The sequence below is a fragment of the Anabrus simplex genome, chromosome 1 (genome assembly GCF_040414725.1).
Source record: "Anabrus simplex isolate iqAnaSimp1 chromosome 1, ASM4041472v1, whole genome shotgun sequence".
NCBI classification, from domain to species: Eukaryota; Metazoa; Arthropoda; class Insecta; order Orthoptera; family Tettigoniidae; genus Anabrus; species Anabrus simplex.
The window spans coordinates 1,697,148,035-1,698,182,886 of NC_090265.1; the positions used below are offsets into that span (position 1 = coordinate 1,697,148,035).

Sequence of the window (1,034,852 nt, forward strand, 5' to 3'; positions counted from 1 at the left end):
GATTCATAAGAAGTCCAGTACATATTAAAAAGATGTTATAGATAGGAATCCTTGAGTTGCTGAATATACGGTGCACTGGACTTCATTCATAAATAAACGACGTAACTTCGGCTCAGTGGTTCTTCAATTGGATACCTGCATCTTAAAAGAGCCAGCATATTCCAGCAACTCAAGGATTCCTATCTATAACATCTTTTTAATATGCACTGGACTTATTATGAATCTCTTTCAGAGAGTTATTTTTGAACATAGTGCTGCACAATATCTCGCATGGTATGTACTTTTACGAGACCGTACGTGTCTTTACATTGTTTAATTTCTTCGTTATTTGTGTTTTAATTTTGCTTTAGGCTGACGATGACCTATTACTAGGTCGAAACTAGTCCCCAATCATTTATGTAATTTAAACTATTTACATTTTGTATTGAAAAGGTGGACCCAAATAATACATTAATTTACTCTATTGTTCTTGATGAATGTCGAACAAAACAAGTAGAAATTCACTCAGGTTAGGTAACTGCACAATAACAAAATTACTCAATATTTTTGTGGTGACAACTTCTGAGTAAAGTTCTAAGTTGGTGTAGTTTCGGTTTCACTGTTTTACCACTAGAGGAGTTCTTTTAGGCGCTGAATTAGAATACGCGGCTTAGGGGTGTACCTCCCGGTATAGACCTACCCACCAAATGTCCTCCTTTGGGGTGACACAGAAGAATTTGAGAAAACATTTTCAGTGAAGAGAAAAAAAAGATTTTCTATGTTTTTTAAGTTGATAGGTAGAAACTTGTTTAACTCCGGCTTTGAAGTGTCCTTGTTGTTGTAGAGTATTAACAACATGTTGATAGCTTTGATAGCAAGACCTGCCGCCGCTGCAGATACCCAGGTGAAGGTCGCCCGGACCCCCCGTGTACTCTGAGATACACCTCCCCCATGTACTATCAAAGGGGTAGTCGTGGTGATAGTCGCCGCAGATTAAAGTATATGTACAGTCCCCAGATGAGTTGGCAGTAGGGGCACCACATTTCAGCCTTTGCCGCGAGATTGACTCCAGCGCGCCGTTCACAAGGAGTCTTTACAGGAGTGGAATGGGCCAGTACCCCACTTCTGTTGCAGTACGGCGGCAGACAGCTGAGGGGGCACTGAAACAGTAAGATCTCGGCGACAGAAAAGTGTTGTTGCAGACTTGAGAGTACGATCTTTGTTGGTGATACAGAGGGGCAGGCGGCATGGAAGGTTCTTGTGTGCCAATAGTGCGGAGATGCAGGAGAAGGCGGCTTGGTAATGGCCACTAAAGAATCGACAGCAGGAAAACCAGAGAGGAAGATCGTACATACAGATCATATACATAATTACATAAAATAATAGTGCAGAAGTCCTCAAAATATCAAAAAAATATAACCTTCAAACTGCTGCTAAACGTTGATGGCAAAGTTAACAATGACATTACACAGGTTTCACCTGAGAGAGGTGCACTCTAAAGATCCTCTCTATGGCTGGATTGCTCACTAATAATGTAACGGGAGTCATGAAATCCAATATAATGCACGGCCCATGAAACGTAGGGGCAACAAAGTTTCTAACCATGACTTGATCTCCGACTTTTAAATTGGTGGGCCTCTGTCCACGATCATATCTTTCCCTAACTTTTTCATGGGACACTTTAAGATTGACCTTAACCTTCTTCCATAGATCTCTAATATTATTGGGATATATTGTCTCTGGTAAAATATCATTGAGTGACCAAAGGTTAGAGAGCGGCGTGTTAGGCACAAATTTAAACATCAGGGAAGCTGGAATGAACTTGTGAGATTCATAAACCGCCGAATTCAAAGCAAAAAGGCCCACCAATGCAGAGACGTATCCCACCTGGAATGATCATCATGATGAAATGCAATGAGAGCCGATCTAAGATTACGATTGACCCACTCAGCCAGAAATGGTTGAGGATAATACGCCGACGTAGTTACATGTGCTATAGACAGGTCGAAACAGAATTTGTGGAATAAGTTGGATGTGTATGCCTCAGCATTATCAGAAACTATATATTGACAGGGACCAAAAGAAGCAAATATGGTATTTAAACAAGAAATGGTGGACTGAGCGGTAGCCAGCTTAGTCGGAAATAACCAGAAAAACCTTGTTGGATGTGAATGCCTTAGCATAATCAGAAACTATATATTGACAGGGACCAAAAGAAGCAAATATGCTATTTAAACAAGAAATGGTGGACTGAGCGGTAGCCAGCTTAGTCGGAAATAACCAGGAAAACCTAGTGAAACCATCTACACACACTAGAATGAATTTGTTGGCGTTCCCCTTTGATTGGGGGAAGGGTCCGACGTAGTCTATATACAGGCGCTCCATGGGGCAGGACGCTTGATGAGATTATAATAGGCCTAGCTTAGTGGACAAGGTGGACTTACTAAGCAAGCAAGACTTACAAGCTTTTACCAATTCACGAATTTCGCCGTCCATACCTTTCCAAATGAACATCTCTTGGATCTTTTACCGAGTTTTGAAGATGCCTGAATGCCCCCCCCCCAGTAGGGTCTCATGATAGTACTTGAAGATCATAGGCACAAGAACAGCTGGAACCACAACTTTCATCTTTTGATCATGCCTCAACGGGCAACACAAAACCCCGTTCCTCAACACATAAGGGACAACATGTTCCCCAGAAGAAAGAGTTTCAATAATAGGGGCCAGCACAGGATCTTCACGTTGATATTTTTCAATATCCCTAAACAACATGGGGGCATCATTTAGAATTGCATTAATACCTGAAGGCATGGGCGTGGGAAGAGAAGAACTATCTTCCTGTTCGGTGGTCTCCACATCTTGAGAAAACATGCGGCTTAGTCCATCCGCAACAACATTTTCAGATCCTCTAATATGCCTTACATCAAATTGAAAAGCAGAAATCCTGATGGCCCAGCGGGCTATACAACTAGTAGACGCGCCCTAGCTAAGACCCAACTTAAGGCTTGATTATCTGTTTCCAGGTCGAACTTGACATGTTCCAGATAGAGTCGGAACTTCTCTAGTGCAAATAAAACAGCCAAACCCTCAAGTTCATAGATAGAATATTTGGCCTCTTGAGCCGATAATGTCCTAGAAGCATAGGCGATGGGTCGCCTTCCGAGATCAGTTTCTTGAAGAAGCACAGCAGCCACCGCCGATGACGAGGCGTCGGTTTGAATGATGAATTTCTTCTAAAAATCAGGCATAGCGAGGACAGGGGCGCTGCAAAGAGCTAATTTCAGATCTTCAAAAGCGGCTTGTTGGGACGGTCCCCACTCAAATTTTACGCCTTTCCTACGAAGTAAGTTCAAGGGCGCCACTCTGTTAGCGAAGTTAGGAATAAATTTCCTGAAGAAATTCACCATGCCAATGAACTTGCCAATACCTTTGATGTCCTTAGGAGGTTTAAAATCATGGATGGCCTGTGTTCTGGAATGATCGATAGAAACACCATCAGGTGACACAATATGCCCTAGGAATGACATGGAAGGCTTAGCAAAGGCTACCTTGGATAACTTCACAGTCAACCCGGCCTTACGAAGGTGATTGAGTAGCCTACTTCCTTCAGATGATCTGGGTGTTCATCAAATGTCTCAGAAAATACGACGACATCGTCAAGATAATGATACAAGTATTCAAATTTGATGACGGAGAAGACCCTATCTAGCAGTCTAGTGAGAACGTCCGTGGCAAAAGCTGTTAGATGTTATGATTCTTCAGCTAGATGGATCTGGTTGTACGCCTGATTAAAGTCTAAGATGGTGAAGAACTTAGCTTTCCAAAACCATGAAAAACAAGAGTGAAGGTCGGGAAGAGGCACAGATTGTGGCACCACCTTCCGATTTAAATCCCTATAGTCAATCACAGGCCTGAAGGCACCTTGGGGTTTCGGCACCAGGAAAATGGGCAATGAATACGCCGACTTAGGCTCGATTAATACCATCTTTTACCATCTGGTCGATGATCTCCTTAAGAGCCTTCATTTTAGGTGGAGACAGCCTGTAAGGTGGAAATCTAACCGGGATCAAATCCATAACCTCAATCTTGTATTCAATAAGGTCAGTAACACCTCGAGTATCGGAAAATACATCGGGAAATGACTGACACAATTTACGAATACTCTCAGCCTGCTCCTCAGGTAAATGTCTAAGGTCTAACAACATCTCCTCCTGGGTAGGCGAAACAGATGAACAAGACACAGAATTACATTTAAGCAAAGCAATTTTACAATCATTAGCAAATTTGAAAGTGCACGACTTGCTGTGAATGTCGAGCACCAGACCAGTGGAAGACAAGAAATCTGCTCCTAATATTATGGGGCAAGACAAGTGTTTGGCCACAAACAATTTTACTTTCCAGGTGAATTTAGAAATATGAATTTTGGCAAAGATGAAGCCTAAAATTTCTAATGGAGAGGAATTAGCCAAAACGCATTGAACCGAAGATGAACAATAATCAGAAAATAATTTGGAATACCACTCAGCCGAAATAATGGAACAAACACTCCCGGAGTCTAATAGAGCAGTGACAGGTTCACTATTCAACTCAATCTTAAGGAAAGGTACAAGTGTGGGGGTCTCTGTCGCAATCGTGAGGCATTCTTTAGGACCATCGAATGATAGATTAGAAGAACTTTTATCCGTACCGGGGTTTTCGAAGAGTTTAACTAGGGCTGAGCCTTGGGAAGATGTACCTGCTGACTCAGCCGATGATACTAGTCACTTTCCATTATTTGAGTTGGTCGAGGTTGCACCAGAAGTTGAGCAGGAGTGGGTGCTATTAACATTAGGGCAATTCTTGGTGATATGAGTAAACGAGCCACATTTAAAACATCCTTGTGATGACCCTGCTCCATTCCTTGTGCCACTCGATTTTATCACCGGGCACTTATTACGCACATGATCCGTAGACCCACAAGCATAGCATTTGCGGGTGGTGACAGTTCGGCGAGGTGAAGGCCGAAAACTATTAGAAGATGGAGGGGGCTCCTTCGGCTGAGACCGCCATAGCCTCTAATTCTGCAAAGGTTTGAGGACGTGACGCAAAACACAAGTACGACCTGTAGGGCGGAAAATGCCTTCAACAATTGTCTGCACAATTTGATCCTCAGGGAAATGAAGAGTGAATACTCTGGTGTAGAACTTAATATCTTGGATGAAGTCTGCCAGATTTTCATCCAGTCGCTGTACCCTGAAATAGTACTTTTGAATTAATAATGACCTTGCTCGAGCCGGAATGAAGTTAGCCACCTGATGGGCGTGGAAGTCTTCTATGAAAGATTGTTCATCTATTGCTTTGACTATTTTGTCTGAGAGGACACCTATGGAGTAAGGGTAAATAATTTGAAGAATTTGAGAGTGAGAAAGAGAAAACACAAGAGCGTAATCTTGGAATTCAACTAAAAACCTTAGAAAGGGAATGACATCGTTGGTAGAATTTACTGAAAACTTTGAATTCCCCTAAGCAACATAGCCAAAGGATGAGGCAAACTACTGAACCCAGATGACATAATAGGTAATGGCATAGAAGGTTGAGAAGCTTCAGATACAGCATTATTTAAATAGTTAGGTGGAATTGAGGTACGCCAATCAGACTCTTTTTCTAATGGGGCAGAAGTTTGTTGAGTTGACACAGATTTTCTGCTTTCTACATTCTTGGAAGAATCTTCCTCACTCACAATGTTTATCACCTTGGCTTGGTCGGTTTTGGGAGCAGCTGCCCCAGACAACAATTGACTAACTTTATTTGACATTTTTGATAGATGATCAACTAAATTACTCGCCTCTTTAGCATGACCTTCTTTTAACTTTAGAGACAATAGATCGCTAACCCTATTATAAAAATGGAACAATCTAGCTTCTACTCTCTTAAGTTGATTAGGACATGGATCACTCACTTCAAAAAAACTTACTACAGAAGCTAGCTCGGTGGTGTTGTCCGTGATAGTGGAGAGAGCCTCATCAATTTCCTTCTCTCCCAAAGTTGGGATACTAATAGGTAAATCTAATGACTCTTTAAGCTTGGTGGTATCTGCCGCAACTGTGCCTCCATCCTAATTAGTAATTCATAAATTAATTCCTCCTTATGCAAGTAACCAGGATGGAGGACTTCGCGAGGGCCAGACATGATGGAAGAAAATTTACAAATTTAGAAGAGAGAGAAAGAGAAAAAAAATTCCAGCGACTGAGAAAATTCTTAGAGTTCGGATCAAATCCTATGTTTAGCCATTAATAAGGGCTTAATTGAGACCCATTCAACCTCGCTTTGCTACTACTTGTTACGGGGATACCTGTGGAACAGAAAGAGGTGATGACAGAAGGTGCGGGCTCGAATGGGTCTAACTACAATATCAAAATTAATTTAAATCTTAAACTGAAGGTTATATTTTCATAACTTCAAACTTAACAATCTTTTATGACAATATTACAGGTACAAATAGCAATCATTAAACAAGATTGGGAAAAATCCAAGAATCAGAACCTTAACTCTTTGGGCTTTAAGCCCATAGTTTTACAATATTACAAATGGAAGAAGAATTACTTGGTAAAGGGCAGAAATCCCCTAATTCACTGAGCACTTGCTCCCCAAAGTACAATTTCTAGCCTTCTAGAGGCACTCTTTACAATTACAAAACTTGAGAAAGAGCTAACGGGCTCTGCGTTTTTTTTGTGTTTTTTTTCAGCCTCCTCGAGGCAACATCAAAAATCTGATACTCTCTGGCCTTCCATGGCCCAACTTACAATTTGAAACAGGAGTATCCCGTACCCAACCTGTAGGGAAACGAACAGGTTAATTAAATGGCCCGACACACAACCTGAATGGAGGCTTACACTGCGCTACAATATATTGAGAACTTAAAATCCTAAGGGGCTCTAGGCCGACGAAACAGGAGCTATTCCCAAACTACTGAGGTGACTCGTATAGAATTTACTTAAATACATTACAGGCAGAAAACCATTACAAAACGTAGTCACCTCAAACCAAGATGAAGGGGAGCTCGTGAGAATACATCAGTCTCTATCCCCGATTTACAGTTAAAGATTTATGAAATTTTTACATCAACCGGAAGAAAGTTACATTTAAAAAAAGGATGTTACATACTAAAGAGTCGGGCCTTTCCTTCGGGTTAAACTGCGGAAGTAGCAAGATAGAATAAAGTTATGTGGCCATTACCTTGTAGATGTTCTGTTGACCGATGAAAGAGGCCGCCCGCCTCCTGCTTTGACACGCACACTCAGTAAGATGACGATCAATTGGCCAAGAAACGTGAAAAGCCGCAGTTTATAAACCCTCAGGGAAGGTTCGAGATCATTCAAGTCTACACCAGCCACACCCTCTCAATTTAATTGGTCAATTCAAAAAGTAACACTCAAAATCGAACAAGAAACCTGTGATAGGTGGAAAATTAATTACATAAATTAGGGATTGGCTGGATTCAAACCTGGCAGAAATCAAAAGGAAATATTGCCAACCCAAAAATAAATGAACATCAATTGGTTAAAAAACCTAGAAATACAAAACTTCTTTAAATGATAACTTCTTACAACTGGCACCAGGGTGCATGATCATAGTTTTTAGTGGTGTCCTCTGTGAAAAAATATCCAAACTTATTGATGAATGTCGAACAAAACAAGTAGAAATTCACTCAGGTTAGGCAACTGCACAATAACAAAATTACTCAATATTTTTGTGGTGACATCTTCTGAGTAAAGTTCTAAGTTGGTGTAGTTTCAGTTTCACTGTTTTACCAATAGAGGAGTACTTTTAGGCGCTGAATTTGAATGCGCGGCTTTGGGGTGTACCTCCCGGTATTATTATTATTATTATTATTATTTTAAAAAGTTTTATTTTAATTTCCAATCTTTAGAATTTAGTCACATATGTTAAATCCCACATGAACCACCAAGATCCGATTTCACATCAGTCGGGACACAATAACGGTATTTGAACCACAACCGTATATCATTTTGCACTGTCATTAATTTATGGGAACACCATGTCCTTCCAAGACAAATCTCGAATCCCATGGCACCTCCCAGTTTGGAATCTCCATCCAGTCCCTGCGAGTGCTAAATTACTCCTTCCTTTTCATTTGAAGTTCATTTATTCCACTGGAACTCTTCAAAACATTTAATTCACTAATTAATCCTCGGTGTGCGGACTCTTCTGCCACTCACAACACCGGAATCAGCATATTACATCGACGTAGGACTCAGGATTCATCTATTTCTTCATGAACATCAGTACAAATCAATTTTATTTCATGCTGGATTTTTGTCCCGCACGAATTCCAAAATCATAAAAAGGGCTTAAACCACTCTGGGCCTTCAACATAGCGTGACCATCATATACTAGTGTCTCTATTGCTTCTAAACAGGTTTCTTCTTCTTGCACTCCTCTTTATTAACCCTCTACCGCAAACTGTTGCCGTTAAGCATCAAATAAATTTTCACCTGTATAAATGGATAAATATTGTAGACAGAGGTAGTTTTATGGCACACCTTCAACTGTACAGTCAATTAAACACACATCCCAGTGATGCCTTGTTTTTCTTTACATAACATAAGACAAAACAGCCCTACAACCAAAGGTACTCCTTCCACCCCGTCAACATCCACGAGTACCAACCACCGTTTATTTTATGTGGACCCTCCCCATCACATTACCACATGCCCAAGTCATGCCCCACATATCATTCCTCTGCACCACCCATATCCCAGCAGCTTCCATATTGTCACTGCCATGGACGAGACTGCGACTTCGGTGGAAGCTACATTTTGCTCCAGCCGGTGCCAAGAGACAGATGCAAAAATACTGCACCCATCATGAAATGGTAACAGGTAGCTTTCTGTACATCTACATCATCATCATCATCATCATCATCATTTCCTTTTCCCTTATCAAGCCCCTGCTGGCTCAGGGCATTTATGTCCCTTCTCCACCTTCCTCTCTCCTTCCACCATTCCCCTTTCATCATTTTGTCCCAGTCCAGGTTTCTTCTTCTTGCACTCCTCTTTATTAATTCGATCCACCTTGTTCTAGGTCTCTCTCTCACTCTCTTTCCCTCAAACTTCATCTTCTGTTTTGGTATACTTTTCTCATCCATCCTCTTCACATGTCCAACCATTTTAGTTTACTCCCATCAACTGTCTCATTTCTATTCCAACTTCTTTTCTAACATCTTAATTTATTTCCTTGTTTTTCCTATCATTCTGCTTAGGTATTTCATTTCACTGGCTTGAATTCTACTCTCCTCCCTGTTTGTAATTGTCCAGATCTCAGCTGCACAAGTCAATATGGGTGCATAATACATTTTCTACACTATCTCTTTACACTTCCTTGGTACTTCCTTATTCTAGAGGAGGTTTCTTACATTCTGGTAGAATGCATTGCCCTGTTGTACCCTCTGCTAATCTCCATGTCCAGTTTTGCATTCTGTATTAATTCACTCCATAGGTATTTGAAACTGTCTGCAATTTCAAATTGATCACCAATTTTCACAATGCCTTTCCCTTGTCTTTCTCTTTTTGAAATCACAATGGTCCATGATAAATTTTGAAGTATGATACAAAGATTAAAAGTATACCGACAAAAGTAATTTAATTTATTTAGAGTACCAGTATAGTTTTAGATGAAATAAAAAGTACATTTCTTTGCAAACAAAGAAATCTGTTCCAAAATTGTGCCTGACAATTTCTCCATCCTTGCAAATGAAGATGTTCATTGGTGACTGGGTGTGGCACCAATCATGGATAAAATGAGGAAACAAGACTGAGATAGTATGAACACATTATAAGGAGCCCAAGGGATTTGGTTGACAGTACAGTAAATTGTGCTCGTGCAGAAGGCCAATGGTGGCGACCGAATTAACAAAGATATTCAGAAAGACAATGTCATCCCTGAATACGACTTTAACCATAATAAGTAGTGCAGACATTATACACGTGCATACTCCGCTATCAAGTGGGAATAACACCAAGAAAGAGGGAATAAAATAATTATTCGGTTCATTGGAATCTTTTATATTTCCACCATTTAGTACTTGAAATGAAAACCTATAACCTGTTTTCCAGTCAGTGACCGACCGAGTCAGGAATGGAATGAATGAAGCCCCCATCTTGCGGTGAGGATAGAAATTGTGCTGGCTGCTGAGGCCTGTTGCACTCTTCTGGGACAATGATTGACTGACAGATGAAATGAAATGATATTGGAGAGTGTTGCGGGAATGAAAGATGACAGGGAAAACTGGAGTACCCAGAGAAAAACCTGTCCCACCTCCACTTTGTCCAGCACAAATCTCACATGGAGTGACCGGGATTTGAACCATGGAACCCAGCGGTGAGAGGCGGACGTGCTGCCACCTGAGCCATGGAGGCTACCCACCATTCAATACTTAGTAAAATATAAATACATATTCCAATATTACATATTTATATCTTCTTCAAATGAAGTCAGGTGATGTAGGAAATGTTAGATTAGAAAATGAAGTCTTAAAGGAAGTAGATGAATACTGTTATTTGGGTAGTAAAATAACAAACGATGGCAGAAAAAAGGAGGACATAAAATGCAGGCTAGCACAAACAAGGAAGGCCTTTCTCTTCTTAAGAAAAGAAATTTGCTCACTTCGAACATTGATTTAGAAAGATGGTTCTGAAGACTTTTGTCTGGAGCATGGCATTGTATGGAAGTGAAATATGGACAATAACCAGCTCAGAAAGAAAGAGAATAGAAGCTTTTGAAATGCGGTGTTACAAAAGAATACTGAAGGTGATGTGGGTATATCGAATTGGTGAGAAAGAAAAAGTTGATCAGAAAAAGAGATAGAATGATAGGACACATCTTAAACCAAGGTATGAATATGACAAGCAGATTAGAGCAGATGTAGGATGTAGTAGTTATGTAAAAATGAACAGGTTAGCACAGGATAGGGTGGTATGATGGGCTGCATCAAACCAGTCTATGGACTAATGACTCAAACAATAACAACAGCTGAAGGAGGTCTCACAGACTGAAACATGTTCTAATATTATTTGCCTGGTGTGAAAATGGGAAACCACAGAAAACCATCTTTGGGGCTGCCAAACAGTGGGATTCGAACCTACTATCTCTCTAATGCAACCTCACAGCTGCGCGACCCTAATTGCATGGCCAATTTGCTCAGTACTAACTATATACTAAATCTTCATACACTAAAGAAAATGGAAATTGCAACACCCAGAAGGAGTGGTGCTACATTGCTGCAATTGATCATGCAGGACGAGTGTTTGGTTGTGCTTGATGATTACACTTTCAGGTCCCTCTGACCGCAAGTTAAGACAACAATCAATACAGGATGTGCCCACCATGAACTGCAATACATTGATGAATTCGTCCAGGCATGGAGTCAATAAGGCCCTGGATTGCTTCCTGAGGAATTGTGGCCCATGCTTGCTGCACTGCACGGGTCAGTTGTTCCAGAGTTGTGGGTGGCTGAGGACGGTTGGCCAGTTGTCGACCCATCATGTCCCACACATGGTCAATAGGACTGAGGTCCGGGTTTCTGGCGGGCCATTCTAAGGTTGTGATGTTGTGGAGAGCTTCTCTGGAGATGCGTGCAGTGTGAACCCGGACATTATCCTGCTGAAACATCCCATTAGCAATGTTCGCCATATAGGGACAACCACTGGATTGAGTACCCTCTCAACGTACTGTCGAGCAGTCATAGTGCCCTCAACAAGCACTAATTGTGATTTCACATTAAAGCCAATACTGTAGCTCCCCAGACCGTAATGCTTGGTGTTGGCGCTGTGTGCCTCTCGACAGTAAGATCTGGGCGGCCCCTTTCCCCGGTACATCGGCGCACACGATTCCGGCGATCACTGCGGGCAAGACAGAAGCGCGATTCATCACTAAAGACGATCCTATGCCATTCGTCGAGCCACGTCGATCTTTCTCGACACCAGGCCAGCCTTACACATCGCTGTTGTGGGGTCAATGGAACACCTTCTGCAGGGACACGGACTTGTAAGCCAGCTGCACGCAGGCGATTACCAACTGTTTGTTGTGTAACGTGCTCGAATTTGCACTGCTGTTGCATGGGGTTCCATCCGAGCTATTCCAATGATGCGGCGATCCTCTCTCATAGTTGTCTGTCGCACTGGGCCTGTGCCAGGTCTACGAGTGTGGGTACCTTCATTTGACCACTGCTGCCATACATGTTGTACTGTAGATGCCTGTCGGCCAACACGTGCAGCGACAGTTCTTAGCGATAATCCAGCCTCACACAGTCCAATTATCCGAGCCCTCTCAAAAGGCGACAGTTGTTGATAGCGTGCTCTTCTCTGTCATCGAGGCATGTTTGACGGGGAACACTTTACTGCACAGACTGCAAGTCAACTACGCTAGACCAGAGTCCGTATACTGGAGTTGATTCCTCCACGACCAATCACGTGGGGAGACCTGTCGCAACAATCCAATGGGTCTGAAACTTTGATCGTTTACACACCTACATAGCATCGTTCCATATCTTGAAAATCAACACAAACGACCAGTGCCTTCATGGTGTTGCAATTTCCATTTTCTTAAGTGTATGTTATGAACTCATGTTTATATGATCATGAAAGTTAAATATTCGTAGAATATTTCTTTCCAATTCAGTCTAAGAGTTTGCATACTTGCCTCTGTGTGGCAATATTGTGGAATTAAATCCAGCGTACATTATACTGGCTTGTGTCAGACTGTAAAAGAAGCAGGATATCATTAGGCTTGTGATCATTTTAGCAGTCAGCGAACCTTATTGCGACTGCTCTGACGTGCCACAGACCGTTCAACATATCGTCACAGAGTGCCCACTCTGAAGATTCAGTGGGACAATAAAGGACATTCACGAGGCCAGTGATGAAGCTGTGAGTTGGTTAACAAAACTGGACATTCAGCTTTAGCAGCAATGCAGATATTGATGAGCTCAAATGTACGAATATTGTTTGTTTTATTACGTACTTGTTCTGAGTGTATAGATGAAACTTTTTTTAATCCTGTAATTGTACATATTTGTAAATAACCAAATTGTAACAATGTATCCTCATGCCATGCGATACGGTATGTATAGGATATTGAATTCAAAAGACATTGTTGTGACTTTTGTTGTTTTTAAAAAGGCCTTTGACTCGGTTGATAGAGAAACCATAGATAAAACAATCCATGAATTTGGAGTGAAAACTAAATTGGAAACCTAATATGTGGAAACCCTTTTTAATGACACAATTTCAAAGGTGAAATTTATGGGTGAGATATCGAAACCTATTAAGATAAATACTGGGGTACGGCAAGGTGACGGTCTGTCACCCCTTCTGTTCAACTGTATTCTAGAGAAAATTGTAAGAATTTGGAACGTAAAGCTTAAAGAGCATAACATTTTGCCGGTAAAAGACATTGAAATAAATTGCCTAGCATTTGCAGGCAATTTTGCTATATTGTCAGAAAACCTAACAAGTGCAACAACACAAATCAATTTCTTGGAAGAAATAGCCAACAAGGCAGGTTTGAGAATCTCCGTGGAAAAAACAAAATTTATTACAAACATCAAGAATGCTCCAAAATATTTGGCAATTGATATTGGTCCAGTGGAAAGAGTAATGAAATTCAAATATCTGGGAGAAATAATTCAAGAAACTGGTTTAGACAAATCTGCAGTAGAAGAAAGGGTACACAAGATGGAAACAGCATATGGTATCACAAAGAATTTTTATAACACAAAGTGTCTATCTAAAAATCTTAAAATAAGGCACTACACTACAGTGGTGAAACCAGAATGCTTATATGCAAGTGAATGCCTGGTACTAAATTATAGCTTAGATAAAATGGAAGAAAGAAGGTAGAACTGGGTGAGTCAGCAAAGAGGATGCATCTGGATGTGCTAGGAGTAAGTGATATTTGGGTAAGGGGAGATAACCAGGAAGAGATAGGAGATTATAAAGTGTACTTGACGGGTGTTAGAAAGGGAAGGGCAGAGTCTGGGGTAGGGCTCTTTATCAGGAATACCATTGCACACAACATAGTTTCTGTTAGGCATGTAAATGAGCGAATGATGTGGGTAGATTTGTCAGTGGGAGGAATTAGGACTAGAATTGTGTCCGTGTATTCACCATGTGAGGGTGCAGATGAGGATGAAGTTGACAAGTTTTATGAAGCATTGAGTGACATCGTGGTCAGGGTCAACAGCAAGGATAGAATAGTGCTAATGGGCGATTTCAATGCGAGAGTTGGGAATAGAACTGAAGGATACAAAAGGGTGATTGGTAAATGTGGGGAAGTTATGGAAGCTAATGGGAATGGGAAGCGTTTGCTGGACTTCTGTGCTAGTATGGGTTTAGCTGTTACGAATACGTTCTTCAAGCATAAGGCTATTCACCGCTACACATGGGAGGCTAGGGGTACCAGATCCATAATAGACTATATCTTAACAGACTTTGAATAAAGGAAATCTGTTAGGAATGTACGAGTTTTCCGGGGATTTTCCGATGATACAGACCACTATCTGATCTGTAGTGAACTAAGTATCTCTAGGCCTAGGATAGAGAAAGTGAAATCTGTCTGCAAACAAATAAGGGTAGAAAGTCTCCAGGACGAGGAAATTAGACAGAAGTACATGGATATGATTAGTGAGAAGTTTCGAACAGTAGACAGTAAGCAGCTTCAGGATATAGAAAGTGAATGGGTGGCATACAGGGATGCTGTAATAGAAACAGCAAGGAAATGCCTAGGAACAACTGTGTGTAAAGATGGGAAAAGGCGAACATCTTGGTGAAATGATGAAGTGAGAGCAGCCTGTAAACGTAAAAAGAAGGCTTATCAGAAATGGCTCCAAACAAGGGCCAAGGCAGACAGGGATTGGTACGTAGATGAAAGAAACAGAGCGAAACAAATAGTTGTTGAATCCAAAAAGAAGTCATGGGAAGATTTTGGTAATAACCTGGAAAGGCTAGGTCAAACAGCAGGGAAACCTTTCTGTACAGTAATAAAGAATCTTAGGAAGGGAGGGAAAAAGGAAATGAACAGTGTTTTGAGTAATTCAGGTGAACTCATAATAGATCCCAGGGAATCACTGGAGAGGTGGAGGGAATATTTTGAACATCTTCTCAATGTAAAAGGAAATCATCATGGTGGTGTTGCAAACAGCCAAGCTCATGGGGAGGAGGAAAAGGATGTTGGTGAAATTATGCTTGAGGAAGTGGAAAGGATAGTAAATAAACTCCATTGTCATAAGGCAGCAGGAATAGATGAAATTAGACCTGAAATTGTGAAGTACAGTAGGAAGGCAGGGATGAAATGGCTTCACAGAGTAGTAAAATTAGCGTGGAGTGTTGGTAAGGTACCTTCAGATTGGACAAAAGCAGTAATTACACCTATCTATAAGCAAGGGAACAGGAAGGATTGCAACAACTATCGAGGTATCTCATTGATTAGTATACCAGGCAAAGTATTCACTGGCATCCTAGAAGGGAGGGTGCGATCAGTCGTTGAGAGGAAGTTGGATGAAAACCAGTGTGGTTTCAGACCACAGAGAGGCTGTCAGGATCAGATTATCAGTATGCGCCAGGTAATTGAAAAATGCTACGAGAGGAATAGGCAGTTGTGTTTATGTTTCGTAGATCTAGAGAAAGCATATGACAGGGTACCGAGGGAAAAGATGTTCGCCATAATGGGGGACTATGGAATTAAAGGTAGATTATTAAAATCAATCAAAGGCATTTATGTTGACAATTGGGCTTCAGTGAGAATTGATGGTAGAATGAAGTCTTGGTTCAGGGTACTTACAGGAGTTAGACAAGGCTGTAATCTTTCACCTTTCCTGTTCGTAGTTTACATGGATCATCTGCTGAAAGGTATAAAATGGCAGGGAGGGATTCAGTTAGGTGGAAATGTAGTAAGCAGTTTGGCCTACGCTGACGACTTGGTCTTAATGGCAGACTGTGCCGAAAGCCTGCAGTCTAATATCTTGGAACTTGAAAATAGGTGCAGTGAGTATGGTATGAAAATTAGCCTCTCGAAAACTAAATTGATATCAGTAGGTAAGAAATTCAACAGAATCGAATGTCAGATTGGTGATACAAAGCTAGAACAGGTCGATAATTTCAAGTATTTAGGTTGTGTGTTCGCCCAGGATGGTAATATAGTAAGTGAGATTGAATGAAGGTGTAGTAAAGCTAATGCAGTGAGCTCGCAGTTGCGATCAGCAGTATTCTGTAAGAAGGAAGTCAGCTCCCAGACGAAACTATCTTTACATCGGTCTGTTTTCAGACCAACTTTGCTTTACGGGAGTGAAAGCTGGGTGGACTCAGGATATCTTATTCATAAGTTAGAAGTAACAGACATGAAAGTAGCAAGAATGATTGCTGGTACAAACAGGTAGGAAAAATGGCAGGAGGGTACTCGGAATGAGGAGATAAAGGCTAATTTAGGAATGAACTCGATGGATGAAGCTGTACGCATAAACCGGCTTCTGTGCTGGGGTCATGTGAGGCGAATGGAGGAGAATAGGTTACTCAGGAGAATAATGGACTCTGTTATGGAGGGTAAGAGAAGTAGAGGGAGACCAAGACGACGATGGTTAGACTCGGTTTCTAACGATTTAAAGATAAGAGGTACAGAACTAAATGAGGCCACAACACTAGTTGCAAATCGAGGATTGTGGCGACGTTTAGTAAATTCTCAGAGGCTTGCAGACTGAACGCTGAAAGGCATAACAGTCTATAATGATAATGTATGTATGTATGTATGTATGTACACTGACTGACAGAGCAAATGCAACACCAAGAAAGAGTGGTTCGAAAGGGATGAAAGTTGGGGAAAAAACAGAGACGGCATGGACGAATAATTGATGTTTATTTCAAACCGATATGCAGGTTACACAATGCGCACGGCATCGACTCAGTAGGATGTAGGACCACCGCGAGCGGCGATGCACGCAGAAACACGTCGAGGTACAGAGTCAATAAGAGTGCGGATGGTGTCCTGAGGGATGGTTCTCCATTCTCTGTCAACCATTTGCCACAGTTGGTCGTCCGTACGAGGCTGGGGCAGAGTTTGCAAACGGCGTCCAATGAGATCCTACACGTGTTCGATTGGTGAGAGATCCGGAGAGTACGCTGGCCACGGAAGCATCTGTACACCTCGTAGAGCCTGTTTTGAGATGCGAGCAGTGTGTGGGCGGGCATTATCCTGCTGAAACAGAGCATTGGGCATCCCCTGAAGGTACGGGAGTGCCACCGGCCGCAGCACATGCTGCACGTAGGGGTGGGCATTTAACGTGCCTTGAATACGCACTAGAGGTGACGTGGAATCATACGCAATAGCGCCCCAAACCATGATGCCGCGTTGTCTAGCGGTAGGGCGCTCCACAGTTACTGCCGGATTTGACCTTTCTCCACGCCGACGCCACACTTGTCTGCGGTGACTATCACTGACAGAACAGAAGCGTGACTCATCGGAGAACACGACGGTCCGCCGTTCCCTCATCCAAGTCGCTCTATCCCGGCACCATGCCAGGCGTGCACGTCTATGCTGTGGAGTCAATGGTAGTCTTCTGAGCGGACGCCGGGAGTGCAGGCCTCCTTCAACCAATCGACGGGAAATTGTTCTGGTCGATATTGGAACAGCCAGGGTGTCTTGCACATGCTGAAGAATGGCGGTTGACGTGGCGTGCGGGGCTGCCACTGCTTGGCGGCGGATGCGCCGATCCTCGCGTGCTGACGTCACTCGGGCTGCGCCTGGACCCCTCGCACGTGCCACATGTCCCTGCGCCAACCATCTTCGCCACAGGCGCTGCACCGTGGACACATCCCTATGGGTATCAGCTGCAATTTGACGAAGCGACCAACCTGCCCTTCTGAGCCCGATCACCATACCCTTCGTAAAGTCGTCTGTCTGCTGGAAAGGCCTCCGTTGACGGCGGCCTGGCATTCTTAGCTATACACGTGTCCTGTGGCACACGACAACACGTTCTACAATGACTGTCGGCTGAGAAATCACGGTACGAAGTGGGCCATTCGCCAACGCCGTGTCCCATTTATCGTTCACTACGTGCGCAGCACAGCGGCGCATTTCACATCATTTGCATACCTCAGTGACGTCAGTCTACCCTGCAATTGGCATAAAGTTCTGACCACTCCTTCTTGGTGTTGCATTTGCTCTGTCAGTCAGTGTATGTATGTATGTATGTATGTAAACTTGAGGTACTAGAAAGGAGAATCATGAGAAAAATCTTAGGCCCTGTGAAAATAACAGAAGTATGGAAATTAAGATCTAATGATGAAATATACAGGAACATATAAAACATTACAGAAACCATAAGAAAAAGGAGATTGCAATTGTTTGGACTTATTTACAGAATGGATGATTCCAGATTAACAAAAAGTACCTTTGGGACATAAAAAGGCAACAACTAGCTGGATTCAAGAAGTAAAGAAAGATTTAGAAAGAAATAATATAAGAGAAGAAGAAACTATGGACAGAGAAATTTTTAGAAAGAGGGTAGTAAGTATGGAAGGATTCCAAGGAAGATTGAACAAGAAGCCTGGTGCGAAGTGGTCCGAGGACAGAAAGAAACAGCATAGTGAAAGAATATTGGACGGAGCGAAAGAGAAAAGAACAAATTATGAAGAACTGAATTGAAATTGGCACGTGGTCCTTAGCAGGCCTCATTGGAAAGAAGAGGAAGAAAGTTTCGGAATTATTCGGAATTATTTGATAGGATAGTTAGCTATGTGGGAAACGACATGGAAAGAAATGTGATTGTAGCGGGAGATCTGAATTTGCCAGATGTAAATTGGGAAGGAAATGCGAACGACAGGAAGCATGACCAACAAATGGCAAATAAGTTAATATGGGAAGGACAGCTGACTCAGAAAGTGAATGAACCAACCAGACGGAAAAATATCCTGGATGTCGTGCTGATAAAACCAGATGAGCTCTATAGGGAAACTGAAGTAATAGATGGTATTAGTGATCATGATGCTGTTTTTGTGGTAGTTAAAAATAAATGCGATAGAAAGGAAGGTCTTAAAAGTAGGACTGTTAGGCAGTACCATATGGCTGATAAAGCAGGTATGAGGCAGTTTCTAAAAAGTAACTATGATCGGTGGAAAATGGTAAATAAAAATGTAAACAGACTCTGGGATGGGTTTAAAGAAATTGTTGAGGAATGCGAAAACAGGTTTGTACCATTAAGGGTGGTAAGGAATGGTAAAGACCCACCTTATTATAATAGAGAAATAAAGAGACTAAGAAGGAGGTGCAGACTGGAAAGAAATAGAGTTAGAAATGGCTGTGGAAGTAAGGAGAAATTGAAGGAACTTACTAGAAAATTGAATCTAGCAAAGAAGGCAGCTAAGGATAACATGATGGCAAGCATAATTGGCAGTCATACAAATTTTAGTGAAAAATGGAAGGATATGTATAGGTATTTTAAGGCAGAAACAGGTTACAAGAAGGACATTCCAGGAATAATTAATGAACAAGGGGAGTGTGTATGTGAGGATCTTCAAAAGGCAGAAGTATTCAGTCAGCAGTATGTAAAGATTGTTGGTTACAAGGATAATGTCGAGATAGAGGAAGAGACTAAGGCCAAAGAAGTAATAAAATTTACATATGATAACAATGACATTTACAATAAGATACAAAAGTTGAAAACTAGAAAAGCGGCTGGAATTGATCAGATTTCTGGGGATATACTAAAGACAATGGGTTGGGATATAGTACCATATCTGAAGTACTTATTTGATTATTGTTTGGCCGAAGGAGCTATACCAGATGAATGGAGAGTTGCTATAGTAGTCCCTGTGTATAAAGGAAAGGGTGATAGACATAAAGCTGAAAATTACAGGCCAGTAAGTTTGACATGCATTGTATGTAAGCTTTGGGAAGGCATTCTTTCTGATTATATTAGACATGTTTGTGAAATTAATAACTGGTTCGATAGAAGGCAATTCGGTTTTAGGAAAGGTTATTCCACTGAAGCTCAACTTGTAGGATTCCAGCAAGATATAGCAGATATCTTGGATTCTGGAGGTCAAATGGACTGTATCGCGATTGACATGTCTAAAGCATTTGATAGGGTGGATCATGGGAGACTACTGGCAAAAATGAGTGCAATTGGACTAGACAAAAGAGTGACTGAATGGGTAGCTATATTTCTAGAAAACAGGTCTCAGAGAGTTAGAGTAGGTGAAGCTTTGTCTGACCCTGTAATAGTTGAGAGGGGAGTTCCTCAGGGCAGTGTTATCAGACCTTTATGTTTTCTTATATATATAAATGATATGAGTAAAGGAGTGGAATCGGAGGTAAGGCTTTTTGCGGATGATGTTATTCTCTATAGAGTGATAAATAAGTTACAAGATTGTGAGCAACTGCAGCGTGACCTCGAAAATGTTGTGAGATGGACAGCAGGCAATGGTATGTTGATAAACGGAGCTAAAAGTCAGGTTGTGAGTTTCACAAATAGGAAAAGTCCTCTCAGTTTTAATTACTGCGTTGATGGGGTGAAAGTTCCTTTTGGGGATCATTGTAAGTATCTAGGTGTTAATATAAGGAAAGATCTTCACTGGGGTAATCACATAAATGGGATTGTAAATAAAAGGTACCGATCTCTACACATGGTTATGAGGGTGTTTAGGGATTGTAGTAAGGATGTAAAGGAGAGTGCGTATAAGTCTCTGGTAAGACCCCAACTAGAGTATGGTTCCAGTGTATGGGACCCTCACCAGGATTACCTGATTCAAGAACTGGAAAAAATCCAAAGAAAAGCAGCTCGATTTGTTCTGGGTGATTTCCGACAAAAGAGTAGCGTTACAAAAATGTTGCAATGTTTGGGTTGGGAAGAATTGAGAGAAAGAAGAAGAGCTCAATCAATCAATCAATCAATCAATACTGATCTGCATTTAGGGCAGTCGCCCAGGTGGCAGATTCCCTATCTGTTGCTTTCCTAGCCCTTTCCGAAATGATTTGCTAGACTAAGTGGTATGTTCCGAGCTGTCAGCGGAGAGATGGCGTGGAATGACATTAGTAGACGAATAGGTTTGAGTGGCGTTTATAAAAGTAGGAAAGATCACGATATGAAGATAAAGTTGGAATTCAAGAGGACAAACTGGGGCAACTATTCATTTATAGGAAGGGGAGTTAGGGATTGGAATAACTTACCAAGGGAGATGTTCAATAAATTTCCAATTTCTTTGAAATCATTTCGGAAAAGGCTAGGAAAGCAACAGATAGGGAATCTGCCACCTGGGCGACTGCCCTAAATGCAGATCAGTATTGATTGATTGATTGAGTTTAAATAATAATTTTATTCCATTCCATGTAAACATGTATTATATACAATACTCTTACATGAATTACATCTCATTTATTACTGAAGAGTAAGAACTGACTGGGAGTTTGTTATATGCTGTACCAGACTGACGCATTTGTATCACTTACATCCGACAAAGTGCGATGTGATGGAAGTTCGTATCGAGGATTTAATTTACGTACAAACGTTTTAAACACTTTGTCCGCCACATTTCACAAAGCTTACTTATCAGTTGCCACAAATAGAGGCAAAGAGTGGTCTATGCCTTTCTTTTCCCCAGTGTTACGATTGTACACTGCAACAGGGACGTTGTTACGACTTCAAGATCGTGAAGTCACTTCATCAACATTCTCATTGTGGGCCCTTTTCACATGGTCCATTAGTTTAGATATTTCACCACCGTGGAATAAACCTTACCACACAGCTTACATTTTGCGGATTTGTTTTCTTCACATTCACCAAAAAAATGACAAGCACCAGACAGCTTTCTTGGCATTTTAATGTGTTCTAGTAACCTACAGACCGAGCGAGTGGCTGTGTGGTTTGGGTCATGTAGCTGTCAGCTTGCGTTCGGGAGATGGTGGCTTCGAACCCCACTGTCGGCAGCCCTGAAAATTGTTCTTCGTGATTTTTCCATTTTCACGCCAAGAAAATGCTGGGACTGTATCAACGTCACGGACTCTTCTTCCCACTCCTAGGCCGTTCCTATCCCATCGTCGCCACAAGACGGCGCGATGTAAAGCAAATTGTCACAAAAAAAATCGACAAATTAAACACTAACGATAATTGAAAATGTACATATTTTCACATTTCATACATTCGTCTTCTTCCTATGTATACAGCAGTATTTACCACGTTGCGAGCACGTCCGCTCCGCGCCAGCAAATACAGTAGTCTCCGAGTACGGCCTCTACTGTATTTGTCACCAGTACTACAACTGCTAGCGAACACACACGCGGTACTGTTCCTCCGTCCTTATATCCCCTTTGGTCCTCTGCTCGCCCTCCGGAGCAACAGTTGCATTGATAGTATAGTCCAGTGCAAAGAGAAGTCCAGTGGATACTACCGATTGCAGTCATAAGAGCAACTGCTCCGTTCCCAGCTCTAAATGCAAGAGCTAAACGGAACGTCTGCGTTGGAGTTCTCCCACTGACAGAAGGACAGAATGGTGATTCTTCCGAATATGAATTCGCTCAGTATTATCCGGTGTTGTATCAGGAAGTGTACCGAACTGTTTCTTTGCTTGAAATAACATACTACGTAAAAGAAATTTCCCGCTAAGAAGCTTCTGGTTTTCTTTGACAAGTGTTTGTTTTGTTTTTGTTTTTATCAGTCCAAAGAGGAGTGGTGTAGAACATCTTCACTGTGGACTTCTCTGCCAAACATGGCAACTGTTGTTGTTTGCTGAAGTATGTTTTTTTTTAATCTCTTCGCGTAGAATGCTTATGAAATCAACTTATGATAACCTTTGTCACTTTACATTCAAAGAAAGATATTCATTCAGACAACTGCAGTAATGGAAGGAAAGTTAAGGTAAGGTAAACGTGAACATTTGAACAGTGTTGAGGTTAGCTATAACAACGTGCTGCATGTTTTTAAAGGTGAGGGTGCGAGCAGTCTTTCGAAATGTTCTTTTAATAGCAGTGCCACTAAAAAGTAGAAGGCGATCTGTAGGTGGCTGAGAATAACTTTGAAGCTGCTACTCAACGTATAGAAATGTCTGTGAATTCATCTAATCGGTATTGTTGGGGATTTATTACATAATATATTTGTGTTATTTATGTAATGTACGGTATTCTCAGTTGAGCCCTTTATGGCCCACTGTTCTTGTGTTCAGATAAAACAACCTTGACCTGTATACTCTTTTTTTTCTTAAGAGAATGTTGTCATGGGAACAGACAGATTATGCATGCTTGTGTTCTTGTCATGTACTGTGGTTCAGTTATAACATTCTCCATGGTGCTTCAAGCTGTGCATGCGTACTCTCCAGACTAAATATTTATAATATTTAAGTTCACATTATGTAAGATGTTCTCATTTTATTGAAGTGCTTGGATAAATCTTTTCTAAGATAACATCAAGATTTATTTGTAACTAATGTACTATATCATAATGTTTGCAGGAGTGGGTTGATCCTAGGAATGGGAAATCCATTACTGGACATCAGTGCATCAGTAGACGAAGATTTTTTAATAAAATATGATGTGCAACCCAACAATGCAATTCTTGCTGAAGAGAAGCACAAACCTTTGTATGATGAGTTGGTAGACAAGTACAAAGTTGAGTACACCGTTGGTGGAGCAACACAGAATGCTTTGAGAGTAGCCCAGGTTAGAATCCTTCTTATTACTCAAGTATGATTGAATAGATGATATACCACTTGCTTATTTTCCAATCTTAATCTTGTATTAAAACAGCTAAATATTTGTACTTGCTTCTTTGGCACTGGTACAGAATTGTGATAATTGAACTTGTACGCTATATAGCGAACGGAAAGTACCGGTAGCTGGACTGGGGTCTCCAACCACTAAAATATGATAGTGTGTTTGCCTAATGTCAAGATATTTACCTTTCAGAGTTATGATTATTTATTAGTCCAGATTAAATAGTGGGACCATTTCTAACTTTGGGTTTTTCCTTCAGTGATGAACTGAAGGAGGTGGTACTTCTTGTTCTGCATTCTTCTTCTTCTTCATTTCCAGTCTTCTGGGTCGGGTTGTGAATCGAGGACCTACACAGTTTTCTATCTCTCACTACTCGCTTCCTTCCTCCAATATTTCTTCTACTTTTACTCCTCTCTTCTCTGTACTCACCTTCACTGTATCTGTCCACCTCTTTCTGGGCCTCCACATTATCGTCCTCCTCCTATTATTTTCTCCATAAGTAGGCCCACTCACTTTGGAACTCTATCCTCTTCCATTATCATTCAGCTTATTGGCCTGTGTGTTGTCTTGCAGTTTAGGGAATCCAATTCTCTCTGTGATTTCTTTGTTTTTGATTTTATCCCTTCATGTCTTCCCAATTATTCCTCTAACGAATTTCATCTCGGCTACTTGGATTCTGCTTTCATCACATTTTGTTGTTGTTCATATGCCCACCATGTATACAGTATGTCAAAATTGGTGTATAATACATTGAATACAGAATTTTCTTGCATTTCTCTGGGACATCCCGGTTCCACACTATACCTTAAAACTCTCCACCACCACCCAGCCCTAAAGCACACAAAATACTTACCTCGTGGACTGGTTGGAACAGGCTAGAGACTGCCAGGAACTGAATTCGTGCCTCTTAAACTTATGAAAGGAAGTAGAAAAGGCATGTACCCACAATAAAAGATTGGGATCACAAGAATAGGGTTTATTAACATAACATGAAATTCAAATGAATATGCAAACAGGAAAAGAAGTACGGGATACAGAGATAAACGTACTCATGTTTACAGACGTAAAGATTATTGTACACGCAGTCATGTTTTTTGTTTTGTCTTTCTGACCACAGAATTCTGCTTTGTAAACATCAACAAGGATGCAACAGAGGCGTTACGAAATGTGTTTGCAAATTTGATCAAAATAGATCATTCATGGAAAAGTAAATTAACTCTTGACACAAAGCATTCCTTTCTCCAGAGTGAGAAGTTGGACATGCGCGAAAGAAACAAACATTACATTAAAAGCCACACAATCAAAGCATTCAGTAATGCTAGACTTGAACTTCAATCATACATTCAAAGACACAGACACAACAATTATTTCCAAAGAGACAGCATCCCCAGATACAAAAACACCGAGAAGAAAGAAAACAAAACAAGGAGACTTAAGAGGTTGCCATAGTTACGAGATCAATAAGCATATCTAACAATTAAACAGATGAAACAAAAGAAAAATCTATTAAAATAAACAAGCAATCGGGCGTGTAAAGCCGAGAGTAAATGTAATAAAAGGAATAATAGTGGTGTAAAGAAAACACCTGTGAGATGCATAAAAACAACATATATCTATTCAGTCCATCCACACGCACACACAGCGTAGAGACCAGAATGTGCAAGGCCAACAGATAGAGTTGTCAAGACATGTTATGAGACAATCCGTACAGGACGACAAACAAAATCACAGGCTTGTGAGCTTGATTCAAATACCCAGATCGTAACCCTGAATCGCCGCATAGTAGGCCAGGCTCGTCCAGTTGTAATCGTGACCGACAAACAGTATGCTTGCTACACGACGTGTTCATATCATCTAGCCTAAGGCAAACATGAAATGTATAGCATTAGCGTTAAACAATATCAATACCAAACAAGCTCAGCCAGTAGTAGACACGAAGAAAAATAATAAAAGGTCTCAAATCAAAACCACAGGCGAGCACCTCATTCACACAGATCGATGTTATCCTCCGCCCTCACGTATGAATAAATGTACGGAAAACAGACAAAAGGCAAGCAAAAGGCAAAGAGTAGCAAGAGAGAAATGCTTCGTCAATCTCTGATGGCAAGGGGCGCCATCTGTCTAACAGAAGCGAATTACATGTCATGTTTGGGAATATTACAGTTTTATATGTCTTTGACATCGCCGAAGAATGCGATGTTAGAATGGTGCAACACAAGGTAAACTTGGTGTGGCACAACCTCTTGCACATTGGTAAAACCCATCAGCTTGTTGGATTCTCTTTCCAATTTCATTTATTTTCCCATCTTCTGCAAGTGTATTCCTCAAATATTTTAAGCTTTTCACAACTTCTAATCGTCTTCCTTTTACTTCAATATTCCCTCGTCCTTCTCTACTACCTCTCGTCATCCGGGAGATAGTAGGTTCGAATCCCACTATCGGCAGCCCTGAAAATGGTTTTCCGTGGTTTCCCATTTTCACACCAGGCAAATGCTGGGGCTGTACCTTAATTAAGGCCACGGCCGCTTCCTTCCAACTCCTAGGCCTTTCCTATCCCATCGTCGCCATAAGACCTATCTGTGTCGGCGCGACGTAAAGCCTCTAGCAAAACTACCTCTCGTCATCACTACTGTCTTACTCTTCTCACACTTATTTTCATTCCATATTCCTCTATCTCCTGATTCCATAGAGTAACTTGTTCTTTTACTTTAATTTCATCTTCTCCCCATATTACTATGTCGTCTGCAAAGAGTAAGGCCACCGGGTGAGTTGTCCATGCAGTTAGGGGCGCGCAGCTGTGACTTGCATCCGGGAGATAGTGGACAACTGTCGGCAGCCGTGAAAATGGTTTCCCATTTTCACATCAGGTAAATTCTGGGACTGTACCTTAATTAAGGCCATGGCCACTTCCTTCTCACTCCTGTGCCTTTCCTGTCGTCACCATAAAGGGGCCCATAGACGTGCAATATTATTGCGCAATATTGGGGTTTGTGCAATAAAATTGATAGTGTGTATTTAATACTGAAGGGTTGTGCAATATATTGTACGAAATCAAGAAAGTTTGAAATATATTGCGCAAATTGCAAAATACTGTGCTGTGTCTGGTGTAGGGATGTGGCGACCCCATCGCCCAGTGGGAAACCACTGCAATCAGCTACCCGAGTATTGGCGGGAAAACCATAACATATGCGGAGTATGGAGGAAATGCCTACTCCCAGTCCTGAACAACTAGGATGAACTTGTAGCACTTCATTCATCACCAATTCATACTTCATTAATCACCTTTCCAGATCACATCTGGAATTGTAAAGCCTGACCTTGGTCAGAAATGTTTCGATCGAAAGATCAGACAATCAATGATGATGAGTCTTCTAATGAATAAATCCACCGGTGTGGACAAACAACAACAAGGATCTGCACAAAGACACCACTCGGAATCGGTGGGGTGTCAAGTAGAAGACCTAGGCGAATCGGAGCGCCTGGAAGCCCAACAGACAATCGACAGACAGCTGACAGACAGTGGACTAACCCAACAATGTAAGAAGAGACTTAAGTTCAACAAATCAGGAAAATTTTCATACTTTGCAACATTAAACATTAATTCACTAAGTAAGGTGGGCAAGTTGAAACATTTAACTGATGTGATGGACCAACATAGGATTTTAATAATGGCTTTACAAGAACTTAGGAACACAGACCAGGACCCAATTGAATCAGGAGGTTATCGTCTCTACAAAGGACCTCCAGGAGAAAGAGTAATGAAGAATGTCCCTCAATTTGGTGTAGGTTTTCTTGTTCATAGTAGCATAATAGACTCAATTGAAGAATTTTCTTCAAAATCTTCGAGGATGGCACTTCTAACAATTAAAGTAGGGAATAAAACTTATACTTTAATAAATGTCCATGCACCAACAAATGACAAAAACAATAAAGATAGAGAAGGAGTTGAAAACTTTTGGGAGGAACTTGATTACATATTAGCGAAGATCCCTGATGAGCATATAAAAATCTTACTTGGAGATTTCAATGCTAAAATAGGCAGAGAAAAGAAGTATCGCACAGTTGTAGGAAAATGGCCAGCTCATAAATTAACGAACAAAAATGGCCAAAGATTAATTGAACTTTGTGCAGATCATAGACTCGTTTTGGAAACCACCAGATTCATGAGGCGACCACATAAACTTATGACATGGAAATGCCCTAACGTAAAATTGGGAGAGTTTCAGATTGATCATGTTGCCATGGATAAAGATTATCATAAAGAAATTTATAATGTCAGAGTCCTCCGTGGGGTAGACATTGACTCGGATCATTATATCTCAAAAATAAAAATCAAGTTAACACCAAAAAGGAAACACAAACATAATCATCTCAAAGCAAGGAGAAATTATGATCCCAGTTACTTAATAAATAATAAAATATATTTAGAGAGATCCAAAACACCTTTAAATGACAAATTAGAGACAATGATCAACAAACTTAAAACCATAGCTGAAGAAATTGCCCCAATCAAAAGGAGAAAGAAACATGCGTGGTGGAACGAGGAATGTGACAAAGCAATTCAAGCAAGACACAAGGCATGGATAAATGATCAACAGAGGAAAACGGAAAAATCTCGAGAAGAACTAATTAATGCCAGAAGACAAACAGCTAAAGAAATTAGGACAATTAAAAGGAATTATCAAAAGGAAATGCTTAGCACTATAGAAGAAACATTCAATCAGCATAAAACAAGAGACTATTACAAAACATTCAAGCAATATCAATCTAAATTTACCCCTCCCACACTTATGTTAAGAAATAAAAATGGTAAAATGGCACACAATAATCAGGATAATGCTAACATTCTTGCAGAATACTTTAAAGAGTTACTTAATTGTGAGGATCCTGTGGAACATTTAGAATTTGATCCTAACCCAAAAAATAAAACTCCATTACAAAAGATTATACCACCAGTTTACAATGAAGTGAAAACGGCAATTAATGCACTTAAAAACTACAAAGCAGCAGGAGAGAATCAAATAGTAGCAGAAATATGGAAGAATGCTAATGATCAGACTATTCAAAACCTACATAAATACATCATTGATATTTGGAACACGGAGAAGCTTCCTGAGGAATGGAATACAGCGATAATCCACCCGCTGCACAAGAAAGGTGATCGCTCCGATCCAAATAATTATCGGGGGATATCCTTACTTGATATTACATACAAGATTTTATCCAAGATTATATACACAAGAATCCAAGAACAACTCGACCAAGAACTTGGAGAATATCAGGGAGCAGGAAACTGGAAATCAAGTAGGGATGACATAAAATTGTTAGTGTTGAACTGTAGAAGTATTGTAAAGAAAGGAATAGAATTAAGTAATTTAATAGATATATATTTACCAGATATTGTAATAGGAGTTGAATCATGGCTGAGAAATGATATAATGGATGCAGAAATTTTCTCACGGCACTGGAGTGTGTATCGTAGAGATAGGATAGGAAAAGTGGGAGGGGGAGTTTTCATTCTGGTGAAAGAAGAATTTGTAAGCTACGAGAAAGTTAAAGATGAGACACATGAAATTCTAGGTGTAAGGCTCATTTCTAAAGATAATAGGCAACTTGATATATTTGGAGTGTACAGATCGGGAAAGGGTAGCACTGATGCGGATTCGGAATTATTTGATAGGATAGTCAGCTATGTGGGAAACGACATGGAAAGAAATGTGATTGTAGCGGGAGATCTGAATTTGCCAGATGTCAATTGGGAAGGAAATGCGAACGACAGGAAGCATGACCAACAAATGGCAAATAAGTTAATATGGGAAGGACAGCTGATTCAGAAAGTGATGGAACCAACCAGAGGGAAAAATATCCTGGATGTGGTGCTGATAAAACCAGATGAGCTCTATAGGGAAACTGAAGTAATAGATGGTATTAGTGATCATGAAGCTGTTTTTGTGGTAGTTAAAAATAAATGTGATAGAAAGGAAGGTCTTAAAAGTAGGACTGTTAGGCAGTACCATATGGCTGATAAAGCAGGTATGAGGCAGTTTCTAAAAAGTAACTATGATCGGTGGAAAACGGTAAATAAAAATGTAAACAAACTCTGGGATGGGTTTAAAGAAATTGTTGAGGAATGCGAAAACGGGTTTGTACCTTTAAGGGTGGTAAGGAATGGTAAAGACCCACCTTATTATAATAGAGAAATAAAGAGACTAAGAAGGAGGTGCAGACTGGAAAGAAATAGAGTTAGAAATGGCTGTGGAAGTAAGGAGAAATTGAAGGAACTTACTAGAAAATTGAATCTAGCAAAGAAGGCAGCTAAGGATAACATGATGGCAAGCATAATTGGCAGTCATACAAATTTTAGTGAAAAATGGAAGGGTATGTATAGGTATTTTAAGGCAGAAACAGGTTCCAAGAAGGACATTCCAGGAATAATTAATGAACAAGGGGAGTGTGTATGTGAGGATCTTCAAAAGGCAGAAGTATTCAGTCAGCAGTATGTAAAGATTGTTGGTTACAAGGATAATGTCAAGATAGAGGAAGAGACTAAGGCCAAAGAAGTAATAAAATTTACGTATGATAACAATGACATTTACAATAAGATACAAAAGTTGAAAAGTAGAAAAGCGGCTGGAATTGATCAGATTTCTGGGGATATACTAAAGACAATGGGTTGGGATATAGTACCATATCTGAAGTACTTATTTGATTATTGTTTGGCCGAAGGAGCTATACCAGATGAATGGAGAGTTGCTATAGTAGCCCCTGTGTATAAAGGAAAGGGTGATAGACATAAAGCTGAAAATTACAGGCCAGTAAGTTTGACATGCATTGTATGTAAGCTTTGGGAAGGCATTCTTTCTGATTATATTAGACATGTTTGTGAAATTAATAACTGGTTCGATAGAAGGCAATTCGGTTTTAGGAAAGGTTATTCCACTGAAGCTCAACTTGTAGGATTCCAGCAAGATATAGCAGATATCTTGGATTCTGGAGGTCAAATGGACTGTATCGCGATTGACATGTCTAAAGCATTTGATAGGGTGGATCATGGGAGACTACTGGCAAAAATGAGTGCAATTGGACTAGACAAAAGAGTGACTGAATGGGTTGCTATATTTCTAGAAAATAGATCTCAGAGAGTTAGAGTAGGTGAAGCTTTGTCTGACCCTGTAATAGTTGAGAGGGGAGTTCCTCAGGGCAGTGTTATCGGACCTTTATGTTTTCTTATATATATAAATGATATGAGTAAAGGAGTGGAATCGGAGGTAAGGCTTTTTGCGGATGATGTAATTCTCTATAGAGTGATAAATAAGTTACAAGATTGTGAGCAACTGCAACGTGACCTCGAAAATATTGTGAGATGGACAGCAGGCAATGGTATGTTGATAAACGGGGCTAAAAGTCAGGTTGTGAGTTTTACAAATAGGAAAAGTCCTCTCAGTTTTAATTACTGCGTTGATGGGGTGAAAGTTCCTTTTGGGGATCATTGTAAGTATCTAGGTGTTAATATAAGGAAAGATCTTCACTGGGGTAATCACATAAATGGGATTGTAAATAAAGGGTACCGATCTCTGCACATGGTTATGAGGGTGTTTAGGGGTTGTAGTAAGGATGTAAAGGAGAGTGCATATAAGTCTCTGGTAAGACCCCAACTAGAGTATGGTTCCAGTGTATGGGACCCTCACCAGGATTACCTGATTCAAGAACTGGAAAAAATCCAAAGAAAAGCAGCTCGATTTGTTCTGGGTGATTTCCGACAAAAGAGTAGCGTTACAAAAATGTTGCAATGTTTGGGTTGGGAAGAATTGAGAGAAAGAAGAAGAGCTGCTCGACTAAGTGGTATGTTCCGAGCTGTCAGTGGAGAGATGGCGTGGAATGACATTAGTAGACGAATAGGTTTGAATGGCGTCTATAAAAGTAGGAAAGATCACAATATGAAGATAAAGTTGGAATTCAAGAGGACAAACTGGGGCAAATATTCATTTATAGGAAGGGGAGTTAGGGACTGGAATAACTTACCAAGGGAGATGTTCAATAAATTTCCAATTTCTTTGAAATCATTTTGGAAAAGGCTAGGAAAACAACAAATAGGGAATCTGCCACCTGGGCGACTGCCCTAAATGCAGATCAGTATTGATTGATTGATATTGATTGATTGATTTTGACCAGGTAGAAGCTGTCCAGATCAAATCATTAGTTTAAAATGGATAATGAAGCACCAAAGAGTTCGAAGTAAGGGTCTGGTCATCACGTTTGTAGATTTTAAAAAAGCATACGACAGTATTCATCGTGACTCATTATTAAAAATCCTTAAAGAATTTGGCTTACATCAAAAACTTGTTAACCTCATTAATATGACTTTTAAAAATACGAAGGCAAAAGTTAAATTTAGAGGTGAATTATCAGAATCATTCACTATAAGAACTGGACTTCGACAAGGAGACGGACTTTCACCATTGTTATTTAATTGTGCATTGGAGAAGGTTATGCGTGAATGGAACAAGAAATGCCAACCAACTATCAAGATCGGTAGAAATATTAAACTCAACTGCCTTGCTTTTGCGGACGATTTAGCATTACTTGCAAATACAATAGAAGAGGCTAAATTTCAAATTGAACAACTAGAAATTATAGCTAAAAAAATGGGATTACAAATTTCATTTGAAAAAACAGAAATGATGCCAACTTTTAAAGTTGATTTACCAGTTATTCAGCTGAACAGTAATAAAGAGATTAAAATTGTTCAGAAATTCAAATATCTTGGGGAAATAATAACATGGAACACAAATGAAAAAGAAGCAATAGAACACAGAACAACTAAATTTAAACAAGCACAAAGACTTACCTGGCCAACCTATAAAAAAAAAATCTCTTTCGATAAACGCTAAGCTGAAACACTATAATTCCATAGTTAAACCAGAGGCAACCTATGCTAGTGAAACTTTATTCAAATTAAATGTAAAATCTACAACAGACAAATTACAGAAAACTGAGAGAAGAATTCTTAGAACAATTATTAATAAAAAACACCAAGTTGATGGACAGTGGAGATTGTTGCCTAACAACATTGTCTATCGTGAATGTGAATCAATAATATCTACAATGCGTAAAAGAAGAATTTCCTTTTTCTGTCACATATCAAGATTAGCAGACACCAGGATATTGAAACAACTATTCGATTACTTTTTGAAGAATAAAATCAATAATAATTGGTTCAAAGAAGTTCAGGACGATTTGGAAGAATTGGGTATAACTCGGCAACAAATCAAAGACAGAAAAGAGAAGAGGATTTTGAAGAACAAAAGCATAAGTCTCAAACTAAAAGCAGTTGAACGGAAACAATATACTATATCGGACACACAAAGGGCTTCCAGGTCGGAGAGGATGAAAAAGTTCTGGGAGAAGAAGAAGAAGAAATTAACTCAAATGTATTGATTTCAGTGCTCCAATGTGGGCGTAAAATATGTAAATAAATAATAATAAATAATAATACTGTGCTGTGTGTTGGCAATATTGTGCAATATTTCTCTCCTCCCGCCAGTTGGTATCAACAAGTGTTGGAGAAGGTATCGTGATGGCAGGCAAAAAGGAGGAGAAAAAAGTTTATTTTGGAGTTTATCGAAGTGTACCATGGCCTTCCGGCTCTGTGGGACGTTAAGAGCAAAGCGAGGAGTTCCTCATACAATTCACCATTCATGCGCAGAAAGTTTCGAAAATCATTTGGTTCCCATTTTCTCAGTTCATTGAGTAAATTTTCATGGGTGTACTTTTCTCTGTCTAGAAACCACTGTTTGGCCCTTGTGCTTCTTTTTGGCACTTACGCCCACGGCGATCAAAAAGCAACAAAGATCAGTGTCACTCAATATAATCACCAAATAAAATACCGGCATGGACTGACTATATATTGCAACGCATATTGTACGTCTATGACCGCTTTGCACAGTATATTGCACAACCATCAATATTATCTCCACATGATTCTATTTATTGCACAAACTCGATTTTTGTGCAATAATGTTGTACGTCTATAGGCAGTTAACAATATATTGTACAATCCATTTTGTGCAATAATATTGCACATCTATGGGCCCCTTAAGACCTACCTCTGTCAGTACGACATATTGTAAAAAAAAAAAAAAAAAAAAGTAAGTCCTTTGTCTCTTCCCATTTTTTGTTGTACACTTGTGTGGATTTCATCCATGACTGTGATGAAGAGTAGAGGGGATAATATACTTCCTTGTCGAAGTCTTGTTTCTACATTGAACCAGTTTGTTTGTCCTACGGTATTTTAGTCCTCACACTACCTACACACTTTCCATACATGGCTTGGATCATTTGTACTTTTGCTCCACCTATTCGTTTCTATCAGTGCATCCTAGACCAGTTGCCGTGATACACTGTCATATGCCTTCTCAATATCTATAAATATAATTCCGTATTTTGTGCCTAGAATACCTCATTTTCCTTTTCATCTCTGTTTCTATGATCTCCATTCTTTTATTTATTCTGCATAGCACAGTTTAGTTTGAGTGATATATCCGTGATATCCAGAGCATACAGCTTTATTACAACAGCTGGAAGGCATCTGTTCACTTAGTTGCCTCTTTGGCGAGATCCTATGCTTCTACCATGTAATAAGGGTTGGAAAACACATATCATCGCAACATTCTACTTCATTACACACTATACACTTTTACTTCTGAGGTGTAGGTTTAGATATTAGTTGAATAAGATATTTCTCAATTTTATGAATGCCTTTCTAGCTCTCAACTTTCTAGAATTATGAATAGGCCTATGGAGTCTGTTATCACAAGATGTGCCATTAAAGAAGTTTGTAGAATAATAATTAACATTAAAACACAACAGTCGATGAAGATACTGTATTGGTAGTTGTTAATGAACTTGACCATGACAGGTGCTGTTATTTATTCCTGTATTGATTTGTATAAACTTCTTAAAAACAATTTAAAATAGTATTCTGGTTAAATCCACCTTGATATAGATGTTGATTCCCATAGGGAATCTGAAATAATTGTCCTGAATGAGTAAACTTATAATACCAATATAAATGGTCCGTTATTGGACATTATAAATTTTCCAGCTAACTCATTCCTGGTTACCAGCGTTTCACCCTCGTGTGCTAGGTTGGGCTCGCCAGTTGGCACACAGCACACCCACCAAGACGCACGGCTAGTGCATACCGTGGAGGCCACTGCGTAGGCTACTTGAAGCCACCGGCAGTACCAATGCACTATGAGAGACTTTGTCTCACTACCAGAACTTGATGCCTGCTTGGCCATCAAATGATATAGATGTTGATTCCCATAGGGAATCTGAAATATTTGTCCCGAATGAGTAAATTTATAATACCAATATAAATGGTCCATTATTGGACATTATAAATTTTCCAGCTAACTCATTCCTGGTTGCCAGTGTTTCGCCCCCGAGTGCTGGGTTGGGCTCGTCAGTTAGCACCCAGCACACCCACGAAGACGCACGGCTAGTGCATACCGTGGAGGCCACTGCGTAGGCTACTTGAAGCCACCGGCAGTACCAATGCACTATGAGAGACTTTGTCTCACTACCAAAAATTGATGCCTACTTGGCCATCAGATGATATAGATGTGCTGGGGGCACACGGGGGTGAAACGATGGCAACCAGGAATGAGTTAGCTGGAAAATTTATAATGTCCAATAACGGACCATATATATTGGTATTATAAATCCACCTTGTCAGTAACTTTCTGTTAATGAAGCATTTATTCATCGTACATGGTTCTATGTAGTTGTCATTGTAACAACATTGATGTTAGGACATCTTCCCTCTTGCTCTGCTGTTTTCTGCCCAAAACTTGATGGATGATGGTTTTTACATGGCTGTCAATATAACAAATGCTGCACATCGCACTAACCAGGGTATTGACAACCATTACTGTTAGTCATAATGCCTCCAGAGGGGCCATGGATGCCCCCTAATGACCCCCGATGGTTACTGTTACTGACAGGTTAGATTGAGGTCTACCAGAAAACACTGTTAAAGGTTAGAGTTTGATTAGCTCATGTAGCAACCTTAATACTTGTTGCTACTGTATCAGTGTTAAGATTACTGTTAGGGAGGATGAGGTTACTGTTTGTTCACCAGGAAGCACTGTTAGAGTTTGCTTAGGAGCAACCTATGGCTCATACCTGGAGTATCACCACTTGTTGCTGTAGAATGCCTAGGTTGTGGAGTGAGGTAGTACGTGATGTCCCATTTGTTGCGCCAATTACCAAAATATCCATAGAAAATTGATATAAAGTGTTTGTAGGCCTTATTCATTCAGAATTAAGACTTTCTTCATACAGTTCCTTTAACAGGACTGAATTTAATACAGTGGATAAAGTTATTTCTTTTTTTAAAGTAATTAACTTCACAAAACATGCTACTTTCTTGGCAGCCTATGGTTCGTGCTAAGAGAATTACCAGATTTGGCTCTCTTAACTATGCCCTATGCGTAGCATGCTGGAGTAAGCCTCACTTCGCTGCCGTCCACTACTGGTATACTAGGATTTCCATCTTGAGTAGACGTAGGAGATATCACATTGAAAATTTGGCATAGTGTCCACATTCTGGAAATTCAAGGAAAGTCAGGGGAAAAAGTTTTGGTTAGGGAAAGTCAGGGAAATAGACAAAAAGTCTGGAAAGTCAGGGAAATCTTCCCCAATTATGGATTTGAGGGGCTATTTTTAGGCTGTAGTCTGCTGTAACCCAGGCTATTGTAGCATTTCTTTTTCAGGTATTTTTTTCAAAAGAAGCACGTAACAATTCTACAATTTTTGTTGTGCCTTTGTGTCATTTCTATCAACCATTTTTATGTTCTTTTTATTTCAGTTCTAGGATGCTTTCTTGAAATTCATACCAGTGGTTAACAAGCAGTGTACATTTAATAAACTTTGGCTAGACAGTATAGTGTTTCCCAAACTGAGTGGTTGGTTGGACATTTTAATATATGATGCAATGTAAAGTGTGTTGTTAATCATTCAAACTTTAGTAATATAGGTAAACAAGCAGTCACTTCTCATGCTAAAGGACCTACTCGTATACAGTAAAATACATGAAAGCTATGTCTTCCCAGCCAACAATGTCTTTCCTTGCAAAGAATACCTCTACTCCATCTCCGCTTGAAGATACGCAGCCAAGAGTTAGCACTACATCCACAGCTACAAAGGAATTGGCATTGCCGGGAACAAGTCAAACGAGTTTAAAGACTTTCAGTGTGAATAAAAATGATGTTATGTCGGCTGAAACCATATGGCCTCTCCAGGTTGTCACCGGAAAGATGTTTCTCAACTCTGTGATGAAACCCCTGCAGATTCAAAACAATGTTCCCAGGCAGTAAAATTGCTGAAAACTTTACCATGGGCAAGACTAAAGCTTCCTATGTTATAAATAATGGATTAGCCCCATATTTTAAAGAATGTTTGCAAAATGACTTAAACAGTGCTCTGACTATGTTGTTTGTTGATGAATCATTAGACAAATTTGTCCAAAGAGGACAAATGGACTTGTGTGTAAGGTTCAAAAAGTTGTAACAAGGTATTGGAATAGTGTATTTTTAGGCAGGGCAACTGCAGATCACTTGTTAGATGGGTTTATACATGGACTCTCCTTACCTTTAGGCAATATTTTGCAAGTCTCAATGGATGGGCCGAAGTGCTAAACCCTGAAGCCAAATCTCTTCTTGATATAGGCATATGCAGTTTGCATACAGTGAAGTGAGCCATGAAAACTGGGATCTCCAAAATTGACTGGGACCTTTTTAATTCTTTCAGATCTCTGCACAATATTTTCAAAGATAGCCCTACTCCCAGTTCACCAGGCTGAACGGGGCTGGAACACATTTTGGAAGTTGCCAATATTACGTTGAGATAAGGCCGGAACACCCAGGTCGGTTTGATATGGGTTTGAGTCTCGAACTTTTGACGTTCTGGACGATCACCGACGTTCTACGACGTTCTCCGACGATGTTGTGGGGTAATCACTCGTCACATAACTTATACAAGTGTCCAGAATTACACTTTGGTTTAACAGCACTGTTTCATTTAATGTGGTTGTGATATGCAGTCGAATTCACTCTTAATCTTGTAGACAGAATTTATAAGTTCACTAAAGATGAAGATGCGGGTAGCATCGAGATTGGAAAAAAACTAAAGCACAGTTCATGAATGGAAATAATGAAACTGAAAATTGTTCACGCACTTGGCACAGTTCGTGGTGATTTTCAACTAAATAAAGTAGTACTTGACAATGAAAGAAATATATGACTGCTCTAGAGTTTAGAATCCCACTTTGACGAAGAAGTAAGGTTGAAATGAAAAGCACAGTTTGTTGTTAGGTGCACTTGACATTAAATAAAATAGGTGACTGTTCGAGAGTTTATCAAAGACACTGCTATCAGTCACACGCAAATAATTTACACATTGTTTGAATGAGATAAAAAACACCGTTTGAGTTCGGAGTGAAACACTGGTGTCGTAACACACGATTATGGTAATCACTTCTTGATTTACTAGTTTCATTTCCGTATTGATACATATATGGTATTGATACATAAATGGTAATCACTTTCATTAACATTCATGTGAAAGTTTGAACACTTTAATAAACACCCTTGTTCATAAATAAATTATGCTGACAGATTTAACAAAATGTCACAGTTAATAGTATAATGTAGTAGTGTCACACTGAAATTAATGATATGTTTGTTCAGAGATTAAGTTCTGCTGACTGATATTTAAAAAGAAATATCTCAGTTCCTAGTATATCGCAGTAGTGCCACATTGAAATTAATATTGATTCTGAGACTAAGTTTCACACAGGTAACGTGGTAATAAACTCGGTTCTACAATAAGAAAGTAAGTTATATTGATAAGTTTCTACATGCGCACAGAATATAAGTTTGACTTGACTGTTGTCATCTAAGTCCAATACACAACTTGTCATAATCAGAGTTCAAACACACGCACAGATTATAAGTTCAACTTGATTGATAGACTCAATGTCCATTATAAAGACTTTGTTATACATTAGAGTTCACACGCGCACAATTTATAATTTCAACACAACTGTCAGAGTTTAAGTCCCACATGAAGACTTTGAATATTCGAAGATAGCCTCTCTCAGCACTTCGGCGAACACTGCAGCATGGAGAGTCAGGCTGGACACTCAGCTATGACTGTCTCATCGGGTCTAGTGAGCTCAGCTTATATTCAGTTGGGGCTCCTACGTCATCATATAACGTGATCTCTTTGAGACTGATTATCTCGCGAATCCCTCGACGTATTTACTTGAGATTCACAATTTGAGACGTTTATGTTAACCTCTTCCAAATGACGTATCGCTCAAGTCGCTGTGATTATTATTATAGGAGTTTTAAAAATTTTTCAATCGAATGTTCGCGAAGGCGTGACGTTCACATCCAGAACATGCCAGGCCATGCAGGCTACATGTGGCGTCAAGCGGGTAGTCTATCCTATCGCTGCAGCTACGTCACACACACGGCTGTCGCTGGCTCGCCTGCTCGCACCTTCGAAAGTAAACAAATCAAGTTCGCTCTGAATGTCTTGTGTGATGATGGAATACAATTACTCGTCAAAAAATACGGCATGTACAGGTCGTAACCGGTACAGTACTTAAGTCTAAATTCCTTGGCCTGGGTATTCTCTATCCTTATATGTCTGCAGACAGATTTCACTTTTTTCTTTCCTAGGCCTAGAGGTCTGTATCGTTAAAAAACATGGAATTCCTAACATATTTCCTGAATAGTTAATTATGGGTCTGGTGCCCCTACCCTCCCATGTGTAGCAGTGAATAGCCTAGCACAGAAATCCAGTAAATGCTTGCCATTCGTATTAGCTTCCATATCTTCCTTCTCACATCCTTCAGTTCTATTTTCAAATCTTAGATTGAAATCACCCATTAGCATGATCCTATCCTTGCTGTTGACCCTGACTACAATGTTGCTCAATGCTTCATAAAACTTATCAACTTATCCTCATACACTGAAACAATTCTCGCCCTAATTCCTCTAACACCGGGCGAGTTGGCCGTGCGGTTAGGGGCACGGGGGTTGCATCCGGGAGATAGTGGGTTCGAATCCCACTGTCGACAGCCCTGAGGATGGTTTCCCGTGGTTTCCCATTTTCACACCAGGCAAATGCTGGGGCTGTACCTTAATTAAGAGCACAGCCGCTTCCTTCCAACTACTAGGCCTTTCCTACCCCATCATTGCCATATGACCTATCTGTGTCGGTGCGATGTAAAGCCACTAGCAAAAAAAAAAATCCTCTAACTGTTAAATCTACCCATGTCAGTCGCTCATTTACATGCCTATCAGAAACTCTGTTGTGTGCTGTGGTGTTCCAGATGAACAGTCCTTTTCCACACTCTGCCCTTCCCCTTTTCACAGCTGTTAAGAATATATCTCCTGTATCTTCCTCGTTATCTTCCCTGACCCAAATATCATTAACTCCTAACACATCCAGACACATCTTCTTTGTTGACTTAGCCAGTTCTACTTCTATTCTTCCATAAGCACCATTACTACTGATAACTCCTCATTGAATTCCATTTTGTTCACCAAGTTGTTTCTGAGGAGTCCCTCACTTGTCAAATGGAATCAGGACTCCCATCATTCTGAAGCTTGCTTAAAACGTTCCGTGCTTGGTAAATTCGGTGAAGCAGGATGCTCTACTTTCACATAGTCCCTGTGAAAATCTCTCCTCCAACGGGTTAGGAATCTGTGGTGGATTGTGTGGTCATCCGCCTGAGTACAGGGAAAGCCATAATTCAGAATATGTCTGAGATGCCCTCTCCTATTCCTTAGCAACTGATATCCCAACTCTCAGGACCACTTACTAGGCCACTCAGCCATTGGCCATTCGTGAACTAGGATGTGACTATAGTAACCCACAGCATGAACCATCCATCATACCGTTAGCAGTGCTGATAAAACTCATTAGTCTGAACTATGTATATTTCAGTCAGTCATTATCATCTACATGGCAGCTTACAACATCTTGCATTGTTAGTATAATATTGCTAATTAATGTAATGTATTCGATTCTGTAGGACAGTGAAATAAATCCTTGACCTTCAGAGACAAAACTTTCCTCTCTATGAGGTAATAACTGGCTCTTTGTGTAATTGCTTTAGAATTTCCTGATGTTTTTTGAGTCCATTGAGTAAAACTAACACTCCTTTAGTATCACATGCTGGTAAACTTTTAACGCAAATTATTTACAGAAGAATGGATAAACAAGTTAGAATTGGGAGTTCAGTTTGGCTCACAAAGAAGTGTAGGAATGTACAAAACAAACTGACTGCAACACTGACTCATACATCTAAACTTCTAGGATTGAAGGAAGGGGGACAAGCCCTCATATATGGCATTTGCAGCCGAGGAAATGCTCTTTGATCACTTTGATTGAGACAAGCTCCTTGAGATTGTGAAGGTGATGTGGATCAAAAACTGAGGGTTATCTAATCTCTGCTCATGAATCAAACTGCAGTTATAAGCGGGGCCTGGGTTTTGATGATCTAATAAATGCCAAAAATGACATAAAAATCCTCAAAAAATGACTAAAAGTGAGAAAATGACTCCAAAAAATAAAGGAAAATATATTGCCCAAAATAGTAAATATGTGCATTATCCACATTACCTTTTACTCGTAATGGAGAGATTACAGTCAACAAGTGTTACCAGAGAATAATAACAGATACGGAAACACCTGAGAGAATAATATTTTCAGTCTTTTTAAAAAAATACACTTCTTACAAGCAAAATAACTGAGCATGTGTGTGTCATCCACTGATAATCTGGATACCCATGTTTGTCACAACCCACAATTACTGAATGATAAATCTTTTATCTGCTGCCCCTTTCACTTCACATATTTCTCTGAAAGGTATCTGGCCATCTGTAGAATTTGCTGAATTGTGAAATATTTTCCTTCAATGGGCAGCTAAATCTTCGTCAGTAGCATTCTAATACTTGAAGTGAATCACAGACAAATAAAACTTGCACTGTGTAAAACAAAACTAACCAGCATGTATATGTACGTTAGTACTTGGGCACTTCAACAACCTGATTTAAAAGTGAATTTTTACTTACTTTGGTGATAATACTTCCCACTCTCATCCAAGCCCATCCAGGTTAGAAGCTTTGTCTCATCGTTCTCTAGGAATGTAGATTTCCAAAGAGTTCGGATAAGGGTTTTGGAAGGTTACTTGAATTTACAATTTTGAACTGAATTGGAAGCTTGGATATTCAGATATGTTAATTACCCAATATAAATGCATAAGAATGACTATATAATAATGCAGAACAAAGAAAAATAACTTAAAAAACAAGAATTTAATGTAATGCATTGTTAAAAAAAATTACAAAATAATGAGCAAAAATTGAAGAAAATACCTTAAAGTAAAAAATCGTTGAAAATACAAAAAAATTGGAGCTCATTGATAAAAAGTTTGTAAAATCACCACAAGTTGGCAAAATATATACCATTAAGATTAAATACACCAAGGATGAGAACTTCACTCTTGAGGTGCAGTAATCTTGTCGAGAAGAATGTAAAGCGTGTAGGTGAAAATTAACTGCATCAAATGTGGTATCTTCTAGTCAAATAAATGTAGGCTTCTTCCTATGTTCATCATATCATTTATATATATGGGAAATAGTAAATGGTTTAAAGAGTGAAGTTCTCATCTTTGGTGTATTTAATCTTAATTTTATATATTTAGCCATCTTGTGGTGATTTTACAAACTTTATCAATGAGCTCCAATATTTTGTTCTGAATTGTCTCATATACCAATACTGCATTCATGATCTTTCTTTCAAATGTATTTATGTTAAAATCGTTTCATACATGTATATGCTAATGTGATTTTAATCTTATTTAAGTGTTTGTATACTGATGATGGCTCCAAGAGCCGAAACAAGTCCCCTTTTGTTCCATAAATAATCTTTTTAGATTATAATAGCATGTACTGATTAGGTCGTTAAACTATATATATTTTATTCTCAAGTTATATAGTCAATATGGGCCAATATAAACATGATTACTTGTAATAATTCCCATTTTCACATGAGGCAAATGCTGGGGCTGTACCCTAATTAAGGCCATAGTCGCTTCCTTCCTACTCCTCCCCCTTTTCTATCCCATTTTTGCCATAAGACCTATGTGTGTTGGTGCGATGTAAAGCAAACTGGAAAAAAAGAAAAAAGAGCTACCAGGCAGAGTGGCTCAGACGGTTAAGGCACTGGCTTTCTGAGCCCAGGTGGGCAGGTTCGATCCTGGCTCAGTCCAGTGGTATTTGATGGTGCTCAGATATGCCAGCCTCATGTTGGTAGATTTACTGGCATGTAAAAGAACCTATGCAGTGCTAATCTCTTAATTTAATTAAGTTTTTTCTTTGTCAGGTAGTTTATATTTATTCATAAACTAGCTGATGTACCCGTGCTTCGCTACGGGATTCTCAGAAAGACTGACTTTGTGGTTTTCCTAACCTAAAATCAACATAGGTCATTACAAAAACGTAAGTATGAATGTAGCGATTAAAAGCAATGCTATCATATAAAATACTCGATCAAATGGAAAGCCGCACGTTTTATCACTTTTAACGAACAGTGCTGCGGTTAGATTGCGGTGCCAGTCTAATAGTTCAAAGTTCCAGAGCTGGGATGACCAGGCCACAGATTGCCATGAACACTCATCTGCCATTATTCTGCTAAATATGCACACTGTTCATTCCAATCAGTGCCTCAGAGTAGGGATTGAATAGCCCGAATACTATGATGATCCAGTGTGTTACGTACCAGTAGTATCAGAAAATTTATAAACCATGGCATGCTAAAGAAGAAAGTTATCTAACTCCCCAGCTACTTCCCACCAATATTCAGACAGGCTGTTACACTCTGTACGACTGGGCGAGTTGACTGTGTGGTTAGCGGTGCGCAGCTGTGAGCTTGCATCCGAGAGATAGTGGATTCGAAACCCATTGTCGGCAGTGCTGAAGATGGTATTCCGTGGTTTCCCACTTTCACACCAGTCAAATGCTGTTCCTGTACCTTAATTAAGGTCTAAGGCACTCCTAGCCCTTTCCTATCCCATCGTCGCCATAAAACCTATCTATGTCGCTGCGACATAAATCAAATAAAAAATACTCTGTACGCAGCAGTAATCCTATCTACTGGAGATAAGGGGCAACAGAAGACACAAAGCACATCACGACAAACAATGGTCAATGTAATGTTATTGTTGATCAATGTTACGAGCTTTCTATATTGTACGCCTTCACATTTAGTTTTCTTTCGACTCTGTGATTTGTAAAATATTTTATACCATAAACTGTAGTTTCTTATTCTCAGACTTTACATACCGATTTTCATTAAATACTGTTTACCCATTTTCTCCTTACTCGGCGCTGATATGGACTTAGTAACAAAAATCCAGTACGGTAACAATGTATAAGACATGAATAATAGGAAATTTAATACTATATAACCTTAGTTGTGTAGCATTCATCGATTACACCTCTAATAAGAAATATTTGAGAATTACATTTTAGGCCTTCCCCTAAACTACCATTTTACTTAGCGTGAATAAAATAATTTACAGACTAGACTATAGCCACTTATTTCCTGACTTGGCATACCGATTTTCATTAACCCTTTCTCGCCCATATTAAAATGCATGTTTTCCCCAGAATTAAAGCAGTTCTTTTCAGCCATCATTATGATAATGCAGATATTTATAAAAATGTATATTGTACAAAAACTAATGAACAGTTAAATCGAAAATGTTTTCATCAAATATAAGGGAGAAATACTCTAATGCTGTACTAGCCATAGGAAGAGAATGGCAAGGTCCTGCCTCTTCAGTAAAGTCCGCCGGTTCGACGTAAGACAATGTATTTGTCCACTGAAAGTTAGGCCTGGAATCTATGTCATCACGCATGTGTACGTCGTCATTTCCTGAAATATCGTCACTTTCATTTTCACTTTCCACTTCATTGAGTTCACTTGAGCCACTACTAACAGTTTCACAATCAGAATTATCGTTCACCAAACGTTCAATGTCGTTATCGCATAAAATATTTTCATTGCACGTTATAAATTTCATATTAGAGCCCGTAAAGTATCAACTTGTGAAAGTTTAGATTTTATAATTCCACCTTTACAATACTGTAATTGTCTTTATTACAAAGACTACATTAAATTACACTCGTGAAACATGTTTTGTCCTCTTATAGAACATCTTCAGTCACAAATACAATACATAACATTAAAAATAAGGCAAGGACACATTAAAATAAGTAAATGCAAAGTCTTGGTATTCTGTGACGCGGCGTGATAGCGTCTTGCCAATCTTCAATGTTAAAATGGTGCGGTGTGAACATGATATGAAGCATGAAGTCCAATTAAAATCATATGTAAAAACTGTTGTTCAAAACAACTTGTCAATTATAAAACTCCGTAAGTGGCTATACAAATAAAATTATGTGCATATTGTACATAAAACAGTGTTCTGGTGATGCCACATTGTAATAGATTTCTTGATTAGGAGGTGGAGTTATACTGATGCAAGTTGAACCTGATTGTGTGTTGACAATAGGGGCCTAAAAAGAAAAAGAAAATATGAATGAACTGAAGAATAAAATGCCGTTAAAATGTGATCTAAGTGCCCATCCCGTCACTCACCTCTTTGCCCGTCCTACATCGACCACTCATATCATGTTCACACCGCACCATTTTAACATTGAAGATTGACAAGACGCTATCACGCCGCATCACAGTATACCACGACTTTGCATTTACTTATTTTAATGTGTCCTTGCCTTATTTTTAATGTTATGTATTGTGTTTGTGACTGAAGATGTCCTATAAGAGGACGAAACATGTTTCACGAGTGTAATTTAATGTAGTCTTTGTAATAAAGACAATTACAGTATTGTAAAGGTGGAATTATAAAATCTAAACTTTCACAAGTTAAAATATTTTCACGCGAATTAAACGTTGACGTGTTTGTTTACTATATGTCACTGCCTTCCGTATTTCGTGTTCTAATACGCCTGCTAAGGTTTTAAAAGAAGATAACTAATATCATTGGTCTCTAGGAAGTGCACATGCTAGTAACAGTAAGTTATATTTGTCTATCGGCCGATAGATGGCTCATACATGCGACTAGAAGTACAAGTACGCTTTACTACGCTATGGGCGGGAGGCCCTAAGCTTTCGCGCTACGCATTACTACGCTATGGGCGGGAGAGGGTTAAGATAGGACTACTAATAACAACAATATTTGAGAATTAAATTTTAGGCCTTCCCCTAAACTGCCGTTTTTCTCAGCGTGAATACAATTATTGATAGCCTAGATTTTAGCAACTTATTCCCCAACTTTGCATACCCATTTTCTTTAAAATACGACCACTAATAACATAAATAGTTGAGAATTCAATTTTAGGCCTTCCCGTAAACTACCATTTCACTCAGCGTGAGTAAAATGATTTATAGCCTAGATTGTAGAGGCTCATCCGCCGACTTCACATACCGATTTTCATTAAATTCTCTTCAACCGTTTTCTCGTGATGCGTGTACATACATACAGACAGACAGAAATTACGGAAAAGTAAAAAGTGCATTTTCTTGTTACTATGGACATGACCGATACAGAAATACCATTGTTTTCAAATTCTGAGCCATGTACAGACAAAACTCTTATTTTATATATATAGAATAGTTTTGACAAACTGGAAAACCTAACAGTTTTAAATTAACTGAGTCAAAACTGAAAAGAAAGGGCCTCAAATATTGCATAATGTTTCTGTTTGGTCCATTTTTTTCAAAATTTGTAAATAGATCTCTTAATTCAAAATGAAAAGGGGCATTATTTGAAGACTGCATTGTATGAAGATGTGGAAATTGTCTTTATCATTTTGTGTTTGTATTTGTCCCCATTTCTATTGCTTACTCATCCAATGTTGACCTGTTATGTTCCTATTCATGATCCTATCTATCTTTAATTATATAACCTGACTGACGGTAAATAAGTTGATTTTTGCCAGATTTCATTTTTATGAATAGTTGGAATATGTACTAATTTTGACTGTTCCTGTTTAGTGGATCCTGAGGCAGCCAAATGTTTGTGTCTTTATGGGCTGTGTAGGGACGGACAAATACAGTAAAATAATGGAAGAGAAGGCTCGAAGTGATGGTGTCGATGTTCACTACCAATATACCAATAAGGAACCGACAGGTTGGTATTTATGTCTTTTTGTTACTTGACATTGGATCCTTTTTTGCTCTGTCAGATGTCAGGGGTATTGTTCACATCTGAAACCTGTTTGCAATGATCAGGCTGCGATTTATTTGTAATAAAAGTGGCTAAATATCTGCATACATATGGGCTAAAATATTTCAAAATATGGACTACATTTTATTTTTTTAAAGATGAAAAATAATGTAAAAAAATATTTATATCGTATCAACTTTTAATGCTTATACAAAGAGTACACTTAATATATTTATTACTTAAACATGAGTCACAAAAATAGGAATTTTAAATTAAAAGTTGTAACAGACCAAGAGTTTAACCTTTTTTGATTTGGGTCTCAGCGGGTTGAGTGATAAGGCCAAAGGAAAGAACATTCCCTATTTCATAGAAATACTGTGCAAGAATCCAGCTTTGAATAATGATAATCAGTGTTATTGGTTTTACGTCCCACTAACTATATTTTGTTGGTTTTTGGAGATGCCATGCTGCCAGTAATTTGTTCTGCACGAGTTCTTTTACGTGCCAGTAAATCTTACCGACATGTGGCTGATGTCGTAAGTTATGATGTACAGTATTTGAGCACCTTCAGTTACCACCAGACTGCACCTCCCTTTGTTAGTTGATCTAACGAGTGCTTATAATACAATAGAGTATTCCCACACTCATCACCAAATTCATGTGCAGTGTTTTAACATGACTTTAATTTCAAGAATTCCTAAGAAGGGTCAATTATTTTATGTACATTGATATTAACATTACTTATTTTAAGTCATCTCATGAAGATTCTTATGTTTTTAATGTATGTTTTATGTATGTCTTTTACAATTAGAAGTAAAGAAGGTTCAACCTTTTCAATACAAAATGTGTTGTACAAGGTGTTCACAACATATTATTTATTACTAGTACCGGTTTCGACGCTTAATAGCGTCATCATCAGCTAGAAATCACAAAGTGGGCAGCGTACATATCATAAAAGTTGTATAGATAATACATACATTGCAAAGTACAAATGATAGGCTGTTTTCTCATTAAAAGCTAGAAGAATGATGTGAAAAATATGGTGATATAATATAACACATAGAGGCGTTATAGCCTAATGAGGCAGGTGACTATTGTACAATAAAATTGGTCTGATGAATGAGAATAAAAGTCTTCATATGATAAAAAAAACGATGCAGTAAAATTGTCCACTCTTCTATTGTTGTTCAATGGAGACATACCGTATATAAGTCCAGGTCCAGTGTTGTATGTGGTTGGCAAGACCATCAAATATTTGTCTAAGGCCGGGACACCTGACGTTGAGAGGTTGAATAAGGTTGATTTTTAAGGTTGTCTCAGCTCAACGTGGGTGGTGAAGCTTAAAAGGAAGAAAAAACTAAGTTAATGAAATGGATAGCTAAAAATGGGATCGCAGCCGAATATGATAGGATATGAGACTCACCTAGTTTAACGTGCTGGTTGTACGTTGTGGGAAGAGTTGTGGACGAGTGAGATGGGTGTGAGTAAGTTGAGTGAGTGTGAAGGTAGGGTGGGAGGAGCGGGAAGAGGAGGGGGGAGGGGGAGAAGGAGAGAGGAATGGAATGGAAGGAATGGGAAGGCGGGTCAGGGGGGCGGAGTGGCGGTGGTGTGGGACATAGAAGAGTGTTTTGGAGAGCATAAAAGATCGATTTTCTCTCTGTGATTTTGATACCTCTAAAGACTTCGATTACAAAATCGAAAAGAATATTAGGTTTTTCTGAAATTTCATTAAGGTTTAGATTAGGATTGAAAAATTGATCTAAGTGAATAAAGCAGTTTTTCGTAACATCGAGTAAAGGGCCTTTGTTTATGTTTTTTAGAATTTCTAGGTCTTCTTCTATGGTAGTGAAATTATGCTTTGAGTCATGTATGTGTTGGCCTATAGCAGAAAACCTATTATACTTAATGGCATTGACGTGTTCTAAGTATCTAATTTTGAAACTTCTCCCGGTCTGTCCAATGTATGAGGAAAAACAGTTATTGCATTGGAAACGGTAAACACCTGATTTTGCGTGAATGTCGGATTTGTTTATTGACTTGGTATTGTGAACTATATCCATATTTCTATTGTTGGTTCTGTACGATATTTTAATATTATGTTTCTTGAAGATGTTAGTTACACTGTGTATGTTTTCATTAAAAGTGAAGGTGGCGTATAGGGAAGGGTTAAGTCTTTCTTTGGTTAATGTTGTCTTTAGTCTGTGTTTACATTTGTTGATAATGCGATCTGTGAATGATTCACTTAGATCAATTTTTCAATCCTATCTAAACCTTAATGAAATTTCAGAAAAACCTAATATCCTTTTCGATTTTGTAATCGAAGTCTTTAGAGGTATCAAAATCACGGAGAGGAAATCAATCTTTTACGCTCTCCAAAACACTCTTCTATTTTCAGAGAAATCCAACTGCTTCAGCGAGGAAAAGCAGCAGGAAGTGATCAAATTACTGGGGAGGTATTAAAGACAATGGGGTGGTATATAGTGCCTTATTTAAAATTTCTCTTTGACTATGTCATAAATAATAGTGTAATACCGAAGGAATGGAAGGAATCTATAATAATACCAATTTATAAAGGAAAGGGTGATAAAAGGAAACCAGAGAACTACAGACCAATCAGCCTGACCAGTATAGTTTGTAAAATACTGGAGAGTTAAATAGCAAAGTACATCAGAGGGATATGTGATGATAAAAATTGGTTCATGAGGAGCCAGTATGGATTTAGAAAGAAATTTTCTTGTGAGGCATAACTGGTGGGATTTCAGCAGGACATATCAGATCAGTTAGGTTCAGGAGGCCAGTTAGATTGCATAGCCATAGATCTTTCCAAAGCCTTTGATAGAGTGGAACATGGAATATTATTAAAGAAATTGGAGGGAATAGGATTGGACGTAAGGGTTATACGTTGGATAAGAACATTTCTAAATTCAAGGGTTCAGAAAGTCAAAGTAGGAAATAATATATCACGGGAAGAGAAAATTTGGAAGGGAATTGCACAGGGTAGAATAATCTGTCCGTTACTTTTCTTAATATATGCAAATGATTTAGGGAACAATATAACATCGAAAATAAGATTGTATGCAGATGACATAATTGTTTATAGGGAAATAAATAACATTGAGGATTGTTCAGAATTACAAAGGGAGCTTGAGAGTATCCAAGAATGGGTTGAAGAAAATAATATGAAGATTAATGGAGGCAAATCATCTGTTACAACATTTACAAACAGGAGCTTTAAAACTGAATTTGAATATACTTTGGATGAGGTAGTTATCCCAAAAGATGGCAAGTGCAAATACTTAGATATGAGATTTGAAAGTAATTTGCACTGGAAGGGTCATGTTGATGACATTGTTGGGAAAGCATACAGATCGTTACATGTCATAATGAGGCTACTTAAAGGATGCAACAAAGAATTAAAAGAAAAAAGTTACTTAAGTATGGTTCGTCCATTATTGGAATATGCAAACAGTGTTTGGGATCCTCACCAAGAATACCTAATAAAAGAACTAGATGGTGTGCAGAGGAAAGCAGCAAGGTTTGTAACAGGGGATTTCAGGAGAAAGAGTAGTGTATCAGAAATGTTAAAGGAACTTGGGTGGGAAACTTTAAGTAAGAGAAGGGAGAAAACTAGACTTATAGGATTATATAGAGCCTATACAGGAGAAGAAGCATGGAGAGATATCCGTGAGAGGCTTCAGTTGGAAAATAATTATATTGGTAGAACTGACCACAAGTACAAAATTAGAAGGAATTTTAGCAGAAGCGATTGGGGTAAATTTTCTTTCATTGGTAAGGGCGTGAAGGAGTGGAACAGTTTACGTTTGATCCTTTTCCAAAATCTGTACAGATATTCAAGAAGAGAATAAACAACAACAGAGATAATAAATGAAATGTTAGAAGGCATTCGACCAGTGCAGGATATTGTAAATAAAAAATGTGTGTGATTAAATTAATTCCATCCCCTGGTCTAAGGAGTTTGGACATGCCCAAGTAGGGGACTGCCTGTAGGGGTGAAGTACTGTGGGGACTTCGAGGGCCCTGGGACCGCTACGGTAGCTGTGAAGGCCCTTCAGGAACTCTGAAAACTGGTGGCAAAAGGGGCTCTGGTTAAGACGCAGCAGGTCGTTATGTTACTTAGGTTCCAAAATGGGTAAAATATAAATATGTAAATAAATTCAATGTTAATTTTAATCTTGTACCAGTTGTATAGTATTATTAGAAGTAATTTGACATACCGTACTGTATATGAGTTGACTATGTTTGTAAGATATTATAAGTAGAATTTTGTAAACAATATAAATTTATTAAGGATGATGTGTGTGTTTAATAGAAAAAATTATTAGCGTAAATTGTATAATATTGTATTCTAGGAAAATTTTCTTCGTCTCCTGTTAATTTAAAATTTAGTGCTTGACAATAATGTATTTTAGTGTACCATTTGCCACCGAGGTAGACACCTCATTTGCAAATAAAGAGATTTTGATTTGATTTGATTTGATTTGATGTCCCACACCACCGCCACTCCGCCCCCCTGACCCGCCTTGAACTCCGCCTTCCCATTCCTTCCATTCCATTCCTCTCTCCTTCTCCCCCTCCCCCCTCCTCTTCCCGCTCCTCCCACCCTACCTTCACACTCACTCAACTTACTCACACCCATCTCACTCGTCCACAACTCTTCCCACAACGTACAACCAGCACGTTAAACTAGGTAAGTCTCATATCCTATCATATTCGGCTGCGATCCCATTTTTAGCTATCCATTTCATTAACTTAGTTTTTTCTTCCTTTTAAGCTTCACCACCCACGTTGAGCTGAGACAACCTTAAAAATCAACCTTATTCAACCTCTCAACGTCAGGTGTCCCGGCCTTAGACAAATATTTGATGGTCTTGCCAACCACATACAACACTGGACCTGGACTTATATACGGTATGTCTCCATTGAACAACAATAGAAGAGTGGACAATTTTACTGCATCGTTTTATTATCATATGAAGACTTTTATTCTCATTCATCAGACCAATTTTATTGTACAATAGTCACCTGCCTCATTAGGCTATAACGCCTCTATGTGTTATATTATATCACCATATTTTACACATTATTCTTCTAGCTTTTAATGAGAAAACAGCCTATCATTTGTATTTGCAATGTATGTATTATCTATACAACTTTTATGATATGTACGCTGCCCACTTTGTGATTTTTAGCTGATGATGACGCCATTAAGCGTCGAAACCGGTACTAGTAATAAATAATATGTTGTGAACACCTTGTACAACACATTTTGTATTGAATAGGTTGAACCTTCTTTAATTCTAATTGTGAATCTCAGTTCAATACGGTTAAATGAAGTTCTTAACTTAGTATGTCTTTTAGTCGATAAGAGAATGATTATTCTGTACCATGGCTTGTCAGATGATGGTGGCTTGAAACAAGCCGAAACATGTACTGAACAATTGTAACTCATCATGAGTAATACAAGTATTGATTAGGTATGACCTTAAACCCTAAAGCCGGCAATTAATCCAAAACTGCTCATTTCGCAGGTGGTATTTAAATTGAAGCTCAGCAGAGGTTTAGGCACCAAGTTAAAGAATTCATCATTTTAAAAATATGAAACATAACGTAATGAACATTTTCAGACTACTTACCGAGATCATGTCCAATGTTTTTCAGCAATATTGTAACCGTCCAGCCTTCTCCAGCCCTACTAATTTAGTGTACTATCATTTTACGCGATATCACTAGATATCAAGTTTATCCGCCATCGGCAATTGTTCGTAAGAACATATTTATTCTACGTCAAGCATTTATAAATAAGGTTTTTGCAATCATATTATATAATTATAACATCATTTATTATTTAAATTATTATATTAGGTAGGATTGAAATTCATTATGTATTGTAAATATGGTCAATATGTTGAGACATAGTTGTTGTCATTTCATCTCATACTTGTGTATACGGAAAAGGTTATTCTTATAGCGGGACCGAGCTCGATAGCTGCAGTCGCTTAAGTGCGGTCAGTATCCAGTAATCGGGAGATCGTGGGTTCGAGCCCCACTGTCGGCAGCCCTGAGGGTGGTTTTCCGTGGTTTCCCATTTTCACACCAGGCAAATGCCGGGGCTGTACCTTAATTAAGGCCACGGCCGCTTCCTTCCACTTCCTAGGCCTTTCCCATCCCATCGTCGCCATAAGACATATCTGTGTCGGTGCGACGTAAAACAAATAGCAAAAAAAAAAATTCTTATAGCGGGGGAAAATTACATGAGTCATTGGGTTAAACTCATGAGCAAGGGACTATACAGCGACCTGCGTGCAAGGCTAGGCTTGCAGACTACATCATCGCCACGCCTACTGGACTTGTCAAGAAGAAAGAAGAGAGGGAGATGATAATGCGATCTACGAATCAGATGCTTCGTTATATAGAGAATTGATATTGAGCTATTATCAAGAGTGGGGAGAGCCCGGTGATATATTATGTAGCGCGGAGCATTCCTCGATTCACTGAGTTTCGGTTACTCACTCACATCGCTACTTCTACTGTGAACATCTACTTTGAACAACATTATTGATTTTGAGACAGTGTGTGGTCTCTCTGAGACATAGTTATTTTTGTACTGTGTGTTGTCGCTTCGATACAGTATTTAGCTGCGGTTATGTTATCGGATCTGCGCGAGACGAAACAAGCTTACGGCTTGTGTTATATTCAGTAGATCTTCTGGACGAAGAACTATGTTTAGTTCAAGTCCATGGAATTTGGTACAAGTCTGTACCGTATAAATAGTATAGCTCAGTTGGATTGAGATTTCTACTAACATGGAAAAATTCATATCTCTGAATTTTCTCCGCATACGATCAACGCTGATCAGTTTTTACAAGTATAGGGCCAATGTCTAATTTAAAGACTAGGCAATTAGGGAGTGCTAGTCCTGATAGCCCGTACCACATCAGAGAAGGAAGGATGTCCATGGAGTCAATTCTACATCGAGAAGAAGAGAACAAGTAACCACGGAAACCAGATGACTTCAACGGAAACTGCAATTGGTGAGCTTCAATTAGATAAAGCAAGCAATAGAAATTTGAGTAACATAAATTCTAAATCCCTCCACGCTTTAAGGAAATTTTCCGATTCATCTCATTTTTTTTGTATAATAAATTCATTTGTATTTTATATTGCGTTAATTTTCTTTCTTAAGCGATACTTAATGGTTAATTATTTAAAATCCTACCCCTGCGATTTAAGTATAAGTCTCTATGCTAGTAAATATAAATTTTGCTTTACAGTTTTGTTTAAAACTGTAACGGCTGGCGCCCATACATTACATAAAGAAATGGGAAACCATGGAATGTTAATTGTTTATATTTGCGTGGCAATTTTCGGGCAAGCCACATATAGTTTATTTGATATTCATGTGTCCCAAGGTAATAACTTTCGTCTCCTCTAGTGAGAAGCTTAGGGTCGAACAGTTACAATATATATGACAACTGCTGTGATGGGTTGTCCATAATCATAGTATTTACAAAAATGTATAATTTGCCCAAGTTCCAATTTTGGAATTTGTTTCAGGTATATTTACATGGTAATACTCAATCTACATATATAAACAGGTACTAAAAGGGCATTCCTTTCACATTTACAGAATTATTTTTGTGTGAAATTTCTTTAAACAAAACTCAAGACACAGCCCAACTTCACAGTCCGGTCACCAGTATACTTGTGTCCTTCCGTTCTTTTGTGCCTTGCGTACAGCACATTTCCTTTAGGGCCTTGCTTTTGATTTAATTGGCAGAATTTTCTCAATAAAATACCTTTCCACTAGCCATGCTGGTTTATTGAGGGTTGTCCTGAATTACGGTCAGTTATATGTGGTCTATGAGTCAGTATAATTGATTTTACCAAATTGAGTCTGTATGCCAGATTGTCAGTGGACTGTTTCTTTCTAAACAGATTGTATGAATTGTGTATTGAAAATTTATAAAACGCTTAAACAGTTTTAATATACCACTTTTGTGACATTTTCCTTTCCACAGGATTCAGCTGTGTCATTTAGTCCTTCTTATCTATTCCTCCCATACAGCAATTATATTCAAAAATACATTTAGGTTTCTCAATTTCCTTCCCCCTAATTGTTTTGCAGACCATTCCATTGCTATGAAATTTTGAAATGAAGGAGACATTCCTCTTAACTTTCTATTTCAACACCATTACTCCATTGCTTTCTGCAGCAATGGTTTCACCTTTCTTTAGTTTTTTTTTTACGTCTGTCTGAGTCCAGAACATTCTTTCTATTCAGTCCAAGGGTGACAGCAACATTAACACCCTTTTCTTTAAGAAGAATAGAAAGTGATCAAGAATTATAATAATTGTCCGTCCACAGCGTGTACCCCATTTGCATTAATTTCTCACAAAGTGTGACCACAATTTTTTAGCTCTTCAAATCATCAGGTACCTCAGCTGAAGGTGCAGTATCTGTGTCAGCCTCACTGTACACAATAAATGACTACAGATAACTTGAAGAGGATTCGCAGAACTCAAAAATGTTGATTCCGAATTTTGCAGCCTTTATTATTTATTTATTTTTTTTTTTTTTTTATTTAGCCAACATAGGACTACTTTAGTCAGGGTTATGGAGGTGTTTCTTCTTTTTGTCAGTCTAGTACTGTTTCATCCTTTCTGAACGTAATTTTCTTTCTGCTTCTGGAATCACTCTTCCTATTCTCTGCTTGTTAATTTTCGTGTGTAGTCCAGTGTGTTTATCTTTCAATATCTTGAGTGTATTTGTTTTGTATTTTTAATCTTCATGGTGTGGATGTGTTAGGAGTAAGTGATATTCGGGTAAGGAGAGATCGCGAAGAAGAGAGAGGAGATTATAAAGTGTACTTGACAGGTGTTAAAAAGGGAAGGGTATGGGGTAGGGCTGTTCATCACGAATACTATTGCACGCAACATAGTTTCTGTTAGGCATGTACACAAGCGAATGATGTGGGTAGATTTGGCAGTTGGTGGAATTAGGACGAGAATTGTCTTGGTGTATTCACCCTTTGCTGATGAGGATGAAGTTGACAAGTTTTATGAAGCATTGAGTGACATCTTAGTCACGGTGAACAGCAAGGATAGGATAGTGCTAATGGGCAATTTCAGTGCAAGACTTGGAAATAGAACTGAAGGATACGAAAGGGTGATTGGTATATGTGGGGAAGATATGGAAGCTAATGGGAATGGGAAGTGTTTGCTGGACTGTGCTAGTTTGGGTTTAGCAGTTACGAATACATTCTTCAAGCATAAGGCTATTCACCACTACATATGGGAGGCTAGAGGTACCAGATCCATAATAGACTATATCTTAACCGACTTTGAATTCAGGAAGTCTGTTAGTAACGCATGGGATTTTGGGGGGATTTTTTTATATACAGATCTCAGATATCTGATCTGTAATGAACTAAGTATCTCTAGGCCTAGGGTAGAAAGTGAAATCTGTCTGTAAATGAACAACGGTTGAAAATCTCCAGGAGGAGGAAATTAGACAGAAGTGCATTGATATGATTAGTGAGAAGTATCGAACAGTGGACAGTAAGCAGGTTCAGGATGTAGAAAGAGAATGGGTGACAGACAGGGATGCTATAGTAGAAACAGCAAGGGAATGCTTAGGAACAACTGTGGTAAAGATGGGGAAAAAGCAAACATCTTGGTGGAATGATGTAGTGAGAGCAGCTTGTAAATGTAAAAAGAAGGCTTATCAGAAATGGCTCCAAACAAGGGCCGATGCAGACAGGGTGATGTATGTAGATGAAAGAAACAGAGCGAAACAAATAGTTGTTGAATCCAAAAAAATGTCTTGGGAAGATTTTGGTAATAACCTGGAAAGGCTGGGTCAAGCAGCAGGGAAAACCCTTCTGGACAGTAATAAGATCTTAGCAAGGGAGGGAAAAAGGAAATGAACAGTGTTTAGGGTAATTCAGGTGAAATGATAATAGATCCCAGGGAATCAGTGGACATGTGGAGGGAATATTTTGAAAATCATCTCAGCGTAAAAGAAAATCTTCCTGGTGGTGTCGCAAACAACAAAGCTCATGGGGAGGTGGAAAATGATGTTGGTGAAATTGCACTTGAGGAAGTGGAAACTCCATTGTCATAAAGCAACAGGATTAGATTAAATTAGACCTGAAATGGTGAAGTATAGTGGGAAGGCAGGGATAAAATGGCTTCATAGATTAGTAAGATTAGCATGGAGTGTTGGTAAGGAACCTTCAGATTGGACAAAAGCAGTAATTGCACCTATCTATAAGCAAGGCAACAGGAAGGATTGCAACAATTATCGAGGTATCTCATTGATTAGTATACCGGCAAAGTATTCATTGGCAGATTGGAAGGGAGGGTGCGATCAATGGTGGAGAGGTAGTTGGATGAAAACAAGTGTTGTTTCAGACCACAAAGGGCCTGTCATTATCAGATTTTCAGTATGCGCCAGGTAATTGGAAAATGTTACGCGAGGAATAGACTGTTGTGTTTACGTTTCGTAGATCTAGAGAAAGCATATGACAGGGTACAGTATAGTTTTCTCACTTTGTGCATTTGCGAGCTCTCTCGTTGACATTCAAAGGGGATGTTGGAGTTGATTAGTAATACCCATCGACTGCTGTTTTCTAAAGAAAATTCGAAATGAAAGAGTATAACACGTTTTCGTAATAAATGCGTAAATAACGTGGCCGATTGCAGTTGTTAACTCGTAAAAATAAAGACTGAATAAACAATATCTTAATTTTAGTGTTATATCCGGAAATTACGTAAGAATGTCATACACCTCAAGATATGGCAGAGTACATCACTGATTTCAGAGGATATTTCTTATCTTCTCGCGTCTAGTTACGGCTATTTATATGTAAATTTTTCGCGAGGAGGTTATCTCTCTACATGCGTTTCAGATATGTTTTCATGATAGGCTACATATACTGTTAGGTTAGGTGACGCTGTTTGAAGAAGAAAGTTGAGGTGTTTGCCACAGAAATCTCTGTGATACCGTATTTCTCCGAATCCAAGACTTTTTTCCCTCAGAATCTCATGCGAAAACTCAAGGGTTGTTGCATTCGCGGCCTAACAGTAAGTTAATGGATAGGCTACCACTGGCAACTACCGCGGTAACCACGCTGCTTCTTTTCACACGCGCACAGAACTCATTGACAATAAACGACCGCCTCTTTACTACACGTCGCTACGGGTTGTACAGTGTACTGTACAGTGCCTGTGTGTTTCTCAAATCTGCAGAATGGCATCAAAACATGCAGCCCTTCGAATTCTTAGAAAAGTCATGGCTACTCAGTGGCAGAATCATAACGTGTCTATTGTACTTGACGCTTAGTAAAATCAAGGTTTATAGACAGCAGGAATATTTTCGTGACGGATAGTCGTATTGTAAAGATATGTGGAAAAGGTATTACCGGCAAATTTTAAACGGGTTCTAGTCGATATTATGATGCCAATTTTAAGTTAATGTTTATTAAACACTCGGAAATGTAGAATAATTGTGCAGCCGAAAGAAAATACGGCATAGGCCTAACTAAAGCCAATATTTGGCGTTAGCGTGAAGACAAAGAGCTAAAAAAAATGCGTACTGTACAAAAAATGCATTCAGTGGTCCGCAACAAGGACGCTTTAAAGAAGTCGATGATGAAATTGTGTGAACGAAAAACGCAAGGACGGTTGGCCATACCGTGGCGCAATAAACTCGTTCGTTGACTTTCAACGTTCGCGATTAGGCGTATACATCGCCAGCCGTTGAATTTGGCCGCACCCGACAAGCGAGACGTGCGTGTAGCGGTAGCCGGTTATATCTGACGCTGCGTAAAAGTAATAGTTTTATAGACAGCAAGAATAATTTCCTGATGGATCGATGTATTGTAGAGACGCATGGAATAGGTATTGCCGGAAAATTTTCAACGAGTTCTCTTCGGTATTATGATGCCAATGTTAAGTTAATGGTCCTTAAACCCGCGGAAATAAAGAATAATTGTGCAGCCGCAAAAAAAAATACGGCGTGACGAAAGTCAATGTTCGGCGTCTAAAAAAAATCTAAAAATGTGTAGGCCTGTATGATTTTACAAACTGCTTTTTGAGCCTGATTAAAATTTCTTGAAGGAAAAAGTGGGGTTCATCTTGGATTCGGAGAAATACGGAACTATATTTTTTTCAGAATGAAATTAAACATACACTTTCACGTACTATCGGATTACGAAAAATAACAAACAAGTAAGCCGTAGTATGGATATCATCTGTGGAAACGCAAGTTTTGAACAAACTGATTGCCGTTTCATACCGATTTTAGATTGCATGAAGGAGTTTCCGACTGTTATTTAAAAAATCGGATATAACGACAATCCGTTATAGCGAGTAAATTTTTCGCTGTTATGAATTTTTGCTATAACGGACTTCTACTCTATATTGTAAAAGCTTTCAACACTTCTCCCCTGAACTTTACCTTGGAATTTGTGTCAGTTAAAGTTAGTTTGATGGTTTTTATTAATTTCAGATGGAGACCATATGATCTGAGGAATTTTAAATGTGTGGGTCTAAGGATACTATCATGTTTTTTTTGAAATCTGTGAATGAGATAAAGAGCTGTTTATTACTGCACTTGTAATATTCCATTATTAGTTTTCAGGCCAAGAATTTGGCAAATGCTCTTTGGTATTTTCTAAGTTGCTGTTCCAGGGTGTTTTTGATCCTGTTATAAATTATGTGAGAGAAAATTTTGTATGTGCAGTACAGAAGGATTGTTCCTCTGTAATTATCTGAGTTGGTTTTATCTCCTTTTTTTAAAATGATGGATGGATTATTCCTGAGGTCCAGTACTCCAGAATTTTCTCCGTGATCTACTGTACCCTATAGGGCATAAACAACACTGCCTAATCGATCTTACCTTCTTACCTGTTATTTGATGAATGCGCCAGCTCAACTGCAGTCGGCAGGAAAAGTCGTTTACTGAGTTCTTGTGAACGAGAGTAGGGAGATAAAAAAAATTGTTCTATACGTATGCTTACGAAATGAGGAACACAAACGCGTTTACTAACATTTTGAGCCTAAGTTGTGTATTCTTAAACCAATATTTACTTTTCTTTTATTTTACAATTGATTGCACTAATAGCGCTAAAATGGATGCCCCAAAGGCTCACATCATAAATCCAAAGATAAACATAAAAAAAAATACACAATAGCTGGCTGATGTCGTGCGGGAGACGATAAGTGAACCAAAGAAACAGATGTGTCCTTACACGGAACAGCATCGCTGTACCTACAGATAGAGTATATGATGCCAGGGTGAGAAATTGTCCTACTGAAATAAAGCCATAAAAAAAGTCCCCATACATAATTTTGGGAAATACACACAACAAAATAGTAAGTTTGAACCTACAACTACGGGCATATCTATTCCGTCTCGCATGAAATAATATTTATGGATGTGAACCAAGGTCCCTTAAACAAACGTTATATTTACAAAATGTACTGATTAAGCTAGTTTCCTTAGTGCCCAGTTCCTACCTATCTCAATTAACAAAAGTAAATAAAGAAAGAAAGAATGAATGAATGAAACCGCCGTGGCAGCTTGTCTCGCCTAAACGAGAGAATTCCTCACACCAGCAGTCCTTTTAAAAATGGCGTCGAGCCTCCCTGCCGTGCAGGCTGGGGGAATGACCTCCAAGACTCGACCGTGAAGCCCCCTCACAACAAAAAGAAGATAAAAACATAGCCTAGTTTCCAAGCCTGCAAAGACCTTCGCCCGTGCTCCTACCCTCTTCTACACATGACGAAAATAGCCATATAAATGAGCGAGGAATCATCTACATTTTTCTAACTGTCCAACACCCGTGACAGACCACCCTGGGTCTCAATTATAACATATGAAGTATAACATACCGTTATTCACATCAACCTCGCCGTCAACCCATGCGACGAGTTCCAGCTACCCTCAAGTCTAGGGTTCAGTCCCTTACTTGGCAGAATATGAGGGGTCACAAATATTCGTGACATAGCCTACGGAGTAGTTTCATTACACTCACAGTTAATCAAACTCAATACAAACACGAAGTAAACAATTAAATCCAGGCCGCATGCGTGCTCTACATTATGCTGACAGATTCCCTTCCCAGTATGAAGACATGGTACACTATCATTAATAACCCATCATTACAAGCAGATATCGTCTGATGCCAGGCACTAAGAAATATTGGTCTAAGCTCGTAATTAAGCTTCCCTACGACTATGTGTACAGCAACACTATCACCTAAGCTACCTTAATCCTTGCTTTCTATAAAAATAAAATAAAAATGTATATGCCTTACCCTAAAATATATAAAGAAAATACCTCAATAAATGGCCTAATGGGCCGTAATCAAATTCCCTACTATATTTACAAGTTAATTACCGTATTTCTGCATAACAACCCCCCGACCCTACACATATATATTAATTATAGTTCACTTATCTATCATCTTGGCGACCTCTTCCTCACCGTCCGGGTTGACTGCGAATGCTTAAGCAGTCATGGCGGCCGCGTTGTCCCAGATCGATCCCTTAGGTCCAGTCTTCCAGTATACCACGTTCATGATGTCTTCTTCCGCCTGGGTGGCCCGTTGGTCGTCTTCTTGGGGTCGTGGACGGCAGTTCGTAACACCAGTCTCCTGCACACCTCACCGCTCTTCACTAAAATGAAATACTCAGTTTATTCACAGCACACCACCTCCCGATCTATTTATTCCCTTTGACATGGGAATCAGTCCTGGATATCTGGAATCTCGAAACTGACTTTACTATTCCTGCTCCACTAATCTAGTCTTCTACATCTGACCGGAATAATACCAACTATCCTAGCTTATTGTTATTGGTATTCTCTCGCCCGTCGCCACTCCTCTCTCATCGCCTCATAATGAAAGTCTACACAGGTAGCACTCTTTGCGTCAAATACTTAAACACTCGCGGTCTCACTGCACACGTCTACATATTGTCATTTACTTAAATTGCTACCGGGGATTGTACAAATCTCGAAGCTACTGAATCAAATTATCGCCACAACACTTATTAATTACAATCTTTGTCTTAGACCAAGGTTTCTGGGGCGAATATCAGCAGAGACGTGACGCGCACGGACAGCGATCTTATGGACTGAATACCTCCTTCCACCTTTCTCTGCTCTTATAGAATCCAGGAACCCACGCGACGCGCTGGGAAGTCCCGGGAAACAACTTGAGATTGGCATGTGGCCTCGAAACATTTTCTCACGGTAGTCGGCCTCCCACGTAGTTATTTATTCGATTATTTTATATATTAATAGACTTTGTTGTACCTATGGCTTTGTAAAATTCTGGCACTGATTTCCATCCTTCTACTTTCCTGGGAACCGAGCTCGATAGCTGCAGTCGCTTAAGTGCGGCCAGTATCCAGTATTCGGGAGATAGTGGGTTCGAACCCCACTGTCGGCAGCCCTGAAGATGGTTTTCTGTGGTTTCCCATTTTCACACCAGGCAAATGCTGGGGCTGTACCTTAATTAAGGCCACGACCGCTTCCTTCCACTTCCTAGCCCTTCCCTGTCCCATCGTCGCCATAAGACCTATCTGAGTCGGTGCGACGTAAAGCAACTAGCAAAAAAAAAAAACTTTCCTGGGAAACCTTCAAATATAGGAATTACGACTCAATTTCCGTAATGTGGTGAGCCTGTCTGTTCCCGCTGAAAATCTCTGTTAAGATGGCAGGTCTCTCCCCCAGACAAAATCCCATCTCTCTTTCTTTCTTCCTCACATATTCTTTCTTCATCACACATGACCACGCCTTGCCTCGGGAATCCCCTTCAGTTCCCGCGCTTGGTATAGCATCACGCCTTTGCAGTTAGCGTCCTGCTGCGCTTAATTTTATCAGCGTTAAATATCCATTATTAATATTAACAGAATGGTACACTACATTTCTACAAGATGTCGATGGAGATGTATTAGTGCAGGTTTTCGGGCAATTTTTCAAGATTTCTGCAGAGACTCGGCCTTCACCACATGCCTTGTAATTGTTTAATTCTTTAATTGCGAGTCCTAATTTGTTGATGTTTCTAGTGGGTCATTGTAATTTAAAAGTTTGTTGAATGTCTCTGCGAGGCTCTCTGCATTTTCTGGGTACTACTTGGAAACCACCTTCCGAGCATTGATGGAATCTCTGTATGGGCTACATTTATGATCCGTTGTATGTACTTCCATTCTGTGAAAACAGAGCATCAGTTTCACATCTTGTTCCGGAAATTTTTATGGTCATATTTTTAGGTGATTCACCCTGCATATTTGCACACCCAAATGAAGTCTGATCTCTTATGTTGTGTTCGCAACATTTGGTAGAAAGTAACTAAGCCACTAGTAATAAAAGAGCCTCATGCTACAGTGCACAGCAGTAGAGCTGCTAGCAACTTGCCTACAGTGCGTGTAAACAAGCTTTACTCCAAGTAGATGTCTTTCAATTTTTCAGTGGAGTGACCTGTTTCCCTGATATATAATGTAGATCTTAAATCGTCCTTTATGGGAGATCTGTCAAGGTTGTCCCTCGATGAGTGTTGAAGTTGGGAAGCAGAAATGAGCTTGTCAGGGACCGAGAAAAACTCGGAATTGATGCAAAGATCTATTTGAAGAAGATAGTGTATGAAGTGGTAGATTGTCCCTGTATTTGTATTTTCATGGTTCTCCATGTCTCCTCTTTGTGTTACTCCCTCTTTGCTCTTCTTCTTTGTTCCTTTCTATTACTGTATTTATATGTTTTAAATACTCTTTACTTTTCAAATTTGCTCTTAAAATGTATGGCAATGAAATGCCTCACTATCACTAGAACAAGATGGATATTTTTTTGCTTCATGTTTTTGTTTGTTTTTTAATGTCATTCCTTCCAATCTTGTGTTAATATTTCTGAAATGTTCTATCTTCTTTATGCAAAGGAACTTGTGCTGTGTTAATTACAAAAAAAGGAACACAGCGCTCTCTATGTGCCAACCTTGCAGCTGCTAATTGCTTTACCATTGATCACATTCGCAAGCCTGAAAATAAGAGCCTCATTGAGAAAGCAGAATACTTTTATGTATCGGTATGTAATATTTATGTAATGTTTATGCATGGCAGAAATAAGTCAGATAAGTTTTTGTTCATAATTTTAACCCTTTTAAGTGGCAAATTATGGTAAGTTTCCTTATGAATTAAAAATACATTTCACCGAGCTCGATAGCTGCAGTCGCTTAAGTGCGCCCATTATCCAGTATTCGGGAGATAGTGGGTTCGAACCCCACTGTAGGCAGCCCTGAAGATGGTTTTCCGTGGTTTCCCATTTTCACACCAGGCAAATGCTGGGGCTGTACCTCAATTAAGGCCACGGCCGCTTCCTCCCCACTCCTAGCCCCTCCCTGTCCCATCGTCACCATAAGACCTATCTGTGTCGGTGCGACGTAAAGCAACTAGCACTGAAAAAAATACATTTTAATTTATTTAGAATAGAGTGCAATGACTTCATGCTAATATTGCCAACAACTTGCGTTTCTTTGCTGTAATGCCCTGGTAAATGAATCTTTAGGACAAAAAACCTAATATTTCTTTGGTAATTTTTTTGCTAGTTGTTTTACGTCGCACCGATACAGATAGGTCTTACGGCGACGATGGGACAGGAAAGGGCTAGGAGTGGGAAGGAAGCGGCCGTGGCCTTAATTAAGGTACAGCCCCAACATTTGCCTGGTGTGAAAATGGGAAACCACGGAAAACCATTTTCAGGGCTGCCGACAGTGGGGTTCGAACCTACTATCTCCCAAATACTGGATACTGGCCGCACTTAAGCGACTGCAGCTATCGAGCTTGGTCCAGGTAAATATTTATAGCAAAATCCATTTACTGGTTTTTTTTTTTTTTTTTTTTTTTTTTTTTTTTTTTTTTTTTTTTTTTTTTTTTCAATGTAGAGATACAATATCTAGACAAACAATGGAACAGAGTTTAATTATTAGTTAATTCCTTGTTCAGATCCTTGCACTGCAGGGTCAGTAATGGAAAGAGGAAAGACACTGGACAAATTGTCATCTGTGAATTCTTTCTTATTTGGTGAATGAAAGGGATCATAACAAGAATTGCAGGGGCAGTGTTGCAAGATTGAGGCAAATTTCCCACGGGCAAGGGAAAAATAGACATGAGTGGGGAAACGGGGAAAATTTAAGTATGTTCAAAAATCATGGGAATTTTAACTACACCACATCCTAGTTACATAGAATATTATACTGTTTCTATTATGTTTGAACAAATAAACTGCCCTATTAAAATGAGAACAATATGTTCGTTTAGTATAGTATCATATCATAGGGTTATATTTTTATGCACCCTGCTTTTGCTCATATCCAGAAACTATCCACAATGTTGTTAGGGAGTAAATTGCTACAATCTAGGGTATAAATAATTGTATTCACGCTGAGAGAAATGGTAGTTTAGGGGAAGGTCTAAAATTTAATTCTGAAATATTTATGTTATTAGAGGTTATAACTTAATTAAAATCGGTATGAAAAGTCGGGGAATAAGTTGCTACAATCTAGGCTATAAATAATTTTATTAATGCTGAGTGAAATGGTAGTTTAGAGGAAGGCCTAAAATTTAAGTCTCAAATATTTGTGTTATTAGTGGTCCTATCAACAAGTACTACATAACTAAAGTTATATAGCATTAAATTTCCGATCACTTATGTCTTATACACTTTCAACGTACCGGCTGTGATAACAGAGATATTCATGAATTTGGATTTTTGTTGCGTAAGTCCATACCAGCGCCAAGTCACGAGAAAATGGGTAAACAGAATTTAATGAATATCGGTCTATAATACAAGACAGAACAACTTTCAGAAGATTGATACAAAATTACACTGGTTTCCAGGAGAAGGAAAAGAGGAAAGGTAATAATACCTGACACAAGAGAGGAGGAAACGGCAAAGTGAAAGGCTGAAGAACTATTGTAAGTCAAGAAAAGAAGAATTAAGATGAATGCACTGGGTTACTTTCCGTGGTCCTTAGATGGCCAAAATTGAAGAAAGAAGAAGAAAACTGGTATGTAAAGTCGGGGAATAAGGAACTACAGTCAACGCTATAAATAATTTTGTAAGACTTCCTAATATCATAATCGAAAGAAAACTAAATGTGAAGGCCTACAATACAGAAAGCTCATAACATTGATCAACAATAACGTTACATTGACCCTTGTTTGTTGTAATGTGCTTTGTGTCTTTGTTGCCACTCATCCCCAATAGATACGATTACTGCTGTATAAAGAGTATTTTTTTCTTAATTTGCTTTACGTCGCACCGATACAGATAGGTCTTATGGCAGCGATGGGATTGGAAAGGGCTAGGAGTGGGAAGGAAGTGGCCCTGCCCTTAATTACAGTACAGCTCCAGCATTTGCCTGCTGTGAAAAGGAGACCACAGAAAACCATCTTCAGGGCTGTTGACAGTGGGGTTCGAACCCACTACCTCCCGGATGCAAGCTCACAGCTGCGCACCTGTGATAGCCCGGCCAACTCGTCCTGTTGACCGAGTATAACAGCCTGTCTGAATATTAGCGGGAAGTAGCTGGGGAGTTAATTAACTTTCTTCTTTAGCATGCCATTCCTTGGTTCATAAATACTACTGGTACGTAACAAACTGGTTCATCATAGCATGCGAATTATTCAATCCCTACTCCGAGGCACTGATTAGAATGAGGAGTGTGCATATTTAACAGAATAATGGCGGAGTAGTGTTCACGGCTGTCTGCGGCCTGGTCATTTCAGCACTGGAACTTTGTGCTGTTAGATTGGCACCGTAGTACTGTTCGTTAAAGTGAGAAAATGTGCATTTTTTCATTTGATCAAGTATTTCATATGATAACATTGCTTTTAATTACTACATTCCTACTGAGTTTTTTTGTAATGGCCTAAGTTGACTTCAGCTAGGAAAACCACAAAGACAGTCTTTCTGAGAATCATGTAGCGAAGCACGGGTACATCAGCTAGTACAAGAAAAAAATGTGATTCATAAGTTTTAAATATAAGTGATAACTAGGGCCCGGATATTTTAAAAATGCATATGCGCATATGCAAATGCATATTTTGAACATTAGTGCATATTTTGAGCGTTAGTGCATATACAGACATATTTTTCTCTTGTGTGTGATCGATTACCTAAGATTTCTGAACGAAATGAAAAATCTAATGAACTCTGTATGTTATACATCTCTTGGCAACGTAAGAAGCCTTCCCTGATCAAAGAAAAAGCTTTTAGTGTCACAATACAAGCAGGTAGACGGATAATGACGCTTTTCACAATAGCTATTCCCTTCTGCTTACAGTAGCCTCCCGAGGTTTGCTTAAACAAGTGCATTCATCTGCTCATCGTGTACTGCCATGTTTCACCAGATTAAGTTGAAAAATGCCTTAAGATTTTGCCAGAAGAATGTTCCGAGCAGTCATTGCCAGTGTTCAAGTATTACCCACTTACATCCGTTGGCGTATAAATTAATTCTGCCCGACAACAGAAAGTTATTGACTCCTGAAAACATTGAAAAACTGTTGAAACCTACTGACGTGCATCATTTTACAAGGAGTTCAACATGTTTGGCAATTTAACACTGAGTTAAAATGAAATGATGCGTCTGGTAAGTGTATTTTGTTTTATTTTTAGTGCATATTTTAGTGCATATTTACAACATTTTTAGTGCATATGAGCATGCATATTTTCGGAGTTTTTAGTGCATATAAATCCGGGCCCTAGTGATAACAAATAAATCTTTTGTGCAACGATATTGACATTTGAAATTATATTGATGCAATCTGCTGGTATCTTTGGGGCAGAGTCCTGCACAGCAGCCCAACATGTCCAGTGTCTTTCCTCTTTCCACTATTGCCCCTGCGGTGCAAAGATCTGGTAAACGCAGCATGGGTGAAATTTACGGAAGCGGAGATTGTTATCAGTGGAATAAAGTGTTCGAGGGCTACTGACTGGAAGGTGACTGGGGATTTAAATGAGACTATGGAGTGGGTTTGTGGGAAATTGGGAGTGAAATTTCTAGATCCTAATGGATGTGTAGGAGACAGGGATCTGCACTCAGATGGCCTTCACTTAAACCACAATGGTACGTATAAGTTAGGTAATTTGTTTAAAAGGGTTATAGGGAGGTACATTCAGGGAAACGGGGTGGTCTAGGGAGCGGTGATAACGGTACAGGGATGTGGAAGTCTAGTAGGGATGACATAAAAATGTTAGTGTTGAACTGTAGAAGTATCGTAAAGAAAGGAGAGAATTAAGTACAGTAGAACCTTGATTATACCTTCCCAGAAACTACATTTTCCTGTATTATTCGTTCAAATTACGTGGTCCCGCGAGCATTCTAATTAAATCACGTTGTAAAAATCTTGCATTATACATTCCTCGAAGAAACGATTTCCCGGATCAACCGTTCAGAAATTTCAGTCCGATCAACGCTAAATCCTCGATCACACGTTTTTCAAGAAAAGTATCTCATGAAAGGACGGCTACGGCATACGTACGGATCTTGGTGATAACGTCCCGTCATTGCGGTAATTTGAGAAAGTACTGTAGGCACCTACCGTACTGGAAAAGTGATTGGCGGTGAACTTGCATAAGGGAGGAACCATGTTAGCATCGCATTCGGGTGATATTATTTAGAGAATCCTCCGGAAATCATAAAGCAGAGTGTGTCCACAACAATTGGAAGGAGACAGAGCGCATTTCGGCAGCTCTACTTGAAGACGGAACGAGTTTCGTCAAATATTTGTACTTGCAAAACGTGTGCATTATGTCCAGGGTTACCGGTACATGTTTATTTTTTCACATTCTTCGAGTGTATCGCCAAACAGATTTGATTTTCAGCACTTCCATCAGGGCACTGTATAGTCACTGGGCTTTCAGGCTCCTTTTTATAATTAACACAAATTACTATTTTTAATATTATCGTATACCGTACCGGTACGATTATGTTATCGAGACCAGAACAGATGTTTCACCTAACATACTGTACATAAGGTCATGGGAGCTTTTGGGATTGCCTATTACTGTTTTGGTCCTAATATAAGATTGGGAACTTCACGTTTTGTGTTAATATGTTATGAATACTGCAGTCTTCTTTTTTTGCCCACTGAGTCAAGGGCGCAAATAACCGTAATTTGTTAATGTGTTAAGTGTTAATGATATTTTTTATCTTTTCTAATTCGATTGTGATTAGTGACGAGCAGAATTGATTGAATATAATGCATTCGAGAACTTGAGGATCGATACTTATATTTGAAACCATATTCTCGAGTTCAACGTAACATTTAAAAGTCGATGTAAGCCTAATTTATGCGGTACAAGAATTCCATGAACTGACTACAAACAGTATACCGGTGACCAAATTACAATGGATGATTAAAAAAGAGATTTCGCCATCATGTTGGGCGCTTTTGTATCTAATGTACTTCACTTTATTAGATTAGAGAATTAGAAACTACTTGTGATCGATTGTTGTTAGGCTTGGATTTTTCGAAGAGTTTGGCTGATCAAAGTTGCTGAACTGAAAGAAGTTTTCAGAGGAAACTGACAAAGTTTTCCCGGTAAAACTGAACGTAAAGTTTCGAGATGTTTAAGTCGCGTACCGGTAATTAATGTTTGAAGCCAGCCCTGCAGTCTAACTTGCCTGCCTCTCACCCAGAGGGCCCAAGTTTGATTCCTGGCCAGGTCAGGCATTTTTACCTCGATATGAGGGCTGGTTCCAGGTTCACTCATTACACGATGTCGCGAACTTACAAGCTAGGTATTTCACAACAGTAGTTGCACGATCCAGGGAAACAAATTAAATAAATCAGGACTAATTTTCCCAAAGGAAGATCGTAGCAAGCGTGGAAACAGCTAGGCTAAACAGAGGTCAAGTGGATAGAAAGAGAAATAATGCTTACTGACTAAAATCATAATTCATTTTCGGATTACAACAACTTTATTGAGAGAAGGTTAAATAATAGTAATTAAATTTCAATTTCAGTCAGGCAAATAAAAGGGATAAAATTAAAAGATGGTAATTAAAGCTTAACCTCAAATTAAGAGAGGAAAATAAAGGGAAATTAAATTAATAAATCGTAATTAAAGATTAATTTCAAATTCCATGGAGTAAAATTGAAAGGAATTAAATTAATTATACGACCTTCTGGTTCTTTAAAAACATGGAAACCAATTAAAATGAAAATAATCTGAGCTCACAAACCAGTACTTTCAAGAAATCTTCAGAGAGGGTAAACTGGGAATAGGAAACAACCCAAAGAAATGAACCCAAGAAAGGGGTACTTAATTGATCACTTTTTCCAAACCAGGTTTTCACACAACAAAATTTTTCAGAGTGAAAAATGTTCCTTAATAACCACTTCAACTGCAGAACCCGAGCAGTAACATGTGAAATCCACAATAAATAAATTCCACCAAAAACATAAGGAAGGAGTAAACAGATAAAATATTTAAGTGATCCACAGTTAAAACAAGTCGTCAAGGACCAAAATTATCCGCATTAAAATTTTAGTAAATCACGACAGCCAAGCATACGGAGAAATAATAGACGCATTACAGAATCACGTCTCATCCCAAGAGCCGAATTCAACAATCTCTCCGTAAAACGCCCGTCAGCTGTCTGCACGTAACAAAGAGCAGAGACGGCAAATGTCAAAATAACAGGGGCAACGCCCACACTCATGTAAACACTGCTGTCATGGCAACGGGGTCACGTGACGAAGGACCACAAAATGGCTACCCACCCCGAAAGGAAAAAAAACACGCAGCCGAATGGTGACAAGAAACAATTTCCAACTCATAATGACTTCCCTGATGGGGATTTTCAGATTATAAGGAATTAACACGTTGAACAACATTACAACCAGTTACACAAAGCCCCAAATAATTGATAATTAATTTACAATTAAAAGGATCTAGATCACAGTCTTTCATTGGTAACGGCTGAATACTTTTCTTATCCACAAACATGATTTAGACAGTAAAATATTATCCTTTGAAGTACTTCATTAAGCCAAACGAAATTTAACTTGGGTTTATCTGGTTCCCTTCTCACATCGTTAGATTTCCTGGTAACAAAGTGGATGCTTACTTACAGATTGTACTAAGGTCGTAGAGAAAAAAAATTAATTAAAGGAAATAGAACGGCGACAAGGACATCGCCCCTTGGCAATGTGATCACCCAGGGTCAATTACAACCCACATCCTTTCTTCTTTCTTCACTTAAAACCGGTCAAAAACCAACAGTAAACACAGAAGCAGCTCCGTCGTGTCTTCACTTTTCAAAACAAAACCAGTCGCCTATTATCGTGCGTGCAAGGAGTAAAAGTGAGTCTAGTTCCGTGGTTGCTCCTAGGTGGCAGCACAGACTCCACAGCATGCCTACCGAAAACCGGCGCTACAGTGGCGGACAGCGTAACTATTATCTCAAGACATAAGACACTCCAAGATCAATTTCCATGAGTCGAAATAATTATCAAATTTAGCCTTGATGAAAAGGCAACTTGGCAAGTCTCCAGGCACACTACAATACACGTCCGAATTCCGTGACAGTTCCTCCTCCCCCGAAAGACTAACATGGGGTAGGACGAAACGAAGATGATCGGAGATAAAGGAGCACTTCAAATATACATGCAATAAAATTTCTTACTTGACGTTTCTAGGAGAAGCGAGGTTACCGGTTAGAACCAGATCGTTGAGCTTACATGATAAGGTGATAACTCAATAGGCAGTTGAAGCAGATCAACGTGCGTCGAAGTCCATAATTAGATTTGTAGAACAACTTCACATCACTCCATACGATAATGATCTGTTAACACAGAAACAGTCTATTTTGAAGAAGTAATACACCAACCGTTATAGTCACTTCTGATATTTGCACGAGTTTTCATACTAAATTCCCGACGGCGAGAACCAGGTTTCAAAAATCTTTGAACAATACTAAGAAATTAATTTTTCTAAATGAAAATTTGGGGCTTTTACTATAGAGAAAGGCACGATTCACATTTAAAAAAACATTTACATACACCCAGGAAGAAATAGTAAACAAGTAACCCAAGAAATTAGTGCATAAAAATCATTTAACCAAAGGGAAACAAGAAGCATCATGGCCATCGCTACATCATGAGGCATCCAACCACTCCACGCAAGTTACCAACAGAAGAAACAAAGAGATTCAAAATAAACCCCAAAGAAAGGAGTTACATAGGAAACCGAGAAAAAATTACCCCAGAAAATAATACATAGACCAAGGACAGGTCTCAAACAAATTCAATTAAATAGAAAACAAAGAAAGTTAATATACTTTGAGCATAATAGCACAAGCACTACCAATCAGTGAGTTAAATGGTCAATATTTCAAAATCTTCGTTGTATAACCAACACTACAGAATCATTTCAAAACTTGGATCAACATCTCACGGGTTCAAGGCATCACAAACAGGAAGGGAAAGGAGAAAAGGATACAACTCAACCAATAGAAGAAAAACACAGAAAGCACAGAATTCAGATCAATGCCAATTCCATGACTATCAGATAAACCATTTTCAAGCAAGAGTAGCTTTGAGCCGATCGGTTGGAGATCTTTTTCAAATCAAGATGGTAGGGCTGCGCATAGTCGGTCCTCGACAACAGATCACCCAAGAAATACCAAGCAAGAATAGTTTACAGATCAACAGCAAACACTCCTCTGAGCATAATAAAGAACATGGAATCAACAGGACAGAAACGGAGCAAAAAAATCTCAGGAGGGAATACAATCCGGAATCTAATAACCAACCTATTATATGGCATCACCAACTAATTCATCCTACAATGGTACATCCAATCAAATCAAAAGGCAAAGGTGAGACCTCAGATTAGATAACCAAGAAGTAAGATAAGGAGCGATACCTTACACAACGCACACTACCGGATGTCCCTTACAGAACCACTGGGGAAAAGAAAACGCCATAGAGTGGCACATAACATAAATAGAACCATGTAGTAAAAAAAAAAAAACTCAAAATTACGTCGGTTTAGCAGGTAACGCAGAGAAACGTGAGATGAAGCAACCAAGTACACGATACCAAGAAGAAATAAATAGCAAGACAAGTTAATTCACTATGAGTTGCAGATACACCTCTTAATTCCTCCCAAAATCTACTGAGACACAGAGGTACAATTGAAAGAAACACACTCCCATACCAAAGCGCCATGGCTACTAAATACTTGACCCGATACCCATAGGAACAACCACAGATAAGACACATGGGTTAACTCATTAGAGTTTAAAAGATAAACACCTTCCACACCATGATCTTCAGCCATAATTCCATCTCAATAAACATTAAATTAGAATTACTCCACCAAAACATCGTAAATCAATGCCCTTAGGCATACCGATTAGGTCCAAGAAGATACATGCTTCGGAAAAGATCCCATTAGCAAACCAAAATAACACTAACAACCAGTAGATGGGTAAATTACATAACACCAACAGTGATCTGCAACTCAAGAATGAAAACAAACTCTACATACCACTAAGGTAGAAAGTTAAGGAGATTCAACAACCATACTCAAGTAGTGCACAACCCAATTCCATTACACCAGAAGTAGATATTAGAATTCCAATATAGTTTCCATCCAAGTAAGCAATGTAAATACATTTACCAAACAAAAGATCAGGGAATATTTCACGCTTAGAACAAACCCAGAAGTGGTTCACAAGGCTAACCAAGGAGAGAACACAAGGTCATTGAGTAATAGATAAGTACAAGGATCAGTATGTAGGAAATGAAGCTCGATTAAGACACAGAGTCCATGCACTAGGCAAACGAACTATTATCTCCACCACTAACCAACCATACAACACCAAAGCCAATAACCACTCCAAAATAAACAACATACGACGTCACTCGAATCACTACCAATCCCACACACTCACACCCACACAATGAAAAGATGACAGATGAAATCTTTCACACAGTAAACACACACGATTCATATCACCACAACTACTCTTCAGGATAGCAATGATCAAGTCACATCGCGATAAATTAATCGGGTGTTCAACATTCAATGCGGAAACAACCAGGACATGATTCCTTAGGTTAAATTGCCCACTTAATGGATACAATTAGCAAGGTAAACACCATAAATTACTAAAATGGTAATTCGGAAGTACACCACACAAGCATCAGTTTTCAAAAAATAAAGATGATAATTTGGGAAATAACACAAGAACACTAAAACAGAGAAGATTACCAAAAATTCACAAGTCACAAGTTCCCAATCAGAAAATCATCAATAAGTTACCAAATGAACCATCCGAAAATACTTAACACAAGGCAAATAATAAATTCACTCACCAATCAGTAGTATGCACAACAACTTCAACAGAGGGTGTTAATTCTCCACCCACGTTACACTTAACAAAAGGTTCCAACAAGAAAAATTACCAGTTAACCAGGTTTAATTTGAGAAAGGTGAACACGCCTAATACGTTTAGCAATTGGATCACTGACTAAGACGGATACCGGAGTTAGAAACTGCAACAAGGTACAGGGCCCTTGATACCTGGGGGCAAGTTTAGCAGAAAACTTATGGACAGCCTTGCTGATGGGGTAACACTTTACATAGACCTGATCACCAACTTTCAAATCTGATGACTTTCTGTCTTTATCATACCTATTTTTAACCTTTTCGTAGGACACAGCCAAATTTTTCTTCGCCTCATCCCAAATTTTTTGGACATCTTTAGGTTTAGAGAATTCAGGCAACAGATCTTCAATAGACAACAGATTAGACATAGGAGAATATGGAGTATAACAGAACATAAGATCCATAGGTGTCTTCCGGTGAGATTCATGAGTAGCACAGTTGAAGGCGTGGGCCAGCCAATGCAAACAAGAATCCCATTTGCATTGGTTGTCGTGATGATATGCAATCAGAGCAGATCTTAAATTTCTATTTAACCTTTCAGCATATGAAGGGTTCGGATAATAGGGGGTGGTAGTAACGTGGGAGATGGACAATTCAAATAGATATTTCCTGAAAGAATTACTCGTGAAGGAACTAGCATTGTCCGAAACCAGAAACTTGGGAGGACCGAAGGATGAGAAGATGGAATTTAGGCAGTTAATAGAAGTACGGGAGTTGGTGGATCGGGTAGGGAAAATCCAGCAAAATCTAGAGAAAGCATCAATACATACAAAGATATGGGTGTTTCCAAGGGAAGAGCGAGGGAAAGGTCCTACGTAGTCTATAAACAACCGTTCCATGGGGCGAGAGGCTTGGGAAGATGACAGCAATCCAATTCTGTTGTTCAAGTTAGGCTTACTAATGCCACAAGATTGGCAAGATTTGATCATCGTTCTAATGTCATGATCCATTTTCTTCCAAATGAAAAACTGCCGGATCTTTTGCCTGGTTTTGTAAGTACCTAGATGACCACCAATGGGTGAAGAGTGATAGTACTTAAAAATGATGGGTACAAGAACCTTTGGAACAACGATTTTTAGGTTACGGTCCTTTCGACCCTTACAACAAAGGACACCTTTAGACAAAGAATAGGGTTTTACTTCCGTACCATCATTAATTGCGTCTATGATCTTCTTCAATTCAGGATCCGACTTCTGATGATCTTCGAACTCATGATACAATAGAGGAAAGTCAGAAAGGATTGCCCCGACACCAACAGCATTGACTTCAAGTTCTCCCACATTAGGATTCAGTTCAGACTCGTCATTCCCTTCGAACATTCTACTTAAGCAATCTGCAATGACATTCTCAGAACCCCTAATATGACGAACGTTGAACTTGAAAGAAGAAATACGGAGCGCCCACCTGGTTATCCTTCCGGTTCTTTTGGGCCTATTTAGCACCCAAGAAAGAGCCTGATTGTCTGTTTCCAACTCGAAGTTCACATGCTCAATGAATGGTCTAAACTTTTCAAGAGCGAACAAGACTGCAAGACATTCTAGTTCATAGACAGAGTACTTACTTTCCAAACTATTAAGAGTTCTAGATACATAGGCAATAGGTCTACGCTCACCATCATACTCCTGCAAGAGTACCCCGGCAATAGCCTTATTGGAAGCATCGGTTTGCACAACAAATCCCTTGTTAAAGTCAGGAATTGCCAACACCGGAGCATTGGTCAAGGCAGCTTTCAGAGAATCGAAGGCTACTTGTTGGGCGTTACCCCAGGTGAACTTCACACCTTTGCGTCTAAGACAATTCAAGGGAGCAGCAATTTCTGCAAAATTTGGAATGAATTTCCGAAAAAAATTGACCATACCAATAAAGCGGGCAACACCTTTAACGTCCCTAGGAGGTTTGAAGTCCCTGATACCTTGAGTTCTAGACTGATCTATGGAGACACCATCTGAGGAAACTACATGCCCCAGGAAGGACATGCTAGGCTTTGCGAAGGCAACCTTAGATAGCTTGACAGTAAGTCCAGCCTTCTTCAGGCGTACCAAAACTTCCCTAATATGTTCTAGATGTTCTTCGAAGGTGTTTGAAAAAATTACGACATCGTCCAAATAATTATACACAAACTTGAACTTGATGTCCGACAGAATGGAATTTAACAGCCTCGACAACACAGCTGCTCCACAGCTCAGACCGAACGGCAGTCTCAGGAACTCATACAGGTTCCAGTCGGTAATAAAGGCAGTTAGGGGAATGGATCTCTTAGAAAGGGGGACCTGGTAGTACGCTTGGTTCAAGTCCAGAACGGTGAAAAACTTCGCCCCAGAAAACCATCCGAAACAAGTGTGGAGATCAGGCAAAGGAATCGACTGGAGTACTATCTTACTATTTAGAACTCGATAGTCTATTACAGCACGGAAACCGCCAGAAGACTTGGGCACTAAGAACACCAGAGAGGCATATGGAGAGGTAGAAGGTCTGATGACACCATCCTTTTCCATCTGTTCCACAATCTTCTTCAATTCTAGCATACGTGGTGGAGACAGACGATACGGAGGAGATCTGACCGGTTGATGATCTAACAACTCAATGTCATATTCTAGGACATCAGTCAACCCTAATTTACTTGTTAAGACTTCCGGAAATTCTTTACAGAGGTTTCGCACTTGTTCAGCTTCAATTTCCCCTAGATGTCCCAGATCAAGGCAATTCAGATCACTATCCTCGACAGGAGATGGGTAACCTACACACGAAGAAATGGGTATCTTCAGCGGAGCATCAACCAAAGCAAACTTAACGTCTGGAGAAAATTTAAAAAAGAAATTCCTACTCTGTAAGTCTAACACTAGACCTACGCTAGACAGAAAATTCGAACCAAGAATTACGTTACAAGACAAATTAGGCGTTACTAAACATCTGACCTTCCAGGTAAATCTGCCAATCCTCAACTTAACCTTGACTGAACCTAAAATTTTCAAAAACTGAGAGTTAGCAGCGACGCATTTGACTTTCGTAGATTCCAATTCCGGCAATTTACATGGAGATTTCATTTTATAGTACCATGTCGAATTAATTAGGCACACCACACTTCCGGTATCAAGTAAAGCGTTTACCGGTTCATTATTGATTTCTACGGGAGTACAAGTACCTTGGGAGGGAACATGAACAGAAATCTTGTTACACTGATGCGGGCAAATAAATTTTTCAGACGTCCAAGGATTTTCAACGCTAGGCCTGTTACATTCGTTGTCTTCTAGTCATTGATTATTACTCTGAACTGACAAAGGGCAGTTTTTCTTCACATGTTGTTTGGATCCACAGGAATAGCAACCACCAGAATGACGTTTAACAACTGGACAAGTGTTCCTCAAATGACCTCTAGATCCACAGTTAAAACATTTCCGAACATTTCCATCCTTAGCAACTGAAGAGACAGTAGGTTTCTCAGGTCTAACAGGAGGAGGGAGGTTGACAGGTCTGGTAGAGTCACCATGTTTGACGTCCTCAGCGAATGAGCATGCCTCTTCCAGTTCTCGGAAATTGGTGGGACATCGGGTTAAAGAGAGGTAGGACCGATACGAGGGTGATATGCCTTTTAAAATCCTAGCCACCATCTCGCTTTCCTGAACAGAGATCATAAATACCTTGCAGTAAAATCTCAAGTCCAACACGTAAGACAACAAATTTTCATGTAAAAACTGAGTTCTGAAACAGTGTTTGGGAATTAAGCTCTGGAGAGCAAGAGATGGAATGAACTTCCCTAGTACTAGCTCATGGAAAGCATTGATGGATAGGTTCCGTGATATAGCTTCCGAAATCTCTCTTTTCAAAATCCCTTCACAGTGAGGGAATAGAGCACGAAAAATGCCCAAATCGTCCACAGAATAAACATTAGCTGACTCCGTCAGCTCCACAAGAAATCTTAAAAACCTGATGCTTTCCTCAATAGAGTTAACAGAAAAATTATTTACTCCTTTAAAAATCTCCCTCAAACAATTAGGAGATGACGCAGAATTAACTCAAGTTAGCAAGTTTTCCAGAACAGAAGTTGAGATACCACAGTTACATGGGTTATGAGGAGAGGATACAATAGTATTTGGAGAAGGTTCAGACGAAGGCGTGATGGAGTTAACTTTCTCAGAAATTCCCATATTACTAAATTCTTTGTTGATCAACAAAAGGTCAAGTTCGGCTGAAATACCCGAAACAATAGTTATTAACTTGATACATTCTGTCATAATTTCGTCCTCAGGCTTAACAGCAAGAATGTCCTGGATGCGCCCAAGATAGTGATGAGCTCTGGCCTTTAACCTGTTCACTTGAGCTCTTGAAGGAGGTAATTCGGAAAATTCTTCCCTAATAACGTTAATTTCTTGCAACGAGTCACATATCACACTTAAAAATTCCCCACACTTAGTTCGATCAATAATAGACAGGTCAATGGGAACATGAACATTTGCTGTCAGTAAGGCAGCACACTCTCCTATGGTACTAGGTACCTCTAAATTCCGGATTGATAGTTCATATATCAACTCAGCCTTTCGAAGCTGATAGGGAAAAATCACAGTACGAGACATAGTTTTTTGGGTAAGGAACACCGAAACAAAGATTACGCCCAATACACACTTCCTTCGTTAAGCTTATTTCCACTAAAGAACAGGCAGATCAACACCCCCAAAGAAAGGTTATGAGTGACGCATAAGAGCCTTCAGGCACCGAGAAAACAATAAGAGATCCAGTAACCTTTACTTCCCGGTTAATTTAGGGTATCCCAAACCCATTTGAATCATCAAACACAAGACAGGAAGACACAGATGCACGCCAAGACAAATAACAGTGTGAGATGTTTTCACCTTTCTTCATGCAAATAAAATTCTCAGTTACAAGACTGAGAAATTACTAAGAGAAAATCAAATAAAATAACTCACCGGTTGTCAGCCTTATGATCAGATCAAAGCAAATTTCCAGCAGCAAGCTAGCATACCAAGCTCCCAAGCCAAAGAATCAGGAATACATAACCCTCAGATACCTCACACAGCAGGGATGGGCTCCCCCAAGATGACAAAATGCACATGGAACAGAAATATATTTGCATTAACACAAGTCGAATCTTGCCTTCCTCTTTACAATTAAGCACTTTCAAAATGTGCCTTGTTATTATTTTAGTCAGTATTCAATAATTCTCAAGATAGGTAAAAAAAAACACTAACAGTTTACTAAAAGGGAAATAGAATCACGGAGAAAATTAAAATTCAAACAAAACAAAAGAACCACGCGAACTGATACCAAAATACTGTCGCGAACTTACAAGCTAGGTATTTCACAACAGTAGTTGCACGATCCAGGGAAACAAATTAAATAAATCAGGACTAATTTTCCCAAAGGAAGATCGTAGCAAGCGTGGAAACAGCTAGGCTAAACAGAGGTCAAGTGGATAGAAAGAGAAATAATGCTTACTGACTAAAATCATAATTCATTTTCGGATTACAACAACTTTATTGAGAGAAGGTTAAATAATAGTAATTAAATTTCAATTTCAGTCAGGCAAATAAAAGGGATAAAATTAAAAGATGGTAATTAAAGCTTAACCTCAAATTAAGAGAGGAAAATAAAGGGAAATTAAATTAATAAATCGTAATTAAAGATTAATTTCAAATTCCATGGAGTAAAATTGAAAGGAATTAAATTAATTATACGACCTTCTGGTTCTTTAAAAACATGGAAACCAATTAAAATGAAAATAATCTGAGCTCACAAACCAGTACTTTCAAGAAATCTTCAGAGAGGGTAAACTGGGAATAGGAAACAACCCAAAGAAATGAACCCAAGAAAGGGGTACTTAATTGATCACTTTTTCCAAACCAGGTTTTCACACAACAAAATTTTTCAGAGTGAAAAATGTTCCTTAATAACCACTTCAACTGCAGAACCCGAGCAGTAACATGTGAAATCCACAATAAATAAATTCCACCAAAAACATAAGGAAGGAGTAAACAGATAAAATATTTAAGTGATCCACAGTTAAAACAAGTCGTCAAGGACCAAAATTATCCGCATTAAAATTTTAGTAAATCACGACAGCCAAGCATACGGAGAAATAATAGACGCATTACAGAATCACGTCTCATCCCAAGAGCCGAATTCAACAATCTCTCCGTAAAACGCCCGTCAGCTGTCTGCACGTAACAAAGAGCAGAGACGGCAAATGTCAAAATAACAGGGGCAACGCCCACACTCATGTAAACACTGCTGTCATGGCAACGGGGTCACGTGACGAAGGACCACAAAATGGCTACCCACCCAGAAAGGAAAAAAAACACGCAGCCGAATGGTGACAGGAAACAATTTCCAACTCATAATGACTTCCCTGATGGGGATTTTCAGATTATAAGGAATTAACACGTTGAACAACATTACAACCAGTTACACAAAGCCCCAAATAATTGATAATTAATTTACAATTAAAAGGATCTAGATCACAGTCTTTCATTGGTAACGGCTGAATACTTTTCTTATCCACAAACATGATTTAGACAGTAAAATATTATCCTTTGAAGTACTTCATTAAGCCAAACGAAATTTAACTTGGGTTTATCTGGTTCCCTTCTCACATCGTTAGATTTCCTGGTAACAAAGTGGATGCTTACTTACAGATTGTACTAAGGTCGTAGAGAAAAAAAATTAATTAAAGGAAATAGAACGGCGACAAGGACATCGCCCCTTGGCAATGTGATCACCCAGGGTCAATTACAACCCACATCCTTTCTTCTTTCTTCACTTAAAACCGGTCAAAAACCAACAGTAAACACAGAAGCAGCTCCGTCGTGTCTTCACTTTTCAAAACAAAACCAGTCGCCTATTATCGTGCGTGCAAGGAGTAAAAGTGAGTCTAGTTCCGTGGTTGCTCCTAGGTGGCAGCACAGACTCCACAGCATGCCTACCGAAAACCGGCGCTACAGTGGCGGACAGCGTAACTATTATCTCAAGACATAAGACACTCCAAGATCAATTTCCATGAGTCGAAATAATTATCAAATTTAGCCTTGATGAAAAGGCAACTTGGCAAGTCTCCAGGCACACTACAATACACGTCCGAATTCCGTGACAACGATTACCTTTAATTGAGATGCTATTAGATGGTGAGATGGCGACTCCAGTCTAGAGAGCCAGGGATAACGGCTGAAAGGATTTGTCACACTGACCATGTATCACCTTGTAATCTGCAGGCCTTCGGAGCGTGCAATGGTCGTTTGGTAGGCGGAAGGCCCATTGAGGCTCTAGTCTGGTTTGGTTTAGGGGTGTTTGTAAGACTATAAGCGTATGGTACCATACATATTTCATTTTTGTGATGTTTAGCCAAATTGTTGATGGTTAATTCATTCCTGGATTTTCCGTTGTCCCATGTTGTATATTTTTTTTTTTTTTTTTTTTTTTTTCTGTGGTCCTTCCAAAAACGGAGAATCGAGGTTCCACTGTAATTTAATAGATATATATTTACCAGATATTGTAATAGGAGTTGAATCATGGCTGAGAAATTATATAATGGATACGGAAATTTTCTCACGGAACTGGAGTGCGTATCGTAAAGATAGGATAGAAATGGTAGGAGGGGGAGTATTCATTCTGGTGAAAGAAGAATTTGTAAGCTACGAAAAAGTTAAAGATGAGAAACATGAAATTCTAGGTGTAAGGCTCATTTCTAGAGATAATAGGAAACTTGATGTCTTCAGTCAATCAATACTAATCTGCAATATGGCAGTCGCCCAGGTGGCAGATTCCCAATCTGTTGTTTTCCTAGCCTTTTCTTAAATGATCGCAAAGAAATTGGAAATTTATTGAACATCTTCCTTGGTAAGTTACTCCAATCCCTAACTCCCCTTCCTATAAATGAATATTTGCCCCAATTTGTCCTCTTGAATTCCAACTTTATCTTCATATTGTGATCTTTCCTACTTTTAAAGACGCCACTCAAACTTATTCGTCTACTAATGTCATTCCACGCCATCTCTCCGCTGACAGCTCGGAACATACCACTTACATGTAACTATTCTCATGTTTAGACCCGTATTGAAATTTGCTATAATTTGCATACATTTTTTTTTTTTTTTTTTTTTTTTTTTCCCACCTATTCAATACAATTGATTTAAATTACATACCACTTAGTCGAGCAGTTCGTCTTCTTTCTCTCAGTTCTTCCCAGCCCAAACTTTGCAACATTTTAGTAACGCTACTCTTTTGTCGGAAATCACCCAGAACAAATCGAGCTGCTTTTCTTCGGACTTTTTCCAATTCTTGAATCAGGTAATCCTGGTGAAAGTCCCATACACTGGAACCATACTCTAGTTGGGTTCTTACCAGAGACTTACATGCCCTCTCCTTTACATCCTTACAACAACCCCTAAACACCCTCATAACCATGTGCAGAGATCTGTACCCTTTATTTACAATCCCATTTATGTGATTACCCCAATGAAGATCTTTCCTTATATTAACACCTAGATACTTACAATGATTCCCAAAATGAACTTTCACCCCATCAACGCAGTAATTAAAACTTGGAGTATACAGATCGGGAAAGGGTAGCGCTGCCGCTGATTCAGAATTATTTGATAAGATTATCAGCTATGTGGGAAACTGTATGGAAAGGAATGTGATTGTAATAGGAGATCTCAATTTACCAAATATCAATTGGGAAGGTTCTAGAGATAATAGGAAACTTGATGTCTTCAGTCAATCAATACTAATCTGCAATATGGCAGTCGCCCAGGTGGCAGATTCCCAATCTGTTGTTTTCCTAGCCTTTTCTTAAATGATCGCAACAACAGGAAATATGACCAAAAAATGGCAAATAAGTTAATATGAGAAGGACAGTTGACTCAGAAAGTGATGGAACCAACTGGAGGGAAGAATATTCTGGACGTAGTGCTGTAAAACCAGAAGAGCTCTGTAGAAAAACCAAAGTAATAGATGGTATTAGCGGTCAAAAAGCTGCTTTTGTTGTAGTTAAAACTAATGTGATAGAAAGGAAGGTCTTAAAAGTAGGACTATTAGGCAGTACCATATGGCTGATAAAACAGGCATGAGGGAGTTTTTAAAAAGTAACTATGATCAGTGGAAAATGGTAAATAAAAATGCAAACAGACTTTGGGATGGATTTAAAGCAATTGTTGAGAAATGTAAAAACATGTTTGTACCTTTCAAGGTGGTAAGGAATGGTAAAGATCCAATATATTATAACAGAGAAGTAAAGAGACTAAGAAGGAGGTGTACATTGGAAAGAAATAGAGTTAGAAGTGGCTGTGGAAGTAAAGAGAAATTGAGGGAACTTTCTAGGAAATCGAATCTAGCAAACAAGTCAGTTAAGGATAACATGACAGCAAGCATAATTGATTGTTTTACAAATTTTAGTGAAAAATGGAAGAGTATGTATAGGTACTTCAAGACAGAAACAGGTTCCAAGAAGGATATTCCAGGAATCATTAATGAACTAGGTGAGTGTGTATGTGAGGATCTTTAAAAGGCAGAAGTATTCAGTCAGCAGTATGTAAAAATTGTTGGTTACAGGGATAATGTCCAGTTAGAGGAGGTCACTAATACTAACGAAGTATTAAAATTTACTTATGATAACAACGACATTTACAATAAGATACAAAAGTTGAAAACTAGATAAGCAGCTGGAGTTGATAAGATTTTGCGGGATATACTAAAGTCAATCTTTCGAGATATAGTACTGTATCTGAAGTACTTATTTGATAATTGTTTGCATGAAGAAGCTATACCAAATGAATGGAGAGTGCTATAGTAGCCCCTGTGTATGGAAGAAAGGGTAATAGATATAAAGCTGAAAATTATAGGCCAGTCAGTTTGACATGCATTGCATGTAAGCTTTGGGAAAGCATTCCTTCTGATTATAATAGACATGTTTGCAAAATGAATAACTGTTTCGATAGAAGGATGTTTGGGTTTAGGAAAAGTCATTTTACTGAAACTCATCTTGTAGGATTCCAGCAAATATAGCAGATATCTTTGATTCAGGAGGTCAAATAGATTGTATCACGATTGACCTGTCTAAACGATGTGAGAGGTTGGATCATGGGAGACTACTGGCGAAAATGACTGCAATAGGACTTGACGAAAGAGTGACTGAATGGGTGGCTATATTTCTAGAAACTAGGTAGATCTCAGATAATTAAAGTAGGCAAAGCTTTATCTGACCCAAATAATGCAAAGTGCACCTGGAAAGTTTTGCAATGTGAGTGAACGCTTTAGACTTTTCAGAATAATTTCCACCACACTCAGTACACTGAACCAACTCTGCCAATTTTATTCGGTTACATTTTCACACTCTTGATCCCATGCCGCCAGAATCTCCTCGTTGGATGCAAAACGCCGCCCTTTCAGCTTCATCTTCACTTCTGGGAAGAGTGCGACGTCACGTGGGGCAAGATCAGGACCGTATGGAGGGTGATCAAGCACAGTCAACCCTGATCTGGCAAGAAGATCCATTGTTGCATTAGCACGATGTGCTGGAGCATTGTCGTGATGCAAGAGCCAAGTGTTGAGCCGTGACCTTGGACGGAGCTGCTTGAGAGTCTGGATGACCTGAGGCAGACAAGTCTCACTGTACCACTTCGCAGTAACTGTCCTTTGTGTTTCTAGCACAACCCGAGTCAGGATGCCCCGTTTAGTGAAGAATACTGCAATCATCCTTTTCTTTACTGACCTTGACTTTCACACAGTCACAGGAGTACCCTCATCTTCAAACAGCCACACCTTGTTCTGGGATTTAGTTGGGACATTGTAATAGTAAAGACAAGTTTTGTCACCTGTAACAATGCTATTGACGTTACGCGTAGTCCCATTTTCAAATTGTTTTAGCATTTTTCTGCACCATTTCACTCAATGTGCCCGTTGTTCCTCTGAAAGTGAATGGGGCAACCAAAGGGAACAAACCTTTCTAACATGGAGATGGTCGTGTAGAATTGAATGAATAGCTGGTGCAGGGATGTGGAGGGTCTCTTCTACCTGCCGATATGTCAACCGCCTCTCTTGCTGCAACATTTTTCTCACAGCTTCAATGTTTTCTTCAGTCACTGATTCAGATGGTCGCCCAGAACGAGGATCATCTTCGACCCCAAAATTTCCCCTCTGGAACTCTTTGTACCAGCAGAAAATTGTTGTCCGATGTGGACCGTCTTTCCCCAGCACAAGAGTCATTTCCTCCAGGCACTGGTCAACAGTTAATCCACAAGCAAAACTGTAGCGGATAATTGCACGATATTCACTTTTAGACCACACTGACATCTTAACTTGCTTTCAGTCCCACTGCTTGGTAACAACTGGTGTGAAGGTCACGCCTTGCTGTCTTCTAGACCAGTTTTCACCCCTCTTTTCATCCTTCACCATAAAGGGGTGTCCAGCCAACCGTTTTTGCGTATTGCAAATCTTTCCTAGTGCCCTATGTAATTAAGAGGGGAAATCCTCAAGGCAGTATTATTGTACCTTTGTTTTCTTATTATATAAATGATATGAGTAAAGAAGTGGATTCAAAGATAAAGCTTTTTGCGCATGATGTTATTCTGTATAGAGTAATAAATAAGTTAAAAGGTGAGCAACTGCAAAATGACCTCAGTTATGTTGTGAGATGGACAGTGCGCAGTACGCAATGGTATGATGATGAACAGGGTTAAAAGTAAGGTTGTGAGTTTCACACGTAGGAAAAGTCCTCTCACTTTTAATTATTGTGTTGATGGAGTGAAAGTTCCTTATGGGAATGGTTGTAAGTACCTAGGTGTCAATATAAGGAAAGATCTTCATTGGGGTAATCACATGAATGGGATTGTAAATAAAGGGTACCGATCTGTGCACATGGTTATGAGGGTGTTTAGGGGTTGTAGTAAGGCTTTAAAGGAGAGGGCAAATAATTCTCTGGTAAGACCCAACTAGAGTATGGTTCCATTGTATGGGACCCGCACCAGGATTACTTGATTCGAGAGCTGGAAAAAATCCAAAGAAAATATACCAGGAAAAGTTTTGGGGAAAGGGCATGAGTAGGACCTCAGGGAGTGGAAGTTGGTTTTGGAGCCGATACAGAGTAGGATAGACTCGCAGAGTGAATAATAGATGATTAAAAAATTATTTTTTTTTAACAATTTATTAATTCTTCACCCTGCAATATGATTATTAGACTCAAATCTGGCATTGAAATTAAAAGTTTGAACGTAATCTTCCTGAATTCTGTTCATGAAAATTAAATGAATATCACCGATTCCAAAGTCTTTCATATGTGAGAAAACGAGGTATTAGATTTCCACCTAAAGTCTTTCTAAATATGAGCACACACTTGTAATTGCAAATTGACATGAGAAATTAAATTTCTGTTAAAAGTTTTCAGTTTTTCAGTTTGTAAACCTTGATGTATAGCACACTTGAAAAGCCTAAAGTCTTTCTATGAGATATGAAAATGAAATTTGAAATTAAATTAATCACTTCTGAGGAACTATGAGAACTCTGAAATATTTGTTCACACGCGGCACTGAAGTTTCCACTGTTCAAAATTAATGAGAAAATTTTAGTCAGTTTGTTACTACTCACTTAATGAAAGAAATGTTGCTACAAATGTTGAAGGATGGACATCTGGAATGTTCCGTGGAGAATCAGGATCGGCGATGTGCCCTTAACACACCATGTTAACGTTCCCGATGAGGTGATGACGGCTGGAACTGGATCATGTAGAATTGCAGCTTGTTAAGGTGATTTTTCACACACGAAAAATTCACTTAGTGCGAGTAGTTATCACTGACACTGTCATTTACTGTTGAACACAATTTATGGCGTAATTGAACTTCAAGACGTTAAATGAAGAATCACAGTCCTTCCTGTATGAAATGCTATTTAAAGTCGTTACTGAAACGTCCATAATTACACAGTTCACACTTGAAAAGGCAAATCATAGTCTATAATCACAGTCTTTGAACACAGTCATTAAGTCACTAAGGATTATTTTCTGATTATCTTGTTATTATAACGTCATATTACCTCAGAAAAAGTTCTTAGTATTCACCCAGATTACTACTGTAAGTCGTGTACTAATATGGCGTGAATAAAGAAATACAGTTCAATACTCGAAAAGAAATGAGTTCTGGTGATTCTACACATTCGTTTCTGTAAAAGTTCAATATCATGTGAAGTAACCTAAGTCTACACGTAATGATATATTCTGTGAACGTTAAATATTTGGTATTTGCACTTCAATAAGTTCACTCGTATTATGTTCTCAAATGTCTTTAGAATTAGACTGTAGTCGCGACGCGACGTGCGAAATACAGTGCAACGTCTTTTATAATTTTGTCGGCGATATAACTTCGTGTTCCGGAAACGCGACAGCAAGTACTTTCACCGTGACTGCGTGAACATACTGTACGCGGGTCGGTCTCTCCTCTGTCTCACTCACACACATCTGTATACTCGTCCTTGTACTGCGCTGCTCTGCCTGTTAACCTTGACATATATATGCTGGCGCTGGGAGGGGTGATTTCTCTTGGCCATGTGACCGTGAGTGTTTAAATTCCTTAGACTTTAAATTATTATAACTCAACAACCATGGGATGAATTAATTCGAAATTCACAGGGATTAACTTTTATGACGTCCGCTACGATTCAGCGTTTGTCCCGTTGTAATTGGTTAAGGCGTTGAAAAGCTTGCGAAAAGAAAATTCTTTTCGAGAAATATCTCTAGGGGAGGTGAGCTTCGAGCGAGAGGTGACATCTCTTGACTTCGCCTAGTGCACTCGTGAAGTCTGGGACATGCTGGAACATTCCTTTATTTAAATGTTCGTACGTCGGACGGATATTTTATGCTGGAATAACGTTTCTTTCGATTGATATGGGCCAGGACATAGGCTTTCCTGGTACAAAAAGCAGCTCGATTTGTTCTTGGTGATTTCCGACAAAAGAGTAGCGTTACAAAAATGTTACAAAGTTTGGGTTGGGAAGACTTGGGAGAAAGGTGACGAGGTGCTCGACTAAGTGGTATGTTACATGGTATCTCCGTATTGAATGATGTTATTCACAGCAATTATAATAAAAAGCATTTCTTGTCCACCTATTCAATACAAATCACCTTTTCGGTGCTTACACTTTCATACACCTCATTAGGATTGCTCCATTAAAAGGACACTGTAGTTTTTATTGAATTATTTCTACTACGATATTACGTCAAGTTTTAAGAAGTGCGATAAATTAAGCACATAGTGCTTCAAGACTATTCTATTTTAATTTGTTGTTCTTTCAAATCTACTTTGTATCATAAGTGAGCAAAGTGGTTTGCATATGTTTTTATCAGTTTTTGGAATAAGACTCGCAAGTCTTGGACTTGTAGAAAATAGATGAACTTAGAGACAGTATATTTTAACACAGTTTCATGTTGTTGATATGGTTTTAATTTGTGATCAATTTGACGTTGATAAACTTATATGATTGTCAATTTTTTCACAAACTTCTATCAGCTGATGATGACTCAGACTAGTACTGATTGAAATATATGTTGTAATTAAATCTATGCAACAATTTTTATGTATTGAATAAGGTGGACCCAAATTATAATAAAAGTTGTAAGCTCACCCAGTGCAGTGAACTGCGGTGCTCTTTGTGGGACTACTGCTGTTGGCCAGTAAGCGGCCGCATCAGAGGAGCACAACACTGCACGGGCTGGGCTGCAGGAGTCCACGAGTTTGCGAGGGCTGCACGGTGGGTCTCACTGTAGGACTCTGCTTTGGGGGTTATGATACCTATCATCACAACTGATGGAGTGCTCAAAGCTTGTCGCTTATTAATTTGTAATGTCCATCTTTACTGTACAAATATTAAGGATGAGGTGTTTGTGAGCATTATTATTATTATTATTATTATTATTATTATTATTATTATTATTATTATTATTATTATTATTATTATTATTATTATTATTATTATTATTATTATTATTATTATTATTATTATTATTATTATTATTATTATTATTATTATTATTATTATTATTATTATTATTATTATTATTATTATTATTATTATTATTATTATTATTATTATTATTATTATTATTATTATTATTATTATTATTATTATTATTATTATTATTATTATTATTATTATTATTATTATTATTATTATTATTATTATTATTATTATTATTATTATTATTATTATTGAAAGATCCGCCTAAAAAGAAAAGGACGATTCAGGATGAATTATCACCTGAGGTAGTGGGAAAGCAACACTAGTTATTAGGTATCCCATATTATACCAGTTACTGTTTCTGTTCAGTTTTCATATCACTACTAACTTCTTTTGATTTATTAGGCCTATAGCAGTATGAAGCATTGTTTAATATTTAGGATTATAACTATGTGAGTTGAGGGGAAAATTAGGTAGATGAGGAAAATGTTTTGTGATGTGATGGAAATTATAACTCTGAATATCTGGCAACGCTGGCAGAGAGAGACTTCACTTTTTTTTTTTTTTTTCAAATAAGATTGCTGTGCTTTTGTTTGTTACCAGTGCTGCAGTAGGTACAATGCCTCCAAATACTGGGTACTGTGGGGTTACCAGCTGAAAATAGTGAAAATTTGGGACACTTTACATTCATTCTGTAAGATGGGATAAAACAAATAGGCCTATGCCTATCACATGTTGAACATGCATAATAAAAATGAAGAGAAATAAATGTAAGTGCGTAGAATTAAATGTTGGCATTTTGGCCCTTTGGCCCTGGCTCAGTGCAGTTTGGAAAGATGGCAAGATACCTACTGATTGGAGCAAGGGTGTCATTATCCCCCTGTTTAAGAAAGGAAATCACCAAAAATGCTCCAACTACTGGGGAATAACACTCCTTTCTCATGGGCTTAAGATTCTTGAGAAAATCTTAGAGAACAGATTGCGAGTCATCTCAGAGCCACAGTTTGAAGAGGAACAGTATGGCTTCAGGCCTAACAGGTCCACAGCAGACCTAATCTTCAGTGTCCGTATGTTAATGGAAAAATATTGGGGAAAAGACAAAGATCTGTATATGGTTTTCCTTTACATTGAGAAGGCATATGACAGCATTGCAAGAGAGAAGATATGGGAATGCCTAAGAAAAAGGAATGTGCCAGAGGGACTGGTGAGGAAAGTTTAGATGCTGTAAGAACTGTACCAGCTGTGTGCGATTGGGTGACGGACATTCATCCTGGTTCAAGACCAAAAGTGGAGTCCAGCAAGGCAGTGCACTATCCCCATTATTGTTTATCACCATCATGGATGACATAATGAAGAACATGAAGAAAACCTCTGGTGAACTAAATGCAATGGTCTTTGCTTATGATGTTATGATCTGGGGAGAAACTGAGGAACAAGTACAGTCTAGACTCAATGAATGGAAGGTTAAGTTCCAGGAGTTCAATCTCAAGATAAGCGAACTCAAAACAGTAGTGATGGCAATAAACAGAGAGGGACAACCAGCGAACGTCATACTAGGAAACCATCCACTAGAAAGTGTGGAAAGCTTTACATACCTCGGCAATGTAAAATCTGGAGATACACTAGCCACAAAGGAGGTGGCAAATAGAGTGCAGAAGAGCTCTCACTTTTACCAGCATGTACAAACACTCCTCTGGGATCCCAAAGTACCAACAAAATCAAAGCTGGTGATGTTCAATCAGTACTTCATACCAATCTTAACCTATGGTATTGAAACTTGCACGCTTGCTAAGAAAGACTCATCAAGGTTGCAGGCATCCGAGATAAAGTTCCTTAGGCCCACAATTCAAAAAACCAAACTGGATAAGTTGAGAATCCAGACTGAGGTGGTTTGGGCATGTAATGAGGAGCCAACAAGGACAGCATATGTTAACTTGGAGCGACATGTGACAGGGAAACGGATGGTGGGAAGATGAAGAACCCACTGGATGGACATCGTTAAGATGGACATTGCAGATCGGGGAAGGACACTGGAGGACGTCATTAACAGAACATATCTCAATAAGACAGAATGGAAGAGGCTCACCAGCAGTACTTGGGAAACTGGAACTGTTAAATGATGATCATGAGTATAGAGATTAGACTAAGTGCGTGTGTATGTGTCCAGACCTTGTCCTGTTTTTTTTATGGCATGGATACCCTTCCTGACATCAGTCTCATCAGAAGAGTTAATGAGATGAAATGAATGACGTGATATGTGATAGTAGGAAGGGAGAGTGTGAAACCTGGTGCCAGCACATAACCTACTCCTGTTGAATAACTCAAGGCTTAATGTCCCTATCCAATAGACAAATCACCATCAACAGCATCATATGCCTGCACTCCATGTGAATATTGTGGAGAGGTTGGAGTTGAATCCAAGCTCTTAGCTCGCAATCTAGTGATTAGAAATTGTATACCACCACTTCTGCTACACTGTCGGCCAACATTTTGATGGTGAAAATGTTTCGACGAGTAGGACTCTGAAGGGCTAATCATGGTGTCAGACTATGGAAACTTAATGCCTTAACAATCATTGCCACTAGGCGCTATAGAGATAGACTAACAATAATTGAACTAAACTAATGTTATGACATTGGTTGCTTCAGCTTGAAATCATATTTCTTCTCTGGCGAGACTGCTTTGAGAAGTGACTTCATGTGAACATACTGATAGAATTCACAGCAATTCATGTCATAGTTTATTTTAACATGTAGCTCAATTTCCACAGACTCCACCATAAGCTTGTTCCACTCATTGCTCTGCAAGTTTTTCGTTAAAGAAAAACCTTGTTCTGTGAACACATTGCTTACAAAAATTGAAAGAAAAAACCAAATTTGACCATCTTGAGTAAATCTGGGAAACCCACCAACCTGGGCCTAATGTTTGGGAAGCCAGGTTCTGCCTGTCACAAGTCAGGACAAAGGGCAAGTGATAGAGGAGTAACACCTCTTTAAAAAACCTTGGTCCAGCTGACCCGGCTGGTAGTCCCATGTAAGGGTCCCTCGCCAGGGTTACGGTGAAGACCTCAACGGCAGTGAAGGCGGAGAAGACGGACTTCAGAACGGTGGAACTGAGGGACGAGGCAACCCTCCTATGCGGGGAAAATAAAACAGGAACTGCTGCCTTGTAGTCAGAAGTGGGAACTTCAAAGGCTAAGGGAAGAAACCCCGACAGAAAATCAGTAGGCCTGGCTACTTAGAAGGCAGCCCCTTCACCAGGCTTTGGGTGCTGAAGGCCAATAACCTACACGCCTGAGATTAACCTATTACAGAAACATCATTGAATAGAAGCTGGATGGATAAAATGGATTTGACTTTTAGCATGAAATCGGACACGAGAATTGGAATGTGGAATGTACAGACAATGTGGCAGGCAGGAAGATTGGCTGAAGTATCTAGGGAGATGAAGCGATACAGGTTGGACATACTAGGCTTGAGTGAGACAAGATGGACTGGGTTCGGTGAGGTAAAGACCCAGGAAGGGGACACGCTGCTGTTCTCAGGAAGAGAAGAAGAACGTAGAGGGGGTGTTGGGTTACTGATCACTCAAAAGACAAGGAAGAGTTTGATAGAATGGTACCCACTCAGAAAGGATTCTAGTAGCTTGATTTGCATCAAGAGTAAGACCAATTACAGTGGTGCAGTGTTATGCACCAACAGAGGCAGGAGAAGAAGAAAAAGAGCAATTCTATGGTCAGCTACATCGAACCCTGTTAAAGGCAAAGAAAAGGGATATAATGGTCATGATGGGAGACCTGAATGCGGAAGTTGACAATGATAACCAAGGAGTAGAAAATATAATGGGAAAACATGGTATAGGTAATAGAAATGAGAATGGTGAAAGACTTATTGAATTTTGTAGTAACCACAGGTTGGTGATACGAGGCACTATCTTCCCTCATAAGAATTGCCATAAAGTGACGTGGGTTTCCCCTGACCATAGAACGGAGAATCAGATCGACCATTTCATGGCGAACCTCCCTTTTGGATGTGAGGAACAAGAGGGGGGGGCAGATGTGGGAAGTGACCATCACTTAGTAGTAGCTACGCTCCGACAAGATTGCAAGTACTAGGCGCATTCATCAGAAGAGGAGGATAAAGTATAACTGGGATAAACTGAAGGATAAGGAGGTGCAACAATAGTTTTCACTAGAATTGAGTAACCGATTCCAACAGCTAAGAGAGGAAGAAGGACAGGATATTGAACATAATTGGAAGAGCATAGAGAGTACCTACATTAACACCTGTGAAAAGGTCTTAGGGAAAAGGAAGAGAGGAATGGATTACTTCTGAGACATGGGAAGCCGTGAATCAAAGGAAGGAATGTAAGAAAAGACTCAATACCGCAAGAACACAAGAGGAGAAGGCACAAGCTAGAACTGACTTTAATGAACTTAATATAGTGAAGAGGAGATTTTGATGTGACAAACGAGCATTTATCAATAATCTTGCAACACATGCTGAGACGGCAGCACAAAACATTGATAGTAAGACCCTTTACCACATGAACAAGAGACTAACAGGAAAGTTTTCTAGATCTGACAAGCCAGTGAAAGCCAAAGATGGGAGATTATTGTCCACACAAAAAGAACAGCTAGAAAGATGGAGAAAACATTTTCTGGAGATCTTGAATCGTGAAACAATCGAGGAAGAAGAGACAGAGATGATGACTGTAGAAGAGCAGGAAGATGTTGCTATCAGTACAGAACTGCCATTAAAAAACTAAAGAATGGCAAAGCGGCAGGTATGGACAATATCACACTGGAGGCCTTGAAATGGATGTGGGTACCTCAGTCGAGATTCTGTTCCCACTTTTCAAGAAGATTTGGAAAGAAGAGAAGATCCCCACAGATTGGAAGAAAGGATTGTTGATTAAGTTTCCGAAGAAAGGAGATTTATTAGAATGCGATAACTGGAGAGGGATTATCCCCCTTTCGATACCAAGTAAGGTACTCTCACGAATAATTGTAGAAAGGATCAAAAAGCGAGTTAACTCAAGGCTGAGGAAAGTACAAGCAGGATTTAGAGAAGGTTACTACTGTACAGACCAGATCAACACACTGCGCATAATTATAGAACAATCCACGGAGCTGCAGTCCTTGCTGTATCTACTATTTGTAGACTTTGAAAAGGCATTTGATAATGTAATGAGGAAGATGATGTGGAAAGCCATGAAAGAGTTTGGGATTCCAAAGAAAATTATAAAGATAACCCAAGAAATGTAGGAGAACTACACATGCCAAGTTTTACATCAGGCGATGTTGTCTGAGCCCATCCCAGTAAACACAAGAGTTAAGCAAGGATGTTTGCTGTCACCTATACTATTTCTGATGGTGCTGGATCTCATGATGAAGAAGGCAATGAATCGCCGAAGAGGAATTCAATGGGGACTGACAGGCAGGTTGGAGGACTTGGACTTTGCGGATGACTTGTGTTTGCTAGCCAACAGTTTTAAGGATATGGAAGCAAAGCTGAATGATTTAAAAACCGAAGCATCAAAGGTGGGATCGAAGATAAATGGAAAGAAAACCAAGGAGATGCGCTATAATAACCAAAACAAGGCACTATTATTTTTAGGAAACCAGGAGATCGAACAAGTCAACCAGTTTTGCTACCTGGGAAGTATAGTCACCCCTGAGGGAGGATCTATAGAGGATATAGGAAATAGAATAAATAAGGCTAAAGGAGCATTTGCAATGCTGAGATCAATCTGGAAATCAAGTGAACTTAACACCTATATAAACTACGCATCTTCAATACAAATGTCAAGTCAGTACTGCTCTATGGGTGTGAAACATGGAACCTAACAAACAACTGATTAGCAGACTTCAAACATTTGTGAACAGAAGTTTGAGGAATATCCTGAGGATATGGTGGCCACAGGTAATCTCCAATGAAGAACTTTGGAAAAAAACCATCAAACACCCGTTGATATTGAGATGTGTCGTAGGAAATAGAAGTGGATCGGGCATACATTACGGCGAGATAAAGAAAACATAGCACGACAAGCCCTGGAATGGAACCCACAAGGTAGCAGGAGAAGAGGCAGACCAAGAAACACATGGAGGAGGAGTGTAATAGCAGAAGGGATGGAGAAAGGAGGGAAGACCTGGACAGAGATCAGGACGATGGCGCAGAACAGAGTCCGGTTGCAGAAGTTCATTGATGCCCTATGCTTCACTTAGGAAATACAGGAAATAAGTCAAGTAAGTCAAGTAAATATGGGGCTTCAGATTTGCTGAAAAAAAAACTCAGTTTTTGTCTGTTGGTAAATCCTTTTCATTCTATCAGCAACATTTCAAAGTACATTGAATTCCTTATGTAATTTTTTGCCTACTGTATCAATGTTATGGGCATTATCAGTCTCGACATTGCTTTCAAAATTAACTTCTTTTTTCAAGTGCAGGATGCCAATTTTTTTACAGCGGGAGGAACCTACTTTATATCCATTGTATATATATATATAAGTACATTTTTATAACTGTAAGCACATTAGGATAACTTTTGTTTCGAACAAGGGTATCCAGTCTCCGGTCTAGGAGAGATTTTTTTAAAATGCTGTTTATAGTTTTTGTCATTTGCCAACAACACTTGAAACTCTATTTACTTGAATGTGTGTCTAGTGTATGTAAGAAAAAGAGGAGCTTTCCTAGTGAAAAAATTATATTGATTCTATCTCTCTCTTGTCATTGCTCTTCGTTCTTCTCCAATATCACTTTATCTGCTTCTCTCTTCCTTAATTGTAAATGGTGTATCGAAAGAATGCTGTCAAATTTTATTGTTCTTTTACTGTAGAATACTTCTATTGTCTGATGATATCTGTGTATGCCTTATTTTCTACATTTCAGGGTTTCTTCCTCACAGTGAGTCCCCCATCAATAATTGAAGTTGCAAAGCAAGCTTTAGAAAAAAATTCTCTCTTCATGATGAATCTCAGTGCTCCATTCCTTTCTGAGTATTTTAGTAAACCAATGATGGAAGTCATGCCGTATGTTGATATCCTGTTTGGAAATGAGACTGTAAGTTTTATTATTATCATTATCATTATTATTATTATTATTATTATTATTATTATTATTATTATTATTATTATTATTATTATTATTATTATTATTATTATTAACTCTAGAAATGTTGCTCCTCAGGTAGACTTTCACTGTCAGGAGACATCACAGTGAAGAACTTGTATTTTTCTTTATAAGTAATTAAATTCGTTACCAGTCACAATTTCTTTTTATTTTTCTTCACAACGCATTTCCGAGTCTAGGCTCCATCTTATTTTTCTTGACTTTTATCTTGTAAATACAGCATAAGTTTTAAAATACTTCCTTATCTGAACTACATACGAGGACGGTTTGAAAAGTTCTCAGAATCACCGCTAGATGTCAGTGCTAGAGCAACAAGGTTCTCGTGCAATAATCACACATCCTTTGTGAGTGAACACGTGGCGCGTCAGTGCTCTAGCTGCAGGAGTGTGGTAGTGACGACTCTTTGTTGTTGTTCCCGCATAGTGATTTGTGACAATGGAAAAAACTGAGATTCGAGCAGTGATTAAATACTTTGTAAAGAAAGGTATGAAAGCAAAGGAAATTCATGCCGACTTTCAGAAGACACTAGGGGACTCTGCTCCTTCATTTTCAACTGTTGCCAAGTGGACCAGCGAGTTTAAATTTGGTCGGGAGAGCTTAGGTGATGATCCGCGTAGTGGACGGCCAAAAAGTGTTACGACCCCAGAATTTATCGCAAAAGTGCATAAAATGGCCATGGAGGATCGTCGACTGAAAGTGCGGAAGATTGCTGAAGCTGTAGGGATGTCTTCTGAATGGGTATATTATATTTTAACCGAAGAATTGGGCATGAAAAAATTATCCGCAGGATGGGTGCCGCAGCTCTTGACATTGGACAATAAACGCACCAGATTGGAAATGTCCGAACAAAGTCTGGCCTGTTTTCAGTGCAACCAACAAGATTTTTTGCGCCGGTTTGTGACTACAGATGAAAATTGAGTCCAATACTATACCCCAGAGACAAAACAGCAGTCAAAGCAGTGGAAACATGCTGATTCACCACCACCAAAGAAAGCAAAGGCAGTGCGTTCGGCCGGAAAGGTCATGGCCTCAGTTTTCTGGGATGCAAAAGGCATTCTGCTGATTGATTAACTTCCTACTGGCCAAACAATTATGGGGTAATACTATGCAAACCTCCTAGGCCAACTACAGGAAAAGATACGCGAAACAAGGCCTGGTTTGGCAAAGAAAAAGGTCATCTTTCATCAGGACAACGCTCCGCCGCACACAAGTATTATTGCCATGGCAAAACTTCATGAACTGGGGTATGAATTGTTGCCACATCCACCTTATTCACCTGATTTGGCACCATCAGACTTTCATCTATTCCCCAAGCTGAAAATTTTCCTCGGTGGACAGAGATTTTCTACAAGGGAAGAACTGACAGCCGAATTGGAGAGTTATTTTGCAGGCCTGGAGGAATCTCATTTTCGAGATGGGATCAAGGCATTGGAACATCGCTGGACCAAATGCAGGGAGACTATGTTGAAAAATAAAAACAGTTCCACCGAGGTAAGATACTTAATTCTAGTACATTCCGAGAACTTTTCAAACCACCTACGTACAGTATTTAATGAAAATTAACCCTTTTGGATGGTTGTCGTTTTTTTATTTTTCCTCACATGTAGCAAAAGTAACTTCTATGAAATTTAGTCTCCTGGAAGAATAATACAGGCAGACCTCCATATAGCAATATTTTTGGGCCCAAGTAGATCATGTTGTTATATTGGTGATATTGTTATAATAGGAAATTGCCTGCAGAATACTGTTTGACATGCAGATAATTCAAGGTAATACTCATAGAGGCTACACCTTTTTTTTTTTTAACCCACAAATATGTACGTAGCATTTATCTTTAAACTGCACAATAAAAGTTATAATGCACTGCACAATGGCACTTGTTTCTGCACTTCATTTATTGATAGCCTCTTCAATAAATACTGAAGATTCCAAAGCAATTAACTGCCCTGTGTTACAGATTGAAGGAAACTTGCAACACACTGAATTTGTTTTATTTTTCCCAGCAGTTCTAAATGTTGCCAATATACTGTAGATTGCAAAAATTTCTATTTTATTCTGTCATCCATGTCTTTAAACACTGCTGATTTTGTTTCTAAACACTGATTTGCGTTAAACAGAGGCCAAACCTACTTTACATCTACACCTTAAATAATATCTGGGAAGACTGGCTTTTCGGAAAAGTTGTGTGCTTCCAGCTTCCGTATAGGTTCATAGAAGTTCGCATACTCAGGTCAGCCCTGCCCGCTGCATTTGCTGAGACTACGCTCAGCGAGAGCGTTAATGGCCCCTGTGCCATTGATGTGCAACAGCCTGCCCATGCGACATCCAATCGGTGCCAATTGCACTTTGCCATTCGTGGCTGTAAGAACCTCAGTGCAATATGAGTGTTTTTATTTAAATAACAATCATAATACTGTAATAGAGTTATTCTTGTGTACTTCTGTATATGTCCAGTGTGTTCCTACAATGGTTGAGGCAGTGAAAAAGCTGAAATTATTTCATAAACAGGCCAGAGAGTTAATTTATAAAGTGTACACATTCTTCAAGCAGGAAGCAGATACTAGGAGTCCATTGTGCGGTGTTGTCAAAGCTCAGGAGCGCATGATACTTGCATGCGGAAATATAGGAGTACAGAGTGTGAAACTAATAGTTCGAGACGTCAAGTTATCTCAACAGGCAAGTGGAAGTGCGTGATTTAGATCTCCAGGGAAAAAGCACATGGTACCAAATCAGTAACTGGAATTGACTATTTTGATCAAAATGTTTTATGCTGTAATTTTATGACAAAGGTGAGTTCCTTGTAGCAAAGACTTTAGTGCATGTAATGCATGGAGCCACTGGTTTTAACAGGGCCTCTCATTCTATGCAGAGAATGTTAAAACATGCAGGTTTCAAGCATGTAAAATGTAATGATGGGAGGAAATTTTTAATAGAACGTAATGATATTATTGTTACCCAAATGATATTTCTAGGAACAATGCACGAAATTCAAGAGAAGAGAATTCAAAATTCGTATTACTTAGATAAGACCTGGTTGAATCAGAACCACACATTTTTTAACCTAATGTGTACGTTACCATACCTCCATTGTATAGCATATGACAATATATTCACTTCTGTAAAGAAATTGAAATCCAAATACTACGAGCCTAACACATGCAATTTGCTGTGTTACGTATTTGTTGATGTTCGGGAGTGGAAGAGAGTGAAAGAGGGACCCAAACCTATTGTGTATGCTAGATTTATGTATGATACGTCATTTGAAAGGCATGGATGTCGTCTACACAGAAAAATGTTTTTATTTGATTTCATTTTGTTGGTTGTGTGTAAGTTAAGTGATAGGATCAGAGGGTCATAATTGCAAGGGTGTGACAGCCGAGTGGCATAGCTGCTGGCTTCTCATCAAGGCAGCCGCGGTTTGAATCCCGTCCAATGCATGTGTGATTTTTTAATGAAAAAGTCACGCCCCTATGGTTCAGATTCTACGTAAAACTGGAGGTCCCCTCGCTATAATCACGGTATCCACAGTCACATCAAACTAGAAGCTTAGCTTAGTGTTTCATAATTTCATGTTCACCAATGCTCATACAATTTACCCAATATCTAACAGTGGGGTAACAGTCAAATCCAGACTCTTTGGGTGGTTAGGAGACCCTAAAATGCAATATCATGGATTACTTTTACAGAGTAGTATATTTCGTTTAACAGACCATAAAATACGAACCACGTGGTGTAGGGGTGTGATTTTTTGCTTCTGTATATTCAAAAACATGTTTGCATTCACCCTAACCATATGCAGAGTCCCTACTGCAAAAAACCTTGACTGAGCGCACGTTGTAAATTTGTAAAATTGTGGTGCAGGGATTTTTCGTGTATACAGTATACGGTGTTATAATGGGAATCAACACCGATCTTGATAGCCACAGTTGCTTAAGTGTGGCCAGAATCCTGTATTCGGAGATAGTGGGATTGAAATCCACTGTTGGCAGCCCTGAAGATGGTTTTCCTTCATTTCCCATTTTCTCACCAGGCAAATATTTAGAATGGTACCTTAATTAAGGCTACAGCTGCTTCCTTCCCACTCCTAGCCCTTTCCTGCCCCATCTTCGCCACAAAACCCATCTGTATCAGTGTGATGTAAAGCAACTTGAAATTTTAAAAATAGGAGTTGAGATTTATACAAGTTTTCCTGAAATGAAGGTTTTTTGCTCTGGTTTATTATTACCCATCCAGTCATTTTGTTAATTGCCAGGCCTTGTTCATTTTTGTGAACTAAACTAGATGTAATGGCAGCCTAAAAAATCTGGAGCATTGGAAATGTGTTTTGACCAAGCAAGTTGGCCATGCAGTGAGGGTCACGCAGCTGTGAACATGCATTCGAGAGATGGTGGGCTCGAACCCCACTGTTGGCAGCCCTGAAGATGGTTTTCCATGATTTCCCATTTTTACACCAGGCAAATGCTGGGGCTGTACTTTAATTAAGACACGGCCGTTTCCTTCCCACTCCTAGCCCTTTCCTGTCCCATTGTCGCCATAAGACAATCTGTGTCGGTGTGACGTAAAATCAATTGTAAAAAAAAATGTGTTTAACAAAATTTCAGAAGCTTGTAAAATATTAGATATGAAATTCTAGTGGAGATAATTATAAATTATTCTCTGATTTCAGGAAGCTGATGCATTTGCCAAAGCACAGAAGTTTGGAACGAGTGATCACAGAGAAATAGCAATGAAAATTACTCAGCTACCGAAACTGAACAAGAATAGATCTAGAATAGCGATAATAACCCAAGGCCAAAATCCTGTATTACTGGCGAAAGGTATTATTTTGAGTGTTCAGTATTCTTTACACTCTGACTGGCATATTGTGATGCTGTCATCTGTAATGTAATTTATTACTGTGATTTTTTCTTTTCTAATTAATTGTGGGGGGCCGAGTGAGTTGGCTTTGCATTATATATAGGTCACATCACTGTTAGCTTGCATTTGGGAAGTGGTGAGTTCAAACCCCACCATCAACAACTCTGAAGATTATTTTCTATGGTTTCCTGTTTTCTTATCTAAATTGAGCCCTTTCCTGTCCCATCCTTGCCAAAATCCTATATGAACCCTCGACTTGAAGAACTTCCCAGCTCCATGTTTTGGCCAAGTATATATTCAGACTGTTAGGTTTAGGTGAGGTACATCTGCTGTTCAGAAATAATTCCGCAACTCCTTTTCATTACATTTGATATGACAATCTCAAACAGATTTGTTCGACCTCGAAAGCCCATGGCTACTAAGATAAAAACTTGAGGAAGGACTCCACTGCTGGGGATTACCTCGCCCAGTTGGTTGACTGCCACAATTCCCAAGCCATAAATTCTGTCACCTGATTGCCTAGAGTCCCCAACCAAACCCACTACCCGTCATAACCATATATCATTTGGGTCTTTACAAAATCAATTACATTTTAAAACATACAGTAGAACCTCGATTATACATTCCCGGAGCTACATCTTCATGTTAATGTCCCGTCATTGGGGTAATTTGAGGAAATACTATATCGGAAGAACGAATGATGGTGAACTTGCATAAGGGACCATCTTAGCATCGCATTCGGGTGGTATTGTTTACAGAATCAAAATCATAAAACAGAGTGTGTCCACAACAATTGGAAGGAGACAGAGCGCATTTCAATTCGACAACTCTACTTGAAGACGGAACGAGTTTTGTCAAATGTTCGTACTTGCAAAACATGTACATTATGTCCAGGGTTAGATGTTTTTTTTTTTATTTTCGAGTGTATCGCCAAACTGGTTTTTGGCACTTCCCTCAGGGCACTGTATAGTCACAGAGCTTTCAGGCAGGAATTGAAACTGCTCCTTAAGTAACACAGTATGACTGTGCCTCATAAATAGGCTTCTGATAAGCTCACCTGCATACACCCAGCGTCAGTGGGTAGGATCTGACACATCCCACTCTGACGAGTCTAGTGTCGGACCTAAGACAAAACGCTGGTTAATAGAGCAAACGCCTGAAAAGCCTTACATCTGATATGTTTTTGACATGCTCTATTGGTGAAAAATATCTAATTCCCTCCATGGGCATTTAGAATTTTCCATTCGTTATTAGGTTTTTCGAACAGTTTGACTGATCAAAGTCGCTGAACTGAAAGAAGTTTTCAGAGGAAAATGACGAAGTTTCCCCGGTAAAACTGAATGTAAAGTTTCGAGATTTTTAAGTCGTGTATCGGTAATTAATGTTTGAAGCCGGCCCCACAGTTGAACTTGCCTGCCTCTCAACTGGAGAGCCCTGGGTCGATTTCCGGCCATGTCAGGCTTTTTTGCCTGGATATGAGGGCTGGTTCCAGGTTCACTCACTTTAGGATTATGTTTAATTGAGGCACTATTTAATGGTGAGATGGCGACCCCGGTCTAGAGAGCCAGGAATAACAGCTGAGAGGATTCGTCACACTGACTGTGTATCACCTCATAATCTGTAGGTCTTCGGATCGAGCAGCGGTCGCTTGGTAGGCAGAAGGTCCATTGGGGCTGTAGTTTTGTTTTGTTTAGGGTGTTTGTAAGATTATAAGTACAGTATACATATTTCTTTTTTATGGTGTTTAGCCAAATTGTTGATGGTTCATTCTTTCCCGGATTTTTTGTTTTTCCTTGTGTGTTTTTTCCCGTGGTCCCTCCAGAAATGGAGAATCGAGGTTCCACTGTACATGAAATTCTCTCTTGTCCTCACCATACAGTTTCATTCAGGCTCCCATCAACCTCAAAAAACATTTTCACTCGCTGTGAACCCCACCAATCCCCACCCTTATCCATTGTGAACACAGCCGCTGCAAGACTTCTGTCTACATATATCCAGTACCACTGTCACCAGCAGAAGCACCAAGTCTTTTCCCCATACATCATCCAGTGTCATCTACCAACTTCAGTGCAGACCCTGCCCAGCTTTGTACAGGGTGAGGGTTGGATATAAATTTTTATTTTATTTATTTATTTACATTTTATAGCCTTCATTTACTGCATTAAGCAATATTAATACAAAAGAATGAAAAAGAACTTAATGCCAGTCATTTGTCTCTTGTCAGTTGAGCAGTAGGCCAATCACAGAGTAATCCTAATCACTGTTTTTATTTAATCATCATCATCATCTGTGCCGCCAGCTTCCCTGCTACTGGCATTGTCGCCATCCCAAATGATGTCATCTTCATTGCCATCGAGAGCATTCGAGATCATGGTCTTTTTGATTTTTGAAACTTTTTACAATAATTCTGTACCCGTTTAAAGGCCTGTCGGTGAGAATGTATTCACGGATGGTTTCTGGAGATGATCTCTGTATTCTCCCAGTTGGTGTATGTGTAGCAGAAGCCACCCCTTTCATAATAAAGCTGTGCTGTACAATACGTGCCAACCTACCAGCTGGTTGCTTGGGACAGTCTGAACAAATTTTATGAGTTGTACCTCCAAATGCAATACATAGTGACTGGAAGCATTCTTTGGATAATTGCAGGTGTTGAAAGCCAGACCTTTATTTTAAGGCATATTTCATGCTTGTTCTGTATGTTTATCACATCAGGATTTACCCAAACAGCTGTAATTGAGATAGACCGCATTGTGTAGGCTAGGTATACTATCTCTAAGTGCCCGGATAGCGTCAGAAATTCCACATTGAAAAAATATAAATAAATAACCTGAAAGCTTGCTGTATTTATGGATATATAAAGGCATGGATCTCGCCTGCTATACAGTGAAACCTCGATTCTCCGTTTTTGGAGGGACCACGGGGAAAAAACGTACAACATGGGAAAACGGAAAATCCGGGAATGAATGAACCATCAACTATTTGGCTAAACATCACAAAAATGAAATATGTATACTTATAATCTTACAAACACCCCTAAACCAGCTACAGCCCCAATGGCCTTCCGCCTACCAAGCGGCCGCTGCTTGGTCCGAAGGCCTGCAGATTACGAGGTGACGCATGGTCAATGTGACGAATCCTCTCTGCTGTTATTGCTGGCTCTCTAGACCGGGGTCGCCATCTCACCATTAAATAGCTCCTCAATTAAAGGTAGTCGTAGAACCAAGTGAACCTGAAACCAGCCCTCATATCCAGGTAAAAATGCCTGACCTTGCCGGGAATCGAACCCGGGCCCTCCGGGTGAGAGGCAGACAAGTTAGACCGCGGGGCCGGCTTCAAACATTAAATACCGGTACGCGGCTTAAAAATCTCGAAACTTTACATTCACTTTTACCGGGTAAACTTCATCAGTTTCTTCTGGAAACTTCTTTCAGTTCAGCAACTTTGATAACCAAACTCTTCTAAAAATCTAACACCTGTAACGCCAAGCCAAACAACAATCGGCCACAAGTAGTTTTCAATTCTGTAATCTAATAAAACAAAGCACATTAGATACAAAAGCGCCCAACATGATGGCGAAATCGTGTACCCGGTACCGCGTAAATTAGGCCTACATCGACTTTGAAAAGTTATGTTGAACTTGAGAATATGGTTTTGAATGTAAGTACTGTATTAATATATATCCTCAAGTTCTCGAATGCATTATGTTCAGTTCTGCCTGTCACTAATCACAATCAAATTGGAAAGAGAAAAATATCAGTAAAACTTCCGGTATTACGGTTATTCGCGACCTTGACTCAGCTGGAAAGTGCGCTTGCGGACTGCGAAATGGTACAAAGTTTTTAAATGTAACGTGCGCAAAAGAACCAACTGCAGTTTTTATAACATTTTAACACAAAAACGTGAAATTCCCAGTCTTATACTAGGACCAAAACAGTAATAGGCAATCCTAAAACGTCCCATGACTTTATGTACAGTATGTCGTCCTAAGTTTCTGGTCTCAATAACACAATCATATAAGATAATATTAAAATACTAAATTTGTGTTACCAGTACTTAAGAAGGAGCAGTTTCGATTCCTGCCAGGAAGCATAGTGACTATACAGTGCCCTGAGAGAAGTGCCGGAAACCTGTTCGGCAATACACTCGAAAAAAGTAAAAAAAATAAACAAACATGTAACCCTGGACATAACGTAGATGTTTTGCAAGTACCATACGAACATTTGACGAAACTCATTCCGTCTTCAAGAGCTGCCGAAATGCTCTCTGTCTCCTTCCAATTGTTGTGGACACTTTCGAACTCGGCTTTATTTTTTCCAACGATTCTCTAAACAATACCACCTGAATGCGATGTTAAGATGGTCCCTTATGCAAGTTCACCGCCGATCGCTTTTCCCGTACGGTACAGTAGGCTACTTCCTCAAATTACCGCAATGACGAGACGTTAACACAAAGATCCGTAAGTATGCTGTAGCCGTCCTTTTGTGAGGTACAGTTTCTTGAAAAACATGTGATCGCGGATTTAACGTTGATGGGACTGAAATTTCTGGATGGTTGATCCGGGAAATCGTTTCTTCGAGGAACGGATAATGCAGGATTTTTACAAGGTGATTTAATTAGGATCCTCGCAGGACCACGTAATTTGAACGAATAATACGGGAAAACATAGGTTCCGGGAACGTATAATCGAGGTTCTACTGTATTAATAGCAACATCCATGAATCTTTCTTAAATAAAGTAAACTTGTGTCCTCATCCTGAGGTGGTGCAGGTGTTTTAAGGCACACCCCCAGTGGAGGTGAGCTATTCTTAAATCTGTAGTACCGGAAATCGAACTTGGGCGTCGAGAACGACAGCTAATTATCTTAACTCTTACGCTATGGAGGTGGATATTCTTAACTACAAATCACAAGACATATCGCTTGACTGATGCGTGCAATGTGCTGGTCAGAAATACAAAACTGTTCCCCTATTTGTTTGACCTCATCGGAAGTGCAGTACACTACAGAGACGGACATTTCTTTTCTGTGAAACACAGATGTACCGCATGGCTTCAGTGCATGCTTGCATTGCACAGGTCGGACGGATAAAAGTATTTGCCTGTTATGTCATTGAAGCTGCAGTACGCCTTTAATTTTTTTTCATTTTCTTTGTCTCGATAAGTCATGGAGGGGGTTCTAATATGTGGGGAAATACAGTATTTTGTGGATAGTAACTTGATGACCTCATATTGTCTTAGATATTTCTTATTTTTTGCAAAAAGCAAAGCCATGAATGTCCTTGGTGGAGTGGAATGTAAAGGATTATTCATTATTGTAAGGTTATTAAAAAACAATGTTTAATAGGTATTATTTAACTGCCTCCGTGATGTAACAACCACACTTCAATTTCTGGCCTCACCATGAATTTAAGCCTGACCAGATGGTTTGGAATGGGATTCTACCTGCTTCATTTTGTCAAGTGGTGAATGTAAGTAGCAGAGAAAAGGAACTAGCCACCCTTTCTCAAGGAAATGCCTAATTTAGTATGTCTGATTGAGACTCCAACCAGTTTTGGACTGAGCACTCAACAAACATATTTTATTTAAGAAATAAATATATTATAGTGATTGAAAATGTTACCGTCACTAGAATACAGGAATACTGTGGTATATTATAAGGTTGTAACACTTATTGTCTCAAGACCAGACTGTTACTATACAAGGTTTGAAGGCTGCTAAGTATTAACTTCACCAGAGATCCTGAACTCACTTGTGTCCCCGAAAATCTTAATTTTTTTTCATTTGTTGTAAGAATATAATTCTAGTAGCAACTGTGTCACCTCTCTCCTTTTAAAATTCCTGATCGTTGGTAGTCTTCCTTACTGAAATCCCATACCTTTCAATATTCTTAACGTGAAGGAGGAAGGTGGAACTAATTAAAGATAAGTTTTTCCTCAGCTGCAGATATTTATGAGCATGTGGGAAATTCTTCCCTATTATGAAATTTAAAGACAGTCCTGCGAACAATATCTTTGTCGAAGTCATCTAAGTGTGTGATTCTTTTTTTGAAAAGGAATGTGTTTCCTGGGTATTGAAAATATTGGATTACTTGGCAAGTTCAACTTCTTGGACTCGTGACATATATGCGACATGGAGGATTTATTTACACCACTCACATTATCAGTCAGAATTTGGCTTTTGGAAAAATCAAGTTTCGCTCTGTATTCTTCACTGGAGCATTCCTTAAAGAAATTGTACACACGAAATAATATGTTCAACACTGACTTTGTAACATCACTTTCTCTCTTCCACCCGTGTTACCAGTGCTAGTACTTGGTTTATTTAGCAACATGTTTACAATAAACATACATGCACTCACAACGCAAGATATTGAAACACGTGAACACAACACTTTAAAGAAAATTATATTACTCAACAGCAGCCCTGCAGTGTGTTGGGTGTTGAAATAGATGGGAGTGAAATACCAGCGCTCTCTTATCTATAGGTATATAATTAAGTCAGACATGAGAAGTGAGGAATTGGTAGCAGGTAGGGACCCTCTTCGGAGGCAGCCCTGCCCAGGGAGTAGCGCCCCTGCCCATGTAAGTCCCAGAGCACACTGGCCCTTGTGTGTAACATCTGGTATGGGTCCCAGCTCAGGGTTACAAGTGAAGACCTCAACGGAATTTTCAGCAGAGGAGATGGACTTCGGAATGGTGGAGATTGTGGACGATGCACCCCTTGCCCAGGGTTACCTGTGAAGTCCATAACGGCACCTTTGGCAGAGAAGATAACCTTCAGAATGGCAGAGATGGCGGATGTGGCAACCCATCCTCTCTGGGGTTAATTAGAAGATGATACCAACGCAGCTGCCTTGTAGAAGTGGCAGGGGACTGCTAAAGGCTAAGGGAGAAAACCCTAAAAAAACTCTTCTCCAGTGTTAGGCTTAGCAAGCCAGCTGAAGAATAATTTGGATTGCTTTCAAAACTAAAACGAGCCTCGGAAAGAAAAACAAATACCGGACTGACAAATCTTCTCAAACATTTGTAACGTATGATGACGAAAGGCTGATGGATGATCTTTTACAATGTTATGCAAAGAAATCCCAAATCTAGAAAATCAAACACAGGATTGGAACACTAAACATCCTTACATTGACAAGTAAATGTGAAGAACTGGTGGATTTGATGGAGGGGAGGAAACTTTGCATCCTTGGCATAAGTGAGACAAAATTGAAAGGCACAGGAGTAAAACAACTGAGGAAACGATATAAACTTCACTGGATGTGTAACAAAACCGAAGCTAGGAATGGTGTCGGATTTGTATTGAGAGAAGATATATATGCTGTAAGTGAAGTGATATATGTGAATGACAGAATCATCAAACTGGATGTCTCCTTCAACGAGGAGGTGTTAACAGTTATACAGGTTTATGCCCCACAGTCTGGATGTGATGAAGAAGAAAAGGAGCAATTTCGATCTGACCTGGAGGAATCTACTGAAGGAATGGAAAACGTATTAGTGATGGGTGATCTGAATGCACAAGTGGGAACAGACACACTTGGGTATGAAAATGTGTTGGGCCTGCATGGTTTTGGTACCAGGAACCATGGAGATGAACAACTTCTAGATTTTTGTGTGAGAAATGGTTTAAAAATAAATAACACCTGGTTTCAAAAACAATTGTCTCACAAAATAACAAGCTATAGTTGGGATGGACAATCCAAATCCTTAATACAGGGTGATTAATTTGAAAGTTCAGAGCGGAGTGCCGAAGATTAGGCGCGCTGGGAAGCGGAGACAGCGAGCGCAGTGCCCGCCATGACAAGCAGGCATAGTCGGCTCAAAGAAGCAGCATGATTACGCCTATAGAAACTAAACGAAACTGAACTCACCGACTACATAGATGCTCTGGACAAATAAGTAAATGAATAAACAAATAAATAAATCAACTAGGAAATTAAACTGAACTCTCCAGTAATAGGAAATTAAACTGAACTCACCAGTATTTACAGACGATGCTGAAAATGATCTCTTTCAGCTGCAATGCAAATTCATCTTGTAATGAGATTTTGAAACACACTTTGTAGTTCATGGACACCGATAGAATGCACAATGTTCCTAATTTCAATTTTTAATTCTTCTGCAGTTCAAGGATTATTCCTGTAAACTTTTCCTTTAAGATATCCCCATAGATGAAAATCACATGTGCTTAAATCAGGCGAACAAGGGGGGCCATAAGTCTTTACTGATGATCTGATCATCATCGAACATTTCCTGCAATCGTCGCATAGAGCTACGCGCCATATAGGCCGTTTCACTATCCTGCTGGAAATAGCCATACCTTTTCTCTTCTTCAGTCAGTTCAGCAAAAAATGGTTCCAGAATGTTGTGAATATAACGGTCAGAAGTAAGCATGTCCTGAAAAATATCGGACCGATAATTCGTCGGGCACTTATAGCGCACCACACACCCACCTTCACATCGTGCAGAGGTCTCGGCTGTAAAATGTGCAGGTTGTCTGTATCCCAGATTCTATTCTGTGAATTGACATATCCACTCAAATGAAACCAGGCTTCGTCGCTCATAACAAGAAAGTTCAGATCCACAATACCGTTGTGGACACTATTCACTAGCCCATTGCAAAATCGTATTCTTGCATTGAAATCTGTAGGCAGTATGTCATGGACTGAATGAGTCCGATAAGATCGTAAATGTAACCATTTTGTTGCATCACGTGCTGAAGAAGGTGAAATACCACTTTCCTGAGCTACTCTCCGAAGCGACTTATGTGGACTGACCTGGAGTCTTGCCTGTATATCTTCTAACCTCTCCCGTGTGAGAGCTGTTCTCCTTCGCTTCTTTTTCTTATTGCTTACGGAACCAGTACTATGCCACTTGTAAACGAGCTGATGCACGTAATGTTTTGATGGTACTGTCGCACCAAGAAATTGTGTACGGAATTTTCAAAGGCACCTTTTAACTGGTTTCTTCTTCTTGTGCAAATAACACTTGACCAAAAATATTCTTTGCTCTATAATGTATTTAACCATCGTGATAATAACCTCACAACACACCTTAAAAGTCCCAGCGAACTGAGGGGCAGAGTGCTAAACAGCTGCGCGCTGGCAGTGAGCACTTCTTATCTCGTCAGTGTTGACAGAAGCCATATAGCGCTCGCTCGGGACTTCCCACGGCATGCGAGGAGAAGTCTGAATACTTAAATTATTCTCCCTGTAGATTACATAATATCTGATGGAAAAATTGGTCAAACTATATGTGATGTAAGGTTGTATCAAGTGAGAGCTTAGATAGTGCCCACAGACTGCTTATTGCATTCATCAAAAATGTAAAAACCCACACACCAAAGAAAATCAAAAAACAAAAAATATAAACCTGGGAACTGAAAAAAGAAGGAAACAAAATGATGCATACAAAAAAGGTGGCCTCCAAAGTACCTGCAGACAGAACACGAGGAGGAAATACAGAGTGGAACAGATTCAAAGAATGTCTTGTTGGAACTGCTGTAGAAATATGGGGCAAAACTAGTACTGAAGTAAAGGAAAGAAAAACTGTCTGGTGGAATGATGAAGTAAAGAGTGCAGTTCAGAAGAAAAATGAAGCAAGAAAGGCTTGAGATAAAGAAATTCAGAAAGGAGATGAAAAAGATGAATTAATGAGTGAATTACAACAGACATACAGAGATTGTAGACTTGGAGATTGAAGATTCGGAGCGCTGGAGATTGCGGACGATGCAGCCCTTGCCCAGGGTTACGGGTGAAGTCCATAACGGCACCTTTGGCAGAGAAGGCAACCTTCAGAATGGCAGAGATGTGCAACCCATCCTCTCTGGGGCTAATTAGAAGAGGATACCAATGCAGCTGCCTTGTAGAAGTGGCAGGGGACTGCCAAACACTAAGGGAGAAAACCCTAACAGAAACTCCTCTCCAGTGTTAGGCTTAGCAAGCCAGCTGAAGAGTAAACATGCTGCTAAATAAACCAAGTACTAGCACTGGTAACACGGGTCGAAGAGTTGTAGAGTTTGTAGTAGCAGAAGAAAAACAAATGTCTTGGATTAATTTTACAAATAAATTGGAAGAAGATAGTAAAGCAAATTCCAAATTGCTGTACAGTGTTATTAGAAATACCAGGAGTAATTATGAGCAAATAACAGCTTTGGAGAAACCAGATGGGAGCATCACTAGGGAAGACACAGAAATAAGAGAAATTATGAAATTGTACTTTGAGAATTCATACAATGGTATAAAGAAGGACTCCAGTCCTAATGCACAGATTCAGTCAACCTGCAGTGATAATATATCAGAAGAAATCCCACCAACTTGGAGTGAAGCAGAATCAACCCCTAAGAAGTATGCGCAATGAATAAGCTGCTGGCTTTGATGAACTAAGTGCAGACATGATTAAAGCTGCTGGCCCACAAGAAATTCAATGGCTATATAGGGTGATAAGGGCAATGTTGTTGTTTGAGTCATCATTCCATAGACTGGTTTGATGCAGCTCTTCATGCCACCCTGTCCTGTGCTAACGTTTTCATTTCTACGTAACTGTTGCTTGTCATATTCATACCTTAGTCTACACCTACCGTTCTTACCGCCTACACTTCCTACAAAAACCAACTGCCCAGGCGAGTTGGCCGTGGCGGTTAGGGGTGCACAGCTCTGAGCTTGCATCCGTGAGATAGTGGGTTCAAACCCCACTGTTGGCAGCTCTGAAGATGGTTTTCTGTGTTTTCCCATTGTCACACCAGGCAAATGTTCGGGCTGCACCTTAATTAAGGTCATGGCCGCTTCCTTCCCATTCCTAGGCCTTCCCTATCCCATCGTCACCATAAGCCAAATCGATCTCCTCTCACCAATTCGATTCATTATATCTTTTCTTTTGTGATTTGATCTATCCATCTTCCCTTCAGCATTCTTCTGTAACACCGCATTTCAAAAGTTTCTATTCTTTTTCTTTCTGAGCTAGTTAGTTATCTTCAACTTTTCACTTCCATACAATGCCACACTCCAGATGAAAGTCTTCAGAAACATCTTTCTAATTCCTATATCAGTGTTTGAAGTGAGCAAATTTCTTTTCTTAAGAAAGCTCTTCCTTGCTTGTTTAGTCTGCATTTTATGTCCTCCTTACTTCTGCCATCGTTAGTTATGTTACTACCCAAGTAACAATATTCATTTCCTTCCTTCAAGACTCATTTCCTAATCTAATATTTCCTGCGTCACCTAACATCGTTCGACTGCACTCCATTATTTTTGTTTAGGACTTATTTATTTTCATCTTGTACTCCTTGCCCAAGAATTCGTCCATACCATTCAGCAACTTCTCGAGATCTGCAATCTCAGGTAAAATAACAATATCATCGGCAAATCTCAAGGTTTTGATTTCCTCCCCTTGGATTGTGGTTCCCTTTCCAAATTCCTCTTTGATTTCCTTTACTGCCTGTTTTATATAAACATTGAAAAGAAGGGGGGGACAGACTGCAGCCATGCCTCACTCCTTTCTGGATTGCAACTTCTTTTTCAAAGCCCTCGATTCTTACCACTGCAGACTGATTTTTATACAGATTGTAGATAATTCTTCGTTCTCGGTATCTGATCCCTATCACCTTCAGAATGTTAAACAGCATGGTCCAATCAGCATCATCGAATGCCTTTTCTAGATCTACGAACGCCATGTACATGGGTTTGTCCTTCTTAATTCGATCCTCTAAGATCAGACGTAAAGTCAGGATTGCTTCATGTGTTCCTACATTTCTTCTGAAGCCAAATTGATCTTCTCTCAACTCAGCTTCAACTTGTCTTTCCATTCTTCTGTAAATAATATGTGTTAAAATTTTACAGGCATGAGATACTAAACTAATGATGCAGTAGTTTTCACACTTGTCAGCATCGGCTTTCTTGGGAATAGATATAACAACATTCTGCCGAAAATCGGATGGCACTTCTCCTGTCTCATACATCTTACACACTAACTGGATAACCTTGCCATGCTGGTTTCTCCTAAGGCAGTAAATAATTCAGAGGGAATGTCATCAATTCTATGTGCCTTGTTCTTATTTAGGTCTCTCACAGCTCTGTCAAACTCTGACCTCAAAATTGGGTCTCCCATTTCATCAGCATCAACAGCCTCTTCTTGTTCCAGAACTACGTAGGTGCTTTGAAAAGTTCTCGGAATGTACTAGAATTAAGTATCTTACCTCGGTGGAACTGCTTTTATTTTTCAACATAGTCTCCCTGCATTTGGTCCAGCGATGTTCCAATGCCTTGATCCCATCTCGAAAATGAGATTCCTCCAGGCCTGGAAAATAACTCTCCAATTCGGCTGTCAGTTCTTCCCTTGTAGAAAATCTCCGTCCACCGAGGAAAATTTTCAGCTTGGGGAATAGATGAAAGTCTGATGGTGCCAAATCAGGTGAATAAGGTGGCTGTGGCAACAATTCATACCCCAGTTCATGAAGTTTTGCCATGGCAATAACACTTGTGTGTGGCGGAGCGTTGCCCTGATGAAAGATGACCTTTTTCCTTGTCAAACCAGGCCTTGTTTCGCCTATCTTTTCCTGTAGTTGGTCTAGGAGGTTTGCATAGTATTGCCCCGTAATTGTTTGGCCAGTAGGAAGTTAATCTATCAGCAGAATGCCTTTTGCGTCCCAGAAAACTGAGGCCATGACCTTTCCGGCCGGCTTTCTTTGGTGGTGGTGAATCAGCATGTTTCCACTGCTTTGACTGCTGTTTTGTCTCTGGGGTATAGTATTGGACTCAATTTTCATCTGTAGTCACAAACCGGCGCAAAAAATCTTGTTGGTTGCACTGAAAACGGGCCAGACTTTGTTCGGACATTTCCAATCTGGTGCGTTTATTGTCCAATGTCAAGAGCTGCAGCACCCATCCTGCGGATAATTTTTTCATGCCCAATTCTTCGGTTAAAATATAATATACCCATTCAGAAGACATCCCTACAGCTTCAGCAATCTTCTGCACTTTCAGTCGACGATCCTCCATGGCCATTTTATGCACTTTTGCGATAAATTCTGGGGTCGTAACACTTTTTGGCCGTCCACTACGCGGATCATCACCTAAGCTCTCCCGACCAAATTTAAACTCGCTGGTCCACTTGGCAACAGTTGAAAATGAAGGAGCAGAGTCCCCTAGTGTCTTCTGAAAGTCGGCATGAATTTCCTTTGCTTTCATACCTTTCTTTACAAAGTATTTAATCACTGCTCGAATCTCAGTTTTTTCCATTGTCACAAATCACTACGCGGGAACAACAACAAAGAGTCGTCACTACCACACTCCTGCAACTACAGCACTGACGCGCCACGTGTTCACTCACCAAGGATGTGTGATTATTGCGCGGGAACCTCGTTGCTCTAGCACTGACATCTAGCGGTGATTCCGAGAACTTTTCAAACCGTCCTCGGGAATCGTATACATCTTTACCTTGATGCAACTGTTGGATATGTTCCTGCCATCTTTCTGCTTTGTCTTCTTTCCCTAGAAGTGGCTTTCCATCTGAGCTCTTAATATTCATACATCTACATTTCCTTTCTCCAAAGATTTCCTTGATTTTCCTGTATGCAACATATACCTTTCCTAGGACCATACAACCTTCGACATGGTACTGAAATGTTGCTGATAGTTATACTGAATATACTGGAATTTTGAAAATGGAACTCAGTAGACACACTGCATAAGATCAGATGACATTTTGAATGTATTCTCAGTGGTTCATTTCCTCAGAGGAAGTGGCAGATATGTGCCATTTCTTTCAATCTTTCATACAAACCTAAATAAAATATAATTTTTGTATAAATTGCATTTTGAACTCGGATAAATAAATAAATGAGGGTCTGATAGTCAACTGGCGTTGTCACTAGTTTCTTGCCTGAACAACTGTCGTTTGAATCCTAGCATGTGGAAAATCTCTTAGTGAAAAGTCACACCCCTAGGGTTCATATTTGGCGTAAAACTGGAGATTCCTTGGTTATGTTCACAATAACAGTCATGTAAAATTACAAATTTGCTTGCTTTTAAATAAATAAATAAATTTAAAAAAACAAACAATAAGGCCATCATCATTTTATAAAAAGTTTGAACTTCATACTTTCGAAATACCAGGCTATGTATACTTCATCCATATTCCAAACACTCATAGGTTAAATGGAAAGGAATATACGCATTTAATAATATGATGCTGAATTATTTAGAGTAAATTCTAAGGTTGGAACATGAAAAGGAATGCACAATAAAATAAACACAATTGCAGATTAGTGTGAGGGAGAGGGAACAACGTAAAAACACACAAAAACAATCTCCACATCTTAATACAGTTGTCTTAAAATAGATAAGCTTCCTCCTCATTTTCTCAGCCCCTTACGAGCTTGCTTCCCCTTCCCAGCTTTATCAGGAGGGTGGACACCAACACACATTGAGGGACCATGTTGACAGATTTTCAGTCGTGATTTGAGTGGTGTGTTCTACAAAAAGATAGCTGGATAAAGACAGGAAAAAAGAATTGTCCTTGTTCTCCTGTGTTTTTATGCTTATCCTTTGTTCCTCTTTCCATTGCTCCCTCTTCCCACACTGACCTGTCGTTAATTTGTCTCTCTTCTTTTCAATTTTGGCCATCTAAGGACTATGGAAAGTATTCCTATTATATGTTTGTAGTCGTTTTTCTATCTTTCTATACATGACTTATTTCTTGCTTGTTTGTTCTTATCAGTTATTTAGAATGAATATTAAATTACAATATAGCTATAAGTGTACCTATATACCTTCAGTTTGTAGTAATGAGTGTTTCTTACTGCTGTGCATATGTCCTCTTGCTTACAGATGGCATTGTGAATGAATTCCCAGTGGCTCAGTTACCCCCTGAGAAAGTGGTAGATACTAACGGAGCTGGGGATGCTTTTGTGGGAGGTGAGTAATTTTCTTGAAATCCTTGGTGCCTTTTGTTGTAGCTCAGCATATATATGGTATACAGGGTGGCCCACTTAAAAATTTCACCGCAAATATATCTGGAACAACGAGAGATATTGAAAAATGACTTTCACGGGTATGAAGACAGGGAAGGGGCTAATTAAAGTAAATACTATGAGCCAGTCAAAAACGTAAGAAAATGTGATTTTCAACATAAACTTAGGTTATTTTAAGGGACAATCGTTTACATGACAAATCACATAAGGAATGGCGTTTGTTTCATCGCAATAGGTCAGTTACGTCCCAAGGTTTTGCAACGTGAAGTTGATTCTTGAGATAAACGAAATGCCCTGCAGTTGGACATCCCGAGATTCAAGCGCGAGCCTCACATTCCTCGTAATCGCGATGTGATTGGCGTACACAAGAACTTCGCTTACCCGGCGCTCATTAATCCGGATCTCCGGTTTATCTGGATTGTAAATAATAAAAATTTATCTTTACTTATACAGTATTTCATTTGCGGGTCGACTCTTCTTGAACGTCTTTTTCGCCAAGGATAGTTAAGGACAGGAATGGTAAGAAATTCAGCCACGGTCTGTCAAAGGTACCGTCCGGGCATTCGCCTGGAATTCAGCTTGGGAAGCCATGGAAAACCACTCCCCGGACGGCCGAGGTGGGATTTGAACCCACGCTCTTATAAATGCAACGCACCAGTAATTCACTGATGGTGAATTTGAAAATGAAACCGGCGCACCATCAGAAGAAACAATGACCCGTGGAGATGCAACAATGCAGCTGGACAAAACTGATGGCCTATTTAGAATCCTAGACTGAATCCACACCGGCAGAACTGTTGTTAGTAAAACGTCTTTGTGATCGTGCTGCGCGCAAACTCTATACAAATGTAAAACAGAATAAAACTCACACATCATTTTAGGGAATAAAACAACCGTAAATGTAAGAAAAGTGTTCTTATATTTTTTTGTACAATTGAAAAAAAAGTATTACTGTACAACTTATGTTAATAGATTATATAATATTTACTGTATTTGTTTCTTAGCTTTTTTTTTCGGATTATCCGGATTTTCGATATTTCGGATTAGTTCCGGTCCTACTTAATCCGGATAAACGAGGTTCTTGTGTACTACAATGTGACAAGCGCTGTAATTAATGTTATTTGCACTCTGTTATGAAGAGGGCTTGAAATTGTACCGATTTCCAGTCACACACATTGGAAATTAAAGAAAGGGTTTACTCGTTCTTGTTCTGTTGATCTCTACTGCTGTACAGTACTGGAATGGACATAACGGTAACGAAATTGAATATCACCGGTCGGAGTATTACATAATCAATGGCTGACCAAGGATCTAGCATGGGGGGGGGGAAATGCTGGTTTGCTATACGTAGTTGTACGTCAATTACTAAATGTTACTTGACATGTACAGGACATGTTACTGAACATTTGTAATTACAGTAAAACCTCGTTAATTTGAAGTTGTTGGGACTAAAAAATCGGACTTCGAATTACGTAATTTCGAATTAACCGCCAATTCGCAATTCAGAAGTACCAACTCTTGCCGCGTTACAAAATGTTCTAAGGTCCGTTACTGCATGCAGTTAACCTTGATTCACAGTTTATACCTTTCAAATGCCATGAAAAAAGAACTATTTCCAAAATGTATCCAAGAAGGTGCATTTACAGTATTCAAATAATGCACTTGGATATCTCACTGGCAAACATACCCTCACGCAACGAAAGAAAGGAAAAAAAAGCAACGATTCAAAGACGAGGAGAAATCTATGCTGGCTCCCATGTGCAAGTGCTTTATTCATTGGATTACTATACTGTATGCATTTTAGATGCCTTGTATTTACACAGAAAGTACCCGATGCCCTTAAAATCGAACTTTCCTATGACTCTATCCTTGTACGATTTCCCGCCATGGCACTTCTCTCGTACATGTAAACACTTGCCGCGTCACAAAGTGTTCTAAGACCCATTAATACATGCAATCACCTCGATTCACAGTTTAAACTTTTCAAATGCCATGGAAAGAACTATTTCCGAAATGTGTCCAACAAGGTGCATTTACAATGTTCAAATAATGCACTTGGATAAACCACTGACAAACATAACAGCACGCAACGAAAAAAAAAAATTCACACAATTCGAAGATGAGGATGACTTATGCTGGTTCCCCTGTGCAAATGCATTTTTTTTTTTTTTTCTGTACTGTTTGCATTTTTAGATGTTTTGTACTGGCATGGAAAGTGCCCGACATCCTTAAAACATTGTGGCTTATCGAACTTTCCTATGACGAGGGGATAAAGTTTCTTGCTTCCATGTGCATTGCAATTGCAACGCACTACAATGACCCCCATCCCCGACCTTTGTGCGATTCTCCGGCTGGCACTTTCTCCTTTAAAACCATAAGACCATTTGGGCTCGCATTAAAATAAAGCAATGCAGTTTCGTCGGCAATGACAATATTGTTCGGTGCCTACGAATTTATTATATGAGCCACGTTTTTTTGTCAATGTCGGCATCGCCAGTGTTCGCGGATTCTGTTTTTCCGCACACTGCCTGTTGCGTGATATTACGCGTTCCTTAAAAGGTTGAATACAAAAGAATTCAGATTTCATTCAATTTAGCAATCTTGAAGCGCACTGTAGACCCACCGAAGTGAGTGTAAATGCGAAAAGCTACCCCTCCACGTTCCGGAACACGTGTTCTATTATGACGCGAATAAATTTCAAGTTGAAATTACTCTGTAACATGCTATTGTTTTAAACTGTAAAGGCAGTTTCGAATTAAAAGTCTGAATTTTGGTAATTGGGCTGACATTATACTTCGAATTACGAATTATCCATATTTCAAATTAAACAATTTAAATAACTTGCAAAACTGTATCTCATGTTTCCGGGAACGAGAGCTTCTTCGAATTAGGCGGGATTTTGAATTAACCGATTTCGAATTATCGAGGTTCTACTGTACTACGTTACAATTGAAATTTTGCACATGGTGAAGTGGCATCATACACAATCATTAACCCAGCTCAAGGGAGATAGGGTCACCTTCCCTACCCTTCAGTTGAGTAATTCTTGTCTGGCGCATCCACATTGCAGGGGTGGGTATCCTCCACATCAGTAGGCCGGTGTGAAGGAGAGCTAAGTTCAGGCAGGAACCTAGTCTCGCAGGGTATAACGTGGAACCCATGCTCAGGGTTACGGGTGAAGACCTTAACAGCATCTTAGGCAGAGAAGGAGACCTTCGGAATGGCAAAGATGGTGGATGAGGCAACCCATCCTCTCTGGGGAAAATTAAAAATAGGAAACCACTGCCTTGTGGAGAAGAGGGATCTTCAAAGGCTAAGGGAGTAAACACTGAAATAACATCCTCAGATCCGTTAGGCTTAGCAGGTCAGCAGATGAGTAAATTTGTACTTGCTTTCAACTATAATACAAGCCCCGGATGCAAGTTTAAAAATGGAAATGGAATTGACAAGTCTCTGGCTACAGTTGCACAGTATGATGGTAATGCTGATGTTCGTGCAAGTGTTAAATCAGAGAACAAAACTCGATTTGGAACAATATTTTAACAATGAATGGGAAGGAAAATAAAATAAATTGATTGACCTAATGTAGAGATGAAAACTCGACATCCTGGGATTAAGTGAAGTAAAATGGAAAGGGAAAGGAATGAAGAAACTAAGAAAGGAGTACACATTGTACTGGATGGGTAACAGTAAAGAGAAAAGAAGTGGAGTGGGATTTATAGTGAATCAGAATGTCAAACCAATAGCTGAAGTTGAGTATGTAAATGAATAAATTATAATAATGCACATGCATGTAATCAAGGAACTACTGAAGATAGTACAGGTGTATGCTCCACAGACAGGATGTAGCATGGAAGAAAAAGGATGATTTCCTCAATGAACTGGAAACACATATTATTGGAGATGGGATCATGTTAATAGCAGATCTGAATGCCCATGTCGGAACTGATAGAATGGGATATGAAAATGTTCTGGGCCCACATGGGTACGGTGATAGAAATAAAAATGGAGAGAAACTGTTGGACTTTTATATCAGAAATAACTTGAGAATAAAGAACACATGGTTTATTACCTTGTTGTTTTTTTCTTCTAAACTTGTTTTAGAAAAATATTATTTTATATTTCATATGATGTGATCGTCATAGGTAATGGCGAGTCTCACAAATTTAATATCATAAAATCATTAGACATTTTTAACCCTTTGGCACTCAGCCTATACGCAGGGGTTTGCTCAAAGACACTCAGACTACTTTTTGTGATTTTCCAAAGCAAATTACAAAAATTCAACACGTAAACAGTTTAACACACATTAAAATAAAATAAATCACACTAATACAGGAAACTATGAGCTTTTCAGAAATGAATATACCTAAGACGTATTGTTATTGGTTAAGCCCAAAAAATTATTAAATTTCAAAAATAAATTTAAAAAATAAATTATGGTTTTCAATGACAGAAAAATCAGACATTATTGCATCTTCCTTCTTTACCCTTAGACGTGAAAGAAAGAACATTTAATTCTGAATAATTTGATATCAATATGATGTGTGTGCTGCAATTCACTCATGAAGTATGGCGCAAAGTTATTCAGTGTACATGTAACGGTCATCGATGTCAGGTCCTCTCGGTCCGATGCACGGTGAGCAGTTACGACCGTGTCACTTCCCACATAACTGGAATCACTTTTGGCAAAAGGAGGTCATTACTACTGTTTAAATCGTCTGAAAATTGAAGGATATCGACCTCATTCGGCCTTGAATATGGCCTAGCCATTACGATAAAAAGATGATGCAAGCACGTGCAATAACGGAGTTATGAAAAGGAGTAAAATTGTAGTTTATGAAGTACATCGAACACACGATGTACCAAAGAAACGAAATAAATTATAAACAAAACTCATAGCAAGATCAACTTGTTGTATTCATAAGCCAACCAAAACAGATCCATGCAATAACAGCTTCAAATAACCACAACATAAACATTCATGGTCAACAGATTTAATTTGTCGAAAATAAAAATATTTTGTAGGGCTGGTGGACATATCTGTTGAGTTAAACGCAAATTCAATGCTTTAAGGTACCGTCACGATCAAGTGTTACTATTTAAAAGCTACGCAAATGACCAAAATCCGTAAATAAGACAGAGCCGATGTATCGGCGCCGTGAGCTTTCTCGCCATAACCTCTCGCGCCGATAGATCGGCGCGCTGAGGGCGAAAGGGTTAAGGTCTACAGTATTCTGCTTTTAGAATAAACAATGTGTGTAAAAAATAACATACAAGTACTTGAAAGGGCTTCTTTTAGTTATTCTGAAGAATACTGCAAACAAACATGCCAAAACAACATGTCAAAAGGACAAAAATGACGCACATTTTTTTAACCTCGGAGATTACCTCCATGCGCGACTAGTAACGTAATAATTTTCACGTGACTAGACAAGGATTAACAGCCATTTCCACCTCTGCCATTGTAATATCGTGATCCGTTTCTGGATCATCCTGATTTACCACCACACTCTCTTGTGCATCATTTCTCACATTCAGGAGTTTATTGAAATAATTTTTCTACCTATTCTTTACCTTGTCTGGGTCTGTTGTTATATTTCCACTTTCTTACTTCACTTGTTTTGTGTAGATTTTTTCTTTTTTTTGTCAATCCATACATCATCATTTTTCCACCATTTACTTCATTTTCCAACCCTTGTGTGAATCTCTCCCAACATTTTTACTTTTCCTCATTGACCACTTCTTTTACACTTACTTTTAATTTCCTTTAACGTTCTTTCTTTTTTTCTATCTGTATTCAATTTTTGCCATGCTTTCTTTTGTTTAACAACCTCCTTCACCTTTTCATTCCACCAGGGTGTCTCCTTTTCCTTCACTCTCGCTGAAGTTCTATCACAAATCTTCTCTTCACAGCTTACAAGCATGTTTTTTAAATTTGGCCCATTCTACTTCTACACTTTCTATTTCTGATATAGGGATGTGCTGTTTCAATTCCTTCTGAAATTTCTCCTGGGTTCTTTTATTTTTTAATTTCCATATTTTTTATTTTATTCTGTCTTCTTTCTTTTACTCTCACAATTTTACCTATTTTCAGTTTTGCCGTCACTCCTCTGTGGTCTCCATCAAACGCTTCACCTGGTAGTATTGTTACATCCATTAACTGATTACAATTTTTATTTTCTTAACCAAAATATAATCGATAACTGTACCTTGTAGATTGAAAAATCTCTAGCTCTTTGCTGTCGCCAGAAACTTTTCAAAATAACTTGTTGCAAATTTCCTTTGTTGACACCTGTACTTTCATAAATTAGGGCCTTAGTGTATGTTAACAATTTTTCTTCATTTTATTTGAAAACAGTTGTCATTTATCTGTTGTGCAAAAGGTCATATATTGCCTCAAGCCCCCTTCCCTGCATCACTTTAGCAATATCCTCTCAGTAACCAAGCAAAATAATGCCCGAACTTCAGACACTTTTTTGACTTATTCCCCTTTTCGTACACAGTAGCGAAATATGAAATCCTTTTCATCTGAGGCTTATAAAAACACAACATTCTATTAAAAGGTGTGAAAAATACAGCACAACATATATGAAACATTTGCACTGGTACTCATAAAAGTATCAACATATTATATCTTTCAAACACATATGTAGTAGAATATTGAACTGATAGTTTAAGCTTTATATTTCAGACCAGTGGTTTTTGAAACCTTGTTTTCTGGTAACGCTCTTCAACCATGAATTATTCGGAGGTTACACTCGCCCATGTGTGACTTTGTCCACCGTCTTGAATGCAACAACACTGTGGTAATACCTAGGATTGGTTCAGGCCTTGAAACTAACTCGAGTCAAAGGTGCGAGTTCCAGCATTCTTCTTCTTAAGACGCCGTCTCCGAGCGGAGGTTGGCGATCCACGTAACTAGCTCTTATCTTGACAGCGCAGAATGGAATGCCATTTCTGAAGTACAGCAGTGCCATCTTCGAAGGTCTTTCAGCCATGAATTTCTTCTTCTCCCAACAGATCTCTTCCCCTGTATCTTCCCTTCGATAATAAGCTGTAATAACTGATACCTCTCACCTCTCATGATATGTCCTAGATATTGCGTTTTCCTCTGTTTTATGGTGAGCAGTAATTCTTTTTGCTTTTTCATCCGACGAAGGACCTCGGCATTTGAGATTTTCATTACCCAGGATATCCGCAAGAGACGGCGATACAGGAACATTTCGAAGGCATCAATACGTTTTTCTGTGATTGGATCCAGAGTCCAGCTTTCACATCCATATAGGAGAACAGAAAATATATAGCAGCGGATCATACGAATTCGTAGTTGGAGACTGAGATCTGACCTCACAAAGAATTTCTTCATGGTTATGAATTGTTTCCTGGCCTGCTCAATTCTAGATATTATCTCCCGTTTGGAGTTACATTGGTCATCCAAGATGGTACCCATATATTTGAGAGAAGACACTTGCTCAACTATTTTATCTTTCATTGTGAGATTTGTCCGAATTGTCTTCTTAGAGAACACCATCAGTTTCGTCTTTGAGGGGTTAACATATAATCCAAACTCTTCACTGTGCTGAACTAAGGAGTTTATCATGCACTGAAGGGCAGGCATGTCATCAGCTATGACAACAGTATCATCTGCATATCTGATGTTGTTGATGATTTTCCCGTTAATTTTGATCCCACCATAGTCTTCCAATGTTTCTTTAAAGATTGCCTCTGAGTAAATGTTAAACAACAGAGGTGACAGTACACAAACCTGGCGGATGCCCTTCCTGATCGAAGCAGTTTCTGAAATTCCTTGATCAGTTTTGACATTTGCAAGCTGATTCCAGTACAGGTTACTGATTATACGTAAGTCACCGGAGTCAGTACCTGTTGATCTCACAATCTCTATCAGCTTATTGTGCCTGACACAATCAAAAGCTTTTTTTATAGTCTATAAAACAGGCATAGACATCAACATTCATATCTCTGCACCTCTGTAACAACACATTTAACGAGAAGAGTGCCTCACGTGTACCAACGCCATTTCGGAAACCGAACTGATTCTGATCTATGTGGGATTCACATTTTTTGTATATTCTAGTGTGAATGATTCGCAAGAATATTTTGAGCACGTGAGACATCAAACTTTTCATACGATAATCATCGCACTGAGACGAGTTAGACTTCTTCGGTAGTGGTATGAAGGTTGATTTCAGCCAGTCTGATGGTATTTCTCCTGATACATATATTTGATTGAATAATGATGTTAAGATATTGAGGCCGGTAGATTCCTGTTCTGTTATTACTTTGAGAACTTCAGCGTACACACCGTCAGGTCCAGTTGCTTTACCATTCTTTTGAAGTTTTATGGCATGTACAACTTCACTTTTTGTTATTTCAGGGCTATTTTCATTTATTCTCTCGTCAGGTGAAGGAGGATCATTTCTGTCATATTTGAAGAGATTTTCTATATATTCCTTCCATCGTTTGAGTTTCCCTTCCACACCCAAGATGATTTCATTATTGCCATCTCTCAAAATTTGACCATATCGTCTCCGTTTCAAACCAGCAAGTTCTTTCACTTTCTTATGCAAGTTAAAATAGTCGTGCTTCTCTTGAAGGATCTCAATTTCTTTACATCTGTCTGTCATCCATAATTCTTGGGCTTCCCTGCACTTTCTGCGTACAGCTTTGTTTAGAATTTTGTATTGAATGTGATCTGTATTTTTATGCTTTCTCCTTTCATCCATAAGTTCTAGAATTTCATCTGTCATCCAGCTCTGTCTTTTGATGTTGTTGCATTGTCCAATTTCATTTTCCTGGATTTCAATCACACTATCTTTAATGGCGTTCCCTGTGTATTCTACCTCTGATGATTCAGTGTATCTTATTAACTCCATCTTCTTTTCCAGTGCAGTTCCAACGTTAGTTCTTACTTTGGGATCCAATAGTTTCTTAATATCTATATGCTTGGATAGTTTAACATTTCTTTTAATTTTTCTGAAACGTACCATTTTAAGGTCCATTACAACTGGATTGTGGTCACTATTTACATCCCTGAACATGGTTTTCCGTGGTTTCCCATTTTCACACCAGGCAAATGCTGGGGCTGTACCTTAATTAAGGCCACGGCCGCTTCCTTCCAACTCCTAGGCCTTTCCTATCCCATCGTCGCCATAAGACCTATCTGTGTCGGTGCGACGTAAAGCCCCTAGCAAAAAAAAAAAACTATTTACATCAGCACCGGGATACGTCTTAACGGACGTCACATATTTCTTTACTTGTTGTTTTACCAAAATGAAATCAATTTGATTTCTTATGATCTTTTCGTCGTTATCGGCGGAAGATATCCATGTGTAAAGCCGCCGAGGAGGAAGTTTGAAGAATGTGTTAGAGACAAACAGATTGTGCTCCATACAGAACTGAACAAGTCTATCTCCTCTTATGTTACGTTCACCAAGACCATGGCTGCCTACAGTATTGCCTTCAATGCCAACCCCTACTTTTGAATTGAAATCACCCATAACCAATGTTATTTCTCCATTCTTAGTTATTTTCATAGCTTCCTCTAAGGTGTCATAGAATGCTTCTACTTCATCATCATCTTTATCGGCAGTTGGCGCATGGACCTGAATAACGTTCATAATCCGGTGTGATGTTTGTAACCTAAGCAACATTACTCTATCACTAAGTGGTACAAAATCTAGAACTGAATTTGCGATCATTGATGAAATAAGCACAGCAACTCCATATCTGTGATTGGTGTCGGTTCCTCCCGAGAAGTACATATATCCTTCCTTCGTGTTCTGAATTCCTGATCTAGTTCATCTTACCTCACTCAATCCAAGGATGTCTACTTTCAATCTACATTTTTCTGCTTCCACATTTGCTAGTTTTCCACTCATATACAAACTGCGTACATTCCACGTAGCAACTCGTAATTTCTTGTCATAGATTTTGATTTTCCTAGCACTGTCAAGTACACAATCGTTCACAACTATGTTCGCAGCATTCCCCCCCCCCCCGGAGATCCGATTGGGGGAATAGAAACTCCGGATACTAATTTCCGAGCCATGTTATGTGAATTTATAGGGATGTCCTTCAGGACCTTTAATGCAGTGGTTTCCCGTTGCCTTCTGCATTCTACTGCCGTTGACCACACTTGGTTCCTCCGCCTTTAGGGGCAATTTCTTACCCCTTGGACAATAGAGTGCCCTGACCTACACCTGCTCATCCACTCTCAAGGAGGCTGTTGGCATCTGGTGTAGGGGACCTTATACCGGGAGATATTTGGTCCCCTTTTAATCACCTTTTACAACAAGCAGAGGTTACCGTGGGTGAATTCTAACCCGCAGACCACACCTTCCAAAAATGAACTGTAGAGTAGACACTATCAATAAAATATTCTACAATATGAATTTTGATTAGTAGTATCCTTCAGAATACAACGTAGCATATGTACATTATTCTTACATGAAGCCGGTTCCTCATAGAAAGAATCCCGTGGTGTCATTATCATACCATCTCCTTTAATAGACTTATCAGGATGATTGTAAGACCAATGAATACGAAGACCTTTCGTACCTTAACGAAATTATCGCAGATAGGACAGTTTTATTAATTCGCACGATGGATACAACCACGAGTCAGCAGCGCTAGTAAGAACTTAAACTTCCACATAAGAGATGCCAGCGTAAACTCCGTGAATCCTCAAATGACATATCTCACAGAGAAGTAATTCAATGAATATAACGTCACCTTATTTCCCACACAGATGTCAGGCAATACGCACAATAACAAAGAATAACTTAAACATTGAATATCATACTGGAAATACACGACGCATGAATACTAACAAAATATGGCTACCGTTCCTTAGTTGGTGTAAAGGACACCTAGGTGGTGTTAACTAATATAGTATACTTTTCGAAAAGGTCAATGAGAAATTTTACAATCAACGACAAACAAGAAACTATAACAAGATGGCTGCCGTCTTGTTGATAACTAAACTTAAGAATTTAGTGGAAAAATTATATTTTAAAAAAATTCAGCCACGGAAGACAACACTATCACGTATGTAAAACACACTAACAAACTTTGCAGTCAGTCGATGAACCCCAAACAAAGCACCATTTGGTTGATTTCAATACAGAAATTGCGTGTCTGAAATCAATGGTTTTTTTCTCAGCCCCCAACATTGGTACAAATGCGAAAGTTAAAATATGAATTCTTTGAAGTTTTCGGAGTGCGCGTGCAAAGTTTCCGCTTCTTCTGACAGATAGCGTACTTGCAGCAATGGTTCAACATGGTGGCTGTATGTTATAAGCCGCATATCGTCATTGAATTTCTCACTGCGGAGCAAAAAACGGTTGGAAACCTTCACAAAAGTTTATGTGCAGTTTATGGAGCATCAGCAGTCGACAGAAGTACAGTTAGTTGCTGGGCACAGAGGTTGAGACCATCTGAAAGCGGTTCAGCAGAACTCCAAGATTTGCAGCAGCAGTCGGGGAGGCCGCCCATGGCTGTCACACCTGACAAGATGCAGCGTGCTAATATGCTCATTAGCGAGGTCCAACGCAGAACGATTCGGTATTTGGCACGGGAGCTGTCGGTCAGCAAAGGAAGTATAGGTGTAATCATCAGTGCTCTTGATTACGCAAAAAAAAGTGTTCACGATGGATTCTGCGCTGTCTTATGGAGGAACACAAAACTCTGAGAAAAAACATTTCTTCTGATTTGCTGCAACGTTTTGAAGCTGAGGGGGAGCCTTCTTGTCCCAGATTGTGATGGGTGATGAAACCTGGGTTCACCATTTTGAGCCCAAAACAAAACTGCAGTCGATGGAATGGCACCATCCTGACTCTCCACAGAAGAAAAAATTCAAAGCCACTGCTTCCGCTGGTAAGGTCATGATGATGAAGAGATGATTCGCACATTGAAGAATGGCTTCATGAACAGAATAAGGAGTGGTACCAACAGGGCATACACGCCCTTGTGTCTCGCTGGAGAAAGGCCATATAGCGGGAAGGAGATTACGTGGAAAAATAGGGAGTGTAGAAGAAACATAATTCTTTTTTGTGTACTGTATAAGTTTCACTGTGTTCAATAAATAATTGTTGAAGAAAAAATTTGATGCATTAGCTTATGGGCTACCCTTGTATATGTGGGGATGGAGGCACTTCCGTGTATGTGGGGCTTGCCCTTTCTCCATCTACCACCCCTAGATTGTACATGTATAATTTAAGGAAAATAAATAATAGTAACAAGGTTCTATATTCTCTCTACTGGGAAACTTCATTTGTAAACGCTAGTGATCTCACTAATACCAAGGATATATGCTTACTAGACCTTTTGGTCCTGTGAAGACTTTAAGTCTTGTTTGAAAAATGGGAGCCTCTTTTCTCCCCTGTTGTATACTAAGCAAGCTTCCAAGCTTGTCTGTTATTCATTGTTCAAAATTTATTTCTTGTTACAGTTGTTGTTGCTTGAAAAGATTATATACTGTACCAGGAAAAATTTTTGGGGAAAGGACATGAGTAGGACCTCAGGGAGTGGAACTTGGTTTTGGAGCCGATACAGAGTAGGATAGACTCGCAGAGCGAATAATAGATGATTAAAAAAATTTTTTTTTTTTAACAATTTATTAATTCTTCACCCTGCAATATGATTATTGGACTCAAATCTGGCATTGAAATTAAAAGTTTGAACGTAATCTTCCTGAATTTTGTTCATGAAAATTAAATGAATATCACTGATTCCAAAGTCTTTCATATGTGAGAAGACGAGGTATTAGATTTCCACCTAAAGTCTTTCTAAATATGAGCACACACTTGTAATTGCAAATTGATATGAGAAATTAAATTTCTGTTAACAGTTTTCAGTTTTTCAGTTTGTAAACCTTGATGTATAGCACACTTGAAAAGCCTAAAGTCTTTCTATGAGATTTGAAAATTAAATTAATCACTTCTGAGAAACTATGAGAACTCTGAAATATTTGTTCACACGCGGCACTGAAGTTTCCACTGTTCAAAATTAATGAGAAAATTTTAGTCAGTTTGTTACTACTCACTTAATGAAAGAAATGTTGCTACAAATGTTGAAGGATGGACATCTGGAATGTTCCGTGGAGAATCAGGGACAGCGATGTTCCCTTAACACACCATGTTGACGTCCCCCGATGAGGTGATGACGACTGGAACTGGATTGTGTAGAATTGCAGCTCGTTAAGGTGATTTTTCGCACACGAAAAATTCACTTAGTGCGAGTAGTTATCACTGACACTGTCATTTACTGTTGAACACAGTTTATGGCGTAATTGAACTTTAAGACGTTAAATGAATAATCACAGTCCTTCCTGTATGAAATACTATTTAAAGTCGTTACTGAAACGTCCATAATTACACAGTTCACACTTGAAAAGGCAAATCATAGTCTATAATCACAGTCTTTGAACACGGTCATTAAGTCACTAAGGATTATTTTCTGATTATCTTGTTATTATAACGTCATATTACCTCAGAAAAAGTTCTTAGTATTCACCCAGATTACCACTGTAAGTCGTATACTAATATGGCGTGAATAAAGAAATACAGTTCAATACTCGAAAAGAAATGAGTTCTGGTAATTCTACACATTAGTTTCTGTAGAAGTTCAATATCATGTGAAGTAAACTAAGTCTACATGTAATGATATATTCTGTGAACGTTAAATATTTGGTATTTGCACTTCAATAAGTTCACTCGTATTATATTCTCAAATGTCTTTAGAATTAGACTGTAGTCGCGACGTACTAAATACAGTGCGACGTGTTTTATAATTTTGTCGGCGATATAACTTCGTGTTCCGGAAACGCGACGGTAAGTACTTTCACCGTGACTGCGCGGACATACTGTACGAGGGTCGGTCTCTCCTCTGTCTCACACACATCTGTGTACTCGTCCTTGTACTGTGCTGCTCTGCTTGTTAGCCTTGACATATACAGTGGCGGTCACAATAATAGAGCCACCTCTATTGACGGGATTAAGAACTAGGATATCTATCAGTTCGCAAAATCTCCACGAGTGCCGTGTTGTCAGTCCCTTTTAGACAACATCAGGGAAGACGTCGCTGCTATCTGTAGTCGTGCGAAAGGAAGCGTTTGAGCTAGACGTGCGAAAAGAGGCATAAGGGTAAGAATCTTATGGGTCAAAATAATAGAGCCGTTTTACAGAAGTCCCGTTCAAATTGATGTTTTGCAGTTGTTTTGGGGGCTAGCGATATTATTTGTCAACAAACCTCCACTCAATATTATTTTGTATATAAATTGACGTTTGGTTTTGTTTATATTCTTCTAGATGGGCAGAGCAAAGCATACAAGAGATGATGAGCGTATAGTAATGTTCCGGATGTTCAAAAGTGGGATGTCCATGAATCAAACAGCCAAAGATTTACACGTTTCACGAAAACGAGTCCAGAACGCCATTAGATTGGCAAAACAAGCAAAGCCGCAGGTGGAGAACAGGGGGCGACCTCGTGTAACTACTCCTCGCGTAGACAGGCTCATCACTAGGGAAGTAAAGAAAGACCCATTTTTGTCAACACCACGACTGAAAGCCATTTTGTTTAGCGACAAACATGATGTTCAACCATCAACCTCAACGATTCAAAACGACTGAGATCCGCAAAATTGAATGGGCGCATTGCGAGACAGAAGTCACACGTTTCAAAAGCTAATGTTTGGAAAAGGTTGGCCACCGCCCGGAGAAATGAACAAAAACCTAATATTTGGTGGAGGAACATCCTTTGGTCCGATGAATCCAAGTGTAATAGGTTTGCCTCAGACGGAAAAGTCTATGTGCGCCGCCCACCAAACCAGGAATTTAATCCGAAGTACACTTTAAAAACTGTGAAATACGGTGGCGGAAGTGTTACGGTATGGGGATGTTTTTCATGGTACGGCATTGGTCCAATACACCGTATCAACAGCATAATGAACGCAGAAATGTACAAAGACATCTTGACAAATGTGATGCTGCCTTATGTTTAAGAGGAAATGCCGCTGAAATGGAAATTTCAGCACGATAACTATCCAAAGCATACTGCAAGGATCATAAGGCAGTTTTTTCAAGATCACCATATCGAAGTATTAGAGTGGCCACCTCAATCCCTTGACGCATCACCCATTGAGAACTAATGGGAGATCGTTGACAAGAGAATTGACCGCTCAAAAGCTAAATCTTTAGATAAACTTTGGGAAGAAATCCAGAGAGCCTGGTATGCGATCAGCAGCGACGAATGCAGGCGTTTAGTCGACTCTATGGATAAGAGGTGCAGGGCAATCCGAAAAAAATAAGGGTTACCCCACGAAGTACTAATGCACTCCTATGAAAAAACGACTGTTTCTGTAAATTTCATAAGACTGGGATCAAGTACAAAATATTTGTGTCAAGTGGCTCTATTTTTTTGACCCTGTAGTCTGGTATTCTTTTGAATATTATTGATTAGTTTGAGTTGTGTTATCTATATAACTGACTGTGGTACAATGTGACTCTGTTGTAATGGTTCCTGTACAACGTAAAATTTTGTTTCCACCATAGTACAAACATGTCTAGTAATAAATTTGCACTTTATTCCAAACCTTTGCTAGGTGGCTCTATTATTTTGACCACCACTGTATATGCCGACGCTGGGAGGGGTGGTTTCTCTTGGTCATGTGACCGTGAGTGTATAATTTTCTTAGACTTTAAATTATTATAACTCAACAACCATGGGATGGATTTATTCGAAATTCACAGGGATTAACTTTTATGACGTCCGCTACAATTCACCGTTTGTCCCGTTGAAATTGGTTAAGGCGTTGAAAAGCTTGCGAAAAGAAAATTCTTTTCGAGAAATATCTCTAGGGAAGGTGAGCTTCGAGCGACAGGTGACGTCACTTGACTTCGCCTAGTGCACTCGTGAAGTCTGGCACCTGCTGGAACATTCCTTTATTTAAATGTTCGTACGTCGGACGGATATTTTATGCTGGAATAACGTTTCTTTCGATTGATATGAGCCAGGACATAGGCTTTCCTGGTACAATACCTAAGATTATAAAAGGAAAGTTTTTCAAAAATTTACCTTGTCAGAATTTAATGTTTTGTGTATGCTTTGTCCAGCTATTTAACCCTCAAGTTTCTTTCCCCCTCTGACCCACAGAAAAAATGTAACTATTATTATTATTATCATCAGCATCATCATCATCATCATCATCCAAGACAGAGATGGGCCAGTACAGTGCACAATGATGTGAAGGCTGTAAATTTCCATCCAGGCATGGCCCACGACCAAACTAAATGGAGACAACGAATCCACACAGCAGACCCTACCGTCAGGCAGGATAAATACTTTTGAAAAATGGTTGTGGTTGTTGTTGTTGTTGTTGTTGTTGTTGTTGTTGTTGTTGTTGTTGTTGTTGTTGTTGTTGTTGTTGTTGTTGTTGTTGTTGTTGTCGTTGTTGTTGTCGTTGTTGTTGAACAGGGTTCTCTGAGGTTCAGTGGTTGAATGTTTGCTCCAGGTCCTAAATTTGTGATTTCAAACACTGCGGAGATAGTCAAGTTTTTGAAAAGCAATAATGTCCAGCACTGCATGTCATATGTTGTAGGCATGTAAAATATCTCTGGTGACACATTTGGTGTTTACCCAACAAAATTAATTGCCCAACAGAGTCAAGTTTCTGTGGCATTTGTTCGATTAAAACAGAACGTCAAAATTGACATGCAGGCATATCAAATGCCAGCAGATGATAGCCAATGAAATTATTATTATTATTATTATTATTATTATTATTATTATTACAGTTAATTAAATATGTTCAGAGAGTACTTCTGTATCCTATATTATTGTAAACTCTACTTTAAGTTCTTGATTAATCGGTCTAGAACTCTAAGTTCTTGATTAATCGGTCTAGAACTCACTGTATGTAATCCACGTTTCCCCCTTATTCTGAAAGCTAAAGAATCTTCATAAAATATTTTCCGTGCCAGTAGTTAGCTTACTGATAATAACAATGCCAGGCTGAGTAGCTCAGACAGTAGAGTGCTGGCCTCCTGAGCCCAATTTGGCAAGTTCAATCCCGACTCAGTCTGGTAGTATTCGAAGGTGCCCACCTTATATTGGTATAATTACTGCCACGTAAAAAAAACTCTTGGAGCAAAAAATTCTGATACCTCAGCGTCTCCTAAAAAATCTTTAAAAAATAGTGGGATGTAAAACCAATACATCATTAATAACAACAGAATGTTGACTCTTTACAGGATTTCTTGCCCAGCTGGTTCTGGGTAAACCCTTGGAGACATGCATTAGATGTGGTATCTGGGCTGCTACGGAGATCATCCAACGTTACGGCTGTACTTACGAAGGAGAAGCAAGCTTTAAGGAATGAGGATGTACCTTTTCTTGACTGTTATTAATGCAATAGGCATTGTGACTTAATGTGCAGAGCCATTGGTGCTAGGGTGGCTGGAACCATTCTTTTAACACTATTTATTTCCGTTATGTAAACATTACGCTTTTTGACAGGGAGACACTGAACATGTTCTTGACAGACAACCTTTAAAAACTGAAAAATAAGTGTCCTTCTAATAGGCTATTGATTACAGGAATGATTCTTTTCTTGTACGGTACTTTCATTATTACTGAAAAAAAAAAAAGGAAACCTACAATATTTGCATAATATTTATTAGTACAGATTACTATATTTCTTCTCATGTAAAATAGGATAGGAAATCAAATCAAATTAAATTAACAAGTGACATTTCTTTTTATTGTGGTTTCTAAAGAATTATTATTTTCTTTTCATTTATAAAATTCAGCTTTTGAATTAGAAAATTGAATTTTATTTTTATATGGAATATAAATAGATTTACGGGGCATCAGAATGAAAGGAACTTATTCAACTTACATATCCAACTATATAAACACTTATCTTGAGCTAAGCTCATAGTTTAGCCTCCAAATTTCCAGGCAAAATGAGCTATTTTGGCACACAGTGTAAGACTATGAATTCCTATATTATGTAGCCTAGTTTTGCCTAAAGGTTCCTTGTCTCCTCTAGGTGTTTGATGTGAAAGACAAAATACAAACTCATTGCTAAAATATTGCATTCATTAAACGAATTAACAGTCTTAATAACCTTTTTTCAGGATTGATCCTGAAAGCAGAATCATACCTCTGTATAGATATATGTTGATCTTTCAATATGTCTGTTGCTGAATATTGATTATCCGTAGTACACTTGCTTTGTGTAAACTTTTAATGATATAAAGATTCAGATGGTATTTCAGATGTATCCTGTAAAATGTATATCCTCTTTATATAAGAATCTTAATTTTTTTCAAGATAGTCTTGATGTTGATTACTTGTTACTTTTCACCGTAATTCATTTTATAACAGAATCATTAAAATGGCACAGAAAGAAAAATAACGTACAGTGAAATGTGGAAATTGGGTCTGTATTAAGGAGAATTACTCACTACTAGGGAAATTCAAATACAATTTATTTTTTGTTAAGATGGTTTGTAGAAATTTTATTTACATACATACATTGTTGTTGTCGGCCGCTACTCGTTTCCAAGAATACGTTTTTCTCCTGCAATTCTTAAAGTCTGTTGGATCTGTTTAGATGTCGCTGATGACTGGTCAAGCCAATCTTTGCATGAAACATGCGGCCACATAGGTCACATCTAAAGGTGGGTGGAGGACACTGTTGGATCTGGCGTAGTTTCCGCTTTTCATGGGTTTCGATTTCTTGTCTGTGATGTGCCTTCTTAATAAACAGTAAGATGCCTTCTGCAGTAGCTTTGCACCAAAGAACACGGTTTTGTGCAGTTGTTGCCCAGGTGTTAGCATTTATGTTGTTGCTATTCATAGTCTTCTTTATAACATTTCAAAGGAGCACCTTGCAGCCTTTTTTCATGACCAGCCCTACCATAGAGATACATACATACATCTTCATTAGACTGTTATAGATTTCAGCATTCCGTTTGAAAGCTTCTGTGAATTAATGAAATGCCTCCTCAGTCCTCTATTTGCAGCTAGCTCTATGGCAATGTTTAGTTCCATAGCTCTTATCTCTCAATCATTAGAGACTGAGTTCAACCATCATCACCTTGATCTCCCTCTACTTCTCTTAACCTCCATGGTTGAGTCCATTATTTTCCTAGGTAATCTACCTTCCTCCATTTGCCTCATATGCTTACAGTTTCATTCATCATATTTATTCCCTAACCTTCATCTCCTCACTCCAAGTACCCTCCTACCATTCTTCCCACCTGTCTTTATCAGCAAATCTTCTTGCTGCTTTCATGTCTGATACTTCCAACTTATGAGGAAGATATCCTGAATTCATCCAGCATTCTCTCCTGCACAGCAAAATCAGTCTAAAGTTTTATTTCTTCCTAAAAATATTTTGTTAACATAATGCCTTTCTATCAGATGTTATGGAACTACTTTTTCTCTAACCACTTCATGCTTCCCTATCTTCCCCAGCATTTTTGTTGAAAATTCTTAGTCTGGAAATAATGTGAAGCTGATGCCAATGATTTCTTTCCCTATTTTGTATGAAGTTTCACATCCACTATTCACTTCAATAGTGTTCTTCCTGCATTTGTTTCTCTCCCTCCCTTTCTTAATATTATTCCTGGTTGATTGCAGGATCCACACACTTGCAATGACTTTGCCATTTATTGTGATTCATGGCATCATCAGGGTAACATTGGCCTTTATCATTTCATTCATGTGGTCCATCCACTACCTCTTTGACACTCTTTGAGATCAAAATCTGCAGTGGTTGAGTTGCATTGCTGTGCTGGCAACTGAATGTGAAGCACCTCACCAGATGTCCAAAGTTCCTCCTTTCCTGCCTTTCATTTCCCACCTGTGCATTTAAGTCTCCCATTCACTTTGACATCAGTTATATCCTTTTCTAGTTTCTTCAGGAATTCCTCAATATTTTTCTCTTTGTTCCCTGTCTGTGGTGCATACACCCGTATGAAATGAAGTCCTCTTTGTTCCTCATTCTCAGTCTAATTTTCATTATCCTGTCGCTGATGTACTCTACCATATCCACGTTCTCTTCCAGCTGTTTTGAAATAATCAGGCCCACTCCATTTTTTTTGCCTCTCTGCCACCACTTCGCTATTGTGTCTATCCTTTCCCCTTCCATTTAAATTCACTCAACCCTATCTTTTCTATACCCTCTTTCTCCATAAAATCCCGCACTTCTTCTGCCTTTCCTGTCAGGGTCATAAGGTTGCTTATTCCCACCTTCATGGTGCTGGCTACTTGTCACCCATTTTTCACAGTTCCCCCAGTGCCAAGGAACTGCACGTTGCTTGCAACAGGGTATGCCCTAACATTTTCCAAGACAAGTTTAGAAGTACTATATCATATATAGGCTATTATTACGATGGGGTCGCCACTCCCAGCGGCATTTTATACCTAGGCCTACTGCCAGGTGTAACTTTAGACCACTCCCCCAGGAGTACAGGCACCTTTTGCAACTGCTTCAGTGAAGTACAGACATTGCTGACAGGAGAAAGTTCTTCCGCTTCATCTGCCGTTGGGACTGGGATCATCTTCTGCCATTTAAACCATTGCCCGTGTTCTCCTATCTGGTGAATTTGTGTCATTTGCTACACAAAGGCCTCACCTGGTTCCCAAAAGGAGGGCTGCTCTACCCATTGCCGTTGGTCTCCCCTGTGGGTGTCAGCTAGATAGTCTGGCTCAAGCAACGAGTAGAAGTGCAACAATTACTCCTAAGAGGAAAAAGGTATCAAACTCTACCACCAGGGTCCTACTCCACGTCGTGCTCTACGTCCAATTTTAGAGGAAGGTGCAAGGTCTGGTATTGGACAAACTGCCACGAGTACAGCCAGACAGTCGCAGGTAGTACGGTAGCAGGATGATCTTGACCTGACACTTCACAATATAGAAATATACAAATACAAGACACCAGTTGAGTATAACTTCTTAAAATGAAAATATTAATAAATACACACGTTAAGTATTTATTTTTTGTTGTGGTGTACTCGTGGCAGTTGGTCCAAAACCAGACCTTGCAACGTCCTCTAAAATTGGATGTAGAGCATGACGTGGAGTAAGACCCCTGGTGGTAGAGTTGAACACTTTTTTCCTCTTAGGAGTAATTGTTGCACTTCTACTTGTTGCCTGAGGTTTTGAGGAAAGACCACTTGTATATCGAAGCTCTAATTTTGACTGTCGGTATGTACTGTATTATTTCTTTGGTGTAGGTCTGCTCTTCTTTACTGCACCAAGTTTCTTTGTAGTTTCCTGTGAAGAAAACCATACAAGTTTTATTGATTCAACAAGGCTGAGAGTATGTTGTTCATTTTCTGTTAGTTTTCTGAAAGAGGTTTATAGATATGTAGGAACCTCACAGGGAACAGCAGATATATTCCTGATAGGGGCTTGTTTTCCTCGCCCTCCATTGCAGAAGAGTGGTCAAAACTCTTGCTCTTCCTTTTTCAGCATAGGCAAATTCTGGTCAGTTTCCATAGCTCCTATTGCAGGATGTGAAGAAGATTGATTGAATTGTATTGGTCTCATTGTTAAATTGGCATAAGGCACCAGTTTGTGGAGAAGATCCTCAGAAATTGCAGTGAGCAAGACTGCTGTCAGGTACTAGAAGATTTGCATACGATGAACAACATGAAGTTCTTGATTGGGGCCTCTTGACTTCAACTTGTCCAGCCATGAGACATAACAAGGAACTAATTACTGGATGGACGACTTCAGCAATTGTAGGGTGAACTTCTGAGTTCTTGCTTCTTATGGGTACTGACTCCTGGCATCAGATTTGTCCACCGATGGGCAACTACAAGTTGTACCTCCAGACTCCAATACAGCACGCAAGCCAGAATGGGCACAAGAAATAACCACACCAAGTTTCCACTGCAACAGGTTGCTGATCGAAGCCGGTAGATTTAAGTAGTCTCACTATATCCATCACCTCGGGAACATCATATACCTCTAAAGAATCGTGCATTACGAAGTACGACTTTTTATTATTATTATTATTATTATTATTATTATTATTATTATTATCATCATCATCATCTTAGTTTGGCTGACTATGGACCACGGTAATTCGAATTCAGCTTAATTTGTTTTTGGACTGTAATCCTCATCTATACTCTTCCTTCATCCTTTCACTATACAGTCTCCTCCTTTCTTCTGTCCACAGCGCTTGGGTACGGGATTTTAATTTTTTCTTGAAATCTCTTGCTGGCCTTGATGCTCGACTTGTAAGCATCCTTGTTGCTGGTTTCCAATCCTTGTATTCCCATTTCTTCCAGGTCCCCCTTCACCTCCTGATACCAGTGCACCATAGTTTTGCTGATCTCAAAATATCTTATCTGATTGGTCAGTCCTCCCGGGTATATTCTGTAGATATGTCCAAGGGACGTAAAGCAAGTAACATTATTATTAGATATGTCCAAAGAACATGGCTTTCCTCTTCTGGATGATATCTGACATATTTTCCATCTTGCGATATAATGCTTGGTTTCCTTCCTTTCTGTATGATCCATCCTCTGTTCTTTGGGGTCCGAGTATCTTCCTCAGAATCTTTCTCCACCATTTCCAACTTCTTTACCAATCCTGGTGGGTTTTTTTTTTTTTTTTTCCCCAACATTAAAAACATATCTGGTCCATATTGAAAGGAGATAACATACAATAGAGCGAAATTTAATTGATCCACCTTTTTTCAATACATAATATATACATAATATTTTATACATAATATATACATAATATATTATGTATTGAAAAAAGGTGGATCAATTAAATTTTGCTCTATTGCATGTTAATCCTGTTTTTAGCAGATTCAAACATTCAGCTGCATATAAGGCTTCCAGGCATATCACTATCTGGTAGTGTCAGAGTTTTGCGTTGATTGAGATCATCTTCACGTTGTAAGTGTTTACATTAGTTTATGTGCCAAATTTATCTTGTTCATTCTCGACAACAGTGCCTCTCTTTCTGACAGGTTATTGTCTATCCACTCTCCCAGATATTTTAATTTTTCCACTTTCTGAATCATTTCTCTCTCAACTGTCATACATCTGGGTGCTATTTCGATATTGGTCATGTATGTGTCTTCTCGATGGAGATCCATAGGCCTGCCTTATTTGCTTCTTCCTGGAGTTGGACAATTTGGTTCCGTGCCTCCTCTATTTACTCTGACAGAACCACAATGTCATCTGCAAAGGCTAAACAGTCAACTCCAATTCCTTTGTTCTTGCATCTCATTTGTATACTGCCTATTGCTTGCATTTTGTAATGCCACTCTCTAATCACTTTGTCGAGAATACAATTGAATAGAAGGGGAGATAGTCAATCTCCCTGTCTGACCCCTGTTTGAATCCTAAAAGATTCCGATAGAATCCCTCTGAACCTGACTTTGGATGTCGTGCCAGTCGCTCTCTGTTTAATGAGTTCTCTTGTCTTCCTATCTAAACCCATTTCTTCTGGGATGTGGACCATTGTTTCCTTTCCTGCGGTATCGTAGGCCTATTTGAAGTCCACAAATGTGAGCATGAATTTCTTATTTCTCTGTTTCTGGTATGCATTGATCAACTTTAGGTTCAGGATCTATTCTGCACATGATTTGCTCTTTCTGAAACCTCCTTGATACTCACCAGTTTGTGGATCGAATTGTTTTTCTGCTCCATGTAGCAGCGCCTTTGAAAATATCTTGTACGTCTCTGGTATTAGTGTATTCCCCTGTAATTTTTAACATCTGTCTTGTCTCCTTTCTTGTAAAGCGGGTGTATCAATCAATGCTGATGTCCATCCATCTGACAGCTTCTCCTCTTCCCAAATGTTGCTCAGGATTCTTGTCAATCGCTCTATCATCAGCATATTTCCACAGGTCCACAATAATCCGATTTTCTCCAGATAATTTATTGCTCTTCGGTCTTGATGATGCTTCTGACATCTTCCACAGATGGAGGTTCCAAGTTCGGATTTGGTTCTTTGTAACTGTAGTCAAATTTGTGGGATGGTGGTTAACAGTTAAGGAGTTTTTACAAAGTAGTCTGCCAGGATCCGACTGTTCTCCACATCATTTTGCGCTACTTTTCCTTCTTGGTTTCTGAAGTTAGGCTTGGTGGATCATATCTACTCAAGTACACCTGAATGTTTTATATACAAGTTCCGGGTGTTATTTTTCTGAAAATCCTGTTCAATCTGGATCAGACGTTCTTTCTCATACTTTCTCGTGAGATTCCTGATGATCTTGTTTCCTGGAATTGCTTCTGGTTTTCAGGTGTTTTCCAAGAACACCAATTCACCCATGCCTGCGGCGTTCTTCAATTGCCTCATCACCTTCAGATGACCACCATGCACATTTCCTCCTTTTCTCTGGAGGAACAGTGGTTTTTGCAGTATTAATCACAGCCTCTTTTAATTGTTCCCATCTTTGATACTGCCTTTTGTTTAATTTTCTTGTGAAATCTGTGTGTGTTCTCAGCTTTTCAGTATCGAACTTGGTTGTTTGAACTGCATTTCTGCTTTTTTTGGAATCTTGGGATGGTCTTGACTTTGATTTTGGAGAGAAAATGGTCTGGATCTAAGTTTGCACCCCCTGAGGATTTTTATATTTTGGATAACTTTTTCTGCATGTTTTAAGATCAATCTGGAACTCTTCTAGGCTGGGGTTGGGGAGTTATCCACGTTTTCTGTTTTCTCGGGAGGTGTCTGAAGGCTGTTGATTTCATGACCAGATTGAAGGTCTTACATTATTCTATCAATCGCTCTCCATTTCATTTTATATATATATACCGAATAAAACATTCCTCCTTAACTGTCTGTTCTACTAAAACCCTGCTTGTCCATAATTAATATGTCACACCCTCTAAACAGATTTTCACCACAGTCCACTGATAACGTACAAGTTGCCTAATCTGCAATGCTTGACATTTAAAAACAGGACCGTAAACCACTTATTAATTAATTTAATGCAACAGCACAAGAATAAGCTCCCTGTGTGGATCAGTGGTAGAGTATCGTCCTCTGGATCCCAAGATTGCAGGTCCAAACCTGGCAGGGATAGTTGGCATTTTATTGGATGGAAAGAAAAATCAATTCAGTACTCTTACGCCATGCAATGTTGGCAACAAAAGATGTCTGGGGACAAATTTAGTGTTTACCTGACAAAATTCCATTTTCTCTGGCATCTCAGAGGTAAAAGGAACATCAGGATTGACATGCAGACAGTTTAAGTGGCATGAAATAAAAATGTCTGCAACACCAAAGGTGAGGCCATATGATCATTAGTATTATTATTAGCTCAAGAAGAGCATGGTTGGTGTCTTCTTAAATACAGTTTCACTGTGCATTATGCCTATCCACTGTTTGCCATACTGAGGTTTAGGAAATTAAAGAATGGAATTGAAAGTTTGTCAAGGAGATAAAATGAACTGCAGTAAATGTGTAACTACCAGTAGTCATTGTCATGTTTGCATTTCTTTTCCTTGTCTGCTGCCTTAGGTGTCAGCCCCCTCCTATGCTGCATTCACTGTAAGAAGTCTGAACTTATAAGATGAGGCAGTCTTTTTCTGGTGAATAATGGTCCATGCCGTGTGAAATGAGCCGCTAACATTGCAAAGAGTACTCATTTACATGGAACATCCTGAGAATTTCAGCTGAAATATGATGAATCTCGAAATATATACGTGTATTGGATTGACTGAGAATATAAATCCTTCATCAATAATGACTTCAAAAGAAATATTTTTATAGTATGAAATCTTTTGTATTTTTACCATTTAAAATTCAGAAACTCAGTCATTCTTGGAGACTCTTACCTCATCAAGAACAGGGGTCTGAATGTTTTTACCTGCACTGTTTGGTTTGAACTGAATTGTGAAAGCAAAAAGAAGAAAAGAAGTGCTCCTTAGAGGTGATGTTGGCAGAAGCATGTAAATTTAGTCCGTATCAAGTAGAAAAATTGACCACACAGAATCCTTTAAACATTTTTTTGTTGGCGAGGGTGTTTGTGTAAGTTTTATTTCAGTTAGAGTACAAGATATATACTTCCGTCAGTATACCTTCTGATATTCTTACGCGTCTGGTTGTGAAGCGTCTCAGCTGGTAGCTATGTACTGTTATCAGGATTACCACATATTTTAACTGGGCCTCGTATGGTTTCATAACTCGTCTTGGACTATGATGTACTGTAGCTCAATGGAAGAGACTGTTCTGATGTAGCAAATGTCTGGTTTGTTGTAACAGAAGGTATCCTCTGACAGATTTTACAGCCACAAATAATATCATTACAAAATTAATACTGCCTATTAACGAATAATATTTTACTTCACACAGACTGAAACATGTTAAGCTGTACTTTAATAGAAACATTGTGAAGTTTTGTGGTATGCCAGACTGGGTGGGTTCGATATCACCTCAGTTCAGTAGTATTTGAAAGTGTTCAAAGACACCAGCTTCACGTCAGTAAATGTACCAATTTCTTGGACCTCGACATTTCCGAGATCCATAAAAGTACTTAGTAAGATGTAAAACCAGTTACATTATTATGTAGTTGTGGTATTTATACTTTTATTGGTTAATAAAAATCTTCCATTCTCACTTTATGCTTGACAAATATTATCACTACGTTCTACAAATAACGAAGTAGTTGAATTCACTTACTAATGATTTTGTAAATGTGTCTGATTAACAAATCACAAAACAGTTGTCAAGCTTCTTATAGAATATTGAGTCTGAGTAGGGGTGAGTTTAAGCAAATACAGTAGGGACAATACGCGACACTTCGGGATTTAGCCTTGTTAAAATGGGAAACAATTTGCAAGTGGCGCTCCTAGTGGCGTGACCTGAAAATTCGTGCTAAATTCAAATGTCAATGGAAATGCATGTACAGAAATGGACAAATAAGTTACGTCTAGAAAGAAAGTGTTGCTAAAATATTAACTTCAAAGTTGCTAAAGCAGTTCTGGATACATGAATGAAGAATTATTTAAAGACTGAAATTAGACATATAATCAAGATGTGAAATAGACTGCTGTGGAAGGGCTTGATCTTTCATTTATGCATTACTTTTTTTAGCTTTAGCATACCTGCCTGAACGTTCACGGCTAGATTTGTCTTTTTTTCCTCATTTAAAAGCATTGTACATCACATTAGCACACTTGTCAATAAAAATATCTGCACATTCCTTACACACATGATTCAATGAATTTACATTTAAGAGCTGGGCAATTTTCCTTTTAACTTAAAGCCTACTAACAGAAAGAAAATCTATAAATTTAGCTGCAAAAACATTCAAAATTTCCCTATAAGCAATACTTGCCATTACATTAGGGTAAAGCAAATTTGCGTCATTATCACATTTCTTAAATCGCCCATATTTTCTTCAGTGCTTGACAACGCATTACGGCATTCCAAATGGGGTAACTTGAACACAACCAGCCCCACACATATGCATATGCATTTTCCTTAATTAAATCAAAACCCACAGATCACACCTACAACAACACATTGGTATTGAAGGTTAACTGTTGCACTAATATAATAAAATAAGCTTATTATATTTTAAGCCATTTAAAATATGGGTCGCGCAGGTCAGAAGTTTAGGAAGTAGGCCTTCGATAAAAATATCTTTTTAACTGGAAGAATATAAATGCAAACACAGTATTTACTTACATTTTCTTGTTACAAGGGAAACGGAAGAAAAACCGCGAATCCTTTTGCACTTCATAGTTATTGCAGCCAAACGCAACACAAAGCTTTCCACTTATATTGACAGGAGATATAAAGGAATGACACACGCTACTATTTACTTATGTCAACATAATGCAAACGCATAAATAACCCCAAAAATTTCACAAATACACGTGCTCTTATGACAGAACCAGTAACTCTCAGGTCACTCCACTAGACAGAACTCTAATCGCTGTCCCTCAATATCTCGCAGAGTGTCGCATATTGTCTACTGTATTTGGTTTAAGCAGCATAGTTTCAAGTACTTGTCAGTAATGCAGCTGTGATTAAAAATATCCGTGACTAACAGATATACAGATGTGTGCTTTTGTGCTTAATGTGAAGTATGAACAGGGTTGCTAGTCTCAGTATCAGTGTTGCCATATTGTGGCCTTCAGAAAATTAATTCTCCTAGTGTCCATAAATAAGTATTTTCAACAATTTCCTTGTCTACTGTTCTTCTGTTTTGTAGTATTTATATTGTGTCAGTTCTTCACGTGTAGAGAGTATAATTAATTTTTTGAGATGGTTTAGTGAATCGCGTGTTTCTGGTCTTTTGGATATGATTTAGATCAAAAGACTTTTTTTTATTGATTTATTGTTGTACTTGTATATGAGAAAGATAAAGTAATGGTATTTTTTAATACTGTATATTTTTCAGATATCTTAATGTTCATAAAAATTAAGATTGATAGTTGTTTAAAAAAGAACTGACTTAAGGACTCTACTGAAGTAATATGAGATGTTCCAGGTAGGAAAGGCAAACTCAACATCATGTCAGTTATTGTTTTGCTTTAATAGACAGTACACATGTCTACAGGTACATTTTTCAGAGTTCACTCATCTTTCCCATACAAAGTAAAGTTTTAAAACCAGGTAAACAACAATTTCTAGCACTCAGAATGTGGGTAGAAAGGGCGAACACCACAGTGCTGTCTCCTCCTTCTCTGTACCTCTTCATTTAATTTGCTTGGTTTATATGTATATCCAGTTTTATGATTGTCTTAGCTCTCTTTATATTCATTCCTAATACCTCTCATTTATCTTAGATTAAAACCTAAAGGAATAATAGAGGAAATTAAGTAGATGAACTGTTATTGAGTTTGCTTGACACAGGGATCTTTTAAACTGTGTTTCCTTGAAACAAGCGTTTGTGGAGTTCACCCTTGCTACCTGGAACACCTTGAACAGTACAGCCTGGGAAGTGATCTTGTGCAGTATTTCCAAGATGATTCTTGAAATAAGAGAAGAATACTTATTCTTCTCTTATTACTTAATTACTAAATTACTTAATTTATTCTGTAATAATAAACTGCCTCTTTACGTAAATATACAATAGACATCCCCAGCTACACAGAGCAGTACGGTCTGTAGAGGAAACAGGCAAACAGAGTAGAAAATGTTGCATTCTGTGGTCACATTCACTCTAGTAAGTGTGTTCAGAATGACTGGAGGGAGTAGCACAGGGGGCTCTACCCCGTGCATCCTTTGGGTGCCAACTCCCCAGACCTCGCATGTTTGTTATATATATGAAAGCTGGGCTGAGTGGCTCAGAGGGTTGAGGAGCTGGCCTTCTGACCCCAACATGGCAGGTTCAATCCTGGCTCAGTCCGGTGGTATTTGAAGGTGCTCAAGTACGTCAGCTTTGTGTCGATAGATTTACTGGCATGTAAAAGAAATCCTGCGGGGCAAAATTCCGGCACCTAGGCATCTCCAAAAACCGTCAGAAGTAGTTAGACGCAAAAACAATAATATTATTATTATATATAAATGTAAGCCAAAATATATAACTTTGTAGCTTTAATGCTCCTGAATTTGCCCTGTTGGTAATCTGAGGAAAGTTATAATTTATTGCGGAATATTTTTTGTATAGGAAATCTCTACACAGGCTGATGTTCTTTCACCCCACTCGGCAAACAAGAGGCTACCTATGTCAGTCATTGGCTTCAAGTTAATGTATTTTATGTTATTGTTCTGTTTACGAAATCATGTTATCTGGTCTGGAAGGAATGAAACTAAAATTTACAACTTCTGTTATATTTTTAGTTTATCATTTTAAAACACAAAAGGAATCTGAATGGTATTACATTCAACTTTGCCAGCCTCGCGGTGTAAGGGTAGCGTGCCTGCCAGGTCAGGGATTTTTACCTGTATCTGAGGGCTGGTTCGTGGTCCACTCAGCCTATATGATTACAATTGAGGAACTATCTGGCGGTGAGATGGCGGCCCCGGTCTAGAAAGCCAAGAATAACTGCAGAGAGGATTCATCGTGCTGACCACACAACACCTTGTAATCTGCAGACTTTTGGGTTGAGCAGCGGTCGCTTGGTAGGCCATGGTCCTTCGGGGCTGTTGTGCCATGGGGTTTGGTTTTTTTATTACATTCAACTTTGGTAAATTTGATGTCTAATGGTACCAACCACATATCTGCAGGATTTTAAATATCCCTGATTTAAAACTTTTACATAATAATGTAGCAGATTCCTAAGGTGAGGGGTGAGGTTCCAAAAATGAATTTAAAAGTTGCGTGTGTGAGGCTAGAGAAGTCAAGGAAGGGGAGAACTGAAGACATGTGCATACACCTGTTTACACACTGTCCTAATTTTTTTAGATTTTGACTTTGCACGTAAAGAGACCTTTCCTTTTAAACAACAGTCAAATCGTTGATATGTACATGAGGAAACTGGTGAAAACGTGTGAAAGAGAGTCAGTGATGTAATGTTGAATCAGAAAAGAAAGTGCAATGTATTGACAGTATTTTGCTAATTAATAATTCTTGTTTTGTATAAAAAGTTTGTCAGTCATTATTTAATTACATCCAGGAGATAAATTTATCATATACATATATATTGGTATGTAGGGTAGATATATTAAAATGACAGCTTTCCACCTGTGACCAAATATCAGACTGATTGATCAATCATCCATTATTCTGAGCATACTGGAATACTCCATGTGACAGTTTGAGATGGTTTTGGCTTATTCCTAGAACCAGCCTGGTGAATAAATATTTTCTGTACAGCATATTGATATAAGAGTAACAAACTGTAATGGGGCTGCCTCGCTTGCAGTGAATGAAGCATAGGTCCTTGTGTAGTGTTCACCTGTGGTTATGTTTGCAATAATAAGTATGTGATACCATTTGCATTAAAACTGTTGTAGTTCCATAAGAGACATGAGTGAAAGGTAATTGACCCATCTGTATATCACTGACTGACAGAATATTTTGCTATTGTAATAAGGATGGTTTTATGTTATTGAATGCATTTGTAAAAGTACAATATTTTCCAGATAAGTTGCTTTTGTGTGTAAGAAAAATTGAAATGGAAATTAAATACACAAGTATTAATGCATTACAGTTCAAAGCTGTTTTCTTTTATCAAAATATAATAATAAGGTTCATTCACCTCATCCCTACTAATATAATAAATGTGGAAATGTGTATGGATGTTTGTGAAACTATCACATCTGAACAACTTGATGCATCTGAATTAAATTTTTCACACAGTTGGAGTATGACTTGCGATAACATACATTCATGAGCAATTGAATTAGAGACGGCTGCCATAGTAGCGAAATGGTGCTGTGCTCGGCCCCGCGAATTTAATAGTAGGGTATAGCCTGTAGCAATGTGGTTGTCAGAAGTTGTATGGGCTGTATGAATAACAGTTGACTACAGGATGGGTAAGACATGAGACCTCAGCACATTTGATCACGATCAGATCGTCAGTGCCAGATGTATGGGCCACTCCATCTCTGAAGTCATGCTGGCACTGGGCTTTCCATAGCCCACTGTATCAAAAGTGTACTGTGAATACATGGAGTGGGGCAAAACCACCACTACCAGGGTCAACTGTTATGGTGTATGATGCATTGATGATGGGAGTTGCCGTCAGCTAGCTTGAATTGTAAGATAGATGGGCCGCAGTGCAGCAGATAACTCGTCAATCCAATGTTGGACAACAATAGCAATTGAGCAATCGTACCATCTAGAACCATCTCCTTCCCATGAGGTACAGAAGCAATCGTTCCACACGAATACCTCTGCACAACACCCATCACAAAGCACAACGGCTGACATGGGCAAAGGAACACCACCATTGGCTGCTCAAGGCATGGAAAGAGGTCACCTGGACAGATTAGGAGGTACCAGTTGATACACACCGATGGCCAGGTATGCGTGAGTCGTCGGCCACAGGAGGTGATGGATCGCTCTTGCCAGCCAAGTACAATTCAGGCCGATGGTGGTGGTATCCTCATATGGACTACTCTTGTGGGATGAAATGGGAGCCCTAGTACATCAGACAACGTCCCTCACCAACGAACATTAATGGAACCTGCTGGCAGTCATGTTCGCCTCCAGCACTCTACAGGCAATCTGTACAGCAAAACAATACTCCAACCCATCGCTCTCAGATTGTGGCTGATAGGTTCAATAAGCACTCCACAGATGTGAAGCTGCTTGCCTTTTCCCCAAGAGCCCCAATCTCAATCCCACTGAGTATATCTTGGATGATGTCGAGAAGGATGTGCATGCCCTGGACCCTGCTTCGAACCCTCTTCTTGGATTATGAGAGACTGTGCAGTGATCATGGATTAGTATGGCTCCCAACACTTCTGGTGTCTTGTGGGGTCCATGCCCTGCTGCATCACTGCCATAATCAAGGCAAAAGAGGGTGCTACACACTACTAGCCAGGTATCTAATTCAATTGCTCATGAGTTTCGTAGGCTTCTTACTATTGTGCTGTCTCTTAACACTAGAAAGACGGAATGAGTTGCACCACCTAGAAAGACAGAAGGGTCAAAAATGACCTTCGAGTGATATATAAGTTTCATTCTACGTAGACTGGTCAACAAAGACTGAGACTGATTTTTTTCCTGTAGCTTATGTGATAGTTTCCTATCTATAACATAAATATTTGAAAAGAGTGGGTTTTTATGTATAGGCCTAATGTCTGTAGACGGCAGCACTCTCGCATCGGTAGGTTGGTGGTAATGCTCTGTTGTGTATTTCTCTATGTTCTATTTCGCATACCAGACAATGGATTTACCAGCATGCAGTTCCCCCTTACACTACTGTTACAGCAGCATACTACACGTCAGTATTGGCTACACTGGGGAAGCACATTGCAAAGAAACGACCAAAGCTTTCTTGGACTGGGTGGCGAATTCATCATGACAGTGCACGGCCTCACGTCGCAAATCAAGTCGTACAGTTTCTGCCTCGATTCTACATTACCTGTGTACCGCATCCATCTTATAGCCCTGATATTGCACCCTGTGAAATTTTTTATTCCCATCACTAAAGGCAAAGCTTAGGGGCATTCGATTTGAGAACTCTGAAGCAGTGCTCAAGAAAAGTGAGGCGATTCTCAAGAACCTGACAAAGAATGGTCCGCAGCATGTGTTCAAGGACTGGCAGAGACGCTATAAAAAGTGCATTGAAGTAAGAGGGGACTACTTTGAAAAAGATCATGTAAACATTGAAATGGAGTAATAAACATCTGTGAAAAAAAATCAGTCTGTCTTTGTTGATCAGCCCTCGTATTATTTTTTAATACAGATGTGGGGATATATTTTCTACAATGAAAATAAATATCAATGATCTTCCTGATTGAATATTAAATTAAATATTTGGTTCTAAACAATACAGTCATATCAAAAATTCAGTTGTAAATGGATGTAAAATTAACTAAAATCACAATCAGATATTATGTGGTTACAAAATGAAAGTCTCTTGTGTGATTAGTTTTCTATTTTCATGAACATGTATCCATACTAAGCACATCCTTCAATGGTTTGAAGAGCACGTGATGAAGTACAGTATGTCTGTGAATGAGTATATTGTCAACCTCAAAGCTTACAGACATCCTACACAGGTAACGATTTTCTCGTTTCCAATACATCTCTTGCAGACAAAATTTTTACATGCCTTACACACATGCCCACCTTTCATGTCCTCCTTACATTTGTTCCGCACTTGGCATTTCCTGCGTTTTTGGCCAGATTACGTTTCTATATCACTATCATCATCGTCTGCAGTATCAGTCCTTTTATTTCTCCTGTGGGTGTTTGCTGCAGTGAATTCTTTGGCAAGTTGTAGGAGAAAGTTTCTTCGCGAGATCTTGATATTTGTAACCTACCTGTACAACACCCAAGCGTTTATTCCTGCTAATTCGGAAACATTACTGAATGTGTGTAACGACCGTCTACGTGCAGCTGGCTTGACGGTATACTTTCTGGCCATTTGGTCCACAACATCAACTCCATACTTAGTTCTGTTGTAACATGTTACAGTGTTGAGTTTCTTCTTTCTGCCTGTTCCCACCTGGACATCTGAATGAAGAGAACTGAGCACAAGGACATTCTTACAGACCTTGCTTTGTTAAATACTTGAAAGTTAAGTTGTTCCTTTTTAGAACTCGTGCTCGGGAAGTTTTCACTTCTGGCGGAACCTCCCATCTTACCCGATTTATTGTACCAAGAAGACTGGTTCCCTGGGTTTTCAGCTAGCTGCAGTGATGCAAAAAAAACTGTCGCAAGTGACATTCCTACCCTTGTTTATGAAAGGGGCCATTAACTTCTCAACAACATAATCACCCAAACACACATTATCAGGACGCTGTTCATCCCTTCCTAGATAAGGAAATACATTGAAGATGTATTATGATTCTTTATCCATGGCCGTCCAGAATTTCTGCCCATATTTGTTGGACTTGGATACCAGAAATTGCAAAAAGCGACAGCGAGTTTTGCCGTTTTCCATGTGGTGCTGGACCTAACTTGTCCCCAGAGTCGTTTTCACTTAGTTCCTGGAGAGAAACTATTAGATCGCCCGGTCTCGAATACCTTCTGTGCTCCATATTTGAGGAATCATTCATAAAACAACCACATCAAACAGCTCAATAAACAAACTACAACAAACTGTTTATAATACAAGTTTCGCAAGCTCTGTACTACGAATGGCGGGATGGCAGGTTTGTTCTAACCTTGACTCCTATTGGTGGAATGGGAACGGGGTAGAGAGGTAAAGGTAGCAGATGGAATGGAGTGGAGGAAGAACCTAACAGTCTGCATCACACATGGGAAACAAATTAGAAGCCAAGTTATGAAAATGTTATTTTGAGTTCTAGTAAAATCTAATATGAGTCAAAAATGACCCGTCCTAGGGTAATTGAATTATAGGGGCCAAGCTCTTAGGGGTGGGCATCCAAATTTTAACGACAGCAAATAAAGCCTAAGTGATGAAGAGTCATATTGTCTGAACGAAATCTAAGATGAATTATGGCAACAGTAGAGTGTTTAATTCATAAAAGGGTCAAAAATGACCCCTTTCTCGTGTCAAGAGGTTCATGCAGGAAAATAAAATATATACCTGGGACCCTGAAAAGTGAATAAGCTACCTAAGCAGTTAGTCCTGGGCTTACCAAATGTCCTTAGAATTCAGTTTTCTACAAAAAAAAGGTTCTTATGCATTTTATTCCTAACTTTAAAACGGTCTCATACAATTTACAAAGTTCATTCCACGTACTCAATACTGTACAATAATTGCAATGTCTATAAATACATTACAATATGTTATCAAGGGACTAGTTGAAATATTGAAATATTTTCCCATGGTTTTTTATTTCAACTCCAGACAAATGTTGTAACGAATGTTTTCATAGCTCCACAACTCCTTTCATAGTTTAACACTAATTCATTGCGAGTACCCACACAGAATAGACACCCAGTTACGTAAACCAGCAGAAGTTACACATACACATAACACAACATATTGTAATGTATTTATAGACATAGCATTTATTGTACAGTATTGAGTAGGTGGAATAAACTTTGTAAATTATATGTAATCTTAATTCAGTTCGGAACCAATAATGAAATTTATAACCTTGACTAAAACGGTCTGCCAGGAAATTGCACTTACTGCCATGTACAGTTGTATTAACAAAGTATGCAAAATCTGTTTACAGCTGTGTTCTGTTGATCAATAATTTCTGAGGTGGAGGTGGTGGTGGTGGTGGTGATTATTCTTTTAAGAGAAATTATAACTGGGCAACCATCCTCTATATAACATTAATCAGAGAGAAAAAATAGAAAGGATCCGATACTTCGAAAAATGAAGGTATCGGCTAAAGGAAGACAAGGGCCACGTAGGGCGTGAAAATTAAAGACTCCCTAGGCCTAGAGTGTTCTAATACCGTCAGGCCGGAAAAGAACAAGAGTTGACCAAGGGAGGTCAGATAGGATAGATGAAAGTGAGGAGCCTGGCACACGTAAGTAGAAGCAATGTCAGGACTCAGCTGAGGGCCCCGTGGTCGCCAACCCATGCTCCAAAGTTCGGAGCCCCTGGGGCCCCTATCAGTCGCCTCTTACGACAGGCTGGGGATACCATGGGTGTTATTCTACCGTCCCCACCCACAGGGGAATAATTTCTGAGGAATGAAGTAACTTGTAAGAGGACTGAATCTTTATTGGGCCTAATGTGCTGCATATTCCCTGTGTTGTGTATTTTTATAGGAAATTAAATTTAGCCATGTAAGTTATGTTACAAATTATATTGACACCTGTTTCCTGTAACTCCCACTGGTATAGCAGATTCATGACCTAGCCAGGTTGTGTAATGCTGGCACCAGAATTACTTGCAGGAAATGAACTTACAGATGAAGCTGCAAAGGAAAAGGTACTTTTACCACCTAGACCTGTGAATGCACCAGCTAAAGCGGAGCTCAAACCTCTTGACATTTGAAGCATATCAGCCTGCCCAGCCCTAGCCAGTAGCAGCATCTGGAAAGAGAGCTACATTGCCTCATACGGAGAGACTGTCTTGCCGCTTGTAAAACTAAAATCAAATACCACGAGTGCTCGGAGAAATTTTTCAATTTTGGGACTATAACGTATAAAATGCGAACCACTCAGCATAAAAATATGAGTTTTTTCTATATGTTAATAAACATGTTCCCATCCATGTCAATTGTACTCGAAGTCCCAAAAATGGGAGAAAAAGGAATTTTAAAAGCTCTATAAATTAAATTATAGAAAGAGGCTTTCTCCCAACAATTTAAAAATTGAACTGAAGTACATAAGGAATTTTGCTCAACTCAATGGGTTTAAAATAGATATGGTTAACCATTTAATTAATAAAATCAAAATTAAATTGTCCACTAATCTTGTCCCGGAAAAACCTAAAAAAACTAGTTTCGCCACATTTACATATAATAACCCAGCCGTCCATCAGATTGCAAATATTTTAAAGAAGCAATATTAATATAGCCTTCAGGACAGTTAACACCAATCAAAACATATTTTTTAACCACAACAAGGTCAATTACAATAGCAACCATTATTCAAGGTCTGGCGTATATAAACATGTACACAATGTGATTTTTCTTATATCGGTCAAACTGGATGGAGCTTTCACACGAGATATTTGGAACATTATAATGCTCAAAAACACAAGTATTCAGCGATAAGCCAACATATTAGACAAACGGGCCATCACTTTACATCCATAGAGAAAGATCTTACCATCATTAGAAGCATAGGTAAAGGGAAATTAATGAATGAACTGGAAAAGCTACACATCTTTTTGGACCAAACCTACAATAAAAATAAAAATCTTAACGATGTCAATGAAATTAAAAATACAAATACAAATTAACACCTAGATTAATTAATATCGTGAATTCAAATCAAAGCAAAATCCCTCAATTTTTTTAAATCTCCACACTCAAATGCTTCATCCACTATCCCATAAGTTAAGCCCGCCCATATCGCTTCTAGAAACTCCCCTCCAGCAATAGCACATACGCCCATAGACCAGCCTACCCCCACTCTCCCTCCATGCCCCGCCCCTCCATTACTGCACCAATACAACACCAGGAGTTGAAATGTTAATAAGACAGGTGCTGCCGGAACAGACAGGTCCATCTAGTATAAATTGAACAAGTAAGTCATTTTACAGTTATGAGGTGTTAGTTTAATACATTTTGTCACAACGCGTGCTCTTAATTCTTAATTAAAAATTTCTCTTTTACTTCATTACAGATAATCTTAAGATCCCTCCCAAAGACCAAGCAACACATCAGCAAGAATTATATTCATACAAGACTGTATCAAGTGTCTATTAAGCAGCAGCCTAAAAGTAAGAAACAGCTTAATATTGTACTCTTGACAATTCCTTGGCGTTACATGAGACCCGAAGTCAAGACGGTTACAGTTTCATTCACAACAACGTTCTTGACCAGTCTATTTACAAACAATCGGTTTTAAATCTCCACTAGTGTTTGACAACACATTTCAATAATAGTTATGTCAAGAACATGAAAATGAAATATGTGGGTCAAATAAGCCCCAGTATCAATATCTTCCTTTCTCAAGACTTATGGTAGAGAAGAAGATCCGTTTTAGTTTTGAACATATTTTTAAGTTAAATAGAATAAAACTGAATTGCGAAGAACCACGCCAAAAATGGCGTTCGATGGTGGACCAAAGTCATCCCCCAACCCTGACTTAAACCCCCATCTATAAGCGAGATCCAGACAATACTAACTCATATGGAAAATAACAAGGCATCGGGGGAAAATCAGATAACAGCTGAATTATGGAAGTATGCAAGCAAAAATGCAATTGTCTCACTCCAAAAACTTTTTGAAGAGATATGGAAGAATGAGGTTATTCCAGAAGAATGGAAAATGGCCCTGCTATACCCTTTTCACAAAAAAGGTTTGAAATCAGATCCCAGCAACTACAGAGGGATTTCACTGGTGGATGTGACATACAAGATATTGTCCAGAGCATTACTGCTGAACCTCAGTTGGATCGCCAACTTTGGGAGTATCAAGCAGGGTTTAGGAAAGGAAGATCTTGCCCTGAACAGATCTTAAACCTCAGAAACATTTTAGCATACCAGAAGCAGAGGACAAAACCGTATATAGTGACTTTTGTAGACTTCCAACAAGCTTACAATTCCATAGACAGAGAGTCGTCGTTCATTATTTTGGAGGAGTTTGGCTTGGACAGGAAAACTTTAAACATCATCAAGGAGACGCTCACGAATACGTCCTCTAAAGTCAGATTCATGGGCGAACTGTCAGAACAGGGGTCTGGCAAGGGAATGGTCTCTCCCCTCCGTTGTTCAACTGTGCACTTGAAAAAGTTGTGAGGGATTGGAATGCAAGAACAAGAGGGGGAATAAGACTTGGAACAAAAAACAACGGAATCATGATTAAGTGTTTGGCATTTGCTGGCGACTTGGCGCTGCTCGCAGAAACGTGGAAGGAAGCAAAAGAGCAAATCGACGAATTACAAGAGCAGGCGGCGAAGATAGGACTTCAGATTTCTTTCAAAAAGACGAAGATCATGACGAATATACTTGACACTTCTAAGAGAATTAAAGTAGGAGCTCAAAAAATAGAGGTGGTGAAGAGTTTCAAGTACCTAGGGGAATGGATTGAATGGAACAACCTTGAAGGAAAAACAATGGAAGCGAGAAGGACCAAAATAGAACTAGCTTTCCAGAAAATCAAAAACACAAACAATAAGAAAGCCCTCTCTTGGAACACCAAAATAAGGCATTATAACACAGTAATTAAGCCGGAAGCACTCTATGCAGCAGAGAAACTAGTCATGAGGAGGAAAGAGCAAATGGAGAAATTGGAAATCAAGGAGAGGAAAAGTTGGATACCATGAGGAAAAGGAGGATTGATTTCTATGGATACATATTCCGAATGAATCCTGACAGATTAACTAAACAGATCTTTGACTTCTTTTACAAAAAAAGGCTAAACCCAATTGATTTAAGGAAGTTGAAAAGGATCTGAGAGATCTTAAGATTACCGAACTCATGTTAAAGAATGGTACAGCCAAAACCATCACGAAAGACAAAACTAAGAGGTTCCAAGTTAAGAACAACACCACAAAACCAATTCAGATATCAGAGGAGGAGATCAGTTAGAATGAAGAACTATTGGGAGAAGAAACGAGCACAAGCATCTAAGAAGTGATTGATCTGATGTACCCCACAGATGGGTGAATCGAAATGAAGAAGAAGAATAGAACTGCCAAGTTAAAAAAACAGGTAATTTAAATTTATATTTTCAATCTTGACCAGCCTACAATTAACAATCAGTTCAAAAATCCCCACTTGTTGTTGACAACACATCCTGACAGCAGTTACAGTATATCAAGGACATGATATGATATAGGGGTCAAATGAACCCCGGTATGTAATATCCTCTTTACCCAAGACTTATGATAGAGAAAGAAGATCCATTTTAGTTTTGAACATATTTTCAAGTTAGATAGAATAGGACCAACAAAAAAAATTTAATGTGTTAAAACACCATTAACTTATGTTACCCACAGTTATGTTTAGTTCACATTTTAAAAATTGTTATCCTGGCATGTTAGTCTTAAGAGATCATTAACGTTTGTATATATTGCATATATTGGTTAAAAAGGTCCCAAACCTTGACCTAAAGGTTGTCTACAGGCTGAAGATGCCAAAAATAATGGGTGAAACATGTACCTGACCTAATAAGTCTACATAAATTCATGTAGATTCAAACCACATTAAACGTGGAAAGTATTGAATAGGTGGTTTTTATTAAATTATCCTTGAAATCCTATGCCTAAGGTACTACACTGCCTGACAAAAGAGTTAAGCACCCAGAAGGAGTGGTTGAAAGTGAATGAAACTACATATGCTTAAAGACCATATGCCTTTATTGAACTGATTTTATTTATTTATATCGTGTCAGAACCTGCGAGTGTCTGGCCGAGGGTCTGGCGGCCAGTACCAAACTGGGCAAACTAAGGGAAAACCAATGGCTGCGAGCAGAGGAGTTTTCCCTTAGAAGGTTGGATAAGATGAGACCTTTGTGTGGGAAATAACACATAAATTCATCAGCTGCTGCCTTGCAATGAGGCAGGGGACCTGCCAAAGGCTAAGGGAGACCACCCTGAAAGAAAATCCTCTAGTACGTTAGGCCTAGCAAGTCAGTACAGGAGTACAATGCAATTGCTTTCAAAACGAAAACGAGCCTCGGAAAGAAACATATTCTGAATGTCGACAATACTTCAAGTACTCTTGGAACTAATGACGACGTCATGTCCGATGTTCATTCAAGATGCATGAGAAGAACCGATCATAGAAACAAGCTTCGGATTGGAACCTTAAACGTTATGACTCTAACTGGAAAATGCAACGAAATCACGGATTTAATGAACCGTAGACATATTCACATCCTAGGGCTAAGTGAAACCAAATGGAAAGGTTGCAACACAAGAATGTTAGAGGATGGATATAAATTATACTGGAGTGGTAATCCTGCAGTGGCGAGGAATGGAGTTGGTTTTATACTCCATAAAGACATTGATAGTGTAACAGATGTCTCCTTCATCAATGACAGATTAATCAAAGCTAAAATATGCCTAAATGGAGAAACTCAAACTGTAATCCAAGTTTATGCTCCCCAGCAGGGTTGTAGCGATGACCAAAAAGCAAGCTTCCTAGAAAAACTAGAGGACATCATTGATGAAGAGAACATAATGATAATTGGGGATTTTAATGCCCAGGTAGGAACTGATAGGTCAGGTTATGAAGGCATTATTGGTCCATATGGATTTGGTAATAGAAATGAGGAGGGTGAACTTCTACTTGATCTATGTACACGAAACCAACTTCTGGTGAAGAACTCGTGGTTCCAGAAACGGGATAGCCACAAGATAACGAGATACAGCTGGGATGGTCAATATAGATCAGTGATAGACCTTATCATCACTGATAGGTCAAGTAGAGAAAAGGTGCATGATGTAGAAGTGATACCTAGTGAGAGCCTTGATAGTGACCATAGACTCCTCATTGCAGACCTGAAAGTCACCAAACCTATTACTAAAGAAAACAAGAAGAAAAAACCACGAATTAAAGACTGGATATTGAAAGATGTGGAAGTCAAACAGCAGTTTCAAGAGGAAATCAGAGCTAAAATACCAGTAACAGACACAAAGAAAGTTAATGAAGAATGGAATGATTTTAAGGCAAGTCTGGTTGGTAGTGCAGATAAAATATGTGGAAGAACAAGCAGAAGAGTGAGAGAGAAAAGAACATCTTGGTGGAATGATAAAGTGAAAGAAGCCATAATGAAAAGGAATAAAGCCAAAAAACTTCTGGATGTGGCTAAGTCTGACAGAAGAATCAACAGACAACAATAAATTGGAAGAGATGTTAAAGGAATATAGATACAGAAAGTTGGAAGTCAAGAGAATTGTACGGGAAGAAAAAGAGAAAAGTTGGAAAGAATTTACAACTAAACTGGAAGAAGACAGTAAAGGAAATATGAAAAAGATTTATGGAATAGTAAAAAATAAAAGATCAGATAAAGTAATTACAGCTCTGGAGACAGCAGATGGGAATATAGTTCGCATGGGGCAGTATTTTGACAAGCTCCTAAATGGCCCTAAAGAGATCTCTGTTGAGGATGTAGGACAGAAAGTAATAGAGGAAGATATCCCAATTACATGGACAGAAGTAGAGCAAGCTCTCCATGGGATGAGAAGTGGTAAGTCAGCAGGAGCTGATGAAATTACAGCTGACATGATTAAAGCTGCTGGTCTGCCAGGAATACAGTGGCTGTATAGAGTTCTCAGAACAATATGGAAGGATAACGAAATACCTGACGATTGGACAAAAGGGGTCATAGTTCCTATCTTTAAGAAAGGGAGTAGAAGGAAAAGTGAAAATTACAGAGGCATTACCCTCTTATCACACGGCCTTAAAATTATGGAGAAGATCATTGAAGCCAGGGTAAGGGATATACTAGAGCCTTTCTTAGAAGAGGAACAACATGGATTTAGGACTGGAAGAAGCACAACAGATCTAATATTTGCTTTGAGTATGTTGGCAGAGAAACACTGGGAAAGAGGAAAAGACCTAATTATTGTGTTTATGGACCTTGAAAAGGCATATGATAATGTTCCTAGATCAACTATTTGGAAATGTCTTAGAAAACTTGGTGTATCGGAGTACCTTATTAGGGAGATCCAAATGCTATATACTAATTGTAAAAGCTGTGTCAGAATTGGAGATGGACACTCTGAATGGTTCAATACAACCAAAGGAGTACAACAGGGAGGTGCCTTATCACCTCTTCTATTCATAGCAGTTATGGATACCATTTTAAAGGAACTAAAAGGAAAAGGTAATAAAGATCTTCAGGCTCTGGTGTTTGCAGACGATGTGGCAATATGGGATGAAACAGAGGAGGGAGTGCAAAATAATCTGAATGCATGGTGTAAGAAGTTTGATGATTATGGAATGAAATTGAACCCATCAAAAACAGTAGCATTAAAAATCAGCAGACATAATACAGAATGCAACATAAAAATACAGGACCACCAAGTTGAAGTAGTACACCAGTTCAGTTATTTAGGAAGCATAATGGCTAGTAAAAACAGAGCTGAGACAGAAATAACAAACAGAGTAACCAAAGGCTCTAACTTTTACAGTATCGTTAGACACCTACTATGGGATGAGAAGGTCCCACAAAGAACAAAAATGACCCTGTACAAGTCATATTTCATTCCCATCCTTACATATTCTCTGGAAACCTGCACACTAACATCAAAGGATTGTAGTAGGATTCAAGCCTGTGAAATGAAATTTCTTAGAACTGCCCTCCAAAAGACCCGACTTGATCATGTGAAAAATGATGAGATCCAATCTAACCTAGGTCTAAATGAATCGATGGAGGAAAGACTTAGGTCATCTAGACTTAAATGGTTTGGGCATGTTAAACGAATGAATAGCACAAGGTTACCATGTGCTTATTTGGAAAAGAGAGTAACAGGTACAAGACCAGCTGGAAGACCAAGAAGAAGAAGATGGATGGACCAACTGAGGGAAGACGTGGAGAGAAGAGGATGGAATTGGAAATCTGTCCTGGACAACAAAATGTTTTTGAATAGGCAACTTTGGAAGACGCTCGTTTTCAAACACCCTACCCGGCTCGCTGGAAGGGCAAACCGATGATGATGATGATGATGATGATGATGATGATGATGATGATGATGATGATATATCGTGTCAGAAGCATACATAAGTTTTAAATTAAATATGAGGAAAGAACATAAAACATAATATAAATTCTTCAATGACGAAGAGCCACATTAAACCATGTGAGCCCAAAGCCTTGCAACATCAAGTGCATTTGGCTTCGCTTTAACCAGGTCTTCTGTTGTGCAACTGAATGGGCATGAACTACATTGCAGCAAATGGGCTCTGGTCTGCTCTTCTCCACAGATACACAAGGTAATGTCCACTTCGAAACCCCATTTCTTCTGGTTGACCCTGCACCGTGTAACACCAGAGTGCAGTCTATTCAGTGCTCCCTATTTCACTCAATCTGTAACATGGCCAGGAGATAGTTCCTCTTTTAGGGTCATCCATTGACTGATACACGTATGTTGACTCCTGGCGCACCATTCTTCAATTCTTACTTGCTGCGCTGTTCCTGCAAGTGTTTCGTTTACTCTCAAGAAGCTTTTCCTGGCGTGGTTGCTCATATCCAAACAAAGGGTGGGCTTCAGATGTCAACGTCTTTCTCTTTTCTCTCTTGGCTGTCACTTCACGGCAGATATCGGGAGGTGCTATCAAGGACAGTGTTGTAATGCTATGCCTTACCAAGTGACCTTCAGAGTTCAAGAAGCTTCGATTTTGAAGTAGGTTTCTAATGGCACAAATCAGATGAAAGTCCTTTTGTCACGCTATATACCTTTTCTAGAAGAATTCAGTGATTATCAGTATCATATGCTGCTGAAAGATCTATAAATGCAGCTCCTGTGATTTTCCAGCTTTCAAAACCATCTTCTATGTGTTGACTTAATTTTAACACTTGCGATGTGCAGCTTTTCCCTCTCCTGAAACCAGCTTGCTAGGGAATCAGAAGTGGCTCGATTTTATCAGTCAACCTATTGAGGATAAGTCTCTCCAGAATCTTAAAAAAATGACACAATAAGGAGATTGGTCTGTAGCTTCTAGGGTCATTTTTATCTTTGCCTGGTTTCACAATGGCTATGACCCTAGCCTTCCTCCATATTTTAGGTATCATGGAAGACTGAACGCAGTTGTTCGTGAGTTATACCAACCAGCAGTTCGCAGTAGGACCAAAGTTCTTATTGTTCCATTCGAAGGTCATCAAGTCGTGCTGACTTCCCAATCTTACAGTTACTGAGAGCTAATTCCAGTTCAGTTAGTGTGAAAGCTTAGATAACTCATTGTTCTCGTCTGGTTGTCTGACTATAGGGCACGTGCACGGCCGCTCTTAGCGCCTCTAGCGGAAGAAATCGGTAAGGTTTTGGTGATCTTGTCTTGAGTGGTCAGTCCAGGCTGTGTAACTGTGGGTGTGAAATTGTGGTAGTAGTAGTGTATCAAAATGCCTAAATCAAAAAGAAACTGTTGTGCAGTGAACTGCCACTACACACGAAGAAACACGCTTGGAAAACGAATTACATTTCACACATTTCCTGGTCGTCCATGGGAATCGGACAGGCGCAGGAAGTGGATTTTGGCTGTGGGAAGAATAAAGTAAGTGCAGTACCTTATTTCATTTGTGACGTAAATCACACATTTCAAACATACCAGGTATGCAAGTCAAGAACATGTTAATTTAAGTACACTTTGAAATACTACATTTCACTTCAAGTATGCGTTGCAGCAGGTTTGTATGTTTACATTCATGTCCTTTCATGTGCACGTGTCTTGACTATGCCGAATATTTATAATAATAATAATAATAATAATAATAATAATAATAATAATAATAATTGTACCGGTTGGTACACCTATACACTGCACATTTGAATTTTCCGCCTTAAAATACTCCTCTACAGCTGAAACTCTGAACTTTAAAACTGAATTAATTCAACCGTTTATCAGAAGATGTCGCTATGTTAATTTCGAATTGTTTTTTTTTTACTAATTATCAAGAAGTGGGGTCATTCTCTCACAGATGTCTCTACCAAAACTATGATCATGCACCCTGGTGCGAAGTGAAGGAACTTTTCTTGAAGATATTTTGTATTCATAAGTTTGTTCCTTACTAAATTTTGTTCTTTCATTTGTGGGTTGGCAATATTAATCTTTCTTTCCTCCAGTTTTGAAATTAGCCAATCGTAAATTTCTGTCATTAATTTTCAGCCAATGGCGTCTTTCTTTACCAGTGTCGATGTGTAACTGTAAGCTACCCAATAAACGACTGTGGGTGTGTCTTAATCATTCATGAAAGGTCTCGAATCTTCCCCGAGAGTATAAATACTGCTGATTTTCCTGGCTCTCGGCCACTCGTACAACATCTAGCTTAGTGTGTGTGGAAGTATAACAGGAGGCGGGAAGTGCCTCTTTCATCCGCCAGCAGCTCTTCTACAAGGTAATGGCCGTTTAACATCTTTAATTTGCTAGCTCAGCAGTTTAACCACCGGGGAAGGTCCAAAATCTTTTCAATGTAACCTTCCTGTCTGAAAATATAAATTAGTGCTGGCTCATGTAAAATTTTCATATTACATTAACTACTGTTTTCCTTCTTTATGTAATGTCTTAAATTTTTCTTGTACGAGTCACCTCCATAGTATGGGAATATCCCCTGTGTAATTGGCCTAGCGCCACTTAGGTTTTAACAAGTTTCATGTAGGAGTGCAAGATCTCGCCTCCATTCCTTTTGTATTTAGGGCCGCTTAAATTAACCTATTATTTTTATTTAAGGCCCAGTAGAATGGGTACAAGGTACCCCTGTTCATTTGTAAGTATGCCTTGAGAGGCAGGCAATGCGAATGTTGTTGTGGCCTTTGAAAGGCGTGAGAAATTGAGAGCGGGTCAGCTCTTTCTGATGTGATAAAGTGCCTCTAGGAGGGCCGATATGGTTTTTGGAGCTTATGCTCCTGGTATGAAGGGGTTTTCTGCCCTTGGAATTATATTGTAACTTGGTATTGTTGAGCTAAAAGCTGAAATATTGTGAAAATTGGGGCTCAAGCCCAGAACTTGTAAAGGTCCCAAAACTTGTGCTTTCGTTTGTAAAATTATACCTGGTACCTGATTATTGGATTGTTGTTGATGGTTCTAGTTAAATTTTTTAATTCTATGTGAAAATTGTTAAGTTTTGAAAATATAACCTTTATTGAAATTTTAATTCATCTTTCGGCCTTTGTAGTTAAACCCATTCCAGCCCGCACCTTCTTTCACCTCTGCTATTCCACAGATACCTCGGAACAATAATAATAATAATAATAATAATAATAATAATAATAATAATAATAATAATAATAATAAATGTTTTCCTGCATTTCAGTGCACATGGAACTCCATGGGAACCCACCAAATGCTCCGTCATTTGCAGTGAACATTTTTTTGGAGGAAAGCTAAGTAATATTGAAAATCATCCATCATATATACCATCTGTGTTTCATGAGAGCTATAAGAAGAAACCAAAAAGAGAATGTGATGTATCCTGGTTTGAAAGAGCGAGTAAACGAATGAAATGCTCAAATATACATACGTCTTCTAATCAAGAAACTCATGAATTTATTGTGAAAAATGAGTGTGAAAAACTACATAAGTCGGTGCAAGGAACATTTGAGATTGAAGCAACGACTTTCGAATTCAGTTGTGTTTTTAGTGGGAATGATGTAGGCACACAGTGCAACTCAAGCACAGTACCTCCAAGTATTTCGGAAAAGGTGGATAAAAGTTGTGGTCCCAACAGCACCCTGGACATATGCAGAGGATTTCATGGATACCAGAGCATAAAGCGTGAGGCACAGTTGAAGGATTTAACAAGTGTTTCATTTAAAACATTCAATTTTTTTACTTTCTCTCTTTGTTTCTAAAGTGTTTATAAATATAACTAATAATGATGTTTGTTTACACTTTTTAATGAAAATGAAAGTGGACCTTTGCTCATCCCACTGCTTTATAGAGGTAACTACACTGGTAAAGACGGCACTAAATGGAAACTGGCTGAACCTACACAATCAGTCCGTACAAGACGCCGGAGTATTGTGACTCATCTTCCAGGGTGCAAAGGAGCAACGAAAGAGGCTAACACACCGATGAAAGCATGACAGTGTTTCTTCACAGATGACATTCTACAGAAGATCGTTGATTATACCAGTATATACATCAATATAATAAAAGACAATTACGAACGTGAAAGAGACTCAAAGAACACAAATTTAGAGGAGATAAAGGCATTACTAGGACTTCTGTTTTAAACAGGAGTATTGAAATCGTCGCACTTGAACACGGATGAAATGTGGAATGAAGATGGGACTGGAGTACCTATTTTTCGATCTGTAATGTCTCAGCAGCGCTTCCGGTTTCTTCTCAGAGCTCTTTGCTTTGATGATAAAAGGGATCGTCGCATTAGAATTGCTGGTGATAAACTCGCTGCACTGCGTGAGGTTTTTGAATACATCGTAGCTAAGTGTCAAGCAAATTTCAGTGTATCGGAATATACCATAGTCGATGAAATGCTGTGGGGATTTCATGGCAGGTGTCCCTTTCGTCAGTACATGCGAAATAAACCTGCTAAGTACGGCATAAAGGTGTTTTCCATTGTTGATGCTCACACTTTCTACGTCCTGAACATGGAAGTCTACTTGGGGAAACAACCACAAGGTCAGTATCATCAGATCACACAAACTCCTGCTGAAGTTGTTATGAGGCTTGTATCACCTATTTCAGGAAGTGGATATAATGTCACCCATGACAACTGGTTCACAAGCGTTCCCCTAGCTCAGAATATGTTGCTGCAACATAACCTAACAACTGTTGGTACCATTAAAAAAAATAAGACACAGCTTCCTCTTTGCTTTGTGAAAAGTACGGGGCGTGAGGTACATTGTTCCATGTTTGGATTTGGCAAGAATCTTACAACTCTGGTATCCTACGTAACAAAGAAAGGAAAGGTTGTCATCTTAAATTCAATGATGCACCACAGTATATCTATTGATCCTAGCACAGGTGATGCGAAGAAACCGGAGATCACTACGTTCTACAATTTAATGAAAGAAGGGGTTGACGTAGTCGATGAAATGTCGGGAAGTTACTCTGTGGGTAGAAAAACAAACAGGTGGCTCCTTACTGCATTTTTTCATCTTATGGACGTGACAGCTATCAATGCATTAGTTGTGTATTCCTGGAACAACAAAGACAAGCATCAGGTGAGGAGGCAGTTCTTGAAAGAACTCACCAAGGAATTGGTTACGCCATATATGAGGACCCGCTTGCTGGCTGGAAATCTTAGCCGTCAGCTTAGGACGGAAATTCTACGCACTCTGAAAGAAACGGATCCACTACCTGTGGGACCTCAAGAAAACGAAGGTACCAGAAAACAAAAAAGATGAGCACTGTGCTCCAGGACTGGCAACAAAACATATCAGACGTGTGCGATCTGTAAGAAGTGTGTGTGTGGAATCCATGGCAAACTGACTTGCCTAGACTGTTTGGAAAATGCTTAAACCAGAGACTGAGAACTGTGAGAAGCTGGATTTGTAAATGTTTTTTTAATCCTAGCCAGAGATTCTGAATGTATGAGTTGTTTTCGACGTTTATTAGTTTCTGTTATTTTTTATATGTTCACTCGTACCACAACTTTATGTGTGAAAATCATTGAAAAATTCAATATGGTGCCTATTAAAAAATTATCTCTAAAACATTCTTCATGTTCTTAGAAGGCATTCGTGTAAAATTATTTCTGACTTTTAACAATATTCCAGAAAAGATACTAATTTTTGTAATACATGCAATTAAGAGGAGGTTTTGTATTAACGTTTTAAAAAATAAATTTGCAGTTGTATAGTAAGAACATAAATAAAGGTTTGGTTGATTCTATGTCCAAGATAATAGTATTAATTGATGTACAAACATAGTTTTTAAAAATAACAAGTCCTGACGAAATAAGTTAAATAATAATTTGTGGGTCATGGTGACCCACCGCGACCACTTTAAGATGCACCATGTGCGCGACCACTGCCGGGTTAAAACACATTTTAAGATTGATTAGTTCTGCTTCTGGTGTGAGAGAATCAGCTGCCTAGGAAGAGTCCTAGTCCGTTGCCCAGGAGACACCCGGATGTATAACAATATCACAATATCACATGCAAATACACCCTACTGGGAGGTTTCTCTCTTACTCCCCTATTGAACTGATTGCAATATGGGATGAAAGAGACAAATCCATTGGCAGTTACAGGTTGAACGTTGGCGCCTCCCTCCCTGGTCACAGTGCATGTCCTTACGCGGTTCGGAATGGTGTCAAATAGCCTATGGATCCTCTCCTGAGGCAAGTTCATCCACAATTGTTGCAGCTGTCCCTTGAACCTGCACAACATTTGAGAACATCAGCTTCTAGGACAAAAATATAATATACAGTACAATGAATAATAATAATAATAATAATAATAATAATAATAATAATAATAATAATAATAATAATAATAATAATAATAAGGTATCCTAGTGATAGAAACCAATTATGAACAGCAGTGATATAGTATACTAAATCAGTACTCTATAGGCTTGGCATTTTTACTTTTAGAATTCGAAAAAAGACTTTGCAAATGTCGAATTGCAAACAAAGATACTTTGAAAGATGCACTGAAGAGGGCATGGTCCAAAATAACTCCATCGATGACAGAACATCTTGTGTTTTCTATGCCTAGATGATTGCAGACTGTTATAGACGCAGATGGAGCTCCTACGAAGTATTGAGAGTGAACAATGGTGTTGTATGTAGACTTTTGTGAGGTGCTATCTTTAGTTCTTTCTCCATTTTCGTCACAAAATAAGTACCTGCATGTTTATTTTTGTTATAACAATGTTTATGTCACTGTAAAGAAGCAAGGTGGTATAAAACTTAATATTTATTTGTGTTTCTTGTCTAGGTAGGTGTATGTAGACTTTTGTGACTGATAGTATGTTTTAGCTATCACATAATCTGTTTATTTGGGCTGAAGATGGCCACTAAGTGGCTGAGACAACTCCCAAGTCTGATGTAATATTATTTACTTGATATATTGTTTTGAAAAGGTGGACCCTCTTGTCAATTTATTTCTTGTAATTGCACTTCAGTACGGAACAAAAATGAAATGTTTAGCTTATAACTGTGCGGGAACTCACAGGATGTTGTAGGGTCTCCAGTACATGTTCGCAAATGGCGGGTGCCGAAGTTATGGGATCCGGCAATGCTTGGCACACCGTACGACGGTCCTCCCTCGGGGTGGTGTTTCATGGTCAACCCGAACCTGCTCGACGTGATTGGGTGCCTTCATTACCCATTAAGTCCAACATCGGGCCACTGTGACGTCTGAATGGCCCACATGCCTGGCAATTGCATGATACGAGCCACCAGCCTCGTGCAGTCCCACAATGCAGTCTCTGTCAAATTCTGTCACTTGGTGGATAGGCTGTATAACACATCTGCGAGGCATCACGGATGCTTCGTACTGTATGTAGTCCTCTCTGCACGTCTTGCGTAACTATCTGACTCACATCAGTTGACTGGTAACAACTTATCAACAACAGGACGGTGCCTTCACGATTACACTCTGGTGGGCATTCTACACATTACAGATCATTCATTCATTTATTTAGCTTCCATAGACTGTACAATTACATATTTTGAAATATGCCAACAGTATAGGAGTTGTCAAGTGATTTCCTAATACTAACAATAATATATGCACAACAATGAACATTTTGAAAAAGGAAGAAGAACAGAAACACCACATACCTCAATGTTAGGATAGCACATCTTAATTTTTTTAAATAATATTAATAACCAATATTTACAAGACAAAATAAAAATATATTGGTGTGGTGTTAATAATGTGAACATAGTCAATGTGACATTAACATATTTTTAAGGCTATATACTAGATTACAAGTTAATAAGTAGTAGCATCATTACCAGCACTTCATCATGTATTCTTCTGTACTGTAGAAGCAGCTACTCAGCAGGAGATTTTTTAAAGCTGTGGTAAATGAACTGACGGGACTAATATCTTTAATCGTATTTGGAAGCTTATTATACAATCTGATTCCAACAGAGTCTACATGTCTCAAGGCAATGGTTTTACTCTTGTGTTCGATAAAAATATTATTTCTTGTTCGCGTCTGGTAATTGTGATTGTCAAAATTCTTTCTGAAGTGATCAATATTTTTTTTCACGCGTAGAATGCATTGCATGATGTATATACTTGGTACTGGGAGTATTCTTAGTCTCTTAAATAATGGTCTGCAATGATCTAACCTGTTACGTCTCAATATAATTCTGATAGCTCGTTTCTGTATTCGAAAAATAACATCAAGATTTGATTTGTAACAGCCCCAGAGACCAATAGCATAAGTGATGACAGAATGGAAATATCCAAAATAGGGGCCGATGACCTTCGATGTTAGGCCCCTTTAAACAACAAGCATCATCATCATCAATATCCAAAATATGCCATTCTAACATATTCTTCACTACAACTATTAGACAAAATCCTTAAGGCAAAACAAACAGAACTCAGAGACTTCCCTATTTTTTTAATATGACAATCCCATCTTAATTTTTCATCTATATGGACACCTAAAAATTTTGTGGTCAACGTATTTTCAATTGCATTTGCATTTAATATAAGGTTGTGTTTTTTTGCAGTTTTGTCATGGTAGTTAGATGCCTTGAATTCCATGTATTGGGTCTTTTTAAAGTTCAATGTTAATTTGTTTTTCCTGAACCATGATTCTAACCTAGACAGGACTGTATTTGCTGTAGTTTCTATAGACGTAGGGTCAGGATTATTAATAATTATGTTTGTATCATCAGCATACAGAACTGCTGTTTCTACTTGATTATTGTGAGGAAGATCATTCACATAGATCAAGAAAAGAACAGGCCCCAAAATACTACCCTGCGGAATACCTAAGTCTATGCTTTTTACCTGAGAGTGATATGTCTCATTATGCCCTTTACTGTTACAATGTATAATTTCAACAAACTGGGATCGTTTATTCAGGTATGATCTAAACCAGTCATTAACAATTCCTCTAACTCCAATCTGATATAATTTGTGCAACAATATTTCATGATCAACAGTATCAAATGCCTTTGAAAGGTCAAGAAATAGTCCTATCACAGTTTCATCATTGTCAAGAGCATTTACGACCAACTGTGTAAAATGTGATAAAGCAGACAAAGTACTTCTGCCAGCTCTGAACCCATGTTGTGCATTATTTAACAAGTTATATTTGATTAAAAATTTAGTAAGCCGATCTTTCATAGCACATTCAAATATTTTTGAAATAACAGTAAGTATTGATATTGGTCTGTAGTTATGTAAATCGTGTAAGTTTCCACTTTTAAAGACTGGGATAACTTTAGCTATTTTTAGGAGATTAGGGAACTGACCACTAGAAAATGATTCATTGATGAGATAAGTTAAAGGCTGTACCAGATAGGGAGCACATTTTTTAATGAGTTTAGTGGGAACTTCATCTACACCTGTGGAAGTTTTGTTCTTCAAAGATTGTATGATTTTAAAAACTTCCAGTTCTGTTACTGGAGTTAACTGCATAGAGTTTTGCACAAAGGTTGGGAGTTCTGGTAATACATCTGATTTATTTGCATTTTCAAGTTTGTATGGTAGGGATAGAAAGAAATCATTTATATAATTAGCCAAATGATGAGGGTCATTCATTTGTATTCCCTTATCATTTTTTATGGCAGCAACTTTATTTCCAACTGCATGTCTGTTGGTTTCTCCCTTGATTACCTTCCATATGGTTCGTGATTTATTGCACGACTCTTTAACTTTCTTGTTATTGTGCATTATCTTAGCCATCCTAAGAATTCTTCGATAGACTGATTTGTAGTTTTTAACATACTTACAAAAAACCTGGTCACAACTCTGCTGTGCTAATCTACTTAGTAATTTACATTTTTGACTTGAGATCCGTATACCCTTCGTGATCCATGGCTTTTTTGAAGATTCATTAATTACTGCAAGTTTTTTGGAAAGTGTAATTCAAATTCCGTTAAAAAAATGCTTAAAAAGGTTCTATACTTTTGGTCAATGCTATGACTGAATGTTATTGGAGTCCAGGTCTGAAGTTTAAGGCTAAATCTAATCATTTACTCACACATCAATGGTATGCATGTATACAAAATAGAATAATATTGGACCACTCCTTCTGGGTGCTTAAATTTTTTGTCAGGCAGTGTATAAACAGATGCCTGTAGTCCAGAGGACCAAAGCGTGTCAACTGTAATGAATATCAGTCCACTTTCTGTCTGGCTTCTGAACTGTCGTGTTAAAAAATTTGAAGATTTTACTGTATGTCAGTTTAGAAGACTCAAAACCATTGTCATTCAGCAAGCCCAGTCCAAATGGAAGTGATAGATCCAGTGGATACAGTAGTTAAGTTCAGAAGATGGTGTGTATAATTGTTTTTTTCCAAAACGTACGCCTTGAAGAAAACCACAGACAACTGAACTTTTCTAAAGTGCCAAGACTTGTTCATTAAACGTGTCAACTGCACAGGGGCAGAACAAAACTGGCCTGCCTGCAACAATTAAAATTTGGGCCCCTTCAAATAGAATGTAAAACCTATGAATAAAACCAAACTCCATGGCGCAACAGCCCCGAAGGGCCTTGGCCTACCAAGCGACCACAAACCTAAGAATAGCTAATACAAGTTCAATCACAGCAGGAAGAAATAATGCAATATATTGTCAATTTATGTAAACAAAGAGATTATTCATTATTATAAGATTTAAAGGAAAAATATTTAATGGATCTTATAATTGCATCCGAGCTTAGAGTTGATGCTGTCATGGTCAGAACATCCAAATGTTGTCATCAACTCATCAATAACATCACAGGGAAATTAAATTAAAATTACCAATCTGCATTCCCTGACAGGCTCACAGAACGTGTGTGCATGGGATGATCGGTCCCTGATAAGCCTTCCAAAATTAATATGAACTCATGCCCCGCACATGTGAATGAGCCGTGCACTCAAATGCTTTTACTTAGAAAATGTATAGATTAATATATTGCATCACGCACCCCCACGCAAAGCGCAATGCTTGTATTTATTTGACTCACCTACTTTATCAAGTGATAAATTAAAATCCACCAGAATTATATATTATTTTATATAATGTATATATTAATATTTTTTTTTGCAAGGAGTCCGCGGGGCCCATTAAAGACCCGGACCTGCCTGGATTGCAGGCCGTAACATTACGCCCCTGCAACTGTACCATGTGTGTGCAGAGAAGTTGAACTCAACAACAAGCTCCACACAAACACAGACTTTTAACTTACCTAGTGGTGTGGTCACGAGAGCAAGGAGCAAGGAAATCATCCTCCTTCACACACTCAAGACCTACACAACTATGGCTATACCATCATAAGACTTATAATATCTACATACTGGCTTTTCTCCTTAACAGTCAACAAACAAGATAACAAGGATGTTCCCTCAACTTTACATATGATAACTTTACATATGATAACAATGACATTTACAATAAGATACAAAAGTTGAAAACTAGAAAAGCGGCTGGAATTGATCACATTTCTGGGGATATACTAAAGACAATGGGTTGGGATATAGTACCATATCTGAAGTACTTATTTGATTATTGTTTGGCCGAAGGAGCTATACCAGATGAATGGAGAGTTGCTATAGTAGCCCCTGTGTATAAAGGAAAGGGTGATAGACATAAAGCTGAAAATTACAGGCCAGTAAGTTTGACATGCATTGTATGTAAGCTTTGGGAAGGCATTCTTTCTGATTATATTAGACATGTTTGTGAAATTAATAACTGGTTCGATAGAAGGCAAAGGTTTTAGGAAAGGTTATTCCACTGAAGCTCAACTTATAGGATTCCAGCAAGATATAGCAGATATCTTGGATTCTGGAGGTCAAATGGACTGTATCGCGATTGACATGTCTAAAGCATTTGATAGGGTGGATCATGGGAGACTACTGGCAAAAATGAGTGCAATTGAACTAGACAAAAGAGTGACTGAATGGGTTGCTATATTTCTAGAAAATAGATCTCAGAGAGTTAGAGTAGGTGAAGCTTTGTCTGACCCTGTAATAGTTGAGAGGGGAGTTCCTCAGGGCAGTGTTATCGGACCTTTATGTTTTCTTATATATATAAATGATATGAGTAAAGGAGTGGAATCGGAGGTAAGGCTTTTCGCGGATGATGTTATTCTCTAGAGTGATAAATAAGTTACAAGATTGTGAGCAACTGCAACGTGACCTCGAAAATATTGTGAGATGGACAGCAGGCAATGGTATGTTGATAAACAGGGCTAAAAGTCAGGTTGTGAGTTTCACAAATAGGAAAAGTCCTCTCAGTTTTAATTACTGCGTTGATGGGGTGAAAGTTCCTTTTGGGGATCATTGTAAGTATCTAGGTGTTAATATAAGGAAAGATCTTCACTGGGGTAATCACATAAATGGGATTGTAAATAAAGGGTACCGATCTCTACACATGGTTATGAGGGTGTTTAGGGGTTGTAGTAAGGATGTAAAGGAGAGTGCATATAAGTCTCTGGTAAGACCCCAACTAGAGTATGGTTCCAGTGTATGGGACCCTCACCAGGATTACCTGATTCAAGAACTGGAAAAAATCCAAAGAAAAGCAGCTCGATTTGTTCTGGGTGATTTCCGACAAAAGAGTAGCGTTACAAAAATGTTGCAATGTTTGGGTTGGGAAGAATTGAGAGAAAGAAGAAGAGCTGCTCGACTAAGTGGTATGTTATACTAACAATTTGTTGGTTATTTTGATCCACCTTTTCAATACAAATTACAGTTTGTGTTGCTAAGTTGTAATGTTACAACACTAATTTACCGGGACTTGTTTCGCTTTTATTCACAAGCATCATCAGCCTATACAATTGCCTCAAGGTTTGTCATTTTTGGTTTGTTGTTACAAATATCATTACATTGAATGTAAATCTAATTTCAGTGATAACAATATTTAGAACAAGAATAATATACTGTACATATTAAAAATTATGACAATATGATCTGCAATGTTAAAATGGATTAACTCTTAATTCTAAAACACATTGACGTCCAAAACACCGTTTTTAATTTGGCTAAAAATTGTTTGGAATGTTAAAATAAAATTGATTCAACTGTAATTTGGCATTAAAATTTGAGTCATAAATATAAATAAAAATATTGGATATTAATATATAGGAGCCATAGTTTCTGAAGTGCGTTGGTTTCTAGAATACAGTAACATTTCAGTATTGAGAATTATAGTTAAAAATTGTGCTCTCTAAATAATGTTATTTAAAAAGACTGTAGTTTTGCATTATGCGTGATTAGTCATGATGATAATCTAGAATTGAAGTCTTGAGTTTGTTGGAAAATGGCTTCTAGATTTGATGAGGCTTGCTGCTGCAGTTTGGCAATTTGATCAGAGGAAGTATTGAGATATTTAATTCTTGTTTGTAGCGACCAGACTCTCCATTGGAAGTTGATTGTTTTGATGTAAGTTATGGTTAAAAGGGGCTTCAATCCAAATTTTGAGTACTGGTATCTGATTATGTTTCTTTCGATTTATGGAATGGAAGAAGCATCTGGAACAAATGGAAATGAACTTAAGTAATATTGTGTGTGTGTGCGTGTGCGTGTGCGTGTGCGTGTGCGTGTGTGTGTGCGTGTGTGTGTGCGTGTGCGTGTGTGTGTGTGTGTGTGTGTGTGTGTGTGTGTGTGTGTGTGTGTTTTTTTTTGTGCTTATAATGTGAGTGTTGATGTTGCATTATCACTAACCTCTTTGTCTGCTGCTACAGAATCTTGTGGGCCTTATTGCGTTACTGTGACTATTGTCTGTTGTGGCTCTTTCATACGTACAACACAAGGAGTAGAGCCACAACAGACAATAGTCACAGTAACGCAATAAGGCCCACAAGATTCTGTAGCAGCAGACAAAGGGGTAAGTGATAATGCAACATCAACACTCACATTATAAGCACAACACACACACACACACACACAATATTACTTAAGTTCATTTCCATTTGTTCCAGATGCTTCTTCCATTCCATAAATCGAAAGAAACATAATCAGATACCAGTACTCAAAATTTGGATTGAAGCCCCTTTTAACCATAACTTACATCAAAACAATCAACTTCCAACGGAGAGTCTGGTCGCTACAAACAAGAATTAAATATGTCAATACTTCCTCTGATCAAATTGCCAAACTGCAGCAGCAAGCCTCATCAAATCTAGAAGCCATTTTCCAACGAACTCAAGACTTCAATTCTAGATTATCATCATGACTAATCACGCATAATGCAAAACTACAGTCTTTTTAAATAACATTATTTAGAGGGCACAATTCTTAACTATAATTCTCAATACTGAAATGTTACTGTATTCTAGAAACCAACACACTTCAGAAACTATGGCTCCTATATATTAACATCCAATATTTATATTTATATTTATGACTCAAATTTTAATGCCAAATTACAGTTGAATCAATTTTATTTTAACATTCCAAACAATTTTTAGCCAAATTAAAAACTGTGTTTTGGACGTCAATGTGTTTTAGAATTAAGAGTTAATCCATTTTAACATTGCAGATCATATTGTCATAATTTTTAATATGTACGGTATATTATTCTTGTTCTAAATATTGTTATCACTGAAATTAGATTTACATTCAATGTAATGAAATTTGTAACAACAAACCAAAAATGACAAACCTTGAGGCAATTGTATAGGCTGATGATGCTTGTGAATAAAAGCGAAACATGTCCTGGTAAATTAGTGTTGTAACATTACAACTTAGCAACACAAACTGTAATTTGTATTGAAAAGGTGGATCAAAATAACCAACAAATTGTTAGTATATCATAGCATAGTTCAATACGGGTCTAATAATGAGATTAGTTACATGTAATAAGTGGTATGTTCCGAGCTGTCAGCGGAGAGATGGCGTGGAATGACATTAGTAGACGAATAGGTTTGAATGGCGTTTATAAAAGTAGGAAAGATCACGATATGAAGATAAAGTTGGAATTCAAGAGGACAAACTGGGGCAAATATTCATTTATAGGAAGGGGAGTTAGGAATTGGAATAACTTACCAAGGGAGATGTTCAATAAATTTCCAATTTCTTTGAAATCATTTCGGAAAAGGCTAGGAAAGCAACAGATAGGGAATCTGCCACCTGGACGACTGCCCTAAATGCAGATCAGTATTGATTGATTGATTTAAAAAAACTCCACAACACACCATCAGGTTGTCAGTTGTCAAATGGGAAACTCAACCTGTGTAATCCTTCAAGATGGTACATTAACTCTAAGTAACTGTTTGATTGCCCTCAACATAATAGAAATCTGCAAAACACAAACAAAAAATCACTGGTGTTTTTAATATGCCAAATCAGTGGTGTGTTTTTACTCATGAAAGCTCAACAGCAAGCAATGTATCTACTCTAACGAGGGTTTTGCAATCACTATACAACCTCATAGGATCACGAATAAACGACATTACCCCCACAGACAATTCCACAAATTCTGTTCAAGCACACATTAGACATTTTAAGACAATCCTTGAACTGTGCAGACAATTTTGACTTCAAGAAAGCTATTTTTAATGTGTTTTATAAGACACAAACTTTGATGAGGTTAAACTGGGGCTGGATTTAAGAGTATTGAGTAGGCTACAGCCTAGGGGCCTGTATGACCAAAATAAGGAAAAGTTAAATTGAAAACTGAAAATATTCACAAGTTTGAAAGCTCAAAGTTAACAACGTTAACTATTAATAATAGTTGGTGCATTTCCTGTTGTTACCCTAAGAAATTCAGTAAAGTCTTTTTAAATCAGGATATGTAAAACCAAGCGAGTTGGCCATGCAGTTAGGGTCGCGTAGCTGTGAGCTTGCATTTGAGAAATGGTGGGTCCGAATCCCACCAGCGGCAGCCCTGAGGATGGTTTTCTGTGGTTTTCCATTTTCACAACAGGCAAAAAACTGTACCTTAATTAGGGCCATGACCGCTTCCTTGCCAATCCTAGCCCTTTCCCATCCTTACGTCACTAGAAAACCTTCAATGTGTTAATGTAACGTTAAACAACCAGCAAAAAACATATACAGTATAAAACAGTATATGTAAAAGTCTCAAGTCAATAAAAGATTTTTAATTTTTATTCGTAAGTATTACGCTATGTATAACACAAAGTATCAATGAATAGCACATGTAATAAATCATCTTTTTTGTCATCATCATCATCATCATCATCACCAATGTCCCACTCCAGTCACCTGGGTGTGGTTAACAAGCCTCCTCCACTACTTTCTGTCCTTCCACTTTTCCTGCTCCATTACTTCCGCCACAACCGAACCAGCTTCTCTAATGTCCTTCCAAATCTGATCCATCCACCTTCTTCTCAGTCTTCCAACTTGCCTCTTTCCCCCTTAACTTGTCGTTCCAATTCCCTTCTTGCTATCCGTTCCTTTCCCATTCTTTTTACATGTCCAAACCATCTCAGTCTTTCTTTCTGTATGTTCTCTACACTACTAATGGTTCTATATTTAGCTCTTCTCTGATTTTAATATTTTGAATTCTATCTCTTCTTGTATTTTTAACCAATGTTCTTAAAATTTTCATTTCTAATGCTTGGATCTTCCTATCTTGTCTCTTATTAGTTACCAGCGTTTCTAGTCCGTATGTTACAATTGGTATGAAATACTGTTTATATAATGATAATTTTGTTCTCTTCGTTCCCATAAAAGCTCTCTGACTTGATGGTAAAGTATTGTACCTTTACTTAGTCTGTTATTAATTTCAGGGTTGATTTCATTACTTCACCGAGCTCGATAGCTGCAGTCGCTTAAGTGCGGCCAGTATCCAGTATTCGGGAGATAGTAGGTTCGAATCCCACTGTCGGCAGCCCTGAAAATGGTTTTCCGTGGTTTCCCATTTTCACACCAGGCAAATGCCGGGGCTGTACCTTATTAAGGCCACGGCCGCTTCCTTCCCACTCCTAGCCCTTTCCTGTCCCATCGTCGCCATAAGACCTATCTGTGTCGGTGCGACATAAAGCGACTAGCAAAAAATAAAAAATAAAAAAATCATTACTTCTATTAATAATGCTACCCAGATATGTAAACTGTTCTACATTCTCTTTGTATTAACAGAAAATTATTATTTCTTCCACATTATATCTACATAACACTGTATAAACCTAAATTGATTGATAAGCTGTTTAATATTAATTATTCATGAACTTTTGAGGGAATTCATGTCTTAGAGTTTTGGTACTCGCATTGCAAGCAAGTTGCCTTCAATTTTTCAGTATTACATTTTATTTTTTGCAAATTAAAGAGAATTTAATTTCCAGAAAACTTGAAGCAATTCTTGAGTTTTAAAAACTGAGGTATTTTGCACAGATGGGGTGGACAGTACTCTTTAAATTTGGCTCTGACGGGGAATGCCAAGATGCTCCTGCTGCCTTGATACATCTGTTACCTTCAGCTCTTTGACCTTCTTTGCTATAGCTTAGAAGCCCTCCCTCTCTCCCCTTGTGTTACCGGTGACCTTCTTCTCATACTATGACAATGACTATCGTCTTGAAAAATAATAGTTGATTTTGGTGACATGCATGACACAACTCACCTCATACACTGTTAAACATTAAGATTGCTACATTGCTACTTGAGATTTCACAAAACCTTTACAGAATGGCAATTTACATTTTTTATTTTTTAAACTAATGCTGTCCTGTTCTTTATGCCACATGGACATACCAGGTAAGGTAAGGGTTATTCTACCCGAAGGCAGGTCCGAACCTCCGCAGAGGTGTTCCTGAGCCGGAGTTTACGTGCGGTAGGGTGGCCAGTTCCTTTCCGCTCCTCCATTCTCTTACTCCCCACCAACAGCGTGTGGCAACCCATCCAACTCCTGACCACGCCCAATGTTGCTTAACTTTGGAGATCTCTCGGAATCCGGTGTTTCAACACGGCTACGGCCGTTGGCTGGACATACCAGAATAGCTGCTATTCGATCCCTGAGTTCATCCACAGTACCCCCAGCCTTTCATTAGGATAGACTTAACTGCAGTTAAGAATTGTGTAATTCTTGTGTATTATTCTCTGTTTCCAGTAATTAACAGCAATTTTCATCCTCTTAGCCTGTAGTAGGAATTAAAAATCATACAATTAGGTAGTATTGTAGTGTAGTAGTAGCCTATATTAATTAACTTATTGTCATGTGATCTTTGTGAAATAACCTAGACAATATCTCTTTCCTTGAATTTTTATTTTGCACTGAAGAAGTTATCTTATTTTTCCTTTTCTTTTCATTATTTAGTAAAGAATGGCTAAAGAGTGCAAGTATAGGAACTGTGGGTGTGGCCAAGAATAAGGAGTATGTGGGAGGAGTTGGAGAGCTTGAGGGAGATAATTAGGATTCTCTCAGAGGACAGGAAAGAAAGTAGGCCTCCCTCACACAATGTACAGGGTACAGTAGGTGTAATAGAGGGATGGGAAGGAAAGGAGGGGATCGTAGAAGACAGGTGGTCTAACGTTTTAAGGAGAAGGAGATTGCAGGCTAAGGGCTCCATTCAGGATCAGAATTCAGGACAGGTGTCGGTGAGAAATCGGTACGAGTCACTGCAGGTAGAACAACCGAGGGAAGATGAGGAACAGGGAACTGTTGCCGAGAAATGTGGAAGTAGGAGAAAAGGAAGAGGTAGGAAAGGGAAATGTGGAGTAGTGGATAGGAAAGGACAGGTGGAAAAGGGACATGGGATGGAGAAAAGGGAGGACGAAGTAGCTTCTGCAGCTGTCAGGAAAGATAGGACTGACCGAGAGGGGAGGGGATCCAATGAGGTGGGTAGGGTTGAGGCTCTGGTCATGGGGGATTCCATCGTTAGACATGTCGGGACAGTGTGTGGAGGAAAGGGTACCAGGGTAGAGTGTTATCCAGGAATTAGATTAAGGCAGATGTTGAGGAAGGTAGAAGAGAAGGAGGAGGGAAAGAAGAAGGTGGTAGTGTTTCACTTTGGTACTAACAACATAAGACAAGCGGGTATAAGTACCAACATAGTTGGGGATGTGTGGGACCTGGTAAATGCAACACAGGTAAGTTTAAGGAAGTGGAGGTTGTTATCAGTGGAATACTGTGTAGGAGTAATACTGACTGGAAGGTGATTGGGGATTTAAATGAGCCTATGGAGTGGGTATGTGGAAAACTGGGAATGAGATTTCTAGATCCTAATGGGTGGGTAGGAGATAAGGAGCTGTGCTCAGATGGCCTTCACTTAAACCACAGTGGTACATATAAGTTAGGAAACTTGTTTAGAAGGGTTATAGGGAGATACATTCAGGGGAACAGAGTGGCCTAGGGAGCAGTTTTAAGGCAACAGGGAACTGGAAATCAAGTAGGGATGACATAAAAATGTTAGTGCTCAACTGTAGAAGTATTGTAAAAAAAGGAATATAATTAATTTAATAGATATACACTTACCAGATATTGTAATAGGAGTTGAATCATGACTGAGAAATGATATAATGGATGCCGAAATTTTCTCATGGAATTGGAGGGTGTATCGTAGAGATAGGATAGGAATGGTAGGAGGGGGAGTATTCATTCTGGTGAAAGAAGAATTTGTAAGCTACAAAAAAATTAAAGATGAGAAACACAAAATTCTAGGTGTAAGGCTCATCTCTAAAGATAATAGGCAACTTGATATTTTTGGAGTGTACAGACCAGGAAAGGGTAGTGCAGACGCTGATTCAGAATTATTTGATAAGATAATCAGCTATGTGGGAAACGATAAGGAAAGGAACGCGATTGTAGCGGGTGGTCTCAATTTACCAAATGTCAATTGGGAAAGTAATGAGAACGACAGGAAGCATGACCAACAAATGGCAAATAAGTTAATATGGGAAGGGCACCTGATTCAGAAAGTGATGGAACCAATTAGAGGGAAGAATATTCTGGATGTGGTGCTGGTAAAACCAGATGAGCTCTATAGAGAAACCGAAGTAATAGATGGTATTAGTGATCACGAAGCTGTTTTTGTGGTAATTAAAAATAAATGTGAAAGAAAGGAAGATATTAAAATTAGGAATATTAGGCAGTACCATATGGCTAATAAAACAGGCATGAGGGAGTTTATAATAAGTAACTATGATCGGTGGAAAACGGTAAATAAAAATGTAAACAGACTGGGATGATTTTAAAGCAATTGTTGAGGAATGTGAAAAAAAGGTTTGTACCTTTAAAGGTGGTAAGGAATGGTAAAGATCCACTATATTATAACAGAGGAGTAAAGAGACTAAGAAGGAGGTGCAGGCTGGAAAGAAATAGAGTTAGAAATGGCTGTGTAAGTAAGGAGAAATTGAAGGAACTTACTAGGAAATTGAATCTAGCAAAGAAGTCAGCTAAGGATATCATGATGGCAAGCATAATTGGTGGCCATACAAATTTTAGTGAAAAATGGAAAAGTATGTATAGGTACTATAAGGCAGAAACAGGTTTCAAGAAGGACATTCCAGGAATCATTAATGAACAAGGGGAGTGTGTATGCGAGGATCTTCAAAAGGCAGAAGTATTCAGTCAGCAGTATGTAAAGATTGTTGGTTACAAGGATATTGTCCAGATAGAGGAGGTGACTAATACTAAAGAAGTATTAAAATTTACCTATGACAGCAATGACATTTACAGTAAGATACAAAAGTTGAAAACTAGAAAAGCAGTTGGAATTGATAAGGTTTCGGGGGATATATGAGGGCCATCCGGAAAGTAGTACCCGTTGCGCCACATGAAGTGCTGATGACTCAGGTAGCCGCTGGGCAAGGTCAGACCGCATCAGTAGGTTGTCTGCCTGCTCTGTGCAAGGTTGCGTGACGCTATCATTGCCTGTGTTGTGTCTGTGATCGTTTAAAATGTTTAAACAAATTGAGAACCCCACCATTTGTGAAGTGAGGGCCGTGATTAAATTTCTTAATGCACGAAACGTTTGACCTTGTGATATTCATCGCCAATTAATGGAGGTGTATGCAGACAATGTGATGGACGAGTCGTCTCTTCGACGCTGGTGTCGCAACTTCAACCTGGGGAGGGGGAATACACACGACGAGGAGCATTCAGGAAGACCATCTGTCATTACAAACCAACTACTGAGCGCAGTAGGCGAATGCATGAGGAACGATCGGCGCGTCACAATTGATGAACTCTGTGAACATCTTCCTAATGTGTCTTGAACAATTGTTCATGAAATTGTCAAAGACCATCTGCATTATTGAAAATCTGTGCAAGTTGGGTCCCTCGCATGCTTACAGAGGAGCACAAAACCAAGCGTATGGCTGCAGCACTGACGTTTCTGAGACGTTATTCCGATGAAGGAGACTCTTTCCTGACTCGCATCATTACTGGGGACGAAACATGGGTTTGTTACGCATCACCTGAGAGTAAATGACAGTCAATGGAATGGCATCATGCTCATTCACCAACCAAACCAAAAAAATTCAAGACAGTTCTGTCCACCAGGAAACTCATGGCAACCGTTTTCTGGGATCGCCGAGGTGTACTGCTCATTGATTTTATGGCCCGTGGAGACACAGTTAATGCTAATGCGTATTGTGAAACATTAAAGAAATTACAGCGGGCAATACAAAATCAACGGCGAGGTCTATTGTCTACAGGCGTCATTCTCATTCATGATAATGCCAGGCCTCATGCAGCTGCGATAACACAACAAGTTTTGCAGTAATTCAAGTGGGAAACCTTCGACTATCCCCCATATAGCCCGGACTTAGCCCCTTCAGATTTTCATCTCTTTACGAAGCAAAAAGACTTTCTGGCGGGAAAAAGATTTGACAGCGATGAAGAACTTAAACGAGCCGTGACTACGTATCTCAATATGCTGGCGGCGGAAGACTATGACGCTGGAATACAAAAACTCATCCTACATTATGATGACAAATGCCTAAATTTGCTTGGAGAATATGTGGAGAAGTAGTGTAAGGTATGCTCTTTCCAATAAAAATGTATATATTTGTTAATATTTACTCCTGTGTCTGTATTGCGCAAACGGGTACCACTTTGCGGATGGCCTTCGCACTAAAGACAATGGGTTGGGATATAGTACCATATCTGAAGTACTTGTTTGATTATTGTTTGCATGAAGGAACTTTACCAAATGAATGGAGAGTTGCTATAGAGCCCCTGTATATAAAGGAAATGGTGATAGACATAAAGCTGAAAATTACAGGCCAATCAGTTTGACATGCATTGTATGTAAGCTTTGGAAAAGCATTCTTTCTGATTATATAAGACATGTTTGCAAAATTAATAACTGGTTTGATAGAAGGCAGTTTGGATTTAGGAAAGGTTATTCCACTGAAGCCCAACTTGTAGGATTCCAGAAAGATATAGCAGATATCCTGGATTCAGGAGGTCAATTGGACTGTATCGCGATGACCTGTCTAAGGCATTTGATAGGGTAGATCATCGGAGACTACTGGCAAAAATGAGTGCAATTGGACTTGACAAAAGAGTGACAAATGGGTGGCTATGTTTCTAGAAAATAGAACTCAGAGAATTAGAGTAGGTGAAGCTTTATTTGTCCCTGTAATAATTAGAAGGGTAATTCCTCAAGGTGGTATTATTGGACCTTTATGTTTTCTTACATATTGTACCGGGCGGTACACCTCCACGCCACTAATTCAAATATTGCGCCAGTTGAAACTTCTCTACAGGAGAAAGCCTGCATCTTAACAAACTGTATTAACTTAACGGTTTCTCGGAAGATGTCACTACTGTAAATTTGGTAATTTTGGAAGTGTTCTGAACTGTGTCTATTTTGATTTGTGTTTGTTTGCTCCGTATCAAGAAGTTTGGACATTCTGTAACAGATGTCTCTACCAAAACTTTGATAACGCACTCTGGTGTAAAGGAATGAACTTTCTTGAAGAAATTTAGCATTCATAAGTTTTGTTTTTACTAAATTTTGTTCTGTGGTTTGGGGGTTGGCAACATCTATCCTTTCTTTCTGCCTGTTTTGAATTTAACCAATAACTAATTTTTGTAATTAATTTCTGACCAATAGTGTCTTTCTTTCTTGATGTTGATGTGTAACTATCAGCTATCCAATAAAAGCGAAAGGGTGTGTCTTCTCATTCCTGAAAGGTCTCAAATGTTCCACGAGGGTATATAAACTGCTGATTTTCTTGTCTCGGTGCCACTTCAGTAACATCTCTCTTAGTGTGTGAATATGTAGCAGGGGGCGGGAAGCGCCTCTTTCTTCTAGCAGCAGTTCTTCTACAAGGTAATGGACTGTTAACATCTTCATTTCTTGCTAGCTCAGCAGTTTAACTCTCGGGGAGGGTTCGAAACTTTTAGTATGTAACCTACCTTTTTAAAATGTAAATTCTTTTCTGTCTATGTAAAATCTATAAATTATAAATTACTGTAAAGCGGGGATAGAGAGTGCTTCACCCTCTCAAACTCCCCTTCATTTTTGAAAAGGAGGTGAATACATTTTCATAACCGTTCTTCTCTTCTTTAATGTAGTAAAGTTTTCTCATACGTGTCACCTCCCTAGCTTGGGATTAGCCCCTGTATGATCGGCCTAGCGCCTCATAGGTCTTAGACAAAAACTTGGTGTAGGAGGGCAAGTTATCGCCTCCATTCAATTTTGTATTTTGGGCCATTTACTTAACCCGTTTTGTTTTCCTTCCTACGAAGGCCCAGTAGATTGGGTATTAGTTACCCCTGTTTCCTTGTGTGCCTTAAGGGCAGATAGAAATGAAGTTTGTTGTAGCCTTTGATAGGCTTGTAAAATTGAGAGTGGGTCTGCTCTTTTTCTTAACATTGTAATTAGGAGCAAGTGCTCCTCGTACTTAGGGGTTTTCTGCCCTTCAGCAATTGTGGTTGTGAGCTGAGAGCTCAGGAATTAGACTTGGGGCTCGAAGCCCAAATCTTGAAACAAACTGTAATTTGTTAATTTGTTAATCTGCCGCTTGGTACCTGTTATACTCTGTTAATTGTTGATTTTGAAAAGAAAATATAACCTTTGTTAAAGTTTTAAATTAACTTTAATTCTATAGTTGAGACCTATTCCAGCCCGCACCTTCTTTCACCTCTAACTACCACGGATATCTCCGTAACAAGTGGTAGCAGAGCATGGTTGAATGGGTCTCAGTTTAGCCCCTTTTGATGGCTAAACATTGTTTTCAATTCGAACTCTAACAATTTTCTCAGTTGCTGGAATTTTTTTTATTTTTCTAAAATTTTTCTGTCATCATGTCCGGCCCTCGCGACGTCCTCCATCCCGGCTATTTGCGCAAGGAGGAATTGATCTATGAATTAACAATTAGAAATGTGCAATCTGGAGGCACGGTTGCAGTAGATACCAATAAGCTTAAAGAATCACTTGATTTGCCTATTTCCTCCCCACTTTGGGAGAGAAAGAGATTGACGACGCTCTCCCCACGATAACTGATAATACTACTGAGCTAGCATCTGTAGTTAGTTTTTTTGAAGAAAATGATCCTTCTCCAAATCAACTTAAACATGTGCAAGCTTGAATGTTCCATTTTTACAATAGGGTCACTGATCTATTGTCTCTAAAGTTGAATGATATTCAAAAGAAGGAAGCTAGTGTCGTTCTCGAAAATCTTTCTGATTTGTCCAGTAAGGTTAGCCTTTTCTTAACTGGGGCAGCCCCCCCCCCCCAAAACCGACCAACTCACTCTGGTAAGCGTTGTCAGCGAGGAGCATTCTCCCGCGGGGGAAGAAAGAACAAAATCTGTAGAAGCCCAACAAACTTCTGTTCCATTAGGAACTGAGTCCATTCGTCGCACATCCATTCCACCCTTTGTGTTGACTAATGAACCCTCTGAAACAGCTTCTCCGCCCCTTAGAACCTTACCTACTATGTCACCTGGGTTCAGTAGTTTGCCTCACGCGTTAGCAATGTTGCTCAAGGGTATTTCTAAGTTTTCTGTTAATTCCACCAGTGATGTTATTGCCTTTCTAAGATTTTTTGTTGAATTTCAGGATCATGCTCTCGTTTTTTCTCTTTCTCCGAGTCAAATCCTTCAAATTATTTACCCTTATTCCATCGGTGTTCTATCTGACAAAATAGTAAGAGCCATTGCTGACCAATCATCTCTAGAAGACTTCCACGCCCATTTATCAGCAAACTTCATTCCGGCTAGGGCAAGGTCATCTCTAATTCAAAAGTACTACTACCGAGTACAACGGTTGGATGAAAACTTGGCAGACTTCATCCAAGATATTAAATTCTATACCAGGGTGTTTGCCCTTCACTTCCCTGAAGATCAGATTGTACAGGCCATTGTGGAAGGCATTTCTCCATCAAACCGATCATACTTGTGTTTTGCGTCGCGCCCGCAAACTTTTGCCGAGTTAGAGGCTATGGCTGTCTCAGCCGAAGGAGTTAGATACGCCGACACATTACGTGTGGCGAGGGAGCCCCTCCTTCTTTTAGCAATCCTCGGCCTCCACCTCGCCGACCAGTCACTGCCCGTAAATGTTACGCTTGCGAGTCGCCTGATCATCTTCGGAACAAGTGACCCTTGATTAAATCCAATGGGATCAGGAATGGAGCAGGGTCATCCCAAGACTGTTTTAAATACGGCGCTTTTTCACATATTGCCAAGAACTGCCCTAATGCTAACAGCACCCCCTCCTGCTCAACTTCAGGTGCAACTTCCACCAACAATCATAAGTGACTAGTGGCTTCGGCTGAGTCGGCTAACCCCTCTTCACAAGGCTCAGCCCCGGTTGAACCTGACGAAAATTCAGGAAAAAGTCAGAACTATTCGACATTACCATCTGAATGTCCCAAAGAATGTCTTAGGATTGTGGCGGATACTCCCGCACCTGTCCCATTTCTCACAATTGAATTGAATAATGAGCCCGTAACAGCTCTTTTAGACCCAGGCAGTGTTTGTTCCATTATTTCGGCCGAGTGGTACTCCAAATTGAAATCTGTTTGTAAACTTCCTGATTTTTGTTCGACTTCGGTTCAATATGTTTCGGCAAATTCCTCTCTCTTAGAAATTTTAGGTTTTCTGTATGCCAAAATTCGTATATCTAAATTTACTTGGAATTTTAAACTGTTTGTGGCCAAGCATTTGTCTTGCCCCATTATATTGGGAGCTGATTTCATGTCGCACACCGGTCTAGTGCTCGACCTTCAGAGCACGTCGTGCACTTTCAAATTTGATAGTAATTCCAAAATCCCTTTGTTAAAATGTAGTTCTGTAACATGTTCATCTATTTCGCCTACCCAGGATGAGATGTTGTTAGATCTTAGACATCTACCTGAGGAGCAGGCTGATAGTATTCGTAAGTTGTGTCAGTCGTTTCCAGAGGTTTTCTCTGATACTCTTGGTGTCACTGACTTTATCGAATACAAGATCGAGGTTACAGATTCGATTCCTGTCCGTTTTCCACCTTATAGGCTATCTCCACCTAAAATGAAGGCATTGAAAGAAATCATAGATCAGATGCTAAAAGATGGTATTATTTGCCCCTCTAAGTCGGCGTATTCTTCGCCTATTTTTCTAGTCCCGAAACCCCAAGGTGGCTTCAGGCCTGTGATTGATTATAGGGCTCTCAATCGGAAGGTGGTGTTACAATCCGTGCCCCTTCCAGACCTTCACTCTTGTTTTTCGTGGTTTCGTAAAGCTAAGTTCTTCACCATCTTAGATCTTAATCAGGCGTATAATCAGATACCGCTTGCAGAGGAATCTAAACACCTGACAGCGTTTGCCACGGATTGGAACTTGTATTAATACAACCGCGTGCCTTTCGGGCTCCCCACGGGAGCAGCTGTGCTTACGAGACTGCTAGACAGGGTCTTCTCCGACATCAAATTTGAGTACTTGTATCATTATCTGGATGATGTCGTCGTATTTTCTGAGACCTTTGAAGAACACCTTGATCATCTGAAAGAGGTCTTAAGTCGCCTTCGTAAGGCAGGGTTAACGGTGAAGTTGTCCATGGTCGCATTCGCTAAGCCCTCCATGTCATTTCTAGGGCATATTGTGTCGCCCGATGGTGTCGCAGTCGATCATTCTAGAACACAGGCCATCCGTGATTTCAAACCTCCCAAGGACATCAAAGGGATTGCTAGGTTTATTGGTATGGTGAATTTCTTCAGGAAATTTATTCCAAATTTCGCCAATAGAGCGGCACCCTTGAACTTACTTCGTAGAAAAGGCGTCAAATTTGAGTGGGGACCTTCTCAACAAGCCGCTTTTGAAGATCTCAAATTAGCTCTGTGTAATGCCCCTGTTCTTGCAATGCCGGATTTCTCGAAGAAATTCATCGTCCAAACTGACGCGTCGTCGTCGGCAGTGGCTGCGGTCCTTCTTCAAGAGACCGAACTAGGGAGGCGACCCATCGCCTATGCATCTAGGACTTTTTCGGGCCAAGAATCCAAGTATTCCATCTACGAACTTCAAGGTTTAGCAGTTTTGTTTGCTCTAGAAAAGTTCCGCCTTTATCTGGAACATGTCAAGTTCGACTTGGAGACAGGCAACCAAGCCTTAAGTTGGGTCTTAGGTAGGCCGCGTCGTACGGGTCGTATAGTCCGGTGGGCCATCCGAATTTCTGCCTTCCAATTTGATGTTAGGCATATAAGAGGTACTGAAAATGTTGTGGCAGACGGACTAAGCCGTATGTTTTCTAATGAGGTAGAGACCCCTGAACAGGTTGATAGTTCTTCACCTCCCGAGTCCATACTACCTGAGGTTAATGTCATTCTAACAGATGCCCCCATGCTCTTTAGGGATATTGAAAAATATCAACGTGAAGATCCGACGCTGGCCCCTATCATGGAAACCCTTTCTTCTGGGGAACATGTCGTCCCTTATGTATTGAGGAATGGTGTTTTATGTTGCCCGTCGAGGCATGATAAGATGAAATTTGTAGTTCCAGCTGTTCTTGTACCTATGATCTTCAAGTACTACCATGAGACCCCACTAGGGGGGCATTTAGGCATCTTCAAAACTCGAGAAAAGATTCGTGAAATGTTCATCTGGAAGGGTATGGACGGAGAAATCCGTGAATTGGTAAAATCTTGTAAATCATGTTGGCTTAGTAAACCCACCATGTCCACTAAGCAAGGGCTTTTGTCTTCTCATCAAGCGTCGCGCCCCATGGAACGACTCTATATCGACTACGTCGGACCCTTTCCCCAGTCAAAGGGGAATGCCAACAAGTTCATCCTTGTGTGTGTAGATGGTTTTACAAGATTTTCTTGGTTATTTCCGACTAAGCTGGCTACCGCTCAGTCCACTATTTCTTGTTTAAATTCTATTTTTGCTTCTTTCGGTCCGTGTCAATATATTGTTTCAGATAATGCTAAGGCTTTCACATCTAATCTGTTTCGTAAATTCTGTTTTGATCTGTCCATCTCTCATGTGACTACTTTTGCTTACTATCCTCAACCATCTCTAGCTGAACGGGTCAATCGTAACTTGAGGTCGGCCCTTATTGCCTATCATCATGAAGATCATTCTAGGTGGGATACGTCCCTGCATTGGTTAGCTTTTGCTTTGAATTCGGCGGTTCATGAATCTCATAAGTTTACTCCAGCTTCGTTGATGTTCAAGTTTGTTCCCAACACGCCGCTCTCTAACCTTTGGTCTCTTAATGATATTCTACCCGAGACAATAGATCCTGATAATATTAGAGATCTTTGGAAGAAGGCCAAGGCCAATCTTAAAATTTCTCATGAAAAGGTTAGGGAAAGATATGATCGTGGACGGAGGCCCACCAACTTAAAGGTAGGAGACTAAGTTATGGTCAAGAATTTTGTTCCCGCGGGCAAGCTTGCCCCCAGATTTCATGGGCCGTGCATCTTTTTAGATTTCCTTACCCCGGTGACGTTGTTACTAAGCAATCCAGCCACCGAGAGGATATTTAGGGTTCACCTGTCGCAGGTGAAACCTGTATAATTTCTGTGCTAACCTTGTCTTTATAATTTTGTAAGAATCCTGAAGGTTATATTTTTAGTTTCATTTTAAGGCCTTCTGCCCCTTATAGTTTTACATTTGGTTGAATCTGCTTTGTATAAATTTTGTGAAACCTTCCTTGAAGTTACTCTGCTGTCCCCTCCATATGGCCATTACCACGCTTCCGTCTCCTGCTAAACCACACCAGTGGCATTAAAATAAAAGTAATGAAATAAAAGTTTCCACGCCGCTTGCCCCTCAGCCTCACCACAAAGACTGTACCCTAAAAATATTAATGTCCAACACAATTCTGCCGCCGAGATCTTACTGTTTCAGTGCCCCCGCAGCCGTGCGGCGCCGTACCGCCACTGAGGTGGGGTACGGGCCCACTCCACTCCAGCGAGGTCAACCTGTTTACGGCGCGCCGGAGCCCTCCTTCCGGCCAAGGCTGATGTGCGGCGCACCACCCGCAAGCTGCTGGTGGACTGTAAACAAACTTCTCATCTGCGGCGTACAGCACGACTACCCCTCTCATAGTGCGGGAGAGCGGTATCTCAGGGTACTTGAGGGGTCCGAGCGGCCTCCTCTGGACGTAGGCAGCGGCGGCAGGTCTTGCCGTCAAAAGTTCTCGGCAACTAATGTACTCCTTCTGCTACATGGACTCTCTATTCGGCAATGAAATACCCCTTCTAATCAACATTTGGTGGACTTAGAAAATTTTTGTTTTCTTCCAAGAATTAAAGTTGTTTTTTTTTTTTTTTTTTTTTTTTTTTTTTTTTTTTTTTTTTGGAATTCAACTACTACAACCATAGAGACCTTTCATCAAAAGCTACTACAAATAAATTCCAAAACTGGATTTTATTTAATCCCACTTATATCAAACAACTTCTGAGACCTTCGACTATTGAAAAATTATATTTTTCTCTTCTAAATTCTTCAACTCCTCAGCAAAAACTTGACTTTTTTTAAAAAACAAATTTTTTGTTTTCTTCTGTGTCACCCCTTGGAAGGACTTTTGGGGGGGGGGGGAGGTCTGTACCGGGCGGTACACCTCCACGCCACTAATTCAAATATGGCGCCAGTTGAAACTTCTCTACAGGAGAAAGCCTGAACCTTAACAAACTGTATAAACTCAACGGTTTCTCGGAAGATGTCACTACTGTAAATTTGGTAATTTTGGAAGTGTTCTGAACTGTGTCTATTTTGATTTGTGTTTGTTTGCTCCGTATCAAGAAGTTTGGACATTCTGTAACAGATGTCTCTACCAAAACTTTGATAACGCACTCTGGTGTAAAGGAATGAACTTTCTTGAAGGAATTTAGCATTCATAAGTTTTGTTTTTACTAAATTTTGTTCTGTGGTTTGGGGATTGGCAACATCTATCCTTTCTTTCCGCCTGTTTTGAATTTAACCAATAACTAATTTTTGTAATTAATTTCTGACCAATAGTGTCTTTCTTTCTCGATGTTGATGTGTAACTATCAGCTATCCAATAAAAGCGAAAGGGTGTGTCTTCTCATTCCTGAAAGGTCTCGAATGTTCCACGAGGGTATATAAACTGCTGATTTTCTTGTCTCGGTGCCACTTCAGTAACATCTCTCTTAGTGTGTGAATATGTAGCAGGGGGCGGGAAGCGCCTCTTTCTTCTAGCAGCAGTTCTTCTACAAGGTAATGGACTGTTAACATCTTCATTTCTTGCTAGCTCAGCAGTTTAACTCTCGGGGAGGGTTCGAAACTTTTAGTATGTAACCTACCTTTTTAAAATGTAAATTCTTTTCTGTCTATGTAAAATCTATAAATTATAAATTACTGTAAAGCGGGGATAGAGAGTGCTTCACCCTCTCGAACTCCCCTTCATTTTTGAAAAGGAGGTGATTACATTTTCATAGCCGTTCTTCTCTTCTTTAATATTGTAAAGTTTTCTCATACGTGTCACCTCCCTAGCTTGGGATTAGCCCCTGTATGATCGGCCTAGCGCCTCATAGGTCTTAGACAAAAACTTGGTGTAGGAGGGCAAGTTATCGCCTCCATTCAATTTTGTATTTTGGGCCATTTACTTAACCCGTTTTGTTTTCCTTCCTACGAAGGCCCAGTAGATTGGGTATTAGTTACCCCTGTTTCCTTGTGTGCCTTAAGGGCAGATAGAAATGAAGTTTGTTGTAGCCTTTGATAGGCTTGTAAAATTGAGAGTGGGTCTGCTCTTTTTCTTAACATTGTAATTAGGAGCAAGTGCTCCTCGTACTTAGGGGTTTTTTGCCCTTCAACAATTGTGGTTGTGAGCTGAGAGCTCAGGAATTAGACTTGGGGCTCGAAGCCCAAATCTTGTACGGTAACAAACTGTAATTTGTTAATTTGTTAATCTGCTACTTGGTACCGGTTATACTCTGTTAATTGTTGATTTTGAAAAGAAAATATAACCTTTGTTAAAGTTTTAAATTAACTTTAATTCTATAGTTGAGACCAACGAGCTAGAATAACATAGAGATTCGGAAGCGCTGCCTGGGTGAAGCTAATAGAACGAACGTCCGCAATGTTTCCTGTGATCAAACGAGCAAGGGGGCATGGCCCTGGAATGACGAAAAGTGTAGAAAATACGCATTTCAGAATCACTGGGGGAGAATTAAAGACCGTTGCCGAAAGCTCAAAGCATTATAAACAATAGACTGCGAATACCGCTACTTCATCATATTGCAGAACGAAGCCAACATCACGATCAGTTCATTGTAGGGTAGTTCGAAATCATTGCACAGTGACATACGAATAGGCCTCGAAATCGGAACAAGAGCGTTACCCTACTTGGCTGTTGTGGTTAAGCGTAAATTACAATTAAAGCGGTGGACATAAATATTTATGACAGAAAGACTTAAGATTAAAAGGAACTATAATAGGTTACAACCTCATTCTGTTCATATTTTTAAAATTATTGCATCCTCATGAGTACTGTCTTTCTTTCCTAATCTGTTTACCCTCCAGGGTTGTTTCTTCCCATGGACTCAGCGAGGGATCCCACCGCTACCACCTCAAGGGCAGTGTTCTGGAGCGCGAGACTTTGGGTCGGGAGATACGACTGGGAAGGAGGGTCAGTACCTCGCCCAGAAGGCCGCACCTGCTGTACTGAACAGGGGCCTTGTGGGAGGATGGGAAGATTGGGATAGACAAGGAAGAGGGAAGGAAGCGGCTGTGGCCTTAAGTTATGTACCATCCCGGCATTTGCCTGGAGGAGAAGTGGGAAACCACGGAGAATCACTTCCAGGATGGCTGAGGTGGAAGTCAAACCCACCTCTACTCGGTTGACCTCCCGAGGCTGAGTGAACCCCGTTCCAGCTCTCGTACTCCTTTTTGAATTTCGTGGCAGAGTCGGGAATGGAACTCGGGCTTCCGGGAATGGCAGCTACTCACGCTAACCACTACACCATAGAAGCGGCCCATGAGACTGTACCACTATAATTGTTTAATGTAATTATTTATTATAATATCATAAGTTACTGGGATTACTAGCAGAAAGGTAACCTAGAAAGTTGTCCGATATGAAGTGTAGCCTAGTTTTAAATACCAAAGCAACTGGCATCTACAATAAACCAAAACCCCATGGCACTACAGCCCTACCAAACGACCGCTGCTCAGCCTGAAGGCCTGCAGATTACGAAGTATCACGTGGTCAGCACGACGAATACTCTCGGCCGTTATTCTTGGCTTTCGAGACCGGGGCCGCTATCTCACCGTCAGATAGCTCCTCAATTCTAATCACGTAGGCTGAGTGGACCTCGAAACCAGCCCTCGAGTCCAGGTAAAAATCCCTGACCTCGTCGGGATTCGAACCCGGGGCCTATGGGTAAGAGGCTGCATAAATTTCACAAATAGCAGTAAAATATTGTATTTACCATGCTTGGTGTACGTTTGACCGAAATAGGTGACTTTTCGTGGTTACGTTTCCTTGGTGGTGGGTGCTCTATTTTCTTTGTTTGTAAATGTGAATGAAAATTAAATAGGGTTGGAACGGCATTTGCCAGTAATCGCCGTTGGTAATTTTTTTCGAAATGTAAAGAGCATAAGCGACTGAATTGAGTGGGATACGGGACCATGTATCTCTTTTCGTCCTCACATCGCATTGTTCCGTTATTTCCTTGTTCTTTAAAGAAAACCTGAAACATAATCCGACAAATAATTACTATGGCTATCCGTACTTTCGCAGTGTAAACAATAAAATGGATTTAATTACAAACAGAAATTACAAAATGGAATCTCGGCTATAATTCAGCAATACTTAAAATACGATATATACTTGGTTTAATTACTGGGATTAATACAACCTTACGCTAAGCTTACGGTTGGCATTCTTGAAAGCGAGGATCTATCTTTTCACTTCTTAAAACTTAGGAAATTAAATTGGCATGCACGATCTCCCTGTCACCTCAACTAGGGATGTAGGCAGAGAAAGTTCGCGCCAGATAGCGCTCGTGTACTACTGGGTAAGCGCAAGGCGATCGTCTTATGTTTCCCCCAGTCAGCTGCGAGTAATGTATAGAATGTGGCCGAGTTTTCTGAGCTAAAGCCGATTGTATCTTCTCTAATTTTACTCCAAGACTATATTAATTAATTGTATAGGTATATCCCCTAGAATATTACGGACGATTTTCAGCGTTTAAGCCTTAAACAGATGCAAAATGAGCTACGGACCAGAGACGCTAAAACTAGCGGGAGGAAGGAAGAATTAGTACAGCGGTAGTTAGAAAATTCTAACACGCTTTATTATTCAAATAATAAATAGGATTCAGCATGCCTTTTTCTGAAAATTACAATTACTTGAGTATTGTACTTTGATAAATATATAAATATACCTCCACAAGACTTAAACCATAAATAGATATTTAAGCACGCACTTGCTCCCGTGGCTCATAGACTTCGAATCATGCATTTTTTTTTAAAAGGTTGATGGCTTACACGAAACTGAAGATACAGCCTTTGTCCACCACCAAAGGCATGTGAATATTCTTGTGTTTCCCAGTGGCGGTTCCTTTGAATTTTTAACCATCAGCCATAAGGTGAAGATCACTATCACAAATTTGCATCTGATGGATTATTTCGTATTCAGAAAATCGGAAATAGATGGAACACCTTTTTCCAACTACAAATCATTGAGTTATGTTAGATACAGACTTTTCAGTGAAAAGTTTGTTTTGTTTATAAAAGGTTAATTTCAATCGGGTGAAATTCTAAAATGCAGTGCTGTGAAATCCGAGTACACAAAACATAAGACCTATAATGTGAAGCTTATTTTAGGAGTATCTGGTGACATTACAGGAGGGGAATGTGAACGTTTTTCTGGAGCAGGCCCCAAGGCATGTTGTAAGAATATTGCTGCTGTAAGCTACGCATTAGAGCACTTCCCCAAGACTGGTATTATTCAGTGTTCAGAAACATGCAACCAAAATGTATAAATTTTTCAGCATCCCCCTGCCAAACAGTTGAGGCCAGTTAGCCCTATGAAAGTGGAATGTTTGCCCTTGGAACAAGTTTTGCTATGTATAATCTCAGTTGCACCAGTTATAACTCTAGTCGAGGAGTATTTCTGTCTAAAAGCAAAGGGGCTGTTTTAGTCGAGGAGTATTCCTGTCTAAAAGCAAGGGGGCTGTTTTCAAGGACATTTTCTCTATCAGACCAAATGTTCAACTCTTTAAATTGGCAGTACATGAAATTAATCCAAACGTTAAATGCCGGGCTGAGTGGCTCAGACGGTTAAGACGCTGGCCTTCTAACCCCAACTTGGCAGGTTCGATCCTGGCTCAGTCCGGTGGTATTTGAAGGTGCTCAAATACAACAGCCTCGTGTCGGTAGATTTACTGGCACGTAAAAGAACTCCTGCGGAACTAAATTCCGGCACCTCGGCGTCTCCGAAGACCGTAAAAGTAGTTAGTGGGACGCAAAGCAAATAACATTATTATTTCAAACATTAAATATTCTCCTAACAGTAGTTTTATTGATTCCGAATTTAAGGCCTAGATCTTCGTCAGATGTGTTGGTCCTTAGCTTCATAACTGTCAAGAAGAAACACAGTCTGTTTTCTCCCAGAACAGCAAACACCATATTACAATGTTGGACGTCTACAAACCCTGTATAAAGCAATATGACATCACGATTACGCATTGTTTACTCAAAAACCAAATTACCTGTAGTATTTTTTGATTGCTGATGTCTTTGAAAATGGGAGTCACAAATGTAACATTCACTTCTCCGGGTATATTTACGATTTCTTCCCGTACTTCAAAGGTCATTTCTGCATATTCCGATAGTTTAGGCTTATCGTGGTAATCCGGCAATTTTCTGGTGTATGGCCTCTTCTTTGTTTTTGTTGTGTTCGTGGTCCATGGACAAAGCGATGGAACAGCGCCCGGTTTTAATCTTGCTCTCTCACCTTTAAATACAAACGCATAAATTCGCTGGTTATCAAAATGCCTAATCAGTTTATAGGTAGGAAATAGGAATTATTTCCCTTCGTAAATCGCACTTACCCTTCAAAGTTTTCGTGAAGTCACCGGGTTTTAAATAATGGGAACACACTTTAATATTTTCAGTCAGATTCTTCTCACCGAAATTTTTCCTTCTAATAGTATATAACAATTTCTTCCTCATTTCTTTATTTTGTGGAAACTGGTGAAACGAAAAAATGGGCTTCCCTGATTTTTTCAAAGAGGAACACTGCAACAGCTCGGCATAGTCACCAAAATAACAACTTAAGCAACTCGTGGATATTTGGCGGCATGAGTACACAGGAGACAAATGAAGAGCGCATTGCGCTTACCCAGTACAACAGCAGTGCGCTCTATCGGTGCTAGTTCTATACAACCGTAAACATGGCTGCCCCTTATCAACTTGCTTCAGCAGGGAGCGCAGATGTCAGGCATACAGCCCCTCTATGTTATTCTAGCTCGTTGGTTGAGACATATTCCAGCCCGCACCTTCTTTCACCTCTAACTACCACGGATATCTCCGTAACACATATATCAATGATATGTGTAAAGAAGTGGAATCAGAGGTAAGGCTTTTAGCAGATGATGTTATTCTGTACAGAGTAATAAATAAGTTACAAGAATGTGAGCAACTGCAAAATGACCTCGATAATGTTGTGAGATGGACAGAAGGCAATGGTATGGTGATAAACTGGGATAAAAGTCAGGTTTTGATTTTCACAAATAGGAAAAGTCCTCTCAGTTTTAATTACTGCGTTGATGGGGGTGAAAGTTCCTTCTGCACATGGTTATGAGAGTATTTGGAAAGCATATTTGTCCCTGGAGAGACCTCAACTAGAGTATGGGACCCTCACCAGGATTACTTGATTCAGGAACTGGAAAAAATCCAAGGAAAGGCAGCTCGATTTGTTCTGGGTGATTTTCGACAAAAGAGTAGTGTTACAAAAATGTTGCATAGTTTGGGCTGGAAAGACTTGGGAGAAAGGAGACGAGCTGCTCGACTAAGTGGTATGTTACATGTTATAATTCTCATGTTAGGTCCGTATTGAAATGTACGTAAATACAAAGTATGTTACAAGTGTTATTTTTTAACATCCACCTATTCAACACAAAAATATCTTTTTTAAGAATTAAATATGTGGTGTGTATGAGTGTGTGTGACGTGACGGTTGGTGTGGGTAGGTCTGTGTCGTATTTTAGGTAAAGTATGTACGCTCAGAATATGATCTCGCCATGCACCAGAATGGGAATGGTAAGACAATACACCAAGAAAAACACAAGGCATAAACTAGGATACTAATCCAACTGACGCAGTACCAATGAACGCACGTGATGGCGTAGCAAAAGGGGTGTAACAACTCTCCAAAAAAATATATATAAATCCGTCCGTGCACAAGTTCTCAGGTAGTTTTCAATTTACAAGGTGAAAGGTTTTCAGCAGAGCGCATAATGGAAGCATTTTCACTGAGTCCATATATTCAGAGGAACCGAGGTAGGTACAAAAATTTTTTGAGGGCAAGGAAAGGCGTACAACAACAAAAAAACGGGCAAAGAAGAAATAGTTTTTTCATAATAACAATATATTAGCAAAAAACACCCAGAAGAAACATTTACAAGCCAAAGAAAACAACAATCATCCAAAGGTCAGTTAGTTCTGCCTTCCAAAAGAGAAAAAACAGATGGGACGACCATATTAATTTTCTGATTTGGTTTTAAAGAGAACAGCTAGACTCGAAACCTTCAATAATAATACAACCTCTTTTACATGAGGTGTGTCCTACACAAGGAAAACAAAAATTTACGTATGAACACGAAAAAACATTAAAATTAGTAAGACATATGGGCCACTGTACAATAATACATGTAGAAGAAAAAAAAGGCGGAAGGGATGCGGAATAGGAAGGTGGGGAAAGGGGAGGGACGTGAAAGAAAACAGTACCAATGGCTGCCAACAGGGATTTGGAAAAATAGGACCAGCCAGTATCGATGAAATTCCAAAATAGCAAACAGAAGCTAGGTGATAGTTCAATTGATTCTATTCATGCGTTTGCTCGGGAAAACAGTTGAATTTCAATGGTTCATATCGCAGCGATCACTTGACGTACCACAAAGTCCAACTTCGGAGTGAGATGGTAATGTGATTCCAAAGTAAGGTACCGCTATCAATAGCTGCAGTTAGCTTATTATCAACATGAACTGTCATTGGTAGCCAGTAACGGCAATTTGAAGATGAGGAAGTGCAGCATTAAAAGAAAGTTGAAAGAACAACATGGAAATGAAATAAATTAAAGTTTTCGCTCACCCGTCCAGCAGTCGTAGCTTTTCAATGGTATACAAAAGCACTTTTTAAAAGAAACATTGCACACAGTCCAGCTGGTAGCAAAATAAAACCAAGTCCTCCCTCCACACAAATCGTCGTGTTCATTCCAACTCGCTGCTCAAGCCCAGAGCAGGCCAATTTATATTCAGGTAGAAACGTCCAGAAGGGACGAGAGCATACAGTACACAATGCGCAGCGAAGCGGTAGGGGAAGGAAAGAGGGAGGGTAAGCAGCACGAGCAGTTGAAACTGGACGGGCGAAGAGAGCACAGGCAGGTTAGTAGCGGCATATGCAGCGTAGTAGACGTAGAATCCATAAAACAGTAGAAAAATTCGGAGCACGTTATATACTCCCAGCAGCCGGAGAAATCCGAAGGATTGGGTGTAGAAGCGACGAAAGTCCATTGATGCTCCAGAGGGGCGCCGAACTCAGGAACACGAAGAGAGTGTCGTCGTCGAGGAGGCAAAAACAAAAAGCAAGAACAGGCATGAGTTACAAGTAAGAAGAGAAGAGAAAAAAGGAGGGGCAGAGGGGAGGGGATAAAAGAGAAAGAACGATCCGGATCGTAAAAAAAAGGGAGGGATGAGACGAGAAAAGGAGAGGGGTTACAAAAAAGGTTTACAATAAAAGTTACAATATGTATATATAAGTGGCCGTACAAAAATTTTACAAAAAACTAAAAAAGTTAAGTAAATGAAAGTACAATGACAGAGGAGTATTTAGTAAGATGGTGTCCCATAAAAAAAAAGAAACCCATCAGGGGAAATGATCGATGGGGGAGCCGGAGGAAGTGACGAAGTGTGTGGAGGGAGCATGACCGGGTGAGCGAAAGAAAAAAAGCAAAGATATGAACCACAGAAAAAAGGGAAAGAAAAAGGGGGGGGACATGGGTGAACAAACGCAAGTAAAGAAAAAACAATAGTACACTAGGAAAAAAAGATGAAATGAAAGTATGAATTGTCCATCCCTGCGGCAAGCCAAGGGGTTAAGCGGAGAACTTTTTTAAGAGGGAAAAATGAGCCTTACGAATATCATTAGGATTGTCCAAGGATTGCAACAAAGCTGTAACAGGGGACGGAAAGGAAAGAATGCGAAAGGGCCCAAGCCAACGGGGAGAAAGCTTAGCAGATAAGTGTTGAGAGGAGGAACTTATGGGATGGTTTTTGAAGAGAACTAAATCCAAAGGTTTGAAGGTGGGAGAGCGAACCCGAGAATTGTAAGTTTTTTTATGGAGGTCTCTGGCTTGAAACAACTTTTTGAGAGCATCTTGCAAATGATCAGGGGTGAGAAGATGAGGTGGTGTGTTCAACAAAGAGGACAAATCCCATGTCAAAGAGAGAGGGGTGTGTAATTCACGGCCTAAAAATAATTTAGCCGGAGTGTAAGAGGTTGAATTATGAACAGTAGCGTTTGATGCCAAGGCAAAATAAGGCAATTCGGCATCCCAAGTCCGGTGATCATGTGAATGAAAAATAGATAGAAGGGATTTTAGATTACGATGATAACGCTCAACGATGTTAGCTTGAGGGTGGTAGGGGGAAATATTGATTTTCTTAATCCCATGAGAAAAACAAAACTTATAGAAGAGTTTAGAAGTGAAAACAGTAGCATTATCAGACACCAACATTTTAGGAATTCCAGTGATGGGGAAAATTTGGGTAGATAGTAAGTTAATAATTATCTGGGAAGAAATAGTTCGTAAAGGACGAAGAACAATAAATTTAGAAAAACCATCGAGTAAGGTGAAAATATAAGAGTTAGATTTCGAAGATTTTACAAGAGGTCCCACGATATCAACATAGAATTTCTCAGCAGGGTAAGTAGGGGGGGAGGCAGCATAATTACCATAGGGCTGATGATTGGGGGGCTTATGTTTCTGACACAAGTCACATAAGCGGACCCACGAATATACCTCTTTCCGCATCTGAGGCCAAAAGAACTGAGAAGCAAGACGAGCATAAGTTTTAGACATGCCAAAGTGACCCCCAACAGGGGATCCATGGAAATACTGAAAAACCATTTGTCGGAGACTGGAAGGGAGAACGAGACGAGGAGTGGCGCGCGGAGTAGGTTTGAAAATTAAAAGTTGATTGTGGAGACGAAAGGGGCCAGAATAATCGGGAGAAGAAAGATCTTGACAAAGTTGTTGACAATAAGGATCAAGTTTTTGATGATCAAGACATGATTGAAAGGAAAGGGGAAAATTGGTAAGGGAAGAAATAGAAGTAACAGAGTTGATAGGAAGTTGATTAAGCTCAGAAAGATGAGATGAAGTATCATCAAAAAGCCTAGATAGCGCGTCAGCAACAGAATTATGATACCCGGAAACGAACTTAAGAGAAAATTTGAAACGGGATAGGCGAAGCAACCATCTACCGGTACGGCCAATTTTGGGGGCATTATGTAATAACCAAGAAAGGGCCTGGTTATCAGTACTAACTAAAAATTCGCGATGGTCTAAGTACTCCGCAAAATGCTCAATGGAAAGAATGAGAGCTAAAGCCTCCCTTTCATACACAGAATATTTACGTTCAACGGGGGTAAGGAGACGACTGAAATAAGCAACAGGTAAAGTTTGATCGTTCTTCGTCTGCTGGAGAACAGCACCTATGGCAACATCGGAGGCGTCAGTGGAAAGTTCAAATTTAAAATCAAAATCAGGGATTTGCAAAAGAGGGGCCTGAGAGAGCTTAGATTTTAACGTATCAAAGGCGGTTTGTTGAAGAGAAAACCAATGAAATTTGATACCTTTACGTTTAAGCAGATTGAGGGGTTCGGAAAGTAAAGAAAAACTGGGAATATATTTGGCATAAAAAAATCATCCCAAGAAAAGAACGTAATTGCTTAAGATTAGAGGGAGGAGGTATTTTGTGAATGGCAGAAACTCTTTCAGGGTCGACAGCCACACCCTGTGAACTTAAGATGTGACCCAAAAATTTAATAGATGTCTGGGCGATAAGCACCTTAGAAGGGTTGACAGTTAAGCCGACTGAGCGGAGGCGAGTCAATACTTCACGAACATGGAGTAAATGGGTTTCAAAATCCGAAGAATAAATAAGAATATCATCAATAAAAGGAAATAAGTATTATATTTTATATCAGCAAACAAGGAATCCACAAACCGCTGCATAATTTGTGAGCCAAGATTCAAACCGAAAGGGACTTTTTTGAATTGATATAGTCCATTCGGGGTAATAAAAGCCGTATAGCGAGAACTAACGTCATCTAAAGGAATTTGATTATAAGCCGAATTTAAATCAAAGATGGTAAAAAACTGAGCATTTGAAAAATGTTGAAAAGCAGATTGCAATTTTGGCATGGGATAGGCATCATAGAGGATGCGAGAATTTAATTTTCTATAGTCCACTATAAAGCGAGAGGATCCATCGGGTTTATCGACGATGAAAGCGGGAGAGGCATAATTAGAAGATGATGGAATAATAGTCTCAGTTTGAAGCATTTGATCAACTAAGGCATTCAAAATTTTCATGCGAGGGGGACTCAAAAAATAAGGAGAAGAACGAACCGGGGTAGGATCAGTAAGATCAATGTGAGCAGAAAAATTTTTAACGGTGCCCAAAGTGGGGGTAATGTCATCGGAAAACTCTTCAAGTAAGGACTGAACGCGGTCAGAATGAACAGAATTTATAGGTAAACATGTAGAGGGATGAGAAAGAGGGAAGTCAAAACTATGAACCAATGGAATAGACTTAGAGGAAAAATGAAAGGAGACCGTAGAGTTGACCGAATCCAATATAAGTCCAGTATGGGAAAAAAATCAAAACCTAAAATAATAGGTGATGATAAGGTCTGAACAACCAAAAAGGTAAAAGGCCAAGAAAAATCTTGCATCTTAATATTCAAAGAAATAGCACCAACGATTTCTAAAGGTTGATTGCAGGCAGAAAGACAACGTACAGTAGAGGGAGAATAGGAGAGCCGAGGACATAAAGATTGCAAAGATTGAAAAAATGGCAAACTAATAGGAGAAACAGCAGCACCAGAATCTAACAAAGCAAGAGAGGGTAGGTTATTAACGGTGACGAGAACATGAGAGGTCGGAGGTAGGAAAGAGGTAGAATAAGGCGAAAAGGAAGAAGAGGTGAAGGGAATGGGTGAAATCACAGAGGTAGGACGAGGTGTCTGAAGAGTGAGGGAAGGCAGATTTTCCCCATGAATACGCCGACTGCCTAGCGGCGAGGGGGAAAGGCGTTTCCCACAGGCAGAGTGGTGCAAAACTTAGAAATATGACGTGGTCCTTTACAGCGAAAACAGACAATGGGGGAACGAACATTAGAAGGACGCAGAGCAGAAGATGATGTGGAGGAAAAGGAAGACGGAATAGGCGGTGGTGGAACGGAAGAATAATAAGAAGTATCGCTTAACGCAGACAAAGCATGAGATTGAGCCAGATTATATAAGTGAAGCATAGAAGTTGGAGGGTTCAGTGCATTAAAAAGTTGTCGAAAGGAGGGAGTAGCATAAAACTGAACAATCGAAATTAATTCAGCAACATTGTGGGCAATATTTAGTACATCACTATAAGTAGTGATAGAATCTAAATAATCATGTGCGGATTCAGTCGGAAGTTGGTGACGACGAATGAACTCGGTACTGAGTTTAAAACGTATCTCATAAGGCAAAAAATAATTATGAATAGCATTACGTAACTCATACCAGGTGGAAAAATGAGACATGTTATCCAACCAAAATTTAGAAAAAAAAAACCCGTGGTCTTAGCGGATAACAAACCAAGCATTTGAGGAAAAGAGGCTAAATTGAGATTGAGAAATTTACGAACAGAGAAAAGCCACATAGTAAGGTTACGAGGATCAGTCGCTATTAACTGCGGAACCTGAAGTAAAGATTGTTTGATAATATGAACATTCAAGGAACTGTCAACAGCACTAAGTTGGGGAGTGGATGGAGAAGAATGGGGGCCTAGATCCGGAGCCATGTTGTGATGGTGAGAAAACGGGAAAGATTTTTGATCAGAAAACGGGTTAGTGGATGAAGGAGTCGAAGGATAAGAGAAGGAACTCGGAGGAGTAGAAATAGAAAAAGAAATCAAGTCATTGACGGGAGGGTTAGGCAAAGAAAGATTATGATAAGTAGGAGGGGGAGAAGAATTGTCGTCACCCAAAGGGAAATTATCAGAGAAGCATGCCATAATGGAAAATTTACTAAAAGAAATGAAGTAATGAGAGAAAAAGGTCTGCTACCATTTGTGGTGTGTATGAGTGTGTGTGACGTGACGGTTGGTGTGGGTAGGTCTGTGTCGTATTTTAGGTAAAGTATGTACGCTCAGAATATGATCTCGCCATGCACCAGAATGGGAATGGTAAGACAATACACCAAGAAAAACACAAGGCATAAACTAGGATACTAATCCAACTGACGCATTACCAATGAACGCACGTGATGGCGTAGCAAAAGGGGTGTAACAACTCTCCAAAAAAAATATATAAATCCGTCCGTGCACAAGTTCTCAGGTAGTTTTCAATTTACAAGGTGAAAGGTTTTCAGCAGAGCGCATAATGGAAGCATTTTCACTGAGTCCATATATTCAGAGGAACCGAGGTAGGTACAAAATTTTTTTGAGGGCAAGGAAAGGCGTACAACAACAAAAAAACGGGCAAAGAAGAAATAGTTTTTTCATAATAACAATATATTAGCAAAAAACACCCAGAAGAAACATTTACAAGCCAAAGAAAACAACAATCATCCAAAGGTCAGTTAGTTCTACCTTCCAAAAGAGAAAAAACAGATGGGACGACCATATTAATTTTCTGATTTGGTTTTAAAGAGAACAGCTAGACTCGAAACCTTCAATAATAATACAACCTCTTTTACATGAGGTGTGTCCTACACAAGGAAAACAAAAATTTACGTATGAACACGAAAAAACATTAAAATTAGTAAGACATATGGGCCACTGTACAATAATACATGTAGAAGAAAAAAAAGGCGGAAGGGATGCGGAATAGGAAGGTGGGGAAAGGGGAGGGACGTGAAAGAAAACAGTACCAATGGCTGCCAACAGGGATTTGGAAAAATAGGACCAGCCAGTATCGATGAAATTCCAAAATAGCAAACAGAAGCTAGGTGATAGTTCAATTGATTCTATTCATGCGTTTGCTCGGGAAAACAGTTGAATTTCAATGGTTCATATCGCAGCGATCACTTGACGTACCACAAAGTCCAACTTCGGAGTGAGATGGTAATGTGATTCCAAAGTAAGGTACCCCTATCAATAGCTGCAGTTAGCTTATTATCAACATGAACTGTCATTGGTAGCCAGTAACGGCAATTTGAAGATGAGGAAGTGCAGCATTAAAAGAAAGTTGAAAGAACAACATGGAAATGAAATAAATTAAAGTTTTCGCTCACCCGTCCAGCAGTCGTAGCTTTTCAATGGTATACAAAAGCACTTTTTAAAAGAAACATTGCACACAGTCCAGCTGGTAGCAAAATAAAACCAAGTCCTCCCTCCACACAAATCGTCGTGTTCATCCCAACTCGCTGCTCAAGCCCAGAGCAGGCCAATTTATATTCAGGTAGAAACGTCCAGAAGGGACGAGAGCATACAGTACACAATGCGCAGCGAAGCGGTAGGGGAAGGAAAGAGGGAGGGTAAGCAGCACGAGCAGTTGAAACTGGACAGGCGAAGAGAGCACAGGCAGGTTAGTAGCGGCATATGCAGCGTAGTAGACGTAAAATCCATAAAACAGTAGAAAAATTCGGAGCACGTTATAAATATTATTATAAAATGTTAAGGGACATGTTTTTTCCATATTAAGGGCATCATGGGCCTTTCTTATCCAATCGTCGCCACAAGACCTATCTATGTAGGTGCGACGTAAAGCAAAAAAAAAAAAAAAATAGTTCTCATTTGAGGTTTGGGCTTCACTGATAGCCTTGGTAGACCTCAGTATACGCCACTGATGTTCATGTCCTGTTCATCTGGAGGGAAAATGTAATCATTATCTTCTGAATGTAGTCTCGTATTCCTGCGATGTACATTTTATGCATAAATAGTTCATCCAGGACTTTTAGGCTTCCCTGAAGTATGGAATTGCATAGGAATCTCTTAATCTGATTCAGGGTGCCGAAACATCGTGAGTGTTAGATGGCATTTTTCCTACATGTGTATAGCAGGCATGGTGAGAAAAGTCCCCTCAATTTTAATTACTGTGTTGATGGAGTGAATGTACGTCAAGGGGACTACTTTAAATACCTAGGTGTTAATATAATGAAGGATCTTAATTTGGGTAATCACATTAACGAGGCTGTAAATAAGGATGACGTCTTCACATGACCTCTTGGGTTGGGGGCGAAAGAATAACATCCACGATATCCCCTAACTGTCGTAATGGGCGACTAAAAGGTGCCCCGGAAGCTCTGTACTTTGGAGCGTGGGTTGGTGACCATGGGGCGCTTAGCGAGTCCTGGCATTGCTTCAACTTGTATCAGGCTTCTCACTTTCATCTATCTTATCCGACCTCCCTTGGTCAACACTTGTTCTTTTCCGACCCATACGGTATTAGGTATCGAGGTCTGGGGAGTCTTTCATTTTCGGGCCTTTAGTGGCCCTTGTCTGTCTTTGGTCGATACCTTCATTTTTCGAAGTGTCGGATCCCTTTATTATTTTCTCCTTGATTTGTGTTATAAAGAGGATGGTTGCCTAGTTGTACTTCCTCTTAAAACAACAATCTCCACCACTTCTCTTCATTGGTAATGAACAGGGCTCTCAAAATCCTCAAAAATGGCTTAAAAAGAGCAAGAACCCCAAAAATATGCAGGATTTATATATATATATATATACACGCGCAAAATGGTAAATACGTACATTATCCATATAACCTTTAACTCGCAATGAAGTGATGATTATGATGATGATAATAATAATAATAATAATAATAATAATAATAATAATAATAATAATAATAATAATAATAATAATAATAATAATAATAATTGTACCGGGAGGTACACCTCAACGCCGCTCATTCAAAATTAGCACCTAAAGGAACTCCTCTATCAATCAAAAGTGAAACTAATAACACAACAAGTTAGAACTTTAATCAGAAGATGTCTCCACTGAAATATTAAGTAATTTTGATTTTCTGCAGTTCCCTAAACTGACTGAATTTCTCCTTGTTTTGATATACGTCAAGAAGTTTGGACATTTCTCCACAGATGACACTACCAAAAATCTATTATTATGCACCCTGGTGCAAGGTGTAAGAACTTATAACTTAAAGAAGTTTTGTATTCCTAGGTTTTCCATAACTGATCTATGTTCATTTATTTTTGGGTTGGCAACCCTCCTTTTTTCTTTCTGCCAGTTTTGAATCTGGCCAATCAAAAATTTCTGTACCGTAATTAATTTTCAACCTATCACAGGCTTCTTGTTCGATTCTGAGTGTAACTTTGAGATTAACCAATTAAATTGAGAGGGTGTGGCTGGTTTAGTCTTGAATGATCTCGAACCTTCCCTGAGAGTTTATAAACTGCGGATTTTCACGTTTCTTGGCCAATTGATTGTCATCTATCTGAGTGTGTATGCTTAAGCAGGAGGCGGGCGGCCTCTTTCGTCGGCAGCAGAACATCTATAAGGTAATGGCCACATAAATTACATCTTTCTTGTTGTAGCTACCTCTGCAGCTTAATCCGAGGGGAAATGTCCGAATCTTTAGTTATGTAACCTTCTTTTCTAAAATGTAACTTTCTTCAGGCTAATGTAAAAATTTCATAAAATCTTTAACTGTAAACCGGGGATAGAGAGTGAAGTACCCTCTCGAGCTCCCTTTCATTTTGGTTTGAGGTGGCTACGTTTTCACAACCTTTCGTTTCTGTAATGTATTAAAGTTATTTCCATCCGTGCCACCTCAAGTAGCTTGGGATTAGCCCTTGTTTCATCGGCCGAGAGCCCTGTAGGTTTTATTTTTTCATTATCTGGGAGTACAGTGTACGCCTCCATTCCGTTTGTGTTCGGGCCGTTTATAACCTGTTCCTTTTCGCCAAGGCCCTGTAGGTTGGGTACTAGATACCCCTGTATAACATTATCTTTCAATTTGTAAGTTGTGCCTTGAGGGGCCAGTGATTGTAATTTCCTGATTTTGCCTTGAATAGGCTAGAAGATACTGAGAGCCTGTTTGCTTTTTTTCAAAGTTTTTGTAAGATTAACGAATGCCTCTGGGAACAGTGTTGCCAACTTAGCGGATTTTCCGCTAAATTTTGCGGGATTAGAAGACTGTCGGCGGAGAAATATATCATTTAGCGGACAGAGGATTTTTTGGCGGAATTCTAGATTTATTATAGCGGAATTTAGTGCTTTATCCATTTTAGGTTTTTAAAACATTTGTACTAGTCTGTCTCCAATCTATTCCATATTTCTTATCAGGAGCTAGCAGTCACATGAGGAAAACATGTTATTTGGATCTGATGTTATGAGATCATGGCATCATAAATTTGTAATGCGTAGGGAAAGGGTACTTTTCTCTTAGTTGACGAATGGCGACAGATAATGAAACTGTGAGAGAGTAGCATTTATATTTATGCTATGAAGGAAGACCGTTTAATGAACTGGCCTGTTTTGTGTGTGGCTCTTAAGGTAGGCGATTCATCTACGTATAGTTTGCACCCGGTTCTAAAACGCCTACAAGTTTTGGCTCGCAGGCAGGGGGTTAATCCCAGTGAAACTCCCAGATCAGGTGAGTGCAGACATTTATTATTATTATTATTATTATTATTATTATTATTATTATTATTATTATTATTACTATTATTATTATTATTATTATTATTATTATTATTATTATTATTATTATTATTATTATTATTATTATTATTATTATTATTATTATTATTATTATTATTATTATTATTATTATTATTATTGCTCATTATTTGAGATCGGATTTCTTGGCGGAATTTTAGCGGATTTTAGTAGTATTTAGCAGATCTTGAAAATATAAGTTGGCGGCACTGTCTGGGAGGCTGGAGATTATGATTTACGGAGCAAGTGCTCTTGAATTAGGGGATTTCTGCCCTTAACTATGTAATACCACTTCCATTTTTAAAAGTGTAAAACTAGGGGCTTGAAGCCCAAAATTGTTAAGGTTCTGAATCTTGGATTTTTCCTAATCTGGTTTCAAGATTGGAATTGTACCTGATTGTTATTCCTTGTGAAAATTTGTTTGTTTGTTTGTTGATATTGAAAGAAATATAACATTTGTTAAAATTTTAATTCAATTCTTAATATTGTAGTTAGACTCATTCAAGCCCGCACCTTCTTTCACCTCTCTCTGCTCCACCGGTAACCCCCGTAACAACAACAACAACAACAACAACAACAACAACAATAATAATAATAATAATAATAATAATAATAATAATAATAATAATTAATGTCCGCCTCTGTGGTGTAGTGGTTAGCGTGATTAGCTGCCACCCACGGAGGCCCGGGTTCGATTCCCGGCTATGCCACGAAATTTGATAAGTGGTACGAGGGCTGGAACGGGGTCCACTCAGCCTCAGGAGATCAACTGGGTAGTGGGGTTTTGATTCCCACCTCAGCCATCCTCGAAATGGTTTTCCATATTTTCCCACTTCACTTCCAGGCAAATGTCGGAATAGTACCTAACTTTTTTTTTTTTTTTTTGCTATTGGCTTTACGTCGCACCGACACAGATATGCCTTATGGCGACGATGGGACAGAAAAGGGCTAGGACTGGGAAGGAAGCGGTCGTAGCCTTAATTAAGGTACAGATCCAGCATTTGCCTGATGTGAAAATGGGAAACCACGGAAAACCATCTTCAGGGCTGCTGACAGTGGGGTTCGAACCTACTATCTCCCGAATACTGGATACTGGCTGCACTTAAGCGACTGCAGCTATCGAGCTCGGTAGTACCTAACTTAAAGCCACGGCCGCTTCCTTCACTCTTCCTAGTCTACCCCTTCCAATCTTCCCATCCCCCCACAAGGCCCCTGTTCAGCATAGCAGGTGAGGTCGCCTGGGTGAGGTATGGTTCTCCTCCCCAGCTGTATCCCCCTGTCCCAAATTCTCCTGCTCCAGGACAATGCCCTTGAGGCGGTAGAGGTGGGATCCCTCACTGAATCTGAGGGAAAAATCAACTCTGGAGGGTAAACGGATTAAAAAAAAATAATAATAATAACAGATACAGAAACACCTGAGATAATGTATCAGTCCTATTTTTAATGCAGTTCTTACAAACAAAACAACTGAGTGATATTCTGGATACCTCGTGTTTGTCGCGACCCACATGTTGCTGAACGGGAACTCTCGTATCTGCTGCCCCTTTCGCTTCACATGTTTCACAGATTGGCTCGCGGACGTTTTTACCGTGCTAGTAAGTAGGGGAATAATCGGGAGAGGGAATATGGATGAAAAGGAAATCTCATTATCTATATCGGCATTTTGAAAAGTCGTATTAGACGCTTTCGGAGAAAACAATTGAAAGAATGAACAACGATATACCTACTAACCAAGAGAATTCTCAACCTTGCCCTCTGACTGAAAGTCAAGAACAATTGGCTAACTGAAATTGAAAGAGACTCCAGAAAATCGCTATCTCAGGTGAAACATTTTGTTAGTCGATAATCACCAGTTTGCAGACCTACCCAAAATTAGAACCAAAGAACCTGGGCAGAAGGGAGCAAGAAGCATTTCAGCAAGATGTTTTAGGAAACAGAAAGCAAATACAATATATCAGCTAAATAAGTTGTCATGCTACTCGGTTGGGCATAACGATGCCAAACAATTGTTTTACGTCCTACTAACTTATTTTAAGGTTCCCAAAGACGCTGAGGTGTCAGAAGTGTGTCCCGCAGGACAGGAGGCTGGCGTATTTGAGCATCTTCAAATACTACCGGACTTCGTCAAATTGAGCTCAGAAAGCCAGAGCTGTACCGTCCGAATCACTTGACCCCGCCTTTTAATTTACTTTCTGCAAACAATGAAATGAAATGGCGTATGGCTTTTAGTGCCGGGAGTGTCCGAGGACAAGTTCGGCTCACCAGATGCAGGTCTTTTGATTTGACACCAGTAGAAGACCTGCACGTCTTGATGAAGATGAAATGATGATGAAGACAACATACACCCAGCCCCCGTGCCAGCGAAATTAACCAATTATGGTTAAAATTCGCGACCCTGCCGGGAATCGAACCCGGGACCCGTGTGACCAAAAACCAGCACGCTAACCATTTAGCCATGGAGCCGTACTCTGCAAATAATAATATCCTTTGGTTGCAGTAGAAAAAGTCAATGGACCCCTTAGGCTACAATTAATGCGGTCGTCAGTCAAGCTGAACAATAACACATCTGTAGGTACTCCGTAACTCTGTCATCCAACTGATAACATCGTAGATCACAATCTAAGTTTCACCAGAATGACAAGTCGGACAGATGTCCAGATATCTCATTATCTGTGAGGCAATGCCGATAACGTACTGCCCATGTTGTGCTCGGCATTGGCTTTCACTTTCAGAATGGCTTCATCCTTCCGGTCGTTGTGTCCACTGTCGCGATCTCTTCTTACCATAAGCACAGTGTCTGCTCAACACTAGTTCCATTATCAGTTGTAATCGACAGCAGACCATGAAAATGGACCTAGATTCATTGGCAAGAATGAACTGAGGTGTATTATTATTATTATTATTATTATTATTATTATTATTATTATTATTGAACTTATTTAGCAGATGAATTTGCTTTCTTCTCTTCCCAGAATCTCTTCATCATCTCGGTATGATTGTTCTTCAGTCCATATAGTGGTGGTTCTCATCTTGGTTTGTTCAGCAAAATGATATTTGTACTCCAACGTTCTAAAAGTAGGCCTGTCCCGTATAATTTCACCTGTCATGCTGATTTCTTGAGGGTCTTTTTGTAATTTCGATTATCTAGTTACTCTTGACTTATAGTGAGGAGGCAAAATTAAATATATTTTAGTACTTTTTCATTGTAGAGCCTCCGTGGCTTAGACGGCAGCGCGCCGGCCTCTCACCGCTGGGTTTCGTGGTTCAAATCCCGGTCACTCCATGTGAGATTTCTGCTGGACAAAGCGAAGGCAGGGCAGGATTTTATCCGGGAACTCCGGTTTTCCCTGGCATCATTCATTCCAACAACGCTCTCCAATATGATTTCATTTCATCTACCAGTCATTAATCATTGCCCTAGGAGAGTGCGACAGGCTTCGGCAGCTGGCGCAATTCCTATCCTCGCTGCTAGATGGGGGCTTCATTCATTCCATCCCTGACTCGATCAAACGACTGGAAACAGGCTGTGGATTTTCATTTCATTTTCAAGTCTTTCACTGTATATTATTAATATTAACAATTTTTACAGTTTTGGGGGACGCCGTGATATCGGAATTATTATGTTCCATAAGATTTCTTTTACATGCTATTAAATCTACCGTACCGACACGAGGTAGACGCAGGCCCATATGAACAAAGGAGTTTTTAGTGGGCATAAATATTATTATTAGTTAGTGAGAAATTCATTGCTGCGATTTTGATTTAGTGTCTTCTTTTAGTTGTTTTAAAATTTAAGGTATTGATGGTTGATAAAGTTTTCAGTATTATCTGTTATGTAGTTTGTGAGATATCAGTGCATAATAACAATACTGAAGTCAAGTTCTAGAGACTGTTATCAAAGTAAAGCTTACCGGTACTCATACACTGAAGCAGCCATATTTGTTATGGCAATGTTACCAGAGTGAATAAAACTATATATCACAAATTAGTGAAACTCACAGCCTTCTCTACCAGTTGTTTCGGATGTGTAGAGATTTCAAGACAAGTATGCAAAAATCGAGTGATTCCTCAAAAACCTGCTTTTAGAACGAGTATCTTAATGATTCACCAATTCGTCCAAAAATTCTAAATTATTTTGGTACATCATCATAAACTCTTAAAAGGTTGAGCCTTGTCGCTATAACCATAATTAGAGCCCTGCGCGGATATACAAAATATTATCCGCAATCACACGTCCTTCATCCGCACCCGCAGCCGCATTCGCGAATCGTTATCCGCATCCGGGAATTGTTATCCGCGGATATTGTAAACATTTAACTACGGTTTATTGCACCCAAGGTATTGAAACGAATAGATCTGTTAACATAACACAAAAGGCCTGACACCTGGCACCAGAACCCCTACAGTCACAGGTTTTTGAGGGATTTTCTCTTGCGACAACTACCGACGTACTGACCTTTGTTCCTTCCTTCCATTAACTGCGTACAGGAGCCAGTAAAGCTTAGTCAGATTTACGGCTTCATGGTCTCAAGGGTCTTTATATATCATCATTCTCCCTATCAATGACAAGCGTCGCCTAACCACAAGCAAAAATATGTGAAAAAGGGGAGAGGAAGACCAGAGTAAAAAGGGCACATAATAAGGCAAACTAATTTAATTGCAAGACCTGAGTTAAAATCAATAAACTTCATAATTTAGAAATTATCAAGAAAATTATCCGCACTGCCATACAGTTTTCATCCGCTAAGACACTAAATTAACGGGTATCCGCGGATAAATCCGTAATTCCTGTTACTAGCTAGAACTTTCAACTTGCCGGGCTGAGTGGCTCAGACGGTTAAGACGCTGGCCTTCTGACCCCAACTTGGCAGGTTCGATCCTGGCTCAGACCGGTGGTATTTGAAGGTGCTCAAATACGTCAGCCTCGTGTCGGTAGATTTACTGGCACGTAAAAAGATCTCCTGCGGGACTAAATTCCGGCACCTCGGCGTCTCCGAAAACCGTAAAAGTAGTTAGTGGGACGTAAAGCAAATAACATTATTATTATTATTATTATTATTATTATTATTATTATTATTATTATTATTATTATTATTATTATTATTATTAGAACTTTCAACTCATTGATGCTCGAACTTGCTTCGAGATTCTTGACCATGCTGAATGCAGCTAGCCTTTTTACTCAGAACTTCTCTTTCCTGTATACAAGAGATGAAATTAGTTTGCCTTACTATGTGCCCTTTTTACTCTGGTCTTCCTCTCCCCTTTTTCACATATTTACTCGTTTATCTCTTGCAACACGTTTTCATTCCTTTTCTTATCAATCCAACGTGGTTTGCTCACTCTCCTCCTCCAGAACCGCATTTCTGCTGTTTTCAGAGTCTTCTTTTCTTGTAAGCCTAAGGTCATGTTTTTCTTCCGTACTGTAAGCATACTCCAGAGATAGGATTTTACAAACTTCTTCCTTACTTTAACAGTTCGCCAGTAGGGACTTCTTCAATTGGAATATTTCCTTTACCAACGCTATTCTTCTCACCTCCTTAATGTATTCGTTATCACTGGTTTACTTCCTCCAGCTGTGCATTTCCTATGATTATTCAGGAGTCGTTCTTTGGTTAACGTTTGCTTACTACCATCGTTAGACTTGTTTGTATCGATTTTAAGTTTTCATTTTATCCAGAGTCTCCTTGAATGTGCTCAGCATCCAATTCATGTGTTTCTTTGAATCTGTGGAGACGGCGATGTAATCTGCGAACTTTATGCAATGTTCTGTTCCACATTTACTTTTATTCCTTTCAGAACTGCAATAGCTTCTTATATGAAGATGTTGAATAAATAGGGTGACAAGGGACATCCTTGACTGATTCTTTCAGTCGAATCCTATTTTCTTCATTGATTAGAAGAACCATTCTTTCTTTCTTAATCTGTTGACCCTCCAGGGTTGGTTGGTTTTTCCCTCGGACTCAGCGAGGGGTCCCACCTCTACCGCCTCAAGGACAGTGTCCTGAGACACTGGGTCGCGGGATACAACTGGGGAGAATGACCAGTACCTCGCCCAGGCGGCTTCACCTGCTATGCTGAACAGGAGCCATGTGGGAGGATAGGAAGATGGGATAGACAAGGAAGAGGGAAGGAAGCGGTCGTGGCCTTAAGTCAGGTACCATCCCGGCATTTACATGGAGGAGAAGTGGGGAAACCACGGAAAACCACTTCTAGAATGGCTCCTTCACTTCCATTTGACTTCGTCTTTAGCATCTTTAGGACTAGTATTCATTCGCAATAATCATTAATATGTACAGCGTCCGACTCGTTGGCTGAATGGTCAGAATACTGGCCTATTAGGTCGTCTACGAGAAAAAGACCCGCACCAGGCCTCTCCGGAGGCCATACGCCATTATTATTAATATATATCTATAATATATGTAGCACTTATATATACATATATATATATATTCGAAATTTGTCGCCTGTAAGATAGTAATGTTCAGTACCATAGTATTTAACACAGGACCAGGACAGGAAGCGTTGAGTAAGAGTGACCCCTTTTGTTATTTATTCTTCCTCAAATGACTGAGGTTGCCAAACCGACAAAGAATATCATACAATATAAATTTTGTACAGGGTACAGAGTAAAAATCATTACATTGATAATGTACAGAAAACAAAAAAGCAGCACGTAAATTACTTTGATTGATGTAATTAAGTGGATGGAGCGTAGAGGTGAAGCCTCAAGTTTGCTATCGAGGCTTTCAATGTTTGTATGCCCCAGCTCTATGGTCTCATTCGGTACACCAAAGCAAGTAGGTGACCAGTAGTTTGGGAATGGTGCCCCTTGCACCCAGCATGAGCCCCAAGACCTCAATGTCCTATGGAATAGTTAATAGTGGACTGTTTGAGGAAGATTTAAGAGTGGTAACTGATCCATGCTTTATAAGGTGCTGTCGTGAGTACGCAATTGTGCTTTTGTGAAGAACTTTGTTGTCATAGTTACTTGACTGTAATATAGTCCTGCAAGTGAATTAATATCTACTGTATATCAGGAAATATCTAAACAAGTGGGTCAACTAGATCTTCTGTTAAAAATGTCGTTTTAGTTGGTTACAATTTATTGTGTGCTGTACTAAAGGGCATAAGTTAAGTCTCCCATTTGCAAGCTGTGCATATTGAATAAACGTGCACTCTCCAAAAAGAGAGCAATAATCAAGTACCGGTACTTCAAATAGCTACACTATAGGATACATCGTAATAGTAAAATTTTAAATTACACAAAGAAAGAATACCTATTAAGGATCTGATACCTTGTAAATTTGAAAAAATATATCCACACATAACAGAGGTTTTCGGCTGTCTTTGACGGTAACGAACTCCTCAATCGTATGTTCGTAGTTCTTGTTTTTCGTCTGTATGACAGACAAGCCGCTCCTCCATAGAGACTGTTGATAACAAGGAAAGCGACAACGACATACCGTTAGCCAGTTAGTTGCGTTATCTCGAGAAACAAATCTGTCATATTGAAAGTGGTTGACGATGACCGATAGGCTGTATTTTTTAGCTATTAGAAAAGTAAAGTGTAATGTTGTTCTAAATATGAATAGCTCCTCCCTCTGCGGATCAGTGGTAGAGTGTCGGCCTCCGGATCCCAAGATAGCGTGTTCAAATCCGGCAGAGGTAGTCAGATGTTTGAAGGGTGGAGAAAAGTCCATTCGATACTCCATGTTGTACGATGTCCGCATGTAAAAGATAGCTGGTGACACATTTGGTGCAATGGCGGTTCTTGCATATAGGGCCTTTGGGAGCCACCTCACCGCCTTTTCAAAAACACCGGTAGCATAATTTCACTCCGTACATGATTGCATAAAGAGATGGACAAATGTAGCGATGTCGAACTTATGGTGGTATGCTATTCAATTATACAATGTTATCTATATTATTTTGGCTGTAAACATTTCGCTTTATTATTTTCAAACTTAAAGGCAGTCAGACCGTGGCAACCGTTCAGCAAGCATGATGTTTTTTTATCTTTAGACATGAGGCGGTTGGGCTCTAGCAGGAGCGCCGTTCGTAGATTCCTAGAGTTTAGGGCCCTTTCACACGATCCACTGCTTGCCACGCCACTCCACTCCACTCCACTCCACTCCACCAGAGGTGTGGTAAAAGGCCGGTAGTGTTCACACGAGACACTTCGTGTGGCGCAACCTCCGTCCACTCTCGTCAACAGCAGGCTGCTGTCGACCGGCCTGAAGTGTCTTCCACTCTGGGCGACCGGAAGCTCACTCATCACTGAATCAGATTAGCTCGTTCAGACAGTCAACATATAAATGAGCTACAAGTTCGAAGATTTCGTTTCAAAATGTCGGTTCCATTCACAGATACTGAAAAGTTAATAATAGAAATACAAAATCGGCCTTGTCAGTGGGATTAACGAACGACAGACTATTCAAATAAAATAAAAGGCTTCAAATGTGGAATAAAGTTTCCCATGAAGTGATTCCACTTTCTGCCGAACTGGACAACTCCAAAGAGAGAGAAGTTGATATCCACAGTAATAGGCTATATGTGTTATATGTTAACAATTTTCGATATTACAATAACATGGGTCATTGAAAAATAATTAATCAAGGCTTTTTAGCAGTCTTCATTTCAAAAGAACTGCTTCCAATTAAATTACATAATAACATTTTCTTATTCGGACCGAACACGATAGCCGCACTCGCTTATGTGCCGCCATTATCCAGTATTCGGGAGATAGTGGGTTCGAACCCAACTGTCGGCAGCCCTGAAGATGGTTTTCCGTGGTTTCCCATTTTCAAACCAGGCAAATGCTGGGGCTGTACCTTAATTAAGGCCACGGCCGCTTCCTTTCCACTCCTAGCCCTTTCCTGTCCCATCGTCGCCATAAGACATATCTGTGTCGGTGCGACGTACAGCAACTTGTAAAAAAAAAAAAAAAAAACCAATCTCATTCGTGAGAACTACCAGTCGTATTTAAAGAAGGTAGGTGTAGGTAGCAAGGCCATACTGGTAGCTCACTAAATCAGTCGTTCAAACGGTCAACATTGTGTGCGTCACAAGTTTGAAGATTTTGTTTCAAAATATCGGCGGAATACATTTTCTCATGTTGGTGTCCTGACGCTGTAAACTTGCTTCAAGGATTGACAACAATTCAAACAAATTCCCACTCATACGAAAGTAATTAAGGAACATTTTTAGATCATTGGTACGTTCATCTAGAAGAACGATGAGCTCCTCGTTCTAGGCGATATGAATTCAATGGATGGACCCAATGAACCTTAGTACTGTTCTTTCACCTCAACCTTCTTTTCGGAAGAATAAAAATCCCAAGGATAATGTGCGCGTCCATGGACCAGATTCAAACCGAGACGCAAATATGAGGTGGGGACGAGAAGTTGCCGGTAAGTTGACGGAAGTGGACGGCAAGTGTCTGAGAAGTGGAGTGGAGTGACGTGGCGTGGCGTGGAAAGCAAGTGGACCGTGTGAAAGGAGCCTTTAACAAGTGTGCGGCGTGCGGGAGGAGCTTGGAAGGACGATATTGGCTTGTCAGCGCAGACGCAGGGGGGCTCATTCCCGACTCCCGCGCTTTGCTTCCAGCGTAGCATCGCCTCATGCCGACGTCACGTGGAGGTCTCCTGTCGGCAGCTGTTGCGGTGAACGATAAGGAACTCGCTATCAGTACAGATCTATTTTGCGATACGCAGTCTTGTAACATTTTTCGTGTTGTGTTAAAGATGAGTAAGGTTTCTAAATATATAGTTAATTGTGCTATGGCACAATGTACTAATTGGGGATCGGAAACAACTGGTGTCTTGTACCACAGATTTCCAAAACGTGAGGAGATTAGGCGAGTGTGGGTGTTGCTCGGAGAACTGATGGTAGGTGGACAAAGCTTGTGCTTGAGTGGTGTCCGCAAGATCATCTCAGACCAAGGGGAAGACCACCGGACAGATGGGATAAAGACATCCGGAAGATTACTGGGATCAATTGGCAGAACATCGCTCAAGACCGTCCCAGATGGAGAGACCTCATGAAAACCTACCTTGCTTCGGACTTAAAGAGGCCACACCGTAAAAACGATTGAATATGGCTGATAGTGATAGTGATAGTGAATGCCAGAGTATGTTCCATACATTTTCGTCAAGAGGATTATGAACGAGATTTGAGAAATGAACTACTGGGATTATCGCAGAGAAAAATCTTGCAGGCAGATGCTGTTCCGTCTCTGTCCATTGCAAATTGGCATGGATTTAGAGCTTCGTGTTCAACCACTAGCACCGTTACCAGCGAAACAGCAGAGCAGGCAGGCCTATTTGTCTACTACTTTTCATACAATATTTTATAAATCGTAATAGATTTGGCCAGCTACGTGGACGTATGAATAAACTAATTCTGCCGTGCTACGGTATTGTATACCGGCTAGGGTAGCTGACTTTCGTTTAGAAGGCTTGGGTTCGATTCCTGGTACTGGAACAATTTTTTGAATCTTTTTACTTTATTCTGTTGTTTGCCAGCAGAATGTTTTATGTGAGAACACCGAGTTACGACAGTATATTAAACAACTATCCATATACTTCGAACGTTAAGTAATTAGGCTTATTTTACTTAACGATCGTAGTTTCGATTTTATATATGTTTAAAACGTGATCACTCATAAAGTTTTATCTTCATTTTACAGATTTCCAGTGATAGAGATTTGCGTCATGAAGTTAGGAACATGAAGAAGCGGGCGCGGTTAACATTAGAGAGTTTGTCACCAAAGCAAAGGAAAGTTGACCAGGTGACAAGCACTGTATCGCTTCAAAATGAGGAGATCGTAAAACTCCGTAAGCGGGTGGAGATTTTGGAAAAGGAAAACGCGATTTTAAGACGAAGCCAGGCTGCTCTAAAGAAGCTCAAGGGGCCTAGGTATCTAGTCTCAAAATGACGACAACAACCGTCTCCGCCGAAAGTGAAGGAGAGTGCACACAGAGAGGAAGTAGTTGAGATTCTGTCAAAATGTTTTACGCCAGGGCAGATTCGATGTTTCTTGAGAGGCAATAAACGAGTGAAATGGTCCTCGGAGGACATAGCAAATGCTTTGTCTTTGAGATCGCTTTCCAGAAAAGCATATGATTATTTGAGGAACCGGAACACTCCTTTACCATGTCGGTCAACCTTATAAAAATGGATTCGGCGCTTTAAATGTAGGCCCGGAATTTTAACAGAGGTACTATATCTGTTGGAAGCCAGCGCAGTAAATTACAAGGAGTCTAAAAAGATCGCGGTTTTTACATTTGATGAAATGAATATAGACGGACGTATTTCATACGATTCATCTGATGACCGCATACTAGGGCCTCACAGCAATGTCCAGGTAGCGATGGTTCGAGGGCTCTTTGCTGCATGGGAGCAACCCATTTTTTATGATTTCGACGTGACAATGACGTCAGAGTTGTTAAGAAACATAATTAGTAAACTTGAGGCTTGTGACATTCATATTGTCGCAGTAACTTGTGACATGGGGGAAAAAATGCCAAAGTGTGGAAGGAATCAAATGTACACAAGGACCAAGGACCAATCCAGTGGATGATAAAAGGAAGGTGTGGGTGTTCTGTGATGCACCCCACTTCTTGAAATTATTGAGAAACCACTTTTTATATGAAGGTTTGACGTTAGCTGATGGTTTCGAATTTCAGAAGAAGACAACAGAACACCTATTACAAACTCAAACAGGGGACCTATCAAGTACACATCATATTAATGACGTTCATCTGAGTGTAACAGGCAGATCTCGTCAGAATGTGAGAATGGCTGCGCAGTTATTTTTCAGCCGCACAGCTCTGGCAGTGCGGTATTCTTTAAACAAGGACGCTGAAAGCAACTTCATCGAGCTAGTCAATGACACCTTCGACGTGTTGAACTCCAGGGAACCTAAAGATGAAAAGACTCCTCTTAGGAGTGGATACGGCTTAAACTTAAGGAGCCAGGAAAATAATCTGAGGCGCTTTCTGGAGGTGATTATACAAGTGAGATTTGGTAAACGGAAAACTTGACTTCCGTTTCAGAAGGGGTTCATAATATCTATAAACTCTCTCTTAGGACTTTTTGAAGACATGAAACATGCAAATATGTCATATATTTTAACTGCCAGGTTAAACGAAGACTGCTTGGAGAATTTTTTCACGTGTCCGTGGCCTAGGAGTTTTTTATAGCAAACCGTCCATTTTTGAAGTTCGTAACAGAATTCGACTTCTATTACCTACAGGGAGTAATGAAATCCCTCTCTCCTGTAGTGTGTCAGTGGAAGCTGAAAATAATTCATCGCCGAGTGATACGGGTATTTTTCATCCTGATGCTGATAATGAAAAAGATTTCTTGAGCCTCGTAAGCACTGAACTATGTATAGATGTTTTTGAGGGGCCGTTAACACTTGTACCCGTAGATGAACAGGAAGAAACGTTGGAGTTGTTAAGGATGGAAGACTTGAGCCAGGACTTCGAAACTGAAGACTAGAGATGGGGAGATTCTGAACGAGTGATTCATAATGAACGAATCATTGCACTGAACGATTGAATCATGATTCAGTGAACGAAATGAATCGACTCGTTTTTGAATCGAAATCTGAATCGAGAGACGGCTGCCACAACTCGTTCCCTGGTTCCTCGTTCGTTCTGATCACTGCCTGCTCGATCCGCATCCGATGGCTGCTTATACTGCCTGCTCATTCCATATTCAAACGTGTAACACGACTTACAAACAATCTGGCGCTAGATCGCAGCACCAGACGTACCCAGTTATCGCGTGAATACAGCTAGATAAGCATACAAGCAAAATTTTAAATCTGAAAGGAACAGAAAAATTAAAGAATTGTATGCACAAAGTGGTGCTCTAGAGAGTGATAGCTTCAGGACTTTTCGAGAAAGAGATTTCGACGAATAAGAAAACCTGTAAAGTTTGTCTGTATGGTACTTCCCTACATTAATAAGTAGAGGTTTCACGAATTTGGCCACCACAGTTTCTGACACAAGTTCCTGGTGCTTATTGTTACTAACACACTTTAAAATCTTACAGTGGCACATAGAGGGTAGAGCCTGGCTGAGTGGCTCAGACAGTTAAGGCGCTGGCCTTCTAACCCCAACTTGGCAGATTTGATCCTGGCTCAGTCCGGTGGTATTTGAAGGTGCTCAAATACGACAGCCTCGTGTCGGTAGATTTACTGGCACGTAAAAGAACTCCTGCGGGACTAAATTCCGGCACCTCGGCGTCTCCGAAGACCGTAAAAGTAGGTAGTGGGACGTAAAACAAATAACATTATTATTATTTAAAGAGGGTAGAACATAGTTTTTTGTAGTCTGGAGCAGACTTGCAGATTTCTTGCAGTACGGTAGAGCTGCCTCAACAAATTCTGTAGCCCCATAATTAAGCCAATAAATCCTTGCTGGGGATAGCGCAGGCCTCCTCTATCAGACTGTCTGATTAAGTTCATCAATGGGGATGCATTAACTGAGGTGGAAACGTTACTCAAGCACGTGCTGCATTGTTTTTTCTTCGATTACATGCACTAAATAACCACACACTAATGCATGGGAAGCAGTTTCCAAAGTGACATACACTGACTCAGGGGGCTCACGAACATCTTCCAGTAAATCAAGTACATACTCAGCGGACATCACTGGTTCTGTTTCGTCAAGTCCGGGAGAGGATACTGAGGCAGAAAATTTTGAATTTTTTTGTGGACAACGTTAGCACCATCGGTGGACATTAAAATACCGGATTTCAGAATGCTCATCATCATCATTTGTTTACCCTCCAGGTTCGGCTTTTCCCTCGGACTCAGCGAGGGATCCCACCTCTACCGCCTCAAGGGCAGTGTCCTGGAGCTTCAGACTCTTGGTCGGGGGATACAACTGGGGAGTATGACCAGTACGTCGCCCAGACGGCCACACCTGTTATGGTGAACAGGGGCCTTGTAGGGGGATGGGAAGATTGGAAGGGATAGGCAAGGATGAGGGAAGGAAGCGGCCGTGGCCTTAAGTTAAGTACCATCCCGGCATTCGCCTGGAGGTGAAGTGGGAAACCACGGAAAACCACTTCGAGGATGGCCGAGGTGGGAATCGAACCCACCTCTACTCAGTTGACCTCCCGAGGCTGAGTGGACCCCGTTCCAGCCCTCGTACCACTTTTCAAATTTCGTGGCAGAGCCGGGAATCGAACCCGGACCTAACCACTACACCAGAGAGGCGGACTTTCAGAATTCTTTCTATGGAATTCTGAGTAGCCCGGGAGTCAGTCATGTCATTGCACCCTTCTCCCATTCTTATGGAACTAAACATGGCTTCAACTGGATCTCCTGAAAAAGCCCGTGTCATGGAATGAAATACCACGGCATTCTGGTTTCCCTTCTTTGATTTGCAGAAAGGCACGCAGCAGTACACCATTTTCACTGTAAACAAATACAGTACTACTAGTACCGTATTTCCCGCTATTTCATTCCGACAGTTCAGGAGCCGGTTGGTGCTGCCATCTGCTGTGGGTATTTGTAAACGGAGTGTTTCATTTAGTGCCATGTTAAAATATAGTAATGAGCAGGCAGTATAAGCAGCCATCGGATGCAGATCGAGCAGGCAGTGGTTCTGATTCATATCGCCATTCGCCAAATCGGGAATCCGCCATTTTTGAATCAATGACAACATGTTAAGAACGACTCTGTTACTTCTTATTTAACCAGAATTAAAAGTCTCACAAGTCAAACACTCCTAACCTAACCTTACAGGATTTTTTTTTTTTTTAATAAGAAATTATGACGTCGTTTCATGTCACACACTTCACGGAACTGTAATATACATCCAACTTCCAGGTCGTTGCGAAATGTTAGGTTAAGTTTACTTCAAGGTTCCCGTTCTCGTTCTCGTGATCTACTGTGAACTAACTTGTGGAACATGGAAGCCTCCCCGTTCTCGTTCTCAGCCCTTAGTAAGAATCGATATTGTTTTTAAATCTTGCCATGTCATGAAATATATATGCAAGTTGAAGTGAAACAGCTAACCATGACTTCTTTGTAGTATGTAGGCAATACAAGACTATTAAGGTACGAAGGGAGCAAATAAAGCAAGGCATAAATCCTGCAAGTGATAGATTCTTCTGAATGTGATATGTAAACCAGCTACTATCTGACACATAACCTCAAGTATTTTTGAGGCTTTTTCGTAAATTGTTCCATATTTCCCCCTTTGGCGTTCGCCTTTCTGGTTTCTATGGTTACTCTGAGCAGCGGCAGAATATTAAGGGACAACCGTACTAAAAACAGATAAATCACCGAGAAAGCGGCTGCGCGGTTTGGTTCACGTACCTGTCAGCTTGCACTCGGGAGATAGTGAGTTTTAACTCCACTGTCGGCAGCCCTGCTTCCTTCCTACTCATAGCCCTTTCCTATCCCATTGTCGCCATAAGACCTATCTGTGTCGGTGCGACGTAAAGAAGACTGTATTCTTTTAAAGACAGTCAGATGCTTTACGTCGATGACGTAATGCCTTATTGGCTATTCAATAATAATGTTATTGGCGTTACGTCCCACAAACTACTTTTTTGGTTTTCGGCGACGCCGAGGTGCCGGAATTTTGTCCCGCAGGAGTTCCTTTACGAGCCAGTAAATCGATCGACACGAAGCTGATGTATTTGAGAACCTTCAAATTCCACCGGACTGAGCCGGATCGAACCTGCCAAGTTGGGGTCAGAAGGCCAGCGCCTCTACTGTCTGAGCCGCTCAGCCCGGCATAGTCTTCCGGTATTTACTGTTTATGAACCGTTAATCTTGTCAATTTGACCATGATCCATTTGAGGATGACATTACACCCATGTGGGTACAGATTTGTTTCCTATTATTTCACTGCCTACTACAGAGAGTTGCCTAAAGTTGCTAGCTAGTGACGTAGTGAGTATAGCTTACGAACATAATGAAAATTGTAAGGAATGTTAAGAATAATCGAAGTTCAAAAAACCGTAACTTAGCTGTTGCTTTGTCACGGTTGATTATTTCACAGTCAGGTCATCACGTTTACATTTGGTTTTATATATTTTTAAAATATTTCTTCAGTAAAAAAAAAATAGTAAAGAACTGATGGTGAGCTGCTGTCAATATCCACTTTCGAATTGCCACAAAAATGTTCGTATATCTACTATAAATTTCAAATTCGATTGTCGTATAATTTCGTATGGTAGTTTCTTAAGTTTGGAAAGGATTAGTCGGACAGTTGCGTAGCATTTTTCGACTGTAACCTCTAAAAAGGATATTACTCTAGTTAAAATACTAGCGATTAACTACATTTCACTTCTTGTAACTTGTAAAGCAGTAGCAGTTATAAGTAACATAACGGAATGGTTCATCTGAGTCCATAGTTTCGGTCACGTGTTAATGGAATGAACGAATCAAGTGAACGAATCAAATGAACGAATCATTTTTGTGAATCGATTCAAATGAATCGGTTCTTCAAAATGAATCAGATTCCCCATCTCTACTGAAGACGTATATCAGGATGCAATTAAATACTTTGCAGGCTACTTGGCATTTAAATGTCGCTCTGTTGATGACAGCTTGGGTGATAAAAGTGAAATATTTGCCTTGCCACAGGAAGTGCCTCATGACTGGTTATCAATCATTTCAAACCGAAGCATGGTATCAACACGTTATGCAGTTTGAGGTACTGTTTGGAAGTTTTTACGGGATTTATATTTCTAAATGTGAAAGAGTAATGCATACTTTGATATCTATAATTAAATCAAAATTTCCAGAACTTGACGATAATATTACGTATATCACTGTACGTCAGAACTAAGACTTTTATTAGAATACGTCACCTCAACAAAAACATCACATAGATGCTATGAAGAAGTATTCAGCGAAAAAGAGTCGACTGTGGGCAGCTTCAGCTTCTTCAACAACTTCCTAAGTCATCAAAAAGTGAGTTTTAAGTATGATTAAACCTATAACTATTCCAGCGTGTCTATGTATGCATTGTTCTTAAAGCGGCTTTTAAGATGTAATTGCTCAGAGTTTCTTCTATTTTTCTATCAACAGTATTATATCACTGATCGCAGGTGGTATGTTAAGTGCCACTTTATTATAATAATGCCAACCTTGTAATTATTTATAAGAAATTGAACTTATTTTACCTAATTATCGAGGTTTATGCTGCATGCAGGCAATGCAGGCGCGCGCTTCTAGCCCTCCCGGCTACGCCATGCGCGATCAACCAATGACAGCGCTGTGAGCGGGAATGGCCTACCTAATATACTCTACCTACCTTGGCGCAGACGGGTGTATGATTTGTCCGGCAGAGCCAGCAGCGACATCACCATCCACTTCACAATATACCTAGGCTTTTCCCCTCCCCGTCTTAAATTAACTTAACTGTTGTTAGAGATTAATTCCGAAACATTTTACAAAACAATGAATTCCATTATACTGACTATTTAAACAATTCAGTTCTTTAAAGAACTTAAAATAAATATTCAAATTGTAACCATAAGGTGACGGCACTATTTGTAGGCTGGTCAAATTGTTAAAAACGTCTTTATGCTTTGAGATTTGGCCAAGACGAGAGAAATTCGAATGTGCACTGTTTATCTGTTTTTGTGAATGCCGTTATTGTCACTTATGATTATGACCAGTGAAATAGTGCAGTACCATAGTAGTCGTGATTGCAATAGCTGTTAGCTTGTTAATGGGTGTGTATAAATGCCATTATGAAAATCCACAACCTGTTTCCAGTCATTCGACCGGGTCAGGAATGGAATGAATGAAGCCCCCATCTAGCGGCGAGGATAGGAATTGTGCCGGCTGCCGAAGCCTGTCGCACTCCTCTATAAATGTCATTGTATGTTTAGTCATCAGCCTGAAGGCTGGTTGGATCCTCAACAGCTCAGCCATCAGGTGTCATAGATGGCCTAGGCATCACTGAAGAGGCGTACTAGGGAAATGAGGAGGAGTGATATATATATATATATATAAGTTTTGTCTGTACATTGCTCAGAATTTGAAAAGAATGGTATTTCTGTATCGGTCATGTGCATAGTAACAAGAAAATGTACTTTTTACTTTTCCGTAATTTCTGTCTGTCTGTCTGTATGTATGTACGTACACGCATCACGAGAAAACGGCTGAAGAGAATTTAATGAAAATCGGTATGTAAAGTCGGGGGATGAGCCGCTACAATCTAGACTATAAATCATTTTATTCACGCTGAGTGAAATGGTAGTTTAGGGGGGAGGCCTTAAATTTAATTATCGAATATTTATATTATTAGAGGTCCTATCGATAAATATGATATAACTAAAGTTATATAGAATTCAATTTCCAATCATTTATGTCTTATACATTTTTACCGTACCGGCTCTGATAACACAGATATTAATGAATTTGTCCATATCAACGCCGAGCCACGAGAAAATGGGTTAACAGAATTTAATGAAAACCGCTATATAGAGTCGGGGATAAGAAACTACAGTCTAGGCTGTAAATAATTTTATTTTCCCCGAGATGAAATGGTAGTTTACGGGAAGGCGCCTAAAATTGAATTTTAAATATCGGTACCTATGTTATTGGTGCTATCGAAAAGTACGGTACTACATAACAAAAGTTATAGACAATACAATTTCCGATCATTTATGTTTCATTCAGTTTACTGTACTGACTATGATAAGAGTGGTATTTCAGAAGGCCTACAATATCCAAAGCGCTTAACACTGATCAACAATGATGATGATAGCAAACACTCGTAATCGAGTAGGTTTGTCTTCCAGGTAGTATGTCTCTTCATCTATGTGTTCGGAGGTGACTATACAGTCCAATGCGGGAGTTACACAATTTGCCACAGTGATGACAGGTAGTCCCAGGTGGAGCAGTCATGTTATTTCTATGTCTTCTCAGCACTTCTTTTTCTTTCCTACGTTGCCTCTTGTCATTCGCTGTACGTCGGCGGTTTTCTTCAAAAGACAGTGTGCCGTAATGGACTAGTGATCTCCAGGATGAACGGTCAAGCGCTAAGCTCTCCCAGTTATCAACATCAATGTTACATCTCTTCAAGTTAGCCTGTATTACATCTTTAAATCGCTTCCTCTGACCGCCTACACAGCGTTTACCTACTGATAGCTCAGAGTAAAACACTTGTTTGGGAATGCGATTATTGGGTATGCGAACTACGTGGCCTGTCCATCGTAGCTGGCGTCTTAAAACCATCAATTCTACACTGGTGGTGTGTGCCTCTTCAAGAACGCTGATATTTGTGCGCCTGTCTTGCCAAGTTATTTGCAGTATTCTCCTCAAGCAACGTTGATGATACTGTTCCAGCTTCTTAAGGTGTCGACTGTAGCATGTCCAGGATTCAGATCCGTAGAGTAAGGTTGGAACTACAACAGAATTGTACACAAGAATCTTTGTTGTGATATTGACATCGTGATTGTCAATAACTCGAGATCTTAACTTAGCAAAGGATGCTCCTGCACGGTTAATTCTGTGTTGGATTTCTGAATCTATATTTGCGCTTGATGAGAGGGTGCTGCCAAGGTATGGGAAGGTGTTTACAACTTGAAGGCTCACTCCATCAATTGTGACATTGATATCTCTTTGACCTTCCCCAGTGGCTGGTTGGTATAGGATCTGTGTTTTGCTGGTATTCAGTTTGAGTCCGATCTTGTTGTACGCAGCAGAGAAAGCATTCAGGATTCTCACAAGCTCTTCTTGTGTCTGAGCTACGACAGCATTATCATCAGCGTACCGTAACTCAACTAATGCTGCAGACAATGTCCGAGTTCCTGCCTTTAAACGGCTCAAATTAAAAAGTTTACCATCCATCCTGTAAGTTATATGATTTCCTGGAGGGAGATCATCTCTGACAAGTTCCATGACAGTGGCAACATACAAGGAAAACAAAGTGGGGGCTATCACACAGCCTTACTTAACACCGGTATTGATATGGAATGGCTCTCCAATAGAGCCGTTGCCAATGACAGCTGCCATCATATCAGTGTAGAGCAATTTCAAGATGGCAATAAATTTCTGCGGAAAGCCATATAGAACTAAAATTTTCCACAAAGCTTCTCGGTTCACAGAGTCAAATGCCTTAGTAAGATCAATAAAGGCAATATAAAGAGGTCTATTTTGTTCTCTACATTTTTACTGGAGTTGACGAGCTGTGAATATCATATCTGTGGTTCCTCTAGAAGGCCTGAAGCCACACTGACTCTCTGGAAGTATTTTCTCCACCAGGGGTACAATACGATTTGCCAAGATTCGAGCAATAAGCTTTCCCAGGCACGACAGTAAGGATATTCCCCGATAGTTACTGCAGTTTGTTCGATCCCCTTTCTTAAATATGGGAACTACCAGACTGTCTCTGAAATCAGGAGGCATTTCTTCTGTGCTCCAAATTTTGACAATCAGTTCATGTATGTGTCTTACTAGTTCCTCACCACCTTCTTTGAGAGCTTCCACTGGTATACCATCAGGACCAGAGGCTTTGTGACGCTTTGCTTGATTGACAGCATGCTTAACTTCACCTAATGTTGGTGGGGAGCCAAGTTCATCATTGATGGGAGCTTGTTTTAATATATCATACACCTGTTCATCAATAATCGAATCCTGGTTCAAGAGGTCTTCAAAATGCTCTTTCCACCTATTCATGATGGAGTGCTGATCTTTTAAAAGTATACTTTTATCGCTGGACCAAAGAGGATTCCTCCCAAAGGTGATGGGACCATAAACTGCTTTTGTCGCTTGGAAGAACTGTCGTGAATCTTTATCTGCTAGATATTCCAACTTTTTGTCTTTGCTGCCCACCATGCATTCTTGAGCTCACGGGTTTTTCTTTGGACATTTGCTTTGGCAATATTTACGGCTTGTTTCTTAGAGTGGGAGTTCATGTCTCTTCGCCATGCTTGCAAGGCTTTTCTCTTCTGTGAGATCAATGCTTCAATTTCTTCATCATTTTCATCAAACCAGTCCTGATGTTTTCTGGTCTTATATCCTACTGTTTCTTTGCAAGCATATTGAATAGTGGTCTTCAGACTCTCTCAGTGTTGCGTTACATCAGGTTGATATTCCTTCGGCAAAGTCCGATGAAAGAGCTCTCTGTATTTTGAAGTAATTTCTGCATTGCCAAACTTCTCGGTGTCAAAAGTATGTCTGAAGCTCTTCCGTTGTTTCCTCCTCTGGGTGGACAGTGACAAATGCATCACTGATCTAATAAGTCGGTGATCTGTCCAACAGTCATCAGCTCCTGTCATTGCTTTGGTGATGAGAACATCGCGTAGATCTTGCTTGCGGACAATCACATAGTCAATGAGGTGCCAGTGTTTCGATCTAGGATGCTGCCATGATGTTTTGAAGCGATCCCTTTGGCGAAAGATGGTGTTGGTGATTATCAACCCATGCTCAGTACATTTTGAGAGGAGTCTAATACCATTGGAGTTTTCACTGCCAACTCCCTCCTTGCCAATGACACCATTCCATACTTTATGGTCCTTTCCCACTCTGGCATTAAAATCACCAAGCAAGATGATTTTATCTAGTCGATTGATGTTTGATAGGATGTCATCCAGATCTGAATAGAATGTTTCTTTGATGTCATCATCAGAGTCTAATGTGGGGGCATATGCGCAAATTACTGTGGCATGCTGGTCGCCATTTAATCGAAGTCTTAATGTCATGATGCGTTCATTACGTCCAGTTGGAAGCTCCTGCAGGACTCTGAGAAGCTTATTCTTGATAGCAAAGCCTACTCCATGTGTTCGGTGTTCACTGGTAGGTTTACCCTTCCAGAAGAAAGTGTATCCTGCTCCGTTTTCATTCAACTGACCTTCTTCAGCAAGGCGGGTTTCCTGGAGTGCTGCTATGTCGATATTGTATCTTCATAACTCTCTACGCACAAGGGTGTTCTCCTTTCGGGTCTCTCATTTGAAGGGTCATCATTAAGCGTTCTTACATTCCATGTAGCAAAATATAATTTCTTTCTTGTTCGACCGCATTGAGGTGATACCATTGGACGCGGCTATCCAATCGGTACTAGAAGTGGCTGACTATATTTAGGGCACCTTTTCTAGCCCCTTCCCCATGTGAGGTGAGCAGAGTGGACCCTAATTAGGACTGCTCAGTCGTAGATGCAGCAACCGAATTGCTCTACAGCCACAATCCTAAGCAAGACGCCCGATCACACATCTACCGCCTACGTGCCAAGTTATCACTAGAGGCTTCCAGACATCACAATCCTGCCCCCGTCGCAACTTCCTGATCGCCGCAGGACTTTTGGAAGAGTCAATCTGTTGTTGGAAGGCTGCTGTGCGTGAGATTCCTTTAGAGTGAGAGTGTTGGTGCACTTCAACAAACGCACTGTACTTGATGACTTAAGAACTGTTTTCAATGGCAAGCCGATGCAAGACGATTGAAGGGTTCCTAGTCACTGCAGCCTTCGTCCGCCATTCCAGCCGAGGAGGGACTTCCTGTCCTTACGCCTGGTCCTCCGTTGAGGACTTTCTATGCCGTTGACCAAATATGGTCCATCCGCCTTTAGGGGAAGTTTTCCACCCCAAGGGCAAGAGAGTGCCCTGAACTTGATGAATTTAGGTGTCATTTCCTACACAAAGGTTTCATCAAACCTACTAAGGGAGAGCTCATCCGCCCGTAGCCGTTGGTTCTCCCCTAGTTTGCCAGGTTTGGTACTGGCCGCCTGACCCTCGGCCAGACAGTCGCAGGTAGTACCGTCTACTGTCACATACGGTAGCAGGGTGACCCTGACCTGACGAAAATGATCAACAATAACTTTACATTGACCATTGTTTGTTGTGATGTTCTTCGTTTCTTATGGTGCCGCTCAACTCCGGTAGATGGGATTACTACTGCGTACCGAGTATAACAGCCTGACTGAACATTGGCGGGAAATAACTGGGGAGCTGGAAAACTTTCTTCTTTAGCATGCCGTTCCTCTGGTTCATACATTTTCTGATACTGCAGGTACGTAACACACTGGTTCATCATAGCATTCGAGCTATTCAATCTCTACTCTGAGGCACTGATTGGAATGAGTAGTGCGGATATTTAACGGAATAATGACAGAGGAGTGTTCATGGCAGTCTGCGACCTGGTTGTTCCCGCTCTGGAACTTTGGACTGTTAGATTGGCACCGTAGTACTGTTCGTTGAAAGTGAAAAAGTGTGCGGTTTTTCATTTGATCAAGTATTTTATGTGATAACATTACTTTCAATCGCTATATTCCTACTGACGTTTTTGTAATGACCTATGTTGAAAGCCACCAAGTCAGTCTTTCTGAGAATCCCGTACCGAAGCACGGGTACATCAGCTAGTCTCTCATAAACCTGTGACTGTAGGGGTTCAAGCCTATCGTATTATGTTAACAGATCTATCCGTTTCAATACCTTGGGTGTAATATAATGTAGTTAAATATTTACAATATCCGCGGATAACCATTCACGGTTGCGGATGCGGATAATATTTTGTATATCGGCGCAGGGCTCTACCTATGAGCAACACCTTTCATAACACTCAGATGCACTAGTCGTGCTCTGAATGTCAGTACTCAGCACTACCCATACCCCAGCAGCTTCCATATTGTCTCAGCCATGGATGTTGACTGGGACTTCGGTGGAAGCTACACTTTACTCTGGCCTGTGCCAAGAAATGGATGCAAAAGTACTGTAGCCACCAAAAAATGAAGTAGGCAGTTAAAGTAGTTACAAAGTAAAAGTAGTTAAAGTAGTTCACCTCTGCTGTTCATAGTAAACATGGATCATTTACTGAAAGGTATAAACCGGTTCAGTTGGACTATGCCGGTCGCTTGGTCTTAATGGCGGACCGTGCTGGCAGCCTGCAGTCTAATATCTTGGGATCTGAAAAGAGATCTAGCGAATACGTTGTGAAAATTAGCATTTCAAAGACTTGTCAATCTGGAATAAACGTAAGAGGTTTTAATCCCAGATATGGAATACGAAACTGGAACAAGAGGATCATTTCAGAATCTTAGGATGTGTACTCTCCGAAGATGGTACCGGTAGCATACGAAACGAAACTGAATCAAGGGACAGCAAAGCAAATGCACTGAGCTCGCAGTTGTGATTCTGTAAGAAAGAAATGAATTCACGAACGAAACTGTTTTTACATCGGGCTGTTTCCAGGTCAATTTTATTATAGACTACGGAATTGAAAGCTGGGTGAACTTGGGGTTCATAAGATGAAGCAACTAGGAGGTAGCTAGATTGCTGGTACAAACATGTGGGAACAATGGCAGAAAGGCACTTGAAGTGAGAAGATGAAGGCTGTTAGGAATAAACTCGATGGATGAAGCTGTTCGGATAAACCGTCTTCGGTGATGGGGTCAAATAGAGCGAATGGAAGAAGATAGGTTGTATGTGTATGTCGGGTAATCATCCCGAAGGCTGGTTTGATTCTCAATAGTTCGGACATCAGCTGAAAGGTGTCACTGAAGACGCATACTGGGGAAATGAGGAATAAGGTAGGTAGCTCGTTAGTAACTGTAGTACGTAGGGCGGGAAACCTAAGGTCTTTAATTTAAAAATGAGCCCCGTTGCTTTCCTCGCCGAGCCAAAAGTTACTATCACATATCAGTCTGTGAAGCCCACTGAAATGCACGCACCCTATGAGCGACATTTTCACACCATTCATAACAGGGACTGTCTGCATAAGTTACTACCATCGCTCATATTTGTCACTTTCATGTCGTCAAAGCCAAGGAGGGGACTGAGGCAGGTCAAGAAAAGTACCAAACTTATCGAACCCATACCAGAAGACATAGTGTAAATACTAAGTCTCGCCTGCGAAGGCAAGAGGATGGGTTACCAAGGAGAATAATGGACTCGGCCATGGAGTGTGAGGGAAGTACAGAAGTTCGCTCACTTCCCAACATTTAACATAGGAATTATAAAGCTGTTTTTGAATATTTCTCGTCTGGAGCGTGGTATTGTATGGAAGTGAAACATGGATAATAACTAGCTGAAATAGAATGGAAGCTTTTGAAATGTGGTTTTACAGAAGAATTCTGAGGGTGAGTGGGTAACTTATATCGAATCACGAATAAAGTGGTACTGAATCAAATTTGGTGAGAGGAGAACGATTTGGCGAAATTTGACTACAACAAGAGATAGAATGATAGGAAATATCTTAAGACAACCAGGACTTGTTCAGTTGGTTTTTGAAGGAAGTGTAGGTGGTAAGAACTGTAGGGATGGACCAAGGCATGAAGATGACAGACAGATTAGAGCAGATGTACGATGTAGTAGTTACGTTGAAATGAAAAGGTTAGCACAGGGTAGGGTGGCATGGAAAGCTGTATCAAACCAGTCTATGGATTGGTGACCCAGCCAACGCTTCAACTTGCGAGATTGGATCAGGTCGCCAACGAGAAATCACATCAAAACTTTACAAATAGTGTTCGATCGATGAGAAACTTTTTCACATTCTCACTGGTAGTTTTCAGTCTCCATGAGTAAGTTCTCCAACTAATAAAGTTCAGTACAGCGAAGAAGTAAATCAAAGGTAATAGGGGAATCCTACTCCTTCCTCTTTGGTGGTTATCAGACTGGCCAGGTACGTGAACTAACATCACGCATGACCACTTCCTCGTCCCAGACAAATGGGTTTGTCAATCGTTTCGTCATGGGTGACGTGCTTCGGTGTCATTACTTGGAGTCGGAGACCGACCGACTGCACACGCAGGCAGAACCTGCTTGAACGACGTTGACCTCAAATTACCGATATAATGATGAGCCTTGACACGATAACAAAATACTTTTACTTTTGATGTACAGACCCTTACTTTTATTAAGGTGAAAGTCTACTGGTGCCTCGAGAAGCCGATGATTTGTCGTAGAAATGATAACATGGCTGTATTAAGACTCACATTAATGTGCCATGGGTGACTAAACACCAGGCTATGTTGCTTTCAACGATTATATTGTGCGTTTTTTCCTAATTTGGTTTTGGTTGGTTTGTACTTTTTAACAAGAGCTCATATTCTGAAGATTGCAGTATGTTGTTGTTGTTGTTGTTGTTGTTGTTGTTTGGGTCATCAGTTCATAGACTGGTTTGATGTACCTCCCATACCGCCTTACCAGCACCTCCTAATCGAGGGCCAAATTTAGAGAAATCCATCCAACATGTTATGTTTTATCCATGCGGAAAGAAAAATACAAGTTATATAGGTAAACAGAATTTAATAAACAAGGTCAGGTGCCTGTAAATTTGTCATTATTTACCACAAAATATAAATTCAGTAGAATATATTATATGTCTGCAGGAATGGCCAGAAAAACACAGGTAGTTTTATGGTTCTTAAGTAGTCTCTGACACTTCTACGCACACTGATTAATGAAAACATTGTGGCTTCTGAATATGGAAAAACCAATTATTTGAAATCTACGTCAAATTGTGAGGTTTCCACAAGAAGAATATGTGATAACACAGAATCTGGAAGTCTCTTCCTGTTCTTAGATTTTACTTGCTTCATTGAAAGAAAAAACCCACTGCTTTGCATATAAAGGTGCTTGCTTAAATAGAACGAATTTTGAGAGCCCGTCTCACGGTGTTCTGGAGAAAGCAGTTTACAAAAGTCATCTCCAGTAACCTGAATTGTGATGAAGTTCACAAAGCTCTAACTGCAGATGACGTGGCTGAGGTTCGATATCAGAGTGCAGGGGATTATTGAATAACGAAATATCAGGTACACAATAAACACCCGATCCTCCGCGAGCTAGCCTGTCATAACTCCACCCTTCTTAATCATGTACTGTATTTCGATCATTTGTTCAGAGTAATCATCATTGTTAGCGTAGAGTTGGGGGATGCTTATTTTGCTCTTTCCTCGAACTTCAAGACGTTTCCATTGTTGTAAGACATGTTGAAGCTTTAAAATATCCAAAACAGTGGGAATATATACAGTCTACTTCAAAACACTTCATAAATGTAGAGCGTTCTAGTTAAAACTAAATACTCCGTCGATACAGTGATTAAGTTATGATTTTAAAAAGTAAACGTCAGACTTCTTCTGGTCAAATTTCACCAAATAATTCTCCTCTCACCAACAGCATCTCTTCGCCTGTGATACGATCTACCAGTACTCACCTCACCTTCAGCATTATTGTTTTTGTGCCAGTTATTGTCCATGATTCACTTCCATACAATGTTGTGCTCCCCACAGTGGCAGTTTCAGTGTGAATCTGAAATGTTCACATTTCGAAAAAACGCACTTTTAACGACAATAAAAACCAGACAGAGCAGATACGAGCACGATGAAAATACTGTAGACCTATAACAATATAATATTTTTCGAGATGAATGCAGAAAACAGATCAGAACTTTTCTCAGAATACATATATACCGCACGCCGTTTCGAATGCTGATCTTTATTGTTTATGAATTCAAAAATCCTCTGCAACTTTACTAAAATAAATAATCGAGATGAGGAAACTATTACTCATATCAACAGTGAGAAATATTTTTCCTAGAATTGTCATTGGCTGCACACAGAAGTCTTCAGCATATACACGTAAACATGTCCTTTACCAGTATACGGCATAAGCATCATTCACTCATTATGGAGGTATATACGTAGAAACAATAAAATATGGAAATACCTTTGTTCATTTAAGAACAGCCTCATGGTATAGGGATAATGTATCTCCCTCTTACGCCGATGCCCCAGGTTCTATTCCCGGACTGTAACAGTGTTCTCTCAGACTTGAGAATTAACTGTGGAGTTGACTGATGCGAGAGGGGACCCGGTCAATGAAGCCAAGAAATGTGGCTGAGGATATCATAACTGTGATGACCACGTACCTCTATAATATATGTAGACCATCTGACTGTATAATAGTCTTTTTGACTGTGCTGTATGTGCCGCGGAGTGGGGAGAAGTTCTTCATTTAAATTATTACATATTTTCAGTGAATGCTGGTAAAAATGTATGATTCCAGGAGTGAAACGGACAGTAAGAGTAAATAGTCTTATTTAAAAAAAGGGAACCGAAGTAAATCCAAAAATTTGATTGGCTTTAAACTCTTGAACACTGCCTGTAAGATGTAGGCCTACTCTAAAATGATTGACATGAGGGAGTTTTTAAAAAGTAACTATGATCGGTGGAAAACGGTAAATAAAAATGTAAACAGACTCTGTGATGGATTTAAAGCATTTGTTGAGAAATGTAAAAACATGTTTGTACTTTTCAAGGTGGTAAGGAATGGTAAAGACCCAATTTACTATAACAGGGAAATAAAGATACTAAGAAGGGGGTGCAGATAGGAAAAAAAATAGAGATAGAAATGGCTGTGGAAGTAAGGAGAAATTGAAGGAACTTACTAGGAAATTGAATCTAGCATGAAGTCAGCTAAGGATAACATGATGGCAAGCATAATTGGCGGTCATACAAATTTTAGTGAAAAATGGAATGGTATGTTTAGGTAATTTAAGGCAGAAACAGGTTCCAAGGATATTCCCGGAATCATTAATGAACAAGGGGAGTGTGTAGGTGAGGATCGTCAAAAGGCAGAAGTATTCAATCAGCAGTATGTAAAGATTGTTGGTTACAAAGGTAATGTCCAGATAGAGAAGGTGACTAATGCTAAAGAAGTATTAAAATTTACATATGATAACAATGACATTTACATTAAGATACAAAAGTTGAAAACTAGAAAAGCAGCTGGAATTGATCAGATTTCTGGGGATATACTAAAGACAATGGGTTGGGATATAATACCATATCTGAAGTAATTATTTGATTATTGTTTGCATGAAGGAGCTACATCAAATGAATGGAGAGTTGCTATAGCAGCCCCTGTATATAAAGGAAAGGGTGATAGACATAAAGCTGAAAATTACATGCCAGTCAGTTTGACACGCATTGCATGTAAGCTTTGGGAAAGCGTTCTTTCTGATTATATTAGACATGTTTGCAAAATGAACAACTGGTTCGATAGAAGGCAGTTCGCGTTTAGGAAAGGGTATTCCACTGAAGCTCAACTTGTAGGATTCCAGCAAGATATGGCAGGTATCTTGAATTCAGGAGGTCAAATGGACAATACCGCGATTGACCTGTCTCAAACATTTGAGAGGGTGGATCATGGGAGACTATTGGCAAAAATGAGTGCAATAAGAAAAGTTCTCTCAGATTTAATTACTGCGTTGAAGGGGTAAAAATTCCCTTTGGGGATCCCTGTAAGTCCATAGGTGTTAATATAAGATGATGATGATGATGATGATGATGATGATGATGCTTGTTGTTTAAAGGGGCCTAACATCTAGGTGATCGGCCCTGTTAATATAAGGAAAGATCTTCATTGCGGTTAAATAAAGGATAAAGATCTCTGCACATGGTTATGAGGGTGTTTACGGGTTGTAGTAAAGATGTAAAGGAGAGGGCGTATAAGTTTCTGGTAAAACCGAAAATGGGGTATGGTTTCAGTGTATGGGACCCTCACCAGGATTACTTGATTCAAGAACTGGAAAAAAATCCAAAGAAAAGCAGCTTGATTTGTTCTGGGTAATTTACGACAAAAGAGTAGCGTTGCAAAAAGGTTGCAAAGACTTGGGAGAAAGAAGACGAGCAGCTCTACTAAGCGGTATGTTCCGAGCTGTCAGTGGAGAGATGGCGTGGAATGACATTAGTCGACAAATAAGTTTGAGTGTTGTCTTTAAAAGTAGGAAAGATCACAATATGAAGATAAAGTTGGAAATCAAGAGGACAACTTGGGGCAAATATTCGTTTGTAGGAAGGGGAGTTAGGGATTGGGATAACTTACCAAGGGAGATGTTCAATAAATTTCCAATATCTTTGAAATCACTTAAGAAAAGACTTGGAAATAACAGATAGGGAATCTGCACCTGAGCATCTGCCCTAAATGCAGATCAATAGTGATTGACAGCAAGCAACTAAGAACCGAAATCGTATAAATGGGATTGTAAATACAGGTTACAGATCTCCTCGTATGGTTATGATGGTATTTAGGAGTTGCGATAAAGATGTAAAGGAAAGGCGTGTAAGTTTCTGGTAAGCCCAATTAGAGTATGGGACCCTCAGCAGGATTACTTCATCCGAGAACAGGAAAAGATACAAAGCAAAACAACACCATCTGTCCTAGGTGATTTCCGACAAACTGGGCAAATATTCGTCAGTCAATAAATAAATAAATAAATAAATAAATAAATAAATAAATAAATAAATAAATAAATAAATAAATAAATAAATCAATCAATCAATCAATCAATCAATCAATCATTACTGATCTGCATTTAGGGCAGTCGCCCAGGTGGCAGATTCCCTATCTGTTGTTTTCCTAGCCTTTTCTTAAATGATTGCAAAGAAATTGGAAATGTATTGAACATCTCTCTTGGTAAGTTATGGCAATCCCTAACTCCCCTTCCTATAAACGAATTTTTGCCCCAACTTGTCCTCTTGAATTCCAACTTTATCTTCATATTGTGATATTTCCTACTATTAAATTCGTCTACTGATGTCGTCTATATTAAAGTAGGAAGATGAATTAGGGATTGAAATAATTTACCAAGGGAAAGGTTCGATAGATTTCCAAGTTATTTTGAAGTCATTCAAGGAAAAACTAGTTTAACAACCAGAATTGTATAATAACTGAATAAAAGTAATCGAATGACTTGTAACGATTACTTTCTTAATCATTTTACTCGTAATCGTTAATTTTGAATGTAATTTACTTCTTGAAATAAAATAATAATCGTTACATTGCAGTAACTGATATACATCGCACGGAAGCCGAAAATTAAATGATGATGAAGATAACATTTTCAGTTCTACTACAGCAGAACCAGTAGCTTCACCAACTTCTCTCCTCTTCTTCACCTCTCTAGTTCTTCTAAAGACATCGTACTTATCCCAACGATATTCTTAAAATTAATCACAGAAATTTTTTGAAGTGTCCCTGTAGGACGTTTTCAGTTAATCAATAAATCAATGATCTCCATTTAGGGTGGTCGCCTGGGTTATTCCACTGAAGCTCAACTTGTAAGATTCCAGCAACATATAGCAGCAGATATCTTGGATTCAAGAGGTCAAATGGAGTGTATCGCGATTGACCTGTCGAAAGAATTTGATAAGGTGGATCATGGGACACTATTGGCAAAAAATGAGTGCAATTGGACTAGACAAAAGAGTAACTGAATGGGCTGCTATATTTCTAGAAAATAGAACCCAGAGAACTGAAGTTGGCGAAGTTTTATCTGACCCTGTAATACAGTAATTAAGAGGACCGGGCGAGTTGGCCGTGCGCGTAGAGGCGCGCGGCTGTGAGCTTGCATCCGGGAGATAGTAGGTTCGAATCCCACTATCGGCAGCCCTGAAGATGGTTTTCCGTGGTTTCCCATTTTTCACACCAGGCAAATGCTGGGGCTGTACCTTAATTAAGGCCACGGACGCTTCCTTCCAACTCCTAGGCCTTTCCTATCCCATCGTCGCCATAAGACCTATCTGTGTCGGTGCGACGTAAAGCCCCTAGCAAAAAAAAAAAAAAAAAAAAAAAAAAAAAAATTAAGAGGGGGAAATCCTCAAGGCAGTATTATTGGACCTTTATGTTTCCTTATATATATCAATGATATGAGCAAAGAAGTGGAATCAGAGGTAAGGTTTTTTGCGGATGATGTTATTCTGTATAGAGTAATAAATAAGATTGTGAGCAACTGCAACATGACCTTGATAATGTTGTGAGATGGACAGCAGGCAATGGTATGTTGATAAACGGGGTTAAAAGTCAGGTTGTGAGTTTCACAAATAGGAAAAATCCTCTCAGTTTTAATTACTGCGTTGATGGAGTGAAAGTTCCTTTTGGGGATCATTGTTAATATCTAGGTGTTAATATTAGGAAAGATCATCATTGTGGTAATCTTGCTATTTGCTTTACGTCGCACCGACACAGATATGTCTTACGGCAACGATGGGATAGGAAAGGCCTAGGAAGTGGAAGGAAGCGGCCGTGGCCTTAATTAAGGTACAGCCCCGGCATTTGCCTGGTTTGAAAATGGGAAACCACAATTGTGGTAACCTAATAAATGGGATTGTAAATAAAGGGTACAGATCTCTGCACGTGGTTATGAGGGTGTTTAGGGGTTGTTGTAAGGATGCAAAGGAGAGGGCATATAAGTCTCTGGTAAGACCCCAACTAGAGTATGGTTCCAGTGTATGGGACCATCACCAGTACTACTTGATTCAAGAACTGGAAAAAAATCCAATGAAAGCAGCTCAATTTGTTCTGGGTGATTTCCGACAAAAGAGTAGCGTTACAAAAATGTTGTAAAGTTTGGGCTGAGAACAAGAAGACGAGCTGCTCGACTAAGTGGTATGTTCCGAGCTGTCAGCGGAGAGATGGCGTGGAATGACATTAGTAGACGAATAAGTTTGAGTGGCGTCTTGTGTAGGAAAGATAACAATATGAAGATAAAGTTGGAATTCAAGAAGACAGATTGGGGCAAATATTCATATACATGAAGGGGAGTTAGGGACTGGAGTAACTTACCGAGGGAGATGTTCAATAAATTTCCAATTTCTTTGAAATCATTAAGGAAAGGCTAGGAGAACAACAGATAGGGAATCTGCCACCTGGGCGACTGCCCTAAATGTAGATCAGTATTGAATGATTGATTGGCAGATTCCTTATAAATTGTTTACCTCATATTTACACTATTTATTTATAATTGTTTACCTAGCTTTTTCTTAAATATTTTCAACAAACTTGGAAATTTATCAAACGTTTCCCTTGATAATTTATTTCAATCCCTTACTCCTTGTCCTATAAATGAATTTTTGCCCCAATATGTCCTCTTGAATTCCAACTTTATCTTCATATTATGACCTTTCCTACTTTTAAAAGCTCCACTCAAGCTTATTCTTCTACTTATGTCATTCCACGCCATCTCACCACTGACAGCCCGAAACATCCCGCATAGTCGAGCATCTCGTCTCCTTACTCCCAAGTCTTCCCACCCCAAACTTTGCAACATTTTAGTAACACTACTTCTTTGTCGGTAATTACCCAGAACAAATCGTGCTGCCTTCTTTTGAACTTTTTCTAGTTCTCGTCTCAAGTAGTACTTGTGAGGATCCCATACACTGGAGCCATACTCTAACTGCGGTCTTACCAGAGACTTATATGCCCTCTCCTTTACATCCTTACTGCAACCCCTAAATACTCTCAAAACCATGTGAAGAGATCTGTACACTTTCTTAACTACCTCGTTAGTATGATTACCCCAATGAAGATTATTCATTATATTAACACCTACGTACTTACAGTGTTCCCCATCAACCCAATAATACAAACTGAGAGGACTTTTCCTTTTGGTGAAACTTACAACTTAACTTTTGATTTTTCATCCCATTTACATTCATACCATTGTCTGCTGCCCATATCACCACATTGTTTAAGTCCCTCTGCAGTCGCTCGCAGTCCTGCAACTCATTTACTACTCTATTCAATAGGCTTGTAATATCATCCGCAAATATCCCTGTCTGTGATTCCAGATCTTTACTCATATCATGTTTCAGTAAATGGAAAGACGTCGCGTCGAGGCTTAGCGATGAGAACGCTAAGAGCCCATTAATTTATTTGTAAAATAAATGTCAAATTATTTGAAATATTAAAAGTCTTCTAACTAAAATAAAAATGAGGGAAAAGATCATTTCCAAAGTTGAATCTCATCTCATCTCTCCCTTACCCCATGTGAAAAATTAAGTCAGCGATTTCCTTAAGACTAGTGTTCTGTAAAGTAATTGTAATTCTACTTGTTGAAAATGAAAGTTGTAATTGTAATTCAGTAAAATATATATCAAGTAGGCCTAACTGTAATCGAGCCCAGTTACATCTTTCTTGTAATCTTCCCATCACCGTAAACAACTGATATTAAATCTGCCACCTGAGCGAGAGCCCTTAACGCAGATCAGGCTGATTAATGATGACAACAAATAAACTATAATCAGAACAGGAGCATGGTAGTTGTCTCCCACCGATATTGTGTGTTAAAAGACGACATTCTGAAAGAATGTACAGTAATACAACTACTAATCGGACTACGAAGTTAAGTCACAAGATTATGCACACTTCGTTGTTTGCTGATAACCAAAATTATTTACGGAACTTCTTAAGATAACATTTTTTTTTACAAGTTGCTTTACGTCGCACGACACATATAGATCTTATGGCGACGGTGGGAGAGGAAAGTGTTAGAAGTGGGAAGGAAGCGGCCGTGGCCTTAATTAAGTCAAGGCCCAGCATTAGCCTGGTGTGAAAATGGGAAACCACGGAAAACCATCTTTAGGGCTGCCGACATTGGAGTTCGAACCCACTATCTCCCGAATACTGGATACTGGCCGCACTTAAGCGACTGCAGCTATCGAGCTCGATAAAAGATAACTTTACTAATTCAATGTGCTGTATAAGAATACGACCGTCTGAGAGCAAATGACAGATGTAATGGTGTACAAAGAAATACAGATACCAGTAATTAGAACAAAAATGTGCATAGACAATCAACAGGTAGAACAGTATCGTATTACACTTCAACGCTCTAGGTTATACTACTACTAATAGTGATAATAATAAGAATGGCTTCGACCTAGAGAGTGGCTACGCGGTTTGGGGCACGTAGCTGTTAACTTGCATTCGGGAGATAGTGGGTTCGAATTCCACTGTCGAGAGCCCTGAGGATGGTTTTCGGTAATTTACTATTTTCACAACAGGCAAATGTTGCGTCTGTACCTTAATTAAGGCCGCAGTCGCTTCCTTCCCACTCCTAGCCCTTCCATATCCCATCGTCGCCATAAGACCTACCTGTGTCGTTGCAACGTAAAGCAAATTTTTAAAAAAAGTAAATATTGTCTTCATCTACCGTATGCAGGCATTTTGATTTGATGCAACCCCTGTGGATGGAGGCGGTAGAATAATATCCACAGTATCCCCTGTTTGTCGTAACAAGCGACTAAAAGCGGCCCCAGAGGCTCTTAAATTTGAAGCGTGGTTTGGCGACCTTACCTGAACCCTGGCATTGCTTCCACTTACTTGTGCCAGGTTTCCTATCCGACTTTCCTTGGTTAACACTTGTTCTTTTTCGACCCCGACGGTACTAGGTTTTCTAGGCTTAAAGAGTCTTTCATTTTCCGCCCTTCGTAGCTCGTGGCCTTTGACTTTCTTTCGCCGTTACCTCCATCTTTGAAGTGTCGGTCCTCTTCCATTTTTTTCCTCTGATTGGTGTTAATAGAGGATGGTTTCCCAGTCGTACTTCCTCTTGAAACAGAAATTACCACAACCACCACTTTGATTTGATTCCATTTAAGCTACCTGCGTGGTAATTTCGACGTTCCTACCGAGCTTCTGTTAGGCGAATTTTGACTTAGTTTTAATTAATTTTGTCGGGTAAACACCGAATGTGTTACCAGTGATGCCGAGATCGTACGATCTTATAATTTTGAGGTCGGCACTATTCCATTCATAGAGGAAGAGGGAGATGTTAATAAATTTCTAGTTTCTTTGCAGCCATTTAAGAACAGGCTAGGAAAACGACAGACAGGGAATCTGCCACCTGGGCGACTGCCTTAAATGCAGGTCAGTAGGGAGTGATGATGAAGAAGCTACTAATTTTAACAACTGGTCGTAATGGTGTTGAAAATTGATTGAAGGGGAAGTACAACTACCGTAGGCAATTCCAAACCGAAGTCCGGATCCTTGGCCGAATGGTCAGCGTAATCACCTTCGGTTCAGAGGGCCCCGGGTTCGATACCCGGTCGGATCGGAGATTTTAACCTGAAATAAATTGTTATTTCCTTTGGCTCGGTGACTGGGTGTTTGTACTGTCCCAAAATTCCTGCAGCTCACACACGACATTATCCTCCACTACAAAAACACGTAGTTCCCATACACGGCAGAAGCCTTCCACTCTTGTTGGAGGGTCTGCCTTACAACGGCTGCACCAGGCGAGCAGAACATGTCCTTGGACAATTCCGGCACTAAGAGCCGTACGATAAGTACAAATACTAAACAGAAGAAAACACGGAAGAGATCCTGCGAGTTGGCCGTGCGGTTAAGGTCGCGCAGCTGTGAGCTTGCATTCGGGAGATAGTAGGTTCGAATCCCACCGTCGGCAGCCCTGAAGATGGTTCTCCATGATTTCGCATTTTCGCACCACACCACGGCCGCTACCTTCCCAATTCTAGCCCTTTCCCATCCTTCCGTTTCCGAAAACCTTCGATGTGTTGGCGGGACGTTAAACAAGTAGCAAAAAGAAAGAGAAAAATACATGGAAATACAAATACATTGAAAGATTCTTTAGACCTCACAAACCTAATGTCACGGGGGTCGGAAGTGTGGTGGTGGTGGTGATTACTGTTTTAAGAGGAAGTACAAATGGGCAACCACCCTCTATTAACACTTATCAGAGGGAAAAATGCAACAGGTTGGACACTTCGAAAAATGAAGACATCCGCAAAAGAAAGGGAAGGGCCACGAAGGCCGTGAAAATGGAATACTCCCTAAGCCTTATAAACCTAATACTGTAGGGATCGGATGTGTTGACCAAGGGAGGTCGAATAAGAAAGTTGAAATTGAGGGGCCAGGCACAAGTAAATGGAAACAATGACAAGTTCAGCTAGGGGTCCCTTGTCACTAATTTGTGCTCCCAAGACGACTTCTTTCAATCAATCAATCAATCAATCAATCAATCAATCAATCAATCAATCAAGATCTGCATTTAGGGCAGTCGCCCAGGTGGTCGATTCCCTATCTGTTGTTTTCCTAGTCTTTCCTTAAATGATTGCAAAGAAATTGGAAATTTATTGAACATCTCCCTTGGTAAGTTATTCCAATCCCTAACTCCCCTTCCTATAAATGAATATTTGCCCCAATTTGTCCTCTTGAATTCCAACTTTTTCTTCATATTGTAATCTTTCCTACTTTTAAAGACACCACTCAAACTTATTCGTCTACTAATGTCATTCCACGCCATCTCTCCACTGACAGCTCAGAACATACCACTTAGTCGAGCAGCTCGTTCTTTCTCCCAAGTCCTCCCAGCCCAAACTTTGCAACATTTTTGTAACGCTACTCTTTTGTCGGAAATTACCCAGAACAAATCAAGCTGCTTTTCTTTGGATTTTTTCCAGTTCTTAAATAAAGTAATCCTGGTGAGGGTCCCATACACTGGAACAATACTCTAGTTGGGGTCTTACCAGAGACTTTATACCCTCTCATTTACATCCTTACTACAACTCCTAAATACCCTCATAAGCATGTGCAGAGATCTGTACCCGTTATGTACAATCGCATTTATGTGATTACCCCAATGAATATATTTCCTCATAGTAACACCTAGATACTTAGATACTTAGATACTTAGATACTAATCCCCACAAGGAAGCTCACAACCTGACTTTTAACCCCGTTTAACTTTATTCACCCCTTAAGACAGGCAAGAGATATGGAGATTATATTCTACCGCCGCCATCCAACTACCTTGAAGCTGAACTTAGTAACTTCTGAAATGTATACAAGACTGAATCTAACTTATGATTGAGCTATAGAGAAGATATTATGGAAATACTTTGAAAATACGTAAATATTGACTTTTATGAAACGAATGTGATTTACTTACTCGTAAAAGACACAAATTCCCTCACGCTTTTATCATGAAAGTATAATTGGAAGGAAGTTTTTTTGTAGCATTTTTAGTACCATGAAAACGTGAAGAGTGTTGCACACATATCAGGAATAACATTCGAAATCGATTAAATTCTTGTCAGCCCTCTAAAAGGCTATTACATTTTTAATTCAAAAGAAATGCTTGACCCTCTGTTTGGATGAAAGGTCTGCTTTGAGGCCTTCGTTTCAAAGTCTCCCAAATTCGATTCCCAATATCACTATTGCGTATTTCTGTGGTGGTTGAGAGTGTGGTGTGGTGTGTTTGTCTGAATATGAAGAGGAAAGTATTGGAACAAATACAAAAACCCAGTCGGGGAATGTGTATTTGTGTTTTTCCAATACACTTTTCTTCATAATTACAGTATATATATATATATATATATACGTTGTACACAAACCATCATACTACCAACCACCACAGAAACATGCAGTAGACCGGGCGAGTTGGCCGTGCGCGTAGAGGCGCGCGGCTGTGAGCTTGCATCCGGGAGATAGTAGGTTCGAATCCCACTATCGGCAGCCTTGAAGATGGTTTTCCGTGGTTTCCCATTTTCACACCAGGCAAATGCTGGGGCTGTACCTTAATTAAGGCCACGGCCGCTTCCTTCCAACTCCTAGGCCTTTCCTCTCCCATCGTCGCCATAAGACCTATCTGTGTCGGTGCGACGTAAAGCCCCTAGCACACACAAACATGCAGTAGTGAATATATAGGGTTGGAGTAAAACGTGGCCAAATCGATATGTGCGACTCCATCAAGGTGTGAGCGAAAGCGGTGGAGGAAGAAGAAGAAGAATTGTAGAGAAGTGCTTGAATTTTTATCCCGATAAATAGGCCTACATCGTCTGTCAGCACTATTTTAGAAATTCATTCGTTTTCCAGTGCGATTTCATATAGAGTTTAACGATTATTCATTTTGCAATTTGGCAACTCTGGCATCTAATGTGCAGTACGCGTCTCTGCGACAGTCAAGAAACATGTGCATATACGAGCGCTTCGGTAAACAACCAAGTTGGGAGAGAATACAAAAAAATCTCAAGAGCAACAGAATGGTTCGCGTTGGACTCCCACACTGCTGCCTGGTTCCGTGGCTTACGACGAGCACTATACGCACTCTATGATCCATTGGTACTGTAAGTCCGTGAATTTTTTCCCAGGTTCATATTCTCTAAAGGGGCTGCCTGGCCGAGGCTGTAAAGGCGTGCTCGGTTCACCTGGAAGGACGTGGGTTCGAATCCCCGTCAGGAAGTTGTAAAATTTAAGAAATGAGATTTCCATTTCCGGAGGTGCACATGGCCCTGAGGTTCACTCAGCCTACACCAAAAATACTGGGTTAATTCCTGGGAGCAAAGGTGGCCGGGCGTAGAGCCAACCACTCTACCCCATCAAGTGCGGAGGTTACGGATAGTGGAATTCTTTACCTTCCATCCCTCCGAGGGCCCTCATGGCCTTTACGGAGATGACTTTGCTTTTTTTTTTTTTTTTTTTTTGCTCACATTCTCTAAGATAGTGATCACGAGGCTGCAGCAGTGTCTGACATTGTTCCCGCTTTTCTCGCCATATTTCGTGCCCGAGTTCCAATCATCAACACTGTAATTAGATTTCAAAGACCAACTGAGTCAATATCCTACATTTCTTGGTTCTTCCTTTCCCTTTCCCGATACTTAGGTGAATGAAATGCTTCATAATATTCTTCTTTATCTGTTTACCCTCCAGGGTCGGTTTTTCCCTCGGACTCTGTGAGGGATCCCACCGCTACCGCCTCAAGGACAGTGTTCTGGAGCTTCAGACTCTGGGTCGGGGAATACAACTGGGGAGGATGACCAGTACCTCGCCCAGGCGGGCTCACCTGCTATGCTGAACAGGGGCTTTGAGGGGGATGGGAAGATTGGAAGGAGCGGCCGTGGCCTTAAGTTAGATACCATCCCGGCATTTGCCTGGAGAAGAAGTGGGACACCATGGAAAACCACTTCCAGGATGGCTGAGGTGGGAATTGAACCCACCTCTACTCAGTTGACCTCCCGAGGCTGAGTGGACCCCGTTCCAGCCCTCGTACCACTTTTTAAATTTCGTGGCAGAGCCGGGAATCGAACCCGGGCCTCCGGGGGTGGCAGCTAATCACACTAACAACTACACCACAGAGGCGGGCATGCTTCATAATCAATGGAAAAAAACTTAAAATGTGCTAAAAGAAATTGGTTTAAAAACATTGTCTTCTTAGAGGAATCTTTACACAGCTTCCATTAATTATTTATATTGCTTCTAATAGTTTTATTTATTTATTTATTTATTTATTTATTTATTTGATTACTTATTCATTCTTTTCTTTCTTTCTTAATCTGTTTACCCTCCAGGGTTGGTTTTTCCCTCGAACTCAGCGAGGGATCCTACCTCTACCGCCTCAAGGGCAGTGTCCTGGAGAGTGAGACTTTCGGTCAGGGGATACAACTGGGTGTGAGGACCAGTACATCGCCCAGGCAGACTCACCTGGTATGCTGAACAGGGGCCTTGTGGGGGGATGGGAAGATCGGAAGGGATAGATAAGGAAGAGGGAAGGAAGCGGCCGTGGTCTTAAGTTAGGTACCATCCCGGCATTTATCTGGAGGAGAAGTAGGAAACCACGGAATATCACTTCGAGGATGGCTGAGGTGGGAATCGTACCTTCCTCTACTCAGTTGACCTCTCGAGGTTAAGTAGACCCCCTTCCAGCCCTCGTAATGAATGGAAAGAAACTTAAAATATGCTAAAAGAAAGTGGTTTAAAACATGGCCTTCTTAGAGGAATCTTTATACAGCTTTCATTAATTATTTATATTGCTTCTAATCGTTTTATTTATTTACTTATTGATTCTTTTCTTTCTCTCTTTCTCTCTTTCTTTCTTAATCTGTTTACCCTCCAGGGTTGGTTTTTCCCTCGAACTCAGCGGTGGATTCCACCTCTACCGCCTCGTACAACTTTTCAAATTTTGTGACAGAGCCGGGAATCAAACCTGAGCCTCTGGGGGTGGCAGCTAATCACGCTAACCACTACACCACAGAGACGGACCTCATGTATTTATTTATTTATTTATTTATTTATTTATTTATTTATTTATTTATTTATTTATTTACCCGACATTCATTTCATTCACTTAAAATGTTAGGGAATACGAGGATTTCGCAATACCAGCAATAAAACGTGAACCGTATTTTCTTTCAACTACAGTAACTCAATCTTATTCTTCGTACCTGTGACAAACAGGTGAATGGTTTTATTTCCACAAAATCGGCTGAGAAGATTTGCCAAGGTCTCACGCTTGATGGTCCGCGTAGAGTTGAGTTGCAATATATGTATCTCAAACTGCCTCGTATTTTTAGTGTCCTGTATTTGAGCCAATTTCAGCGTAGGAATCGATTTCGAAATCTCGAAATGAAAGATACCGATAATCGATACGATGAAATCGCAATACGTCGACTGTTTCTACTTGATCGATTAGCGTATAAAGTCTTGTGATATATCGCCGGTTTCATTGTAGAACTCGTCCAAAATCGCAAGAAAAATGGTGAATTACTCAAAAATTCACAAATATGGTAAATTACATAAGAATTCGTGAAAAATGACCGAAAGTCGCGATATTTTGTGATTGCAAAACGCTCGCAAATTGTACAATAGACATTAAAGCAAAGCAAAGCAAAGCAAAGCAAAGCAAAGCAAAGTCATATCCGTACAGGCCTATTATATCCTCTTTGGTACAGGCCATGAAGGATGGCCCTTGGAGGGATGAAAGGTAAAGGCTTCCGCTATTCGTAACTTCGGCACTTGGTGGGGTACAGTGGTTAAGCCCGGCCGCCTTTGCCCCCAGGAATTAACCTGGTACTCATTTTTGGTACAGGCTGAGTGAACCTCAGGGCCATATGCACGTTCGGAAGTGGAAAAAATGAAATGGCGTATGACTTTTAGTGCTGGGAGTGTCCGAGGACATGTTCAGCTCGCCAGGTACAAGTCTTTTATTTGACGCACGTGGGCTACCTGCACGTCGTGTAGGGGATGAATTGATTATGAAGACGACACATACACCCAGCCCCCGTGCCAGCGAAATTAGCCAACGTTGGTTAAAATTTCTCACCCTGCCGGGAATCGAACCCGGGACCCCTCTGACCAAAGGCCAGCACGCCAACCATTTAGCCATGGAGCTGGACTCCGGAGGTGGAAATCTCATTTCTTAAATTTTTCGACTTCTTGACGGGGAATCGAACCCACGTTCTTCTGGGTGAACCGACCAGGCAGCGCCTAATGGACATTAAAATACACCTTATATTCAGCGCTGTAGTCCCCAAATTCTCACAGGGTAGGCATATACGCTAAGACAGGGCATGGCGAATCCCGGATGCAAGACCACCCTGACGTTTAAAAAGTGGATTTTCTACTGGACCTACTTCCAGCTATTTATTAAAAATGTCCAAGGTGCCTCTTTTCATTTGTGATCACACGTTTCACTTGAATAAGCTCTTTTATATTTTATAATTTTACAACTTGCTTTACGTCGCACCGACACAGATCTTACGGCGGCGATGGGATAGGAAAGGGCTAGGAGTGGGAGGGAAGCGACCATGGCCTTAATTAAAGTGCAGCCCCAGTATTTGCCTGGTATGAAAATGGGAAACCACAGAAAACCATTTTATGGGCTGCTGACACTGGGGTTCGAACCCAATATCTGCCGAATGCTGACAGCTGATGGCCACGCACAGCACAGCCACTTGCTCAATGAACAAACTTTTGAATTGGTGTACTCAACTGTATGTTGCAGTACGGTGGTTTTGCAGCCTCGTCTTTGTATATTTCTCAGGCTTAAATCGGTCAACTGGTGAGTCACTTGAATGTGTGAACATACGGCTGGAGACGTAAGCAACGAACATTGGTGACCTTAAGTAACTGATGGCTAATAACGTTATTCATCACAATGTTCACGATTACGAGCGTAGCAGGAGAGTTAAAACTGGCTGACAGAATGGCGAAATTAAAAAGAAAAGAAGCCAAAAGTATACGCAAGAAATCAGAAGTGGGGTTAAACAGAGGTGACAGAGCGCACGCGTATAACCTTGACTACATTTACATATTACATTTACCTTAATATTCACAAAAATACATGAAAACCCCCTACCGATACCATCCCTAATATCGCCATCTCCACCCTTCTTCAAGCATAATGACCTCAGTGATCTCCTTAAACTGATTTATTATTTACTGTAAATGAGGCATTGGTTAGTAGGAGAAGCTAATTAAACAATATGCTCTTTGTTATGTACACTTTTTTTAGATAGTATTAATATTTCGGGAGATACCTGAAAATATCTTGCACAACTTTTATGTCATTTTTCAACACAGCTAATATTAACGGAGAAATGTGTCATTTGCTGGTTTACCCCTTAATATTGCGTTGTCACTATGTTAATAAAATGATAAATAGCCTCGTGCACTACCCAAGTATCACTGAATTTAAATGACTGAGTTTCGAGAAATCCTGTTGAGCCATTTTCCCCGTGATGTCGTAACAAATAAATAAATAAACAAACGAACAAAAATAAAAGTTTCGAGTGTTGTATGCATAATCCAAGATAAAGAAAACAGATGGTCAAATATTTAAATGTGCAGATAAAATTATTTTCTTTGGCCATTCTTATTATCTCTTTCATTCCTGTGTTCAGTTATTGCTGGATCGTAAGTCTTTTGTTATTTGTTTCATGTCTCCATGGCTAAATGATTAGCGTAAAAGTGCAGTAGTTAGTGGGACATAAAATAAATGAAATGAAATGACGTATGGCTTTTAGTGCCAGGAGTGTCCGAGGACAAGTTCGGCTCGCCGGATGCAGGTCTTCTGATTTGACTCCCGTAAGCGACCTGCGCGTCGTGATGAGGATGAAATGATGATGATGATGACACTTACACCCAGCCCCCGTGCCAGCGAAATTAACCAATTATAGTTAAAATTCCTGACTCTGCCGGGAATTGAACCCGGGACACCGGTGACCAAACGCCGGACTTTAAGAGGAAGTGCAACTAGCACAAGTAAGTGGAAGCAATGTCAGGACTCAGCTAAGGGCCCGTGGTCGCCAATCCACACTTCCAAGTTGAGAGCCCCTGAGGCCCCTTTTAGTCACCTCTTACGACAGGTAGGTGATACCGTGGATGTTATTCTACCACCCCCACCCGCAGAGGGTAATATTATCAGAGGAGTGTGTCATTTGCTGGTTTGCCCCTTAATACTGCGTCGTCACTATATTAATCAAATAGTGTTTAGCCCTGCCTGCTGTCATCTCTTGATGAATACAGTACTTTTGCATCCATCTCAAGGCGCAGGCCAGAGAAAAGTGTAGCTTCCACCCAAGTCCCAGCCGCATCTTTGGCTGTGACAATATGGAAGCTGCTGGGGTATGGGTAGTGCTGAGTAATGACATTCAGAGCATAACCAGTGCATCTGAGTGTTATGAAAGGTATTGCTCATGGAGTCAGCCGGGCTGTAATAGCACTTTCTGGCCCCGTGAGGAAAGCAATGGCAAACTACCTCCCTCCTCATCTTGTCTAGTACACCTCGTTTTGGTGCTGCCATTGATTGGTTTTTGTGGTTTTCCTATCACTGCATAGCCTTTGTGGTGATATTTGAGGATCCAACCAGCCTCTGGGCTGATGACCTAAACAGACAAACAATGTTTAGCTCGTGCACAACCCAGGTATCATCATCATCATTGTACCGGGCGGTACACCTCCACACCGTTTATTTAAAAGTTGCGCTAGTTGATACTCCTCTTCTGGAGGAAGTCTGAACTTTATCTACGGTCTTAATTTCCAAATTTCTCAGAAGATGTCACTACCTGGAAATTTTTGAGTTTGTGAACTGTGTCATTTTCGACGTACTTTTGTCTTGCTTGTATTAAGAAGTGTGAACTTTCTCTTCTAGAGGACACTACTGAAGATCAACAATAGTGCACCCTAGTGCGGAGTCAAAGAACTATTTTGTTGGAGAAAATTTAATTTCAGGAGTTTGTTCTTTGTTAAATTTCTTTCTGTCATTGTTTAAGTTGGCAATATTTACCCCTTTCTTCCCCTTGTTTTGAATGTATCCAATCACGAATTTTTTCAATTAATTTCTGACCAATCTGGTGTATCTTTCCCCAACTTGAATCTGTTGCGGGGTCCTACCCAATAAAATCTTTGTGGGAGGGTGTTTTCTTTCCCCTAACGCCTAGAACTTTCTGCGAGAGTATTTAAACTGCTGATTTTAGGGTCTCCGGGCCACTTCTGTTCCATCTTTCAGTGTATTAAGTACATAGCAGGAGGCGGGAAGCGCCTCTTTCCTCGGCAGCGGTCAACAATAAGGTAATGGCCGATTAATAAAATTTTTTTTCTTTGCCAGCTCAGCAGTTTAACTTTCGGGGCAGGTTCTAAGCGTTCCCCTATGTAACCTTTTCCTAAAATGTGACTTCTCTTTTCTTCTATTCTCTTGTAAAGCGACATACTGGGATAGAGAGTGTTAACCCTCTCGAGCTCCCACTCACATTGTTTGAGGTGAACTTATTTTTCGCAACCTATTCTTCAGTAATGTAAGTTAGTAGTTTCTTAAGTCACCTCTGTAGTATGGGATTAGCCCTTGCATCAGTGGCCTTAGAGCCAAAATAGGTCTTAAAGACAAAGTGTATTAGGAGTGCAAGTTCGCCTCCTCTCAAATTGTGATTTTAGAGGTCATGTATTAACTTTCTTGTCATTTAACAGACCTCAGTAGATTGGGTATTTTGCTCCTGTGTATATGTCCTTTGAGGACGGCTTAAAGGTGGAGTTCGGAGTGGCCTATGATAGGCTTGTATTTTAAGGGGAAGTTGCCCTTTTTGAAAAATGTGTTTCTGCCTCAAGGAGGCTTTTGGATGTAATTGGAAGCCGGTGTTTCTGGCATGTTTGGGGGTTTTCGGCCCCTTTGTTGTATGGTGTTCATTGTAAGGTTGGGCTCATGGCTCAAGAATTATGTTTCTGACTTTTTGAAGCCCCAAATGGGGTACCTATGTAAATGTAATTGTCAATCGTGTTTCGGCTACTAAGTACCTGTTCAATTTGTTGTTACCTAATTTTGAAAAGAAAATATAACCTTGTTAAATTTTACATTAACTTTGATTCCGTAGTTTGAGACTCATTCACGCCCGCACCTTCTTTCACCTCTACCTACCACTAAAACACGGTAACAAGTGGTAGCAGAGCGTGGTTGAATGGGTCTCAATTTAGCCCCTTTTGACGGCTAAACTCTGTTTTGATCCGAACTCTAACCATTTTCTCAGTTGCTGGAAATTTTTTATTGAGGTTTTTCAAAAATTTTCTGTTATCATGCCCGGCCCTCGCGATGTTCTCCTCCTTAACTACTTGCGCAAAGAGGAGTTGATCTACGAATTAACTATTAGAAACGTGCAATCTGGAGGCACGGTTGCTATCGATACTAACAAGCTTAGAGACTCCCTTGATTTGCCCATTTCCATCCCCAATTTGGGAGAGAAAGAAATTGATGACTCTCTTTCCACGATCGTCGAGAACATTACTGGGCTAGCATCGGTCGTTAGTTTTTTTGATGAAAATGATCCGTCTCCTAATCAAATTAAGCGTGTGCAAGGCAGGCTATATCATTTTTCAAATAGAGTTAATGATCTGTTGTCTCTAAAGGTGAATGACGTTCAGAGGAAGGAAGCTAATACGCTCCTTGAAACTATTTCTGAATTGTCTAGTAAAGTCACTCAATTGTTAACTGGGGAAATTCCTCCCAAATCTGATCAACCCACCATAGTGAATGTAGGTAGCGAGGAAGAGTCTCCTAAGGGAGAAGTAAATAGGAAAACCCCCACTGCTCAAACTATCTCTGCCCCATTGGACAACGAGCCTGAACGCCGTGCATCGTTGAGTAACATCCGTTCTGAATTAACTTCTTTGCCCCTGAAACCTCTACCTACTATGTCACCCGGGTTTAGCAGCTTGCCTCATCCATTGGCAATGTTGCTAAGAGGTATCTCTAAGTTTTCTGTCAACACCACCAGTGAAGTTATTTCATTTTTAAGATTTTTAGTTGAATTTCAGGATCACGCCCTTGTGTTTTCTCTTTCCCCTTGTCAAATTTTACAAATAATCTATCCTTATGCTATTGGTGTTCTCTCAGATAAGATAGTAAGAGCTATTGCTGAACAGTCATCTATTGAAGATTTTCACGCACACTTGCTTGCAAATTTCATTCCTGCCCGCGCGAGGTCATCTCTGATTCAGAAATACTATTATCGGGTACAGCGCTTGGATGAAAACTTGGCTGATTTCATACAGGACATTAAGTTTTATACTAGGGTGTTTGCCCTTCATTTTCCTGAAGATCAGATTGTGCAGGCTATTGTAGAGGGAATTTCACCTCCCTATAGGTCATATTTGTGTTTCGCGGCGTGCCCGCAAACCTTCTCGGAACTTGAAGCGTTGGCCGTCTCGGCGGAAGGAGTTAGATACGCCGATTCTTTGCGTGTCGCGAAAGAACCCCCGCCTTCCTTTAGTAACACTCGGCCTCCACCTCGCCGACCAGTCAATCCCCGTAAATGTTATGCGTGCGGGGCGCCTGACCATCTGCGCAATAAGTGTCCTCTGATCAAGTCTAGTAGGGCAAATAATGAAGCTGGTTCATCACAAGGCTGTTTTAAATGTGGGGCTTTCTCACATATCGCCAAGAATTGTCCCAATTCGAATAGCACCCCCTCCCGCTCAACTTCTGGGGTAACTTCCAACAACAATCAAAAGTGACTAGTGGCTTCGGCTGAGTCAACTAATTCATCTTCCCGAGGCTCAGCCCCTGGTAAGCAGATCGAAAATTCTGGGAACGTTCAATCTGCTAATCTGTCCTTTGAATGCCCCAAAGAGTGTCTTAAGATTGCGGCGGATACCCCCGCACCTGTTCCTTTCCTTAAGATTGAGGTAAATAACGAACCTATAACAGCTCTATTAGATTCAGGCAGTGTTTGTTCCATTATTTCGGCTGAATGGTACTCGAAATTGAAGTCTGTTTGTAACCTACCTGTCTATGACTCTTCTCCTGTGAAATGTGTTTCTGCTAATACATCTCCATTAGAAATTCTAGGTTCCTTACTGGTCAAAATTCGTATTTTTAAATTTACATGGAAAATTAAATTGTTTGTGGCCAAGCAATTGTCTTGCCCCATTATATTGGGAGCTGACTTTATTTCTCACACTGGTCTTGTGCTCGATCTCCAGTCTAGGTCGTGCACATTCAAATTTGCTTCTAGTTGTAAAATTCCACTATTAAAGTGTAATTCTGTGTCATGTTCTTCTATTTCGCCTACCCAGGATGAGATGTTGTTAGACCTTAGACATCTACCTGAGGAGCAGGCTGATAGTATTCGCAAACTGTGTCAGTCGTTTCCCGAGGTATTCTCTGATACTCTTGGCGTTACTGACCTGATCGAATACAAAATTGAGGTCACGGATTCGATTCCTGTCCGTTTTCCACCGTATAGGCTATCTCCACCTAAAATGAAGGCTCTGAAAGAAATCATCGATCAGATGTTGAAGGATGGTATTATTAGGCCCTCTAAGTCAGCGTATTCTTCGCCTATTTTTCTAGTCCCGAAACCCCAAGGGGGCTTCAGGCCTGTAATTGACTACAGGGCTCTCAATCGGAAGGTGGTGTTACAATCTGTGCCCCTTCCCGACCTTCATTCTTGCTTTTCATGGTTTCGTAAGGCCAAGTTCTTTACTATCTTGGACTTGAATCAGGCCTATAATCAAATTCCCCTTGCTGAAGAGTCTAAACACCTTACAGCGTTTGCCACGGACTGGAATTTATACGAATACAACCGCGTGCCTTTCGGGCTCCCCACGGGGGCAGCTGTGCTCACTAGGCTACTAGATAGAGTCTTCTCCGACATCAAATTCGAGTACTTATATCACTACTTGGATGATGTCGTCGTGTTTTCGGAGACCTTCGAAGAACATCTAGATCATCTGCGAGAAGTTCTGAATCGCCTTCGTAAGGCTGGGTTAACTGTCAAGTTGTCCAAGGTCGCTTTTGCTAAGCCCTCTATGTCATTCCTAGGGCATATTGTGTCACCCGATGGTGTAGCAGTCGATCATTCTAGAACACAGGCCATCCGTGATTTTAAACCTCCCAAGGACATTAAAGGTATCGCCAGGTTCATTGGTATGGTGAATTTCTTCAGAAAGTTCATTCCTAACTTTGCTAATAGAGCGGCGCCATTGAACCTTCTTCGTAGGAAAGGCATCAAATTCGAGTGGGGACCTTCTCAACAAGCCGCTTTTGAAGATCTGAAATTAGCTCTCTGTAATGCCCCTATCCTTGCTATGCCTGATTTCTCAAAGAAATTCATCGTCCAAACGGACGCGTCGTCGTCGGCGGTAGCGGCAGTCCTTCTTCAAGAGACTGAACTAGGGAGGCGACCCATCGCCTATGCATCTAGGACTCTATCGGCTCAAGAAGCCAAGTATTCCATCTATGAGCTCGAAGGGTTGGCAGTCTTATTTGCCTTAGAAAAGTTCCGTCTCTATCTGGAACATGTCAAATTCGACCTGGAGACAGATAATCAAGCATTAAGCTGGGTCTTAGGTAGGCCGCGTCGTACTGGTCGTATAGCCCGTTGGGCCATCCGTATTTCTGCCTTCCAATTCAATGTCAGGCATATCCGAGGTACCGAAAATGTTGTCGCTGATGGACTCAGCCGTATGTTTTCAGGCGACGTTGAGAACCATGAACAGGTCGACAGTCCATCACCTCCCGAGTCCATGCTATCTGAGGTTAATGCCATCCTAACAGATGTTCCCATGCTGTTTAGGGATATCGAGAAATACCAACGTGAAGATCCGACGCTGGCTCCGATAATGGAAACCCTTTCTTCTGGGGAACATGTTGTCCCTTATGTTCTGAGGAATGGAGTTCTATGTTGCCCTTCGAGGCATGATAAGATGATGAAAGTTGTTGTTCCAGCGGTTCTTGTACCTATGATCTTCAAGTATTATCATGAGACCCCATTAGGAGGGCATCTTGGTATCTTTAAAACTCGTGAAAAGATTCGTGATATGTTCATCTGGAAGGGTATGGACGGTGAAATCCGTGAATTAGTAAAGGCATGTAAATCCTGTTTGCTTAGTAAACCGACCATGTCCACTAAGGTAGGTCTTTTGTCTTCTCATCAAGCGTCGCGCCCCATGGAGCGCCTGTATATTGATTATGTGGGACCCTTCCCCCAGTCAAAGGGGAATGCCAACAAGTTCATCTTTGTATGTGTAGATGGTTTTACTAGATTTTCCTGGTTATTTCCGACTAAGCTGGCTACCGCTCAGTCCACCATTTCTTGTCTTAATACTATCTTTGCTTCTTTTGGTCCTTGTCAATACATAGTTTCCGATAATGCTAAGGCTTTTACATCTAATTTATTTCGTAAATTCTGTTTTGACTTATCCATCTCTCATGTAACTACTTCTGCTTATTACCCTCAACCATCTCTGGCTGAACGGGTTAACCGTAATCTCAGGTCCGCACTCATTGCCTATCATCATGAAGATCCTTCCAGGTGGGACACGTCCCTGCATTGGATAGCTTTTGCTTTGAATTCAGCGGTTCATGAATCTCACAAGTTCACTCCAGCTTCTTTAATGTTCAAGTTTGTTCCCAACTCGCCGCTCTCTAACCTCTGGTCTCTGAATGACATTCTACCCGAGATAATAGATCCGGACAACATTAAAGATCTTTGGAAGAAGGCTAAAGCCAATCTTAAAGTGTCTCATGAAAAGGTTAGGGAAAGGTATGATCGTGGACGGAGACCCACCCCTTTGAAAGTAGGTGACCAGGTTATGGTCAAAAATTTTGTTCCCGCGGGCAAGCTTGCCCCCAGATTTCATGGGCCTTGTATCATTCTCGATTTTCTTACGCCGGTTACCTTATTGTTAAGTAATCCAGCCACCGAGAGGATATTTAGGGTTCACCTGTCCCAGGTGAAACCGGTGTAATTTTGTGTTAACTTGCTTCATATTATTTTGAAAGGATATGAAGGTTATATTTTTTTTTGAGTTTCACTTTTATGGCATTCTGCCCCTTCTATAATATTTTGGTTTTAGATGTAAGCCTTTTGTAAAACCCGCCCCGATCCGTTAAACTGCCATCCTGTTCTTGCCACGGCCATTACCACGCTCCCGTCTCCTGCTCCACCTTACACTGTGGCTTAATAAGATTAAATGCCACGGATATCTACACGCCGCTGGCCCCTCAACCTCTCCATAATGCCTGTGCCTTCAAAAAGACGATGGTCCAACACAATTCTGCCGCCTAGCCTTAATGTTTCAGTGCCCCCGCAGCCGCGCAGCGCCGTGCAGCAACTGGGGTGGGGGATGGGCCCCCTCCTCTCCAGCGAGGACGACATGTGCACGGCGAGCCGGAGCTCTCCTCCCGGCCAAGGCTGATGTGCGGCGCACGACCTGCTACTGGCCCGCAGCCTGTATATGTTCACCGCGGGCGCGGCGTGTTTCAACACTCTGCTCCCCTCATAGTGCGGGCGAGCGGTATCTCAGGGTATTTAAGGGGTCCGAGCGGCCTCCTTTTGGACGCAAGCTGCAACGGCCGGTCCGGCCATCCAACTTCATCAACATCAACTACATGGACAGTTACTATAAGAGATAACTACATTTGGGAATTCAACAGCAATATCTGAGGGACATTGCAAATTTTTCCTTCACTTTTAAGTAGTAAAAGCTTATCTTCAGATATTCAACTTCTATAAACCTAAAGACTTCACTCTCCAACAACAAAATTTTGGAACCGAATTAAGAAATTTCTCAAATACTTCTGCAAGTTATCTTAATATCAACATCAAAACTTGGAACTTATTTTCAAACTAAAGTTTATGTTCTTCTGTGTTACCCCGTGGAGGAACTTTTGGGGGGGGAGGTCTGTACCGGGCGGTACACCTCCACACCGTTTATTTAAAAGTTGCGCCAGTTGATACTCCTCTTCTGGAGGAAGTCTGAACTTTATCTACGGTCTTAATTTCCAAATTTCTCAGAAGATGTCACTACCTGGAAATTTTTGAGTTTGTGAACTGTGTCATTTTCGACGTACTTTTGTCTTGCTTGTATTAAGAAGTGTGAACTTTCTCTTCTAGAGGACACTACTGAAGATCAACAATAGTGCACCCTAGTGTGGAGTCAAAGAACTATTTTGTTGGAGAAAATTTAATTTCAGGAGTTTGTTCTTTGTTAAATTTCTTTCTGTCATTGTTTAAGTTGGCAATATTTACCCCTTTCTTCCCCTTGTTTTGAATGTATCCAATCACGAATTTTTTCAATTAATTTCTGACCAATCTGGTGTATCTTTCCCCAACTTGAATCTGTTGCGGGGTCCTACCCAATAAAATCTTTGTGGGAGGGTGTTTTCTTTCCCCTAACGCCTAGAACTTTCTGCGAGAGTATTTAAACTGCTGATTTTAGGGTCTCCGGGCCACTTCTGTTCCATCTTTCAGTGTATTAAGTACATAGCAGGAGGCGGGAAGCGCCTCTTTCCTCGGCAGCTGTCAACAATAAGGTAATGGCCGATTAATAAATTTTTTTTTCTTTGCCAGCTCAGCAGTTTAACTTTCGGGGCAGGTTCTAAGCGTTCCCCTATGTAACCTTTTCCTAAAATGTGACTTCTCTTTTCTTCTATTCTCTTGTAAAGCGACATACTGGGATAGAGAGTGTTAACCCTCTCGAGCTCCCACTCACATTGTTTGAGGTGAACTTATTTTTCGCAACCTATTCTTCAGTAATGTAAGTTAGTAGTTTCTTAAGTCACCTCTGTAGTATGGGATTAGCCCTTGCATCAGTGGCCTTAGAGCCAAAATAGGTCTTAAAGACAAAGTGTATTAGGAGTGCAAGTTCGCCTCCTCTCAAATTGTGATTTTAGAGGTCATGTATTAACTTTCTTGTCATTTAACAGACCTCAGTAGATTGGGTATTTTGCTCCTGTGTATATGTCCTTTGAGGACGGCTTAAAGGTGGAGTTCGGAGTGGCCTATGATAGGCTTGTATTTTAAGGGGAAGTTGCCCTTTTTGAAAATTGTGTTTCTGCCTCAAGGAGGCTTTTGGATGTAATTGGAAGCCGGTGTTTCTGGCATGTTTGGGGGTTTTCGGCCCCTTTGTTGTATGGTGTTCATTGTAAGGTTGGGCTCATGGCTCAAGAATTATGTTTCTGACTTTTTGAAGCCCCAAATGGGGTACCTATGTAAATGTAATTGTCAATCGTGTTTCGGCTACTAAGTACCTGTTCAATTTGTTGTTACCTAATTTTGAAAAGAAAATATAACCTTGTTAAATTTTAAAATTAATTTCACTTTAGTAGCTTGAGACCCCTTCACCACCCAGCACCTTCTTTCATGCATAACTACCACCAAAACACGGTAACAATCATCATCATCATCATCTGTTTACCCTCCAGGTTCGGCTTTTCCCTCGGACTCAGCGAGGGATCCCACCTCTACCGCCTCGAGGGCAGTGTCCTGGAGCTTCAGACTCTTGGTCGGGGGATACAACTGGGGAGAATGACCAGTACCTCGCCCAGGCGGCCTCACCTGCTATGCTGAACAGGGGCCTTGTGGAGGGATGGGAAGATTGGAAGGGATAGGCAAGGAAGAGGGAAGGAAGCGGCCGTGGCCTTAAGTTAGGTACCATCCCGGCATTCGCCTGGAGGAGAAGTGGGAAACCACGGAAAACCACTTCCAGGATGGCTGAGGTGGGAATCGAACCCACCTCTACTCAGTTGACCTCCCGAGGCTGAGTGGACCCCGTTCCAGCCCTCGTACCACTTTTCAAATTTCGTGGCAGAGCCGGGAATCGAACCCGGGCCTCCGGGGGTGGCAGCTAATCACACTAACCACTACACCACAGAGGCGGACCCCAGGTATCACTGAACTTAAATAACTGAGTGGTGGGGATGGTGATTATTGTTTTAAAAGGTAATACAACTAGGCAGCCATCCTCTACATTACACTAATCAGAGAGAAAAAATGAACGGGATCCGACAATTCGAAAAACTAAGATATCAAATAAAAAAAGACAAGGACCACGAAGGACGTGAAAATGAACGACTCCCTAGCCCTCGAATGCTCTAATAGCGTCGGGGTCGGAAACGAACAACAGTTGACCAAGGGAGGTCGGATAGGATGAGCCGTTCAGCCCAATTTTCACAATAGCCATTAATATACTGAATATGTCATAATAATACTCTTGCTTTATTGCTGTTTTCAAAGTGAGTATAATTGATTGGTCATACGCTTGATTCTGCTGTCCTTCGTCCTGTTTTATTCATAAAAGTGAGATCGTTACAATGGCACATCTGAATAATGAGTGTACGGGAGGTTCTTGATTTTTTTAAAATTGCTGTGTACTTATTTCAATCAATCAATCAATCAATCAATCAATCAATCAATCAATCAATCAATCAATCAATCAATCAATCAATCAATCAATCACTACTGATCTGCATTTAGGGCAGTCGCCCAGGTGGCAGATTCCCTATCTGTTGTTTTCCTAACCTTTTCTTAAATGATCGCAAAGAAATTGGAAACTTATTGAACATTTCCCTTGGTTAGTTATTCCAATCCCTAACTCCCCTTCCTATAAACGAATATTTGCCCCAATTTGTCCTCTTGAATTCCAACTTTATCTTCATATTGTGATCATTCCTACTTTTAACGACACCACTCAAACTTATTCGTCTACTGATGTCCTCCCACGCAATCTCTCCTCTGACAGCTCGGAACATACCATTTAATCGAGCAGCTCGTCTTCTTTCTCCCAAATCTTCCCAGCCCAAACTTTGCAACATTTTTTTAACGCTACCGGTACTCTTTTGTCGGAAATCACCCAGAACAAATCGAGCTGCTTTTCTTTGGATTTTTTTCAGTTCTTGAATTAAGTAATCCTGGTGAGGGTCCCATACACTGGAACCATACTCTAGTTGGGGTCTTACCAGAGACTTATATGCCCTCTCCTTTACATCCTTACTACAACCCCTAAATACCCTCATAACCATGTGCAGAGATCTGTGCCCTTTATTAACAATCATATTTATGTGATTACCCCAATGAAGGTCTTTCCTTATATTAACACCTAGGTACTTACAATGATCCCCAAAAGGAACTTTCACCCCATCAACGCAGTAATTAAAACTGAGAGGACTTTTCCTATTTGTGAAACTCACAACCTGACTTTTAACCCCGGTCATCATCATACCATTGTCCACCGTCCATCTCACAACACTATCGAGGTCATCTGAGTCTGCAGAAGATCTGGATAAATTACTGAATGGCATGGACACAGTCTTGAAGAAGGAGTGAAAAAATGAAAATGAAAACCTACAACCTGTTTTCCAGTCATTGACCGGGTCAGGTATGAAATGAATGAAACATATATAGGCTGTTATTACAATGGGGTCGCCACTCCCAAGGTGATTTAGTAATGAGTGATAAATGCTATGAAATGATAATGGAGAGTGTTGCTGGAATGAAAGATGACAGGGAAAACCGGAGTACCCGGAGGAAAACCTGTCCCGCCTCCGCTTTGTTCAGCACAAATCTCACATGGAGTGACCGGGATTTGAACCACGGTATCCAGCGGTGAGAGGCCGACGCGCTGCCGTCTGAGCCACGGAGTTCTCTTGAAGAAGGAGTACAAAATGAAAATAAATAAGTTCAAAATAAAAATAATGAAGTGCTGTTGAACGAAGTCAGGTGATGCACGAAATATTAGATTAGGAAATGAAGTCTTAAACGAAGTAGATGAATATTGTTACTTAGGTGTAAAATAGGCCGCCTCTGTGGTGTAGTGGTTAGCGCGATTAGCTGCCACCCCCGGAGGTGCGCCGAAAACCCAGCTTGACAACAAAGAACTAACTTAGTTTTGGATATAAGCAAAATATCTATGTCCACTGCGAAGCAGAAAAGCTTTATGCATCTTAATATCACTTCCGACATCATATCTGCGCGAAGCTGGGACGGGGTCCACTCAGCCTCGGGAGGTCAACTGAGTAGAGGTGGGTTCGATTCCCACCTCAGCCATCCTCGAAGTGGTTTTCCGTGGTTTCCCACTTCACCTCCAGGCGAATGCCGGGATGGTACCTAACTTAAGGCCACGGCCGCTTCCTTCCCTCATCCTTGCCTATCCCTTCCAATCTTCCCATCCCCCTACAAGGCCCCTGTTCAGCATAGCAGGTGAGGCCGCCTGGGCGAGGTACTGGTCATACTCCCCAGTTGTATCCTCCGACCAAGAGTCTGAAGCTCCAGGACACTGCCCTTGTGGCGGTAGAGGTGGGATCCCTCTCTGAGTCCGAGGGAAAAGCCGAACCTGGAGGGTAAACAGATGATGATGATGATGATGATGAGGTGTAAAATAACTAATGATGGCCGAAGTAAGGAAGACATTAAATGCAGACTAGCACAAGCAAGGAAGGCCTTTCTTAAGAAATTTGCTCACTTCAAACATTGATATAGGAATTAGAAAGACAATTTTGAAAACTTTCGTCCGGAGCGTGGCATTGTATGGAAGTGGAAACATGGACGATAACCAGCTCAGAAAGAAAGAGAATAGAAGTTTTTGAAATGTGGTGTTACGAAAGAATGCTGAAGGTCAGATGGGTAGATCGAATCACGAATTTTGACGAAATTTGACAAGAAATAGAGATAGAATGATAGGACACAATCATCTTAAGACACCCAGGATTTGTTTTTGAGGGAAGTGTAGACGGTAAAAACGGCAAGGGTAGACCAAGGTATGAATATGACAGGCAGATTAGAGTAGAAGTAAGATGTAGAAATGAAATGGTTGGCACAGGATAGGGTGGCATGGAGTGCTGCATCCAACCAGTCTATGAACTGATGATCCAAACAACAACGTGCTTATTTCAACCACACATTTACAGCCTACCAGCTCAAGTACAGGTTTTTGGGTACTGGCACCAGTACACGTTATTTCACATAAATTGGAATGAGTAGGGTAACAGAAAGATTACGCCTGCTATTAGTTTTAGCGAGAAAATGTAACATCGCATGCGGCGAAACAAACGACTATGCGATGTTATTTCATTGCATTGGTACAGTAGCCTACGTGTTCAAAATGCTTACCATCACGTACCAATGCAACATCGTTCATAACGTTTCTGACGATTATTGACGTGTTAATGGACAAAGATTACTGTAAGGACACAAAATGACGTAATCATCTCACGTTATTCGGGAATATTTCTAGGAGGGCCATCTACTGTATCTACAGGAAAGTCATTCTTTTAACATGCCTCATACGTCATGGACAACACTCGGCTGCAATACAGTACTGTGATCGGGCTAGTTCATCCCTTTCTGTTAGACGCTGAGCAACTTGAATGCGGTATGCAAATCCAGCCAGCTACGCTTTAGTGACTGTAACACCTGTCGGAGAAGTCGTCCACGATTCTCGTTAGTGGTAACGGTTTTTGGGCGCCCTGTTGTCCCCTATCGTTGAGGCTGATATTACATTATCAAAGAAATTTGGCAAAGATCTCTTGTAAAATATATATTATAAAATATATGACAGTGTAATGGAGGAATATTTTATGAAATGTCCTTTTATAAAATTATTTGGTACAAGGTACGAACATCGTGCTATCTTTTGCAAAAGATTTGACTTGTTAAATCCAAAATGGCGGATCGTAAGTTCAGTTGGAATGTTGCTACAAGAAAACTGCTTATATCCGAGTATGAAATTAACGAAAGGTACACCACAAGACACCAGCAATATAAAAATAGAATTTTAAGACGGCAAGTGTATTTAAACATAGCGGAGGCGATAAATGCAACACAGGAAGGATGGACACTTTTGGACGTGAAAAAGAAATTGAATGGCCGGGCTGAGTAGCTCAGGCGGTTGAGGCTCTGGCCATCTGGCCCCAACTTGGCAGGTTCGAACCTGGCTCAGTCCGGTGGTATTTGAAGGTTCTCAAATACCTCAGCCTCGTGACGGTAGATTGACTGGCACGTACAAGATCTCATGCGGGACAAAATTCCGACACCTTGGCGTCTCCGAAAACCAAAAAAGTATTTAGTGGGATGTAAAAACAATAGCATTATTATTATTATTATTATTATTATTATTATTATTATTATTATTATTATTATTATTATTATTATTATTATTGGGCGAGTTGTCCGTGCGGTTAGGGGCGCGCAGCTGTGAGCTTGCATCCGGGAGATAGTGGGTTTGAATCCCACTGTCGGAAGCCCTGAAGATGGTTTTCCGTGGTTTCCCATTTCCACACCAGGCAAATGGTGGGGCTGTACCTTAATTAAGGCCACGGCAGCTTCCTTCCCACTCCTAGGCCTCTCCTAACCCATAGTCGCCATAAGACCTATCTGTGTCGGTGCGACGTAAAACCAATTACAAAAATATTATTATTATTATTATTATTATTATTATTATTATTATTATTATTATTATTATTATTATTATTATTATTATTATTATTATTAAGAAATTGAATGGGTTACATAGCCAGTACTTGGCTGAAAAACTGAAACTGAATATGATGTTTACATTATAAATTATATTTCTTCCATTCATTTAATTTTGATTATTGTAAGCAACATTTTTTTATTTTTCTGCCACGTGAGGTGACCTAAAACCATGTGGGTTTTAAACTTGCAGTATGAATAAGCAGACAGATGGAGAACTTGTGGTGTACTCTCATGTTTATGAGAATTTTTGTCATTAACAATACAAGTAAAAACCTAAAAGTAGCCAAATATTCGCACAATAATTATTGTCCTTCATTTTTGCTGAGCTACGATAAAATATGTTATGTAGTGTAATGGTGTTGTATGTTATAATCCGGTATAGCTTACAAGTTTACTTGCACACAATCATTGCAGAAATCAACACGACACTAAATTCACAACATGTCAAACTTTGTATCTATATAAATGAAGTTGTAGGGGGTCCGTTGTCTTTTTTTTTTTTTTTTTTTTTTGCTAGTTGCTTTACGTCGCACCGACACAGATAGGTCTTATGGCGACGATGGGACGGGAAAGGCCTAGGAGTGGGAAGGAAGCGGCCGTGGCCTTAATTAAGGTGGTGTGAAAATGGGAAACCATGGAAAACCATTTTCAGGGCAGCCGACAGTGGTGTTCGAACCTATTATCTCCCGAATACTGGATACTGGCCGCACTTAAGCGACTGCAGCTATCGATCTCAGTGGTCCGCTGTCTGTAATTTCGTTTGTTTTGCCAATTTTTTCAGATATTTATCCGTTTTAGGCAACTCAAGACCGAATCCGCTGTTTTAATTTTCGTGACTGTTTGTCTGTTCCACCATCATGGCAAAACGGCTGGATAGATTTCAACCAAACTTCATATTTAGAGTATACTCATCCCCGAGGAAGCCTTCGATATGCCTATCATTTTAAAATATTTGATTAGACGGGGGGTTTATAGGAAAACCAGAACGGTTTTCCTCCATTTTCTCTTATACTATTGATTTCCTGTACACTCCGTGGACCGTATATGAAACGTCTCTTCATTATAAACAACTTTTGTTATGTTCGTAATTTACCTTACTATTCAAATGATGGAGAAATTTACTATTTTCTGCGGGTATCATGGTCTGCGTGTGTGACCGACAGACCGATAACGAACCTACAGGTTACCATGGCAACGTCTCTCTCTGCTTGCCAGCAGAGAAGTAACGTATTGCCATTTTCCTCATCATGTCTTTAAATTCGTGGTTGTTCCTTGGGTGAAAAATGGCGTATGGCTTTTAGTGCCGGGAAATTCCACGAGGGGTTCGGCTCGCCAGGTGCAGGTCTTTTGATTTGACACCCGTAGGCGAACTGCGCGTCGTGATGAGGATGAAATGATGACGACAACACATATACCCAGCCCCCGTGCCAGGGAAATTAACCAATGATGATTAAAATTCCCGACCCTGCCGGGAATCGAACCCGGGACCCCTGTGACCAAAGGCCAGCATGCTAACCACCTAGCCATGGAGCCGGACGTTCCTTGGGTAAAAGGCAAGAGAGGCGTCAATCGGCCATTCTGCGAGATATTGGCAGATTATCGTTGGAGTATATAACCATCCTCGAATACCTTACGTAATAACGCCGTTAGTCATCTTTTTATCTGTTGACCTAAGAATGCCTGCGCCTAAATTTCTTCTCTGTTACCTCTTTCTTATATCCATAACTCACACCAGCATATTATTGAGGGGCATTAGATTTTCCAATACATTCACTTGATATTTGCATATTTGTCGTCATCCGGCTGTCCTCAGTTTTAATCCATTTTCTATTAATTTAACTTTCTTTACTGAATTATTTTCTTCCTCAATTACTCCGTATGTATGCGAGTGCTATTTCCCGAAAGCTTGACACTCTTTCCTTAGAGTAAATATTCTAAGCTATGCAAATGAATAGCTTTTGGCCCCGGAAAATATCGAAATATGGATGCAATTTTAACGACGGTGCAGACCTTTGTTTCGGGATAATTGGTGGCTAATCGGTAAGTCTTATAACAAATCAGAAAGCACAATCGCCATTCATTTTAGGGAGATCTACAGCTTTGGTCCTATGACTTTTTGTCGTATTTCTATCCCTTATACGTTAAATAGAGCTGTATTTCTCGATTTCAATTTCAATTTTGTACTTTCACACGTATAGTGGCAATATCGTAACCAATGAGGTTTATCCGAGGTGCGATTATTGCTAGTTGAAAACTTATACCAATATGTTAACATTTGGCACACTTATAGGAAAGATAGAATCATGACATTCGGCACGCACATTGACATGACCAGTAGCCATATGATAGCCAAAAATTATGATTCTAGCTGTCACATGAGTATCGAAAATATAAAGTAGTATGTGAAAACTGTACAAAATTTCACACCATTCAATGATTCTAACTCAGTCTAACCCATAAATATAGGAGATACGAAAAGATGCCATGGGATCAATCATGTAGAACACTGAAAGAGGCGTCTGATGGTGAAGTCCGTTTGTAGATATGTCGCAGAGTTTCAAAGCAGTAACTCTCGAAATGAAGGTCTGCACTTCTAGAGTGTGTCTGTACATTGGCTATTTTGGCGACATTTCTGTACAGTTATCCGTTTCAGGTGTAATAATGACCATCTGCATATTTTTAGCTTTGGTGTCTGTTTGTCTATAACTTGGAAACTACTGGATATATTTCCACCAAACTTCATATTTAGAATCCACCTGGTAGGTTTTAGGGCAAATATTGTTTCTAAATCCATGAATTGACTGGGGGTTTATACGAAACCGAAACCGTGATTTTGCACTCCCACAAAATATACACAACCAAACTACCTGCCCTAATGGAAATTAATTTCTAAACCTTTTTTCTCATGTGCATCATTTCGATAAGGGATTTATAAGGGAGATATCATTAACAGACCGTTTTCGGTACAAGTCCCACCGGACTTAATTTAACGGGTGCGTGTTGAGCGTATTTCTTACAACTTGAAAACTGTTGAAGATATTTGAACCAAACTTTATGTTTAGCATCCACCTTACCAAAGGTAGATTTTAAAGGTCAATAACATTTTCTGTTCCCGGAATGGACTGTCGGTTTATAAGGAACCGAAATGGTGAATTTACCCTTCCACAATATATACAGTACAAGACCAACCTGACTAGAAATCGACCAAATTTGTTGGAAATCCATATTTAAAACTTTTTTCATGTGCATTTTTTCGACAGGAAGGTTAAAAAGGGAGATATCATGAACGGTCGGTTTTGCAGGTTAAGTCCAGTAGACATAGACCAAAAGGTGTTGTACGTGGAGCAGATTCCTTGTCTATCTATATAAATAAAATCTTAACGACTGTGTGCCTGTATATTCTATTTTGGCAACATTTTCCTACAGCTACGCATTTAAGGGGTAACAATGACCATCAGCATATTTTTTTGGTTTAGTTTCCTGAAAGTCCTAATTTTAACCCTCCTCGCCCAAAATCCACATTGCGGCATAATCTGCCAGACGAACAAGAAAACTGATATTTGGCAAAATTATACGTTTTAGGCTGTGGCGGGCAGAACATTTCAAGATCTTTACATTTTTCACTTTTTATCCCCGAAGAATATCGAAATATGGAGGCAATTTTAATGATGGTGCAGACCTTCGGGAAGTCCTATCACATAGGCTAACGGGTGGCACAATCTCCGTTCAATTTGGAGTGATCTACAACCTTGGTCTTATGACTTTTTGTCGTATCTGTATCCCTTTTATCTTTGATTTTTGTCTATTTCTCGAGGTTAAGTAAATTTGGACTTTTCACGAGCATAATTCATACTTTCAATCACTTATAAGAAAGATAGAATCATCAAATTCCACACGAAAATTGTCCCACCCAGTGGCCATATGTGAGCCAAATGCTACGTAAGTAGCTGTCACATAATTATCTGAAAAGTAATGCAATGTGAGATAATCTTACAAAAATTTTACCCTATTGAACGTTTCTAACTCAATCTGACCCATGAATAGATGAGATATCATAGGACCAGCCAGTTAGGCCGCTAAATCCGGCGTCTTATGGTACAATCCTTTGTCGATATGACGTACCGTTTAGCAGGAGTTAATCTGTAAATGAAGGTCTGCAATATTGTAAGCATGCATATACTTTCGTATGTCGATCTAAATTCACTGATGTCGTTTTGTAGCGATCGAGAAAGGGTGTGTCTGCTATTGTAATCAGTACTCCCCACACCGACTTTGACTGACAGTAGGAATGGGGTCCTTCTCTAACACCTGTGTAACTGGCATTAGTAAGGAAGACCTACCATTGTAATGAATAATTCACTTCTCGACTTGACTTGCAGAAGGCAAGGGAGCATGCAGTGTTGTTTAAAACTCCCCTACCCAATTGTGTTTGGCTGTAGGCAAGGGTGCCCGCCATTATAAACAAATGTATCCATCTAAAATGTGATTGGCATTAGGCATAGTGGCCTGCTATTTTGATGGAAACTCACCAACCTGGTGTGACTGGTAGTAAGCTGGGTGGCTGTAGGAAAAGGGGCCTGTCATTATAATGATAACTGCACAACTCAATTTCGACTGGTAGTAGGGAAGTTGCCTGCCATTCTAATGAAAACTCCCCAACTGTAATCTGTCTGGAAGCATGAAAGGGAGCCTGCCATTGTAACGAAAACTCCCCAAATCGATTGTGACCGCGCAGTAGGCGATGGGGCCTGCAATTATAATGAAAACTTCCCAACTCGATTGTGAATGGCAGTAGGCAAGTGAGCCTACCGTTATCATCACAAATCCGTAACAAGCATTTTACATTGGAAACACCGTATTGGGAACCTCCCCATGCTGTTTCTCGGATAACGCTAAGAGACATGCTATTTTAAAAACAATCTTATTTACTGCATCTACAGTATTTACTTCGATATTCGAATACAATGTAGAATACCGTAGCGAAGCACGGGTACATTTGCTAATATACAATACATTCTATAATTCCGTCTGTGGAGCTTCAAAACGCTGAGACCCTAATTAAATTCAGGCGCGACATATTATTTTTCTTTCCGTTTTTCTACCGCTTTTTCGACAATTGATGGGTTCAAACTTGTGATGTGTCGTACCTATAGATCTGGTCCAGTTTTACGGCCGGATGCTCTTCATGTGTAGAGGTACAGTAAGTCCTATGCATTCACTCTTAAGTGTTTCTGTTGTAATTAGTAATGTGTTAATAAAGAGGAGTGTATCAAGACGAATGTAAACACCTTTCCCCGAACCAGAAGAATTAACCAAACATAGCTAAAATCTCCAGCCTGGTCGGGAATCGAACCCAAGATCATCTGAACCAAAAGCTGTTCAGACAGGCATCCGGACTAAAATTCAGATCCGATGTATACTGCAGTATAACGTTATTACAGGTAAGGGTGGCATTATGGACTGATGTCCCAAACAACAACAACAACAACAACAACAACAACAACAACAACAACAACAACAACAACAACAACAACAACAACAACAATTGTACAATATGCTTTATATCGCATCGACGTAGATAAGTGTTATGGCGACGATGGACTGGAGTGGAAAGGAAGCGACCGTGGTCTTAAGATATATTTGCGTGTTGTGAAATTGAGAAACCACGGAAAACCATCTTCAGGACTGCCGACAGTGGGGTTCGAACCCACTATATCCCGAATGCAACCGCATAGCCGCTTGCTCGATTACAATAACAACAACGTTATTGTAAAGGTTGGCACCAACAATTGGAATTTTCTAAATTTTGAGAGAGTGAAATAAAGGCGTGCGGCTCCTTTGCTGAATGGTCAGCACACTAGCCTTCGGTTCAAAGAGCCCCGGGTTCGATTCTCCGCCAGGTCGGAAATTTTAAATGTTTATGGTTAATTCAGGGGTGTAACGTTAGGGCCTGCAATGCAAGCGGGTCAGGGCCTTTAAGGGGCCGTACAGACTTCTTGCAAAAAGAAAATAATAATAATAATAATAATAATAATAATAATATATACGTTACAATAATAATATATAGTTCTCGTGAATTTTAATTGACGAGTTGATCAATTAGGTGAGTCAAGTAACCGCGTGGCCGCGTGATGCAATATATCAATCTATGCATTTCCTAAGTAATGGCATATGAGTGCATGACTCATTCGCATGTGCGGAGCATGAGTTCATATTGTTTCTGGAAGGCTTATCAGAGACCGATCATCCCACGCACACGCGTCCTGGGAGCCTGTCAGGAAAGATTTGTAATTTTAATTTAATTTCCCTGTAATATTATTGATGAGTTGATCATAACATTTGGATGTTCCCACCATGATGGCATCAACTTTAAACTCGTATGCAATTATAAGACCCATTACACATTTTTCTTTGAAATCTTGCAATAATGATTCAGTGAATAATCCCTTTGTGTAAATAAATTGACAGTATATTGCATTACGTCTTCCTGCTGTGACTGAATTTGTATTAGTTATTCATAGATTTCCGGTCGCTTGGTAGGCCGTGGCTTTTCGGGGCTGTTGCTCCATGGAGTTTGGTTTTATTCATAGGTTTTACATTTTATTTGAGGGGGCCCAAATTTTAATTTTTGCAGGCAGGCCCGTATAATATTCGTTACGCCCCTGGGTTAATTCCTCTGGCTCGCGGACTGGTTGTTAATCTCCATATTGAACCCTTTAAGTCCATATTGAGGGATACCTACCTTCCTTACCTATCAGCAAAGCTCATGAGATCTGTCTCTTGGGTCGTTTCGGGTTCTTCGTCACTTGCTGAGGTAAAGGTAGGGTTCATTAATTCTAATCTATCTACTGGAATGAAAGGTCTATTTAAAAGATTCCTATTTATTCAGGGAAATGAAGTAATTTACTATGTCAACGATGTCATAGTCAATTGTGTCCACTGGACACCACAATCATTTTTACATAAATGTCAGAACACTGGCGTGAGACTTTAACGTAACTGCCTGATGGGCAATCTTACTAGAAACCATTATCTCAATTATTAATCATTTAAGAAAGGAAAGTCTGGAAATCCTTAAATTCGGCTTCCATGTGAGACCACATGTACCATCATAGTGATTCGTTATGGTCCAGCCCTCGTAACACGAACTCTGGACTCTGAGTATAATTAAGGCCGTCCAATCGGTGTGTGCCACACAGTGGTTCTACGGCATGGACCCTTAATTGAATCGATGTGACCTGCGTCTATGTCATGGACCGACATCTAATCTTCTAAGTTACTTTAAAGTCATTGTGGATGATGACCGCAAGGAAATGACGCTACAATGGCATATGGCCCTAATCTAAGTCACTGAGGTTGATGACCCCCTGACCATCCAAGTTTCTAGGCTGAAGGCTAAACACAATTAAGTTACATCGGTTGATGACCAAAGTTTCCACTTTACTATCCCCAGCACATTCACTGCTCAATCAATCAAAGTTCAATAATTACAACAATAGCAATGCTCACAAACTTTGTGGCAGTAAAATCCATTTCCTTCGGATATGTCCCTTTAATCTTTACTTTATTTTTAATATTCCCCAGACAACAAACTAAAATTTCCAGAATGCATCTCCAAGTTATTCGCTTGATTAAAGTTATTTCAAAATGCGGTTTCACTGAATTTAATAATTTAATAAATTTAAATGATTTAACGAAATATTAACAAACAACAAATTTTATCTCCGCGGACTCTGGTTTCCTCAAAAATTTCTACGCAGCTGTGATGTAAAATTCAATATTGCGATGTTTATCTGGCTGGAAAAGAATTTGTTACATCATTCATGTCCAGCTATATATATCCCATCTCGTGATATCATGCTTAAAAATCTAATCTAGTCCTAACCGTTATTAACACTTGGATATCCTAATAATCTACGTACAAACCAAACAACTCGCCATATAATTACGATGTCATATCTCGTCATTACCATTATGAATTTTGCACACCCCTCACAGACAAACCGATCATCATGACCATCGCTCTATATTTTGGACAACCCTGAAATTGGGTTACTCTGTTCCTTATACTCAAAGTTCGTGATTTCAAATGTTCATTACGTCCCCAATTACAGTACTTCACAATACTCAGATCATTACCGGCTATGAAATTTTAACTAAATCCAGCATTTTAACGTTTCCCTGGCCGAGAATACAGTCTCAATACCAAGCCTGTCCCGTTAGATAGCTGAGGTGTCTCACCCCCCTCGCTCGCTTGGCAGTTACAGGAACCACCTGGTTTATTCACAGTTGACTGACTTCTCAAATGTTCCCTTTAAACTCTGCCGACATAATTAAACAAATACGATATTCTAACCAACAAAATGCACAGATTATGCTTCAAGATGCCCACACTAATTATACGCGTCGCCAATTGATACCGCTATAGATTTCTATGAATCTCTTTCCATTCCCAACATTATAAATATTCCTCGGGCTATCATATCCCGGCTTCAATGACAGGACTCTAACCTGATTCGCACATCTCATCTCAACTCATATAAAACACTCCTCGGGCTTCAGTGTCCCGGCTTCAATGACAGGTCCAACCTGATTCACAAAACTAACCTCTGTTTCCCAGCTCCACAATTATCATCGACCAAGAACTGGAATAAAATCCTCACTAGAAATACCGACGTCTAATATCGCACAATGCATTAATCATGAATAACTTCGCATAAATGATATCGTATTTAATAACTTGATTTTTACGAGAAATGACTGAAACATTCTACTAGATCTTTTATTTGTCAGTCAGACACAGTTTAAAATGGGCATTAAATAAAAACGTTTCTCTCCGTGACCAAATTCATCCCCTAGGTTCTCACCCGACAGCGCGCTTCCACTCGATTGAAAATGAGTAACCATGGATTATTATTATTAACGTCAAATTGCAGACAGAAGAATTTTACATCGAATGAACATCTTACTTCGACATCACAAAATACAGGCAGTACACTCACACGGATGACGATCTACATTGGACGTGATATCACTTCAGAACCCTATTCAATAACTTTTTACAACATTATACGGCCCTCGCAAGACTTCAAAAATTTATCCAAGTGGAAAATAAAACAAATGACTCTTTCAGTCGTACTCTCACATTTACCAAAACTTAGTAGGGCGACCACTGCGTCGTATATCCCCATGCAAATACACTTTAAGAAATCACGAGACGAGATATAAGAGGCAGTAAGATGGAAAGTCACATTACCTTATGTAGTCACACCATTGTTCGTCATAGGGCTCACCTGCGACCCTGGCATTTTATTTAGCCATTTTTACATTCATGGCTGTACATATCATTATGTTTCTTCAGGTTTCCTGGAATAAAGCATAAAAAAAAAGAAATACCCTTCACTTGTTTGCGGAGCGCACACGATGGATTATAATTATTCCCGCACACGAATTACTTAATCACATTAGAATATTTCGGTACTTTGACCGTCCTATCTGATACAGTTATTTCACTCAAGAAAACTATCTCCTCATGGAGTCAAGACTTAGCCGCAATGGCTAAAATCTGCAGTCGAACTCAGTCTACTTTCGTTGGTTTGATTTAGCAGAGCAGCTCAACAATTTTTCGTCCGCTTTGTATCACAAATGCCGGAGAAGGAAGCTTCGTCATGGCGTCCCTTCATATTTATAGCAGTTACCCCCTCTCTTCGGATCTCTCCCTTTGCCGCCAAGAAAAATTTTATAAATTTTCTGACTTACCTAAACTGTAATTTCAAGAGTTTTGAAAGTGACTACATGCTTGCTACATTTCTGGCGGTAGTGTTCATGGACATTTAAAAATTTTACGGGTTCGATTTGTGAGATGATTGACCTCCTTTGATAGGCACTATATTTTTTTGACTTGGCGTGGTCACGCCGTGTACACGCGCTTTGAAATAGTTCATAAAAATGACTTGAGATTCTTCCGCCGTCGACACGTGTGGTTGACGTCACGTACCCCAGAGCGTGGGACCGAAGGTAATCACCCCCTCGTCACGTGTCAAATCCATGCTATCAAGAATCCAACTTTTAATTTAATTGTTATATAATGCATAATGTTCTTAGGGCACAAAGGTCATGGGTTCAATATGCACAGTGGACTCCAAATCACCACACGGAATAGAGAATACATCCCTCCAGATATGGATGGCGTCGGTAAGGGCATCCGGCCGTAAAATTGGGCCAAGTCGTCATCGAGTGCCGACCGAGGAAGAGTGAAATAAAGAAGATGCCAAATTAAATTTTCATACTTAACGACTGTGCAGGAATTGGGGTGCGTGACTAGAGCTGAGACAATTTTCCAACATTTTCCAGGAGTGAGTGTGAATAATCTCGTTGAAACACACTGAAATATCGGGTATATAATAGCATGATACGAACATATAACAAATGACTGTAGGAAGTCCAAGGATTCGAACCCCCAGACCGAGCTCGATAGCTGCAGTCGCTTAGGTGCGGCCAGTATCCAGTAATCGGGAGATCGTGGGTTTCCAGCCCCACTGTCGGCAGCCCTGAAGATGGTTTTCCGTGGTTTCCCATTTTCACACCAGGCAAATGCCGGGGCTGTACCTTAATTAAGGCCACGGCCGCATCCTTCCACTTCCTAGGCATTTCCCGGTTACGTGCCAGATGCGACCGTGCCGGATGTGACCCGGCCATTATCGTGCCAATAGCGACCGAGCGGATAAGCATCGTGCCGCATGCGACCCATCAATCACTTACAATTGATCTGCATTAAGGGCTGTCACCAAGTGGCAGATTGCTTATAAGTAGCTAACTTGGTCTTTTCTAAAATAAAGGTCTGACACCATTGTTAGCAGGTTCGAGTGCCGTTGGTCGAAAGAAAATATAAAAATGTTGCTGGCTTTACGTCCCAGTAACTACTTTTATGGTTTAAGGAGACGCCGAGGTGCCAGAATTTAGTCCCGCAGGACTTATTTTACGTGCCAGTAAATCCACCGACACAAAGATGACGTATTTGAGCACGTTCAAATACCACCGGACTGAGCCAGGATTGAACCTGCCAAGTTGGAGTCGGAAGACCAGCATCTCAACCGTCTGAGCCACTTAGCCTGGATGAAAAAAAATTCACCATCAGAATGTTGGCCGGCAGGGTAGGAAAGTTGGTGGTAGACAGTTTCTAATCTCTAGATTACATGCCAAAAGCCGGGATTCAAATCCAAAGCTTTTCACAGTTTTCAAATGGAGTGAGGGGATATGATGCTGTTGATGGTGACTCGGCCGCGGATGGCGACGTAAAGTATTGAGCAGACCCCTTGATATTATTCGAGAGGAGTAGGCTAAGTGCCGAAACCGGGTTTCATCTCTCCCTACTTCATTATCATAATCCCACATCCAGACAAGCCAACGGCCGTAGCCGCGTTGAAACACCGGATCCCGTGAGAACTCCGATGTTAAGCAACATTGGGCGTGGTCAGGACTTGGATGGGTTGCCACGCGCTGTTGGTGGGGGTAAGGGAATGGAGGAGCGGAAAGGAACTGGCCACCCTACCGCACGTAAACTCCGGCTCAGGAATACCTCTGCGGAGGTTCGGACCTGCCTTCGGGCAGAATAACCCTTACCTACCTACCTACCTACCTACATCCAGACACGCAGGCCGCCCAAGGCAGTCAGGCAGGAAAGACCTGCACCAGGCAAGGAATGGGAATGGGAAGGAAGCGGCCCTGGTCTTAATTAAAGTACAGCCCCAGCATTTGCCTGGTGTGAAAATGGGAAACCACGGAAAACCATCTTCAGGGCTGCCGACAGTGGGATTCGAACCCACTATCTCCCGGATGCAAGCTCAGGGCCGCGCACCTCTAACCGCATGGCCAACTCGCCCGGTGGGAAAAGACGTAAACACATCACCGTGTTTCGTGTTGTAAAACGAGTTTCCCCCAGAAGTTTTATGTAAAGTAGGGGTAGTAGCTGCTTATAGGACATTGAAATGGCATTGCACTTCGTTTAGCTTACCTTATCTTGGGTGATGACACAACTTATCAAATGACAATTTGTTTGTCAACGCCGGTCGCATCCGGCACGGTTACAGATTATGCGGTCGCTAGTGGCACGGGTCGCATGCGGCACGGTCGCATCTGGCACGCACCGCATTTCCCATCCCATCGTCGCCATAAGACCTATCTGTGTCGGTGCGACGTAAAGCAAATAGCGAACCCCCAGATTCCAGTTCAGAATAACTCTCACAAGGAAACTCCGGACACACGTCCATAAAACATATTTTCTTCTTCTACACGTGAGGAGCATGTCATGAAAACTTGGCCGTTCCTTATTGTTACACTCTGTATAATGGGGACATAATTAAAATCATTAGTTTAATTCTTAACCAAAACACTGAGCGAGTGGACCGTGCTGTTAGGATCGCCTAGCTGTGAGCTTGCATTCGGGAGATAGTGGGTTTGAATCCCACCGTTGGTAACCCTGAAGATGGTTTTGCGTGGTTTCCAACGAGCTAGAATAACATAGAGGGGCTGTAAGCCTGTCATCAGCGCTCCCTGCTTGAAGCAAGTTGGTAAGAGGCAGCCATGTTAACGGTTGTCAAACAAAGCGAATTGGCGCGAGAGCATATGTTGAGGTGACAGGGAGATCGTGCATGCCAATTTAATTCCCTAAGTTTTAAGAAGTGAAAACATAGATTCTCGCTTTCAAGAATGCCAGCCGTAAGCTCAGCGTATGGTTGTTCTAATCGGAGTAATAAAACCAAGGATATCGTACTTTAAGTATTACTGAATTATAGCCGAGATTTCTTTTTGTAATTTCTGTTTGTAATTAAATCCATTTTATTGTTTACTTAGCGGAAGTACGGATAGCCACGGTCATTATTTGTCGAATTTTGTTTCAGATTTCGTTTAAAGAACAAGGAATTAACGGAACAATGCGTTGTGAGGGCGAAAAGAGATAAATGGTATCCCACTCAATTCAGTTGCTTATGCTCTGTACATTTCCAGCCCTATTTAATTTTCATTCACATTTACAAATAAAGGAAATGGAGCGCCCACAACCAAGAAAACGTACCCACAAAAAAAAAAAAAAAAAAAAAAAAAAAAAACACTTATTTCGTTCAAACGTACACTAAGTATGGTAAATACAGTATTTTACTGCTATTTTTGAAATGTATACAGCCTTTATTGTAGATGTCTGTTGCCTTGGTTTTTAAAACTATGCCACACTTCATAATGGACAACTTTCAAGCTTACCTTTCAGCTAGTAATCCCAGTATGATATGGTAATGGGAGAAACATGATCCCCCCCCCCCATATTATAATAAATAATTACACTAAACGAATATTATGGTAAAGTATTCATGGGCCGCCTCTGTGGTGTACTGGTTAGCATGAGCAGCTGCCACCCCTGGAAGCCCGGGTTCGATTCTCGGCTCCGTCACCAAAACTGAAAAGGGGCACGAGGGCTGGAACGGGATTCTATCAGCCTGGGGAGGTCAACTGAGTAGATCGACTCCCACCTCACCCATCCTCGAAGTGATTTTCCGTGGTTTCCCACTTCTCGTCCAGACAAATGCCGGGATGGTACCTAACTTAAGGCCACGGCCGCTTCCTCCCCCCCCCCCCCCCCACAAGGCCCCTGTTCGGCATAGCAGGTGCAGCCCTCCCTCACATTTGTATCCCCCGACCCAATGTCTCACGCTCCAGAACACTGTCCTTGAGGTGGTAGAGGTGGGATCCGTCGCTGAGTCCGTGGGAAAAACCAACCCGGGAGGGTAAACAGATTAATAAAGGAACACAGTACTCATGAGGATGCAATAATTTTAAAAATATGAACAGAATGAGGTTGTAACCTATTGTAGGTCCCTATGATTTTAAGGCTTCCTGTCTTAAATATTTATGTCCATCGTTTTTATTCTAATTTACGCTTAACCACAACAGCCAAGTAGGGTAACGCTCTTGTTCCGATTTCGAGGCCTATTCGTATGTCAGTGTGCGATGATTTCGAACTGCCCTACAATCAACTGATCGTGATGTTGGCCTCGTGCCGCAATATGATGAAGTGGCGGTATTCGCTTTAATGCTTCAAGCTATCGGCAACGGACTTTAATTCTCCCCCAGCGATTCTAAAATGCGTATTTTCTACACTTTTCGTCATTTAAAGGCCATGCCCCCTTGCTTGTGTGACAACAGGAAACATGGCGTACTTTCGTTCTATTAGCTTCACCCAGACAGCGCTTCCGCCTCTCTATGTTATTCTAGCTCGTTGGAGGTTTCCCATTTTCATACCAGGCAACGGTCGTAACCTTCCCAATCCTAGCATTTTCCCATTCTTCCGTCGTCGTGTGTTAGTGCGACGCTAACAAATAGCAAAAAAATAAAAAATAAAAATCCAAAACCACATGTCTGCATTTTATACGAACCTAAGAAACTAAATACTGTACTATAATGCATTTTCATTAATTTAATCAATCAATCAATCAATACTGATCTGCATTTAGGGCAGTCGCCCAGGTGACAGATTCCCTATCTGTTGCTTTCCTAGCCTTTTCCGAAATGATGACAAAGAAATTGGAAATTTATGAACATCTCCCTTGGTAAGTTATTCCAATCCCTAACTCCCCTTCCTATAAATGAATATTTGCCCCAGTTTGTCCTCTTGAATTCCAACTTTATCTTCATATCGTGATCTTTCCTACTTTTATAAACGCCATTCAAACCTATTCGTCTACTAATGTCATTCCACGCCATCTCTCCGCTGACAGCTCGGAACATACCACTTAGTCGAGCAGCTCTTCTTCTTTCTCTCAATTCTTCCCAACCCAAACATTGCAACATTTTTGTAACGCTACTCTTTTGTCGGAAATCACCCAGAACAAACCGAGCTGCTTTTCTTTGGATTTTTTCCAGTTCTTGAATCAGGTAATCCTGGTGAGGGTCCCATACACTGGAACCATACTCTAGTTGGGGTCTTACCAGAGACTTATATGCACTCTCCTTTACATCCTTACTACAACCCCTAAACACCCTCATAACCATGTGTAGAGATCGGTACCCTTTATTTACAATCCCATTTATGTGATTACCCCAGTGAAGATCTTTCCTTATATTAACACCTAGATACTTACAATGATCCCCAAAAGGAACTTTCACCCCATCAACGCAGTAATTAAAACTGAGAGGACTTTTCCTATTTGTGAAACTCACAACCTGACTTTTAGCCCCGTTTATCAACATACCATTGCCTGCTGTCCATCTCACAACATTTTCGAGGTCACGTTGCAGTTGCTCACAATCTTGTAACTTATTTATCACTCTATAGAGAATAACATCATATAACAGCGCTTCCGCCTCTGTATGTTATTCTAGCTCGTTGGTGGTTTCCCATTTTCATACCAGGCAACGGTCGTAACCTTCCCAATCCTAGCATTTTCCCATTCTTCCGTCGTCGTGTGTTAGTGCGACGCTAATGCCCGGCTCCATGACTAAATGGTTCGCATGCTGGCCTGTGGTCACAGAGTTCTCGGATTCAATTCCCGGCCGGATCGGGGATTTTAACTTTCATTAGTTGATTCCTATGGCTCCGGCACTGGGTGTTTGTGCCGTATTCATAATTAGAATTCATCCTAGGTAGGGCCTCATCCTCACAGACGCGCAAGTCTCCTGTACGGCGTCAACTCGAAAGACCTGCGCCATTATTATTATTATTATTATTATTATTATTATTATTATTATTAGACGTGACATAGGATTTTGGACTTATGCCGTGTCAAGAAAATAAGGTGAAATTCTTTATGTTTCGCAGAGAACTGTGCTCTGGGTCATCAGAAGAAAATCTCGACTGCCCACGAAGCTTCTTGACACGGCATAAGTCCAATAGCCTATATCATGTCTATAAGTACGGGCCGTGAAAGCAACAATGGTACCATTATTATTATTATTATTATTATTATTATTATTATTATTATTATTATTATTATTAAATGTAAAAACTTTCCAGTATGTCAAACACACAGCAATTACAATATAAATTGTAACACTATAAACATACCTGTAAAATACACACTAATATACAAAGAATGACATGTTTCGTTCTACAAGAACATCCCCAGATTCTATCAAATCACTTAAAACATGCTTATATATGTACAGTATTGTTTACGTTGTGTAAACTTGTCAATGATAGAGTTTAGTGATAACATGAACTAGTAATGACAAAAATAAAATAAATATACAAGTATTAATATAATGGAAAACTTACGTACTTATCTAGACTGCCGATGCTAAGTCCGTTGTCACCAAACACTATTTCTTCAAGGTTCTTAAACACTACTATTTCTTGACTGTGGTCATGCAAAGTTTTGGGCAAAGAACATTGCTTGCCGAGAGGGGAGGGGGAGCATGGGAGGGGCCTTGTGGAGCGTTGTGGATCTCTCCCATTGGATGATAGAGGGGAGTACACTGTACCGCGGAGAGGGGAGTAGGGAGGAGCAAGTGGAGCGCTGTGGAAACTTCCATAAACATTGGAGAGGGGAAAGTAGAGGAGGTTATTACTTTTATGTAATATGGATGAATGCAAATCAAAGGTTTTAGGTTAATAAAATAGGGGAATTGAAATAGAGACTAAATATTAAATGTTATTATTAAGAAAAAGCCTGATTTAATAAGAAAGTTTTGTACAGATGTTATGTGAGTAGGGCGAAGAGGGGGAATTTTTAAAATGTGTATGGTCATTTAGGTTAGTTACATTAGCATTTTTAGCGATGTCAATTTCTATTGCTTCCTTTATATGCAAAGATTTACTTTTATTTTCGATGTGTAAAATATTTAGATCATTGTTGATGTCTGTGAAATGGTGTGAACAGTTGTAAATGTGCTCCCCGAAGGCTGAATGCCGATTATATCTGACCGCGCTTTTGTGCTCTTTGTATCTTGTGTCATGGGCGCCCATATGACAGATTGTAGAGGGGGCCCTAGACCTGAGGGATGTAGGATTTTTAAAATTTTGGAAGATGAATGGCGGTAAAATAACACCCACGGTATCCCCTGCCTGTTGGTGGGGGTGGGCGGTACTACCACTTCTATGTAATATCGACTTTTAAATCATTTTACTGAAAGAAAAGCACCGGAATACATTTTATTTTTGCCTTTCAATGAGAGCTAGAGGGGGGCCACGCCCCATTTGCCCCCGGGCATGGGCACCCTTGTCTTGTGTGGAAATTACGTTTCGTTTGACCTATATTGCAGTTAGGTTCTTGACACTTGAGTTCATATACTCCTGACTTTGAGAATGGGTCCTTTTTATTTGTTTAGGTTGCACTTGTTGATGTGTCTCTGTAGTGTGTTATTCGTTATACAGGCTACTTTTAAACCTTGTTTCTTGAAAATATTAGCTACCTTGTACGTGTTATTGTTGACGTAATTGAGAACCACGTATTTTTCTTTGTCATGTGTGGTGGTTTCTCGGCGATTGTTCTTATGTTTATTTAATAGTTTATCTACTGTGCTTGGAGGGTTGTTGTTTTCTTTCGCGACTTAGCATCGGCAGTCTAGATAAGTACGTAAGTTTTCCATTATATTAATACTTGTATATTTATTTTATTTTTATCATTGCTGGTTCATGTTAACACTAAACTCTCTATCATTGACATGTTTACACAACGTAAACAATACTGTACATATATAAGCATGTTTTAAGTGATTTGATAGAATCTGAAGATGTTCTTGTAGAACGAAACATGTCATTTTTTGTATATTAGTGTGTATTTTACAGGTATGTTTATAGTGTTATAATTTATACTGTAATTGCTGTGTGTTTGACAGACTGGAAAGTTTTTATTTTTTTTCCTAGGGGCTTTACGTCGCGCCGACACAGATAGGTCTTATGGCGACGATGGGATTGGAAAGGCCTAGGAGTTGGAAGGAAGCGGCCGTGGCCTTAATTAAGGTACAGCCCCAGCATTTGCCTGGTGTGAAAATGGGAAACCACGGAAAACCATTTTCAGGGCTGCCGATAGTGGGATTCGAACCTACTATCTCCCGGATGCAAGCTCACAGCCGCGCGCCTCTACGCGCACGGCCAACTCGCCCGGTGGAAAGTTTTTATTACATTTAACTAAGTCTACACTGGAAAATATGGATTAATTCTTAACAAAAAATAACATATTATTATTAATTTAATTATAATAACATTAGAACTGAAATTTTGTAGCACTATTTTGCTACTAAAGATTATTCGCCAGAATCTTCATGAAAGTCCGTGCATGAATTGTTGATAGTAACCTTATTCTGCATTGCAGTACACAACCATGGTCAATCGTAGATTATATCCATCGTGAATAATTGCCGGTTATGTGCCACATGTTTGTACTTAGAGAAACTTCTCTCTGCGTTGACAGCTGTCAGAAGTGTAAATATGAGGTTCACAAGATCACTTGGAGATAATTTTTCCTCCAAAACTCTAGTATCAAATTCTTCACCTTGGAAAACTTGGAAATCTTGCACATATATGGAACCCTTAATGTTTATCCAGGATCGACTTAAGTTTTTTCATTCACAGTTTTATCATATTTTCCTTGACGGTTTTCAGATCTTCCTCCACTTAATGAATTTTTCTCTGACAGACGTAAAATATTCTACTTATTTTATTTTATTTTTCAGATAGTTTATCGTATGATGAAGTGTAGCAAAACTGCATATGGGGTGTACCAGAGATCCTGCTAAGTCAGGTTTTGTCAGCAGGTCTTGGCAGATTCTGATCGCAGCTGCATCTTCCCTTTCAAAACTATCAAGTACGGCCTTAACTACATCGAAGTTATCGCAGTAGTAGACAACTGCATTTATTCATGCTCCCCATCGTGTTTCTACAGGTTGTGGTAGCAAGGACAGGTAAGAAGCTTCTTCGCGAAAACTTTGAACTCTCGATGGAGCTTTAAGAGAAACTTTATTCCGACTTCTTCCGACACTCTATGGAAGGCATGAGCAAGACACGTTATATGCACCATTTTGGCGTAAAATCCCTGGATGCTTTTTTTCAGTATCTGTGTCAAAAGGGGGATATATTGGACACCTTGGGATTTCAGTAAATGCATGTTTGTCGAACAAATTTACAAATTGTCAAGTGATTGCTTTTCTCCAAGAAAATGACATAATGTTTTCGTAACATTGAGTTAAATAGTTCTTGCGTAGGGTACATTTCTCTAGAATGTTATGGTCAGTATGGCGGTCCAGAAAATCTCGTAACATTGCGTTATTTAATTTCTTCGGTGTCGTGCCAGATGCGACCCGTGCCACTAGCGACCGCATAATCTGTAATCGTGCCGGATGCGAATGGTGTTGACAACAGCTATGTCATCATCCAAGATAAGGTAAACTAAATCAGAACTAGAAAATGTTAGAAAATATGCCAAAAATTTGTAGCATTTCTTACCGGGTTGGGAATGAAATTATTCTTTGTTCTCTTCAAATAGCGAACTACTATAACCACAAACCGTGCACAACATTTAATTATGTACACGGAATTAGTCCGGTAAGAGAATTTTAAAAACAGCGAAATGGCGTAAAGCTTTAGTGCCGGGAGTGTCCGAGGACATGTTCGGCTCGCCAGATGCAGGTCTTTTTATGTGACGCCGTAGGTGACCTGCGCTTCGTGATGACGATAAAATGGCGATGAAGACGACACATACACCCACCCCCCGTGCCGGAAATCGAACCCCGGACCCCTGTGACTAAAGGCCAGCACGCTAACCATTTAGCCATGGAGCCGGAGTCGTCGGTAAATACATCCGATATAAATCTTTGCGGAGAACAATCCCAACGACTGCGTGAAAGGTTTGTAAATAATAATTAACGAGTACATTTCTATGACGAAAGTTAAAATAAAACGTGCATACATTATATTACACACAAAGGTAATATCTAAAACCAACACAGGAACTCGTCGTTTAAAATGAAATCAGTGAAATGTATAGTTTGGAATATCATAAATAGAGATAATCCTCCCCAAGAGAAAGCATAAATGGGTCATAAATAATGCAAGAGATATTTTAAGTTCAAAACCCTAAAAAATGCGGGGGAAATGTACAATCAGGTAATTCTATGCCGAATACTACAATAACCCAAGTTCAGTAATACTTTAACGAAGATTATGTTTGTAAATAATAATAATAATAATAATAATAATAATAATAATAATAATAATAATAATAATAATAATAATAATAATAATAATAATAATAATAATAATAATTGTTACGGGGTTACCCGTGGACCAGCAGAGGTGAAAGAAGGTGCCGGGGTGAATGGGTCTAACTACTATGTCAAGAAAGAATTTAAACTGAAATGGAAGGTTATATATTTTTTTTAAGTTAACATTATTATTATTAGCGTATGGCAAGGAAATTATATACAATATATACACAATAACAAAAACATTGATTCACTTCAGGCATTAGTGTTATATCTGAATATCCAACTTTTCAATCCACTGTAGTGCTTCCGCTGTTGGAGATAGGAAGTCTTCCAAAGTACCTGGATAAGGCCGCAGTTGACAACAATGTGGGGAATAGTCTGGCGAGGGGCTCCACAGTCGCATTCTGGAGATGGTACAAAGTTCCACTTGTAGAGAGAATCCCTGCACCTTCCATGACCTGTCCTGATTCTGTTTAGTCTGGACCAAGTTGCACGTGGTAGTTGGGATTCATTTGCAATATTTTCCCCTCTGAAGATGTTATGCAGGGGCACGTTGGGAGAGTTATTCCAGCGGCCTTTCCACTCCTCCAAAGCATTGAAGTTAACAAATTCTCACTTAGTGAGATAACAATGACATAGCAATTTAGAAACAAGACTTAGAAAAATCCAAGATTTCAAAACTTTAACACACTTGGGCTACAAGCCCCTAGTTTTACAATTTTTGAGCTTCCAGCTCAAACTTTACAGAAGGGCATAAATTTACAAAAGGGCAGAAACGCCCAAAATACCAGGAGCGCTTGCTCCCAACACACAATATCAAGCCTCCCAGAGGCACTTTTGCAACCCTAGAAGAGAGCAGATGTGCTCTCAGTTTTGAAAGCCTATGCAAGGCGATATCAGAAAATTACAATCACTTGCCATCAAGGCACAACTTACAAATTTGAAACAGGGGTATCTAGTACCCAACATATTGGGCCGTTGCGGAAAGAAACAGGTTAAGTAAATGGCCCGAAACACAAATTAATGGAGGCGAGTACTTGCACTCCTAAAAATGCATTCTCGAAACCTAAGGGGCACTAGTCCGATGAAACAGCGGCTATTCCCAAACTATGGAGATGACTCGTATAAGAAAGAATTTAAAACATTATGGAGAGGAAGAAAACCAGTTACAAAACGTAGTCACCTCAAACCAATATGAAGGGGAGCTCGAGAGGGTACCTCACTCTCTATCCCCGATTTACAGTTAAAGATATTATGAAGTTTTTACATAAGCCGGCAGAAATTACATTTTCAGGAAGGTAGGTTACATAGTTAAAGTTTCGGACCTCCCCCTCGGGTTAAACTGCAGAGCTAGCAAGAAATAAAGCTGTTAATAGGTCATTACTTTGCTGAAGAACAGCTGCCTGATGAAATAGGCGCCTCCCACCTCCTGCTTCACACACACACTTAGTTAGATGTTGATCAAATGGCCAAGAGACGTGAAAATCCGCAGTTTATAAACCCTCGGGGAAAGTTCGAGACCTTTCATGAATAAACCAGCCACACCCTCTCACTTTTATTGGTTGACATCAAAAGTGACACTCAGAATCGAGGAAGAAGCCTGTGATAGGCTGAAAATTAATTACAGAAATTCATAATTGGCTAAATTCAAAACTGGCGGAAAGAAAAGATCGATATTGCCAACCCAATATGAATGAACATAATATAGTAAAAAAAAAAAAACTTATGAATACAAAACTTCTTCAAAAAGGGTTCTTCTACTTCGCACCAGGGTGCATGATCATAGTTTATTAGCAGTGACATCTGTTGAAAAAGGTCCAAACTTCTTGATGACTGGTAAACAAAACACGTAGAATTTCATACAGTACATGAAACTTCACAATAAGAAAATTACGTCCAATTACTGTAGTGACATCTTCTGAGTAAAGGTTGAAATAGGAGTAGTTTCAAGTTCACGATTTCTTCAGTAGAGGAGTTCTTTTAGGCGCAAGATTTAAATGTGCGACGTAGAAGTGTACCTCCCGGTACAACAATAATAATAATAATAATAATAATAATAATAATAATAATAATAATAATAATAATAATAATAATGGCTTTACGTCCCACTAACTAATTTTACGGTTTTCGGAGACGCCGAGATGCTGGAATTTGGCCCCGTATGAGTTCTTTTCCGTACCAGTAAATGTACTGACACGAGGCCGACGTATTTGAGCACCTTCAAATACCACCGGACTGAGCCAGAATCGAACCTGCCTAGTTGGGGTCTTAAGGCCAGCGCTTCAACCGCCTGAGCCATTCAGCCCGGTGATTATATTTGTGTTACAATTACCTTATCAATAAACACAGTTCTTGGGGATCATGAAGTTGAGTCCCTGGATTCTCGGGAAACAGAAATGACAGAACAGCATCCGCCTAAATGGCTTTTGAAGAATTTACTGCGGGAAACTGGTAGTTTTTACAACACGAAATATGGTGATGCGTTTACATTTTATCTTACAACATGCCCATGCGTTTCCATGTCTGGGAGAAGTTACCGAAACAGGCTATCTCAGTGCGTTACGGCACTGCCTGTTATGGCTATTTAGGGAGACGGCTATGTTCGAATCCCCCGTCAGCCATCCTCAAAAATGTTTTTTCATGGTTTCCCATTTTCATTTCCAGCCAAATGCCGGGATGGTACCTTTCTCATAGCCAAGACCACATTCTATCCATTCCTAGCCCGTACAATTACACCCACAGACAACACCCTCACACAGTAGTACTTGTAGCTCACTCCCATGAGGTGTACCGGGTAAAGAACTACTGATCTGGCGAGCGGAACATGTCCTCCTTCCAGCACTAAAAGTCTTGCGCTAAAAAATAAAATTTGAAAACGTTCAAGGTAATCAGCGGAAATGGTAGCAATTATTCAGATACTTCGAAGTTTCGTGAGATTGTGTAGCATAATCACACCACATTCCAGAATATACAGCATGAAAGGAACTGAAGCACCAAATTAACACTATAGATCTTGGAGGGAGGATCACAATACCGTAATTTGCAGGTCTCTAGCTTCCACCGTTACGCTAAGACTTGGGGGAAAGGAGACGAGCTGCTTCGACTAAGCGATATGTTCCGAGATGTCAGTGGAGAGATGACGTGAAATGACATTAGTAGACGAATACGTTTGAGTGGTGCTTTTAAAAGTAGGAAAGTTCACAATATGAAGATGAAGTTGGAATTCAAGAGGACAAGTTGAAGTAAATATTCCTTTATAAGAAAATGAGGTAGGGATTGGAATAATTTATTTTTCTTTCTTCCTTTTTTCCTTAATGGGTTTACTCTCCAGGGTTGGTTTTTCCCTTGGACTCAGTGAGGGATTCCAACTCTACCGCCTCAAGGGCAGTGTCCTGGAGCATGAGACTTTCAGGTAGGGTATACAACTGGGAAAGAGGACCAGTAATTCGCCCAGGCGGCCTCACATGCTATGCTGAACAGGGGCCTTGTGATGGGATGGGAAGATTGGAAGGGATAGACAAGGAAGAGGGAAGGAAGCGGCCTTACTTTAGGTACCACCCCGGCATTCGCCTGGAGGAGAAGTAGGAAGTGGGAAACCACGGAAAACTACTTCGAGGATGGCTGAGAGAGGAATCGAGCCCTCCTCTACTCAGTTTACCTCCCGAGGCTGAGTGAATCCCGTTCCAGTCTTCGTACCACTTTTCAAATTGCGTGGCAGAGCCGGGAATCGAATTCGGGGGTGGCAGCTAATCACACTAACCACTACACTACAGAGGCGGACTTGGGATAATTTACCAAGGGACTGACTGACTGACTGACTGACTGACTGACTGACTGACTGACTGACTGACTGACTGACTGACAGATTGGTCGCATGCGGCACGATGCTTATCTACCCGGTCGATATCAGCGTGGTCGCATCCGGCACGGTCGCTTGTGGCACGTAACCATTTCTTCAGTGGAATGTTCAGAGTAACCATCACCTCACAGAGGTCCTTAAAAAATGCATGCGATTTGCTGGATACCTCAGAAGAACCTGGAAACACTTGTTCTTCGCACTCATTACAGCTTTCAGATGATTTTCTTGTTTAATGTGCTGTTGTACAGCAAAATTCCTTTCCGCACTCAATTTAACACTGCACAATTTACAAAAGAAAACACGCCCATCTGTCGTAAACACGTCTTTTTTCCGAATTCATTCATTAACTGATTAATACACTTTTTGGTGGTTTCACTTTTGACATTTTTCTTATACGGTTCATCGTCATTAGTTCCTCGACTGAGGTTGGCATCAGGAAGGGCATCCGGCAGTAAAAGTATGCCATATAAATTAATCTTACCTCATCCCCGGCACCGTATCAAGAAACGGGACTAAGGGGTGGACATACAACTATAGTACACACTTCTTCTTTTTTATCTGTTTACTCTCCAAGGTTGATTTTTCCCTCGGACTCAGGGGCAGATAGTACACAGTTGGGAGGATAATTCTGTACAGAAGTAGAAAGTTTACTGTTGTTTCCAATCTCTTTTCTTTTCCATTTGTTTTTGGCCTTAGGTACACGGAAGTGAATGACTGGCTGTAGGGGCGGGTGTGAACGCTTGGGACACTTTAGGAAATACTTTCTTCTAATTATTAAAATTCTGTATTGTGTTTCTGCACATATCTTGGAAACACAAGACTCACAGGTCCTTACCCTTTCTTAGTCACCAACAAATGCTGATCAGTTTGCTTGGTAATGAAAGATATTTAGCAACTTAAGAAAAATGTACAATTTTTATATCGTCACTTGTTTACCAAGGGAAATGTTCGATTAATTTCCAAATTTTCTGAAATTATTTAAGAAAAGACAAGGTAAACAACCGATAGGCAACCTGCCACATCGGCGATGTCTCACAAGACATGCATGAATAAAAACTGATCTATTTTTTCTTAAAATATGAAATGGCTGATCAGCCCAAATCGACAAAATTGCGCAAAAACTCCAATATCAAAACTCGTTATTATTCTTCGTTATATTGTAAAATGAATTTCTATATTACTGAGCAACATTGTAATGCAAAGGGAAATGACATTTCATCAACATCCGCCCCTAGTTATAATTAATTACTAAAAGATGGCGGCTCGAGGCATTTACCTGATGATGACATACAATGACCTCGAGTATACGCTGTTGAAATACATCGCTAGTTTTAAAGTTACATAAAACACTGTACTGTAGCCTATATTGAAAATGAGATTCTGATAGCACAAACAGAATTTTGCACTCTACAAACCTATTTTACTAACACGTACAGACCGAGCGACATGGCCGTGCGGTTAGGGTTGCACAGCTGTGAGCTTGTATTCAGGTCGAATCCCACCGTCGGCAGCCTTGAAGATGTTTTTCCCATCCTTGCGTCACCGAAAACATTCGATGTATTAGTGCCAATAGCACTAGCATAAAAAACACGAACAGTAGGGCCTATGAAATGAAATAGCGTATGGCTTTTAGTGCCGGGAGTGTCCGAGGACAAGTTCGGCTTGCCAGATGCAGGTCTTTTGATGTGACCCCGTAGGCGACCTGCACGTCGTGATGAGGACGAAATTGTGATGAAGACGACACATATACCTATCCCCCGTGCCAGCGAAATTAACCAATTAAGGTTAAAGTTCCCGAACCTGCCAGGAATCGAACCCGGGATCCCTGTGGCCAAAGGCCAGCACGCTAACCATTTAGTCATGGAGCCTATATGAACATATTAAAATTAAGATTTTAATATTCATAAAGAAGTGTCTTATCTAAACCTGGACGTTGGCTAGCTTGCATTTCCCTTAATTAAGCCAGAGGTTTAGTGATCAGTAGGATTTGGTTATTTATGAAATGTCATATTCTTTTCTCGTCTTCCGTTTTGGCTTTTTGTTGGAACTGAGCACGCATTGCATGTTTCTGAGCATCTTTAGCCTTAATTTATAAGTCATATAAATGCATATTACACTATAGAATTGTTATTGTTTTCGTCATATTTCGGTCATTTCATTTGTTTAAGGTCATATTTTGCACTGAAAATATACCGAATTTTGAATGTGATGCTCGATGTTGCTTGTGTAGATAAGTTTGTGACACACTGATGAAACTTGAAGCTCGGACCTTGTCGCTTATTGCATCTCGTCTGAATTTACGTCACTAGTTTTAAAGTTAACTTCCTTTACAGTAAACCTTGCAGTGCGGTTATTTACGTCCACTAGAATGTCACCCTTGTTAAGAGACAAGAAAATACGACAAGGGTTTTTCTTCTAATCTATCTTAGCACTTGTGGCTGGTGACCACTTCAAGTAACGTCTAAATTACCTTTCTTCCCTCACTTTTCTTTAACATGTTAATAATCAGTCTTCAACGCTTCATAGTTGCAATAACAGCGATAAAGCGGATACCTAAAGAAAGTGCAGTGAAATTGTTTAATTAATAAATTGCGTACATGAGTTCGGGATGGGGGAATGCTTCTCAACCGAAGGAAAAATCCTCTTCTGCAAAGTGTGCGAAGTTATAGCAAGTGCTATAAAGCATTTTAATGTCTAGCAACACTGGTAGACACAAAAATAACGAGATAAAAAGCTAATAAGAGGTATGCAATTTTTTCTTTCTATTATTTTCCTTCAATTAAATATTTTGTGCCCACGGCGACTGTCGGCGTCTTAATTCCAGTAACTAATGTGTTTTTTTTCTAGGAGCAGCAAAGTGGTCTTTGTGTGGTCATTGTGTAAGACTGCAATAATAATTAAACATATATTCGGCACTATTTACCCTCCAGGGTCGGTTTTTCCCTCGGACTCGGCGAAGGATCCCACCTCTACCGCCTCAAGGGCAGTATCCTGGAGCGCGAGACTTTAGGTGGAGGGATGGGAAGATTGGAAGGAATAGGGAAGGAAGCGGCCGTGGCCTTAAGTTAGACACCATCCTGGCATTTTCCTGGAGGAGAAGTGAGAAACCACGGAAAACCACTTCCAGGATGGCCAAGGTGGGAATCGAACCCACCTCTCCTCAGCTGACCTCCCGATGCTGAGTGGACCCCGTTCCAGCCCTCGTACCACTTTTCAAATTTCGTGGCAGAGCCGAGAATCGAACCCGGGCCTCCGCGGGTGGCAGCTAATTACGCTAACCACTACACCACTACTGACCTCAGTTTAACGTTTATTAATGAATTTATGATAGAGATAAGTCAGCCTCTGTGGTGTAGTGGTTAGTGTGATTAGCTGCCACCCCCGGAGGCCCGGGTTTGATTCTCGGCTCTGCCACGAAATTTGAAAAGTGGTACGAGGGCTGGAACGGGGTCCACCCAGCCCGGGAGGTCAACTGAGTAGAGGTGGGTTCGATGCCCACCTCAGCCATCTTGGAAGTGCTTTTCCGTTGTTTCCCACTTCTCCTCCAGGCAAATGCCGGAATGGTACCTGACTTAAGGCCACGGCCGCTTCCTTCTCTCTTCCTTGTCTATCCCTTCCAATCTTCCCATCCCCCGGCAAGGCCCCTGTTCAACATAGCAGTTGCGGGCGCCTGGGCGAGGTACTGTCATCCTCCCCAGTTGTATCCCCGACCCAGAGTCTGAAGTTCCAGGACTCTGCCCTTGAGGCGCTAGAGATGGGATCCCTCGCTGAGTCCGAGGGAAAACCGACCCTGGAGGGTAAACAGATAAAGAAGACGAAGAAGAAGAAGAAGAAGAAGAGGAGGAAGAAGAAAAAGAAGATTGAGATAAATAAGACTGTATAATGAATTGTATCTTTAAAATAAAACAAGTAGTGACTAAAATAATTCGTTGGAAACACATATGTTTGGTCATATTTTCCATTTTGGGGTCGTATTTAGCTATTTTTAAGAGCGTATCTGGGAGATTTTTAGGTCTTAAACATCCCAAACCCCGCTGAACCAGAGTTTACTTGCAAAAGGGTGTGCAGATTTTGCCGCACCTTCTTTAGTCAACAGAACGTGGGCTACTCATTCACCTGGCGACCATGTTTAATGTTGCTTAGCTTAGGAAATTTCACAAGATCCTATGTTTGAACATGGTTTCGCTGATGGCAGAAAATATTTGTCAGAAGTGGGATTTGTAACGTGCTACTGCCATAACCTCTCCATCGACGTTCTACGAGTTTCTGCAAACTTCGTCGCATGTACATCTCCACATACTCTACAAGTTTATGTTACTACAAGACTATAATGCTATTATTATTGTCTGCTCTGCTTATCAATACTTCTTCCTATCATCAGAATTACCTTACTTTGCTCACCTGTCGTTACCCTCCGACTTTTATCGTCAGCACTGACAACCAAGCACTTTCTTGGTTACTTAATAATGCTCCGAAAATCGGACGTACTGGTCGCTGGTTGCTTCGTTTGTCACGTTTCAAATTTTCTTTGAAATTTATTTCTGGTTTTCAAAATTCGGTCGCTGATGCGTTGTCTCGCCTATTTGACGATCATCATCTTGCTGATTCCGAAATACACCACCTTCCGGTTGCTATGGTAAATTCTATTTCTTCTCTTACTGATTTTCCTTTGTCCTTTCAGTCCTGCCAAGACCATCAAAATCTCGATCCATACTGCTAACAATTGAAAACCGATATTTCTTCTAATGATTATTCTGGGCCTTTTCGCATTGTAAATCAACTTCTTGTCTTTAAACCTACTCCTCGGGCTACTCCTCGTCTGGTTCTCCCCTCCGCATTACGCCCCATGATATTTCAATATTTTCATGGATCCCCTACTGGTGGACATTTTGGAATGGCGAAATCTTATTCTCGCATTGCCTCTCAGTTTTATTGGCCCCAAATGCGAAAGGATGTTTTCTCTTGGGTCCGATCTTGCGACCTGTGCCAAAAGCATAAGCCCCAAAATCATCAACCTTTTGGGACATATGCAGCCTCTCCTTCTACTTACCCGGCCGAGAAATTCTATATCGACATTGTCGGCCCTTTGGTCAAATCTTCCAAATCAAACTCCTACATCTTTACTTTATTGGATGGTTTTTCCAAATTTCTTGTTGTACGCCCATTACGTAACATTTCTTCCCAGATTATCATTAATTTACTAACTAATCACGTTTTTCCTCTTATAGGTATTCCTAAAATTCTGGTCTCTGATAACGCGTCAATTTTTACTTCAAAAGTTTTTTATAATTTCTGTTTTTCTTATGGTATCAAAAAGGTCTGTACCTCACCCTATCACCCTCAGGCAAATGTTGTTGAACGTTACCACCGGAATCTTAAATCTTTTCTTTCCATTTTTCATTCCCAAGATCAAAAGTCATGGGATACTGAACTCCCTCACTTTTGTCTAGCTTTAAATGCTACTGTTAATGATTCTACCTCCTTTTCTCCCGCTAAACTCTTCTTGGGAAGAGATCTTCATACTCCTCTATCTTTAAACTGGAACCTACCCTCTTTATCGCTTACCCCTCCTCATTTACTCACTGACTCTCAACTTCGGGAAGCTCTTGGTAATTTAAATCATGCCAGGGACCTTTACCGTAAAACATGTAATTCCCGTCTTCGTCCGCCTAAGTTCAAGCTTTTTGATCAGGTTTTGTTAAAAAACCATCCTATTAGTTCTACCCAACATCATATTTCGGCTAAGCTTTCCCCTTTATGGATTGGCCCATACCGAATTCTTTCTTTCCCTTCTTTGGTTACTGCTCAATTGCAGTCTCTCTCCAACCCTCAGGATATTCGGCAGGCCCATTTTTCCGAACTTAAGAAGTTTTCCTCCTGAACCTTCTTGCGTACTGAGGGAGAGTCCCTTTTTGTTTATTATTTGGTATTTGGATTTATTTTCTGTTTGCTTTGTTTGTTCTGGTCCACATCTTTGGAAATTTATTTTTCTCTCTTGGCTCACCCAGTCCCTTTTTTTTTCTTTTCCCTCCACCCACACACACTTTTGATGTCAGACTCTCCCATGCCCCTTTCTTGTATTGTTCTTGCTTTTTATTTTCATGGGAAACTTCCTGTCATTTTTATATTTGGCCACTTAGTCTACTATGTATTGCTCCGGACCGTTTTTCATTGTTCCTACTTCCTTCTTCTTTCCTTTTTCCCTTTCCCTTCTTTTTCTCTGTTTTCCTTGTTTTGCTTGCTTCTTGTTTTCCATACTTCTGTTGTTCCTTTTTCTTTTTTCCGATACTGCGTTTCTTCTGGTCGCCGATCATCGATTCCGGTGGAGAAGCTGCTCTTGGACTTCCCTGCTGCTGCTGCTGCTGCTGCTACGCCTACTTGCTTTCGCCCATCCTTCGGATTCCGCCCGGTGGCAGGAATATGTAACGTGCTACTGCCATAACCTCTCCATCGACGTTCTACGAGTTTCTGCAAACTTCGTCGCATGTACATCTCCACATACTCTACAAGTTTATGTTACTACAAGACTATAATGCTATTATTATTGTCTGCTCTGCTTATCAATACTTCTTCCTATCATCAGAATTACCTTACTTTGCTCACCTGTCGTTACCCTCCGACTTTTCTCGACACACTGACTGCTGTCTTTCTGTCTGCCTCGCACCTACTACGTCATCTGCTACGTCACTTGATCTTTCTCGAATGAACTAGTCTTCGCTTCCGGGCGTGTATATATTGGACTGCTTGGCCCGTCTTCGGGGAGCATCCTGCTCTGGTTGGAGAGGGGAAAACACATAACACACGCCCGAAATTTTTCGGCTGGGTGGCCATCATCTTTAATAGCTCACTCAGTCGGCCCACTATAAACACAAACAGGCAGACGCCTAGTTGGCAGTCGCCTATCCTCATCATGACCTACTGCCTCATCCCTGGCGTGGAACTCCACATTCCCGAAGATCACATATTTGAAGACCTCCAAGCAGACGACGTTCCAGTTCTCAACGCCTTCAGACTACAGGACGGTCAGACCGCAGCACCATCTACTCACGTTTTAGTCCAACTAGAAGGAGAAGCAGCCCAACGCCGCCTGTTCACCACCGGAGCAAACATCCATAATAAAACCTACGCAGTGGTGCCAACCCCCCCATGCATCCTGAACCAAATAAAAGCCGACCCTTATCACATCCCCATCATCCAGGTGCCCCCATCGCCCCTACCAACCTTACCCACAACAACAACAACAACAACAACTACCCTCACAACCATAACTCCGTCAACTTGTACCCCCTCCCCAGACATATTCACCACCGTCACAACTTCCCACCCATCCCCAGTAATGTCATCATCCCAGCAGACCCCAGCCACCCCACCACTGCAATTTCCGCCGGACGCCGCAGTCTCACCACCAGCAAACCAACAACAGACGCCCCCACCAGCCGTCTTCAGCTGTGTACTACGTGGGATATCTCCAGAAGTTACCGAGCAAAACATAATCCAAGAACTACGGAAAACTGGAGTCAATGTACTTAGAGCCATCAGAATTTACAACAGCCATGGACCTACTTTCATGATGCGCCTCCAGATGCCCAGTAAAGAAGACGCCCAGCACCTCATCAGTACCGGCGCACAAGTCTATGGTCGCCGCCATCGAGTAGAGCCCTCCCACTCCCCACCCCTACCCCCACGAAACCGCCAACCATCGATCAATTCACACCGCCGCCCCCAGCCAACCCTCCCCTGTGTTCCCCCATATCTACAACAAACTCCGTTCCCTCTTCCAACTGGACCCATCCCTCTACCTCTCCAAACATACGACCTTCTTCGCCTCCTCATTCTATCTCTCCATAACATCACCACCACCCTCCAGTTCCTAACCTCCCATAGCTACCCCGGACCCTACGTCCGACCGACTTAGGCACATCATACTCATCTTTAAGAATTGTATCACCTCATCCATCAGTCTGCATTGTAAAACTCACCAAAATATCAATAAAGTCTTATATACCAGCACTTAGACAAGACGCACATCCTCTCCCATCTCCCAACTCTCCACATCCTTTACCCACCTCCTTCTTCCATCACATCTCCCCAACCCGCCCGCATCTCTTGGCCAGAGAGAGGGCGACACCCTCTAGGTGGCCCGCCCCACCCCTTCAGGGTGGGGAATGAAAGCATTGAAGCAAAGCAGCCGTCTTCGGCAGACTGGCATCATCCTTTGTAAATAGTGTGTGTGTGTGGAGGGACTACGGACCTCGCACGGCTTGCCGTGTGCTGCGCCATTTTCTTCCCTACGAGCTGATGGAATTATTCTGAAAGGACTTTGGTGAGCTAAACATATCATTTGTTAAACTTGTTTTTGGAAACTTTAATACTCGGCCTGTTTCGGCATGTTTGAGTGATGGCATGCTATGAAAACTTTCAAGGCCTTGGTTTTGAATTTAATTTATTGCCACCTTCAAAACTGATTAAGTTCAAATGATTCTTAGTGCTGAAATACTTGGTGATGTGGACTGAGCCTAAACATCGTCAAACAGAAAATTTTCACAACTTTAGACGATTCTAAAAAAATCTATTGGCAGATCAGACATTCTCCAGCATTACGCAGTCGGAGTTTCCTTTCTTTTCATCCTCACTTGTCCTTATTGTACTGATCCTCCTTTTTACCCTACCCTTTTTTCTTTTATTAGGTGTCTATGCTTTTTATATTAGGGCGCCCTGGAGGCGTATTTGGGTTTTTTTTTTGTGGCCAAATATTTTCTTGATCTTCATGGTAAAAACTGTACTTGTTGCCTCGAATTTTGGTCAGATAATAATATTTAGAAAAATCTTCTGAGGTGATTGTGTGTGTGACACCTCTCTAATCAAAATATAAATTGTGATATTTGTGAAAACTGGTTTTGGTCGAGATTCACGCTGACACAGTGATTCTATTGTAACGATTTTTTTTTTTAAAATTTTTGTCCCTACTTATCTGAGGTTAGTCCCCTTTCTAAAACGGGGACCCGAGCTGTTTTGTCTTTGTAACCAATGCCTGGGATATTTTTCTCGGACTATATTTTCTTGTTTAACAAGGTGCATATTTATATATATATATATATATTGGTCAATTTTATTCTGTAGGTTTTAGCTTAATTATCCCTTTGATAATTTCCTACAATATCCAGAGGATCTGTTTTGTTAATGTGTACTGTATTCTCGTTAAAGCTGCTGTTTCCAATACACTTGGTTATCTAAAAATTTTTAGCAACGTAGTGTTCTTTTTTGATTTTCTTTTTTGGTACCATCCACGGTAAACCTCTCCTACTATCCCTCCCCCAGTACTGCTTCCGCTCACTCTGCTGCTTTCTTGTTTTATGTGATCAACTCCTCGCTGCAGTGTTGCCTATGCACAGACCTCGTTTTGGTGGTTTAAGTGTGTTGCACAATACGTCACAGATTCGAACCCACGCCCACAGAAGTGGACTGCGACCTGAACGCAGCGCCTTAGACCGCTCGGCCATCCTGACATGTATGCGTACGATAAAGCTAAAATCTGATCTATTATAAAATCTTGGCCATTTATATCAATAAATGTACATGATAAAGCTGAAATTACCGGATTCCTGTTCAAAATCACTCAATTTGTCAAGCTGTGGGCAGCCGTGCAGCAGATTTCTTATTGATCTAATTGATCATCCTATAACGTTTCGTTGTTCAACCCTAACTATTCCCTTGTCAGAGCTTTCGGTCACGTACTGCAGTATGAAATATATACGTGATTCTGTTGACTTGTTTGTGCAGCAGTATTTGTTGTGCAAATTGCACTTTGCAAAATAACCATGAAGATCGGCATTTCAAATGGAAGGCAGTCATTTCTTTCTTTCGTAAACTGTTTACCCTCCAGGGTCGGTTATTCCCTCGGACTCAGCAAGGGATCCCACCTCGACCGCCTGGAGCGCGAGACATTGGGTCGGGGGATACAACTGGGAAGGAGGAGTAGTACCTCGCCCAGGCGGTCTCACCTGCTATGCTCAACAGGGGCCTTTGTGGAGTGTTGGAAAGATTGGACGGGATAGAGGGAAGGAAGCAACCGTGGCCTTAAGATAGGTACCATCCCGGCATTTTCCTGTAGGAGAAGTAGGAAACCACGGAAAACCACTTCCAGGATGGCTGAGGTGGGAATCGAACCCACCACCCGGGCCTCCGGGGGTGGCAGCTAATCACGCTAACCACCACACCACAGAGGCGGACTGTCATTTCTTATTTCATCTTTAATCATCATCATCATCTGTTTACCCCCCAGGGTCGGCTTTTCCCTCGGACACAGCGAGGGATCCCACCTCTACCGCCTCAAGGGCAGTGTCCTGGAGCTTCAGACTCTTGGTCGGGGGATACAACTAGGGAGTATGACCAGTACCTCGCCCAGGCGGCCTCACCTGCTATGCTGAACAGGGGCCTTGTGGAGGAATGGGAAGATTGGAAGGGATAGGCAAGGAAGAGGAAAGGAAGCGGCCGTGGCCTTATGTTAGGTACCATTCCGGCATTCGCCTGGAGGAGAAGTGGGAAACCACGGAAAACCACTTCCAGGATGGCTGAGGTGGGAATCGAACCCACCTCTACTCAGTTGACCTCCCGAGGCTGAGTGGACCCCGTTCCAGCCCTCGTACCACTTTTCAAAAAAGTTCGTGGCAGAGCCGGGAATCGAACCCGGACCTCCGGGGGTGGCAGCTAATCACGATAACCACTACACCACAGAGGCGGACATCTTTAATCATTCTGTTGTATAATGTACGCAACAGGGAATTTTTAAATTTATTTCTTTTTTTATTTTTTTTTATTTGCTATTTGCTTTACGTCGCGCCGACGAGCAAATGGAAGGAAGCGGTCGTGGCTATAATTAAGGTACAGCCGCGACATTTGCCTGGTGTGAAAATGGGAAACCACAGAAAACCATCTTCAGGGCTGCCGACAGTGGGGTTCGAACCCACTATCTCCCGATTACTGGATACTGGCCGCACTTAAGCGACTGTATCTATCGAGCTCGGTCAATAGGGTTTTATTTACTGAGCTTAGGTAATGATCCTTTCGATAGAGGATGTCACTATAGAAGATGGAAGATGGCAGAAGTTACTCATGTAAGTTTACAGATGTAATAATAGGAGTGAATCGGACATGCTTGGCTGTTTAATTTAGTATAAATATTGAAGCACGTTCGAAGAAGTTTACGTGAAGCACCTAAAAATAAAGCAAAAATATTTGTCAGAAGTGGGATTCGAACCCACGCCCACAGAAGTGGACTGCGACCTGAACGCAGCGCCTTAGACCGCTCGGCCATCCTGACTCACTGCTGCTTGATGGAAAGGCTGCGTAACAAACCTCATTTTAGTTTATTCTAATAAAATTGTAACTTTTTCGTAGGTTTGCAATGAAATAAAAATATCAGTTTTCTCTTGTGAAAACCGGAAAGGTCTGATGGGAAATCGAGTGCTGGGCTGCGGAAGGTAAAATTATAATGGAAACCATTGTATAGTATTACGTTCTGTACTGCCTGTACAATCTATTTTTGGTTACCATTGCCCTCGGCGCATCAAATAAGGTTTTGCCTCCCTTACATCTGAAATTGAAATACAGTATATGTTCAACCGTTGCCTACGCTATAATAAAAGGCCTGGACAAGCCGACACATTTCTGGGCGAACGATGTAGTTCAGGCAATGGCCGCTTGGATCGCGTTTATGTTCTGTTGTTCTCATGTTCTGTCTATATCCTTATATTGAAGATTCATACAATAACGCGAAATAATACATTTTTATTATCATTATGTCCGGTGTGAATGAGATATAAATATACAAAAGAAGTTAGAACACGCTACACTTCATAGAGTTCTTTCATTTTGCACTTGTTTATCACAAAGGAGTAAAGAATAGGGAAATAGGCCTAAATAGAAGTACTGAACCGTTTTTTTCCCTAATCCTATAATTTCAACACTTTTCTGCACAGAGGCTTGCTCTTGAATTTGTTTAATAAATCACAGTCATTAGTCACTTTCTTTGCATTATTATCAAGAATAGGCCTGAAAAATGTAAGTATAACGTATGTGATGTGTGCTGGATCACAGTCGCGGCAATGAAACGTCTCTTTAAACTTTAGAGCGGTAAGGAATTTCAGCTTTCGGACAAGTTTGCATTTTCCGAGATATCCTAACGCCCGCGTTGTAAATATTAATACATTTTTAATAAGAAGAATTTGCATCGGCACTTTGTCGGGGAGGCAGAATTCCCCACACAGTACTTACACCGTAATCTGATTCGACAAAGTGCAAGCTACATGTTCTGGAGTTATCATTAGGAGCCGGAAGAGATAATTTTCTGCTGCCCTATCCAGAAATAGCAGGCCTCCATTTCTCCCGTAAACTCGGATTTTTAGGAAAAAGATGAAAATTTATATTTGTGTATATTTCTTCGCTGTGTCAGATGTGCAGTTAGGCACGCAAAATTAACCATCATAATAATGTTAATAATAAATAATATTATTGGCTTTACGTCCCACTAACTACTTTTTCGATTTTCGGAGACGCCGAGGTGCCGGAATTTTGTCCCACAGGAGTTCTTTTTACGTGCCAGTAAATCTACCGGCAGGAGGCTGACGTATTTGAGCACCTTCAAATACCACCGGATTGAGCCAGGATCGAACCTGCCAAGTTGGGGTCGGAAGGCTAGCGCCTCAACCGTTTGACTCACTCAGCCCGGCAATAAACCATCTTAACCTACAGAATGGAAAGAGAAACTTGACGGTAATTGGCCCCAGGGGCTCTGAAATTTTGAACTGTGTTGGCAACCACGGGGCTCTTAACTGAGTCCTGGCATTTCTTCCACTTACTTGTGCCAGGCTCCTGACTTTCATCTATCCTATCCGACCTTCCTTGGTCAACTCTAGTTCTTTGCCGACCCCTACGCTATTAGGTTTCCGAGGGCTAGGGAGTCTTTTATTTTCACGCCCTTCGTGGCCCTTGTCTTCCTTTGGTCGATACTTTCATTTTTCGAAGTGTCGGACCCCTTCCAGTTTTTCTCTCTGATTAGTGTTATATAGAGGATGGTTGCCTAGTTGTACTTCCTATTAAAACAATAATCACCACCACTACCTTGACGATAATTTGGAAGCACATAACTAAACAAATGTTACTGTAAATGCATCTCAGCAACCATCCATATATTGCAAATCGTGAGACCAAATAAATTAAAAAACGACAAAACTCTTTATATTTCACGTTAGATAAGGCCTTACCGTATAAAATAAAGTTTAATATATTATTTCTTCTCATAAAACATGTTGCAGTAACACACATCATCATAGAATTCACGCCAAACAACAGAACATAAACGCGAACCTAGCGGTGGAAAAGAGAAAAACTATTACCCTGCTTTTTATGCAAGAAATTGGCTTTCTGTCCAGGCCTTCTAGTATCTAGTAGGCTTTGGTTCAACCCATGCCCCGTTTCTCTACGGGGTCGGATCAGTAGCTGAAATAGAATAAATTGTGCAGATCTCACAATGCTCGTTTTGTGAATTCATAGGTGCGTAATCTGTAGAGAGAAGAAAAAAGAGGGAGTTCCTATTATATTATATTATATTATATTATATTATATTATATTATATTATATTATATTATATTATATTATATTATATTATATTATATTATATTATATTATATTATATTATATTATATTATATTACATTTGTTCCCTGTTGGCACTATTACGCTTCCCGTCATAAAATAAATGCCGACAAGTTATTACTATATTTTATAATTTTATGACAACATGTGTGGGGAGGAGGGACTTTTGTATTCCTCCTAACGTAAGATTTTTAATGATTTAGGTATGTGTTTTGAACATTCTTGATTACCGTCATCATCATCATCATCATCATCATCATCTGTTTACCCTCCAGGTTCGGCTTTTCCCTCGGACTCAGCGAGGGATCCCACCTCTACCGCCTCAAGGGCAGTGTCCTGGAGCTTCAGACTCTTGGTGGGGGATACAACTGGGGAGAATGACTAGTACCTCGCCCAGGCGGCCTCACCTGCTATGCTGAACAGGGGCCTTTGTGGAGGGATGGGAAGATTGGAAGGGATAGGCAAGGAAGAGGGAAGGAAGCGGCCGTCGCCTTAAGTTAGGTACCATCCCGGTATTCGCCTGGAGGAGAAGTGGGAAACCACGGAAAACCACTTCCAGGATGGCTGAGGTGGGAATCGAACCCACCTCTACTCAGTTGACCTCTCGAGACTGAGTGGACCCCGTTCCAGCCCTCGTAAAACTTTTCAAATTTTCGTGACAGAGCCTGGAATCGAACCCGGACCTCCGGGGGTGCTTGATTACCGTACCGGTCATAATAATTCTTTACTTCTCGTGTAAGTGGTCTGTATTTTCTATTTTCTTTTGAAATAATATAACGTGTCCGCCCGGAGGTCCGGGTTCGATTCCCGGCTCTGCCACGAAATTTGAAAAGTGGTACGAGGGGCTGGAACAAATGCCTAACTTAAGGCCACGGCCACTTCCTTCCCTCTTCCTTGCCTGTCCCATCCAATCTTCCCATTCCTCCACAAGACCCCTGTTCAGCATAGCAGGTTAGGCAGCCTGGGAGAGGTACTAGTTATTCTCCCCAGTTGTATTCACCGACCCAATGTCTGAAGCTCCAGGACACTGCCCTTGAAGCGGTAGAGGTGGCAACCCTCGCTGAGCCCGAGGGAAAAACCAACCCTGCAGGGTAAGCAGATTAAGAAGAAGAAGAAGAAGAAGAAGAAGAAGAAGAAGAAGAAGAAGAAGAAGAAGAAGAATCTAATGTATGGTACAAAACGTACATGAGAGTAATCATAATAAGAGAATGGCCTATCTCTCTCTCTCTCTCTCTCTCCCTCCGTTTAAATGTTTGTAATGCTAAAATGAGAGTAATGTTTATATATTATATTTATAGACTTAATAATTTATTGTTTAAGTTTATATTACTGTCCGCCTCTGTGGTGTGGTGGTTAGCGTGATTAGCTGCCACCCCCGGAGGCCCGGGTGGTGGGTTCGATTCCCACCTCAGCCATCCTGGAAGTGGTTTTCCGTGGTTTCCCACTTCTCCTACAGAAAAATGCCGGGATGGTACCTATCTTAAGGCCACGGTTGCTTCCTTCCCTCTATCCCTTCCAATCTTCCCAACACTCCACAAAGGCCCCTGTTGAGCATAGCAGGTGAGACCGCCTGGGCGAGGTACTACTCCTCCTTCCCAGTTGTATCCCCCGACCCAATGTCTCGCGCTCCAGGCGGTCGAGGTGGGATCCCTTGCTGAGTCCGAGGGAATAACCGACCCTGGAGGGTAAACAGTTTACGAAAGAAAGAAATGACTGCCTTCCATTTGAAATGCCGATCTTCATGGTTATTTTGCAAAGTGCAATTTGCACAACAAATACTGCTGCACAAACAAGTCAACAGAATCACGTATATATTTCATACTGCAGTACGTGACCGAAAGCTCTGACAAGGGAATAGTTAGGGTTGAACAACAAAACGTTATAGGATGATCAATTAGATCAATAAGAAATCTGCTGCACGGCTGCCCACAGCTTGACAAATTGAGTGATTTTGAACAGGAATCCGGTAATTTCAGCTTTATCATGTACATTTATTGATATAAATGGCCAAGATTTTATAATAGATCAGATTTTAGCTTTATCATACGCATACATGTCAGGATGGCCGAGCGGTCTAAGGCGCTGCGTTCAGGTCGCAGTCCACTTCTGTGGGCGTGGGTTCGAATCCCACTTCTGACAAATATTTTCTGCCATCAGCGAAACCATGTTCAAACATAGGATCTTGTGAAATTTCCTAAGCTAAGCAACATTAAACATGGTCGCCAGGTGAATGAGTAGCCCACGTTCTGTTGACTAAAGAAGGTGCGGCAAAATCTGCACACCCTTTTGCAAGTAAACTCTGGTTCAGCGGGGTTTGGGATGTTTAAGACCTAAAAATCTCCCAGATACGCTCTTAAAAATAGCTAAATACGACCCCAAAATGGAAAATATGACCAAACATACGTGTTTCCAACGAATTATTTTAGTCACTACTTGTTTTATTTTTAAGATACAATTCATTATACAGTCTTATTTATCTCAATCTTCTTTTTCTTCTTCCTCCTCCTCTTCTTCTTCTTCTTCTTCTTCTTCTTTATCTGTTTACCCTCCAGGGTCGGTTTTCCCTCGGACTCAGCGAGGGATCCCATCTCTAGCGCCTCAAGGGCAGAGTCCTGGAACTTCAGACTCTGGGTCGGGGATACAACTGGGGAGGATGACAGTACCTCGCCCAGGCGCCCGCAACTGCTATGTTGAACAGGGGCCTTGCCGGGGCATGGGAAGATTGGAAGGGATAGACAAGGAAGAGAGAAGGAAGCGGCCGTGGCCTTAAGTCAGGTACCATTCCGGCATTTGCCTGGAGGAGAAGTGGGAAACAACGGAAAAGCACTTCCAAGATGGCTGAGGTGGGCATCGAACCCACCTCTACTCAGTTGACCTCCCGGGCTGGGTGGACCCCGTTCCAGCCCTCGTACCACTTTTCAAATTTCGTGGCAGAGCTGAGAATCGAACCCGGGCCTCCGGGGGTGGCAGCTAATCACACTAACCACTACACCACAGAGGCTGACTTATCTCTATCATAAATTCATTAATAAACGTTAAACTGAGGTCAGTAGTGGTGTAGTGGTTAGCGTAATTAGCTGCCACCCCCGGAGGCCGGGGTTCGATTCTCGGCTCTGCCACGAAATTTGAAAAGTGGTACGAGGGCTGGAACGGGGTCAACTCAGCCTCGGGAGGTCAGCTGAGGAGAGGTGGGTTCGATTCCCACCTTGGCCATCCTGGAAGTGGTTTACCGTGGTTTCCAACTTCTCCGCCAGGAAAATGCCAGGATGGTACCTAACTTCAGGCCAAGGCCGCTTCCTTCCCTATCCCTTCCAATCTTCCCATCCCTCCACCTAAAGTCTCGCGCTCCAGGATACTGCCCTTGAGGCGGTAGAGGTGGGATCCTTCGCCGAGTCCGAGGGAAAAACCGACCCTGGAGGGTAAATAGTGCCGAATGTATGTTTAATTATTATTGCAGTCTTACACAATGACCACACAAAGACCACTTTGCTGCTCCTAGAAAAAAAAAAATCACATTAGTTACCTACTGGAATTAAGACGCCGACAGTCGCCGTGGGCACAAAATATTTAATTGAAGTAAAAGAATAGAAAGAACAAATTGCATACCTCTTATTAGCCTTTTATCTCATCGTGATTAGCGTGATTAGCTACCACCCCAGGTTTCGATTCCCGACTCTGCCACGAAATTTGAAAAGTGGTACGAGGGCTGGAACAGGGTCCACTCAGCCTCGGGTGGTCAGCTGAGTAGAGATGGGTTCGATTCCATCCTGGAAGTGGTTTTCCGTGGTTTCCCACTTCTCCTCCAGGTAAATGCCGGGATGGTACATAACTTAAGGCCACGGCCGTTTCCTTTCCTCTTCCTTGCCTTTCCCATCCAATCTTCCCATCCCTCCACCAGGCCCCTGTTCAGCATAGCAGGTGAGGCCAGGTACTGGTCATTCTCCCTAGTTGTATCCCCCGACCCAAAGTCTGAAACTCCAGGACACTGCCCTTGAGGCGGTAGAGGTGGGATTGTAATAGACAAAATTCCAATTTGCTCTTAAACATCATGACTATACATGTATGTATTATGTATGTACTGTATTATTATTATTGTTAATATTTTATTAAGAGTAATACCATTTTACACACAATATATATAAATAAACACAAAAAACACACTAAAAAAAGGTCAGTGGAGTATAAGAAGAAAAAGATGTAGCCTACAGATATATACACTGATTATATTACAAGTAAACATAGGAAAGTAATGGTCACTTCTGGAGATTATGTAAGTGATTGCTAAATTTTGACAATGAGCAGTTAAATATATCAATATCCACTTTGGTTAGAAATCTTATAATTCATTCAATTGCCCATTGAATGCATAGTTAGTTCTATTCCAATTTGTCGACAATGTATTCTTAAACCTCGTGCGTCTGTCTGGTACATGTAGGATATATTTTTTTTTTTTTAAGTTGTGAAACATCCTTAATTCCCTTGGAATACAATTTTACTACCTATTTTTGCTATACTACAAGTAATATATCCAGATACCAGTACTATTTATATATTTACACATCTTTACTCATATATATGGAGGTGCACCAATTTTCTTCAAATTCCTGTATACTGTAAATGCTGTTTCTCATCAGCCAGCTTTTTAGAGTCTTATCAATGGATTTCACACACAGATCTCTTAATTCCAATTAGAGCTTGTTAAAGAGTATCATTCCTGTGTAGTTATGATATTTTTGCATTTTCTTTAGTCTAACATGAGGAGTGTTTAGATTATTTCTTCTTCTTGTATTATGTTGATGTACCTCCTTCCTTAATGGGTAGTTAATCAGGTTTTATTTTCATTGGTAGGTAAGCATATATTGAGATAAAGGTCATTATTCCATGTTCTTGGAAAATAGCTCTACATGATTGCTTGTCTGAAATTACCTGTATGCATCTGATATAAAGACATCCTGAGCCCCCACGGAATTCCCCAGCAGTATTGTTCCATACTATAGACGTGAATGAATGAAAGCATAGTAAACAGATACTATTTGAGGTTTGCTAACACATTTCTTCAGTTTTCGATATAAAATATCACTCGAGACAGTTTCTTACATAGTTATTGAGTATGAACATTCCAGCTCAGTTTTGAATCTAAATGAACTGCTAACATTTTCACTGACTGGTTTCTGTCCTCCCTAGTTGTATTGCTTAGATGAAAGCTTTTTTTTTTTCAGTTTTGTTGCAGATTAAGATAAATTTATTCCCCTTTAACCACATCAATGACTCCTGAAACCTCTCCCTGTTTTGATTAACTACATTTTCTAATTCTTTATCTGCAGTTATGAGAGTAATGTCATCTGCATAGAGTACAGAGTTGCCTAATAAGTTCCCAGGAAAGTAATTAATATATGCAAGAAAAAGGAATGGCCCGACTACTGACCCTTGGACTACTCCTGTTGTTACTTGGAGTAACTCCGAGTGTTGATTGTCAACCGTTACCCTTTGTCTTCTATTTGTGAGGAAATATGTAATTAATGGTAGTTCAAGACCCTTAATACAATAATGCTTGAATTTAGAAATTAGTATCTCATGTGATACTGTATCAAAAGCTTTTCTAAGATGAATAAATGTGGTGCCAGTAATTGTGTGGGGTTCAAAATTATTTATTTCAGAGATTACACATTTCACAGCTTCAGTGGTTGATTTTCCTGCTCTGAAACCGAACTGGGAAGCATTTATTAAGTTGTAGTTGTTGTTCTCAAAGTATTTTGAAAGTTGTATTTTCATACGATATCCTTTTATTTTTGATAAGATTGGAACGATTGCTACTGGTTGGTAGTTGTCTGGACTATTTCTATCCCCTTTTTATAAACTGGAACTATTAATGTAATTTTCTGACAGTTGAGGATGAAATGATGATGAAGACGACAAATACACCCAGCCCCCGTGCCAGCGAAATTAACCAATTTAAGGTTAAAGTTAATATTACGACATTTTAATTGAACTTTAGAAATATAATAGAGCATGAGCTGGCAACATTGCCCGTTTGGCGAATGCCGCAGGAACCACCTTTCATCAGTTCTTTTCTGCTCTGCTGTCTACACCTGCCTCTTTATGTTCCCCTTTCCTTTTGCCCCTCCTTAACCACCGTACCCTTTCCATATCCATAAGTGGGAGGTAAAAAATCTCCACATATGGACCTATATACTCAATATTGCAGAGTTCCTCTTGTCCACGCTCGTTAGATACCAAACTGAACAACTTTAAAGCATGGAAGAGCGCTGTTTATTAAAGAGAAATTATTTGACTTAATTGGTCAGTGAATCTAGATAAGTCCGCCTCTGTGGTGTAGTGGTTGGCGTGATTAGCTGCCACCCCCCCCCCCCGAGGCCCGGGTTCGATTCCCGGCTCTGCCACGAAATTTGAAAATCGGTACGAGGACTGGAACGGGGTCCACTCCTCCTCGGGAGGTCAACTGAGCAGAGGTGGGTTCGATTCCCACCTCAGCCATCCTCGAAGTGGTTTTCCGTGGTTTCCCACTTCTCCTTCAGGCAAATGCCGGGATGGTACCTAACTTAAGGCCACGGCTGCTTCCTTCCCTCTTCATTGTCTATCTCTTCCAATCTTCCCATCCTCCCACAAGGCCCCTGTTCAGCATAGCAGGTAAGGCCGTCTGGGCGAGGTACTGATCCTCCTTACCAGTTGTAGCCCCGACCCGATATCTGACGCTCCAGAACCCTGCCCTTGAGGCGGTAGAGGCGGGATCCCTCGCTGAGTCCAACCCTGGAGGGTAAACAGATTAAGAAAGAAATAAATAAAGAAAGAAAGAAAGAAATAATAATAATAATAATAATGTTATTTGTTTTACGTCCCACTAACTACTTTTTAAGGTCTTCGGAGACGCTGAGGTGCCGGAATTTAGTCCCGCAGGAGTTCTTTTACGTGCCAGTAAATCTACCGACACGGGGCTGTCGTATTTGAGAACCTTCAAATACCACCGGACTGAGCCAGGATCGAACCTGCCAAGTTGGGGTTAGAAGGCCAGCGCCTTAACCGTCTGAGCCACTCAGCCCGGCGAAAGAAAGAAAGAAAGAAAGAAAGACATATTGATAAACACGACGACTATTTTACTAGAGTCGTAAAATTATTATGATATTTACTGAAACTCGTATCCATGAAAGTCCGATCAAAGAGATTGTCAAACATAAATGCTGTGATAATAACTAGTATAATTTTATTATAAACAGCGCTCTTCCATGCTTTAAAGTTGTTCAGTTTGGTATTATTATTATTATTATTATTATTATTATTATTATCTTTTCGTTTCAGCCATCTATGGGCTGCGATTACGCAACTTCATTGCTTTCTCAAGTTCTTTCTCCTTCGTCTTTCGCCAGTATTCCTTCGTCCGTTGGCTTGCTCGCGCTCGTTCTTCTGCCGAGAATACTCTATTCTCCCTCGTTTTCTCATCAGCTAGGCCCTTCACCTCAGCAACTCTCTGCCTGAAGATTTTTCTGTTTGTCATACCTTCTGTCGTGATCCCACATTTTTCTAAATCTCGGTGGACTTCTATAACCTACGGGACTAGTGTCTTACTGTTCTCCTGGAAGGCGAGGATCCTGTTGGAGAGTCTCTCTGATCCCATCCTTTTAATATGTCCGTAGAACGTCAATCTCCTCTTTGTCATTGTGGTAGTGATGTGTTCAAATTGTTGGTATATTATTATTATTATTATTATTATTATTATTATTATTATTATTATTAAAAGCCCGCTTGGTAGCAATGGTCGTTAAGGCATTAAGTCTATATGGTCTGACACCGTGGTTAGCCGGTTCCAGTCCCGTTGTTCAAAAAAGAATGTCGCCATCAGAATGTTGGCCGGCAGGTAGGAGAGGTGGTGGTATACAATTTCTAACCACTCGATTGCGTGCCAAAAGCCAGGATTCAATTCTAAACCTCCCCGCAGAGTTCATATGGAGTAAACGTAAACTCGTGTCCTCGCCCCGAGTTGGTGCACAGGGGCGTAACCGGAGGGGGGCTATTGGGAGTCAGACCACCCCTACAATGGAATTTTTATAAAACAAAATAAGCACAAACTGCCAATAAACAAGCGGAAGTCGATTCAGTGGATTAGCTCTTTTAAACATTCACAGACACATAATTGTAAAACCAACAGATCTCTTGTATCTATTTTCTAAGAAGCCTCGTAGGTTGGATTTTAGATTGTAATCTGAACAGTAGCGGTGATTGGGAATTAAAAGTGCGGGGGCAAAGAAATATACAGACGACTATCAGTACCCGGGTTTGTGGTATATAGCGGACCGGGTGGGGGGTATATATATATCAAAACTGAAAGGAAAAAAAAAAAAGCACTACAAAATGGTAAGTTTCTTTATACTCTCTGAGCGAATTTCCACAGAGAAGTAAAGGTTGACAGTTTACCAACTTCAGTGCGGTAATAATAGTTTTTTTGATATTTTGATTCAAGTCTATATAATAAAACTTTCACTAAAGGAACACCTCAGTGTTCATGACCTTCGCAAAAAAAAAAAAAAAAAAAAACGCTACCCTTCCTCACAACACATGCAAAGTCTTGCTGCTATTTTGTGCGCATTTCCGCTAATAATTTTGTAAATAAGTAAAGAAAACAAAAGAAAGAATTAGCTGATAGACGAGAGGGCTTGTATACATTGTTTTTTTTTTTATAATTCATATAACTCCTAGTTTCAGCCAGCCGAAATGGAATAAAAATTAAATGTTTTCTCCACAAAGTGGGGGGCGACTGTCTTCCCCCCGCCCCCCCCCCCCCTCCATCGCTCCCCCTAATCGCCGCTAATAAATCTGAACATACCATTCGTAGTACAACTATTCACCTTGATCATATTTTAATCTAAGATTTTGTAATGTATCGTACTGCAATCTGAATATCGACATAATTCACTTATATCAGTGTCTTTATGATGACACTAATGCATGCACGCACCACACACGCACCAGCACCTTAATTATGTTGTCATAATATTTTGTAACTACAACCCCTACATCGGTCGATCCTGGCTAAGCTACTGGTGGTGCGGCTCTTTTCAAGTACACCCCCCGTTGGAGGTGAGCTGCGTGTACCATTTTTCCCCACATATCAGCCCTCCTGCCATTCTTAAATTCCTGGTAGTACCACGAATCGAACCCGGGCCTCGGAGGACAGCAGCTAATAATGCTAACCGATACCCTATGGAGGTCGATTTATATGGAGTGAGGGCACATGATGCTGTTTATGGTGATTCTCCCGTTGGATGGACACGTTAATCCTTGAGCAGACAGAAGTAGTATATGTGCCGGCACCAGGTTTCACCTTCTCCCTTGCTGCTATCATACATCACGTAATTAATTTCATTCCATTAACTTCTCTGATGAGGTTGACATCAGAAAGGGCATCCGGTCGTCAAACTCTCTATAAATCTTACTTCATACCCAACCCCGCAGAAAAACGGGACAAACGTTGGGCCCTGGTCATCCGTATGTAGCACTTATCTCCATAGAGATAGGTAGTATGTGTAGTACCGATATCGGTGCGACCACTGGTGCTCCTCACTCAGTCTTGTTGTGTGTGTGTTTCAATGTAAGGTTGTGTAGTAGTTTAGATGTAATTAGTTGTTTGTTTTAGTAGTGTATGTGCTGTAGTGTGTTTGTGGTGTGTTTACAGTGAACTCGCTATTCTGCTATGAAGAGGCTGACACAGTGACATTAGTGTTACGGTGTGTACCGGACGGTGATCCATCCAGGTACTGACTACGCCTGGTGTTGCTTTAAGTGATGCAACGGCTGCACCGTAATATGTAACGCGGCTTGTTAATTGTGTATTTATCAAGTTGTAGCGGACGGAATTTTGAAAAAGCCGCATTTTAATTCGGCAGTTTGTGGCGTTCTGCCTCGGCCGTGCCCGATGTTTCAGTGCTTCGGTGGATATATGCAGTTGGTAACTGAGAACTTATTCGGGGTGATATCTTGGTGTGGGGATTGTCTTACTGTCCTGACGGAGATGGGAGTCTGGTTAGATCTGTTGGCTGAGGTATTGGTTTGGTTAGACTGTGGCTTAACAGAGGGGCTGGTTGAGGATGTGTGTGATTGCGGTGGGTGCGTGTCGGTAGTGTGCCTTAATTGCCATTTTTATAAATGGACAGCCAGGGAACGAAGCTGCGTGGTTGACGTGGCAGTTGGCACGCTTCGCCTGGTCCCAAGACACCTTTTACAATCAGTGTGGCGGTGAGGACCACCACATCTGTTGCAGTGGATGAGCTTTGAGCAAGCTGCTGCAGAATGATTTAGTTTCAGGCAATTAAAGCACTGTATAACTAGGGGAGGTCGTGGTCGAGTGTGGGTTCGAGTCCGTGTGTTAGTATCAATCAGTCACCACTGATCTGCATTGAGGGCAGTCGCCCAGGTGGCAGATTCCCTATCTGTTGTTTACCTAGCCTTTTCTTAAATAATTGGAAAATAATTTGGACATTAATTGAACATCTCCCTCGCTTGGTAAATTATTCCAATCCCTAACTCCTCTTCCTGTAAACGAATAGACCTATTTACCCCAATTTGTTCTCTTGCATTCCAACTTTATCTCTTTCCTACTTAAAAAGAAACACCACTCAAACTTATCCGTCTAATAATGTCATTCAACGCAATCTCAATCTCATTCATTTCCTCTCCGTCCATTTCAAATCAGTCCGTCTGTTAAACAGTCAAAGTAAGTCGATTAATACTGAAGAAAAGTCGCACATTTGGAAGGACGGAGGGAACATTGAATTTATTAGCAATGTCCGTTTGTGCCATTATTGATCATTTTACATTTGTGTTGTGTGTGTCTGGGACCTGGGAGCAGGGTTTGTACGCCTACTCTTAGTCTGTGTGGCTGTACTTTGAGTATCCGTATTTGGAACTAATGTCCCTGTCCTGGGAGCGGTTTGTGTTGTTTGGTAGTACTGGGGTGGTGTTGGGAGGTTTGGAGGGGTGTGGGTATCTGGGTATTTGGTTTTAGGGATGGTGATTTGTGTGTCCCTGGGGTGTCGTGCCAGTTGCGACCCGTGCCACCAGCGACTGCATAATCTGTAACCGTGCCGGATGTGACCGGCGTTGACAAGCAAATTGTCATTTGATAAGCTGTGTCATCACCCAAGATAAGGTAAGCTAAATCAGAACCACAAAAAGTTAGAACAATGGCCAAAAATTGAGAACACTGCTTACGGGGTAGGGAATGAAATTGTCTTTGTTCTGTTCAACTACTAAACGGCAAACTGTGCACAACATTAATGTAGGCCTACACTGAATTAGTCATCGGGAAATACAACCTATACAGCTCTTTACGGAGAACAATTCGAACGATTGCATGAAAGGCTCACAAATAATAATGAAGGAGTACATTTCTTTACGAAAGTGTAAATAAAACATACAGTACTTTATACATGTAATATTTAAACCCAATTCAAGAACTCGTTGTTGAAATATGTCAGTGTAATGTATAACTTGGAATGCCATAAACCGAGGTAATCCTTCCCCAAAGAAAGCATAGATGGGTCAAAAGTAGTCATAACGCAAGATATATTTTAAGGACAATATCCTAAATATTTGGGAGATATGTCCAATCACGTGATTTTCTACTGAATACTAGAATAATACAAGTTCGGTTACATTTTAACACAGCTCTTGGAGACCATCCGGATCAGTCGCTAGATTTTCGGGAAACGAGTATGACAGAGCAGCATCTTGCTCAGTTGCTTTTCAAGACCTTTACTGTGAAGTACCAGTACGAAGTGCAATGCCATTTCAACAAGTCCTATAAGCAACCACATGCCCCTACTTTACGTAACACTTCTGGGGGAAACTCGTTGTTTTACAACACGAAAAATGGTGATGCGTTTACGTCTTTTCCTGAAATATGTCCATATATGGAGCTGTGTGTCCATGTCTGGAAGAAGGTGCCAAGCAGGTTAGGTCAGTGCGTTGCGGCACGACTAGTTACAGCTACTTCGATAGGCTGCTGGGTTCGAATACCCCGTCGGCCATCCTCGAAAATGGTTTATCGTGGTTACCCATTTTCATCTTCAGGAAAACTGCCTTGATGGTACCTTCCTTAAGGCTAGTGCACTTCCTTTCAATTTCTAGTCCGTGCAATTACACTCACAGGCAACACCCTCACACAGCATACATTCTCGGACACTTCTTGCACTAAAAGCCAGATGCTAAAAAATAAAATGTTAATCAGTCAATCAATGATTTGTTGTATCTTCTAGTGAGAAGTGTTGTAGCAGGTATAGGCCCTACAGAGAATAGCTGACATTGGAAACGTCATGCCCATGCGAGAAGCTGGTGCGCCTAGGGCTGATCTTCGTACAGAGGATCGCATATCAGAATGTACTGCGGATGACCCCCAGCAGGATTACTTACCAAATCGCAGCAGTGGTAGGAGTGGACCATCCTACGAACATAACGGGAAGACCGGCAACATCAGTATCATCTGCAGTATGTTCAGCACTATCGGAAAGAAATTATGTACCGCAGATGGCCTTCTGTGAATAGGTCCATCTTCAGCCCAAAGACTTCATGCATCATATTTTGTTCACACGTGAGGTCTCGTTTAGGAGGAATGGCAGCTTCAGTTTTGACAACACGCATGTGTAGTCGGACAACAGTCCCCATGCTATGAGACGTTGCCACCACCAGGTTCGGTTTTCCTGTTAATGTTTGGACGGGGATTTTGGAGAGCATTATCAGAGGACCTGTGGTATTACCTCATAGAATGGCTAGCGTATCTTATCTACAGTTTCTGGAAGGCACTCTACCACTACTAATAGAGAATGTTCCACTCCATACGCGACGGAATCTGTAGTTGCAACATGATGGAGCACCCCCGCACATTACCAACGCAGTGCGCCGCCACCTGGACGCCGCCTATCCGCAGCGTTGGATTGGCCGACAAGCAGTCCCGATCAAAGCTCCTTAGATTACTTCCTTTGGGGGTTCATGAAATCTAAGGTTTATCGCAGAGAAGTGGAAACTCTGCAAGAGTTTCGGGAATGCGTCTTGGAAGCTGCTCAGGAAATCAGTCAAAACAACGAGGTACTGAGGCGGGTTCAAGAGAATTTTCTCCGAAAGTGCCGAACATGTATTACCGATAATGGTGTTTTCGAACACTGCTTTAACAATGTAAACCATTCCCATGGCCAATCTGGTCACGTGTGGTATTCTCTAAAAGGTACACAAACCTTTTGTCGTTGTTTTAATGTTTTTCTATTTAAAAAGTAAATACGGTTAGAGTTTTACGTGACCTTTACATTTGTGATCGTAAGCCACAGGACCTCCATTTTTATGCGGAATCCGACCCACAGGACGTGGCATTTCATTTCGTAAATCCCACAGGTATTGGTCGGGAATCAAATCCGGATTGCCTTGGTGAGAAGCGAGCAGTGATGCCACTGGGCTCGTTTCTATTACTCCCCACTTTATCTGGTTCTTACTGCAGCTCAGGGTTTGGAGCAGATTTGACAGACTTTTACGGCTGGATGATTTTCTTGACGCCAACCATTAGAGGATAAATGCTACGTGTTAATGTGGTGGTGGTGATTATTGTTTTAAGAGGAAGTACAACTAGGTAATCAGAGAGAAAAAATGGAAGGGGTCCGACACTGCGAAAAATGAGGATATCAGCGAAAGAAAGACAAGGGCAATGAAGGGCGTGAAAATGAAAGACTCCCTAGGAACAGAAAATTGTAATGCCGTAGGTGTCGGACAAGAACAAGGGTTGACCAAGGGAGGTCATATAGGATAGATGAAAGTGAGGAGCCTGGCACAAGTAAATGGAAGCAGTGCCAGGACTGATGGTAGGCAAGCGGGCCTACCATTACAATGAACATTCCCCAACCCAGTCTTCACATGAGAAAAGACGTATGGTGAATTTCCCGTCGCTTTCTGGGTAACTTTAAGAGCTATGCAATTTACTATAATCTTACTCACAACGTGTACAGTACTTAACCTAGAATTCTGAATACAATGTAGAATTCCGTAGCGAAGCATGGGTACATCGGTGTCCGGACATTTCGTACCATGGACATTCAGTACCACTTGATTTTTGAGGACATTTCGTTGATCTACCTGCGAAAGGTTTTCCCGTAATCTCCAAATATTTAAGCCACGACATCCCGTACCACTTGACGTCAGATGAGAATTCCATTTCCACGTATTGCGCTAACGGGCATAATGAGCCTGACAGGCATAGTTTAGAAATCACAAACAAATAAAACTTACAACATTTGATGAAGAAAACTATATTATTTTAATAACTGCCCTTTCACTATACTTATCACTTACGTTTACATTAATATTATCATAAGAAAGTCGATGTTTTGAAGTATAAACCCTGAAACAAAACAATACAATAGAAATATACTGTCCATCGTGTTCGGGCGCAGTGTTCCTGACGAGCACAAGGATGGATAATATTACTATTGCTGTGAATATTTATCAACTACTGCATTATTTCATTATCAAGTAAGTAAAATAAAATACTGTATAATGATGAACTGGCCGATATGGGCTTGGGAAACAGGAAGCAACTGAAGCGTAGGAGTACGAGGGCAGATCAGAAAATAAGTTGCACTTCCCAGTTATGGCCATTTATTACACCACCTATACAACAACAACACGACTATAACGACATACACTGTAACGTCACTTTTCCACATAGTTCCCAAGAGACTCCACACATTCCTGCGAACGCACAACCAACTTGCCGATGCCGGATGCATAAAAAATTTCTCCAGCGTTCTGCAACCACTCGGAGACAGCGGCCTTAACCTCCTCATCGGTCTGGAAACGTCGACCACCGAGCTCCGTTTTGAGCTTACCGAACAGATGAAAGTCACATGGCGCTAGGGCGGGACTGTAGGGTGGATGTTGCCAGACCTCCCACTTGAAACGCTGCAGCAGTTCTCTCGTTTGGCAGGCCTTTTGAGGTGTTGCGTTATCGTGCAACAAAATCACACCGGCGCTCAATTTCCCCCGGCGCAATGTTTGACAATACGACACCGCGTTGATCGTCGTTCCTTTCGGCATGAATTCCACGTGCAGCAAACCCTCCATGTTAAAGAATACTGTCGCCATAACCTTACCGGCTGAAGGTTGAACCTTGGCCTTCTTTCGTTGTGGTGATGAGGGGTGCACCCATTCCACTGATGTTCGCTTCGTTTCGGGGGTGAAGTGGTGGACCCACGTTTCGTCGCCTGTGATGATTCGCTGCAGAAACCCGTTGCCGTCTGCGGCATAGCGTTGCAAAAATGCCAGGGAGGATTGGAAACGTCCCTTGTGCTCATCGGTGAGAAGACGTGGGATCAATCTTTGACACAGCTTACGATATTCAAGGTCCTCGTGAACAATGGCGAACACACTGCCATACGACATGTTCAGCTGCGTCGCGATTTCTCTCAGTTTAATGCGCCGGTTCTGTCTAATGATCGCATTCACACTGTTAACCTTTGCACGGGTCTTGGACGTTGCGGGCCTGCCTTCGCGATGGTTGTCCGTGATATCCGTGCGTCCGGCTTCGAATTGCTGACACCACTTTACGATTACCTTGCCGGGAAATTGCCCGCTCCCCATACACAGCACTAATTTCACGATGAATGTCCAGGCAAATCTTCCTTTTGGCCCATAGGAATCGGATTGTCGCACGCACCTTATATTTGGAGTGAACGTCCAGTTGACGCGCCATTGCATTTGGCCGCTATTCACACAATACTAGACAAAACACCACAGCGACCTGAACAGAAGTGTGGGCAGTGTCTGTCCCTTTCTCCGCTGTGCCCACGTTTGCGACACACAGCGCGCTGCTGCGGCACGTTAGTGCAACTAACCTTTTGAACCACCTATACGTAGCTAGGTCCCAGCGAATGACGAATTAACACGTGTGCCAGTCAGGCCATTTGCGCCCGACGGAAGGTTAACATCAGTAGTGGTCACACCGTACGGCTTTAAACATTTTTAATTGTAACATGGCTTTGTGTACTATGACTAAGGGCGGTTTGTGTGCGCACGTTGAGGGATATGGATATAAGAAGAAGCGTTAGGCAAAGGACGATACTGTTACTTGGATTTCTGTAAAGCAACAATCGGACAAGTATTGTGTGATTATAAAATCAAGAGGAAATAAAGTTATAGTGGCCCTTCAAACTGTCACGTGTGTGGATTTCCGAACGATGCACAGCTAGAAGTAAACAAACGGATTCAATTGGCGAAGTAAAGGGCGCGGGAGAAAGAAACACCTATTTCAAAAATTTACACCCAGACTCTCGGCGATCTTTTCGACAAAGGTTACTGTAGAGTTTCATTCTGTAGCTTCTTACAGAAATGATCACGAATATTTTCTATTTCACTTTATTTTAAAACATAATACACACTTACGAGTAGGTATATTTCTACTGCTAAATTACATTTGGAATTTTAATTTTGTTATAGCGGAAGATTACATAAAAAATAGTAAGTATAAAATGAAGAAATTAGATAGACTATTATATAACCTTTTGTAAGACTCGTTCAACAATAGCAACTGCTAAAGTTAAATTATATCAGATATTTATACAGATACTTCACTTACATTACAACTAGACTAAGCCCAAAGTAAAGCATCAGAACCCGATATAATCTGGATTACTGAAAAATTTATAGTGGGGGTTATTATTCGTTGTAAGCGAATAACTGGATGAGCTTAAATGGCCATAACCAGTTTTAAAATCTTTGTCGTATCGTTTCAATATTTTAAAAACGATTTTCAGCGTCAACTCTGTGCATTCGAAACATAACTTTATTATTATTTATTGTCATTTTTTACAAGGTACGACTTCGTTGCGAAAATGTGCAGTCAGTAGTCTATTACAAGAACCTTACGTCGGCAGTGATACGAGTATAATGCGCAAGGGGAACCAGAGAGTCGAACAACCGCAAATAAGTGGTTTTCCATGAAGAAACCCTGAAGATGGCTGATGGAACTGCTTTTCTGCTGGCCGACGATGGAGAAGAGAACAGAATGTAGTTTTCAGTGGTGACAAAGGCAAAGAGGGTTTGAAATGTTTCAAAATCTTTTTCATGGACGGAACCTTTAAGTGCTCTAGTTGAGATTAGTCCTAGCTCTCTGACTATCTTTTGAAACATATCAAACTGCATTTAAATAGAAAAATCTGTAATATCTGCATTTAAAATGGAAAATGTGAAAATTAATATTCCTTACATAAAATACACAATCGTCGAACCTTGTACTCACACTTACTTCTTACCTGCTTACTTACACATACGTTATTTGAAGGGCGCCAGCTACCACTCATTGCAGCAATAATAGAATGAGAATCTTGACTATCTCTAGGGTGTGGGGTAATAAGCTTACTTTTGACAACATACCATATAAGTTCTGAGAAAAGGAGATTGGCGTTCGGTTTGCCCATTTAATTTGAGGTTAGCTAATTCTGTCATTGAAATAATACTATGAATTCATTTGATAGAACAAAATATATTCTTTAAATTGTATATAAGAATAGTAAGTCTTGCTACGATAAAACAGGTGTGAATATGAAATTATGACGTTACAACTGAAAGAAACTAGGCATGAATTTGAATTTTTCTTGACCGGACATTTAACAAGTTATACAAAATATATCCCTCACTGGTTCACATGACTGTACCTTCAACACTTTGAGTGTAATTACGACGTATTCCTTAGAACTGGTGTTTACTGTAGATGTGTCACGCCTAATTTGGTGATGTATCCATATGACTGCTTCTTCTCCATACCATATGACTTCTGGGTAAGTCTGTATGGTATGACTTCTTTGCAAGGGTGTCCTTCTATGACTTCATCAGTTCACCATCCACTTCTTCTCTCTTCACCTTCCGTTTAACTAATGACTCCCGTTGACTGACTGAGGCCACTCCATCTTCGTTCACTTAATGGCCAACTGTGCCTCTCCTTCCAGTAGAATAATGACTGACGCTACAATATGCAGCCACCTTTTATAGACGTTAGGTTGACGCACGTACGTAATCTCCAGAAATAGCTATTATCTACTCCCACTTCGCGACAAGTGTTACATACAATGGTGAAGTAGCCCGGGGACGGCCTGGGTATCTCAAAGACCGTGAGCGCATCGCTAAATGCTCACAATGACGTAGCAATGACTTGACAGTAATGCCAGCAGTATTACACAATGTAGCAATGTCATATCCACATCTGATACACAGCAATTCTTTACTGTACATGTCTTTAGTGTTAATACACACACGTATATATGCATACATTTAACTACAATCACGCAAGCCACAAGCATTGCAGAATCGAATTGAATAATAATTATATTACAATAATAGTAATCTCACAGATAAAATAATAATAATAATAATAATAATAATAATAATAATAATAATAATAATAATAATAATAATAATAATAATAATAATAATACAGATATCACCTTTTAACGGGATTTGAACCGTTATATAGTATACAGTTTTCACAGATATAAAGTATTCATGCGGATGAAGAAACTAACGTCAGCCACGTTGTTTTTGCCCTATTGCCTAACAAGAAGAAAGAAACCTGCATTCGATTGTTTCAATTAATCCATCAAGCTGTTCCAGGATGGAGTCCAGAAACGGTGAACGTGGATTATGAAATGCTATTCGAGAAGTGCTACCTTCAGCACAGGTAAATAGATGCTTTTTTCATATGAAAGAAATGAAGAAAATGGAAACCTAAGATCCTGCTTTAGAGCTTTCTCATGTTCGCAGAACTTAGAATGAAACATACCATGACGAACTTGTTATTCGTTTGGATAAAAAACACCAAAAATTATAAAACATAAGGTAAACGCACCAGTAGTGGACTCATTAAGGACATTTGTTCGAGTAACTTTACTATGTTTTTATTGGTATAGCTTCAAAAAATAATTATTCTTATAGACAGAACCATCCTTTATTCATTTCTTGCTTTGTAATCACAACTGCACAATGGAATATATATATATAAATTTTGAGTGTATATATATTGTGCCCTTTTCAAGGCAACAACTGCGGTGAACTTCTTCCTTCTTCTGTGCGCCGGCTGCTCCTGTAATAAATGACATTTAAATGATACTCACCGCTGCATGTAGACTCTTCTTCCTCAGTCGCGGACCGTCCGTATTCCCCGAAGATAGGCCACACGTCGATCAGGGAGTGAGGAAATGAAAAGATGGGGTAAACTAACTATAAATGACTGTACCCAAAGACTGAATTAAAATTTAAATAACAAACTGATTTATTGAATAAAGTGCAAAGTGCCAAAAAAATGAAAGTAAACTAAACTGGTGAAAAATGTAAACAAAGTGAAATAAGTGAGACTAAGAAAATTAAAGAAACGGATCTGCCTTACAATAACACCATTATCTGCCCAATAAAACTGACTGAAGGTCACTTAAAATTAATGATATTCCAGATTATGTTGACACTGTCTTCAAGACGATGACGTGAATAAATTCAAAAACTCTGGTCAGAAAATACCATCTCACTTGAAGTACAGAATTGTATTACATAGAAAAATGTCTCTCAAAATAAATTAATGTAGTTGAATAATTAATTAATTAATTAGTTACGTCATCAAATCAACACTGACTCAGAGGAGTTTATCAAATCTTTAAAACATGTGGCTTAGTTGGGAAACACCCAGCTTTTAAATAATCATGGACTACACTAACCAAGTGTAACAAATAAGGAATAATTCAAAGAAAACAGCCATGAACATCACACTTCACTTACCACATAACCACTGCCATATTCAAACTACTCGTGGTTGAAAAGCAAATTATTGACACAGGAACCTGAGTGTTACAACCACTCATCTAATTATTTGAACTTCACTTGCATGACTGTGATAGCCTGGACTTCTTTAAAGTATAAATAATTAGGCCAAGTGCCCCATGTTTACATTACAAATGAAAGCGATCCTTGTACATTAAAATTTTACTTAATTTGCCGCTGACTGCATTTCATTATGAACTCATTATTTGTGGTACCACCACTAGATGGAGGCAGATGCCATCTTATTTTACCTCATTCATTGCGGCAATTATTATACAACTGGTTTATTAAAGATCGCTTCATTTCCTAAATAAAATGTAGTGGATTTTAAAAGGTTTGGTAATTACTGAATGCCTGGTATGAGCATACCACTACTATGGTTTTGACTGTGACCTAATCGATGATCCCTTATCCTAACACATGAAATCTTATTTACATAATTAAATCTGTTAATGGAGAAACACTGCTTCAACAAAAGAAATACAGAAATCAAAACTAGCCTAACTACACCTATCTATTTACATCAAATCAAATATAAATAATTCACGTATGATCCCACAAATAAACGGTAATAAAAGGTACACTCAGAAAGAATAACAAATAAACAAAACTAGATCCCAACAACGCTGCCTATTGAAAATAGAAAAGGATAAGGATGAAATGCGCAAAAATCGGAGCTTACAGGAAATTTTACCCCGCTGCGAGTGGCAAAATTGTGGACTTGACGGCAATCTCTAACCTCAGACGACAAATGTCTGGCCATGACACTATTTAACCTTTATGGACAATGATTACTGCTATCCCATGTCATCCATGACTCTACATGACTATCAAATACACATTGACTCGTCGCTCTGCTCACATGTACTACGGCTAGCATATTTGCCGAGCATTTACTTTCCCTGGAATTATTTGAAACAAAATACAGGCTTCTGCCTATAATCATAACCCATGTCGTAACATATTTAACACTCTTGGTTAAATTATTCACCTCTCAATTCTATTTACTCATCATTATTCTCGACGTAGTACTTCATAATACGGCCTCGCTCGTATCCGGCGGGCGAAATATCTGTCGTGCACATTTCTATTTCTTACGACAGTTCATGACATGGTCCAAATATCACATTTCCATTATCAACATAGATCATCAGGGATATTATTCATTTAGCTCGATCTCTAGATCATTCTTTGCCTGCTGACACACTCTAAACGCACTGAAGATTCAACTAACCCACGAACACAGGATACACAGTGAAACACACAGCTACGGTCACACTGTCACACTGTCACTCAGTCACTCAGTCACAGAAGATTCACCACCCTGCTCGCTGGTTTTTGTAATGAGTTCTCCCCCCACCTTGAAAATAGTTCTGTAGAAGGGATGTGGCGTAGTGATCCAGCACTTGGGAGCGCTTTATCTTACATCCGTAGGTTAAAGTTTCAAAAATTATGTACAAAATCGTCCTAATTTCGGTCTGACTTACTTGTTATATTGCGCCGTGGGAAACGATCACAGGATAATCCACACGACGACGCGCGTCACCGGCGTTATTTTCTTCCAGCGAATGGCTCCTTCCCGCCATGACAGTTCATTTCCTGGGCGATACTACTCTTCCGTGTGAAGTTAAATTTTAATTAATTAGCCAGTAATTAACCACACCTTCGCACTGATAAATTTTCAAATATTATTAGGAAGTCAGGACACTGTTTTTTCACCACTACACCGGGCTTCAGATAGCGAAATACTGACTGTAGATTCCCGCTATGGCAGGACATTCAAATTTAGAATTTTGTGATTGGCTGAGACTTTCGCGCTCTTCGTAGCGTGGACGCTTCCATTTCCTCCCAAGGGTTGGTGGGTGTTATCGTTGTCTCTTTGTCCTTCTAAGTAGGTCAGGCCTCAACGCGTGATTTTCTCGTGAGAACCTAGTAGAAAGTCGCCACTCCTAGGCGGTACCATAAAATTTATTGGATGCAGTACTCAGGGCGGTTTACAAGTTGCTCGTGCTCTAAGAAGAGTTTCGTGGATTTTCCTTGCCGACAGCCTGGCGCCAGAAAGTTCCATTGTGACTGCTAGATTCACAGCCTACTGTAGTATCCCAATATGCGAAATATTCAACTTTTAATTTGTAAATTAATTACGTAAATTCGCTTATGGGTGAAATGCTCCCCTACGACGTTAGAAATCTTACGCGATAGTGGAAGATTTCTCAATTCAACCAATGATTCACATACTTGCAGCCATAAGCGAATGTATACTTCTGGCTATGAAGTATACCTCTGCTTATGTCTGAGCTTTTCTCTGATTTCTCTCTCTAAACTTCTGTTCTCTCTCTCTCGAGGTCATCTGCAATCTGTTTCATGACTGCCAGTATCTCGGCTGAGTTCTGTTCGCATTCCGGACAATTTTCTTCTGTTTGTTGACCTTTCTCAATCTCGAAATGAGTGCCGTCTCCTGGGTTCGTTGATAAGGTTTCCTGGTCATCTTCTTCTTCTGCTTCAGTACACGGGTCATCATCATCATCTTCTTCTTCCGTGCCGGAACCTGTCTCTTCTCCTGCGTTTGAGCTCCTTGGTTTTTCCACGAGATTCACTTGAGCTGCGCCTGGTGCTGATTTATATATTTTGAGGTTTGAGGCATTCATAACCATTTCATTTTCTCCATCTAAACTTCTAATTTTATATGCATTGTTTTGCATATCTTGAATAATGCGGTAAGGACCGATGTACAATGGTACGAATTTTGCGTAATATCTCCTTTCAGGATCGAAGATGGCTGGTCTACGGATCAATACCATTTCACCTACTCTTAATGGCCTGTGAAACCTTCTTCCCCGAACCCTTCTTAGCCTGCGGTCAGCTTGCTCTTTTAAACGCTCTTGTACCTGCTGTGTACACACTTCCGGAGATAATAGAGATTCAGGCGGACAATTGACGAGTGGATGCCAAGGTCTAGCTGGTTGTAAGCCATTGTGCACTGTGGCCGGAATTTTTGCTGTTGCTTCATGGACAGTATTATTTATGCAGTCAGTGATCAATGGAAGAATATCTATCCATCGCCAATGCTGTTCTGGGATATAAATTCTGCTGAATTTTGCGATGACTTTCATTACTCTTTCTGCCGGGTTCGACTCTGGGTGACGTGTTGAACTCAGAACATGCTGTATTCCTAGTTGCTGTAAACCCGTTTTGAACTCTGCGGAGGTGAACTGTGTTCCGTGATCTGTTAATAATTTCTCCGGTTTTCCCATAGCCGGAATTATCTCCCTGTTAATGCATCTTAAAACTGAACTAGTATTGGCCTTTTGCATTGGAGAAAGGTTTGTAAATTTCGAAAATACATCCATGGTGACTAATATAAACTGATTGCCTCTCCGTGATTTCGGGATTTTTCCAATGTGGCTAAGCTGTCCGATGGAGTCCTTAATTCCAATTCGGAGGATATTCTTTCTTCCTAGCACCAGTTTCCTTATGTACGGGTGCCTCTGGGTTTAGTGGCCTGCTATTCTGGGTTTCTCTCCTGGCTGGCTGCTGGAGTTCGAGGCTTTCGGCTCCCGTGATATCTGGATTCATATCCTGGGATTAGATTGCCTGTTTCCATGGATCGCGCTGCTGTTTATTATTCAGATCATTAATATATCGGCGCCCCTCTTGGTATCTTGGGTCCGAGTTCCTATCTCGCTGGTAATTTCTTCTCTCGTCCCATCTTCTTTCACGGTCACGATAATAAGGTCTGTCTCTTCCTCTATCTTCCCATCGCCTTCTTTGGTATGGCTGCCTGTCCTGATATTTCGGTCGCCTGTCTGGATAGTTAGGTCGTCGGTACCACGGACGTTGTGTTTCTTCCTCCTGGCGTCTCGTGTTCATATCTCGCCGCGGTACAGCACCTGAATTCGGGCCGTTTACCTGCGCGTTACCTCGTGTATTCTCACTTGTGGCATTAGCTAGGTAAGCCCTATGCTCTTGCGTCTGCCTAGTCACTCTTTGCGGTACATTGCTGGTTGATGTGGCGTCTAGTTCCCTTAAAATTGCCTCAACTTGAGCTGGATCATCTACCCTCGCCGTAATTAGCATTCGCTGCACGTCCGGCGGAAATTGCTTGATTATTGTCTGAACGATTTCTGCGTCAGACACAGGGGAGTCTAATTGTCTAAGTTTCACTAATTGAGTTAAGAAAAAGTCTAGATAACGTGTGGGCTGTGTTGACATGTACTTGCGAGTGTACAAGTCCATCCTGAGTGCTTGTTGAGTTGACAAGGACCAGTACCTTTCGAGGAAAGCTTTTTCGAAATCCTCGAATGTCTTAAACGTGTCCACGAAACCATAGTACCAAGTCTTTGCCTGTCCCTCCAAATATTTTTCTACAACACGTAGTTTCTTGTCTTCTGGGACTTTTATATCTTGGAAATATTGTTTTAATTCCCTAAGATATACTTTCGGGGTGATTTGTGACGTCCCACTAAATTTCTTTGGTTGATCGTCACTTGTATGCACAATATTAATTATCTGGGTGGAAGCTTCATTTCTTTGTGTACTCTCCGGCATTGTTCTTTCCACGTTGAATACCTGTGTCATCGGCTCGCTCTCTGTCTGCTCACACTGCGGCTGTACCCTTATTTCCTTTACTACCTGCGATTCCGCAGCTTGTTTGTCTACCAGCAGCTTAACCAAGGTCGACAGGTTCTCGCCCTGGGTCTTAATTGCCTGGATTTTTCCCTCAATGACCTCGTTAAATTCCTGTCTTATTGATTGCTCATTAAGTGCAATGTCACCCTCAGTCTCTGCTATTTTCTCCGACAGTTCTGTTAACTTCTTTGTAATGTCCTGGGTTTCTGACTTTAGGGTCATGATTTCATTACTCATTTTCTCCTGAGTCTCTCCAACCTGCACGCATACTTTACTCATTTCTTTCCTGGTTTCACCCTCAATTTCATCTATTCGTTCTTCTAAGAATATGATACTTTGAGCTAAGTCCTTGCCCTGGTCTTGTATCATAGCTCTGGTTTCCCTCATACTCTCCTTAAAAGTTGCGCTATGGCTATCTAACTGCTCTTGTATTTGCGCCTGCACGTCCGCTAATTTCTTTATTTCTTCCATTGTCTCCTGCCTGTTCGCATTACACGCTTGCATGAGTTTGTCCTGGTTTGCTTGTAATTCTTTCTTCAACTCGACCTGGCTCTTTATGAATTTCTGCTCGAGCTTTTCCTCGCACTGTTTGAATTCTACTAATACCTGTTCTTGTATTGCCTCTACTTTATTTGCAAGCGCGTTTTGGCTAGTTACAAGTTCGGCTTGGCTATTTTCAATCTTAGCCGCTAATTTTACCTGGCTAGATTTCAATTCGCTTTGTGTGGTTTTTAACTCGTTAGCTAATTCAGCCTGACTGGATTTTAATTCGCCTTGTGTGGTTTTTAACTCGTTAGCTAATTCAGCCTGACTGGATTTTAATTCATCTTGATTTATTTTAAGTTCAACAGCTAATTCTGCCTGGCTACTTTCTATTTTGTTTGATAGTTCGGCCTGACTAGATTTCAACTCACTAGTTGTTACGCTTAAATCGTTAATTGTTTTTATTAACATGTCCCACTGCTCCTGACTAATCGACATTTTGTATACTGAGAAGCGACTGAGACCTTCAGGTTCCCCAACAATACTTCCAACACATGCAAGACATAGTAATCACCAATACAAACAATTTTATCCTAAATTTGGATAAAATTATACAAAACATGTTAGTTATAATTAATACCACTACTTGTCAAACAGTACTATCACAGCATTCATATTTATCAATACTCAGTAAACCTATGTTCATGGCTGTCAGTCTGGGTAAAAAAATAAATTAAATATAAAGTGCAAAGTCCCGGGGATAAGCAAATCTGTCCCCAAAGGTGGGCGACACGCTTTTCACTCCTCACTCCGGCCCCTGTGCCCTTTTCAAGGCAACAACTGCGCTGGATTTCTTCCTTCTTCTGTGCGCCGGCTGCTCCTGTAATAAATGACATTTAAATGCTACTCACCGCTGCATGTAGACTCTTCTTCCTCAGTCGCGGACCGTCCGATATCCCCGAAGATAGGCCACACGTCGATCAGGGAGTGAGGAAATGAAAAGATGGGGTAAACTAACTATAAATGACTGTACCCAAAGACTGAATTAAAATTTAAATAACAAACTGATTTATTGAATAAAGTGCAAAGTGCCAAAAAAATGAAAGTAAACTAAACTGGTGAAAAATGTAAACAAAGTGAAATAAGTGAGACTAAGAAAATTAAAGAAACGGATCTGCCTTACAATAACACCATTATCTGCCCAATAAAACTGACTGAAGGTCACTTAAAATTAATGATATTCCAGATTATGTTGACACTGTCTTCAAGACGATGACGTGAATAAATTCAAAAACTCTGGTCAGAAAATACCATCTCACTTGAAGTACAGAATTGTATTACATAGAAAAATGTCTCTCAAAATAAATTAATGTAGTTGAATAATTAATTAATTAATTAGTTACGTCATCAAATCAACACTGACTCAGAGGAGTTTATCAAATCTTTAAAACATGTGGCTTAGTTGGGAAACACCCAGCTTTTAAATAATCATGGACTACACTAACCAAGTGTAACAAATAAGGAATAATTCAAAGAAAACAGCCATGAACATCACACTTCACTTACCACATAACCACTGCCATATTCAAACTACTCGTGGTTGAAAAGCAAATTATTGACACAGGAACCTGAGTGTTACAACCACTCATCTAATTATTTGAACTTCACTTGCATGACTGTGATAGCCTGGACTTCTTTAAAGTATAAATAATTAGGCCAAGTGCCCCATGTTTACATTACAAATGAAAGCGATCCTTGTACATTAAAATTTTACTTAATTTGCCGCTGACTGCATTTCATTATGAACTCATTATTTGTGGTACCACCACTAGATGGAGGCAGATGCCATCTTATTTTACCTCATTCATTGCGGCAATTATTATACAACTGGTTTATTAAAGATCGCTTCATTTCCTAAATAAAATGTAGTGGATTTTAAAAGGTTTGGTAATTACTGAATGCCTGGTATGAGCATACCACTACTATGGTTTTGACTGTGACCTAATCGATGATCCCTTATCCTAACACATGAAATCTTATTTACATAATTAAATCTGTTAATGGAGAAACACTGCTTCAACAAAAGAAATACAGAAATCAAAACTAGCCTAACTACACCTATCTATTTACATCAAATCAAATATAAATAATTCACGTATGATCCCACAAATAAACGGTAATAAAAGGTACACTCAGAAAGAATAACAAATAAACAAAACTAGATCCCAACAACGCTGCCTATTGAAAATAGAAAAGGATAAGGATGAAATGCGCAAAAATCGGAGCTTACAGGAAATTTTACCCCGCTGCGAGTGGCAAAATTGTGGACTTGACGGCAATCTCTAACCTCAGACGACAAATGTCTGGCCATGACACTATTTAACCTTTATGGACAATGATTACTGCTATCCCATGTCATCCATGACTCTACATGACTATCAAATACACATTGACTCGTCGCTCTGCTCACATGTACTACGGCTAGCATATTTGCCGAGCATTTACTTTCCCTGGAATTATTTGAAACAAAATACAGGCTTCTGCCTATAATCATAACCCATGTCGTAACATATTTAACACTCTTGGTTAAATTATTCACCTCTCAATTCTATTTACTCATCATTATTCTCGACGTAGTACTTCATAATACGGCCTCGCTCGTATCCGGCGGGCGAAATATCTGTCGTGCACATTTCTATTTCTTACGACAGTTCATGACATGGTCCAAATATCACATTTCCATTATCAACATAGATCATCAGGGATATTATTCATTTAGCTCGATCTCTAGATCATTCTTTGCCTGCTGACACACTCTAAACGCACTGAAGATTCAACTAACCCACGAACACAGGATACACAGTGAAACACACAGCTACGGTCACACTGTCACACTGTCACTCAGTCACTCAGTCACAGAAGATTCACCACCCTGCTCGCTGGTTTTTGTAATGAGTTCTCCCCCCACCTTGAAAATAGTTCTGTAGAAGGGATGTGGCGTAGTGATCCAGCACTTGGGAGCGCTTTATCTTACATCCGTAGGTTAAAGTTTCAAAAATTATGTACAAAATCGTCCTAATTTCGGTCTGACTTACTTGTTATATTGCGCCGTGGGAAACGATCACAGGATAATCCACACGACGACGCGCGTCACCGGCGTTATTTTCTTCCAGCGAATGGCTCCTTCCCGCCATGACAGTTCATTTCCTGGGCGATACTACTCTTCCGTGTGAAGTTAAATTTTAATTAATTAGCCAGTAATTAACCACACCTTCGCACTGATAAATTTTCAAATATTATTAGGAAGTCAGGACACTGTTTTTTCACCACTACACCGGGCTTCAGATAGCGAAATACTGACTGTAGATTCCCGCTATGGCAGGACATTCAAATTTAGAATTTTGTGATTGGCTGAGACTTTCGCGCTCTTCGTAGCGTGGACGCTTCCATTTCCTCCCAAGGGTTGGTGGGTGTTATCGTTGTCTCTTTGTCCTTCTAAGTAGGTCAGGCCTCAACGCGTGATTTTCTCGTGAGAACCTAGTAGAAAGTCGCCACTCCTAGGCGGTACCATAAAATTTATTGGATGCAGTACTCAGGGCGGTTTACAAGTTGCTCGTGCTCTAAGAAGAGTTTCGTGGATTTTCCTTGCCGACAGCCTGGCGCCAGAAAGTTCCTTTGTGACTGCTAGATTCACAGCCTACTGTAGTATCCCATTATGCGAAATATTCAACTTTTAATTTGTAAATTAATTACGTAAATTCGCTTATGGGTGCAATATATACACTCAAAATTTATTCTTGATGCTGAAAATGTATCAGCAGTGAACACAGAGAAAAAAAAAAGATATTTAGTAATGGACAGGCTTCTGCACCTGTAGTCAATACATTCATTAGGAATTCGTTTTTACTTCGCAATACTTTCCACGCTTTCACGTGATATGGAATGGAATATCCTCTCCAAAATATTTTAAACACATTAGCTGGCACTTCGCAGGTAATCAGCCGATCAAGTGGTACGAAATGTCCGGTGGTACGAAATGTCCTAGAACCGGGTACATCAGCTAGTCTATCTACATTTGTTTCAGAATCTAATTACGCTGTACCGGGGACTCCGGAGTTAAAGTTGAAACCCTTTAAGAAAACAATCGATCAATTTTGGTAACACAACACACGAGTAGCGTTACGAAAATATCGCAAATTTGGGCTCGGAAGACTTAGAAGTAAGAAGACGAGCTGCTCGACTAAAGCGGGATGTTCCGAGCTGTCAGTGGAGAGATGGCGTAGAATGACATTAGTAGACGAGTAAGTTTTAGTGGTGTTTTTAAAAGTGGGAAAGATCACAATGTGAAGATAAAGTTAGAATTCAAGACGACAAATTGGGGCAAATATTCGTTTATAGGACGAGGAGTTAGGGTTTGGAATAATTTACCAAGGGAGATGTTCAATAAATTTCCTAATTCTCTGAAAATACTGTATTTACGGCTTAGGCCTACTTACTTATCGTATCCTGTTAGTGCCGGCAGTGTCCAAGGACGTGTTCGGCTCGCTCGGCTACCTGACGCCAATGAGTGGCCTGCATGTCTAGATGGGGGATTATGATAATGAGGTAGGGAGAGATGAAACCCGGTGTCGGCACGTAGCCTACTCCTCTCGAATAGTACCAAGAGGTCTGTTCACAACTTTACGTCGCAATCCGACGGACGAATCACCATCGACAACATCATATTCCCTCACTCCATTTGAACACTGCGAAGAGGTTTGGATTTGAATCCAGGCTTTTGGCACGCAATCGAGTTCTGGGACGTAAAGCCAGCAACATTATTTTTTTTCCGACCAACGGCACTCGAACCGGCTAACCACGGCGTTAGATCTTTATTTTAGAAAAGACTAAGTTAGCAACTGCTAAGCAATCTACCACTTGGTGACAGCCCTAAATGAAGATCAATTGTAAGTGACTGATGGGTCGCATGTTGCACGATGCGTAACTACTCGGTCGCTAGCGGCACGATAATGGCCTGCTTGCATCCGGCACGGTCCCTTCTGGCACGTAACCGACCCTGGATATGGTTTTAATGTGGGTTTTTGCTGGGTTGGTTTAGGTTGAGATTTTTGATTGTGGGGAGGGGGGGGGGGATTTGGGTGCAGGCTTTTTCAGTGTTAGGTGGAGTCTTGGGTTCAGGTGTGAGATCACGTTGGTTGGAAGAGTTATTGTTTGTATAGGGGTGGAAAAAATTGTGTTTTGAAGTGTGGCTAATCCGATGGGAATTGATCGGTTGGGAACAGGAGTGACTATGAGATGATTATTATGGGTTTCTTCAATTACTGCAATGTGATCTGTAATGACAGGTTCTATTGTTTGGATAACAGACTTAGTACGGCGAGTGAGTTGGTATAGGTCCCTGAATGGTGAGGGGGGAAATGAGAAATTTGCATTTGGTAGCTATTTGGAATAGGGTGTCGTGCTTGACGTAGTGAAATGACTGTTCATAGTTGTATTTTTCTTCTTGTTCTTACAAGGGTTGGGCATTCATTATTATTAGTACTGTAGTAATAGTAGTATTGGGGGGCGTGATTAGATATAAGTTTTTAAATTAATTTTGGAGATTTACTGAAGTACTACTTTAAATAAAAACTCCGTGGATACCTCATTATATTACTAATTTCCTAACTTAGTGGAGAACAGCAAATTGAATGCATGACTCTGCTTGTAAAGCGACAAGCCGTAAATTTTGAAAGAATCTGGTGTAGTGAGGACAATATGGCCATATATCACATCCACCACGGTTATCCTAATAACCTATAAGAGACAGTGTCATGTCCCTCACAGGATGGTGTTAGCTCCGTCACGTGATCTCAGTAATAAAGTAATCTTGTAGAAAAAGCTTCCACTACACACAGCCAACCAAGATTTCTCTTGTCATTTTCCAGACTTAGGGCTGACTTCGAAATTTTATATTTATTTTACAAATGGCTTATATTGTATTGTAATAGGCCTGTTCAAATGAAGTAAATGTGATTTTGTTTTACTTTAGCAATGGCGGTGGTTAAAAATGATTGACTATCAGTAAAAAAATAATGGGGAATTATTCGTAAATAATGTTAGTCTTCGAAATTTTGCATCATATGAAGCCCTCTTTAAAAAATCATACTGACTTGTTTTTGTACTCTCATATAATGGTGGCCACCACGCAACGCGCGAGTATTTGTCATTAAACTTTTTGATTTGTATGTTGATTATTCCCATCTGGCAACTGCAAGTGTTGATGTATGCGAACGTTTGGAAATCGAGAAGAGTGTTTTAAGAGAACAAGAAAACATTTGGATGAGAATGGTAGAAGGAAGAAGTATATACATCTCGATTTGCAGTTCAAGATCTTGCTTATATGGATGTGGCGGAGCTAACACAATAAGAACTCAGATCCCATGGCGGAGCTAACACAATAAGAACTCGGATTCCATGGCGGAGCTAACACAGTCTGTGTCGGTGGAGATAATTACTGTCATGGTGGCAGAGAGCGATATTTCCCAACAATATCAATAGATGGGGGATGCGGGTCACACAACGCTCACCTTCGTCTCGTCCAGACGGCAGGGAACGAGAGAATATTAGTTCAGGCAGTTAACTTGAAAACATTTTAAATTCAGTTTCAGTTATTCGTTGCAGATATCAAGCAACATTTTGCTCTGGCCTATACCAAGGGACAAATATAAAGATACTGATTCAATTAAGAAGCAGCTACAGGATTACATTCGATCATCTATCTGTGGATAGGAGTGGTACAATACATTCACGGTATTGCCTGTCATAAGAGGCGACTAAATGGGGGAACCCTCAGGGGCTCAAAGCTCGGGAGCATGGGTGGGTGACAACGGAATCCTAGCTGAATTTTAACTTGAGCTAGGGTCCTCACTTTTGTTTGCTATAATCTCCCTCCGGAACCTAGTGTAAACTTGAAATTTAGCTTAATGATCTCAGGGGCTGTGGTGGTGGTGTTAATTAATTAATTAATTAATTAATTAATTAATTAATTAATTAATTAATTAATTACGGTAATTAATTAATTTATAAATCCATTTACCTTCTAGGGTTGGTTTTTCCCTCGGACTCAGCGAGGGATCCCACCTCTACCGCCTCGAGGGCAGTGTCCTGGAGCATGAGAATTTGGGTCGGCGTATACAACTGGGGAGGAGAACCAGTCCCTCGCCCAGACGATCTCACCTGCTATGCTAAACAGGGGCCTTGTGGGAGGATGGGAAGATCGGAAGGGATGTACAAGGAGTAGGGAAGGAAGCGGCCGTGGTCTTAAATTAGGTACCATCCCAGCATTTGCCTGGAGAAGTGGGGAAACCACGAAAAAACACTTCGAGAATGGCTGGGGTGGGAATCGAACCCCCCTCTACTCAATTGCCCTCCCGGAGCTGAGTGAATCCCGTTCAAGCCCTCGTAGGACTTTCGTGGCAGAGCCGGGAATTGAATCCGGGCCTCCAGGGGTGACAGCTTATCACACTAAACACTACAGAGCCGGACATTATTTTTATTATTATTTCAGATTGGGTGGCAAAAGCCTGAATTCATTTCTAAATCTCTCCACAGTGTCTATATGGAGTGAGGGCATGAGACGATGTTGATAATGATTCGTCCGTCGGATGGACACGTTAAGTCTTAAGCAAACTCCTTCATGCTATTCGACAGGAGTAGGCTTTGTGCCGGCACCGGGTATCACCCTCTCCCTTTCTACTATCGTATATGACGTCATTCATATAATCTCATACCATTAACTCCTCTGATGAGATTGCCGTCAGGAAGAGCATCCGGTCGTAAAAACTCGCCACGAAGATTCATCTCACTTCATACCCGAGCTCGTAGAGAAACGGGACAACGTTAGACATAGGCCTACACACATTATTAATTATTTCACTGTCTAGTTTTTGCTGTTATGCAGTGCTCTCTTCGGCAGCGTGTTTTTATTGTGAAAACGTACCGGAAGACAGATTCCTTGATTGAAACACAACGGCCATTTCGAAGAGAACTCAGTAGTATAATACAGGGATTCTGCGGCCGCCTCCGCCTCAGGGCTCCCAGGGGCCCCTCCGCCTCCGCCTCACGGGAGGCCCTCCCAGAGGCCTCCTCCGCCTCCGCCTCCCGAGGGGCCTTCCCAGAGGCCTCCTCCGCCTCCCACGGGAAATTTGAATTTGTAAACAAATCCACGTGCTTTTTGACAGCTGTCATCGACAACAACGCATCGCTAACCTCAGTACTGCCATCTTGACGGGCCTAAACCTCAGCAGTACCAACTTAACCTCACAAGCGCGAGATTTGAATTTGTAAACAAATCCACGTGTTTTTTGACAGCCACGTGCTTTTTGACAGACAACAACGCATCGCTAACCTCAGTACTGCCATCTTGACGGGCCTAAACCTCAGTAGTACCAACTTAACATAACTAGCGCGAGATTTGAATAGGTAAACAAATCCACGTGCTTTTTTGACAGCTGTCATCCGCCATCTTTAAACCACAGAGCACTGTGCTGCCCTCTTTATCGCAGTAGCTGCAAATTCGTCACCTGTCATCCGCAGTGCTGCCATCTTAACGGGCCTAAACCTTAGTGCTACCAACTTAACCTCACTAGCGCGAGATAAACAAATCCACGTGCTTTTTTGACAGCTGTCATCCGCCATATTTAATCTATAGAGCACAGTGCTGCCCTCTTTAGCTACTTACCTTTGAAATGTGGTGGCGGATAATTTGAAAAATGCTTTTTGACAGCAGCCATCTTTAATCTAGAGAGCACCGTGCTGCCCTCTTTAGCTAGATACCTTTGAAATGTGGTGGCAGGCAATTCCACATGACAGCAGCCATCTTTAATCAAGAGAGCACCGTGCTGCCCTCTATGTGGTGGCGGCAATTTGAAAAATTCTACATGCTCTTGTTTGGAAACAACCTCACGCGCTTTTTTGACAGCCGTCATCCGCCATCTTTAATCAACAGAGCACAGTGCTGCCCTCTTTAGCTAGATACCTTTGAAATGTGGTGGCGGCAAATTCCACGTGCTCTTGTTTGGCCATGTGCTTTTTTGACAGGTGTCATCCGCCACCTTTAATCAACAGAGCACCGTGCTGCTATCATGCGGGCAATTTCGTCAGCTGTCATCCGCCATCTTTAATCCACAGAACACCGTGCTGCCCTCTTTATGACATGTAGTAGTGGGCAATTTGAAAAGTTCTGTTAGCTATCATCCGCCATCTTTAATCAAGAGAGCACCGTGCTGCCATCTTTAGCTAGATACCTTTGAAATGTGGTGGCGGCAAACTGAAAAATTCCACGTGCTCTTGTTTGGAAACAAACTCACGTGCTTTTTTGACAGCTACCATCCGCCATCTTTAATCAACAGAGCATAGTGCTGCCATCTTTAGCTAGATACCTTTGAAATGTGGTGGTGGATAATTTAAAAAGAAAAATTCTACAGCAGCCATCTCTCGACGCTAATTGCATAAGATGGTGGCTATACATGACTCCTTAAGGGTGCTTACGCAAGATGGCTGCTATACATAGGTTCTTATGAGACGCCCTTGGGATGCTTGCGCAAGATGGCAGTTATACATGACTCCTTATGAGATGCCCTAGGGATGCTTGCTCGAGATAGCGGCTGCTCTTATAGGACGGTTTAAGGGTCCTTAGGGCGTGCAAGGACCCTTAAACCGTCCTATAAGAGCAGCCGCTATCTCGAGCAAGCATCCCTAGAGCATCTCATAAGGAGTCATGTATAACTGCCATCTTCCGCAAGCATCCCAAGGGCGTCTCATAAGAACCTATGTATAGCAGCCATCTTGCGTAAGCACCCTTAAGGAGTCATGTATAGCCACCATCTTATGCAATTAGCGTCGAGAGATGGCTGCTGTAGAATTTTTCTTTTTAAATTATCCACCACCACATTTCAAAGGTATCTAGCTAAAGATGGCAGCACTATGCTCTGTTGATTAAAGGCGGATGGTAGCTGTCAAAAAAGCACGCGAGTTTGTTTCCAAACAAGAGCACGTGGAATTTTTCAATTTGCCGCCACCACATTTCAAAGGTATCTAGCTAAAGATGGCAGCACGGTGCTCTCTTGATTAAAGATGGCGGATGATAGCTAACAGAACTTTTCAAATTGCCCACTACTACATGTCATAAAGAGGGCAGCACGGTGTTCTGTGGATTAAAGATGGCGGATGACAGCTGACGAAATTGCCCGCATGATAGCAGCACGGTGCTCTGTTGACTAAAGGTGGCGGATGACACCTGTCAAAAAAGCACATGGCCAAACAAGAGCACGTGGAATTTGCCGCCACCACATTTCAAAGGTATCTAGCTAAAGAGGGCAGCACTGTGCTCTGTTGATTAAAGATGGCGGATGACGGCTGTCAAAAAAGCGCGTGAGGTTGTTTCCAAACAAGAGCATGTAGAATTTTTCAAATTGCCGCCACCACATAGAGGGCAGCACGGTGCTCTTTTGATTAAAGATGGCTGCTGTCATGTGGAATTGCCTGCCACCACATTTCAAAGGTATCTAGCTAAAGAGGGCAGCACGGTGCTCTCTAGATTAAAGATGGCTGCTGTCAAAAAGCATTTTTCAAATTATCCGCCACCACATTTCAAAGGTAAGTAGCTAAAGAGGGCAGCACTGTGCTCTATAGATTAAATATGGCGGATGACAGCTGTCAAAAAAGCACGTGGATTTGTTTATCTCGCGCTAGTGAGGTTAAGTTGGTAGCACTAAGGTTTAGGCCCGTTAAGATGGCAGCACTGCGGATGACAGGTGACGAATTTGCAGCTACTGCGATAAAGAGGGCAGCACAGTGCTCTGTGGTTTAAAGATGGCGGATGACAGCTGTCAAAAAAGCACGTGGATTTGTTTACCTATTCAAATCTCGCGCTAGTTATGTTAAGTTGGTACTACTGAGGTTTAGGCCCGTCAAGATGGCAGTACTGAGGTTAGCGATGCGTTGTTGTCTGTCAAAAAGCACGTGGCTGTCAAAAAACACGTGGATTTGTTTACAAATTCAAATCTCGCGCTTGTGAGGTTAAGTTGGTACTGCTGAGGTTTAGGCCCGTCAAGATGGCAGTACTGAGGTTAGCGATGCGTTGTTGTCGATGACAGCTGTCAAAAAGCACGTGGATTTGTTTACAAATTCAAATTTCCCGTGGGAGGCGGAGGAGGCCTCTGGGAAGGCCCCTCGGGAGGCGGAGGCGGAGGAGGCCTCTGGGAGGGCCTCCCGTGAGGCGGAGGCGGAGGGGCCCCTGGGAGCCCTGAGGCGGAGGCGGCCGCAGAATCCCTGTATTATACTACTGAACTCGATGTGTGCGATATTCCAACTAGACCCAACAATTATCGGTGATAACGATAAGGAAGCTGTCTCGCTGGGAAATAAACCTGGAACGAGTCAAGATTGTGTTGTTGATGTTCGAGGACGCTTACTGAATTCGCCAAAGAAATAATTGCTTCGATAAAGTAAACTCTTGTCTTCGTCCCGAAGTAGTGCAGTCTCTTTTCAGGCACACCCCCAATGGAGCTGAGCTGCATGTACCATTTTAACCACATACCAGCCCTCCTGTCATTTTTAAATCTCTGGCAGCACTGGGAATCGAACACGAGCCTCCGAGGACGGCAGTTAATAGTGTTAACCTTTAGTCTGCGGAGGCGGACATTGATCCTACTGAACCACGAGAAAGCCTTTTCATATGGCCAGGGCCGTCGCGTGGGTGGGGCGACCGAGGCGGTCACCTTGGGCGCCGCGATCGGCGGGGCGCCAGCGTGGGTAAAAAATATTTTATGCGTTTGTAGTCTAATTCTATAGACGACTGTATTGGTCTTTGTGTTATACAATAATACAATGGATGCATGGCTGAGTGCGCACAAATTCTCTCTATGCATAATGCACTGTAGTAACTGTGTATTCTGAGCAGCGTTGTCCGCTGTGGTAGCAGGTGGTGAGGGTGGGAGTAGGGTCGTCACTCATCGACGCCGGCGAGTCGACATCAACACCCCTCCCCACCCGCAGTGCGCGTCGGACACAGTTTACACTTGTCTTGGTTACTTGGTTTTATAGTGACATTGATATAGACACACCGTCGCTGTTTAGGCCAATTGCTAATAGTTTATTCTTCCGTGCGTTACGAGCTTTATAAATACTGAACGATTTTGTTGTGAAGTGCATAGTGAGAGTGATTAGTGGAAAACTCAAGAATTATGTCGAAAAAGTTGTCAGGGGCGCAAAGGAGAAAGTTGTACAAGGAAAGTGAGTTAGTGAATGAGGCTTTATTAAGTAAAGTGCCAAAACTACTTTTCTTAACTAATACAACACAAAATGTTGCTGTGGCTGAGACCAGTACGTCTGCACCTAGCTGTAGCTCCTCCTCACAAAGTAGCAGTCAAGAGGCCAAAGACACTAAATTTGTACCTGTACCTTCCCCTACTGCTGATACCGTTACAAGCGATCGTGACCACAGTGATCGTGATAGTGATAATGGCAATAAAAGAGTGGTAGAACTGTCAACAGACAATGAAATTAAAATTGATTTTTTTCCAAATCGGAGCAGGTGCCGGTGATTACATTAGATCCCGCAACGTGGCCAGCGCATATTATGCACATTCAGCGTGATAAGTTGGTTTTGAAAAGGCCGATTGAATATTCTAAAGAAGACCATGATTACCCAAAAATTACGAAAATATGCACTTTTCAAACAAATTTCGGTATCGGTTTTTGGAAAATGGAGAGAAAATATCAAGGCGATGTTGATTTATTCAGAAAAATCAGATTATGTCTATTGTTTCTGTTGTAGATTGTTTAATCCCTCATCAAAGTCACATTTTGGTCAAGCAATGGGTTTTAACAAGTGGAAATATTTGGCAGACCGTTTAAAATTCCAGACGATTTAAAAAATATGGCTGCATGGTTTGAAGCAAAAAAAAAGAATTAAAGGCGACACATCAATCAACCAGCACGTCATGAAGCAAACTGAAAATGAGGGTCAGTGTTCAGAAGAAGTATTGCGACGGTTAGTGGAAATTACTTTATATCTAGCAGAGCACAATATGGCTTTTCGTGCGTCATCTTCCAAAGTTTTCACAAAAAATAATGCAAACATTTACTAAAATTTGATAATGTAGTAATGGGACACTTAAGATGTATAATTAACAAAGAAATGCAATTTCATTTACTAAGTGTGTCAATACAAAATGAGTTAATAACTATACTAGGTGACTCAGTAAAGCAAAGTATCTTGACGAAAATAAAGGAAGCCAGACATTTTTCCGTTATCCTTGATTGTACTCCACATATAAGTCACAAGGTGCAAGTTTCATTAACGATTCGCTACGTCACTGAAGATGATGATGGGAAGTGTGTGGAACGCATTGGGAATCTCGCGTGAGTGCTGTTCACGCCCTTAGATACCAATACGCGGGAGTTAGGGATGCATTGGTTGAGTTAGGCAACAAAATTGATGACCTTCAAACAGCCTCTAAAGCTCAATCTTTGACTAAGCAGATGGAAGACTTTTCCTTCATCGTAACTTTGATCTTGTGGAATGGCATTCGTTTTGAAGTTAATTTGATCAGTAAAAGCATTCAAGGGAAGGAGGTAGACATCAGTGACTGTTCTGAAAGTTCAAAAAGTGTTTGGAGTTTTTAAACAGATTTAGGGAGAATGGATATATGGATGCAGTAAAAAATGAAATGGCGTATGGCTTTTAGTGCCGGGAGTGTCCGAGGACATGTTCGGCTCGCCAGGTGCAGGTCTTTTGAATTGACTCCCGTAGGCAACCTGCGCGCCGTGATGAGGATGAAATGATGATGAAGACAACACATACACCCACCCCCTTGCCAGCGAAATTAACCAATGATGGTTAAAATTCCCGACCCTGCCGGGAATCGAACCCGGGACCCCTGTGGCCAAAGGCCAGCACGCTAACCATTTAGCCATGGAGCCGGACATATGGATGCAGTAATCTCTCCTAAAGGAATAGCTGCTGAACGTGCTATCGAACCTGTTTTTCCCGAGAAAAGGATTCGTAAACGAAAGCGCGTTTTTGTATGAGTCTTCTGAGGAAGTGCAATCGTCACCTGAAGAAACCTTTATGAGAGAAGATTTTTTATCCATTAGTGGATAAAATTTTGAACTCACTTAAGAGGAGGTCAACTGCGTTGAAAGAACACTAACAAGTGTGGGAATTTTTGGGTAATGTTGCTCAACTTCCAGGAAAATAACATCTAAAGCAAAGTTGTTTGGACCTTGAAAGACATTTAACTGACAAAACAACCAAAGTGTCTGATATCTACGGCATTGAACTGTATCTTGAACTTTTACATGTTCGATTTTGGATCATGGAAAGAACACAGTCACATCAAAAGAAGTATTGCGTATGATCAAAAACATAAACAGTAAATATTTGTTTACAAACTTGTGGGTAACTAACAATACCTGTGACAGTTGCTAGTGCCGAACGAAGCTTTAGTAAGCTTAAGGTTATAAAAACTTTTATGCGCTCAAAAATGGCACAGGAAAGGCTGAACACAATCGCCATTCTAGCAATAGAAAATGACACTGCAAGAAACTTAGACTTTAGAGAAATTCTGACAACATTTGCTCATGCAAAAGCCACGCGAATGCCTTTCAATGTTTGAAGTTTGTATATAGACGACAAAAAAGAGCACCAAGGACAAGAACAAATAATGAAAAATCAAAGATTGTATTTTGTATATAAATAGATTTTTTTTTAATTTGCTTTACGTCGCACATAGGTCTTATAGCGACGATGAGGCAGGAAGGGGCTAGGAGTGGGAAGGAAGCGGCCGTGGCCTTAATTAAGGCACAGCCCCAGCATTTGCCTGGCGTGAAAATGGGAAACCACGGGAAACCATCTTCAGGGCTGCCGACAGTGGGGTTCGAACCCACGATCTCCCGAATACTGGATACTGGCCGTAATTAAGCGACTGCAGCTATCGAGCTCGGTTATAAATAGATCAAATGTTAGTATATGTATATCAAATATGTAGTGGAGCTTGGGTGGTCCGTGATGCTGTTATTTATAATAGCTACCTGTTTTTCCAGTCCGCAACACGGGGGGTCCATAGGTGGTGGACAATGGAGTGGCTCCAAACAGCTAGGGGACCAACCCCCCGAACCAAAACTGGAACGAACAAAATTACGAGTTTTACCGGGGGTGGAGGGCGCCGATTTAAGCCTGCCTTGGGCGCCTACATACCGCGCGACAGCCCTGCATATGGCACTGTTAGAACGCTGCAAGGGAATCGGGCTTACGAGCATACATACAGAGTGCATGCACCATGCAGTGCAGAAATTAACAAAAGAACCAGACGCGGAAATAGTAGCTTTGAGGAATCTCCCACAGTTATAGTCCTTGCCATGTTAGCGTATACACTAAGGCCCGGTTTCTTCAACGAATGTTAAGTGTTAACACTGCTGTTAAGGGGACTTAACACACAATTTAACAAAATGGTCGTCTCATCAATAATTGTTAAAGGCGCGTCCAGACTTGTAACAGAACATCGTAACGTAACCGCGTCGCGCTCCTGTCTGGACGGTACTGCGTAACCACGTCGCGCAACCTTAGCCCGCAACATGAACGATACGGAACGAGGTTCGCTGCGTTCCACTGCTTGTCGGTTTTCCCGCGTCACATCAAAGAGCTGCGCGCGCGTAAGTTACAGCAAGCTTGGACGTACACAGGACCTCGGCGCGTAACACACATTCGCCTCTGTCTGCTTGATCAGTAAAAATGTTGTGGACCGAGCCAAACACACTGCATTTTATTGAAATATACAGAGCTAAAGAAATGTTGTGGCTAACTGGCCATCCCAGGCATTTCAACAAAATTTTAAGGAATTACCACTTTCCCCATCCACTCCATTCTCCGGTTCACTCTACATATTCCCAATATCCCCATCATGCTGCACAACATAATGTTCATCAGCTGCCGAACCCATCATATTTTCAAGGTTACACCGTTTCAACACCCACTCCTTCAGCTTCCTTATCCTCGCCGAATACTACTAGTACACCCAATTCTCCTCACTCCAACTCCAGTCTGTCCACTGAGTGAAATACAGTAAGCAATTCCCACGATGTGGATATGGATTTTCAGGACTTGATTAGACTTACAAAGTAGTGTTTCTGTGTTGAATAAGCAATTAAAATAGATAATGTTTGATGTATGAAACATGAAATATCCCAGCAATAAATTCCTTACTTACGTTTATATTTCCGTTTAGTGCTTCAATCAGAGCTTGACACATTCCGGTACGATAACACTAATCGACTGTTTGGATATTTTGAAAAGATACTGCAGACTAGTGTTTGAATCACCGGTTGCTAGAAATCGTACTGACACTGCCAGTCTCTCTTGCACCGAGATAGCCTCTCTGAATGTGGTATACTTCTTAGCAACTTTAGGCCCTATCAAATTGATGCGGTGGGGGGAAAAGCCAACTCTGGAGGGTAAACGGATTAAGAAAGAAGGAAAGACATGTATTATTATTATTATCATCATCATCATCATCTGTTTACCCTCCAGGTTCGGTTTTTCCCTCGGACTTAGCGAGGGATCCCACCTCTACCGCCTCAAGGGCAGTGTCCTGGAGCTTCAGACTCTTGGTCGGGGGATACAACTGGGGAGTATGACCAGTACCTCGCCCAGGCGGCCTCACCTGCTATGCTGAACAGGGGCCTTGTGGAGGGATGGGAAGAGTGGAAGGGATAGGCAAGGAAGAGGGAAGGAAGCGGCCGTGGCCTTAAGTTAGGTACCATCCCGGCATTCGCCTGGAGGAGAAGTGGGAAACCACGGAAAACCACTTCCAGGATGGCTGAGGTGGGAATCGAACCCACCTCTACTCAGTTGACCTCCCGAGGCTGAGTGGACCCCGTTCCAGCCCTCGTACCACTTTTCAAATTTCGTGGCAGAGCCGGGAATCGAACCCGGACCTCCGGGGGTGGCAGCTAATCACGCTAACCACTACACCACAGAGGCGGCATTATTATTATTATTATTATTATTATTATTATTATTATTATTACTGAATTTCTAATATGTTTTCATGTAATAAGATACGTATTTCCGTTTCATTGCTGTCATTTTTATTCAAATAATGTGAGTATAGCTATGAAGTATAACTTAACCTCTACAAATGATGTTATGGCAGTAAATACATTGCAAAAATTATGTTGAAGATAACTACATTAATATTTTGCCCATGTAAATTGTGATTTATTGCGCGTTTCTCTTCGTTTTAAGACTGTACCCCGCTGCTAGTCCAACAACTACAACAGCTGTTTGCCTTTCCTTTATGTTAAAACGAAATGCTATCACACCTTGCCAAATCAATTCAAATCTTATCAAACCTTCAGCAATGTTGAACAGTCTTTGACAAGATTTGACAAATATCTTGTGAAATGTTGAACTGACAGGAAAATGTAATGGTGTACAACACGCATAAGACAGTGGTATTTCCTGCCCCAGAAGTTCAGGCGTTGTTATAGATTAAATTCATGAATTACATATAAGTTTGCACATTCCTGAATGTAATAGAAAGGCATGGAGAGGAAAAGAAAAAGAAAAGTCTGCACAGAATTACGACTTTCTTTCAAAGACGAAATGTGTATCTCGGTCAGTTCAGTCACTTCACCGTTCTAAAATCTTATATACTGTAGGTAAGGGTTATTCTGCCCGAAGGCAGGTCCGAACCTCCGCAGAGGTGTTCCTGAGCCGGAGTTTACGTGCGGTAGGGTGGCCAGTTCCTTTGCGCTCCTCCATTCCCTTACCCCCACCAACAGCGCGTGGCGACCCATCCACCTCCTGACCACGCCCAATGTTGCTTAACTTCTGAGATCTTACGGAATCCGGTGTTTCAACACGGCTACGGCCGTTGGATTATATACTGTAATAATATAATATTGTAAAACTAAAGTACAGAAAACCGTCGTCAGGCCTGAAAATCGCTGAGCAGGGTCGGTTACAGTCAATCACTTGTTTATTTTCACTTGATGAAAAACGTGTTTAATAATTGTTTTACTATGCTTTCACTACCCATATTACCGAGCGAGTTAGCCGTGCAGTAAGGGCGTGCAGCTGTGAGCTTGCATCCGGAAGATAGTGAGTTCGAACCCCACTCTCGGCAGCCCTGAAGATAGTTTTCTGTGGTTTCCCATTTTCACACCAGACAAATACTGGGGCTGTACCTTAATTAAGGCCACGGCCGCTTCCTTCCCACTCCTAGGCTTTTCCTATACCATCGTCGCCATAAGACCTATCTGTAAAAAAAACCTACCCATATTGAAACATTTAAACCTCCGACTTGATTGCCTAAGCAATAATACCCTTGCGCGGGACTCGAAAACAAAAATCAACACAAAGCGTTGGAAACGGAAACGACGCCTTGGTCAGGTTTAGCAAGTAAAATGTTTATAATGCCCACTAACTGTCTGAAACTTCATGTCAGCCAGCAAATTTGAACCACCATGTGTAGTTCTACATGAATATAGCCGAGTTTGCCAACATCGCCTATGTTTCCGTTTAGTTGCATAATGCAAATAAATATAGGCTGCTGCAGCTAAATCCATCTTTCAAAGCTGCACTGTCTCAACTGGCGGAACGCTGGTAGGTTACGCGTTACGACCTGCGGCGCGGGGTAGAAAAGTTTACCTCGCAACCGCGGTGCGTAACATTGCCCCGTTTAACCTTGGCGCGCGACGTGGTTACGTTACGGAGTTAGGCGCGCATGTCTGTACCCGCCTTAACTCTAACAATTGTTAAATCTTGTGTTAAATTAACCTAGCAGCACCCCTGTGTTAAACCTCTTAACAGTTGCTAAAATTTCAAAATGGAGACATGTAGAAGACGTAAGTTCGAAGTTTTACTGCTGTATGAGGACTATTTATAAACTGAAGAAGGCAAAGGACGACCCATACTAAGAAATAACGACCTTTTTAGAGTTGTCAGAAGAAAGATTTCTAATTACCGAAGCCATAATGAACAAGGTCCTAGACGATATAGGTTAGAGTTTCCAACAGATTGCAACTTATCTATCTCTCCAGTGCAGCAGTTGCTTATAGATTTTACAAGGATGGGTCAGACCCTGCGTCCAATCGATTTCAACTAGCTTAATGTACCTGTAACTCAACAGTAACTCGTGTAGAAGGGTTTGGGTCAATGCCGTATAGTTTCGTTTTCGAAATAAATGAGGACAAAATGTCATGAGGCAGGATCCGCTTCGGACCACGTGGAGGGGATAGAACACTAAAATGCGAACACATTTAACTTGAACTTGTTAGTTCCGCAACCTAGTAATTTCCGAAAAAATTACGAATTCCCGATTGTAAAGCACTGCGTATATACTTGAAAAGTTGCGCACTAGTCAAGAGTAGCAGTGGCCGAGTGGTTATCGTACTTGTCTACGAACCACGACAAAGAGAGTTCGAGTCCCGCGTTAGGTTACCTTTTTTAAAAATACAAATTTAATTAATAATTTCAGGGAATGTGAAGGTAAAAATGCGAATAAAAGTAATGATCAAATTGCAGTGGAACTTTATTTCCTACCTCAAATTAATATAGTACGCCTCTGTGGTGTAGTGGTTAGCGTGATTAGCTGCCACCCCCGGAGGACCGGGTTCAATTCCTGGCTCTGCCACGAAATTTGAAATGTGGTATGAGGGCTGGAACGGGGTCCACTCAGCCTCGGGAGGTGAACTGAGTAGAGGAGGGTTCGATTCTCACCTCAGCCATCCTCGAAGTGGTTCTCCGTGGGTTCCCACTTCTCCTCCAGGCAAATGCCGGGATGGTACCTAACTTGAGGCCACGGCCGCTTCCTTTCCTGTCCCAACCAATATTCTTTCCATCCCTCCACAAGGCCCCTGTTCAGCATAGCAGGTAAGGCCGCCTAGGGGGGTACTGATCATTCTCCCCAATTGTATCCCCCCGACCCAGTCTGAAGCTCCAGGACACTGCCCTTGAGGCGGTAGAGGTGGGATCCCTCGCTGAGTCCGAGGAAAAACCGACCCTGGAGGATAAACAGATACAGAGAAAGAGATCCAGCAGTAACTGTGAGAACGTTTAGACCTTTATTAATTTCAGGTAGAAAACAAAGTGTACCGGTACTGCAATTTGCGTAATATTTTTGTTCCAAATTTTAAACAACGTTCCCTGAAACAAGACTCGAACTCACGTCTACGACGCTCGCAGACAAGTACGATGACCACTATGCCACAACTCCTAAGTATATACGCCTTGCATTGGAATCGGGGATTCATCAATTTTTCAGAAGTTATTAGGTTGCGGACCTGACATGTTTAAGTAAAATTTGCTCGCCTTCGTCCGAAGCGGAGGTTTGTAATGACATCTGACCTCGAGACACTTTCCATGTAGGCCTAATTGTAGGGGCAAAAGATCTTCATAGGTCGACGTACCGAACAAATAGTAATTTTTTTAAAGAAAAAATGCCTAATTGTAGACGACTATGTTCACGAGGGCAAGAAAAGAGTGTGTAGGATTCTACAAAGAATTCTTGCTGCCATTGCATTTTCCCGGTGATGTAGGAACCTTAGATTGCACTCCTACAAGAATAGGCTATATCGAATGTTGTGATATAACAGTCCGTTATTTCATTATTTTTTTTTGCACACTCGCATAATTTTAAATTAAAATTATAACAACATTTGTCTCGCATTCATCATAATAACGCTGTTGTTGCCTCTTACTTGACATGTTTACTTCTTAGCGGTCTCCGCTAACCATAACCTATAATAATGTCAACCATGTGTCTGTGTGACAAAATACTATTTCAACACGCCACTAGGAGCGCTATATGTAAAGAAACAAAAGATGCTCACTGCCAAACGCGTTCAGAAATCTTACGGAAATGTGTTAATTTGTCTTTAACAATTGTTTCGTAACAAATGTTGGAAATATGTTCGTGAAACAGGGTACTTTTAAACGAAGTGTTAAATTAATAACAATTGTTAGTTAACATTTGTTAAGCAAAATTTAACATAGAGTTGAAGAAACCGGGCCTAAGAGTACAACGTTATAGTTGCTCCCCCTGTTAATATTGAGCGCAGTGATTTATAGTTATCTGTTGGGTTCGGTTCAGTGTCGCTAACCATACAGTTTAGGGACCCTATTTGCCAATACGACGTCTTACAGTTAATGTTAATCTTGCACGTTGGCACTGTACAGTCATGTTTTTTTTTGTTCGTGACTTGCGAGATTTAGTCCGCCTCTGTGGTGTAGTGGTTAGTGTGATTAGCTGCCATCCCTGGAGGCCCGGGTTCGATTCCCGGCTCTGCCATGAAATTTGAAAAGTGGTACGAGGGCTGGAAATGGGTCCACTCAGCCTCGGGAGGTCAACTGAGTAGAGGTGGGTTCGATTCCCATCTCAGCCATCCTGCAAGTGGTTTTCCGTGGTTTCCCACTTCCCTCCATGGCACTACAGCCCTTGAAGGGCCTTGGCCTACCAAGCGACCGCTGCTCAGCCCGAAGGCCTGCAGATTACAAGGTGTCGTGTGGTCAGCACGACGAATCCTCTCGGCCGTTATTCTTGGTTTTCGAGACCGGGGGTTTCCCCACTTCTCCTCCAGGCAAATGCAGGGATGGTACCTAACTTAAGGCCACGGCCGCTTCCTTCCCTCTCCCTTGCCTATCCTTTCCAATCTTCCCATCTCCCACCAAGCCCCTGTTCAGCATAGCAGGTGAGGCCGCCTGAGCGAGGTACTGGTCATTCTCCCCAGTTGTATCCTCCTACCCAATGTCTCACGCTCCAGGACACTGCCCTGGAGGCGGTAGAGGTGGGATCCCTCGCTGAGTGCGAGGGAAAAACCAACCCTGCAGGGTAAGCAGATTAAGAGAGAGAGAAAGACTTGGGAGATTTACGTATTGCCACTGCCGTTTTGTGAAAATCACAAGATTTACATTTACGGGTATAAGTAAAGCATATTTTATACATCTGTTCGGGTAATACCAGGTAAGTAGAACTGTGGCATGCTCGAATAATGCATTAATAACGTAGTTAGTGTTAAATGACGAACGCAGCATTTTAATAATACGGTCTTATTTCGTCCAATTCGTACCGTATGTGTAGAATGCAATTAGGACGTATAAGAAGCAAGAAAAATCGTCAAGAACTCATCCGAAAAGGACAGCAATATTACCTCCTCTATAAAGATCAGTTCCAAAACTAAAACCAAATGTATTCTCTTCTCCAAAAATAAACATACCGGTACCATCCCCAACCCTGAATTATATATGGAAGACCATAAAATTGAATCAGTTAAAACTATTAAAATTCTAGAACTTCTATTTGATAACAAGCTCACCTGGACCCCATACCTTAAAAATCTTAAAGACGAGTGTCAAAGAAGAATGAATATCATGAAAATTCTCTCAGCAAAAAACTGGGGAGCAGACTACCATGTCCTAATGAACACATACAGAGCCACAATCAGAGCCAAACTGGATTATGGCAGTATAGTATATTGTTCTGCCAGACCATCTACTCTTAAGGTCCTTGATATTATCCAATCTTCAGCCCTTCGAATTGCCCTAGGCGCCCATCGCACCAGCCCCATAGCTACTGTAGGGATGGAAGCCAACGAACCACCACTTGAAATCAGACGTAAACAGCTGAGTTTGACATACGCACTCAAGATAGCTGGCACAAGTAATCAATACATGAAAAAACACCTACTTTCAAAGAGACATAAAGGAAAACTAAGTGGATCTCAACCCCAACCCTTTAACATCAGTATATACAATCTTCTCAAAGAACTAAACCTCAGCCTTCCACCCATTATTTCCACACAACTCACTAGATACTCCTCCATGGAAAGCTCATTTGCCTCCAATTAACTGGGAATTGAACAACAATCTTAAAGCTCAAACTGGCACAGCGAAATCCCAACAGTTATTTAATGAAATTTGTAATAGATATTCATCATATAGTGCAATTTATACTGATGGATCAAAATTCAATGAAAGAAATGGTTGTGCAGTGAAATATAAAGACTATAGTAAGCTATACAGATTACCAGATCTTTTCACAGTTTATACAAGTGAACTGTATGCTCTTAAACAGGCCATGATTCATATTTCAAAAGCAAGCTACAATAACTCATTCATAATATTCTCTGATTCCAAAAGTGCATTAACTTCAATACAAAATCCATCAACAACACACCTCCTTGTTAAAGAAATTCAAATGCTGTACCACAAGATCAAGATTACAGGAAAAAATGTCTTCCAATCAACGACCGTCAAATTGCCACGCCACATTCTGATATCATCGCTTATATCAAAATCAAACTACACGAACAATGGAAAATGAACTGGCTTAAAACTTCCACTAGCAACCTCCAAAAAATTAAAATGATATCTATGAGAACATATCCTCTCCAAAACCTCACCAGACATGAACAAGTCTTAATCTCCCGACTAAGGATAGGACACACGAAGATCACCCACAACTATCTCCTAGAAAAGAAACAACCTCCCACCTGCAGTAAATGTAACTGCTCTCTCACTGTCAAGCATATCATCTCCGAATGTCAACTGTATGAACATTGGTACCAACACCACAACATACCTAAGGAAATGGAACTGACACTGGCTTCTCCAGCACTGAGTCATCAAGTCATCAACTTCCTCAAGGACACTGGCTTGCACTCCAAAATCTAATTACATTATACTTACTTATTTTTCCTTTACATTTTTATAATTACATTATTATTATTATTATTATTATTATTATTATTATTATTATTATTATTATTATTATTATTATTATTATGTAAACATATGTAAGAATCGCGATAAGACCTTGGAGTTAAAGCGACTATAAACAACCCTAATCAAAAAATTTAAAAAAAGATCACTTCCAGTAGCGGCGATTACAGGGGACAAGGGACTCTTTGGAGAAAATGTTACATTTTTATTCCTTTTTAGCCGACTGAAACTAAGAATTATTAAACAAAAATGTGTAAAAGCCCTGTTGTCTTATCAGCTAATTCTTTCCTTTATTTTCTTTAATTATTAACAAAATTATTAGCGGAAATACGCCCAAATATCGTTCGATCGGTCTAACCGATTTGTATAACGCCACGGCAAGTAGTGGAGACTTTGCATGTGCTGTGAGGAAGGGCAGCGGGGGTATAATTTTTTTTTTTTTGCTAAGGTGTAATAAGTTGAATGACTACTGATAATTAATATCATGAATAAAAATATATAAATAAAATTACTCAAAAACTTAATAAAATTAATAAGCATAATTAACCGAAATGTCCGTAGTATGGGCGCCAGAGTTCACCAGAATGGATCCCTCGAATTTAGATAAGAGCATGATAGACTTTATATCCCAGGGCGTGTACATAATGCTGCGTACTGGTACATCTGCTGCAGGCCTTACCTAACCTCCTGAAAACGACTAATACGGTAGGAACTGCACCTAGGTTTATCAATAACACTGATTCTAAATTAGCTAACTATATTCTGAACAAATTCCGTGCATGAGCACCTCATCAACATACAACATTATACATATAATACACACATAAAATATTGCTGGAAGACTCCATATTTACAACAACAACAACAACAATAATAATGAAAATCGTGGGAAAACGAAAGCGAGAACTAAGCTACCATTTGTAGATAGTCCGATGAACAATGTACATGTATGAAGATAAATACCCTTCACTGTCTCTATATCAATTCGACTTACCGATTCTCATAATCGGCAGTTATCACATCACACAGATACTGTACCTTGTACTACTGTGTTCACATATTTTAACACTTGTTGTAAAGATATATACACACGTCTGTCGATCCTCAACATATAAATTTATGGAAAGTCTGAGATAGCTTTCACCAACATATAATGCTAGGCCGCCACAAGTGCTGCAATACTTAATGCGCAAGCACTCTCCACAAACATAACACGACTACGCTCCACGAACGTTTGAAGTCCAGTCCATTGCTGCCGTGTCACTCCCGTACCGTGTATCAGCACCACTTCCTTCCCGTACAGTGCCTCAGTTGTAGTTGTAGTTGTAGTTATCTTCCTTCTCGTTCCTTTACAATCACCTCTACAATCACCCTTACAATGTTTCTTACAATCTCCTCTACAATCATCTGGTTGCCGCCGTATGACCAACCTTTATAGACATCAACATCCCCCTCCTTTCAGATGAGACGTCTGGATTGGTGCTTGCCAGCCAATCATGAGTGATCTCAAATCAAGACCAAGCCCTGAACTACTTCTTCCTCCCAAGACAATAACAAACTCTGGGGAGTTTTCATGAATCACCAAACTTTCCCTGGTACAACAACAAGCTCATCTCATCAGGCTGGGATATATACATGACAAATGGAATTCCCTGACACAAGTACATCACAACACACACTGGGGTAGCCAGATGACTCATTCAAATTACCAGAGTTATTACAGCAGTGTTTTCCCACTCGTGCAAAACAAATTACTCATACCTACATATGTGGATATCTTCCAGCTTACCAATATAAATGTCAAAGTATACAAATGAAATAATAATAATAATAATAATAAAATAGAATACTGACAATAATATCTCTAACTTCTACATATAATTCGGGGGTGTGATATATGTACTATCACATAACGCCCCCTTGGTGAATCGATGATATCATATATTATGATTCACCATAAAACAGAACTTCATAAATTATATAACTGAACTCTTAATTTACTGTAATAATGATATATACATTGCGTCTACTGCATTGTATTCGCACACACGAAATACAATTTGTCCAAACAATAATAATAATAATAATATGGCTATATACACACAACTCCGATTGTTTCATATACCATTGAATACAATCCCTTCTTACTACAGTACACATAACTCATAAATGATAATATATACATCCAAGGTGCAGATCCTATCTCTTATATCTGCGAAGGCTATAGATATTAAATGTCCCAAGGACCTTTTTCCAGCGGTTAGGAGCCTATAAGCACACTTGCCTATTCTACTGTCCACAGTATACGGACCCTGATACAATTGAAAAAACTTATGCATAAACTTAACATTGGCATCGATAAGCGAGGAATGCGTACCGCAATAAAATCTAACTACGTCTAGAATACATTCTATCTCACACACAGACATTCATACCATCCAGTCACACAAGGATCATACAAACTTTCATTCGGAACATTCATAAAAAGGAAATCCCTCTTTCTGAAATACGCGGGAATCTCACAATGTTTACTCTTCCACAAACTCATAATTAATGCAAGCAAACAGATCACATACTTTTTCATACATTCCACATCGATATCATTCAGCACGTCATTCAAATCATTCACACAAGTCTCAGCCTTAAATAAAACATTACGCACTCGCTTGTCAAACATACTCACTTCATTCTCACTCACGCTCACTCGATTACAGAAATTCTTACCATAATACACTTTGAAATTGCTGTCATTACTACTTAATGACCCAACAATTAAGTCATCTTCACCACCTTCCATATCAGCTCCTACTTGCACCACTTTCATGCCAACAACACTGCTACTTTCGACTCTCTTACCAGAAGTTTCATTAATCTCAAAGTCACCATTTTCACACATAATGGACCTAGCTTCACTCTCCTCACGTACACTTAAATCAACAAAAACATCCTCATGATGTATACTCCGTGAACACACTTCACTTACTAAACAACCTTCATCAACACAAAAAACTCCACTTTCAATTTCAGAAACTTCCACAAGATTATCGATCGCAACACCGCTATTACCATCACCACTAGCACAAAGTAAGACATCCGACACATCTTTCTTACCTTCATCACGCCCCTTATACACAAAATCACAAAACACATGGTCATACAATAATTCCTCTTTCACGTCTACCTCGTAACTTACCTGTTTCATCGCGTGAATAGGAATTTCGGTATCGGACTGCCTATCTGACCCAACTAAGAAGTCCGATTCCGGTTTAAATTACTTGACATGGACTGTTCACTATTATCATGTCTCGGCACTTGATCTGGAGGTCTTTGATCCGTACGCCCCCTACTTTCTGATTCCCCTTGATTAGGTCTTCTGTCAAAATATTCCTGGTGATTAACTCCCTGATTAGACTGTCTGTTTCCCCTTCCGGAATTACCACCCTGATTCCCTTGCCTAGAATGACTGAAATTCTGATTATTCCTATCTCCCGCTACCTGATTACCTTGTCTCCCATTATCCCCGTAATTTCTACCTTCACTTTGCCTAGTCCTCCCCTGCCCTTCCAAAGCATCAAACCTCTCTAACAGCTGCTCTAATTCTTTAATCGTAACAATATTCTGCATACATGCAGCTAATCCGACCTTCTCAGGAAAATGCCTCAACATCTGGCGGACTGTATCTCTCTCCGATGCTAGACCTTCAATATTCTGGCTGATCAGAACATGCGCTAAGAAATATTCCGTCATAGACACACCTTCCTGAGGTCTATATTTGCCAAATAGCACGCGATCTCTTTCCCTTCCCTGAATAGCTTCACTCCAAAATTTAGAACTAAATTTCTCCCTAAATTCCTCCAAACTCGAAATACCCTGTCTATAAACTTGAAACCAGGATCTCGCTTCTCCAACAAATGCAACATCCAACAGCTCATCAACCATACTCCAATCAATCAAACCATCGTCAAGATTCTTGGAAAACCGTTTCTCCACTGTTTTCAAGAATTCCATCGGATTAAACTGCCGACCATTAAACTTGGGCAATTCAGAGTCCTTCGTACAAGATACGTACCTATTACATATGCTGCTACCTAATTGGATTTGACTGATCTCCTGCCTTAATTTCACATGACATGATTTAATTCCTTCTTCCACTACCATTCTGGCATTTCCTTCTACTGACTTGAGGTCATCTTTTACCGACTTAAGGTCTTTCTCCAATTTCTCATTCTTCTCATCTATACGCTTCGCTAAAACGTTCTGATTGGATTTAATTCTATCTATTTCTTCTACTTTATCTTCCACTATTTTTATTCTCTTATCACATTCCTTGCTGTTTTCAATAAATTCTTTCCTAACTACATTAAATCGGCATTCGATTTTCTCGGTCAGTTCCAAGCGTTGAGTTTCTACCTTATTATTGACTTCCTGAATTTCCCTGCTTTGATGGTCAAACTTCTGGTTCAATTCATCTATTCTACCATTCACAGCACTACTTAAACTATCAATTTTACTAGACAATTCAACACTCACTAAATTTAACTCCTTACTTTGATTCTCAATCTTACTGGACAATTCCGTACTAACTGAATTTAATTCACTATTAATACTGTATATTTCATTGCTTAAAAAACTCAATTCACTCTTCAACTCTTTACTCTGACTATCAATCTTATTGGACAATTCAACATTATTATTATCGATTTTACTGGAGAGTTCATCCTTCAACTCTTCATTCTTCCTATCCATTTTACTGGATAATTCATCACTCTTACTGGACAATTCATTAAATAGTGATTTAATCATACTAAAAGTTAAAACCTCCCCTTGAACCGTTTCCTTAACAACCTCTACATTCTGAGTTTGAGACGGGTTACTGGATTCCTCACCGATCGTTGTAAATTGATCTTTCCTACTATCAGCCATTTTGCTACTCTCACTTAAATTAGATAAACTCAATGTGGTGGAATTCTTTTGACTTCTCTTATCCTGATTCTTAGTACCAGCAACTTTCAAAACCTCTCTACTTCTCAACTTTATAATACTGGACTCGCTACAACATTTCTTCATACTCCAAAATACACATGAAACATATAAAACACTTCACTGACATAGTTTGCAGAATTCCAACCACACCTGACAAGTGCACCTACGCTTATAAGCCTAACAGATGTACCAATCATTCAGCCACACGTTGGGAAGCCAATTGTAATAAGTTGAATGACTACTGATAATTAATATCATGAATAAAAATATATAAATAAAATTACTCAAAAACTTAATAAAATTAATAAGCATAATTAACCGAAATGTCCGTAGTATGGGCGCCAGAGTTCACCAGAATGGATCCCTCGAATTTAGATAAGAGCATGATAGACTTTATATCCCAGGGCGTGTACATAATGCTGCGTACTGGTACATCTGCTGCAGGCCTTACCTAACCTCCTGAAAACGACTAATACGGTAGGAACTGCACCTAGGTTTATCAATAACACTGATTCTAAATTAGCTAACTATATTCTGAACAAATTCCGTGCATGAGCACCTCATCAACATACAACATTATACATATAATACACACATAAAATATTGCTGGAAGACTCCATATTTACAACAACAACAACAACAATAATAATGAAAATCGTGGGGAAAACGAAAGCGAGAACTAAGCTACCATTTGTAGATAGTCCGATGAACAATGTACATGTATGAAGATAAATACCCTTCACTGTCTCTATATCAATTCGACTTACCGATTCTCATAATCGGCAGTTATCACATCACACAGATACTGTACCTTGTACTACTGTGTTCACATATTTTAACACTTGTTGTAAAGATATATACACACGTCTGTCGATCCTCAACATATAAATTTATGGAAAGTCTGAGATAGCTTTCACCAACATATAATGCTAGGCCGCCACAAGTGCTGCAATACTTAATGCGCAAGCACTCTCCACAAACATAACACGACTACGCTCCACGAACGTTTGAAGTCCAGTCCATTGCTGCCGTGTCACTCCCGTACCGTGTATCAGCACCACTTCCTTCCCGTACAGTGCCTCAGTTGTAGTTGTAGTTGTAGTTATCTTCCTTCTCGTTCCTTTACAATCACCTCTACAATCACCCTTACAATGTTTCTTACAATCTCCTCTACAATCATCTGGTTGCCGCCGTATGACCAACCTTTATAGACATCAACATCCCCCTCCTTTCAGATGAGACGTCTGGATTGGTGCTTGCCAGCCAATCATGAGTGATCTCAAATCAAGACCAAGCCCTGAACTACTTCTTCCTCCCAAGACAATAACAAACTCTGGGGAGTTTTCATGAATCACCAAACTTTCCCTGGTACAACAACAAGCTCATCTCATCAGGCTGGGATATATACATGACAAATGGAATTCCCTGACACAAGTACATCACAACACACACTGGGGTAGCCAGATGACTCATTCAAATTACCAGAGTTATTACAGCAGTGTTTTCCCACTCGTGCAAAACAAATTACTCATACCTACATATGTGGATATCTTCCAGCTTACCAATATAAATGTCAAAGTATACAAATGAAATAATAATAATAATAATAATAAAATAGAATACTGACAATAATATCTCTAACTTCTACATATAATTCGGGGGTGTGATATATGTACTATCACAAAGGTCATGGATATTGAGGTCTAATTCACCTGCTTACCGTGCGCATTCGTCAGTCTGGCAGTCTCTGTAGTGTCTGTTATTTTCTTAGTGTGTAGTTAAATACTATTTTTAATTGAATAATCTCGCCGTACTTCTTTTTAATTTTAATAACTGTGTAATATTGTTCCTTTCGGGAAAGTTTTATTGTATAGTATTGAATCAAAATCTCAAAAAACTCTTATTACCGCACTTAAATTGGTAAACTGTCAACCTTTTCCTCTCTGTCGAAATTCGTTCAGATAGCATAACAAATTTACCATTTTGTAGCTTTTTTTCTTCAGTTTCGAATTATAATAATGTAATTGGCTTTACGTCCCACTAACTACTGTTACGGTTTTCGGAGATGCCGAGGTACCGTAATTTAGTTCCGCAGGAGTTCTTTTACGTGCCAGTAAATCTACCGAAAATAGGCTGACGTATCTGAGCACCTTCAAATACTACCGCACTGAACCAGGATCAAACCTCCCAAGTTGGGGTCAGAAGGCCAGTGCCTCAACCGTCTGAGACACTCTGCCCGGCTCCAGTTTTGATGTATAACCCCCGCCCCCCTTCCCCCACCTTTTCCACTATATCCCACAAACCCGGGTACTATTTGTTGTCTGTATATCCCCCCCCCCCCGCGCACTTTTAATTCCCAATCGCCGCTACTGATTCAGTTCAGCTGAAATGGAAGGAAATTTCGCTATCAACCTAACCTAACCTAACCTTGTCTTGACACAACTTCGGTACGGTTTGCAGTTAGCCTTTGTGTATTCTTATTGGCTTGTCTGTCTGTTAGGTCATCAGCCCAGAGGCTGGTTGGATCCTCAAATAGCACCACCAAAGTTTATGCGGTTATAAGGAAACCCCAAAAACCAATGGCAGCACCAAAATGAGGCGTACTAGGCAAGATGAGGAGTGAGGTAGTTTGCCATTGCTTTCCTCACTGGGTCAGAAAGTACTATTGCAGCACGACTGACCCTATGAGCAGCACCTTTCATAATACTCAGATGCACTAGTCATGTTCTGAATGTCATTACTCAGCACTACCCATACCCCAGCAACTTCCATATTGTCACAGCCATGGATGTTGACTGGGACTTCGGTGGAAGCTACACGTTACTCTTACCGAGCTCGATAGCTGCAGTCGCTTAAGTGCGGGCAGTATCCAGTATTCGGGAGATAGTAGGTTCGAACCCCACTGTCGGCAGCCCTGAAAATGGTTTTACGTGGTTTCCCATTTTCACACCAGGCGGGGCTGTACCTTAATTAAGGCCACGGCCGCTTCCTTCCCACTCCTAGCTCTTTCCTGTCCCATCGTCGCCGTAAGACCTATCTGTGTCGGTGCGACGTAAAACAAAATAGCAAAAAAAAAAAAAACACTTTACTCTGGCCTGTGCCAAGAGATGGATGCAAAAGTACTGTATCCATCAAGAAATGACAGCAGGCAGCTTATTGACTTATGACATATGTAATAAGTTATGTAATATGTTTGCTTGTGTGTATTATTTCAACGTGGTAAGTCCGGCAAGTAATAGCAAATTTCAAGAAGGGAGCTGAATCATTTACACCAGGCAAACACCGAAGAATACGGTTATAGTAATGCGTATATCAAAACAGAGGCAGAAATATATATAAAACATTAAATTAAGTGAGGGTAAGAAAGAGTGTGTATTTCCTTAATTCCTCACTAAGCTTGAAAACCGACTTAATTATGAATACCTTGACTGATCACTATTGATACTTACATTGAGGTTAGGTTTTTTATGGTTATGTCACGTGATTTCAATATGTAACCAGTCAAGTTGGCAGTAGTGATGAGCCATTAAAAAAAGAGAATAGGGCGGCGATATTAGCTTTTTAGTATATAGCCTTACGTGATGAGTATCCTATAATTCAGAACAGATTGCACGCGTTTGTTATTATTGTTTCAAAAGTTATAAGTCACTAGCAAATGTACCCGTGCTTCGCTACGGTATTCTACATTGTATACGGATATCGACGTAAATACTGTGCGTGCAGCAAATGAGATTGTTTTAAAATTGCATGTCTCTTAGCCTTATCCGAGAAATAGCATGGGGAGGTCCACATACGTTGTTTCCAATGTAAAGTAAGGGTTGCGGAGTTGTGATGATAACGCCAGGCTCACTTGCCTACTGCCATTCACAATCGAGTTGGCAAGTTTACATTATAATTGCAGGCCCCAATGCCTACTGCGCGGTCACAATCGATTTGGGGAGTTTTAGTTACAATGGCAGACCCATTTCCTACTTTCAGACAGGTTACAGTTGAGGAGTTTTTATTATAATACCAGGCAACATCCCTACCACCAGTCAAAATTGAGTTGTGCAGTTATCATTATAATGACAGTCCCTTTTTACTGCTGCTAGCCAGCTTACTGCCAGTCACACGGAATTAGTGAGTTTCCATGAAAATAGCAGGCCACTATGCCTAATGCTAGTCAAATTTTAGATTGGAACATTTGTTTATAATGGCGGGCACCCTGGCCTAGAGCCAAACACAATAGAGTAGGAGACTTTCGAACAAAACTGCATGATCCCTTGCCTTCTGCAAGACAAGTCGAAAAGTGAATTATTCATTAAAATGGTAGGCCTCCTTACTAATGCCAGTTACACAGGAGTTGGAGAAGGACCCCATTCCTACTGCCAGCAGTCAAAGTCGGTGTAGGGAGTACTGATTACAATAGCAGACACATCCTTTCTCGATCGCTACAAATCGACATCAATGAATATATACAGATGGACATACGAAAGTATATGAATGTCTACAATATTGCAGACCTTCATTTACAGATTAACTGCTGCTAAACGGTACGTCATATCGACAAAGGATTGTACCGTAAGGCGCAGTATTTAGCGATCTAAATGGCTGGTCCTATGATATTTTCTCGCATCTAATCTATTCATGGGTCAGATTGAATCAGAAACGTTGAATAGGTTGAAATTTGTGTAAGATTATCTTACATTGCATTACTTTTCGGATAATTATGTGACATAGCATTTGGCTCACATATGGGTACTGGGTGGGCCAATGTTCGTGTAGAGTTTGATCATACTATCTTTCCTGTAAGTGATTGAAATGATGCACATGAGAAGAAAAGGTTTAGAAATTAATTTCCATTAAGGCAGGTAGATTTCCATTAAGTTTGGTTGTGTGTATTTTGAGGGAGTGCAAAATCACGGTTTCGGTTTCGTATAAACCCCCAATTAGTTCAGGGATTTAGAAACAATATTTGCCCTAAAACCTCCCCAAAGGATAGGTGGATTCTAAATATGAAGTTTGGTGGAAATATATCCAGTAGTTTTCAAGTTAGAGAAAGGCAAACAGACCAAACAAACAAACAAACTAACTAACTAACAGACACCAAGGAAACCTACCCTTGGACAGATGGATGCTATATATAAAATTTGGTTCAAATATCTTGTTAGTTTTCAAGTTGTAAGAAGTACGCTTTACACGCACCCGCTCTTGCGTTAAGTCCGCTGGGATTTGTACCGAAAACCGGTCCGTTAATGATATCTCCCTTACTAAATCCTGTTATCGAAATGATGCACATGAGAAAAAAAGGTTTAAAAATTAATTTTCATTAAGGCAGGTTGATTTCCATTAAGTTCGGTTGTGTATACTTTGAGGGAGTGCAAAATCACGGTTTCGGTTTCGTAAATATCCCCACTAAGTTCAGGGATTTAGAAACGATATTTGCGCTAAAACCTACCCAAGGACAGGTGGATTCTAAATATGAAGTTTGGTGGAAATATATCCAGTAGTTTCCAAGTTATAGAAGGACAGACAAACAGACAAACAGACAAACAAACAGACAAACAGACACCAAAGCTAAAAATGATGCAGATGGTCATTATTACACCTGAAACGGATAACTGTACCGAAATTTCGCCAAAATAATCAATGTACAGACACACGGTCGTTACGATTTTATTTATATAGATGACGGATAAGCATGAGCACGTTGAAAAATGCAGACTTCCACTTCGAGATTCATATCTCCTAAACGGTTTATGATATTAACAAACGGTTTGCGCCATCAGACGCCCCATTTATAGTTCTACATGTTTGTTTCTAAACCATTTCCTCGTATCTCCCATATGAAGGGGGTAAATTGAGTTCAAATTTGGAATAGGGTGAAATTTGGGTGCATTTTTAACATTTTACATTACATTTTGCCTACTTATGTATAAGCTAGAATCATGAAATTTGGTACACATATGTCCCTTAATCGTGCCAATGTGCGCACACAGCATGATGATCCTATCATTGTTATAAGTGTGTCAAAGAATAAAATATACTTGTAAAAATCACCAAATTTACGAACAATCCAGAAATACGGCCAAATTTAACGTATAAGGGAGAGAGATACGACAAAATGTCACAGGACCAAAGTTGTAGATCACTCCGAATTGAAGAGACATTCTGCCATCCGTTTTGTGATACGACTTACCGTTTAGCCAAAAAATAGCTCAGAAGGAATGTCTGCACAGTCATTAAAATTGCCTCCATATTTCGATATCCTTGGAGGTAAAAAGTGAAAAATTTGAACATCTTGGAATTTTCCCGTCGGTTAGGGTTCAAAAGCTATAATTTCACCAAATTTCAATTGTCTACCTCGTCTCGCAGGTTGTGCCGCCATCTTGATTTGGGGGGATGGGGGATAAAAATGAGGAAATTCCCGAAAATTTTTAAGCCCACGAAACCTATAGGTTATCGTTTTGGATATACTATACGACTGTGTTCTTATACTGAGCCCAAAATTTGAGCCCCCCCAGCGTGCCCCCTTCAGGGAATTTTGAGAATTTCCGATTTTTCTAGGGATCCTGGGGTCATCAGTTTCCCTCGTACCAAGTTTCAAATTTCTGAGATTTCTGGAAGTGCCTCATTAATTCACGTCTTTTTTCATTTTTAAATATTTATATATACATCGCTCCAGCCCGACTTGCTTTTATATATATAGATTAAAATTGTAAGTTTAAGGTTTAGGGCTTATATGGATCGTCCTGTATTAGATAGAGAGTCTCATTTTCATTTTCACACCCTTCGTGGCCCTTCCCTTTCTTGTGTCGTTACCCTCATTCTTCGAAAGATTGGATCTCTTGTATTTTTTTTCCTTTCATTAGGGATAAGAGAGAATTTCTGCTTAAAAAAATGAATCACCACCACCTTAAAACGGTGTCCGGTCATTTCGTACCACGGACATTCCGTACCACTTGATTTTTGAGGACATTTCGTACCACCTAGGCCGTTATCTACCAGCGAACGATTTTCCCGTAATCCTCAAATATTTACGCCAGGACAATCCGTACCACTTGATGACAAATTGGAATTCCAGTTCCACGCCAGCGGGCATAATGAGCCTGCCAGACACACTTTAGAAATCAGAAACAAAAATAATTTACAACATTTGCTGAAGAAAACTTCTCTATCATTTTAATAATTGCCCTTGAATGAAATGTCGTATGGCTTTTAGTGCCGGGATATCCCAGGACGGGTTCGGCTCGCCAAGTGCAGGTCTTTCTATTTGACACCCGTAGTGACCTGCGCGTCGTGATGAGAATGAAATGATGATGAAGATAACACATACACCCAGCCCCCGTGGCATTGGAATTAACCAATTAAGGTTAAAATCCCCGACCCGGCCGGGAATCGAGCCCGGGACCCTCTGAACCGAAGGCCAGTACGCTGACCGTTCAGCCAACGAGTCGGACATTATTGCCCTTTAAACTATATCACTTACGTTTACATAAATATTATCATAAGAAAGTCGATTTTTTGAAGTATAAATCCTGAAACAAAACAATACAATGTTCGCTGGCGAGCATAAAAATGGATAATATTACTATTATGGTGAACATTTATAACTACTGCATTATTTCATTATCAGGCAAGTAAAATAAAAGATTCTGATGAACTGGCCGATATGGGCTTGAAGGTCACGCGGAAATAGGAACTGCTGTACAGCTAGGTCCCAGCGAATGACGAATACGAGATAAGAATTAACACGTGCGCCAATCAGATCACTTGCAACCGACGGAAGGTTAATATCAGTAGTGGTCACACCGTGCGGAGTCTTCTGCGCAGTGTTGACAACTTCAGCGACAAGTCGCTAAATCTAGGGAATTCGGGAACCTTGTTAGCGACAAAATTTTAGTCTTCCGATTAGCGACTTTTCAGGGGATTATTCAAGCACTTTAGAGGGAAAACTGGTGAATTTCATAGTTTAATAAAATTATTATGAATTTAACGGTATAAATTGCAGTTCAATACGTGAATGTTTATGACCGGTTATTTTTTAATCTGAACTTCCCTGTATACCATTTCATGTGATTTGATAAACACATTATGACATCATTCGGCAATTCCTGTTCTTATCTGCTAGATGACATCATCTGTAGGTGCTGGGAGTTGCACAGACAGCGTTAATACAGTATTAACGCAGTAGATTAGTCAGTCATTCGATTTTTTTTTTTATTTTATGCCTCTTAGTTATGCGTAACATTACACACTGGACCGAGGTGATTCAAGCGCGCGCGCTAAGGAAATGAATCGATCTCTTCGCATATATCAGTGTAATAATAAGTTCTGTTGTGATCTGTGTTTTTTCTTGAAGTTATTCATGGTTTGTTAGGTGTATTTACGCAAATTTACACCTGCGATTTCAAATATTCATTTTCGTATTTTCTTGTGTGTGGACTGTGTTTTTGCTTTTTGTTCAAAACCATGGGTAAGCCAAAGTATCAGCAAAACTACCGTAAAGACTGGGAACATCAGTTTAAATGGTTAAGACCGGTAGATTCTGATAAGTCCAAGGCCTACTGCATCTATTGTAAAATAGAACTGTATGCTAAATATAATGATTTAAAGAAACATTCTGAAACTCAGAAACATTAAATGCGATCAGGGCCGTTTACCTCACCACTGCAGAAAAAAATACCGTTTACAAAAGTAAACATAAGTACTGCTAGGAATGAAGGAAGTTTGGCATTGTTTATTGCAGAGCACTGCTCATTGTTGACTGTAGATCACTTGTCAAAACTGTGTGTTAAAAATTTTGGCAATAGTTCTAAAGCAGCAGATCTCCGTTTACACAGAACGAAATGTACTGAAGTAATAAAACATGTAGGCCTACTAGCACCACATTTTGTTGAGGACATGGTTTCTGATATTGGCGATCAAGGTTACAGTTTAATAATAGATGAGGCGACAGATATATCCGTTACTAAGTTGTTGGGTGTCATAACTCGTTACTTCAGCGTCAGTATGGAAAGGACAGTATCAAGATTTTTAGGTTTGGTAGACTTACCAAATGGCACAGGACCAGCTATTGTTAACGCAATAGGAATACTCTTATAGCAACTTCAAATGAAGCCTGCTAATTTATTAAATATAGGTGTAGACAACGCTTCCGTGAACACTGGGCTGAACAATGGGGTATATGAATTTATGAAAAAAGATTTTAATATTCCTCATTTGAAAATGATTAGGTGCGTGTGTCATTCCATACAGCTAGCTGTTTCTCATGCTACGGAAGACACTTTGCCGCGTAATGTTGACTTCATTGTCCGTGAAAGTTACCTTTGGTTTGTTCATTCCAGCAAGAGACAGGAGCTTCTCAAACTTCTAAAAGTTTGTGAAACAAGATGGTTATCCTCTTAACCTACTGTTTGGCGAATTGTTGAACAGTGGGATGAGCTCAAATTACACTTCGATATAGTAAGGACACAAGAAAAGTGTTATACTTCAGAGATGTTATTTCAAATGTACTCTGATTTATCAAGCAGAATGTTCATGAGTTATCTAAAACGTATTCTGCATGAGGTCCAAAAAGTAATTAAAGTATTTGAATCTGAAAATGCAGACCCAACTCGTTTATTTGATGATCTCATGAATCTTATACAGTTCTTAGGAAGGAAAATCCTAAACCCAACTGCTCGATTTGATCTGTTTTCTCCATCAACTGAGATTGATAGTTACGTGGACCCCAAACCCTATCTGGGTTACGAGTTCGAAAAACTGGCGGAAACTCTATCAGTGGAAAAGGTAGAAGTGGTTAGGGGTCGCTGTATTAACTTCACAAAAAAAGCTAATTACAGAACTAAAGAACAGGCTACCGAACAATATTTTCAAATCCTAAGAAAAATGGCTCTCCTTTCTATTAAAGACTGTCTGAATGTTGTCAAAAACCCAATATTTGAGTTAGCGGAAGGTATGGGTTGTAGTGTCTCAGATATAGATCACATTGAGAATCAGTGGCGTAATTTAAACGCAATAAAATGGAGTCAATTTTCAAATACCATAGATTTCTGGGTAGAGGTGTTACAGTATAGTGATTCGGCAGGACCCAATCCCTTCAGGGAACTAGCTACTTTTCCTATGAACATTTTGGCTCTCCCGCATTCAAATGCCGAAGTAGAAAGGCTCTTTAGTAAACTTGGTATTGTGAAATGTAACGTGAGAAAAAGAATGAAAGTCGAAGGAGCAGCATCCATCTTGCACATCACGAATGCGCTTATGTACCTAGGAAAAACCTACCATTCCTACGAAATTCCAGCAACCTTCCACTTCACAGGCTACATCGTTTGTTGAGGAGGAAATGGAAGATGATGAAGATGAAATGCTTTTTTCTGCATAGGTATGTCCATTTTATTCATGTTTACTGGTATTTTTATGTTAGCGACTTTTCTTAGCGACTTTGACAAAAATTTGGCTATTTTTAGAGACTTTCATCAACGAATTTAGCGATATTTTAGGATGTACAGTTGGCAACACTGCTTCTGCGCCACTGGTGTACAATGGACACACAAATGAATACATTAATTAGGATATCGTTTTTACTTCGCAATACTTCCCATTCTTTCAAGTGGTACGGAATGTCCTCTCCTAAATATCTTAAAGTCATCAGCTGACACTTCGCAGGTAATCAGCCGGTCAAATGGTACGAAATGTCCTAGAACCCCTTAAAACACAATGACTACCACCCCTTGTTCTACATTTTAAAAGCAGGACCTTTCACCACGTTGCAGTATATTGCGCAATAAACTTGTGTGATGTCGCGGTTGAACTTTATATACCGGCAGTGTTTTTCCTCAAGTCACATTGCACAACAAGTGTTTGCTCAAGTCAAAAATGGGGAACTTAAATGTTTTCCATCTCCATTGCTCGAACTACGCAGTTACCAGTGTACAGGTCTGGTGCGCAGGCGACGAGGCAGCTGGTGTGTCGGTCTGCTGAGCAACCCCTCTTTTGTGGCAGCCTAGTTCTTGTGGCGGTAATTGGTTGTTTGTATTGAGTTCATTATTGTTCTTATTTAGTGTTTTATGGCTATCTGCCGTGAGCTTCCAGAACTTTGGAACCAAAACCACAAGAACTATGCAAACAGGAATGCAAAAACTGCACGCGAAGTTCTTTTAGAATTGCCGTACGAAGATAGTTTTGAAACTCATTCTCAGCACTATACCTACCCCCCCCCCCCGACCCCATGGCACTACAGCCCTTGGAGGGCCTTGGCCTACCAAGCGACCGCTGCTCAGCCCGAAGACCTGCAGATTACGAGGTGTCGTGTGGTCAGCACGACGAATCCTCTCGGCCGTTATTCTTGGCTTTCTAGATCGGGGCCGCTATCTCACCGTCAGATAGCTCCTCAATTCTAATCACGTAGGCTGAGTGGACATCGAACCAGCCCTCAAATCCAGGTAAAAGTCCCTGACCTGGCCGGGAAGCCGGGGCCTTGGGGTAAGAGGCAGGCACGCTACCCCTACACCACGGAGCACTATGCCTAAGTTCTGTAAATAAACCTCTGTCATACCACTCCTTGCACCTTATCGATCGCGGGTGTCTTTCAAAAAGGCTTACGATTAGCAACAGAACTAAGATCGATACTCGTCTGCGGTCCATAATATACGTGCTTGGAGACTTGTCAAAAAAAAAAAAAAAGACATTGTTCACCCAGAGTGATCAAAAGCAAACAACCTACGACGGTAAAAATATTGTGCAACATTTATTGAACGTTTAAAAATTCCAACACTTCCGTTGACGTCATTCGCCGTGACTTTCAGTGCTTCTCCGTAATCCGTGCCGTCAGTACGTATTCGCTCGCCAACGATATTTTCTTGTTTTCACGGACGTGATTTCTCTCTTCCCGCCTTCCTGCTTCTCTGCGTTCTTCGAGTACTGAGATTACCTGTGTACGTTTGAACTGTTCTTTACCTCCCAAAATGAAGGCCGAACTGCTGATTGAATTAGTGAAGGCACACTCTTTTCTATATAATTTAGCTGATTCGAAATATATGGATAGTGGTTTGAAGAAGCGTGTATGGGACGAAATTGGCGAGAAAGTGGAAGCTGAAGGTAGGTAACTAATATTGTTTGCTTTTAAGATTAAGAAAAACAATCTGTCTGTACATAGGCACCGACTTTGGCGCGGCAAGGCACTTTCTTCTCCCAACCTACAAAGTCAGGGGTACCGGTATTAAAAGTTAATCAACTTCATTTATTTAATTTTTCAAGTAATTATTATTTAATTTTTCAAGTAATTAAAAGCAAAAATAGTGCATCCTTGAAATTTTACTTCGTCGTCCTTCAAGCACTCATAAAGATACCCTCCTGAGGCCTGGTGTCCTTTTAAAAGGACATGTTTAAAAATGGAATATCCCGTAAAAGAAATATTTTAAAAGTAAAATAAATCAAAATTGACCTTTTGTTGGTGTTCCATTTTTGGGGGGCAATTCATTTACCTTGGTGTGATATGCTTCTCACTTCACTGTCTCCCACCAAGACACCGTTAAATAAGTATACACTTTTATGATATTTGACCAAAAGAGAAATGTTCTGGGCTTCAGGAGGATAGAGTAGAAAACTCTCCTTCCTTACGCCTGCGGTTCCATATAGGATGAACCCACTGTTTCTTCCTCTCTTTATCCAAGATTATAGCTGTCATTAACTGTTCATCATCACTAAAAAAACTCATCATGGAACAGTTGATTGCCGACTTCTGCGCGGAACTGCACGGAACTGAAGTGTGAGAACAGACGTGAAATATTCATGTCGGAAAGGACGGATACGGACACGGAGAGCGCCATCACGTCCCGGAGATGTGTGAATCGACTTTCTGATTATACTGCACAAGTTCAGTTTGCGCAACATATTGTACAATCCAATTACGTGGAGAAGGGCCTTTAAGAAGAGTTCATTAAATAAACATAGTTTCTCCGTCTCGTTCCTCGGGAAGTTGCCAGTGTAAATCACAGAAGGGTTACGTTTATATTGATTCAGCTTCTGCTAAAGTAAAGCACTGATCTGCAAATGGTGCAGGACAATTAGAACTTTATTTTTATTTTTTACAGCAGATGCCCTTCCTGAAGCCAAGCCTATTTACAGGGAGGTATTCACTATTGCGCATGAATGTAGTGTGTACCTGTATCAAAATTCAATACTCAAACTTCTAAGGATGATAAAAGAGACAAAAGCGGATATTTTTTTATTGAATTAATAACCATAGGTCGGAAATCAATAGTTGAAGTATATTTTGAGGTGGTTAAGAATAAAACTATTACATATCAATTTAATTGTAATCTTTTACAAAACAGAGCGGGCAAACAGGCAGAAGACGTTGTGGTTACGTCAGAGGTCGTGAAGTTTGGGCGCCGTTCTCCCAGTCACTCTCGATCACTGCAGATTTACCCGAGTGGACAGGGAAACTCTTATACCACTATACCACTATGCAAAATCAAACAGTAAACTTGTTGAATTATGTACATATATATCGTTTTGCTGAATGAATAAAAGTAATTTCACTTTTCTTTAAAATGGAAATACTGCCATTCACATCCAAGGGCCAAGGGCCGTAGCCGTGTTGAAATACCGGATCCCCTGAGATCTCCGAAGTTAAGCAACATTGGGCGGTGTCAAGATTTGGATGCGTGTCCACGCGCTGTTGGTGGGGGTAAGGGAATGGAGAATCGGAAAGGAACTGGCCACCCTACCGTACGTAAACTCCGGCTCAGGCAAACATCTGCGGAGGTTCTGACCTGCCTTCGGGTAGAATACATCCTTACCTTACCTTACATCCAAGGAATTATAAATCGTAGCTTGTACACTTAAACCTATCTTTGTAAATTGTAACACAAAAATGATTACGTGTAAGTTTTCTTTGAATAAACAAAAAAAAAACGACTGTTTATATAGAGCGCGGTATAAATCAAACCGGAATATCTTGAAAAGGTCGGGCAATTATAGAGTTACTAAAAAAAACCCACTGTATCCCAATCAGTATTTCCCTGAGGAGTGGAGGAGAGCTTCGTAATCACAATCGAACGTCACTGTTTCCTTCCCTGCAAAGTGCATTCGCTCTCCCGCTTCACCGTGACGTGTGCTTGCTACGTAAGCTGTCTGCATTTACGTCAGGCCGGCCAACGTCGCCTAGATGTAATCTAGGTGGCAATGGCTGAGCACCTCTGTTTTAAAGTGTGACCTCGTGCTTCAATATACGTTGCCATTGCCTGTCGTACACGTTCAAAGTCCCCGAGGTATGTGTTGTGGAGAGTATGCAGCTGCGCGAATCCGAGCTACGAGCTCTTCCTCGGATTCAATTAGAGTTTCATACACTCTCGCGTTCTGTTCTTAATTATAGAAAAAGTACTGCGTGTTGTCACAGTACAGACATTCCATTCTGACGTCATGACATGTTTAATAGGAATGTGTAATATTGATGGTTTTGAAAAATGAGAGTTATAATTAATTTATACCCTTACAGGACAATTTCTAGCTTTGTCAGGCAATAGTTTGTTTCAGACCCTACATTATTTACCAAAAAATGTTTGTTTCAGTCTTTTCTATCATCCCTAGAAATTTTAATACTGAATTTTGATACGAAGTGAAGTAAATTAAGACTAATACAAACAACTAGTCCCCGAGTCAAGAGGAATTAAGGAGCCGCGACTAAAACCCCGACCGAGAATCGAATCCAGAGCACTTTCAATTGCCACGCTGATCATTCAGCCAAGGAAACCGGACTCATACACACCTTGCAAATTTCGTTAAATAGAATATATTCGCTTGCTCGTGAACTCTTCTATCTCAATGTTAAGACCATGAGTAAATTTCAGTTCTAAAATTTCTGATCTTTTACTTACTTACTTACTTACTTACTTAGGCTACTTATTACTATTACTAATACTACTACTGCTACCAGCGGGTACGACGGGCATCCTATATGCTAAGAAGATTTGAAGCGGTGATTTGAGATGTGCAGAAGGTGAGGGGGTTGCGACCTTGGCCTATAAAATGGTGTGTCCGGGCATTCGCGTTAGTACAGGAAAATAGAAAACCACGGAAAGTTATTCTCAGGACAGCCGACGATGGGGACCAGCCCCTCCGCCTCCCGAATGCAGAACTGCAAGGATAGTAAAACTCCGGTCGGTATATTTTACATTACTGCTACTACCAGGGGAATGTCTGGAGGTATCGGGCAGTTTAACTTCTCTACCATCATTTGTTTATGGAATAGGAAAAAGTTCATGTAGGCCTAATGCATTTTATAAGCATCTATTGCACCCGCTCACCTCCTGAGTCCCAGACTAGCATTTATCTCAGGGGTGATCAGTTCGAAAACGATAAAAAAATTATATAAAGAAAATCAAAAAAATATATATCGGCGCATCAAATGAACACAGGGATGAACGGGGCATGCAAATTTAAGGTTACGGGGGACGACTCATTCATGGATACAAATTTTTGACTCCACAATAGGACTGGGAAGTGACAACTTAAATTCCATGGGCATACTGGACTAACTACAATGAAAAGATATGGAAACTGTTTCCTATTGAAATTGCAATGAGGAGCAATTTATTCACTTATTTTGCATACTACACATGATGACAATTTTACATTGGGACACTTTAATCCTGAAAAATAAATGACATAATACTTGGATTTTACCTCACTACTCTGGTAGTGTAAAACATCTGGTGAATTCGCCCCAATTGGTTACTGGGGATCGAATTCACATCCGTATGATTGGACGTTTCACCGCTGGAGATCTTCTTTCGGAGACGAAGGCACGACAGTAACCTTTTACTGTCGTCTCCTCGTTCCGTTTGGACATGAGACACTTCCGGTATGTACATTCTGGTGAGCCGGACACCCACCGTGGAAAATGTTATCGCCTCGAAAAAACGGGAATTTATAATACGGACAAACTCTAGCCTATTATTTTCAGATTCACAAACACACCAGGTAGAGTTCATTAACTCAAAGCCTATTTCAATATTTACACTTGTCAATACGACAAGACGTACGGAAAGGTTCGTTACTATGCTCTGACCCTGAAGACATGTGCCGTCCGTGGGTTATTTACGTATCTACCGCTAACAATCTCCCCGTGAAAACCCAGCATCTGGTTCGGAGCAGTTCGACACAGGATGACTGTCCCTAGCATATCCTCCTATGATTATTAAATAATATCATTACCATTCTTTATCTGATCATTATCATATTCTTTGACTACCATCAATTAATTTTATTATTATCATTGATTTCAATTATAATCCTGTATTTGATTATTATCATTTGTCATCCGGGATGATTATATGCCAACCCTTGCCGACGTTTCAAACGAAGGGTCGTTCTTCCTCCTAATTTATCCGCACAATATAATGATCAGCTTCCTCATAAATATTATTATTATTATTATTATTATTATTATTATTATTATTATTATTATTATTATTATTATTATTATATTCGTAACAATGAATCATCGCCCATTAAATATCTTAATTTCCTTTCATCATAATTATTATTCTCAAATTACTATTGCAAGTTCTTTATCTTCTGCTCCTTCAACCTTTCATTATTATTATTATTATTATTATTATTATTATTATTATTATTATTATTATTATTATTATTATTATTATTATTATTATTATTAACATTATTATTAATAGTGGAAATCGTGATTATCGTAACCCGTAATCATCCTTGCTATAATACTTCAACTTCTCGCTCTTATTATTTTCATCAAAAAAATAAAATTCAAAAAAAGTAGCTTCATTGGTTATTCTTCTTCTCCTTCTTCAAATATTTTATTTATTATTATTATTAGTTAAAAGCCTCAAATTTTTCATTTCAACTCCCAACATCATTATTATGTCCAAAATATAAAAAAAAGTAAATTCTTCAAAAAAAGTATTTTTTAAATATTTATTATTATTATTAATTAAAAAAAAATTTCGCCTGTTACACGGTAGTTCACTCTTAATATGTTTAACGCATAACCCCTTTTACGATTCCGATTTATCTTGGCACTAAGCACTGGATTTAAGACAAGATTCACTTGGAGTATGATTATTGTTATTATTATTATTAAAAATGGAAAGATGATATTTTAATTTCCACTCTTTAGAATTTAGTCACATATGTTAAATCCCGTTATGAACCACTAAGATTCGCTTTATATCGGTCGGGAAAACACGGTATTCGGGACCGTACCTTCAGTTTCGTACTGCCGTTAATTTTATATGGGGACACACATCCTCCCAAGACACATCTCACAACCTATGGCACATCGCGGCTGGGCAAATACCTCCAATGCCGGCGATTGCTAAACTATTCCTTCCAATTTGAAGTCCATTTCCTTTCATCGGAACTCTTCAAACATTTAATTCATAAATTAATCCTCGGTGCGTGGATTCTACCACTAATAACACCGGCATCTGTATTTTATATCATCTTAGGCCTTGAGATTCATCTATTTCATCATTACAAACAATACGGCTCAATTTATTTCACGCCGGATATTCGTCCCTCATGACTTCCAACTCTAAATATGGGCTCAAATCATTCTGGGCTTTTAACATATCGTGGCCATTCTAATTCACGTGCCTTTATCGCTTTTAAACAAATTTTTAATGGTTAAAATAAAGTCCAAAAAACGTAAAATCAAAAATTTACGTAAAATCAAACTGATTACGCGAATGAAAGTCTTTAACGCTACATGTCATCTCCACATTGATTATTATATTTGCACTGGCTAACTAACGAGGCACTGTCATTATTATTATTATTATTATTATACTTTAACTCGCAAACGCACAAATATTATTATTATTATTATTATTATTATTATTATTATTATTATTATTATTATTAATTTACTTTCCTTTGTCAACTCACAAACATTATTATTATTATTAGTATTTTAATGACCTTCCGTACGCAACACAAATCTTACATACTCTGGCTCTTTCATAATCTGGCTGTCTAATAGAAATTATTCCTAATTAAAATACAAATGATCACCGCAGTGAATGAAATTCAAATAAATGGGTTAGCACAAAAAAAGAATTTAACACTTGAAATGAACTTAAGTCAAAGTATTACGAACAGCATGCATTAATTGAAAGAGATATATCCCATATTTACATTATATACAACAAACATATACTCAAATTAATTAATCTAACCCATTATTACGTTAATATAAATTTGTCCGTCTAACAATGGGGGACTAGTTTACCTCCGGACGGCATTAACTTATCTAGAAATGTAAATGGTAAATTGTCTAATTTGTTTCAACCGTTGTTACGCCCTCAAGATAAATTCAAAGTGAATTTTCGAATGAGCATTGTGAAATTTCAACTGCTAATTCAATGGTATTGCTATATGACTTAGGCATTTTGTGGCTACTCCAACCACTACTCTTATACCTTCATATCTTCCACACAATATAAATAACATTTGTTTGAGCGCCAGTTGCTTTAAAAAAACAACAAAATTCGGTAGAGCATACCTCTTATATCAATTATCTCAAGGCGTGAGGTGATAAACTCACATATCTGGCAAGTGTTAAGAAAGATATAAGCATCGCGTATAAAGCCTACATCGGGCAGGTAGAGCACGAAATAGGTGTAGATACTAAGAACTTTTGGGCATTCGTTAAAAGTAAGCAAAGGAACCCCTATGTCAGTGTAATGAAATACAATGGAAAAGAACTAATAAGCGACAAATCTGTTGCTGACAGTTTTGCAGGCTATTTCTCATCTGTATACTCAGAGAAACGGGCGCGGTATGATTTACCGAAATATGAGAATACGGAAATAGATCCATTGATGAATGTACTAAATGTTAATGAAATTAGTACTACCGAAATTCAAAACGCAATACGCAAGATGAAACCTAAAAAAGCCGCAGGCCCACATCTAATCCCTCCGTATGTAATTAAAGGCTGTGGAGATATTTTATTACACCCTCTCTCAATTATTTTTAACATTTCGCTAAAAACTGGAACTTTTCCTACAAAGTGGAAGACAACGCGAGTTAGTCCGCTTCACAAATCCGGGGATAGGTCAGTAATTAATAACTGCAGACCCGTTGCAATTTCTTCCGCATTAGCAAAAGTCTACGAACAAACCCTATATCGGCATCTGTTCGAACATGTAGAAATTATCATCAGTGACTCCCAACATGGCTTCAGACCGGGGAAATCGACAACGACAAATTTGTTGGAGTTCACTCATGAAGTGTCGGCAGCCATGGATACAGGAGGCCAAGTGGATGTAGTTTTCACAGATTTTAGAAAAGCATTCGATAAAGTTGATCACGATGTACTTTTAAATAAATTAGCTTATTATGGACTCTCTCACACCTTAATAAAATTATTTGCATCATATCTCTCTGATAGACAACAATTTGTGCCTTATAAAGGATTTGAATCTGAGTATTACAATACTCGATCTGGTGTCCCACAGGGCTCAAATCTTGGACCATTACTCTTCTTACTACTTATTAATGATCTTCCTAAATGCGTGCAGTATTCAAACATATTGCTATTCGCAGACGATGTAAAAATTTTCAAAACCATTCGTTCACAGGTGGACTGTAGATTTCTTCAGAAAGACCTCAATAGCATATCACATTGGAGCGTTATTAACAAGTTAGATTTTAACATTAACAAGTGTCATGTAATGGTATTTTCCAGGAATAAAAATAAAGTTAGTCACTCGTATAATATTTTGAATACTAATCTGTCATCAGTGAATTTTATCAAGGATCTTGGCGTGCATTTTGACGCTAAATTGACGTTCTCTCTGCACATAAACGAAGTAGTTGCAGATGCTTACAGAATATTAGGATTTATTAAGAGATGCACACGTGACTTCACAAATCCCGAGGCAATAAAGCTATTATACAACTCCTTTGTAAGAAGTCGGCTAGAATATGCACCAACCATTTGGAATCCCACCTTTAAACTATATGAAAACAAAGTTGAAATGGTGCAAAACAAATTTCTTAGATACCTTACGTACAAAATAACTAATAATTATCCTAAATTTGATTCGTATGATCACTTAATGAAACAACTTGGCTATAAGTCCTTAGCAAAAAGACGAGTAATTGCAGTTCTTCTATTTGTCTACAAATTATTTAACAATACACGCCCAAAATATGTTACTTTCTACTACTCTAGATCAAGAACCCAACAACATAGTAATTCACCAGTGTTAAACTCAACGAAAATATTTAATAAATATAGCAATGAGTATAGAATAGATATATTTGCAACTACATACACATCCATAGTAAAACAATGTAAACAAATAGCTTAATTGTTTTCTGTTCTAAGTTAAAATCACACTTTGCTGATTCCTATTGTTAACCTCATAACTTTAGTTAATATTCTAGTTTCTAGTTATACCATCTAGCTCATCATCCTTATTATCTTCGATAACATCACTACCATCATGTATAATTACAGTACTAATGCAGCTTTAAAGCAGTTCATAAATCATTTTAATTGTAATATTTTAAATACCTTGTTATAATATGTGCATATGTAACTGAATATTTGTAATACTATGTTACTGAAGAAACGTGTATTTTTTATTTCATTTATGACTTTATTTACAAGGACTTTCATAAGAGGTATTATAATTTTAATTTAATATTTGTTTTTATCTAATGTAATATTATATGTATACGTGTTTCACATCATTAGGTTTGTACCTGTCTGAAGCACAATAAATAAATAAATAAATAAATAAATAAATAAATAAATAAATAAATAAATAAATAAATAAATAAATAAATAAATAAATAAATAAATAAATAAATAAATAAATAAATATACAGGGATATGGATCAGGACAATATTAGATTACGGTTGCATTTCCACAATTGAGGATTGTACATGGAACTAGAATCACTTATTATAATTAAAATAACACTGAGTTTATGACTATAATTTACGTCACAATGAACCAGCATTGACGTCTTTTAATTGAACAAAAAATATATATTGTTAGATTTGCGGTAACATTTAAAAAGAAAATTTAATCTAAACAAAAAAGCTATTGGCATGAACTTGAAGTGAAATGTGATATCGCCGCTGATTACATTCTTCTTCATGTTATTACCGCATAACATGTCTGATGCTTTAATTACCTGATGTCTGCATACACCGCTGTTGAACTTGAAATTCCTGGAAAAACCTATGAGTTGAAGTCGGGAGCCGTCTGCTGTTATCTTCTTATGTAACCGGGAGTTGACCTACATACCATGTACGCGTATAGTAAGCTCCAATGTAGTTACGTCCACTCAATAGATCGTAATAAATTGGAAAATATTATTGAAACACTTTGTGAAGTCCATCCTCACAAGTAAATGATGTTTCACTATCAGCATAGTACCAGTCTCTACTCGGATACAACCACCACTTGTAGACCTCCTCGATGATTCCAAAACCTCTTCAAACACACCTATTAGCTCTGACCACCACTCTAAGGCCACTGACCATCACTCTTCCCTCACTTCTTCCATCCATCTGATCTGATACCTCTCACCACCGTTGCATCGACTTTTATAAACTCGTGATGACCACTCGTCTCCCTACTCTCGGTTCATCCCTTCCACCTCAACATACAGTAGCTGGCGAATACAGACACTTGGTCGCAATCACGTGCCCACGCACTGATGTCATCAGTCATGTGTCGTATAAGCGTGCCCAAGCGGATTACAGATGACTATGCCGCATGCGTCACCAGGAAACCTACTTGCACATTACATTCTCAGTTAAACTTAGCCTCTATTGCAAAATACTCTGCCAGCTCATCTGGCCAGAGTTACAAGCCACAGCATGACTATTTGAAACCAACAAATCTCACTTATTACAATACAGAATAATTACAAACAAAATTCACTTAACCTATGATTAAATTCAATAATATGCGTGATACCTAATTATTACAGTCTAAATGATGAGAAACAGAATATAAAATCTCATGAATCGGGTTAATAATAATAATAATAATAAATACTGAATGGAATCTGTAACCCTGTTGTACGGTTACAGAACTCCTCCCTCATGAAATAATCGATTAAGTGAATCGATTGATTCATGAAATATATACATAATCACCTGAAATCCAGTACACTATAGATAAATGTATTAAAATGCCCTTTACAAATTGGATACATAGTATCATCCATCTGGATGTTCATTGTACACATATAAAACGTAGATCAAATACCATTTTCACTTTGATTATACAGTATTATTTACATACAGAGATTGCATTTCTTTTTCACTTCGGTCGTTGCAAACGTTCATTTAGTGTCCAAAAGTAATTCTCGAAGACATTTCATTATATACACTTTCTCCAAGCACTGGAGTTTATTGCACTGCCGTGCTTCACTTAATATCACAACACACGCTAATTTGACCGGTCACTAAAAACATCACAATGTGATATCAACAATTCACACAATTCGTCCTTCTGACTTTCCGCTAAATTACATTTCTCCACTGTCTCATATAATTCATCTCTAGAATCTCTCTGTATAGACACATGGCAGACATCAATATTCTTCCTCATATTAGGAATTTCAGAAGACCCTTCCGTACTAGAACACTTTATTCGCACTAATTTCTGACAAAACATCATATGGTAACCTGCCTTCCCTGCTACTCTTTCCCCAAATAAGATTGACATTACACAGATCAAAATTTAATTTAGCCTTGTGACACGTTAACCAGTCGGTACCTAAAATAACGGCATAAACTAAATTAGGCAAAACTAAGCATGGTTGGAAAATACATTCTCCACTTATTTTAATGGGGACAGCTATTTGTTTATTCACCCTTTGAGAATTGTTTCCAACAGCTGTTACGATGAACGTATTCCTCACTGGAATTTCCGCTACATCATACTTCTCTCTCAAAACTTCCTCATACAGCTTGGAATTTACGCATGACTTCTCACTACCAGAGTCCAACAAAATCTTAACTTTTCTGCCCCATATCAGCAGTTCAATCGTCGGTGTAACAGTAACACTACTTAAATTAACTCATTGCTGTCACTAGCCTTTACTACGCCCGGAACCCCTGTGGGTGGGGACGGTAGAATAAAACCCACGGTATCCCCTGCCTGTCGTAAGAGGCGACTAAAACGGGCCCCAGGGGCTCTCAACTTGAGAGCGTGGATTGACGACCACGGGACCCTTAGCTGAGTCCTGGCATTGCTTCCACTTATTTGTGCCTGATTCCTCACTTTCAGCTATCCCATCCGACCTCCCTTGGTCGACTCTTGTTCTTTTCCGACCCCGGCAGTATTAGGTTTCCAAGGCCTAGGAAGTCTTTCATTTTCACGCCCTTCGTGGCCGTTGTCTTTCTTTGGCCGATACCTTCATTTTTCGAAGTGTCGGATCCCTTCCATTTTTCTCCCTGATTAGTGTTATATAGAGGATGGTTGCCTATTAAATAGTTGTACTTCCTCTTAAAACTAATCACTACTACCAGCACTACGCCCGGAACCATGGCTAGGGGACTGACTGACCCCTGATGAAATGTTTGTACTTTCAGAGGCTACAATTGGGTAATAAATGACGGTGCAAGTTCTTAGAAGGAGAGCTGTAAACAAGCCACATTTCTGTTCTATTCATAGAAGTTCGCAAAAGGGAAATCCTTGCAGGGGTGGTCAAAATATAAGCTAGTTATACGATTCGGCGCGACGCGTGAATGTCTCGTCATTTGATTCGAGTGGGTGAATAGGTATTCTTTACTTCATTCCCTGCAGCTTTGATCAACTACTCTGGAAGCCCGTCAATTCCCGCCTCCTTCCTATCCTTCCTCGATTGAACTGCCGGGTCGAATTCTGCACGTAAGATGTTGTCCCCTTGGTCGTCTGGATCTATAGGACCCTCGTATTCGATATTAACTTCTCCTGAGGTTCCTCTACCATCATATATGGGGTCATCAAAGTTCATATTTCGTAAAATTTCATGTTCAGTGCTCATAAAGTTTAGGTAGTTTAATAGTGACGGTGCCATGCTGTTTCTTAATTTTATTTTTAAAATGTGGCGGTGTTGATGATTATGGCTTTAAGGCAGGGCCCCTCAGGGTGCATGAACCTGGTGCATGTCCTGTGTACGGTGCAAAAGACGCATTCGCGTGGTTGACCAGAGTGCAGACCCCCACTCCTCGATTTGGAGCAGTAGGACACTCTCTCTCTCTTTCCCCCGCCTGTCTCGCTCGCTCCGCCTGTCTTCCTCTTCCGCACATTCTCCGTAGCGCTCCAAATCCGAACCGAGTTGAGCCGAGCTTAACCGAGTAGCCCAGAGACGAAGCGTTGGTCCGAGCCTAGCCGAGTGGGACCGATGCACTGTGCACAGGAACTCTTAGCCTCAGTTTGCACGCGTGAGATTTTGGGCGTTTGAGAGGCCCTGCTTTAAGGGAAAGTACAAAGGAGCTTGATACTAATCAGATGGAAGAGTGAAAGTTTCGGCCCAAAAAAAAAAAAAAGCGTCTCTCGAAAAGCCTGGGTCTAGGCCTCGCAAACCTAATACCGTCAGAGCTAGAAGAGAACAAAAGTTGGCTAAGAAAAGTCGGGTAGGAAACTGGCACAAGTAATTGTAACCAATGCCAGAATCGCTAGGGGCACCCGTGATCACCAACCCATGCTCCCATTTTGAGAGTCCCGGGGGTCCCTTTCGGTCGCATGTATTCTACTGCACCCATTCACGGGGAGTAATTTCATTTTAGATTTTTTCTACAGTTTGCTTTACGTTGCACCGACACATATACGTCTTATGGCGTCGATAGGATAGGAAAGGGCTAGGAGTGAGAAGAAAGTGGCCGTGGCCTTAATCAAGGTATAGCCTCAGTATTTGCCTGGTGTAAAAACAGGAAAACACGGAAAATCATCTTCAGGGCTGCCAACAGTGGGGTTCCAACCGACTACCTCCCTTATCCAAGCTCACAGCTGCGCGATCCTAGTAGGGTTGGGCACTATGTCCCTGTTTCGGCACACTGTGTCGGTGCACAGTTGTGTTCCGCTGTTCCGGAACACGGAGCGTCAGTTGTTCCGAAACATTATTTCAAGCGAGACCGAGACAGTGCCTCGCTATCCCGTCAGAAAAGCCGCTATGCATTGCCCTTCGCCTACTAGCTGACTGTCGATACCGGCAGTGTGTCGCCGTGTACTGGAGTGTTCCGTGTTCCGTCGTATCCTCCTTGTTCTGTGAGTTCTGTTGCATCTGCAGCTGGCCTTCGGTACATGGGATAACTTAATGAGTTCTGTTTTGTAAGAGCGTTGAAGACTAGTAATGTATACCGTACGGAAGACGTTAAACTTTGCATAATGTCGCACCGGGGTCCTGTTTAGCACTTTTTAACTAGAATAAAACCGGACAGGGTGAAATGCAATTTATGTTCTTCTATTTTGTCTGCAAAGGGATCTTCAACCGGCACAATGACGAGACATTTCCAACTTGAACATCCCACAGTTTTTATTTTCGTGTTCTGCTTGTATAGTTTTATTTTTAATCTCCTGTTCCGCTTGTATAGAATGTTTAATTTTTATCTTCGTGTTTTGCTTGTATGGATTAATTTTTATTTTCGTGTTCTGCTTGTATAGGCCTAGTTTTATTTTTAATCTCCTGTTCCGCTTGTATATAGTGTTCACATTTTCTTCGTGTTTTGCTTGTATAGGTTTTTTTAAAAATTTTCGTGTTCCGCTTGTATATTGTGTACGTAAATAGAGCAAAGACGAATGTTTCTTCAACTGTGCGAGTACATTTTTAATTGGTGAAAATAACTTTGTGACATTTGTAAAATCTACTGCCAATGTAATTCTGACATGTGTATTTCAGAATGAATGAAAACATTTTAATCCTAAACAAGCTTTTCTAAAATGTAACTTCCTCCCGGCTAATGTAAAACCTTAATTAAATCTTTAACTGTAAACCGGGGATCGAGAGCGATGTACCCTCTCGAGCTCCCCTTCATCTTTGTTTGAGGTGACGACGTTTCATAACTGTTTTTCATTCTGTAATGTGGTAATGTAATTTCTCTACGAGTCACCTCAGTAGTTTGGGAATAGCCCTTGTTTCATCGGCCTAGATCCCTTTAGGTTTTGGGTGTTTATTATCTTGGTGTGCAGGGTACGCCTCCATTCATTTTGTGTTTGGGCCAGTTATTTAACCTGTTCCTTTTCTATGAAGGCCCCCGTAGGTTGGGTATTAAATACCCCTGTATAAATCAGTTTTCATATCGTAAGTTGTGCCTTGAGAGGCCAGTGATTGTAAGTTGATGTTGCCTTGAGTAGGCAGTAAGAAACTGAGAGCCTGTTAGCTCTTTTCCAAGTTTTGTAACTGTAAAGTGTGCCTCTGGGAGGCTAGATATTGTGATTTAGGGAGCAAGTGCTCTTGAATTAGGGGATTCCTGCCCCTCATTAAATAATACCTCTTCCTTTTGTAAAATTGAAAAATTAGGGGCTTAAAGCCCAAAGTGTTAAGGTCCTGAATCTTTGATTTTTCTCAATCTTGTTTAATGGTTGCTACTTGTACCTGTAATATTGTCATAAAAAATTGTTAAGTTTGAAGTTCTGAAAATATAACCTTCAGTTTAAGTTTTAAATTAATTTTGATATTGCATTTAGACCCATTCAACCTCGCACTTTCTTTCATCTCCTCTTTCTGCTCCGCGGGTAACCCCGTAATAATAATAATAATAATAATAATAATAATAATAATAATAATAATAATAATAATAATAATAATAATAGTAATAATAATAATAATAGCATGGAGTGTTGGTAAGGTACATTCAGATTGGACAAAAGCAGTAATTGCACCTATCTATAAGCAAGGGAACAGGAAGGATTGCAACAACTATCGAGGTATCTCATTGATTAGTATACCAGGCAAAGTATTCACTGGCATCTTGGAAGGGAGGGTGCGATCAGTCGTTGACAGGAAGTTGGATGAAAACCAGTGTGGTTTCAGACCACAGAGAGGCTGTCAGGATCAGATTTTCAGTATGCACCAGGTAATTGTAAAATGTTACGGGAGGAATAGGCAGTTGTGTTTATGTTTCGTAGATCTAGAGAAAGCATATGACAGGATATCGAGGGAAAAGATGTTCGCTATACTGGGGGACTATGGAATTAAAGGTAGATTACTAAAATCAATCAAAGGCATTTATGTTGACAATTGGGCTTCAGTGAGAATTGATGGTAGAATGAGTTCCTGGTTCAGGGTACTTACAGGGGTTAGACAAGGCTGTAATCTTTCACCTTTGCTGTTCGTAGTTTACATGGATCATCTGCTGAAAGGTATAAAATGGCAGGGAGGGATTAGGTGGAAATGTAGTAAGCAGTCTAGCCTATGCTGACGACTTGGTCTTAATGGCAGATTGTGCCGAAAGCCTGCAGTCTAATATCTTGGAACTTGAAAATAGGTGCAATGAGTATGGTATGAAAATTAGCCTCTCGAAGACTAAATTGATGTCAGTAGGTAAGAAATTCAACAGAAATGAATGTCAGATGGGTGATACAAAGCTTGAACAGGTCGATAATTTCAAGTATTTAGGTTGTGTGTTCTCCCAGGATGGTAATATAGTAAGTGAGATTGAATCACGGTGTCGTAAAGCTAATGCAGTGAGTTCGCAGTTGCGAACAACAGTATTCTGTAAGAAGGAAGTCAGGTCCCAGACGAAACCATCTTTACATCGGTCTGTTTTCAGACCAACTTTGCTTTACGGGAGCGAAAGCTGGGTGGACTCAGGATATCTTATTCATAAGTTAGAAGTAACAGACATGAAAGTAGCAAGAATGATTGCTGGTACAGACAGGTGGGAACAATGGCAGAAGGGTACTCGGAATGAGGAGATAAAGGCTAATTTAGGAATGAATTCGATGGATGAAGCTGTACGCAAAAACCGGCTTCGGTGGTAGGGTCATGTGAGACGAATGGAGGAGGATAGGTTACCTAGGAGGATAATGGACACTGTTATGGAGGGTAAGAGAAGTAGAGGTATACCAAGACGACGATGGTATACTCAGTTTCTAACGATTTAAAGATAAGAGCTATAGAACTAAATGAGGCCACAACACTAGTTGCAAATCGAGGATTGTGGCGATGTTTAGTAAATTCACAGAGGCTTGCAGACTGAACGCTGAAAGGCATAACAGTCTATAATGATAATGTACAATAATAATAATAATAATAATAATAATAATAATAATAATAATAATAATAATAATAATAATAATATTTGCTTTACGTCCCACTAACTACCTTTACGGTTTTAGAAGACGCCGAGGCGCCGGAATTTTGTCCCGCAGGATTTCTTTTACGTACCAGTAAATGTACCGACACGAGGCTGACCTATTTGAGCACCTTCAAATACCATCGGACTGAGCCAGGATCGAACCTGCCATGGTGGGGTCAGAAGGTCAGCGCCTCAACCGTCTGAGCCACTCAGACCGGCCTGTAATATTTTAACCGACCCATGTCGAGAGCATTGACAATTGCTTTCTTTGTTTGAATGTACTGTATGTCTACCCCTTAGACCCGTTTCCTCATACGGGGTCGGGGATAAAGTGAGATGAAATGATATGGCATGTTCTTATGGCCGGATTCCCTTCCTGACGCCAACCTCAATTGAGGCATTAATGAAGATGAAATGAATGATGATGATCGAAATTGGTTAATGACGTGGAAGGAATTGGCTGTGACCTATGAATAGAAACTGTCCCCGCATTTGCCTGAATTGAAAATGGGAAACCACAGAAAACCGTTCTCAGGACAGCCGACGGCGGGGTTCGAACCCACACTTGGCTCCATAGCCACTGCGCGATAACACGCGCGGCTACTCCGCTCTGTTGACAATATTGTTTCCTTTATTTTAATAAGTAAGAGAGTGGAGAATATTGGGGGTTCGGCGGCCACTGGATTTGGACCTACGTCTATTACCGCCCCCGTAGCGTAACGGTTAGCACTATTAGTTGAAGTCCTCGGACGTCCGCGGTCGATTCCCGGTACTGCCACAGATTTGAGAATAGCAGTTCAGCTCCGTTGCCTGAAAAGAGCTGCACCACCTCGGAATGTGGATCCGAGTTTAGTTTACCGGAGAAGCATAATGAAGTCCCTCTATTACGAGGTCTGCAAAGCGCACATTGCTCGAGGGAAAGTACTTGGCAGAATATTGTGAAGTCCAGCTGTCTACGTGCCAATTGAGAGAAAGCCCTGGTGAAGAAGCATATGCTACCTTTCATCGCCTCCCTTTATTGGCATCTAGATTTCTACTCTTCCGTTACTTTCAGTTAACGGAACTCTTGCTAGTCCACTGGTGTACTGAGTGGAGTGATGATAGTCGTATTCCCTTCCTCCTCATGGTCCTTGAAGACTTGTTAATGTGAACAATTGTAAAATATGCCATTCCGTACTAATTCGTCTTCTTCTTCCTAGTCTCTTCCCCAATTTATTGGAGTGCAGTGCAGGCGGGTCCGGGCCTTTAGGGGGCCCCGCACACTCCATGCAAAAAAAAAAAAAAAAAAAAAAAAAAACTATATACAGTAAAACTTGCTCAAACTGGAACTTGAATAGCGGAAACTTGTCCTCTACGGAAGTTTTTCTTGGTCCTGGCAAAGCTTAGCGTGTTATAATATTTTTTACTTTTGTATAATGCGGAATCTCCTCTACGTGGAAATGGAAAAGAATAATGAAAGGATGCTTGTACAATGCGGAAAACATTACGAACTGATTAAGTCCTACGTACAATGTTTGTGCATTGCTGCTGCTGGTATGATCAATGGCATTGTATGAACAAACTGAAGTAGTGCTTGGACATCTCCGCCGTCAGACCACCTGTCTTTCTGTTTCTTTACTGGGACACTTAAATTTCTGTGAGGGAAATGCCAATAATCCGTATTCTAACATAAACATACAGATGGTGAAACGAATGAAGCGCTTGAAAACGTATCGGCAATATCCGGCCTGTGTCAAGCAAGAAACGTTCCCTGAGAATCAAGGAACTTAATTCGAAGTGATAAACAACTTACCACACATTCCAACTTCGAATCAGCTACAGATTACCAGTGGCGGCTCGTGGCTGTAAAGTATGGTGAAGAGTTATTACTCGTTCGGTTTCGAGCGACAGATTTAAGAACTTCTTTCTTTCTTTCTTTCTTTCTTTCTTTCTTTCTTTCTTTCTTTCTTTCTTTCTTTCTTTCTTTCTTAATCTGCTTACCCTCCAGGGTTGGTTTTTTCCTCGGACTCAGCGAGGGATTCCACCTCTACCGCCTCAAGGACTCTGGGTCGGGGGATACAACTGGATGACCAGTACCTATGCTGAACAGGGACCTTGGTGGGAGATGGGAAGATTGGAAGGAATAGACAAGGAAGAGGGAAGGAAGCGGCCGTGGCCTTAAGTTAGGTACCATCCCGGCATTTGCCTGGAGGAGAAGTGGGAAACCACTTCCAGGATGGCTGAGGTGGGTATCGAGCTCACCTCTATTCAGCTGATCTCCCGAGGCTGAGTGGACCCCGTTCCAGCCCTCGTACCACTTTTCAAATTTCGTGGCAGAGCCGTGAATCGAACCCGGGACTCCGGGGTGGCAGCTACGTGTTGTTTTTGGTGTACTCGTACCTCGTACCTGTGACTGGCGGAGGGTCCAGCACGTGGCCACGATTTATTGAATTTAATGTTTCGTCATGACCACGAAAAGCTAGTTCTTGCTTACTTAAATAGAGCATTGCATCAATTACCAACTGAAGGAAAAGCCTATTTAAATGTACATTTTCACTGAACTGTACAATTACAATATACAGTCTGGCATTTTACTTCAGGACATCAGAGATCGTATTTTGGTTTTCCAATGTCTTGAAATCTAGCTGCCGTATTTTATGTTCTGCAGAGTCTGAGTGCTTATGTAAAGAACGTGTTGTAACTATTTGATGATAATAATAAATAAAATCATGAATAAAAATATATAAATAAAATTACTCAAAAACTTAATAAAATTAATAAGCATAATTAACCGAAATGTCCGTAGTATGGGCGCCAGAGTTCACCAGAATGGATCCCTCGAATTTAGATAAGAGCATGATAAACTGTATATCCCAGGGCGTGTACATAATGCTGCGTACTGGTACATCTGCTGCAGGCCTTACCTAACCTCCTGAAAACGACTAATTTGGTAGGAAATGCACCTAGGTTCATCAATAACACTGATTCTAAAATAGCTAACTATATTCTTAACAAATTCCGTGCATGAGCACCTCATCAACATACAACATTATACATATAATACACACATAAAATATTGCTGGAAGACTCCATATTTACAACAACAACAATAATGAAAATCGTGGGAAAACGAAAGCGAGAACTAAGCTACCATTTGTAGATAGTCCGATGAACAATGTACATGTATGAAGATAAATACCCTTCACTGACTCTATATCAATTCGACTTACCGATTCTCATAATCGGCAGTTATCACATCACACAGATACTGTACCTTGTACTACTGTGTTCACATATTTTAACACTTGTTGTAAAGATATATACACACGTCTGTCGATCCTCAACATAAATTATGGAAAGGCTGAGATAGCTTTCACCAACATACAATGCTAGACCGCCACAAGTGCTACAATACTTAATGCGCAAGCACTCTCCACAATCAGCCACTTTCCACGAATATAACAAGACTACGCTCCACGAACGTTTGAAGTCCAGTCCATTGCAGCCGTGCCACTCCAGTACCGTGTATCAGCACTACTTCCTTCCCGTACAGTGCGTCAGTTGTAGTTCTCTTATACAATGTCAATGGTTGTAGTTATCTTCTTTCTCGTTCCTTTACAATCACCCCTGTTGCCGCCGTATGATCAACCTTTATAGACATCAACATCCCCCTCCTCTCAGATGATACGTCTGGATTGATCCTTGCCAGCCAATCATGAGTGAACCTCTTGTCAAGACCTTGCTCCCAAGAGATAAACAAACTCTGGGGTTTGCCTCGGATGAGTCAACGAACTTCCCTAATACAACAACAAGCTCATCTCATCAGGCTGGGATATATACATGACTCACGGAATATCCCGACACAAGTACATCACAGCAAACACTGGGGTATCCACATGACTCAACCAAATTACCAGAGTTATTAAAGCAATGTTTTCCCACTCGTGCAAAACAAATTACTCATACCTACATATGTGGATATCTTCCAGCTTACCAATATAAATGGCAAAATATACAAATGAAATACTGATAATAATAATAATAATAATAATATTAATAATAAATCGAATACTGACAATAATATCTCTAACTTCTACATATAATTCGGGGGTGTGATATATGTATCATCACAGTGTTATGTTCAAAAGGGCTGAAAATCCTTCTTTATTCCAAACGTTATTTTTATTGATAAAAGGCAAGCAGGCCCAACAAAACAACTTCTGTAGAGCTGAAGAGGAGCAGAACCATGGGAATTCCTTAAACCACGATCGTTTGAAACTAAGATTGTAAGATTTACCGGAATGTTTCACTTCTTTTGTAGCACAAATTTGCAGTGATTCAGTAGGGCGATCAAAACGTACAACTTCATTCTGATCTTCTTTTCTCCAACGTGAAAATTGTGTTTATAATAAAACTAGCAAATGTACCCGTGCTTCGCTACGGTATTCTGCATTGTATACGAATATTGAAGTAAATACTGTACATGCAGTAAATAAGATTGTTTTAAAATTGCATGTCTCTTAGCGTTATCCGAGAAACAGCATGGAGAGGTCCCCATACGTTGTTTCCAATGTAAAGTGCTTGTTACGGATTTGTGATGATAACGACAGGCTCACTTGCCTACTGCCATTCACAGTCGAGTTGGGAAGTTTACATTATAATTGCAGGCCCCATTGCCTACTGCGCGGTCACAATCGATTTGGGGAGTTTCCGTTACAATGGCAGCCCCCTTTCCTACTTCCAGACATATTACAAATTGAGGAGTTTTTATTATAATGGCAGGAAACTTCCCTACAACCAGTCAAAATTGAGTTGTGCAGTTATCATTATAATGACAGGTCCCTTTTCCAACTGCCAGCCAGCTTACTGTCAGTCACACCAAGTTGGTGAGTTTCCATCAAAATAGCAGGCCAGTATGCCTAATGCCAGTCACATTTTAGATGGGTACATCTGTTTATATAGCTGCGGGAACGCTTGCCTACAGCCAAACACAATCGGGTAAGGGGAGTTTTGAACAAAAGTGCATGCTCCCTTGCCTTCTGCAAGTCAAATCGAGAAGTGAATTATTCATTACAATGGTAGGCCTGCCTTATTAATGCCAGTTACATAGGAATTGGAGAAGGACCCCATTCCTACTGCCAGTCAAAGTCGGTGTGGGGAGTACTGATTACAATAGCAGACACACCCTTTCTCGATCGCTACAAAATCGACATCATTGAATATATATAGTTCGACATACGAAAGTATGTGCTTGTTTACAATATTGCAGACCTTCATTTACAGATTAACTGCTGCTAAACGGTACATCATATCGAGAAAGGATTGTACCATAAGACGATGGATTTAGCGGCCTAAATTGCTGGTCTTATGATATTTCATCTATTCATGGGTCAGATTGCGTTAGAAACGTGGAATAGGATAAAATTTGTGTAAGATTATCTCACATTGCATTGCTTTTCGGATAATTAAGTGACAGCTATATACATAGCATTTGGCTCATATATGGGTACTGGGTGGACCAATTTTCGTGTAGAGTTTGATGATTCTAACTTTCCTATAAGTGATGGAAGGTATGAATTATGTATGTGAAAAGTCCAAATTTACTTAACATCTAGAAATAGAGAAAAATCAAACGTAAAAGGGATAGAAATACGACAAAATGTCGTAAGACCAAGGTTGTAGATCACTCCAAATTGAACGGGGATTGTGCCATCCGTTATGTGATATTACTTCCCAAAGGTCTGCACCGTCATTAAAATTGCCTCCATATTTCGATATTCTTCGGGATAAAAAGGGAAAAATTTAATGATCTTTGAAGTTTTCCGTCCGTTACAGGCTAAAACGTATAATTTTGCCAAATTTCAATATCCTTCTTCGACTGGCAGATTATGCCGCAATCTGGGTTTTCGGTGAGGAGTGTAAAAATTAGGACTTTATAGAAACTAAACCAAAAAATATGCAGATGGACATTATTACCCCTTAAACGTGTAGTAGCTGTACGAAAATTTCGCCAAAATAGTCAATGTACAGCCACACAGTCGTTACGATTTTATTTACATAGTAGATAAGGAACCTGCTCCACGTACAACACCTCTTGGGCTATATCCGCTGGACTTAACCTGAAAAACGGACCGTTTATGATATCTCCATTATTAATCATCCTGTCGAAAAAATGCACATGAAAAAAGTTTTAGAGATGGAATTCCATCACGTTTGGTCGATTTCCTGTCAGAGTGGTCTTGTACTGTAGAGTAAGATCACCATTTCGGTTCCCTATAAACCGCCAGTCCATTCCGGGAACATGAAATGTTATTGACGATTAACACCTACCGTTGGACAGGTGGATGTTCATGTAAAGTTTGACTCAAATATCTTTAGTAGTTTTCAAGTTGTAAAAAATACGCTCAACACGCACCCGCTCTTGAGTTAAGTCCGGTGGGACTTGTACCGGAAAACGGTCCGTTAATGATATCTCCCTTATTAATCCTCGTATTGAAATGATGCACATGAGGAAAAAGGCTTAGAAATTAATTTCCATTAAGGGAGGTAAATTTACATTAAGTTTGGTTGTGTATATTTTGTGGGAATGCAAAATCACGGTTTCGGTTTCGTATAATCCCCCAGTCAATTCAGGGATTTAGAAACAATATTTGCCTAACACCTACCAAAGGACAGGTGGATTCTAAATATCAAGTTTGATGGAAATATATCCAGTAGTCTCCAAGTTATAGACAAACAGACAAACAAACAAACAGACACCAAAACTGAATATATGCAGATGGTCATTATTACACCTGAAACGGATAACTGTACGGAAATTTCGCCAAAATTGTCAATGTACAGACACACTCTAGAAGTGCAGACCTTTATTTCGATAGTTACTGCTTTGAAACTGTACGACGTATCTACAAACGGACTTCACCATCAGTGCTCTACATGGTTGGTCCTATGACATCTTCTCGTATCTCCTATATTTATGGGTTAGATTGAGTTAGAGTCATTGAATGGGGTGAAATTTTGTTCAGTTTTCACATACTACTTTATATTTTTGATACTCATGTGACAGCTAGAATCATAAAATTTGGTTATAACATGGCCAATGGTCATGTCAATGTGCGTGCCGAATGTCATAATTCTACCTTTCCTATAAGTGTGCCAAATGATAACATATACGTGTAAAAGTACAAAATCAACTTGAAATCGAGAAATACAGCTGTATTTAACGTATTAGGGATATAAATACGACGAAAAGTCATAAGACAAAAGTTGTAGATCTCTTCAAAATGAAACGCCATTTGCTTTCTGACTTGTGATACGACTTACTGATTAGCCACCACTTACCCCGAAACGAAGGTCTGCACCGTCGTTAAAATTGCATCCATATTTCGGAATTTACCTGGGCCAAAAGTTATACATTTGCATAGCTTAGAATATTTTCTCAAAGAAAAGAGTGTCCAGCATTCGGGATTAGCACTCGCACACATACGTGGTAATTAAGGAAGAAAGTAATACAGTTTAGTAAGTTGAAAATAATAGAAAATGGATTATAACTGAGGACATCCGGATGAAGACAAATATGTAAATACCAAGTGAATGTATTGGAAAATCAAATGCTCCTCAATAAATTATGCCGGTTTGAGTTATGGATATAAGAAAGCGGTAATCGGAGAGAAATTTAGGCGCAGGGATTCTTAGGTAATCAGATAAGAAGATGAATATTTGTGTTATTACTTAAGTTATTCGAAGACGGTTATAACCTCCAATGATATTCCGCCAATATCCCGCAGAATGGCCGATTGACGACTCTCTTGCTTTCTATCCAAGGAACAACCACGAATTTAAAGGAATGATGAGGAAAATGGCAATACGTTACTTCCCTGCTGGCAAGCAGTCAGAGACGTTGCCATGGTAACCCATATATTCGTTGTCGGTCTGTCGGTCACTCAATGCAGAGCGTGGTATCGGCAGAAAATAGTAAATTTCTCCGTTATTTGAAGAGTAAGGTAAATTACGAACATAACAAAAGTTGTTTATAATGAAGAGGCATTTCACATACGGTCCACAGAGTTTATAGAAAATCAATAGTGTAAGAGAAAATGGAGGAAAACCGTTGTGGTTTTCCTATAAAACCCCCGTCTTTTCAAAGATTTTAAAATGATATGCATATCGAAACCTTCCCCGGGATGAGTATACTCTAAATATGAAGTTTGGTTGAGATTTATCCAGCCGTTTCGACGTGATGGTGGAACAGACAAACAGACACGAAAAGTAAAAACCAGCGATTCGGTCTTGAGTTGACCTAATACGGATAGATATTTGAAAATTTGGCAAAACAAAAGGAATTACAGACAGCGGACCCCCTACAACTTTATTTATAAGATTTGGCAAAACAAAAGGAATTACAGACAGCGGACCCCTACAACTTTATTTATAAGATAAGACGCACACTATGTCATGAATAGGATACAAATATTTAAATAAAACAGCACAGCACTACGAATGAACCACGATGCGTAAGTACTCGTACTTCACACAGGATGACGCAGGGAAGACGAAACATTCCGCTCTTCCGACAACTTCACTAGCACATTCCGCTATGTGGAAAGTACGCGGGTGACGTTACAGTTGTCATGGCAACCGCCAAGGCCAAGCGCTAGGAGGGAGCACTTGGGAGGTAGAGGCAGCTGCGGAATCTCTCGTCTTCACTCAGTCTCACGCGCCGTACTGTGGCCGACAGCCGGCGCTTTCGTGAGTTCCCCTGGTTCTCATCAGGTGATGAGGTGCTCCAAACGCCGTACAATAAAACATTTTCTTTCCGTAAAACCAACAAATGCCATAAGAAAAATAAATTCATTATGGTAAAAATAAGTGGTGAAGTGACACTTCACCTGAAAAGCCGCCCCTGCTACAGCCCTTGTAGCAGTGAGAAAGGCCGCGAAAGAGGAGCAGACGGAAGAAGGAGACGAGCAAAAGGATGAGAATCAAATCAAGATTCGAACCCATGAACAGGCAGGCTATTACAGTGCATTTGTGACATAAAGCAATTTCCCATTACATCTAAATCTTCCACGTTCTTGAACTAATGAAGTCAGCTCAGGACTGCATTTCAGAAAGACATGATTAGAAAGAAGAGGAAACAAGTTTCTTTGTTTGACCTGTGGAGAAAATATATATTTTTTTTTTTTTTTTGCTAGTTGCTTTACGTCGCGCCGACACAGATAGGTCTTATGGCGACGATGGGACAGGGAAGGGCTGGGAGTGGGAAGGAAGCGGCCGTGGCCTTAACAAAGGTACAGCCCCAGCATTTTCCTGGTGTGAAAATGGGAAACCATGGAAAACCATTTTCAGGGCTGCCGACAGTGGGGTTCGAACCTACTATCTCCCGAATACTGGATACTGGCCGCTCTTAGGCGACTGCAGCTATCGAGCTCGGTGGAGAAAAGCTTAGTGTTGTGAAGTACTGTATAGAGTTTCATGGTGGAAATAAGTCTAAGGAGCGTACATCCAGTGTTCTGACATAGTACAGTATAATATAGTGCATCACGTTGTATGAAATAATAGAACGCAGTAATAATAATATTAATAATAACAATAATAATACTAATATCAATAATAATAAACAAATCAGTGTACTACAGCACTACGTACATCAATGTGGACAGGCAAGTGTCATGCGTAGGCAGATACAGGTAAGCTCTAAGTAATATTTAACATTTCTGTATACTGTATAATGTTTTGTGTAGCAGTCGTCATCATCATCATCATCATCTGTTTACCCTCCAGGTTCGGTTTTTCCCTCGGACTTAGCGAGGGATCCCACCTCTACCGCCCCAAGGGCAGTGTCCTGGAGCTTCAGACTCTAGGTCGGGGGATACAACTGGGGAGTATGACCAGTACCTCGCCCAGGCGGCCTCTCCTGCTATGCTGAACAGGGGCCTTGTGGAGGGATGGGAAGATTGGAAGGGGTAGGGAAGGAAGCGGCCGTGGCCTTAAGTTAGGTACCATCCCGGCATTCGCCTGGAGGAGAAGTGGGAAACCACGGAAAACCACTTCCAGGATGGCTGAGGTGGGAATCGAACCCACCTCTACTCAGTTGACCTCCCGAGGCTGAGTGAACCCCGTTCCAGCCCTCGTACCACTTTTCAAATTTCGTGGTAGAGCCGGGAATCGAACCCGGGCCTCCGGGGGTGGCAGCTAATCACGCTAACCACTACACCACAGAGGCGGACAGCAGTCGTCATAATTGGTGTAATGCGGAAACTTGCTTAGTTTGGAAAAAATACTGTAGTCCCTTGAGATTCCGCCTTGAGCAAGTTTCAGTATATATACAAAATAACATGTCCTGACTGACTGACTGGCTGACTGATTCATCATCGCCGAGCCAAAACTATTGTTCATAAAGAAATGGAATTTTGAGGATACATGTATATTACAATGCAGATGCGTACTAAGGGATGATTTTTGGATATTCGGACGTTAAGGGGGTGAATTTTTAAAATGAGTGTATCTATATCTCAACACCTATCAATTTAAAGACGTGAAAATCGGTACATTCGGAAACTTCTTTAAAAGAAGAAAATGGTTTTCCATGGTTTCCCATTTTCCTCTTAAGGGGTGTGAAAAAGGTGAAAAATGGGTTGAGTACCTTTTATGAGGATACTTGAGGTGCCTAGTATCAAACATGGACAAAAGCCATTTTGTTAATTTTTCAGTAGAGCCACATTTTTGTTTCTCTATGTTAACCTCCTGATACGAGTGTGAAACTTTTTGTGTGCCATATTGCCAGCCCTATGAACAAGAAAACCATTGTCGACACTTAAGAATTTCATTCTAAGGTAAGGTAAAATACGTTCAAATATGACGATGTCCATTTTTGAAACTAAGATTGACTTTTGTCCGATTTTGATACAAACATCCATGTAATTGTCCACTTTTGAAACAAACTATCCCAATATTTTGAAACAAAGGTGCGGGATGGCATGATAGTAAACTTCTGTTTTAAAAGAAATGTAATGAAAATATGAAAGAAATAAGTTTAATCTTATACTTTGTTAACAACTAACATGATATTCATCTGAACTTCTTGTGGTCGTCGTCTTCTTCAGATTTTTCTCAATGAGTCTAAAAGTTCTATCTGACGGCAAATATGAGTTTCCAATAATTGGAAATATCAGTTCTCATTTCTTTGCCTCATTCCCCAGCCACTTATAAACAGACACATTGTCAGGGCGCAGCTTGCTTTGAGATGTGCCTGTTACAACGGACAGTTTGTAACAGTAAAGTTGTCTGGAATAATAAGCCGACTGATCAGTTAATTTTGGCAAAGCAAAGTTCTTTTGGCAATCATAGGACATTAAAAGACAGCCCTCTTCATTTTTCTTCAGTTGTCGATAAAAATTCTCTGCTTGTTTTTTGTGGATAGTTCTCTTCAAAATTAAGGTTGTTCTTTCCTCTTCATACTTTTCAAACTTAATACATTGCTCTAGTTCCAAGCATGTAGTGCACTCATCTGTGCATGGAGAAGAAAACCCGAAATTTAAGCTAGTATTAAAAATGTCCCTAAAGTAAGCTCCCTTTACTTGCAATTCCACTTATGGTGGACACTCCGAAACATTGCCTTCCATATTAGACGAAAATATTTTCCCAAATACTTATGTTATAAGTAAAACACTGAAAAAACATGGGCACTAAACTTCCAAGCACGCAGCGACAAGAGAATGTAAACAAATGGTCGCCATGCCAGTTTGATGTCACCTGTAGCAATCTGATTGGCTGAAGCGGTCATGTCCGTTTTTGATAGAAACTCTGTTTGGAGGTGTCCGATTATGAAAGAAACTGCATATTTCTTTGTTAAAAATAAAGTACAAATATTCGTTTATGAAAAACATGGGCCACTAATTCAGAGAGAGCATTAAAAATACTATAATTTTATATTCTTAACTCAATTTTGATATGGGTGGCGCATGTCCGTGTTTGATATTAGGCACCTCACTTATATCTGAAAAACTGAAGACGTTACAGCCTTGAAAATTGGTATTTGAAATCTTCTTTAAAAACAAAGAAACACTTATTGTTTCGTTTTTTGGAAAATTTTCTTAAGAGGGGTAAACAATTGATATAGGTAATGATTCCCATCGCGAATCTGAAATATTTGTCCCGAATGAGTAAATTTATAATACCAGTATAAATGGTCCATTATTGAGCATTATAAATTTTCCAGCTAATTCATTCCTGGTTGCCAGCGTTTCGCTCTCGTGTGCTAGGTTGGGCTCATCAGTTGGTACCTAGCACACCTACCAAGACGCTGGCTAGTGCATACCGTGGAGGCCACTGCGTAGGCTACTTAGAGCCACCGGCAGTGCCAATGCACTATGAGAGACTTTGTCTCTTTATCAAAAATTTCAGATTCCCTACGGGAATCAACATCTATATCATCTGATGGCCAAGCAGACATCAATTTACCATGTGGACTTGTAATTTTATTAAGCGTAACGTAACCATTTATAACCTGAAAGTTGGTTTTATAATAATACTAGCTGATGTACCCGTGCTTCGCTACGGGATTCTCAGAAAGACTGACTTTGTGGTTTTCCTAACTGAAATCAACATAGGTCATTACAAAAACGTAAGTATGAATGTAGCGATTAAAAGCAATGCTATCATATAAAATACTCGTTCAAATGGAAAGCCGTACGTTTTATCACTTTTAACGAACAGTGTTGCGGTTAGATTGCGGTACCAATCTAATAGTCCAAAGTTCCAGATCTGAGATGACCAGGCCACAGATTGCCATGAACACTCATCTGCCATTATTCCGCTAAATATGCACACTGTTCATTCCAATCAGTGCCTCAGAGTAGGGATTGAATAGTCTGAATGCTATGATGATCCAGTGTGTTACATACCAGTAGTATCAGAAAATTTATAAACCAGGGGAATGACATGCTTAAGAAGAAAGGTATCTAACTCCCCAGCTACTTCCCATCAATATTCAGGCAGGCTGTTCCACTCTGTACGACTGGGCGAGTTGACCGTGTGGTTAGCGGTGCGCAGCTGTGAGCTTGCATCCGAGAGATAGTGGATTCGAACCCCATTGTCGGCAGCGCTGAAGATAGTATTCCGTGGACGTAAATCAAGTAAAAAATACTCTGTACGCAGCTGTAATCCTATCTACCGGAGATGAGAGCAACAGAAGACACAAAGCACATCACGACAAACAATGGTCAATGTAAAGTTATTGTTGATATATGTTATGAGCTTTCTATATTGTAGACCTACACATTTAGTTTTCTTTCGACTCTGTGATTTGTAAAATATTTTATACCGTAAACTGTAGTTTCTTATTCTCCGGCTTGACATACCGATTTTCATTAAATACTTTTTACCCATTTTCTCGTTACTCGGCGCTGATATGGACTCAGTAACAAAAATCCAAATTCATGAATATCTTTGTGATCATAGCCAGTACGGTAACAATGTATGAGTCATGAATAATAGGAAATTTAATACTATATAACCTTAGTTATGTAGCATTCATCGACTACACCTCTAATAAGAAATATTTGAGAATTACTTTTAGGCCTTCCCCTAAACTACCATTTCACTCAGCGTGAATAAAATAATTTACAGCCTAGACTGTAGCGACTTATTTCCTGACTTTGCATTCCGATTTTCATCACGATAGGACTACTAACAACAATATTTGAGAATTAAATTTTAGGCCTTCCCCTAAACTACCATTTTTCTCAACGTGAATACAATTATTGACAGCCTAGATTGTAGCAATTTATTCCCCAACTTTGCATACCCATTTTCTTTAAAATACGACCACTAATAACATAAATAGTTGAGAATTCAATTTTAGGCCTTCCCCTAAACTACCATTTCACTCAGCGTGAGTAAAATGATTTATAGCCTAGATTGTAGATGCTCATCCTGCGACTTCACATACCGATTTTCATTAGACCACTAATAACGTAAATAGTTGAGAATTCAATTTTAGGCCCTCCCCTAAACTACCATTTCACTCAACGCGAGTAAAATGATTTATAGCCTAGATTGTAGAGGCTCATCCCCCGACTTCACATACCGATTTTCATTAAATTCTCTTCAACCGTTTTCTCGTGATGCGTGTACATACATACAGACAGACAGACAGACAGACAGAAATTACGGAAAAGTAAAAAGTGCATTTTCTTGTTACTATGGGCATGACCGATACAGAAATACCATTATTTTCAAATTCTGAGCAATGTACAGACAAAACTCTTATTTTATATATATAGATTTTTCAAGTGATTTACCACTTTTTATTTAACTTCAGTGTTTGGCATTTCTTCTAAATGCGTGATGAATATGTGTTTCCTGAATTTCACAGTTTTGTTCCTTCAGAACGACGTAACGTAAGATCCTCTCGGATCGTGTTGTGTTGGTTCCTTCTGAACAGCTGTTTGGGTGATGCACGTTTCAGCATCGGGATGATTTTATAACTTAAGGGTGTCATGGAATGACAATACATGGTGGAATTTTGTTTTCAATTGTGAATGCTGCTGTTAACTTGTAGTGAACACCATGCTTTGCAACAATATATCGCAACCTATCCAAAGCAACTGATAGTCAAGTTGGTTCGATTAAGGGTCCATTCGGCGGGTGTTTCCGTTTCCGACAGGGTATTTGACTGGTAGATAACCTTAATTGAGAGTAAATCTGGAACTCTATTTGTTGAAGGTCAGATTTTCTACGGATCGTGAGGATTAATTCTCAGTTATCGTTTGGATCAATACGTACCCGATTTTTAAGTTTTCTTTTCACTTTTTCAGTTTCGCTGTCCACTAACCTGTGAGATATCTACTTTTCTCCGAAGAAAATTCTTCGATATTATAATCAATAAAAATAACGGCATGCAATGTGACTGCGTTTGAAATATTTAATAAATTTTTTGATCAAGGATTTTATATAAGTAATTTTTTTGTGCAGTTAATTGATTCAATAAAAGTCAGTAAGCACATATTTGCTCCTCATTTCAAGTAGTTAGGCTCTCTTCTGAACCCCATCGTTTGGTTAAGATTGTGACCGAATTATTCCCGCTACGACCGTAAGATTTAAGAGTTCAATATCGCTCTACTGCAGCAGCTCTGGCCGACCAACGATGGAATGTTAAGTTAAGGGTTCAATACATAATCCCTGAGAGACATAGGCTGTATTTTATTTTCAAAACAATTCGAGGTGGGGGGCGATGGGGGAGATATAAAAATAATAGGCTAATATAGGCGAAATATCGAATTTGCCGTGCAAGGACGAGGCTAAGCTCATTTTAAGCTCCTTGACCCAAAGAACAAATCTCGGTAAGCCCCACGGGCCCGAAAACCATGTTTTAAGGCCCTAAAACCGACCGTTATGGAAATATTGGCGCCACACTACCCCTGCTCTCGGAATCGGATAAGGAAATGAACTGCCGTAACCATGGCAACGCCAGCTTCAGGATTCTACAGCAGCGAGATTATGCATGTACGTTTGGGCACAGCTGCCAACCAAAATTTGTACACATAATCCCTGAGCATATGTACAATATATCTAGAAAACTTAACATGTTATAGACGTGAAGTGATATTTATAATCTCTTTTAAAACCAGAATAACTATGTGTAAAAATCTTGTAAACATAGCAGAGTGTTAACTACGTAGGTGTGGACTTTGAACTTCGCATGCTGACGTAGCATATCACGTGACCGTGACGTCGCGACCACGTGCTCTTGTTGGTAAACAAAGCCACGTGCTTTTTTGACAGCTGTCATCTTGACGGACTCTAACCTCACTTTGAAGGACAATAGGGCATCGCTAACCTCACTGTTGCCATCTTCAGGGCGCTAAACCTCAAGGCTGCCACCTTATACATGTCGTAGCACGGAATTTAAAATCCAACAACAGAACATCGCTAACCTCACTGCTGCTATCTTGAAGGGGTTAAACCTTACTGTTCCTAAGTTATATGCTTTTGTGTTACTTTACTGCTAATCGCTAAGCTGTTCGCATCATCGAAGTAGATAGTAACAAGTGTATAGCAGATTTAAAGAAGAATCTGTTAGCAGAAGATAAAAGTCCGTCATAGAAAACCCTATTTCTAGGTATATTTGCAAAGAGTGCGGAAAACATTTTCCCGAAGCTATCACAAAAGACGTCATGAGATATCATGTAGGACAATTTTCCAATGCAAACATTGTAGAAGAGAGTTCAAGAACGCATACAACGCTCAACGTCATGAAGCCGCGTGTAATGTAGCTTCATCGAGAACAAAATACAAAGAGCTCAACCGTATTCAAGCGAACACTGATTTATTTTTAAAAAGTACATCTCTACAAGAGATTTTTAATTCTCCCTTGTTGTCTAGGCCTGCTACAAGTTCTGTTACTAATCATAAACTTCTAGATGAAGAGAGGCAAGATCATGATTATGATAATAAGGAAAATGGTGTTGATCAAAACAGTAGTAAAGGGAAAGTAGAAGAAGAAGATCTTAATGTTTCATTCCCATTACAGCTTGATGATTTTACTTCATTTCCTAAACCTACTACACGTTCTGTCGCAGTGCAAACATGTCAAGAAGAGATGCAAGATAAAGAAGAAGAAAGTATCAACGCTTCATTGCTATCGAAACAAGGTAAGTTTGTACCTAGAAACGCTACTGCTGAAACCGGGCGAGTTGGCCGTGCGCGTAGAGGCATCCGGGAGATAGTAGGTTCGAATCCCACTATCGGCAGCCCTGAAAATGGTTTTCCGTGGTTTCCCATTTTCACACCAGGCAAATGCTGGGGCTGTACCTTAATTAAGGCCACGGCCGCTTCCTTCCAACTCCTAGGCCTTTCTTATCCCATCGTCGCCATAAGACCTATCTATGTCGGTGCGACGTAAAGCCCATAGCAAAAAAAAGCTACTGCTGAAGCACGTATTGCATCAAAACAAGTCCCCACGCATCAACTGTATGCATATAGGCTCAAAGTTCACAACAAGCCTCTGTTACCCTATGTAGACATAAGATACTGTAAAGATCCCAACGAACTCGTAAAACGTTTGCAACTGCTAAGAGCCTATCATGATGCTGGTTACACACAGTACAAAGCAGATATTTTTGAAATATAGCGTCGTGCAGGTATTATTAAATAATAGCTCTCTCTCGACAGTACAACAGCTTAAACACCTTCCTACAATCCCGGCGCTTACCCTCACCTAAGTCATCCTTCTGTAGTATATAGTCGATCGAGTAGCTATATTCGTATAGATTATTTCCCAACAGGCTCCCTTCCTTAGGGTGTTAACTCCGCGTCTAGATGTAGAGCCGGTCTCAAGCCCGGATAAAGAGAGGAGAGGCACCCTAGCCCATTAGCCCTTTACCCCCATTAGCCCTTTAGCCTATTAGCCCTACACGGAATGTGCGGTAATCTCATCTTCTTAGAACAAAGGTATTCCCAGACATGTTCTAAACACATGTTGTATCGAGTACAGTGTTCTATTTTAGTCTTGATTACTTATTTAGTGTTCTGAACACATCAATTAATGTTCCGATCACATGATGAAGTTAACGACATCGAATGCAGTGTTCGATTCTAGTCTTGTTATGTTTCAATCACTTCTTTTGTGATTTGCAATTCTAAACATGCATAATGATGTTATCGCTGCACACTCTTGCCTTCGCGATGCAGGTTTAAACTTGTTCGATAGAGCTATGCCTTGATATAAGAGGAGGCCTTAACAGCTTATGTATAACCACTATTGCTTAAAGATGGCTGCTGTCAAAAAGCACGTAGAATTTTTCAAATTATCCACCACCACATTTCAAAGGTATGAGGTTTAGTGCTGTAAATATACCAGCACGATGCTTTGTTGATTAAAGATGAGAGCTGTAAAAAACACGTAGAATTTTACAAACAAGAGCACGTGGAATTTCAAATTTCCCTCCACCGCATGCATAACAGCAGCCGCCATCTTGCGCAGTAGCCTCTAAGCTAGCTTTCTTCATAAGAGCAGCCACCATCTTGTGCGAGCACCCCTAGGCCGTATCATAAGGAGCTGTGTATAGTCACTATCTTGTCGCTGCTATCTTGCGCAGGCACCTCTAGGGCGTCTTATAATAACCTATGTATATCAGCCATCTTGTACAAGCGCTCTTAAGCCGTCTCATAAAGAGCTATGTATAGCCACCATTTTGTGTCCGCCATCTTGCGCAAGCATCCCTAGGGTGTCTCATAAGGAAAGCAGCCATCTTGTGCAAGCACCCTTAAGCCGTCTCATAAGAAGCTATGCACAGCCGCCATCTTGTAGAATTAGATAGCCGTCAATGTTAGATAGGAACCGAAACGTTGATCTCATCATTAAACTACTTTTTTCTTATGCTTTCATGTTCCTGATACTGAGGACCTACGTATTGGACAGATAAATTTTGTCCGTTTTGCTCTACGACGTACCGTTTTCGAGACATTTAACATTTTGCATTTAAGCCCCAAATTTAATTAATCGAACCGGCACGGCAAGTTAGACTCTAAGCTAGCTTTCTTGATAAGAGCAGCAGTCATCTTGCGCAAGCACCCTTAAGGCGTCTCATAAGAAGCCGTGTATAGCCGCCATCTTGTGTCCGCCATGTTGCGCAAGCATCCTTAGGGTGTCTCAAGCCATCTTGTGCAAGCACCCTTAAGCCGTCTCATAAGAGCAGCCGCATCTTGCGCAAGCACCCTTAAGACGTCTTATAAGGAGCCATGTATAGCCACCATCTTGCGCAAGCATCCCAAGGGAATCTCATAAGAACCTATGTATAGTAGCCATCTTGCAGCCACCATCTTGCGTAAGCATCCTTAAGGTGTCATGTATAGCCGCCATCTTGTACAATTAGCGTCGAGAGATGGCTGCTGTAGATTTTTTAAAATTATCTGCCACCATATTTCAAAGGTAGTAGCTAAAGAGTGCAGCACTGAGGTTTGCGATGCAATATGGCGGATGACAGCTGGCGGAATTTTTCAAATTGCCCGCTACTACGATAAAGATAGCAGCACGGTGCTCTGTTGATTAAAGATGGCGGATGACAGCTGACGGAATTGTCCGCTACTACGATAAAGATAGAAGCACGGTGCTCTGTTGATTAAAGATAGCGGATGGCAGCTGTCAAAAAAGCACGTGGGTTTGTTTCCAAACAAGAGCACGTAGAATTTTTCAAATTGCCGCCACCACATTTCAAAGGTAAGTAGCTAAAGAGTGCAGCACTGAGGTTTGCGATGCAAGATGGTGGATGACAGCTGACACAATTTTTTAAATTACCAGCAGTGCCGTAAAGAGTGCAGCACTAAGGTTTGCGATGCAAGATGGCGGATGACATCTGTCGAAAAAGCGTATGGAATTTAAATTACCCACCACCACATTTCAAATGTATGTAGCTAAAGAGGGCAGCACGGTGCTCTGTCGATTAAAGATGGCTGCTATCAAAAAGCATTTTTCAAATTATCCGCCACCACATTTCAAATATATGTAGCTAAAGAGGGCAGCACGGTGCTCTCTTCATTAAAGATGGAGGATGACAGCTGTCAAAAAAGCACGTGGCTTTGTTTACTAATTCAAATCTCGCGCTAGTAAGGTTAAGTTGGCTCCACTGAGGTTTAGGCCCGTCAAGATGGCAGCACTGAGGTTAGCGATACGTTGTTGTCGATGACAGCTGTCAAAAAGCACGTGGCTGTCAAAAAAGCACGTGGCTTTGTTTACCATTCCAATCTCGCGCTAGTAAAGTTTAGTTGGCAGCACTGAGGTTTAGGCCCGTCAAGATGGCAGCAGTGAGGTTAGCGATGCGTTGTTGTCGATGACAGCTGTTAAAAAGCACGTGGCTTTGTTTACAAATTCAAATTTCCCGCAGGTGGAGGAGCGGGCCCCTGGGATGGCCTCCCGGGTGGCGGTGGAGGAGCGGGCCCCTGGGAAGGCCCCTCGGTTGGCGGTGGAGGAGCGGGACCCTGGGAGCCTTCATAGGCGGAGGCCGCCGAACCATCCAGTTTATCTACTGAGGGAATGACTGAAATGTGGGCTGGCGCGAATTCTTAAGATGAGCATATCTACAGTATATCTCAAACACTTAACACATTGCGGATGTGAAAATTAATATTTTTAATATTTAAAAATTAAAAACAGGTATTATTTTGTGTAAAAGGGACTGAAAAGGGGGTTGAATTAATTTTATTAGGGTACTGATATCTCAAAAACTGAAGTTGTTACAGACGTAAAAAGAAGAAAGAAATACGTATTCTTTTGGTTTTGGAAAATCTACTTAAGGGGGATGAAAGGACTGAAATATTAGTTGAATTATTTGTATGAGGATACTTAGATCTAAAAAACCTAAATATGTTGCAGATGTGAAAATGGGTATTTGAAATCTCCTTTAAAAATAAGAAACACTCATTTTTTGGGTAAAATTAACTTCGGAGGGGGGGGGGTGTTGAAATAGGTGTTGAATTATTTTCATGAGTATACACATATTTCAAGAACTGAAAATGTTACAGTCGTGATAATTGGTATTTGGCAGCTCCTTTATCAATAAGCAAGACTTTTTCGGAAAAACCACTTAAGGACTGAAAAGAATTGGAAAAGCAGGTGAATTTTTTTAAATGTGTACCGGTATATCTACAGTATAATATGTCAAAAGCTTTACATATTACAGACATGGAACTTGGTACTTGGAATGTCCTTTAAAAGTAAATAAATTCACTCGTTTTTGTTTTCGGAAAATCCACGTAGGTGGGGTGGAGGAAGGGCTGATAAAGGCGTTGAATTCTTTTTATGCGAATACTTATATCTCAAAACCTGAAGACGTTACAGATGTGGAAATATGTATTTGTAATCTCCTTTAAAAATAAAGAAACTTTTTTTTTTTTTTACTTGAGAGAAAACGTTCTCACGTGTACAGTTCTATGTCGCATGGTCATCTCAGCCCCAAAAGGCAACACCACACACTTGGTTTAAAAAGAGTTTCTGGGGTAAATGAAACTCAAATTTTCAGTGAGGTTTTATACTTCAGGGATTTTCAGATAAAATCTTAGTACAGTACCGAGGTACGATTACTTTTATCAAATAACGAAATCCACGCGAGAAGCCGCGGGTAACTGCTAGTGTGTCCATAAAGTTCACTGCAGATCGTACAGCACACAAAATTAACGTCTTTCCCATCACCGTCAACTGCAGGCTTGAATACCAACCAAATACGACTTTTAAGTTTAGGATCCGGTTCAGAAGTCTTGTATTGTGCGGTTTTTAGTTCGTTTATTCCTTCTTTTTTTTTTACTTCACGATTTTTTTTGCCACGGTTTCCTTTCTTTTGGAACTACAGTCCACATTCGTTTCCGATGACAGGATAGACGGAGAAGTCAAACTGAAAGCCATAGCAAATTTGACCGGCTCCACTCGACCGTAATGCAACGCACTCCGCTGACACGCAGTGCACTGTACACATTGAACTACCACAGCGCTGTCCTTGGCTCACCGCGTACGAATGACAGTAGTGATGTGCGCGAGTGATGCCTGGAATCGCGGTACTCGATTCTTTCGAGTCCAGGCTCGGACTCGCTTCGCTTGCGAAGGCTCGATGATAGCATGACGTCACACGTTCGCTCACTCGCCGGCTCGTAGATGGATGAAGCATGCGTACAAGCGGTCGCTGAGGGTTTATGGGATTGCGACAGCGCGGTACGATATGAAAAAACTGAATGAATGCGGAAAAGGAATAACCTAAATTTGATAATTACTTGAGAACGATAATAATGCCACTTAATACGCATAATAAGATATGAAAATATCCGTTTACGGCGTCTCGCACACACTTCACTGAATATGCCATCTATTCTAATATTGATAATATAGCTTATCTGGCCTTCATAGCCCAACTTGGCCGGTTCGATACTGGTTTATTCCGGTAGTATTTGAAGGTGCTCAAATACGTCAACCTAGTGTCGGTAGAATTATTGGGACGTAAAAAATCTCCCGGGGGACTAAATGCGGTACCTCGGCATCCCCGAAAACCATACAAATGTACGTACTTGGACGTAAAAGTTATAACATTATTATTATTATTATTATTTCAAATCCCTATGTTGTAATTAGTGTATTTTAAACATGTGCTTTTTTTTTTTTGCTAGGGGTTTACGTCGCAGATAGGTCTTATGGCGACGATGGGATAGGAAAGGCCTAGGAGTTGGAAGGAAGCGGCCGTGGCCTTAATTAAGGTACAGCCCCAGCATTTGCCTGGTGTGAAAATGGGAAACCACGGAAAACCATCTTCAGGGCTGCCGATAGTGGGATTCGAACCTACTATCTCCCGGATGCAAGCTCACAGCCGCGCGCCTCTACGCGCACGGCCAACTCGCCCGGTAACATGTGCTATTTGTAGACTATAGACGGTATTTCTGCACACATTGTATTGCTTCGCTACTGGTAAATTATATCTCATGTAGCCATTATGCATATACACGGGCGTAGATGTGCTAATATGATCGGTAGTATGGCAGATTTATTGTAACCATAGCCTATTGCTAACCGTGCCAAAGCCTACAATCGTCCGGGGGAACAGGTGAATTACAGCAGTTTATATGTACATCTTACTTTCGGCAGATATAATGTCGGGTGTTAAGATGAGGCGTCCAGAATGTGACGTACGTTCACGCAGCAAATCAGCGGACAGAACGTCATTCTGTTCTAGCTAAACAGCTGACAGTTTGTTAGTAAGTCACAACCTTAAGTGCCTATGATGATGATAATAATAATCATAACAATCGAATTATTGACGACCGATGACTGAACAACATCAATCATCAGCAGCAAACATATTGCACTCCACACCACAAAAATATTCTGTGGGTGACCCTGAATGCCGTGCACTCCAGTACAGTAGATTTTAGTTCTAAGGCATGTCCACAGATAGCGACACCAGTATGCTTGGACTCGAGTCTGGAGTCGAGTAATACCGATTCTAAGAGCACATTACTCGATTCTACTCGATTCCGTCGCTAGCCCATCACTAAATGACAGAGCGCTGGCCCAGACCGGCCCGTGCGATGACGTCACGGGCTTCTTATGTTCGAGCCTTTCAAAGCCCATTGCAGCCTACTGCCGAAGCAGTTCATGGGCTGGGCCTCTCTGCAGGACTCTGCTCACTATGTCCTCATGTGTGATACGTTTGTAAATGTCTTCATATGTCACTCACTACGCCCTTCTCTGTGATATGTTTGTAATTTTTTTATTTGATTGATAAATAGGGTTCCAGAGAGCAAGAGCTCTGTCAAGAGGAACAATACATAGATAATCACAACAATGGCGGATTAACGCATAAGGTCTAAAAGTGAAAGAGTAATAATAGTGGTTTTACATATACTTTAAGTATCACAATTTACCTAATGGATAGGATTATGTTAAGTGGATTATTATCAGAGTAACAGTACAGGAGGAACAACTTTTTGACTTTTAAGATTTGGAAATGAAAATGAAAATATCAGAGAAATAACTGTTACACATTTACACCTTTTTAACACCAGAATACCTCCCAGGCGGCTGTCTTGCCTCTGGAGCTCTAGCATTAGGAAGTTGCACACGGCCGCCATCTTGTGCATTAGTCCCTAGACCATCTCCGTAAGTCCTATGTATACCGCCTATCCTACCCTAGGCCAGCTTTCTCCATAAGAGCCTATATATAGCCACCATCTTGCCCATTCGCTCCTGGTCCAGTTCTCGGTGGGTTAGTCCCATAAGAGCCCATATATACCGACGGGGCTACAACCCTCGCAGTGGTGTTAATGGCAGTTTTCTACCTTTTAGCGTCCTGATTGGCTTGAAGTACACTACGTAACACATACACCTTTTCAACACCAGAATACCTCCCAGGCGGCTGTCTTGCCTCTGGAGCTCTAGCATTAGGAAGTTGCACACGGCCGCCATCTTGTGCATTAGTCCCTAGACCATCTCCGTAAGTCCTATGTACAGCATGGACAGCATTCCCGGGGGTGTTTTCCAACTGGATAATGCACGTTCCCATGCAGCTGTTGTAACCCCGCGTACTCTACAGAGTGTCGACATTTTGCCTTGGCCTGTTAGATCCCCCGATCTATCCCCAATCGAGCACATATGGGACATCATTGGACAACTCCAGCGTCATCCATAACCGGCATTAACTGTCCCTGTATTGACCGACCAGGTGCAACAAGCATGGAACTCCATCATACAAGCTGACATTCGGCACCTGTACAACACAATGCATGCACGTTTGCATGCTGCATTCAACAATCAGGCGATTACACCCGTTATTAATGGACCAGCATGGCACATTTGCGATTGATTTTCTCGCGCGGATATTAACCTGTAGTCTTGTCCCTTTAATCAATTAAATGTGTTACCTCGACAAATATATTGCCAAATTTCCGTACCGGTATTCTACATTCCGTTTTTCATGGTGTTTGGGTATTTTTTCCGCCGGTGTACATGGAAATTTTCATTGTAGTGTATATTGCTAATACAGGGTGATTCAAAAAGTTGTGCAGTAACTGAAGTACCCATAGAGGGGTGAAATACAACAACTTTCGAACAGAAAGTACAGTTCAGGACGAAAACCTGCGTCGTCGGGGATATCCTTGGAATGCCAGGAACGATATTAAGAACTGGCAATCAATATTTAAATAATAATATAAGAGAATTTATTGGACTCCAACATGTCTCCATTTTAACGATGTTTAACTAAAAATGTTAACATCCTGTAATGTATTGAATAGGTTGGAGTCCAATAAATTCTCTTATATTATTATTGAGATTCTTTCAATACGGAAAATAAAATGATTTTCATTACTTGTAATCAATATTTATGAATGAAGAACATTTTGTACAAAATAACTAAAATAAATTGTCATTTATGTCATTTCCAGGCTTGCCCTGGTGCAAATTTTCGTCCTGAATTATACCTTTCTATTCGAAAGTTGTACAGTGCTTCGATCCCTCTATAGGCTACTTCGATTTCTGCGCATACTTTTGAATCACCCGGTATTAACAACATGCTCTAAACTCTCTCCTTTGACACAAGTAATTCAACTTTCTTTAAATGATTAATAGTGTAAAATGGAGAGAATTTCATATGAAATGTAACGATTAAGAAACAATATTTTCTGAAGGAATTTTCGTACAAGTTCTACAGGGTGATTTGTAAGTCACTGTACAAACTTTGCGAGTGTAATGTAGAAGTAAAAATAAGACCGAAATGTTATATACAACTAATTCTGAAACTGCTTATTTCAGAGTTATGCAGCACAAACATACATTCCTCCCAGAGTTTAGTTTTAGGATTACAAATTCAACTATGGTACTGTATGTTTACTTACAGTAAATCCATTCTGTCCAGAGTGTAATTCCACCCAGTGCAACACAAAGAAAGTTAATTCCTCCTAGAGCTCAAATAAGCAAATGGATGACAAACTACTTACAGTGCAATACGTTCGGTTTACCCCAACGCACGTTTAAAGTGGCGTGCATGAAAGTGAAGACAGAGACGTGATCGTCATCGGACCCCGATCAGACCTACGTACTGTAAATAAAGCTCCTTTTGTCGGAATCAACAGTCCATAGTGGGGTGTACAAACTGCTGTACTTAAGTCACTAGTGAATAGAACAAACTTTTAAGAAAAAACATAAAACACAACAAGGAAGTTTACAATATTTTATGTCCCTGTGAATCATGTGACGTTGCCGCGTTGGGGAGGCTTGCGTGTCCCAATGAAATAGATAGCCCAGTCGTAGGTGCAACCACATCGGATGGGTATCTGTCGAGAACGAATGGTTCATCGAAAGGGGAGTAACAGCCTGTCGGGAGTTACAATGGCGGCAGTCTAGATGATTGACTGATATGATCTTACAAGTAATTAATCTCATTTTGTTCCGTATTGGAGATACAATAAGTAAAATTATTTCTTATAATTATAATTATAATTGCATTGAATAGGTAGATACAGTAATTTTATTCAAGAAATAATTTTACTGACATGTTCTTGTAATAATACTTAACATGGCTTAGCTGTGTTGATACTGCTACACGGCTGAGAGCAACGGGAAACTACAACCGTAACTAACTCCCAAGGACACGCAGTTCCATCTCTGTATGAATGATGTACTGATGATGGCTTCCTTCTGGGTAAAATATTCCGGAGGTAAAATAGTCCCCATTCGGATCTCCGGGTGCGGACTACACAAGAGGGGACAATCATCAGAAAGATGGATACTGACAGTCTGCCGGTCGGAGCGTGGAATGTTAGAAGTTTAAATCGTTGTGGTAGGTCAGAGAATCTGAAAAGGGAGATGGATAGACTAAAGTTAGATTTAGTTGTATAAGTCAAGTACGTTGGCAGGAAGAGCAGGATTTTTGGTCAGGTGACTACAGAATTATCAACACAAAATCAAACAAGGGAAATGCAGGAGCTGGTTTAATAATGAATAAGAAAATAGTGCAGCGGGTAAGCTATTACGACCAGCATAATGAAAGAATTATTGTTGTTTAGATAGACAGCAGGCCAATGCCCACTATAATAGTGCAGGTCTATATGCCTACTAGTTCAGCGGATGATGAGGAAATTGAAAGAATATATGAAAAAAATTAATACAATACAATAATACAATATGTATTGCAATACAATATGTAAAAGGTGATGAGAATCTAATTGTGATGAGAGACTGGAATGCAGTGGTAGGCCAAGGAAGAGAAGGTAATACAGTAGGAGAAATCGGATTGGGACAGAGGAATGAAAGAGGAAGCCGGCTGGTTGAATTCTGCACCAATCATAATTTAATCCTTGCTAACACTTGGTCCAAACACCACAAACGACGGCTGTACACATGGACGAGACCTGGAGACACTGGAAGGTATCAAATAGACTTCACAATGATTAGGCAGAGATTCAGAAATCAGGTGTTGGATTGCAAGACTTTCCAGGAGCAGACGTGGACTCTGGCCATTACCTGTTGGTCATGAAATGCTATCTGAAGTTGAAGAAATTGAAGAAAGAAATGCAAAGAGATGGGATGGAATCCAGAAAGGAAAGAGTGTGAGGGATTGTTTAGAGGAACATGTTGCACAAGGACTAAATGAAAAGACTGAAGGAAACGCTATAGAGGAAGTAGACAGTCGTGAAGAATGAAGTCTCTAGGGCTGCTGAAGAAATGTCAGGAAGAAAGGAAAGATCAACTAAGAATCAATGGATAACTCAGGAGATAATAGACCTGATTGACGAAGGACGAAATTACGAGAACGCAAAAAAAAAAAAATGAGGTGGGCAGAAAAGAACACAGGCGAATAAAGAATGAAATAGATAGATAGTGCAGGACAGGTAAGGAAGAATGGTTGAAAGAGAAGTGTAAGGATGTTGAAGGTTGTATGGTTGTAGAAAGGTAGATGCTGCATACAGGAAAATTAAGGAAACCTTTGAAGAAAGGAATATTAAGAGTTCAGATGGAAAACCACTTCTAGGGAAAGAAGACGAGTCAGAAAGATGGCAGGGACATATCCAACAGTTGTATCAAGGTAGTGTATATGATAGGGTTCTGGAACAAGAAGAGCTTGTTGATGCTGAATTGCTGATGACATGGGAGACTCAATTTTAAGGTCGGAATTCAACAGAGCTTTGAGAGACCTACGTAGGAACACGGCACCGAGAATTGATGACATGCCCTCAGAATTACTGACTGCCTTAGGAGAAACCAGCATGGCGAGTCTATTCCGTTTAGTGTGTAAAATGTATGATACAGGTAAAGTGCCATCCGATTTTCGGCAGAATGTTTTCATACTATTCCTAAGAAAACCGGTGTTGACAAGTGCGAAAACTACCGCACCGTTAGTATAGTATCTCTCGCCTGTAAAATTTTAACTCGTATTATTTACAGAAGAATTGAAAGACAAGCTGAAACTGGGTTGGAAGAAAAGTTCAGCTTCAGAAGAAATGTGTGAACACGTGAAGCAATCAATCAATCAATCAATCAATCAATCAATCAATCAATCAATCAATCAATCAATCACTATTGATCTGCATTTAGGGCAGTCGCCCAGGCGGCAGATTCCCTATCTGTTGTTTACCAGCCTTTTCTTAAATCATTTCAAAGAAATTGGAAGTTTATTGAACATCTCCCTTGGTAAGTTATTCCGATCCCTAACTCCCTTTCCTATGAAAGAATATTTGCCCCAATTTGTCTTCTTGAACTCCAACTTTATCTTCATATTGTGATCTTTCCTACTTTTAAAGAGACCACTCAAGCTTATACTTCTATTAACGTCCTTCCACGGATCTTTCCACTGACAACTCGGAACACACCGCTTAGTCCATCAGCTCGTCTCCTTTCTGCCAAGTCTTCCCAGCCCAAACTTTGCAACATTTTTGTAACGCCACTCTTTTGTCGGAAATCACATAGAACAAATCGAATTGCCTTTCTTTAGATTTTTTCCAGTTTTCGAATCAAGTAAACCTGGTGAGGGTCTCATACATTGGGACCATACTCAAGTTGAGGTCTTACTAGAGACTTATATGCCCTCTCCTTTACATCCTTATCACAACCCCTAAACACCCTCATAACCATATGCATACCCATAACCATACAATCCCATTTATGTGATTTCCTTACATTAACACATAGGTACTTACAATGATTCCCATAAGGAACTTTCAACCCATCAACGCAGTAATTAAAACTGAGAGTACTTTTCCTATTTGTTAAACTCACAACCTGACTTTTAACCCCATTTATCGTCATACCATTGCGAACTGTCCATCTCACAACATTATCGAGGTCGTTTTGAAGTTGCTCACAATCTTGTAACTTATTTCTTTCTCTCTACAGAATAACACCATCCGCAAAGAAAGCCTTCTGATTCCACTTCTTTACTCATATCATATATATTTCGTAAAACATAAAAACATAGGAATTCCCTTCTTAATTATTACAGAGCCAGATAAAGCTTCGCATACTCTAATTTTCTGTGATCTATTTTCTAGAAATATAGCCACCCATTCAGTCACTTTTTGTCTAGTCCTATTGCACTCATTTTTAGCAATAGTCTCCCATGATCCACCTTATCAAATGCTTAGACAGGACAATCGCGATACAATCCATTGACCTCCCGAATCCAAGATATCCGCTATATCTTGCTGGAATCCTACACGCTGAGCTTCAGTGGAATAACCTTTCCTAAACACGAACTGCCTTCTATTCGAACCAGTTATTAATTTCCAAACATGTCTAATATAATCAGAAAGAATGCTTTCACAAAGCTTACATACAATGCATGTCAAAGTGACTGGCCTGTAATTTTCAGCTTTATGTCTATCACCCTTTCCTTTATACACAGGGGCTACTATAGCAACTCTCCATTCATTTGGTGACTTATAGCTCCTTCATGCAAACAATAATCAAATCAGTATTTCAGATATGGTACTCTATTCCAATCCATTGTCTTTAGAATATCCCCCGAAATCTTATACATTCCAGCCGCTTTTCTAGTTTTCAACCTTTGGGTCTCATTGTAAATGTCGTTGTTATCATAGGTAAATTTTAATACTTCTTTAGTATTAGCCAGCTCCTCTAACTGGACATTATCTCTGTTACCAACAATCTTTACATACTGCTGACTGAATACTTCTGCCTATTGAAGATCCTCGCATACAAACTCCCCTTGTCCATTAATGATACCTGGAATATCCTTCTTGGAACCTGTTTCTGCCTTAAAGTACTTATACATACCCTTCCATATTTCACTAAAATTTGTATGACCGCCAATTATGCTTTCCATAATGTTATCCTTTTTCTTTTTCTTTTTTTTTTTTTTACAATTGACTCTACGTCGCGCCGACACGGATAGGTATTATGGCGACGATGGGACAGGAAAAGGCTAAGAGTGGGAAGGAAGCGGCCGTGGCCTTAATTTATTATGGTACAGATCCAGCATTTGACTGGTGTGAAAATGGGACACCACGGAAAACCATCTTCAGGGCTGCCGACAGTGAGGCTCGAACCCACTATCGCCGGATGCAAGCTCACAGCTGCGCGCTCCTAACCGCACGACCAACTCGTCCGGTTATGTTTCCTTACCTGACTTCTTTGCTAGATTCAGTTATTTCCTAGTAAGTTCCTTCAATTTTTCCTTACTTCCACAGCCATTTCTAACTCTATTTCTTTCTAGTCTGCACTTCCTTCTTAGTATCTTTACACTCTGTTATAATATAGCGGATCTTTACCATTTCTTACCACCTTTAAAGATTCAAACCTGTTTTCACATTCTTCAATAATTGCTTTAAACCTATCCCAGAGTCTGTTTACATTTTTATTTACCGTTTTCCACCGAGGATAATTGCTTTTAAAAATCTCCTCTCATTTCCGTGAGCAAATTTCTGCATCCATTACATCATATCTCAGACATGATTCAACTCCTGTTACAATATCTGGTAAGTGTATATCTATGAAATTATTTAATTCTATTCCTTTCTTTACAATACTTCTACAGTTTAACACTAACATTTTTATGTCATCCCTACTTGAATTCCATATCCCTGTACCCTCCCTAAACCACCCCGTTTCCTTGAATGTACCACCTTATAACACTTCTAAACAAATTGCCTAACTTGTACGTACCACTGCGGTTTAAGTGAAGGCCATCCGTGCGCAGATCCCTGTCTCCTACCCACCCATTAGGATCTAGAAATCTCACTCCCAGTTTCCTACATACCCAATCTCATCTTAGAGGATCGAATAAAGGAAGACAAGCCCACGTAGGGCCTACATGGCGTTCGTTGATCTAGAAAAGGCATTCGATAATGTTGATTGGGCCAAGCTATTTAAGATTCTGAAGGTGATCGGTATTAGATACCGGGAAAAGAGAATTATCTACAATCTGTACAAAAACCAGTCTATAGTGATAAGAATCGAGGGCTTTGAAAAAGAGGCAGCAATCCAGAAAGAAGTGAGGCAGGCTGCAATTTGCCCCCTCTCCTTTTCAATGTTTACATAGAACAGGCGATGAAAGAAACCGAAGAGGAATTTGGAAAGGGAATCAGAATCCAAGGAGAGGAAATCAGAACTCTGATATGATGACATTGTTATTGTATCTGACTCTGCAAAAGACCTGGAGAAATTGCTGTTTCGTATGGACAGAATCTTGGCGAAGGAATACAAGTCCTAAACAAAAGTATTGGAGTGCGGTCGAACAAAGTCAGGTGGTGCACGAAATATTAGATTAGGAGATGAAGACTTAAGGGAAGTAGATTATTATTGTTACTTGTGTAGTAAAATAACTAATGATGGTAGAAGTAAGGAAGGCGTAAAATGCAGACTAGCATTAGCAAGGGCATAAATTTGTTCACCTCGAACACTGATACAGGATTTAGAAAGTTGTTTGAAAACTTTCGTCTGGAGCGTGGCATTGTGTGGAAGTGAAACATGGACGATAATTAGCGCAGAACGAAAGAGAACAGAAGCTTTTCAAATGTGGTGTTACAGAAGAACGCTGAAGGTGAGATGGGTAGATAGAATCTAATGAAGAAATACTGGATCGAATTGGTGAGAGAAGATCGATTTGACTAAATTTGACCAGAAGAAGAGGTAACATGATAGGACACATCAGACAGTCAGGACTTGTACAGCTGGTTTTTGAGGGAAGTGTGGGTGGTAAGCACGGTAGGGGTAGACCAAGGTAGAGTCTTTGCTGAGCAGATTCAAATGATTGTTCGATCCTAAATAAATAATCATTTCTCCAAAAGTCTTTTGAAATACGAACTGAGGGTGTATTTACAGGCACAACCGACATCGGACTCCCCAAAATGTACAACTTTGAAAGATAACGTTCGGTGTAAAACCGTACCAAAGCACGGATATTCTGCGTGGTAACGGTGCGGAAGTGCAGGAAAAGGAGTATGGGCGTAACAGTGCAGCAGTATAGGAGTGTGATAGGGCGATGGCACAACCGTGTCAAGTGGATCAAGACGGAGTGTAAATTAGGATTGAATAAAGAAATAGGTAGACCAAGGTACGAATATGACAAGCAGATTAGAGCTGATGTAGGATGTACTACTTATGTAGAAATGAAAATATTAGTACAGGATAGGGTGTTATGAGAACTGCATCAAGCCAGTCTATGGGCTAACGACGCAAACAACAAAATGTCCCATTCATTCCGGTCGTGCAAGAATTCTCTTCCACAGACCACGCGAAGATTGAGTTTTCTCTTACTTTGACAATTTTGAATCGCTATGTAGGTGAACCAGGACGTCCGAAGGCTGTACTATCCATGTTTTTAATGCGACAAGATATGACATTATGCATCACATCTTTGAAATAAAGCACTTTTAGAAAATATTATATATAACTAGTCATTTACTGTACATTTCACCCACTAAGTTCGTACGATGACTTACGAATCACCCTGTAGACTATATTCCAGATAAATCTTTACATTATTTCGGCAGGATTATCGTGAAAATATTCAGCGAATTTTGATATTTATAGCACAAACGACGTTTAACTGCAAAACATTAATATGCAAAGTTGATAAAATTAATTGTAAGACTACTAGCAGAATATCTATGCTTTGCCACGGTTTTACACCGAAAGTTATCTTTCAAAGTTGTACATTTTGGGGAGTCCGATGTCCGTTGAGCCTGTAAATACACCCTCAGTTCGTATTTCAAAATACTTTTGGAGAAATGATTATTTATTTAGGATCGAACAATCATTTGAATCTTATTTAACATTTAGGATGGTAGAAGCGATAAAAGTGTAAAATTTTAACTTTGTACGTAGAACAGACTAGTTCCCCATTCGGATCTCCAGGTGGGGACTACAAGAGAGGGGGGCGATCATCAGGAAGATGGATAATGACATTCTGCGACTCGGAGCGTGGAATGTTAGAAGTTTGAATCGTTATGGAATATTAGAGAATCTGAAAAGGGACAAGGATAGACTAAAGTTAGATGTAGTTGGTTTAAGTGAAGTACGTTGGCAGGAAGAACAGGATTTTTGGTCAGGCGACTACCGAATTATCAACACAAAATCAAACAGAGGAAATGCACGAGTTGGTTTAATAATGAATAAGAAAATAGGGCAGCGGGTAAGCTACTACGACCAGCATAGTGAAAGAATTATTGTCGTGAAGATAGACACCAAACCAATGCCCACCACAATAGTGCAGGTCTATATGCCTATTAGCTCAGCGAATGATGAGGAAATCGAAAGAACATATGAAGAGATAGAAGAAGTAATACAATATGTATAAGGTCTAATTGTGATGGAAGACTGGAATGCAGTGGTAGGCCAAGGAAGAGAAGGTAATACAGTAGGATAATTCGGATTGGGACAGGGAACGAAATAGGAAGTCGGCTGGTTGAATTCTGCACTGATCATAATTTAGTCCTTGCCAATACTTGGTTCAAACACCAAAAACGATAGCATTATGCTTGGACGAGACCTGGTGACACTGGAAGGTATCAAATAGACTTCATTATGATTAGGCAGAGATTCAGAAACCAGGTGTTGGATTGCAAAACTTTCCCAGGAGCAGACGTGGACTCTGACCACAACTTGTTGGTCATGAAATGCCATCTGAAGCTGAAGAAATTGAAGAAAGAAAAGAATGCAAAAAGGTGGAATCTAGACAAGTTGAAAGAAAAAAGTGTGGGGGATTGTTTCAAGGAACATGTTGCAAAAGGACTAAATGAAAAGGCTGAAGGAAACATAATAGAGAAAGAGTGGATAGTCATGAAAAATGAAGTCAGTATGGCTGCTGAAGAAATGTTAGGAAGGAAGAAAAGATCAACTAAGAATCAGCGGATAACTCAGGAGGTACTAGACCTGATTGATGAACGACGAAAATACAAGAATGCTAGAAATGAAGAGGGCAGAGCAGAATACAGGCGATTAAAGAATGTGCAAGGTAGCTAAGGAAGACTGGCTGAAGGAGAAGTGCAAGGATGTCGAAGGTTGTATGGTCCTAGGAAAGGTAGATACTGCATACAGGAAAATCAAGGAAACCTTTGGAGAAAGGAAATCTAGGTGTATGAATATTAAGAGCTCAGATGGAAAGCCACTTCTAGCGAAAGAAGAAAAAGTAGAAAGATGGCAGGAACATATCCAACAGTTGTATCAAGGTGAAGATGTAGATAATTTGGTTCTGGAACAAGAAGAGGCTGTTGATGCTGATGAAATGGGAGACCCAATTTAGAGGTCAGAGTTTGACAGAGCTGTGAGTGACCTAAATAGGAACAAGGCACATGGAATTGATGATATTCCGTCTGAATTATTGACTGCCTTAGGAGAAACCAGCATGGCAAGGTTATTCCATTTAGTGTGTAAGACGTATGAGACAGGAGAAGTCCCATCCGATTTTCGGCAGATTGTTGTTATACCTATTCCCAAGAAAGCCGGTGCTGACAGGTGTGAAAACTATCGCACCATTAGTTTAGTATCTCACGCCTGCAAAATTTTAACACGTATTGTTTACAGAAGAATGGAAAAACAAGTTGAAGCTGAGTTACGAGAAGATCAATTTGGCTTCAGAAGAAATGTAGGAACACGTGAAGCAATCCTGACTTTACGTCTGATCTTAGAGGATCGAATCAAGAAGGACAAGCCTACGTACATGGCATTCGTAGATCTAGAAAAGGCATTCGATAATGTTGATTGGACCAAGCTATTTAAGATTCTGAAGGTGATTGGGATCAGATACCGAGAACGAAGAATTATCTACAATCTGTATAAAAATCAGTCTGCAGTGATAAGAATCGAGGGCTTTGACAAAGAAGCAGCAATCCAGAAAGGAGTGAGGCAAGGCTGCAGTTTGTCCCCCTCCTTTTCAATGTTTACATAGAACAGGCAGTAAAGGACATCAAAGAGGAATTTGGAAAGGGAATCACAATCCAAGGAGAGGAAATCAAAACCTTGAGATTTGCTGATGATATTGTTATTTTATCTGAGACTGCAGAAGATCTCGAGAAGCTGCTGAATGATATGGACGAATTCTTGGGTAAGGAGTACAAGATGAAAATAAATAAGTCCAAAACAAAAGTAATGGAGTGCAGTCGAACGAAGGCAGGTGATGCAGGACATATTAAATTAGGAAATGAAGTCTTAAAGGAAGTAGATGAATATTGTTACCTGGGTAGTAAAATAACTAACGGTGGCAGAAGTAAGGAGAACATAAAATGCAGACTAGCACAAGCAAGGAAGAGCTTTCTTAAGAAAACAAATTTGCTCACTTCAAACATTGATATCGGAATTAGAAAGATGTTTTTAAAGACTTTCGTGTGGAGCATGGCATTGTATGGAAGTAAAACATGGACGATAACTATCACAGAAAGAAAGAGAATAGAAGCTTTTGAAATGTGGTGTTACAGAAGAATGCTGAAAGTGAAATGGATAGATCGAATCACGAATGGAGAGATACTGAATCGAATTGGCGAGAGGAGATCGATTTGGCTAAATTTGACGAGAAGAAGAGATAGAATGATAAGACACATCTTACGACACCCAGGACTTGTTCAGTTGGTTTTTGAAGGCAGTGTAGGTGGTAAGAACGGTAGGGGTAGGCCAAGGTATGAATATGACAAGCAGATTAGAGCAGATGTAGGATGTTGTAGTTACGTAGAAATGAAAAGGTTAGCGCAGGATAGGGTGGCATGGAAAGCTGCATCAAACCAGTCTATGGACTGATGGCTAAAACAACAACAACAACAACAACTTAGAACAGTAATGGAGGAATAAATGTATTGTTTAAGGGGTAGGATGTTTAAAAAATATTTCTTACTTAAAATTTCATTTTCGTACCTGAAACAGTTTCGGAAGAATGAATATTGTGATTTTCAGAGTCAATTCCCATGTAAGCCTCTTAAGGAGAGAAACGTTTTGAAGTATATGATATTTGACTTCTAAGACGTAAAAGATCAACCTTCTTGTAAAGTTTCAATTAAACGGTTTTGGAGGGATCCATAATTTCATTTCTGGAGCAAACCCCATTTAACCCCTTAGAGAAAGAAGGTTTTAAAATAGTTCATATTTCCCACCTAGGATATATAAAATGGAAGATTGTTTTCGTACGTTAAACGGTTTCGGAGGAATTCATTTTTTTTTTAAATCTTATTCCCCCATTTAACACCCGAGGGCCGGTTTCAACAACGTGGGTTAAACCTTAACCTTGAGTTATACAGTTTTAACGCTTAAGTTTACAATTCATTCTGTTCCATCAAAGAGGATTAGTTTCAACTCTAGGTTAAGGCTGGTGGTAACCTTCCCTTCACCTGGGTTAAACTGCTAACTCGAGGCTAAAAGCAAAATTTGCCACCGTAAATCATGCGTTAGATGAAAAGTTGTTTATTTAGGTTTGTTAAATGGTGTTCCTAAAAGAAATAGGCCTACAATAAGTAGGAACGTCTTTCAAAATCTATCTGAGGAACAATTTCGAAGATGGAAAAAAATGGAAGGGATAGGCAGGTAAGAGGGAAGGAAGGGGCCGTGTCCTTAGGTTGCGTATCATCCTGGCATTTTCCTGGAGGAGAAGAACTACGCGAAACCACTTCGAAGATGGCTGGAGTGGGGATCGAAACCCCCTCTACTCAGTTGACCTCCCGAGGCTGAGTGGACCCCGTTCCAGTTCTCGTACCACTATTCAAATTACCGGGCGAGTTGTGCGTGCGGTTAGGGGCGCGCAGCTGTGAGCTTGCACCCGGGAGATAGGCAATTGCTGGGGCTGTAAGGGTGAATGGCGGACAGTGCATAGACGCAGAATACGAGGCTCGTGGCGAACGTGGATTTAGCAGGTGAATATTCGTAGTGTGGCAGCTCAGAGTGTATAACATTATCTCTACCAGTGCAGTGGTTCTGAGTGAGTGTTAGTGAAGTGATTGGTGAAAGTAAAAGGCAAGAAATCCAATAAATTAATAATGCCACGCAAGGTGAAGCAAGTGCCAATGGAAGCCATAGTTAAGCAGGCCGTACAGGAAGCGCTGAGCAGCAAGGAGACACTTGGCACGCTTGCCAACCTTATCCAGGACCAGGTAACAAAGTCAGTTGTTGACCAATTAAAAGAAACTATCAATTTTAATACGAGTGTAACTGAAGAACTTAGGAGGGCTCTAGAGGAGCGGGACAAAACAATCAGTGATTTAAAAACTGAACTGCAGGATAAAACTGACTGTTTAGAACAGTATCAGAGAAGGCAGTGCCTACGTGTGTTCGGTATACCGGAAACTGCGGACGAGAACACTGACAATTTAGTTCTTGACATTGCGAAATAAATCGGGGTCAGTCTTTCTGTGGATGACATCGATAGGTCTCACAGGGTTGGGAAAAACCAGAATGGGCGTCCGCGACCTATAATCGTCAAGTTTGTGTCCTACCGTAAGAGGAACGCTATGTTCACGAACAAAAAGAAACTTAAGGGCACGAATAAAACCATCCGCGAGGACCTAACTCCAGCAAGACTCCGACTTCTTCAGGACGCTGTCGCAAAATTTACCGTCCAGAACGTATGGTCTAGAGATGGGATCATATACGTAAAACAAGGGAACCGTAAAATAGCCATAACTAATCGTTCAGATTTGAACAGTATTCGCTAGTCACGAGCAGACTCTGTGTAATATAAGGACCGCCATAGTTATTTTAGTTCACTTAAGTTAATTTTCCACATAGTTGTAGTTTTGATTAGATGATAATCTTATAGTTGTAGTAGGTACTTCTTACTATCAGTTGTCATCATTTAACTTTCAAGTTGGCAACATTTAGCAACCAGGAAACAACTGTCTCTAATTTCAGCCTCCTTTCACCACTGTCCCAGGCAGGTCATTACCCCGTCGTGCCAGCCCCCTCGCAGAATACCGCCAACCGTCTCAAAGTCATTCTTGCGCCCTACCCTACTTCTCTACAAATAGCACATGTCAATACACAGAGCATTGTCCCACATTTCTCAGAATTCTCCGAAATATTTTCAACCTGTAATCTGCATGCTATAATGATTTCAGAGTCATGGCTATGTCAATCTATACCTTCAGCGCTGGTTAAAATGAGTGGATACACTTTAATTAGGAACGACAGAGAGGGAAAGCCTGGAGGCGGAGTCGGAATATTTATACGCGATGATTTGAAATACAAGGTAATATTTAAATCGCCAAGTGAATACTCTCACAGAGCGGAGTTCTTGTTTGTAGAAACTGAAATTCGTGGTACGAAGTGTTTACTCGGTGTAGTGTACCGCCCACCGAAGACTGGAAACATCACAGATTTAGAAGAAACGCTACAGGATTTAATATTCAGGTATGAACATATGATTTTAATGGGAGACTTCAACACTGACCTGAAAAATGAAACCACTGAGACTAGGCGACTAACATGCATGTTTGAATCAATTAATATGACAATTCTGCCCTTGCAACCCACACACCATGTTGCAACCTCGCACACACTCCTCGACCTAATCATTGCAAACAATAATGACCGTATATTGACACATGGACAGATGCCTGTGCCAGGCCTTTCCCGCCATGACATGATTTACGCTGCATACTCTTTAAAATGTCCAAAATACAGGCCTAAGATAAAAAATACAGGGATTTCAAAAATTTGAACGACGAAGCTCTCATTGAGGACGCTCTGAGCACACCATGGCACACAATTCAGTATATAAAGGACATTGACGACAAAGTATCTCATTTTAACGAACTTCTCTTAACTTTATACGACAGACATGCCCCATTACGTACTGCTCGAGTAAAGCGACCCTCTAACCCGTGGCTCAATCAAGAAATTCGTGATAAAATGAAAGATAGGGACTCAGCCTATAGCTACTACGTGAAACATCCAGCGCAGGAAAATTTTGAGAATTATAAAAAACTTCGAAATAAAACCACGCAGATGATAAGAAACGCTAAAATACGCTACTTGTACGAAATTTTAAATACACATGACTCTGCTGTTGCATGGAAGACTCTCCGAGATATGGGTCTAAGTAAAACGAAGACAAAGGACAGTAACTGTAATGTACCTTTGGATGATCTGAATGAGTATTTTAGCTCAAGAAACGTCCAGACGAACGGAAATACCAAGAGAGCCACTATTGACAGAATATTTTCAAAGGGAAAGCATGGTGGTGAAACATTCTACTTCTCTCACGTGACTCCAGGTGATGTAAAGAGCGCCCTTAATGACATAAAATCAAAGTCTACTGGACACGATGGAATAAACCTGTCCCTTTTAAGAAGAATTCTAGACATCATACTTCCTACAATAACGCATATTATTAACACCTCTCTTATGACGGGAATCTTTCCTGGGAACTGGAAAAATGCCATCATCCGACCCTTGCAGAAAAACAGTACCCCCACAACCCTTGACGATTACCACCCTATTAGTATTCTTCCTGTACTAGGAAAAGTACTGGAGAAACTAGTACACAAACAAATGACAGCCTATCTCTTACATCATAACTTACTCGACAGATATCAATCAGGGTTTAGATCGAACTACAGTACCAGCACAGCATTAGTAAAAGTAACTAACGACATTCAGCTAGCAGTGGATAACGGACAAATGACAATTCTTATTCTTCTCGACCTTACAAAGGCATTTGATTGCGTAGATAAAGACATTTTACTAGCTAAATTAGAAATGATGAAATTTTCTAATAATGTATTATGCTGGGTACGTTCCTATCTCAGTGGACGTAAACAATGTGTGTCAGTGGGAGACAATGTGTCTAGGTGGCGAAATACTGAGATGGGGGTAGCACAGGGTGGGGTGTTATCACCACTTCTGTTCTCCCTATACATGAATGACCTATCAGAACAACTGACGAACTGTAAATATCACTTATACGCTGACGATATCCAATTGTTTATTCATACCAAGCCGAATGACATACAAGAAGCAACCATGAAATTAAACGAAGACTTATTTAACATTAACGAATGGACTAGTAGCCACTGCCTGAAAGTAAACCCATTAAAATCGCAAGCCATCATAATAGGATCTAGAAAAGCGCATGCCAAGTTAGAAAGCATCAACGTACCGGTTGTCAAGATCAATGAAACACCTATAGCACTGAAAGACTCCGTTAAGAACCTTGGAATAATTTTTGATAAGTATTTAAGTTGGTCAGAGCACGTAACAAAAATTTGTCAACGTGTATTCGGTTCATTACACTCACTATACAAACTGAGAGATTTTCTACCTGTCAAAACCAGGAAACTGCTCATTCAAGGACTAATACTACCAATATTTGATTATGGTGATGTAGTCTATAATAACATAAGTTGTTCACTTGGTTCTAAACTTCAACGGGCGCATAATGCCTGCATTCGATTCATTCTAAATGTTCCGCTCCATTCCCACATCAGCCCATTCCTCCATCAGCTGTCCTGGTTAAGATTATGTGATAGACGTAAATACCATGCTGTTTCTCTTTTTCACAAAATACTGCGAACAGGTAAACCACATTATCTGAGAATAGATTTCAACTACCTCTCTCCCTCAGGCAGAACACACGCAAGGTCATCAGTACAAACCCTGCTGTCCATCCCCACTCATCACAGTAGTACGTATAACAAGTCATTTGTACCGGGGACCATACGTTCCTGGAATTCTCTCCCGGCTGAAATTAGAGACATAAGCAACCTAAAGCTATTCAGAAGAATGTGCTGGAAATTTTACCTACACTCAGATTGATTTACTCTTAGAAGTACCCTTAAATTTTTTATTATTAAGTTAAATGAATAAAATGTCAATGTAAGGTTAGAAACATTATAGTTTATATTTTTCGAGATATAGCTTTAATAATAGTAAATATTATAAATTAATTTTAAAATGTTAAAATGATTTTTATGATGCTTTACATTTCATACAAATTACATTTCACATTAACTTTAAATTATAATTAACTTATTTTTAAGTAGTTATAATGTTCAGTATATTATGTTTATGCAGGTGCATAATTATATGGTTTGGCATAATAGCAGGCTTCATAGCCTGAGCCCCGCCATGTACAGAAAGACATTAATAAATAAATAAATAAATAAATAAATAAATAAATAAATAAATTAAGGCCACGGCCGCTTCCAACCCTGTGTTAGGCCTTTCCTGTCCCATCGTCGCCATAAGATATATCTGTGTCGGTGCGACGTTAAGCAACTTGTAAAAAACAAAACAAAAAATTTAAAAAATTCATGACTGAGCCGGGAATCGAACCCAGACCTCCGGTGGCAGCTAATTACAGAGGTGGACGAGTCTCTACATTAAGAAGTGAAACCACTGACCAAATTTCACATTTAAATCTTCAGCGATTTTGACTCAGTCAGACAGGATGCGTTATTGTATAGGGCATATACATACAGCTCATTGCTCCAAAGACGAATCCGCTATAAGAATGTCAGGAACTTCAACCAATTAACAGCTGTCTATCATTTTCGTATTATCCAACCTACGTGGACTTGTTTGTGTACCAGGCGGTACACCTCTACGCCGCACATCTAAATCTTGCGCTTTAAAGAACTCCTCTACAGGAGAAACAGTGAACTTGAAACTGGACCAACTTATAAATTTTCTCTGAAGATGGTACCACTAAAATAGCTGCCTCTGTGGATCAGCGGTAGAGTGTCGGCCTCCGGATACCAAGATAGCGGGTTCAAACCCGGCAGAGGTGGTCGGATTTTTGAAGGGCGGAAAAAAGTCCATTCGACACTCCATGTCGTACGATGTCGGCATGTAAAAGATCTCTGGTGACACATTTGATGTTTACCCGACAAAATTCATCAAATCTCAACCATAGACGCCCACGAGAGTTTCGGTTTACTCGGCCTGCCACCTGTTCCATTTTTACAATAGAGTAAGCGATCTATTGTCTCTTAAATTAAAGGCAGGGCATGCTAAGGAGGCGAGTAATTTAGTCGAACATCTATCAAAAATGTCCAGTAAAGTTAGTCAATTGTTAACTGGGACAGCTACTCCCAAAACCGATCAAGCCACTATTGTAAATATAGCTAATGAGGAAGATTCTTCCAAGGGTGAAGAAGGTAGAAAATCGGTAGCCACTCAAAAAACTTCTGCCCCATTAGGCAATGAACCTGAGCGTTGTACATCCATTCCACCCTTCTTTTTAAATAATGCTGTGTCTGAGGCTTCTTCACCTCCTAGGCCGTTACCTGTTATGTCATCTGGCTTTAGTAGTTTGCCTCATCCTTTGACTATGTTGCTTAGGGGAATTTCTAAATTTTCAATCAATTCTTCTAGTGATGTCACTTCATTTTTAAGATTTTTAGTTGAGTTTCAGGATCACGCTCTTGTGTTTTCTCTTTCCCCTTCTCAAATTCTTCCGATTATTTAACCTTACTCCATTGGTGTCCTCTCGGACAAGATAGTTAGAGCAATAGCTGAACAATCATCTATAGAAGACTTCCACGCCCACCTGCTAGCTAATATCATTCCAGCTCGGGCTATGTCATCTCTAATTCAAAGGTACTATTATAGAGTACAGCGACTGGATGAAAATCTTGCCGACTTCATCCAGGATATTAAGTTCTACACTAGGGTATTTGCTCTTCATTTCCCAGAAGATCAAATTGTGCAGGCAATTGTGGAAGGCATTTCCCCTCCCTACAGGTCATAACTGTGTTTTGCGTCGCGTCATCAAACCTTTGCTGAATTGGAGGCTATGGCTGTCTCAGCCGAAGGAGGTAGGTATGCCGACACCTTAAGAGTCGCTAAGGATCCCCCTCCATCTTCCAGTAGTTTTCGGCTCTCACCTCGCCGAACTTCCACTACCCGCAAATGTTATGCTTGTGCATCGGCAGATCATCTGCGTAATAAGTGTCCTTTGATTAAATCCAGTGGAACAAAGAATGGAGCAGGGTCATCACAAGGATGCTTTAAATGCGGCTCGTTTTCTCATATCGCCAAGAATTGCACCAATGCTAATAGCAACCCCTACTGTTCAACTTCTGATGCAACCTCCGCAAACTCGAATAATCAAAAATGACTAGGGGCATCGGCTGAGTCGGCAAATTCATCTTCCCAAGGCTCAGCCCCGGGTAAAACCACTGAAAGCTCGGAACTGAGTAGCAGTTCTTCAAACCCAGCATTTGAATGCCCCAAAGAATGTCTTAGGATTGCGGCGGAGACCCCCGCACCTGTACCTTTTCTCAGAATTGTGTTGCATAGTGAACCGATTACTGCTCTAGTAGACTCAGGGAGTGTTTGTTCCATTATTTCGGCTGAGTGGTATTCCAAATTAAAGTCCGTTTGTAAATTTTCTAATTATTGTTCGTCTTCGGTTCAATGGGTTTCGGCTAATTCTTCTCCATTAGAAATTTTAGGTTTCCTATATGCAGAAATTCGTATTTCTAAATTCACTTGGAAAGTAAAACTGTTTGTGGCTAAGCACTTGTCTTGCCCCATTATATTAGGAGGGGATTTCATGTCTTCTACCGGTCTAGTGCTCGACATTCAGAGCAAGTCGTGCACCTTCAAATTTGCTAATAATTGTAAAATTCCCTTGCTAAAATGTAATTCTGTGTCATGTTCATCTGTTTCGCCTACACAGGATGAGATGTTGTTAGACCTTAGATATCTACCTGAGGAGCAGGCTGAGAGTATTCGTAAGTTGTGTCAGTCGTTTCCAGATGTTTCCTCTGATACTCTTGGTGTTACTGACCTTATTGAATACAAAATTGAGGTTACTGATTCGATCCCCGTTAGGTTTCTACCTTATAGGTTATCGCCACCTAAAATGAAGGCTCTCAAAGAGATCATCGATCAAATGCTAAGGTATGGTATCATTCGACCCTCTAAGTCGGCGTATTCATCGCCCATTTTTCTGGTTCCGAAACCCCAAGTTGGTTTCAGGCCTGTGATTGACTATAGGGCTTTAACTCGAAAGGTGGTGTTACAGTCTGTGCCTCTTCCCGACATACACTCTTGTTTTTCATGGTTTCGGAAAGCTAAGTTCTTCACCATCTTAGACCTCAATCAGGAGTATAACCAGATCCCTCTAGCCGAGGAATCAAAACATCTAACAGCGTTTGCCACGGATTGGAACTTTTATGAGTACAACCGCGTGCCTTTCGGGCTCCCCACGGGGGGCAGCTGTGCTAACGAGACTGCTAGATAGGGTCTTCTCCGACATCAAGTTTGAATATTTGTACCATTATCTTGATAATGTCGTCGTATTTTCTGAGACCTTTGAAGAACACCTTGATCATCTGAAAGTGGTCCTTAATCGCCTTCGTAAGGCAGGGTTAACAGTAAAGTTATCTAAGGTAGCTTTTGTTAAACCGTCCATGTCATTCCTAGGGCATATTGTGTCGCCCGACGGTGTTTCGATCGATCATTCCAGAACACAGGCCATCCGTGATTTCAAACCTCCTAAGGACATCAAAGGTATTGCCAGAATCATAGGCATGGTGAATTTCTTCAGGAAATTTATTCCTAACTTTGCTAACAGAGCGGCGCCCTTGAACTTACTCCGTAGGAAAGGCGAGATATAGCAGATATCTTGGATTCAGGAGGTCAAATGGACTGTATTGCGATTGACCTGTCTAAAGCATTTGATATGGTGGATCATGGGAGACTACTGGCAAAAATGAGTGCAACTGGACTAGGCAAAAGAGTGACTGAATGGGTTGCTATATTTCTAGAAAATAGATCTCAGATAATTAGAGTAGGTGAAGCTTTATCTGACCCTGTAATAATTAAGAGGGGAATTCCTCAAGGCAGTATTATCGGACCTTTATGTTTTCTTATATGCATATAAATGATACGAGTAAAGGAGTGGAATCAGAGGTAAGGCTTTTTGCGGATGATGTTATTCTCTATAAAGTAATAAATAAGTTACAAGATTGTAAGCAACTGCAACGTGACCTCGAAAATATTGTGAGATGGACAGCAGACAATGGTATGTTGATAAACGGGGTTAAAAGTCAGGTTGTGAGTTTCACAAATAGGAAAAGTCCTCTCAGTTTTAATTACTGCGTTGATGGGGTGAAAGTTCCTTTTGGGGATCATTGTAAGTATCTAGGTGTTAATATAAGGAAAGATCTTCATTGGGGTAATCACATAAATGGGATTGTAAATAAAGGTTACAGATCTCTGCACATGGTTATGAGGGTGTTTAGGGGTTGTGGTAAGGATGTAAAGGAGAGAGCATATAAGTCTCTGGTAAGACCCCAACTAGAGTATGGGTCCAGTGTATGGAACCCTCACCAGGATTTCCTGATTCAAGAACTGGAAAAAATCCAAAAAAAGCAGCTCGATTTGTTCTGTGTGATTTCCGACAAAAGAGTAGCGTTACAAAAATGTTGCGAAATTAGGGCTGGGAAGAATTGGGAGAAGGAAGACAAACTGCTCGACTAAGTGGTATGTTCCGAGCTGTCAGCGGAGAGCTGGCGTGGAATGACATAAGTAGACGAATAAGTTTGAGTGGCGTTTATAAAAGTGGGAAAGATCACAATATGAAGATTAAGTTGGAATTCAAGAGGACAAACTGGGGCAAATATTCATTTATAGGAAGAGGAGTTAGGGATTGGAATAACTTACCAAGGGAGATGTTCAATAAATTTCCAATTTCTTTGAAATCATTAGGAAAAGGCTAGGAAAACACCATATAGGGAATCTGCCACCTGGCCGACTGCCCTAAATGCAGATCAGTATTGATTGATTGATTGATTGATTGATTGATTGATTGATTGATTGTCAAATTTGAGTGGGGACCTTCTCAACAAGCCGCTTTTGAAGACCTGAAATTAGCTCTTTGTAATGCCCCTGTCCTTGCTATGCCTGATTTCTCGAAGAAATTCATCGTTCAAACCGACGCACAGTGTGTCGAACCCCAGTTCTAGGTGGAAAAAATTAATAACGTCGTTAATAGTGCTGGGATCCTATTAAAAGTTGGCAATATACCGTTTTCGAGGTCGCTAAATTCATGTCTGGCATCGTCTAAAGTGTACGATGTTCGGGGGTAAATATATAGAGCTGAGGGGCAAGGGGAGGTTTAAAACTGACCGAAAGCAACAAGATAATCGTCCATTTACGGGAGTAAAAACATGATTTGGATGTGTATATTATAGTTTATAACAGTGGTAAACATGCTATTTAAAACTGGATAAAATATTAATAACAATGAGAATATCAGTCCAGTATTCTTGTTACACCTCATTTGAGGGAATGGACGAAGGCACTGTATTTAAATTCTTCCAGATTGAAAACGTACTTTAAATTAGTATTAAACATAGAACAACGAAATATGAACAAAAAATAACATTTATTTCTTAATAAAAATATATTCGTCAAAATCATAACAATACTTCTTTATAACAAAATTTCATTTTCCAGTCCTGTTAATGACGTAGTTTCAGTAAACACACCTTACACACGAAAACAATATTATTATATATATTATATTGTATTTCCACGTTAAAAAAAGTCAAGATTACACTCTGAAACATTTCATAAAAGACGTGAAAGGATCATATTACAGCATTTACAAGTAATTGTCTCATCAATCTCATCCCGTTCATAATAACAACATGTCCAATGTTCATTCGTCCCCTGATTCGTCTGTAGAGTCCAGAGAATTGCTATACTGGTCTTCTTCATTTGATGTGAAAGGATTTTGGGAGTCAGTAACTCAATAGCTTCCATAGGTAGACTACCAGGAGTTTTACGTGGCACTGTTCGATACTTGTTCATTAAGGGAAATGATGTAATCAACAACATGTTAAGCAAGTCTCTATTCGTTGAATCCCTGCTACATTTTCGAGTATGAAGTTCACGAAACCTGCGACAATATTACTAGCTTCTTGAGCTTCTTCAGATAAAGTTCCTATTGGCACAAGAAAATGTTTAATTACTTGAGTACTGTTTACTAAAATTTTATATACAGTTACGGGCATATAATACCATGGATATAGATTAGCATACAAAGCCGCAGATTGCGCACCAAATTCTTTGAATTTATTTCAGAGCCAGAAGAAGAGCAGCTAGTAGTACATGAAATCTGTTTATTAAGCCTTCATCTTTTCCCGCTTGATCGAAAAGAATCTTCAGCAGCAAACGCGACTTCCTCCAAACTACGCGATTCGGTAATATCACAAAGTTTTTGCTTCTTCGTCTTTACGGAAGTCCTTAAATTCCTTAGGATGATGGCCAGCTTTGCTAGGGACACAACTTGTTTTCGGATCACACGCTACATCAATGTCGCCTTGTTCACTTAACACGATGAAATCCGTCCCATTTAACCAATCACCGAATTCTTCCCGGAATCGTTGTTCTCTTCCTCCTGCACTCTCCCGTTTTTTGTTAATATTACGGGATATCAACTTAAATTTTGTTTCCTAGCTCCTGAAACTGAGTGTCAATAAGAGTTGTAGCCTTCTAATTTATTCATAACATATTTAAATATGACTTCTGAACGCCCCTCTTTACGACACGACCGCCACGCGTTGAAAAATTCTTCTCGCCGTAACGCCCACATAGTCACTGACAATAAGAAAATAAACCATCATGCACATTCGTGCGCAACCAAACGTCTACAGATCCTGAATCTACATTAAATTTCCCATCGAATGACGTTTAAAGTGGCACTATGAGGCACTCAAAAAGTTTTTTCGAGCAAATCCTAAAATAAATCTGATTTTCTACAACTGCTTCCTTTTACAGCGCATTGTAAATAATTTATTTACTGCAGAACGCTTGTATTATGCATAAAAGTGAGAACACATACCTCTTTTCACTATTCCATGATCCACAGAATACAACACCTCGTTGAAATCACTAGAAATACAACGTTCGGTTCACTCCGAAACCTACAATAAACTGAGCTGATAACTGCCAGGAAGACGTTTCAGCACCTGTCCCCTCCCTCGTACGCACCAGAAAGTGGAAAGGAAGACCGATAGTCACCATCTGGTCTGTTTACTATCGAATGAGCCAGGTTTCGCTTTGATTTGCGGCAGTGAATTTTTTCCACCTAGATATGGGATTCGACACACTGTGCGACGCCTCGTCGTCGGCGGTGGCTGCTGTGCTTTTTCAAGAAACTGAACTCGGAAGGCGACCCATCGCCTATGCTTCTAGGACACTATCGACTCAAGAAGCGAAGTACTCCATCAATGAACTTGAGGGTTTGGCAGTCTTATTTGCACTACAGAAGTTCCTCCTCTATCTGGAACATGTCAAGTTCGACTTGGAAACGGATAACCAAGCCTTAAGTTGGGTCTTAGTCAGGCCGCGTCGCACTGGTCGCATAGCCCGATGGGTCATCAGGATTTCGGCCTTCCAGTTTGATGTTAGGCATTTAAGAGGATCTGAAAATGTTGTGGCGGACGGACTAAGCCGTATGTTTGCTAATGATGTGGAGACCTCTGAATTGGAAGATAGTTCTTCTCTTCCCGAGACCATACCTCCTGGTGTAAATGCCATTCTGATGCCCCCATGTTGTTTAGAGATATTGAAAAGTATCAACGTGAAGATCCAATGCTGGCTCCTATTATGGAAACCCTTTCTTCTGGGGAACATGTCGTCCCTTATGTGTTGAGGAATGAGATTTTATGTTGCCCTTCGAGGCATGATCAAAAAATGAAAGTAGTGGTTCCAGCTGTTCTTGTACCTATGATCTTCAAGTACTACCATGAGACCCCATTAGGGGTGCATTTAGGCATCTTCAAAACTCGAGAAAAGATCCGATAGATGTTTATCTGGAAAGGTATGGACGGTGAAATTCGAGAATTAGTAAAAGCTTGTAAATCATGTTTGCTCAGTAAACCCACATTGTCCACTAAGCTAGGTCTTCTATCTTCTCATCAAGAGTCGCGCCCCATGGAACGCCTCTATATCGACTACGTAGAACTCTTCCCCCAATCAAAGAGGAATGCCAACAAATTCATTCTCGTATGTGTAGATGGTTTCACTAGATTTTCCTGGTTATTTCCGACTAAGCTGGCTACCGCTCAGTCCACCATTGCTTGTTTAAATGCCATCTTTGCTTCTTTTGGTCTATGTCAATATTTAGGTTCTCTTCCGTAAATTCTGTTTTGATCTGTCCATCTCTTATGTAACTACTTCGGCGTATTATCCTCAACCATCTCTGGCTGAGCGGGTTAATCGTAATCTGAGATCGGCGCTCATTGCATTTCATCATGATGATCATTCCAGGTGGGATACATCCCTGCATTGGTTGGCCTTTGCTTTGAATTCGGCGGTTCATGAATCTCATAAGTTCACTCCAGCTTCCTTGATGTTTAAATTTGTGCCCAACACGCCGCTCTCTAACCTTTGGTCACTCAATGATATTCTACCAGAGACAATAGATCCCGATAATATTAGAGATCTATGGAAGAAGGCTAAGGCCAATCTTAAAGCTTCTCATGATAAGGTTAGGGAAAGATATGATCGTGGACGGAGGTCCACCAATTTAAAAGTAGGAGATCAAGTCATGGTTAAAAACTTTGTACCCGCGGGCAAGCTTGCCCCCAGATTTAATGGGCCGTGCATCATTTTAGATTTCCTGACCCCTGTTACATTATTGGTGAGCAATCCAGCCACGGAGAGGATCTTTAGAGTCCACATCTCGCAAATAAAACCAGTGTAACGTCATTGTTAGCTATCAACATTTTAGCAGGAGCTTGAAGGTTATATTTTTCTTTAAATCTAAGGCCTTCTGCCCTTTGGTTGTATTGTGTTATCTATATGTATACTGATGTGCGATCTTCCCCTCTGGTTTTCCTGGTGTCAATTCCTTAGTGACCATTACCAAGCCCCCGCCTCCTGCACATCAACACCTATGGCATGAAAAGCCTTCCGCGCCGCCCGGTCCTCTGCATCACCAATTAAGATTGTACCCTCTAAATCTCAAGTCACCAACAACACTTTTCTGTCGCCGAGATCTTACTGTTTCAGTGTTCCCGCAGCCGTTCGTCGCCGTACCACCACTGAGGTGGGGTACGGGCCCACTCCACTCCCGTGATGTCTATCTGTGTACGGCGCGCCGGAGTTCACCTCCCGGCAAAGGTTCATGTGCGGCGCCCCTACCGCCAACTCATCTGGGGACTTTAAATACACTTCTGATCTGCGGCGTCCTCCACCACGACTACCCCTCTCATAGTAGCTGGAGAGGTGTATCTGAGGGTACTTGAGGGATCCGGGCGACCACAACTGGATATCGGCAGCGGCGGCAGTACTTGTCGTCAAAAGCATCGACATGTATTCCACATTCTAAGGCAACTGAGACTCTCTAAAGCTGGAGGTTAATCTACCTTCAACCTGTCTACTTAAAAAACTTTTTTTTCCTTTCTTCAAAGTAAAATAATTCTTTTTCAAAATTCTTCTGTGTCACCCCTTGGAAGGACATTTGTGGGGGGCAGGTCTGTACCGGAATGTACACCTCTACGCCGCACATTTAAATCTTGCGCCTTAAAGAACTCCTCTACAGGAGAAACAGTGAACTTGAAACTGGACCAACTTATAAATTTTCTCTGAAGATGGTACTACTAAAATGTTGTTATTTTGAAGTTTCCAGTACTGTGTGAATTTCAACTTGTTTTGTTTTCCATTTATCAAGAAGTTGGACATTCTCTCATAGATGTCACCGCTAAAAAAAAACTATGATCATGCATCCTGGTGCGAAGTGAAAGAACTTTTTTGAAGAAATTTTGTATTCGTAAGTTTTTCCTTACTAAATTTTGTTCGTTCATCTTTAGGTTGGCAATATTTATCTTTTCTTTCCGCCAGTTTTGAATTTAGCCAATCAAGAATTTCTGGAATTAATTTTCAACCAATCCCGTATTTCTTCTTCGATTTTGAGTGTAACCTTTTCACTCGCCAATAAAATTGTGAGGGTGTGGCTGTTTTATTCGTGAAAGGTCTCGAACTTTCCCCGAGGGTTTATAACCTGCATATTTTCTCGTCTCCTCCCGAAGGTATCACCACCTTGACGAAGGCAAAATATATTTTGCCGGGTGTTTATTGGAGGCTTGCGTGGTCAAATGATCCTTAGAGCTATGCCGGCGGGAGCATCTGCTCCTGGTAGGGCCACCCAAGCCGGACAGGTCTAAGGTGATGATCCAGACTAAGAGTGATACCCTGGTCCTCCAGGTTGGGGGTTGAGCGTAGGGTTAACTCCCCTACCTCGTAAAAAAACCAACTGTTACGGATACCTTAAGAATGAATAATGCAGGACTGGAAAACTTGGTGACGAACCGGCGAGAAAAACGGCTAAAGAGAAGGAAAAAGGATATTATATTAGCAACGTGGAATGTTAAGACATTGAAGAGACCTGGCAAGTTGAAAGAATTAAGGAATGAAATGGATAAGTATGGAGTGAAAATAGCAGCTCTACAGGAACTAAGATGGAAAGGGCAAGGGATGATGATGTCTGGACAACATATTTTGATGTACAGTGGAGAAAAAGCAGGCAGTAATGGCACAGGATTCCTCATACATAAGTCAGTAAAGCAAAGCGTGATCAACTTTACTCCAATCAATGATAGGATGTGCTCTGTGAGAATTAGGGCAAAATTCTTCAACGTAACTGTGTTTTGTGTGTACGCCCCTACTGAGGAGGCAGAAGATGAGAAGAAAAATGCATTTTATACCAAATTGGAGGAAGAAATTAATAAAGTTCAAAGGCATGATGTGAAAATTATCCTTGGAGATTTAAATGCAAAAATTGGAAGAGAAGAAGTGTACAAACACTTAGTAGGGAAAGAAAGCCTGCATGAAGTAAGTAATGATAACGGATTGAGATTGATTGATTTTGTGAGTGGAAAGCAGATGATAATTAAAAGTACTTGGCATCCTAGGAAAAACATTCACAAGGAGACCTGGATTTCACCAGATGGTGTGACAAGAAATCAAATAGACCATGTTATCATAGACAGGCGACATGCATCAGATATTATGGATGTTAGAAGCTGCAGAGGTGCTGATGCAGATACAGACCACTATCTTGTTAGAGTCAAGTACAGACAAAAAATAGATTTGGCAAGAACGGAAAAAGTAACAAGAAAGGCAAAGCACAATATTGAAGGACTAAAAAATGAGGAATTGCAAGATAAATACAAAAAGAAAATAGCTGAATCTTTGGCAATAAAAAGGGAATTATGGGAGAAAGGAGAAGTGGAAGATAAATGGGAGATACTGAAAACAACTATCAGTGAAGTTGCAGATAGTACCCTGGGAAAGAAGAAATTGGTAAAGAGGGCAGAATGGTTTGATGAGGAATGTTCAACATTAATCCAAGAGAGGAATGATGCTAGGAACAGAATGCTTCAAAGGAGAACAAGACAAACAGTAGAAGAGTATAGAGAGAAACGAAGAAGAGCAGATAAGATATGTAGATATAAGAAAAGAGCTTTTGAAAGAAAGAGAATCGAAGAACTGGATGAAATGAAGGATAGAAATGAGGTACGAAAGTTCTATGAAAGAACAAAAGACATTAAGAGAGGGTTTCAACCAAGAGCTGTTTTCTTCAAGGATAAAGATGGAAACCTTCTGGGTGATAAAAGCAAAGTGCTTGGAAGATGGCAGGAGTATTTTTACGAGTTACTCAATGGAAATAATGAAGATGATAGAGAGGAGGAAAATATAAATGTTGATGGGGAAGAAAGAGAATTGGAAGAGGAATCAGTAAAAGAGCCAGACTTAGAAGAGGTCAAAGCTGCAATTAATGCATTAAAGAATAATAGAGCCCCAGGTGAAGATGGAATGGAGTCAGAGCTGTTGAGATATGGGGGAGAGGGAATAGAAATGGCTGTTTATGAATTGATTAAGGAGGTTTGGACAAAGGAGGAAATACCCAAGGATTGGACATTGGGTATAATTTACCCATTACATAAAAAGGGAGATAAGGCAGTATGTGGAAATTATCGAGGGATCACCTTGCTGGATGGAACGTACAAGGTTTTTGGTAAGGTACTAGCCTTAAGATTGGAATTATGGATGGAAAGAATATTAGGGGATTACCAAGCAAGTTTTAGAAAACATCGCTCTACTCTGGATCAGATATTTATATTACGACAAGTGCTAGAGAAATTTTATGAATATGACAAACAGCTACATCAGCTGTATGTTGATTTTAAACAGGCATATGACAGTCTAGATAGGGGTAAAATTTACAAGATTATGAAAGAATTTGGAATCCCAAGGAAACTGATTAGATTAACAGAAATGACTTTGAAAACAACGGTATGCAAGGTGAGAGTGGAGCAAGATCTGTCAGAGGAGTTTTTAGTGGAGAGAGGACTAAGACAGGGAGATGTACTTTCCACACTGCTTTTTAACCTAGCATTGGAAAAAGTAATCCGTGAATTGCCCATCAACCCAGGGGGAACCATTTTGAACAGATTAGTACAAGTGATAGCATATGCTGATGATGTAGCAATAATTGCAAGAAATGAAAGAGCTCTTGAAGAGAGCTACTCAGTATTAGAAGGGAAAGCACGGGACCTAGGACTAGAAGTGAATATAAACAAAACAAAATATATGAAGATGGGAGATACAGAGGGAGTAAGAGGAAGGACCCCAGTAAGATTAAATGGGAAGGAATATCAAAGAGTCACATCTTTCAAATATCTAGGCTCTATAATAACAGAGGACAATAAAACCTCCGTGGAAATACAGGAGAGGATAACAAGTGGAAACCGATGCTTTTACGCCTTGCAAAATATGTTTAAATCCAGGAATGTCAGCAGGAATACAAAAATTAAAATATACACAACAGTACTAAGACCAATAGTTATGTATGGCTCAGAATGCTGGGTGATGACCGCCAGAGAAGAACAGTGGCTGTTACGGTGGGAAAGGAAGATATTGAGAAAGATATTCGGTGCAGTAAGAGAGCAGGATGGGTGGAGAATGAGGACAAATGTAGAGCTGCAAGGACTGTTTGGCCAGCCAGATATTGTTGCTAAAATTAAGCAGGGAAGAATTAGGTGGGCCGGTCATGTTCAGAGAATGGCAGAAACCTGCACCGTAAAAAAGGTGTTTATAGGGAAACTTGATGGAAGGAGGAGGAGAGGAAGACCCAGGAAAAGATGGATTGATGATGTTGAGGATGACCTTAGAAAGTTAGGTGTTAAACTTTGGAGAAGAAAAGCTGAGGACCGAGATGAATGGAGGCAGGTGATAAAGGAGGCCAAGGACCTACAAGGACTGTAGCGCCGACCAGTAAGTAAGTAAGTAAGTAAGTATATTTTCTCGTCTCCTGGCCATTTGATCGTCGTCTAACTTAGTGTGTGTGTCAAGCAGGGGGCGGGAGGCGCCTCTTTCATCAGGCAGCAGTTCTTCAGTAAGGTAATGGCCAGTTAACATCTTTATATCTCTGCCCCGCAGTTTAACCTGAGGGAAAGGTCCGAAATCTTAAATATGTAACTAACTTCTCTAAAGTGTAAATCTTCTGTCGGCTCATGTAACATTTCATAAATCTTTAACTGTAAACCGGGGATAGATAGTGATATACCCTCTCGAGCTCCCCTTCACCGTGGTTTGAGGTACCGCATTTGTTTCTGCTATGTATTGAAGTTATCTGCATGCGCGCTACCTCAGTTGTTTGGGATTATCCCCTGTTTCGTTGGCTAAGTGCCCTATAGGTTTTTACATTTTTTTGGGAGCTCAATCTTTGACTCCATTCCGGTTGTACTCGGGCCGTTTATTGAACCTGTTTTTTTCACTAAGGCCCCGTAGGTTGGGTACTAGATACCTCTGTGTAATAAGATGGCTATTTGTAAATAGTGCCTTGTCAGGCCAGTGATTATTAGATTCTCATATTGTTTTGCCTGGAATAGGCTTAGGAACTGAGAGCGTGTGAGCTGTTTTTCAAGTTTTGTAAAATTGCCTCTGGGAAGCCTGATATTGCAATTTTGGGAGCAAGTGCTCCAACTATTCGGGGATTTCTGCCTTTATGGGTAAATGTATATTCTTTGTAAAATCGAGCTGGGTACCCAAAAATTGTAAAACTAGGGGCTTGTAGCCCAAGAATGTTCAAGTTCGGAAATCTTGGATCTTTCTAAATCTTGTTTCTAATTTGCTATGTCATTGTTATTTCACTAAGTGAAAAGTTGTTAAAGTTTTGTTATTCGAAAAATATAACCTTTGTTAAAATTTTAAATTAACTTTGACTTTGTAGTTAGACCCATTCACCCCGGCACCTTCTTTCACCTCTGCTGATCCACGGGTAACCCCGTAACAGTTTGTATATAAATTCATTAGAATTATAGCTTCATTGCTCTAGTATCATGCTTCAGTTGCCTTCAGTATTACTTTTACGTAACCGTGTTATTCTAATGAAGCTGACAGCCGACATATTTGTAGACTGTGGCTCAAAGAGTTTGAATGCAAAAATAAAACAGTATATTTCCGTGTTTCAAGTTTTGTTCTTTGGATAGATTATGAAAACCTGTGTATTTGGTTTGTTTTATATTTGTGAACTTTTTTTTTTTTTGCTAGTTGCTTTACGATGGCGACGGTGGGACAGGGAGGGAAGGCTAGGAGTGGGAAGGAAGCGGCCGTGGCCTTAATTAAGGTACAGCTCCAGCATTTGCCTGGTGTAAAAATGGGAAACCACGAAAAAAACATTTTCAGGGCTGCCGACAGTGGGGTTCGAACCTACTATCTCCCGAATACTGGATACTGGCCGCACTTAAGCGACTGCAGCTATCGAGCTCGGTATGTGAACTTTTTTTATCATATCTTACTTAGTGTTGCAATTATTCGGGGAAAAAACAAAATAAATACAACTCCAACTCCAGATTCTCTCTAGATAAATTCACTCGCAAGTACATTGCTCACGAATGTATCGATAACATCTGGAGCTCTTGTCAATCAATCAATCAATCAATCAATCAATCAATCAATCAATCAATCAATCAATCAATCAATCAATCAATCAATCAATCAATCAATCAATCAATCAATCAATCAATCAATCAATCAATCAATCAATCAATCAATCCTGATCTGCATAGGACAGTCGCCCAGGTGGCAGATTCCCTGTCTGTTGGTTTCCTAGCCTTTCTTAAATGATTTCAAATAAATTGGATATATATTGAACATCTCCCTTGGTAAGTTATTCCAATCCCTAACTCCCCTTCCTATAAACGAATATTTTCCCCAGTTTGTCCTCTTGAATTCCAACTTCATCTTCATGTTGTGATCTTTCCTACTTTTAAAGACACTACTCAAACTTACTCGTCTACTAATGTCATTTTACGCCTTCGCCATCTCTCCGTTGACAGCTCGGAACATACCATTTAGTCGAGCAGCTCGTCTTCTTTCTCCCAAGTCTTCCCAGCTCAAACTTTGCAACATTTTTGTAACGCTACTCCTTTATCGGAAATCGCCCAGAACAAATCGAGCTGCTTTTCTTTGGATTTTTTCCAGTTCTTGAATCAAGTAATCCTGGTGAGAGTCCCATACACTGGAACCATACTCAAGTTACTACAACACCTAAACACCCTCATAACCATGTGCAGAGATCTGTACCCTTTATTTACAATCCAATTTATATGATTACCCCAATGAAGATCTTTCCTTATATTAACACCTAGGTACTTACAGTGATTCCCATAAGGAATTTTCACCCCATCAACGCAGTAATTAAAACTGAGAGGATTTTTCCTATCTGTGAAACTCACAACCTGACTTTTAACCCCGTTTATCATCATACCATTGCCTGCTGCCCATCCCACAACATTATCGAGGTCATTTTGCAATTGCTCACAATCTTGTAACTTATTTATTACTCTATACAGAATAACATCATCTGCAAAAAGCCTTATCTTTTAATCCACTTCATTACTAATATCATTTATAATGTAATTATATAAGAAATCATAAAGGTCCAATAATACTGCCTTGAGGAATTCCGTTCTTAATTATTACAGGGTCAGATAAAGCTTCGCCTACTCTAACGCTGCTTGTCCACTGAAAGCGACCAGGCGCGACTATGTGATCAGGCGACTACAATCGACTTTAATTCATGACTATACGCGAATGGGGTCATCTCCTGCAGGAGACTTCGCGCGACTGTCAGTTGGCGTCTGTACTCCATACAGGTCTGTATGAGTTTCTGTAGTAGGCGTTTAAAGTTATTAAAATTGTTAAAGAAGGTGAACAACAAGCTGTGGCATTAATACATCGACATTCACAATCAGAGACCAGTGGTGGCACCCACCAGATTTGCTTCAGTAGACGAAAACAGAAGTGTTACTACTGCTTATGGCACAGAGACAAATTTGTAGCATACTTCTGTGAACACGAACAGAATAACTGAATTTTTTTAGGTACTGTTTCCACTTAAATGCGATTTAAAAAAAATCCTTTTCATTTTATATTATATCAGGAACTGCACACGTTACCGCATTGAGATAATAATAATAATAATAATAATAATAATAATAATAATAATAATAATAATAATAATAATAATAATAATAATAATAATAATACAGTTACTTGTATTATGTCGCGCTAACTACCTTTTCATGGTTTTTGGAGACGCCGAGGTACGGGAATTTTGTCCTGCATGACTTCTTTTACGTACCAGTAAATCTACCGACACGAGACTGATATATTTGAGCACCTTCAAATACCATTGGACCGAGCTAGGACCGAACCTGTCAAGTTGAGCACAGAAGGCCAGCGCTCTACCGTTTGAGCTACTCAGCCTGTCATATTATATCAATAAATAAATAAATAAATAAATAAATAAATAAATAAATAAATAAATAAATAAATAAATAAATAAATAAATAAATAAATAAATGTACTTATCATTATCAACACTCACCTCCTCTGCAACTTTCGACCATAGTTTGCGTTGTATATCTCGAGAATGATAGCCAGGGATGCGAAATCGCGGGGGGGGGGAGGGATTTCCCCCCACCGATAATTTTATCTCAAAGGTTCCCCCCCCCACTAAAATTGCCCGGGGGGGGGGGAATTCTTTCATTATAAAATTATGAGGAAAATGTAGAACACATATAATTTATGACTGAAATTAATGATTTTTACTGTACATATTTTTATGAACACATCAGCAATAATTCAAGTGACAGCCAGACCTACAGCAATAACAACGCAGCAGTGGCAATCCGGACCTGAAACCTATTATTCATGTTTCACTCTGACAAGTCCATCTGAAACCCGGGAAAAAATATAAATTACTTGAAGCTCTCCTTCTTTGTAATTTCTCTAAGTAGCTCGAGCTTACACTACTCCTGTACTTCTTGGAGAGGGTGTGTTTCCGATAAGTAGCCAATAGGACAATATTCACTTAAGCAGTGTACAAACCGACAAATTTTTTCAGTCAAAACGTAGCCCTGATAGAGGAAGGTTCCACTAATAAAGCAATAAATCAGGACAAATCGCGCCTCGTCTGGCCTTTCGTAAGAAAGCGACGGTCTCTCAATACTTCTCAGCTGATTGGAATAATGTTCTGTTGTTTATCATTCTCGTTATAACAACAAAATTCAAAATCCAAAAGAAAGAGCTACTATCTACATTTGTCTGGGGGGGGGGGGGGGGAGGGGGAGGGGTAATGAAATTACAGGAGAAATTTAAACCCCGCCGTGAAATACTGCCTGAATAAACACTAGTAGTTAAGCCTTATGTCCCTCCCCCCCCCCCCCCGCACCATTTATTTCTGATTTCGCACCCTGTTGATAGCCTTTATGTTTCTTATTTCACAGGCGTGTTCTTTCACAAACCGCACTTATCTTCAATATCTACATCCATGAAACAAATTGATTGATATTGTAGTAATAATAAAAATAATGTTGCATTATGACGATGACAGACTACCGGATGCTCGGATGCTTGCAGGAACCGTGGAGTACAGGTCACTACAAGCGGAGAATCCCATTCGAGGGGGATCTGTCGCTTCCGCTTGTTACCTGCTGTCGGCTTTAGTCTCGTGAAATCGACTGCTCGCGGTCGCTTGCAGTGAATGCGGTTCCGTTACTGTCTTCGCTTTGGGATTATTATAGTCGCGCTAGTGCGTACGTAGTCGCTTCTAGTGGACGAGCAGCCTAATTCTCTGAGATGTCATATTGCAGACAATTATTTCGAGGCTTTCTAAAATGCTGAACATTATTTTATGAATGTATGTTTAAGCCTGCAATTATTTTTTCTTTTTTCTTAAGTAACTTTTGTAGTTGCTGAGATAGGTACGGATGGTGTATCAATACTGCCTCCCAACCCCACTCGTAAGCTTGAGCACTGTAAACAAGCATCTAATACGCAACCAGAGGGCTCATTTGAAGGTGATCGGTAGAGAATTGTCTAAGTTCTGAGTACTTAAGAGCAACCATCCTCGAAGTGGTTTTCCTTGGTTACCCACTTCTCTTCCGGGCAAATGCCGGGATAGCACCTAACTAACTGCCACGGCCGCTTCCTTCCCTCTTCCTTGTGTATCTCTTCGGATCTTCCCATCCCCCCACAAGGCCCCTGTTCAGCATAGCAGGTGAGGCTGCTTGGGCGAGGTACTGGTCTTCCTTCCCAGTTGACCCAAGTCACACGTTCCAGGACACTGCCCGTGAGGCGGTAGAGGTGGAATCCCTCGCTGAGCCCAAGATAAACCAACCCTGGAGGGTAAACGGATTACGAAAGAAAAAAGAAGCAATTTTACTTACAGAACCACTTCCTTATAGCTGGGGATAAAACAGTACGTATTAGCCAGTATTTTCCCATTTACATTGCGTCGGCCCTTTATATGAATTTAGCCTAGTTTTACGGTCGGATGCCTTTCCTGACGCCAACCCATGTAGAGCGATGTATTCACCATTGCGTGCTTATGTGGCGTGTTATTTGATTAAGACGAACACAAACCCTCAGCCCCCGAGCTATACCAATTAACTATACGCAATTTGAATATTCAACCCGGCCTGGAATCGAGTCGGGGCCCTATACAGAAGTCACTGCGCTGACCATGTAACCAAGCAGCCGGACAGATTACGTCGCTTTGTGTCCCCGCTGTTCTTGTTATCGAACATGTGCATTCACGTCTAACACGTCAAGAAACTACTGCTCGTGATAATAGATGGCAGCACTTGTCCGTACATGTTCGGTATGCCTTGTGTGAGATGATTCCTTTACCGCTTGCGAATGACACTTAAGCTGAATAATGTTATTGCGTTGAGATTCGTAGAAATGAGGTGTTGATCGAGCGTTTGAAATGACTGCGTTCATAATATCTGAATGCATTATTACTTAAGGTCAGTCATCCAATGCTCTTGCTTACGTGGGACAATATTCGTTTTTCTTCTCCTGAGTAATTGTTTTAACATTAATTGCATATAATATTATACATCTATTCATATTGTCCTGACCCATCTTTTACCTTCATGACAGCAGGTAATTGCAGATTCTGAAAATGTGCTATTCCGTACACAGAACTGATCCTGATATCTTATTTTATTGTATCGGAGTGAAGTTTTACAGAGCCTGACCTCGACAGCAGCTCGCAATTCAATACCCAAGCACTTTGCAGCGATTAGAGGAATTTACCAATGATAAAATGTAATGAAACCCTAGAAGCCAATCAAATTAAGCGTGCCATGTTTATTTTCGTGTCGTTGATCACCCGCCAAAAGAGTTCATTATGGTGAAATTTGTTGTATCCTAAGTCTTCAGATCATTTCGTTTTTGCACTAACTATTTAATTTACTAGGAATAGCAGTTAATACATTAACGTTCTTCTTCTCTATAATGGACTCGTGGGTATTGAAATATATTGTGTTGCCTGAAACAGTTTCAAAACATGTGCAATGCTTGTGATCAGATTCCGGATTCTCCCTCACAGGTCGAGCTACGTTATTCAGTATGAATGCGCGGCAGCCATCTTGTCAGAAATGTAAACCTTTGTTGATTCAGTGGTGTGGTGTCGTGTTTTTATCGGATTACGGTAAATACATGCCCTTAATGCGTGTTTGTGTTGTGAATAACATGAATTACAACACAAGTGTAACGTAATAAAATACAAGGTAAGCTGATACATTAAAGATTTTAATGGAATAAGAAGGGAAAAGCACATTTTGTGCATGCGGACATCGCTAGTGGATGATCAGTTGTAGCGCGTCCGTGTTGCTGCGAGTGCCTGATATTCACGAGCATTTTCTGACGGTGTCGCTGTCTCGTCATTATTCCATATGTTAATAATAGCATCGCTATAATTCTAAGTTTGATATTCACATTAGTTCAAATTTATGTAATTGTTGAGAAGTGTTATAAATGACCTGAATATAAATCCGTAAAACCGCCCAAGATGGCTGCCCGACGGGAACCTGGACACTGGTTACAGAACGAGCTCATTCTGGATTTCAAAATGGTTGCAAACGGATGACGTAATTTTAATTACTTGATTATGATATTGTTAACGGAACCTGCCTTTATATTTACGCTCAGCTTTGTTCATTGGCAGTGTACTGGTATGTTGTTAAATTGATGGTACGAGATGTGGTCGCGGCAGCTGCAAATGTGCTAGGGGGAACGGGCGGTGGGGGTGCGGGCATGCCCAAGTATGCTGACGCTCCCTGGGCAGTGGGACGGGAAGATTCACGGTACTTTCTGCGTTGTTGTTTGAGTCAGGCTACGGCCTTGTAAGCGAAGGTGCGGTTTCGTCACCGTTCTTTAATTGTATTAAACGTTTTTTGTACTACTTGTGTGACGTTGACGTTTTAAATGTTGTGTAGCTCTTGATTCAGGAACGCTTGCTGTTTACCCATTGGGTATTTTAAACGTAGTCTACTTCATTGACAGTTTTATTCGTAGGCAGAACTTATCGTACATTTCTATAAGTTAGATTTTTTTTTTTTTTTTTTTTTTTTTTTTAGAGATGAAGATGTTAAACATTTGTTTATGTGAGTGACAGACACATGGTCATCCTTTGTTGATATGTGCCATCCTGCTTTCGTGTTTTCATGACTTTAATGCAGTGTTTTTCTCTTTATTTTCAGATGCTGACTAATTTATTTCTATAAATGTTCAAGTGTCCAGACCAGCAGGCCAAAGGCGGGACTTTCACCAGTAATTTCCCGCCCGGCCTGATATCTGAAGATACCAAAATGTGAACGTGTGATAGTGACACGGATTTCCGCGCATATTCTCGTAGTGATGAGAGTGCGATTTAGTAAGATATTTATATTTTTAATTGGTTAACATCAAGAGCCAACCATGAAGGATCAGGATAATGTGAGCGCTACGACGTGGACGGGCTGGATCTTGGATGCGATTCGCAAGATCCGTGCTCAGAAACAGCGACCTTCCGTGGAGCGAATATGTCATGCTATTCGGCAACACCACACCTATTCTATTGAAGTGATATCGGAAAACTTGGAGAATGCTGTGAAAGAAGGTCATGTTTTAAAGGTGTTCAATAAAGGTCAGAGTTCGTACAAGGATCCGGGTGGATTGCAAAATCGCCAATTAAATGTTTCCAAAGGAGCGGATCTCTCGAAAGTAATTGCAAAGGCAACTCGTGAGCTAAATGAACAAGATGGATCAACATTGAAAAGTATTGAGAAATATATCAGGCAGTCTCACGCAGTTAGTTTATCAAATGACGTGGATTTTAGAGCTTTGTTACGGATATCTGTTAAACGCGCGGTCGCTCGGGGATTAGTGGTGCAAGATGGTAGGTTGTTCAAACCGGTGAATCGACCTCTTACAAGCGCGCCTACAAAGCGGCACAGTGACGGTCATGTGTCCACACCTAAACAACGCCGTTCATCAGATGGACGAGCTACAAGCCCGGAAACACCTAAGGTAAGTGATAGTGATAATTATTCCTGGAGTCACTTGATCATGAGTATAGACGTGCTTATTTTAGTCCAAGTGTTGAAACGTTTTGTAGTGATGTCTTGTTGCATGAAAAAGTTGCTGCGATTTAACGTTCTAACATTTAGGTTGTTTTACTAATTATTTTGGGAGCCTTTTTAATGACCTTGTTTTGTGAAGCCGACGTGATGTTTATTCAGTGAGAAAAAAAATTAACTTGCTAGATTTGCATTCCTTATGTTCAGCGAAAGTAATATTCGGAATGTTCCGACTTCCTATGTAAAAGCGCTAATCTTAGAGCGACGATGATGTAAGTTTGAAAGTGAATCCCAGTGATTGTCGCTTTGTTAGTATTAACCTAGATTCCTGAAAAGATATTTCTGTTTCCGAATTTTTGGTACTCCCTTTTTAATATTAAGATTACTTAGTATACTCGTGGATAAGGACGAATTAATGATGCATGTAGGCCTATAAGGTTATTACCGGATTATTAATTTTCTATTTAAATCACCGAGTTTACATGTATTTGACACAGGTATTGATGTATGTCCTACCCTTTTTTTTTTTCAAATGCAGCGCATATTTATTTCTTTGTCACGTGGCTATCGTGACTAACGCGACTGGTTGTGCTGTAATAAGGTAGGAGGGGAGATAAGGGAGGGAAGCCCGCGTCAAAGCATTCACTCGCCGCGAGCGCGAGGGATGGAGAGGGGGAAGGGGATTGAGATTTAGTTTCTCCTCTCGTCCTCGTGGTGAGCAGATGGTGTCGAGTCTGATGATTCTCGATGTCTGACCGTATAGTTTTTTTAATTTTTTTTCCATGTTTATTTTTCAGTCGGTCAATAAAACATCAGACCATTAGAGTTGTACGGTTTGCCTCCATTGTGTGCTATTGCATGTAACAACTGGGTGGTGGTTATTTCACAGTGAAAATGAACGTTTCATGGTGTTCATTTTCATCTGTTTACGTATCTGCGTCAAGTGTGTCGAAGAGAGTATTCTCGTATTTTATTTGGATGGGTAATTATTTCAAGTTATTAGGCTATGTTCGTTTGTCTCTCGCAGCTGTTAATAGGAAATGCACACTTCCGTTCAGAGACGAACAAAGGCAGCCTCATTTTAGCCAACCTACAACACTGCAGCTGCAGGCGCACGCACAATTCTCGCCCTTAATTCACTTCCCTCCGCTCCTTGTATAACTAGCAGACTGTTGTACCGAACGGTTGTCGCCAACATTGCGTTCAGAAGAGCATATAGCCAGGGTAGGATTACAATTTTGTTTCGTTTAAGAAGTTGGAAGGTTTACTGTTATTCCACGTACCTTCACGTTTATTACGGTTGTTTATAATATTTCGCCGAGGATTGCGACGTGATAAAAAGAGGAATTTTCGAATTAGGGTAAATTAAATTTGTTGAAGGTTTTACGCATTATTTCCTTAAACGATTTTCAGAGATCCGAGGTGCTAAACAAAAACAGACGTTAAAGACAAAAACAAATATATATTACATACCAAAATAATTATAAAATTGGAAATGATATTTAAAATCTACTGACCACGAGACGGGCATATTTGAGCACCTTCAAATACCACCACCGTCTGACCCAATCAGCTGGTCGTATTTTTAAAAAATAAATCCACAGGCCTGTGCTTGCTAATGTTATAATTCACAAGAAACAGTAACAGATTGTAAGATTTGAGTGTTCCCATTTCATTCTGTTGTTTTGTGTGAGATTAATCCTTTTCATAACTCGACCAGTTTCGCGGCATATCTTATTCGACGAGTGTTTATATTGCTGTTTATTGAAGTCCAAAACTACACAGTGCTAAATTGGAGATGTGATTTAATGGATTGATGTAATGCGGTATTGTAGAGAACTACGTTCCACAATTGTGATATTCATTCAGTGACTAGACATAGTCCTAACCATAATGAATTGACGTTCTGAACGAACTTGATATTGTTAGATGTAGTTTTTGCTGCACTTTGCTGTGGGAATATAACTTTAAAATTCAGTCATAGTTTTTCCTTTTAATTGAAGAACTTTGCAGTGCATTTCAAGGAAGTTCAAGAGAGCGAGCCCCACTGTGTTAAGAGTACTTGAACTAGTTTGATTAAAGGTTGAATAACTCAGCATAAGAATCTTTGTTCATTAGGATTCAAGGATGGCATAGGCTTGTGTGTGTAGTAGTTCATAATCTTTTCTCTTCATAACAAGGGTGTAATTTAATTTTTATGGAATTAAACTGTTACAGTTCAGCCCTTGATTTGGTTTGAATTTGTGATGATGTGAAATTTATCAGTGTGGAGGTGTGATAGATTTTCTCACTTTGCTGTATTTTTATACTTTTCATCCTGCCAGTTGTCATATTTTTATTCTGTGGTGTTGTACTGAAATGCAGTCATCGTTTTTCTGAACTGTGCCACCTAATGAAATTGTTGTTATTTCTAGAGTGGGCATAAATCCTGAAAATATTGTGTGTCCTCAGACTAGCATTTAGTAGTCACAATTACAAAACTTTTGGTGCTTGCATACTTTTTACCTTCACTGTGGGATTTTTGCACTCTGGGTACTGCGAGAGGAGTGCAAGGAGGTACACTTGCACACATCTGGCTCATAAAAAGGTGGATTGAATAGTGACAATCTGCAAGGTTGTATAGTATAGGATATAATTTGTTCAATAGAGCAGACAATTCATTGCATAATTTGGATACTAACAAATTCATCCAATAGAACTGTGTGTCCATTTCTATACAGTAGATCAAAAAGTCAATGCATAAAAATTAATGAAAATGCAACAAAAGTATTGTAAAACTAGTACATTAAAAAATTTAAAAATGGGCTTGTTACTGCAACATGTTTTTATAAAAAGTTCATTATTAGCGTCCGTCATTAACATCAGAACCACCGAGCTCGATAGCTGCAGTCGCTAAAGTGAGGCCAGTATCCAGTATTCGGGAGATAGTAGGTTCGAACCCCACTGTCGGCAGCCCTGAAGATGGTTTTCTGTGGTTTCCCATTTTCACACCAGGCAAATGCTGGGGTTGTACCTTAATTAAGGCCACGGCCGCTTCCTTCCCGCTCCTAGTCCTTTCCTGTCCCATCGTCGCCGTAAGACCTATCTGTGTCGGTGCGGCGTAAAGCAACTAGCAAAAAAACAAACATCAGAACCTAAGAAAAATAGCTCTTGTTACTTTTTTATAAAACCATTCTATAGGTCATTTTATATTTCAGATTAATTAAAAAGCAAAGAAAAGTAAAAATTGCAAAATTAATTGAATTATAAAGAATTTTTATTTATTTATAAAATGCCTTAATGGTTTCCCATTTTCACACCAGGCAAATGCTGGGGCTGTACCTTAATTAAGGCCACGGCCGCTTCCTTCCAACTCCTAGCCCTTTCCTATCCCATCGTCGCCATAAGACCTATCTGTGTCGGTGCGACGTAAAGCCCCTAGCAAAAAAAAAAAAAAAAAAATGCCTTAACACACATTCTGACTTAAAATTTTTCAAACATTTTGTACAGACTGTCCAGATCTGCACCCCTGCAAGTTATTGTGTATCATATGCTCAAAAAAGTTAGTGGGTCGATTCACGACTTAGATAGTTGACATTTAAGGGTACTTGCATGTGAGAGCCCTATGTTGTTTACAGATGTGGTGAAGAACGACGCTTCTGGGCAATATTTTAGACTTTTAGTTAAACCAATAGTTGTTGAATGGATGTTATGAGAACTGGGAATTAAGTTACCATAATTGTTTATCACTTGCCACATTTTCATATTTTTGGAAAATACTGTAGTTTTGTGTTATGTGATAACATTTTGTACTATTTCTCTCTCTCTCTCTCTCCCTGTGTGTGTGTGCGCGCGCGCGCGCCCCGTGGTTTTTTTTTTTTTTTTTTTGAGAGAGAGAGAGAGAGAGAGAGAAAATTGCTGAACAATATAGGTTGTAAAGCTTACATTCAGGAAATGGAGGCTTTGAACTCCATTGGCAGCCCTCAAGAGAGGAAATGCTGGGGCTGTACTTTTTCTGACCTTGGACCTTCCCTATCCCATTTTTGCCTGTATAAGTTAGTGGTATCGTAATCTATAATCTTTATTTCCGTATTGACAATTGCACAATTAAAAATAGGAGAGGATTTCCACCAATCAATACTTATTTATTGTATATATTAAACACACAGCAGAGCTGAACATATTTTACTTGAATTTCATCCATACATTTGGCACCCTTTTTAAATTGAAAGTGTTTTATCTTACATACGCACAGGAAGACAAAACTTTTATCCATGCAATTTTACAAACTCTAAGAATAGCAGCTGAAGTGTACAACTGTGAATAAGACTTAAATACGGAAGTTAGTCAATGTATTGACCACCAAGCAAGAACGAATGTTCATGTACATGAAGTGTTTTTATGTATTGTTTTTATCTTGTACATATATATTAGTTTAGGAAAAGACGTGTTTTATACACTAGTTTTAAGACCTTCAACATTTTAGACATACAGTTGCAATATTGCACAGAATGACATATACGCCAGCTCACGCTAAGACGTGCCCCATTTGTATGTAACCAAATGTACATCATCATCATATGGCATTCCTTCAACACCACAATCTTAATCAAAGCTTCATTATATTAATATGTATATATGGTTCAGCTGAAGATGACCTTGAATATGAGGTCGAAACCGGTCCTGTAGTTTAATATATACAATAAATAAGTATTGATTGGTGGAAATCCTCTCCTATTTTTAATTAAGTTAGTGGTATGTGTAACAGATAACAAAATAAAATATATGGATGAAATGGATTTTGGTTTGGCAAAGTCTGAGAATTAAATACAAGAGACATAATTTCCATGGCTAAATGGTTAGCATGCTGGCCTTTGGTCAGAGAGGCCCCAGGTTCGATTTTCGGCAGGGTCGGGAATTTTAACCATCATTGGTTAATTTCGCTCGCACGGCAGCTGGGTGTATGTGTCGTCTTTATCATCATTTCATCCTCATCACGACGTGCGGGTCGCCAACGGGAGTCCTATCAAAAGACCTGCACCTGGCGAGCACTAAAAGCCATACGCCATTTCATTTCTAAGCTGTTTTTATCATAGTTTTCAGTATCGTTATAATAATAATAATAATAATAATAATAATAATAATAATAATAATAATAATAATAATAGCTTTTCGTCCCTTTGATTACATTCGGAGTGCTGAGGCGTCGGAATTTTGTGCCACAGTAAAGTTTACGTACCGGTAAATTTACAGCATAGTCGGCAGTATTTGCGCACAGTTAAACACCACTGGACTGAGCGAGGATCGAATCCGCCAACTTGGAGTTGCTAATTTGTTCGCCAGCTAACATCGGCTGTGACTCATTTATTGACTAGATTGATGATACGTAAGTAACAGTTAAAAGTCAATTTATTTGTACTGTATTCGGGCATAAATATTTTTATGAAAATCGCATGAACGGTCCTTAAGCATTTTTCCAATTCTCGTGAATTAGATGGATCAGTTCAAACAATTGCAGTTTCAGGAGTAAGTGATTGAAGGAGGCCGATTGTTTGTTTTATTTTTGCAATTGTCTTTACGTCGCACTGACACAGGTAGGTCTTATGGCGAGGATGGGAAAAGGTCTAGGAGTTGGAAAGAAGTGCCCGTGGTCTTGGAATTAAGGCAGCCTCAGCATTTGCCTAATGTGAAAATGGGAAACCCAGGAAAATCATCTTCAGGGTTGCCGACAGTGGGGTTCGAACCCACTTTCTCCCGAATATAAGCAGACAGCTGCGTGTCCCTAACCGCGCGGCCAACGCGCTCGGTTCTGTTTTGTTGTGTTTTAAGACACAAAACAAAGTGATTATTAGCCCAGGTGCTAGCCAGCACAACTGATGTTATTTTAAAAAATCTGAAAGTGATTAATTGGCCCATTGTAAACCATAAAGATTCTGTCAGAAACCAAAAGGAACTGCTTATCAGAGCTCGAGATTTCTCCAAGTAGCTCTTAGCTTGGTAGCCTGGACTGTCGAGTGTGGGTATTCAGCATAGTCTGGCATTGACTCCTCTTGCTTGTGCCAGACCTGCACATTTTGTCAACTCTAGTTCCATTCCGAGCCCAAAGCTATGAGATTCGTGGACCTGTAGCGTCTTCCACGTGCATGCTTTTTGGGGCCCTTCCCTTTCTTTCTAATACCGCCAATTTTCGATGACTTGAGAGGTGATCGTAATCTCTTCGAACAAAATTCATCGCCGCTTCAAAACGATAGAATCAGTTTAGATAGCATGGGACCAAAAAAAAAACCGATGAGAGATTCGGCCTTGTATTGTGTACTCGTGTTAAATTACCATTTTTACGGTTAACGTTTGGCTACTGTAGATTGTAACGTTGTTTCGTTAAAGAGTCCTTTCGAAAACATTTTCAGTTCAGTTTATTCATGAAATGTGGTTTCGTTTAGTGCGTCCACTGGCCTCAGTTTATAGTGATATATAAAACCAATTTTCTTTCAAGCAGGGAAAGATACACCAGCTGAATGTTTTAAAGGTCTTCACGGCAACACTGCAAGCAGATAACACCGGGCTTGCTGGTAGCAGCAGTGCAGCAGCTTCTCTTTTTAATCCGTCGCATCGTCCGTCTCTTTCCACTCAGCCAGTCTTTTTTTTTTTAAAAAAGCCTCGTTATTATGTAACTCACGAACTCACCGTCTATTGAATAGACGAGCAAGCAAGCAGAAGGGAGACAGTTGGATTGGCTGACCGCTAGATCTCTTACTCGTTAACAGTCGCTCACTTGCGGCTTCAATGACACTCTTAGGTTTTGAAGCTGCTCGCTCGCACGCCACTTACTACAAGTGAATTTCAATTTCACATAGTTCTTTAAAGGTGTATTATTTGTTCTGAAAAGTGTTTTTTTTCTGTCAACTTCCGAGTGTGGGCATGCCAAACATCTATAAATGAGATTATGAAGAACATTTAATCAGAATGTAGTTGTATCAACGACGTAACGAAAACTATCGAAATTTACGCACTCGCCACTATTTTTGTAGTATATCCGGAAAAAATGTAGAGCCTTTGTGGCTCAGGTGGCAGCGCACCCCACTCCCGGTCACTCCATGTGAGATTTATGCTGGACAAAACGGAGGCGGAACTGGTTTTTCTCCGGGTACTCCCGTTTTCCTTGTTACCTTTCATTCCAGCAACACACTCCACGAACATTTCATTTCAACTACCGGGCGAGTTGGCCGTGCGGTTAGGAGCGCGCAGCTGTGAACTTGCATCCGGGAGATAGTGGGTTCGAACCCCCACTGTCGGAAGCCCTGAAGATGGTTTTTCGTGGATTACCGTTATCACACCAGCTGTACCTTAATTAAGGCCACGGCCGCTTCCTACTCCCAGGTTCTTCCCTATCGCATCGTCGCCATAAGGCCCATTTGAGCCGGTGCGACGTAAAGCAAAATCTTTAAAAATATATTTATTTATATTAGGCAATCGTTTCAACACTGAGTGGAGTGGCAGCGAGCACGTCGACTATGGACCATTGGCTGGCTGTCCTGAGAATGGATTTTTGTGGCTTCCTATTTTCACTTGCAGTCAATTTAATCTCGCCTCATTCCCGACCACGTATCAGAAAACGGGATCAAGGATTTTTAGACGTAACAAATACAAATGCCTCCATATTTGTTGAATGGTATGAAGTACGGTACCCTGTATTATTGCTTCACAATCACCATTTTGAAGCTCATCCTCACCAAAGGAACAAGTAAACAATTCAGCGTATTCCCACTTTGTATCATCCTACAGAAGCAGATGGGAAAGTGGGAAGATCAGTACTTGAAGTGGCACCTGTCCAGCGAGGATCTTGTTTACAGGATTTAATGCTGGCTGCGAGATCAAGTCTCCTAGTCCTAGTCGATTGCTAGTGCATTCAACAGGTTGTCAGACCGAAGCCAAACCTTGGTATGCTTGCTGATCGATCTCCAACCCGAACATGCTATGCACCCAGTCACAGCAACTTCTGATGTATTATATATTACTGATCATTAGGGCTCGGATGTTTAAGACCTAAAAATAGCCTAAATAAGCAAGCAAATATGACCTCAAAAGTGACGAAATATGACGTAAAAAAATACAAAATATGACCCAAAAATGAATAATCTAAATATGGTCATTTTAAAATAAGTTATAAATTGAGACGACAAATCCTTTGATATGTATTTGTTAACTAAATTCTTTATTCGTACTTTTATATGAATTTTCTGAATATACATGTTTAGCAGTTATTCACAGTCTATTGTTCTCGATTCACTTATCAAACATTTGCGAATACATACCTATAAAGTAGGCCCTACAAATTTCGCTAAGATTATCAGGACACACAACATTTCAAAAATCAAAACATATGTGCACCCTTCATTGGTGGTTTGAAATACGAGAAAATTAGAAATCAATCTATTTAAAGGATATATTTTGGAGCGTTTACGCTCAGATTACCTTAATATTATTCAAATGCCTTGAAGTTTAAACTGAGCACCACGAAACAAATTAAGTAGATGTCTTTCGATAGATTATGGTAGGGTGGCAGGGCAAGTAGTGCAAACTCACATAACTTTTTCGTTCTTCTCCGCGGGTGGTATCGAAGTGTATGACAAGATTCATCTTCAAAGCATCAGGCGCGAAAGACCTCCGATTATCACTTAACACATTCTTGTACGAAGAGACGCTCCTTTCTACGTCACAAGACGTTATTGGCGCATATTTAAATATTAAATCACTGCTATCGAGTATGCACTCGTCTTGAAATGCACTGGTACCTTCTCTAAGAACATTTCTCTTGCACACACAGCGAAAACCGTCACTTCGATTGAGCACGTTTCGAAGTTTTTTTTTTACACCGATGCCAACTATTCCATGTGATTGTTGTGCTGAAAGTTCAACACTTCTCATAATTTCAATACTTGCATGCATTTCTAAGCCAGAAGCTTCTAAACGAGTAATTGCACTCGATATAATTCCAAAGTTCGACTTAATATATGCCAGACTAACAAACTGTCGGAAGAGAATTCCTGCGCAATCTTGTAGAAAAAGCAGAGTATTCCACTTGTATTAACTACAGATGTGATACGGAAAAGCAGTTTTGCGAATACTAGTTCTCATTCGGAAAGTTGACGATGATTTCGCCACTACAGCTGTCGCCAAACTGCCGAAATATGACGTTTCTACGAAAATAGCTCAAAATATGACCTTATGACAAAAATAGCCAAAATGTGCATTTATATGACAAGTAAAAATCACTTAATTGCAACGATAATCACCTGATTTGTTCAAAATCCAATCAGGCAAGAATAGAGACAAAGAAAAAATATGACTTTTACTAAACATCCGAGCCCTACTGATCATTCAAGTAGACATGCCAAAAACATACACATTTCTAGCTTCAGGGATGTAATTCGATATAAATGTATTCCTGAGAATATTTACTCCATCTTAACAGATTTCTCTTTTGACTTGTCTCAGTTCCCTCGTGTGTGTTAGCTAGACCCCCAGTTGCATTGGTGAAGTCATAAAATAAGCTCCATTTAACCCATATTAGGAAGAGGTGAGAAGTAAAATTGCTGAGGGTACGGCACCAGGGTACATGTCCTGCTACGGTATCGAATCGACTGAAATACCCGGGTACTGCTATATGGTTAGCGTGCTGGCCTTTATTCACAGGGGTCCCGGGTTCGATTCCCGGCAGGGTCGAAAATTTTAACTATCATTGGTTAATTTCGCTGGCACGGGGGCTGGGTGTGTGTTGTTCTCATCATCATTTCATCCTCATCACGACGCGCAGGTTGCCTACGGGTGTCAAATCGAAAGACCTGCACCTGGCGAGCCGAACATGTCCTTGGACACTCCCGGCACTAAAAGCCATACGCCATTTCGTTTTTTACCCGGGTACTTTTTTGAAAGTTTACTTTTAGGATTTGTATTACCTTTTAATTATGTGTGAAGTAAATTTTTTGTAGTGGCATATCTGCTTCGTACCAGGAAGCTCCGGGTTCGATTCCTGGCTAGGTCAGGATTTTTACCTGGATCTGAGGGCTAGTTCTAGGTTCACTCAGGCTGCACCTGCATGATTGCAATAGAGGAGCTATCTGACGGTGAGATAGCGGCCCCGATCTAGAAAACCAAGAATAACGGCCGAGAGGATCCGTCGTGCCGACTGCACGATACCTCGTAATATTTATTTATTTATTTATTTATTTATTTATTTATTTATTGCACACTACAGGACTTAGTGTCCCAATTACAGTGGCAACTACGACAGATAAGCTACAATTAACGCGGTGAAACTTATATCTAAACTATATTCTACAATTTTATCTAATTTCCTATAATATTGTTATAAAATATCAAAGTTTTTTTCTAAAGACTAAAGAACCTTATGTTAATGCGGTGGAACAACACACGACAAAGTAAAATGATAAAATAAATGAAGCAATACATTACATTGCATAATATTATAGAACTTCACCTTACAATTTCCGCTATTTTTAGGACTTCATACAATTGCGCGATGAAGTTCAGTTACAAACTCACGCAATGGCAAACTGAAGTCAAGGCCATTATTTTTCTGAATGGCACTGTTGAAGATACTGCAGTCTGTTATCATGGGCACACGTCCTGGTTTTTTCATTTAAAAATGTGTTATTTCAGGAATTGAAGTGTGGTACATGGAAATTTAGGAGTGAAAGTAATTCAGGATTATCAATAGCATAGTTTACAACTTTAAAAAGAAATTTTACTGCATCCTTCCGTCTGCGAATTTCTAAACTCTCCACTCCGAAATTTAAAAGGATATCACTATAGGGTGCCATACGGGGATAGCAGCCAGTTTTTTATATTGTAAGTATTTTAAAAATCTTTTTTTGTAATTTTTCAATCTTATAGACATATGATTGACACCTAGGGCTCCAAATGATGCTGGCATATTCTACTTTTGGTCTTACTATGGTATTGAACAGATGAATGCAAGTTTGTGTGATTTGAAGGGTTTTGTATTCCTGATAATGAATCCTAGGATCTTGTACAACTCAGCTACCACTTTCAGTATATGCAAATTGAATGTAAGCTTGTGGTCGAATAAAACCCCAAGGTCTTTCATCTCGCAAACCGATCGTAAATCAATGTCGCCTAGCTTGTAAGTGTAGTGGATGGGAGTTTTCCTTCTGGTGAACAACATCGATACACATTTTTCTACATTTAAGTACAGTTTATTTTCAGTCGCAGGCCTTTGGGCTGAGTAGCAGTTGCTTGGTAGGCCAAGGCCCTTTGGGGCTGTTGCATCATGTGATTTTTTTTTGTAGAATTCTTTATAGATATTTTACGAACTGATTTGTTGTTTTAGAGTTATTATTGTGTGTTTAATTTTAAGTTTTAGTTTCAGATTATAGTGATTCGTCCTTGTGGCAGCCCAGATTGTCGGGGAAGTAGTTGATCCTTTGAAATTAAATAATAAAAATAAACGACAACTGTATGTATTTGTGCGTCGCGCTTGATATGATGCACACGGTTCCAACTGTCATTGGCACCCTCGCCAATCACTCTAGGGACCCGAAAAACTCTGGATTCGGCACTAATTTTGGACATTTTCTTTTTTCACCTCTCCTTACCCCCATGCCGATGGTATCTGAACTTGGACTTGTAATGGGCGTCCAGAGTGTCAATTAAATTCAGCGATGCCGAAAACTTTGAATTCGACACTAATATTCGTCGTTTTCGATCATTTTTACATCTCTCTCCTCACCTCCACACCTTGTGGTGCTAGGAGTGTCACCCCACCAGTACGTCTTTCCAAGTGGTAAGTCATCTGTAGTAGAAATGTTATTGATTTTTCGTCCCACTAACTAATTTTACGGTTTTCGCAGACGTCGAGGTGCTGGAAGTTTGTCCCGCAGAGTTCTTTAGCGTGCCAGTACTGACATGAGGCTGGTGTCAAGTTGGGCTCTACTGTCCGAGCTACTCAGCCCGGCGTAAGTCATATGCCTGTGTGTACAAAGTTTGGTTGAAAGCTATGCTGGAACATACATGTATAATCTCGGTCATTTTGGACATGTTCTTTTTCACCCTTTCTAACTCCCCGTGTTGAAGGAAACATTGTATTCCCCGCAATAATTAATGTAATACAGAAGCACATCGTAAAGTTTTTTTGTTTTTTTTTGCTAGTTACTTTACGTCGCACCGTCAAATATAGGTCTTACGGCGACGATAGGACAGCAAAGGCCTAGGAATGGGAAGGAAGCGGCAGCATTTGCCTGGTGTGAACATGGGAAACCACCGAAAACCATCTCCCCGATGCGAGCTCACAGCTGCGCGGTCCTAACCGCACGGCCAACTCGCCCGGTAAAGTTCTTTTTAAAGGGAGTTTCCTATAGAGTGGTATGATATGACACTTCTCAGGATGTCGACAGGGTAGTAGAGGTGGTGTACAATTTGTAATCACTAGATTCTCTACAATGTTCATATGGACAGGAGTGAGGGCCTACGTATGACGCTGTTGATGATTCGTCCGTTGGATGGAGACATTAAGCATTGGGCAGACCGCTTGGTACTATTCGCAGGCGTAGGCTATGTGCCTGCATCGGGTTTCACCCTCTCCCTATTATGTCACATTATTAATTTCATCTCATTAACTCTGCAAACAGTGTGGTACGCCAGCGAAGAATTGACATATAATTTCTTCCGTGTCATTTCGTCGTGACGTGAGAACTATACTCTTCATATTCGCAGTAGTTTGTCCCAGAATTCATTTTGAAGAAGATGGTACTTAAATAAAATGTTACAGGCTATTGTAAAACTGTTTTGCCATGACAGGAGTGTGCTTAGTGGAAAGGCTTGGACGTCGACCATAGCAGCAACAAGTTGATGGGTGATGAAGCTCGAAATTCAATTTAGGCATGTGTCAGTAGTTTGAGGGGGTCCGTTATTTTAACTGCTAGTTGTTTGTGTTCGTCTTAATACACATCTTCATTTACATGCAGCATAATCACACTACCAACCACTATCAGAAACACGCAGTAGTGAATGCATCCCCTTCGTAGGGTTGGCGTCAGGAAGTACATCCGGGCGTAAAACTGGGCTTAATCCAAATGAGTGCCGGAGAAGGAATGAAGAAGAAGAATCGTAGGAATTTTATACTCTTCAGTGGCCTTTGAACTGGGCCCTACAGAAATATCATCCTATGTCCGTGCTGGTATTGCGCAATATTTCGGAGAAATACGCACTACCAAACCCCATGGCACTACAGCCCTTCAAGGGCTTTGGCCTAAGCGACCGCTGCTCAGCCCGAAGGCCTGCGGATTACGAGGTGTCGTGTGGTCAGCATGACGAATACTTTCGGCCGTTATTCTTGGGTTCCTAGACCGGGGCCGCTATCTCACTGTCAGATAGCTCCTCAGTTCTAATCACGTAGGCTGAGTGGACCTCGAACCAGCCCTCAGGTCCAGGTAAAAATCCCTGACCTGGCTGGGAATCGAACCCGGGGCCTCCGGGTAAACACACTACCAACACCGATTTAAATTCGGAGGATCGAACATACGGATCACTGGCGTGACGTTTGTGTGAATACTACTTTTTTTTCTTTTCCTTTCTTTTCAACCAAAATTTGAGAATGCACATTTCTTCTACCACATTTTAGATTTGTACAATGCACTTGTCCTCAACAAAATTGCACTATATTGTGATTAAGTGTGCTATTTACTGTCGAGAGGCCGATGACCTATATGTTAGGCCCCTTTAAACAAGCATCATCATCATAGTGTTGTTGTAGTGTTCCAGACCTAGTGCAATAAAACCTTGCACATATCAATCCTCTCTTTTTCTCCTTTCAACTACATTTCTAAACACATTGCACAATACGTCACAATAACTTTTGGAGCCTTGCTGTTTCCTGTAATTGCCTGAGTGCCTTCCCAAATAATACTGTATAAGTTTACAATGTGTCCTGTGGATGAATAGATAAAGCCCTAGGGACAGTTCAGTAGAATAGGGCAGAGGGAATATTGGGTGGGTTCAATTTCCAGAAAATCTTTTCCATGCTTTTGAATAGTTATTTGTTGTATTTAAGTTAGTCTGCTACTTTTTTTTTGTGAACAAAAGACTATGTTTTCATATTTTTTGTAAGCTAACTAGTTTGAAAAAAAATACTAGTAGCCTGTTGCAGCAATAGCTGCGAACAAAGACTAGAAACTGGTGATAAAGGAAGTGCATGAGAAAAGTAACTGAAAATATAACGAACTCCGGAAGACCATTTATTTGCCTTTAAACGTACACTTGTGACTATACATGTGTAATTTTTTAACCTTGGCAATTGCCCTATCATAATTTTCTTGTTCATGCTTGTAACAGTCATGTTTTAATCACTTCAATAACAGTTCACTGTAAATGATCATATTTGACTGTCCTCTTCATTGACTGATTTTAGTATTTCATTGTAAACTATGTTTTTGTGAAATACCCTTCAGTTTTGGGGAACTGACCCAGATACGATGTAGTTATAATTTTAATTTTGACAATCCCTCGCATCTTTAACTCTACTAAATGTTGCATATAACTGACTATGGCTGAAAATGCACAGAGATAACTAAATACCTTTTGTGTCAAAACTTCGACCCTTCGCTGTGGTAATGGTCATTTCGAAAGCAAGAATTAAAGTTAACTGACTCTTTTAATTCGAAAGGTAGGTTACTATCAGTAGAGACCAATTCACTCCTGGGTAGATAAATTACCAGTACCTGATTCTTGGAAGCACGTGTAACGACTTCTAATTTTATAATTTTGTCATACATTTCTATCATACTCACTCCATTTACTAAAACAAAGGCCATGTGCCTATTTCTTATCAGCATTACAGTTGTGCCAACTTTCAATTTTAATACATGTGGAGGCATTCCAGATGGCATAATGGAGTGTAGGTATTGTAGGGGTATACTGATTACAAAATCTGTGTATTCTGTAGGTGAAGAACGTCTCCATTTGTGCTGTTACAGTCATCATTGAAGGGACTTGCAAGTTGCTCTGTTATAGTAAGCTGAAGAATTGAAGTCTATACAATTGCTGAAAATGTGACTTATCAGTGAAGTTACTGGGAACCCTTATTATATCATTTTGTAATTCACTTTTAATTTCATAATTGTAGTGGCCATGATCCAAATTATTTTTTAGAAGGTTTTGCACGCATATTTCTTTTATAGTGTAATTTTTGGTCATATTTGAGCACTCTGGATACATGCCTGAATTACCTTAGCTCTTCCACCTTTGTATACTACAGGAAGAACTTTGTGAAAATCTCCCTCAAATATGACAATCTTGCTAATCATTCTTTTTCACAACTAATATGTTGTTCAGTAGGCTATCAATGCATTGTCCTGCTAATTTACTGGAACTGGCAAACCAATAGTTTGGTGAATTGTCTTACTATCTGGTAATAACAAAGCTGCAATTCCTGTCTGTGCAGCAGTGATTGCAATCTCAGCTTTGTTTCTAATCATGTATACTAAACTTGAATAAACAAATGTTTTCCCACTTCCTCCTGGAGCTTCAAAAGAAAAAAAAAAAAAAAAAGGTGATGTTCTAACTTGATTTTACAGAGCCATCTATCATACTAACGTAGAAAGATCTGCATAGATGACTTTCACAGAGCCCTCTACCGGGCTGGCATAGAAAGATCAGCAGAGACAACTTTATAGAGCATCTACTGGCAAACTTCAATGGGCTAAGCATTGTATTATTTGAATAAATGACTATTTTATGCAAATAAAGGACAATGAAATAAATAATATTTTTTTTAGTAATACTGATATGGATACCTTTCTTTTGGTGTATAACACATAGGCCTAATTCAGTGATCTCAGAAATTTTTGTCAGTCAGGTGGGGAATACTGTGTAAAACTTCAATATGAAAAAAAAAAATCAATTCATTTTCCTCAGGGCATTAACAATAATATCAAGCAGGTAAACATTAACTGCAAAATTGAACTATGTTAGTGTTATCACAAACATTACAAGAGTATTTTGAACTACTAGTGTTCTATTGCTTGTTACAAATCATGTAACAGTGGACGCAGGCCTACCACTTGGTTGCTGTGAACATTTGGACTGCCATACGAGTTTGTATTGTTGTGGGGAATAGAGGACTCGCATGCGATTCCACACAAATCCAGACCCCGCTCGCGTACTACATTATGTGGTGGTCAAGCTAAACATTTGATCTCCTATGTAATTGATGAAATTATGCTGACAATAATGATTTATCATTTAAATTTTACAGTATTTACATGTTAATTTGGAGCACCCAATGACTCAAATATGTATTAATATTGTGTAACTAGGACATATCTTGGTTATATTAGCTGGGTGGTCTGTAATAATGGCAGGGCAGTATGCCCGTTAAAATGTCCTAGGGAGAACACTGATTAGTATTGTGGTTTTCTCACAATATTGTTACATGTTCAAGTTATATAGGTAATATAGATTTTCCTATTTTAAAGCGCGATTTTTACTTTGCCTTTTGTGAAACATTACGTCAATGCCTTTTGTAAAAAATTACGTCAATGCCTTTTGTAAAACATTACGTCAATGCCATTGCATGCCATAAAATTGGTTTCAGCTGGTATGTTTTGAACAACCTTGCATATTCTGGTTTTGGAGTGGGAACGTAATTTTATTTCTCTACTATTCTGTGGTGAGAATATGGGAGATACATTTTAAAATGCCTTTCTAGTTATTTTGATTTATTCTGATGTTATTCACTCTGTTGAAACTAATTCAGGATAAATAAAATTAGAAAATACCTTAAGAAAAGAAATAATTTAATAACATATTTTACCCCAAAAACATATTTAAAAACAGAATGAAATGTTTCATTCTTGAAGAACGTTATTGAGGCATGTAATAAATCAATACCCTCAGTTCAGTAATAATGTGTTGAAAACCCATTAGTTGTTACTGGAAAATTAATTTTGTTAGTTTTCTTGAACTTGTTCGTATATTTTCTGATGGCTCATGACTCCCTGTAAGAGAACTTTCCCTAGCTGCAATAGTTTTCTACATTTGAAAATAAAAAAAGAACTGATTCTTTTTATGTTTTTTCTTGCTTCTGTAAAAAATTAAGCAATGAAGCCAAGTGAAAATGAAAGCTTTAAAAACATTTTTTGCACTTTGTTTACCCAATTCCTTTTTCACAAGTCTTAGATTAAATTTTTAAAAACTATTGTATGTATCTAGCAAGGGTTCTTTTACACGCTGACAAGAACATGCTATGGATTTTTGGTTTTCAACAGTTCGCTGACCTCGGCTGGAATCGAACCCGCGATCTGGAGCACGGGACGCGAGCACGTTATCACTTCAACACCGGCATCAAGACAAATGCTATCGCCTGAACCTAACACGGACGCACAAATCAAAATCGATATTTGTTTCTTGCAGCCTGACAGTTTTTCACCCCCTTCGCTGAAGGCGATGTTCTAGCTCTCATGAGTTGTAGCGAATACCTTTTGAAACAGAATCTAAATCTATCAGTCTGGCAAATATTTCTGAGGAGTCATTTTACTTCTTGTTCGCCTCTGAACGTTGTAAGGAATGATCAGCGTGTTAGACTTCGATATGAACCTTCGGAACTGTTCGATATGAACCTTCTGAACTGTTACGAATCCCATTGCGGAATTACCTCAGTATCACACTATCGCCATGATGCTTCTGGTACGAAAAGATTAGCGGGAATACCAACCGACCGATTCGTAGGGAACACACAGAAGTACGCTCAATCGAACAAAAAATTGCCGTTGCAGATGATTACTTTCTTTCAAAATCCTCTTGTTTGAAATAAAATGAACATATTGTGCAGGTGGTAGGATTCCAGGTATTCTCTATTCGGTCACCGGCTATCCCCAGTTTACGAATATCCTCTCGTTTTGAGAATGTATAGAAATAAATACTTGCCGGCCAATTGTGCGATTATTGAGTGTTGATATTCGGTTCGTTCCAACACACAGGTTTCTGACGGTCACCACGGATTCATGCATCGCCTTCTGCGAATGCGCCGGTTTAGGATCGGTCAGCGGCTGATACCAAACTAGATCGTGTTGGAACACTTCCTGCACAGCAATCTGACGTGTAAAGAAAGCGTTTGGCGCGTATTTTGTACTACATTGCACTGTTTAGTTGTATTTTTGAGCGTGAAAGGAAAGGGTAAATTATTGAAATACTTATGGAATTCAATATATATAGTATTCAGTACATCGAGTATTTTAAAAATGAATAAAGTATGAAGCACACACACCTGGTTTATATTCATTTTAATTGGTTAAGGAGGGATATCTGCCTCCAAGCCTAGGCTCCTTTCACACTACACGGTTTCGACCGTACGCTCTTTGCTGTGGAGATGTTACTTTCACATTGCAACGGTTTTTGCCGTACGGTTTTTTTGCTGTGGGAAGCTCAGTGCATGTCTTGATGCTACTCATACACGAGAGTCATTTTAATAGATGATTTCTTAATATTAGTAGTTTGTGCCTGAACATTAAACTGTGAAATTGTATCATAAGTATATATTTGTGAATCTGTATTATGTAATAATATACACTATATATATATAAACTATACTGAAAATACACTTAAGTTACCAAACACAATTTTTTTTTGTCTTATATTAGATCAAAATCTAAGTAAACTTCACGCCAGGCATTTCTTGTCGCATTCCGATCTTTATAAATGCAGTAGCGGCGATTAGGGGGGCGAGGGGGTGCGGTCGCCCTCGCCCCACTTTGTGGAGAAAACATTACATTATTATTCCAATTTAGGTGGCTGAAACTAGGACTTATTTTAATTATTTAAAAGAGCAATTTGTACAAGCCCTGTTGTCTTATCAGATAAATCTTTCTTTTATTTTCTTTAATTATCAATAAAATTATTAGCGGGAATACGCACAAAATGTAGTTTGTCGCGGCTAACCGATTTGTATAGCGCCATACCAAGTAGTGGAGACTGTGCATATCCTTTGAGGAAGGGTGGCACGGGTATATTTTATTGCCAAGGTCATGGACACAGGCATGATTCACTCGCTTGCCTCGCGCATTCGTCTATCTGGCAATCTCTTTAGTGTGTTAGTTTCGTAGTGTGTAGTCAAATACTAAACGAATTTTAAATGTATGATCACACCGTACTTCTGTTTAATTTTAGTGCATGTGTAAAATTGTTCCTTTGATGAAAGTTTTATTGTATGGTATTGAATCAACATCTAAAAAAACTATTACCGCACTTAATCTTTACCTCTCTGTCGAAATTAGCCTTCCACTTTGAGCTTTTTTAAAACGTTTTGGTGTATATACCTCCCCACCCCACGCTATACACCACAAACCCAGGTACGTTTTGTTGTTTGTACATTTCGCCCCCCTTCCCCAACACACACGTCCAATACCCAATCGCCTCTACTGTATAAATGTCTAGAGAGTTATGGACCAGAGTAATAAGAATTTCAGAATCTACGTCAGCCATTTCACAAAACCAACGATAAATCCTACAAAGCAATGCGCTGAACATTTTAATAACAAAGTAAAACAATAAAACACTACGATACTAATGCGTATAACTTGTGTCTAGATACCCTCGCGTTATCTCCTCTACAGCTGCTCGAGATCTGCCGTACGATTAAAAAAAAACGTGCAGTGTGAAAGCATTCATTTAGCTGCGTGCGCCATTGAGTCAACGGCAGCCGTCCATTCCAGTGGCAAGACACGGCTGCTAAACAGCACGGCTGCCGTGCCGTGTAATGTGAAATGCTCTTCTTCACGCCACTAAAGGCGGCTACACACGTTACTGTATAACTGTGCGATTTAACTGCACCAACCGAACTGCGGAGATTTATCTCACGTGTGGATGGTAAACCGTTGCAGTTATTTCTGCTTGCACAGTTCATCGGAGCAAGTTCATTTTTCTAACCAATAAAACTGTGTCGATTGCGTTTACACAGTTTTATCGCAACGTGTGGACCGTGGCGGCTGCCGATTGCTCAGTTCAAGTGAGTCACTCGTTAAGATAACACAACGCGTCTCAGGAAGACCAAAGCGGATATCGTGAGCATTTAGAAGCTATACACTCTGCGTTTGTGGTACTTTCATCAGTTGGACTTCTTATATGAACAACACATACTACATGTAACGCTAAGAATAATTTTCTCGTAAAATATAAGATACTTAAAGGAAATTCTGCAATATACTGTAAATTTCCATGTGACAGTTGTACTTCCAATGTTACGCCCTGCCAGGAATTGAACCCGGTACCCCTCTGACCAAAGGCCAGCACGCTAACCATTTAGCCATGGAACCTGACCGAACAGGACTAACGTGCTGTTATTCTGTGGTACGAAGCGTAACTCATTTTATAAATTTACGTGTGATTATTGCTTTCTCTGTAGTAGCCAATCTTTACACAACACGCTGCGTGTCTTCTTTTGCTTTTTCATTACACACACACATAGGCCCAACACCGCTAGTACGTCATCATCGTCCGTCGATGACATGTTGCTTTGATAAATGTCTGATGAGGTGATGAGTACTGTCGATCGACGCAGTTATCTGTACCATGTGGAGGCTAGAGGGCTTTCAGTTTTACTACGCAGTTCATCGTTGCAGTTAAATCGCACAGTTATACCATAACGTGTGTAGCCACCTTAAGGCTCCTTTCACACTACACGGTTTCGACCGTACGGCAAAAAAAAAAAAAAAACCGTACGGCTCTTTTGCCGTGGATGTTGCTTTCACACTGCAACGGTTTTTTTACCGTGGGAAGCTCAGTGCATGTCTTGATGCTAGTCATACAGGAGTCATTTTAATAATAGGATGATTTTTTAATATTAGTAGTTTGTGGCTGAACATTGAACTGTGAAATTGTATCATAAGTATATATTTGTGAATCTGTATTATGTAATAATATACACTATATATATATAATATACTGAAAATACAATTAAGTTACCAAACACATTTTTTTCTTTGTTTTAAATTAGATCAAATTCTGGTTTTATTTCTAAGTAAACTTCACGCCAGGCATTTCTTGTCGCATTCCGATCTTTATAAGTACAGTAGCGGCGATTAGGGAGAGGGGGGGGAGGGGGTGCGGTCGCCCCCGCCCCACTTTGTGGAGAAAACATTACATTATTATTCCATTTTAGGTGGCTGAAACTAGGACTTATTCTAATTATTTAAAAAAGCAATTTGTACAAGCCCTGTTGTCTTATCAGATAAATCTTTCTTTTATTTTCTTTAATTATCAATAAAATTATTAGCGGGAATACGCACAAAATGTAGTTTGTCGCGGCTAACCGATTTGTATAGCGCCATACCAAGTAGTGGAGACTGTGCATATCCTTTGAGGAAGGGTGGCACGGGTATATTTTATTGCCAAGGTCATGGACACAGGCATGATTCACTCGCTTGCCTCGCGCATTCGTCTATCTGGCAATCTCTTTAGTGTGTTAGTTTCGTAGTGTGTAGTCAAATACTAAACGAATTTTAAATGTATGATCACACCGTACTTCTGTTTAATTTTAGTGCATGTGTAAAATTGTTCCTTTGATGAAAGTTTTATTGTATGGTATTGAATCAACATCTAAAAAAAACTATTACCGCACTTAATCTTTACCTCTCTGTCGAAATTAGCCTACCACTTTGAGCTTTTTTAAAACGTTTTGGTGTATATACCTCCCCACCCCACGCTATACACCACAAACCCAGGTACGTTTTGTTGTTTGTACATTTCGCCCCCCTTCCCCAACACACACGTCCAATACCCAATCGCCTCTACTGTATAAATGTCTAGAGAGTTATGGACCAGAGTAATAAGAATTTCAGAATCTACGTCAGCCATTTCACAAAACCAACGATAAATCCTACAAAGCAATGCGCTGAACATTTTAATAACAAAGTAAAACAATAAAACACTACGATACTAATGCGTATAACTTGTGTCTAGATACCCTCGCGTTATCTCCTCTACAGCTGCTCGAGATCTGCCGTACGATTAAAAAAAACGTGCAGTGTGAAAGCATTCATTTAGCTGCGTGCGCCACTGAGTCAACGGCAGCCGTCCATTCCAGTGGCAAGACTATCTACCGAATGCAAGCTATCAACTGCGCGCCCAACTCGTTCATTGTAAAAATAAATACACTTGCACGTTATTTATTATTTATCACAACCGAGCTCGATAGTTCCAGTCGCTTAAGTGCGGCCAGTATCCAGTAATCGGGAGATAGTGGGTTCGAGCCCCACTGTCGGCAGCCCTGAAGATGGTTTTCCGTGGTTTCCCATTTTCACACCAGGCAAATGCTGGGGCTGTACCTTAATTAAGGCCACGGCCGCTTCCTTCCACTTCCCAGGCCTTTCCTATCCCATCGTCGCCATAAGACATATCTGTGTCGGTGCGACGTAAAGCAAAAATAAATAAATATATATATAACTCACTATTTTCAAAGGTCATTGTCATAACCTTCGGTTCATAAAGTCCCGGGTTCAATTCCTGTCCAGGTCTGGTTAATTCTATGGACGCGGGAAGTGGGTGTTTGTGTTAGTCTCAACACATGCCCTTCATAAACACAACGCACTGCCAATCAGCCAACGTAATAGCAAATACATCCCTTCACAACATGTGCAACACAGTTCACTCCCAGGATCCCACTAGGGTGAGAGGAAAGCAGTGGAACAAGTGGTAAGTAGGTTTCCGTTTAGTTGTACCGGGATTATGTACAAGTTTTAAATTACTAATTAACTTTTATGTGGTCGTGACTCTGTCATATTCTGCCATAAAAAATTTTAAAAACCTAGAATAATCAGTACTAAGTTTGGACAGTGAAATCAGATTGACACGATTAGAACCTCGAGAATTCCACTAGTAACAATAAAACGTAAATAATTTTCTCGCTTCCTTGGCGCTGCTAACTGCATATCCAACTCATACCCATACCCATAGCTTTCCATTTTATTGCGTATTTATTAGTTATTTACTAATTTTTTTAAAATTAATTTTTTACTTATTTATGATTACTGTTCCTCAATTCACAAGTACGTTAACAGAATTCAATAACAGGTTTAAAAATAATTAGGCCTATTACCGCTTAGTTAGAGGTTATGACAATGTAAACAAATCACATGTGAGAAGAACAAGAAACAAGAGTGGAAATGCAAGTGATCTGTCCAGTGAGTTTCCTCTCTCGCGCAGGTATTCCATTGCGCATGTTCGTACTACCGGTACATGCCACAGGCCGCGGACGAGTTCTGACGGTCTGTAACTGCCGTTGCCTGCGCTATAATACAAGGCCCTGAAATGAACTAATGAAAACCCATCTTAGTTCATCATTCAGCCACTAGAATCGCGTTCTTGCCCCCTTGTGTTCGCATGGCCGTGTATGTCTATAAGTAAATTATATCCTAAATAAAGAGAGCTGAATGTTGAAGGTGTCTACAGTTTAAAACTTTCCTACTCAGGGGCTTCTTATCAAGTTTCAAAACTTTCTCACTTCTACTTGAGTGGCTCGAAGCAATGTTGTCTAATAGAGGTCTCAGAAATTTTCGGACTAGAAAAAGAGGTAATTTGTCGTCTTTACACTTTCTACACTTAATTTCACTGATGAACCTGGCTTTCAGAAAAAACGTACACATTTTTAGTAACTGTCGTCGTGGTAAATACTGCACAGCAGAGGTGACAAATTCCGTAATGCGCTGCAGAAGAGCCACAAACGATGATTTCGGGTATCTGAGGGCTCCTCGATCCTGAAAGCGAATGAGACACAATGTTGAACTTTCACTAGCAGGAGAAGATTTTTGTTCTAAACAGCCTTCACAGTCTGTCTGTTCTTCTACCACACGCACTAAGTATCCTGTTACCATAGCTAGAGAAATACGAGGTATTGTAGCTGTTGAATCTGAAACAAATTAATCATATTTATGTACTAGCGAACACTTAATAATAAAGTATTGTTCACACAGATCTGATGTAATTTACCTTCCAAGGGTTTTGTAATGATAGACATTGTGTTCAGGAAGCTGCGGAATTTGCACATCATCTCGACTTTCATTCATTCTAAATTTTTCATCCATCTGGCACATTCTTGATTGTAGTAAACTAGTTCGTACATTGCGGATCTTATCTTCATCCCTCAGCTCAACATTGCCATGTTTTGATGCCGCAATAATTCCTGTATGGAGCGTTGTTTCGATTGCGTTAAGGCATGACCTTGCGTCCATTGTGTCATTGTATCCCGTTTTGCGTCGTAGGTGGCTAAAGAAAAGCTCGATATCATTGCTTGTTAGGTTCCTCGTCAAGACATAATGAAAATGTATACTTGTGAGGTATTTTACGCAGGCCACAGTGGATTGGGTAGTCAAGACCAACGCCTGATACGTTTCCCTCGTGAATCTTTTCTCTTTCTCTGGATGCATTTGAATGTTCTTGATATATGACAGGAAATAATTTATTAACCAACTGAGGCGTTCATTTTCAATGCTGAAACATGCCAGTTTGTTCTCATTCCTGGAATGTGTCCCATACGAGGTGTTGCAGACATAGGCATCGAACCACTTCATAAAATGCTCCATAAAACAAGTTGTTTCTTTTAAACTGTTCCTGTCTCTAATGCTCTCGGGACAAACCACCTCCATACTCTTCAAACCAGCGATTGTTTTAGGGAAAAATACAATTTTGGCTCTTGCTACATTCATTTTCTCCAAATTTGTAGGGTAAACTACTTTGCTGGTTAGTTTCCTCACCGGCTTCATAATTGAACATTTCTGGAGTTTGAAAAGACTTCAAATGATCGCCGGTCACGATAGCATTGTTTACCAAAAAAAAGTCTCGTGGCAAATGTTGGGATCGCACGTTTTTTATGACGTGACTGGGATCAAAACTTAGGAACAGAGGCCTAGTTTCACAGAGGCCTAGTTTCATCAGCTGGATGTCGTATCTCCACATAATGTTTCGAACATCGAAACATTTACCTGGGAATTGTCGGTCACAATTCTGATCACTCTGAAAACACACTCTTCAACAGCATTTAACGCATCCAAGGTTAATTTTTGCAAGTTTTGAGCCCGTAACGGATGAAGTGAAATAGAAAGACACCGGTATTCTGTAATATGTAGAGAGTCCCTTGAACAAAATGCAGAGTAGTTTACTGGCCAACCTATCTTCGATTCCAAGAGCGTCAATGTCATTCAGTCCAATAAACATATCTAATATCCTGTCATATATAAGTCTCGGCTTTATGTATATTTAATCTATATATATATAAAATAGCTTGTCCTGACTGACTGACTGATTCATCATCGCCGAGCCAAAACTACTGGACATAATGAAATGAAATTTTGGGGATACATTCATATTAAGATGTAGGTGCTCGCTAAGAGAGGATTTTTGGATATTCCGTTGCCAAGGGGGTGAAAAGGGGGGGTGAAGTTTTAAAATGAGTGCACCTATATCTCAAAACTTTAAAAGTTTACAAATGTAAAAATTGGTATTTAGAATCTTCTTTGAAAATAAGGAAACACGTATTTTTTAGATTTCAGAAAATCCCAATAGGAGCGGTGAAAAGGGGTGAAAAAGGGGTTGAATGCCTTTAATCAGGATACCGGTACTTATATCTCAGAAACTGAAGAAATTACAGACCTGAAAATTGGTACTTTTGATCTCTTTTAAAAATAAAGGAACACGTATTTTTTGTTTTTCCAAAGCCAATTAATGGGAGGGTGAAAAGGGGGTGAATTTTTAAAATGAGTGAATCTATATCTCCAAACTTTTAAAGTTTGCAGATGTAAAAACTGGTATTTAGAATCTTCATTAAAAATAAAGAAACACGTATTTTTTTGTTTTCGGAAAATCGCAATAGGAGGAGTGAAAAGGGGTGGAAAAAGGGTTGAATGCCTTTAATGAGGCTACTTATATCTCAGAAACTGAAGATATTACAGACCTGAAAATCGGTGTTTGGGATCTCCTTTAAAAATAAAGAAACACGTAATTTTTTGTTTCTGGAAAATCCAATTAAGGGAGGGGGGAAAAGGGGGTAATATTTTAAAATGAGTGTATCTATATCTCAAAACTTTTAAACGTTATAGATGTGAAAATTGGTATTTAGAATCTCCTTTAAAAATAAAGAAACACGTATATTTTGTTTTCGGAAAATCCTAATAGGAAGGGTGGAAAAGGTTGAAGAAGAGGTCGAATGCCTTTCATGAGTCTACTTATATTTCAGAACCTGAAGATATTACAGACATGAAAATTGGTGTTTGGGATCTCCTTTAAAAAGAAACACGTATTTTTTTGTTTTTGGAAAATCCAATTAATTGGGGGGGGGGGTGAAAAGGGGGTGATTTTTAAAAATTTGTGTATCTATATCTCAAAACATTTAAAGTTTATAGATGTAAAAATTGGTATTTAGAATCTCCTTTAAAAATAAAGAAACACGTATTCTTTTGTTTTCGGAAAATCCCAATAAGAAGGGTGTAAAAGGGTGAATAATGGGTTGAATGCCTTTAACGAGGCTACTTATATTTCAGAACCTGAAGATATTACAGACCTTGAAATTGGTATTTGTAATCTACTTTAAAAGTAAAGAAACGCGTATTTTTTCGGTTTTGGAAAATCCAAGTATTGGGGGGTGAAAAGGGGGGGTGAATTTTTTAAAATGAGTGTGTCTACATCTTAAAACTTTAAAATTTACAGATGTAAAAATTGGTAGTTGGAATCTCCTCTAAAAATAAAGGAACACGTATTTTTTTTTTTGTTTCCTGTAAATCCCAATAGGAGGGGTGTAAAAGGGTGAAAAATGGGTTGAATGCCTTTAATGAGGATACATATATGTCAGAAACGAAAGATATTACAGAACTGAAAATTTGTATATGGGATCTCCTTTAAAAATAAAGAAACACGTATTTTTTAGTTTTTGGAAAATCCAATTAATGGCGGTTAAACAGGAGTGACAAATTGGGGTGAATTTTTTGAAAGACTATATCTACAGAATATCTTGGAAACGTAAAATGTTACAGACGTAAAAAGTGGGTGTTTGGAATCTCCTGTAAATGTAAAGAAACATAGGTGATTTGTTTTTGGAAACTCCACTTAAGGGGAACTCAAAAGGGGTGAAATTTTAAAATGAGAATTTTTACAGTATATCTAAAAAAAACTTAACATGTTACAGAAGTGAAAAATGGTATTTTTTATCTCTATTAAACATAAAGAAACGTGTATTTTTAGTTTTCGGAAATATCACTTTGGCGGAGGGGGGGGGGGGGGGGGGGGCGGTAAAAGTGACTGAAAATGGTGTTGAATTCTTTTATTTAGGCTACTGATATATCAAAAATGAAGATGTTACAGACGTGAAATTTGATATTTTCAATCTGCTTTAAAGGTAATGAAACACGTATTCTCTTAAAATCCAATGAAGAAGGGGGGGGGGGGGGAATGAAAGAATTGAAAAATTAATTGGCTTAATTGTATGAGAATACATACATCTAATAAAAACTAAAGTTGTTACAGACGTGAAAATTCGTATTTGGATCTCCTTTAAAAACAAAGAAAAACGCGTTTTGGGCGGGAAACCATCTTGGAGGGCGGGAGTGTAAAGGAGTCGATTTCCTTTCATGAGGACACATAAATAAAAAACTGAGGAATTTAGAGTCGTGATAATTGGTATTTAGAAGATCCTTTACTATTAAAGAAACAAGTATTTTTGCGGGAAAGTTCACTTAGGTGGGGGGGGGGGGGAGTAGTGTGAAATGAAATGAAGAAAGTAAATTACTTTTATGGGGATACTTATACCTCAAAACTAAAGGTAATAGACGTGAACATTGGTGTTTGGAATATTACTTAAACATAAAGAAACAAGCCTTCTTTTAATTTTTTTTTGGGGGGGGGTGCGGTAAATAAACTTAACGGCGGTGGGGTGTAGAAGGAGGTGAGACCAATTGATTTTACTGTTATTAATGTACTTATAAGGATCCTCCGTGGCTCAGGCGGCAGCGCGCCGGCCTCTCACAGCTGGGTTCCGTGGTTCAAATCCCGGTCACTCCATGTGACATTCGTGCTGGACAAAACGGAGGCGGGACAGGTTTTTCTCCGGATACTCCGGTTTTCCCTGTCATCAACCATTCCAGCTACACATAATAATAATAATAATAATAATAATAATAATAATAATAATAATAATAATAATAATATTAATAATAATAATAGTAATAATAATAATAATAATAATAATAATAATGTTCCGGACCGTCGTCAAATGTGCTGACGCGCTGGAAACGGCTCCTGGACAGCTAATGACTAAGAATGCAGTCCGGCCGCGTGTTCAGTGCCGCCAAGGCACCCAATATGACACCACGCCGTATCTTCTGAAGGATTTTATCCATATTAAAAATGATTATAGGAAAAGATGGCAAAGTTTTACGGACCCAACTGACCGGGAGGAATACCTGAACCTAGCCCGGGAAGTACGAAATCGATTGCTGGAAAGGAAGATTGAAAAATGGGAGGAGACACGCCGTAATCTAATAGAAAACGAGTCAGATCGGGAATTTTGGTGGATTCTCGCCGAAAACGAGTCAGATCACAAATTTCGGCGGATTATATATCTAAAACAATAAGCATTCAATTATAAATTTCAGTATAATACCGTAGCGAAGCACGGGTATCTTGCTAGTCTATTATAAGGGAACCAACCCTTTCGTTATCGTTCACTAACGGCAGTTTTTCTGCCAGTAATCGGGCTTTAGTTAGCGAAGTTATGCCCGGTTCCCCTTTTGAGTACCCAACATACGATTTCAACGTTCTTGGATGAGGAAGATGCAAAATATCGAGTGTTCTGAGACGCCGATAACCAGTTGGCGACCTTGAAGATAATAGCACACAAATTTTAACTGTAGTCTTCTGGTATTTACATTTCTTTTTTCCAAAACTCTGATGTTGCTCTAACAAAAAGTTTGCTTTCATATTACCTCCCTCAGCTTCTTTCTGAATTTTAGAAACTCGACTTGCAAGATTTCCGGGATCCTTCTTTACCTTACTAAGTTCTGCTTCCAAGTCACGAATTTTTACGCGCAACTTCTTAATAATGGTCACGTGCTTTCTATTTCTTCTGATCGCCTTCCTTAATTTCCTGGTAATTTAACGCATCCAAGGTTAATTTTGCAAGTTGTGAGCCCGTAACGGGATAAAACTGTGTACCTACTGTTGTGGTGCCTACATTTATCAGGTCGGATTCTCCAGTATTATCAGGGACAGGATAATCCGATTGTTCCACACATTTTCTCTTATTTCTTATATACTGATGTTCACTCTCCGGTTTTTCAAGCTGTCTTTTCGTGGGAGCTTTCCTACATTTTAAAGTGACTTGTTTGTGTTTGGGGAACTCTGTAAAAACTGAAGGGACTTTATTAGGCAGGAGTGTCTTTTTAGATGTACTTATACTGAAGTCTTCTTCTCTGAAGTGTTTACTGCACACTTTCTCGATTTTTCTGTAGGAACCCAGAGAGATCCCGGTTTGTCTCCCCCGCGAGATATAGCAACAAGCCACCGTTCTTTTAAAGTACTATTTATTGACTGGAAACTTGTGAAATGAAATTCCACTACTTTTAATTTCTCGTGAATGACAATAAGGAACACAGCAATAAACCATAATTGAAACTGCGAGTGCTTATTATCACAAGAATAAACCAACTAAATACACACGTTTAAGGCGCGAACCTGGTAAACAGGGGGCAAGATAGCGATCCTAGCGGCCCGTGACCACTTCGATAGCGTTTTACAGGCTCTATTTCCAGCCCTTGTATTATAACGTAGGCAACGCTAACTGCAGTTTTGAGGTATATTGGAACGCCCAATTTGAGTACGTACATCAGTCCGGGATCGGTTTGGTGTGTGTTGGAACGCTTTCTCTCAACTGCGCATGCATCGGACGGCCACAAGACTCGTGTTGAAACGAAACTATTAAGTTCACACGACTGGGAATCTATTACCGTGTTCACCTCCTCTGCTATTTATCGTATTGATAGAGCAGTGTTGAACACGCGCGTATACATAGTAAGACACGTTTTATTTTCTGTACTACTACGACTACTACGACTACTACTACTACTACTACTACTACTACTACTACTACTACTACTACTATTATTATTATTATTACACGCGACAAATTGAAGAAAGACCCCGGAAGCCAAGCGATATAAGCGCTAGTTCCGTCAGCTGGTGTGACGCAGGGCAGGTATGAGTAGCCAGTAAACACGCTGTTGCTATCGCTTTCCCTTCACTATGAACAAATTTGTTTTTATTACTTGCCATTACTTAAGACACGGAGATAACATATTTCCGACCGAGCGAGTTGGCCGTGCTGTTGGTGTCGTGCCGCATGCGACCCGTGCCACTAGCGACCGCATAATCTGTAATCGTGCCGGATGCGACCGGTGTTGACAATCCAGTATTAATTTAATAAGCTATGTCATCATCCAAGATGATGTAAGCTAAATCAGAACAAGAAAAGGTTAGAAAATAGGCCAAACATTGGGAATGAAATTGTTCTTTGCTCTGTTCAAATAGCGAAGTACTATGACCACAAACCGTGTACATTTAATTTTTACACTTAATTAGTCGCCGGTTAATAAAAAGAAATGGCGTGTGGCTTTTAGCGCCAGTAGTGTCAGAGGACATATTCAATTCGGCTCGCCAGGTGCAGGTCTTTGGAATTGACTCCCACAGGCAACCTGCGCGTCGTGATGAGAATAAAATGAAGATGTAGACGACACATACACCACCCAGCCCCCGTGCCTGCGGAATTAACCAATGATGGTTAAAATTCTCGAACCTGGCGGGAATCGAACCCGGGACCCCTATGACTAATGGACAGCACGCTAACCATTTAGCCGTGGAGCCAAGAGTCGTCAGTAAATACAGCCGATATAAATCTTTACGGAGGACAATTCCAACGACAGCGTAAAAGGTTTATAAATAATAATGAGAACATTTCTATGACGAAAGTTCAAATAAAACATGCATACATTATATCACTCACAAAGGTAATATCTAAAACCAACTCAAGAACTCGTTGGCAATTAAATCATTGTAATCTATAGTTTTTAATGCCATAAATATATTCCTCTCCAAGAGAAAAACATGGATTATAAAGAACGCAAGAGATACTTTAAAGCCAAAACCCTAAAACACAAATTCAGTTATATTTCAACGAAGATTATATCTGTAAATAATAATAATAATAATAATAATAATAATAATAATATTGGCGTTACGTCCCACTAACTAATTTCACGATTTTCGCAGACGCCGAGATGCTGGAATTTAGGCCCGCATGAGTTCTTTAACGTGCCAGTAAATGTACCGACACGAGGCTGACGTATTTGAGTACCTTCCAATACCACCGGACTGAGCCAGGGTCGAACCTGCCAAGTTGGGGTCAGGAGACTAGCGCTTCATCCGCCTGGACCACTCAGCCCGGTGATTATATTTGTTACAGTTACCTTATCTACAAACACAGTTTTGGGGGATGATAAAGATCAGTCTGTGGATTTTCGCGAAACAGAAGAATTACTGCGGGAAACTGGTGTACGTGGTGATGCGTGTACGTTTTATCCTACAACATGCCTATATATGGAGCTGCGTTTCCATGTCTGGGAGAAATTACCTAACAGACTAGCTGATGTTCCCGTGCTTCGCTACGGGATTCTCAGAAAGACTGACTTTGTGGTTTTCCTAACCTGAAATCAACATAGGTCATTACAAAAACGTAAGTATGACTGTAGCGATTAAAAGCAATGCTATCATATAAAATACTGGATCAAATGGAAAGCCGCACGTTTTATCACTTTTAACGAACAGTGCTGCGGTTAGATTGCGGTGCCAATCTAATAGTCCAAAGTTCCAGAGCTGGGATGACCAGGCCGCAGATTGCCATGAACACTCATCTGCCATTATTCCGCTAAATATGCACACTGTTCATTCCAATCAGTGCCTCAGAGTAGGGATTGAATAGCCCGAATGCTATGATGATCCAGTGTGTTACGTACCAGAAGTATCAGAAAATTTATGAACCAGGGGAATGGCATGCTAAAGTTATCTAACTCCCCAGCTACTTCCCATCAATATTCAGACAGGCTGTTACAATCTGTACGACTGGGCGTGTTGACCGTGTGGTTAGCGGTGCGCAGCTGTGAGCTTGCATCCGAGAGATAGTGGATTCGAACCCCATTGACGGCAGCGCTGAAGATGGTATTCCGTGGTTTCCCACTTTCACACCAGTCAAGTGCTGGGCCTGTACCTTAATTAAGGCCTAAGGCACTCCTAGCCCTTTCCAATCCCATCGTCGTCATAAAACCTATCTATGTCGGTGCAACGTAAATCAAATAAAAAATACTCTGTATGCAGCAGTAATCCTATCTAACGGAGATGAGGGGCAACAGAAGACACAAAGCACATCACGACAAACAATGGTCAATGTAATGTTATTGTTGATCAATGTTATGAGCTTTCTATATTGCAGGCCTTCACATTTAGTTTTCTTTCGACTCTGATTTGTAAAAGATTTTATACCATAAACTGTAGTTTCTTATTCTCCGACTTTATATACCGATTTTCATTAAATACTGTTTACCCATTTTCTCGTTACTCGGCGCTGATATAGACTTGGTAACAAAAACCCAAATTCATGAATATCTTTGTGATCTTAGTCAGTACGGTAACAATGTATAAGACATGAATAATAGGAAATTTAAATAATACTATATAACCTTAGTTATGTAGCATTCATCGATTACACCTCTAATAAGAAATATTTGAGAATTACATTTTAGGCCTTCCCCTAAACTACCATTTCACTCAGCGTGAATAAAATAATTTACAGCCTAGACTATAGCGACTTATTTCCTGACTTTGCGTACCGATTTTCATCAAGATAGAACTACTAATAACAACAATATTTGAGAATTAAATTTTAGGCCTTCCCCTAAACTACCATTTTTCTCAGCGTGAATACAGTTATTGATAGCCTAGATTGCAGCAACTTATTCCCCAACTTTGCATACCCATTTTCTTTAAAATACGACCACTAATAACATAAATAGTTGAGAATTCAATTTTAGGCCTTCCCCTAAACTACCATTTCGCTCAGCGTGAGTAAAATGATTTATAGCCTAGATTGTAGAGGCTCATCCCCCGACTTTACATACCGATTTTCATTAGACCACTAATAACATAAATAGTTGATAATTCAATTTTAGGCCTTCCCCTAAACTACCATTTCACTCAGCGTGAGCAAAATGATTTATAGCCTAGATTGTAGAGGCTCATACCCCGACTTCACATACCGATTTTCATTAAATTCTCTTCAACCGTTTTCTCGTGATGCGTGTACATACATACATACAGACAGACAGACAGGCAGAAATCACGGAAAAGTAAAAAATGCATTTTCTTGTTACTATGGACATGACCGATACAGAAATACCATTATTTTCAAATTCTGAGCAATGTACAGACAAGAGTCTTATTTTTTATATATAGACTATCTCAGTGCGTAACGGCACTGCCTGTTACGGCTATTTAGGGAGACGGTTGGGTTCGAATCCCCGGTCGGCCATCCTCGAAAACGTTTTTTTTTTTTGTGATTTCCCATTTTAATTTCCAGCCAAATCCCGGGATAGTACTTTTCTTAGGAAGAATTAGTTAGCGCTTAACAACTATGACACCGTCAATAACTAATGTATGTATGTATGTATTTATGTTCACCCCTTGTCCCGTTTCTATACGGGTCGTGTATGAAGTGAGATGATTAACTAAAATACTTTGTAATGGATTCGAATAACAAGATTTTTCAAAATTACGGTTAATTGTAAATCTTTATTATGAGAAAGTAGCGACTATGGCATGACGTATCTCAGTGTGGGGACCAATTTTTCTTATGCTGGGTAACGCTTGTTTAGTCCTGTGTCGTTTCCTGTTATATCTTATTTTATGTAGTCAAGCAGTTAGTAAAATGACGATTTCGGGATGCGACGACAACTGAAAAATCGTTGATCGTTGACCAATGTATAATATAATCCTCTAGTCAGTCGAGAATCAGACATAGGATGTTTTCACATTTTCCTAACCTTCGACTTTTCATTTTTAATAGAAGAGCAAGAGGAAGTTCATCATAGGACACCATTCTCTCTCTAGAGACTATTCCCCGGATGTGAATTGAGCAATTATTCACAAGTTGCGCCACTGATCGCCCGGTACTTAAATCTTCTGGCAACTAGTGGCGCAATTACGTGCAATTAAGGGAGTTAAGGATTCGAATAATTTACCAACGGAAATGTTCGATTAATTTCCAAATTCTCTGAAATTATTTAAGAAAAAGCTAGGTAAACAACCGATAGGCAATCTGCCACTTAGGCGATTTCCTAAATAAAGATCAGTACCGGGCGAGTTGGCCGTGCGGTTAGGAGCGCGCAGCTGTGAGCTTGTATCCGGGAGATAGTGGGTTCGAATCCCACTGTCGGCAGCCCTGAAGATGGTTTTCCGTGGTTTCCCTATTTTCACACCAGGCAAATGCTGGGGCTGTACCTTAATTAAGGCCACTGTCGCTTCCTTCCATCTCCTAGGCCTTTCCTATCCCATCATCGCCGTTAGACCTATCTGTGTCGGTGCGACGTAAAGCAATTAGCAGTAAAGATCAGTGGTAACTGACTGACTGGTCGCATGCGGCACGATGCTTATTATCCGCTCGGTCGCTAGTGGTACGTTATCAACGTGGTCCCATCCGGTACGGTCGCTTCTGGCACGTAACCGTGCGGTTAGGGGTGCGTAGCTGTTAGCGGTGGTGGTGGTGGTGATTATTGTGTTAAGAAGAAGTATAACTAGGCAACCATCCTCTATATAATACTAATCAGAGAGATAAAATGGAAGGGATCTGACACTTCGAAAAATGAAGGTGTCTGCCGAAGAAAGGCAAGGGCCATGAAGTGTGTGGATATGAAGAGCACCCTTGGACTCGATACCTAATACCGTTGGGATCGGAAAAGAATAAGAGTTGATCAAGGGAGGTCGGATAGGATACATGAAAGTGAGGAGTCTGGCACAAGTGAGTGGAAGCAGTGCCAGGACTCAGTTGAGGGCCCCGTGATCGCCAACCTACACTCGCAAGTTAAAGAGCCCCTGGGGTCCCTTTTAGTCGCCTCTTACGACAGGCAGGGTATACTGTGGGTGTTGTTCTACCTCCCACACCCACAGGTGGAGCATCTGTGAGCTTGCATTCGGGAGATAGTGGGCCGATTGCAGAAACGATGACTAGTTTTATGCCTTAGACAACGTCTACCTAAACAACGTCTTAGTTGCGTACGATGTTCCATTGCATAAACAATGTTCAGCCGGTGTTAGTCTGGGTTGAGCTATGCCATTTCAGGTGAAGACTGGTAGTCTAACACTGTGTACAGTGCATTAGGAGCTTCAGCTAGTGTTTTACCTTTCATATTCAATGCGTATTTCCCAGTTTGACCACGCCGGTGTGGCATTGATTCAGGGTGGAGCAGCAGTATCATGTATCATAGGGTTTACCCAAAGCGCAGTGACAAAACATGGGAAAGGTACAGTGAGCCCATTGATGTGAGTGACAGACCAAAGGAAGGTCGTGCGACGTTGACAATGCCTCGTCAGGATCGTATATCCGCGTTACAATGCAGAGGAGACCATCTTCGACGCTCCACAATTACGAGTTGACTTCTTGAGGCTCCGCAAACCGTGAGAAGTATTTAGTACAACGTAAAAACAATAGCATTATTATTATTATTATTATTATTATTTTAAGGGCAACTGTGGTCCGTGTATCAGCACAAACTATGTAGTCGGCTGCATACTGCCCAATTAAGGTCACTTCTACCGATTCAACGTGTTCAACTAGAGAATCGTTATCCGGCTCCATGGCGAAATGGTTAGCGTGCTGGCCGTTGGTCGCAGGGGTCCCGGTTTCCCGGCAGCTCCGGGAATTTTAACCATCATTGGTTAATTTCGCTGGCACGGGGCCTGATGTATGTGGCGTCTTCTTCTTCTTCATCATTTCATCCCTCATCACGACGCGCAGGTCACCTACGGGAGTCATATCAAAAGACTTGCATCTGGCGAGCCGAACCTGTCCTCGGACACTCCCGGCACTAAAAGCCATACGCCATTTTTTTTTTCATCGTGCTGAGAGAAGATACGCCATCCAACATCGTAATCAGGGATCGGATGAATGGCGTGATTTCATGTTCGTAGGTAAAGCACGGATATTAGTTACGCCAGGTACACTACGGTACGACAAAGCATGTGGAGACCTCAAGGAGGCGGTGGAAAGTACCATAATGTTCAAGAGATGTTGCATTTCGAGGTGGTGGTGTAATGTTTTGGACTGGAACTGTACATAGCCATCGTACACCTGATAATTCGAAATACGTTAATTACCCTGCACTGTAACAATAAAATTCTTCGACCATTTGTACAATCCTTTAGGGCTGAATATGGTGCTGCTGAATTCAGACGATGCTTGTCCTAATAGAGGTGAATCTCAGGAAGTTAATGAGCGAGGTGGGTATGAACTAAATGAATTAGCCAGCTAATTCACCGGACATGAACTGCGTTGAACATATATGGGACAGGTTAAAAACGGCCGTTTTTGATCGTCTAGAACCTAGACACTCCCAGACCTTATTACTATTATTATTTTGCTAGTTGCTTTACGTCACACCGACACAGATAGGTCTTATGGAGACGATGGGACAGGAAAGGGCTAGGAGTGGGAAGGAAGTGGCCGTGGCATTAATTAAGGTACAGCCCCAGAATTTGCCTGGTGTGAAAATGGGAAACCATCGAAGACCATCTTCAGGGCTGCCGACAGTGGAGTTCGAACTCACTATCTCCCGGATGCAAGCTCACAGCTGCGCGCTCCAAACCTGCACGGCTATCTCGCTCGTTCAGACCTTATTAGAGTTGCCTAGCTGGAATGGGACCGTCTTCCTCTCAAGATGATGTAAATATACTGATCGGAAGCATGCTACAGTGCGTCAGAGATCTGAACAAAGCCAGAGGAGGCCGTAGAAGGTACCGGGGCAGAGTGAAGAGAGAAATTATAAAAAGGTAACCGTTTCATTATAATTGTTTATTTGCATTATATCTTCAAAAAAAAAAAAAAAACCATTTCAGCTCGGAAAAGTTTTTGTTTCCAGGAGACACAGTAAACACAATCCTGTAACTTTATTGTATGTTCAAACCCTGTCTCGTTTCTCTACGGGGTCGGGTCGGGTATGAAGTGAGATGAACCTTCGTAGCGAGTTTTTACGACCGGATGCCCTTCCTGATGTCAACCTCTTCGGAGGAGTTAATGCGATGAGAAATTAATTACGTGATATGATAGTAGGAAGGCAGAAGGTGAAACCCGGTGCCGGCACATAGCCTACTGCTCTCGAATCGCACCAGGGGGTCCGTTCAAGGCTTTACGTCCCCGTTATTATATTGCGCCCTTGATATTCCGAATCCGAACTTTTTTGCGGTGTATAGATATATTGCTTCAGATAGGAATATCAAATGATCAACACGAGGATTTCCTCCTCAGCCGTATTGCTAGGGTCACCTCTCAGATTAGACAGCTCAGGTGCTCACACAAGGCTAAATAAGCCCCATTTGAACTCGTAGACCAAGATGTAAATAACTGGACGAACCGGGAATCGCACAGCGTGAGACCGAATAACTGTGCTACAGGAGAATCAGGCTTTTGAGATATTGTAACCCTGGTCTCGTTAGCCCGCGAATGTTCATGCTGCTACTTCAGTTTTGTGTGTCAAGGCTGTGTACTAAACGAGCAAATAGCGCAGCCTTCAACGATACCTGCATTTGCTCCATATTGGGATTTAAATAGGAAGTGTAAAAAGTGAAGGACCTATGTTGTCAGAAGCGCTATACGATGCGTTATCGACCTGAGGACGAGGAAGACATAAAACATAACGAAAAAAAATACTTCGTGTTGGCTTGTACAGTACATATTCGTTGTGGCACATTCGCAAATCAAATTTTCTCTTTAAATTGACCCCATGAATATAAAACGGCTTCCGAACTGTTTGTTTTAATTATCATGCATGTAACCAGCCTCGTCGTCACGTAGATATAACTGTCTGTGCCGACGATATGATGGGGCCAGTATTACACGAACAACAAAAACAGCTATGCCCAAAGGCAGGTTTCTAGAGATTATAATTATTATGCATATATATACATTCAGTCCCCACCTGTGTTGTCGACTAAATAAAGGGACACTAGGGCCTTTCAACTTGAGCGTGGGTTGGTGACCAGTGAGCTCCCAGGTGGGTTTGGCATTGCTTCAACTTACACCAGGCTCCTCGCTTTCAGCTTTCTTATCTCTCTTGGTCAGCTCTTGTTTTTGTTGTGTATTTGGCATGTGAGGATTAGAGTGTCACGCCCTTTGTGTTCTCTTTCATTTAGCGATACTTTCATTCTTCAGGGTATCGGACTTGTAGACCTTTCTATTCTGTAATCCCAACGGCTATACTCGCTACAATTACAGTTGTTTGGGTTGTTAGTCCATAGACTGGTTTCATGCATTTCTCCATACTACTACAGCATGCCACTTTCTTATTCATTCAGTTTCATATTGTGAAAAGAGCAGTATACAGTCACTCCCATAAATATTCGGCCACTGATAAAATCCGCGAAAAAGTGATGACAATAACGCACCCATGAGCCGAATGTGAAACCAAATGTGTCCAAATTATGAAACTACATTTGGTTGCTTAGGCCGAAGAGGAATCACGGAACATTGATGTACAGTATGCTGTAAAAGAAAGGCCATAGTGGACATGGGGTGAAATGACACGCCTCAAATATATTGGGTCACCTGAAAAGGCCGGGATTGCCGTTGTGTTCATTGGCGGAGACAGGGCAGATAGCGTTGCAAAACGTTCAGTTCAGGACTGCGGTGTCGCGAGACACGTCGTGCAGAAATCATTTGCTGCAGTGTTTTGGAATGGTATCAAATGGGGTGCAAAAGACAACACAATACCACTTTTGAAGAACGCCAGCTCGTGATATTCCATCGTGCTCGAGTTAAATCGCATAGAAAGATATCGCAGATGCTTAACATAACCAGAACAACAATTGGAGATATAATAAGACGATGCAAAAATGAAGACAGAATTGATTCAATTCCCCAGACAGGCAGACCAAGAAGGCTGACACGAGAGAAGCGGTTGTGCTTCAGAATGGAAAACGAAATCCGAAAATTGGTGCTCCGAAACTGGCAGCAGCTGTTTTAGAGGAGTGTGGAAAGAAAGTGGGTACTGATACCGTGCGAAGAGCACTGCGAAGGAATGAGTTCTTTCGGAGAAGAGCTAGGAGGAAACCATACATTAGTGCAGTAAATAAAAACAAGCGGCTAGAGTTCGCAAAACCTTCGTACGCAAACCCAGTGCTTGGTGGGAGGATGTGTTATTTGTTGATGAGCCAAAGTTCAACGTCTTCGGGTCCGATGGCAAGCAATTTGTGTGGCGGAAACGTCACGAGGAACTGAGAACAAGCAATTTACAAGCAAAGGTAAAAAAATTGTGGAGGAAGAGCAATCGTGTAGGGATGTGTAGCATCGAACGGGGTTGGTGCACTGAATTTCATATACTTTGACAAAATAGGGGTATTTGGCTATCCTCAAAAACAATTTGCGGAACAACTGGGTATACGGTGTACTTTCAAGTTGACCTCAAGCACAAGTCGTAACTTGTCAGGGAGTGGCTGTTGTACAACTGCCCGAAGGTCTTGAAACTCCACCACAATCACCCGACCTGAACCCCATCGAGAAGGTATGGAGTCGAATGAAGGCAGCTCTGCAATTGCGGCGGCCAAGTTCCTTCAGAGACTTGAAGAGGAGACTGCTACAAGAATGGGCGGCATTAAGCCCTGATTATATCAAGAAAATTATCGCCAGTATGCCGAATCGACTGGAATAGGTCCTAAAACATCAAGGTGGACCTACAAAGTACTGAATTTGTAACATTGTTGTGAATTATGCGAGTTTATGTTGCTTTTTGTATAGTGGCCGGATATTTTTGAGGTGGCACTGGAATTATTGCTTTCATTTAATGTACGACAGAGGGCGTACTAATGACTGTCAGAAGATTTTGAATTACATCACAATGTTTGTAGAACGTGTTACTATGTTTTCCTACATGTTTCGTTGTATTTAACGTTATCATTATAGTGTAAGAATAACTACCCAATAAAAGTGTGAGAAAAATCAGACTGACCGAATATTTATGAGAGTAACTGTATTTTGGACATTCAAATGTATGTTACATTAATTGTCTTTTAAGAAATTTAGTTCAGGTAGATTTCTTTACAGTACCATACAAAATAATATTTATAACAACATATAGTAAAAAATACTGGAGAATGTAACAAAACATGACCTTTTCCTACGTCACATTGTTATTCATACAGATGCCGGTTCTTCAACTAAATATATGAATGGACTGAACCATAGAATTAATCCTAGTACTTCGTGGAGTAACCCGTGGCTTTAATGACAGCTTGACACCTACGCTGCATGGAATTTACTAGCCTCACACACGTTTCATGGCTGATACTGTACCATCCTTGGGTCACCACTCGTTTTAACTCGTCTTTGGATGAAACCTGTCTGCTGTGAACCCTAGACTTCAAAAACAACCATAAATGTTCAATAGGTTTTAAGTCAGACTGGGGAGATGTTTTTAATTGTTTTGGAGTGTTCCAAGTTAACCACTCCTTTTTCAGAGCACTGGTATGTTTGGGGTCGGTTTCCTGTTGAAACATGTAGGTCGGTAGCATTCCCGATTCTTCAGCATTTTGTTTAACATTGTTCAATATTATTGTATACCACTTTGTCTATCGTGCCTTCAATAAACTGAATATTCTCTACACCTTGTGCCGACATACGCCCCCCACATCATAACCGATTCACCACCGTGTTTCACTGTGGGAGTTGTATTGGCCACATCGTTGTCCGTATTGGTCTTTCCCCACACCCTACGGGCACCATCGGAACCAAACAGGTCTATTTTAGTTTCATCGAACCAGATGACATGGTTCCAAAACTCCTGGCCCTTGTTTACGTGTTCTTTCGCTAAGAGCATTCTTGCAGCACGGTTCTTCTTACTAACATACGGCCTGTTCCTTGGTACACGGCCATGGTAACCGTGTCGATGTAAAACTCACAGGACCGTCTGAGTACATATTTTCTTTCCAGTAGCAGCTTCCAGCTCTGCCCGCAGCTTTGGAGTTCTTATGGGAGGGTTGGATTTCACTTGCCTCACAATAAGTCTTTCTGCTTGTGAACTTAAGTTTCTTTTGTTTGGGTTTTCTTGGCACATTTCACCGACCCTTCGTACTTAAACTTATTCACGACATATTGAACAGTGGCATGACTTTACTTCACCATGACACCTATTTTTCGTATGGTGTACCCTATGAATTCTAGAGTGACAATTGTTTGTTTCAGCTCATATCCAAGCTCTTTACCCTGCCCCGCACTCTCACAGGTCTAAGACGAACACAACCAGCAACACTTCTCGCACCACACCTTCTTACAGTACGTATGTCCCGTTCAATGTTGTCGGGTGACGCCATCTATACTAGTGTATGAGTAACAAAGTGACTTGAAGTTTTGGAGTGTATGCATTTTTATTTGTGGACACACAAATTATTTGCACTAACAAAACATTTGTACATCGAGTGTTTTACGTCTTGTTATTACATTCACGACACACAGCTATAAATCAGTAATTTCCATAAATATACAGGCACATATAACTCTTTATAACGAAATGGTTTGTGTATGAGTAGGAAAGTGACATACTGTATATTCAGTGACAGCCTTTTTATTTTTACATACCAAGTAGGCCTACATCTACTCAAACCTTTCTTCAAATTCTTGCCTTTCTTACCTTCTTACCTTTTACACTTCACTCTAAGACTAACTGAAAAAGTCTTGGAAGTCTCAGGACGTGTCCTATTATTCTATCTCTTCTGGTCAGATTTCACCTAATCGTTCTTCCCTCACTGAATGGTTAGTGTCACAGCCAGGAATGGAATTGGGACTTCGATTGAGGCAGTATTTACTCGGGCCTGTGACAAGAGAATAAAAAAAAAACTACATCCGGCAATAAATAGCAAAGGACTATATTCGAGAGTATAATAATAATAATAATAATAATAATAATAATATAACCCAAAACCACGATGCCGTGGTTTTGAAACGGCAAATAAGACCTCCAAATGTCACGAATCAAAAGTGAAGACGCTTTGATAGAGATCTCTTCTGAGAACGCAGCGAAATATTTTCAAATTTCGTTCAGATGGGTCGTTTGAATCTGAGAAGTTATGATAAAGTAATAACAAATCGAACGTACACCTAACAGCTGAAGTTTAGCTGCAGATATGCGATTGTAGATGCAGTGTGACTATACATAATATTCGCAGAACCTGTTAAGAGTTGTAGGTGTTTATAATGTTCTGCAATTCTTATATTTCATTTCTCATCTACGAAAATGGCAAATTATTGTGCTAAAGGGCTAATTTTCGAAGTGTTGCGACTCTCCGGATAATGTAGAAATTTGTATCATATAAATGAACTGTAATGTACGGTACGCAAGTGGGTGTAGTCATTTCTTTTAATTTAGTTATGGTCATACAGAACCAAAAGGGAGAATGGCATTTGTTCATTAGAGGAATGTCTTGAAAAGCCCGCCTGGTGGCCATGATCGTTAAGGTGTTGAGGTCTAAACGGTCTGACACCGTGGTTAGCCAGTTCGAGTGCCGTTGGTCGAAAAACATTTCACCGTCAGAATGTTGGACGGCAGGGTAGGGGAGGTGATATATAATTTCTAATCACTAGGTTGCGTGCCAAAAGCCTGGATTAAATTCCAAACCTCTCCGCAGTGCTCATAAGGAGTGAGGGCATATGACGCTGTTGATGGTGATTCGTCCGTCGGATGGAGACGTTAATCCACGAGCAGACCCCTTGGTGTTATTCGACAGGAGTAGGCTATGTGCCGGCATCGGATTTCACCCTCTCCCTTCCTACTATCATATATCACGTCATTCATTTCATCGCATTAACTCTGATGAGGTTGACGTCAAGAAGGGCATCCAGTCATAAAAACCCGCCACGACATTCTTCTCGCCTCATACCCGACCCCGTAGAGAAACAGGGCAACGGTTGGACAAACGAACAAACAAACAAACAAGAAAATAGATACTTCTAGGAATGGATTGGAGACCCATTGAAGATGTAAGGATGTAAAAGCATAATGTCTTCAAAGGAATTTTATGCTCGGTCTTCAGGAGCTGACTGTGATCATTTCCCATTTTCATAGACTTGGAGAGCAAGGTGGCGATTGTGCTGTTTGCTGTTTCATGTTCCAAAACTTTTTCAAAGTTCAAATGTTAGCATACAGTGGAAGAATACACATTAAGTGTATTTCATACTCTTGCCATTCTTGAAGAGAATAATTGAGGAGTTTTCTTGCAAATACCACTTATGTACATTTTTACAAACTTTTTTGTGTTACAAATTCTTGTTGGAATGACGTGTGCTGCAGTATAAAACCGTGCAAAAGACATTTAAGTCACGCCCAATTTACATTTGGAAACTCGCGATCATGCCATTCTACTCGCGATCATGCCATTCTAACAATTTTTAACACAAAAACAAGTGTTAAAAATGATTTAAGTAGTATTTACAAGAAAGCTCCTCAATGCTAAATGTTCCACTATTTATACTCGGAGTAGTTGTAGTACCAAATATCAAGGCCGTTCTGAGTTGATGACCACAAAATCAACTAGTACACACACACACACTCTCTCTCTCTCTCTCTCTCTCTCTCTCAGCCGTATCAAGTATAAATATGAAGACGCACATAAAGCATATCTGAGATCCATTAAACCATCTACAGTATTTGATATGAATAATACTTTCTTGACAAAAATATTTCAGTATTGCTTAATATGTAATATGATATGTAGACTGCATTTTTATAATTTCGACTGTATTTATTCTTGCAAATTTCTCTGGAATTACTGCTAAACACTCGAAGCATACATATGATATTGGTTTGGCCATACTTCAGTCAATGTATACTTCTCGGACAACAGGCTACTTCTGCCGTATATACCACCTGAGATATTGTTGTATATTTGTGCGATGGGTAAATAATGCAGCTGAGATATTGTTATATAGATTTGTGATGTGGTAAATACTCCAGTTTAACCATCCTAGAATTCACTCTGCCTATCCCACGAATGTGTTAACGTCTAGATACATACAGATACATACAGGTCTAGATACATACAGGTTCCATTGTTCAATGTATGAATGAATTTTAAAACACTCGAGTCGTAGGCAAGTTGCATTTAGAGAAGTTGTGTTTCCTTAGTTCAATTTATGAATGAATTTAAAAACACTCGAGTCTTAGACAAATTGCGCTTAATGATGGAATACGCCCTATTTTTCTGTTCTAATCCTTTCATTAATATTTAGTAGTTTATTCGGCGTAGTCACAGGTAGCATTAACAAAACCGTCGGTCCAACTAGCCTCCAGCAAGCTTGTTTGGACTGCACCCTGTCATAGCTGATGATTTATTGTGTTGTAGCCTGCTTTGGCAGAGTGAGGGTTGTCATTGTTTGGATCAATATGTAAGCAATTCTGTTTTACTGCCTCTCTCGAAATAAAAATAAGAGAAACATTTAAACCAGTTTTGCCCGTATTTATTAACCAACATCACTACAGTAGTATGTTTGCGTCTTTGAATTGCTGTTGCAAGGGAATCATGTTTAGCGATTCTTGCATCACCTTGTTTTCTGAACAATAAATTCTAGAAATGCATGGAGGTATGTCCCTCGATAGCTGATTTTATATTCTGAAATTAATTTTTCTGGGGTTCTCTCTTGCTAAGTGAACAGTTGTTTGTATTCAGTATAATAACCTTTTAAGTCTTGCTTTGTATGGACTAACCGCGAGTTGGCCGTGCGGTTAGGGGCGCGCATCTGTGAGCTTACATCGGGAGATAGTGGGTTCGAACCCCATCGTCGCCATAAGACCTATCTGTCTCGGTACGACGTAAAACAAAATTGTATGGACTAAAATAATTATATTTTAAGTGCTACGTTATTACTGTAATTCGGGGTCCAGCTCCTTGGATGAATGGTCAACGTCTAGGCCTTCGGGTTCAGAGGGTACGGGTTCGATTCCCGGTCGGGGCAGGCATATTAACGGCGTGTGGTTAATTCCTTTCACTCGGGGACTGGGTTTTTGTTCTTATACACTCCTCTTCATATACACACAATACATCATACTACCAAATAATACAGAAAAATCCATTAGTGACATTTGGGTTGGCGCCAAGAAAGGCATCCCGAACGCCGTAAAACGGGACCAAGTCCACATGTGCGACACAGTTCGCACCCATGACTTCACCAGGGTGTGGGGAGAGGGTCATAGGATCTTAGCCTGATTCGGGGTACCATTTATTATGGCAAAGTATATACGCATTTACGAACAAGAGGTAACAGGTGCATTACTTTTATTATTTTCTGTTCTAATAAATAGGAAGCTAAACATTGTCGGACTACTTCCGAGATTTAGATGATCGCTTGATTTATCACTTCTGAAGATAGCCATAGGCCTGACGTTGGTCAGTGTAGGCGGTATCTATCAAACTCGTAGTTCGTTTTCTTTCAGCATGGCAAAGTTGAGCTGAAGAAAGACAACACATAGACATTAATGCACCCGGATGGAAAACCTAGGAGATATGAGTCAGTTTTAGATCGATTCATTCTTTTCGGAAAACGGTACTGCGGCATCTCTGAATTAGGGTACCTGGAATGAAAAGTTTAGGTGAGGTGTAGACCTAATGCTCTAAGATGAAAATGAAATAAAAGCCCTCGGAAATGTTACTCCGAGTGTCATGTTTGGAGTAGAGCAACAGACGATAGTGTTATTTGTTCGGTGGCAGTGGCACTAGTGATGGGGCGGGCCGTACTGTAGTTGTTGTCCGAAGGTTGGTCTAATCTGGTCTTCATTGATACCCGCGGTATCCCCTGCTTGTCGTAAGAGGCGACTGGAAGGGGCCCCTTGTGCGAGGCTCCTCACTTTCATTTAACCTCTCCGACCTCCATTGGTCAACTCTTGTTCTTTTCTGACCCCGACGGTATTAGATTTTCGAGGCCTACGGAGTCTTTCGTTTTCTCGTCATTCGTGGCCCTCTTCTTTCTTTGGCTGATACCTTCATTTTTAGAAGTGTTGGACCCCTTCCGCATTTTCCCTCTGATTATTGTTAATAGAGGATGGTTGCCAAGTTGTACCACCACACCACCACCATCTGCTGATGTTAAGAGTTTATGCATACTATTTATTTCCTTTTTTTTGGTCAGTGTCTTATGGACGTATGGTGAAAACAACCAGACCATCGTTATGGTATATTTTTAATTTCATGTACTAAAACCACTCCTTCGCTGAATGGTCAGCGTACTGATTTCGATTCAGAGTGCCCTGGGTTCGATTCCCGGCCGAGCTGAGGTTTTTAACTGCCTATGGTTAATTCCTCTGGTTCGCGGACTGCGTGTTAGTGTTTGTCTTGATACACGTCTTCATGCACGTATAACACATCAAACTCCAACCACTACAGAAACACACAATAGTGAATACGTTCATCGACATGATATTGCGCCAGGAAGGGCATCTGGCCGTAACTGCGCTTAATTCACAGTAGTGATGAATCCAGATGATTGGGTAAAGGCCAGGAAATAAATAAAATAAAATACAGTGAAACCACTAGTTCTAGCAGGAACACCATGATCTACCTGGGAAGACCCTTAGAAGTGACTACCACTAATACAGTATCTGCCTTTCGCATGATAAAATCCTTGAACTCAGAGTATTTCAGCCTTGTGGATTTAGACTAACATCTCATGAGACCAGAAATTTCTGATATTTTGTGACAAAAATGGGAACTACAGTAAAACCTCATTAACACAAACTCCAAGAGACCGGAAAATCAAAAGTTCATGTTAAAAAAAAAAAAGAAAGAAAAAAAAAGCTGTTAAACGTGTACCCAAAATATAAGAGAATACAATCACTTCACAGTACAGTATTATAGAGAACTGGTGCATTGTACAATATATTACACTACATAAATAACTGGTAAGGTCCAGTCATTGTCAGGGGAAAAATTCAAGTACGTTTCGCTGTCGCTCACGGGAAAACGAAAAATTACTTGTCAGTTCACAGCCAGCTGTGCTCATAGCTTCAGTAAAGTCAGCGGTTACTTCTGATGTTACAGCAAAACGTTCTAAAATATTCAAGATGGTTAATATTTCCTGGTGGCTATGTGGAATTACATCATCTTCCTATCACTACCACAAACAATAACAGCTGTTGATCTTCATTAGTTTCTTTCCTTGGTTAACACGTTATTGAAATGAGTTTGTAGGACAAAATACAAGCTATATAGATGTGACTCGGTAACTTTCACGATTCTCTATCTAATTGCAACAAGAAATGTCATTGTTAATTCCTTTACTCGTAGCTTTCAACCACGCGCATTTCTTGCATTGCTAGCAGATAAAAACTAAAAAAAATAATAGTGTCGGTAGTGAGATATAATGACGCTGGGGGATAAAAAAAAAGGGGGATCGTAGTTGATGGTAACCGAAATTCGTGTTAACCGAGGAGACCTTTTATAATAATATAATAATACATTCCTCGCCGGGACCAATATTTTGTTCATGTTAACCGAGTGTTCGTCTTAGGTGAGTTCGTGTTAATGAGGGTTTACTGCATATAGGAATATTTATGGACACATTTCTCGTAGTGCTCTCAGTACGCAACGACGTAAGGAATAGCCTTTTAATACCATCGGTTAATCATCATAAGATCTTCGTGAAAACTTCAAGAGTTGCCTGGAATATTCTTAATACATACAACATAGTTGAAATTGCTTTATGTTGTAACTGTTCCCTCCTCATCAAAACACATGGGGAGATGAAAGTTATTAACTTGGGACACATGAATATTAAATAAACTATTTGTGGCTTGCCCGCAAATTGCCACGCAAATAGAAACAATTAACATTCCATGGTTCCTCATTTCTCTATGTAATGTTTGGGCGCCATGGTTACTGTAAACCAAAATTTATATTTACTAGCATAGAGACTTATACTTTAATCACAGGGGTAGGATTTTAAATAATTAACCATTAAGTATCGCTTAAGAAAGAAAATTAACGCAATATAAAATACAAATGAATTTATTATACAAAAAAAATGAGATGAATCGGAAAAGTTTCCTTAAAGCGTGGAGGAATTTATAATTTACTGAATTTACTATTGCTTGCTTTATCTAATTGAAGCTCACCAATTGCAGCTTCCGTTGAAGTCATCTGGTTTCCGTGGTTACTCGTTCTCTTCTTCTCGATGTTGAATTTGCTCCATGGACATCCTTCCTTCTCTGATATGGTACGGGCTATCTGGACTAACACTCTCTACTTGCCTAGTCTTTAAATTAAACATTGGCCCTATACTTGTAAAAACTGATCAGCGTTGATCGTATGAGGAGAAAATTCAGAGATATGAATTTTTCCATATTAGTAGAAATCTCAAACCAACTGAGCTATACTATTTATACGGTACAGACTTGTACCAAAATTCCGTAGACTTGAACTAAACATAGTTCTTCGTCCACAATTTACTGAAAATAACACAAGCCATAAGCTTGTTCCGTCTCACGCAGATCTGATAACATTACCGCAACTAAGTACTGCATCGAAGCGATAATACATTGTACCAAATAACTATGTCGCGGAGCGACCACACACTGTTTCAAAATCAAATCACGTCGTACAAAGTAGATGTTCACAGTAGAAGTACTAGTGATGGAGTTCTCGTTAGGATGTTAGCTTCACAGCAGAAGTTGTACTTAGTTAGGTCCCGTTCTCTTTTTTTTTTTTTTTTTTTTTTTTTTAAATACGGGGGGCCCCCGTAGCCCGCTCCCCCGCCGTGACCATCGACTCAATCTACATGGCCTCCGACATGCTATTAATTTCTAAGTAGAAAAGAGATAGCTGGGTAGAGTGGGGAAGTGATACAAGGAGTATCTGCCGGTTTCCGAGTCAGACTCGCTACCACGGCAAAGTTTGTATTGGTTGGATAGTGTTAAGGTATGGTATTGAAGGGTCAGGGAAAAACCACATAGGCAGAAAGAAGAAAGAGCCTACATGTAAAACCTGACATCTTTTGATAGCACATGCAAGGATGTGGGCTGGAAAAAGACCAGAGGTTATGTTAGTTAGGAACAGGTAACATGCACAAAACATAAACCAATTCCTTGCAATTTTTGTTATTATGGTCCCGTTCTCGTGTTGAGAATCAGTATATATCCGGGCTCACCCCCACTCTTGGTAACAGCTCAGTCTCAAAACTCATATACAACGAAGTATCTGATTCGATAGATCGAAGCATCAACTCCCCTTCTCTTCCTCGACAAGTCCAGAAGGCGTGGCGATGATATAGCTGACCCTCTTGCAAGCCTCGCACACGGGTCGCTGTTTACTAGCCTTGGTCATAAAATAAACCCATGACTAACGCAAAATCCCAAGCTTCAAGAATAACCCTCCGTATACACAAACATGAGATGAAATGAAAACAACTATGTCTCAACATATTGACCGTATTTACAACATAATGAATTCTTATCCTACATAATATAATAATTTAAATAATAAAACGATGTTATCATATATACAATATGATTCCAAAACGCCTTGATTACAAATGATTGACGTTGAATAAATATGTTATTACAAATAATTGCCGATGGCGGATAAACTTGATATCAAATGATATCGCGTAAAATGATATTATATTAAATTAGTAAGGCTGGAGAAGCCTGGACGGTTACAATGTATAGTATAGTAAGAATGGACCCAACAAACTCCTGTGAACGTTATGGTGTTAAAAAAAAAAAAAAAAAAAAAAATATAATATCATAAAGTTTAGAATGCTGGTAACTTGAACCACATGAAGATCGCAGTAGGGCTATTTAAATTACTTGTAGGGTTAATATTTAGTACTAAACTTCGACTGCATTTCATAACTGACATTCTGCTTGTGACATATTCAATACACGGTACTTTCAGACCGGTACGAAACTTACTAAACTCGATTTGACTACTTCATTGTGATCGGGCAGTTACATACGTTATCATCCATATGCGTTGTCCGACTCGTTGGCTGAATGGTCAGCGTATTGGCCTTCGGTTCAGAGGGTCCCGGGTTCGATTCCCGGCCGGGTCGGGGATTTTAACCTTCATTGGTTAATTCCAATGTCCCAATGTTTGTGCTGTCCCGAACATCCCTGCATCTCACACACCACACATAACACTATCCTCCACAACAACACGCAGTTACCTCCTACACATGGCAGATGCTGCCCACCCTCATCGGAGGGCCTGCCTTACAAGGGCTGCACTCGGCTAGAAATAGCCACACGAAATTAAATTCATATGTGTTGCAATCGTGGTATTTATCCAAGCGTCTCTTCTAACCGTGTATGCATAAATTACAATTGTTATATCAACCGTGACAACGACTGTCATTCCTTGATCTGAATTTATTTCGTGTACAGAGAGACAGATATCTCATAGTTTTGCTCTTTTGAACAACCATCTCCTAAACATTCATGTACTCACTTTACTCTGTGAAAATTACCTGCGAGCAGTGACGGCCTTTAACATCCCATGTAAAAATAATTTTAAGAGGAAGTACAACTGGGACCACCCCCTTATCCACTGCATGGTTAAATGGTTAGCGTGCTGGCCTTTGGTCCAAGGGTGTTCGGATTTGATTCATGGCGGGGTCGGAGATTTTAACCTTCCCAGTTAATTCCGATGGCTCGCGCGCGCGCGCGCGCGCGCGCCCGTGTGTGTGTGTGTGTGTGAGCATTATAATTCATCATAGATAGAGCCCCATCCTCACAGACGCGCAGATTGCCTATAGGCAACTCGAAAGACCTGCACCAGGTCTCCCCGGAGGCCACATGTCGTTATAGCACGAACATGACAGATGCCACCAACCAGGCTTTCAACTTGAGGCCGATTAGAGGATGCTTGCCTAGTTGTACTTCCTCTTAAAACAATAATAACCACTACCACCACCTCCTGAGGCCGATTACTGAATCTGGCTTGCTTCCACTCTTATCAGGCTCATGGATTTTAATTTGTATCCGACCTCCCTTGGTCAAGTTTTCTTCTCTTCTGTCCCCGACGGTATTAGGTTTGCGAGGCCTTTGGAGTCTCATTTTATCACCATTCTCCTTCCCTTTCTTATACAGCAATTATCACCGTTAGCACGGATCTTAATGGTAAAATTTATGATCATATGTATTCATTTAACGTAGGTGATACAGGTAATGAAGGTTGTCGAGTGACGTCACTTCTCACCATAACATTTGTGAATCGAAATCCGGCCAATACATGCGGGAGTTTTGAAATGATTCCACGTTAAACTGGAGGTTCCGCTGATACGACAACGATATCGGTAGTCACGTAAAAATACAAGCTTCGGATGTTGGGGAAAACAATCAGTAAAGCTATGACCTATTTCTGCGACAATGCTCTTAATGTCAAATATATACATTATTGTTATTATTATTAGAAGGCGGATTCATATGCACTATTGTATGCTCTGCAAAATGCTTGTTTTTCCTCTATATATACGGTTCGTTCTCCAAATATCAGTTGCTGAAGTAGAGTACTTTTAATGCGTTTTCTTTTGACATGATTTCTATTGGTTACTGATCTCCATACAAAATGAACGTGTAGGTTATAGATCAAACATAACGGCGGCTCCGGCGAGCTCGCATTGCACTAAATAGAATTGCCAACGTCCGCGCATTATCCACAGATAGTGAATAACACGAACGATGAACGGTACAGATAGGTTAGAGCTACGGTACAAAATATTGGTCTGGACTGGTTAAGTCCTGCTAGTGACAAGATCATAGGAACAAAGAAAATGGTGGCATTATTTAGTTTCAGGCTATGTCTGTTTTAATTCTTCTAAATATGCAAGAATTCTTTTTGGGGCGGGTAGGTTGGTTACGTGCCAGATGCGACCGTGCCGGATGCGACCCGGCCATTATCGTGCCAATAGCGACCGAGCGGATATGCACCGTGTCGCATGCGACCCATCAATCACTTACAATTGATCTGCATTAAGGGCTGTCACCAAGTGGCAGATTGCTTATCAGTAGCTAACTTGGTCTTTTCTAAAATAAAGGTCTGACAACGTTGTTAGCAGGTTCGAGTGACGTTGGTCGAAAGAAAAATATAAAAATGTTGCTGGTTTTACGTCCCAGTAACTACTTTTATGGTTTAAGGAGACGCCGAGGTGCCAGAATTTAGTCCCGCAGGACTTATTTTACGTGCCAGTAAATCCACCGACACAAAGATGACGTATTTGAGCGCCTTCAAATACCACCAGACTGAGCCAGGATCGAACCTGCCAAGTTGGAGTCGGAAGACCAGCATCTCAACCGTCTGAGCCGTCGAGCCACTTAGCCCGGATGAAAAAGAAAATCACCATGAGAATGTAGGCCGGCAGGGTAGGAAAGTTGGTGTATACAATTTGTAATAACTAGATTGCGTACCAAAAGCCTGGATTCAAATCTGAACTTCTTCGCAGTGTTCAAATGAAGTGAGGGAATATGATGCTGTTGATGGTGATTCGGCCGTCGGATAGGGACATAAAGCATTGAGCAGACCCCTTGGTATTATTCGAGAGGAGTAGGGTACGTGCCGACACCGGGTTTCATCTTTCCCTACCTCATTATCATAATCTCACATCCAGACGCGCAGGCCTCCCATGTGCATCAGGTAGAAAGACATGCACCAGGCAAGCCGAACACGTCCTCGGACACTCCCGGCACTAATGTCTGTGTCTGTTAGGTCATCAGCCCAGAGGCTGGTTGGATCCTCAAATAGCACCACCATAGGTTATGTGGTTATAAGGAAACCGCAAAAACCAATGACAGCACCAACATGAGGCGTACTAGGCAAGACGAGGAGTGAGGTAGTTTGCCATTGCTTTCCTCACTGGGCCAGAATGTGTTATTGCAGCATGACTGACCCTATGAGCAACACCTTTCATAACACTCAGATGCACTAGTCGTGCTCTGAATGTCATTACTCAGCACCACCCATACCCCAGCAGCTTCCATATTGTCACAGCCATGGATGAAACTGGGACTTCGGTGGAAGCTACACTTTACTCTGGCCTGTGCCAAGAGATGGATACAAAAGTACTGTATCCATCAAGAAATGGCAGCAGGCAATCCGGCACTAATAGGACACGATAAGTAAGTAGGCCTAAGTCGTAAATAATTTCAGAGAATTAGGATCTTCTTTTTTTGCTAATGGTATAACGTCGCACCGACACAGACAGGTTTTAAGGCGACGATGTCCGACTCGTTGGCTGAATGCTCAGCGTACTGGCCTTCGGTTCAGAGGGTCCCGGGTTCGATTCCCGGCCGGGTCGGGGATTTTAACCTTCATCGGTTAATTCCAATGGCCCAGGGGCTGGATGTTTGTGCTGTCCCCAACATCCCTGCAACTCACACACCACACATTACACTATCCTCCACCACAATAACACGCAGTTCCCTGCATATGGCAGATGCCGCCCACCCTCATCGGAGGGTCTGTCATACAAGGGCTGCACTCGGCTAGAAATAGCCACACGAAATTATATATATTATAGGCGACGATGGGATAGGAAAGGGCTAAGAGTGGGAAGGAAGCGGCCTTGTCCTTGATTAAAGTACACATCGACTTTCACATTTGCCTGATGTGAAAATGGGAAACCACGGAAAACCATCTTCAGGGCTGCCGACAGTGGGATTCGAACCCACTTTCTCCCGGATGCCAGCTCACAGCTGCGCGCTCCTAACCGCACGACCAACTCGCCCGGTAGGAAATCTCCCTTGGTAAATTATTCCAATCCCTAACTCCTCGTCCTATAAACGAATATTTGCCGCAATATGTCGTCTTGAGTTCTAACTTTATCTTTATATTGTGATCTCTCCTACTTTTAAAAACACCACTCAAACTTATTCGTCTACTAATGTCATTCTACGCCATCTCACCACTGACAGCTCGGAACATCCCGCTTAGTCGAGCAGCTCGTCTTCTTACTTCTAAGACTTCCTAGCCCAAGATTTGCAATATTTTCGCAACGCTACTCGTGTGTTTTGTTACCAAACATTATCGATTGTTTTCTGAAAGGGATTCAAACTTAATTTCGAAGTCCCCGGTACAGCGTAATTAGATTCTGATACAAATTTAGATATGAGTAGCTAATGTACCCGTGCTTCGCTACGGAATTCTACATTGTATTCAGAATTCTAGGTTAAATACTCTACACGTTGTGAATAAGATTATATTAAACTACATAGCTCTTAAAGTAACTCAGAAAAGCGACGGGCAAGTCACCATACGTATTTTCGCATGTGAAGACTTGGTTAGGAAATTATAATGGCAGGTCCTCTTGCCTACTGTCAGTCACAGTCAACTTGGTAAGTTTTCATTATGATGGCAGGCCCTCTTGCCTACTGCCAGTCAGTGGAGTTGGGCAGTTTGATAATAGCAGGCACTCACTCTCTACCTGTCTTTTTACATCATCAGAAAGACTGTATTTGTGGTTTTGCCAACTGAAATCATTATAGGTCATTGCAATGAAGTCAACAGAAATGTCGCAGTTACAAGCAATGCTATCATAATTTTGAAATACACGATAAAATAGAAAACCGCACATTTTCTCATTTTTAACAGTACTATGCTGCCGATCTAACAGTCCAAAGTTCCGGACCTGGCATGACCAGGCCGCAGACAGCCGTGAACAATCCTCTGCCATTATTCCTTTAAGTGTGCACACTGCTCATTCCAATCAGTGCCACAGAGAAGGAATCAAATGCATGGAGTACTATGATAAACCAGTATGTTACGTACCAGTAGTACCAGAAAATCGATGAACCAGAGGAAAGTCATGCTAAAGAAGAAAGTTATCTAACTCCACATTCCCCTGTGGAGGAGGACGGTAGAATTACACCCACGGTATTCCCTGCGTGTCGTAAGGGGCTCTCAACTTGGGAACGTGGGTTAGTGACCACGGGGCACTGAGTTGAGTCCTAGCACTGCTTCCACGTACTTGTGCCAGGCTCCTCATTTTCATCTATCCTATTCGACTTTCCTTGGTCAAATCTTGTTCTATTCCAACCCCGACGGGACTAGAACTTTCTAGGCCTAGAGAGGCGTTCGTTTTCACGCCCTTCGTGGCTCTTGTCTCTTTCGCTGATATCTTCCTTTTTCGCAGTGTCGGATTCCTTCCATTTTTCTCCCTGATTAGTGTTAAATAAAGGATGGTCACCTAGTTGCACTTCCTCTTAAAACAATAATCACCACCACCACCACCACCACCACCACCACCACCACCACCACCACCACCACCACACTAACACGTAGCATTTCTCCTCTAATGGTTGGCGTCAAGAAAAGCATCCAGCCGTAAAAGAATGCCAAATCTGCTACACACCCTGACCCGCAGTAAGAACCGGATAGAGTGGGGAGTAATAGAAACGAGCCCAGTGGCATCACTGCTCGCTTCTCACCAAGGCAGTCCGGGTTTGATTCTCGGCCAATATTTGTGGGATTTACGAAATGAAATACCACGCCCATTTTCCTGGAGATGAAAAATGGGAAACCACGAGAAATAATTTTCGAGGATGGCCGACGGGCTATTCGAACCCAGCAGCCTACCGAAGTAGCTGTAACTAGTCGTCCGGCAACGCACTGATCTAACCTGCTTGGTACCTTCTCCCAGACATGGAGGCGCAGCTCCATATATGGAGATATTTTAGGAAAATACTATTTATTTGCTAATGGCTTTACGTCTCACCGACACAGTTACGTCTTATGGCGACGATGGGATAGGAAAGGCCTAGGAGTTGGAGGGAAGCGGCCGTGGCCTTAATTAAGGTACAGCCCCAGCATTTGCCTGGTGTGAAAATGGGAAACCACGGAAAACCATCTTCAGGGCTACCGACAGTGGGATTCGAACCCCGTATCTCCCGGATGCAAGCTCACAGCCGCGCGCCTCTAACCGCATGGCCAACTCGCCCGGTGGGAAAAGACGTAAACGCATCACCATATTTCGTGTTGTAAAACGAGTTTCCCCCAGAAGTGTTATGTAAAGTAGGGGCAGTAGCTGCTTATAAGACTTTTTGGAATTACATTGCACTTCGTTTAGCTTACCTTGTCTTGGGTGATGACACAACTTATCAAATGACAATTTGCTTGTCAACGCCGGTCGCATCCGGCACGGTTACAGATTATGCGGTTGCTAGTGGCACGGGTCGCATGCGGCACGGTCGCATCTGGCACGCCACCGGTAGGGTTGTCCCTGCTACGTATCGAGGAAGGATCTCTTCTCTCTGCTACTTCATGTCTTGTAAAACATTATTTTTCTATGATTCCAAAATCCGAACCGAATACCAAATCGCCACCGAAAAGAAAGGAAAAAAAGAGGAACTTAGGGCCATTGTTAAGCTCTTGTTAAGGCTTCCGGTGGCGAACGGAATTTTTACGTATTCATTTCTTTGCATTGTTGTACCTATTTGAATTGCTTTTTACAAAATAATAATAAAAATGTAGTCATGCATTTATATGCACGTGTGTCGAGAATATGCGCGTATTCCGTATATGTGCAATAAATTTCAAATGGTATCACTCGCCTTTATTTCTTATGGGCATACTATATCTTGAAACACACAAAACATGCAAATATGCCAAAATCCGCCCTCTAATTATTATTACTACTACTATTATTATTATGAAGAAGGAATTTAACCGGTGTCGGGCTTAGTGGCTCAGACGGTTGAGGCGCTGGCCTTCTGACCCCAACTTGGCGGCTTCGATCCTGGCTCAGTCCGGTGGCATTTGAAGGTGCTCATATACGCCAGCCTCGTGACGGTAGATATACGGGCATGTAAAGGAACTTCCGCGGGACTAAATTCCGTCACGTAAAGCCAATAACATTATTATTGAATTTACCGAAAATTTCGGAAGGGCTTGGCTACTTTCCTATCCTGTTATTGAGCTGATGGGGGAAGTGAACTCTGACATTAGCACAATTTTAATTTGTGTTCAATGGTATTTTGTTAGGATCTTCTTGTTTTTTCCCATTAGTTATGGATAATCAAAATGGTAATTTAGCTAACATTTTCCACGAGACTACCCGTATCGCGGCAGATCACCAGACTCGGAGAAAGAAAATCAGGGCAGAAAAAACGTGAACGTCGTCACACCCTGTCAGTGATAAAGGATTAAGGAGGAAAATAAATTAAGGAGGCGAAGTCGACCGGAGTGCGGGACACGTTCTTAATGTGAGAGCATGTGATATGATCTTATTTCCCGACGACCCTACGATAATGTCATCTGCTATGAGACAAGCTTAGCGCTTGTCTGAATGTTAAAAAATCCAATAAACGTGACTGCTCCGCAGTATTTTGACTAACGTAATCATTTATTTAGTAGTCACAGATCCATTTCTGTTCCCACGATCCCTTTCCATCCTGTTTTATATTTTGATAGATGTGGTGATGATTGTTTTAAGAGGAAGTAGAACCCTGCGAAGAGTAAGAGGAAGTAGAACCCTGCGAAGAGTGAGCATTTGCAATGTTGATAAAGGCAACAAGGTAACTTTTGAGGTTGTCTACTACTACTACTACTACTACTACTACTACTACTACTACTACTACTACTACTACCACCACCACCTAGCAACGAACGCGGAATTTTACTGGAACGGATACTATGGCCGAGTTAATTGAGTGCGGTACCAGAGATTTTTAACTTGGCCAACAACGACATGGAGTCTTTAGCTTTTTGACCGTCCTTCAAAAATCCTCTACCTCAGCCGGGATCGAACCCGCGAACATGGGATCATGAATCGGGCTGTTCACCGATGAAATAATTAATTGCAAAAAGAAAAAAGGAAAGTTTTGCGAACATAATGGCACCGTCGACTGTGCAGTAATAATCGTTTTGCCAAAGTTCTATTGATAATTTCATTGTCATCTGAGATATTTTCTTTTAGTGGGGAAAACATAATTGTTCAGTTCAAATGTGTTTTCGGAGATGTTGTCAGCTAATTAATGGTATAAAACATCCCTTTTCCCCGTGGATAAATACAACGGTAATCCTATTTATCTTCTTGACAGGTTGTGTCCAGGTTTATGCTTCCTTATTATTCCCCGACTCATTGGCTGAATGGTCTCCGATTTAGAGGATCGCGGGTTCGATACCTGGCTGGGTCGAGGATTTTAATCGCGTCTGATTAATTCTTCTGGCTCGAGGACTGGGTGTTTGTCCCAACACTTTCCTCTTCTTATTCAGACAACACATTACACTACCAACCACCACAGAAACACGCAATTGTGATTACATTGTTCCATATAGAGTTGGCGTCAGGAAGGACATCCGGCCTTAAATAGGGTCAAATCCGCGTGTGCGACGCAGTTCGCACCCGCGACCCCACAGATGTGGCACAAGCGGTAGAAGAAGAAGAAGAAGAAGCAGCAGCTTGTTATTCTTCCTGACATTTTGCACAAACACTGTGCGTGTCACCAGAGACCTTTTACATGCCGACATCGTACGACATGGAGCGCCGAATGGACTTTTTACCGCCCTTAAAAAATCCTACCACCTCTGCCGGGTTTGGACCAGCTATCTCGGAATTTGGGAGCCGACACTTCCAATGATCCACAGAGACAGCTCCTTAACACTAATAACAAAAGGTTAAACAGTATAGTTTTCACTGTTCTTTTGTTTGTTATTTGTTGCTATTTCTATGCAGCTTTCCAGCTCAGCTTGGAGGATAAATAGAATGAACTTCAAGCGAAATGTCTCCGACATTGCTTCAGTTTTCTGTGTAAAATAATTTGATAGGGAGAGGACTGGCAACATGAGTATAGGCTAATTTATAAATTGTTGATAGTATTCGGTGGGTGCAGAGTAGCATTTTCTCTGTTTGAGCCTTTCTGAACTGCGTCTTGCGAAATAAAATTGTTACTGTTGGTCTCGTTAGAATATAGGCCGTATCCAGCTTTTCCTCGATGAACTTCCAGTAATGCAAGAAAATTGCTTTAATATACGGCAAATTCATCGTGTCTTGCTGAGAGTAGAAAGCCTGTTTTTGTGTTAATTTAGATAACAACGAAAAACAAGTCGCGAGAACTGTTCCTGGAAAGAACAACAATAAATGCTACCTGTAATAAAATTAAGTTCGAGGTAGTTTGTGTGAGTCACAACTCCCGTGGGTATGGATCGCTTGTGTGGAACTTGGTTTCTGCAACGCTGCCACATTCACGCTATATCTTTCGTGTTTTACCTTGGTGGGAATGGATGTGTTTCAACGCTGTAGTCTGGCCGGAAGAAGGGGGCCTTGCTGAGGTGTGTCAGGCAAGGCAGCATTAGCAGGAGGCCAGGCATTGTGTGCTAAGTGGTCAGTTATTGTATCGTTTGATGACAGTGACCGCTATGTTTGTTATTGTAATTACTGGGTAAATGCAATTATCTGAATTGTCTGTGGAATCCACGGCAATGATCAATAAAGTAAAGAATTACCATCTAGTAGTCTCTTAAACATGGGCCGCACGTCGTTCTTGGTAAGTTAGGAGATGATTACTTTGAATGTTTTATCACCATAAAAGGACGGGTGCCCGTAAGGCGTGATTTTGTCCTCGGTGGGGTTTGAGAGACTTTTTCATACCTGTGGCAAATAAAGCTATAAGAAATAAAATGCAGAGAAAATCATTACAGAAAGCTTAATATGAGCATGACATAATTTATGAGAAATAATCTCTCCAATGTACAGGCATTGTTTGCAGACAGTATGTAATATTACTACGTGGCTAAAAAGAAAAGGAAAAAGAGGTGAATTAACCTTGGAACACGACAGTGGGTCTAAAAAACCCATCGTAAAATATATCATTGCACACCTTTCATCCATGCAAATTAGTTTGGTACTTCTCCGTGCACTACAATGAGTCACTCCAGTCTGTCAGTTTCGAGGAGTTTTCTGACGACACAAACAAATATGAGGCCCAGAAATCCTAGTGTGGTACTCACGGTTGTCTTCCTCATGCGTCCGTAATTTCTCTGTGCAGTATCATTTGCCTATTGTTAATGTGCTGACGTCGAATATTTGTACGTGTCTGGCTTATGAAAAGTATGGTGGTGGTGGTGTTGTGTGTGTGTGTGTGTGTGAGAGAGAGAGAGAGAGAGAGAGAGAGAGTGAGAGAGAGAAAGAGAGTGAGGTTTAAAATGGCTAGTTCCGGATTAAGACAGAAAAAATGCAGGTATTGGAAGATGATGACAGTGAAAGTAATGTAGGTGGAGTCCGACAGTGAAACTGACGACATAACGACATTGAAACAGTTAGCTGATGTGTTCGCAGCGGTGTCTGGACATTACCACCTAGGTCGTTATCTACCTACGAACGTTTTTCCCGTAACCCCCAGATATGAACTCCAGGACAATCCGTACCACTTTGTCAAATTGGATTTCTATTTCCATGCCAGCGAGCATAATTAACTTGACACACACTCTTTAGAAAACAGAAACAAAAATAATTTACAACATTTTTTAAAGAAAACTTCCACATTATTTTATTAATTGCCCTTTAAACTATACTTATCACTTATATTTACGTAAATATTATCATAAGAAAGCCGATTTTTGAAGTATAACTCATGAAACAAAACAATACAATAGAAATATACATCGTGTTTGGGCGCAATGTGCCTGATAGGCATAAGGACGGATAATATTATTGTGAATATTTATAAACTACTGCATAATTTCGTTATCAAGTAAGTAAAATAAAAGGTCACGCGGAAACAGGAAGGTACTGAAATGTGGAAGTAGCTAGGTCCCCGCGGATGACTACGAGATAAGAATTAACACGTGCGCCAATCATATCAGTTGCGCCCTACGAGAGGTTACCATCAGTAGTGGTCACACCGTGCGGAGGTTTCTGCGCCAGCAGTGGGCACTTGATATACAAATGAATACATTCACTAGGAAATCGTTTTCTTTTTTCGCAATACTTCCCACTCTTTCCAGTGGTACGGAATGTCCTTTCCTAAATATTTTAAAGTCATTAGCTGACACTTCGCAGGTAATCAGCCGGTCAAGTGGTACGAAATGTCCTGTATATACACACGCACATATACATGTCCTAGAAACGCGACGGAGAAATCACCAAACGTCTTTCCTCATATCAAGACTGGGAATTTTCATTGTTTTGGTAGGCCCGCTTGCCTACCATCATTCACAATCTGGTTGGGGAATTGCATTATAATGGCAGACACTCACTCTCCACCTGCCTTTTTACATCCTCAGAAAGACTGTCATATGGTTTTCCCAACCGAAATCAACATAGGTCATTACAATGACGGCAGTAGGAATGACGCGAGTAAAAGCAATGATTTCACATGAAATACTCGATCAAATGAAAAAAACACACATTTTCTCACTTTTAACGAACAGTACTATGCTGCCGATCTAACGGTTCAAAGTTCCAGAACGGGGAATGACCAGGCCGCAGACAGCCGTGATCCGTGAACACTCAGTCTTTTTCGGGTGTGTGTGTGTGGGGGGGGAGGTGTCGAATAGTGGAGAGTCCCTGGGCAAAAACTATGCCCTTTTACTAAGTTTTTTACTAATCTGTTTCCTAGGAATAAACTCATTTCACTACATAGGCGGCGGAAAAATCTATCTGACTTGGAGGCCATTTTATCTCTAAGCCAGAGGAGAAACTCCCTCACTGCTAATTTTGAATAAAATGAATGTAGAATTGAATAAAAGTGAAGAGGAAGAAGCTCTTTTTAATAAACGGCTCTTTTCAGGGTTGAATTTTGAGTTAGTGAATTGTGGTGCTATAATTTGGAATATGCCTAAATTTTAATTCTATAGAGCATCCAGAGTTAAGAAAAGACTACAGGCCTTATGGGCCTGCTGCCTTCCACTGTTGCCATACTCGCTCACTCAGCGCGGCTCGGACACTGCTTGCGAAATACAGTCATGACATAAAATTATACAACGCTTGGTACAGCTGTTGCAAGACTAATAATAATATAAATGCCAGATTATCTCCAGTAATTAATGACATTTCGTTTTGCCATAACGTTTCTAAGGATAATAGCCCACTGACTGTATCATTCGAAATAGAGGAAGAGTTTGAACATGCAGGGATGCGAACTAAATAATAATAATAATAATAATAATAATAATAATAATAATAATAATAATAATATGCATATCCAGAAACCGAAATGATTGTCTTGTTTCTTATATCTGAGAAAGTTTCATGATCGTTGTTGCTTTAAGGGAGCGCAGTGCTGAGTCTATTAGCCCCCAGAAACATTTCATTATTAAGGCATATACTGTGTGGTTACAACACAGGAAGCTGACGGCGAGATATCTCTGTCTCGGTGACGTATCCTTCAGCTCATTTCAGATAAATTTTCTCGTAAGTGACAACAGATGCAAGGGCTTCATGTTTATCACAAAATACGATAACTTAAATATTCTTCCGCAACATAAAATACGGAATGCTGAATGACCTATTCGTATGATTTCTTAAAATCAGGTAGTTCGGAGTTGCTGTTTTTCGGAAGTGAGGATTGTGTTCAGAGTTGGCGGTTCATCTCTAAAATAGAATTAATGAACAGTGCGCCGTATTTCACTTCTGACAAAATCATGGTATTTAATGAGTCTGGAATTACTGCGAATTAACTGTTTCCTTTCCCGCTTCTTGCTGGGACTCTGGAGTGCCCTTCGCTGGCTTCCATCCTTATTTTGAAGACGGAAGTCTTCAAAATTCCTAAAAACTTTGCGGCTTTATCTACTACCCAGTTTACACTTCGTCCTGGATGCTTTGTTTTCAAATATGAAAATGAATTAAGCACCATTTGCCGTTCCTTTCTCCTGACAACTTCACTACTTATCCTTTTCACATGTTCAGCTATAATTTAAATGTATTACTCGCTGACTGATTATATAAAAAATACTAAACAGACAAAAACTATACACGATACACACAACCAAAAGCAATGCAATACACGAAAAATGAAACACAATAAATTATACTGTATTTATAACAAAACACTATGCGCCCCAGGAAGACGATCACTTCACTCTGCCGAATATCTCCCAATCATTGTAATGAGTGACACACACAAAAAAGGAAACATGCCGCACTGACCTCACCAATGATGATTCGCAGTGGTTAAGCTGAGTTATTACACGTGTTGTCTACTGTACACACTTCCGCACTACACGCTGAAATGTGGCGCGCAATGCGACAAGCATGGCCGGCTGTTCCGTGTACTGAACCGCATATACGATATTTAAAAGGATAAACTCAAAGATATCAAAATGATTTTACGTCTTATTTAGTATTGTATGGCACAACCAATCCTTGTTTCATAAGAAAAAGTATACATTTTGATAGGAATTCATTATAATGTTTATATACATGTAGAACTAAAGTGGGTAACACCAACAGAAGTAAAAGCCCATAAGGCCTGTAGTCTTTTCTTAACGCTGGATGCTCTATAGACCAGGTCATACTACTACTACTACTACTACTACTACTACTACTACTACTACTACTACTACTACTACTACTGAGCCTCTGCCTTAAGAGTGCACACTGCTTATTCTAAACAGCGCGTCAGAGTAGGGGTCGAATAGCTGGAATACTATGGTGAACCAGTGTGTTACGTACCAGCAGTATCAGAAAATGTATGGACCAGAGGAATGGCATGCTAACGAAGAAAGTTTTCTAACTCCCCAGCTTTTTCCCGCCAATATTGTCAGGCTGTTATACTCGGTACCCAGAAGTAATCCCATCTATCGGAGTTGAGCGGCAGCATAAGAGACAAAGAACATCACCACACACAATGGTCAATGTAATGTTATTGTTGATCAATGTTATGCGTTTTCAATATTGTAGGCCTTCACATTTAGTTTTTTTTTCGACTCTGAAATACCACTCTTATCATAGTCGGTACGGTAAAATTGAATAAAACATAAATAGTCGGTAATTGTATTCTCTATAACTTTTGTTATGTAGTACTTTTCGATAGGACCAATAAAATATGCATTTAAAAATTAAATTTTAGGGGCCTTCCCGTAAGGTACAATTTCATACAGGGCGAATAAAATTGTTTATAACTTAGACTGTAGTTTCTTATTCCCCGACTCTATATACCGACTTTCATTAAATTCTGTTAACCCGTTTTCTCGTGGCTCGGCGTTGATATGGACTTGGCAACAAAAATACAAATTCATGAATATCCGTGTTATCAAAGCCGGTACGGTAATAATGTATGACATAAATGATCGGAAATTTAATTCTATATAACTTCAGTTACGAAGTATTTATAGATAGGACCATTAATATAAATATTTGAGAATTACATTTTAGGGCGCCCCCTAAACTACCATTTCACTCAGCGTGAGAAAAATTATTTATAGTCTAGATTGTAGCGGCTCATCCCCCGACTTCACATGCCGATTTTCATTAAATTCTCTTCAGCCGTTTTCTCGTGATGCGTGTACATACATACTGACAGATAGACAGAAATTACGGAAAAGTAAAAAGTGCATTTCCTTGTTACTATGGACATGACTGATACAGATATGCCATTCTTTTCAAATTCTGAGCAACGTACACACAAAACTCTTATCTATGTATGTATGTATGTATGTATGGATGTATGTTTAGTCTTCAGCCCGAAGGCTGGTTGGATCCTCAACAGCTCCGCCATCAACTGTCATAAATGGGCTAGGCATCACTGAAGAGGCGTACTAGGGAAATGAGTGAGGTAGTTTCCGGTTGCTTTCCTCACCGAGCCAGAAGTTCCTATTACATATCAGTCTGCCAAGCCCACTGAAATGCATGCACCAACTGACCCTATGAGCAACATTTTCACACCATTCATAGCAGGGACTGGCTGCATAAGGAATGGCATTACTAGCATCACTCATACCTCAGTCTCTTTCATATTTTTAAAGCCAAGAATAAATCTGAGACAGATCAATGAAAGCAACAATATTGCTCTAGCCCATACCAGAAGACATAGTGCACTGTAAACACTACGTCCTGCCAGCAAAGGCTATATCTATCTATCTATCTATATAAAAGAGAATGTCCTGACTTGACTTGACTTGACTTGACTTGACTTGACTTGACTTGACTTGACTGACTGACTGACTGACTGACTGACTGACCGCCGAGCCAAAACTACTGGACATACAGAAATGAAATTTTGAGGATACATTTATATTACAATGTAGGTGCTCGCTAAGGGCGGATTTTTTGATATTCCGTCGCTAAAGGGGTGAAAAGGGGGGCTTTTTTAAAATGAGTGTATATCTCAGAACTTTAAAAGTTTAATGATGTAAAAATTGATATTTAGAATCTCCTTTAAAAATAAAGAAACGCGTATTTTTTTGTTTTCGGATAATCCATATAGGAGGGGTGAAAAAGGGGTTGAATGCCTTTAATGAGGCTTCTTATGTTTCAGAAACTGAAGATATTGCAGACCTGAAAATTGGTGTTTGGGATATCCTTTAAAATTAAAGAAAAGCGCATTTTTTTGTTTTTGGAAAATCCAAATAATGAGAGGAAAAGGAGGGGGTGAATTTTTAAAATGAGTGTATCTATATCTCAAAACTTCAAAAGTGTACAGATGTAAACATTGGTATTTAGAATCTCCTTTTTTTTAAAAACACGTATTTTTTGTTTTCGGAAAATCCGAATAGGGGGGGTGAAAAGTGGTTGAATGCCTTTAATGAGGATACTTATATCTCAGAAACTGAAGATATTATAGACGTGAAAATTGGTGTTTGGGATCTCCTTTAAAAATAAAGAAACACGTTTTTTGCGCGCTTTTTTTTGCTACTTGCTTTACGTCGCACCGACACAGATATGTCTTATGGCGACGATGGGATAGGAAAGGCCTAGGAAGTGGATGGAAGCGGCCGTGGTCTTAAGTAAGGTTCAGCCCCGGCATTTGCCTGGTGTGAAAATGGGAAACCACGGAAAACCATCTTCAGGGCTGCCGACAGTGGGGCTCGAACCCACTATCACCCGATTACTGGATACTGGCCGCCCTTAAGCGACTGCAGCTATCGAGCTCGGTGGTTTTTTTTTTGGAAAATCCAATTAATGGGGTTAAATAGGAGTGACAAATTGCGGTGAATTTTTAGAAATACATTATCTGCAGTATATCTCAGAAACGTAAAATATTACAGACGTAAACATTAGTGTTTGGAATCTCCTGTAAAAGTAAAGAAACATAGATGATTTGTTTGTGGAAAATCCACTAAAAAGGAACTAAAAAGGGGTGAAATTTTTAAATGAGAATTTTTACAGTGTATCTCAAAAACTTAACATGTTACAGGAGTGAAAAATTGTATTTTTTATCTCTATTAAAAATAAAGAAACGTTTATTTTTTGTTTTAATTTTGTTTCTTTAAAAGTAAAGGATCTTCTAAATACCAATTATCACGACTCTAGCATCTTCAGTTTTTGAGGTATGAGTCCTCATAAAAGTAATTAAACTCCTTTTCACTCCCATCCCCCAAGAGGATTTCCCCCGATAAACGCGTTTTTCTTTGTTTTTAAAGGAGATCCAAAAACCAATTTTCACGTCTGTAACAACTTTGGCGGGCTGGGGGAGGGGCGGGGTAAAAGTGACTGAAAACGGGATTGAATATTCTTTTAATCTCAAAAACTGAAGATGTTACAGACGTGAAATTTGGTATTTGGAATCTGCTTTAAAAGTTAAGAAACACGTATTCTCGGAAAATCTAATGAATGGAGTGGGAAGTGAAAGAATTGAAAAATTAATTGAATTAATTGTATGAGGATACTTACATCTAATAAAAACTAAAGTTGTTACAGACGTGAAAATTGGTTTTTGGATCTCCTTTAAAAACAAAGAAAAACGCGTTTATCGGGGGAAATCCTCTTGGGGGATGGGAGTGAAAAGGAGTTTAATTACTTTTATGAGGACTCATACCTCAAAAACTGAAGATGCTAGAGTCGTGATAATTGGTATTTAGAAGATCCTTTACTTTTAAAGAAACAAGTATTTTTGCCGGAAAATTCACCTGGGGGGAAAGGGGGGGGGGGAGATTGTGAAAAGGAGTGAAATAAAGTGAATTATTTTCATGGGTATACTTACATCTCAAAACTGAAGGTAACTGACGTTAACATTGGTATTTGGAATCTCCTTTAAACATAAAGAAACACGTCTCCATTTTTGGGGAGGATGGATCAACTTAACGGCGGCGGGGTGGAAAACAGTTGAGACCAATTGATTTTACTGTTCATAATGTACTTATTAGGAGCCTTCGTGGCTCAGGCGGCAGCGCACCGGCCTCTTACCGCTGGGTTCCGTAGTTCAAATCCTGGTCTCTCCATGTGAGATTTGTGCTGGACAAAGCGGAGGCGGGGCAGGTTTTTCTCCGGGTACTCCGGTTTTCCCTGTCATCATTCATTCCAGCAGCAGTCTCCAATATCATTTCATTTGTCATTTATTAACCATTGACCCAGAGGAGAGCGACAGGCTTCGACAGCCGGCACAATTCTTATCCTTGTCGCTAGATGGGGCTTCATTCATTCGATTCCTGACCCGGTCGAATGACTGGAAACAGGCTGTGGATTTTCAATGTACTTATTCTGATCATAAAACGATCATTTTTAATCTTTCCTGGGTTCGTTTCCAACAGCCACCTTTTCCTTTGGAGAACGTTATATCATTCCTATCCGCCAGACATCCCGCGTACTTGCCTACGCGCGACGATGGTGCTGGTCACATAGTCAGCAATGCCAATGGCAGCAGTAACCGCCAAGTAGCGGTCTTGCATCTTGCTGTGGGATCCTGAACATCAATAATAATAATAATAATAATAATAATAATAATAATAATAATAATAATAATAATAATAATAATGTCTGGACCATCGTCAAAATGTGCGGAGCGCGTTGGAAACGGATCCTGGCTGGGAAATGACTACGAATACAGTCCGGCCGTGGGTTCAGTACCGCCAAGGCACCCAAGACGACACCACGCCGGATCTCCTCAAGGATTTGATCCATATTAAAAATGTGTATAGGAAAATATGGCAAAGATTTAGGGACCCAACTGACTGGGTGGAATACCTGGAAGAAAGATTGAAAAATGGGAGGAACTTTGCCGTAATGTCACAGAAAACAAGTCAGATCGCGAATTTTGGCGGATTCTCTCAGAAAACGAGTCAGATCGCGAATTTCGGAGAATTATATATAAAACGTTAAGCATTCAGTTATATAAATTTCAGTATAATACCGTAGCGAAGCATGGGTATCTTGCTATTTATATATATTGTAGGCAAAATATCCAATTGAAGGTAAAACGTAAGGTACAACTTGCACATCGAAATGAAGCATAAACCATTCAGAAACATAACACGTTTGCCCTCTCCAGAATGAATCCTCCACAATAACTACTGCTACATCATATGATCATGGATGGGATCTGTTTTATTTTTTGGTACTTCTTAGGGCCGGAAGCCGGTTTTTCGGGCACTCATTCTTTATATTATGAAATTAGTTTTGAAGCTCCTTCCTTTACGGGTTATTCGTATTCGCAGTCCGTCGTACTACAGAGAACTTATTTTTAATACTTTGAATATGTTAGTGGCTAATTTCTGCTAAAATATTCCTTCTGCGGAAGCTAGGCCTACTGAACCTTTACCTTAATGAGAAAGAGTTCTTTACTAACGGTGTCGGAAATCCATTTTTTAAGAAGCCTTTCTCGTGGACAGTCGAGAATTCTTCTGAGGACGCAGAGCACAGTTTTGTGCGAAATGTTAAGAATTTCACCTTATTTTCTTGACACGGCACAAGCCCAAAAGCCTATACAATATCATGTCTAAATCGATGCATGTTTGGATTTGTATTGTTAACGGTTCTTTGCACAGTGTTTTTAGGTCTTGTCTGTAACTGATGTGCCATATGTTCCACATTAGTATTGGAGAAGACGACACCGTGGTATACGTCCTTCCACGGTAGATTAAATTGTTCCTTTTGTTTGAATACTGTAAGTAGGCCGCTGTTTTGGATGAGGATATAGTCGGTCTGGAATCCCTGATGTACTGTAATTTGTCCACTGGAAACTTGTTTAAGGAAACTAATTGAATATTTGCCATATACGTCTTACATGTTCCGTGTCATCGTTGCATGAGAGAACTTGACGCAATTTATGCGAAGATCCGTTGCACTTATGAGCGGCGGTGCTGTTTATACGTATAGACTGTTGATTTGTTGTAGTATACGCCTTTTGTCCGCCAGTTCACACTTTATTTTTATTTTTTAAGAAGCTCTTGCATTTGATCTATTTTTGAGATCTCGATTCCGGCTGTTTTGGTTTATGTAAATTTTGGAGTGAAGTTTAGAACGGGATGCGCTCAGTGTCGTGAGAATGTCTATCAAGCGAAGTGCGTTTGAATCCCTCCTTTGGCCATCACATGAATTGTAGTTTTCCTCCCTATTCAAGTGATTGCCAGAGTAGTACGGTCTTGTCCTTTGTAGTCCTGAACCCAGTGTAAAGCACAATCACACTGGAGACACCACATCGCCAGAGGTTGTTAGATGCAAATCTTACAGATTTTACTGAAATAAAATCTTTCATCGGTCCTCTATACATATCAGGAACTCTGCATGCGAACAGGATGATAGAAGGTCTGTGGGGCGCAGATGGACATGGAGTTGAAATATTTCGGTTGACAATGAATCTCAGGAGGGTCAAGTTTATTATGAGATGCCTTCGTTTTGCCGATCGCAGCAACCGACGTGAAACGAAAGCCATTGTTAAAATAGCGCAAATGGGAGAACCCCGAGTCCTATGTTGACAATTGCGAAAAGTGTTACTGAGCTGAACAGTGTGTAACCATTGATGAAAAGCTTGAGCGGTTTCGTGGACGATGTCGTTTCAAGTAATTTATTCCTTCGAAGACGACAAAGTACGGCGTAGTATGTACCATGTGGGATGCAGCTGTCTTTTACACTTCAGTCTTGAGATATATGGTGGAAAACAGCCCGAAGAACCTCATCAACAGAGCAACAAACCGGTGAATGTTGTTAAGAGATGGGCACAACCAATTCACGGGAATGGGCGAAATATAACTGCTGATAACTGGTTTTCGGATGTGAAATTGGTTACCGAATTGATGAAAAATAGGATCTCGTTTTTAGGAACCATGAAGAAAAATAAGAGGGAGCTCTCACCCTGTTTATTGAATGTGAAGAAATGACCTGTGAACACGAGCATATTTGGCATTTGGGGGGAGAGTTGTACGATTGTGTCCTATGTGCCAAGGAAAAATTGAAATGTTATTGTTATATCGTCTCAACACTTCGATGATGCCATAGACGAATTATCGAGTGAATCTTCCAAACCAGTGATGATTACATATTATAATAGCACGAAATCGGAAGTCGCCATAGTGGACAAACTTAGTGCTGCGTACAACGTTGCCAGAAACACGTGCCTTTGGTCAGTGTTTTTTTTTACATACCGAACGTCGCAGGTGTCCGGCCCCGTGGTGTAGGGGTAGCGTGCCTGCCTCTTACCGGGAGGCCGCGGGTTCGATTCCCAGCCAGATCAGGGATTTTTACTTGGACCCGAGGGCTGGTTCGAGGTCTGCTCAGCCTACGTGATTAGAATTGAGGAGCTATCTGATGGTGAGATAGCAGCCCCGGTCTCGAAAGCCAAGAATAATGGCCGAAAGGATTCGTCGTGCTGACCACACGACACCTCGCAATCTGCAGGCCTTCGGGCTTGGCAGCGGTCGCTTGGTAGGCCAAGGCCCTTCAAGGGCGGTACTGCCATGGGGTTTGGAACGTCACAGGTATCAACGCTTTAGTTATTTGGATAGGAAATGGGCACGAAAATATGAGACTCAGACTGTTCCTTCGACGGCTTGGTCACGAACTACTACCATCCTAGCTACAGCGAAGAAGTCTTCAGACTAAAGGTATCGCTGGCTCTCTTTCTGAAGGTCTTAAAGAGGTTCGAGACCACTCAAAGAACAATCAAAAGAAGCTGGAATAATCGATGGAAGAAAATGCTGGTGTCGCATCAAATCGTCGTCGCTGCATTGTCTGCTACAAATCGCGGAAAACCAAACTGACCAAGACTGTTTGTAAGTCTTGTAAATGGTATGTGTGTGGGGAACGTACGACAGCAGTCTGTACAGTGTGCTACCCTCGACTTCAAAACACGCAAGGCAGCTTGAGTGATAGAGTGCGACAAACAGAAAAGGCAAATTCAGTAACTACTCTGCCAACTGGACTGAACACTCTAAAAAATGATCTCCTTGCAGCATTATTTTGATGTCTGGTTTACTCCAAATTCAGTGTATGGTTTAGTTTTGTTGAAGTCTTCGTTTGTAGTTCCTTTTTTTCGTTTCTTGTGATTAGTTTTTACTCGCATTGTATGTTTACAGAAAACTGTAATTTAGAAATAAGAAATAAATGATTACATTGAAATGTACATAAAACAAACAACAATAACAGAAATGAAAATGCATGTAGTGGGTCCAACTACCCTATTACAAAACCTATGTATCAGACTGATACATTCCGACCGATACCGTCACTTATTTTTTCACAAATGTGTTATGATAAAGGAAATGTGTATTACGCAAGTCCAAAATAACAGGTAGTATCGATATGTAGTAGGTACCTGAAAGGAAACATGATATGCCATATCTCCAGAACAGCTGCCACAAAAAGATGACAGTGCTTAAGCCGTAGCTGGGCTTCTTGGTTGAATGTATCATTCTGATACATTGCGACCGTTTCGTGAAACATTAACGTTGCGACCGACGGAAGATTAAAAGCGCCTTATTGCACCTGCAGAAGCCATTTCCAACAACCTAACCTCTTCTAGAACACAATTTACTGAAGGCTGCGGCCAATTATAGACCTCATTATGTGATGACATTGTTTACATTTTAACAGTGTTATTGGTTTACATTCCACAGTTTTCGGAGGTGCTGAGGTTTCGGAATATTGTCCCGCAAGAGTTCTTTTACATGCCAGCAAATTATCGACTTGAGGTTTGCGTATTTAAGTATCTTCCAATACCACCGGACTGAGTAGAGTTGAATCTGCCAGCTGAGGCTCAGAAAGCCAGCGCTTTAACCCCTGAGCCACTCAGCCCGGCGCGTTTAAAATGTGGAAGTGTTCTCTCGAGTACATTCCGACTTCTTGGCTGAATGGTCAGCGTCGAGGCCTTCGGTTCAGAGGGTCCCGAGTTAATTTCCATCCGGGTCGGAGATATAACCGCTTCTGATTAATTCTTCTGGCGCGGGGACTGCACGTTTGTGTTTATCTCAACATTCCCCTCTTCATGTTCAGACAATACACCACACTACCAACCACTTAGGTACATCCCACCATAAAGGGTTGGCGTCAGGCAGGTCATCCGGCCTCAAAACAGCTGAATCCATATGTGGGACACAGTTCGCACCTGTTCGCAGCTTTGTGTGAAAAATTGGTGGTGGTGGTGGTGGTGGTGGTGGTGGTGGTGGTAGTAGTAGTAGTAGTTCTTAAGTACAGTGTTATCAAGAGTTATAGTGAGTGTCCACTTTTAATGGAAGAATCTACTAGAGCCAAGCTGAAAATTTTAATATCATGCTCGTATTTAGCGGTCGCTAATTTACAAATGCTGAGTAGTCTCCTTTTCATAACATTGTATGTGTTGATGCGTGTAATAATACTGTGTGTAAAGTCTTTTCAGTTATTATAGGCTTTAAGTGGTAGTGGTGGTGGTGATTATTTTTGTCTTAAGAGGAAGTACACCTAGGTAGGTAACCATCCATTCAATGTAAGCTTTATGAGGCGTTGGATGGTTAGGATATGGTTTAGAAAAATGGTTTCTTAATGTGCCAGGAGTCTAGTGTCTAGAGTTTTTCCTGCATTGAGCTCTTTAACATTCAACTAGAACAGAGGTGCTCTCGCTGTGCATTTCGTCCCGCGGGTGCCCAGCTCTGTAAGCGGGCGGGCTGGCAGGCGACGAGCTTGTGCACCTTAGTAATAGGTGTTGACTTATGCTGTTCAGCCAATGACGTTATGGCTGCGTCACAGGCCATGAAGATTGGGCGAAGTTCTCCCACACACACTCGATCACAGCGGCGATGCGCGAGTTTGAAATGGAGGCGAAAAATAATGAAAGAGGGCAGAAATCCACGTCATTATCGATTTACATTGTAAGAAAATAAGTTATTTATGTTCATTGCAGTTAATGTATTTTGCTCGGATACAATAAAGAGACCTACAACCTCCAATATTTTTGTAATGTACGTAATAAATTACAGTATTCAGTATTAAATTTTAAGTGCTTTAGAAGCATTTCTAATATAGTACAGAGTTAAGGGGGCTTGTGGTTGCTTGGATTTAAATTATATGATAAACTCACCAACAATCAAATCATGGTTAACGGGAATAACATCAATTTATTTGAAGGCATACTGGACATCTATTTGGCAGATGCAGTTACATTGTTGTTGTACTTTAGTTTTGGATAGTAAATATCTATGTCCCCACTCGTGATGAAACTCCCTCGCCATTATCATCGGACGCATGATAAGTTTTAAATACTATTTTCAAATTCGGTGAACAGGGAAATTCCAACGACTTTCACTTTGCAAAATCAAGCAGTTAACTTGTTGAATTAAAAATATGTTACTTTTTGCGGAATGAATAACAGGAATTTTACCTTTTAAGACATGGAAATACAGTCATTCCCATCTAAGGAATTGTAAATTGTAACACAAAAATTACAACGTTAGTTTTCTTTGAATGTATAAATATAAGAAAATAAAACTGTTTATATCGAGCGCAGTATAAATCAAACAGGAATATCTTGAAGTCGGTTTTCTTGCGATTATAGCGGTTTCTTTTTTCTTAAATACTGTACCCCATTCATCATTTCGCTGAGTAGTGGAGAGCTTCGTAATGTAATGATAATTGAACGTCAATCCTTCAAAGTGTGTTCGCTCTCTCGCTTCACCGTGACGTATGCTTACTGGTAAGCTGTCCGTATTTTCGTCACGTCGGCCCGGCCGCACTGGACAAGCCTCAACTGGTGCCCAGCTGAACTGTTGTTCATGTGCTGGGATTGGAACCCAGAGCCCTGAGGACTTGAGATGATCGCGTATCCAAGTGCTTTATTGAATCGATCTCTGTGGGATGGCAGAGTTTTTATTAATACACTAGCGAATGTACCCGTGCTTCGCTACGGTATTCTACATTGTATTCGAATATCGAAGTAAATAGTGTACATGCAGTAAATAAGATTGTTTTAAAATTGCATGCCTCTTAGCGTTATCCGAGAAAGAGCATGGGGAGGTCCCCGTACGTTGTTTCCAATGTAAAGTGTTTGTTACGGATTTGTGGTATAACGGCAGGCTCACTTGCCTACTGGCATTCACAATCAAGTTGGGAAGTTTACATTATAATTGCAGGCCCCATTGCCTACTGCGCGGACAGAATCGATTTGGGGAGTTTTCGTTAAAATGGCAGCCCCCTTTCCTACTTCCAGACAGATTACAGTTGAGGAGTTTCTATTATAATGGTAGGCAATTACCCTACTATCACTCGAAATTGAGTTGTGCAGTTATCATTATAATGACAGGCCCCTTTTCCTACTGCCAGCCAGCGTACTGCCAGTCACACCAAGTTGGTGAGTTTCCATCAAAATAGCAGGCCACTATGCCTAATGCCAGTCACATTTTAGATGAGGACATTTCTTTATAATGGCGGGCACCCTTGCCTACTGCCAAACACAATCGGGTAGGGGAGTTTTAAACAAAACTGCATGCTCACTTACCTTCTACAAGTCAAATCGAGAAGGGAACTATTCATTACAATTGTAGGCCTTCCTTACTAATGACAGTTACACAGGAGTTGGAGAAGGAACCCTTTCCTACTGCCAGTCAAAGTCGGTGTGGGGAGTACTGATTACAATAGCAGACCCACCCTTTCTCGATCGCTAAAAATCGACATCAGTGAATATATATAGATCGACATACGAAAGTATATGCGTGTTTACAATATTGAAGACCTTCATTTACAGATTAACTGCTACTAAACGTACGTCATATCGACAAAGGATTATACCATAAGACACGCCGGATTTAGTGGCCTAAATGGCTGGTCCTATGATATGTCATCTATTCGTGGGTCAGATTGAGTTAGAAACCTGGAACAGGGTAAAGGTTTTGTAAGATTATCTCACATTACATTACTTTTCGGATAATAATGTGACAGCTACATACGTAGCATTTGGCGCACATATGGCTGCTGGGTGGGCCAATTTTCGTGAAGAGTTTGATGATTCTGTATTTCATATAAGTAATTGAAAGTATGAATTATGCATGTGAAAATTCCAAATTGACTTAACATCGATTAATAGAGAAAAATCAAACGTAAAGGGATACAGATACGGCAAAAAGTCATAAGACCAAGGTTGTAGATCATTCCAAATTGAACGGAGATTGTGCAGTCCGTTATGTGATAGGAATTTCCGAAGGTCTGCACCATCATTAAAATTGCCTGCATATTTCGATATTCTTCGGGGATAAAAAATGAAAAATTTAATGATATAGGATTTTTTCCATTCGTTACAGGCTAAAACGTATAATTTTGTCAAATTTCAATTATCTTCTTATTCTTCTGGCAGATTATGTCACAATGTGGATTTTGGGCGAGGCGGGTAAAAATTAGGACTTTCAGGAAACTAAACAAAAAATTATGGAGATGGTTATTATTACCCCTTAAACGGAAAGCTGTACGAAAATTTCGCCAAAATAGTCAGTGTAGAGGCACACAGTCGTTACGATTTGATTTATATAGATAGGCCTAAGGAATCTGCTCCATGTAAAACACCTTTTGGGCTATGTCCGCTGGACTTAACCTGCAAAAGTGACCATTCATGATATCTCCCTTATTAATCCTCCTGACGAAAAAATGCACATGAAAAAAAGGTTTAGAGGTGGAATTCCATCAGGTTTGGTCGATTTCCAGTCAGGTTGGTCTTGTTCTGTATATATTGTGGAAGAGTAAAATCACCATTTGTGTTCCCTATAAACCGCCAGTCCATTCCGGAACATGAAATGTTATTTACGTTTAAAACCTACCTTTGGACAGGTGGATGCTAAATATAAATTTTGGTTCGAATGTCTTCAGTAGTTTTCAAGTTGTAAGGAATACGTTTTACACGCACCCGCTCGTGAGTCAAGTCCGATGGGACTTGTACAGAAAAACGGTCCGTTAATGATATCTCCCTTATTAATCCTCGTATCGAAATGATGCACATGAGGAAAAAGGTTTATAAATTAATTTCTACCAAGGTAGGTAGACTTCCATAAAGTTTGGTTGTGTATATTTTTTGGAAGTGCAAAATCACTGTTTCGGTTTCGTATAAACCCCCAGTCAGTTCAGGGATTTAGAAACAATATTTGCCCTAAAACCTATCAAGGACAGGTGTATTCTAAATACGAATCTTGGTGGAAATGCATCCAGTAGTTTCTAGCACTCACGTACATACGGCGTAATTAAGGAAGAAAATAATACAGTTAAGAATGTTGAAACTAATAGAAAATGGATTATAACTGAGGACAGCCGGATAACGACACATATGTAAATGCCAAGTGAATGTATTGGAAAATCAAATGCCCCTCAATAAATTATGCTAGTGTGAGTTATGGATATAATAAAGCGGTGTTATTACTTAATCTATTCGAGGGCGGTTATAACCTCCAACGATATTCCGCCAATATCCCGCAGATGAGCCGATTGACGCCTCTCTTGCCATCCACCCAAGGAACAACCACGAATTTAAAAGCATGATGAGGAAAATGGCAATACGTTACTTCCCTACTGGCATGCAGTCAGAGACGTTGCCATGGTAACCTGTAGGTTCGTTGTCGGTCTGTCGGTCACAAAATGCGGAGCATGATAAGCAGCAGAAAACTGTAAATTTCTCCGTCATGTGAAGAGTAAGGTAAATTATGAACATAACGAAAGTTGTTTATAATGAAGAGACGTTTCACGTACGGTAAACGAAGTGTACAGAAAATCAATAGTATAAGAGAAAATGGAGGAAAACCACTGTGGTTTTCCTATAAACACCCCGTCTATTCAAAGATTTTAAAATGATATGCATATCGAAACCTTCCCCGGAATGAGTATACTCTAAATATGAAGTTTGGCTGAGATCTATCCAGTCGTTTCGACGTGATGGTGGAAAAACCATTCTGGTTTTCCTATAAACCCCCCGTCTATTCAAGGATTTTAAAATGACATGCATATCGAAATCTTCCTCGCGATGAGTTTACTCTAAATATGAAGTTTGGTTGATATCAAGCCGTTGATTTTAGAATGATATGCATATCGAAACCTTCCCCGGGATGAGTATACTCTAAATACGAAGTTTGGTCGAGATCTATCCAGCCGTTTCGACGTGATGGTGGAAAAAACCATTCTGATTTTCCTATAAACCCCCCGTCTATTCAAATATTTTAAAATGATATGCATATGGAAAACTTCCCCGGGATGAGTATACTCTAAATATGAAGTTTGATTGAGATCTATCCAGCCGTTTCGACGTGATGGTGAAAAAACCATTCTGGTTTTCCTATAAACCCCCCGTCTATTCAAAGATTTTAAAATGATATGCATATAAAAACCTTCCCTGGGATGAGTATACCCTAAATATGAAGTTTGGTTTAGATCTATCCAGCCGTTTCGACGTGATGGTGGAACAGACAAACAGAAACAATTTTATTTATATAGATTTTGTCGTGTAACACCAAATGCGTCATCGGAAATCTTTTACGTACCGACATCGTACGAGATGGAGTGCCGAATTGACTTTCTCCCAAACCAAGCCCCATGGCACTACAGCCCTTGAAGAGCCTTGGCCTACCAAGCGACCGCTGCTCAGCCCGAAGGCCTGCAGATTACGAGGTGTCGTGTGGTCAGCACGACGAATCCTCTCGGCCGTTATTCTTTGTTTTCTAGACCGGGGCCGCTATCTCACTGTCAGAAAGCTCCTCAATTCTAATCACGTAGGCTGAGTGGACCTCGAACCAACCCTCAGGTCCAGGTAAAAATCCCTGTCCTGGCCGGGAATCGAACCCGGGGCCTCTGAGTGAGAGACAGGCACGCTACCCCCACACCACGGGGCCGGCATTGACTTTCTCCCGCCCTTCAAAAATACCCCTCTTCTGGGTTTGATCTCGCATTCTTGGGATCCGGAGGCCGTCACACTCCCGCTGATACACAAAGGGTGCTACTATATCTTAGCCCCTGTGTGTTTCTGTTCATTGCGAACTCGTAGAAGGCCTGCAAAATCAAGTACTACTACTACTACTACTACTACTACTACTACTACTACTACTCGTAAATCATTCTTATTTCAGAGTACATATTCAGATCGAGACGCGAACTCATCGTGTAGTCGTGCTGACCGGCATTCTGTATCGCCTTAAATTAAGCTGGGATCTTTCGAACTCCGTTTCCCTCATTGTAAGCAATTGAAACCAAAGTATAGTGAGTGATAACTTCTTGAAAGTAGGATAATATTTTAGAACTCTGTATTTTATTTACGTGTTTAGCTTTCGACTGTGGTGTACTGTATTTATAGAACTATTGTTCAGTCTTCGTTTGCAGACTACTGTGTGCTTGCGCCCTGCAGTAGGTATGCCCTACCCAGCTTAGCCTATCAGCATGATGGAGTGGCAGAGCTGTATAGCATAATGCATGTAAACGACTGCGCCGGTACATTGCTGACGACACGAGCATGTTCTTCTGTGGATGGCTTTATTTAACCTGGTCTAAGCAGAGGTTACCGGAACTGGTTCAACAGAATGAGCCCGCTCTCGCTTGAACTTTCGATCCGTACTGTCCCCAATTAGTGTGCAAGATTAACTGCATCCTTATACATTTAGAGTAAATCGATTTTCATATCAATTTATCCTTACGATTGGATTTTAGAATACTTAGGTTCGAGTTCAGCAAAGTTGATGTTCGAAAGAAAAAAAATAGGAGGTTGAATGCATTTGTGAAAAATCTTTTCAGTTTATTTTTCTGAGGAGAAAAAGACAAAAAGGTTGAACCATGTATGTGGTTATAGTTCAGACAAGCTGTGGTTCTTTATTTTTGTAGCCGTGTTCTTGGTGTTCTAATTATATTTTTCTACCTTATGGTATACTTTTTAATTACTGTGTATATAATTTACTATAGACTTTAACTTCCTCACTGGACCTTTTAATATTTGGATGTCGATTCTTAGACTATAGATTGGAAGGCACCTATATAGTGGGTTATTTATCTTCCCTGTGCTAAACTGTAAAGACTCAGCTGTAGCTGGACTTTGAGATTGTTTCACAGTTAGTTTGGAACCTATCCAACGGAAACCAGCCAAATCCTGGTTGAGAATACCAGCGAAGTTGATGACACACCGGGTCACCATTTCAAAATGGACCGTTAAAGAATTCATTGACGTTGATTTCCCGTCGTACGTTTCACGAAGGGCACTCGAATAGATAGTGGCTTCGTTAATAGCATTGCGTTTTCGAGGTTATAAATGTTATCATAGCTTACAGAATATATTAGTAAACATAAACAGCAAAACAAGAATGGAACGGATAATATACAGTATGTCACTTTCTTATTCATACACAGCCCATTTCATTATAAACACTCCATTTTCCTATTGAGTTACTGGAATTATTAAATTACTGTTTATTTTTATGTGGTAGAGGTACATCTACATGACATTTTAGTACTGAATCTTACAGTAGTACTGAATCTTACATCTCTCTGTGGGTAGGGACGACGGAATAACGTCAACGGTATCCCTGTCTATCGTAAGAGGAGGCGACTAAAAGGGGGACCAGGGCCTTTCAACTTGGGAGTGTCGGTTTGTCGACCACGGTTTCACTAGCAGAGTCCGGCGTTGTTTCCACTTACTTGTGTCAGGTTCCTCGCTCTTACCTCTCCTTTTCCGAGCCCGACCGTATTAGATTTGCGAGGCCTAGGGAGTCTTTCATTTTCGCGCTCTTCGTGGTCCTTTCCTTTTGCTGATACCTTCCTTTCTCGAAGTATCGGACCTCTTGCATTTTCCTTCTGATTAGTGTTATCAGAGGATGGTTACCAAGTTGTTCTTCCTCTTAAAACAGTAAACACCGATCTCGATAGCTGCAGTCGCTTAAGTGCGGCCAGTATCCAGTATTCAGGAGATAGTGGGTTCGAACCCTACTGTCGGCAGCCCTGAAGATGGTTTTCCGTGGTTTCCCATTTTCACACCAGGCAAATGCTGGGGCTGTACCTTAATTAAGGCTACGGCCGCTTCCTTCCCTCTCCTAGCCCTTTCCTGCCCCATCGTCGCCATAAGACCTATCTGTGTCGGTGCGACGTATAACCAATAGCAAAAAACAACAATATACACCACCAGCACTTAATTTTATGTAGGAAGGGTGGGACCTGACAACCCTGTCTACCATTTAGCTTGTGGAGTTTTCAGTAGAGATTTGTGTAATATGAAAATATCGTTTATGTAAATGTTGAAATGGCGTATGGCTTTTAGTGCCGGGAGTGTCCGAGGACAAGTTCGGCTCGCCAGATGCAGGTCATTCGATTTGACACCCGTAGGCAACCTGCGCGTCGTGATGAGGATGAAATGATGATGAAGACGACACATACACCCAGCCCCGTTGCCAGAGAAATTAACCAGTGATGGTTAAAATCCCCGACCCTGCCGGGAATCGAACCCGGGACCCCTGTGGCCAAAGGCCAGCACGCTAACCATTTAGCCATGGAGCCCGACTATGTAAATGTTATTTTATATATATTAAGTTAAAATGAAAGTAGTTCTTTTTTATACAGTACATTGGAATTATAGTACATATTTTTTCTTTCCAGTGATTCATTCTAATACATAAATATACCGGGCGAGTTGGCCGTGCGCGTAGAGGCGCGCGGCTGTGAGCTTGCATCCGGGAGATAGTAGGTTCGAATCCCACTATCGGCAGCCCTGAAGATGGTTTTCCGTGGTTTCCCATTTTCACACCAGGCAAATGCTGGGGCTGTACCTTAATTAAGGCCACGGCCGCTTCCTTGCAACTCCTAGGCCTTTCCTATCCCATCGTCGCCACAAGACCTATCTGTGTCGGTGCGACGTAAAGCCCCTAGCAAAAAAAAAAAATACATAAATAAGAGCAGAAACTATCCACAGCAATTTAAAAAAGGCAAACGAGGCAAAAAACTGTAAAATAGGCTACGGAAGCTAAAATAGGCAAAAAAGGCAAAATAATAACTCATCCCACCGTTCCCAAACGTACGGAAACATGTGTGTCATTATGTGACACTTCGATATGTACATCCAGGGCAGAAACTCGTTTTGCCTAACTTTCGAGCTCTAGTAATATTTCCAGCATCACTGAAAAAATAAAACACACACACGGAACTCAAGAAGCTAGAATGCAAAGCATTTTTTCTTTTAGTTTTGCGTGCTAGATGTGGAAGCTGGACTGAATATATTTTCCAACATTACAGAGGGTCTGCTTCGTTATTTTCTCGTTACACCAACGACTGCAATCTCCATCATAAGTGGTGCCGAACTCGAAATCGAAAAGGCATCGGAAAAAAAAAATCGTCTTCGTCGGTTTCAAAATTTAGTTTCCGCTTCTTGCTGCATGGTGCATGGTTTTACTGGAACTTGTACTCCGTCCACCGTTCTCTCCAATATTCCTTTCTACACGGATTCCCGGCCCTTTTCTTCAGTACATCTAAGATATTTAAATCTAGGTTCGAGAGCAGAACCGCCGGGCTGAGTGGCTCAAGATGGTTGAGGCGCTGGCCTTCTGACCCCAACTTGGCAAGTTCGATCCTGGCTCAGTCCGGTGGTATTTGAAGGTGCTCAAATACGTCAGCCTCGTGTCGGTAGATTTACTGGCACGTAAAAGAACTCCTGCGGGACTAAATTCCGGCACCTCGGCGTCTCCGAAAACTGAAAAATGTAGTTAGTGGGACATACAAACAAGAACAATATTGAGAGCAGAACAGTGCCTTTCTGGCATGTCTTCATAATACACCAATCATTTTATAATAATAATAATAATAATAATAATAATAATAATAATAATAATAATAATAATAATAATAATAATAATAATGTGACCATGTGACCTTGTCGCGGGGGTGGGGTGGCAGGTTTGCGCGTCGCAATGAAGCAGATAGCCGAGCCGCAGATGCAACCATGTCGGATGGGTATCTGTTGAGAGACTAGACTAACGAATGGTTCATCGAAAGGGGGGTAGCAGCCTTTCGGAAGTTGCAAGGGCAGCAGTTTAGATAATTGACTGGTATGGCCTTGTAATAATAATTCGTTGTGGTAGGTCAGAGAATCTGAAAAGGGAGATGGATAGACTAAAGTTACATGTAGTTGGCTTAAGTGAAGTACATTGGCAGGAAGAACAGGATTTTTGGTCAGGCGACTACAGAATAATCAACTCAAAACCAAACAGAGGGTTTAACAATGAATAAGAAAATAGGGCAGCGGGTAAGCTACTACGACCAGCATAGTGAAAGAAGTATTGTCGTCAAGATAGACACCAAACCAGTGCCCACTACAATAGTGTAGGTCTATATGCCTACTAGTTCAGCGGATGATGAGAAAATCGAAAGAATATATGAAGAGATATAAGATTTAATGCAATATGTAAAAGGTGACGAGAATCTAATTGTGATGGGAGACAGGAATGCAAATTGAAGAAAGGAAGGAATGCAAGGGGGTGGAATCTAGACAAGTTGAAAGAGTGTGAAGGATTGTTTCAAGGAACGTGTTGCACAAGGACTAAATGAAAAGGTTGAAGGAAACACAATAGAGGAAGAGTGGATAGTCATGAAAAATGAAGTCAGCAGGGCTGCTGAAGGAATGTTAGGAAGGAAGAAAAGATCAACTACGAATCAGTGGATAACGCAGGAGATACTAGACCTGATCGATGAACGATGAAAATACAAGAATGCTAGAAATGAAGAGGGCAGAAAAGAATAAAGAATGAAGAATAAAGAAAGAATGAAGTGGGTAGAAATTGTAAGGTTGCTAAGGAAGAATGGCTGAAGGAGAAGTGCAAGGATGTCGAAGGTTGTATGGTCCTAGGAAAGGTAGATACTGCATACAGGAAAATCAATGAAATCTTTGGAGAAGGGAAATCTAGGTGTAATAATATTAAGAGCTTAGATGGAAAGCCACTTCTAGGGAAAGAAGACAAAGCAGAAAGATGGCAGGAACATATCTAACAGTTGCATCAAGGTAAAGATGTATACGATTTGGTTCTGGAACAAGAAGAGGCTGTTGAAGCTGATGAAATGGGAGACCCAATTTTGAGGTCAGAGTTTGACAGAGCTGTGAAAGATCTACATAGGAACAAGGCACCTGGAATTGATGACATTCCCTCTGAATTACTGACTGCCTTAGGAGAAACCAGCATGGCAAGGTTATTTCATTTAGCGTGTAAGATGTATGAGACAGGAGAAGTGCCATCCGATTTTCGGCAGAATGTTGTTATATCTATTCCCAAGAAAGCCGATGCTGACAAGTGTGAAAACTACTGCATCATTAGTTTAGTATCTCATGCCTGCAGAATTTTAACACTATTATTTACAGAAGAATGGAAAGACAAGTTGAAGCTGAGTTGAGAGAAGATCAGTTTGGCCTCAGAAGAAATGTAGGAACACATGAAGTAATCCTGACTTTACGTCTGATCTTAGAAGATCGAATCAAGAAGGACAAGCCCACGTACATGGCATTCGTAGATCTAGAAAAGGCATTCGATGATGTTGATTGGACCAAGCTTTTTAAAATTCTGAAGGTGATAGGGATCAGATACCGAGAACGAAGAATTATCTACAATCTGTATAAAAATCAGTCTGCAGTGGTAAGAATCGAGGGCTTTCAAAAAGAAGTAGCAATCCAGAAAGGAGTGAGGCATGGCTGCAGTTTGTCCCCCTCCTTTTCAATGTTTATGTAGAACAGGCAGTAAAGGAAATCAAAGAGGAATTTGGAAAGGGAATCACAATCCAAGGGGAGGAAATCAAAACCTTGAGATTTGCCGATGATAGTGCAGTCGAACGAAGTCAGGTGATGCAGGAAATATTGGATTAGGAAATGAAGTCTTAAAGGAAGTAAATTAATATTGTTACTTGGGTAGTAAAATAACTAACGATGGCAGAAGTAAGGAGGACATGAAATGTAGACCAGCACAAGCAAGGAAGAGCTTTATTAAGAAAAGAAATTCAAACACTGATGTAGGAATTAGAAAGATGTTTCTGAAGACTTTCTTCTGGATTGCATGGAAGTGAAACATGGACGATTGCCAGCGCAGAAAGAAAGAGGATAGAAGCTTTTGAAATGTGGTGTTACAGAAGAATGCTGAAAGTGAGATGGATAGATCAAATCACGAATGAAGAGATACTGAATCGAATTGGTGAGAGGATATCGATTTGGCTAAATTTGACGAGAAGAAGAAATAGAATGATAGCATACATCTTACGACACCCAGCACTTGTTCAGCTGGTTTTTGAAGGAAGTGTAGGTGGTAAGAACGGTAGGTGTAGACCAAGGTGTGAATATAACAAGCAGATTAGAGCCAGTTACGTAGGTTGCAGTAGTTACGTAGAAATGAAAAGGTTAACACGTGATAGGGTGGCATGGAGAGCTGCATTAAACCAGTCTATGGACTGATGACTCAAACAACAATACTTGCCTTACGTCTCACTAACTACTTTTACGGTTTTCGGAGACGCCGATGTGCCGGAATTTGGTTCCGCAGGAGTTCTTTTATGTGCCATTAAATCTACCGACACGAGGCTGACGTTTTTGAGCACCTTCAAATACCACCGGACTGAGCCAGGATGGAATCTGCCAAGTTGGTGTCAACCGTCTGAACCATTCAGCCCGGCATACCAATCATTTATCCTAGCCATTAAATATTCTACTAGAGTCCTTTTAAATCATTGTATGTACCCGGGATCGACATCGGAGCAACGTAAAGATAATGTCAAGTGTGTTACTGCAGGAAATACAACCAAATAGCTTATAACGATATATACAACCCTTCTTGTCACATATTTGCTACCAGCAACGAGGGCTGATATTTATATTTATGGATATAGACGCACAAACATTTTGCTATGTTCTTCCATTCAATTGTTGTTAGGGGTCTGATATTAAAAAAGAGTAGGTCCATAGGACGTCTGTAATACTGCATCTGGCTTTCATAAGGCTCTCGAACATGGTTTATTTGCTATTTCATCCAGTAACTATGTTCTGTTTCAATTTACATGTCTCAAGGCCTTGTTATTTAAAAAAAAATCAAAGTTATTATTTCAGATAACGGCTGTGGTTAAAAAGTCCCAATATTTTTCTGCACTTTTGAAAGTAATGTTTCGATATCAGCATCCTTGATAGCTTTATTTAAACTTTATTTTAGAGTGTGGGCTGCACATTGAAAATGTTGGTACTTTGCTCTTTCAACTTCTAGAACGATATTTCTTGCATTGTCAGTGCAAACAGCGACAACTCTTTCTTCCAACCCCCATTCACGAACTACATCTTCAAATTCTTCTGTGTAGTTAGCGGCATGTGGCTTTCTGTAAAGTGTTCAACCTGTAATGTTGAATTATGATATTCCTAATTTGAATTAATCCAGTGAGCTGTAACCCCCAAGTAGCTACGATTAGATATGGGAAAATTCCCCATGAGACAGCAAATTCTGCGTATTTCAGTTCTTCTAATACTTCGATCTTTCTTCGACCGAGTGAATTTGCCGTGCGGTTAAGGTCGCGAAGCTGCGAGTTTGCATTCGGGAGATAGTGGGTTCGAATTTCACCGTCGACAGCCCTGATTATGGTTTTCCATGGTTTCCCATTCAATTGCTGTAAGAGGTTTGATATTCAAATTGCTGGAGCTGTACCTTAATTAAAACCACGGCCGCTACCTTCTGAATCCTACTAGCCCTTTCCCATCCCTCCGTCGCCGAAAACCGTTGCTGTGTTAATGCGACGTTAAACAAGTGGGAAAATATATCTTTCTACGTCATACAACTTGACAGTTACTTTGTTACCGTGCCTAGAGGGAAGATGGTAAGTGTGAGAATTGAGAGCTTCCCGTAAAACTTCATGACAACGATCGACACGGTTGACCGGCCTACTGTCCTGCACAGCTCACTTCACTAGAGTATTCGTAATTTACCGAATCAGGCATGTCATCCATGAAAAGTATGAAAAGAAGTGAGAGAGTGAGATAAAAATTGAATCGAAAATAATGTCGAATCCATAGTGTTCGGGGGTCGCTCAGATGAATGGTGACACTCCGGATTTTTTAAAGTTCATGTTCAGTCCCCTTTGGTGTGAGGGGCTGAGATATAAAAATAATCGAAAATAGTGTCGAATCTATAGTTTTCGGGGTCACTGAGAAGAAAAGTGACACTCCGGACGTCGTTGAAGTTCATGTTCAGCCACCATCGGCATGGAGATGAGAAGTAGAAAAGAAAATGTCCAAAATGAGGGAAATTACGGATGTGTGTGTGTTTCTTCTAGCATAGCCCTCATACAAAATTGGTACACATATGACTTACTATATGAAGAAAAAAATACTGTTGTGGTAAAACTCCCCGAGACCTACTAGTGGATGGGGTGAAATATGAAAATAAACAAAAATGACATATTAATGTCGAATAAATCATTTACTAGGTCACTGAGTTGAACTGTAACACACTGGAGTGTTGTCATACTTAATCGCAAGCAGTATGGAGGTTGAGAAGATGTGAAAATAAATTTAAAAATAACAGATATTATGGATGTATGTGGGTATGTTCCAGAATAGCTCTCATCGAAACTTGGTACACAAAAAATAAAACAGAATGAGGATGGGTAATGAGAGGGGATGACAAAAATAATGGAAAATAACCTTTATTAATGTCGAATCCATTGTTTATGTGTCGCTGAGACGAACTGTGACACTCTGGATACCGTTTAAGTCTACGTTCAGCTTCCATGGAGACGGAGGGTGAGATGGGGTGAAAAATAGTAAATAGTCTAAAATGAACGATATTAGTGTTGATTCCACTGCTTTTGGGGTCGCGAGGCTGATTGGTGACGGTCTCAATGACAGTTAGCGGGCGAGTTGGCCGTGCGGTTAGGGGTGCGCGGCTGTGAGCTTGTATCCGGGAGATAGTGGGTTCGAATCTCACTGTCGGCAGCCCTGAAGATGGTTTTTAGTGGTTTCCCATTTTCACACCAGGCTGGGGCTGTACCTTAATTAAGGCCACGGCCGCTTCCTTCCAACTCCTAGACATTTCCTATCCCATCGTCTCCATAAGACGTATCTGTCGGTGCGACGTAAAGCCACTAGCAGTGACAGTTGCAGTCGTGTACTTCATACTATAGCGCGACTGGTGAATACATATAGTTTATCACTTTTTTTTTTTTTAAGGATTAAATACTTCCCAGTCAATTCAAGCTTCCAGAAGGACAGTGTTACTCAAAATTGAAATAATCTTATACTTGAAATCAAACGCATCTAAAGAACTCTAAAGTCACGTAATAAATGGTAAAATCAACATCTCAAAAGTGAATTTGATAAAAATTCACTTCACACATAACTAATCTTAAAGGTAAACATTCAAAATCCATCCATGCAACGCCGGGTACTACAGCTAGTTGTATATATAACATTATTATATATGAGGTTTTACGTGAAGCATTTCATATTCGCCTTACGATAGCTCTCGTGGCCGCTATTAAGGCACATTTTATGTTCAGTATTTTAATCAAGTTTTGGTCATGTGTTGCGTACTACCACTGCCTTCGTAATGTCCAGGCCGTACTGTACCTCTGATGACGTCACGCTTTGGGGGGGACTTGAAGGCGATACGCATACGCTCCGCTTGAATAACACACTCGTTTAAATTACTTAAAGAACTGTTAACACCTTATAAAACCAGAACCTATCCTCAAATATTTGTTAATTCGGACATACAATGCATATCCTTCTCCGTAACGTTCTATTTCTCGCGTATATACGTTCGTTTGCGTGAGTACAGCCTAACACTTTGAGACATATTCTTGCGATTTTATCCATTTTCTGGTCAACTGGAACATTCACATCATACACACTGACAGAAAACATACAGCCAATTACCATTACTATTTATTTATTTATTACAAATATAAATTATTTCTGTACCTCACTGTTTCCACTCCATGAACATTGCAGCTTTCCTGGACCTCTTGCAGGAAGTTACACCAGTATGGAGTAGGTCTGCTCTCTTTGAAGCACTTTGTTGAATACACAAGTCGGTGTGAATTTTGGAAAAGTTATTTAAAAATATATTCACCCAAATATATATAGGCCTACACTGTCCGGCCAGGTCTTCCAATTTTTTCCCGCAGTCACAAATGACTATAGGGAATCTGCCAACTGCATTGACTCCAAAGCCAAGGATTTTGTGACACACTTAGGATTGTCTGAATTTAGAAATACCATCTTATATGTAGGGTCAAGTAAGGTAATTTGGTGATAATTTTAGATTATAGCAAAATAATGGGGGAAAATACATGATTTATTTCTTTTAAATTCCATGTATCATATAGAACAGAACATTAACTAAAGGTTTTGATCATGAATGCATTCTTGCAATAACTTCATCTTGAACTCTATGATTTTATGCAGCTCAATTGAGTTAGGTTATTTGGTGATACATATAGGTAATTTGGTGATAGTAGCAAGGTAATTTGGTGATAGTTATTTTAAAGCACTTTTTATTTTCAGGAGTTGTATAACTACATTTCACAGGAGTTTTTGTCTTATGATGAGTCTTCACAACACACGTGACACATTCACATGATTATGTCATCAGTATCTTGTGATTGGCAATCTTTATGCATAGTATGTATACAAAAGCTGCACTGAATCCACTTTTCCAAAGTTTTGCATTTTTAATCATTAGAGCACGATATTTTTGCATATGACACATATTCAGTCATTATCAAACTTTATACCTGAAGGTCCAGGAATCAGTAAGTCAACATGAGCGCTGTTAGGTCATCTTTCCTACTACTGTCGCTGCTCGAGAGGAGTGTAACACCTCTCGGGAGAGTCTCTTCTGTTTTTTGTGATCACGTCTTGGTTCTCTGGGAAGCTGAAGGAAGTGCTCAACATTGGAATTTGAGTCTGCATATTCACTTATTTCTGAGAAAGATGTCTCAGTTATGAGAGATGAGGCAATAGCTACAGAAGAGATCACATTTTGGTTAAAAAGGCACTATTCCAGCCTTTCTAAATCCACCTGTTTTGTTGGCATGGGAGAAATTTGAAATAAAAGCAGGATTGAACAATGAACGGAAATTAAACTGGTTTGGTTTATCGTTGGGGTGATTTCACATGTAATCCAAGTTTGGGTAAGATACCTTCTACAATATCTCTTTCTTCACTGTTTTGGAGCCATCATTTGAGAGACGACCACGAAAAACCTTTAAATTTTGAGGCTTGGTGCACTGTCATTTTACCTTCAGTCACTAATCTAGCCGCCTCCACTAAGTCTGCACTCTTGTACTGCTTGTACACTTAAGGATTATCATGTTGTCGAGGCTTTCGTTTCATGTTGGCTTTTTTTAGCATTTCACCGTAAGCTAATTTGGTGACGGTCTATTTTCTGAAAATGATGATGAAATTTGTTAATTTACACTACCTACAACTGAAATATATAGAAAATTCTCATTCCTTCAGGCATTTAATGAACCAAGCTGGAAATAGAAAATAACATTATTGTGGGTTACCATCAGCTGAGTAGAAACTGCTTAAATATTTCGGTATTTTCTTAAGGTTTGTCCCAAAAATTGTTACAGCATTAAACTTTTCTCTCAATGCAAAAAATAACTCACTTTCTTAGGAACAGTTCGACACCAATACTAACTAAAACAAACGGTATATTGCCACAGTTTATTTCACGTGAATAGCACACTGCATTTAATAAGTCTGCACTTGCCAAATCACTACAGCTGAGTGTTACAAAATCTCATACCTCAGTAAGTGAAAGAATCCAAGGATTATACCTGAGCACGGGACAAAGGAAAAACCCAGGACACCCAGCTGACAACAGATGAGCACAAAAACAGAACAGGTTTTGTGGTGGCATTCGTTTAACACCAAATTACCTATATCACCAAATAACCTTACTTCACCCTATCTGACACTAACACAAAATACTTTGTACACCTCAATTCCAAGTTGTATTGACATGTCTGATGGATACTTTAAGCCCCCTCGATTTAGGAAATTCAGATATCTTACTTCTGGAGGTAATTCATAAATAAGATCTGAATCTGTCAGAAGATAAGATTTACGTAAATCACACTGCTGTTTGGTACTCATAAATTATTATTATTATTATTATTATTATTATTATTATTATTATTATTATTATTATTATTATTATTATGCTATTTGCTTTTCGTCGCACCGGCACAGATAGGTCTTACGGCGACCGTGGGACAGGAAAGGTCTAGGAATAGCAAGCGGCCGTGACCTTAATTAAGGTACAGCCCCAGCATTTGCCTGGCGTGAAAATGGGAAATTACGGAAAACCATCTTCAGGGCTGCCGACAGTGGGGCTCGAACCCACTGTCTCCCGAATACTGGATACTGGCTGCACTTAAGCGACTGCAGCTATCGAGCTCGGTGATATTCATAAATATGACTTGCATGTTCAAATACACCTAATTCAGATAAGCCGTAGGTCTGATTACAGTACATAAAAATATAGGGCCTACCTAATGTTATCCATGTTTATGACATAATAAAAAAATTAACTCACCATCTGGACGGGACACACTTATTTCTCTCAGGATGCGATTTTCAGGAAAGTGCTTGATACACACAACTGTGTTGTTATTAACTATTAAATTCTCCCTGGAAATAGCCTTCTTCCATAACTTAACTCGTTCTTCATCAGAAGGAAATACAAATATCGGAGTGTACTCCTTGTTCATAATTGGCTTTGCAACCAGGCACACAGTAACTCTTAGGCATGGAGATTTCCCTCACTGATCATCTTAATTCAAGTATATACAATTAGTGGTTAATAATAAAACACAGAATGCACTAACTCAATTAATTTTACGCTATAAATATAACTTTACACAAATAAACTTCAAAATTAAAACACTGAAGAACGATCTTCTTAACCTAAAGCTTCACATAAATACACGCTCACGCTAAGTTTTCTTCACTAATTAACGGCTTTCCACTTAATAATGCAGTCGATGACGACTCATTCTCACATATATCTGAGTGAACATGCGGCCACTGGTAAAAATTTCAATAAAACTGCGAAAATCTATGTTTAACTCTACTAACTCATGTGCTAAACTTCTCCCCTAACGATCAGCTGATTGCTTTCCCGCGCTCGTTACAGTACGGCCTGGACATCACGAAGGCAGTGGTACTGCCTCTGTTTATTGTTACGGATCAAACGTGCCAACTTGATTGTCTCGACGATTACCAGTCAACCTTTGAACGTCCACTTGGGAACAAATGATTAGCATAGTACTTTTTTTAAAAACATACGTTTTATCATAATATATTTATTTACTTATCGTATGGCTTTTAGTGCCGGAGTGTCCGAGGACATGTTCGGCTTTCTATTTGACTCCAATGGGTGACCTGTGCATCTGGATGGATGTGTGATGATGATGATGATGATGATGATGATGATGATGATGATGATGATGATGATGAGGGTGAAACCTGGTGTCGGGAAACAGCCTACGCCTGTTGAATAACACCGGACCAAGGGGTCTGCTCAAAGCTTCACCCGGCGAATTTAATCCATGCTTTTGGCACGCAATTTAGTGATTAGAAATTGTATACAACCACCTTCCCTACCCTAACGGCCAACGTTCTGATGGTGAATTTTTTCGACCAACGGAACTGGAACCGGCTAACCACGGTGTCAGATCATTTTGACTTCATCGTCTTAACGATAATGGCCACCAGGCGGGCTAATCATTCTGCTCTGTAATTACCTCAGAGTCATACATCCTAAGCAGCAAACAGCAATATGGACTGTAATTATCTCAGGCATAATATCCTCTACTGGCACCTATTCTTGATTTGCGACTAAAATTATTCATTGTATAGTGTATGTTATTTACATTCGTATGATAGTTGTAGCTCATTTAATTGCCGACTTTTAATTATACCCGCTAAGTGTCATAGTTTGATAGCGGAAGGCATTTCATCATTTTTTAGCGTTTCGGCGCTTAATTTGGGGATGGATTTCTAGGTCGCTCCTTGTATTTTGGAGATCCTTTTCATAAGAAATCTTATTTGAAGTTCGGACTGAAATTATTATTTATTTAGTCTTCAGATTTCGCGTCTCTCTGAATTTTCGAATACAGCTATCATTCATGTACCGTAAATCCTTTGTCATAGTTACAACGAAACTTTTTAGCCTGGCATGCCACTAAACCAACTGTCAAATTTTCGCCGTACTGCCAAGTGATATTATTACGAAGATTTTCAAAGCTAAAATTGAAAATCTATCATTTATCGCGTAATATTTGTAACTAGTGACTGTGCAATTAATTACTAAAATTGTACTTAGATTATCTTTTATTGCATTAAAATAATAAATAAAATTCTAATTAGGGCCTATATGTAGTAATAATGTGTGCGTAATACAATTATTTGGGAAAATATTATTACTACTTGGGGGAGCCTCCGTGGCTCAGACGGCAGCGCGTCGGCCTCTCACCGCTGGATACCGTCGTTCAAATCCCGGTCACTCAATGTGAGATTTGTGCTGGACAAAGCGGAGGCGGGACAGGTTTTTCTCCGGGTACTCCGGTTTTCCCTATCATCTTTCATTCCAGCAACACTCTCCATTATCATTTCATTGCATCTATCAGTCATTAATAATCACCTTGGGAGTGGCGACCCCATTGTAATACTAGCCTATATATGTTTCATTCATTACATTCCTGACCCGGTCTAAGACTGGAAAACAGGTTGTAGGTTTTCATTACTACTTGGCGTGATAAATTATTCCTAAATGGAGCAAAACATTATGGTAATGTATTTTTAGTTAACACTAACTTGTTAATGTCAGGGGTGGGCCTGCCTAACCAAGCAGAGCTTCCTTATATGTATTGTTTGTTACTTTAAGCCGTGAGTCTGAATCAGTATCTCAATATCTCGAACCTCCCTTACTCGAATTTTCAGTATCTCGAAGTAACTTCAATTTCCAGGTCTTTTGTCCTATTCTTCACGTGTATTTGTTTCTCTATTACTCAAAATTCGTGAAACGTTTCCTCCCTTGAAGCAAAAAATACTCTATTTCTAATTTTATACAACATTAACTGTGCAATACGGAATTTGTGGTTTGTGAGGGACAGTTAACAAGTAAAGAAAGGGTTACAGTGATGCTGGGAGCTAAACTTATGATAACCGAAAAACTAAAACTTTTAGTGATCGGCGAAGCCTCGCTTTTCCTCGGGTATGAATTCATTACCGGTAACGTACAGAAGCAATCAGGAAGTCGTGGATGACGAGCTCCATTTACGAATCTTGGCTGCGTGGTATTGACGAGAGGTTTCAACATGAAGTTACGAAAATCCTCCTTTTCGTAGACAAATCCCCGGCTCATCGCAAGGTGCTCGTTCAGGAATTAAAGGCAATGCGCGTGGTCTTCTTGCCACAGAACTCAACGTTCAAACTACAGCCCATAGACCAAGGGGTGATTAAAGGAGGAAGGCTGTTCAGAGAATTCTGAGGGGAACTGCTTCCGAGGAGTCATTAATGTACTACAGTCGATAACAATGGTGAGTAGATCGTAGGCTGATGTGAAGCAGGAAACAATTAAACTGCTTCCGCAAAGCTGGATTTTTGGAAGATGACTCGAGAGCGTCAGAGGAGGAAGTCACTCCTATTCCTTGAAAGACGGGTGGAGTATCGGCAGCTTGTTAACTACGAAGCTGATTTTGAGACTTACATAAATCTGGAACCTGACGTTATAGCCTCCTACGGTTACCGTCAAAAAATAATGTATTCAGTATAAGCCCGTAGATACATATGATTCAATTATGTACTATGTTGTTTGTCCAACCCATGTCCCGTTTCTCTACGGGGTCGGGTATGAGGTGAGATGAATCTGTCGTGGCGGTTTTTTATGACCGTATGCCCTTCCTGACATCAACCTCATTAGAGGCGTTAATGAGATGAATGACGTGATATATGATAGTAGAAAGGTAGAGGGTGAAACCCGGTGCCGGCACATAGCCTACTCCTGTCGAATAGCACCACGGGGCCCGCTCAAGCCTTAACGTCTCCATCCGACGGACGAATCACCATCAATAGCGTCATATTCTCTAACTCCATATGAGCACTGCGGAGAAGTTTGGAATTTAATCTAAGCTTTTGGCACGCAATCTAGTGAAATTGTTACTGCTGGTTAACCAGGCGGGCTAATAATAATAATAATAATAATAATAATAATAATAATAATAATAATAATAATATAATACCGTTAAAATAATGTATTCAGTATAAGCTCGTAGATATGATTCAATTATGTGCTATACATGCTTAAAATCGGTATTCTGTATACATCGATATAAAATTTAGTTCCCGAGGTGATTCGAGAAGTCGAGGTTCCACTTTCCTCTGTATTTTTTTTTTTTAATGAACACACTAGCTGACGTGCCCGTGCTTAGCTTACGGAATGAGCAGGCCGCAGACAGCCGTGAACGCTCCTCTACCATATTCCGTTAAGTTTGCACACTGCTTATTCCAATCAGCACCTCAGATTAGTGGATCGAATAGCTGAACCAGTGTGTTACTAGTAGTTATCAGAAAATTAATGACCCGAAGGAATGGATGGCATGCTAAAATATATATATATATATATAAAGTTGCTTGTTGTTTTAAGGGGCCTAACATCGAAGATCATCGGCCAAAAAAAAAAAGTAATGTTAACTCCTCAGCTGCTTCTCGCTAAGATTCAGGTAGGTTGTTTTACTCGGCACGCAGCAGTAATCCATATAGCGGAGATGAGTAGCAGCAGAAGAGACAAAGCATATCACAACAAAGGATGGTCAACGCAGTATTATTGTTGATAAATTTTATGAGCTTTTGAATTGTAGGCCTTCACATTTAGAGTTTTTCGACTCTCTGATATAAGGGCATTTAAGGTAAAGAGAGTTCTTCCATGACTCCCTCTTGCCTTGCTTCAAGGGATCATTCCTTTACGATTTTTCTCATTTTTATAATCATCTTCACAATTTTCCTTGTCGATATGGATCTATGACCACGCCGTTTTACACAGTAAGACAATCATTACAAAAATCATCACCAGTTAACACAGTTGAATAATACTTCCATGTTAGCAATCCTCAGTTTTGATACGGACTAGCCGGCCTGAGTGGCTCAGACGTTTGAGGCGCTGGCCTTCTGACCCAAAGTGGCAGGTTCGATCCTGGTTCAGTCCGGTGGTATTTGAAGGTGCTCAAATATGTCAGCCTCGTGTTGGTAGATTTACTGGCACGTAAAAGAACTCCCGCGGAACAAAATTCCGGCAACTCGGCGTCTCCGAAAACCGTAAAAGAAGTTAGTGGGACATAAAGCAAATAACATGACATGGACTAGGCAACAAAAGTCTAAATTCATGAATCTGTTATCATAGTCGGTACGGTAAAACTGTATTAAGATAATCGGAAATTATATTCTATCTAACTTTTCTTATGCAGTAGTTACTTTTCGGTAGGACCAATGACTTAAGTATTTAAAAATTACATTTTAAACTCCTTCCCCTAAACTACCATTTCAACCAGCGTGTATAAGATTATTTGCAGCCTAGACTATAGTGCCTTTTCCCACGACTTAACATACCTATTTTCATTAAATTCTGTTCACCTATTGATATGGCCCTAGCAACTAGAATCTAAATTCATGAATTTCTCATTTATCGTAGCCGGCTCCGTAAAAATGTATAAGGCATAAATGATCGGAAATTTAATTCTATATTTATCGATAGGACCACTAATAACAGATATTTGAGAATTACTTTTAGGTCTCCCCTTAAACTACCGTTTCACACAGTGTGAACAAAATTCTTTATAGACTAGATTGTATTGCCTCATTCCCTGACTCTACATACCGATTTTCATTAAATTCTCTTCAGCCATTTTCTCGTGATGCCTATACATACATACGGACGGATGGAAAATTAAACGGGGTATTTCTTTCTTACTGTGGACACGACTACAAAAATACCATTAGTTTCAAATTCTGAGCAACGTACAGACAAAACTCGTTATTTTATATAGAAGTGAATAAAACTCACCCTCATATAAATTTATTTATTTATTTATTTATTTATTTATTTATTTATTTATTTATTCACGAAGCACAAGATACAGCTACACTGAACAAATTTCACTTGCACTGTCAACAGACTATTTAACAAACGTAAACTTTCATAATAAAATATAATTTGTGCTAAAGGGATATCTGATCCAGAATTCATATTTTCGATTTTCTGAAAGATAATCCTTGAAATCTGATATTAGGCTCGCACAATGCTCAGTTTTATCATTCACTAGTTCAGGATGCACTTGTGCTGTATTATATTTCATTTTCACTCAAACTGTGCAAGAATGCAAACAACACTATCCCTTCGTTGTGACAAACTTCCTGAAGACTGAAAATTGTAGATGTAGTTCCGGTCTTCATGTAAGGGGACAATAATAATAATAATAATAATAATAATAATAATAATAATAATAATAATAATAATAATAATAATAATAATGCTATGAATTTTTAAGTAACAAAGAAAATGCCAAAATATAGTTTTGTGAATACAGCATATATAAAATATTTGTCTAGGCCTGCCGATCATATGTACCAGCATCCGAAATCTGGTGTGCCACAGTTTTGGAACCTCTGATCTAGTAAGCTCCCTATGTGGATCTCTGGTAAGTGTGTTTGCCTCCGGATCCCAAGATAGCGGATTCAAACTCGACAGAGGCACTCGGATTTTTGAAGGGCGGAGAATGGTCTATTGGACACTTCATGTCGTATTGATGTCGGCATAAAAAGTTATCATAGCCTATATATCGTCCCTGGAAAAGCAAAGTATCGTGAGCGACAAAATATGAATTTTACAGGAGAGGATAAAAACAATTAACGAATCGAATGCTTACTTAGGCAGTTTCGGTTTTTATTCTACTCAGAAATTAATTTTTCACTTTATTGTCATATTAGGTTATGTATTTATTCAATCCAACGAGCTAGAATAACATAGAGAGGCGGAAGCGCTGTCTGGGTGAAGCTAATAGAACGAACGTCCGCCATGTTTCCTGTGGTCACACAAGTAAGGGTGCGTGGCTCTTGAATGACGAAAAGTGTAGAAAATACGCATTTAAGAATCACTGGGGCAGAATTAAAAACCGTTAGCCGAAAGCTTTAAAGCATAAAAAATCATTGACTGCGAATACCACCACTTCATCATGTTGCGGCACGAGGTCAACATCACGATCAGCTGGTTGTAGGGTAGTTTGAAATCGTCGCACAGTGACTTACGAATAGGCTTCCAAATCGGAACAAGAGCGTTACCCTCCTTGGCTATTGTGGTTAAGCGTAAAATACAATAAAAACAGTGAACATAAATATTTATGACAGAAATCCTTAAAATCATGGGGACTTAAAATAGGTTACAACCTCATTCTGATCACATTTTAAAGGGTATTGCATCCCCATAAGTACTGTCTTTCTTTCTTAATCTGTTTACCCTCGAGGGTTTTTTTTTCACAGCCTCAGCGAGAGATTCCACCTCTACCGCTTCAAGGCCAGTGTCCTGGAGCTTGAGACTTTGGGTCGGGAGATACAACTTGGAAGGAGGACCAGTACCTCTCCCAGGCGGCCGCACCTGCTATGCTGAACAGGGGCCTTGTGGGAGGATGGGAATATTGGAAGGGATATACAAGGAAGAGTGAAAGAAGCGGCCGTGGCCTTAAGTTAGGTACCATCCCGGCATTTGCCTGGAGAAGTGAGAAACCACGGAAAAACACTTCTAGAATGGCCCAGTTGGGAATCGAACCCATCTTTATTCAGTTGACCTCCCGAGCCTGAGTGGAACCCGTTCCAGCCCTCGTACTACTTTTCAAAGTTCGTGGCAGAGCCTGGAATCGAACCCGGGCCTCCGGGGGTGGCAGCTACTCATGTTAACCACTACACCACAGAGGCGGCCTATGCGTTCTGTGCCACTATAATTGTTTAATGTAATTATTTATTATAATTTAAGGGACATACTTTTTTCCCATTACCATATCATACTGGGATTACTAGCTGAAAGGTAACCTTGAAAGTTGTCCATTATGAAGTGTAGCCTAGTTTTAAATACCATGCAACTGACATCTACAATAAAGGCTGCATAATTTCACAAACACCAGTAAAATACTGTATTTACCATTCTTGGTGTACGTTTGACCGAAATAGGTGACTTTTCTTAGTTACGTTTCCTTGGCAGTGGGCGCTCCATTTTCTTTGTTTGTACATGTGACGTAAAATGAAATAGGGTTGGGACGGCATTTGCCAGTAATCGCCGTTGGCATTTGTTTCATACATGTACTTATCCTCGAAATGTGCAGAGCATGAGCGACTGTACTGAGTGGGGTACCTACCGTTTACCTCTTTTCGTCCTCACAACCCATTGTTCCGTTAATTCCTTGTTCTTTAAAGGAAATCTGAAGCATAATCCGACAAACAATTACTTTGGCTATCAGTACTTTCACTGTGTAAGCATTAAAATTGGTTTAATTACAAACAGAAATTACAAAAAGTGATCTCGGTAATGTTCAGTAAAACTTAAAATACGATATATCCTTGGTTTTATTACTCCGATTAGTACAGCCATACGCTGAGCATACGGCTGGCATTATTAAAAGCGAGGATCTATCTTTTCACTACTAAAAACTACGAAATTAAATTGCCATGCACAATCTCCCTGTCACGTCAACATTATGTTCTCGCGCCAACTCGCTTTCTTTTGACAACCGTTAACATGACTGCCCTTTATCAACTTGCTTCCGCAGGGAGCACTGGTGTTAGGCATACAGCCCCTCTGTTATTCTAGCTCGTTGGGCTCAACCCACTACCTCTAGAATGCAAACTCACCTGCGCGCCCCTAACCGCACGCCTAACTCGTTCGGTGAAATACTATTTGCGGGAACGTGAAGATAAGAATGAAACGAAAATGTTATATAAAATACTCGATCAAATGAAAAAAAAGCACATTTTCTCACTTGAACAGTATTACGGTGCCGATCTAACAGTCCACAGTTCCAGATATGGAATGACCAGGCCGCAAACTGCGAAGTAAAGCAACTTGTGTATATATGCATACTAGCTGATGTACCCGTGCTTCGCTACGGGATTCTCAGAAAGACTGACTTTGTGCATTTCCTAACTAAAGTCAACATAGGTCATACAAAAACGTCGCTAGGAATGCAGGGATTAAAAGCAATGTTATATAAAATACTCGATCAAATGGAAAAAAGCACATTTTCTCACTTGAACAGTACTACGGTGCCGATCTAACAGTCCATAGTTCCAGATCTGGAATGACCAGGCCGCAAACTGTCGTGAACACTCCTGTGCTATTATTCCGTTAAATATGCAAACTGCGCATTGCTATCAGTGCCTCAGAGTAGGGATTGAATAGTTCGAATGCTATTATGAACCAGTGTGTTACGTAGGGCCTACCAATAGTATCAGAAAATTTATGAACCAGAGGAATGGCATGCTAAAGAAGAAAGTTACCTAACTCCCCAGCTACTTCCCGCCAATATTCAGGCAGGCGTAATTTTGATGATAGTGTTAACATTCAGTTTGGTTGTTTTTTTGGACATTATTAAGTCGCATTCCCCAGAAGAAATTTTGTAATTCTTAAATTGCATAATGTGCATAAAACCTTTCCTACATCGCGCGGTTAAGTTTGTGTTGGATTTGCAGATACGTGGACATTTCCTAAGCAAATCTTCTCAATAGTTAAGTAATATTCTTAGTGCAAACTACAGTAGCTGTTTAGCTGGACGATTGGGCGCCTACAGGGTTTGCACGTGTGTGGAGGGGTAAGGGGTTATTTGTTTAAAAATTAGGTATTCATGTCAGTGTAGTATTTATGTCCCACTGGAAATCGATGCTAGCCTCTTATTTGTATGGAGTCGTCGTTCCCGTGATGAATCTATGACCACAGTCTTCATGAGCGAGCGACATTGAATATTCATCAGCGTTTTGTTCTTGGCCATGATGGATCTTTAATTACTTTGTGTTCCTTGAACTGCAATTGTACCATCTACATTTTTAAATAATTTTACAAACCGTGTGCCCTTTTCATGTTAATGTAGGGAATGTGCTTATGTCTTCCAACGATGGCGAACTATTGACATATAGATTATAGGCCGCCGAGATATGAGACCTTTCCCGTTACGTCGCCCTCTCCCCGTGTATTATCCTACGAGTGCTTTACCGGACGCTTGAACAACGCCACCACCTGTTATACTGCCCCAGTGTGGCATCTCTGTGAGTATGCTCTAGTTCGAAAATTAACGTTCTCATATGACAATCCCTTGTGGATGGAAGTGAGAATTAGGTACCCGAATAAGATGTGCATATATATATATATATATATATATATATATATATATATATATATATATATATAGGCCCTATTACCATTTTCTTTACGCCCCACCGATACAGTTCGATCTTATGGCGACGATGAGATAGGAAAGGGCTAGGAGTGGGAAAGAAGCGACCGGGGCCTTAATTAAGGTACAGCGAAACCACGGAAAACCATATTCAGGGCTGCCGACAGTGGGGCATCGGACCTTCCCGCTGGAGACGACCATTGTTCTTTTCAATATGTAGTAAAACAGGAAAGAAAAGCAAGCAGTGATTTTCCTTTTCTTAATGTCAATGCAGCTGTCGAAAATTATTTCATTTTCATTTATGTAGACTTGACATCTTCGAAAGAAATTCTGTGACACCCGTCGTAATTAATCTTTTGTTATTTCACTCTCGCCTAATTTCGTTGTCCAGCTGTATGTGGATTGTTCTAATAGAATAAAAGTCACACATACCGAGATCTGGAGAACGGGTTGGCCATAATACCGTACTATTTACTAGAGCTATAATTTTTAGGTGCTAAATTTGGGTCAAAAGGTGCAATAATTTAGTTTTAAAAGGTGCATCATTTTAACATATGTTACAAACTGTATCAAAGCCAATAACATTAACATTACATATTACGACAAAACTTCACACATATATTACAGATATTGCCTAAAAACACAAAGTTATTAAAGTCGCTCGTCCAGAAACTGTTTTTATTTCATTTTTTAAATTAATGAAGCTGCACCTTCGCTCACGAAATAAGTACTTGTACGTCGAAAAGGCAGCAGACTTACATGGTGTATATATATTATAGTCGGTAATGTATATTCATGTGTGTTGCTAAATTACCAACGTCAGGGTTTATGGCTAAGACCTGCTCCAACTTCCACTTCCCAGCACCCTCAGTGCTTCCTTCCCATCCATCAGAACAACTCGTTGCGCATCTTGCTGAGGAAATTCCTCCAGTTTTGTGATGACAGTTGTCAGGAAAGAGTGACAATCTTGCAATTCGTGTTTAGGTGTTAGATCTGCGTCCTTTATCAAAGCTTAGAAATCATTTGGTGGTGGTGGTGATTATTGTTTTAAAAGGAAGTACAACCAGGCAACCATCCTCTATTAACACTAATCAGAGGGAAAAATGGAAGGGATCCGACTCTTCTTCGAAAAATGAAGATATAGGTCGAAGGAAGACTAGGGCCACGAAGGGCGTGAAAATCAAAGACTCCCTAGGATTCGCAAGCCTAATACCGTCGGGGTCGGAAAGGAACAGGAGTTGCCCTAGGGAGGTCAGTTAGGGTAGATGAAAGTGAGGGGCTTGACTCATGTAAGTGGAAGCAATGATAGATCTCAGCTAAGGGCCTCGTGGTCGCCAACCAACGCTTCTAAGTTCAGAGCCCCTGGGCCAAAGAGGAATCATTTGGTAAAGCACCGAAGAAATCGCATGTAGCCTTAAAATGGTTAAAGATTGCAGCATTCAACCCAATACCCCATATAGTGAGAATGACGGAAGATGGAAGAGGAAGTTCTGTAATTTCAACCTAAATATTTTATTCTAGCAGGAGTTTCTTAAGAACTCTCTTAATGGAAAAATCAAATTCATTTACATATGAATATATATCCCGGGCTGAGTGGTTCAGGCGGTAGAACACTGGCCTTGCGAGCCTAACTTGGCATGTTCATTCATAGCTCAGTGGGATAGTATTTGAAGGTGCTGAGATATGTCAGCCAGGTGTCGGTAAATTTACTGGCACGTAAAATACCTCCTGCAGGAAATGATTCCGGCACCTCGGCGTCTCCGAAAACAATAAAAATGTAGTTTGCGGGATGTTAAACCATTATTATTATTATTATTATTATTATTATTATTATTATATTATTATTATTATTATTATGTGCGTATGGACCCAATGGATCACGCAAAGCTCTAACGATTCTGTTTTCTGAGTTGCCAAACAGCTCTCATCCTTTCTCCGTGGATCCTTTTTCGTTCTTCTGTCCACTTTGCTCCAGTCTTCTTTTTCACTTCGTTCTCTGGTTGCACTTTCCATCCATTAATTTTTTTCTTATAAAGGTTTCTGTCCGCGCTGTCATTTGGGTTTATCTGGGCTTTTTCTAGATCCTTCTTCACTTCCAGTACCCATGGAATATTTTTTAGATGTTCTATGTAGGTGAGAATCTTGTGTGTCAGTCTACTTGCCGGCAATCTGTGGACGTGCCCATAGAATTTCAGGCGTCTTTTACGGATGTCTGCTGCAATGTTGGAATGCTCTTCTGTCTCTTTGCGTGACCTCAGTCTATATCCATCTTCTGTTTTTCGGGGGCCGAGAATTTTCCTCAGGATTCTCCTTTCTTCTTTTAAAATATTTTCTAGGTCACCTTTCCCGTTTAGTGTAAGGGTCTCACTGGCATATAAGACTTCGGGCTTTATTACTGTATTATAGTGTCTGATTTTTGCATGGCGGGACAAGCACTTTTTATTGTATATGTTGTGAACCCTACCGTAGGCTTTCCGAAATTTTTGTAGGCGAATTTTCTGGGCAACCTTCTCGCCTCCCGTTGGTTCAAGTATTTCTCCCAAGTACTTGAAGTATGGTACTCGGTTGATTTGTCCATTTATTATTATTATTATTATTATTATTATTATTATTATTATTATTATTATTATTATTATTATTATTATTATTGTTGTTGCGGAGTTTCCGTGGTTCAGAGAGAGGTGAAAGAAGGTGTGGGCCTGAATGGGTCTATCTACGATATCAAAAATTAAATTAAAACTTGAAAATAAAGGTTATATTTCTTTTTAAATCACAAACTTTTCACTTAGTGAAGTAACAAATTTACAGGTACAAATAGCAGTTTGGAAATAACCAGTGATGAGCTCCAGCTCCAAATGTACAAGTTTTATAACATTGCAAATATTGCGTTTAGACGAGGAGAGAGATCTCCCATCAAGAGCACTTTGCTCCAACCGATACAAATTTACGGCCTTCCAGAGGCACCCCTCAATATTACAGTTGAATTAGAAACCACAGAAAAGAGCTTACATGCTCTCCCACTTTAACCAAGGAGACTGCGCTCCCAGTTACTTACAGCCTACTCAAGGCGACATTACGCCAAAAATCTTACAAATTTCTGGCCTCTCTCTAGGCCCAACTCACACTTGTACAATTTTGTACACAGGGGTAACTAGTACCCACAATACTGGGCCTTCGTGGAAAAGAAAAACAGGTTAAATTACTGGCCCGAACACAAAATGATTGGAGGCGTACACTTGCGCTCCTAGAAAATTACATATAAAACCCCAATTGGGCTCGCGACCCGATGGTGCAGAGGCTAATCTCAAGGTACTGAGGTGACTAGAATGAAGGTTAATGAAATGCCTTAAAGAAAATAGAAACAGTTTCAAAATCGTAGTCACCTCGAACTAAGTTCAAGGAGAACTTAGGGTAACGCACTCTCTACCCCCGATTTACAGTTTAACTCTTTATGAAATTTTACATTAGTCGAAAGGAAATTTACATTTTAGAAAAAGGTGGTTACATAGTTAGAAATTCGAACCTTCCCCTCGTGTAAGTCTGCGGAGGTAGCTACAGAAAAAATAGACTGGTGGTCATTACCTTGGCTGATGAACTGCCTGGCGAAGAATGAGGTGCCCCGCCTCCTGTCTTAACACACACACTCTCAGAATTTCTGGTATCAAAAGACAAGGTAGCCTGAAAAGCTGCAGCTTATATACCCAAGGGGACGGTTCGAGAGGGTTCTGGACTAAATCCGGACACACCCTCTCAGTTTCATTGGGTTAACCAAAAACCTACAAGAAGTCAGTGATTGGCTGAAAAATAATTACAGAAAATAGTGATTGGTCAGATTCAAAAACTGGCGGAATGAGAAAGAAGTGTTGCAAACCTGGAAATAACAAAATAAATGAAAGTTAATTTAGTTGAGAAAACATAATAACACAAAACTTCTTCAAATCATTAATTCTTTTACCTTGCACCCGAGTGCATTACCGCAGTTTTTTTGTAATGACATCTATGGAGAAAAGTTTAAACTTCTTGACGAAAACCAAAACAAAACAAGTACGTCCAGACAGTTTAGGCAACTTTACAATAACACAATTACTCCATAATTCACTGGTGACATCTTCTGGTCAATGTCCCAACTTCATGCCGTAGCTGTTTCACGTTTTGTTAGAGATATAGCGTTCCTTAAGGCGCTTTTTCTTTAAATGAGCAGAGTTGAGGTGTACCACCTGGTAAATTATTATTATTATTATTATTATTATTATTATTATTATTATTATTATTATTATTGCCTCACAAACTCCATGCAGATCACATGTTTAGATTAGAGTGGGTTTGTGGTTGGCAATAGCCAACATGTAAGACGCTTGGTCGGAAAGCCCTAACCACACTCGATCCTTTGCAATTACTACAGGCCACATGGGGAACGTATGCATTGTTCAAATTTTGCATCACACCGGCATTGTCGGTTTTATTCAGAAAGAAACTTAAAAGCGTGAGCTTCACTTGCTGTTCTTTCAGCGGTGTTACTAAAATGTTCAAAACATGTCTTTTCTGCCTATCAGTGGTTTACACTAACTTAGCAAATGTCATGGGATAGTCACTTAATAGCGTGTGGTGCCTCCTCTGGCCCTGCGAACTGCAGTGAGATGCCGTGGAAGTGAGTCGACGAGTCCCTGGTAGTCCTCTGGACGCATCTGACACCAAATCGTTTGCAGATCGGCCGCCAATGCTGGTTATGTTAGTGGGTGCAGAGCCTGCGTTCCAGGACATCCCAGATATGCTCGATAGGATTCATATCGGGGTTCCTGGGTGGTCATGGCAGTCGTTGGACCTCCGCTGCATGTTCCTGGAACCATTCCCGGGCGACGTGGGAGCGATGTGGCGGCGCGTTATCATCTTGAAACACCGCAGAACCGTCTGGGCGCTGGAAGGCCAAAAATGGGCGGAGATGGTCTCCGAGCAGCTCAGCATACCGCGTACCATTCAAAGTCTCTTCCAGAACAACTAGGGGGCCCATCACATACCAAGAAAATGCACCCCAGACCATAACAGAGACACCAGCGCCCTGGACCACAACTTCAAGGCAGGCGGGATCCATCGCTTCATGTGGTCTGCGCCATACACGGTGCCTCCCATCGGCATGGTGCAGTTGAAATCGTGATTCGTCCGACCATATCACGTTACGCCATTGTTCCAGTGTCCATCCCTGGTGACTGGCGACAAATGCGCGTCGTTGTGCCCGATGACGTTGGGTTAACAGTGGCACCCGTATGCGGCGCCGGCTCCCATACTCCATAGAATCCATTTTCCTACGGATTGTCAACTGGGAGACGTGTCTAGCATGGCCCGTGTTGAATTGAGCCGTGATTTGTTGCACGGTTGCTCGTCTGTCACTATTGACAATCCGTCTCAGATGTCGCCGGTCACGGTCACCGAGGGTGGCTGGACCGTCGGTCGTTCGTCTGTTGTGGACGGTGACACCCGCATTCAACCATTCACGATACAACCTGAACACGGTTGATCGTGTGAAGCCGAATTCCCGTGCCACTTCCGAAATCGCACTTCCCATCCGTCGGGCACCGACCACCATACCCCGTTCGAACGGTGTCAGCTCACGACGACGTTCCATGTTACACCTGTCACATGCGCAGTCACTGCTCACAATGTCTCCTATACAACTGCCGCTGGCACAGGGGGTGTGTGGTGCGCAGACAACACACTTGCGCATCAGTGCTCCGCTATCCCATGACATTTGCTCAGTCAGTGTAATTTGGGAAGAAATATAGGCAGCTACTAACTTACTTGCCTGATCTGTTTATATTTTTGTTCGTAAGAGGCTGAAGATGTGATTTTCTTCAGGTGCTCTGTCTGAAAGAAGACTTCCCAGTATATTTCTGCAAATACGATTTCATAATAGTTTTGTTAAGCTTCGAAAGTGAAACACCACATACTCCAAATGTCGTTGCCGCATGCATTAGTGAGAAATTCACTTTTGTTTTTTTAATTTAAGGGGCCGTGCCTATCCATAAACTGATATCGCAGTCCAACTTCACTACACTGTGATTCCTTATTCTTCACCCTATATGCCGCTTGACGCCATTACGTCAATATCACAAACATTGTACCTCAGAACATACTCATCACTTTGAATATCATTTGCATTAAACTGTTTAATAACATCACACATTTTCCCAACGTTCATTTTCTGTTTCAAAATGCTGAATACTGACATCGAAGAAGAAAAAACAGAAGAAAAGTAGATCAAGGCGCAGACGTTCGGTTTCTTTTAATTTTTATGGGAGTAAAATGTGGCAAAGGAGCCAAATAATGAGGTGGTGGTGGTGATTGTCGGGGATGGGGTTACTGAAAGGTGCTGATTGGATTAAGGTGCAAAAAAGGGCTGACGTTGAGAAAAGGTGTACAGAGGTGCATCCAACACAGTTAAGATTGTTTATTTCATGTTTTCCTTGCAAGACAGCATTTTGAATATTTTAATATAATTTTTTTAGGTGTAGCACCTAAAATTCTTTCTTGTACAGATGCAAGACCTCGTACATCACCCATTTTATCTGAATAAAGGTAATTAATTAATTATGTCGGTACTTCTTATAATACTCTAGGAGAGAAATTAGACAAACGGTTTTTTTTTCCTAAACGTTTCTTTCCCCTTAAACCACATTCACAGTCTGTGATTCTGATTTTTAATTCGATTATTAGCTTGCTGAAAGGATACCCTGGGGTTATAGTTAATAATTCTCCAGCTTATTTTCCAATTTTATGGTCGTGTCTATCTTTCCTATTTTTTGTGAGATCTGGTAGTTCTTTCACACTCTGGTCGTTATCTTCAGTTTTTCTTTCCCTTAGCTCACGCACGCTATGTATAGATGAATCACCCTTACCGAGCCGCCCATTTAATTGATTATATATTACTCACGTTGTCGCTTTTCACCCTCGCTCTGTTGCCGAAGTTGCCGGTTAGCCTAGGGAACAATGTGTTCATGCTGGAGTTAAAAAAATAAAGTAGAGACTTTGCTACACAGCTTTAAAACCAGATTATTTAAGCAACTCGTCGTTTGAGTGATAACTTCGTTCAACATTTTCAGATTATTTACCCCAAATGGCTCTCAATCAGGGAGCATAGTGTGGCAATCTTGCGTCCACTAGCTACGTCTGGCATTTCTTCCACCTGTGTCAGAATTCTCCTTTCATTTTACTTGTCCAGTCTCCCTTGGCCAACTCTTGTTCTCTTCCGTGCCCGACGGTATTAGGTCAGTTAGATGTCTTTCCTTTTGAAGGCCTTCATGACCCTTTCCGTTCCTTTATTGAAGCCTTCGTTCTTGGAAGGGTCGGACCCCCTCTTTTTTCTAGAGGTATAAGGCGATTAAAGTCTCGTTTCCTCCTAAAGCAATAGTACCGATATTGCCATTTCAAATTATCGGGCAGACATCTTTCTGCAGAAACAAAATTTGCTACCAGTAGCTTTCTCTATTGCTGCCGCGGTGATATCTTAGTCTGAAACGTGGTACAGTCATCTCTGTAGGGATAACTAGGACTATTCAGCTCATATCTCCAATGACCAATCCTATATACAGGAACTTCAACCAGTCAATCAGCAGTTTTCTGTCACCACAATTTTATTGTCTTCGCCTTATCACTCTCATTATATCGCACCTACATGCGCTTGTTTTGTATCAATTCACAAGAATGCCGCACTGAAACATCAATTATACATTTGACACCACAGATCCCACAATCAACTTGACGTTTTATGTGATAAGCTGACATCCGAAGTATTGAGAATGCGGCCGAAAGATTTTCAGTTCAAAAATCAAACTTTATTTCTGTGCAGAATGTTTTGTTCGTTGTATAGGTTATGCATACGTACAGTGTGGACGCATTTGATTGTTTTGTACACTTTTATTATCATTATTTATTTCATTTTGCAGTTATTCGTTAAATAGTCTAAACAAATACGAGCTCCAGATTTTATCGATAAATTCGCGAGCAACGAAGTTATACGACTAGGTCTACAGTTATATTACTACAGAAGAGACGTTGTTCATAGCCTGTGAGACGTGACGCGGTGAATTCGGTGCCACAATTGGGCTTGGCATAGCTTCGGCTTACTTATGGCGAGCTTTTGCCTTTCATATTTTATCTTCTGCCTTCATTGGTGAACTGTTCTTCGTCTCTGTCCCTGCTCTTGGGTGCGTTTAACGTCACTACGGTTACTGTCAGTCTTCTACAATTTGCTTTACGTCGCAGCGACACAGATAGGTATGACAACGACGGAATAGAACAGGGCGAAAAGGACTGAAATTGAATCCCTTCACCTTGGGGGTGGGAGGCGAGCGCGTAATTGAAATACAGTACCATCCAAAGTTCGAAGGGCTTGCGATGTTCCTGTCTCATGATTTAGCCTCTTCAACTTCTGGGGAATGTTGGGATGATACGTACGATAATTTACTGTACCTATCTCAATTTCAAAAAGGCCTGCATTAAGTTCGGAAATCACAGACACACTGTTTAGTCAGCAGCTAATATACCATTGGTTATTGTAGATTTGGGGCACATGGCGACATGCCAAATGGTGGTGGAAGGGTGGTTAAGGATTAGAGCATACTCTTTGGTTGCAAGTGGAAACAAATTTACTGAAAATATGCCTTATTTTTTTCTTACAGTAATAACCTTAAATGTACACAGTTCAAAACAATTAGGGAAAATGTTTTTGAACGTATGCCATGCTTCAAAAAAACAATACCTCACACCCAGGTATAGTACCAACTAAACCTTTACTGTTGAAGTGTACAAAAGAATATCGATGGATCGCGTTCATTTCAGAACACAAACGGAAATGTCCAAATAGGGGCGAAAACAAAGTGATAATAGTCCTCCAATGTGGATTTATTTCACAGTTGGAGAGCTTCAGTGTGGTGTATGTTCTCCACGAGCATTTATCACAGCTTGGCACCTACGTGGCATGCTCCGCATACGTTGACGGAGGTCACGTTGCGGTATCAGGTCCCATTCTTCAATGAGAGCCTGTTCGAGGTCTTGGAGAGTCTGTGGTGGAACAGGACTCCCACGAACACTTCTGCCAGACCTATCCCACTAGTGTTAGCTACTGAGCGTATGATTCGAAGCAGTGCATCGAATTCATTCAAGCGTCCGAGTGAATCGATTCACAGGAACGGCGAGCTCACGACACACGATTCAGTTGACTCGCAGCAGACAGTGCTGAGTGGCTCACCCACGGATCAGTGAGAGAGAGAGAGAGAGAGAGAGAGAGAGAGAGAGAGAGAGAGAGAGACACACACACACACGCGCGCGCGCGCGCGCGGTTCATTATCGGCACACTGGACATTGGCGGTAGTGATGGGACTATCGAATGAAAATTACAGAATTATTCGATAGTCGTCAGCTACCGTTACAACCGATTGTTTCCGTTTGCATTCGGTTTCTTCATTCGGATCGCAAATTCCAATTGAAGAGTTCACTGCAAAAATGATGGATGTCACTTTCTCATCGAAAATGAGCTGAGGGTGCCATTATGTTCTTTATATGGCATAGATTGTGTGTTTAAACGGCGAAGTTAAAATTGCGGATAGACCGTGAGTTATGAGGAAAATAAAATTTGGTATACACTGCAAGAATGCTGGATGTCATTAGTATACAATGCAAGAATGATGGTAGTAACTTTATTCCCATTATTCACTGTGTCTTTTCCAGCGTTGTTGTTGATAATGAAGTCAGTTGGTCTGCGCATTCTTCTGCATAGTGGACATTTCCTGTGTTTTGCTTATTATTTTGTTAAGTGCAAAATATAATATTACTATGAGTGATAATCCTGAAACTGATTTTGATGTGTATGAGACAAAGAGTGAACGACACAAAGAAGAGGTTAAAGCATGGCAGAATGTCTGATGATATGAAGATGAGTAGGTTATGTGCACATGAATCTAGGCCTGACTGTGAACGTAAAAGACTTGAGTGCTTTAGAACCGTATCTGAAGTATAAAGAAAACGTTTAATTAAAGAATTTAATGTAATGGCGTCGTATGACGATCAAAATGCCTATCTTTTTGGACTAATAACATTTCAGTCAGTTAAGAATTGCAGGCGCAGGAAAGACAAAAATGATGCGAAATTTCATGATTATTGAGTATTATTACAAGGTAAAAGCAGCTCCTGTAAATAGTGATACTTCTGCTGTTGTTGATGTTCCCGTCTGCGCAAAGGCATTTATTGCAATACATGGTATAACTGGTAGGAGATTGCAAACATTGCAGCAGTCCTTCAAATGTCACGGTCAGGCAGCAAAGGATAAGAGTGGTAAATATATACACGAACACAATAAGAAATCTGCACATGTTGTACAAGCTGTAGAAGATCATATAGCATCTTTCAAGGGCGGCCTAGTCACTATAGCAAGGATAAAACTAACAAAATTTACCTTCCAGAAGATTTTAACATACATAAGATGTGTGAAATGTTCATAGACAAAAATTTACCTGAAGTATCTTACGAATTTTATAGGAAGATATTTAACGAGAAATTTAAGATATCATTTGGATACCCTCGTAGTGATACCAGAAGCACTTGCGACAAATATATGGGTGATAAAAAGGCAATAGAAGAAAGGTTATTGGTGAGTTCTTTGAAACCTGATGAAAAGGCTGATTTGGAATCACAACTACGAAAGCTTGAAATAGATCAGAATGTTCACAAACTAACAGCTGACACATTCTATGCAAGGAAAAAGAGATGCGAGAAAATCAAGCATGAAAAATGAAGATTATGAGTCAATCACAATCACAATGGATTTTCAAAAAACCTACACATGCCAAATATCTCTACTAATGATGTTCAATCAATCAATCAATCAATCAATACTGATCTGCATTTAGGGCAGTCGCCCAGGTGGCAGATTCCCTATCTGTTGCTTTCCTAGCCTTTTCCGACAGCTGTCATTGTATTCCTCAACATCTGAATCATTTTTCTACTGCTACCCTGAGACTGTAGGAGGGAAGGGTTCTTTCTGATGAGGTTGTGTCAATGCTCCATGTTTACAAAACTTGATACTAAGGTTAAACACCTGCAAATTTTTTGTGACTCATGCGGGAGGTAGAATAAGAACTACACAGTGTTCAGGTTTTTACATTATGTGGTATCAGTTGCAGAAAAGACTGGAAATAATCACAGTCACTTTCCCAATACGGGGACATTCTTACCTTGAATGTGATCGTAACCCGGCTCTAATAAACGCAAAATCATACGCAGAATTACCAGAAGACTGATTTCACGTTTTTCAACCTGACCGTGTGAAACCATCGTCTTTTCAAGTTATCGATGTAGACCAGGTACTCCTGCGAAAATGGACCTTATTTTTCCAGCTAATGTTCAAAAAGAAATGTCCCTTTCCCTCAAGACCTATCAGGCAGATACTGTTTGAAGCAGGTCACACTCGCCTAGTACGGCACCGATCTGCCTTCAACGGTGCCTGGGAATCAAGTGTTGTAAGGTCTGCCAATCCCACAAGGAGCCAAGTATTTGCAGCAGACTAATTTCTCCTTCCTGGTCTCCATTATAAAGGGCAGCGACCAAATTCTCAGGAGAAATACAAAGACCTGTTACATTTAGCTCAATTCTGTAGTCCAAAAAGCAGAGATTTCTTCATCTCACTTCCACATATCTGAGTTCAAAAATACTTAATACCATGTGATTTTTTTATCATCACTGTCCAAGAATAGAACATAACCTTATAAAAGCTAATGCATTTATTGTAAACTTGACAACTAATTTAACACCATTAAATTACTCGTGAAAATGTGATCAGAGTGACGCATGGGCATACTTACTTCTTCAATGAGATGTTAAATTCAGCGTTTTTGTGCTTTTCATTTTGCACTTAATCTAAAAGTATCACTCTAGGTAAGGTTCATTTTTACTGGATTCATTGTGTACCATGTTTATATACTAAGTATTAGTTTATGAATGAGATGAGTTAAGTAGTTAATCATGAAAATTCCGATGATTGGAATTATGAGTCTGCTTTTAGTATTTTCATTTTCTGGGAAAGTGCATCCAAATGACATCCATCATTTTTGCAGTGGGCTCTTCAATTGTTTCCACTAGTCAGAGGTGAAATCGGCCTCCTCTTTCGTTATGGAGTGAAGTCAGAGTCACCTATATAAGTAAAATAAAAGTTTTGTCTGTACATTGCTCAGAATTTGAAAAGAATGGTATTTCTGTATCGATCATGTCCACAGTAACAAGGAAATCCACTTTTTTACTTTTCCGTAATTTCTGTCTGTCTGTCTGTCTGTCTGTCTGTCTGTCTGTCTGTCTGTCTGTCTGTCTGTCTGTCTGTGTACACGCATCACGGGAAAATGGTTGAAGAGAATTTAATGAAAATTGGTATGTGAAGTCGGGGTATGAGCCACTACAATCTAGGCTATAAATCATTTTGTTCGCGCTGAGTGAAATGGTAGTTTAGGGGAAGGCCTAAAATGTAATTCTCAAATATTTATTTTATTAGTGATCCTATCGATAAATACTACATAGCTGAAGCTATATAGAATTAAATTTCCGGTCATTTATGTCATACATTGTTACTGTGCCGGCTAAGATAACACATATATTCATGAATTGTATTTTTGTTGCTAAGTCCACATCAACGCCGAGCCACGAGAAAATGGGTAAACAGATTTTAATGAAAGTTGGTATATAGAGTCGAGGAATAAGAAACTACAGCCTAAGCTATAAGCAATTTTATTCACCCTGGCTGAAATTGTCGTTTAGGGGAAGTCGCCTAAAATGTAATTTTTAAATACCTATATTATTGGTCCTATCGAAAAGTACTACCTACATAACAAAAGTTATACAGAATACAACTTCCTATCATTTATGTTCGTTTCAGTTTTACCGTACCGACTATGATTAAGAGTGGTATTGCAGAATCGGAAGGAAACTAATTGTGAATGCCTACAATATCGAAAGTAGTGTTGGCTACTGAATGCATGATTCGAAGCAGTGTATCGATTCAAGTGTCCGAGTGAATCGATTCACTGGAACGGCGAGCTCACGGCACACGATTCAGCTTACTCCCAGTGGACAGTGCTGAGTGGCGCACTCTCTGGATGTTGACGGGGAGCCGAGCTTCCGCTGCAGCGAGACAGGCACATCAAAAGAATCGCGAACGAGCGCGGCTCAGTGAGACACAAGATACACACGGCTCCTTATCGGCTCACTGGACACTGGCGGACAGCCGAGCTTCCGCTGCAGCGAGACATACAGTGAGCTATGGCACACCAAAAGAATCGCGAACGAGCGCGGCTCAGTGAGACACAAGATACACACGGCTCCTTATCAGCTCACTGGACACTGGCGGACAGCCGAGCTTCCGCTGCAGCGAGACATACAGTGAGCCATGGCACACCGAAAGAATTGTGAACGAGCCGGCTCAGTGAGACACAAGATACACACGGCTCCTTATCGGCTCACTGCAGCGAGACATACAGCGAGCCATGCTACACTGAAAGAATCGTATGCTATAATGGACTCTCGAGCTCAGCTCATTTGAAAATAATACCCATTTGCATTCACTGTCCTCTTCTTACAGGGAGGTTTAAATAATAGGTGGATTTATTTGCAGTGTTAAAGAGGTAGTCACAACATAATTCTGAAGTAGCTAGTAAGTAGGTAGGCTATTACGAGGTGCATTCAAGTTCTAAGGCCTCCGATTTTTTTTCTAACTAACTGCTCACCCGAAAACGATGAAACTGGCGTTACTTCTCGACGTAATCGCCCTGCAGACGTACACATTTTTCACAACGTCGACGCCATGGTTCCATGGCAGCGGCGAAGGCTTCTTTAGGAGTCTGTTTTGACCACTGGAAAATCGCTGAGGCAATAGCAGCACGGCTGGTGAATGTGCGGCCACGGAGAGTGTCTTTCATTGTTGGAAAAAGCCAAAAGTCACTAGGAGCCAGGTCAGGTGAGTAGGGAGCATGAGGAATCACTTCAAAGTTGTTTTCACGAAGAAACGTTTGCGTAACGTCCGTCAGCATTCGTGGCACCCACCTGGATGACACTTTTCGCATTTTCAGGTCGTCATGCAGGATTGTGTGCACAGAACCCACGAAAATGCCAACACTGGAGGCGATCTGTTCAACAGTCATTCGGCGATCCCCCAAAACAATTCTTTCCACTTTCTCGATCATGTCGTCAGACCGGCTTGTGCGAGCCCGAGGTTGTTTCGGCTTGTTGTCACACGATGTTCTGCCTTCATTAAACTGTCGCACCCACGAACGCACCTTCGGCACATCCATAACTCCATCACCACATGTCTCCTTCAACTGTCGATGAATTTTAATTGGTGTCACACCACGCAAATTCAAGAAACGAATGATTGCACGCTGTTCACGTAAGGAAAACGTCGCCATTTTAAGTATCTAAAACAGTTCTCATTCTCGCGGCTGGCGCTAAAATTCCATCTGTCGTATAGTGCTGCCATCTCTGTGACGTTTTGACAACGAACGCGGGCTCATTTTAAAACAATGCACATGTTTCTATTTCTTTCCAGCCTGGAGAAAAAAAGTCGGAGGCCTTAGAACTTGAATGCACATCGTAGGTTATACTATTTATTAGTTTAATGAATCTTAGTTTTATAACTTAGTGGACATTTGACAATTAAACTCAACTCTAGCCTCTCTATGACTATGAGTCATGCTCATGACCACTCAAAGGTACCTGTTTTATATTGCGAAGAACGGCTCAGTATTCTCTCAGTTCATATGTCACATCGTTGCACACGACTTCAATCATATGTGGACAGACGCAATACGTAGTAACAATATGTTGAATCAGAAAACCAGCGGGCTACTGTACATCTCGGGTAGCCTAGACAAAATATGACGATGAAAAAAAATCCTCATTGATTGAAAAATACATATTTTCAAAAATGACTGAGCGAGTTGTCGTGCGGTTAATATCGCGTGGCTATGCGCTTGCATTCGGGGGATGGTGGGTTCGAATCCCACCGTTGACAGCCGTTAAGATGGTTTTCCGTAGTTTCCCATTTTCACACCGGGAAATGCTGGGACTGTACCTTAATTCAGGCCATGGCTGAATCCTAACCTTTCCCACTCTGCGTCGCCCGAAACCTTCGATGTATTAGAGTAACTAGCATTTTTTCTAAGAAAGGAGTTCATAGTATGAAGACCAGATGACAGCTACGAGCACTGAATGCTGTTCCTGCTGTCTTACCAGCACATACTACACAGATGCAGTAGGAGCGGTGACCAATGAGCCGTGAATCGGATCACTATATCGATTCAGTAACGTGAACGGAATCAAATGAATCGATTCAGTAAATGAATCGATTGTCCCATCACTAATCGAAAGCACATAACATTGATCAACAATAACTTTACATTGACCATTGTTTGTTGTCTTTGTCTCTTATGCTGCCGCTCAACTCCGATAGATGCGATTACTGCTGCGTACCGAGTATAACAGCTTGACTGAATATTGGCGGGAAATAGCTGGGGAGTTCGATAACTTTCTTCTTTAGCATGCTATTCCTCTGGTTCATACATTTTTCTGATACTGCTGGTACGTAACACACTGGTTCATCATAGTATTCCAGCTATTCCATCCCTACTTTGACGCGCTGTTTTGACTGAGCGCAGTGTGCACATTTAAGGCAGAGGCTCAGTAGTAGTAGTAGTAGTAGTAGTAGTAGTAGTAGTAGTATGACCTGGTCTAGAATTACAATGTAGGCTTATTCCAGATTATAGCATCACAATTCACTAAACAACTGAAAATTCAATATTGAAAAGAGCCATTTCTTAAGAAGAGCTTCTTCCTCTTACCTTTTATTAAATTCTTAATTCATTTTATTCTAAATTAGCATTGAAGAGTTTTTTTCCTTTGGCTTGGAGGAAAAATTTGCCTTGAAGTCAGGTAGATTTTCCCGCCGTCAGTGTGGTGAATTGAGATTTTCCGACTCATCGGTTACTCCTAGTAAAAGGGCATAGTTTTTGTCCTGCGACTCTCTACTATTCGACCCCCCCTCCTGAAATGAGACGAAGAGTGTTGACGGATCACGGTTGTCTGCGACCTGGTCATTCCAGCTCTGGAACTTTGGACTGTTATATCAGCAGCGTAGTACTGTTCGTTAAAAGTAAGAAAATGTGTAGTTTTTCATTTGATCGAGTATTTCATATGAAAGCATTGTTTTTACTCGCGCCATTCCTACTGACGTCATTGTAATGACCTATGCTCATTTCAGTTGGGAAAACTACTAAGGCAGTCTTTCTGAGGATGTAGAAAGGCAGGTGGAGAGTGAGTGTTTGCCATTATAATGAAATTCCCCAACCTGATTGTGACCTATGGTAGGCAAGCGGGCCTACCGTTACAATGAACATTCCCTAACCCAGACTTCATATGAGAGAAGTTTGGTGATTTTCCCGTCGCGTATCTGGGGTAACGTTAAGAGCTATGCAATTTAATACAGTCTTGCTTACAACGTGCACACTACCTAACCTAGAATTCTGTATACAATGTAGAATTCCGTAGCGAAGCACGGGTACATCAGCCAGTTTATTATAAATGTATAGATACCTGACTCAAATTTGTATAATGATAAATGCAATTTTATTATTGTGCACTTTATCAATAGATAATCATGTATAGTTTTTATAAATACTTTACATGTACTAACCTTGAACCTCTAATATTGAACATTGACCTTAAATTAATTTATGCACTAATACTTGGTCCTAGGAAACTATGTTGTCTTTTCATGTACGTAGGTGGATCAAAAGGTTAGTTGCACTAACGCGCCGCAGCAGCGCGCCGTGTGTCGCAAACGTGGGCACAGCGGAGAAAGGGACAGACACTGCCCACACTTCTGTTAGGCAGGTCGCTGTGATGTCTCGTTTAGTATTGTGTAATAGCGGCCAAATGCAATGGCGCGTCAACTGGACATTCACTCCAAATATGAGGTGCGTGCAACAATCCGATTCCTATGGGCCAAAAGTAAGAACTGCACAGACATTCATCGTGAAATTAGTGCTGTGTATGGGGAGCGGGCCATTTCCCGCAAGGTATCGTAAAATGGTGTCAGCAATTCGAAGCCGGACGCACGGATATAACGGACAACCATCGCGAAGGCAGGCCCACAACGTCCAGGACCCGTGCAAAGGTCAACAGTGTGAATGCGATCATTAGACAGAACCGGCGCATTAAACTGAGAGAAATCGCGACGCAGCTGAACATGTATGGCAGTGTGTTCGCCATTGTTCACGAGGACCTTGGATATCGTAAGCTGTGTCAAAGATTGGTCCCACGTCTTCTCACCGATGAGCCCAAGGGACAACGTTTCCAATCCTCCCTGGCATTTTTGCAACGCTATGCCGCAGACGGCAACGGGTTTCTGCGGCGAATCATCACAGTCGACGAAACATGGGTCTACTACTTCACCCTCGAAACAAAGTAAACATCAATGGAATGGGTGCACCCCTCATCACCACAACGAAAGAAGGCCAAGTTTCAACCTTCAGCCGGTAAGGTTATGGCGACAGTGTTTTTTGACATGGAGGGTTTGCTGCACGTGGAATTCATGCCGAAAGGAACGACGATCAACGCGGCGTCGTATTGTCAAACGTTGCACCGGTTGCGTAAAGCGATTAAAGAGAAGTGCCGGGGGAAATTGAGCGCCGGTGTGATTTTGTTGCACGATAACGCAACACCTCACAAGGCGCGCCAAACGAGAGAACTGCTGCAGCGTTTCAAGTGGGAGGTCTGGCAACATCCACCCTACAGTCCCGACCTAGCGCCATGTGACTTTCATCCATTCGGTAAGCTCAAAACGGAGCTCGATGGACGACGTTCCCAGACTGATGAGGAGGTGAAGGCCGTTGTCTCCGAGTGGTTGCAGAACGCTGGAGGAAATTTCTATGCATCCGGCATCGACAAGTTGGTTGTGCGTTCGCAGAAATTTGTGGAGTCTCTTGGAAACTATGTGGAAAAGTGACGTTACAGTGCATGTAGTTATAGTCGTGTTGCTGTTGTATAGGTGGTGTAATAAATGGCCATAACTGGGAAGTGCAACTTATTTCCTGATCTGCTGTCGTAGTTTAGTTTGCTGTATTCACATTAATTTAATATGTGGTGTCATTACAGTAAGGTGTAAACCTAACCTTCGTCTGAAATTACCTAACATTTGTTATTTTATGAACAGATGATCTTACATTCATTAACTTAACCCTTTGTTGCCTGAATAGTGAAAAATAATAAGTATACTTGACTTTTTCACCTTATTCTAATGGAATGTGTTCAGATAGTAAATGCTAATACTTTCAAATCATAATTTAAATTTTTGGTATGTTTTTGGGGCCTGGTACTTTTAAGTACCGTCAGGCATATAGGAGGCTTCAGATTTGGGTAGATAAGAATGTTCACATTTTGGAATTATATCACATTTATTGTCACAAATTAGTAGAACATGTTTTTCATACCTAAAACTATTACAAAAATGTAAAAGCAAAGCAAATATGTGTAATAAGAGTGAAGTTTCCTAATATTATTGTTCATATGTAGAACATCTTGCATACGTCCTATACAGCTGACACATTACGATACTCTGCAAAGCAGTTTTTTCATTGCAGCAGAGAAAAATAATACATGTAGTAAACTTTGAATGCGGTTGGACTGCACCTTCTTTCTTGAACACACCTCATATCGACCACGGTTTTTTACAAAAACAACAAAATGATTTCCACGATTACTTAGTCTGACATCACTGGGCATGGAATATTCTGTTTTCCTCCTTTTTGGTAGACAAATTTGCTCTGGTGACTTTGGTGACCTCATATCACGTGAAAGTTTTCCTGGAAGAATAATTTCTTTCTGGTTCATCAGTCCTAGGACCACATTACGCCGGAATGCCATTAGAGGGACTTTTTCATGCATATTACAGTGTATGATGTAGGCATTGACAAATGCTATCGCAATCATTCTCAATCATCTCATCATAATCTATGGCACCATTTTTGGATCGACGGTCTTAACCATATACGCCTCGAAGTCTGTCAACACGGTCCACTCCACCCATGTGTGCATTGTTGTCTTGCACAACAACCTGGCAATCAACAATAACATTACTTCCATCCTTCTGTTTCCTAGAAACAGTTGTGGCTTCTGTTCCATGGAAATTAGATGTTAATTACACACCTTTACTGTCTTTCCATAGAAAAACACTGATGTCCATCGAAGGAAAGCATTACTTTCGGTTTTGGATATGACTAACATGAGACCCTCCATATGGCCTGACGGTACTTCTAAGTACCTCGCCATTTTCTAGCTATATATCCACACCAATTGCAAATTTCATCAAACTGAGTATTTTATTACTTTACAGAAGCATACTTACATGTACTAAGATCACTTGCAGGTCGAATGTAACAATATGAGCTAAGAAATAATCAAACAAAATGTCATTTGTTTACAGTGGTAGCACTATGACTACACTCCTAAGAATAAAACGATCTCCCACGTTTTTCATAAATACCAACCTCAAAAATGAAATATCTCTCTTTCAAGAATTAGTTACTGAAAGTACCATGAGGAAAATACAAGGGTAGGATTTGCTAAATAATTTCAAAGCCATGAAATATGAGATGGTACTTTAAAGTACCGTCAGGCAACAAAGGGTTAAAAATGAAATTTAATGCCCACAATTACTTTAATCGGGACATTTTATCTTATGGACCAACGCATTTCAGTTTCCAATCACTTTAGTCGGACATTGTGTAACGTTTGTTACTTGTCTTAATATTTCCCCTTATATCACTATCAACAAAAGAAACACGCTATAAAAATCGGTAGTATAATACAACAATCCACATTTCGGTAGTTACTAGCAAATGACTTATTACTAGTAACTAGTACTACCTCAGTACAAAATGTATATTACTACTTTATAACCAATTTCGAACCGAATGAAAACATGAAAACTATCGACATTTGATAGTCACGCTTCACAATCGGTAGTCTACCGATAGGTTTAAAACATTCGATATTCCCATCACTAATTGAAGAGTGGAAATGCTAAAGGATCTAGTGCCAAAAGTGAAATTTTTCAGGAAGTAGAAAAACTGCACATCTTTGTGAGAAATGAATATTTATTTGTAATTAAACACAAATTAACTCTTTACATGATTTTAAATATGTTGACAAAGGATTTTTTAATTATCTTCAAAAATGAAATAGTTATGTGGCCTTTTGAACAGAAAGATCTGCGTACAAAAAGTTTTGATACAGCTAATAGATCGAAGTGCCACGAGACAGCATTGACTTTATTGAGCTAACATCTGTTGGAAAAAGTTCTTATCATTTTCATCCACGTAATCAATCATGGTGGAAAGATCTTTTTTCTTGTTTGGTGCCAACGGAACTGTAGCTGGAAGTTTTTCCAATTCCACGGCTGCAAGGTCTTTCATTTGGTTGTCTTTCTTCAGTACATTAAATTTCTCCCAGTCACACAGATTGGGAAAGGTAGTTTTGCAGGACACAATGCCGGGCTAATGATGCTTATTTTCAACAAACAAACCTGAGTGATACCAAGTTTTTCCATATCAATGCACTCAGAAGCCTTTTTCTCAAAGTCGAATAAACTGTCGTACATATTCAACACTCGGAAATGTTTTGTAGGCCTAGCTTGCTAGATCACATTTTAAAGATATTCCATTACTTGCTTTTTGGCTGTCTTGCTGCGTTTCTCTATAAGAGCGAAATCGTGATCGGCAACTGAAAAATGTGCTCAGACAATAGAAATTTATGTTCTACTGACTTGCCCCGTTCTACTATCTACTTGTACAAAAATATTAACATTCGATTTTTTATTTGGCCTGAGCAATTGTCACTTCATACAACAAGATTCGCTTTTCTGTTTGGAATAAACCAGAGTTTAGAGCCTGCAAAATACATGAGACCATCTCATTCTCTCCTCTACCTCCGTGCCCCTTGTGCCACAAGCCATCTCATGGCACATTATGCCATCGTTCGCGACGGTAATGTGAATGTTAAAGTTATAGCAAGAGAGTTGACGCAAATAATACATGTTTCTGTGCGTCAATTTAGGCAAAGGGAAAACTTTTTCTAAATCTACAAGAATGGTACAATGTTCGCTGCGAGGTAAAGTGTGTTATTTTTCAATACAGGAAGGCCACTCTCAGCTTTTCTATGATGGAACTCGAGCGCCTTTTCGGCCTTGGCTGATTGTATGGGGTCATTACTTTTTGATTTTATGTTTAAATAATCGCACCTTTTGCAGGTATCACTCCTTGGTCTTCTAAACGAGAGCTTAGGAAAGTCATTTAGGAATTTTTTGCGGTAGAACTTGTACGATACACCACTATCAGGATACTTTTTCTTAAAGGAAGCGAACATGCGGCTTAAGTTTGTCACCACTATGGTATTCTCTTTCAGATTTCAAACGACTATAGTGAGAAACATTTCTGGGGAATAAGTTAATGCGATTTTTTCCGTAAATTTCTCAATACTTCCATCACTACTACAGCTCTGGCGTTCACACTATTATTATCATCATTCTCGTCCATCATTTTCAATAACAAGCAAAATCCTCAGTAAGTAAAACAGTAGCACGAGATGAAGATTACTGCATAACCTTGACTTCTGACTACTGCTCGGCTAGCGGCAGACGGCTGTGGCACATAGATTCACTAGCACAGCAGGCCTGTCTGCACATATGACTAGCGCATTCTGTTAGGGACTGTAGCAACTCCAAGGAACAACTGAGGCACATAAATCCCTTAACACAGGACTGGCGCAAAGACATAGATTGGTTAGCAGTGAAAATACCCGAAAGTTAAAAAATGGCACTTAGATCCTTTAGCATTTCCACTCCTCAATTGGCGAGTAGCCGAACTTCCGCTGCGGGCGAGACATACAGAGCAATGGCACAATGAAAGAATGGTACGCTATGACGGGCTCAGCTCTTTCGAAAATAATACCCATTTGCATTTACTGTCTTCTTCTTACAGGGAGTTTTAAATAATATATGGATTTATTTGCAAATGTTAAAAAGGTAGTCAAAACATAATTCCAAAGTAACTAGCTAGTAAATAGGTACCGGTAGGCTATTCGATTCTTCTGTTAGTTTAATGAATCAGTGTTATAACTTAGTTGACATTCGGCAATTAAATCAACTCTCTAGCCTACCTTATGACTATAAGTCATGCTCGTGATTACTCGAAATTGTCTGTTTTATATTGGGAAGAGCCGCTCAGTATTTTCTCAGTTCGTATGTCACATCATTGCGCAAGACTTCAATAATCGAAACACGAGAACACCGGTGTACGTGGAGAGTGGGTAAGTGAGCCGACTGACGCAATAACTTAAATAAAAAGATGTTGAATTAAAAAACCACAGGGCTAGTGTACATCTCTGGCAACCTATACAAAATATGACGATTTAAAAAATCCTCTACTGATAGACATATTTTCAAAGATGACCGAACGAGTTGGCTATGCGGTTAGGGTCGCGTAGCTATGAGATTGCACTCGGGGGATGGTGGGTTTGAATCCTACCGTAGGCAGCCGTTAAGATGGTTTTCCGTGGCTTCCTATTTTCACACCAGGTAAATGATTGTGTTGTACCTTAATTAAGGCAACGGCCGCCTCCTTTCCACTCCAAGCCCATCGTCGCCATAAGGCCTGTCTGTGTCGGTGCGAGGTAAAGCGACTTATTTGATTTATATTTAATATGTCGGCTACGTATTGCGAAGACAGGTATTTTTACATCCAATTTTGTATATACAGGCTGTCCCACCCAACTCTGCGACCCCAAATATATCCGAAATGAAACAAAATATGAACATTCCGATTGGCCCGGAACGTACCCAGTTCCGGGGGTCACACAATGAGGTGTGCACAATCCATGAAGGTGAACAAGTAGCACTTCCAACGCCAAGTTGCGTTTTTTTTAAATGGGACATGTATGCTTGTTCTAGCAAAATGAAAACTAGAGCTGCAGTTGGTGATAACACACTTGGTTTCACGTTTCTAAACCTCGTACGTTCTGAAATACGTGGCTGTTAGAGGATGGCAATGGCGCCACCGCTTCTGACGTAATGCACCGTATGTACTTCTATGCTCAGAGCAGGGGTTGCTTGCACTGGCCTCTAGCCTGCTGTAAAGAAACCGATATCAGCCCGGCACGTTCTAGCTTCAGTGTACTAGTGTCTCCTGATCTGGTCTTCTATCATACTGTACCCTAATTCACGTACGTTTCGGATATTGCTTTCCATTTTGACACATTGACCGTGTTTTCGTGTGGCGTGTAACAATTGCCGTCATCTAGTCGATATGCCGCCTTCAGTAACGAAGAATTCCTGGATATTATTTTAATTTACGGCGAATGTCGCAGAAATGCACCCGCAGCTGTGGCATTGTACGCTGAACGCTACCCAGATCGACGGTGTCCTTCGCCTCATTCAGTTGCCAACATCCGCACGAAACTCAGGGTAACAGGAAGCTGGGCTACCACAGAGCGACAACGTACAAAGATAGCGACTGGCACTAGAAACGAAATTGCTGTTCTGGGTGCTGTAGCGCACAATCCTCAGGTGAGTGTCCCACAGATTGCACGAGGTTTTGGAATAAGCCGCAGTAGTGTGAGCAGAATTTTGCAAAGGCATCGGTTTCATCCGTTCCATATCTCACTGCACCAGGAACTACACGGGATTGGAAACGCGTCTATCAATGTGGCTCCAGCATGATAGATGTCTCGCACATCTGAATCCCGCATTGTATTCTGTCGTTTTGCACTTAAGCAGTTGCAAGGTAATCCAGCATTCCTACGTAATACGGTGTTTACGGACGAAGCTTCATTTACAAATCATGGTCATGTGAATCTGCGGAACATGCACTACTGGTCCGAGCAAAATCCCCACTGGATTCGCCAAGTTGCTCATCAACGACAGTGGAGTGTCAATGTTTGGTGCGGTATCATTGGTAACCGTATTTTAGGTCCCTGTTTTTATCAGGGAACATTAAACGGGCAGGGATATTCATCATTTCTGCACACACTCTACCCTTCCTAATAGAGGATGTGGGATTGGAAACGCGTCTATCAATGTGGCTCCAGCATGATAGATGTCTCGCACATTCTGCACGAGTTTCCAGAGACGTTGTGGATGCGACGTTTTCAAATAGGTAGATAGGACGAGGAGGTTGTGCCATGGTCACCTTGGTCCCCAGACTTGACGCCATTAAGACTTCTTTCTCTGGGGCACAGTGAAAGATAGTGTGTATCAAGAACCGCCAACGACAGTAGAGGATATGCAACATCGTATTACTGCGGCGTGTGCGGCAATATCTGTAGAAACACTGCAATCCGTGCAACCCTTCTCTTGTTACCAGATTCCAAAATTGTAATAATACAAACGGAGGGCACTTCGAGCATTTGTTGAAATGACACGGTTTCATCCGACAAGACGCTACTGGTGATTTGTGGGTGCATTTTCCATGCCAGATGTACTGCACAACAATGAAGTTTGACGTCAGAAAAGTTGGATGGCGCAGCTACGCGGTAGAATGTTGAAGCTGCAACATAGTGACTGGTGACGTTTATTTACACGGCGAAGCATTGACGTCGTGGTGGAAACAGAAAGAAAACTGTCAAATTTGAGGAGGTACTGCTCTGTATACGGTTGCAAATCGTATAAAACGGATGCGAAATCTGTTCACTACTTTCCTGTACAGATTGTTCAGAGAGAAAGATGGGTTTTCGCGCTGTCAATTGGAAAACGCGTTACGCGATACATGACAGTGTGCAGTCTGCATTCTCGTGAAGACGACTTCTTTCCACAGCGTAGGTACCGGTACTGTTTATTGTACTCATTGATAGTTATTGTCTCTAATTTGTATTCACAAAGATTTAGCTACATCAAAAATACTGATAAACTTGAAGCCTAATACTTCTGTGCCGCACATAGAATGTAATCCGCTCTTTGTAAACGTCTTCATATGTGTAACAGCTGGCAGTAAATTATCTACATGTGAGTAATATCTTTTTAACTGGTAGTAATTAAGCACTGCATTTAAATTGCCTATAAAATACTTCTATCAAAGAAAGAAAATATGTAGTATTTTGCCATCATAAGTTAGCTTTTTTTGCTATTTGTTTTACGTCACACCGACACAGATAGGTCTTATGGCGACGATGGGACAGGAAAGGTCTAGGAATGGGAAGGAAGCGGCCGTGGCCTTAATTAAGGTACAGCCCCAGCATTTTCCTGGTGTGAGGTTCGAACCCAATATCGCCCGGATGCGAGCTCACAGCTGCACGCTCCTAACCGCACGGCCAACTCGCCCGGTCATCTTAAATTAGAAGCCATTATTTGGTAGAATTGGACAAACCAAGTATTCTTCAACCCCAAACAGCTGTGACTGTAGAGGTTATAGTACTCTTAAATTATGATTTTCCAACTTTGCTCTGCATATTCTGTAGGTAGTTATAATTTTTATACTTATTGCTGTCGATTCTAAGTTCTAAATTTTGTGCTGATGGCAAAAATGGAAGAACATTAAGTTTATGTGGGCTGTTCCAACACAAGCCTGTATAAAGCCTAGGATTTATTTGCTGTACAACATTTACTTAGTAGAATTATTATTTTCTTTCTTCCCCAAGATTACAGTTTACAAAACAGGTAACTCCCCCGTCACCTGGCTAAGGCTTTGGCATGGACCAAATCAACAAGAAATTACTCCATAACCTCTAATAGTGGAAAATTACAGTAGCTTCACATTTTCACCCCCTTGTTCAAGACAACATTAACTTTGTGCGGTTTTGAATCGATGTGGTATGATTGCAAACACAACGCTACAACACCAGTTTCATCTTCTGTTTCAAACTTTTTACCTACACATATCAAGTAATTACGCTTGAATATTTCTTCCCCTTCCACTAATGGACGCGTGAAATCTCCGACAACTCTCAACAGTTGCGCATACGACACCAAAGAGATTTTGAACACTTAATAAATCCTACAGACGCACACCCGATCACTGTCGTGTTTACTTCCCGTCACTATCTCGCCGCCATATTGGAAACAGCTGACCGTAAGCTCCTCCCCCGTTTCGGACGTCAATAGGCCACTAGTAAATTTGTTTAGAAAAGCGGAACCAAGTGTGTTATCACTACTGTAGTTGTAGCTCTAGTTGTCATTTTGCTAGAATAAACATGCATGTTCCTTTTAAAAGGCGCAACTTGGTGTTGGAGGTGTTATTTGTTTACCTTTGTGGATTGTGCGTGCCTTCTCATTGTGTGAGCCCCTGACATGGGTACGTTCCTGGCCAATTGGAATTTTCATATTTTGTTTCATTTCGGAGATATTTGGGGTCGCAGAGTTGGGTGGGACATCTTATATAACGGAGATGTGACTTTCAGAGAACTGAGCAAAGATCGCAAGTTAGGGTATAAAATGTGAGTTCTGTCAGTTCTTCTTCTTCTTCTTCTTCTTCTTCTTAACTACGTAAGTTTTGTGCTGTATTATATAACGAGCATGTATAGTACCGCACGAGTGCCTATTTTTTCCTGCATTTCATTTTGAACTTATTCGTTTTGCAATGTATAGACCTACTTACTGTGAAATAAGAAGATGTACAATATTATAGGGAAGGATCCACCTTTCAATACTCCGTAGTAAAAAGTAGTTACAACCTGTTTATTGGGACCGGTTTCAACACATTTCAAGTGTCATCATCAGCCAATTAGCGAAGATCTTAAAACAACTAATATATTGAACACAGGCAAAATATTAACATTGTATCATATTGTAGCAATTCAGTTAATGTTCAAAACACAATAATCACTCTCTTGGCTGTGAGCTTGCATCCGGGAGATAGTAGGTTCTAATCCCACTGTCGGCAGCCCTGAAAATGGTTTTCCGTAGTTTCCCATTTTCACACCAGCAAATGCTGGGGCTGTACGTTAATTAAGGCCACGGCCGCTTCCTTCCAACTCCTAGGCCTTTCCTATCCCATCGTCGCCATAAGACGTATGTGTCGATGCGACGTAAAGCCACTAGCAAAAAAAAAAATCTAACATTCTGTCTTCCCCATGCATTGTCTGCCAATAGCAATAACTGTAGCGCTTGCATCATACTTTTTTTTAAAAAAAACTGTAAACAAACTTCACAGTAACGCTGTTAAAAAGGTGCATTTTGCAAGGCGCGACTGTTGCCGCCACGGCGGCCAGGGCGATTTCGTTAGTGGCAGGGCTTTCCTTGACATTTTAATGGAAGAAGAAGATTTAGTATTGTTAATGTGGTATCTTGGCACAAAAAGAAGGAAAGTCAACAGTATATTTGCATCGCACTGTGAGGAAGGATGCTATCCTATAACATTTTAATTAAAAGGCATCTTTAAAGTGATCAGACAAGGTTCAGAGAGTATTTCAGACTGTGTGTTAGTCAGTTTAGTTATATTCTCGAACTTATAAAAAAGTGAAATTTTGAAAACCTCGTGCAGTCGGTACCAGAAGCCCATCAGCCCAGCTGAGAAACTTGCACTCACTCTCAGGTACGGACATTTCAATCTTATTTTAACAGTGTTTAGCTCAGCTGAATAAATGTTTTTATAGTGAGACATAACGATCAGTAAATCTATTGTAATAGACATGAAACATGAAAGAGCTATATCAAGCGAGTGACTGAACACTCCATCGACTTTTCGTTGCTTCGACATCGTACCCGAAGTCAAAAATTATCTACTACACAAGAGATACTTATATCAACTTGTCGCAGCGACTGCGGCCGCCAGCACTGCTCACTGCACCAGTGTAGAGCTGGGAACAGAGCGAGTAATACCGATGAGTAATCCGGTTGTAGCGGTAGAGCGCACTACTGATCCCCTCCGCTTACAACTGCAAGTACTCGCGCAGGACCAGAGCACAGTGTAGCGCACGACACATGTTTTACAAGGGGAGACCACGACGTTCGGATCGCGGATTATCTTCAAACTCTGTACACTTTTAGTAGTCCGTTAGGACAAGATAATATGCAAGAAGTAAAGCGTTTTCGAGAAAATCGCAAGATAATTTCCGCGTCGAATATGTATCGGTGCTTTGCGATCAAGAGCAGGAGATGGCGACGGTCGAGTGATTAGCGTTGAAGCTCCGTAATCTCTGGATCGAGGCTCGCTGATCGGTTTTTTGTTTTTCAACACTGGCCATATTATTTCATATATATTGCAGGCCAGAGCGTCCAGGTGCAAAGCAATTCCGAGTACCTTACTCGATTTCACTGTCAGGTATGAGGGATTTTACAAATCACGACAGGCATACATTTTCAGGAATACTTTGTGCATTGGGCCGTTTACTTGTTGATAATTATAAATGACTAGCTGATGTACCCGTGCTTCGCTACGGGATTCTCAGAAAGACTGACTTTGTGGTTTTCCTAACCTAAAATCAACATAGGTCATTACAAAAACGTAAGTATGAATGTAGCGATTAAAAGCAATGATATCATATAAAATACTCGATCAAATGGAAAGCCGCACGTTTTATCACTTTTAACGAACAGTGCTGCGGTTAGATTGCGGTGCCAATCTAATAGTCCAAAGTTCCAGAGCTGGGATGACCAGGCCGCAGATTGCCATGAACACTCATCTGCCATTATTCCGCTAAATATGCACACTGTTCATTCCAATCAGTGCCTCAGAGTAGGGATTGAATAGCCCGAATGCTATGATGATCCAGTGTGTTACGTACCAGAAGTATCAGAAAATTTAAGAACCAGGGGAATGGCATGCTAAAGAAGAAAGTTATCTAACTCCCCAGCTACTTCCCATCAATATTCAGACAGGCTGTTACAATCTGTACGACTGGGCGTGTTGACCGTGTGGTTAGCGGTGCGCAGCTGTGAGCTTGCATCCGAGAGATAGTGGATTCGAACCCCATTGACGGCAGCGCTGAAGATGGTATTCCGTGGTTTCCCACTTTCACACCAGTCAAGTGCTGGGCCTGTACCTTAATTAAGGCCTAAGGCACTCCTAGCCCTTTCCTATCCCATCGTCGCCATAAAACCTATCTATGTCGGTGCAACGTAAATCAAATAAAAAATACTCTGTACGCAGCAGTAATCCTATCTACCGGAGATGAGGGACAACAGAAGGCACAAAGCACATCACGACAAACAATGGTCATTGTAATGTTATTGTTGACCAATGTTATGAGCTTTCTATATTGTAGGCCTTCACATTTAGTTTTCTTTCGACTCTGTGATTTGTAAAATATTTTATACCATAAACTGTAGTTTCTTATTCTCCGACTTCACATACCGATTTTCGTTAAATACTGTTTACCCATTTTCTCGTTACTCGACGCTGATATGGACTTAGTAACAAAAATCCAAATTCATGAATATCTTTGTGATCATGGCCAGTACGGTAACAATGTATAAGACATGAATAATAGGAAATTTAATACTATATAACCTTAGTTATGTAGCATTCATCGATTACACCTCTAATAAGAAATATTTGAGAATTAAATTTTAGGCCTTCCCCTAAACTACCATTTCACTCAGCGTGAATAAAATAATTTACAGCCTAGACTATAGCGCCTTACTTCCTGACTTTGCATACCGATTTTCATCAAGATAGGACTACTAATAACAATATTTGAGAATTAAATTTTAGGCCTTCCCCTAAACTACCATTTTCTCAGCGTGAATACAATTATTGATAGCCTAGATTGTAGCAACTTATTCCCCAACTTTGCATACCCATTTTCTTTAAAATACGACCACTAATAACATAAATAGCTGAGAATTCAATTTTAGGCCTTCCCCTAAAATACCATTTCACTCAGCGTGAGTAAAATGATTTATAGCCTAGATTGTAGAGGCTCATCCCCCGACTTCACATACCGATTTTCATTAAATTCTCTTCAACCGTTTTCTCGTGATGCGTGTACATACATACATACATACATACATACATACATACATATATACAGACAGACAGACAGACAGACAGACAGACAGACAGACAGACAGACAGAAATTACGGAAAAGTAAAAAGTGCATTTTCTTGTTACTATGGACATGACCGATACAGAAATACCATTATTTTCAAATTCTGAGCAATGTACAGACAAAACTCTTATTTTATATATATAGATATATATATTTGTAGTCCACCTCTGTCGTGGAATGGTTAGTGTGATTGGCTGCCACCCCCGGATGCCCGGGTTTGATTCCCGGCTCTGCCACGAAATTTGAAAAGTGGTAAGAGGGCTGGAACGGGGTGCACTAAGCCTCGGGAGGTCAACTCAGTAGATGGGGGTTCGATTCCCTCCTGTCATTCTCGAAGTGGTTTGCCGTAGTTTCCCATTTATTTCTCCTCGGGGTAAATGCCGGGATGTAGGTCCCTACCTAATGTAAGGCCACGGCCGCTTCATCCGCTCTTCCTTGCCCATCCCTTCCAATCTTCCCATCTCTCCACAAGGCCCCTGTTCAGCATAGCAGGTGAGGTCGCTCAGGCGAGGTACTGGTCATCCTTCCTAGTTGTATCCCCGACCCAAACTCTCGTGCTCCAGAACACTGGCCCTTGAGGCGGTAGAGGTGGGGTTCCTCGCTGAGTCCGAGGGAAAAACCGACCCTGGAGGGTAAACAGATTAAGAAAGAAAGAAAGAAAGAAAGAAAGAAAGAAAGAAATATATTTTTTTGTAACATTGGAAATCCAGTCCGGCTCTATGACTAAATGGTTAGCGTGCTGGCCTTTGGCCACAGGGGTCCCGGGTTCGATTCCCGGCAGGGTCGGGAATTTTAACCTTAATTGGTTAATTTCGCTGGCACGGGGGCTGGCTGTATGTGTCGTCTTCATCATCATTTCATCCTCATTACGACGCGCAGGTCGCCTGCGGGAGTCAAATCGAAAAGACCTGCATCTGGCGAGCCAAAATTGTTCTCGGACACTCCCGGCACTAACAGCCATACGCCATTTCATTTCATTTTCATTGGAAATCCAATGAAAATTCATGCAAATATACCTTTTTTTACTATATTACCTTTAAATTGTAATATATATGAAAGGATATGACCAGTGTTGAAAAACCAAACGGCAAGCGGGACTCGATCCAGCGAGCCAGCGATTACGGAGCTTGAACGCTAACCACTCGATCACCACCGTTTCGTGCTCATGACCTCAACGCACCGGTACATATTCGACGCGGAAACTTCTCTTGCGATTTTCTCGAGAACGTCTTAATATTACACCTTACTACTTGCACATTATCTTGTCCTAATGGACTACTAAATGAGTACAAAGTTTGAAGATACTCCGTGATCCGAACGTCGTGGCCTCCCCTTATAGGAGTATTGTACTTGTATTCAGCCTGTGTCTTAATTTGCGTCTATATTTCCTCCGCTTGTTGTGTGTTGTAGAAAATGCAAAGCATAGTAGATAATAATTTTGGCACTGATTTGATATTTAATCCAATTTTGAGATGGTATTCATGTTTTCGAATGTTTACGGAATTGCATAAATTTTTACAGAATTTGTACCACAAATGCCACGAAAATCGTATGATGCATGGCAGTTCTTTGAAATTACTGGTGATAAAAATAAGCAAAATGCAAATTTTGCGGCCGCATTTACGCGACGGGTGGTGGCGTTTCAAATTTGTGGGATTATATCAAGAGGCATCACAAGGATGAAATGAGCAGGTTGGCTTCTCCAGCAGAAAACAACATTGCTGTATGCAGCACAGCAGCAAAATAGTTATGTTGTGAGAAAAGGGCATTGAATTTATGTTGCCATACCAATAATGTATTTAAACCTGCCGCCACATTACATTCACTGGGTACAACCGGGTGATAACGTCACAACTGCTCCGCTCCGTCCCCACCACTACACCAATGTGGTGGCTCAAGCCGCAATCGCCGCGTTTCGCAGACCAAATTCAAACTGCGCATGCGCGGAAGTGGAGACTGCTGTATGCGCAGAGGTGGAACTGCTGTCGCCGTGCGGCTACAATCGCACCTTGGAAAATCGCACCTTTAAAAGGACCCTACCCTTGCGGCGGTAGAAGTGGGATCCCTCGCTGAGTCCGACGGAAAAACCGACGGATGAAGAAAGAAGAAGAAAATCAAATTCGTTCTAACAGGAATAAAGCTCCTAAATGACCAATTTTAGCATGCTTTTAAATTTGGTTTGCTTTTTTTTTTTTTTGTCAAGTTCAGATACCGTAAAACTTTTTTTTTTTTCCTGATTACTCGTATCCTACTTCTCAATTTACAGATTGCTTTTCTGTAATCTGGTATTTAATTTTCTCATCCGTTTTTTTTTTTTTAAAGATTAAACAGAGATACTCTTTGACTTTCTTTGATATACAAACGAGACTTGTGCTCCTTTTTCGTTTTCGTTCATCGTTATCTGAATCGGAACTTTTACTAAATTTTGAAGGACCGGGAAAGTTGGCCGTGCGGTTAGGGGCGCGCGGCTGTGAGCTTGCATCCGGGAGATAGTGGGTTTGAATCCCACTGTCGGCAGCCCTGAAGATGGTTTTCCGTGGTTTCCCATTTTCACACCAGGTAAATGCTGGGGCCGTACCTTAATTAAGGCCACGGCCGCTTCCTTCCCACTCCTAGGCTTTTCCTACCCCATCGTCGCCATAAGACCTATCTGTGTCGGTGCGACGTAAAGCCACCAGCAAGGAAAACGTTTGATGGCAATACATCATTTTTGGGAGCTGGACGCTTCCTGCGTTTGACATTTTCCTGTTTGTGAACAGGATACACAATGAAAACAGAAGGAAGTTTGATTGATGTGCTTACACTGAAATCTGTTTTATGAGCATTGCTAGGTACCTAAAGAAATCCTACTATATCACCTTGCCTAGAAATAGTTTGCTTCCATTTCTCCCTTAAACCGCACTCGGAAGGGAAACTATGGAACGTCAATTTTCATGCTTTTTTAGTGTCATCCGAAATACGGAGAGGTACACAACAGTGCACCTTCTTCTCAACCTCACAGACACTCACCGACAGAAACAATATATATAACTAGCTGATGTACCCGTGCTTCGCTACGGAATTCTACATTGTATACAGAATTCTAGGCTAGGTAGTGTACGCGTTGTGAGCAAGATTGCATTAAATTGCATAGCCCTTAACGTTACCCTAGAAACGCGACGGGGAAGTCACAAAACGTCTTTTCTTATATGAAGAATGTGTTAGGGAATTTTCATTGTAATGACAGACCCGCTTGCCTACCATCAGTCACAACCAGGTTGGGGAGTGTTCACTACAATGGCAGACTCTCACTCTCCACCACCCATTTTACATCCTCAGAAAGACTGTCTTAGTGGTTTTCCCAACTCAAATGAACATAGGTCATTGCAATGATGTCAGTAGGAATGGCGCGATCAAAAGCAATGCTTTCATATGAATTACTCTATCAAATGAAAGACCACACACTTTCTCACTTTTAACGAACAGTGCAATGCTGGAATTCCAGAGCTGGAATGACCAAGCCGCAGACAGCTGTGATCCGTGAATACTCTTCGTCTTCTTTTCGGCGGTGTGGGGGGTGGGGCAAGGCGAATAGTGGAGAGTCCCAGGGCAAAAACTATGCCCTTTGACTAATCTGTTTCCTAGGAGTACCCGATGAGTCGGGAAATCTCAATTCACTACACTGGCAACGGAAAAATCTTTCTGAATTGGAGGCAATTTTTTTCTCCAAGCCAGAGGAGTAGCCCCCTCTTCACTGCTAATTTGGAATGAAATGAATGTAGAATTTAATAAAAGTGAAGAAGCAGCTTTTCTTAAGAAACGGCTCTTTTCAGGGTTGAGTTTTGAGTTATTTAGTGAATTGTGGTGCTATAATTTGAAATAGGCTCAAATTGTAATTCTAGACCAGGTCATACTACTACTACTACTACTACTACTACTACTACTACTACTACTACTAAATGAGCCTCTGCCGTAGGTGTGCATAGAGCTCATTCAGAACAGCGCGTCAGAGTATGGATCGAATAGCTGGAATACTATGATGAACCAGTGTGTTACGTACCTGCAGTATGCTTTCGATATTGTAGGCCTTCTGAAATACCACTCTTATCATAGTCGGCACAGTAAAACTGAATGAGACATAAATGATCGGGAATTGTATTGTCTATAACCTTTGTAATGTAATACTTTTCGATAACACCATTAACATAGGTACCGGTATTTAAAAATTAAATTTTAGGCGCCTTCCCCTAAACTACCATTTTATTTCAGGCGAATAAAATTATTTACAGCCTAGACTGTAGTTTCTTATTCCCCGACTCTATTTAGCGGTTTTTCATTAAATTCTGTTTACCCATTTTCTGGTGGCTCGGCGTTAATATGGACTTAGCAACAAAAATACAAATTCATTAATATATGTGTTATCAGAGCCGGTACGTTAAAAATGTATAAGACATAATTGATTGGAAATTTAATTCTATATAATTTTAGTTATATAGTATTTATCGATAGGGCTGCTAATAATATAAATATTCGATAATTAAATGTAAGGCCTTCCGCAAAACTGCCATTTCACTCAGCGTGAATAAGTTTATTTATAGCCTAGATTGTAGCGGCTCATCCCCCGACTTTACATACCGATTTTCATTAAATTCTCTTCAGCCGTTTTCTCGTGATGCGTGCACATATATATATACATAAGAGTTTTGTCTGTACATTGCTCAGAATGTAAAAAGGATGGCATTTCTGTATCAGTCATGTTCACAGTAACAAGGAAATGCACTTCTTCATTTTCCGTAATTTCTGTCTGTATGTACTGTATGTATGTATGTCTGTATGTATGTACACGCATCACGAGAAAACGGCTGAGTAGAATTTAATGAAAGTCGGTATATGCAAAGTCGGGAAATAAGTCGCTACAATCTAGGCTATAAATAATTGTAGTCACGATGAGTGAAATGGTAGTTTAGGGGAAGGCCTAAAATATAATTCTCAAATATTTATGTTATTGGTGGTCGTATCTTAATGAAAATCGGTAGGCAATGTCGGAGAATATGTCGCTATAATCTGGGCTATAAATAACTGTATTCATGGTGACTGAAATGGTAGTTTAGGGGAAGGCCTAAAATTTGTCAAATATGCACACTGCTCATTCCAATCACTGCCTCAGAGTAGGAATTGAATGCTATGATGAACCAGTGTGTTACGTACCAGTAGTATCAGATAATTTATGAACCAGAGGATTGGCATGCTAAAGAAGAAAGTTATCTAAATCCCCAGCTACTTCCCGCCAATATTCAGGCAGGCTGTTACACTCGGTACGACTGGGCGAGTTGGCTGTGCGGTTAGGGGCGCACAGCTGTGAACTTGCATCCGAGAGATAGTGGATTCGAACCCCACTGTGCGCAGCCCTGAAGATGGTATCCCATAGTTTCCCATTTTCACACCAGGCAAATGCTGGGGCTGTACCTTAATTAAGGCCAAGGCCGCTTTCTTCACAGTCCTATCTCTTTCCTAGCCCATCGTCGCCGTAAGACCCATCTGCACCGGGTGAAATGGCCGTGCGGTTAGGGGCGCGCAGCTGTGAGCTCTCATCCGGGAGATAGTGGGTTCGAATTCCACTGTCGGCAGCCCTGAAGATGGTTTTCCGTGATTTGCCGTTTTCACACCAGGCAACTGCCGGGGCTGTACCTTATTTAAGGTCACGGCCGCTTCCTACCCATTTCTGGGCCTTTCCTGTTCCATCGTCGCCATAAGACCTATCTGTGTCGGTGCGACGTAAAACAAATTCTAAAAAAAGACCCATCTGTGTTGGTGCGACGTAAGACAAATTAAAAAAAAATACTCGGTACGTAGCAGTAATCCAATCTATCGGAGAAGCGTGGCAACAGAAGACACAAACACATCACAACAAACAATGGTCAATGTAATGTTATTGTTGATCAGTGTTATGAGCTTTCTATATTGTAGGCCTTCACATCTAGTTTTTTTTTAACTCGGTGATATTAGGGTGTCTTATAAAATTATTTATAGCGTAGATTGTAGTTTATTATTATCCGACTTTACTTACCGATTTTCATTAAATTCTGTTTACCCATTTTTCTCGTGACTCGGCACTGATATGGACTTTGTAACACAAATCCAAATTCAAGAATATCTCTGTGATCATAGCCGGTACGATAACAATGTATAAGACATAAATAGTCGGAAATGTACTATTATATAACTTAAGTTATGTGGTATTTATCGATACGACCACTAATAACATAAATATTATTGAGAATTATATTTTAGGCCTTCCCCTGAACTACCATTTCACTAAGCGTGAATACAATTAGTTACGCCCTAGATTACAGCGACTTATTCCCCGACTTTGCATACCGATTTTCTTTAAGATAGGACCACTAATAACATAGATATTTGAGAATTAAACTGTAGGCCTTCCCCTAAACTACCATTTTTCTCAGCGTGAATACAATTATTTATGACCTAGATTGTAGCGACTTATTCCCCAACTTCGCCCACAGGTTTTCGTCAAGATACGACCACTAATAAGTAATTATTATCCGATTTTACTTACCGATTTTCATTAAATTCTGTTTACCCATTTTTCGTCAAGATATGACCACTAATAACTAATTATTATCCGACTTTACTTACCGATTTTCATTAAATTCTGTTTACCCATTTTTCTCGCGACTCGGCACTGATATGGACTTAGTAACAAAAATCCAAATTCAAGAATAGAGGAGTATTCACGGCTGTCTGCGGCCTGGTCTTTCCGGCTCTGGAACTTTGGACTGTTAGATCGGCATCGTAGTACTGTTCGCTAAAAGTGAGAATATGTGCGGGTTTTCATTTGATCGATTATTTTACATGATAGCATTGCTTTTAATCGCTACTTTTTTACCGACGTTTTTGTAATGACCTATGTTGACTTCAGTTAAGAAAACCACAAAGTTAGTTTTTCCAAGAATCCCGCAGCGAAGCACGGGTACATCAACTAGTTCACAATAAATTGCACAAAATCAAGACAGCATCACAATTACTCCGCATATCACAAGTCTGCCAAGACGGCAAGAACAGAACGGAAACCTGACATCTAGCGGCCAAACCGTGAACACGGTCGGGCCGCTTTTTCAGCGACAAATTAGTAGCTATTTCTCGGCCTTGTATATCTCGTAGGCAACGCTGAGTGTCGCGTATTGTCTCTACTGTATTTGGCGAAACTACGCTCCTCCGTTAAGATAATGCTTTAATTATTTGGCGGTATTACAGATACCAAGCTGATAGCTACGTAACCTGCAGCAATATCACCTTACGAAACACTTAACAACCACTAATGACGATAAGCCGCTTGACAATGTCGCTGGCCACTTCAATACAACAATAGATTCTTCTACTTCTGCCATTGTCGACTCGATTTACTGCCATGCCTTTGCAGTCAGTTCAAAGACATTGAGCGAACAGGTGAATTCTAGTGCGTGTTTAGTGGGGGTGGTTAGCCCGATTTACAATAAACTGATTCAGTACAAGTTAATATCGCCATACCCATGGATAAGTGGCTTATTAGCAGTGGTAAAACAAACCCCATGGAAGTGATTTATCGAGTGCTTGCCTTCCTTCGAAAATATTCAGTCGTAATAAAGAACACGATTCGAATTAAATAAAAGTAGCTATGTTGATCTTCCGCTTCTAATTTCTAATTCTGCTCCCACCAGCAACTTTAATTATACATTTATTATTATTATTATTATTATTATTTCATCTCCAAAGTGCTGTGAACCCTATTTTACCATAAGCTATGTTAGGGTTGTAGTGTATACAAAATATACAATTTCTCTGATAAAATTCTATACATAAAAAGCAAATATAGACATGAACAGAAATGGAAAGATAAAAGTATCATATATACAATCCTCAATACTAGAGTACTAATATTTAAAATACCAGATCATAATACATACAATACATATGTTAAACAGCTAATAAGCAGACATCAAATTATACATGTTTAAATACATAGTCAATAAATTCTGAAAATTGAAAAGAGCAGCATTTTTTATAAAATATGAAATTTAGTGGTTTTTCGAAATAGCAACTGCAAGTTAACAAATGCATCTTAAGTTCAAAACGGGCTCTCTCAAAAGCAGGATAGTTGAACAGAATGCGTTCTACAGTTTGAATGTCTTCAGTGCAGAAGCACAGTGAGCCATTTTGTGTTGGAATTTAAATCGCTCGAAGTAAGCATTGAATTTACCATGACCTGATAGCACTTGAGTTAAATGAAAGTTGCACACTATATATTTACATCCCAGCCTAATATATACATTTGGAAAAAACAAGTCTTTGGTTACTGAGCCATTTTTACTTGCTAACCACGGTTCATACTAACGAGAGATCATTTCATCCTTTACGGTTCTTTTGACAAAAGAAATTGGGCATTTAGTATAACTCTCTGACAAGTTAGAATTACAAGCTGCTTTGGCCAATTGGTCAGCTCTTTCGTTCCCTTTTATGCCGGAATGACCTCGCACCCAACCGAAACATATATGTTTATTGTACATTGTTATATTCTCTCTTACATGTACTGCCAAATTGTGTAAGTTGTATTTATCTTTTATGGAGTTCAGCGCAGCTTGTGAGTCACTGAGTATAGTCGCACACGTATTTTTGTTTATGCACCACTCGACTGCTTTCAATATTGCAAGCAGCTCGGCTTGAAACACGGAACAGTATTCCTTTAGTTTTATTTTCTCAGAATGAATTTCGTCTTCGCCCTCATATACCACGAAGGCGCAGCCCACTATTGTTCCGCTGCTGGAAATGTGAGAAGCATCTGTGTATTTTTAATGGCTGTGATCTCTGGTACATGGTTGGTCAAATACAGAGCTCATTATAATCTGCTGGATGTTCGGCGCAGTGTGATGTGCAGGAAGTTCAAGTTCCACTCCTTCGAAATCAAATCCCGCGGATGTATTCTGTTCTTCTTACAGTTGACAGAAGTTGACTTGCTGAGCCCTGTGAGATGCAGAGGTTCTATACCAGAAATAATAAGGGCAGCGTCTGTCGATATTGTACGGCAAGCGCGTGTGATGCGTAACACGAAACCTCTTTGAATTTGAGACAATTTCTGTTGCGCCCATTTTGTATGCAGAACATGTTCGAAAGCAGTGGCACAATAAGGCACCATTGGTTCAACAGCTCCACGATATAAAATCTTCAAAATTTCCGAGTTTAGTCACCAGGTGGGTCGTGCTACCATTGTCAGGCTCCTATACAATTTGGCTGCTTTGGTTTCCAAATGTTGAAAGTGCGATCTAAATAAAAGTTTGCTGTCTAAAATTATTCCTAGATATGTCATGCCATCTACAATATCTAATTTTTGGCCATCTAGTTTAACCACCGGTGTCTCAAATTTCCTTTTCTTGGTGACTAGCATAGCAACAGTCTTTGATGCGTTGAATTTCAATTTGTTGTTTTGTCCCCACCTTAGAAGTATGGTAAGTTAACCCTCAATTCACTACCTGGAAACCAGTTACGTATATACCTAGACTGAGTCCCATGGACTCACTTTTTGAAAATATCAAAATTAAATTAAAATGTAATTGAAAATGCCGTTTACTGGATAGTAATTTTTATTGTTATTGTTAATGGAATAATATTGAAATATTTAAAAGTAATGAGATATTTTCCCAATGCACGCTTGTAATATGAAACTATCACTCCTACACACTAATGTTTTCAAAAAACATGATATTTTAGAAGCTTCAAAAGCTACAAATGTCAACAGCATCATTTAAAGAACAACTATTACTGCTTTAATCAACGCAAACAAAATATTGCATGTTATCCTATGAAAATCGCCGGTCCCGTGGTGTAGGGGTAGCGTGCCTGCCTCTTACCCGGAGTCCCCGCGTTCGATTCCTGGGCAGATCAGGGATGTTTTATCTGGACCTGAGGGCTGGTTCGAGGTCCACTCAGCCTACGTGGTTAGAATTGAGGAGCTATCTGACGGTGCAGGTCGGCCTTGCCGCGGTGGGGAGGCTTGCGTGTCCCAATGATGCAGATAGCCGAGCCGCAGGTGCCACCATATCGGATTGGTATCTGTTGAGAGACCAGACTAACGAATGGTTCATCGAAAGGGGGGTAGCAGCCTTTCGATAGTTGCTCGGGCGGCAGTCTAGATGATTGACTGATACGGCCTTGTAATAATACTCAACATGACTTAGCTGTGTTGATACTGCTACACGGCTGAAAGCAACGGGAAACTACAGCCGTAACTAACTCCCGAGGACATGCAGCTCTCTCTGTATGAATGATGTACTGATGATGGCTTCCTCCCGGGTAAAATATTCCGGAGGTAAACTAGTCCCCCATTCGGATCTCCGGGTGGGGACTACACGAGAGGGGGCGATCATCAGGAAGGTGGATACTGACATTCTGCGAGTCGGAGCGTGGAATGTTAGAAGTTTGAATCGTTGTGGTAGGTTAGAGAACCTGAAAAGGGAGATGGATAGGCTAAAGTTAGATGTAGTTGGTATAAGTGAAGTACGTTGGTACGAAGAACAAGATTTTTGGTCAGGCGACCACCGAATTATCAACACAAAATCAAACAGGGGAAATGCAGGAGTTGGTTTAATAATGAATAAGAAAATAGGGCAGCGGGTAAGCTACTACGACCAGCATAGTGAAAGGATTATTGTCGTCAAGATAGACACCAAACCAATGACCACCACAATAGTGCAGGTCTATATGCCTATTAGCTCAGCGAATGATGAGGAAATCGAAAGAATATATGAGGAGATAGAAGATTTAATACAATATGTAAAAGGTGACGAGAATCTAATTGTGATGGGAGACTGGAATGCAGTGGTAGGTCAAGGAAGAGAAGGTAATACAGTAGGAGAATTTGGATTGGGACAAAGGAACGAAAGAGGAAGTCGGCTGGTTGAATTCTGCACTGATCATAATTTAGTCCTTGCCAATACTTGGTTCAAACACCAAAAACGACGGCTGTATATGTGGATGAGACCTGGAGACACTGGAAGGTATCAAATAGACTTCATTATGATTAGGCAGAGATTCAGAAACCAGGTGTTGGATTGCAAAACTTTCCTAGGAGCAGACGTGGACTCTGACCACAACTTGTTGGTCATGAAGTGCCATCTGAAGCTGAAGAAATTGAAGAAAGAAAAGAATGCAAAAAGGTGGAATCTAGACAAGTTGAAAGAAAAGAGTGTGGGGGATTGTTTCAAGGAACATGTTGCAAAAGGACTAAATGAAAAGGCTGAAGGAAACACTATAGAGGAAGAGTGGAGAGTCATGAAAAATGAAGTCAGTAGGGCTGCTGAAGAAATGTTAGGAAGGAAGAAAAGATCAACTAAGAATCAGCGGATAACTCAGGAGGTACTAGACCTGATTGATGAACGACGAAAATACAAGAATGCTAGAAATGAAGAGGGCAGAAAAGAATACAGACAATTAAAAAATCAAGTGGATAGAAAGTGCAAGGTAGCTAAGGAAGAATGGCTGAAGGAGAAGTGCAAGGATGTCGAAGGCTGTATGGTCCTGGGTAAGGTAGATGCTGCATACAGGAAAATCAAGGAAACCTTTGGAGAAAGAAAATCTAGGTGTATGAATATTAAGAGCTCAGATGGAAAGCCACTTCTAGGGAAAGAAGACAAAGCAGAAAGATGGCAGGAGCATATCCAACAGTTGTATCAAGGTAAAGATGTAAATAATTTGGTTCTGGAACATGAAGAGACTGTTGATGCTGATGAATTGGGAGACCCAATTTTGAGGTCAGAGTTTGACAGAGCTGTGAGTGACCTCAACAGGAACAAGGCACCTGGAATTGATGACATTCCCTCTGAATTACTGACTGCCTTAGGAGAAACCAGCATGGCAATGTTATTTCATTTAGTGTGCAAGATGTATGAGACAGGAGAAGTTCCATCCGATTTTCGGAAGAATGTTGTTATACCTATTCCCAAGAAAGCCGGTGCTGACAGGTGTGAAAACTACCGCACCATTAGTTTAGTATCTCATGCCTGCAAAATTTTAACACGTATTATTTACAGAAGAATGGAAAAACAAGTTGAAGCTGAGTTGGGAGAAGATCAATTTGGCTTCAGAAGAAATGTAGGAACACGTGAAGCAATACTGACTTTACGTCTGATCTTAGAGGATCGAATCAAGAAGGACAAGCCGACGTACATGGCATTCGTAGATCTAGAAAAGCCATTCGATAATGTTGATTGGACCAAGCTATTTATGATTCTGAAGATGATAGGGATCAGATACCGAGAACGAAGCATTATCTACAATCTGTATAAAAATCAGTCTGCAGTGATAAGAATCGAGGGTTTTGAAAAAGAAGCAGCAATCCAGAAAGGAGTGAGGCAAGGCTGCAGTTTATCCCCTCTCCTTTTCAATGTTTACATAGAACAGGCAGTAAGGAAATCAAAGAGAAATTTGGAAAAGGAATCACAGTCCAAGGAGAGGAAATCAAAACCTTGAGATTTGCCGATGATATTGTTATTTTATCTGAGACTGCAGAAGATCTCGAGAAGTTGCTGAAGGGTATGGATGAAGTCTTGGGTAAGGAGTACAAGATGAAAATAAATAAGTCCAAAACAAAAGTAATGGAGTGCAGTCGAACAAAGGCAGGTGATGTAGGAAATATTAGATTAGGAAATGAAGTCTTAAAGGAAGTAGATGAATATTGTTACTTGGGTAGTAAAATAACTAACGATGGCAGAAGTAAGGAGGACATAAAATGCAGACTAGCACAAGCAAGGAAGAGCTTTCTTAAGAAAAGAAATTTGCTCACTTCAAACATTGATATCGGAATTAGAAAGATGTTTTCGAAGACTTTCGTGTGGAGCGTGGCATTGCATGGAAGTGAAACATGGACGATAACTAGCTCAGAAAGAATGAGAATAGAAGCTTTTGAAATGTGGTGTTACAGAAGAATGCTGAAGGTGAGATGGATAGATCGAATAACGAATGAAGAGATACTGAATCGAATTGGTGAGAGGAGATCGATTTGGCTAAATTTGACGAGAAGAAGAGATAGAATGATAGGACACAACTTAAGACACCCAGGACTTGTTCAGTTGGTTTTTTGAAGGGAGTGTAGGTGGTAAGAACGGTAGGGGTAGACCAAGGTATGAATATGACAAGCAGATTAGAGCAGATGTAGGATGCAATAGTTACGTAGAAATGAAAAGGTTAGCACAGGATAGAGTGGCATGGAGAGCTGCATCCAACCAGTCTATGGACTGATGACTCAAACAACATCATCTGACGGTGAGATAGCGGCTCCGGTCTAGAAGCCAAGAATAACGGCCGAGAGGATTCGTCGTGCTGACCATACGGCACCTCGTAATCTGCAGGCCTTCAGGGTGAACAGCGGTCGCTTGGTAGACCAAGGGCCTTCAAGGGCTGTTGTGCCATGGGGTTTGATCCAATGAAAATCAAGAACCGGCAAGTGTTCAAGTACTTCTCTGTAACACAACGTTTGCATATTTTCTTCGAGCAAGACCAAGAGCAAGACAAGCATACAGATTTCAAACACGAGCAGTAAAGATAGGCAGTCTTTGTTCTTTTCTTATAATTACATAACTAGCAGTACTTTCTCTCATTTCTGGGTAATTTTTGCTCTACTTCATTAGGGGTTCTAAACAAACTAACATTTTTGTATGACACTTGAATTGTATTTCCATTATTTATTAATGCTTTGATTATTTTAATTATCGGGGTGTCCCAGGGGGAGCGCCCTAAATGAAGAACTATCAGTCCCCACAGTCGGATTAGCACCCGTGAGATAAAATACAGTATCTCGTTTATATGTACCGACCTAAACGGCATGGTGAAGTATGAATATTCCCGCCTTAAGCCCCACTGTCTTTGACCACGATCAACAGTAGGTTCGAACAGCACTGTCGGCAGCCCTGAAAATGGTTTTCCGTGGTTTCCCATTTACACACCAGGCAAATGCTGGGGCTGTACCTTAATTAAGGCCACGGCCGCTTCCTTCCCACTCCTAGCCCTTTCCCGTCCCATCGTCGCCATAAGACCTATCTGTGTCGGTGCGACGTAAAGCAACGAAAAAAAGAAAAATTCTGGTAATAGAGTTGTGGACCAAACTGGTATAATGTGAATATTACGAGGGCTCGTTAACTGTTGTTTCATAGACGAACCACTTGAATCTTTTGTAAGGAATTGTCTTGTGTTGTGAGAAACAATAAACACTTAGGTGTTTCAAAAGTATTCGCGCCATCACTTGTTAATAGGAGACTTTCTGGATGATGTTCTTGCGCGTAAAAGAACTTTCATGGAAAAAATTTCGTCTGGTAAAAAAGACGTTAAGTGATTTTAAGAGGGTATTATTGTCTTCATAGAGCGAACAACATGTTAAGAAATTGCTACCGTACCTCCAAGTCTAAATCACGTGCTTAACATTTTTGAATTAGGTTTTGTGAACCTTTCGCTCGATGCATGATGCAGTTCTTTTTATACATTTTAGGAATTGCAAAACGAGTATCTATGTTCTGAGTTGTGTGAGTTGGCGCACCAACGAGATCTTACCGTGAGTATGAAATCACAACTTCGTATATAGTGATTTCTCTTGTGATATTTGGTTATATTCTTCATGAGTGAGTGAGAATACTACGTTTGTCGCCCTTGTTGCAGGTAGTATGTTACAATTAAGTCGACATTTAACTCTTGTTGAGGCAGAGGATTTCTTACCGCGAGAAATAATTCTGTGAAGAAATGTGTCTATTACGAGGAAGATTGCCGATATTTTATTCTTTTCTTTTGAGTAGTGCTGAGAGCCGATGGGGTAATGAGTGACCTACATTGTGTGAAGGCTGCACTGGCCATAAAAGTATTATTTTCCCCTTTATATTGAATGACTACTGAAGTGAAAGCTGAGGACATTTTATTGTCATATTCTTGGATTGAATCACGGCTCCGAGCATGGTGAATTATGTTTTTAACTGAAAATGATGACATTCGATGTCAAAGGTGGTGTATGTGTATATCTAACCTGCCCTGTCCTCGCTGCGAGGAACGAGGATGGACAGACCAACAGAGGGAGCATAAGGATCAATAAAGAACAGAGCACAGCAGAGACTCCGCCCCTTGTTCATTCTATCTGTTTGCCGCGAGCGCTTCATCTGGCGACCCCACCCACCCGTGCACAACACACTTGAGACGGTTGGTGCCTGTGCATATCTGTCGTGCTTCGTTGATGTCACCATCGATGACCTATTAGTTATGTTATTGGGACGTTCGTGTGATCTTGTGTCGTTTCTCTTGTTTTACTGCCTATTTTGTTACTTTTTCACGAAGAAATGGTGGATATTTATCAATTTAACGAACACCATATATACATCTACTTTTAGTGCAGTGTTAGAGATCAGGCACGTTTTTCCTCGAAATGATTTTGGAACTTGGCCAATGTTATGCATTAATAGTAGCCTACCTTCTGGTTGCTTTAAAAACTATTTTTTGCAAATTAAATGAAGTAAACATAAATATGATTTCTAGTTTTTTTTAGAGCCGGGCTGAATGGCCGAGACGGTAGAGTGCTGGCCTTCTCAGCTCAGCTCAGCTCAGCTTGGCGGGTTCGATCCTGCTGTATTTGAAGTTGGCCATACACACCAGCCTCGTGTCGGCAGATTTACTGGCACGTACAATAACTCCTGCGGGACAATATTCGGACACCTTGGCGTCTCCGAAAACCGTAAAAATAGTAGTTAGTGGAACGTAAAATCTATAAACATTATTAGTGTTAATTCTTTCAGAACTTGAATGCTACAACACATCACACTAAAACGGATTCAGAAACACACAATAGTGAGCACATCCGTTCACATAGGATTGGCTTCAGAAAAGGTACCAGTCTGTAAAACTGGGCTAAATCAAGACGAAGTACCGACCGCAGGTAATTGCAGACAGGCCAGGAAGAATCAGAAGAGAGGGGGAATTAATACACGATCATTACTGTTATGTCGGAAGGGAGAGAACGATAATATCGAATTAGATGAGAAGGCTGAGAAAGGAAAAAATATAATAGTTAAAACGGCGTACTTTGAAGAGAATAGGTGTCTGGGACATACGAGGCAAGCAGTGGCAGAGTTTGTGCATAAACCCGCGATCACTGCTCAGCCTGAAGGCCTGCAGATACGAGGTGACGTATAGTCAGCGTGACATGTCATTTATTCTTGACCGGAGCTTCTGACTCACTGTCAGATTGCTCCTCAGTTGTGGCTGAGTGGACCTTGTATCCAGGCAGAAATCCCTCACCTGGCTGGAGATTGAACCCGCAGCCTCTGGGTAAGAGGCAGGTTCGCTACCCTTAGGCCGCGGGACCGGCGCCGTGTGTGTTTACCAACTGTAAAAGGAAATGGAGATATATTATACCAGGGTTGGCCACGAGGCTCGCGAGCCACATGCGGCTCTTGAGTCAGTCTCGTGCGGCTCTTGACAACCAAGTTTAGAGTAAAATTAATTGACATAATTATTGGAAACTAACATCATCTCGTGGTCGGCGGCAGTCAGCAGCAGTGATGTGCGGCTTAAATTAATTAAATATAAATATCGATCTAAACTCACTGATGAACATTTAAGTGTAATATTGTGAACTGCGCTGACAAATTATCAGCCAGAGTAATAATAATAATAATAAAAAAAATGAACACTGGAAGAAGCACTTCCCAAAAGTTAAATATCATTCCTTGATATGCACCTGAACAATACTGTTCTGTGTAGTGTAGAAAATAAATGTTCCTTCATTTGTTATAAAATGAAAAGCGTGTCTACATTTTATAAACCATTTTGTAAACATGCTCCCAATTTTGTCTCCTAAATTTGTTCGTAAATTTGCGGCTCTCAAAATTAAGGTTAGTGGCCACCCCTGTATTATACTATAAGAGTGCCATTTTGCAATAAGCGCTTCTTGGGGCGTAATACGAAATTGTCTCAAGATTCAAACTAGACTGGTTTTTAAAGAGGTAAAGCGTAGAAGCCGTCGTTGGGTTGCACCGTGACGCTAGTTTGATCTTCCACATGATCTTGACCTGGATATTGGTTGTTGGAAATTTTTCAGCAGAGTTATGCCCCCAGTCAGCTTTGAATACAAACAAACAAATACACAAATAAAGGTTCATTATCGACTGTTCTCCAGTTCCGTGGCTGATCGATCAGCACTGTCTTGACTGTCAGCACTGTCAGTCCCAGGTTCGAATCTCGACCGGGTCGTGGCATTTAATCGAGAACGATTAATTACAGTAATTCTCTTGATTCGGGGACCGAGTGTTTGTGCTGTTCACAACATTCCTATAACTCTTACACCACACTCAAAACAGCCCTCCTCTACACTGACACAGTTTCCTAAACACTACAAACGCTTCGTTGGATGTTCTACCTTAGAAGGGCTCTGCGCCGCACGTAATTAATAAATTATGAATTGATAATTCATTAACTAACTAATCCCATGGCACTACAGCCCTGAAGCGCCTTGGCCTACCAAGCGACCGCTGCTCAGCACGAAGGGCTGCAGATTACGAGGTGTCGTGTGGTCAGCACGACGAATCATCTCGGCCTTTATTCTTGGCTTTCTAGACCGGGGCCGCTATCTCGCCGTCAGATAGCTCCTCAAGTCTAATCACGTATTAGCCTGAGTGGACCTCGAATCAGCCCTCAGATCCAGGTAAAAATCCCTGACTTGCCCGGGAATCGAACGCGGGTCCTGCGGGTAAGTGGCAGGCACGCTACCCCTACACCAAGGGACCGGCATTGATAATTCATTAATGAAGTATAAACAAATATGTCTTTCAGCGTTTCCCTCCTAGCCTCTACGAATGGACAAATTATGCCACCGAATCCCATGTAGCTGTGTGCCACTTAAGCCTTCATCTCTTTCGCTACGGTACTTCTTTATGTTTTTTTCTTCTGTAATTGGATCGTAGCCAACGATTCTCTATTAGATTTGCCAGCTCCATGGTCTCGAGGTAGCGTGCCTGCCCCTTATCTGAAAGCCGTGGATTCGATTCCCGGCTGGTTCAGGGATTTTGTGTTACGTCGCACCGACGCAGGTCTCATGGCGACGATGGGAAAGGACAGGGTAAAACAGGAAGGAAGTGATTGTGGGCTTAATAAAACAATATTACAAAACACCATTCTTATAAATAAAGTTCTAGTATACTCCACTTAAAAAAATAAAGCAAACCATCCTCTTTCATAATTCACATCGTGAAACTAATTCTGATTCACTCTATGCATAATCAATAATATGTATTCTTCGATTGGAAGTAAATCGCGCCAACAATAAGTGGAAATGCAAGGGTCCACATAGGATAGTTTGTAGGAGGGGGTATGTGGTATTTTTGATATTTTGGAAGATGAATGGCGACTTGTATTCCACGGTAGACTACCACACACGGTATCCCCTACCACTTTGCGTAATACCGATTATTAAATCATTTTCTTGAAAGAAAATCACCTGACTATATTAGATTTTTTCCTTTCCCTGACAGCTAGGGGGTGGGGGGTCCCCACCTTGCTCCCGGGCATGGGCGCCCACGGAGGAAAGGTCAAAAATAAAACTCATAAATGTTGTAATGCATTATCAATGCCGGGCTGAGTGGCTCAGACTGTCGAGGCGCTAGCCTTCTCTGACCTCAACTTGGCAGGTTCGATCCTGGCTCAGTCTGATGGTTTGAAGGTGCTCAAATACTGTACGTCAGCCTCGTGTTGGTAGATATACGGGCACGTAAGAAGCTCCTGCGGGAGAAAATTCAGACTTCTCAACGTCTCCCAAAACCGACAAAAAGTTGTTAGTGGGACGTAATGACATGAATTATTACAATACATATGTAAGAACCCTCAATAAAATCAGTGTCTGGCTTGAAAATGGAGAACACCGGGAAATCATCTTCGATGCTGCCGATAATGGGATTCGAACCCACTACCTCTCGAATGCAGGCTCAGAACTAACGTGACCAATGAGTTCAACCCCCTGTGGGTGGGGGCGGTAGAATAACACCCATGGATCCCCTAACTGTCGTAAGAGGCGACTAAAAGGGGCCCCAGGGGCTCTGTACTTTCGAGCGTGGGTTGGCGACCACGGGGCCCTTAGCTGAGTCCTGCCATTGCTTCCACTTACTTAGGGGCCGATGACCTTCGATGTTAGGCCCCTTTAAACAACAAGCATCATCATCATCATCATCATCTTCCACTTACTTGTGCCAGGCCCCTCATTTTCATGTATCCTACCCGACCTCCCTTGGTCAACTCTTGTTCTCTTCCGACCCCCGACATATGGAGGCCTAGAGAGTCTTTCATTTGTCTTTCTTTGGCCGGTACCTTCATTTTTCGAAGTGTCGGATCCCTTCCATTTTTTTCTCTCTGATTAGTGTTATATAGAGGACTAGCAAGATACCCGTGCCTCGCTACGGTATTATATTTAAATTTATAATTGAACGCTTAACATTCTATATATAATCCGCCACAATTCGCTATCTGACAACAACGTTCCTACCATTCTTCAATCTTTCTTTCCAGCAATCGATTTCGTACTTCCCGGGCTAGTTCCAGGTATTCCGCCTGGGCAGTTGGGTCCCTAAATCTTTGCCACCTTTTCTTATAAGCATTTTTAATATGAACAAATCCTTGAGGAGATCTGGCGTGGTGTCGTCTTGGGTGCCATGGCGGTAGTGAAGCCGCGGCCGGACTGCATTTGTAGTCGTTTCCCGGCCAGGACCCGTCCCCAGCGCGGTCCGCACATTTTGACGACGGTCAGATATTAGTTGAATTTAGGTTATTATTATTATTATTATTATTATTATTATTATTATTATTATTATTATTATTATTATTGATGTTTTTGACCACGCGGCAAGATGCAAGACCGCTGCTTGGCGGTAAATTACATCGGCTGCCATTGTCATCGCTGAAAATTTGACCAGCACCATCGTCGCGCGTAGGCAAGTGCGCGGGATTTCTGGTGATACGTGCATTATTGACCTTATTATAGAAGTGAACAATTGCACGGTTAATATCATTCCTATCGTTTATTTCAAATGTGTTAAATTTGTATTTATGTGCCACGAGAATCTACTATAATCTAACTTTTATAAGTTTTCCAAAGGAAAAGATGGCTCTTGAAAACAAACCCAGGAAAGATTAAAAATTGTCGTTTTATGATCAGAATCAAGTACATTATGAACAGTAAAATCAATTGGTCTTAACTCCTTTTCCACTCCAGCGCCGTTAAGTTGATTTCCCCACCCCCCAAAGAAAGATGGCATGTTTCTTTTTTGAGATATGTTACCTCATAAAAAGAATTCACTTCCTTTCACACTCCCCCACCCCCATTAAGTGAATTTTCCGGAAAAAATACTCATGCAATTAATTCAATTACTTTTTCAATCCTTCACCCCCCCCCCCGCATTTTTCGAAATCAAACGGTGTGTGTTTGAGTCATCAGTCCATAGACTGGTTTGATGCAGCTCTCCATGCCACCCTATCCTGTGCTAACCTTTTCATTTCTATGTAACTATTGCAGCCTACATCTGCTCTAATCTGCTTGTCATATTCATACCTTGGTCTACCCCTACCGTTCTTACCACCTACACTTCCTTCAAAAACCAACTGAACAAGTCTGGGTGTCTTAAGATGTGTCCTATCATTCTATCTCTTCTTCTCGTCAAATTTAGCCAAATCGATCTCCCCTCGCCAATTCGATTCAGTATCTCTTCATTTGTGATTTGATCTATCCATCTCATCTTCAGCATTCTTCTGTAACACCACATTTCAAAAGCTTCTATTCTCTTTCTTTCTGAGCTAGTTATCGTCCATGTTTCACTTCCATACAATGCCACGCTCCACACGAAAGTTTTCAAAAACATTTTTCTAATTCCTATATCAGTGTATGAAGTGAGCTAATTTGTTTTCTTAAGAAAGCTCTACCTTGCTTGTGCTAATCTGCATTTTATGTCCTTGTGCCATCGTTAGTTATTTTACTACCCAAGTAACAATATTCATCTACTTCCTTTAAGCATTTCCTAATTTAATATGTCCTGCATCACCTGCCTTCGTTCGACTGCACTCCATTACTTTTGTTTTGGATTTATTTATTTTCATCTTGTACTCCTTACCCAAGACTTTGTCGATACCATTCAGCAGCTTCTCGAGATCTTCTGCAGTCTCAGATAAAATAACAATATCATCGGCAAATCTCAGGGTTTTGATTTCCTCTCTTTGGATTGTGATTCCCTTTCTAAATTCCTCTTTGATTTCCTTTACTGCCTGTTCTATGTAAACATTGAAAAGGAGAGGGGACAAACTGCAGCCTTGCCTGACTTCTTTCTGGATTGCTGCTTCTTTTTCAAAGCCCTCGATTCTTATCACTGCAGACTAATTTTTGTACAGATTGTAGATAATTCTTCGTTCTCGGCATCTGATCCCAAACACCTTCAGAATCTTAAATAGCTTGGTCCAATCAACATTATCGAATGCCTTTTCTAGATCTACGAAGTCCATGTACGTGGGCTTATCCTTCTTGATTCGATCCTCTAAGATCAAACGTAAAGTCAGGATTGCTTCACATGTTTCTACATTTCTTCTGAAGCCAAATTGATCTTCTCCCAACTCAGAAGGATACGTGTTCTTTACTGTTAAAGCAGATTCCAAATACCAATTTTCAGGTCTGCAACATCTTTCTTTTTTGAGATAATAGTATCTTCATACAAATAATTCAGATAATTGATCAATTTTATCCCCCACCCCCTTTAAGTGGATTTTCGAAAACAAAAATATACGTATTCCTTTATTTTTAAAGAAGATTCCAAATACCAATTTTCAGGTCTGTAATATCTTCAGTTTCAGAGGTAAATGTATACTCATTGAAGGCATTCAACCCCTCTTTCACCCCTTTTCACCCCTTCTGGTGGGATTTTCCGAGAACAAAATAACACGTGTTAAAAATAAGGAGATTCTAAATACCGATTTTTATGGCGATGATGAATCAGTCAGTCAGTCAGTCAGTCAGTCAGGACATGTTCTTTTATATGGTGAGATGATTGCCTAGTTGTACTTCCTCTTAAAACAGTAATCACCACCACCACCACCACCACCACCACCACCACCACCACCACCTCGTGAGTTCAGCTCAGAAACTGCTTGATACGAAAAACAGAGCAATTTTCATATTGACCACCTTGTGTTGATGTCTGCAGGCTGTCAGCTTTAGCAGCGGTCGACGTAGCAAGACTTGTCGTTTCGTCATATTCACTGACATGGCGATGTTGAAAATACTGACCCTCCGGCGACCCACTTCTTCTTCTTGGTTTGAATGTTCTTACTTTGGACCACACTTGTTCTTGGGCTTTGTTCTTTGCCCAGTATTCTCGCATTTTCTGCCGGTGTAACGCCTTTCTTTCTGGTGTCCAGGGGGTACCTTTCTTCCGTTTTTTTTTTCCCTTCCTGAAATCCATGGACTTCTTTCGGGGTATGTCGTACATACAGTCTTATCTTGAAGATCTTATATTCCCAGTTCTTCAATGTCCTCAGTTTCTGTCAGCCACGTGGTACGAATTTTCTTGTTTTGCTAGAAGATGAACAGGCGATTGGTCAGTCTTTTGGGAGGCAGTCTTACGATATGTCCACAGAAAGCTACTCTCCTTTTCCTAGCACAATCAGAGAGCGTCTTTATATGTTCGTAGAGCTCGGAATTGTGCCGTCTACGGAATTCTTCATCTTCCTTTACCGGGACTGAGAACTTCCTGAGAATTCTCCCATACGCTATTAATATTATTATTACAATCTTTTTAACTCAGCATGACGTTAGGAAGGGCATCCGATGTAAACATTCCCAAGGAGAGGACATACACAATACACGTGTTCAGCTCAGCACATCTCTTCTAGATATTAGATTTCAAGTTTTCGACACCGTCTGCCATTGTGTCAAACTCATCGCCATATGCCATACTGCTGGTCACATTTCCAGCAAATCTAGTACCGCTGGTTAATTCAAGACCCTCAATAAATGATGTTGACTACGAACAGTTGGTTGGAAGAATTTAGCCTTGTTCAAACCATGAAACTACATGGAATCAATGACTCATTCTACCAGTAACTCTCAATGCAGCCGCTCTATCAATTTGAATGGCTTTAAGTGCGTATTCTCTGCGTGCATCAGTACCAACATCTTTTACTTTCGTTCTCTGCCATACGTCTTTCGATAGTTTAAAAATACAGTATAAATATGACTTCCTCTTATAGCATTTCAATATTTCGGCGTGTTCTTAGTGTGGTTCAAACATCGTTTCTGAAGTCTGATATCTTACTGGTTTCTGGTTTGCTGCACTTATAATATTGTCAATCTTTATGGTAGTGTATACTGCATTACCATTAAGACTAAACTACAATCCCTTTGAAACGTGTCTAATTACGCAAAGAAAGCACGTGTTTATCACCGTGACGAAGGCTGTTAATTTCCTCCCGAGAAAAAAAAAATGGATTGATTTTGCCTCGTATTCATGTAATGAACGTAAATTGCCTCCTCTTCCCCAGGAGAGCGAACGTGCTTCTTGTTTATAAACACGCCACTGTAACCACATTTTACGTAACATTTGCAGTCTTAGGACTCTTAGCAGTTTACATTTACGAGTCTAATTCGTACTGATTACTGTTATAGTTAATTCGTACTGATTACTGTTATAGTACGGAACAAATTAGCTCAGTGCATTGCGGCACGACCAGTTATCGTTGCTAGCTCTGTACTCGCGAGACAGGTGGGTTCGAATCCCTCATCGGCCATCCTCAAAATAGTCTTCCGTGGTTTCCCAGTTCATCTCCAGGCAAGGCTACGGTCGCTCCCTTCCCATTCGTAGCCTTTACAATTACACCTTCAACCACAGGCAACACCAAACTTGAGTGTACTCTGTAAATCAGCTACAGAACCAGTGAGCCGAACATGTCCTAGGACACTCTCGGTACTAAAACGTCATGCAAAATAATAATAATAATAATATTGTTACAAATGGGGTTACCGAGCGAGTTGGCCGCGCAACTGTGAGCTGGCGTTCGGGAGTTCGAATCCCACCGTTGGCAGCCCTGATGATGATTTTCCGTGGTTTCCCATTTACACACCAGGCAATGCTGGGGCTGTACCTTCATTAAGGCCACGACCGCTGCCTCCCCAATCTCAGCCCTTTTCCATGCCTCCGTCGCCGAAAACCTTCGATGTGTTAGTGCGACGGTAAACAAGTTTGGAAAAAAAGAAGTGTGGCTAAACTATTGGTTAGGTTCAGTTACAAAAACATCGTCATGAAACTTCAGTTGTGTTTGAAACATTTAACACTGACTTATTTAAACACGCAGGAATTAAAAACCGACAAGCCTTACACATTTTAGCCGTCTGATTAGTTACGGCCAAAGTCGAGTATTTTATAAAAATAATTCGTCCCTGTTCTGCCAAAACGGCGAATGTTACAATGCTCTTCCTATCCATTATTTCCCTTAAGACTGGTCACGCCTTCCAGCCACATATTGATATTTGGTCCATCAGAATAATTTCCGTTGAGTTCATTTTCCTATGTGCGTGTGTAAAGGAAAATGAACCATACTCTACCATACTGAAGGAATGTATGTTTGCATGACATTTACCTACTCCTAGAGTGTGATGTATTTAAGGTTCATTTTCCTTTACACACGCGCATAGGAAAATGAACTCAACGAAAATTGTTCTGATGGACCGCATATCAATATATAGCTGGAAGACGAGACCAGTCTTAAGGGAAATAATGGATAGGAAGAGCATTGTAACATTCGCCGTTTTGACAGAACAGGGACGAATTATTTATGCAGAACAGATATATACTTTTGCCCAGGCTTCTAAATGGCACATACCAGGTGTATGCATACGTCTTTTCTGGTTTCACTACGAGATGGCGCCAGCGAACAGTACGCAGCGTATGAATTTGACACATACGTCAGTTTGTTCGTCTGACAAAAACTACCAACACACACAGGTTGAGTCCGCCAGACACTAGCGCCTGTGTTGTGTCGTTCAGTGATCATATCGACGTTTGTGCCTAAAAAAAGAACATTTGCGGCACAGATAGCTTTTTTATTTAATAAAAAGAGAAAAGGCTGTGAAAAGTCGCCGTTTGCTGGTAGTAACATATGGTGAACACGCTCCATCGATTATAACATGAGACATGGTTTCGACATTTTAAACGTGGCGATTTTAATGTGAAAGACAGTGCGCGCTCTGGTAGACCACGAAAGTGCGAAGACGAGCAATTGCAGGCGTTACTGGATGATGATTATTTTTTGTTATTTGCTTTACGTCGCACCGACACGGATAGGTCTTTTGGCGACGATGAGGGAGGAAGGGGCTAGGAGTGGGAAGGAAGCGGCCGTGGCCTTAATTAAGGTACAGCCCCAGCATTTGCCTGGTGTGAAAATGGGAAACCACGGAAAACCATCTTCAGGGCTGCCGACAGTGGGGTTCGAACCCACGATCTCCCGAATACTGGATACTGGCCGCACTTAAGCGACTGCAGCTATCGAGCTCGGTGGATGATGATTACACCACCCACCTATTTACACTGGATCGGCTGAAACTGGCTAGAAACTACAAGGAGCTGAATCCGGCTTTTTTTAAGACTAGAGAAACAAATTGTAAAAGGCCTGTCCTCCAATCAGAGAGACAGCAACGTAGAGCAGATATCAATAAAAACGAAAACGGTTTATTAACATAAGCTTAGCAAGAAAAGATTAAGATATGAGCCTAGAACAAGCAAAATGGGGAAATACAGGGAGCCGAATCCTCACATACATAGTTTGTGAAGATATGTCAATCGCAATCGAGTCGTTTGACTCATCAAACTGGATCTCATGAAATTTTACACTGTCGCAACAGAGGTATCATGGACAGTGATCCAATTATATTCAATCATTATCAGACAGTGGTAATTAAAACGTGATCCAAAGTATTTCTTTCCTAGGGACCAGGTTTCATAAAGAGGTTAAAGTAGCAGCTTTCACGCAAGAAGTATTACCACGGCCCCCCCCGTTTTAAGAAACATGGCTCCGAACAGTCTCCACAGAGATTGTATCCCTAGAAATAAAAAACGCCAGTAAAGCAGTGCTGACAGAAAATAAAACAAATATGGAACACAAGGAGGTTAAAAATGAGTTGCCATAGTTACGGAAATAAGTAAACACGAGTAAAATGAAACAAGTAAAATGAGAGTAAAATCCCGAGGTAGGCATGTAAATAGGCTAAGCAAGTCGGAAACAATAGCGAGATAAAATCAGAATAATGCTAAAGGCAAATATTCATAAGATACTGAAAAAATAACACTGGTCCGATAACCCCCCCGCCCCCCACACACACCAAATATGTGAAGCAGAATGAATACATACTCGTAATATCAAGACACGTTACGATAAGAATCTTAACAGCATGACAAGAATCAAACCATGGCACATGAGCTTGATCTTAGAGCCCAGATCAGATATCTGCGTCGTCGCAAATAGGCATCGCTCACCCAGTCGACACCATAACCAAAATAACTTACACGCCGTATGCCACGCATTCATATCGCACATCAAGGCGAACATGAGTCGTACAGCCTCAACCCTAAGCCGTATTACTGAACATAAGCTCAAGCCCGACGCCGAAGCCGAAGATAAATTAAAGGTCTCCAGTCAAAAACTACAAACTAACTCATCACACACACGAAACAATCGGATCAGTGCTACCTTTCACTCAACGTAGGAACGATTAACATATAATAAGTAGACATGAAGAAAAAAGGAAGGACATTGAAATACGTCTGCAGCAAATATACATACATACATACATACATACATACATACATACATTATCATTATAGACTGTTATGCCTTTCAGCGTTCAGTCTGCAAGCCTCTGTGAATTTACTAAACGTCGCCACAATCCTCGATTTGCAACTAGTGTTGTGGCCTCATTTAGGTCTGTACCTCTTATCTTTAAATCGTTAGGAACCGAGTCTAACCATCGTCGTCTTGGTCTACCTCTACTTCTCTTACCGTCCATAGCAGAGTCCATTATTCTCCTAGGTAACCTATCCTCCTCCATTCACCTCACATGACCCCACCACCGAAGTCGGTTTATGCGTACAGCTTCATCCATCGAGTTCATTCCTAAATTAGCCTTTATCTCCTCATTCGCAATACCCTCCTGCCATTGTTCCCACCTGTTTGTACCAGCAATCATTCTTGCTACTTTCATGTCTGTTACTTCTAACTTATGAATAAGATATCCTGAGTCCACCCAGCTTTCGCTCCCGTAAAGCAAAGTTGGTCTGAAAACAGACCGATGTAAAGATAGTTTCGTCTGGGAGCTGACTTCCTTCTTACAGAATACTGTTGATCGCAGCTGCGAGCTCACTGCATTAGCTTTACGACACCTTGATTCAATCTCACTTACTATATTACCATCCTGGGAGAACACACAACCTAAATACTTGAAATTATCGACATGTTCTAGCTTTGTATCACCAATCTGACATTCAATTTTGTTGAATTTCTTACCTACTGACATCAATTTAGTCTTCGAGAGGCTAATTTTCATACCATACTCATTGCACCTATTTTCAAGTTCCACGATATTAGACTGTAGGCTTTCGGCACAATCAGCCATTAAGACCAAGTCGTCAGCATAGGCCAGACTGCTTATTACATTTCCACCTAACTGAATCCCTCCCTGCCATTTTATACCTTTCAGCAGATGATCCATGTAAACTATAAACAGCAAAGGTGAAATATTACAGCCTTGTCTCACCCCTGTAAGTACCCTGAACCAAGAACTCATTCTACCATCAATTCTCACTGAAGCCCAATTGATTGCTTTTAATAATCTGCCTTTAATTCCATGGTCCCCCAGTATGGCGAACATCTTTTCCCTCGGTACCCTGTCATATGCTTTCTCTAGATCTACGAAACATAAACACAAGTGCCTATTCCTCTCGTAGCATTTTTCAATTACCTGGCGCGTACTGAAAATCTGATCCTGACAGCCTCTCTGTGGTCTGAAACCACACTGGTTTTCATCCAGCTTCCTCTCAACCACTGATCGCACCCTCCCTTTCAAGATGCCAGTGAATACTTTGCCTGGTATATTGATCTGTGAGATACCTCGATAGTTGTTGCAATCCTTCCCGTTCCCTTGCTTATAGATAGGCGCAATTACTGCTTTTGCCCAATCTGAAGGTACCTTACGAACACTCCATGCTAATTTTACTACTCTATGAAGCCATTTCATCCCTGCCTTCCCACTATACTTCACCATTTCAGGTCTAATTTCATCTATTCCTGCTGCCTTATGACAATGGAGTTTATTTACCATCCTTTCCACTTCCTCAAGCATAATTTCACCAACATAATTTTCCTCCTCCCCATGAGCTTGGCTGTTCACAACACCACCAGGATGATTTCCTTTTACATTGAGAAGATGTTCAAAAGATTCCCGCCACCTCTCCAGTGATTCCCTGGGATCTATTATGAGTTCACCTGAATTACTCAAAACACTGTTCATTTCCTTTTTCGCTCCCTTCCTAAGATTCTTTATTACTGCCCAGAAAGGTTTCCCTGCTGCTTGAGCTAGCCTTTCCAGGTTGTTACCAAAATCTTCCCATGACTTGTTTTTGGATTCAACAACTATTTGTTTCGCCCTGTTTCTTTCATCTACATAATACTCCCTGTCTGCCTCGGCCCTTGTTTGGAGCCATTTTTGATAAGCCTTCTTTACAAGCTGCTCTCACTTCATCATTCCACCAAGATGTTCGCCTTTTCCCATCTTTACACACAGTTGTTCCTAGGCATTCATTCCCTTGCTGTTTCTACTACAGCATCCCTGTATGCCACCCATTCACTTTCTATATCCTGAACCTGCTTACTGTCTACTGTTCGAAACTTCTCACTGATCATATTCATGTACTTCCGTCTAATTTCCTCGTCCTGGAGATTTTCTACCCTTATTCGTTGCAGACAGATTTCACTTTCTCTACCTTAGGCCTAGAGATACTTAGTTCACTACAGATCAGATAGTGGCCTGTATCATCGAAAAATCCCCGGGAAACTCGTACATTCCTAACAGATTTCCTGAATTCGAAGTCTGTTAAGATATAGTCTATTATGGATCTGGTGCCCCTAGCCTCCCATGTATAGCGGTGAATAGCCTAATGCTTGAAGAATGTATTCGTAACAGTTAAACCCATACTAGCACAGAAGTCCAGCAAACGCTTCCCATTCCCATTAGCTTCCATATCTTCCCCACATTTACCAATCACCCTTTCGTATCCTTCAGTTCTATTCCCAACTCTCGCATTGAAATCGCCCATTAGCACTATTCTATCCTTGCTGTTGACCCTGACCACGATGTCACTCAATGCTTCATAAAACTTGTCAACTTCATCCTCATCTGCACCCTCACATGGTGTATACACGGAGACAATTCTTGTCCTAATTCCTCCAACTGACAAATCTACCCACATCATTCGCTCATTTACGTGCCTAACAGAAACTATGTTCCGTGCAATGGTATTCCTGATAAAGAGCCCTACCCCAGACTCTGCCCTTCCCTTTCTAACACCCGTCAAGTACACTTTATAATCTCCTATCTCTTCCTCGTTATCTCCCCTTACCCGAATATCACTTACTCGTAGCACATCCAGATGCATCCTCTTTGCTGACTCAGCCAGTTCTACTTTCTTTCTTCCATAAGCCCCATTAATATTGATACCTCCCCATCGAATTCCATTTCGTTCGCCAGGTTGTTTCCAAGGAGTCCCTCGCCTGTCAAATGGGAGTAGAACTCCGTTACTCCCATAGGTCCGAGGCTTGCTTAAAATGTTCTGAGCTCGGTCGATTCATGGAGCAGGATGCTACCCTACTTGCACATAGTCCAAGTGAGGATCTCTCCTCTAACGGGTTATGGACCACCGGTGGATTGTATAGTCCTAGCCGCCTGAGCACAAGGAGGGCCAGGAAGAAGAATATGTCCGAGATGCCCACTCCCATTCCATAGCAACTGGTATCCCGACTCTCAGGACCACTTACTAGGCCACTCAGCCGTTGCCCATGGTTCACGAACTAGGACGTGACTACAGTAACCCACAAACATGAACCATGCAGCAAATATATGAAAGAATAATACACAGAACAGGGATCTCTCAGTAAACAAAACCAGCATAACTATGGCAAGCCAAGGAAGGATAAATACCTGGAGATTGAAGAAATCAATTGCATTGATTCTAAGTAATCATATTCATTGACTCTGAACTGAGAGAGCCATACAAGGTAAAGTATGAATCTGTTTGAAATACCATTTATATGAGATGAAAATCATCTCGTAGACTAACGTCTCCATCTTTTTTTAAATTTTTTTTTTATATCCAAGCCATTATTGTCCCCCTTCTCAGCGATCACACGAATCAAAGATTAGCTAGAAAGAAATGCTTTGGCAATTTTCTGTTACATGAGGTGCTATATGTCTAATCGGCATGAACTACACGTCAAGTTAGGCATAGAGAATACTAACCAGTCAAAACTGACTGATCTATGACATCGTAAATAATGCAATATTAGTAAAGTAAGAGATGAAGGTAATGAGGTGCGGCACATGATCCAACTCAAACTCAACAGGAATTGGCATAAGCATTAAATGTGTCACAAGAAACAATCAGCAGACGTTTTCGAGCAGTGGGGAAGTTCAATAAACTCGGTAAATGGGTCCCACACGATTTATATGGACGGCAAATGGAAAATCGTAAAGTCACTTGTGAAATGCTGCTTCAACGCTACGATAGAAAATCATTTATGTACCGAATTGTGTGGTGACGAAAAATGGATTTGTTTTGAAAACTCGAAGTGGAGAAAGTCGTGGCTGTCACCTGGCGAAGACGGTCCTTCAACACCAAGGCCAAATCGGTTCGGCAAGACCATGCTTTTCGTCTGGTGGGACCAGAGCGAAACCCGGCGAAACCATTAATGTACAACGCTCTCGCCACCGAATGATTAATTTAAATCACGCATTAATAATAATAATAATAATAATAATAATAGTAATAATAATTTCGTGTGGCTATTACAAGCCGAGTGCAGCCCTTTTAAGGCAGACCCTCCGATGAGGGTGGGGGCGGCATCTGCCATGTGTAGGTAACTGCGTATTATTGTGGTGGAGGATAGTGTTATGTGTGGTGTGTGTGTTGCAGGGATGTTGGGGACAGCACAAACTCCCAGCCCCCGGGCCATTGGAATTAACCAATGAAGGTTAAAATCCCCAACCCGGCCGGGAATCGAACCCGGGACCCTCTGAACCGAAGGCCAGTACGCTGACCATTCAGCCAACGAGTCGGACAGTCACGCATTGTAAGACGACCGGAATGGGCCAGAAGACATGGCAGCGATTTTGTTTACTCCCATAGTCTTGAGTACTTGCCACAATTTATTGTGGTCGACACAGTCAAAGGCTTGAGCATACAGTAGTCAATAAAGCATACGTATAGGTCTTTCTGGAATTCTCTTGCGTTCTCCATAATCCAGCGAATATTAACAATTTGATCTCTGGTTCCTCTGCCTTTGCGGAAACCGGCTTGTTCTTCAGGTAGTTCTCGATCTACATACTGCCGAAGCCTATTTTTCAGGATCTTGAGCTTAACCTTACTAGCATGCGATATAAGTGCGATTGTTCGGTAGTTTGAACATTCTTTAGCGCTGCCCTTCTTTGGAATTGGGATGAACACTGAGTTTTTCCAATCTTTTGGCCACTGCTGGGTTTTCCATATTTGCTGACATATTGAATGTAGCACTTTCACAGCATCATCTCCTAGGATTTTGAACATTTCTGCTGGGATTCCGTCATAACCACTTGCCTTATTGTTTGCAATACTTTCTAGGGCCCACTTGACCTCACTTTCTAGGATATCTGGTTCTGGCTCTGACAACAGAGTAACTTCATCATCAGGAGTATTCCGCTCTTTCCTATACAAATTGCCTACATATTCCCTCCACATTTCTTTAATCTCCTCTGCTTCAGTAAGATCTTTTCCATTTTTATATTTTATCATTCCAATCTTCGCCTGGAATTTCCCTCTGATGTCTCCAATTCTTATGTAAAGATCTCTTGTCTTACCCAGTCTGTTATTTTCCTCAACTTCCTTGCATTGTTCATTCAAAAAGGCATTCTTATCTCTTCTAGCTAGTTTCTGAAACTCTGCATTTAATTTAGACATCTTCGATCTTTCCCCTTTGATTTTTGCATTCCTTCTTTCTTCTGCTATTTGTAGTGCTTCACCCGATAACCATTTGGCCTTCTTCTTGTTCTTTTTCTTGGAATATGCTTTTCTGCTGTCTCCTTAACAACACAGCGTACTTCTGACCATAGCTCTTCTGGAACTCTATCTGTTAAATCTAATCCATTAAATCTGTTTCTAACCTCTACTGCATATTCAAGAGGTATGCTATTTAGGTCATATCTGCTTGATGGTTTGGCTCTGTCAATCCTTTTTAATTTGAGCCGGAATTTGGAAATTAAGAGCTCGTGATCTGATCCACAATCAGCCCCAGGCCTTGTTTTGGATGACTGTACAGCGCTCCTCCACCTCTGACTACAGAGTATGTAGTCGATCTGATTCCGACATTTGCCATCTGGCGGGGTCCAGGTGTAAAGGCGTCGTTTGGGCAATTGAAACAGTGTGTTGGTAATGACCAGTGACTTGTCTTGACAGAATTCTAGGAGTCTGTCCAGCTTCATTTGTTGTGCCAAGGCCAAATTTTCCCGTTACTCCATCTACAGTTTGATTTCCTACTTTGGCATTCCAGTCGCCAATAATGAAGACGGCATCCTTCTTTGGTGTTAACTGTAGCAATTCTCGTAAGTCTTCATAGAACTGATCAATATCTTCCTCTTCAGCTTCTGTGGTTGGTGCGTAAATTTGTATGACTGTGATGTTAAAAGGTTGGCCTTGAAAACGTACAGACATCATTCTATCAGTTTTAAAATTGCACCCAATTATAGTGTTTCGCACCCTGTTGCTAACTATGAGGGCAACTCCATTTTTCCTTTGGTTTTCATGTCCAGAATAGTAGACCATGTACTAATCTGTAGCAAATTCACCCATACCAATCCATCTCACTTCGCTTATTCCCAGTATATCGATGCCCAGTCTCTTCATTTCTCGTTTGACTATATCCAGCTTTCCTTGATACATGGATCTTATTCCAAGTTCCTAAACAGTACTGTTCCTTGCAGCATCGCACATTTCTTGAGGCATCTCTCAACGTAGTTCCCCCGGAGATCCGACTGGGAACTTGAAACTTCGGAATATTTTGAATTGAGCAAAGCCATGGGGTTTTCTTGGGAAAATTACAGTGGTGGTTTCCCGTTGCCTTCCACTGTCCTCCACTCCTGTTGGCTCACTGACCCAGTTTCCCGCTGGGGTTGTAAACCCAACCTTCCACTGAGTTGCTCAGCTTAACAGGGGCACCACGCCTACGTTGGATTTGGAGAATTGAGGTGTGAGAGACTAAGTGAACTCTCTTGGTGAGTTCATATATTCGCATCACACCCCCGTTTCTAGCCAGGGTCTCAAGATGTTCGTAGAGGCTCCTCCAGGTCGTTTCCTGGGCCCAATTATTGTGTACAAACCTGATAACGGGGTAAATAGCTTGAACACTAGGAAGAACAGCACTTTCTAAATGTCTACGTATTTCCAAGCTGTCATATGTGGAGTGACATCAGCTCTCTTGGACCAGCACCACTTATCCACACCAATAAGCCACCCGCCTGTCTCATCTTGACGTTGTTTCTGGGTGAACAGCCACCATCTCACATCTCCTATGTGGTCAGTGTTGTTTTAGGGATATAAAGTTACAAACGAACGCTTCCAGTTTAGTCCTGACATCTTCATCTCTGCATTAGTTTCGATGTTGTGAATTAAAAAGCAAGATTTTGCGTTTTAGCAATTGGTGAAAGGTTAGTGTGTTAGTGCATGTGTTGAAAAAAAAAAAAAAAGCTCATTTCCTGCAGATAGCATTTTTCAGAATTGTTTCTTTCTTAACATCTAAACGATGTGGTTTCTATCAGTGAATTTACTCCATTGGGTTCTTAGGTTAATATCTGCAAACTTATCCAAGATCATGTACCTAGGGTTGATAGTTGTTTGAAAAAAAAAAATACCTGCATGCAATATATTGATCAAAACACGTTATGTTAAAGTAACATAAAATTACTAATTTTGGAAACATATTTATGAATGTGATCAGTTTTGTATTGTAACTTCAAACAGCCCAATTAGAAAAGCAGAAAGTATATACGAGCGTGAGTCAAATAAGTCGCAAATTTGAATTGAGGCAAAAATAATCAAAGTAACTTTCTGACATTTATGTCACTTTTCCACATATTCACCCTGCATGTTGAGGCACTTACCCCATCTCTTTACAAGTCCTTGAAAGCCAGCAGCAAAGAAGTCCTTTGGTTGCTGCCGCAGCCAACGTGTAACCTCATAGATTACGGAAATATCTGTATCATAATGACGGCCACCCAAATGAGTTTTTAGGGGCCCAAACAGATGAACATCACTGGGGGCTAAGTCAGGACTGCACGGTGGATGTTCCAAGCCTCCCCATCTCCAGACCAGCATTCTCAGAGGTCCCAAGGGACCAATGAGTGATTTTAGCCCGTCGACCAATGTTTCAGGCCTTGAGTGCTATTTCATAAATTCAGATTGTAGGGACATAACGGTTGTAGGCGAACTGGTATAGTTGTGTGGGGATCGAACTGACCAGGATATGGCCTGGGCCCCAGGTGGGGCCAAAGGTGCCCTTAGTAGGGCAGGGGTTGGTGGGGGTCGTTGGCACTCTGTGATTAGAGTCCAACGAAGAGGGGGAGGGCAACATCGGGTGGATGGTCACCCATCCAATAAGTGGCCATTCCCAATGTTACTTCATAACGATTTTGAAGATTGGACATAATTATAGGAGGAAGTTAGGGGAGTCCGAGAGGGTGTAGGTGTAACAGGGGGTAAGATGAGGAGTTGACTTCTTGGAGCAGGGCGGTGTGTGAACGGGGGGGGGGGGGGATTAACTAATAATTAGCTGGCGGCTTGGCATGGGCTGGTTGAGGGACGAAAGTAACTGGATGAGGAGTAAATTGAGGAGGGTGGTGTTGCCGAGACTTGACAGGGCAGGATTAGTGGTAGGAAGAGGAGCTGGGTTCGAGGTGGTGACAGGGCGGTGGTGAGGCTGAGGTGGGTGCAAGTGTTGTGAGTGTTTATAATATGCTTTAATTGCCCGCTTTAGGTAAGGGCAGCCAGGGTAGGAGGCTGCGTGACTGCCTTCGCAGTTAGCGCACCTCGCCTGGGTTTTGGGTATCGTGCAGACAGTGTGGCGGTGAGCACCACCACATCTGTTGCACCTAGTAGCCTCTGTGCATGAAGCCGCAGAGTGGCCCAATTGCAGGCAATTGTAGCACTGTGTAATGAGTGTAGAGGGGCGGTGACGTGTACGTGTGTTGTGAGTGTTGGGTGTTGGTGGGGGTTTTAACCGGGAGGCAGGTTTGTTACGCCTGCTCCTAGTTTGAGTGTGCTTGCTAAGAGTTGCCTTATCCGGTTGTGAGATTAATGGGGTCTCACTTCCGGACTCGGTAGATGGTGGGGAGTCAGTGACCTTGGCCGGTTGCGAGACTAATGGGGTCTCTCTTCCGGGTTCGGTTCCGGACTCAGTAGGTGGAGGGGAGTCAGTTACCTTGGCCGGTTGTGAGGCTAATGGGGTCTCACTTCCGGGTTCGGTAGGTGGTGTAGTGTTGGCGAGTGTTGATGTGTGCTGGTCAGGAGGGATGGTGATATCAGACTGGGAGGGTCTGGAGATCTTAGGAGGGAGGCGGGAGAACAGAGTTTGAGTGCTCGTATCCACAGATTGGGCTTCAAGATGGCAGGTATATGGGAGCAGCTTGTGGTGAGCAAGCTGCTTCCAAAGAGTCTGAAAGCTGTCTTCACTGTGAATATGATAACATAGCCATTCTCTAGTTCCTGCATCAGTTGGATATGCTTGGAGATGGAAGAAGTAGCTGTGGATACGAGCTGGCGGAATTTGCTGGCAGAGAGGAAATCCGTCATGGGTGGAAGGACCAGTGGTAGAAATTGGGTATCAAGTTCCTGGGCACATTGGAAAAGAGGTTTGCGGTAGGGGTCTTTGGTGGATTTTTTGGGCTTAGGTGAGTCGGAAGCTGGAGGGGACTTGGAAGCTGGTGGTGATTTACGCGAGGGCGTTTCGGAGACGGTGGTGTACAGTGAGAAGGGCTTGTCCGGCAGGATTAAAGGACGCGCCTTAGCGGTTACGTGATGGGACATGGCTGGGGTTATCAGGGTCCCAGCTACTCAGTCCACCGGGATTGACCTGACAGGTGGGGGGGTCAGGGGGGGAGAGGTGAGGATGGAGTACTGGGTAGGTCAAACTCCGAAGAGGACCAGATATAGCGCGCTCAGTGGGCACCTGTCGTGTCAGGTATAGTTAAACGGATCACGCCGGGACAAGACACGAGCAGGCGTTCCACAGAGCACTGGACAAATTTGCTTGATGGTACAGGGCAGCCCTAAGGCTGGGTGGCTTGGCTGGATATGTGGCCTGTCGAAGAGCTGGTGCTAATATGAGAGACCGCGCGCCATATGTCTGTTTGGACACCCCCTAGGGGGTGCCTATTGCGGTGCCAGTACCGGTGCGCTATGCCGCGCTCCTCACCTGGCCTGTTGTAGAAAAATAAGTATAAAAAGAATAAAATATATTAGAGTGATGATAATAATAATAATAATAATAAAAGAAAGATGGTGAAGTTTTATACTGTAATTTGTTAACGGTTTTGTAGTAATATGGCGGAACGCAACATTATTCACAGAGTGCCATGGCTGATTGGAAGTATATCTAAATTAGTGTGGTCCAGCGGCAGGGGCCGAGTCCGGATGGTGACCCATCCAAGCTCTGACCACGCCCGATGTTTCTTAACTGTATCGGGCCCTGACGCTGGGTTGTGAGCTAGAATAGGGTGCCTATTCTTGTGTATCAGGTGTTTATGGCACTAGTAATTTAGATTGAGGGCATCTGTTCGCCTCAGCGGTCTTTGGTTCGTGGCAAAGGTTACAGAGGAAAAACGGTCCTTATCTTGTTGGGTGTGTATAGCTGTTTAGGCGTATAGTGTTATGTGTTGGTGTATTTTAGTCTGGATTTTGTAGTATGTCTTTTATTAAGAATATGTATTTGGGTAAGCGATGTATTTTGTCGTGACGGTCTGGTTCGTATTGGCCTAGTGATTTGATTAACGGGTTGTTATGTTGTTGTGTTTTGTTGTAAAAGTTCGTTGTTTGGGCGAGGGCGAAGTCTAGTATGTAGGGTATTTTTGTAGTGGAGTGTAGATCTGCAATGCTTGTGTTGTAGTTTTTAACTGCTAGTTTTAAAGCCCAGTTTTGTATGTACTGATATTTTTGTATGTTTGTTCTGGAGAGAAAGCCTATTGCTGGTAGAGCGTATGTAATGATAGGTCTGATGAATGAGGTGTAGATTAGTAGTACGTTTTTTCTGGATAGTGAGCTCTTGCTGTGTATGAGTGGGTAGAGTGTTAGTATTTGCTGTTTAGCTCTCTTCAGTGTTTGGTTTACGTGTTCTTGTAGGTTCAGTCTTGTGTCTAGTGTGACTCCTAGGTATTTGTGTTTGGGGACCCATTCTATGTTTTGATTTAGTAGTGTTAATTGTTGTTGGGGGCGGCGAGTTCTGCGTGTAAAGTGTACTGCCTTTGTTTTCTGTATGTTGACTTGTATTTTCCATTTGGTGAGCCAGGGTTCGAGTTGTTGTAGGTGTTGTTGTAGGTGTTCTGTGGCTAGGTCTGGGTTTCTGCTTTTGGCAAGAATTGCTGTGTCGTCGGCATAGATGGCTGTGAGGGTGCGTGCGTTACGTGGGATGTCGTTAATGTACTGTAAAAACAGGGTCGGGCCGATAATACTGCCTTGTGGCACGCCTGCCTGTATGTTTTTGAGCTGGGAGTTCGTTCCATCTAGGTGTACGAAGAATTTTCTGTTTGTGAGGTATTGGTTTATGATTTTAATGTATGTAGGGTGTAGTTGTAGTTTTATTAGTTTGTATATGAGGTATGGGTGGTGTACTTTGTCAAAGGCTTGTGTATAGTCTAGGAAAACTGCAGCTGTGCCTTGGTGGTGTTGGAAACCTTGTGTTATATGTTCCGTGACTCTTAGTAGCTGTTGTGTGGTTGAGTGCTGGGGTTTGAACCCGAATTGTTCATTTATTAAGTTATTATGAATTGTGTATTTTATTCTGTTGTGAATTAGCTTTTCGAAGATTTTAGAGATGATGCTTAGTAGGCTTATGGGGCGGTAGTTAGCTGGGGATCAACTGGACCCAGAGTATATCCAGGAAGTCGGACCGCGCTGGGAACTTGGCAGGCTCGACGCTGATTGGCTGGCCGTAGAGTGCGGGCAAGGGCTCGTGGCGGCGGCGAGAGCGAGTGGGCAAGCTGGCTCTTGGCGGGCGACGACGGTGAGCTGGCGGTCAACAGGGTGCAAGCTCGGACAGACGTCAGCTTGAGCTCTTGATGTGCTCGCGCCGAGGTTTCCAGGCAGAATGACTGATGCTCTGGATCCAGTTGAACACAGCTTTCCATGAGAAACAGTTTTCACCATAGACGAGATGCATTCCACGATGCACTTCTTCTGTGGACAGTCCTTTGGCCCACAAAAAACGCACAACTGCACGCTGCTCTTCTCGTGTACAGTTATCCAACACATGTGCCATCGTGCACTAACAGCCACTGACTGACTGAGTGCCTGCGAGATGTCGTACGACAAGCATACATATGCTGCCATCTGCTGGCAAAACTTGCGCGCGCAATTTCAAATGGTATAAGGCACGCACATGTTTGCACTTATTTATTGACTCACCCTCGTATATTAGTAAACGACTGAGCTATGAAAGGAATGATAAATATCGACGTTCAAACAGTCGCCATTTTGAATGATCAACAAACAGTTGAAGTGACCTGAACAATTTTACCAGCCATCACATTATTATTATTATTATTATTATTATTATTATTATTTCTTTTTACAATTTGCTTTACGTTGCACCGACACAGATAGGTCTTACGGCGACGATGGAATAGGAAAGTGCTAGGAGTGGGAAGGAAGCGGCCATGGCCTTAATTAAGGTACAGCCCCAGCATTTGCCTGGCGTAAAAATGGGAAACAACGGAAAACCATCTTCAGGGTTGCCGACAGTCGAGTTCGAACCCACTATCTCCCGGATACAAGTTCACAGCTGCGCGGCCCTAACCGCACGGCCAACTAGCCCGGTCACGTTAATATTTTCCCCTACCGTCACTTCGACTCTTTTACCTTCTTGATGGACACCCGTGATATTTTAGTTACGGTTACTCCCTACGAATTCGACTCATCTTCTTTTTCTTCTTCAAGTGCCATATCCGGTTGCCCAGACGTCGGCGATTACTCCGGACAAAGTTTTTCTGTCTTCTGCTAGTCGGAAGAGTCTCTCAGTTGTCTCAATACCGGTCCACTGCTTGATGTTGTGTAACCATGTTATCTCTGGTCTGCCAACTCGCCGTTTGCCCTCTATTTTACCTTGGAGAATGGGTTTTATGAGGCCATATTTGTTTCCTCTTAATATGTGGCCTAGATAAGCTGTTTTGCGAACTTTTATAGTTGTTATTAGTTCTTGCTTTGTCCTAGCTCTCCTTAGGACTTCATCGTTTGTTATCATATCTGTCCAGGGTATTCTAAGCATTCTTCTCTGCAACCACATTTCAAAGGCGGCAAGTCGTTTGATACTTGCGGCTTTTAAGGTCCATGTTTCTGCTCCATATAACAGTACTGACCAGATGTAGCAGTTCATTAATCTCTGTCTGAGCTTCAGATTTAGATGATTATTACAGAACAAAGAGCTCATCCTGCGAAATGCAGCTCTAGCGTTCTCAATTCTGCATCTGATTTCCTTATCTGGATCCATACTCTCCATATTATGCTGCCGAGGTACTTGAAGTGGTGGACTTGTTCTATTTTACGGTTGTTTAATGACAAGGTGACATTTGCATTACTATTTCTGCTAAATACCATTTTTTCTACATTTATATTGAGACCATACTGTAAACCTCTGACATGGATTCTGTTCAGGAGTTCTTGAAGGCCTTCTATAGTGTTGCACAGAATCAGAGTGTCACCTGCATATCTAATATTATTGATCAAAACACCATTTACTTTCACCCCCAGTTCAACATCATGCAAAGCTTCTTTAAAAATGATGTCAGAAATACCAGCTAACGGATTCCATCTTCTATATGTGGAGAGTCGAACAATCCTCCCCATAAATACACAAATTCGAATGCCTATGTCAGTTCTGAAATATGCGATTCTTTTGTAACTATGTTATACATATTTTTTCATTTATGCGGCGGTGGCATTGTTTTACATGTAGTAGAGGCTGAGGGAAAAAAAAAAAAAGAATGAACAGACCAATTTTGGAAGGTTATAACATATATACACATCCCTGTAAATCAAATACTCTGCATTTGAATTTGGTACTATTGGAACTAAGTCGGACAAATATTTTAATCACTGTCTTGGTAGATGTTTGTAGTCGATATTGTTGTATTTGTTCAATTTCATTTTTGCTTCCCAGTTTGAGAGTGTGTATTTATATGTTTTAGGTAAGCGGATACTCGGTGCTTGATGCTGTAGGGTGCAAAACCTGCTGGTTCGTAAAATTTCAACATTTTAATATGTGAGTAATTTTATGACATTTCATTTGATATTGTATGCAGCAGTGACGTGGGGAATCGTGTAAATCACACTTTACAGTTAAGTTTATGTATATATTAAAAACAAAATTATGAAAACTAAAGTCGGTCATTCCGGCCATTCTATCTGGTCGATTTCCTTCACTTTTTTAACTGAAAGGTATTCATACACAGATTTGTCATCAGGTACTATACATCACTTAACTTCCGCCTTCTTCAAATTATTTAATTTTTTCAATTTTTTTGTCTCTTTGAAGCAATCATATCTTTGGTTCTAATTTAGGTTGTAGACAAGTCGTAATGTCCACAAAAATAAGCGGCACGAGAATTCACAGCAGTAAACTTATCAACATTACTGTTTGTGACAATCACAAAACACCAGTATTTCTGTTTTGCCGCCGCCTTTGGACAAGAATAACCACAAACAGCTGTCTTAAATTATTGCGCCGAAACTTCTCAAATGCGTTGATTACTAGTGATGGGATATTATATTCATTTTACTGAATCGATTAATTTCCTTTCATTCCGTTCACGTTACTGAATCGCTACAGTGATCCGATTCACGGCACATTTGAGTCACCGTTCTTATTGCATCTGTGTTAGTGTCTACTGATAAGACAGCAGCAACAACATTCAAAGCTTCCTGCTGCCATCTGGTCTTCATTCTGTAATTCTTTCCTACGCGTCATCTAGCTTTCAGATTCAGATTTCTCCTGGCAGCCATCTCTTCGCATCAAATTTTGATGTTACAAAGCCTTTCCTCCCACAGTGACAACTCCATGAAATAAGTACATAGAATTAGATGAAAAAAATATCTGTACGCACAATCATCAGTGATCTGCATTTAGAGCTGTCGCCCAGGTGGGAGATTCCCTATCAATTGTTTGCGTAGTCTTTTCTTAAATGATTTCCAAGAACATGGAAATTTCATTGTATTCACGGCAAGTAGGCCTACACAATGCAAAACGAATAAGTTAAAAATGAAATTCAGGAAAAAATAGGCACTTGTGCTGTACTATACATGCTCGTTACATTACAGTGCAAAACTTACGCAGTTAATAACAGTAATAATAATAATAATAATAATAATAATAATAATAATAATAATAATAATGATAATAATAAGACAGAATTATATGTAAAAATACATGTGTTCGCAATAAGTAGCCGACATATTAAATATAAATCAAATAAGTTGCTTTACTTCGCACCGACACCGACAGGCCTTATGGCGACGATGGACTTGGGAGTGGAAAGGAAACGGCCGTGGCCTTGTTGTGAAAATAGGTTGTGAAAATAGGAAACTAACGGAAAGCCATCTTAACGGCTGCCGACGGTAGGATTCGAATCCACCATCATCCGAATGCAAGCTCATAACTACGCGACCCTAACCGCATGGCCTACTCGCTCGGTCATCTTTGTAAATATGTCTCTATCAGTAGAAGATTTTTAAATCGTTATATTTTGTATAGGATGCCCGAGATATAGAGTAGCCCTGTGGCTTTTCTGATTCAACATCTTTTTATTTAATTTATTGCGTCAGTCGGCTCACCCACTCTCCACGTACACCGGTGTTCTCGTGTTCTCATGATTCGATTATTGAAGTCTTGTGCAATGATGTGACATACGAACTGAGAAAATACTGAGCGGTTCTTCCCAATATAAAACAGACAATTTCGAGTACTCACGAGCATGACTTATAAGGTATGTGACGTACTCACTCAGCCCACAGATGTGTGACAGTATTATAACGTTACGGGTCACTTTAATAGTAATATAAATAAATGATATCTCATTGTTTCTCAATAAACAATACCCCATGGGCGCCAGCCTAAAGCTTATGGATTGAAAACGATAATAATACGTCATGAGACTCAAAAAACTCCCAGAGGTAGGGTGACGGGACACTAACCATTAAGTACACTAACTTGGAATTTAAGGATCATTAATAATCATTTCTTAAAACACACATTACCGGGCGAGTTGGCCGTGCGCGTAGAGGCGCGCGGCTGTGAGCTTGCATCCGGGAGATAGTAGGTTCGAATCCTACTATCGGCAGCCCTGAAGATGGTTTTCCGTGGTTTCCCATTTTCACACCAGGCAAATGCTGGGGCTGTACCTTAATTAAAGCTACGGCCGCTTTCTTCCAACTCCTAGGCCTTTCCTATCCCATCGTCGCCATAAGACCTGTCTGTGTCGGTGCGACGTAAAGCCCCTAGCAAAAAATTAAAACAGCTATTTATTACGATGGAAAACGTGACGTAACGGCGTATTAACGAAATCTGAACTTACGGAAGCAAAAGAAAAATTGAATGCAATTAACTCTAAGAAAATGAACTGTTGCGCGAAGACTTGCAGTAACTTATGTCATAAGCTCACCATTTGTAGACTCTGTTGTCTTGAAGCCGATGATCGATGGACCTCTCGTACCGGCTGCGTCATTTGTTGTTGGATTCCAGTCGTACTTCTGCTTTTCCTGCCTTTAACACTTCCTACTGTACTCCTTACATAAAGTCGTAATGAGTCCTAATTTTAAATGCAAAACCACCATGGGTTATGTTCATGGAGAGAATACACTTGTATTCTTCCGTATTACGGAACAGTAGCGTAGCTAAATTCATTATAAAAGCTCTCCTCCCCTATACTAGTCAAAACCGGTCTCCCGTTGACTATACCTCTCGTCATTGAGATAACAGGTCCCAATGAGAGTAACTTTTGAGTAGTATACTACTCAGATGCGAAGTGAACTAAGTTAAAATCTTCTCCGATGTGCAGACGTAGAATCGTAGTAAGAGTGTCTTCCAAGAGTGTCTCTCTGTCTCAGAGTAAGAAAAAGAATGACCTCTCCAGCTCTTGTCTTCGAAGTATATAGGTTCAAAAGTCTCCCTCCATCAGCCATATCACATAGTCCAGTAAGATTCGAGGTCTCATCCCTTCTCCTATGTATTGCTGTGAATCCATCACGTTGCTTCATAACATCCATTCACATAGGCTAGTCTTTACCGCGAAATCAAAGCGTCAGGTAGCGAACTTCAAAAAGTCGGCGTTCATAATGTTTCAACTGTCTCTTCAGAAGGTGGAGAGGCTAAAGTCTCTCGTAAACTTGATGACGTACTTTTCCTGGAAATGGGCTGAAATTAGCCTGCTGACTCTGGTCACCTCACAACGGCTATTGGAAAATTTAGTGCAAGCTGTTAATATGAATGATGTTGAAATACTTTACCCAATATGTGGTTCGTTCAGAATACGTTATAGCCCCGATACAAAGAAATGATGATGTGAAATGGGCGATTAAAACCCTATATATTCAACCCTCTACCCTTCCTGCCTTTGAAATGTGGCGCCGGCTCGAGACATCCCAGGGTCGCTGACTGGGTACTACCCTCAGAGATATCTTCAGATATTATAAACTAACCTTAAATTAATCAAGCGGGAAGGATAAAAGAGAAGAAATAAAATAATTAAATAAAATCCGAATGAGAACATTTACGAATGTAAAATTTATTGAAAAAGGCTAAACTTTGGCAAAGCAAATATACTTCTATACAAACAATAAACTCTTCGGACCAAATATTGTTCACAACCTCTATCACCCTCGACTATAAAATATCAACCTCATGACTCATAGATTTCCAATCCTTCTAAACACATTACTTCATCTTTATTACAATTCCCTTTCATCTTATTCATCAACTCTACTTCAGTACTTCAAAAATTTTAATCCAATTTCATTCCACTCATATTTTGGTAACACCATATTTCAAAATTTTCAATAATAAAATATTATAATAATCTATCATCATGACCTTTGTTAATTTGTCAACGTACCTTTTTAAAATGTTAATACAACCAAAACTTCTTCCGTTCATTCTTTGAATAACAAATTCATTTTTTGCTCTCCATACCTTTAAATTATTTCCTCACCATATGATAAACCTTGTAGTTACCATTTACTAGATACCAAATTATTTATTTAAATACACCCTTCAAAATGAAATGTATGAGGCTGTGTAAATTCATTAAGCAACATCCGCCGTGTAATTCACAACTCATTTTTTAATTAATTAAATCCATTAAATTCATTATGATTTACAAATTCGCAGTTATTAATGTCGGTATAATTGTTACCTTGAAAATCATAAGTTTATCCAATTAAGTTTGTTAGATTTGGTAATTCAATCCAAAATTTTATATATCATAGAATTATTCATCACAAATTTTATATAAAAAAAATAGTCCCAATTATGATTTGAGTCCGAAACTATTTAACTTATTCTTTCTCAATACCATCCTCCCTCATATAATGCTGATAATATGGAACGCACGCACGAAATCGAAAAGTAACCCTGACATAAACAAATTAAATTAATTTACCGATTCATTAAAATGATAAATATCTCACATATGCTTAATTAGCTGTTTTATCATATACAAAACATATGCCTACCCTGTAGCAAGAAACCCTATACTATAATATTAAATACATCTTAACCTACACTGATTCTACAAACAATGGGATGAACCTCATTGCCGCAAGTATAAACAACCACATGAACTGAATTCAACATCAAAAAAAAATATTGCAACTGCAAAATCAAAATTTGCATTGCCCACATATTGAAGAACATATAACATAAACAAACACAACATAATTTCAATCATATAGTCACAGGGGAAATCATTATACACTGGCTCGGCCGGGCATCGAACTCCGACCCTCAACATGGCATCATTACAGTGACCTATCATTATGCTTGCCGCAATGATCTGTCACGAAGTCTAGCTATCATTATTTAATCTAATTGTGCTGTCCTGAGTTCCACAAACAGAATTTTTCTTACGGATGAATGCGATATTTTGTTACTTATAAGACCTTACTACAGCTGCCATAGCCTCTCTAATACACAACGCGCCGTCCTGGTCTGTAGCCTTATCGCACGCCCGACTCATTTCATTGACACGGCATTCTAACATGTTCGCACCCACTTAAATTCTCTCTCTCTCTACTCTAAATGAAGCCATATGTTCCTCCACAATATCATGCGCCTGTGCGAACAGTTACTAATTATATAATACTCTCAATATATTTTATTCATTTCATATTTCACGTATTATTCTACATTTCTCACTCCATTATCAGGAACACGTATATCATTATGCCGGTATTTACATATATATATGGCGCTACACAATCATTGGTTCGACTCTTGCGGTCGGCATTTTGTGTCTTAGAGGTCCCTATTTCAACACTAGCTAACTACTTCTCGGACATTTTTAGGATGACAATTATTCCCTTCAGCACAAATTTTCTCATTGATTAACGGTGCACGTTACTTACTGATGACATATATTTTCCAAAATCCCACTGTAATGTGCCAGACAGTCCGGGTTCGAAACTTGGGTCAGTGAAAATTTTCTTGACGAACTTTTCATGCGACATGCCAGGTTAATCTATCTATTCCCTCTAACTAATCCTTACTGATGCCTCCTACGTCATTAAATATTCACACACGCACACGCTAATATTTGCTAGAAGATCACGCACTGAGAAAAAAAAAAAAACCATGTTTCACACCCGTAATGGAAAATCATTATTTACACACATTATTTTCACACTCGCGAAGACCATATTTTAACACACGCTAATATCACAATATGTACACCCCCCTAGGCATCAGCATAAAATAAACCTAAAAAAAAAACCTAACTATCCTTGCTACAGTACTTAAAAAGGAAAATAAACGAATAATCATGCATTAACTTATTTACAGTTAACAGCTAATCATGCACATGCTAGATAATGAATCAGGGTACTTATCGACTCGGCGACGCTCCATACTCAGCTCCACGGCCTCATGGTTTCAGGTCGGCCCCATGATGTACTTAAGCCATCATGCTAACGGCCTCAAAACCTGAACCCATACCATTCTCCACACCCATGGTCTTCACTCTTGTTGCTTTCATGAAATCACACGCTCATCGCTTCCTACTACACTAAAATACATATAAAAAACACAGATAAAGTTAAATTATTCTATCACATACACTTCTTCACAATTGTAATATACACTTAGTCTCTGCTTTCCGCGAGTTTACACGTGGCACTGCGATGCGTCCTTGTTTGATCTCGCTCCGATCCTAAATTTTCAGTTAATGTTGTAAAAATTCACCTTCTTGAATTTACAAAAATTTCGGTCATTATTGAGTTAAATGCAAAGTCTATCGGACCCGTAGTATCTTCGACAGCTAGTTATTTGATAGGAAATGCTCTAGATTAGGGTTCTCGTGAACCACATACACGTACGTCCGACACGTTCAAATTTCCGTAGCAGAGTGCCTGTTCTTAGCGGCTCGCGTCCTCTCCATGCACGCCAGATTCTGGATATGGAGCTCGGGGAACCCCATTAACAATGATGTAACATCCCGTCACATATGCCTGCGATTATTTATTCCAATAAATTGTTGCAAATACGCCGTCTTTAATTATTGTTCTCAAAATGGTTTAATCTTGTTTTCACCTTATCCCCTGGTGGATTTAAATATTTTTAGAAGTCATTTATGCGGCACCCATCTTTAATTTACCCCCATCATTCCAAAACCTGCTCTGCTGCGATTCGCTGCCTGAAAATGTTGCCAACTTAAATCTGGTGACTTTTGTCATCACACCTCATGGAATATTCCAATGCTTTCCATTTCATCACAAGATGACCTTGACACGTGGAACTATCTTTAAACCTGGGCAAGCGTAATGGCGCCACACATCCGGCCTATAATGTAACTGCGGCTATTCCCTCATATGCCATTTTTTTAATTTCTAATATTCTTAAAGACAATGATATGAGCCAATTGGGCTCATCTTTCCCCCACTTTCTTTTTGGAAAAATTACTGACAAGGGATTTTTCCAACCACACATCTTCCAAATATATCATTGTCTTTCCATTATTTACTTAACAAATCCAGATTTTAGACTCAAATTTTCTTCCTTAAGACGAGTATTATTCATTGTTAACTTAGTAACCACCTTCTCCATCATTCCTCTTAATTCAATTAATTCTTCACAGGCACATTCTCCGCCAGAACTTTCGTTTTCATCCATTTCTCCTCTGGGCATCTCGTATGTAGTATCGTAGGTTAACATAACATCTTCTTCTTCTTCATCTTCCATCTCATCGTCTTCTCCACCATCTTCTTCTCCTCCTTCATCTTCTTCAGGATGTCCTTCAAGATCGTCTTCGTCAACCATTGTTTCCTGGTCAATATTTCTCCTTGTGGGATAATATAATTTCAAATTTCCAGCATTATAAGTGCTTTCAACTCCTGTCTCTAAGTTTTTGACTTTATAAGAATTATTCTCATAGTCCTGTATGACTTCATATGGCCCAATATAAAGTTCAGCAAATTTATGATAAAATTTTGAACTAGGATTTGAGACTGCAGGTTTCTTCACGAGCACCAATTCTCCCACACGTAAACTTCGGTGGAACCTCTTATTACGCATTCTTCGTAAACGTCGTTCAGCTTGTTCCTTGAGATGCTGAGATGTATTCTGGACGCAAAGCTCGTGTGAAGGTCTTGGATCACTTGGTAACGGGATTATACCTTCCCATGGTCTTTTTGGATACTCATTATGGTGTACGACAGCGGGTATCTGGCCAGTAGATTCATGTATCGTTGAATTAATACTCTCAGTTATGATTGGCAATACTCTGATCCATTTCCAATGTTCATTCCGACAATAAATTCTACAAAACTTCCCAATCTCTCTCATAATTCTCTCAGCAGGATTTGACTGGGGATTTCTAATTGAACTGAGCACATGTCCTATTCCCAAATTCTGAGTATCCCTTTTAAAAATTTCGGACGTAAACTGAGTCCCATGATCCGTTAGTACAAATTCCGGCTTTCCCATCTGAGGTATAATTTTGTTCTTTATTTGATTAATAACGGCTTTCGTAGTTGCTCTTTGGATAGGGCATAATGTCACAAATTTTGTGAACACATCAACGCATACCAGAATGTATTTTAATCCTCTACTTGCACGTGGCAAAGGGCCGTAGAAATCCATTGCAAACAACTCTTTAGGCTTAGAGGGTAGCACTGGCCTAGGAATTTGTCTCATTAAAAATGGACAAGGTTTAATTCGCTGACATATATCACATGTCATTATAACTTTCCGCACCATGTCTTTCAAATTTGGCCAAATAAAGTTCTCCTTAATGGTCGCCGTCACCTTATCAATCCCAGCATGTCCTATCGAATGATGTGTAAGCCAGATCAATTCACATCTCAACTGTGGTGGTACAACAATTCTCAATTTCGTGTGCTCTTCATCAATGAATTTGTGAAGTATGCCATTAAAGAAACTGTAATTTATAGCTTGTTTTTCTGCTTCTCTATATTCAACTGTTCCCGACTGCAATTTCTTCTGAAAATAATCCCTCAATTTCTTGGTCTCATCCCACAACTCTTGTGCTTCCGAAATGTTCCTAAGTTTTTCCAAAAACTGATTATCCTCTTGTGTAATTTCAATCAAATTTACTTCTGCTTTTCCAGATTCAGGATTTCTACTCAACGCATCTGCAATCACATTTAACTTGCCGGCACAATGTTCAAGGGTAACATCATACTGCTGAACAAATAAGCCCCATCGGCTAACCCTCTCGCTTGACATAGTTGTCTTGAAAAGGAAGGTTAAGGCTTTATGATCCGTCCGAATGATAATAGGATAGCCATAAATATACTTCCTCCAATGTCCCAATGCTGTAACAATGGCAAGCATCTCCAACTCCGTCGTAGTGTACTTAATTTCGTGAGACCGCAATTTCCGACTCATAAAGGCCAAATAATTTACTTGGTGATCTTTGCTTTCCGACTCTTGATATAAGACTGCTCCAATTCCCACAGCTGAAGCATCTGTCTGAACTATAAATGGTTTTCCGAAATCTGGGTACCCCAACTTCACACTATTAGCTAATAATTCCTTCGTCTTCAAAAATGCATTTTCACAATTTTCATCCCATTTCCATTTCTTATCCTTCTTTAACAAATCCTGAAGAGGTGCAACAACTTCCGTATACAAAGGACAATGGTCTGAGAAAAAGTTACACATTCCCAAGAACTGACGAACTTGTTTGATTCTCATGGGTCTGGGGAAATTTTGTATTGATCTGATCTTTACAGGACTAGGTTTGACGCCATTACCGTCCACAATATGACCTAAAAACATAATACTTCTTTGACAAAAGTGGGACTTTTCAAGATTTACTTTAAAATTTGCACGATTTAAATTTTCCAAAAGTTTGTGCAATACATCAAAATGCTCTTCCAAAGTCTCCGTTGCAATCATGATATCATCTACGTATCTGACCGTAGAATCTTTGACTTCCTGCGTTAAATTCTTATCTAGGGCTCGGATCAAAGCAGAACCAGCTGTCTTCAAACCAAAAGGTAATCGGTTAAAGATATACGTCTGTTGGTCGAACAGGAATCCTGTCAAAACCTTAGTAGCTTCATCCAACTCAATATGGTGATACGATGACGTTAAGTCGATAGTCGTAAAGTAATGTTTGCCTCGGAATTTTCTCAGCAATTCCTTGATAGGAGGGGCCTTATCGTATTCAGGCACAAGTCGTTGATTTATGGCCCTTGCGTCCAAGCAAACACGGATGCTTCCATTAGGTTTTTCAACAATCACCAAAGGATTCAAAAATAGTGTAGGTTTTTTAGATATTAAACCGTTATCCTCCATTTCCTTGATTACTTCTTTAACTTTAGGGTAAAACTTCTCTGCTACTGGATAAGGTCTTTGTTTAAACGGTTCCCAACTATTTACTTTCAGCTCATATTTATAATTTGGAATCTTCCCCGGTTTGGATCCGAATACTGTTTTATGGTGGCCTAAAATCCCCTTTAATTTTGACTTATCTTCTTCTCCTATCATGGCTTCTGATACTTTATTTTTGACTTTGTCCCCGAAATCTGGTAACTCAGTCTCCCTTTCCAATGCGAAAATCATTTCCTCAAATTCTTCTAGAATAGCATCCTGATTTTGATGTATGTTTCTAACTATATCTTCCACCGATTGTTCTGCCAACCAAATTCTTTCTTCTCCCTCAACGTTTGGTAGTTGGTTTAACTGAATTTCTGACTGATCATCACTGAGATTGAAGCTTATTACATCCTTTTCCATATCAATAACTGCCTTAAATTCTCGGAGAAAGTCAGCCCCTATAATCATGTTGAATTCCATTCGGTTCATTATAATGAATGGGTGAGACATGATATTACTTCCAACTTCTACATCTACATAAGCTTGACTTTTACATGTTGTAACTTTGTCTGGTATTATGCCTCGAATTTTAACTGACGCTACTGGTATAATTGGTATTTGACATTTCCTCTGTAATTCATCGATTAAAACTTGTGATACCACGCTGACACTGGCCCCAGTATCCACCAAACACCTGACCCTCAGACTCCCAACTCTGACATAAATGACAGGTAACTTCTTTATTTCATTATTCACAAATCTATCTTTATCCTCTACAAGATCTTCTGGTCTAGCTATCCAAGAATCAATGGTTGCAATTGCCCATCCATGATTATCCTGATGGCGACGTCCTGCGGTTGCACTATCTTGGAATACTACATTTCGGCTTTTTTTTTAGCTCCACTTCCCTCCATTGAAAACCTCGGGGCATTTATATTTAATCCACCAGATTCCTCTCTACGTCTATGAGCCTGATATTCCCTACTCTCAGCTCCATGACTTCTGTCCTGATTCCCTTGTTGAATCGCACTCTTCCACTGGTCTGACGATACTCCTTTCGTGGCCAACTCCTCAACATATCTTCTAGACTCATTCCTGCGTTCTTGAAGATCCATTCTGTCATTTTCTTCTCTTCTTGGTCGACCTCTTGCATCACCTGATCTATTATATGGTGGATATGGTCTTCTCATCTCTCCAAACCTTCCATATCTATATCGGTACCCTTGTCTTCTGTTTCCTCCATAATTCTGATTATAATTTGACTCATAACTTCTATCGTTGACTCGTCCTCTTCCAAAGGATTGAGCTTTCCAATTTCTTCCCTGGTATCCTCCTCGATACTCTCTGTTCTGATTATCATCGTTCTTATTGTTGTACGTGTTGGTTCCTTGGGTCTTCTTCTCTGATGAATTCTCTTCCTTGGTCAAATCAATAGTATGGACTGCTTCAATATTCCGATTCCTAGGATGATACAAGTTCGATGTTTGATCTAATTGCCTCAACAATACTTCGGCCTCTACAGCTGTTTTCACGTTCGCAGCTATCAATGTCCTTTGCACTTCCACAGGTAACTGTCTTTCGATTGATGCGATTAACTCTTCTTCTGGAGGCGGACAGTCTAACTCCCTAAGCTTCAAAAGTTGCCCACTGAAAAAGTCTGCGTATCTCGTGGGTACTGTGCTCTGGTATTTTCGTGAATACAGTTCAAGTCTGAGTCCTTGTTGAACCTCCTGACCCCAGTATTTTTGTAAAAAGGCACGCTTGAAACCTTCGTAGTCATCAAAACAATATTTGAATGCTTTAAACCAGATCAATGGTTGTCCATCTAGAAATCGCTCTACAATCCTCAACTGTCTATCCGGATGAATTCTATTGTCCTGAATATATTCTGTCATTTCTCTAAGGAAACTTTTCGGTGTTATCTCGGGCCCGCCAGTAAATTTCCTTGGCTTTCCCTCTGATAATCTCATCAATTCAAAATATGGAATTGGTCCCATAATCTGTGGCGTTGAAGTTCGTTCTTCAAATGGTTGGTTGGTAGTTTCAGGTAAACGGGTCTGATCTACTCCATTTCCCAATCCTACACTACTAGAATGGCTTCCTGCTTGCTCTAAGACGTTTTGTTTATTTATCATCGATCGCATGAGCAGTTCTCCCTTAGTCTCCTGTAATTTCAATATCTCGACATCTTCCTTAAGTCCCTTGATTTGTCCGATCTCCTCTTTCATTTCTTTCATTAATTCTTCGTGTATGTCCACCTTCACTTCCGTCTTATGGCATTTATGAGCCCATTCACTAATTTGCTTCGTTACTTCACAACCTTCAGCTCGAAGATCCGCTTGCACTCCATTTATTTCCTCCAAGAGTTCCTTCCTATTTTCAGCCATCTCTTCTTTCAGTTGGTCTTCTACCTTCTTAACTTCTCCATGGACATTATCTCTCAATTGCAACAACCGGTCATTGAATCCCTCGGCAGTCTTGACAAACGATTCATGTGTTTCTATTTGTAGCTTGGTGACTTTGGCATCTGTCAATACGATCGCTTCTTCAATATCAACCATCTTATCCTTGATCGAATTTACAGCTTTCTGTTGACCCTCGACGTTTATTTCGACTTGACTCAGTTTCTCCGACAACCTGGCATCTACTTGCGATACTGTTAAAGCGACCTGATCTATCTTTTCTTCCACCTTGTCACTGCGGGTAACTGCTTCCATTCGGACCTCTTCTATCTGCTTCTCTAATCTTTGAGCATTCCTATCGCAGCCCTCTTTAACTATAGTTATCTCTGTCGATAGCTGATCTTTGATACTGACCATCTGGTCCCTAACTTCTTTAAATTGTTCATTTGCACTCTCCTTAACTTCTTTAAATTGTTCATTAACACCTTGAAATTGTTCATTTGCACTCTCCTTAACTTCTTTAAATTGTTCACTGACACCTTGAAATTGTTGGTTAACACCTTGAAATTGTTCATTTGCACTCTCCTTAACTTCCCTAAATTGTTCATTGGTGCTCTCCTTCGCTTCCCTAAATTGTTCATTCATGTCCTCCCTCAATTCATTCATGAGTTCGGTCATAAGACCCTTCATCACCTCCACATCTACCATATTATCTCACTGAGAAAACGGGCCTTCCCTCTAACCATGTGCCGTGGATATGAGAAAGAATAAGTTCATATTTCCATAATTACTATTATATAATTTAATTCCAGCTTCTTTACTTTACGTTACGTGGATAATATCAATCAAAAATTTGGCCAAACTTTGCCATCTAAAAGCTGTCCCTATTTCATCTACATTTTGCCAAAGTTTTATACAAAGAAAACAAAACCCGAAATAAATTCGCTAACAAATAATTAACACAGCCCCAAAGAAATTTAACATTGAACCACCGAATATCGCGATACTATCATTGGGCTTTCGAATTATTAAGTACTTCACATACAGTACATGCCAGTATACAAACACATGCCCTCAGCATTACGGCGGATATGACCGAAACAATGGCCCATATCGTCGTAAACTGACACCATAACATTTGTTACTGCCATTTTCCACAACTTGAGACCGAGGTCATCTCATCCTTCCACGAAAATCTACAATTTCTTAAACTATTGCCCCTGGCTGAATTTATTTGAAGAATAAACCAGACATTTTTAACCTCGTTTGGATTTAACACAATCCCTCTATTCTTTTGGGCATTTCTATTAAGTGACTGCCATGAGCCTATGTCCATAACAATGGTACTCACGATCTGTTCTCATTCAGTTTCGCAAAATAATCTACATTTACATGTCACTCATAAAATATCTAACAAAAATCGTGAAACCCGAAATTTAGGATTTTCCAAAAAATTTTCCAAAATTTCTATCATCACCATAATCAACTTGGTTCCACTTAATGGGTAAACACACAATCGTGCCCCACGTCACGGGCGACAACTCAACCCTCTACCCTTCCTGCCTTTGAAATGTGGCGCCGGCTCGAGACATCCCAGGGTCGCTGACTGGGTACTACCCTCAGAGATATCTTCAGATATTATAAACTAACCTTAAATTAATCAAGCGGGAAGGATAAAAGAGAAGAAATAAAATAATTAAATAAAATCCGAATGAGAACATTTACGAATGTAAAATTTATTGAAAAAGGCTAAACTTTGGCAAAGCAAATATACTTCTATACAAACAATAAACTCTTCGGACCAAATATTGTTCACAACCTCTATCACCCTCGACTATAAAATATCAACCTCATGACTCATAGATTTCCAATCCTTCTAAACACATTACTTCATCTTTATTACAATTCCCTTTCATCTTATTCATCAACTCTACTTCAGTACTTCAAAAATTTTAATCCAATTTCATTCCACTCATATTTTGGTAACACCATATTTCAAAATTTTCAATAATAAAATATTATAATAATCTATCATCATGACCTTTGTTAATTTGTCAACGTACCTTTTTAAAATGTTAATACAACCAAAACTTCTTCCGTTCATTCTTTGAATAACAAATTCATTTTTTGCTCTCCATACCTTTAAATTATTTCCTCACCATATGATAAACCTTGTAGTTACCATTTACTAGATACCAAATTATTTATTTAAATACACCCTTCAAAATGAAATGTATGAGGCTGTGTAAATTCATTAAGCAACATCCGCCGTGTAATTCACAACTCATTTTTTAATTAATTAAATCCATTAAATTCATTATGATTTACAAATTCGCAGTTATTAATGTCGGTATAATTGTTACCTTGAAAATCATAAGTTTATCCAATTAAGTTTGTTAGATTTGGTAATTCAATCCAAAATTTTATATATCATAGAATTATTCATCACAAATTTTATATAAAAAAATAGTCCCAATTATGATTTGAGTCCGAAACTATTTAACTTATTCTTTCTCAATACCATCCTCCCTCATATAATGCTGATAATATGGAACGCACGCACGAAATCGAAAAGTAACCCTGACATAAACAAATTAAATTAATTTACCGATTCATTAAAATGATAAATATCTCACATATGCTTAATTAGCTGTTTTATCATATACAAAACATATGCCTACCCTGTAGCAAGAAACCCTATACTATAATATTAAATACATCTTAACCTACACTGATTCTACAAACAATGGGATGAACCTCATTGCTGCAAGTATAAACAACCACATGAACTGAATTCAACATCAAAAAAAAATATTGCAACTGCAAAATCAAAATTTGCATTGCCCACATATTGAAGAACATATAACATAAACAAACACAACATAATTTCAATCATATAGTCACAGGGGAAATCATTATACACTGGCTCGGCCGGGCATCGAACTCCGACCCTCAACATGGCATCATTACAGTGACCTATCATTATGCTTGCCGCAATGATCTGTCACGAAGTCTAGCTATCATTATTTAATCTAATTGTGCTGTCCTGAGTTCCACAAACAGAATTTTTCTTACGGATGAATGCGATATTTTGTTACTTATAAGACCTTACTACAGCTGCCATAGCCTCTCTAATACACAACGCGCCGTCCTGGTCTGTAGCCTTATCGCACGCCCGACTCATTTCATTGACACGGCATTCTAACATGTTCGCACCCACTTAAATTCTCTCTCTCTCTACTCTAAATGAAGCCATATGTTCCTCCACAATATCATGCGCCTGTGCGAACAGTTACTAATTATATAATACTCTCAATATATTTTATTCATTTCATATTTCACGTATTATTCTACATTTCTCACTCCATTATCAGGAACACGTATATCATTATGCCGGTATTTACATATATATATGGCGCTACACAATCATTGGTTCGACTCTTGCGGTCGGCATTTTGTGTCTTAGAGGTCCCTATTTCAACACTAGCTAACTACTTCTCGGACATTTTTAGGATGACAATTATTCCCTTCAGCACAAATTTTCTCATTGATTAACGGTGCACGTTACTTACTGATGACATATATTTTCCAAAATCCCACTGTAATGTGCCAGACAGTCCGGGTTCGAAACTTGGGTCAGTGAAAATTTTCTTGACGAACTTTTCATGCGACATGCCAGGTTAATCTATCTATTCCCTCTAACTAATCCTTACTGATGCCTCCTACGTCATTAAATATTCACACACGCACACGCTAATATTTGCTAGAAGATCACGCACTGAGAAAAAAAAAAAAACCATGTTTCACACCCGTAATGGAAAATCATTATTTACACACATTATTTTCACACTCGCGAAGACCATATTTTAACACACGCTAATATCACAATATGTACACCCCCCTAGGCATCAGCATAAAATAAACCTAAAAAAAAACCTAACTATCCTTGCTACAGTACTTAAAAAGGAAAATAAACGAATAATCATGCATTAACTTATTTACAGTTAACAGCTAATCATGCACATGCTAGATAATGAATCAGGGTACTTATCGACTCGGCGACGCTCCATACTCAGCTCCACGGCCTCATGGTTTCAGGTCGGCCCCATGATGTACTTAAGCCATCATGCTAACGGCCTCAAAACCTGAACCCATACCATTCTCCACACCCATGGTCTTCACTCTTGTTGCTTTCATGAAATCACACGCTCATCGCTTCCTACTACACTAAAATACATATAAAAAACACAGATAAAGTTAAATTATTCTAGCACATACACTTCTTCACAATTGTAATATACACTTTGTCTCTGCTTTCCGCGAGTTTACACGTGGCACTGCGATGCGTCCTTGTTTGATCTCGCTCCGATCCTAAATTTTCAGTTAATGTTGTAAAAATTCACCTTCTTGAATTTACAAAAATTTCGGTCATTATTGAGTTAAATGCAAAGTCTATCGGACCCGTAGTATCTTCGACAGCTAGTTATTTGATAGGAAATGCTCTAGATTAGGGTTCTCGTGAACCACATACACGTACGTCCGACACGTTCAAATTTCCGTAGCAGAGTGCCTGTTCTTAGCGGCTCGCGTCCTCTCCATGCACGCCAGATTCTGGATATGGAGCTCGGGGAACCCCATTAACAATGATGTAACATCCCGTCACATATGCCTGCGATTATTTATTCCAATAAATTGTTGCAAATACGCCGTCTTTAATTATTGTTCTCAAAATGGTTTAATCTTGTTTTCACCTTATCCCCTGGTGGATTTAAATATTTTTAGAAGTCATTTATGCGGCACCCATCTTTAATTTACCCCCATCATTCCAAAACCTGCTCTGCTGCGATTCGCTGCCTGAAAATGTTGCCAACTTAAATCTGGTGACTTTTGTCATCACACCTCATGGAATATTCCAATGCTTTCCATTTCATCACAAGATGACCTTGACACGTGGAACTATCTTTAAACCTGGGCAAGCGTAATGGCGCCACACATCCGGCCTATAATGTAACTGCGGCTATTCCCTCATATGCCATTTTTTTAATTTCTAATATTCTTAAAGACAATGATATGAGCCAATTGGGCTCAATATATATGATGGTTATATATAAAAAATTAAAAATGATCTACCAGTGATTAAATATATACATACCACTTAATTAGACAGTTCAATAATATATCACATGCTGTGATGTTCCAAACATTACATTCGCCCCTCTGAGCCTGAAACAAGTAGCACTTCGTTGAGGGCTCACCTACACTTTGCCACTTACGTATCACTTGTTTTTAAAGCAGCTTTACATTCACACATTTTACAACCTAGCAATATTTTACAAAATTACATCTTGATGATTCCACCTACAAATTAATTACGACAGATAATATTTAACACTTCAAAAATTCCTTAAAAAACACAATATTATAACTCAGCGAATTTCTGATGTCTCACATTTTCTCAAATGTTCATCGTCTCTTGCTGATTTCATGAATCCAGTGTATGCAACACTTGACCATTCAATTTAGATCTGTACAAAATTTACACAAACAAAATGCATCGTATTACTCTTTCAAGTGTTTAATACGTTCTTGCTGTATGACCATCACTTGACACACGCCAATACATTCACGTGGTTTTTGCCTAGGGTAAAATTATTGCAAGTCTTTATGATGACTTCATATGAAGGGTACAGGGAAAAAAGCAGGTGTCACTTTTTTCATGAAACCCAGGAAACAGTTTTTTTTAAATTTGAAAACGTAATAAGTGCTTCCAAAACAAAGTAATTATTTGAAGCAAAGTGAAATATTGAGGCCTCAGGCGTAGCGAACCAAGTAAAAGTGTGCTTAGTGCCCTGAATGTCAAGAGTATCAAACAAAGCCAAAAATTTCACTCATACCCCACTTTCTTCAGGGAAAAAACCAGGTAACTCACCTGACACAGAAAGAAAACCAGGCATGTCAGCCCCTATAATTTTGTGTGTAAGACTGCAAGACGATATAATTACTATTATTTTAATGGAATTCAATAATAATAATAATAATAATAATAATAATAATAATAATAATAATAATAATAAAGCCATGGTAACTCACAGTTTATCATTCATGTGCCAATCCCTGGAAAAACTTCACTGCTGGCTGACCACAAAATTTCATGAGGCTCATTATATGTTGGTACTTAGCTTTGGAAATACGAAGAGGACCTGAGGGCAATTGAGAGATTTGTTACACATTTTCCACACAACTAATTTTAACGGGAAATTTAAAGGAGAGAATTGGATAAATATATTAACAATTTTACCTGAATAGGTCAAAAAAAGGTAGCTCAAATTCTCCATTCTTCTGTGTTGAAACACCTTTGGCAGCCTTTTTTATGGTGCTGGATTCAAAAGAGCCATTATAAGAAGCTCGCTAGTGCAGAGTCGAGGGTGGTTGGATGAGGCAACAAGTTCCCTGCCGGGTTGGGTCTTAAACGGACATTTAAGTACATATTTCTGATCTAAGAAATCTTTCCAAGCAAATAGCATTTCCTTGCAGACTGTCACCACAGTGAAGGGCGATGGTTTCAATCTTGAGTTTTCAATCTTGCTTATGAAGTCGTTTGGAGTTTCCATCCTTTGCTTCGTACTCCACAGCCCAACGTCCTTATCAGATTCCATGTATGAATGTCCTCGTTCCGGAAATGTGATCTTCAAGTTAGTTAAGCCATGGATTAGATTATCAACAACTTAGTGCATGAAGCGAAAAATGATGAAATTCTTGTTTTGCCCTCCAGCAGCGTCGCAGAATACTTGAAGCTCTTCAACTTCATCATCAAGGTAGTTCATAATGAAATGAAAGAGAAAGGAGGCAACCTCGTTAGGCCCTTTCTTCCCAATACCCTCATGGTACACATAGAAAACCGACTTCCCAGTAGAGAGAATGTGGATGTTGAATGAATACATTGATAGCTGATGCTTGTAGTATACATCGTTGGTACTTATATTTGGTATTGGAACATTTTTAGCGAAATCCATACAAATTGCTTCCATCTTCTTTGATTTCATATATTTGTTTTTTGCATCTCTTTTACGTGGTAGAATGATTCACCTTTTTTTTTTTGAAGAATATTCAATGTTGTCAGCCCTTTCATTTCTTATTTTATCCTCTTCTGGGGACAGCGCTTTTAGTTTGGCTGAAAATTCGTCACAACGAATGCAAGTGTCACTACGTGGGTATCCAAATGATATGTTAAAAAGTATTGGAATAATAACTTGCACCAATAAACAGAATGCAAAAACACAACCGACTCACAAGAGTTACAATGAGATACTCGCGGAATATATCAGCGATCACACTGTTCTCTATTGGGAGGCAGATGACTTACCTGGTTTTTTCACTGTAACAGTTGAGTTACCTGCTTCTTTTCCTGTACGCCAAATCTTTGAAGGTAAATAAACCCATGACTAACCTGTTTTTTGCCTGTTTCATATGTCTAATAGATAGTCCTTCCCACGGAGAATCCAATGGCATCTCAAACTAAATTTCGATTAAAAAATGACTTACCTGGTTTTTACCCTGTACCCTTCATATAGTCTACGGGGAATCTACAAATCTGCAATATTAATGATCCTCGTTATATTAAATGAATTACTAGATAACCCATACATTGCATTACATAAAGAGAACAGACGTAACCTTGGTAATGAACTCGTGTCAATCGTATACACACACACATCGTGTAGCAAGCAAAATAAAACTTGGGAAACTCCACCTTCCAGAGAGCGGTCACTCCACGCTGCGGCAGGTGTATATTATATAAGAGATAAGCGTGGCCTGGCCCACTGACCTATATTCCAGCTCTACGGAAAGTCCACCGGACTCGTAATATATTTAAGTAAACTCCTAATGTTGTACGAACCCAGTAAAATGCAATCGCCGTCAGATAATTTATAAGCACAAGGTCCTAGTTTCTTATGTATACGATAATGTCTTTGATATAAAACTCCATCCATATCATCAATAAAAACCGCGGGGAAATCCCCTGTGTCATCACGTAATGCAATATTTAATGCTCTAATCAAGGCTGCAGAACTTGTCTTCGTCCCGTAGGGAACGCGTTGAAACTGATACAAGCTGTACTTATGACTAAATGCTGTCAGAGGCCTGTCCTCCACTCTTAAAGGAATCTGCGAAAAACTACTACTTAAATCAACAGATGAAAACCATTTTTTACCCTGAAAGCCCTAAATTAACTGTTCAATTGTCTGCGATTTTAACTGGTCAGCACAAATACGTCTATTCATATTTCTCGCGTCAATGCAAAGTCTGACGCTCCCATCAGTCTTAGGCACGATTCAATAATCCCATCGGCTAACACAGGTTGTATCTGATCGTCAACTGCCTTGGCATATTTGTGTGGGATAGCATACCGTGGCCCGCTGAAAGGACTGTCATCCAGCACTGAAAAAGAATGTTCATAAACATGTGTTTTACCGGGTCTCTTAGAAAAAATCTCAGCGTGTTCACATAACACTGCCAACAGTTCGTCCCTCTGGACTTCCTCTAATTTACCGTTACTCGCAGCTTCAAATAAGGCATCCTTCTGATCCTCTTTCAACCACAACTGGCATAAATTAAACCCCTCACTGGGTGTCTCTTCATATCTACAACCCTCAATAACACTCCACATAACACAAACATTCGTTTTCCTCTGAATTTCATTTTTCAGTTCGAGTTTGACATATTATTATTATTATTATTATTATTATTATTATTATTATTATTATTATTATTATTATTATTATTATTATTATTATTATTTAGCTCAAGGCCTTTATATACAAAATAACTTATCTTTTTTCCTCGCCATAATCTAATATACGGAATAGAACGAGACAGTAGGCACAGACAAAATCTGTTTCAAATATAAATACGCGCCCCTTTACTAGTTGCAACTGGGAGCCTTGCAAGCAGCTGGTAGGTTGTACCTTCCGTCAGATTGCATACTCTGCTCCTTTACCTGCCAGAGCTGGAGCGCTGCGAGTCGAATTGTGCCCGAGTTGATCTAAAGATATGTCCCGGGAGCTGGGGATATGCTTGAGTCCACCAGTACCATATCCAGACGACTAGCAGAGCAGGATCTGTCGTCGCAGCGACCCTTGCGACTCGAGAATCGTCGACACATTTACACTTCTGCCAGAATCCGGCAGCATGGCAGTGTGTGGATTTGTTACGCATGGTGTTCTCCGACGAATCACGGCTTTGTCAGTGTCCAGACGACCGCCGAATTGTATTCTGGCGTTGTCTTGTTCAGCGCAGTGATCCACGCTTCTCGGTGGAACGGCACACCGATCCAACGAGAGGTGTCAAGGTGTGGGGTCCATTTGTTACGATTACCACTCCGCATAGTTGGTGGTTGAACTCTGACGGCGTGGTACTGTCCTCAAAATAAGTCCTTGAATATAAACTTGACTCGGATCTCTCGTGTAAATGCGAACTACTCTGCTAAGACTCGGCCTCTACGCATTAACCGAACGACTAACCACCGGACGAGCTCGATAGCTGCAGTCGCTTAAGTGCGGCCAGTATCCAGTAATCGGGAGATAGTGGGTTCGAGCCCCACTGTCGGCAGCCCTGAAAATGGTTTTCCGTGGTTTCCCATTTTCATACCAGGCAAATGCCGGGGCTGTACCTTAATTAAGGCCACGGCCGCTTCCTTCCAATTCCTAGGCCTTTCCCATCCCATCGTCGCCGTAAGACATATCTGTCGGTGCGACGTAAAGCAAATAGCAAATATATATATATATATATATATAATAACCATCGGAGTTATGCAGACCAGGTAATTAATTATGAATTCTGAACACACATTTATGAGCACACATAATGAGAAAGAATGAAATACAATCTACGAGTGTGTCCAAAACACAAGTTTATGAGGAAGGATGTATACACTATTGCATGTTTCTGCGTTGGTTGATGGTGTATATATGTTGTATGTAAATAAAGAAAGTGTAGCATGACGAACAGTCCCCGAGCTAGAGGAATTAACTACATGCGGTTAAAATTCCTGGCTCAGACAGGAATCGACGCCGAGGACTGAACTGAAGGTTGGGACGCTAACCATCCTATCAAGAAGAACTGGCCTCGTGCAACAATTTAACCAAACCCAGTTAGCCGAAAGATCGGCGCAGTTCATTACACACAGGGCTATAGGAAATGTAATTCTGTTAAAGGATATTTACTGTTTATTCACACCACTGACAATCTCAAAACACCCGGGTGGGTTTGTTTGGCCAGCAGCCGCGCTATTGATCGCCCTCATCACCGCGCAAATTACAAGCAACTTGGCGGGCAAGCGGGGCAAGGCTCGGGCTTCGGGCAGCTACGAAGTGAAGCGAGGTGACAACCGGCATATAACAACAGGCTAGCCATCGGTATAGATTGTTAGAAGAAAATGCTAGCCGTTCTTTACAACATAATATTCAGGATATACACTCATGTTCATAAAACCCAGACACCTTGAAAGAGGAAGTTAGTTCATACTCACAGGACATGGCCATTAGTATGTGCTGAAGAAATGGTTAGCATTTGAACCATGCCGGCCCTCAGGTTCAAGGTCCAAATCGATATCTCGGCGCATCACCACCGACTGGTAAAATTTGTCTACGGGTCTCGTGGTCGCTATAAACCGAAGGTAATGGATCAGTGTGACTTGAGCAAACGTACAGGGTGCCTCGCAGACGTATGCGAGAACCGCACCGTCAAATGAGTGAGTTTGCAAGAGGGTGCATAATTGGTATGAGAACACGTGATGCATCCATCCGGAAAATTGCTGCTCGTGTGGGACGAAGCGTGTCGGCAGTGCAACGTGCGTGTACAAAATGGTTCACAGAAGGCCGTAGAACACGAAGAGATGGGTCTAGTCGCACTATCCAGATCACCGCCCGATAAGATGGACACTTCCGAATGGCATTGCAGTACAGATCTGCGTCCTACTCGGCTCTGGCGCAACAGTGGAACAGTGTAACAAATCGTACACTGTCAGGAGTGACAGTCCGTCGCCGTTTATTACGGTCTGGGTTACCGGCGCGTCGTTCACTTCTCCGGATACCTTTCACTAATCAGCATAAACATGCTAGACTGTAATGGTGTATGGAACGACGTCATTGGCGACAGGAATGGCAACAGAAAGAGTTTCCGGACGAATCCAGATTCTGTTTGTTTGAAAATGATGGCTGGATTTTGGTTCGCCGCAAACAGGGGGAGAAGCATCACATTGACTGCATTTGCATGAGACATACAGCGCCAACTCAAGGTCATATGGTGTCGGGTGCTATTTGGTACAACTACAAATCACAGTTGATGCGTGTCCCGGAAACTGTGACCAGTTTGACTTACGTGAATGACATCCTGCGACCCGTAGCCATACCCTTTCTGCACGACACCCCAGGCGCCATATTTCAGCAGAACAATGCGCGACCACATGTTGCTGCACGAACACGTGCCTTCTTGTTGTCACAGGATGTCAGACTGTTGCCGTGGCCCGCCCGATCACCGGACTTGTCGCCAATCGAAAATGTGTGGGATATGGTGAAACAACGGATGTAACGCTGTTACCCATTGCCAACCATCAAAGATGAACTGTGGAACTAAGTGAATCCAGCATGGATGGCTATACCCCAGGACGCCATTCGCGCCTTATACGCGTCGATGCCATCACGCATGGAACAGGCTATCAGTGACCCTGGAGGATCCAGTGCCTACCAGGCAACATGACACATGCTGAACCTAGGTGACTGAAATACTAATCATTTCTCCAGAACATACTAATGAACATGTCGTGTGAATATGAACTTTATATCTCTGGTCTTGCAAGGTGTTCTTTTTTTTTTAATGAACATGAGTGTATAATATGCATCAGTTACTGACCTACGGACGGCATGCTCTTATAACGGCGAAAATGTTATTTTATTAAAAGTTGCTTTACGTCGCACCGACACAGATAGATCATACGACCACGATGGGATAAGAAAAGGCCAGGACAGGGAAGGAAGCGGCCGTGGTCTTAAGTTACAGACCCAGCATTTGCCTGGCATGAAAATGGGAAACCACTGGGGAAAAAAAGTGAAAACATCTGTGGTAACTTGCTCGCCGGTTCCGTGGTCTAGGGCTGAACGCCTGCCATTTACCCGGAGGCCACGGGCTCGTTTTCTGCCTAGGTCAGTAACTTCAGCCTAGACCTGAGGGTTGATTCAAGGTCCATTCGGCCTACGTGAGAACAAGAGAGGCGTTATTGACCCAGAAAACTAAATAATATTTATACGGTAATGACATTGCATTTATGTCCCACTAACTACTTTTTATGATTTTCTGAGGTGCCACGGTGACGCGGAATATTGTCCCGTGGGGAATTCTTTTATGTGAACCCAGCCCAATTGAACTGAGAAGGCCAGCGCTTTACAGTCTAACCTACTCAGCCCGGAGAGGAAATTTCTTCAACCTCCCCCTCACAAATACAAACCGATAGGTTTTATATATCGTCGCTCCGGAAGAACAATGACATAACTGTCAAAACCGCAATTGTACAGGAGACGCGAAAAACCGATTTATCTTTCGTTAAGATTCAATTACGCAAAAAATTGGTTTTGTAGGAAATTGTAACCAGGGAAAATTGTAACATATACAAGCGCACTACAAGATACAGAAATGTTTTCAAAATAATTACTTTATTTTCGCCCAAAATGACCCCTTTTCTGCAAATGCGTCATTGTTCTTCTGAAACTGTGATCAATATGTAACGAAGTTTGTCAGTAGTATCAGGAAGGAAAAGATCCTACGTCTTGGTACCATTCTACTAACGAAACTGGATAAAACTATAAACACTGAAAGTAATAAAAAAAACCAAAACTGTCATGTAATGAGCTTCTCAACCAATGAACTTTCGACCAGGAATCACACTTACGTCGTTGTTCCAACGGACACGAAGGATCACTCGCGAAGTCAAAAGACAGAACTGAGATATACGGTGATACTGCTCTGAAGTGCGGTCACAAACAGCTAAGATTTCTACAACGACGCAATTTCCCTCTAGCGGTCTAGAGCATAACTACAGTTCGAACGATATTCACACGTGTGCGCTACGTATTTCTGAACCCAGACGACCACGTAACTCCATTTGATCAAATTGTGCAGTTGCGTCATTCTTCTTCCAGAGCGACGATATACAGGATGAAGCGTAATTCGCGCACTCGGGCGTCGCAGCGCGACTCCTCACATGCCAGCAATAAAAAAAATGTATCTTACAAAATTTCGTCTTGCGAGTATATCCGGTAGAAAACGGACGTTGAAGAGTATCAATCTGGCAACACTGTAACCATATGTAGGGTAACTACCGCTGTCAGCACGTTCTCGTCGTGCTGTACAGTTGGTGCAGTGGGTAGAGTTTTTGGTTGGCATGCAGGAGGTCGATGGTTCGATCCTGGGTTGAGGCGCATTTTTTATTTGCTAATTTCCATCTGACATTACCTACTGTAATACAGTAAGACACCGTTTCTGAGGTGACATGTATCGTACATTTACAGCATTTTGTAACGCTTAAACAACAAATACCTGGTTAGACTAATAAGAAATAGACAGCTGAAACAAACAGGTTTCACATCTAGTAGATAAAGTGGTGCGAATAAATTCACCCTCACGACGTGGAAAGGGCGCCTTTCAAAGCTGACCAATGAAAACGATTGTTCGTCCATTTCTAGGATCATAGTATGTAAGTGCAAATGGTTTCTAGAGGACCCACTGCAATCGCTGTTGACGATTAAGATGCCAGATACCATACCACCTGTACTACATTTACGAAAGAAAAAACATACGCCTGAACCCAGGATCGACCACTCGACCTCCTGCATGGTAACCCAAAACCCTATCCACTGCACCAACTGTACAGTACGACTAACTCCTGTTGACAGACGTAGTTACCATACATGTGGTTACAGTGTTGCCAGATTGCTACTCTTCAACGTCGTTTTTCTGCCGGATATACTCGCAAGACGAAATTTTGTAAGAGACATTTATTTATTGCTGGCATGTGAGGAGTCGCGCTGCGACGCACGAGTGCGCGAATTACGCTTCATCCTGTATACTAGCTGATGTACCCGTGCTTCGCTACGGAATTCTACATTGTGTATACAATTCTAGGTTAGGTAGTGCACACGTTGTGAGTAAGACTGTATTAAATTGCATAGCTCTTAATGTTACCCTAGAAACGCGACGGGGAAGTCACCAAACGTTTTTTCTCATATGAAGACTGGGTTAGGGAATTTTCATTGTAATGGTAGGCCCGCTTGCCTACCATCAGTCACAATCAGGTTGGGGAGTTTTCATTATAATGGCAGACATTCACTCCCCGCCTACCTTGTTACATCCTCAGAAAGACTGCCTTAGTGGTTTCCCAACTGAAATGAACATAGGTCATTACAGTGACGTCAGTAGGAATGGCGTGATTAAAAGCAATGCTTTCAAATGAAATACTCGATCAAATGAAAAACCACAAATTTCTTGAGGATGGTTGCCTAGTTGTACTTCCTCTTAAAACAATCACCACCACCACCACCACCACCACCACCACCAGCAGCAGCAGCAGCAGCACAAATTTCCTCACTTTTAACGTACAGTACTATGCTGCCGATCTAACAGTCCAAAGTTCCAGAGCTGGAATGACCAAGCCGCAAACAGCTGTGTTCCGTGAATACTTTTTGCCTTTTTTCGGTTGATCGTAGGTCTAATAGTGGAGAATACCAGGACAAAAAGTAAACCCTTTACTAATCTGTTTCCTAGGAGTACCCGATGACCCCAGAAAATCTCAATTCACTACACTGGCGGCGGAAAACTCTATCTGACTTGGAGGCAAATGTTTCCTTCAAGCCAGATAATAAACCCCCTCTTCACTGCTAATTTGGGATAAAATGAATGTAGAATTTCATAAAAGTGAAGAGGAAGAAGCTTCTTTTAAGAAACGGCTTTTTTCAGGGTTGAATTTTGAGTTACTTAGTGAATTGTGGTGCTGTAATTTGTGTATATAAATTCTGTGGAAAAGGACTAGTAAAATGGCGGCATGTGTGTGTAATTGTCTCATGTTAAGAAAACTGTAATCTGTAATTAAGTACAATAAACATGTGCGTTCTTGTAATGTGTATTCAATTTTCCATACTGCAATAATTACTCTCTTACAATTTGGAATAGGCCTACATTTGTAATTCTAGGCCAGGTCATAATAAGCCTCTGCCTTTCGTTTGCACACTGCTCATTCAAAACAGCGCGTCAGTGTAGGATTCGAGTAGCTGGAATACTATGATGAACCATTGTGTTACGTACCAGCAGTATCAGAAAATGTATGAACCAGAGGAATGGCATGCTAAAGAAGAAAGTTTTCTAACTCCCCAGCACTTTCCTGCCAATATTCAGTCAGGCTGTTATAGTCGGTACACATTAGTAAATCCATCTAACGGAGTTGAGTATCAGCATATTAGACAAAGAACATCACTACAAACAATGGTCAATGTAATGTTATTGTTGATCAGTGTTATGCGCTTTCGATATTGTAGGCCTTCACATTTAGTTTTCTTCCCAATCTGAAATACGACTCTTATCATAGTTGGTATGGTAAAACTGAATAAAACTTAAATGATCAGAAATTGTATTCTCTATAACTTTTGTTATGCATTTCTTTTCGATAGGACCAATAAAATATGTATTTAAAAATTAAACATTAGGCTCCTTGCCCATAATTACAATTTCTTCCAGGGTGAATAAAATTGTTTATAGCTTTGGCTGTAGTTTCTTATTCCCCGACTCTATATACCGATTTTCATTAAATTCTGTTAACCCATATTCTCATGGCTCGGCGTTTATATGGACAAATTCATGAATATTTGTGTTATCATACCATAGCCGGTACGGTAAAAATGTATAAGACATAAACGACCGGAAAAGTAATTCTATATAACTTTAGTTGTATTTACCGATAGGACCACTAATTATATAAATATTTGAGAATTAAATTTTAGGCCTTCCCCTAAACTACCATTTCACTGAGCGTGAATAAAATTATTTATAGCCTAGATTGTAGGGTATCATCCCCCGACTTTACGTATCGAATTTCATTAAATTCTCTTCAGCCGTTTTCTCGTGATGCGTGTACATAAATACATATAGACAGACAGACAGACAGACAGACAGACAGACAGACAGACAGACAGACAGACAGAAATTACGGAAAAGTTAAAAGTGCATTTCCTTGTTACTGTGGACATGACCGATAGAGAAATACCATTTTCAAATTCTGAGCAATGTTCAGACAAAACTCTTATTTTGTATGTATAGATATATGTTCGTGGCCTCGACCTCTGTAGATCTTTTCCCACTACTTTCACCGTATGATAGGAACCTCCGTGTAACTGCGGAAGTATAGAGTGTTGAATGTGAGGAAAGGAACGTTAAGGACGACACAAACATCCAGTCCCCAGGCCAGGGATTTTAATCATTACAATTAAAAAAACCCGATTCGACCGGGAATCGAACCCGGGGCCGCCGGGTGACAGGCGGACGCGTTGCCCCCCTACAAACCTATAGGTTACCTAGGAGAATAATGGACTGGGCCATTGGTGGTAAGAGAAGTATAGGTAGACCAAGACGACCATGGTTAGACTGTCTCTAATAATTTAGAGATGATAGGTATAGAACTAAAGGAGGCCACAGTTACAAATCGAGGATTGTGGCGGTATTTAGTAAATTCACAAACTCTTGCAGACTGACTGCTGAAAGGCTTAACAGTCTACAATGAGGATTGTTTTCACAATGTCGAACTTATTTAGCAGGTGAATTTGCTTTTTCTCCTCCCAGAATCTCTCTATCCTCTCCCTGATTTTTTTTTTCTTTTTCGTCCATGCATTGTTTTCATATTAGCTTTTTGAACAAACAAGGTTAGTTCACCAACGTTATGATGCTATTTATACTAGCTGATGTACTCGTGCTTCGCTACGGGATTCTCAGAATGACTGACTTGGAGGTTTTCCTAACTGAATTCAACATAGATCAATACAGAAACGTTAGTAGGAATTTAGCGATTGAAAGCAATGTTATCATATAAAATACTCGATCAAATGAAAAACCGCACACTTTCTCACTTTCAACGAACATTACTAACAGTCTAAAGTTCCAGAGCTGGAATAACCAGGTCGCAGACTGCCGTGAACACTCCTCTGTCATTATTCCGTTAAATATGCACACTACTCATTCCAGGCAGTGCCTCAGAGTAGGGATTGAATAGCTCGAATGCTATGATGAACCAGTGTGTTACGTACCAGTAATATCAGAAAATGTGTGAAACAGAGGAATGGCATGCTAAAGAAGAAAGTTATCTAACTCCCCAGCTACTTCCCGCCAATATGCAGACAGGCTGTTACACTCGGTACGACTAGGCGAGTTGGCCGTGTGGTTAGGGGCGCGCAGCTGTGAGCTTGCATCCGGGAGATAGTGGATTCGAACCCCACTGCGGGCATCCCTGATGGTATTCCGCGGTTTCCCATTTTCACACCAGTCACAGCAGGCTGTACCTTAATTAAAGCCAAGGCCGCTTCCTTCACACCCCTATTCCTTTCCTATCCCATCGTCGCCATACGACCTGCCTGTGTCGGTGCGACGTAAAGCAAGTTAAAAAACCTCGGTACGCTGCAGTGATCCTATCTATCGGGGATGAGTGGAAACAGAAGACAAAAAGCACATCACAACAAACAATGACCAATGTAATGTTATTGTTGATAAAGTTTATGAACTTTCTACACTGACTGACAGAGCAAATGCAACACCAAGAAGGAGTGGTTCGAAAGGGATGAAAGTTGGGGAAAAATCAGAGACGGCACGGACGAATAATTCATGTTTATTTCAAACCGATGTGCAGGTTACACAATGCGCACGGCATCGACTCAGTAGGACGTAGGACCACCGCGAGCGGCGATGCACGCAGAAACACGTCGAGGTACAGAGTCAATAAGAGTGCGGATGGTGTCCTGAGGGATAGTTCTCCATTCTCTGTCAACCATTTGCCACAGTTGGTCGTCCGTACGAGGTTGGGGCAGAGTTTGCAAACGGCGTCCAATGAGATCCCACACGTGTTCGATTGGTGAGAGATCCGGAGAGTACGCTGGCCACGGAAGCATCTGTACACCTCGTAGAGTCTGTTGGGAGATGCGAGCAGTGTGTGGGCGGGCATTATCCTGCTGAAACAGAGCATTGGGCAGCCCCTGAAGGTACGGGAGTGCCACCGGCCGCAGCACATGCTGCACGTAGCGGTGGGCATTTAACGTGCCTTGAATACGCACAAGAGGTGACGTGGAATCATACGCAATAGCGCCCCAAACCATGATGCCGCGTTGTCTAGCGGTAGGGCGCTCCACAGTTACTGCCGGATTTGACCTTTCTCCACGCCGACGCCACACTCGTCTGCGGTGACTATCACTGACAGAACAGAACAGAAGCGTGACTCATCGGAGAACACGACGTTCCGCCATTCCCTCATCCAAGTCGCTTTAGCCCGGCACCATGCCAGGCGTGCACGTCTATGCTGTGGAGTCAATGTTAGTCTTCTGAGCGGACGCCGGGAGTGCAGGCCTCCTTCAACCAATCGACGGGAAATTGTTCTGGTCGATATTGGAACAGCCAGGGTGTCTTGCACATGCTGAAGAATGGCGGTTGACGTGGCGTGCGGGGCTGCCACCGCTTGGCGGCGGATGCGCCGATCCTCGCGTGCTGACGTCACTCGGGCTGCGCCTGGACCCCTCGCACGTGCCACATGTCCCTGCGCCAACCATCTTCGCCACAGGCGCTGCACCGTGGACACATCCCTATGGGTATCGGCTGCGATTTGACGAAGCGACCAACCTGCCCTTCTCAGCCCGATCACCATACCCCTCGTAAAGTCGTCTGTCTGCTGGAAATGCCTCCGTTGACGGCGGCCTGGCATTCTTAGCTATACACGTGTCCTGTGGCACACGACAACACGTTCTACAATGACTGTCGGCTGAGAAATCACGGTACGAAGTGGGCCATTCGCCAACGCCGTGTCCCATTTATCGTTCGCTACGTGCGCAGCACAGCGGCGCATTTCACATCATGAGCATACCTCAGTGACGTCAGTCTACCCTGCAATTGGCTTAAAGTTCTGACCACTCCTTCTTGGTGTTGCATTTGCTCTGTCAGTCAGTGTATATTGCAGGCCTAGTTTTCTTTCGACTCTGTGATATTAGGGCGCCTTGCAAAATTATTTATATCGTAGACTGTAGTTCCTTATTCTCACACTTTACATACCGATTTTCACTAAATTCTGTTTACCCATTTTCTCGTGACTCGGCGCTGATATGGACTTAGTAAGAAATATCCAAATTCATGAATGTCTCTGTGATTATATGCGGTACGGTAACAATGTATAAGACATAAGTGATCAGAAATTTAATAACTTCTTACATAACTACTACTAACTTACGACATTACTAAAGTTATGCTAGTTATGTGGTATTTATCGATACGACCAATGATAACATAAATAACTTTTTTGAGAAGTAAATTTCAGGTCTTCGCCTAAACTACCATTTCACTCAGTGTGAATTAAATTATTGATGACCTAGATTATAGCGACTTATTCCCCGAACATACATACCAATTTTCGTGAAATGCCTGCTGTCATTTCTTGATGGATGCAGTACTTTTTCATCCATCGCTTGGCACAGGCCAGAGTAAAGTGTAGCTTCCACCGAGGTCCCAGTCTCATCCATGGCTGTGACTATATGAAAGCTGCTGGGGTATGGGTGGTGCTGAGTAATAACATTCAGAGCACGACTAGTGTGTTTGAGTGTTATGAAAGGTGTTGTTCATAGGGTTAGTCGTGCTGCAGTAGCACTTTCTGGCCCAGTGAGGAAAGCAATGGCAAACTACCTCACTCCTCATCTTGCCTAGTATGCCTCATGTTGGTGCTCCCATTGGTTTTTGCGGTTTCCTTATAACCACATAACTATTGGTGGTGCTATTTGAGGATCCAACCAGCCTCTGGGCTGATGACTTAACAGACAGACAGACGACCACTAATATAATAAATATTTGAGAATTAAACTTTAGGCCTTCCCCTAAACTACCATTTTTCTCAGTGTGAATTCAATTATGTATGGCCTATATTGTAGCGACTTATTTCTCGTCTCTGTCTACCGATTTTCACTAAGATACGACCACTAATAACATAAATATCTGAAAATTAAATTTTGGGCATTCCCCTAAACTGCCATTTCACTCAGCGTGAATACAATTATTTATGGCCGAGATTATATCGACTTATTACGCCGACTTTGCGTACAGATTTTCATTAAGACATGGCCACTAATAACATAAATATTTGAGAATTAAATTGCAGGCCTTCCCCCAAACTACCATTTCACTCAGCGTGAATAAAATAATGTATATCCTAGATTGTGGTGGTTTATCACCCGACTTTACATACCTATTTTTATTAAATTCTCTTCAGCCGTTTTCTCGTGATGCGTGTACATACATACATACAGACAGACAGACAGACAGACAGACAGACAGACAGACAGACAGACAGACAGACAGACAGACAGACAGACAGACAGAAATAACGGAAAAGTAAAAAATCCATTTTCTTGTTACTGTGGATATGATCGATGCAGAAATACCATTCTTTTCAAATTCTGAGCAATGTACAGACAAAACTCTTATTTTATATACATACACTGTTCTAGTGGTTAGAGTATGAGAGGGCCTTGAACCCTTATTTCGCCGCAAATAAAGAGGCATTATCTATGTTTTTAAATTTTTGAATCATTGAGACAATGTTTGAAAAAGGGGAGGGAGAAAAAGAAAGAAAGAAAGAAAGAAAGAAAGAAAGAAAGAAAGAAAGAAAGTTTTGAAGACCGAACAAAATGAGATCCATACATTCATTATCGGACCGCGTTAGGAACAAACCTCAAAACAGATTGATGATGATGATGATGATGATGCTTGTTGTGTAAAGGGGCCTAACATGTAAGGTCATCGACCCATCAAAACAGAGTAAACCACCCGCTGACAGTAAAGAAAAGGGTGAATCTGGAACAAATTTAAGGCATTCATGCGCGACGAAATAAAAACATTTTGGATGTTCGCCCGCCCCTGTGTTTTACTGCGTACACTTACGAAATGCTTCCACTCGCCGCCCCCACCCGAAAAATAAATCCAAAAAGTAAATGGTCGACCAAACAGAAAAGCTATGATCAATCAGTGAGCATAACCGCTGGCTTAACATTTGTAGACTCCAGAAATGATTGCCAATAACTATGTCTCTCATCCGGAAAGTCCACTAGATCATGAATTTTAAACAACTTTTTTTTAATTTTTTTTTTTTTTTTTTGCTATGTGCTTAACGTCGCACCGACACGGATAGGTCTTACGGCGGCGATGGGACAGGAAAGGCCTAGGAGTGGGAAGGAAACGGCCGTGACGTTAATTAAGGTACAGCCCCAGCATTTGCCGGTGTGAAAATGGAAAACCACGGACAGCCATCTTCAGGGCTGCCGACAGTGGGGTTCGAATCCACTATCTCCCGGATGCGAGCTCACAGCTGCGTGCTCCTAACCGCACGGCCAACTCGTCCGGTAATTTTTTAAAAAGCTAATCACATTCGCAACATGGACGCAGGCAGCAATAATACATAATAATAAGCACGGAAAATTGTTCCTGTAGCTTAAATTGTTGCGACTCGTCGTGTACAAACATTACGAAATTATTCGGGCTCCGATTTCTAGGACATGTCAACGTTACGTGCTCAGGGGACTGTTCGCTGTGTGGTAGCCCCCTTCGGTTTTTCCTGCAAGGGATGTGTGGGTGGGTCAGACCAAACACCTCCCAACCAGCCCGAGGGCATCGGCATCTCTTTGTATTGTGACCGCCTGGTTTTCCCGTGGGCCTTCTGGAACGCGAAACGAGAAGCGTCCTTCTCTGGTTGCAGGCCGAAGAATCCAGTACTTCATCACCTGCGATATATAAGGAGGCTCGCCGGCGAACAGGTGACAGTTGCGTGTTCGGTCTTCAGTGGTCAGTGTCAGTAGTGTTTGAGTGTCATGTTGAGGAGTTGGACACTAGGGGGAGCGAATGAGCAGTAGTAGTGCACATCGTAGTTGTCGCTGAGTATACCGAAGGAGTACGACGGAGAGTAATGCTAAAGTGTTGTTGCTGTTGTTTAGTGGTGCTGTGTTACTGTCGTGGCGAGTAATATGTGCTCAATAGTAGCGGCCACGTGAAATGGCTGTGAGCGACGGACTTCTCTGGAGTCGAGCCAGCAGTCGTGTTTGCTAACAGACTGTGTGTTCGAACCTCTGAGTGTGAAGCTGAACTGGAGTAACTGAGTGTGCGAAGCGAAGTGACCTTTTAGGTTAATGGAAACAAATGTGTCTAATTACAGCCTGCTAATCCCCCCTCCCCAAACGCAGCCCGATTAAACTTCAACCTCCCATTCCCAAACATTTGCTAACTGCCCCAATGACATTCTTCCTGTAGCTCCAGGCTCCCTGCAGGCAGGGGCGGTTTCTCCATAAGGTTGCAGGTTTACGCTACCCCCATTAACTTTGTTTGTTTATTTTAAGTAAAGTATTATAATTTATATTACTCAAGTACTGTGTCTTCATTCAACAAGACAAACCTCTAGGGGGCTTGAAAGAGTAAATATTGACTACAGGAGACTTTACAAGCCGATACTCTTAGATGTGCACTGCAGGAGCCGAAAAGTTTGCATCGGGTGCGGGGTTGCTGCTAGAGGGTCCGCGGGGAGAGGAAAAGATAGGCGTGGCTTCTTATACATTGCTTAAATGGAGGTTTATCAACCCGGTTCCTCCTACGTAAGCAACTACTACCAAAGTAGCTAGAGACCGTTGCTACTCAGTGTGAGAGCCTGTTATAGAACAGGAATGTCATCTAGCGACATTGGATGGAAGTTCATCTGCTGGATCGTGGCTGGATATACAGTATAACTAATGGCTTTAAATTTGAAAATAAAAACCGCCATATCTTTCAGTATAGTCTTTAGCTTTGTTATGTGCGTACGAGCTAAGTTAGTGGTATTTTGCCAGATCATGAATTCGGTGCAGTCCTTAATGTGTAGGCCGTTTCCGCAACGGACGTATGTATGTTGGGTATTCAGCCCGAAGGCTGGTTTGATCCTCTGCAGCTCCACCAACAGCTGTCATAAGTAGCCTAGGCATCACTGAAGAGGTGTACTAGGGAAATGAGGAGTGAGGTAGTTTCCCGTTGCTTTCCTCACCGAGCCAGCCGTTGCTATTACATATCAGTCTGCCAAGCCCACTGAAATGCATGCACCAACCGACCCTATGAGCGATATTTTCACACCATTCGTAATAGGGACTGGCTGCATAAGGAATGACACTACTGGCATCGCTCATACCTCGGTCACTTTCATATTGTCAAAGCCAAGGATGAGACAGGTCAATGAAAGTAACAGATTTGATATAGCCCATACTAGAAGACATAGTGCACTGTAAACACTACATCTCGCCAGCAACGCAACGGACTGCCGGAGAAAAATTCGAGGTGAAACGAATGGGTAGGTCCACGCCAAACATTCACATAAGGCAAACGATCACGACAAAAAGTAGGACTTTCAGTAGGAACTTCAAAACTGAGATTTACAATAAATAGACTGGTTATGTGGGTGTGAGGTCAGTAATACTTTGTACTGTTTTCCATGCATACTTTTCGGATGGGAAGATTCATGGGTAAAGCAAGGTATGAGGGACATACAACATATTCACGATCGTGTTAAGGAAAAAACGCGGATCTTCTTCATCTCATTTGAAGAACTCGATAAGTTTAGCCATGTATGGAAATGTTAATATAGCTGCAGAGATGGACACTGCTTACAGAAGGAACATCAAGCTACATAATGACAGGGTTACGCAGAACAGGTATGTCCAGAATTTTGTAATAAACTGTGTAAGATTTTGTGGCTCATTTGAGTAGGCTTTGGGGGGCCATGGCGAATCACGCGCATCACAGAATCCTGGTGTTTTTCGTGGCTTGATTAATTTCAGTGCTGAGCTTGCTAGTGTTTTGAGAGGTCGCTTATCAAAGGCGACGGTTTTTAAGGGCACCTCTAAAACTATTTAGAATGAAATTCTTCAGTGTATGTTAAAGGTGTTTCAAGAGGAAATAACCAAAGAAATTAAAGATGCAGAGTTCATGGCCGTCATAACTAATGAAACTAGTGACGTTGCGTCAATATTTCACATGGTTATTATCTTTAGGTATCTAGTAAATAATAAACCTGCAGAATGGAGTTTCATTCGACCTATTGGTCATGATTCAGAATGACTGTCTGCGGCCAATAAGTCTGAACTTGATTCTCATCTTCAAGGATGTCATGGGAGGCACAAAACGTGGTGAAAGTGTTAAAACTGTTGAAAGTGTTGTTAACCATTCCGATGTCAACTGCAGAAGCAGAACGATGTTTCTCCTCTCTAAATAGGGTAAAAACTTTTCTAAGGATCACAATGTCGCGAAACAGGTTGTCAGCTCTGGCAATGCTTTCAATAGAGCGAGAATTTGTGATGAGAATCAGTGACTGTAATGCAAAACTTATTGAAAAGTTTGTGGTGGGTGTAAGGAGAGGAGGGCGAATTTCTTGTATATGTAGGTGGGTTATGACTTTTTATTTATTTATTTATTTATTTATTTATTTATTTATTTATTTATTTATTTATTTATTTATTTATTTATTTATTTATTTATTTATTTATTTATTTATTTATTTATTTATTTATTTATTTGTTGACGTTTAATTTTTAAAACCAGATATATAACAAAAGGATTTTTTTTCAATAGCGGAATTTTGCTACATGAAAGCGTTCTTCAATATAGTAAAAGAGTTTTATAAATGAAAAAAAAAATGTTATAAGGTTGTAGTAATATTCCTGAAAATAGAAATGTAAAATGTTAGTTTTATTTTTAATAATAAACTAGCTGTAGTACCCGGCGTTGCCCGGATAGTTTCTGAATATTTACCTTCAAGATTTGCATTACCAGTTAGTTATGTGTGATGTGAATTTTATGGAATTCCTTTTTGACTTCCAGATTGATATGTTATGATCTATTATGTAGTTTTAGAATGATTAAGATGTGTTTGATTTCAAGTTTTAGATTATTTAATTTTCGAGTAAAACTCCGTCCTTATGGAAGCTCGAATTGACTGGGAAGTATTTGATCCTGTCAAAAATGAATAAGTGATAACTATATGTATTTAGCCGTCGCACTATAGATATGATGTACAGGATTTCAACTGTCAATGAGACTGTCCCCCTCTCGCCCCCCACCACTAAGAGATAAAAAATCTGGATTGTCACCATTCATCTCAGTGACCCAGAAATTTGTAGATTCGACACTGTTTTCTATTATTTTTATATCTCACTCCCCCCTCACGCACACCCCAAAGGGGGCTGAACATGAACTTAAAAAATTTGGAGTGTCACTAATAATTTCAGCGACCACGAAAACTATTGATTCGATAACATTCTAGGTTATATTTATACCACCCCCCTCGCCCCCTACCCATAAGGGTGTTAGGGTTGTCTTACCCAAACGCGGTTTGTCTCCTGATACTAATTGATAAATGTACCAAGTTTGTTGAAATTGCTCCAGTGGTTTGGGAGATGTGTCATTTACACACCCACAAACCCACGCACACACATACATCAATTTTATATACAGTAAGAAGAAGAAGATAAGATTTTTAAATATAGTTTTTCGAATAATTTTATATCTCACCCCCTTCGCACCCCACTTGGACTTGTAAAAAATCCGGAGTATTACTATTCATCTCAGAGACCATGAAATCTATGGATTCGAAACTGTTTTTAATTATTTCTATATCTCACACTCCCCCCCCCCCTTTGCTCCCCACCTAAAAGGGGGCTGAACTTGGACTTTAAACAATTCTAGAGTATTACTTTTCAACTCAGCGACCCCGAAAACCATGAATTCGACACTATTCTCGATTATTATTAAAACTACACCCCCTGACACCCTCCCTTAAGGGCGCTAGGGATGGCTTACCCCCACAGTGATCGTCTCCCGATAGTAAAACGTGCACCAAGTTTGGTTGAAATTGCTCCAGTGGTTTAGGAGGAGATCTGTCATTTACACACACTTCCATTTTTATATATAGTAAGATTTTTATACTCGTACTTTACCCCCTTTCCATCCCCGCCTAAAGGTGTCCTATGATTGCCTTACACAACAGTATTTTTTTTTCCTTCCAGATATTAAGTCTTATTTGTACCAATTTTGGTTGGCAGCTATGCCCAAACGCATATACATAATTTCACTGCTCAAGAATCCTGGAGCTGATGTTGCCATGGTTACGGCAGTTCATTTCTTTATCCGATTCCTAGAGCACGGGTAGTGTGGTGCCAATATCTTCGTAACGGTTGGTTTTAGGGCCTTAAAACACGGTTTTTGGGCCCGTAGGGCTTACCGAGTTTTGTTCTTTGCGTCAAGAGGATTAAATTGAGCTTTGTCTCGTCCTTATACGACAAATTCGATATTTTGCCTATATTAGCTTATTATTTTTATATTTTCCCCCCTTACCCCACATTGAATTGTTTTGAAAATAAATTACAGCCCATGTTACTCACTGGCAATGTATCTTTTTATAGGTGAAGAAATTTTTAAAATCGGTTCAGTAGTTTTTGAGCCTATTCGTTACAAACAAACAAATTTTTCCTCTTTATAATATTAGTATAGAAAAGTATTGTTGATGTATCTGGATTTGAAAATTAGCTTGTAATCATATTATATCATTGGTAAATATTGTGCACCACTGAACTTTTAAACCACCAGCCGCCACTGCCTGCAGGTGAACACACATAGCCTTCTTTCCCATTTCACTGAATCTCAGAAATATTCTCTATCATCAACTAGCATGCCATTAATATCCAGGTCGTGGTTAAAACCAAGTATCCCGTTTTCACTGGTACATACGGAGGGTTACACGCTGATAAGAAACGACAGAGTAGGAAACGGTAGGGGGGGGGGGGGCGTATGGATATATCTGCGCAACTCTATCAAATTCAAATAAATACGTAAACCACCAAGCGTATTTCACAACGGGCCAGAATCCCTATTTAACGAGTTACAAACTCGCAGTGTTAAGTGTTTATTGGGTGTTGTGTATCACGTACCGTAGACGAGATATATTGAACACCTAGAGGAAGCACTGTATTACCTATTACCCAGGTATGAGCATGTGATTTTAATGGGTGGCTTTAATCCTGACCTGATAAAATGTGATTCTACTGAATGTAGACAACTGAAAAGCATGCTTACCTCACTCAGTATGACGATCCTTCCCCTTAATCCTACACACCACACAGCTATTCCCAATTCACTATCGGATCTAATCTTTACAAACAATACAGATAGAGTGCAGATTCATGGACAACAAACAGCCAGCTTCCTTACTTTCCTAACATGACTTTATTTACGCAACATACTCACTGAAATTCACCAAAATGAACCTAAATTTATTGCCTATCCAGACTTCATAAACCTAAACGAAGAGGCGTTCATTGAGGATGCACTCAGAATACCTTGACACAACGTACAGCTCGTACATGACATTGGCAACAAAATAACACTGTTTAAAGAACCACAGTACTTTTAGAACTGTAAGACAAGACAGCAAGAGAAAAACGAAAACCATCACCTTGGCTGACGCAAGGCATATGGGCAAAAATGGAGAAAATAAACAAAGCTTACAAATGTTATATTTAAAAAATCCAATCGCCGAAAATTTCGAAGTGTACAGGAAATTGTGTAGCACAACAACTCAGACCATCAGGAATGCCAAGATACGCCATACACATGACATCTTAAATGAATCAATTCTGCCGGAGTTTTTCGGTTTTCCCTGTCATCTTTCATTCCAGCACCACTCTACAGTATCATTTAATTTCATCTGTCAGTCATCAATCATTGCCCCAGGGGGGTGCGACAGGCTTCGGCAGCCGACACAGTTCCTATCCTCGCCGCTAGATGGCTCCATTCATTCCGTTCCTGACCCTGTCGAATGACTGGTAACAGACTATGGATTTTCATTATGAAAACACCTCTAGGTGATATAACATACTTGATCAAGCACTGTCATTTTACTACTATTCCAACTGCTGCTTGTCGCCATCATCTTAAGCAAATGGCATACGGAAGTCCAGAGAGTGACGTAAGAGAACGCCTGAAATGAAATCGATGCCCCTGTCTACTGAGTTAGAGGCGACTAAAATACCCATAAACAATTTTTTTGCATCTAAAGCATAGTCATGAAAGTTTAACGGGGTATTAGTTTTCCAGGACGAGCCGATAGATCAATCGCAAACACAGGCAACAGGGGCATAATTAAATAACCTATACATGCGCAACATACCTAGAAATTTTCCATTTTACAGCAAAAACAAGAGGTCAGCGGCGCGGGTCGGGGGGGGGGGGCGGAGGGGAAGGTACGGCTAAACCTTCCCGCAATGAATGACGCTACGCGTCGGCGCATCCCTGCCTGGATCGGTGATCTTCACCAGCGACAAGGGACGAGAGACGAGGCAGAAACAGACCCAGTAATTGAATAACTCCCACTCGCAGATCAATAAGCAAGTCCGCTTAAAAAACTCATGGATTCACTCACAAACTGGATCTACTTAATCTCCATTATATGGCAGAATAAAGAACGTTTAACTAGCTATTTTGCAGAACGCGTAATACAATACATTTCTGGAAAAATACGTGAACTGAAGAATCGCACTATTCGATAACGATTTAACAAAAAATTAAAAAGGTACGTAGTAAGGAAAAGTGTCCGTTATTGTTAAAACCAGAAATACCACATTTAAGTTATTTCACGAGTAAGAAATTAGCGAAAAACGAAATGAAAAAAGATAAAAATAAATGAGGGCACAATAATACCATCGCTCGACAGAAAAAGAACCTTCTCCCTGTAAGGCCAAATCGTCCACAGGACGCAACGATAAGCAGATCGAGAAGATACATATTTTCAAATTTGAATGATGAATAGCTGAGCTGATTTTCTCCTCCTCCTCCCCCCCTCCCTCCCTCTCTCTCTTTCTCTGCGGAGGGGTGATAACTTAAAAATATTACAAGCACCTACTTAACCTGAATCAACGTATCAAAACAATCCAATGAGCAGTGAAAGAATGGATCATATAAACCCCTTACTACTAATGAACTTACTTTACATCTTCACCACCGAGCTGGTAAACAGTCTATGCTTCGGTAACTACGACTCCAAAATAAACGATCACCAGAGAAAAATAAGTTGGTAAAACGCTACCCGTCTGTTCTCCAGGTTGCTGGATCAGATGCTGCTGTCAGTCGGTATTTAAGAATACTTATACGCTAGAAACCCGTGGTGATAGACGTACAGACACGTTAAAGGACGAATAAATTCGGTTTCTTAGAACTGCTAGCACAGACCTTACTAGTTCCCACGCCGGGTAACATGGCAGTAAGTTTAATGAAGAACATTTTAAGGGCTCAACATAGCGAGCGTAAAACTACTACTATACGCAGCCGGTCCATTAATTTCGAATAAAAGCGAACTCTTCAACACTTGAAAAAGCATTCCAAACGTCTATACTTGTTCATCATCTCCTTCCTTGGCTCTCACATTACACAAACAGAGCTTAAAGAAGAATACTGGCAGCAGAAATGTCCAGGAATATTTAATTTCTTGGAATAAAATGCTATTATCTCTCTGCGTACAATATTGTCATCAATTTCGCCCCTTAAGCGTACAGTTGCACAATTTCAGCGTTCTCGGTTCTTCCACGCAATGAAGCTCTAGCTGAAGGATGATATGGGGTAGTGAAAAGAGTCGCTTTCTCCCAGCCTCCATGCGGTAAGCGAGATTCAAATCCTCGTGAACAGAAATACGCGTAAAGGACACGGGCTAGAATATAATAAGGGGAGATATGAGTAAATGTTGGTTTTACCGAACAGGTTGGTTCAGTGCGTTGCGGACGGCCAGCTATGACTGCTAGCTCTGTACTCGGGAGACGGGTGGGTTCGGATCCCGCGTCGGCATCCTCGAAATGGTTTTCAATAGTTTACCATTTCAAATTCAAGCAAATGCTGGGATGATACCGTTCTCAGGTTACGGCCGCTTCCTGTATAGTCATATTTAAACCCACATGTAGCTCATCCCTACGGGGTGTATCCAGAAAAAAAAGGAGCTACAGAACTGGCGAGCCGAACAAGTCCTCAGACATTCCTGGCACTAAATGCCACTCGCAAAAATATTTAGAAAAACAGTGGTGGTGGTGGTGGTGATTCAGGTGGTTATTTACTCTTTGTTCGGAATTTTGAATAACAATTCGCAAGAACCGAGTGTGGTTAAATGGTTAAATTCCATATGAATATAAGAACCGGAATTACTGCATCCACGCCTTTGTGTACATCCACAAAAATTAGTATAATATAATCATATAGACATGATTAGCAATTATGTCCCTACTTCAGTGATTTTAACCGATCTCGAAGCCCTGCTCCATTTCTCGTAAGATACACAGTTTACAGAACACAAAATCTTCTGGTATGGGAGTAAGTTTGTTACTTTCATCCTCGGCTATGGCAATATGAATCCTTTCCACGCGCTTAAAAAAAAAAGTGCACCATGAAAGAACCACCGCAGGGAAACATGTAAAAGTGCACAGGCAGTTCCACTAACCACATTTTTGGTTTTCGGAGATGCCAATCTGTCAGAGTTTTGTCCCGCAGGAGTTCTTTTACGCCGGGCTGAGTGGCTCAGACGGTTAAGGCGCTGGCCTTGTAACCCCAATTTGGCAGGTTCGATCCTGGCTCATTCCGGTGGTATTTGAAGGTGCTCAAATACGACAGCCCCGTGTCGGTAGATTTACTGGCACGTAAAAGAACTGCGGGACTAAATTCCGGCACCTCGGCGTTTCCGAAGACCTTAAAAAGTAGTTAGTGGGACGTAAAGCAAATAACATTATTATTATTATTATTATTATTATTATTATTATTATTATTATTATTATTATTATTATTAGTTCTTTTACGTGCCTGTAAATCTACAGACACGAGGATGACGTATTTGAGCACCTTCAAATACCACCGGACTGAACCACGATCGAACCTGCCACATTGGGCTCATAAGACCAGTCCTCTACCGTCTGTGCTACTCAACCCGGCGACACGGCAGTATAAAGGAAAACAACAATATACTGTGCCATATCAAGCATTTATTGCAGTATAAAAACACTTGAGAGGATGCACTTAATGCGGTGTTGGACCACCCGTAACAAGGTGACAAGCGACGATACTGTCGGGCTTGGAAGGCAAACAGACGTCGGATGTTCTCTTAACGAAGATCCTGCCACGACAGGTGCAACTGACCGTCCAAGTCAGTCGTAGTTGCTGCTGGCTGAAGTACCGTCCTATCAGGTCACAAACCACCTCGATGGGCGAGAAGTCATGAGACCTTATTGGCCAAGGAAACATGATGACACCACAAAGGTAATCCAGAGATATCCCTGTTGTGTGAGCACCAACCTTCTGCAGTCATTACCAGCGTTGCTGCCAATGGTACTAGTAAGCTAATAAAATTTAATGCCGACCTAAAATTATGCCAAGTTATATAATGACATGTGAGTTCGTCGGGTTCTTTGTTTGAATGATCAGCATTAGAGGCTTTGATTCATAGGGTCCTGGGTTCGATTCCCGGCTGGGTCGGAGATTTTGAAAGTGTCTAGATAATTCCTCTGACTTGGGGACTGGATGTTTGTATTTGTTCCAAAACATTCCTCACGAAAAGCAAGCTACTGCAAATGTATTTCGTACTGCGTATAAGCTTATTAAAGGCTATCAGTCCTTAACAATTTTCAAACAGAAATTGATTTGCAAGAACAGAGTAGGGTTGACATGGGTGGCATTTTACATTCAGACAAAGCATGTGCTAACATTATTTACACATAAGTAAAGCAATGAAGAAAGCATTTGTTAAAGAAATAATCAAGAATAACACGAACATTGGCTTTATGAATCGATGAGTCAACGTCCCATAGTAACAAGTCAAGTTTGGTTGTATACAGTAGCTTCAAGAAGTATTCATCTGTTACCTATGATAACAATGGCATTTACAGTAAGATACAAAAATTGAAAACTAGAAAAGCGACTGAAATTGATAAGATTTCAGGGGATATAGTAAAGACAGTGGGTTGGGATATAATACCATATCTGAAGTACTTATTTAGTTATTGTTTGCACGAAGGAACTATACCAAATGAATGGAGAGTTGCTATAGTAGCCCCTGTGTATAAAGGAAGGGGTGATAAACATAAAGCTGAAAATTACAGGCCAGTCGGTTTGACATGCATTGCAGGTAAGCTTCGCGAAAGCATTCTTTTGATTGATAGAAGCCAGTTTGGTTTAGGAAAGGTTATTCCACTGAAGCTCAACTTGTAGGATTCCAGCAGGATATAGCAGATATCCTGGATTCAGGAGGTCAAATGGACTTCATAGCGAATGACCTATCTAAGGCATTTGATAGGGTAGATCATGGGAGATTACTGGCAAAAAATCGTGACTTAATGGGTGGCTATATTTCTAGAAAATAGAACTCTGAGAATTAGAGTAGGCGAAGCTTTATATGTCCCTGTAATAAATCAATCAGTCAATCATTCAATACTGATCTGCATGTAGGGCCATCGCTCAGATAGCAGATTCCCTATCTGTTGTTTTCCTAGTCTTTTCTCAAATGATTTCAAAGAAATAGTAAATTTATTGAACATCCCTCTTGGCAAGTTATTCCAATCCCTTACTCCCCTTTCTAAAACTGAATATTTGCCCCAATTTGTCCTCTTGAATTCCAACTTTATCTTCATATTGTGATCTTTCCTACTTTTAAAGACACCACTCGTCTACTAATGTCATTCCACGCCATCGCTCCGCTGACAGCTCGGAACATACAGCTCGTCTTCTTTCTCCCAATTCTTCCCAGCCCAAACTTTTCAACATTTTTGTAAAGCTACTGTTTAATACCAATATAAATGGTCCGTTATTGGACATTATACATTTCCCAGCTAACTCATTCCTGGTTTCCAGCGTTTCGCCCCCGTGTGCTAGGTTGGGCTCATCACTTTGTACCTAGCACACCTACCAAGACGCATGGCTACTGCATACCGCGGAGGCCACTGCGTAGGCTACTTGGAGCCACCGGCAGTGCCAATGCACTTGAGACTTTGTCCCTTTACCAAAAACTGATGCCTGCGTGGCCATCAGATGATATAGATGTTGATTCCCATAGGGAATCTGAAATATTTGTCCTGAATGAGTAAATTTATAATACCAATATAAATGGTCCGTTATTGGACATTATCAATTTTCCAGCTAACTCATTCCTGGTTGCCAGCGTTTCGTCCCCGTGTGCTAGGTTGGGCTTATCAGTTGGTACCTAGCACAACTACCAAGACGCATGGCTAGTGCATATAGCGGAGGCCACTGCGTAGGCTACTTCGCGCCACTGGCAGTGCCAATCCTCTTGAGACTTTGTCTCATTACTAAAAATTCATGCCTGCTTGGCCATCAGATGATGTAGACGTTGATTCCCATAGGGAATCTGAAATATTTGTCCCGAATGAGTAAATTTATAATACCAATATAAATGGTCTGTTAATGGACCTGTATATATATTGCTAGTTGCTTAACGTCGCACCGACACAGATATGTCTTATGGCGACGATGACATAGGAAAGGCAGAGGAATGGGACGGAAGCGGCCGTGGACTTAATTAAGGTACAGCCCCTGCATATGCCTGGTGGGAAACCACGGAAAACCATCTTCAGGGCTGCCGAAAGTGGGGCTCGAACCCACTATCTCCCGATTACCGGATACTGGCCGCACTTAAGCGACTGCAGCTATCGAGCTCGGTAATGGACATTATAAATTTTCCATCTAACTCATTTCTGATTGCCAGCGTTTCGCCCCCGTGTGCTATATTGAGCTCATCAGTTGGTACCTAGCACACCTACCAAGCAAATTTAAAGTGAGGGTCAGCGTTCAGAAGTAGTAGTGCGACGGTTAGTGAAAATTACTTTATATCTTTATATATCTTTATAAGCACAACTAGCTGATGTACCCGTGCTTCGCTACGGATTTCTACATTGTATGCAGAATTCTAGGTTAGGTAGTTACACGTTGTGAGCATGATTGTATTAAATTGTATAGCTCTTAACGTTACCCTAGAAACGCGACGGGGAAGTCACCTACCATCAGTCTCAATCAGGTTGAGAGTTTTCATTATAATGGTAGACACTCACTCTCCACCTCCCTTTTTACATCCTCAGGAAAACTGTCTTAGTGGTTTTCCCAACTAAAATGAACATAGGTCATTACAATGACGTCAGTAGGAGTGGCGCGATTATAAGCAATGCTTTCATATGAAATACTCGATCAAATGAAAATCCTCACATTTGCCTCACCTTTAACGAATACCGGTAGTACTACGCTGCCGATCTAACAGTCCAAAGTTCCAGAGCTGGAATGACCTAGCCACAGACAGCTGTGATCCGTGAACACTCTTCGTCTTTTTCGGCGGGGGGAGGGATCGAATAGTGGAGAGTTCCAGGGCAAAAACTATGCCCTTTTACTAATCTGTTTCCTAGGAGTACCCGATGAGTCGGAAAACCTCAGTTCACTACACTGGCGGCGGAAAAATCTGACTTTTGAGGCAAATTTTTCCTCCCAAGCCAGAGGAGAAACCCTCTCTTCACTGCTAATTTGGAATAAAGTGAATGTAGAATTTAATGAAAGTGAAGAGAAAGAAACTTTAGAAGCTGCTCTTTTCCGGGTTGAATTTTGAGTTATTTAGTGAGTTGTGGTGCTGTATTTTGGAATGGCCCTAAATTGTAATTCTAGACCAGGTCATACACTACTACTACTACTACTACTACTACTACTACTACTACTACTACTACGAAGTGGGCCTCTGCCTTAGGCATGAGTGTGCACACTGCTCACTCAAAACAGCGCTTCATAGTAAGGATCGAATAGCTGCAATACTATGATGAAGCAGTGTGTTACGTACCAGCGGTATCAGAAAATGTATGAACCAGAGGAACGGCATGCCAAAGAAGAAAGTTATCTTAACTCCTCAGCTATTTCCCAGCAATATTCAGTGAGGCTGTTATACTCGGTACGCAGCAGTAATCCCATTTATCGGAGTTCATTGGCAGCATAAGAGGCAAAGAACATCACAACAAGCAATGTTCAATGTAATGTTATTGTTGATCAATGTTATGCGCTTTCGATATTGTAGTCGTTCACATTTAGTTTTCTTCCGACTCTGAAATACCACTCTTTTCATAGTCGGTACGGTAAAAATGAAAACAAAAAAGGATCGGAAATTTTATTTATGTAACTTTTGTTATGTAGCACTTTTCGATAAGACCAATAACATAGGTATTTAAAATTAAATTTTATGCGCCTTCCCCCATCCCCTAAACTACAATTTCATCCAGGCTGAATAAAATTGTTAGAGCTTAGACTGTAGTTTCCTATTCCCCTACTCTGTATATACCGACTTTCATTAAATTCTGTTAATCCATTTTCTCGTGGCTCGGCGTTGATATGGACTTGGCAACAAAAATACAAATTCATGAATATCTGTGTTATCATAGCCGGTACGGTAGAAATGTATAAGACATAAATGATCGGAAATTATATTCTATATAACTTTAGATATGTAGTATTTATCGATAGGACCACTAATAACATAAATATTTGAGAATTAAGTTTTAGGCCTTCCCCTAAACTACTATTTTCTTCAGCGTAAATAAAATTATTTATAGCCTTGATTGCAGTGGCTCATCTCTCGACTTTACATACCGATTTTCATTAAATTCTCTTCCGCCGTTTCCTCGTGCTGGGTGTACATACATACATACATACATACATACATACATACATACATACATACATACATACATACATACATACATACATACATACAGAAATTACGGAAAAGTAAAAAGTGCGTTTCCTTGTTACTGTTGACATGACCGATACAGAAGTACCATTATTTTCAAATTCTTAGCAATGTACAGACAAAGCTCTTATTATATATATATATATGGCTTTTCGTGGGTCATCTTTCAAAGTTTTCACAAAAATGTATGGAAACTTTCTTGGCCTTGTGCAACGTTTACGAAAATTTGATAATGTAGTAATGGAACACTTAAGGGACATTGGTACTGAGTTTTTCCCAATAAACGGTCAAAAATCGTAAATCTGTTTTTTTGCGGGAAAGCATTCTCTGAACCATTAGGAAGGAGGTACCAGAAATTTAGCCTGATCCCTCCTCCCTTATAGGCTGGACAGCCATTTTTAAAAAGCGCTGCGCCATGCTTCCAGCCTCATAAGCTGGTCCGGCACGCCCCCTCGACACTCCACAATGCATTACAAAGTATTATTCTTTTTTAAAAGGTATTTTATGTTTGAATTATGACTTTAGTGAAGTTTACGTAAATACACCTAGCTTGTGCTGCCATCTCTTGTGTATTTTGTCAACTACATACGAGTCAAAACAATTTTAATAAAATAATTATAAAACTATTGTTATTTATTTGATGTTACATGCTGCTGAGTTTCACAATATTAGACATTGTATTTTAGTGTCCAAAGTAATCCCATAAACTATTACATTACGGTAATCCTGCGTATTTATTAATTCCTTATGAGTTTGCAGTACCATGTGCTTCCTGTCTGAAGTTTGTTTGTGGATTTGTTTGAAAACAAAGTAGTGTTCAGCCGTACTAATTTCCATTTCTTGGTAAAACGAACATGGATACATCAAACTCACGATGGTATCCCTCTAAAGGAAGATCTAATAAAAGGAAAAAACAACTTGAGGCAGCTTGTGAAGGCCTGAGTAAGAAAAGGGAGCTGAAAAATCAGGTAGGCCAAACTGTTGCACAGTCTACTACTGATTTAGAACCTAGTTGTAGCAATGCTACTGTGAACAAACTACCACTAATTTACAGCTTAGTGGTAATAATGCTGCTTTGCATAACAGATCTACGGAAAATCAATCAAATCAAACTAGATCTGAGCAGAAATTATCTGCAGTTTCACCTATGCTGCTAGGTCAGAGTGATTCGAGCTACATGCTAATACATAGAGGCACTTTTCAGGATTTATTAATAAATTTGAAATGTCCTGAATGTGACCATGCTAGTCTAAATGTTGTGGTAAAAGGTCAGCTTGGTTTGGCAAACAAGCTGCATGTAATATGTAATGCATGCAAGCATTGTACCAACAAGGTGTATACCAGTCCTAGGGCCAAAGTACAGTGTAAATCTGAAAGACCTCCCTTTGATGTTAATAGAAAAAGTGTAGAGGCTTTTCTAAGTATGGGGCTATGCCATAGATATATGGAAAGGTTCTGCATATGCATGGATATGCACTGTATGAACTCCAAGACATTCACCAGCCACATGAACGGCCTAGCCACAGAGGTCATAGATGCAAAAATGAAAATGCTTAGGCAGTCCAGAATGATTGTTCGCAAAGCACATGAGGATGTTGATTCTTCATTAGTTAATGCCAGTGTCATAGACATTGCTGTGTCTTATGATGGTACATGGCACAAGCGAGGCCATACATCATTGTATGGCATTGGCCTGGTAGCTGATATTTTGACAGGACTGATCATTGACTATGAGGTTTTGTCAAAATTTTGCCACTATTGTGTCACTATCGCTAATGAAATGGATCCTGATACAGCAGAATTCGTGGTGCTTTCAGAGTATCATAAAAAGAGTGGTGAATGCTGTAAAAATTATGATGGCTCCTCGGGTTCAATGGAGGTCACTGCAGCTGATGTAATGTGGAGGAGATCTCTTCAGGAGTGCAAGATGAGATACACCACTGTACTCTCTGATGGAGATGCTAGGACCCACCAGCACCTGAATGAAGTTTCAGTGTATGGTAAAGGTGTGGAAATAGTAAAAGAGGAGTGTGTTAACCATGTGGCAAAAAGAATGACCACAGCATTTTTGAAACTAAAAAAGGACACTAAAGACCTAAAACTGGGTGGTCGTGGTCGTACTAAACTGAATTTAGAGAACATCAAGAAACTCACAAGTTACTATAGACAGGCCATTCAGAATAATTTACCAGATGTACCTGCCATGAAAAATGCAATATATGCTACCCTGTACCATTACAGGTCTACAGATCACAAACCAGAACACAAAAAATGTCCCCAAGGAACAGATTCTTGGTGCTTCTACAATAGAAGCATTGCCCGTGGCGAGACTTCCCAGAGCCATACCAAGATGTCTGTTCAGTTGTCTGACAGCATGTTATTAAGAATTTTGCCTGTCTACCAGAGACTGGAAAGCAGTGAATTGTTAGCTCGCTGTGTCAGGGGAGGAACACAAAATTCCAATGAGAGTGTGCATTCTCTCATTTGGAAAAAATGTCCAAAAGACATTTTTATTTCTAAAAAAAGGCTGGACTTGGGAGCATTCAGTGGTGTTTCTGAGTTCAATATGGGATGCTCTGCCACCCATGAACTGAAATGTGTGCTAAGGGGGGAAGAATATCCAACAGCTTCCTCTACAATATGTCAGCGTCGTGATATTACCAGAGTAAACGAAAGCAGGTCACGGGTTAAACGAAGGAAAGGGGCACCACGTGGCATAAAATCAAGGAAATTGCAACAGGAGGCTGCTAAGAAGAAACAGGAAGGGGAAACTTACAAATCAGGAACATTCTGAACCTTCAGGTAGGCCATAGAGGTTTACTGTACCATGTCAATATATAAAAATGAAGTTTTCTCAAAACAGCATTTTTATATATTCAAAATGTTCCACACGCATCACCTTTTGTCTGAAATGGCTGAAATTTTCCATTTATGTTCAGAAATAGACAGTGAACAAAGTTACAGAGCAAAAATTCAGGTATTTTTGTTCTGAGTCAAGAAAAATAAAAATTTATAGGAAAAAAGCCATAAAATTAAAAAAAATTATGTGTGATATTAAAATTTATTACAGCTAAATCTTTGAAGTTACTTGATATCTTTCTGTAAAGTTCTTAAGCCTCTTTGAGGGTATGTAATATCAAAATACTAAATTTTTAATAGCAATGCTAATGCGTGTGGAAGATTTTGATTAATACATGATTAGCAAAAATAATGTAAGTAAAATGCATATATTTTGCAAATTAATTGAACAATTTCAATGAAATCTTGTATACATGTTAGTTTCTAAGTTTAAAGTCAGCTGTCAAAATTTCAGGAAGTTTGAAAACAAAGTACCAATGTCCCTTAAGACGTACCGGTATAACTAACAAAGAAACACAAATTCATTTATCAAGTGTGTCAATACAAAATGAGGTAATAACTATACTAGGTGACTAAGTAAATCAAAGTATCTTGACTAAAATAAAGGAAGCCAGATATTTTTCCGTTATTCTCGATTGTATTCCACACATGTCACAAGGAGCAAGTTTCATTAACGATTCGCTACGTCACTGAGGATGATGATGGGGAGATCAAAGTAGAAGAAAGCCTTATAGCCTATCGAGTTGCCAAAGAAACCACTGCAGAAGCTCTCGCTGACTTGCTGTTCAAAAAATTGAGGAGTGTGGTTTGAAAGTGTTGTTCAGGCTGTTAGATACCAATAGGCGGAAGTTAGCGATGGATTGGTTGTGTTAGGCGACAAAATTGATGACTCCCAAACAGCCTCTCAAGGTCAGTCTTTGACTAATCAGATGGAAGACTTTTCCTTCATCGCCATCTTTGAGCACCGTGCTGCCCTCTTTAGCTAGGTACCTTTGAAATGTGGTGGCAGGCAATTCCACGTGACAGCAGCAATCTTTAAGCACCGTGCTGCCCTCGTTGTGGCGGTGGCAAATTCCACGTGTTCTTGTTTGCACGTGAGTTTGTTTCCAAACAAGAGCACGTGGAATTTGCCACCGCCACGAAGAGGGCAGCACGGTGCTCAAATATGGCTGCTGTCAAAAAAGCATTTTTCAAATTATCCGCCACCACATTTCAGCTAAAGAGGGCAGCACTGTGCTCTATAGATTAAAGATGGCGGATGGCAGCTGTCAAATAAGCATGTGGCATTGTTTCCAAACAAGAGCACGTGGTATTTTTCAAATTGCCGCCACAACATTTCAACTAGAGAGTGCAGCACGGTGCTCTCTTGATTAAACATGGCGGATGGTAGCTGTCAAATAAGCATGTAGCATTGTTTCCAAACAAGAGCACGTGGAATTTTTCAAATTGCCGCCACCACATTTCAACTAGAGAGTGCAGCACGATGCTCTCTTGATTAAAGATGGCGGATGGTAGCTGTCAAAAAAGCACGTGGCTTTGTTTACCGATTCAAATCTCGCGCTAGTTAGGTTAAGTTGGTACTACTGAGGTTTAGGCCCGTCAAGATGGCAGTACTGAGGTTAGCGATGCGTTGTTGTCTGTCAAAAAGCACGTGGCTGTCAAAAAACACGTGGATTTGTTTACCAATTCAAATCTCGCGCTAGTTAGGTTAAGTTGGTACCACTGAGGTTTAGGCCCGTCAAGATGGCAGCAGTGAGGTTAGCGATGCGTTGTTGTCGATGACAGCTGTCAAAAAAGCACGTGGCTTTGTTTACAAATTCAAATCTCGCGCCAAAATTCAAATTTCCCGCCAAAATTCAAATTTCCTGCCAAAATTCAAATTTCCCGCGGGAGGAGGAGGCTCTGGGAGGAGGAGGCCGCAGAATCCCTGTATTATACTACTTGCTTCATTACGTCCATTCCCATAGGCTGAACTTTCCCGCGGAAATAAAGCGCCAGGTAGCGAACTTCGAAAAGTAGGCGTTCACAAGGTTTCAACTATCTCCTCGGAGTGTGGAAGGGGTACTGTCTCTCGTAAGCTTGATGACGTACATTTCCTGGTAATGGGCTGAAATTAGCCTGCTGACTGGTCACCTCACTACGGCTATTGGAAAATTTAGTGCAAGCTATTAATATGAATGATGTTGAAATACTTTACCCAATATGTGGTTCGTTCAGAATACGTTATAGCCGCGATACAAAGAAATGAAATGATGATGTGAAATGGGTGATTAAAACCCTATATATATATATATATATACACACATAATATAAAAATGACCTACCAGTGATTAAATATATACATCTTATTAATTAATTATACAGTTCAATAATTTAATACATGCACTGATGTCCCAAACATCACACTACTTACTTTATTTTAATATCATTTATATCTACCGTCGCACATTTCAGTAAAATTGTAGTGAAGATAAGGTATATTATATCAGATAGTATCTTGCCAGTTATATTCGTGTTTTTCTTCGTGTACGGCAATCCTTTTGATACTTAAGCATTTAACCAAACGCAGTGTAGTGTAGTGTAGTATAGATACAGTACATTTAGATAGTGCCGTATCTTGCCTGCTATATTCGTGTGTTATCTTTCATGTGTATCTATTAGACCGTAATACTAATAATAATTTGTCTAAGCATTTAGCTTCGTTGGTAATCTTTGAGTACAGTAGTTCTTGCAAATTTCATTTCTGTTGTGCTTAGTAGTGACATACGGTACCGGTATCGTAATTAGGATACGTCCGAAAGTAGTTTAAAAATTACTGTAGTGTACTGTACAGTAGTATACGAGTAATATCCTAGTAGTATTTAGTGTGCTTATTTTATTATTGTAAAATATTTGTGTAGTACTGGTGTAGTAGAGGTATCCGTAGAAACTCTTAACTAAAATACTGTTGTTGTAATTAGGATAGGATTAATTGCAGTTTGGAGTTGTGTAGTTCTTGTGTATTACTTTCGACATTCAGTAATTAACAGCAGTTTTTATTTTGTTAGGGGATGTAGGATAAAATAGAGCACGACTAAGTATTATTGTAGTGTAGTCGTATATTAATTACCTTATTGTAGTGTGATCTTTGAGTACTATCCCAGACAATATATCCCCCCGTTCATTTATTTTTGCAAATAAGTGATTTTATTTTTAATTTCATTTTTTCCCTGTAAAGAATGGCTAAGGAGTGCGAGTGTACGAACTGTGGGTGTGACGAGGCATTGAGCGGTATGAGGGAGGAGTTGGAAAGTTTGAGGGAGATAATTAGGATTCTCACAGAAGACAGGAAGGAAGATAGGACTCCCTCAAATAATGTACTGGTTACAGTAGGTGTACAGGAGGGAGGGGAAGGAAAGGGTGGAGTTGTAGAAGACAGTTGGTCTAATGTTCTAAGGGGAAGGAGATTGATGGCTAAGGGCTCTATTCAGGATCAGAATTAAGGGCAGGTGTCTGTGCGAAATCGGTACGAGTCACTCCAGGTAGAACAACAGAGGGAAGATGAGGGACAGGGAACTGTTGCTGAGATGTGTGGAAGTAGGAGGAAGGGAAAAGGTAGGAAAGGGAAATGTAGAGTGGAGGATAGGAAAATACAGGTGGAACAGGGTCATGGGAAGGAGAAAGGGGAGGAGGAAGTAGCTTCTGCAGCTATCAGGAAAGATAGGTCTGACCAGGAGGGGAGGGGATCAAATGAGGTGGGTAGGGTTGAGGCTCTGGTCATGGGGGATTCCGTCGTTAGACACGTGGGGAAAGTGTGTGGAGGAAAGGGAACCAGGATAGAATGTTATCCAGGAATTAGGTTGAGGCAGATGTTGAGGAAAGTAGAAGAGAGGGAGGAGGGGAAGGAGAAGGTGGTAGTGTTTCACATTGGTACAAACAACGTAAGGCAAGCTGATATAAGTACCAACATAGTTGGAGATGTGTGGGATCAGGTAAATGCAGCACGGGTGAAGTTTAAGAAAGCGGAGATTGTTTTTAGTGGAACACGGTGTAGGAGGTATACTGACTGGAGGGTGATTGGGGATTTAAATGACACTATGGAGTGGGTATGTGGGAAACTAGGAGCGAAATTTCTGGATCCTAATGGGTGGGTAGGAGATAGGGATCTGCGCTCAGATGTCCTTCATTTAAACCGCAGTGGTACGTATAAGTTAGGAAATTTGTTTGGAAGTGTAATAGGGAGGTACATTCAGGGAAACGGGATGGCCTAGGGAGCGGTGATAAGGGAACAGGGAACTGGAAATCAAGTAGGGATGACATAAAATTGTTAGTGTTGAACTGTAGAAGTATTGTAAAGAAAGGAATAGAATTAAATAATTTAATAGATATATATTTACCAGATATTGTAATAGGAGTTGAATCATGGCTGAGAAATGATATAATGGATGCAGAAATTTTCTCACGGCACTGGAGTGTGTATCGTAGAGATAGGATAGGAATGGTGGAAGGGGGGGGGTGTATATTCTCGTGAAAGAAGAATTTGTAAGCTACGAAAAAGTTAAAGATGAGACACATGAAATTCTAGGTGTAAGGCTCATTTCTAAAGATAATAAGCAACTTCATATATTTGGAGTGTACAGATCGGGAAAGGGTAGCACTGACACGGATTCGGAATTATTTGATAGGATAGTCAGCTATGTGGGAAACGACATGGAAAGAAATGTGATTGTAGCAGGAGATCTGAATTTGCCAGATGTCAATTGGGAAGGAAATGCGAATGACAGGAAGCATGACCAACAAATGGCAAATAAGTTAATATGGGAAGGACAGCTGATTCAGAAAGTGATGGAACCAACCAGAGGGAAAAATATCCTGGATGTGGTGCTGATAAAACCAGATGAGCTCTATAGGGAAACTGAAGTAATAGATGGTATTAGTGATCATGAAGCTGTTTTTGTTGTAGTTAAAAATAAACGTGATAGAAAGGAAGGTCTTAAAAGTAGGACTATTAGGCAGTACCATATGTCTGATAAAGCAGGCATGAGGCAGTTTCTAAAAAGTAACTATGATCGTTGGAAAACGGTAAATAAAAATGTAAACAGACTCTGGGATGGGTTTAAAGAAATTGTTGAGGAATGCGAAAACAGGTTTGTACCTTTAAGGGTGGTAAGGAATGGTAAAGACCCACCTTATTATAATAGAGAAATAAAGAGACTAAGAAGGAGGTGCAGACTGGAAAGAAATAGAGTTAGAAATGGCTGTGGAAGTAAGGAGAAATTGAAGGAACTTACTAGAAAATTGAATCTAGCAAAGAGGGCAGTTAAGGATAACATGATGGAGAGCATAATTGGCAGTCATACACATTTTAGTGAAAAAAATGGAAGGGTATGTACAGGTATTTTAAGGCAGAAACAGGTTCCAAGGAGGACATTCCAGGAATAATTAATGAACAAGGTGAGTGTGTTTATGAGGATCTTCAAAAGGCAGAAGTATTCAGTCAGCAGTATGTAAAGATTGTTGGTTACAAGGATAATGTCGAGATAGAGGAGGAGACTAAGGCCAAAGAAGTAATACACTGACTGACAGAGCAAATGCAACACCAAGAAGGAGTGGTTCGAAAGGGATGAAAGTCGGGGAAAAATCAGAGATGGCACGGACGAATAATTGATGTTTATTTCAAACCGATATGCAGGTTACACAATGCGCACGGCATCGACTCAGTAGGATGTAGGACCACCGCGAGCGGCGATGCACGCAGAAACACGTCGAGGTACAGAGTCAATAAGAGTGCGGATGGTGTCCTGAGGGATAGTTCTCCATTCTCTGTCAACCATTTGCCACAGTTGGTCGTCCGTACGAGGCTGGGGCAGAGTTTGCAAACGGCGTCCAATGAGATCCCACACGTGTTCGATTGGTGAGAGATCTGGAGAGTACGCTGGCCACGGAAGCATCTTTACACCTCGTAAAGCCTGTTGGGAGATGCGAGCAGTGTGTGGGCGGGCATTATCCTGCTGAAACAGAGCATTGGGCAGCCCCTGAAGGTACGGGAGTGCCACCGGCCGCAGCACATGCTGCACGTAGCGGTGGGCATTTAACGTGCCTTGAATACGCACTAGAGGTGTCGTGGAATCATACGCAATAGCGCCCCAAACCATGATGCCGCGTTGTCTAGCGGTAGGGCGCTCCACAGTTACTGCCGGATTTGACCTTTCTCCACGCCGACGCCACACTCGTCTGCGGTGACTATCACTGACAGAACAGAACAGAAGCGTGACTCATCGGAGAACACGACGTTCCGCCATTCCCTCATCCAAGTCGCTTTAGCCCGGCACCATGCCAGGCGTGCACGTCTATGCTGTGGAGTCAATGGTAGTCTTCTGAGCGGACGCCGGGATTGCAGGCCTCCTTCAACCAATCGACGGGAAATTGTTCTGGTCGATATTGGAACAGCCAGGGTGTCTTGCACATGCTGAAGAATGGCGGTTGACGTGGCGTGCGGGGCTGCCACCGCTTGGCGGCGGATGCGCCGATCCTCGCGTGCTGACGTCACTCGGGCTGCGCCTGGACCCCTCGCACGTGCCACATGTCCCTGCGCCAACCATCTTCGCCACAGGCGCTGCACCGTGGACACATCCCTATGGGTATCGGCTGCGATTTGACGAAGCGACCAACCTGCCCTTCTCAGCCCGATCACCATACCCCTCGTAAAGTCGTCTGTCTGCTGGAAATGCCTCCGTTGACGGCGGCCTGGCATTCTTAGCTATACACGTGTCCTGTGGCACACGACAACACGTTCTACAATGACTGTCGGCTGAGAAATCACGGTACGAAGTGGGCCATTCGCCAACGCCGTGTCCCATTTATCGTTCGCTACGTGCGCAGCACAGCGGCGCATTTCACATCATGAGCATACCTCAGTGACGTCAGTCTACCCTGCAATTGGCTTAAAGTTCTGACCACTCCTTCTTGGTGTTGCATTTCCTCTGTCAGTCAGTGTATTATTTACATATGATAAAAATGACATTTACAATAAGATACGAAAGTTGAGGTCAAATGGACCGTATCGCGATTGACCTGTCTAAAGCATTTGATAGGGTGGATCTTGGGAGACTACTGGCAAAAATGAGTGCAATTGGACTAGACAAAAGAGTGACTGAATGGGTTGCTATATTTCTAGAAAATAGATCTCAGAGAATTAGAGTAGGTGAAGCTTTATGGGACCCTGTAATAATTAAAAGAATAATTCCTCAAGGCAGTATTATCGGACCTTTATGTTTTCTTATATATATATAAATGATTTGAGTAAAGGAGTGGAATCGGAGGTAAGGCTTTTTGCGGATGATGTTATTCTCTATAGAGTGATAAATAAGTTACAAGATTGTGAGCAACTGCAACGTGACCTCGAAAATGTTGTGAGATGGACAGCAGGCATGTTGATAAACGGGGTTAAAAGTCAGGTTGTGAGTTTGACAAATAGGAAAAAGTCCTCTCAGTTTTAATTACTGCGTTGATGGGGCGAAAGTTCCTTTTGGGGATCATTGTATGTAGCTAGGTGTTAATATAAGGAAAGATCTTCATTGGGGTAATCACATAAATGGGATTGTAAATAAAGGGTACAGATCTCTGCACATGGTTATGAAGGTGTTTAGGGGTTGTAGTAAGGATGTAAAGGAGAGGGCATATAAGTCTCTGGTAAGACCCCAACTAGAGTATGGTTCCAGTGTATGGGACCCTCACCAGGATTACCTGATTCAAGAACTGGAAAAAATCCAAAGAAAAGCAGCTCGATTTGTTCTGGGTGATTTCCGACAAAAGAGTAGCGTTACAAAAATGTCGCAAAGTTTGGGCTGGGAAGAATTGAGAGAGAGGAGAAGAGTTCCTCGACTAAGTGGTATGTTTCGAGCTGTCAGCGGAGAGATGGCGTGAAATGACATTAGTAGACGAATAAGTTTGAGTGGCGTTTATAAAATTAGGAAAGATCACAATATGAAGATAAAGTTGGAATTCAGGAGGACAAACTGGGGCAAATATTCATTTATAGGAAGGGGAGTTAGGGACTGGAATAACTTACCAAGGGAGACGTTCAATAAATTTCCAATTTTTTTGAAATCCTTTAGGAGAAGGCTAGGAAAGCAACAGATAGGGTATCTGCCACCTGGGCGACTGCCCTAAATGCAGATCAATATTGATTGATTGATTGATTGACTGCCAGTCTTTCCTTCATAATTGTTGGTTTCCAGATAGCGGCCTCTTTTTTTTGCAACTAAGCGTTCTGCCTTCTTTAACAGTCTGCTGAATGTATTATTTCTACTCATTTTATTTCTCTGTCCATCAGTCCTAATTATATAGTGGAGAAAACTCTCCTAATCCTGCTGCGTTTCCACACGGGTTGGTTCTTCCTCCTCTTCATCTTAACACACAGATTTTAGCTATCATTGGCAGTTCATCATCGAACAATTGACCACTGAGTACACTGCACGGAGCTGAAGTGTGAGAACAGACGTGAAAAATTCATGTTATTTGGAAACGGAAAGCACCGTCAAGTTCCGGAGATGTGTAAATAGGTTCATACTATTTATAATCTGACACCAACCCCAACTACCAAAAGGTTCCTAGACGAACGACTGCAGAAAACTGCAGAAATAGACCTGAAGTTCTTTAATACCGGTACTCCCGCCATGAGCACCGATGAATGGAAAGCAGTCAATTTTCATCTACCTTACCTTTACACGAGAGGAGCAATTCACGACTTTCATCACCGTATCTATCTATCTATCTATCTATCTATCTATCTATCTATCTATCTATGTATGTACATAAAATAAGACTTTTGTCTATACGTTGCTCAGAATTTGAAAAGAATGGTATTCCTGTATCGATCATGTCCACAGTAAGAAGGAAGTGCACCTTTTACTTTTCCGTAATTTCTGTCTGTCTGTCTGTCGGTCTGTATGTATGTACACACAGTACGAGAAAATGGCTGGAGAGAATTGAATGAAAATCGGTAAACAAAGTCGCTACAATCTAGGCTATAAATCATTTTATTCACGCTGAGTAAAATGGTAGTTTAGGGGAAGGCCTAGAATTTAATTCTCAAATATTTACGTTATTAGCGGCCCTATCAATAAATACTACATACCCAAAGTTACATAGAATTAAATATCCGATCATGTATGTCTTAAACATATTTACCGTATCGGCTGTGATATAAGAGATATTCAGGAATTTGAATTGTTGTTGCTAAGTCCATATCAACGCCGAGCCACGAGATAATGGGTATACAGAATTGAATAAAAATCGGTATGTAGAGTCGGTGAATGACAAACTACAGTACAGACTATAGATAATTGTATTCACCCTGGATGAAATGGGTATACAGAATTGAATAAAAATCGGTATGTAGAGTCGGTGAATGACAAACTACAGTACAGACTATAGATAATTGTATTCACCCTGGATGAAATGGTAGTTTAGGGGAAGGCGCCTAAAATATAATTTTTTGTATGTTATTGGTCTTATCGAAAAGTACTACATAACAAAAGTTAGAATACTATTTCCGATTATTTATGTTTTATTCAGTTTTACCATACCGATTATAATAATAGTAGTATTTCAGAGTTGGAAGGAAACAAAATTTTAAGACTTACAATATCGAAAGCTCATAAAATTGATCAACAATAACATTACACGAACCATTGTTTGTTGTGATGTTCTTTGTCTCTTATGCTGCCACTCATTTCCGATCCGATAGATGGGGTTACTGCTTCGTACCGATAATAGCAGCCTGTCTGAATATTGGCGGGAAGTACCTGGGGAGTTGGATAACTTTCTTCTTTAGCATACCATTCCTCTGGTTCATACATTTACTGATACTGCTGGTAATTAACACACTGGTTCATCACAATATTCCACTTTTTCGAACCCTACTCTGAGGCGCTGATTACAATGAGCAGTGCGCAAACTTAACAGAATAATAGCGTAGAGTGGCAGCGTAGTACGGGTCGTTAAGAGGGATAAAATGTGTGGTGTTCGATTTAATCGCAACATTCCTATTGACGTCATTGTAATGATCTGTCTTGATTTTAGTTGAGAAAACCAGCCTTTCTGAGGTTGTAAAAAGGCATGTGGAGAGTGAGTGTTTGCCATTAAGATGAGAATTCTCCAACTTGATTTTCACAATCAAGTAGGCAAGCGGGCCTACCATTACAATGAAAATTCCCTAACCCAGTCTTCACATGCGAAAGGACGTATGGTGTCTTCCCCGTCTCGTTTCTGGGGGTAATGTTAAGAACTTTGCAATTTAATAGAATCTTACTCGCAACGTGTCCACTACCTAACCTAGAATTCCGTAGCGAAGTACATTGCTCAGAATTTGAAAATAATGGTATTTCTGTATCGGTCATGTCCACAGTGTCAAGGAAATGCACTTTTTACTTTTCCGTAATTTCTGTCTGTATGTCTGTATGTACACGCATCACGAGAAAACGGCTGAAGAGAATATCATGAAAATCGGTATGTAAAGTCGGGGGATGAGTCACTACAGTGTAGGCTGTAAATCATTTTATTCACACCGAGTGAAATAGTAGTTTAGGGGAAGGCCTAAAATGTAATTCTCAAATATTAATTACATTATTAGTGGTCCTATCGATAAATACTACCTGACTAAAGTTATATATAATTACATTTCCGATCATTTATGTCTTGCACATTTTTACCGTACCGGCTGTGTAAACACAGATATTCATGAATTTGTATTTTTGTTGCTATGTCCATATCAATGCCGAGCCACTAGAAAATGGGTTAACAGAATATAATGATACCGGTATATAGAGTCGGGGAGAAAGAAACTACAGTCTATGCTATAAAGAATTTTATTCACCCTGGATGAAATTGTAGTTTAAGGGAAGGCACCTAAAATTTAATTTTTAAATGCCTATGTTATTTGTCCTATCGAAAATGACTACATAACAAAGGTTGTAGGTTACAATTTCCGATCATTTATGTTTTATTATTCAGTTTTACCGTATCGACTATGATAAGAGTGGTATTTCAGAGTCGGGAGAAAACTAAATGTGAAGACCTACAGTATCGAAAGCACATAACATTGATCAACAATATTTTTTTTTTTTTTTTGCTAGGGGCTTTACGTCGCACCGACACAGATAGGTCTTACGGCGACGATGGGATAGGAAAGGCCTAGGAGTTGGAAGGAAGCGGCCGTGGCCTCAATTAAGGTACAGCCCCAGCATTTGCCTGGTGTGAAAATGGGAAACTACGGAAAACCATCTTCAGGGCTGCCGATAGTGGGATTCGAACCTACTATCTCCCGGATGCAAGCTCACAGCCGCGCGCCTCTACGCGCACGGCCAACTCGCCCGGTAACAATAATATTACATTGACCATTGTTTGTTGTGATATTCTTTGTCCCTTATGGTGCCATTCAACTTCAACTGCTGCGTAACGAGTATAACGGCCTGACTGAATATTGGCGGGGAATGGCTGGGGAGTTGGAAAACTTTCTTTTTTAACATGCCATTCCTCTGGTTCAAACATTTCTGATGCTGCTTGTATGTAACACACTGGTTCATCATAGTATTTCAGCTATTCGATCCTTACTCTGATGCGCTGTTTTGAATGAGCAGTGTGTTTATTTACGGCAGTCAGTAGTAGTAGTAGTAGTAGTAGTAGTAGTATGCCCTGGTCTAGAATTACAATTTACCGGCCGAGTTGGCCGTGCGGCTGTGAGCTTGCAGCCGGGAGATAGTGGGTTCGAATCCCATTGTCGGCAGCCCTGAGGAAGTTTTCCATGGTTTCCTATTTTCACACCTCGCAAATGCTGGGGCTGTATCTTAATTAAGGCCACGACCGCTTCCAAGTCCTAGGCCTTTCCTACGCGTCGTCGCCATTAAGACCTATCTGTGTCAGTGCGACGTAAAGTCACTAGGAAAAAAGAATTACAATTTAGGCCGATTCCAATAGCACCACAGTTCGCGGAATAACTCAAAATTCAACCCTGGACAGAGAAGCTTCTTCCTCTTCACTTTTATATAATTCATTTTATTGCATCCTGAAGATGGTTTTCCGTGGTTACGCATTTTCACACCAGGCAAATGCTGGAGCTGTACCTTAATTAAGGCCACGGCCGCTATTTCAAATTAGCAATGAAGAGGGGTTTCTTCTCTGGCTTGGAGGGAAAATTTGCCTCCAAGTCAGGTAGTTTTTTCCGCCACCAGTGTATGAATTGAGACTTTGGGACTCATCGGCTAATCCTAGGAAACAGATTAGTAAAAGGCCATCGTTTTTGTCCTGGGCCTCACCACTATTCCCCCCCCCCCCCGCACCGAAAAAAGACGAAGTGTTTTCACGGGTCACGGCTGTCTGCGGTTTGGTCATTCCAGCTCTGGAATTTTGGAATGTTAGATCGGCGGTGTAGTACTGTTCGTTAAAATTGAGAATATGTGTGGTTTTTCATTTGATCGAGTATTTCATATGAAAACATTGCTTTTAATCGCACCATTGCTACTGACGTCATTGTAATGACCTATGTTCATTTCATTTGGGGAAATTACTATAACAGTCTTTCTGAGGACGTGAAAAGGCAGGTGGAGAGAGAGTGTCTTCCATTATAATGAAAACGCACCAATCTGATTGTGATTGATGGTAGGCAAGCGGGTCTATCATTACAATGAACATTCCCTAACCCAGTCTTCATATGAGAAATGACGTTTGGTGATTTCCCCGGCGCGTTTCTAGGGCAATGTTAAGAGCTATGCAATTTAATACAATCTTGCTCACAACGTGTACACTACCTAATCTAGAATTCTGTATACAATGTAGAATTCCGTAGCGAAGCACGGGTGCATCAGCTAGTTTATAATACGAAGGGTTTTTGCCAGATTTCCAGCGACTGTGTTTGTGTAATCTGCGTCTCACATTGTTCACTATACCACCCAAGGAATGATTAGCATCTGAGGAATGAATACTACGTACTTTGCTCGCGCATGTTCAATGTCACGACCGCTTGTCCGACGCGCACCTTTTCATGTCTCAGTGCCGAGCGAACGGACGTGAGCGAGTCTCGAATCAGCGACCTCCGAGACCAAGGATATTGAGTATTGATCTAGAGTTTTTATGATCATGCAACAGTGGCAAGAAGTCATAGTGCTTCAAATGTTAGAGTGATAATTTTATTAAGTGAAGAATTATAAGTGTGAAAAGGATAAGATTTTATACAAGTTTTACTTGAAGCAAGCTGGTGCAAGGCACTGTTGTGTAATGTTGTGTAATAGCCGACAACACAGCGTCAGTGTAAAACGGAAAACGAAAAAAAAAAAAAAAAAAAAAAAAAAAAAGTTCTGTAAGTGTTTCTAGAAGGAAGGAGTGCGTAGAATTTTTGACGCAGTAGGAAGCCATTTGTTCGAGTAATTTCGATTACCCTCCCCCACCAGTTAGTTAGTGGGATGGACACATGAACCACTAAAAACTACAGACTTCTGGAGAAGTAGAGGGGAAAAGCTTCGAGAGGCTTCGGATAGAAGATATAGGGAATGATACTTCGACAGATCGGGGAGAGAATCCGTCGAACTACTGAGTTAGCAACGCGTGTGCGGCTGTGAGCCAGAATAGCACAGAATTTGTAGGTTATGTGTGTGGCAGTGAGCCGCAGAACTACTATCTGCGCACTTTTTATCGATAGATTTGTGTACAGGTTTGAGGAGTATGGAGGGAGCAATTCCGGTTCCAGTAGTACTGCCAACTGAATGGAAATGAAATCTGAATTGAATCGATAAATGATCGATCGATATGAATTTTGCTAAACCTTTGTTAACTTAAGCCAACAACTGTGTCACACACACATTATATAACATTATCTAACATTTCTCGATGCGAATCTTATTCCTAGAGTGAATTCTATAGTTTGGCTTTGCTGTGTAAATACCGAGCTCGATAGCTGCAGTCGCTTAAGTGCGGCCAGTCTCCATTATTCGGGAGATAGTAGGTTCGAACCCCACTGTCGGCAGCCCTGAAAATGGTTTTCCGTGGTTTCCCATTTTCACACCAGGAAAATGCTGGGGTTGTACCTTAATTAAGGCCACGGCCGCTTCCTTCCAAATCCTAGGCCTTTCCTATCCCATCGTCGCCACAAGACCTATCTGTGTCGGTGCGACGTAAAGCCCCTAGCAAAAAAAAAAAAAAGCTTCCTTCCCACTCCTAGCCCTTCCCTGTCCCATCTTCGCCATAAGACCTATCTGTGTCGGTGCGACGTAAAGTAACTAGAAAAAAATGCTGTGTAAATACCAACTACTAGTACGTAAAGTGTACGCCAGATGTCGCACAGCGATGCATAAGCGATTCATAGTTTGTGTTTCAAAGGTTGCCAGTACGAATCTCGAAGATTGCCGAGGTCGACCAATTCAGCACTAGGGTGTAAATCTATCCAGAAAAGGTGCGCAGATAGTTCAAATGGGGATAGGCAAAACAGTCCAGATATTGCAAAGGGTTACGCGAGGCAGTGAAGGTATCACTATGTACAGCATATGTACTGTAGATACATTAGCTAGTTTGTAATACGAAGGGTTTTTGCCGGATTTCCAGCGACTGTGTTTGTGTAATCTGCGGCTCATATTGTTCACTAGAGCCGCAACGACTAAGTTACTTATCGTAGCTGTGAGCCAAAGACTGGGAACGAACATCGAACTGTTTACTAGGAAGGCCATGTAATATAGTGAGCCTATCATATCAGTAAACTTAACCTTGTAGGCAGAACTTTTGGGAGATAAGATATTCTGATTGACGACGGAGTTCGAGTCTTGGAGTTACACATCCGCTTCTACTAAACATTGTGTCACGATGGACGACTATGGCATCAAGGGTGCGGAGAAGCATGTCAAGAAAGAAAACGTTTGCTGATGGAAGAAGTCTTTAACCACAAGCTAAGTAAATGCCTAGTTTCGCAGTGTTTTATCTTATTGCATTGCACTGTGTAAATGAACTGGGTAGTCAATGACTTTGAGAAGGACGATCTAACCAAGAGCTATATTTGTACTTGTACAAAGATTTTCAAGATTCATAATTGTATATTTTGTAATTGTACAGTGTGTTTATTTGAGAGAATGCAGGTGAAGGGAATTGGTGTGTTGTAAAGTTGATTTCTTGTCATTTTTAACTCTAGCTCCCGAAAAATCGAACCCAGGTCTCTAGTCTGCTAAATCCTTATGATCACGACACCAGTCATGATGGCATCAGTTTCTTGACTGAGAGGCGTGTTCCGTTGCAGAGGGAAGGAGAATTCATATTCATGAGAAAGATAGTTGTTGCCACAATCGTCAGCTCCAAAATCTTGGCGGGTACTCTAGGTGACAGTTGAGTCTCTTCTGTATTACGTGTCGTGTCGATAAACTTGTGAATTTGTAGAACACTGGGTAATTCTCGTAAAAGTTACTTGTTGATGACGTTGACAGATTCATTTCTTGAAGCAAGAATTGCTCTTTGACTCAACCATGTATGATCGTGTCAGTTAAAACAATTCAAACTAATAAAAATAATGAATTAATGAAAGTCCGTCTTTTCTGTATAAGGATTCGTTTAAGAATACGCCAATGTTAACAATTTCAGGGGACAGAAAATCGCTTCCTACGCCACAGACTTAAAATGGTTCCTTGACTTGTATTACCTACTATCTGCGCACCTTTTCTGGATAGATTTACACCCTAGTGCTGAATTGGTCGACCTCGGCAATCTTCGAGATTCGTACTGGCAACCTTTGAAACACAAACTATGAATCGCTTATGCATAGCTGTGCGACATCTGGCGTACACTTTACGTACTAGTACTGTTGTTATTTACACAGCAAAGCCAAACTATAGAATTCACTCTAGGAATAAGATTCGCATCGAGAAATGTTATATAATGTGTGTGCGAGAGACAGTTGTTGGCATAAAATAACAAAGGTTTAGTAAAATTCATATCGATCGATCATATTATCGATTCAATTCAGATTTCATTTCCATTCAGTTTGCAGTACTACTGGAACCGGGATTGCTCCCTCCTTACTCCTTACCCGTACTCAAATCTATCGATAAAAAGTGCGCAAATGTACCTTATGTTCAGATTGAGGTGGTTTGGGCATTTAATGAGGATGGAGCCAACAAGAATGACTTGACTGGTAGAGACGTGTGGCAGGAAAACGGATGGTGGGAAGACGAAGGACCCACTGGATGGACATCAAAAAGATAGACATTGTAGATCGGAGAATGACGCTGGAGGACGTCATTAACAACAGAACGTACGTCAATAAGACAGAATGGAAGAGGCTTGCGAACAGTACCCGGAAATCTGGAACTGTAAGATGAAGATGATGATGATGATGGTGCTGACATATGTTGCCTAGCAACGGTGAATCTATGCATTTAATCTTGGTGACAGCATGGATTGTCATATCCCAACACACGTTTTCAGGCGGTTTTTCGTTCATAACTCACCACGAAAGAGAGCTTGAAAAATCCGGCATTGAGGTACATTTGGATGCCCTTCCATCTAGATAGGTTAATAATTTCAGATCTCTGCGTGCCGTAGATATGGCTGCAAATCGTGCATAAGAAAACACACACACTTTTTATTATTATAGAAAACAGTTTTAATGGTTTTATGTCCCACTAGCTACAATTCCCATGTTGGTGGGGGGCAGTAGAATAACTCTCACGGTAGACCTTGTCTGTCATAAGAGGCGACTAAAAGGAACTCCCGTGGCTCTGAACTGGGGGAGGCCACGGGGTCCTGAGCTGAGTCCTGCCAAAGCATCCCCTTACATGTGTCCGGCTCCTCACGTGCATCTATCCTATCCGACAGTATTGGTTGTTGAGGCCTAGGAAGTCTTTCATTCTCACTCCGTTCTTTGGCTGTTGTCTTCATTTTTCGAAGTGTTTGGCCCCTTCAGTTTTTCTCTCTGATTAGTGTTAATAGTGGAAGGTTACCCAGTTATATTTTCTCTTAAAATAATAACGGTTTTTGATGTCGGTAATTTTGTCTCGCTCGAGTTCTTTTACGTGCTGGTAAATCTGCTAACACGAGGCTGGTATATCTGAGCCCTTACATATACTACCAGACTGTTGGACTAGATTGGTTGCACCCCATATCTGGTAACACATTCAGAAGACGTGGGTGTTTATGTCTCACTCATAGATGTGGTTTTTACAAGGTTTCCATTGCAGATCGAGGTGACATGCTCTTAAATACAAGGGCAGTGTTCCTTATCCAGTATATTACATGTTGTTGTTTGAGTCATCAGTCCATAGACTGGTTTGATGCAGCCCTCCATGCCACCCTATCCTGTGCTAACCATTTCATTTCTACGTAACTATTGCATCCTACATCCTACATCTGCTCTAATCTGCTTGTCATATTCATATCTTGGTCTACCCCTACTGTTCTTACCCCCTACACTTCCTTCAAAAACCAACTGAACAAGTCCTGGGTGTCTTAAGATGTGTCCTATCATTCTATCTCTTCTTCTCGTCAAATTTAGCCAAATCGATCTCCTCTCACCAATTCGATTCAGTATCTCTTCATTCGTGATTCGATCTATCCATCTCACCTTCAGCATTCTTCTGTAACACCACATTTCAGAAACTTCTATTCTCTTTCTTTCTGAGCCAGTTATCGTCCATGTTTCACTTCCATACAATGCCACGCTCCACATGAAAGTCTTCAAAAACATCTTTCTAATTCCGATATCAATGTTTGAAGTGAGCAAATTTCTTTTCTTAAGAAAGCTCTTCCTTGCTTGTGCTAGTCTGCATTTTATGTCCTCCTTACTTCTGCCATCGTTAGTTATTTTACTACCCAAGTAACAATATTCATCTACTTCCTTTAAGCATTTCCTAATCTAATATTTCCTGCATCACCTGCCTTCGTTCGACTGCACTCCATTACTTTTGTTTTGGACTTATTTATTTTCATCTTGTACTCCTTACCCAAGACTTCATCCATACCATTCAGCAACTTCTCGAGATCTTCTGCAGTCTCAGATAAAATAACAATATCATCGGCAAATCTTAAGGTTTTGATTTCCTCTCCTTGGACTGTGATTCCCTTTCCAAATTTGTCTTTGATTTCTTTTACTGCCTGTTCTATGTAAACATTGAAAAGGAGAGGGGACAAACTGCAGCCTTGCCTCACTCCTTTCTGGTTTGCTGCTTCTTTTTCAAAGCCCTCGATTCTTATCACTGCAGACTGATTTTTATACAGATTGTAGATAATTCTTCGTTCTCGGTATCTGATCCCTATCATCTTCAGAATCATAAATAGCTTGGTCCAATCAACATTATCGAATGCCTTTTCTAGATCTACAAATGCCATGTACGTGGGCTTGTCCTTCTTGATTCGATCCTCTAAGATCAGACGTAAAGTCAGGATAGCTTCACGTGTTCCTACATTTCTTCTGAAGCCAAATTGATCTTCTCCCAACTCAGCTTCAACTTGTTTTTCCATTCTTCTGTAAATAATACGTGTTAAAATTTTGCAGGCATGAGATACTAAACTAATGGTGCTGTAGAATAATAATAATAATAATATCGGTTTTATGTCCCACTAGCTAAAACTAGGTTCTTTTACAGTTTTCTGGACCTCTGAGTGCCAGTAATTTTGTCCCGCTGGAGTTCAAACACCTTTAGCTACCATTCTTGTGACTCACAAAATCAATGATTAACCATTTATGTTAATTCAGTTATGATTAGGGGAAGCTTATCTCAGATTAAATGAACTGCTCTGCCAGGATGTTCTGCGATGCATTAATTTGTGAGCACTATCAGCCGGGCAAAACATTACATCACTGACTGCCGCTACGCAACTTGGTGTAGCAACAAATATGATGTTAAGAATGTCATAGTACATTTATACTTTGTTCATATTGAAAGGAATTATGGTTTGAGGATTTTTGTGTGCCAAACATAAATTAAGGTAAAGCCAAAATAAGCCAGTAGTTTTCTTATGGATCCTTCCCAAATTCTTACATTTTATTTTTTAAATTTGAAGTTTAGGGCCTAGTCTTAATACTAACATGCTATATGTTCTGCTTACAGCCATCGGGTGCACTGCCTATTTGTGGCGAGTGCCTAGGGACCGAGGCAAAAAATCGTCATGGGCGTGCTGAAGAGCTTAGCTCATGTGGAGAGTGTGGCTGCTGTGTTCACCTGTCTTGCTTACCAGGCGGACGTGGGGCTGAGCTGGGTGCGTTGTTGGCCAAGGGTGGTCGCTGGTGTTGTGAGGAGTGTCGGACATGCTCCTCGTGTCAACAGGCGACTGACCAGGTATAGTGCACTTTTTCTTGGATGACTGGTATATTTTTGGCTCTTCATGTTATTGTAGTTGTTTATCATTCACTGATTTTACCACAGAATCAGTGTTCCTAACATGTGAGAAGTAATCAAGGGGTGGATAGTGCACCCCAAAAATCACAAAAAGTCCTGAGGAACATGTGCCCCTGCAGTTGATGGTTTAAGAATAAGCAAGTAAGTACTTCAGATATGGTGATACATCTTCTTTTAAAGCCTTCCTTTCTCTCGCCTTTACTTTTAACTATAACAAAAACAGCTTAGTGATCAGTTGATCTCTAATACCATCTGTCACTTCAGTATCTCTGTGGAGTTTTATCAACACCATGTCTGGAATATTTTACCCTCTAGCTGGTTGAATACCTTCTGATTCAGCTGTTATACTCAGATTAACTTATTCACCATTTGTTGATCATGTTTTCTGTCATTTGCATTACCTTCCCAGTTAACATTTGGTAAATTGGAGATCACTCATTACAATAACTTTCCTTTCTGTGGCACTCCCTGTATAGCTGATTACCATTTCAGATAATTCTGCATCAGTTTCAACATTACCCCTTTCAGGTCTGTAAATCCCAAAAAAACATGAAGTTACTTCAGTGTATTGTTATGAGTAGGGCTCGGATGTTTACGACCTAAAAATAACCCACCAAATAAGCAAGCAAATATGACCTCAAAAGTGACGAAATATGACGTAAGAATTACAAAACTATGACCCAAAAACGATTAATCTAAATATGGCCATTTTAAAATAAGTTATAAATTGAAATGGCAATTACTTTGATACATATTTGTCAACTAAATTCTTCATTCTTACTTTCATATTAATTTTCTGAATATACATATTTAGCAGTTATTCACAGTCTATTGTCCTCGATTCACTTATCAAACATTTGTGAATACATACCTATAAAGTACTAAAGTTTGCTAAGATTATCAGATCACACAACAATTTAAAAGTCAAAACATGTTTGTACCTTTCATTGGTGGTTTGAAATACGAAGAAATCATATTTATCATATTTTGGAACGTTTAAGCCCAGATTACATTAATATTGCTCAAGTGCGTTAAAGTTTAAATTGAGCACCACGAGACGAATTAAGTATATGTCTTTGGATACATTATGGTACTGAAGCATATGACTGGATTCATCTTCAAAGCATCAGGTGCAAAAGACCTCCGAATATCAATTTACACATTCTTGTAAGAAGAGAAGCTCCTTTCTACGTCACAAGAAGTTATTGGTGCATATGTAAATGCATAAGTCACTGCTGTCGAGTATGCACTCATCTTGAAGTGTACTGGTACCTTCTCCTCCAAGAACATAATTTATCTTGCACACACAGCGAAAACCGTCACCTTGATTAAGTACATTTTTTAAAGTTTCCATTTTACTATTCTATGCGATTGTTGTGCTGAAAGTTCACCACTTCTCACAATTTCAACACCTGCATGAATTTCTAAGGTAGTAGCTTCTAAACGAGTAACTGCACTCGATATAATTCCAAAGTTCGACTTTCTGACAAACTGTAGGAAAACAATTCCTGCGCAATCTTGATAGAAGAGGCAGAGTATTCCATTTGTATTAACTACAGGTATACGGAAAAGCAGTTTTGTAAATACTAGTTCTCATTCAGAAAGTTGATGATTTTGCACAGCTACAACTGTTGCCAAACCGCCGAAATATGACCGAAATATGACGTTTCTATGAAAATGGCTCAAAATATGACCTTATGACAAAAAATAGCCAAAATATGCATTTATATGACAAATAAAAATCACTTAATTGTGACTATACTCACCTGATTTGCACCAAAATCCAATCAGGGAAGAAAATAGAGACAAAGAAAATGACTTTTCCTAAACATCCGAGCCCTAGTTATGAGAGATGAGCCTTACACCTAGAATTTCATGTTTTTCATCCTTAACATGTTTGTAACTTTTTTCTTTCACCATTATGAATACTCCCCTCCTACCACTTCTGTCCTGTGTATATGACAAACACTCTAGTTCCTTGAGAAAATTTCTGCATCTATATTATCACTTCTCAACTATGATTCAGTTCCTGTTACAATTTGTTTCCGTAATATACCTCTCTGTAACTCTTCTAAACAAATACCTCACTTACCCGTTCCATTGCGGTTTAACTGAAGGCCATCTGAGCGTAGATCACTATTTCCTACCTATTAGAATCTCCATCTCACTCCCAATTAACCCACATTCCCATACCCTACATTCATTTATATCCCCAATCACCCGCCAGTCAGTATCCTTCCTACATAGTATCCCCCGATAACAATCTTTACTCCCTTAAATTCTCCCGTGCTATCTTAACCAGATCACCAACTATAATCCTGCTTGTTTGTTCCTGCATGGCAAATTAGCACCTTCTCCTCACCCTACTCCTTTCCTTCTACTTTCCTCATCTGCCTTAACCCCTGGAGATCTTAATTTTTCACTCTGAACACCCCTTGAAATCTGACATTCATCTGATGTTCACACCGAACTTGGCCCTCTCCTGTTTGCCCTGTATATTAATTATATATTATAATTATAAAATATGATAGATATCACCTTTATGCTGTTGAGCTTCAAATTTACTGCCACATTAATATAAAAGATATATTGAACACAATAAGAGATATTAAATCTGAACTTGACCAGCTGGATGTGTAAGCCAGTGAAAACTCTCTCCTCCGAAAAAAAAGAAAAAAAAGAAAAAGAAAATGTTCTCAGAAATTATTATACGCCTTGCATAAAAGTTATACTATTCCTCCAGTGACATCAAATGCAATCATAATCCCGTTCAGTAAGGAAGTGAAGAACCTAGGTATGATCTTGACTGAAAATTTGACTGGTCTGCACATGTAAGAAATATATCTAGAAAGTTGTATGCGACGCTCCACCTTCTGAAACTTTTATACTACCAATTCTTGACTATAGCATTAGTGTCCTCGTTGATGCGACCTGTGAACAAACTTCGAAACTCAATGACAGGTCAGTGTGAGAAGAGGGCACAACAGAAAGAGGGGACAAGGACAAACATGAAAACACGAAAGACTAGGACATTCTCCACATCTTCATAAAGTGCTGTCTTTGAATAGATAGACTGTCTCGTCATCAGTACCAGTTTTCATTCATCCATTTCTTCTCAGCCCTCAGTGAGTTACTTTCTGCTTCCGAGCTTCATCAGCAGGCGCAGGCATCAACACTCATCGATGAGCCACCGTGACATTTCTTTGGTCTTGATACAGGAAGTTTAAGATACAAAGAAACCCAGATGAACATAGAGCAAGGGAAGAAACGTAAGATAAAGATTAATACAAGAGGTAAAAGCGGAGGAACGAAGGACAAAAACAAAAGGAGAAAAGGATCCCGACAAGATAATATATACAGTAAAATTAAATTCTTTCAAAGTCCACACTTCGTCCGGCTCCGTCCGTGTAACAACACGTTTACATGCTGCTCAAGGTTCAAATTGAAGTGGGAATTCATCTCTAATTACATCACGATCTTATATGATCAAAGTAAACTTCCCTGGAACCACCTAATATCTAAAGGATGCACACAGACTGAATTATGTAACGAACAGCCGGAATTTTAAGAATTTTATATCACACCAATTGTATCATAATTTTATCGTATTTCACGTATCACCACATTAATTGTATGTTATTTTATAATGAGTTAAAATTTGTTTTAGATGTTTTAGGAATATATATATTGTTTTAATTTGTACTCAAGGCTGATGATGGCACATAGATGCCGAAACTAGTACCATTTGACTATTTGACATGTGATTAAATCACAATAAAACGTCATTGTATTGAATAGGTGGACCTTGAAAGAATTTAATTTTACTGTAATCCCACTTCAATACGGAACCAATGAAATTCATAAATGTAAGTAAAAGATAATATATGTATTGGAAAAGAACAAAAGGGTGTCAAAACAAGTCATATGTAGAGAGAAGGAACAAGAAAAGGAACACGTAATATTACGAATACAACAACAGGTCAATGTGGGAAGAGGGAGCAGTAGAAAGAATAGACGAGGACAAACATGAAAACACATCAGGAAAAGGGCAATCTCCATGTGTCCTACTCTGCCATCTTCAGATACATAGACTCTCCTCCTCAATCCCAGTTCTTCAAGTATATTTAGAGCTTGAAGTTCCTTTGATAAAGTAAGAATTACAACATACATTTAGCAGATATGCAAAATCACTCTCAAATCAGTCCACTTGTTGGCCATGATCATTACGTGGTTAAATCTTTAATTGTCTGACACCATGGTTGTGTGTTCTATTGGTGGGGGGAATCACTATCAGAATGTTGGCTGGCAGGGTAGGACAGGTGATGGGATACAGACCGTCAGCACTAGATGGCATGTCAGAAGCCTGGATCAGTTCCAAACTTCTCTGCATTGTTCAAATGAAGTGAGGGCATGTGACGCTGTTGATGGCGATAGTGGCGATTTGTCTGTTGGCAAGGCACGCCTCAGTGTTATTTGACGGGTAGGCTGTATGCTAACACTGGGTTTCACCCCTACCCCTGCTTCCCATCACATCACCTTCAGATATGCAGGTCGCCCAGGGTCTCAAGTAGAAAGACGTAGTCCAGGCAAGGTGAAAATGTCCTTGGACACCCCTGACACTAAAAGCGATATATCAAATAAATAAATAAATAAATAAATAAATAAATAAATAAATAAATAAATATATAAATAAAAACTGTCAGACAATATCCTCTTGTGGAAGGAAATCAGGACAAGAGATCTTGGTACATACTGTATCTTGTAACATTTTCCAAATTGTATTTGTTTTAATGACATGATTGCAAGAAAGAAAAATACTGAGTGAGGAGAATATGAGTTACCTGAGAATCCAGTGGGTCAATCCAGCTGCGATGTTGCCTGAGGCCATACTTGATAAGGTGGGATCCCGAGCTTAGCAGGAACTGTGAGAACATTACCAGCCTGTGCTAAACAACTGCTGAAACCGCTTGTTTACAGTAATGTGCTAAGAATAGCCCAAGCATTTTATTCCAAAATGAGTTCTGCGAAGAGTGTTTATTCAAGATTCACATAAACGCACAGAATTAGCTCATGCTCTTGGGAACTTATTTAAAAAAATCTCGTACTATACATGATCATGATTATTATTCTTTATACTCATTCTCCCGGTAAACAGAAACATTGTAGGAAGTTGATATGATATTCTATGAGATTATCTTCATCCCATGTAAGATCATAATTAGCAGATGAAATATTAATTCTGTGTAAAGTTTGGATGCAAATGTGTTGGTGTTTGCAATTTTGGAATTTCTACTTGCAGCATTTTAATTAATTCTCTATTGCTATCCTCTAACACGTAGCACTGTATGTTTCAGACTTGTCTTTTATGTTGCTGTGACTGTGATCGAGGGTACCACATGGGGTGCCTGGACCCTCCTGCTGAAAGGCGGCCGAAGGCACCATGGCGGTGTAAGCACTGTTTGGTGCATCACACCAGTAAGAAAGCAAGAAAGTTGTTGGATGCCGCGGGTACCGTCAAAAAGAAGTACTCAAAAGTCAGGGAAAAGAGCCGGGATGTGAAGAATTACAGGTAAGTGGTTTTTGATCAATCTCAGAAACAGATTATCATCAATATGTAAACAAAGAGTCTTACAATTCTTTGGACACACTATGCGACATGGGAATGACAGCATTGAAAAACTGATCATTCTTGGAAATGCTCCCGGCAAGAGAGATCTTGTTTAAGTTCCTACTCGATGGTCGAATATTATCAAGAGTATAATTGGCTTGAGTGTCTTTGGTGTAGCACGTCTGGCCGAGAATCGCAAGAGATCCTCGGAATTGAGGGAACGATAAAAGAGAGAGAGGTTTTATGTACATTTTTTAAATGCGGTAAGTGGGGAACTCAGTTTAGCTAAACCTCACCCAGGCGGGGAGAAGTTTCTTCACATGATATAAAATACGCAACAACACTATGTGGTGATACACAGGTTGGCCGAGATAAAATGTTACAAGCACATTTCTCTTAAATGAATAGATAAAACAAAATGTTTTGTCTTCCAAATGATGATGGTGGAAGGGCCTTCCAAACTGTGATATGGACAATATTTTCCCTTCTTGCTTTTGATCTTCATGTTTAGTAATTAACTTTTCCTTACTCCTAATGATTCTTCGATTTTCATGTCTTTCTTACAAGCATACAATCTTTTCCACTCAAATGTTGAGATCTGCTCAGCACACCCTCTACTTAATATAGATGTGGATTCCTGAATGAGTAAATTTATAATACCAAATGGTCTGTTATTGGACATATAAATTTTCCAGCTAACTCATTCCTGGTGCCACCATTTCGTCCCCGTGTGCTAGGCTGGGCTCATCAGTTGGTACCTAGCACACCTACCAAGACGCATGGCTAGTGCATACCGTGGAGGCCACTGCGTACGCTACTTGAAGCCACTGGCAGTGCCAATGCACTATGAGAGACTTTGTCTCACTACCTTTTTTGTGCAGTGGGTGAATGAGGGCTGTTGTCCGGTGTTCTGGTAGTTCTTCTGTAATCCAGATAGAGACAAGTTGTTGATGGAGGGCAATGTTTGCTGATCTTCCTGTATATTTCCAGATTTCTGCAAACGTCTGATCATCTGATATTTTGGCTGAAGATTATGCTAAATAGTGTTGAAACTAGTTCCAAGTAAACATGTTGTAACTTAACCATTTTAACATTTATTTGTATTGAAAAGGTGGACCCCTTAAGTTCATATGTTCTCAGTTCAATACAGATATAAGATGAAATTCTTAAATTTGAAAGGTCTGATCTTCTCGTGGCGCTTTGTAGTTTTTAAATTTATTCAGTGCTTGGTAGACTTCCTTTATTGCAGGGGGGATTGATGTTTTCTGGTGGTGTTTTTATTGGGGTGTTGGTGTCCAAATGAAGGAGTTCTGTAGGTTCCTCACAATTTAAAAGCTTGTTGAAATACTTAGCCAGAATTTTTGCATTGTCTTTTATTGTTATGAGCCAGCTTACCATTTTCATTTTTCATCAGTAGGGTTGGGGGTTTATATTTTTGGAGCTGTTTTCTGAAGGTGTTGTACTAGTCCCTTGATTGAGTTTTATTGAATTGTTCTTCAATTAACTGCAGTGTGTCTTTATGATGCTGTCTTTTTATTCTTCTTAAGACTTGAGTAGATTCTTTTCTCTGTTTTACTAGATATTTCTGATTTTTGGGACATAGCCACGCCTGATATCTTTTCTCCACTGTATCATCATATTCACTGTTCCACCATTGGTGTTTTTTATGTGGTTTAATTGGAGCCAGTTCTTCTGCAATTTGTTGTTTGTGTACTAAGTCTTCAAGTTTATCTGTGATTTTTATTTTTTCAATTGCTTTCTGGTAATTTTCATTGTTGATTAGCGGATCTATTTTTCTTTTCGTTTTAGGGGCTTACATTTGGTGTCTCCTCTGGGGAGTGAGTTTAATTTTAACTACGTAGTGATCTGAACCTGTGTCTATTCCTCGGAGGACTTTGACGTTATAGATCACTTTGTGGTGGTATTTGTCCATGCAGATGTGATCCAGTTGTTATTCTCTTTTAGTGTAGTCAGGGTGTTTCCATGTTTTGAGATTTTGAGGTTTTCTCTTAAAACGTAGATTTTGAGATTAAATTATAGTTCCTACACAGGTCAACTAGTCTCTCTCCATTGTTTCTTGTATGCTGGTCGTTTTCCGATTATGTCACGGTATTTTCTTTCTCTGCCTAGTTAAGCATTGAAGTCGCCTATTAATAATTTTACGTGGTTAAAGGGATGTTATCTATGGTCTAGTCCAATAGGTCCCAAAATTCTTCTGTTACCTCATGGTCTTTTGAGGAGTTGTTTTTATCATTAGTGGGAGCATGGGCATTTATTATAGTATAGATTTTATTAGATGCCTTTAAGGTGAGCGTTGAGAGTCGTGGAGACTGGGATTTGTATTCTTGAACTGAGTTTATTATTTTAAGGCGGGCCAAAAATCCTGTTCCAAATTATGGGACATTCTTCATCACTCCTTTCCCAGGTATACCTTTATAAAGTCTGTACCCTTGAGATTCCAAGGCATCCTCGTCGGTGTTTCTAATTTCCTGTAACCCCATGATAAGAATTTTGTGTTGGTCCATTATGTCAGTGATCACTTTTGGTTTACTGGTTTGCATGAGTGAGTTTATATTGTGTGTAGAGAAGTATGTTATCTGCTTTGGTTTGATTCTTGATTTTGTCTCGTTCGTGTATGTGGTACTGGGGTATTTCCGTGCCTCCGACTTCATAGTATCTTTCAAGTGGCAGCCCACTGTATCCGATTGCTGCCTTCTATGAAGTCTTGGTTCAGCCGGTGGAGTATTCTTTAAAAGACCTTCCATGGTTGACTATCAAGGTGTCACCTGTGTGGGACTAGGTCCCGAATTACAACTCTGGATGTGATCCAGTGAGGTGATAATGAGGCCGCTTCTCTGGAGTAGAAACGCCTTGTGCAGCCGCCCGTAACCCGGAGAACAGACGCTGCATAATGGATTCCAGTGGCATTTCCTCCACTGTGGGGACCATCACCCCACCCCACATAAAGGGGCTCATTTGCCCAAAGCCGTTGGCCCCGTTAGCGAGTCAGGTTATTTCCCGCTGTCCAACACTCGGCGATGGCAGTTTTACAGCTGGGTGCCAGACCAGCAAACCTTCCTCCTTTCTCATTCCGGACCTGGGACCGGACAATGGCGGAGTATATTCAAGTATATGTTCTAACATCAAACAGTTCTGATGACGAGGTAGAAGTGTTCTGTGAACAAACAGAAAATTTGTTAGAGTTAGTCGAAAATAAAGATAATGTGATTATATGATGAGTTTTGTTAGCAACGTGGCATGGTTGTAATAAACACCTCCTTCGAAGTACCTATCCAAAGGAGATAACACATGGAAGGCATCATGAGATAATGCACAATATCATATTGATAATATATTATACAAAGGTATCAAAACCAGATTAAATCCAGGCGCAGCTATCCGGAACCTGATATGGACAATGATCACAATCTTGTGGTAGCCAAGTGTGTCTTTAACCTGAAGAAGAATATGAAATCAATCCAATGTCAGTGGAACTCCCAGAGTTGAAAGAACGCTGATATACAAAAGGGAAACTAACCAGATAATTGACTCTGTGTACAACATTGCTAAAGAATGGAATAACTGAGCCTGGTGAAGAAGTGCCTGAAAAGAGATGGTTTGTGTCAAGGAAGCCATGGACAACTCATGTAATCATGATTCTTATTCGTGAAGGGGGAAAAAGAAGGGTAGGGAGGGAAAAAAAAGTAAAAAAAAAAAAACTAGAAATAAAATCAAAATGAAATGATATGAAGCAAAGGATAACAGGATGGAAGAGACCAGAGAAATTATAGAAAAACGTCAAGATCAGAGGAAAAGTGGAAAAAGGCATATTCCAATATCAGAATCCTGCAACCCAAGAAGCAGAAGCTTCATAGTCAGGGATAAAAAGGGAAACTTTCTGTTTAATGCCAAAGGAGCCTGCGATCGTTGGAAGGAGTACATCGAAGAGGTATAGATATGCGATGTGAGCAGTACTACCAGCTACATTGAAAAAGAGCATGGGATATACAGTATTAGAAAGGGTCCCTCACTCACACCTTCTGAGTTTATTGCAGCACTACACAGTCACCAGAAAAATAAAACATCTGGTCCAGATAACATTCCGGCTGAACTTCTTAAACACTCGGTGATGATGTGAAACGTTGTCTTTAACTGGTGTCAGATTGCTATGAAAGTGGCATAGTTCCCACTGACTTCTTTAAAAGCAGAACTGTTGCACTGTTGAAAAGAGAAATGCCGTGGACTGTTCAGATTACCAAACTATCTCTCTTCTGTCCCATACCTCAAAAGTACTGCTTATCATCATCAAGAATAGAAATACAGCAGAGTTAGAACACTTCATTGATAAGGACCAGTTTGGATTTCGATCAGGGAGGGGTTTAATTCTAGAGAGAAGTCTTCAGAAGAATGGAGGTATACATGACCGTCAGCTTAAAGAAAGCTTTTTACCGTGTGTACTGAAAGCAGCTTTTCTAAGCAATCATAAAGGTAGGACTTGTTTGGAAGAATAGGTGCCTCGTACTGAATTTATACAGAATGGCGAACACTGATTGTGGAATCAATGGAGCAAAGCAAAATGCTAAAATAAGAAGAGGAGTTAGATAATGCTGTTCACTCTCTCCTTCTCTCTTTGATATATTCATAACGGGCGTGAAAGAGAAAACCGCTCAGATAAAAATTTGTGGTGAAAAAGTTCATTCCCGAAGATTCACTGATGATATTGCTGTACTGGCAGAAACAGGCAAAGGTATGCAGAGAATGCTCAGCATATCAGCAGAAATGTTAAACAAATGGAACTTCTAAATTAATACAAAAAAAAATCTAAAACCATGACGTTACGTACATCTTGCAAACACCTATAATATACATTGAAATTGCCCCGATAAAATTAAACAAGTAGAACAATTTTGCTACCTTGGAACCCTAATTACATGTGACAACCAGAAATTACTAGAATTTATGGAGAGGATGGCAATGGTAACAGAGCCCTCCAAGATGGAAAACATCTGCTGGTCAACAAACATAGACATTGAAACCCTGAAAACCTGTGTATGGAGCATGTATGGTTGTGAAAGCTGGATATTAAGAGAACAGGAAAAGAAAAGGTTTGATATACTTGAAATGTGGATCTGGTGGAGAATGCAAAGGATAAGTTGGGCTGAAATTAAGAGCAATGAGTCCTTAAAGAGATATGAGAAAAATGGCATCTGGTCACTGAAATTTCAAAAAGGAAAATTACATTTTTGGGTCACATTCTGTGGCGTGAAGAGAGCTTATTTTCAGTTGCATTGATGGAAGAATGGAGTGTCTTACTTCAACAACCCGCTTCTGAAGGATAAAATGCAAGACCTGTGTCGAGTTGAAAGGACTGGCCCAGGTTAGACAGCATAGCTGCGAAGGCTTAGCCTTTAGAATATGATGATGATGATGATTCTGTTTGTATGCTGTTTTTGTTTGAAAAAAAAAACCAATTTACCTGTTACTTTGATTTTCGTTTGATAAAGCACGCACCAAAACACAGAGTTAGGTAAAAAATGCATGTATATTTTTTCCAGGAATGGCTCTGTTTTACTATAGGACTACCCATGTAGGCAGTGTGTTCTTTTTCAAGGGACCTAAGTGCACATTTTGCTTTGGCTTATTTAACTTCTTCTTTTGTTGCCTTGAAACTGGATATTAAGGATCATCTGTGCACATTGAATGTGTGTGTGTATGTATATATATATATATATATATATGATGATTCGGTTAAACGGTTTAGGAGTTATAGCAGCACATACATACATACTATCCGCACACTTTATCTTGGTGCATTTACATCCTAGTGCTGAATCGGTCGACCTCGGTGATCTTCGAGATTCATACTGGCAACCTTTGAAACACAAACTATGAATCGCTTAAGCATCGTTGTGCGACATCTGGCGTAAACTTTACGTACTGGTACTGTTGTTGTTTACACATCAAAGTCAAAGTATAGAATTCATGCTAGGAACAAGAGTCGCATCGAGAGATATGTTTTATAATGTTATATAATGTGTATGTGACATAGTTATTGGCTTAAGATGATAACGGTTTAGAAATTTCATATCGATCGATCATATTCTCGATTCAATTCAGATTTCATTTTCATTCAGTTGGCAGCACCAGGCAGCACTATCGATACCGGGACAGCTCGCTCCTTACTCCTCACCCCGTACACAAATGCATCAAGATAAAGTGTGCGGACAGTACATACATACATACATACATACATACATACATACATACATACATACAAACCAACCTTTCATTTTTATTATGTGTATAAATTTAGAATTGAGATCAGTTTCATTTCAGAAAGTATTAATGATACATATTATAAATTTTACAGTTAGATTAGTAAAGCTCTTTCGCAATAAAGGATACCTCCCAGATGGTACTGGTGGTGACTTCTGTTTTTAGAGGACAAATTATTACGTCTTTTTGATATCTGTAAATGAGGGATTTCACTGTACTTGAAAATGTTCCATTGTATATTTACTCTTTACTAGTGCATCAAAATATTGTGCTCATGTTGATTTGTACAGTATTATTGCTTTCTTTAATCATCTTTACTCTTCTTACAGGCTCTTAGCAGGTGTACGCCCTCACAAGGAACCGAGCGGTACTACAGTTGTGACTCCAGGAAAGAAGGGGAAACGCAGCTCCACTTCGTCAGCTCCCGTCCACGACTCCACCACCTCAGGCTCAGAGGAGGGTAATGACTCAGCCGCTACCAGCTGTTACTCCTCTTCCTTCCTCTCTCAACCGTCTGGTGGCTGCGGTGGTGGTCCGCAACCGGGGCACGGGCTTCTTGAGGAAAAGAGTGATCGCATCTCAAAAGAGAAGCAGAAATTCTTCCGCCTTAGTGCATTCTACGCTGATCATAAATTCAGGAGGGCAGCTCGAGCTGGGGTGACTGCACGAGTGCAGAACACAAATCAGAAATGGGTGGCAGCTGTAGATTCAGTTAGGGGGAAGGAGGTTTCTTCATCGAATGTTAAGTTACCCTCAAAGGTGACTGCGAGCAGCAGTAGCAGCACGAGTAGTAGCAGCAATAGTAACAGTAGTTCTAGCAGTAGTAGTGATGAAGCTGATAGTGCTGACAGCTTGCAGGGAAAGAGTACTGTTGACCATAACAATATTATCAACAATAACAAAGTGAGGGAGAAAAATTCTGTATTGTTCCACACTTCAACGATACGGCAGAAATCCAGTAACGGTAGTACATCTTCAGGTTTACAAATAGGAAATGCTGCTGGTGGTTGTACTTCACCTGAGTCTCCCTGGGGTTTTGCAGCTGCAGCTGCAAGGAAGAAGAGTGAGCCAATTGTAGGATTAATGGCTTGTAGTAAGATCAATAAATTTTCCTCTGCATCGTTTGAGGAAAGCTCAGTAAACAAGTGTAAGAGGACGAACAGTGGTGCTTCTTTACCAGAAACCAAGTGTAGCAAGGTGGAAGGTAATCTATGTGAATCTAGTGAAAATAAAAGTAATTCCGAGGTGACTGAAAAATCTTCCAACAGTTACCGATCTCATCCAGGCTTTGGACAATTGAAGGGTCTTTTCGATGGTTTGAGTCATCTATTCACAGCACCAACCCCCAATAGGACAAGAGCAGTAGGCAGTATAGACTATAATCCAAGCAGAAGAAAGAAGGACAGTTTTAATCAGAGTAAAGAACAGCTACAACCAGTTCTGGAAATTAAGAAGAAAAGGAAGCAGCAGCAACAACAGCAACCAGATACAGAGGCAACTAATAACAATAATAATAATACCTCTTCTGTTGGTATTGAAGTTGTGAAAAATACCGTCGTAGAAAAACCCTCAGTGATACCTCCAGCTGTGTCTGTTGATAAATTAAGTAGCAACAATGTTTCACCTTTGAAGGAACAGATGGACAAGAATCTGGCATCAAAGATATCAGTGAAGAGTGTTGCACCTGCAGTGAAAAGCGTATCAAGTCCTTCTCTCTCATCCAAGCAGACAGTGATGACTACGACTTATTCACCCTCTCCATCAACAAATAGGAAAATTCCTCATCCAGGAGTTTTTATGTCTACTGCGGAAATGGATTTTCCACCATCTCCCTCACTTCCTCCTCCCCCTGTCCTCCCTCCTTCCTCATTTGTATCTTCGTGGGGTCCTATGACACCGTCACTACTGGTGAAGACTGCTGTCAACAGCAAGCGACTGGAGCAAGAGAGGCGACGTATGCTAAAGGGTGAAGTACCATCCTTCTTCCCTTCGGTGGCAGGCATCAGTGGCCTCGGGAGCCTCAGTCATATGTTCTTCCCACCTACACCGATTGATGAATCTAAGATGAAAAAGAGACATCTTATTGAGGAAGCCACCCAGACCCACCATCGCTACCACCACCACCACCATCATCACCACCACCACCACCATCACCAACACCACAACCACCATCACAGATACCACCATCACAACCACCACCCAGTACCAGTGCCATCCACATCCATCGTGCCGCCACACGAACAAACGGGTAAGAACCCACCACAATTCCTACTGCGGGTTTTAATTTGCCTCCTGCTTCTTAATAATACACATAACTACCCTAAGACACCATTTTAATTAACATCTTGCTTGGATCCCTGACCTTGGTGCACCCCGACAGGCTAGTTTCAGTGCAACCTCACCCTAACCCTGTATGAGTGAGTATATGAATGTATCTTTTCTTGAACAACACCTAGCATGCTGTGGTGTGCGGTGGTGTAGAGACAGACTTCCCTTCTTCCGGTGGCGAGGCAGGCGGGCACTTAAATGGGCTGGGTCAGGCTGGGCTGGGTGGCTGGCTGGCAAACCCATCCAAAACTAGAAACCTCTCTCCTTACTGTTCGTGAATTACGTGGCTTGTTCACTTGTGTCTGCTTTTATAAATGTGGTTTATCTTTTAATTTAATCTCTCCTTTATCACTTCCTTCCCATCCTTGGCCACCACCTCTCCTTCCTCTTTAATACCAATTCATTTTCATAGTTCGTTAAATATAGTAAAGGAAAAAATACCGGAGAATTTAGATTGATGCCGATTGCCGTGCTGCTACTGTATATCAGTTAATCTCCAAAGGATTATGAGAGGTACAGGAATATTAACAAAACGTTTTAGTAACCGTCTACCTCCCCACTCCAAACCTGAAGTTACTAATTTGCACACTAGCCCTCTGAGCATAATGGGTATTATTTTCTGCCAATGTTGGCCTCAAGTGTCCCTGCCCCGACTTGACCCACCCAACCTCCGAAACCCCGCTGTCCTTGCACTGGTTTTGCACATTCTTGATTGTACCACCCACACCAGACTGTTTTGGGTGTAATAATGTCCTAGTAATTTCAATTGCAACAAACGATGGATGTTGTCTCAAAGTTTTTTTTTTTTTTTAATCTCTCTAGTGGCTTATTTTATCAGAGCTGTTTATTTCCTTCATGGGCTGCAATATCACCTAGAAATACTGCATGACATTTGTTTACAATTTGTAGAGTGTGAATTTACATAAATATTCCTTCTTCCTTTAACAATAAATTTTTTTTCCTACTGGAATATGTAACAATATTGGTTTTAATGACTGCTTTTTTTTTTCATTAGCACCTTCATAGCCTCCTGATTTCTGCTGGACCTGCACTTACAGTTCTTTGTAGCTAAATCTTGTTGAAACAAAAACATAAAGCAACTGGCATGGCAGATTTAAGTTAAGGTGCAGAATTGAGAGGACATTCATTGACTAGAAAGCAGCTTTGTGCTGGTAGATTGATTCAGAAACATTTAGGCTTCATACATTTTCATAAGTTCTTTCTTTCTTAGTTTTACCCATTGATATCATTACTGAAGTCTGGAAAGACCTCTCAAGAAAAGGAAGTCTTGTACTTTTATACACCTGTGTGCAGATTAATTAAAGATACAGTAGAAGTCCGTTATAGCGAGAATTCATAACAGCGAAAAATTTACTTGCTATAACAGATTGTCGTTATATCTGATTTTTTGTAAAAGTCGGAAAAACCCCCATACACATTAAAATCAGTATGAAAAGGCAATCAGTTTGTTCAAAACGTGCATTTTTTGCAGATAATATCCACACTACAGCTTACTAGTTTGTTATTTTTGGAAATCCGATACTACGTGAAAGTGAATATTTAATTTCATTCTGAAAAATTGTAGTACAATATTTCTCCAAATCCAAGAAAATCCCCACTTTTTTCTTCAAAAAATTTAAATCAGTCTTAAAAAGTGTTTTGTAAAATCATATGAATGCCTTTGTTATGCAGTACGCATTTTAGACTATTATTAGACGCTGAACATAGGCTTTAGTTATGGCGTATTCTTTTGCGGCTACACAATTATTCTTTATTTCAGCAGGTTTTTTAACCATTAACTTAAAATTTGCATCATAATATCGAAGAGAACCGGTTGAAAATTTCCGGCAATATGACGATCCACCAGGAAAATATTCTTGGTGACCATAAAACTGTTACTTTCACTTAGTGTCAGATATCACTGGCTGCCGCTACACGCACGTCTCACTTGCCGGGTTCGACCAACTTCAGCGGCTAGCGATGTATACGTCTAATCGCAGACATTGAAAGTCAACGAATGAGTATACGGCGCCGAGGTGTGGCAATTCCGCCCTTGCATTTTTCGTACACATACCTCTCAATTTCATCTTCGACTTCTTTAAAGCGTCCATGTTGCGGACCACTGAATGCAGTTTTTGTACACTACGGATTTTTAAGCTATCTTCATGCTAACGCCGAATATTGACTTTAGTTAGGCCTATGCTGTGTTTTCTCACGGCTGTACAATTATTCTACATTTCCGAGTGTTTAATATCAATTAATTTAAAATTGTCGTCATAATATCGACGAGAACCCGTTGGAAATTTGCCGGCAATACCTGTTGAACATATCTTTACAATACAACGATCCATCACGAAAATTTTCCTCCTATCTATAGAACTTCATTTTACTAAGCGTCAGGTACAGTAGACGTGTTATAACTCTGCTACTGAGTAGCCGTGGCCTTTCCAAGAATTTGAAGGCTTGCATTTTTTGATGCCATCAACAGATTTGAAAAACGATTGTGTAGAGGCTAATAGAATGTCATTCTCTCTTCGGTTTTTCCCGAGATCCAGTGATGTTACACATAGGCACTGTACAACCAGTTGCCACGGCTAGTGATGTATAATAAAGAGACGGTCGTTAGTTGTCGATGAGTTTTGTGTGTGCGTGCGTTTGTGAACAGAAGCAGTACTACTACTGCAGTAGTAGTGTTCATTACTGTTAGGCCGCGAATGCAAGACGACCCTTGATTTTTCACATGAGATTCTGAGACAGAATTTGTCGTCTTGGATTCGGAGAAATATGGTATCACTCCCGTATCATGAAAACATATTTGAAACGCTTGTAGAGAAATGATAAACCTCCTCGCTAAAATTTACATGGGAACATCCTCTCCGAAATTTAACTAGACGCGAGAAAATATAAACTATCTTGAGGTGTATCTCATTCCTACTTAATTTCAGTATACAACATTAAAATTAAGAGATCGTTTACTTCAGCCTTTAGTTTTTACGAGTTTGCAACTGCTAATGGAAATTCTAAGTTCCCATGGAGGGAATTAGATATTTTTCCACCATTAGAGCACATAAAAAATCAGATAAAAAATTAGATGTTTGGCTTTTCAGGCGTTTGCTCTATTAACCATCGTTTTGTCTTAGGTCTGACACTAGACTCGTCAGAGTGGGATGTGTCAGACCCTACCCACTGACGCTGGGGTGTATGCAGGTGAACTTATCAGACCTAAGACGAAACGCTGGTTAATAGAGCAAACGCCTGAAAAGCCAAACATCTAATTTTTTATCTGATTTAACAATTGCTATCAGCCGCGTTATGCACTTATTACGAAAATGTTTCTTTCATTTCGAATTCTTTTAGAGAACAGTATTCGACAGGTATTACTAATAAACTCCAACATTGCCTTCGAATGTCGACGAGAGAGCTCGCAAGTGCACATAGCGACAAAAATATACCGTACCGAGGATGAGTCGATCGCATTTTATGGCAAACATTTCAGTTTTCTTATTCATAGAGTCACCTAGCCTAACTGAACTGTACTATATTTATCGTGGATACATATTTCTAGCGCAGATAGAGAAATACCCTTCTCGCTATAAATTTACATGATATAGCCTTTCTGAAATTTATCAGATGTGAGAAAATAGAAAATAACCTCTGAAATCAATGATGCACGCTGCCATATCTTGAGGTGTATTCCATTCTTACTTAATTGCGGTATATAGCATTAAAATTAAGCGATCATTTACTCGGCCTTTGTTTTTAATGAGTTAACAACTGTTTTTGGACTCCTTATTTACGTATTTATTACGCAAAAAGTTCTCTCTCATTTTGAATTTTCTTTACGGAATAGCAGTTGATGGGTATTGCTAACGGACTCCAATATCGCCTTCGAATGTCGACGAGAGAACTTGCCAGTGGACATAGTGAGGAAATGATACCGAAGGTGAACGATCCCGTGCAACATACTCGCTGAGGCGCATAAATATTGGTAACAAAAGAAATAGCTTGTAACAATGGCTGCGTCAGTGATACGGCTCTTGTTGTAACTGAAGAATAATACACAGTTTAAAATAGAAATTTCGAAGGGTAGGACAAAAATTGTTGTTATAAACGGGGTTCTCGTTATATGCCGTACTCGCTCTGGCGGACTTTTACTCTACCTGGCTTGTAGCCTGTAGCACCCCTTTTCGCCTTGATGGTGGTTGTCAAATTATATGTATCACTGGAAAACTAAGAACCCGTGAATAAATAAGAATTTTGAAAACTGGGATACAGCAGTGACTACGCATATAAGAACACGGTAGATACACACGGAAGGAACATCGAGGAATAATGTCTTAGGTAGATCATTAATTGGGAGAAAAAAAGGGAGTGAATGGTTGTATGTCTTTTGTATATTCTCTCTTGTAAATATTGGACAATGTTTCTTGTTTCTTAATGCGTGTGTTATTGCTGAATCTTAATTTGTTAGTTGAAATAAATTTGTACCTATTAATTCTTTCACCAAACTAAGAGTAGAAACATATTCTGATGAAACAAGCAAAATTAAGAGAGAACCTCTGGGAAGGAAAGAATTGAAAAGCACTGTGCTAGTTTATTTCCTTCAGTATATTGTAAGCATGATTGAACAATTACGTGGCTATTTTGCTTCTACTTTCAGTGATTATTTCCAGCGTTCTACTCGCTGTTGAGTTTCCAGAGTATGTACTTTTTACTGTGAATTATGTTTCCTAATGACAACATCCTTATTTTATTAAATAGTGCACTTGAATGATTATGATTAAATGTTGGAAAGAAGCCGCTAAAGAATACTGAAACAAGTTCTTGTTTGTTGTAAATGTGACAAATTACCTAGTTTCAAATCAGAATACACTTTCTTGTCAGTGTGTTGTTTTGTATAAATATGTAAGCGGTATTGCAATGTATTAATGGTAGGTTTTCAGCTTACATTAAATGCAGGTTGGAATAAAAATTTAGTACGTTAAGTTTTCATTTTATGGTTATTGTATTAGAACACAGTAAATTCTGATTTGATTAAAGTTGTTTATTGTCTTGACATTTGAAACCACTTATGGTTTAACAATTAATATACAGTTAGGTGTCTGTCTTTAGCTAGTCATTTTTTTAAATAGCTAATTACAGCTGGAGACATACTTTTATAGGTATGCACATTTCCTCGTTCATCACTGTAGTATTGTGAGTTGTTCTAATCACAATATTCAAATTCCAGCAGTGACAGTGATCATCCTGAATATACGTATTTTTCCTTTCTGATTTTTCTTTTTTTCTCTCTCGAGACATGTTCCAGTTTTATATTTCCTACCTGACATTCAGTCCTTTTAGTTTTCTTTCCTACTGACATCTCTATGCCTATGAAATGCTAAGTTTCATGTCATACTAGATGGCAGGCTTGCACACAATCTGCCATTAGGACAAAGTCGTCGTCATAGGCCAAACTGCTTACTACATTTCTACCAAACTGAATCACTCCCTACCATTTTATACTTTTCAGTAAATGATCCATGTACTGTAAATTATGAATAGCAAAGTTGAAATATTAAAGCCTTACCACTGATTATCTTGAAGGAAGAACTCATTCTATCATCAATTCTCATTGGTTGCCCTCCCCCCTCCATTCCTGTAATCCCTTAATCCTCCAGTACTGTTAACATCTTCTCCCTTCGTATTCTATCGTACACATTTTCTAGATGTACAAAACATAAACATAACTGTCTGTTCCTCTTATAGAACTCTTCAAATACTTAGCACGTATTGGAAATTCGGTCCTGACTCCTCTGTGATCTGAAACAACCCTGGTTTTCATCTAATGTACTTTCTACCATTGATTGCATCCTCCTTTCCAAAATTGAATACCTTTACCGATATACTGATCATTGAAATGCCTCGATAGCAATCCTTTGGGCTGATTGCAGGAACGGTATTTAGACATGTTTACTTTTAAACAATGTGTAAGTATGGCTGCTGCCTTGCAAAGACCTTATTTATCACTTAGACACTGTCTAAAACCGATGTTCAACCAGCCATGTTTAAAACACTGCCGAAAATACAGTTTAACCTCTAATTTTAGGAGTGAATCAAATTTGGAGGGTATGTTCCATGAAACGTATGACACAAGGGACAGTCCAGTAACTGTCAACCTGACTATAATTCTTGGAAACTGATATATTCTATTATATTTGGGATAATTTCCCTGGAATTATTAGGTCACTTTGACTGCAGTAGAACCTTCCTGGAAACTACGTTTTCCCGGACTGTTCTTTCAAATTACGTGGTCCCGCAACATCCTTATTAAATCACATTGAAAAATCCCGCATTACCCGTTCTTCGAAGAAATGATTTCCCAGATCAAACGTCTAGAAATTTCAGTCCCATCAACGCTAAATCCTCGATCACATGTTATTCAAGAAACTGTATCTCGCAAAAGGATGGCTACGGCATACTTACGGATCTTTGTGTTAACGCCCCTTCATTGTGATAATTAGAGGAAGTGCTGTACTGGAAAAGCGATCGACGGTGAACTTGCATAAGGGACCACCTTAGCATCCCAATCGGGTTATATCATTTAGAGAATCCTCGGAAATCACAAAGCAGAGAGTGGCCACGACGATTGGAAGGAGATAGAGTGCAATTCGACAGCTCTACTTGAAGACAGAACGAGTTTTGTCAAACTTGAAGACAGAACGAGTTTTGTCAAATGTTCTTACTTGCAAAATGTCTACATTATATCCAGGCACTCTATAGTCACTAGCCTTTTAGGCAGGAATCAAAACTGCTCCTTCTTAACACAAATTTAGTATTTTAATAATATTGTATGTGATTATGTTATTGAGACCAGAACAGATGTTGCACATTCATAAAGCCATGGGAGGTTTAGGGATTGTCTGTCACTGTTTTGATCCTAATATAAGACTGGGAATTTTACGTTTTTGTGTTAAAATGATATAAAACCCGCAGTCATTTTATTTGCACATGTTACATCTTAAAAGTTTGTGTCTTTTCCCACTCGTACTGACTTGTACAGTGAGCGCGCATTCCAGCTGAGCTCAAGGTCACGAATTATCGTAATTTTGGAAGTTTTGATGATATTTTTTCTCTTTCCAATTTGATTATAATTAGTGACGGGCAGAATTGAATTTAATGCATTCGAGAACTTTACTTACATTCTAAACCATATTCTCGTGTTCAACATAACCTTTAAAAGTTGACGTAGGCCTAATTTACGCGGTATAAGATTTCCAGAAAATAACTATGAGCAGTATACTGGTGACCAAATTACAAAGGAAGATTAAAAAACAAGGATTTCACCATCATGTTGGGCATCTTTGTATCTAATGTACTTTATTTTATTAGATTATAGAATTAAAACTTAGTTGTGGTCGACTGTTGTTCGGCTTGACGATATTATATTTTTCGAAGAGTTTGACTGATCAATGTCGCTGAACTGAAAGAAGTTTTTACAGGAAACGACTGATTTTTAAGTCGCTTACTGGTAATTAATGTCTGAAGCTGTCCCCACAATCTTAACTTGCCTGCCTGTCACCGGGAGGGCCCGGGTTCGATTCGCGGCCAGGTCAGTCATTTTTACTGGATATGAGGGCTGGTTGCATGTTCATTCCTTCTACAATTACCTTTAAGTGAGGAGCTCTAGAATGGCGAGATGGCGACTTCGGTCTAGAGAGCCAGGAATACAGTAAAACCTCGTTAATTCGAAGTCGTTGGGACTCAAAAATCGGACTTCGAATTACGTGATTTCGAATTAACCGCCAATTCGCAATTCAGAAGTACCAACCCTTGCCGTTACAAAATATTCTAAGGCCCGTTTCTGCATGCAGTTAACCTTGATTCACAGTTTATACCTTTCAAATGCCATGAAAAAAAGAACTATTTCCAAAATGTATCCAAGAAGGTGCATTTACAGTATTCAAATAATGCACTCGGATATCTGACTGCTCAACATAACCTCACGCAACGAAAGAAAGGAAAAAAAGCACGATTCAAAGACGAGGGGAAATCTATGCTGTCTCCCATGTGCAAGTGCTTTATTAATTGGATTACTATACTGTATGCATTTTAGATGCCTTGTATTTACACAGAAAGTAACCGATGCCCTTTAAATCAAACTTTTCTATGACACCGTCCTTGTACGATTTCCCGCCATCGCACTTTTCTCGTACTTCAGAAATAAAAACACTTGCCGCGTCACAAAGTATTCCAAGATCCAATAATACATGCAATAACCTCGATTCACAGTTTAAACCTTCCAAATGCCATGGAAAAAACTATTTCCGAAATGTATCCAACAAGGTGCATTTACAATGTTCAAATAATGCACTTGGATAAATCACTGACAAACATAACCTGGAAGATAGGAAACTTAAAACAGTCCACCTTTTCAATACAAAAATGTTATAGTTTATTACAACATATATTTACATTTGGAACTAGTTTCGACGCTGTTTGGCGTCATCTTCAGCCAAAATGTGGGAAATAGGCTAGCATGTAGACATTTATATTACACAAGGCGTTATATTAAACAATACACATCTTGCAAGGAGATAAAAACAGGTACAAATATAGAAACAAATGAATCGTTCAGAAAGCAAAAGTTATACATATTAAAAATAACCTTAACCACACATCTTGTAGTGCGAAAATATTCGCCTTGAATGATTCCTGAATACAAAACGCACGCGCACACATTTCTGAAGAGCCAGCAGGCAGGAAAAAGTAAAGTGAAACCTTAAAGAGTTCTTCTGAAAAGAGTTCATCATTTTTTTTGTGTTCCGACTAACTAATGAAGTTTCCCTTGAGTTCCTGATAAATACACACAACAGGAAATTCTCCTTCACTCTCAACAATAGCTATAAAGACCAACGGTAAATTTCATTTTAAATATTGTGCAGAGACGTGAAGGCATGATCTTGAACATGATATAACTTCTTCATTTAACCCAATTTTTTACACAAGGTGTTACATTCAACAATACACATCTTACGAGGAGATAAAAACAAGGACGAATATAGAAACAAATGAATGGGGCCGACATTGTACTTTGAATTACAAATTATCCGTATTTCGAATTAAACAATTGAAGTAACATGCAAAACTGTATCTCATGTTTCCGGGAACGAGAGTTTCTTCGAATTAGGCGGGATTTTGAATTAATCGATTTCGAATTATCGAGGTTCTACTGTAACGGCTGAGAGGATTTGTCACACTGACCATGTGTCTCAGCATATTTTGCAGGCCTTTGAGCTGAGCAGCGGTCTCATGGTAGACGGAAGGCCCCATCTTCATTATAATTACCGTATTTACTCGTGTATTAGACCCCCTCGCGTATTAGAACCCCTCCTGGCTTTTCGAGACGAAGAAAATGAAAAACAAAATCTCGCATGAAGATCCCCCAACGTAATTTGTTAGAGAAGAATGATGATTCCGCTTTGAAGCGGGTACAAGTCTTATTGCAACACTGATGACATCACACAAATTTGTGAATAGTTTCGTCCGTTCGACTTGCGCAGTGAACTCTCTTCGAATCCATGAGGTACATCTGTGTTTCGTAGTTAAGAAATGTCCGCCTCCGTAGCGTAGGTCTACTGCAGCTCTGATGAAATCGCACAAATAGGCCTAGCTTCGTATCCGACCCGCGCATTGCAAGCGTGCATCAGTCCTGCTATATGTCTGTGCTTTTTAGTTAATAATGTCCTCCAGCGTAATGGTTAGCACAATTAGTTGCTGTTCTCGTGAGTCTGACTTCGATTCCCGGTACCATACTGCCAGATATTTACGAATGGCTGGAAGGTTGTTATTAGGTAAAAGCGGTACATGTAACTCCCCTCCACTGGGGGTCTGTCTAAAAAAGAGCTGTACCACCTCGGGATGAGGAAACGAGTTTACTTTAGTTTAGAAATATTCGCGCATTCGCAGTTATTGCTATTTATACAGCAGGCGAGATCATTAACCAAGTGGTCATTTAATATCTCGTAACTCAGGCCAATATAGGTATATATTTGGAGAGAAGTAAGTTTAAAACGTGATAAAAGCTATCCAATTAAAACGATTGTTTTACTTGCCACCGTACCCAAGAAATAATAATAGTAATAATTTTATACATCCCGTTTTTATGGCCGTATGCCCTTCCTGACGTCAACCTCACCAGAGGAATTAATGAGATGTAATGAATGATGTGATATGAGTAACTAAAACAGACTTTTATATGTACCGTATGTCTAAAAGTCGTGTTCACCCTTTATTGTTTTTTACGTTTAGAAATACTGCCTTCCGACAAAAATAGCTAGTATAATTTAAATAATTCTAAGTTTGTTAAATAATAGTAGTAAAGAATGTTTCCACGTACAATTTATAGCTCTTTATAGCCTAGAAGTCCTGTGTTCGCTGCACAAAATTTTGAGGTTATCACATATTGGACCCCCCTTTACTATTTTTAGCTGTAAAAGTGGGGAAAAAAGAGTTTCTTATACGCGAGTAAATATGATATACATATTTCATTTTTATGATGTTTGGCCAAATTATTGATTTCTTGGATTTTCCATTTCCCTATGTTGTACTTTTTTTTTTTCGTGGTTCCTCCAAAAACGGTGAATCGAGGTTTCACTGTATTTGAATTTAAGAATTTCATCTTGTGTCTGTATTGAACTGAGAATAACAGAGAAGTAAACTTAATAGGTCCACCTTTTCAATACAAAATATGTTATGCTGATTACAACATTTTACTTGGTACTGGTTTCGACGCTGATATGAGTTATCTTCAGCCAATCTTGAGAAAAGGCGTTCATTCATATGTATATACATATAAAAATATACAACTCATTATAACATTACACTTGAAGACATAAAATAATACATGTTACAGCTATAGTTAAAATAATACAAGTTACAGGTATTTTAACTGTCTTCAAGTGTAATGTTTACATTTACTGTAATACCTGAGTTACTCACAAGTGTGTTGTTCTAATTAAAAAAATATTCACAGATGTTTAAGCATTTATTTTGCTCAGCAAATGTCTTAAATAAGAGAGTTTCTTATATATATATATATATTTTTTTTTTTTTGAAGAATTGACAAACTGTTAATGCTAAAAATGTTTTTCTAGGAATGTTTACTATAACCATGTGCAAAGGTTGTCTGTCTAATAGTGGCAATTGCTTTATTACAACCAATTCAAAAGAGAACTTCTACAATTCCTTTGTGTAACCACCATAGTTCTCTAGAACCCTCTCCAATAATGCAGAAGGTGTTTGACAGATCTTGTGTTTTGGATGATGTGAATGGAGAAGTCTGCCACCGAAGGAATGTCCGGAACAGTTCAGAAGTGGATGCTGCAATGGGGTCCCTTTGTCTTTGGAATCAATCAGTATCACAAAGCTAAGTCTGGGCGGTATGGGGGTTGATAGAGTGCTTCCCAGCCACATTGAGCATATAACTCAACCATTGACATGCATTGCATTCACCTGAGCATTGTCCTGCATAATAATGGAAGGAATCTACAGAAAGTGTTGTCCTTTTTTCCCACAGTGGTGATCAAAGTTTATGTTCCATAATTGAACAATAAGATTGTGTGCATTCATATATGTCCTTGGGGTATGGTGTGTATTAGGATAACCCAATTGCAGTCAGACACCATAATCATCACGTTCACATTGCTAGGATTCTGCTGAGCCACTTTTTTTGTGGGGGCCAATAGTGATTCTGTTTGTTTGAATGGCATATTTTTAGCTCCTACAATCAAGCCCATGCCTCATTCAGCATAATGATATGGCGTAGGAAAGCCTTCCCTTCACATTCATAGCACTACAGTGGGTGTGCCCAGCGTTATATCGTTGCCATTTGTACATATACACATACAGCGCGTGTGTCTCTCTCTCTCTCTCTCTCTCTCTCTCTCTCTCTCTCTCTCTCTCTCTCTCTCTCTCTCTCTCTCTCTCTCTCTCTCTCTCTCTCTCTGTCTCTCTCTCTCAGCAACCTCAGAGTCCTGTCATTGCTTCCACTTACTTGTGACAGGCTCCTTACTTTCATCTATTCTGTCCTACCTTCCTTGGTTGACTTTTGTTCTTTTCAACTCTGACAATATTAGGTTGCGAATCCTTGGGAGTCTTTCATTTGCACACCCTTCATGACCCTAGTCTTCCGACCAGTACTTTCATTTTTCAAACTGTTGGATCCCTTCCATTTTTTCTCTCTGATTAGTGTTAATAGAGAATGGTTGCCAGTTGTACTTCTTCTTAAAACAATAATCATTACCACCACCTCTATTTGTAACTTGCTCCATGACCTTGTTTAGTTCCATACTTCTTAAATCATTAGAAACCGAGTGTAACCATCATCACCTTGGCCTCCCTCTACTTTTCTTATCCTTTATAACTGAATCCATTATTGTACCACGTGACCTATCCTCCTCCATTTGCCTCACATGACCTTACCACTCAAGTTGGTTTATGTGTACTGCTTCATCCGTCAAGTTCATTCCTAACGTAGCTTTTATCTCATCATTCTGAGTACCCTCCTGTCATTTTTCCCACCTGATTATACCAGCGGTCATTCTCGCTGCTTTCATGTCAGTTACTCCTAACTTATTTCTTTGTACAATTCCGTTAAATGGAGTTCAGCTAACTCGCTTATCCTCTTAACATGTATCCACCACTTCACTGACACCATGGCAACTCAGATGAAGCATGTTGGCCACCCATTGGTGTCTGTCATTGAAGACTTTTACCTACTATGCCATTGCTCTTTAAGACTACACCAATTCTTCCCTGTACTCCTTACAAAGACCTTGATGATACTGCCGTGTAGTACGGCCACAAAGACACCAAGTTTTTACCCAACTGTCCTGTTCCGTAATCAAGAACATGGTGGCTACTCACCTTCAGACTGCCAGTTCGCAGCTCTTGGCAGCACAACACATGCATGAAATGCAGAATGGGGGAATCCACACACTGTGAGGTAGGATTGATAATGGTCTAATAATAATAATGTAATGTGGCTATTTCTAGCAGAGTGCAGCCCTTGTAAGACTGACCCTCCGATGAGGGTGTGCGGCATCTGCCATGTGTAGGTAACTGTTTGTTATTGTGGTGGAGGATAATGTTATGTGTGGTGTGTGAGTTGCAGGGATGTTGGGGACAGCACAAACACCCAGCACCTGGGCCATTGGAATTAACCATTGAAGGTTAAAATCCCTGACCTGGCCGTGAATTGAACCCGGGACCCTCTGAATCGAAGGCCAGTACGCTGACCATTCAGCCAATGAGTCGGACGGTAATGACCTAACGTACTACAGATGAGAATGGAAAATTCTAAATTCCCATGGAGGGAATTAGATATTTTTCACCAATAGAGCATGTCGAAAACATATCAGATGTAAGCCTTTTCAGGCGTTTGCTCTATTAACCAGTTTGTGGAGTTTTATCTCCTGTATGCAGTTATCAGACTGTGCCTCTGTGTAGGCTTCTGATGAGCTCACCTGCATACACCCAGCGTCAGTGGGTAGAGTCTGACACATCCCACTCTGACGAGTCTACTGTCAGACCTAAGACGAAATGCTGGTTAATAGAGCAAACGCCTGAAAAGCCTTACAGCTGATATGTACAGATGAGGGACACTGGGTTTGTTTCCAGGCATGTATGCAAAAGTGTAGCCACTTTAAAGTATCAGCATTCATATCATTGCCGTTACTTGTAAACAATCTGGACAAGATACTATCACATATTGATCCAGTTCCAGAAGCTTACGACATCTTTACTGATGCCATCAAGGTACACTCTCGTAAATCAATCCCATGATGTTGGAGAATCCATTATATACAAGGCTCAGATCTTTGTGCAATTGATGTTGATCAGTTGGAGAGCTACATTTTGGTCTCTGAAGAAGATCCTTTTAGTGAGGAGACTGTGAAGGGTGTCAACAGATGACCCAATCAGTAGGGGAAAGAAAAAGGGAAAAAAAAAGAGGAGGAGGATGCTGGATTAAGCTGATTGAAGAGATGGACATGTCAGAAATTAGTATAAAAGCACTGAGACTGCTAAGGTGCTTGAGCAGTGACCACACTCCCAGTCCATGTTAATGTGTCGCCTATTGAGACTGCACGTTAGATTTTTTGGGCATGAAATTTGGTTCTACCTCTAAATGTACAGATTCCTTCATAATGTGTAATGTTCTCTCTTGGAATCAATGAACCTTCGATTTTTTGTAAAGGATCATGGGCTGACTGCCTGGTAGGAAAGTGGGTACATTATATTTGTTGTTCAAATATAACATCACCATGATGCACTTGAATTTGCCATGAGAGATCATTGAAGCAAGTGTTGAGCTGTATGGGAGTGGTAGATCAATTATTTGCTAAGCAGGTTTTGATACCATACGTGTGTGAATAATTTTGGCAAAATATATTCTCCAATTTTGAGTGCAAGCCAGTGATACTGCTCGCAAAAGGAAACCACTTTTCCCTTTGCAAAAATCAAATGATCATAAAGATATCTCCTGGTCATGGCCATCCATCAAGGCTGCTAATTTCAGATGACAACCAGCCATAAGACATAGCCTGCACGGTTACTAGATAACATTTTCTGACAATCCATCCATACCTTACATCACTGCCAGCATAGTTCCTATGGTTACACTTACGTGACACATTTCGTTGTGACACATTACTCAAATTTTTCAATCACACACAGCCACTAGACATATTTATGTTAAAAAAATAAATAAAAAAGTTCACCATCAGAATGTTGGACAGCAGGATGGGTATACAATTTCTAATCACTAGATTGCATGCCATAAAGCCTGGATTCATTTTCAAACTGAGTTAAGAACTGCATGGACCAAGGGGCCTCAATGAAACAATAATGAATGACAAATAAATAAATAAATCAATCAATCAATAATAAATACATTTAATAATTTCCTATAGACCACACTTCAATGGTCACTTCCGTTGTTCCTTGCTCAAGCTGATAATCTGAAAAGAATTTTCCTGGAGTCTCTACCCAATATACCATTTGAGGAAAGTATCTGTGTAGCTCATGAGAGCTTGTTGTATCTGCTGATGGCATTAAGAGTCGTTCAACCAGTGCGAGCGTTGTTAGAGATCCATCTCTGCCTCGCTGGGAGTAATTTCAGGTAGGCATGCACGTATGTGCACGCGTGCTCCCTTAGTAATGGATGATTGGAGCCACAAATTGATCCTGGTAGCATCTTGGTTGTTCTCAGTAAGATTTACATCATTCATAATTGAAAGGAAGTATACTATTCATTAATACAGTGAAACCTCGTTCGTGTGTTCCTCCGTAACACGTTTCCCTGCTCAGCACGTTGTAAATTCAAATTTTGCTATTACCGCTTAGTATGATCACATTTTGCCTAGTCCTGAAAATGTTACTTATCATCCCTTGTGAAAGGAACATGATTTTCAACTCGGGTAGGAGCCGTTGTCCTCAGTTGCGTGATTACAGAAAAGGGCCTTAAGTTCCTGAACTTCACAGGATAAGTTGCACTTTCGGGATAGGCAGTGGAAACAAAAGAGTGGATGGGGGAGGAAACATGCACTATTCAGTAATACAGTGAAACCTTGTTAGTCCGCTCCTCATTAAAACGTTTTCATGCTTAACACGTCGTAAATTCGAAGTCTCGATTTTCATTGTATTAAATCTATGTAAAAATACCTGGCTTATCGTGGCATGAATTTTTGCTATTACCGAATTAGTGAATATTTGAAGCGTGATGATACGGTAGCTTAAATCTGGATTGGGGACATAATCGTGTAAAATTGACTAGCGTGGTGCATAGTTGTCTTGTGATAGCCTAGTTATGGATGCGGAAAATGTCGCGAAATTCCTTACTAATGAAGACAACGTTAAAATCTGTCGGACCGGGTGAGTTGGCCGTGCGTGTAGAGGCGCGCGGCAGTGAGCTTGCATCCGGGAGATAGTAGGTTCGAATCCCACTATTGGCAGCCCTGAAAATGGTTTTCCGTGGTTTCCCATTTTCACACCAGGCAAATGCTGGGGCTGTACCTTAATTAAGGCCACGGCCGCTTCCTTCCAACTCCTAGGCCTTTCCTATCCCATCGTCGCCATAAGACCTATCTGTGTCGGTGCGACGTAAAGCCCCTAGCAAAAAAAAAAAAAAAAAAAAAAACTGTCGGAAAGTGGACTTGCGTCCGCATCTTAAAAGCGCGCAGGGGTCGCAAATGTTGAACTCGCACCTTGAGTTTCTTCTCATTCACTCGAGTTGGTCAAAGTGGCAGTCAAAGTCATTCCTGCCAGTCGCACATGGCCGATTGTGACCTCCAATTTATTGTGTAAGTGTGTGGCCAGTAAATAATGTTTAATAACCCACTGCTCCAAAATAAAAGGCTTCTACTAACATTTTGTTTAGATAGTGTGTGCTCTGCAATAATACTTTAGTATTTTTATTGGCCCCCTTGCACATGTTTTCATATTTGTTGTTTGGTGTTTTTCACACCTTTCAGAGCACTTGTTATTTTATAAGTCCCAGCGGAAAAGTTTTTCATATATGTTCTCTCGTGTTTTTCACCTCTTCTCATCTTTGGTAATGGTAGATATGGTTTTCATTGTCGCTGCAAATACACGATGTAAAATGACCTCACGTCGCAAAAATAATCGTATCTAGTGTTTCCATATCCCTGTTGGATAGTTTTTATTCGTATGTTCAGTAGTACTTTTTTTGCTGAACACTTTCTTTTTTTTATTGTCCCCTGCAGAAACGTCTTAACGAGGTTTCACTGTATTAATAAACATACAAATGTATTACACCTGTCAAAGCTCAAATGAGAAACACAAGGATCCCTTGGGGTGGACCACTTATGAATTCATGAAGTAAATGTCAGGGCATTAAAAAGGGAAAGCTATCACAGGATAGAAATAAAAATACAAGATAAATGTTTTAAAAAAATATATATTTATTTTACGCCCACATTGGAGCACTGAAATCAGTCTATATACAGTCAAGTCTTGTGAATATTGGTTACAAATTTGGTTGATGTTTCTTCGTTTGTTCCCAGAAATGTTTCATTCTCTCTGACCTGGCTGCCCGTTCTTCGTGAGTTATGCTGTACTGTTTGCGTGTATAGGTCTTCGGTTTAAGTCACGTTATTTTTCAGGATCCTCTTCTCTTCTCTGTTTTCAATTTGTTGAATTGTCAAGCCTAATTCATTTAAGTCTTCTTGGACTTCTTTGAACCAGTGATTTTTAGTTTTACTATTCCAAAAGTAGTGGAATAAATGTTTGAGTATCCTAGTCTCTGGTAGTCATGATATGTGACAGAAAAAAGTAGCTCTTCTTTTCCGCATTGTATCTATTATAGACTCAGTCTCCTACAACTTCATTAGGTAGTAATCGCCATTGTCCATCTACTTGGTGTTTTTTGTTTATAATAATAATAATAATAATAATAATAATAATGATGATGATGATAATAATAATAATAATAATAATAATAATAATAATAATAATAATAATAATAATAATAATAATAATAATAATAATAATAATCATCATCATGTAACCCTTCCAGCTTGCTGGGTAGGGTGGTGTTGAACGTACTCTAGCTGTTGTTTCTGTCCATGTAGATCTCTCCCTACATGATCACTCGCCAGTCCCCTTCTCTACTCTTGACATCTTGAGTTGGTCCAGCCATCATTTACTTGGTCGTGCAACAGGTCTCCTTCCATTCAAAATCAAATCAAAATCTCTTTATTTGCAAATGAGGTGTCTACCTCGGTGGCAAATTGTACACTAAAATACATTATTGTCAAGCACTAAATATTAAATTAACAAGAGAAGAAAATTTTCCTATAATACAATATTATACAATTTACGCTAACAATTTTTTCTATTAAACATACAGCTCATCCTTAATAAATTTATATTGTTTACAAAATTCTACTTATATCTCCTATACTACTTACAAATATAGTCAACTAGTATACAGTATGTGGAATTCCTTCAAATGATACTATAGAACTGGTATAAGATTAAACTTTACATTGCATTTATTTACTTTTTTTTTAACCCATTCTGGAACCTAAGTAGCATAACAACTTGCTGCGTCTTAACCATGTTGACGGTCGCACTGTTGACTGTTTCATGTATGCATGTGGTGTTAGAGTGCCTGGCATTCTCTTTATATGCCAGAACCATTATGAGTCTTGCAGACCTTAGTCTTTCTTGCAGAGGGTACTCCACTCCTGAAGATGATCTGACATCCTCATTTCTCACATGACCATGCCATGTTTGCTGCATATCATTCCTAAGGAATTTCATTTCACAGGCAACTAGTTAGCAACATGCAGGTTTCTAGGCCATTTGTATAGGAATAAGATATGATTTAAACAAGGACATCTTGGTTTGTAGGGTACCGTTTTGTCCACGGTCAGGGGATGTATGAGGTTATGGAGTAGACCCTTTGGCCACTATATTAACACATTGAGATCAAAGGCCATATGGGCTATGTAATTTAGCTTAGTTATCTTATGATTTTGCAAAAGAATACAGTAAAACCTCGTTAAGACATTTCTGCAGAGGACAACAAAAATGAACATGTTAAGCGAGAAAACATACATTGCTCAGAATTTGAAAAGAATGGTATTTCTGTATCGGTCATGTCCACAGTAACAAGGAAATGCACATTTTACTTTCTGTAATTTCTGTCTGTCTGTCTGTCTGTCTGTCTGTCTGTCTGTCTGTCTGTCTGTCTGTCTGTATATATGTATTTATGTACACGCATCACGAGAAAACGGCTGAAGAGAATCTAATGAAAATCGGTGTGTAAAGTCGGGAGTGACCCACTACAATCCGGGCTATAAATAATTTTATTCACGCTGAGTAAAATGGTAGTTCAGGGCAAGGCCTAAAACTTAATTCTCAAATATTTATGTTATTAGTGGTCCTATCGATAAATACTACATAACTAAAGTTATATATAATTAAATTTCCGATCATTTATGTCTTATACATTTTTACCGTACCGGCTATGATAACGGATATTCATGAATTTGTATTTTTGTTGCTAAGTCCATATCAATGCCGAGCCATGAGAAAATGGTTTAACAGAATTTAATGAAAACGGAATATATAGAGTTGGGGAATAAGACACTACAGTCTAAGCTATAAACAATTTTATTCACCCTGGATCAAATTGTAGTGTAGGGGAAGGGGGGAAGGCGCATACAATTTATTTTTTAAATACCTATGTTATTGGTCCTATCGAAAAGTACTACATAAGAAAAGTTACAGAGAATAAACTTTCTGATCATTTAAGGTGGGTTTTTTTTTTTCAGTTTTACCGTACTGACTATGATAAGAGTGGTATTTCAGAGTCGGAAGTAAACTAAATGTGAAGGGCTACAGTATTGAAAGCGCATAACATTGATCAACAGTAACATTACATTGACCATTGTTTGTTGTGATGTTCTTTGCCTCTTATGCTGCCAATGAACTCCGATAAATGGGATTACTGCTGCGTATTGAGTATAACAGCCTCACTGAATATTGGCGGGAAATAGCTGGGGAGTTAAGATAACTTTCTTCTTTGGCATGCCGTTCCTCTGGTTCATACATTTTCTGATACCGCTGATACGTAACACACTGGTTCATCATAGTATTGCAGCTATTCGATCCCTACTATGACGCGCTGTTTTGAATGAGCTGTGTGCACACTTAGTAGTAGTAGTAGTAGTAGTAGTAGTAGTAGTAGTAGTAGTAGTAGTATGACCTGGTCTAGAATTACAATTTAGGGTTATTGCAAATTATAACTCAAAATTCAACCCGGAAAAGAGCCGTTTCTTACGAAAAGTTTCTTTCTCTTCACTTTTATTAATTTCTACATTCATTGTATTCCAAATTAGCAGTGAAGAGGGGGTTTCTCCTCTGGCTTGGAGGAAAAATTTGCCTCCAAGTCAGATTTTTCCACCGGCAGTGTAGTGAATTGAGGTTTTCCGACTCATCGGGTACTCCTAGAAAAGAGATTAGTAAAGGGGCATAGTTTTTGCCCTGGAACTCTCCACTGTTCGATCCCTCCCCCCCGCCGAAAGAGACTAAGAGTGTTCACGGATTACAGCTGTCTGGGGTTTGGTCATTCCAGCTCTGGAACTTTGGACTGTTAGATCGGCAATGTACTAGTATTCATTCAAAGTGAGAAAATGTGTGGATTCTCATTTGATCGAGAATTTCATATGAAAGCATTGCTTATAATCGTGCCACTCCTACTGACGTCACTGTAATGACCTTTGAATATGTTCATTTCGGTTGGGAAAACTACTAAGACAGGTTTTCTGAGGATGTAGAAAGGGAGGTGGAGAGTGAGTGTCTACCATTATAATGAAAACTCCCCTACCTGATTGAGACTAATGGTAGGCAAGTGGGCCTGTCATTGCAATTAAAATTCCCTAACTCAGTGTTCATATGAGAAAAGGTGTCTGGTGACTTCTCCATTGCGTTTCTAGGGTAACGTTAAGAGCTACACAATTTAATTCAATCTTGCTCACAGTGTGTACACATACATCATCATCAGTGTTGCAGTCCAGTCGCCCGGGTGTAGTTAACAAGCATCCTCCACTCCTTTCTGTCCTTTCTCTTTTCCTGCTCCATTACTTCCGCCACATCCAATCCAGCTTCTCTAATGTTCTTCCAAATCTGGTCCATCCACTTTCATCTCGGTCTTCCAACTGATCTCTTTCCCTTAACTTCTCTTTGCAATTCCCTTCTTGCTACCCATTCCTTTCCCATTCTTTTTACATGTCCGAACCATCTCAGTCTTGCTTTCTGTACGTTCTGTACTAACGGTTCTATTTTTACCTCTTTTCTGATTTTAATATTCTGAATTCTATCTCTTCTTGTTTTTTAAACCAATGTTTTAAAAATGTTTATTTCTACTGCTTGGATCTTACTATCTTGTCTCTTATTAGTTACCGGCGTTTCTAGTCCGTATGTTACAATAGGTATGAAATACTGTTTATATAATGTTAATTTCATTCTCTTGGGGTATTTTGTCATCTCATAAAAGCTCTCTGACCATTTCATAAAATGTTGTACCTTTACTTAGTCTGTTATTAATTTCAGGGTTGATTTCATTACTTCCATTAATAATGTTACCCAGATATGTAAACTGTTCTACATTCTCTAACCGTTCTCCGTCTGTGTTCACTTGGCTTCTCTTTTTCTCTTTCACACTGTGCACGACTACAGTTCTCTTTACTAATTACCATTCCAAACTCTTTCAGATTTTCATGTCAAATGTCCAGTCTCCTTTGTACTTCCTTTTCTCCCTTTCCCCAAATAACCACATTATCTGCAAATACCAAAGCATTCACTTCATCACTAGTGGTACTCTGTTTTATACGTTTTATGGTTTCATCCATGATGTACAATATTGGCAACAGTGCACTTCCTTGCTTGAGTCCTTGTTTTTTATAAAATGTTTCAGAGTCACTACTCCCCACTTGTACACGTTTTATGCTCATGATACAACATTTTTATCTTCTTAATTGATGATTTTGGTACATTCCTTTTCAATAGGCATTCCCATACAGGTTTTCTCTTAACTGTATCATACGCTTTTTCCAAATCAAAAAATACGAAGATGATTTCATTCTCGTTTCCAGATGTTTTCCGTTATCGTTTGCGCTGTAAACATCAAGTCTGTTGTTGATCTATTCATTCTAAAGCCATATTGTTCTTCCTGTAACTGTGTTTCTATTATATCCTTCAGTTTTTTTTCTATGACTTTCTCCATTATTTTTAGCCCATGTGGAGTTTTGTCTGTACATTGCTCAGAATTTTAAATGGGTATTTCTGTATCAGTCATGTCCACAGTAGCAAGGAAATGCATTTTTTAATTGTCTGTAATTTCTGTCTGTATTTCTGTATGTATGTATGTATGTATGTATGTATGTACACGCATCACGAGAAAACGGCTGAAGAGAATTTAATGAAAATGGGTATGCAAAGTCGGGAAATAAAGTCGCTACAATCTAGGCCATAATTAATTTTATTCGCGCTGTGTGAAATGGTAGCTTAGGGGAATGCCTAAAAGTTAATTCTGAAATATTTATGTTATTAATGGCCCTATCTTGATGAAAATCAGTATGCAAAATTAAAAAATAAGTCGCTATCATCTGGGCTATAAATAATTTTACTCACGCTGAGTGAAATGGTAGTTTAGGGGAAGGCCTAACATTTAATTCTCAAATATTTGTTATTGGTGGTCGTATCTTACTGAAAATCGGTAAGCGAAGCCGGGGAAAATTTAGCTGCAATCTAGGATATAAATAATTGTATTCGCACTGAGAAAAATGGTAGTTTAGGAGAAGGCCTAACATTTAATTCTCAAATATTTATGTTATTAGTGGTCCTATCGTAATGAAAAACATCGTAATGAAAAAAGTATGCAAGGTCGCTATAATCTAGGCCATAAATAATTTTTATTCAAGCTGAGAGAAATGGTAGTTAGGGGAAGGCCAGAATTTAATACTACAAACTAAAGGTATATAATACTAAATTTCCGGTCATTTATGTCTAATACACTGTTACCGTACCCGCTCTGATCACAGTGCTATTCATGAATTTGGATTTTTGTTACTATGCCTGTATCAGCACTGGGTTACAAGATTAGTAAACAGAATTTAATGAAAATCGGTATGTAAAGTCGGAGAATAATGAACTATAGTCTACGCTATAAATATTTTGTTAAGACACCCTAATATCACAGAGTCGAAAGAAAACTAAATGTGAAGGTCTACAATATAGAAAGCTCATAAAATTGATCAGCAATAACATTGGATTGACCGTTGTTTGTTGTGATGTGCTTTGTGTCTTCTGTTGCCATATCCGATAGATAGGATTACTGCTGAGTACAGTATCCTTTTTAAAATTTGCTTTACGTCGCACCGAAACAGATAGGTCTTATGGCGACGATGAGATAGGAAAGGGCTGCGAGTGTGAAGGAATCGGCCTTGGTGTTAATTAAGGTACAGCCCGAGCATTTGCCTGGCGTGAAAAGGGGAAACAACGGAATGCCATCTTCAGGGCTGCCGACAGTGGGGTTCGAATCCACTATCTCGCGGATGCAAGCTCACAGCTGAACGCCCCTAAGCACACGCCAACTCGCCCCGTCATACCGAGTGTAACAGCCTGCCTGAATATTATCGGGAAATAGCTGGGGAATTAGGTAACTTTCTTCTTTAGCTTGCCATTCCTCTGGTTCATAAATTTTCTGACACTACTGGTACGTAACACACTGGTTCATCATAGCATTAGAGCTATTCAATCACTACTCTGAGGAACTGATTTGAATGAGCAGTGTGCATATTTAATGGAATAAGGGCAGAGGAGTGGTCGCGGCTGTCTGCGGCCTGGTCATTCCAGCTCTGGAACTTTGGACTGTTAGATCGACACTGTAGTGCTGTTCCTTTAAAGTGAGAAAATGTGCGGGTTTTCATTTGATTGAGTGTTTTATATGATAACATTGCTTTTAATCGCTACATTCCTACCAACGTTTTGGTAATGACCTAATTGACTTCGGTTAGGAAAACCACAAAGTCAGTCTTCCTGAGAATCCCGTAGAGAATGACGGGTACATCAGCTAGTACCTCTATAATTTTCAAATTTCTTCCTATTTCCTTTTTTGAATAATGGTACAATGCTTCCTTCTTGCCAGTCTTCAGGTATCCTTTCATCCTTCCATATGGCATTGAGGGCTCGGTATAGCCACTGTAGTCCACTGCTTCCTGCTGCCTTAATCATATCAGCATTGAGTTTGTTTTTTCCACTTGCTTTACCTTTGGTCATTACTTTCACTGCCCTTTCAAGTTCCAGCCATGTTATCAGGTTCTCTTCTTTTTCTCCATCTATCATTTGCATTTTCTTCTCTCTTTCTTCCTCCGAGCAGCCATCCTCATTATAAAGCCTTATAATGCCTTCATTTTTTCTTGATTTTTTCTTCTCAACTTTTTTACTCTGTTTAATGTTTCTGATTTCCTTGACTATCTTGTTCAATTTTGTTGGTAAACTCTCCCCAGCATTTATCCTTTTCTTCCTTGATATTCCTCTTTACTTGTTGTTTCAATCTTTTGTGTTCCACATATAACCTTTCTATCTTATTCTCATCCCTCTGATGCTTTTTTTGCTTTTCCTTATCCTTTTTTCACGCTGTTCCTTTCTTTTATTTCTTTTTTATTTTGTCTGTGCACCACCCTGTCTACTTTACCTTAACCTTTGCTTTTGTTTTCGTGCATACCTCACTTGCTGCTTCAACAAATGTCTGTCTAAAAAAATTGTCCCACTCTTCTTCTCCACTTCGTATTTCAGGGTTAGGCAACTTCTTTTTTATTCAATCTTGGAATGCCACTCTTTTATTCTCCTCCTCCAGTTCCCAAATCCTGATCTTTGGTTTCTTCTTCATTACAATTTTAGGGATTTTTACTCGTTTTAATTACACATTTATATAATTTATTGTATCCAGTATAAATACATAAACTGCAATGTACAGGAATAACATAAGTTCTTACAATGTAAATTGAAAATGGTGTGGATTTTTGCCCTCTTTCTTTCATCATTTTGTGCCTCCATTTCAAACTCTGGCATCACCGCAGTGACTGAGAGTGACCCGGAGAATATCGTTCTAAATATGCGATTTTTTAAATTTTATGAAAGAAAAATATCACTTGATAATCTTCACCATAATGGCCAGTATTGGGTCCGTATTGACTTCATCACAGTAAATATCACATGAGAACACGTTTACTTCTTTCTTAACAACTTTGTTGTCACTACGACACATATACTGTACTGTCCTCTTCAATCGCCCTTTTTTTCATTCCCCACTTGCATTATGTTTTTTTATTTCCTAAAACCAATGGATCTCTTTTTTTGTCAACTATCTACAAAGATTATATACATGTTTCATACCAATGACCTATTGGTGATGTATCTCATCGTCATATTGAAAGTCTTGCTATGCCAAAAGTCTTTAAAAGTCTTGTCCACTGGTACCTTATTCATCGTAAACTGAGCATGCTAATATGTAAGCGGGATAAGTATATGGACGTTATACGTCCAGGGACACAAAACATTAATTTATTAACACAATTTATAGATCCTCTGCAAATAACCTCAGCCTTTGTGGGTGTGGTTAACTTACCATAAGTAACCAGGGGAACCTGACCTCTACTGAGCGCATCTCCTGGTGGTGAATAGGGAGTCCCTACAGTACGTAGGGTTGGTTGAAATACCTATTACAACCCGCGGACCAACAGGTAGCCCAATCCGTGGGGGCCTTAAAATACTGGGACACCCTCTCTCCAGGGGTCATAAATATGGAGGGCCCTTGCCCTGGGTTATGGGTGAAGACCTCAGTGGCATCTTCGGCAGAGATGGACTTCGGTGCGGTGGAGATGGTGGGAAGGGCAAAACCGTAGCGTCTGTACTCCAGAGGAGTGGCTACAAAAGGTGTCTGACTCCGTGTTACTGGCGGCCTAATTTGAACCTGGCAGAAGGTAATAAAATGCCTTTGGGAGTGGCAAACCCATCATACAAACAGCCTGAAAAATGAGTGCGAGTGAATCGAGGCCTCACAATATGCTAGGACGTCACCCTGAAGTGACACGCAGTTCCTGGTGCTCTGGGGGAACTGTGAGAATTGGGCTACCAGACATCACAAGAATCAGCATCATCAGTGTCATGACTGAATGGCAAGGTAGAAGAAGGGAAAAGAAGGACATAGCGATGATGGGAATGAGTGAGACAAAATGGAAGGGGAAAGGTCCAAAAGAATTGAAGAAAGGGTATAGGTTGTATTGGAGTGAAGATGGCAACAAATTGTGTTGGTGTTATATTGAGAGAAGACCTAGCGCAATATGTGGACAAAATTGACCAGATCAGTGACAGGATGATTAAAGTTAATACCAGTATAGTTGGTCTGTTATTGGACATTATGAATTTTCCAGCTAACTCATTCCTGGTTGTCAGCGTTTCGCCTTAGTGTGGTAAGTTGGGCTCATCAGTTGGTAAATAGCATACCCACCAAGACACATGGCTAGTGCATACCATGGAGGCCACTGCATAGACTACTTGGGCCACCGGCAGTGCTAATGCACTATGGGAGACTTTGTCTCATTTTTAGAAATTGATGCCTGCCTGACCGTCAGATGATAAAGATGTTAATTCCCATAGAGAACCTGAAAGTTAGACTTTGACGTTAGAGTGGAATCTGGGATTTTATACAGGTTTATGCACTCCAATTGGGGAATGCAGATTAATGTTTAGAAGAGTTTCTAGGAGAACTGGAAAGTTGTATTGAAGACATAGAGGTTATAATAATGGGAAACGTGAATGCACATGTTGGAGCAGACGGACAGTGAAAATAAGAGATAATTGCCTCCTATAGTTATGGAAACCGAGATGAAAAAGGAGATTTGGTAATATGTTTTTGTAGAAGGAATGGATTAAATTTTGGCAATATGTGGTTTAGGAAAAAGAACTCGCAAAAAAAAAAACTAGATATGGTTGGGGAGGTAGACAAAGACAATGATTGATCTGATTCTGGTGGAGAAGGAGAAACGTAGACAACTGGAAGATGTGACAGCAATGCCAAGAGCAGATTTCGAAGGAGACCGTAAAGTGATGGCAGCCAAATTAAGACTTGGTTAAATAACAAAGTTAATATAAAAAAAGGGAAAGAAAAATAAAGGAACGGAAGTTAAAAGTGAAAGAAGGGAAAAGTTTCAAGAGGATCTGAGAACTAATGTTCCAGGTCTGAACTCCCTTTCCTCCGGTGCATCGTTGTTCTCGACTTCTCTCCTTGAATACTCGTCAGCTTGGCGGTGCGCCTGTTGAATCTACCGCTGGTTCTGCACATGCCATGTATCAGGATCCTCCGGTTCCTCTGCTTGTCCATGGATAAAGTTCCAATCACCAGTTCACTTGATTGGATGTCCAAGGAAAATTTCTGCAGGTGAGAAACCCGTGACACAATTAACCCTCTGTCTGATGGCCAGAAGGGACTCATGTAGGTGTTGATCCCACTTGGTATATTCTCTGTCGACCAACTGAATCCAAAACATCTTCTTTAGCTCCTTGTTTCTCCGTTTGGTGGGATTTGCCTGTGGAGGGTAGATCGATGTCGTCCAGTGTTTAATTCCCCCCTCCGACGAAGTTTGCAACCACTGTCTTGAAGTGAACTGACTGCCATTGTCCGTGAGTAGACACTGAAGATACCCATACCGACTGAAGACTTCCGTCCTTAAGAGTTGTACGGTATGTCCCGATGTAGCTTCAGGGATGGCGAATGCTTCCACCCATCTGCGGAATAGATCAGTCACCACGAGGATCCCCGTTTCTTCCCGAGATGTTCTAGGGTAGGGTCCCATAAGGTCAAGGACGAGAACCTCCCAAGGTTGATGTGGTCGGTTTCCTCTCATTCTAGTACTCGCCTTCTGGTTGTTCGCCTTAGTGTGAGCACAGTTTGCACAGGTTTGAACGTAGTTCTTGATTTCCTGATGCATGTGTACCCAGAAGAAACATTGTCTAATCGAAGAATAGGTTTCCTCTTGACCAGGATGACCGGCTTCTGGATTATCATGGTATTTGTTCAAAATCCTCGTGGTTTGCGACTTCGAAATGACGATGACTGGAGACGAAATTCTTGTAGCATTTTAAACTGAACTGGGAAAAATTATAACTAGTGCTGCTTTTGCTGATCCTGCCTGCCATTCTATTACAGGGCATATCCTCAGTCTGCCACTTCTTTACTAAATCTAAATCGATCTCATTATTTCCTATGCTAATAGCAAGGAGCACAGGGTTGGTTTGAGAACTCTTAGTTGGACCAGGAATCTCTCTCTCTAATAAATTCGTAGCTGATTTCTGTCCGTCCTCAGGATTTCTTGATAGACTGTCCGCAGCTTGATTGGCTATGCCAGGAACATGACAAATTTCAAAGTCAAAATCAGCAAGAGTTGTCTGTAAAGAGTCTGATCTTCCTTCTAGATAACCTCTGAACTTCCTGACAGCCATACAACTGCTAATGCCTCCTCGGCTGTACAATAGTTTCTTTCAGGAGCAGAAAGTTTCCTACTGGTATACTCAGTTATATCGTTGCCTCCTCCTCCTCCTCCTCCTCCTCCTCTCTCGTGGAACGGTACAGCCCCAAGACCAATGTCATTTGCATCCATCTGCAAGCAGACCTCCCGGCTTGTATCCAGATAAGTTAGACTTGGAGCATCACAAATAGATTTTTATCCCCTGGAGGGCTGTTTCTTCCCTTTGGGTCCATTTAAATGGTACGTTTTTATTGAGGAGGTCGGTTAGCGGAGCAGCTTTCGTTTCAAAGTGTGGTACAAAGCTACTGTACTATACACAGAGGCCTAAAAATTGATGTACATGGCATTTCGTACGAGGCCTTTCCTGTTCTTGAATGGCCGTATTCTTTGTCTCTCCAAGCCCTTGTCCATCAATACTTGACCTAGGTACTCAACTTAGTTTGATGCGAACTGACACTTCTTGACTTTACAGGTAAGCCCGTGAATCCTCAATCTCTCTAATATTCTAGCTAGGTGTTCCAAATGGTCCGAAAACATTTTGCTGTACACGAAAATGTTGTCCAGATAGACCTGGCAGAATTCTCCTGAGTATCCGGACAAGACTTTGTCCATCAGACGCATAGAGGTGACTGGAGCATTCTTAAGACCAAATGGCATGACTCTGAATTGATAAGAGTCCTTTTGGGGTGGAAAAGGCTGTCATCGGTCGAGGCTCTTCTTTGACTTCTACTTGCCAGTAGCCAGAGTTGAAAGAGAGGGTACCGAAGACTTTTGCCCCACTCACTTCCTCTATCAGATGGCAGAGATCCGGTATGGGGCAGGCATCAGATATAGTCTTGTTATTTACTTGACGTAGGTCCACACAAAGTCTGTGATCCCCAATTTTCCTCCTTAGGTAGTACTACAGGAGAAGCCCATCCTGATATTAAAGGTTCAATCAATCCTTGATTCTCCATTTCCTTGCCCCCCTCCCCTTTTGTTTTTTACTATAAATGTTTGTTTATCTGGGTTAAGTGGGTAGGACCTTTGTTTAACTGGGGCATTATCCTTGCAAATTATTTTATGTTTTACCGTTGTGGTAAATCCGTTTCTATCAGTAATGAACTCAGGGAACTTATTCAGCAACTTCTCAAGGTCTTCCTTCTCCTCCACCCTCAACAGTCCTGTTTTCAGTTCGGCCAATACATTGGTTTCTAAAGTTTCCGACTCAAAGGCTTTATTTTCAACCCATGCTACCCTAATTCTGTTTCTGTTACCAAAGAACATTTCATTGGCTGTATAATCTGTCGCTACCCTGTATTTACCTAAGAAGTCGTGTCCTAGTATTACGTCAGGTATCAAATCCTTGACAACCCTCACCGGTAGAGCACTTGGCTTGAAGAAAAGTACAACCCTCAATCTGGTAATGCATGTGATTAGTTGCACCCCTGACTGTTGCCACCATAGCAGGATGAACAGGTTTTAATAATTTTGCCACATACATGCTCACAAACGAGTGTCAAGGATAGCGATTGAAGGCTTATCATCAATCAGTCGTCAAGTTAGTAGCCGGGTGGGGTGGTTTAGGTTCATCATCACTGTAGATTTGACCAATATGTTTACCTTCTAGCCAGGTGTCATGTATCTGGGGCTTCTTCATTCTTCCGGAACCCTCCCTACCCCAACTCGAACGGTCCCAAGCTAGTTTTCCGGGCATTGTCTTTTAAAATGCCCAGTCCACCCACATCAGTGGCATTTCCGGGGTTCCTCCGCTGTTGAGGTTTTCATTTTTGAGGTATGGTAACTTGTTTCTTCATCTAATTTTGCTACTATGTGATGGATCTCTTCAAAGGTTTTTGGTTGTGTCGCCTTAACAAGCGATCGAACCTTATCATGTAGCAGTTCAATTATGTAAGGGACGCTCATATCAATATTTTCCCTTTCGTGGATTCGCTTAAAGAGCTGCAGTTTTTGAATTACGAATGCTCCTGCTCTCATTCCACTGGGTTGCACTTCAGTTAGGAACTTTTTTGTACTGAAGTTTGGACAGACTCCGAGTCAAATCTCTGAAATAATTTTCTTAAATTCCTCCCAGTCGAGGCTGAGCCCTTCAATTTTCTGCTACCAAGCCCCTGCTGACGCTTGTAGCTGCTGGCTGACAACTTGCAAGTATATTTCCGTAGGTATATTTGTTCTATCCAGTAGAGACTCCAATTGCTTTAGGACACTCCTCGAGTCTCCCATGAAATTCCGGTAGGCTGTCTTTGATTACTCTGGAATCGACCGGTATCCCAAGGAGGAGGTCCATACCTCTGCTAGGTTGACCACGGCCTACAGAAATGTTTTTCTCCAGAGGTAAAATTTTTCTGTTAACCCGGGATTTGAACTTCACAAATTTCTGGCCTACTTCGGTTTTAAAACTGTTGGATTCCCACTCGATTTCTCCAATCTTCTCCTTGACTTTGTTTTCTAAGGTGTGCATATCACTTACTACTCTATCTACATCTGATTCTATGCTGCTGATTTTGTTATTAATTTTTTTAATATCTTCTTTCAGATCTTGTATCATGATTTGAATATTGATATCGGTGGTTGTCTTGAACGAACTCTTAGCGAGGTACCTCCGTGGTTGGTTCCGCGACCGGATATACGTCTAGATCTGCTCCGTGGACCCAAGGTCAACACGGATTCCTCCATTCATCGGAGGTATTTCCAGGACTTTGTTCACCAATATCCGGCCGCGAGACTTATCTTCACGGATGGTTCTAAAATCGGAGATAATGTTGGTTGCTCTTTCGTCATTGATGATATGAGTACGAAGATCTCGCTCCCTAAAGTATGTAGCGTGTATACTGCAGAGCTTTACGCCATCTTAGAGGCTCTGCAGTTTGCACTGCGTGACGAAAGAAGCCACTTTCTGTTGTGTACCGATTCGTTAAGCTCTCTGCAGTCTATTGAAACCTGTTTCTCGCAACACCCACTGGTGCAGCAGATACATGACCTTCTAGCCAGGTTAAGCGATGCTAGCACCAGAATTACTTTCGCGTGGCTTCCAAGCCACGTTGGGATTGCGGGAAACGAACTTGCGGATGAAGCAGCAAAGGAAGCTGCACTTTTACCTCCAAGACCCGTCAATGTACCTGCTAAGGATATTTGTTCTCAGCTACGTCGAACCATCTTGGCGTTCTGGGAATCGGAGTGGCTAGATATCCGAACTCCCAACAAGCTGAGAGCAATTAAGAAGACAACTACCATGTGGCGGTCCTCTTTCCGACCTTCACGGAGAGAGGCCATAGTACTGTGCAGGCTGAGGATAGGTCATTTACGATCTACGCACTCTTATCTCCTAAAGAGGGAAGACCCCCCAGTGTGTTCTTGTGGTGCCGAATTCACCGTGGCCCACATCCTCACAGAGTGCGCCGATCTCTCTGGCCTAAGACGGAGCCTCGGCCTGCAGGAAACACTCGAACGCATACTAGCCGATGACGCGACTACTGCTGATCTCGTCATCCGCTTTATGTGCGACAGTGGACTTATCAAGGGTATGTAAATTACAAGTGTACTGTTACTCAGGGAACGTACGTTCCCTTTTGATACGTTAGTAATCCTTTCGGCCTAGTTTTATAATAATTTTTTGTTTTATTTTGTACTGCGTTTCCAAAATCCTTTGTTGAATAAATAATTTTGTTTTATATTTTAAATTTCTTTTCAACTTATTTGTTCAGAGAGGATGATTACCTCGTTGTACTTCCTCTTAAAACAAAAATCACCACCACCACCATCAGATCTTTGACCCAGGAATTGATTTGGTCCTTTATTTCTTGAGACTGAGTCTCGATTTTCCCTTTGAGTTTTTCAGATTGGGTCTCGATGTTTTTAGACTGGGCCTCGATCAAATTAGTTAGTTGTGCAAGCATAATGCTTACCCGGTCGTTGGTTTCTTTCTCCGAGGTGACTTCAAAGTCAAAACTGCCTGGGTCCTCGTTTTCTGTCAAATCCTGGCGCAGCCTCTCTTGTAACTCCGCCTTGCTTCCAGCCTTATTACAAGTTGTCCATTTCATGACCGTATCGATGTTTAATCAAGAAGTAAGTATAAATAACCACCTAATCGATTAGGTGGTTATTTATACTTACTTCTTGTTTCCAGCCATCGGTAAACCTCGGGATGCCAGCGCCTTCCGTAAAGTCACCACGGTCATTTGATCAGTCTTCATCGCGGAGTTTTGAAAATCCTGTCACGGTCGCCAATTTATCGTTCTCAATATGAGATTTTTTAATTTTACGAAAGAAAAATATCACACAAGAACACGTTTATTTCTTTCTTAACAAATTTACTGTCACTACGATTGATATACTGTTCTCTTTAATTGCTCTTTTTTTATTCCCCACTTGCGTTATGTTTTTTATTCCCTAAAAAACAATGGCTCTCCCTTTTTTTAAAACAATCTACAAAGAATATATACGTGTTTCACATCAATGACCTATTGGTGATGTTTCTTGGTGCCATATTGGAAGTGTTTGTGTGTTAATACATCCGTTGCTATGTCACAAGTCTTCAAAAATCCTGTCCACTGGTACCTTATTCATCATAAACTGAGCATGCTAATAGATAAGCAAGATAAGTATATGGACGTTATACGTCCAGGGACACAAAACATTAATATATTAACACCATTTATAGATCATCGTAACTCCCATCATTTTATCTATTATATTAAATATGATTACTGAAGGTTTTACCACAATGATGATATCGGATTTACGACAAGAACTTCGCTCTTCTTTCACGGCCTGTGACATAGCCACAATGTCACTGTGGTTGAATAGCATACGCTCATTGCCTGCCAGCCCGCCCTCTTATGGTTCTGGGTGCCTGCAGGATGAAATGCCCAGCGTGAGCACCTCTAATCTACCCTATCAATGGAACTATCCAAGGCTTTTGATACAGAAATACCATTCTTTTTAAATTTTGAGCAGTGTGCAGACAGAATTCTTTTTACATATATATAAATTTGTTGGTCATGCTTTCTGTTATTCGCATTCCGTTCCCACTTATCATTTGGGAATATCAGATAACCCCCTACAATAATGTTCCTTTCTGTGTTGTTCCCCACATAGCTGATCATCTTATCAAATAATTCTATGTCAGCACCAGCCTTGCCAGGTCTGTACACTAAAAAAAATAAGAATAAAAAATCAAGTTGTCTATTGTCTTTAGAGATGATCCTTACACCTAGAATATCATGTTTCTCATCCTTAACTTTTTCGTAGCTTACTAATTCTTCTTTCACCAGTATAAATACTTCCCCTCTTATCGTTCATAACCTTTCATCTGGTAAATATATACTGTATCAAATTACCTATTTTTCTTTCATGATAATGTCCATCAATTCTTCATCAAGAAATAACAGAACTGTCCAAACCACACCCTGACACTTTAGTTGGACCTTATTCACCTGCAGACAAGATTTTTGTCGGAGCACATTATGAATCAGCAGGTATCCATGGCCACTTAAGTTGTTAATCACCTACACCCTCTTTACTATCTTCATTGTTAATTTAATAACTGCTTTCAAGCTGTGCATAATCATCTTCACTAATACAATCATTGTCACTTGATTCAAACTCATCACTACTTTCAGCTAATATCCTCACTAAACTTGTCTCAGATAAGTGTAAACCTTTCAACTTGCCTGCCATGTTGGTCACTGTCAGGTGACTATATGGCAGCACAGTTAATAGAATGTGCACATGTGTACATAGAACTGGCCTGAGAGGTTTAAGTCCCCAGCCCAGCTGGGTATCAAACTCGGGGCCCTCTGAATGAAAGTTACTATCCTGACCAGTCAATCAAGGACCCGGACTCTGTTATCCCGTTAATAAATTAAGTAAAATGGAGGCATCTATCGGTATCGTATAGGAGTCAGAAATGTTGTTGACACCATTAGGTATAATCCTCTGTTTGAAGGCGTTTAGCACATATGTTAAAATAATCTGGAATATATTTGAGACAGATCTAGCGCCTACATTTATGTTTTCTGTTCTATTTGTTATCAGTTCTGTGAACATTTGTTTATTGGTATCGGCAGTAACTCTGTATTATTATTGTTGTTATTATTATTGTTGTTGTTATTATTATTATTATTATTATTATTATTATTATTATTATTATTATTATTATTTTGAAATTTGCTTTATATCGCACCGACACAGGTAGATCTTATGGCGACGGGATAGAAAATTCGTTAGGCGTGGAAAGAAGCGACCATGACCTTAATTTAGGTACAGCCTCATCATTTGCCTGGTGTGAAAATGGGAAACCATAGAAAACCATCTTCATGGCTGTAGACAGTGGGGTTTGAGCCCACTATCTCCTGAATACAAGCCGATAGCTACGTGACCCAGCTACTTGCGCGGTAGTCTGTATTTTATTTCAGTAGTGTCAGTAATATGATTTGTTATTCTTAGTTTGTTTTACAGTTGTGAGGAAGGGGAGAAATGGTCAGGTGAGTTTATAGTACATTCCAGGGAATCTGTCGACAGGTGGATGAAATATTTTGAAAATCTCAGTGTAGAAGGGAATCTTTCTCTCAAGCTTTGGCGTTGCACCGATCCAGAAGAAAATGCAGGAAAACCGTCTGCGCTGGTTTGGACATGTGTTGTGTGCAGAAGACAATACACTGGCAAAGTCAGCTTATACATTGGAAGTCGCTGGGAAGAGGCCCAAGGGACGACCAAGACAGCAATGGATCGATACAGTGCACAACGACCTGAAAGCTGTAAGACTACATCCTGACATGACCCGTGACCGAATTAAATGGAGACAACGAATCCACACAGCGGACCCTGCCAGCAGGCGGGACAAACGCTCGAGAAGAAGAAAAGAGAAGAATGTTGCGAACAACTGAGCTCATGCGGAGGAGTACAATGATGTTTGTGAAATTATGCTTGACTGTGGTTTCAGACCACAGAGGGGCTATCAGGATCAGAGTTTTCGATATGCAAAGAAGTTCCTGCCTATTTTTCAGTGAGAAATATTATCTGTAATTTGTTACAAATGCATTTTATGAGGAACCCACTTACTGAGCTTCAAAGTAATTTTTTAATTTTTATTTTTTAATGTTATTTGCTTTACGTCCCACTAATACGGTCTTCGGAGACGCTGAGGTGCCGGAATTTAATCCCGCAGTTTTTTTTACGCGCCAGTAAATCTACCGACACGGGGCTGTCGTATTTGAGCACCTTCAAATACCACCGGGCTGAGCCAGGATTGAACCTGCCAAGTTGGGGTTAGAAGGCCAGCGCCTTAACCGTCTGAGCCACTCAGCCCGGCGAGCTTCAAAGTCTTCCCAACGTTGTGCAGATGCAATCAAATGGTTTCCTCCGATAGTGGATGGGCGTCCAGCTTGAGGCTTGTTCTGAGGGCTCTTTTCTCCCGATTCAAATCTAGTGAACCACTTTCACACTGTGCGTTCACTCATTGATACCTCTCCTAATGTGTAGCATGTCTTTCAAGCAGCTTCTGAAGCAGCTTCCCAATTTGAACTCATAGAGTAAACATGACTGTAAAACATCCTTTGACACTGACACGTTCACTTCAGGATTGTAGTTCCTACAGAGCTGCTTTCTACATGACCGACACGCCTCTCACAACTCTGCACGGACTGACAGTTGATGGGAATGTCAGCATCCAACGTCATCCACACAGGGTTGCCGACACCTACCGTTTGAATTTCACTTTTCGTCCCAGCGGCACAAACATTTTTGGATACCTGGTAAAATTTTCATCTTTCCCAAACTGGTCAGGTTCAACACAAGATGAGAATATATTACACCATGTTTGTAGCTCAGTATTTAGTTTCAGTATTCCTAAGGTGTTTTTGTCTGTGTTTGAACAGGTGCTATTTACTTCAGATTTTTTATCCTTCAACGGCAAATCATAATAATGAGAAGAAGGTGTTGTCTGATAGATTATAGAGAAGGATGGGCATGTTCACTGAATGGTAATGATGCCCACATATTTCCAACTCTGGATGTATAAATATAATATTTTGCAAAATTATTTGATTTTTGTGTGAAACAGAAATATCTTCTGATAGAAATTCTGAGTTATATCTGTTATTGGCATATTGTATACGTACTAAATTCCAGTAGTTACCTGTTCTGATATCTGATGCCACTAAGCAGCTAGCGATCTCTGCGTGTAACATATACGGTACATGTAGAAACGTATGTTATAGACATTAAAGTGATATGGTATTCTAAAAACAATAAACAGCATAAAAAACCTGATAATTACTTCACCACTTCACAATAAAAATACTTCCAAGCGTAGAATACCACATAAAATTTAACAAATTCATGAAAACATCTTTCAGATCGTAAACTTCAGAGTGTATCAGACTTACCGAGCCACATCATATTAAGATATTAAAAATGTCGTTCAGAAACTGCCACATATATGACTGATTGCGCCAGAAAATGAAAAATTAGAAAAAAGGAATGACGCATATATAGCAGTGATTAAAAATAAGATAATAAAGTTGTGCACTATTTCCTGTTGCTGTCTTACTTAGCAACTATGTAAACCAGCTGGAGACCTTGTATATAACAAATCATTATTAAAACGCTACACATTTACCATGACACAGTAAAGGTTGTAACAAACTATATAACATAACAAGATAAGGTATAAGAATGAATGAAGATCATAAAAATACAAGAGGGCTTTACTCCTCATCACATGATCAGTTCTGCAGCCCTCTAATAAAACTAATACTTGCACATAGATGAATGTGTGTGATGATCTTATCAAGTAGATTTCTTTAAACCTGAAAAGTTTTGCATATTAAAATGCTTAATTTAATGGATATAACTAGCAAAACAATTTTAATTTGTCTTACCCATATTATCATTCTCTAGTATGCACTTGGTTAAGTTGACTATAGAATAAATTCATCAGAGATTTTCATGTTACACTACTTGTTAATATATGCATATCTTTCTTTGACGCTTGGATTTATTTGTCTGGTAATAATACTGTAATTATTGGTGAAGTATTATCATTGACTGAGTGGCCTATCAAATGATCACAGCTGTGAGAATAATAGTTTCTATGATTAAGAAAAAGGGGGCATCATGGTTATTTAGCAAGTCATGGCAATCTCTTACGTTCAGGTGATCAGGACTTATAAGATCAAACTATTAAAAGCAAAATTGGACTGTGAGTGAGTATGGTTTACACCTTGCTTAACAGGCAACAGACAACAGTATGTTCAAGAAACAATCCATTGTCTGGAAATGACTCGTTGAATATTTTAGGAATCTAAAGTGAAACAGGAAAAAAGTAGGAATAATGGCTAAACACAATAACTTGGTGTAAGAAGAGGGTACGACAAGAAAGTAAGACAGAACACACAAATGGACTACACCCAGCTGCTGACTTGATGTAATATCTCTCCTCAACAATCACAGTTCTTTCTAGATTCATTTGTTTTCCACCTCTGATAGCTTGTTTCTGCTTTCTAGTTTTGCCAGGGGATGAGCAATCGCACTTACTGAAAAGGTCCATTCTTGAAGTTCTTCAGGCTTGATGTAAAAGTGAATTGGTTACCGTAAGAAGAATGCCAGATAAACACAGGAAAAGGGACCAGGTAAAAGGATAATATGCTGTTTTTTGATGGTTGGAGTATGGAACACAGGACAAATTCAAGAAGAAAGGAATTCTTTTGGTTAATAAATCATGTAAGTGAAAAGGAATAAACAAATATTCCAATTTAAATTGAAGAAGATAAGTCGGAAATAAGAAGAGAAATGTTCACTGTATTCTCCATGTCTTCACACACTGTAAGCGTTGAAGCCCATCCTCCTGAAGAAGCTGGTAAGCAGAAATAAGCTGTTCGGAGGGCTGAGGAAAAATGGATGAAGAAGTATTGGGATCGATGAGGTGAGAGCCTGTTTATTTGCAGTTCGCAGTGTATGAAGACCTGAAGATTGTCTTTTTGTTTCTTCATGTTTGTCTGTTGCGCCCTCTTCCATTGCCAACCTGTCGTGTTTGTTTCTGGTAAACATCTTTGCCTAATTTTGTCATTTAAAAAGGTTATTTTGGTATTTTTTTTCACTATTTTCGTTTTATTTTGTCAATAATTTTCCTAGTTTTTATTCCCCCTTTTCATCAAAAAAGCTAAACCAACCGGTAGGTGACAGTACAAAGGGCACTAGGAAAGTTTTGCAATGTGAGTGAATGCTTTAGACTTTTTCAAAATAATTTTCACCACACTCAATACACTTCTCCATATGTTGAAACCAGTCACTGAACCAACTCTGCCACTTTTCTTTAGTTACAATTTCACACTCTTAATCCCATGCTGCCAGAAGCTCCTTGTCGGATGCAAAACGCCACCCTTTCAGCTTCATCTTCACTTTTGGGAAGAGTGCAAAGTCACATGGGGCAAGATCAGGACTGTATGGAGGGTGATCAAGCACAGTCAACCCTGATCTGGCAAGAAAATCCATTGTTACATTAGCACGATGTGCTGGAGCATTGTCGTGGTGCAAGAGCCAAGTGTTGAGCCGTGACCTAGGACGGAGCTGCTTGAGAGCCTGGATGACCCAAGGCAGACAAGTCTCACTGTAGCACTTCGCAGTAACTGTCCTTTGTGTTTCTAGCACAACCCGAGTCAGGATGCCCCCTTTAGTGAAGAATACTCCAATCATCCTTTTCTTCACTGACATTGACTTTCGCACAGTCACAGGAGTACCCTCATCTTCAAACAGCCACACACCTTTTGTTCTGAGATTTTGTTGGGCATCGTAATAATAAAGCCAAGTTTCTTTACCTGTAACAATGCTGTTGACGTTACGCGAAGTCCCATTTTAAAACTGTTTTAGCATTTTTCGTCACCATTTCAGTCAATGTGCCCTTTGTTCCTCTGAAAGTGAATGAGGCACCCAAAGGGAACAAACCTTTCTAACATGGAGATAGTCGTGTAGAATTGAATGAATGGCTGGTGTAGGGATGTGGAGGGTCTCTTCTGCCTGCCGATATGTCAACCGCCTCTCTTGATGCAACATTTTCCTTACAGCTTCAAATTTTTCCCCAGTCACTGATTCAGACGGTCGCCCAGAATGAGGATCGTCTTCAACCCCAAAATTTCCCCTCAGGAACTCTTTGTACCAGCGGAAAATTGTTGTCCGATGTGGACAGTCTTTCCCCAGCACAGGAGTCATTTCCTCCAGGCACAGGTCAACAGTTAATCCACGAGCAAAATTGTAGTGGATAATTGCATGATATTCACCTTTAGACCACACGGACATCTTAATTTGCTTTCAATCCCACTGCTTGGTAACAACTGGTGTGAAAGTCGCGCCTTGCTGTCTTCTAGACCGATTTTCATCCCGCACCATAACAGGGGTGTCCAGCCTACTGTTTTGGCGTATTGCAAAACTTTCCTAGTGCCCTTTGTATATTTCCAGTAAAACATCTGATTTTATAGACATGATACAGGCTTTTGGGCTTATGCTGTGTCAAAAAAAAATAAGGTGAAATTCTTTATGTTTCACAGAGAACTTTGCTTTGCGTCATCAGAAGAAAATCTCGACTGTCCACGAAAAAGGATTTTCAAACAATGTGGTTTGAATTTAGACGTTATAATAAAAGTGGAAATGGTACATTCATTCGTCACCAGATACTGATACTGTATTGAAAATGACCTCTCCCTATCAACATTACTGACTGTGATATGTTAAAGTCCTCACTGTAGCTTACACAAAATGTCCATATCCCGACTTCAGGGAAAGAAAAATGGTGATCACATCAATATCTTTACCTGCTCTACATCACCTGACAACTACATCCCTAAACGCTGTGTATAGTTGAAGATATTCTGCTGTTAAAAGGTCTCTTACAAGGGAACTGTCAATACGGTCCTATCGAAACCGACAATGAAATTTCGCTGAGAGGATGAGGGGACCATAAGAAAGGAATGTACAGGAATTTAGCAACCATTTTGAGCTGTAAGGTACTGAAATTGACACAGAAATGTCTAATAAGATGGCATGCGTTAGCATATAGCTGGATGTGGACAGCCCTGGTGACAGCCGAGATGAGCGCATTACCTTGAGTTTTCTGTGTCGGGCAGTTAACACGTTCCTTTGAGAGAGCGGCCATCAATCCACCTAATTTTCTAGAGTATTTGTTATGTGTGAAAAAGGTTTTTCTTCTTCCCATGAAATACCTTTGGAAGGAAGTGAGATGGGTCAACATGTGATCAAAGTAATTGAAAATTATCCCATGGGTGCCAGCATTGTCTCGGAGTTGAGCCTGGAGAGAAATAGTGATAGCGAAAGTGACTGTCATAACAGCAACATCTCATCTGCGTCATCTGAAACAAGACAGTACACTATTGCCAAGTACAAGAGGTGTTATGAATCTGAGTTTGAGCCCCGAGTCTGATTTCCGTAAATCCAGTGAAGCAACACCTCGGTCACCTAGCACATCTACCAGTTCAAGCCATGCTTCCAGTTCACAGAAGAAAATGGAACACACTGTAGATCTTGCGTGCAAGAGGAAAGCTATACGTTTATGGTTAATTTCAGGGGGGGTAAGAAATGGCTTTCATTAACCACCGTTTGCAAAAATGGTATAGTGACATCACTACGACAACTGTACATGTGGAAGAACTAATTAGAATCTACGTCAGTAAGTCCCGTTGAAGGAAATTTTTGTTCAGTCAGTTAGTGCATTCACCCATTCGTACACAGTTATGTCTACTGTTAGTATTGCCGGTACTCTTTTCCCGAAATTGTTCATTGTACCACAGAAGGCAACTAGAACTTTTAGTCCAAGAGTTTTCAAAGAATATTTTGTGCCAAAAATATAATTATAACAGGCACAAATTCAGTGAAAATGAGAAGCCTTCTTCCCATCCGTGGAAGACTGCTACTGTTAGATTCCTGGACTACTTATAGTGATAAATGCTGCCTTGAATACATTCCTCCTGGCAGAAGTGTAGAAATTCTCAAGATTCCTCCTGGCACTACAGGGAAAATACAGCCCTTGGATAAGCCTTTTGCTGTTTAACAGACATTATGCCGGCTTGTGAAGATGTCCCTATGATGTTTATCAGAGAAACAGCATTCCTTCATTCATTTTTAATTTTCTTTCCCACGGTTCAAGGACATGATTAAGAATTCATGATTCGTAATCAGTTACACAACTGAGAAACTAACCAAGTTCGAAGTGCCTGCAAAGTATTGCCTTTGAACAAGTAAGGAAAACTGTGAAGAACAATGTGGCCTTAAAGTGCATATTTGCTGTACATGGTGCCAAAAATATTTGTGTTTTTATCATTCGTGCATCACATGTTTCACATTCGTTCCCTCACATTCAAGTGACCTCGACGCGCAGTATCCTGCCAGTTCGTTCTATCCCTCTCCAGCAGAGTTACAACTACACTCCGCTGTGCACCGCTCCGGCAAGATGCAAGGGTTGTCCAGTAGCTGCGTTGTCACATGGATTTCAATACCTTCCAGTTTGAAATGGCAGCTAAATTTTTGTACACAGCTATTTTATGAGTCTCTTCATCCTTTTAGCATTATAGCATCATCGATTTCAGTATGACATATCGATAGTTCCCTTGTTAGGATGAGAATTTACTTTATTAGATGAAATACTACATAAATTTTAAAATCCCATTTCATTATGCATTTTGTGCCAAATTTGTAAAATGTAAAAATTTAGTGAATTGATGCTTCCCAAAAAATAGGTGCCTCTACCTATTATGTTTTCGCCGGGCTGAGTGGCTCAGATGGTTGAGGTGCTGGGCTTCTGACTCCAACTTGGCAGGTTCGATCCTGGCTCAGTCTGTTGGTATTTGAAGGTGCTCAAATATGTTGGCCTCGTGTTGGTAGATTTACTGGCACGTAAAATAATTCCTGTGGGACTAAGTTCCGGCTCCTCGGTGTCTCTGAAAACCGTAAAGGTAGTTAGTGTGACGTAAAGCAAATAACGTTTTTATCATTATTACTATTATGTGTTCCTATACAAGCTCGTCCTATCTTTCTATATAAAACTTGGTTTGTCACTTCTTTGATCCTTTCTGGTCACTTTATATTTTTACAATGTATTTTATTGACAGTATATTGTTTGACATCAGATCACTATTTGTCCTGACCCATTGCCATAAATGAAATACCTAAGTACAGGGTTGGTAGAAAAGTGATGTGTGTTTTTTAATACACTAAATTAACTGTATAATAATAATAATAATAATAATAATAATAATAATAATAATAATAATAATAATAATAATAATAATCGTATGGCTTCAGCTACTGTGTGCGGACATTTCAATTTGACACCATCTAGCTGTCTGCTAGTCAGTTTCGATGTTCCGTTTTACTCTGGGCCCACTAGATGACAGACAGAGTAACCCGAAAATCTCTTGAGCGTCTATGGCTGAGATTTAATGAATTTTGTTGGGTAAACACCAAATGTGTTACCAGAGATCTTTTACATGAGACTTCGTACAACTTGGAGTGTCGAATGGTCTCTTTTAAAAAAAAAACCGACTACCTGTGCTCGGTTTGAACTCGCTGTCTTGGGATCCGTAGGTAGACACTACCACTGTTCCACAGAGGTAGCTAATTCACTGTATAATCTTGCTCTTTCGTTTGCTAATTTGAAATGCAAGGCTTTTATGAAGAAAAATATCCTTTCTTTGACTTAGATATGTGTGTGTAGTTAAAAATGATTCAACAATGTTTGTGTTGAACATGATACTTTATTCAAGCGAAGTTTGATCATATCTGGTGCAGTAAGAAATTGGAAGCCTTTTTAAAGATAATGTTACTTTATAGAAGAAGGCTGAAAATAAGATGGAAAGAAAGGATTACAAATGAATATGTGAGATTACAACACTTTTTCAGAAAATGACAAGATGAAAAGAGGGATTGATAAGGCACATCTTGAGGTCTGTACTTTGTTCTGAAGGAAAAGTACAATGAGAGATGACTTGCCAGGGGAAATCAAGGTATGAATAGGTTAGATTAGAGTTGGCACAATTAGAAGCTTAGTGTTACCTGTAACTTCTAAGGGGGGTTCTTGTGGTATTTCCTCACATAAGGTTGGTAACAATTTTGGAGTAATTTTTCGCATTTTGTGTTTCCTGTATCATAGTTGTCATATTGTAGATGTCGAACTACTGTTGGAGGTTCCACGCTCAGGATAATCTTCTCTGGTCATATCAATGTTTCCCATCCATCTTACCTTCTATAACCAGTTGTATCATGCTGATTGTTAAGGCGCTGAAGTCTAAATGGTTTGACACCGAGGTTAGTCGGTTCGAGTCCCATTGGTCGAAAAAAATTTCACCTTCAGAATGTTGGCCGGCAGGGTAGGGGAGGTGGTGGTATACAATTTCTGATCACTAGATTGTGTGCCAAAAGCCTGGATTAAATTCCAAACCTCTCCGCAGTGCTCATATGGAGTGAGGGCATGTGACGCTGTTGATGGTGATTCGGCCGTCGGATGGGGACGTTAAGCCTTGAGCAGACCCCTTGGTGCTATTCGACAGGAGTAGGCTATATGCCGGCACCGTGTTTCACCCTCTTACTTCTATCATATATCACGTCATTCATTTCATCTCATTAACTCCTCTGATGAGGTTGACGTCAGGCATCCAGTCATAAAAACCCGCCACGACAGATTCATCTCACCTCATACCCAACCACGTAGGGAAACGGGACAAGGGTTGGACAAACAAACATCGGGCTGTATTTATTATTTTGGAAGATTTGGCTGAAACAGGTTGGTTCATTAATGAGGCTTTTAGTGTCTATCCTTTGACTCTGTAAAGCAACACCAGTATCACAAAACACTTTGTGACAGGCGAACGAATTTTCAATCGGAGGTCACGGTAGCACTTAAGGTGTTTTAATTTCAAAAACACACTTCTTCCTGTGTTGATTCTTGTTTAAGGGTATTTTTCTTTTTAGAATACTTTTCTTATTTATTTGATTCAGTGTAAAAGTTCATAGGTTGAAGAGAGGAAATCTGGTTTGGAATGGAAGACGTTCTATCATACTGTTTTTTTTTTTTTCATGTGTTAGTGACTATGCCAGCAATTGATACTGAAGCAGGCTAATTAGCTGTACAATCTATTTTTGTGCAGAGTAGACTTTTTGATCACTACATGAGTGAACTATTGTTTGTGCACGCGGGCACATGTGTGTGTGGGTGTGTGTGAACACATTGCATGAGATTTGTATGATGATGTACTTGAAATGGTTAAATTTAATTTAGTGTTTGTCTATTTCATAAGGAGGAAATAATAACTATTTTAAAAGCTGTTACTTCTGTTCACTTTAATTTGATTTGGTTGTTGTAGTTTATGCCTATTTTTGTACTTAATGTTGCAGTGGACATCACCCAAGGTGCAAAAACCCTCCCACCTGGAGTCAGTCAGAAAGATGTCGACTTGTACAAAGAGACGCAGGAGCGCGCAAATTCGGTATGTTGATCACTGCAATTAACCATGAAATGTTATGTTTTTAAATATAGTGTACAGTATTGTCATATAGCACCAAAATTTAATGGAGTACCTTTTGCATGTAACAATTGCGTGTAACACACAAATTGTGTGTTTCACTATGTTAAAGATATGAATTCGAAAGTGAAAGCTCCTGTAAATGTGTTTTCATATTATCATTGTGTTTCAATATGAGTCGAGTAGTAACTTAATGGTTTCTTATCCAGGTGGCATTGTCATTGCATTTGCGATTTTTGAAATGAAAAGTTGTATCCTTTACCATGTGTCCCTGAATCTCTTTTAATGTCTTGTCATGAATTTTGGCAAATCTTGATCCTGTTTGCCATTGACTGCTACTCAAACAACAGCTATTTGAAATTCTTGCTTAGAATTGTAGATTCTTGTTCATTGCATTTTTTTAAAATAGCAAAAGCAAGGTTTTAATTAATATCAGTATTATTTATTTACCAGAATTCTTACAAAAGATATACAGTAAAATTTCAAGACGTTTCTGCCGGAGGCAAGGAAAAAGAAGTGTTAAGCGAGAAAACTTGCTCCTGGATGCACATATAAAAACTATCCGACAGGGATATGGAAACACTAGATACGGTTTTTTCCGACATAACAGGTTTTTATGTCATATCCACAGGTACAGTGAAAATTCTAAGTATTAAAAGTTGTGAGAAAACAAATATGAACACTAATTCTTCTGGGCTTGTAAAATAATAGTGCACTGAAAAGTGTTAAAAACACCTAAAGACAAATATGAAAACATTTGAACGGGTTCCATTAAAATGTCAAAGTATTATTGCAGATCGCAGCCTACGTGGCTCAGGCGGCAGCGCGTCGGCCTCTTACCGCTGGGTTCCATTGTTCAAATCTCGGTCACTCCATGTGAGATTTGTGCTCTAGAAAGCAGAGGCGGGACAGGTTTTTCTCCGGGTACTCCGGTTTTTCCTGCCATATTTCATTCCAGCAACACCCTCCAGTCTAATTTCATTTTATCTGCCATTCATTAATCACTGCCCTAGAGGAGTGCAACAGGCTTTGGCAGCTGGCACAATTCCTATCCTCGCCATTCCATTTCTGACCCGGTCGAATGACTGGAAACAGGTTGTGGATTTTCATATTGAAGATCACACTGTTTCTAAAACAGATGTTAGTAGAAGCCTTGTATTTTGGACCAGTTGGTTATTAAATGTTATTTTTCTGGTCACACACTAAGACAATGAATTGGAGGTTATAAACAACCCTGTGTGATTGCAACAGAATAACTTTGGCCACAATTTTGAATCGAACAAAACTTTGACTGCCCAAGACCGATTCGAGTGATCGACTTGCTGACACTTTAAATTTGTCTTCATTATTATTATTATTGTTGTTATTATTATTATTATTATTATTATTATTATTATTATTATTTATTAATTGTTAATTATTAATTAATTAATTAATAATAATAATAATAATAACTTTATTGGCCACATTGGACCACTTAAGTCTTCCATGCACACTTTTCCTTTAAAGGTTGTACTGTTTGATTCTTCCTATCTGCCCAGTACTTCTTTATTCATTCTGATTGCAGTGTCCTTAATTGATCTGAAATCTCTACAGGCCTTCTGTGCATCATTTCAGTTGAAAACACTGTCCTGCGATGGTTTCATTGCTGCCATCCTGTATTGTTTTTTAGGATGACTTCTGCTACCTGGGGTTGGTATCGGTACGAAGTGCACGCAACTTTCGAAGAACATAGGGGCTTTCACTTCAAAACAAATTAAACAATAGATCACAACATCTGATGAAAAGGAATCCCTATTCAAATTACGAATGTTCCCCTTAAAGCTACAGAAGTCAGTACCCATATTAATAATGAACAAACATAACTTACCAATCAAGTTGCTCGTCTACACAGATAAGGATACCAACTCCCAGATCAACTCAAGAACATTGGCTACTGTAGGAATGACGAAATAGTTCGGCATCAACCACAGCATTTTTGATGTGTCATTTAGTTTTAAGTTTGGATATGTTGTTCGGACCTCATCAATGTTTTAAGTCAAGGCTGTAAATTGAGTCATACCAGAGTGTTTATATTATTGTTGGTTGTATGTGTGCTTATATCTTCCAATTGGAGCGTAGCTGAAGATGACCCAATATATATGGGGTTGAAACAAGCCCCTTATACATTCTAATGGTGTTGAATAGGTGGACCCTTCCTACTCTTTGATAGTCAGGATCCAATGTTAATTTTTCCGAATCGCATCACATTTTCTCAAAAATCCTATATTATGTTTATTTCATCACATGCACTAATGCACTTCTTACGTTGTTAGGAAGAGTGTTTTAATTTACATTTCCATATACTTTTATTAATTTATTTTATTAATTTGACATCCACCAGCAATATCGTAGTCCTGTATTATCAAGCTCAGAGTGTAGAGGCGGCAACTATGTACAACATAGCCAGCAACGCGCGGTTTTGGCTGAGTAGCGTCATTCTCTCGCGCTTCGTCTGTGACAGTCTGAGTGTTGTTTTGCTTGCTAGTGAAAAGAGATTTTTGTCTTCATAAGCATTTTATATTTGAGTCCCGTACTGTGTTAATATTTTTATTGAACTTACATCCATCATCATGCCACGACGTGGCTGCAAGAACAATCCAGATACATTCTGGTATATATGTGGAAGTTTCGTGAAGATGAGACGGGGGCGCAATATAACCGAGTTCGTGAGAAAGGCCTACTATGCCTACTTTGGCTTGAAACTTGGAGACCAAAACTAGCCGTGGGCACCACATAAGGCTTGTTGAACCTGTATAGAGCAGTTATGGCAATGGGTGAATGGTAAGCGAACTGCATTGCCGTTCAGTATTCCAATGGTGTGACGAGAACCCCCAGACCACAGTACTCACTGCTACTTCTGTTTTGTGAATGTGAAAGGATTTAACAGCAGCAACAAAGGTAACATTGTGTATCCAAGCAATATTCGATCTCGAATTTTACCCATTCCTCATGGCCCTGATACACCAGTACCACAATGTCCAGAACATTTACAGTGTTGTCCCTCTTCTGAATCTGACGCAGAAATGACGGGCACTAACTCTGTGATTTCTCCTCTGAATGTGTTGAAAAAGAATCGAGACTGTTTGAACAAAGTGCATTAAATGACTTCGTTCGAGATCTTGGCCTTACAAAGGAAGCTGCCAAGTTAGTTGGGTCTAGACTTCGTGAAAGGAACATGTTAGAACCAGGGACAACGTACTATTGGTACAGACATGGCGAACAAGAAATTACACCCTTCTTTTCTGAAGAGGGAGCCTTGGTTTACTGCAACAACATTCCAGAGGTTATCTTAACCCTCTCCCGCCCATAGCGTAGTAACGCGTAGCATGAAAGCTTAGGGCCTCCCGCCCATAGCGTAGTAAAGCGTACTTGTACTTCTAGTCGCATGTATGAGCCATCTATCGGCCGATAGACAAATATAACTTACTGTTACTAGCATGTACACTTCCTAGAGACCAAAGATATTAGTTTCCTTCTTTTAAAACCTTAGCAGGCGTATTAGAACACGAAATACGGAAGGCAGTGACATATTGTAAACAAACGCGTCGACGTTTAATTCGCGTGAAAATATTTTATGCGATAACGACATTGAACGTTTGGCGAACGATAATCCTGACTGTGGAACTGTTAGTAGTAGCTCAAGTGAACTCAGTGAACTCGAAAGTGAAAATGAAAATGACGATATGTCAGGAAATGACGACGTACACATGCGTGATGACATAACTTGTAGGCCTAACTTTCAGTGGACAAATACATATTCTTACGTCGAACCGGCGGACTTTACTAAAGAGGCAGGACCTTGCCATTCTCTTCCTGTAGCTAGTACAGCATTAGAGTATTTCTACCTTATATTTGATGAAAACATTTTCGATTTAATTGTTCATTAGTTTTTGTACAATATACATTTTTATAAATATCTGCATTATCATAATGATGGCTGAAAATAATTGCTTTAATTCTGGGGAAAACATGCATTTTAATATGGGCGGGAAAGGGTTAAAACTAGGAGCACCACAGTATGATCCTATTGACTGGAGACTTTTTATCGACACCTCCAAGCGTAGTTTGAAGTGTGTCCTTCTTCACAATGAAAACAAACTTTCATCCATTCCCGCTGCTCATTCAGTTATTATGCAAGGAACATATGGAAGTCTCGAAATGCTGTTGTGTAAACCGAAGTCCCAGGAACACAAGTGGCAAGTGTGTGGTGATTTCAAAGTGATAGGTATTCTGTTAGGTTTACAAGGAGGTTACACAAAACACCCCTGCTTTCTGTGTGAGTGGGACAGTCGAGCAAGGTTACATCACTGGACTCAGAAAGAATGCCCATGTAGACAATGGATTGTAGGGTCGAAAAACATAAAACAAGAAACTCTTGTTCACAAGAGCAAAATACTGTTACCTCCTGTTACGATCTTGTAATCATTAGTGCAGTGGTAATTCCTAAGGAACGGGGGAGGGGAAAGACTCCCGTCAACCATACGCTTATGTGGAATGATAGAATACGAGAACAAGCAGAGTGCATGGAAGCGTGAGATAGGAGATGATTATGGCGTCCGATTATCGTGATCAAGCAACAACAAGTAATAAATATATATTTTCGGCCTTTTCCCAAGAGGTGTTCCATGGTAGGGACACTTGGAATAAATGGGAGGGGATACAAGAATGACAACACCCAAAATGACAGGTTAGAAGTAACAGATTGTATTATAATAGCATCAAGAAAGAAAGACAACATGCGTTATGCAAGAGTGAATAAAATAGATGTCTTTGGTATACACAGGTACAAGAAAAATGTGAATAACAGGCGATCAAACACAAGTTATTATAATTTTTTTCTTTTTTAAGTACAAAATGACTAGATCAGAAGGATTTTTTCGTGAATTGGAGTCATACAAAGTTGTACCACAAAGAAATTTTGGGAAAGCTTATTCAATTTTACACAAGAAGAATGGAACATTCCCTAAGGTATTAGGAGGCCAAGTAAAACAACATTTTATCCCCCAGAGATCAACACACTTCACTTCAAATAGGAGAGAAGATAGAATGTTTCACAAGCAAGAGAAGGTATACTATCTGATTCGCAGACCACGATTTTACCATTGAATGGCTTTTAAAATCTTCATAATGTAATATAGAAAGAAATGAAGGAGGAAAGGAAGAGCGATAACACCTGTAAAAGAAACAATAAGAAGGCGAAAGAAAGGGAATGGAAGAATAGGTAGGGATCAGGCTGCAAAGTCCCAGTTAAAGATGATGGAATACATCATTCACAACACCGCACAAAAAGGTTCCGGGTCACTTATAAAGTTGCTGATCCACAACTCCTTTTCCTTCACACTCCGATAATAGTCACAGAAGTGAGAGTTAGTGCACCATAATTTTGGTTGAGTCCTGAAGGGACTAAAGTTCAGAGCCAAAAATAGTGGCAAGGCCTATCGAGGCAAGAAAAGAGCAAATATGAAGGCATAAGCTCACCCGGTCTGAAGAAGAAGATTGAAGTGGGGTTAAAACCAGCACGGACCAGCCATGCGGAGAGTACAAGTTCCCACTGCTTATTACAATATGCAAAGCACACCTGATCGCCCGTCGAAGGGAGGCGGCGAGTTATATAGGCCAGGGGAGGCAGGCCTAGAAAGTACTGGAGACAGATGACGTCAAGATGTGGCGGGGAGAGGGACGAGAACCCAAGCAGTAGTGAGGGAGACTAGCAAGCAGACGGAACGAAAGCAGAACAGTATAATGTCTACAGGAACGGAGCTATGAAATATGCACAAGGTAAGAAAAAGGTTGAGATCGGGAGCACGTAATATACTCCCACCACCCAGAAAAATCCGAAGGATTGGTGCCGAAGAGGTGACGAGGCAGCACAACGACAAGAAGATGGTGGCGAGGGTGGCACAGGTCGTAGAATGTAGCGCAGATGGAGACGAAACACAGCGCAGATCCAACGATGTGAAAAAATGAAGACAGCAGATGAAGCAGAAACCCGATGAGACGAAAAATGAAGACAGGAGATGAGGCAGATCCCACGATGTCCCGAAGAGGCGCCATCTCAGGGACAAGCAGGATGATGCAGCAAAAAAAAAAAAAAAAAAGAGTAACATGAAAGAACAAAGAAGAAATGGGAAAGGGATTACAGGAAAAAGGGGGGAGGAAAAGAAAAGGAGTAAAAGGCTAGGGAACAATCCGGATCGTATACAATAAAATATGATTTTTAGTGGTCTGTAAGAAGATTTTACAATAAAAAAGGTGGTAATATTAATCAATAAATGTATCCCAAAAGGGGATAACAAAAAAAAAATTATTTAAGAAAAGGGGGAGGATCAGTCATGAAAGAGTTAAGCAGTGGGAGTGGGGCTGGGTGAGCAGAAGCAAAAGGAAAAGTAAACAAATATAAAAAGGAAGAGAGTGATGGACAGCAAACAAATGAGAGAGCAAAAGAAAAAAAAGAGGGGAAAGGGACAGCAGACCTGATCAGTACCCATCTCCCACTCTACAAGGAAGAAAAAGAAAAAAAATTTAAGTATGGAATGGCTTTAATAGGGACAAATGAGCCTTTTTAATGTTGATAGGGGACTGAAGGGATTGGAGCTGGGCAGTATTCGGAGAAGGAAAGGAAAGAATCCAAAAAGGACCCAGCCAAAGAGGAAAAAGTTTAGCGGAAAGATTTTGGGATGCGGAACTAAGCAGGTGATTTTTGAGAAGAACGAGATCAAACAACTTAAATTTAGGGGTTGAGACACAAGAATTACAAGCTTTTTTATGCAACTCCCTGGCCTGAAGGAGCTTTTGAAAGGCGAGTTGTAACTGGGAATGAGTGAGAAGATGAGAGGGGGTATCCAAGATGGAGGGTAAGTCCCAAGTTAAAGAAAGAGGGGTATTGAGTTCCCTACTTTAAAAAAAGTTTAGCGGGGGTATGAGATGTAGAAATGTTTATGGTAGAATTTAAGGCTAAGATAAAATATGAAAGTGCAGTGTCCCATGATTTATGATCATGGGAATGAAAGATGGATAAAAAGGATTTCAAATTCCGGTGGTAGCGTTCAACAATATTAGCTTGAGGATGGTAAGGGGAAGTGCAGACCTTTGTAAAGCCCAAGGAAAAACAAAAATTATAGAAAAGTTTGGAAGTAAAAATTGATGCATTATCAGAAACAAGAATTTTAGGAAGACCAGTAATAGGAAAAATGTGATTTGACAAGAGATTTATAATAATTTGTGAAGACATATTTCACAAAGTGCGAACAATAAGGAATTTAGAAAAACCATCCACTAAAGTAAAAATATAAGAATTTGATTTTGTGGATTTGACAATTGGACCGACAATATCAATATACTGTATAACTTTTTGGAAGGGTAGGTAGCAGGAGAGGCAGCATAGATTCCATATGGAAGATGTTTTTAAAGGCTTGTGTTTCTGACATAAGTGACAAGAACGAACCCATGAGAAAATATCTTTACGCATTTGGGGCCAGAAAAATTGAGAGGCAAGATGGGCATAGGTCTTAGGTTTGCCGAAATGCCCTCCAACAGGGGAATCATGAAAATATTGAAAAACCATAGAGCGTAGAGTAGAGGGAAGGACAAGACGAGGAGTATCCTTAGGAGTAGGTTTAAAAATAAGTAATTGTTTTTTGGAGACGGAATGGACCAGAATAATTAGGAGAAGAGAGGTCGCGAGTAAGTTGTTGACAGTACGGGTCAAGTTGCTGGTGTTGTAAGCAAGACTGAAACGAAAGGGGAAAATTAGTAAGAGAAGAAATAGAAATGATGGAATTAATAGGAAGAAAATCTATTTCAGAACCATGAAGTTGATGGTCTTCAAAAAGATGGGAAAGAGCATCAGCAACAGAATTATTATAGCCAGAAATAAATTTGAGAGAAAACTTAAATCGAGACAATCGAAGCAACCAACAATCAGTGCGACCAATTCTTGGTGCATTATGAAGAAGCCAAGAAAGCGCCTGATTATCGGTGCTCACAATGAATTCACGGTGGTCAAGATAGTCAGGAAAATGCTCAATAGGAAGAGTGAGTGCAAGGGCTTCTTTTTCATAAGTTGAATATTTGCGTTCTACAGAAGACAATATGCGGCTAAAATATGTGATGGGGAGAGTCTGGCCATCAAACGTTTGTTGTAGAACAGCACCGATAGCGACATCAGAAGCATCAGTAGATAGTTCGAAAAGTACATTGAAATCCGGAATTTGTAAAAGAGGGGCATGAGATAGTTTTGATTTCAAAAGATCGAATGCAGTTTGTTGACGGGAGGACCACTGAAATTTTACACCTTTTCTTTTAAGAAGATTTAAGGGTTCAGAAATGGATGAGAAGTAAGGAATGTACTTAGCATAAAACCCAACCATCCCCAAAAAGGAGCATAAATGTTTTAAATTAGTGGGAGGTGGTATATTATGGATGGCGGAGACTCTATCGGGATCAACGGCAATACCTTGAGAACTTAAAATGTGTCCAAGAAATTTAATAGAAGTTTGAGCAATCAAGACTTTAGAAGGATTTACAGTTAGGCCAACGTTGCGAAGACGAGCGAGGACTTCACGAACCTGGGACAAATGAGATTGGAGATCAGGGGAATAAATCAAAATATCATCAATGAAGGGGAACAAATATTTATACTTAATGTCTAAAAATAAGTAATCCACAAACCGTTGCAGTATCTGAGAACTTATATTTAAACCAAAGGGAACTTTTTTAAATTGGTAGAGACCATTGGGTGTAATGAAGGCAGTATAACGAGAACTGATTTTGTCCAAGGGAGGTTGATTGTAAGCGGAATTAAGATCAAAAATAGTAAAATATTTAGAACCGGAAAAGTGTTGAAAAGCAGAGTTTAATTTAGGCATAGGATAAGTGTCATATAGTATCTTCTGATTGAGTTTTCTATAATCTACAATAAATCCTGCAGAGCCATCAGGCTTATCAACAACAAAAGCAGGTGAAGCATAATTGGAAGATGAGGGAATGATGGTATCATCTTTCAACATTTTATCAATTAATTGATTCAAGACCTTCATCCTAGGGGGACTGAGGAAATAGGGGGAAGAACGGACAGGTGTAGAATCAGTAAGATCAATATGTGCAGAGAAATTTTTAACAGTACCCAAGATAGGGGTGATGACGTCAGAGAATTTAGTAAGTAGAGCTTGTCGTGATCGGAATGAAGCAAATTAATACTAGGAGAAAGGGAATGTGAAACATGAGGATAATCAAAAGTGTGAATCAAGGGGACAGACATTGAAGAAAAGGGAAAAAAGACCCTAGAATGTGCAGAGTCAAGAACAAGACCAGTATGAGAAAAAAAATCATAACCCAAAATCATAGGGCATGATAAATCTTTTACAACCGGAAAAGTGAAAGGCCAAGAAAAGTATTGCATTTTGATATGCAAAGAGATGGTACCGAGAACATGTAAGGGTTGATTTGAGGCAGAAAGACATTGAGTGGAAGATGGAAGATATCGTAAGTGAGAAAAATTTGATTTTAAAGATTCATAAAACTGGAAACTAATAAGAGAAACAGCAGCACCTGAGTCAAGTAAGGCGACAGATGGTAGATTGTTTGCAGTTACAAGAACATGAGAACGAAAGCAGAGCAGTATAATGTCTACAGGAACGGAGCGATGAAATATGCACAAGGTAAGAATAAAGTTGAGATCGGGAGCACGTAATACTCCGCTTCATATCAAACTAAGGCTTATTAAGCAATTCGTTAAAGCCCTAAACAATGAATCACAATAATAATTATTAAATTAATGTCGTAATGGTCCACCTTTTTCAATACTATAGTATGTAATACCATTAAATTACATTCCTAAACTAGGCACTAGTTACGGCCATGGCTTGCCATCTTGAGCCCTAATGTAATACATCTAATAACTAAACAAATGTACAAACACACAATTGACATAAAAACTAATATAACAACACACAATTAACATTAAAATCTTGGATGAACAATGTGTAAAATAAGAAAAATAAATTAGGCTCTAAATTCTTAGCATCTGGAGTATGCTCATCATCCAGACTCTTTCTTGTATTAATATTCATAGAATTGTTAGTTCCATCACTGCTAATCATTACAATTTCAATTGCAAAATGGGAACTGGTAAATGTTGATTCTGTAGTCAGATCATCAATCACCAAATCTATTTGAGTGGTGTTAGCAGTTTGCAAGCTACTGGACCCCACTTTAAATAACCACCAGCTGACGCAGAACTGCTAGATGGTGTTTCCACATCGACCAACGTAAATAAAATGAAATTTTCCCTTGGTGCTTGTTATTTATCAACAAGAAGGATTGGCTAAGGGATCGCCGGCCTCGGGTATCTTAGCCGTGATTTACTTGGATTTATTGGAACACACAAAAATTGATAATATTAACTTTGACAACTTCCTTTTCAGGGCAAGATATGTAGATCACACCATAGTAATTACGGATGAGAGCATCACAGATGCTGCTACCACCCTAATTAATCTAAATAACATTGACTCGCATATAAAATTCACACTTGAATCCGAAACTGAACGGAAAATTAGTATTTTAGATAACTATTATCAGGCACCCAAGCTACTTAAGATATAAAATTTTCAGAAAACCCACCCAAACAGTCACTACAATCCGTCAAGATTCTTCACATACACAAATTCACAAACGAGCAGCGTACAACAGCATGGTGTACCGAGCCTTCATTATTCCAATGTGTAAAAGAGACCTCAAAAATGAGTTGAACACCATTCGTAATATAGCAAAATCTAATGGATACAGTAGTTTCTTTATTGAAAAAATAATCAATAAATATAAATATCGCCCCTCCACTTCGAAAAAAGATAAACGAAAAAACTCCTCCCTTTTTATCTTTACGTTCAAAGAACAAATTTACAAAGTCACCAACATCTTTAAAAAGCATGATGTAAAAGTAGTTTTCAAAACCAACAATAGGAATGCACAACCCTTACATAATGCCACATCCATGAACAAGTTCAATAGTTTTCCAAATCAGGAATATTCAGGATTATTTGCAACAGTTGTAATTCTTCTTACATCGGACAGACCGGGAGGAATTTTAATATAAGGTACTCGGAACACGTCAATGCCCTAAAGTACAATACATTTTCAGCTGTAGGACAGCATATGCACGACTATAATCACCCATTTCACAGACATAAAAGAAGATATGGAAATTCTCAAAATCATCAACAGAGGACCCCTTCTTAACATTACTGAAAGCTGCTTCATGCATATAGATCAATATTTTAACCCGAATCATAATATTGATGACATTTCAGAAAAGCCAAATGTCCTACTTGACCCTCTAGTCTCCATTTTTAGAAACGTCAAACCAACAAGTCATAATCCAGTTTTTCATAATATTGACAGCACCTTTCCTCAGCAGCCATCTCTTTTCCCACATCCCTCGGCCCGGCCTTTATTCCCCGCCTTCCCCTCAACCCCTCCTTTCCTTTCCCTGACCTCTTTCCTTGCCCCACCCCTTCCTATTCCTTTTGAATCTCACAACCGTTAGTATGAGGCACACAACAGTACGCCATGCACCACATGCTGCAACGCGAGGTAAGTTTCGTATAACCTGTGCCATTTGACTAACATGCTCTCTCTCCTTCTATTCAATAATTTTATCTATAATTTATTCAGGTTAACTTCATTGACACCGCATTGAATTGTGAATTTATACCAGCCACAAATTAAGAATGTGTCAGTTTTAAGGATACCTTCATGTGCCGTTCTGACAATGTCCAACAGCAATTCAGCATGATTTTAACAAGCTCTGTGGCAACATTTCATTTTATTTACGTTGGTCGATGTGGAAACACCATCTAGTAGTTCTGCGTCAGCTGGTGATTATTTACAGTGGCGTCCAGTGGCTTGCATATTGCTAACACCACTCAAGTAGATTTGGTGATTGATGATATGACTACAGAATCAACATATACCAGTTCCTGTTTTGCAGTTGGAATTGTAATGATTAGCAGTGATGGAACTAACAATTCTATGAATATTAATACGAGAAAGAGTCTGTATGATGAGCATACTCCAGATGCTAAGAATTTAGAGCCTAATTTGTTTTTCAGATTTTACACATAGTTTACCCCGGATTTTAATGTTAATTGCGTGTTTATGCTTTAGTTTTTATGTCTATGGTGTGTTTTTACATTTGTTTAGTTATTAGATGTATTACATTAAGGTTGGAGATGGCCAGCCAAGTCCGAAACTAGTCCGTAGTTTAGTAATGTAATTCAATAATATTGCATGTTATAGTATTGATAAAGGTGGACCATTATACAACATTAATTTAATACCGGTGTCATCGATTCCCAGGCATCAGTAATTCCAAAATCAAGGAGGGTATTTTCACAGGTCCATATATCAGACATTTATGTTGCGCTGCAGAGCGATCGGCGTGGACAGCATTCCGGAATGTGGTCAAAAACATTCTTGGAAACACAAAGGATTCAGACTACAAACAAATGGTGGATAGATTGCTTGTTTCTTTCCAAGATGTAGGCTGCAAAATAAAGCTTGAAAGTGCACATGTTACATTCACATGTGGACTATTTCCCTGTGAACCTAGGAAAGCTGAGCGAAGAGCAAGGAGAAAGATTCCATCAGGATCTACAGGAAATGGAACGCAGATCTCAAAGGAAATGGAACAAAAACACGCTGGCAGATTACTGCTGGTTACTAAAGAGAAAAGGTCCCACTACTCCTTACAAACGAAAAGCAAGATGAAGGCATTTCTTATACTAAGGTAGGACATTATAAAATTGAAACCGTAAACTTAACATTCTTAGTATGTTACGAGGCTTAATGACTGGTAAATTGCGGTCCATTTGGCTGTGTTCTTCTACAGATCTGTTAACGCAATACACTACATATCTTTATATTGTGTTCATAAGTATACCAGTGTAAGATAGGAAGAAGCGTTCTTTACTTGTGATAATAGTAATCTTGCATGTGCGCGTGCTGCATATTTTCAGTTTCATTTTGAATTTGCACAAAAACCTGATGTAATAGGGGAAAACTGACTTCAGTTCCAGAATCAGCATGCCCAAAATATAAGAGATCACTATGTAAACTTCATGCAATGATCGGAAAGTTTGAATCAATCACTACTGATCTGCATTTAGGGCAGTCGCCCAGGTGGCAGATTCCCTATCTGTTGTTTTCCTACCCTTTTCTTAAATGATCGCAAAGAAATTGGAAAATTATCGAACATTTCCCTTGGTAAGTTATTCCAATCCCTAACTCCCCTTCCTATAAACGAATATTTGCCCCAATTTGTCCTCTTGAATTCCAACTTCATCTCCATATTGTGATCTTTCCTACTTTTAAAGACACCACTCAAACTTATTTGTCTACCGATGTCCTCCCACGCCATCTCTCCACTGACAGCTCGGAACATACCACTTAATACAGATGTTGATTCCCATAGGGAATCTGTAATATTTGTTCCGAATGAGTAAATTTATAATACCAATAACGGACCATTTATATTGGTATTACATACCACTTAATCGAGCAGCTCGTCTCCTTTCTCCTAAGTCTTCTCAGCCCAAACTTTGCAACATTTTTGTGATGCTACTTTTTTGTCAGAAATCACCCAGAACAAATCGAGCTGCTTTTCTTTGGGTTTTTTCCAGTTCTTGAATGAAGTAATCCTGGTGAGGGTCCCATACACTGGAACCATACTCTAGTTGTGGTCTTGCTTGAGACTTATATGCCCTCTCCTTTACAACCTTACTACAACCCCTAAATACCTTCATAACCATGTGCAGAGATCTGTACCCTTTATTAACAATCATATTTATGTGATTACCCCAATGAAGGTCTTTTCTTATTGAATTCGCAGGTCGGTGAAATTTGTGATTCTTAAGACGACACTCCGGAGATAAAAATATATTTTTATCTAATGCATGGATTTTCACAAAACTTTGTGGGAATGTCACCTACATAAACGTAGGGATATCACAAACATTTTATTCATATACAATTAATAGTTTTTCCAAAAAAAAAAATTTTTTGGGAAATTTTGAAATTTTGAATTCTATTTTTGTCATGAAATTTAATTAACATGTTAATGTAAATTTGTAATTAGGTAGATAATACGTCTTTTAAAAGTACTGCGTATCGATTTTTCTGAACATAATTTATATAAGGAGATATATCGTACTAAATATTTTGTAATTTTTATGTTCTAAAATTTAGAACTTAAAAATCTCTACTACTTGAAAATATTATGCATTCAAAAATTCCATACAGTCAGAAATTAAATATACAATACACTATGTAGGTTACAATTTCACCTTCAAGCTCTGCAAATAGTCTATATAAGAAGGGTTTGGGTCAAGAAAGTCTTTTGGGTTACCCTGATAGGCACTCAGGGGGCACTGCTCCACTACCGACGAACTGTTTGCTTAGGGGCACCGCAGCTACATTCCGGAGAGGGAAGTTTGCCCCATTTAAAGAGGAAGTCAGCGCACTTTCCATGGCCTGTCCTTATACGATTGAGGGTTTCTTAATATAGCTGTGATACATATACCATACAAATTTTGTTACAATTGGTTGAATATTATGGGAGAGAAATGAAATTTAAGTGTAAAAATTACATTTCTGTCATGTCATGATTGTTGAGTTTAGGTACAGGACTTACGTGGCTTGTAGTTGATGCGACACTTTCCTGATGAGAACAATCCAATTCCGATAACATTTCATGACCTTTTGTCCCTGATTTCTTCAATGGAGACTCTTGTCCGGCAATAGCTGATCCTCATCTCTTTCCTATAAGAAGTTGAGAAGTTTGTCGCTTAGCTAAGGCTGATTTATGTTTACGCATATTGTTTTTTCCCATGAATACAAGCTATCAATTATTACAGCACACTGCCTTTCAATAATGACAGTATTTTGATACACAACTACAAGCCTTTACTTGTGCGCGTACTTCACAAAAACAGACTGGCAACCACCACAAAACCCACAAAAAAGATTAAACATATAAGAATAACAAAACATATAGTTGTCGGCACTATTGTAGTATTGCATAAAACCAATTTCATGTTTTTACCCATATTGAACTTACTACTAGTATTTCCAATTCTTGTTTTTATTATCCATTCAATTCAATACATAAAATGTTTATTTTCTCTAAAGGGACATTACAATACAAACGTTAATTGGGACATGTTTTGCTCGCTGTATCGAGCATCTTCAGCCATCTTATTATACAATTTTCTCAAGGTTGAGTCATACATTAAACATTATTTACAATAATTTTGTTCATTGAAAGTGTTTTACACAATAAATTTTCGTCACCAATCAAGTAAAATTGACCATTAAACCGTATCATTAACCCTTTGAGAGTCAGGTTTCTTAGTCCACTGCATACCCCAAAATTTATGTTATTGCTCATGTTTGCAAAACAACCCTCAAGAGGCATTATATTTAAATGAAACGAATGAATTTAACATAGTATGTTAACAAGATATCAAACAACTAGTTTGAGCATAAAAATTGTGAAACATCATTTTTAGTCATGTTTTTTGGTATGATAATCCTCAAAACAAGGTACAAGGAACAATTTTTACTTACTTACTTACTTACTTACTTACTTACTTACTTACTTACTTACTCTGCTTACCCTCCAGGGTTGGTTTTCCCCTCGGACTCAGCGAGGGAAACCACCTCTACCACCTCAAGGGCAGTGTCCTGGAGCGTGAGACATTGGGTCGGAGGATACAACTGGGGAGAATGACCAGTACCTCGCCCAGCAGGCCTCACATGCTATGCTGAACAGGTGCCTTGGTGGGGGATGGGAAGATTGGAAAGGATAGGCAAGAAAGAGGGAAGGAAGTGGCCGTGGCATTAAGTTAGGTACCATACCGGCATTTCCCTGGAGGATAAGTGGGAAACCACGGAAAACCACTTCCAGGATGGCTGAGGTGGGAATCGGACCCACCTCTACTCAGTTGACCTCCCGAGGCTGAGTGGACCCCGTTCCAGCCCTCGTACCACTTTTCAAATTTCGTGGCGGAGCTGGGAATGGAACACGAGCCTCCGGGGGGGTGGCAGCTAATCACGCTAACCACTACACCACAGAGGCGGACAACAATTTTTTGAAGATGTAAATTTCTGAAGAATTTTTCGTCAGTGAAACATTCTGAATTCCTGACTTACTGCCATGGAAGTTAAAAACAGTTGGCGTGAATTGGTTAGTTATAGTCTCGTCTTCCCAAACTGTGATTACTAGGCGCTTTATTTACGTTAGTTCGCTTCGGACGTGGCGGCTGTAAGACCTCATCCTCACTTTCATTTAAGTCTTCGCCACTTGAATTATTTCCAAATATACCTCCTGCATCGTCTTCATCACTGTCTTCAAATACTGAACAATCACTTTCAGTATTCGTAAGAATTTCACGAACTGTATCTTCGCTTGTAAGCAAGTCAATTCGACTTCGCGTAGCCATGTTCAACTGTTTGCAATATTGACTCGCTAAAGCTGAAGACATCCGCTTAAGAACATTTCATTTCCAGCGCTCCCCATGGTGATAACAATAACCTAACGACTTCAAAATATAGCCAACAGATGTAGGGAGCTATCCGTTTTTCAAACATTGTCCAAAGACGTACAGTTACGAAGATATATCGCTCCAATCTCTGACACGCAATATATTGCACCGTAACCACAGCGGCACTTACCGCTACACGTAATACATTGCGCGTGACCTTCAAGGGGTTAATAGATTAGACGTTAATTACATAATATTGATAAAATGTCATCACTACTTAAAAAGTAAACAGATTATTTTTTTTTTTTTTTTTTTTTTTTTTTTTTTTTTTTTTTGTGACAGTTAAAATGTTTTGTTCCTTGATTTTTCAAATACTGTAAGTGTATTTATCAGAGTTTCAAATGAAATTGGTGAAAGTTAGAGGATTGGAGTATTTTTTCCATTGTGTTTTGAGAACTACATCCGTATTAAAGGACCATTCAAGGTATATTTGTAATATTCACAATCTTCAACTGATTTAAGTTGGCCTATATTTACTGGTCAGATTGTTGATAAGCTTAGTTTAAAGGGACACCAGTAATTGTTACATAGATGTGATGTGTTGTATATAGCCTCAGTACTGCAACAAGCACAACTAAAAAAAAAAGTGTGATACAATGGGACACAATCATCCATAGCGTTGCAGTATACAACACGTCGGGAAAGTGTGTGGAGGAAAGGCTACCAGGGTAGAGTGTTATCCAGGAATTAGGTTAAGGCAGATGTTGAGGAAAGTAGAAGAGGAGGAGGAGGGAAAGGAGAAGGTGGTAGTGTTTCACGTTGGTACTAACAACATAAGACAAGCAGGTATAAGTACCAACATAGTTGGGGATGTATGGGACCTGGTAAATGCAGCACGTGAAGTTTAAGGAACCGGAGATTGTTATCAGTGGAATACTGTGTAGGAGGGTTACTGACTGGAAGGTGATTGGGGATTTAAATGAGACTATGGAGTGGGTATGTGGGAAACTGGGAGTGAGATTTCTAGATCCTAATGGGTGGGTAAGAGATAGGGATCTGCGTTCAGATGGCCTTCACTTGAACCGGTGTGGTACATATAAGTTAGGAAATATGTATAGAAGGGTTATAGGGAGGTACATTCAGGGAAACGGGGTGGCCTAGGGAGCGGTGTTAAGGGAACAGGGAACTGGAAATCAAATAGGGATGACATAAAAATGTGCTCAACTTTAGAAGTATTGTAAAAAAGGAATAGAATTAAGTAATTTAATAGATATATACTTACCAGATATTGTAATAGGAGTTGAATCATGGCTGAGAAATGATATAATGGATGCAGAAATTTTCTCACGGAACTGGAGGGTGTATCGTAGAGATAGGATAGGAATGGTAGGAGGGAGAGTATTCATTCTGGTGAAAGAAGAATGTGTAAGCTACGAAAAAGTTAATGATGACAAACACAAAATTCTAGGGATAAGGCTCATCTCTAAAGATAATAGGCAACTTGATGTCTTTGGAGTATATAGGCCAGGAAAGGGTAGCGCAGATGCTGATTCAGAATTATTTGATAAGATAATCAGCTATGTGGGAAACAATAAGGAAAGGAACGTGATTGTAGCGGGTGATCTCAGTCTACCAAATGTAAATTAGGAAGGTAATGCGAACGACAGGAAGCATGACCAACAAATGGCAAATAAGTTTACATGGGAAGGACAGGTGATTCAGAAAGTGATGGAACCAACCAGAGGGAAAAATATCCAGGATGTGGTGCTGGTAAAACCAGATGACCTCAATAGATAAACCGAAGTATTATATGGTATTAGTGATCACGAAGCTGTTTTGTAGTAATTAAAAATAAATGTGAAAGTAAGGAAGATATTAAATTTAGGACTATTAGGCAGTACCATATGGCTGATAAAACAGGTATGAGGAAGATTTAAAAAATAAATATGATCGGTGGAAAACAGTAAATAAAAATGTAAACAGACTCTGGGCTGGTAAGGAATGGTAAAAATCTACTAAATTATAACAGAAAAGTAAAGAGATTAAGAAGGAGGTGCAGGTTGGAAAGAAAGAGTTAGAAATGGCTGTGGAAGTAAGGAGAAATTGAAGGAACTTACTAGAAATTTGAATCTAGCAAAGAAGTCAGCTAAGGATAACATGATGGTGGCCACACAAATTTTAGTATTAAATGGAATAGTATGTATAGGTACTTCAAGTCAGAAATAGGTTCCAAGACATTCCAGGAATCATTAATGAACAAGGGGAGTGTGTATGCAAGGATCTTCAAAAGGGGTGACATACTATATTTTGTATGAGGATCCGTCGCACTACATGGGGTGACATCGTCTTCGAAGTGGTAATATAAGGAAACATCTTCATTTGGGTAATCACATAAATATGATTGTAAATAAAGGGTACAGATCTCTGCACGTGGTTATGAGGGTATTTAGGGGTTGTAGTAAGGATGTAAAGGAGGGAGCATATTTATCTCTGATGAGACCCCAACCAGGATTATTTGATTCAGGAACTGGAAAAAATCCAAATAAGAGCAGCTTGATTTGTTCTGGGCGATTTCCGACAAAAGAGTAGCGTTACAAAAATGTTGCAAAGTTTGGGCTGGGAAGACTTGAGAGAAAGGAGACGAGCTGCTCGACTAAGTGGTATGTTGATATAGATGCTGATTCCCATAGGGAATTGAAATATTTGTCCCGAATGTGTAAATTTATAATACCGATATAAATGGTCCGTTATTGGGCATTATGAATTTTCCAGGTAACTCATTCCTGGTTGCCAGCATTTCGCCCTCGTGTGCTAGGTTGGGTACCTAGCACACCTATCAAGACACTGGCTGGTGCATACCGTGGAGGCCACTGTGTAGGCTGCTTGGAGTCACCGGCAGTGCCAATGCATTATAAGAGACTTTGTCTCTTTTTACCAAAAATTGATGCCTGCTTGGCCTTCAGAAATCCTGAAATTATTCCTGTTACATGTTATCTGCTGATTACTTAGGAACTTGAAGAATTGCATTTCTGTAAAATTATTTCTTATTTCATTTTAGTCAACCCCTGCAGTATTATCAACCACCGAATCCACGATAACGTCTGTGGGTATTGTATCACCGTCTGCAGCCCAGCAGCGTTGTCCAGGTGCCATCGAGTTTGGACAGTACGAGATCCAGACGTGGTATTCTTCACCCTATCCTCAAGAATACGCCAGGTCAGTTATTTTGAGATGTCAACTCTCGCTGTGTTGTTTTCTCTCACACTAATGCAACGATAATTGGGAAATAATTGAATATAAGTAATAGAATTACCTGTAACAAATATAAAATTGTACTCTAGTGGATAACATTCCAGTAACTGATACACATTGCATGGAAGAAAATATGGGAAAAAATGAAGTGCTGATGGAGATAACCTTTTTAGTTCTACTACATCAGAACCAGTAACTTCACCAGTGCTGGTTGAGACCAACTTAGATTAATTAAGAGAAAGGGGATTTATTTTCAACTTTCACCCAGTAAATAAAAGACATCAATAACCTCGCCCTCCTCCTCCTTTCGCTTTATCCAGTTCCTGCTGGGTCGGGGCATGTATGGCATTTCTCCACATTCCTCTTCCATCATTTTGTCCCACTACAGGTTTCTTCTTCTTGCACTCCTCTTTATTGAATCAATCCACCTTGTTCTAAGCCTGCCTCTCACTTTCTTTCCCTCGAACTTCATCTCCATCATCTGTTTTCGTATTCGTTTCTCCTCCATCCTGTTTACATGTCTAAATCATCTTAGTTTATTCCTATCAATTTTCTCATTTAGGTTTTCTACTATACTATACTTCTTAGGTATTTCATTTTGCTGGCTTGAATTGTAGTCTCCTCCTCATTGTCCAGGTCTTAGCCACATCAGTCATTGTGGGTGGGGGCGGTCGAACAACACTCACGGTATCCTCTGCCTGTCGTAAGAGGCGACTAAAAGGAGCCACAGGGGCTTTCAACTTGGGAGTATGGATTGGCAACCACGGGGCCCTCAGCTGAGTCCGGGCATTACTTCCACTTACTTGTGCCGGGCTCCTCACTTTCTTCTATCCTATCCGACCTCCCTTGGTCAACTCTTGTTCTTTTCTGACTCTGACGGTATTACATATGGAGGCCTGGGGAGTATTTCATTTTCACGTCCTTCGTGGCCCTTGTCTTTCTTTGGCTGATACCTTCATTTTTCGAAGTGTCAGATCCCTTCCATTTTTTCCTCTCTGATTAGTGTTATATAGAGAATGGTTGCCTAGTTGTACTTCTTCTTAAAACAATAATCACCACCACCACACCTTAGCCACGTAAGTCAATATGGATGCATAATACATATTGTGCATTATATCTGTACACTTCCTTATTCCAGACAAGATTTGTTACACTGGTAGAATGCATTGCTGTGTTGCACCCTCTTGTTAATCTCCATGTTAAGCCTTGTATTCTGCATTAATTCACTCCTTAGGTACAGTAGAAGTCCGCTACAACGAGTATACGGCTTATAACGAGAACCCCATTATAACGACAGTTTTTGTCCGTCCCTGCAAAATTCCTATAATGAACTGTGTATTAATCCTTCTGTACAGTGAGAGCCTTATCACTGACGCATCTGTTATTACGAGCTATTAAGCGTGCACAGTTTTTTCTGTTACCAACATTTGTGCACCCAACGATTATATTACATGCGATCGATCATCTTCGGTATAATTTCCTCACTTTGTCCACTAGCAAGCTCTCTTGTCGACATTTGAAGGCGGTGTAGGAGTCCATTAGTAATACATGTCGGCTGCTGTACCATGAAGGAAAATGGAAATGAAAAAGAACATGTTTTCATAATAAATGCGTAAATAACGTGTCGGATAGCAGTTGTTTACTCTTAAAAATGAAAGCTGAAATAAAAGATCACTTAATTTTATCGTTATCACAAAGACGCACACAGGAGATGCTGTCAGTTGTGTACACTGTTTTATTTAGAAATTATATACACATTATACACATACTAACGACCTGCCATCTTAAACCGACTCGGAAGAGGAGGAGGAGGACACATTAGCATGTCAGCCAACTACCAACACAACACTCACAACATGAGTTCACACACTTTCAATTCCTCACTAACAACTCAACTCAACTCAACTCAACTCAACTCAACTCAACTCAACTCAACTCAACTCAACTCAACTCAACTCAACTCCCAAGACTGTCTCTTTATATACCTTGCCTAGCCAGGTTTCTAGAAAAGTATGACACAACATGTTTTCTTGTATCTTCTCGAGTCTCCAATAACCTATGTACAAATTATTAGTACAAAACTCGAGTGACAAAGATGCGTTGTTCTGGAATCCCTGTGTTGCACAAGATTACATTGGATTTATAAATCATATTTACAGGTAATACACTATTAATTATGTGTTGTTATATTAAATGAAGTCTCATTAATATACGTACAGCAGACGGATCATACAACACACAAATAATAAATGATAAAATCACGATTTCTACCAAATAAAGTGTATACATAACTACGTAAATAATAATAATAATAATAATAATAATAATAATAATAATACAGTAGAACCTCGATAATTCGAAATCGGTTAATTCAAAATCCCGCCTAATTCGAAGAAGCTCTCGTTCCCGGAAACATGAGATACAGTTTTGCATGTTATTTCAGTTGTTTAATTCGAAATACGGATAATTCGTAATTCGAAGTACAATGTCGGCCCCATTACCGAAATTCAGACTTTTAATTCGAAACTGCCTTTACATTTTAAAACAATAGTATGTTACAGAGTAATTTCAACTCGAAATTTATCCGCTCCGCGTCATAATAGAACGCACGTTCCGGAACGTGGAGGGGTAGCTTTCCGCACTTACACTCACTTCGGTGGATCTACAGTGCGCTTCATGATTGCTAAGTTGAATGAAATCGGAATTCTTTTGTGTTCAACCTTTTAAGGAACGCCGTAATATCACACAACAGACTGTGTGCGGGAAAACAGAATCCGCGAACACTGGCGATGCCGACAGTTGACGAAAAAACGTGGCAAATGTAATAAATTCGTAGGCACCGAACAATATTGTCATTTTACAAGTAACTATTCTCATTTTGGTTCCGTATTGAAGTTGACATATGTCTCAAGTATTATTACAATATTATAAGTCCACCTGTTCAATACAATACATTGTATTGTATTGTCATTGCCGGTGAAACTGCATCGCTTTATTTTAATGCGAGCCCAAACGGTCTAATGGTTTTAAAGGAGAATTGCCAGCCGGGAAATTGTACAGTGTGAGGGATGGGGCCCGTGGAAGCGAGATACATTATCCCCTCGTCTTAGGAAACTTCGATAAGCCACGATGTTTTAACGTCGGGCACTTTCTATGCCAGTACTAAGCATCTATAATAAAAATGCAAACAGTAAAGAAATCCAAAAAATAATGCATTTGCACAGGGGAACCGGCATAATTTATCCTCGTCTTTGAATTGTGCGGGGGTTTTTTTTTCTTTCGTTGCGTGAGGTTATGTTTGTCAGTGATTTATCCAAATGCATTATTTGAACATTGTAAATGCACCTTGTTGGATATATTTCGGAAATAGTTTTTCCATGGCATTGGAAAGGTTTAAACTGTGAATCGAGGTGTTTGCATGTATTAATGGGTCTTCACAATACTTCGTGACGCGGCAAGTGTTTACATTTCTGAAGTACGAGAGAACAGAGAAGTGCCATGGCGGGAAATCGTACAAGGATAGAGTCATAGGAAAGTTCGATTTTAAGGGCATCGGGTACTTTCTGTGTAAATACAAGGCATCTAAAATGCATACAGTATAGTAATCCAATTAATAAAGCACTTGCACATGGGGGCGAGCATAGATTTCTCCTCGTCTTTGAATCGTGCTTTTTCTTCTTTCGTTCGTTGCGTGAGGTTATGTTTACCAGTGAGATATTCGAGTGCATTATTTGAATACTGTAATGCACCTTCTTGGATACATTTTTGAAATAGTTCTTTTTTCATGGCAATTGAAAGGTATAAACTGTGAATCAAGGTTAACTGCATGCAGTAACGGGCCTTTTGTAACGCGGCAAGGGTTGGTACTTCTGAATTGCGAATTGGCGGTTAATTCGAAATCACGTAATTCGAAGTCCGATTTTTGAGTCCCAACGACTTCGAATTAACGAGGTTTTACTGTAATAACTAATCGAGCTCCATATTTCCACTGTTTACCCCTGGGTTTAGAGAATTGTTTCCAAGTTATACTAGTACATTACACTTGCATCCATTTTATTTCTAAATACTGCAATTAAGTAAGAATGGAATACACCTCAAGATATGGCAGAGTGCATCACTGATTTTAGAGGTTAGTTTTATATTTTCTCGCGTCTGGTTAAATTTTGGAAAGACTATTATCATGTAAATTTATGGTGAGAAGATTATCAGTTCTCTACTGGTGCTTGAAATATGTTTTTATGATACATTTACTACGGTTAAGTTATGCTGTTTGAATAAATACTGAAGCGTTTGCCACATAATGCGAATGAACGAATTATATTGAGTTCCTTGTTTGAGAAGATTATCAGTTCTCTACTGGTGCTTGAAATATGTTTTCATGATACATTTACTACGGTTAAGTTATGCTGTTTGAATAAATACTGAAGCGTTTGCCACATAATGCGAATGAACGAATTATATTGAGTTCCTTGTTTAAGTTCTTTATTGAGATGGGTATTCCTCCAGGACAACTTCAGCCAAAGATTCGTCAATGGGAGTTTTCAATTAGAGTAGACATGTTTCTTAACTTCGAAAATTGACATAAGTCATCTCACACTTTAAAATTGTTAACGCAAAGTAGAACTTGGAATCTCTAAGTTCCTTTTAGGATAGCATTACTTTTAAGCTACAATAACAAAATATTTAAGCTGAAATATTCCGTATGACTGAAATAAGAAATCCAACGTAGGATTGAATAAAATTTGAATGAAGCAATAAATGGTTAGATTAATTAGGATGATATAAAATTAATTAATTGCAGAAAAATCCAGGTGCTCGATAAGTACAGTTTATTAATCTGTTGTTGTTTAAATTAAGCAAAATACCAATTAATTAATAAGAATTTTCAAAGAAAATCGTAATTCTTGAAAATTTTTCGAGATAACAACAGAAAAGTTCATCGCTGGGTGCATATGTGACTGGTTTTATAAACACTTGAAGAGGATTAGACTGTAGATGAGCAACCTTGTATCTCTCCACATTTGCAGCTACTTCCCTTCTGATATCGTGGAGGGGGTGCAGTGCCTGCCAGGAAATAAAGTTAAAAGTAGATGTAAATTTTCAGCACCCTATAATCAACCTACATGTCTCATTAAGAGCCTTGTCTACTTCTTTTCCATGGGCAAATTTAAACCACACTGGACTGGCATACTCTACTGCAGAATAACACAAAGCTAGTGCTGTACATTGTAGCTGGGTGTGCTCCCCAGGTGGAATCTGTTATCTTTCAAATAATGTTGTTCCTTGCACTTTAAGGTTTGTGTTCAAGCAGTGTTGCTTGTGAGTGACTGTATGATGCAGTGTGACACCTAAATATTTTGGATTCACAGTGTCTTCTAAACGTACTCTTTACCTCAACACCTCTGGTTTCATAGAAACCTGCTTATGTTCTAGATCGGAGTTGCTGAGCTGGGCGCCTGTTGAGGCTAGCCCAGTGCGGCTGGGCTGGCGTGACTTAAATGAGGGCAGGTTATGTAGTAAGCATACGTCACAGTAGAGCAGCAAAGCAAACACACTTTTCAGGAAGGGAACGGTGACGTTAGATTGTCATTACGAAGTACTCTTCCGCTGCTCAGCGTAATGCTGAATGGGGTACATTGTTTAAGTTAAAAAAAAAAACGCGGGGGGGAGCTATAATTACAAGAAAACTGAACTCTTCAAGATATTCCTGTTTGATTTATACTGCACTCGATGTAAATAGTTTTATTTTCTTATATTTATACATTCAAAGAAAACTAGCATGTTGTTTTTCAATTTACAAAGGTACATGGTTTGAGCGTACAAGCTTCGATTTACAATTCCTTGGATGGGAATGACAGTATTTCCATTTCTTAAAACGTAAATTTCCTGTTATTCATTCAGCAGAAGATAATATATTTTACATACTTCAATAAGTTTACTGCTTGATTTTGCACAGTGTTGTTGTGTTGTTGTGTGGCTTTCCCTGTTCACTGAATTTGAAAATAGTATTTAAAACTTTTTAGGCATTTGATGATACTAGCTAACCTCTAAATGGCGAGGGAATTTAATATCGAGTGGGGACATAGATATTTACTATCCAAGATTAAAGTACAACAGTGTAAATGTACTGTATCTACCAAATAGATGTACAGTATGTCTTCAAGTAAATAACCTAACTGATGCTATTCCCGGTAAACAAGCGCCAGTAGAGAACTGATAACCTTCTCGCTATAAACATTTGGATTGTTGGTGACTTTATCAGATAATTTAAACCCAAGCAACCACAAGCCACAGCTCATTCACTTTAAGTCTGTATTATATTAGAAATGCTTCTAAAGCACCTCTTAAAATATAATACCAAGCTCAATAACTGCAGTTACTTAAGTGCGGCCAGTATCCGGTGTTCAAGAGAGTGCGTTCGAATCCCACTGTCGGCAGCCCTGAAGAGGTTTTCCGTGGGTTCCCATTTTTACACCAGGCAAATGCTAGGGCTGTACCTTAATTAAGGCCATGGCCACTTCCTTCCCACTCCTAGCCCTTTCCTGTCCCTTCATTGCCGTAAGATCTATCTGTGTAGGTGCAATGTAAAGCAACTTGGAAAAAAAATTAAAATGTAATGGTAAAAATTGTATTTCAGTACGAACATTACAAAAATATTTGAGGTGATAGGCCACTTTATTGTATCCCGTCTAAATTTGCAAACTGCAATGAACATAAATAACTTAGTTCTTACAACGTAAATTGAAAATTACGTAGATTTCTGCCCTCTTTCATTATTTTCTACTTCCATTTCAAACTCTGATGGCATCTGATTCTGAAAGTGATGGAACCAACTAGAGGAAAGAATACTCTGGACATGGTGCGGTAAAACCAGATGACCTATAGAGAGAAACTGAAGTAATAGATGGTATTAGTGATCACGAAGATGTTTTTGTGGTAGTTAAAAATAAATGTGAAAGAAAGGAAGATATTAAATTTAGGACTATTAGGCAGTACCATACGGCTGATAAAACAGGCATGAGGAAGATTTTAAAAACTAACTATGATCGGTGGAAAACGGTAAATAAAAATGTAAACAGACTCTGGGCTGGGTTTAAAGGAATTGTTGAGGAATGTGAAAATAGGAATGTACCTTTAAAAGTTGTTAGGAATGGTAAAGATCCACTATATTATAACAGAGAAGCAAATAAACTAAGAAGGAGGTGCAGGTTGGAAAGAATGAGAGTTAGAAATGGCTGTGGAAGTAAGGAGAAATTTAAAGAACTTACTAGAAAATTGAATCTAGCAAAGAAGTCAGCTAAGGATTAACATGATGGCCAAGCATAATATTGGTAGTCATACAAATTTTACTGAAAAGTGGAAGGGTATGTATAGGTACTTTAAGGCAGAAACAGGTTCCAAGAAGGACATTCCAGGAATCATTAATGAACAAGGGGAGTGTCCCTTTCAGACCCTACCCGCATGTTTGTGTGGGTACGTGTCAACAGTTGGTACGATTCATTGGGTTGACCGAGAGCATTCTGAACCGTTTAGTTTTAAAGCATAGGCTTGTGCAAACTCTTTGATATGCATTAATTGGTGCTGTGCTCCTGTGGAAGACGTATGAAGTACGTTGATTCTGCTGGTTTTGGCGGTCATCATGGCAACCAGTGCATTATCAGCTAAGTCTGTTCATAACTACCTTATTCCGATATTGATATCAAACTGCATAATATGAAAACTAATACCATATTAGTATTTTTCATACATAGATACGGCAAGTATAATTTGTTTATTTTACAGTAGAGCTTCACAAAATGTTACCCACACGTTTGTGTCGGCTGGGACTGAAGTGTGCTAACCTTATTCTTATTCCTCAACTAAAAAATGGCCCACAAAAGGGAATATACGGTATTATTTCCTTAATGTATGAATACAGATTACAGTGTAATTAAATAACTGCTATGTTTACAGCAATTATTTAATATACACCATAGTTTTGTTTTAACATAACCTTTAAATTTCAGAAATATATTGTTCTTCATCTACCAAGAACCCAACGTAGAGGTCAAACATTTATTTTGACAGACATTTCACAACTATACACCTTCTTTATGCTCTAAGTGAGAAATAAATCTATGGAAGTGGCACTATTATGATGAACAGAGTGAAAAATAAAACATTTTAACCCGACCAAAAGATGGTAAGAGGTGAAGTTGAGGAGGTATGCCAATCAGATGATGGAATGTGTGTAATTCGATGGAAGGACTCGAAAGTGGTGACCATGGCCTCAAATTTGCATGGAGAAACACCACTTCATGAAGTAGAGAGATGGGATCAAAAGGAAAAGAACTACATTAAAGTACCAAGTCCAAACGCACACAAAAAATATAATGAAAATATGGGCGGTGTTGATACCTGTGATCAGCTCTTGGAAGAGTATTGAACCTTCTTTAAAACAAAGAAGTAGACACTGAAAACCACTATTCACCTTATTGATCTGGCGACCGTTAATGCGTGGATGGAGTACAGGAGAGAAGCTGCATGCAATGGAGTTGCGAAGAAAGACTTTGTTGATCTGATGAAATTTCAATTAGCCTTAGCTGAAATACATATTGCATCAACCGACTTAGTCCCCTTTCAAGAGGAGGATGAACAAGAAAGAGATTCACCATCAAGATGATGTGTGCACCATTCCCATGTGTGGACCAAAGGCTCGAAAGTTTTGAGCACTGTCCAGCTGTTGTTGAACTGCCGAAGGCGCGCATGGGCCGCATGATCAGCTGATCCAGCCGAACCAGAGTGCAATGTACTAAGTGTAATATTTACCTATGCCTAACAAGTAAGAGTAAGTGTTTCAGGGAATTCCATAATAAATGATGTAGTAACCATAAGCATTTTTCACAATTATTTATTATTTTCTTCAAAATTTGGGACAATTTCTAACTGCTTGTATTGTATATATTAGATAAATAAATAAACAAATTTGATTTGATAGAAAGTGTATATTATATCTACCTTCAATTTTCTTCTAGAAGTAAAATATTTCATTGCTGTATTAGTATTAATAAATATAAAGTGAACTTTACAAACTTCACTAGTTCTCCACTAAAACGACTGAGTATAGACCCGGCCCACACAAATGTGTGGGTCTTAAAAAACAACAACGGAATAAGATTTTTTTGCTGCAACAGCTTTATTATGTTTTTGTGTACAATTGAGGTACTAAACAATGAAAATTGCAGAAAAAATTCTCTCCGCTTAGTCTTGGGTCTGAAAGGGGTATGCGAGGATCTTCAAAAGGCAGAAGTATTCAGTCAGCAGTATGTACAGATTGTTGGTTACAAGGATAATGTCCAAATAGAGGAGGTGAATAATATTAAAGAAGTATTAAAATTTACCTATGACAACAATGATATTTACAGTGAAATACAAAAGTTGAAAACTAGGCAAAAGCAGCTGGAATTGATCAGGTTTCGGGAGATATACTAAAGACAATGGGTTGGAATATAGTACCATATCTGAAGTACTTATTTGATTATTGCTTGCATGAAGGAGCTATAAGTCACCAAGTGAATGGAGAGTTGATATAGTAGCCCCCTGTGTATAAAGGAAAGGGTGATAGACATAATGCTGAAAATGACAGGCCAGTCAGTTTGACATGCATTGCATGTAAGCTGTGGGAAAGCATTCTTTCTGATTATATAAGACATGTTTGCAAAATTAATAACTGGTTTGACAGAATGCAATTTGGGTTTAGGAAATGTTATTTCACTGAAGCTCTACTTGTAGGATTCCAGCAAGATATAGCAGATATTCTGGATTCAGGAGGTCAGTTGGACTGTATTGCAGTTGATCTATCGAAGGCATTTGATAGGGTAGATCATGGAAGACTACTGGCAAAAATGAGTGCAATTGGGCTTGACAAAAGAGTGACTGAATGGAGGGGGGCAATGTTTCTAGAAAATAGAAAGATAACTAGAGTACTGAAAGTTAGAAACTTCATTTTGCTCTGTATTGAACTGGGATTTCAGTAAAATGAGAATGTTACAGTTCCACCTTTTCAATACCATGAATGTTTATTGATGTGAATATATATCACATAACGTTTAAAGAAGATTGGTACTAGTTTCGATGCTTATTGCACATCATCATCAGCCAACAAATCAGTTGATCAAAGTAAAACCTATCAAATAGCAATATATAACACATGATAGTACCTACAAGACACACAATTAAGTTACTGTAATGGATGACCAAGGGTTCCACTTTAATAATTCCAGCACATTTAATGGTCAGTCAACCAAAGTCAAATGGTGTAACAACAACAACGCTCACAACACTAGTGGCGGTACAAATCCTTTGCTTTTGGGTAGGTCCCCTTAATCGTTAAGTTAACAATTGAATTTTTCCAGCAAAATAAACTAAAATATCCAGAACACATTTCAAGTTAGTCACTTGGTTTTAACTTATTTCTCAAATACAATTTTCTCTGAATTTAATAATTTAATAAATTGAAATGATTTTGTTATAATCCTTAATGAACAACAAATCCTATCCACCCAGATGAATGGTTTCTTTAAAATGTCCCTAATGAATTTTCTCACATTTCTAATTATATTTTATAGTTTATCGTTCAGTTGATTCGTGGAGGCTGGAAATAACACATTTATTTCTTCCAGTATTATTTATTTCATTACGTCACACCATGAGTTTACTTTAACACTATCATTTAATAACACGTGCTTGGATAACCCTAATTATAATGTACTCAAAATCTGCACAAATAGAACTCAACACAAAAATGGACCAACTCCATGCCACTTCAAACCGTGACATTTAAAATAGGACTTTGTGCATCCCTCAAAAACAATATCAACAACTACCACCAATACTCTACTTTGGACATCCCTGGAAATGGTTAAATCCGAACATTTATTGTCTCAGTTCCCTCGCTTCAATAATAAATCTCTAATCTCGGTTGAACAAGTTAATTTTAAAGAATGCAACTAAATCCAAACATTTACTAAACGACAGACATCCCAATTAGTTTCTTTCAAAGTGGCGAGCTCCATTCTACAGACTACAATCTGATGTCGAACACATTTAACTCAATGAGAAGGTACAAATTGCCGTTATCTTCCAAGTGGCGAGCTCACCTGATTAGAGCTGTTATAGCGGAACAAGTCTCCCCCCTCGACTTCGCTTGACACGAAACATATGTGATACCTGCGTTTTAATTGGTATTTAAAGAAATGATATCTACAGTCTCGCTGATAAATAACAAAGTACAATATTCCTGACCCAAACAGATTATGCGTAGAGATTATCTAGATGTCACTCAATATTCATATACATCACGAACCTACAATTTTACATGGAATCCGAATGTGGTCTGACCCTGTTCCCATCTCAAAACATTACTCAAATAATTCCTCGGGTTTCAAAGACAGAACATCCCAGCATCATTACAGGCTTCCAACAAGCTGATTCACAAATCCTGCATTAACTCATACTTCGCAATATTTAACCACTTGTTTCAACACCACAAAAATCTCAACGACATTAAAATGGAATATTAACTCTCAGGACCCACAACGATACCAACAAACACTCTAACAATGAACCATATCCGCATAATTTGACCTCGTATTTCCACACTGGACTTCGCAACATGACTGACAAAATTTTACTGCTGTTGTTATCATCAGTTATACACAGTTTAAAGCAGACATTAAATATAGTAATCCCCTGTAACAGATATTTATCGATCTCACCTCGTAACTTTCCTTAATAATATTTTGCATTGCTCCACCCGCCATCGTGCCTTCACTTTGATCGAAAATGAGTAACCACGGATTTCTTACACAAATTTCAAATCAAAATCAAAATCTCTTTATTTGCAATTGAGGTGTCTACCTCGGTGGCAAATGGTACACTAAAATACATTATTGTCAAGCACTAAATATTAAATTAACAAGAGAAGAAAATTTTCCTATAATACAATATTATACAATTTACGCTAACAATGTTTTCTATTAAACACACAGCTCATCCTTAATAAATTTATATTGTTTACAAAATTCTACTTTTAATATCTCCTGTACTACTTACAAATATAGTCAACTGATATACAGTATGTGGAATTACTTCAAATGATACCATACAACTGGTATAAGATGAATATTTACATTGCATTTATTTATTTACTATTTTTTTTTCTTTTGTACCCATTCTGGAACCTAAGTAGCATAACGACTTGCTGCGTCTTAACCAGAGCCCCTTTTACCACCACTTTTCGGAGTTCCTGAAGGGCCTTCGCAGCTACCGTAGCGGTCCCAGGGCCCTCGAAGGCCCCACTGTACTTCACCCCTACAGGCAGTCCCCTACTTTGGCTGGCCAAACTCCTTAGACCAGGGAATGTAATTAATTTATTCACACACATTTTTTAAAATTTACAATAACTTGCACTGGTCGAATGCCCTCTAACACTTCATTTATTTTCTCTGTTGCTGTTTATTCTCTTCTTGAATATCTGTACAGATTTTGGAAAAGGATCAAACACTACCCCTGGTAAACTGTTCCACTCCTTCACACCCTTCCCAATGAATGAAAATTTACCCCAATCGCTTCTGCTCAGTTTTCTTCTAATTTTATATTTGTGGTCAGTCCTGCCGATATAATTATTTTCCAACGGAAGCCTCTCACGGATATCTCCCCATGCTTCTTCTCTTGTATAGGCTCTATATCAGGGCCTCTCAAACGCCCAAAATCTCACACGTGCAGATAGAGGCCCAAGAGCTCCGTGCACTGTGCATCGCTGCCGCTCGGCATGGCTCGGATCAACGCTTCGTCTCTGGGCTACTCGGCTAAGCTCGGCTCAACTCGCCTATACTCGGCTCAAGTCAGCCCAGATTTGGAGCGCTACGGCGCAAGTGGGGCAGAGGGAGACAGGCGGAGCGAGCGAGACAGGCGTGAGGAAAGAGAGAGTAAGCGCTATTGCTCCATATCGAGGAGTGGGGGGTCTGCACTCTGGTCAACCAAGCCAAGTCGTCTTTTGCACCGTGCACAGTGCATGCACCACGCGCATGCACCCTGAGAGGTCCTGCTCTATATAATCCTATAAGTCTAGTTTTCTCCCTTCTCTTACTTAAAGTTTCCCACCCAAGTTCCTTTAACATTTCTGATACACTACTCTTTCTTCTGAAGTTCCCTGTTACAAATCTTGCTGCTTTCCTCTGCACACTATCTATTTCTTTTATTAGGTATTCTTGGTGAGGATCCCAAACACTGTTTGCATATTCCAATAATGGACGAACCATACTCGAGTAACTTTTTTTTTAAAATTCTTTGTTGCATCCTTTAAGTAGCCTCATTATTACATGTAACGATCTGTATGCTTTCCCAACAATGTCATCAACATGACCCTTCCAGTGGAAATTACTTTCAAATCTCAGACCTAAGTATTTGCACTTGCCATCTTTTGGGATAACTACCTCATCCAAAGTATATTAAAATTGAGTTTTAAAGCTCCTGTTTGTAAATGTTGTAACAGTTCATTTGCCTCCATTAACCTTCATATTATTTTCTTCAACCCATTGTTGGATACTTTCAAGGTCCCTTTGTAATTCTGAACAATCCTCAATGTTGTTTATTTCCCTTTAAACAAGTATGTCATCTGCATACAATCTTATTTTTGTCGTTATATTGTTTCCTATATCATTTGCGTATATTAAGAAAAGTAACGTTGAATTTAGAAATGTTTTTATCCAACGTGTAACCCTTACGTCCAATCCTATTCCCTCCAATTTCTTTAATAATATTCCATGTTCCACTCTATCAAAGGCTTTGGAAAGATCTATGGCTATGCAATCTAACTGACCTCCTGAATCCAATTGATCTGATATGTCCTGCTGAAATCCCACCAGTTGTGCCTCGCAAGAAAATTTCTTTCTAAATCCATACTGGCTTCTCATGAACCAATTTTTATCATCACATATCCCTCTGATGTACTTCGATATTAAACTCTCCAGTATTTCACAAACTATAGTGGTCAGGCTGATTGGCCTGTAGTTCTCTGGTTTCCTTTTATCACCCTTTCCTTTATAAATTGGTATTATTATAGATTCCTTCCATTCCTTTGGTATTACACTATTATTTATGACATAGTCAAAGAGAAATTTTAAATAAGGCACTATGTACCACCCCATTGTCTTTAATACCTCCCCAGTAATTTGATCACTTCCTGCTGCTTTTCCTTGCTGAAGCAGTTGGATTTCTCTGAAAATATCTTTGTTTGTGAATGAGAAGCTTCTTGTTTCCCTCTGTGTCTCTCCCTCTCCAACTTCTGTTTCGGTTTCCAACTCTTGACAATCATCTACTGAATCTCTGAATTCCCTACTAAATAGGTTTGCTTTCTCAGTATCTGTTAAATAGTATTCACCCCCTTCTCCCACCATTGTAGGAATTTGGATTCCTTTTCCTTTTTGATTCCTGATATATGAATACAGCTTTTTACATTTCCCTTTGTGGTCATTACCCTCTCGAAGTATGCCATTCATATAATTCTCTTTTGCTTCCTTTTTCACTCTATTCAGTTCCCTCATTAGCTGTTTTCTAGTTTCTCTACTCTCCTTACCCTCTTTGATTTTCCTGTTTACTATTCTACATTTTCTTTTTAATTTTCTTATTTCCCTTGTATAATAAACAGGGTCCGAGGTTATTTTACCCTTCTTAACAGGTACAAATCTCTTCTCTCCTTCCCAAATGATTCCTTTAAATTTAGCTCAAAGTGTATCCACGTTACTCCCTTCACTTATCTAACAACTGAATTGTGATTTAAGGTAAGTCCCAAATTCATCAACTTTCGTTTTTCTGTACAATTTCTTGTCTTGTGTAACCCTCTTATTAAGCCTTTTTGGTACCAGTCCTACATCCATTATTACAGCCTTATGGTCTCCTATTCCTTCAATTACCTCAGTTTTATCAACAATTTCCCATGGTTTAACCAAGAATACATCTAGTAAGTTATTGAGACGAGTTGGTTCTTGTACTACTTGTGTAAATCCTCCCTCCCAAATGAACTTATTTGCCAGTTTCTGTTCATGGGCTTCACTTGCAGCTCCATTCCATTCAACTTCAGGCAAGTTTAGATCTCTCCCAATTATTACCATATCATTATTATTGTTTTTATGAGTATAATCTATTATTTTCTCAAAGATTTCCATGTCTCTTTCCTCTCTTCCAGGGCTGTATGGTCCTATAATTCCCACCTCCTTCATATTATCCCAAACTAATTTTATCCCTAATATTTCATCCCTTTCATCGGTGAACCATTCATGTGAACAGTAAGTTTCCTTCACCAGAATAAACACCCCCCCGCCTCCCTTTTTATCTCCTCGGTCTCTATGATAGACTGTGTACCCTTCTGGAAATACTTCTCTATTACCCACCCCTTCTTTCAACCACGATTCCACTCCTATCACCACATCAGTCTCATAAGATTCCATCAATGTACCGAATTTTAATTGTTTATTTACTACACTTTGACAGTTTACTAAGAGCAATCTGAGACCCCCTTCCTCCCTAAAACTTGACTGTTGCAATTGGGTAACTTGAAATTCCTTACTATCCTGAGTTTCTTTTTCTAGTTGACTGAGCCAGCTTGAAGTACAGCTGGCTCTTTCTACTAGTTTTCCTGGTCAGTATTATAACTCAAGGGAGTTGCCTGTTTTACAGTACATATCTTAAGATTAATAAAATCTAGGACAATATTTGCTATCTTTCGTTTACCTGAATTGTTTAAATGGAGGCCATGTTTTGTATAACAGTATCTCACAAAACTGCTGCATTCAATAACCTGAGTATTCCGAAAATGTTTACAAATTTTAACATGAAAAAGCCACATGTAAATTGTATTTCAACATGCGGTTAGCCAAGGCTTGCTCTTCACGTTTACTTGAGTAACCTTTACCCAGAAGTTCGGAATTGCCCGATATTAACACAGGTGTGCGATGCAAATCCTGTTTTGTTGAGTACTTTTCGGAAGTCTGAATAGGAGCGCCAGCAAGAACAGATTTCATATCCTCACAAATAGAATCCACCAAAAATTTTTCTTCGATTACAATGACAGATTTATTAAGAAAATTTTCAAATGCAAACTCTGACAGTGAACCTACACCAGAGGCATACCCAGTCACGAAGTGTGCAGCAATGCTCTGCCCTACAAAACTCTTTCCTGTGTTACTTGGTCCATAAAGAATGAGCGAGTTAATCTGTGGTTGTTCCTCATTAAGAATTTTCTTAAGGTTGCAGACAAAATCAATAGGAACAATATTATTTCTATAAAACAATTCAGATATTGTATCTCTGCTAAAGCTGGTGCCATTGGCCGCACAATTCAACAGATGTTGAAATCTATTTTTCCTTTCAGAACAAAGTTTTTCTTTAATATAACAGGAAATTTTATTTTGAATTTCCCTAGCTAACACCTGGGAATAATGTCCAGTAAGCAGTGTCCATTCGTCCGGTGTACATAAATCTATAATAAACTGTGCGACGATGTAGCCTTGTACTTCCTAATTAATGACTCAAGACTATTGTTTGAACCTTTTTGATGGCGAAGTACTCCCAGCTCGCTGTGACGGTCCAGGGTGATGGTTGTCCAGGGGTGCTTCAGGCGATGTGGTAATCCTCCTCTTCTGGGTCAGCTCCAGGAACCGCCGAGAGTCCTCCTTTTGAAGATGGATCGACTGCAGCACCACTTGGATGAACTCACCCCATTCCCCAAATTTATGGTAAATGGACTCACACTTTGTAGAGTACGGAAGGTGCAGAAGTATAGTATCGTCGCCCTGCGGGTCGAACTTGCAATTTGGTTGATGTAAAATACCTCACGGAAGAATTGAGAGGTCGTCAATCAACAGCTCCGCCAAGTCGGCACTTTGAACGAACCAGCTCGAAGGTATCGTTAATGCAGACATAATGAAGCTTTGGAGAGTCCGATGTCCTTATATACCTACGCGGGGTATTTATACTCCTTAAATTATGCAAGAAAGCGTTCTAGAAGTGACCTTTTAACTCCGCCCATTTTTCCCCTACTTATAGTACAACTGAAATCCATCTGCGAGCAAGGCTAACGTTAGCGCAGCCCGTTGCCAGCTGAGCCGACGTCAGCAGTGCCTCCAGTAGCGAGCCCGGCCCCCGTCGCCAACGGTGCCGATTTAAAATATATATATATATATGACGTGACAGAGGTTGAACAAACAAGCCTGTCTGTTACCAATTTTCCCTCGGAAACTGTTTAGCGATCTAAGGTCTGTATTACTAAGGACTAAATTGTTCCACAGGACATTTATTATGTTTGTTTCGCTGCTAATTCCTTTTGAAAAGTATTTTTATTAAACCAACAATTTCTTTGTATCCATGCTCCTTTTACACGTGTAGGTGACGTCACACCTCTTAGCGTGAGAGTGGGAACTACTACCCGCTCCTGCCTCGTGCTGTTGCTCTGAGATAAAATGTAGCTAGATTGATATGGGACCGCATGTGGTAACTTTGGGATTCTGATTTCTTATGACACAAAGGTCATGAGTTCTATATGTTGGCCTCTTTGATCTGCTAGTAAAACAAAAGAAGGTTAGAAAGCAATAGAATTCAGTTCTCGTGATTTATGTAATTTTTCTGTGTTGAATTAATTTATATCTAAAAGTTATTTATTTAATATTGTTTTGATTAACTACTAAAGAGAAATGGACAATAAAGAAGCATTTTTAAAAAGGGGAGAGAATTTCTCCAAAAATGATGATGCTTGTTGTTTAAAGGGGCCTAACATCTAGGTCATCGGCCCCACTCTCTCCAAAGAAGAGAAGGCACTAATGGTAAGGTTAGTTGCTGAAAAAAAAAATGTAATAGATAATAAGAGAACTGATGGTGTGACTGTAAAAGAGAAGGAAAGAGCTAGGGAACAATTAACAGACATGGTTAATGCTAGAGATTTTGTTAAGAAAAGATCTAAGAAGCAGCTGAAGTCATATTATGACAATTTTAAGTGCAGGTCGACACAACAGAAGGTCCAGGATAAGATCAACCTCATCATTAGATAAAACCTCTTCCCAATTATTATCTGTAATCAAGTGGAGCCCATTCCGAGTTTGACTGTAATGCTTTCTACATAGATCAAATGGATAACAGCACTTACAAACGATGCATTGGAGATAAAAGAAGTACAACACACAACCTTTCTGCTATGTTGGAGATCGCACTTCATGAAGAATCAGGGACGTCAGCTATTGCTCTGATTCATGTTTCTATCGAGCAAGTATTGATATCGCAGGTGAAACTAGTGTCAACTACTGTAACCGTACGAATGTACGATCCCCAAATTTTTAGGTTAGGAAATTTTTGTAAAATAGTTCGTAATATTGGTCATGTAAATCATATAATTTTGTTCATTTATATGTAAAAACATAGGATTAGAAGAAGAATTTGTAGTAGGGAATTTTGTATATATATGTAACTTTAATTTGTGTGTCTGCACATGGCATGGCAGTGTAGGTTGCTCAAGAATTGTGCAACATGGAAAACAGTGGCTATATCGGGAAAGACGGTTAAAGTCAGTTGAAAGTGTTGTAACAAAGTGGCTTGGAAACCCGGGGTACGGCAGGTAGTATAGGCTGAAGATTGGAGTGGATCAATGTGAATGTACATGAGTGGACATTCTATGTCACATCAGACGCACGATAGTCAATACGAGGGCTTTGTTTTAAGCGAGGTTGGGTTGACTGAGTGACGCGTGAAGATGTGCCTAGGAGAGCGTTGCTACCAGTAAACTTTCAGGGCCCTATAACCACGTGTAGCAAACCTATATAAGTATGTACGCGTGTGCGCCAAGTCATTCTAATTCTGATGCTGATTCTGTGCGTTTCTCATTCGGACCGGTGTGCGGGAGCTACGTATTTTGCCCAGTTTCCTATGCGATCTTCAATTGTTCGTGACTATCTTTTACGGAGTGAACATGTATAATCACAGATGCTAACGAGTTTCCGGCTTTGCGGGGGACGTTCTGTAAAAGACGCTACTAAGTGTTTGATACTCAAACTCTGTCTAATAATTAGGCCTATACTACAATTCGTCTATAAGATAATGTACAGTGGATGTGGTGGTGCATATGGAATCTACATTGTAATTGTATGCCCTTGCGGACCAATTTTGTAGAGCTTGAAAAGCTCTGCATTTCTTGAGAAATGAATTCATCGTCGGCCGAGCATGCAGTTTCCGTTGGAGAAACGTGAGGCGTCACACTAACCTGTGCAGCGATCGGGAAGGATTCAAGACGTTGATGAAGAAGTGTGTAAATAAGGTTAGGGATGCTCTTCGTAAAGAAGGTTGCATCCGTACGTAGAGAAAGCGTCGTACTTTTTTTTACCAGATTAGGATTTTCTTCTGTAACAGTAGAGTGCAGTGGAACTCTTACCTGAAGGTATGTTAAATGTATATAGTGAAAATAATTTTTGGTGGTTAGTAGATGTTTGTAATTTGCCTTTGTAAGCGGCAAACACGAGTTGGTCTCGTTACGTGGTTTTTTTTTTGTTGTTGGTGGTTTTAGTGGGTTGTATAATTGCCCTTTTATAAACGGCAAACACAAGATGGTGTCTTCAAGTGATGTTTTTTTGTTGTTGGTGGTAGTTGTTTTTAATTTGCCTTTTGTAAATGGCGAACAGGAGTTAGTCTCATCAAGTGATGATTATTGTGGTATTTTATATATATATTTCATTTATTTTGGGAGTAAAGTCATGTAATGAAACTTGCAGTAAATCTTTTATCAGTAGAGTATGGATGAACCTGGCATGCTACCCAAATTTAATTTCAGGGGTTAAACAGCAACAGGTAAGGTTATAAAGTAAATCTGGAGCTTCGCCAGCCTAATGACCGTCGCCTTGGGAGAGGGAGTTGCTCGTTGCTGTACAGAGTTAATTATTCCTGCAATTGTTTTTGCGGGTGGCGCCCATTCTTGTTATTTACACTTATTTCAGTCACCGTTTATTCATTTCATAATTTCAATAACTTGCAGTAGTTAGACTACTTCCGTGGAGTGCAAGGAATAGGCCCAATTTAAATAAAGTAAAAAATACCAAAGCACCCAAAGCCCATAAGAAACTGTCCAAACTGTCTGAAGAATGACAAAAACTATGCAACCTAGAGTTCAAGAACTTTAAACGATAAACATGATTAAGAAATCCGGCTCCTTGAGATGCAGGGGAATCGAAACCCATGAAACAAGAAAATGAAAAGCTTAAAACATCTGTATTGCAAGCAAAACTTGCCAAGTATTTGAACAAGTAATTCTTTATTAATAATATTAATGTCGGTAATATTTAAATGATTTTTAAAAAACTTTTCTCTTGTGCCATACAAGGGATCATTCAAGTGCTAGATAATAATGACTTTTGCGTCTTTCATTATGTGATAAAATACATATTGGCGAATGTGAATTGACTAACAAAAAATACATTGATGTAGGAACAATTTAAATTGCCAGTAAATTGAAAGCAAATGAGTTAAATGTACTACAAATAATTCATTTCACTATATAAGAACATTTTGTTAAAATGCTTGCAAATTTGTTTGTTTATCTGGACTACTTTCTTAGAGGAAATGAGTTTCGAAAATCCTTTCACGAAAAGTGGCTGGCGCTCCTGTGGGTGGGGGCAGTAGAATAACACCCACGGTATCCCCTGCCTGTCGTAAGAGGCGACTAAAAGGGGCCCTAGGGGCTCTGAACTTTGGAGCGTGGGTTGGCGACCACGGGGCTGCCAGCTGAGTCCTGGCATTGCTTCCATTTACTTGTGCCAGGCTCCTCACTTTCACCTATCCTATCCGACTTCCCTTGGTCAACTCTTGTTCTTTTCCGACCCCGACGCTATTAGGTTTGCGAGGGCTAGGGAGTCTTTCATTTTCACGCCCTTCGTGGCCCTTGTCTTTCTTTGACCGATATCTTCATTTTTCGAAGTGTCGGGCCCCTTCCATTTTTTCTCTCTGATTAGTGTTATATAGAGGATGGTTGCCTAGTTGTACTTCCTCTTAAAAAAATAATCACCACCACCACGAGGAATATCTACAACAGGGACAGGTACCGCATCAAATATAAAGTAATTTCTGTCATGAGCTCTTTTCTCTTGCAGATACTCACAAAGCTCTTGATCCTCGGAGGGATCTTGCTCCCTAGTTTGTATTGCAGTATTGTGAAGAATAGCAGTGGCTACTATTATGCTTAATGCAGTTCTTACTTTTGTTCTTAATCCTAAAGATGGCACAGGAAACCACCTTCTCCACACCCCATACTGTCTCTCCACAGTGTTTCTTGTCTCCACATGAGCTTTGTGTTAGTTTTCTTGACCTTCAGTCCTTGGATTCAGAAAGGGAGTTAAAAGATAGGGGACTAAACGGTAACCATTATCACCCAATAAATGCCCTTCTGATATTCTTCCTGTTTGGAACATCATTCTGATTTCTGAGTTATCAAAAATGAAGCTATCATGTACCGAGTCGGGCCACCGTGCTACCACATTTCTAATCAGTAGATTTGCATCTGAAATTGTGTGAACGTTAATGGAAAAATGTTGGTTTCCGTTGCAAGACACTTCTGCAATATGACCACCGGGAGACTGTATTGTATAAAACAAAAGCTAAAGGTTTCCACCTATTCAACACTGTTTGTTGAACCTTAAAAAAGTTACACCGGGCGAGTTGGCTGTGCGATTAGGGGCGCGCGACTGTGAGCTTGCATCAGGGAGATAGTGGGTTTGAATTCCACTGTCGGCAGCCCTGAAGATGGTTTTCCGTGGTTTTCCATTTTCACACCAGGCAAATACTGAGGCTGTATCTTAATTGTGGCCTCAGCCACTTTCTTTCCACTCCTAGGTCTTTCCTATCCCATCTTCGCCTTAAGACCTATCTGTGTCGGTGCAATGTAAAGCCACTAGGAAAGAAAGAAGTTACATATATATGCTGAAACTAGTTTCGGTCTTACCTGAGACAATCATCAGTCAAAATCAAAGTTAAGGCAAGACATGAATATAGATAAAATGAAGCAAGCATGAAATTCAATGTAAGACAAGTAAAGAGTTGAGAAACACTCATCACAAACACATGTCCTGTGTAAGCTCTCAACTTTCCTCCAATTTTCAAATTGAATTTCTTGCTTGCTTCATTTTATCTATATCCATGTCTTGCCTTAACTTTGATTTTGACTGATGATGGTACCTGGTAAGACCGAAACTCGTCACGTAGCTGCTTAACCGGTTCATAGGCATCACTGTTTAACCACTAGCGGAGGTCTTCGCCATTTACATCTTCACAACCAGAAATTTGTTTCACAAGATCGATTAGACGAGTAGCAGCAATCACATTCCTCATTACTTCAACCTTCAAAGCCTCTTCTGGGACAACTGATGGTGAGAATGGTGCCCGTAGCATCTTCTGGTTTTAAAACAGTAGTCGCATGCAGAATAGTATATTCTCAATGAAAATATTCACTCAATTATAACAAAATACATTACTTCGGGCTTAGGTTTTTTATCACCGTACTATGTACTGTACCAGGAAAGGTTGTTGGGCTATTGAGCATGGGAAAGGTCTCAGGTAGTGAACAATTCTAGGAGCCGGTACAGAGAAAGGAGTTCGCACGGCAAAATAATAGATGTTATTTTGCTAATGAAAATTTATTAGAAAGTCTAGGTGCAAAAATGACCTCCTCCTTATCTCGCATTTAAAACTGAGAAATGGCTTGAAAATATATTTTTTCATGTATGGTCAACCCAAAATTGAAATTCAGAAAAAACTCTGTTATAAATAAGGTTGGAAAATAAACTTTTTTCTTCATGAAATTCATAAGTTGAATGTGGTTTCATAAGTCTATAGAATGTTCAAAAATAAACACTTGTTTTCATAAATCACTCTCATATGAAACCTACAGTCTTTTTAAATCAATGCCTGAAGTCTGTTTAAATTATTAAATTAATTATCACACGAAAATGAACTGTCATCAGTTCGCACTTGTAATTTGTGGTTAACGTAGCACTTTAAAAAATGATTTGTAACAGTTCTCTCTTCAGTAAGTCAGTGATTGTCTAGTGCAATAGTTTTTAAACTAACCACTTGCTTTTACCAGCTTAAAATGCTAAATGCACTCATATATCACCCGAGAGTTTTTCTAGGCTGGATCTGGTAAATGCGGCTCCACGAGCGGCAACTGGAACTCCAACGATGTTGTCAGCACCACGTCGAACCAAGTACCATCTCCAACGTTGTAACTCGTTCCATTTACCTCACTGTATCACGTATTGCATCCCTCGTCGAACCACGTACCGCCTCCAACTTCGTACTATGTGCCATGTCGAGTCAGGTGTTGAGTTGATATGAGGCTTAACACTCGGTCAAGATTTCTGGTGTCGTATAATGTTGTGGACACACAAGAAAGTTCAGTTGACACTGGATTGTGAGTGTTAAAATATAGCACTGTCTGGTTAATTGAATATTTGCAAATCAAGAATAAATAGCATTCATAATTGTACTAGAATCACGTGAAATTTGAATCACAGTTGGTAATGTGCTCTTTGAAACACAGTCCGTTATCTAACTTCAAACTATTGCTCGCTATTAGAAATAGTTATGGCTTTTAAAATGAATTAAAGCACAGTCTGAAGCGTTTGAAACACGTCATAGTTTGAAGTACCCGCAGTTTTTAAATATTCACACTTCTTAAATAACATGAGTTGTTAAAGACGTAGTTCATATAATGCAAGATATTTACACTAGAACTTATTGTATTGATTTCGAAGCGAAATTTACAGTTCAAAGTTTATGGAAATGGTGAGTGTAAGTTGAGTCCTTGTCCTATACACACACGATGCGTTTAACTGCCTCTAGCTATCGCCACCACTAATCTTAAGGAAGTTTTCAATGTTATTTAGCTTCACTTAACTCAGTATTTCCTAAAAATGACATAAAATGTCCTTAAGGTTTACTCAGTTGTTTGCTATCACCGTTCAAACACTAGTCACATCTGAGAAAATTGTTCCCATTCGGCTATGATAATTACTGAGTTTCTGATTATCAAAATACTCTCGAGTTCTGAGAAGTCACAGTTCAATTTTAAGCACACGCAGAAATTTTATCAAGTTCGGAGATGCACCGACAATAATGGAGTTCAAATCATCACACGCAGTCTTTTCAAAGTTCGTAACACTGTATTTGAGAATGACAGAGTTCTTAAATGCACACCAAATTTTTACAAGTCTGCAACACAGCAGGAAATTTGTAAGTATCGTCTTAGTACACGCCAAATTTTTCTAAGTCTTTTAGCACGGCAGAAATCTCATAACTTCGACGAACAACTTCACGTAACGTGACACGGCGACAGTACCGTCTGACATAGCCGAGTTGTGTTTTGCAACTGCCTGTACTCATCGAGGCGATGCTCTTATATACTGAAAGCTGGCTGGCTCTCTGCTTCAAGCGAAAAAAAAAAAAAAAAAAAGTGTTTCTTTTCCACCTTAATACCTCGGAAACTAGTAGGTGGATTTCCTTCAAATTTTGGTTACTTTACTTTTCAAATATGAGCTTCATGCTGGTGTACTTCATATTTTCATAGTTAACGGCGTTTAGTAGATATCAAAATTGTTCGAGTATATTCTAGACGGGTGGGTCTGCAGCACGTGGCGATTACGTCACCCAGCCGGTTCTCTGCCTGTGACGCAGCACTATCTCTCTCACTCCCATAGCGAGCAGCTGAGTCTCGAATGTTCGCGCGGCGCGCTGACTCAAATGCTAGAGCTATCAATTCGTTACTAAATTACAAATTAAAAATGCAATGTGCCAGGCCGTAGGCATTCCTGGTACAGTATTGATAATCACAAACAGAATAATCCACAACCGAATAATCGGGAGTTTACTGTACATGTATGCAAGTACGTTTTTGAATTGGATAGTCTGAAAGCTATATGATATAAAATAAAAAAATTGTTATGCACAAGAAATAAATCAATATGAACAAATAAATGATTCTGTTAGAACAAATAAATCGTTTCATGCATTTTATATAATTATGGCATTTAATAGGCGAAACATTGTGACCTATTTAGATATTCCTCCACAGAATAAAAATAATGGTATGCTAGATATGCCTTTAATAATCTGAAAATTTACTATGAATTGCGTGTAAGATATGAATAAGATAGGTCTTAATGATTGAGTAACTCCACCTTTACAATACTGTACAGTATTATTCCTTTTTATTTTAAAAAGGGACATGTTTCATCTCTTACTGGTGAGACATCTTCAGCCTTAAAATATGTTTTTATAATAAGAAAATACATGAATTCTTAGTAACGCTAAATACAATGACTTATCCGTAGATTAGGGCATCTCGACTCGTGAACAATTTATCATATGTGAACACAGTTTAAAAAACTCATGTTGTTAAAATATTTTGTGTCATAGGAACAAATTAGGGGATGATAAAGAGTTCCATTGAGTTTTGATTCTCAAAATAAAAAATTGATGTGAAGATCATGCTAATCTAAAAGTGGATCTTGAATTAGGTTAATGTCGTCTCAAGTTTATGGATGCTTCAGTGTATATGTATCTGGTTAAACCGGGCTTGTTTTCTCTAGGTGGAATTTCCCAATATATACTAGTTGTGTAGGCGTCCACCTATGTAAAACAAGCCCTGTTTAACCAGATACATACGGACTCAAGCATCCGTAAACTTGAGATTACATTAACCTAATTCAAGATTTATTTCCACTTATAGAACACTGTGATCCTCACACTGATTTTTTATTTTGAGAATCAAAACTGAATGGAACGTTTATTATCTAGTAATTTGTTCCTATGACACAATTTGTTTTAAGTACATGAACTGTTTTTTACCCGTCGTGCTACTCATATTGCGTGCATAATAATAGGTCAAGGTTTTATGGTATGTTTATGTTTTATGTGAAATTTATATATTTTGACTGTTGTTAGTGAATTTGTACAAGTTATAATGGCATCCACTGATCAAGATACTTTTGTGTTTGGATGAAACAATGGAGGAATTGGACGTGAACAACAAAAGTGAGGTTTACAAAAGTGATCATAATTCTGAAATCTGAAACAGAATGTCTACAAGTTTCGAGGGAGAAGGGGCACTTTTGTTGATTGTAGGCTGTATTCCAATCATTTTAGGAAAGGATTGAATTACCAACTGGGGCCTCCATGGTCCCGCTGCAAATGTTTGAACCCGGAAACAAAATTTGCAAAAGTGTTCCAGGAAAGATGCTGAAAACTACAGAAGTCATGAAACTGTGTAAAATTTTTGTTTCCTATTAGGCCTATGCAGAATCATATGTTTGCATTATTTAGTTCATACTAAGCATACTCCTCCTATCTGAATTTTGGTTAAATTTAAGTATTTGTGTTCCTAAATAAATTACGATTTGTTTAAATGTAAGTATATAAGTTCCTATGTAAATTTTGTGTTAACCCCTTAATCCCGTTTCTTGATACAAGTTCGGGAATGAGGCGAGGTGAATTTATATAGAATGTTTTACGGTCGGATACCCTTCCCGAGGACAACCTCTGTTGAGGAACTAATGAAGATGAAATGAATGATGGTAAATGAAATTGAGAGCAGATGGAAGGCATAGGATGTGGCCTATGAATGGAAATTGTCCCTGCATGCGCATGGAAGCGTAGACAGGAAACCGCAGAAAAGCATTCTCAATTAGAGCCAACGGTGGGGTTCGAACTCACACGTTTCCCGACTGCAGACGTTGGCTCCTTAGCACTCCGCTCGGCTGTGTTCCTAAATAAATAAATATCTCAAATTGACCTATTAAAAATATCTTGCTCTTTATATGGGCATATTATGGCCTTTAAACATAAAGGTGAGATCTGTGTTCACTAGCAAGTAACGGCGCACATAAGGACCTAGCAAGTAAAGCCGGGTTTACTGTGTTCACATGATAGACGGAGTCATCTTGACTCTTGAACAATTTAAGGATAAGACATTGTTCTTAGTGTTACCAAGAATATCATGTGTTTTCTTATTATATTTTTAGGCTGATGATGTCTCACATGGAAGAGACAAAACATGTCATTTTTTAAAGTAAAATGAAAAAATGAATAATACTGTACAATATTGTAAAGGTGGAGTTACTCATTTATTAAGATCTTCTATCTTGTTGAGTTGACAATATGGATTAATTACGAAATTTATTTCTTGTGGTATGATATGAATGTTTTGTTTTTGCCTTGTGTTGTGGTGATGAATACAGTTATTCATTTGTAGGGATATTTCTACTGATTGAATCCGCTCTTAAAATTATTATTCTTACTTCCATGTTGGAACTACTATCAGCAAGGGCAAGATGATGTAGATGCAACAATGACATGTATTCTCTACTCCCAGCTATGTAGACCACATATTTCTTGCGGTCATTTCTTCAGTTCACAATTTCACGACTTCTCCCCGAGTCTGTGGAATTGTTGGGAAGTAAACCATAACCTTTTGTACTATATGATGGATGGAAGTACATACCTGCCAACCCTTCTGATTTACCCGGAAACTTTCTGCTTAACTCGTCTTCCGATTTTCCAATTTATTTTTAATTCTTCCTATTTTTTAACAATATAACCTCCAGTATAGTCATTATGTGCTTGTGTAATTTAGGCCTACCCAACCTCATTTTCAAGCGTATTTATTTGTTTCTTTATTTCGCGAGTATATCGTCCGCCGCCTTCGTGCGTTATGTTTCCTGCTCGCTACAGCAGCTGGGGATTCAGGGCGGCAATCGTCCTACAAGCAAGAGAGGGTAGTGAGCGCTAGCGACTCAGTTAATCGGGACGAAGGAATGAGTTTCTTGTCGTGTGGTTTGTGCACTATTAACATCGTTTCTGTGCGTAATTTCGTTGGAATTATATGCCACGTGTGTTTTCTGGTGGTTCTGTGCTTTTCTCCATGTCAAAGTCGTGTGTTAATAATATATGAGACATACCGATCTGCTCTGTATTTAGTAGTTTCATGTATTTCAATTCATTTTTGTCTATTCTTATTTAATAATTGTAATGAGTTGAATGTATTTCAGGGAGTTGTGTCGGTGACAGTTTCTGGTATTTTCTCTTCATGTTATGGGCAAAATACATAACAAACATTATCTCCATGTGTTCAGAGATACCTATAAAAATAAATTTCCATTTGTTTTACAGTCTAATAAAGGGGACTATTATGTGAATCACCTCAGCAGATAAATTTTATTTCGAGTTATTGAAATTTCAAGATATAGAGAATACCGTTATTGAGCAGGTATAGCACATCATTGAATCATTTGTATCTATGGGCTTGTACTTAATACATTATGGTTAACAGTACTTAAAAATATACAAAGAAACTTTTTTTATGGTATCACTTTAATTACAACACTTATTGTAGTAACTGTTTGGAAAACAGGATACAGTACATACAGTGGTGAAACAAGAAACATAGCTCCGTTAATACGTTTGGAAAAAAAAATCCGTCAGTCTCTTCTTTTTGTTGCGGTTGACCTTTCCTCCCTTCACGTTGAAACTTCTCATCAATACCAGGCAGCCGAGTTTCATAAATGGAGTGTGTCATCCCCGACTTCTGGGCTTGCTTTTGTACATGACTGGTAATTAATTGATACCCGAGAAACGGCAAGGATTTGCCGATCACTAGAGGTTTGAGTTTTTTGATTCCAGTCATGTTAGTTTCCAGCTTCGTTGTAACCCCTTCTTTACTTGTTAACTGTTGCTCACAAACCACAAATGCCATATTGCACATTTAATGTTGCTCAAAATTCGAGTTACAGAGTATTTTTTGCTTCAAAGGAGGAAAGGTTTGCTTTGAGAAATTGAGAAATTCTTATAACTGAATTTCGAGAATATAGAAATAAATACATGTGAAGAATAGGACAAATGGCCGGAAAATCTAAGTTATAATTTGCATACAATTTTTTTAAAATTCCCCCTATTCAGCAGTACAATTGATTTTATGTTGTTAGAAATTCATTTTACTACAACACTACATTAACCCATTGCCATGTAAACATTTTTCTTGAGAAGTGTACATTTAGATCTTGTTATACGTGATAGTTACGTTCCGCAGAATTGCCGCTCATACCGAATTCGCGTAAATCGAGAATCATTTTATATGTAAAATACAGGGTTAGGTTTTCGTTTACTCATATATTAAGTTTAAAATAGCAGAGATTCTTAGTATTTTTACAAAATATATCCATTATCCTGTTCCTGAAACGCATTTTAATGCAAAATTTGTACACTTAAAAATTAAACACTGAAATACACAATAATAAACTAAACTGTGCATACAAGCTCTTGGCTTTAGCTTGAATAGCAGATCCGGAGAGAGGTATGTGCTGTTGGTTGTGATGTTCCATCCGATCCATTTTTTCCATCGCTTACGAGCGAGATTTGGTCACTCTAGTCACACCTAAATTAGTAGAAGATTTGAGCAGTTTTTCGAATTGATTCCGCATTGTCACGAATAGTTCTCACGGAGGATTCACTAAGTTCCAATTCATGCTGAATGTCATCAATACGCTCACCTTTCTCAGTGCGATCCAAAACTTCTAACTTTGTTTCTAACAAATATGACTTTGGTACATGCTTCTTTCTTTCGACAGCCTCAATTTCTTTCCTTTTGTCCGGCGATTTAAATACGAAACCTGTCAAGTGTAACTTCACAGCTCTACTGACGAGAACTGACGATTCACATCTTGACAAACACTACAGAAGACGCAAATCGAGATGCGCTTGCCCCGTTTAACCTTCCCACGCGACGTAGTGTAATGTTACACAGTTTGGCATGCATGTCTGTACCTGCCTCAAGGCATTACAGCTTCCACATACTGTTAACGGATGGCAGCACTAGACTTGCAACCAAAATCGCATATATGCAAAATTGCAGATAACGAATCTGCGTATAACGGGGTTTACCTGCACCTTGGAATTACAATTAAATGCACCTTGGAATGCGATTATTTTTTCTACATTTTATGTTATGGATGCTAAAAATGGTCACAAAAGCATACTGCATCAAACTAACAACATTTTGGGTTAGAATTGAACTTACTACACTTAACTGAAGTCATTTAACTTATGGTACACTTTGAAACATCCATCCACATAGAGGGCAACTTTGCATTTGTTGCACTTGAAGCAAGATTCCTTCTGGATTCCACGCTCAAAACAGACTTTACATCTCCTTGATGTGGCTGATTTACTTGCTGTAGGAGCATTTGTTTCAGTAAAATGACCCCAGTGCCTTCCCTGTAGTCCCATTTGTGTGCTACCTTGAGATGGACCTCCTATTATGGCATAATCAGGTAGGGTGACATCTTCCAGAATTTTATTTGCATATGCATTGGTTTCCTTGCAAATTCCCCCCCCCCCCCCCCCCAAAGTGTCAGTAAGGAACTGACTCACAACGTCATATTCTGTAGCATTATCACCCAGGCGCCTCCTGACTACAGTATTTAGCTTCCAAACAACTGCACATGCATTGTCTTTTGGAAAGTTACTGGCCAAATTCCATTTTCAATTGTTTGATGCGGTGAGGTTATGTACGAAGTTATCTTCAGACGTACTATCACTGCTAAAACTACTATCAGATAAATCTGAGATATCTTCATCGCCACTATCGAGCGGAAATTGCAGTATTCTTTTCTCTTCCTCATTGCGATGTTTACACGACATCTTGCTCCATGGTAGTGTTCATTTCATGAACAAGATGACCAATTTTAGAAGGAAAATAAACATAACTTAGCCTTCGGATAATAACATTGGCATGTAAACACGCTAGGACTATATAGGAACGTAATTATAATGTAACACCATCACAATCGAAAGAAATCGGTAGTCAGATGTATTTTCGACTTGAGTACATGGGGACCGTTGTCCCCGTCATTGCATGTTAATGAATGTGGAACTCTTGATTGCTGTACTCGTCATTGTAGCGGAATGGGTTAAAAGGGACATGTTTCGCTCGGTTTCCAAGCATCCTCAGCCTTTGTACCTTATCTCAAGGTTAAGACCTGTCATTGTAAATTTGCTTGTAACTAATTTGTACTGAGTTATGATTCTAAAAACTAAGTTGTAAAATACGTGAACACAGGCATTTGTAAACACAGTGAACAGTTTAACAGTTTAAAATGACAGTGCTAAAATTGGGATAGACATTGATTCTAATAACACTGACATCCAAAACACAGTAATATCCTCACAGTAATGAGATTTGGCTAAAATTCCCAAGTTCTTTGTTTTTAAAAAACAATTGGTTAGTTGACTTATTATATTGTACACTGTACATTAAAATTTGAGTCATAAATCCTGTTAAAACTCGATAGTATCTAAAGCTTAAAGTCGTACTATGCATGTCAAAGAGATTGGAAATATGCTTCATCATGTATTGGTTTGAGGCATGCTTCTGTAATTTATTAATTGTAAACGGTAAAATGCAACTTGTTGGTAGTTTCCTCAAACTGGTCTTGATTTGACGAACAGACTTTACATTGGAAACAGTTCGTTTTTATGAGAACTTGGTCAAAAGGGACGTCAATCTGAAAATCTTGAAATGTTGATATATTATTCTTTTTCACAATCTTTAAGTGATGGTGCGTCTGTAACAAAGGAGATTACGTGATAATATTGTGTGTTATTGTGCTTTCACAGTGATCGTATTTGTGTGCATCACTTACCATTTTGACTGCTACTATAATGCCTCGCGGTGCTTGTTACATCACGGTGACTGCTTGCTTTTGTGTTTCTACTTCTTGTGTTATACGTATGAAGAAGCTGTTGTGAAGGGCAGGTTACATGTAATAAAATCTAAGTTAGTTCGAGGTACTGAAAATTCGAGTAATGGAGGTTCAAGATATTGAAGTTCAACTGTATTATTATTCGTATGTATGTGTCATAAATGAGAGTGATTAGGTACATTTTCTGTAACCATTTTAATGTTTTTTTTTTTAAAGTTTAATATTTTAAATTGAATGGTCAGTTTACATTGTAACTGTAGATATGTATGCCTTTTATCCTGTCCTTTTTTCACTTAAACCGTGACGCAATATATGTGATGAAATCCAAGAAAAAATCTTCCTGTTTTTGATTTCTAAAAGTTGGCAGCTATGGAAGTAATATTTGAAGAAAGTTTTTAAAAAGAAAATTGTTGTTGAATGATAGATTTGATTCAAATATTTTCAAAAATAAGCAAATGAAGAGAATTCCGTTATTGTATTGTATCACAAACCTTTTTAAAATTATGATGTGTGGCTTATTATTTTTTTTTCTTTCAGGTTACCAAAACTTTTTCTTTGTGAATTTTGTCTCAAATATACCAAGAGTAAGGCAGTCTTGGAACGGCACCAAGACAAATGTAGTTGGCGTCATCCTCCAGCTACTGAGATTTATCGTCACAAGGATATATCTGTGTTTGAGGTGATATATGCTTTCAGTTTCTTTTAGTAATCCATGTAATGTTTTCCTTCAGTCTAATATAATTGGTTGGGTTCTTTGTTTACAAAACACTAAAGTGATGGACTGATTAGAAAATATGTTGTAATCCTTAACACAGTTGCTCAAGGTTGACAGTACGGGTTAATAATGAAATTCATTTCTTGTAAGGTCTCTGTTTGCCAGCATTAATTAATCACACTGTGTTGAAGGTAATTTTAGCAGTTTGGTGTAAATTAATCTAGTGCCATGTGACTTGCAATGGCAGTCTTTCAACTTGATGTGACATCTTTTACAGCTGAAACGGATCACTGGTAAAAGACTACTGACAGTTTAAGTCAGTACTGCAGCATATTTGGTCTTTTACTTCATGTGGCATTGCACTATCTGTCAGGCCTAAAGTCACCTTAAACAGTGAGAACATATCTTTATCTATAATTTGGAGTATACCTGTCATTTGAAACAGGGATGTAGTCTTTTGACAAATTGCCTTTCTTCTTTTTTTTTTTGTTTTTTTTTGTTTTAGATGCTTGACAAGTAATTTACTGTAAGGGAGACCAGATGAATAAAATTGATGATGATGATGATGATAAACATCATTTAGTTGTGCTTTAATCAACTTGCTATGCTATTTCTTGGTTTACTGATTTACTACAGTCAAAAAAGTAGGTACTCCAATAGGATCCCTTTATTCTCTCCCAATTTTTACTTTCAAAATTGGGGAAGGGTGCTGTAGGTGTGAACTTCATTAAAGGAGCCATTGCTGTGTGTGTGAAAGAGAGAGAGAGAGAGAGAGAGAGAGAGAGAGAGAGAGAGTAAGTGAGTGAGTGCGCATACACGTTTCTCAAAATGAGCTATTTTAGACATAAAATGGGCTTTTTTCTCTGCGAAATGTAAAGAGTTTCACCTTGTTTTCCTGACACAGCATAAGCCTGTATCATGTCTACAAGAACGGGCCGTGAAAGCATCAGTGTTAAAACTGTAAGCTATTTTATTTTGGTGCTACGCAATGTGAGATATTGAATTAAAATGAACAAAGTGTAGATCTTTTATCAATAGTGATTCACCACTAACATCCCACGCAATGGCGTTCGGCAAAGACAGAGGACGTTATTGTAATGTGGTGGATGGGCATGGCCAGTAAAGCAATGAGAGCATGCAGCTTGAATACAAAATAGGTACCTGTAAGGCAAAAGAAGAAATTTAAATGTTGCTGCATGTTCATGCTTCAAAAAAATAATCAGGCTCTTAATTAGGGGAAGATAATAAATAACAATAAGAAATATTAGGTCTACTTGTTGAAATCTTGGGCTGTCCTCATCGTTGTCTTCACTGCTGTCCTCATTGCTAGGGTCTTTATTTCCTTTGTGTTCTTTACATAGGAGATCATCTTCAGAGCCATCTAATCCACGTGCTATTCCAGTCTCTTTTAAACTCTTATCGACAATTTCAGGACTGATCATCATTCTTCAAGCATGCACGATTCACTCAGAACTAAATTGAAGTAATGAACTTTATTCTGGTTCTGAATTGACTTTAAATATCTTAAGATAAAATTCTAAAAGAATTTCATTGTATAAAGTCCACCAGTTCAATTTAAGTTTGCCATTTGATAAAACAGGAGTCTACAAGTTGATGAGTAACCAGTGCGACGCTAGTTACGTTGGACTGACTGCATACCTGCCAACCCTTCCGATTTACTTTCTGCTTTTTACTCCTTATTTCTTCCTATTTTTGACCAATATAACCTCCAGTTCGGTCAATACTCTTCCTCTAGGATAAAGGATAAATTCTTATGTGCTTGTGTAATTTACCCAACCTCATTTTCAAGCGCATTTACTTGATGCTTTATTTCACGTGTATATTGTCCGTCGCCTTCGTGTATCACGTTTCCTGCCTGCTACAGCAGCATGTGTGCTTTATGGCTGGGGATTCAGGACAGCAATTGTCCTACAAGCAAGAGAGGTTAGCGCGCTCTAGTGACTCAGTTAATCGGGTTTGCGCACTATTAACATCGTTTCTGTGCGTAATTTCGTTCGGAGTTGTATGCCACGCATTTTTTCTAGCGGTTCTCTGCTTTTATTACAAGTAACAACTCTGCTTTTCCCCACGTCAAAGTCGTATCTTAGTAATGTATGAGACATAGTGATCTATTTTGTATGTGGTAATTCCGCATATTTCAGTACATTTTTGTTCAATCTTAATAATTTTAATGAGCTGAATGTATTCCAGGGAGTTGTGTAGGCGACATTTTCTAGTATTTTCTCTTCACGTATGGCCAAAAAACATAACAAATGTTATCTCCAAGTGTTCAGAGATACCTATAAAATTAAATTTCCGTTCATTTTACAGTCTAATAAAGGAAACTAATTATGTGTTTGGTTCTGTGTGTCGGTGTGATATAAATACTGTGGAACTTTGATACCTCGAATCACCTCAGGAGATAAATTTTATTTCGAGTAATCAAAATTTCGAGATGTAGAGAATACCGTTTTTGAGCATGTATAGCACATAATTGAATTATATGTATCTGCGGGCTTTTACTGAATACATTATTTTTAACAGTACTTAAAAATATACAAAGAAATTATGTTTTACGGCATCAATTTAATTATAACAATTATTATAGCAACGTTTTAGAAGACAGGATATAGTGCATACAGTAGTGAAATTATAAACTTAGCTCCGTTAACACCTTTGGAAAAAAATCCATTACTCTCTTCTGTTTGTTGCGGTTAACCTTTCCTCCCTTCATGTTGAAACTGTTAAGTCAATACCACACAGCCGAGTTTCGTAAATGGAGCTTATCATCCGTGATTTCTGGGCTTGCTTTCGTACGTGACAGGTAATTAATTGACACCTGAGAAACAGCGAGGCTTTGCTGATTTTCTGATCGCTAGAGGTTCAAGTTTTTCGGTTCCCGTCATATTATTTTCCAGCTTCACTGTAATCCTTTCCTTACTTGTTAACTATTCCTCACATACCACAGTTAATTTTGCACAAATTGAGTTGCAGAGTATTTTTTGCTTCAAGGGAGGAAATGTTTGCTTCGAGAAATTTAGAAATTCGTGTAACCGAATTTCGAGTAATAGAGAATAAAATACACAAGGAGAATAGGACAAATGGCCGGAAAATCTAAGTTACTTTGAGATACTGAAAATTCGAGTAATGGCGGTTCAAAATATCGAGGTTCGAGTGTATTATTATTCGTATGTATGTATCATAAATGAGAGTGATTAGGTACATTTTCTTGTAGATAACCATTTTTATATTTTTTTAGTTTAATATTTTAAATTGAATGGTCAATTCACATTGTAACTGTAGATATGTATGCCTTTTATCATTTCCATTTTTCACTTAGCCGTGGTGGAATATATTTGGTGAAATCCCAGAATTAAATAATCTTCCTACTGTTTATTTCTAAAAGTTGGGAGCTATGCGACTGGTAGGAATTTTCAGATCCGCTACAAACAAATAACATTTTAATGCAGCTAAATACAGAAGATTTTCCGCTATGAGTGAACACACAAAAGATCAAAATCACTCATTCTCCACCATACATAAAGATCTAGATATCCTACATATGACTAAAAAAGGGAACTTCATAAAACGTTTTAGAAAATATTTATATAAACAATAATCGAGAAAGATCTGAAGCAACGCACAGAAGTCTGTCCCAACACACATAACTGGTCCGTCCTCCCATCCTTCCACTCATGCTCCCTCTCGTTACCCGCTGTTACCCCTATCCAACATAACCTCAGAACGGTTGCTAGTCATTGCGGAGGTCAACACCGACCCAATCTGATCTATAGAAACACAGGACTGGAGGAAAGAGGAAATGAGTAATATTTTTCGACTTTTCATAAACCCATTAGCGCCGTGCGTTGCCATATGGCAATGATTTTCATACCTTTTTCCTTTTAGTACTGTTGGCAACAAGAAAGAATCTGTAAGACTGTGGTGTCATCCGACAGTTAGAGAAGTATTTGTAGAATCTCATGATCATGTTAATTTAATATTTAAATCTACTTTTGTGACACAAGGAGTGGTGGACTATAGGTTATTTTCTGATTCCTACGAAATGGCTGCCAGCTTCCCGTAAGAAGGATATAAAATTTATAAATGAATTTGTTTAATTAGATTATGTTTACAATAGTGTTGTGCACACTTAATTATGTATGTTGTAAGCATTTGGAATAGTACAGGCGCACAATGCCGTAGTAGTGCTTGTTGAATAATTTACTTTCCCATATGGCAACGCTAGGCGTTTATACTCAGTAAAATTTCTGCAGCTGTCAGATCATGTTACTTTATCCTAATTCATACATCTTCTTGGAGGAAGGGATTTTCCCCTTCAGAGGCACTGGTTATGCTACTGCCTGAAGATCTCAATGGTGATATTTTAGTGGAACCACTCAATGTAAGTGTAGATACAGACGAGGGCTCGTGGTGATGAAGATGATGGTGGGCTTATTGATAATCACAGCTCTTGACAGTTACGTGTCAGTGCTGAAATGAAGCTTGTAAATAATGAAAGAAATAGGATTAGTTACGATGGTGAAGGTGTGTTACCAGTGGACAATGTGCCTGTTGTGTCTAGTGATGCAAGATCTGTTTCAATACCTGAAACTGCTAATGAGCGGGTAAGTGTTAGAGAAAACAATAAATCAAATTACAAACAAAGATAGACTGAAGGGACTTATTTCAATATCGGGCAACTGTTGCCATTTCCGGAGCCTAATTACGGCAAGTACAAATCCATAAATATTGTTGACATCTTTGAATTGTTTGTGGATAACCAGCTGATAACATTCAGTTCAAGAGACCAGAAAGTATGCAATGTTTTTAAATTGTACAGACCCACAAATAACTTCTGATGAAATTTGTTGCTCTATCGCCTTATTTTTCATTTCTGGATACAATAAGTTGCCCTCCAACTGTTCTAATTGGGACACGCAGGATGGTACTAAAACGGTAAATATTGTCATTCTCTGTCTCTGTGCCTAACGTGCAAGTACTGAGGGAAGGCTTTTATGTGCCAAGAAAATAATGACTACTGTAGTTACTCTGCAGTGTGTAACCGCATCTGAATTTCCTATTTTTGATTTTATTCTGTTGTTCCAGGCAAAAAACTACATATATCTCTCTGTACTGTAAACAGATAGATTTTCCTTTATTCAGTAATTTTATATTTTAGAAGATGTGAATAAAAAGTAATATTCCATATTCTTACAATAAATACTGCTGAGATTTTTCAACACTGTTATTCCACAACAAACAAGGAACTACTCTGTAACCTAAATTCTTCTATCAAAACTCATTGTTAAAAATTAGGTAGTGCAAGCGCCTAGCGTTGCCATGTGGCAACATCAAATACCTTATGACCTAGCGGGTCCCAAAATTCTGAAACTTGTTTCATTAGTTTATTTTGGTCCCAACTATGTGGTAATCTCAGAAAAAACTTAATTCAGGCGTTAATGGGTTAACTTTTATTTCCACTTCATTTTTGCGTTCTGACACTCGGCTTTTTGGTTTCACGTTTAGATCGTGGTTATACTTTTATTCTCCATGAAGAAATTTTATGGATTTTGAAACTTCACTCCGTTTCCAGAAGCATGACAAATAGGTAACATTTGACGTCTTCATAATTTTAAAATATTCCTCCAGCCAAATACGGTTGGACCCACACCTGTTACAACTAGATTCATCCAAGATTGAAGCGATGCCCCTTTTAAACATAGATTTTATTGCATTTGTTGATTGTATTTTATCTCAGTTTTTTTTATGTATCACTGTTTTTGTATACATCTTTCATCTTTGTGTTATTTTAGCTGATGATGACCTCTAGGCTGGGTCGAAACATGCCGTATGTAGCTTTTTAGACAGCCCATTTATCAAATGGCAAACTTGTATTCAACAGGTGGCCTTTATAGAATTAAATTCTTATAGAATTTTATCTTAGATAAATAAATCAAAGCAAAGGCTGCTTGGTTTTCTCCAGTTATTGTTGTCTCTTGCACGTTATCCAGCATCCAGTTGGTGTAAAACCTTCCTATATATAATCATTAAAAGGCTTGTTTATGGAAATGTCTAAAGGCTGCACAACTGATGTAAGTACTCCCAGGATAATTGTCTTCTCTTTTTTTTTTTTTTTAATGCAGTCAGCTAAGTGGCTGCGAAAGCTGTCAACTACAAGCATCAATTTTTTTATTAAATAGGGTTCCTGGATGTTCCCGTACAGTTCATAGCCAGTCTTTCACCAGAACTGTCTCCATCCACCATTTGTCCTGTGCACAGATGACTTATTTTCGGAAAGTCTCCTTTAGGCAGAGTTTTTCATATGAAAATATAGTTCAACAGGAGTTTCCTGCCATTTCAGTTACAGCTAGCAGAACTCGACATAGTAGCTTCTCGTTCTTGTTGGCATGTTGAAGTAAACTGATGTGTGATTAGCATTGTGAATTTGCAGTAGAAGGAATGTCCTTCTGAGTCTCATCACAAAACAATGACATTCTGTGACTTTATCTGTGTAGTCGTCTGTAAGCTGTTGATATAGTAATGTTCTCCTCCTCAAACTTAAATTGTTTTGATACTTAAATTGTACTGCCCAGCCTCGACTTGTCTTATATTTAAAAGCTGAAGTCCCTTGGTTTTTGTAATGCACACACTTTGATTTGTAGCATTTCATGTGTCGCAGCGTGACCTTTGTTTCTTGTTTCAACAATCCACTCGTAACACTTTTTCATTGACTTCTTTCTACTTTTTTTCCAGCATTCCACGAAAAGACTTACAGTCTTCCTTTGGTAGCTTTAGTTGGTTCTTTTGATTACGTCAATACCGAATCATTTTAAGCTGTATGTCGGATTCGTGAGATGGTGTTCTTATGCCATTTAAAATGCAAACTCAACAGCACTTATTTAAAAGAGGCCATAAAGTCATTATGCAATTGCTGGTACTCAGTTTCTAAGTTTATACAGTATGCATCTAAAATGAAAGACTGAAAGCTAGAAGAAAGATCTGGTATGAGCCAGGTAGCCGAACATGTGGGTGGCTATAAGGGAGGGGCTGAGTAATCTTAGAGCCAAGGCCACATTCCAGTGAGCTCCAGCTCTGCTGGTGGCAGGGAGGTATGTGTTTCGCCATTGTTGCCGCACAGTGTGCTTCTAGACAGAATGTTACAGAAGTGTGAAACAGGCAACATTGCTGGATTTAGCACAGTGGTAGAGAGGAATTCATCAGTTCCAAGAATTCTGTACTTAGACTCTCAGAAATTAGGGAAGGGTACTGTGATAAGACACAGAATTTCATTGTTTTGTGATGAGACTCCGAAGGCCATTCCTTCTATTGCAAATTCACAATGCTAATCACACATCAGTTTACTTCAACATGCCAACAGGAACGAGAAGCTACTATGTCCTACAGTATAGCCAAGTAAATATAGTATTACTGACAATGCTACAGAACCTTACAAATACTTTTTAAGGGTTGTTGCTGCGTGATAAAATTTTTTTTGTTTTCTTAAGTTGTACTTTTTGTTTTTCTGCAGGTGGATGGTAATGTCAACAAGATATACTGTCAAAATCTTTGTTTATTGGCAAAGCTTTTCTTGGATCACAAGACCCTCTACTATGATGTGGAACCCTTTCTTTTTTATGTTTTAACTAAAAATGATAAGAAGGTAAGTGACATATTGCTTATGACTAGTACATATATATACTGTATATTTAATAAAGAAATGGATAAAAAGTAGCAACAAACTTAAAACTAGATACAGTGGAACCTCAGTTATCTGTTCCCGGAAACTACGTTTTCCCGGATTATTAATTCAAATCACAAGGTCCCGCGAACATCCTAATTAAATCATGTTGTAAAAATCCCGTGTTATCCGTTCCTTGAAGAAACGATTTCCCGGATCAGCCGTCTAGAAATTTCAGTCCCATCAATGCTAAATCCTCGATCAAGTGTTTTTGAAGAAAAAATATCTCGCGAAAGGACGGCTACGACACCTGTGTATTTTGACGTTAACGTCCTGTCACCGTCATCGAATGCATTGGAAGGGCATTCACTGGATCTAGCCAGGCCTTTGTGGTGGCTTCTGCTGAGGCCATACAATGGCTAGAGAATTTAGATCTAACTCTTTGAACACTTTTGCTTGCATGATTGTTTTCAGTGTTATAATGTGTATATCTTGTAATTATATACAGGGTGAAGCGTAATTCGCGCACTCAGGCGTCGCAGCGCGACTCCTCACATGCCAGCAATAAAAAAATGTCTCTTACAAAATTTCGTCTTGCGAGTATATCCGGCAGAAAAACGACTTTGAAGAGTAGCAATCTGGCAACGCTGTAACCACATGTAGGGTAACTACCTCTGTCAGCACACGCTAGTCGTACTGTACAGTTGGTGCAGTGGATGGAGTTTTGGGTTAGCATGCAGGAGGTCGAGTGGTCGATCCTGGGTTGAGGCGTATGCTTTTTATTTCGTAAATGTAGTTCAGGTGGTATGGTATCTGGCATCTTAATCGTCAACAGCGATTGCAGTGGGTCCTCTAGAAACCATTTGCACTTACATACTACGATTCTAAAAATGGACGAACAATCGTTTTCATTCGTCAGCTTTGAAAGGCGCCCTTTCCACGTCATGGGGGTGAATTTACTATGGACAGTATTAGTGCTAATGTGCTACATCTGCGCGAACATATTACATGTAGTATTGCGGCGTCTCCGAAAACCTTAAAAAGTAGTTCGTGGGACGTGAAACAAATAACATTATTATTATACATGTAGTATGTAAATGGCAAGGTAGATGTTGTGTTATTGTACTGTGCTATCATCTTTAGCATATCGAAAGTGATATTGTTTGTGTAGTTATTCTGTCCTATGACTGGTCATTTGTTTCAGCTGTCTATTTCTTATTAGTCTAACCAGGTATTTGTTGTTTCAGCGTAACAAAATGTTGTAAATGTAGGATACATGTGACCTCAGAAACGGTGTCTTACTGTATTACAGTAGGTAATGTCAGATGGAAATTAGCAAATAAAAACTGCGCCTCAACCCAGGATCGAACCATCGACCTCCTGCATGCCAACCAAAAACTCTACCCACTGCACCAACTTTACAGCACGACTAGAATGTGCTGAGAGCGGTAGTTACCCTACATATGGTTACAGTGTTGCCAGATTGCTACTCTTCAACGTCCGTTTTCTACCGGATATACTCGCAAGACGAAATTTTGTAAGAGACATTTTTTTATTGCTGGCATGTGAGGAGTCGCGCTGCGACGCCCGAGTGCGCGAATTACGCTTCACCCTGTATATATAATAGTTTGTGCTTACTGTTCATGTATATTTAATCTCTTTATTGTTTTGTGTACGTTACCATATGCTAATAATAATAATTGCGATAATTAGATCAAGTACTGTACTGGGAAAGCAATCGGAGGATAACTTGCTTAAGGGTCCCATCACATTCAGCTGGTGTTATTTAGGAATCCTCGGAAATCGTAAAGCCACAACAATAGTAAGGACACAGAGCGTATTTCGACAGCTCTACTTAAAGGCAGAACGAGACGCTGGGGTTTCAGACAGGGATCTAAATTGATCCTTCCTCACACGAATAGTGTAATTTAAAGATAGGATACGATTGCGTTCTCGAGACCAGAAGAAATGTTACACTATACATATATAAGGCCGTTACTGTTTTGGTCCTAATATAAGACGGAGATTTTTATGTTTATGTATTTATGTTAAAAAGTCTTGATAAAAACAGCATTCGTTATATTTATGCAGCGTAACATTTAAGGAGTTCGTATCATTTCCCACTCGCACTGGCTTGTGCAGCGAGCGCACTTTCCATCTCAGCTTTAGGTCATAAATAAACCTAAATTTCTGGAGTTTTAATGGGTTTATTTTCTCTTTCCAATATGCTTATGATTAGTGGCGGGCAGAATTGAATATTTAATGCATTGGAGAACTTTTGAGAATCGATACATTCAAAACCATATTCTCAAGTTCAACATAACCAAAGTCTCTGTAGGCCTAATTTGCGCGGTACAAGATTTCCAGAAAGTTACTATAAATGGTATACTGTATACCGGTGACCAAATTACCATGGAAGATAAAAAAAGGACTTTGCCATTATGTTGGGCGCTTTTGTATCTGATGTGCTTTATTTGATTAGATTTGAGAATTAAAAACTACCTGCGATCAATTGTTGTTCGGCTTGGCATTATTTATTAGATATTTCACTGAGCTTGGCTGATCATAAAGTTGCTGACCTGAAAGAAGTTTTCAAGGGAAACTGACAAAGTTTCCCCGGTAAAAGTGAATGTAAAGTATCGAGATTTGTAACCCAGGTAATTAATGTTTGAAGCCGGCTGCACGGTCTAGCTCTCCTGCCTCTCGCCCGTAGGCCCCGGATTTGATATGTCGGCCACGTCAGGCATTTTTACCTGGATGGGAGGACTGGTTCTAGGTCCACCCGCTTACGTGACTACCGTTAATTGAGGACCTATCTAACGGTGAGATGGCGATCCCGGTCTAGAGAGCCAGGAATAACTGATGAGCCCAACTTAGCACACGAGGGCAAAATGCAGGCAACCAAGAATGAGTTTGCTGGAAAATTTATAATGTCCAATAACGGACCATTATATTGGTATTATAAATTTACTCATTCAGGACAAATATTTTAAGTTCCCTATGGGAATCAACATCTATATCATACAGTATACTTACCGATCATGGTGTTAACGTCCCATCATTGTGGAAATTTGAAGAAGTACTGTAACGTATTGGAAAACCGATCGGCGGTGGACCTGCATAAGCGACCATCTTAGCATCACATTTGGGTGGTATTGTTTAGAGAGTCCTCGGAAGTCATAAAGCAGAGTGTCCACAGTAATTGGAAGGAGACAGAGTGCATTTCGACAGCTCTACTTGAAGACGGAACGAGTTTCGTCAAATGTTCGTGCATGCAAAAGTTTGCATTATGTCCAGGGTTAAATATTTATATTTTTTACTTTTTTAAGTGTATCGCCAAACAGGTGTTCGGCACTTCCCTCAGATCACTGTATAGTCACTGGGCTTTCAGGCAGGAATTGAAACTGCTTCTTCTTAAGTAACACATTTAGTACTTTAATATTATCGTATACGATTATGTTATCGAGACCGGAACAGATGTTGCACCTTACACACATTAAGCCATGGGAGGTTTTGGGATTGCCTATTACTGTTTTAGTCCTAATATAAGACTGGGAATTTCACGTTTTTGTGTTAAAATGTTGTAGAATCCGCAGACAATTTATTCGCACACGTTACATTTTTAGCTTTGTATCATTTCACACTCGTACCGACTTGTACAGTGAGCGCGCTTTTCAGCTGAGCTCAAGGTCGCGAATGATCGTAATTTCGGAAGTGTTAATATTTTTTCTCTTTCCAATTTGATTGTGATTAGTGAGGGGCAGAATTGAATATAATGCATTTGAGAACTTGAGGATCAATACTTATATTCAAAACCATATTCTCGAGTTCAACATAACCTTTAAAAATTGATGTAGGCCTAATTTATACTGTGCAAGATTTCTATAAACTGACTACGAACAGTATACTGGTGACCAAATTACAATGGAAGGTTATAAGAAAAAAGGGATTTTGCCATCATTTTGGGTGCTTCTGTATCTAATGTGCTTTTTTATCAGATTAGAGAATTAAAAATGACTTGTGGTCAATTGTTGTTTGGCTTGGCATTACGGGTATTAGATTTTTCGAAGAGTTTGGCTGATCAAAGTTGCTGAACTGAACTGAATGAAGTTTTCAGAGGAAACTGACTAAGTTTCCCCGGTAAAATTGAATGTAAAAGTTTTGAGATTTTTAGGTATTTCTTCTTCTTTATAGTACCGTATCAGGTCCCCCTGACGTTGGCGATCACTGTGGCAAATGCAATACGATCTCTTGCTGGGTGGAAAAGTCTTTCAACACTGTGAATTCCAGTCCATCCTTTGATGTTTCCAAGCCATGATGTTCGCCTCCTCCCGACACCTCTTCGACCCTGTATTTTGCCTTGTACAATCCGCTGTAAGATGAGGTAATGGTCATTTCTAAGGATGTGGCCAAGGTAAGAGATCTTCCGGAGTTTTATTGTTTGAACGAGTTCCCAACTTGCTCTTGCCCTTCTGAGTACTTCTTGGTTCGTTAGTCGTGCAACCCACAAAATCCTGAGCATCCTACGGTGGATCCACATTTCAAAGGCTTCCAAGCATTTCTCTGATATATTCTTGAGAGTCCATGTTTCCACACCATATAGCAAGGCTGACCATATATAGCACTTGACCATCCGCTGTCTAAGTTTTAAATTTAAGTAGTCATTGCAAAAGAAAGATTTCATTTTTGTAAATATTTTTCATGCTATCGCCATCCTCTGTTTCACTTCTTTCTCGGGATCAAGTTGATAAGTGACAGTGGCACCCAGATATTTAAAAGTGGTTACTCTCTCAATCTGTCGGTTGTTTAGTTGTAAGATTGCCTCAGCATTGGCACATCTGCTGAAGATCATGAACTTGGTCTTGTTTACATTTATTTTTAGTCCCATGTCCTCACTTACTGCACTAATATTATTGAGCAAGAGTTGGAGACCTTCAAAATTATCACACAAGATGACTGTATCATCCGCATATCTTATGTTGTTAATTATGCCACCATTTACTTTTATTCCGTATTGTTGATTTTCTAAAGCTGTTTTGAAAATTTTATCCGAGTAAAGGTTGAATAACAATGGAGACAAAACACAACCTTGTCTAACTCCTCTTTGGATGGCTATCTCGTTTGTAGTTTGATTTCCGATTTGGACAACGGCCTTTTGTCTCCAGTAAAGGTTTTCAATATTGCGGATATCTTTGCTGTCAACTCCTATATCCTTTAGGAGTTCTACAAGTTTTGGATGTTGTACTCTGTCAAATGCCTTTTCAAAATCAATGAAACAAGCAAACACTTCTTGCTGTTGATCATTATTACGTATTGAACTAAGAATTATAAATATATAAAGTTTTGGTATTTCCACCTATTCAATACATAATTTAATGCTGTTATTCAACTACAACATTTATAGAATTATACAGAACTAGTTTCGACACATAATAATGTTATCCTCATCTGTTAATGAAAAATAGGCATACATACAATTCATAATATGACTTAAAATAATGGGTATTGGAAAAAACTATTTAAAACTGTTTTGAAAATGTTAACACATTAAAAACATTTATAACAAGTAGAAAACTTGCAAGTCAGTTATATATTCAAAGAGTTCATTAAGTCTCCTTATAAACGGCCAGTTGCGATGTTCTTGAATTTGTTCTCTTGATAAAATGCTGTGTTTTATATATTTTATTTATTTATAATTTTTTAGTAGCGTACCGGTAATTAATGTTTGAAGCTGGCCCCACGGTTTATCTTGCCTGCCTCTCACCCGGAGGGTCCAGGTTAGATTTCCGGGCAGGTCAGGCATTTTTACCTGGATATGAGGGCTGGTTCCAGGTTCAGTCATTCTGCGATGACCTTTAATAGGGAACATGCATAATTTTCAAAAATATTTTATTTGAAAAGTACACCAATGAAATAGTACGTAAATGTATTACAATGAAGTAAGTTGCCTTGTTTTCTATCATTAAAAAAATGTTCAAAAGTGCTTTTCCGCAAGGCGAGTGAAACGGCCTCTGACGTAAGCGACGCGCTGTGACGTCACGATCCAGTACCGCATGCAGCTCTACCAGCCATTGTGCATCAGCCGTTACTAAAAGCCGATTGTTTATTATTCGTGATTGCGAATAACTTCAAAATGACAGAAGAAAGGTTCAAAACAGCACAGTCAGACAATCTATCATGTGTAGATTTCATCATTCTTGAAAAATAGTGACTTTTGTGGCCGCAGAAATTCGTGGATAAAAAGCAAGTTTGTAAGTGGCATCTTTTATATACGTGCAGTGTATTGTAACTCATAGTATTAGGATAACATCGAACCTGGATAGAAATCACATCACTTTCAACATTTCCTTCTAGACTGATTCCCCCCCCCCCCCCTTTTTTTTTCCTAGTTGTTTTACGTCGCACCGACACAGATAGGTCTTACGGCGACGATGGGACAGGAAAGGGCTAGGAGTGGGAAGGAAGCAGCCGTGGCATTAATTAAGGTACAGCCCCAGCATTCGCCTGGTGTGAAAATGGGAAACCATAGAAAACCTTGATTCCCATATTAAAGAATAACATTACATTTTCGGGCTTTCAGCATTAGTAAAGTAAGAAATCGGATTTCAGCACTAACATAAACATATAGGTAACATTATAGTACTAGTCCACCTCTGTGGTGTAGTGGTTAATGTGATTAGCTGCCACCCCCGGAGCCCCGGTTTCGATTCCCGGCTCTGCCATGTAAGTTGAAAACAAATAGTACGAGGGCTGGATCGGTGTCTACTCAGCCTCGGGAGGTCAACTGAGTAGAGGGGTTTCAAATCCTACCTCAGCCATCCTCGAAGTGGTTTCTCGTATTTTCCCACTTCTCCTCCAGGCACCTAATGCCACGGCCATTTTCTTCCCTCTTCCTTGTCTATCCCTTCCGATCTTCCCATCCTCCAACAAGGACCCTGTTGAGCATAGCAGGTGAGGCCGCCTGGGCAGGCCTGGAGGAATCTCATTTTCGAGATGGGATTAAGGGATTGGAACATCGCTGGACCAAATGCATTAGTCTACAGGGAGACTATGTTGAAAAATAAAAGCAGTTCCACCGAGGTAAGATACTTAATTCTAGTACATTCCGAGAACTTTTCAAACCACCTACGTAATGGAAGAAGTTTTAATCTCCGACAAGATTATAGTTTAATCATTGGCAGTTTTTCCAATAGCATCTTTGTATATTGTATCATTTTTCACATTTTTATGTCCCGAATTTTAATAACTGGCTAAACTTTTAGCTTCCACTTTTAATATTAGTTGTACTCTTGATGATTGCTTTTAGGCTGAAGATGCCCTTAATTGAGGGCGAAACATGTCCCACTTAACTGTGAGTCTATTTATGTAACCACAATAAGTGAAAATAAAAGTATTGAATAGGTGGATTAAATTAAAACACCTTTATTGTTGTTGAACTGTAAATTTTCAATACGGACCAAAAATGAGATGTATAACATGTAATATGACAGCCAACCAGGCAAAATGTAGATTGAAATAAGTTTCTCAATCTGAAAATGAAGATTTGTAAGTTAGTAAAGGATTTAGCTTTTCTTAAACAATGTCTGAGACTAAAACTGGTACCTACTTTTCTTAAATCAACACAATGTAAGAACATAAGCAGTCCAAGCCATAATATAACCCAAAATAAGGTAAATGAATTATTGGTTAAAATATGAAATCAAGGCATGTTACAGGAAGAAATCCAAATTGAATTTGCAATTATATAACGTTCACTTAGCGGTGACGCTGGATTTAGCCCCATTAGAATGGCAGTCATTTTATCAACGCATGGAACACAAATTAACATACGCACTTAGTAAGAAACAGGATACATTGAATAAGAAATTGAATCATTTGATAGACACACAAATATGTCACAGTAAACAAACGAAACAAGAACAAATTAAAGGCCCATCGGACACTGTTACTCCCATGGTAGTTAACTTGACCAAGGTACAATTTACGGAAGGAGAGAATGACCTCCTTAAAAGGGGTCCAAAATACAATTCGCCTAATAAAGATAGAGAAATAGACATCATTAACACAGTTGCAGAAGCGGAGGCGAACATATCAAAACTCCCACGCCGTGTAAAAGACGAAGCAAGATTGGAGTTAAAGAAGAGATTGCCCAGATTAGCGAAAGAGATTTATACCAATTTTGATCCTAAACAACAGAAAAGAATAAAAAACTTGAAATCGAAAATTGAAGTTAACAATATTAACCAAGGCTGACAAGGGGGTGCGATCATTTTGATGGATAAAGATACATATATCAGGAAAACTGAGGATTTTTTTGATAATAACAAATACACATTAGTGACTAAAGATCCATTAACTAAAATTCAACGCAACTTAAAGACCTTACTTAAAAGATCCACATCTCTCTTTACCGAACAAGAACTATTAAAACTTGTCAATATGAATCCTAGGCACCCAGAAACTAGAGCTTTGCCCAAAATACATAAAAAAGATATTCCGATTCGTCCGATTATCAATTGCCGAAATTCTCCCACGTATAAGGTCTCCAAATACATTCATAAGTTTTTGAAAAGACATTACACTTTTAATAATAAGCAACCATTAAGAAATTCCATTGACTTGTGTGACATTTTGCTTAAATTTGGCGTGCGTCCAAACCAGATGATGTGTTCGTATGACGTAGTGAATATGTTCGCGAATATTCCGACAGATAAAACTGTTAATATCATAAATGGAAGTAGAAGAATTCACTAGATTGTTAAATTTCGTATTAGACAATAATTACTTCTCATTTAACAATAATATTTATAAACAGAATGGATTAGCAATGGGTGACCCAATATCGGGCATCCTTGCCGACATATTTATGGATTCAATTGAACACAAATAAATAATAGCAAAAATTAAAGGAATTGATTTATGGTTGAGATATGTAGATGATACGTTTGTAATCATAAACAGAGATGTCACTAATAGTCAAGAAATCTTAAATAAGTTAAATTAAATCGAACCTAATTTGAAATTCACGAAAGAGGACGAAGTCGATAACTCATTGAATTTTCTATTTGTAACAGTTACGCGTAAGGTTAATACTTTTGATTTCAAAATATTTAGAAAACCGATCCAATCATCTACAACTGTAAACAATGTTTCTTTACACCCGAATTCACATAAACAAGCATCTTTTCACAGTCTGATTTATAGAGCACTTAGAATCCCTCTATCTCCCAAGAATTTGAAGAAATAATTAAATTTTATTAGGTACCTCGCTAAACAAAATGGTTTCAAAATTGAAATGATCAACAAATTAATCAATAAAATTAAGAACAAGTTATCCACAAATCTGAGTATGCTACATTCACTTTTAATAATCCAGCTATACACCAGATTACTAACGTATTCAAGAAACATAATTTTAATATAGCTTTTAGAACTACTAATACTAACCAGTCCATATTCTTTAATCATAAAAAAGTTAATTATGATAAAAATCGTTATTTGGGATCAGGAGTATACAGACTCAAATGTACTCAGTGTAATTTTTCATATGTTGGACAGACTGGGAGAAGTTTTATGACAAGATACATGGAACATGTTAACGTGGAAAAACATAGGAAATACTCAGGGATGAGTTTGCATATGAGGGAGACTGGTCACAGATTTGAATCCATAGAAAAAGACCTAGCGATAATTAGAAACATAGAAGAAAAAGGGAGAATGTTGAACGAATTAGAAAGTTTATATATCTATTTAGATCAGGCGTACAATAAGCAACAGAATCTTAATGAAACCACGGACAGTAAAAGTATGTTACATGAATTAATGCTGAAATTATTAAAGTCAGTTCGTTCGAATAAATTTAGGATACCTATTATATTTAATTCTTCATACTCTAATACTCCTCCCATACCTACAGATATTAGGCCTACTTCCAGCAGTACGGTTGACTCCGCCCCTTTGTCAGCCTCGTCACAATTGACTCCACCCATCCTCTCCTCCCTTCCACACTCCCCTATTCCTTCCCCTCCAAGTTCACTGCCGCCTCTGCAGCACAGTTACAACACCAGACTCAGAGCCAACAGAAGGGCAGCAACCAACACAACAGTAGATAACAAATAACAACTTTCAACTAACATGCAAGTCCTCATCTGTTTCAATTTATGTAATCCGAATTCTCTCCTTACGATCAACTTCTTAATTCATCTTTTCCTTCTGTTGCAGAAAACATTATTTCAGTATCTACTGAAATTTCCTGGCATGGTTTCAGCCGATAGTATTACCTACCGGTGCTAAGGGCCACTTACAATTTTTCAACTCATGCTATAAATTTAGGATACCTATTATATTTAATTCTTCATACTCTAATACTCCTCCCATACCTACAGATATTAGGCCTACTTCCAGCAGTACGGTTGACTCCGCCCCTTTGTCAGCCTCGTCACAATTGACTCCACCCATCCTCTCCTCCCTTCCACACTCCCCTATTCCTTCCCCTCCAAGTTCACTGCCACCTCTGCAGCACAGTTACAACACCAGACTCAGAGCCAACAGAAGGGCAGCGACCAACACAACAGTAGATAACAAATAACAACTTTCAACTAACATGTAAGTCCTCATCTGTTTCAATTTATGTAATCCGAATTCTCTCCTTACGATCAACTTCTTAATTCATCTTTTCCTTCTGTTACAGAAAACATTATTTCAGTATCTACTGAAATTTCCTGGCATGGTTTCAGCCGATAGTATTACCTACCGGTGCTAAGGGCCACTTACAATTTTTCAACTTATGCTTCTGTCTCGCTTTATGCTGACGAATTTCAGCGGCCTTGGACATGCTGTATTTATAACAATCATGTTTATGCTTGTGTTCACGCCCTCATGTCGTTGGCTTTATATTATTACCACTTTGGTTTTCCACTAACATTTTAAATGAACTGTTTTAATTAGAATTTTAATGGAAGAAGTTTTAGTCTCCGACAGAATTATAGTTTAATCATTGGCAGTGTTTCCAATAGCATCTTTATATATTATATCATTTTTCACATTTTTATGTCCCGAATTTTAATAACTGGCTAACCTTTTAGCTTCCACTTTTAATATTAGTTGTACTCTTGATGATTGCTTTTAGGCTGAAGATGCCCTTAATTGAGGGCGAAACATGTCCCATTTAACTGTGAGTCTATTTATGTAACCACTATAAGTGAAAATAAAAGTATTGAATAGGTGGATTAAATTAAAACACCTTTATTGTTGTTGAATTGAAAATGTAACATCAGTAAAGTAAGCACTCAAATAGAAGACAACCTGAAACCAGCTATTCCATCGGATTATGACAGGTGTAGGAGAAAGCTTTGCTTCCTTTGAAACACCATACTTCGATGTTAAGAATTGTAAACAATTATATTTTCACTTTCTTGTGTTCTAAAATGCAGACTGTACCATCGCAACCACATGATTTAAATCTGTCATCACTGCAACCCAACTATTGCCAACCAAGCTGATCTTATGTGCCCAGCACTGTACATGCATTAAATGATCCCCTATGACCACACTTAATGTTTCATAACACCGGGTCATGTACGGGGCACTGTCACTAACAAACTCTTTAACTGCATCATATGGTACACTATAACTGCGCAGAGCTTCTAAAACAGCATGGGAACAGTTTGTAGCATTTCCTGCATCAAGATAGTTCACAGAAACAACGTGCAGCTCTCTTTTCGATACGGCTGGGACTTGGAATATGATGATAAAAACACAACGGCCTATTCCATCTGTAGTTTCATCACAGAGTATGTTGATGTTTTTCCCCACTAGAGCCTCTGCTGTTCTTTTCTGGTGGTCATATGCAACTTCTAGAAAGGAAGCAAAAACCTCAAATTATAACAAAATAATTTAAAATTACTGGATCAATTGGGTACGGGTAAGATAGTTTGATATGGAGATCGCATTAAAATTGAATAATTGAAAAAGAGGTTCAACCTATCCAATACATAAGAGAAAGAAATGTAGTGATTACATTCTTATTTAATAGTAATTAGAATTGGGACCGGTTTCGACCATAGTCCAGGTCATCGTCAGCCGATCAAAACATAAAAAACACGAAAAACAATGCATATGAAAAAGAAAAAGATTAAGTGAACTCTGGATCGGTATAAGAGGCAATATAAAATGATGATGGGGGTAGAAACTGTGAGTCACTTAATAGAAAACAGTGCGTAATTTTATGAATGGTGGTACGGCACACGCAATGATAGGTAAAGTCTTGCAATGATTTTGAACAGCGGAGAACGGTCAAATGGGTCAGTTTTTACACCCCGTCAGGCACAAAGTCACAACACTATCGAACAACATGTTGTTCGATAGTGTTGTGATCTATCAATATGTTGAAGTCGAAGACGAATAGATTTATAGAAGCAAACTGACAGTTCCCGGTGATCAGCGCAGTACACTCAAGGTCATGCGCTGTAGTCTCGAACGCCAAAGTAGAATGGAGAATATCCTGAAGATCCAGTATTTGCCTCGGTTGCAGGAAATTAAGTATGTATATATAGATACATACAACGCAATTCAGTATAATTGAATGAGTGATTGTGTTACTGCTGAATTCTTGGAAAACGGTTGACTTGAAAAAACAATTGTAAAGAGAAAAAAAATAGTAAAGAGCGCAATATCGGAAAAACAAATGAAAACATATACGCACAGTGCGCTATTTTTAAAATGAAAAAATCAGGTCATGATTGAAGTAGTCGAAGTCGGCGCAAGACAAGAGTTAAAATTTGAATGAGGAGAACCGAAATGAAGGTGGTGGTGGTGGTGGTTTTTTTTATTATTTTTTTTATAAAGAAAAGGTAGAATAAATTAATAGAGGAAGAGGGATAGTGAAATAAGAGAAGAATAAAAGAAATTGAAGTTAAATGGTGTTGAGGAAGGATAAGATAGGGAAATGAAGGAGGGGTAGTTTAGGGTGGGTTATTGGAGGTAGAAAATGTGGGTAGGAACTTTGTAAGGCATTGAAAATAGAATTGGGGTTTTGGAATTTGGAATTTTTGAGAAGAAGAATTAGGAAGTCGAAAAGAATGTTGGGTTTTTCAGAAATGTCGTTTAGATTGAAATTAGGGTTGAAGTACTGGTCAAGGTGGATAAAGCAATTTTCAGTAATGTTTAAGAGGGGGCCTTTGTTAATGATTTTAAGTATTTTCATCTCATTGTCAATATTGGTGAAACTATGCTTGGAGTCTTGTATGTGTTGTCCTATGGCGGAGAATCTTTTGTATTCTCCGCTGTTCATAAACATTGTGAAACTTTACCTATCATTGCATGTGCCGTACCACCATTCATAAAATTACACACTGTTTTCTTTTAAGTGACTCACAGTTTCTACCCCCATCATCATTTTATATTGCCTCTTATACCGATCCAAAGTTCACTTAATCTTTTTCTTTTTCATATGCATTGTTTTTCATGTTTTTTATGTTTTGATCGGCTGACGATGACCTGGACTATGGTCGAAACCGGTCCCAATTCTAATTGCTATTAAATAAGAATGTAATCACTACATTTCTTTCTCTTATGTATTGAATAGGTTGAACCTCTTTTTCAATTATTCAATTTTAACATTAATACTTTCAATATGGAACAATGAAATTTTTATCTTTAAATGGAAATCGCACTCAAATTCGGTATCCTTCAATTTTGCGCGTGGTTTTAATGTCGTAATACCTAAACCGTACCCGATAAATGAAATCGAAACCTACCCGGTAAATATACTTCACGTACAGATCTCGCACACGGCAGCTCTTCATTTGAAAACTCAGTAATCCAGGCTCTTAGCTCTTTGCTTTCCAGCTTTTCTGGAGGTATATTTGCTTTGGCAAGTACTTCAACTATGCGTTTCGAGAAGTTATGTGTAAGAGACGTACTAGCAGCAGGGTTTGAACTTCTCATTATCCCGTCGCTTACCCACGTGTTTTTCAGATTTAACATGATTCAAAATGCTATCTTTTTCTTCCCACCCAACTCGGCAATTACAATAGTTGCAAAACACTGTCACTGAATCTGTGGCATATAAATCATCCTTTGCATACTGCTGAGCCCTTTCGTGCGCCCCGTAACCTAAACGATTGCTCTACTTTCTACTCTTCACTAGTTTCAATTTTGAACAGGAAAACAACGCTGCGTCTATCTCGTTATTTCCATGACACTCGATTTACATTTCGATAACAGTCTATACAGATCTTATCCCCTTGCTATTCCAATTGTAAATATCGATTAAAGTCAGCAAGCAGCAATCGATCGGCTACTTTTCTTCACCGATCAGAATGGTCTAATGATTTATGCATCATACTTTGAGTATTTCTGACGATTTTGCTGAAATATGTTGTTTTCGCTAGTAAAATAGCACATTTTCACAGAATTCGCACCAAAATTGCATATTCATACTAATTTTGCATTTTGGGTCACAATTCACATTTTGTTGCACTTCTGTTTATGAGTAAAAATGATTTTATTCCAGATTAGTATTACCGTAGGCTTGGATTCAGTACAAGATTAAAAAATTTGCATTTACTGCAAATGCGATTTTTTCAGGTCTCTACTTATTTGTGTAATCATCTTGGCCAATGGAATGGGTGGGGGTGAAGTAATGCTAGAGTATATCCGAAGTGGAGTGTATTGATATAAACAATTCTTACAACATTTTTAGATTAAGTAGACTTACGAGGTGACTTGAGCGAAATTGCTGCCCCTCAATTTTCCTACTGTCTCCTTCATATAACAATAGTTAGCAGACAGTTATTTTCATGGTGATATTTACTTTTTTCAGGGTTGCCATTTGGTGGGATATTTTTCCAAGGAGAAACACTGTCAGCAAAAGTACAACGTTTCCTGCATTATGACGATGCCTCAGTACCAAAGGCAGGGTTATGGCAGGTTTCTAATCCACTTCAGTGAGTTATTTTTATGAATATTTAGTGCTTGTAGAGATGCATTCTTGAGAAATTAACCATATCTATGTTGTGTGTTATGTCTATGTTGTGTTTGTTGCAGTGGTTAAGTGTTATGGCAGAACCTCAATAATTCAAAATTCCTCTAAATCCAAAGAATCTCTCATTTCCAGAGGCATGGTTTTGCTTGTTGAAGAATCTCTAGAATTGCAGTGTGCCAGTACTGCAAATCAAATGTGCATTCTAGGAGCTAAAATGTCAAATTTGGAAGTTGAATTGATCAAGTGGTTTTGCATGTTGTTTAAATTGTTTAATTCGAAATATAGATAATTTGCAATTTGAAGAAACTGTTGGCCCCATTAATGAAATGTCTCATTAGAGTGTGTCTTCCGGAGCGCACAGGGGTAACTTTTATTTTCACGTGCCTACAGCATCCTTCAGAGTTGCTAAGCTATTTTGAGTTCTTGCAGTTACATAAGAATTGCTTTTCAGTCTGTCAACATGTTTTAGTTAATCTTGCACTTAATTTTACTTAACTTTCAGTGTACAGTTATGCACTTCATAGTTATATTTTATTAATACTGTATTTTAGTTTATTATTAGTTGCGGTATTTTAGTTTAGGGTACATGTTTTTTGTGTTAGGAGATGGCTAAGCATCCGTATTCTTCCAAGACAGCAAGAGGTTGAAAATTATAACGGCAGTTATAAAGGACAAAAAATAAAAAGTGAGATAGTTACATAATTTGGAATTCCTGTGTTCTCGCCATGTAAAATATCGTGATATCATAGAAGCTGTAAAAGTGCAGTCTGGTAATACTGCAAATCGGATGTGCAGTAAAGGAGCTAAACATTTAGATTTGGAAGTGGAATTGACCAAGTGGTTTTCGCCTGTTTGAATGAACGATATCCCCGTTGATGGCGAGGTTATTAATGGGGAAGAGTTGGCGCTAAGGATGGAATTGGAGTTTCATTGTCCAGAGGGATGGCTTCAGTGTTTAGAGGGATACCGCAATATCGTGTGCATAGAAGCAGAATGCGTGCACACTCGGTGGTGGTGGTGGTGGTGGTGGTTGTTAAAAAGGAAGTCTCTACTCTGTTAATGTAACTTCAGTCTGTTGGAAACTCTTTTTATAACCAGGACCGGCTTTTTGAAAATGCATATGCAAATGCATGTTTTGTGGACTTATTGGATTTATTGCATTTTCTAAATAAAACAGCATATTTCAGCATATATATTTGACATTAAGTATACTTAATAATTCAAAACCTCGAAAAAATTGGTTTTGCCTGTGTGTTGGAGTACCTTGTGAGCAACTTTATGAGTAACAGATAACGAAATAACGGTATTTTACGTAAGCATGCTGCCTGGCTGTTTCAAGAAAGGTATGGGATGGAACATTTCTTTCACCGTCTGGGCAGCCAGAAGTCTGCGGTTAGTTTTGTGAGGAGTTTCTGTAGTTAATATGTTACTTTATTCTTAGTCTGCATATTCTTTGATCAAAATGGCCCAGGGGAAAAGCAGCAGAAAGTAATTACTTCATCCGTGGGTGTCAGGTAATAGTGATTATTCAGCTGATGGTATTGTTGTCTGTTGTCAAGTATATCCGAAGGAAGTGAAATGTGAAAAGAAATTTCAACTTGAACAACATGCAAAAATGAGTACACATATAACGGCAATTGAGGGAAAGAACAACACACCACAACTACTTCATACGAATGTAAAACCAAAGCCTTCATTTAAGACATTTTCACCTGACCTTTGTAAGGCTTTAGTATTCAGCAATATTCCGTGTAATAAATGCAACAATCCGGTTCTGTAATCATTCCTGAAGAAATAATGTGTAAACCAAAATATCCCCGGACTGAAGATTCAAACAATTAGTCAGTACCTGAATGGAAGCGGGATGTCCTTGCTAGATGAATGTTTGTAACCTTTGGTGCCAGTGTATAAATTTTGTCCCATCACTTTAGTGGATGTTGAAAGGTCATTCTCAGCCTGTTAACTTATTTTGACAGACAATAGATGTACAGTAGAAGTCCGCTATAGCGAGTACAGGATATAGCGAGAACTCCGTTACAATGACAGCTTTTTCCGTGTGCACTATTGTCCACTTGTTGTGATGTCCTCTTAATGTTATCATTAGTTGCAAATCTGCTAATTGGACTAATTAATGGACTGATTAATGTTCGATATTATGTGATTTGGTTTGCTGCCAATAACAATTATCGTAGTTGTATAAGGCTCGGTGGTATGATTGCCTTCTTTGCCCAATTGAACGATGGGTTTACATACAAGGTTTTGTGCACATTAGACGTACAGTACCTGGGAGATAGGAATAACAAGTCCAGCCATGTGCGTGTTGCAGTATTAGTCGCATAAAACATCAGTCAAAGAACCGCGAGATCGATAATTTAATCTATTAAAGAAACTATTTAATATAGTTTGTTGGGTCCGCCTTGTCAATACACTTTTAATGATTGAAAATTATTTATTCTGTCATACATGTTTCGGGAACAGTATGCATTCCCTTCATCGTTCAATCATTAAAAGTGTATTGACAAGGTCGACCCAACATAAACTAGTTTAAATAGTTTCTTTAATAGATTTAGACAAGTCAATACAGGATCAAGTAAAATACCTATTATGGTTAACCCATTAAGGACCGAGCACTGAAAAAACATAGTTTTTTGGAATATTAATGTATATTTCTCTTGAAATTAGATCAGAAAGACCAGAAAATGTGGGAACAAAAGTATTTACAAATAGTTTAAGTTCAGCATAATGTTGTGTTTATGCAACTTTGGGCCTAGTTGGCATCTTCATTTAGCGAGAGTGAAATTGTTGGAAACAGTTTGAATGAAGATGAATATTGCATTTTTGACACTTGTAAATTGTTGTGCTCTTGTACAGTCAGCATCTTCTTCTAGCTTTGTTTTCCTCTTGGATTATGAAATGTCCTATTTGATGACAACTCACTTCCGTGGGTAAAGCTGCCTTTGATGGTCAACCATAACTAGAATTGTCTCTCCCACCTATGCCAGTTTCTTTATTGCCTTCCCTGTCATCACCACATACATCATCTTTAGTGTCATCACCTTCAGATTTCGTCAGGGCCAGAGCTATATATGATCTAAATTGCAGCTGAGAGATTATTGTCATTGTTTACTAGTCTGTGTATTTTCCGAGAATTTATGATGACACTGTCAGCCAAATAAATAAACAGAGGCCACCACCACTTTTTAACCCTAACTTGAATCCTGTAATTGGCAATGCCATTGTTGTGCAGGTGATTGTATATCTGATTCTCTTCAAATGTTGAAGTTGCTCCAGTATGAAGCAGTTTGGTGCAGAGATTTTGACGCAGTCAATAACAACGCTATAGAGTGAACCGAAGTACAGTGAAAATACTTCGTAAGGTGACTTACCACCTACATTGATTTTTATTTCTTCAATTAGCCTATTCTTCTGATGTCGGTGAAGAAGTATGGACAGGAGCAACTTTTCTTCAGTTTGGGAACAGCCACGTTACATACTTGTTCCTCTTCCACAAGACAGTCTTCTTCATCCATTACTTCATCTACATCAGATGAAATATAGACAATGTCAGTGTTATCTGCATTCACCGAGTCATCATCACCTTCTTCTTCTATGATAGCTACGAGTTGTGCCACAGTTTGTGTTTTCTGGTCGATATGATACATGTCGGAAAACAATGAAATTCTAATATAAATACGAAAGATGTACATACTTCCACAGCAAACAGAAAAGTCATTTATAAAATAATTCAGTTTTTAATACAGTTTAGCATACGGTACCTTTCTTGTAATATTGTTTCTTTATCAACACACAATTACAGTTTCATGCTTCCTCACTGCACTACAAATGCACACTTTCACAATGAAGAAAGGAACAGAGTTGCAAGTGCATTCAAGTGAGCAGTCTATGAATCAAGAATACATCCTTGTTAATCTCAAAGTCGCATAAATGGAACATTGTAAATTTCAAAAAAAGGCTTCACGTGATAGATTCAATATGTGAAAAAGACCTATTGTCTTACAAGTATGTCTATAAAATTTGACCATATAAAAACATATACAAAATATCTATTCTATTTCTGAAAAAAAAATTCAGAAAACCTGGTTAGATGTTGCGATTTTTTTTTTCAATATTAAAAAATTCAGATAAAATGCCAGTGCATATAATTAGCATGGACAACTGGATCAACAATATTTCTAGGATATTCCTTTAATTATTATTATTAATTTAAGCCCACTAAGGAGCGCTGATGACTAGTTCTTCCTCGATGATCTTCTTTGTTCCCAATATCTCTTGAGCCCTGCTGATAATTTCTCCTTTCTCTCCTGTGAAAGGAGCTTCCGACTTCTAGGAACTCTGTGTGGTGGGGTCCAAGACTGTACCATAGCACAAAATTTGGAACGATCTTCTATATCAGTGTCTGAAATCCCAGCCGAATCCAAGTCCTTCTGTACTTCACTAAGCCACAAGCTTCCAGTCTTGTAGCTTTTAACCCAAGAGAAGATCTTCTTGGTAAGCCTGTTGCTGTCGATTCGTTGTAGATGTCCGTAGAACTTAAGCCTCCCACGTCGCATGTTGGTATTGGCTGATTCTAACTGTCGATACAGCTCTGAGTTCGATTTAAGCCTGTAGGTTCCATCTGGGAGCAATCTCAGTCCATAAATTTTCCTGAGGATACGTCTTTCGGCTTTCTCTAGATCATCCCTGGTACCTTTTTTGTTCATCGGGAGGGTCTCTGAGGCGTACAACTGTGGTCTGACAGCAGTTTTGTAATGACAGATCTTAGCATTTTTCGAAATGCACCTCTTATTATAATGGTTGTGGGATAGTTGGTATGCTGCATTGAGTTTGTTACACCTTTCTAGGATGGATTTACCGTCTCTACCATTGGGGTGGACCCATTCACCAAGATGGCGGAAGCGACTGACTCTCCCAATCGTTCCATGTATGGTCGTCAAAGGGGGGTTTCCGGGATGCCGAATCTCAAAGTACTTAGTTTTGTCGTACGATATGCGTAATCCTGCCTTCACTGCTATCTCGTGCACGGTTTCGATAGCAATGACAGCATCCTTAAAGTTGTTGGTTAGGATTGCAATCTCATCTGCGAATGCTAGGCACCTGATCTCAATCTTTCGGGTCCCGGCTCCAATGGCAACTGGTTTGATTTCTAGATTCCTCAGTGTACATTCCCAGTTCTTGATGACTTTATCAAGTACTAGATTAAACAGAATGGGTGAGAGGCTATCACCCTGTCGTACTCCAGTTTTTATCTTGAAACTCCGAGATAGTCCTCCCCTGAACTTCACCTTAGATGTTGTATCCATAAGAGTCTGTTGGATGAGGGTGCGTGTGTTGTAATCAACACCTTGTTCTTGCAGTACGGAGAAGAGTGTCTGGCGGTCGATGGAATCATAAGCTTTTTTAAAGTCGACGAAAACCACAGCGATGTTCATACTCCTTACTTGTTTTAGTTGGAGGATGGTTTTTAGGTTGAAGATCTGCTCGGTACAGGACCGTCCCCGCCGAAATTCTCCTTGATATTCACCAATCGTTCGATCACATTGGCTTTCTACATTGTCCAGTAAAATCCTTGACAGCACTTTGTATGCTTCTGACAACAAAGATATCCCTCAGTAGTTGTTGACATCACTGCGGTCACCTTTTTTGTGTATGATAGCTGATTTCCAGTCATCAGGGATTCTGCCAGTCTCCCTGCAGTCGATCAAGATCTGGTGTATGGCCTCTGTGATTGTATTTCCACCTGCTTTTAGAGCTTCTGCAATGATGCCATCTTCCCCGGGTGCCTTGCAGTTCTTAAGATGTCCGATGGCATTAGCAACTTGCTGCATTGTTGGTGGGTTAGATGGGAGGTGTATCTCTGGAGGATCTTCACCAGGTAATCTTTCCGTGGGCTCTTCGCAATTGAGCAGCTGCTCAAAGTAGTTTGCCAAAAGTTCCACGTTCCGGCAGTTACAGGTGACCAACTCTCCGTCTGTATTCTTACAGTGAAGACATTGTGGTTTATAACCCGAGAGTTCCTCTTTGAAGGCCCGATAAAAGTTTCTGGTGTTGTACATTTTGAATTCTTCATCTAACTTCTCCAGTCTTGACCGATCGTAAGACCTTTTCACACGTCTGATGGTCTTACTCGACAGTTTCCGCATCATTCTGAAATTTTCCCAGTCGTCCTTTTGTTTAGTCGAGTACCACTTCGTCCACGCTGCGGCGCGCTCATCAACTGCAAGATCGCCTTCAGTATTCCACCATCTATGTCGTCTCTTCCTTCGAGGTTGTCCGAGGTTACTGGTCGTTTCGCATATGGTGGATTTCAGTTGATTCCAGTCTTTCATATCTTTTTGCAAGATGTCAGTTGCAAAACGTTCTTTATTCTCTGACAGGAATTGGGGATCAATCCTTGGTGGAACTGTGTCGATGCTTAAAATTCACTGCAACCTTAAGTCGGGAATAAGACAAAAATAAAATGTTTCGTTAACGCAATGTTGGGCCTTAACGGGTCGGTAACTAACATTTTATAAGAAGAATACATTGTTTATACATTCACCAGAAGCAATGAATGAATTCTGTAGATGAATGTACTCACCAGCGTCGCCTACGGAAGAAAGATACGTTACTCACTCTCCTCCATATCATCATTAAAGCCCAGTTTCCATGCAAATGCATGTTTTTAAATAAGCTAGTTACACTCCTCAAACTTTGCAAATATTCATTTTATGGCTTAATAATTCCAAATAACCGTTCTTTTTCCGTGCATGTTTGCATGTTTTAGTCCTTTTAGGAGAAAATTCATGCATAATGCATATTTGGAAGATTTCGATTTAATAGCGAATATCTGGACTTTTAATATTGCATAATATGACTCTCCTTCTGACTTTGGCGCATATATATTGTTAACTTACATGATAGTGCATTTTCTGAATGTTAGTTTGCAGAAGTTGGGACAATTTTTCCTTGTTACAGTATGTCTATTACTGAGAGACGGAGAAATGTATTCCTGAAATCGTATGTGACGGTAGCCTACATACGGTAGAGGTCCTATAATCCAATTAACCAAACACTTTCTTGTTTGTTGCTTGAGTAAACAATGACGTCCAGTATTCGGGAGATAGTAGGTTCGAATCCCACTGTCGGCAGCACTGAAAATGGTTTTCCGTGGTTTCCCATTTTCAAACCAGGCAAATATTGGGGCTGTACCTTAATTAAGGCCACGGCCGCTTCCTTCCCACTCCTAGCCCTTCCCTGTCCCATCGTTGCCATAAGACCTATCTGTGTCGGTGCGACGTAAAGCAACTAGGGGGAGAAAAAAAAAACCAATGACGTAAATCGGAAGGCCCCATGTCGATCTCTAATTCTTAGGAATAAGGTGTCCCAATTTTACAGTTGTACATTGCTATAAATTGAATCGTAAATTGTGCTTTACTCATAGACGGCTCATTTTTTCGTCTATGTTAGACGAACAAAACAAAACTTATATCACACTTCTTTGATGCCGTGTTACTGAGATAGCAGCTTACAAACTCTGGTTTTGCATTGAATCCTCTTCCGTTGTTATCCTGGAATTTCCTACCTGGAACTCTTATTCGTCGCACGTCTTTGTTATCGCAGCAGACAATCGTTACCAGTTATTGAGAACATTCAAAATCAATCTCCAATCAGCGCATGGAGAAGTAGCTGCGGCAGCTAGAGATAGGTTGAACAAATTAATTTGTTCTAATCCTGATTTTCAATTCGTCAAGCTTATAAAAGACGTATTGTGGTGAAAATGCAAAAGACGTACAATTTGACCTCACATTGTTCCAAATATCTTCATTTAAGTAAGCATCTGTCACTTCTAGTGATGTTGAAAGATCATTTTCTTTGTTGAAGAATGTCAAAGACAAAGTCACCTCCGTACAGGCCATGAAGGCTCTTGAGAAGTGGAAGGTAAAGGCTTCCACCATTGTTAACCACAGCACATGATAGGGTAGAGTGGTTAGCTCTACGCCCGGCCGCCTTTGCCCCCAGGAATTAACCTGGTATTCATTTTTGGTGTAGGCTGGGTGAACCTCAGGGCCATATGCACCTCTGGAAGTGGAAATCTCTGTTAAAGAATGTGCTGACAGATAAATGGATGAGCTTAGATCAAGACAATTTGGAGAAATTATGGTAATTTTTGTACAATGTTTTGATAGTGCATATTTTTCACTTTATTGTGCATGATTTGCTATATGATTGTGCATGAATGCATGCTTATTTTGAGATTTGATAGTGCATGGAAATCCGGGCTCTAGTCATCATTGTCTGAGTCGTTCACATTTATCTCTATCCGTTCAATGGCATCGTCTATTAACAGGTTTATATCCCACATTCATTTTTCCGTCTCAATGACATGTTTTACACACATTTCCCAATGTTGAGGGTTCACTAGTTCAATCCCTTCCAACAGCAGGTCAAAGTTTTGTTGTTCGTAGCCACATACCCCTTAACTTGACTCTACACGCTTTCGTTTGGATTTAAAGAACAATGCTGTGGAGGTACTGGCCATTCCGATTGCAATGCGATATCATCTACTCGATACGTGCCATACAAGTCCTTAATATGCTGTGGGATGACATTAAGAAGTTCCCACTTTACACTGTTCGGTTCGTAAGGGAGTTGTTACTTATAATAGGGATTCCCTTCCCATCCAGAAACTTAATTATATATCCCTTTCTCCATGATTGCTTGGGCAGTTTCTCAATTCTAACCGAATGGTAAGACGCATTGTCTATTACAATTACCGCATTGGCTTCAAGACGAGCCTTCGAATACATCTCCATTCATTTCCTCACGATAGTCTTTCGTAGAGTTAGATTCAAAACACAGTAACCTTCCTTCCACGAAACCTTTCTCGTTGCTACTATGCTTAATTATCAAGCATTTCTCCTTCCCCGAAGGATTCTTTAAGCTGCTTGATAATCCCTTCAAAAATGCGTCCTTACTGGATTTGATAGTTTTATCACTCCATACTTTTGCACAGGTATGTTCTGAATTCATCCATGTTTCTGTTGTATGTCCGGCGCTCCCTTCTCGCTCCGCCAGCCAGCTACACGCGCGCCAAGTGTCATTCTTCTAGCCTCGACGCGCAGCCCTCAGTGCGCGTGCCTGAACCATCGTGTGTGTACTATAAAGAGGAACTCCCAGCCTGTCCTGATGCCCACTTGCCCCGGTGTCCAGCTCCAGAATACACCCTACGTCGAGCACGGAGGCTACTCCTCTTGAAAATGTGCTTCGGCCAGGTGGACTGAATTTCTGGCAGTACGAGGTCTCACCTCTGGTCACCACTCCTCTGGCCTATTCCGCTGCCCATATCCAGTCATACTATTACATACCGTCATATTTCCCTAATTAATGCAAGCTCCCTTGGTTTCGCCAAGTAAGAATTCTTCCAACATTGAACTTGCTTTTATGAACTCAGCAAGGAAGGACTTTCCAAAACATTTATGTCAGTACTTCGGATAGTTTTCGACTATCGACTTTTCATATATCAAGGACTATCTTTTTAAGATAGAAGTGGATGTAAATACTGCAAACTTGTATATAGTGTACAACAGCTAGACTCTTTCTCAAGATTCCTAATTCATTTTCCTTCAAGTTAAATTTCAGTTTTATTTGTGTAAATAGTGTATTTTGCATTTGAAGCGAATAATAAAGTTGTGTTTTGTAAATCTCAACCTTGGTTACAACAGTTTCATCCAAGTAATAAATTGGTCTTCCCTCCTCCTGAAACTTTCTTATCTGACGCAAATAATGTTTTCACCACAAAACTATTTCCTCCATTTCAATAAGCATTTGTTGGGGACTACGCGGCATAAACTTGAAATTAAAAGTTTTAAAAGGCCTATGAAGCATTGCACGTGAAAACAAAGGCAAGGTTTCGTCAATCTTCACAGACTCTTAAGATCTTTTCGATTGTTGGATTTCACTTCTAAAGAAAATCTTGTGAACTTTTCGCCGAGTTGCATCCTTAAGTGAAACAGTTATACTTGTCCACTAACTTAGCTTTTTCAGACTTTTTTCCTGGTGAAACGACTGTTCCTACAGTTTTAAGTTCCTTTCTAGCATGATAAATACTAGTCCTAGAAATGCCAGTAGTACTAGCTGCTAACCTCGTCACATTTTCAAGAGTATTATCAGGATTTGCGTCACTAAACTTTTTAAAAATTTTGAGAGCACACTGTTTTTCTCTACTTCTCATTGCTTTTCCCTTTTTGTGCTTTATGTGAGAAGGGTCAAGCTCACCCATTTTCACTCCACACAGAACTTTATCTAAGGTAAACATAAATCAAAACGGTCAACTGAATCCTAAACACCAAGACAAAGACTGACTACGAACGTAATAAATAATAATATATTACTAAATATTAGCACGAAAGAAACTTGTTATAACATGTAAAGTCACTAGTGTGCCAATAACACCAGAAACACAGCAAGCAGTAAACAGAAAGCACAGGGTTGTACTGTATGTTAGCTAAATGAGCTACTACTGAATGCTGCAATGGCAGTTCCGATGTTAACAAATCGCCTTTCTCAAAAGGCACGTTAATGCACGAGTATCAATTATAAATTGAAACTGAACAGCTTTTTAAAGTCAAAATTGACGATAAACAGATTTAGGTGACGTACATAACTTTTACGCGGAAATAACATTACATAACGCATGTAAAGTATTTTTAACGCCTTACCAAAAGATAGACAGTACCACCGCATTTACCACATGTTTTTCGTATTTACCTTATCTCCCAGGTTATTTCACATAGGCTATAGTTCCTTATTCTTCATCTTATATTCCGCTTGACGCGATAACATCAATATTGCAAACATTGCACCTCAGAACAAATCCATCACTTTGAATATCATCTGATTTAAACTGTTTTACATCACACATTTTCTCAGCATTCATTTTCTTTTTTGAAATGCTAAATATTGGCAACAAAGGAGAATGATGAACACACACACTAGCCTAAGTGTATTCTAGCCTAAAAAAAAATACTTCATTTTTTTCCCTCTCCAGCAGTTGGCTATACTGGTTGGCAGGATTGTTAAATGGCTACTTTGACATCACCTTCCTCCTTTTCTTCGTGTTCAGAAGCTTTCACCTAACTAGCACGATGAACTGCAAGATGATTTGTGATCTTTTGTGTAATGGGAGCTCAGTGACACACAAACTATTCTGAAAGCTTTTGCCTAACATGACTGCTCTGAAGCAGAAGTAATATAATACCACCCTGAACACCATATCTTCTAGTAAAACATGCAGGGGGTAGGAGATTTGTCCATTTATTTTAAAAAATTTAAACAGGAGAAAAGTAGATCAAGCCACAGATGTTTGATTTCTTTTGTTGAATTTTTATGAGAATAAAGTGCAGAAAAGCAGCAAAAACATGAGAGGTTGGGGTGGGGAGTACTTTTTTAAAAAATTGGAATTTTTCTTTACGTCGCACTGACACAGATAGATCTTATGGCGACGAAGGGATAGGAAAGGCCTAGGATTGGGAAGGAAGCGGCCATGGCCTTAGTTAAGGTACAGCCCCAGCATTAGCTTGGTGTGAAAATGGGAAACCACGGAAACCATCTTCAGGTCTGCCAACAGTGGGGTTCGAACCCACTATCTCCTGGATGCAAGCTCACAGCCGTGCGCTCTTAACCGCATGGCCAACTCGCCTAGTGTGGGTAGTACTAAAAGGTGTTGACATTGAGTTAAGATGCAAAGAGGTGCAACCGAAAGACAGTTAAGATTATTTATGTCATGTTTTCCTTGCAAGATGAGTCATTCTAAATATTTTAATAGCAAAACATTATTGCGGTGCAACAGCTAAAATTCCTAGGTCTAGTCATTACTCGCCATGACCCGTACCACTCCTTTATTTCTCTTTGTCAAACCAGTATTCTCACAGTGCTTTCCAGAACACCTCAGTGACACATCCACTGCGCTCCAGTAAGAACATGAATTTTACTTCAACGGATATGGTATGATGTGGTAGTTAAGTATACTGAACAAATAGGAAACTATGAAGCATTCAGCTGCTTTATCAAGCCTTGTGCCGAGGGGATGCAGTTTAAAAGAGATCTGTGTTGAGTGAACTGAACAACAGTTTGTCTGTCTGATTGATTTGCTGTCTTCTTCCTCTTCTCATCATTATTATTATTATTATTATTATTATTATTATTATTATTATTATTATTATTATTATTATTATTCAAGGTTTTAATCTAGGATAGATTAGGTATCAACATCAATGCTTTAAAATTATTCTTCGTCTCCTTTGTTCTTTCCATTATTTACTTTTGTTCCCATATTTGGTCTTCATCTGCTATCACACACATATCTCAACTAAATAGTATTTTTAACTTTTTCACTTTCATTTTTAAGACTCACAATCCTGTTTTTAAGAATACACCTAAATCTCAACATCTTGAACTACCTGGGTATACTTGACCTGAGAAGCCGTTTCCAATTCTCTGATCTTTGTTCCTATTTGGCTGTACCAAATGCAATACTCTTCCAACTTACTTCCCTATACACGTTCCCCTCCCACCCAACACGCAACTGGGATACTGATCGTGTGACGCATCCGCGCCTAACAATACGACATCTTCCACTGTCTTCCTACTCTTGGTAACTCACTACCTGATATCGACATATTCACACCCTTTGCATCCTTCAAACACAAAATTGAAAGATTCCTTTGAAGTCCTCTCTAGGTTTCCAGTTTCTTCTGTCCTTCCAACCCATGACCTTTCTTCTTGCTAACTCTGTAATCCACCCTTGCCAATTATCGTTGCCATTCTTGTTACATTGTTATTGTTTTTAATTTACTGTGGATACTTAATATTCTTGTTCATACTGATTGTTATCGTATTATACTTATTTAAATTTGTTATGTTATTAGTGTAAAATGGCTCTCCATCATCGGGTGTATCAAATAAATAAATAAATAAAGGAAGCTGAGACACACCAAAAAAAAAAAATTTTCAATTTGCTTTACGTCGCACTGGCAAAGATAGGTCTTATGTTGACTATGAGATAGGAAAGGCACAGGAGTGGGAAGGAAGTGGCTTAATTAAGGTACAGCCCGAGAATTAGCCTGGTGTGAAAATGGGAAACCACAGAGAACCATCTTCAGGGCTGCCGACAGTGGGGTTCGAACCCACTATCTCCCGGATGCAAGCTCACAGCCGCGCGCCCCTAACCGCACAGCCAACTCGCCCGGTGAGCCAACCCTTTAACTAGAATTAGGCCTGCATACAAACCCCAAACAAAGAGGTATGGGGATTGCTATGGCGATTGCTCATACTCTGAACAATTCAAATCATTGTTTACTTCGTTTGAAACCTTTTATATAGAAATGATGAGAGAATGCCAAGAATCGTACCTGGCTGCCGTAGATTAGTTTTCTATTAAAAGCAAAATTGACCTGATGTTGAGTTCACCCTTACTACCTGGAATGCCTTGTGTGTTTGAGATTATTCTCATATGCAGCATCTGCATCCCCAAGTGACTAAGATATTGGCTACACCAGAGGACTGCTGGAAAGGCATTCAGGTATATGATAAATACAGTATACTGATGCCTGGTGCTCGCCATTTCAAATGTGCTTAAGGTTATTCATTATGTATTTTATCATTTCAGTTCATAGAAGTGAACTCAGTATAGATGACCCTTCATTCTCAGTATATGAGTGTTATAACTTGAATTTGGTCTTAACTTTTATATGAGAATGTCCAGTGGACTTAACATTTTATGCTTGATGGGTGCTTGTATTATTTTTTGATTTATGTATCTTATTGGTTTGCATAATTATTTTATTTTCTCCATAGACTCAAAATATTTAAAACCTTTTTGTTATTTTCTATGTTTTATTAACACATAAAGTACTTTCTACACCTCTGCTTAAATGCAATATAACCTTTATTGTCATCATCATTTTCTTTCGGTCTACTTATTTCTCTGCCATGCAAAGATCTCAGTAATTGCTCATGTGTAAAATACCTCTATTCACTCTGTGTTTTGGGGGAATATTTTGTTATGACTTTTAGTTTTATTGCCCAACTTCACCTTTTGATTGTAAAAACATCAATATTTATACCGGTATTCAAACTGGCCTTTCTTTCTTTCTTTCTTTCTTTCTTTCTCCAGGTTACCTGCTATCTAAGAAAGAAGGTCAGCCAGGGACTCCGGAGAAGCCTCTGTCGGACCTTGGTCGTGTTTCATATCACGCTTACTGGAAGTCTGTTGTGCTGGAATATTTGCATGCCCATCGGACTAGCGAAGATCCTTCTGAATTGTCGATAGAAGCTATGAGTCGTGAGACCGGAATGTATTCTCACGATGTAGCCACCACATTACAGCTCCTTGGCATGGTGCGCCGTGCTCATCGTCACGATTCTTCTCGTTTGGTGTTGTGCATCGATTGGAATCGTGTCGAGGAGCATGCTCAACGAGTTGCACGTAGCAAGACTCGCATCACCTTGGATCCAGAATGTTTGCGGTGGACACCATTAGTTACCACTGTTCCTAACCCTTACCGGGAAGAGGAGAAGGAGGTATGTGTTTTTTTATGGTATACCATTCATACTGTTTTCTCTCCAACTCATCTTTACGTTAACCAATTTCAACATTAATAAAGAGACTTCAAACCTAATTTCCCTTTCGACTATATATAAGAGACTTCAATCGCTCCTTCCAGCTAATATTTAACACAGCTGCTTACCATCAAGCACTCTTCTTCACTCGTGCTTTTAGAAGACTACAATTTTATCTCTTCGCACGAGAGTTACAACAGTCTGACCATTTTTATATTATTATAAACCCCACTTGTTCTAAGCAGCAGAAATTCCTCTCTACTATTTTTTAAAAATTGTGTTTAAACTCCACTCAGAGTTATTAACTACATTCTTCATCATTGTCCTGACGCTTGAACTGTTCAAAACCCGATAATTTTATCTAACACCCTCAACCATCACAAAGCCCCGCTTTACTTGTTCCAGCGTAACAATTTTATTATAAACTTCACTTGAAGTGAGCAACGGTAATGTGTCTTTACTAACTTTAATATGTTTTAATACTCCATTTAGAATTATCAACTACATTTTTTTCTTTTATGCTTATTCTAACGCCCTCAACCTCCACAGGACTCCACTTTACAAGGTTTAACGTAACAATTTACGTTCTTATAAAATTGCCAATATACAATTTTTTACCAATTTTTAAACAAGGACTTTCAAGAAAGTGTATAAATTTACGACTATTTGTTTTTTAAGACTTGATTAAGGCTTCATTTTAAGAATATCATAACTATTGTTAACCATTTGCTCACCATTTGAAGCACATTTCCAACATCATCCTCACATTCATATGTAATTTTAATACAATCAGGTACCTGATTAATTACCTTTCAGATTGACATTAAGGCTGAAGATGCCCTTAATTATAGGGCGAAACATGTCCCTATAATTTTATTCAAGATTTAATTTCTTAATTAAAATCTCTATTTATGTATTGATTACGTGGAATAAATAAATTTAAATATTTATTTGACTTCATTGTACATTTCAATACGGACCAAAACATGAGAATTATAACATGTAATATGTAATTGTCAAAAGCACACGATAATTTATTATGTCTCCCTGTCTGTCGCGTTATATAGTTGTGTCAACGACATGTTCTACTATGAGATTGAGATTTCACATCTCATCGCAACAGTGTCCGATATAGGACTTAGGATACTGCTTTTAAGTGTTAGATAGTCTCGTGTACTTAGGGTGGCTAGCCCTATAAGGTGGTGACTTTGACCTGGGGATTGCCTGCGTTGTTTGCAAGAGAACATAAATTTCAATTTCAAGAGTAGTACTAACATGTTGTGTGGTGTTTACGCTCAGATGAGCATTATCATGACGGGGTTTTCTTTCCTTGGAGCTTTGTCCATGCAGGGTATACTTCGCCTTGTTTTCTCCATGTGGGAATGTACTGGGTCGGCCGTGCTCCATCTGATCTCAATATCACTTATTTGCTAACACAGCGGTTGTTTAACTTATCTTTCATTCATTCTTATCTGTAAAGGTCACTCACTCATTCATTCGGGATGTTATGTTTTCGTCAGACTTATCTGTTACGAGTCGTTACATGGTATGTGTTACGGATTGTTACGTGTTCTTGTACAGGGTGTTGATTGATGTGTTTTCTAATAAGTGGTGGGTTCTTTTGGTGGTAAATGGTAATATGTTTAGTGGATGTGAGATTTAATTGTCCGCTCATGAAACGGGGCTTCTCATTATATGCTTAGGGTGTATTGTCGCGGCCACCAAATTAGTTGGGTCAGAGAAATTACGCTGTTGCCAAGGTTATGTAGCAACTGGCAAAGAAATGTCTAACTGAACACATCATTTTGGAGCGCAAGGCAAGTTGTTATCTCTCAAGCTCCTGATGTTACTTCATACAATGTTTCAAAACAAATTATACTACAAGCTTCAGAAAAGATTGCTGATTTCAGTGGTATAACTATTTTCCATATAAACCACTTCAAATAATTATTAAAAATAAAATCTTCAACGAGTGAATTTTTATCCGTAGAATCCTGTATTGAAAATTTCAGTAAGCCAATAAAATTTTGTCTGCGGGAAAATGTAAAAAATTGCCCGACTTATATTTTTTATCTGAAACATATTTCCGTGAGTCTTGTAATTTTCCTGAAAAATGGCCCGGAAAGTGATCATGTAAATGTCGCTGGCTGAGGCAGTTCAGGTCGCGCGCGCCGGCACAGGCTGCAGGACGCCGTAAATACTTTCGGATTACATATTAATCCGTATCGGTTTTATTACATATTTGAATACTGTATATTGTACTGAGTAATATGGAAAAGGAACTACTTTAAAGAAAAGGTTACCATTAATTTACAATGAATTAAGAATCGGGTTCTAGCCTCAAGGCAGTCTAAGATTTCTTAGTCACTGTCATCACACATCTCACTATCTGTCGAATCATCATTTACACTGATGATGAATGGCTCCATTCTTTCGTCCCTTACTATTTCCTTGGCCCAATCCTCTGATTGAAGATTTTCCACACGATTGAAGCACTTTTCCCAATTTGCAGCAGTCACACGGTCGATGGCTTCTGACGTGAGTTTTTCTACGTCCTTTATTTTGAATGTCTTGGTCCTCTCTGCCACTTCTCTCTTGACTTGAGCCCAAATCAATTCACATTCACTATCCATTTTAACCGCTATTTTGGTGCGAGCTCAACAGCTGCATGACAGGGAATGACATGGGTTAGGTGGCCTGGAGTGGATGGGCTTCAACTAGACAACACTGCACGATCACCGTTGCCAATCCGTGCTCTCGATAAGCGACTCTCGATCATCTGTCGCTTTGCCGTTCCCTTATCTGACAACAGCGCAGTTTTCCTCACCCGCCTAATTTGCTGGCCGCGACGATAGTTACCCTAAGTTGGGAGAGTCATGTCCTCGCATTCCCATGATTTTCTATTGAAAGGCACTGACCATATGCTGCGCCCTGCATACCGCTAATGTAGGCCCTTTTTGTTGTAGGTTGAATTTCTACACTCCCCTGGAAATTTTGTACGTGATTTGGCCGAGTATTTCAGGTAACTCCACCAACGACCGATCGCTAGTACCAAAAGGCCATTGGGGTAGAAGGGGGTACGGTCTACCGTGGCCTAACTGATGTATAACTTCAGTCCGTTCTTGTGGATCTTGAAATATTTCTCTCTGCCTTATTCAAGGTTTGACTTACGTACGCTACTGGCAAGTCTTTTCCCAGCTCTCCTTGTGAGAGTACAGTGAGTGCCTAATGCTTCCCCGCTTGCATCCATAGTTAGGATGATCGGCTTCGTAAAATCTGGGTATTGTAGTAGTGGTTGTTCTGTTAGTTTCTGTTTCAACGTACAGAAGGCCGTCTCTTGTTTGTTAGTCCACACATAAGGGACATTACTTTTCAAGAGCTCGTACAACGGCTTCGCAATCTTACTATATTCTGGTATGAATCTGCGGTAATAGTCGCTTAATCCCAAGAATCCCTTGAGCTGTTTAGTAGTGGTGGGCCTAGGAAAATTCCTTACCGATTCCACTTTTCGCTCATCTGGCTTCGCGCCATCTTTCGTTACTACATGCCCTAAGAAAACTACTTCTGTGCGTAAGAATTCGCACTTGTCTGGTTGTAGCTTCAGGTTGTGTTCCCTGAGTTTTTGGAAGACCTCTCTGAGTTTTTGATGGTGTTCTTCCACCGAACTAGAGTATACAAGCAAATCATCCAGGTAAACCTGCCATGGCCGTATTCATCAATCTCACGAAGGTGCTAGGCACGTTTTTCAGCACCATCGGCATTATGACGTACTGATAGTGTCACCCTGGTGCAGGAAATGCCGTCTTTTCTTCGGTCTTCTGGTCGTACTAAAACTTGGTGATATCCTGACGTTACGTCCATGGTGGAAAAATAACGCGCTTTCCCTAGTGCGTCTAATAACTCGGTTATTAATGGTATTGGGTAGGCTGACCCTATCATTATATTACTGAGACCCCTGTAATCTAAGCAAATGCGGTACTCTGCTTTCCAGAGGCATCCATTTTCTTTGGTAAAATAAGAAGGGGTGCATTCCAAGCGCTGGTGCTAGAGGTGATCATTTCATCCTCTAGCATCTTATCTATCTGTTTTTTCACTTCGTCTTTTAATGCTTCTGGTATCCTGTAAGGCCTCACATTAATAGGGGGTTTGTTCTCTTTTATATCTATCCTATGCTGTAGGACAGTCGTGTACGTTAACTTATCTCCTTTGAGATGAAATACGTCATTATATTTTGCACATATTGCATACAGTTTTTCTCTATCTCTAGGAGTTAAGTGGTCTACTCGTAATTGCTCCGTTAGTCTCTGCTCTAAACCAAACCAAACCAAACCACATGGCACTACAGCCCTTGAAGGGCCTTGGCCTACCAAGCGACCGCTGCTCAGCCCGAAGGCCTGCAGATTACAAGGTGTCGTGTGGTCAGCACGACGAATCCTCTCGGCCGTTATTCTTGGCTTCATAGACCGGAGTCTCTGCTCACGAGACTTATTTTCAGATTGTGGTGCCTGTGATACTTGATATACTGTGCGTACTTCTGCTTGACTAGGAGCGTCATTCCACTGTACTTTGTGGATATTTATGAGTGGGCTATCAAATGTCACATCTGTGTCTTGTGTATTCAATATACTCACTAACGTTCGGCGATTGGGTGCTCTCGTCACACAACTAGCAAGGTACACCCCTGGCAGGATTTCTTTCTTACCTATCGCTCCTTCTGCCAGCGCCTTACCCGTATTTACAGATACAATTGTTTCTGTCCTTGGTTGGAGGCTGATAACATGACCCTGAGTGGTCCTCTTTGTTATACAATATTGCTCTCCATTTATTTCAGCATAGCCCCTCTTATAATCTAATATACTGTTATGGAGTACATTTTGCCCTATTACTCCATCATACTGGAGTGGTACTCCTTCATCCGCCATGTGAAATTCGCCCTGAGCTTCCCCTATTGTAAGTCTAATTGTGCCCTTGGTTCGGATTTCCTGGGCACTTATGTCTTTTACCCTTGTGCCTACCTTTCGCACTTCAGCCTTGGGAGGCACTAACTGATCTTTTAAAAGAGAAATTGGACTACCCGTATCCAGTAAAAATTGTAGTAGACTTTCGGATTCTCTTATTCTAATTTCTACAGTGCCTTCGGCTTCGTCTTGTGAGCTTTCGTTCACCACACGAACTTGACAAGTTTCATGTACGCTCAGCCCCATAGGGTATTTTTGTTTGAATAATTCGACATACCCTTCCTTGAAATTTATAATGCTATCTCGCAATAGGTCTCTGCCTATTAACCCATCACAGATAATACCAGATATGGTCCTTTATTGGACATAATAAATTTTCCAGCTAACTCAATCTTAGTTGCCTGCGTTTCGCCCCTATGTGCTAAGTTGCGCTCATCAGTTGGTTCTTAGCACACCCACCAAGTCACAAGGCTAGTGCATGCAGTGGAGGCCACTGCATAGGCTACTTGAAGCCACCAGCAGTGCCAATGCACTGTGAGAGACTTTGTCCAATAACGGACCATTATATTGGTATTATAAATTTACTCATTCAGGACAAATATTTCATGTTCCCTATGGGAACCAACATGTGTATCATCTGATGGCCAGGCAGGCATCAGTTTTGGAAGTGTTGTCCCTTCCCTGAGGAAGTTGTAAATCATCTCAATTGTTCTAGAAGGACGAACATCGGAAATTTCCCTTGGCCTACATACATTTCTGAGCATTGCATATCTGCCCCATGACCATGTAAACATCGCGATAACGAAGCCACAACATCCTGTGTAATGTCAACCATTTCAACATGCCTGTAAGGTTCCTACCGATCTGAACTGCATCTTCTTAATAATTCCCAATGAATGCTTCAATATAATTTTCTTATATTTATATATATATATAATTATTTTACCTTGACACTTTCGGGATCTTAATCCTTGTCGTTGATTCTATGACTCTTAATTCTACCTCACTCCGGTATGATGAGGTCGCGGTTCGAGTTGAGATCGAACCATTGAGTACTGATTGCGGGCGGTGCCATGTCGGCGACGCGACTGATAAGCTACAATGTTTTAAGGCGTCGGGCACTTCCTGTGCAAGTACAAGACATCTAAACATGCAAACAGTACAGTAATCCAAAAGATAAACCACATGTACAGGGGAGCCAGCATAATTTGTCGTGGTCTTTGAATCGTGTTTTCTTTCTTTCGTTGCGTGAGGTTATGTTCGCCATTGTTCTAACCAAGTGCATTATTTGAATAATGTAAATGCACCTTGTTGGATGCATTTCAGAAATAGTGTATTCCATGGCATTTGAAAGGTTTAAACTGGGAATCACGGTGATTGCATGCATTAATGGGTCTTAGAATACTTTCTGACGCTCCAAGGGTTGGCATTTCTGAATTGTGAGAGAAGTGCCATGGCAGGAAATCGTACAAGGATAGAAGCACTGCACTGTGTTGTAATGCACTCATCATAGGAAAGGTCGATAAGCCACGGCATTTTAAGGGTATCGGGTACTTTCCGTCCAAGTACAAGGCATCTAGAATGCAGACAGTACAGTATTCCACTGATTAAAGCACTTGCATATGGAAGCGGGTCAGGATTTCTCCTCGTCTTTGAATCATGTTTTTTCCTTTTCTTTTCTCATTGTGTGAGGTGATGTAATCAGTGAGTTATTCAAGTGCATTTACTTGAATACTGTGAATACACCTTATTAGATACATTTAGAAAATAGGGTTTTTTTCCCCCTCTTTTTTCTTTTTTTTTTCTTTTCATGGCATTTGAAAGTTTTAAATTGCGAATCAAGGTTAATTGCATGCAGTAATGGGTCTTGGATTACCTTATGATGGCGCAAGAGTTGGCATTTCTTATCTACGAGTTGGCGGTTAATTCGAAGTTACGTAATTCGAAGTCAGATTTTTGTGTCCCAGCGACATTGAATTAACAAGGTTTTTATTATGGTTATTATTATTATTATTATTATTATTATTATTATTATTATTATTATTATTACGGGGTGACCCGTGGAGCAGAAAGAATTTAAAGAAGGTGCTGGAGTGAATGGGTCTATCGACAATACCAAAATTAATTTATAAAACTTGAACTGAAGGTTATATTTCTTTCAGAACTTCAAACTTAAGTTTTACATAACAATGAACATCAGCTACAAAACCAATCTTGAAACAATACTAGAAAGATCCAAGATAGAGAATTTTACAGATAATGGGCTTCAAGCCCCTAGTTTTACAATTCCCGAGATACCAGATCCAGTTTATAAAATCTTAATTAAAAACAATTAATTATTTAGTCAGGGGCAGAAATCCCCTAATTCAAGAGCACTTGCTCCCAAAATGCAATATCTAGCCTTCCAGAGGCACTCGTTAATCTTACAAAACTTTGAAGAAGAGCAAACAGGCTCTCAGTTTCTTACTGCCCACTCAAGGCAACATTACACTCAACTCTTACACTCTCTGGCCTCTCTAGGCACAATTTACCATAGAACTTACTTTTAAAGGGGTATTTATTACCCAACCAACTGGGTCTTCTGTTACATAGTTAAAGATTCGGACCTTTCCCTATGAGTAATTTGCAGATACAGCAAGAAAGATGGAATTATGTGGCCATTACCATGTAAATGTTCCAGCTGCCAACGAAAGAGGCCGTCCGTCTCCTGCTTAAACACCACTCTGAGAAAGACGATGATCAATTGGCGTGGAAATGTGAAAAGCCGCAGTTTATAAACCGTCACGGAAGGTTCGAGATCATTCAAGACTAATCAGGACACATCCTCTTAATTTTTATTGGCCGATTCAATGTGAACAAGAAATGCGTGATTGGTTGAAAATTAATTACAAAATATAGTGATTGGCTAGGTTCAAAACTGGTGGAAGGAAAAGGAAGTGTTGCCAATCCAAAAATAAATGAACATAGATCATTTATGGAAAACCTAGGAATACAAAACTTGTTTAGGTTATAAGTTCTTTCACCTTGCACCAGAGTGAACGAGTTTTTTCGCAGAGTTATCTGTCGAAAAATGTCCAAACTTCTTGATGTATAGCAACCTAAACTAGGAGAAAATCAGTCAGTTTAGGAAACTTCACAATAACAAAATTCCTTAATTTTTCAGTGGTGTCATCTTCTGATTAAAGTTCCAACTTCTTGTGTTAATTGTTTCACTTTTTGATGGATAGGGGAGTTCTTAAGGCGCTGATTTTGAATGCGCAGCGTTGAGGTATACCTCCCGGTACAATTATTATTATTATTATTATTATTATTATTATTATTATTATTATTAACTTCATTGACCACATTTGGACCACTGAATCTTCCATGTACACTTTTTCTTTGAAGGTTAAACTATTTGATTCTTCTTATCTGCCCGGTACTTTTTCGTTCCTTCTGATCACAGTGTTCTTCATTCGTCTGAAATCTCTTCAGCTTTCTGTGCAAAATTTGTAATTCTTAAAAGGGTGGTAATTTTATTGTTCTCTCTTTCTGTAATTTCGAGTCCAACTGTTTCGAGATCCTCTTGAATTTCTTTGATCCAATGCCCTCCTGTCTCATCGCTAGTTGTCGTAAAGTCCTGTTTTCAGGTAATCATAAGATAAGAAAGAAATACAAGATTGTTCTCTTCTTTACTGTATTACTTGAAATATATTTTCAACCATGAAGTACATACATGCATACATTATCATTATAGACTGTTATGCCTTTCAGCGTTCAGTCTGCAAGCCTCTGAGAATTTACTAAACGTCGCCACATCCTCAATTTGCAACTAGCGTTGTGGCCTCGTTTAGTTCTATACCTCTTACCTTTAAATCGTTATAAACCGAGTCTAACCATCGTCGTCTTGATCTCCCTCTACTTCTCTTACCATCCTTAGCAGAGTCCATTATTCTCCTAGGTAACCTATCCTCCTCCATTCACCTCACATGACCCCACCACCGAAGCTGGTTTATGCGTACAGCTTCATCCATCGAGTTCATTCCTAAATGACCCTTTATCTCCTCATTCTGAGTACCCTTTTGCCATTGTTTCCACCTGTTTGTACCAGCAATCATTCTTGCTACTTTCATGTCTGTTACTTCTAACTTATGAATAAAATATCCTGAGTCCACCCAGCTTTCGCTCCCGTAAAGCAAAGTTGGTCTGAAAACAGACTGATGTAAAGATAGTTTCGTCTGGGAGCTGACTTCCTTCTTACAGAATACTGCTGATCGCAACTGCGAGCTCACTACATTAGCTTTACGACACCTTGATTCAATCTCACTTACTATATTACCATCCTGGGAGTTCACACAACCTAAATTCTTGAAATTATCGACCTGTTCTAGCTTTGTATCACCAATCTGACATTAGATTCCGTTGAATTTCTTCCCTACTGACATGAATTTAGTCTTCGGAGGCTAATTTTCATACCATACTCATTGCACCTATTTTCCAGGTCCAAGATATTAGACTGCGGGCTTTCGACACAGTCTGCCATTAAGATCAAGTCGTCAGCATAGGCAAAGCTGCTTACTGGATTTTCACCTAACTGAATCCCTCCCTGCCATTTCATACCTTTCAGCAGATGATCCCTGAAAACTACGAACAGCAAAGATGAAAGATTACAGCCTTGTCTAACCCCTGTAAGTACCCTGTACGAAGAACTCGTTCTACCATCAATTCTTACTGAAGCCCAATTGTCAACATAAATGCCTTTGATTGATTTTAATAATCTACCTTTAATTCCATAGTCCCCCTATTACTGGTTTTCATCCAACTTCCTGTCAACGACTGATCGCACCCTCCCTTCCAAGTTGCCAGTGAATACTTTGCCTGGTATACTAATCAATGAGATACCTTGATAGTTGTTGCAATCCTTCCTGTTCCCTTGCTTATAGATAGGTGCAATTTTTTCTTTTGTCCAATCCGAAGGTACCTTACCAACACTCCACGCTAATTTTACTACTCTATGAAGCCAATTCATCCCTGCCGTCCCACTATACTTCAGCATTGCAGGTCTAATTTCATCTATTCCTGCTGCCTTATGACAATGGAGTTTATTTATCATCCTTTCCACTTCCTCAAGCATAATTTCACCAACATCATTTTCCTCCTCCCCATGAGCTTGGCTGTTTGCAACACCACCAGGATGCTTTCCTTTTACATTGAGAAGATGTTCAAAATATTCCCTCCACCTCTCCAGTGTCTCCCTGGGATCTATTATGGGTTCACCTGAATTACTAAAAACACTGTTCATTTCCTTTTTCCCTCCCTTTCTAAGTTTCTTTATTACTGTCCAGAAGGGTTTCCCTGCTGCTTGACCTAGCCTTTCCAGGTTAGTACCATAATCTTCATGACTGCTTTTTGGATTCAACAACTATTTGTTTCGTTCTGTTTCTTTCATCTACCAACAAATCCCTGTCTGCCTCGGCCCTTGTTGGAGCCATTTCTGATAAGCCTTCTTTTTATGTTTACAAGCTGCTCACTTCATCATTCCACCAAGATGTTCGCCTTTTCCCATCTTTACACACAGTTGTTCCTAGGCATTCCCTTGCCGTTTCTACTACAGCATCCCTGTATGCCACCCATTCACTTTCTATATCCTGAACCTGCTTACTGTCTACTGTTCAAAAACTTCTCACTAATCATATCCATGTACTTCTGTCTAATTTCCTCGTCCTGGAGATTTTCTACCCTTATTCGTTTACAGACAGATTTCACTTTCTCTACCCTAGGCCTAGAGATACTTAGTTCACTACAGATCAGATAGTGGTCTGTATCATCGAAAAATCCGCGAAAACTTGTACATTCCTAACAGATTTCCTGAATTGAAAGTCTGTGGTGAATAGCCTTATGCTTGAAGAATGTATTCATAACAGCTAAACACATACTAGCACAGAAGTCCAGCAAACGCTTCCCATTCCCATTAGCTTCCATATCTTCCCCACATTTACCAATCGCCCTTTCGTATCCTTCAGTTCTATTCCCAACTCTCGCATTGAAATCGCCTATTAGCACTATTGTATCCTTGCTGTTGACCCTGACCACGATGTCACTCAATGCTTCATAAAACTTGTCAACTTCATCCTCATCTGCACCCTCACATGGTGAATAGCTGAATACACTTAGACAATCATACATAGCACACCCACCAAAACGCATGGCTTGTGCATACCATGGAGGCCACTGCGTATGCTACTTGGAGCCACCGTCAGTTCCAATGCACGATGAGAGACTATGTCTCATTACCAAAAATTGATGCCTGCTTGGCCATCAGATGATATAGATCTTGATTCCCATAGGGAGCCTGAAATATTTGTCCCGAATGAGTAAATTTATAATACCAATATAACTGGTCCGTTATTGGACATTATAAATTTGACAGCTTGGTTGGTGTGCTATGCACTAACTGATGAGCCCAACTTAACACACGGGGGCAAAACGCTGGCAACCAGGAATGAGTGAGCTGGAAATTTTATGATGTCCAATAACGGACCATTTATATTGGTATTACAAATTTTTCATTCGGGACAAATATTTCAGCGTCCTTATGGGAATGAACATCTATATCATAGGAATGTTGATTGTTCAAGCTGTTTTCATGTCAAGTGGGACTCTACATAGAAGTGGATGGCTAATGTTTCTATGTTGCGTCCCACTTTACAAAGGAGTGCAATCGAAGAAACACGGAACATGTAAATTTCATCCGCATCAGATTCTTTCCACTTCTGAATCCTTGAATTGGGATATGCCCTCCTGTCTCATCACTAGTTGTCGTAAAATCCTGTTTTCTGGTAATCATAAGTTAAGAGTTTTTTCTCTTCTTTACTGTATAATGTCACCAACATCTTCAAAAAGCACAATGTAAAAATAACTTTTAGAACTAACAACAGGAACGTACATGTCTTACATAACTCTACCTTGGTGAACAAATCTAATGTTCAAAATCTGGGGTTCACAGATTTAAATGCAACAACTGCAGTTCTTTGTATGTCAGGCAGACTGGACGTCATTTTACTATTAGATATTCAGAACATGTTAACGCTTTAAAATAAAAACGATTTTCTGCAGTAGGACAACATATACAAAACAAACAAAAAGCAAATAAACCCCATGGCACTACAGCCCTTGAAAGGCCTTGGCCTACCAAGTGACCGCTGCTCATCCCGAAGGCCTGCAGATTATGAGGTGTCGTGTGGTCAGCATGACAAATCCTCTCGGCCGTTATTCTTGGCTTTGTAGACCGGGGCCGCTATCTCACCGTCAGATACCTCCTCAATTCTACTCACGTAGGCTGAGTGGTCCTCAAAGCAGCCCTCAGGTCCAGGTAAAAATCCCTGAGCTTGCCGGGAATCGAACCTGGTGCCTCTAGGTAAGGGGCAGGCACACTTCCTCTACACCACGGGGCCTAGGACAGCATATACGTGATTCTCAACATAATTTCACCAACATAGAACAGGACATGCAAATACTTGAAATAATAAACAAAGCCCCCTACTTAACACAACCGAAAATTGTTACATTCAACTTGACCAGTATTTTAATCCTAATCCTAATTTAAATTTAAATGACTTTTCAGGGAAATCAAATGTTTTTTTCAATTTTTATATCTTCACTTTTAAAAGTCTTTATGCTCAAATTCGATTTTCCACGCCTTGCATAGTACCCATCCACGTCCTTTACCCCATTACCTCATCTACCTGCCCCCTTTAAATTCACTCCCCTTTCCTCCTTCCTCTTTTCCTTCCCCTCTCTCTTTCTCCTCTTTTCCTTTCCACTGTCTTGCACATTTCCAAATTCAGCCCTTCCCTGTATCAAATTGTGCAGTGTGAGTTATATATTATATTTTTCTTGATCAATTCATTGCCTTGCATGTTATAATTCTCATATTTTGGTCCGTATTGAATTATACAATAAAGTCAAATAAATATTAATGTTTATTTATTCCACCTATTCAATACATAAAAAGTGATTTTAAATTATAGGGACATGTTTCGCCCTTCTTCAGCCTAAATCTCATCTGAAAGATAAAACGCAGGATCCTGATTGTTCTTAATTGTGGTTGACTTTTTCTTTTTAAATAAATTACAAATGAATTTGCGGATGATGTCGGAAATAGTTAAGATATTCTTAAAAATAAAGTCTTAATAAAGGCTTACAAACAAATAGATGTTTGGGTGTGTTTTTTTTCTTTTTCTTTACGTCGCACTGACACAGATAGGTCTTATGGCGACGATGGGACAGGGAAGGGCTAGGAGTGGGAAGGAAGTGGCCGTGGCCTTAATTAAGGCACAGCCCCAGCATTTGCCTGGTGTGAAAATGGGAAACCACTGAAAACCATTTTCAGGGCTGCCGACAGTGGGGTTCGAACCTACTATCTCCCGAATACTGGATACTGGCTGCACTTAAGCGACTGCAGCTATCGAGCTCGGTAAATAGATGTAATTTATACACTTTCTTGAATGTTCTTGTCTAAAAATATGGTAACAAGTTGCATATTGGTAGTTCTATAAGAATGCAAATTGCTACATTGAATCTTGTAAAGCGGCGCCCTGTGTTGGTTGAGGGCGTTAGAGAAAAGTTTGGATCGTAAGCAGTTCAAACGTCAGAATAATGATGAAGAATGTTGCTGATTACGCCAAGTGGAGTTTAAATACATTTTAAAGCTAGTAATGAGACGTTTCTGCCGCTCATTCAAATTATGCTGTAGGGGCGAGGGAAATGCTTGATACTTTAAATGGGGTTTATAATAACATATAAAGTGGTTAGATTGTTGTAAATCTCATGTAAAGAGATAAATCTGTAGTCTTACCATTGCTTGCCGTTGAGCACTCTTCTTCAGTTGTGCTTTAAGAAGATTTTTAAGAAAGTCATTTAAATTGCTTTTAGTTGTTTTAGAAATTGTTGTATGTGGCAGAGAAGCCTTACTGCTAAATGTCCTGTAGAAAACATTCTACCGGGCGAGTTGGCCGTGCGTGTAGAGGCGCGCGGCTGTGAGCTTGCATCCGGGAGATAGTAGGTTCGAATCCCACTATCGGCAGCCCTGAAAATGGTTTTCCGTGGTTTCCCATTTTCACACCAGGCAAATGCCGGGGCTGTACCTTAATTAAGGCCACGGCCGCTTCCTTCCAACTCCTAGGCCTTTCCTATCCCATCGTCGCCATAAGACCTATCTGTGTCGGTGCGACGTAAAGCCCCCTAGCAAAAAATAGCAATAACTGATACTAGAGGTGTCTACCCATTTCGTGAGTAGATATCAGCCTATTACAGCATTCCTAGATTTGTGTTAATTGATTTACCATACTTACTATTATCCTTGGAATGTTTGTAATATGCTGGACAAAGTTCTCAATTTTAAATTAACATGTTGTTTGAAGGTGAATAGATTACAATAATTTTTCTATGTGTTTACACTGTTTCCTTCTGTAGCAGGTAGATGATGGTGAGCCAAAGGAGGAGAAACCAGAAGTATCCCCACCCAGTGAAACCCCAGAAGTGTCAAAAAATCTTGAAACTGTAGTGAACGAAGAAGTACCTGTGAGTGGGGATAGGGATCAGCCAGAGATGAAGGGAGAACGAAGAGGTCGTAAGCGGAAGACAAAGGTTCGTTTCAGCCCGAGCCCTCCAACTCCTCCAGAAGATACCGCCCATCACGCTGATGTAGAAGATAATGTTTCCAAAGCAGATACTCATGGTGGTATCCGCAAAAGAAATGGTCGTGGTGCGAAAGGTGCAGAATCTGTTGGAAAGACCTCTATTTCTTCTGTAGAGGACAAGGTTTCTGAACATCAATCGGAGGAGAAGACTGGTAAGAGAAAACGGAGAGATTCCTCAAGTAGTCCTCCCATGGATAGTAATGGTCAGCAAAGTGACGTTAGCAGTGAGGGTCAGATTGAGAGGAAGAAAATGAAAGTAGACCCAGCCTTAACAACTAAACCAACGAAGTTCGTGTCTGGGTCCAGACACCAGACATCTGTCAAGGAAGATGCCATTACGAAAGCCCCTAGTGCCAAAGTTGGCAAACCACAAGTTGAGGACAGTCTGATTAAAGCCAAATCCATTGCTAAGCAACAAACAGATGAAGGTACAAAGACCAAACCTGCAAAAAACAATACAGTGCTCGAAGAACCTGTTTCAAAGGCCAGGCTAGTAGATGATAATAGTAAAGTGAAGTCAGCTGCAAAGCAAACTCAGTCAGAAGAATCTTCCACTCCAAAAAGTAAGACCAACTCTAAACATTGTGATGATTCTCCCTTTAGACCAAAATTGAGTGTGAGACAACAGGCTCTGGAATTTGCCAAGATGAAGAAGGAAGAGTCGCCTGCAAAGAGCAAACCTATCTCTAAGCCTCAGGAAGATACAACTACTAGCAGCAAACCAGGTCCCAAGGGTAATGGAGCTGCAAGAAATTCAAACCTCAAATTACAAGAAAGTTGTGGCAGAGCGAAGGGGAAGCGTCAAGACGTGGAAGAAACTGCTGTCCGCAATAGTGGCAGGAGAAGATCTCCTAGCAAAGAACCGAAAACTCCAACTAGTACGGGTGAGTGCTTTAGTAGTCATATACTTCCTGATTCTAATGTGTGTGGAAGGCCTTGCTATACCTTGTTACTGACACCATGCTCTATTGGATGAGGACTTAGTGACAGATCATTTTGACTATATTTGAGACCCTGATGCTAGCTTAGCAACTTTGGTAATATGATGGTTAAATTTATTTTCCAAAAAAAAAGAAGATGAAATTCGTACTTACAATGAAGAGAGATTTAATTTTTGATAATCACATTTATTTTCAGTTATTATAATATGTAGTGTAAAATTCTTATCTTATGACCTGTAAGGGTGAGGTCACATTTTTTGAGAAATGTATATTTTTCCTTTGGTATAGTATGCAGGTGGACGTGGGCTTGTTTTTTGTATGATTCATGTTCTTCCAGTATATAGCAAATTGTCTTTTATGTCGTCGTCACCATCATCATCATTTCCCTTGTCCAATTTGATCTTAGATGGAGTTGTGGATCATTGATCTCCATCTCTCCCTTCTTTATACTATTCTTAATTGAGGACATCTTGAAGGTTTGCTGCTCCCTTCCTTAGGTCTTGTTCAATTTTTTCTCTCAATTGTTTCCTGGGTCTACATGTTGGTCTTTTTTCTCTAACCTCCACTTAAAGCGTCGACTTTGGGATCCTTGTTCCTTCCATTCTTTTCACGTGCTCCCACCATCTCAGTATTGATTGGTCTACTCTCTCTCTCTCACTCTCCACATTCACATAGTATTTGTCGGATTAGTGTATTTCTTATTTGGTCTTGTCTTGGCCAACATACTTCAATGGAATTTTATCCCTACTTGCCTGGATTTTACTCTCCTTTGCTTTGGTCATTACCCATGTTTCAGCTCCATGCTTCAAGATTAGAGAAGAGGGGAGGAAAACCGGAAGATGTACTTAAAAAAGGCGAAGAGTGGTGGAGAGACAAGCAGTGATGGAGGTCCTTGATTCACAACCCAACCTGGGAAGCTGGAAACGGGAAATGAAGGTTTTTGATGATGCATCAGGATTGGTGGAAAGTAGTTCTTGAACAGTCTCTGTATAAAGAAAATACAGCCGCTCTGTCTCAGCAGTTTTGAATGAGGGTGGGTCTGTCAGGGATGTATCATGTCACCGCTACAATCTCTATGGTGAATGTGCAACAAGAAATGTACTGGATGACTGGGATAAAGAGTTTTTCATTGGGGATGCAAGATCAACTTGAGATTTGCTGATGACGCCACCTTGATATCATCTGAAGAGAAGTTGACAGAGCTGATTGAGAGAGTAGAATAGAGTAGAAGAAACAAGTCTAGATATTGGATTATGTCAACAGAAAACCAAGATCGTTATTGTTGAAGTGACGAAAAAACAAATTTATGTGAGTAATATTCACAATTCTTCAGGTATATACTGCAGATCAGTAACTCAGGAAACCATTAAAACCAAATCTAATTAGCACTCGGTTACAATTAAATAAAGAAGATAAACAACATCACGGTGTTCGTGTGCTCCCCGTGTGCCAAGAAAATATAAACAATCAACAGGCTGTGATGGTAAATGCGAACTTTGGTTCCACGTAATATGTAAAAATGAACAAAGAAACTCTCCAAAATTTCCGTAAGGAAAAACAATTCCAATGGCCATGTAAACATGAAGACTGCATTGCACAACCTAACATAAATGAGGTTATGACAAACTTTTCCAAACAACTTGAAGAGTCCCTCAAAGTACTACTGGAAGAAAACAAAGAATTATGGAAATTAGCAACCTTTCTTTCCGAAAAATATGATGACCTCAAGAACGAACTAGACACTTTGAGGAAATACAAGAAAAATGTGGAAATTGCGACAACGGCAGCCGTGAATGAGCTGGAAGGCTTGAAGAAGTATCAACACAAAAACAATTTACTAGTGTATGGAGTTCCTGCTGAAAAGTATGAAAAAGTGTTCCAGAAAGTAATTGAAGTTGGCAAGACGCTGGGAGTCGATTTTTCACCTTGACGCTGCACACAGACTTCCATCCACGAAACCTGGACCACAACCGATCATCGTGAAGTTTGTAAATCGATGGAAGAAAGAAGAAATCCTCAGTAGCAGACGACAAAAAAAGACACTAAAACGAACGAAATCTGATATAGTTCATTAAATAACATCTATCTCAACGAGCACTTAACGCCTAGGAATGAGACCCTCGCCAAAAAATGCCACAAGCCATGGCAACAGGGGAAAATATTTGGCACATGGGTCAGGGATTGTAAAGTGTATATCCGTAAGTTCCAGTACGGTCCTTCGAGTTTAGTAGCAAACCCTGAAGTTCTGCATGAACTTGCTCACTTCAGCTGATCTGGAAACAACGAGGTAATCTTTCCTTGTGTTGTACCCACTTCAATTCTAAGCTTTCTTCTCTCAATTTCAAATTTTTTTCCTTACATAACCAAACCTCGATCCTGAAAACAAATTTCCTAAAGTAGAGGAATTTAAATGTGAAACCATAAATAATTATATTAAAGATAGAATTTTAGAAACTAGATCATATGAATTGAAAGACCTACACTTAAATGCACATACATACATACATACATACATACTTACATACATACATTATCATTATAGACTGTTATGCCTTTCAGCGTTCAGTCTACAAGCCTCTCTGAATTTACTAAAAGTCACCACAATCCTCGATTTGCAACAAATATTGTGGCCTCATTTAGTTCTATACCTCTTATCTTTAAATCGTCAGAAACTGAGTCTAACCATTGTCGTCTTGGTCTACCTCTACTTCTCTTACCCTCCATAACAGAGTCCATTATTCTCCTAGGTAACCTATCCTCATCCATTCGCCTCACATGACCCACCACCAAAGCCGGTTTATGCGTACAGCTTCATCCATCGAGTTCATTCCTAAATTAGCCTTTATCTCCTCATTCCGAGTACCCTTCTGCCATTCTTTCCACCTGTTTGTACCAGCAATCATTCTTGCTACTTTCATGTCTGTTACTTCTAACTTATGAATAAGATATCCTGAATCCACCCATCTTTCGCTCCCATAAAGTAAAGTTGGTCTGAAAACAGACCGATGTAAAGATAGTTTCGTCTGGGAGCTGACTTCCTTCTTACAGAATACTGTTGCTCACAACTGCGAGCTAACAGCATTAGCTTTACGACACCTTGATTCAATCTCACTTACTATATTGCCATCCTGGGAGAACACACAACCTAAATACTTGAAATTATCGACCTGTTCTAGCTTTGTATTGCCTATCTGACATTCAGTTCTGTTGAATGTCTTCCCTACTGACAATCAATCAATACTGATCTGCATTTAGGGCAGTCGCCCAGGTGGCAGATTCCCTATCTGTTGATTTCCTAGCCTTTTCCTAAATGATTTCAAAGAAATTGGAAATTTATTGAACATCTCCCTTGGTAAGTTATTCCAATCCCTAACTCCCCTTCCTATAAATGAATATTTGCCCCTGTTTGTCCTCTTGAATTCCAACTTTATCTTCATATTGTGATCTTTCCTACCTTTATAAACACCATTCAAACTTATTCGTCTACTAATGTCATTCCACGCCATCTCTCCGCTGACAGCTCTGAACATACCACTTAGTCGAGCAGCTCTTCTTCTTTCTCTCTGTTCTTCCCAACCCAAACATTGCAACATTTTTGTAACGCTACTCTTTTGTCGGAAATCACCCACAACAAATCCAGCTGCTTTTCTTTGGATTTTTTCCAGTTCTTGAATCGGGTAATCTTGCTGAGGGTCCCATACACTGGAACCATACTCTAGTTGGGGTCTTACCAGAGACTTATATGCACTCTCCTTTACATCCTTACTACAACCCCTAAACACCCTCATAACTATGTGCAGAGATCTGTACCCTTTATGTACAATCCCATTTATGTGATTACCCCAATGAAGATCTTTCCTTATATTGACATCAATTTAGTCTACGAGAGGCTAATTTTCATACCATACTCATTGCACCTATTTTCAAGTTCCAAGATATGAGACCACAGGCTTTCAGGACAATCTGCCATTAAGACTAAGTCGTCAGCATAGGCCAGACTGCTTACTACATTTCCACCTAACTGAATCCCTCCCTGCAATTTTATACCTTTCAGCAGACGATCCATGTAAATTACGAACAGCAAAGGTGAAAGATTACAGCCTTGTCTAACCCATGTAAGTACCTTGAACCAAGCACTCATTCTACCATCAATTCTAACTGAAGCCCAATTGTCAACATAAATGCCTTTGATTAATTTTAATAATCTGCCTTTAATTCCATAGTCCTCCAGTATAGCGACATCTTTTCCCTCGGTACCCTGTCATATGCTTTCTCTAGATCTACGAAACATAAACTCAGCTGTCTATTCCTCTTGTAGCATTTTTCAATTACCTGGCGCATACTGAAAATCTGATCCTGACAGCCTCTCTGTGGTCTGAAACTACACTGGTTTTCATCCAACTTCCTGTCATCGACTGATCGCACCCTCCCTTCCAAGATGCCAGTGAATACTTTGCCTGGTACTAATCAATGAGATACCTCGATAGTTGTTGCAATCCTTCCTGTTTCCTGGCTTTTAGATAGGTGCAATTCCTGCTTTTGTCCAATCTGAAGGTACCTTACCAACACTCCATGCTAATCTTACTACTCAATGAAGCCATTTCATCCCTGCCTTCCCACCATACTTCACCATTTCAGGTCTAATTTCATCTATTCCTGCTGCTTTGTGACAATGGAGTTGATTTACCATCCTTTCCACTTCCTCAAGCGTAATTTCATCAACATCATTTTCCTCCACCCCATCAGCTTGGCTGTTTGCAACACCACCAGGAAGATTTCCTTTTACATTGAGAAGATGTTCAAAATATTCCTTCCACCTCTCCAGTGATTCCCTGGGATCTATTAGGAGTTCACCTGAATTACTCAAAACACTGTTCATTTCCTTTTTCCCTCCCTCAGTTTCTTTATTACTGTCCAGAAAGGTTTCCCTGCTGCCTGACCTAGCCTTTCCAGGTTATTACCAAAATCTTCCCACGACTTCTTTTTGGATTCAACAACTATTTGTTTTGCTCTGTTTCTTTCATTTACGTACAAATCCCTGTCTGCCTCGGCCCTTGTTTGGAGCCATTTCTGATAAGCCTTCTTTTTACGTTTACAAGTTGCTCTCACTTCATCATTCCGCCAAGATGTTCGTCTTTTCCCATCTTTACACACAGTTGTTCTTAGGCATTCCCTTGCTGTTTCTACTACAGCATCCCTGTATGCCACCCATTCACTTTCTATATCCTGAACCTGCTTACTGTGTACTGTTCGAAACTTCTCACTATCATATCCATGTACTTCTGTCTAATTTCCTCATCCTGAAGATTTCTACCCTTATTCGTTTGCAGACAGAGTTCACTTTCTCTACCCTAGGCCTAGAAATACTTAGTTCACTACAGATCAGATAGTGGTCTGTATCATTGAAAAATTCCCGGAAAACTCGTACATTCCTAACAGATTTCCTGAATTCGAAGTCGGTTAATATATAGTCTATTATAGATCTGGTACCCCTAGCCTCCCATGTGTATCGGTGAATAGCCTTATGCTTGAAGAATGTATTCGTAACAGCTAAACCCCATACTAGCACAGAAGTCCAGCAAACGCTTCCCATTCCCATTGGCTTCCATATCTTCCCCACATTTACCAATCACCCTTTTGTACCCTTCAGTTCTATTCCCAACTCTCGCATTGAAATCACCCATTAGCACTATTCTATCCTTGCTGTTGACCCTGACCACGAAGTCACTCAATGCTTCATAAAACTTGTCAACTTCATCCTCATCTGCACCCTCACATGGTGAATACATGGAGAAAATTCTAGTCCTAATTCCTCCAACTGACAAATCTACCCACATCATTCGCTCATTTTCATGCCTAAGAGAAACTATGTTCCGTGCAATAGTATTCCTAGTAAAGAGCCCTATCCCAGACTCTGCCCTTCCCTTTCTAACACCCGTCCAAGTACACTTTATAATCTCCTTCCTCTTCCTCATTATCTCCCCTTACCCGAATATCACTTACTCCTAGTACATCCAGATGCATCCTCTTTGCTGACTCAGCCAGTTCTACTTTCTTTCTTCCGTAAGCCCCATTAATATTGATAGCTCCCCATTGAATTCCATTTCGTTCGCCACGTTGTTTCCAAGGAGTCCCTCACCTGTCAAATGGGAGTGGGACTCCGTTACTCCCATAGGTCCGAGGCTAAACTTTACATTGCATTTATTTATTTATTTATTTATTTATTTATTAATTTATTTATTTATTTATTTATTTATGTATTTATGTATTTATTTACTTGTTTACTTTTTTTTTTTTACCCATTCTGGAACCTAAGTAGCATAACGACCTGCTGCGTCTTAACCAGAGCCTCTTTTGCCACCACTTTTCAGAGTTCCTGAAGGGCCTTCACTGTTATCGTAGCAGTCCTAGGGCCCTCGAAGTCCCCACTGTACTTCACCCCTACAGGCAGTCCCCTACTTTGGCTGTCCGAACTCCTTAGACCAGCGGATGGAATTAATTTATTCACACACATTTTTTTATTTACAATAACCTGCACTGGTCGAATGCCCTCTAACACTTCATTTATTTTCTCTGTTGCTGTTTATTCTCTTCTTGAATATCTGTACAGATTTTGGAAAAGGATCAAACACTACCCCTGGTAAACTGTTCCATTTCTTCACGCCCTTCCCGATGAATGAAAATTTACCCCAATCGCTTCTGCTAAATTTCCTTCTAATTTTATATTTGTGGTCAGTCCTGCCGACATAATTCTTTTCCAACTGAAGCCTCTCACGGATATCTCCCCATGCTTCTTCTCTTGTATAATCTCTATATAATCCTATAAGGGTGGCGTGCACCATCTTGGAGTAAATTACTACGGAAGTAGCGTTTACTAAAGAAGTCCATACTACAGAAGTAAATTACTACGGGAGTTATTTACTCCGGAAGTAACGTCGGAGAGTTGAAGTACAATTTACTCTTTTAGTTACTACTACAGAAGTAGCGTTCGTTACTCGCGGAGTAGTGGTGTGTTCGTGTATCTTCTTTAAAGAAATCCAAATAGATAAGGTTATGTGCGGTAGGAAACGGGGGAAAAACGTAAGCGAAAAAGATAAATGCTTGTTAATAGAGATAATGACGATCTATGCAAAGGATATAAGGTGTAAGAAACACGACATAAAGATGCTGGATAAGAAAGGAAAGTCGTGGCGAAAGAATTCAATGCTTCGAGTGACGGAAAACGCAGTGAAAAGCAAGTTAAGATTCTGTAGAAGGACTTAAAAGCAAAGCAGAAAGTCATGGACACGCGGGAAAAATTAAAATTGATGGCGGTTTCTTCATACAGATGGCCTACATCCACAGCGAAATTTTCCCATTTTCACACCAGGCAAATGCTGGGTCTGTAGGCCCTACCTTAAGGCCACGGTCGCTTCCCAATCCCTAGGCCTTTCCTGCCCTATCGTTGCCATAAGACCTATCTGTGCTGGTGCGATGTTAAGCAAATTGGGAGAAAAAAAAAAAAAAACTCTTCCGATTTCTGAAAAGTTCACCATTGTCTCCGAGAGGGCAATAAATGGGAATATGCGCGCAGTCACAGTCATTTGCACCCACGACGTGTGGAAACCTGCCAACGTGAAGAATATCCTTTTATTTTCCGAAAGATCATCATTTGCAGGCGTACCTCCCTCTTAGCCTCAACTACTGCTTTAACTACGCGATGAAAGATATGGCTAGCAGTTGTGCGGTAAACGTTAATTAGATCACCGGCAACTGTACCGTACCGGTACTGAAATGTTCCGGTACGAAACACTCGTAGGGCACACAGCAACTCTAATTTTAGAGATACAACAAAATTAAGACAAGAATTCAGCTGTAAGTGATCTCCGAGTAGATTTAGAAGGAAAGTAAAGGATTCCTTCCTAAGACCAAAAACGTTCCTGAAACTCGCCGTGTTCACATTACACGGCTATCGCCTTTCACGCACTGTAGGCCTACGCACTATTACATTTCCCATCGTTTACTGCGTCGAGATCGTCATTATAATCTAAGTAATCCATAAACACGTTTGAAACGTCTTTCCTCTCATACCCGGCACGATATTATCATTAGTCAACAAGTCTAAACTTAGCTTACTCCATGCACGACGTGAGAGTAAATTCTAACCTATATTCGTACGTTATTTACTTCTTTAGTAATATACTACAAGATGGTGCTCTTCAACATTTTACTCTTGTAGTAATTTAGTCCAGGAGTATCTGAGAGGACTAAAATACTTCGGAAGTAATTTACTCTCGTATTGAAGTCACCGAATGCTGACTTCAAGAGTACTTTACTACGGAAGTAGAACTTACTCTTGGTTGGTGCACGCCACCCTAAGTCTAGTTTTCTCCCTTCTCTTATTTAAAGTTTCCCACCCAAGTGTCTAACATTTATGATATACTACTCTTTCTCCTGAAATCCCCTGTTACAAATCTTGCTGCTTTCCTCTGCACACTATCTATTTCTTTTATTAGGTATTCTTGGTGAGGATCCCAAACACTGTTTGCATATTCCAATAATGGACGAACCATACTCAAGTAACTTTTTTCTTTTAATTCTTTATTGCATCCTTTAAGTAGCCTCATGACATGTAACGATCTGTATGCTTTCCCAACAATGTCATCAACATGATCCTTCCTGTGCAAATTACTTTCAAATCTCACACCTAAGTATTTGCACTTGCCATCTTTTGGGATAACTACCTCATCCAAAGTATATTCAAATTCAGTTTTAAAGCTCCTGTTTGTAAAAGTTGTAACAGTTGATTTGCCTCCATTAAGCTTCATATTATTTTCTTCAATCCATTGTTGGTTACTTTCAAGGTCCCGTTTGTAATTCTGAACAATCCTCAAATGTTATTTATTTCTCTATAAACAATTATGTCATCTGCATAGGATCTTATTTTCGATGTTATATTGTTCCCTAAATCATTTGTGTATATTAAGAAAAGTAACGGACCGATTATTCTACCCTGTGCAGTTCCCTTCCAAATTTTCTCTTCCTGCGATACATAATTTCCTACTTTGACTTTCTGAACCCTTGAATTTAGAAATGTTTTTATCCAACGTGTAACCCTTACGTCAAATCCTATTCGCTACAATTTCATTAATAATATTCCATGTTCCACTCTATCAAAGGCTTTGGAAAGATCTATGGCTATGCAATCTAACTGGCCTCCTGAATCCAATTGATCTGATATGTCTTGCTGAAATCCCACCAGTTGTGCTTCACAAAAAAATTTCTTTCTAAATCAATACTGGCTCCTCATGAACCAATTTTTATCATCACATATCCCTCTGGTTATTTTATCTTCTGTTAAATTATTTTTATATTTTAGAGAAGTGATAATTTTGAGCACTTCACATTCATCAGCTGGAGACATGACAATACTATTAGTTTGACTTTCAGCTGTTGTGCTGCCATGAACTTGCTCATCTTCAGGAAGACCTTTTCTTATATTTTCAGCTGCGTTAACGTATAGTTCATTTAGATTATTGCATGTGTCCTCTGTGTTTGTAATGCTGACATCATTTACCACCACGTGGCTGATTTCATGTTTATGTCCAAGCTTCCTATTTAATACTTCATTGACTACATACCATGTTTCTTTTTGGTTTTTGCAATTCTGTAATCTGTGTTCACAATACCTTTTTTGTAACTCTCTTTTTAATTTGGTTATTTTATTACTGATTCTTTTGTGTTCTTCAATTACTTCTGCAGAGGGTTTTTTTTACTTTAGTTTTTGAAAACAGCAAGTTTTTTATGTGAATAGGTGTTAGTAATTCTTGGGTAACCCAAGGTTTTAGGGGAATGTCTTTGAGGTTCTTTCTTTTAATTGAAATTGAGCTGGTTTCAATTCCCGTGCTAATATACTCAATAAATTTATTATTAAAAGTGTGTATGTCTATTTCCTCACAGTTAAATATTACTCCTATACAGATATCTTAATATAATCTCTATATAACTTGCTTTAATTAATTCAATAATATATTGTCCATCTTTAATATATTACAGCCATGCAATATCTGAATATACTTCTGAAGAACTATGATGCTGACATGTTAATGTCTTAGTTATCCAAAAATGTACTTGTCGCTTTACAGAAAAAGCTATTGTATATGAAATGTAATTATTGTGTCGCCTTAAGAAAAGTATGTATTGTCCCTATCACGAGCCAAAGGCTCATGGAACCTTTTGTCACAAATAAATAAATGAATTTTTTTTAAATTTGATGTGACGTAAGGTATGAATTTAAATTTGAATGTTATAATGATCTGAACTGTAGGTGATAGTACAGTATACAGTTCAATTTTGATATTTTTTCTTTTCTTTGAGAGGAAAGATGAAAAGAAAAGGTAGGATATGGTAATAAATGAGGAGGATTATTAGAAGATTAATAGAACTGGAAGTTAAAAGAAGATAACTTCACGCCTAGCAGTATAAGTTTGTTGTCTTATCTATTCATATAAAATTATCAATTTCATCTTTGGATTTAAATTTAACTACCACTAAGAGTGACTTTTATCCTAAATATTAAGCTATTATAAGCTCATTATGCCATCTCCAGAATGAGGCACCATATTTACCAGATTTCATTTCAACGCAGCAATTTACATATTATTTTCGAACTTTTAACTAACTACTTGTTACCACATTTTAAAAACAAGCCATTCGTAAAGATCTACAATATGGATTGATTATAAGACTTTATCATAAGAGTACTTATAACTACTATATTCTACTTGCTAGTCATTTTTGTACCTAAAAGAGTATCCTCTTATTTATATTTTAGACGTATAAGAACAATCACGTTCCTGATCTTTCTTTCTTTCAGGTATGAGATCTTTAGGCTGACGATGCCCTCATTATGGGTGAAACATGTCCCTATATCTAATATGTTGAGAACTATTTCTTAAATTTAAATAAAAAACTCTTATGTATTGAACAGGTGGAATTTATAATCTAGTATTATCATTTGACTTTCAGTACTGTACCAGTAAAATAGCCCGACTTTATGAATTAATATTAAAGTTAGCACAAAGTAGGGCTCGGGGAAATTCTGGGTGGTTTCTAGCTAGGGCTTGGTCCAGGAGACAGGGTCCTATCTACAAGAAAAAATTTAAATAGTTTGAATAATAGTTTTTTATTCAGAAAATGCATTTCAAAGTGCACATCACCTTACTGTTGATAGTTGCTGTCTTCAACATCGCCTTTTAATGACCTGTGCTCCCAGTTCACCAGGCTGAACGGGGCTGGAACATGTTGTGGAAGTTGCCAATATTTCGTTGATATTAGGTCAGAACACCCAGGTTGGCTTGATATAGGTTTGAATCTCAAACTTTCGACGTTCTGGACAATCTCCGATGATCTCTAAGTTCACTAAAGATGAAGATGCGGGTAGCATCAAAATTGGAAGAAAATAAAGCACAGTTCATGAATAGAAATAACGAAACTGAAAATTGTTCACGCACTTGGCACAGTTCGTGGTGATTTTCCACTAAATAAAGTAGCACTTGACATCGAAAGAAATGTATGACTGCTCTAGAGTTTATCAAAGACACTGCTATCACTGATGAAACAATACTAAACACTTTGACGTAGAAATAAGGTTGAAATGAAAAACACAGTTCGTTGTTAGGCGCACTTGACATTAAATAAGATAGGTGACTGTTCGAGAGTTTATCAAAGACACTGCTGTCAGTCACACACAAATAATTTACACACTACTCAGAAGAAATAATACACAATTTTGTTTGAATTGGATAAAGAACACAGTTTGAGTTCGGAGTGAAACCTTGGTGTTGTAGCACACAATTATGGTAATCACTTGCATTAACATTCATGTGAAAGTTCGAAAACACCCTTGTTTGTAAATAAAATTATGCTGACTGAGATTTAACAAAATGTCACAGTTAATACACTAGAGTCCCGTTAATCCGAACCCCGTTAATCCGAAAGATATTTTAATCATGGATTATTTAATGCTAAATTATCTTTTATTAAGTGTTAAACATGACTAGTATATGGTTTCTCTGTAAATATGTAGTATAACTTTGTATAACCTCAAATACGTATTGTATAACCTAAAAATCTATAGAGTCGAAAGCGGTAGAAAATTCCATAATGTTCGTATGTTAAGACTTCGTGTACTCTATTTGGTATATCTGAAGGGTTCTGGAAACTTATAGTAAGGTTTTTTATCCAGATATATGTAGAGACATTACGAATGTTGTAGATATTTCCATGTACATTTTTAAATATCGAAAGAACATTCGAGTACCCATTCGACTAGCTGGTCGATCGATGTTTCGAGTGTGTTTCATTAGTGTGTTGTAAGAACCCTTCCAGAAGTCGATCATTCTAGATGGTTGATCGAGGAGTATAAATATCGAGCTGTCAGTCAGTGAAGGCAATTCTTAGTTCTAAGTTCGCAGATCTTGGTTCTTGGGACTCAGGCAAGTGATGGACTGGGAGTGACTGTTGGGCTCCGAGGTGGAGTCAGTCAGATCTTTGTACTCAAGTGAGTGAGGCGGTGAATTCAAAAGAGAGTATGATATAGTGCGCGCGTCAGTGTTGTTGATATCTGTACTTGTCAGAATCGACTTCAGGGTACTCCGCTATTGAGTGTTGTATATAGTGTCGTTGCTACTGTGTAAAACTGTGTGTTGTGACGTACAGTGTAAATAAAGTAATTTATACAAGAAAGTGAACGTGTTCTCGTGTGATATTTATTTACGTCAAATAAAATCACAACGTAGAACGATACTTTGAACGTAAAAAAACGAAGTTCACTCTGAACATCTTGCGTGATGATGAAGTACCATTAATAGTAAAAAAAGTACGGCATGTACAGGTCGTAACCGGTACAGTACTATGATGCCGATCTAACAGTCCAAAGTTCCAGAGCTGGCATGACCAGGCTGCAGACAGCCGCAAACACTCCTCTGCCATTATTCCATTAAATATGCACACTTTTCATTCCAATCAGTGTCTCAGAGTAGGGATTGAATAGCTTGAATGCTATGATGAACTATTGTGTATCGTACCAGTAGTATCAGAAAATTTTTGAACCAGAGGAATTGCCATGCTAAAGAAGAAAGTTATCAAACTCCCCAGCTACTTCCCGCCAATATTCAGGCAGGTTGTTACACTCGGTATGACCAGGTGAGTTAGCCGTGTGGTTAGGGGTGCGCAGCTGTGAGCTTGCTTCCAAGAGATCGTGGATTCAAACCCCACTATCGGCAGCCCTTAAGAGGGTATTCCGTAGTTTCCCCATTTTCACACCAGGCAAATGCTGGGACTGTACCTTAAGGCCAAGGCCGCTTCCTTCACACTCCTAGCCCTTTCCTATACCATTGTCGCCATAAGACCTATCTGTGTCGGTGCGACGTAAAGCAGATTTCAAGAAATACTCAATACGCAGCAGTAATCCTATCTATCGGAGCTGAGTGGCAAGAGAAGACACAGAGCACATCACAACAAACAATGGTCAATGTAATGTTGTTGTTGATCAATTTTATGAGCTTTCTATATTGTAGGCCTTAACATTTAGTTTTCTTTCGACTCTGTGATATTAGGGCGTCTTATAAAATTATTTAGAGCTTATTCTTCGATTTTACATACCGATTTTCATTAAATTCTGTTCCAGTTTCTTGTGACTCGGCGCTGATATGGACTTAGTAACAGAAATCCAAATTCATGAATATTTCTGTGATCATAGCTCGTACAGTAAAAATGTATAAGACATGCATGGTTGAAAATTTAATTCTATATAACTTGGTTATGTAGTATTTATCTACAGAACCACTATAATACAGTAATTTCGTGAGGCTATTTCTAGCCGAGTGCAGCCCTTGTAAGTCAGACCATCCGATGAGGTGGGCAGCATCTGCCATGTGTAGGTAACTGCGTGTTATTGTGGTGGAGGATAGTGTTATGTGTGGTATGTGAGTTGCAGGGATGTTGGGGATAGCACAAACACCCAGCCCCCAGACCATTGGAATTAACCAGTGAAGGTTAAAATCCCCGACCCAGCCGGGAATCAAACCAGGGACCCTCTGAACCAAAGGCCAGTACGCTGACCATTCTGCCAACGAGTCGGACTACAGAACCACCAATAACATAGATATTTGAGAATTGCATTTTAGGCCTTCCCCTAAACTACCATTTCATTTGGCGTGAATAAAATTATTTATGACCTAGATGGTGGCAACTTATTCCCCGACTTTGCGTACCGATTTTCATTAAGATAGGACCACTAATAACTTAAATATTTGAGGGTTAAATTTTAGGCGTTCCCCTAAACTACCATTTCTCTCAGTGCGAGTAAAATTATTTATGGGCTAGAGTGTAGCGGCTTATTCACCGACTTTGCATACCGATTTTCATTCAATTTTCTTCAGCCATTTTCTCGTGATGCGCGTACGTACGTACGTAAGATAGACGGAAATTTTAGAAAATTAAAAAGTATTCTTTGTTACTGTAGACGTGACCAATACAGAATTACCCTCCTTTTTATATTCTGAGCAATGTACAGACTAAACTCTTATTTTACATATATAGAAGATTGTTAATTTTCCTGCCACCAACTGTTATGCCGTCACTCCAATCCTTGAGAATCTTCCTCATAATGTACTCACTATATACAGTAAATAGGAGGGAGGGAGAGTGTAACCTTTTCGCACTCCAGCAGTGGTAGAAAAGATGTCTGAGAAGTTGCTATTAACTTTCATTGTTGCAGTGCTCAAAGAGTACAATTGTTGAAATAGGTACACTAAATGTCTTGGCGTCCCCATCTCAATGAGTATAGGCCAGAGCTTTGACCTTTCCCCTTGTCAAAGGCTTTTTTTGCAGTCCACGAGGCACAGGAACATTTTGTTATAATACTCTCTTGTCTTCTTTATGAATTGCCGGATGTTTATTATCTGCTCACGAGTTCCTTTGCCTGGAACAAACCCGGTTTGTGTTTCTCTGATATTTGTGGAAGTAAGGTCTTCAGCCTCTCGTTCAGCACCGTGAGCATGATTTTACTGGCATGGGAGATGAGGGCTATTGTTCGATAGTTTGCAAAGTCAAGTGGATAACCTTTCTTGAACATTGGTACGAAGATGGAGTGGCGCCACTGGTCTGGCCAATTTCCATATGTCCATATCTTCTGATGTAACTTGTGGAGGATGTCGACACCTAGGTCATCCATGTTCTTTAGGATTTTAGCAGCGATTCCATCTTGGCCTGGTGCTTTCCGGTTCTGGAGTTTTTAATTGCACGTTCCACTTATCTAAGGATCGTTGGTTCAATGTCTGTTGGGTTCTGGTGACCTGGCACTGGTTGTGGGTAATCAGTAGTATTCTCTCCATACTTCGGTGATGCCCACTGCATTTGTAATCATTTTCCTTTGTCGTCTTTAATAATCTGAGTCTTAGGCATAAACCTTCGTGCTAAGTATTTCACCTTGTCGTACAGTTCTGCGCTGTGATTTTTCATCGCATGTGCCTCTAGTTCTGCACACACTTTCTTAATATGTTCATTCTTGTCTCTTCTACAAGCATGTTTGACATCATTGTTCATTTTTTCCATTAGTCATCCTTTTTTGTTGTGGATCTGTTACTGTGAGCTGGATGTTAAGTCTCATTTCAATCAGTGCCAAAGTTTCATCAGTCATCCAATGTTGTTGCTTCACTATGGTGTTCATCTTGGGGACCTTGCTCGCTGCACCTCCAACTCTAACATACTGTTACAACACTCGCAGTAAGAAGCAAACAGTCGACAATAACGTTCAGTTAATAACGTAATAACGTAACAAATTACCCTCTCTCAGTCTAATGATTCAACTGTAACACTTCTGTATCGACTCGAATGTCAATCATCCACACATTCTTAAGAACATTGCAGTATTTGCAACAAATTGAGATGGTCCATAAAGGCCCTATTTAAACATCGTTATTAAACTTCGTATTTTTATTTTTATTAAACTGAACCATATCACCATATGCCATTGACTTTCGATTTATCTCTAGTCAGCAAGTATTGACGGTCACATGACCGTATTTCTCTATTATTTTAAGCTACACTTTTATTAAATACGACCATCATTGTCATTTTCGTTGTAACTGCTGGTCGGCCAACATAATTTTTAGCAATCCTATCACTCGTTTATGACAAACTATTGCTTTGTTCTTTCTTTTTAATTATAATAGAAACCTTCTAATGTCTTATCACCATTACTTCCACCAATTGTAATTTTACTGACTCATTGTAATATCTTTATAACCAACTTAACTTTTTCTTTTCCTATATGCTAATTGTAATTGTAGTCTCTCCAAGGTTTTTTAATTTTATTTCATGTATATATAAATCAGATGCCTGTTTCTATTTTTAAGTTAAGATAATGGCTGATGATGCCTGAATTCAAGGCAAAACATGTACCATTTTAGTTAATATGCCAAAGTAAACCAACTAAAGTATGACATTTTGTATTGATTAGGTGGTAAATTCAATAAATTAACTTATTGATATTATTCCATTTACATACCACTTAGTCGAGTAGCTCTCCTTCTTTCTCTCAATTCTTCCCAACCCAAACTTTGCAACATTTTTGCAACGCTACTCTTTTGTCGGAAATCACCTAGAACAAATTGAGCTGCTTTTCTTTGGATGTTTTCCAGTTCTTGAATCAGGTAATCCTGGTAAGGGTCCCATACACTGGAACCATACTCTAGTTGGGGTCTTACCAGAGACTTATATGCCCTTTCCTTTACATCCTTACTACAAATCCTAAACACCCTCGTAACCATGCGCAGAGATCTGTACCCTTTATTTACAATCCCATTTATGTGATTACCCCAGTGAAGATCTTTCCTTATATTAACACCTAGATACTTACAATGATCCCCAAAAGGAATTTTCACCCCATCAACACAGTAATTAAAACTGAGAGGACTTTTCCTATTTGTGAAACTCATAACCTGACATTTAACCCCGTTTATCAACATACCATTGCCTGCTGCCATCTCACAACATTTTCGAGGTCACGTTGCAGTTGCTCACAATCTTGTAACTTACTTATTACTCTATAGAGAATAACATGATCTGCAAAAAGCCTTACCTCTGATTCCACTCCTTTTCTCATATCATTTATATATATAAGAAAACATAAAAGTCCAGTCATACTGCCTTGAGGAATTCCCCTCTTAATTATTATAGGGTCAGATAAAGCTTCACCTACTCTATTTCTCTGAGATCTATTTTCTAGATATATAGCAACCCATTCAGTCACTCTTTTGTCTAGCCCAGTTGCACTCATTTTTACCAGTAGTCTCTCATGATCCACCCTATCAAATGCTTTAGACAGATCAATCGCGATACAGTCCAGTTGACCTCCTGAATCCAAGATATCTGCTATATCTTGCTGGAATCCTACAAGTTGAGCTTCAGTGGAATAACCTTTCCTAAAACCGAACTGCCTTCTATCGAACCAGTTATTAATTTCACAAACATGTCTAATATCAGAAAGAATGCCTTCCCAAAGCATACATACAATGCATGTCAAACTTACTGGCCTGTAATTTTCAGCTTTATGTCTATCACCCTTTCCTTTATACACAGGGGCTACTATAGCAACTCTCCATTCATCTGGTACAGCTCCTCCGACCAAACAATAATCAAATAAGTACTTCAGATATGGTACTATATCCCAACCCATTGTCTTAGTATATCCCCAAAAATCTTATCAATTCCAGCCGCTTTACTAATTTTCAAATTTTGTATCTTATTGTAGATGTCATTGCTATCATATGTAAATTTTAATACTTCTTTAGCCTTAGTCTCCTCTATCTGGACATTATCCTTGTAACCAACAATCTTTACATACTGCTGACTGAATACTTCTGTCTTTTGAAGATCCTCACATACACACTCCCCTTGTTCATTAATTATTCCTGGAATGTCTTTCTTGGAACCTGTTTCTGCCTTAAAATACCTATACATACCTTTCCATTTTTTGCTAAAATTTGTATGACTGCCAATTATGCTTGCCATCATGTTATCCTTAGCTGCCTTCTTTGCTAGATTCAATTTTCTGGTAAGTTCCTTCAATTTCTCCTTACTTCCACAGCCATTTCTAACTCTATTTCTTTCCAGTCTGCACCTCCTTCTTAGTCTCTTTATTTCCCTATTATAATAAGGTGGGTCTTTTACCATTCCTCAAATCAAAATCTCTTTATTTGCAAATGAGGTGTCTACCTCGGTGGCAAATGGTACACTAAAATACATTATTGTCAAGCACTAAATTTTAAATTAACAAGAGACGAAGAAAATTTTCCTAGAATACAATATTATACAATTTACGCTAATGATGTTTTCTATTAAACACCCACATCATCCTTCATAAATTTATATTGTTTACAAAATTCTACATATAATATCTCCTGTACTTACAAACATAGTCAACTCATATACAGTACGTGAAATTACTTCAAATAATACTATAAAACTGGTATAAGATTAAAATTAACATTGTATTTATTTACATATTTATATTTTACCCACTTTGGAACTTAAGTAGCATATCGACCTGCTGCGTCGTAACCAAAGCCCCTTTTGCCACCACTTGTCAGAGTTCCCGAAGGTCCTTCACAGCTACTGTAGCAGTCCCAGGGCCCTCGAAATCCCCACAGTACTTCACCCCTACAGGCAGTCCCCTACTTGGGCTATCCAAACTCCATGGACCAGGGGATGGAATTAATTTAATCACACACATTTTTTATTTACAATATCCTACACTGGTCGAATGCCTTCTAACATTTCATTTATTTTCTTTGTTGCTGTTTATTCTCTTCTTGAATATTTGTACAGATTTTGGAAAAGGATCAAACACTACCCCTGATAAACTGTTCCACTCCTTCACGCCCTTCCCGATGAATGAAAATTTACCCCAATCGCTTCTGCTAAAATTCCTTCTAATTTTATATTTGTGGTCTGTCCTGCCGATATAATTATTTTCCAACTGAAGCCTCTCGTGGATTTCTCTCCAGGCTTCTTCTCCTGTATAGGCTCTATATAATCCTATAAGGCCTGGTTTCTTCAACGAATGTTAAGTGTTAACACTGCTGTTAAGGAGACTTAACACACAATTTAACAAAATGGTCGTCTCATCAAGAATTGTTAACTCTAACAATTGTTAAATCTTGTGTTAAATTAACCTAGCAGCAACCCTGTGTTAAACCTCTTAACAGTTGCTAAAATTTCAAAATGGAGACATGTAGAAGACGTAAGTTTGAAGCTTTACTGCTGTATGAGGACTATTTATAAACTGAAGAAGGCAAAGGAGGACCCATACTAAGAAATAACGACCTTTTAGAGTTGTCAGAAGAAAGATTTCTAATTACCGAAGCCATAATGAACAAGGTACCTTCTAGACGATATGGGTTAGAGTTTCCAACAGATTGCTACTTACCAATCTGTCCAGTGCAGCAGTTGCTTATAGATTTTACAAGGATGGGTCAGACCCTGCGTCCAATCGATTTCAACTAGCTTAATGTACCTGCTGAGGGATACTCAACAGTAACTCGTGTAGAAGGGTTTGGGTCAATACCGTACAGTTTCGGTTTCGAAATAAATGAGGACAAATGTCATGAGGCAGGATCCGCTTCGGACCACGTGGAGGGGATAGAACACTAAAATGCGAACGCATTTAACTTGAACTTGTTAGGTCCGCAACGTAATAATTTCCGAAAAAAAATACGAATTTCCGATTGTAAAGCACCGCGTATATACTTGAAAAGTTGCACACTAGTCAAGTGTAACAGTGGCTGAGTGGTCATCGTACTTGTCAACGAACCACGACGATGAGAGTTCGAGTCCCGCGTTAGATTACTTTTTTTTTAATACAAATTTAATTAATTATTTCAGGGAATGTGAAGATAAAAATGCGAATAAAAGTAATGATCAAATTGCACTGGAACTTCATTTCCTACCTCAAATTAATATAGTCCGTCTCTGTGGTGGAGTGGTTAGTACCCCCGGAGGTCCGGGTTTGATTCCTGGCTCTGCCACGAAATTTGAAAAATGGTATGAGGGCTGGAACGGGGTCCACTCAGCCTCGGGAGGTCAACTGAGTAGAGGAGGGTTCGATTCCCACCTCAGCCATCCTCGAAGTGGTTTTCCGTGGGTTCCCACTTCTCCTCCAGGCAAATGCCGGGATGGTACCTAACTTAAGGCCACGGCCGCTTCCTTCCCTCTTCCTTGTCTATCCCTTCCAATCTTCCCATCTCTCCACAAGGCCCCTGTTCAGCCTAGCAGGTGAGGCCGCCTGGGGGGGGTACTGATCATTCTCCCCAATTGTATCCCCCGACCCAAAGTATGAAGCTCCGGGACACTGCCCTTGAGGCGGTAGAGGTGGGATCCCTCGCTGAGTTCGAGGGAAAAACCGACCCTGGAGGATAAACAGATTAAGAAGAGATCCAGCAGTAACTGTGAGAACGTTTAGACCTATATTAATTTCAGGTAGAAAACAAAGTGTACCTGTACTGCAATTTGCGTAATATTTTTGTTCCCATTTTTAAATAACGTTCCCTGAAACGAGACTCGAACTCACGTCTACGACGCTCGCAGACAAGTACGATGACCACTATGCCACAACTCCTAAATATATACGCCTTGCATTGGAATCGGGGTTTCATCAATTTTTCAGAAGTTATTAGGTTGCGGACCTGACATGTTTAAGTAAAATTTGTTCGCCTCTAGTGTTATATCACCTCCACTTCGTCCGAAGCGGAGGTTTGTAACGACATCTGACCTCGAGACACTTTCCATGCAGGCCTAATTGTAGGAGCAAAAGATCTTCGTAGGTCGACGTCCCGAACAAATAGTATTTTTTTTTTTTTTTTTTTAAGAAAAAAGGCCTAATTGTAGGCGACTATGTTCACGAGGGCAAGAAAAGAGTGTGCAGAATTCTACAAAGAATTCTTGCTGCCATTGCAGCATTAACAAGGTACTACATTATTTTCCCCGCAATAAAAGAATGCCCGAAAATCATTCAAAACATATCAATTATATCATTTTCCCGGTGATGTAGGAACCTTAGATTGCACTCCTAGAAGAATAGGCTATATCGAATGTTGTGATATAACAGTCCGTTATTTCTTTTTTTTTTGCACACTCGCATAATTTTAAATTAAAACTATAACAACATTTGTCTCGCATTCATCATATTAACGCTGTTGTTGCATCTTACTTGACATGTTTACTTCTTAGCGGTCTCCGCTAACCATAACCTATAATAATGTCAACTATATGTCTGTGTGACAAAATACTATTTCAACACGCCACTAGGAGCGCTATATGTAAAGAAACAAAAGACGCTCACTGCCAAACGTGTTCAGAAATCTTACGGAAATGTGTTAATTTGTCTTTAACAATTGTTTCGTAACAAATGTTGGAAATGTGTTCGTGAAACAGGGAAGTTTTAAATGAACTGTTAAATTAATAACAATTGTTAGATAACATTTGTTAAGCAGAATTTAACATAGAGTTGAAGAAACCGGGCCTAAGTCTAGTTTTCTCCCTTCTCTTACTTAAAGTTTCCCACCCAACTTCCTTTAACATTTCTGATACCCTACTCTTTCTCCTGAAATCCCCTGTTACAAATCTTGCTGCTTTCCTCTGCACACTATCTATTTCTTTTATTAGGTATTCTTGGTGAGGATCCCAAACACTCTTTGCATATTCCAGTAATGGATGAACCATACTTAAGTAACTGTTTTCTTTTAATTCTTTGTTGCATCCTTTAAGTAGCCTCATTATGACATGTAACGATCTGTATGCTTTCCCAACAATGTCATCAACATGACCCTTCCTGTGCAAATTACTTTCAAATCTCACACCTAAGTATTTGCACTTGCCATCTGTTGGGATAACTATCTCATCCAAAGTATATTCAAATTCAGTTTTAAAGCTCCTGTTTGTAAATGTTGTAACAGTTGATTTGTCTCCATTAACCTTCAGATTATTTTCTTCAACCCATTCTTGGATACTCTCAAGGTCCCTTTGTAATTCTGAACAATCCTCAATGTTATTTATTTCCCTATAAACAATTATGCCATCTGCATAGGATCTTATTTTCGATGTTATATTGTTCCCTAAATCATTTGCGTATATTAAGAAAAATAACGGACCGATTATACTACTGTGTGTAATTCCCTTCCAAACTTTCTCTTCCGGACTTTCTGAACCCTTGAATTTAGAAATGTTCTTATCCAACGTATAACCCTTACGTCCAATCCTATTCCCTCCAATTTCTTTAATAATATTCCATGTTCCACTCTATCAAAGGCTTTGGAAAGATCTATGGCTATGCAATCTAACTGGCCTCCTGAATCCAACTGCTCTGATACGTCCTGCTGAAATCCTACCAGTTGTGCCTCACAAGAAAATTTCTTTCTAAATCCATACTGGCTCCTCATGACCCAATTTTTATCATCGCATATCCCTCTGATGTACTTTGCTATTAAACTCTCCAGTATTTTACGAACTATACTGGTCAGGCTGATTGGTCTCTAGTTCTCTGGTTTCCTTTTATCACCCTTTCCTTTATAAATTGGTATTATTATAGATTCCTTCCATTCCTTTGGTATTACACTATTATTTATGACATAGTCAAAGAGAAATTTTAAATAAGGCACTATGTACCACCCCATTGTCTTTAATACCTCCCCAGTAATTTGATCACTTCCTACCACTTTTCCTTGCTGAGGGAGTTGGATTTCTCTGAAAATGTTTTCATTTGTGAATGAGAAGCTTGTTTCCCTATGTGTCTCTCCCTCTCTTCTGTTACGGTTTCCAACTCCTGACAATCTTCTACTGAATCTCTGAATTTCCTACTAAATAGATTTGCTTTCTCAGTATCTGTTAAGTAGTGTTTACCACCTTCTCCCACCATTGTGGGAATTTGGATTCCTTTTCCTTTTTGATTCCTGATATATGAATACAGCTTTTTCCATTTCCCTTTGTGGTCATTACCCTCTTGAAGTATGCCATTCATATAATTCTCTTTTGCTTCCTTTTTCACTCTATTCAGTTCCCTCATTAGCTGTTTTCTAGTTTCTCTACTCTCCTTACCCTCTTTGATTTTCCTGTTTACTGTTCTACATTTTCTTTTTAATTTTCTTATTTCCCTTGTATAATAAACAGGGTCCGAGGTCATTTTACCCTTCTTAACAGGTACAAATCTCTTCTCTCCTTCCCAAATGATTCCTTTAAAGTTAGCCCAAGTGTATCCACAGTATTCCCTTCACTTATCCAACAACTGAATTGTGATTTGAGTTAAGTCCCAAATTCATCAACAATAGTTTTTCTGTATAATTTCTTGTCTTTTGTGACCCACTTATTCAGCATTTTTGGTACGAGTCCTACATCCATTATTACAGCCTTATGGTCACCTATTCCTTCAATTACCTCAGTTTTATCAACAATTTCCCATGGTTTAACCAAGAATACATCTAGCAAGTTATTGAGATGGGTCGGTTCTTGTACTACTTGTGTAAATCCTCCCTCCCAAATTAACTTATTTGCCAGTTTCTGTTCATGAGCTTCACTTGCAGCTCCATTCCATTCAACTTCAGGCAAGTTTAGATCTCCCCCAATTATTACCATATCAACATTATTGTTTTTATGAGTATAATCTATTATTTTCTTTGAGTACTATCCCAGACAATATATCCCCCCATTCAGTTATTTTTTGCAAATAAGTTATATTATTTTTATTTTTTCACTTTTTCTGTAAAGAGTGGCTAAGGAGCGCGAGTGTACGAACTGTGGGTGTGGCGAGGCATTGAGGGATATGAGGGAGTAGTTGGAGAGTTTGAGAGAGATAATTAGGATTCTCACAGAAGACAGGAAGGAAGATAGGACTCCCTCAAACAATGTACAGGTTACAGTAGGTGTACAAGAGGGAGGGGAAGTAAAGGGGGGAGTTGTAGAAGACAGGTGATCTAATGTTCTAAGCTAAGGGCTCTATTCATGATCAGAATTCAGGACAGGTGTCAGTGTGGAATCGGTGCGAGTCGCTCCAGGTAGAACAACAGAGGGAAGATGAGGGACAGGGAACTGTTGCCGAGATGTGTGGAAGTAGGAGGAAGGGAAAAAGTAGGAAAGGGAAATGTAGAGCAGAGGATAGGAAAAGACAGGTGGACCAGGGTCATGGGAAGGAGAAAAGGGAGGAGGAAGTAGCTTCTGCAGCTATCAGGAAAGATAGGGCTGACCAAGAGGGGAGGGGATCAAATGAGGTGGGTAGGGTTGAGGCTCTGGTTATGCGGGATTCCATCGTTAGACACGTGGGGAAAGTGTGTGGAGGAAAGGGAACCAGGATAGAATGTTATCCAGGAATTAGGTTGAGGCAGATGTTGAGGAAAGTAGAAGAGAGGGAAGAGGGGAAGGAGAAGGTGGTAGTGTTTCACATTGGTACCAACAACGTAAGGCAAGCTGATATAAGTACCAACCTAGTTGGAGATGTGTGGGATCAGGTAAATGCAGCACGGGTGAAGTTTAAGAAAGCGGTGATTGTTATTAGTGGCATACTGTGTAGGAGGGATACTGACTGGAGGGTGATTGGGTATTTAAATGAGACTATGGAGTGGGTATGTGGGAAACTGGGTGTGAAATTTCTAGATCCTAATGGGTGGGTAGGAGATAGGGATCTGCGCTCAGATGGCCTTCACTTAAACCGCAGTGGTACGTTTAAGTTAATAAATTTGTTTGGAAGGGTATTAGGAAGGTACATTCTGGGAAACGGGGTGGACTAGGGAGCGGTAATAAGGGAACAGGGAACTGGAAATCAAGTAGGGATGACATAAAATTGTTAGTGTTGAACTGTAGAAGCATTGTAAAGAAAGGAATAGAATTGAGTAATTTAATAGATATATATATTTAACAGATATTGTAATAGGAGTTGAATCATTGCTGAGAAATGATGTAATGGATGCAGAAATTTTCTCACGGAACTGGAGTGTGTATCATAGAGATAGGATAGGAATGGTGGGAGGGGGAGTATTCATTCTGGTGAAAGAAGAATTTGTAAGCTACGAAAAAGTTAAAGATGAGACACATGAAATTCTAGGTGTAAGGCTCCATTTCTAAGGATAATAGGCAACTTGATATATTTGGAGTGTACAGACCGGGAAAGGGTAGCACTAACACGGATTCAGAATTATTTGATAAGATAATTGGCTATGTAGAAAACAACAAGGTAAGAAATGTGATTGTAGCGAGAGATCTGAATTTACCAGATGTCAATTGGGAAGGGAATGCGAAAGACAGGAAGCATGACCAACAAATGGCAAATAAGTTAACATGGGAAGGACAGGTGATTCAGAAAGTGATGGAACCAACCAGAGGGAATAATATCCTGGATGTGGTGCTGATAAAACCAGATGAGCTATATAGAGAAACTGAAGTAATAGAAGGTATTAGTGATCATGAAGCTGTTTTTGTTGTAGTTAAAAATAAATGTGCTAGAAAGGAAGGTCTTAAAAGTAGGACTATTAGGCAGTACCATATGGCTGATAAAGCAGGCATTAGGCAGTTTCTAAAAAGTAACTATGATCGGTGGAAAACGGTAAATAAAAATGTAAACAGACTCTGGGATGGGTTTAAAGAAATTGTTGAGGAATGCGAAAACAGGTTTGTTCCTTTAAGGGAGGAAGAGAGGAAAGAGACATCTTCCTTCCTGTCTTCTGTGAGAATCCTAATTATCTCTCTCAAACTCTCCAACTACTCCCTCATATCCCTCAATGCCTCGCCACACCCACAGTTCGTACACTCGCGCTCCTTAGCCATTCTTTACAGAAAAAGTGAAAAAATAAAAATAATATAACTTATTTTCAAAAAATAACTGAATGGGGGGGGGATATATTGTCTGGGATAGTACTCAAAGATCACACAACAATGAGGTAATTAATATACGACTACACTACAATACTACTCTATTTTTTATCCCAAAACCCCTAACAGGATAAAAACTGCTGTTAATTACTGAATATCTAAAGGAATACGCAAGAACTCCACAATTCCAAACTGCAGTTAAGCTTATCCGAATTACAACAACAGAATTTTAGTAAGAGTTTCTACGGATACCTCTACTACACCAGTACTACACAAATATTTCACAATAATAAAATAAGCACACTAAATTCTGATAGGATATTTGGTTACTCATATACTACTGTACAGTACACTACAGTAATTTTTAAACTACTTTCAGACGTATCCTAGTTACAATACCGGTACCATATGTCACTACTAAGCACAAACAGAAATGAAATTTGCAAGAACTACTGTACTCAAAGATTACCAACAAAGCTAAATGCTTAGACAAATTATTATTAGAACCAATTAGAACTACGCCCTAATAGACACACACAGTTAGTGGGTTTGCAATCATTTTTCATTGTTGACCTGTGTAATTTATTTCTTCAATGCTAGAATCTATTCAGAGAGCAAAGTCACCTCCGTACAGGCCATGATGATCCCCTGGAGAAGTGGAAAGTAATGACTTGTACTATTCATAACCATGGCACTCAGTGGGATGGAATTAATGCGGTACTCTTTTCTGGCTTAGGCCGTGTTAAAGTTCCGTTTTTGAAATATATATACTTACCAGTATATTTTCAGGAAGTTGTCTTGACATTTTTTGTTTTATAAAAGGAAATTACTCTAATTCCAGAGTTCCCGTAAAGGAAATTCAGAAATATGTTGTCATGAAAAAAGGTCTATAATTTAGGCTAAAATGTGGTATAAAGTAAATGAAAGATCGTTTCATTTGCTTTACTTTGCATCTTTTTTGAAAAAGTTCGTACAAAAGCTAGTGAAAGGTGTAAAAGCTTTAATGTTTTGACGTTGAACGAAATTCACATGAAGTGTCCATTGGAAAGAGAATATCATTTTGATCCTTAGGACACATCCAAATTATTTCAGAAACATCCAAAATATTAATATGGAATTATTCTAAATATGAGAGTTTTGATATGAAATTATTGGTATTGCTGTACAGAGCACATGATTGGTATACAAAACTGTGTCTTCTTCTAGGTCTACGAACTTCTAAAGAGGAACGAGGAAGAAAGGAAATGAGCTTAGAGGACACTCCTACATCACCAACTACTCCTATTGGTTCATCTGCTCAACGATTACGACGGCAATCTCATTCCATGCGCAGGATTGAACCAAGAAGAGAGCGATGGTCTCAGAGGAGAGAGAAGAGGTTGAGGCAGGAAGAGGCAGCAGCTAAGTAAGTACATGCCAGTTGATCAGTTCCTTTCCCTCAGTAAATGATCATCATGAATTCTTTCCTTATTCTCTATTTTAGCTTTACAAATTGTTGCTTTAAGCTGTAACTGTATTTATTTCTGATAGTAGAAGTAGGAATTGCAGAACTTCAATTCTGCTTCTACTCAACTAATTGGGGCTGACTTGCGGAACCCTTCCGTATTAGATTGCTAAGGTTAGTGTTTACCTGCCATGTTGTGGTGGCAAGTGGAAACGAAGGTTAGCGACAAGAAAGGGAGAAGGAGGGAGGTATACTACCCAGCGAGTGGCTGCACAGTTTGGGTCATGCAACTATCAGCTTGCATTCCGGAGATAGTGGGTTCAAACTCCACTGTCAGCAGCCCTGAAGATGGTTTTCCATGGTTTCCCATTTTTGCACCACGCAAATGCTGGGGCTATCATTCAATTACGGCGACGGTCGCTTCTCTCCCACTCCTACGCCTGTCCTGTACCATCGTTGCCATAAGACCTATCTATGTCTGTGAGACGTGTTGTAAAAGGAAACCAGAGTAAGTCTACTCGCATTGCATCTAAACAGGTGTACCTCAGCATGTGTTTGATAGCACTATGCCTTGTGGTAAAGCACAAAGGGTGATGTATAGTTTCTTCAAAAATGTGATGAAAGGAAATTGTATTTAAACACATGATGAATCAACACCAATGTACCATTAAAACGTTGGGTAAGAGTAAAGTGACATGATGCAAAACTTGGAAAGAAAAACAATGAAGGCTAGCACCCAGGTAAAATATTCATATTTTCTAGCATAATAATACATACATACATACATACATACATACATCATTATGGACCATTATGTCTTTCAGCGTTCAGTTTGCAAGCCTCTGTGAATTTACTGCACATCTCCACAATTCTCTATTTGCAACTAGTGCTGTGGCCTCAGTTAATTCTACACCTTTTGTCTTCAAGTCGTTAGAAACCGAGTCTATCCATCATCGTCTTGGTCTCCCTCTACTTCTCTTACCCTCCATAACAGAGTCCATTATTCTCCTACGTAACCTATACTCTTCCATTTGGCCTCACATGACCCCACCACCGAAGCCGGTTTATGCGTCCCCGGATAATTTAAGCACCATTGTTGTTTTTGGTTCAAAGTGTGGGGAGGGAGTGTTTGTATATTTGATGTGCCCATTGTGGATGCATTTCAAAATGAAGACGTCGAGTAGCAGTCATCCTATTGCGAAATCTGGCATTCCAAATACCACACACCTTCGTGTTATACCGGGCGAGTTGGCCGTGCGCGTAGAGGCGCGCGGCTGTGAGCTTGCATCCGGGAGATAGTAGGTTCGAATCCCACTATTGGCAGCCCTGAAGATGGTTTTCCGTGGTTTCCCATTTTCACACCAGGCAAATGCTGGGGCTGTACCTTAATTAAGGCCACGGCCGCTTCCTTCCAACTCCTAGGCCTTTCCTATCCCATCGTTGCCATAGGACCTATCTGTGTCGGTGAAAATGGGAAACCACGGAAAACCATCTTCAGGGCTGTCGGCAGTGGGGTTCGAACCCAGAATCTCCCGAATACTGGCTACTGGACGCACCTAAGCGACTGCAGCTATCGAGCTCGGTCCACATATTATGTCGCAGTTGACAATGTACATACAATATGATATATATATACTGTAACGATGATTTCACACTTAAAAATGAGGGATAAGTAAAATATATAGTGATGTTTTACAACGCATTGCAAGCGTAATAGTCACTTGTGATTATAAAACTGTTAATGATGAACTGTTGAATTGATAATATATGAGTTAAAATCTTGATGTTCTTATGAAAATGTTGAAGCAAGATTAAATTCCACTTCTCGGTTGATATCTGTAGAGGTATAGATCGAAGTCCAGTTGTCTATGTGATTGACAAGGTCTTCTAATGGTTGTTTATAACCGACACGTAATAAATGGTGGATTGAATGTGGTTTTAGTTGGACTAAAGTTGTCTCAATTCAGTGTGGATAGCGAAGCTTAAAACGAAGGAAAAAGGCTAATTAGATGGGTAAATTACCTGTAGATTGGGCAAGACCAACTCATAGCCGTGTGTGAAGAAATATGGGACTCATCTTGTCAGCGTGCTTTGTTGTTTGTTGGGTATGGAGAGGAGATGCGGACTGAGCGTGTGTAGGCATGGATAAGTCAGGTATGTGGGAAGGGGAAGGATGAGGGGTAAGAGGGCAGTGTTTATGGCGGGTCAGGGAAACGATGTGGTAGTGGCGTGTAGCGCAAGAGTATTGTACAAAGAATAAAAGATCAATCGCTTATTCGTGAACTTAATGCCTTTATAGACTATTTCCCATTATGCAAAATAACCTAAACGCACATAGTGGCCAAAGTAAACTAGAGATCCAAGATTTCATGACGGTCTTAAAATTAGTAGTTAACAATAATTACTTCATGCTTGATAAATGCATGTATCAACAAGATTGTTTGCCTATGGGGTCACCGGAATCGGGGATTTTTGCGGAAATATATATAGACTCCTTAGAACATACAGTGATTTATAACAACAGCACTTTCTCGAATGTACGGTTTTAGTCTAGGTACGTCGACGATACTTTGGTCATCCTAGACGAAAACAGAATACAAAATTTTTAGAAAACCAATGCAAACAGCAACAACCGTCAAAAAGGACTCTATTCACCCGCATACACATAAGTGCGCCAGCTATTACAGTATGGTAGACTGAGCGTTAAAAATACTGCTATCTAAAGAAAACCTAGAGAAAGAATTGAATACTATTCACTTCATCACCAAATACAACGGATACAACTCCTCATTCATAGAACGAATTATTAACAAATGTAAGCATCGACCAAAGTCAACATTAACAAAAGAAAGACCTAACCCCGCCGTATATTCCACCTTCACCTTTAACGAAAACATATACAGTTAGTCAGTGTCTTCAAGAAACACAACACCAAAATTTCATTGAGAACCAACAATAGAAATATGGAAATAGTGCATAACTCCAAGTCAATAAACAAAACCGACATCTTTGCAAAGTCAGGCGTATATCGCTTTAAATGCAATAACTGTTTTTCTTTATATATTGGGCAGACCGGAAGAAGCTTTAAAATCTGATTATGGAGCACATCAATGCCATCAAGTACAACAGGTTTTTGGCAATAGGCCAACATATTCATGACTCAAAACATAGTTTCAGCACTATAGATCAGGACTTACAAATTCTTAAGAATATGTATATACTGTATATAACTCGACGTTACAGAAAACTGTTTTATTTATTTGGATCAGTTTTTCAACCCCAATCTAAACCTTAATGAAATTTCAGAAAAAAGTAACATCCTTTTTGACTTTTTAATCAAAGTCTTTAAAGACATTAAGTTCACAAATAAACGATTGATCTTTTATGCTTTGCACAATATTCTCTCGCGCTACACGCCACCATTACATCGTCCCCCTGACCCGCCTTAAACACCTCCCTCTTACCCCTCATCCCTCTCCTTCCCCTTTCCAAATACCTGACTTATCCATGCCCACACTTGCTATATAATTAATTTACTCATCTTCTTCTTTTATGACCACATAGGATTACTTTAGTCAGTCCGTCGTTCAGGTCTCTTTGAAGGGATTGTTCGGGCTTTGCAGTCCTCCCAGTACTTCTTCACACGCTCCGATCTTTGTGCCCTTTCCTCAATTGAAAATATGCGTGTTGTTGGTTTGTTTTGTGTAAGGATAAAGCGGGATATTTGTATTCTTGAATTTTGTATTCAATTTTATCTTATTTGTGGTGTCTTCTGTTGTAAGGCTTATTTCCGTCAGATCCTCTCTTACTTCTCTGATCCATTTACATCCTGTTGTGGTATTTTTTGAGACGAGATTGTGTTGTACTAGTTGTTTCAGAATTCTCGAATCTTGCATCCTCATGATACGTCCAAAGAATCCCAGTCCCCTCTTACGCATAGTATCTGTAATGGGTTCTAGCTCTTTGTACACGTCATTGTTAGGTATTAACCGCCACTGTCCATCTTTCTGGTATTTTTTGTTGATGCAGGTTCTTCCAATCCTCCTTTCAATTTTCTGAAGTCTGTCAGTCTTTGATTGTTTGTTCAGGTGATATTTAAATTGAGTTACTATTTTGATTTTATTACCATTTATGGTAACTTCTTTTAGTTTTTAGTTGTGTTGGTTTTTGGGGCATAATTTCTGTTTTTTCAAATGATATTTTGAGGCCTTTTGAAGCTGTGGGACATGAGTTCTTCAAAGAAACTATCCAAGTTAATGCTTTGTGTTACCTCTACTACAGTGGTAACACCAAACAAGGCACAAACACAGTTAAAAGGGGAAGGTAAGAGTACAATACACAATATAAGAAAACACTACACACTCGGAAAAACAGTAGCTAGCATTACGCGGATCTCCAACAAAACAAGTACGTAACTATCAGTAGGGCCAACTAGTGAACGACAAAACGGGAGGATGGAAGGGCTGGGAACCTACCAAAGGCATGGACATGGTTTAGATAGCGGATTCCGAAATAAATGCCCGTGATCCTTAGATTTGAAAAATATTATTTACAAAATAATCTTACAAATACATTCTAAGTTACGAGCTATAAGTTCAGTGGTATCCATAGCTCATTTCGTATCAGTGTAATTTCAAATTTCAAAACAACTATACATCTAGTTAGCAATGCAGTAGTACAATGCAATTTACAGGTTGTCCAAAGTCTAGCGTACCTCAAGTGATACAGAACTACCAGAGGCAAACCCCAAGGGAAATAATATTAAACTACAATATACATATTTTAGTGAAACAAGAAATGGGAATGCCTCGGAAACGAACAGGTAAGTCCAGCTGAAAAACTAAGGTGTCACAAGTAACTAATTTGGTGAATCTAGGCGAGGTTAGGGCAGACTCCTGTATGAAAAGCAAATCGGAACATTACAGAAATTTTAGCAGGAGGAAAGGAATTCAAGAATGCTTACCCGAGGAGTGTGCCATCCCGGAAACCGGGGGACGTCAACCAGATAGGCTGCTCGCAGACAGATAAACCGAGACCGACAGAATTCAGGATACAGAATTAATTCGAACACTGCCTCGCTCACTATATATAGGAAATTCCGGCCTTGGAGGCAGCCAATCAGCGTGCACGAGTTCCCTATCGCCACCTAGACTCACCAATCACAACCTTACTGTCGATCGCGAACTTTGACTAACATTCTAGAATACGCATGATCGCGAAAGTCGTATTTTTCCAGAATAGACAGAACACACTTTCTAGAACACATACCAACAAAGTAACACACCCTGTACAAAAGTTATGTAACTTTCTGGATCTTTCCAGGAACTATAGACAGAATTCTACTATTCACAAATGCCTATGTTACAACATTATACAGCACAGGTTAGGTCAATTAAAAAAATAAAACATATCGTATTTTACAAACAAAGTCTTCAAAAAAAATACATTCCACTCGCATTACATAGTTCACTTGTAACACTTTGAAATTTTCACTGGCATACTGCAGGTGTGTTTTTTCTCTCCATAGTGATCGATGGCCACAGGTTGCACTTCAAGTTTCACTACTTGAAAATAGTTATTACAACCTGGCTATATCTCACAGTAAATCTCCTAACCAAAGTTAAATTCACCTCAAGCTTTCATATCTCTTATACAAAGTTTAAATTCCTTCCTACAGATGGCAGAAAAGAACAAGATATTCAGAATCCCTGATACGAAGTTTAAATTCCTTCCTACAGATTGCCTTCAGAATCTATAGGTTTCAAATTATCCTCGGTAGATGGCACGAACCATGAGTTAAGAACTATTTCAGCAAAGCATAATTATCGATAGGCAAGGTTCATTTGTCAAGATTAAAAGCTTCAGGTGTGTTTAGGACAGTCGCCCAAGTGGCAGATTCACAATCTGTTGTTTTCCTAAACTTTTCTTAAATGACTGCAAAGAAGTTGGAAACTTACTGAACATCTCCCTTGGTAATTTGTTCCAGTATCTAACGCTCCTTCGTATAAACAAATATTTTCCCCAATTAGTTCTCTTGAATTCCAACTTTATCTTCATATTGTGATGTTTCCTGCTTTTAAAGACACCACTCAAACTTATTCATCTACACATGTCATTCTGCGCCACCTCTCCACTGACAGCTCACAAAATACCACTTGGTCGAGCAGCTTTTCTCAGCCCAAATTTAGCAACATTTTGTAATGCTACTCTTTTGTCAGAAACCGCCAAGAATAAATTGCACAGCTTTTCTTTGGATTTTTTCAGTTCTTGAATCAAGCAATCCTCGTGACGGTCCCATACACTGGAACCATACTCAAGTTGGGGTCTTACCAGAGACTTATATGCCCTGTTCTTTAAATCCTTACTCAACCCCTAAATACCCTCATAACCATTTACAATCCTATTTATGTGATTACCCCAATGAAAATCTTTCCTATAATTAACACCTAGGTACTTACTATGATTCCCATAGGGAACTTTCACCCCATCAACACAGTAATTAAAACTGAGAGGACTTTTCCTATTGTGAAACTCATAACCTGACTTTTAACCCCATTTATTATCATACCATTGCCTACTGTCCATTTCACAAAATTATCGGGGTCATTTTCCAATTGCTCACAATCTTGTAACTTATTTATTACTCTCTACAGAATAACATCATCCGCAAAAAGCCTTACCTCTGATTCCACTTATTTACTCATATCATTTATATATATAAGAAAACATAAAAGTCCAATAATAGTGCCTTGAGGAATTCCCCACTTAATTCTTACAGGGTCAGATTAAGCTTCGCCTACTCTAATTCTCTGAGATGTATTTTCTAGAAATATAGCAACCCATTCAGTCACTCTTTTGTCTAGTCCAATTGCACTCACTTTTGCCAGTAGTCTCCCATGATCCACCCTATCAGATGCTTTAGACAGGTCAATCGCGACACAGTCCATTAATTGACCTTCTGAATCCAAGATATCTGCTATATCTTGCTGGAATCCTACAAGTTGAGCTTCAGTGGAATAACCTTTCCTAAACCTGAACTGCCTTCTATCAAATCAGTTTTTTTTTTTTTCAAATATGTCTAATATATATTAAAATTTTAGATTTTCATTTTAAGTCTTTATTGAACCGAGAATAATAGATAAGTAAAATTAAAAATCCACCTTTTCAAAACTAATATTGAACCAAATAAGTAATAACATTTACTTGGAACTTTTCGTCTTCAGCCAAATATGAGAACAGGCAATCGTAAATATCCACATCATCATTAAATCAATGCCATATAAACACTCTTAATATGGGACTTATGATGCCCCTAAAAGTATTTGGAGAATAAAACTTCAAATAATCACAATTTAAAAATCTTGAAGTCGTGATTAGAATGACACTTAACACAATATAATTATTTTCACTCAAGGTAGAACTTTGAAAGTATTGAGTTCGACTTAGAACTGTAATATTCTCAAATAAATAAAATGTCTTGTCATAAATGAAATGTTATACAAAGGTCGAACCACATATAGAGTTATCTGTAAATATGTCAGTCCACGAACCTGCTATGCAGGCGTAGCAGGGAGAGAGGTGATACTCCCACGTGGCGCGTCCCAGGTGGCAGATAGGAGGGTCCTAACCGGCTTGCCGGTGGACTTGAGGGAAATAAAATACCTCTCACGGACCGAACACACACCCTCTGTGGGTGGGGGAGGCAGACGAAGAATTCACCCACGGTGTCCCCTGCTTGTCGTAAGAGGCGACTAAAAGGGGCGATCAAGGGATGATCCAATTAGAACCATGAAACTACAGTAGAAGTCCGTTATAGCGAGAATTCATAACAGCGAAAAATTTACTCGCTATAACGGATTGTCGTAATATCCGATTTTTCTATAAAAGTCGGAAAACCCTTCATGCACTTTAAAATCGGTATGAAACGACAATCAGCTTGTTTAAAACTTGCATTTCCGCAGATGATATCCACACTACGGCTTACTTGTTTGTTATTTTTCGTAATCCGATACTACGTGAAAGTGTATGTTTAATTTCATCCTGAAAAGAATTTAGTACCGTATTTCTCTGAATTCAAGATGAACCCCACTTTTTCCTTCAAAAAATTTAAATCAGGCTCAAAAATAAGTTTGTAAAATCATATGAATGCCTTGTTGTACAGTAGGCCTACTCATATTAGACTATTTTTAGACGCCGAACATTGAATTTCGTCACGGCGTATTTCTTCTTTTTTTTTTTTTGCGGCTGCACAATTATTCTTTATTTCCGTGGGTATAAGGACCATTAACTTAACATTGGCATCATAATACCGAAGAGAACTCGTTGAAAAGTTTCCGGCAATACTATTCCATGCGTCTCTACAATACAACGATCCATCAGGAAATTATTCCTACTGTCTATAAAACTGTTGCTTTTACGCAGCGTCAGTTATAACCGGCTACCGCTTCCCGCACGTCTCGTTTGTCGGGTTCGGCCAAATTCAGCGGCTAGCGATGTGTAGGCCTAATCGCAAACGTTGAAAGTCACGGTATGGCCATTCCGCCCTTGCGTTTTTCGTGCACATACTTCACAATTTAATCTTCGACTTCTTTAAAGCTTCCTTGTTGCGGACCACTGAATGCATTTTTTGTACAGTACGCATTTTTTAAGCTCTTTGTCTTCACACTAACGCCAAATATTGGCTTTAGTTAGGCCTATGCCGTATTTTCTTGTGGCTGTACAATTATTCTACATTTCCGGTGTTTAATAAACATTAACTTAAAATTGGCATAATATCGATTAGAACCAGTTGAAAATTTGCCGGCAATACCTTTTCCACGTATCTTTACAATACGACTATCCATCACGAAAATATTCCTGCTGTCTATAAACCTTGATTTTACTAAGCGTCAAGTACAATACAGGATTACAGGTAGACGCGTTATGACTCTGCCACTGAGTAGCCATGGCTTTTCTAAGAATTCGAAGGGTTGCATCTTTTGATGCAATTCTGCAGATTTGAAAAACACACAGGCACTGTACAACCGGTTGTCGCGGCTAGCGATGTGTAGTAAAGAGGTGGTCGTTTATTGTCAACGAGTTCTGTGCGCGTGTGAAAAGAAGCAGCGTGGTTTCCGCGGTAGTTGCCAGTGGTATCCATTAACTTACTGTTAGGCCGCGAATGCAACAACCCTTGAGTTTTCACATGAAATTCTGAGGGGAAAAAAGTCTTGGATTCGGAGAAATACGGCATCACTCCAGAGATTTCTGTGGCAAACACCTCAGCTTTCTTATTCAAACAGCGTCACCTAACCTAACCGTATATGTAGCCTATCATGAAAACATATTTGAAACGCATGTAGAGAAATAACCTCCTCGCGAAAAATCTACATGTAAATAGCCGTAAGTAGACGCGAGAAGATATGAAATATCCTCTGAAATCAGTGATGTACTCTGCCATATCTTGAGGTGTATCACATTCTTACTTAATTTCCGTATATAACATTAAAATTAAGATATTGTTTACTTCAGTCTTTATTTTTAACGAGTTAGCAACAGCTGTCGGCCGCGTTATTTACTCATTTATTACGAAAACGTGTTATCCTCTTTCATTTCGAATTTTCTTTAGAGAACAGCAGTCGATGGGTATTACTAATGAACTCCAACATCGCCTTTGAGCGTCAATGAGAGAGTTCGCAAATGCACAAAGTGAGGAAACTATACTGTACCGAAGATGATCGATCGCATTTTGTTGCAAACGTTTCAGTTTTCTTATTCAAACAGCGTCACGTATCCTAACTTAACCATACTATACGTATGATGAAAACACGCTTCAAGCGCCAGTAGAGAAATTATACATTTCTCGCTATAAATGTTCATAATAGCCTTTCAGTAATTTAACCAGACGCGACAAAATATAAACTAACCTCTGAAATCAATTAAGCACTCTGCCATATCTCGAGGTGTATCCCATTTTAACGAGTTAACAATCGTTATCGGACAAGTTATTTACGCATTTATTACGAAAATATGTTCTCTTTCATTTCGAATTTTCTTTACGGAACAGCTGTCGGCGGATATTACTAATCGACTGCGACATTGCCTTCGAATGTCAACGAGAGAAATCGCTAGTACACATAGCGCGGAAACGATGCCGAAGGTAATCGATCGCATACAAAATCATCGCTGGGGTGCATAAATATCGGTAACGGAAAAAATCGTGCGCGCTTAATCGCTCGTAATAACGGATGCACCAGTGATAAGGACGATACACAGTTTAATATAGGAATTTTGAAGGGACAGGAAAATGTCCTAGCTAAAACGGAGCTCTCGTTACATGCCGTACTCGCTATAGCGGACTTCTACTGTACTTGTAATTAGTACCATCACGCAGGGAACACCATGGGTTGCATTTACTTGCGCGTAGTACCACTATGTTAGGTACGCAACAGGTTAGTGATTAGTAGCGACAGTTTGTGAACGACACCATGGGATGAGCGACACCATGGTTCTGCCTTACCTATGCTCAGTTCCCACTATGTGAGGAATTCCACGGCATAGTACGGGTCCCTGTAGTTAGTCCACTTAAGCGAGGTGCGCCATAGGTTTGCGTTGCCTTTATAGGTTTGCTTTGCCTGCAAACAGGGCCGCAATGTACAAAACACCATAGGTCTGTGTCACATGTGCGCATTACACTACTTGTGAATAGTACCATAATGTGTGGAATACCGCAAGTCTCCGCTACTTTTGCTTAGTACCGCAACATTACATATAGCATGGTTCTACTTTCCTCGCGATAAATACCATCATGAGGGGCTGACGATCTGGATTTTGGACCCGTTTTGACTATACGCATAATCGATTCAGCATTGTGCTATAGAAGCAGTCCCTTGGTCGGTAATAAGATTGTTTTGTGCCAGCTTCTGTGCATGTGAGGCACTGAGGGTCAGATCCACTGATCGTTTTAAATTCATATCCTTCTCTCCATTCATTCTTCGTCCTCGTGCTTTGAATTCTGGTCAATGGAGGATTTTGTAATTTTAAGTTGTCATTTCGTTTCGTCTCATTTCGTACCATTAGGGGCCGATTACCTCTATGTTAGGCCCCTTTAAATAACAAACATAATCGTCATCAAATATGACAGTCACAGTTAGAATGACACTTAATTATTTTACTCAAGACGGAATGTTGAATGTTCTGAGTTCTACTTAGAGTAGAAAGATTCTCAATTTAAATAAAAGGTCTTGTCACAATTGATCAGAAGCAGAAATGATGAAACATGTATAAAGTTTCTTTATATACATTATTATTATTCTTGGATAACAAACTGTGAACAGTTTTCTGTTTTAAATGTTGTAAATTGTTTCTATGGAAACTGTATTCCAGCTGTGGATAGTTTATTTTAACTTGAATATTGAAATTCATTTAACCCGAGAACGGTCGCTGTGGGTCGTCATGACCCACATGCTTACATTTCCGTTCACTCCTCCACCAATGGCGGCACAGCAACCCTCCTCCCAATATCTTCCTAATTCTACCCCCTCTACACAGCACAACAGGCGGTACTCAGTTCGAGCGTAGCAGTTCTCGGGGAAAGTAGTATGCATGTCACCACGACCTTTCGTGTTCACATAAATGTTCTGAGTTAAATTTTACATTTCAATACGTTTTCCTTGTTTCGGTGAAATGGATGAGAGAGAAGCAGACCATATTCTTTTTCTGCTAAATGAATCATTCTCGGCAGAAACAGACAGTGAACTGGGTGGTGATGAAAATGATGTAGGGACCGAAGTAGATCCACAAGGAGAATTACAAGACGACCAAGTCCGAAACACAGATACGGAATAAAGTGATGATAGTGATGACGAAGTAGCCACTGACGATGAACATTTGGAAGGCAACTCTACTTCGGATGATGGCATCCCACTGCTTTATAGAGGTAACTACACTGGTGAAGGCGGCACTAAATGAAAATGGCTGAACCTACACGATCAGTCCGTACAAGACGCCGGAATATTGTGACTCATCTTCCAGGGTGCAAAGGAGCAGTGAAAGAGGCTAACACACCAATGAAAGCATGGTATTGTTTCTTCACAGATGACATTGTACAGAAGATCGTTGATTATACCAATATATATACAACAATATAATAAAAGGCAATTACAAATGTGAAAGAGACTCAAAGAACACAAATTTAGAGGAGATAAAAGCATTACTAGGACTTCTGTTTTATGCAGGAGTATTGAAATCGTCTCACTTGAACACGGATGAAATGTGGAGTGACGATGGGACTGGAGAACCTATTTTTCGATCTGTAATGTCTCAGCAGCGCTTCCAGTTTCTTCTCAGAGCTCTTTGCTTTGACTATAAAAGGGATCGTCACATTAGAATTGCTGGTGATAAACTCGTTCCACTGCGTAAGGTTTTTTAATACATTGTAGCTAAGTGTCAAGCAAACTTCAGTGAATCGGAATATACCACAGTCGATGAAATGCTGTGGGGATTTTGTGGCAGGTGTCTCTTTTGTCAGTACATGTGAAACAAACCTGCTAAGTACAGCATAAAGGTGTTTTCCATTGTTGATGCTCGCACTTTCTACGTCCTGAATATGGAGATCTACTTGGGGAAACAACTACAAGGTCAGTATCATCATATCACACAAACTCCTGCTGAAGTTGTAATGAGGCTTGTATTACTTATTTCAGGAAGTGGATGTAATGTCACCCACGACAGCTGGTTCACAAGCGTTTCCCTGCTCAGAACATGTTGCTGCAACATAACCTAACAACTGTTGGTACCATTAAAAAAAATAAGACACTGCTTACTCTTTGCTTTGTGAAAAGTACGGGGCGTGAGGTACATACTTCCATGTTTGGATTTGGCGAGAATCTTACAACTCTGGTATCCTACGTACCAAAGAAAGGAAAGGTCATCTTAATTTCAACGATGCACCACAGTATATCTATTGATCCTACCACAGGTGATGCAAAGAAATCAGAGATCACTATGTTCTACAATTTAACGAAAGGTGGGATTGACGTAGTTGATGAAATGTCGGGAAGTTACTCTGTGGTCCCTTAATGCAGTTTTTCATCTTATGGACCTGACAGCTATCAGTGCACTATTTGTTTATTCCTGGAACAACAAAGACAAGGATCAGGTGAGGAGACAGTTCTTGAAAGAAACTCGCCAAGGAATTTGTTACGCCGTTTATGAGGACCCGTTTGCTGGCTGGAAATCTTAGCCGTCAGCTTAGGACGGAAATTCTACGCACTCTGAAAGAAACGGATCCACTCCGAGGGGCCTCGGGAAGACGACTGTACCAGAAAACGAAAAAGATGTGCACTGTGCTCCAGGACTGGCAACAAAACGTATGAGACGTGTGCAATCTGTAAGAAGTTTGTATGTGGAATCCATGCCAAACTGACTTGCCTAGACTGTCCGGAAAATGCCTGGACCAGAGACTGAGAACTGTGAGAAGGTGGATTTGTAAATGTTTTTTTAATCCCAGCCAGAGATTCTGGGCCGATTGCAGAAACGATGACTAGTTTTAAGTCTTAGACATTGTCTACCTAAACAAGCTCTAAATCAAGCACGATCTTCCATTGCATAAACAATGTTCAGTCGATGTTTAACTAGACATTGCTTACTTTCGTGCAAATCTTTGCTTGTTGCAACCAATGAAATTCGTCGGTGCGCGCGCTGAACGTCAGTCAGCTGTTTGTCTTCCTACACATTACTCAAATATGGCTGAGCATGACTTGCCCACAGATAAGAGTATTGCTTTCGGTGGAAATTAAATCTCATAATATTATCTACACTAAAGTGACACGCCACCGTACGGGGAATTGTAGCTTTCATTATAGCGTTGTTGCAGTGAGTGTAATCTACTCATAAATACGGTAGCGTCGACAAAGGGTAGCTGAAGCAATAGTAGTGTGTAACTCAGCATGTTTTATGGGCCATATAGAGGTAGCTTGCTTTCTGGAGATCGTAGGCTCAAAACACATCATTGGCAGCCATGAAGATTGTTTTCCGTAGTTTCCCTGTTTTTACACCAGGCAAATACTAGGGCTGTTGTTATGGCCACGGCTCTTCTTCTCCAGTCCTCTTTAAACCATAATCACCACCACTTACCTTTTCCTATCTGATGGTTGCCGAAAACTTATATATATATATGTATATATATATAAATCCCTACTTTTTAGTTTTCACTATTCTGTGTGTTTATTTGGCAGTAAATATAAGTGAATCCCTCCTGGTTTATGTATGTGACAGCTCTCTGACAATCGGGACACGTAATTCTGATATGTATGTAGTCGAAGTGACCTATAACTCCACTGAAATTACCCCTTGTATATAATAAAATATTTTGGTTGCCATGAATTGTATTCAAATTGACCCGGCCGGGAATCGAACCTGGGACCCTCTGAACCAAAGGCCAGTACGCTGACCATTCAGCCAACTAGTCAGGCTTTATTTTGATATAATGATGATATGTTTATTTACGATTGCCTGTTCTCATATTTGGCTGAAGATGATGCTCACCAGCATCGAAAATGGTTTCAGGTAAATGTTATAACTTATTTAGTTTAATATTTGTATTGAAAAGGTGGATTTTTAATGTTACTTATCTATTATTCCCAGTTCAATATGGACTTAAAAATGAAATTCTTAAATTTAAACCTTGTGTGGAATCGAACCATGGGTCCCAAACAAAAACTTGTCTCCAACACTATAGGAACAAACTGGTGAGTTAAAATATTGTCTCAAAATATTATTCTGTAGTTAATGCTTGTATTTTATGTTTAAATTGGCAATAATATTTTATGATAGATAGGTAGATAGATAGATGGATGGATGGGCGGACGGACGGACGGACGGACGGACGTAGTTAAGGCCAGTAGGCCTTCTCTTACACTGAAAAAGTCCAGCACTGGGGTCGCACCAGCCTGTCCGAGAATTCAGCAGCGAAAAGGTTAAAGGAGGAGGAGTCCACCTTTTCGATACAATTGATATTCAAAATGGATATATTATGAAACCTTAAATGTATTCTTTTTTGACTATCAATTTTATTGAAAAGTTATCATTTTTAATACAGACCATAAACTGAAATTGATTTCTTTTATAGTTCAACAAAAAGAAGTGTCAAGATTGATGACGAATACAGGTCATCAAGAAGTAACCGCTGGCTACTCGTGGTGTTTTTTGCCCTATTAACATCACAGGATGGAACTGTTTTATTGTGTACAAATATTCTCAAAGATGGTTCGAGCTAGAAAGAAGAATGCTTCTGAAGCAGCTTTCAAGAGAACTTTTCAGAACTATTTAGATATTCATAGCATGCAGGCAGAATTACCTTGTCCACTGAGATGAAACATTAGACAAGTGCTAAGAATGGAAGAAGAAGAAGAAAGGTCACTTCCCAGGGAAGATGATGGAGGACCAGGTCGCTGTATTCATTGTGACTATAAGAAAAATAGAAAATCGAAAACAGAGTGTTAGGTTTGCCATTATTTCATTTGTAGAGAGTAAGGAGAGAGCTAAAAAATATATAGGGTTGGATACAAAAGACTAGAGGTGCAAGGCGTAAACAGGAGGAGGAAAGTAACCCAACAGTTCTCCGTAAGTAAGGGAAAGAGAGAGAGATAAGTTACAAATGTAGTCATACATAGAGAAATAGGAGCATGAATGAGAAGATACAGTAGAATAACAACAATGTCAGGTTAGTGAGAAAAGGAGTAACAGACATTGGTGACAAGAACAAAGACGAAAACATGAAGGACAACGAATTTCCATATCTTCACAGGCACTTCATTGCCATAAGACCTATCTGTGTTGGTACGACGTAAGCCAATTGTGGGGAGAAAAGAAAATCTTCAAACGCTCTCTTCAATATATACCTTATTTTCTTTTATGTCTTAACAGTCCTTTCAGCAGTTAATAACCGAAGTCATTGTTTCTCAGTCTGTCCCTGATGTCCAGGTCATGAAATAGTGAAACATATTCAACTCGCTTTCATTTTTGGAACACAGATTGGTTTGCATATAAGTGATGTAGCAATGTCAAAAGTTACTGGCTTCATGTTAAACATGATTGTATTAAGAAATCACTATTCAAATATTTCTTCTTTAGGTCTGCTATTGAAGACACAGAGGAGTGTCCCATGCCTGAACTAAAACCAGAAATCCAGTTGGAGCCTCTGGTAGCTGTTCGGGATAATTCCAATGGTACTGCCCCACCTTTGTCCCCGCCATCCCTTCATCAACAAACACCAGTCCTGGATCGGGCACCAGAACAGACCGAGAGGCCGGTGAAGAGGAAAAGAGGTTGGGTCAAAGGCCGACCTAGGCGGAACTTCATAGCAGCACCCAAGAGTCCCCCAAAGCCTACTCCAGAAGATACTCAGCCCACGGTATGTGTCTTAATTTTATTTTAAAAAAAAAAAGTTATAGTAAGCAATAACATTCTGTTTTTATACTGTACTAGCTCATGTACCCATGCTTTGCTACGGAATTCAGCATTGTATACTGTACCCGCTCAAAGCCTGAGTCCCAACCAGCATTTATCTCAGGGAGTGTTACGGTCCGAATCTATCGCAACTAATAAACAATAAAAAAATATATTTTGAGATATAAGATCTCAAACTAAATGTAAGACCGCCATCCAATCAGTACTACAGGGTTGAACGGGACACTCTAATCTTTAAGGCTCATCATAAAACACACAAATTATATATATATTCAGATCAAAGGGAAATTATGAAGGCTCCATCCTAGGGATGGGGACAGATATTCAAACGGTCACCAAGGGTTTACTATTCTACAAGAACAAGAACCTGGAACTGTTTCCTTGCAAATGCTAAAGGAGCATTTTATTTAAGTAAACAAATTAATTTTTACACAGAATCAAAATCTGTTGACCCTTGATTTGCCGGTAATTTGGCAAATTATTCCTGAAAAATGATTACATAATATTTATCACTTTTGACGACCCTTCCATTTGGGTGGTGGAACCGTTGATATCGCATTTTATTTAAGTAAACAAATTAATTTTTACACACAATCAAAATCTGTTGACCCTTGATTTGCCGGTAATTTGGCAAATTATTCCTGAAAAATGATTACATAATATTTATCACTTTTGACCACCCTTCCATTTGGGTGGTGGAACCGTTGATATCTGAAGGTATCAGATTTACCTTCGTTAACACCATGACCAGTTTTGGTCGTGGACCAATTACCTGTTGGCTAAGTAGGCGCGATCACATGGACCATGTTATCGCCTCCACTTTGATTGAGATGAGACCAACCCGGGAAACTACAAACTCTCCCCGGGTTCCTAACCAAGATATGCTAATCGTTTATTGAAGGAAACGACAAAGCGACTCTAACCTAATGGTCCAGATGTAGGGATTTGCCTTCATTTTACAACTACTAACTTAACTTATTATTCACAACAACTTGACATTATTATGTTAATTCGCCAGCTGACTTCCCTAGTATCATTCATCAGCATCCGAAATAATAAAATAAAATAAAAATATTAAAATAATAATATTATTATTATTATTATTATTATTATTAATGTTGTTAATTGCGCGGCTGTGAGCTTGCATCCGGGAGATCGTGGGTTCGAGCCCCACTGTCGGCAGCCCTGAAAATGGTTTTCCGTGGTTTCCCATTTTCACACCAGGCAAATGCTGGGGCTGTACCTTAATTAAGGCCACGGCCGCTTCCTTCCAACTCCTAGGCCTTTCCCATCCCATCGTCGCCATAAGACCTATCTGTGTCAGTGCGACGTAAAGCAAGTAGCAAAAAAAAAAAAAAAATGATGTTAATTATAGTGGAAATCGTGATTATCGTAACCTGTAATCATCCTCGCTATAATACTTCAACTTCTCGCTCTTATTATTCTCATCAAAAAAATAAAAAAAGAAGCTTCCTTTCTTTATTCTTCTTCTCCTTCTTCAAATGTTCTCATTATTATTATTATTATTAGTTAAAAATCTCAAATTTTTCATTTCAACTCCCAACATCATCATGTCCAAAATATAAAAAAGTAAATTCTTCTTCAAAAAAAAAAGTAGCTTTTTTTTCTTTCTTTTTTTTTTTCAAATATTATCATTATTAAAGTGGTTTGAAAATTTCAATTTTTTCAGTTCAATTTCCACCATCATTATTGTTTTCATAAATTAAAAAAAATTCTTCTTCTTCAAATATTTATTATTATTATTATTATTAATTTTAAAAAAAATAATTTCGCTTGTTACACGGTAGTCCACTCTTAATATGTTTAACGCATAACCCCTTTTACAATTCCGATTTATTTTGGCACTAATCAATCCAGATATGATTTACTTGGAATATTATTATTATTATTAATATTATTATTCTTTCGAGAATTTTTATAATTTAGTCACATACGTTCTCTCCCAAACAGAAATCACCAAGATCCGAATTTACATCGGTCGGGACATAATAGTGTTCGAACCCGCAACCTTATTTTCGTACTGTCGTTAATTCATGGAGACCATATGCTCCTAAGACAATTCTCAAATCCCATAACACCTCGCAGTTGGGCAAATACCTCCAATCTCTGCAAGTGTTAAATTATTCCTTCCTTTTACATTTTGAAGTCCATTTATCCATCGGAACTCTTCAAAACATTTTCACTAATTAACCCTCGGTGTGTGGACTCTATTTTGCCACTCAGTACACCGGTATATAAATACAACCTCTATGTGGGCCTTAAGATCCATCTATTTCTTCATCAACATCAGTACAATTCACTTTTATTTCGGGCCGGATTTCTGTCCCACAAACTCCAAATCTCAATTTTTGGCTCAAATCACTCTGGGCCTCAAACATAGCATGACCATATTATCAAAATGCCTATCTCGTTTCTACCCAAAATTATTTATGATTATTATGGAGTCCAAAAAAACTTTAAATCAACAATTAATGTTAAAATCGGATTCACTGTCCAAATAAAATATTCATGCCACATAATATCTCCACATTTAAATTACTTTAATTTGCAATCATTCTATCCAACTAGGCCCGTGCCTTTATTCTCAAAGATTATTATTAAACACGCCTTTACACATTACCCAATATTAATTTATTACTCCGACACTTCTACAGATTATTATTATTTTGTCCACTGGCGAACTTCGCGATATTTACAAACAAATCAATGGACTTCATTCCGTCCCACAACAGTTTAAATCACTTGGCAACCCTACCTCTGGATTATCTTAACAACATGCCTTAATATCTATAAAACACCCGATAACGGAAAAACACTTTGGAAGCACTTCTAAATGAATATTAACATTATCTTTACGTGAAACGTGCTCCATATCATATCAAACAACTCAAGCACTTGAATGAATAACTCAACCCTACTATACTCTATTTAATAATCAAAATTATGATGAGTGTTCGATCTAATCATGTACATATTAATTTGTCCCTTTGTCTATCTATCTTTGAATTTATACGAGCCGGAAACGGCTCGTTTCACAATCAAGTTACCATGATAAAATAATATGATTTCCTCCCCCTAACGATAGCAATCTACAAATATTTGAAAAGGTTACTCATCTCTTTTTTTGTAGTCTGCTAAGCCGGACGAGAAGCACAGGCCCCGTCCAGTCTTAGCCCTGCATTCCACTGGTATTCATGCCAGCTTGAAGAATTAATCCTCGACCCTTTTCAACTTTACACATTTTTAATAAAAACAAATAAAATAACTGTTGCACTCTGAAATAATTTCCACCCTGAATTCTACTCACAAATTTTACACTCTCGGCCTTGTATCTATATCAAATCAATCGAAACCGATCTGCATTCAGGGCAGTCGCCCAGGTGGCAGATTCCCTATCTGTTGCTTTCCTAGCCTTTTCCTAAATGATTTCAAAGAAATTGGAAATTTATTGAACATCTCCCTTGGTAAGTTATTCCAATCCCTAACTCCCCTTCCTATAAATGAATATTTGCCCCAGTTTGTCCTCTTGAATTCCAACTTTATCTTCATATTGTGAGCTTTCCTACTTTTATAAACGCCATTCAAACTTATTCGTCTACTAATGTCATTCCACGCCATCTCTCCGCTGACAGCTCGGAACATACCACTTACATGTAATAAATATCATTTTTGGTCCGTATTGATGATGTAGATTGAAATAATAACATTAAGTTATTTATTAGACCACCTAATCAATACAAAATCGTCTTGGATGATTTACATAAATTTGTTAGCTAATAGTGGGACATGTTTCGCCTTCTCTGAAGGCATCATCAGCCATAGTCTTAACCTTAAATTAAAAATAAGCGTCTAAATAACATGTAGTGATGAAATGAATTTTAAAATCTTGAAGAGATTTGAAGTAAAATAACATTAAAAATAACAATGATGGTTTGAAAATACAATGTGATGAGATACAATAGTGGAAGTATTAACAAAATTAACCTTAGAAGGCTGCTAAAATAAGTACAATGGAATAAAACAACAGATTGTTATACAACAAGTAGTAAGATTGCATAAAAGTAAAGTTGATAGTAATGGCGGTTATAATTAGACGATGGCGAAAAATCTTATGTAATCAAAGTAAAGAGGAGAGAGTAAAAGTCAAAGTTAGTCGAGAGATCTGAAGTTCATTATGATCTTGAAGATAAAGGATGAAAGTCAGATGCATATGGTGAAGTTGTAGAACACGTTGAGGATATGAAGTTGGTGAATAGAAGTTGAAGAACAGTTTCAAATAGGATCACTATGGACCATCTCAAAATTTGAAGTGATGTTCAAATGTTGTAAATTGTGAGTTTGTAGATATTCTAGTTGAAAAAGCATATACAAGTGGAATCACTTGACGGTGACAAAGATAGCTTGTAATATTATGAGTAAGAAGTATTTGCAACAGTAGACTTCTTGCTACGTGTGTTATAACTCAATGGATTGAAATAACAACATTAAGTTATTTATTAGACCACCCAATCAATACAAAATCGTCTTGGATGATTTACATAAATTTGTTAGCTAATAGTGGGACATGTTTCGCCTTCTCTGAAGGCATCATCAGCCATAGTCTTAACCTTAAATTAAAAATAAGCGTCTAAATAACATGTAGTGATGAAATGAATTTTAAAATCTTGAAGAGATTTGAAGTAAAATAACATTAAAAATAACAATGATGGTTTGAAAATACAATGTGATGAGATACAATAGTGGAAGTATTAACAAAATTAACCTTAGAAGGCTGCTAAAATATAACACACGTAGCAAGAAGTCTACTGTTGCAAATACTTCTTACTCATAATATTACAAGCTATCTTTGTCACCGTCAAGTGATTCCACTTGTATATGCTTTTTCAACTAGAATATCTACAAACTCACAATTTACAACATTTGAACATCACTTCAAATTTTGAGATGGTCCATAGTGATCCTATTTGAAACTGTTCTTCAACTTCTATTCACCAACTTCATATCCTCAACGTGTTCTACAACTTCACCATATGCATCTGACTTTCATCCTTTATCTTCAAGATCATAATGAACTTCGGATCTCTCGACTAACTTTGACTTTTACTCTCTCCTCTTTACTTTGATTACATAAGATTTTTCGCCATCGTCTAATTATAACCGCCATTACTATCAACTTTACTTTTATGCAATCTTACTACTTGTTGTATAACAATCTGTTGTTTTATTCCATTGTACTTATTTTAGCAGCCTTCTAAGGTTAATTTTGTTAATACTTCCACTATTGTATCTCATCACATTGTATTTTCAAACCATCATTGTTATTTTTAATGTTATTTTACTTCAAATCTCTTCAAGATTTTAAAATTCATTTCATCACTACATGTTATTTAGACGCTTATTTTTAATTTAAGGTTAAGACTATGGCTGATGATGCCTTCAGAGAAGGCGAAACATGTCCCACTATTAGCTAACAAATTTATGTAAATCATCCAAGACGATTTTGTATTGATTGGGTGGTCTAATAAATAACTTAATGTTATTATTTCAACATACCACTTAGTCGAGCAGCTCTTCTTCTTTCTCTCTGTTCTTCCCAACCCAAACATTGCAACATTTTTGTAACGCTACTCTTTTGTCGGAAATCACCCAGAACAAATCGAGCTGCTTTTCTTTGGATTTTTTCCAGTTCTTGAATCAGGTAATCCTGGTGAGGGTCCCATACACTGGAACCATACTCTAGTTGGGGTCTTACCAGAGACTTATATGCCCTCCCCTTTACATCTTTACTACAACCCCTAAACACCCTCATAACCATGTGCAGAGATCTGTACCCTTTATTTACAATCCCATTTATGTGATTACCCCAATGAAGATCTTTCCTTATATTAACACCTAGATACTTACAATGATCCCCAAAAGGAACTTTCACCCCATCAACGCAGTAATTAAAACTGAGAGGACTTTTCCTATTTGTGAAACTCACAACCTGACTTTTAACCCCGTTTATCAACATACCATTGCCTGCTGTCCATCTCACAACATTTTCGAGGTCACGTTGCAGTTGCTCACAATCTTGTAACTTATTTATCACTCTATAGAGAATAACATCATACCGCAAAAAGCCTTATCTCCGATTCCACTCCTTTACTCATATCATTTATATATATAAGAAAACATAAAGGTCCGATAATACTGCGTTGAGGAATTCCCCTCTTAATTATTACAGGGTCAGATAAAGCTTCACCTACTCTAATTCTCTGAGATCTATTTTCTAGAAATATAGCAACCCATTCAGTCACTCTTTTGTCTAGTCCAATTGCACTCATTTTTGCCAGTAGTCTCCCATGATCCACCCCATCAAATGCTTTAGACAGGTCAATCGCGATACAGTCCATTTGACCTCCAGAATCCAAGATATCTGCTATATCTTGCTGGAATCCTACAAGTTGAGTTTCAGTGGAATAACCTTTCCTAAAACCGAATTGCCTTCTATCGAACCAGTTATTAATTTCACAAACATGTCTAATATAATCAGAAAGAATGCCTTCCCAAAGCTTACATACAATGCATGTCAAACTTTCTGGCCTGTAATTTTCAGCTTTATGTCTATCACCCTTTCCTTTATACACAGGGGCTACTATAGCAACTCTCCATTCATCTGGTATAGCTCCTCCGACCAAACAATAATCAAATAAGTACTTCAGATATGGTACTATATCCCAACCCATTATCTTTAGTATATCCCCAGAAATCTCATCAATTCCAGCCGCTTTTCTAGTTTTCAACTTTTGTATCTTATTGTAAATGTCATTGTTATCATATGTAAATTTTATTACTTCTTTGGCCTTAGTCTCCTCCTCTATCTTGACATTATCCTTGTAATCAACAATCTTTACATACTGCTGACTAAATACTTCTGCCTTTTGAAGATCCTCACATACACACTCCCCTTGTTCATTAATGATTCCTGGAATGTCCTTCTTGGAACCTGTTTCTGCCTTAAAATACCTATACATACCCTTCCATTTTTCACTAAAATTTGTATGACTGCCAATTATGCTTGCCATCATGTTATCCTTAGCTGCCTTCTTTGCTAGATTCAATTTTCTAGTAAGTTCCTTCAATTTCTCCTTACTTCCACAGCCATTTCTAACTCTATTTCTTTCCAGTCTGCACCTCCTTCTTAGTCTCTTTATTTCTCTATTATAATAAGGTGGGTCTTTACCATTCCTTACCACCCTTAATGGTACAAACCTGTTTTCGCATTCCTCAACAATTTCTTTAAACCCATCCCAGAGTCTGTTTACATTTTTATTTACCGTTTTCCACCGATCATAGTTACTTTTTAGAAACTGCTCATGCCTGCTTTATCAGCCATATGGTACTGCCTAACAGTCCTACTTTTAAGACCTTCCTTTCTATCACATTTATTTTTAACTACCACAAAAACAGCTTCATGATCACTAATACCATCTATTACTTCAGTTTCCCTATAGAGCTCATCTGGTTTTATCAGCACGACATCCAGGATATTTTTCCCTCTGGTTGGTTCCATCACTTTCTGAATCAGCTGTCTTTCCCATATTAACTTATTTGCCATTTGTTGGTCATGCTTCCTGTCGTTCGCATTTCCTTCCCAATTGACATCTGGCAAATTCAGATCTCCCGCTACAATCACATTTCTTTCCATGTCGTTTCCCACATAGCTGACTATCCTATCAAATAATTCTGAATCCGCGTCAGTGCTACCCTTTCCCGATCTGTACACTCCAAATATATCAAGTTGCCTATTATCTTTAGAAATGAGCCTTACACCTAGAATTTCATGTGTCTCATCTTTAACTTTTTCGTAGCTTACAAATTCTTCTTTCACCAGAATGAACACTCCCCCTCCCACCCTTCCAATCCCACTTAATGTAGATATACATTCTTCATTCCTTTCCCGGACACTAGGAACATGGGATACCTCGGGATCCCCTTTACAACGGCCCGTGCGCGCACTTGAATTTCCTGTCTCACGTTCGTGTAGCTGACCAGGTATCAGTTTAGAATCGACTGTTTACTAGGTGACATAAACACTCGTGACCGTTCTCACGTAACGCACTTCCTAATCTGTTGGTAGAATTTCACACTCCGTAAGTTATGCTTTACTGAGTCCTGTGTATTTGAAACACTTCATACTAGTATACTGCTCAAGACTGTAATATGAGCTACATCACGTCATGAATCACTGTACTATGTAACAATATAATACTTCGAACCCTACTCTATGAGTAAGTACACACACGCACCCCTGGCGTAATCACGGCTCGAACAAAATATCAGAAGTTGTCACGCACCCCAGGCGTGGTATCAGCCCGAGCGCTTCGTCAAAAGTAGTTTCCAGTCCTTGTCCACGACCTCATATTTATACTTGTATCCCCTCTCTTCCGAGTTCAAGGGAGGTAATCTTAGGACGCGCAGTCCCGATATCCTCATATGACTATTTGCGCCTTTGCCGGTGGCTTAAATATGATATCCAATGATGTAATTATGTTCTCAAATGCTCTATACCAATTCTCAACTATTATCGTTCGCTGGTAATGGATATATTAGCGAATTTAGCTCCCGTATCCCGGCTCGGGATTTCGCGCTCTATTGTGGCGTCCTTTGCTTCCAGCCAATCATCGGATAGGATTCATGAATTCTCAGAATTACACCATGCAATCTCCCGCAATTATTAACTTTTTATAAGTTTTATAATATAGTAAGGCTCCTAAATTCCACCTTATTCTGAATTGATAACTCACTCCCTTCTATCAGTTTAATCTGCGGAGTTAGCCTCGCTAGTGCTTCTTACAATACGAAGTTGTCGCCTTGCTTTGGTCAAGTGAATTTTTCCATTGTTCCACTTAAACCACGTGACCGGGAAGGCTCATATTTTTTTCTTCCAGTGCCAACCCCGTGTTCAACTCCCGCTAGTACATGGTGATACCCTGCCATCATTTCTCAGAAATTTGCACCCGGCTCTCTGCACTCTCGCCACTACCTATTCTGCCCGGGGCTATGAAAACTTTCCGCAACTTGTCAACAACTCGTGCCTTTCTCTTTCCCCCTTTGTCACAATTTCTGAGAATTCTAATTCTGCCGTTCATTGTGTTTGTTAATCTCAGTGGAGACAATAGTCTGTGCATGTTTCACCATACCATCTTGACCTGGCCTGCTCTTACTGTATGTACAGTATGATCTTATCGCTTATGAAAATGAAATATATATTCCTCCATAAATAATTACAATTGCATGGCGCTTATCACACCCCCACCCGGACGTAATACAGAGTAAAATACTATACACGTTGTGAGTGAGATTTAATTAGTTTGCATTGCTCTTGATGTTATCCGGGGAAAGCTGTCATTACACTGACAGGTCCCAAATTGCTACTGCCACAGTCAAGTTTGGGAGTTATGATTCTAATGACAGGCCTACTGCTTGTCACAATCAATATGGAGAATTTTCATTACAATGGCAGGCCTCTTTTCCTACTTCTAGTCACGTTCAAGTTGGCGAGTGCTCATTATAATGGCAGGCTCCCTTGCCTACAGCCAGTCACACTTATATTCTACAGCCGTTCAAATTGTGTTGTTCAAGGTGGTTGTTGTTGAAGTTAGGTTTCTTTATAAAACTTCCTTGTAAACTACATTTATTTTTCTCCCCTGTGGTTGTAGAATCACAAGGCTGTCACGAGAGCGTACACGTGAACAATTTACATATAACTGGCCATGGAAAAAAAAACAATCATTCCTTAAATCCACACCAGCATTTTTTTAAAACTGACCCTGAGTTTTGTGTATTGTCATTGCGATTTATAGGTTAATGGGAAATAGCGATCGTGTGAACAGGAAGTGGTAGTTGGAAGGAATCAGAGGAGTGCATGGGATGAAGACTGTTTCTCCCGCACCACATCCCCATTCCTTTCCTAATACACGACCAGATGGTAAGAGCATATTTCACCAGCAGCCACAATTTTGCAGTAGGTGGTGTATGAGGTGGGAAGTGGCTTGTAAACCTGGTACTCAAACCATGGTTCTGTACACATTTCCATACAGCATCATAGTGAAATGAAATGGCGTATGGCTTTTAGTGCCGGGAGAACGTTCAGCTCGCCAGGTGCAGTTCTTTCGATTTGACAGCCGTAGGCGACCTGCGCATCGTGATGAGGATGAAATTATGATGAAGACAACACATACATCCAGCCCCCATGTCAGAGAAATTAACAAATGATGGTTAAAATTCCCGACCCTGCCGGAATCGAACGCGGGGGCCCCTGTGACCAAAGGCCAGCACGCTAACCATTTAGCCATGGAGCCGGACAGCATTATAGTAAATACTTGAAATTGTTGCCAGTTGTTCCAAATGTGTTGTACGACACTAACCTGCACCTGAGGCACCAGTGGATCAGTGCCATACGCTAAGTAAGATACGGAATAGAAATGATGATGGTGATGATTATTGTTTAAAGAGGCCTAACATCTAGGTTATCGGCCCAAACAGGAAAACAGGACTTATCTTCCTTCGTATATACAATATGGTGAGGTACCATTATGCCATCTTTAGCAGTGAGCTTCTTGCCTAACGAATCCTATTATGGAAAAGAAGGAAAATACAGTCAGCTATGATAAACAGGAACTACAGTATACAGAAGCTTTGGGAAAACTGGAAGAAAAATCTGGTAAAAAAAAAAACTATAGCATTGTGATCAAAATGAGTCTGAAAAGGTGGAAAATATTAGAAATAAAATAAAAGAAGGTAAGAAAATGTGTATGACAAATAAAATTTTCTTTAGTCAGCTATATGAAGCTGTATAATGGAATGCAGAAGCATGTCTGATCATACTGCTATAAATAAGACAGCTGCATGCTTTTCTAGGTACAAAAGATAGGTATGGAAAAGGAAAGAGAAATAGAGTTCGTTCTGAGTAACGGGAAGTACAGTGTACGGGAACAGGAACTACGTATATAGGAGCTCTACAAATGACTTGTAGAACAACTACAGCATTGTGACCAAATGTGTTTTAAAAGGTGAAATGTATTAAGAATAAAAGAAGATGTGTACGATGAATAAAACAAAACTTAGTTCAATGAACAGTATAAAGCTGTCTGATAGAATGCAGAAACTTGTGTGATTGTATTGTTGTAAATGAGACAAAACTGACAGTGAGCACCATGAATTTCTCACAGAATATCTTCTTCCTGCAATCTTCCTGAATGTCCTAATGCAATCTGCCCAAGTGGAAGTTGTAATGGTGATCACCTCATTCCTGAGCCTGTCAGCGTGTGCTCTCCAGCACTTTTGATTGTAGAGCAGTGCAATATGGTGCCAATATCTCTGAAACGGTTGCTTTTAGGGCCGATAGGGACATACCAAGATTTGTTCGTTGCGTTATAAAATTTAAAATGAACTTTGTCTCGTCCCTGTATGAAAATTTAAATTTTGCCTCTTCAGCCTATGCTGTTGTGGCAAAGGACCTAAGTCTAGGACAGAAGTTGAATTTTGAACAATCCTTTCTTAACGCACCTACAGGGTGCAATATATGAACGTATGTTCCTGATTTCAGCTTTCTAGGGTTTCTGGATCTGGAGGTATAGTGATCAGTGAGTGGTATTTGGCATTTATATGTAGATAAGTGCAAGATACATACCTAAAATAGCAAGAAATTCTGTCTGGTATTGTGTTCTTAGCTCTAAAAGGGCTGGGCGAGTTGGCTGTGCGGTTAGGAGTACGCAGCTGTGAGCTTGCATCCAGGAGATAGGGGGTCGAACCCCACTGTCGGCAGCCCTGAAGATGGTTTCCGTGGTTTCCCAAGAGGCAAAGGCCATGGCCGCTTCCTTCCCATTCCTAGGCCTTTCCTATCCCATCATCGCTATAAGACCTATCTGTGTTGGTACGACGTAAAACAAATAGCAATGGTGAAGAAAAGCTGTAAAAAAAACAGGAGTGATGCTGGAAGGGATATTGGGTGAACTTACCAAAGACTGGTTTTCCTGATTTTATTGCAATTACCAGTTTAATGTTCAAGAAAATAGAGTTGCATATTTCCTTTCTTTTTGATATCTACTCACAATCATTTACTGTTAATTCTTAAACGAATAATACAGTAGTTTTCAAAATCTGACAAGTTGTGAAACTCAATTGAACTCTGGCGGCAGTGGTGGCGATTAACATTGTTTTAAGAGGAAGTCCGACTGGGCATCCATCCTCCATTTGATCTTGCCTGTAGGTTTATAATGGTGCAAAGTGACAATTCACATAAATGGAAACTTTATATCAGAATTAATCTTCAAAATCCCGAGAGTGATTTATGACTTTTTTTGTGTTTATAGGTTTGTTCAACAAGAACGGGAACAGTTTTGAAACTGTCTGACGCATGCGCAGTAAGGAAAGAGCATTCCAATAAACTTCAAACTCAAACGCAGACTCGGAGTCAGTTGTTCCAACAGAGTGTGGACCTTTCAAGAACCAGTTTGCGGACTGGCAAAGCAGTTCATGCTCCAGAACAAACTGTTCGTCAGTGACATGCGCAGTACACCAAAATAAGTGTGAGCTGTGCATTGTGGTCCATAGCTGTCACTTGATGAAGCGTGGTCGGCATCATCTGGCGCGAGCAGACGACATGTTGCATGTACAATTAAATAGAAGTATGGTATTGTTATACAGTTATACAGTAAACGTTAAAGTTAGGAGTATACAGGTAACACAATCTAGACCGATCCCGAGAAAACTCGTGTTTGTTTAGCCGAGCGTTGCGGACCAGTCCCGAGTTATCTCGTGTTAGCAGCAGACTGAACTTTAGTGCTATCTTTTGACAAATATGGGAACTATTTGGAGGTCAAGGGTGATAGAACTCAGTTATGTATGGTTCTACACAATCGATAGTCGCATTTCTTTTCGAGTATTCTTCATATCATTCATTTCTTGACAACATGTTTACAAAGTTCGAAGAGCCATGCAAGATGGCAGCGCCCAGGGATTGCACGTGTTTAGACAAAGATGAAATTATTCGCGAATTATGTGCTGATACAGGCTCCGAATATCTAAGTGATGCTGAATATTTAGAGTTCGATGATGAAATATCTTCTAACAGAAAAGTTTCAAGTGATGACGAGGATATAGTCTTATCTTCAAGGTGTGGAACTCACGTAGCACAGAACGAGTCTGATAATTGTGTTACGGGTGTAAATATTCTAAATATTGTAAATAATGTAGTGTTTTCGGACAACTGGGTTATGGACAACAGTGAACCTAGGCTCCTGGTAAAAAGGTATAGCCTAATGAATCTGGAAACATAGGACAAGTAGCAGGACTTATGTTTGGTGAGGAATTTTTTCAGTATGTAGCTGAACAGACAAACTTACACTATGAACAGAATTCACATTCTCATAACGTATCCCCTAAAACTGGACAACCGATCCCCTGATAAAAAACAAACAAACCGTATTTCCAAAAACTATGAGCCGAAATAGATTTCAAGAAATACCCTGCATTTCAACAACTATTCAGGAAGGCCACTAGAAAAATACACAGTAGTCCGTCAAAAGCTAGTGAAGTTCTGACAGTTTATTTGAATGCATGCACTCCAGCTTAGAGGTAGTTAGAAAGTGGCTGGGAGCTGGGCTGTGCATGGGGTGAAGGGCACCCAGTCCGCAATGTGATACAAAGTCGTATTCGACTACCGACTAATAAAGTAAAAGATACGAGATAAAAACTAGAATGATGCATGATGATTTTGAAGGCAATTCTGATGGTGATCTTATGAACTTGGACTCCAGTGAAGATGATCAAGGGATATGTTACAATATCCCAAAAGCGAAAAATGAAGATTATTTAGTCATGTTGTTATAAATTATATTTATTTTCACTACACAAACGAGTAACTCATAATTTAGTAACCAAAATTCTCTTTCTCTCTCGCTCTCTGCCTATAGAAGAAACAGTACCTCGCTATGAAAATGAAGCGTTCAAGGAGCATTTTTGCATCAGTAGGGAGATAATTTAAAATATTGCAGAACGGTATGAAGGAAGTGACCAGTACAAACATCAGTCTGGCCAATATGGAAAACTTTCTGCACTGAGTCAGGTTTGTCTGCAGCTGCAATAATAATAATGGCAGTAATAAGAATTATAATAATCGTTAAGTGTTGCTTTTCCAATATATATTCAAATTTTCCTGTGATTTATTGGGCATCAGACTGCAAGTTTCCGGGATGTTGCAGTTCGGTTTGACATTTCTTTGAGCTCTCTACATAGAATTGTCAAACGATAGACTGTCTTCATTACCAACTTATCTCCACACGTGATCACTTGGCCTGCAGAAGATGAGAAAGTAAATATTGAGTAACATTTCATGAAAAAATGGATTTCCAGGTGTCATTGGTCATATTGAAACTGATAAGCCTGCAAATGATCCCAACTCTTTCACAAATAGAAAAGGACACTATTCCATACAGGTATATTTGATTTATCAACATATGTCTTCATAGTAAACCACTGTTATTATTAATGAATGTTTATATACTGGTACATCAGTTGATTACTTATACAGTAGAATCTCGATTATATGTTCCCGGAAACTACGTTTTCCCGTATTATTCCTTAAAATTTCGTGGTCCCGTGAGCATCCTAATTAAATCACATTGTAAAAATCCTGCATTAACCGTTCCTCGAAGAAACGATTCGCCAGATCAACCGTCCAGAAATTTCAGTCCCATCAACGCTAAATCCTCGATCACACGTTTTTCAAGAAACTGTATCTTACAAAAGACCGGCTACGGCATACTTAACGATCTTCGTGTTGATGTCCCGTCATTGCGGTAAATTAAAGAAGTACTGTACTGGAATAGCGATCGGCGGTGAACTTGCATGAGGGATCATCTTAGCATCGCATTCGGGTAGTACTGTTTAGAGAATCCTCGGAAATCAAAGCAGAGAGTACCCACGACAATTGGAAAGAGACAGAGTGCATTTCGACAGCTCTATTTGAAGACGGAATGAGTTTCGTCAAATCTTCGTACGTACTTGCAAAACGTCTACATTATGTCCAGGGTTAGATGTTTATTTTTTTACTTTTTTCAAGTGCATCGCCAAACAGGTTTTCGGCATTCCCCTCAGGGCACTGTATAGTCACTGGGCTTTCAGGCAGGAATCGAAATGCTCCTTCTTTAGTGACACAAATTTAGTATTTTATTATTATCGTATACGATTATGTTATCGAGACATGAGACATGTACCTTACATACATAAAGCCATGGGAGGTTTCGGGATTGCCTATACTGTTTTTGTCCTAATATAAGACTGGGAATTTCATATTTTTGTGTTAAAATATTATAAAAGCCGCAGTCATTTTATTTGCGCACGTTACATTAAAAAACTTCGTATCATTTCACACTCGTACCGACTTGTACAGCGAGCACGCTTTCCAGCTGAGCTCAAGGTCGTGAATAATCGTAATTTTGGAAGTGTTAATGATATCTTTTTCTCTTTCCAATATGATTGTGATTAGTGACAGGCAGAACTAAATATAATGCATTCGAGAACTTGAGGATTTTTTTGCTAGTTGTTTTACGCCGCACCGACACAGATAGGTCTTACGGCGACGATGGGACAGGAAAGGGCTAGGAATGGGAAGGAAGCGGCCGTGGCCTTAATTAAGGTACAGCCCCAGCATTTGCCTGGTGTGAAAATGGGAAACCACGGAAAACCATTTTCAGGGCTGCCGACAGTGGGGTTCGAACCTACTATCTCCCGAATACTGGATACTGACCGCACTTAAGCGACTGCAGCTATCGAGCTCGGTAACTTGAGGATTGATACTTTCAAAACTATATTCTAGAGTTCAACATAACCTTTAAAAGTCGATGTAGGCCTAATTTACGCTGTACAAGATTTCCATAAACTGGCTAGGAACAGTATACCGGTGACCAAATTACATTGGAAGATTTAAAAGAAAAAAAAAAGATTTTGCCATCATATTGGGCGCTTTTGTATCTAATGTGCTTTATTTTATTAGATTAGAGAATTAAAAACTACTTGTGGTCGATTGTTGTTTGGCTTGGTGTTACGGGTATTCTATTTTTTGAAGAGTTTGGCTGAGCAAAGTTGCTGAACTGAAAGAAGTTTTCAGAGGAAACTGATGAAGTTTCCCCGGTAAAACTGAATGTAATGTTTCGAGATTTTTAAGTCTCGTACCCGTAATAAACGTTTGGAGCCAGCCCCGTGGTCTAACTTGCCTGCCTCTCACCTGGAGGGCCTGGGTTCGATTATTGGCCAGGTCAGGCATTTTTACCTGGATATGAAGGCTGATTCCAGGTTCACTCATTCTACGATTACCTTTAATTGAGAAGCTATTTAATGGTGATATGGCGACCCCGGTCTAAAGAGCCAGGAATAACGGCCGAGAGGATTCGTCACGTGGACCATGCGCCCGTCACCTTGTAATCTGCAAGCCTTCGGACCGAGGGCGGTCGCTTGGTAGGCGGAAGGCCCATTGGAGCTGTAGTTTGGTTTGGCTTAGGGGCGTTTGTAAGATTATAAGTATACATATTTCACTTTTGTGATGTTTAGCCAATATATCGATGGTTCATTCGTTCCGGATTTTCCGTTTTCCCGTGTTGTATGTTTTTTTTGCATGGTCCCTCCAAAAACAGAGAATTGAGGTTCCACTGTAGTACTTTTAATTTCCAGGTGCAAGCTGTGTGACCATAGGCAGAAAAAATTTGATGCTTTTCTGAGGTATCCTGGTTCTGTGCATGATAGCAGAGTATTTAGAAGTTCACCTCTTGGCAATAATTTAGAAGGAAAAAATGTGGTCAGTATTTTCTTTTAGGTGACAGTGGCTATCCTCTGAAGAGAACCATCTACATCATCGGGGTTTTTTTTACACTGCCAGTACTCATGGTAGAATTTAATTCTGGAATAAAGTAGTTATTATTTTAGAAACAGGTCCATTATTCTATAATATTATTAGTTGAGTCATTTTATTGCCAATTACCTTCCATTGAGTAGGCCTAACAATTTGTTTAGCAGAGATGAACAAGAACAGCTTTTTATTTATCCTCAAACAGGATTCTCCCCCGTAATCGGAGTGCATGGGCATTGTAGTTTTTCTTGACCGTTCACGAACCATTCCAACAAATTGCTGTTTAGCGACGGTTCCCAACAAGTACGGCGGAAGTAATAGAGCAGGAAAAGTGGAAGGACAGAAAGTTGTGGAGGAGGCTTGTTAACCATACCCGGGCAACTGGAGTGGGACATTAATAATGATGATGATGAGTGGAACAAATTATAGTAGCAGCCTTAAGTCCTGTTTTGGCACACCAATTATAATAGCAAATCCATACACAAGTGTAACAGCATACAGTACACCAGAATAACAAAGATTTATATGCCCAAAAAAACTATAGTTATTTTTATGTACGAAGGTCAATCAAATATAAATGGGATTTTTTTTCCTGAATGTGAACAGTTGGTAGAACTGGCACCGCGTTTCTGCTATGCTTAGGCGGGTCTGTTAAAAGTGGGGAGAGCGTCCTGTTAGATATTTCCCACCATTTTAACAGCTGCACCCTTCCACTGCAGGACGCATAATTATAAAATTTCTTGCTCGTGAAGGAGTTACAGCGGCGGAAATTTGCCAGATATTGACTGCACAGTTCGGTGATCAAACATTGTCAAGGATGTGTGTGTTTGCCTGGCATAAAATGTTCAAGGAAGAATGAGAACGTATGGAAAATCAGCAACACGATTGCCGTCCCGGACCAGCATTACAGACGGAAACTGTCGTGTGGTTAAAGACATTATTGACGATGATCGACGGGCATGAGCGATGCACAATCAATGCTGCTTACTAGTTTGAGCCATTGAACAAGACAAGGGTTGCGTATCGCCCCAAAAGACAACACCAACCAATTCGACACGACAATGTGCGGCCCCATACTGCAGCTCTGTCTCCAAGCTACAAGAAAGGCACTGGACCACACTTGATCATCCTCCTTACAGCTCAGACTTTTATTGCCCTGCGATTTCCATTTGTTCGGACCGCTTAAAGAAGCTCTAGGAGGGCAGTGTTTTTCAATGAATGAATTTAAATAAAAGATAAAATCATGTTTATATTTGAACCCCCCTTCCCGTGTGTGTGTGTTTTTTATTTATTTATATATACAGGGGCATTTCTTTGAAGTTTTGAGTCGGTTAATTTATAACCACTTGGTTTTCAATAAATAAATTTAATCAACTGTCAGAAAAAGAAAACATATGGTAACGGGATTATATCTGAAAAAGAAACAACTTACTGTGTTCTTTAGACCATAAAACACACTTTTTATTACACAGAGTACTCCATAAAATATGGCTGCATCCGAAGATCTATTATGTTTAAACTCTGAGTAATATGTGATTTGCTTCACCATTGTTCGAAAATATCCCTACAGTACTCTTAGCAGTTGACTCCTTTTATTACCGCAGTACGAAATGGCGGCTATGGTTCACCTGCATTTGTCTGTATGACAGGAATGCGATTTGCTAAGGAATCCCTAGCAATACGGCTCACAACCTCTTCCTTGCCCGCCTCCTTATCATACCAGAAGAAGAAGAAGAAGAAGAAGAAGAAAGTTATAGGTAACCTTCAAGGAAGGGTAGAAAGAAAATCTTTCACTTTGTAATCAGTGGCAAGTTGCGGTAGTGACAAACTGTACACAATGCCAGTTGTACAGAACAAGTTTTCTTACAACATAGCATTTAAATTAAAAGTTCTAGAATGCAAAAATTACAAGGTAATAGAGCAGCAGAAAATTTTAATCTCCATCAACTGAGAAAAATTGCACATTTTCCACCACATTGGTCCTACTTAGTTACAAATCACATACACATACGTGATCCACTTTTTGTGATCTGTGGGTGTACCAGGAATGAAAATTCATAGAAGACTTTCAGCACAATACGGGGACAATGATTTGCCGCAGCGAAGTGTTTACCAGTGGATTGAACATTTCAAAAGGGGTCGCACAATCGTGAAGGATGAGGAAAGATCCACGCATCCATCTGCAGCTGTAACTGATGCCAATGTTGAACAAGTACGCAATATGATCCTGAATAACAGATGAGTGACTGTTGATGACGGAGCAAACCATATGCACATTAGCCATGGTTCTGCATATGAAATCATGCATAACAGGCTTAACTTCCACAAATTCTGTTTGAGACGAGTTCCAAAACAACTCGGTGAAGAGCAGAAGCGCAATCATGTGAGAATCTGTCAGCACCTACTGGACCATCATGCTAACAAAGGTGAAATGTTTCTGAAACGGATCATCACTGGAGATGAAACATGGGTTCACCATTTCCAACCAGAGAGCAAATGGGCAAAACCCCGTATTGTGCTGAAAGTCTTCTATGAATTTTCGCTCCTGGTACACCCTCCAACCACAGAAAAACGGATTACGGAACACTGTTCGTCCATGGTGCAAACAGAGAGTGGCGCGGCCATCTTTACGTTGCAACAGCTCAAGCTATACTGATCTGATAACGCTGAAATCTACCACAGACGTAGACAATGGTGCAATCTAGTGGCTGGTGAGCACACAACGCCATAGAGCCAACCTAAAGACAATTAAACCAAAATTACAGCTACTTATTGACTTCCCCTTGTATATGTTCCACATCCTTCAGATAAGTACGGCTTAGTATGTTGGATGGCGAAAAGTAACAGGTGCTTTGGAGAAGTAGATATTTAGTCCAAACTCCCGATGTGTCACCAACCTCTGTGTTCCTGTGCATATAGGCTGCTGACACATCAGGAGTTTGAACTGAAAATCTACTTCTTCAAAGCACCTGTTACAAGACATGCTGCAAACATCACACAAAAAGTACTGACACCTGTTGACTGAGAAATCTTGGTATCCCTATTACTTTTAGCAGACGCTGATCTGTCTTACGCTCTGAGCTCTAGCTATTCGATGTTCGTGATCATCATTAGTTCAATACAACCTGCTAGTTGCCATTTCTTGATGGATGCAGTATTTTATCATCTCTCTCTTGGCACAGGTCAGGGCAAAATGTACCGTATTTCACGGCATAATCGTCGCCACCGCGTAATCGTCGCATCCTTTATTTTCAATACAAAAATTGGACTTTAAACCTTTAATTACATATTCGTCGCACGTCCAAATTTTGTTCACTAATATGGTTAAAAGGTAAATGGAACTGAAACGTAAGTTGCACATGAATGCGCAATTTAAATACGTGTATGGTTTATGGGCAATTTGGCAACACAGTCACGTTTGCGACATGTTGCACAACGTATAAATAAATAATACCAGTATATGTACGACGCATGGCTTACCGGTAGACTATCGGCAGTTTGACAACGTGGTCGCTAGACAGTGTACTATTTATTCACCACCTACATATTATGCTTACCGGTAGGCTATCGGCAGTTTGACAACGTGGTCGCGAGACAGTGTACTATTTATTCACCCCCTACATATTATGAGTTCCCACTTGAAATACGTAAGGCTGTAAGTTATCGCTTATCGGCAACGTTGCCAGGAAATACCGGCTAGGTAGGTTGAATGGACCTCGAACCAGCCCTCAGATACAGGTAAAATTCCCTGACCCGGTCGTGAATTGAACCCGAGGCCTCCGTGTAAGAGGCAAGCACGCTACCCCTACACCATGGGGCCGGCTCGTGTGTTATTGCGCACGAAGTGAAATCCAAGACGATAAAGCAGATGTTAGGCCACCAGGAATGACTATCTGTCGTGTCTTATTTGTAGTGAGAATTTGCTTCACTTCGTTCACGACCTCGGAAACTATCTAAAACAAGCAGAGCTGGTTGTTTTAGTCGTGCACCAGGTCTTCTATTCCACACAGTTTTAACCCAGTCCAGCATGAGTTCTACGTCCATCCAACCCTTTGGTTGCACTCGTACATGAATTCCACAGGGAAACTGTATATTCTTAGGCATCGTTTTCCTCTTGAAAATGATGTAAGGTGGCAACTTTCTCCCGTCAGCTGTAATGGCTAGCATTGCCGTGCATCACAACTTCTCACTACTGCTGGTTTTCATTAATACACTCCGTGATCCTTTTAGCGCAATAGTGTGTCGCAACCAACGAGCTAAACTGATAAATTGTTGCATGCTTCCTTGCTGCCTAACAGTATTGGCTGCTCTGGAATGGACAGATCACAGATGCATTTATTTGTTTCAGATTTACGTGATTACTGTAGACATGTGTGCGTGAGAATTTAAGTTTTTAATTTGTGTTTTGGGTGTTTGCAGAAATAATTTGTTTTAATAGTGAACAATTACGGAAAGTCATTTATATTGCAAAACATTAACGTGTGAAGCATTTATAAGCGATTATGGGTAAATATAGAAACTATTCCGCGGGCTTCAAGCTAAGCGTAATTGCCTTCGCTGAACAGCACGGGAACAGAGCTGCAGAAAGAAAATTTTCTGTGAGTGAAAAGTTGGTGCGTGACTGGCAGAAAGTAAAAAACAAGCTAAAAAGCACAAACCCTTCTAGACGCGCGTTTAGAGGTCCTAAAACAGGGAAGTTTCCTATAATTGACGAAGAAGTGTTTAGGTACATCAGTGAAATACGTAACAATGGCTGCAGTGTATCATATGAAATGTTACAAATTAAGGGACAGGAGGTAGCGCACAAACACAACATACCGGTAACTCGGTTTAAGGCGACTCGTGGGTGGATTAAGGGGTTCATGCGACGACACAATCTGTCAGTGCGAAGGAGAACAACACTAAGCCAAAAGTTGCCTGCTGATTACACGGACAAGATTGTAAATTTTCACCGATTTGTCATACGTTTGCGCAAGGAAACTTCGTATTTGCTTTCTCAAATCGGTAATGCCGATCAGACTCCAATCTTTTTTGATATGCCTCGCAACAGCACTATTGCGCTAAAAGGATCACGGAGTGTATTAATGAAAACCAGCAGTAGTGAGAAGTTGTGATGCACGGCAATGCTAGCCATTACAGCTGACGGGAGAAAGTTGCCACCTTACATCATTTTCAAGAGGAAAACGATGCCTAAGAATATACAGTTTCCCTGTGGAATTCATGTACGAGTGCAACCAAAGGGTTGGATGGACGTAGAACTCATGCTGGACTGGGTTAAAACTGTGTGGAATAGAAGACCTGGTGCACGACTAAAACAACCAGCTCTGCTTGTTTTAGATAGTTTCCGAGGTCGTGAACGAAGTGAAGCAAATTCTCACTACAAATAAGACACGACAGATAGTCATTCCTGGTGGCCTAACATCTGCTTTGCAGCCACTAGACGTATGTGTTAATAAACCCTTTAAAGACCACTTACGTCGATTTTACAACGAGTGGATGATGAGCGGCGATCAGCAATTGACGCCCGCCGGAAATATCAGGCGTCCACCCTTGGACTTGTTATGCTCATGGGTGAAGAAGAGTTGGGATCTTATACCACCTGAACTAGTCTCCAAGAGCTTCAAAAGGACTGGGATTTCGAATGCACTAGACGGTTCCGAAGATGACGCAGTGTGGCAGGGAGTCGAAGAATCTGATACTGGTATTAACAGAGGCGAGGACGGCGCATCAGATAGCGAAACCTGCGATAGCGACACCGAAGATTTGGAATAAATTGCGTACCGGTAAGTCCGCATTTCACAACAAAGCGATAATTTTGCAAGTGTAATATTTTAACTTTAATACTCAAATTAATGACAAATTAACTTAATACGTTCATTTTTATTTTCAGGTTGGAAAAATGTTCGCCGAATTGTTGCGAAAAATTATGAATTTTGTTTTAGACTATTTTAATTATTTTGATGTATAAACGCGAGTATTACGTGCATCTTAAATTTGTATCAAATACAATTTAGTTATAAATACATTTTTTGAGTAATACAAATACTGGTATTAAATATTCATCGTATAATGGTCGCACCCTAAAATTTTTTTCGAAAATTTTGGTATAAAAAGTGCGACGATTATGCCGTGAAATACGGTAGCTTCCACTGAAGTCTCAGTATCATCCATGGTTGTAACAGTATGGAAGCTGCTGGAGTGTGGGTGGTGCCAAGTAATGCCATTCGGAGCAGGATTCATGGGTCTGATTGTTATGAAAGGTGTTGTTCATAGAGTCAGTCATACTGCAGGAGCACTTTCTCGCCCAGTGTGGAAAACCATGGCAAACTACCTCACTCCTCACTCATACCTCATTTTGGCACCATCATTGGTTGTTGCCGTAACTGAATAACTTTTGGTGGTGCTATTTGAGGATCGACCAGCCTCTGGGCTGATGACCTAACAGACAATTTGTTGTATCTGTACTTCATTCATTGTGGGACTAGTTTCGACCTCTTTTTAACATATGAGGAGCATCGTTTCAAATCGTATTAGGTGCACAGATTATAATTTTACAGGAAGTTAACCAAGACATGTCAAAATTTAAACGCAAAATCTAGGTATTGATGTTATGTTCCGAATCAGTCATGATTCAAATCATTTCCCAATACATGAAGGCATCATTCTAATTATAAAATTTCGCTTAATACGTTTTGAACCAATTCACTGAACAAAATATGTTTTGATACAACCTTTTATTCTCATAATACAATTTGAAACATTCGTTCGAATCCAATGATTTTTATTGACTTTATTGTTAGCTACAGCGCATCGTGTACAGTAAGTTAAGTTATTATTAACACATTTTTAACGCTATATAGATGCTTACAGTCTTGCAAGTAATCCTTCTTCCTTCTTCCTCATGCAAACAGTCACAGTCGCCATCATGAGTCGGCCTACCAGTATCTGACGTTGAACCGATGTTTAGTGCTGAAACATGAAATTGCGAACTGTCAGAACTCCTTCCAGTTGTCTCCAAATCTGGCTTTCAGCAGGTTCTTGACATACAGTATTTTAGCGTCAGGTAATGCTCTCAGTTTATCGATTACGGGAGGTTCATGTACCTGGCCCAGCCTTATGCTTCATTTGAGAATGGTTACGAATTACTTTGAGGGGTCGTCAAACCTATACGTCGGTTCCATATTTCTTTTCTTTTCTCGCCTTTCTTCAGAATCACTCTCTTCATTTCTCTAATCCCGTCCAATTTCTTAAAATGCGTGGCGAGGATCTTGTAGTCCATTTTAACCCATTTTTTTTCCCTAGATGTTTTACAGTCTCCACAGACTGATAGATCTCTCGGTATTACTCGGGAGTAACGATGTCAGAGCATTTACGAAGAAACTTTTTTACAACACCAAAAACCCTGTCTGCGGGTAAAAAGGAATGTCCTCTGACAGGAAAGATGACGACAATCATGGAAATGTTAGCGAGTGATTTGGCTTGTGGCCAGTAAACTAGAGCATGGATAACATGCATGTTCTTGTTTTGGCCTCCACATCCGTCTGCGAACAGCCTGATACAGGTGATCGATTTATCGAAATGTACCTCATTAAAAACAAAGTAACAGCTGATGGACACCTTGTTTGGCCCTCTTTCAGCCTCAGTCTCATTCCATACATGAAATTTTTGATCCTGAATATGACATCGGTAACACACAGTGCGTGAAATAATATTTGGAGCGAAAAGAACGCTTCGCCAATTGATAATTTAAGCAGTGGTTGTACCTGTTGCAAATCAAAGCAGAAGGACATTGTATCAGCAGGTTGTTCGCTCATAAGTTTGTGAAAAGCCTGTGAGCGAATTTTATGTGCTTCCAAATCACCTAGTAAACTGTTCTTTTTAGCTCTTTCTTTTTCAGATTTAATCTGAAAGAGCATTTGAGGGCAGTAACTACAAGCATCCGTCGATGGTGTCCCAAACCCAAGGTTGAACTGTGTATGAAAAATATTGTGGAATAACCATTTTTTCACTTTCAGGTCCGCAGAAACACTCGCATTATACATTGTATGGATTCTGTTTATGTTTAACTGTGCTGGTAGATGAAGCCTCTGACTTTTATTCCTGTTATAATGCAATTCCATTCATCTTAACTGAGAAATAAACGCAATCACCTTTTCTCTCTTTGCAGCAAACAGAGCACTCTTCCTATTCCCGCTTCTCTTCTCTCGAACACCTTTCCATTCTTAACAGCTTTGGATATATTATTAATCCTGGTTTGGCTTATCCCAAACAATTTCGGAAAGAATTTTGAGCAGACCCCTTTTACTTGATCACCATTATTCACCTAGAAAAGAAGAATAAACGACTAGTATGGCTACGCTCATAAGCTGTATTCCGTTCTTGTAAGTTAAGTTGTACTGTGCAATTATATCAACTTTTTCCTTGCAACAGAAGGAAGATGAGACTAAAAACCCCCATCATTTATTGCAATTGACTGTTTACTGAATTACTCATCTATTCACTACAGATAATGACATCCTAATAATAACATGGCATTGAAGCACTTTCCCTTCTCCTGAAATATTGTAGCAGTATTATAAAGAAAAATATAACCTACCTCATTCGACACAACAATGAAATTCCGACTGCGCTTCCCTGCATATTGCTTTCCAGTTCTTCGTGATTTCGGAGATGTAACTTTTATCATATGGCTCAGTCGGCGATCTTGTTCCACTTTGTTTGGTACGCTGTAAACTATATATTTTTTCTTTCACCAGGTAGAATTCTGGGATGCTCCCACGCTTGAATCTGCCTGCCTTGTAATTGTATGGTGCCTCGAAATTAGTTAAATGCGGATCGCGATTCAAGTACCTAAAATAAAAATACGTCCACGTAATCATTCACGTTGTTGTAGGACTAGCAGTAAATATGGTAAGAAAAACTTATGCAATGTACAAAAACATGTTTATGCAATCTTTCCCACGCAAAACACACATCTAATATACCGACAAAACCAATTTCATTGATAATGATCATTCGTAACTTACAACCGGAGTGTTTACTTACCGAGCTTCCTGATCACATTGTCTTTTAGTTTTTGCAACTCTTATTCGCTTTAGACTTCCTTTCGAACGCTCTCCTACGGGTAAGTAGCCCTCCATGGTGATTGAAAGTGAACGGGCATGCAAGCAATACCATACTGTCAAATACAATATAAAAATAGCGGGAACAGCCAATAAAAGAGCGGGATAGATGCAGGCTGGGAAACATTATCGTGAACATAATATGTTTTAAACCATTTGCCGTCGTGCACATAATACGATTTATTCCGAATCATGTTTTTCAGCACTGAATTCCTATGGGAAAGAATACGATATGACCCGATCTAACTCAACAGCTTTAAAGAGCATATCCTTATTGACGGGAAACCGCATCAAAACATATTCTGACCTCGACTGCATTTAATACGTTTTGAAACGATGCTCCTCATATGTCATCATCCTCAGGCATAGATGCCATAATAGGAATAATATCAAATATAACAAAAGCAATCACCAAATATAACATTGAAAAACACTTCGTATATCCTAATATTTGTTAACATAGAAATAGAAACCAATGAAACATATCTATAAGCACACTGTGCCGATTGCAGAGACATTATTTATCACTTAGACACTGTCTAAAACCAATGTTCAACCGGCCATGTTTAAATACTGCCAAGAACACGTGTTTAACCTCAAATGAGAGGAGTGAATCACAATCAGAGGTTATGTATACCATGAAACATGTAATTTCTATTATCATATTTGATATGATTCCAGGAAGAAAGGTTAGTCCGACGGCCTCTCTGTGAGTCGCCCGCTGCGAAATCGCAGCAGTTCATTTGAAATGTACGGGCAAGTAGAGCTTAAAATACAATTTTGCTTACAGTCCGGTAAAAGTCAACTTGAATTCAATTCTTGACAACCGATATATTTTATTATGCACGGGGTGATTTCCATGAAATTATAGGTCACTTCGATTATATACACGTCAGAATTACTTGTCCTAATCGTCAGAGGGCTGTCACATACATCAACCGGGAGGGATTCACTTATATTTACTGCCATGTAAGCACACATATAGTGAAAACTAAAAAGTAGGTTGTGTTTTTTGTATGAATAATCGACGCGCTAATTCAGATAAGTTTTCGGCAAGTATGAGATAGGAAAGGGCAATTGGTGGTGATGGTGGTGATTATTGTGTAAAGAGGAGGACAGGGAAAGAAGAGCCGTGGCCATAATAACAGCACTAGTATTTGCCTGGTGTAAAAATAGGGAAACCACAGAAAACAATCTTCAGGTCTGCCGACGATGCTTTTTGAATCTACGTCTCCAGAATGCAAGCTACATCTATATGGCCCATACAACACATTCGGTTTACACATTACTATTGCATACCTGCCAAGTATTCCTTTTTTTTTTTTTTTCTCTCCGTAAAATGTACGAATTTTGAGTGTGTTTTACAGTTGTACGGGTGAACAATGTTATTGTATGGATTTTGAATATCCGCACTTGGTTTCGCTTTTTGCGGTCAAATCGGATTTGTTTGACATTTGATAGTAGCTGGTAATACGAGATGCAGTATTTGAAATTCGACCGGTAAATGTATAATCCCATTATCGATTATCACCGTGCTTTTGTCACCTGTTCTACCTCAACTGCTACTTCATTCAATGAGATGTTCTCAAACAAGTAGCAGGCTGCAATTTTCAAGAAAAGAAATCCGTGAAAAGTAGCAGGCAGTGGATTTATATAAAACAACTTTAGTAACTGCGTCGTGCTTCATAGCAGCTGAAAGGCTTTGTTTGTGTGCGTTTCATTGGCAGTAGTTCTGAAACTCGTGGAATTGTTTGACAAATTTCTAAGCGATTTAGTTAATGTTCGTAATGAGTGCAACTAAGAAACGACATTATCAGTCTTTCCGGGAGGCGTATTCTGCTTAATTTCCTTGTTTTATATAATCATGGAAAATGTTCCCAGTGTTATAGGTCGGCCGCTCGTTCTTGGCCAGTCACTTGAGCGCGGGAACAGTAGACCGAGTCTAGAAGAGCATGTGACTTATCATGTGACTTACCCATGCCAGTCTTCGGGCACCCTTCGCCCCGTGCATCTGTCCATCTGTCGCCACGCTGCAGGTTGTATAAGAAGCGGTCAGAGCAGAGCAAAACAAAGCAAAGCAAAGCAACTTTTACTTCACACGAAATCTTTATACACATTATTCTTTACACTAAAACATTCACATCGCTAGTAGGCATTACTGTACGTTCCAGTTAACTAAAAAATAATAATATATGTTCTAACTTTCTACTGAGGTAAAGTATTAATACTAATATTCACAGGAGCTAATAGTGGAGGCTTTAATTCAGTTCCTCTACACCTGACATCGCTGTGTCCTCACTGTCTCCACTTTCTGTTGTGTACCGATTTGTTAAGCTCTCTGCAGTCTATTGAAACCTGTTTCTCGCAACACCCACTGGTGCAGATACATGACCTTCTAGCCAGGTTAAGCGATGCTAGCACCAGAATTACTTTCGCGTGGCTTCCAAGCCACGTTGGGATTGCGGGAAACGAACTTGCGGATGAAGCAGCAAAGGAAGCTGCACTTATACCTCCAAGACCCGTCAATGTACCTGCTAAGGACATTTGTTAAGCTACATCGAACCATCTTGGCGTTCTGGGAATCGGAGTGGCTAGATATCCGAACTCCCAACAAGCTGAGAGCAATTAAGAAGATAACTACCATGTGGCGGTCCTCTTTCCGACCTTCACGGAGAGAGGCCATAGTACTGTGCAGGCTGAGGATAGGTCATTTACGATCCACGCACTCTTATCTCCTAAAGAGGGAAGACCCCCCAGTGTGTTCTTGTGGTGCCGAATTCACTGTGGCCCACATCCTCACAGAGTGCGCCGATCTCTCTGGCCTAAAACGGAGCCTCGGCCTGCAGGAAACACTCGAATGCATACTAGCCGATGACGCGACTACTGCTGATCTCGTCATCCGCTTTATGTGCGACAGTGGACTTATCAAGGGTATGTAAATTACAAGTGTACTGTTACTCAGGGAACGTACGTTCCCTTTTGATACATTAGTAATCCTTTCGGCCTAGTTTTATAATAATTTTTTGTTTTATTTTGTACTGCGTTTCCAAAATCCTTTGTTGAATAAATAATTTTGTTTTGTATTTTAAATTTCTTTTCCACTTATTTGTTCAGAGAGGATGATTACCTCGTACTTCCTCTTAAAACAAAAATCACCACCACCACCACCATCTCCTGATTGTATGTTCTCACCGGATTCACTGTCACTAATGTCACTACTGCCATTAACTGTGAATGCTATTCTTTCAATAGCATCTTCGATTAGTCCTTCCCGTGCATACTATTCTAATTCATTTTCCTCTGTGCGACGGCAAACCTTTCTCCATTCCTCTTCTCTGATTTCTAATAATCTTTCCCTGCACAATGCGATAACATCGCCCATTTTAAAAGTGGTGTTCCTACTTCCTACCCATTGTTTCACGTCAGCCCATATCATTTCTATGGGGTTTAAATCAGGGTGGTATGGGGGTAGTCTCAAAGTAGTGTACCCATGTCTTGCCATAATTTCATCTATGAGATACTGCTGATGGAGTGGTTTGTACAATTTAATAATGTACAATTCAGCCTTTAGCATACTCTCTTCAAACGAAATTCCTTTCCCTCTAAGCCATGCTTTCATGGTGTCTTTCCTACTATTAGAGGTTGGAGTTTTGTTCAGACGAACGTTATGGTAAGAAGCATTATCTATTACCAGCACAGAATTAGGTTGTATGGTATTGTTCTATCAACCAGCGCTGATAATTTTCAGAGTTCGTTTCATTATGGTAGTCTCCCGTCGACCGCCCCGATTTGAACATTAATAGAGCGTTCGTATAAAACCCGACGAGCCACCGGTGTGAACGATTATTAATCTACTGCTCTTCGATACAGGTGTCGTCAAACCTGCTTCCATGTCATCACTCCAGTTCTTAGGGCTTGAGTGGCTACCATGAATGTAAGACTCGTCTTCATAAACTATGGGACGACCCTCCTCTCAATATTTCGTAATTGCCTTCAGGAACTGAATACGCAAAGACCTAATGTCATGCCTTTCTATCAGAATAGCCCTGTTGTTTCTTGTCTTTTTTCATTTAAAACCCATATTCTTCAAGATAAGTTTTAAACTTGTTTTCGCTCCTGTAAACTTTATGCTATCCTCATCCTGAAGTCTACGAAGGAGTTTGCCAGTTGTTGGCGCATATTTCTCTACAAGATAAAAGTCATGCACACTACGGCGTATCACAGACACGTCGAAGTCATCCACACCAGTAATATGTTTCCTTACTGCGTGCTTTTTCCCAGGCGTTCCAAATGATGATCCTGTTTTTTCAGCGGCTTCCCTGTCCCTAATAATCCGTCTCACAGATCGTTCAGACACACGAGTCGCCCTTACGACCCTTTTCTGAACCTTTTTCAAAGGGATCATCACTTCACCGGCCGCTGCTTCTCTCTTCATAAATTCGTGTACGTTCGAAATTATTTCATGTGATTGATTATGCAATGTTTTCGACGCTAGTTTCAAATGAACGGGAGGCATTGTAAGAAAGTAAAAACAAACCACTAGTCACTATTCTTACCGCTCGCGTTAGTCTAGTGTCCGCACGCTATCGGTTCGAGGAGAGAACTGAGACCATAATTATTGTGCGCATGCCCTGCACGGGGAGATCACTGCGCACGTCAAATGTACTGGTTACCATAGTGGGAAGAAACTTGTAGGCTCGCTATGCATGGAGAGACCACTGCGCACGTGAATTGCACCGGCCAAGAACGAGCGGCCGACCTATAAGTGAAAACAGATGAGCACTCATCAAGATATAACTTTATGTAAGTATTTCATTTCAGGGGTGATCATAACATATAGAGTAAAACCTCAATGCATCGTTTTTCAGGTGGCAGGGGGGAAATGACGATGGTTGCGGGAAAACTATAAATGCGGCCAACATAAAAAATTGGGGGAAAGCAAAATAATAAAATATGGGTACTGTATTTGGACATTTTTCGTTATGTAAATATATTATTATTATTATTATTATTATTATTATAAAACAACAATAATGGCGCGTGGCCTCCGGAGCTGGGTGCAGGTCTTTCGAGTTACCGCGTGATAAGCGATCTATGTGCATATGAAAATGCGTCTCTACTAAGATGAATTAGAATGTTTAATTTGGCAAACAGACAGCCCCCAAGCCGTTGGAATTAATCAAGGAAAGTTAAAATCCTCGACCCAATCGAGATCCCTTGAACCAAAGGCCAACATGTGCCATTTAGCTCACACTATACATAAATCAATATTTGTTTTTTATAATTATTATTTAAAATACAGGATCGGTTTCGACCCTAGCGGGTCATCCTCAGCTGGACATACATATACATATAACACATCGTACAATTGCAAACATTACCATATTTTTAGAAAGGAATATCATGTGACGGTAACATGTCAGGTTGTACCCATGAGTAGGGCATTCGTCAAATTGCACATCTGAGAAAAGTTAATATTCGTAAACTTAAAACTAACTTATAAGTATACATAAAATAAAAACATATGCGTAAAACACTTTCATGCTTGTGAATGTTTGAGTTTATGGCTTGCACTGTTTGTTAATTCTTCGGTTTGACTGAACTTTAAACTAACTTTATAACATGGGACAGACGCACCATATCATCACTATTTATATGGACGCAACTCCTCACAGTATTTCATATACTAGTCCTGAACTGAATACAGCCTGTGCTGAAACGGCCGCTGCTATCTATGCAGTAGCAGCAGTCCTCCGAGAGATAGAAAATCGTAATCTTATGTGCGATGAACTGAAAGTGTATACTGATTCCAATGTTACTCTCTATACTCTGTATACGGGCCATGGCCCAATGCTATATATGAACACATCTTTATTGCCAATGTATACTTTTATTGTAAATAAAGCTGCACGGAGAGGTATTCGCTTCTCGTGGCTGCAGGTCGACTCCCGACAGAACCCTGCTGAAGCTCCTTCCCACGCAGTGCTTAACACATTACACGTGCTGGCCTGAATCTATTTAAGCCAGCTTTCACGGGAATGCTTGTGAATGTTCGAGTTCTTTGCACTGTTTCTTAATTTTTCAGTTTGAGTGCTATCATTAAGTCTAGTTGTCCAGAACTGTGCATTATATTAAAAACTCAATGGCTTGAATTGTAATATGAGTTACATTTTGAAATACCAATATCTCATATTTACAATATTTTGTCACCATATGTACACGAAGGATAAGAAATACCTTGCATCTCTAAAAGGCAAAATATAGACGTAGTGTGGATTCAGTTGAGGCTTGGACGGAAGTGTAGAAATTGCAGCTTGCCGTATATAAAATCCAGTTGTTTACATTGAAAGATGAGTCGTAATGTTCTTTGCCATATTAAGATGATGATGTGTTGCATTAAACCAGAGTGGAGGCTCCTTCCTTTTTTGTAGTTGTGTGATATTGTAAGAATTGTTGCTATTGTGCTCTTGCGGTTGTATATGGTTTGGGAGCACGTTATGTACTGCTTTGTGTCTGTCCCGGGCTAATGCTGTTTGTTGCTGTTCATCATAGTTTAACTGTCAACATTAAGTTTGAGTGTCCCTTTTGACCCAGGCTCAATTCATACACACAGAGTTTTAAAACTTGATCAAAAGAATTGGAAAGTTGGATTGTAACAAGTTTCAACATATGTCAATTCAAGTGTGTAACAATCAATACCTATAATAAGAAATGTTAAAACATGAGCTGCAGATAGCAAGACAACGATCACATTAATTCTTCAGCCTGATCTCAAAAAACATTTGTGAGAGTGTAATATAGTCATTTTTCAAGTTTATAAGAAGTGACAAAGATTCCTCAAGATTTTAGTGAAACATTTTAAGCTTGCTAATGACAAATCAATGATATAAGTGCTAGGTCAATATTCCTAATTAGTCTTAAGATTCTAAAGTGGCTGAAGATGCTCAGAAAATGAGCGAAAAATGTACCATGTTTTAATAATTTAGCAATAAAATAAGGATGAAATCCTAATTTTGTAAGCTAGTTGAGTATTGAATAGGTGGAATAACAAATGTATTGTTTTTACTTTCATTTGAATTCAATACGGGTTTTAAAATGAGAATAGTCACTTGCAACATATCACTTACTCGAGCAGATCATCTCTTTTCTCCCAAGTCTTCCCAGTCCAAACTTTGCAACATTTTTATAATGCTACTCTTTTTTGTTGTTGTTGTTGTTGTTGTTGTTGTTGGAAATCATCCAGAACAAATCCTGCTGCTTTACTTGGATTTTTTCCATTTCTTGAATCAAGTAATCCTGGTGAGGGTCCCATACACTGGAACCATACTCTATTTGGGGTCTTACCAGAGACTTATATGCCCTCTCCTTTACATCCTTGCTACATCTCCTAAACACCCTCATAACCATGTGCAGAGATCTGTACCCTTTATTTACAATCCCGTTTATGTTATTAAGCCAGTGAAGGTCTTTCCTTATATTAACACCTAGGTACTTACAGTGATCCCCATAAGGAACTTTCACCCCATCAATGCAATACTTAAAACTAAGAGGAGTTTTCCTATTTGTGAAACTCACAACCTGTCCTTTAGTCTGATTTACTCTGGGTGTACCTCTTGTTCTTCTTCCTTCAATCTTAGTCTCTATCTTCCACTGTGGTATCCTTTCCTCTCTGATCCTCTTCACATGTCCTGACCATCTCAGTTTATTTCTCTCCATTCTGTCTGAGAACTTTTCAACTTCCCAGATTCCTTCTGGACATCCTTATTTCTTATCCTGTCTTTCTCAATCTTGTCTATTATACTTTGTAAAATTGCATCTCACTGGCTTGGATTTTACTCTTTTCTGTTTTTGTTACTGTCCATGTCTCTGCTGCATATATCAGTATGGGGCAATAATCTTAAACCTCATCCTTTTACTCTTCCTCGATACTTCCTCCTTCCAGATCAAGTTCCTCACACTAGTAAAATACATTTCTGTGTTGTATACTTATACTGATCTTCATATCCAAACCTGCATCAGTTCATTCCCAAGTTCTTGAAACTTTACACAATTTCAACGTCTACTCCCCCCAATTTTGACAGTACCTTTCCCTTCTCTTCCTCTAGTCAGTATCATTGTCTGGCTTTTCTTCATGCTTATTTTCATTTTATAATTACCAATATACTTGTTCAGTATGTCATGTTGTCCCTTTATTTCCTCTCCATTTGTTCTCCACACCACAATGTCATCTGCAAACAAGATCAGTCCATTACACAAGTTTCTAATGATATTTATGACATCTATGGGAATTTCATGTGCTCCCTCCAAAAAGTCTGCCATTAGATGCTCTATTCTATTTTGGCCTGTAACTTGTAGTCCAGCTAATATATACGGGGCAGTCAAATGAAAATCAAACACTCACCATAACACATTCTGTTTGAAAGGTAGCAACACTGCTGTTACTTATTGATACTGCCATTGCTGTGGTAGGAGAACTGCATAGTGACAACTCACAGGTGCATGCAGTTGTTGGGTTATGTCTTTGTGGTGCGCGGACTAGTCTACTGTGTCCGTCCAGCTGTAGAAATGGAGGCGAGCATAGAAGAACGGAGAAGTGTTGTTTGTTTTCTGGTGGCTGAGGGTGTTGGAGTGTGTGAAACTCATCATCGCTTGTCTGCTGTATATGGCAAACACTGCATGTCATTGATGAGTATGCACGAGTGGCATAGGAAATTCCGAGAAGGGCGCACATCACTGCAAGACGATGCATGCCCAGGACAGGTCCATCAAGCCATTATTCCTGTTGTGATAGGGCGAATTGATGGCCTTATCCAGTAAAACCGATGAATCATGGGGGAAGAAATTTATGTTCAGGCGTCATTAGCCATGGTTCCGTGAATGCTGTTATAAAAGATCACTTGCATTTCCACAGTATTTGCATGTAGTGGATTCTGTATCAACTGATGGAGGCACAAAAGATTGACAGAATGGCGTCATGTCCGAGTCATCTGCAGCGGTACCTTGAGGAAGAGTATGCTTTCCTGTCCTATATCGTCACAGTGGACGAAACGTGGTGCCACCATTTCGTGCCTGACAGCAAACTGCAAAGTCAACAATGGAAGCATTGCAATTGTCCCCCGCCAAAGAAATCCAAAGCTCTTCACACAAATCCCAGTACAGTCATGATGATCTCTTTTTTCACACAAATTCCAGTACAGTCATGATGACCATCTTTGACTGCATAGGTCCCCTGCTTGTCAACTTTCTCAGGCATGGAACCACAATCAATTCTCAGCACTACAAAGACACTTCACAGAAAATATGATGTACCATAAAGTCTAAACGCCCTGGAATGCTGTTGGATGGAGTCGTCATGTTGAATGATAATGCTCGCCCCCAGACTTCCAATCTGAAGAAGGCTACGCTTCAGCGATTTGGTAGGGAAACACTACAGCATCCTCTGTACAGCTCAGATCTTTCACCTTGTGATTTCACACTTATGGTGACCTGTAGAAAGACATTCATGGACGTCACTTTCATTCGGACAAGGAGGCATTGTGGATCCGTCAGCGACCTACCTCTTTCTCCAAAACTGGGATTGATCATCTCGTCTCCCAGTGCAATAAATGTATTAACACTTTTGGTAATTACTTTTCAATAAAACCATTCCACAGTCATGTTGTAGTGGGTGTTTGGTTTTCATTTGCCTGCCCCTTATAGAACTATCGAGCGAGTGTCTGTGCGGTTTTGGTCCCGTAGCTATCAACTTGCATTCGGGAGATAGCGGGTACGAACCCCATTGTTGGCAGCCCTGAAGATGGTTTTACATGGTTCCCATTTTCACACCAGGCAATTACTGGGGCTGTACCTTAAGTAAGGCCACGGTCGCTTCCTTCCCACGCCTAGCCCTTTCCTATCCCATCGTCGCCATGAGACCTACCTGTGTCGGTGCGATGTAAAACAAATTGAAAATAAAAAATTTAGAACATGATTGCTAGTCTTCTACAGAAATGAAGTTAGGGATATTGTCAGTTAACTACACCCACATCATCCATGTCTTTGTGTGTTTGAGCCCGATTATGGTGAGGATGAATGATCAGTGTTGATTGTTTGCTATCAGTAGGATTGTCTTGAGTTTGTCTCTTTGTTCTGAACATTAACCCGTTCGGTGGGCAATGCGGTGAGATCCGCGGCTACAATTCGCTTGCTCGGCGGGGAGCACCGATATATCCGCCGATTCAAGTTATTTTTTTTTCCTCAGTTGCCTGCCTGCAGAGGCTTATTACTCTTTCAGCAGCGTATTCTGGATGAGTCTGCCCTCTGATGTGAAATTTTTCAACTATGTTCTTCCAATACCAATGTCTCATCCACAAGTTGCATCATAAAGTACACAACTTATGTCCGGGCAATAACTACCTAAAGCTCAATAGCCTCGCGCTGAAGCTTTGGCTCATTTCCTAATCGTCCTAATAATATTGCTGTAGGAGGGATTTGTAGAGATTATGATACTGAACTGACCTCTCTGATGACATTTTAGAACTGTGACCTAATTTATTATTCCCAGTCTTGTGTTCTTCCTTCACAACTGGAGTGTGTGTTTACCGGGAGTTACACACCATTTATTATCATACGCATCTATAATACAGCATCGATTCATGATTTCCGTCCACACTGCAGAGACCAGAGTTCTATTCGATCCTTTTACGTACATACATTATCATTATAGACTGCTATGCCTTTCAGCGTTCAGTCTGCAAGGCTCTGTGAATTTACTAAACATCGCCACAATCCTCGATTTGCAACTAGTGTTGTGACCTCATTTAGTTCTATACCTCTTATCTTTAAATTGTTAGAAACAGAGTCTAACCATCGTCGTCTTGGTCTACCTCTACTTCTCTTACCTAGGTAACCTATCCTCCTCCATTCGCCTCACATGACCCCACCACCAAAGCCGGTTTATTCGTACAGCTTCATCCATCGAGTTCATTCCTAAATTAGCCTTTATCTCCTCATTCCGAGTACCCTCCTGCCATTGTTCCCACCTGTTTGTACCAGCAATCATTCTTGCTACTTTCATGTCTGTAACTTCTAACTTATGAATGAGATATCCTGAGTCCACCCAACTTTTGCTCCCATAAAGCAAAGTTGGTCTGAAAACAGACCGATGTAAAGATAGTTTCGTCTGGAAGCCGACTTCCTTCTTACAGAATACTGTTGATCGCAACTGCGAGCTCACTGCGTTAGCTTCACAACACCTTGATTCAATGTCACTAACAATATTACCATCCTGGGAGAACACACAACCTAAATACGTGAAATTATCGACCTGTTTTAGCTTTGTATCACCAATCTGACATTCAATTCTGTTGAATTTCTTACCTACTGACATCAATTTATTCTTCGGGAGGCTAATTTTCATACCATACTCATTGCACCTATTTTCAAGTTCCAAGATATTAGACTGCAGGCATTTGGCACAATCTGCCATTAAGACCAAGTCGTCCAGCATAGGCCAGACTGCTTACTACATTTCCACCTAACTGAATCCCTCCCTGCCATTTTATACCTTTCAGCAGATGATCCATGTAAACTATGAACAGCAAAGGTGAAAGATTACAGCCTTGTCTAAACCCTGTAAGTACCCTGAACCAAGAACTCATTCTACGATCAATGCTCACCAAAGCCCAATTGTCAACATAAATGCCTTTGATTGATTTTAATAATCTACCTTTAATTCCATAGTCCCCCAGTATAGGGAACATCTTTTCCCTCGGTACCCTATCGTATGCTTTCTCTAGATCTACGAAACATAAACACAACTGCCTATTCCTCTCGTAGCATTTTTCAATTGCCTGGCACATACTGAAAATCTGATCCTGACAGCCTCTCTGTGGTCTGAAACCACACTGGTTTTCATCCACCTTCCTCTCAACGACTGATCGCACCCTCCCTTCCAAGATGCTAGTGAATACTTTTCCTGGTACAGTATACTAATCAATGGGATACCTCGATAGTTGTTGCATTCCTTCCTGTTCCCTTGCTTATAGATAGGTGCAATTACTGCTTTTGTCCAATCTGAAGGTATCTTACCAACACTCCATGCTAATCTCACTACTCTATGAAGCCATTTCATCCCTGCCTTCCCACTATACTTCACCATTTCAGGTCTAATTTTTATCTATTCCTGGTGCTTTGTGACAATGGAGTTTATTTACTATCCTTTCCACTTCCTCAAGCGTAATTTCACTAACAAAATTTTCCTCCTCCTAATGAGCTTGGCTGTTCGCAACACCACCAGGATGATTTCCTTTTACATTGAGAAGATATTCAAAATATTCCCTCCACCTCTCCAGTGATTCCCTGGGATCTATTATGAGTTCGCCTGAATTACTCAAAACACTGTTCATTTCCTTTTTCCCTCCATCAGTTTCTTTATTACTGTCCAGAAAGGTTTCCCTGCTGCCTGACCTAGCCTTTCCAGGTTATTACCAAAATCTTCCCACGACTTCTTTTTGGATTCAACAACTATTTGTTTTGCTCTGTTTCTTTCATTTACGTACAAATCCCTGTCTGCCTCGGCCCTTGTTTGGAGCCATTTCTGATAAGCCTTCTTTTTACGTTTACAAGCTGCTCTCACTTCATCATTCCGCCAAGATGTTCGTCTTTTCCCATCTTTACACACAGTTGTTCTTAGACATTCCCTTGCTGTTTCTACTACAGCATCCCTGTATGCCACCCATTCACTTTCTATGTCCTGAACCTGCTTACTGTGTACTGTTCGAAACTTCTCACTATCATATCCATGTACTTCTGTCTAATTTCCTCATCCTGAAGATTTCTACCCTTATTCGTTTGCAGACAGAGTTCCCTTTCTCTACCCTAGGCCTAGAAATACTTAGTTCACTACAGATCAGATAGTGGTCTGTATCATTGAAAAATTCCCGGAAAACTCGTACATTCCTAACAGATTTCCTGAATTCGAAGTCGGTTAATATATAGTCTATTATAGATCTGGTACCCCTAGCCTCCCATGTGTATCGGTGAATAGCCTTATGCTTGAAGAATGTATTCGTAACAGCTAAACCCATACTAGCACAGAAGTCCAGCAAACGCTTCCCATTCCCATTGGCTTCCATATCTTCCCCACATTTACCAATCACCCTTTTGTACCCTTCAGTTCTATTCCCAACTCTCGCATTGAAATCACCCATTAGCACTATTCTATCCTTGCTGTTGACCCTGACCACGAAGTCACTCAATGCTTCATAAAACTTGTCAACTTCATCCTCATCTGCACCCTCACATGGTGAATACACGGAGAGAATTCTAGTCCTAATTCCTCCAACTGACAAATCTACCCACATCATTCGCTCATTTTCATGCCTAAGAGAAACTATGTTCCGTGCAATGGTATTCCTGGTAAAGAGCCCTATCCCAGACTCTGCCCTTCCCTTTCTAACACCCGTCCAAGTACACTTTATAATCTCCTTCCTCTTCCTCATTATCTCCCCTTACCCGAATATCACTTACTCCTAGTACATCCAGATGCATCCTCTTTGCTGACTCAGCCAGTTCTACTTTCTTTCTTCCATAAGCCCCATTAATATTGATAGCTCCCCATTGAATTCCATTTCGTTCGCCACGTTGTTTCCAAGGAGTCCCTCACCTGTCAAATGGGAGTGGGACTCCATTACTTCCATAGGTCCGAGGCTTGCTTAAAATGTTCTGAGCTCGGTAAATTCATGCAGCAGGATGCTACCCTGCTTGCACATGGTCCAGGTGAGGATCTCTCCTCTATCGGGTTATGGACCACCGGTGAATTGTGTAGTCCTAGCCGCCTGAGCACAAGGAGGGCCACGACTACTCAGAATATGTCCGAGATGCCCACTCGCATTCCATAGCAACTGGTATCCCAACTCTCAGGACCACTTACTAGGCCACTCAACCGTTGCCCATGGTTCACAATGTAGGACGTGACTACAGGAACCCACGCCATGAACCATTTTATCCTTTTTCTTTTTTCTTAATTATTTTCCGCTAAAATGTCTAAAAGGAATTACCGGCCCCTACCATTAGAGGAAGATATTTTACTGGCCATGATGAACAAAATATTGGAATTTAGTGGGGAGAATAGTGAACATAGTGAAGTAAGTTCTGCCGAAGGGGAATTCGTAAGTGACGGGAACTTACCTGGAATAATTACTGCAGGCTTGAATGTACAGGGTTCGATTCCAGTTCAAGTAGCGATCATGACAGTGACATTGATGACAATAATACTGATTACAATTCAACCAGTGCTAGTTCTTTGTCAAGTTATACTGACAATGGACAAAGAAGGTCCCGCATTGATCCAAAATTCCATCATCATGTAAAGGGGAGTTCTTAGGGAAAACAAAAACGAGCAAAATATTTTAATTATTTTTTATGACGAGATATGCCAGAACATAGCTGAACAGACAAATGATGCCCAGCAAGAAATTGCTCACAAAACCCAGTTTAGTAAGATGAAACGAAGTAGTATTATTAGATTTTCCTCCACAGCATTTTACAAATCTCTGACAATGAGGTGAATAACAAGACAAATTCCTCCCAAAATGTACAAGATAAATCCAGTATTTGTCCATCTGTTGGCAAAATTTTCAGAAGCTTATACTGTACCCCTGGGTGGCAAAGTGTCAGTTGATGTGAACCATCCATACATATCAAGAAAACGATCACGTTTCAAAATGGAATCGTACAAATCATGCGAACCCAAGATAGTTTATATAACATGATCTGTTTCCTTGTGTATCATAATGATCAGCTGTAAAAGGCAAAACACGGTGCAGACTCTAAATACTGTAAATTTTACCTGTAGTGTAGAGTAATATAGTCTGTGTGTGTCACTTATGAATTGTAGGTATATAAACTTGAACCACCTATCCAACATAACAGAAATTTTGTATTATAATTTATTCCATAATAATCTTTTATGTACATGTAAAATTTGCTACAGTTTACATATACAGAAATATTTATTTCCAGGCAGAGATTGTTAGTAAACTGCCTAAAATATTCAGGTAAAGTTACTGTATAAACGAAAACCTGAGCTTTGCTATTAGGAAGAAGCAACCTTGATATCACAGTGTGAAAGCACTTAGTATGTTCTTGCACAAAGTATTGAAAAATTAAAATAAAAGGATTTTTCAACAATTAAATACATCAATTCAAGTAAATATTTCTCTTAGGGCTCTTCAATAGTTCATTTTAGTCCAAGATTGTTTTAATCAGGTAATTAAATATTTTCTTGAATCAGGGATAATGCTCCCCACCTGGGAGTGAGCTGGTGTGTACCGAGCTCCCCGCTTAAGGGGTTAAAATGTTCAAGTTCATTAAAATAAAATTTGTTCATTTGCAGATTTCACAACCTGAAGACACACCAACTAAGGAGCAACAGCAGATTCAAGAAGAAATTAGTCAGAAAGAAGCTGATGAAGGTGCTGTGCATATTGAAGAGGATAGGTCTAGTCCTGCTCCTCAGTTAGAAGCAGAGTCTATTATACATGCAACAGAAGAACCACGGTCACCGGCAAAACTAGTGCAGCCCTCCGACCAGGATGAAGATGAAGGAGAGGACGATTCTCAGGAGGAACCACCTGTCCTTCCTCTTGCTGTGCCTGATGCTGCCTCAAGGAAGGATAAAGAAGAGGAGGAGGATAAGGATCCTGAACCACCTGAGGCACCTGCTTCTTCTGAAAAGGGTGCTGATGACCACATTCCACAACTGACACCAGCTGTGGAGTCAGTGTCCAATTCTCAGGGGTCACCACAGCAGGACTCACAGCCGGAGGAATCAGCTGGCCAAATGCCAGAATCTCTAAACAAAGAGGTACGTATACCATGTATATCCCTTTCATTTGAATTGTGAGCAGTAAAGAAAAATTGTGAGTGATTTGAACACATTTACCAGTGTAGGATGTATGTGAAAATTTAGGAGCAATTATGATTCTAAAACACGCTGCAAATTTTAGTATTGAACCTTACCTGAAGAGTCCAAATAGAAATGGTAAGAAGGAAACAGTCAAGAAAGTAGAGTACCTTTAGCTTAACATGAATTTGATAAATTGCAGCAATAACTTATTGTGCTAGATCTCTACAATTATTGTAAGCTCCTTGTACCCTCAAATTGTGTTGTTTAAGGTGATAAGTCTGTTATTTTAACCCTTTAAACTAGCCCCTACCATGATATTTTGGTGCAAGTCCTTCAATGAAAAATCACAGAAATATATAATTTACCATGTAAATGGATGTTAAGTAAATATGGTAAAAAAATAACATTGTTTGCACTTTAATAAATTGGTATTGTTTCATCTTCTCTTGTAAAGTGGTTACAGCACTTTTCAGAATTACATTACAGGCTTAATTTCTCTGTACAGTCAAACCTCGATAGAACAATATCCAGGGGACCTTAAAATTAATATTGCTATATCAGGGTTATTGTTATAATGAGGTTTTGTTAAATATTGTCTATCACAGTATTGTACCTACTGCACCGAAAAGTGCAGTATATACAGTACTCTTCTGAAGAAAAAGAACATTAAAATACAATTAATGAAACACATTTCGATCACTCCATTTATTAGTAGAGTAGAGAAGAATTCACTTATTTCCCTCTATTTCTTTTTCCTTAACAACTCTCTTGTAAATATTGTTTTGTTTTTATCTCCTCTAACGCAATCAATTGTTCCGCTGAACACTGGGGGATTGAAGATGCTACTTGCTGGATGGTTTCCAACTGTCCGATTAGTTCCATCAAAGGAGGAGGATCATTCACACTTACCACATGACTGTCATCATCAGAATCGTCAACAGGCAAAGCTCCCTTTAACTCTTCGATGATAGATTCATTGGTGTATGCTTCAAACACCAACGCCTCATCATCCACTGACACATATTCAACCACTGATACATCTATGGTTTTCCCAGTTACTGCTGAATACGCCTCAAGATCACTTTGAACATCGTCCTGTATTTCTTTATCCACCACAACTAACTCTTCGATGATAGATTCATTGGTGTATGCTTCAAACACCAACGCCTCATCATCCACTGACACATATTCAACCACTGATACATCTATGGTTTTCCCAGTTACTGCTGAATACACCTCAAGATCACTTTGAACATCGTCCTGTATTTCTTTATCCACCACAACATTCTCACCAACATCTTCACTTTCAGAAATCCTTGCTTTTTTCCAGCAGTTCGCAATCACATTCGGCTCTACACTGTTCCAGGAACTAGCAATCATATCACAAGCCTGCTTCACATTGAAACTGTATGGGTTGTCCACCTTTCTTTCAATGTTTGCAATCACATGTTGAACTAGACGTGAACGGTATTTTGTCTTGAAGTTCTTAATTATTCCTATGTCTTGTAGCTGAAGGATCGAAGTACAGTATGAGGGGAAGTAGCATAGTTCTACATTCTTCAACGCTGGCATGTTATGTGCACTACAGTTATCTACCAGCAATGCAATTTTCTTCTTCTTTCCATCTCTTTCAAAAGCAACCACTCACTAAAGAGAGCAGACGTCATCCATGCTTTTTGATTTGCCTTATAATTGACTGCAATTAAAAAATCACATTTAGAATCACAAAAAATTTGAAATGAATGTGGTAGAGTACAGTACTGTATGTACCTACTCTTCATGCATACTCATAAAATGACTACAGTAGGTACTGTATCCAACTTATGAATTAAAGAAAGATAAGATAAAATAAAATGTATGTACTCTTACCTGGTAAGCTTTTTACATTTTTGAAGCATTGGGGGTTTGCTGATCTTCCAGTCACCAATGGTGTCAACTTATGTGTCCCCGTTGCGTTGCTGCAGAGAAGAACCGTTAAGCGTACTTTAGATTACTTCCATCCTTTACATTTTTCTCCACTAAAGGCCATCGTCTTCTCTGGCATGAGCTGGTAAAACAATCCCGTCTCATCTGCATTGCATATGTTTTCAGGACCGTACTTTTCCAGCAGTTTACAAATGGTATTTTTCCGCCAACATTCTGCATCACCTAAAGGTGCCGATTTTTCTTCGCCTGAAATCACTTTAAAAATTATTCCATGCCGCTCCTTAAACCTTTGCAGCCACCCATTATTTGCCTTAAAGTTAGAATCACCAAGCAGCTTAGCGAAATCTAAGGCTTTTTTGACATATCAAGGGGCCATTAATTGGAATGTTCTGCACACGCATCTCGTTAAACTGCACAGTGTAGCACTGTCCAGATTGTCAGCAGCAGCCGTCTTCATTCTTTTTCTTGAAGGGTTAAACTTGCCACCTAGAAAACTTTCTTCAGTTTCTTTCTGTTTTTTAAGGAACGTAACCAACGTCGATTGTACAAGCCCATACTTCCTCGTCACGTCTACCTGTTTCATCCCGTTATCAATGTATTTGAAAACTTCCAGTGTAGTCTCTAAGCTCATCTGTTTCTGAGTTCCAGCCATTGTCCAAATCTCATTAACCAAGTCCAAAACGCATTTATTACCTTAAAAACATTCAGAGATTGCACATGGGTATCGCATAAATAAACTTTGTACAAGCTCAACACAACACTCCTGACTGCAACTCAAGCTCAGTAATGTACAGGCTACAACAGTTAACACTTTTTCAAACACAAGAGGTCTTTGACTTGTGTTACCTGCCGCTGAACACAGCTTGCCACGGCTATTCGCTAGCTGCTTACTGTCAGCAAAGAAAGTTCAAAACTTTGTCTCTGTTATAACAGGGTGTTACTAAAATTACTTCATCGTTCTAATCAGGGGTAATTAACGTAGTAAATATAGGAAATCTGCCGGTACCGTATAAAATGATCTCTGTACCTGGGTTTCACAATTAAATTGAAATAACAAATAACGTAGTTCAACCTATTCAATACAAATAAATAAGAAATGTAGAGTTACATTTCTATTTAATTATAAGGGGAAGCGGGTACTGGTTTCGACCCCAATCTAGGTCATCAGCCGAATAAAATGCAAAAACAATGCATAAGTAAATAAGAAATTAAAGAATGAGTCTTTTACAAAAACTGTTGAAGAGGAAAAATAAGATGATGGGGATTGACACTGTGCGATTTTAAATCGTGAAAACTAGAAGAAGTAGAAGATCAGTCACTTATATGAATTAAGGCAGATAAACTTAATATTCAAGGTTCTTAAAATTTCTGTGAGTTATTATGAAGTGTTCGCATATTGAAATACTGTCATTTATTTTGCAAAAATACAGTTTTTGGTAAGTCAAACCTCAGAAATCATTGAATTAAACATTTTCCTTGAAAGAACCAGGTGGCTCCAAAATTAATTTATTGCTGAAAATTCTGCTACAGTACAGACTAAATGTATCAAGGAGGTCATAATTAGCATATTGACAGAAAAAAAAATATTTATACCATCATTCATAATTATTTTATACAGGTTTTTTTTCTTTTTTTTTTTCTTTTTCTTTTTTTTTTCTGAAAAGTTAGAAAAAAATGGAGCTGCCTGGTTCTTGCATCCAACCCTTCAATTGTTCTATGGATGTTTGACTGTATATATTTTTATCTGGAAGTTCTGTATTCTATGCTCCTATCTTCCGTTTTTCCATTTACAGTATTTATACACACTGTCAAAAATGAACTGCTTCAGTATGTGGAATGTTTACATGATGATATATATGGTGTTTCACATGTAATGCTACCATTTAAAACCCGGGAAATACTGACAAAGATGGGTATTAGTCATATGGAACTGTAGGTGAACCATAGCTTGATAGCCTGATTCAGTCAACCTTGCGTAACTTTCCACTTGTTGTCTTCTGAAACATTTTTCTTGATTTGTTATTTTTAGAGCCAGCAACTTCCTGTTTTTGCTAGGAGTGTACATTTACATTAAATTCTCAGCCCACAGCATTGTAACTGATATTTTCGAAAATTTAATCACTCAAATTTTAAAACTTGCCGTAAAACTAGAACGCTTCTCCATAACTCTACAATATGTGAAGTCACTCTGGAAAGTAAATTACAATATTGTAATACATTGGACTCGATCCCCATTCCTATGCCTCACACGTACCATATACCAGTATAATGAAAAATGCAGCCAATGTCACTTTTCATCTAGCTCATTAGACAAGGGAATATGCTACCTGCCTTTCACCAAACAAAGGAAGAGAGCTGCTGCGACTAAGATAGGGGGAGGACTGCTGGAGACAGTTTGATCTGGAGCTGAGAGCAGGCAGGCATGCTGCAGGGTGTACCTTATCATGTTTAGAACGATTCATGATGAAAAACTCGTGCAAGATATGGGATTATTTTTCTCTCTTGCATATAAAAAATTGGGGTGTGTGCTAAATGGTGAGATGTGCACAAGTAAATATGGTAAATAAATAACAATATTGTTTGTAACTTTAGTAATTTGGTATTGTTACATTGCTCATGTCCAGAATAAGAAAGAAATGCATCTTTTTATAATTTATGTTTGTTAGTACATACATGCATCACAAAACAGCTGGATAGAATTTAACAAAAAATTTGGTGTTTAAGGTCATGGGAGAGCACACTACAGTCTAGACCAGGGATGGCGAACCTTTTCCATCTAGTGTGCCATTTTAAGTCTGGTTTATTATTCTCAACTGTCTACTGTGCCACTTGTTATTTCCTTTAACTCTTTCCCACGGATTGCGTAGTAAAGCGTACTGGAGTCGCACATTCTCTCCCGCGGGTTGCGTAGTAAAGCGTACTCGACTTTCAAACCGACTTCCTCTGCCATCTGTCTGATAAACATATAACTTTTTGGAACCAGTGAATTCCCTGTGCTTCCTAGATACCACTGGCATGCACGGAATCCTATAATAAAGTGTTCTTTTATACGTTTTCTTAGATAGAACAGACAGCTGACTGAATGTAAACACATTGCAGCAACATGGCTGCTCATAACGAGTTGAATGCGGAGGATATTTGTTACAAATTAGATCAATATGTTGACAAATGCAATGGTAGTGAGTTTGAAGTTGTAGGTATGATAATAAAAATTGTATGGGAAGCATTTGGGACAGGATATGAATCTGAGAGAAATCGAAATATGGCTCAGAACAGGAAATGTTCATTCAGGTGTCTCCGTTTAAAATATTAGGCCTACTTGTAAAAACATAATTATCAGTTTTAATTCTTCAGTAAATTCTGTTTCGGACTTTGAGCCTCTACTTAATTACATAATAGCCTATTCCAACTAATGTCAATTTATCTTCCAATCCCATTCAGTCAAAAATTGTTTATAGTTTGTATGTCCGAGAGGAAGCACGATTTGCTATCTAAATATCTTCATCCGACTGATCCTGAAAATGAAATAAATTGGGAGATTTAGGGTGAATTCCTGCGTTCTCTGCATTATCAAGAAAATACAAGCCCCATCATGTCCAGTAATTTAGACTGACTTCAAAAACAAGCAATTTAACATTATGCACAATATTGGATGCTTCCTGATGTATCATTCTGAACGGGGGGGGGGGGGGGGGGGGGGGGGGTTGCGTATGATTAGGTTATCTCATTGTATCATTTTAGAATAATTATAGTGTATTTTACATTGTTACAAAATTTGAAACTGATATCTTAAGTGGTTTTTACAGAATAAATTATTTAGTGAAGGTACTCCACAACTATACCTGACAAGCAAATTATTACTCTAGGTATCGCCCGACAGTGAGTCAAATATATTCCGTGGGAAAGGGTTAAAGGAATAGCTACAAAAAAAAAACCACACACACACACACACACACACAAACCCCCCCCCCCCCCCGTCTCAACCGACTTCCCTTCTTAATTCTCAATTATGTTTCATAATATTTATTTATTCATTTAGTGATTTATTTATTTACCTAATACAGTAGAGTCTCGCTCAACCGACCTTCGCTTATCCGACACTGGTAGGCTTAATTTGAACTTTAGGTGGATGCAATTCTGGGACACGGGGTGTGGAGGGTGCGTATTGCTCTTCGAGAGCAACAAGTGATGCACTGAAAATTAGAAAGAAAAAAAAAACAATAAAAAATGTGAGTACGAAAAAGTAAGTGAAGCACTATTTCTTTGGTTCACTAAAAACCAGGAAAAGGGCTTGTCAATATCTGGCCCCATTCTGCAAGAAATGGCGGTGTATATCCAGAAGGAGTTTAATAAAGGGACCCTGATTTTACTGCTATTGCTGGGTGGCTTGATCGGTGGGAAAAACGGTACGGCATTGGGCAGCTTAATATCTGTGGAGAAGAACTGTCAGCTAAATCCGATGAGGTTGTGAAATTTAAAAGACAATTTCAAGAAATAATTCTTGCTAAAGGATTAACCGGTGATCAGATTTTTAATTGTGATTAGACTGGGCTGAATTTCAAGATGCTGACATCAAAACTCTTGCAGCCCAAGCCAAGACGTCTGCACCTGGCTACAGGCGTAGTAAGAAAAGAGTAACTGTACAATTGAATTAATAAGACAATAAATAGAGTCCCGTAAAACATAGTACGTAATACTGTATAGTCTTCCTGTTTGTTTTAGTTCGTTTTCAAAGTTATTCCGTATTATCCGACATTTTCGGTGATCCGACGTACTCCAGGTCCCGTTTAGGTCGGATAATCGAGACTCTACTGTATATATATATTTTAATTCATTTAATTGCATGTTTCATGTTTGCATCTTGCAAATACATCAAAAATACTTTTTTAAGTACGTAAGTTTGATAATATCTAACATTACTTGTAAATATGTATATAATAAGCTCCCATTGTAACACACTCTGTCATTATTATTAGATACAACAATTAAAAATACTAATATTGCTAATGGACTTTGAGTGAAATATCGTTCGCACATTTAGTGCCCATGTCCTGAACCAAGACGGATTCTAACTGTTGACTTCATAACGTTCATTGTAGAAAATAGCTGTTCGTAGGCATATGATGACCCAAACAAAGTAAGTAATGCTGTAGCCAGTTTCTTCATCACCGAAAACTTTAGTGGGAGGCTGTCCCATTGTTCACATTTTAAGTTATATGGCTTCTGGAGAGAGTATTCACTATCAACAGCACAGTCTGTTTTCACCCATGCATCGCCAAGTTGTACGAATTTGTTCGCTATGTACTGCATTCTTCACATTCATTCAACTCCATTTGTAAATGTTCAGTAAATAATTGACCTTAATGTCACTCATTTTTGCAATTTGAGATTTTGTAATGAGGTGCAATGTTTTGTCCAAATCTCGAAATTGGGTAAATCTCTCCGAAATTATTTGTTTCGAATTTCGTGAGACATCCACATACTTCTTACAAATACTTTTTTTGTCTTCAAAAGTTAATTGATTTGCAAAATTTGACATCAGTTCAAGATGTACTTTAAGTGAAGAAAAGTACTTAAAATTCTTTGTTTCAACATCCCTGACGAATACACGTTTTCTCTGGAATGATTTTATGATCTCCAACAATATATCTGCAGTATGTCCCTTTCCTTGCAGTTCCTTATTTATATCATTGTACACTGCTGTAAAATCACGGACAAACATTCGTTCGCACAGCCAAATAGGGTCCGTGAGTTCTGGGAATTCTTCGTGCTTTTCTATCATGAAGAAGCGAATTTCGTCCAAGAGCTCGACAAGCCTCTGGAGTACTTGCCGACGACTCAGCCAGCGATCATTATTGTACAAGTATGCCACAGTGAGATTCCACTTCGTGTAAGATTTTCAAGAACTGGCGATAATTTAGAGCACGTGCAGGTATGAAGTTCACAGTTTTAGTTACCACCGGGAGTACTGTTTCCAATGACTGCATACATTCTTCCTGGTGTGACATACGATAGAACTGTAAAATAGGGTGTTTTTCTTTAAGAAATTGCACCAACCCATTATGAATACCCACCATACTTGAGGCAATACTCTGAAAGTCAAACCCCATTTTTAATAAAAGTTCTTGCTTCACATCCTTCATTATATCTTTACCTATTATTGTATTTCGTAAACTAAACAATTTAAATAATTCCTCCCTCATCACATTTCCACAAGGAAATCAGACAAAAACAGCAATCCTTTCTTGTAAGGTCACATACATGCTTTCATCAAGACATGCTGAATACATCTGGGAGTTATCCGAATCACCTTTCAATTGCTCCGAAACATCTTTACTCATTCTTATTAATCTACCCTTGACAGTATTTCGACTGGCTGGCATTTCTATAATTCTGTTAATTATTCGTTGTTTGTTAGGAAAGTCTTCTATTAATGTATCGGACGTCAATAAGAAAGTCTCTTTCAAGAACTCACTGTCAGAAATCGGTTTCCCATGCTCTAATATGCAGTGAGATAGATGGAAACCACCGCACTGATATTATTCCTTGACCTGAAAGATGACACATTGAATATGCGGGACACGACGGCAACATAAAGCTTTATTACTTCTTTCTATCACTCCGAATTCCCTTGTCCACTGCTCATGAAGAATCCAGTCGCTACCTTTGTTAAGTTTCTGCTTTTCGACACCGGAAACATGTTTGTGAGGTCTGTATACAAACAACATTCAATAAACAGTAACACACAATGAATGATTAAGCGCTACTGGCTACCACACACAAGTCAAACTTCACTCCCTGACTGACGGCAAGATTTTCGATATTTATTTCTTACGCGTTAAACCCTATGACTGTACGATCCATGAGATATGTATAGTCTGTAGCACAAGACATATATAAAAACTAATATGTTCATGTGGCGTGCCACCGAAATTGTGTTCGCGTGTCACCTAGTGACGCGTAGCATAGGTTCGCCATCCCTGGTCTAGACTATAACAAATTTTATTCAGGTTAGGTGAAAGTGGAAGGTCTAAGGATGAATTCCCAAATATCTCTGTTCGGATGGGTCCTATCAATAAATGAAAGGAGAAGTCTCATCAGAGAGATAGGAAAAGAGGAATGTGAAATTATTGGACCAGCTAGTGAGAGAAAACAGTTTCCTTTGAAACATCATGGAAGATAAATTTCTTGGAGGGGGGAGAGGGAGGAATGGAAGAGAGCAACAAAGACTTTCACTTTTTCGAAAAACCTGTGAAATGGCTGTAATAGCTTCACCTTGTCAATACATTTACACTTTCATACATCGTGATGCATATGAATTGCAGCTTAGAAGAGGAGATGAAGATGTTGCAATGATTGGAGAAAGTTGGTTGCAGTGTCAAGGCATAGCCTTCAGCAAACAAAAGTTGTAGAAAATGAAATATCTGATCTTATTTTGCAGTATGAATTTATCCTATCTTCAGTAATAAGGGAAATGCTTATGTTTTTATATATTTCCTGTGTCCGAAAACTATTGATATTAATCTCAGCAAAGAATCATTTGTAACGAAGAGAGGAGGAAGAGTAAATTCTGATCTTCCATACCTCATACATTTTTATAGATCGCTTTTCTCCTTGGCTGAATTGTCGATGTAGTGGTCTTCGGTTCGGAAGGTCCCAGGTCGAGGATTTTAATTTTGTTAACTAAATTCCCTTAGCTCAGAGGATGGGTGTTTATGAAATCACAATACAGTAGACACTCAGCTATCCAGTCTAATGTGGCAGAAGGTCAAGCCAGATAAAAAAAAGCTGGATAGGCCAGAGTTGTACAACTGTTCCCCAGAAATTCCCTCTTCGACAGTTAACTTTGAAAGATAGTCTTTAAACAATGGCACAGCCTCATATTCAGTGGATAAAGCCTCTTTACTAATGGTAATCTGGCGAATACCGAATAGGTGTTTTTTTTTTTTTTTTTTTTCACCAATCCAACCATCCATCACTGGCAGTAAATTCTGAATATTCTCCTTCTATTTCTGCTGAAATTGCAATGTTTTTCCTGCAATATCGGCCCAGTAACGGGCAAACTCTTTAAGTGTTCATGCCACAAAAATAATGCTTTCTAAGCTGCTTTATGCTTACCTGTCAACATCGTTTTTCTTATTGTAATTCTATTTCCACTACCTTGGGCAGCACACCGCTTTTCAATTTTTTCTTGATTTTTCTTCCAGTCTCCAAGTGTACTTTTTCCTACCCCTAACTCCAAAGCAGTAGTTTTGGCTGTTACCCCAGAATCTACTTGCCTTATAGCATATAGTTTCTCACTCATCGTCGCTACAACTTTTTTTTTTCGATGATCACCCATTTTGCAATCTGTAATAAAAACACAACAGAGCGCACAAAACAACAATTTACTTATGTACGCACTTTGGAGATCCAATAAACAATGATGAAACAAGGAACACTGAGTTACCAACAGTACTGCTCTGTGTGTGTTCATTGTAGTTCGTGAACGCTGAAGGAGGGCTTCTATGTCTTCTTTGTTCAAGAGTTTTTGCCGATAATTTATTTAATATGTACATGCTGTACTGTATAATTGTGCTTCCACATGTACCAGATGCACAAGATATGCATAAAACATTTTGAAAGACTATATAGGGTTCTAGCAGTAACCCGCTTGGAAATGTATTGTACTGTACTACAATACCGGTACTAAGTAGGCTGGATATTCATGAGCTGGATAGCCAAGGGTCGGCTGTATATCACATTACTAACCACTGCGGAAACAAAGTGAATACATCCCTTCACAAAAGTTTGACATCAGGAAAGACATCCAGCTGTAAAACTAAGCTTAATCAACATTAGTGTCAATTCCAGATTACTGAGAAAGAGGCCAGGAAATGAAGAAGAAATGTTACTGGCTTGAATATATCATGTCTCAGAGTGGGTTGTGAGCAGACATTGCATTACACATGGTCTAGGGAGGAGGGGAGGTCTTCTTCTTCAGCGTTAGTCCCGCTGTGTGGTGGTGTCCGCTTTCTTGGATTTGTTTCTCCACTTGCTGTGAATATATGCCCTTGTTGGTGTGTAGCCCTACTTTACAATATTGAGATTGTTATGGAGGGTGCCGTGCCATCACTGCTTTTGGTCTTCCTGCTGATAGTCTATCCACAACTTCCAAGGTCTAACCTTTCCCTGTGACAGATATGCTACTTAAAGCACATGTCCGTACTGTCCTAGCTGACTTTTCCTCATCTTGTCTGTGATTGGTGCAATTTGGCTGTTACCCCAGAATTTCCTATTGCCGATGACATTGGTGGCATGATAGTGGAGTGTCAGGCCTGATATCCAGCGCAGCATTCTGGTTTCCATAATGGCAAATCGGTGTTCTACTTTGTTGCAGGCCAACACACTGTACCATATAGTCCAACTGGAGGGATGGCAGTCTGATATATTTTTTACTTTAACCACTCAGGAATTTTTGTGTTGCAGAACATATCAGTCATAGACAGCCACTTCAGCCGTGCATTACTGATGTGCTTGGCTGTTTTTTGGAACTGAGGTTCCCTTCAGCAATGATAATCGAGCCAAGATATTTGAAGGCCTTTATTTTCTGCAGGTCGATGCTGGGATGGTATCCACAACATTTGGATCTCTCTTGATGTACGCTTGTCTTTTTAATATTAAAACATAGTCCGAAAGCCTCTAGGTGGGTTTTCTGTATTTCCACTTGTTCTTGGAACTCTGTCGTGCTCACAAAGGCCAACAATACATCATCAGCATACTATGGTCGTCTGACGAGGAGTCGCTTGAATGTGGTGTAAAGAGGTGTGCATGTGTCTATCTCAATTCTCAAGGCCTGATAATAAACATATTCCGACCGCAGTGACCCGTGCTAATTGGGGTGCTGTCATGAAGTTTCAAATTGGTGATGGAATTGTGCCTTAGTTACATACACATTTATTGTATGTACCGCATAATGAGCAATTCGATAATGAATCTGCATTGATTCAGAGTGCTTACATTCTCTGTCACAACTGATGTTTGTAGATAAGAGTGTAGTATCTGTTACTTGTGCCGTACCTACAAACTGCCGCGACTTCTCGTCAGATGCAGATTGTACAGAAGAGTCCCTGGTGCCGGTTTCTGCAGGTCTTTTGTGATGGTGTCCATGATTATGATAAAAAGCAGGGGTGCCGATCTCTGACAAACACCCGTTGAGATAGGAAAATGAGGTGGGGACTTATGTAAGTTGTTTATCTTGTAGATGTCAAGTCAGAGAACAGTTACCACATTCAAATAACAGACATATGATATCGATATCAGGGAATAGAATAACAAGACCATTTGAGGAATAAAATATTAAGACCACTAGGTGTGGCACAATCTTCATGTCATAAAGTTGACTTGGGCAAAGAAGTAAATCTCTCTAAGTCAGCTTAAAGACATCATACTATAGTGAAATGTACAGTATATCTGTACATTTATTTCACTATAGAGATTTACTTCTTTGCCTAAGTCAACTTTTGTTATTATATGTATTTTAATGTTATAATTATTCCTGCAACATTGTCTTTTTTCTGGTATACATATGTTTTAGTTATCACTTAATCTTTTTAATTTTTATTTGGCTGAAGATGGTCACTAAGTGGCAGAAATTTATTTCTTATAATTGCACTTCAATACGGAACAAAAATTAAATTTATAGCTTATATCATATCTGATATCTACGACATTAAAGAACAGCCTTATTGTAAAATTACGACTTCCTTTGTCAAACAGATTGAAGGGATGTATAATTTTATCATCAGTCATCACGCACCTGTCAAAACTCCTGAGGGGTGTGTTGTTTTAAGACCACTCCCTATATAAAATCTAGAGCATGAAGGAGCAAGCATCGTGTGAAATTTCAACTTTGTAAGTGTAATGGTTTCAGAGTAATGTAATTTTTGCCATCAGGACTTATCCCTCAGTCAAAACCCCTTAGAGGTGTATTATTTTAGGACTTGTATTTATTTAAAATCTAAGACATATAGGAGCAACCATCATGTGCAATTTCAATCTCCGTCAAACGGTTTTAGGGAAATTAATATTTATGTTGCCAGGCCTCGATCACCCCTGTCAAACCCCATTAGAGGTGTATTGTTTTAAAACCACTTCTTATTTAAAGTCTAAGACATAGAGGAACAACCATCATGTAAAATGTTAACATCGAATGTCAAAGAGTTTAAGAGATATTAATATTTTTGTCGTCAGACCTCAACCCCACTCACAATCTCTTAGGGGTGTATTTCTTCAAGATCACTTATTTAAAATCTAAGACATATAGGAGCAACCATCTTATGAAAAATTTAAACCTTGTATGTCGGTTTCAGAGAAATGAATATTTTTGTCATCGGGTAGCAACCCGTTGTCAAAACCTATTAAGAGTATGTTGTTAGAAGACAATTTTTTAAAATTTAAAATCAAAGACATAGGACAAATATTTTGTGAAATTTCAAGCTTGTATGTCAAACTGTTTGAGAGAAACGAATATTGTCAGGCATCACTGCGGGCCCTCTCCTGAGTCAAACCTCATTAAAAGTTCATTGTTTTAAAACAACTTCTTATCTATATTCTATTCCATACAGGAGCAACCATCGTATGCAGTTTCAATCTCATATATCAAAACGGTTTCAGAGAAATTAATACTTTTGTTTTCGGGTATTTAACCCCATTGAACCTTTAAAGGCTGAAAGTTTTTCTGAACTTGTCTTATTTAACATTTAGTTCATAAAGGAGCAATCAGCAGTCCAGTGAGTGGTTTTCGAGTAATGAATATTTTGGCTTTCAGGGTTTTGTCCCCGTTTTCATCCCTTTAGAGGTGGAATCTTTTGAAACCATTCCTTAGTGGGTCCTAAACAGTAGTAGAAATCATCATCATTTCCCTTTATCCAGCTGTAGCCGGGTAGGAGCAAATATGGTTCCTCTCCACTTTCTTCGGTCTTTCCACCACTCCTCCTCCAACACTTGTGTCCCAGTCCAGGTTTCTTTCTATAATGCTGCGTTGGATGGTATCCTTCCATCTCAATCGTGGTCGTCCACGGCCTCTCCTTCCTTGGATTTGCATTTCCATCACCTTTTTTTGGCATTATTTCGTCGCTCATTCGCTTTATGTGCCCAAACCATCTTAGTCGGCTCTTCTCTATTCTATCATTCATTTTTTCCACTCCAATTTCTTCCCGGATTTTCTCATTCCTTATTTTGTCTCTTCTACTCTTCTGTATCATACTCCTCAAGAACTTCATTTCAGCTGCCTGTATTCGACTCTCATCCTTCTTTAGCATTGTCCAAGTTTCTGCTCCGTAAGTTGTTACAGGTACGTAATACATCTTATACATAGTATCCTTTGCTTCCGTTGGCACATCTTTGTCCCATAACATGTTTCTTACCATAGAGTTAGTAAATAACACACTAGAGGTAGCATTGGCGCCACCGTCTACGAGAGAATCAGTGTAGTAGCTGAGCATGTTGAAATCGCAGCTGTTTGGCAAAAAGCTCACTCCGCTGTGCTCATCAGTGTAAATTGGGGGGACTTTTAAAACTATGTGGATATAGATACGGTTTAAATTAAATTTCTTACATGTAAACATTCTCAGATACTACAGTATACTTGCGATGCTTCTCTCCAGTAAAAAAGAAAGCCCTAAAAACATAAATACAGGAGAAATGAGTGTTAAAAGAGGACGGTGTTCAGTTGCAGTTAAGTAATACAAAATCAATTTGCTGTGCGTATTAAGTCTTCTAACAACATACGTTTAGAAGGAGGGCATGTATATTTCGCTATCTTTTGTGTAAATGGCAAGGACTTTGCTATAATTCTGCCTAATGACCGAAAATGTCCTCTCTCGTACGAAGCGGATGAGAGAGTTTTTAGGCCTAAAAGCGTTGGCAAGATTTTGCGGTAAAGTAGACAAAATATTGTCGCTGCCGGTTTAGACGCTGGCTTTCTGAGCCCAAGTTGGCAGGTTCGAGCCTGACTCAGTACGGTTATACTTGAAGATGCTCAAATATGTCAGCCTTTTGTAGATAAATTTACCGGCACATGAAAAAATTCCGACTCCTCAGCGTCTCTGAAAACCGCGTAAGTAGTTAGTGGGACATAAATCCATTATTATTATTATTATTATTATTATTATTATTATTATTATTATTCTATCGGGAAAGTGAGTCCATCATAGACACGATGAGAAAAAGAAGAATTGCCTTTTTTTGTCATATATTTCGACTAAGTGATAACAGAGTTTTAAAACAATTATTTAATTACTTTTGGAATAGTAAATCAAAAAACAATTGGTTTAAAGAAGTTCAAAGTGATTTGGAGGAGTTGAATATTACAATGCAAACCATAGAAAACAGAGGCGAGAAAAGTATTTTGAAGAATAAATGCATCAGGCTTCCTCTGACCACTGTACAGAGGAAACAATATGTTATAACGGATGCGGAGAGAGCAGCCAGGTCAACCAGACTCAAGACTTTTTGGGAGAAGAAAAGGAAGAAAAATTTGTTGTAGTCTGATTTAAGTGCTCCACTGTGGGCGTAAACTCTGTAAATAAATTATTATTATTATTATTATTATTATTATTATTATTTATTATTATTATTATTATTATTATTATTATTATTATTATCGATGTTTTCTAAATGCGATTACAAGTGGAAATATGACACTCGCTTGTGCTTTCAGTATTGTGGAGTTTTTATTTAGCTTTTCCTGAAATGTATGATTTGCTTTAAGATTTTAACTTATAAAATGATTTTTGTTAATGGAAAGGGAAAGTGGTAAATTATATGATTGAAGAGAACTGAAAATATACAATAATTTTTACTATTTGCTTTATATTGCACCGACACAGATGAACCTTATGGTGACGGTGGGATAGGAAAGGACTAGGAGTGGGAAGGAAGTGCACGTGGACTTAAATAAGGTACATCTCCAGCATTTGCCTGGTGTGAAAATGGGAAACCACGGAAAATCATCTTCAGTGCTGCCGACAGCGGGGTTTTAACCCACTATTTCTCGAAAGCAAGCTTACAGCTGCGTGGCCCTAGCCGCATTGCTAACTCACTCGGTCATTAATTTACATATTACGGTTGTATACAGTCCTATTTGCTATTTAAGGGAATAATATTCACGAAAGTAAAGGATTCAGATGATAACACGGTGTTGCACATTTAGGCTGTAAATTTTAAAGTCTGGTAAGGTATGAATGGGGACTGCTACACGTACTATACGAAGGGAAAGCAACAAACTGTATATACAGAAAATATATTCATTAGCTTTTAATACTATAAATACACTCAGAAACTGAAAAACGGAGCACAATTCCAGACTATCATGCACAAAGTTTTTTATTTTATTTTTTATACCAATTTGCTTTACGTCGCACTGACACACATAGGTCTTACGGTGACTATCAGGCAGGAAACAGCTAGCAGTGGGAAGGAAACGAGTGTGGCCTTAATTAAGGTGTAAAAATTGGAAACCATCTTCAGGGCTGCCGACAGTGGGGTTCAAGCTGACAGCTACGTGACCTAAAGCCTACAGCCACTCGCTTGGTATCGTGCACATGATTTTTCTGCATATTCGCTTTCAAAGGCATGGCTATTCAGTGAAAGGAAAATGTCATCCTTTGTATTTCCTAAAACTTAATTACAGTCTTCAAGGAAAGATCCGAAGAATCTCATTCACACCGACAGGGGAATCAGTCGCGAAGTCAGCCCAAGTAGGCCAATTCACATGACAATGAGTGTCATTGAAAGTACTATTTTATACGCACGGAAATGAATTTCAATGAAACATACCTGTGAAATGATATGCCACTGCCCTTTATGAACCTCTCTATGCAGCCATAAGCTGCACAGGAGATTGGCATTTTCCTTCAGAGAAGTATATACTTCAATTTATCGGGAAGCTCCAGTAGTAACAGTGCCAAACAATCTAGCTTTTGCCAAGCAGCGCGCTCATTCAACTTCGCACGCGACTGCAGCGCCCATGCTACCTCTAGTGTATAATATACTAACTCTATGTTTCTTACACTATGATAGAAACAACTTCCAGCTTGAATCCTTTTACTAATTTCAGCATCCAGTCGAGCATTCTCCATTAATTCACTCCCCAGGTATTTAAACGTTTTCACTACTTCCAGGGGCTTGTGTTCAAGTCTATTCTGACCTTTCCCTTCTTTCTCCCCTCTAGTCATAACAAGAGTTTTACTCTTTTCTACACTTATTTTCAATCCACATTCTTCGATCTTCCCATTCACCACATTCAACTGTTCTTGAACCTTCCTGTCGTCTTCTCCCCAAAAATCACAATATCATCTGCAAATAACATCATGTTCATTTCTCTTCCTCCATATGCTGCTTTTGCTGTTCTCATGATGTCATCCATTACTATTGTAAACAGGATTGGTGATAGAAATATATCCCCCAAATTTCATTTCTTTATGTCTAGTAGTTTTGCCTGGGCATTGATTGACAGTCAGTCAGGACATTGGCTTCTGTATGTATATTACTTTCTTTGATTCAGAATAATGTGTTTGGGATGTGTTTCAGGAGCCTGGAGTGGTGGAAAGGAAAGAAAATGATGAGGAATCTGCTGCTGTGGAACACATAGCCAACGAAGAATCTTTGGAAGCACCTACTAGTGTTGAAGTAATCCTTGAACCTGAGGAGAAAGGTATTGGTGAAACCCAGAAGGAGACTGTGACTCTTGTAGAGAAATCTGAAGTTATCGGAAACAGTGAGGGATCCACTCCTCAGTCACTATCGGCAGAAAACTCTGCTCCAACAGAAGTGGACCTCACGGAAAGTGGTGAAGACCAGTCGGAAGTTAGGGAAGTTGTGGAAGAAAGAACACAGACTGATCAAGTAAGCTCTTCGACTGGTGAAGAACGTAAAGAAGTAAACAATCAAGGCACACAAGAGGATAGTTGTTCCATTCAGCCTTCTCAGCAAGAGGAGACATCTGAGCAGGAAGTTCAGGAAAGAAAAGATTCCGAATCACAAGAGTCCTGCCCCGATGAGACTGATATCTGTGTAAGTCCAGAGAGAGAGAAGTCTGTACAATCTCCTCCTGCTGTTGTCATTTTAGAAGAAAAAGAACATAACTCTATGTCCACACAGACTCATTCAAGTACAATGGGAGGGATGTTAGATGACAGTGATGGCTCAAATTGCAGTCATATGGATTGTGGTTCTCGGACTCCAGGAGGTTTGCTTGTATGTCATCATACACCTACTCAAAGTGGTGACGAAAAACAATCGCCTGTGCAACAGCAGCAGTGTGAAGTGGTAGAGATTCCTAGTGGTAATACAACTCCTCGAATGGACAGCAGTGTAGAAGCAATACAGCCTGCCACCCCAATAAACCTGGGTAGTATAAAGCATACACCGCCTACACCTTCACAGGCAGAGCTTCCTAGTATGGGGGTTTATACGCCAGATTCAACTACAAATTCAGTACATTCTCTCCATGGGTACGGTCAGTGTGATTTAGATGTTAGTCAGTTAGGACTTGAATCTCCTACTTCCATATCATCAAATGATATGCCGTCGCAGAACTCTGTTGAACCTCCCCGGCCCCCTTCGGTGATACCTCCGCCTCAAACGTCCACCCATACGACACAGACACAATGTCAGACATATTCAGACTGTGCACAGCAACACCAACAGCAACAGCCATCGCAGCAACAACAACAATCCCAACAGCAACAAGCACAGCAGCATCTACAACAGCAGCATGCTCAGCAGCAAACCATACAATCTCTCCATCAACATCAGCATCACCAAACAATTCCAACTTCAACCCAGCATCAACAACAGCAGCATTCAATTCATATACAGTCTATAGCACAACAGCAACAGCCACCGCCGCAAACTCAACATTCAGTTCAGCAGCAGCCCCCATCTTCTAAGCGTCAAGTGCAACATCATAGAAGTAAGTCAAGTTCTCAGCATAAACAGCACTCCAATCCACTGCAACAACACCGATCTACTCCACCTTCAATCCAACAGCATTCAATTCAGCAGCAGCAAAGGCATCGTTCTACACCACCTTCAGTGACTCAACATCAACATACTGGTGTTCAGCAGCAACAACAGACACATCAGCAGGTAGCTCATCAGCAGTCAGCAGGGAGTAACACAAACTCGAGTAGCTCGCAGCATAACCAACAGCAACAGCTGCTGCAGCATCAAGTAGCCATGGCTCACTCACATCAAACGGTGGGTGGTGGGTATGCACACCATGCCCATCATCAGTTGGCACCGTCACCCATGCAGCATCATCATGCACATGCCCATCATGCTGCCAATATGGCTGCTGTCATTTCTCAGGGCAACTATATTAGTGTCCCACCTATGGCAGTGTCATCACAGGCATTCTCTACTCAACCAGGAGGCAACACATTTGTGAGCATGCCAATGACTACGGTAATCCAGCATCGCATGGCTACTCAACAGGGAGCTGGAGCTGTGGGTGCTCTAGGTAGTGTAGGAGCTCACCAGAGACTTGGAACATCTCCTGCCTGTGCTGTGTCATCTGCTGCCAACTTTGCAACAAATTTTTATATTCAAACTCCTGCAGCATCTCTCCCACACCCTCACTCTCACACACCAGCACCTGTTCCAGTCCCAACCCCTACTCCTACTCCTACACCCACTCCCACTCCCACACCTACCCCTCAGATCTCAGCAAGTGGAGCTGCAGGGCAGGGTGCAGGAACTGGTGCTTCCTCTTGCAGTCTTGCCAAATTGCAACAGTTAACGAACGGGTTAGAAATGGTCCCACCAACACCTTGTAACACAATGACCCCACCTCCTCCTATGAATTTGACCCCACCACCCCCTATTCATCATCCACACACTATGACACCACCTCCATCAGCTACTCATCAGATGTTGCAGCAGCAGGCAACAAGAAATCTCTCAACTCCACCCACCCCAATTCCAGCTAATCTTCAGACCCAGATGACTCTTGCCAACTATCACAAGTATTATCCAACTAATATGAACATGAACAATCTCGGTACCACCGTGACATCCCCTGTTGTTTCCACTGGAGGGAGATCTTCTCGAACATCTACTGGCAGTGGAGGAGTAGCAGTGCAGCAGATACAAGCGACATCATCACGTGTCAGTCCTAATGTTACCATCAACCCCAACCTTGTGGCAGCGCAATATAGTACTTTGAATGGGTATCGTATGACAGCACAGCAGACTGCAGGCACAGTGACTGGATATATTACCAATACAGCAGCAACTGGGTTTATCAATCAAGCTCAAATACCCATGCAGATGATGAATATGGCACAAGCTCAGTATCAGGATCCAGCAGCCATTCAACGTGCTGCTCAGCAAAATACTATGTACACGTATGGGTATAGCCTTATGCAACCTCTCAATGGAACAATGCGAAGGTAGTTACGTGAACATTGTAGTGAACATGGCAAACAGAAATTATGATGTGCCAGCATTCATAAAAATGTGCCTAATGGGGTCAGACAAAGATACAATGATTAGCTTTATTTTTGTCTGGATGGTAAATACATTTGCTGCAGCGGTAAGCAGCCTTTCAGTGATTACAGTATCTCTCTGATGAATAATTCACCATTTCCTTAAGTTATATCACATGTATTCTTGTCTATATCGATAATTCTTCAGGTATTACAGAAAATCAATTGACAGTTTCATTTTTTAGTAGTGACATTATATGTATGTACATAATCGGGAAGTATATGCGTATAAATGTGTTGATTCCCATCAGTTACTGTGCAAGAACGTCTTATTCACTGTAGTATATGGTTTTCGAGACATTCTTCTATGTTACTTCTCAGTTTAAGTGTGTGTGTGAGTGAGAGAGAGAGAGAGAGTGTATCTGCTGAAAAATTCGGAGGCCAGTGATGGTGATAAGCCTGTGACCAAAGGAAGTTTACGTTTCCCCGTTTACTAACGTTTGCTGTTTCTTCGATGGTTTTTTGATCATATTTTTAATTAAATCTACCTTACTGGCATCTTATACATACAGTAAATATTGCCTGTTCTTTAACTGTTATATATTTATTCTGATTTTCTCTGCTTATACATTTTATGTACAGCAGTTGTACATTATATATATATATATATAAACATTAATTGTATAGATTGTATAAAGAATAAAATAACATATGTTGATTATAATAGCAATTATGAATACTTTTCCTGAAAAATATACATTAGCTGTAAGCATCACACCTAACAACCAGCTTTGAAATTCAGAGAGAAAACATTTATACTTCAGATTGATTGATACTTGGAATTTTTTACTATAGTCTAAAAAATCTTTGGTTCTGCTCTCCTTTGGGATAGAGACCATAGCCAGCTTGTGTTCGTGATGTGTAAATGCAAGTGGGCATTACATCGGTTTAGATTGATTACATCATTTGAGAAATATTTTAACTCTTGGCTTTGCAGAGCAGACTGTAAACTGTGCTTTGGACATACTTTAAGGACTCTTCTTACATGTTATCTACTTTTTAATTTTTTTATTATCACCTAATCATTCATATTTTAATAGTGTTGGAGAAAATATATCAGCTATAGTAGTTTACTCCGTTGACAGGACTCTTCTCTTCCTAAGCAGATGTAGTTTGAGGACACATGGAAGAGTTATGATTGAATTGAGCACAGCATTTTAGTCTTAAGACTCCGGAGTTTCTCACATTATTCAAAATAGAACAGTGAAACTTTGCACATACATCAAGTAGTATCCTCTTAACCCAAAACCAAAAATTCAAAATGATGCTCCTGGAAAATGATCTTTTAAATTAAAAAAAAAAAATGTAGAAAATCTATTATGATGTCTGGGTACACTTTTCTCAGAAACAGTTGAATATCTCGATATGTATTATTTGTTGTGGGTACTCACAGGGTTCGTATCTGTATGGTAGATGGATGAACTATACTTCGATAATAACTAAAATTAAGTATGATAAAATATTAAATTACAGTATGCAAAATTATTACCAAGTAACTTATAAACATTTTAAAGTTATCAAATATTTAAAAAGTTCATAAAATATCTTGTCTACTGTGTGAATTGAAATATACATATGTGTGTAACATTTAGGAGAGTCTATCTGCTACTTTCTGAGAAAAATGTATCTAGAATATGTTTTATAAAAATAAATTTCATCCAAAATTTAAAAATCAATTTTTGGGAATGTGAATGAATGTATTGTTTTGTATTTGATAAATGTGTGAAGTTTCACCACTTAATATTGAATGTAGTGGGAGAATAGGAGCCTCAAACTAACATGGATTTATTTTGTATTGAGTTCAAATCTTCCACATGTCCTTAAATTATTCCATTTCAAACTCACAGACTTGTTTTTAATGAGATTCTCTCCAGTGCAAATGTCTAATATAAGCTTAAATTTCAGGGTTAACAGATTAACCAGTTAGTAATTTTGACTAACTCTTGTGTTGTTTTATACGCATGTACTGGGTAGTTAGTAGTACTGACACAATTAAGCTATGTAGTACTCCATACATTCAGTTGTGCTGGGTGGGGGATCTGTCAACAGTCAATTGCCATATGTCATATCACTGTGACTTTTTTGTTTATGTTGATCAATCTCGTGGAAGATTATGTGTCATACTTATTACTGTAGAGTGAATGTTTGTTTATATTTGATCCTATCTCTACTAATACATGAAAGTTGTTTTATGTGCAACCAAACACAATAGAGTATATGTGAATAAATGTTTCCCCTGCTGCTAAACTGTAGGGACTTAAGATCTTACTGTTATGATTATTAAACCTGCTGCTATTTCATATTAAACTTTGCTTCTCCTGGGTTAAGACCATCATTAATCTGCAATATTGCAATAGTGATTTATGTTCAAAACAAATGATACACTGTATGTATCGAACTGCTCGTTGCAAGATCACTTTTGTTATTGATCATTCTGCTACTCTTGGAGAAATGCTGGCTTGTAATCATCACCTGCTGGTCATTCATGTGAATTTTTCTAAATTATAAACCATGTCTGTGCGAAACATTGTCTGTACTTTTAAGGTGTATATGCTGTGATTCAATAGCATTTGATAATCCCAACATTTCGTGTCTAATAGGCGAGCGGCGCACCACAGCCTGCACAATATATTGCGGTAGAATTGCATCACCACCCTATTCCACTGAGAGCTTTGCAGCAGTTGAAGATAGCAGAACCCTTGATAATGCTGAATGCAGTTTTGGGTGAAATGTTGGGGCTAACAAATGCTCCTGGACCACAGGCTACAAGCTTGAAAAATATAGACATTGGTTATAATGCCCGCCATGATAGCCTCAACTGCTACACATCCATGTAGTTCACTTACCACTCAAAATTGCAACTTTACACTCTTGCAAATGAGTCCACCAATTTTCAAGGATATCTCCCTTCATTTGGGACTGGTGAGCCTGTGGCACATCCTCCTACCTTCTCATTTGTCGGGCGTTACAATGTCAGTCATTTGCAGTGTGAGTTTGGCTGTGAAATGGAGACATACCTGTGTATCTAATGATATCCCATCACAACCGCTAGCAGTCTGGGATGACATATGGGAATATGCTTGAATCTCCTCAGCACTTGCAAATTCAGATTGTAGCAAAGTACGTAATTGGACTGGGAGTATTTTTGTACTGCATAATTTTAAGAAGTGCAAGTAGTGTACACATAGTATTAAACTTTCATTCTCCTGACTGGAGCACTAATGATGTGTCTTAGAAAACATTTATTTGTGTCATTTTATTTTATGGGCAAGAAACGGCAGCAGTCAGTTAAAAAGCACTTCTTTAACTCTGTAATTGTTGCTATTATTGGGGTGTCTGCACTAGTATCTGTTTAAAGGAATTGTTTAGATCTGGGACTAAAAACTGGAGTGCAGAGATTCAAGAACCCAGGAGGAAACGTTATTGGGAGTGGTGCCGAGGCCCAGATACACACAAATTTTTGGCTTCAGTTTTCTTTTCACAGTGCACAGCAGGTGTAATTACGTGTTTTGATAGCGGCATGGTAATCTTTGCCATTTTCGGTCATTGTTGCATTTGGAAATTAGGGAAAGACGGATTGTCACATTCTTGTATAATGAGACCTCGATTATCCGTTCCCAGAAACTACGTTCTTCCGGATCATTCGTTCAAATCAAATGGTCCCATGAGCATCCTAATTAAATCACGAACGAGTTTTGTCAAATGTTTGTACTTGTAAAACTTCTTTGTTGTGTCCAGGGTTCGATGTTTATTTTTTACTTTTTTAATTGTATCGCCAACTAGGTTTTTGGCAGTTCCCTCAGGGAACTGTATAGTCACTGGGCTTTCAGACAGGAATCAACATTGGTCCTTCTTAACACTAATATAGTATTTTAATATTATCGGATAAGATTATGTTCTCAAGACCAGAACAAATGTTGCACCTTGTGTACATAAACTCATGAGGGGTCTTGGTGGTGGTAATAATAATAATAATAATATAATAATAATCGTATGGCCTCAGCTACCGTGTGCAGACATTTCGATTCGACACCATCTGGCTGTCTGCTCGTCAATTTCAACGTTCCGTTTTACTCTAGGCCCACTAGATGGCAGACAGAGTAATCCGGATCTCTCTTGGGCGTCTATGGCTGAGATTTAACTAATTTTGTCGGGTAAATACCAAATGTATCACCAGAGATCTTTTACATGCCAACATACGACATGGAGTGTCGAGTGAACTTTTTCCGCCCTTCAAAAATCCGACTACCTCTGCCAGGTTTGAACCCGCTATCTTGGGATCCGGAGGCCGACGCTCTACCACGGATTGACAGAGGCAGCTTCGGTGGTGGTGGTGGTGGCGGCGGTGATTATTGTTTTAAAAGGAAGTACAACTGGGCAGCCATCCTCTGTATAACACTAATCAGATAGAAAAAATGGACGGGATCCGGCACTCTAAAAAATGAAGGTATCGGCCAAAGAAAGACGAGCCACGAACGGCATGAAAATGAAAGACTCCATCGGAAACCTAATAGCGTTGGGGTTGGAAAAGAACAAAGAGTTTGTGTGTGTGGTTTTCTTCGCTTTTCATTGCACCGACACAGATAGGTCTTATGGTGACGATGGGATAGGAAAGGGCTAGGACTGGGAAAGAAGCAGCCGTGGCCTTAATTAAGGTACCGTCCCACCATTTTCCTCTTGTGAAAATGGGAAACCACGGAAAACCATCTTCAGGGTTGCCGACAGTGGGGTTCAAACCCACTATCTCCTGAACACTAGATACTGGCCGCACTTAAGCGACTGCAGCTATTGAGCTCGGTAGAACAAGAGTTGGCCAAGGAAGATTGGCTAGGATAGATGAAAGTGAGGAGCCTGGCACAAGTAAGTGGAAGTAATGCCAGGACTCATCTGAGCGCCCTGTGGTCGCCAACCCATGTTCCCAAGTTAAAAGCCCCTGGGGGCTCTTTTAGTCGTCTCTTACAACAGGCAGGGATACCGTGGGTGTTATTCAACCGCCCCTACCCACAGGGGGGTTGGAGGTCTTTGGATTGCCTATTACTGTTTAGGGCCTACCCTACTGTATAAGATAGGGAATTGTATGTTTACGTTTTTGTGTCAAAATGTCGTTAAAAGCTTCATCGTTTCATTTGTGCAGCATAATATTTAAAAAGTTTATATCATTTCCCACTTGGCACAGGCCAGAGTAAAGTGTAGCTTCCACCGAAGTCCCAGTCAACATCCATGGCTGTGACAATATGGAAGTTGCTGGGGTATGGGTAGTGCTGAGTAATGACATTCAGAGCATGACTAGTGCATCTGAGTGTTATGAAAGGTGCTGCTCATAGGGTCAGTTGTGCTGCAATAGTACTTTCTGACCCAGTGAGGAAAGCAATGGCAAACTGCCTCACTCCTCATCTTGCCTAGTACGCCTCATTTTGGTGCTGCCATTGGTTTTTGGGGTTTCCTCATAACCGCATAACCTTTGGTGGTGCTATTTGTGGATCCAACCAGCCTCTGTGCTGATGACCTAACAGACACACAGATCATTTCCCACTCCTACTGGCTTGTGCAGCGAGCATGCTTTCCAGGTGAGCTCAAGGTCATGAATAACCAAAATTTCTGGAGTTTTGATGATATTTTTTCTCTTTCCAATTTGCTTGTGGTTAGTGATGGGCAAATTGAATATGAATTTGAGAACATTTGACAATCGATACTTCCATTTGAAACCATATTCTCGAGTGCAACATAACTTATAAAAGTCAATGTGGGCCTAATTTGTGCGGTACAAGATTTCCAGGAACTTACTACGAACAATATACCGGTGAACAAATTACAATAGAAGACTAAAGAAAAGAGGGATTTTGCCATCGTGTTGGGTGCTTTGTACCTAGTATGCTTTGTTTTGTTAGATTAGAGAATAAAAAACTACTTGTGGTCAATTGTTGTTTGTCTTGGCATTGTTAGATTTTTCAGTGAGTTTGGCTGATCAAAGTTGCTGATCTGAAAGAAGTCTAGGTTGCCTGGCTCTCACCCAGACACCCCGGGTTTGATTCCCGGCCAGTTCAGGCATTTTTGCCTAGGTATGAGGGCTCGTACCAGGTGCACTCAGCCTATCTGATTACCTTTAATTGAGGAGCTATCTAATGGTGAGATGGCAACCCTTGTGTGTATAGAGCCAGGAATAACGGCTGAGAGGATTCGTCACACTGACTGTGCATCACCTCGTAATCTGCAGGCCTTCGGGCTGAGCAGCAATCGCTTGGCAGGCGAAGGTCCATTAGGCTTTTAGTTAGGTTTGGTTTAGGAGTGTTTGTAAGATTATAATTATACTTTTTTTTTTTTCATGATGTTTAACCAAATTGTTGATGGTTTTAATTTGTTCTCGGATTTTCCATTTTCCGTGTTGTACATTCGATTTTCTGCCGTGGTCCCTCCAAAAACGGAGAATCATGGTTACACTGTATATTGCCCAGTGAGTTCTGTTATAAATACTTCTCCTTTTTGAATTGTATTCAAGTGTTGCGAGTTCAACTCTGTTAAAACACAAGGAATGAGAACTTGGCAACGAGTAAAATTCCTACCGAGCGAGTTGGCTGTGTGGTTAAGGGCTCACGGCTGCGAGCTTGCATCCAGGAGATAGTGGGTTCAAACCCCACTGTCGGCAGCCCTGAAGATGGTTTTCCGTGGTTTCCTATTTACACCAGGCAGATGCTGGGGCTGTACCTTAATTAAGGCCACGGCCGCTTCCTTCCCATTCCTAGGCCTTTCCCATCCCATCGTCACCGTAAGACCTATCTGTGTCGGTACAAGGTAAAGCAAATGGCAAAAATAAAAGTAAAATTCCTATTGCGATCCAGTATATCATTGCATAAATAATAAACGCCTATGGGAATAATAATAATAATAATAATAATCGTATGGCCTCAGCTACCGTGTGTAGACATTTCGATTTGACGCCATCTGGCTGTCTTCTCATCAATTTCGACGTTCCGTTTTACTCTAGGTCCGCTAGATGGCAGACAGAGTAAACCGGATCTCTCTTGGGCGTCTATGGCTGAGATTTAATTAATTTTGTCCGGTAAATACCAAATGTATCACCAGATATCTTTTACATGCCGACATCGTACGACATGGAGTGTCGAATGGACTTTTTTCCGCCCTTCAAAAATCCGACTACCTCTGCCGGGTTTGAACCCGCTATCTTGGGATTTGGAGGCCAACACACTACCACGGATCCACAGAGGCAGCTACGCCCATGGAAGAAATGGAAAGATTGACATCGTTGTATTTCAGTATGTGTCATGCAAGATACAATCTTAGTAATTTATTACCTTATAATGTAGTAATGTAATCAAAAATATCTGTTCTACCAATGCAACAGAATTATAATTTAGAAATATTATTTTTAATATTTATTCAGTTTGCACAGAAATCTTAGATTTTTATTTTTTCTTTACCCGTCTTTAAATTATCATTTTACTTAATCCCCCAGCTCATAAAGACTCTAAAGTCGAAGTAGCCTGTTGATGTTTAGGTTTCCTGTGATTAGCCTGTAAATATCTTCCATTTTAATCATGGGGCTGAATGAACTCTGTTCCAATGTGCAGGCAAGGATTAAAGGTCTCTGTTTAAGAGGTGGGGTTGTATGTGTTCATTCGGTTGGTTGTATGACCATTCACTGCTTTTCAATTTAATCAGCCATAAGGAATCCATAAACTAAAAGTATTAATTTATTGGAAAGAAAGAAAGTACAATCTGTTTCCTAATTATTTCTGAAATGTTCACACAAAGTTTAGATACTAGAAAACCAAGAGAACTGATCACGCAGTTCGGGTCTCTTAGCTGTGAGCTTGCATTCTGGAGATGGTGGGTTTGAATCTCGCTGTTCGCAGCCCTGAAGATAGTTTTCCGTGGTTTCTCATTTTCAAACCAGCATCAATTCAGGCCACAGCCCATACCTTTTAATCCTTGTGCTGCCAGAAGCCTTTGATTTGTTAGTGTGAGGTTAAATCACCAGAAAAGAAGTTCCTGGATAATTAAAAAATCAATGAACTTGCAGAATTTTCACATAAAGAACAGGTGTTTTTTTATCTGTTCAGTTGGATACTTTTTTTTTTAGCAAGATGTCTACTTAACACATTCATTGCCAAATAGGACATGCTTACTACTAAACCTACTTACCAGTCATTTTGGTAAACAAAAGTACATGGAAACTGATTATCAGAAACTTGCCAAAATTTGTAGGTATCCTCAGCATGCTTTCCTGGTGTGTAAGCACTAGAATATTAGGCACTGCATCTACATTACACCATTCAAAACTTTCATTCACACTGGAGTAACCACCATCATCTTCAGTACCACATTCTCCTTCATTTTTACTTTCACTTTGATGCATTTTTCCACTAAATATTTATCACTGGAATTGTTACAGTCCATTAGCAATCGGAATCCAAATCATTGAATAATCGGAATATATCACCTTCCTTCAAACATGAAACACATTTCCTAACCTTAACAGTCACAGAGTTTACACTTGCATAAATAAACTGTATTTACAAAGTTAAACATGTTTGACAACCTCACAAAACAGAATTTCTCGATGCCTTAAACATTCCTAAGCATAACCAAGGCATCTAAAACACACATGGGTGCTGTCTATTGAGTTAACAGAACAGCTGCATCTATATGACTTACGTCATATTTGGCAATTCCACAACCAAAGAAGTTATACGGCATGTGTTGTATTGGGTGACGATTGTTAATGGGATGAGAGTCGAGTGGTAGTTTAGGAAAATGAAGCTCCCGGTGTAGGAACTTACTGGCTGCCAAGGAAATCTAAACCAGAGGTAGATACAGCTAGAAAAGCTGACATTTACAGTAGTTGTGATACAAAGAAAGCTATTGACCTTGCGTTAAGTGTGGCAAAATAATGAAACATACTTAGTTTGGGCAGTCTCTGAAGCCTCCCAACTTGGGAGTGTGGGTTGGTGACCACAGTTCCCCTAGCGAGCCTGGCATTGTTTCTACTTGTGTCAGGTTCCTCGCTTTGCTCTTTCCTTTGTGACCTTCCTTGGTCAACTCTTCTGACTCCGATGGTATTAGGTTTGTGAGGGTAGGAAGTCTTTAATTGTCACATCCTTCGTGGTCCCACCCTTTCTTTTTACTGATACCTTCATTCTTCGAAGTGTTGACCCTCTTCCATTTTCCTTCCAGTTAATGTTAATAGAGGCTGGATGCCCAGTTGCACTTCCTCTTAAACAACAGTCCCCACTACTCTCTGAAACCAGTATTTTTATTTTACTAATTAAATTGTGAGTGGTAAGAATGGAATTTCATTTTACTTAAAAACGTGGTTGAATTTAGATTGGAATGAATTATATTTTAAATGTGAAAATGGAACACCACCAGAAACAAGGCACAATAAAAATGTACACGTTACTTGGTCACTACACTGATCACAGCATGCACATTATGGCTGTCCTCGGGGGCCATGTCACAGTGTCTCGTCACAATGGTCGCTTTCCTGCAACTGGCAGTATGAGCTGCATGTGCAGGGTCACAACTGAGAGAGTAACAACAATGTACAACTTCTGAACTCTTAACAGTCAGAAAAATAAATAGCAGTGTTGCAAAACCCAGAACAAGAGATCATGCCACACCAACCATGGGTTAAAACCCTTGGAGGAGTAGAAGGCTTCCACTATCTGTAACCTTTGCAGCAAGTGGGATAGAGTAATTAGCTCTACATCCAGCCCCTTTTGCCCTGGTACTGCAGAAGTGGAAGTATTGTTTCCAAATTTCTCGATGTCCTGACGGGGAATTGAACCAACGCCCTTCTGGGTGAATCGAGCCTGTCTTGACTGCCTTAAATAGGCAGCCCCGTGACTCAGGCTGACTTGTAAATTTTCCATTTTATTCCTTCATTATTAACCAATTGTTACTGAAGTCTGGAAAAGAAAGGTTCAGTGTTACATTTCAGAATGCTTTCACTCTGGTTTAATTTCGTGTGGCTATTACTAGCCGAGTGCAGCCCTTGTGAGGCAGACCCTCCGATGAGGGTGGACGGCATCTGCCATGTGTAGGTAACTGCGTGTTATTGTGGTGGAGGATAGTGTTATGTGTGGTTTGTGAGTTGCAGGGATGTTGGAGACAGCACAGACACCCAGCCCCCGGGTCATTGGAATTAACCAATGAAGGTTAAAATCCCCGACCCGGCCGGGAATCGAACCCGGGACCCTCTGAACCGAAGGCCAGTACGCTGGCCATTCAGCCAACGAGTCGGACTTCACTCTGGTAATACCTCACCACACTGAAAAATATTGTCCATTCCAGTAAAAAATAAATATTTACAGCTCTCATTAGCTTTGACACCATACATTATGGAAGAGTTTGATAACCCTTGGGAAGTGAGAGGCTGTCCTCTGTCTGGTTGGTTTGCTTTCTCTATAAAGATCTCCTCTAGACTCGATAGCGCGTATATCCCTTATCAGCATTTTTCTGGTCTGAAATTGAGAAAAACAAATGCTACATTGAGAGAAACTATATCTAAAGGTCAAATAATTTAGTTTTCTATTGTTTGCAACATCGTGGACCATACGGGAGTCAAATACTTGAAATGACGCTCAGTATTCCACGGTTACTTTTGAGTAAATTAGATTCATTAAAATAAAAATTGAAACTTAATTTTTTTTATTATCCCTCTTTATTAAACTTAAAAGGGCAAAGAGAATATTGCTTTCAGGTTTTAATTCTTCTGATTAAGTTCAGAATTAGGAAATGCTTGTCTTGAATTTGCAGGAAGTAAAATTGATTCCATTTTTTGTATAGGTGAAAGCAAAATTACTGTTTTCAATTTAACATACTGAATAGCTTCTCTGCAGTATGTATTTAGAGCTAATAACTCCTTTCATTATACCTTTATATTTCACAATACTCTTATTACATCATTTAAGTCGTGCATTTAACAGTTTCCAGTTTGCGAGCAAAGTCTTGATTTATGTTTGTACTTGTTTAAGTGTGAACTACTCATTTCATTTAGAATTGCAACTTATTGATATTTATTCCTAATTATCACAGAAATATTTCTGGTTAACAGTAGAGAAATTGATATTAAACTCTTTATACCTGCCTGTTACATCATGCTGAATTATTTTCTGCTATGACATGGCAGTAATTTTTCTTCTGTAGTTGTTTGGAGTTGTTGACATTTTTACAGAAACTTGCAGATGTTGAGTTAAATGTGTTTGAAGTTCCTTTTCTTCTTTTAGTTCATAGATCAGTGGTTTATACTTCACTGAAGGTTAACATAAGTTGGTCTGGAATAAGTTTTGTCATTTCTGAAAGCAATTAGTGTTTCATTCTTGTCAGATATTCAGTTTGCTTGTGAACAGTTTAATGAGCTCTGCTGATTGACCTTGATCGTTTATACAATCAGGGCATAATTGGGCATTAATTTTTTATTGCTTCAGGTTAGCCAAGGTATTTTTAACAGTTGACTCAGTTATAATCACAATAGCTTATATTTTAATATTTTATTAGTTGATTGGTTCTATTAGATACTAGTACAGTAAGTGATGTTAAATAATGATGTTTAGCACAATAAATATTTACTTACCGTTACGCTCAATATTATAGATGTTGAAGCAACATCTCTTTCCTCTCATCAATGATTTATCGATGATCAACGTCCTGATTTGATCTGTCTTCTTCTCCAGTTTGGTCTCTTGTATTTAAGATTCAGAATTCAAATCAATGTTTTGACAAGGGGTGGGTGGGGGAAGGGGAATTAAAATGTTAGTGCAGTATAGAGTAAAATCTGTCTTCAATGGAATTGTAAGGCACCAGGAAATGTTTTTGCTGAAGATGGTTCCTGTGTACATTCTCTGTTTTTTCACACATGGTAATTAGGAACATGCCTAATTTTGTGGAGTACATTAATTGACATTTTTTTTACATTGCACCGACACAGATAGTCTTATGGTGACAATGGTATAGGAAAGGCCTAAATGTGGGAAGGAAGCGGTTGTGGCCTTAATTAAGGTATAGCCCCAGCATTTGCCTGGTGTGAAAATGGAAAACCATCTTCAGGGCTGCTGACAGTGGAACTTAAACCCACTATCTCCTGGATGCAAGCTCACAGCTGTGCGCCCCTGACTGCAAGGCCATCTCACCCGGTGACCCCTTTTCTTTCCAGTACTATTTATTATTTATCGTATGATGTGCACAGATAGATTATATAAATAAGTATACAATATATACACAATATATACAAGCAGAAGCCTATAGTTCCAAATCAAGTCCATTGATCCATTTCAAGGCCTCCTCAGTTGCGTTATGAATGTCCTCCAAAGGACCTTGAAATGCTCTCCGTGGACACTCGGCAATTACGTGGTGGATGGTCTGTGAGGTAGCTCCACAATCACACCCAGAAGACTTCTGCCAGCCCCATTTATAAAGCGTATAGCCGCATCTTCCTTGATTGACTCTTATCCTGTTTAGAGTCCTCCATTGACGTCTGGGTAGATGGAATCCAGGAGGTTGAACATGAGGTAGAGTCACAAGATGTTGATTGGGAACAGAAGACTGCTGCCATTGGTGTAACCTGGCGTTCGTGATGAAGAACCCAGATTCTTCCAGTGTAAGTGCAGTGCGCCAGGGTGGAGATCTAGACTTAAGTCGAGGAGGGGCAGGTTGAGTAATATCCTGGTGAACGGGGAGGTTGGAGTCCTGGCTGGTCTTCTTCCACAGTTTTAGAAGAGCTTCAGACCTTCTTAAGCAAGGCGGAGGAATATTACTGAGTGTAGGCAGCCAGGCCACGTTTGTAGAGCGAATACAACCGGTTATGATGCGCATTGTTTGATTTAGTTGAGCATCAATCTTCGCAGTATGAGCACTGTTCAGCCAAATTGAAGCGCAGTATTCAGCAACTGAATAGCAAAGAGCTAGAGCAGTAGATCTCAACACTTGGTTGTTTGCGCCCCAAGATGTGCCGGCTAATTTTTGAAGAATATTATTCCGACTTTTAATCTTGGCGGCTGTGTTGTTAATATGATGTTTATATGTTAGGGATCTGTCTAATGTGACACCTAAATATTTTGGGAAGGGACAGTGTTGTAAGGATTGATTTCTGAATGTTATTGAAGGCTTGTAGTTGGCAAATTTATTTCTGAGATGAAACACAGATACAACAGTCTTTTGGAGATTTGGACGGAGACACCACTTTTGGAAGTATGTATCTAGCTTTTCTAGATCTGCTGTAAGAATTTGTTCAGCTTCTGGAAAACTTGGTGTTTGGCTAACCAGTAGTATATCATCTGCGTAAATAAATTTCCTGGACTTAGTTGCTGGTAAGTCAGCAGTATAGAGGTTGAAAAGTAAGGGTGCCAGAACAGATCCTTGTGGAAGTCCATCATTCAGTTTGTAGGTTTTGCTTACTGCATCATCCGAAAAGATCTGAAAGTTTCTGTTGCTAATCATATTGCCAATGAGATTAGTAAGCTTGACACAGGGGATGGCAGAGATAAGTTTTAGCAGAAGCCCTTCTCGCCAGACAGTATCATAGGCTGCTGATAAGTCTAAGAAGACAGCCATACTAATCTTCCGATTCTCAAATCCATTTTCAATATGAGAGGTCAATGCAAAAATTTGGTCAGCGCAATTTCTTCCAGGTCTGAAGCCAGCTTTACATTCTCTAGCAGTCGAGCTGAAATTTTTGAATTGAAATGGTCTTATTCTTGATTGCCTGACTTTCCACTAAAACTTAGCCCCTGAAATCACATAAATCTGAATCATTCTATCTTAAAGCAAATTTCTGCAACTCCTTTAAACTTCTGCCAGCAACCTGAGAAGTCTTTGCTTAGTCACTTCTTATTCAAACTCAGTGTTGTCATCTTTCTCCTCTTCTTCTTTTTCCTGTTGTGAGAACAGATGATGTACTGAACTACAGGGGATGAATTCCAAACAGCTGTTTATGGAGTACTCTACGGAGAGAATATCGTCCAGGTGGTCCAATTGGTCGAAGAAAATACCCAGCAGTTAATCCTTGTAAGAAAGAAACTGGGAAATACAAAATGTACTGTATTGTACATAGTATCTGTCCTTGCATTGCAGACTATCTAGCCTGTATAGAATGATTAAAATATTGCTAAATGATCCACTAGGTGGAATGGAAATTTTTCTGTTTAAGGGCACATTTTGGTTTCAGTTTCCACTTAATCCAGGGTGGTTTACATTACATTTTATGCCCAACTCAAGGCAAATGGGATGATTTGGTCGCACCGAATAAGTGGCTGCGCGATTTAGGTCACGTAGTTATCACCTTGTATTTGGGAGATAGTGGGTTCGAATCCCACTGTCAGCAGCCTTGAAGATGTTTTTCCCTGGTTTCCCACATTTTCACACCAGGCAAATGCTGGGGCTGTGCCTTAATTAAGGCCACAGTTACTTCCTTTCCAGCTCCTAACCCTTCCCCATCCCTTCATCGCCATAAGCCCTATCTGTGTCAGTGCGACGTAAAGCAAATAGTAAGCAAATTATAATTTTCCGTCAAAGGCAAGTTTCCGCTTAATAGAGGGTCAGTTTAAAACAGGCCTTACTGTACTAACATAATTATATTTAACCTTGTTTAAAAAAAAGTAATGTTAGTGAGTATAATACATACTGTAGTAGCAGAGGAAAACTGTTTTGAATCTGTAAATATTCTAAATAACTAATAAGTATACACTCATCGAATTTTGTGGAATAGTTTGTTTTGATATGATGAAATTTCCATACATTCTTTCCTATGTGGAGTGATTAATGTTGTATGGTGTATGGTGAAGCTTGGTTTAGGTCTTTCTAGTTGACACCCATGGTCAAGCTGCACACCTTGCACACCTTTGTGTTAATGAGGTAGTGGGAGATGAAATCCAGTCTCAGTACTGGAATAATACCAAGGTGTCTGAATGAGGGCTTTATGTCCCAATCTGATGGACATATCACTATCAACAGTGTCCTATGTCCTCACTCTATATGAACCCCGTGGAGAGTTTTACAATTACACCAGTGGGTCTCGAACTGGCTAATCATGTTGCTGGACCATATAGACTTGATGCCTTAACAATATGGTCAAAAGGCAGGTTGCAGTGTGGGGTAAAGAATGGATACATCTTAAAGAGAATGGAACAATTTATATAATTGGATGTGTTCTGTTCCCTAATGTAATGAGAAGTTGAATTTATGTTGACAATAAACCCGAATCATAGAACTAGTGGCCATGTGATCACAGACTGGGAGGTACATTATACTGGACAGATTATTGAATCAGTTTTCTATGTAAATTTATGGGTTTTTAAAATTTTTGATCTATTACTTTTGAATAGGATATGAGATAGAAAGGTTATGTATACATTTTTTATGCGTGAAGGAATAATGAATGGGTTGAATTCACTACTTCTGTGTGTATAGTAATAACAGGAGTTCCTTTAGAGCTAGTACTCTCCAAGTATCATCGAGTAGTTGCAAGCTGTTTTCTAGTGCATTGTACTTTATTGTTTTGTACGTGTGCAAAATGTTCCAGTTATTAAGTTTTCATTGAAAAACCAGTTTGTTTACCTTCTTTTATTGAACTTTATGACAGGGAAGTTGGCAGAACTCATCAAAGCTGTTGACATGCAAATGTAGATGTTGTTTCTAGATTATTTTAATTGATTGTGATATTCCATCAGATGAAGGTACCAAATATTTGTTTTGGCTCTAAACTTGGTGTATCCCTGTGGAATACTTCAGATTAGAATAAAATGTATAGGATTGTATGTAATCATTGATGTCACTTTGTTTATATAGATCTCTTTTGCAGTGATAAAATATCTGGTTAAGAGCAAAAGGACTGAGGAATGTGAGAGAGTAAAAATAAATGTGCTGAACAAGGCCAGTTTACCTGTTCTTGAGATCAACAATCATAACCACAGACTTGCTAAACTCATGTTGAATTTCACCTTCTTTATGTTTTCTCGACATTCAGTTTAAATGCAGTGTCCTTTCCTATGTGAATCTGATTTGCTTTATACTCTTTATTACATCGTGATATTTATTATAAACAGGTTGTGAGACTGTTGAAAACTTGTGGTAATAAAATATGGTGAAACCCTAATAATACCCCCGTGCTCAATACACTATCGCACATAATCCATGATTTTTCTCGGGTCCCTACACATCCTGTATAAAGCTTTTAAAATTTAATCCTGCCTGTTACTCCTCATTTGTGCAATATTTTCAATTCGTTTTCAGCAATGGTTGGAAGAAAAGTTGAATTTTTGTTGCACATTCTTGCTAGGGACGTTAATCTGTAAGGTCTTCCACCCTTTACTTGCTGGCTTTGCAAAGTATTGGTCCCATTACGTGCACTCATAACAGAATAGTTCTGGAAAATTTTGCTCGTCATTTCATGCTGTCCTTGATGTATTGATGTGGCTGTGTTATTAAAATGAGTGTTAAACGAAAAGCACTCTCTTTGTCAGATCAATAAAGAATACTTTAAAAAAGATGATGAAAACATCGTTCTGAATCAGAAGAAACTCTCCAATTCATTAGGCATCCCATATTCAATAATAAGAACATTAATCTAGAATTGTGATTTCACAATTCCATCGTTGGGATGTTAACATGCGATCCATTGAAGACTGTGCTAATGGGGTTTTCCTGTTTTAAGATGGCATGATTTAAGACATAAAAGACAAAGGGGCGCATAGAGAAGAATAATTATTAATAATTAGCTCTTTAAAGTTAAGCCTCTGGTTGTGAGTTGTTAGGTATGCCTGTTGGTATGCACTATAAGATGCAATATGTTGTATTTCTACCAAGGATAGTAGGTCTACAGGGAACCCATCAACTTACTTCTCCTTACTGCCCCAGACATTTTATAAATACATTTCCTGTACTCCTTTGTGGAAGTTTTACTTTCTTGTAGACTTGTGATCCTAAGAAAACCCCTTAATATTTTTCTAACACAGTAAATTGTGTACAGAACTTCAGATAATATTAAATTTGTGTTATGAAATGGCAATTCCAGTAAACATGGGTCCCAAATTTCTATAAATTTAATTTGGGTGTGGACTAACACTTCTAGGTCCACTTTTCACTTATGCTTAGTTACTTTAAATGTGCAGTGGTACTTGCAAGCTTTTTTAGGATAGCCCTTTCACCTACTGAAAACTGCTCTGTTGCTTTTTTTTTTTTTAGTGCCAGATGTCTTGGTAATTGTTGATGTGGAGGACTTCCTCTTAGAACAATAATCACCACCACCACTTATAGCTATACTTGAACTTATAGGTAGAGACTGAGTTAGAAGTGCAGAAAGTAGGACTTTAAAATGGGAAAAGTGGTGCTTTCAATTGAACTTTTTGGTATTTTCAAAATCTAGCTCTCAAAATACATTTCAGAAAAAAACTGATGTTTTCTGTTGTCTAAACATTATTGTAATATGAGAAAAAGCAACCATAATCTGAAATTGCACATGGGATCATTATCGTTTTTAGCACAGATTATGCAAAATCAGCATAGTTTATGGTCATTCCTTGCGACATGAAAATCATGTCCATTTCTTTATCACATCTAAGTTTGTTCTTCAGTACTGTGCAGTTCATTGTAGTCTGTTATCACCACAGTATCTCTTAGATTTGAACAGAACTGCAGATATTTTACAGTTTGTACAGTTCTTACAAGATTTCCATCAACAGTCATCTGTGCAATTTATGTAGGATCATCACTTCTTAAAGGTGTCAGGTTTTCGTTTCCTTTGTCTCCTATGATACCCAGATGCAGCAACCTTGATTGATTGTTCTGTCTGTCTTAGGCAACGTTCCAGAAACAAGACATTAGATTAGGATTGGTCTTGTAGAAAATTTAATTTGGTTAACAATGCTACTACCCACTTCCCCTTACAAAAGAAGACTCTTTTGCAGCAGAAATTAATTCATCTTCCTTAATATTCTGAAGAAAATCAACTCAAGTGTTTTGCCCACCAACTTCCTCACTTTTCAGGAATGTCACCACATTTCTTACATACCGAGTGAGTTAGCTTTGCATTTAGGAGCGCGCAGCTGTGAGCTTGCAAGATAGTCGTTTCGAACCCCACTGTGGCAGGCCTGAAGATGGTTTTCCGTGGTTTCCTATTTCTCACCAGGCAAATGCCTTGATGAAGGCCACGACCACTTCATTCCCTCTCTTAGCCCTTTCCTATTACATCGGACGACATAAAGCAACATGTATTTTAAAAAGTCAGAGAGAGACACTCGCCCACATCTCTTGCATGTTCTGCAAGACATACCCCTGATTCATACCAAGATGATCGCCTTGTGAGAATGGGCCTGGGAAATAGTGGTGTACACTGTCCAGAAACTTTCTGAAGAAATGCTTTTGTTTCTACATATTCTAAAATGCAGACTTCACTTTAGACAACTGGCAGAAAATCTTCCGAGTGCTTACGTGTGTGTGCACAACGCGCACGCCTAGCCATATCCGACCCCAACGACTACTGCGCAGTGTCATTTCTATTTCTGTCCTGAGCTCAAGCATGTCCACTGAACCCAATTTTTGTTCATAGGAGATGGTGATAGATGGTGCATTGAAGAATCTCGTTCGCATTATAGGTGTATGTGATCTTCCATTTCTGACTATTCTTCATTTCATTCTGTTTTTTATCAAGTATCTGCAGGCACTCCTTTTCGTAAACTTCAGTTTGCTTAAGTTTCATGTTAGCCATAGATATCAAGGATAAGTTTTACTTGTAATAAGTTTCATGTGACGCCATTTGGAACAATCACAAGCCAAATGCTCATGGTCAACACTACGTTGTTTGCAGTGACTCATATGCTGCTTCAGGACATCTTTGATGATAAACATATTCATTCCTATAGGGAACGTGAAATATTTGTTCCGAATGCACTATGTATGTACTCGCTATGTGTCTTGGTAGGTGTGCTATTTACCAATTGATGAGCCCAACTTAGCACGCTGGGGCGAAATGCTGGCAACCAGGAATGAGTTAGCTGGAAAATTTATAATGTCCAATAATGGACCAACTATATTGGACATCTTTGAACCAAAGTGTCTGTCCTCCAACCTTTTTTTCCTCACATCCTGTAACTCACCATACAAGATAATTTAGGTAGTTGGTGGTCTTGCATTCGGATCACACAACAGTGTCTCACACCTGATAAGTTTGACCTTTGAAGTACATCAGTATTTCTGACATAATCATTCCACTCGATGCGCACGATTGATCTGAGACATTACAGGTGGAAGCGATCTAACATTCTGAAATGTCATTGATAGGGACATTGAGTCTCAGAAGCATACAGAAGAGGTGGGAGTATAAGAGCTTTGTACACAGTCGGTTTTGTTTGTAGCTGCAGGTTATGGGACGACAGGATGTACCGGCTAAGCTTCCTGAAAGAAACTGCTACTACTGCACTGATTCAACCGTTAATTTCCACATCTAGCTGGTTTCTAGATTTTATAGTGCTACCCAGGTACTTGAATTTCTTCACAAACTTAAAGAGTTACGCCATCAGTGTTGATATCTAGCGGCACATGCATTGCAGGGTCAATCTTGCATGCCTTTACTTCAGTTTTGTCTTTCACACTGATTGTCATCAAATTGGATGTAATTTTTCAGACTATTCGGATAGTTCTAGAGCAGGGTTTTGAATCTGCTGTTTCAAGTCTGTGTCACCGACAATTACTTCCACAGCAGCTGAAGCCTTTATTGCTTTAAATGTGACAACAAAAATAGATTCTTCACATTTTTTGTGGTTTCATCAAAATACACCACCAGTTTTTTTCGTGGAAGTTTGCTCTTAATTTCTTTCACCTTTTCATTCATCATTGCTGGAATATACTTTTCTCTGATAACCTTGGCACATATTAATATTTTTGAAAATAAGTATAAAATGAAAAATCCACAAATTTTATGAAATTGTGTTCCTATTAAACAGTGAATTTAAGTCAATTAACTTACAGTAAATGAAATTAAATCTTACCTTGTATGAATTCATACACGAACAATTTCACCCGTTCATTTTCTGGCTTCAAAATTGGTTCACTATATGTTTCCCAAGTTATTTACTGGTTTTCTTTTTCATACTGTTAAAACACGTAAATATCTCATGACTATTAATATTACACTGAATATGTAGATTATGTACAGTAATCTGACCTGTAAAAAATGAAAAGTTTGCACAGAACAAACAAATCTGGTGTTCTTATTGAACAGTTCAATTTTGTATGGCTATTGCTAGCCAGGTGCGGCCCTTGTAAGTCAGACCCTCCGATGAGGGTGGGCGGCATCTGCCCTGTGTAGGTAGGTAACTGCGTGTTATTGTGGTGGAGGATAGTGTTTTGTGTGGTGTGTGAGTTGCAGGGATGTTGAGGACAGCACAAACACCCAGCCCCCGAGCCATTGGAATAAACCATTGAAGGTTAAAATCCCCAACCTGGCTGGGAATCGAACCCGGGACCCTCTGAACCTAAGGCCAGTATGCTGGCCATTCAGCCAATGAGTCGGACTTATTGAACAGTGAATTTATGTAAAATAAACTTACAATGATATAAATTAAATAAGCCTTCCCTTGTTTGAGTTACCGTAATTGAGTTCATACATGATCAATGTCACCATTTTCCATTTTTGAAATTGATGTGTTTGCAATTTTAAAAATGCCTCTACTACACATTTCCCATGATATCACTGTTTTTCATTTTGCTTTACACACTGTTAAAACACGTGGTAATTGATGTCTGAACGTGAGATATTTTGCTTTGTTTGCAAGAATTGAATGCCATAACATGTTTCAGAGATGGAATCTTTTCTTTCCCACAACACCTGACAGTTACAGATTTTACACATTATTTATCTGTGTTATTAAACCCATGGTTTTCATACTGGAAAGCTCTATCTTTTGCAGATATTTTATGGGTAGACATTTTGTAGAGTTCCAAATATACACAATAGAATGGCTCTATCCATGCACACGCTTTCTCTGTAGCAGGCAGCAAACAAAAGCTGGTTATGATGTCAGTATCGCACAGTTTGATCTTCCTTCAACCAGTGATTATAAATTTTGATATTATTGAGTTGCAATCTACGAACTGATAGTTGAGCACTAACTCAGTACTATAGAAAAAAATCTATTAAATTTTTCAAATTGGAAATTTTGCTCATACTGTTTTGCTAATTGCTTCAAAAATCACTTATTTTTTTTGCAAAAACATACTATTGTTAGATAATATGAAATTCACAATGTTTCACGAGTTCAGATAATTGTAAAAAGATTGGAGTTTGTATGTCAAAGGATTACACATGTTTCCTCAATGCCCGGCTCCATAGCTAAATGGTTAGCATGCTGGCCTTTGGTTACAGGGGTTCCGGGTTTGATTCCGGGCAGGGTCGGGAATTTTAACCATCATTGGTTAATTTCTCTGGCACAGGGGCTGGGTGTATGTGCCGGCTTCATCATCATTTCATCCTCATCACGACGCGCAGGTCGCGTACGGGCGTTAAATCGAAAGACCTGCACCTGGCGAGCTGAACATGTATTCGGACACTCCCGGCACTAAAAGCCATACGACATTTCATTTCCTCAATATGCACAAAATTTGCACGAGCAAAATATTACATTTCTTACTTATAGGGGAATTTCTCATAAATTCTGATTTTCCTTGATATAATTGATCTAATTTTTTTGTTGAATGTGCAGTACTTATTAGACATACTAGTGCTTTTTCCATGTTGAATTAAAAAATCTTAACCCAGCACTACAGAGTTGTTTGTATTTTTCTGTCTGAAGAAATATGCTGTACATTTTTTGTAGGGTGTACGAAAGATCTACACTCTCAGAATCAGCTGAAATGAGAATTATTAGAAGGCACTGCTGTTTATAACCAACCCTTAGTCCTGTAAAGTTCTGTTCTTAATAACAAGGAGATAACGAGATTTTACATTAATCCTTTAGTGGACACTGGCTACTTTACATAATTCACTTGCATGTACTTCATGTACCCTATAAGTAGAGCCTCACACGGATATACAAAACAACATCTGCAACTGTATTTCCTCATCCGCATCCGCGGATAATATAAGTATTTACGTCCAGTATATTACACCCAATGTAGTGGTTAGCGTGATTAGCTGCCACCCCCGGAGGCCCGGGTTCGATTCCCGGCTCTGCCACGAAATTTGAAAAGTGGTACGAGGGCTGGAACGGGGTCCACTCAGCCTCGGGAGGTCAACTGAGTAGAGGTGGGTTCGATTCCCACCTCAGCCATCCTCGAAGTGGTTTTCCGTGGTTTCCCACTTCTCCTCCAGGCGAATGCCGGGATGGTACCTAACTTAAGGCCACGGCCGCTTCCTTCCCTCTTCCTTGCCTATCCCTTCCAATCTTCCCATCCCTCCACAAGGCCCCTGTTCAGCATAGCAGGTGAGGCCGCCTGGGCGAGGTACTGGTCATTCTCCCCAGTTGTGTACCCCGACCACGAGTCTGAAGCTCCAGGACACTGCCCTCGAGGCGGTAGAGGTGGGATCCCTCGCTGAGTCCGAGGGAAAAGCCGAACCTGGAGGGTAAACAGATGATGATGATGATGATATTACACCCAAAATATAAAAACGGATAGATCTGGTAACGTAATACTATAGGTCTGACACCTGGCACCATAACCCCTACTCACAGGTTTATGAGGGATTTTCTCTTGCGACAACTACCGACGTATTGACCTTTGTTCCTTTCACCAATTGCAAGCAGAAGCCAGTTAGGTTTAGATCAGATTTACAGCTTCATGGTCACAAGGCTCTATATATCACCATTCTCCCATGCCAATGTCAAGGGTCGCCTAACTATGAGCAAAAGTAAGAGTATACCTGAGTTTAAGTCAATAAACATTGTTATTGAGAAATTATCAGCAAAATTATTCACACTGGCATACAGTTTGTATCCGCCAAGACACTAACTTCGCAGATAAATCTGCAGATATCCTATAAGTGAAGCAACATCATTGTGCTCCAAGCCTTTTAGCTCTTGCATTCAATCTTCATGGGCTAAGGCTTTGCTATTAGAGATAGATGGTATTCGCGAATTAAGGTGGACATTCTTGCACTGCAATATTTCGAGTTATGCTACAGTTAGAATAAGGAAAGGTATGAAATCTTACACTCATTTATTAGTTATAAAAGTTAGGCCTGTTGGAAAACACATTAATTTCCCATTCTTAGTTGAAAGTCATCACAGAATTGAAGCAGCTTCATGCATGGAAATATATTCCTACTCCTTCATGATGAGTGGTTTAATGTAAATTTTACTTAGTTCACTACCATTGTTTTGGTGATAAGAAGAGGTGATTTCTTTTTCTGTCAACATTTTTAAGTTGGGAATATGAAAGTGAAGTTGATATTAACTGAGTAAAATAATTGCAAGGTTGCTTGCTTTACGGAATAATAACTCTGAATTTAAGCTGAAAAAGCCCAGTATTGATCCAGTATACGTCTTGCTTTGCCATATGTCGAGTAACCCCATAGACCGAGGTACCGAGTGACGTGCATAAGGCTAGGGCCACATAAGGGCTGCACCTGTATTCTTGCAGCATTGTGTGTACTCTGTTTGGTTTCTGATGTATGTAGTTATTATTAGAAAAGGAGTCCGGCTCCATGGCTAAATGCTTAGCATGCTGGCCTTTGGTCACAGGGATCCCGGGTTCGATTCCCGGCAGGTTGGGGAATTTTAACCTTAATTGGTTAATTTCTCTGGCATGGGGGCTGGCTGTGTGTGTTGTCTTCATCATCATTTCATCCTCATCACGACGTGCAGGTCGCCTACGGGAGTCAAATAAAAAAAATACCTGCATCTGGCGAGCTGAACTTGTCCTCAGACACTCCCGGCACTAAAAGCCATACGCCATTTCATTTCATTAGAAAAGGAGGAGTAAAAATGTAATTTTGGAGTACTCTGTAAGAAAAACCTTAACAATAAAGAGTGAAGATCCAGTTGTTCAGTAAGTTTGTGATTGTAGCATTTGAAGTGAACTTTATATTCACATTTAGTTCACCAATTAAACTTGTACCGTACTTTATATATTAACTTCAGGAATTATTAAAGAGTGCTGGCCAAAAAAAGGTAGTGCATCGAAAAACTGGAGATTAAATTCATTTTCCAACAAATTGGTGTGGATCTGTGTATTATTACTTGCCATGTCAATAGTCTTGGAATATTTATCTTAGTTTGCTTCCACTTACGCCAGGCTGAGTGGCTCAGACGGTTAAGGCGCTGGCCTTCTAACCCCAACTTGGCAGGTTCGATCCTGGCTCAGTCCGGTGGTATTTGAAGGTGCTCAAATACGACAGCCCCGTGTCGGTAGATTTACTGCCACGTAAAAGAACTCCTGTGGGACTAAATTCCGGCACCTCGGCATCTCTGAAGACCGTAAAAGTAGTTAGTGGGACATAAAGCAAATAGCATTATTATTATTATTATTATTATTATTATAGCTTCCACTTACCTGTGTCAGGCTCCTTGCCTTCATTTTTCCTGTCCCGTGGTCAACTCTTTATTTGTTTCTGACCCTGACAGTATTAGGTTCGCAAGGCCTAGGAAAACCTTCATTTTCACATCGTTTCCTTTCTTTTCCAGATTCCTTCATTCTTCAAAGTGTTAGATCTCTTCCATTTTTCTTCCGACTAGAGTTAGTAGAGAATGGATTTGTACTTCCTCTTAAAACAAGAATCACCACCACTTAAAGTTAGTTACAAGGCATATATAAGTTACAACAATCCTTTAGGCATGGGTTATTAAAAATCTGGTTGAAGAGTTTATGCCCATAGGCCTATTTGTCTTGGTGCAATACAGTTCTCTAAAGTTTAAGTTTTCCTGTCCGTTCTGATATTACAAATGAGACGTATACTAGCAAGCTTGTCATATGAGGAAGAAAAGGACATTCAAAATAATAGAAATGTTAACATATTGACTTTGTTTTTGTCAGTTTATGATTATGTTAGGTTATGGAAATGTACACAGTTTACTGCTATATTAATATTATTTTTTTATGAGCAAAATTCACTTTTCCTTTTATAATAGTGGTTATAACATAATTCAGGTATTGATGAAAAGAACTTTTCATTCTCAGAAAAAAAAAAATTGCTATGTTTATTGGAGATAGTACAGTATAACACAGATCACAGTCCTTTTGCTTCTATTTTGTGTCTTTTTGTCATTGTAGTTAATGATACTGCTTTGTAACATTTTAATGGGGTATTACATACAGATTCTGTAGAGATTCATTTAGATTGGATGATTTCCAAAATTTACATCAACAGTTGTCCATGAATTCTAGAAATATAGTTCTCCATCAGTATAGAATATGGAGATTGGGCATTATTTTTAGCTCCAGGGGTAACTTTTCAATTAGGATGGTAGCCAACATGTTTGTGCAGCATACAGAATATTTTGTGTATTTTAAGTTATGTTAAACTTGAGAACAAGTTGCTAAATATTAGTACATGTTGGATCTTGTGTGTTGTCTGAGCTTGGTTCCAGTAATGTTGTAAATATTTATATTTACTGTAGCTATGTCCTTTTCTTTAAGACTTTACATACATATCGTACTGAACTCATGTGGAAAGGAAGAGGATTGTAGGCATGCATGCCTTTCTTGTTCATTACTTCAGAATGTCTGGTGGTATTTTCCTAACCATCAATCATAAGAAGTTAGTTTGTTGGAATTTTATTCTTAATACTCAGAATTTTTGTATTGGGTGAACCAGTTTATAGCATATTTTTCTCTTTTCAGTGGAAATCACTGCTAGTTTGAAGGTCATTCAATAATGAACATAAATATTTGAAAGATCATATGTTATTGAGGGGGGAAGTAGTTGGCAATTATTTAAATTTGGTTTTTAGAACGAATTGCATACATTATAAACTGAAATACAAGTCATTTTCTGTGAATTTGAAAACCACAGAAGCATTTGAAAATTAGTCTGTTTACAACTTTCATAAGAAACATGGTCCTGCCCATGTTGACTATGGCCTCTTGAGTTTAAATGAATTGGTTATTATGAAACAAGAAGCTAGTATTTTTATCTTTTTCCCACCTATTAATTATGTGACATATTTTATTCACTTAATGTTTATAACTATCGTGTACACAGTTGGTTCCACCACCCTAGGAAATGTAAAATATCAAAGTTTGTTTTTCATTCTTTTAACGTGTGAGTCTGAGTGTGTGATTGTAAATCTTGAAACACAATTGATTTTTAGTCACCAAAATATTTATTTACTTTTTGGCATTGTGTCAAAATGAACTCGCAAAGACTTGAGTACCTTCTTAAGTGTAGTCATGGTGCTGTGTTTTAAAAGAAAACTATTTACACAAAAGTACTTTCTTGTTTAAGTTATTCGTAGATAGTTGTGAAAGAGAAGCAGTGTATTGGTTTGACAAAGGTATTTTCATCAGGAACTCTTTACTATGGGCCAATAGCGTGTTATTTATGAAAACATGTTAGATTTTGACATGATTTTATATTTACTATTGAGAACCTTACAAGGCTGTTCAAATTATGAACAGAATATGATGTTGAAGACTGTGATTAGTGATAAAAGAAAAAATAAACTATCTATGTACTTGTATATTTGTGTTACATAAAGAACTCAATTTTCATTGAGTAATGTTGCTATAAAATTGCATTTGTGTACAAAAATAAGTGTGTGTGTGTGTGTGTGTTTTTTTGTATATACAAGTGTGAAATGAGACATTTTAATGATTTGAATGACAGTAGTTCCCTATGGTACAAATTTTTCTGCTTATGGAACATTTTCTAAATGTAAAAAGATTAAACATAACTTTCAATTTGTTTCCTGGTGCATATCGTTTTACCACAGGTCATGGAGGGTATTTGTTGCCACTTGCAGTGTTAATGAAATTCAAAAGCTAAAGAAATCAAAATGTTGAATGTTTTTGTTGGCTTTTGTTGAGATTTATTGACTGATAAATGATTTGTTGTATTAGAATGAAGATCTTTGCTGGATCTTGTTGTCTAGTATTGTCTTTCTGGTACACTTGGGATTAGCCCTAAGGTATAGAGCAAAAACCACAGGTCAAATAATAGCTTGTTGTGCTAACTAGATTATTTATATGGGTAAAGTGATATTAGGTATACAAAAAGTATTAGCTGTAAGCTATATTTATCTAAGTTTTTGCCTCTACTCTGTACATTTCTTATGATAATTATTTTTATGAAGATGAGGAGAAAACTTTATTATGAGAGACTTAAAAAAATACCTAACACTTCTTTTTAATGTACAGATTAAATGTAACATGGTTGCAAAGAGGTGTCTAGCACATTAGTTGTCCTGCCTTAGGAACACAAACTTGTGAATCTGTTCTTAGTAGTGTCCATGTTAGAAAGCTGTATATATGCTAAATTAAAAGCTGTTAATACATTCACAATGTAAATGATTACTCAGAACTGTTAATTATTTTGTGGTCCCAGGTCTCTCCTATCCTCTCTGCCTTCACTCTTGAATTTTCAGTCACAAATACACTCTTCAACAAAATTTCAGACTAGTACTGTAGTATACAGTAGATATTATTGTGGTTATTCAATAGTATAACTAATCTTCAAATTATATTTTACAAAATGAACAAAAATATTCTTGTTATTTAACTTATAGAGTAATAAGCTTACTGGACAAAAAAAAAAGTCACCCCTGGAGAAGTCAATACAATTATAATTTAATACTGTGTAACTCCGCCTGGATTTGGTTAGGAAGCGAGTCCACAAGGTGCAGTTCCACCAAATTGCGGGGATGCTTATGTCTGCATTTTACCTACTGTTCCAACATGTCAAATCAAATCAGTCAGGTGATTTTGCAGGCCATTCAACATGTAATAGGATGGGAGAGTGTTTATAAAACCATCACATATGCGTTTCGTCCGATGAACTTAGCTGTTGTCATCTTCAAAAATCGGGGTATCAGTGGCATACTCATCATGCAGATGTTGACTGAAAGGCAACACCTGATCATCCAGAATGTTTTAAACATGCTGGTTCATGTTAATCGTCACCTCAGTGAATGGTTCCAATCCATGATACGAAGAAAAAAATCAAAACATTACAGACCCACCTCCAACTTGACCTTGCACACTTCCAAGATGAAATGCTTCATTTGGCCTTTGGTGCACTTGATGACGTGCGTCCTTGAAATACCGGCAAAAACATGATTCATCAGACCACATTACGTCCCGCCAGTCAGCTACTGTCCACGTTTGCTGATTTCTAGCCCATTGAACATACTCGCAGTTTTATATGCCTGTGTGAACAATGGCCTCTTGCGAGGTGACAGACTTGAATGTTCATTGCATGGAGTTACCGTTGCAGTGTTCTCTCGCTAACAGGGTGCGATGAACCTTCATTCACTGATTGCAGGAATTCCTGTTGGGTTTGGAAGTGATTTTGATTCACAAGCCATGAAATGCGTCTCCAATCTCTCTGTCAGGATCTTTTTCTGACCACAATTCTGAAATCTTGTTTCGTGCCCATGTGTAGCACACCATTGCTTGTAGACACGTTGAACAGTCCGCTGCGAAACACCAACAAATGGGCATGGCCAAACATGATTGCCCCTTTTCGCCACTCTGCCACATCCTTACACCTACCTGTTTTGTCTGGCTCCATGGCTAAATGGTTAGCATGCTGGCCTTTGGTCCAAAGGGTCCCTGGTTCGATTCCCGGTAGGGTCAGAAATTTTAACCTTAAATGGTTAATTCCTTTGGCTCGGGAACTGGTTGTTTGTACATTTCTCAACATCCCTGCAACTCACACACCACACAACACTAACCTCCACCACAATAGCACGCAGTTACACATGGCAAGTGGCGCCCACCCTCATCGGAGGGTCTGCTTTACAAGGGCTGCACCCAGCTAGAAATAGCCACACGAAATTATTATTATCTACCTGTTGATGTACCTTGTTTGTTTGTTTGAAACATCAATATCTCACAGATCACTACTGCCTTATGTTCATGTAGAAGTGCGCATCAGGGTGACTAATTTTTTGTCCAGTGAGCTTAGCTATTATACCTGTCTTCGATAGGTCATGCAAGTCTTTCTGATAGGTGAAGGAAAAAAAAAGATTCGTGATGAGTAAAAGCATGAGTATGGCAGTCAGTCTGTAAAGGGACAGGCTCCATAGTAAATACATTATTCACCTAAAAGTGGGAGTAATGTAGGTGTGAAATACATTGTGGTTGCTATCAAGCAACTTGAAGATAATTCATTCCGTTAGTAGAACAAATATCTTTCTGTTGGAGAGCTTCGGTATTTTGAGTCTTGCTGCCTGGCGCATATATAAAAAGAGGATCTGCCTCAAGCGCAAGCAATGTACAACTTCCATGGTCTACCCCAGCAGAAATGTATGTTTGTCCTTAAAACTTGTTTATGGACATGACGAAGCAGACTTGAAGAACTGAAGTTGTTTGTTCTGAAAGGGATAACTGCTAGTATAAATACTGTTTCAGCCCTTCCAATACTTGTTAAAATATCGGCCTCAAATTATATTTCTGTGTAAAGTCCTTGCTCTTAAGTGAGAACCGCTGATTTACTGGCAACAGAGACTGTTCCACTCGGCAAGGTAACTTCCTTAAATCGCGCATTGTGCAGACGGCCACATAGGGCCTGCTTAGGGACAGACAGTACATTTAAGAACTGATACTAGTAACCTTTCTAGTATGATAAAAATGTATGAGAATGGAAGGTCAGACTTGACTATCTCCTATCTTTTGTTACACAGAGTTCCTTTGTAAGATTTACATTAATGATTGTAGGTTGCAGGAATATTTAAATATATATATATAAATAAATCCGTTATTATTCGCCTTTGGATCAATTTGTACTGCACATCAGATTGCAAATTTTGCTTCACAGAGTAGTTCAGACGGGAGTGCTGGCCTTCTAAGTCCAAACTGCTGGATTTGATTCAGGCTTAGGCAACTGGTATTTGAAGGTGCTCAGATACGTCAATCTCATGTCGTTAGATTTACGGGCTTGTAAAAGAACAACTGTGGGACAAAATTATGGCACCTTAGCATCTGAAAACTGTAAGTAGTTAGTGGGACATAAGTAAGTAAACTCGTGGCCTCATCCCAAAAGGGTGCAGCTCTTTTCAGGCACATCCCCAATGGAGGTGAGCTGCATGTACCATTTCAACCACATACCAGCCCGCCTGCCATTCTTAAATTTCTGTTGGTACCAGGAATCAAATCCGGCCCCCACGAGGACGGCAGCTAATAACACTAACCGTTACATTACAGAGGCGGACAGTGGGACATAAAACCAATTACATTATTATTTTCTAAATTTTTGTTACATAGTAGTTATCGAGGGACTAGTCTTAACAAAGCTATTTGAAAATAAATTTCTAGACTTGCCTCTAAAATACTACTTCACCCAGCATGTATAAAATATTTGGTAGCCTAGAGTGTAGTGCCTTCTTCCATCATCTTAAATACCAGTTTTAATTAAATTCTGTTCATTTTTTTCAGAGCACTAGGCGTCCATTGACTGGACTGGATCACAGTACTACGTTATTTATTTATTCGTGTCAGAAGTACAAAATATGAAACATGAATACCTTTTTTTTTTTTTTTTAAGGAAAAGGAAAGAAGCATGAAACGGACAGAAGTCACAAATATATGTTCATCAAGTGACTTCAAACAGTTCCCGCGGTATCCTCTGCCTGTCGTAAGAGGCGGCTAAAAGAGGCCCCAGGGGCTCTGAACTTGAGAGCATGGGTTGGCGACCACGGGGCCCTCAGCTGATTCCTGGCATTGCTTCCACCTACTTGTGTCAGGCTCCTCACTTTCATCTATCCTATCCGACCTCTCTTGGTCAACTCTTGTTCTTTTCCGACCCCGACGATATTAACAATCGTCAACAATCCAAAAACTGTTAAGTACCGTAATTCTCCAGTGAAATTACCGTGTAATCTCTTTAACTTCTTTTTAAATTGAAGTTTACAGGCATATCGTGTTTTTTAATTTAGTAAATTATTACCGTACCTTCGCGTTAGTTTGAACGGATATCTTTCCGAAATACCGAAAAAGTTGCTGCGGATGTTACAGTACTATTCCTTATGATAATCTGCCTTTGTAAGTATTATACCAACGAACCTACAGATATTTACAAATATTTTTAAAGTTAATGTTATTACCTAAAGTATATCCTAAACCTAAATTCGAAACAAGGTACACCTAGCTAGCCTACTTGACCTAGAAAACGTAATTTAGGCTACTGAAGACAAACTGAATTGCTTGTTATAAAGTTTAAATAAATATCACTACTCCCAATTTCTACCAACAAGCACTAAACACCACTATATAAATAGCACTAAATGAATCACAAACACACAAAATTGAGCTATGTCAATAGGTATTAACTACTTTATCACACATTTTATACAGAATTCTAGGTTATGTAGTGTACACATTGTGAGCAAGATTGTATTAAATTGCATAGCTCTTAACGTTACCCTAGAAACGCGACGGGGAAGTCACCAAACGTCTTTTTTTCTTCTTTTCTAGTGGCTGTACGTCGCACCGACACTGATAGGTCTTACGGCGACGATGGGATAGGAAAGGCCTAGGAGTTGGAAGGAATCGGCCGTGGCTTTAATTAAGGTACAACCCCAGCATTTGCCTGGTGTGAAAATGGGAAACCCCGGAAAACCATCTTCAGGGCTGCCGACAGTGGGATTCCAACCCACTATCTCTCAGTTGCAAGCTCACAGACGCGCGCCCCTGACCGCACGGCCAACTCGCCCAGTAAACGTCTTTTCTCATCTGAAGACTGGGTTAGGGAATTTTCATTGTAATGGCACCTGCCTTTTTCACATCCTCAGAAAGACTGTCTTCATGGGCACCCGCAAGGGGGGGCGCTTGCCCCCCCCCCCCCCCCTGGAATTCTAAAAAGTTGATGTTCAAATGTTTAATATCATACCAGATTATTTCATAAACTGAACTTACTGACAGTCATCTAGCATCTGTTATATTCGCAAATTTCTGTAAAAAATTTAATGTTGCTGACGTTATATTGGTATTTATATTCAAGAAAATTGTTAACGTGCCCCCCCTTGGAAAAGATCCTGCGGGCGCCCATGACTGTCTTCGTAGTTTCCCCAACTGAAATGAACATTGGTCATTACAATGACGTCAGTAGGAATTGCGTGATTAAAAGCAATGCTTTCATATGAAATACTCGATCGAGTAAAAACCACACATTTTCATACTTTTAACGAACAGTACTACGCTGCCGATTTACAGTAGCTCGCATAAGTATTCGTCCATCTGTCCTTTTCATATATTGAACACCAAAAAAAGCTTCGGGTACGTTCAGAAACAAATACGCAGTGAATATGCAATATACATACAATAATACCGGCAGAATATACCTCTTACACGCTAATACTCTTTAATAAAAGATAATGAGTGTGGTTGGGCTTGTAAATGCCAACGTAAAAGTATTCGTCCACCTTGTGCACTGGCTTGTATAACGAACACAGCCTTGAGGAAGTGAGACACATCACCAAGCTCAGTCCATCAGTGATATGGACAGTGTCGGTGAGTCAACATCTAGTGCATGTCTTGAGTATAATGGGCAAGATAAGGGAACGAACTGTTGTTAAACTCCAACGAATTATCTAACTCCACCAACTTGGTAATTCGCAACGAGTAATTGCTGAGAACACAGTCACGAGCGAGACATCGGGAAGTGCGGACGTGTGAGTGAGTTGAGGTGCGCAATATGGGAATAACGCTACAGCAATACAAGCTAAGAATTGGAAGATGGCATGGTGCAAGGTGGTGTAGAAAGTAATAAATAATAATGTTATTTGCTTTACGTCCCACTAACTACTTTTTAAGGTCTTCGGAGACGCCGAGGTGCCGGAATTTATTCCCGCAGGAGTTCTTTTACATGCCAGTAAATCTACCGACACGGGGCTGTCGTATTTAAGCACCTTCAAATACCACCGGACTGAGCCAGGATCGAACCTGCCATGTTGGGGTTAGGTCAGCACCTTAACTGTCTGAGCCACTCAGCCCGGCGGTGTAGGAAGGAAGGTAGAGCTGAGAGAGGGAGAGAAATTAGTGGTTATAAAGGACTATTGAGGATTATGTTGTGTGCGAAGGCCTTTGCGACGCTGCTCGTGGTAGGAGGTATAGAAAAAAACCCGAGTCCAAACCAGGGACCGTTCGGTTGGGAGGAGCTTGAAGAGGTCAAAAGAGTGGTGAAGAAAGCGAGAAAAGGAGAAGAAATAAAGGAAATGATGCAGGAACACCAGGCACCCCAAATGAAAGAGATGAAGGACTTAAAATTTTTTATAAAAGAAGAAATTGGAGGGGTAAATTACAAGTTAGCGGAGATAGAAGATGAGGTAGGGAGCTTGAAAAAGAAGGTGGTGGTACTGGAAGAGGAATTGACAGCAATGAAGAGAGAAGTGAGGTTAGCGAGGAACGAATCAGCAAGAAAAAATGTGTTTGTGTATGATGTACCTGAGGAAGGTACAATTAAAAGTGGAGTTAGTATTGAAAGTGGTGGACATAGTTTCGAATAAAATGAAGATAAACTTCTCTGAAGTTGATATAGATGACATATATAGAGTAGGAAGGAACAAGGGACATAGGCCGCTGAAGTTAAGATTAATTTCAACCCTGATGGCCGATATAATTCTGAGGAATGCTGGAAATTTGAAAGGATCGAACATTTATTTGAAGGCTGAGATAGAGAGAGAGGACAGGTTGCGGTTGGACGTCTATAAGCGGCATATGTGGCGTGCTAGAACTCAGGTATTGCGAGCCAAGATAGTGGGGAGGTGTCTGGTAACTTCAGGCAGAAATTGGTCGCGATCGTAGACGCAGGAGGAACTGCTAAGGATGGAAAAATGTGAGGAGGAAATGAGTTGCAGAAATCGACAGCAGGGCGACATCAGTACGGAGAAGGAAGAGAGAGGACGGGACTGCGGTGTCAGCGGTCAGGTGGCGGAGACAGCAGAGGCCTTGGCGAGTCAGAACAACCCAGGAAGGAGTGAATCAACAAGTAGGACACTAGACCGAAGTGAAGTGGATATAGGTAATGAAGAGGTGACGGGAAGAGTAAGGAGTCAGGGTAGTGACTCAAGCTCCCCGAGTAAGAGAAATGCAGATAGGAACCTGGAGAGAAATCAGACGTTGAATAAGGCGAGATCGTTAAGTTTAAAAGATCTATGGGGTGGAAAAAAAAAGGCTCTGGCACAGAAAAGGGGAAGGATGGGAAGGGGGAGAAAGGGAGGGATGGGGTGGAACCAAAAGGAAGAAATACGAGAAGTAAGGGGGTAAGTGGAGAAACGCAGAAGTATATTACTGTTGGCTACTGAATGCATGATTCGAAGCAGTGTATCGATTCATTCAAGTGTCCGAGTGAATCGATTCACAGGAAAGGCGAGCTCACGGCACACGATTCAGCTTACTCCCAGCGGACAGTGCTGAGTGGCGCACTCACTGGACGTTGACGGGGAGCCGAGCTTCCGCTGCAGCGAGACAGTGTATCACGGCACATCGAAAGAATCGTGAACGAGCGCGGCTCAGTGAGACACATGATACACACGGCTCCTTCGGCTCACTGGACACGCGGAGAGCCGAGCTTCCGCTGCAGCGAGGCATACAGTGAATCATGGCACATCGAAAGAATCGTGAACGAGCGCGGCTCAGTGAGACACATGATACACACGGCTCCTTATCGGCTCACTGGACACGCGGAGAGCCGAGCTTCCGCTGCAGCGAGACATACAGTGATACATGCTAGACTGAAAGAATCGTATGCTATAATGGACTCTCGAGCTCAGCTCATTTGAAAATAATACCCATTTGCATTCACTGTCCTCTTCTTACAGGGAGGTTTAAATAATAGATGGATTTATTTGCAGTGTTAAAAAGGTAGTCACAACATAATTCTGAAGTAGCTAGTAAGTAGGTAGGCTATTAGGTTATACTATTTATTAGTTTAATGAATCTTAGTATTATAACTTAATTGACATTTGACAGTTAAACTCGACTCTAGCCTGCCCTATGACTATGAGTCATGCTCATGAGTCATGACCACTCAAAAGTACCTGTTTTATATTCGGAAGAACGGCTCAGTATTCTCTCAGTTCATATGTCACATCGTAGCACAAGACTTCAATCATATGTGGACAGACGCAATAACAGTATGTTGAATCAGAAAACCAGCGGGCTACTGTACATCTCGAGTAGCCTATACAAAATATGACGATTTAAAAAAATCCTCAGCTGATAGAAAAATACTTTTTAAAAAAGGACTGAGCGAGTTGTCGTGCGGTTAATATCGCGTGTGGCTATGCGTTTGCATTCGGGGGATGGTGGGTTCGAATCCCACCGTCGGCAGCCATTAAGATGGTTTTTCCGTAGTTCCCCATTTTCACACCAGGAAATGCTGGCTCTGTACCTTAATTCAGGCCATGGCTGCTACCTTCCTAATCCTAACCTTTCCCACCCTGCGTTGCCGGAAACCTTCGATGTATTAGAGTAACTAGCATTTTTTCTAAGAAAGGAGTTCATAGTATGAAGACCAGATGGCAGCTGCGAGCACTGAATGCTGTTGCTGCTGTCTTACCAGCACATACTACACTGATGCAGTAGGAGCGGTGACCAATGAGCCGTGAATCGGATCACTGTATCGATTCAGTAACGTGAACGGAATCAAATGAATCGATTCAGTAAAATGAATCGAATGTCCCATCACTAAAGTATATTGACAGAAAGAAGAAAAGCTGCCCGACTAAGTGGTATGTTTCGAGCTGTCAGCGGAGAGATGGCGTGGAATGACATTAGTAGACGAATAAGTTTGAGTGGCGTTTATAAAAGTAGGAAAGATCACAATATGAAGATAAATTTGGAATTCAAGAGGACAAACTGGGGCAAATATTCATTTATAGGAAGGGGAGTTAGGGATTGGAATAACTTACCAAGGGAGACGTCAATAAATTTCCAATTTCTTTGAAATAATTTAGGAAAAGGCTAGGAAAGCAACAGATAGGGAATCTGCCACCTGGGCGACTGCCCTAAATGCAGATCAATATTGATTGATTGATTGATTGATTGATTGATTGATTGATTGATTGATTGATTGATTGATTCCCGATCCTACAATAGACGTTTTCTTGAAATTAAAAAGTTAAAACTCATAATTATGTCTTCCTCACTTCGATACGCGTCTATTATCTCCCCTAGCTTCATTAAGATAGCGCTACAGGAGATGTAGCTAAAACCGTGGAGAAAGAAGTGCGGAAAGTGAGGACTCTCACACTCAGAAATAATGTAAGTGTATAAACTAACGAACAGGTGGAACTCTTCGTTAGATAATTCTCTTAATTTATTTAATACAGCGCGTTTAAACGCGCCCTCCACTTCCCTGATATTTCTTAACTCACACTCTTCTTTCAATCTTAGCATCTCCTGCAACACTGCCAGTTTGTTAAAGAGAGTTCTCTGCAGACTCGACATCTTGCTTGCACTGTTGCGATGGAAACTTTGTCGTACTTTCATCAAGCAACTCGCACTATATATTTCCGTTCTAACGGCGACATGCAATTTGAAAAAACTACTTTCTAAAAAACATGGTCGGGTTCAACATCTACTATTAACCTGCGTGCCGCGTAAACTCTTCAGTTCACTGTTCCACTAATGTTTTCTTATTCGTAACCTGAGGTGATAAATCCGCGGTCAAGGCTCGACCAGCATTGACCGCGAAAGAGATGGGCCTTTGACCGATTTAGGGGAAAACTGTTTGCAGGTGACATCCGGGTTTGATATTCACGACGAATCGAACTGTCTGCGCGTTACATTTAAAACACAAGTGTACGAAATAAATTTTTTACACACAATAAACTCGTGTCTGGTAATATTAAGTGAGATTATCTTACACCTAGCATTAATATATATATATATAACAAACGAATTCGCTCACATCTTTATACAGAAGAGAGTAAGTTCGATTCCCCCGTTGGCAGTCCTAAATAATTCTCTGTAGTTCTCTATTTGCACACTAGGCAATTGCTAAGGGGTGCACCTTAAAGCTATCCGCACCATACGACATGTCAGTGTGACGTAATGTCAATCGTAGGCTACTATTTAAAAAGTGTGTGAATAAATCGGAAAGCATCGTCACCGTTGGCATCAGTGTGTGTTCACGATTGTTACAAGTGAAATATGTAATGCGAGTGGAATGTATTTTTTTTAAGTCTTTGTTTGTAAAATACAATATGATGTTTTATTTTTATTGACCTAACCTGTACTGTATAATGTTGTAACATAGGCATTTGTAAATAGTATAATTCTGTCTATAGTTCCTGGAAAGATCTAGAAAGTTACATAACTTTTGTACAGAGTGTGTTACTTTGTTGGTATGTGTTCTAGAAAGTGTGTTCTGTCTATTCTGGAAAAATACGACTTTCGCGATCATGCGTATTCTAGAATGTTAGTCAAAGTTCTCGATCGAAAGTAAGGTTGTGATTGGTCAGTCTAGGTGGCGATAGGGAACACGTGCACGCTGATTGTTTGCATCCAAGGCCAGTAATTCCTATATATAGTGAGCGAGGCAGTGTTCGAATGAATTCGGTATCCTGAAATCTGTCGGTCTTGGTCTATCCGTCTGCGAGCAGCCTATCTGGTTGACGTCCCCCGGTTTTCGGGGTGGCACTCTCCTCGGGTAAGCACTCTTCAATTCCGTTCCTGCTAAAAATTCCGTAATGTTCCGATTTGCTTTTTATACAGGAGTCTGCCCTAACCTCGCCTAGATTCACCAAATTAGTTACTTATGACGCCTTAGTTTGTCAGCTAGACTTACCTGTTCGTTTCTGAGACATTCCCGTTTTGTTTCACTAAAATATGTATATTGTAGTTTAATAGGATTTCCCTTGGGGTTTGCCTCTGATAGTTCTGTATCACTTTACGTACGCTACATTTTGGATAACCTGTAAATTGCATTGTACTGCTGCATTGGAAACTAGATGTATAGTTGATTTGAAATTTGAGTTTACACTGCTACGAAATAAGCTATGTATATCACTGAACTTATAGCTCGTAACTTGGAATGTATTTGTAAAATTATCTTTTAAATAATATTTTTAAAATCTAAGGATCACGGGCATTTATTTCGGAATCCGCTATCTAAGCCATGTCCATGCCTTTGGTAGGTTCCCAGCCCTTCCATCTTCCCGTTTTGTCGTTCACTTGTTGGCCCCAGTGATAGTTACGTACTTGTTTTGTTGGAGATCCGCGTAATGCTAGCTACTGTTTTTCCGAGTGTGCAGTGTTTTCTTATATTGTGCATTGTACTCTTACCTTCCCTTTTTAACTGTGTTTGTGCCTTGTTTAGTGTTACCCCTGTAGTAGTAGATAGCAACGATCATGGAGCGACAAGTAAAGAATGAGTTTGGCGAGAAGAAAAACCCTGAAGCTAACAGTAATCATCAGTGTAAATGTGAAGTTTGTACGCCAAATATTAAACCTGACGCGATGCGTACTATATATTTCTCACTAGTAAGTGAGGCTATTACATCATACTACACACATAGCCATTTACTCGAATGCTACAACATCTAATTAACTATTTACCATCTGGGTTTCTCTCAACATATGCTGCTAAGGATTTGGATGTCGCATGGGAGAAACCCCCCTTCTACACAAAAGCATTACTCGAAATAGCTGTCTGTCGCCGTTGTGAACGTCACTATAAACATCGTGGAGATTATGCTGTTGATTTTGACGGTCCGAATCAAATTATTAAGGAATGCGGAGCATGTAAGAAAGAATTTAGAAATGTATTTTGAACTAACAAGTAAATAAATCAGTGTGATGTTCTACATATTATTCGAGTAGCTTGGATAATTCTTCCTAACCTATATGCATACACGTGTTTGTTTTTCTTTACACCAGGCAAATACCGTAGCCTCAGTTCATTCTCAGATTTTTCCTATCGTCATAAGACCTACCTGTGTCGGTGCGACAAACTGTAGCTTTTAATCACATAAAGTATCAGATCGGAGGTTGATTAAGGAATAATTCGTAATATTTTATTTTAGAGAATACATTGTAACGGGTTGGCGGGGTAGATAAATAAATGAGTACAGCACCTGGTAGCAACCTATTTCTAAGATTTATTAACTAAACACTACCACTACAGATTTACACACACACACAGAGACGATAGCCGAGCTTACAAGTTACACAAGTACACTTACACACTTACGGTTCGCGCTTTCTCTTATGTTCCATCTACAATGACACACACACATACACACAGAGTCATCGATTATTTGCAGTACACTCTCTTAGCCACTCAGTCACACTCGTTAGCGCTGTCACGGTCCACAGCCTACACGTCAGCCTCGCAGGTCGGGATAGTATCCGCTGTTCACTCAACCCGTTGAACTCCGCAGTCTTCACACGTCGTCTCCTAGTGTTTCCTTCTTCGCCGCTCCAGAACACTCCAGGTTCTCCTCCAGCAGCCAGCCTCAAGGGAAACACACACACGACATCAGGAAAACAGGAACGAGTCCTCGGCTCCGACAGACACTCGATCAGGCCGCACTCTCTCAGGCTAGCACTAACTGCGCTCTCCGCTCACTCACTCTCTAACTCTCACTCACCAATTCTCACTGACTCCCACTGCAGGCAAGTAACTGCTCTTATATACCTGCGCCAGCCCTTCTGGAATAGTCCGGATGTTCGATGGATCGAGGAAGCTCGCGAAATAGAAGACTCCAGATTAATCTTCCAGTCGTTTCCGTAGTCTTCTGCGGCGCGACCACGGATAGAAGTGAGAAGGGCCGGCCCAGTGCTTGAGTGTTGCTCGCGGATTGGCGCGCTCGAGCGTAAGGGGGGTGGGGGCGATGGGAGACGCCCCCGGCGCGTAGCGAGTTAGCACGGCGGACTCTACAACCATTACATTGCCCCCTCCTCAAGGCTGCTCGTCCCGAGCAGCTCCACAATTCGCTGCAATACAGTTTGTTCGGTTGGCCACCACCTTCCCATGGGGGATCCGCTGGGTCCGGTCGACGGTGTCCTCGTTCCCGTTGGTAATGATCAGCAAGTCCTCGCGTGGCAGCCGGAACTTCGGTGGTTTTCCTTTCGTCCACACCCGCGTCTACTTTCAGGATTTGAGTGCCTTCGTAGTCCTCTGGTGTGATGTCCGGGGCTAGTTTGCTCGTCCAAGATTTAGCCCTGCTGGATTTCCTCTTCTTCCGGGGTGCGGAATTTGATGTTCGTACCGGCACGCAGCTTCGTGCAGGAACAAGTGTCCTAGTCAGGTGGCATCCTCGTTCGTTGGTCATCGGTTCGTCTTCCATTGCTGCTCCGTCTCCTAGTAGGGGTCCCTCCAGCCGTGCCGTCGCAGTCGCTGCCTCTGTCTCGTGGGCCATCTTCAGAGCCTCTTTGTAGTTCTGTGTCTTGCCGATCGTCCTCCCTGGACGGACCTCAGCGCTATGTAGTTTCTCACAGGCGTCAGCCGCCTCGAGCTTGGTGTCACCTCGCGATAACTCTTCCACAGTCACGTCGCCTAGTCGCTCGATCTCGGCGGCGATTATCCGCGACGTTATATCTGTGCGCTGAATCCTCACCTGCGTCTGGACTCGGTAGGTGGCTCTCTGTTCGTGGACACCGCAGCGTACGTCGAGCACTACCATAACCTCCTCTTAGGTCGAACTTGGCTGGGGGCTGCGTTGTACACGTAGTATGGCGATCGGGTATTCGGCACTCTTCTTGGACGTCGATCCGGTCTCGAACTGGGTCCGGCATGTTCTCTTGGAAGTAATGCCATCGTCCCGTAGGTTTTCCAACTTCACGATGGTGGAGCCGCCGTCGCTGCTAGCAGGATTCATTCGCGTCTCCACAGCCATCGTTTCCGCACGCAGGGCACTCACTTCCACCTCTGGGCCTCGAACTCCGGACTCCACAACCGCGAGCATCTCTTCGGATCCCTTCTCGTCCAGTTCGTTGCCATCCCGCACATCGTTATAGTCGACCTCGGTTTCGAGAGAGCGCACTTCGTCTCCTGACTTTAATTGGTCACTCTTCCGTTCACTCAAATCGGTTTTCAGCTGGTCCGGGTTTGACCTCCGCTCAGATCTCAGTTCACTAATGAGTTCGCCATAGGAAGATAAGATTTTGTTTTTGAGTTCACTAAACTTGCTCAGAAAAATTTGAAGCTGTTCGGAATTCATTTCACTCGAATAAATTTCTGCCGGCTACAAAATAAGATACCAGATACTCGATTCTGACACCAGTTTTTACGTAAGAGTTTATCCACTAGTTTATCACACTTGTCCATTCCACTTCTGACGCCAGTTGTAACGTGTTGGCGGGGTAGATAAATAAATGAGTACAGCACCAGGTAGCAACCTATTTCTAAGATTTATTAACTAAGTACTATCACTACAGATTTACACACACACAGAGACAATAGCCGAGCTTACAAGTTACGCAAGTACACTTACACACTTACGGTTCGCGCGCTCTCTCTCTTAGTTTCTCTTATGTTCCATCTACAATGACACACACACATACACACAGAGTCATCGATTATTTGCAGTACACTCTCTCAGCCACTCAGTCACACTCGTTAGCGCTGTCACGGTCCACAGCCTACACGTCAGCCTCGCAGGTCGGGATAGTATCCGCTGTTCACTCAACCCGTTGAACTCCGCAGTCTTCACACGTCGTCTCCTAGTGTTCCCTTCTTCGCCGCTCCAGAACACTCCAGGTTCTCCTCCAGCAGCCAGCCTCAAGGGACACACACACACACGACATCAGGAAAACAGGAACGAGTCCTCGGCTCCGACAGACACTCGATCAGGCCGCACTCTCTCAAGCTATCACTAACTGCGCTGTCCGCTCACTCACTCTCTAACTCTCACTCACCAATTCTCACTGACTCCCACTGCAGGCAAGTAACTGCTCTTATATACCTGCGCCAGCCCTTCTGGAATAGTCCGGATGTTCGATGGATCGAGGAACCTCGCGAAATAGAAGACTCCAGATTAATCTTCCAGTCGTTTTCGTAGTCTTCTGCGGCGCGACCACGGATAGAAGTGAGAAGGGCCGGCCCAGTGCTTGAGTGTTGCTCGCGGATTGGCGCGCTCGAGCGTAAGGGGGGTGGGGGCGATGGGAGACGCCCCCGGCGCGTAGCGAGTTAGCATGGCGGACTCTACAACCATTACAACATATTTTATTTTACTGCCTCACAACCACTATTTCTGCTACGTGGCAACGCGTTCGTGTTTTGTTTGTCGAACACAGTCGTGTTTGATGTCTTTGTTCACCGAACTTCTTTGGTGTCGTTTTATTGCTTTTTCTCATTCTGTATCACTTGACTAGCAGTCACTTCATGTCCCTTAACTGATTCATTACACGATTTATTATTTCGTCTTCCGTGCTAAACATATATATTCGATATAATTTTTGATGAATTAGCACTTCATGTGCCCCCCTGAATCATTAGCTCAGAGATCATACTATTTTTTTCTTTCAACAAAATATTCGCGATAGACAACTTGAACAAAGATAATAAGAAATCACAGACATAGCACTCCCATGTATGGGTGTTTGACCTCGAAGAGTTCAAACAAACGACGTACGCAGCGAAATGTAACATAATGGCGACCTGTTTTCATTCCTTATGTACGTATACGTATTTCGCGCTAGTAACAACGGTATTTCTTAATCAACCTCCGATTTCAGACTTTATCCGAGTAAAATAATTATCCATATGTACAAGTAGTACAGTGAATATTCCTTGGAGTACAGTCATTCACATCAAATAATTATAAGTAAGCTAGTAGGGAGAAAATATATTAATTGAAATTTCGTAGACAATGCGATTATCTAACGTGAAGATTTACGGCTGAATGCCCTTCCTGACCCCAATATGAACGATTTGAGAGCTAATCAAGATCATAAATTATTATAGGTAATAAGAAAAAATCGATGGTGTTCGGGTAAAGGGGGTTAAGTCATTTTTTGTGAAAATGGAGTTAAGTTGCTCAGAATAAACTAGAAGATATATTCTACACTGGGTAAAAGGATCTAAGTCATACCTTCATTTTTAGGACCACTACGTAAATGTGTAATAGGAGTTGAAACCAAAAAGATCAATACATGTTTGGGTAAAAGGGGCTATGTCAACTTATCCCCTTTTGCACGCAACGCTCTCGGTGAGTAGAAGGGATTAAGTCACTTATCTCCTTTTACGCACCACATATAACTTGACTTAAACCATTTTGCCCAGTGTACTGTCCAAACAAGGGGACCATTAAGTTATTATTATTAACTTTTTGTAACAATAGTGAACCAGCCAGGAGTTTTGAACTGAAAACCCTGCACCAGATATTGATCCTCAGCTGGTAGACCTGCTAGACTCTGATGATGACCCACTTTATTCGCCAGATGGAGAAGACAGCTGTTCACCTGTTTCATCAAACATTCATTCACCAAAGAAAATATAGGATAAATGAGAAAGGAAACTAACTACATTACGGCCATTGTGATTTTACGAAGAAGATCCAGTGTTCAAAACTAGGGAGGGTGATTTAGACCAAGTACATGAACTTGGAAATCAAACGGAGGTAGGGAATAATAATAATAATAATAATAATAATAATAATAATAATAATAATAATAATAATAATAATGACTTCGCTTCTGAAAATGTGGGAAAAGCTGGGAAAGTCAAGATAAGGAAACAAATTAAACGGCGTACCCAAAAAATTCGTAGAGATCGTAAGGAGAAAAGAAACAGAGGTCTAGAATATACGACTGAAACAGGGAAAGTTGTTTTGGGAAGGAAAGATAAATTTTTGCCAGACTGTAGGTTGAAGTGTAAACATAGGTTTCTGGAAGAAGATAGAAGAGTAATTTTTAAAGAATACTGGGGTATTGGAGACTACTCTAAAAGAGTTATATATATTTCCGGCTTAATAACAAGCAATGAAAAACAAAGTGAGAGAAGAAGAAAAGTACCATGTCCTGATGAGAAAGTAAAAAGCAGATCTGTAACGCACACATACCATCTGAGAATTAATGGAGAACTACAAGTAATATTCAAAAAATGCTTCCTTTACACATTTGATGAAACAAATATGTTTATAGCAAATGTCATCAAGAAGTCCCAGAAATCACTCATTGGAATAACACCTGTTGACTGTAGGGGACGCCACATTTCTGCAAACAAATTAAATGAAGTGATTGAGAAAGCTAAAAATCACATACTTTCTATATCTGCTTATGAGAGCCGCTATTCAAGCTGACCGACTTCAAAAAAGTATCTTCCAGCTCATTATACTTTAAGTAAAATGTATGATGAATATAAGAGCTTGCGATGGCAATAGGTTTGTTAGTTGAACTGTTTATGAGCGATTGTTTCATGAACAGAATCTGTCCATAAAATCACCGAAGAAGGATACCTGTCACACCTGTGACAAGTACACATTGAAAATAAGTTTGGCAGAAGAAGATCAGAAATTAACTTTGCGGAAATGTCTTGCTATTCAGCATAGGTTAGCTGATGAGACATATTTAGCAAAATCCAATGATAAGAAACTATCCCATTCAGATAGCACTATTGTTGTCTTGGCATTTTGATATGCAGCAGTGCATTCCGACCCCCAACATCGAGAGTTCTGTTGCATTTCTTATTGCTGTGGATTTGCAACCTCACTGTACATGACTGCACAACTAATCAGGCACACTGTTACATGTGTGTTGAAGCAGATGGTGGAAGAGGCTTCAATCAGATTGCATCTTGTGTGGCCAGACATCTCACAAGTGTCCCTTCTCATGTCAAAAGAGTAATAATGTATGTACTCAGATACATGTGGAGGACAAAATAAAAATATGGTGGCAATGTGCATGTCTGCATTAAGAAATGATTCCACTATAGACATAATAGACCACAAGATCTTGATCCCTGGCCACACACACTTAGAATGTGACACTGTCCATGCCTTTATTGAGAGGAAGAAGAAGAAGAAAGCTTCAATTCTAGTTTATCACCCACATGATTGACTGCAGCTTGTTTGCTCCTGTAGGAAGACTCATCCTTTCAAAGTACACCCTATGAGTATGGAACACTTCTTAGAGTACTCTGATTTGTACAAAAATGTGTTACCAGTGAAGAAAAACAATGATGACGGGGAAACGTTTTATTGGAAGGATGTAAAGTGGCTTAGATGTGAGAAAAAGTCAACGGTACTTCTCTACAAAGACACGTTGGATGAGTCTGCAAACTTCAAGAAAGTTTCTCTACCTATACGAGGTCAAGGTATTAATCGACTGTTACCTCAGCAGTCTTACAAAGGACCAATTCCGACTTCAGTGCTGAAGAAACTAGATCTTCTTTCTCTGCTCCCTTTAACACCTGAAGTATTTCACAACTTCTATCAGGGACTTCCAAAAAACGTAACTACCGATATTCTTCCTGATACTGTTGCCGACAGTGATGAGGAAGGTGATGATGAGCTTTACTAATAGATAGACAAAATAGACAAAACTTGTGGTTATGAGGATACTAAAATGTAACAAAGGCATTGTTTGTGATAGTTTCATTACTACATTTATTAAAAAACTATTGTTTATATATCTAGCATTCAGTATTCTTGTGAAATGAGAAAAAGTTTATTTCCTTTGATAATATAGAAATTCATTTCCTGGCACCAGTGAAATGTTTTCTTTCAACTTTTTTGCTTTTATACACTGTACTTGTTAGTGTATTGCAGTATTTAAATAAAATGTTGAAGGTGCGAAAGGGTATATGTCTTTACTGCTACTCGGGTAAAAGGGGTTAAGTCAGTACCTTCTGTTTATTTTGAATTTAATATCGTCCAAACTCAACTACTTCGTCGTATAAACATCCAGTATGTGAAAAACATTAACATTGTTAGCATTTAATATGTTTTATACGTTTGCAAAAGCATTCTCTGATTTACAGTAAGTGGGTGAAGTTTGATTTTCATTTTTCTCAAAACCTTTTTTTATGACTTAACTCCCTTTACCCGAACACCATCGAAATATTTTTGGAACTAACCACCTAATTACACACAATAGTTTTTGTACCGGGAGATACACCCCTACGCCACACTTTTAAATCTTGCGCCAATAAAACCTCCTCTACAGGAGAAACTCGGAACATAAAACTGGACCAACTTATAAATTTTCTCAGAAGATGTCACTACCGTAATTTTTTTGGTGAAGTTTCCTGAACTGTGTGAAATTTTACTTGAAGTTTGGACATTCTCTCATAGAGGTCACTACAAAAACTATGATCATCCACCCTGGTGCAAAGTGAAAGAACCTTTCAGGAGTAATTTTGTTTTCATAAGTTTTCTTTTAGTAAATTTCGTTCATTCATTTTTGGGTTGGCAATATTTATCCTTTCTTTCCGCCTGTTTTGAATTTAACCAATCAAGATTTTCTGTAATTAATTTCCTACAAATCACAGGCTTCTTCTTCGATTTGGTGTGTAACTTTAAGCTACCCAATAAAATTGAGTGAGTGTGGCTATTTTCTTCATGAAAGGTCTCGAACTTTCCCCGAAGGTTTATAAACTGCTGATTTTCACGTCTCTTGGCCATTTTATCAACGTCTATCTAAGTGTGTGGATGTGAAGCAGGAGGCGGGTGACGCCTCTTTCATCAGGCAGCAGGTCTTCAGCAAGGTAATAGCCGCTTAACATCTTATTTCTTGCTAGCTCAGCAGTATAACCCGCGGGAAAATTTTAATATGTAACCTTTTTCTCTAAAATGTAAGTTCTGCCGGCTTATGTAAAAACTTATAAAATTGGTAACTGTAATTCGGGGATAGAGAGTGATTTATTCTCTCGAGCTCCCCTTCATTTTGGTTTTGAGGTGACTACGTTTTTTATTTATTTATTTATTTATTGTCTTGTTTTATATGGCGGGACTCAGGCTATGAAGCCTGCTATTCTGTCCGACCATACATACACCTACATGAAGAGTTAAATATACACTAAATTATCTACAGTTTAATATCTTAAGGTAGCAATTAAATGTTTTAATTAATCTAAAACTTAACTATGATCTAATCCAACTATGTTATAAGAAGTCATTATTATTTATTAACCAGGTTTGACAGAGTTTCTTAAAGCGGAGGTGGTTTGACACGCTCCTAATTTCAGCAGGTAGGGAATTCCAAATTCGGCTGGTGGCGACTATAAATGATCTACTGTAGCCAGTTGAGCGGTGAATAGGAATGCTTAGTACTGCGGTGGATGATGATCTGGTAGGAATACTAGAAGGTGATGCTAGGTAATGGAATTGTGTGGCAAGGTATTCAGGTGTGTTAAGGTTCAGTATACGATGTAACAGGGAAAGAGTGTGTAAATTTCGTCGCTCTCTTAAGCGTAGCCATGAAAGCCTAGCAAATGCGGGAGAAATATGGCTAAACCTTGGTATATCTGAAATAAATCGAACGCATGCGTTATGTGCCTTTTGGAGCTTGATGGAAAGTGAGGCATTCAGGTTACTGTATACTACGTCACAGTAGTCGAATATTGGCATTACCATACTTTGGATAAGCAGTTTTCTTACATTCTGGGGGAGTAAATCTCTGAGTTTTTTAAGGGAATGTAAGGAATAAAACACTCGCTGACATATACCTGTTACATGATCGTTCCAACTAAGGTTTTTATCCATTATCATCCCTAAGTTTTTAACTGTGTCTTTGAATTGTAACTGAGTGCCTCTTAATGTTACTGAGTGGGTATGGATGTCTAAGTCGTGCGTGGGTTTTTTGGGTAGCTAAAAGAATACACTGTGATTTTTGGGCATTGATCTTTAGTGCATGGTCATCGGTCCACCTACATATTCTTCCTAGGTCGTCGTTCATATTATTTATTGCAGTCGGTAAGTCACGAGGGTGTGCATGTGTATATATCTGTATGTCGTCTGCGTACACATGATATTGACAATGTTTAATTACTTGTGTTAGTCCTGAAATGAAGATCGAAAATAGGAGTGGCGCTAGCACTGACCCCTGTTGTATTCCAGTCTCTACAGATTGCCATGAAGAGAAATTTTCACCTGTAGATACACACTGCCGGCGATCAGAGAGATAGGAATACATCCAGGATAGTGTGCTTTGTGAGAAATTAAGAGCACGTAATTTTGCTATTAGTATGTCCGTGTCAACGCAGTCAAAGGCCTTACTAAGGTCTAGAAGAGTTAAAACAATAACTTCTCCCTTATCCATAGCTACTCCTATGTCGTTTGTAACTTTAAGCAGTGCAGTAGTTGTGCTATGATTGCTTCTAAAACCAGACTGGTATTTGTCAAGAAGCATATTGTTATTTAAATATGCGGTTATTTGTCTGTGAACTATTTTCTCCAAAATTTTGGACAGAAATGGTAAAATGCAAATGGATCGATAGTCTTTGGGTTATACGGGATTGTTGGTCTTGGGGAGGGGGCGAACAATTGCATATTTCCAAAGGGAAGGGAATATGCCGGTTATCAGTGAGGTATTTATGATGTGGGTTAGAGTTGGTAGGATTACATCTAGAGTTTTTAACAGTAACTGTGGAACAATCTCGTCACATCCTGTCGCAGTTGTCTTTATTGATCGTGCAGTTTGTCTTACTTCTGCAGGAGTTACGAGGGAAAAATATAACTGTTCTCCTCCATTGTTAGTATTGCCATTGTGTAGAATTTTGCTAATCGTCTGTTCTTTTGTTGTCTCGTCAATGTTAACGGGTCTTGTAGTAAAGTATTGGTTTAAATCATCCAGTGATATTTTAACGTCAGCAGTATGTATTTTATTTCCGCCTATGCCCATTTTTTTAACGGTTTTCCAGATTGTTGTCGTGTTTCGGGTTAGCAAAATGTTCTGTGAGTGTCTTATTTTAGCATTCCTTACGGCCTGTGTGGTTCTGTTACGAAGGGTCTTGTACAGGTCAAAATCGTTTGGTATTTGGCTAGTTTTAAATTTTCTGAAAGCTTTGTCTCTCTCTGTCATTAAGTCTCGTATTTCCTGCGTCATCCATGGAGCCGCAGGGCGTGTTACACGAGCAGTGCGTTTTGGCGCGTGTTTATTAAGGAGAGCTAGCAGTTGTGTGTTTAAGAACTCCACTTTATCATCTATATTATCTAAAATATGGACATTATGCCAAGGTATGTTTGCAGCATCTTCTAATAGGGCTTCGTTATTTATACGTTTTAGATCTCTGAATGTAATTAATTTAGGTCTGTACTTGGGGCATTTAAGTGAATAAGCTAAATAAATTAAGTCGTGATTGGATAGTCCGCAAGCAGACATTTGCCCGTGGGTCAGTACTCTGTCAGGGTTATTCGTCACAATTAAGTCCAGTAATGTATGTGACGTGGCTGTGTGATGTGTTGGTTTAAGTGGCAAAATCGTCATGTTACAAGATTTAAATATGTTGATTAGTTGTTTAGTCTCAGTCATTTTGTCGTTAAGGATGTCAGTATTGAGGTCTCCTAGTAATAAAACATGCTCATACCTGGGTAGGAGGTCAAGTAAGATGTCTTCAAGGTCGGTGATGTATCCAATCTTTGGTGGGCGATACACAACACTCAGTAAGCACTTTACACCTAAAGCCTCAATTTCAATGAACATGAACTCGGGCCTTGCGCAGTATTCACTAGTTGTTTTGTAAATTATTTTATATTTTAAGTCGTTCCTAATATACATAGCTACTCCGCCGCCGGCTTTACCTGTGCGATCATTTCGGATCAAGGTATAATTTTCGAGGTGGACAAGAGAATCTGACAACCACGGTTTCATCCAGGTTTCTCCGTTCATGACGATGTGAGGGTTGACATTAGCAATAATGTTACGGAGTTCGTGGAAGTGAGGAATTAGACTTTGAACGTTAGCATGTACTACCTGTAAGGAATTTGGAAAGTTGTTAAAAGCATTTGTAAGCGGATTAGTACTAGGGAGCTGTGTAGGTATGGGAGCGGAGATTCCGCTCAGCTGACCACCAGTAACCTTGCCGAAAATAGAAGCATGTTCAGCACTCTCGCTTTGAGTTGCCAACCTGTACGCTATCTTGCCTAGTTATTATATGTAAATCTAATGAAGATATAGTCTAAAAGTAATAGTTTGAATAGTAATTATAGTCTAGTAATTAAAAGTCTAGTGTCTAAGTTAGTTAAAACTGTAAAATGTGTAGTGTCATGTTAGTTTCAGTCTGTCGGTTTATTTGATCCTGTCCAATTCCGCTCGGCTCGACACACGATATTTCACACCATTGTGTTTCACAATAATCGTACCGTCTATTGTCCAACAATTGGACACAGAAAATCTAGTGATCGCTTCTTGCAACAGTTTCATCCTGATTGACGTGAGGTCTTCTCTAATTGTTTTGCCCGTTCCTTTCAGTTTCTTTTTAGATTTGAATAGTTCGTTCCGTTTGCGGTACGACACGAACTTCACTATTATCGGACGCGGCTTATCTGTACTCATCTTGCCTACCCTGTGACTTCTGTCTATGTCCTCGTGCGTTAAATGTACTCCAATACTGTCAGCTAGCTCAATGACAATTTTGTCCGTGTCCTCGCCACTCGATTCCCGCACCCCGAACACACGCAGTGATTGCCGCCGTTGATATTGTTCGAGAGCATCGGTTTTAGTTTCGAGCTGCTCCCTGAGGTCTGATATTGTCTTGTCTCTGGCTTCGAGCGCTTCCCTCATCTCCTCGATTACTTTCGTATTAAAATCTATCGTAGCTTTAAGTTGGTCTATAACGGCCCTGGCTACCTGGTCTTGTATGATGTTTGCTAGCGTGGCGAGTGTTTCCTTGTCTCTCAGAGCTTCCTGTAGGGCGCGCTTCACTGGGCTGTCCGTTGTTACTACCTTTCCTTTCCCTGGCATGGCTGTTTACAAGAAGGATTATGTTCTTAATTACTTGTGATACACTTTGAACTGGCTGTTCGTAGCACGGTAGTTTTACTTATCACTTAGTTGAAAGTTCCACACGTAAATGCCGATCTTACACCTTCAAATCACTGATAAACCTGGAGACTGAAACACACGCTACTAAGCACTGGTCGCCATTGTGAATATTTGGTAACAGATTTTCTTCCCTTCCTTAATGTTTTAAATTTCTTTCTTAGACGGGTCACCTCCATAGTTTGGGAATAGCCCCTGTTTCATCCGCCTAGTGCCTGTTAGGTTTTAAGAAGCTGCATAGAGGAGTGCAAGTATTCGCCTCCTTTCATTTTGTGCTTGGGCCATTTATTTAACATTATTTCTTTTACACGAAGGCCCTGTAGGTTGGGTACGAGATACCCCTGTTTCATTTTTGTAAATTGTGCCTTGATGGCAAGTTATTGTAAGGTCTGATATTGCCTTGAATAGGCTTGAAAAACTGAGAGCGTGTCAGCTCTTTTCTAGTATTGTAAAAGTGCCCCTAGGAGGCTCGACATGGTAAATTACTGAGCTGGTGCTCCATGTTTTAGGGGTTTTCTGTCCTTTGAACAAATCATTGTTTGGTAATGCTGTGCTAGGAGCTCAAACTTGTAAAACTAGGGGCTTGTAGCCCAAAGGTGTTGTAATTCTGAAATCTTGGATCCTTCCTAGTCTTGTTTCTTCACCTAGTCAAAAGTTGTTAGATTTTTGTTGTTATTAATTGTTAAAACTCAGAAAATATAACCTTTGTTAAAGTTTTAAATTTTGATTTGGTGGTTAGACCCATTCACCCCGGCACCTTCTTTCACCTCTGCTGATGCACCAAAACAAGGTAACAGTTTTTATCCCTACTAGGAGAGTAGGGTAAGTACAACATAGTTAGCGTGCTTGCTCTCACACTAGGCTTCAGTAAAGGATACTAAATCAAGTACCATAACAAGTGTCGTTACCCATCACACACACACACACACACACACACACACACACACACACACACACACAAACACACCTAGGCTTAGCAGTGGAAAGCCGCCGCAAGGAGTAACATTCCACACACGTGTGTAGCCTTGGCAGCAAGAGGCCTGTGCAGGGAGGTACATTCCACACGCGCCTAGGCCCCCTGGCCAGTGAGAGGCCCCTGCGGGGGGCGCGCGCGCGTTCGCTGGATCCCGCAGCTGGCGCAGAGGCTGAGGTGGTCCAGAGTCATCCTACGTAACCTACTACTCCCCGCTGCTTCATGTCATCTAGCATCTGGTCGATTTCCGCCTTCTTCGCCAGGTGTACCCTTCGAGGTGGCTGTCGGATTGGAGCGGCGTCCTCGGTGTTAATGCGATCGTACTCTCTATCCGTCTTCCCGTAGTCACCTCCGGTAGGAGCGAAGATGTCCTACAACTCATGGATTAGTTCCTTAAGCTCCCTGAGATGTCTCGCCTCCAAATGTTTCCGGGCGTCGGATATAATCTTCCGGAGCTTATCCGATCCTTCGCCTGCTTCTAGGGCCTGTGCGTCTTCGTCGTCCACTCGCACGACGCACGTGACTGGTTCACAAGTCCCAAGCTCGGTCCCATTGCGTATCCTCTGCTCCGCGACGTCAAATTCAATATTCGTACCAGCACGCAGCTTCGTGCCGGAACGAAAATCCTGGCCATGTAGAGTCCTTGATCGGCGGTCGGCGATATGGGTTCCACGAGCACGCTGCCCCCTTATATGAGTTCCTCCAACCGTGCCGTAACCATAATCTCGCTGTTGGCTGGTATCACTTCGTCGCTGACCAGCGTTAATCGCGCCACTCGAGGTTGCGTCCCTGGGCATCGGAGGATTACCTCTTATTTGCCGAGCCACAACACACTTCGTTCCATGTCGACAGTCGCCTCGTACGCTCGTAGCGCGTCTAGGTCAAGGATGACCTCATCCGTGATGGCGGCAACGAAGGCCCAGACACATGGGTGTCGTTGTCCTTGTGTCAGTTGAAATAGCGCCTCCTTCAGGACAGGGATGGTGTCTCCTGAGGCTGTTCGTAGCACGTAAGGGCCGTTGGGTTCCCTCTCTGGCTGCCCCTCAGTGATGTCCGGCCTGGCGATGATCAATGGCGCCCCCGTGTCTATCGTGACCCGGCACAGCCTGTCTCCGATCCACCCATCGGTGATCAAGCTGTCGTCGTTCTGCTTGGTGACAACATTTAGCGTCAAACGAGGGGACGGTAGTGATGGTGCCAACGAGCCCCTCTCCTTGTCGGCCCTTACTCGTTTCCCTGACCAGGGGCCACCTCTTTACGGCAGTTCCTCCGGAGGTGAACCTGCTCGCCGCAGTTCCAATAGATGATCTCATTGGTGCGTCGGCGTCTGCGGCGCGTCCTCGCTTCTCACGGCTCGTATTCTTGGTGACGGTGCCGTTGTTCCCTTCACTGCCTCCTTTCTCAGCGCTAAAGTCAGGGCCTCCCTGAGGTTATTTTCCCCGCTAAGCACCAGCTTTTGACGAATCTCAGCGTCGTGGAGCTCGTCAATGAACGTATAGGCTGCTTCCTGCTGAATGTGATCCTGATGCAGCCCATCCAGAGCCTTGTGGGTTAGCTGCTCCACATCTTACCCGAATTTCTGCAGCGTCTCATTAGCGTGCTGCGTCCCCTTCCTCAACTGGACTCGGTAGGCGGTTCCAACTGGTAGTCACTGTATCGGCTGTCGAGTACTCTAACAATCTCCTCGTAGGTGGCACCCGGCTGAAAGCTGTATATTACTTCCGCTGCTGGTCCTTGCAGTCTTGAATTGGTCTTGGTCTTGAATTGGGCCCGAAATGTCCGCCAAGGTGTTTTCCTGTTGAAGCGCGGGTGTTTTACCTTCCCGTCGCTAGAGTCGCTATCGCTGCAGGTGGTTCTAGCAGAAGTCACTGTCGTTCGTAGGGCACTTCTTTCAGGACTCGATTCCCTGACACCACAGCCTGCTGTATTTCTTTGATCTGTTTTTCAACCAGTTCCTGTATCTCCTGCATAATGTAACTCTTTAATTTTCTTTCGAGAGAGCCCATTTGCCGGTCTAATTTACTTTGTTCACCCTTAAGTTCAGTTAATTCCAGTTTCAGTTCGCTCTTTATATCGTCCTGTTTGGATGAGAGTTCAGTGAAGTTATTGAGGAGAGCCTGAAACTGTTCGATATCTATTTTACTATTTACTAAAAATTCTTAGTAACAAAATTACTGCTACCAGCCGATCCCGATTCTGACACTAGTAGAATAAATTAACACTAGACTGGTAGCTTCTATACTTATTAACTAAGCACTAAACTACACAGGGCTACACATAACTTTCGCTCATACACACTTAGCACGCGCGCTCTCTCTCTCTTAGTTTCTCACGTGTTCTCACACTACACAGTTTTACATTCACACACAAGGTAAACAGCTATGTCACGAAGTCACACGTTCTCTCCTTCGCCGTCAGCCCGCACTGTAGCACGCTAGTACAACAATCACAGCATTTCAGACACCTTAGAGTACTGGCAGTCACTCGCTGACTGGGCTCATGACTGAACTGTACCAATCCTAGGCAAGTCATTCATCTCTTATATACCTGCGCCTGCCCTTCCAGAACAGTCTGGATGCTAGATGTATCCAGGAACCTCGCGAGATGGAAGACTCCAGATTAATCGTCGAGTAATTTCCAGTCCTCCACTGGCTACCACGGACGGAAGCGAGGCGGGACCAATCTAGCACTTAAGTCTTGTTCGTGATTGGCGCGGTCGATCATAAGGGAATGAGCCGATACGGTGATGTCCCCGACCTATAGCCAGTTGGCACGGCGGACGCTATAACCATTACAATAAGATAGGCTACTACATCGTAAATCTATGACTAGAAAATTCCAGTGGCCGACAGAGATACTTACTGCCATTTTTGGTCCATTTTAATTTAGGGGTTCTATTAACTTAAGTCTGTACTACGTAGGTTTTTCAGTCCCTTCAAGCAACGAAAATAGCCACCCTAATGGGTACCTGTGAGGGCTTAGAGTGGTCTCCAGAGGGATTACTGAGGCATCGTACCTTTGATTTGGGTGCCCTTGTGAAAAGGACGGAGTACCGGTTAGGTTAGGACTAGCATTAGCCTGCAACGTTACGGGTGCAGACAATCTCATTTGTGAAAGGTTTTCACTAATCTGAGAGACCATCGGGGCATTAACCACCTGAGTAGGGGTTATGCAACCTAAAGGAGCGCTTGATACCGGTGGTGCTAAAAGAGGGGGATGGTTTTGCACCATTGCACCAGAACCGGGCTGAGTAAGAATAGAGGGCAGACACTGAGCCACAACAGAATTACCAGTTACCACAGGAAAATTGGTACAGATACCGACATGCAAAGAAGATAGATCATTTGAATGACTTACAGGTGTTCTAGTTCCAAACAATGAACCACAAAATCCCAGTCGAGCATTAGTCTCCTCAGACTCCTGAATAACACCAGTACTAGATGTCAGAGTGCACACTTGAGCAGCAACAGATGCAGCACCAGAGTTAACAATTTCACACATTTCAGATGGAATAGACACTTGAACTTCAGAATCTGTGTTATTCAATTTATTTCCTTCAAGCAAACCACTGATTCTGTCGAAAATTCTCGAAAACTGTTCTAGGAAGGCTTGACATTCCTGCCGCTCAACTTCCGGCAATTCGAGACAACAAACCCCTAATTCTGTACAGATAGTGTAGTAACTGCGCTTTAACCCGCGCTAATTGGCCATGCGAGGGCTCAGAAGCACAAAAGGACACAAGAATGGCGTTAAATTCAGCTAACCTATCCTTAACCACGGCCAAAGACTCACGCAACTCGTCCGTAGTTAACTCGGGTATGGTTATCGGCAAATTAAGAGACCGTTTCAACAGGGTAGTGTCATCTCTGCGTTGCCTGTAGAATTCATTTTGCGTATTCTTAACTCGTAATTTAGTTCTGCCTTTCTTAAATGGAAAGGATTCGGAACAGCACGAGCCATCCTGACGGTTAGAAACAAAATTTCAAAGCGATATACAACTTTCGAACTTTAGCTAGTTGTAGGTTAAGTACGATCACCGTTCACTTTTCTTTCTTCCGGAATCACGCCCTGCTACCAATATGTAACCGGTAGGCCCTACTTCAACGGCTACATAAACACAGCTAAAGAGAGGAAAGTAAATCAAATTACAAAGTACCTGAACACTATATAGACACTAATAATGTAATGAACTGTGGGGAAAACAGCAGAAGTAAATATCAGTGAGGGCAACTTGACGGTAACAAACAACGTGGGACGTAACTGGGAACCACCGCCGTCTCGATCCTCCTATACTGCCTGCTCTATGCGAGCCTTTTTGCGACTACGCTGCGACAATATTTCTCCGCTAGATGGCAGACATAGACGCACAATGTTCCAAACTTATTCTAATGATGGCAGCCTACAAAACACTATGCAGTATGGTCATATGTTCACTGAAGCTCGTAAATTACATCAGTAATATTAGATACCGGATATTACCTGTATGAAGTCGCAGTTGGCCTCTTCATGCACAATTTAACGATTTGCCTGTACGAACGCTTGGCGTGGTACCGTACTTTTTGTGTTCTTGCCAACGCAATATCAAATAACAGGGGTCTTACGAACTTGGTTAGGATAATATCACTAACAGTTTGCTGATGTTCTTTGACTTCACACTCTAACAAAACACATTCTGAAAGGTTTTTTTTTTGCTATTTTTTTACGTCGCATCAACACATATAGGTCTTATGGCGATGATGGGATAGAAAAGGCCTAGAAATTGGAAGGAAGCGGCCGTGGCCTTAATTAAGGTACAGCCCCAGCATTTGCCTGGTGTGAAAATAGGAAACCACGGAAAACCATCTTCAGGGCTGCTGACAGTGGGGTTCGAACGCACTGTCTCCTGGATGCAAGCCCACAACTGCGCGCTCCTAACCGCACGGCCAACTCGCCCGGTATTCTCAAAGGGAAGACGTTGCAACTCCTCATATTACGCTCGTACGTTTGAAGGACTTCGACAATAGGGCACAGCAGCTTAAACGAACTCCTGCAGCTGCTTCCCCAGAGCAACAAAATAAGGTTTCGGGCATCGAACTCCTCCTCTGTCCTGATGCGTAATCAGTTCCATTTAGCGGTGTCGAAGCTCTAGACAGTGAGATGTTGCTGACACAAATGTCACACTCCATCCTCTCTTCAACAACACGAACCTATAACCCGCAAATTAGGATTTGATTTCCTGTTTCTAGCTTGATTGGAATATTATTGTTTGGATATATGAGGTTGCCCAAAATGTCTAAACATTAAGACGTTTGTTTTGTGATTGTCCGTCTCAATTCTTATCACAAGGAATCCACTATCCTCCACGGCTTTAATCACTTTCTGAAAAAAAATACGCAGCCTGTTTCCAGTCATTCGACCGGGTCAGGAATGGAATGAATGAAGCCCCCATCTAGCAGCGAGGATAGGAATTGTGCCGGCTACCGAATCCTGTCGCACTCCTCCGGGGCAATGATTAATGAATGACAGATAAAATGAAATGATATTCGAGAGTGTTCCTGGAATGAAATATGACATGGAAAACCGGAGTATCCGGAGAAAAACCTGTCCCGCCTTCGCTTTGTCCAGCACAAATCTCACATGGAGTGATGGGTTTGAACCACAGAACCCAGCGGTGAGAGGCCGGCGTGCTGCCGCCTGAGCCGCGGAGGCTCCATCACCTTCTGAAATAAGGTGTAAAGGCACAGATACGAGGGTAATCTGAAGATATCCAATTACTTCCTTTATTAGGTCCTTGCCTAGATAAAGCCGACAGCCGCTTTTCTCTCAATTCCCTTCTAGACGGTATTTCATTGAGTCTTATCTTTTCTGGCTGCGAACCACCTTGCCGAGATTGGCAAAATGGTATACAACAATTGAATATTTCGGGGAAAGAATCTGAAGTTTCAGTTCTGCGTATACCTTGCACAAACGGAAAGAAACAAGTACCAACACCTTAAAATCACTTTTGAAATGTCTATAAGCATAACATGATTAATTCATTTCACAGTTCTATACAAAATATCTCTTGTACGAACGGAAGTGACCAGACACGTTTACTCATTATACGAAATAACTCAGGTTTTCACACACATTCATACACCAATAACACAGTGTTACACCCACACTGATAGCGAAGATTGTGCGTCTACTGCTGCACTCTTACGGTGACTTGGAGAAATATTGGAAATATTGGTAGTCGCGCCTTCCTGTGTTAAACTAGTGGCATACAACAGGCAGTATAAGAGGATCGAGACGGCGGTGCGGGAAACCTACCAGAGGCATGGATATGTAAAGGTTGCGGTTCGGAAAAATTAACAGTGATCTTTGATTTTCAAAATATTATTTACAAAATGGACTTCACAAAATAAATAAATTACATACAGTTTCAGTCAATGTGGAAAATACCGATACACCTTTCGTCAGATACAGATACATGTTCTTAGAGACACATAAGTTATATATTCTTTGACGAGAGATTCCTACAAGTTCAAAGAGTTAAGCAAGCACATCTCAGTACAAATCAACTTCCACAAATACAACATTGAAGGTAGGAGGAAGCACAAAATACTATTACGTGAGAAAACAGGTTTGTACCTTTAAGGGTGGTGGTTGTTGTTGTTGTTTGACTCATCAGTCCATAGACTGGATTGATGCAGCTCTCCATGCCACCCTATCCTGTGTTAACCTTTTCATTTCTACGTAACTATTGCATCCTACATCTGCTCTAATCTGCTTGTCATATTCATACCTTGGTCTACCCCTACCGTTCTTACCACCTACACTTCCTTCAAAACCCAACTGAACAAGTCCTGGGTGTCTTAAGATGTGTCCTACCATTCTATCTCTTCTTCTCGTCAAATTTAGCCAAATCGATCTCCTCTCACCAATTCGATTCAGTATCTCTTCATTCGTGAATCGATCTATCTATCTCACCTTCAGCATTCTTCTGTAACACCACATTTCAAAAGCTTCTATTCGCTTTCTTTCTGAGCTAGTTATCGTCCATGTTTCACTTCCATACAATGCCACGCTCCACACAAAAGTCTTCAAAAACATCTTTCTAATTCCGATATCAATGTTTGAAGTGAGCAAATTTCTTTTCTTAAGAAAGCTCCTCCTGGCTTGTGCTAGTCTGCATTTTATGCCCTCCTTACTTCTGCCATCGTTAGTTATTTTACTACCCAAGTAACAATATTCATCTACTTCCTTTAAGACTTCATTTCCCAATCTAATATTTCCTACATCACCTGCCTTCGTTCGACTGCACTCCATTACTGTTGTTTTGGACTTATTTATTTTCATCTTGTACTCCTTACCCAAGACTTCATCCATACCATTCAGTAACTTCACGAGATCTTCTGCAGTCTCAGATAAAATAACAATATCAACGGCAAATCTCAAGGTTTTGATTTCCTCTCCTTGGACTGTGATTCCCTTTCCAAATTTCTCTTTGATTTCCTTTACTGCCTGTTCTATGTAAACATTGAAAGGAGAGGGGACAAACTGCAGCCTTGCCTCACTCCTTTCTGGATTGCTGCTTCTTTGTCAAAGCCCTCGATTCTTATCACTGCAGACTGATTTTTATACAGGTTGTAGATAATTCTTCGTTCTTGGTATTTGATCCCTATCATCTTCAGAATCATAAATACCTTGTTCCAATCAACATTATCGAATGCCTTTTCTAGATCTACGAATGCCATGTACGTGGGCTTGTCCTTCTTGATTCGATCCTCTAAGATCAGACGTAAAGTCAGGATTGCTTCACGTGTTCCTACATTTCTTCTGAAGCCAAATTGATCTTCTCCCAACTCAGCTTCAACTTGTTTTTCCATTCTTCTGTAAATAATACGTGTTAAAATTTTGCAGGCATGAGATACTAAACTAATGGTGCGGCAGTTTTCACACCTGTCAGCACCGGCTTTCTTGGGAATAGGTATAACAACATTCTGCCGAAAATCGGATGGGACTTCACCTGACTCATACATCTTGCACACTAAATTAAATAACTTTGCCATGATGGTTTCTCCGAAGGCAGTCAGTAATTCAGCGGGAATGTCATCAATTCCAGATGCCTTGTACCTATTTACGTCACTCACAGCTCTGTCAAACTCTGACCTCAAAATTGGGTCTCCCATTTCATCAGCATCAACAGCCTCTTCATGTTCCAGAACCAAATTATCTACATCTTTACCTTGATACAACTGTTGGATATGTTCCTGCCATCTTTCTCCTTTGTCTTCTTTCCCTAGAAGTGGCTTTCCATCTGAGCTCTTAATGTTCATACACCTAGATTTCTTTTCTCCAAAGGTTTCCTTGATTTTCCTGTATGCAGCATCTACCTTTCCCAGGACCATACAGCCTTCGACATCCTTGCACTTCTCCTTCAGCTATTCTTCCTTAGCTACCTTGCACTTTCTGTCCACTTGATTCTTTAATCGCCTGTATTCTTTTCTGCCATCTTCATTTCTAGCATTCTTGTATTTTCGTCGTTCATCAATCAAGTCTAGTATCTCCTGAGTTATCCACTGATTCTTAGTTGATCTTTTCTTCCTTCCAAACATTTCTTCAGCTACCCTACTGACTTCATTTTTCATGACTCTCCACTCTTCCTCTATAGTGTTTCCTTCAGCCTTTTCATTTAGTCCTTGTGCAACATGTTCCTTGAAACAATCCCCCACACTCTTTTCTTTCAACTTGTCTAGATCCCATCTTTTTGCATTCTTTCCTTTCTTCAATTTCTTCAACTTCAGATGGCATTTCATGACCAACAAGTTGTGGTCAGAGTCCACGTCTGCTCTTGGGAAAGTTTTGCAATCCAACACCTGGTTTCTGAATCTCTGCCTAATCATAATGAAGTCTATTTGATACCTTCCAGTGTCTCCAGGTCTCGTCCACGTATACAGCCGTCGTTTCTGGTGTTTGAACCAAGTATTGGCAAGGACTAAATTATGATCAGTGCAGAATTCAACGAGCCGACTTCCTCTTTCGTTCCTTTGTCCCAATCCAAATTCTCCTACTGTACTACCTTCTCTTCCTTGGCCTACCACTGCATTCCAGTCTCCCATCACAATTAGATTCTCGTTACCTTTTACATATTGTATTAAATCTTCTATCTCCTCATAAATTCTTTCGATTTCTTCATCATCTGCTGAACTAGTAGGCATATAGACCTGCACTATTCTGGTGGGCATTGGTTTGGTGTCTATCTTGACGACAATAATTCTTTCACTATGCTGGTCGTAGTAGCTTACCCGCTGCTCTATTTTCTTATTCATTATTAAACCAACTCCTGCATTTCCCCTGTTTGATTTTGTTTTGAAAACTCGGTAGTCGCCTGACCAAAAATCTTGTTCTTCCTGCCAACGTACTTCACTTATACCAACTACATCTAAGTTTAGCCTATCCATCTCACTTTTCAGATTCTCTAACCTACCACAGCCATTCAAACTTCTAACATTCCACGCTCCGACTTGCAGAATGTCAGTATCCATCTTACTGATGATCGCCCCCTCTCGTGTAGTCCCCACCCGGAGATCCGAATGGGGGACTAGTTTACCTCCGGAATATTTTACCCGGGAGGAAGCCATCATCAGTACATCATTCATACAGAGAGAGCTGCATGTCCTCGGGAGGTAGTTACGGCTGTAGTTTCCTGTTGCTTTCAGCCGTGTAGCAGTATCAACACAGCTAAGCCATATTGAGTATTATTACAAGGCCGTATCAGTCAATCATCTAGACTGCCGCCCTCGCAACTACCGAAAGGCTGGTAAGGAATGGTAAAGACACACCTTATTATAATACAGAAATAGAGAGATTAAGAAGGAGGTGCAGACTGGAAAGAAACAGAGTTAGAAATGGCTGTGGCAGTAAGGAGAAATTGAAGGAACTTACTAGAAAATCGAATCTAGCAAAGAAGGCAGCTAAGGATAACATGATGGCAAGCATAATTGGCAGTCATACAAATTTTAGTGAAAAATGGAAGGGTATATTATAGGTATTTTAGGGCAGAAACAGGTTCCAAGAAGGACATTCCAGGAATAATTAATGAACAAGGGGATTGTGTATGTGAGGATCTTCAAAAGGCAGAAGTATTCAATCAGCAGTATGTAGAGATTGTTGGTTACAAGGATAATGTCGAGACAGAGGAGGAGACTAAGGCCAAAGAAGTATTAAAATTTACATATGATAACAATGACATTTGCAATAAGATACAAAAGTTGCAAACTAGAAAAGTGGCAGGAATTGATAAGATTTCTGGGGATATACTAAAGGCAATGGGTTGGGATATAGTACCATATCTGAAGTACTTATTTGATTATTGCTTGGTCGGAGGAGCTATACCAGATGAATGGAAAGTTGCTATAGTAGCCCCTGTGTATAAAGGAAAGGGTGATAGACATTAAGCTGAAAATTACAGGCCAGTAAGTTTGACATGCATTGTACGTGATGTGACCGTATCGTCACAGTGAATAATTATTTCGAATTAGATATTTGGGAAAGATGTAGGCTTGTAGCTTTGTTTGTGTGGATGCTGGCAGTTGCATCATATTGCGCAATACCTCGCAACACAGAGGTGCCTGGAGCACCCAGTGGGTGGCTCAGAAAACCCCCGAACTGGGCACGCATCATGGAAGAAGGAGAAGAAGAACAGTTTTGCTGACTCCAACTTGGAAAACAAATGCCAACGCACAGCGATGCCAAAGTGATGGGGTGATGTCAGAGGTGTTTTCAGCTCAATAAAGGCTAGTTTAAACAGAAAGCATACGTCAGAGTAATAAGAAGAATATTGGATGAATGGCAAAATTGGAAACCTAGGTAGAAGAATGTCACCCATGAATATGCGTCTAAATAAACCTACGTAACTGGCTTGGCGTCCTCATGCTTACTGTGAAGCCAGATGCTAATGGGGACTCCCACCCCCACTCCGATTTTATATGAATAGATTACTACAGAAGTACTGATTATTTCGCGCTCCACATCACATCTTGTATCTCGGAGTAAATGGCCACACAATCTGCAGCATCGCTGAGATTCGTAAGTCTTGTGGATCTGGAAATCTGAAATTGTGGTAGGGAGATTGTAACTACAGCAAGCTATTGAAATACTGAACAGATAAACGTTGACTCAACTAAGTGTAAATAACAAGGATAATGGGCGCCACCTGCCAAACAATTGCAGGAATATTTAATTATGTAGAGCAACGAGCCACTTCCTCTCCCAAGGCGACGGTCATCAGGCTGACGAGGCTCCAGACTTGCTTTTTAACCTTACCTGTTGCTATATAACCCCTGAAATTAAATTTGGGTAACATGCCAGGTTCAGCCTTACTCCACTGACAAAAGACTCACTTAAAGTTTGATTCTACTACTTTACTCCCAGAATAAGAACTATTATGTGACAAACACCAACAAAAATAAACACTTATGCAACCCACTTAGTGCTTGCTGTTTACATAGAGCTAATATACACAATACTACCCAATAAAATCATCTCTTCACGAGATTTACTCGTTTGCCGTCTACAAAGGCAAATTACACGTCATTAAAATCATCACTAAAAATAGAACATCGAATAAGAACTAATATGTGACAAACACCAAAAAAATCAACACTAATGCAACCCACTTAGTGCTGGCCGTTTACATAGAGCTAATATACACCATACTACCCAACAAAATCATCTCTTCACGAGATTTACTCGTTTGCCGTTTACAAAGGCAAATTACACATCATTAAAATCATCACTAAAATTAGAACATCATTATATTTTTAACATACCTCCAGGTAAGAGCCCCACTGCACTCCACTGTTACCGTGAATCCTAATCTGGTAGAGAAAAGTACGACGACTATTTCTCTACATATGGATGCAACCTTCTTTACTAACAGCATCCCTAACCTTATTTACACTTCTTCGTCGTCTTGAATTCTTTCCAACTGCTGGCTGGACAGAAAGCGTTACATGTCCGGAGGCAAGCAAACAGCAAAATTCTCCATCAACTGAAGCTGCATACTCGGGTGACAAGTTCCAAACAAATACTTTCTATTACAGAAAGTCCACTGCAAAGCCGGTCAGTCGTTGAGATTATACCATGTTCACTCCGTATCAGATACTCACGAACAATAGCAGATCGTATAGCAAACTGCGCAAATACGTCGCTCCCGCAGACCAGTACAAATGAGAAACACACAGTATCAGCATCAGAGTCAGAAACAGAATGAGAATGAGAATCAGAATGAGAATCAGAATAACTCGCCGCACACGCGTACACACTTATATATGCTTGCTACACGTGGTTATAGCGTCCTGAAAAGTTTAGTGGTAGCGACGCTCACACCGGCACTTCTTCCCGTGTCACTCTGTCAACCCAAACCTCGCTCAAAACAAAGCCCTCGCATTGGCTATCGAGTACATGATGTGACATAGACCGTCCACTCATGTATGTCCACATTGATTCACTCCAATTCTTCAACCGATACAACCTGCCGTACCCCGTGTTTCAAGCCACTTAGTTGCAAGTTTAGTGGTAGCGACGCTCACACCGGCACTTCTTCCCGTGTCACTCTGTCAACCCAAACCTCGCTCAAAACAAAGCCCTCGCATTGGCTATCGAGTACATGATGTGACATAGACCGTCCACTCATGTATGTCCACATTGATTCACTCCAATTCTTCAACCGATACAACCTGCCGTACCCCGTGTTTCAAGCCACTTAGTTGCAACACACACAACCGACCTCAACCGTCCTTCCCGATATAGTCGCAGTTTTCCCGGTTGCACAATCCTTACGGCTAGGCCATATTTACAGACTCTTACCCAAACGGAAATTTATACAAAATATAATGATGAACATATGCAATGTTCCCTAACTATACATTCTTCTTATAATATTACGTTTTTTACATGGTAAATAAACAAAATTACATGATTTTAACCTAACAAACTATATACGAAAATTTCCTAACCTAAAAACTCGGGGGTCGTACATACGTACGGTTACAATAGCTCCCCTTGATTTGTGAAGATTATATACAATACATCTGAGCAAATCACAGTCTTTTCAGTACAGCAGCCTACACAGCCTGTCAAAGTCACTCAGGATTTAAAGAAAATTCACATATTCTTCTTAACATACACAAAACATCTGAACTTACAATACTTCACCTTACATACCTCTTAAGATTGTGAATATTGTGTGTACCAATCATGTCACCTTTGTTATTCAACAGGTGATAAGCACACTTGCCAACTTTCTTACCTACTGTATAAGGTCCCTGATACAATTTAAAAACTTATGAATTTCTTTGTTGTCTGCAGATGAAATGTGTGGAACCTTTAGTAACACCTCCTCCCCTACTTCAAAACTATCTCCATGATGCCTCCCCTGCTGCATCATTCTCCTATCAGCTGACTTCCTTAAATTCTGGCTCGCTAAATCAATCACCTTTGAAGATACCACTTCTGCTGAGGGTAGAACTACCCTGGTTGCCAATCTCACACAAAAACTCTCTTCCCATTCTTTCACACACAACTTACACAGACTTACATTCGGAACACATATACATTTCACAATCCAAACATCCCTCCTGTTCTGAAAACACACCACAATCGCACCTCTTTCATCAATACTCTTCCACACTTCAATGAAATCATTCGTACGATCTTCAGCATCAGATATTCCACTCAACATACGTTTGAATCGACCTCCTGTTCTCTCATACACATTGTCACTCTCAATTTCTTTGAACTTTCTCCAAATACCAAAAAGCTTTCCAACACAATTACTCCTCATAAAATCTTCAAACCCTGAATCCCCATAATATTCACAACCACTCTTATGATTCTCATTATGCACAAAATGTGACCTAACCTCCACTTCATAAAGAATTTCACCCACAGCATCGACAGTTTTCCTCCACTCATCCTTATCGGACATACCAGCTTCAATCACCTCAATCTCATTCACACAACCCTTCTCACACTTTCCTTCACTCACACTCTCTCTCTTCCGGAAATCACTACTATCACTGAACTCGAGATCCCGACCATTACTACTAAATTCTCCCACTTCCATATCTTTCATAGCTGTTCCCACTCGCACATCATTCATGCCATCAACACTGTTGCTCTTGACCCTCTTAACGGAAGTTTCATTAATCTCAAAATCATCACTACTCAGACACATTATCCACGTAACATTAATCTCCTCAATTACACCATCCTCTACAACATGATATGTCTTCCTCAAAGACTCCTCCTCCACAAAATAATCTTCATCACCTTTACAACTAACTTCCTTTTCAATTTCTGCAACTTCCCAAAGAGCATCAATTACCACAGTGTTATCACCATCAATTTTAGCACATAGTAGGTCCTCCGACAAATCCTCCTCCTTTTCTTCACACCCCTTACCCCCAAAATCCCTCAAATCATCACCTTCCCTCCCTACATTATCAATTCCTTTCTCCACACTACTACCCCAATCATTAGCTGCCGTGCAATGCTTATCAATTAAATTACTTACCTCCTCCCATACATTACTATTTTTATCACTTAATTCCTTCCCCTGATTACTATTATTATTAGCGTATGGCAAGGAAATTATATACATAATATACAATATATACACAATAACAAAAAACATTGATTCAGTTCAGGCATTAGTGTTATCTCTTATATCTGAATGTCCAGCTTATCAATCCACTGTAGTGCTTCCACTGTTGGAGATAGGAAGTCTTCCAAACTACCTGGATATGATTACTAATTTGACTACTTAAATTATTCCCTTGATCAATCAATTTGGCCAACTGCTCCAATACTAACTTCATAAACTCATTATTACCCCCCATGCTACTTTGATTTTGATCACTACCTTCCCCTTCACCCCCCATTACAATTCCATACACTTTTTCCATAGACATATTATCACTCTGAAAACTACTTTCATCAAACTTTGTGTGCTTGTGCCACAACTGCTCTCCTCATCATTAACTGACATACTTCCTTTATGCACTTTTCTCCTTCTCAAATTCATTACACTACTATTACTCTTACTATTATTCATATTCCACTGATAAAACATAGAACTCAAAACATGACAACACCGATACATAACTCCTGACACAAGCCCACTAAAACACTGGACCAAATGTGCCTACCAAGGTCATATAGCAAGTCTGGATATCATTCTGCCCCACGTTGGGCGCCAATTGTAACTACCGCAAGCTATTGAAATACTGAACAGATAAACGTTGACTCAACTAAGTGTAAATAACAAGGATAATGGGCGCCACCTGCCAAACAATTGCAGGAATATTTAATTATGTAGAGCAACGAGCCACTCCCTCTCCCAAGGCGACGGTCATCAGGCTGACGAGGCTCCAGACTTGCTTTTTAACCTTACCTGTTGCTATATAACCCCTGAAATTAAATTTGGGTAACATGCCAGGTTCAGCCTTACTCCACTGACAAAAGACTCACTTAAAGTTTGATTCTACTACTTTACTCCCAGAATAAGAACTATTATGTGACAAACACCAACAAAAATAAACACTTATGCAACCCACTTAGTGCTTGCTGTTTACATAGAGCTAATATACACAATACTACCCAATAAAATCATCTCTTCACGAGATTTACTCGTTTGCCGTCTACAAAGGCAAATTACACGTCATTAAAATCATCACTAAAAATAGAACATCGAATAAGAACTAATATGTGACAAACACCAAAAAAATCAACACTAATGCAACCCACTTAGTGCTGGCCGTTTACATAGAGCTAATATACACCATACTACCCAACAAAATCATCTCTTCACGAGATTTACTCGTTTGCCGTCTACAAAGGCAAATTACACATCATTAAAATCATCACTAAAAATAGAACATCATTATACTTTTAACATACCTCCAGGTAAGAGCCCCACTGCACTCCACTGTTACCGTGAATCCTAATCTGGTAGAGAAAAGTACGACGACTATTTCTCTACATATGGATGCAACCTTCTTTACTAACAGCATTCCTAACCTTATTTACACTTCTTCGTCGTCTTGAATTCTTTCCAATTGCTGGCTGGACAGAAAGCGTTACATGTCCGGAGGCAAGCAAACAGCAAAATTCTCCATCAACTGAAGCTGCATACTCGGGTGACAAGTTCCAAACAAATACTTTCTATTACAGAAAGTCCACTGCAAAGCCGGTCAGTCGTTGAGATTATACCATGTTCACTCCGTATCAGATACTCACGAACAATAGCAGATCGTATAGCAAACTGCGCAAATACGTCGCTCCCGCAGACCAGTACAAATGAGAAACACACAGTATCAGCATCAGAGTCAGAAACAGAATGAGAATGAGAATCAGAATGAGAATCAGAATAACTCGCCGCACACGCGTACACACTTATATATGCTTGCTACACGTGGTTATAGCGTCCTGAAAAGTTTAGTGGTAGCGACGCTCACACCGGCACTTCTTCCCGTGTCACTCTGTCAACCCAAACCTCGCTCAAAACAAAGCCCTCGCACTGGCTATCGAGTATATGATGTGACATAGACCGTCCACTCATGTATGTCCACATTGATTCACTCCAATTCTTCAACCGATACAACCTGCCGTACCCCGTGTTTCAAGCCACTTAGTTGCAACACACACAACCGACCTCAACCGTCCTTCCCGATACAGTCGCAGTTTTCCCGGTTGCACAATCCTTACGGCTAGGCCATATTTACAGACTCTTACCCAAACGGAAATTTATACAAAATATAATGATGAACATATGCAATGTTCCCTAACTATACATTCTTCTTATAATATTACGTTTTTTTACATGGTAAATAAACAAAATTACATGATTTTAACCTAACAAACTATATACGAAAATTTCCTAACCTAAAAACTCGGGGGTCGTACATACGTACGGTTACAAGATGTCTTCCAAGCATCCCCCACTCTAGGGTATCCCTTATATTGCTTGCACTTGTGAGGGTTGAGATCACGGGTGGCCCAGATTGGCTGCGCAGTAGATGTTAGTTTTCTCTCGTCCTGCGCGTGACGTCATCAAAGGAGCACCGTGACTGTGTAGCATACAACCGCACGTGTATCTTATTTCGTTGTTTATCGCTGTCTGCCTTATAAAGAAAGGATTACCAAGTAATATCTATACCTAGTTTCTTTCCGTATATTGCTATTGGTTTATATAGTGGCCTACTGTATTTTCGTGCAGTTATTTTCTTTTCGTCAGTTGCGTGAAGAGTGTAATAGTAGCTGGAATGAAATTTCTGTGTTCATAGTATAATTGTAGTGTATATATCTGCGTGGGAAATTTGTGTTGGTAAATCGAGTCAATTGCTCCCATTTCAGAAAGGTTTTATGACGACCATCCGTTCATTATTTGGCCTTTTAGTGACCTCCAATATCTCAACATAAAGTACATTTTGACTGCTCGATTAAACCAAGACTGTCTGGAAAATTTATTTTCTCAGATAAGAGGACTCGGGAATTTCTATGAACATCCGCTACCACCCGAGGTGAAATTTAGATTGAGACTGTTACTTCTGGACTCGAACTCAGAAAATATTCCGTTATCCAATAAAGCTGCAGTGATTTCAGAAACTGATAATGTGATACTGACATCTAAACTTGTAGATTTACTGCCGGATATGTCTGAAGCATTACGCATGATTGAAGGTGAGACAGAAATTCGGGACATTGCGATAGAAAATCGTGCCGTTAATGATTCACCGCAATCTACAGCGACACCTGATTGTTCAGCAGAGGGATTTCGGTACCTCGCCGGCTACATCGTCTACCGTGGAAGAAAATATGATAGGTCAATGGGAAATCCCACTGGGGAAATGCTTTCCATATCTTCTGGTACAGCCCCTGTGGGATGGATAGAAGTGTTATCTCGGGGAGGTCTACTCGTTCCACCGGAAGAATGGCTAAACCAAGTAAAGAAATTTGAGTTAATTTTCACGGACGTGCTGAACTGTCTCGCATACCTAATACTATACGCAAAGTGTGTCAAATAATTAGCAGTAAATTCCCCGCTGTACCACCAGAAATATTAAAAATGTATGTTAGGACGAGAACATTTATACGCATACGACAAATGAACATTCGGGCGAGGACTGAAAAATCCATAGCCGCTCATCGGCGAAAGGCACGGCAGTGGATTTTATCTTCAAAAGCAACCACTTCATGACATCTGATCTCACAGGTAGGACTGTGTTCTAATTAAGTGTTTTTCCTGTTCTTTCTTATTTAATTTTAAAAAGTAGGAATATCTATGCAAGGTTTCGAATATGAACTTACTTCTGCTGCTGTTATAATATTTGTTAAGCTTTAAACTCGATATCTGCGGAAGTGAGTCATATATCGTGTGTTAACATGTGGTAGTTCCATTACGGAAGTTCTGCTGTCAACATTTAATATTACAAACATTTCGTATCTCTAAATATTTATGTTGACAGATTTGAGAGCACGTAGCCTTCCTCAAACTAATTAGAGGAACTTGGATTTGTTATTTTCCCTCTCTTTGTACTATAAACTTGCCGTGAACGGAACTGTGAGAAGTATACTTTCTGTGCAAATCGTCCGTGAAAATCGGAACTGTGTGAGATCGATGTGCGCGTTAATAGCTGGATCGCGATGCAACACCAAAGTACGTGAGTGACGATGTAATTTCGTACCGCGAACTGTGAAGCTATGAATTGCCGTCTATCGGACGCAGAATGCTACTTTTCAACTAGTATCCCGTAGGGGAGACAGTGAGCCGATTAATTGTAGTGTATGTTTGAAACTGTGTGAAAGTAGACGCATGAATAGAGGTAGTACGAATAAACGGTGTCCTATCACATAAACAAATTCCAGAAAGCTTTATCGTGCTTCATAACGGCGTAATTTTAGAAGCGCGCAGATCTAAGCGCACAAGACAGAGCATTCTAACAAGTACAAGTAACCCATACCAGGGTAATGTGGAATATTAAACTATTCCGGTAATGAAACTGTGAGCTCGGAATTGAATATGTCAGATTAGGATAGGTTAGCTGCATACTGTACCAGGGTATCAAATACACAACTTTCGTTCTGGTGAGAGGAAAGGGAAACTTGCCTGTGAAGTGTGCAGTGGATATGTTTGTGAAAACAGTGTAAACAGTGTCATTTCAGTGTTCAAACCCCAACGCCATGGATTATTCCAGAATCATCACGGGACGGCTTGAACCAGTGTCCTCCCACTTCAGCATAATGGAGTAAGACCTTCAAGGGAGCCCTCCCATGGGCTCGAATGGCGGACGATGGACGACGGACCAGCACTGTTGAGTACAAAGCTATGATTTTATGATAGCTGTAGATAGGATGTAGGAATAGCGTAGAATGGTTTTATGTTGAATAATTAAAGTAGAACGCTTAGAGTGGTCTGGAGTTTCCTTTTAATTTTAATAATTTGAAGTTGTCTGGGAAGGAAGCACGTTAGGAATAGAGGATGAATTTCTCTCCCTGTTATGTCAACTGCATGTGCATGGACGTATCTTTGTTTGCCGAGTACTATCGAAGGAAAGGGGAGGAAAAAGGTAGTGAATTTTGTCCAGGTAAGGAAGGAGTTCTGCCATCTGGAAAGACTATACAAAGGGGAGTCAGGCTGAGATGACGCTAGGATCTTTGCTAAAAGCCTGTGAATAAGATAAATTGGGATAGACGAAGTACTCGATTTTTAATGTAAAGTAGTAGTCTTTGCTGCATGATAAGTTTAGGACGTGGATGCATCCTCAGGGCGAAGAAGTAATTCATCGTGCCGAGATGCGAATGTCCCCCCCAACCAACACTAGCTAGGGCCCTGTTAAAGGAAATCTGTTTGTTTGTGATAGTTTAAATACCTTTTTGTTAGTTCATTTTATTTAATTTAAATTAATTAAATTGGTCAGATAATTTTATGCCGATTTAATGAAGGTAGTATAAATTCAGGTCAGGTACACAGTTATTATTATTATTATTATTATTATTATTATTATTATTATTATTATTATTATTATTACTATCTGAGATATTATTAAACTCTAGTTTGCTAGCCCGTGGATTGTGGTAAGTCTACTATGAGAGGCACGAGGATGGAACACCGGACTCCTATAAAAGCGAGAGAGAGAGAGTAAAATTATGTAACGGCCGAAATGTTGAGAGATTGATTAGATGAAGAATGCCTGAGCTGAATAGAGCATAATTATGATGTGTCAGTTCTTGTTGTTATTTTTGTTTGCGTGAATAAATTGGCCCACTGAATAGGCTTTGTAAACGCACTAATGTTGGGTTTAAAGAGAGTGTGGCCCGTGAGCGGGCAGATGACAGGGAGATTTATAGCATGCTACCCCGGGCGGTCGGAGCTCGCTTTTTTGTGTCAAACCAGGCCGGCAAAAAGGGAAATGCATGGCCGTCTTTGTCAAGGAAATGTTGTTACTCGAACCCTCTTACGCTCTGCTAGTAAAATGCTTTAATCTATTGGATTACCACATTCTAAAAGGCTAGCGTGAATGAATGCAGGGACCTTTAATTCATACACCTGTAGTAGCGATAGATAGGGTGAATTTTCTTTCAGGATACCAGATGTGGGAGAACTGATGGTCTCTTGTTCGTATCTCGGGCACGGTGGTGGAGTAAGGTACACAAACGGCGGATGATGGTAAACTAAATGCAGCCACTATTAGTGTAAAATGTGATGTGTTTTTCTTTTCCAGGTGTTATAAGAGTGTAAATAAGATGTTTTGATAATTAGTGATTTATTTAATTTGACTTCGTGAAAAATCCTTTGATAGTTCGTTTGAGTGGAGGGTTACAACCTTTTTTTTTTTTTTTTGCTAGTTGTTTTACGTCGCACCGACACAGATAGGTCTTACGGCGACGATAGGACAGGAAAGGGCTAGGAGTGGGAAGGAAGTGGCCATGGCCTTAATTAAGGTACAGCCCCAGCATTTGCCTGGTGTGAAAATGGGAAACCACGGAAAACCATTTTCAGGGCTGCCGACAGTGGGGTTCGAATCTACTATCTCCCGAATACTGGATACTCGCCGCACTTAAGCGACTGCAGCTATCGAGCTCGGTTGGTTACAACCCTATGATGTGTATAGTTACTCCTCAAATGAGGTGATTTGTAGTAACTGGAATTGTGTGCATTTTATTATTTTGGGATAAGTTGTAACTCCGTCGAGTTTGCCTATCATTTATGATTTTTTTTGTTAAATTCTTTAGATATTGTATTTTTCGGGCCACTCTAATGCGGATCTCGGGGTGAATTAGTGTAACTTCTTGTAATTTAAATATGTAATTTGGGAATTAATCCCAGGAATATTTATATCCGTAAGACCATAGTTTCTTTTTTTTTTCTCTGTAAATAAGTTCATTATAATCCTGTTTACAGTACTCAACAGGTAAAATAATCGTGTCCTTAAATTCGAAACCAAGGTTAACAATGACGATTGTAGGAAATGCAACTCAATTATCCCCGAGTTGTTGAAACTATATGTGAACACCCAAATGCTTGATTTGAATACGTGATTGTTCTTGTGTTCTAACACGGCCGACTGGATCCCTCGCTGAGCTCCTTATACCGGCC

General features: G+C 39.9%; 2 protein-coding genes, 2 non-coding genes and 1 pseudogene across 8 annotated transcripts; 4 read left to right on the forward strand and 1 right to left on the reverse strand.

Annotated features, from left to right (window-relative positions):
* Positions 1-22,738: 22,738 nt before the first annotated feature.
* On the forward strand, positions 22,739-134,567 carry Adk2 (Adenosine kinase 2). 3 transcript variants are annotated; one of them, XM_067154489.2, is made up of 8 exons: positions 22,739-22,879; positions 23,469-23,676; positions 46,897-47,032; positions 64,030-64,175; positions 96,394-96,564; positions 101,300-101,450; positions 116,312-116,398; positions 133,725-134,567. In XM_067154489.2, exons 1-8 carry the CDS (start codon positions 22,863-22,865, stop codon positions 133,850-133,852), a joined length of 1,044 nt encoding a protein of 347 aa, XP_067010590.2. In that variant the 5' UTR covers positions 22,739-22,862; the 3' UTR covers positions 133,853-134,567. The 3 variants fall into 3 exon arrangements, with proteins under 3 accessions (XP_067010590.2, XP_067010581.2, XP_067010597.2); XM_067154480.2 differs by lacking the exon at positions 22,739-22,879 and adding an exon at positions 22,967-23,085; XM_067154496.2 differs by lacking the exon at positions 22,739-22,879 and adding an exon at positions 23,296-23,369.
* A 133,653-nt stretch (positions 134,568-268,220) lies between these two features.
* LOC137497175 (U4 spliceosomal RNA) lies at positions 268,221-268,328 on the forward strand (annotated as a pseudogene).
* Positions 268,329-301,321: 32,993 nt separating this feature from the next.
* On the reverse strand, positions 301,322-301,405 carry TRNAL-CAG (transfer RNA leucine (anticodon CAG)). The gene has a single exon. It is a non-coding gene; the product is annotated as a tRNA-Leu (tRNA).
* A 4,387-nt stretch (positions 301,406-305,792) lies between these two features.
* Positions 305,793-305,876, forward strand: TRNAL-CAG (transfer RNA leucine (anticodon CAG)). The gene has a single exon. It is a non-coding gene; the product is annotated as a tRNA-Leu (tRNA).
* A 140,712-nt stretch (positions 305,877-446,588) lies between these two features.
* On the forward strand, positions 446,589-963,490 carry enok (enoki mushroom). Of its 3 annotated transcripts, none has more exons than XM_067138427.2 (16): positions 446,589-446,725; positions 447,698-448,505; positions 690,705-690,932; positions 696,347-696,561; positions 703,206-705,124; positions 749,700-749,791; positions 769,469-769,626; positions 802,017-802,158; positions 809,723-809,854; positions 824,697-824,820; positions 839,032-839,438; positions 853,889-854,999; positions 882,159-882,357; positions 898,510-898,789; positions 940,256-940,726; positions 958,268-963,490. In XM_067138427.2, exons 2-16 carry the CDS (start codon positions 447,915-447,917, stop codon positions 961,133-961,135), a joined length of 8,937 nt encoding a protein of 2,978 aa, XP_066994528.2. In that variant the 5' UTR covers positions 446,589-446,725; positions 447,698-447,914; the 3' UTR covers positions 961,136-963,490. The 3 variants fall into 3 exon arrangements, with proteins under 3 accessions (XP_066994528.2, XP_066994529.2, XP_066994530.2); XM_067138428.2 differs by having other exon boundaries at positions 853,892-854,999; XM_067138429.2 differs by having other exon boundaries at positions 703,206-703,336.
* Positions 963,491-1,034,852: the final 71,362 nt, after the last annotated feature.

Bases quoted from the DNA above. Each gene is read 5' to 3' on its own strand.
- enok (XM_067138427.2), top strand. From the start codon at position 447,915: ATGAAGGATCAGGATAATGTGAGCGCTACGACGTGGACGGGCTGGATC. The intron at 696,562-703,205 runs GTAAGTGGTTTT...CTCTTCTTACAG, and splicing joins CGGGATGTGAAGAATTACAG to GCTCTTAGCAGGTGTACGCC. The intron at 898,790-940,255 runs GTATGTGTCTTA...GTTCATTTGCAG, and splicing joins CAGAAGATACTCAGCCCACG to ATTTCACAACCTGAAGACAC.
- Adk2 (XM_067154480.2), top strand. From the start codon at position 23,063: ATGTCTGTGAATTCATCTAATCG. The intron at 64,176-96,393 runs GTATGTAATATT...TCTACATTTCAG, and splicing joins CAGAATACTTTTATGTATCG to GGTTTCTTCCTCACAGTGAG. The intron at 116,399-133,724 runs GTGAGTAATTTT...GACTCTTTACAG, and splicing joins TGGGGATGCTTTTGTGGGAG to GATTTCTTGCCCAGCTGGTT.